This window comes from Macaca thibetana, chromosome 5, assembly GCF_024542745.1.
Source record: "Macaca thibetana thibetana isolate TM-01 chromosome 5, ASM2454274v1, whole genome shotgun sequence".
Lineage (NCBI taxonomy): Eukaryota > Metazoa > Chordata > Mammalia > Primates > Cercopithecidae > Macaca > Macaca thibetana.
In genome coordinates this window covers 108,329,934-109,173,681 of record NC_065582.1, presented here as the reverse complement: position 1 = coordinate 109,173,681, position 843,748 = coordinate 108,329,934, and the positions used below count along the sequence as shown (strand labels likewise).

At 41.2% G+C, this 843,748-nt stretch overlaps 10 protein-coding genes, 1 long non-coding RNA gene, 1 other non-coding gene and 1 pseudogene across 36 annotated transcripts; 4 read left to right on the top strand and 9 right to left on the bottom strand.

Moving 5' to 3' along the window:
- Positions 1-96,098: 96,098 nt before the first annotated feature.
- On the bottom strand, positions 96,099-96,678 carry LOC126955062 (60S ribosomal protein L17-like; annotated as a pseudogene).
- A 12,426-nt stretch (positions 96,679-109,104) lies between these two features.
- LOC126955067 (uncharacterized) lies at positions 109,105-123,692 on the bottom strand. Its single transcript, XR_007725799.1, has 4 exons — positions 123,529-123,692; positions 122,192-122,265; positions 120,913-121,067; positions 109,105-110,539 (listed from the first exon to the last, which is right to left on the bottom strand). It is a non-coding gene; the product is annotated as an uncharacterized LOC126955067 (long non-coding RNA).
- Positions 123,693-123,712: 20 nt separating this feature from the next.
- HOPX (HOP homeobox) lies at positions 123,713-157,583 on the top strand. 11 transcript variants are annotated; one of them, XM_050791257.1, is made up of 4 exons: positions 123,713-124,345; positions 133,422-133,539; positions 149,488-149,643; positions 156,784-157,583. In XM_050791257.1, the coding sequence occupies exons 3-4, from the start codon at positions 149,500-149,502 to the stop codon at positions 156,859-156,861; spliced, it is 222 nt and encodes a 73-aa protein (XP_050647214.1). In that variant the 5' UTR covers positions 123,713-124,345; positions 133,422-133,539; positions 149,488-149,499; the 3' UTR covers positions 156,862-157,583. The 11 variants fall into 11 exon arrangements, with proteins under 11 accessions (XP_050647214.1, XP_050647212.1, XP_050647206.1 ...); XM_050791255.1 differs by having other exon boundaries at positions 149,485-149,643; XM_050791249.1 differs by lacking the exon at positions 133,422-133,539.
- Positions 157,584-202,863: 45,280 nt separating this feature from the next.
- THEGL (theg spermatid protein like) lies at positions 202,864-275,017 on the bottom strand. Its single transcript, XM_050790208.1, has 9 exons — positions 274,428-275,017; positions 258,516-258,549; positions 254,092-254,157; positions 244,162-244,290; positions 224,942-225,079; positions 218,687-218,801; positions 210,180-210,311; positions 205,682-205,857; positions 202,864-203,579 (listed from the first exon to the last, which is right to left on the bottom strand). The coding sequence occupies exons 1-9, from the start codon at positions 274,918-274,920 to the stop codon at positions 203,465-203,467; spliced, it is 1,398 nt and encodes a 465-aa protein (XP_050646165.1). The 5' UTR covers positions 274,921-275,017; the 3' UTR covers positions 202,864-203,464.
- Positions 275,018-281,915: 6,898 nt separating this feature from the next.
- Positions 281,916-301,152, bottom strand: ARL9 (ADP ribosylation factor like GTPase 9). Its single transcript, XM_050792025.1, has 4 exons — positions 300,618-301,152; positions 295,217-295,379; positions 287,902-288,077; positions 281,916-282,203 (listed from the first exon to the last, which is right to left on the bottom strand). The coding sequence occupies exons 1-4, from the start codon at positions 300,906-300,908 to the stop codon at positions 282,024-282,026; spliced, it is 810 nt and encodes a 269-aa protein (XP_050647982.1). The 5' UTR covers positions 300,909-301,152; the 3' UTR covers positions 281,916-282,023.
- Positions 301,153-304,314: 3,162 nt separating this feature from the next.
- On the bottom strand, positions 304,315-339,624 carry SRP72 (signal recognition particle 72). The gene is made up of 19 exons (XM_050792023.1): positions 338,779-339,624; positions 336,741-336,861; positions 334,678-334,801; positions 332,230-332,373; positions 332,036-332,147; positions 328,879-328,910; positions 327,125-327,249; positions 326,980-327,037; positions 323,599-323,730; positions 322,020-322,148; positions 320,488-320,560; positions 318,875-318,939; positions 317,406-317,501; positions 316,454-316,557; positions 316,245-316,322; positions 315,322-315,459; positions 311,376-311,413; positions 306,108-306,267; positions 304,315-305,064 (listed from the first exon to the last, which is right to left on the bottom strand). The coding sequence occupies exons 1-19, from the start codon at positions 338,885-338,887 to the stop codon at positions 304,887-304,889; spliced, it is 2,016 nt and encodes a 671-aa protein (XP_050647980.1). The 5' UTR covers positions 338,888-339,624; the 3' UTR covers positions 304,315-304,886.
- A 5,484-nt stretch (positions 339,625-345,108) lies between these two features.
- On the bottom strand, positions 345,109-396,840 carry PAICS (phosphoribosylaminoimidazole carboxylase and phosphoribosylaminoimidazolesuccinocarboxamide synthase). 2 transcript variants are annotated; one of them, XM_050792022.1, is made up of 15 exons: positions 396,224-396,840; positions 390,657-390,743; positions 387,167-387,601; positions 381,806-381,889; positions 377,635-377,700; positions 375,086-375,213; positions 370,552-370,618; positions 364,983-365,180; positions 360,010-360,188; positions 358,289-358,468; positions 358,078-358,191; positions 356,202-356,285; positions 354,713-354,893; positions 352,984-353,142; positions 345,109-347,385 (listed from the first exon to the last, which is right to left on the bottom strand). In XM_050792022.1, the coding sequence occupies exons 1-15, from the start codon at positions 396,603-396,605 to the stop codon at positions 347,222-347,224; spliced, it is 2,508 nt and encodes an 835-aa protein (XP_050647979.1). In that variant the 5' UTR covers positions 396,606-396,840; the 3' UTR covers positions 345,109-347,221. The 2 variants fall into 2 exon arrangements, with proteins under 2 accessions (XP_050647979.1, XP_050647978.1); XM_050792021.1 differs by lacking the exon at positions 381,806-381,889 and having other exon boundaries at positions 396,224-396,839.
- On the top strand, positions 371,274-414,239 carry PPAT (phosphoribosyl pyrophosphate amidotransferase). Its single transcript, XM_050792024.1, has 11 exons — positions 371,274-371,555; positions 399,350-399,416; positions 400,374-400,580; positions 403,631-403,743; positions 403,842-403,987; positions 405,181-405,253; positions 405,885-406,036; positions 406,453-406,580; positions 408,270-408,491; positions 410,932-411,052; positions 412,143-414,239. Exons 1-11 carry the CDS (start codon positions 371,428-371,430, stop codon positions 412,337-412,339), a joined length of 1,554 nt encoding a protein of 517 aa, XP_050647981.1. The 5' UTR covers positions 371,274-371,427; the 3' UTR covers positions 412,340-414,239.
- Positions 414,240-420,457: 6,218 nt separating this feature from the next.
- Positions 420,458-461,719, top strand: AASDH (aminoadipate-semialdehyde dehydrogenase). Of its 8 annotated transcripts, XM_050791875.1 has the most exons (16): positions 420,476-420,603; positions 421,182-421,346; positions 423,315-423,586; positions 425,105-425,225; positions 429,281-429,597; positions 437,434-437,626; positions 443,995-444,236; positions 444,595-444,701; positions 445,198-445,370; positions 445,813-446,005; positions 447,955-448,070; positions 449,359-450,154; positions 454,095-454,258; positions 456,345-456,467; positions 457,125-457,256; positions 461,218-461,719. In XM_050791875.1, exons 3-16 carry the CDS (start codon positions 423,357-423,359, stop codon positions 461,605-461,607), a joined length of 3,297 nt encoding a protein of 1,098 aa, XP_050647832.1. In that variant the 5' UTR covers positions 420,476-420,603; positions 421,182-421,346; positions 423,315-423,356; the 3' UTR covers positions 461,608-461,719. The 8 variants fall into 8 exon arrangements, with proteins under 8 accessions (XP_050647829.1, XP_050647834.1, XP_050647832.1 ...); XM_050791872.1 differs by lacking the exon at positions 421,182-421,346 and having other exon boundaries at positions 420,458-420,603; XM_050791873.1 differs by lacking the exon at positions 421,182-421,346 and having other exon boundaries at positions 420,476-420,564.
- Positions 461,720-463,059: 1,340 nt separating this feature from the next.
- Positions 463,060-742,195, bottom strand: CRACD (capping protein inhibiting regulator of actin dynamics). 6 transcript variants are annotated; one of them, XM_050791867.1, is made up of 11 exons: positions 742,148-742,195; positions 611,174-611,320; positions 520,271-520,442; positions 496,278-496,413; positions 486,765-486,929; positions 483,407-483,475; positions 480,725-480,907; positions 477,392-480,053; positions 470,488-470,678; positions 469,777-469,939; positions 463,060-466,037 (listed from the first exon to the last, which is right to left on the bottom strand). In XM_050791867.1, the coding sequence occupies exons 4-11, from the start codon at positions 496,395-496,397 to the stop codon at positions 465,877-465,879; spliced, it is 3,714 nt and encodes a 1,237-aa protein (XP_050647824.1). In that variant the 5' UTR covers positions 496,398-496,413; positions 520,271-520,442; positions 611,174-611,320; positions 742,148-742,195; the 3' UTR covers positions 463,060-465,876. The 6 variants fall into 6 exon arrangements, with proteins under 6 accessions (XP_050647824.1, XP_050647822.1, XP_050647823.1 ...); XM_050791865.1 differs by lacking the exon at positions 742,148-742,195 and having other exon boundaries at positions 611,174-611,496; XM_050791866.1 differs by lacking the exons at positions 611,174-611,320; positions 742,148-742,195 and adding an exon at positions 545,685-548,555.
- LOC126955823 (U6 spliceosomal RNA) lies at positions 505,879-505,983 on the top strand. The gene has a single exon (XR_007726114.1). It is a non-coding gene; the product is annotated as a U6 spliceosomal RNA (small nuclear RNA).
- LOC126955384 (40S ribosomal protein S20-like) lies at positions 706,112-706,563 on the bottom strand. Its single transcript, XM_050791881.1, has one exon. The coding sequence runs from the start codon at positions 706,503-706,505 to the stop codon at positions 706,146-706,148; it is 360 nt and encodes a 119-aa protein (XP_050647838.1). The 5' UTR covers positions 706,506-706,563; the 3' UTR covers positions 706,112-706,145.
- A 16,441-nt stretch (positions 742,196-758,636) lies between the features above and the next one.
- CEP135 (centrosomal protein 135) lies at positions 758,637-842,767 on the bottom strand. Of its 2 annotated transcripts, XM_050789774.1 has the most exons (26): positions 842,546-842,767; positions 839,321-839,479; positions 838,352-838,542; positions 837,261-837,428; positions 833,927-834,068; positions 831,157-831,241; positions 826,762-826,890; positions 825,309-825,524; positions 822,021-822,086; positions 819,413-819,551; positions 815,822-816,045; positions 811,974-812,126; positions 810,848-811,000; positions 806,892-806,969; positions 799,840-799,991; positions 792,496-792,611; positions 792,269-792,423; positions 783,161-783,216; positions 781,975-782,143; positions 780,416-780,526; positions 779,942-780,127; positions 774,125-774,334; positions 772,430-772,632; positions 771,165-771,269; positions 767,475-767,588; positions 758,637-760,634 (listed from the first exon to the last, which is right to left on the bottom strand). In XM_050789774.1, the coding sequence occupies exons 2-25, from the start codon at positions 839,431-839,433 to the stop codon at positions 767,486-767,488; spliced, it is 3,423 nt and encodes a 1,140-aa protein (XP_050645731.1). In that variant the 5' UTR covers positions 839,434-839,479; positions 842,546-842,767; the 3' UTR covers positions 758,637-760,634; positions 767,475-767,485. The 2 variants fall into 2 exon arrangements, with proteins under 2 accessions (XP_050645731.1, XP_050645732.1); XM_050789775.1 differs by lacking the exons at positions 758,637-760,634; positions 767,475-767,588; positions 772,430-772,632 and having other exon boundaries at positions 771,175-771,269.
- Between the last annotated feature and the right edge of the window lie 981 nt (positions 842,768-843,748).

Below are 843,748 nucleotides of genomic sequence, written 5' to 3'. Positions count from 1 at the left end.
GTCCTGCCTCAGCCTCTGGAGTAGATGGGATTACAGGTATGTGGCACCATGCCTGGCTAATTTTTGAATTTTTAGTAGAGACGGGGTTTCACCATGTTGGCCAGGTTCGTCTCGAACTGCTGACCTCAGGTGATCCACCCGCATCAGCCTCCCAAAGTACTGGGATTACAGGTGTGAGCGACTGCACCTGGCCAGCATTCATTCTTTATTGAAGAATTATTTTTTCCCCCTTAATGTTCTTCTTCTTCTTACTTTTTTTTTTTTTGGAGACTGAGTCTCGCTCCAGGCTGGAGTGCAGTGGCGTGATCTCGGCTCACTGCAACATCTGCCTCCTGGGTTCAAGTGATTCTCTTGCCTCAGCCTCTGGAATAGCTGGGATTACAGGTGCACACCACTGTGCCCAGCTAGTTTTTATATTTTTAGTGGAGATGAGGTTTCACCTTGTTGGCCAGGCTGGTCTAATGTTCTTCTTTAAAGGTGGCATAGTAATTATAGTTGTCTCAAGTAAATGGTGAGAAGAAAGTGCAACAGTCTATGGACAGTTCTAGAATAGAAGCTGCCAAGGATGGAGATCCTCCAAGTCTTGCTCATCATGGTATTTTCAGTATTTCAGAACAGCACCTAGCACAGTGCATATTTGTTGGTTGAGGACATGAAAATACGGCTTAGGAGGCTCACAAAATAATGACAACAAAACCACCAACCTCCACGAATTTCCTTCCTGCAAGAACAGGCAAGATAACTCAAACCAGAAATCCACACACCACAAAGAAAACAAGATTTTGACTTGCCCAAGAGTGAATTTCATTTTTTCCTATGTTACTCTGAAAAAACAATGCTGCATGCCCAGATGATCATGAACAGTTCCAGGAGCATACGTTAAACTGGTTTAGATTCTTTCTTTATTATTTAATTAATTTATTTGTTTGAGATGGAATCTTGCTACGTTGCCCAGGCTGGAGTGCAGTGGTGTGATCTTGGCTCACTGCAACCTCCGCCTCCCAGGTTCAAGCGATTCTCTTGCCTCAGCCTCCTAAGTAGCTGGGATTACAGGAGCCCACCACCAAACCCTGCTAACTTTTTGTATTTTTCAGTAGAGACGGCGTTTCACCATATAGGCCAGGCTGGTCTTGGATTTCTGACCTTGTGATCCACCCCCCTCAGCCTCCCAAAGTGCTGGGATTACAGGTGTGAGCCACCATGCCCGGCCCTTTTTTTAATTTTGAAAATTATTCTTATTTTTGTAGAGATGGGGCTTCGCCATGTTGCCCAGGCTGGTCTTGAACTCCTGAGTTCAAGCGATCCGCCTGCCTTGGCCTCCCAAAGTGCTGGGATTACAGGCATGTGCCACGGCACCCGGCCCTGGCTTAGATTTTTTTAATGACAAAAAGTCTTTACATCTGATCATTCACTCATTTATGTAGTACACACTTGTAGATATCTACTATGTGATGAGCATGGGGTATACAATGACAAATGACCCTTAGCTCCTATACATGCAGAACTTATAGGATCATTCTTTTTCTCTGAAAAGCAGAAAAACTCTCACTCCTGAAAACTAAGAATCTGATGTCTGCTGTAGACTTGTAAGTTCCGTGAGGTTAAAACCAATATTTGTTGTGTTCCCTACTGAATTCCCAGCACTTGGCATAGTGCCTGTCATACAGTATGTGCTTAATAAGTGCTCTGAGGGGGCTTACTGAAGTCAGTTTCATTCTGATGGCTTCTGCATTACAATGGCAAGAGTATTTTGGACAAAAGGAGAAGCTGAACTTCAGGCAGCAAAGCAAGTGGCAACAGTTAGACATAAATCACTTTCATTCAACCTTCAGGGGAGCTACTTCCTCACCATGTCTTGGAGGTGAGCTCACCCAGGCCATAAACCTCAAAATAAGGGGCCCTATGTCCTAGTTTATTGAACATTTATTTGCTGAACACTATATGTGTATGCTTGTGTGTGTGTGTATATATATATACATATATATATATATATATATTTTTCAGACATGGTCTCACTTTGTCACCCAGGCTGGAGTGAAGATTACAGCTCACTGCAGCCTTGACCTCCCGGGCTCAAGCAATCCTCCTGCCTCAGCTTTCCAAGTAGCTTGAACTACAGGCATGCACCACCATGCCCAGCTAACCCTTTTTAACTTTTTTTTTTTTGTAGAGACAGAGTCTGGGTCTCACTATATTGCCCAGGCTGGTCTTGAACTCCTGGGCTCAAGCGATCCTTCCATCTCATCCTCCCAAAGTGCTGGGATTACAGGTGTGAGATGCTGTACCTGGTCAACACTATTTGTTTTTAAGAAAGCACTTTGTGGATATGAAGAAATAGTAACGCTTTTACACTGTTGGTGGGAGTGTAAATTAATTCAGCCATTGCGGAAGACAGTGTGGCGATTCCTCAAGGATCTAAAACTAGAAACACCATTTGAACCAGCAATCCCATTACTGGGTATATACCCAAAGGATTATAAGTCATTCTATTATAAAGACACATGCACACATATGTTTATTGTGGCACTATTCATAATAGCAAAGACTTGGAACCCAAATATCCATCAATGATAGACTGGATAAAGAAAATGTGGCACATATACGCCATGGAATACTATGGAGCCATAAAAAAGGATGAGTTCATGTCCTTTGCAGGGACGTGGATGAAGCTGGAAACCATTCTCAGCAAACTATCACAAGAACAGAAAACCAAACACCACATGTTCTCATAAGTGGGAGTTGAACAAAGAGAACACATGGACACAGGGAGGGAAAATCACACACCAGGGCCTGTCAGGGGATGCGAGGCTAGCGGAGGGATAGCATTAGGAGAAATATCTAATGTAAGTGACAGGTTGATGGGTGCAGCAAACCACCATGGCACATGTATACCTATGTAACAAAACTACATGCTCTGCACATGTATCCCAGAACTTAAAGTATAATAAAAACAACAACAACAACAAAAAAGCACTTTGTTTTATTTGTCTCTATTATTTATTTATTATTAATTATTTTATTATTATTTATTAATTTTTTTGCAGCAAACCACCATGGTACATGTATACCTATGTAACAAAACTGCATGCTCTGCACATGTACCCCAGAACTTAAAGTATAATTAAAAAAAATAAAAACAACAACAAAAAAGCACTTTGTTTTATTTGTCTTTATTATTTGTTTATTTTGAGACAGAGGTTTGCTCTTGTTGCCCAGGCTGGAGTGCAATGGCGCAATCTCGGCTCACTGCAACCTCCACCTCCCGGGTTCAAGTGATTCTCCTGCCTCAGCCTCCCAGGTAGCTGGGACTACAGCACCCGCCACCACACATGGCTAATTTTTTTGTATTTTTAGTAGAGACGGGGTTTCACCACATTGGCCAGGCTGGTCTCGAACTCCTTACCTCAAGTGATCCGCCTGCCTTGGCCTCCCAAAGTGTTGGGATTACAGGTGTGAGCCACTGCACCTGGCCTTTTTAATTTTTATTTTAAAATAATAGACATAGGAGTCTCACTATGTTGCCCAGGCTGGTCTCAAACTCCTGGGCTCAAATGAGGTTTCCACCTTGGCTTCCCTAAATGCTGGGGTTATAGAAGTGAGCCAGCACAGCCAACCATGGAGTTTTCTTCCCGTAGAATTAAAGTGATCTTAGGATAAAAAAAAATTGAGAACCCACATTCCAGGGCTTCTTTCACCTGTCCCTCTCCAAACTCCTAATTGAGATCAAATTCTGCTCATACTGAAATGTCCTCTCTTAGTCACAGGGTCTTCAAAGAAAATAAAGCATCAGACAAAATATTGAAAGCATTAAACTTCCTTCTACCTCATTCCAGTTCTCATCCACAGTTGCTCTCTGACATGATACAACTATGTTTAGGTTATATTGTATACGCATTTAACTGGTACACACAACGAATAAAATACAGAAGAAAAGGAACTTGGGGAAGAAAAGACCTCATTCTCACCTCCTTCTATAACACCCAGATCTAAGCCTCTGTTTCTGTATTCTCCATGGTGACAGGAAGCAACATACCTACACAATATTTAGCAATATGAGCAATCACATGTGAAAGCAGTTGCCAATAACAGAATCATTTAGACTGCCAAATTGAATAATTGGCACATTCTCTCTTGAGAGCAGGGAGTTTTATTTTTCTGTGTTGAAAATCAGATAATATTTAATTTAATGGTTGTCTATAGTTGCATTCACTACAGTATTTTTTTTTTTTTTTTCGAGACGCTCTGTTGCCCAGGCTGGAATGCACAGTCTTGGCTCACTGCACCCTCTGCCTCCTGGGTTCAAGTGATTTCTGGCTAATTTTTGTATTTTTAGTAGAGACAGGGTTTCACTATGTTGGCCAGGCTGATCTTGAACTCCTGACCTCAAGTGATCTGCCCTCCTCAGCCTCCCAAAGTGCTAGGATTACAGGCATGAGCCACCATGCCCAGCCCACTACAGTCTTCTTCTTCTTCTTCTTCTTTTTTTTTTTTTTTTTTTTGAGATGGAGTCTCGCTCTGTCACCCAGGCTGGAGTGCAGTGGTGCAATCTCGGCTCACTGCAACCTCTGCCTTCCTGGCTCAAGAGATTCTCCTGCCTCGGCCTCCCGAGTAGCTGGGACTACAGGTGCGCACCGCCATGCTCGGCTACTTTTTGTATTTTAGTAGAGACGGAGTTTCACCATATTGGCCAGGCTGGTCTCGAACTCCTGACCTCGTGATCTGCCTGCCTTGGCCTCCCAAAGTACTGGGATTGCAGGCGTGAGCCACTGAGCCTGGCCAAAACCCACTCCAGTATTCTTAATCCATAGTATTGGAACTTCAGGCACATTTTATGCGGGCCTATGATTTAAAGTGCTATCCTTTATGTTTTATATTGATTAAGAGAGAAACATCAACTCTGTTAGTACTCTAGCAGATTCAAAAACTGGTTTTATTACTGTGCAGAGGATTGTGTTTATATGACATTTATGATAAAATTAGATTTCATAGTTTTTGTGGCTTTTCTTTCTGCCCCCAAGTAAAATTAGATTTCCTTATCCGTAGAAAGAAAAAAAATTGGGGGAGGAAATACATTAAAACATTAATGAAATTAAATAATCATACTCAAATTTTCTTCAAGCAGTATACACTATTTTGCTAATTATAATAAAATGGGTCTTATTAAAAATCAGAGTGGGGGGAGGAGGAAGCAAGGTCTGATTTTAAAAGCCATGAGATGAAGGAAGTCTTGTTTGAACCAACAAATGCACGAGTCAGAAAGAGCCCAGCAATAATCTCTTACAGATAATGACCAAAAATGCTTCCTGGCCAGTGTGGAGACACCAGGGGGCAGTGAGTGCCTCCCTGAGAACTGCTGCTGCTCCTAGCTCAAGCAGCTCAGCCTGCGGTCTACGATTCATCTATTCATCGTCACCAACCTTGGGAAAGTTACGTTGCACTTAAATGCTGCTTCCAAAGGCTCTTATGCTTTGATTTCTTGAAGACACTGTTTCTGTGAATAAAACTGAACAATAGTCCAGAGGAGGTTAGCATGTAGTTGAGGACCTGGGTGAAAAGATGGGAAATAAAGACAAACCGAAACCATTTTGCCTTCTGGAGTAGGAGTCAGGGAAAGGGATTTGACAAGCTGCCACGGTAGGGTTCAAACTTAGCGGTCCAGGTTAACCTAGCTCCCGCAGCCATCAGAAAGAGGGGCGTGCTTCTCTGTGGGTGGCGGGTTGAGGAGGAAGTTCCCAATTTTCTTCTCCAGCTTTTCTGCCTCAATACTGTGGTCCCCTGTCCCACCCCCAGTTCACAATCTTTCATTTTGGCTAAAACTTCTGCCTTTATGCATTACTTCAGGCAATGCATATAACATTCTATCTTTGCTTGGCTATACTGTTTACAAAGTTGTTCATACTTTATATTTTCACGCATGTTTTCCACCCATGATCTGAAATGGTTTGGGCTTTTGACCTTCACTATATTGGAAATGAGTACACCCCAAGTGACTAAAGCTGCTGTTGGAAACCACTGGATTATTGGACCAAGCCCTAATGACATCGCATTGGCCTGAGACCACTGACCAGCCTGCTGGCTAAAGCTCCTGATGTGGGCAGAGTGAAAAGTCCAGGATCTCAAATACGGAGCTTGGCAGTGAATTTCTTTCTGAAAAGGAAGAGCAAGGCAACACTGTGGAAGCATTTTCTATTCAAAGACTTTCACAGGCATCTGTGCACATCAAATCAGCAATGAATATATATGTGAGACAGATGACCCTCATTTTCAATGTTGTTTGGAGGTCTTTGGAAGAGTGAAGAATTCCTTTGTTTGCCACAGGTGATTTATTAGGGAAAGTTGTCTTTCTAAACCATATATTTTCAAAAGCTGCAACAAGTCTTACTCATGCAGAAAAATCTTTCAAAAGGAGCATTTACTGTAGAGATTTTAGGGTAGTGTGGTTTTACACACTAAATAAATGCTTGTAAATATATTTGGGACTTGTCGTGATCAACAGTACCTTTGTTTCCTCTCTTTGCAGTGGATTTGGTGGCTACTGTTACTGTTTTCTTTTTTTTTTCTTTTCTTTTTTTTTTGAGACCCAGTCTCACTCTGTCACCCAGGCTGGAGTGCAGTGGGGCAATCTCAGCTCATTGCAACCTCTACCTCCAGGGTTCAAGCGATTCTCCTGCCTCAGCCTCCTGAGTAGCTGGGATCACAGGAATGCGCCACCATACCCAGCTAATTTTTGTATTTTTAGTAGAGACAGGATTTCACCATGTGGCCAGGCTGGTCTTGAACTGCTGACCTCAAGTGATCTCCCTGCCTCGGCCTCCCAAAGTGCTGGGATTACATAAACAACTAAGGTGCTGAAAGGATGTAGTTCTCAGTGCTGCTGAGACAGGAGCTTCTCATTTAGACTCTGTTGGGGAAAAAGCTGGTTCCCAAGTAGGTGGCAGCACTTAGGTGGTTTATTATTTGTGGAGCACCAAAGATGTGCTCAGACCAGTAGGAAAATCACATACAGTACCTTCCATGCCTTCTATAAGGCCACCTTCTCAGGCTTTTTGGCTCACATCAGACAAAGGAAAATAAAATAAACAACTGAGCCAGGGCACGATGTGAAGCCTGGAAAGTTGTTTTTTAAATAGAAACCACATTATTGGCAAAATAAATCACAGCACCTTGGACATATTTTATACATTTAACCAGAATTTTGAGTTAATATTAGGTCTATAAAATGGTAGTTAGTAAGGCTAAGATAAGCAATTTCTCTCTGCACCCTTTCAAGCTGATTCTTTCTTTTGGAACAGATGTTGCTTCCACCTTCTTCAACTCTCTCCATGGCTCCTGCAAAATGTATTTAATATATCCCACTGACCTTCTACCAATGTCTGAGCCTCCACATTTCATCGGTCTTTTAATAAATGGTTGTCTCCTTCACATTCTTCTTTTAACATGCAAATATCCTATAGAAAGGTAATATATTAAGTTTTTAACACAGGGATGCAAATTCTAGGCAAGTTCCCAGGCATGCTGCCAATTGACTGCAGGTGTCACTAATCTATCATCGCGTGCTTTCTCACAGAGTCTGGAATTAGCCTTAGAATCCTCAAGGCAGCCAGGCGTGGTGGCTCATGCCTGTAATCCCTGCACTTTGGGAAGCCAAGGCAGGTGGATCATCAGAGATCAGGAGTTTGAGACCAACCCAGTCAACATGGTGAAACCCCGTCTCTACTAAAAACACAAAAATTAGCTGGGCACGGTGGTGGGTGCCAGCTACTCAGGAGGCTGAGGCAGGAGAATCACTTGAACCTGGGAGGCGGAGGTTGCAGTGAGCCAAGATCATGCCATTGAACTCCAGTCAGGGCAACAAGAGCAAAACTCTGTCTCAAAAAAAAAAAAAAAAAAAAAAAAAAAAAGGCTGGGTGTGGAGGCTCCCAGGCAGGTGGATCACCTGAGGTCAGGAGTTCGAGACCAGCCTGACCAAAACAGTAAAACCCCACCTCTACTAAAAAAAAAAAAAAAAAAAAAAAAAATACAAAAGTTAACTGGCCATAGTGGCCAGCACCTGTAAATCCCAGCTACTCAGGAGGCTGAGACAGGAGAATCGCTTGAACCCGGGAGGTGGAGGTTCCAGTGAACTGAGATTGCGCCACTGTACTCTAGCCTGAGCGACAGAGAGAGACTGTATCTCAGAAAAAAAAAAAAAGAATCCTCAACACAGTGCTGCTGGCAGCCTATGTAGGCTAGTCAACGTTGGCATATGAGTAGAGGCCTATATGGCATCCCTCCCTACCTTAGCAGCATAATCTGGATGAGTTGCTAATATATTATCTTCTTGGTCAGGGTTCCAGAAACCAGCAAACTGGATGATAAGGGCATAAGGAGGATAAATATTAAGGTCAATCTTGTTCTACATCACAATTGCATCCTAAGCTCTTTGCCTAACTCTCTCTCTCTCTGTCTCTCTCTCTCTCTCGCTCTCTCTCTCTCTCTCTCTCTCTATATATATATATATATATATATTTTTTTTTTTTTTTTTTTTTGAGACAGAGTCTTGCTCTGTCACCCAGGCTGGAGTGCAGTGGTGCAATCTCAGCTCACTGCAACCTCCACCTCCCGGGTTCAAGTGATTCTCCTGCCTCAGCCTCCCAAGTTGCTGGGATTACAGGTGCCCACCACCACGCCTGGCTAATTTTTTGAATTTTTAGTGGAGACAGGGTTTCACCGTGTTAGCCAGGATGGTGTTGATCTTCTGACCTTGTGATCTGCCCGCCTTGGCCTCCCAAGGTGCTGGGATTACAGGCATGGGCCACTGCGCCTGGCCGCTATATTTTAATGGCAGAAATAAGAAACAAGGGTGACAGAACTACAAAAGAATACTTTAGGAATATTTACTTTAAAATAGTGGAACATTTTCAGGCCTCCCTAAGGGTAATTAGCTGTCTTCAAATAGCTCATTCATCAAGACTCACACACAGATAGTCTTCGATCCCTAGGATAAGTGAAGCCCACACATAGTGGACATGAATTGTTAAATGGGGAAGTGTTGAGGAGCTATTGCCAAGGGGAGTTAGATAGTGCCACCTAGAAAATAACAATGAAGTCAATATCTCCTGCACATTGTGGTAGACTTTCCAGATACTTTGGATGAACTACTAGAATTTGTTCTCTTCCTGCCCCAAAGTCAGTGTACATGACCTCTCTGAAATAAAAGCAGAGCAAAAATCATACAGAAAGAAAGAAGTCCGCTTAAGGGAGTAGGAGCTACAGCTGGCAGGTTACAGGAAGCATCTTGAAAGTGAACACAGCTCTGATAGATAATAGCAGTAGTTATGGCTGTGAAAGTATAATCAGCCTTATCACCCCCCACCACACCCGGAGTCAGACGACTTTACTGATGCTTATGGGGGACAGGAAAGGCCCCCAGGAGCAGGCAGGTTGAGGCAGTCAATAGTTGCATAAGCCCTGGTCACATAAGGGCAAGTTAGGGAACATTCATCTTCTTAGGATTCTATGGCTCCTTCCTTGCCAAGGGGAGAGGGCATCTCAAGGTGGGAGACAACCCCCAGAGCAGTGAGGACAGAGAGAGACACGGCTGAGAGCCCCCACCCTGAAAGAAGGCACTATAATAGGCAGCAGCGCCTGTATGGAATGGTCAGGAGGGGAAAATGGGGAGGCGGCAGTGGTTGGCCCCTTGAAGAAGGGTCCAGCCTTGGCCTGGGTGTGCTCATGAGAACACCTAGGGTTCCCCAGGAGTGTGGAGCAGGGCCCAAAGCCCCTTTCCCTGCAGGCTTCTTTAAGGAGAAAAAGGCATTTAGGGAGCACTCTGGCAAGGTGTGCCAGAATTAGTCTTGAAAGCACAGCTAGAGCAGACAGGGCACCAAGTCACCACTGGTAGAGGAGGGGCAGCCTCTGATTGATTATACATGAAACAAACACCGCTTTAACCTCATGGGGATTCTTGGAACTTGGGATGTACCTGCCATCTCTTTTTCTTTCTCTTTTAATAAAGTTGAGTTAAAAAACAAACCAAATTTAGTTATTATTGTAAAACAGTAGCTTTTTTTATTTTATTTTATTTTATTTTTGAGATAGAGTCTTGCTCTGTAACCCAGGCTGGAGTGCAGTGGCACGATCTCAGATCACTGCAACCTCTGCCTTCCGGGTACAGGCGATTCTCTTGCCTCAGCCTCCTGAATAGCTGGGACTACAGGTGTCTGCCACCACGCCCAGCTAATTTTTGTATTTTTTATCAGTAGAGATGAGGTTTCACCATATTGGCCAGGCTGGTCTTGAACTCCTGACCTCAAGTGACCTGCTTGCCTCAGCCTCCCAAAGTGCTGGGATTACAGGCGTAAGCCACCTCTCCCAGCCGATCAGTCACTTTTAAACGCTAGCCTGCAGCCGAATCATCTGGAGGGCACACACATAGCTAAGCTCCACTCCGAGTTTCTGATTTCGTAGTTATAGAATGGGCTCGAAAATTTGTATTTTTAATGGGTTCCTTGGAGCTGCTGATGCTGCTGGTCAGGGAACACATAAAAACCACTAGCATAGAAAGTTTTCTGGACCATGGAATCCTTAGCTGAAAGATTCTGTAGACCAGATTATAATACAAGATAAGCAGTCCCTGCCATAAGATAGTATCCTAACAAGGTACATTCTTGGCTAGGCCCCTGCGGTAGTTTGCTAGGGCTGTTGTAACAAAGTACCACAGACTGGATGGCTTAAGTAACAGAAATTAATTTTCTCACAGTTCTGGAGTCTAGATATTCAAGATCAAAGTGTTCCGGGGCTGGCTTCTTCTGAGGTCTGTCTTGGCTCTGAAAACAGCCAACTTCTCCCTGAGTCTGCACATGGTCTTCCCTCTGTACTTCTCTGTGTCCAAATTTCCTCTTCTCTCTCTCTCTTTTTTTTTTTTTTGAGACAACATATCATTTTGTCGCCCAGGCTGAAGTGCAGTGGCACAGTCATGGCTCACAGCAGCCTTGAACTCCTGAGCTCAAGCTGTCCTGCCATGTAGCTGGAACTATAGGCTCACACTGCCACACCACACTCAGTGAATTTTAAATTCTTTCTAGGGGCCAGGCACAGTGGCGCATGCCTGTAGTCCCAGCTACTCAGGAGACAGAGCTGGGAGGATCGCTGCAGCCCAGGAGTTTTGGGCTGTACTGTGCTATGTCGATCAGGCATCCACACTAAGTTTGACATCAATATGGTGACCTCTTGGGAGCAGGGGACCACCAGGTTCACCTGGGGTGAACTAGCCCAGGTCGAAAACAGAGCAGGTCAAAAGTCCTGTGCTGATTAGAAGTGGGATTGTGCCTGTGAATAGCTACTGCACTCCAGCCTGGGCAATATAGCAAGACCCCATCTCTAAAACAAAAAGTTCTATCCTTTTCAAATAAAAAATGAAAAAAAAAATATTTCTAGAGATGGGGTCTCGTTATGTTGCTCAGGCTGGCCATGAACTCCTGGTCTCAAGTGATCCTCTCACCTCAGCCTCCCAAAGTGCTGGGATTACAGGCATGAGATACCACACCTGGTCAACACTTGATATTTTTCCAGTGCTTGGCATTTGACAACAATTATCCCAGGGCACCTCATTCCTGGTATTAAGATGGTAGACTAAGAATTATCAATTTGAAGATGATGTGTTGAACATAGAATCAGAGTAAATGGAATTAATAATCTTATGGAAACTGCCACGGTTTCTGATCCCTAAATCCAAATGTATCATCTCATGCCTAATTTAACATGTTTTGAAAACATGGCAGAATGTTTTAAATTAGAACTCCCCAAGAATATCCTGGAATGTGATTGTTGTACAAAAGTGAATCATTTACCCTTCCTCCCTCCCTCCCTCGCTCCCTTCCTTCCAGATGGAGTTTCGCTCTTGTTGCCCAGGCTGGAGTGCAATGGCAGAATCTCAGCTCACTGCACCCTCTGCCTCCCAGGGTCAAGTGAGTCTCCTGTCTCAGCCTGCCGAATAGCTGGGATTACAGATGTGCGCTGCCACTCCCGGCTAATTTTGTATTTTTAGTAAAGACGGAGTTTCTCCATGTTGGTCAGGCTGGTCTCGAACTCCCAACCTCAGGTGATCTGCCCGCCTTGGCCTCCCAAAGTGCTGGGATTGCAGGCATTAGCCACCGTGCCCAGCCACTTGTTTCTTCTTTAATAAATATTTTATTGAACATCTACTTAATGCCAGAGATGGAGCTAGGTGCTGTGGTTCAATAAATAAGGACTAGGCAGGATTATGTAGTGATTAAAATACATTCTGGGGGTCAGGCTTGATGTCTCATATCTGTAATATCAACATTTTGGGAGGCTGAGCGGCAAGGACCACTGGAGGCCAGGAGTTCGAGACAAGCCTGGGCAACATAGTGAGACCCCATCCCTATTGATTTTTTTTTTTTTTTTTTTTAAGATGGAGTCTCGCTCAGCCGCCCAGGCTGGAGTGCAGTGGTGCGATCTTGGCTCACTGCAATCACTGTTTCCCGGGTTCAAGCAATTGTCCCATCTCAGCCTCCAAGTAGCTGGGATTACAGGCACCTGTCATCATGCCTGGGTAATTTTTTTTTTTTTTTTTTTTTTGTATTTTACTAGAGATAGGGTTTCACCATGTTGGTCAGGCTTGTCTTGAACTCCTGACCTCTGGTGATCTGCCCAGCTTGGCCTCCCAAAGTGCTAGGATTACAGGCATGAGCCACTGCACCCGGCCCTCTATTGAAATTTTTTAAACATTGAAAAGAAGAAAAAAAAGACAAAACACATTCTGGAGACAAATTGCCTGAATTCAAATTCCAACTCTACTATTTACTAGCTTGACAGTTGCTTAACCACTTTGTGCCCCAGTTTCCTCATCTGTAAAATGGGAATAATAATTGCACCTTTCTGATAAAGGTCATATGAGAATTAAATGAGTCAACATTTATAAGAAAGCACAGCCAACTGATATTTAACAAAACTGACAAGAACATACATTAAGGAAAGGACACCCTTTTCAATAGATGGTGCTGGGAAAATTGGATTGCCGTATGCAGAAGAATGAAACTGGACCCCTATTTCTCACCATATAAGATGAATCAATTCAAGATGAATTACAAGACTTATATGTACCTGAAACTATAAAAATACTAAAAGAAAACCTAGGTAAAACTCTTCTGAACATTGGTCTAGGCAAAGAATTTATGACTAAGACCTCAAAAGTACAGGCCACAAAACTAAAATAGGCAAATGGGACTTAATTAAACTAATAAGCTTATGCACAACAAAAGAAATAATCAGATAATCAACAGAGTAAACAGACAACCTGCCAGATGGGAAAAAATTTTGCAAACTATGCATCCGACAGGGGACTAATAGCCAGAATCTACAAGGAGCTCAAATGACTCAACGATGAAAAACATATAACCCCATTGAAAAAGTGGGCAAAGGCCGGGTGCGGTGGCTCAGGCCTGTAATCCCAGCACTTTGGGAAGCCAAGGTGAGCAGATCACCTGAGGCCAGGAGTTTGAAACCAGCCTGACCAACATGGAGAAACCCTGTCTCTACTAAAAATACAAAATTAACCAGGTGTGGTGGCACATGCCTGTAGTCCCAGCTACTCTGGAAGCTGAGGCAGGAGAATTGCTTGAACCTGGTAGGTGGAGGTTGCAGTGAGCTGAGTTCGCACCATTGCACTCCAGCCTGGCAACAAGAGCGAAACTCCATCTCAAATAACAACAACAAAAAACAAAACAAAACAAAAGTGAGCAAAGCAGGAGTTCAAGGTTACAGTGAACTATGATCATGCAATTGTATTCTAACCTGGGTGACAGAGCAAGACTCTGTCTCTAATAAAAATTAAAAGGTGGGCAAAAGACATGAATATACATTTTTTTTTTTGAGAGAGAGAGTCTCACTCTGTTGCCCAAGCTGGAGTGCAGTGGCGTGATCTTGGCTCACTGCAACCTCCACCTACTGGGCTCAAGTGATTCTCCCATCTCAGCCTCCTGAATAGCTGGGACTACAGGCATGCACCACCATACCCAGATAATTGTTTGTATTTTAGTAGAGATGGAGTTTCACCATGTTGCCCAGGGTGGTCTCGAACTCCTGAACTCAGGCAATTTGCCCACCTCGGCCTCCAAGATATTTTTCAAAAGGAGACATACAAATAACCAACGAACATATGAGAAAATGCTCAACATCACTAATCATCAGAGAAATGCAAATTAAAACCATAATGAGAGATCATCTTATATCAGTCAGAATGGCCATTATTAAAAAGACAGAAAATAACATGTTGGTGAGGATGTGGAGAAAAGGGAACTCTAATACACTATTGGTGTAATATAAATTAGTGTGTTCTCTATGAAAACTAGTATGGGGATTTCTCAAAAAACTAAAAATAGAACTACCAACCAATCCAGCAATCCCACTACTGGGTTTCCACCCAAAGGAAAAGAAATCATTACAGCAAAAAGACATCTGCTCTCATGTGTTTATCACACTGCTGTTCACAATAGCAAAGATAAGGAATCAACCTAACTATCCATCAAATGGATGGTTGGAGAAAGAAGACGTGATATATATATATATATCGTGTATATATATATATATATATATATACACACACACACACACACACACACACACACATACACACACACACACATTGGGATACCATTCAGCCATAAAAAGAATGAAGTCATGTCTTTTGCAACAACATGGTTGGAACTGGAAGCCATTAAGTGAAACAGCTCAGAAACAGAAAGACAAATACTGCATGTTCTCACTTACTAGTAGGAGCTAAATAATGTGGACACATGGATTAAAGTGCAGAATGATAGGCAATAGAGACTCAGAAGAGGGAGGGAGTGGGAGGGGCATGGATAATGAGAAATCACTTAATGGGTAAAATGTACATTATTTGGGTGGTAGATACTCTAAAAGCCCTGACTTCAACACTAAACAATGTATGCATGAAACAAAATTACATGTGTACCCCATAAATTTATACCAGAAAAAGGCAAATGTAAGCATGATTTCTTAAAGATGCATCAAAAACTGTTTTCAGTCAGTGAATATAAGTGTTTGACAGAGAAACATCTTTGGACGCAAACTTTGAGAACATGTCATTACAATATGTTTTTTAAAAACACACACACACAAAATGTGTAAAAAGCAAAGAACATTATCTGGCACATTGTATGTGTTTTATAAATGTTGTCGTATAAATACACCAGCCCTTGGCTTTAAGAAGCTCACAGTAGGCCGGGCAGGGTGGCTCACGCCTGTAATCCCAGCACTTTGGTAGGCCAAGACGGGTGGATCACGAGGTCAGGAGATCAAGCCCATCCTGCCCAACATGGTGAAACCCCCTCTCTACTAAAATACAAAAAATCTAGCTGGGCATGGTGGCGCATGCCTGTAGTTCCAGCTACTCAGGAGGCTGAGGCAGGGGAATCGCTTGAACCCGGGAGGCAGAGATTGCAGTGAGCAGAGATCGCACCACTGTACTCCAGCTTGACAGCAGAGCAAGACACCATCTAAAAAAAAAAAAAAAAAAAAAACAGCTCACAGTATTGGGAGGTAAAGAGTGACAGGTAAATGTTTCAATACAATGTAGCAAAAGGTCTAACTAAGGTCTTAGTGAAGCCCTGAACTTCCTCTGCAGCAGGATGGAATATAGTAAGACTGTCTGGGGCTGAATGACATGTGCTTGCCACATACACCTTCCCTCCAAGAACCAAGCTGGAGAAAATCCAGCAAGTTTTTATCCTTCCTTTTTATAGCTTCTACTATGAAAACAACCTCCATTATGGTAACGTATAATTATCACAAATGATTCTCAAAAGCCTATCAAATTTAAATGACAGTGAAACTTGTTTAGGAGACCACCTGTTTGAACTAATAGAACTTATGAGAGTAGTTCATGTGAAAATAGGATTGGGCAACTGTTCTGCTGTTTGAAACCCTGGGTGGGGCACCATGTGAATTAGATGGGGCAGTAAACTTGTAAGTAGGGTAGCCAACTTGTCCTGGTTTGCATGGGACGCTCTCAGTTTTATTTTATTTTATTTTATTTTATTAATTAACTTAACTTATTTATTTATTTATTTATTTTTGAGACAGAGTCTTGCTCTGTTACCCAGGCTGGAGTGTGATGGCACAATCTCAGCTCACTGCAACCTCTGCCTCCCAGGTTCAAGCAATTCTCCTGCCTCAGCCTGCAGAGTAGCTGGGACTACAGGTGCACACCACCACACTTGGCTAATTTTTCAGTTTTAAAACTGAAGGTTCTCATTCCCAGAAATCCCCTCGGTCTTGGGCAAAAGTTTAAAATTGTTGCAATCATTTTGATAGGATATGAGAACTTTAAAAAGAAAGCTATTACACTGCTTGGTCTGGATATAACTGGTAAATACAGTTGAAATCAATAGATATTTACTAACTTACTTTCTAATGAGTGGATGACAACACATAGTCCTGTATTTTTTTTTGAGACAGAGGTTCGCTGTTGTCCCCCAGGCTGTAGTGCAATGGTATCATCTCTGCTCATGGCAACCCTGGCTCCCAGGTTCAAGCAATTCTCCTGCCTCAGACTCCTGAGTACCTGGAACTACAGGCAGGCACCACCATGCCCAGCTAATTTTTGCAGTTTTAGTAGAGACAGGGTTTCACCATGTTGGCCAGGCTGGTCTGAAACTCCTGACTTCAAGTGATCCCCCATCTCTGCCTCCTAAAGTGCTAGGATTACAGGCGTAAGCCACCACGCCCAGCCAATACTCCTGTTTGTTTTGTTTTGTTTGTTTGTTTTTTGAGACAGAGTCTCACTCTGTTGCTAGGCTGGAGTGCAGTGGCACAGTCTCGGCTCACTGCAACCTTTGCCTCCCAAGTTCAAGTGATTCTCCTGCCTCAGCCTCCCGAGTAGCTGGGACTACAGGTGAGCACCACCACACCCAGCTAATTTTTGAATTTTTAGTACAGACAGCGTTTCACCATGTTGGCCAGGATGGTCTCGATCTCTTGACCTCGTGATCTACCCACCTCGGCCTCCCAAAGTGTTGGGCTTACAGACATGAGCCACTGCACCCGGCCCAATATTCTTGTTCTTAATGAACTACGATCTGATTCAGTGAACAAGAAACAAACTACTGTAAAGTTAAATCAAGGTACATTTACATATTAGTTCAAGACAATAAGAGAAATGATGTTACAAATTGAATAACGGCCAAATCAATTTTCCACTTAGAATTGCTTTGAGAATGGATTTCAGAGGAAAGGAACAACTTTTACTGGGGCTGAGGTATTCATGGAAAACTATTAAAACAGTTATACTTAGGCCAGATGTAGTGGCTTACATCTGCAACCCCAGCTCTTTGGGAGGCACAGGCAGGAAGATCACTTGAGCCCAGAAATTCAAGACCAGCCTGTGCAACACAGTGAGACCCTATCTCAAAAAAAAAAAAAAAAAAAGGTTATACTTTACAATGGTTCAGAAAAACTGGAGTGATTTTGACACACAGAGATGAAGGAGGAGCGTTGCAGGTGGATGGCACAGCACAGGCAAAGCAACAGGAGTGGGAAGAAGCAGAAAGCAAATCCGGGGTGCATGCGGATCAGCTCATTAAAAGGGGGAGGAGGTCGGGCATGGTGGCTCATGCCTATAATCCCAGCATTTTGGGAGGCTGAGGTGGGCAGACTGCTGGAGTCCAGGAGTTTGAGACTAGCCGGGGCAACATGATGAAATCCTTTCTCTACTAAAAATACAAAAAAATTAGCCAGGCGTGATAGTGTGCACCTGTATTCCCAGCTACTCAGGAGGCTGAGTTGGGAGAATCACTGAGCCCAGGAGGTTGAGGCTGCAGTGAGCTGAGATCATGCCATTGTACTCCAGCCTGGGCAACTGGAGTGAGACCTTGTCTCAAAAAAATGCTGGGGTGGGTGGGTAGAGGGAGAAAAGGAGCCAGAGGAGAGAAATGCGTGAGAGGAAGTCAGCATTTGATGATGCTTTGCAGTGTTATGCATCCTCTTATGCATGGAAGACGTCTGTTAAGCAACCACTCTCATTCCCTGTGGGAAGCAACACTACCTTCTCCCCTAAGCTGTTGTTCCCCTAAGTTGGAAATACAAGCCCTAAATATAACGCAGTGCAGTATGGTGCCTCTTTGTTTTGGTTATCTAGTGTTCATAACAAACCACTGTAAAATTTAATGAGGGCTTTTTCACAGCTTGCTGGGCTTAGGGCAGTCATCTTCCTACAGGGCAGCTGGCTTCCCTCAGAGGGCCAAAGCGGAAGCTTCCAGGCCTTAAGTTCCAAACAGCACCCCTTCTGCCTGCTTCTACTGATTAAAGCAGGTCACAGGGCCAGGTCTCCTGGCCTGTAATTCCATACAAGGAGGCATGGCTTAGCGGGGGTCACCAATGTGACAGCCTACCACACTCCTCCTTTAACCTTTCCCACAACACAGAGACTTTAGGTAACATTTAATTTTTTGCACCTCTGCTTAGAGGAAGAAGACAGCCAGCAGTCTCTCCTGATGGAAAAGAGAACCTAAACAGGAAGTTAAGTCTATTGAGTCCTAAAAGGGACAGCTGTGCAAAGATAAGATGGATCAAGGATCTGAAGCTAGGCGCCCACCCCCTGCCGCCCCTGCCCACCACCTAGGACAGAGGATCTGGAAAGGGAATGCAAGTTTGGATTTGAGATATAAGACCTAGGCCGGGCGCGGTGGCTCAAGCCTGTAATCCCAGCACTTTGGGAGGCCGAGACGGGTGGATCACGAGGTCAGGAGATCGAGACCATCCTGGCGAACACGGTGAAACCCCGTCTCTACTAAAAAATACAAAAAACTAGCCAGGCGAGATGGCGGGCGCCTGTAGTCCCAGCTACTCGGGAGGCTGAGGCAGGAGAATGGCGGGAACCCCGGAGGCGGAGCTTGCAGTGAGCTGAGATCCGGCCACTGCACTCCAGCCCGGGCGACAGAGCGAGACTCCGTCTCAAAAAAAAAAAAAAAAAAAAAAAAAAAAGAGAGAGATAAGACCTGGCCAGCAGCCCACGTCTTTCCTGCAGGACAGCATGGGTTGCTGCTCACATCTTCAAGGAATAGTACTGGAAGTGGAGAGTTCGTCTCTTAATTACCCGCAGAGCAGAGGATGCTGCACCACCGCAGAGTTTCATATGATTATTGACCATAGTTTTGGCTCTGATTCTTCATCTCTCCTCTCCCTGTTCCCCTCCCTTCCAGGACATAAGGTGCAGACAGCTGAGTTAAATAAAAACACCCATAACACCTATTTCAGAAAACATTCTTTTTTTTTTTTTTTTTTTTTTTTTTTTTTTTTGAGACAGAGTCTTGCTCAGTCGCCCAGGCTGGAGTGCAGTGGCGCAATCTCCGCTCACTGCAAGCTCCGGGCCTCCCGGGTTCCCGCTATTCTCCTGCCTCAGCCTCCCGAGTAGCTGGGACTACAGGCGCCCGCCACCTCGCCCGACTAATTTTTTGCATTTTTAGTAGCGACGGGGTTTCACCATGTTAGCCAGGATGGTCTTGATCTCCTGACCTCGTGATCCGCCCGCTTTCAGCCTCCCAAAGTGCTGGGATTACAGGCGTGAGCCACCGCGCCCGGCCCTAGAAAACATTCTTATCAACAGCCTGTACAGAGCCCTTTTTTCTGTTTTTTGTTTGTTTTTGTTTTTGTTTTTCTGAAACAAGGTCTTGCCTTGTCACCTAGGCTGGAGTACAGTGGCACTATCAGGGCTCACTGCCGCTTCAAACTCCTGAGCTAAAGTGATCCTCCCTCCTCAGCCTCCTGGGAAGCTGGGACTACAGGAGTGTGTCACTATGTCCAGGACTACAAGGCACGCACCACCATGCTCAGCTAAATTAAAAAAAATTTTGTGTGTGTGTGGAGATGGAGTCTTACCATGTTGCCTAGGCTGGTCTCAAACATCTAGCCTCAAGCAAGCCTCCACCTTGGCCTCCCAAAGTGCTGGGATTACTGGGATTACAGGTGTGAGTGGTCCTCCTCCTTTTTTTTTTTTTTTTTGAGACACAGTCTTGCTCTGTCATCCAGGCTGGAGCGCAGCGGTGCAATCTTGGCTCACTGCAGCCTCCACCTCCCGGGTTCAAGCAATTCTCCTGCCTCAGCCTCCCGAGTAGCTGGGACTACAGGTGCCCACCACCACGCCCGGCTAATTTTTGTATTTTTGGTAGAGATGGGGTTTTATCACGTTGCCCAGGCTGGTCTCGAACTCCAGGACCTCAGGAGATCCACCTGCCTTGGTCTCCCAAAGTGCTGGGATTACAGGTGTGAGCCACCATGCTTGGCCTGATCTTCCTTCTTGACCTCCTCTCTCTTTTACAAAATTTGTTTCTCCAATGGGGAAAAGACTCCCTATTCAATAAATGGTGCTGGGATAACTGGCTAGCCATATGCGGAAGATTGAAGCTAGACCCCTTCCTTACACCATATACAAAAATCAACTCAAGATGAATTAAAGACTTACATGTGAAATCCAAAACTATAAAAACCCTGGAAGACAACCTAGGCAATACCATCCTGGACAAAAAAATGGGCAAAGATTTCATGACAAAGACACCAAAAGCAATTGTAAGAGAAGCAAAATTTGACAAGTAGAATCTAAGTAAACTTAAGAGCTTCTGTGCAGCAAAATAAACTATCAACAGGGTAAACAGGCAATCTACAGAATGGGAGAAAATATTTGCAAACTATGCATCTGAGAAAAGTCTAATATTCAGCATCTATAAGAAACTTAAATTTACAAGAGAAAAGCAAACAGCCCCATTACAAAGTGGGCAAAAGAAATGAACAGACATGTTTCAAAAGAAGACATACATCCGGCCAACAAGCATATGAAAGAAAGCTCAATATCACTGATCATTAGAGAAATGCAAATCAAAACCACAAAGAGATAACTATTGGGTACTGGGCTTAATACCTGAGTGATAAAATAATCTGTACAACAAATGTAACAAACCTTCACATGTACCCCCAAACCTAAAGTTGTGTGTGTGTGCGTGTTTGTGTATGTGCCTCCTGCAGGCATCCTGCTCTGGTGAGATTGAGATGTGCTCTTGAATATGCATATATCCTTGTAATATATGTAGTGGTGCCGTGTTTGTGCTTAGTATGCATAAGTAATAAAGAAGAAGGGAAAAAATTTAAGGGGCCCACAGATGAGCCATTTCCCCCCTTTAAGAAGCTTTATAGATGTCCTACTCAACGATTTCTATTTCCATCTTGCCAGCCAAAATTTTGCCACTTACTCATGCCTATTCACTTGGGAGACTGGGAAAAGTAGTTTTCTTAAACTGGTCATATTGACATTTGCAATAAAGTAAAGGTTTCATTGGCAAGGAAGAAAGGAGAAGTCTTAGTATGGGCTACTATAATAGAATAACATAGACTGAATGGTTTAAACGATAGAAATTTACATCTAACAGCTCCGGAGGCTAGGAAGTCTCAGATCAAGGTGCTGGCAGATCCAGTGTCTGATGAGGTCCCACTTCTTGGTTTGTAGATGGCTGTATTGTATCCTCAAATGTTGGTGAGTAGAGAGGAAGATTCCCTGTCTCCTCCTCTTTTTTTTTTTTGAGACAGAGTCTTGCTTTGTCGCCCAGGCTGGAGTGCAGTGGCGTGATCTCGGCTCACTGCAACCTCTGCCTCCTGGGTTCAAGCGATTCTTCTGCCTCAGCCTCCCACGTAGCTGGAACTACAGGTGCCTGTCACCACGCCTGGCCAATTTTTGTATTTTTAGTAGAGACGGTGTTTCACCATATTGGCCAGGCTGGTCTCGAACTCCTGACTTCGTGTTCCACCTGCCTTGGCCTCCCAAAGTGCTGGGATTTCAGGTGTAAGCCACTGCACCCGGCCCTCTCCTCTTCTTTTTATAAGGGCATTGATCCTATCACAAGGGCTCCACCCTCATGACCTCAAATAACCCTGATCACCCCCAAAAGGGCCAATCTCCAAATGCCATCACATCGAGGGTTAGGATTTCAATATATGAATTTTGGGAAGACAAACATTCAGTCTGTAGCAGGGAAATGGCGGTGGGTAGACATCTAGCTGTCTCTGTCACCTGTAGGAATGAGGAAGGGACTGTCAGAGATTTCCTGGTCTCCAGGGGTCACCATGGAAGAGCAGAGGCAAGGAAACAGTGGGGCAGGAGAAAGGGGGCCAGTTCCTCGCCATCCCATCTGTGTCCACTTCCTCAGGAGCAGCAACCATAAGGAGTGACCACTGGGAAAGTTCCTTCACCACAAATGTGCTTTCATCCTGGAGGAAAATTGGCCAGAGGATCTTGGGGTAATTTTAGAAGCAAGAGAGGAGCAGGGAAGTGGCACGCATGGGATGAACAACTTGTGAATGTGAATTGCAAGTGATAGTGGGAACATGGGGCTTACCCCCCTCTCATTGCCTCTCCTTTCCAATTTCCTTACTAGGGCAATTTGCCTTATTTCACTTAAAGGATATGTCCAGCATATAGTTCAAATGAAAAATGTTTATAAATTAAATGCAAATGTAAAGATAATAAAGACAACTGTGGTGACCACCGAGACCAGCTTGGTCAGGCCCAGAGGCACTAGAGGAATTAAAGGCACACACACAGAAATATAGAGGTGTGAAGTGGGAAATCAGGGGTCTCACAGCCTTCAGAGCTGAGAGCCCCGAACAGAGATTTACCCACGTATTTATTAACAGCAAACCAGTCATTAGCATTGTTTCCATAGATATTAAATTAACTAAAAGTAAAAGGAAAAGCCTCAAACGTAGGTATAAAATTACCCCTTATGGGAAATGAAGGGATGGGCCAAATTAAAGGAATAGGTTGGGTTAGTTAACTGCAGCAGGAGCATGTCCTTAAGGCACAGATCGCTCAGGCTATTGTTTGTGGCTTAAGAATGCCTTTGAGTGGTTTTCCGCCCTGGGTGGGCCAGGTGTTCCTTGCCCTCATTCCCGTAAACCCACAACATTCCAGCTTGGGTGTTAGGACCATTATGAACATGTTACAGTGCTGCAGAGATTTTGTTTATGGCCAGTTTTGGGGCCAGTTTATGGCCAGATTTTGGGGGCCTGCTCCCAACAAGTGACTACTTTGTAAAAGTCACCACTTAATCTCAAGAGAAGTAGGAAACAGCTAAACACATTTCAAGACACTAAACAACAACAACAACCACCACCCAAGAAAAACCCTCACTTATTAAACATGTACATATGCATAAATATTGACATGACACATTTAAAGATTGTAATTCTAGGTGAATTGCCAATATTTTTAATTATTTTGATTTTAAGGCACCAATCCCAGCATTGCAAATGACTTGATTTGCTTTCAGTGTTTTTTCAGTCTAGACATCAGTGTGGATTTATTATTATTATTTTTTTTCCTGAGATGGAGTCTCACTCTGTCACCCAGGCTGGAGTGCAGTGGCACAATCTTGGCTCACTGCAACCTCCGCCTCCCAGGTTCACGCCATTCTCCTGCCTCAGCCTCCCGAGTAGCTGTGACTACAGGTGCCCGCCACCACGCCCAGCTAATTTTTTGTAGTTTTAGTAGAGACGGGGTTTCACTGTGTTAGCCAGAATGGTCTCAATCCCCTGACCTCGTGATCCGTCTGCCTCAGCCTCCCAAAGTGCTGGGATTACAGGCGTGAGCCACCACGCCCGGCAGTTTATTCTTATACTCCTATTTATTATTGTATCTGCAGTTGCCTCTTCCTGTGCAGTGAAGGGACATTTCACTGCAGTCTAGTTTCATCCTCTGTGAAAACTGTAAGGGGAACCTGGAGACATATTATTGTTATTATTTACCCATCACTTTTCAAACTCAAGCACTAAAGTCCTGTTAACCTATATTGAGATGTGCTGGTGATTCTTTTCCCCGATATAGAATCAACAAGAATATCCTTGGCTCTTAGGACAGAGCTCACTTCACCATGCCAACTGAGAGGCTGAGAAGTTGGCAGAGCCATTGTCAGGGAGGGTAAAGATCAAAGAGAAAAGAGAAGTAGAGGTTACATCACTTGGTCGGGCACAGTGGCTCACTCCTGTAATCCCAGCACTTTTGGGAGGTCGAGATGGGTGGATCACCTGACTTCAGGAGTTCAAGAGCAGCCTAGCCAACATGGTGAGATCCCATCTCTACTAAAAATACAAAAATTAGCCAGGCATGGTAGTGCACACCCATAATCCCAGCTACTTGGGTGACTGAGGTACTAGAATTGCTTGAACCTGGAAGTCTGCAGTGAACTGAGATTGGGCCACTGCACCCCAGTCTGGGCAACAGAGCAAGACTCTGTCCCCTCCCACCAAAAAAAAAAAAAAAAAAAAAAAGAAATTACATCACTTAAGTCTTCCTGACTCCATTCCATTTGGAGGTGAAAGAAATCAGGCACATTCCTCAGCCCCGGGCTCAACACAAACAGGCCCAGTACAAACACATCCCACCATATATCTCTCAATTTCCTGAGCCCAGTACAAACACATCCCACCATATATCTCTCAATTTCCTGAGCCCAGTACAAACACCACCTGGAAAAGTCCCTGATAAGGACACAGCCGTTTGTGGTTTTACTGAAAGCGTGGGAACCAATAGAAAACTGCTAAATGTATAACTTAAAATGTAAACCAATTGTAATGCTGTAACCAAAAGAATTCCCTTGTTCCTCTGTAACTTTATGTATCTTATTTACATTGGGCTATAAAAAGCAAGCACTCGCATTGTTCAGGGCCCTCTTGTATGCTGTAGAATGGAGGGACCAAGTTCGAACTTGCAGTAAAAGATCCTGCCGCTTGGCTTTGACTCTGGACTCTGGTGGTCTTCTTCGGGGAACAAACGGTCTGGGTATAACATCTGGGGGCTCGTCCGGGATTCCCCAAGCCCACCAGACCCCTGGTCAACGGATCTACCAGGATCGATCTGCTGATAGGTGAGCCGGCTCGTCTCTGTTTGTCTGTCTGTGTCTGTTCTGAACCTGTATCTGTGACTCGCGAGGTCTGAAACTGAAGCTGACGCAGTCCTGGCGGACGCGCTATAGGATGGCCAGCGGAGACCGGTGGGAGACATCCCCTGGCTCTCGTCTGATCTAGATTTTTATCTGAACTGATTCTGACCTGGGCTTCCGGCGCGCTTGCGGCTAGATATTATTAATACGCCAGACTTCCTTTACAGGTTATCTGAACTGATTCTGACCCGGGCTCCGGAGCGCGCTTGTGGCTAGATATTATTAATATGCCAGATTTCCTTTACAGGAATTCTAACCCATATTCCTTTACAGGAAGAGACTACAAATTATTACAGGATGGGCAATACCCAGAGCACTCCCCTATCTCTCCTTACAAGTAATTTCAAGGAAGTTAGAGCAAGGGGCCATGATCTTAGTATGGAAATCAGGGAGGGAAAGCTAATTACTCTGTGCCACTCTGAATGGCCTGCCTTTCATGTGGGGTGGCCACCCGAAGGGACATTCCGACTTCCTATCATCACTAGAGTAAAGTCCAAGATTTTCCTACCTGGGCGTGCAGGCCACTTAGATCAAATCCCATATATCCTCGTATGGCAGGACCTTGTTGAGAACCCGCCTCCCTGGCTGTCCCCTTTCCAATCAGCCCCTGAACCCTGTAAGGCACTGGTTGCTCGGCCGCTAAAATCCAAGCAACCGACTGCCTCCCCCATCCTGTTCTACCTGATAGCGGGGACCCACTGTCCACAGAACCCCCTCCGTACCACTCCGGGCCCCAGGCCCTGGCCCCCCGGGCTGAGCCGTGGGAAGGAGCAGGCGGACAGGAGGGGGCCGGTGCACCCGGACCCGCTGAAAGTGGAAGTAACTCTGAAGGGCCGGCGGGGCAGACGCGAGGGCGCACTTTGCGGGCTAGCCCCCCCCAGCCGCCTGACTCCACAGTGGCTCTACCCCTTTGGGAAATAGGACCCCTAGATGACACAGGAATCCCCAGGCTCCAGTACTGGCTGTTCTCCACCAGTGATCTGTATAACTGGAAGACTCAGAGTGCTCGGTTTTCAGACAACCCCAAAGATTTAATGGCTTTACTGGATAGTGTCATGTTCACCCACCAGCCCACTTGGGATGATTGTCAGCAGCTCCTCTGAATCTTGTTCACAATGGAAAAGCGAGAGAGAATACAAGTAGAAGCTAGAAAGCTGGTCCCAGGGGATGACGGTCAACCGACTGCCAACCCCGATCTCATAAATGCGACTTTTCCTCTGACCAGGCCGGCGTGGGACTACAACACAGTAGAAGGTAGGGGACGGCTACACCTTTATCGCCAGACTCTAATGGCGGGTCTCCGGGCAGCTGCTCGCAAGCCCACTAATTTGGCTAAAGTATACTCTGTTCTGCAGGGAAAGACAGAAAGCCCAGCTACCTACTTAGAAAGATTAATGGAAGCTTTTAGACAGTACACCCCCATAGACTCAGAGGCTCCAGGAAGTCAGGCAGCTGTTGTAATGTCTTTTGTAAATCAGGCGGCCCCAGACATTAAAAGGCAGGACCTCCTTCAGATAGCCCAGCGGGTTTACAATAACAGAGCAAACACCCTGAAATAACCTTACTACAGTATGTTGATGACCTCCTGATTGCTGCTGAGACCCAAGAAGCTTGTATTCAAGGGACCAGGGGTCTCTTACAAGCTCTAGGGAATCTAGGCTACTGAGCCTCGGCAAAGAAAGCTCAAATCTGTAAATCAGAAGTAACATATCTGGGGTACCTGCTAAAAGGAGGGCAGTGCTGGTTAACAAACGCCCGGAAGCAGACTGTTCTGCAGATCCCCAGGCCACACTCCACCCGACAAGTAAGGGAATTCCTGGGGTCAGTGGGATTTTATAGACTATGGATACTTGGGTTTGCAGAGCTGGCTAAACCCTTGTATCAGGCAACACGGGGGCAGCAGCCGTTTAATTGGACAGAATAAGCCAAGTCAGCTTTCCAACAGATCAAAACCGCCCTACTCTCTGCGCCTGCACTGGGACTACCTGATGTCACCAAGCCCTTCCACTTATACGTGGATGAGAGCAAGGGTGTCGCCAAGGCAGTAATAACTCAGAACTTAGGCCCCTAGCGGAGGCCGGTTGCCTACCTATCAAAGAAATTAGACCCAGTGGCTGCCGGGTGGCCCCCTTGTCTCCGAATGATTGCGGCCATGGCCCTGATGGTACAAGATGTTGATAAACTTGTCATGGGTCAAGAATTATGGGTCGTTACCCCACATGCCATCGAGGGTGTACTCAAACAGCCACCTAATCGATGGATAAGTAACGCCCGGCTCACCCACTACCAAGGACTACTACTAAATCCCCTCAGGATAACCTTCCTGCCCCAACAATCTTAAACCCTGCCTCGCTGCTGCCCAACCCGGACCTGGACGCCCCACTCCATGATTGCACCAAAATACTAGCTCAGGTGCACGGAGTTCGAGAGGACCTGCAGGACCACCCACTTCCTGACGCTGACCTCGTCTGGTTCACTGATGAGAGCAGCTTCATGCATCAGGGCCAGAGGTACGCTGGAGCGGCAGTGACTTCAGAGACTGAGGTAATCTGGGTGGAACCCCTGCCCCCGGGGACATCGGCCCAGAAGGCCGAACTGATAGCGCTCACCCAAGCTCTTACCTTAGGGGCAGGGAAGAAACTGACAGTATATACAGACAGCCGATATGCTTTTGCTATGGCGCACATACATGGGGCCATTTACAGGGAGCGAGGGTTACTAACGGCTAAAGGAAAAGAGATAAAAAACAAAACAAACAAAAAAAAAAACAAGCAAGAGATCCTATCCCTGTTAACAGCCCTATGGAGACCAGAAAAATTGGCTATTGTACATTGCCCAGGGCATCAGAAACCAACCACTCCAATTGCTCAAGGCAACTTTCTGGCAGACCAAACTGCAAGGAGTGTGGCAAAGGCTCCCAGCTAACTCCTTGCACTCCAGCTCCCTGATCCGGGCCCCCGGGACTTGCCATATCTCCCTGATTATTCAGAACAAGATCTCCAGTGGATCGACAAACTTCCCCTGAAACAGATCCAGAATGGGTGGTGGACTGATACTAATGACCAAACCATCCTACCAGAAAAATTAGGACAACAGGTGTTGGAACACATCCACCGAACCACTCACCTGGGTGCCCGGCGGATGATAGACCTGATCAGACGCTCCAAGCTCAAAATCAGACATATAGCCAAGACGGCCAGCAGCATCGTGACAAGTTGCAAAGTCTGCCAGCTTAACAACGCCTACCCCCAATCCCAGGCTGCAACGGGAACCAGGCTCAGGGGAACCAGGCCTGGTATCTACTGGGAAGTAGATTTTACTGAAGTAAAGCCAGGAAAATACGGGTATCGGTACTTACTTGTCTTTGTAGATACTTTTTCAGGGTGGACTGGAGCATTCCCAACCAAAAGGGAAACTGCTCAGGTTGTAGCAAAGAAAATTCTGGAAGATATCCTCCCCAGGTATGGCTTCCCCGTCCAGATAGGGTCAGATAATGGGCCGGCCTTCATCGCTAAGGTAAGTCAGGATTTGGCTTCCATCCTTGGGGCAAATTGGAAACTACATTGCGCTTACAGGCCCCAGAGTTCAGGACAGGTAGGGAGGATGAATGGGACCTTGAAGGAGACCTTAACTAAATTGACTATGGAGACTGGCGCTAATTGGGTGGTCCTTCTCCCCTACGCTCTGTTCCGGGCCCATAATACCCCTTACAGACTGGGCCTTACCCCTTACGAAATCATGTATGGCAGACCCCCACCCCTGGTTCCCAGCCTAAAAGATGATCTGCTCGAGTCTGAAACAGAAAATGTCTCTGAACTCTTATTTTCCCTACAAGCCTTGCAGAAAATTCATCAAGAAATCTGGCCCAAGCTGAAGGAACTATATGAGACCGGCCCCCCACTGACACCCCATCCGTACCAGCCGGGAGACTGGGTCCTGGTTAAGCGACACCGGCAAGAGACCCTAGAACCCAGGTGAAGGGACCACTCCAGGTACTCCTAACCACACCCACCGCCCTGAAGGTAGAGGGCGTCGCGTCGTGGATCCACTACACCCACGTCAAGCCCGTGGACCCAACCTCCGACCTTCTGGGGCCAATCACGGTGGCGGCTGAAGCACCGGCCACGTGGACTGTGGACAGAGCTAAGAACAACCCCTTAAAACTCACCCTGCGCCGGCAGCATAGCTCACTGCAAACATGCAGTTAGGTAGTCTAACCCTAACGTTAGTCGCCCTAGTGACCGCTGGGGAAATCACAAAACCAGCTCCTAATCCCTTTGTCTGGAGATTCTGGCTTTATGAAAACCAAACCCACCCTGGGCAACCTCATAAGCCCGGGAAATTATTGGCCAGTGCTGATTGCCCCTCCTCAGGGTGCAATAGCCCAATTCTACTAAATTTTACTGGTTTTCAAATAGCCAAACCTATGGCACCAATAATATGCTTTGAGTTTGATCAGACTAAATACAATTGTAAACACTATTGGTGGCACCAAAATGCCGGCTGTCCTTATAACTATTGTAACATCCATAGATCCCGTTATTGGGGAGAGAAAGAACAGTTAGACCCTAAGTGGGCCTTCCATCGTAGATGGGACGGAGACTTTTCATATACATGGATAGTTAGAGACCCCTGGAACTCCCGCTGGACCACACCTCAACATGGGGCTGTATACTACTCCTCCTCCTCCACATGGCCTAGCAGTCACCTCTATCTGTGGTGAGGTCTAGTGCAGGTACTGCCCCTGGTCCATGGAAATATCCAATGACAAGAAAACAGACTAACACAAGACTTACGTCCTTTCTCCTGGTTAAAATTATTACAAGAAGGACTAGAACTTGCTAATCTTACAGGACTTCACAGCCTGTGTGGCTGCTTTCTGTGTGCCACTCTAGGGCGTCCACCGCTAACCGCTGTCCCTCTTCCATGGGGATCCTCTACCTCTGCCCAAGCTAACAACCTCCGAAACCTCTCATATGCCCCTATCCTTAACGTGCCCCTATACCTAAACCCCAGTCAGGAGAAGTTTCCCTACTGTTTCTCAGGAACCAATTCCAGCCTCTGCAGCATCACTGCAATGCCCCCTAATATCACCCTAAGGGCTCCGCCGGGCATATTCTTCTGGTGTAATGGAACATTATCTAAGAACCTATCTAGTCCCTCTGTTACCAACCCACTGTGTCTTCCTGTCACATTAGTTCCCCGGTTGACTCTACTAACTGCCGGCGAGTTCCTAGGGTACACCGGTAACTGGACTAGCACTGCTATTCACCCAGTCCCTAGACTGAGACCTGCACGAGCCATATTTCTCCCCCTGATTGTGGGAATCTCCCTCACCGCATCCCTCATTGCGGCCGGACTGGCGGGGGGAGCCCTAGGTCACACCCTCATAGAAAGCAACAAGTTGTACCAACAATTTGCCGTTGCTATGGAGGAGTCGGCTGAGTCCCTTGCCTCCCTTCAGCGGCAGCTCACGTCCCTAGCTCAGGTAACCTTGCAGAACCGGAGGGCCCTAGACCTACTCACTGCTGAAAAAGGTGGTACATGTATGTTTCTAAAGAAAGACTGTTGTTTCTACATAAATGAATCAGGGCTTGTAGAGAACCAGGTCCAACAGTTACGCAAGTTAAGCATAGAAGTAAAAACACGGCAGTTTGCTTCAGCTGCAGACCAATGGTGGAATTCCTCTATGTTTTCCCTGTTAGCCCCCTTCCTTGGACCCCTGCTAAGTCTACTATTTCTGTTAACCATAGGACCTTGTGTTGTTAACAGAATTTTACAGTTTGTCAGGGAAAGGTTTGACACCGTACAGCTCATGGTTCTCAGAGCCCAATACCAACCTGTAAACGCTGAAACAGAATCAGACTTATTAAGACCCAAGATTGGCTCTAGAGGTACCTGAGAAAAGGGGGAAATGAAAGAAATCAGGCACATTCCTCAGCCCCGGGCTCAACACAAAGCACATTCCTCAGCCCCGGGCTCAACACAAAGCACATTCCCCAGCCCCGGGCTCAACACAAACAGGCCCAGTACAAACACATCCCATCATATATCTCTCAATTTCCTGAGCCCAGTACAAACACCACCTGGAAAAGTCCCTGATAAGGACACAGCTGTTTGTGGTTTTACTGAAAGCTGGGAACCAATAGAAAACTGCTAAATGTATAACTTAAAATGTAAACCAATTGTAATGCTGTAACCAAAAGAATTCCCTTGTTCCTCTGTAACTTTATGTATCTTATTTACATTGGGCTATAAAAAGCAAGCACTGGCATTGTTCAGGGCCCTCTTGTATGCTGTAGAATGGAGGGACCAAGTCCGAACTTGCAGTAAAAGATCCTTGCCGCTTGGCTTTGACTCTGGACTCTGGTGGTCTTCTTTGGGGAACAAACGGTCTGGGTGTAACAGAGGTGCTAAGTTTCCAAATACACCTAAGGTACAATCAATGATTGCTGTGGTCTGAATGTTTGTTTCCTTCCAAAATTCATGTGTTGAAATTCTAATCCTGGAGGTGATGGTTAGCAGGACGTGGGGCATTTGGTACGTGATTAGAACAGGAGGACAGAGCCCTCACAAATGAGATTCCAGAGAGCTAGCTGGCCCATTCACCACGTGAGGACACAGTAAGAAGGTAGCCAGCTATCACTGGCTATGAACTAGAGGGCAGGCCCTTACCACGTATCAAATCTGCTGGTGCCTTAATCTTAGACTTCCCAGCCTCCAGAACTGTGAAAAATAAACTTCTGTTGTTTATCTCAATTTATGGGATTTTGTTACAGCAGCTTCAACAGACTAAAACAATGGCTATGTATTTGTTTCTAAGCCATACCAGTGTGTCCATGACTTAATCAGTCACTTGAACACAAGCCCAGCAGAGATGAACTTAGATCCTTTTCATCCTGCTTGAGAAGACCTAGTTAAATGAGGAGAAATGTGGGCTGCTTGGCAGTCAATCTTTCCAAAAAATTCTCAGACAGACCTTCAGACTGTGCCTGTCATGTCTTCACCAGCACTATCGCTGTTTCTTTGCTTTGGAAAGTGAGAGCTACCTCTTGCAGTCATTAGATTTAGCACAGTGATGTCTTCTTAACAGAAAACCCAAGCCTCCAAGAAGCTTGCATCCACAAAATCCATTTGGCTCCAACAAATCTATCTTATCTCATCGCTCCTGGCAATCGGGTTTCTGTGTCTAATTTCCTCCAGCCAATTTACAAGCATTATAGTCTCATAATTACAAAGTTCTCTGTATCCCAAGCCCAGGAATCAATTTGGTGAGTTGGTGCATGCCCCAGGGTTTACTTCTGCTGCAGTCCATCACAGCTCTCTTTCTTCTTAGAAAAGCACCAATTCATCCAAGACAGAAAACAGCTGCTAAGCAGGCCAGGACAATTCTCAAGGCGCCAATGACTAATGTGAGGCAGTGGGGGATGGGGAGCACCTCTATTTTCTTTCTCCAGTCCTCCCACATCAAGATCCACATCCTGTTCTTGCATAGGTATAGGAGGCCCTATGCTGCAGAACTACAAAGCCTACAGAGGATCTGCACCCTGGGATTCTCTGTTCTGTCTTTTCTCCACTCAGGGAGCCTCCTTCCCAACTTCCATGTACCTGTTACTCTCTACCTCTCCATCCAACCTGTCTCTTGTTTTAAAAATTCCTCCACTCGGGCTGGGTGTGGTGGCTTAATCCTGTAATCCCAGCACTTTGGGAGGCCGAAGCGGGCGGATCATGAGGTCAGCAGTTTGAGACTAGCCTGGCCAACATGGTGAAACTCCGTCTCTACTAAAAATACAAAAATTAGCCAGGTGTTGGCGGAGGGCACCTGTAATCCCAGCTACTCAGGAAGCTGAAGCAGGAGAATCACTTGAACCTGGGAGGCGGAGGTTGCAGTGAGCTGAGACCGCGTCATTGCACTCCACCCTGAGCAACAGAGTGAGACTCTGTCTTAAAAAAAAAAGAAAAAATTATTCCGTTCTTTTGGTCAGCTCAAAGGATAAAAGGCTGATAGTAACTAAAAATATTTCTTTTCTCAAATCTGTCTCAATTTTAGCAAGGAATAAGATTTCAGGTTAAAGAATTGGAAGGAGTATTGAAAGTGGAATACCAGGTATCACCCAGCAACAGCGGATGGGGAAGATTTGCAGGGAGCTGCTTGGGTCTTTAAAATCACACTTGGAGGCAAAGGTAAAATCCACCTGCTCTAAAACCAGCCCTGTCTACAGGCTTTGGAGCAAAAATGCCTGACTTTGTTTTGGGTTAGATCCTACAGAGATTCTTCCAGCCCTGAAAAAATTCTCCGTGGTTTTATAAGCTTATAATTTCTAGTGATGATTACACAAAGGCATCTCCTGGTATTTCCCACAGGTTGCCTCCCTACCGCCCCCACTATCTCCTCTTCTCTGTCCAAAACGCATATGGAGCTCTGGCTAAATAGATTGCGCTCATGGATTAGCTTCCCCACCCAGGGTGTTTGGCAACATTGGATATGTCATGCTTGGAAGGGGATCAAGTGGCTGAATCCACTGAACATATATTCAGCCTCTGTTTCAGTCTTTATGATATGTGCTGGGGATTCAGAGATGAAAAGACACAGTCCCTACCATTGATGAGTTTATAGCCCACTGGGTATACAGTCATGTGAACAGATTAAAAACTAGTGCATCTTGAACAAATTTCAACATACATAGTTGGGTTTGCAAGAAACAAAGCTTTTCTAATTTTTGTTCTAAGTGAACTTGATTATTATTACTATTATTTTTTGAGATGGGATCTCACTGTGTTATCAGGCTAGTGTCTAACCCCTGGGCTCCAGCAATCCTTCCACCTCAGCCTCCCCAGGTAGTTGGGATTAAAGGTGCACACTACTGTGTGCCTCGCTCAATAAACTTGATTTTCAACTTGAGTCCCCATTCTGCCTAACGGCAGAAATGTAATCTTTAGCCAATAGGACTTTCTCAGCCAATCAAACTCTTGCCTCTCTCCTCTTCACCGCAGGGTTGCATCTCAATTTTGAGCGCTATGTTGGTGCATTCTGGTGAGGTTGGGGAGAGACTAGGTGGTGTCTAGGGCTCAGTGGCCACATTCTTATTTATGTATTTATTTTGATAAATTTTGATTTTAAAATTAAAGATGGGGGTCTTGATATGTTGTCTAGGCTGGTCTTGAACTTCTAGGCTCAAATGATCCTCCTGCCTAGACTCCCAAAGTGCTGGGATTACATGCCTGAGCCACCGTGCTTGGCCTCAATGGTCACATTTTATCTGGCCTTTGGTTGTTCTTCATCTTTCTCACTGGAATCTCTTGAGATGTTTATTTTGTCATCAGATCTCTGGTCAGAACGTCCAGGGGATTATCTGTTGCCATGTTCCTTCTTCCTAATCCTAAATCATCTGCTCTGTCAGTTGCCTTCACACCTCTCCGAGAGAATGGGAGAAATTTGGCTGCTTGTTCACCTGACTAGAAGGCTATAGGTAGGGTAGTGGGGCGGTTTCATGTGCTCTTGGCTTCAACATTTATGATCTATGCCCAGCCTATGCTGGATGCAAGAAGACTATATGAGACTGACTTTTGTTTTATTTTATCTTTTTGAGACAGAGTCTTGCTCTATTGCCCAGGCTGGAGTGCAGTGGCAGATTATGTCTCACTGCAGCTTTTACCTCCTGGGCTCAAACCATCCTCCTTTCTCAGCCTCCTGAGATTAGCTGAGACTATAGGCACGTGCCACCTGACCTGGCTAATTGTTTTACTTTTTGTAGAAGTGGGATCCCACTATGTCGCCCAGGCTGGTCTCAAACTCCTAGCTTCAAGCAATCCTCCCATCTTGGCCTCCCAAAACACTGGGACTGCAGGTATGAGCCACATACCTGGTGGAAACTGATGTTTAGCAGCAGATTCCCTCCACTTTGGAGACCCCAGCCAATCTGGAATTTCTTTTATTTCCCCTTGCTCCTCTATAGACTTGGAATGGTACAAGATAGCATACCTATCGGAATTATTTCTGTGCCTCCACCCTGTCAGGGGATCTTTATATCCTCTAGAGTGGGGCAAACTTTTTTTTTTGAGATAGAATCTTGCTCTGTCATCCTGGCTGGAGTGCAGTGGTGTGATCTCGGTTCACTGCAACCTCCGTCTCCTGGGTTCAAGTGATTCTCCTGCCTCAGCCTACTGAGTAGGTGGGATTACAGGCACCTGAAATCAAGCTTGGCTAATTTTTGTATTTTTGGTAGAGATGGGGTTTCACCATGTTGGCCAGGCTGGTCTGGAACTCCTGACCTCAAGTGATTCACCCACCTCGGCCTCCCAAAGTGCTTGGATTACAGGCGTGAGCCACCATGCCCCAAAACTCGTACGTGAGCATGTCTTCTTCCAAACTCATTGATGATATAAATACTTTACCACTCTACATTTTTTGGGATTTTAGCTTCTGATGTTCAAAAGCCAGATTCTGATGATCAAAAGAAAGGATTTTTAGACTAAATATATTTTCCTTCAGGCTACTGCTTCTGGAATGAGCCTCACAGTCTATTTTTTCTTTTTTCTTTTTTTTGGGACGGAGTGTCCCTCTTGTCACCCCAGCTGGAGTGCGATGGCAGGATCTCAGCTCACTGTAACTTCTGCCTCCCAGGTTCAAGTGATTCTCCTGCCTCAGCCTCCCGAGTAGCTGGAATTACAGGCACCTGCCATCACACCTGGCTATTTTTTTGATATTTTTAATACAGATGGGTTTTGCCATATTGGCCAGGCTGGTCTTGAATTCCTAACCTCAGGTGATCCGCCTGCCTTGGCCTCCCAAAGGGCTGGGATTACAGGCATAAACCACCATGCCGTGCCCAGCCTCACAGTCTACTTTTAAATGGAAAAACTAAGAAAACTATCCTTTCCTGTCTACATTTTTTCTCTACCAACCCTATGCTGAGGGCAGTGAACACAGACCATCATCACTACTGCTCTGATAGGAGTAGCTAGCAGAGAGGTGGCAGCAGATACCGAAACAGACTGTCCAATAGTCTCATTGAGATGTGCTAACACCTCCACTACACGAGCTAAAATTTAGGCTGGGCATGTGGCTCACTCCTGTAATCCCAGCCCTTTGGGAGGCCAACGTGGGTGGATCACCTGAGGTCAGGAGTTTGAGACCAGCCTGGCCAACATGGCGAAACCCCATCTCTACTAAAAATACAAAAATTGGCCAGGTATGGTGGCACACGCCTGTAATCCCAACTACTCGGGAGGCTGAGGCGTGAGAATTGCTTGAACCTGGAAGGTGGAAGTTACAGTGAGCTGAGATTGTGCCACTGCACTCTAGCCTGGGAGACAGAGTGAGACTAGCCTGGGAGACAGAGTGAGACTCTGTTTCAAAAAAAAAAAAAAAAAGGAGCTCGGGGCAGTGGTGGGTGCCTGTAATTCCAGCTACTGGAGAGACTGAGGCAGGAGGATCGCTTAAGCCTAGGGGTTAGAGACCACCCTGGGCAACACAGTGAGACGCAGTCTCAATTTAAAAAAAGGAAGGAAGTGGTCCAAGGAGGGACCAATAACTGCAAGACTTAAGAAGTATCTAATAGAAGAGAAGCTTACTGGAAAAAGATTGGAAAGTGAGCTGAGAGATGGGAAGACAATCAAGAGTGAGTAGTGACATGGAAACTAGGTGGAGAAAAAAAAAGATACATTCCCACTCTCTAGGCGCTCACAATCCACTGAACCAGCTAGAACAGGAGGAAAAGGTGTCTCAAGTTACAAAGAAGCTATGATCTAAGCCAAAGAGTTAGAAGATCTAAAAGTTTCTTTCTAGTTTTTCCACTTTTGCTCAATTCTTTTTCCAAGACCTGAACTCTCTTTCTATAAAACAAGCAACTAAGAAATTAGTTTATTATATATAACAATATAATTATGTATAATATGTATAACATAATTAGCAGAGTTATTCTCTTAGATGAGTGGAGTTATGTCTATAGGATTCTTTGAAGTCATAGGAAAACAGGGCATTCTTATTCTCTTTTTCATCACTTTCCATCATCTCTAAAATTAACAGCTTTCAACACTTGCTAACTTCACTCCAGACTGAAAAACAAAAGTAGATCTTAAATTTCTTGACTCCTAGATATAGCCTCTGAGGGACACATTTCAAATGACTACTATCATGCAGCTACTCATATCAAATGTGTTCACGTTGTTTTTCTTTTCTTTTTTCTTTTTTTTTTTTTTTTGTTGAGATTGTTGCCCAGGCTGGAGTGCAGTGGCACTATCTCGGCTCACTGCAAGCTCCACCTCCTGGGTTCACGCCATTCTCCTGCCTCAGCCTCCTGAGTAGCTGGGATTACAGGTACCCACCACCATGCCCGGCTAATATTTTGTATGTTTAGTAGAGATGGGGTTTCACCGTGTTAGCCAGGATGGTCTCGATCTCCTGACCTCGTGATCCGCCAACCTCAACCTCCCAAAGTGCTGGGATTACAGATGTGAGCCACCGTGCCCGCCGTTGTTTTTCATATATGAAAATAGACAACCACATTTTGGCAAATACAATGTTAATGCCTACATTTTAAATGTAAGAAATGCACACTATCCTTTGTTTTTCAACCCTGCAGCTTCTAGAATTTATCTATTTTTAGAAAATATCACTGTGTGTTCAAATGCTTTTCTTGGTACTAATCAAATATTTAGTATATCATTTGCCTGGGTCTATTCAATAATTTAGCAGGTCCACCTAAGGAAATCTGCACATTGACATGAGGCGTGGAGCAAGAAACTGACCACCTTGTGAAAAACATTCTGAGAAGTACTCAGGAACTAGAAAGGACCATATGTGAGTGTAGCTGCCCCACCACCATTTCCCACCTAAGTTTAATATGAGGTAAGTAGGTATTTATAAAACACTTGCTATCACAACGCACTGGCCACTTATTTATGTCAGCTTGTGTCGTTTCTGTTATTGAGAAGCGTACTTAGATTTCAAGCGCATTGTATTATTCATAAGTGGTGTTTTTGTAATAGCATCATCACCTACATTTATGACCATTTATTGATGAGAAACTTCTATTAGGCTTTTCTCTTTGCAGAGATGTCACCATCATTCTTTACATTTGAAATAATTCGGGGCCACAATAACCATCATTACACAGTGCTGAAGTTATGAAAACAAATCTTACCAATCTTTATGGATGGTGGAAAATAGCCTTATCTTTGGGAGTTTTAAGGGTTTGGTGACCAATTTAATACATCAGGAGAAATAACTTTGTAGACTAAAAAATGCTCTATAATAGTTGCAGCAGTGACAGGACAGCTAGAATTGAGTTCTGAGTGTTTTGAAGAGGTCTGTCCTATAACTGGTACTCATTGAATATTTGTTGAACGAATGGATGATTGAATGAATAGATACACATGTTCTTCATATATATATATATATTTTTAAACGGAGTCTCCGTCTGTTGCCCAGGCTGGAGTGCAGTGGCACGATCTTGGCTCACTGCAACCTCCACCTCCTGGGTTCAGGCGACTCTCTTGCCTTATCCTCCCAAGTTGCTGGGACTACAGGTGCATGCCACCATGCCCAGCTAATTTTTGTTTTGTTTTGTTTTGTTTTGAGATGGAATCTTACTCTGTTGCCCAGGGTGAAGTGCAATGGTGTGATCTTGGCTCACTACAACCTCCACCTCCCAGGTTCAAGAGATCCTCTCACCTCAGCCTCCCAAGTAGCTGGGAGTACAGGTGCATGCCACCATACCCAGCTAATTTTTGTATTTGTAGAAGAGACAGCATTTCACCATGTTGGCCAAGCTGGTCTTGACCTCCTGACCTCAGGTGATTCACCCACCTCGGCCTTCCAAAGTACTGGGATTATAAGCGTGAGCCGCTGCTCCCGGCCACTTCAGGGTTTTTAAAAGTACAAAAACAGAAGCTTTCTTTAGGCTTAGTCCTAGAACTAGTACAATGTCATTTCTGCCATGTTCTATTGGATAAATGAATCATGAGGTTAGCCCAGATTCTGTGTTAGAAGACCACATAAAGATTTAATACCAGGAGATGTGGCTCATTTTGGGCTATCTTCAGAGACTGGCTACCACATCTTCTAGAGTGAATGGGTTTGATACACATGGTCTAAGGAGCTAAATTATGTAAAGGTATAGAAAATATATTATTTCTTATTTTTGGTAAAAGTACACAGACATATTACCGTGCAAACAGTTACTTACAAGAGATCAAGAAACAAGATCCGAAAATAGCTGGAGGGTTGTCCCTTTCAATTAAAGGAGATTTTAAAAAATAACCTGGATTGGTTTTTCTATGTTTAACCCAGTGTTAGACTATGATCCTATAAAATTCTGAGTTACCTGGACCTCTTGAAAAACTATTCATCCCAGTTGGGGCAAGGTTAGCCCTGCTGGTCAGGGATGGGCCATTTCTGCTGTCAGTCATTCTGGGATAGGCTAGGTCCTGAAATGTGAAATGAGGCTGTTGGAAGGAGGCCTTATACTGGCATGAGTGGGCAAATCCTTCCTCTCCTTGGGCCTGGACTCTTAGAAGAGGAGACGTACCCAAAGACTCACCCATGAGGTCAGGGAAGAAGTGATGTTCAGTGCCTTTACTACATGATTGCAGGCTGAGGTTTAAGCAAAGCTGTGTTCCCCAAGGGATTGCTGTGGGAAGTCCTAGACCTGTGAAGTTTCTAGGCCTGTGTTACAATTCCCTTATGTTAACTAGAAGCTTCTAAAAAATCTCTGTGAAACATCACAGCCTAGTTTTAGTTAGTACTCTGTGGAAATAAGGGCAAGGTCTGTGTCTGGTTGGGGTGAAGCAGTACAGGGGAGAGCAGCAGCCCCCAGAGAGAGGGTATTTTACAATAGAAATCTCCAGGGGAGGCCAGGCATGGTGGCTCATGCCTGTAATCCCAGCCCTTTGGGAGGCTGAGGTGGGAGGATCATTTGAGGTCTCTAGTTCAAGACCAGCCTGGCAAACATAGTGAAACCCCTGTGTCTACTAAAAATAAAAAAGTTAGCCAGGCATGGTGGTGGGTGCCTATAATCCCAGCTACTAGGGAGGCTGAGGCAGGAGAATTGCTTGAACCCAGGAAGTGGAGGTTGCAGCGAGCTGAGATTGCACCACCACACTCCAGCCTGGGTGACAGAGTGAGATTCTGCCTCAAAACAAAAAACAAAACAAAACAAAAAGAAACCTCCAGGGCAGGGCTATGGCAGAGCACATGGTGGTCCAGGGTGGCTTAAGATGGATTGATCATTGCTGACAAGGCAGGGGGCAACTGGGATGGATTTCAGATACAAGTTAGCATTTTCCAGGGATTTCCAGTGACAAGGCAAGCTAACTGAGGGCTTAAGCTAATAGAATTAGGCAATGAGCGGGAAATGTAGCGTTATTTGTCATCTTTGGTGGGAAAGGCCTAGGCCTGTGCCTTTGGTTTACAGTATATACAAGATAAACATCCTGCAAAAGAATGATTGCTGTAGGTAAATATTACAGGAATTCTCTCTCTCTCTCTCTTTTTTTTTAAGAGACTGTGTCTCGCTCTGTCACCCAGGCTGGAGTGCAGTGGCGCCATCATCGCTCACTGCAGCCCTGAGCTCCTGAGATGAAGCAATCCTCCCCACTCAGTCTCCCTAGTAGCTGGGACTACAGGTGCACGCCGCCATACCCAGCTAATTTTTAAAAGTTTTTGTAGAGATGAGGTCTCGCTCTGTTGCCCAGGTTGGTCTCAAACTCCTGGGCTTAAATGATGCTCCCATCTCGGCCTCTCAAAATGCTGAGATTATAGGCATAGGCCACTGTGCTCAGCCAGGAATTCTTTTTTTTTTTTTTTTTTTTTTTGAGACGGAGTCTCGCTCTGTCACCCAGGCTGGAGTGCAGTGGCCGGATCTCAGCTCACTGCAAGCTCCGCCTCCTGGGTTCACGCCATTCTCCTGCCTCAGCCTCCCCAGTAGCTGGGACTACAGGCGCCCGCCACCTCGCCCGGCTAGTTTTTTGTATTTTTTAGTAGAGACGGGGTTTCACCGTGTTAGCCAGGATGGTCTCGATCTCCTGACCTCGTGATCCGCCCGTCTCGGCCTCCCAAAGTGCTGGGATTATAGGCGTGAGCCACTGCGCCCGGCCGGCTCAGCCAGGAATTCTTAAGTCCCTTTACACACACACACACACACACACACACACACACACACACACACAGAGCCATTGTGTCTTCTGGCTGTAGGCTCTTTTCTCTGCTTCTCTGCTTCCTCCCACATGCCCCCTTGCTTGATCTTTACTGCTTTCGGCAGCCCTTCCAAGTAATTGGGGACCTGGGTTTTATCTATTTTCTACTGTCTGAGTCCATTTGGGCTCCTATAACAAAATGCTATAAACTGGGTAGCTTATAAATCACAGAAATTTCTCATAGTTCTGGAGTTAGGAAGTCTGAGATCAAGATGCCATCGGATTTGATGTCTGGCGAGGCCCCCTTTCTGGTTCATAGATGCTGTCTTCTTACCATGTTCTCACATGGTGGTAGGAAGAAATGAGTTCCCGTGGGCCTGCTTTATGAGGGTACTAATCCCATTTACAAGGGCTCTGCCCTTATGATCTAATCACCCCCAAAGGCCCCACTTCCTAATATCATCACCTTGGAGGTTAGGATTTCAATATATTAATTTTGGGGGAATAGACTATCATATCTACTTTCTAGGAAAGAGAATTTTGTCTTTGCATCTCTTTTTGTTTTTTGGCTAATTTCCAGAAAGAGAAGATGATGAATACTACCTTTATCCCATCTTGTTCAAACCAGAAATTCACATTCATGAACTTGGACAGACCTAGATTTGAATCTTTTTTTTTTTTTTTTTTTTGAGACGGAGTCTCACTCTATTGCCCAGATGAGTGCAGTGGTGTGATCTCGGCTCACTGCAACCTCCGCCTCCTGGGTTCACGCAATTCTCCTGCCTCAGCCTCCCGAGTAACTGGGACTACAGGCCTGTACCACCGTGCCTGGCTAATATTTGTATTTTTAGTAGAGACAGGGTTTCAACATGTTGGCCAGGCTGATCTCGAATTCTTGAACTCAGGTGATCCACCCACCTCGGCCTCCCAAAGAGCTGGGATTACAGGCGTGAGCGACTGTGCCCAGCCTGGATTTGAATCTTGACTCCACTACTTGTTGATGTGTGTAAACTTGGGCAAATTATTTCAACTTTCTGCTCCTCTATTTCCTTATCTCTAAGTGGGACTTTAAAAGGATTAAGAGATATTTTTTAAAGTTTTTTATTTTAATTTATTAAAAAAAAAAAGACACAGGGTCTATGTTGGCCAGGTTGGTCTTCAACTCTTGGCCTCAAGCAATCTCACCTTGGCCTCCCAAAGTGTTAGGATTACAGGCATGAGCCACTGCGCCCAGCCTTTTTTTTTTTTTTTTTTGAGACAGGATATCACTGTTGCCCAGGTTGGAGTGTAGTGGCATGATCTTGGCTCACTACAGCATCAACCTCCTGGACTCAAGAGATCCTCCTACCTCAGCCCATCAAGTAGCTGGGACTAGAGGTGTGTGCCACCATGCCTGCCTATTTCTTTTGTAGGACACGGTTTCACTATGTTGCCCAGGCTGGTCTCGAATTCCTGGACCCAAGAGATCCACCCACCTCAGCCTCTCAAAATGCTGGGATTACAGGCATGAGCCACCATGCTTGGCCTTCAGAGTTTAATGAGGTGATACTTACAAAGCTCTCAGCACAATGCTTGGCACCTAGTAGGTGCTCGATGAAGAGTAGTTGTGACTATTAGTGTCATGGCCACAAACTACTGACCAGCACGCTCTATTTAACGCCTAGCCTGCTGTTACTTTCGGGAAAATATCCTCCTAAATTAACAAAATTATGTTGAAGAGATCAGAGTTTCCAAAAACCTGTTCAGGAAGACAACATTCAAGAGATAGTTCCTAGATTTGATTGAAAAACTAAGGCAGGGCATGGTGGCTCACACCTGTAATCCCAGCACTTTGGGAGGCCGAGGCAGGTGGATCACTTGAGGTCAGGAGTTGGTGACCAGCCTGGCCAACATGGTGAACTCCCCCGACTACGAAAAATACAAAAAATTAGCCAGACATGGTGGCGCACACCTGTAATCCCAGCTACTTGGGAGGCTGAGGCAAGAGAATAGCTTGAACCCAGGAGGCAGAGGTTGCAACGAGCTGAGATAGCGCCATCACATGCAAGCCTGGGCCACAGAGTGAGACTCTGTCTCAAAACAGCACAAAACAACAAAGGCAGGGGAATGGATTTAAACCTAGGAAACATCATGAATCACAATCCACCCTTCTCAAGATTCATAAGGCACATACTTGCATGGTGGTGTTGCAACAGGTTCTGTCGTGGAGTAATGTAATGTGCATTATCACAGAGCACAGAGAATATTCTGACGCATTTACAGGGGATAGCCCCGCCCACACAGGCAGGCCAATGTTTCAAACGAGGATGAAAGAATTAACAATTCTCCTCCCACAGAGAGAAACTGCAGAACTTTAGCCATTCAGAGTCTGGGAGTTCCTTCTGGTATAACAAAGGAAGTCGCTATTCAGGAATACTCTCTTTGTTGTTCTGGGAAGCGCTGCTCTTACCCCACATGCTGGAAACTGTCCTCAGAGCCTCCATGTACACTAACATATTGAATCCACAACGCTTTGAAGAAATTACTCCCTTTTACAGAGAAGGAAAAAATTTTTTACAAAGAATGAGGGAAGTATTCCCCACCTGTGGAAGGGAAGGAAAGGAAGCAGGACTGGACAAACAGAGAAGATGAGTTATGGTGCAGACCCAACAGAAGGCTTCGGTCAACCCCATGGGGAGATCTGGAACAGAAGTCCTGCAAAGTTGCTCTAAGTAGGAGTGAGGGGGTCGGGCCTTTATACTTTGTGTTGATTAGTCACTGAATGTGGTCCATCCCTGGCAACAGGTTTCACTTTGGGCAAGGCAGTTTTTTATAATCAGTGGCAATCCCCAAAGAGAGCTGACCTATGAGAGCTGTCTTCTGGTCACACTTCTAGCAGCTGGGAGGCTAAGTCCTTCATTCCAGGGGGGACTGAGGTGCACATTGCAGCTCCCACACCACAAGATGCATTTCCAAACTAGAAGTTTTATGCATTGACTGTGGACAAGTGACCCACTCCAGGAATTGAGCTCTCTCCTTGTAGGTTAAGCCCGAGTTTTCCTAAGGAGGAACAGAAATTTTAGAGTTTTTGATAGGGAGTTTTTGTTGTGTTTTGTTTTTGTTTTAAGAGATGTGGTCTTGCTGTTACCCAGGATGGAGTGCAGTGGTGTCATCATAGCTCAGTGCAGCCTCAAACTCCTGGGCTCAAGGGATCCTCCCTCCTCAGCCGCCTGAGTAGCTGGGACTACAGGTGGTGCGCCACCAAGCCTGGCTAATATTTTAATTGTGTTTTCTTTTGTAGAGACGGGGGTCTCACTTTGTTGCCCAGGCCAGTCCCAAACTCCTGGCTTCAAGCGATCCTTCCACCTCAGCCTCCCAAAGTGCTGAGGTTACAGATGTGACCCTCTGGCCTGGTAGAGAGTTTTGAGGAAGGTGCATTCTTGTCAATACTTGTTATTGTCCATCTTTTAGATAATGGTCAGCTTAATGGATGTGAAGTATCTTATTGTGGTTTCGATTACATTGTCCATTTCCCTAATGACTAATGAAGCTGGGGGCATCTTTTCATGTGCTTCCTGGCCACTTGTGAGCCTGTTGAACGGAAGTATCTGTTCGAATCATTTGCCCATCTTTTGACTGGGTTGTCTTTTTGTTGCTGTATTATAAGAAATTTTTATATATTCTAGATACAAGTCCCTTATCAGAGATACAATTTGTAAATATTATCTCTCACTCTGTGGGTTTTCTTTTCACTTTTTTGATAGTATCCTTTGACTCGCAAAAGTTTTACGTTTTGATGAGTCTAATTTATCTGTTTTTTTTCTTTTGTTAGTTGTGTTTTTGATGTTATAGCTAAGAAATCATTGCCAAATCCAAGGTCATGAAGATGTGCACCTGCTTTCTTTTTTAGCGTTTTATAGTTTTAGCTCTTCTATTTAGGTCTTTGATCAATTTTGTGTTAATATTTTTATATGGTGTGATGTTGGGGTCCAACTTAATTCTTTTGCATGTGAATATCCATTTGTCATGGCACCATCTGTTGAAATGACTATTCTTTACCCATTGAATTGTCTTAGCACTTGTTGAAAACCAGCTGACCGTAAACATAAGGTTTTATTTCTGGACTCTCAATTCAATTTCATTGATTTATATGTCTGTCTTTATGCCAGTATTGCATTGTCTAGATTACTATAATTTTTCAGTAAGTTTTAAAATCAGAAAATATGAATCTTTCAACTTTGCTCCTTTTTTCAAGGGTGTTTTGGCTATTCTTGAATTTCCATATAAGTTTTAGGATCAGCTTGTCAATTTCTGCATATGGGAGCTGGGATTCTGATTGCGAAGCATTGAATCTGTAGGTCAATTTGGGGATTATTGTCATCTTAACTATATATATATATTTTTTTTTTTTTTTTTTTTTTTTTTTTTTGAGAGGGAGTCTCACTCTGTCACCCAGGCTAGAGTGCAGTGGCGCGATCTCAGCTCACTGCAACCTCTGCCTCCCAGGCTCAAGCAATCCTTCTGCCTCAGCCTCCTTGGTAGCTGGAACCACAGATGTATGCCACCATGCTCAGCTAAGTTTTGTATTTTTGGTAGGGGTGGGGTTTTGCTATGTTGCCCAGGTTGGGTTTGAACTCCTGAGCTCACGTGATCCATCCGCCTTGGCTTCCCAAAGTGCTGGGATTATAGGCGTGTGCCACAGCGCCTGGCCCATCTTAACAATATTAAGTGTTCTGATCCATAACCATAAATGTCTTTCTATTTATTGAGGTCTTCTTTAATTTTTTTCAAGAGCATTTTGCAGTTGTTAGTGCACAAATCTTGCATTTCCTTTGTTAGATTTATTCCTAGGTAGTTTATCCTGTTTGGTGCTAATGTAAATTGAATTGTTTTCTTAATTTCATTTGTGGATTGTTTATGCTAGTGTATAAAAATACAACTGATTTTTGTATACTGATCTTGTATCCTCCAACCTTGTTGAACTTATTAGTGTTTTTGTGTGTGTCGTGTATTTGTTTTTATTAGAATTTTTTATGTACGAGAGACCATGTCATGTCATCTTTGTGGTATTTTTTTGAGACAGAATCTTGCTTTGTTGCTCAGGCTGCAGTGCAGTGGCGCAATCTTGGCTCACTGCAACTTCTGCCCCCTGAGTTCAAGCGATTCTCCTGCCTCAGCCTCCTGAGTAAATGGGATTATAGATGCCCACCACCTGCCCAGCTAATTTTTTTATTTTTAGTGGAGCTAGGGTTTCACCATGTTGGCCAGGCTGGTCTCGAACTCCTGACCTCAAGCTGGGATTACAGGCATGACCCACCGCTCCTGGCCCATGTCATCTTTGAATAGAGATAGTTTTACTTCTTTTTTTTCCAATTAGGTTGACTTCTATTTCTTTTTGTTAACAGATTATCTGAGCTAGACCCTCTAGTATGATATTGAATAGAGGTAATGTGAGTGGATTCTTGCCTTGTTCCTGATCTTAGGGGGAAAAGCATTCAGTCTTTCACCATTATGTATGATGTTAGCTGTAGGTTTTTTGTAGATACGCTTCAGTTATCTTGCTTTTGGCTGAAACATACAGAAAACCCTAACTTAAATAGACTAAAACCATGAGAGATTTCACCGTCTCACTGTAAGTCCGAGTAAGGATGGGCTCCAGTAACTGCGTGAATCAGCTTTTCAAGATGCCATTAAGATCTCAGGCTTCTTCCACCCCTTCACTGAGGTGTCCTTAGCTCCATCCTAAGGTTGGTTTTCCTTAGACTGTAAGATATCTGCCAAAATCATCAGAGACTATAATGCTTCCTTACTGAGGTTTACCTGGAGAAACAGAGGGATGTAAGAGTGAGGCAGAGAGAAAGGGAGGGAAAATGTCCTCCCAACCACAGATTCTTTATCCTCTGCTCGGTCTGTGTGGGCCGAATGCCCAGTCAGTTTACACAGTTGTCCCTGGGTCAATAACAATAATCAGGGAAGCAAGATGTCTCCTATTCTTCTAATAATCACTCCATTCAGTATAATAAAGAACAGGTGGCCAGGTGCGGTGACTCATGCCTGAAATCCCAGCACTTTAGGAGGCTAAGGCAGGCGGATCACTTGAGGTCAGGAGTTTGAGACCAGCCTGTCCAACATGGCAAGACCCCATCTTCACTAAAAATACAAAAACATTACCCAGGCTTTGTGGTGCAAGCCCGTAGTCCCAGCTACACAGGAGGCTGAGGCAGGAGAATCGCTTGAACCTGGGAGGTGGAAGTTGCAGTGAGCTGAGGTCGCGCCACTGCACTCCAGCTTGGGGGACAGAGTGAGACTCTGCCTCAGAAAAAAAGAACAGTAAATACAGCAGGGGACTTTTATCTTTTAGGGGGGTTGGGAGAGGACTGCAAATATAACTTTTTCTCCTATTAAAATTTTATCAAATGTTGTGATGATGGAATAGTTTTGTATCTTGAGTGGGGTGATGGCTACATGAATATGCGCATGTGATAAAATTGCATAGAACCATAAACACACACACACGAAAGAGTGAAAGTGTAATTGATGAAATCTGAGTAAGGTCCATGGCTGTACCAATGTCAATTTCATGGTTTTGATATTGTACTATAGTTACGAAAGATGCTAATATTAGGGGAGGAGAAGTGAGCATAGGACTTCCCTGTATGTTTATTTTGCAACTTCCTATGGCTCTATAATTATTATTTTTTTCATTCTATCAAGTAGATTACACACTGGAGTTTCAGGCAGTGATCAGCAATGTGTAAGGGAGCTCTGTGGTAGAGTTAGGAGTAGAAGCAGACACTTTTTAATTCACAGTATCACTATCAGGTAGCTTGTCTCACCATTCTAAAAAAGAAACTGGGGTATAATCTACATACAGCAGAGTGCAAAAATCTGGTGTGAAGCTTGGCAATTTTACACACATGCATGCAAGCACACACACACTCCCCATCTCTCTCTTTACCACCTGAAGCCGCCCATTATTTTGACTATCGCATAGATTAATTTTATTGAATGGCTCTTATTTATTTACTATTTTTTTGAGACGGAGTCTTGCTCTTGTCACCCAGGCTGGAGTGCAGTGATGTGATGTCGGCTCCCTGCAACCTCCACCTCCTGGGTTCAAGCGATTCTCCTGCCTCAGCCTCCTGAGTGGCTGGGATTACAGGCACCCGCCACCATGTCTGGCTAATTTTTTTTTGTATTTTTAGTAGAGACAGGGTTTCACCATGCTGGCCAGGCTGGTCTCAAACTTATGACCTCAGGTGATCCACCCGCCTTGACTTCCCAAAGTTCTGGGATTACAGGCATGAGCTATTGCATCCGGCCCGTTTTTGTTTATATTTATTGGCACCTTCAGTGCTAGGCTGGAAAAGGAAAAGAAAATAAATCTATTGATATTGCTGCTTGTGAGAACTCCGGTTAAGAGAGAGGAAGGAAGGAAGAAAGGAGGAGAGGGACGGAGGAAGGGTAGAAACAACCTAGGAAGTGGCACTTTTCTAAAAGGTTAGGAGGCCCTTGCTTCCTGCTGCAAAGACCAGCCTTCCATCAGGTTGTGCTGATGGGGAAGAAGCAGCTCTGAGGCCCAGGCCCCACACTCAGGGCTTTCACATGCAATCCTTGATTCCACTGCTTTTCAACGCTGGCCTGTGCTCACAATCCCTGTGCCACATCGAACTTCTGGCTCCACTTATTATTATTACTATTTTTTAATGTAGCAGTACAAAAAGTTCATCGTATAGCTTCCTCGACCAGAAAAATGCGGTCATTAGAGGAGTCGCAGACTCTGGGGAGCCATATGGTATGAGACACAAAGGTGTGCACAGCAAAGCCTCTTGGTTTCTTGGCTTCACCTGTCATCCTCTCAGCCGCAGAGGCACAGAGCATCTTGTCTGGGGCCGGAAATCCCTGCTCTTTTCGATGTTTTGGAACACGTCAGAAAGCTTAGTGGTGATACAATTACTCAGTTCTATTTATTTCTGCTGTCTAGGGGCTTTCCCCTCTCAGTGACATGTGATTGGATGTTCTCAGGAAGGAGACCAAACTTCTCATTCTTGAATAAATATTTTAAATCCAAAGAGGTAGAGATGATACTAATGGGAATTATCCATTCTTTAAACTTCCTGCAGCTCATTCACAGGTGTGCTTGACTGTGCACAGCATCCAAAGCCAGAAAAGCAGGGTAGGCTGCGTTATTCTCCGAGTGGAAAGGTAACTGTGAGAGCCAAGGGGCCTGATGCCTGGACTGCCCCTGCCTTTCCTTGGTGATAGGCACTCACGACTTGTGTTAGAGTCTTCCGCAAGAGACAGACCCTAAACCTACAGAGGGCAGCGGAGGAGGGATGACTAAAAGGCTATTTATAAAGGGGTTGAGGGAAACCCATAAGGGATACTGAGGCATGCCAGTGCTACAATATCATCTCTACGTCAAAAGGGATTGAGAGTGGTTACAAAGCTCAGAGAGAAGAGCTGAGAAAAGAAACTGACCAGTTAGGTAAACAGCCGACCTGAAGCCCAGCTGGAAAGGAGCCAGGGACTCAATACTGTGACCTCTCTCTTCTCCCAACCTCTGATCTACTGCTGTTACCTCCCATTTTCCTAATCCAATTCGAACACAGGACCCCAGGGATCGCTGTTGATAGAGTTCATGAAGATCAACTCACTAAAGCACAGAGCAGGGAGCAAAGTGGATCTGGTGGGACAGAACGAAAAGTACTCACACACTACCCTTTCCTCATCACGGCCTAGTTGGTCCTTCAGGAAAGCAGCGCCTGCCCAGGTGTAACAACCCAGTGGGTTCTTCCCGCCTGCTGCGCAGACGAAAACCAATTCACGAGATGACAGCATTGCAATAAAGAAAGAGTTTAATAGACACAAGGCTGGCCATGTCACGTGGCAGACAGAGTTATTACTCAAATCAAAGAGATTCAAAGGCTAGGGTTTCTCAAAGATAGTTTAGGGGAAGCGGTAGCTAGGCAATTGTGCTTGCTGCTGATTGGTTGGGGGCGCAATCACAGGGGTGTGGCAAATGGTCTTCATCCTCGCTGAGCCCCTTCTGGCTGGGGCCACAGGAACTGTGGCCAAGTCCAGGTGGAGCCATCGGTTGTGACATGCAAAAAACCTGAAAAGATATCTCCAAAGGCCAATCGTAGGTTATACAATAGTGATGTTATCTGGAGGAGTAATTGGGGAAGTTGGATATCTTGTGATCCCCAGAATAATGGCTGGCAATCATTTATGTCTACACTTTAGCAGAATTCAGGCTTCTCTATCATCCTAGTCTTGTGTCTGTCATTAGCTTTACAAAGGCGGTTGAATTTTTGGGAAGGTACTATCAGTTAAACTAGAAACTAGGTGTCTCCCAAAGTTAGCTTGGCCTAAGCCTAGGAATAATTAAGGGCAGCTTGAAGCCCAAAGGCAAGACGGAGGTTGGCCAGATCAGCTCTCCTTCACTGCCATAATTGTCTCACTGTTAAAATTTTTGCAAAGGCAGTTCTACCAGCAGGAGGACTTCCTTCCCACCAGGCATAAAGAAACAAAAGAAAAAAGTAAATGTGTCAGCAGTACTCCTTGAGAACGTCAGTCCAGGCTCCCACATATAGTCGCAGTAGATTTAAACTTCCATTTTCCTTTCCACTAGTGGACCTCCTGGATCCCCCACTGCCTCTTCACACAGTGGTCCTACATTCTGGTTTGATGAAAACAGATCTAGGCCAGATGTGGTGGTTCATGCCTGTAATCCTAGTGTTACTGGAAAGGGGTCCCGATCCAGACCCCAAGAGAAGGTTCTTGGATCTCTTGCAAGAAAGAATTCGAGGCAAATCCATAGAGTAATATGAAAGCAAGTTTGTTAGGGAAGCCGGGCGCGGTGGCTCAAGCCTGTAATCCCAGCACTTTGGGAGGCCGAGACGGGCGGATCACAAGGTCAGGAGATCGAGACCATCCTGGCTAACACGGTGAAACCCCGTCTCTACTAAAAAATACAAAAAACTAGCTGGGCGAGGTGGTGGGCGCCTGTAGTCCCAGCTACTCAGGAGGCTGAGGCAGGAGAATGGCGTAAACCCGGGAGGCGGAGCTTGCAGTGAGCTGAGATCTGGCCACTGCACTCCAGCCTGGGCGACAGAGCGAGACTCCGCCTCAAAAAAAAAAAAAAAAGAAAGTAAGGGAATAGGCTGGGCGCAGTGCCTTACGCCTGTAATCCCAGCACTTTGGGAGGCTGAGGCAGGCGGATCACGAGGTCAGGAGATCCAGACCATCCTGGCTAACACAGTGAAACCCGATCTCTACTAAAAAATACAAAAAATTAGCTAGGCGTGGTGGCGGGCACCTGTAGTCCCAGCTACTGGGGAGGCTGAGGCAGGAGAATGGTGTGAACCCGGGAGGCGGAGCTTGCAGTGAGCCAAGATCGGGTCACTGCACTCTAACCTGGGTGACAGAGTGAGACTCTGTCTCAAAAAAAAAAAAAAAAAAAAAAAAAAACAGAAGAAAGTAAAGGAATAAAGAATGGCTACTTCATAGGCAGAGCAGCACCGTGGGCTGCTCAGCTGCTTACACTTACTGTTATTTCTTGATGATATGCTAAACAAGGGGTAGATTATTCATGAGCTTTCCCCTTAACTGAGGTTTCCTCCCCTTTTTAGATCATATGGGGTACTTGCCATGGCATTTGTAAACTGTCAGGGCACTGGTGGGAGAGTCTTTTAGCATACTAATACATTATAATTAGCAATATAATGAGCAGTGAGGATGACCAGAGGTCACTTTCATCACCATCGTGGATTTGGGGGGTTTTTGCTGGCTTCTTTATCACAAATTGCTTTATCAGAAAGGTCTTTGTGACCTGTATCTTGTACCAATCTCCTATTTCATCCGGTGACTTGAGTGCCTAACCTTCTGGGAATGCAGCCCAGAAGGTCTCAGCCTTATTTTACCTAGTCTCTATTCAAAATGGAGTTGTTCTGGTTCAAATGACTCTGACACTAGCACTATAGGAGGCTGAGGCAGGAGGATCGCTTGAGCTCGAGAGTTCAAGACCAGATTGGGTAACACAGTGAGACCTTGTCAGTACAAAACATAAACAAAATTAGCCGGGAGTGGTGGCACCTGCTTGTAGTCCCAGCTGGTTGGGATGCTGAGATGGAAGAATTGCTTCAGCCCAGCAGGTCAAGGCTGCAGTGAGCCATGATCATGCCACTGCACTCCCACCTGGATGACAGAGTGAGACCCTGTCTCAAAACAAAAAATAAAGTAATTGCAAATATTTGAAGCCTCCAAAAAGAATGGGGCAGGGGTGAATCCTATCTTTACTTAACATCTTGGTTATTTGTTCATGATCAATTTTTTTGCATTAATTTTGATTTGCTAAAATACTGTATTAAAATACCATTTATCCGAATTACCCAGAGTCTAGGCATCCCCTTGCTTACCTCACCCTAGTCCCAGCCCTTCAAGTGCCTCAATTTGTAAGACTTTCTAGTAAGAGCCCTTCAGTGAGCTCACCTGTTGCATTCTGAATAGGGATCCGTTTTTTAATGTTTTCATATACCTTTTCAGGAACACAGCTAGTATATAACAAAAGGAAGGACTCTCCTGTATATTTTTTCTTGGTGTTTTAAAGCCCATGCATATGAACAAATGCCTCCAATGACACAGAATCTCCAACTTCAGTTGCAAATCCTCTCTCACCCAACAGGCACTCTTTATTCTGAAGAGAACTTTCTTTAACCCTGAGTAGGAACTAAAATTCAAGTCATGTAAAAACAACACTTTTCAAAAGTGCCAGTATTTTGCTTTCTTCCTCTCCTCTGGTATTTGTTCAAAGTGCTTTTTTAACAAACTAGTCTGACAGAAACTGCAACTGCAGGAAGCTGGAGCCCAAAATAAATAACTATGTTTAAAAAAAAACAACAACAAAATACCACACTTAGGTTCAGCTCTTAAAGAGCTAAACAGGCTCACAGCAAGTAAAACTCGGTCCTCTGCAGTAAAACCACCTACCTCCCTACCTTATTGCTGAAAGTCAAGCCCCTGCCCTCCTACCCTAGACTTTCCATCCTAAGAGTCCCTCCTACTTCAAAGCCAAACGCCTGGCTCCAGAGGTGCCTGGCTTCACTCTGCCTCCTTCCTCCTGGAGGGCGGGCGCAGGGGCTTCACACACAGGTGACAGAGCAGCACAGGACAGAATGACTCAGGTGGCAGACACGCACTGGTTGCTTGATGAGCAAAGCGTGTGGGGAGGAGCAAACGGCTTCGATCAAGCAGCGGATTAGCAAGGCGGGCTGAGAGGAGAAAAGGGAATCACATAATTTGTATTTGTACTTTCTTAAAAACTACAACAACAACAACAAAAAAAAACAACCAAAGAAACAAAACTCAGGTTCTACTTAGAGATCTCAAGACTTGCCCACAGATACTCAACAGAGTGTTTAACGTCTACACCCCACCCAGGCCAGCCTGTGTCTCTTCTACAGCCCATAGCTGTCAGGTTGTTTTATATGCTGGTGCCGTCTGCAGGGCATTGGTACAGCGGGGCCTGCTTGACTACATCGTAGTGCGTATTTACTGCACATGCTGCCTGAACTGCCTGCATTCTGGCTCTGGCCTGGTATATATCCCAGGCCGTTGGTCATTTCCATCCTGCGTCTCCCAGAGCCCGTAAATACCCAGAGGTGGCCTTTAAAACTGGTGCCAGGCTGGGGCTGGAACGTATCATCCAGATCCAGAGCCAGCCTGCAGGATCCAGCTGCCTGGGATTTGAGAGGGAAACCTTGACAGGCACTAAGCTGACTGCTCCCTGTGAGTCAGAGCACACTGCACTGGGAGTTGCATCCCTTGGCACGGGTTGAACAGTCACAACCAGAGGATACAGAGTGTCTTCCTTACCTCCTTCAAGCCAACCATGGGCTTTGTGTATTAGTTTTTTCATGTACAAAACGGTCGAATGGTAAGGGTGAAGGGTATTCCTTGTCCCCTCTTGTTAATAATGCAGGATTCTAGCCCTCTCTGCTTCTCATCTTAGATATTTCTGAATGCTCACAGGAGTTTATGTTGCATCCTTATGATTAAGTCAGTTCAATTTCTATGTTATGTCCTGGACTCTGCTGCCAGTGTCTGGCACTGCTATCCTGTGCTGCTAAAGTGCAGGGCAAAGTAGGGAGATGGCACCATGTCTCCGTTTTTATAGGTTTCACTCTGTTGTTAGGATATAGGAGTAGTGCAGTAGGCCAAAAAATGACTCCCCAAAAGATATCCACATAAAACCCCTAAATCTGTGAATGCTACCTTGTTGGGGAGAAAAGGTCTTTGCCGATGTGAGGAAATTAAGGATCTTGACAGGAGGTGCTTATTCGGCATTATCCAGGTGGGCCCCAAATGCAATCACATGCATCCTTATAGGATAGACACACAGGGGAGTTGGGCACAGTGGCTCACGCCTGTAATCCCAGTACTTTGGGAGACTGAGGTGGGCAGATCACCTGAGGTTGGGAATTCAAGTCCAGCCTGACCAACATGGAAAAACCCCGTCTCTACTAAAAACACAAAATTAGCCAGGCGTGGTAGCAGGGACCCTGTAATCCCAGCTACTCCAGAGGCTGAAGCAGAAGAATTGCTTGAACCCAGTGGGTGGAGATTGTGGTGAGCTGAGATCATGTCATTGCACTCCAGCCTGGGCGACAAGAGCGAAACTCTGTCTCAAAAAAAAAAAAAAAAAAAAAGATAGACACACAGAGAAGACACAGCCATACAGAGGAGAAGGCAATGGAAAACTGAGATGTGGAATGATGCTGGGACAGCCATCGGAAGCTGGAGGAGGGTAGGAACGGATTGTCCCCCAGGGTCCTGGAGAGAGTGCGGTGCTGCTGACACCTTAATTTCAGACTTCTGACCTCCAGAACTGTGAGACAATAAATTTCTGTTGTGTGAAATTTAGTTTGTGGTAATTTGTTACTGCAGTCTCAGGAAGGGAAGACGAGCCACGCTGTTTCTATTCTCCCAATGCCCTGCAGGGGTTTCTTTTGGGTATTTGTTTTCTAATTGGGTGAGTGTTCTCAATTGAAGGAGCTCTTTTGGTTATTGCTCCCATAGGACTCAGACATGAAGAGATGGTGAACCTGGGCTCGGGCAAGTGGCAGTCACCAAACTACTAGATATCCGGTCTCCCCTCTGCGCAAATTCATTCTGTCTAGTTCCCTCTTCCTTTAGGAGAGTTCGGTCCAAGGGGTTCCACAGGCCCTCACGGAGTAGACTTCAGATGGGCCACCCCAAAAAACTCACGTGAAGATCTTAATGACGGAGGGAGATTGGACTCACCTCGGAAATAACACAATACACAGGCATGTGTAAACGCAATGTACAAAACTTGGCTGCCTGGGTTCCCAACAGACTCGAATGCATTTGAAGAGCAGGATGAGGTTTCTTTGTAGCTGGCATAAGATAAAATTCCATTACAAATTGCGTTCAAATTACCCACTAGCTTCTTTTTTTTTTTTTTTTCTCTGAGACAGAGTCCTGCTCTGTCGTCCAGGCTGGAGTGCAGTGGCGCGATCTCGGCTCACGGCAACCTCCCTCCACCCCTGGGTTCAAGCGAACCTTCTGTCTCAGCCTCCCGAGTAGCTGAAATTACAGGCACCCGCCACCACGCCCCGCTAATTTTTTTTTTTTTTTTTTTTGTATATTTAGCAGAGACAGGGTTTCGCCATGTTGGCCAGGTGATCTCGAACTCCTGACCTCAAGTGATCTGCCTGCCTTGGCCTCCCAAAGTGCTGGGATTACAGGTGTGAGCCACCGTGCCCAGCCTCCTGCCAGCTTTCTTGAATGGCCTTCATTGCCTAAAATACTCTCTTCCTCAACTTCAACAAGGTGCTGAAGACTCTACTGTGAAAACGCCTTTTTTATGTTACCAATTTGTACCATAGCATATTCTTCATCTGGAGAACCAGTTACCTCAGAGGACTGCAATTTTAAATAAAGATACCCCAAGTCACCATTTATGATTATCTTCTTCTGGGTGCTGTAGAAAATTCCTAAACAAAATGTTGTTGTACTGGGCAGCATGCCCAGTAGAAACTTACTTTCTAAAAAAAAAAAAGCTATTGGCCAGGTGCAGTGGCTCCTGCCTGTAATCTCAGCACTTTGGGAGGCCGAGTGGGGAGGATCACTTGAGACTAGGTGTTTAAGACCCGCCTGAGCAACACAGCAAGACTCCATCTCTAGAAAAAATTTAAAAATTAGCTGGGCATGGTGTTGCACTTCTGTAGTCCTAGCTACTCAGGAGACTGAGGTGGGAGGATCACTTGAGCCTGGGAGTTTGAGGGTGCAGTGAGCTATGATCATGCCACTGCACTCCAGCCTGAGTGACAGAGCAAGATTTTGTCTCTAAAAAAAAAAAAAAAAACGGCCGGGCGCGGTGGCTCAAGCCTGTAATCCCAGCACTTTGGGAGGCCGAGACGGGCGGATCACGAGGTCAGGAGATCGAGACCATCCTGGTTAACACGGTGAAACCCCGTCTCTACTAAAAAATACAAAAAATTAGCCGGGCGCGGTAGCGGGCGCCTGTAGTCCCAGCTACTCGGGAGGCTGAGGCAGGAGAATGGCGTGAACCCGGGAGGCGGAGCTTGCAGTGAGCTGAGATCCGGCCACTGCACTCCAGCCCGGGCGACAGAGCGAGACTCTGTCTCAAAAAAAAAAAAAAAAAAAACAAACAAACTTTCTTTTTTTAATTTTATAATATATCTCAGAGAGGCTTTTATATCCATATATTGAGTGTCCTTGATCTTTCTTTGTGTCAGTATTATTCCATTGTGTAGATATAACATCAGGGTTTTTTTTGTTTTTTTTTTTAGACAGAGTCTCACTCTGTCACCCAGGCTGGAGTACAGTGGCGTGATCTCGACTCACTGCAACCTCCACCTCCAGAGTTCAAGCAATTCTTCTGTTTCAGCCTCCCGAGTAGCTGGGACTACAGGCACGCACCACCATGTCCCTGGCTAATTTTTGTATTTTTAGTACAGATAGGGTTTCACCACATTGGCCAGGCTGGTCTTGAACTCCTGACCTTGTGATCCACCCACTTTGGCCTCCCAAAGTGCTGGGATTACAGGCGTGAGCCCCCGTACCCAGCTGTAACAAGTTTTTAAAAAAACTTGTCCCCTATGATGGACATTTAGCAACAAACTAAATTTAAAATTAGGCTGGGTGCAGAGGCTCACACCTGTAATCCCAGCACTTTGGGAAGCTGAAGTGGGTGGATTACTTGAGCCCAGGAGTTCAAGACCAGCCTGGGCAACATGGCAGAATCCCATCTCTACTAAGAATACAAAAAATTGGCCGAGCGTCATGGCATGTGCTTAAAGTCCCAGCTACTCGGGAGGCTGAGGTGGGAGGATCGCTTGAGTCTGGGAGGCAGAGGTTGAAGTGAGCCAAGATAGCATCACTGCACTCCAGCCTGGGTGACAGAATGCGACCATGTCTCAAAAAATAAAAAACAGGCTGGCTTGGTGGCTCATGCCTGTAATCCCAGCACTTTGGGAGGCCAAGGCTGGTGGATCACTGGAGGTCAGTAGTCCGAGACCAGCCTGGCCAACATGGTGAAACCCTGTCTCTACCAAAGATACAAAAGTTAGCCAGGCATGGTGGCATATGCCTGTAATCCCAGCTACTCAGGAGGCTGAGGCAGAAGAATTGCTTGAACCCAGGAAATGGAGGTTGCAGTGAGCTGAGATCGTACCATTGCACTCCAGCCTGGGAGACAGAGTGAGACTCTGTCTTAAAATAAATAAATTAATTAAATTTAAAAAATTAAAAAATTAGTACTTCTAAAAAAAGGAACAAATTTCATAGTGCTCTCAGTATGTTAGTATTTTGCAATGAAAAAATTATTTTTAATACTATCTTATTTTAAAACACATACATATATGTATTTTTATTTTATAATGTATCTCAGAGAGGTTTTTATATCTATATATTGAGTGTCCTTGACCTTTCTTTGTGTCAGTATTATTCCATCGTGTAGATGTAACATAGTTTTTTAAAAACTTGTCCCCTATGATGGACATTTAGCAATATATATACATACACATATATATATATTTACTTGTAATAAATCTATATGTTTTACAGAGCAACAGATTTAGTAAATCTTCAAGTGCCCTGTCGGATGGGGCCATGAGGGCAGGGAAGCCATGTGAATGGCCCACAAGACTTGGGGAATGGCCGGGCGTGGTGGCTCAAGCCTGTAATCCCAGCACTTTGGGAGGCCGAGACGGGCGGATCACAAGGTCAGGAGATCGAGACCATCCTGGCTAACACAGTGAAACCCCGTCTCTACTAAAAAATACAAAAAACGGGCCGGGCGCGGTGGCTCAAGCCTGTAATCCCAGCACTTTGGGAGGCCGAGACGGGCGGATCACGAGGTCAGGAGATCGAGACCATCCTGGCTAATACGGTGAAACCCCGTCTCTACTAAAAATACAAAAAACTAGCCGGGCGAGGTGGTGGGCGCCTGTGGTCCCAGCTACTCGGGAGGCTGAGGCAAGAGAATGGCGGGAACCCGGGAGGCGGAGCTTGCAGTGAGCTGAGGTCCGGCCACTGCACTCCAGCCCGGCGACACTCCGTCTCAAAAAAAAAAAAAAACAAAAAACAAAAAACAAAAAACTAGCTGGGCGAGGTGGCGGGCGCCTGTAGTCCCAGCTACTCGGGAGGCTGAGGCAGGAGCATGGCGTGAACCCGGGAGGCAGAGCTTGCAGTGAGCCGAGATCCGGCCACTGCACTCCAGCCTGGGCGACAGAGCAAGACTCCGTCTCAAAAAAAAAAAGACTTGGGGAAGGATTGCGTAGAGGGGGTGGTGCAGAGCCTGAAAAGCAGGTTAGTCCTGATCCTGGGGCTGCCCCATTATCCTGGACCAATTCCAAGGCCATCTGCTTTGCTTGTCAGGCTTAATGGTTTTCAAGTTTCTGTTGTTGAACAAGTAGGAATAGAGAAACTTACTTAAGTTACCGCCAGTTAATGAAGAAATATTGAAGTTCTTTTGAAGTTGGGTCATAAATATTTTGCCAAGAGGAGGAAATACAATTGTCTTAGGTAACGTTGATAAAATATCCTAATTCTTTGATGTCAGTGTAGGAAACAGCTGAGTAATTTATTAGTAAGCTTATGCTTTAAGCACAATTATTGTAGAAGAAAAATGTTCATATCTGAATTTTGCTCTCAGTTGCTCTCAAAGCAGTTTCTCCTCAAGTTCATTAACAATCATGTGTTTAAAAATTTTATCTTTAGGCAACGTATAAACAGCATGGTGAAAATGAACCCAGTGCTTCTTATCGACTATATATTTTACACATAAAAATGAGCCATTAGTTTAGATACCCTGATTCTCTTTCCAGTTCACAGAAAAATGATCTATAATTTGTTTTATTTTATTAAATAAATAATGAATTTGAAAATATCCTTTCCCGGCCAGGCGCGGTGGCTCATGCCTGTAATCCCGACACTTTGGGAGGCCGAGGCAGGTGGATCATGAGGTCAGGAGTTCAAGACCAGCCTGGCCAACATGGTAAAACCCCGCCTCTACTAAAAAAATACAAAAAATTAGCTGGGTGTGGTCACACCTGTAATCCCAGCTACTCAGGAGGCCAGGGCAGGAGAATCACTTGAACCCGGGAGGGGGAGATTGCAGTGAGTGCAGATTGCGCCATTGCACTCTAGCTTGGGCAACAAGAGCAAAACTCTGTCTCAAAAAAAAAAAAAAAAAAAAAAAAAAAAAAGGAAAGAAAATACCCTTTCAATTCTCCCTCTTTTTTTTTTTTTTTTTTTTTTTTTGAGAACAGAGTCTCACTTTGTCACCCAGGTTGGAGTGCAGTGGCGCCATCATGGCTCACTGCAAGCTCTGCCTCTCGGGTTCAGGCCATTCTCCTGCCTCAGCCTCCTAAGTAGCTGGGACTACAGGCGCCTGCCACCACACCCAGCTAATTTTTTGTATTTTTTTAGTAGAGACGGGGTTTCACCATGTTAGCCAAGATGGTCTCAATCTCCTGACCTCGTGATCCACCCGCCTCAACCTCCCAAAGTGCTGGGATTACAGGCGTGAGCCACCGTGCCCAGCCTCCATTCTCCTTTTGATAGAATGTGGAAACATAGAGAAAAGAGTCTTCCATTCCTGCCTTATCATTGCTTCTTCCTAGTCATAATCTTTGTATTTGTTTGGCACAAGATGTGATGTTGCAAACGGCTGAGCCTCATGCTTCCAACTCCAAGGGAATTCCTGGGTGTAGAAGAATTCTTGTTCCCCTTCACCTTTCAGAGTTCATTGAAAATCAACTAATTAACTTTACAAAAGGTAGATTAATAAGAGAAAATGCATACAAATTTGTGTTAACTTGCACGGAGTGAAAAATCACTGAGTGATTATCCCTCAACCCAGTGGGGTACAGATGCTCATATACCTTTCTTCTTAGGGGAAAGGGAGATGGAGAAGTGTAGATAATTTTAGCGGGGTAGTAAATAATTTTTAGAGGAATTCAATGGGCTTGAAGAACATAAAATGGGTTGGACAAGTGTGTTGGGCCTGCAAAGCAGACAATGGTTTCTGACAAAAGTCTATCCAGGTGTGTTGACAGGCTTTAGTCCTTCTTCCTGTGATAGGAGTTTTCAGTTAATTAAGATTCAGGGAAGGGACCAGAGATCCTTGTTTTCCTCTTTGGAAGGTCTGAACTTTGGGCAGATAAGGGAACTTCAGAGAACAACTTCATCTCGTGCTTTGGGAGAGACAGGGGATCGAGAGGAGGGTGGAGGGAGAAGATTAGAGAGACCTTGAGCCTTCTTCTTTAGTTCAGCACATCAAAGCACCATATTTTGGGGTATTTGTTTCTGAACCCCAACATCTCCAAATTATGGGAATTAAATTGTCCTGATTCAGTCAGGTTTATGACTGCCATGCTCCTGTTTTGCAAGATAGGCTATGATTTTTCTTTCCTCACTTTTATTTATTTATTTTTTTTGAGACAGAGTCTCGCTCTGTCGCCAGGCTGGAGTGCAGTGGCACGATCTCGGCTCTCTGCAACCTCCGCCTCCCATGTTCAAGTGATTCTCCTGCCTCAGCCTCCCGAGTAGCTGGGACTACAGGCACCTACCACCACACCTGGCTAATTTTTGTATTTTTAGTAGAGACAGGGTTTTACCATGTTCGCCAGGATGGTCTTGATCTCTTGACCTTGTGATTCACCTGCCTTGGCCTACCAAAGTGCTGGAATTACAAGCGTGAGCCACTGTGCCCAGCCTCTTTCCCCACTTTGACAAACTCAATGTGTCTCCACCAACAACAGAATCCTCAGTAGCTAGTACATTAGTCCCTTAATGAGGCTATGTAATGTGTTAGGTGAAAGCAACAATCAAATTCTCACCATCCTTCAGATTGTTTTACTGTTTCCAGTTCTGTAGTTGTAAGTTCCCTGTTCACTGTGACTGCTAACTCTTCCTAAGGGGGATGCGAATTGAATTGTGTGATTTGATTTTTAGATTGTAAACTCGTCTTCAGTGAAACATGTTTTTGCTATGAATTTCTCATGGGGCTCTGACAGTGAAAGTGTCTCTATTGAGCAGTTTCCTGTTTAGTTCTGCCAGATCATTGAAGGTTTCAACAGTCCTGACCAGTTTTGTGTTAATTTGTTACCTTATATGCTTAGAGTTTCTGCAGCACAAGGGGAGTGTAAAGATGGGGTCTTAGGCTTTGTTTTCTCACAAGTGATATTTTCTTTTCTTTCTTTCTTTTTTTTTTTTTTTTTTTGAGACAAAGTCTCACTGTGTCTCCCAGGCTGGAGTGCAGTGGTGCAATCTTGGCTCACTGCAACCTCTTCCTCCCGGGTTCAAGTGATTCTCATGCCTCAGCCTCCCAAGTAGCTGGGACTACAGGCATGCGCCACCACACCTAGCTAATTTTTATAATTTTTAGTAGTTGCCCAGGCTGGTCTCAAACTCCTGACCTCAGGTGATCTGTCTGCCTTGTCGTCCCAAAGTGTTGGAATTATAGACATGAGCCACCATGCCTGACCAACAAGTGATATTTTCTTAACACCCAAGGTCTCAGACAGTTGGCACACTGTGGGATCTACTTCCCCAGGACAGTGGGAAGAGTTTTACTAGGCCATGCTTTCTGGACAGAGTAGTTCTTTAATGTTTCAAGATTTATTTAGAGTCCAAATTCCAGCTCTCCTATTCCACATGGACACAAGTCATCATATTTCTGTCCCTAGCCCAATCTCTAGGGCTCACAGTTGAGCCTAAAATCCATCCAGAAAATTTTTGGATGGAAAGCAAGCAATAAATAGTGAAATCAAAGGAATATTAAGCCAAGTGCAGTGGAGTGTGCCTGTAATCCCATTACTTGGGAGACTGAGGTGAGAGGATTGCTTGAGCTCATGAGTTCGAGACCAGCCTAGGCAATGTAGCAATACGCGATCTCTATTAGAAAAAAAAAATAAAGAAATATAAAAGGAAGGCTGGGTGCAGTGGCTCAAGTCTGTAATCCCAGTACTTTGGGAGGCCGAGGTAGTCAGATCACCTGAGGTCAGAAGTTCGAGACCAGCCTGGACAATATGGCGAAACCCTGTCTTTACTAAAAATACAAAAATTAGCTAGATGTGGTGACGTGTGCCTGCAATCCCAGCTACTTGGGAGGCTGAGGAAGGAGAACTGCTTGAACCTGGGAGGTGGCGGTTGCAGTGAGCTGAGATCGCGCCATAGCACTCCAGCCTGGGAGACAGAATGAGACTAAAAAGGGTTTTACTTTGTAAATACTAAATTTGAGATGATATTTGAACTTGGGTTTGTTGGAAAGGCTGTTTCTCACTCTATCTCCCTGTACGTTATTTGTTAAATATAATTTAAAATACATATTAAGGCCAGGCACAGTGGCTCACAGCTATAATTCTAGTACTTTGGGAGGCTGAGGCAGGTGGACACTTGAGCCCAGAAGTTTGAGATCAGCCTAGGCAACTTGGAGAAACCCGTCTCTACGAAATATAGAAAAATTAGTTGGTCATGATTGCACGTGCCTGCAGTCCCAGCTTCTCTGGAAGCAGAGGTGGGAGGATCATTTGAGCCTGGTCAAGGCTGCAGGGAGCTCAGATTGTGCCACTGCACTCCAGCCTGGCTGACAGAGGGAGACTTTTCTCAAAAAATAAAATAAATAGAATATGTATTTTAAATATTCATGTGGACAAGGCCAGAGCAAATTTGGGGCAAAATCGTTAAGTTCGTAAGTTCAGGGACCTCCCAACCCTTGCTGGAGCAGATGTCAAGAAGAGTGGCCCTGTGGTGAAGTGGAAAAAATGTACTTTGGAGTCAGGCAAGCCTGGGTTCGGGTCCTGTCTCTGGCATTTACTAGCTGTGTGACTTTGGTAAAATCAGCTAATTTTTCTGAACCCCAGTTACTTTTCTACAAAATAAGGAGAGTAGTGATCACCCTTCAGTGTTGTTGAGAGTATTATGTAAAGTAGTTTAGGAGTTATATCATACATACAATTAACTTACATGAATTTAACAATGCTTGCGTTTCTTCCACTTTTTCCTCTTTTATGTAATTAAACATCCTGAAATACTCTTTAGTTTCTAAATGAAGTCTTGCTCTGTCACGTGCAGTGGCATGATCTTGGCTCCCTGTAGCCTGAACTCCTGGGCTCTAACAACCCTCCTTTCCCAGCCTCACAAGTAGGTGGGACTACAGGGACATACCAACACACTTGGCTAATTGTTGTATTTTTTTTGGTAGATATGGGGTCTTACTATGTTGTCCGAATTCCTGGGCTCATGTGGCCCTCTCGTTCTGGCCTTCCAAAGTGCTGGAATTATAGGTGCAAGCCATTGTGCCCGGCCCTGAAATACCCTTTTTATATGTAATTTTAGTTATATATGTAAGAAGTGTGTTTTACATTTACGTATATATGTTGGCATAGAATAATATATACATATCTCTATGTGTGCAGTATTTTCTGAATTATTTAGGAAATTTTCAAGACTCATTTTGGCAATAGGCAACTTTTGCCCTAGATATTTGCTTTGGAATGTCACTTCCACATGAGATTCGATTTCGCTGATTTCAGAAGGTGTTCAATAAACTTTAGCCCCCTTTCTTCCTTTGCTCCTTGTTTGTTTCTATTTTTTAGGTTTCTACTGAAATACCTAATGATCTCATGCTGTCACTCTTAACTCCTGTGAAAGGAAGGCATCCAGTATCTTTATCCTAAGCATTTGGAGATCATGGGTTCCAGCTTCCAGAGCACCACTAAAGTGGGGAAGGAAGAGCATGGGGATCAAAGATCAACCTAAAGGACAGTGCGATTTTTTTTTTTTTTCTTATCAACATTGTAATGAAACAGACCATGCCTGTAATCCCAGCACGTAGGAGGATAAGGTGGGCAGATCACTTGAGGTCAGGAGTTTGAGACCAGCCTGGCCAACATGGTAAAACCCTGTCTCTACTAAAAAAAATACAAAAATATACACGGTAAAATTGGTTTCTGTTATATATTGTTCACTTAAAGTTTCAGTTTCCAAGAACGTATTAATGACATTAGGTGAGGATTTGACTACTGAATGCTTTGCTTTGTCCTTTGTGCATATTCTCCTTCAATGAGCTTGACAGGGAAGTCCAGTGCAAGATCCTCTGACTATAATACCATCTTCGTGTCACATAACGTAATTACATCTTACTTTGACATATTGGATGCTAAAATGTTTAAGGTCTTTATCTGCATGTCAGAGATCTTTGTATAATACAATTTTAAAATTAGTAAGTAAAAAACAATTCTCTGCCATGCATTTTCTCTGGGAAGTTAGGAATATCATAGAAATAATCAGCAGATACGAGAGTAGGCGCTAAAGTTTGTGATCCAGGTTTTGGTGCTGGAATTGTCCAGAGGGCAGCAGATGCCAGAAGGAATGAAGAGGCTGCAGGGCAAGGCAGGCTTGAACTAAACACTCATAACCTCATGAGAAATGCTGGGACAGGGCTGGCGAACTCATCCAGCAGAAGGGCTGTCCTCCAGACAGCAGTTTGGACAATTGTTTCCAAAGTCATATGGCAAGTTTGTATTTGAATCGTGGGAATCTGATGCAATAAGTGATGTGGGCAACTGAAGCCACTGAGCACTGGAAACACTTGACCTTCAATGGGTGCTGGTGTTCAGATTCCAAGTATTCTGACTGCTTCTGGGGCTAAGGAGGAAAAGTGCCAGACCCTAGGGAGAGGGAAACGGCAAGAGGATGTCACATGCCTAGTCCCAGCTCAGTGGGCTGGAGCTTCAGTCCTAGCAGGGACTATGTCTAGGCCATAGAAACAGAAGCTTTGCATAGGAACTTGGGAAACTAGCGATGTGGAGGGGATTGAGGGGATAAGTGGAGGGCAGAGGCTTCATTTGACTTGCATGCCCAGGAACTCATCTCTGGGCACACCAGCCACTCTTGGGAGTAAGGCACCAATGTTACTTCCAGACCCCACTAGGTAAATGGGGAAGGGGCTTACTTAGAATTGACTTAAGGGTCAAGAGTGACTGAGCCTGCAGCTGAAGAGACTGAGTAATGTCAACTAAAGAATCACATAATTTATACATTTAGAAAAATTTCTTTTTTTTCCCCCAAAGATAGAGTCTTACTGTGTCACTCAGGCTGGTGTGCAGTGGTGCGATCGTGGCTCACTGCAACCTCCACCTCCCAGGTTCAAGTGATTCTTGTGTCTCAGCCTCCTGAGTGGCTGGGATTACAGGCACCCACCACCACGTCTGGCTAATTTTTGTATTTTTAGTAGAGATAGGGTTTCACCATGTTGGCTGGGCTGGTCTTGAACTCCTGGCTTCAAGTGATTTACCCACCTCGGCCTCCCAAAGTACTAGGATTACAGGTGTGAGCCACTGCACCTGGTCAGAAAAAAGACTTTCTTATAAAGGGTTACAGCCTGTAAGGTAGCTGTCCTCACAGGCTGCAAAGTGTAGCCTCTGGCAGAAATCGTTAGCAAGCACTTCAAGGAAGGGGAGGGTGGAACAGGAATTTATGCTGAATGTGTTGACCAGGTGTACATATTCACCAGGTTACAGGAGGAGCTATGAATATTCATGGAGGAGATCATAATGCATGTGTACCAAATAAACATATATGTTACATATGATCCATGTTCACTTTTAACAATTGTGAAGACAACATTTAAATGCATTACAATTAGACCCTCTGAATCAAAAGGTGAAGCAGGGATATGAAGACACTCAGTGCCCAGTTTCTGTAAAACAGCTAAAACCAGTCCACAGTCAGTGGTCTCTTATCAGGGAGAAAGTTACTGAAATTAGTGTATTGTCCAATCAAAGCTGTAGTTGTGGCTTGTAAAACAGGGATGGGGTGTGGTTAGTTAGCATCTGGCAATGAGGGAGTTGAATTGTTTTAATATGACTTATCTCAAGGACAAGAAAAGCCCCATGACAGTCAAATCATAGTTTATTCTTTAAGTGTAGGGTGTGTGTGACTTAACCTTTCTCTGGCATGGCCTTAGGTCCTGTTTATATTTTGGTGTCTTATTGTCACAAAGAGTCTATTCTGTGAGTGTTATGATCTCGAATTTAACATTAATGATGGTCAGCTGTGGTGTCTAAACTACACAAAGCGGGGAGCACAATGAGGCCCATCTGGCCTCCTGTCCCATCATGGCTGGGAACTCAGTTTTTAAGGTTTCTCTGGGATCCCCTTGGCCAAGAGGGGGTCTGTTCAGTTGGTTGAGGGCTTAGGATTTTGTTTTTAGTTCTCAGTGACATAGAAGTGGATTTACATCTTGCAAGGATGCTTAGCCCAGTGCCAGAGCATAGCAGGGGCTCAGTAAATGTTGATTCGGGTGATAACTGAGGTTGAAGAGACAAAAGAAATACATAGGAAACATTTTTTTCCCACAATGTGAGAACATATATCACCAAAAACTACATTGTATGGCTCAGCCAAAATTATGTAGGAGATTGCATTGGTTAGGATAAAAGCTATGCTACCATAAAGAAGAGACTCAAAAATTCAGAGATTTAAAAAGGATAAAAATGTATTTCTCTTTGATACAACAGTTTGAGGCTATCAAGACAGCTCTACTTACGAGGCCATTCATGATCAATTGCTTCTTCCACCATTGCTTAGGGCTGCAGTTCCTAAACTGTGTACCAACTTGTCCCAGGGAGCTTCAGTGAACTGCTGGGGGCACCATGGAATGTTTCAAATTTTTAACAAAGACATAGTGATCTTCAACATCTGACATGCCGTGAAAACTACTGGCTACTAGGTAGTTAGTTCACAGTATCAACTTTAGATAGCACTACTTTCCTTTTGATGACACCGTGTTTGTGTAAAGCTAGGTCTTTGGTGGTTGCTATGATAAAAAGTAAATATTATGAGAAACTCAGTGTGAAACAGCGAATAAAGGTGGCAGTGTCCAATGTGAATCCAAGGTCTGAGGACTTGTACAGTGTCCAACAGATGCACATTCCCATCACCAAGTAATTGCAGTTGTTTAAAAGTAAAATAAAATGTTGTTTTTATTTCAATTTATGTAAATTACTTTTGCAAATGACTACTAAGTGTTGGGAGACAATTCTCCACGGATTTCTCATGGGCTTGCACATGTTATAAGCAAAGGCCTTAGCTGCCTTTGATCCAGACTATCTTTTCAAGATGTTTTTGTAGCTAATGGCCTCGGGAGGCAGAGATAGTAACTTCCTCTGGAGTAAAGAGCAGGTCTGTTTACTGTCTATTAATAAAGATAATGTCTCCCTCCAGGGCAAAGATCAAGCAGGCTTACTGCTGATTATAAAAGATTCATATTACCAAAGCTTTGTAACCTGAGATTCAGGCTACCTCTCCTATAATACAACCCACTGTGTCTGTAGGTGCCATATGGCCTTCTTCATATAGCACTGTAGGAATCAGGGCTCAGAAAACCAGAGCTAATGAGGACACTCTGGCTATTGCTACTGCCAAGAGTAATAAATTCCTTAGTTTCTGACCCAGGAGTCTTGTGTCTTCTGCCAGCATCCATAAAACTGTGGCAGGCTAACTTGCTAGTTTACAAGTAGGACGAAATATCAGACCCCTCACAGTTTTTGACATTAAGTTGTTAGGATACACGAACTTATTAGGTTGTTTGGATACAACTACTCAATAAACAGAACTGTTGGGTACTTCTTTTGGCCTGGGAGGATTGTGATAAAATTACTGAGACACTAAGTGTGCTGTGAACTGCGAAGTTTGGAAATTTCTGGCTCTGTGCATTTCTGTGCATTGTTCTCATCTCCGTGTATGTGTAGTTTTTTTTGTTTTGCTTGTTTGTTTGTTTGTTTGTTTTTGAGACAGAGTCTCACTCTGTCACCCAGGCTAGAGTGCAGTGGTGTGATCTTGGCTCACTGCAACCTCTGCCTCCCGGGTTCAAGTGATTCTTGTGGCTCAGCCTCCCTAGTAGGTGGGATTACAGACATGCACTACCATACCCAGCTAATTTTTGTATTTTTATTTTTATTTTTTTTTATTTTATTTTATTTTATTTTTTTTTTTTTTTGAGACGGAGTCTCGCTCTGTCGCCGGGCTGGAGTACAGTGGCTGGACCTCAGCTCACTGCAAGCTCTGCCTCCCGGGTTCCCGCCATTCTCCTGCCTCAGCCTCCCAAGTAGCTGGGACTACAGGCGCCCGCCACCTCGCCCGGCTAGTTTTTTGTATTTTTAGTAGAGACGGGGTTTCACCGTATTAGCCAGGATGGTCTCGATCTCCTGACCTCGTGATCTGCCCGTCTCGGCCTCCCAAAGTGCTGGGATTACAGGCTTGAGCCACCGCGCCTGGCCATTTTTGTATTTTTAATAGAGATGGGTTTTCACCATGTTGTTCAAGCTGATCTTGAACTCCTGACCTCAGGTGATCCACCTGCCTTGGCCTCCCAAAGTGCTGGGATTACAGGCGTGAGCCACTGTGCCCAGCCTTATCTGTGTGTTTGAAGATGACTGGGAAGTCATCACTTTCCAACTGGCAGAGAAGGAAAAGGGAAAAAGACAAAGGAAGCGATTTCTTTTTAAAAGCAAGCCAGGCACAAGTCACACACATTTCTGGCTCACATTCCATTGGTGAACTTAGTTATATGTCCACAGCCAGCTACTAAGGAGGCTGGGAAGTGGAATCTCTAGTTAAGTGTCCATGTGCCTGGCTTAAACCCTACATTGCTGGAAGAAAAGGAGATAGATTTTGGTGGACAACTAACATTCTCCACAACGAGATATTTCTCTGTTACTTATTGCTGCTTGAACTAATACTCTGGGTGGAGATGTGTAAATAGTCTTTTAATATCTTCACTGTGAGCTGGCGCTGTGTGGTTTTTATCTGACAGGCATGTGTTCGGTAATCTCTGTAGTTTTCTTGCTTCCTTACCCTCTTTTGGCTTCCTATACTAGCCCTAATGCTCAGAACCCATTAATGAGAATCTCTGCTGATATGGTTTGGCTGTGTCCCTACCCAAATCTCATCTTGAATTGTAGCTCCCATAATCCCCACGTGTCCTGGAAGAGACCCGGTGGGAGGTAATCGAATAACGGGAGCAGATTGTCCCGTGCTTTTCTCATGATAGTGAGTAAGTCTCATGAGATCTGATGGTTTGATAAAGGGCAGTTCCCCTGCACATGCTCTCTTGCCTGCTGCCATGTAACAACTGCCTTTGCTCCTCCTTTGCCTTCTGCTGTGATTGTGAGGCCTCCCCAGCCATGTGGAACTGTGAGTCCATTAAACCTCTTTTTCCGTATAAATCACCCAGTCTCAGGTGTGTCTTTATTAGCAATGTGAGAACAGATTAATACATTTGCCTAGGCAGATTCTGGGATGCCCAGTCTCTTCTCTTGGGTGGCAGGTGCTGGGACCTGCGATGTGTATTCTCGGATTTTAGAGCTTATGGTGGAGGGTGGAGCAGTGAGTAGGGCATGGATCCTGGACTCATGTCTACAGCAAAGTGGGGCAGAGCAATCACATATAGCACCAAATACAGGCAGGAGCGAATCCAGGCTTTAAGGGGCCTGATGCTTAAACAATTTGGGGATCCTCTTTAAGAAAAAAAAGATACAAAGTAAGTATGTATAAATAATAAATATTTACTATTAATAAATATTAATACACAAATATTTATTATTTATTCAAAATAAATATTCATTTGGAATAAGTGAAGAAATAATAGTAATTTTCAAATGTAGAAATACTGGCAGATATTACAAGCATCACCACATTTTTAAAAACTAATTTTTTATTCATTATCTGTCCAACACACCTCTACACATTTTTTGGTAATTTTTATATGATTAATAATTCTTAAAAATATATAAAACTAATCTGAAATTAAAATATACAGAAGAGCAAAAGTTTTTTTTTTTTTTTGAGACGGAGTTTTGTTGTTGTTGCCCAGGCTGGAGTGCAATGGTGTGCTCTTGGCCCACTGCAACCTCCGCCTCCTGGGTTCAGTCAATTCTCCTGCCTCAGCCTCCTGAGTAGCTGGGATTACAGGCACCCACCACCACGTCTGGCCAATTTTTGTATTTTTACTAGAAAAGGAGTTTCACCATGTTGGCTGGCTGGGTCTTGAACTCCTGACTTCAAGTGATCTATCCACCTTGGCCTCCTCGGCTAATTTTTGTATTTTTAGTAGAGTTGGGGTTTCACTCTGTTGGCCAGGCTGGTCTTGAACTCGTGACCTCAAGTGATCCACCCACCTCAACCTCCCAAAGTGCTGGGATTAGAGGTGTGAGCCAATGGGCCCAGCCTCAGAAGAGCAATTTTAAATTGCAATTGTGTTGAACTATATTATAATTATAATCTAATTATAATTATATAATCAAATTACTTTCCTATTACTTACATTGATTTATTAATGAATATGTATAGGCGTTTTGACATAAGAAAACTCCTCAGGCCATTTTGCCATTTCTGTGTCAATGTTGTGTGCCTTTTCGTCAATGAACAGACCTTGTCAGCCCAAGAGCATCAGATGTGCTAAGAGGTGATGTGATCTGATCGGATGCATAAAATGTGGGACTTCCCACACAGATGGGCTTGCTGTTGGTGATACTGCTACAGTTTATGCCCTACAAATCCAGGAATTGTGACCAATCCTATTTGTGACATTTCCATCAAAATATATATGCGTATTATCTGTTAATAATTGTGTACACTCTACTATCAAGTATATTTCTGATAGTAGCAAACTTTTGTTTTAATCAGGTATCAATGAGAACTGAATCTTCCATTAACAACTGTATACATCTGATGATTGGAAGCATTTTCTGAAGTCTAGCTTTTGGCTCTAGACATTTCAAACTGTGTTTTCCCTCCATTACTTACATATATTTCTGGTGGTGGACACCGTGGGACACATTCATACTACAATGTGGCCCTTGGCTCTGCATTTTGATGTTATGACACTAGATGAGCTGGCTCAATGGGATTAGGAATATTTCTGGAAGCCATTCCTACACCAAGAGAGCTGGTAATAGCCTAACTAAACATAAAAGCGACTACAAACCACATAAATATATGCCACTCAATCCAAACTTCATGTATCCCCAACTCAAATTGTCCTTAGCCAGATGCCAAAAATGCCGGCCACCAGCTCAACACTACTCAATAGAAGATTGATGGTGAGAAGATTACAGAGGAAAGACATAGTGATCTTAAACAATTGCTGTTAAAATATTTTTATTTTCCAAATTGTATAAAATCACATGGCTATAGGAACACGTTGTTACGGCTGCTCAAGACATGTTGCATGGGGCACATGAATGTAAAACTTGATCTCCAATAGCTTCCCTTGGCAATACATAGGTTATGAGCGACTGCAGGCAGATCCATGTACAAACCAATGCAATAGCCTCAAAAAACAGCCATCATTTAGAAGCACTTTATAATTTACAAAGTATTCATATTCATTGTCATAGTCGATGCTCAAAGCAGCCAAAGCAGATACCAACATTTTGAGAAGTAAAATAACTTGCTCCAGAAGAGTGAAACTTTTTGGACCCAAACTGAGGCTTTCCAACTTCACAATTCATGCTCTTTCATTGCACCATACCAGAAAAAATTTGTACAAGAACTTGACATATATTAACAGCTCAATAAATATTTGTGGAACCAATGAAAGAAAGAAGTAGAGCGGGAACCAGGAATCCTTTAAGGACCTAGGAAAGACAATCCTTTAGTGAGAAGGAAAACAGACCAGAATCCCAGTCTTCCCAGCATCTCTTCCAGATGTCAACCTGTTTTTCTTGCCCAGTGGCTCAGTCCAGTGTAATGAGGGATCAGAACACAGATGATTACTCCATAAACAGGCTCTGGGTCCATGTGCTCCCATAAAACAGTTTTTATTTTTCTGGGTTACAGGTAGAGAGTGAGCTAGGTTTTCCTTTGTATGTGGAGGTGGGATAATGGGGAGCAGATGGGTGAGTTTTAATTAAAGTTAATTGTGGCTTTGGTAAATGAAGAAAATGATGAATGTGTCATCCACCCGTTGCATGCCTGTTGCTTAACTTGAGTTGTGTGGTGGGAGGAGGCTGGGAAGAAAATCTGGACTTTTCATTTAAATACCTGAGGCCCAGATCTTCATTCCAGATGTGGTGAGATCAGTGATAGGCTCTCAAGTTTCTCTTCTCCTTTGTCAGACCTCAGACAGGAGGTGGCTTTTCACACTGAGTTCCAACACCTAAAAGCAGACGAGGCGACGGAAACTTATGAAAGTTTATTTAACTGGGGGACCACTGCATTCAGGAATCTTGCCGGCCTCTGGAATTTCTGACAACCACATTTCTTTCTGTTTTTAAATTTCTTCTTTCTTCTTCTTCTTTCTTCTTTCTTCCTTCTTCCTTCTTCTTTCTTCTTCCTTCTTTTTTGATAGAGATGGGGTCTCTCTGTGTTTCCTAGCCTGGTCTCAAACTCCTGGACTCAAGTGATCCTCCTACCTTGGCCTCCCAAAGTGCTGGGATTACAGGTATGAGCCACCGTGCCTGGCCAGTGACAGCCCAATTTCTACCCCTTCAGCAGGAGTGAAGACAAGGGCTTATTTAAAACTAGGACCCAGTAATTTGGAGAGTTGAATGATCAGATAAATGAGTAGAGAGGTCTCAGTCAGGGAGGTGAGGTCCATTCAGAATAATTTCTGTTTATGTTTAAACCTTTAGTGGCTTCCTGTTGCCCTCAGAATAAAAGCCAAAGTCCTTAGTGTAGCCCACCAGGCCCCAGATGTCCTGGCTGTGACCTCTTTGTCCCTCGCTTCCTGTGCTCCAGCCTGGTGGCCCTCCTGGTCCCCTCTGTCCTGCAGCCTTTGCATATGTTGCTTTCCTAGTTCTTCATATATTTGGCTTCTAATAATCTTTCAGGTCTCAGCTTAGATTCACTTTCTCTGCGTGGCCTTCTCTCACCACCTTATCCAAGGCAGCAGCCTCACCCCACTCTTCCAGCCACACTTACCTGCCATCATCTCCCTAGCACTTCAGTCTATAATGTTCTTGTCTATTTAGTTGTTTCCTTACTTACTATTGGCCTCCTAACTTACTAGACTGTAAACTCCATGAGGGCAGAGGACTTGATTCTCTCATTCCCTCAGCATAACCCCAGCTCTTAGCACTGTGTCTGCCCCATGGTTGATGCCTAATAAATATTGAAAAAAATAGTTTCCCTGTATGGCACTACCTGAACTACTTGTGGAAGGTTCATCTCGGCAGTCAGAGGGGTTTTTCAAACTCTCAACCCCAGTGTTTGCTTTCCTACCTTAGGTTAAGCCTTCTGTCCATCAGGATTTGAAGACCAAATTAAAAAAAAAAAATGCTTGTCTTGGGTCTCTCTTAGGACTCTCCTCTGGTCCAATGATTAGACTGGGGGAGCAGATGTTTTTGCAGCTGATGAAACAACCTGTTTCCCAAGTGCATGTGCTCTCTCAGGCCAGACAGGACATGCCCTGAGAGCTTGCCAGGGCACCCTCCATCAATAATGGAGGTACCGTTCAGGTTACATGGGCAGAACCCTGGGAGGTTCGGCACCTGGCAACGTCCATGGGAGGCGACCCTCAAGTCCAGGAGAGGTGCACATAGAAAAACAAAACTTTCGCAACAGGAGCCAACTCAGTGCTGGAAATGCAACTTTGAATGAAATCCCAATAGCTGAGAGCCAAGAGAGTTAGTAAAAACAGAAAAACTCCCATCCACACATACATTTTCCACTGGAGCCCATTCCACCTACATTTGCTTTGCCAGGGCCTTGCCATGAAGAGGTTACCTGCCTTGGCAATCAAGAGCATCAGTTCAGGGAGAAAAAGGAGGCAAAAGTGGAATGAAGACAGCAAGGCCACGGACAAGGAAGAAGGGCTACTGTGGAAACGCTTCCCGACTCTAGAGGTTGATGATCTCAGGAGTTCCCCTGCCGTCTCTGCTAGACCCCTCATCCTAGAGGGGAGAGACTATCTTTGTTTGTTTTTTTTTGAGATGGAGTCTTGGTCTGTCACCCAGGCTGGAGTGTAGTGGCGTGATCTCAGCTCACTTGAACTCCACCTCCTGGGTTCAAGCAATTCTCCCGCCTCAATCTCCGGAGTAGCTGGGATTACAGGCACATGCCACCACACCTGGGTAATTTTTGTATTTTTAGTAGAGACAGGGTTTCACCATGTTCACCACGCTAGTCTCGAACTCCTGACCTTGTGATCTGCCCACCTTGGCCTCCCAAAGTGCTGGGATTGCAGGCATGAACCACCACGCCCAGCAAGACTATCTTTTAATGAGGATGTTGCAGCCTGATGGCCAGCAGCCCTGGGGTCTGGTCCCAACTGTGTTACTCACTTTGCTGAGTAACTTTGGACAAGCCACTTTGCCTGGAAACTCAGGTTCCTTTTTCATAAAATAAAAAATTAAATTTATTTGTTTATTTATTTATTTATTTTGAGACAAGGGTCTCTCGCTCTGTCCCCAGTCTGGAGAGCAGTGGTGTGATCAGAGATCACTGCAGTCTCAAACTCCTGGGCTCAAGCCATCCTCCCATCTCAGCCTCCTGAGTAGCTGGGACTACAGGTGCATGCCACCATGCCTGAGGAATTTGTAGTAGAGACAAGGTCTTGCTGTGTTGCCCAGGCTGATCTCAAACTCCTGTACTCAAGCGATCCTCCCACCTCAACCACCCAAAGTACTGGGACTACAGGCGTGAGCCACTTGGCCAGCCTAAATTTTTAAAAAATATGGTAAAATATTCATAGCATAAAATTTGCCATTTTACCCGTTTTTAAGTGTACAGTTTTGTGACCATTAAGTACATTCAAATCGTTGTGCAATGATCACAACCATCCATCTCCACAACTTTTTCCATCTTCCTAAATTAAAATTCCATACTGATACACTTTGGCTTTGTGTCCCCACCCAAATTTCATCTTGCAGATCCTATAATTCCCACATGTTGTGGGAGGGACCTAGTGGGAGGTAATTAAATCAGGGAGGCAGGTCTTTCCTGTGCTGTTCTCATGAGTGAATAAGTCTCAGGAGATCTGATGGTTTTAAAAACCAGAGTTTCCCTTCACAAACTCTCTCTCTTTGCCTACTGCCATCCATGTAAGACGTGACTTGCTTCTCCTTCCCTTGCTCCATGATTGTGAGGTATTGGGTGAACCCCATCCCCGATATTCAACGTGTGTTCTTTTCTATTTTCCTAAGCATCGGCTGGTCTGAGAAATAAAGGGAAAGCGTACAAAAGAGAGAAATTTTAAAGCTGGGTGTCCAGGAGAGACATCACATGTCGGCAGGTTCCGTGATGCTCCTCAGCTATAAAACCAGCAAGTTTTTATTAGCGATTTTCAGAAGGGGAGGGAGTGTACAAATAGGGTGTGGGTCACAGAGATCACATGCTTCACAAGGTAATAAAATAACACAAAGCAAATGGAGGCAGGGCGAGATCACAGGACCACAGGATGGGGTAAAATTAAAATTGCTAATAAAGTTTCAGGCACACATTGTCATTGATAACATCTTATCAGGAGACAGGGATTGAGAGCAGACAAGCGGTCTGACCAAAATTTATTAGGTGGGAATTTCTTCGTCCTAATAAGCCTGAGAGCACTACGGGAGACTGGGGCTTATTTCATCCCTTTGTCTATGACTGTAAAAGACAGCCACCCCCAAAGTGGCCATTTTAGAGGCCTATCCTCAGGGGCGCATTCTCTTTCTCAGGGATGTTCCTTGCTGAGAAAAAGAATTCAGCAATATTTCTCCTATTTGCTTTTGAAAGAAGAGAAATATGGCTCTGTTCTGTCCAGCTCTCAGTCAGAATTTAAGGTTATCTGCCTTGTTCTCTGAACATTGCTGTTATCCTGTTCTTTTTTCAAGGTGCCCATATTTCATATTGTTCAAACACACATGCTCTACAAACAATTTGTGTAGTTAATGCAATCATCACAGGGTCCTGAGGTGACATACATCCTCCTCAGCTTATGAAGATGATGGGATTAAGAGATTAAAGTAAAGACAGGCATAGGAAATCACAACTATGATTTCCTATGGGGAAAGTGATAAATGTCCCTAAAATCTTCACAATTTATGTTCAGAGATTGCAGTAAAGACAGGTGTAAGAAATTATAAAAGTATTAATTTGGGGAACTAATAAATGTCCATGAAATCTTCACAATTTATGTTCTTCTGCCATGGCTTCAGCCGGTCCCTCCGTTCGGAGTCCCTGACTTCCCGCAACAGTGAGGCTTTCCCAGCCACATGGAACTATAAGTCCAATTAAACCTCTTTCTTTTGTAGATTGCCCAGTCTCAGGTATGTCTTTATCAGCAGCCTGAAAACAGACTAATACATATACCCATTAAATTATAACTACTTTCTCACTGCCCTCAGACCCTGGCAGCTAGCATTCTATTTTCTTTTCTTTCCTTCTTTTTTTTTTTTTGAGACAGGTTTCACTCTGTTACCCAGGCTGGAGTGCAGTGGTATGATCTCAGCTGTCTGCAGCCTTGACCACCTAGGCTCAAGCAATTCTCCCACTTGAGCCTGCCAAGTAGCGAAGACTACAGGCATGCACCATCATGACTGGCTAATTAAAAAAAAATTTTTTTTTGTAGAGTTGGGGTCTCACTATGTTGCTCAGGCTGGTCTCAAACTTCTGGGCTCAGATGATCCTCCCTCCTCGGCCTCCCCAAGTTGGGATTACAGGCATGAGCCATGGCACCCAAGCCAGCATTCTACTTTCTATCTCTATGAATTTGACTACTATAGGTACCTTATATAAATGCGAGCATACAATATTTTCCTTTTGTGACTGACTTATTTCACTTAGAACAATGTCTGCAAAATTCATTCATGTTGTAGCTTATAGCAGGATTTATTTCTTCTTAAAGGCTACATAATATTCCATTGTTTGTAGTTACCACCTTTTGTTCATCCATTCATCTGCTGCTGGACACATGGGTTGCTTCCACATTTGGGCTATTGAGGATAATGCTGCTGTGAATGTGGGGGTGTGACTCCATCTTAGTCCCTGCTTTCAGTTCTTTTGGATATATACCCAGAAGCGGAAGTGCTGGATCATATGGCAATTCTATGGTTGATTTCTATGGTCATGGCAATTCATATGATTTTGTTTCTTGAGGAGCTACCATACCGTTTTTCACAGTGGCTGTGCCTGTTTACATTCTAATAGCAGTGAACAGACGTTCCAATGAGAAACTGAACTTCTATTAGTCAGAGAATTCATCTTCTATTAGCCAGAGAATATTTCTATTAGCCAGAGTAAATATTCTAGGAAGCTCCACACACAAAGGACATTAATGTAGAAGATCCAGAAGTAGTGGGGGCGGGGACCCCAACACACCCTACAAACATCTCTAAGAAGCAAAGTGAATCCTGGATGAGAAATCCTCTAAGTCTCCTCCACACATTAAGTATTGATTATTCTACATTCATGTGACATGTTGAGCAGCCAACAGGTTCAAGGCTTTTTTGTTTGTTTGTTTGTTTTTGAGAGATGGAGTCTTGCTCTGTCATCCAGGCTGGAGTGCAGTGGTGCGATCTTGGCTCACGGCAACCTCTGCCTCCCAGGTTCAAGCTATTCTCTTGCCTCAGCCTCCCGAGTAGCTGCGACTACAGGTATGTGCCACCACGCCCAGCTAATTTTTGTGTTTTTAATAGAGACGGGGTTTTGCCATGTTGGCCAGGCTGGTCTCAAACTCCTGACCTCAGGTGATCCACCCGCCTCGGCCTCCCAAAGTGCTGGAATTACAAGTATGAGCCACCATACCTGGTCACAAGGCATATTTTCTTTACCTGTGCATTACTTGTGCACAAAAAGTTTGAGAAGACTTGAAAAACTCACACAATAGAAAAGGATAAAACACACAGTGGAGAGTATCAGGACAGAGGAAGGTGGGAGAGATGCCTTGGTGATATATGAGCAAACAGCCACTGCCTCTGCCCACAGGCTATCTTGTCTGTACATATTGTAGGCAAAGGAATGTTGGAGAAATCTGGGTAGAGATTATACACATGCGGAATCTCCAGAGGCAAAGGAAGACAAAATTGTTTATATCAATTTTATATCCGTCTCACCCAAAGCCACACTGCAAGACTCAAAGAGTAAAGGGAGCAGAAAAAAAAATAGCACGTTGAGGAGGCAAAGTTGGTGCTTCTAAGAATGCACTCAGGTCATACAACCTTAGGTTGAAATCCTATCTCTACCACCTGCTAATCCAGGGCAAAAGACTTAATCTCTTTTAGCCTCCGTCTTCCCATCTACAGAAGGGTGATGATAGAAATTGCTGTGAGGATTAGGAGAGAGAATGCATGTAAGACACTTAGTCCAGGGCCTGCTGTACTCATTATCAGTATTGGCAGCTACTCTTACCAAAAATTATGTTTCAAAGGTCCCCATGCCATATTTGTTTTGTTCACCCTTCTGTCCCCGACACTTAGCAGAGTGCCTGGCTCAAAGTAGGTACTGAATGGATATTTGTAGACTTGAATTGATGTAACTGTCTCTCCTTTTGGACATGCCCTGTGCCACACCCCCTCTGACGGTGGTGGGTGACAGAGTTGAAAAGCATGAGGTCAGGCTGGTTAAAGGCATTGCTCACCAGGTAACACCCAAGACTAGATATTCATGGGCTTTGATGAAATCAAGCCGTGGAATGCATGTGGCCATGACCGCCCAGGTCAGGCCTGTCTCATGCTATCCCTCATGCCCTCCCTCTTCAAAGGAGTGTGTCTTGCACCACTCCCACCTGTTCCAGGAAAATATGTGAAATGATAAATTAGAACAGTACATACATCAGTCCCGCAGACTTTTTCAAATCAACTACTATTTATTAAATGTTAAGCATGCACATGATTAAGGCTCTTTACTGGGCACTGCAGGAAATTCAGAGTTGAGCAAGGAAACACCTTTCCTCTCAACATATTTTCCAGTAATTGGGGGGGATATATGGATATATGGTAGTATAAGAAAAATGCCAGACCAAGAGGATCAATGAATGATATGGAAAATGAAAGGGGAGAATTCACACTCAGCTGCAGTCATCTGCAGATCTTTCTCAGGGGAGGTGGCTTTTTAGATGGTCTTTGAATTTAGCAGGCGAAGGAGAGGGGAGCCCAGAGAATCTGAAGGTTTCAGATGCAGGAGGAATGACAGGGACATGGAAGCAAAAGAGTGTAGCATGCCTGGCAATTGACATCATTGATTTTAGATGGATCACAGGAAACTTGTAAAAATGTGTCTAGGCTGGGCATCATGGCTGACCCCTGTAATCCCAACACTTTGGGAGACTGAGGCGGGCAGATCACTTGAGGTCAGGAGTCCAAGACCAGCCTGACCAACATGATGAAACCCTGTCTCTACTGAAAACACAAAAATTAGCCAGGTGTGGTGGCATATACCTGTAGTACCAGCTCCTCAGAAGGCTGAGGCAGGAGAATTGCTTGAACCTGGGAGGCAGAGGTTTCAGTGAGCCGAGATCAGGCCATTGCACTCCAGCCTGGGTGACGGGGACTGTCTCAAAAGAGAAAAAAAAAAAAAAAAAAAAAAAAAAAAAGGAGAAGAAGAAGAAGAAAAGAAAAACGTGTGGAAAGATAGTTTTGAGGGTCTTGAGGTCCGGGCAAGGAACTTACAGGGAAAGGGGAGTAAACTGAGGAATTTTGAGTGGGGAAATGGTGTGATCAGACTGGTGTTTGGGAAGATTAGACTGGCAGTGGCATGTGACCTTGACTGAGATTGAAGAGAGGTGGGAAGTGGGGGGTGACTTCATGGGCAGTTGAAGTGAGTCTGGGCCGAAATTACGAATGACTTGTGGGCAGCAGGAATGGATAGAGGGCCTGTGGAGACACTTTGCTGAGGTGGCCATCACATCCAGGATTTAAAAGTCTGTTCCCTTGTTTTACCTTGAGAGAAAGTGAAGTGTGGCTCTTTAATCTTTCCTGGAGTGGCTCTCACAGCCTTTCTGTGAACAGACCCCAGCTTGGAAGCAAAGTGTGGATCCTGGGTCTGAGGGCTGGCAGCGGGGCTTGGAGAGCTGGAGGCATCTGCCACCCGCCCCGGCCCTCCGTGAGCTTTCCCCCATTCGCTGCTTCAGAGGAAGCACCAGGCTGAGCTGGACTGCAGAAGTAAGCTTCCCTGCCATGCCCAAGGCCCTCTGTGCTATTGGGTCAGCCCCACTCTGCCTGGCCCCTGTCTGCGATGATAAGGATATAGCACCTCAGTCATGCATCTCTGGGAATGTGACAAAGACAAGGATAATTAGCTATCTATTCCCAGTTGACTGTCTTTTCTCTCCTCCATCCCCAGCTGCTAAAGAGAAGTTCTCTTAATTTGTTCAGCTTCTCCCTCTTCCCTACTCTCCAAAGAGAATTCTGCCTTCATTCGTTCTCTGTTTTTCTTATGATACAGAAATAGAGATAGAGATAGAGAAGGCAGACTTGAGAGTTAGGAGGATAAAGGGTAAAATTGCTGGTGGCTTGGGTCAATTCTAGGATCACCCTTTTGTGTATAAAAAAGTGGTTATGTGGACAGGATACCAAAGAATGAAGCCAGAAGACAAAGTCAACCTATATCATAAGGAGCTAAGAGAGAAGTACAGAAAAAAGAAAATGAAAAATAATCTGGCCTGGGTTTCAGGGAACATTCGTAGAGGAAAGCTAGCAAATGAAAGCCTCTGAGACCCAAAATGTGCTGCTGTAGGTTATAGGTTAAATCTTTTTTAATGCCAATTAAATGTTGGAATTTTGTTTGGTTGCTTAGCTATGTTTTTTTTTTTTGTTTTTTGTTTTTTGTTTTTAGACAGAGTCTCACTCTGTTGCCCAGGCTGGAGTGCTATGGCACGATCTCGACTCACTGCAAGCTCCACCTCCTGGGTTCACGCCATTCTCCTGCCTCAGCCTCCTGAGCGGATGGGACTACAGGCGCCCGCCACCACGCCCGGCTAATTTTTTGTACTTTTAATAGAGAAAGGGTTTCACTGTGTTAGCCAAGATGGTCTCGATCTCCCGACCTCATGATCCGCCCTCCTCGACCTCCCAAAGTGCTGGGATTACAGGCATGAGCCACCCCGCTCGGCCTATGTTTTTAATGTTTTATTTTAATGTCACACTATGCCAGACTGGACAGTATTGTATTCCAACCTATATATGGGTTATAGAATAGCATAGTGGTTCACATCAGGAATTCTGGAACCAAACTCCTAGCTCCCAAATCCCACTTCCACCACTCAATAGCTGTGTTACCTTTGGCAAGATGTAGTACTTGCTTCTCTGTGGCTCAGTTGCTTTGTCTGTAAAATAAGTTAACGAGAGTCTCTACTTCAGAAGAGTGTTATGAGGATTAAATGAGTTACTATTTGTAAAGTTCATAGAAAGCTCATTCAAAGCCTGGCATGCAATTGGCGCTACAGAAGCATTAACTATTATTAGTACAGGGGCATCTAAGGTTATGAGATTTTTCCGCCTTGGTTCAACCAAGATGGTGAAGACAACTGTCAGAAGAATTATCTTCAGCAGAGCAGATCTTAAGTTTAGAGAAAGTTTGAGCTGGGCAAGGTGGCTCATGCCTGTAATACTAGCACTTTGAGAGGCTGAGCCGGGCAGATCACTTCAGGCCAGGAGTTCGAGACCAACCTGGCCAATATAGTAAAGCCCTGTCTTTACTAAAAATACAAAAATTAGCTGGCTGTGGTGGCCCATGCGTGTAACCCCAGCTACTTGGGAGGAGGCTGAGGCATTAGCATCACTTGAACCCAGGAGGCGGAGGTTGCAGTGAGCCGAGATTGCTCCACTGCACTCCAGCCTGGGTGGCAGAGTGAGACTCTGTCTCAAAAAAAAAAAAAAAAAAAAAAAAAAAGTGATATCTGGTCATCATTGTCATATTCTATGAGTTACAGATAAGTCACCATGTCCAGCCCACATTCACGGTGAGCAAATCACACAGGGGTGAGTGCTTGGAGGCAGGACTCATTGGGGACCACCCAGGCTAGAGTGCAGTGGCATGATCTCAGCTCACTGCAATCTCTGCCTCCTGGGTTCAAGCAATTCTCCTGCCTCTGAGTAGCTGGGACTACAGGCACACGCCGCCATGCCCTGCTAATTTTTGTGTTTTATTAGAGACGGGTTTTCACCATGTTGCCCACGCTGGTCTCGATCTCCTGAGCTCAGGCAATCCACCTGCCTGGGCCTCCCAAAATGCTAGGATTATAGACGTGAGCTACTGTGCCTGGCCTCACTTTCTTAATTTGGTTACAAAAGGTTGTGACTTCGCTCTTGCTAGCAAACTGTCTTCCAGTCTCTTGCTAGCTTTTTTTTTTTTTTTTTTTTTTTTTTTTTGACAGTGTCTTGCTCTGTTGCCCAGGCTGGAGTGCACTGGTGCCATCATGGCTCACTGCAGCCTCATCCTTCTGGGCTCAAGCGGTCCTCCCACCTCAGCCTCCCAAGTAGCTGGGACCGCTTGCACATGTGCCATCATGCCCAGCTAAAATTTTTAAATTTTGTAGAGATGAGGGCTCACTATGTTATCCAGGTTGTTCTTGAATTCCTTGGCTCAAGTGATCCTCCTGTCTCGGCCCTGCAAAGTGCTGACATTACAGGTGTGAGCTGCCGTGCCTGGCCTCTTGCTAGCTTTGATGAAGCAAGCTGCCGTGCTGGAGAAGCCCTTATGGTTAGGAACTGAGGCCAGCCTGCGGCCAACAGCTTACAAGGAATTGAGGCCCTCGGTTCAGTAGCCCCTGAGGAACCGCTGAGTGAGTTGCAAATGGATCCTGATTCCGATGAAAATTTGATGGCAGCCTTGTGAGACATCCTGAAACAGAGATCCCAGCTAAGGGATCCTGTCCTGATTCCTGACCCCAGAAACTGTGCAATAATAAATATGTGTTGTTTTAAACCATTATGTTTAGAAGCAATTTTTTATATAGCAATAGATAACTAATATAACCATGTACCAAAGTAGGAACTTGGGAGCTGGATTAAGGGCAGAGGTTCAGCTCCAGGACATCCGGGTGGAAGTAGGGGAGGGCTTGTGGGTGAGAGCCCCTATAGAAAGAGCATCCCGGCCAGGTGCGGTGGCTCATGCCTGTAATCCCAGCACTTTGGGAGGCTGGGCAGGTGGATCATGAGGTCAGGAGTTTGAGACCAGCCAGACCAACATGGTGAAACCCTATCTCTACTAAAAATACAAAAATTAGCCGGGCGTGGTGGTACGCGCCTGTAATCCCAGCTACTCAGGAGGCTGAGGCAGGAGAATCGCTTGAACCTGGGAGGTGGAGGTTGCAGTGAGCCGAGATCGTGCCATTGCACTCCAGCCTGGTGACAGAGTGAGACTCAAAAAAAAAAAAAAAAAAAAGAAAGAGCATCCCCTGGTCCCACCCCAGTTCCTAATGAGGAGGAGAGTGACTCAAGCTGCGCCCTTCAAGATGGCTGGCAGCTGAGGCTGTTTTAGTGCTTCCTATTTCAACTGCACATCAGTCTGGGAACATTTTGTTCTCATCTTGGGTCCTTGGCCTCCCTCCAGCACTGGAGTATGTACCTTCTGGAAATGCCTGCTTATCTTTATGACACTAGTCTCTTCGTTTGTTGATTCATTCATGCAGCAACTATGAGCTAGACACTTTTCTATATAAAGTGGGTCCACCATGATAAGAAATCACCCTCACACAACACAGTTAAGAGCTTCTTCTGGCTTAAGAGTTCCTTTTTTTTTTTTTTTTTTTTTTTTTAGATAGCGTTTCACTCTTTTTGCCCAGGCAGGTGTGCAATGGCCTGATCTTGGCTCATTGTAACCTCTGCCTCCTGGGTTCAAGTGATTCTCCTGTCTCCGTCTCCTGAGTAGCTGGGATTACAGGCATCCACCCCACGCCAGGCTAATTTTAGTAGAGACAGGGTTTTGTCAGGTTGTACAGGCTGGTCTTGAACTCCTGACCTCAGGTGACCCACCTGCCTCAGCCTCTCAAAGTGCTGGGATTATATGTGTAGGCCACCACGCCCAGCCGAGTTCCCATCTTTGAAATTGCTCTTCTACCTCCCTCACTGGGGTGTCATTTCATCACACACCCCTTAAAGGCTGGGGTTCTCCATGGCATTGTTCTCATCTCTAATTTCTTCTCACCCACACAGTTGTCCCCGGTTGTTCCAGAATTCATGATTCCTTAATCACTTCTAATGATCTGAAATCTACATCTCTAGCTCGAAACTCTTTCCGAGTGTCACACCGTAGGGCTACTTACATATTCCGCAGACACTTAGATCTGGGAAGAGCATTGGACAATAAGTAAGTAAGTAAGTATTGAACAGTAAGTAAGATCTGTTCCTGTGCTGAAAACCAAATGTGCCAGATTAATTAAGAAGTTGAATATCTGCACACTGTCCTACATAGGCATTTTAAGGAATTTTCAGGGGGCTAATTTTAACTTTTTATGATTTATACCATATGGGATGACTTCACTAAATTAGAAGCTCAAATGACCAAAATTAAACTCATTTCCTCCATCTTTTCCTTCTCTTGTCCTGCCCAAACCTTCCTTTTTTCCAATCTTTCGTCTCCTAAACAACAGTACCATCATCCACCCAGACAATATATGGAGTCATCCAAATTCTTCCCCCCGGCTTTCCCTGACCTCCTCCAATCTCATTAAGTCCTGTAGAATTTACCTCCTAAATACTCATTTCCTTTTCTCTATTCTCGCTGTCCTGGGCTCATTTTAAGCTTGCATCTTCTCTTGCCAGGTCTAATGTAATAACCTTCAAACTGATCTTCCTGTCTCTAGGCTCACTCCCTGTGCTTTGTCCTTCACACCGGTGCCGGTGCAGTGTTTCTCACTGCTGAACTGTAACATTCTGGCTCAAACCCTGTAGTGCTGCCTCCCACTGTCCACCCAGTAAAGTCCATATTCATTCACTTGGTGTTTGCAACGCTTCGTGATCTGACCCCAGCTACTTCTCAGCCTCATCTCTGGCTACTTCTGCACACAACCTCTATGCTCTGCCTACGGGATTTGGAGTCTTCCTGCCATACTGTGGCTTGCTCCCTTTTGCTTGTAAGGCCCTTGCTCGACCTTGTCTACCAGGTGGACTCCAAAGTAATCCTTCAAGACTCAGCTCACACATTTCCTGAACATTCTCAGATAGAATTGATGTGCCCTACTGTTCTATGCATTACCTTTATTATAGCACTTTTTACACCTTCTTTGCATCCAACTCTTCCAAATTAGTGTTCTCCACTTGTCTGTCAGCTCCTTGAAGGCAGAAGCCCTGCGTTTTTATCTTAAATTTCAATGATTGGCCCTTCACTAGGCATCCAGTGAAAGTTTGCTAAATGAGCACTGTTCACAATAGCAAAGACATGGAATCAACTCAAATGCCCATCAGTGACAGTGGATGAAGAAAATGTGGTACATATATACCATGGAATACTATGCAGCCATAAAAAGGAATGAAATAATGTCCTTTGCAGGGACATGGATGGAGCTGGAAGCCATTATCCTCAGCAAACTAACACAAGAGCAGAAAAACAAACACCACACGTTCTCACTTATAAATGGGAGCTGAACAATGAGAACACATGGACACCAGGAGGGGAACAACACACGTTGGGGTCTGTCGGAAGCAAGGGGAGGGTGGTGAGCTATTTAGCATCAGGATAAATAGCTAATGCATGTGGGGCTTACTACGTAGGTGATGGGTTGATAGGTGCAGCAAACCACCATGGCAAACATTTACCTATGTAACAAACCTGCACACCCTGCACATGTACCCCAGAACTCAAAATAATAAGACAAAATTAAATTTAAAAAAGAAAGTTTGCTGGATGAATAAGTGAATGGGCAAATAAATAATGCAGGGCTGAGTCTGCAGGTAGAGAGACAAATGGGCCCTGACATGGGCAGCTCTAGAAGGAGACCAGGAGAAGTGAAGCTATTTCTCTCCGTTCTCAGAGCCTGCAGCCCAGACTTACGCCTATCTCTTTGTACACGCACACCTGCCACAAAACCTTCTAGTTTAGTGAAGTCATCTCCTGTGGTATAAATCACATAAAGTCAAGATTAGCCCCCTGAAAAGTCCTTAAAATGCCTCCACAGGACAGTATGCAGGTATTCGATTTATCAGTTAATCTGGCACATCTGGTTTTCTCTTCAGCACAGGAACAGATCTATTTCTTCAGCTGAGAAACACATGAAGTAGCTGGCTTGCATTCAGTGGTCCTATGAAAGAAAAATACCTATCACAGTCATCACAGTGAGATAATCCTCACTGTGAGAAATAGGAAGAAGCAGACTGGGTGAGAGACCAGTGGACTCTCATCTAATATATCTCACTCCCACTCAGGGCTGTATGCACTTGGTACACCCCATTTCCCTCTTCCACCCCAATCACCCAAATTCCAAGCCCATTCCTTGACTTCAAAGTCCCCAAGGCTGGCTCGTCCTCCAATCCAACCACATGCCCTGCTCCTCCCCAGGGTCACCCACTGCCAAGTTAGGTCAGCTTTCTTCCTGCTCTAGTCCCAACTCTTTCCCACTTCTCTTTGCTTAAGCTCTTCTTCCCTTTTCCTCTCCCTCTATTCAAATACCACCAACAGGTCAAACCCTAGCATGTTTCAACCTTTCCAATGGTTCAATTCTCTCCATGTCTACGTTGATCTCTCTTATTTTTCAATTCTTTTTACCTTTAGGGTCAGAATCAAACATTTAAGTTAAACATTTAACTCTTTGTGAAGAATTTTCCATCCCAGAGAGTTTTGTAGTTCACTAACAAATATCTGTATCTCTTTGTAGAAGGGTAATTGACAAATCAAGACAAATCAGTAATTAGAAGGAAAATACCATGTAGGCAGACTATGTAACTATGTAGCAACTGAATTACTTGTACACTTTTTTTTTTTTTTTTTTTTTTGAGACATGGTGTCACTTCGGTGGTTGCTCAGGCTGAAGGGCAAGTGGGGTGCTGTATGCTCATTGCAGCCTTGACTTTCCGAGCTCATATGATCCTCCCACCTCAGCCTCCCAACTAGCTGGGACTACAGGTGCACACCACCACACCCAGATAATTTTTGTATTTTTAGTAGAGACAGGGTTTCAGCATGTTGCCCAGGCTGGTCTTGAACTCCTGGGCTCAAGTGATTTGCCCACCTCAGCCTCCCAAAGTCCTAGGATTGCAGGCATGAGCCACCGCACCTCTCTCATACACTTGTGATGAGAGAGAAAACTATTTGGCAGTACCTACTAAAGCTAAATATTCATATATCAGCAATACCTATTAAAGCTAAATATTCATATGTCAACTGGATGTGGGGGCTCACACCTGTAATCCCAGCACTTTGGGAGGCTGAGGTGGGCAGATCACTTGAGGCTAGGAGTTCCAGAACAGCCTGGCCAACAGGGTTGAAACCCCGTCTCTACTAAAAATCACCCAGGTGTGGTGGTGCACGTCTGTAGTCCCACCTACTCAGGAGGCTGAGGCAGGAGAATCGCTTGAACCCAGGAGGTGGAGGTTGCAGAGAGCCAAGATCATGCCACTGCACTCCAGCTTGGGTGACACAGTGAGACTCCATCTCAAAAAAATAATAATAATTAATAATTAAACATTTATATATCCTATGATCTAGCAGTTTTAGCCACAGATATACACCCAAGAGAAGTGAGTATTTATATCCACCAACAGACATGCACAAACATGTCCATATAGTTTCTGTCATAAAGTAAAAACTTGGAAACAATTCGAGTGTCCATCAGTAGTAGGTTAGATAATATTCTATACAATGAAAAATTTCACATCAATGGAAACGAACAAACTGTCACTACACAGGTAACATGGATGAGTCTCACAGATACAATGAGTGAAAGAAACCAAACACAAAAGAACATGTACTGCATGATTCAATTTATATGAAGTTCAAGAACACGCAAAATGAATAATTATGGTGTTAGAGGTCAGAATAATGGTTATGTTTGGGAATTTATGACTGGGAGGGGACACAAGGGAGCTTTGAGTGTGCTAAAAAAAACTATAGCCTCCCAAAGTACTGGGATTACAGGCATGAACCACCACACTCGACCTGAAAATTTAAAAATATTGATTGGGTAGTGATTACCCAAGTGTACATGTAAAAAGTTATCAAGCTGTATACTTAAGATTTGACCTGTACACATCACTGCCTCTAAGTCATACCTTGCTTCCATTATCCACAACATATTTCTTTATTTGTTCAATCCTAGAATAATTAAGTCATCTTTAAAAGGAGGTAATAATAACTGCCTCTTGGATGTTGTTGACAGGATAAAAGAAATAATGTGCATGAAAACGCATAACATGAAAGGACTTGACACGCTGGGATGAACGATCATTCCACCGACATCCAGAGAAGCACCGAAGTTCCACCAAAGCCTTTCCTTGGCTGCTTTTCTTTCTATCCACTTCTCATTCCCCCACGATATGGTTTGGCTCTGTGTCCCCACCCAAATCTCATATCGAATTGTAATCCTCAATGTTGAGGGAGGGACCTGGTGGGAGGTGATTGGTTTATGGGGACAGTTTCCCCTTGCTGTTCTTGTAATAGTGAGTGAGTTCTTATAAGATCTGGTTGTTTGAAAGTGTGTGGCACTTCCCCCTTTGGTTGCTGTCTCCTGCTCTACCATGGTAAGATGTACATCCTTCCCCTTCGCCTTCTGCCATGATTGTAAGTTTTCTGAGCCATCCCAGCCATGTTTCCTGTACAGCCTGTGGAACTGTGAGTCAGTTTCTTCATAAATCACTCAGTCTCGGGTAGTTCTTTATAGCAGTATGAGAACAGACAAATGCACCCCATAAAGGCCCCAGTCCCCCAGCATGCTGATCTCAGCTAGGTGCAAGACTTGCTAGGTGCAAGTCTTGTGGACTGGGTTCACACTTACTAGTTTGCAGACCAGGAGCTTGGGAGTGGAGGTCTTATCCAAGTTACTGCTGGCTCAGGGCTACCCACAGTGCTCAGCTCAAATCAAGCTTCTAGATAAGTAGGGTCTAAGGCCAGCCTTAGCAAAGTGAGGAGAGCCGGCAGATTCCAGGGAAGAGGGACAGTTTACTGGATCCTTTAACCTACCAAGAGAACTCTAACTCCAGACTACTAATTGCTGGCTGTAAAAAAAAAAAAAAAAAAAAAAAAAAAAAAAAAAAAGTCTTTTCTGGCAATCTATATTGTGATAGCTCCAAGGGGGAATCTTCTCATTGTCTATAAGTTGTCCAATAAGGAGGAGAGAACAAGAACCATGGTTCCACATGTGCCATCAGGTGAACTGTACCCCTGACCAGTTGTATCTGATATTTATAGGCCTCATCACCAACTCTGTCCACCAGAGTTATGTCAAGTGGGCAGGGAAGTCTTCTGCTCCTTCAGGATGTATGCTGGTTTCAGGAGCTGTGATAAAAATATAAAGTGAAAGTTAATGAAAACAGAACGTAAGGAATGAGTATTTGTATATAACAAAATGTGTTGAGGTTTGCCCTATCAATTTCAATAGAAAACTTATCCCAGGAGATTAAGATGTCTTTCCTCAGTTTGTGGATTCTCTCTTGCCTACTCTTGTGCTTGGTCCATTTATAGAGTGCAAAGGTATAGGGGAAATGTCTATTCCTCTCCCACTCCTGGATGTTTTGAGGCATGACTTTTGATTTAGTGAAAGTAAATTGATGCCAGGATATGCCACAGTACAAATAAATCCCAACATACAAGTCGCTTAGCACAACCAAGTTTTATTCTTTACTCACACGGGTCTGATATGAATTGATGTACTCTCCAGGGCAGAGTCCTCCATGCAGACTGAAGAATTACATGACCACAACCTAGCTGCAAGAGAGGCAGGACAATGTAGGAGCACTGTAACAAACACATCACATCTCCTTGGCCACCTCTGATCTCAGCCATGGCTACAGTGGACAGTTGCCTTATCTGAGCTCAGATGCTGCTCCCACTGACAGTATCCTCTCTGCGCAAGGTAGCCTGTTCTTCAGCTTTCTGCCGCAGGCTCTTCTCCAGCACCCTGGAGCACACAAGTCTGTCTAAGTCTGTTTTGTGCTGCTATTACAGAATGCTACAGATTGGCAAGCAATGGAAGTTTTGGGGGGCTCATGGTTCTGGAGACTGGGAAGTCCAAGATCAAAATACCACATCTGGTAATGGCCTTCTTACTGCATTGTAACATGGCAGAAGGTATCACATGGTGGCAGAAGGTATGCAAGAGAGAGAGAAAAGAAGTCTGAGCTCACCCTTTATATGGACACCACTACTGAGATAATAAACCCACTCCCTTGATAATGGACCTAATCACCTCTTAAAAGTCCCATCTCTCAACAATGTTGTATTGGGTGTAAAGTTTCCAGCACATGAACTTTGGAGGACATATTCAAACCATAGCACAACCCCACTAAGTGCAGGGAAGTTAATGTCTCTCTCAGCAATTTGTAACCCCTAGGGATGAAAGCTAGGGGGGTGAATTCTTTCATTTAGGTGAATAGCTCTAGGAGGCATTCTGTACCTTTCTCACCTTCTAACACATCCTCCCTCTCAACATCACACTCTCTGCTCCCTCACTCCTGCTGCAGGTGATCCCTCCTCAGTGAGCCACCTGCGACAAGTACCTCTATCAGACTCTGCATTTGGGGTAACTCAAACTAAAGCAAGAGCTCGTGGAAAGTCTAGTGAGCACCAACTGTTCTCAGACAGCAGACTGCAGGGTTTTGCCTGTCAACTTAAAGGAAGGAAAAGTTTAGAGATGGGAGAACCTGTTGTAGAATTACAAGTTAAGGCCTCAGGGGTTCTGTTCAGTCCTTACTTCTCTATTTTCCCAAGCAAAAGAGCGGACAGAAGATCGGAGAGGAAGATTTGTTTCCTGAGCCCTGCTTCTGAGGCCTGAAGTGCCCCAACATTATAACAAATAGCTATAACAATGGTTATGGGATTATTAGCTAGCAACCATGGACAAAACCCAACATATACATACATACACACACACACAAATATATATATATATATAAAAATATAAATATAAAATCATAATATCACACCTAATAAGTGGGCAAACATTTTTAAAAGATGATATTAACACTGGAAGGACTTGAAGAAATTAGCATTCTCACTTAGTCAGTGGCTTTATAAATTGTAACTTTGCTCTTTGGAAAGGTAATTTGGCAATATGTTTCAAGAGATCATTAAAATATTCATATTATCTTGATCAGAAAGTCTCCCCAACCCCCACCTTTGTATGACTGTGTCTCTTGTATAACTTAGCACTTACTGTGTCAAATTGAGATATTGATGATCAAGTAGACGTGATTAGGGAATAATCACCTTCCTGTTTGGAGTGACCTCACCTCAAGGAGATGAAGGCCCCAATGTCAGTCATACAGAGAAGCCCATTCTCAGATAAGAAGCCGAAACTCAGAGAGACACTAAAAGGAACTTAAATCCTAGATAAACATAAATTTAGGCATCACCTGGTGTCCCACCTAGTGGATGTTCAGATAGCACCTGTCACAACAAGAAGTCCATCAACAATGTGGGAAGGGGCTCTGTGATGAGCCACAAACTGAAGGTTAGGGATTTTTTTTTTCTTTTTTTTTTTGAGATTGAGCCTTGCTCTGTCTCCTAGGCCAGGCATGGTCACGGCTTACTGCAGTCTTGATCTTCCAGGGAACCTCCCACCTCAGCTTCCTGAGTAGCTGGACAGGTGCACGCTACCATGGCCAGCTAATGTTTTCATTTTTTGTAGTGACAACGTCTCTATTTTGCCCAGATTGGTCTCGAACTCCTGAGTTCAAGTGATCCTCCTGCCTCAGTCTCCCAAAGTGCTGGGATTACAGGTATGAGCCACTAAGTCCAGTCTCTTGCTAGCTTTGATGAGGCAAACTGCCATGCTGGAGAGGTTCATATGGTTAGGAGCTAAGGCCAGCCAGTGGCCAGCAGCTTGCAAGGAATTGACGACTTCTTTTCTTTTTTCTTCTTTTCTTTCTTTCCTTCCTTCTTTCTTTCTTTTTTTGACAGGGTCTTGCTCTGTTGCCCAGGCTGGAGCGTAGTGGCATGATCCCAGCTCACTGCAGCCTCCACCTGCTGGGCTCAAGCAATCCCCCCACCTCAGCCTCCCAAGTAGCTAGGACTACAGGTGCGCATCACCATGCCAAGCTAATTTTTTCATTTTTTTTTTTTTTTGAGAGACGAGGGCTCACTATGTTGCCCAGGCTCATCTTGAACTCCTGAGCTCAGGCTATCTACCTCCCTTGGCCCCCCAAAATGCTGGGATTACAAGGCATGAGCCACTGTTCCTGGCTAGTTAAGGGATTTTATGTAGTCATTAAAGATTATGTTTAGCCCATGGGGGGAAAAAACCTTATATTCTAATTTTATATTATGTATAAAAGTAATTTCAGATAGACTAAATATTTAAACTCCAAAAATGTAAAACCCTAAAAGAAAAGATAGCAAAATTCTTTGAAATCATATTTAAGTGAGAAGACTTTTTAAACTAAACTGCAAAACTAAGAACTCATAAAGGAAAGGATATATGACTGTAACCACATATAAATGTAATTTTTAAAAAAATGATGATTCATTTCAAAGGCATAAATAAGTTACAGAAAAAACTTACAAGTTGGGATGAAATATCTTTAAAAAATAAATAACAAAAGGTTTATATCCATAGTGTGTGTGTATATATAGTATATATACACAGTATAAGGTGTGTGTGGGTATACATATATAAATATATATAATTATATATACATAGATAAATATATACATATATAAATATACATAGATAAACATATATAATTATATACACATATATGTATACATATATGCATACATATATAAATATAGATATAATTATATATATGTATACACATACACACACAGAGTACTTAAAAATCAATGACAAAAGGCCAGGCACAGTGGCTCATGCCTGTAATCCCATCACTTTGGGAGGCCAAGGCAGGTGGATCACGAGGTCAGGAGTTTGAGACCATTTTGGCCAACATGGTGAAATCCTGTCTCTACTAAAAATACAAAAATTAGCCGGGTGTGGTGGTGAGCACCTGTAGTACCAGCTACTCAGGAGGCTGAGGCAGGAGAATCGCTTGGACGTGGGAGGCAAAGGTTAAAGTGAGCCGAGATTGTGCCGCTGCATTCCAGCCTGGCAACAGAATGATAATCCGTCTCAAAAAACCAAAACAAAACAAAAATGATGAAAACAAAAATAACCCAACAAAAAATTGTTACATGGGAATAAATAATTAGGAAAAGAAATGCAAAAAGGTGATCAGTTTTGCCTGTAATTAAATAAATGAAATTAAAAGAAACAAAATATATTTTGTCCATTACACTGGCAAAAGTAAAAGTTTTTAATTGGATAATATCCAGGGTTGATGAAAGTTTAAAAATTTTGTGGTTTTTTTTTTCAGAGGAAAATCTAACAGCATCTATTAAAATTTTAAGTGTTTATGTCCTTTGCTCCATCATGTCCACTTCTATAGAAACACTTTTGTAAATTGATAGCAATATACACAATTTATATTCTTTACAGTACTGTTTCTACTAGTGAAACAAATTAAAAATAAACCAATGTCCTTCAATATAGGAGTGGTTAAATAAACTACCTCCATATTTTCACAGGATCCTTGGGGTGTCACCTTGTCAGCTGGAAACCTCTGTGGCTGGTGGCACCTTTGCCCAAGTTTTGCTGAGGCCCACTGGGCTTGTTCCACTCACGCGGCCCAGAAGGCTGCTTTTGGTTTGTGCTACCAGCCTGGGTCCCATGCCTGCCAAGGGCAAGCCAGGTGCAGAGCACCAAGGGGTATGTGAGCAAGCATGGGGTCTGACCATGTCCATAGCTAGGCATGCCAGCTCTGGCAGGGCAGGCAGCTCCAGGCATTGGCACAGGCACTGGCTCTGTGCTGGGCTGTGGCTGGACCAGGCATACCACAAGTAGTTTCCACTGCAGGTGCCGGAGAACATCGTGGTGCTCAGAAGCTTGGAGACACCAGGAACCACAAAACCCCAAAGAGGGTGACACAGCCCTGGCCCAGGGAGCCCCTCAGTCTGGGCTCCCTGAAAGGCTACACCTCTTCTCTTCTTTTCATTGCCTGCAGCGTGGGTGAGTGGGGGTGTGTGTTTCAGCCCTGTTTGTGTTACAGCTCTTTCAGTTCTGCCATTTGGTGGGTCTTGAGTTCTTGTCCCACATCCAGGAAGAATGAGGTACATGGACAACTAGAGGATGAGCAAGGTGAAGGGGTGCTTTATTGAGTGACAGTACAGCTCTCAGGAGACCCAAAGTGGGTAGCTCTTTCCCGAAGGCAGGTTTCCCATTGTTTCTGCAGCCCTCAGGAGAGAGGAGACCCAGACTGGTTAGCTCCTCTTTATAGACAGGTTGTCCAGTTGTCTCTCTGAGGTCGACTGAGTCCTGGGGTTTCAAGGGCTTCAGAAGGGAGGAAGTACATGCTTATTGGTCCATGGGTGGCCATGGGTGGGCCCAGAAAAAACACCATAAGTTTTCACTTGGGTCTGTGGAACTGGCAGCCCAGCCCCCAGACTTCTGGCCATCCCTGCCTTGAAGGTGGGGTTTCACTGGGGACCCACCCTTTTCTGCCCAGGAGCCTGTCTGCCTCCCACTGCTGCTTATGGCACTCAGGCTGTTCATGCCAAGGGGTGCCTGCAGACCTGCACTGAGCCACCTTCAGCCCCCACCTTGGCCTCCCTCCCATGCTCTTCGATGCCCAAAGCCCAGAGGGGACTGAAGTGGCAGAGGGCTGGCGCGTTAGTACTGCCCCAAGCATACATGCACCTAGCTGGATCTGGACAACACCTGGGCTTGGCCACAACTTTGCTCCAAAATTGGAGTGAGTCCCAGGAGCGGGGAGAGGCCAGGCAGTGGGAGCAGGCACTTCTGAGTCTGTGGGGGAAGGGCGGCTTCCCAGGCCCCCAAGAGCACAGGGATGTCCTGGTCCACAGCCGCAGCTGGGCGGCTGCAGTTGTGCCTGGGAGTGCGGGGCTCCCACCCCACCAACTCAGAAGGGGGTGGGGCTCCTGCCTGTTTCCAGCTCCCACTACCTCTGCGGAGTGAACAGCCCCAGCCGCACCTCCCCAGCTGCAACCAGTGTCTTTGCAGCAGCTGCTCCAGATGGGCTGCTGCCATCATCAATAAGTGGAATGAAATTTCATGCAGCCACTGAAAAGAAAGGTTTAAATCTATAAACACTGCCATGAAAATAACAATAAAGAGGTGGTATGTATAATATCCTTTTGTTGTTGTTTGGTTTGTGGTTAAAAAAGAAAATAGAATAATAATGTGATAGTAAATGTATAAAAATAAAAGTGGGGAGGTGGGAGAAGAGGAGAAATACACACCAAACAGTTATAGTGAGGATCTTGAGTGGTGTGGATGAAATTATAGAGAATTTTCCCATTTCTATAGTATTCAAATTATTATTATTATTATTCCTTTTGACTGCATTTATTTTAATGCTGAATTTACTCCTGTGCCATAAGTTTTTGTTTATTCAGTTTCTTCTGGGATATCTTTTTCTTCTGGGCAAACCTCCTCTTCAGGTTTAGGAACAATCTGTTCCTTTTCAGTAAGGATCTTCTCTGTGTGGCAGGGAGAGCTTGTGTATGGGTTAATCCGACCATGAGCTCTGTAGGTCCAGCGGCGCATCTTAGGTGCTTTGTTCACTTGGATATGCTCAATGACTGGAGAATCTACATCTAAAAACATAAGTTCAGCATTACTCTCTGCATTTTTAAGCATGTGCACCAAAAATTCAGCACTCTTTTTGGGCCACCGACCTTGTGTCCAGCCCCACTGCTTGGCCTGGGCACACCTGCCAACTCCACCATTGTAACATCGGGATGGTACGCACTGTTTCTGTAAAGTGCCATCTTTCAGATACTTCATGGCTTTTCATATATGCATACCCTTGATGGCCTAGGTAGTTTCACGAGTGTTCTCAAAGTGAACACGAAGATTGGAACTTCTTGATTTGCATGATTTTTTGGGGTTCTCCAGGTCACATGAATAGCAAACCATTTTCACAGATTACCTCAGGCCACTTAGGGAAAGAGAGCGTGTTCAAATTATTACAAACTGTAAAACTTTGTAATAATAAGAGCCAATATTTTATTGAGGGTTTGCTACCAAACACTATCCTCTGTTCTTTGCATGCATTACTGCCTTTAGTTATCTCAATTGTCCTTTGGAGGACGTTCTGTTATTTTCTGTGAGGAATATAAGGCATAGGTGAAGTTGAGTGTCAGATAGCAAGACAGTAAGTGGTGGAGTTAAATTTCAAACCCAGATCCTGACTCAATAGCCACTATATTATGGGGGTTCTCACACACACACACACACACACACACACACACACACCCACAGAGTGCAGTTAAAATCTTTACAAGGGCAATTACAAACAATAAAAATGCCAACGATATAATATTATCTGAAAAAGTGACCCACGAAATGTGTGTGCACTGTGATTTGTGATTGTTCCATACATAATATGCATCTGCAAAAGGACTATAATCATCCGCATGATGGCAACCTTTTATTTATTTGTCAAATTGCAAAAGTAGGCACCAGCCATGAGCTGAGACTTGAGCTCATTTATACACAGTTCAGATGGCCAGGCTGGATTAACTTTCCTCCTTCCTACACCACCACCCTGGGCTTATGATGCCACAGCATCATTGTCAGTGTCACTGTTAGCCTCCCCAAACAGTAGCACAAATTTTTGAGGGAATCGAGGATCAGAGAGGTGAAGTGTCTTGGACAAGGCGGGACAGTGAGGAAGCAGCCAAGCATGGATTTAACCCAAAGATTTTCCAGGTTTGGCCCAGTTTTTCTACTTCCTACTGTGTTGCTGTTTCATTTAATCTTATTTCTTCCTCCTCTATCTAAGAACAGGAAGCTATTCTCTCATGTTCTTCTCTGAGTTTTTCTCTCTCCCCCTACTCCTCCTCCCTCTGCACCTCTCCTTTCTCTCTCCTAACCTGGCTCCACTACTTCATTGCCCTGCACATGCCCACAATGGCCACTCTGGCTCACAATCCACATAATTTAGTATGCACCTGAACTTCACTCTGCTTACATTCCACTCATGTATTCAAGTCAACCCCTGCATCACATGGGTGTTAGTCAATAGAGTCCAGTAACACTTGGGCCTATTTTCCATCCTAATCAATACTAAAATACATCTATTACACTGTTTCTTGTTATTACCACAGAAAATTCTATTTATCTATGATATAAATTTCCACAGATTTTTAACAATAGCTTTGTTGGAATCCACTCATAAAAAATTAAAGGGAGGTGGCCAGGCACAGGGACTCATCCCTGTAATCCTAGCACTTTGGGAGGCCGAGGTGGGTGGATCACCTGAGGTCAAGAGTTCAAGACCAGCCTGGCCCACATGGTAAAACACTACTCAGGAGGCTGAGGCAGGAGAATTGCTTGAACCCAGGAGGTGGAGCAGTGAGCCAAGATTGCGCCACTGCACTCCAGCCTGGGTGACACAGCAAGACTCCATCTAAAAAAAAAAAAAAAGAAAGAAAAAAGAAAAATTAAAGGGATGAGATCATCAGAATGGAATTTTTAATTGTTGAGGGAGAACGAGAAGAGAATAAAATCTCCAGGCGTTATTAAACACAGAGTTGCAGATACTCTGCTTCAAAGGATTTTGGACAAACTGCCAGGAGGTCAAACATTTCCAGTTTCAGTGGAAACATAATTTAGCTAATTTCCTAGAAAAGAAAGCACATAGTTAATCCAAGTCTGCTAATTAATCTAAGAGAACACACTGGCTTTTGATGGCATTTTCCCCTTTGGGAGAGGAAAAAATAACCCTGCTTATAAATTAGTGTTTTCTTAAACAGACAGACTGAAATTTACTGCAGCTCTTCAGGGATTTTCAGCTTCAATAAACCAGTGGGAAAGTTCTTCCTTGCTTGCATACATATGCTCTGTTGCCCCATTGGCAGAGGCCTCCCTCCTTTACTTTCCCTTCTTCCTCTCTTGCTTCTCCTTTCCTTCTTCCCTTCCTCCCTTCCTTCATTCCTACAAGAAATACTTATTGAACACCTACTACATGCCACATATTGTTATGTCCTAGTGTACAGCAGTGAACAAAAAGTAGTAAATAAATGTGTTAGATATGTTAAGTACTTTGGGGAAATACAACACAAGAAAGGGTCAGGGAGTGCTGGTGGGGTGATATGGCTTGGCCATGTCCCCACCCAAATCTCATCTTGAATTGTAGTTTCCATAATCGTCAAGTGTCATGGGAGGGACCCAGTGGGAGGTAATTGAATCATGGGGGCAGTTACCTCCATGCTGTTCTCATGATAGCGAATGAGTTCTCAAGAGATCTGATGGTTTTATAAGGGGCTTTTCCTCTTTTGCTCAGCACTTCTCCTGCTGTCATCATGTGAAGAAGGACACGTTTGCTCCCCCTTCCACCATGATTGTAAGTTTCCTGAAGCCTCCCTAGACATGCTGAACTGTGAATCAATTAAACTTGATAATTTCTTCTTAACTACCCAGTCTCAGGTATTTCTTTATAGCAGCATGAAAATGGACTAATACATGAGGGCACTCTGAGATTTTAAATAAATGGCCAGGGAGGACTCATTAAGAAGGCAACACTTGAGCATAAACCCAAGCAGGTGAGGGAGGAAGCTTTGCAGCTATCTGGGGCAAAACCAATAGGAAAAGTGCTGCCACTGGAGTGTGGCTGGAAGTTTGAGAGCAGCAAGGATCAGGCCTGGAATTAGAGGAAGGCAGAGGAGGTGAGTTGAGCAAGTGCAGGAGTGGATCTTGTCTTTCTTTCAAATTTTTATGATTTGTATATCATTAATTTTTTTCACATTCATTTTGATATTGCATTAAAATATTACTGATCTTGACTACTGAGGTTTTGGCATCTTGAAGCGAGTACTCACTAGCTTCACTCTAGTCCAGGCCCAGGAGCCAATATAGGGGAGTAGAGCAGGGGTGAGGGCGTGAGTTAGGGAGAGTGGTAGAAAATGAAGTCAGAAAGAAAGGAGCAGGGGAAGATGCTGAGGAGCTTGGCTTTTACTCTGAATAGGATGGGAAGTCATTGAAGGGCTGTATTCATTTTCTGCCATAACAAACTACCATGAATTTATTGGTTTAAACAACACAAGACTGGGCGCAGTGGCTCATACCTGTAATCCCAGCACTTTGGGAGGCCGAGCGGGGTGGATCATGAGGTTAGGAGTTTGAGACCAGCCCGACCAACATGGTGAAACCCTGTCTCTACTAAAAATACAAAAATTAGCCGGGTTTGGTGGCGTGCATCTGTAATCTCAGCTACTCAGGAGGCTGAGGCAGAATAATCACTTGAACCCGGGAGGCAGAGGTTGCAGTGAGCCGAGATTGAGCCACTGCACTCCAGCCTGGGTGACAGAGCAAGACTCTGTCTCAAAAAAACAAAACAAAACAACCCACAAATACATTATCTTACAGTTCTATAGACCAGAAGTCCAACACAGGTCTCACCAGGCTAAAATCAAGTTGTTAACAGGGCTGCTTCCTCACTGGGAGCTTTGGGTGGGAATCTGTTTCCTGCTCGTTAGGTTTGTTCACAGACTTTAGGGCCATGCAGTTGTAGAACTGAGGTCCCCTTTCCCTTGTAGTTGGTTTGTGGCTCCCTTCCTCCATTTTCAAAGCCAGCAATGGAGGGTCAGGCTCTTTTCATGTCACATTTCTCTGATCCATTCTTCTGTCTTCCTCTCCTACTATTGAAGACTCATGTGATTAGACTGGGCTCCCCTGGATAATCCAGGATACTCTCCTCATCTCAAAGTCCATACCCTAAGCACATGTACAAAGTCCCCTTTGCTATGTAAGGTAACATATTCACAGGTTCCAAGGATTAGGATGTGAACGTCTTTGAGGAACCATCATTCTGTCCACCACAAGGGCGTTGAGCAATGGAGCAACTGCTCACTTTGCAACTGAGAATGTGTCAGTCTAGTTGCTCTGTTGAAAATAGCTGGGGGTGAGAGGAGGAAGCCCAGGGAGGATAGGCAAGAGGCAGGAAGCTGGTATAGAGGCTGACACGATAATTCAGGGGAGAAATAATGGTAGTTTGGACCAAGGTAGGGGGTAACTCTGGAGGAGTCAAGGCTAGATAAGGTGACAATAGGTTTCAGATGTCAAGTTGGCTAAGCTACTGTCCTCAGTTATTCAATCAAACACTAATCTGGGTGTTGCTCTGAAGGTATTTTATGGACATGATTAAAGTCCTTAATCAACTGACTCTCAGCGAGGGAGATAATCCTAGATTGAAGGTGGGCCTGATCGAATCCGTTGAAAGGCCCTAGAGGAACTGAGGGTTCCCTGATGAAGAAATTCTGCCTCTGGATGGTAACTCCGCTCATGCCCAGGAGTTCCAACCTGCCCTTTCTGACAGCCTGCCCTGTGGATTTCCCACTCGCCTAACCAGTCCCATGATTATGTGAGGCAGGAGAATCGGGCCTGGAGGCAGGGAACCTCATGGCTTCCTAGAACTAAATCAAATGGAAACACTGCAGCTGTGACAGGAACTATACTCATCATTTACATAGAATCTACACCAAATAAATAACTTTGTAACCTCACTTTAGCCTCTTCATTTACATAGGGCATACACCAAGTAACCAATGGAAACCTCTAGATGGCATTTAAACCCCAGAAAATTCTGTAATGGGGCTCTTAAGCCCCTATGCTCGGCCACTCCAACCCCGTAGAGTGTACTTTCGTTTTCAATAAATCTTTGCTTTTGTTGCTTCATTCTTTCCTTGGTTTGTTTATGTGTTTTGTCCAATTCTTAGTTCAAGATGCCAAGAACCTGGACACCCCTAACTGATAACATATGTAGGGCAATTCCTTGCAATAGATCTCTTAATATGACTCTCCTACTGGTTCAGATTCTCTGGTTGAATCCTGACTGATACATCCTGAATAAGTTTGAATGTGGAGCTGACCGGCTAAGCTAGTGTGTTGGAAGTGGGATGTGAGAAAGGGAAGTCCAGGATGTTTCCAAAGTCTTTTGCCCGGAGCAGCCAGAAGGATGGCTTAGGTATCTCCTTCTAAGGTAGGAATCACGAACGCAAAAGCCACCTGCAAAAGCCTGTTCAAGGGTTGGCGAAGGAAGAGGCCCAGTTTCCCCTAAGGAAGCCCTTTCAGAGGGGGGATGTGTATAGGCAGGAATGGGTTGGAGTGCCTGGCCAGCCCTAATGTGGGCAAGCTCCAATTTAAGGGGGTGAAATAGGGAATAAACTCACTGCTGTGCTCCATGTCACTCATCCAGAAACACTGTGGTTTTCCACTGCATTCTGGAATCCTCAGGAAATCTAGAGCAGATCTTTTTACTGCTCTCTGCTGTGAACCCCACCTCCCCTGCTGCTGTGTGCTCTGGGAACGAGTTAGCTGAACCCTGAGCCAAAAACCAACAAGGAGTGCTGAATAGAGATTTTATGCAGTTGCTCTGTGGGCTTTTCTTCTTGTGAAGGAACAGGGTGTGCTTGAAAGTAAAAAGTGAGTTCTTTTGTTTTGTTGTTGTTGTTATTGTTGTTTAAGTCTTCCTGGAAGGCAGAAAGAAAGAGATAAAAAGGAAAAAACAGCATTTGTCACTTACAGTGCTCTGGTTAGCACAGTAGCTGGGCCCCTGAACCCTCTGCAGGCCTCCCAAGCTGGCACTGAATAAAATGTGAGAAGTGAAAGGAACTTTTCCATGAGTCTGGCAGCGCAGACAGACACTGAGGTGGCAGAGCTGTCTGGTCCCAGCCCACATGCAGAGGCCTGCAGCTCCTCCTTCCAGCCCGCACCCACTAGAGCTTCTCAGACGGGCCGTGTCCTGAGAAGGATGTTGCCAATGCAGATGTTTGAGAGGCTCACTGATGAACAAATCAACAGAGCAGATTTAATCTGAAGAGATCCAAATATTGTGCTTCTTTGGACTCATGGAAATGGCGAAAGATTTAACATCAGGAAGCACTTAAGTCAGCTAATTTCTAGAGCCTTCTTCCTCCCTGTTACTTGATTCTAGATTGGATCACCAGTTAGACGTCAGAACCAGACCTTTTAATCCAGACAAGTACCAATTAGTTGTTTTTCCTTCCGAAGCCAAGTCCTCGAGTTTCAGGTCGACTTCAGTTGATTTCCGCGAGGTCTTTGCTTTCTCTCCGCCAGAATACTCACTGCCGAGGTAACAGCAGAGAAGGTCCTTAGCACCTTGTATCGGTATAGGAAAGAAAATGAAAAATGTTTGTCTCACCTCTTTTTGCTGCTGATCTCTACAGGAAAGCAAAAAGCCCTGAAGAGCCTGACTTGGAATAAAAACATGCACCATACAAGATTTTTATGAGGATTAAGTAACTTGGGCTAAAATATTTTGGAAGCTGCCAAGGGCTCTACAGATGAGCTATACAGAGGCATTTGCTGAAAACTGGCCTGGATTGACAAGCACAATGCAAACGTAAGGAGCTGAACAGCCTCTGCAGTCCCGGGGGGATGGCAGCCACACAAGGCATGTACCATGCTGGGATGATGGGAAAACCAGTGTCTCAAGAGGAGACTAGAAGAGATTCTTGCCCCAGCAAAAATGCTAAAGAGGGGGAGAAATTTTAGGTAGCAAAGCCAAAAGTAATAGTGATGTAAGATCTGTGAGGTTTCCCCTTTCTATTCACTAGGACCGTAGATGTATGAGAGACACATTCAGGGTTAAGGTCTCATTGGAGGACACATCCCAGAGGTCTGTGGGGAACCAGCTCAGAGGGGTCCTTGTTACCTGCATCTCAGAGCATGCATGGGGTGACAGACATGCAGAAGTAGGGGATTTGGGGAGTACAGGGAATTTGGTTTCTAGATGTATTTCCAGACATTCCATTGGCCAAACTTCTTTTCTGATAAACTGGTGGTGTGCAGACTAGCAAGAGACCTGAATTGGCCATGTCTGTCTCACATTTCAGCTATTCCCAGGAGTGCTTGGCAAAGGAAAATGCGGGTGAACAGTTTGACAGCAAATTGCCTTGGAAGCCTGCAGAAGGGTGTACTCCTAGGGAGGATGATAATAAAGCTAGTGTGTACTTATTGATTATTATGATGTGGGCTAGGCACTGTTCTAAGCATTTTATGTGTGTCAATCCATTTGATCCTCAGTACAATCCTATGAAGTAGGATGACTGTTTTTCCCTTTTAATGGATAAGGAAGCTGAGGCACACAGTAGTTAAGTAATTTCCCCAGGTCATACAGGTAAAGCCAGGTTTCAAACTCAGACTGCCTAGCTGCATCATCTTCCTGTAAATGGATAGAGCATACTTTCCAATCAGAAAATGAAACAGTAACATGCTAACAAGGGTGAATATTTGTTTGGACTAGGGTGGCCTGTAAAGACAGGATGTTACAACTTAGAATGCTAAAATGCTTTTGGCTACTGCATCAGTAAGGATGCTTTTGGCTGCAAGTAACAGAGTAACAGAATAACAGAATAACTAACCAAAAACAGTTAAACAATAAGGACATTTATGATTTCACATAGCCATAAGCCTGGATGCAGTCCAACCTTTTAAGGTCAGGGATGTCATCAAGAATCCAGATATTTTCCATTTCTTGATTCTGTATTCCTCAGTGTGTCTGCCATGTCTCCCTCACACTTACAAGGTGGCTGCGACAGTTCCAGGCATCACATGGTAACAAGATTACATCCAGTGAAGAAGGAATTTCTCATAAGACAGTCAGCAGACTTTGCAGGTAAATTGGACAAAATCAGGTCTCATATCTATGTCCTAGCCTCAGGGGAGCTCAAAATGTGAATAGCTAGAATTCTCAACTCTATAGAAAGAATAAACAACTCTAGCAAGTAAGAAGAAGGTAGGGTGAGAGGTGTTGGGCTACTGATTTGACCATTTACTTACTACATTTCTTTTTCCCTTTTATTTACTTCTAAGGTGAAGATACACAAAGAATAGATCAAGGTCATGATTTAATGCAGATGGTTGAATTATGATCAAAAAAAAAAAAAAAAAAAAACTCCCGTAGTCAGCTCCAGCCATATTTCTGACCTGAGGCTGGGCTTAAGGTCTACACAGCTGGAAACATCCATTTCTGATGCCAGCTACATTATTCCCTGATGAGAACAGTGCCAGCAGTGAACCCCTCATCACTCCCCCCACCCAACCCCCACCTTTGCGTCCCAGGGTATTATCAGTTGTGTCAGCCTAGAGTCTCTGAGTTTGGTCTGGCTCTGCCCCTCCCCCATCCATCTAGAAACAATCTATTTCTGTTTCTTTCTCTCTCTCCGTCTCTCCTGCTTCAATCTCATGTCTTCCTGCTGACTCTAAAGAGACAGCTGACCAATGTGGGAAAGATTTAAATTGGGTTATTCTCTCTTAATATAATTTTTGTAAAATACTATAAATGAATTTCTTCCTGGCCACCAGAGAGAAGTACTACTATTTCTAGCACCAGACTGACAGGAATGGTGCCTGTTAGGATTAAGTTCAGCTGCAATGGGGACATTAAATATGGCTTAAACAAGACTGGGCTGTATTTCTTGCTCATATAAAAGTCCTGGTATTGTCACCAGAACGGGGTCCTGATGCAGACCCCAAGAGTGGGTTCTTGGATCTTGCACAAGAACGAATTCAGGGCGAGTCCACCAAGTAAAGTGAAAGCAAGTTTATTAGAGAAGTAAAGAAACAAAATAATGGCTACTCCATAGACAGAGCTGCCCAGAGGGCTGCCAGTTGGCTACTTTTATGGTTATTTCTTGATCACATACTAAACAAGAGGCGAATTAATCATGAGTTTCCGAAAAAAGGGGCAGGCAATTTCCAGAACTGAGGGTTCTTCCCCTTTTTAGACTATATAGCATAACTTCTGGAAGTTGCCCTGGCATTTGTAAACTGTCATGGCACTGGTGGGAGAGTCTTTTAGCATGCTAATGCATTATAATTAGCATATAATGAGCAGTGGGGACCATCAGAGGTCACTTTTGCTGCCATCTTGGTTTTAGTGGGTTTTGGCTGGCTTCTTTACCACACTCTGTTTTATCAGAAGGGTCCTTGTGACCTATATCTTGTGACACCAGCCCTGCTGAGCTCCTATTTCATCCCGTGACTAAGAATGCCTAACCTCCTGGGAATGCAGCCCAGTAGGTTTCATCTTCATTTTACCCAGCCCCTGTTCAAGTAATAGAGTCACTTTGGTTCCAACGCCTCTGACAGTGTAAGCAACTCAGGCTAGTTAGAGCGCTCCACAGTCAACTGACCCCAGGCTGCTCTGGGCTTCTGCTTTTGTGACTGTATTACAGTCCACAGAAGCCCTTCAGTCATCACATCTGCCTTCCAAACAGCAGGATGGGTGAAGAGGGGATGACAAGCCAAAGAGCATATGCCTCCTATAATTTATGGAAATTTCTTGGAAGTTATCACACAGCGCTGCCACTTACATTCTGTTGGCCAGAACATAGTCACATGGACACATCTTGCCACAAGTGTAGCTAGGAAATAGCATTCTATTAGTCAGGGTTCCCCCCAGAGAAGCAGAACCAATGGATGTGTATATATATAGAAAAAGATTTATGACAAGGAATTGGCTCACATTATTACAGAAGTTAGGAAGTCCAAAATCTGCATCAGGGTAAACAGGCAGGCTGGAGATCCAGGAAAGGCTGGTGTCCTAGTTCTAGTCCGCTGTAGAATAAGAAAGAGCCAGTGCTGTAGATGAAGTCTGAAGTCTGAAGGCAGGTTGCTGGAGAATTCTCTCCTCAGAGGAGGAAGATAACATATTCTATTTTATTCAGGCTTTGTGATCTATTCTTTTTTTTTTGGTCTATTCAGGTTTTCAACTGGTTGGATGAGGTTCCTCTACATTATATAGTCTGCTTTACTCAAAGTCCATCAATTTAAATGTTAATGTCATCTAAAAGTACTCTCACAGAAAACACCCATAATAATGTCTAACCAAATATCTGGGCACACTGTGGTTCATCCAAGATGACACATAAAATTAACCATCATGGGCATCTTCATTTGAGGTAGCCCGTGGTGTCTGCACTCTAGGGGAAGGGTCGGCAAACTACAGTCCACAGGACAAATCTGTTTTTGTAAATAAAGGTTTTGGGAACTCAGCCACACTCATTCATGTGCGTATTGTCCATGGCTGCTTTTGCATTACCATGCCAAAGCTGAGTCTTCTAATGAGACCATATGGCCTACAAAACCAAAATTATGTACTGTATTTGACTCTGTACAGACTAGCTGATCCCTGCTTTAGGCAGTTATGCGCCCAGCTAAATACTGGGATTATTTAGAGAAAGAGAAAGGAAATTGTGGTAGGCAGATAGCAATCTTGACCCACAGCAGCATAAAGGACTTGCTGCTGAGATCTTCTAAGAAATCTCCTAGCCATTCAGTAAAATTTTTTTTTGTACAATCTATGAGATACTGAAGGAATTATAAAGAAATACAAGCCATTTCCCCCAATCTCAGGAACTTAGTGGATTAACTTTGTGGAAAGCAATGGTCTTTGGCTGAGTTGAGGCTGAATTATTAGCCATGTGATCAAACTTCTCAAAACTTCAGTTTTCTCATCTCTAAAATGATCATGATCCTATTACCTCATCAGGTTGCTATATAAATTAAATAAGGTCATTATCATAAACCCTTCTTGTCTGATAGTGAAAACAATGATAACTAATAGTAATTAAGCTTTATCTGTGTGCCAGGCTCTGGGCAAGGGTTCTTCATGTATTAACACATTTAATCCTCACAACAGCTCTCCGAGGTAGGAACAATCATTATCCCCATTGTATGAATGAGAACACTGAGAGATGAGGTATCTTGGCAAAGAGTGCCTAGTTGGAGCAGAGCTGTGATTCAAACCCTGCTTGCCTGATTTCTGAACCCAAGAGCTCTACCCACCAATGTGTCTCATAGCCTTCCCATGTCAGAGCCCTCCTGCCATCATCTCCTTCCCCTCTGGCTGTAAGACATTCATAGTGTAACTGAGAAAGCAGAGCATATTCAAATAAAAAGCAAATTCATAACATAAGGCAGTGGAGGTGAAGTCCCAAGTGAACAGTATCACTCAGATATGGAGAGGTTCTAGTCCTGCAGAGCGCTTAGGGGAGGTGTCACAGCAGGGATGGGGCCAAATTGGGTCATGATGGACCTACAGGATTTAGAAGACAGGAAGACGCTGTGCAGCCATGGGGAGTGGAGTGGGTAAGGCTTGGAGGTGGGAAAGAAATAGCACCATTAAGGAATAACAAGTAAATAATCCTGGCTAAATCACAGGATTCTTACTGGGAGTCCCGAGAGAGCAATTTGGAAACGAAGATTAGAATTAAATGAATGTCAGCTTGAATGTCTGTCTAAAAAGCTTCCCTGTATTCGGTAGACACTGAGTAGTCATTGGAAGGTTTTGAATGGTGAAATCACGTGATGGCAGCAGTGTCTTTAGGAATAACATGGTGGTTTTGGAAGTGATGACTGAGGTCCGGGGGCTGGGAGACTAGTTGAGAGGCTTTTGAAATGATCTAGACATGATGTAATGAGAACTTGAAGTGGAGTGTTAGCACAGGCATGGATGGAATGGCAGGAAGGTAGGAGACATCACATGAGCAGAATCGGGGCACTTGGTGACTTCGTCTGGGAGTGAAGACGGGGAGGGGCAGGATGACTGCCAGGCGTTCAGCCTGGGTGATGGGAGAATTTTGTTCTAAACAGAAGCAGAAGAGGCAGAGGGGAGCTCCATCTGCCACCCCACCTCCATGAGGTCTCTGTCTCCACTGAGCATCTTCACTTACTCAGCCGTCACCAGATACCTGTGAGCAGCCAGCCATCTCCTTTCTTCTTTGCCGTAAGGTGCCACTTCCACCAGAGAAGAACCTAGGGCAGCGAGGAAGCCTGGCCTTTGGGTCAAACAGATAGGAATTTACCTCTGCTCTGTCCATCGCTGGCACTGTAACCTTGAGCACATCTCAACCGCCCTGAGATTTAGTCTCTTTAAAGTAGGGATGACAATACCTACTTGATAGAGTACTTGCGAGTTATATAACAAACACAAAGCATTTAGTATTGTGTCTGGCACGTAGTAGACGCTCAATCATAACGGCTAACACACCATGCTTGAAACAGGCACTGCTCTAACTGCTATACATCGATTCACTCGGCTACTCCTCTCAACAGTCCTGCAAGGTGGATACCACTCTTAGCCTTCAACTTACAAAGAAAGGAGGTATACAGAAGACACAGAACTCACCAAGGTCACAGGGACTAGGTGAGGATGAGCCAGGCTGCATCCAAGCAGGTTCAGGGTCTGTATTCTTTGCCACTACCCAGAACTTATATCAATAAGCAAAGCTATTATTTACAATAACAGGAAGCAAAAATAGCAAAAAGTTCCCTCTGAGGGGGAGTGTTATAATATACTTAACCATCAGAATGGCTAAAGCACTGATCTGTGAGAGTGGCAACTGGTCATAGCCCGGAGCTGGTCCTTTAGGTCCTCTTTGGTTACTGGATCCTGGGAGGATGGATGAGGAAGTGGTCTCAGGCAGGGGGTGGAGTTAAGTGGCTGTGGAAGGTACTTAGCAGGCTCAGGCAGCAGCTTTTTTTCCCCTTAAACTTTTATTTTAAGTCCTGGGGTACATGTGCAGGATGTGCAGTTTACATAGGTAAACGTGTGCCATGGTGGTTTACTGCACAGAACAAACCATCACTTAAGTATTATTAAGCCCAGCACCCATCAGCTATTCTTCCTGATGCTTTCCCTCTCCCCAACCCCCACCCGACAGGCCCCAGTGTGTGTTGTTCCCCTCCCTCTGTTCTCATTGTTCAGCTCCCACTTATAAGTGAGAACATGTGGTGTTTGCTTTTCTGTTCCTGCGTTAGTTTGCTGAGGATTACAGCTTCCAGCTCCAACCATGTCCCTGCAAATGACATGATCTCATTCCTTGTTATGGCTGCATAGTATTCCATGGTGTACATGTACCACATTTTCTTTATCCAGTCTATTGTTGATGTACATTTGGGTTGATTCCATGCCTTTGCTATTGTAAACAGTGTTGCAATGAACATACATCTTTATATATGAAAATATATGTATCTTTATAATAGAATGATTTATATTCCTTTTGGTATATACCCAGTAATAAGATTGCTGGGTCAAACGGTATTTCCGCTTCTAGATCTTTGAGGAATCGCCGCACTGTGGTTGAACTAATTTACATTCCCACCAACAGTGTAAAAGCGTTCTTCCTTTTTCTCCACAACTTTGCCAACATCTGCAGTTTCTTGACTTTTTAATAATTGCCATTCTGACTGGTGTAAGATGGTATCTCATTTTGGTTTTGATTTGCATTTCTCTGATGATCAGTGATGTTGAGCTTTTTTTTTTCTTTTGAGACGGAGTCTTGCTCTGTCACCCAGGCTGGAGTGCGGCTGCACAATCTCTGCTCACTGCAACCTCTGCGCCCCCGCTCCCTCGGGTTCAAGCGATTCTCCTGCTTCAGCCTCTCGAGTAACTGGGATTACAGGTGCTTGCCACCATGCCCAGCTAATTTTTGTATTTTTAGTAGAAACAGGGTTTCACCATCTTGGCCAGGCTGGCCTTGAACTCCTGACCTCGTGATCCACCCACCTTGGCCTTCCAAAGTGCTGGGATTACAGGTATGAGCCACCGTGCCCAGCCTGAGTTTTTTTTTCATGTTTGTTGGCCGCATGAATGTTTTCTTTTGAGAAGTGTCTGTTCATGTCCTTTAGGGCAGCAGCTTTGAACAACTCATACAGAAAGTTCAATATCTTAACTTCCAGTGTGGCAGGATGGGTGTGCCCTGGGTGAATACCAGAACTGGTTGTCATTTTTCAGTGTTCCCTGATCAACCTGTGGACAAAACAAACTGATTTTTAAGAACGTTCTCATTGTTGAATGTTATATTGATTTTTAAAATATATTTTATTATTAATACCATGCTTAAATTGGTTTTTAAAAAGACTTAAGGCAGCTTGTAGTTTAAAAAAACCCTTACAAATACAAATAAGATATGGATCATAATAAAAGTTGTGTATGTAAAAGTTTTTGTTATAGGCTAAATGTTTGTGTCCCACAAAATTCACAGGTTGAGATTCTAACCCCCCAAAGTGACAGAAGTGGGAGATGGGGCATTAGGGAGGTAAGTCAGTCACAAGGTTGGAATGCTATGAATAGGATTAGTGTCCTTATAAAAGAGACCTGGAGAGTTCTCTAGCCCTCATTCTGCCATATGAAGACACAATAAGAGGACAGCTCTCTAGGAGCCAGGAAATGGCCCTCGCCACACACTAAATAGCCTAATAATTTGATCTTACACTTTCTAGCTTCCAGAACTGAGACATAAATGTTTATTGCTTATGCCATTCGGTTGGTGGTATTCTGTCATTGCAGCCTGAACTAAGATAGTTTTATGCTTGAAAACTTAAACTAAGAATGCATAGTGAAACTGAGCACTAAATTTGACTCTGAGATTCCCAATGGCCAAGACTAAATGAGAAATAGGATGAGTTTCTTAGTTTTGACTACGCAAATAAACCTAAATGCTTCAATCTTTATGCCGAGGATTTGGGGATGCAGGACCAAGATGGCATTTTGATGTGAAAAAGACAAGCTTCAACTTACTATATTCTTGCCCCAAAAGAGGTCCACTTTGTCTTTTACTCCACATGAGAATAATATTACCAAAGCAAAACACACCTCACCAGCTATGCCTCTGCTGAGTGAAAGACCAATGCCAGCTTTAAAGTAAATGAGTAGGCTGGGCGCGGTGCCTCACGCCTGTAGTCCCAGGATTTTGGGAGGCCGAGGTGGGCAGATCACTTGAGGTCAGGAGTTCGAGACCAGCCTGGCCAACATGGTGAAACCCTGTCTCTACTAAACATATAAAAATTAACCGGGCATGGCGGCATGCCTGTAATTCCAGCTACTCAGGAGGCTGAGGCAGGAGAATCGCTTGAATTCGGGAGGCAGAGTTGCAGTGAGTCAAGATTGCACCACTGCACTCCCGCCTGGGCGACAGAGCAAGACTCCATCTGAAAAAAATAAAAAACAAATAAATAAAAAAGTAAATGAGTAAAGAAAAAATTAGGGAAAGAGAAGCTTGGTATCAGGAGAGGAGAATGTGATTTTAAGGATGTATTTTGCTTCAATTACCTGCCTAAGTGTAAAATGCTGGTCTGGGTGAGCACCTTAAATAAGATAATTTCCATCCCATTGAACTCCCCTCACTTAAGTATAGGACCAGCCAATTCTATGCAATTTTTTTTCACCAGAGGAAAAAAAATGAGAACTTTGCAAATAAGAAAGGTGATCTGGTGCCTCCCAGCATTTCTGGGAAGGCAGCCACATTAAAGCCTATGATTCTTTCTTGTAGTGTCTTCCTAGAGTTAAGGGAAGTCCTTAAAGTTTGCTATTAATGCCTACTGGCTTAAGAGTAGACCAAAGGATTTCAGGGAGCTTGTTTCTAATAGAGCCTATGATCAAGAGGATTACAGTTTAGGACGGAAGGAATACCTTCCACATCTTTTTCATTATTGTTCATGTGACCCAGATTTCCCAGATCTTACCACCCTGCAGTACCAAAGAGATTGCTTTGGAGTCCCATCTGACTCAGGGTATCATGTCCCAAAAGTTCACCTTAAGGTTTCTGAGATCTCCAGGGAGCTTTACAAGCACTAACAACATGGCTGCTCCCAGTGGGTATCTGCTGGCCATGGTTCTTGTGTGCTTGGCGTCTGCTCACTCCTGCCTGTGTGCTACTCCTCCAAGGAAAGGGAGAAGGCCGTGACAGCCTGTCTCTGGGTTTACACAGGACAAACTTTTAGTTCATAAAATGGCAGCCACTGGGTCTGCTTCTGATTTGTTCTGTTACTTTGCACAGGTCACCTTGGTGCTTTCTACTTCAATTTCCTTTACTGAAAGTGGCAAGAATTCTCACATCTCACAAAGATGTAGCGGGAACTGGCTATTTAATGATTAGTTGTATTTTGAAAACATCAAGTGCAAGATAAGTGCCAGGGCAGGAAAGCCAAGTATTTGTGGCTTCCCCAGTGAGCAGTTGGTTGTGCTTTTTTTTTTTTTCTATAAACATTCAAAGGAAATAAATTGAGAGAGAACAATCTCAAATCCCTAAAGTCAATAAATTGCTCTTTAAGCCTCTTTACTAAACTAGGTTGCTGCATAGGTGAATCCCAGGTTATGAGGGGAGAGTCATAAAAAAAATCCCATGCAACCCGAAGTTATATAACTAGGGGCACTAGGACTATGGAAAGTTTGGAAAGGGATGAGGCCCCATAACCAATATTTGATAATTACATTTTAATTAAAGGAACATTTAATCCTAAACTACTCTAAAGACATTAATCACCTTAATGAAAACCTTTACTTAAAATGTAAAGAAGGTATTTAGGAGGCTAGAGGGAATGTCCAGTGTCATGAAAAGGAAAAGACAGATACAAAATTGGAAAATTTTACCTATTTCAATTCTTGCTCCCAGAAACCATATCAAAAGAAGCTTCTTCCTTCAGAAAATAAGAGGTATGTTATGGGTCACATTGGGTCCCCTTCAAAATCATTATGTTGAAGTCCTACAACACTGGTACCTCAGAATGTGACCTTACTTGTAAATATGGCCACTGCAGATGTAATTAGTCAAGTTTAGATTATACTGAACTAGGCCGGGCCCCTTGTCTGATATGACTGGTGTCTTTATAAAAAGGGAAAGTTTGGACACAGATGTACACATTCCGGGAGTACACCCTGTGAAGATGAAGGCAGAGATCAGGGAGATGATTTTACAGAACAAGGAATGCCAAAGATACAAGTAAACCACAGAAGATAAGGGAGAGACATGGCTTCTCTCACAGCCCTAGAAAGAAGCAACCCTGACAGCACCTTGATCTCAGACTTCAAGCCTCCAGGGCTGTGGGACAATAAATTTCTATTGCTTAAGTCACTCAGTCTGTGGTGCTTTGTTATGGCAGCCCTAGGAGACTTATATTACATACAATTGTTCTAAAGAATCAGAGGTGGCCGAGCACAGTGGCTCACACCTGTAATCCCAGCACTTTGAGAGGCTGAGGCAGGCAGATCATTTGAGGTCGGGAGTTTGAGACCAGCCTGAACAACATGGAGAAACCCTGTGTCCACTAAAAATACGAAATTATCCAGGTGTGGTGGCACATGCCTATAATCCTAGCTACTCGGGAGGCTGAGACAGGAGAATCTCTTGAACCTGGGAGGCGGAGGTTGTGGTGAGCCAAGATCGTGCCATTGCACTCCAGCCTGGGCACCTGGGCAACAAGGGTGAAACTCCATCTCAAAAAAAAAAAAAAAAAGAATCAGAGGTAATGAGAAGAAGGGACTGGAGGCAGTTGCCACAGGTTCCTCTATACCTACTCTACTAGTTTAAAGATTTGCTTGAGTTAATATATTATTTTCTTAAAATATAAATATTTCCTTAAAAGATTATGATCATCAATTATTTACACCTGACGGCATATTGTATTTTCTTTGTTTTTTTTTGAGACGGAGTTTTGCTCTTGTTGCCCAGGCTGGAGTGCAATGGCATGATCTCGGCTCACTGCAAGCTCCACTGCCCAGGTTCAAGCACTTCTCTTGCCTCAGCCTCCCTAGTAGCTGGGATTACAGGCATGTGCCACCACACCCAGCTAATTTTGTATTTTTAGTAGAGACGGGCCTTCTCTATGTTGGTCAGGCTGGTCTTGAACTCCTGACCTCAGGTGATCTGCCCATCTTGGCCTCCCAGAGTGCTGGGATTAAAGGCATGAGCCACCGTGCCCGGCCCATATTGTATTTTCAAGAGATGGCCACAGTGCTATCTCTTACCCCACATTGTCCCTCAAGAATATCACCATTCTCTATTAAGAAGTCACATCAAATTCTCCTTCTCTTGGACCTAAGGGGGCTTGTAACTCACTTGTAACCAACAGAAACTTCTGAGGCCAGGTCACGAAGGTTGATGCAGCTGCTGTGTTGGGAGCTGAAATACTTGCACTGGAGCATTTCACTACTCTAAGGCTGCCATGTTGTGAAGAGGCTCAAACTAGCTCTTAGAGAGAGACCCCATGGAGAGACCATCTGTGAAGACAGAGGTGCCTAGCAAGACTGCAGCTTCTTCAGCCCCTCTGCTGTTCTGGCTCCAGCCTTTCTTCTGACAACCACTTGGGGGACTCCAAACCAGAATCTCCCCACTGAGCCCTCTCTGAATGCCGGACCCACAGAAACTGGGAGAGGTTAAAAACGACTGTCGTTAAGTCACTATGTTTTTGGGTGATTTATTACTCAGCAAGAGATAGCGGATACGCCTTAATGCATTATTCTGATAATGAAATTTCTTGACTTCTAAATTAGCTGTTTTAGAATTTAATTTTCTCTAGGAAAGGGTGGAAAGCACAAGAAAAGAAGATGACTTTGGTAACCTAGAAACACCTACTTTACAGACTTCCCCACAGCCTCGTGGGCCATTTTGTATGGCACTAAACACCATCAGTGTTGCTCCCCTTGGCATTCTACTCTATCATCAATTAGAATGTAAATGACAAGGAAGTACCTTAAGAGTTGAAACCACTAATCACACTAATGTTTATGTAAATCAGTCAATTCCAGATTGGAGGGTCCTTTTTTACTCCCTACTTCCAAAGGTGTTCTAATTATGCAAAATTGTGTCATCAACTGCCGTGGCCAAGAACAAGTTCATTATCACTTGTGCCAGTCTTGCATGTTGAATTTGCCAACTTCTGAAGACCTCTATTTTCAGTCAGAATCTGGCACTGATTCTAATGATTCTTACTTCATTCGTGATGGGGGTGGGAGGACCAGGATAATAAAGGTGTTTGCACTTTGAATAATCCCCAACCCTTGGCGCATAGCTCTGACATAGCTCCGCTCAATTATAAAAAGGCCATTTCCCCTAGTCATTTCCTTTCCTTTAGCAAAAGCCTGGATCCTTTTGACACTCTCATGTTCCAAATATTCCCTATCTGCCTGTGGCTTGTTTTCTATGGTGTCTTTGATTAGGCCTTCTTCTACCAGGGCATTTGAATAAATAATCCCCCTGCCTCTCTTTTGTTAAGGGAGTTCTTGCCTGCCACTTCTGGTCTCCAAGACAGCCCTCAGCCATTACTGCCAGGAATTAAGATGCCTGCGAAATCCACTCTTGTCCTGCAACTGCCTTGCAATGGAGTCCTTAGAAAACATTGACTTCTTTTCATTTTTCAGCCATGAAACAGTGGTTTCTGGAAAACAGTCATTCTGAACATGGCTATTAGTTAAGAATCTCTGCAGACAATAGCCAAGGGGCAATAAAGAAGCCTAAAAGAAAAGATTTCATAATCTGTTATTTGTGACTTGCAAGTGGTAGCTGCTAAAAGTGACTTCTGCAAGCAGGTAGCTGCTTCTGCCATTTACACTTAACCACATAATCATAGAGCTGGGAGAACCCTTAATTTGTGCTCTGCATTTGCCAGGGCCTGCAAGGCTTCCTGAAGAGTATTCCAGAATCCTCAAGTGCTGTCCTCACACCTCCACTTGAAACAGTCAAAACACATCTACTCCTTCTCGGAACAGAAACAGAAAGACCATTTTGTCATGTAAACTTCTAACTTTCTTGGTGAACAATCTTTGAATGCATATTAACCTTCAAATGCATACCCTTTGATGTTGTTATCATTCCCCTCACTTCACATATGAGGAAACTAAGGCTCAAAGAAGGAAAATGACTGGCTAAGGCCTGAAAGAGCTCGAATAGGGTGATCAAGCTTCCGGGTTTGCCCAGGACTTGGGGATTTTCTGGGATTTAAGACTTGCAGTGCTAAAAACAGGACAATTATGGCAAAACTAAGAAAGTTGATCACCCTAGGTTTGAATAAGGTCCAGCTTGTCCCCAAAGCCTTTTTTCTGAACCCTGACACCATACTAAGTTGTCTTCAGTCTGAGATTTGGCTCTAGCACAGATGGGGGCATTAAATGGCTGCACCATGAAGAGTCCATTTCCCTCCTTCAGAGAACAAAGTCAGGGGTGTCAGCCTCAGGGGATCAACCCAGGACCCTCTTGCAGGTTATTCAGAGCCCACTAGAAAGATTAGTTTGGGAGCTGACTCTCTAGAGAGGTGAAAGCCAGATGCAAGAGTGTGCACCACTATTTATATAATGTGCCACATCAGAAGACATTCTACAAGGGACCCTAAATTATCACCCACAGAATTGCCAGGGCTTGCCTGGTTGCAGAAACCTCAGAGATGGCCATGAAGGAGACAGGGTTTTCCTGAAATACACAAAGAAGAATTTCACTGAATTACTTAACAAAAGCTGACCACAGCATATTTTTGCCAAAAGCAGAAATCAAAACCTTTAGACATTTTTCAAGGATGATTTATAGTTCCTTCTCTCCCTCCCTCTCTCCCTCCTTTCCTCCCTCCCTCTCTCCCTCCTTCCTTCCCTCCCTCTCTCCCTTCCTCCCTCCTTCCCTCCCTCCCTCCTTCCCTCCCTTCCTTCCTTCCTTTGTTCCTTCCTTCTTTCCTTCCTTCTTTCCTTCCTTCTTTCCTTCCTTCCTTCCTCCCTTCCTTCCTTCCTTCTTTCCTTCCTTCTTTCCTTCCTTCCTTCCTCCCTTCCTTCCTTCCTTCTTTCCTTCCTTCTTTCCTTCCTTCCTCCCTTCCTTCCTCCCTTCGTTCCTCCCTTCTTTCCTCCCTTCTTTCCTCCTTCTTTCCTTCCTTCCTTCCTTCCTTCCTCCCTTCGTTCCTCCCTTCTTTCCTCCCTTCTTTCCTCGCTTCCTTCCTTCCTTCCTTCCTTCCTTCCTTCCTCCCTTCGTTCCTTCCTTCTTTCCTTCCTTCTTTCCTTCCTTCCTTCCTTCCTTCCTTCCTTCCTTCCTTCCTCCCTTCGTTCCTTCCTTCGTTCCTTCCTTCTTTTCTTCCTTCCTTCCTTCCTCCCTTCCTTCCTTCCTTCGTTCCTTCCTTCTTTCCTTCCTTCTTTCCTTCCTTCTTTCCTTCCTTCTTTCCTTCCTTCCTTCCTTCCTTCCTCCCTTCCTTCCTTCCTTCCTTCCTTCCTTCTTTCCTTCCTTCCTTCCTTCCTTCCTTCCTTCCTTCCTTCCTTCCTTCCTTCCTTCCTTCTTTACTAGCCCACTCTAGTTTTCTCTTTCAGGATATCCCCCGGTCTGCAGTGAAAAGGCAGGCACTGAGTAAATACACTGTTGAGAGGGTTGTGTCTGGAGCAGATCCTGGTTGCCCACTTCCCTGCACTACATTGTGCCAGGTATTGTCCTCTAGTTTCTGGACGCTAAAAGGTCTGGAGAAGGCCAGGTGGTTGGGGAGAGAACTGGGAGGGAGGCATGGGGGTGGAAGTAGTGTTTTAATGTTGAAACAAACACTTGGGAAAGCTGCACCCGTGCATTAGGCTTTCTCAGCCCTGAATGGGAGCAGCTGTCCTGCTTGTGTGGCTGCTCTGAGGCCCTCCTCCACATTCACCTGCCCCTGACCCTCTCCCCTTGAAGGACGAGAGATTAAAACTGAATGGATATCAGAGACATCACCTCTGGTTCATCAACTGGCTCAACTTTTTTCCTTATACAGATGAGGAGCTGAGACATGGAGAGGACAGGTGAGATTTTTCTAGGTCATCCATGAGCCTTGTGAGTCTTCCTTGGTGCTCTGGGGTAGAGGAGGAAGGAAGAAAAGAGTCTGTAGATTTGAATCAAAACTCTTTCTTTTCCTTCAGTTACTCCATGATGTTATCCCAAATAACTTTCAGCCCTTTCTTTCTCCACTGTGTCATGTCAGGCACACAATTTTTTGTTTTCTTCCATTTTGTCTTCAAACTATATTTTTGTTAGCTCAGTCCTTCTTTTCTTCTCCTCTCTGTATCCAAGTAAAATCACTCACAGAAGTCAATGTCTTAAATAGACAAAACTTGGGGTTGGGGCACCCCGTGCAGAGGAGGTGGTAACTGCTCTTCCCTCCTACCTGAGGCTCCTGTGACACTGTCAGAAGTAGCTGCAAAGGCCGTGCAGTGCAGTGATTAGACCATGGACTGTGAAACCAGAGTGCCTGGGTTTGGTGCCCAGTTAAGCAAGCTTTTTAACCAAATGATTTTGCTTTTCTTGTCCCCAGATCCCCACCCCCTGCTTTCTACTAGCACAGGGCCCATCCCTGAAATTTCAGGGTGTGGGGACTCTGTCCTCACCCTATGTGTTAGGGGATTACAATCAGGACAGGTGGCCCCAGTCTGCAACATCTTTCCATCAGTCATGGATGAGGCCACCATGACTGGTGAGGCACCACCCCTATCCCTTCTGAGAATGTCGCCACACTGCTTCTCAGGCAGCCCCGGCTGACAGCAGTAAAGGGAAGCATTCATTCATGATTGAAGAAAGGCCTCCTTCCCAACTCCTTCCACAGATGAGTGATGCCCGCCGGCCGCCCCTCCCCTCCCAACCATTGCCAAGGGCCATCCCCTTCTCTAGCCAATCACAGGAAGGGGCTCAGGAAGGAAAATAATACTTGTGGCCTCCTCATTCAATAAACCCTGGGTGAATCTAAATGGAATGAGAAGAAACTGTTTTTCTTAAGTAGAAGAACAAACACAATAGGGGCCACACCAGATGTGACAACCCTACCCAGGCACAGGTGCTGTTGATGGGACGCAACATTTAACTCCCGGCCATCAACTCTCTAACACTCCATAGGACCACAAATGAATTAGAAAGATGGTAGAATCCACACTTAGAATCTAGTATATGCAGTAGGCCAGGTGCGGTGGCTCATACCTGTAATCCCAGCACTTTGGGAGGCCAAGGGGGTGGATCACTTGAGGCCAGGGGTTCAAGGCCAGCATGACCAACACAGTGAAACTTTGTTCCCATTAAAAATACTATATATATATATATATATGCACACACACACACACACACATACACACACACACATAACTATTTCAGCTGGATATGGTGGTGGAGGTTGCAGTGAGCCCAGACCGCACCACTGCACTCCAGCCTGGGTGATAGAGTGAGACTCCGTCTCAAGAAAAGAATCTAGTATATACAGTTCACCGAAAGGATGACTTAATCATTACCATGCCTACAACAAACTACAAAGAATATAGAGTGTGATTATGTCATAACTTCCACTCCCTCCTCACCAGGAAACCTGAAAAATCCTTTGCCGGGAGGAGCCAAGGGAAACGTCTCTATCCTCAGTTGGTTGGCATCCTTTTCTTTGTCCAGGTTCTCTGCCATCGGCTGATCCTCTTCTGCTTCCCACAGTGTTCTACGTCCCAGCTAGGCTGGGCCAGGAAGGGCTCTCCAGGAGTTCAAACTGCCACAGCATCTGCAGAATTCTCGGCCTCTCTGTTTGCAAGCTCCAAACTTGGGGGCAGAATTCTCAGCAAGCTCACCTCTATCCTCTGGCTACCCCCTCTTCCTCATTTGTTTCTGTACAGGTCAGATTTGGGCCCTTGGGAGGCTTAGAGTCTTCACTGTGAATTGACTGAAATGTCCGTGGTAGTTTTATGTTCCCCAAGGAATGGCTTTTCTCTCTTTGCATCATTTCTCGGGCCCACATACTCCCTATCCATAAATCAACTTCCTGCACTTCAACAACCTCTAGCTTTTGGTAGGAAGAGAATAGCTGCCCCACTATCCAGACATCCCTGCATTATATGTGGCTCTACCAATGCCCTGTTTGCTGTGGCACCTGGAGGTTTTGGGTTTAACTATTTTGCATGGGTTCCACAAAGATGACCAAGGATAGGAAAATCCAGCTTCTTCTTGTAACTATTAGCAGTAGCTACCCATTTGTGGAGCACCTACTATGTTCTGGGTATTATGCTAAGTGCTTTACATATCATATCTCTAGTCCTGACAATGAACTTGTGAGATAATTCTCATCGGTCCCATATTACAGATGAGGAAACAGAGAGAAGTTATATAAGCTACCCTTGATCAAATTGGTGGTAAGCAGACGTAGTGGGACTTCATGCAAGTCTGCAGGATTGAGAAGCCCACGCTCTTTCCTTTCCACCATTTGTCCAGTCACAGTAAACACTTACTGAGCCACTTTCCCCCGCCAGGCGTTTTTCCTGTCTTGTGAAGGAACATCTCATGACCCCATTCTTCCTCCTAATTCTCTTGATTTGAGACAATGAAGAAAAGAGTTCCCAAAACCTGTGGCAAGGAAAAGGTTTAGAACAGCAAATAGAAGAAAAATAACACTTACTGTGGGTGGTAATTTGAAGTTTGTTACTCACCAGGAGAAAAAGATCTATGTGAGAATTACCATCTCAGCCATATGTCTTTAGTTTAAATAACCCAGGCAGTAGCTGGAGCTCTCAGGCAGAGGCAGAGGCAAACATGTGGGATTCTGGAATTCCACTGAAATATAATAGACAACAGGAGGAGCCGGAAAATGAGTCATGTTTTTATAATTAGTTGTGGTATTGGACCCAACTTCTCTAAGAAATCAACAGCATCATCCAATCCCATCTGGCACAGGAGAAGACAAGAGGCTGACAGATTTTGTCGTAGTCCCTGGAAATCAGTGGTGGTATAAAGACCTAGGATCTAAACCTGCAGGAAAAAAATTAGTGGCCAGCTACCTCCCTTATTTGCAGGCTGTTGAAATACTCATAATTTTACCTAGAGCCAAAGCAACCTTATCTCCCTGGGGAAGAAAAAAAAAAAGCATAGAAAGAGAGAACTGATATAGTAAAACCCAATTGCCATGGCTGGACTGGTGCCCAAGCATGAAAGCAGTTCAGGTTATTGTATTTTAAAGGATCTCTTAGATTGGCAAAACTGTGGGTAGCACTTTTCTGCTTCTTCACTAATAAATGAATCTTGATTTTGTTCAGATTATCAGAGCAATTTGTCTAGAGAAGGTGGATTCTTCCCTTAGGCCCAGGAGAGGAGCCATGATCAGCCTGATCCCTTTCCTCTTTGCACATGATGGATTTAGCCAATGTGTTGGCTAACATAACCCAGTGCTCAGCAAGGAGACATAAGTGAAAGACTCCTAGTGACTTCTGAAAATATTTTCCTCTCTAACGAAGAAAGACACTTAGGAGAAAGAAATCCTGGGCCACTTTTTACCCATCTTTGGATATTTTGTTTAAAGATATGATGAAAGGAGCTACTGCAGCCATCTTACCACCCTGAGGAGAGACAATGCTGTCACACTGAGAGCTACAAAATGAAAGACAGAAAAAGCTAGAGGTCTTGGTTTCATCACTGCACCCCCAAACAACTGGAACCATACACCTGCAGAGTTAAGTGATGTAAAAACTGCTTCATGGTTTCAACCATTTTTGGTTTAATCTCCATGATACACTGGATAAAGAGAAATAGCTTGAAGCTGACACATGATGCAAGAGAAAAAGAAATGTCTCATCTGAACCAGGATGAGACTCTGTGGATGCCAGGACCTCTATCTGTTGGCTGTACTGCCTCCACAGGAATTTAGAAACTGAACAAATGGCACATATTTATTGAGCACCTACCAAGAGCCAGGCACTGTGCTGGATCACAGGAGTAGACAATGCAGAAAGGTCATTGTTGTCATGGAAATCACATTCTGGAAGACAGATGATAAACAAAAACACAATTAAAGATAGGTGAAAACACTCTTAGGCAACTTTCTAAGTATTGGTTCAAGCCAGTCCTGAGTGAAACCCTGACTTTGGAATCAGATAGAACTGGATTCAAATTCCACCTCCACCATTCACTGTGACCTTGGGAAAGTTATTTAGTTTTTCTGACTATCTGTTTCCTCATCTGTAAAATAACGATAATAAAAAACTAACTCAGCCAGGCCTGGTGGCTCAAGGCTGTAATCCCAGCACTTTGGGAGGCTGAGGCAGGAGGATCTCTTGAGCCCAGGAGTTTGAGACCAGCCTGGGCAATATGGGGTAACACTATCTTTACAAAAAATACAAAAAATTAGCCACGTGTGGTGGTGTGTGCCTGTGGTCCCAGCTACTCGGGAGGCTGAGGTGGGAGAATCACCTCAGTCCGGGAGGTCAAGGCTGCAGTGAGTCAAGACCGTGTCACTGCACTCCAGCCTGGGTGAAAAACAAAAAACAAAAAAAACCTCATAGGGTTGTTGTGAGGATTACACATTAAATAAGCAAACAAACTCTCTGTACAGTGCCTTACATGGAGCCTGACACACAATCAGTCTTACTAGATTATGGATCATGACCATTGTCATCATCATCATAATTTGTGCTGTCATAATAATAATTTGTGCAACAACAACAACAACAATAATAATAACAATAATAATGCTGTGGATATCAAATGATAAACAAGACATAGACCCTGCCCATTCAAAAAATTGTGGCAGCAAGAATCCAGGTTTGGCCACAGAACGGTCAGAATTTAGGCAATGAATTAGGCAGGAGACAAAAGAATTCCTCTGGTAACCAAGGTTGAGTTAACCTGGACCCCCTGTCTCTACTCTTTCCCACACATGTTTCCCGTCACCCCCCTTTCCGAGAGAGAGAGATATTCTGAATGAGCGCCGCTCTTCTTTCACTTATGGCTACTGTTCCCAAGAGACTCCAGTGGGCTTTCTGTTTCTCCCGTGAAGTGAAAAATACAGGGTGTGGCTCTCCGGATGGTACTTACTGGTTTGTGCTATGAACCAGCAAATACACACAGATACACCCACAGATGATCTCACCAGACCTTGTCTCCCTTCCCTCATTCCCTCAAAATCATACCCACCTAATAATGTGTTTAGTGCACTGCAATTGAGTATTAGCTGCCGTATCTAGCTAATAAAATACATAAATATCCAACGGCCAGGTCCTCACACCCACACACATACCCTCACCTTTAGAAACATTTGCACGGATTGTCACACGAGCCCCTGAACTCTCCATCACACTCTGCATGCATCTTCCCACAGATTGCTCCCACACTGGCTTTTTATTTGCAAGCCCATGGGGAATCTTTCACCTCTTAGACAGGAATTTCATTAACAAAGGGGAGGGGATGGTAAGAGGAAAGTATAGATGCAGGGGAAATAAATGAGAATAGTTTTTGAGGGGGACCTAAAATTGTATCATCCTAGTCCCGAATCTCTCCCTTTTAACTGTTCTTTATTTGTACATTCTGTGCCCAAAAGAAAACAACCTTTCATTAATTGGGCAATTGTCCAGGCTCTTAGCCTGGCATCCAGCCCACAGAGCTGTGAAATCAACCGCACCAGATCTACGCTTTGAAATGAGGCAACATCCAACTGGAAACCCGCTCAAAGTAAGGAAGTGGGTAAAAAGACTCAGGGTCTCTTTTCTCTTCCCAGTCTTCTCTCAGCCACATCTCTCTTATCCGATCTTGGTGAAGAAGCTTGCTTGGCCAGGAGAAAGGTCAGGGACGAGAAGATAGTGACGAGAAAGTTCCATGAAACTCTCAGAAGTCCCAGCCTGAACATCAAACCTGAATAACCAGGAGAGACGTAACTTCAGCATACTTTCAGTGGTTTTCCTCCTGCCCACGCTGCAGGTTTTTCAGGTCCTTGCTGGAGTGTGCGCTCACAGGCATAAATAAACGTGCTATCAGCAGCCTGCGTCAGCCAGCCCAGCTATTTAAGCAGGCTGGCATCAGCAAACACTGCTTCCAAACCCAGGGCTTGCCTTTGCCTCTTCCACGTAAGTACCTTTCAAAGGTCTGCCTTTTATGCAGAGGAATGAGTTTGTGTAGGAACTAGACCAAAATGCTATCGTTACTGTATTTGCTCTTCTGTTGGAAAATGGTAGAGGTGAAAGGGAGAATAGGAATGAAAAACTTACCCCCGAGCAGAAGCCAGGAAATGCTGCTGAGTGTAAGACATCAGTCCCTTACAAACAAAACTGCACGGGGTCAAGGGGAATTTGGAGGAAGGGGAGTTGGTGTTGGTCTTTTGGCCAGCAGGTGAGATGTTTTTCTTGCTCGCTTCTATTTTGGAAAGATAACTCTGAAACCAGCACTTGTCCGATGCCTATGATTTTCTCATTTAGGAGCAGATTATTGTTATTCTACATCCCAGACTTTTATCAAAAATCAGACATAGTATCATTTTAAAATACGTTTTCTGTTTGACGAGGGGAAGTGAGGGAGGTGTCTCTGGATGGAGAAGTGGCTTGATTTTGAATTTGCAGTTTATTGTTACTTCTGGTTCTCATAATACTTATTTATAACAACAAAAGCATTGATTTTTTTTTTATTTTTTATTTTTTTGTGAGATGAAAAGGAATCCCAGGCTCTGGGGTCTAGAGAAAATATAGATTTGTGATATGTGAGTGGCATCCAAGTATTCAGGGTAAACTGTTAAGTAAAGTGGAATAAGAATCATTGAATAAAAAGGTACAATCTGTCACATAGTTCAGATGAGAAGCTCTTAAAGAGAAGAGGAATGCAAACAGTTCCCATGAAGTGGCACTGCCACTGGACAGGGCCCTGTAGTGTGTTTAGTTAAGTAGGGTTAAGTATAACCAGGGCAGGCAGAGAACAAAACAAAGGTGCTGGGGAGGTGGGAAGGGAGAAGGGAGGAATAAAGGATTTATAATTAGACATCAGATTCATAAAAAGCAGATAGGAAATTATAAGGAATAGAGCAGGGCATTAATTCCATAGTCTATCCCTTTGTGTCAAGAATCTGGTGAAAGCCAAGGACCTTTCTCAGGTATTCATTCCCCGCATCCTGAGCCTCCCCCTCCACCCCACTCCCAAACCCACACCTTGACTCTCACTTTCTGGACTCCTGGAAGTCCACAGACCCTAAATTAAGCTCATGTGCTTATTTATTTATTTATTTATTTATTTGTTTATTTATTTACTGGGCTGAAGCTGCCAACTGAGGAACCTCTCCAGAAGTGGTGGTGGGTTAAAAACCTTCAACGTGGCAGGCACTTCTTGGCCACCAAACTGAAACTTGGTTTTAAGTTCATGAAGGTCTTATGTCAATCAAGCAAATAATGATTAAGGGCTGTATCTTAGCAAAGATAAGTTGAGGGCCAAGAGGAAGAGAAAAGAAAAAGTGATCTTGTTTTCAAAGAGCTTGAAATCTAAAGTCCAGGGAGATAATTAGAAGTTATGTCCAGGCACAAAATAGGATGTGTTGAGTGATTACATTTGTATAAAATGATAGAAAATGCAAACTAATCTACAGCAAAAGAAAGTGGCTGGGCGTGGTGGCCCATGCCTGTAATCCCAGCGCTTTGGGAGGCTGAGCAAGCGGATCACTTGAGGTCAGGAGTTTGAGACCAGCCTGGCCAACATGGTGAAACCCCATCTCTAGTAAAAATACAATAATTAGCCGGGCGTGGTGATGGGCACCCATAATCTCAGCTACTCGGGAGGCTGAGACAGGACAATTGCTTGAACCCGGGAGGCAGAGGTTGCAGTGAGCTGAGATTGCACCACTGCACTCCAGCCTGGGTGACAGAGCAAGACTCTGTCAAAAAAGAAAGAAAGAAAAGAAAGAAAGGAAGGAAGGAAGGAAGGAAGGAAGGAAGGAAGGAAGGAAGGAAGGAAGGAAGGAAGGAAGGAAGGAGGAAGGAGGGAGGGAGGGAGGGAGGGAGGGAGGGAGGGAGGGAGGGAAGGAAGGAAGGAAGGAAGGAAGGAGGAAGGAAGGAAGGAAGGAAGGAAGGAAGGAAGGAAGGAAGGAAGGAAGATCCATGGTTACTTGGGAAGGTAGGGGCAGGAGAAAAAATGTTTGGGGGGATTCCCAAGGGACACAGGAAACTTTTGAGGGTGATGGATATGTTCATTATTATGACTGTGACCATTTCTTATATGGGAAGATTTATCAAATTGTATACTTCAAACGTTCAGTATTATAGCTGATTACCCCCAACAAACAATACTTTAACAACATTATTTTTATTTTTTGAGATAGGATCTCACTCTGTCACCCAGACTGGAGTGCAGTAACACGATCTCGGCTCACTGCAGCCTCTGCCTCCCAGGCTCAAGCAATCCTCCCACCTCAGCCTCTTGAGTAGCTGGGACCACAGACTTGTGCCACCATGCCGTGCTGTAGAGATGGGGTTTCGCCATGTTGCCCAGGCTGGTCCCAAACTCCTGAGCTCAAGCAATCTGCCTGTCTCGGCCTCCCAAAGTGCTGGGATTACAGGTGTGAGCCACTGCGCCTAACCAACGATATGATTTTTAAATGAGTAAGAGCATTTCTAAAAATCAGCCTATGTAACATGCTGAACATAAAAGATGAGTATTTATGGAGAAAAGATAAATTCAATAAAGCACAGAGACCAGAGAGTAAGGATCATAGACTTTATTAGAACTGGGAGGGTCCCTGGAGATAATTTAACCTAGTGGTTGTGGGGCATGGTGAACTTAAAAACAAAAAAAAAATCAGTCACTGGGGCAGGGCACAGTGGCTCATGCCTGTAACCCCAGCACTTTGGGAGGCTGAGGCGGGTGGATCACCTGAGGTCAGGAGTTCGAGACCAGCTTGACCAACATGGTAAAATCCCATCTTTACTAAAACACAAAAATTAGTCTGGGCATTGTGGTGAGTGCCTGTAATCCCAGCTTCTTGGGAGGCTGAGGCAGGAAAATCGCTTGAACCTGGGAGGCGGAGGTTGTAGTGAGCAGAGATCATGCCACTGCACTCCCACCTGGATGACAGAGCAAGACTCCGTCTCAAAAAAAAAAAAAAAAAATCAGTGACTGGCCCCACCCTGGACCAATTAAATCAGAATACATGGGTGTGCAGCCCTGGCATTGGGTTTCAAAGTTCCCCAGGTGAGTCTAATGTGCAGCTAGGCATGAAAACCAGTGAAATCAAAACCATTCACTTGACAGATAAGGATAGTAAGGGCCAAAGAGAGAGTGCCACCTGGCCACCAAGTCCAAGGGCAGGATGAGGCTGGGAGGCTAAGGGAACACAGCAACAGAAGCTCAGAGGTAAAGAAAGAGGCTGTTTCTGGACACTCCCAGCTCCAGCTAGGATAGGGTATCCAGCACCTTCCAAGCAAATCCTTGGAACCCAGACATGCTGTGGGGCAGCAAACTAGAAGAATTACTCAGGGCCTCCAAGGTGCATTATTAAAGGATTGTGCTAATGAGTGAGAAGGGATGTTTCAAAACTAAAGCTTCGTTTTGTTCCCGATTAATATCTGGCATAAGCAGAGGATTCTAATTATTGAAAGGAATCCCAGTGTACACACCAGGCACTCTGCTCTGGGGGACAGCCAAGTTGTTCTTTCAAGAAATAGCATGTGTGCGTTCCCAGCGTTGGGATGAGTCTATCTGGAAGTCCGGGGTCTTTTAATTAGGACTTCCAGGTCAGGCCCAGGTAAAAGCATGAGTGGGTAAAGTTTGTCTTTGTGACTTCTGTCCTTCCTGTCTGTGGCTCCTTAGCTCTCTCTCAGCACCTGTATGGGTGCAGGTGTCAGTTCAGAGGTGTCTGTGGGACCACAGAGCCTCACTGGCTCCACCCTGGTTGTGTTTCCAGTGGGTTCTCACCTCCCCTTCAATCCAAATGTGCCACTTTCCAGGTCTCATTCTCTCAGGGCTTGTTTTTCTCATCTGTGGAAAACTAATTAAAATTAGGATGTTAATAGACAATAATCATTTAATGAATTATGTCCCTCCCTGGTATATTAAGTAGGTTCCAGCAAGATAACATATCTAGGAGTTCCTTGAAATATTATATATAGTTACCATTTGAATTTTAAAAGGGGGCAATCAAGAGAATCAAAGCTTTATGCAAAATATGTCCTCCTTATTGGTCAGAATTCCAAGCATCTTGCTGGGCAAAAATATACCAAGACTGTGGGTTTTCAGTATAATTTTTCAAACCCTATCCAGTAGGCAACCATCTATAGGTTGCGGGCCCTGTTAGACTGTTTTTTCTGAATGAGTCCATTCTTTGTCAATGCAGTCGAACTCATCAGAAGTAGCTGCATTTCCTGTGTCTTTCTGAAAAATGGAGAGCCACCTTAAGTTTACTATAATGAAGACAAAATGTCAAGAAATTCTGCTCATAGGGATTTTAAAATATTACCTGCTTCTTTCTCGGGAGCAGAAGGCTGGCACCAGCAGAGTAGCTTGCCTAGTCTTAGTGGCCTTAGTGGCCAGGAGCCTCATTCTTTGGGGACCCAGTTTTGCAGCTGGGGCAGGGCCCCCCCAGTGCATGTGGCCATGGGCCCATTCCGGCACTTTTGCCCAGTTCAAAAACCAGATTGCTGCAGCTCTTGAAAACAAGTGGCAGCTGCATGTGGCTAGTCCTGCCTCTGAAGAGGGGTATGGCTGGGTGTGTAATTAACATCTCTTCTGGCGAAGCAGTCTGCAGGCAGTCAGGGCCCAGAGCAGCCCTGCAGCCAGAGGACACACTGTGACAGCAGCAGTGGGGAGGAGAGGGTGAAGGCAAGCTCCATCTTGAGCCCCTGGGAGCCCTGGCACTCTAGCTCTGGGGAAAGGATTAGGCCGTTGGAATCAGGGCAGCAGCAACACCAGTTTAATGGCCCTATTTGGAAGCCAAATGCTTTTTCCTGTTATTCAGAGCTTCTCCAAAATTTAAAAAGAGAAAAGAAAAGAAGAGAAAAATAAATGACAAGCTTGCAAAACTGATAAAATAGGTTTGTATGACCAATATCATTTCTTCCTTCCTTGGATGACTTTTCTTTGAATATTTCTCCTTCACCTTCATTTCCAAATTCTCTCATTACACAGTGACAAGAGGTCACTTGGACATTTTTAAGGGCTGTGTTATGACCTAACTCAGCTTAATTTCTGGATGTTGTTGATGGCTTCCTTAGACTTTTTGTTGCTGTTAAGACAGAGTCTCACTGTCACCCAGGCTGGAGTGCAGTGGCACGATCTCGGCTCACCGCAACCTCCACCTCCCAGGCTCAAGCAATCCTCCCACCTCAGCCTCTAGAGTAGCTGGGACCACAGACACACACCATCACGCGTGGCTAATTTTTTGTAGTTTTGGTAGAGACAGGGTTTCACCATGTTGTCAAGGCTGGTCTCGAACTCCTGAGCTCAAATGATCCTTCCATCTTGGCCTCCCAAAATGCTGGCATTAACAGGCATAAACCACCACACCCGGCCGGCTTCCTTTGACTTTTAAAACATCAAGTGACTAGGGACAGTGGACAGTGCTATAGAAAGATGAAATTGTTGGTAGAAGGATAACCTGTGGCTTGGAGTGGTTTATAAAGCAGTAACCTGCCCTTTTAAAAACCAACACCTGGGGATCCTGAAGCAGCCCCTGCTCTGTCCTGGACCATAGCCATCCTGCCCACTCACTTGGGGCATCGCCTGCCAGTGGGGAACAGGTTTGATAGAGGGGCAATAAGCCTGATGCTGCAAATGGAAGGCTCATGTCTCCTGGTGCAGGAGGTGCGTGCATCTGCTGTCTTCCTGGGCAAGGGCCCTGATGTGTTTTTGGCCTTCCAATGCTGTTGATTTTCAACACACAGTGCAACCAAGCAGGTGCAGGTTAGGCTGTCCTTTTTATTTGCTGGGAAAGTGCCTACATATATCTTTTACAGTATGCTGAACAATCTTCCCCAGGACTCCAGGCTGAGCTATCTCCTGCCAGGGGAGCAGAGGACAGGTCTGGTGAGCAGGAACCTGGGTCCCATTTTCTCAGCTGTAATGGAATTTTAAAGCAGCTGTGAGCCTGAAAGATTCGTTGTCCTAGTGGTATTACTAATAGCACCCCCTTTTGCTCTAAACAATACCTGGCCTGAGCAATAAACTATATGGTCACCTGTGCGTACAATCCACTTTATGCAAGAGCATAAAGTGACTTGCTTGGAATCTTAGGATGAGCTGGTATCTGAGCTGGCTCTTGAACCCAGGCAACCCCAGGCCTCATTCTGACCTCTGTGCCAAGTCATTTACTCTTGCTGTGACTCAGGGTTCCTGCAGGAAGCATTGTATACCTCCCGCCCAGGCCGAGAACTGGTATATTTATGTTGGCTAAACCAAAAAGAAGTTCAGTATAAGTGTCGGGCATTCAAGGAATTGCTCATCACAAGGTCAGGCTACTCTGATCTTTGCTTCAGCCTCTTATTTGGCCATACTTAGGTAGTAATAGAAGCTCTTTTAAATGTACAGAAGTTGGCTGGGCATGGTGGTTTGTGCCTATAATCCCAGCTCTTTGGGAAGCAGAGGTGGGAGGATTGTTTGAGCCTGATCTCTATCTTTTTTTTTTTTTTTTTTAGTTAGCCAGATGTGGTGGCACACACTTGTAGTTTTAGCTACTTGGGACACTGAGGCGGGAAGGTTGCTTGAGCTCAGAAGTTCGAGACTGTAGTAAGCTATGATCACGATGCCACTGTACTCCAGTTTGGGCAACAGAGCAAGACTCCATCTCTAAAACAAACTAATAAATAAAAAGTAGAGAAGTTAATTTTACCCATATCCACATAATTTCTTATAATTTGCTTCTGGTAGTTTTGATGAAATGTGACCGAACATGAAAATGCTGCGAGATCTTTCACAAATGATCCACTCTGTCCTTGTATGTTCAGAACGAAATGAAGCAAAAACCTGAGGCAGACATTGATCAGTTCTAATCTCTTAGTGTATACTGGGCAGGAAACAAGTGGCAGTCATTTTGGCTGTTAGATTTAGTCATTCTATCTAGGACCATGAGGAAAATTTCCTAGGATTCTTAAGGTCGTGACAGATCTGCTTAGATAGTCTAGTCGTTGTTGAGGTATTTTCATTTTCTTCCTGTGTGGCTTCTCCCTAAGGAAATGTACATAAATAATCTTCCTTAGTCCTAATGTCCTCATCAACCCTTTCCAAATTTTCAGTTTGCTGGTGCCAGGAGTGAAATCTGTTTTACAAAAAACTTTAATTCAGTGGCTAATATTTAATTCAATAACTAATGTTGGAAATATCTATCACTTTATTATATATGCCTTACCCTTTTCCTGGGACATAGACTAGCATCTTTGGAGATGGCTGGAACTGGGATTTATGAAGCAGGAGTGAAGAAAGCAGGAGGCCACCCCTACTTTCATTAACACACTGTAGCTGGCTCAGGGTTCCATAGTTGAAAAGGGAGGAGAGTCCTTGGAACTAACTCGAGAGTTAAACAATAGTTGACTAAACAATAGTAAAATTAGGGCCAGGTGCAGTGGCTCATGCCTGTAATCCCAGCACTTTAGGAGGATGAGGTGGGCGGATCACCTGAAGTTCAAGACCAGCCTGGCCAACATGGTGAAACCCCGTCTCTACTAAAAATCGCAAAATTAGTTGGGCATGTTGGTGGTGCATGCCTGTAATCCCAGCTACTTGGGAGGCTGAGGCAGGAGAATCGCTTGAACCCAGGAGGCGAAGGCTGCAGGGAGCCAAGATCACAGCACTGCACACCAGCCTGGGTGACAGAGCAAGACTACACACACACACACACACACACACACACACACACACAGAGATCAGATGTATAAGGAACACAAAAAGGCCTGATGTTATTTAGCTGGGACAAGAGAAGGCTATAAAGCCACTGAATGATGGTGTTGAAAAGCATGGAAGGAGGTCGTGGAGGTCAATACCCAGCTCTTCACCTTGGCTTTTGAGGAAAAAATCCAAGACCAAGGGTTGGTGGGGCTGCAGTACAAAGGACATTAAGTAAGCCATGAGATATTCCCTCATTATACAAAAAACATAGTGGAAAGAATTAATTATACAGGCAAACTCTGAAAGATGAGGCAGTCCACCAATCTTTTAATTTTTAAAGCCCCTTTTTTTTTGTTTGTCTTTAGGCCTGTAATGAGTTAACATAGTCCTTCATTCATGGCATACACAAGATCCCCTCTTAGGTTTTATATCTCATTCCATTTCTCCTGCTCTCCCACTCTCTCTCTTTTCTCTCCTTCTTTTCACTGAACACTAAAATTTTAAGAGGTATCTGTGTTGTTGATGATATTTCTAATGCATTATTATCAATAGTCTGTTAATTATATGTATCTTTTACTTATTGACTCCTCCAGTAATGGACATCTTTCTTGCCTCCAATTCTCTGAAATGATGCTGTAATGAATATTCTTATACATATGTTCTACCACCCTTTAGATCTGGTTCGTGGGAAACAGGAAGGGAAAGGAGTGGGCTAGAAGGCTTATGCTTTCTTTATGCAGCATGGAATATTGAACTGTCCGTGAGAAATGGAAACATAATGTAATCAGTTAGTATTTCAAACATTTAGAAGCTTCTCCAGGTTCCCTTGTACTTTAATAAGAGATTGAGTGACACATAATTTTCTAGAACTAAGAGAGCACAGTCTTTAGTGATCTCCCCTTCTCAATATAATTTTCTTTTTTTTTATTAAAAAAATTTTTTTTAGCCAGTCAGGCTGGGTGTGGTGGCTTACACCTGTAATCCCAGCACTTTGGGAGGCTGAGGCAGGCAGACCACCTGAGCTCAGGAGTTCGAGATCAGCCTGGCCAACATGGCGAAAACTTGTCTCTATAAAAATACAAAAAGGTGTGGTGGTGGGCGCCTGTTGTCCCAGCTACTCGGGAGGCTGAGGCAGTAGAATCACTTGAACCTGGGAGGGGAGGCAGAGGTTGCAGTGAGCCAAAATCAGTGCCACTGAACTGCAGCCTGGGTGACAGAGCAAGACTCCGTCTCAAATAATAATAATAATAATAATAATAATAATAATAATAATAATTTTTTTTTTAGCCAATCAAATTTAGCAGTGGGGGATTGCATTCAATGTCATCTTCTTTTCTTTCTTTCTTTTTTTTTTAGACAAAGTTTTGCTCTGTCACCCAGGCTGGAGTGCAGTGGCACCATCTCGGCTGCAACCTCCACTTCTCGGGTTCAAGCAATTCTCATCCCTCCGCATCTAGAGCAGCTGGGATTACAGGTGTGTGCCACCATGGCTGGCTAATTTTTGTGTTTTTAGTAGAGATGGGGTTTCTCCATGTTGCCCAGGCTGGTCTCAAACTCCTGGCCTCAAGTGATCCTCCCACCTCAACCTCCCAAAGTGCTGGGATTACAGGCATGAGCCACTGTGCCCAGTCAAATGTCATTTTCTTAAACTTTGCTTTATCAATTCTAGAAGCATTTTATTTCTGGATATTGGTTATTGATTACCCAGAAAAAGCAAATGACATGTTCTAAGAAATCTTATTAGTCATGAGGTTGAGTGAAGTTTCTAAAACGTTTTGCCATTTTAATGATTGCAAAACCTGATGTCATTTAGTTGCCCAATTATATCCTGAGTCACTGGGAAAGCTGGATTAGACCTTAATAATGGTACCTTGTATTTATGTAGCGTTGATAATTTATAGTGCCATTCATAAACATAATCCATCTCATTGAATCCTATAACACTGTGCGACAGGTGGGGCAGGTTAATAGCTTCAGTAGTAGATGATGAAATGGAGGTCTAAACCAACTAAGAGAGTTGTCCGGAGTTACCTGGAGACTATGTGATAGAGCTGGAAGGAGACTCCGGGTCTTCTGAAGCTTCACTCAATCTCTTTCTGCAGTATCATGGCTGATGCTCAGAAAAGTGACCTATTGTAGGTTCAAAGCTATCCTCTGAGCTGGACATTCTGGTATATCTGTCCTTTTCAATTATTTCGTGATGTTAATGAGCTGGCTAAAGCTGCACACCCTCTGTTTGTCCTATTAGCTGAACACCTGCTCATAAAAACCACTCAATTGGGGAAAATATCTGGTCCATATCACTGAGTAGCATGGCAACGAGCAGCATGGGTGGTTGGACTTTGGCATAATTAGGAGCTCTGCAAGGCACCAGCTGTGGGTCATTTTATCCATGACCTAATTATAATCATAACATAAGAATGGTAGTTGGACCATAAAAATAATAATCTATTAAAATATATTTATGCAAAGAGATAATTCCATTCTGTCAAAGACTCTTTTCTGGACTTTTCAAAATACTCAACTAACCTGAGGAAGTTCTGTCTGCTTGCAGTAGACGGTCTAATGGCCTAAGGAAAGCCATGTGATTGGGCAGCCTGAAAATATACTCATGGCGCATGTGCAACACCACAAGGTCTCTAATGTATCTTACTATGTAATTTGAGCTCAGGCAAAAATACTGTATAACCCAGCATATATTTTCAAAAAAACCAATCATGATGTCACATCCCCAGAATTACAAATGAACAACTCTTTTCAGAGTCAGGCACTGGGAATGAGAACATTTTTAGAAAGAACATTTTAATGTTTTAAAGTGATTGGATGTCTACAGAGCAATATGACAATTTTATCTACTTGATTCTCCATTGTATGTGTAGCTTATGTGTATTAGATTTTTTTTTTTTTTTTCACCCAGGCTGGGGTGCAATGGCATGATCTCGGCTCACTGTAACCTCTGCCTCCCAGGTTCAAGTGATTCTCCTGCCTCAACCTCCCGAGTAGCTGAGATTACCAGCGCCCACCACCATGCCTGGCTGATTTTTGTATTTTTAGTAGAGATGGAGTTTCACCATGTTAGTCAAGCTGGTCTCAAACTCCTGATCTCAAGTAATCTGCTCGCCTCAGCCTCCCAAAGTAATGGGATTACAGGCATGACCCACCACGCCTGGCCTGTATTAGATTTTTTAAAACTACCAAACTGATTTATATCATCATTTAAGTTTTTGAGCACCCTTCGTCCTCCATGCAACAAATATATCTCTCTATCCTTCGGCATATTGACCTAATTAATCTAATTATAAACAAAACATAAGACGTTAAATGGGCAATCAAAAATTAATAACATACTCCAAAACACAAAAGGAATATTTATTAGCTGTCATTTAAACTTATTTGAGCCATTTTTCCTCTCTACAAACTGTTTAGAAAGTTGATCCTTTTGTTATTTGCTTCCAAGCTTAGTAGTACACATTTCTCTTCTGGTTTAAAGGTTCTTTTTAGAAAATATTGAGACATTTTCCCCATATCAGAAATCTATTTGCCTCATTTATTAAAGGCAAATAGATTATTAGGACATTAGACATTTTCAAAGAGATTTGATAATTCAATTTGTTTGACAAATCAGACCCCTTCTCTATTATCTGGTTTGAAAAGCCCTGAGTGCTTGGCTGTGCCCCATAGAAATCTCTAGGACAAACCATTTTTGCTTCTCTGTTTATATTTGATCACAAGACTGAGTCTGTTGGAGATGTAATGGATATTCACACTTACTAAGCATTAGCACAACCATATTGACAATAACCAAAGCAGGCAGAGGCCCAAGCATAACTCAGTCTACCAGACAGATTCCTATCCTACATATTCAAGTTGCAATAAAAATGAAAGATCAGGAAATTTGAAGCTAAACTGTTTCCTCTTACCTTTAACCACAGAGTTGCAACACTATGCATTTTTAAGAGGGAAAAACAGCCTCCTGTTCATCACTGTGGTTAAATATATGTTGTTCTGTCCTCCAGCATCCTAACATACCCGCATCTTGCTAATCCTTAACAGAAGTTAGGGTACCTAGGTACAAGAGTAGCATTTTTGCTATTCTATACCTAAGTGAGAAATTTAACATTTTATGTATAATAAGGGCACCAGATATCCAGGTTTGCCTGGGACACTTCTGATGTATGCCTGTTGTACTGGTGTTATTATTATTATTTAGAAACAGAGTCTCTCTCTATTGCCGGGTTGGAGTGTAGTGGTGTGATCTCGACTCACTGCAACCTCTGCCTCCCGGGTTCAAGCAATTCTCCTGCCTCAGTCTCCTGAGTAGCTGGGACTACAGGCCCCTGCTACCTCATCTGGCTAATTTTTGTATTTTTAGTAGAGATGGGGTTTTTCCATGTTGGCCAGGCTGGTCTCGAACTCCTGACCTCAGGTGATCCACGCGTCTCAGCCTCCCCTGGTCTAATTATTAATAGCACTCTTTTTATTCTTCACTGTTCTAGGTTAGGTGACAAATTATATGATCACATTAACTTAACAGCCAGGTTGAATACTAACAAGCACCTTCGTTCTGAATGTTTCATGGGCTCCTCCGTTGTCCCTTGAAGTAGAAACTAGGCACAAAGTCGTTCAGCAAATCAGGAGCAGAGCCTAGAATAGGGCTCCATCCTCTTCTTTCTTGAGTTAGCAACATCAGCAAACTGTTGATGAGGAAGAACCCTATCACTTAAAACCTAGGCCACTCTGACTGTCAGAATTTGAGAAGAGAAACTTCCTCAGAAGTCATCTGGCCCACACCTTCACTTTTCTAGATTAAGAAATAAGTATAACACTTCTGGAAATGCACATGCCATTTTACACTAGAAAAGTTCAAGGTTGTTTCATGAGCATAATCTCACTGGATCACAGCTGGAGTAAGGAGGCAAGGAAGGACATTCTTAGTCACATTTTACAGAGAAGAGAACTAGGTTTTAAATAAGTTAAATAATGCAGCCAAGGATATGCGAGTATGAAGTGGAGGCATTAGAACTGAAATCCAGCCCTGACTCCATACCCAGTGCCCTTCCTATGTCTCCATACCAGTTTAATATTTTCATTCGTGAGGATTTAAAGCATATTTCCTACATATATTTTATCCATTACAGATACGTAAACATTCCCTCTGCAACTAATGCTATATACTCAAAAGTATCTTCTTTCAGAGCCAGGCATAATGGCTTAGACCTGCAATTTCAATGACTTGGGAGGATTGCTTAAGGCCAGGAGTTCAAGACCAGCCTGGGCAACACAGCAAGGTCCCATCTCTAAAAAACCTAAAAAAACAACAGGCACTTTAGTTCTGCTTCTCTATCTTCCTACATGCCAAGAGCTCTGGCCAGCAACTAAACTGTTCCTGCCTGACAGCACCACTTGGCGGCTGGGTAGGGAAACGAGATGCCAAAATCTTTCTGTCTCCTTCTTTCTGGTGCCTTGGGTAGAAGGATGAGGAGGAGAAGAAAATGCAAAGTAACTCCTGCTTTTTCTTTATTGTTCACGGTTAACAGCATGAATCATATCTCAAACAACCTATTTCTCATATTGATATTTCCATTCTCCTTTGTTCGCTTTCTTTATTTCATCTATGACACAAGTATATAAATATAATCAGTTTGGCCGGGTGCGGTGGCTCGCTCCTGTTAATCCCAGCACTTTGGGAGGCCGAGGCAGGTGGATCACCTGAGGTCAGGAGTTCGAGACCAGTCTGGTCAACATGGCAAAACCCCGTCTCTACTAAAAATACAAAAATCAGCCCGGCATGGTGGTAGGCGCCTTCAGTCCCAGTTACTCAGGAGGCTGAGTCAGGAGAATTGCTTGAACCCAGGAGGCGGAGGTTGCAGTGAGCTGAGATCACACCACTGCACTCCAGCCTGGGTGACAGAGTGAGACTCCATCTCGAAATAATAATAATTACACCAGTACAACAAGCATACATCAGAAGTGTCCCAGGCAAACCTGGATATCTGGTCCTCTTATTATATATAAAATGTTAAATTTCTCACTTAGGTATAGAATAGCAAAAATGCTACTCTTGTACCTAGGTATCATACTGCTGTTAGGAATTAGCAAAATGCTGGTATGTTAGGATGCTGGAGGACAGAACAACATATGCTTAACCACAGTGATGAACAGGAGGCTGTTTTTCCCTCTTAAAAATGCATAGTGTTGCAACTCTGTGGTTAAAGGTAAGAGGAAACAGTTTAGCTTCAAATTTCCTGATCTTTCATTTTTATTGCAACTTGAATATGTAGGATAGGAATCTGTCTGGTAGACTGAGTTATGCTTGGGCCTTTGCCTGCTTTGGTTATTGTCAATATGGTTGTGCTAATGCTTAGTAAGTGTGAATATCCATTACATCTCCAACAGAGTCAGTCCCGTGATCAAATATAAACAGAGAAGCAAAAATGGTTTGTCCTAGAGATTTCTATGGGGCACAGCCAAGCACTCAGGGCTTTTCAAGCCAGATAATAGAGAAGGGGTCTGATTTGTCAAACAAATTGAATTATCAAATCTCTTTGAAAATGTTTAATGTCCTAATAATCTATTTGCCTCCAATAAATGAGGCAAATAGATTTTTGATATGGGGAGAAAATATCAGTGTTTTCTAAAGAGAACCTTATGCTTTTATATCAAGATAAAGGAAAGTCATACTTCTTGATGGAAGATGAAATTCAATCAACATGCATTTAATAGATATTCACTGAGTACCTACCAATGTGTCAGCGACAATTCTGGATACCTGGACACATCGAAGCTGTGCTATAAATCTGTACAGTCCTCAACAGTTCCTTGAAACTCTCATCCGTATCTGTACCAAAACCTCATTTCCCTAAGCAAGATTTTAATTAAAATTGAATTTTCTTAAGTATTTTCTTTTAAATATCTTCTTATTAAATTGCACCAGGATATTTCAATAGGATTATTTTATACTTTTTTCCATTACAGATGTGTAGCATTTTAGTACCTATATAACCTCTAGTGGGTTAGCCTGGGATCTTACCTACACATTTGGAATACTCTTTCTCAAGAAAACTTTTCCTGAATTCATAACAATCATCATAGAGCTAGATTAGATCTTTAGAAAAGCAACCTGTTTACAAAATGGAGATCGCCTATAAGGAGATGATGGAAATGGAATTGCTTTCTTTTGTTTGCCCGTTTATTTCTATGAAAGTAGACTAAATACTCCACTTATTTCATAGCACATTCAAAGAAGAAGCCTAGGGTTTTATGAGCATCTTTCACTATTTCCCCAAGTTTCCACATACAAGATTAGAACACGAATTGGGCTATCAATGAAAAGAACTCAGTGCATATGCAGAGTTTTATGTCCAGAGTTGACTAATGATTCATTCACTGCTGGAAGTCATTCACAGACACCCTTTCCTCCAATGGCTTTTCATAATATCTTCCTGTTTTCAGTAGGTGGCTACAGAAAGTCTGGACTACTGAGAGACTTGTTTCAACAGCAGTTTCAGGAGGATCCTTAATTAAACAAAACTCTGTACCTCTAGGGATAAAGTGGCAGCAATCATCACTGAGCTCCAGCTGGTCTGGTTGAAGCCAGCCTTTCTATTCTATCAGATGCTGTAATGTTTCTTGTTTGTATTTTGTATTATTCACATAATGCCATCTTTCAGTGATGTCTGCATCAGTTGAAGAAGAGCATGTGGGGAAGGAAAGCCAGCCTGGCTGGTGGTGCCGGTGGTTTTAACTGAAATCACTGCTAATCCATTGAGCTAGGGCAGAGCCATGTCTGGTCACCAACATGCCGTAGGGAGGGAAGTACTCAGACTGGCCGCACCCACAGGGAGCCAGGGCAGACACAAGGCACGGCCTTCCTTCTGTTCCTCGAGCCCACCTGGCTCTACTTCCCCTTTTACCACAACTTCCCATCAAGGATCTGCTGTCTGCAGAACTGTTCAGTGGCAAAGAGGAAAGATGGTGTAGTGATTAAGGACATGGATGCAGAAGTTAGATTTTCTGAGTTGGGTCTCTTCTCTGTCACATACTAGATTTGTGATTTGGAGAAAGTTATATCCATCTTCTTGGGAAGGGTATATAAGTTTCCATCTATGTAAGTTTCTACATATATAAAATGAAAATAAGAACACATAGTGTTGCTGCTCCTCTGATGATAAAGTGAATGAATGCATCTAAGGCACTTAGACAGGACCTGCCACATAGTAATTATTCCATAAATATGTTGTCACTATTGTTATAATAACAGAGGTAAGGTTTCGGTAGGTGATTCAGCAATAGGAATCAAATCTATGTTGTTTGGGGGCACTGAGGATGATATCAAAAGGCTAGAGTGTATTTTCTCCAATTTTACATTTTACCTAGACCTTGTTGAACACAGAGCAGTTTTTTCTGAAGTTATGTCCTAAATCAAGTCATGTCAAATGCCATTGGCTAGGTTCTGTTCAACAGCCATCCAGTGAGCACATATTAAGTCCCAGACTCTCCTAATGAATACTGGGGAGATTTAAATGTATAAGAAATGACATATCCCCCATAGAAGTGCATATAATTTAGTGGGGAAGACAGGCTCATGAACAAATTATTTCAAAACAATTTCAGCCAGGCATGGTGGCTCATGCCTATAATCCCAGCACTTTGGGAGGCCGAGGCATGAGGACTGTGCTGAGCTCAGGAGTTTGAGACCAGTCTGAGTAACATAGTGAGATCCCATCTCTACTAAAAATAAAGAAAACCAGCTGGACGTCTGGGTGCTCACATGTAGTCCCGCCTACTCAGGAGGCTGAGGTGGGAAGATTGCTTGAGCCCTGCAGTTGAGGCTGCAGTGAGCCATGATTGGGCCATTGCACTCCAGCCTGGGTGACAGAGCAAGACCCTGTCTCCAACAAAACAAAACAAAGAATTTCCATTTGGTCATTACCCTTATAGGCCATGACAATCTCAAAAAATTGACTCACCAATTCATAAAATATTTGTTCCTCCTTGTTATCAGTTTCCTCATTATTCATCTTCTGTCCCTTATGCCTCCTCATTAATAGATGAGAGGAGAGGGGGAACTGGGGAGTGGTGGTGAGGAAGGAGCAGAGAAATTATTATTTTAGTGAAAATGCGAACAACTAAGTATAACCCGATGCACAATGTACAAGTGTATAATGAGAAAACATGCCTATGATATCACACTCCTCCCTGCCATGCCATTCTTGAGAAGTTCCATGCAGGGATACATGTTACGATAAGGCAACATATACAGCATTGGATGTGCTTTTTTTTTTTTTTTTTTTTTTTTTTTTTTTTTTTTTTAAAGGGGTCTAATTTCAACCATTGTGCTTTACCATTCCAGAAAGATAAGAGATTGTAACCCAGAAGAAATGAAATTTATAAGCTCTTCTTACTGGTTTGCCTTCCAGGGGATACTTTACTGAAAGTCCTAAAAAGTCATAGCTATTTAAAGAATAGTAATAGCAGGCTGGGCATGGTGGCTCACGCCTGTAATGACAGCACTTTGGGAGACTGAGGTGGGTGGATCACTTGAGGCTAGGAATTTGAGACCAGCCTGCCCAACATGGCAAAACACCGTCTCTACTAAAAAAAAAAAATAATCATCATCATCATAATAAAAAATTAGCTGGGCATGGTAGCACACATCTGTAATCCCAGCTACTAGGGAGGCTGAGGCAGGAGAATCGCTTGAACCCGGGAGGTGGAAGTTGTGGTGAGCTGAGATCACACCACTGCACTCCAACCTAGGTAATAGAGTGAGACTCCATCTCAAAAAAAAAATAATAATATCTTCCAAGCAAGCACTTCACCGTTGAGAGACATGTTCCCTATAATAATATCATAAGAACTTCACCATAAAGCTGTGAACTAGGCAAAGGCAGACATTATTATATTCCTTGTTTACATAAATGAAATGGAGGTTCAGCAAAGTGACATTTCAGGTAATTAGTACAGAAGACTTCTGATTATTTGACCTTTTTTCTACATTAATTCCAATTTCATTTTGTTCTTAATTCTGCCGTGTTTCTAAAACAGAGTGGTTCCTAAGGCAAGAGGAAAGCCAACCTAGAAAGGAGGACCTGGGAAATAGCAAACTGGTTTAGCAACTACACAGAGTACCTATAAAGGCACACATCAGGCCGGGCGCGGTGGCTCACACCTATAATCCCAGCACTTTGGGAGGCCGAGGCGGGCGGATCACGAGTTTCAACATGGTAAAACTCCATCTCTACTCAAAATACAAAAATTTAGCCAGGTGTGGTGGCGGGTGCCTGTAATCCTAGCTAATCAGGAAGGAGAATCGCTTGAACCCGGGAAGCGGACGTTGCAGCCAACCGAGATTGTGCCACTGCACACCAGCCCGTGAGACAGTGCCAGACTCCATCTCAAAAAAAAAAAAAAAAAAGCACACATTGTATATGCAGAACTGAAAATTTTCAAAAGACAGCACTTAGTGTTTTTAAGAGATGGATTAATTACTGAGATATATACCATCCCGTAGCAGGGCTGAAACATCAAAAACCAAACCTGATGACACCTAGGAGGGTGTGGTCACTGGTGACCAGTGGGAATGGCATGGATTCAAGTATAGTTGTCATCTCGGTCTTCCTGCCTCATCAAGTCAAGTGCAGCGTGTTCTAGGAGAACAGCAGGCTTGCTTGTCCTGAATTAGCAAGTGGTTCGGCATGTACCTGTAATTGTTACATGTGGTCAAAAGTTAAGAGCTCAGACTTTGCAGAACAAAGGAACAACCTGCCCAGATCGTCTGTATTTCAATTTACTCTTGTGAAAAATGGAATCAGAACAAAACTTGAAAGGAGAGATTCCATTTTTTATTCTTTTATTGCCTAATATCAAGTAGATGTTAGGGCTTTTTAAGGAGATACATGAAAGTCTCAAAGAATGTCGCCCCAGTAGCCAAGTAATGAAGCAGGAGAAGGTTGACAATGGCCTATATCCCATAGTGGGAAAGAAAAGACAGAATGAATCAGTCTTGATGCTCATTAAATCAAGAGCCTTTACTGCTATAGCCAGAATTAAAGGTAGAATTCTGAGTCTTCCTAATATCAAACTGATACTTTTGGGACACATTTTAAAGCGCAAAGTCAAATCCTGACTCCCAGGAGTTCTGTAGAAGGGAAAATGGGAACATTTTTAGTATGATACAGACAAAGGGTCTAGTAATTAGTTTTCTATACATTTTATTTGTTTTGTTCTTGGCGACCAATGGAAATAACTGGGCTAGCCTGGAAACAGAGTCCATAACTCTCACAAAATACCTCAACTCCCCTTTTGGGCTGCAACAGGAAATATTTTTACACAGTAAACAGTAAACATGTGGAAACTTTTAGCCCCAAGATGTCATGAAGGCTGAAAACATAAATAGCTTCAAGAAGGCTTAGATACTATTCATGGATAAAAAGAACACTCAATAACTTTGGCAAAAACTAAGTTTGACTGTACAAGTGTTGATGAGGATTTGGAGCAAAGGAAATTCCACACACTGGTGGTGAGGGGGGTAGTTTTGTTCAACAACTTTCAAATACAAGTTGACATTATATTGTAAAGCTAAACAGCACACACTCTGTAAACCAGGAGTTCTACCCCTACTGTATACCCTAGAGAAATCCTCATAGAGAGGCTGCAGAAGGCATATACAAGAATGTTCAGAGAGGCAATGTTCAAATAGAAAAAAATCTGAAAACAACCTAGATATCCACCAGTAGGAAAAGACATCTACGACATAAATTGTATATTCACAAAATAAAAACAGCATTGAATATGAATGAACTTCTCTATATGCAGAATGTGGATTTGTTTTGGAAACACTGTTGAGTGAAAAAAGCAACTTACAGAAAAATTATATGTGGTATGACACCATTTTTACACAACTCAAGAGCAAAACTAAAAAAAAATGTTCTTTTAGGGATCCATACATATGTGATAGAACTAATTTAAAAAGCAGTGACTGGACGCAGTGGCTCATGCCTGCAATCCCAGCTACTCAGGAGACTGAGGCCTGAAGATCACTTAAGCCCAGTTACAGTGAGCTATGATGGCATCACTGCACTCCAACCTGAGGGTGACAGCAAGACCCTGCCTCTAAAAAATTGAAATAAAATGAAAAGCAAAGGAATGATTAATGCAAAATTCAGAATTGTGTTTTTTTTTCTGGGGGCAGGTCAGCAAGGGAATGGGACTCGGGGCAAAAAACAGATAGCTCCCATAGTCTTGGTAATGCTTTAATTCTTAAATTGAGTGGGGTTCACTAGTGTTTATTTTATGCTTCATAAGTTACTTGTACATGACATATATCCATTTGACACCTAATAATATTTGCATGAAAAATGAAAATATTTACTTCCCTAATCTTCTAAATAGTCTTGGAAAACAACTCTTATACTTTTCCAAAAATTTTATTTGGTAACAATAATCAAATAAAACTTTGAGCAAGGTGGACAACTGGTCTGATTGAGGACATTGTTATATAGGGGAAAAAAATTTTTTTTTCAAATCCCAAAGTCATAAATGCTTATTATAGAAAATTTGAAAAAGCAGAAAAATATAAAGAAGAAAATGTTTTAGATTGTGCAAATCCATAGTTGCACAATCTAGATATAATGTTAACATTTTGTGGGATTTCTTTCAGGTTTTTTTAAATATGTAAAGTTGAAATCAATATAACATTTTAAAATGCATTTTCCTATTTAGATTTGGGATCTTGTTCCCATAAAGGTAGGAATGATGCTATGTATTTGGGATGTATTCAGAGTAATCTTCGGTTCTAAGTTGTATTGAATATGTTTTGTACATAAATAATAACTTAAATTTTAGCATTTCCCTCACTGGGAAATTTAAGGAATTAGAGGAGAACAGTCATACTTAAGATTGCCAAATCTCTTCCATTGTGATTTCTGGCATCTAAGTCATTTATTAAAATGTGTGTGATGAACTGGAAGGAGTTTTCCTTTCGATGATTTGCTATCTTAAACTCTGATCTCAACACAAGAATGCATTTTTCTGAAAGGGTTTTAAAAGGGTTTTATTTCATTCCTGAACTTTTGAAAGCATAGGAGAATATCTGTTTTCTTTTGCTAATTTGTAATTTTAAAGGCATTTTCCCCATTTCTGACCACATATACAAAAGATTAATAGCATTAGGTTTAAATTAATCATTCTAATATCTACTTCTAAAAGCTTATTCCTTTAAAATGACTTCAACCTACCATCTACTTAAATGTTAAAATGATATACAGCATTAAAGCAGATATAAGGCATAAGAATATTTAGAATTGATTTTAATGGTTAAATTGCAAATCTTTTCAAGAGCTGAAATACCTTTTGTGTGTCTCCCATGCTAGGTTTCTAAAATGCAGTTCTGGTCCAAGAGGTCTATGGTGGGCTTAGACGTTTCCATAGGTAATTCTGAAGCCCATCCAGGCTTGAGAAGCACTGCTGTTAGCTTAAGGATACCAATCGCCAAGTTTATAGTTAAAAGAACAATTCTCTCTCTCTCTCTCTCTCTCTCTCTCTCTCTCTCTCTCTCTCTCTCCAGCTCTTGTGCTAGCCTGGAGAGGCAGATGAATAGTTGACTTCTGTTTTTCAATTTCTGGGGGGGGCCTTGACAGTTTGGGCGATGCCCTCTCCTACCCTCTTCAGAGTAACTGAATAAGTGACGAAGGGGAAGACCCCATCCCCTTCCAAAGACCTACCACTTCTTTTGCGGAAGTGGCCACACATCATTTTTCTCACTTAGGAAAATACAAAATGTTTCAAGAGCCCATTGTTTCCAGGAAGTTCACAGTGAACATAAAAGAAATATAGACTAAAGAAAAATCCACTGGCTTGTTTCCCTTTTGGCCAACTCACCACAGGACTCTGGGTTAATCTGGAGAATCTGCCATTGATAATCTTTTTCTCTTGGTTTGATATTAGTGCTATTACAAAGAGGTCAGAATGGCTGGGAGAGGGAGGATAAGATGGCAAATGTGAGCCCAGAGCAATTTTTTGGTTACTACAAAGGTAACCAAAGATTCCCAGTTGATAGCGCTTTTTGTGAGCTAGTTTATATAGGTAGATACTTTTAAAATAAATGATTACAGGATCAGGGGACAAAAGTAGAGCCATTGGGTTGACACAACTGTCTATGCCAGGCATTGGAATTAATTTAGAAAAAAGCCAGCAGCTTGCATTTAACATCTTGAAAACGCTTATGCAATGTCTTCCCCCAACCACAAAGGAAAAATATAACCACAGGACAAATTACTCTTTGAATATTTGATGAGATATGAGTAGCCACAACAATAACACTTGTGCTAAGATTAACGTTTGAGTAGCTTTAAAGTATTTTTAGTTCTTTTAATCTGAAATTGTTTAGACTATCTTCAGAGAAACTTCTCAACTGTTTTCTTACCGGAAATAGTTGAAAAGCTTTATAAGGCCAAGGTTACCCAGCCAGTTTGATTTATATCTTCTTTGAGAGAGACAGAGTGAGAGAAGAAACGAAGTAACAGCAAACATTTGTCAAGCAAAGGGCTGAGAGCTTTGCAGAGAAATAACAGATACATCTGACTATAGAGATTGTCCACCTTCATTTCTAGAAATCAGGTTTGCTTGGTGTACCTTGGAGAAGTAGGTGCTTTCAAATGGTCCTCCCACAAGTCTTAGCAGCTAACCAAGGCCAATGATTCTCAGTCAACTAACCCAAGGAGTTCTTTAAAGTTAACCAGGACGTCTCCACAACATCTCATACAAAGTCCTGTAACAATAAGCCACAGAAATCTAATAAAATAAAATGCACTAAATTAAATGTAAGACCAATAGCAGCCCTTGAGGTTTTTTTGTTTTTTTTTTTTTTTTTTTTTTTTTTTTTGAGACGGAGTCTTGCTCTGTGCCCCAGGCTGCAGTGCAGTGGCGCGATCTCGGCTCACTGCAAGCTCCGCCCCCCCCGGGTTCACGCCATTCTCCTGCCTCAGCCTCCCGAGTAGCTGGGACTACAGGCGCCCGCCACCTCGCCCGGCTAATTTTCTTGTATTTTTAGTAGAGACGGGGTTTCACCGTGTTAGCCAGGATGGTCTCGATCTCCTGACCTCATGATCCGCCCGCCTCGGCCTCCCAAAGTGCTGGGATTACAGGCTTGAGCCACCGCGCCCGGCCGAGCCCTTGAGTTTTATAACAGGAATTAAATAACCAAAAAAGAGGGGAAAGTGTATGCAGAACAGTCAGTTTAGAAATTAATATTTCTGAAGGACTGAGGATTCTACAAAGACAAAGCCAAAGTTTTCATGGAAGAGGCGGCACAACTATTTTACATAAAATCAGCTGGAACCTTTCTAAGGCAAGAAGTAAAATCAGAGGCAGCGGTCTCCCAGCCCTTGTTTTCTTTCAAGCAAAGCAAGCAGTGATAGGTTGTTCCCGTGGGCAACTTTGGCTAGAATTAGTGTCCTACTAGGAGAGTCCATGCCTATTCAAAATGGCAATGAGCTCCTGCCTGCGTTATGATTACTGCCCTCCTGATTTTTCCTACCAGACTAATGACAGACTGCCCCACTGAGAAGGGTCTAGCGGAGCACAGGTCACCAGCTGGGTAACATTCAGAAAGTTAGTCTTCCTATGCTCATTTTCCCGGGCTGTTACAGAAGAAGACTGGAAGAGGTAATTTGCAAGGTTCTTCCCAGCTCTGAAGTTGTGTGTCAAAGGTAGGGGCGATGGATGCACACAGAAGAGGAAGTGTTTCTGACCTGGTATGACCCTCTCCTGCCCAGCATCGTGACAGGAATCAGTGCTATGATTTTTAGGTGGGAAAGCACAGAATCCCCTAAAAACATGGGATTTCATGGTGGCTTGGCAAGTGACTTGAGCCAGACTCTCACAGTAGAATGACTTCCCGTTGTGCCTGAAAGCCCCTTCAAAGTGACCCAAAGGACAGGTAAAGACATTTATTTAGGAAGTAGAAGATGCAAGTCACAGTGGAGAAGGTTATAACAGCATTGGGTACATTCTACCAGCGCATCAGTGAAGTGTGGCTCATCCCAGGCACAAACCACATCACAACCTACTCAGGATTGTGCTGGATGATTTTGCAATTGTTTGTTAAAACAACAAACCAACGTGATTCCCACACTTGCCCTTGTCTTTTACTGTTAGCAACAGTCTAGTCCTGACAGGTGTGCCAAACCCACAGCCAAGGATATCTTGAAGACTCCAACTTCCTACACCTTCATGCATCTTAAATTAGGAGGAGGAGGTGGATGGGGTTACATCTGCCAATTTTTAAAATTTTTAAGTTTTTGGTCCCAATTCAGAGACTTTGTAGGTATGGAGATAACCCAGCAGGAAGTCATGTTGCTTCACATTTGCTAGGGTAATGGTTGGCTTTAAAGTAAGGAGAATGCGAGAGATCGTGAAGCTTGTGATGGGCCCATTTTCCTGACTTTATAATAAATTTTAGTACAATCACAGGGAAGTCTGAAATTTTAAAAGAAAGCTGACTGGATCCTCCTCAGTTGGATTGTGGCTGCATCTTGCAAGCCCTCCCCTCGGGGAGCACACAGTGAGGCAGGTTCTTTGCCGTAAATTGTGAAATAGCGGCCTGGCGACTGCAGGCCGGGGACTCACTAAAGCATACTTAGAAAGAGCGGGGACAGAGAGTTGAAGGAGGAGTTTGCAGAGCGGCAGAGTGGCACGTGCAAGCCCACAGGTGGAAATTTCTCCCGTGACTCAATCCCCCGCCTTAATTCACTTCTCTGCGACCTATCTCCATCTCTGTAAGATGGAAAGACATTAAAAGCACCGCCTCCACCTCCCCAACTTTGAGAAGTAACTTGTCTTGCGGGGAACTTTTCTGGAGGAAGGGTGGGGTGTGCAGCCCTGCCTGGAGAGGGCCCCAAAGCGCCAACCCACTGCAGAGACAGAAGGCCGCGTACCAAGGAGGCCGGCTAGCAGCGGACTCGGGCGAACCCACCCTCGCGATCTGTCAAGTCTGTCCCCAGGGGAGGTCCCCCTTTCGGGAGGAAGCTTTTAAGGGGATTATCAAAATCACCCTAGCTCTTCACTCCTTCCTTAGAGCCGGAGGGCGGTGAGGACCCGCGGAGTCATCTATCTTGCCCCCGTCGCAGGCAGGGATCCAGGGGGCGTTGCTGCAAGGGGTCCCCCGGGGCGCGGGAGGCGCCGGACGCCAGGGTCTGCTGTCAGCCCGCAACAGCGCTCCGTCCGGGGAGGGAGGCCCGGGTCGGGGGCAGCCGTAAGCCCCCGCTCAGCCTGCTGCCGCCGGGGACTTGCGCGGCTGTGGCACCGCGGGAGGGGGCGGCCAGGGGCTGGGGCTGCCCGGCGGCGCCGCGACCGCCTTCCTTTGCTGCGTCCCGCCGGCCCCCAGCCTCGCTCACCGCTGCCGCTTCTCCCCGCCCAGCAGCGCGCAAGGACCATGTCGGCGGAGACCGCGACCGGCCCCACGGAGGACCAGGTGGAGATCCTGGAGTACAACTTCAACAAGGTCGACAAACACCCGGATTCCACCACGCTGTGCCTCATCGCGGCCGAGGCCGGCCTTTCCGAGGAGGAGACCCAGGTGCGTCCCCACACGCGCCCAGCGCGCCCCGACCCCTGCCCGAGCTGAGCCGTCTCGCGGCTGGGCTGTCCTGGTCGTCCGTGCCTCCCGCTGGGCTACCCTCCCCACGATCTCCCATCGCTTCTGCCTGCATCCGGGGACCCAGACCCTGCATGGCTCCCGCCGCCGCCTCCCCGCTTCCACGTTCCTATGGGCGCCCAGTCTCCCCGCCACCCCCATCCAGCCGTGGTTCCCCGGGAGCTGCGTAGAAACCCCGTGGTCACCAGTCCTTGCCTTTCCACTCTCCCCGGCAGCCCGGGATACACGCTTTCTCCCTCTGCGAGTTGGGAGCAGCGTCTCTCGCCTGTCCCTGTTTCGCCTTCCCGGCTCTGTCCCCTCTGGTCTGTCTGCGAAACCTTCGGGAAGATCTATTCTAGGCGGGAATGTCAGAGCTGGAAGGCTCCCCAGAGACCAGCTAGCCATAAATTCAGTCCTCCGTTTGGCGAACCAGGAGGCTGAGGCCGGGAGGGAGGGCGCTGTCAGGATGGCAGGAGCCGTGAAGCTTGCTCTCTCCACCACATCACACTGCAGCGTCCCCCGAGCTGCAGAACTCACACTGCACGGAGCCAGGGAGATGTGGTTCCGATTTTTTAAAAAAATTCCCCAACTCTAAGGTTTAGAGAATTTTCGGGGCGTTTTATAAGACGGTAGATAGCTGACCTTTCAGCTGACAGGAGCGGCAGCCAATGTCCCCCTAAGTGCATTCATTGACTTATCTATTTTTTAAATGCTCCTATATCATCCTGAAAAATGCCAGGTAAAGAATGCAACACTACCTGTGGTTGTTCACCACAGGTGTAATGTTGGAGCCTTTAGCTGACTTTTAAAATCCTGTCTAAACTCCAACTTCTCTTTTCCCTTTGGTCATGGAAAGACAATCCTTTAAGCATGATAGACTACTTGGAACCGATCTAGCATCTCTCCTGTGGGTCCCCAAAGCACTTCACACTTCTAACCTCAACTCTAAAGCAGAGACGTTCTTATTTTTCCTATTTTATATACCAGAGCATCAGGCACTTGTCCTGTCACCATGAGCCATGCTCAGTTGAGGTTTAGAAGCTTGTAACGGATCCAGTAGATCCTAGGACCAAGACCCTGGACCTCAAGTCCAAAATTATTTTTACTAATTAAGCCAGAGGCACTCTTTGGAGAGCTTGTCCATAGACGATCCTGTCATTTACAGGTCAAATAGAAAGGCAAACATATTTATTTTTAGCAAATGGAACAGCTGTCTGACCAACGAAAACCAGAACTTAATGGAAGGTGATTTACTGTAACCCAAGTCTAACAGCTCATGTTTCTTGGTATCTCCTGAGAAGGCAGCCTGCTGAAATTTTATCATTTGAAATCCCACGCTATGCTTAGAAAAGAGGAGTGATCATGGAGACAACTTATCTTTTAAAAACAAGGCTGTGAAATATTGTGGGCACAGCACCAACAAGAGGTCCAACCCCTTCTCGGCCTCTGATTGTGCCTGGCGAGTTGCCATCAGTCACCTTACCTATAAAGCAGCATAATTACACATTGACCTTTGTAATGGCTAATACTTGCCAGGCATTTTTCCAGGCACTGTCCAAGTAGTAAATCATTTATTTGTCACAACACTACTGTGAGGGTAGATACTATTAGCCCACTTGTCCGGATAAGGCAACTGAGGCACAGAAAGATTAAATATACTTGCCCAAGACAGCAGCTAGAAGGCAGCAGGACCAGGATTTGAACCCTGGAAGCCCAGACTCTTAACTACCATGCTATGCTGTCTCCACAGAGGAGGCATGGAAATCACTAGACAAGCAGGAAGAAAGAACTGAAAACTCACTTGGTGCTATCTTTCCCCTGCATTAGGCAACAGTCCTCCCAGGCTATATTCAGCCTTTCCTCAAGATTCACATGATATTAGAAAATTGAAATAAAATCTGGTTAGGGGTAGGAAGAAGAAAAGGGCACCTGCTTTTTTTCTGTGACTGAGGTCAGCCAATTCAGACCTCTGCATAGCAGGTTCCTCTGCACCTCGCAGGCAGTCCTCCCATTTCCCCCCCTCTGCCATTCTCAAATAAACAAGTGGTAGACCCAGCCCCAAAATGAGTAGATGTGGGGTGAGTCAGCCTCTTAGCAGGGCCCCTGGCTTCCTCTTCCTGCCACAGGACCGACACCTTCTTCCTCCCTACGGTGACCACAGCTTGGCTTGCCCCTCTGTCTTCCTGCCTTGACCTGCAGCGAAGCATCTGGAACCCCAGAGCTTAGAGACAGGCAGCACTTAGCAAGCTCAGAGAAAGAGATTTCCTAGGAACCACAGGCTGCCTGCTTGCCTTTACTGGATTGGGTCTCATCTTTCAATTTCCCATTCTTTCCCCTCTCACCCCACTACCCCCATGGGCACTGGTGAATGAGAATGATTTCTTCTTTCATCTTCTCAAACAACATTTATATTTTTAAAGAGTATCTTCTATGAAAAAGGAAGTGTCTGGCAGGGCACAGTAGCTCACACCTATAATCCCAGCACTTTGAGAGGCTGAGGCAGGAAGATTGCTTGAGGCTAGGAGTTTCAGACCAGCCTGGGCAACATGACAAGATGCTGCCCATCTCCACCAAAAAAAAATAAATAGAAAATAAAAAAATCAGCCAGGTGTGCTGGTGTGTGCCTGTAATCCCAGTTACTCTGGAGGCTAAGGCAAGAGAATCCCTTGAGCCCAGGAGTTCAAGGCCGCAGTGAACTATGATCATGCCACTGTACTACCTAGCCTGGGTGACAGAAGGAGAACCTGTCTCAAAATAAATAAGTAAATAAAAATAAAAATATTAAATATTTAAAAATATTACAAAAAGGAAGTGTCTTCTGGAGACGTATGCCCAATGACAAACTTTCAGTCATTAAAATTATTTTTGTTTATAGCAGTTCTCATAAGGACCCTTTAAATAACTCCATGGAGGCCAGGGCCTGCTGGGTCTACATATAAGTAGTGTCTGATATTGATACTTCCCCTGTTTTGTTTTCTTTCTTTCTTTCTCTTTCTTTCTTTCTTTCTTTCTTTTTTCTTTCTTTCTTTCTTTCTTTCTTTCTTTCTTTCTTTCTTTCTTTCTTTCTTTCTTTCTTTCTTTCTTTTTCTTTCTTTTTTCTATTTTTGGAGACAGTGTCTCACTCTGTCATTCAGGCTGGAGTACAGTAGCACTCCCATGGCTCACCTCAGTCTTGGCTTCCCAGCCTCAGGCATTCCTTCTACCTCAGCCTCCAAAGTAGCTGGGACTATGGGCATGTACTACCACCACATGTGGCTAATTTTTAAGCTAATTTTTAAATTTTTTGCAGAGATGGGGGTCTCACTATGTTGCCTGAGCTGGTTTCAAACTCTTGGGCTCAAGTAATCCTCTTGCCTTAGTCTCCCAAAGTGCTGGGATTGCAAGCGTGAGCCATCGCACCCAGTCTCCCCGTCTCTGTTCTTACTAGTGTTGCTGCTTTCCATGGGAAAGGGTCACCAAAGCCAAACTAACATTTGTTTCATATGCCTAAGTCTTCAACCCACCCCAACACCACCCACCTCCAGAAATGGAATCATATTCTTAACTTTCCTAGAACAAGCAATACTTCAGTACAAGAAAAATAAGGCTGAGCTGCCCAGTGCTCTTGCAAGATTGTTACCAGAACTGATTCACAGGGCTGATACTTGGGCAGGGACAAGAGGGACTAAGAAGTTGAAACATTCTCTGTCTTGGGAGATTTGCTGACCTCTTTATAACTGTCCCACTTCAGGACAAAATTCTCTGTGGGGGTGGAGGTGGCACCCATAAGAACTCAAAGTAAAGTGAAGGGCGCTGTAATTGAAATAACTTTCTAAGTTGCATTTACTGGGATGTTAGAATGGGTTTTTCTCATAACGGTAATCTAAATATCTCCTAGATTTACATTACATGAAAACTTACAGAATCCCAGCCTTATGTCTTTTATTTTGAAGTCAGTGTTAGAAGAGGCTGGGAAAGCTCCTTCCTTAGCCCCCTGGGAGGTTGGGATGATCTGGTGTTTTCTATTATCACACACTCTCTCTCTCACTCTCTCTCTCTCTCTCTCTCTCTCTCTCCAATTCAAGCACAATGTAACTGGAATTGGTTCTTAGGGAGGTCTCCAAGTATTTTTATCTCCTCTAGATGTCCTGAGCTTGTTCCCAGAACCCAGTGGTTTTAGTCACTGGATGTTTTATCAGTGGAATAAAGACCTCTAAAGGTCTCTTTCTGAAAAGAATGAAATGTTAGTTGCTAGAGAAAAGGACAGGAACAATGTTTCTTTGCCCCAGCCCCTTCCCATCACAGTGTCTAATTATCATCTGTTTACTCAGAGTAAATAAATCTCCATCAATGGGCAAGGGTAATGAGGGCATTCATTTATAAGCAAGCAAGGGATGAATGTCTTTCCCAGTGGATGACTGAAACAAAGAAGAGAAGGATAAAGCCAGGTGGAAAATTAGCACTGATGTGAGTGAGATTGATAAGACACAACTCTAAAGGGAAAAAAGCAAGCAAGGTATTTAATGATTTCTGTTGGATTGCAACTGGTTTTGCCAAATTATTTTATATATACTTGATTTAAAATATGCGTCTTCAAAAAATCATTGAGCTTTTCTTGAACCTCCTCCCATCCCCCAATGTTAGGGCTCAATTTGTTAAGCATTTGGGTACCAACTCACAAAACCACAAATGTCCCTGCTGAAGTTATTTTCAGTAACGGTCCATCAATATTCTGCTTCATTACATAGTGTAAAGATGTGGGTGGCTCTTTTAAATGAGACCAGCTCAACCATTTTGTCTTAAATGAAATCTGATAGAAAGTGAGATTTTCCTCCTCCAGATTTTAATTAGTCAGTCTTTACAATGCTGCCATTTATTCAGCTCTAGTAACTGGAAATCCTATTTAATCAGACCTTGTATCCTTGAAACCCCCCACAGTGCTACCTCATTAATGAAACTGGAACCTTGCTGCTCTCATACCAGAATCCAGAGTTAACTAAACACATGCACACAGGTTACAGAAGAAAATGGGCCCACTCTTAGCAGTATAATTTCAATTGAAGCTGCCAAAGTTGCATGAGTTCTCTCTTCTCATGAAGAGTAGTGATCCCTAGGAGCAAAATATGGCACCCAGAAAGTAGCCCCCAAAGAGAAGTCTTTCCCCATGATAGTCTGCTGTCCTTGTCTTTAGATTACTTTTCTCTACTGCCACCCCAGTGTAAAGGTATGTAAGATCTTGACAACTGTGTGAGGCAGTTCAGTGTGTAAACTCTGCTGTACAGGTGGGTGAGGTGTAGGTGTATTCCCATGCTGTTCAGCCACCTTAGCATTGATGTGGAGCCCAAAACAGTCCTGCAGAGCCTTACCCCCATTCAAGTTCAACAGCCTCTCCTCTAGGCCTTGCTCCTTCTCCCCCTGTGGTTCTCACATTTTCTTCTGATCTTGGGCTTATACTGAATTCCCTTTCAGCTTCCTAGAGCCTATCCTGTTCATTCTGAGTATCTGGATAGGCATCAGCCCATGCTATGTGGGGAGCCCTCTAGAGCTTTCCCACCATCCCGATATCTCCATCAGCACATCCCAGATCTGGCATCTCACAGCTGTGCTCTTTCTGCTTTCTTCCTGTTTCTCGTCCCCTTACCCCTAGAACAGGTGAATTATAGAAATACCAGAAGGGACAGTAGAAACACCCTAAGCTTACCTTTTAATTTACAGATGACTGGTGCTCTATTTAGGGACTTCCTCAAGTTCTCATAACCAATTAGTTACTCTAGAGCTTCCTGTTGGCAAAGGCCAGGACTGCAGAGCCCTGGGGGGTCACCTACCACACAGCCTGCCTACACACCAGTGACACACAAATATCATCCTTCTCAATGTACTCCATGACATGTGAATGGTTGGGAAGCACAGGAGAACAGAGCTTGGGGGAGGTGCTGACTTCCCATAGAGCTCTCTCCTCATCCTTTCCAATGTAGGTCAATGCTTGCTCATCTGTTTCCTCACTAGTCTCTCTTCAAAGTTGTTTTGCTTTCTTTTTTTTATTCCCAGTTTCCTCTTGACCAACCTGGTACAGACCCTGGCCCTATCCCCAGCATGGTTCTCCTGTTCTTCTCTTTGGGGAACTCTGTACCACCCCAGTTAGCAAGATAAAGGCAGCCAGTGACTTCTCAAGAGTATACCACACTGCCTTACAACATATAGGCATGTTCTAGGCCTCATATGATGCCATGTCTAGAAACATCCTATCTGGGGCCTTCTGTACATCCGTGGTCACTTCCGTAAGGTGTGAATATTTGGGTCATATGGAGCTGAGAGATTCTGAGCAAAGTGGTAGACCCACTTTAGCTTCTCTCACTGCTCAGTGGCCCTGGAGCAGGATAGATTGGGCTGGCCTACTCCAGGCATCCGCAAGGAGTGCTCTGAGGTTGTGCAGTGCTCAGTTAACTATTAATCTTATTCAACAAATTCTTACTAACTTCTACCAATGAGGAAGGCCTTTGGTGAGCTGAGCATACATTGATGAAATATAGCAGCCATAGAGATCTATCTGGGGCATTAAGGATATGCTTTAACTTCTTTTATTTATTCAGCAAATATTGATTAATTTCTAACTCTTAAACCTTTGTACTAGGGGCTAAGGATGCAGTGGTGATAGGATGAATACAGTCTCTGCTTTCATGGAGCTTACATTCTAGAAGGGAATGTAGATTAAAAATAAGTAAATACACAAGTAAATCATGACAGATGCTAAAAGTTCTGTGAAAGTAACAAAATACTAAATTGGGAAGTGAGGAGATGCGTGGGAAACCCACTTTAGACAGAGTGATCAGGGAAGACTTCATTGAGAAGGTCCTGTTTAAGCTGAGATGTGAGGATGACAGGGAGATCATCAGATAAAGAATAAAGAGAGAACATTCTAAACATAATATAGCACGTGCAGAGGTCGTGAGGCAGGAAAGGTGTCACGGTGAGAGCCATCCCTATGGACACGTCCCCTGATTCTCTCCTTTCCACTTGTGCCACAGAGGCTACCTTTTAGAAAGGGAACAGGCATTTCAGTTTTTCTGTGTGTGACAAATATTTTTGCTCATTTCTCTTTTCCAGAAATGGTTTAAGCAGCGCCTGGCGAAGTGGCGGCGCTCAGAAGGCCTGCCCTCAGAGTGCAGATCCGTCACAGACTAAGGAGATGGCAGGCACTGACAGCTTCACTCCATGAAGGCCATCTGCTGTTTCTCTCCTCTGCTTAACCAAGCTGTTGTGGTTTTTCAGCATAGTGTTGTATGTTCCGTTGCTAGCTGTCCTGCTATTTAACACAGTGTTGTATTTTTTTCTAAATGTACATAGTTAGAAAAGAAAATAACAATAGGAAGCTACACGTATCTTCTGTGTAAAGCAGTGGCTTCACTGGAAAAATGGTGTGATTTGCATTTCCCTTTGAGTCATGATGACGGATGGTGTGAAAACCATCTAAGTTTGCTTTTGACCATCACCTCCCGGTAACAATTTGCTTTCATAATCCATTTAGCAATCCAGGCCTCTGTTGAAAAGATAATATGAGGGAGAAGGGAACACATTTCCTTCTGCACTTACTTCCCTAAGTCACTTTCCTTATGTTTCATCTAATACAATGATGGTTGAGTTAAAATACAGAAGGGGTGTTTGAGTATTCAGATTTCATAAAACACTTCCTTGGAATATAGCTGCATTAACTTGGAAAGAAGCCTGTTAGGCTAGAAGACAGAAACTCCAACTGGCAAAAAAGCAAGGATCTAAGAAAAAAAACCACCAAAGGTCTTGAATTTACTGTATTTAAATGCATTGGTTAAGTTTATTTTGCTAAATAAAGTGAACTACTTTTTGTCTCTAAAATGATATTCTAAATAAAACCTTAACTTTTTGTTGAAGATGCACTGAGTGAGTTCTCTGCAGGTTTTCAACCAAATAAGAAACATATCAAAGAGAAACAAAGTGGCTCCTATATGGTATGGGCTGACTGACCAGAAGAGCTGCCATTTTCTAAATTCTTGCTACTCAAAGTGTGGTCCAAGACCAGCCTCATCAGCATTAGCTTTAAGCTGGTGAAAAATGCAGAATCTCAAACCCCATTCCAGACCCAGTGAATCAGAACCTTCATTTTTAACAAGGCTCTCAAGTGGTTTATATGCACATGGAAGTTGGAGCAGCACTGTTCTAACAAACTCTACAGTCAATTCGCATCCATTTACTATCACAGCACACTAGATGTCTGCTATGGCCTGAATGTGTCCTGTCCCCCCGCCCACCCCCATCCCCCACCCCTGACAAAATTCATATGTTGAAACTTAATCCCTAAGGTGATGATATTAGGAGGTGAGGCTTTTGGGAGCTGACTAGGTTATGAGGGCCCCACCCTCGTGAATGGGATTACTGCCTTATAAAAGAGGCCTGAGCAAGCTTGTTTGCCATTCTGTCATGTGAGGATATATAGAAGGCACCTGGGAAGAATGGACCCTCACCGGATTGAGGGTTCACCATGGTCTGCTGGTGTCTTGATCTTGGAGTTCCCAGCCTCCAGAACTGCGAGCAGTAAATGTATGTTGTTTATAAATTGCCCAGTCTAAGATATTTTGTTATAGCAGCCAAACAGACTAAGACACCATTTTAACAGTCTATCAGTTAAGATTCTGTTTGATTGCATGGAAGAGTAACTTGATTACAATGGATTAAGCAAATAGGCTTGTTTCTTTGTTCTCTTTTCTTTTCTTTCTTTCTTTCTTTCTTTTTTTTTTTGAGACAGAGTCTCACTGTGTTGCCCAGGCTAGAGTACAGTGGTATGATCTTGGCTCACTGCAACCTCTGCCTCTCAGGTTCAAGCGATTCTCCTGACTTAGCCTGCTAAGTAGCTGGGCTTACAGGTATGCACCACCACACCCAGTTAATTTTTGTATTTTTAGTACAGATGGGCTTTCGCCATGTTGGCCAGGCTGGTCTCAAACTCCTGGCCTCAAGTGATCCACCCGCCTCAGCCTCTCAAAGTGCTGGAATTACAGGTGTGAGCCACTACACCCAGCCGTTTCTTTGTTTTCTTGATTGTTTTTACGTAAGACATTACCAGGTAGATAATCCAGGGCTGTTAGAGTAGCTCCCTAATGTTGTCAAGGAGCTGGGGTCATTCCATCTTCCCATTTTACTATCTTTGGTACACAGCTTTTGTATTCATGGATACCTGTACACTGCATCTGCATTTCAAACAAAATGAAAAGAAAGAGGGAGGGAAAGCATAGGGCAAATGCCAGCTAAGACTTTCCTCTCTAAGGTTTCCTGGAAGCCCCCACCTAGCAACTTCCACCTACATCACATTGGTCAAAGTGGGTCACATGGCCACTCCTAGCTGCAAGGGAGTCTGGGAATTGGGGCATTTGTAAATGAGCATAGTACTGCCTTGAGCAAAATTAGGGTTCTGTTGGTAAGGAAGAGGGAAAGATGGATATTGGAAAGGCTGCTAACTACATCTGCTAATCCAGCCTGGAGTGACACTGGTATACACTTCTGAACTTACCTCCAGTTCAGGAACAGTCTTTCCGGTTCTCTAAAATTAAGAACCCTAAAGTGGAAACACTAACAATTATTTATTTAGAATACAGATGTTTACAAGATCCTATTAAACATCCCTGGGCGAGCTTCCTCTTCCTGTATCTTAAAACATTTCTTCTGAAAACAAATACATAGTGCACCAGGGTCTGAGCAAAACAGCCTCATATCTAGCAACCTCTCCTGCAACCTAAGTAGTGGTGAACTGAATTGTGGACAAAGCAGACTGAGTATGGTGATTAGTCCATGTCAGGCAATGAGAGGAATACTAAACCAGGTCTAAGATCCAGGTCAGAAGTCTTTCCAACACACCAGAGACATGATTCAAGAACAATCCAGAGCAACAGCCAGGTGTGGTGGCTCACGCTTGTAATCCTAGCACTTTGGGAGGCTGAGGCAAGCAGATCACTTGAGCCCAGGAGTTCAAGGCCAGCCTGGACAACATGGTGAAACCCCATCTCCATTAAAAATACAAAAATTAGTGGAGAGTGGTGGCATGCGCCTGTAGTCCAACTACACGTGAGGCTGAGGTGGGAGGATTGCTTGAGCCTGGGAGGCAGAGGATGCAGCGAGCTGAGATCATGCTGCTGCACTCCAGCCTGGATGACAGATTGAGACCCTGTAAAAAAAAAAAAAAAAAAAAAAAAAAAAGAACAAGCCAGGACAAAACCAGCTGGGCAGAGAGTGTGCCTTTAGCTTGGACCCAGAAGCCCCATTTATGGTAAAAGGATCAGTTCCTCTGCCCAATAGTCTAGAGTCCTTGAATGGCATGTGATGGGAGGGAATGAGGATTCAGTGTACTTTTAAATGCAAATATGTTACCAGTATAATCTCCTTGAGTTTGCTTTTTCAACTGTGAAACAGGGATAGCAATATTCTACTAAATTTTTAAAAAGTACTTTGTAAATAATCATAATAATTGCTACTGCTACCAAGTACTAACAGACAGGGTAAGGTTTACTTTGATGCCTGAGATAAGCCTTCACAAGAACGCAGAGCTCTAAGTTTTATTGTCAGGAGTCTCTTTTGGATACCTAGGGTCATACACCAAAACAATAATGACCACCCTAGACTGAGAAAAATTGCACAGTGCCCTCTCTCTCCACCTTGTATCCTAGCTGTGCAGTTGCAGACACTGTTGGTTAGCTGGACCCATCATCATACCCAAGCCCCTTCTCTGTAGTCACGTTTCTTTCATGAGACTGTAAGGGCTGGAAACACTAAATCCTCTCTTTTCCATTCTCCCTTGAGGCTGTGTGGTCATGTGACACAGTCTATCCAATGAGGATCAGGCTGAAGGCTGGAGGTCAAAAAGCCTTTGGGGAAGGCTTTTGCATTTCTTGATAAAAGGGACTTAAGCAGCAGGTTCTGTTCTTTACTCCTTTCTTGCCTTGTACCATTTTCACTTGTTCATTGTAGAAACAGAAATAAGCAAAAAAAGAAAAGAAAGAAATGATAAAACCAACAAAACTCATAAAAATTACACATGATAGGGCTCCAAAAATTAGGGAGAGGGAAACCCCTGCCTAATGAAATTAATAAATGTTTAAAACACTGTAAAAAATTACCCATGATCCCACTACATAGAGGTAACATCTTACTAATCTTAATATTATGCTATATTGTATTGGGGGAAGTCATGTTTTCTATGCATAAATACACATGCAACAGGGAGAAGAAACTTAATTCAGAAGCTAGCAGCAGACTGAACTATTGTTCTGAGAGGATGGAAGGATGCTTGCTAAGGAAAAAATTGGTTGTCTTGTTCAGGAAAACATCCTTTTTTTTTTTTTTGAGATGAAGTTTTGCTCTTGTTGCCCAGACTGGAGTGTAATGGCTCAATCTCGGCTCACTGCAACCTCCACCTCCCGGGTTTATGCAATTCTCCTGCCTCAGCCTCCCCAGTAGCTGGGATTATAGGCGCATGCCACCACACCCGGCTAATTTTTGTATTTTTAGTAGAGAAGGGGTTTCACAGTGTTGGCCAGGCTGATCTTGAGCTTCTGACCTCAGGTGACCTGTCCATCTCAGCCTCCCAAAGTGCTGGGATTATAGGCATGAGCCACCACGCCCAGCCTAGGAAAACATCTTAATAGTTTTGGGGGCTGTGAAATACAGGTCTAGAAGAAGAGGAAAAAAGAACTCAGTGGCTGTGCACAATAAAATAGCATTTGTCCCATGGAGATTCAGGTAAGATGACGTTTAGGATCCTTGGGCACTTGGAGAAAGGAGAGGTGGAGGAGAACGATTTGGTAAGGGAGGGCAGGCACAATGTCAGCTGACCCAGAAGAGCACCAGTGAGAGGCCGGTGGACTGGGCTTAGGAACTTTGAAATATCAAATGTTCTGTTTTCAATGACTATCTATACAGTGCTGTGCTTGTTGTTGCTGTGCTGTAACTGTTTTTTGCTGTCCTCAACCTTCCTGACAGCTCTGTCTCACAAAATGGCCTTATACTGGTGACACTTTAGGGAGTGGGGAAGGACCTGTTTGAGCCAAGCTTGCAGCAGGCAGTAAACAGTGAAAGTGCTTGCTTCTGTCTGCCTCTTTTCTGGTAATAGCACCTTTACATTTGGGGAATTACTTCTACTTCATGTGGTCCTGGTAGTCATTAATCACAGTGCCCCAGATTCCTCCCCCATGACAGTTAGACCCAGGCTGGCCAATGACAGTGTCATATTCCTTGGCATACATGAACTGAACCAAGTATGGGCTCTTGACCTCCCAGGTTCAAGGAATCCTACTGCCTTTACTTCTGTAGTTGCTTGGGCTATAGGCATGCACCACCATACCTGGCTCATTTTTTTTTTCTTGAGACGGGATCCCACTATGTTGCCTAGGCTGGGCCAAAGTCCTTTGCCAGAATTGTTGCAATTGGACTTAGAGGGATGGTTCTATGTTGTCACCCTTCATGGAGAGTTGTGAAAGTGGAGGGCTGGGGTTGCAGGTAGCCTTCGACTCAGCCTCATGGAGAAAGCCGTTCTGTAAAGGGAGGGAAGGAAGCCGGGCAGATGGGAACGAGAAAGTCTTGAGGCCTTGGTTCCCACTCTTCCCTGGGCTACCCCAGCCTTCCTGGCTCTGTGAACTAGTGAATCCCTTTCTCGGTGTATCTGTCATTTGTAATTAAAAAAAAAAAAAAAAGAGTCCTAATGGTAGAGCAAATGAAGAGAGAAGTGCATGGAGTGAGGAATCTCAGCCCCTAGGGTAATTAAGAATATCGAGGAACTAGAGATTCATAGTAAGAGGTAACCAGAAGTAGCACTAGATTTTTCCCAGCCAATGGGAACTTGAAAAAAATTACTTTTACATACTAAAAGAAAAAAGAACCCCTGACAAGTGGATAATATATGGACTTCAAGGGGTTACATAATTTTTAAAACTATATACAAATGTACGGCAGATATGTTACCCTCTTTTTTTTTTCTTTTAAGAGACAAGGTCTCAGCTGGGCATGGTGGTTCACGCCTGTAATCCCAGAACGCTGGGAGGCTGAGGGTGGGCATATCACTTCAGCCCAGGAGTTTGAGACCAGCCTGGACAACAGTGAGACCTCATCTCTATTTCAAAATTTAAAATTAAAAAACAAATAGAGAGAGAATCTTGTTTTGTCACCCAGGCTACATAGAATATGGTGGTGCAATCATAGCTCACTGCAGCCTTGATCTCCCTGGCTCAAGGGATCCTCCTGCCTTAGTCTTCAGAGTAGCTGGTACCACAGGCACCTGCCACCACACATGGCTACTTTTTTTTCTTGACATGGATTTTCTTTATGTTACCCAAGCTGGCCACAAACTTCTGGACTCAAGCAATCCTCCTGCCTCATCTCCCAAGGTGTTGGGATTACAGGTGTGAGCCACTGCACCTGGCCTGTTACCTTCTTGGAGACTTTTTGCTACTCTCTCTCAACTCTTGCCCTCATGTGTAAACCTTGTTCCATATCTTCTATTGTCCACTGAAAAGTCCTTTAAAAACCTCATATCAACTGTTCAAATGTATCCTTGTCTCAACTCAATGCCAGAGTGACTAGCAACAATAGTGGTAATAATACAAATAATTTGAAACTTCACATTCTTTTCCCATGATGGACGTGCTAAGACATAGTGAAGAGGATACAAGTCAGGCAAGAATCTGGGACATCAGCCACTGCTTATATTGGCGAGGCAGGAGATAAGATTTTTTGGTTTTATGAAGTCTGGCATTATGAGCCTGGTGAGCTCTATAGAAACAATTATAGAAACAGAAGAGCAAAGGTTCCTAGAGACCCTCTCCTTTACCTTCACCAAGACAACTGTATCATTACAGATAGTGAGTACTGCTGCATGAGGAATGCACTCCTGTAAACAAATTTCAGTGTGGCTTCTTAGAAGAGTCTGCCAACTAAACTTAGAAAAACATAAGAAACACTGATTTGAATCTCAACTTATGTAATTCATCCAACTACTAAATGCAATGACAAACTGACTCATGGTTCATATGAATCATCCCTAGCGTTCCAGATTAGTAATGCAGAAGGCGTTTCTTTCTTCTTTCTTTCTTCTTCCAGATAGAAGGTCCCTCTTCCCACTCCTGTTTAAAAAAACAAAAAAAACAAAAAAACAAAAAAAAACACTCTTTATATAGAAACTTGGCATTCTCTGGGAGTGAAGAAGGCAAGTGTCCTGGGATAGTGACCCTAAGAGGAAGAATCCTCGGGGGCATAGGAACTGTAATCCAGAGGCATAGTTTCATTTCATGTATTCATGTATGAAAAGGAGACCACACATGTGTATTTATGTAGCTAGAAGGGCAGGTTCAGGGAGAGAATTCTGGTTGTCCCCTAACCCTTCTTCCCTTCTTTCGGTAGTTTTATCTGGGAAATGGATGCCTGTCTAAAGGCTAAGTTTTCTCGCCTATTTTATAGTTAGGTTTTTAGCTAGTCCCCAAGATGCCTCCAACAATCTCTGCCTTCTGGTAGTCACACCTTTGCATAGTCCCTGCCCACACTGTGCCACAGAGTTGGTCTGTGTGACTAACACAATTAAGCAGAAATAATTCTAGGTCACTTCTGAGATTAGGTTCTAAAGGACACTAAGCTTTCTCTCTCTCTCTCTCTCTTCCCCCTGGGATTACTTGCTCTGGGAGAAGCCAGCTGCCATGTTGAGCACCCCTACATGTTGAGAAGCTCATGTGGCAAAGAACAGAGGACTCCTGACAACAGCCAGTGAGGAGGTGAGCTCTGCCAACAACCATGTAAGTAAGCTTAGAAGTACATCCTCCAGCCCCTGTTGAGCCTTCAGATAACTGCAGTCCTTTAGCCACAACCACTCAGCTAAGCTGCTCTTGAAATTATTTGATATCATAAATGTTTGTTGTTTTAATCTGCTAAACTTTGGGATAATTCCTTATGCAGCAATAGATAACTAGAACATTACATGTGGCCAAGGAAGTAATATGTGCCACTTCAGGATCATGCCTCTAAAAGGAGTAAGTATGCTCTCTTGTTTCTCCTTCCCACTTCCTAGAATGCAAGCATAGTAATGAGCCATCTTACCATCGAAGCCACATGGGTGCCAACACCACCTTAGGGTTGGAGGACAGCCATGCAGAAAGAGCCTGAGTCTCTGTATTCAGGAAATACCAGGTTTAGCTGCACTAACAACCTCCAGTCTTAGTGTCTTCAAAGCAGCGGTTTATTTCCAACTCCCTCAAATCTGCAGCAGCTCTGGGCTTCTAGAGTTGCAGTTTGACAGTGACTATGTTCTTCTTCCCAAGACAACGGCTTCTATCAGGAGGGCTCTCTACACAGCTACAGGTCTCTCCAGCTTTTGGTAACATCTTCCTCCCCTTGACCCTCCCTTTGACCCAAGCCTAGAGGTGTTAACTATTGTTAGTCCCAATGCTTCACTATCCCTTTTTGATTTCCCTTAATATTCTTCATATCTTTGTAGAGTTCCTTCATTAAACTGCCTTCAATTACCTCTGCCATCTATCTTCTGTCAATATCCTGACTAATCCAATCCTTCTTCCACAAATGATAGCTACCAGTAAAAACAGCCAATGACATAAGAAATGGAAAGACATGTAAGTCCTAAATGATGATCTTTTAGATTATAAGCAGAGTGAACATGCACTAGCACCCAAGTCTCACAGTGCATAGAAAAGATATCCCCTTTGTTGTCATCATCGACATAGTGAGAAGGAGTGGCATCTAAAATATTTGTGAATCTAGGCCAAATCATTCCAGTAAAAAGCTATTTGACCTACTTATTCCAAAATTAAAGCTTATTCCAAAATAAAGTATCATTGACATACCAACTTAATTCCTCAGCTGGGCTTCCACTGAGTTCAGGCAGAAAGTTCTAAATTACGGCATGCAGTTTGTCAGGTTTCTGTTTTGAACAAGTGTATTAGTCCATTCTCACACCGCTACAAAGGTACTACCTGAGACTGGGCAATTTATAAAGAAAACAAGTTTAATTGACTCACAATTCCACATGACTGAGGCCGCCTCAGGAAACTTACAATGATGGCGGAAGGCAAAGGGGAAGCGAAGACCTTTTTTTATCTGGGGCAGATAAGAGAGAGCTAGCAAGAGCAGGGACAACTGCCTTACCAAACCATCAGATCTCATGAGACCTCACTCACTATCATGAGAACAGCATGGGGGAAAACACTTCCACGATCCAATCACCTCCCACCTGGTTCCTCCCTCAACACCTGGGGATTACAATTCAAGATGAGACTTGAGAGGGGACACAAGGTTCAGTGAGGCTTCCAAAAACCTCCTCACTGACCACAAAGTGTAGCTCACAGCCCAACTCATTGCATGGAAAAGAAAAGAAAAGAAAAGAAAAGAATGAAAGAAAGAGGAGGAGAGAGAAGAGAGAGGGATGCTTATGAGGTTCACAGAAAGAAAGATAACTCTTCAAATGAAGAGACGCCTCTTCTACATTAAAAACAAACAGACAAAAAGCCTCATTTGGAAGTCCTCCCTGAGGGGCCACAGGTAGGGGACCTAGAGAAGGATAACCTCATCCAGAAGAGAAAGTGTGATTTTGCTCCAAACACACCAGCTCCCAACAAGGAATCTGAAGTGGCCAAAGGGGCAGCCAACAAGATAATGGAATATGATTGTTTATCACAAAGATGCCTAGGACAGACATTCCTGTAGGATCAACAACACAGCTAGGAAGAAAATGAAGAAGTCAGATTCTTCATCCATTTATTGAAATATTCACCAAGGCTGGGCATGGTGGCTCATGCATATAATCCCAGCACTTTGGGAGGCTGAGGCAGGTGGATCTCCAGAGCTCAGGAGTTGGAGACCAGCTTGGGAAACACGGAGAAACCCCATCTCTGCAAAAAATGCAAAAGAAAAAAAAAAAAAACAATTAGCTGGGTGTGGTGGTGCACACCTGTGGTCCTGAGAGGTGACTGTGCTAGCAGCCCTCACTCTCAGCACCTCCTCGGCCTCGGCATCCACTCTGGCAGTGCTTGAGGAGAACTTCAGCCCGCCAGGGCACCGTGGGAGCCCCTCTCTGGGCTGGCTGAGGCCAGAGCTGCCTCCCTCTACTTGCGGGGAGGTGTGGAGGGAGAGGCGCGGGCGGAAACCGGCGCTGCGGGCATCCAGGCCAGCGCGAGTTCCGGAGAGCAGGGGCGCGGCTCCGCGGGCCCAGCACACGGAGCGGCGGGTCAGCGCCTGGTGGCCCAGGGCAGTGAGGGACTTAGCACCCAAGCCAGCAGCTGCGGAGGTTGTGCCGGGTCCCCCAGCAGCACGGGCCCGCCGGCACTGCACTCAAATTCTCGCCAGGTTTAGCTGCCTCCCCGCGGAGCAGGGTTTGGGACCTGCAGCCCGCCATGTCTGAGCTCCCCCCTGCAGTGGGGTCCCGCGCGGCCTGAGCCTCCCCGACGGGCGCAGCCTATTGCTCCGTGGCACCCGGTCCCATCGACCGCTTAGGGGCTGAGGAGTGCGGGTGCACAGCTCAGGACTGCTGGGCAGCTCTGCCGGGAGCCCCAGGGCGGGGTCCACTGGGTGAAGCCGGCTGAGCTCCTCAGTCTGAGGGGGACTTGGAGAACTTTTATGTCTAGCTAGAGAATCGTAAATACACCAATCAGCACTCTGTGTCTAACTCAGGGTTTGTAAATACACCAATCAGTACTCTGTGTCTAGCTCAAGGTTTGTAAATACACCAATCAGTACTCTGATTGGTTATTATCTAGCTAACCTAGTGGAGACTTGGAGAACTTGTCTGTCTAGTACTCTGTGTCTAGCTCAAGGATTGTAAAGGCACCAGTCAGCACTCTGTCAAAGTGGTCCAATCAGCTCTCTGTAAAGCGGACCAATCAGCGCTCTGTAAAATAGACCAATCAGCTCTCTGTAAAATGAACCAATCAATAGGATGTGGGTGGGGTCAGGAAAGGGAATAAAAGCAGGCTGCCGCAGCTAGCCAGCAGCAACTCAACTTAAGTCCTTTTCTATGCTGTGGAAGGGTTGTTCTTTCGGTCTTTGCAGTGAATCTTGCTGATGGTCAGTTGTTGGGTCCATGCTGCTTTTATGAACTGTAACACTTCTCAAGAAGGTCAGTAGCTTCATTCCTCATAGTGTGATCACAAACCCACCGGAAGGAAGACACTCCAGACACATCTGAACATTTGAAGGAACAAACTTCCTACACACCGTCTTTAAGAACTGTAACACTCACCGCAAGGGTCCGCGGCTTCATTCTTGAAGTCAGTGAGACCAAGAACCCACGAATTCCAGACACAGCCCCAGCTGCTGGGGAGGCTGAGGTGGGAGGATCACTTGAGCCCAGGAGGCAGATGTTGCAGTGAGTCGAGCTCATGCCATTGTACTCTGACCGGGGTGACCAAGTGAGACCCCATCTCAAATAGAGAAAAGAAGAAAGAAAACTTCACCCATTCTAATTCACAACAAGCAATGAAAACAAAGTCCAAAATCATGCATACTTGTTAGGATGATCCAAAATCATGCGTACTTGTTAGGATGCTTTTTGCTACAAGTGACTGAATAGTCAAGTGAAAGTGGCATATCAGGTTTTCTGTTTTTCTGTAGGCCATTCCAGGTTCCGTTAATCCAACAACCCAAGTAGGCCAGAGCTCTGTCATCCCTTCTGGAATTTTCTTCTCTTTCTCCTCATGGTCCCGAGATGATTGCTCCAGTTCGAAGCATCGCATTCCACATGACATCATCCAAACACAGGAAAGGTCCTGGCTTAAATTATCAGGCACCTCTCATTTTATTTTTATCACAGAGGAAAAGCCTTTTCCCAGAAGCTCCTTAGGAGTCTTCCCTTCTGGAGTTGGACCACATGCCCACTCCATGCCTATAATTGGTGAACACAATCAGCACTTGGAACAGACTGGCACGTAGCAGGAGCTTATTACATTTTTGTTGAATGAAAGGTGAATTGGATTACCATGGTTGGCTTAGACGATTTCCTAGAGCTCATTTTTCTAGAACACGTTGTTGCTTAATGGCTGAAGAAAACTGGCATTTTCTTATCAAGGAAGAAGGAAGGAATGGCTATTGGGCAGTCAATAGTGTATGCCATATTATGCTATTTCTTAAAGCAGGGAACCAGAGCAACCCATTAAAAGGGCTTATTGTTTTCTAATGGTTACTTTGTAAAAAAAAAATGTTTTGGGATTTAAACAAATTGTTTATGCAAGGGGTATCTCATTAGCGAACAAGTTACACTATTCTAGAGAGAAATGAACATTTTATTTCCTGCTCCGGTTTAGACATCAGTTAGCGTAGATATTCCCCCTGCCTAAACCCCATCTGGGTTGGGTATCCTTCCTCTGTGTTATCATGCACTCTACCTCCCCACGTTACAGCAGTTACTACACTGGATTATATCCACTTATTCTCTCCTGCAGTACAGGCTGTTCACCAAATCCTGTTTCCTTTTCTTCTGTGCTGCCTTTCTCAATCCCCTTTGCAGTTAGGTGTGGCCGTGTGACTCAGTCTGTCAATGGAATGTGAGTAAAGTAGTGTATACCACTTCCAAGCTTGGCCATAAAAACTACCCGTGCAGTCTCCTGGGTTTCTCTCTCTTAATTTGCTGGCTTAATGGAGAAGACTTTGTGGACATAAAAAAATGTGGAAGGAGGCTGGGATCATGAACGACTGCGTGGAACAGAATACCTGTCTTCTCAGCAATCCACGCTATTCTAAGATGACATTGGTGAAGAATGCATCTTTTATTGTGCTAAGCCAATGAGAATTGAGTATTTGTGTTTTTGTTATGGTCGTTGTCCAACTCTAATGAATACAGTTCCTCATTAGAATAAAAACTTATTGAAAGTAGAAATCTCCTCTGTCTTGTTCACCATGCTGTTTCTTGACCTAGCACAGTGTCTGTAACATAATAGGCACTTAAGACACTTTTAAAAACTGAAATAAACGTAATTCTGCCAACATGTATTGAGTACCTACTAAATGTCAAAATAGCTTGAACTTTGTAATGCCATTGAAAAAACCTAAAATATTTCTTCCCCAAATTTTGAGGAGTCAAAGACACTGAAACAAAGTGTTGAGGACACTGAAAACACAGAGGAACGCTCTGCCCCAGCCTCCATTTGCCTGGTGGCAACCCCTTCCTTCCTTACTGGGGACAGCACTTGCTTATGGGTCCAAAGAGGGCATCAGCGGGCAGCAGAAGACTCAGGGAACAGATTTTACGATCTTCCCACATTGTGTTGTCTTTTAAAAGACTGGAGCCGCTCTTTCCTTTGTCTTGTCACTGTGTAGGATTTATGGCTCTTTGTTAATATGCTATTTAATCTAGGCTCCAAGCTGGCTTGAGAAATACTTTTAAACTGAGGCCTGTCTTGCATGGTGGGTGCAGCATCCACTAATGAGCTTCTGCTTGTATTCCTCTTTTTAATCTGATTTTTGTTTTCAGGAGAGTGTCTCAACTAAGAACCTAAAAATGGAGAAAAAAAAAACAAACAAAAAAAAGAAATTGTGTTTTCTCCCCTACACTATATTAGTAATTTTTTGATATCACTTCATAGCTCAACATAGAAACAAATGTCAATAGAAGAATGGTGAAGTTCATAATTCAGAAAGGAGAGTTTTATTTCTCTTAAAAGTTTGCATCCTGCAGGGTGGCCATTCTTATGAGCCGGGAGGCATAGCATCCAGCCAGGGCCCGGAAACAGACACTTCAACGGTGGAAAGAATAAGACTGAAATTTATGCTCAGCAGGGTGGCCAAATATATATATTCAATGAGGTATAGGAGGAGTGATGAATATTTATGAAAGGAGGAACATGCGCATGTGCAACTGAGCTTCATGCCTCTCCATGGCACCCACATTCCCAAAATGGTGGTGTTAGCATTGATACAAGAATGGGGTGTTTGTTTATTTGTTTGAGACGGAGTCTGGTTTTGTCACCCTGGCTATATTGCAATGGCGCAATCTCAGTTCACTGCAACCTCCGCCTCCCAGGTTCAAGCGATTCTTCTGCCTCAGCCTCCCGAGTAGCAGAGATTGCAGGCATGCACCACCATGCCTGGCCACTTTTTGTATTTTTAGTAGAGATGGGGTTTCGCCATGTTGGCCAGGCTGGTCTTGAACTCCTGACCTCAAGCCATTCACCCGCCTGGAGCTCCCAAAGTGCTGGGATTACAGGCGTGAGCCACCGCACCAGGCCCAAGAATGGAGTTTTCAACCCTCTGAAGTCAAAAGGTGGAGGAAAGATCATAGAAATCCTCACTGCACATTCTCCATAGACTGGACAGAACCAATCTGTGCTCTAAGGAGGCCTGTCCGACCTCCCCATTCAGTCTTGGCCTAGAATGCAGCTTCCAAGGCTTCACTGGAGTCCCGTTGGCCAAGAAATAGTCCGTTCAGTCATTTTGGAGGCTTGTGATTTTATTTTTCTCATTGACAATAAATCCCTTAAAAAGAAGGGCTGAGAATTATGTATTGTGATTGACCTTTTTGGCAAAAAGGAAGGTAGGACAAACACGGCATCTCACTTTTTTTTTTTTTTTTTTTTTTTTTTTTTTTGAGATGGAGTTTCACTCTTGTTGTCCAGGCTGGAGTGCAATGGTGAGATCTTGGCTCACAGCAACCTTTGCCTCCTGGGTTCAAGTGATTCTCCTGCCTGAGCTTCCCGGGTAGCTGGGATTACAGGCACCCACCACCACGCGGGCTAATTTTTGTATTTTTTAGTAGAGATGGGGTTTCACCATGCTGGCCAGGCTGGTCTTGAACTCCCGACCTCAGCTGATCTGCCCGTGTCAGCCTCCCAAAGTGCTGGGATTACAGGCATGAGCCACCATGCCCGGCCTGCATCTCGCTTTTTAACCTGTGAGTGGGACTAAGAACTCCAGGGGACAAAGTGGATGGTGGAAACTTTCCCTCAATTTTCATGTGTTTAAAAGGACACTTGTTAGCGCGTTTGTTGGTCTGTGGATCTGTCTCTAGTTTCAACCATGTGTGGATAAAACAGACCCGGGACTCCTTCTCTTCCAGCCTCTGACTGCCCTCCCATCTCCTCTCCACCTGCAACCTCCAGAATCACCTTCTCCACCATCTCCTGCTTCTGGGGCTGTTGCAGGACTTTTCCGTAGTTCAGCTAAAGATGGGAGTCCTTGTCCCACAGCCATGAAAGTTTAGGTTCGAAGACGGTTTGAAGGGTGAGTAAAGCAGAGCTTTATTGGGTGAAAAGGAAAAAAGGGGGGAACAGGGACTCTCTGAAAGGCCAGAGTTCCTCTTGGTGCGCTTCCCCCCTCCCAGTTTGAATCCCAGGTTCCACACAGGAAGAGGAGGGGCCAGACTCTTCCCTGCTACAAACTGTGTGAACTCCTCAAGGCTCCACCGTAGTGCACGGGCTAGTTGGAGTTTTTCTGGCAACCCTTCCCACCTGACTGTGTTAGGACCAGCCACACCATTTTTGTGGTTAGCTCCTTGTTGCTGACCAACCAACCATGAGCTCCCAGATTTATCAGAATTATTCCACATATGTGGAGGCAGCCATCAACTCCATCTATGGTCTTCCTACAATTACTTCTCTCTGGGCTTCTATTTCAACCTTGATGATGTGGCTCTGGAAGGCGTGGGTCACTTTTTTTTGGGGGGGACAAGGTCTCCCTCAGTCACCCAAGCTGGAGTGCAGTGGCAGTGGTACAATCATGGCTCACTGCAGCTTTGACCTCCTGGGCTTAAGTGATCCTCCCAACTCAGCCTCTCGAGTACCTCGGACAACAGGTGTGCACCACCACACCCGGATAACTTTTTGTTTTATTTTTGTAGAGAGTGAGTCTTGCTCAGGCTGCTCTCAAACCCCCCGGGCTCAAGTGATCTTCCTGCCACACCCTCCCAAAGTGCTGGGGTTATAGTCATGAGCCACAGCACCTGGCCTACTTCTTCCACAAATTGGCAGAGAAGAAGCACTAGGGTGCCCAGTGTCTCTTGAAACTGCAAAACCAGTTTGGCGGCCACACCCTCTTCCAGGACATCCAGAACCATCTAAAGATGAGTTGGGTAGTCCAGATGCAGTGCCTCACATCTGTCATCCCAGCACTTTGGGAGGCCCAGGTGGGAGGATCTCTTGAGGCCAAGAGTTTAAGATCAGCCTGGGTAACACAGCAAGACCCTGTCTCTACAAAAAAATTTTTTTTTAATTAACCAGGCATGGTGGCATGCACCTGTAGTCCCAGCTACTTAGGAGGCTGAGGTGGGAGGATCGCTTGAGCCCAGGAGTTCAAGGTTACAGTGAGCTATGGATCACACTACTGCACTCCAGCCTGGGTGACAGAGTGAGACTTTGTCTCAAAAAAAAAAAAAAAAAAAAAAAAAGTTAAAAATACAAATTTTTTTCCCTACTACTAGAATTATTAAATTAGAACCTCTCCAGGTAGGGCTTGGGAATCTATATTTTTAACCAGCTCCCCAAACATTCTGATGTCCAATGAAATATGAGAAATATTGCTGCCTACCTTGCCTATGCTCCTGTGTTTTTCAGTAAGTTAATTGAAAACAATTTTAGCATCTCCCATTCCATCAGATCCCTTCCCTTTTAACTAGCTAATGTCCATGCTAGGAAACTGCCTAAAAATAGCTTAGGGTTTCCTTCCTGCTGGCACTGGTGGGGGTAAGACAGTTACAGGCTTCCCCTCTCACGTCTGTTTTTATTGTTTGTCTTTCATCAGTCAGCTGCAAAGCATTACTGGCTCCATATCTCACAGGTCCTTGCAAATTTCGTGCTGCCAGGACTTGGCCTAGGTTAAGGTAGCCATTGACTTTCTTTTCATCTCAAAAATGACCACTAGAATTCTTATTGTTGATGAAAGTGTAAAATGATACAATTTCTTTGGGAAAACTGTTCAGCAATATCTACTAAAGTTAAATATGTACCCACTCCATGACTCGGCAATTCCACATCTAGCTATATACCCAAGAAAAGTTGAATGTGTACATCCACAAGAAGGCATGGACACTAATGTTCATAGCAGCTCATTCATAATAGCAGCAAACTCAGAACAACCCTTCTGGGTTTGTCCAGTAACAGAAGAATGGATAAATTTATGACATATTTATACAACACTATATAGCAATCATTTAGAAAACAATTGATACATGTAGCAATATAGATGGATCTCAAAAACATGTTATGCAAGAAGAGCCATCTGCAAAAGAGTATATGCTGTATTATTCCATTCATATGCACTTCAAGAACAGGCAAAGTTAACCCGTGGTGATAAATAAGAATAAGAGCTACTTATAGGTGAGGGGAGGGGGCATTTGAACTGGACAGGGTATGAGATAATTTTCTGGGAAGATGGAAATGTTCTATTGATAAATCTTGATTTGGCTGGTGGCCTCAGAGGTGTATTTGTGTAAAAATTCATTGAACTGTACTCTTAAGATTTGTGCATTGTACTGTAATTCCAGATAGATGGCTGGATTCCATTGCTATCAAAAGACAGATCTAAAAACACATGCTTGTTACTTCCCCACCCTTTCTTGTCTGAATTTCTTCCACTCCACAGGCCTCTATAGTTTTTTGTGTTCTTACGTACTTGCCAGACATTTCTTGTGGCTGCCAGTCTCTTCTGTTTTCTTCTAGAGTTTCCTCTCCTTGCAGTTGCCGTGAGCAGCACCCAAACCGATCCTCTGTATCCACCCCCTTTGCCTCCAAGCAAGGGAGCAAGGTTGGGTCACTAACTAGCTAGAACTCTGCATGCTTGGCCCTTTTATAACCTGAAGTAGCTGTTGCCACTTTTTTCTTTTTCTTTCTTTCTTTCTTTCTTTTTTTTTTTTTTTTTTTTTTTTGAGATGGCATCTCTCTGTGTTGCCCAGCCTGGAGTGCAGTGGTGTGATCTTGGCTCACTGCAACCTCCAGTTCTTGGGTTAAAGTGATTCTCCTGTCTCAGCCTCCTGAGTAGCTGGGATTAAAGGCATATGCCACCATGCCTGGCTAATGTTTTGTATTTAGTAGAGATGGGGTTTAACCATGTTGGTCGTGCTGGTCTTGAACTCCTGATCTCAGGTGATCCACCCACCATGGCCTCCCAAAGTGTTGGGATTACAGGCATGAACCACTGTGCCCATTTGCTGTTGCTACTCTTTATGACTCTTTAAAATCTTCCATTTCTATTGATTTGCCCATTTCCATCTTTTTCATAAATTGGCTCCAGCTTCTGGGGATGAATGAAAACATGTTCCACTTTGGTTGGTAGATTTAATTAGGACTGCTGTGGTTTTGGACACAATCCCACATAGATTTATCAAACAGAGTCAATGTGGCAGCAAAGCAATGTGGTGAGCTGCTAACAATGGAGGATTTAGAACACCAAAGCTGGGAGGCCAAGATTAAAGACAGTTAAATGAACTGCTAAAGTTGGATGATCAATACAGAAGAGAGAGCACAGACGTGTGTAAAAGCCCTCACATGTATGTTGTATCTTAATTTTTCACTCAGAAATTTACAAATGATAAAATTCAGGTTTTTCAGAGCAGAGATGCCAACATATTTGGACAGAATCTGATTTTTGTTCCAAAGTGGAATGAATGAATCTCTGCCCACGGTTGAATCAACCTAATCCAAAAGGAGAAAAAAAACTGTAAAGCTAAACTACTGAACATTTCTGAGTCACCCACAAAAATGAAAGTATCAGTTAAACAGGAGAAATTAAGGAGCCATTTTGACTTGGAAGGGGAGTCTGTTCTTGAGGGCATGTTGTCTTTGCTGATAGCTGTTCTTGGGTAAAAGTAGACAGGGAAAAAGAGCAGTCACTTCTCAAGTAACCCCAACCTGTTAAGAAGGCATGATGCTCTAGGCTGGTGGTGCTCAACCTTGGTTGCATCCTGGAATTACCTGGGGAGCTTTAAAAACCACTGTGGCCTGGATCCCACCCCAGAGATTCTGATTTAAATGTCTGGGTGTAGCCTGGGCATCAGGATTCTTAAAAACTCCCATGTGATTTTAATGTGCAGCCAAAGTTGAGAACCACTACTCTAGATTCTAGAACCTGGACCCAGCAGGGCACCTCACAGGCTACTAAACATTCAATAAATATGTGTTGTACTGGTAATAGTAATTTTAAATGTTTTAAGTTGAGATATAATCCACATAACAAAATCCACCATTTTAAAATTTGATTTACTGATTTTTTTGTCCACTTATCATGTCATATAACCATCACTCCTATATAATTCCAGAACATTCCCATCACCCCTGCTGTAGACTAAACATTTGTGTCCCTCCAAAATTCATATGTTGAAATCCCAACCCCCAATGTGATAGTATTAGGAGGTGCCTTTGGGAGGTGCCTAAGTCATAAGGGTGGAGGCCTCATGAATGAGATTAGTGCTCTTACAAGGAAGAGACAGAAGGGCCCTCTGCTCTCCAGTAGATGAGGATACAATGAGAAGACAGCATCTACAAACCAGCAGGTGGGCTCTCACCAGACACAAGATCCACCAGCTCTTTGATCTTGGACTTCCCAGCCTCTAGAACTGTGAGAAATAAATGTTTGTTGTTTAAGGCACCCAGTATATGTTAATTTGTTATAGCAGGCCTATATTAGGCCATTCTTGCATTGCTACAAAGAAGTACCTGAGACTGGGTAATTTTTAAAGAAAAGAGGTTTAATTGGCTCATGGTTCTGCAAGCTTTACAGGAAGCATGGTGCTGGCATCTACCTGGCTTCCAGGTAATTGTAAGCTTCCCCAGGAAGCTTACAGTTATGACAGAAGGCAAAGGGGGAACAGGCACATCACATGACAAAAGCAGGAGCAAGCAAGAGAGAGTTCAGGGGGCAGGTGGCACACATTTTTAAATGACTAGATCTCATGTGAACTCAGAGAGAGAGCTCACTTAGCACCAAGGGGATGGTCGCAAGCCATTCATGAGGGATCTACCCTTATGATCCAAACACCTCCCACCAGGCCCCACCTCCAACACTGGGGACTACAATTCAACATGAGATTTAGGCACAGCATCTAAACCATATCACAGCCCAGTATGGTTTGGTTGTGTCCTCACCCAAATCTCATCTTGAATTGCAGTTCCCATAATTCCCATGTGTCGGGGGAATGACCGGGTGGGAGGTAATTGAATCATGGGGGCAGCTACCCCATGCTGTTCTCATGATAGTGAGTGAGTTCTCATGAGATATGATGGTTTTATAAGAGGCTTCTCCCCCTTTGCTCAGCATTGCCACTATGTGAAGAAGGACGTGTTCACTTCCCTTTCCGCCATGATTGTAAGTGTCCTAAGGCCTCTCCAGCCCTGTGGAACTGTGAGTCAATTGAACTTCTTTCCTAATAAATTATAATTACTGCTGGGCAGTTCTTTATAGCAGTGTGAGAATGGACTAATACACAGCCCAAACTAAGACAACTCCAAAGAGAAACCCTATACCTATTAGCAGTCTCCATTCTCTCCTCCCCTGAACCCCCGACCACTTATCTATTTTCTGTCTTTGTGAAGTTTCCTATTCTGGATATTTTATATACATAGAATCATATGATACATTGTCTCATGTCAGGATATTTTCAAGACCCATCCATGTTGTACATCGCAAGGTCAAGTGGCAACCATTTGGAATCTTTTGGAGGTTTAGATAATTCAATTTCTTTTCAATTAGGTGTTAAACAAAGTTTATAGGAAGGCATTGTTTTGGACTAGTCTCCTGCACTAGGCTCCAGCAGACCAGACCAAACCAAAATGGAGTCTGAAGCTTATGTTAACTGAAACAGGTACATCCCCACATGGACCAGTGTTTTCCTGAAAGCAGGAGATTCACAGCAACCAGAAAAAGCCGAGTTTGCTTGAGTCAGCATAATAAGCAAGTCCCCTCTGCTTTAACCCTTATAAGAAATGAACTGTAGTAAGCTTGTGTTAACCAATCTACTTTTTAAAATTATTGTTTCCTCTGTTCCAGTGATGCATTCTGAAAAAACTTTTTAAACATTATTGTTTCCTTGTTCCCACTTAACAAAATCTATTCTGTCATGCCCAGGAGAACACTCATTCTATTCTATAGATTGAAGTGTTGCCCAATTATAGAATAGCAAATAAAATTCACTTAGATTTTTAAACTAAATGTGTCATAATTTTATCTTTTGACATAAGTTGCCCTATTTGTACCAACAATTGAGAATTGTGAGTGAAAACCCCACCAATAGTTTTAGATTCTGCAATTAGCAAATAAGTTGTAGACCATCTCCAAAGCCAAGGAAGCTTCAAAACAATAGCAGCAACCTAACAGGTCCTGTTTATAGGGTTAGCTGAGCCTAAACAAGGATAATAATCAGGGAACTTGCTTTACACTGTTGGGGGAAAAAGCCACAGTAGGGCTAGATTTAACAAGTATCCCAGAGAGAAGGATTGTTTTGCTTTAAGAAGCTGAACAGCTAGCCAGAAGGAGAGCGAACCTTTGGTATTTTTTTCCTGCTCTGGCCAACATTGTCATTCCTTTCATCTTCTCTCATGAGGAATATACTATGTTGTCCAGTCCTGGTACAAAATACTTATTCCATAAAAGCACATGAGTCTCTAGCCTGACAATCAGAAGGGACTTTCCCTTCAATCTCTCCTCTTTTGTGCTCTGCACTCCTTAATGCTTGAGGGATGTGGAGAGCAATAAGAAAAGCAAAGCCAAAGAATTAGAATCCCTGGGTCGTTTAATGAAGCTAGTTTATTTATTTATTTTAGAGCCTGAGACTTACTTGGGGATATTAAAAAGTCTGATAAAGTTGATCCAAATTCCACAAATATGGACTAAATGCAGTTTCATTTCAGTACAGTAAACATTGCCAGAGTGGCTACAAGGTGGCAGACAAAGGGCTGGGCACTGGGGTCCAGAGACGAATGAGGCCTTGACCCTGCTCTCACTAGATGGGTTTACTTAGCATCCAGCTCCAGAATTAAGCAGATTTCCCAGGGGCCATGTATGTCTGTCTTATACAGTACAATTGCTCTCCAAGTTTGCATGTACCTTCAGAACTGAACTCAGGTTAAGGATCAAGCAGAAGCTCAGATGTGGTTTGAAAAAGGGTGTTGGCCTTCCATGCTTAAAGGTGTAAAACCTGACGCGTATAAGCTCACCCTGTGATGAGACATCCCTGCAGAGCCTCCTTAATTGATTTTCACAACATTTTGAGATCAGGACACATCTTAGAGTCACTTACTCAGGAGGTGGAGAGGGAAAGGCTACCTCCCCCTGCCAATTGCTGCACTTTCCATTCCAGTGGGTAACAGAATGCTGGGCACCCAAACAGCTTATCTAGGCCCAGCTGTGAGGCTAAGATGACATATTGTCCTCTCTTTATTTAGGAAATGCTAGAGGACTAGAAAGGCTGACAATAAGTCTGTTAATGACTTTGAAAAGATTTAGAGCTGCAAGGAACTGTGGAGAACATTTGAGTCCTGAGCAGTGGAAGCAAGAGGGGAGTGGTGAACAGAATGGACACTGGAACAAAGAGCTTGTTGTCATTGTCCTTCTTCTCCATGGGCATGGCACCTCCCAGCAGTGGGCCACCCAGCTGGGCCCTGGGGCTCCAGCCCACATGGGAAACCCTGGAGCCAAATACTGCCACTGTGGCCCCACTGCTTAGTTGAGTAGAGATTGAATAAAGGTTTCATCAGACAACTCACAAAAAAGAAAGTCAATGGGCTCACACAATCCCCTTTCCACAGAAACAGGGCCTATATTAGACAAAATTATAAATTTTGGACTGGTTTCCGAGGTCTTTTTGTAACCACCCAATGGGTTCATCTTGCTGGCTGCCCAGACAGAGCCAATTTATTAGGATAGAAATTGCATAGAGAAAGAGTTTAATACACGTAGAGCCAGCTAAACAGAAGACTGGAGCTTTATTATGACTCAAACCAACCTCCCTGAAAATTTGGAGGCTAGGATTTTTTAAAGATAGTTTGGTGGGTGGGGGGCTAGAGAATGGGTGCTGCTGATTGGTTGGGGATGCGCTCATAGGGTGTAGAAATAGTCCTCCTGCCCTGAGTCTGCTTTTGCGGAGGGGCCACAGGACTAGTTGAGTCATGAGTGGATTCATCAGGTTGTCAGAAATGCAAAAGTCAGAAAAGACACTTCAAAAGGCAAATCTTAGGTTCTACAATACTGATGTCATTTACAGGAGTAATTGGGGAAGTTACAAATCTGACCTCTGGAACAATGGCAGGTTATCATTTAACTATACATACATCTTAGCAGAATTCAAGCCCGTCTTGTAATCTTAACTTTGCAGACTTTAGTTTTACAAAGAAAGTTTAGTTTGGGGGAGGGCTATTATTATCCTTGCTTTAAGGTTACATGATAAACTAAATTTCTCCCAAAATTAGCTTGGCCCATGCCCAGGAATGACCAAGGACAATTTGGAGGTTAAGGTCAAGATGGACTTGGTTAGGTCAGATCTCTTTTACTGTCATATTTTTCTGTTATAATTTTTACAAAGGCAGTTTCACTTTCATATTTTATTTCTCATCCCAGTCAACCATGGGAGATTATGGCCTTTTCCTTATCTTCATCTTCTTCCATCAAAACTTATCTGTCCTATGTCTCATTCTTTCAGTTTCCTCTCTGCTGAACTGTGTTGAGAGGTATCCAATGTCTCCAAAGGTGACCACACATGTAATGGTTGGTATCGGCTGGGAAGGAAAGTCTTATGACTTAGCAGCAGGGACCACTGTGGCCAACCCACAGGGTAGCCACAGGGCTTTCTTGAAAGCTTCTTGGAGAAACCCCAGAGATTGTCAGGGAAGCACACCTTCTGACTTCACTCTATTGAGAAATAAATCCTGCTATCTGGAAGCTGAAATTTTACTAGGGGAGATAAGACCTACATACAAATAAAATATATGGCCTGTATTAGTCTGTTTTCATGCTGCTGATAAAGACACACCTGAAACTGGGAAGAAAACGAGGTTTAATTTGACTTACAGTTCCACATGGCTGGGGAGGCCTCAGAATCATGGCAGGAGGTGAAAGGCACTTCTTTTTTTTTTTTTTTTTTTGAGACGGAGTCTTGCTCTGTCTCCCAGGCTGGAGTGCAGTGGCGCGATCTCGGCTCACTGCAAGCTCCGTCTCTCGGGTTCATGCCATTCTCCTGCCTCAGCCTCCCGAGTAGTTGGGACTACAGGCGCCCACCACCATGCCTGGCTAATTTTTTGTATTTTTATAGAGATGGGGTTTCACCGTGTTAGCCAGGATGGTCTCGATCTCCTGACCTCATGATCCGCCTGCCTCGGCCTCCCAAAGTGCTGGGATTACAGGTGTGAGCCACCGCACCCAGCGAAAGGCACTTCTTACATGGCAGCAGCAAGAGGAAGTTGAGGAAAAAGCGAAAGTGGAAACCCCTGATAAACCTGTCAGATCTTGTGACACTTATTCACTATCATGAGAATAGCACGGGAAAGACTGGCCCCCATGATTCAAGTACCTCCCCTAGGTCCTCCCACAACCTGTGGGAATTCTGGGAGATACAATTCAAGTTGAGATTTGGGTGGGAACACAGCCAAACCATATCATTCCACCCTTGGCCCCTCCAAATCTCATGTGCTCACATTTCAAAACCAATCATGCCTTCCCAACAGTCCCCCAAAGTCTTAACTCATTTCAGCATTAATCCAAAGTCCACAGTCCAAAGTCTCATCTGAAACAAGGCAAGTCCCTTCCTCCTATGAGCCTGTAAAATCAAAAGCAAGCTAGTTACTTCCTAGATATAATGGGAGTACCCGTATTTTAGAAATGCAGTCATACTAAATGGCAGAAATTGGCCAAACCAAAGGGGTAACAGGCCCCATGTAAGTCTGAAACCCAGCAGGGCAGTCAAAATTTAAAGCTCCTAAATGATCTCCTTTGACTCTAGGTCTCACATCCAGGTCACCCACAATAGATGGGTTCCCACGGTCTTGGGCAGCTGCACCCCTGTGGCTTTGCAAGGTACAGCCTCCCTCTTGGCTGCTTTCACAGGCTTGCATTGAGTGTCTGCAGCTTTTGCAGGGTGCACAGTGAAAGCTGTTGGTGGATCTACCATTCTGGGTCTGGAGGACAGTGACACTCTCCTCACAGCTTCACTAGGCAGTGTCCCAGTAGGGACTCTGTGTGTGGGGGCACCAACCCCACATTTCCCTTCCACACTACCCTAGAAGAGGTTCTCTATGAGAGCCCTGCCCTGCAGCAAACTTTTGCCTGGGCACCCAGGCATTTCCATACATCTGAAATCTAGGTGGAGATTCCCAAACCTCAATTCTTGACTTCTGTGCACTCGCAGGCTCAACACCATGTGGAAGCTGCCAAGGCTTGAGGCTTCCACCTTCTAAAGTCACAGCCCGAGCTCTGTGTTGGCCCTTTTCAGCCAAGGCTGGAGAGGCTGGGACACAGAGCACCAAGTCCCTAGGCTGCACATAGCACGGGGACCCTGGGCCCAGCCCATGAAACCACTTTTTCCTCCTGGGCCTCCAGGCCTGTGATGGGAGGGGCTGCCATTAAGGTCCCTGAAATGGCCTGGAGACATTTTCCCCATGGTCTTGGGGATTAACATTAGGATCCTTGCTAGTTATGCAAATTTCTGCAGCTGGCTTGAATTTCTCCTCAAAAAATGGGTTTTTCTTTTCTACTGCATCATCAGGCTGCAACTTTTTGAAACTTTTATGCTCTTTTTTCCCTTCTAAAACAAAATGCTTTTAACAGCACCCAAGTCACCTTTGAAAGCTTTGCTGCTTAGAAATTTCTTCTGCCAGATACTCTAAATTATCTCTCTAAAGTTCAAAGTTCCACAAATCTCTAAGGCAGGAGCAAAATGCTGCCAGTTGCTTTGCTAAAACATAACAAGAGTCACCTTTGCTCCAGTTCCCAACAAGTTTCTCATCTCCATCTGCGACAACCTCAGCCTGGATTTCATTGTCCATATCATTATCGGTATTTTTGTCAAAGCCATTCAACATGTCTCTAGGAAGTCCAAACTTTCCCACATTTTCCTGGCTGCTTCTGAGCCCTCCAAACTGTTCCAGCCTCTGCCTGTTACCCAGTTCCAAAGTTTCTTCCACATTTTTGGGTATCTTTTCAGCAATGCTGCACTCTACTGGTACCAATTTACTGTATTAGTCCATTTTCATGCTGCTGATAAAAACATACATGAAACTGGGATGAAAAAGAGGTTTAATTGGACTTACAGTTCCACATGAGTGGGGAGGCCTCAGAATCATGGTAGGAGGTGAAAGGCACTTCTTATGTGGCAGCGGCAAGAGAAAAAATGAGGAGGAAGCAAAAGTGGAGACCCCTAATAAACCCATCAGATCTCATGAGACTTACAGACTATTACGATAATAGCACAGGAAAGATCAGCCCTCATGATTCTGTTACCTCCTCCTGAGTCCCTCACAAAACACATGAGAATTCCAGGAGATACAATTCAAGATTTGAGCGGGGACACAGCCAAACCATATCATGACCAAATAATACTTTGAAATGTGGATTTCTTTCTTTTACTCTCTGTAGGGCTCCTCTCCCTTCCTCCAAGAAGGCTCTTGGCCTCATTGCCTTGGGGAAGGAATGTAGCAAAGGAGAACACAGATAAAGCTTGAAAGTGGTTTTTTGCTCCTTGTTCCAAAAGCTTACACCCATAGGGAATCCAAGGGGTGGGGCACTGTGAAGGAAATTAAAGAAAAAGAACCTGTGTCATCCCCAGACTGGAAAGAGTTTTCCATGGGTAGGGGTAAAGAAGAAAAAAGGAGAGGCCGTGGGTTCTAGGAGTGGAAAGGATTGTGCCTGGCTTTGCAACATGGTCACTACTTAGAAAAGAAAACCCTAGAGAGAAAATGGCTGTGTCTAAGCAGAAAGAATTAAAGGAGCCTCGTCAAAGGCTCCCACATCCTGGGCAGGCTAGAAAGGCAGCAGGAAGTTGGAGGACCCAAACGGAACATATGCAAGAGAGGAACACATCCTAGCAGTAACCCATGTGGACCAGAGCCTAGAGGATCATCCCGATCCACCTTCCCTCCCATAATCCCCTAACCCCAGCCCTCCAGCCCCACCACTCAACATCTTAGCACTTGGGAGGCTCCTGAAAATTCAGAAAGGTATGAGACTGTTTTTCCACCAGCTGAGTGCGGGGGGAAAAAGGCTCAAAGTCAGAAAGCAAGCTGAGTTATGGAGAATAAAGTCATGCTTTTCATAGACCTGAGTTTACAGCCATGATTCAAGGCAGAGAAGGCAGTGTGTGGCACGGGGGAGAAGGATGTAGGTGGCTCTTGGGCTGGAGGAGGTTGGAGTCTGATTGTGGAGAGTCAGTTTGAGTTCTCCTGGATTAGCCAAACTCCCACCACAGGGAGGAAGTTGAAGACTTGGTTCTCTGCCTGAGCAAAACCTGTATGTTCTCAGAAAAAAAAGAAATGTGTTATTGCTGATCAACAAGATACTAACAATAAAGCACTTTGTTAAACACCTTCATATATGTTTGTTGATATGGTGAATCCTGTAGTGAGAATTGCTAAGATACAGTGTTTACTTAATAAATAAGCCAAGGGAGATTTGGAACTTTGCCTATAAAGGGTGAAATACATTCATCTGGATAGATTTAATGTTCATGATAGTCAACCAAATGAGAAAGCTTATTTTGGCAATGGGTGCAAGGTATTTTTATTGCTCTCCTTTGGTTTTTATTCCTTATTGCCTTTGCAAAATAAATAATGCTGCTTCATGCAAAATAAACTTCAAGCATGCTTTAACCTGATTTGTGTGGATGAGTCAAGATTTCCCCAAGAAGCTATCCTGCACCAGTCTCTTCTTCCACTAATTTATTTTTGTAAAAAAATTAATAGACTTTCTTTTCTTTTTTAGCAGTTTAGGTTTACAGAAAAATTTAGCAAAAAATACAGAGTTCCCATATATACCTCTGCTCCCTACCTTGCCCCCCAATTTCTCTTAAAAAAATTGATGAGCCAATACTGATCCTTATTATTAACTAAAGTCCATAGTTGACATTAGGGTCCACTCTTTGTGATGTATATTCTATGGGTTTGAATAAATGTATGATGGCATGTTTCTACCATTACAGTATCGCACAAAGTAATTTCACCACCCTAAAAATCCTCTGTGCTCCACCTATTCGTTCCTCTCTCCTTTTGCCCGCTCCAGCCCTGGCAGCCACTCCTATTTGCTTTTATTAATACAGCAAATGAAATGAGAATCCAATGAATACACATTTACATTGTATATCTAACCTTTTACACCAGTTTACATTGTCTCTATCTTTATCAGTAGGCAAGTTTATATTTTTCCATAGCTATAACTGTGCATATTATTTTCAATTCTAATTGTGTTCAATCAACATCACTTCATAGATTTATTCCTATGTACAAGCAGAGTCCACACACATATCATCTTTCATCTTGCATAATGTCTGAGGATGAATTACCTTATACTTGCTATGATTTTTCAGCATATATTGGTGATTTCAGGATAAATCACCTACAGCTATGAGATGTTTGCTCAAGTTCTAGCTCTTCAACATAAACAACTGACACTGCCATACAATTTGATTCTTGTGAACTAAATGGTGTCATACAGAGAGGGTCATTTTTCTTCAAAGAACAAGTTTTTGGAGATCTCTCATAATTCAAGATTCATTTTTCCATAGGAATAAATAAAGAGTATGAGAGATGCATTCTGGGGGCACAAAAATCTATAACTATCGGAGCACATTTTTGTTTTAATGCTGTTTTTCATTTTTTAGCACTATTTTAAATTTTTCCTATAGGACAGTCTGCTAAATTAATAGTATAGTAATAATTAGCATTATTCATACCATTTTCTCATATCTAAATTTCATGCTGGACTTTCTGATTTAGGGTTGTATTTTTTCAGTCCAGTCCATCACTTGAATGACATTTTTATAAGATTTGTGAAATCTTTCAAATTATAGTAACAGTCGCTATTAGAATAACAATATAATAAATACTAACCTCATTCATAGAATTTCAGATGTCTTTGAATAACCATGGTTCTCCTGACATGGAGAATGAAGAGGATTACAGTCTGCTAACTGAAGGGGCACTCTCACATGCTAGGCAGCGAAAGAGAACAGTTTACAAGTCACTTCCTTACAGTGAGACTTAATATTTTTATATCATGCTGCATTACATTACTTTAAATAGAGTATTTAAAGTATTTCCACAGCAGAATGCATGCAGCCTTCAGCTGGCCCCGCTGAACTGCATGCACCTTAAAAACAACTAGAAGAAGGCTGGGCAAGGTGGCTCACGCTTGTAATCTCAGCACTTTAGGAGGCAGGCAGATCACCTGAGGTCAGGAGTTCGAGGTCAGCCTGACCAACATGGAGAAACCCCATCTCTACTAAATACACAAAATTAGTTGGACATGGTGGCGCATGTCTGAATCCCAGCTACTCGGCCAGCCAAGGCAGGAGAATCACTTGAATCTAGGAGGCAGAGGTTACGGTGAGCTGAGTTCGTGCTGTTGCACTCCAGCCTGGGCAACAAGAACAAAACTCTGTCTCAAAAAAAAAAAAAAAAAAAAAAAAAAAAAACTAGAAGTTTCCTTATCATCCAAATAAACCAAAAATCTCTTTTGGAACATAAGTTTGGGGTCTTCTTTTAACATAAAAAACTTCCAAGGAGCTGGACAACAGTAACTCATTTAGAGAGGTTTCATTCTGGCTGTGCAAGCCACAGTCTGATTCTTGGGTCCTGACTTTCCTTTCCTTGTGAAGTGACTGCAGATTGTAGGCAAGGCTGTGGCCCTGGTCTAGCATTTCCCACGCAGGATTTACAGCCTCACTGCTGAAGGGATGCCCAGTGAGAGGCTTTGAAACAGCTTGTTTAGGTAAATGTAGATGCTGCCGCGTACCAGTTAGCCAGCCTTAGCTGTGACTCTGCAGTGCCTGATAGAGCTGCACTGATAGACGTTCCTCAGGTCAGACCTGCAGACCACCCTACAACAGCTGCTCCACGGAGATTAAAGCTATATAAGCTAGTTTTTTTCTTTTCTTTTTTTTCACTGTTGAGTTGTAGGAGTTCCTTATACAAGTTGGAGATTAACCCCTTATCAAACAGTTTGCAAATATTTTCTCCCACTTCATGGGTTGCCTTTTCACTCTGCTGATTTTCTTTGCTGTGCAGAAGCTTTTTAGTTCATTGTAGTTTCACTTACTTATTTTTTTAGTTTTGTTGCCTATGCTTTTGATGTTATATTGTGAAGATGTGGAAGCATCCTAAATGTTCATCTGCAGATGAACAAATAAATAAAATGTGGTATATATATACAACAGAATATTCTTCAGCCTTAACAAAGAAGGAAGTCCTGCCACATGCGACAATATGGACGAAGCTTAAGGACATCGTGCTGAGTGAAATAAGCCAGTCACAGAAAGACAAATACTGTATTATTCCACTTACATGAGGTATCTAAAACAGTCAAATTCATAGAATTACAGAGTGGAATGGTAGTTGCCAGCCACTGGGGGGAGAAGAAAATGGGAAGTTACTAACAATAGGCATCAAGTTTCAGTGAAGCCAGATGAATAAACTCTAGAAATCTGCCACATTGTACCTGTACAATAGTTCCTCCTTAACTGCAGTTTTGCTTTTAGAGGTTTCAGTTACCCAAGGTCAATCACAGTCTGAAAATAAGTGAGTAGCGTACAATGCAATATTTTGACACACAGAGAGAGAGAAACCACGTTCACATAACTTTTATTACAGTATATTATCATAATTATTCTATTTTATTATTAGCAATCATTGTTCATCTCTTACAGTGCCTTATTTATAAATTAAAGTTTATTATGGGCATGGCGTCCTAATTAGGGAAAAGGAGTCAGGCTTGTAGGACCAGGGGAAAGCTAAGAGATATAGCAAATAAGCTATATGTCTGCCTTTCTTCGTGGTCCAGAACATATAAACAAAAACAGGAAGCAGATAAGCTACAGGGCTGCTTTTCTTTATATCCCAGGACATATGGCCCTCCTGCACAGAGAGCATACAGAACTCTCAAACTTCCTGCTTACCATCAAATGCTTCAATTTATCAAACACACCAACTGGCAGAAGAATGCAAGTTAAGCTCCCTGTTGCCTTGGTGTTATCGATCAGCCCCAGTTCCATTCTATAAAATCCTCAGCAAGCCTTTTGACATGGTTTGGCTATGTTCCCACCCAAATCTCATCTTGAACTGTAGTTCCCATAATCCCCATGTGTGGTGGGAGGCACCCAGTGGGAGGTAATTGAATCATGGGGGCGGTACCCTCATGCTGATCTTGCGATAGTGAGTGAGTTCTCACGAGATCTGATGGTTTTATAAGGGGCTTTTTCCTTTTTGCTTGGCACTTTTGGGTTCTGCCACACTGTGAAGAAGCACATGTTTGCTTCCCCTTCTGCCCTGATTGTAAGTTTCCTGAGGCCTCCCCAGCCCTGAATAACTAAGTCAATTAAACCTCTTTCCTTCATAAATTACCCAGTCTTGGGTAGGTCTTCATTAGCAGCGTGAGAACGGACTAATACACCTTTGTTTCCTTGCAGTCTGCTCTTCTTGTGCTGGTTCTGCCTGCTGCCTCCTGGCAATGTATTTTCATACTTTTCTTAATAATCCGCCTTATCTACAAATGTCTTGGTAAATTCTTTTATCCCCTACTGATATGGGAGTGCTGGGAAGGGAAGAGCGTGGTCCCTTTAAATGATATGAAAGTGGAGAAGGGAAATGCCAGGCAGAGCAGGGCGTGATCCCTGGCTAGGGCTCTACCCTCAGGGACCTAGGTGAGGACAGGCACTTCTGCCTTTCCATCCAAATGTTGCATTTTCCAAGTCCGCCCTGGCCCTATAAAAGCCTGAGACCCTAGCAAGGCAGAGACACAAGCAGCTGGATGTCGTGAGGAACAAGGCAGAAGAAGACACAAGCATCTGGTTGTCGAGAGCATACTGGTGGAAGAGCATGCCGACAAGCACTGGCAAGCCATTGACCAGCAGAATGACGCGGAATTTGGCTGGAGCAGTCAGAGGCGGCCCGAATCCAGGGAAAAACCATCTCCCTTCTGGCTGCCCCATCTGCTGAGAGCTACTTCCACTCAATAAAACCTTGTGTTCATTCTCAAGCCCACATGTGATCGATTCTTCTGGTACACCAAGGGAAGAACGCAGGGATACAGAAATCCCTCTGTCCTTGTGATAAGGAAGGGGGTCTGATTGAGCTGGTTAACACAAGCCGTCTATGGACAGCTAAACAAAAAGAGCACCCTGTAACACATGCTCACTGGGGCTTCAGCTGTAGACATCACCCCTAGACACTGCCGTGGGGTCAGAGCCCAAGCGTGCCCATCTGTATGCTCCCCTAAAGGTTTGAGCAGTGGGGCACTGAAGAAGCGTGCCACACCCACATTGCATGCCCTGCGAGGGGGACAAGAGGCCCTTTCCTGTTTCACTACCACTGGCTCAGGTAGTCATTGCCACCCCACAACAGTAGGTAGGTAGGTAGTAGGAAGAAACATAGTACAGTCATGTGCTGCACAACATTTTGGTCAATAACAGACTACATATACGACAGTGGTCCCGTTGTATTTCTACACTGCCTTTTCTATGTTTAGCTCCACAAATACTTAACATGGTGTTAAAATTGCCTACAATATTCAGTACAGTAACAAAATTCAGTACAGTAACTATACAGGCTTGTAGTTGAGGAGCAATAGGCTGTACCACCTAGGTTTGTGCAAGCACACTCTATGATGTTCAAGAATGACAAAATCACCTAGTGACACATTTCTCAGAGCATATCCCTGTCACCAAGTGACACATGATGTATACATAGGGTTCTGTACTATTCGAGGTTTCAGGCTCCCCTCGCGGTCTTGGAAGGTATCCCCTGCGGACAAGGAGGGACTACTAAAATTAGCAATAATGTATTGTATACTTACAAAATCTGTTAAGGGGGTAGATCTCTTGTTTAGTGTTCTTACCACAATAAATAAAATAAAATAAATAACTATGTAGATTAACACAGGAACATGAACACAGGAAAATACAGACACCTTGCACTGAACACCTGAGTTGGCAGATGAAGGCTAATAAAGGAAGATCTTAAAAAAGGAATGACTCCCACACCTTGGAATTATTCAGCAGAGAGTCTGAAGTTAGAGAGCCCCCGTGTGCCTCTTGTGTGAAAAGTCCTCACCACGGTCTACAGTCCTGGCTCCTGGCTATTTCTCTGACTGCCATCTGTCACTGTCCACTAGCTCACTTTGCTCCAGAGGGAAAAGGAAAGAGAACTCAAGGACTTCGTCAATATTAAAGGGACAAATAAAAGAAGCCATACAAGATCATACTTCTTATAAATTACTTACCTGGTGAACCCACACTGGTTCTTTGATACTTGCTACTCAAGGTGGTGGGGTCCATACGCCCAGCAGGCAGCCTGTTAGGAGCTGACTTGTGTCTCCACAAAATTCATGTGTTGAAGTCTTAACCCCCAGTACCTTAGAATGTGACTGTATTTGGAGACAGGGCTTTTAAAGAAATAATTGAGTTAAAATGAGGTCATTAGGTGAGCCCTAATTCAATATGATTGATGTCCTTTAAAGAAGAGGAAATTTGAACACAGATGCACTAGCAAAAGGAAGACTAAATAAAGACACAGAGATTGCCAAGGACAGAGATCTCAGAAGGAAACAGCCCCACCAACACCTTGATCTCAGACTTGCAGCCCCCAGAGCTGTGAGATCATAAATGTCTGTTGTTTAAGCTACCTAGACTATGGCACTTTATGATGGCAGCCCTAGCAAATTAATCCATGGCTCTAGCATCACCTGGGAGCTCCTTAGAAATGCTCTCTCTCAAGCCCCAATTCAGATCTACTAAATCTCCAGGAGATGAAACCCCAGAACTTGTGTTTTAGCAAATCCTTTGAATGATTTTTGTGCAGGTAAATTTTGAGCAGCACTCATCTGAGTGGTGGTTCTTGGCTGCACATTAGGGTCACCTGGGCAATTTTTGAAATAAGCCTCACCTTGAGATTGATTCACTTGGTCAAGGGTTGACTGGTCAGGGGTTGCAAGGGTGGACTAGACTTAAGTATTTTGTTTGTGTGTGTGTTTGTTTTGAGATAGAGTCTCACTCTTTAGCCTAGTCTGGAGTGCAGTGGCATAATCTCAGCTCACTGCAACCTCTGCCTCCCAGGTTCAAGTGATCCTCCTGCCTCAGTCTCCCCAGTAGCTGGGATTATGGGCGCTCGCCACCATGTCCAGCTAATTTGTGTACTTTTTAATAGAGACGGGGTTTCGTCATGTTGGCCAGGCCAGTCTTGAACTCCTGACCTCAGGTGATCCACCTGCCTCGGTCTCCCAAAGTGCTGGGATTACAGATGTGAGTCACCACGCCCAGCCAGTTTAAGTATTTTTTAAAGCTCCTCTGTTGACTCTAAGTTGCAGGCAGGGTTGCCATACCCTGATTTAGTGTCTGCTGGCATAGTGTAGAAACCTACAGAAGAGATGACTGATCGCAGGTACTTTAGGGTAAACTGAGGCAGTTTACTACCTCCCTGGCCTAAGGAGCTTCTTTAGTAATGTGTGCCTTCAAGAACAAACTGGATATTTTTCTCTAGAGGTAATGAAGCACTCTTCCTCCACCTGCAAATCCTCAGCTTCCTTCTGTGACTTGGGAAGCACCAACGCTGAGGAGGTAAAGGCATTGTCACAAATCAGAGCAGCCTGACTCATCAGATTGGGAGAGGAATTTAGGAATTCTGGATCCGGCACTGCTGTCCTTTTGCCTCATGTGGAACTGGGCAAATGCAATGCCCCTCCCGCATAGCATAAGGATGTATTGTGCTATTTCTCCTAAGGGGTTAGTAAAGCTTATATTCTGAGCTTCTGGGGCTCCTCATTTAGGATTTTATAAACATCCATGCTGAGGTGTAAATGCCTGATAGGGATTAATAAGGTACCTTTTCTGCTGTGTTTGCATTTAAAAAAGAGACAAACCTTTAGGTAGTGGGGAAACAACTCTGGAGGTGGAATTTTTATGAGTTAGCAAACTGGCAAGAGAGATAGGGTTTTGACAGAAAAATAAAAATAGCAATGATAACAATCATTGAGTATATACACTGTGCCAGAAATGCCTGTACTCAGAGGCGTTTCATCCATTGTCTCACTTAATTTTCACAAGCATGCTGGAGGCAAGATCAGAGAAAATCTTTTTTTTTTAGATGGATCTCGCTCTGTTGCCCAGGCTGGAGTTCAGTGGCATGATCTTGGCTCACTGCAACCTCTGCCTCCTGGGTTCAAGCTGTTCTGCCTCAGCCTCTGGGGAAGCTGAGATTACAGTTGTGTGCCACCATTTCTGGTTAATTTTTGTATTTTAGTAGAGGCATTTAAAAAAGAGATAAACCCTTAGGTGGTGGGAAAACAACTTTGGAGGTGGAATTTTTATGAGTTAGCAAACTAGCAAGAGAGATAGGGTTTTGACAGAAAAATAAAAATAGCAATGATAACAATCATTGAGTGTACACCCTGTGCCAGAAATGCCTGTACTCAGAAGCATTTCACCCATTGTCTCGCTTAATCTTCACAAGCATGCTGGAGGCAAGATCAGAGAAAACTTTTTTTTTAAAGATGGATCTCGCTCTGTTGCCCAGGCTGGAGTTCAGTGGCATGATCTCGGCTCACTGCAACCTCTGCCTCCTGGGTTCAAGCTGTTCTGCCTCAGCCTCTGGGGCAGCTGGGATTACCCACTCCTGGTTAATTTTTGTATTTTAGTAGAGACGAGGTTTCCCCATGTTGGCCAGGCTGGTCTTGAACTGACCTCAAGTGATCCACCCGGCTCAGTCTCTCAAAGTGCTGGGATTACAGGTGTGAGCCACCATGCCTAGCCAAGATCAGAGAACGTGAACCTACCACATCCACCTCACACTGTACTATGTACATGAACATGACTTAACATTTTTCCACAGCCTTCACTACTTTAGGAAACTCTTCTCCAGGATGATGAAGTTGCAAATAACCTTTATTGTTACTATCCTGAAAGTATTCCACCAGTCTCATCAACTTTCCAAGGCTCTGTTGGAAATCGTTTCCTTATAGAGTCTATCAATCCCTTGCCCAGTCCTATTCAAGCTCTCCCAATGAAAGACCAGTCCTAGACTGGACCCCTTGAAATCTCATAAATATCCTACACGGCCCTCCCCTTGACTAAATGTTACCAGGACTCCACTGAGACAGCGAGAGCCCTCTTACCTCAGTAAGCTACAAACTCAGCTTTGCTTCATCCACAGGCTATGTGGTGGTGCCTTGAGGAGCCAGCACTGACAGGGCTATTCTTCTTTCCATTTTACAGGTGAGAAAATTGAAGCTTAGAGAGGTTAGTTAATTTATCCAAATACACGAATCAAGTAAGTGGTAGGTCCTGCGTTCAAATCCTTTCTCGTTCCAGAATGTACAATTCTAGTCACATGTCTACACTGCCTTCCCTGACCATCTGAAAGAAGATGCAGAGTCACTTCTTCTTTCCCCACCTATAGTCAACCATGGGGTAATAATCCCAGAGAAGCTGGAATTTGAAATGGCTGCCTGACCTAGGCCATGTTTTAAGTTTCCTGAAGCCAGGAGTGTGGTGTTTTCCAATGATCCAAGCTCCGGGACATTCCTGCCTGCTGAGATCATTATACAAAAAGAGGTGTGCTAGCTGAGGTCTGTTATTGCTTTTCTTTGATGTCCACCCGCCTGAGTCACAGCCACCCTTGCCTTTCCGCAGAGCAGCTGCCCACCCACCACCATTATGTCCCTGGTATCTGCAGGGGGGAACACTGAAGTCTACAGCTTCTTTCTGCTCCCCCACATACCAAGCCACCTTTCTCCATACCCAGCCCGATGCCTGCCCTGTCTTGCAATCCTGCCAAGGGTGCCCAGCATTCTGGAAGTTCTACAGACCACACCTTGGCAATAGAGAGCAGGCAGGCAGGCAGATGCATGCAGCTGGTGGGTGGGGAAGGCACCTGGCAACCCCTTGCAGATGGAAAAGAAAAAGCAATGTGAACTATAACAGAATATGTGTCTTCAGGCTCCCTCCCCTTACTGCCTGTAACATGTCTCTGCTACCAAGGGTGGCCGTGGGCCAGCACCTCCTCAGACAGGCCCTTAGGAAGTAAAACCCTCTGGGAAGAAGGGGAAGAGTTACATAAGGGAGAAGAAAGGCTAACCACTGAAGACAGCTTGGGACCCTTATGGGCCTGACTGTGATGAGATGCAGCAGGGACTCCGCTTAGGGGCTTGCTGGGCACCACAAGCATGGAAATAAAGGAAAGATTTTGAGTCCCTTCAAAATGCCTGGGACATTCCAGGCACCTAGCTAGGCTCTGCAACCAGCAATTAAAAAGGTTAACAGGCCAGGTGTGGGGGCTCACTCCTGTAATCCCAGCGCTTTGGTAGGACAATGTGGGCAGATCACTTGAGGTCAGGAGTTCGAGACCAGCCTGGCCAACATGCTGAAACCCCATCTCTACTAAAAATACAAAAATTAGCTGGGCATGGTGGCACGCACCTGTAGACCAGCTACACGGGAGGCTGAGGTAGAAGAATTGCTTGAACCTGGGCGGTGGAGATTGCAGTGAGCTGAGATCACGCCACTGCGCTCCAGCCTGGGTGACAGAGTGAGACTCTGTCTCAAAAAAAAAAGTAAACAATTCAGTAAGCAAGAAGATAATAATAACCAACCTGGCCACCAGGGTGAAACCCTATCTCTACTAAATATACAAAAATTAGCCAGGCGTGATGGCTCATGCCTATAGTCACTAAGGCACGAGAATCGCTTGAACCTGGGAGGCGGAGCTTGCAGTGAGCTGAGATTGTACCACTGCACTCCAGTCTGGGCAACAGAGTGAGACTCAGTCTCAAAAAAAAAAAAAAAAAAAAAAAAAGGAAAAAAGAAATGTTTGGGTAAAAAATGTTTTAGTATATATTAACATGTCCATCTTTATACCAACAAAGTCATAAAATGTAAGTTTTAATATTATTTTAAGGAAGAAATTAATTATCCAGGAAAGCAAAAGTGTCTTGGGTCCATTAAAGTCACAATGCAGTTTGTACCTGACATCTCCTTTTCAGTGTCTCAAAGGCATCTTCTAATCTACGTGTCCAGAATTGAACACATGCTTCTCCACGCTCCTCTTCTGGTCCTCACCCAGTGTCCCCTACATCAGTGAAGGGCTCATTGTTGTGAAAATAAACAAAGACCACCAAATAGGAGCATGCACAGCCTACTTATTTAGAGCTGGCGAAAGCGAGGTAGTCAGCCACAGACAGAGACTCAAAGGCAGTTAGGGGAGAGGGGAAGCTTTACAGCAGCAGGGGTGTGGGGAGGCTTTGGATATGCTCTGATTGGAGGCTGCTTGCATGGGGAAGTTGAAGGGGGTTAACTAGAACTAGGGGGTCTTACGTGATTGGCTTAGGGAGCATATTTGGCTTTCTCTGGTTGGTCCTGAGGTAGAAGTGGGGGCAAAAACACAGGCACCAATAAAGGACCATTGAGCCAATTCTGACCACTCTGGCATTATTGTTGCAGAGGCTGTGGTTTAGCTTCCTGGCATGGTTGCTGCAGAGGTTGTGAGGCAGAATTCTGTTGCCATATGTGGCCTGGCTGTTGTTCATTTGTATATTCTGACTCTTTCTCCTTTTTTAAAAAATGTTTTAATTCCATAGGTTTTTGGGGAACAGGTGGTATTTGGTTACATGAATAAGTACTTTAGCGGTGATTTGTGAGATTTTGGTGGACCCATCTCCCAAGCAGTATACTTTTATCCCTCACCCACTTCCCACACTTTCCCCCTGAGTTCCCAAAGTCCATTGTATCATTCTTATGCCTTTGCATCCTCATAGCTTAGCTCCCACTTATGAGAACATACACCCCATTTCTGAGTTACTTCTTAGAATAATAGTCTCCAATCCCATCCAGGTTGCTGCAAATGCCATTACTTTATCCCTTTTTATGACTGAGTGTTAATCCATCGTATACATATACCACAGTTTCTTTATCCACTCATTGATTGATGGGCGTTTGGGTTGGTTCCACATTTTTGAAATTGCGAATTGTGCTGCTATAAATATGTGTGTCCAAGCATCTTTTTTTGTATAACAACTTCTCTTCCTCTGGGTAGATAACCAGTAGTGGGATTGCTGGATCAAATGATAGTTCTACTTTTAGTTTTTAAAGGGATCTCCACACTGTTTTCCACAGTGGTTATGCTAGTTTGCATTCCCATGAGCAGTGTAGAAGTCTTCCCTTTCCACTGCATCCACACAAACATCTGTTATTTTTTGATTATGGCCATTCTTGCAGGAGTAAGGTGGTATCGCATTGTGGTTTTGATTTGCATTTCCCTGATCATTAGTGATGCTGAGCATTTTTTCATATGTTTATTGGCCATTGGTATATCTTCCTTTGAGAATTGTCTATTCATATCCTTAGCCCACCTTTTAATGGGATTTTTTTTTTTTCTTACTGATTTGAGTTGGTTGTAGATTCTGGATATCAGTCCTCTGTCAGATGTATAGATTGTGAAGATTTTCTCCCACTCTGTGGGTTGTTGTTTACTCTGCTGACTGTTCCTTTTGCTGTGCAAAAGCTCTTTAGTTTAATTAAGTCCCAGCTATTTATCTTTGTATTTGTTGCATTTGCTTTTCTTCTGGGTTCTTGGTCATGAAATCTTTGCCAATGTCTAGAAGGGTTTTTCTGATGTTACCTTCTAGAATTTTTATAGTGTCAGGTCTTAGATTTAAGTCCTTGATCCATCTTGAGGTGATTTTTGTATAAGGTGAGAGATGAGGATCCAGTTTCATTCTTCTACGTGTGGCTTGCCAATCATCCCAGGATCACTTGTTGAATAGGGTGTCTTTTTCCCACTTCATGTTTTTGTTTGCTTTGCCAAGTATCAGTTGGCTGTAAGTATTTGGGTTTATTTCTGGGTTCTCTATCTGTTCCATTGGTCTATGTGCCTATTTTTATAGCAGTACCATGCTGTTTGGTGACTATGGCCTTTTAGTATAGTTTGAAATCAGATAATGCATTGCCTCCAGATTTGCTCTTTTTGCTTAGTCCTGCTTTGGGTATGCAGGCTCTTTTTTGGTTCCATGTGAACTTTAGGACTGCTTTTTCTAATTCTATGGAGAATGATGGTGGTATTTTAATGAGAACAGTATTGAATTTGTAGATTTCTTTTGGCAGTATGGTCATTTTCACAATATTGATTCTACCCATCCATAAGCATGGGATGTGTTTCCATTTGTTTGACTCTCACTATCTCTCTCAGCCTATTCAGGCTGCTATAACAAAATACAATGAACTGAATAATTCACAAATGATAGAAATTTATTTCCCACAGTTCTACAGCCTGGGAAGTTCAAAATCAAGGCACTGGAAGATTTAACATCAATTGATGGCTGCTTGCTTCCAAGATGGCACCTTCTAGCTGCATCTTCATATGGCTAAAAATGGAAAAAGGGATGAACTCCCTCAAGCCCTGTATTAAGGACACTAATCCTGTTGATGAGGGCATAGCCCTCATGACCTAATCACCTCCTAATGACCCTACCTCTTAATACTTTTGCATTGGAAATTAAGTTTCAACATGAATTTTGGAAGGATACAAACATTCAAATTACAGAATTCTGCCCCCAGTTCCCCCAAATTCATGTTTTTCTCGCTTACAAAATGCATTCATTTCATTCCAGTAGCCCCAAAAGTCTTAACTGAATCCAGCATCAACTTTAAAGTTTAAATCCAAAGTCTCACCTAAGTATCATGTAAATCACATATAAATGAACCATTAGTCTGAGGCAAACTGCCCCTCCAGCTGTGAACCTGTGATATTGAACAAGTTATGTGCTTTCAAATTACAATAGTGGCCAGGCACGGAGACTCATGCCTGTAATCCCAGCACTTTGGGAGGCCGAGGCAGGCGGATCACAAGGTCAGGAGTTCGAGACCAACCTGGCCAACATGGTGAAACCCCACCTCTACTAAAAATACAAAAATTAGTCTGGCGTGGTGGTGGGTGCCTGTAATCCCAGCTACTCAGGGGACAGAGAAACACTTGAACCTGGGAGGTGGAGGTTTCAGTGAGCTGAGATCACGCCACTGCACTCCAGTCCGGGCGACAGAGCAAGACTGTCTCAAAAAAAAAGGAAGAAAGGAAGAAAGGAAGTAAGAAAGAGAAAGAAAGAAAGAAAGAAAGAAAGAAAGAAAGAAAGAAAGAAAAAGAAAGAAAGAAAGAAAGAAAGAAAGAAGGAAGGAAGGAAGGAAGGAAGGAAGGAAGGAAGGAAGGAAGGAAGGAAGGAAGGAAGGAAGGAAGGAAGGAAGGAAGAAAGAAAGGAAGAAAGGAAGAAAGAAAGAAAGAAAGACAATAGTGGTATCAGCATAGGATATACATTCTCATTCTAAAAGGGAGAAGTAGGAAGGGGGAGTAACAGGTCTCAAGTAAGTCCAAAACCCAACAAGGCAAACATTAACTATTAAGGCTTGAGAATGATCTTCTTTGACTCCATGTCCCATCTGCTGAACACACTAGGGTTCACCCAGGTGGGCTCACCCCTATGGGTTTCCTGGGCACAACCCATGGTCAGCACGGTTTGGAGTCATGTGACGGTGGCTCTCCCAGGTTGATGTTGCATGCTGGTGGCTCTACCAATCTGGGGTCACAAGGGTGGCCCTATTCTCATGGCTCTATTAGACATTGTCCTAATGCAGACTCTCTGCCAACTATATTGTACCTGGGCCCACTGGAGCCATACCTGGGGTGGCTGAGGGGCACTGCACCAGAATTTGTGGAGCAGAAATGTGAGGCAATACTAGGAAGCCCACAGATGCCCTGGGCTCCTGCTTTGGAATCATTCTGTCCTCAAGGGCCTGGCACTCTGGGCTTGTGATGGGAGTGGCAGCCTTGAAGATCTCCAAAATACCTTTAGGGTCATTCTTCCATTGTCTTGATTAATAGCATCTGACTTTCTTCTAGCCATACTAATCTCCTTACCAAACATTCTCTTGGTCACACTCTTGGTGTTCTCTCCCCACCATGCTTCTCATTCTTTACAACTTGAGAAGGCTGAGAATTTTCCAAATCTTTAAGTTCTGCCTCTCTTTTAATTATAAATTTCATCTTTAATTCAATTCTCACTTCTCACATTTTATTACAAGCAGTAAAGAGAAGCCAAGCAGCTCCTTCAACACTTTGCTTAGAGATTTTTCCTGTAAATATCATATATAAGAGAAACCAGGACATGAATACAATGTAACCAAGGTTTTCTTTTTTTCTCTCTCTCTCTTTTTGCCACTTATTACTTACTTCTTTAGTTTCCACTGCCTTATTCCTCATTTCCATCTGACACTTCACTAGAATGGCCTTTACTGTCCATGTTTCCTTTTTTTTTTTTTTCTTGAGACAGGGTCTCACTCTGTTGCTTAGGTTAGAATGCAGTGGCACAATCATGGCTCACTGCAACCTCAACTTCCCAGGCTCAAGTAATTCTCCTACCTTAGCCTCTGAGTAGCTGGGACTACAGGCATGCACCACCATGCTTGGCTAGTTTTTTATAAAACATTTTTTAAAAATACATCTATCTTGGACTCCTGGGCTCAAGCTATCCTCCCACCTCAGCCCCTCAAAGTGCTGGGATTACAGCCGGGAGCCACCATGCTCAGGTTACTGTCCATATTTCTGCCAACTTTCTGGTTCATGACCACTTAAGTAATCTCTAAGAAGACTGAGGTTTTCGGCCAGGCGTGGTGGCTCACGCCTGTAATCCCAGCACTTTGAGAGGCCAAGGCCAGTGGATCACGAGGTCAGCAGATCAAGACCATCCTTGCTAGCACGGTGAAACCCCATCTCTACTAAAAATACAAAAAATTAGCCAGGCATGGTGGTACGCACCTGTAATCCCAGCTACTTGGGAGGCTGAGGCAGGAGAATGGTGTGAACCCAGCAGGCGGAGCTTGCAGTGAGCTGAGATCGCGCCACTGCACTCCAGCCTGGGCGACAGAGCGAGACTCCCTCTCAAAAAAAAAAAAAAAAAGAAGATTGAGGGTTTCTCTGCAACTCTTCCGAGTTCTCACTAGAAATCGCCCTTAATGCTCCACTGATGTCAATACAGGCTTTTTCTAGCCCGGTCCTTCAAACTGTTCCAGTCTCTGTCCATTACCAGTTTCAAAGCTGTTTTTACATTTTTAGATATTTGTTACACAGTACTCTCCTGGTACTAATTTTCTGCCTCAATTTTCTTGGGCTACTATAACAAAACACCAAAGACTGGCTAATTTATAAAGAACAGAAATGTATTTCTCACAGTTGAGGCTGGGAAGTCCAAGATCAAGGTGCCAATAGATTTGGTATCTGGTAAGGGCTTGTTCTTTGCTTCCAAGACGGCACCTTCTTACCGCATCCTCACATGGCAAAAAGAGAAAAAGGGATGAACTCACTCCCTCAAGCCTTTTACAAGGGCACTAATCCAATTTATTAGGGCAGAGTCCTCCTGACCCAATCACCTCCTGAAAGCCCCACCTCTTAATACTACTGCACCCAGGATTAAGTTTCAACATGAATTTTGGAAGGACACATTCAAACCAGAGCACTCTCTATCCTGTTTCATAAGCTAGGAATCCAGAAGTTATCTTGAATTCTTTCCTCTCCCACCCCCCATGTATAACCCATCATCAAATCCCATAAATCTACCTTCTCAAATCTCTCTTGAGCCTGTCACTTCTTACCGTCTCCACCATGGTACCACCAAACTATTTTCACCTTTCAAATGACCTACTAGATAACCTAACTTGGCCTACCCAGCTCCACTGCCCCTTCCCAATTTATTTGTCGTAACCAATTCTTCAAAAGCCAACCCTGATCACATCATCCCTATGCTTAAATTACTTCAATAGCTTCCCTTTGGTTTTAGGATGAAGACTAAAATCCTTAACCCGTCCTCCAGTGCCCTACGTGCTCTGGTCTGGTTCCCATCCTTCAGCCTCCTCTTGCTTCACACAACCTCGGATTTCTTGCTGTTCGGGCCACACTGGCAATCTTTCAGTCCCTGATGCATCCTTCCATCTGCCTCAGGGGATTTACTGGAAGGCAGCTCCGGCGTCAAAGGAATAGCTGAAGCACCAGGGTAGGAGTCAGAACAGCGCCAGGGACACAGGTAGTAGAAGAAAAATAAAGTCTCGTCAGGGCACCTATAATGGGAAATATCAGCTCCAATTACCCTCCCCCGCCATCACCCTTGCCTCACTATGCTTAAGATCCACAGTCCCAGAAGACAGCTCAATGGGTGTGGCTGACTTAGGTTACATGTCCATACCTTGGCTAGGAAACCTCGAATAAAAATCCCCATAAAGCTTTAAACAATGAGGAGAAAGTAATTCTCCAAGAGAAAATGGGCAGTTCTTATTAGATGGAGGAAGAATGAATTCAGAGTGATCAAAAAATCAACCAATGTCCATTTAACATGTGTTCCCACTACCTGGAATGCCTTCCTGTATCCTCTTTGGTTAGTTAGTCCTACTCAATTTTCAGCATCCAACCCAGTTGTTCCTTCATTAGAGAAGCCTTCTCTCACCTTCCTGTGGGATCAAAGTTCTCTATTTTGCTATTTCATAACACTATTTCATAGCACTTGCTAGTGTTGTAATTTTACATTTATTGGTGAATATTCTAATGAAATCATCTCTCCCAATAAGCTAGAGAGTCCATGAGAGCAGAACCTGTATCTGTTTGGTTCACTATGTTGTCTCCAGTGCCTAGCACAGGGCCTGGTAAAGCAAAGACACTCAACAGAATTCATTTAATGTAAGAATCAAGGCATATTTTCCCCACTGATATGAATTATGCCACTGTACCCTTAGAAGGCTAACACAGGTAAATTTCTTATTTTTAATTTCAACAGTTTTGGGGGTACAGGTGGTTTTTGGTTACATAGATAAGTTATGTAGTGGTGATTTCTGAGATTTTGGTGCACTTATCACCTGAGCAGTGTACACTGTACCCGTTATGTAATCTTTTATTCCTCACCCCCCTACCAGCCTTCCCTCTGAGTCCCCAAAGTCCATTGTATCATTTTTATACCTTTGCATCCTCATAGCTTAGCTCCCACTTATAAGTGAGAACATACAATGTTTGGTTTTTCCATTCCTGAGTTACTTCACTTAGAATAATGGCCTTCAACTCCATCCAACTTGCTGCAAATGCCATTGTTTTGTTTTATGGCTGAGTAGTATTCCATGGTGTATACATACCACATTCTCTTTATCCACTTGTTGGCTAATGGGCATTTAGGTTGGTTCCATATTTTTGCAATTGTGAATTGTGCTGCTTTAAACATGTGAAACACAGCTAAATTTCTTTTCTTGTCTTGTCTGTTTTTGAGATGGAGTCTCGCTGTATCGCCCAGGCTGGAGTGCAGTGGTGCAATCTCGGCTCACTGCAACCTCTGCCTCCCGGGTTCAAGCGATTCTCCTGTCTCAGCCTCCCCAGTAGCTGGGATTACAGGCGTGTACCACCACACCAGGCTAATTTTTGTATTTTTAGTAGAGACGGGTTTCACCATGTTGGTCAGGCTGGTCCTGAACTCCTGACCTCGTGATCCACCCGCCTCGGCCTCCCAAAGTGCTAGGATTACAGGCATGAGCCACTGTGCCCAGCCACAGCTAAATTTCTAAATAAAAATTTTTGTTTCAAATTCATACTTTATTATATACATTTTATCATCTAATCTTTACAAGAATATTCAGGAACCCATTTTCTACATAAAGAAACTGCAGCACAGGGAGCCAGGAAGTTTCTTTAAGATCACATACCTGGTAAATAATCCCTGACAGAGACAAACTCAGGTTCTATCTGATTCCAAAACTCAAGTTCAAAACTACTAAGTGGTACTACCCCTCTGTAACACAAAGACCTTAAAGGTAGAGCTCATTCATCTGTAAAACTGGCTTTCAAGTAAGTTCATTTTCACGCAAATCTAGATATGCCCCATAAAAGTTAGTTTAATTTGTAAAATACTGATCTATGGAGAGAATAAAACTCTGGGCAGATGCAATTTTACAGAGAATTTTAATGCTTACCAAACATCTTGCTTTTTCTCTCATTTATGGTACGTGACTCTGGCATGAGTAAAGGAACAGAGATTGGTGACATCATCATTTAAGGTAACCTGTTCCCTAAATTTCAGTTATAAATTGTATTTATAGATTATAAAAAATATTTCAATTTTCCCAAAAGAGCTTCACTTTTTCAGTGTTTTTTCTGAGTAATAAGGGGATGCTGAAATGACACAAAGAATGATTTCATTTCCCAGGACTTACTGGAGAAGGGACTGCGGCAGGATCAGCTATTGGGGAACATGGAACTCACTGGGAAAGGAAAAGCAAAACCCACAAATATAAGGAAGAGTGTTTCTTCAGGTCAGCTACAGCAATGAGGCAGCCAAGATGCTTGTGAGGCAACAGTAAGGATAATAAGGCAGTCTCTCATTTTCTCATTTATTGCATGCTGGAGTCTTCAAATCTGCTGAAGATTCAGTGACAGGTAACAGCAACAACTGCTATTTAATGATCATGGTGGTTTTCCCTAAAGGTCTCATTTTGTGGGAGGGGAAGCAAGGGGTGAATGTAAACTGACAGTACCACAGCAGGGAACTAAGTCATCTAATATGTGTTCTAGATACATAACCAGGGTCTGACTGTTGTGGCTTTCTGTATTTAACGTGTAAGAGGTTGTGACAACTCCCGGATCCTTTGAGAACACTGTGCTTTCAAAGCAGCTGGCTTGGTTTTAAAGACATCTGGATCATAATACACAATATGCACAGGAGCCCTGAAATAGGGGAAAAAGAAATCAACCTGAAATAAGATGAACAGAGAAGGCAACTAATGTTTCTCAAGCATCCACTGTATGTTATGTACTATGATATTACCCCATTTTTATTTTCATGACCTCCACTATACAGATGAGGAAATCAAGACTCAGAGAAGTTAAATGAATGATCTATGGACAACACCAGATTTGCATGTCTGTCAGATTCCAAAACCTTTTCTCTTTCCCCAGAAAGTAAATTCAGGAAGTTGCTCAATCTTGAACTTGAGTTTTGGAATCAAACAAGCCTGAGTTTGTATCCCCTATGTATCATTTACCATAACATAATTTGGCAATGTTAAAACAAGCCAGATCGTTCTCTGGTAGACTTAAGAAAATAAAATTTTTGAAGCTGGCCACTCTCAGCACCTTACCACAAAAGAATAATTTTGTCACCAGGATAAAACTTTGATAATGCACTTGATCATATTCTTCTCTTTTCTTTATTTTTTATTTTTTTGTATTGTATTATTTTTTTGAGACAGGGTCTCACTCTGTCACCCAGGTTAGAGTGCAGTAGTGCGATGTCTGCTCACTGCAACCTTCTCCCGGGCTCAAGTGATTTTCCTACCTCGGCCTCCTGAGTAGCTGGGACTACAGACGTGCACCACAACTCCAGCTAATTTTTTTGTATTTTTAGTAGAGACGGGGTTTCACCATGTTGCCCAGTCTGGTCTCAAACTCCTGTACTCAAGTGATCCGCCTGCTTTGGCCTCCCAAAGTGCTGGGATTACAGGTGTGAGCCAATGCACCCAGCCTCTTCTCTTTAATGAACAGAGAATGAGCTTCATTTCATCTGATGGCAAATTTATTTTTTTAAAGGATAAACACATTATAGCATTTAAAAAATGTCATTATATATGACTAGCATATTTCCTTTTCCCTGAGCTCAAGACTTCCACAACTTTTTCTGCCTCTCCTGGGTTTTGCTAATGATGGTTTAACAGAGGGATCAGATGTTATCCGTCAAGGTAACAAAATTAATTGAGGCTCAGGCAAGTTAAGAGGTCCTCCAAAAAATAAACAGAAATGAGAGGCAATGTTTTTCTTTGTTAACTATATATTCTTATCTATTTGAATTAGGCCATACAAGTACATGATGCAAAACACTGGAAAAATACAAAAGCCTGTTTACTGAAAAATAAGTCTTCCTCCTATCCCAGTTCCCTAGGACCCCAAAGGCAACCATTGTTACTAGCTTCTTGTATACCCTCTGAGATACTATAGGCATATGCAAACAAATATATGGCCTATGTCTTTTTTTCTTACACAAATTGCAACATATTACATGCTGTGCTCTAGAACTTGTTTCACTTAATAATATATGTTAGATAAATAATTCCATACACATACTGATCGGACTGTCTCCCAGATCTTAAATTTCTTTTTCTTTTTTCCTTTCTCTTTCTTAGAGCCAGGGTCTTACTCTGTTGCCTGGGCTGGAGTGCAGTGTTACAGATCATAGCTCACTGTAGCTTCAAACTCCTGGGTTCAAGCAATGACTTCCTGCCTCAGCCTCCCAAGTTGCTAGAACTACAGGCACATGCCACCACACCTGGCTAATTTTTTGTATTTTTTGAAGAGATGGGGTCTCACTTTGTTGCCTAGGCTGGTGTCAAACTCCTGGGCTCAAGCGATCTTCCCACCTCTGCCTCCCAAAGTGTTGGGATTACAGGTATGAGCCACCATGCCTGGACAATTTTTTAAAGAATTTTTTGTAGAGACGGGGTCTCACTGTGTTCCCCAGGGTGGTCTCCAACTCCTAGCCTCAAGCTATCCTCCCACCTTGGTCTCCCAAAGCATTGGGATTACAGGTGTGATCCACCTGCCCCATCCTAGATCTAAGTTGCAATACCTAGTCCACTAACCTTTTAACTGTAGCCTATGTTTAGAGTAAGAAGACCATAGATATGTCAATAATAAATGTAATTTGTTAAGTAAGATGCTTTTGAAATTTTTTTTGTATTTCTACAACTCTTTCCATTTGCCTTATTAGGTCAACTTTCTCCCTCTCACCAGAACCCCAGCCTTTCCTGTCCCACTTTAGCCTGAAATTGACATACCTCTTATTTGGATTAGCTAGTTCCTGAATCCTGGGTGATGCTTTGGAATGAGTAGCCGCGTAAGATACTGGCCAGCAGGCATCGCGGTCAGGTAGGTAATCTTGATGAACAGACTTGGACTTCGCTAGAGCTATTGTTCGGGGGCTAGGTTTAGCTAGCATGGCAGCAGGAGTTACCTATAGTGGAAACAAAGAGACACAAAAATATATCCCAAATTTTACATTTCTCTATGTTTACAGCTGTATCCTTACTTAAGTCACAATCATTTCTCTTCTGGATTACTGCAACAGACTCCTAACTGGTCTCTCTGCTTCCATCTTTGCTCCTATACAATGGGGCCTTCCATGACAGTTACTGAGGGAGAGAATGAACATGTAATGAGTATGTTCTGTGAGCCAGACAGTGTTGTAAGCTTTACCTAAATCATTCCCACTCAATCATCACAACAACTTCATGAGCTAAGTACTTCCTAAAGCCCAAATCAGATCATGTCACTACCAGGCTTTAAACCCATCCTGGGCTGGGTGCGTTGGCTGATGCCTGTAATCCTAGCACTTTGGGAGGCCAGGGCTGGTGGATCATGAGGTCAGCAGTCCGAGACCAGCCTGACCAACATGGTGAAACCCCGTCTGTACTAAAAATTCAAAAATCAGCTGGGCGTGGTGGCATGTGCCTGTAATCCCAGCTACTCAGGAGGCTGAGGCAGGAGAATCGCTTGAACCAGGGAGTCGGAGGTTGCAGTGAGCCAAGATCGCACCACTGCACTCCAGCCTGGCAACAGAGTGAGACTCTTGTCTCAAATAAATAAATAAATAAACCCATCCTATTGTTTCCCATTTTGCTAAAAATAATACTTAGGCTGAGCCAAGCACAATGACTTGTGCCTATAATCAATCCCAGAACTTTGGGAGACTGAGGTGAGCAGATCATTTGAGCCCAGGAGTTCAAGACTAGCCTGGGCAAAATGGCAAAACCCCATCTCTAAAAAAAAAAAAAAAGAAAGAAAAACAAAAATTAGCTGGTTTACATTCCCACCAACAGTGTAAAAGCATTCCTATTTCTCCACAGCCTTGCCAGCATCTATTGTTTCTTGACTTTTTAATAATCACCATTCTGACTGGTGTGAGATTGCGGTTTTGATTTGCATCTCTCTAATGATCAGTGATGTTGAGTTTCTTTTCATATGTTTGTTGGCCACATAAATGTCTTCTTTTGAGAAGTGTCTGCAGCACTATTCACAATAGCAAATACCTGGAACCAATCCAAATGCTCATCAATGATAGACTGGATAAAGAGAATGTGGTACATACACACCATGGAATACTATGAAGCCATAAAAAAGAATGACATCATATCTTTTGCAAGGATATGGATGGAGCTAGAAGCCATCATCCTCAGCAAACTAACACAGGAACAGAAAACCAAACACTGCATGTTCTCACTCATAAGTAGGAGTTGAACAGTGAGAACACATGGACACAGAGCGGGGAACAACACACACTAGGGCCTGTCAGGGGCAGGGGGTGTGTAAGGGGAGGGAGAGCATTAGGACAAATAGCTAATGCATGTGGGGCTTAAAACCTAGGTGACAGGTTGATAGGTGCAGCAAACCACCATGGCACATGTATACCTATGTAACAAATCTGCACATTCCGCACATGTATCCTGGAACTTAAAGTGAAAAAAATTTAAAAATAAGAAAAAATAATAATTGTGAGCAAAAAAAATTAGCTGGGCATGGTGGTGCATGTCTGTGGTCACAGCTACTCAGGAGGCTGAGGTGGGAGATCACTTGAGCCCAGCAAAGTTGAGGCTACAATAAGCTGTGATAGCACCACTGCTCTGCAGCCTGGGTGAGAGTCAGATCCGGTCTCAAAAAAAAAAAAAAAAAAGTATGTGTGTATATATATATATATATATATAGACACACACACACACATATACACACATGCATATATATATATACATACATACATCTACCCACTTAGTGTATTCTATTTTCATACTGCTACGAAGAAATATCTGAAATGGGGTAATTTCTTAAGAAAAAAAGGTTTAATAGAATCATAGTTCCATTGGGGAGTGGCTGGGAGGAGGCCTCACCATCATGGCGGAAGGCAAAGGAAGAGCAAAGGCGCATCTTATATGGTGGCGGGCAAGAGAGCATGAGCGCCCAGTGAAGGGGGAAGCCCCTTATAAAACCATCAGATCTCATGAGAACTCACTCTCTATCAGGAAAACAGCATGGGGGAAACCAACCCCATGATTCAATTATCTCCACCTGGTCTTTCGCTTGACATGTGGGATTATTACAATTCAAGGTGAGGTTTGAGTGGGGACACAGAGCCAGACCATATCACTTAGGCTCCTTCTGTGACCTACAAGGCCCTACATGATCTGCCCTCTGACCTCATCTTCCTCCCCTCCTCCCCTTGATCCCTGTGATTCCAGCCACATAGCCCCCTGGACCAGCTCCTTCCCTCTCAGGACCTTTGCACTTGCTAGTTCTCCTTAAAAAAAACTTCCCTCAGCCTTGGCTTGGCTGCCTCTCCCTCACTCAAGTCTCTAGACTTATACGTCACATTTTTCAAGGAGGTCTTCCCTGACCAGCCAAGACAAGTCAGCCTAATTACCCTCTTCTGCAGGACTTACTTAATCTTCTTCATAGCACATGTCAACACCCACGTCAGCGCATTTATCACTTGGTTATTTCACTTTGTCTGTATTTCTCCCTATTAGAATATAAGCTGCTCAAGGGGAATTACTTGTTTGCTGAAAGCTAAAATTGGCTCTGGCACATAGTTGGTGCTGAATAAACATATATTGACTGACTCCTTTTGGTCTTACTTTGAAAACCACATCTACCAGATTGCCTTTCTGTTATGTTGCTTTATTGGTAAAATATCTAGGACGACATCTACTATTCTCTTTTAAATGCTCACTCAAAAGAATTAGAGTGGGGCTAGGCATGATGGTTCACACCTATAATCCTAGCACTTTGGGAGGTTGAGGCACAAGGATCACTTGAGCTCAGGGGTTCCAGACCAGCCTGGGCAACATAGTGAGATCCCTGTCTCTACAAAAAATTTTTAAAACTTGGGTGTGGTGGCACATGCCTGTAGTCATAGCTGCTCAGGTGGCTGAGGTGGGAGGATCACTTAAGCCCAGCAGGTTAAAGCTGCAGTGAGCTATGATCATGCCGCTGCACTCCAGCCTGGATGACAGAGCAAAGCACTGTCTAAAAAAAAAAACAAAACAAAAAAAACCACACACACACACACACACACAAAAGAAAACAATTAGGGTGGCCAGCTAACACCACTCTCAGTAGTCTCGAAAGTGTTCTGCATTGCACTGGTGCAGATTTGTTTCAGGTTCTAAGACTATGATTTTCTGCAGTGGTATTCCTTTTTTCTAAAGACCTTAAAAAATAAAACAAACCCAAACAATCCTAGCAATTACAGAAAGATCTGCCTTACTTCCATTTTTACATACCAAAAAACTGAGAATAAAGTCATTTGCCTGACAGTCACTTCAGTAAACTTAAGAGACTCTTCCAAGGGTTTCTGATTCCCAGAATGGTTTTCTTTCCTAATAGAATTCCGTATCAAATCCTCAGTTTCCTTGAAACAGGGTGAAACTGGTCCCACCTCTTTTGGCAACAGGATCATTACATATTTTTTGAAAACCCAACTGGAATAGGGCATCAAGTTGGCACTGCAGTTGATGGTGGGGAATGTCAAGGATGAAGAAGGAGGGAAGCCATCGAAGGTTCCAGGCTCTGTGCTGAGTGCCATGACTTACCTGTTACTGCTCAACACAGCAGACGTATCAGTGAGGATGGCTATCTCCAGAATTCCCTAGCTCACCTTGCTCTACCCAACTTCAAGTGCATCCCAACTTTAGTACTTTGGCATGTAATCTTCCCTTTACTGGAATATTCTTCTAGATCTTCACTTGGTTAACTCCTTATCAGTCAGGTTTTAGCTCAAATGTTCCTTCCTTAGAGAGACCTTCACTGACTACCACAGGCAAAGTATCTTACTACCCTAACCCATAGTCATTCATTTTCTATGTTATATTCTTCATAGCATTTAGCATGATCTGACATTATCTATTGACTAATTTATTGTTTGTCTCCCCTGATTAGCATAGAGCTCCAAGTTATTCACTGGGATCACTGCCTTGCTCACAGTAGGCATCCAAATATTTGTTGAATGAATAAGGCTCAGGAAGGTTGTCCCAACATCATAGAGCTTGGAGTGACGAGGCTGCGATTTGAATCCAGCTCTAAAACTGAACTCCAAAGCCCATGCTCTTGGTGCTCTACTCTTTTCCCCTTCTCCCTATCATGTAGCTAGGTCTCTCTTCCTGCCACAGACCACTCTTCCCAGATTCTCTTTTCCAGTGACTTTGGGCTATGCCCTGTAGAGGCAAAATAGCACCCTAGGAGCAGCCAGAAAGTGAGCTGAAGGATATCAAGGTAGTGATGGCTTACAGGACGGATGGGCAGTTCACTTCTTTGTCTTTCATAGCACAGACCCTCTAACTTGATCCTTGGGTGGGCGAGGTCTACAATTCTTGGAGTTGCAATCGCACTCAGGGTAGAAAGTGAAATCGGGGTTTGCATCTAGGGGAAAAAATAGAACAGTACTTGTAAGCATCAAATAATAAACACTATCTAGTTCAAGATTACGAAGTATGATTTGACCTCGGGGCCAGACTTCTCAACACTCCAGTAGAAAGGGTGGGAATCTTGCAGTAACCTATAATCACAGTTGAAAGGATCAATTTCTATCTTTCTCAAACTAGATTGCATGGATTCCAACGTGGCTTTTCAAGAACTTAACTGTTAAACTAAAGACATTGAGGCAATAGCAAATAATGTTACATACTGATTCAGAGATAAATGGTAATGCTCATTTGTGGACTGATAAACTCAGCCAGGACACCAGGCTCAGCCCCACCAAATGAGAATACTATAAAGCAGTGGTCCCCAACCTTTTGGACACCAGGGACCAGTTTCATGGAAGACAATTTTTCCATGGACAGTGTTGGAAAAAGGATGGTTTGGGGATGAAACTGTTCCAACTTGGATAATCAGCCATTACATTATCATAAGGAGAGCACAACCTAGATCCTTTGCATGCACAGTTAACAATAGGGTTCATGTTCCTATGAGAATCTAATGCCACTGCTGATCTGACAGGAGGTGGAACTCAGGTAGTAATGAGTAAATCACCTCCTGCTGTGCTGCCTGATTCCTAACAGGCCATGGACTGGTATTGGTCCACAGCCTGGGGACTGGGGATCCCTGCTATAAAGGGTGACTTAGCTTTGTTCTTAATTATTTTTGCCCTTTGGGAATTGGGGCTTATATTATCACAAATCACCATGCTTAAAGTGAATTTAAGTGTCTCCCTTCTAATTGGACTAGATAAGAAAAAGAAGCCAAAGCCAATAAGAAGAAAAGCAGAACCACACATCTCCCCACTAGACTCCCAAGTTATTCTTCACTATCTGAATTGTGGAAATTTGTCCAAATTATATGGTCTTCTATTTAAATTACTTGTATTCAAAATCAAAGCTTACCATAAAACTTTGAAGGAAAATATAATCAATAACTGGAAATAAAATGGGGCTTTAACTGTAGGTTAAAATTCCTTCCTGTGCTGTTTAATCGATGATGATTATGATGATGATTATGATTATACTAACAGTGACGGTGTTTCACATGTTTCCTGTATTAGTCTTGTGTATTAGTCAAATTTTACATGTTTGGTGTATTAGTCAAATTCCTTCTTGTGCTATTTAATTGATGATGAAGATTATGATGATGATAATACACATGTTTTCTGTATTAGTCTATTCTTGTATTGCTATAAAGACCTACCTGAGATGGAGTAATTTGTAAAGAAAAGAGGGCTTGTTGGCTCATGGTTCTGCAGGATGTACAGGTGGCATGGCTGGGGAGGCCTCAGGAAATTTACAATCATGGTGGAAGGGCAAAGGGGAAGCACATCTTACATGGTGGGAACAAGAGAGAGCAAAGGGGAAGGTGCAACACACTTTTAACAACTAAGTCTCCTGAGAACTCACTCATTATCACAAGAACATCAAGGGGGAAATCCACCCTCATGATCCAATTACCTCCCACTAGGCCCCTCCTCCAACACTGGGGATTATAATTCTACATGAGATTTGGGTGGGGACACAAATCAAACCATAACATATTGAATCATTTATTCCTCACCTCGGGCATCATTTTTATTTCTAATTCTCTAAGACAGAAACCAAGGTATTATGAGATTCATTAATTTATTTAAGTTTACATAGTAAGAGGTAGAGAACATTCAAACTGAAGAGCCTACCTCTTTGTACAACACAACAAAGTACTAATTAAGCATTTTAAGCATTTTTAAGCATGAATAAAGCTTTCTTTCCTCTCAGGCTCTGGGAAAATGAAAGAAATATATGACAACCATTGCTTTCAATTAAAGCTTATGATCTAAAAAGACTTAATCATTTACTTATTCAATTTATTAAACAAACATTTCTTAGGCAATTATAGTATGTAAGACACAACAAGGAATAATAAGATACGGTTCCTTTCCTTAATGTAATTTTCAACTTAGAAAGAACCATAAGACTGGGTGTGGTGGATCATGCCTATGACATCAGCAGTTTGGGAGGCTGAGGTAAGGAGGATGGACTGAGCCCAAGAGTCTTTTCAAATAACTGTGGATATTCTTCCTTGATACTACAACTTGAAAAATGCTAGTTTCTTAAATGGTAGCTGCAAAAAGTACCATTTGAAACTATGTGAATGAACTTTTTATACTCCATTACCTTAAAATCTATTTGCTTACCTTGCACATTGAATGAACCTTTTAGCCATGCATAATTTTGAACTTAATATCTAGTTTTCACACCAGGGATGCAGGAATGGTTTAACACATGCAAGTCAATAAATGTGATACATCACACAAAGAGAATTAAAAACAAAAATCACATGATCATCTCAATAGATGCAGAAAAAGCATTTGACAAACTCTCCAAAACTCTCCAAAATCCAGCAAACTCTCAGCAAAATCGGCAAACAAGGGACATAACTTAATGTAATAAGAGCCCTCTATGACAAACCCACAGCCAACATAATACTCAATGGGGAAAAGTTGAAAGCTCTCTGAGAACTGAAACAAGACAAGGAGGCCCACTCTCACCACTCCTCTTCAACATAGTACTAGAAGTCCTAGCCAAAGCAATCAGGCAAGAGAAAGAAATAAAGGGTATCCAAATCAGTAAAGAGGAAGTCAAACTGTTACTGTTTGCACAACATGATCATTTACCTTGAAAACCCTAAAGACTCCTCCAGAAAGCTCCTAGAACTACTAAAAGAATTTGGCAAAGTTTCCAGATATAAGATTAATGTATACCGATCAGTAGTAGCTCTTCTATGCACCAACAGTGACCAAGCAGAGAAACAAATCAAAAACTCCACCACTTTTACAATAGCTGCAAAAAACAAAAGTAAATAAAATAAAAAATAAAAACACACACACAAACAAAAACAACAAAAAAACCCCAACAACAACAACAATAAACCCTTAGAAACATACCTAACCAAGGAGTCAAAAGACGTCTACAAAGAAAACTACAAAACACTACTGAAAGAAATCATAGATGACACAAACAAATGGAAACACATCCCATGTTCATGGATGGGTAGAATCAACATTGTGAAAACGACCATACCACCAAAAGCAATCTACAAATTCAATGCAATCCCCATCAAAATAGCACCAGCATTATTCACAAAATTAGAAAAAACAATTCTAAAATTCATATGGAACCAAAAAGAGCCTGAATAGCCAAAGCAAGACTAAGCAAAAAGAACAAATCTGGAGACCTCACACTACCTGATTTCAAACTATACTATAAGGCCATAGTCACCAAAACAGTATGGTGCTGGTATAAAAATAGGCACACAGGCCGGGCACAGTGGCTCACACCTGTAATCCCAGCACTTTGGAAGGCCGAGGTGGGCGGATCACTTGAGGTCAGGAGTTCGAGACCAGCCTGGCCAACATGGTGAAACTCTGTCTCAACTAAAAATACAAAAATTAGCCAGGTGTGGTGGTGGGCGCCTGTAATCCCAACTACTCGGGAGGCTGAAGCAGGAGAATCACTTGAACCTGGGAGGCAGAGATTGCAGTGAGCTGAGATTGTGTCACTGCACTCCAGCCTGGGCAACAGAGCAAGACTCCATTTCAAAAAAAGAAAAAAAAGAAAAGAAAAAAAAAATAGGCACGTAGACCAATGGAAAAGAGTAGAGAACCCAGAAATAAGCCCAAATACTTGCAGCCAACTGATCTTCGACAAAGCAAACAAAAGCATAAAGTGGGGAAAGGACACCCTATTCAACAAATGGTGCTGGGATAATTGGCTAGCCAAAAGTAGGAGGATGAAACTGGATCCTCATCTCTCACCTTATACAAAAATCAACTCAAGATGGATTAAGGACTTAAACCTAAGACCTGAAACTACAAAAATTCTAGAAGATGGCCGGACACGGTAGCTCACCCCTGTAATCCTAGCACTTTGGGATGCTGTAGTGGGCGGATCACCTGAGGCTGGGAGTTCGAGACCAGCCTAACCCATATGAAGAAACCCCATCTCTACTAAAAATACAAAATTAGCCTGGTGTGGTGGTGCATGCCTATAATCCCAGTTACTTGGGAGGCTGAGGAAGGAGAATCGCTTGAACCTGAAAGGCAGAGGTTGCAGTGAGCCGAGATCGCACCATTGCACTCCAGTCTGGGCAACAAGAGCGAAACTCTGTTTCAAAAAAAAAAAAAAAAAAAAAATTCTAGAAGATGACACTGGAAAAACCCGTCTAGACATTGGCTTAGGCAGGGATTTCATGACCAAGAACTCAAAAGCAAATGCAATAAAAACAAAGATAAATAGCTGGGACTTAATTAAACTAAAGAACTTTTGCACAGCAAAAGAGCAGTCAGCAGAGTAAAGAGACAACCCACAGAGTGGGAGAAAATCTTCACAATCTATACATCTGACAAAGGACTAATATCCAGAATCTACAACGAACTCAAATCAGTAAGAATTAAACAAACAATCCCATTAAAAGGTGGGCTAAGGACATGAACAGACAATTCTCAAAAGAAGATATACAAATGACCAACAAACATATGAAAAAATGCTCAACATTGCTAATGACCAAGGAAATGCAAATCAAAACTACAATGCGATACCAGCTTACTCCTGCAAAAATGGCCATAATCAAAAAATCAAAAAACAGCAGATGTTGGTGTGGATGCGGTGATCAGGGAACACTTCTACACTACTGGTGGGAATGTAAACTAGTACAGCCACTGTGGAAAACAGTGTGGACATTCCTTAAAGAACTAAAAGTAGAACTACCATTTGATCCAGCAATCCCACTGCTGGGTATTTACCCAGAGGAAAAGAAGTCCTTATTTGAAAAAGATACTTGCACATGCATGTTTTCAGCAGCACAATTCAGAATTGAAAAATCATGGAACCAACCCAAATGCCCATCAATCAACGAGTGGATGAAGAAATTGTGGTATATGTATAGGATGGAATACCACTCAGCCATAAAAAGGAATTAATTAACAGCATTTGCAGTGACCTGGATGAAACTGGAGACTATTATTCTAAGTAAAGTAACTCAAGAATGAAAAACCAAACATTGTATGTTCTCACTGACACGTGGGAGCTAAGCTATGAGGATACAAAGGCATAAGAATGATACAATGGACTTTGGGGACTTGGGGGGAAGAGTGGGATGGGGGTGATGGATAAAAGACTACAAATATGGTGCAGTGTATACTGCTCGGGTGATGGGTGCACCAAAATCTCACAAAACACCACTAAAGAACTTACTCATGTAACCAAATACTACCTGTACCTCAATAACTTATGGAAAAATCACAAAAAAAGAAAAATGTTGAATGAAGAAATCAATCAATCAATCAATCAATGGACCAAGGAAGAATGGATAAAGTACAATTGTTTTATGCACTGTAAAATGAGTAAGTTGAATGAAAATAAAGTGTAAAAGGTAAATTTATAAAATAAACATTTTAGGGGCAGCTATGTAAAAAAGAATATTTAGGGCTCTTAAAATTAATTGTTAAAAACTGCTGGAATTATAAATAAAATAATAAACTTGCAAGCCAAACTTAAAAGCCTAAGAAAAATCAATGTTTAAATTTGAAAATTTTAAAATGAGACTATTGATTATTTATAGCATACCTCTAAACAGTCTTTTCTGCATATAAAATCCATGCTCAAGGATACCTAAAAAGCTTACATCATTGGGTGTGGCAGTTTTTTTTAAGTGCCTATAAATTCTTTGACACTTCTCTCAATTGAGAGGTGGGGTTTGTGTCCCTGCCCCCTTGAATCTGGCCAGACTTGTAACTACATCAATAAACAGAGCATGTCTACTATAACGTTACGTGACTTCTAAGGTCAAGCCATAAAAACCATGCAGCTTCCACTTGTTCTCTTGAAATATTCACCCTTGAGACACTCCATATTAGTATATTCCTTCTCAGAACAGCTCTCATGACAAGAAAGGTCTAAGCCACATGGAGAGACCATATGAAGGAACTCCTATAGATATTCTCAACCGAGTCTATCTAGCTTTTAGGTTATCCCAGCCTGGGCACCACACACAGGTATTATTGTGGACTGACTGTTTGCGTCCCTCCTAAATTCACACGTTGAAGCCCAAATCCCCAGTGATTGAATTAGGAAGTGGGGTGCTTTGGGTAGTAATTAGATTTGGATGAAGTCATGAGACTGGAGTCCCCATAATAGGATTAGTGTCATTATAAGAAAAGGAAGAGAGACCAGAGGTCTTTCTCTCTTTCTCTCTGAGAACCTACAAAGAAGAGGTCATGTGAGTATACAGCAAAATCGTGGTTGTCTGCAAGTCAGGGAGTGGGCCCTCACCAAGAAGAGAATATGCCAGTATCTTAATCTTGAACTTCCCAGGCTCCAGAACTGTGAGTAATAAATGTCTTTTGTTTAATTTACTCAGACGATGGTTTTAGGTTACAGCAGCCCAAGCTGACTAAGACAAGTGTAACGGAGCCTCCAGATGATTCCAGTCCCCCACCATTTCAGACACCCAAGGCATTACAGATTTCCCAGCTGAGGCCCTAGACATCATAGAGCAGAGAAGAGCCATACCTGCTTGCCCAGTCAGAATTTCTCAGTCATAAAATCCTTGAGCATAATAAAATCATTGTTGTTTTATGCCACTAAGTTTGGGGGTGGTTTGGCATAAAGCAACAGACACCTAGATGAGAACTTTAAGGCTGGGTTCTCTGTATTGGTTTTGGATTATCTGGAGTTTGTTTTCCAAACTGATTAGATTTAAAGGCATTAATGATCCTATTGCTAGTGGTGAAAAAAAATACACCATAGTCCATGGCATGCAGTGGCAAAACAGAAAGAAAGGCTTTGGGTGATGAAGCAGCTGCTGCAAGCAAACATTTTAGTGAAATAAATAAGTACAGTAGGATTGCTTGGTTGCTTCTAAGTGAACTGAAGAACTTTGAGAAAAGAAAATGGTAATCTCAGGCCTTTAAAATACATCTGTAGGACAGGCACAGTGGCTCACACTTGTAATCCCAGCATTTTGGGAGGTCAAGGTGGGAGAATCGCTTGAGCCTAGGAGTTCAAGACCAGCCTAAACAACATAAGGAAACTTTGTCTCTACAAAAAATGTAAAAATCAGCTGATTGTGGTGGCATGCACTTGTGGTCCCAACTATTCAGGCCGGAGTAGGAGGATCACTTGAGCCTGGAAGGTCAAAGCTGCAGTGAGCTGTGATCACATGACTGCATTCCAGCCTGGGTGACAGAGTGGGACCTTGTCTTAAAAAAATTAAAAAATAGGCCGGGTGCAGTGGCTCAAGCCTGTAATCCCAGCACTTTGGGAGGCTGAGGCGGGCGGATCACGAGGTCAGGAGATCGAGACCATCCTGGCTAACACGGTGAAACCCCGTCTCTACTAAAAAAAATACAAAAAACTAGCCAGGCAAGGTGGCGGGCACCTGTAGTCCCAGCTACTCGGGAGGCTGAGGCAGGAGAATGGCGTAAACCCAGGAGGAGGAGCTTGCAGTGAGCTGAGATCCGGCCACTGCACTCCAGCCTGGGTGACAGAATGAGACTCCGTCTCAAAAAAATAAATAAATAAAATTTAAAAAATAAAATTCCACAGTAATGTCCACATACAGAATCAGAAAGCTTCTATGACTTCCCTAAAATTTTGAAAGCCTTATCTTCTAACTGCATAGGGCTGAACATTCTGAAAACCAGACCCAGAATCCAATTTTGTGAGTGGGTGAATTACAGTGAAAATTGAATTTCCAAATTTGAACAGTCTTTTATGCTAAAGTTAGGGCAATGATTGGAAAAGAGTGGGGCCTTGAACATTGGAATGAGGATATATGGGCAGATTCCAATGAAGCTGGGGACTTTAAACACCAAAATACTGCTGAGCCTCCCTTGCTATTAGAATCAATCTTTCCTCCATCTGAAGAGGTTAGACCCTCCTTGCCTAAAGAACCCATAGAGGCTTCCCCTATCATAGACATATTCCAGGGAACTGCTGACTTGCCCCTATTATATCTCATTGCTTCTAGATGTATAACCAGACTCAAGTCCCAGCTGCCATAACAGGCTTCCACAGGCTTCTCCACCAGTTCCCACAATTGCTGAAGGGCTAATTCCTATAATAAATCCTGTATTCTACATCACCCATAGTGGTTCTGCTTCTCTGATGCAATCCTGATTGATACCTTAGCCATGGAGGAAAGAGTCAGAAAAGTTCATTTGATAAGAGGGAAAAATAAGCAGGAAGAAAGGAAAACATATCTAGAAAAAGAGGGTAGGTAGTATGTTACAAGTCAATCAGGAACTGTTTCTTCCACATGGGCACACTTACTTTTTTTGAAGGATGATAGTTTGGGTCTGTGCCTTTGGCTACTGAGAGTTGTAATATCCGGGGAGAAGGATCAGAGATTCGAAGAGAATCTCTTGCTGAGTTATCACTGAAGGGTCTATATGCAAATGGAAACATGAAATATTACAGCTGTTGGATGGAGAAACAACAATTGGATTTTCCATTGCTAAGATCAACTTCTAATCAATTATATACACTGCTTCTATCTTAGGAACATCTATCCCACAGTCATGCTCTTTCTATCAGATTGTTGTTTCTTAAAATTTTTTTACTCTGATCAACAGTAAGAAGTACATTTTTGCCAGCACAGTGGCTCATGTCTGTAATCCCAACAGACATCCCAACATGTTTGTAATCCCTCTGCCTTGAGAGGTGGAGGTGGGAGGATTGCTTGAGGCCTAGAGTTTGAGGCCAGTCAGGCAAATATGATGAGATCCTGTCTCTACAAAAATTTAAAAATTAGCCAGGTGTGGTGGCATGTACCTGTAGTCCCAGCTACTTGCAAGGCTGAGGCGGGAGGATCACTTGAGCCCAAGAGGTCAAGGCTGCAGTGAGCCAAGATTGCACCGCTGCACTCCAGCCTGGGTGACAAAGAGAGACCCCAGTCTCAAAAAAAAAACAGTATATTTTATATTGTGATACAGTACATGCAAATGTGTGTTTGTGTATCTGAAATGAAAATTATTATGAAATAATACCCTATACAATGCATTCCAGTTTTTAAATTTTAATTTAATTTCATTATGAAAAAAACTGGAACTGATTTTATGATCTGTTATGAATGAGTTGTGACCCGTATTATGAAAAACACTTCATTTTATAACAATTCCTCCTCTTAAATCTCTGAAATAAAAATTCCAGCCACCCTCTGCAATGGTCAGTCTCCTCTGCAGTATGATTTAAGATAGTGCTGGTCATAATTGCCAGCCACTTGGCCAATTTTCATAGGCTGTTCCCCACATATTTCTTTCCCTAATCAAAAACCTACCAATTAAATGACAAACTTACGAGCCTAATATGGAAAATGTTTTTTCTCAAATAAAAACATGATTACTCTCCAGGGGTAGGCTATTAGTTTGGGATTTGTTTTTTTGCTGAGATACAATCAACATACCATAAAATTTACCCTTTTAAAGTATACAATTCAGTGGTTTCTAAAATATTCACAAAGATATGCAACCATCACCACTATCTAATTTCAGAATCCTGGGAACCAATAATCTACTTTCAGTCTCTATGGATTTGGATCTATGGATTGGCCTATTCTGGAATTTCTTTTTTTTTTTTTTTTTTTTTAGATGGAGTCTTGTTCTGTCGCCCAGGCTGGAGTGCAGTAGCACTATCTGGGCTCACTGCAACCTCCACCTCCTGGGTTCGAGCGATTCTTCTGCCTCAGCCTCCCAAGTAGCTCGGATTACAGGCACACGCCACCATGCCTGGCTAATTTTTGTATTTTTTAGTAGAGATGGGGTTTCACCATGTTGGCCAGGCTGTTCTCGAACTCCTGACCTCAAGTGATCTGCCCACCTCAGCCTCCCAAAGTGCTGGGATTATAGGTGTGAGCCACCTCACCAGGCCAGGAATTTCAAATAAATAGACTCATACAAATATGTAGCCTTTTGTGTCTGCCTTCCTTCACTTAGCATGTTTAGAAGATTCATATATCAACACTTCTTTCTTTTTTATGGCTGAATAATATTCCATTGTATGATTGCCACATTTTGTTTATCTATTCATCATCCATTGACGAACATTTGAATTGCTGCCAGGTTTTGGCTATTATGAATAATGCTGCTAGGAATATTTGTGTACCAGTTTTGTGTGAACGTATGTTTTTAATTATCTTGAGTACATGTCTAGGAGTCTAATTGCTGGCTCATATAATAACTCCATATTTAACATTTTGAGGCACTGAAAAACTGTTTTCTTTATCAGTTGCAGTATTCTACATTCCCACCAGAAATGTATAAGGGTTTCAATTTTTCCACATCCTCAACGATATGTTATTGTTTTGTTGATTTATTATTTCTTATCATCATCCTTACCATTCTTGTAAGTGTGAACTGGTGTCTCATTGTGATTTTAATTTGCATTTCCAGGAAGGCAAATGATGCTCAGCATCTTTTCATATGCTTCTTGTCTATTTGTATATCTTTTTTGGGTAAATGTCTATTTAAATCCTTTGCCCATTTAAAAAATTGGGTTGTCTTTTATGGTACAGTTTTCAGGATTATTTTTATATATTTTGAATATTAGTCCCTGATCAGATATATAGTTTTCAAAAATTTTCTCCTATTTTGTGGGTTGTCTTTTCACTCTCTTGGTAGTGTCCTTTAATGCATAAAAGTTACTTTTGGCTGGGCGCCGTGGCTCACGCCTGTAATCCCAACATTTTGGGAGACCGAGGCGGGCAAATCACAAGGTCAGGAGATCAAGACCATCCTGGCTACCATGGTGAAACCCCGTCTTTACTGAAAATGCAAAAAAAAAAAAAAAAAATTAGCCGGGCATGGTGGCAGGCGCCTGTAGTCCCAGCTACTTGGGAGGCTGAGGCAAGAGAATGGTGTGAACCCGGGAGGGGAGCTTGCAGTGAGCCAAGATTGCACCACTGCACTCCAGCCTGGGTGACAGAGCAAGACTCTGTCTCAAAAAAAAAAAAAAAAAAAAAAGTTACTGCTTTAGGCAGTTGTCTTTTATGTCAGGCTGAAGAAAAAGAGTTACAAACAAAAATATATACATATTTACATTTTAATGTAATTATAATGTACTATATAAAATGTGCTACATTCTATATTTACCTATGTAGTTAACTCTTTTTGTGCCCTTTATTTGGATTTGAGTTATTGTTAAATGTCTTTTTTTGGTTTTTTTTTGAGACACGGTCTCACTCTGTCACCCAGGCTGGAATGCAGTAACACAGTCAATGCAGCTTCAACCTCCCAGGCTCAAGCAATTTCTCCTGCCTCAGCCTCCCGAGTAGCTGGGACCACAGGCATTCACCTCTACACCCCATTAAATTTTTTATTTTCAGTAGAGATGAGATCTCACTATACTGCCCAGGCTAACTGTCCTTTCACTTTAGCCTGAAGGACTTTCTTTATTATTTCTCATAAAGCAGGTCTGCCAGCAATGAATTCTCTCAATATTTGCTTATCTGGGAATACTGTAATTTCCCCTTCAGTTATGAAGGATAATTTTGCTAAAAAGAGTATTATTAGCTTACAGTCTTTTTCCTTCAGTGCTTTATTTTATTTATGTATTTATTTTGAGACAGAGTCTCACTCTCTAGCTCAGGCTGGAGCGTAGTGGTGCAATCTCTGCTCACTGCAACCTCCACCTCCCTTTTTAATGGACTAACTCTTTTATGATATAAAATGACCTTTCTCTGTCTCTAGTAACAATGTTTGTCATAAAGTCTATATTGTCTGATATCAGTTTGGCCAATCCAGGTCTTTTTTGGTTGGTGTGCATGGTATATCTTTTTCCATTTTTTTACTTTCAGTCTATTTGTGTCTATTTTTTTACTTTCAGTCTATTCTTGTGCCTCAGCCTCCTGAGTAGCTGGGATTACAGGCATGAGCTACCACTTCTGGCTAATTTTTGTATTTTTTGTAGAGATGAGGTTTTACCATGTTGGCTAGGCTGGTCTCAAACTCCTGACTTCAGATGATCCACCCACCTTGGCCTCCCAAAGTGCTGGGATTACAGGTGTGAGCCACTACACCTGGTCAATCCTTCAGTGCTTTAAATATGGCATACCACTGCCTTCTGGCCTTCATGGTTTCTGATAAGAAATTACTTTTTAACTTTATTGCAAATCATTTGTATAAAATGAGTTGTTTTTCTCTTGCTGCTTTCAAGATTTTGTCTTTGGCTGTCAACAGTTTGATCACGATGTGTCAAGTTCTGAATCTCTTTGAGTTTATCCTGTTTGGAGTGTGTTGAGTTTCATGGATGTGTAATATTTTTCATCAAATTTAGGAGATTTTGGCTCATTATTTCTTCAAATATTTCTCCCACTGCTTGATCTCTCTCCTCTGCTATGGAATTTCCATTACAGCTACATTGATACTCTTCAAAGTGTCACACAGGTCTCGGAAGATGTGTTCATTTTACTTCATTCTTTTTCTTTTCTGTTTCTCAGACTTGATAATCTCAATTGACCTGTGTTCAAGTTTGCTGATTACTTTTTCTACTTGCTCAAATATGCAGTTGAGCTCCTTCAGTTAATCAACTAAAATATATGTCACAAAGCCCAGGCTCATATCTGTCATCTATTGGATAGCCCTGCGTGTCTTCACTAAGCACTTGCTTTTTTCCTTCACATAATTATAACAAACTTGGTGATCTGTTTCCAATTCACAGAAGACTTAAAAAGTGGTTGGTTAGAGACTATTCCCTTGACAAAAAGAGAAATGACAGAAACAATTATGAGAAGCAAACATCTCATAATTTGAAAGCACGGAAGTCAGACCATTTAGCCTAAGGAAAATCTTGGCTTTATACTTAAACAGCTCCTGAGAAGTTTTCTATATTAAAGTATTATAAAATAGTTGATGTTCATAATAAAGAGCTTAAGCCAATGAACAACGGTTACATGTATGTTCAAGCAGCAGAAAAGTCTACTTAGAAAAGCAGGGAAATATAAACTTAAAAAAATACAAAATGTTTTAACACTAAAGGGCATTTTATTTACATGTAACATCAAACTGAGGTCTCTCAAGAAGTGGCAATAAAGTATTCCTTTGTTTATAACAATAGACACATTACCAAATTTATGTGTATACATAACTACCAAATTTTATGTATTTGGTATATGGCAGATTTTATTGAACAAATTGATAAATAAGTAATTGAGGAAACTTTGTGGGAAGAATTGGGCCTTCTTTAACAGTATTCTATGATGGAAAAGACTCAAGCTGTCTAGTTCAACCTTTCTCTGAATGCAGGAACCTTTTCTAAAATCCATGTAAAGTCACAATTCCAGTGTGGCTTGAAAACTTTCCGGGATTAGGGTGGAATGCCTGCTCACCCTCCGTTACTGGACAGTTTCCATTACCTGATAGCTAGTCAGAAAGATTTTCCTACCCTAAGCTGACGTCTGCTGCCCTGTCAATGTTCTACTTCTAGTTCTAGGATTAACATAAAGTAATTTCACGTTCACCTCTTCTTCCTCCTCCAGTTGCCAACCCTTTTAAATATTTAAACACAGCTGTTGCCACTTTCTTATTATCTTTTTTAAACTAAACATGTCATTTCTCTTAACTATTTTTCACACAACATAGTTTCCAGAAGCCCAATATCTCATTTCCCACCTTCTGAATAGTCTCAAGTTTATTATCATTTCTTTTTTTTTTTTTTTTTTTTTTTTTTGAGGCGGAGTCTTCACTCTGTCGCCCAGGCTGGAGTGCAGTGGCACCATCTCGGCTCACTGCAAGCTCCGCCTCCCGGGTTCCCGCCATTCTCCTGCCTCAGCCTCCCGAGTAGCTGGGACTACAGGTGCCCGCCACCGCGCCTGGCTAATTTTTTGTATTTTAGTAGAGACGGGGTTTCACCGTGTTAGCCAGGATGGTCTCGATCTCCTGACCTCGTGATCCGCCCGCCTTGGCCTCCCAAAGTGCAGGGATTACAGGCGTGAGCCACTGCACCCGGCCTATTATCATTTCTTAAGGCATAACATCCACAACTGCACATACATGCCCAGTGTGTTCTGACTAAAGTAGCACACAGTAGCACTATCAGCTCTCCATAACTGTGCACTGTATATCTTCCACTAATGCAACCTAACATTGAATTAGCTTTTCCAACAACCATATCACAGTCTTAGCTCCCATGGAAAATGTACCACCTAGTGGTCTTATAAAGACAAGAAGAAATTCAGCCTTCAAAGCAAAAGGAAGAAAAAGTATCCTCAAAGTCAGAGAGATATAGGAGAACAAATTCCACAAACTGCAAAAACCTGTGGCGTTTTAGTTGCATATTTCCTTTCAACTGGCTAACAATGGTAAGGTTGAGTATAAATTTTAGTTTCACCACAATTTGAGCCAAATATAATTACTGAAGATGATCTTCTCATTACCTACAATTGCTGCAAATATTTGATTTTTTTTACCTGATGCTTTGGAACACAAGTGGACTTTTAGCTCATGAAATTGCACACACTAAAACTAGAAAAAAAATACTGAGACATCTGGCCAAATTAGATTAGGATTTACAGAGATTCTCAAGATACTCTACCTATTTAGTAGACACTGTCTTTTGAATCCACTGGGCTGTGACAGCCTCTGGATCCTTTTGGAGGGTTGTCTAAACAACGCAGGAGGAGTGATCTCCCAAATTACAGACTCTCTTCCACAGCTGTAGTAATATTGAGCCCTGCAAGTCATAGAAGAGAAAAGAAGTAAATGAAACAAGCATGATTTCAAATTATCATAGTAGTTTCCAACATTGATCCCCAGGCCTAGGGGAGCAGGTATGACGGTTTATTATTGATGAGTTGTTTTCCACGTGAGGAGAAATTACTTTAGAAATAGTTACACCCATCAAGTTTTCAATTGGCCTCTATTATACTCAAAACAGATAGTTTTCTGAAATAAATGACGTCTTTTTTTTCTTTCTTTCTTTCTTTTTTTTTTTTTTTTTTTTTGAGACGGAGTCTTGCTCTGTCACCCAGGCTGGAGTGCAGTGGCGCAATCTCGGCTCAGTGCAAGCTCCGCCTCCCGGGTTCCCACCATTCTCCTGCCTCAGCCTCCCGAGTAGCTGGGACCACAGGCGCCCGCCACCACGTCCGGCTAGTTTTTTGTATTTTTAGTAGAGACGGGGTTTCACCGTGTTAGCCAGGATGGTCTCGATCTCCTGACCTCGTGATCCACCCGCCTCCGCCTCCCAAAGTGCTGGGATTACTGGCGGGAGCCACCACGCCTGGCTGACATCTTCTTTTTTTTCGTTGAGACAGGGTCATACTCGGCTCACTGCAGCCTCAACCTCCTGGGCTCAAGTGATCCTCCCACCTCAGCCTCCCAAGTAGCTGGGATCACAGGCATATGCCTCTGTGCCTAGCAACTTTTTAAAATTCTTTTGTAGAGATGGGGTTTCACTATGTTCTCCAGGCTGGTCTTGAACTTCTGGGCTCAAGCAATACTCCTGTCTCAGCCTCCCAAAGTGCTAGAATTAAAGGCATGAGCCACCATGCCTGGCAATTACATTTTCCAAATAGACCAAAAGATACACAGATGAAGAGAAAATTTGCTTTTAAAACCAAATACTTCCTTTAGCATCTATATATAAATAAAAATTTTTACATTTCTATTTTATAGGATGAATTATATTGATACTTTTTTAGATAACTGAGTTTAGGAATACATTCTACTTGATGATGTGCACAGAATAATCATTACTGGGGCTTGTTAACTATGATTTTTTAGGATAAGTAATAATATTGTTCTTCTTTTGTCTATTTATTATTTTTAGAAGCAGGATCTTGCTCTGTTGCCCAGGTTGAAGTGCAGTGGCACAATCACGGCTCATGGCAGCCTCAAACTCCTGGGCTCAAGCAATGCTCCTGCCTCAGCCTCCTGGGTAGGTGGGACTACAAGTTTGCATCACCATGCTGAGCTTTCTTTTTATATTTGTAGTGATGGGGGCTTGCTATATTATCTAGGCTAGCCTTGAATGCCTGTGTTCAAGTGATGCTCCCGTCTCAGCCTCCCAGAATGCTGGGATTACAGGCATGAGCCACCACACCCAGCCACCATTGTTCTTCTTATCCACCGTACCCTTCAATCTTTCCTTAACAAAATATATCATCAGTGGAAAAGGAAGTGACATTGACTAACCCCAGACCTGATGTTAACTCAAATTGCAGTCCCACTTTTGCTTGTATTATAAGGACCTCTGTTTCTTTAGGACGTTCACAGATACAGATCTGCATCCCTCTGCCCAAGCCTCTGTCTGCTGGTTGCAGCTGTAAATATCCTTTACATCTAGGCTGAAATGGTGACTTGTAAGCCTTAATCTGCATGTAAGTCTTTATCCCCCCAGTCTTGAGGCCTGTCTACACCATCATACACATCTTTTGAGGGGGCTAGAGGCTGCCCAACCCTGACTCCACTGCCTGACTGCACTGACTCACCACACACACACACACACACACACACACACACACACACACACACACACAGCCCAGCTTAAACAGGCAGGAAATCTCCAGCCCTTACCTGGGATTAGACTTTTGCAGGAAATGGCGGTTCAGTTTGGGAATTAGAGATACAGAAGGAAGTGTGATTTTGAACAATGGGGCATACTGCGGAGACCTTAGACTCAGGCAAGGGGGGCCACAGTGGTTGGGAAGAAGGTGATTATGCAGCCAATGAGCGGCACAAAGGCAAGATGTGCTTGGAGAGTAGACCTGAGGGGAGAGGCCCAAGCAGTGAGTGAGAAATACAAAAAAAAAAAGAGAAGACACCAAAGACAAATCTGCTACACAACATACTCTCAGGTGGGAATGGCAACCAACAAATGCCAGGAAAATCTGTACTGACCGTAATACTTATGCCTTATGCTGCCAACACCTAAAAGTACATAGGTGTTCTATAAAATGGAGAAAATAAACAATGTATGGTTTTATGAAGGCTAAACAAGAGAAGTGTGTGTTATTTTATAATTCACAAAGCACTATTCAAATGATTCTATTAATCAACTTTTATATTGATTTTTAATTTCATATTTGCGTATCTTTTCCTTATAGATGCTGCATATTAACAGAATGTACTGTTGCTGCCCTTGTGTACCTCTCCTCCTCCCAGAGTCATCCACGCATCCAAGTTTCACAGTGCTGTCAACGGAGGAGGTACTCATTTTTTTTTTTTTTTTTTTTTTTTTTTGGAGATAGAGTCTTGTTCCATCACCCAGGCTGGAGTACAATGGTGCAATCTCGGCTCACTGCAACCTCTGCCTCCTGGGTTCAAGCAATTCTCCTGCCTAGCCTCCCAAGTAGCTAGAAGTATAGGTGTACACCACCACCCCCAGCTAATTTTTGTATTTTTAGTATAGACAGGGTTTTGCCATGTTGACTAGCCTGGTCTTGAACTCCTGACCTCAGGTGATCTGCCCATCTCAGCCTCCAAAGTGCTGGGATTACAGGTGTGAGTCACCACTCCCAGCTTCAAATATTATTTTAATAGAGTATGCTGCATTTTTCTCATTGTAAAAGGGACAAATATTCAGTATAGAAAACTTGTAAAATAAAGTTTAAGAGAGAGAAACAAAAAGCATACAGTAGTCCACTATTCAGAGATAGTAACGGGTAATATCTTGGAATAATTTGAGTCTTTTTTCCCTCTATTTATACACTCAAAAAATACTTATGGAGCACCAGGTGCTGTGTTAGGAGCACTCACTAGAAGAGAGTGGAGAATAGGATAATCACTGCTTTCTTGCAGCTTTTTCCCTATGTCAAGCGGAGAATACCAAATGTAAAATACAGTCAAGCACTGTGTAATGATCTTTCAGTCAACAATGAACCACCTATACGACAATTATACTGGATTGTACTGGAGCTGAAAAATTCCTATTGCTTTGTGATGTTGTAGCCATCATAACATCATAGCACAATGTATGACTCACATGTTTATGGTTATGCTGCTGTAAACAAACCCATCAGCACATACAATTCTGTACAGTACATAATACTTTTTTTTTACTTCCCTGTAAAATCCAGTTTTAAACAGTACATAATACTTGATAGTGATGATAAACAACTATGTTACTGGTTTATGTATTTACTATATGTTACAGGTTTATGTATTTGTATTGTTATTTTAGAGTGTACTCTTTCTACTTATAAAAAAAACAGCCTCAGACAGGTCCTTCAGGAGGTATTTCAGAAAAAGGCATTTTATCATAGGAGATGACAGCTCCATGCATGTTTTGCTCCTAAAGACCTTCCAGTGAGACAAGATGTGGAGGTGGAAGATAGTGATATGAATGATCCTGACCCTCTGTAGGCCTAGGCTAATCTTTATTTGTACCTTCTTTTTCTGTCACCCAGGTTGGAGAGCAGTGTGATCATAGCTCACTGCAGCCTCAAACTCCTGGGCTTAAGCAATCCTCCTATCTCAGCCTCCTGAGTAGCTAGGACTACAGGCATGTGCCACTATGCCCAGATAATTTTTTTAATTTTTTTAGAGATGGGGGGTCTTACTGTGTTGCCCAGGTTGGTCTTGAACTCTTGGCCTCAAATTATCCTCCCATTTTGGCCTCCCAAAGCATTGGGATTACTGGTGCTAGCCACCATGCCCAGGCGGGTGGATTGCTTCAGCCCAGGAGTTTGAGATCAGCCTGGGCAACATGGCAAAGCCCTGTCTCTACCAAAAAAATCCAAAGCAATTAACCAGGTGGCGCACACCTGTAGTCTCAGCTACTTGGGAGGCTGAGGTGGGAGGATTGCGTGAGCCCAGGAGGCTGAGGTTATGGTGAGCAGTATGACTGCGCTCCAGTAAGGGCAACAGAGCAAGACCTTCTCTGAAAAAAAAAAAGAAAAAGTTTTAAAGTTTAAAACATTTTAAAATAGAAAAAAAAAGCTTATATTATAAGGATACATATCAAGTAGAGTCCATTGGATTAAAAAATAATAATAAGGATATAAAGAAAAAATATTTTTGGATAGCTGTATAATGTGTTTGTGTTTTAAGCTAAGCGTTATTATAAAAGTCAAAAAGTTTTGTTTGTTTATTTGTTTGTTTTTTAAGTTAAAAAGCTTATAAAGGCCAGGCACAGTAGCTCATACCTGTAATCCCAGCACTTTGGGAGGCTGAGGTGGGGGATCACCTTAGCTCAGGAGTTCCAGACCAGCCTGGCCAACATGGTGAAACCCTGACTCTACTAAAAATACAAAAGTTAACCGGGTGTGGTGGCACATGCCTATAGTCCCAGCTACTTGAGGGGCTGAGGCAGAAGAATCACTTGAACCCGGGAGGAGGAGGTTGCAGTGAGCCAAGATTGCACCACTGCACTCCAGCCTGGGTGACAGAGCAAGAGCCTGTCTCAGAAATAAATAAATAAATAAAATTTTTTAAAAAAAGCTTATTGTGAGCTAAAGTGAATATATTATTAAAGAAAAAAATTTTCATAAACAGTATAACTTCAGTGTACAGTGTTTATAAAGTCTACATGCAGTGATGTCCTGGACCTTCACGTTCACTCACCACACACTCACTGACCCACCCAGAACAACTTCCAGTCCTGCAAGCTCCATTCTTAGTGAATGTCCTATTCAGGTTTACCATTTCTTATCTTTTATACCATAGTTTTCTGTGCCTTTTCTATGTATAGATATGTTTAGATACACAAATACTTACCATTGTGTTATAATTGCCTACGGTATTCTGTAACATGCTGCACAGCTTTGTAGCCCAAGAGCACCAGGCTACACCACATAGCTCAGGTGTGTAGTAGGCTATACCATCTAGGTTTGTGTGAGTGCACTTTATGATGTTTGTACAACAACTAAATCTCCTACAATGCATTTCTTAGAACATATCCCTGTCATTAAGCAACACGTAACTGTAAATAGTTATGGTGAATACTGTGAAGGCATCAACTATTCAGCAGAGATAGAGGCTTCCTGGGTAGGTTTGTGAGAATGTTGAAAGTTGTGCTGAAGAGAATAGTCAGGGAGGGTCTCTGTGAAAAGCTGAGACCCAGGGTGAGACTTAAAGGATCAAAACATCTTAGTGACTTAAAAATGGGGAAAGCATTCTAGGCAGAGGAGAAAATGTGAAAAAGGCCTTGAGATGGGAAATATCTTGGTATGCTTAAGGAATAAACATTTTAAAATAAAAGTAGGATCACAGTATATATACAGTTTTATGTTCAAATTTTTCACTTAGTATTACAGCATAAATCCTTGGGTCATGAAATACAAATGATAGTATTTTTAAAGTAAATACTTTGGTAAATTAAAATGCTTACAAGAGACTTCCACTTCCAGGCATAATAAAATAATAGGGACTGGGTTTATCCCTAGAATAAAGACATCTCCAGTAACTTAATTTTTGAGACAGGGTCTCACTCTATCACCCAGGCTGGAGTGCAGCAAGGCAATCATGGCCTCGACCTCCCAGGTTCAAGTGATCCTCCCACCTTAGCCTCCTAAGTAGCCGAGACCACAAGTGCTCACCACCATACCCAGCTAATTGTTTGTATTTTTAGTAGAGATGAGGTTTCACCATGTTGGGCAGGCTGGTCTCAAACTCCTGACCTCAAGTGATCCACCCACCTGGGCCTCCCAAAGGTGCTGGGATTACAAGCATGAGCCACCACACCCAGCCACCAGTCCCGTTTTTTTAAAAAAAAAAAAAAAAAAAAAAAAAAAAAAAAACTTAAAAGCAAGCCTCAAAAATGGACAAAGGATTTGGATGAACATTTCTCCAAAGAAGGTATTCAAATGCCAATAAACAAATGAAAAAATGTTCAACATCAAAAATCATTAAGGAAATGCAAATCAAAACCACAATGAGTACTGCTTCACACATAGGAGGACAGCTGTATCAAAAAGATAATAACAAGTGTTGGTAAGGATGTGGAGATATTGGAACTCTCATTCATTACTGGTGGGATTATAAAATGACACAGTCACTTTGGAAAACAGTCTAGCAGTTCATCAAAAAGTTAAATATAGGGTTATCATGTGAAACAGCAATTCAACTGCTGCTATATATTCAAGAGGAATGAAACATAAATTCACACAAAAGCTTGTACACAAATGATCATAGCAGCATTACTTTTGCCAAAATGTAAAAAGAGGTCAATGTCTAACAACTGATGAATTGATAAATAAAATGTGGCAAAGCCATACAATTAAAGATTACTTAGCCATAAAAACAAATGTACTTATACATGCTACAACACAGATGAATCTTGAAAATATTGTGCTAAGCAAAATGACAGTCACAAAGAACAACATATTGTAAGATTCCATTCATATAAAATTGCCAGAATAAGTAAATTTATAGGAACAGAAAATAGATTAGTGGTTGCTTGGGGCTTGGAGACGTTGGAATAAGAATTGACTGCTAATGAGTTTAATGTTTCTTTTAGGGAAGACAAAATGTTCTAAAATTAGATTTTGATGATAGTTACACAGTCCTGTGAATATACTACCAAACTCTGATTTATACACTTTAATTTTTCATTTTTAATTTTTTTCAGTACAGAGATGGGGTCTATGTTGCCCAGGCTGGTCTTAACTCCTGAGCACAGGCGATTCTCCCACTTCAGCCCCCCAATGTAGGATTATAGGCATAAGCCACTATACTTTTATATTAAATTATATACCTTAAATGAGCAAATTATTTGGTAAGTGGATTAATCACAATAAAGCTAATTTTTTTAAAAAAAGAAAACCTCAGAAGATCAAACTGTTTAGAAATAAGGTAACTACATCCCAAAACAAAGCTCAAGAATATTTATAGGAATACAAAAACATCCAGGAGCCAGTAAGGTAAAATTTGCAATATTTGGTACCCAATCAAAAACTATCAGGTATGCAAAGAAGCAGTAAATTATGACCCATAATGAGAAAAATCAATTATTAGAAACAGACCCAGAAATGATATATTATAAAATTAGTAGGCAAGAACATTAAAACAGCTATTGTAACTGTATTGCATGTTTTCAAGAAGGCAAAGAAAAGACTGAGCATGTTAAGTAGAGACAAAATATAGAAATACCCAAATGAACCTCTAAAGATTAAAAACTACAGTGGGTGAGATGAAAAATACTCTGGGTGAGACAAATATTACACTGTAGAAGAAAAGATTAATGAAGACATAGAGAGAAATAAAACACAGAGATGAGGAAACACATTCAATGTGCTGTGGGAAAACTTCAAGCAGTCTAATACGTCTAACTAGAGCCTGGAAAGAGCCCAGAAAAAAACATCTAAAATAATAATAACTGAAAGTTTTCCAAATTAGATGAAAATCATAAATTTAAAGATCCAATGTTAATGAACCCTGAACAGAAGAAATGTTAAGAAAAAAACATTAAGATATATTATAATCAAATTTTTAAAAAACAGAGACAAAGAGAAAAATAATTAAAGCAAAATAACAGTTGAAGTCTCATCAGAAATAATGGAGATAGTGAGGCAGTATTTGTCCATCTGGAGTTCTATGCCCACCAAAAATACAGTTCAAAATGAAAGTGAAATAAAGAATTTTAAGATATGCAAAGCTGAAAGAATTCAGCAGCAGCAGGCCTGAACTAAAAGTATAAGCTGGGCATGGTGGCTCACATCTGTAATCCTGGCACTTTGGGAGGCCGAGGCAGACGGATCACTTGAGGTCAAGAGTTCGAGACCAGCCTGGCCAACATGGTGAAACCCTGTCTCTACTAAAATAAATAAATAAAATAAAAAACACCAAAATTAGCCAGGCATGGTGGTGCACACCTGTAATCTCAGCTACTTGGGAGCCTGAGACAGAAGAATCACTTGAAAGCATGAGGTAGAAGTTGCTGTGAGCCAATATACCACTGCACTCCAGCCTGGGTGACAGAGCGATGCTTCATCTCAATTAAAAAAAAAAATTATTATTATTAAAGAAAGCCCTTGAGGAAGAAGAAAAATACAAAATGAAATGTATAGATTTAATAGATCTACACAAAGGAATGCAGAGTATGGGAAATGGTAAGAACGCAGGTAAATATAAAACACTTTTTCTTATTTTAAAAATCTCCTTAAAAGATTTGACTGTTTAAAGCAAAAATAACAATAATATATTGTAAGATTTATAGAAGTAAAATGTATGATCACAGTGGCACAAAGGCCAGAAGTAAGGAAATGGTAATATACCATTGTAAGAATCTTACACTAGGCCGGGCACGATAACTCGTGCCTGTAATCCTAGAACTTTGGGAGGCCAAAGCAGGTGGATCACAAGGTCAGGAGTCCAAGACCAGCCTGACCAACATGCTGAAATCCCAACTCTATTAAAAATACAAAAATTAGCTGGGTGTGGTTGCGCATGCCTGTAATCCCAGCTACTTGGGAGGCTGAGGCAGGAGAGTCGCTTGAACCTGGGAGACGGAGGTTACAGTGAGCTGAGATTGCGCCACTGCACTCCAGCCTGGATGACAGAGCAAAACTCCGCCTCAAAAAAAAAAAAAAAAAAAAAAAAACTCTTACATGATACATTAAGTATTATAAATTAAAGATAGAAAGATAGACTGTGATAAGTTGAAGAAGTACATTGTAAGTTCTACATTAACTACTAAAAAACAAAGAACAACAAGAAGTTGAATCCCTGAATAGACCAATAACAGGCTCTGAGATTGAGGCAGTAATCAATAGCCTACCAACCAAAAAAAGTCCAGGACCACACGGATTCACAGCCGAATTCTACCAGAGGTACAAGGAGGAGCTGGTACCATTCCTTCTGAAACTATTACAATCAATAGAAAAAGAGGGAATACTCCCTAACTCATTTGATGAGGCCAACATCATCCTGATACCAAAGCCTGGCAGAGACACAACAAAAAAAGAGAATTTTAGACCAATATCCCTGATGAACATCAATGCAAAAATTCTCAATAAAATACTGGCAAACTGAATCTAGCAGCACATCAAAAAGCTTATCCACCATGATCAAATGGGCTTCATCCCTGGGATGCAAAGCTGGTTCAACATACACAAATCAATAAACATAATCCAGCATATAAACAGAACCAAAGACGAAAATCACATGATTATCTCAATAGATGCAGAAAGGGCCTTTGACAAAATTCAACAGCCCTTCATGCTAAAAACACTCAATAAATTCGGTATTGATGGAACGTATCTCAAAATAATAAGAGCTATTTATGACAAACCCATAGCCAATATCATACTGAATGGGCAAAAACTGGAAGCATTCCCTTTGAAAACTCGCACAAGACAGGGATGCCCTCTCTCACCACTCCTATTCAACATAGTGTTGGAAGTTCTGGCTAGGGCAATCAGGCAGGAGAAAGAAATAAAGGGTATTCAGTTAGGAAAAGAGGAAGTCAAATTGTCCCTGTTTGCAGATGACATAGTTGTATATTTAGAAAACCCCATTGTCTCAGCCCAAAATCTCCTTAAGCTGATAAGCAACTTCAGCAAAGTCTCAGGATACAAAATCAATGTGCAGAAATCACAGGCATTCTTATACACCAATAACAGACAAACAGAGAGCCAAATCATGAGTGAACTCCCATTCACAATTGCTTCAAAGGGAACAAAATACCTGGCCAGGCGCGGTGGCTCATGCCTGTAATCCCAGCACTTTGGGAGGCCGAGGCGGGCGGATCGCGAGGTCAGATCATCCTGGCTAACATGGTGAAAATCCCTCTCTACTAAAAAAATACAAAAAAAAATTAGCCGGGCGTGGTGGTGGGCTCCTGTAGTCCCAGCTACTTGAGAGGCTGCAACAGGAGAATGGCGTGAACCTAGGAGGCAGAGTTTGCAGTGAGCCAAGATCACGCCACTGCACTCCAGCTTGGGCTACAGAGCAAGACTCTGACTCAAAAAAAAAAAAAACCTAGGAATCCAACTTACAAGGGATGTAAAGGACCTCTTCAAGGAGAACTACAAACCACTGTTCAATAAAATAAAAGAGGACACAAACAAATGGAAGAACATTCCATGCTCATGGATAGGAAGAATCAATATCGTGAAAATGGCCATACTGCCCAAGGTAATTTATAGATTCAATGCCATCCCCATTAAGCTACCAATGACTTTCTTCACAGAACTGGAAAAAACTACTTTCAAGTTCATATGGAACCAAAAAGGAGCCCACATTGCCAAGAAAATCCTAAGCCAAAAGAACAAAGCTAGAGGCATCACGCTACCTGACTTCAAACTATACTACAAGGCTACAGTAACCAAAACAGCATGGTACTGGTACCAAAACAGAGATACAGACCAATGGAACAGAACAGAGCCCTCAGAAATAATACGACACATCTACAACCATCTGATCTTTGACAAACCTGACAAAAGCAAGAAATGGGGAAAGGAATCCCTATTTAATAAATGGTGCCGGGAAAACTGGCTAGCCATATGTAGAAAGCTGAAACTGATCCCTTCCTTACACCTTATACAAAAATTAATTCAAGATGGATTAGAGACTTAAATGTTAGACCTAAAACCATAAAAACCCTAGAAGAAAACCTAGGCAATACCATTCAGGACATAGGCATGGGTAAGGACTTCATGTCTAAAACACCAAAAGCAATGGCAACAAAAGCCAAAATTAACAAATGGGATCTAATTAAACTAAAGAGCTTCTGCACAGCAAAGGAAACTACCATCAGAGTGAACAGGCAACCCACAGAATGGGAGAAAATTTTTGCAATCTACTCATCTGACAAAAGGCTAGTATCTGGAACCTACAAAGAACTCAAACAAATTTACAAGAAAAAAACAACCCCTCAAAAAGTGGGCAAAGGATATGAACAGTCACTTCTCAAAAGAAGACATTTATGCAGCCAACAGACACATGAAAAAATGCTCATCATCACTCACCATCAGAGAAATGCAAATCAAAACCACAATGAGATACCATCTCACACCAGTTGGAATGGCGATCATTAAAATGTCAGGAAACAACAGGTGCTGGAGAGGATGTGGAGAAATAGGAACACTTTTACACTGTTGGTGGGACTGTAAACTAGTTCAACCATTGTGGAAGACAGTATGGTGATTCCTCAAGGATCTAGAACTAGAAATATCATTTGACCCAGCCATCCCACTACTGGGTATATACCCAAAGGATTATAAGTCATGCTGCTATAAAGACACATGCACACGTATGTTTACTGCAGCACTATTCACAATAGCAAAGACTTGGAATCAACCCAAATGTCCATCAGTGACAGACTGGATTAAGAAATTGTGGCACATATATACCATGGAATACTATGTAGCCATAAAAAAGGATGAGTTCATGTCCTTTGTAGGGACATGGATGCAGCTGGAAACCATCATTCTCAGCATACTATCTCAAGAACAGAAAACCAAACACCACATGTTCTCACTCATAGGTGGCAATTGAACAATGAGATCACTTGGACACAGGAAAGGGACATCACACACCGGGGCCTGTCGTGGGGTCGGGGGAGAGGGGAGAGATAGCATTAGGAGATATACCTAATGTAAATGACGAGTTAATGGGTGCAGCACACCAACATGGTACATATATACATGTGTAACAAACCTGCACATTGTGCACATGTACCCTAGATCTTAAAGCATAATAAAAAATTAATTAATTAATTAATTAAAGATAGAAAGATAGACTGTGATAAGTTGAAGATGTACATTATAAGTTCTAAAGTAACTACTAAAAAACGAACAAAAAAATTTATAGTGAATAAACCAACAAAGAAGATAAGTTGGAATAATAAAAAATCAATTAATTTAAAAGAAGGCAACAGGCCGGGCACAGTGGCTAATGCCTGTAATCCCAGCACCTTGGGAGGCCAAGGCAGGTGGATCATGAGGTCAGGAGTTCAAGACTAGCTTGGCCAACACGGTGAAACCCTGTTTCTACTAAAAATACAACATTTAGCCAGGCACCTGTGGGCACCTGTAATCCCAGCTACTCAGGAGGCGAGGCAGGAGAATTGCTTAAACCCGGAAGGCAAAGGTTGCAGTGAGCCGAGACTGTGCCACAGTCCAGCCTGAGCAACAAAAGCAAAACTCCATCTCGAATATATACATACATACATACATACATACATACATACATACATACATAAGAAGGCAACAAAGAGGGGAAAGGGGAACGAAAGAAAGATGGACTAAACAGAAAACAACAGCAAGTTGGTAGCTTTAAATCTGAACATATTAGTAATCACAGTAAATGTAAATGATCTAAATACCTCAATTTAAAAACAGAGATTATCAGATTGGATAAAAAAACAACATTTGCCTATAACAAATGTACTTGTAATGTAAAGACACAAATAGGTTAAAAGTAAATGGATAAAAAATATATGTCATGCTAACAATAATGAAAAGAAAGCTGCCATAGATGTATTAACAACAGACAAAGTAGATTTCAGAGTAAAACATATGTTACCAATGATAAAAAGGGTCAATTTGTAATAATAAAGGGGTTAACTGTATCCCTTATTCAAAATGTTTGGGACTAGAAGTGTTTTAGATTTTTAATTTTTTGGATTGAGGAATAAATATGTATATGCATAATGAGATATCTTGGAAAGAGTCCCAAGTCTAAACACAAAATTCATTTATGTTTCAAATCTACCGAATACATATAGCCTGAGGGTAATTTTATAGAATATTTTAAATAATTTTCTACCTGAAACAAAACCATTTGATTAACTAGCATAGATGTCCTTGCATGGGAGTGCAGAAAGAGGAATGCGTCTACTTTCCCTTATGGATGATGAATAAACTATGGGTTGTGTGCTTGTGTTTTGACCATGACCCATCACACGAGGTCAGGAGTGTAACTTTCCAGTCATGTCAACATGGAAAATGTTTTGGATTTGGAGCATTTTGGATTTCAGATTTTTTTTTTATTAGGGATGCTCAACTGTAATTCTGAAGTTTTATGCATTTAATAACAGAGCTTAGAGTACATAAAGTAAAAACCAATAGAATTGCAAGGAGAAATAGACAAATCCACAATTATGGTCAGAAATTTCAATATTCCATCATGATAACTGATAGAACAAGTAAGTAAACAGAATATCAGTAAGGGTGTAGAAAACCTGGACAAGACTACCAACCAACTTGGCTTAAGTGACATTTATAGAACACTTTACCCATTAGAGCAAAATACACATTCTTTGCAAGTGCACATCGAACATTTATCAAGATAGATCATATTCTGGGACATAAAAGAAGTTTCAAAAGGACTAGAATAATGCAAAATATGTTCTTTAGCCATAGTGGTATTAAATTAGAAATCAATAGGAAGACATCTGGAAAATCCCCCATATGTTTTGAAAACTAAATAATATACATCTGATATCCATGGCTGAAACATGATATCAAAAAGGGTATTAGAAAGTATTTTCAACTAAATGAAAATTAAGGCACAATATATCAACATTTGTGGAATGCATCTAAAACAACACTTAGAGAAAAATGCACCCCACTAATGACTATATTAGAAAAAATAAGAAAGGTCTCAAGTCAACAATCTCAGTTTCCATCATAAGAAACTAGAAAAAGAAAAGCACATAAAATAAAAAGTAAGCAGAAAAAAGGAAGTAATAAAGATCAGAGGAGAAATCAATGAATAAAAAGCAGTAAAATAATGGAGAAAATCAATGGAACCAAAAACGGATAGATCTCTAGCCAGAATGTCAGCAAAAAAAGAGAGAAGGCACAACCTACTAATACCAGAAACGAGGGGTTGGGGGAATCATCACAGGGGTTGATTGCATAGCTATCAAAAGTAAGAAAATATATGAACAACTTTATGCCAATAAATTTTAAAACAGATGAAATTAATAAATGAGCTGGGTGCAGTGGCTCATGCTTGTAATCCCAGCATTTTGGGAGGCTGAGGTGGGTGGATCACTTGAGGTCAGGAGTTCAAGACCAGCCAGATCAACGTGGTGAAACTCCCTCTCTACTAAAAATACGAAGAATTAGCCTGGTCATGGTGGTGCATGCCATGCCTGTAGTCCCAGCTACTTCGGAGGCTGAGGTGGGAGGTTCGCCTGAGACTGGGAGGTGGAGATTGCAGTGAGCAGACATCATGCCACTGCACTCCAGTCTGGGTGACAGAGCAAGACTACGTCTCAAAAAAAAAAAAAAAAAAAAAAAAAAATTCCACAGATTGCGGCTTCAACAAAATTAATAAATTATCTGAAAGACACACACTGCCAATGCTGACTCAGAAAGAAATAGGTCATCTGAATAGCCCTGTACCTATAAAATAAATTTATAGTTTAAAAACCACCTCACCAAAATACTCCAGGCCCAGATGACTTCATTGGAGAATTCCACTATATAAATACCAATAAATACCAAGTCTATATACTCTCCAAGTGATTCTATGAGGACACCATTACCATAATGCCAAAACCAGACAAGGACAATACAAGAAAACTACAAACCGATATCCCTCATGGACATAGATGCAAGAATTCTAAAGCTGTATTGCATCACATACAATGTGTATATGTTCAATGTACATAATGTCTATGGATGCTCTGGTGCTATAATGGTAGAGCTGGGTAGTTGCAACAAAGACTGTGTGGCTAACTTTACTATCTGGCCCTTTCCAGAAAAAGTTCGTTAACTTTTTGTTAAAGTTATATATTGAAAGAGATAGAGAAATGGCCACCTTAAACTAGTATTTTATCTAAAACCAGACTTCAGGTAAATAATAGTATCTTCATCCTTTTCTTGTTACTTTAAACTCCCTCACTGCCTGTACCCGTCTCCTTCCCCTCCCCCAACAGTCTTTCCTCAGAGAGCTAACTTAGCAGAAAGCTTTAATCATCCAACCAGCAAGCACCAAAAGCAAATTCGAGCATCAAAAGCCTTAACAGCAGGCCAGGCGTGGTGGCTCGCACCTGTAATCCTAGCACTTTGGGAGGCCGAGGCAGGCAGATCCCATGAGGTCAGAAGTTCGAGACCAGCCTGGCCAACATGGTGAAACCCCGTCTCTACTAAAAATACAAAAAAAAAAAAAGAAAAAGAAAAAAAATTAGCCAGGCATGGTGGCGTGTGCCTGTAGTCCTAGTTCTCAGGAGGCTGAAGCAGGAGAATCTCTTGAACCCGGGAGGCAGAGGTTGCAGTGAGCCAAGATCACACCACTGCACTCCAGCCTCCAAAAGAAAAAAAAAAAAAGCCTTAACAACATTCTTAGTTTTAGATGCAGTAATTAACTCATGCAATCAAGTCCATGTATATAATTAAAAATTCATGAAAATTTCATGCACGAACAAGTTCATTCACAACAATGTTACATATGCTATAAAAATTGGAAATATACTATATCTCTAACAATAGAAGAATTACCTGCTTAATAAATTATCTACTCTTCCTTAAAAGTTTAGAAAGATTTTTAAGTGCAAAAAGCACTATATAAATTATATATTTATTATCTCTAACTCTTTAAGTAGGCTATATATGTAAATACACCCATAGTAAAAAAAAAACAGATTAGAATATGACAAAATTAGTTCTCTGAGTTGTAAGCCTACAGTAGATTTTTGTTGCCTTTTAAAATATATTCTTATTATACAGTACAGAATTAAGTAAAATAAAGATATAAGGGAAAAGTCTAAAATAATATGAAGCAAATGTGATGCACACATACCGCAAATGGTATTGCAAATGGTTTTAGGTAGCACTTGAGTGAATTTAGAGGGAATGAGTGGTATTTTAAGAGTTGTACTAGACACATGTCATTTAAATACAAATACTGAATAAATAATTTAATGGTACACAAATACGGCAGCTTGTGAAGATAATATATTGATGGCTCAAGTCTGGGGAACACATTTTAAAGGAGAGAAGATCAAGGATTTTACCAGAAAGAAACCACATATAAACATACACACACACAAAAGATTCCTTTTGCTTTTTTTTTTTTTTTTAAAGGGCAAAAGATATATATATGCATAATTTTATTTATTTTTTCTGGAAGAAATCATGAGAAAATTGAGGCTACTTTTAGGAAGATAGACTAGGGAAAGGAAAAATTCAGCTTTTTTCTCCTCCTTGATCCCTCCCAACTAAATATAATCTCTTCTTTATTGAACTCCAAAGGCTTCTTAGTTATTACTTTAATCGACCTTGTATATCCCCCATAATAGATGATAAACTCCTTAAAAGCAGTAATAGTGTCTTACTTGCCTTTGCCCCTGTGCTATAATTTGGATATGTTTGTTTGCCTCCACCAAAGCTCATGCTGAAATTTAATTCCCAGGCCGGGTGCGGTGGCTCATGCCTGTAATCCCAGCACTTTGGGAGGCCGAGGCAAGCAGATTACCTGAGGTCAGGAGTTCGAGACCAGCCTGGCCAACATGATGAAACCCCATCTCTACTAAAAATACAAAAATTAGCTGGGCGAGGTGGTGGGCACCTGTAATCGCAGCTACCCGGGAGGCTGAAGCAGGAGAATCGCTTGAACCCAGAGGCGGAGGTTGCAGTGAGCCAAGATCGCGCCACTGCACTCCAGCCTGGGCGACAGAGCAAGACTCCATCTCAAAAAAAAAAAAAAAAAAAAGACATTTGATTCCCAGTGTGGTGGTGTTGGAAGTTGAGGCCTAATGGGAGGTGTTGGGTCATGGGGACGGATGCTTCATGAATGGTTTGGTACCATTCTCGGTAGTGAGTGAGTTCTCACTCTCTTGAGCCGGGATTAGTTTTGACAGGAATGTGCCCATGAGAATGGGTTGTTATGAAACTAGATGTCCCTCGGTTTTCCCTCTTTGCACATGTCTGCTTTCCCTTTGACTTTCTTCTTAATGTTATGAAGTAGCATGAAAAGCCCTCACCAGAAGCCCAGCAGATGCCAGCACCATGCTTCTTATACTTCTCTGTTTATAGAACCGTGAGCTAAATAAACCTGTTCTCTTTGTAAATTACCCAGCCTCAGGTATTCTGTTGTAGCAAAATATTTGCTGAATTAAATTTAATAGTAACATGCCACCAAACATAATGATAAAATGTCACCAAACATGCAAAGATCATTTCTGTATTTTCTAGAAAGAAGATAAAATTAATCATGTACAACTGGTATTCTTGTGTTAAAAAAAATGAAGTGATCTTCACTAAGAAATTTGAAAATATTATTGAATTCATCTTCTTGAACAAACTTTTACAAGTAAACAAATACACCAATGATTGTAGCCTGTAAATATCATTCTGAAGCAAGTATCCACCTCAACATTAGATTAAAAAGCAGGTCTGGCGAGGCGCGATGGCTCATGTGTGTAATCCCAGTACTTTGAGAGGCCCAGGTGGGTGGCTCACGTGAAACCAGGAGTTTGAGTCTAGCCTGGCCAACATGGCAAGACTCCCTCTCTACTAAAAATACAAAAAGTAGCTGGGCATGGTGGCTCACACCTGTAATCCCAGCTACTGGGGAGGCTGAGGCAAGAGAATTACTTGAACCCAGGAGGTGGAGGTTGCAGTAAGCCGAGATCAGGCCACTGCACTCCAGCCTGGGTAACAGAGCAAGACTCTGTCTCCAAAAAAATAAAAAGTAATTCAGTTTCATATATGCTGGCCAGGTACAGTGGCTCACATCTGTAATTCCAGCACTTTGGAAGGCTAAGGAAGAAGGACTGCTTAAGCCCAGGAGTTTGAGACCAGCCTGGGCAACATAGCAAGACAACATCTCAATTAAAAAAAAAAAAAATGATACAAACATGTTGAGTTGGAGATTCCTGTAGCACCTTCTTACAGGGGAAGTCAATAATTCTGAGACAGGAGAGAGGTTTAGGCTGGGAACAGGAGTTGGAGGTCACCACCACAAGAATGGAAGCAAAATTCCTATGAGGACAACTCCACCTTTGGGAAGAGTTTAGAGCAGGAAGAGAAAGCATCCAGGGACAAGACAGTGGGCAACAATGGCAAAGAAACAGAAACCCACAAAGGATATTGAGAGGGCAAGGTGAAGAAGATGGGAGGGAAGCCAGGGTGGAGAGTATCACTGAAGCCAAGAGGAGGAGAACTTAGAGAAGGAAGTGGCCAGTCCTCGGCAAGAGTCGCAACAGGTGATTTCAGTATCCCCTGAACTTCTACAGTGTCTTTCATTCTAAAATTGGAGACCCTAACTTGAAAAAATAATGGCTTCTGTAGAATTCTTCAAAGATATCTTGAAGAGATATCTTCCTAATTCTGGAAGTATCCTTGTATAACACCTTCACTTTATTATTTTTTTAATCCTCATAAACCAAAGCATTATAATAGATTACAAGTCTGCAATAGTTAAATACTAGATTTTGCTCTGGAAAAGCTTACTTGTAGCATCAGATTGGAAACAGATATAGAATCCCTAATTCTCAGTGAATTTTGACTGCACGTTGAACAATTTGTGGCTTTTAGATAAAAGTTCTATGTCCATTTTCCCTAAGAACTCAGGATAAAGGCCGGGCGCAGTGCCTCACGCCTGTAATCCCAGCACTTTCGGAGGCCAGGGCAGAGAGATCACAATGTCAGGAGTTCGAGACCAGTCTGGCCAACATAGTGAAACCCTGTCTCCACTAAAAATACAAAAAATTAGCCTGGTGTGGTGTGTGACTGTAATCCTAGCTACTTGGGAGGCTGAGGCAGGAGAATCGCGTGAACCTGGGAGGTAGAGGTTGCAATGAGCCAAGATCACGCCATTGCACTCCAGCCTGGGTGACAGTCTGAGATTCCATCTCAAAAACAAAAAACAACAACAAAAAAACCTCCTGATAAAGTAACATGATAACACACAGACACTAACCTGTTAGGTACATAGAGGCAGGAAACTTCCTTGGGCTGGGCAAGGTTCTCAAGTCTTTTGGTCAGTTGAGCCTTCAAAGCACCCTGGGAAACAGGGCGAATAGGATCTTGATTTCCCCAAAACAGTTTTCTGTTAAGAAACATACAAATAAAATGGTAAAAAAATTGATTGCTAATGAAAATCTAAAAATTGACTCTTTTTTTTCTGAGACAGAGTCTCGCTCTGTTGCCCAGGCTGGAGTGGAGTGCAGTGGCTCGATCTCGGCTCACTGCAACCTCTGCCTCCCGGATTCAAGTGATTCTCATGCCTCAGCCTCCCGAGTAGCTGGGATTACAGGCACGCACCACCACACCTGGCTAATTTTTTAGTAGACAGGGTTTCACCATGTTAGCCAGGCTGGTCTCAAACTCCTGACCTCAAGTGATCCACCTGCCTTGACCTCCCAAAGTGCTGGGATTACAGGCGTGAGCCACCGCGCCTGGCCAGAAATGGCTCTTGATGGCTTTTATACACTGACTTTACTTCATTTTAAGAACTATATCACAGAATTTTATTATTTACAAGGATCTGAAATGAATATAGTATTTATGGAAGTTAAACTATTACTGTTTAACCTATTGTCTTAAAATGAGGTGACCAAAAATGAACCTACTAGAGATAGTTCTGTTTCTGCCATCAAGTAAACCCTGTGGTTTATACTCAGGTTGGCATAAAATGAGCATTCTAACTATCTACACTAGCCTCCTGTTTTGGGTGAAGTCCTGTACCGGGTGGTTAGAAAATAAAATAGTAACAGAATAGTATTAATAGCTATAATTTGTGGAATACTTAACCTTTGCCAGGCATTGTGCTAAGTACTTTACAGATATCAGTTCATTTAGTCTCAACAGCCCTGTGAAATTGGGAGGATTACTGAACATGGGATGAACAGAAAAGGAGAAATCATTAAGGAATTAACCTGAAAAGGCTTCATGGAAGAAAGTAAAAAGCACAGATTGCCAGAAATGAGGTACATTCCACGTTGGGATAACAATGGGAAATGGAAATGACCAAGGCTGGAACCAGGAATATTTAGGGGGAAGTAGAATGTCACATTGGGATGTAATTAAGCAACATTGCTGAAATGGGTAAGGAGGGCAGGAGAAGGCCTTGAGATGGAGGAGTAAGAAAAAGATACAGGCCAGGCGTGGTAGCTCACGCCTGTAATCCCAGCACTTTGAGAGGCTGAGGCAGGAGGAAGGAGGATCACTTGAGCCCAGGAGTTAGAGACCAGCCTGGGCTACATGGTGAAACCTAGTCTCTACAAAAAAATATCAAAAAACTAGCCAGCAATGGTGGCAGCATCTGTAGTGCCAACTACTTTGGAGGCTGAGGTGGGAAGACTGCTTGAGCCTGAGAGGTCGAGGCTGCAATAAGCCAAGATCAATCAGACCACTGCACTCCAGCCAGTGTGACAGAGCAAGACCCTGTCTCAAACAAAACAAAACAAAACAAAACAAAAAAAACCTCCATACACTTGTTATGACTTCACACATAATTAAATTTGCCCAACTAATTGAGTCAACCCTTTAAAAAGACCCCTGGTTTTCTTTTTTCAGCTTTGCTTATATTTTTAGATATAATCTTTCTTTCTCTGCTCTGTAAACATCAGTCAGAATTATTATTAGAAACAAGAATTAATATCCTTGCTCCCTACCTTCTGCTGATTCCATTTTCTTTTTGTTTTTCTTTTTTGTTTTGTTTTGTTTTGTTTTTGAGATGGAGTCTCCCTCTGTCTCCCAGGCTGGAGTGCAGTGGCACGATTTCGGCTTATTGCAAGTTCTGCTTCCCGGGTTCACGCCATTCTCCTGCCTCAGCCTCCCGAGTAGCTGGGACTACAGGCGCCTGCCACCATGACCGGCTAATTTTTTTTGTATTTTTAATAGACACGGGGTTTCACTGTGTTAGCCAGGATGGTCTTCATCTCCTGACCTCGTGATCCTCCCGCCTCGGCCTCCCAATCCATTTTCTAAATATGGCTCAAATCTGTCCATCTCTCATTCCCACTGTTCCTTCTTTTGTCCATACTCTCATTATGTCCACGCCTTTCTCTACGCCACTGCCGGAGTGATCTTTCTAAAAGCAAACTTGATCAAGTCAAGAGTGTCTGCCTCTCCAGCCTATCTATTCTTTCAGATCATGTCTTAGTCTTTTGGGGAGTTTTCCTTGCATAGTTTAGTGTTGTACAGAAGTGGTACTCAATATTGTTTGATGGCCTTTTGTCTCATCAAACTCTACTGGAGCCACCTGCAAAAATTTGGGCAGGGATCTTGCTCTCATCGAGTCTGTTCAAGCCAGCACGGCCAGATGTGGAAATATGGCCTCCATACATACTGTCAGTGTTTCTGTCAGTATGCGAAGGATATAGGTTTTGTTAAATTGACTAAGTGATCTTCCTTGAATGGATTATGTGAGGCATCTACCCAGTGAAAGAAACCATGCTAGTTCCTTGTACATGAGATAAATTTTTTTAAAAGCCACAAGAAAGGCCGGGTGGGGTGGCTCACTCCTGTAATCCCAGCACTTTGGGAAGCCAAGGGAGGTGGATTATTTGAGATCAAGAGTTCAAGACCAACCTGGCCAACATGGTGAAACCCCGTCTCTACTAAAAATACAAAAATTAGCCGGGCATGGTGGCATGCACCTGTAATCCCAGTTACTCGGGAGGCTGAGGCAGGAGAATTGCTTGAATCTGGGAGGAGAGGTTACAGTGAGCCAAGATAGCACCACTGCACTCCAGCCTGGGTGGCAGAGTGAGACTGTCAAAAAAAAAAAAAAAAAAAAACCTACAAGAAAAATCACATAGTGGTTCGATGAATGAATGAATGGTGAAAACTGGGGACTCACCTGATGGTGACATGCAGCACATATTAGAGAGGAGAGAATAACCACAGGCAGAATAAAAAGCAAATGCCGATGTTTAGACCTCAAGTGAAGAGGGCCACAGGAGGGAGATCCACATGGGGAAGAGAGTAACTAGGCTCCCAAAGAAAGAAGTAGTGGGCAGGCTGGGTGCAGTGACTCACACCTGTAATCCCAGCACTTTGGGAGGCCAAGGCGGGCAGATCACCTGAGGTCAGGAGTTCGAGACCAGCTTGGCCAACATGGTGAAACCTCTTCTCTACTAAAAATACAAAAATTAGCCAGGCATGGTGGCACATGCCTATAATCCCAGCTACTTGGGAGGCTGAAGCAGGAGAATCCCTTGAACCCAGGAGGTGGAGGCTGCAGTGAGCCAAGAGCACGCCACTCCACTCTAGCCTGGGTGACAGAGCGAGACTCCATCTCAAAAACAAGAAAGAAGTAGTGGGTAGAGGTGAGAGAACCACGTAATAGAAGTCAAAGAGGGGAAGAGTTTGAGAGAAGGATGCATAAAATATATCAAACCAAATATATTTTGATAAACAATAAAATATATCAAAAAGCATCAAATATAACTTAGATATCATAAAAGGATGAGCTCTGAAAAAAATCAAAAGACAATAGGATTTGGCCAGGCCATTATCAGTGGTAATAAGAGTGAAAAATATGTCTTTGGATAGGGGTAAATATAACAGCTCAGATGAAGAGAGGCTAGAAGAGTCAGGGATTAGGAAGCTGAGGTGATATGTATATATATACTGGGTTTGCACCCAGTTTCAAATTCAGAGCAAAAATTACCTTAGAAACAACAATGAAATTAAGTGCATAAAATATGGTCCAAATGATGCCCTCCAAGAACTGAACCCTCATGAGATTATAGCTGCTTAAAAATTTTGGCCACAAGTAAATATATAAACTTACTATATACCGACAATATATTTAAAAAAAATAAATAAAACAAAAATTTTGGCCACAAGAACTTGAAAACAGAGTATGAACAAAAGGTATTGAGGATAATATACAAAGCAGGATATTTGGCTTAAAGTAAGTTAGAAGGAAAAGATCAGTGGGATGAGAAAGAGCAGAGACTCCACAGTCAAGAAAAATTTGGTGGCTGGGCATGGTGGCTCATGCCTGTAATCCCAACACTTTGGGAGGCCGAGGCAGGTGGATTGCCTGAGGTCAGGAGTTCAAGACCAGCCTGGCCAATGTTGTGAAACCCTGTCTCTACAAAAGTACAAAAATTAGCTGGGCATGATGGTGGATGCCTGTAATCCCAGCTACTCAGGAGGCTGAGGCGGAAGAATCACTTGAAACTAGGAGGTGGAGGTTGCAGTGAGCCAAAAACGCGCTACTGCACTCCAGCCTGGGCAACGAGAGGAAACTCCATCTCAAAAAGAAAAAAAAAAAGAAAAATTTGGAGGTAAACTTCATCAGGAAGCGGGGAGGCTAACCAACAGGCTAAAGTAGCGTATTATATACAGATAATGTACCACTGTACTGCCAGCATTTTAGAAATTACCTGTTTAGCAGTTACATGGCTAGTAATATCAAGAAAATAAAAATGTAATCTTCTATGGTCTATATCTAGGACTTGACCACACAGTATGGGATCTTTATCCATACCACACCTGTCTGATGTATCCATGAAACAGAACCAAGTCTGACACCATCACAATTACCCACAGAATTCTAGAATAATGGAACTAGAAGGATTCTGGGGGGTTCAGTGTTCAATCACCCCATTCTGCACAGCTAAAACTCTAGTCTGTTTCAGATTTCCAGATTTAGAAAACACAAAACAGCTCTCATCAGTCCATTTCCAGAGTTGTACTGTTCTGAAATTCTTATAATCTCTCCCATCATAACAAATACTTATTTAGCTTTTATCTCTTTAAAATGCTTTATGGACTTTTTGAATTTAGAAATCAGTCTTCAAACTTTCTTTGCCAGTCTAGTCTCGCCAACCACAAATTCTTGTAATGTTTCCTCATAGGATCCATCTTTCTTTTAATAATTTTCTTCATTGGCCTTTGAGACTCTCTCTTTCTTGGTTCTCTTCTAGCAGCTTCCTCTGTTTCTTTTTTGTTTCTGTTTTTTTTTTTTTTTTTTTTTTTTTTTGAGACAGTTTCCCTCTGTCACCTCTGTCACCTGTGCTGGAGTGCAGTTGCATGATCTCAGCTCACTACAACCTCAGCCTCCCAGGCTTAAGCGATTCTGCTTCAGCCTCTCAAATAGCTGGGACTACAGGTACGTGCCACCATGCCCGGCTAATTTTTGTATTTTTATTAGAGACAGGGTTTCATCACGTTGGCCAGGCTGGTCTCAAACTTCTGACCTCAAGTGATCCACCCACCTTGGCCTCTCAAAGTGCTGGAATTACAGGCATGAGCCACCACGCCCGGCCTCCCTCTGTTTCTATAGGTAGCATTTCTTTCACAACTCAAACAATGGCACATGCTCCAGGCTTCCAATCTCTTCAATATTACTTTTATTATTATTATTATTATTATTTAGAGATGGAGTCTCTCAGTCACCCAGGCTGGATTGCAGTGGTGCAATCTCAGCTCACTGCAACTGCCACCTCCCAGGTTCAAGCAATTCTCCTGCTGCAACCTATCTCAAGTAGCTGGAATTACAGGTGTGTGCCACCACGCCTGGCTAATTTTTGTATTTTTAGTAGAAATGGGGTTTCGCCATGTTAGCCAGGCTTTCTCAAACTCTTGACCTCAAGTGATCCACCCATCCCAGCCTCCCAAAGTGCTGGGATTACAGGCGTGAGCCACTGCGCCCATCCTCAATATTATTTTATTATTACTAAACGCAATTCCCGAATAAGTCTCTCCAGTTATTCTCAAGTAGTCTCCTGAGTGCTAAATCCATATTTCCAGATACTTATTGAATGTCTGAAAATCATCTGCATGATCTAATGTATCTTCCTCTCAAACCTATCTCCCTCTTGTATTTTCTCTCGCAGTTATAATAGAATTCTCTACCTTATTTCTAAAGACACAAAACTAGAAATCGTATTTTACTCCTTCCTCAGACTTCTACAATTCATTTGTCACTAGGTCCTGTCCATCTATGTTTTGACTCTAACCTTTGTCTCAACCTTTAAGGCCAATGTTTTAGGATAGGCTATCATTATTTCTCTCCTGCATTATTTCAATAGCCCCAAATTATCTTCTTGCCTCTGGTATTCCATGCCATCAAAGGAACGGTGCCTTTCTAAAATAGACTGGATGATATAATGGAAAGAAATGGGCTTTGTGGGCAACGGATGTAGATTCAAATCCAAGTGAATTGGGTAACTTACTTAACTTTTCTAAACTTTACTCCCTAATCAAATAAAGTCTCCAATTTTTCTATTGGTTTCAAACAGGGTGGGTTGGGTGTTCCAAGATTTTGACAGTTCTAGTAATATTCATTAACGTATCTCTTATCAGTGTATACCTCTACTCAATATATATGTGTGTGTTCCTATCCATGAGTAAGAGAGAATTTAATGCATACTATATTTTTTGTTTTAAGCCTCTTAAAACTTAGTCTTCAGAGTATACCAAAGTTGCAAGATGCAGCATTAATATACAAAAGTCTACTGATTTTTTAATATGCTAACAAGGAACAATTGGAATTTGAAATAAAAAACAGAATGCTATTTACATTAGCATCGCGAAAAAAATGGAATACATAAGCATAATTCTAACAAAATACATATAAGATCTACTGAGGAAAGCTACAAAACTCTGATGAAAGAATCAAAAAAGAGTTATAAATATTGATAGGTATTCAATATTCATGGATAGGAAGAATCAATATTAAGATATCAATTATTCCCAACTTAGTTTATACATTCAATGCAATTCCAGTAAAAATCCCAGCAAGTTACTTCATGGATATTGACAAACTGATTCTATAGTTTATATAGAAAGACAAAACACCGGCCGGGCGCGGTGGCTCAAGCCTGTAATCCCAGCACTTTGGGAGGCCAAGACGGGCGGATCACGAGGTCAGGAGATCGAGACCATCGTGGCTTACACGGTGAAACCCCGTCTCTACTTAAAAAAAAAAAATACAAAAAAACTAGCTGGACGAGGTGGCGGGCGCCTGTAGTCCCAGCTACTCGGGAGGCTGAGGCAGGAGAATGGCGTGAACCCAGGAGGCGGAGCTTGCAGTGAGCTGAGATCCGGCCATTGCACTCCAGCCTGGGTGACAGAGCAAGACTCCGTCTCAAAAAAAAAAAAGAAAGACAAAAGACCCAGAATAGTCAACATAATATTCAAGAACAAAGTCAGAGGACTAACACTATCTTACTTCAAGACTTATAAAGCTACAGTAATCAAGGCAGTGTGGTATTGGTGAAAGAAGAGACAGATGAGTGGGATAAAATACAGATCCAGTAAGTAGATCCACACAAATATAGCTAAAGGACTGAAGGCAATCCAATCAAGAAAGGATAGTCTCAGCCAGGTACGGTGGCTCACACCTGTAATCCCAGCACTCTGGGAGGCTGAGGTGGGCAGATCACCTGAGGTTGGGAGTTCGAGACCAGCCCTAACCAACATGGAGAAACCCCATCTCTACTAAAAATACAAAATTAGCCAGGCGTGGTGGTGCCTGCCTGTAATCCCAGCTACTCGGGAGGCTGAGGCAGGAGAATCATTTGAACCCGGGAGGCGGAGGTTGCAGTGAGCCGAGATTGCACCATTGCACTCCAGCCTGAACAACAAGAGTGAAATTCCATCTCCAAAAAAAAAAAGGAAATGATAGTCTTTTCAACAAATGGTGCTGGAACAACTGGACATCTACATGCAAAAATAAATAATCTAGACACAGACCTTGCACCTTTCATAAACATTAACTCAAAATGTGTCTAGATGTAAACATAAAATACAAAAATATAAAACTTTCAGGAGTTTTATAGAAAAACACACAGGAGAAAATTCAGGCAACTTTGGGTTTAGCAATGAGTTTAGAAACAACACCAAAAGCATGATTCACAAAAGAAAAAATGAGTAAGTTGAACTTCATAAAAATTAAAATTTCTATTTTGTGAAACGCACCACTAAGAGAATGAAAAGCTGAACCATAGACTGAGAGACAATATTTGCAAAACTAATATCTGATAAAGGATTGGCATCCAAAACATACAAAGAACACCTAAAACTCAACAATAACACATAGCAAAAATGGGCAGATATGAACAAATACCTTACACAAATAAGCAAATATGCTCAACATCAGTTCATTAGAGAATTGCAAATTAAAACAATGAGATACCACTACACACCTATTAGAATGGCTAAAATCCAAACACTGACAACACCAAATGCTGACGGAGATGTGGGGCAACAGGAATGCTCCTTCATTGCTTGTGAAAATGCAAAATGGTACAGTCATCTTACAAGAGCTTAGCAGTTTCTTACAGAGTTAAATGTACTCTTACCATATTACTCAGCAATTTACCCAAATTACTAAAAACTTATATGTACCAAAAACCTTGCACATGAATGTTTATAGCAGCTTTATTCATAATTGCCAAATTATGAAGCAACCATGATGCCCTTAAATAGATGAATGGATATACCTATATCCATGGTATATATGGATATGATACACCTATACAACTAAATAGTACCACATCAATAGAATATAATCTTAAAAAGAAATGAGCTATCAAGCCAAAAAAAATGGAGGAATCTTAAATGCATATTACTAAGTAAAAGAAGCCAATCTGAACGATTTCATACTGTACACTTCCAACTATATGACTTTCTAGAAAAGACAAAACTATGGAGACAGTAAATAGATTAGCAGTGGCCAAGGGTTTGGAAAGGGAGGAAAGATGAAAAGAAACGAATAGTTGGAACACAGGTAATTTTTAGGGCTGTGAAACTATCCTATATGATACTATAATGGTGGATACATTATGCATTTATCAAACCCATAAAGCCGCACAACACAAAAAGTGAACCTTAATGTAAACCACAGACTTTAATCAGTAGCAATGTATCAATATTGGCTCATCAATTTTAACAATTGTACCAAAATAATGCAAGATGTTAGTAGTAGGGAAAACTAGGGGGAACGGTGGTAAACATGGGAACTCTGTACTTTCTGCTCAATTTTTCTGTAAACCCAAAACTGCTCTAAAAATTAAAGTCTATTAATTTTGTTTAAAAAGCAACAGGATAGGCATGGTGGCTCACGTCTGTAATCCCAACACTTTGGGAGGCCAAGGTGGGAGGATCACTTGAGCACCGGAGTTTGAGGCCAGCCTGGGAAACATAGGGAGACCCCGTCTCCACAAAAAAATTTAAAAATTAGCTGGGCACATGTGGTCCCAGATACTCAGGAGGCTGAGGTGGAGGAATCACTTGAGCCTGGGAGGTCAAGGCTGCAGAGAGCCATGATTGCACCACTGCGCTCTAGCCTGAGCAACACAGTGAGACCCTGCCTCAAAAAAAAAGCAGTAGGAGATCCAAAAAATATTCAAGCTTGACTCAGGAGCCAAAGAAGAAAAAGAAGAGTCCCTTGGCCAAGCATGAAAGGACTGAGGGTCTAGCTTGCTGGAGACCCAGAGGACAGGTGTGCTCTAATAAGAGGTTTAGCGGTATCAAGATTAGTGATAGCAGCCTTAGAGATACAGGCAGCAAAGCTGGACTTGGAAAATGCACAAAAAGTTTCAAAGGGGTGTGGAGTCACACCCTTGAGCAGTGGTTCTCAAGTCTGTCTGCCTATAGAATCATCTGGGGAGCTTTTAACTCCCAAAGTCTATGGCACACCCCATATCGACTAAATCAGGATTTTTGGGGAAAGCACTCAGCCATTACTAAAGTTCCCCAGGTGATACCAATGTACAGCCAAATTTAAGAACCACTGACCAAGGGTTAGCTTTTTACATGCTGACTACAATGAGGTGATAATATTGGTTCAGAGGATCTGTAGAGGTGGATGGATAAATAATACTTACCTATTTGATGTAATGAACACAATCATCACAAACAAGACCATATAATATTGCCTTACCTGTCTGGAGTTCCCCATTGCTTTTTAGGCTTTGAAAGATTTGGGGTTCTCTTCCTAGAAGAAAAACTAACAAATATCAGCTGATTAATTCAAAGAGAATGCTTAAGAAATATGGTTACATTAGATGACTCCTACTCAAACAAATCCCATATGAGGGGGGAAAAAAGAAGAACTAAAACCAATGCTGTATTTGATGTGATTTGAAGAGTACTGAAAGGCTCAAAGTACCCAAACATTCTTTGGACCCAACATTCTCACTTCTAGAATTGCTAATATAACACATAATAAAATTAAGACAATAAATTATGCAACCAAACAATGAACATATTGTCTCCAGAAGACCCGAGGTAAAATGCACACTTTTTAACAGGAAAAACCTCAATCAGTCTATTAAGGTCATTTGTAGATGGCTTTGTAGCACTGGATTCTGAAGAGATTGTACAGACAAATTTCAGACAGAATATCTGGCTTTGGAAAAACTATGAAATAGGCAAAATATACTTTTGGTACCACTCAACCCCCTCTGTGCCTCACTCTGCTCCCTTGAACCTTCCCAATTTTTCTTAATCCACTTGTAGCAGAGAGAGTTTGTGCCCTCCAAGCGTCTATGTGTTCCCCTATGTTTCCCAGCCTCCTTTGCAGTGTTTGGAGTGACATAACTGTCATGTCTAATTTCAGCAAGAGTACTGGGTATCACATATGGGCTAGTGTGTCTCTTCCACTTTTCTCTTTCCCTGTTGCAGGGACCGAGAAGTCACATATCCTAGATAGCAGAGCTACAAGGTTGAGAAGGGCCAATCAATTCACACTAGACTCTGGCAGGAGGGAGAAATAGACTTTTATTGTGTTAAGTCATTGAGAGTTCTGTATCGTGTTTGTTAATGTAGCATTGTCTATTCTATGCAGACTAATACACCATCTATGTTGTGGGGACTCATATTACAACTGTGTAATGGCCTTGGTTGGAGTCTGAAGGGCCCAATATATAACAACTCTTCTGATCTACCATCTTTAGAAACCAACTGAAAAATAGGCACAGGAGTCAGACAAATAGAATAAAAATACTATCTGTTATTGACAAAACCATATTGAAATGAGTAGTTTGGATCCCTGACACCCCCAAATTGAACTGACATCCCAAAGCTGCAGGCCTCCTCCTGTAGGGGCTAAACTTGCTATGTGATAGAAAGTAGATCACAAAGATCCTTGTACAGATTGATGCACCATCTTACAGATCACTGTGGACAGGCAGGCCCCAAAGAAAAAGGGTCCCAGAAGGGACCAATGCTCTCTCCTAAACCTATCAAACAGATGTCACTCCTACTCCATGGAAAGTCTAACTAAAGAATGAGGCAAGAGGCCAGGAGAATTCCTCAACGGAAATGCTTCAATGTATAATGAGGGAGGTAATAAGGAAAAGCATCCCTATAACACTTGACTGAGCTCTTTAATAGGCTCCAAACTCTTTTAGAATAAGCCCTAGCCCTGGTGTCAGGTAGGATTCAGTCACTGACACAGCACATACAAGGCATTATGTGAAGAAATGGCCTTCCTAATTAAGTGGTGACTGATGCACCGTGGGAGGAGGCAGCAGGGGAGAGTGGGCTCAATAGTCAGCAGCTCCCAAGGGTGCACACTTGTATAACCTCTCAGCATTTTTTTGGTTGGTTTGTTTGTTTTGTTAGAGATAGGGTCTATGTTACCCAGGCTGGAGTGCAATGGCATGATCACAGCTCCCTGCAGCCTTGGACTACTACCCAAACTCAGCCTCCTGAGTAGCTGGGACTACAGACACCATACCGGGCTAATTAGGCAGAGCATATTTGCATAAAAGCAAACTTTTTGATACAGGATACAGGTAGATAATGCAGATAGAAATGGCACAATTTCCTCACATGACTCCAAATTAACAGAGCAGAGAGAAACAAGAAGCAGTAAGAAATAACAATAATGAAAAACTTTTTTGGAACCACACTCCTCACAGCCTTTTTAAGTATAAAACTTTACGAGACACAAACTATCCAGTCACAGGAAAGCTTGTTCACTCAGCATACATTATTTATTTTAAGTACTGTGGTATTTTGAGTGGATACTTGGTACTATTCAGTAGATGTTAATTCTACCTGCTCTACTCCTCAGCCACCTGACAACCTTGGGAAAGTGACTTAATTTTGCTGACTTTCATTTTCTCTCAGTAAAATCTAGTTGATATATCTGTCCTATCTACTTTTCAGAATTCTTGTGAGAAAACCTATTTTTTAACTGAAAACCATTAAACAAAAATAAGGTAGTAGTATTTGCTGCCTGAATAAGGAAGGGGGGGAAAAACTGGAAAGCATGGTAAATACAGCCAGGTGTGGTGGTTCACGCCTATAATGCCAGCACTTCACGAAGCTGAGTTAGAAGGATCACCTGAGGTCAGGAAATTGGGACCAGCCTGGGCAACAAAGTGAGATCTATCTCCACAATAAAATTTTAAAACTAAATGTTAAAACATAAAATAAAAATAAGTCTAAATAATAACCATACATGTAAATGAGCTAAACAATAACAATAAATATGAATGGTTTTGACCCACTTCTTTAAAAAGTGGATGAAAATAATATCTGGTATTATTTACTTTTCACCTACATGAACCACTGATATGAACCCTTGGTGTTTCTCCCTAATGATTTTATAGGATGAGTATCTCTTATCCAAAATGCTTGGGACTAGAAGTATTTGGAATTTTGGATATTTTCAGATTTTGAAATATCTGTATATACATAATGAGGTATCTTGGGGATGAGACCCAAGTCTAAACACAACATTCATTTATGTTTTACATACATCTTATACACATGCCTAAAGGTAATTATATATATAATATTTTAAATAATTTTGTGTGTAAAACAAAGTTTGTGGTAAGTACTTATGTGTGAAATTTTCCACTTGTGGTGTCATGTCCATGCTCAAAAAGTTTCAGATTTTGGAGCATTTGGGATTTTAGATTTTCAGATTAGGGATGCTCAACCTGTATTCTGTCTCCTCTTCTAACTGTATCTTAGCCTAACAAAGGGTAAGCATCGGTTTTCAGGAGGCATTTATTGTTGTGCATTATATGCACATATACACATATACATTTTTCTTTTCTTTTTTTCATAAAGGGCACTTTCTTGAAAAGTCATTAGCTACTGTATTTGAATTAGAGGCAAGGAAGATTGGGATATATTGAACTGGAACTTCACAAAATCTGTGATTCGAGATTGTCAATGCAGAATCCCAAATCGCTTAAAAGTTCAGATCTACTAAGTAATGAATCAAGTACCTAGCAAACAAGTGAAAAACTCAGAGAATAGAAGTGTTCTCCAGCCAGGCACGGTGGCTCACCCCTGTAATCCCAGCACTTTGGGAGGCCGAGGTGGACGGATCACAAGGTCAGGAGATCGAGACCATCCTGGCCAACATAGTGAAAACCCATCTCTACTAAAAGTACAAAAATTAGCCAGGTGTGGTGGTGCATGCCCATAATCCCAGCTACTCAGGAGGCTGAGGCAGGAGAATCATTTGAACCAGGGAGTCGGAAGTTGCAGTGGGCCGAGATCGTGCCACTGCACTCCAGCCTGGCGACAGAGCGAGACTGTCTCAAAAAAAAAAAAAAAAGAAAAGAAAAAGAAAGTGTTCTCCTGCATCTCAATCTTCTTTCCCACTGTTTAATAAGTCTAAATAATAGCCATACATATAAATGAGCTAATCAGTAACAATAAATATGAATGGTTTTTACCTATTTCTTTAAAAAGTGGATAAAAATAAAATCTGGTATTATTTACTTTTCACCTATATGAACCCTTCGTATTTCTCCCTAATGATTCTATAGGATGAATATCTCTTATCCAAAATGCTTGGGACCAGAAGTGTAACTTCTTAGTAATTCTGTCTTCCTTCATTCCTCTTCCCATAGGAACTGTGATTAGAAAAGGGCCTTATGGGCCAGGCGTGGTGGCTCACACCGTAATCCCAACACTTTGGGAGGCTGAGGCAGATGGATCACGAGGTCAGGAGTTTGAGACCAGCCTGACCAACATGGTGAAACCCCGTCTCTACTAAAAATACAAAAATTAGCTGGGCGTGATGGTGCATGCCTGCAATCCCAGCTACTCAGGAGGCTGAGGAAGGAGAATCACTTGAATCCGGGAGGCAGAGGTTGCAGTGAGCCGAGATGATGCCACTGCACTCTAGTCTGGGGAACAGAGTGAGACTCTGTCTCAAAAAAAAAAAGAAAGAAAGAAAGAAAGAAAAGAAAAGGGCCTTATGACAAAGGGAAAGCCTAGGAATGTCCTTTTTGAAAACCCCAAGGTAGACCCACGTCAAATGAATCTGCCCCATCCAGATTGGCTGGACTATTAGTTTAGGTCTGTGAAAATAGTACTATAACTACATCTTACCATTTCCTTACAAAGTCACAGGAAACAGGATTTGCTAAAAGAAAACAAAAGTAAAAGCAAAAATTAGATTCAACAGGAATCAAAAATATGATCAAGATAGCATCACAAATTAAAAGAGAAAGGAATTAGAAAAAGAAATATTTGGGGAAATGGCCAAATGACATATATCATATTATGTGCCAAAATAAACCACAGGTAAATCAAGGAGTTAAATATTTTAAAAACTGAATTAGAGGAAATAAGAGAATATTTACTTGATCCCTGGATTTTAATCTTCTAGAGTTAAAGGTGGCAAAACATATAAAGGACAATATAAGTAGATTAAAATACTTAAAATTTCTGTGTCAACAATTAAAACTTAAAGATGATAGAAAACTTTGGAGGAATATTTGGCAATAAATACGATAAAGGGTTAATAGTCTTAATATTTGAAGAGTAAAAATGTACAGATTATAAGAAAACACTAAGGTAAGTGTCAAAATTAAATAGACAAAGGATGAGAACAGAATTCACATATGAAGATATATAAAGGGCTAATAAACATTAAGTAAAAGTTCATCAGCACTACAGGAAAGGAAAAAAAAAAAAAGAGAGAGAGAACGCTCAAACTTGCTTGTAATCAAAACAATGCAAAAAATGAGATTTTTATTTAAACTAGCAAATTGGCAAAAATTTTTTGCAAAATATAAAGATATTGGCAGGGATGAAATGAGTCCTCTTGTGCACTGCTGGTAAAAGTCTAAATTAGTATATTTTATGAAAAATAATTTGATAGTGTAAGTCAGTAATGTTTACATGCCTTAGTCCAATTCTATTTATAGAAATGGACCCTAAAGAAATAATTCCAAGTGTGGGCAAAGATTTATGCAGAAAAATCTTCATTGTGGTATCTTTAACAGTGGGAAATTAGGTAATCCTGAAATGTCCAAAACAGAAGAAATGGTTAAGCTAATGAAAAATCTTGTTTAGAAGCTGTTTTGTTTTTTATTTTAATGTGGAAAAATGTAGGTGATCCCATAGGCTTTATAATGAAGGATTACTCCAGAGTCTTTTCTTAGGAGTTTTTAATCCCATCTAAGAGTCTAGAATGTTTTTGGTAAAGAAAAGTGGGTGTGCTACAGCATCAGACAGACATGGCTCAAACCTCAGTTTTGTTGCTTACTCCACTGAATCTTGGGTAATTTCTCAGGGATTCAGTTCCCCCTTCTCAGATAGGAGGATTAATAGGTCTGTGTAAAGATTAGTGATAAACAGCCGGGCACAGTGGCTCAGGCCTGTTATCCCAGCACTTTGGGAGGCCGAGGCAGGCAGATCACCTGAGGTCAGGAGTTCGAGATCAGCCTAGCCAACATGGTGAAATCCCATCTCTACTGAAAATACAAAAATTAGTCGCTCATAGTGGTGCATGCCTGTAATCCCAGCTACTCGGGAGGCTGAGGCAGGAGAATCGCTTGAACCTGGGAGGCAGATGTTGCAGTGAGCCGAGATCACGCCACTGCACTCCAGCCTGGGCGACAAGAGCGAAACAACTCCATCTCAAAAAAAAAAAAAAAAGGATTAGTGATAAACAAAACAAGATTAGTGTATATATGTATATCACTTACATATATATGTAAAGAATCTTGCATATAGTAGATGAATGGTAGTTACAATTATTGGTTACAACTTCAGTGTATCAATGGCTTAAATAGAGCACTGTAGGAAACACAATTAACTATTCAGCCAACTTGTGATTTGGCTTCCATAGGCAAGCATGGTGCCAGTATGGACAGAACACAAATGAGGAAGGTCTCTCTTCTCAAAAAGTTTACGCTCCAGTGGGAGGCAGGCTATGAATTTCAACAAAAACAGTTAATGGAACTTTTAAATTCAGATATTTTCTGTTGTTCCAGAACTAAGGGAAAAGGGAGAGTAGTCCACAAAAATGCCCCTCGTGGCCAGCCGTGCTGTCACCCATGAAAGTTGCAGCACTTATTCTATGGGCTTTTTATGTATTACCAACCTTGCCTTTCAGCTTTATGACCTGACACAGGTTGAAGTCAGTAAAAAACTGAATCAGTCCTAAAAGACCATCTATAAGTACTGATAATGTGAATGAATAACTTGCTATTGTTCTTTTGTGCTATAATTTCTCCCACAGGTAAAGCTTTAACTCTATTTTAGAAAACACACTTTTGATGTTATCTCATTAATTGGCAGGATGAAATAGCTCTCAGGTAGCTGTTGTTAGCTAATGTCCCAAGCAAAGCAGTGTTACAGTGGTTTCCAAATTTGTCCGCAGATTAGAATCACCTGGAGATCTCTTACAAACTACAAGTCCCAGGCCACATCTCAGACCAATTTAGTCACAATCTCTGGGGAAGGGACACAGGCATTAGCATTTTTTGAAGCAGACAAGTTTGGGAACTGCATTTAACGGCTGAGACCACTGGCTCTGGAATCAGAGTTCCTGGAACCAAATTTTGGCTCTAACCTATGATCTAGGGCAAGTTTATTTAAGCTCTCTGCAACTCAGTATTTTCACCACTGAGTTCTTGCTTCAAAAAGTTGTTAGAGGAAAGTTAAATAATGCGAAGAATGAACTCTGCATAGTGTCCAAAAACACAGTAAATACACAATAAATGGCATTATTCGTTAGGGATCTAGACCCGACATGGCGGCGCCACCCGGCGTAGCAGGCCCTTTGTTCGAGACTTCCCTTCCTCTTTGAACACACCCGCAGACTTGCATACGTCAGAGGTTCCGGCTGGGCAACCACACTCCCCCATGACCTGCAGCTCACCTGCATTCCACAAGTTCATAAACAGCAGTTTCGGTTAACAGTTTCCAAAGACCCCTTCCTCATGACCCTTACTCGACTCCTGCACTAGTAGTTTCAAGACCCCCCAGGCCCTGTTTGTACAACCAACTTCCCTACCTCTCGGGCTATAAAAAAGCCCCTACCCTCCTCCCTCAGCGCGACTTCCTCGGCCTGTACCTTTGGACCGAGGAACCTCACCCGTGAGCCCTAATAAAGGCTATTCTCACTGCCATTTGCCTTGTGTCTTTGTTCCCGGTTCAGCTCCAGCCTCAGTTTGCCTTTACATTTGGTGCCGAAACCTGGGAGGAGACCCCCCTCCCCCAGACCCCTGCTGGGTCGGGCAGGCTCCCCTCTCCCCGAGCCAGGACCTTCTTTCCAAGCCGGGAGCCGTTTCACCAAATCCAAGACTGAATTTGATCACTGCTGGGTAAGTCTTCCCCCGTCCTGTAGGCCCCCTCCTGGAAGTCCCTGTCTGAAAGGCGTGGCCACGTCGGGGCTCCCTCCAGTCAACTGTGACATTGGCACCGGGGACAAGAAGACGTCCAACCTCCCCGGAAGCCGCCGTACCCTGCACTCCACGTGGCAGTAGGAGGACGCTCCCATTGCCTCTGGACTGCCCGTCTTAGGACCATGGGAACTACCCAGTCCAAACCAGACCAAAAATCCCCTCTGGGGTGCCTCTGGGCGAATCTCCAGACTTTAAGTCTCAGCCAAGACATAAAACAAAAGCGGCTCATTTTCTTCCGCACAGTAGCATGGCTGCAGTGTAAATTGGATAATCAGTCTCAGTGGCCTGCAGAAGGCACTCTAGACTTTAACATCCTCACAGATCTGACCAACTTCTGCAAGAGACTAGGCAAATGGCACGAGATACCCTATGTTCAAGCCTTTTGGGACTTGCGTTCTCGCCCAGATCTCTGCGCCCAATGCTCGTTAGCTCAGGTCCTACTCGCAAAGTCTCTTCCCTTGAGCAAGGAGAGGGATGATTCCTCCTCTTTTTCTGAGCCTCCTGACACCCTATCCCAGCCACCCCTCCAGTCTCCCGCCCAACCTCCTCCTTACCCTGACCCGCCATTATCCCCGTCCTCGTCAATGCCTCCCCTCCCTTCCACCCCGCATGTGTCCTTACCAAACCCGACAGATTCTGTCTACCCTACCTCCACCTCCTCCCCTTCCTCGCCTGTCTCAGCCCATACTCGGTCCAGGACCGACCTCCTGTGTCCCTTGCGAGAGGTGGCAGGTGCCGAAGGAGTAGTCCGGGTCCATGTGCCATTTTCATTGGCAGATTTGTCTAAGGTTGAGGAGTGTGCAGGCTCCTTTTCGGCCAATCCTACTCGTTATATCAAAGAGTTCAGATATCTATGCCAGGCATATGATCTCACCTGGCATGACCTCCATGTCGTTATGACCTCAACCCTGTCTTCTGAGGAGCAGGAGTGCATCCTAGCGGCAGCCAGGCAGCACGCTAACCAGGTTCATTTAACTGACCCCGCCATGCCAGTCGGCACCAAGGCAGTGCCCTCGGCTAAGCCCGACTGGGACTACCAGGTAGGGCAGGCAGGTCACCGCCACTGTGACATAATGGTTCAGTGCCTTCTTGCCGGCATGCAGGCAGCCTCTAACAAATCAGTCAACTTTAACAAACTAAAAGAGGTTGTCCAAGGCGCAGATGAAAATCCAGCTGTTTTTCTTAACCGGCTGACTGAGGCACTTATTCAGTACACCCGCCTTGACCCTGCCTCCCCCGCAGGAGGAACCATCTTGGCCTCATATTTCATTTCTCAGTCGGCCCCTGATATCCAAAAAAAATTTAAAAAGGCGGAGGAAGGCCCTCAAACTCCCATCCAGGATTTAATCAAACTGGCCTTCAAGGTCTACAACTCCAGGGAGGAAGCAGCTGAGGCCCAACGACAGGCCAGGCTAAAACAGAAGGTACAACTCCAAACCCAGGCCTTGGTAGCAGCCCTGAGGCCGGCTGGCTCCAGGAGCTCCCAGAAAAGAGGTACTACCTGAGCGCCACCTGGTGCCTGCTTCAAGTGCAGCAACGACGGCCACTGGGCCAGGCAGTGCCATAACCCAAAGGAGCCAACTCGCCCCTGTCCAAACTGTCGGCAGATGGGCCACTGGAAGTCAGACTGCCCCGACCTAAGGACGGTCGCTGCACCTCCATGTGACGACCCTCCTCTAGGTATTGGAGGCACCTTCCAGCTCCTCGACATCGACGAAGATTGAAGAGACCCAGACTCAGGGACCCCTCTCACTCTCACCGAGCCCAGGGTTATGCTCCAGGTAACGGGTAAGTCCATATCCTTCCGTATGGACATGGGGGCTACCTACTCTGTTTTGCCTTCCTTCAGTGGCCGCAGCCACCCCTCCACTGTCACAGTCATGGGAATTAACGGCACTTGGTTTCCTTCAAGACAAAACTCCCAAATGCAATGTGAGGCTCTTGTTTAAGTCCTAATTTGAACAAATCAACTGTAAAATACATTTTTGAGACAATTAGGAAAATATGTATTTAGTGGGCATTAAAGAATAATTGTGGCAGGGCATGTCATGCCTGTAATCTTAGCGCTTTGGGAGGCTGAGGTGGGAGGATTGTTTGAGATCAGGAGTTCAAGACCAACCTGGGCAACCTAGGAAGACTCCATCTCTATAGAAAAAGAAAGAAAGAATAATTGTAAATTTTGTTTGGTGTAATTATGACATGATAATTATGTGGCTTTTTAAAAATCCTTAGCAATTAGAGATGCATACTGAGGTATTTATGGGTAAAATGACATGGTATCTGGCAGTTTCTTTAAAACAAATTTGTCCTATAGGATGCCCAAAATTTAGGGTTGGGGGGTGCCTAGATTAAACAAGATTCAAAAACAGTGTTAATAATTGAAACTACGTAATGGGTACACAGGGGTTTATTATAATATTCTCTATTTTGTGTATGTTAAGAAATTTCCATAATAAAAAAAATTTTATGTTTTCTATCTCAAATAACTTAGAAATAAAAATAATGTGCCCTCAAAAGTGTGTTAAATCACTCAAAACATGACTCTAGTGATGTCAAATATGCATGTGAAAAAATTAATAAAAGTGTTTTCCATGAAATATGACATTAGGGATAAATATTTCTAAATTATACCACTTATGTTAATATGTTACTTTTATTTTTAATTTAAATTTTTGTAATACAATTATAAACATTTATCTATTTTAGCTCTATTTTTTAAAGTTTACATATTCAAATTGGCAAAAGCATTTAAATGTCCTTATATTCAAGAATATACAGTAATTGCACTTTGGCAATATCTTGTTACATCAGATTAAGCAGTTGTATTAAAATATAGACTCTCAACATTTGTTCATAGTGATTGGCCAGTCTAGCCACTTCATTTCACTAGAAAGGAAACAGACACACAGCTATGACATAACCAAAAGTAAATCCCAAGTTTCCTAACTCCTAGTCCACTGTTCTTCACAACAGAATCAAGTTTCCTCTCTACTGAATGTATGCTGCAACATACATTTGAAACATACGTTGAAATGCAATATACACTGAAATCCCCAGGGTGCAACTGGAGCCATGACTCCTGGGTACAGCAGTGTTCAAACATTGACATTTCTTTAGGGGCAGTGGGGAGGAGTTGACACATCCAATCCATCCTCATTGGCTGATTTTCCTGTAGTACAATTCCAGTATCACTCTGTCCCCAAAATGTTTCCCAGCCCGCTCTTCCACAGAAAATAGCAGACGTGCTTCTTTTCTCCCATTTAAGGGGCCTGACCTATCTCATCACTAGTTCACAGTCTTTGGATGAACCGATATGGCTTTTGTCTGTCTTTCTTTCTTTTCTTTGTTTCTCTTTCCCTTTCCCTCCCTCCCTCCCTCCTTCCCTCCCTCCCTCCCTCCCTTCCTCCCTCCCTCCCTTCCTTCCTTCCTTCCTTCCCTCCTTCCCTCCTTCCCTCCTTTCTTCTTTCTCTTTCTCTTTCTCTTTCTTTTTCTCTCTCTTTCTCGCTCTTTCTTTCTCTCTCGCTCTCTCTCTCTCTCTTTTTCATTCACCACTGATCAGGAGGTATTATATGGTTTTTTTAGTTGTGTTTTTTTTTTTTTTTTTTTTTTTTTTTTTGAGACAGAGTCTTGCTGTCGCCCAGGCTGGAGTGTAGTGGTGCGATCTCAGCTCACTGCAACCTCTGCCCACCGGGTTCAAGCGATTCTGCTGCCTCAGCAGCTGGGATTACAGGCACACGCCACCACGCTCCGCTAATTTTTGTATTTTTAGCAGAGAAGGGGTTTTGGCTTGGGTTGCCCTGGCTGGTCTTGAGCTCCCCACCTCAGGTGACCCAACTGCCTCAGCCTCCCAAAGTGCTGGGATTACAGGCGTGAGCCACCATGCCTGGCCCATGATATGGCTTTGAATGCCGGTCCTCCATTATATGCATGGAGACAAAATACCAAGTCTCACATTCCTCATCTGTAAAATGCGGACGCAAATAGTACTTACTTCAAAGGGTTGTCTTAAGGATAAAATGAGATTACATTAAACATTTAAAACACTCAATGAACATAAGCTACTATTAATATGAGCTCAGTAACTCTTGAGTGAATCTAGAAAGTGTTCAGGAATGGCCAAATGAATGACTTTTTTTTTTTTTTTTTTTTTTTTTGAGACGGAGTCTTGCTCTGTCCCCCAGGCTGGAGTGCAGTGGCGCGATCTCGGCTCACTGCAAGCTCCGCCTCCCGGGTTCACGCCATTCTCCTGCCTCAGCCTCCCAAGTAGCTGGGACTACAGGCACTCACCACGATGCCCGACTAATTTTTTTGTATTTTTAGTAGAGACGGAGTTTCACCGTGTTCACCAGGATGATCTCGATCTCCTGACCTCGTGATCCGCCCGCCTCGGCCTCCCAAAGTGCTGGGATTACAGGCGTGAGCCACCGCGTCCGGCCATGAATGACTTTTATGCTGAGTTTACTCATTCATTTTAAGCTTTGGAATAGAGAAGGATAAAGAAACTTAAATCCCTGTCCAAGGTCACGCAGCTTACCTTTCAGGTGGAAGGACAGACAACAAGCAAGTAACTAACTTAGATAGTGGTAAGCGCTGAGAAGGAAATAAATCAGTGTGATGTGTCTGGTAAGGCAGAAGGAGGGGGTGCCTACTTTAGGGAGATAAGTCAGGGCCTTCCTGAAGTAGCATGGTCACAAGACTCTCTCTAAAATGTATTCAGACTCTGCTTTAGAAAACACTACTTTAAGGCAGGCACGGTGGCTCACACCTGTAACATCAGCACTTTGGGAGGCTGAGGCAGGCAGATCACTAGAGGTCAGGAGTTTGAGACCAGCCTGGCCAACATGGTGAAACCCCGTCTCTACTAAAAATATAAAAATTTGCCAGGTGTGGTGGTACAGGCCTGTAATCCCAGCTACTCGGGAGGCTGAGGCAGGAGAATCGCTTGAACCTGGGAGGCAGAGGTTGCAGTGAGCTGAGATTGCGCCATTGCACTCCAGCTTGGGCAGCAAGATCAAAACTCCGTCTCAAAAAAATAAATAAGTAAAAAATAAAAAGAGGTTATTGTTGCCACTTAACTCAGAAAAATGAAGTGCTTGTCCTGTAGGATACTCCAGTACATTTTACTGTGTATGCTATGGATGTGTTATTGTTGTGGATGTGTTCAGCCTCCCCACCACATAAATAGTTCTTCAAGGAAGGAATCCATGTCTTATTCATCTACAGCTCAGTACCTACACCATGAACATAGCATGTGCTCAATAAAGTTCAGCAATAACAGTGATGATTAGATGATACTATTGTTAGGTGACAAAATAATACAACTGATTCTATAAATTTTAAAAATTTGGCACACAACCAAAATGCCATGTCTTACTCATCTTTGCACTCCATAGGACACAGAAGAGTGACTTAGTAGTCACTCAATAAATGTTGGATGAAAAAAAATCTTATTGAGTGAGTAGAGGCACAGGGATGTGCTAATTGTCACCCAATATTTACACTACTTTTTGTAAATATTATATAAAATACTTAGTGTTTGTTAAGCTTTACTATAGGAATTAACGTGAAGACTTATTGGAATTGACAAGGAAAATCTAGAAGACAAATTGAGAAGGTAGAAGGCTTTAAAGTAGTCTTTTCTTATGTTTTGTTTTTTTGAGATGGAGTCTCGCTCTGTTGCTCAGGCTGGAGTGCAGTGGCATGATCTTGGCTCACTGCAACCTCCACCTCCCGGGTTCAAGCGATTCTCCTGCCTCAGCCTCCAGAGTAGCTGGGATTACAGGCCTGCGCCACCATGCATGGCTCATTTTTGTATTTTTAGTAGAGCTGAGGTTTCACTATGTTGGCCAGGCTGGTCTTGAACTGCGACCTCAGGTGATCTGCCTGCCTGGAGATCAAGATCATCCTGGCTAACATGGTGAAACTCCGTCTCTACCAAAAATACAAAAAATTAGCCAGTTGCGGCGGCATGCGCCTGTAGTCCCAGCTGCTGGGGAGGCTGAGGCAGGAGAATGGCATGAACCCAGGAGGCGCAGTTTGCAGTGAGCCGAGATTGCGCCACTGCACTCCAGCCTGGGCGACAGAGCAAGACTCCATCTCAAAAAAAAAAAAAAAATCCAGGTAAGAAGTGACCACAACTAGACAACTGGAGTGAGTGTGTTAGCAGCAGAAATGAATAAATTCAGGAAATATTCTTGAGATAAAACACAGAACTTTCACTGGGTGCATTGTACTTGAAGGTGAGGCAAGAAAAATCGAAGAAGAGTAGATTTTCTTTAGCTTGAGCAACTTCACAATATTTTCTCAGATGGGGGAAACTGAAGGAAGAACAAGGCTGGAAGGGAAATCAAGACTTCCGTTTGAAAGTATAGTCAATTTGAGAAGCATATATCAAGCAATATATCAATATTCAAATGGAGATGTCCAGGAGGCAGTTGAATATATAAGTGTCAGACTCAGAGAAGAGAGAATATAAAAATTTAGAAGGCAGCAGCATAGAAATGCTAAACTCTTGTGTGTGGTTATGACCACCTAGGGGTAAAAGTGTAAATATTTTTTAAAGGGGTCAGGATAGAGCCTGTTAGAATTCGAGAATTCAGAGGGGGTTCAGCAAAGGAGCCTGAGAAGGAGCAACCAGTCAGGTGGATGCTAAACTAGGAGACTATGGTGTCACAGAGGCCACAAGAAGGGAGTAGCCAGTTGTGTTAGATGCTGCCAAGAGGTTTAATGAGATAATAATACTAACACATTGGCCGGGCGTGGTGGCTCATGCCTGTAATCCTAACACTTTGTGAGGCTGAGGTGAGCGGATCACCTAAGGTCAGGAGTTCAAGACCAGCCTGGCCAACATGGTGAAACCTGTCTTTACTAAAAATACAAAAATCAGCCAGGCATGGTGGCGCACACCTGTAATCCCAGCTACACTGGAGGCTGAGACAGGAGAATCACTTGAACCCAGGAGGCGGACGTTGCAGTGAGCCAAGATTGCACCACTGCACTCCAGCCTGCACAACACAGCAAGACTCCATCTCAAAATAGTAACAATAATAATAATAACACTGCAACACTACTACTACTACTACTAGCTAACATCTACTGAGCACTTAAAATGTACCACATCTGTTCTAAGACCTTCATGGGTATTAACTCTTTGACTTTCTTTGACAATGCTAAGGATAGAGAAGAAACCACTGGATTTGGTAACACAGAGGTCAAATGAAGAGATCTTTCATTCAACAACAATTAATTCCTGACTTGTTCCAGGCAAGCTTGAGGCACTGAGGATGAAAGACAAAGGTCCTGCCTCCATAAGAGCTTAATGTAAACAAGTAAACAAATAGATATACAGTGAGATAAGTGTCTCAAAGAAAAGGAGCAGGCCAAATAATGCTCTTTTTGGTACTCCATGAAAAGGAGATGACAAGTATTTGAAAGAAGAGTGCCCTGGCAGAGGAAAAAGCAAGTGAAATGATCCTGAGCTCAGAGCAAGGATGCCCATGTGCCTGCAGAGCAAAAACTGACAGGGGAGTAGTAGAACATGATGTCATGGACATATCAGGTCAAGTTCAAGGTGAGGTTAGTGACAGGCTCAGATCAAGTGGGGCCTTAGAGGCCTGCTAAAGACTTTAGAGCAGGGGTTTCCAACCCCCGGGCTGTGGACTGGTTTGGTCTGTGGCCTGTTAGGAGCCAGGCTGCATAGCAGGAGGTGAGTGGCAGGCGAGCAGGCGTTACAGCCTGAACTCCGCCTCCTGTCAGATCAGTGGTGGCATTACATTCTCATAGAAACACAAACCCTATGGTGAACTGCGCATGCGAATGTAAGGGATCTAGCTTGCGTGGTCCTTATGAGAATCTAACGCCTGATAGATTGATCTGAAGTGGAACAGTTACCCCGACCCAGTGAAAAAATTGCCTTCTACAAAACCCATCCCTGGTGCCAAAAAAGTTGGGGATCCCTGCCTCAGAGGACATACTACCTGAGGTGAGAACCCATTCTGGAGAGCAAGAGAACTGCATATAATTCATGTTCTAAGGGACTTCTGTGACCACTGTAGATACAATGAACCGGGGATGGGGCAAGACAAGAACCCAGCTGGAGGCTACTGCAGTGGACCTGTAGCAGGACTAGCCGCAGACAAAACCCCTCAGACACCAAGTTAAAGAAGGAACAGCTTTCGGCCAGGAGCATTGGCAAGACTCATGTCTCAAAAGCCAAGCTCTCCGAGTGAGCAATTCCTGCCCCTCTTAAGGGCTTACAACTCTAACGGGGTCCACGTGAGAGGGTTGTCATCGGTTGAGCAAGCAGGGGGTACGTGACTGGGGACTGCAAGCACCAGTAATTAGAATGGAACAGAACAGGACAGGGATTTTCATAGTGCTTTTTCATACAATGTCTGTAATCTATAGATAACATAACCGATTAGGTCAGGGGTCGATATTTAACTGCCAGGCCCAGGGTGTGGCGCCGGGCTGTCTGTCTGTGGATTTCATTTCTGCCTTTTAGTTTTTACTTCTTTCTGTGGAGGCAGAAATTGGGCATAAGACACTATGAGGGGTGGTCTCCTCCCTTAGACCAGGCAAAAGATGATAGTGGCTTACAAAGATGATGACATTTTAAATGTTAAGAAACAGCCATAGTCAGGATATAGCTCAAAGTTACAATTTGCTAATGGTTTACAGTCTGAGTGTAAGAGAAAAACAGGCATCAAGAATGATGCCAAGGTTTTTGGGTACCTGGATAAATGAACGGTGGTGCCATTTGCTGAAATGGGAAACAAGGGAAGAGCACGTATGGGTGTTGCAGGAAGACTTCAGTGGTGAGCACATTATGGTGTTTTTGGTTGTTGTTTGTTGTTGTTTTTGAGATGGAGTTTCACTCGTTGCCCAGGCTAGACTGCAATGGTGCAATCTCGACTCACTGCAACCTCTACCTCCCGGGTTCAAGCAATTCTCCTGCCTTAGCCTCCCAAGTAGCTGGGATTACAGGCATGTGCCACCATGCCTGGCTATTGTTTTTGTATTTTTAGTAGAGATGGGGTTTCACCATGTTGGTAAGGCTGGTCTCGAACTCCTGACCTCAGGTGATCCACCCGCCTCAGCCTCCCAAAGTGCTGGGATTACAGGCATGAGCTACCATGCCTGGCCCACATTATGTTTTACATGCCAAACTGATATTCAAGCAGGGATGATAAATCAACGACTGGTTATAAAACTCGAGTTTAGGGGAAAAACTGAGGCTAGAGATAATTTGGGAAGTTACCAGAATATAGTTAAGGCCATGGAACTGATGACCTCACCCAAGGAATAAGGAAAGTTCTAGAAGAATGAATCTGAGAGGACTAAGCCATTGGTCACTTCAACCTAAAGGCTGGGAAGAGGAGGATTCAGCAAAGGAAACTGACTAAAGAACAATCAATGAGGTAGGACCACAGAGGTAGAGGCATCCCAGAAGTCAAGTAAAGAAGACTTCTAAGAAAATAGGAGGTTAATGTGTCAGATGAGTAAAATGAAGATGAAGAATTAGCCATTGAATTTGACAAGGCAGAGATCATTGTGACCTCAGCAAAAGCCACCACAGCTAAGTGGAGGGGATGAAAATGTAAGTGGGTCTCAAGAGAAGGGGAAAAAGGGGGAAAGAGGACATGTAGATAACGACTTGCAGGTAATTCCATTGCAAAATTTTTCCTCTAAAGCAGAGCAAGGATATCATGATACCTGGATGGGCACATGGGGTTCAGGGAAGGTTTGGGGTTTTTTTTAAAGACAAGAGTTATTGTGCATTTTGCTGTTGTCATTGTTGTTGTTTGGTTAGTTGGTTTTTGTTTTTGTTCTTGAGACAGGGTCTTGTTCTGTTGTCCAGGCTGGAGTGCAGCGGCATGATCATATCTCACTGTATCCTCGAACTGCTGAGACTGAGGTGATCTGTGATACTCCTGCCTCAGTCTCCCAGTAACTGGGACTACAGTTATGTGTCACAATGCATGGTTAATAATTTTTTTTTTTTTTTGTAGAAACGAGGTTTCACTATGTTGCTCAGGCTGATTTTGAATTCCAGCCTCAAGTGATCCTTCCACCTCAGCCTCTCAAAGTGCTGGGATTACAGGTGTGAACCACCGTACCCAGTGCTTGCACATGTTTGTATGCTGATGGGAATGATCCAGTAGAGGAGGAATACAATGATGCAGGAGAGAGAGGCTAATTTTAGGAACAAAGAGCTTAAAGAAGTTAGATGAGATTGAAAGATGGGATTGAAATCCAACATATAGATTGATGGAATGGCCTTTAATAGGAGCAAGGACAGTTCATCCATTATTAACAGGAAAAAAAGTAGAGTACATACATATAGATGCTGGCATTTTGGTAGATTTCATGGTGGAAAGATATGAAGATCTTTCAGAATTTCTTCTATTCTCAGTGAAGAAAAAAAGTGAAATCATCAGCTAAGAGCGAGGAGGAAAGGATGCAGAAGGTTGAGGAATGAGAGCACTCACCATAATTTCTGAGACAGTTGGAAAATAAATTGACTGGGGAAATACAGTATGACTGGCAAGCAGCACTGAGAGCCCACTTGAAGTTCAAGACCACGGATTTAAAGGTCAGTTAGCATAGTTGGCATAGTTGTTTGCCTTTCTCTTGCCATTATCTGTTATTCCAAGTGCAAGCAAGAGTTGGATTTAACAAGGCAAGAATGACAGAGGGAGAGAGAATCAAGGGAGTGATTCCATTGTTGGTCCATGGAATATAAGGTGAGGAGAGACGGCAGGACATAAGATAGTGATATATAATGAAAAGTTAGTAGGATCAATGTATTAGAAGTCCCTTAAGCTGAAAATCTGATAGAGGGTTCATGGAGGAGTGAACTGGAAAGCTAAGACATGGTTAGAGATCAGAGTGCTTGAAATAGTCTGGAAATGGTACAGCAGTTAACAATGGCTTTGATAGTGGGTGCCTACAATGGGGTGAAGGACAAGATCTTTCCAGGTGAGGAGGTCAAAGAACTGAGAAGCCAAATGGATCATCCAAGTGGATATGAAATCTCCATGCATGATGATAGTAGTGGTGGCAGAGAGAAAAGCAGTAAACCAGAGCAGTTTTGGGAGAGTAGAGAAAAGAAGCCTAACCAAATGTGTTGCGAATGAGAGGTGAAGAAATTGAGTCAGTGAGTATAGACAACTCTTTTGACAAGTTCTGCAATGAAGAACAACAGAGAAATGGTGGTGATGCTGGTGGAAGGGGAGAGTTTGAAAAATGACATGGGGTCAAGAGTTATTTCAAGATGGAAGATTCTAGAGTATGAGTATGCTCATGGAACTGATTAATTAGGGAGAAACTGATGCTGTAGGAGAGAGAGGATAACTGCAGGAAGAAAGTTCTTCAGGAAATGAGAGTGCTATCTAAAGCATAAGTGAAGGGTTTTGCTTTTCATTTAAAAAAAAAAAAGGCACAATTCTTCCCTGAAATATGAGAAAAGGCAGAATTCATGGGTACAGATGCAGGTAAAGCAATAGATCCATTGTAAGAAAATAAGGGATTTCGTGATTGATCACTTCTATTTTCTCAATAAAGAATGAGGCAAAGTCTTCAGCTGGGTGGGGGGTCAAAGGTGTGAACTTTAGAGGAGAGTAAGGCAGTTAGTCATCTTCAGAGACTGGGAAAACTAACTTACTAAGGGAATAAAGTGAGCTTGCCAGGCAGTGCCAAGTGACCAATTGAGATGAAATTGAAATAAACCAGACAGTATGACTGCGCAATTTTGCACAGCAAGAGTCAACTGCTGAGGTGTAGGAAGATCGATGGCTGGGTTCAATCAGGGTTGGGGTTTTGTCAGAAGTATGGTGGATAACCAGAGAGCCAATGGAATGTTGGAAGAGGTAAGGGAGTAATTGCAATGGCAGATCATGGAATCCAGGCCGGGTAAGGAGGAGTCAGTGAGAACATGAGATAAAAATTGGTTTCCCAAAAGATTGGCGGTCCAATGAGGACAAATAATTGCTTTGGATTGGGTCATTAGTGAGGGGTCATAAATGAGTTGGTGGGGTCAGACGAAGGATGTTTATACCCAAGTCCCATCTGCTCTGTTACCTTGTGAAGGTGGTGGGGACTGAGCATATCGTGAGCACTTTGTAGGTGCACACTCTGAATACTTGCTCAATGAATGCTTTGTTTCCACATGTGACCATATGCCAAACACTGACGAAAATTTAGTGAAGGAGAAAGACGAATGGTGAAATACAAGATCTTAAGTGCTCTAACAAGGGTAACATTCAAAGTGCAACCCAGAGGAATGCAATGACTAACTGTAGAGGCGAATGAAAAAGGGCTTCAAAAGGAGGTAACAATAGCTCATTAGGTGGCAGTGGAAGAGAAGAGATTCAGTTTCTCTCATTATCAGGTGTCAATTTCCCATCTGAGTCCCTTGAAACGCAAGGGCTGATGACTGCGAAGCAACAGGCAAATGACACGAGTTCCTTTCAATATGGCAAGCTCTTGCATGCAAACCTCCAACTTAGGACCCCCGGTTCTAGATGGGGCGTGGTTGCTCAGCGCGTGGGGAATAAGGGGAAGGGAGGAGCAGAAGAGGGGATGAGGGAAGGGGAACACCTACCTCCCAGGAAAGACAGCTGAGGCCGTGGCGGGGCTCTGGTGATCAGAGATGGGGAGATCATTACTGCGGCACTGGGAAGTAATTCGGTTTCCTTGGCCTCGCGGGGCTTGCGGGGCTTGCGGGGCTCACGGGCTTGGCGGAGCTGTCGGGGCTCACTGGCCTTGCGAAGTTTGGGGGCTGCATGGTGCTCATGGAGTTCGTAGGGTGCATAGGAGTCCCGGGGCTCATGGGGCGCATAGGGCGCGTGGGGCTCATAGGACTCGTGGGGCTCATCACATTCCTCGGACTCGTCTTGCTCCCTGACCTCCTCTGGCTCCTCGGGATTCTCGTGTTTCTCGGGATCCTCCGACTCTCCAAGCTCGCTGTGAGTGTCGAGAATCCTGAGCACAATGGGCTTCTGGAAGACTTCGGAGCAAGTGGATATTTCTGTTGAGACCTGCCCATCGGTCACTTCGGACGGCTCAGACGAACCTAGAAACTCTTGGTTCTCCATTCGCGCCAGAAGCTTCTGTCGCGCGCGGCACTCACCCTCCCGGCTGGTTGCCTAGGCGCAGTTTGCTCTCTGCGCGATACTACAGGGCCGCTCGCTCCCAGCCCCGCCCAGAGCCCCGCCCCGAGCCCCGCCCCGGTCTCGCCCCCGAGCCCCGCCCCGGTCTCGCCCCCGAGCCCCGCCCTAGTCCCGCACAGCCCAGCCCCGGCCGGACTCAGCCCATCTCACGTCGCCTTCCTGCGCATTGTATGGTTGCCAAGGGGACGCACAGCTCTCCAGGACCTTCTGGACGCATCCCGGGGCGCGGAAAAGCCAGAGACACGTCGGTGGAGATAGGAGACGAGATACTGACCCTGTTGCCGGTGTCCGGCGCGAGGATTCTCGCCTGCTGCCGTTCGGGGAGGCCCTGGGGTAGAACATGTCAGTTTCTAATCTAGTTAGGGCGCCCCTCAGACCCCAGAGCCAGTCTGTATAGAGCTTGTGCCCAGAGGTTCCTGGACACAATCTCTATACAGACTTTTGTCCCCTAATCATACTGGGAGAGGATGCCGAGACTGACAATATTCTAAGGCCCTCAGTTGCTAACACTGATTTCCATCAATTTCTAGTTAAAGACACGACAATCAGAATGGAGTGGGTGCGGGGTGCGGGGGGTGCGGGGGAGGTGGATCCACCAGTGCAACATTTGACATAAGCTTACATTCAAGAAGAGTCTCAAACTTGAATGCTTTAGTTTATCTCCACATGAAGTTCTTCACACAGTCACAAAGAAACACTGACTGGATTAAAAGAAAAATATATTCATCTACAACTTGTGTCTCATTACAAGGCTCACTATCTACTGAAGTATGCTATAAGCTACTTTTTATAAAGGGCTGTAATTATCTTGTGAAGAATACAACTGTGTGCCGTGTTTTGTGGGTGCGTCCATTAATTTGGTAACTGTGGTATCTTTTAAATATACCACAATTCTTGTAATCCTGTTTTTGGCATCCTCTTTTTTTTTTTTTTTTTAATCACTTATAATACCAAGAGACTTTAAAAACGTAGGTGGCCTGGCTCTCTCTCAATCCTTGAGGAGTGCTTTCAGCTAATTTTCATGGTGGTGACAGTTTGGTAGAGGGGAACAGAAGTGGTGGAGTTTTACTGATGTGTTTATTTCCAAGGGAAGGGACTGGAGGTGTTAAGGAATAAGTTGTCCGTCAAAATATATAGTAAACCCAAGTACCCCTTTTGCTCGTTACTGGGTATTCCTTGTATGTACTTAATCTCATAGATGCTAAGAAAAGTTAGAAGAGAAATATTTTGCATTGTGAATGTTATCTGGAATGGAACTAGGAGATTCATTCTAGCATATGCATATATGAATCAGGGAATCTCCTTCAACCTTGCTTTGATATAGATGTGTGTAATATTGTATGGAAATTCAAGAAATATCCCCCAAAACTTGCAAGGAGAAATAAAGCTACTCTCAGAGAGTTTTAACTCAACCTGTAAACCAATCAGGTAGGAGTTATGTAAATCCACCTTAAAGAGGCAGGATGGCCCTTAAAATCAGTAAAAGTAGTCCCTGGCTACATGAAATGTCTTCAAAAGTCCAAAGAACACATCAATTGAAAGAGGGGGATTCAGCCCACTGTGAATGTACAGAAGGAGCATCATAGAGGGTGTGCCTTTTCAAAAACTGCAGAAAGAAGGGGATCTAAGCCAACAGACTGCAATTGTTACAGCCTATCTTTTAGGTCCACTTGCTATGAATGTTGTACCACTATACATCAAAATATTCATGCTCAGCTTTCTCTCGTTCTTTTTTATTTGGGACAGGGTCTGGCTCTGTTGTCCAGGCTGGAGTGCAATGGAGCGATCTTGACTCACTGCAACTTCTGCCTCTTGAGCTCACACCATTCTCCCACCTCAGCCTCTTGAGTAGCTGGGACTGCAGGCAGAGGCCACCACACTGGCTAATTTTTTGTATTTTTTGTAGAGACAGGGTTTTGCTATGTTGCCCAGGATGGTCTCAAACTCCTGAGCTCAAGCGATCCACCCACCTTGGCCTCCCAGAGTGCTGGGATTACAGGCATGAGCCACTGCACCCAGCACAGGCAGCTTTCTGACATGACTCGCTTCTCAAGGAGTCTGCTTATTGGGAAAGATTAGTAATGATCACACAGAATGAATTCTTTTCCAAGTCTGTTCATTTCATGTTGCTATAATAGAATACCTGAGACTGGGTCATTTATAAAGAACTTATTTCTCTTAGTTCTGGAGACTGGAGCATCCAAGTGCATGGCTCTGGCATCTGGTGAGGCTTTCTTGATGCATCATAACATGGTGGAAGGGCAAATGAACATGAAAGACACAGAGGCACCAGGGGCTGGACTCACTTTATAACAACCCACTCCCACCATGTCATGGCAGGCCACCCAGGCCTATCATCATCTCTCTGGATTCTACAATGATCTCTGAACTGGTGGAACTTCTGACTTTTACTTTTGATCACCTCCAATCGTGACACTCCAAACCATTTTTTAAAATCCTCAAGCTTTGCATTATAAGGTGTTCCATACTCTGGTCCTTTTTTCTCTCTCTAGTCTACTTTGAGCCACTCCACTACATTCCGGCCTCCCTGCTCTTCTCTAAAGTGTCAAGCTCTTCCCCATTTCAGTCTCTTCTCACACCTGTTCCCACTGCCTGGAGCCCATTTCTTCCCACTCTTTACATACTGGCTTTTTTCTAGCCTCTAGGGCTCAGTTTAAATTACCCATTCAAAGAGGTCTTTCTAGCCCATATTAATTTTAAAAATGTTCCCACCATTATTTTCTATTTCAGTTCCTTGCTTCAACATAATTTATAATTATTTCATCTGCTTTTTTATTTTTGTGTACTTCCCCAGTTAGAATGTAACCTCCTTAAAGACAGTGGCATTCTCTGTCCTGGTCACTGGTATATTCCCTGTGCCAAGCACAGTGAACGACTGTGAATAGCTGTCATCATTTTGTTTTCCTGCCTAGAATCCCTTCCCTCTTCTTCGGAAGGCAGAACCCCTCCTTTCTGCAAGGAACTCATTCAATATAGTTTAAGGGGCTGATCCTTCCTTCTAACCCAGGTCTGACCAATCCAGCCACAGTAATTGATTCAGGGATGAATATGCAACCCCAGAAGAGCCAATTGGTATCCCTCCATGAGATTTAATGGAAGTCTGCTGAGAAAGGGAGGGTCCATCTTACTCTGAGATCATGAGCTATAAGAATGGCTTGTGTTGACAGCAGTCATCTTGCTACTCTAAGGAGGGAATCTGAGAATCAAACCAAGCAGAAGTTGGCAGGGCCAGGATACGGAGAGACAGTTTTATCTTTGAACTTCTGAACTCCTGAATCCACCCATGCCCAGATTTTCCAGGATGAGGAGGAAAAAAAAATTCTTTTTTGTGGGGGCATGCACAAATTCGAGTTGAATTTTATTTAAAAATTTTTTTGTAGAGACAGCGTCTTTCTATGTTGCCCAGGTTGCTCTCTAACTCCTGGCCTCCAGCAGTCCTCCTGCTTCTGCCTTCCAAAGTGCTGGGATTACGGGCCTGAGCCACTGTGCCCAGCCATTTTTTTTTTTTTTTAACAAGGTCTCACTCCATCATCCAAGCTGAAGTGCAGTGGTGCAATCACTGCTCACTGCAGCCTTGACTTCCCCAGGCTCAAGTGATCCTCCCATCTTAGCCTCCCAAGTAGCTGGGACTACAGGCATGTGCCATCACATCTGGCTAGTTTTTTGTTTGTTTCTGGTGTGTATTTTTTGAAGAGATGGGGTTTTACCAAGTTGCCCAGGCTGGTCTCAAACTCCTGGGCTCAAGTGATCTGGCTACTTTGGTCTCCCAGAGTGCTGGGATTACAGGCGTGATTCACTGCACCCAGCCTGAATTTCCTTTTAACTGAATTTATTTTTAACTGAAAGAGTTCTGGCACATGGTGCTCCCAAAATGTTTACTGAATGAAAAGGCAGATCCACTCTTGATGTGCTAAGTAAACCTACTTTCTAACATGACTCAGCTTCTCAAGCCTGGACGGCTGGCAACAGACGCCAGATTGTGGTAAATTCTCCAAGGTTGTATGCCACCCTATTAGGCCCATTGTGCAGGCTACCAGCCAGGCAGCCTCTCTGACAATACACCAATCTGTCTTGTTGTCTAGTGCCATTTCTGTTAGAAAGCCCCATGACACAAACCCTCATCGTTAGCCTGAGAGCATCTCAAGTACAGAGTCCCTGCCTGAGAGCATCTCAAGTGCAGAATCCCTGCTTTGTTCACCCTGGTGTCAAGCAATGACTGCCATGTTGGCACTCCATAACTGTCCACTGAAAGAAAAACTCCAGCCACAATACTTGTTGCCAAAATGCAGAATCTAAAATCAGAATCTGAGAATAAAAAGACCAAAGAGGGAAGAACAGAGATATTGTTCCCCATCCTGAAAGCTTTTGGCCTTTTCTTTGAAATAAGCATCCAGAAACTTGTCTACGTCCCTGATCACCTTAGAAAACCTAGGGAAGGGACAAACACATAGAATCAGAGTTTAGGGCTAGAAGTGGTCTGCATCTCACTTGATCTTTTTACAAGGACAAGACCAAGACAGTCAAGGAATTTGTCCAGGGGTCCATTCACGGTAATCCTTGGGGCAGAGGTTAAAATCCAACATTTCTGACAATTCCGAATCATTGTGTGATCCACCCTCCGTAGGCCAGACAAGAAGAAGGTTTAACATTAGACACCTGAGTGGCTGCTGTAATAAGACACCATTAAACATGACAGCACAGCGGTGATGTGAGAAAGGTAATGATGTTAAAGGCTCACTCTCCGATGTCTCATCTCTCAGAAGGCAATCATCATTTTGCACATACATGCATAAATTAAATTGTGTTCTATTTTAACCTAAAACTAGAGACAGTTATGTGCTAATATTGAGAGGGGTTGTCTTCACCAAATTTGGATTTTTTTTTTTTTTTTGAGACAGGGTCTCACTATGTTTCCCAGGCTGGTCTCAAACTCCTAAGTTCAAATGATCCTCCTGCCTCAGACTCCCAAAGTATTGGAATTACAGGTGTGAGCCACCACGCCTGACCCCATATTTGTATTATTTCACCATAGATTCCAAATTTTATTTTATTTATTTGTCTTGAGACGGAGTCTCTCTCTGTTGCCCAGGCTGGAGTGCAGTGGTGTGGTCTTGGCTCACTGCAACCTCTGCCTCCTGGGTTCAAGCGATTCTCCTGCCTCAGCCTCCTGAGTAGTTGAGATTACAGGTGCCTACCACCACCCCTGGCTAATTTTTTGTATTTTTAGTAGAGACAGGGTTTCACCATGTTGGCCAGGCTGCTCTTGAACTCCTGACCTCATGATCTGCCCGCCTCGGCCTCCCAAAGTGCTGGGATTACAGGTGTGAGCCACCATACCTGATCCCATATTTGCATTATTTCACCACAGATTCCAAATTTTAAAAGGAAGGATTTATAGAGCAAACTCTCTCGCCAATTTGCTTTAAAACCAAAGTAAGCCACTATAGTTACAAGTTGGATTTATAGAGTGTCTGCAAATAAATATAGTTATCACTCTTTCTAGTGAAGAAAGTTTATCTATGTAAAAGCAAAATGTTAAGAATTTTAAAAACAAATCCCCACAATGTTCCTCATCTAGTCTAACAAGCTCCTGGAAAAGAAACCTTTCCTAACTCTTTCTGAATACTGTTAATGTTTATTTCTCTAGGGGTTTGACAAAGTTCACGTTCCTCATTGTCCTGTCCCGATATTTCTTTCCTATAGTGTTAAAAACAGATCAACTTAACGGAAAGACACCTGGTTTTTTACTTGAAAAGAGAAAACATACTAAAATTTATTCAAGGCGAGGTGCAGTGGCTCATTCCTGTAATCCCAGCACTTTAGGAGACCAAGGCGGGCACATCTCTTGAGCTCAGGAATTCAAGACCAGCCTGGGCCACATGCTGAAACCTCGTCTCTGCTAAAAATAGAAAAATTAGCCAGGCGTGGTGGCATGCACCTCTAGTCCCAGCTACTTGGGAGACTGACGAGGGAGGATCATCTGAGCTGAGATCACGCCACTACACTCCAGCCTGGGCAACAGAGTGAGACCCTATCCACCCACCCAAAAAAAATTTCATATAAATTTCATGCCATTGCAATACAATAAATGGGACAAATGCTTGCTAATGTTCATTTTACCTTTGTTGATTAAAAATCGCAATCCCCCAATACGCTGTTTTACAAATATTTTTAACATTCAAAATCCAATAGAGATGCTGTTAATATGTTAACACTATGTGTGCGCAGCTGTCCATTGGTAATCTCAGGGATATTCATTCCAAGCCCGCACAGGCAAATGTGTATGCTCAAGCTCCTCATAGAAAATGGCATAGTATTTACATATAACATACACGCATCTACTCGTGTACTTTAAATCATCTTTAGATTACTTATAATACCTAATACAATGTAAATGCTATGTAAATAGTTGTTATATTGTGTTTTAAAATGTGTATTATTAGGCCAGGCGCGGTGGCTCAAGCCTGTAATCCCAGCACTTTGGGAGGCTGAGACGGGCAGATCACGAGGTCAGGAGATCGAGACCATCCTGGCTAACACGGTGAAACCCAGTCTCTACTAAAAAATACAAAAAAATACCCGGGCAAGGTGGTAGGAGCCTGTAGTCCCAGCTACTCGGGAGGCTGAGGCAGGAGAATGGCATCAACCCGGGAGGCGGAGCTTGCAGTGAGCTGAGATCCGGCCACTGCACTCCAGCCTGGGCGACACAGCGAGACTCCGTCTCAAAAAAAAAAAAAAAAAAAAAAAAAAAAATTATATATGTATTATTTTTATTGTTGTGTTATTATTCTTTAGTGGGTTTACTTTTTGAATGTTTTTGATCCACAGTTCTTTAATCCGCAGATGTGGAACCCATGGATATGGAGGGCTGACTATATACATCCCATGCATTGAGAAAATAGGAAATGGCTTAATTTTTATTTGAAAGTGGAAACCTTTGGCTTCAAGCCTGCCATTCAACACTGATGACATTTCAGTCGTGAGCCGCACAGTGGGCTGAGTCCTGGTCACTGCACATCTGCAGCCAGCTGTGCAATCAAGTCTTTGGCATCTTGCATGGTGGATGGTATCTCTGAGCCATTCTTAGTCACGTGGGTTCCAAACAAGAACATCTTCCTGTCATTTCCCACTTCAGATAATGCCAAAGCTTCATGGATATCTGTAATGTGATAGGCTGCTTCAAGATCCTTCATCCGGAGTGGAATAAGAATAAGACAAAGTTGGTTATTTTGCAATCCTTTCAGATAAACACATTTATTACTCTTATTTATTGCTCTCAGTGACCACCCCATTTTCATATAAAGGATATTGTGACTCCATTATTATGAGCCCAGAGGTTGTCTGAATAAAAATGTTTTCATAAGAATTATGCCAGCATTTATGAGTTATCAAAAAAAAAAAGTATATTCTGGAATGAAGCTAAGCCAATATAATACCTTCGTTTTCTAAACAGTGCAGTCAATCTGTTTCTAATTTTGTTTGTTTGTTGTTTGTTTAAAGACAGGGTCTTGCTTTGTTGCCCAGGCTGGAGTACAGTGGCAGAATCTTGGTTCACTGCAACCTCCGCCTCCCATGTTCAAGCAATTCTCCTGCCTCACCCTCCTGAGTAGCTGGGACTACAGGTTTGTACCACCGGACCCACTCATTTTAAAAAATATTTTGTAAAGAGGAGCATCTTGCTATGTTGCCCAGGCTGGTGTCGAACTCCTGGCCTCAAGCAATCCTTCCACCTAGGCCTCCCTAACTGCTGGGATTACAGGCATGAGCCACTGCACCCAGTCTAATTTTGTTTTTCCATTTTCCTTTTAATCTTCTAAGATTATTTCAACAGGAGCAATTCTTTTTATTTATATTTAATAACAGAAATTTGATTCATCTATTGTTTTAGGTCTATATCATACTTTACCAATTATAGTTCTTGCCACTGTGAGTTTTCTTTTGTGCTCATTATTTCTATTGAACAAAAAAATCCTCGACCAATTTTGGGGAGTAGAGGAAGACAGAGAAGGGAATGGAGAGAGAACAGATTCAGACAAGGTGCAGTGGGAAGAGGAGGCTCAGAGGAGAGACAGGGAAAGAGATGGGGGAGTCTTGGAAGAGGGAAAGCCACAGCAAGAGGCAGAGAGGGGAAGACAGGAAGCCTGTGCTTAGGCCGCATGCCAGGGCCAAAACCTCCTTATGATGGAAATGGCAAGGTCAAAACATACATCTTTAACTCTCATACGCCAAGAATTATTTAAGCAAATGACCTGTGACATTCCCTTTCATAAATACACAGATTCAGCTATAGTTTTCCAGTCCTTTGTGAAAGTTTTTTCACTTCTAAAATTGCGTTTGTAAATGGCTTTTTGTTATTTCATAGCATTCCCCCTAAATTTTAGAAGATCATTTTTAAATCTTTGGAAATAACCTAATAGCGTGCCTTTTTTTTTTCTTGTATCAGTATGAACCTATCTTTTTTTTTTTTTTTTTTTTTTTTGAGACGGAGTCTCACCCTGTCACCAAGACTGGAGTGCAGTGGCACCATCTCAGCTCACTGCCTCACTGCAACCTCTGCCTCCTAGGTTCAAGCGATTCCCCTGCCTCAGCCTCCCAAGTAGCTGGGATTATAGGTGCATGCCACCACACCCAGCTAATTTTTCTATTTTTAGTAGAGACGGGTTTTCACCATGTTGGCCACGCTGGTCTCCAACTTCTGACCTCAGGTGTTCCACCTGCCTCGGCCTTCCAAAGTGCTGGGATTATAGGCATGGGCCGCTGTGCATGTCCCGAACCTATCAAATTCTATCACTTGGAGCCTGTGGGGCTTTTCCTGCTGTGCTGTCCACGGTACTTAGCTGGAGTTGATTACCTTTCCAGATATTGGTAGTTGCCTGTTTGAAACCTGAATTTGTTTAGAGCCTATGCTAACTTTTTGAACAGTGTTAATGGATCCCTTAACATGTGAATGATATCTCGGGTTAATAAATTCACTGGTGGAGTTGAAGAGGAAGAAATAGGAGAGGGAGGGAGGGAGGGTGATGGATGGGAGAAGGGGCTCTCTGCAATGATAAAGCACATCAGGCAAAAATATCTGGTTTATTCCACACTTTCCTGTATGTGCCTTAATAGAGGTCATAACCCAAAGAGTAAAGATGGTAAGATGACTTTTTGAAAACCCTTATGTAATAACTTGAACCAGTGAGTCACCTAAAAGCTTGGACCAAATATTTTGGCCAAGGAATATAAACAAAGATGCATTAATCTTAAACTAGGATATTCAAATCTTTTATCATTAAGGCCCCAAAAAAGCTATAAATGTGATAACAAATGGCTCTGTTTATTCAATTTGATGAAGATAATGGATACAAACCATAAGGCACAGTATTGATAAATTTGAATATTAAAAATGAAAATCACTCGGATGCAGTGGCTCACATCTGTAATCCCAACACTTTGGGAGGCTGAGGTGGGCAGACTGTTTGAGCCCAGGAGTTCAAGACCAGCTGGGAAACATGGTGAAATCCCATCTCCACAAAAAATGCCAAAAAAAAATTAGCTGGGCATGGTGGTGCACACCTGTAATCCCAGCTACTAGGGAGGTTGAGGGAGGAGGATCACCTGAGCCTGGGGAGGTTGAGGCTGCATTGAGCTATGATCATGCCACTATACTGCACTCCAGCCTGGGCAACAAAGTGAGACCCTGTTTAAAAAAAAAAAAAGTCCGAGCGCAGTGACTCACGCCTGTAATTCCAGCACTTTGGGAGGCCGAGGCAGGTAGACTGCTTGAGCCCCGTAGTTTGAGACCAGCCTGGGCAACATGACGAAAACCTGTCTCCACAAAAAATGCAAATTAGCCGGGTGTGCTAGCTCGTGTCTATAGTCCCAGCTACTTGGGAGGCTGAGGTGGGAGAATTGCTTAAGCCTGGGAGGTAGAGTTTGCAGTGAGCCGAGATCACACCACTGTACTCCAGCTTGGGTGATGGAGTGAGACTCTGTCAAAAAAAAAAAAAAAAAAAGAAAAGAAAAGAAAAAAGGAAAAAAAGAAAAGAAAAGAGGGGAGAGGAGGGGAGGGGAGGGAAGAAAATCTTCTGTATAAAAGTAAGCAAAGTAAAATGATAAGCCACCAGGATGCTGGGAAAGATAATTTTAATGCACATTATTAACAAAGGATTATTTTTCCAAATGATATGAAAGACTCCTACAACTAAAATAAGAAAGATAAACACCCTAGTAGCAATTTGGGAAAACATATTCATAGGCAATTTACAGATGTGGAGACCAATAACTAATAAACTTCTGAAAAAATGTTCAAACTCACAAGTAGTTAAGGAAATGAACATCAGAATAATAAAAAACAAGTTCACCCATCAGACTGGCAAAATGAAGCAGTCTGACAATACCAAGTATTGACAAGGATGTAGAGCTGCAAAAACTGTCATATTCTGCTGGTGGAAGAATAAATTGGCGCAACATCTTTGGAAAGTAACTTGGTGATATCTAATAAAACAGAATATGTACAAATCCAAAATCCCAGCAATTATTTTAGGCATATCCACCAGCAAAATGTTCATACACATCCTCAAAGAGACACATACATGAAGGCTCACTGGCAGCACCATTAAGAACAATAAAAAATTGGAAATAATTCAAATTCCCAGCAGTAAGAAAACGATAACATTTTGGCATATTAATGCTATGGAATACTATACAGCTCACTTACATGTACCATGATCTAAATCTTTGTAGTTTATGGTACTTAAGATGCTCCACTTAAAAACAAAACAATAAAAGCATCCCTCTCTCTTTTTTTAAATTTTCTTTTGAGACAGTCTGCTGGACTAGCTTCTGTACTGGACTTTAACATAGGCTCCTATTTGAGGTCATCATTTTTAATTACTTAGTTTACTTCCATATACATTCACCCATAGAAGTAGTAGGAGAAAAGTCAGGAATTGAGCTCTTCTATGATTGGCAAACCTAACAATTGAGAAAGGGACTTTAGCATTATAATATTATAGATGTTTAAATTGTTTTTCAATTTTTATTGTGTTACATATCACAAAATTTTTCTCCTTAACCATTTTTAAGTGTACAGTTCAGTGGCATTAAGTATATTCACAATGTTATGCAACTATCACCGCCATCCTTCTCCAAAACTTTTATCCGCAAAACTGAAACTCTGTATCCATTAAATGATAACTGCATATTCCTCCCTCCCCCAACTCATGGAAATCACCACTCCACTTTCTATTTTTATGAATCTGACAACTCTAGGTACCTCATGTAAATGGAATCAGATAGTATTTACCCTTTTGTGACTGACTTATTCACTTAGCATAATGTTCTCAAGGTTCATCCATGTCGGGACATGTGTCTGAATTTCCTTCCCTTTTAAGGCTGAACAATATCCCATTGTGGCCGGGTGCGGTGGTTCACGCCTGTAATCCCAGCACTTTGGGAGGCCCAGGTGGGTGGATCACTTGAGGCCAAAAGTTCGAGATCAGCATGGCCAACATGGAGAAACTCTGTCTCTACTAAAAATACAAAAATTAGCCGGGCGTGGTGGCATGTGCCTGTAGTCCCAGCTACTCAGGAGGTTGAGGCAGAGAATCACTTGAACCCGGGAGGTGGAGGTTGTGGTGAGCCAAAATTGCGCCATTGCACTCCAGCCTGGGAGACAGAGCAAGACTCTGTCTCAAAAAAATAAATAAATAACTAAATAAAGAATCGGGAGTGGTGGTGCATGCCTGTAATCCTGGCTACTTGGGAGGCTGAGGCAAGCAACTCACTTGAACCCAGGAGGTAATGAGCTGAGATCACACCACTTACACTCTAGCCTGGGTGCTAGAGCAGAATGCTGTCTTAAAAAAAAAAAAAAAAAATCCCTTTGCATGTGTATACCGTATTTTATATATCCATTTATTTTGGGTAGCTTCCATTTTTGGCTGTTATGAGTAATGCTGCTATGAACATATCACAAAAAACATAAAATATATAAAACAAAACAATATAAAACATAAAGAAACATAAAACAGCCAAACATACAAATATCAGTTTGAGTCCCTGCTTTTAATTCTTTTCACTGTATGCCCAGAAGTGGAATTGCTGCATCATAAGGGAATTCTATTTTTGATTTTTTTTTGAGACGGAGTCTCACTCTGTCACCCAGGCTGGAGTGTAGTGGCGCTATCTTGGCTCACTGCAACCTCCGCCTCCCGGGTTCACGCCATTCTCCTGCCTCAGTCTCCCGAGTAGCTGGGACTACAGACGCCCCCGCCACCACTCCCGGCTAATCTTTTGCATTTTTAGTAGAGACGGGGTTTCACCGTGTTAGCCAGGATGGTCAAAATCTCCTGACCTCGTGATCCCCCACCCTTGGCCTCCCAAAGTGCTGGGATTACGGGTGTGAGCCACCGCGCCTTGCCTCTATTTTTGATTCTTTTGGGGAACCATGTTACTGTTTTCCATAGCAGCTCTGCAATTTTACATTCTCACCGACAGTATACAAGGGTTCCAAATTCTCCACATATATTTAATATTTTTAATGCATGTATAGAGTAAGTTCGGCTCAGTCTGATTGATCTAAAGCAAAACGATTTCTTTATACATGGTAGCCACTCATATTTTGTTGAATCAAATTTAACAATTAACATGTATTTATTGAAGTAAGTTCAACACACATCTGTTGAATTCCTAGCATCCACAAGACAGTATACTAGGTATTACAAGGAACACAAAGATGAATAATAGTCTCTACCTTCAAGGTGTTTATAATCCAAGAGCTCTAATAAACATAAACTGAATTAAATATATAGCTTATTGTTGACTAGCTATTACACATATACATTTTTTGTATTAAATACAAAACTACTGAGTACAATTTATATTTGCACAGATTTTTACCTGTTTGTTTGCAAACACAACCAGAGGAAGTACTGGGTTTGCCGCAATTAGCTGATGAAGGTATTTCTTGGCTTCAGGTAATCGGCTGTGATCTGCTGAATCCACCACAAAGATAAGCAGCAATCCCTTGGATAGGTACGTTTCCGAGTAGGACCGAAAAGGTTCACTGCCACCAACTACAGAGAATAGTAGAGGAAGAAGACACACACACACAAAATTACAGAAGCACCCACCCTGGGAGCAGGGTGGGCACATCCAGATTTCTGAACACAGGACAGGTGTTTTGATAAAATATCACCGTGTTAGAGTGTACCCAGTCCTCAGAGGGACCAGAGGCATGTTAGTGGGGAACTGGTTGGTGAGAAGAACCATCACAAGTGGTTCATTCATTACTGTATCACAAAGGATCAGCAGAGAGATGCGAAATACTACAGGGGATGTCTCCTGATCCCATTGTCCACAGCAGCCATGTCAGCCACTGCATCTTTATCAGTTATAGCTCAGAAAATGGGAGTAAGGCCAGGTACAGTTGCTCACGCCTGTAATCTCAACATTTTGGGAGCCTGAGGCAGGAGGACTGATTGAGCCCAGTAGTTCAAGACCAGCCTGGGCGACAGGGTGAGGCTCTGTCTCTACAAAAATAAAAACTAAAAAATGGGCCGGTGTGGTGGTGTATGCCTGTGGTGCTAACGACTAGGGAGGTTGAAGCAGGAGGATCACTTGAGCCCAGGAAGTGCAGTGGCGTGAACATGGCTACAGTGAGCTGTATTTGCGCCACCACACTCCAGAGCGAGACCCCACCTAGCTAAAAAAAAAAAAAAAAAAGGAAAGAAAAAGAAAAAGAAAAAGAAAATAGGAGTATGCTACTAAAATAATTAAGACTGGAAAAGGATGGTAGGATAAAATATACATTAAAATAAATTTTAAATGAACTGAATTCATTGGCTAGTCTCACTTGCACAATTTTTTTCCTTTGTCAAAATCCTAGAAATAACTTCTCCTCTTAATATTGCACAGAGTTAACATGATCCTGTGGGTATTCAGGAATATTTGCTTCAGAAAAAAAAAATGCCTTTTGATTACTTCATCCTGCTGATTCTTCCCAGAATAAACTTCTTGGTTAATGATAATAACATATATACAATGGATTTTGTTTTCATTTTTGTCCTAGGAGGAGTATTGGCAAACCATGGCCCACAGTTCAAATCTGACCAACTGCCTATTTTTGTACAGCTCACTAGGTAAAAATAGCTTTTACATGTCTAAATACTAGAGGAAAAAAAAAAGGTAGAATAACATTTTCTAACACAGGACTATTATATCAAATTTAGATTTTGGTGCCCAGAAATAAAGTTTTATAGTAACATTGAACATATAGAACATATTGTCTATGACTGCTTTCTCAAGACAGAGTTGAGTGACTGCAATAGAGAGCAGGTGGCCTGCAAAGCATAAATTAGTTCCTATGTAGTCCTTGACAGAAAAACTTTTTGCACCTCTGTTTCAAGAACTTAACAAAAGTATTTTAAATGCTAACAAGAAAGGATCTTTGCCTTCCCTTTGGCTTCCTTTGTACAGAGGTAGGCTACTCATTCTTCGAAGTATTTTGTGTTTTTAATTTGTTAAAATAGTGCTGTGTGACCTTCTAAGTAACTCATATGGTTTTAACACACTTAGTTAAAACATCAGTGGACGTTTGGGTTGTTCCTCATTTCTTGCTGCAATAAACAATGCTGCTGTAAACATTTTTGTATTTGTCTCCTGAGGTCCGTACAAGCAAGAGTTTCTCCAGTTATCTAAGCATGGAACTAATGCCAAATACGCCAAATTATTTTCCAAAGAAGTTGTTACCAATACACACTCTGCCAACAGCTAATAGCCAATAAGTTTCCTCTATATCCACATCCTCTTTTTATTTTTATTTTATTTTTCCTTGAGACAAGGTTGTGCTCTGTCATCCAGGCTGGAGGGCAGTGGTGCAATCTCCACTCACTGCAACCTCCACCTTCTGGGCTCAAGCGATCCTCCTTTCTCAGTCTCACCAGTAGCTGGGACTACAAGCACGAGCCACTAAGCCTGGCTAATTTTGTATTTTCTGTAGAGCTGGGGTTTCGCCATGTTGCCCAGGCTGGTCTTGAACCCTTGAACTCCAGTGATCCACCCACCTTGGCTTCCCAAAGTGTTGGAATTACAGGAGTGAGCCACTGCACCCGGCCACATCCTCTTCAAAACTTGATATTATCAGATTTCTTTTTTTTTTTTTTTGCCTAATTTGAATTCTACTTACTGATCAAGTTGAGTATTTTTCATATGTTCACTTCTAATTTGTTTTATGTGAAATGTTATTCATGTCTTTTGCCAATGTTTTTATGTTGTTTTTATTTGTAGGAGTTCTTTATATATTCTGGATACTAGGCATTTGCTTGGATGTGTTGCATGTATCTTCTCCTGTTTTGTGGCATCTTTTTAATGAACAGATGTTTTCCATTTTAATGTAGTTACATTTATCCATCTTTCTTATGGTTATTATTTTTTGTATCCTGTTTAAAAAATCTTTCTCTATCCTGAAGTCATAAGGATAGTCTATATTTTCTCCACAAAGCTTTTTACATTTGGCTTTTATCCATCGGAAATTGATGTATACATTTGTATGCATAGGAGGCAGGAAACTAATTTCATTTTTATTCCATGTTGTCCCTGCACCATTTATTGAATAGTTTCCCCAGTGGACTCTCTAGTCTGTTCCTTTGGTCATTCTGTTCATTCTTGTGCCAACACCACACATTTTAATTTCATAGCTTTATAATAAGATTTGATACTTGACAGGACAAGTCCATCTTTCTTACTAATTTCTTCGAGTGTCTTGACTTTCTTTACTCCTTTGCTCACCCATGTCAATTTTAGCCTCAGCTTGTCAAACTCTTTTTAAAAAATCTTGTTGAGCTATTGATTGGAATTGAATTGTATCTAAATGTCAATTTGGGGAGAATTAATATTTTTTTGATATAATGTCTACCTATTCATGAAAACTGTATTATGTCTCTATTTAGGTCTTTCAGTGTTATTCAATGATATCTACAGATTTTCTCTGTATAGATAGACACATTTTTTTGTTTGGTTTATTCCTATCTTTTGTTGCTATTGAAAATGGCTGCATGCTGCTGGGTAATAGAAATACAATTAATTTTATATTGTTATATACAGTTGTCTTGCCAAGCTCTTATCATTTCTAATAATTTGAAGGGTGTTTTAGGCTTTCTTTGAAGACAATCATATAACTTGTAAATAAGTATTATTTTATTTCTTCCTTTCTAATTCTTATGCCTTTTATTTCTTTTTCTCAAACTGACTAGAACCTCCTGTATAATGTTGAATGAAAATTTTTTTTTTTTTTTTTTGAGATGTAGTTTTGCTCTTGTCATCCAGGCTGGATGGAAAGCAGTGGCACGATCTTGGCTCACTGCAACCTCCACCTCCCGGGTTGAAGCAATTCTCCTGCTTCAGCTACTCCTGAGTGTCTGGGATTACAGGCACCTGCCACCATGCCCGGCTAATTTGTGTCTTTTTAATAGAGACAGGGTTTCACCATGTTAGGCCAAGCTGGTCTTGAACTCCTGACTTTAAGTGAGTGATCCGCCCCCCTTGGCCTCCCAAAGTGCTGGAGTTACAGGCATAAGTCACCACACCTGGCTATTTTTCAAATGTTAAACCAACCTTTCATTCTTGGAGAAACTCATCTGGTGATATATTATCTCTTTAATATATTAACTGAATTTAGTTTACTACAATTTTGTTCAGATTTCTGCATTTCCATTTCTCATACTCTTTGCTGGTTTGGATATACAGTGACCTCATACTGTGAGTTGGAGAGCATTTCTTTTTTTCCCCTATTCTCTGAAAGAATTTATGTAAGATTAAGATTGATAGGAGCCCACCTATAAACCAACTGATCGGGTGTTTTTCATTATAGGATGATTTTTTGCTATTGATTTCTTTAGAAGCTTTAAATTATTCAATATTCCTATTTCTTCTTGAGTCCATTTTCCTAAGACACATATTTGGAGGATTTTTGCCACTTATCCAGGACTTTATATCTATTGATACAAATTTGTTAACACAGGTATTATACTCTTGTCATCTTAATGAATGATATGCTCTTTTTCCTTCATGACATTACTTATTTGTGGTTTCCAGATTTTCCTTAATGAATTTCACCAGAAATTTGTCTATTTTGTTTATCTATTCAAGGAACTAACTTTTGACTTTGCTGATCTTTGCTACTGTGTCTTCATCAATTTCATTCACTTCGTGTCTTTATCATCTCTCCCTCAACCTCTTTGGTTTTATTCTGTTGTTCTTTTACCTAATTTACATTGCATATTTAACCTATACGTTTTCAGCTATTTTCCTTTCAGCTATAAGCATTTAAGATTATAAATGCTTTAAATGCTAGTTTTGATCAGTAGATTTTGTCATCTTCTTTTTTGAGACATGGTTTCACTCTGTTGCCCAGGCTGGAATACAGAGGCATGATCACGGCTCACTGCAACTTCTGCCTTCTGGGCACAAACGATCCTCCTGCCTCAGCCTCCAGAGTAGCTGGGACTACAGGCATGCACCACCATGCTCAGCTCATTTTTTGTATTTTTTGTAGAGGTAGGATTTTGCCATGTTGCCCAGGTTGTTCTCAAACTCCTGGACTCAAGCAATCCACCTGCCCTGGCCTCTCAAAGTGCTGGGATTACAGGTGTGAGCCACTATGCCTAGCCTGAACTCATATTTGATTAATCTTAATTTATGAGAATACTGGGGGTCTTTGCTCCAGAATTAGAAACTGGGGGAGCTACTGACTGGGAGCATGTTAGCACTCTTCCAGGGGCCCTCATGTCATGCAGGCATCTTAGTGCTTTCCTATTTTGTCTCAGGCCCACTGCAGATTAAATACTGGTATGTGCCTCTAGATAACACCGCTTTTTCATTTGCTTATCTACTGTGGCTGTCACTCCAGTTTCAACTCATGAGTTGTTTTATTTTTCTGTCTTTGGAAGGAGGGAAAGGGCAGGAAGAGTAAAGCAGGTAGCCTTGCAAATTTGTCTTACTTGTTGCAAGTTCATCAATGCTTTAAAAAATAAATTTTAACCAGGATTTGTGGTTTTGTCACAGAAAGGCCCTTCAAAAACTATAATAGGAACTGAAATCTCTCCATTTATTTTTGCCACTACTTTTTAGTGCATAAACTAAAAGAATTTTTTTTTAAAGATTAAGATGATCTGTAGAATGTTGATGAAGAGATATAGGCAAAATTATATGTGAATATATCATTTCTACAAATAGGCTTATACAATAAAACTTCACCTCCCACCAATCCCCAACATACTCCAAGTGTTACACGATAGCATAGCAGCCCATACAGGTTTATATCACTGAATACCACTAGATGCTGCAGCCTAAAAAAAGCCTCCTTAGAAGCTATGCCTGTGGCATTATGAAAACTTACCTAAATTGATGGCTTAATATAGCCACTGTGAAGATACACATTTTAAAACTTAAAGGTTGCAAGTGTAAACTGCTATTCTTCTTCAGGATATTGATGATTATGATAAAAATTGGGAACACAGTTAGCACTTAATGCATTTTTGTTGAATATGTACTATTTGCCAGACATTGGGTATATATTGTTGAACAAAACAAGTATAGCAAAAGTTACCATCTAGTTGGGTGGACAGATCAAAAACAAATAAAAATAAATAGTGAATGTTATTAAAAACCTTATGGAGGAAGCAAACAGCATTGGGGAACATACTTAGAAAGAATGATTTTATGGGGGCTGGGTGCAGTGGTTCACGCCTGTTATCCGAGCACTTTGGGAGGCCAAGATGGGTGGATAACCTGAGGTCAGGAATTCGAGACCAGCCTGGCCAACATGGTGAAACCCCGTCTCTACTAAAAATACAAAATAATTAGCCGGGCATGATGGTGTGTGCCTGTAATCCCAGCTACTCACGAGACTGAGGCGACAGAATCACTTGAACCCGGGAGGCACAGGTTGCAGTGAGCTCAGATTGCACCACTGCACTCCAGCCTGGGTGACAGAGCAGGACTCTGTCTCAAAAAAAAAAAAAAAAAAAAAAAAAAATGATTGATTTTATGGGGCCATGTAAGCTAATCCCTGAAGGTTGAGGAGCAAGCCATCATGGGAAGAGCAGGGGTAGTAGTATGTCTGACAGAAGGCACACCCAAGAAAGCTCTTGTAAAAGGAGAGAAAGAAAGGAGTACAATAAGCCTGGGGTGAGGTAAGGTTAGGGAGGAGGCAGTTTATGAAGAGCCTCATGGGCCATAATAAAGACTTTCGATTTTATTACAAGGATGAGATCTCCACTGAAGAGTTTTAAGTTAGCAAATGATAAGTATGTGTTAAAATACTGCTCTTCATAAACAGATAAAAGCCAAAGTAAAAAGGTGACTATAACAATCTAAGTAATAGATGATTGAGGTTCCGACTTGCATAGAGGCAGTAGAAAGGATGTAACCAATGCATTTGAGAGATGCGTTGGAGCTGGCAAAATTCATAGTGTTTTACTTGTGGACTGGAGGTGGGGATGCAAAAGGAGGAGTCAAGGGTGACTCTCAGGTTTCTGGCTAGAGCAACCTGATGGGTATGGAGCCATTTACTGACCAGAAGATTACAGGGAAAGGAACAGATATGGGAAAAATCAAGCATTTTGTTTTTCCCTTGTTAGGTTTGAGGACTTGGATATGTTTGGGCTGGATAGATAAATTTGGGAGCCATTAGCATATAGATGGTATTTAATGCCATGAGGATGGATGAATGTGTAAAGAGAAGACAAGAGGACTTGACCCAACTTCAGGAGAGAGTAATATTTACAGGTGGTGACTCCAGAATTACTATCCAGTAGGGGCCTGTGGACTGCCATCTATTTAGAAGAAGAGGTTTGGAGCTTGTCTATAATTTTATTTGCAGAGAAGCAAGCACACTGTACTTAAACTTAGATTGCATGCTCATTTGCAGCAGTGTGGGAAGAAGGCTGATTACAGGAGATTATAGGAGGGAGTGCTAAAGCCTTCCTCTAAACTCCCCCTTTATCACCACTACTGTAAAAAGGAGAACATCAAAAAAGCAAAAAGTGATTCCCCCCACAGTGTACCTGGGTATTAAAGTACACATCCATTCTAAAAGTCTAGGAAAATTTGATTCAGTGTTAGTTTTCATAAAGACTCAATGTTGCTAACATCATGTCTGGCTTAAGAGAGAATAAAATGTGGCTATCTTGTAACTAAGGAACAGAGAGCTTACTCTCCAGGAACTCCATTTGGCCATCTTCAGTGTTGATGCAAACTGCATTGAAACCTTCGGTGGGTGCCACACTATGCTGGACTCTGTTTGAAGCTAGAGAGTGGAGGACACTGGTTTTTCCTGCTCCATCCAGGCCCAGCACTAGGATTTGCTTGTTTTTCTCCTGTGAAACAAAAGATAAATCAATAAGCCCATGCTATCAGGGGCTCATTTTTCTGGGTCTTGGCAGTGGGCCTGCCTGTGGTAGAATCCAATAATATTCTTGGAATTGTAACCAGAATAAAACTTCACGGGCCAGGTGGCTCACACCTGTAATCCCAGCACTTTAGGAGGCTGAGGCAGGAGGATCTCTTGAGGTCAGAAGTTCCAGACCAGCCTGGCCAACATAGTGAAACCCCATCTCTACTAAAAACACAAAAAATTAGCCAGGTGTGGTGGTGTGCACCTGTAAGTCCAGCTACTTGGTAGGCTGAGGCACAAGAATCACTTGAACCCAGGAGGCAGAGGTTGCAGTGAGCTGAGACTGCACACTGAACTCCAGCCTGAGGAACAGAGCAAGACCCTGTCTCCAAAAAAAAAAAAAAAAGGATAAAACTTCACGAATATTTTATAGGTCTAGAACAAACTATACCAACCAGTGAACATTTTCTAATTAGCTGTTCATTATGTGATACTAATTTTATATCCCTCCTCCATCCCCTAACTCCTGATCAGTCTATCAAATAAATACTACCAGCATTTATGAGTAGTGCTATAGATTACAGGACCAATTTTCAGACTTCATTTTGCTTCTTGAATTCGTGTCTATGAATTGGAGACTGCACCTGAGTTCATTTTGTTTGGGGTCTTGGGACCTCCATGGTGCATGTATTGACTGTGCCACTCAGTGCATAAGCATCTAAGGTCTCAATTATTAATTTCGCCTGTCTTCACAATTGAATAACTAGATTGTAAGATCTCAGAGCAAGGTTTCCCTCTTATACATTTTTTTTTTTGAGATGGAGTCTTGCTCTGTCACCCAGGGTGGAGTGCAGTGGCATGATCTGGGCTCACTGCAATCTCCGCCTCCTGGGTTCAAGCGATTCTCCTGCCTCAGCCTCCCGAGTAGCTAAGATTACAGGAGCACGCCACCACGTCCCACAATTTGTATTTTTACTACAAACGGGGTTTCACCATGTTGGTCAGGCTGGTCTCGAACTCCTGACCTCGTGATCTGCCCACCTTGGCCTCCCAAAGTGCTGGGATTACAGGCATGAGCCACCACACCAGGCCTCCCTCTTATACTTTTTAATATAAGTATCACAATTAAATGAAAAGGTTATAGAAATTATTAAGCCAGTTTCAATCACAAATTAATATTTGTTTTAAAAACAGACGAACTTGGGAGGCCAAGGCAGGCAGATCACCTGAGGTCGCAAGTTCGAAACGAGCCCGGCCAATACGGTGGAACCCTGTCTCTACTTAAAATACAAAAAATTAGCCGGGCATGGTGGCAGGTGCCTGTAGTCCCAGCTACTCCAGAGGCTGAGGAAGGAGAATGGCGTGAACCTGGGAGGCAGAGCTTGCAGTGAGCTGAGATTGCACCACTGCACTCCAGTCTGGGCAAGAGAGCGAGACTCCGTCTAAAAAAAAAAAAAAATTAGCCAGGTGCAGTGGTGGGCACCTGTAATCCCAGCTGCTCGGGAGGCTGAGGCAGGAGAATCACTTAAACCTCAGAGGCGGAGGTTGCAGTGAGCCGAGATGGCGCCATTGCACTCCAGCCTGGGCAACACAGCAAGACAACATCTCAAACAAACAAACAAAAAAACAAACTGATGAACTTGAAGTAAACTTAGACAGAAGCATTCTAGTCTGGGCGTCGTGGCTCTCATCCAGCATTTTAGGAAGCTAATGCAGGTGGATCACTTGAGGCCAGGACTTTGGAACCAGCCTGGCCATCACGGCATAACCCTGTCTCTACCAAAAATACAAAAATCAGCCGGGCATGGTGGCACATGCCTGTAATCCCAGCTACTCAGGAGGCTGAGGCATGAGAATTGCTTGAACCTGGGAGGTGGAGATTGCAGGAGCTGAGATGACACCACTGCACTCCAGCCTGGGTGACAGAGACTCCATTCCCCCTGACCCCCCCAAAAAAAAGAAAAGAAAAAAAAAGAAAGAAGCATTCTATCAATGTATTAGCCTTAGAATTTTTATGGCAAATGACTGAGGGACAGAAGGGCAGGCTGGTGTGAAGATCGTTCAGAGTGCTCCGAAATGTGGTTTCCAGGGTGTAAACTTTAACATAAAGACTTGTACAGAGAGCATGATCTATGAAGGCCATACAGTGTATAACAGAATTTGAAAAAAAGTAGGCCGGTGCAGTGGCTCACACCTGTAATCCCAGCACTTTGGGAGGCCGAGGAGGGTGGATCACCTGAGGTCAGGAGTTTGAGATCAGCCTGACCAACATGGTGAAATCCCATCTCTAGTAAAAATACAAAATTAGCCGGGCATGGTGGCGCATACTAGTAATCCCAGCTATTGAGGAGGCTAAGGCAGGAGAATCACTTGAACCTGGGAGGTGGTGGTTGCAGTGAGCCGAGATCGTGCCATTGCACTCCAGCCTGGGCAACATGAGTGAAACTCCGTCTCAAAAAAAAAAACGTACTTATTTGTTCTTAGAGCAAATCTTTGATGGTTCTTAAAGTAAATTGTATTTTCATAGGTGTCTTCCATCCCTGGCTCTTCTCCATTCCCTTCAGTTGCATCTAAATGTTATGATGTCATTCTGAGAGTGTGTCAAGGTAAGGAAGAAGGGCAAGGGAGACTTCATTGGATGGCTTACAATTGCATATTTTTAAGCAATACCGGCACCAAGAAATGGCAGCCAAGAGTGGATTATGTCCTGTCAGTCTTCACCAGAGGCCCCATTCAGCCTACCCCGACATACTTCATTCATTCTAAGATACACATTCTGCCCCCCACATTCCACATTTTAACATCTCTGAAATTAGGATGTCTTTGACAATTGAGAGTATATCATATTTTGATTGGCAGAATTATTTATTTATTTATTTTTGAGACAGAATCTCGCTCTGTGGCCTAGGGTGGAGTGCAGTGGCACGATCTTGGCTCACTACAACCTCTGCCTCCCAGGTTCATGTGATTTTCCTGCCTCAGCCTCCCGAGTAGCTGTGATTACAGGCACATGCCACCATGCCCAGCTAATTTTTTTGTATTTTTAGTAGAGATGGGGTTTTGCCATGTTGGCCAGTCTGTTCTGAAACTCCTGACCTCAGGTGATCTGCCCGCCTTGGCCTCCCAAAGTGCCGGGATTACAGGTGTGAGCCACCGTGCCGGCTTTTTTTTTCTTTCTTAGTGGTACCTAGACTAACGACATCTTAGGTCCTATAAAATAGTGTGAATAAAAAGCAGTTCCCAGGCCAGGCACAGTGGCTCTTGCCTGTAATCCCAGCACTTTGGGAGGCTGTTGGGATCAAGCTCCCCAAAATCTGGCCATAAACTGGCCCCAAAACTGGCCATAAAAAAAATCTCTGCAGCAATGTAAAATGTCCATAATGGCCATAATGCCCAAGCTGGAAGGTTGTGGGTTTACAGGAATGAGGGCAAGGAACAGTTTCCGCCCAGGGCGGAAAACTGCTTAAAGGCATTCTTAAGCCACAAACAAAAGCCTGAGTGATCTGTGTCTTAAGTGCATGTTCCAGCTGCAATTAATTCGGCCCATCCCTTTGTTTCCCTTAAGAGATACTTTTGGTTAATTTAGTATCTATAGAGACAATGCTAATGACTGGTTTGCTGTTAATAAATATGTGGGTAAATCTCTGTTTGGAGATTTCAGCTCTGAAGGCTGTGAGACCCCTGATTTCCTACTTCGCACCTCTATTTCTGTGTGCGTGTCTTTAATTCCTCTAGGGACACTGGGTAGGGTCTCCCCAACCGAGCTGGTCTCGGCAGGAGGCCAAGGTGGGTGGATCGCTTGAGTTCAGGAGTTGAAGACCAGCCTGGGCAACATGGCGAAACCCCATCTCTACCAAAAATACAAAAATTAGCTAGGCATGGTGGTGTGCACCTGTATTCCCAGCTACTTGGTAGGCTGAGGTGGGAGGATGCCTTGAGCCTGGGAGTTGGAGGTTGCAGTGAGCCGAGATCATGCCACAGTACTCAAGCCTGGGCGACAGAGCCAGACTGTCTCAAAACAAAAACAAAAACACCAGTTCCCTTTCCAACCACATGGCTGTCCCTACGCCCATCCTACCTAGAAATTCTGCATTCAGGCTTCCTCACATTTATCTTCTTGAGACTAAGGAAAGCTGAATTTGTAAAACAGAGTTCAGACACAAAATGTGATGCTGAACACCATTGGTTTTTTGTCAGAAGTTATTCCTTTAGCCAAATATGGGTCTATGTAGTATGTGTTTTACCAGAGATCAAATATCTGTTAATCCGTGGTGGCTCACGCCTGTAATCCCAGCACTTTGGGAGGCCGAGGCAGGAGGATTGCTGGAGCCCAGGAGTTTGAGATCAGCCTGGGCTACATGGCGAAACTCCATCTCTACACAAAAATACAAAAATTAGCTGGACATGGTGGCGTGCGCCTGTAGTGCCAGTCACTGAGGTTGGGAGATGGGGGCGGTGCCAGGCTGAGGTGGGAGGATCCCTCCAGCCTGAGCGGCAGAGTGAAACCCTGTCACAAAAAAGAAAAAACAAAACAAAACAAAACAAAACAAAAAACAACAACTGTGTTAATCATTCAAATTGTTTAGAACCAGATCGTAGCTCTAAGCCAAGGAGCCAGTTCAGGAACTCCAGGAGCACAGAGACCATCCAGCTGACCCAAACAATGCCAAGTTTTTAAGACCTGTCAGTTAAAACTTTTCCGCCATGCATTCAGGGTACTGGTGGTCTGAAAACAATGAAGGCATCAACTGCAGCGTCCCCAACACCTCCTGCATTCTGGAACCCTGCCCCTTCTGACAAAGAACGCATTCACTGCAAAGAGGGCCTGCGTGCGGGGAGGGTTCGGGACTGGTTTCTAAATGTGGTCAGGTGGTCTGTGCGCTAGTGTTGCGCGCTGGACAGATCCAAGGGCGGTAGAGGGGCCGTTCGCCATGTCCCCATTAAGACCGAGATCACTTGTCCCTCAACCCTAGACCCGACGAAGGTTAAGACACAGGGGTAACGATACGGGCGAGGGTGGGCAGGGGGTCCGGGAAAAAGGGGCTGGCGATGGGTCGTTCAAAGTTTGGCACATCGCTTTCATCCATAGGTAAATAGCCCTCAGTTGAGATCCATTCCCTCCCGCGCGGGTCGGGGGCCTCCAACGTAACAGAGACAGCGCCGGGGTCTGAAAGCCGACAATGGCCTTGGGGCAAGGGGTCCTGGACACTGGATCTCTTACCAGCGGCTCGAGCGGGGTCCTTGTCAAGGTGCTGTCCTTGTTCTCCCCTTCCTCTTCTTGTCCCTTAAATTGTTCCTTCTCTTTCTTTGTCTCCTTCCCTTGCTTTGTCCTTTTTTCCTCTTTCTCTTTTCTCTTTCTCCTCTCCTGCTTCTCTTGCTTCTCCTTTTCTTTTTCTTTAATTTTCTGCTCCACCTCCTTTCTTTTCACTTTCTCTTCCTTTCCCTTTTCTCTGATTTTCTCCTTCTCCGTCTCCTTTTCCTTCTCTTTCTTCTTCACTTTCCCCCTCTCCATCCCCAGCGCCGCGGTTTCCTTCCCTCCCGCCGCGTGCCCGCGTGCTGAGCGGTGGCTCCGGGCCCCAGGTGTGGCTCCCAAGGTGCACGCCTGACGGAGACGTAGGCCCCGCGGCGTAGACAACCCGCGGGAGCCGCCAACCCCGGCAGCGCCGCCAACAGCCTCTCACCTGGCGGATGCAGGGCTTCTTGCAGCGGATTCGCTGAATCCGCAGGGGCACGCAAAGAGGGAAGGGCGGAGGCGTACGGGATGGGTTGAGCCCAGCCAAGCGAAACCAAGAGGTCCCAACCAGGACGCGGACAGCTCGGCGGGGTATATATCATTGCTGCAGAAAAAGCGTCACTTGCGCGATTTCCTCGGGCCGGACAGGGTGGCTGAGGAGAGCCTTCCACGCGGGCCGCAACCTAAGCAACCTTAGCGTCTGACGTCTCCGGCTTCAATCCCGAGCCCGGCCAGCCTACGCGAAGAACCCCTGGGGCGCCAGAGTCCAAAGGTTCCGGGGAGGATTCTCAGCCTTCCGCCAGCTGTCAACCACGAGCCTGTACTGCTCATGTCGTGTATTTCTCCGCCCTCTCCCGAGTAAACTCCACTAGGAGTGTCTCCAGACTACTACCCAGGATTATTAAAGACAGATAGAAGAACGTGAATGGGTTCCATTGTTTTAAGTTCCTTTTTTTTTTTTTTTTTTTTTTTTTTTTTTTTTTTTTTGAGACAGTCTCTGTCACTAAGGCTGGAGCGTAGTAGTGCGATCTCAGCTCGCTGCAACCTCCCGCCTCCCGGATTTAAGCGATTCTCCTGCCTCAGCCTCCCAAATAGCTGGGATTACAGGCGTGAGCCACCACGCCCGGCTAATTTTTGTATTTTTAGTAGAGACGGGGTTTCACCACGTTGGCCAGACTGGTTTCGAACTCCTGACCTCAAGTGATCCACCCGCCTCGGCCTCCCAAAGTGCTGGGATTACAAGCATGAGTCAGCGTGCCCCGCTTGTATTTCGCTTTTTAAAAAATTATTCAGAGATAGCCTGCCAGAATCACAGCTGCTAGTAATGCTCAGTATTAAAACCAAAACCTAATGGTCTAGTCACTCCTAATTATCTAATAAATGGTAAATAAGGCACACGAGGTGGTTTTCAAAGGTGGTATTGTTTCTCAAACTGACTAAGAAATATCTGGAGGGTTCCTTTTATCTTGCTAAACTGAACTCTTCAGCATATTTCAGTTTAGCACAATTATTTATTTATTTTTTGAGACAGTCTCACTCTGTCCGCCAGGCTGGAGTGCAGTGGCACGATCTCGGCTCACTGCAACTTCCACCTCCCAGGTTCAAGCAATTCTCCTGCCTCAGCCTCCCGAGGAGGTAGGATTACAGGCGTGCGCCATCACGCCCAGCTAATTTTTGTATTTAGTAGAGATGGGGTTTCACCATGTTGGCCAGGCTGGTCTCGAACTCCTGACTTCGGGTAATCTGCCCACCTCGGCCTCCCAAAGTGCTGGGATTACAGGCGTGAGCCACCGCACCTGTCCAGCACAATTATTATTATTTTTTGAGACAGAGTTTCACTCTTGTTGCCCAGGCTGGAGTGCAATGGCACGATCTCGGCTCACTGCAACCTCTGCCTCCCAGGTTCAAGCGAGTCTCCTGCCTCAGGCTCCCGAGTAGCTGGGATTACAGGCATGAGCCACCATGCCCGGCTAATTTTGTATTTTTAGTAGAGACGGGGTTTCTTCATGTTGGTCAGGTTGGTCTCGAACTTCCGACCTCAGGTGATCTGCCCGTCTCGGCCTCCCAAAGTGCTGGGATTACAGGTGCGAGCCACCGTGCCCGGCCACAATTATTTTTTAATGCAATAAACTTATTTTCCTTCATTGTATATGTTTCAAATAGACTTGTAAGGAACAATGAATGGCAGGTTCCAGAAGGTTTGAGTGATGCAATGATTTTTAAGGTTGGCTGTTCCCAATAGCATTGGAATTGCTATGCTTAATCACTTTTTCAAAGGTTTACTTCTGTTTATACACACACCAAGATGAATTTTCAGTAAAGTTTACACTGAAACTTACCGAATCTCTCAATCCCATTAGATTAGTTTTGTGAGTTTACTAAGAGGGACAGTACACACAATTTTGATACTCAGCTTAAAAGAAAATTCTTGGTTATACTAACCAGGAAGTCCTCCATAAAATGCCAACACCCAAAACACCTTAATCCATATTCACTGCTAAAATATTTTATTTTAAAATGTACCACAGTGAATGGATGTATCCATACTGGTTTTTATAAATGTACACATACACATCCATATATTTGACAAAGTATATATATGTACTGGTTAAAGACCTATCCAAAAGAAGAAATATTTCTAGAAGGTTCATGTATTATACTTCATTTGACAATTAAAACTTTATTTGAACAGAAGTTTCAGTTGCTCAGCAATGACTAATGCTATCAATAATGACAACTAAATTGAGAACTGTAAATTTCACTGCTGTGCCTTGGGTTAAAATTTTCAATGATGGAATCCTAAATAAGTAACAGTTATTCCTATAATGGGGTATATATTCAGAAGTAATAAATATCTGTCACTATTACCAAAAGACTGTTCTCTGTAGAGCTCAAAAAAGTATTATGCCACAATACATCATTTGTATTTAAAAAGGATCTCTTGTTTAGATGCCACTGCAGATTCTGCTTTTACTGAACAGAAAGGCAGCACCCCATTTCTTTCTTGTAAAGGAGGAAAGTCTTTTATAAAAAAACTCTTTGAAGAAGTTTTGGTAGTTACGTTCAGAGTCAAACACAGCAGCACTTTATTAACAAGGACAGAGTAATATAATCACAAGGAAATACTTCTAAGTCTAAATTAAATGATATGTTGGGCAGCATAAAATGAATACTAACAAGGGCAGGCATCTCAATGTGACTGTCTCACAGCTGTTCAATGTGAAAGTAGTTTGTAAGCAAGGAAAGACAAGAGCAACATTTACACCACAAATTGACTGTAAAATATTTCATTACATTGAGAAAGGTAATCAATGGTCAAAATCCATAACCAGAAGGAGACACCATTTGAGTATCTATCAATGGGCCAAACAGATCTGTCAGATTTTAATACTGCCTGGTATGCAAACTCAGATACTGATTTCCTCTCTATGTAGGAAACCAATGTTCATGTTCTTGATAATAGTCATTAATCTTTCTGATTGAGACAATCCAAACCCATCTGACCTCAGAACACTAGGTCTAAGAGTCAACTTCTTACATTGATATATTTTCCTTGAGTTCTTTCCTGGTGCTGTATCAGTATGTTACATAATCTGAAAATGACATGGGGCACAAAGGAGTCATATATATATAAAAATATGAAAATAATCCCATTTTCCAGTATCACATGACAGAAAATTTATGGTTAAATTATTTAAGACATTTACTTTATTTTTCTTGTGGCTATCCATTTAATTAAGTGAAGAACATCAGTTAAGTATTAAGAAGGTCCCTCTTTATCACATGATATTTCTAAGCAGATATTTAGGAATGCTCAGAAGATTCCACTTTCAGTCTCCTAAGGCCTCCTAAGACATAATTTAAAGCGGGACTTGAACAGAAACAAGTATCTTCAGACTCCAGCTGAAATCGTAGAAATAGTTTCTGTTTAAATCCTGGGAAACCTTAGATAAGGTATGTGAAACCGAAAAAAGATTGAATCAGCACACACAGATAAAGGATAAAACAGATACCAAGATGGGTAAATGCCCAATTATTTTCAGTCCTCATAATCTGTACAAAGCTATGAGGCAACCAGTAGGCCATATCTCACTAGGCAGACTTTGAGGAAGATGTTTCCCTATTTGAAACACAAGAAATTATGAAAATATGGAGATGAAGAGGGAGCAGTTCTGTGCTTCTTGCTGTGTTACCTTTATTATATTCCTAGTGTCACTGAGACTAGTTTAAAAACAGCCTGCAACAAGAATATTCTCATCACCAGCCACCTTTTCCACCTTTCTTCTTTTTCTGTTGCTGTTTCTTTTTTGTTGCTGGAGCCCCTGCAGGTTTCTGGTGTCTTGGGGGTATGATGTTACTTGTAGAGGCAGATACTGTTGCAGCACTGCCAGGTCTTGGGGAGGTGGGTGGGCTGCTCACAGTTTTACTGGCATCCCTGAAATCATTAGATCAGATCATTTTTGGTCACTCATATATTCAACAAAGGGAGAGTATAAAAATGTATGTATATGGGTTTTACTTATCACACTTAACCCATTTTACTTATCACACTTAACATATTTTCTACTTCTTTTAAGGTAAGCTCCCCAACTCCCTATTGACTTTTCTTTTGAATAACATTTTTACTGTTTTTATTGAAGAAAAGTAAAACATGATACGCATGCCAATTTTTAGAAAGCGTAGAAAATAAAAAATTTTATTTTTTTGAGACAAGAGTCTTGCTCTGTCCCTCAGGCTGGAGTGCAGTGGTGCCCAGGCTGGAGAGGAGTGGCGCCATCTCAGCTCACTGCAACCTCTGCCTCCTGGGTTCACGTGATCCTTCTGGGTTCATGTGATTCTCCTGCCTCAGCCTCCCGAGTAGCTGGAATTACAGGTGCGCACTACCACACCAGGCTAATTTTTGTATTTTTCATAGAGACAGGGTTTCACCATGTTGGCCAGGCTGGTCTTGAACTCGTAACCTCAGGTGATCTGCCTGCCTTGGCCTCCCAAAGTGCTGGGATTACAGGCGTGAGCCACCGCACCCGGTCAGAAAAAATATTTTTAAAATAACCTCTCATCTACCATACAGAACGTATTAACATTTCTAACACTTCTTTCTAGTCATATTATTTATTTACATCTGTTTATCTAGGCATTTATTTAGTTGAATGACTCAGTGTATTTAGTTGCCTTTTGAGACTTTTCTTTAGTTTTTATAATACAAATAGTTTTTACTATATATATTTCACAATATATATTTGATTATATTGTAAATACTTAAAACTATTTGACTGTATTGTAAAAACTAAAGGAAAAACTAGTCTAAAAAGGCAATATATTTTCTTTCATTTACATAAGTGTAGTATAAACATTTATCAAAGATACATCACTACATTTCTCATACTTAATATATATTAAATTCTCACTAGTAGCCTTGAGTCAATCTCAGAAACAATGTATGTTCTAAGTGCCCTCAATTGTGGAGCAATAACTTACAGTTCAGATGAAGCTCCTGCAGTTGCTCCCTGGGTCCCTTTTCCAATCTGATCCTTCTTTTTACCCTTCTTTCTTCCCCGGTAGTAAGAACGTTCTCGCATTGGCAGCCATCTTTCTGGATCTGGGGTAACTTTTGGGTCATAATTCTTAGGCAATTTTCCTGCATAACAATTATAAAGAGAGATGTATCATATTTTCGAGATAGTTTGATTTAAACAATGTCTCTAAGCCTGGGAATAAATAACATTAAAATGGAAATGAATTTGAGAAAGTTTAATTTGTATAATCTAGCAGGCAAAATGGCCTTACTTTTTTTTGTTATTATACTGGGATACATGCACAGAACGTGCAGGTTTGTCACATAGGTATACACGTGCCATGGTGGTTTGCTGCACCCATCAACTGTCATCTACATTAGGTATTTCTCCTAATGCTATCCCTCCCCTAGCCTCCTACCCCCACCCCGCCACAGGCCCGGTATGTGATATTCCCCTCCCTGTGTCCATGTGTTCTCATTGTTCAACTCCCACTTGAGTGAGAACATGCAGTGTTTGGTTTTCTGTTCCTGTGTTAGTTTGCTGAGAATGATGGTTTCCAGCTTCATCCATGTCCCTGCAATGGATATGAACTCATCGTTTTTTATGGCTGCATAGTATTCCATGGTATATATGTACCACATTTTCTCTACCCACTGTATCATTGATGGGCATTTGGGTTGGTTCCAAGTCCTTGCTAATGTGAACAGTGTTGCAATAAACATAAGTGTGCATGTGTCTTTATAACAGAATGATTTATAATCCTTTGGGTATATACCCAGTAATGGGATTGCTGGGTTAAACGGTATTTCTGGTTCTAGGTCCTTGAGGAATTGCCACACTGCCTTCCACAATGGCTAAACTAATTTATACTCCCACCAACAGTGTAAAAGTGTTCCTATTTCTCCACATCCTCTCCAGCATCTGTTGTTTCCTCACTTTTTAATGACTGCCATTCTAACTGATGTGAGATGGTATTTCATTGTGGTTTTGATTTGCATTTCTCTAATCACCAGTGATGAGCTTTTCTTCATGTTTCTTGGCCACATAAATGTCTTATTTTGATAAGGGTCTGTTCATATCCTTCGCCCACTTTTTGATGGGGTTATTTGTTTTATTCTTGTAAATTTGTTTGAGTTCTTTGTAGGTTCCAGATATTAGCCTTTTGTCAGATGAGTAGATTGCAAAAATTTTCTCCCATTCTGTAGGTTGCCTGTTCACTCTGATGATAGCTTCTTTTGCTGTGCAGAAGCTCTTTAGTTTAATTAGATCCCGTTTGTCAATTCTGGCTTTTGGTGCCATTGCTTTTGCGGTTTTAGTCATGAAGTCCTTGCCTGTGCCTATGTCCTGAATGGTATTGCCTAGGTTTTCTTCTAGGGCTTTTATGGTTTTAGGTCTTAGGTTTAAGTCTTTAATCCATCTTGAGTTAATTTTTGTATAAGGTGTAAAGAAGGGGTCCAGTTTGTTTTCCGCATATGGCTAGAATCCTTTCCCCATTGCTTTTGTCAGATTTGTCAAAGATCAGATGGTTGTAGATAGGTGGCATTATTTCTGAGGCCTCTATTCTGTTCCATTTGTCTACATATCTGTTTTGGTACCAGTGTCATGCTGTTTTGGTTACTGTAGCCTTGTAGTAATAGTTTGAAGTCAGGTAGCATGATGCCTCCAGCTTTGTTCTCTTTGCTTAGGACTCTCTTGGCCATACAGGTTCTTTTTTGGTTCCATATGAAATTTAAAGTAGTTTTTTCTAATTCTGTGAAGAAAGTCAATGGCAGCTTGATGGGGATAGCACTGAATCTATAAATTACTTTGGGCAGTATGGCCATTTTCACGATATTGATTCTTCCTATCCATAAGCATGCAATATTCTTCCATTTGTCTGTGTCCCCTCTTATTTCCTTAAGCAGTGGTTTGTAGTTCTCCTTGAAGAGGTCCTTCACATCCCTTGTTAGTTGTATTCCTAGGTATTTTATTCTTTTGTAGCAATTGTGAATAGGAGTTCACTCATGATTTGGCTCTCTGCTTGTCTATTATTCGTGTACAGCAATGCTTGTGATTTTTGCACATTTATTTTGTGTCCTGAGACTTTGCTGAAGTTGCTTATCAGCTTACGGAGATTTTCGGCTGAGATGATGGGGTTTTCTAAATAAACAATCATGTCATCTGCAAACAAAGACAATTTTACTTCCTTTTTATTTGAATATCCTTTCTTTCTTTTGCCTGATGGCCCTGGCCAGAACTTCCAATATTATGTTGAATAGGAGTGGTGGGAGAGGGCATCCTTGTCTTGTGCCGGTTTTCAAAGGGAATGCTTCCAGCTTTTGCTCATTCAGTATGATATTGGCTGTGGGCTTGTCATAAATAGTTCTTATTATTTTGAGATACATTCCATCAATACCTAGTTTATTGAGAGTTTTTAGCATGAAGGGGTGCTGAATTTTATCGAAGGGGGAAAAGGCCTTATTTCTCAGCGTGACAAAAAAATTCAGAGGCCATAAAGAAAAAGACTTCACAGATACATCTATATAAAAATTTTAAAATCTTTATTTAGTAAAAAATATATTTCTAAGAAAAAATTTAAAATACAAAGTATATAACAGAAGAGTGGAAAAAATCCTTAATATAAAAGAATTCTTGCCGATCAATATGTAAATCACTCAAAGAAAAATGGACTCAGTTATAATTAAGGTAGGTTAGGAGAAAGGAAAGTAATTCATCTTCTGAAGAGATGTTCACCCTCACTAATTAAAAATGAGAAGGGTAAAAAACTCTATCAGACTCGTAAATATTAAAAGCAGTAATACCTAGTGTTGGTGAAATGGTAAGAAGCACTCACCAACACTATATTAGGAGAAGTGTATAGTGGTATAGCCTTTGTGGAGAGCAATTTAATCTGACAGCACCATTAGAAATTTATAGACTTCTAGAAATTTATCGTGCAGAAACCCAAGAGATACAAAGTTAAGAAGAGAATATTCTCTGTGACGCTCTTTTTCTTTCATTTTTTTTTTTAAAGATGGATAGGGCAAGGTATGGGTGGGCTGATATTCTTGAAGACAGTAAAATAACTTAAATGTCTAGCAATGAAGATGATTACATTATAATATGCCTACAGTATAGCAACCTATTCAATTGGGTTAAAAAGTGAAGTGCAGGCCAGGCGCAGTGGCTCACGCCTGTAATCCCAGCACTTTGGGAGGCCAAGGCGGGCAGATCACGAGGTCAGGAGATCGAGACCATCCTGGCTAACACAGTGAAACCCCGCCTCTACTAAAAATACAAAAAATTGGCTGGGTGTGGTGGCGAGCGCCTGAAGTCCCAGCTACTCGGGAGGCTGACGCAGGAGAATGGCGTGAACCTGGCAGGTGGAGCTTGCAGTGAGCTGAGATCGCGCCACTGCACTCCAGCCTGGGTGACAGAGCGAGAAGCTGTCTCAAAATAAATAAATAAATAAAGTGAAGTGCATCTATTAATCTGGAAAAATGTTCTTCACAATTCAGTCTAAAGTGAAGATTAAAACAAATTATATTATGTTCAACTTTCAGTACCTAATGATATATGTTTGATTCTATATATACATATATACACACACAAAAATGTTAAGTAATTGTCTTTGGGAGCATGTTTTTTTTGGGAGATGGGGACAGGGTCTCACTCTGTTGCCAGGCTGGAGTGCAGTGGCGTGATCTCGACTCATTGCAACCTCGGCCTCCCGGGTTCGGGCAATTCTCCTACCTCTGCCTCCTGAGTAGCTGGGATTACAGGCACGCATGAGTAATGCTCAGCTAATGTTTGTATTTTTAGTAGAGATGGGGTTTCACCATGTTGGCCAGGCTGGTCTGGAACTCCTGACCTCAAACGATCCACCCGCCTTGGCCTCTCAAAGTGCTGGGATTACAGGCGTGAGCCACCATGCCCAGCCGCAAGCATGAATTCTGGGCAGGGAATTTTACACTCTTTATGCCATTCTATAATGATAGGTATCAACTACCTTTGTTTTTAGAATAAGCATATGTCACTTGTAAATTTTAAAAAATATTCGTCTGGAAACTACAAAAATAGAAAAGAAAGTAAAATTTTAGGTTATTACCACCTACAGCTATCAGCTGTTTCCTTGCAGTATTACTAATACACAAAACAAATATTAAATGTTTGCCAATTTTCAAGTACTGTGACAAACCAACAAGACTTCCAGTTAAAGACAGTGAAATGGATACAAACATTAGCTTGTGTACCTTCCTCAAACTCCACTAAAATGGTAATAAAACACATTAAAGGAAGAACAGAAGAAAAGATATTGTCAATAAAATTTTGGTAGCTGGAAAACAGATGGAGGAGTAATAATAAACTTAGCTAAGTCTTGGGAAACCCGTATCCTAAGATGGCAGAGAGCAAAATCAAGAAATAACCTGATTTATATAATAGATTCCTCAAAACCTCAGGAACTTGGGTGGCTCCAAGGATAACATCTGACCAGGTAAAACAAAGCACGGTAATGTCACCCAAGTTTTCCAGAGATTAAAGCCACACCCCAAGCCAATCAATGCACGTTATTTCCCTGGTTAATAATTCAAGGCTGGACACTAACCTACTTGGCCAAATCAGATTAATGAGAAATACTTGCCAAATCTGGAGAGGGCTTCTTTGTTGTGATGAATATAAATGACAAGTATGTGGCCCTGACTGTTTCCAGTATACATTGTATGACTCTAATGGGATTCTGTTTTGTGAACAGCAGAACAAAGAGAGAGAAATACTGAGTCAACCAATCTTGATGCTAACATTCCTCTAGACTGCCAACTTTATAAACAGTAAATTTTCTGAAGCTAGTTTGATGGAATTTTGTAGTTATGTGTAGCAGAAACATCATAATGTGTAAGGGCTTACTTTTGTGCCAGGCCCACTCTAAGAACTTTACATGTAGTATCTGATTTAATACTACAAGATACATACTATCATATTCCATTCCACATATGAAAAACTCTGGCAGGTATATTAAATAGCCTGTCCACAGTCACAGAGTAAAAGAGGGAACAACAATTTGAATCTAGGCAAACTAGTAAATTGCAATCTTTAAAGTAATAGAATAAAATTAAATGTTAGCTATAGTCAAGATAAAAAGTTTTCAAAGATATAAGAGAGGGCAGTATATTTATGTCCAAATATTTCTATATGGGGCTAAAATCAAACATTTATCTTGTAGAAAATTTATAAAGATTTTTTAATGCCTTACCCTTCTTTTTCTTTTTCTTCTTTTTCAAATCTCCCTGTCTACAAAGAGAAAAAAAAAATCATTACCATCTTTGTGATAAAATATTTATAAAGCATTAACTAAGTGCTCTGTAAGAGTTAGTTGGGCACTTATCATAAACATGGTTTAAGACTTGGTATCAGCTCACCAAAGCTAACAAACTAGTTAAGATTTGATTCAGGTTAAAGTCCATTAAGCTTCAGATACTATAATTTTTGGAAGGTACTTTAGAAAACAGAGGTGACAATTCAAAAACAGATTGTTTACATTGAAAAATTTTTTTCAGTGGCACACATTAAGTCTATGTAAAAAGTAATTTGCACAAGCATGAATATCTACAATCCCTTGGTAAGTTACTCTATGTTTGGCAAGACTTTAGAGAATAAATTTTTTGCCAGAAGAACACGTGTAGGTCAGATACATGCAAAGAATTATCTCTGGAAGGAGATGCAAAACAGGTTACATTGGTTATGGCCCTGGGAGAGAGGTGGGTAGACACGGATGGAAGACTTTTAACTTACTCTTATACTTTTTTATCTTTCATATTTTAAACCTGTGAGTTTATTAATTTTTTAATGTAAGTAAAATATGTATTAAGTACATTGACCAAAAAAGGCACTAAAAAGGGCATACAAATTAACACTTCAAAATAACTGTCAAGGGTGGGGGGAGGGATAGCATTAGGAGATATACCTAATGTAAATGACGAGTTAATGGGTGCAGCACACCAACATGGCTCATGTATACATATGTAACAAACCTGCATGTTGTGCACACATACCCTAGAACTTAAAAGTATAATAAATAATAATAATAATAATAATAATTGTCAAGCATTCTGAAAGTGGCTGGGAACAGTGGCTCACATCTGTAATCCCAGCACTTTGGGAGGCCAAGGCAGGTATCACCTGACGTCAGGAGTTCCCCGTCTCTACTAAAAATACAAAAATTAGCTGGATGTGGCAGTGCGTGCCTGTAATCTCAGCTACTCGGGAGGCTGAGGCAGGAGAATTACTTGAACCAAGGAGGCAGAGGTTGTAGTGAGCGAGACTGCACCACTGCACTCCAGCCTGGGTGACGGAGCAAGACTCTTATCTCAAAAAAAAAAGCATTCTGAAAGCTCTAGTGAACAGAGAAAAACATAAAAATACATCTCTCTATATATTCTTATGTGATATAACTCAAGAAATATGAAACAGTGAACTAAAGATGAGACAGCAACAATTCATTCTACAAGTCATTCAATTGTGAAAGTTCCCTCAGGATACCCCAAACAAGAAATGTAACATACTGTTATCTTACTTGAGTGTTTCATCTCTTACCCAGAGTGTGCAATAGTATTCTAAATTGTCTCCCTACAAATTATACTCCACAGCCATACTAAAATTTCCCAACGGTTCTCTGCTCTTTCTTATTTCTCTGCCTTAGCTCACCCTTTGCCTACCTCGTCCTCATCTTCCTCAGAGTCAACACAATCATCTTCTCCATGAAGCCTTTCCTAACTTCCCACTGTCCTCAGGAAGAAGTGACTATTCCCTCCGGTGTACTCCTCTATGCCCTGTACAATCACAGCAGGTGCAATCTTTATTGCAATTATTGTTTAAATATATTTCCTTCTGCTAGACTCATGTTCCTTTTTTTTTTTTTAAGATGGAGTCTCACTCTGTCACCCAGGCTGAGTGCAGTGGTGCGATCTTGGCTCACTGCAACCTCCACCTCCTGGGTTCAAGTGATTCTCCTGCCTCAGCCTCCTAAGCAGCTGGGAGTACAGGCATGTGTCACTACGCCTGGCTAATTTTTGTATTTTTAGTAGAGATGGGGTTTCACCATGTTGTCCAGGCTGGTTTCGTCCTGACCTCAAGTAATCCACCTGCCTCGGCCTCCCAAAGTGCTGGGATTACAGGCATGAGCCACCACGTCAGGGCTCAAGTTCTTTTGAGAGCAAGTACCATGATTTATTTTCTGGTCAACACCTAGCATAAACCTATCACATAGTGTATTGTTAAAAGAAACTAAACCTTTACATCCAAAAGTTAGTATAACAAAATACTAACTTTTAGTAAGATAAAGAGCACTAATAATGCCTAATGAAAATACTATTTTTAAACTTAAAAGCTTAAAAATTCAATGTATATCTTAATGATTGTCTAAGAAAAAAGAGAAAGAAGTCAGGTGCGGTGGCTCATGCCTGTAATCCCAGCACTTTGGGAGGCTGAGGTGGGTGGATCACCTGAAGTCAGGAGTTCAAGACCAGCCTGACCGACATGGTGAAACCCTGTCTCTACTAAAAATACAAAAATTAGCCAGGCGTGGTGGCGGGTGCCTGTAGTCCCAGCTACTCAGGAGGCTGAGGCAGGAGAATCGCTTGAACCCAGGAGGCAGAGGTTGCCGTGAGCTGAGACCGTACCATTGCACTCCAGCCTGGGCAAGACTGTCTCAAAAAAGAAAACAAACAAACAAACAACAACAACAACAAAAAGAATGATTATTTAAAAAAAAAACTTTTAAAGATGGGGGTCTTTCTCTGTCACTCAGGCTGGGGTGCAGTGACGCAATCACTGCTCACTGGAGCCTCAAACTCCTGGGCTCAGGCGATCATCCCGCCTCAGCCTCCTAGTAATGGGAACTAGAGTCAAATGCCACTATGCCAGGCTAAAGAAGGAACTGTATGTTCTTAGTTGTTACCCAACCCTGTTTGGTGGAGAAAAAAAAAAAATAGTAAACATACTTAATTGAAAATCCATTTAAGAAATCCAACTGAATTTATAATTGTAAGATGAAATGGAATTTGGAACAATGTAACCTCTTTGAGACTCCAATTCCTTATTAAAAGTTTTGGAAGTTATTATGAGAACGACAATACTTTTTATGAAATGCAGAGTTTGTTAGGAAGAAATCAGTCACTGTTGCTGAGTTTTTTTTTAAGTTAGGGAAAAATTTAGATTTCAAAAGGCATTCAAAAAAGGAGAAAGTAATAAAAACTTATGAAAGTCACAAAGCTAAGGAAATGTTTTATCTTTTCCATGCTCTATTCATTCTGAGTCAAAAGTAAAATCTTAAAACATTTTACTATAGGTCTCTAACTATATTTTTAAGATGACAATGGAACAAACAAGAGTCAAAATCTGACTTCTTGTAAGTAAATGAAACCGACTAACCTTTTCTTCAAATCAGCAAAATAAATCATATACTAAATGATGTACTAAATATACAACAATAACTTATAGGTTAAAAAAGGCACATCCAGCCTATGGAGTGTTTAAAAAGGATGAAATATGTCCACATTTTAGTATGTGGAAAGATCTCTAAAACTCATTAAATAAAAGCAAGGTGGAAAACACTAAGTACAGTACAATTTTCCTTCTATAAAAAACAACTGGCTATAGTGCTCAGCACTTTGGGAGGCCAAGGTGGGTGGAACACTTGAGGTGAGGAGTTCAAGACCAACCTGGCCAACAGGGTAAAACCCTGTCTCTACTAAATATACAAAAATTAGCCTGTAGTCCCAGCTACTCAGGAGGCTGAGGCAGAATTGCTTGAACCTGGGAGGCGGAGGCTGCAGTGAGCCAAGATTGTGCCACTGTACTCCAGCCTGGGAGACAGCAAGACTGTGTCTCAACAAACAAACAAATAAGAAACTAAATAACAAAAAATAAACTAATCTAAAGAAAATATTCGTAAACCACCTGTGTGTGTAAACACAAAGAAAAATTTCTGGAATAATAGATTAAATTAATACCAGAGGTTAATTTTGGGCTGAGGGAAAAGGGAAGGAAATAAGGACAAAGAGCTGGGCACAGTGAAAGAAATGGAAAAGAAACGAAGAGAACTAGAACTTTATTCATACAAAATTTCTATAAGAATATATTTTTTATTCTTTGTCTAATTTAAAATCAGCATTAGAGAATGTTACAACGAAAAATATTACCCTTGTTCCTTTGGTTGACTATCTCCAGTAACTTTTCCACCCTTCTTCCGAATGTACGTAGCACCAGGAGAATTTTCAAGAGCCTCAACATCTACTTTTAGAGACATACTATCTGACGATGGCAAGTGTTTACTAAGACTGTGATAGAACAGGAGTTCAGGAACATAATATACACAAACACACACATTTATATATATACGTTTGCCAATATATCTATTGACACTGGAAGACTGTCTTTTCTTGATGACCTTCAACAAAAGCAAAAAATGTTCCTAAATCTTCTATACAATAACAATTACAAGTCATATCAATTATATAGTACACACAGTATTCTGAAAGGAGAACATGAGGAGTCATAATCTAATCCTCTATTCCTTAACTCAGTGATGTGGAGCAAGGTGGTGGCTTAATACAAACTCCATTCCAAAACAACTATCAAGTTTATATCTTGAGACTGCTTAGCATCCACCAACCCACCTCAGTTTTAGGAACACACTCTGATGAGAGTAGCACATATGATCCAAGCTCAATAAGGGCATCGAATTTGCGTATCAAGTAACTACTTGAGATAAGCAAGTGACCTAAGTAGTTGAATCCGAAAATAAGATTTCAGAATCATGCAAAACTACCCACATAAAATACGCTTTTTCTTTTCCTTGCTGCTGAACTTGAACCTGGAGGAAAAGACGCTATACCCTTTTGACTTCATTTTTGCTTCTGGATGAAACTGAACCCTAAGTTGGATCTATTGCCGCATTTTTCATCACACTGATCAACAAATTGTCATTTTTTGGTTTTACTAGTTAAAAGGAGGATTTGTTAGTTGCAATTTACAATGGAAAAAGCTCCAGTCAAAACACAGATATTAGAAGAGATCTATTGTGCTACCGAGGAGCTGTAAGGAACAACAATCAAAAGGATACGCTTTGGCTTTCTCTGGATCTACAAGTGAGTAAGCAGAAATTAGCTGTGCCAGGGTGTGAATATCTTTCGGATTTTGTCTAAAAGAAGAAATAAGAAAATTACTGAACTGTTTATAAAACTGGAGAAAGTAATATAAACAAGTAACTCTCTCATATCAAGTAGCAGCAATAAATGTGTTATTTCTACAACTCCATGTTTCAGAGCTTACTTCCATAGCTGTTGTAGGTCACTAATTGCCTCCTTCTTCCGACCATATTTGAGTTTGAAGTTTGCAGCTTCTCTTATCAAGGACAAATGAGCAGGAGATTTGGGCTACAGTTTCAATAAAACGAAAAAAAAAAAGTTTCAAGCTAAATATCTAGCAAGTAAATGCAGTTATATTCATTAGACCTTTAAGAAATACACCGATGCATTAGATCCCTCATCTTAAGTTTCACTGAATGCCTGAAACAACAAAATCATCCACATATGTAGAGGAAAGCAGGTGGACAAATTATTAACTGTACAATCACCAACAGATAAATTTGGAAAACAACCTATATATATTTGGTGTCTACAACTGGAAACGTTCCCCTATAATAATCAAATCTTAAAGATATGCCACCATAGTTCTCAAACATTAATTTAATATAATACTTTCCCAGACCACTGATACCCTTCCACTGCTAACAGTACTAACAGTATAAAATGCCACCTGCACAGCGTTATGTATAATTTTAAGTTGGATACTGCTTATGCAGAGATCCATACTGGAAATAATGATATTCCTACTAGAGACATGATAAACAACTATTCCATGTATTACTGTTGTACTAATTGCTACCACCCATGGGTTCTCTAGCTATTAAAGATGATCTCTTAAATATGCAATCATGTACTATTATTATTTCTTGAGATTACATAAACAAATACATGTACACATACAGCAAGGAGCTTGAATAAATATAAATGAGCTATTTTTCTATTTTGCAGCCATTGCTTATTTCTAATAACTTAATTGGGATCTGGTATACTGAAAAAAATGAATTTGATAATCTAAATAGTATTTCACTTTTAAAATAGTGACGTGTAATACTTCAGTTTGCCTGAATTTTTTCACTACTACCTCTTTATTTTTATGTAAAAACATGCCCTCATAACATTTTACTCCATTTGTTTACCTGATGGTTTTGATACCACTGGATAGCTAGTGCGAAGACCTCAATGGCACTATCAATATCTTCTTCATGGCTGTACATGGTAACTAATGCAGACACCTACACAGCCAAAGGTATAAATTAGTGAATCCTCCCTTCACTCCCAGAATACCATTTTTGAAAATAAAAAACACTGAAAAAAAAGCGAATAAAGGCTCTCTGTTAGTACCTGATTTATCATGAAAGCTACTCCCTTTAGAGAACATAGTAACTTTACTTCTAGAAATACCATGAACAACTGTGTTTTCCAAATAGGAAGGTAGTTATCTGTAAAATAAACCTTTCCTTTAAAGCAGTGCCAGTTCACAAATGGTTTGGTAACTACAGAGGTTGAGAATAAGCCCTTAGAAATGTTTATACAATAAGACACTGCTGGACATTTAAGTGTACGATCAGTGAGGCATACATAGAGTGGCTGAACTCTCATGATGAATCCCACGTGGCATGAGCTGCTTCAAGCCAGTCAAAAGAGTGCCTAGTGTCGCTTAGGGACAGGAAGGAGGCCTACACAGCTGGAGTGGAGGGGAAGGGGGATGATGAGCAGTAGGAGATGAGGATAGAAAGGAAACAAACAGCTGGATCTTTAAGAACAATCAGTAAAACTGACAAATCTCTGGTCAGGCTAATCAGAGGGAAAAAGAAAAAAAGACATGAATAACCAGTATCAGGAATGAGAGAGGTTCTATAGATATTAAAAGGATAATAAAGAAATACAATGAAGAACTTTTATGCCAATAAAGTCAGCAACTTAAATGAAATGGATACATTCCTTGAAAGGTAAAATAAGGCCATATATCAAATATCAGAAACATTTTAATTTCAGTCATATACTGTATTTGACTTTAAGGTAAAGTAATTATAGCACAATCCTTAAAATATGAATCTTCAAGGGAAAGCACTACTATATTTTTACATTTACTGAATGCCAACTGCACAGAGGCCATGTTAGAGAATGAAAACATGAATAAAACAGCCCCTGTCCAAAAGATGCACTACAGAATTAGTGTATACTATGGAAAAGATGCTTTCACAGCTATATTAATGATTGAAACCTGCAATATTTGAATAATCAGAAAACTAAAAACTAAATTTGTTGGCCACTATTACAAAACTGTTCTAATTTAAAGAAATCACACCGATGAAAATGGTTTAGGCTAAGAAATTCCCTATACAGATCTGAGATTATTTGAGGTTGGCTTTCAGTGATACTGTAAGGCCTAAATAGTGCCTGGCACATTTAACTGAATAAGAATAACCAATACCAGAGCAGAGAATGAAATTAAATTTACACCAGACAATCATTACTATTATAATTACTACTCCTACCTTAAAGTGAACACATATTACACATAAAAATAAAGTGAATACACATTAGACATATAAATAAATTATCAATTCAACTACTTTTCAATTTTGTAATGTTTCAAACTCACCATGCCTGGTTTATGCTTTAACTCCTCTATGCTTCTTAATATTAGACATGCTTTAGAAATATTACCTTAGGAGAATAAACAAAATCAGCATTACATAGAAGAACACATATTATGAAAAAAAATACAAGAAATTTTACTTCCTCCCACTACTTTTCCTTAGGAAAGCAACCATAAGTCATATTTTGTAACATCTCTAAACATGTAAGTTTTGGGCCTGGGGATGGTGAACTCTATTCATTTAGAGACAAGGAAATTGAGCTCTAAAGAAATAATATACCTTGCTTAAGTTCACAAAGAAAGTTAATGGCAGAGCTGCTACCAGAAAAGAAGTCTCTTAACTCCCAGTCTGTTGAGTTCTATTTCTTCTTTTTTGGGCTGTAACTTGAAAGTGGGGTCCTTCCCTAAAGGCCTTGAAATATGTTACTGTAGATATGAGTGCAATGGAAAATTTCCTATGGTGTTAAATTCTGATTTTGTACTCACTGCAAACCTCAATAACTCAAAATTTCTAGTCTTTAAATAGAAACAAAAAACCATGACAGACTGTCAGGAATTTCAAGATAATAAATCATCCTTGAAAAAATAAACTAAACACACGAGGAGGAAAGATCAAGGAAAGGGCAAAGAAGAGAAGACAGGGCTAAGAATAAGGAAAAAGACAGAAGGAAAGTAAAGAAATGTCAGAATTGGATAAGAGGGAGATCTGCAGTGTGTCTCAACCTTGTTTTCATTATTGCCCTACTAAGGACATTTTAAACATTTTTTCCCTAACTGCCAACTCCTCTCCTTCAACTCATAAAATTTTCATTTCAGCCATTGTAATATTTAAGATTTTTGTGACGAATTGTCACCCCCATCGAAAATTCACACTCTATACCAGAGCTGTTTGACAGAACCTTTTGTGATGATGTAAATGTCCTATATCTTGCTGTCCAATATTGCAGCCACTAGTTGCACATAGCTACTAAACTTCTAAGATGTGGCTAGCATAATCAAAGAACTGAATTTTAAATTTAATTTAACTAATTTAAACTTAAAATAGCTACATGTGGCTAGTGACTACCAAACTGGGCAATACAGCTCTAGATATTCAAAGTTAGATCAAAACCACAGACAAAAACACTGGCAGTTTTAAGATTCAAACACATCAGTTCTTGTTAAATTCTATTACCTTTCCCCAAGCCCAAAGACATAGGTGGCAAAGTGTAAAACAAAGTAAGAATGAAGGGCCAAGCTAAGAAATTCTGAAAACTATGATGCAAAGTAGTCATACAAATATTACCAAGTGACAGACATAAGCATTTCTGCATGTGACATACTCAGGCAATTTGAGTAGTACGTATGGTCTTTTGGAACAGAGGAATTCTTTGCTTCAGAACTTTCAAGGCACAGATTGAGAATCATTCTAATAATTTAGGAATAATCTGTGAAAAGGGGCAATTACCTCACTACTAAATCTGTTGGAGATCATACAATCTAGCTGCATGTTTGAAACAGTAATTATTATGCTTTACCATTACACAAAAAACTTAAAATCACATAGTTCACAATTGTAGAATCATTTCAACCATGTTTTCATTAAAATATTTTAACCACGATGAAAACCATAATACCTTGAGAAATTTTCAACTGTGCCATGGTCAGCTTAATTTCAGCCGCATTTTCTGGATGCTGATCTGAAAATTCCTATTTTTTTATTTTGGGAAAAAAAAATCACATTTAATTTACACATCTAATTGTATACATTACAGTTATTTAACTCAGCTACATAAGATTTTAAATTCAGTTTTAAAATATTAAACTTCTGGCTGCTGGTCAAAATCTTAACTTGGGAAAATTTTTATTCAACGCCCACTTTTTTTCTTAAAGGTATGCTCTAAAAGTAAGTGTAATAATGTCAAGTTTTCTGTAAGTCACTAACAGAGAAATTCATCATCCCTCGGCCACGGGATATTGCTTCCAGAACCATCCCGCATTCCAAAACCCAAGGATGCTCAAAAGTCCCTTATATAAAAGTACAGTATTTGCGTATAACCTACACACGTACTCCTATACATTTTAAATCATTGTTAGATTACTTATAATACCTAATATAATGTAAATGCTATGTATATAGTTGTTATATTATCTAGGGAATAATGATTTTTAAAGTTTGTATATGTTGAGTACAGAGGCAATCATACATTTCCAACCCCAAAATGTGCTTTTTTATTTTTCTGAGGCGGAATCTTGCTCTGTCACCCAGGTTGGAGTGTAGTGGCGTGATCTCGGCTCACTGCAACCTCCGCCTGCCAGGTTCAAGTGATTCTCCTGCCTCAGCCTCCCAAGTAGCTGGGATTACAGGAATGTGCCACCATGCCCAGCTAATTTTTTGTATTTTTAGCAGAGATGGGGTTTCACCATGTTGGCAAGGCTGGTCTTGAACTCCTGACCTCAGACGATCGCCTGACTGGGCCTCCCAAAGTGGTGGGATTACAGACGTGAGCCACTACGCCAGGCGACCCCCACAAAGTTTTTAATCCATGGCTGGTTGAATTCTTGGATGCAAAACTCAAGGATACAAAGTGTCAACTGTAATAAAGATTACTAAATAGATTTTTTTTTTTGCTGGGGGGAGAGAAGGGGCGGTATCTCTTCACTGAGTGTGCCTGCTAGGCAATTGTGTCTGTCCGGATGATCCTAATCGTACCTGTCCAACTTTCCAATGTAGTTTATATTCAAGAAATTTAAATATGCAATATAATAGCTGGTTTGGGCTGATAAAAACAAAGTCAGTATCTCCATAATTGAGGTTCTGGAGTGGAACTCAGTGGAGATCAGATAATTGCAAAAGAGGTTAAGCATGTTCTAGAATTATACATGCCTAAACAATCTTCTAACTCAGGTTATTGCCTGAAACAATCCCCTAACTCAGGTTAAATAGATCTCCAAACAAAACAGCATTCTTTAGCATTTATAACAAATATTTACATTATAGAAATTTATATAAAACAAAGCTGTTGACTAAAATGGCACTGAAATTTGTGTAGTGGTACATTTCTGATTAGTTTTCCCATTAAATTTACATGCTTGTAGGTTATTACAACACAATGAAAATGAAACAAGGCTGCAAATGCCTGACACCTCATTCAAGTAATTATTTTACCTGAAGCAGCTCTATTGCTTTTGTGTGCTGCTTTTCACGGCAGAGCTGGGCAGCTTGGATTAACACAGGTAAGAGATGCTCAGGACTTTGGGACTGTAAACTGGCAGATATTTTGCGGCATTGTTCAGCCTAGAAGATACCCAACCCCCACGACAAAAATAAACTGGTTAATGAAATTAAACACTAAATGACCAGAAAGAAAAGAAACATGGGAAAATTAGTTGAAACAAATATTAACCAAAGAACTGCCGAGGATAAGAGAATCAGTTTACAGTATCTATTCTCAATTTTTTCTTGTAAGAAAATGATTTCTATTTATTGAATTTAATCTATGAACTCTAAAAGCCTTTAGTAAAGGAGAAATTCTAAACATTCACTTGGATGCCTAAATTCTAGAACTGTTTAAAAAAATCAAACACATCAAGTATAAGCATTTGCTTCAAAAACAAAATGCATATGTATTGTTTGTTAAATTATTAAGAATAACTTGACTCAGTTCTAAATAATAGAAACATTACTGCCTCTCGGCTGGGCACGGTGGCTCACACCTATAATCCCAGGACTTTGGGAGGCTGAGGCAGGCAGATCACGAGGTCAGGATACCAAGACCATCCTGGCTAACATGGTGAAACCCTGTCTCTACTAAAAATACAAGAAAATTAGCTGGACGTGGTCATGGGCACCTGTAGTCCCAGCTACTAGGGAGGCTGAGGCAGGAGAATGGCGTGCACCCAGGAGGCGGAGCTTGCAATGAACCGAGATTGTGCCACTGCCCTCCAGCCTGGGCAACAGAGCGAAACTCAGTCTCCACAAAAACAAAAAACAAAAAAAAAATTACTGCCTCTCTCTCTCCCACTAAAACTTCTGCTCTAAAAGAGTATAAAACTAGAATTAGAATGCTTACTGGAGTTAGACTTGACCTCCTTAACATTTATAACTTGATGTGATTATACACAGCAAAAATGAAAGATGGGTCTTAAATCTATAATCATGGCCAGCATCTTTGATGATTTTATCTTAATTCAGATTAGAAATAAGGTAATGAGAAAGTTATCTCATTTAAAGGTGTGAATACTGTTTTCTTCCCCTTAAAAGGTGTCAACCCTACACCCTTATAAGAAATTGGGCAAATTACTTGCTTAATAAATAAAATCTATGACATATAACATTCTTTCTTTTTATTAGAGACAGTCTCTCTCTGTCGCCCAGGCTGGAGTGAAATGGCACAATCTCAGCTCACTGTAAACAATTCTTGTGCCTCAGTCTCCAGAGTAGCTGGGACTATAGGCATGCACCACCATGTAGAGACAGGGTTTCGCCATGTTGCTTAGGCTGGTCTTGAACTCTTGAGCTCAAGCAATCCGCCCACTTTAGCCTCCCAAAGTGCTAGGATTACAGGCGTGAGCCATTGTGCCCGGCCAATAATATATATAATATTTTGAGGAAGGAAAAAAATATATTTATGAGTCGACGACAAAATACAAACAAAAACTATAAACAGATTAGACTAATATCCCTATTACTCCTCATACACCATATTACAAAAGGTTTAGCCATGACACCAAAGGTAATTACCCACCTGGTTTGTGTACATAGCAAGTAAAGCTTTGTTAAATTCTATAGCTTGTAGTTGTTTCTTGGACAGTTTAAACTCTACTCCTTCCGCATTGGTTAATTTCACTTTCTTCTTGGAGTCAAAGACATTTTGGTCCTAACAAAAAAAGTTTATCCACCATTAACAGAATCTCAGATTTCAACTTACTCCTTTTTTTATTAACTTTATATAAATACAGCAGGAGAGCTTGAATCTATCTACCTGACTGGGGTGCCTAAGCTAATAAGATGCATATAAAGTTATCTTGGTTCACAGAAGTAAACAAAATCTCTGCAGTTCAAATCTACTTGTATACACAGTTATCCCAGAATCTACGCCCACTCTTTTAGAGCCTTCTCAAAGGAGGCTTCCTAGGTATAAAAAGGTTTAACAAGTGCACTGCTTTAAAGAAATGGAGAACAAGATTTGTTTTATTTTTCCACTATTAATTGCTTGTTTTGAGCTTTCTGAAGGAAAAAAGGGACAGCACAAATTGCAGTGTATTAGGACTACAAAAATACCTAATTTGACAATTCCTACAAGCTATGCCCTCTAGAATTTAGATGATAAATAAAAAGTAACTCACTTCTCTTCAAAATACAGGCATATCTTGGAGATATTTCGGGTTTGGTTCCAGACCACCGCGATAAGGCAAATATTACAACAGAAGGAGTCACAAATTTTTTGGTTTCCCAGTGCATATAAAAGTTATGTTTACACTACATTGTAGTCTATTAAGTGTGCAACAGCATTATGTCTGAAAACAAGTACATACCTTTTTTTTTTTTTTTTTTTTTTGAGACAGAGTCTCACTCTGTCACCCAGGTTGGAGTGCAGTGGTGTGGTCTCAGTTCACTGCCAGTTCTGCCTCCTGGGTTCACGCCACTCTCCTGCCTCAGCCTCCCAAGCAGCTGGGACTACAGGCGCCCGTCACCACACCTGGCTAATTTGTTGTATTTTTAGTAGAGACGGGGTTTCACCTGTTAGCCAGGATGGTCTTGATCTCCTGACCTCGTGATCCGCCCACCTTGGCCTCCCAAAGTGCTGGGATTACAGGCGTGAGCCACCGTGCCCGGCCCAGTACATACCTTTATTTAAAAATACTTCAATGCTAAAAAATACTGATACAGAGATATGAAATGGACACATGCTGCTAAAAAAAAAAGATACCAACATCGCCAGGCAAAGTGGCTCACGCCTGTAATCCCAGCACTTTGGGAGGCAGAGGTGTGTGGATCACCTGAGGCCAAGAGATCAAGACCATCCAGGCCAACATGGTGAAACCTCGTCTCTACTAAAAATACAAAAATTAGCTGTGTGTGGTGGCACATGCCTGTACTCCCAGCTACTCGGGAGGCTGAGGCAGGCGAATTGCTTGAACCTGGAGTTTGCAGAGAGCCAAGATCCCACCACTGCACTTCAGCCTGGGCAACAGAGCGAGACTCCATCTCAAAAAAAAAAAAAAAAAAATAGAGCCAACAGACATGCTCAACACAGGATTGCCACAAACCTTAAGTATGTGAAAAACTTACAAAGTGTAATAAAGTAAAGCACAATAAAACGAAGTATGCCTGTAGTCACTCTGTAAGCAAATCATGAAACCTCAGAAACACATCTGTAACCACTTTTGAACCCATTTTTTTTTTGTAGAAAATACTCATGTAACATATCTACTGTTTTTCATTTCCTAAAGTCCCTTCTTCTTAACCAAGCAAAAGTATAAAGAAGCTCAATTTCTAAAATTCCCATGTAGGGGCACAGTGTTATCTTCCCAAAGAAAGACCTTTTAAGAATTACCGAAAGTCACATACATCTCCAAAAAAAGGGAGAAAATGAAGTCACACTGATTGCATCCTGAGAAGCACAAACTGAGCATCTGAGTATCTACTACGTGCACAATACTCCAGCTTTGTAAAACAATGTATTTACTTGCAAATACATGATACCACTGTGCTTTTTTAAAACAGGTCTTCTACCAGTTTAAAGACTAAAATGAAGTAAAGAAATCTAAAATAAATTCTACTTTTTCTTAGTGTTGAGCTCCAAACCAATTTGAAACTATTTTAATGTGCAGCAAGAAACTGCCTTTCATATAAATCAATCCTAAAGAAACCATATTTTCTAGCTGGTTCTCTCACATCACTATTTTAATACTTCAATTAATTGTGCACATCACTGCCAGACTTTTCTTAAACTTGATTTCCAAGGCTCTGATATAATTCAATCTAATCTACTTTTTAAACTATCCAGCAAATACATACTCTCTTCTGTTTCCCCTAGAATCCCAGCAATTTGGGAGGCTGAGGCAGGAGGACTGCTTGAGCCCAGGAGTTAAAAGACCAGTCTGGGCAACATGGCAAGACTCTGTCTCTACAATTTTTTTTTTTTTTAAATTAGCTAGGCATGGTGGTGTGTGCCTGTGGTCTCAACTACTTGGAAGGATTGCCTGAGGCTACAGTGAGTAATATCAGAACCACTGCACTCCAGCCTGGGTGACAGTCTTAAAAAAAAAAAAAAAAAAAAAGAAAAGAAAATACAACATTTTCCATTAAGACTGTTCCTGGCCGGGCATGATGGCTCACGCCTGTAATCCCAGCACTTTAGGAGGCTGAGGTGGGCAGATCATGAGGTTAGGAGATCGAGAACATCCTGGCTAACACGGTGGTGAAACCCTGTCTCTACTAAAAAAAAAAAAAATTAGCCGGGCTTGGTGGGGGGCGCCTGTAGTCTCAGCTACTCGGGAGGCTAAGGCAGGAGAATGGCGTGAATTCGGGAGGCAGAGGTTGCAGTGAGCCGAGATTGTGCCACTGCACTCCAGCCTGGGCGACAGAGCAAGACTCTGTTTCAAAAAAAAAAAAAGTGGCTAAAGACATTAGTACAGTACTCTAAGTTAGAGTGCTTATATATATATTTGTAATATTTTACATTGGATGGGGTGTGGGGGAGGAGAAAGAGCACCTGTCTATACCCCCTAAAAAAAGAAAACCCAAGAAAAAATTATATAAAGAACACTTTCACATTCAGATTCCACAGATGAAGAAATCATATAAAACATGCATATACTTAAAGTTTAAAAGCCCCAATAATTTATATCTTTTACAAAGAGAGAGTGTCTATATTATTATACACTGGGAAAAGGGGAGGATCTTAAAAACTCTAGGATCTACTACAAAAAGTTTTATTACTCAAATATACCTGGCAGCATCATTATCGTTAGGAGAGTTAAGTAATACTCTCCATTGCGATTTTGCTACAACTGGACTTTTTTCATCATGTTAAAAAGAACTCCTAGAACAAAACTAAAACTAAGGTGATGAGCTTTCAGGATAAAATATATCTGTAAGGAAAGCCACGAATATTCCATACCTTGTTAATGGTAATGATGTTATTTGCAATTACAGCTAGTAATCCCACATCTGTTGGTCTGTGAACAACAAGCAACAGTCAAAACCAAACAAACCTTTAAAAAGAACCCTATCCCTATAAAAGATACTTCCTTTTAATAACTCACTTTAGTTTTATTATTTGATTGTAAAGTTGCAAAGCCTCCTCTGTTCGACCCTGAAGCTGCAGAATATAGGCCATCTGACCATGAATGATGGCCAGTTCTGCCTGTGGGTCTTCCTCAGTCCCATCCTAAGAGAAAGAAATATTTTCCCATATAAATTTTCCAAACTGATCTACATATTTACCAAATAACCCAAAAATTCAAAAGAGATACAATCCTAAAGAAGACATAATTTCAGAAATTTTCCTTTAGAGTCAATTCTTTAGAAATTGCCAGCAAGAGAGAAGTTTAAGTGAAAATAGCAAAAAGACTTCAACTTCTAAGAAGTATCTAAAGAAAAAAAAAAAGGCAAAAAGATCCTAGAAGAACATGGTAATAAGTTTAGGAATACCATTTATTGATCATTATCATCCTCTAAAGCCCAAGAATTAAAAAACCTAAGTAAAAAACCAGCATGCAAGTATATCTTTTTATAATGATACCCCTAAATTCTGAAAACATAATTTTCTCATAAAAATCACATTTAAAAATGCTTTTCTCTCTACTCTACTATAAAAACTAGAAAATTCCAATTAACACTGTACCAAAAAACTTCAAAAGCTGGAACTAATTCTGTACTTTAATCCTATGATTGAACAAATTATGTAATTAAAGTAGTAGCTCTCTTAACTGATGCTCCAGATTAATCCACATTTCTCCTCTCCTTCTGAAAAGGCTGTACAATGAATACTCAAGACTAGGAGACAACACTCCTTTAATGACCCAACACTCCTGCTCTCACCTGGTGAGTATCTGCTGACCAGGAGTCAGGTATGTTTGTTTCCAAACCCATTATGCAGTTGTGTTTGATGAGGAAATGATAAAACTTAAAAATATTAAAGAGAAAAATTATGGGCTGGGCATGGTGGCTCATGCCTGTAATCTCAGTGCTTTAGGAGGCTGAGGTGGGAGGGTCGTTTGAGGCCTGGAGTTGAGACAAGCCTGGGCAACACAGTGAGACCCCCATCTCTACAAAGAAGAAAAGAATTAGCTGGGCATGGTGGTGCTACTCAGGAGGCTGTGGTGAGAGGACTGCTTGAGCCCAGGAGTTTGAGGTTACAGTGACCTATGATCACACCACTGCAATCCAGCCTGGGTGAAACAGCAAGATCCCATCTCAAAAAAAAAAAGGAGAGAGTTAACTTTGAATGTGAAAAGAGACATATTTCAACATAAATCATGTTGAATACTCAGAAGGATACAGTAAAGGTAAATTCCTAAAGAAAATTATTGTCTAATTAGTTGTGAGGCAAAAAGATTGGCTGTGGTAAGAGATTGGTTAAAAAAAAAAAAAAAACTTTAAGGACTCTATAATGAAAGTGCTTGCCTATTGTATTTAAGATATTGTTATACTTAAAAAGAAAAACCAAAAGCGTAAATTGGGAGTGTTGAATTATGTCACTACATAAGAAATACACAGAGAACTTCTATGAGCAGACCAATCCTCAAAGACCTTAGTCCTACATCCTAAAATAGAAGAATAAATTTACATTATATAAATATATAATCAAGTGCTTAAGGTATGCCAAAATTTTTTGTATTGTGATTTCTCACTCTAATAGACTTCATCAAATAACTGATACAAAAGGGTGGTTTCTAGTGTGATTTCTACTTAATCACCATCTTCCAAAGAAAGTCAATAAATAGTACAATGAAGCCTCAGTAATGTTAATAGTCAGAAGTGTAAAATTTTGGTTTAACAATGATGGAATACTTACAGTGTCTTCTGATAAAGAACGGCGACAAAGATCTATAGGAGAAAAAATTGTTTTAAAAGTAGTATTGCTGGGTAAATCCCATTTCTTTCACTATTCCAAAGAGCAAGATCTAAATTTCTAGGCAGAAGATTCTAAGATAATCATAGTAACAAGCAACTGTGAAATTTACGTTAGCATCAAATATACTACATATATATTATCAGTCCCTTGACTTTCCTAGCTCTTTGGCACTTTTCTGTCATTTGTTGTGTCTATGCTAAAAATATTTGTAAAGTGCATCAAAAAATACAAATGTGGTAAATATTAATTGCAAAAAACCAATTATAGAAAAGTATAAAAATAAATAATCCTACCACCCAGAGATAAACACTATTAGCATTTCAGTTATTTAGTTTTTAATTTTTTTTTGTTTGTTTTTAAAGTTGGGGGGTCTCACTCTGTTGCCCACGCTGGAGTGCAGAGGCTTCATCACAGCTCACTACAGCCTTGAAATCCTGGGCTCAATTGATCCTCCCACTTCCGCCTCCCAAGTAGCTGGGACTACAGCTGTGAGCCACCATACCTGGCTTAGTTTTATGTAAATGCACAGCTGCATTTTAAAATGAAAGTGAGACACTGTGCATGCTATTTTGAAACCTCCCTTCCCCATTCAATATCCTGTGGATATCTCTCTGTTACAATAAACATAGATTTACATTACTGTATCTTTTTTAATGTTATTGGTTGTAATGACTGTAATTACTTTGTGATTATGGTAAAACTTAGCCAATCCTTTAATAGTACAAAACTTCATGCTGTTTCTAAATTTCTGTTCTTATGAATATCCCTTCAATGAACAGTCATACAGACACATGTGTAAATTTATCTAATCATTTCCTTAAGTTTCTAGAAGTGAAATTATTGGATCAAAGGGTGGTAAATTTTAAAATCTGCTACACATCACCAAATTGCTCACTGAAAAGTCTGTATTATTCTTACACTCAAACCCACAATGTATGAGAACGTTCTTCATTGGGTATGATCAAGAAATTATAATTCTGCTGGGTGCAGTGGCTCATACCTGTAATCTCAGCACTTTGGGAGGTCGAGGTGGGTGGGTCACTTGAGGTCAGGAAATTATAATTATCTCTTTTTTTTTTTTTTTGAGACAGGGTCTCACTCTGTCACCCAGGCTGGAAATACAGTGGTATGATCTCAGCTCACTGGAGCCTCAATCTCTTAGGCCCTCCTAGGCCCTGCTGCCTCAGTCACCCGAGTAGCTGGGAATACAGGTGTGCACCACCACACTCAGCTAAATATATATATATTTTTGTAAAAACGAAGGCTTACTATGTTACTCAGGCTGGTCTTGAACTGCTAGGCTGAAGCAATCCTCCTGCCTTGGCCTCCCAAAAGTGCTGGGATTATAGGCATGAGCCACTGCACTCAGCCAAAAAATTGTAATTCTGAAACAGATTTTCCACATGATGCTCTAACCTTTGTTCTTATTTTAACTTTCAACATTTAACAGGAAAATTTTGCTCTCATTTTAAACCCTAATATTTAATAGTAAAACAGACTTTGGTTCACCTTTTTTTCCACCCCAATGATCACTGCAGTACCTACATCACTTTTATAGCTTCCAGGGAAAAATGTATGCACGAGCAAAGTCAAAATGTTTCATGTGTTAATACCAGACACAGTTCTCTAATCAATTAATTTTTTTCTTAACTAAAAGCTTCAGCTGGGCACGGTAGCTCACGGCTGTAATCCCAGCACTTTAGGAGGCCAGGGCAGGCAGATCACTTGACAACAGGAATTTGAGATCAGCCTGGCCAACATGGCAAAAACCGTCTCTACGGAAAATACAGAAATTAGTTGGGCATGGTGGCACGCGCCTGTGATCTCAGCTACTTGGGAGGCTGAGGCATGAGAACTGCTTGAACCTGAGAGGCGGAGGGTGAAGTGAGCCAAGTTCTTGCCACTGCACTCCAGCCTGGGCGACAGAGCAAGACTCTGTTCCTCCCCTGCCCACAACCCCACCAAAAAAGCTTCAAAGCATGCAAATATTATATAAAGAAACATACCAAATGGAGTTAAAACATGCTTGAGGCCAAGTGTGGTGGCTCACGCCTGTAATCCTAGCACTTTGGGAGGCCGAGGCAGGTGGATCACGAGGTCAGGAGTTCGAGACCAGCCTGGCCAACATGGTGAAACCCCGTGTCTACTAAAAATAGACATTGTGGTGTCTACTAAAAGTAGACATTGTGGTGGCGGACGCCTGTAATCCCAGCTACTTGGGAGGCTGAGGCAGGAGAATTGTTTGAACCTGGGAGGTGGAGGTTGCAGTGAGCTGACATCACGCCATTGCACTCCAGCCTGGGCACCAGGGCGAGACTCTGTCTCAAAAAAAAAAAAAAGTGCTTGAATGGTGCTATCAATACATAAATGTAGTGTATCTGTGTGTATACACATAGGCACACCATGTTATTACTTGAATACCTGTTAAACAACAATAATAATAGTAACAAAATATTTAGTGAATGCTTATACTATATGCCATCATGCCATGTATTATTGCGAATGGTTGACATTCATTAACTCACTTAATCTACACATAACATTCACAGTAACTTGTTCAAAACCTGCTCCTCAAAATTCAAACGTAAGGTCTGGTATGGTTGGAAACAGACTAATAGACTGGCTTAGATTAGAAATATAGGTGAGATATGGTCAAAAAGAGAAAGTGCCAGTAATCCCAGCACTTTGAAAGGCCGAGGAGGGTGGATCACTTGAGGCCAGGAGTTCGAGGTCAGCCTGGCCAACATGATGAAACCCCGTTTCTCTACTAAACATACAAAAATTAGCCAGGCGTGGTGGCACGCACCTATAATCCCAGCTACTCAGGAGGCTGAGGCAGAATTGCTTGAACTTGGGAGACAGAGGTTGCAGTGAGCTGAGATCGTGCCACTGTACTCCAGCCTGGGTGACACAGTAAGATTCTGTCCGCATCCCCCGCCAAAAAAAAAAAGAGAAAGACTACATGAACTTTGAGAAATTGTCACTGCATCGATAACTTCCATTTAATAATTTCACAGAAGTCCAGTGCAATTTTAGAAGATACTCTACAAAGTTATATGCACATTATATTTACAGGTAAGTTTAACAAACTTCCAACCTTCAGCCTTTTGCAGGATTTTCATGGCTTGGTTCAGCTGGCCTTGGCCTATTAGTGCACACGCAGTGTTGTAGCACAGCTCATGTGTGCCTTCTTGGAGGCCCAAGTTCTCCTGTCAGGGGACAAAATACCAGTTAAATACTAAACATGAATAATACTTCACGACTGTATGGGTATACCACAAGGATACTCACTGGAACCACTTTTTCCCAATTGCTTTGAGCTGCAACAACTGCTGAAAGGTTTGTTTTCCTCTCCTCATCATAATCATCTTGAGAGTTTCGGACAAGATCTCTATATACCGCTAAGCACTCATCATAGCGTTCCAAACGGTATAACTGAATAATAAATAGCAAGTAAAAAATTAGAGACAAATATGGTGTTACATCTTTAATACCATGCAAATCTTTTTTGGAACCACTAAGTAGGAATCCTAGTTCAGCATAACGGGAACAATCAACTGCTTATGTTTTATAATTTTTAAATGAGTTCCACGTACTAGTCATACTTCCAAATAAATTACTTTTTGAAAATACTTTTAAAATGAATGTTCAATATATTGTGGATCTGTAGGCAGGATTCAGTTGAGAAAAGTCATTTTCTTTCTTTTTTTTCTTTTCTTTTTTTTTTTTTTTTTTTTTTTTTTTGAGACGGAGTTTCACTCTTGTTGCCCACGCTGGAGCGCAATGGTGTGATCTCGGCTCACCACAACTTCCACCTCCTGGGTTCAAGAGATTCTCCTGCCTCAGCCTCCTGAGGTAGCTGGGATTACAGGCATGCGCCACCATGCCTGGATAATTTTGTATTTTTAGTAGAGATGGGGTTTCTCCATGGTCAGGCTGGCCTCTAACTCCCGACCTCAAGTCATTTGACTGCCTCAGCCTCCCAGAGTGCTGGGATTACAGGTGTGAGCCACCACACCCAGCCAAGAAAAGTCATTTTCTTTACCTTTCTTCTTGAAGTTAGTTAAGTGCCTAAGGCCGGGCGCGGTGGCTCAAGCCTGTAATCCCAGCACTTTGGGAGGCCGAGACGGGCGGATCACGAGGTCAGGAGATCGAGACCATCCTGGCTAATACAGTGAAACCCCGTCTCTACTAAAAAATACAAAAAAATAGCCGGGCGAGGTGGCGGGCGCCTGTAGTCCCAGCTCCTCGGGAGGCTGAGGCAGGAGAATGGCACAAACCCGGGAGGCAGAGCTTGCAGTGAGCTGAGATCCGGTCACTGCACTCCAGCCTGGGCGACAGAGCCAGACTCCGTCTCAAAAAAAAAAAAAAAAAAAAAAAAAAAAAAAAAAAAAAAAAGTAAAGTGCCTAAATAGGTTGTGAAAGAACACCTTTATAGAATTCAACCCTGTTATCTAGATCTAAAGTTACAACGAAAATATTTTTCCACAACACAAAATGATTACTAAAACAGGAACAAAATTAAATGTTAAGAAAAAGACAATGTTTCCTAGAGTTCGCTATAATCTTCATTTTATCTTTCTTAGAAACCAGCTATCACACAAGTGAGTCTCAAGCAGACAGAACAGAATTCCTACCGATTTCATTCAAGTTGTGCTGAAAAAATAATAACTGCCACTCTAGGTCAATTAGTCCATTATGTATGACACAGGTTGATGTCTTTAACCTCAAAATGCTAGAATTTACCCTAAAGTTATCCAGTTTACCTTACAAGATTTTTATAGACCTACAACCCATGAATTTGTCCAAATGTTTCTTCAACTCATTTGTATTATTAAATCCATACTACCTCCTGAGAACAATACATTCAATACAACATTATTTGCCCTAAATTGACATTTAACAGTCTTTAAGAGGAGGCCAGGCGTGGTGGCTTATGCCTGTAATCCCACTACTTTGGGAGGTCACGGCAGGCAAATCACTTGAGGCCAGGAGTTTGAGACGAGCCTAGGCAACATGGCATAACCCCGTCTCTACTAAAAAATACAAAAATTAGCTGGGTGAGTTGGCGCATGCCTGTAATCCCAGCTACTCGGGAGTCTGAGGCAGGAGAATCGCTTGAACCTGAGAGTTGGAAGCTGCAGTGAGCCAAGATAGTGCCACTGCACTCCAGCCTGGGCAACAGAGCGAGACTCCATTAAAAAAAAAAAAAGAAAAGAAAAACTTTAAGAGGGTTTTATTAACTATAATATACACATTTCTGTCCTCTTGTCATTAACAGCCCCATTTTACATTAGGTTTAATTTTATGTCTCAAAATACTTTAAAATATTTTCATGATTTCATGGGTTAGAATAATCTAAATTCTTATCTATCATGATATCCTTTATTTTAAATTTAGAATACAATATTAGTGAAATACTATTTCAAACCTGTTGAAGTATACAAGCTCAATGTGCTTTATCTTTCTAACTCAAAAGTCAAAATTAAATAGATTAGTTCTTTTATTTTCTTTGATTTCCTAATTACCTGAGGAAGTCATTTGTTCATAGCATGTTATATATGCAACTATTTGTATGAAGATCAAGAAGAGGGATTATGTTCAAACCTCAAGGACTGGTTTGGTGGCTAGTGTTGTGGAGCATCAGGATGGGCTGGGTTTCCTCAACCCTGCTCCTTGCTAGAGGTAGTCATGCTCACTCAGGATCACTGTCAACATGTATTTAAAAGCAGTAATTACCACTTGTCCATAAAGCTCCTTCAGTTTGTCTGTCTGCTGGTTAGCACTTTCTATTGTCTTCAAGGCATTCTCAATTCTGTTCAGCCTGTACTCGCAATACGCCTTTTCAAAGGAGAGAGAGTTACTGAAGAAGGAAAAAAACCAGTATCTGATTATTATCTAACAATGCAATGCACCCAATATATAGAACATCGCTCTAAGCACTGGATTTAGTCCTGATAACAGATGAGAAAACTGACAAAGGTTAGAGACTTATCTAAATATCAGATAGCTTGTAAATGTCTATCAAACATATAATTAAGCATATATCAGTTTCCCTAGCCTTTCTTTCATGGATATTCTTATTAAAATAAACATTTAAGAAGGAAATCATTAATCTGCTAAATAAGTAATTGTCTTAGATACAAAGATAATTTGAAGGCTGCTTTAAATGGGTTGTTTTGGAAGTTTCTTAAATTCATTAACAAAACAATAAGCCATATAATGCTTCTTTAAACTTGTTTCAGAAACAAATGATTAGAAAGAAAAAATAACTATAAATCTTAAAAGAAGTACCTGTAATCAAACAACCGGTAAACACTACTAACATACACACACTTAAAAATTCATCTACATTAATGTGATACCTCATTGATGATGTTTCAACCATAATCCATGAGGAAAAATATTTATTAAAGCAAAGGCCAATGTCCTTTATTTACTTACCTAACAAAAAAATTTATTTTTGGGCCAGGTGCAGTGGCTCATGCCCGTAATCCCAGCACTTTGGGAGGCCGAAGCGGGCGGATCACTTGAGGTCAGGAGTTCAAGACCAGCCTGGCCAACATTGGCAAAACCCTGTCTCTACTAAAATTACAAAAATTAGCCCGGTGTGGTGGTGCACATCTGTAATCACAGCTACTTGGGAGGCTGAGGCAGGAGAATCGCTTGAACCTGGAAGGTGGAGGTTCCACCAGCCTGGGCGACAGAGCAAGACTCCGTCTCAAAAAAAAAAAAAAAATTTATAAATACTTTTATCCAAGACTCATTGACAAAATGTTTTTGAAAATGTCTCTCACAAAATAGCCCAAAATCAAGACACTGAATTTTAGCACAAACATATTTAATAGGAGAAAAGCAGCATTGCCTCCATTTCCCTTTTATTTTTAATAAAGTTTAAAATTAATTTTTAATCTCTGTAACACATTTATACGGCTCAAATATAAAAAGAAAAAGATGTACAGTAAGAGGCTTTATTTCCACTGCTACCCAAATCTAACCCGTTCCTATTACCTCCTACAAATGACTTTTTTTTTTTGAGACGGAGTCTCCTCGTTACCCACGCTGGAGTGCAATGGTGCAATCTCAGCTCACTGCAGCCTCCGTCTCCTGGGTTCAAGCGATTCTCCTGCCTCAGCCTCCTGAGTAGCTGGGAATACAGATGCTTGTCACCATACCCAGCTAATTTTTTGTATCTTCAGTAGAGATGGGGTTTCACCATATTGGCCGGTCTGGTCTCAAAGCCCTGACCTTGTGATCTGCCCTCTTTCGGCCTCCCACAAATGACTATTTACTCATTGTTTCTCTTTATATTGTTTGTTTTGCAAATACAGGCAAATGGATATATAAATTTTTACATCCTCCTCCTCTTGCAAAAGGAAGTATATTGTATATTGTTCTGCACCTTATAAACCAGTATCCCATTAATATGCTTCAAATTTAATTTCAATACTTTTTTTTGGAGCCTAGGTGTAACAGTAAAGAAACTTTGACGGAGTTATTCTCCCTACATCCTCCAAGGACTCATAATTATGCCCCACAACTCTCTATGGTTCACCTCCTTAGTGGTTCAAAGGAAACACAATGGTTAAAACAAACAAAAAATAGACCCTCTAAGGCTAAAAGAAACAGAAGTTACTAGTATTCCTCCCAGTTTCAGAAACATTATTGACAAGCAAAAGGGGGAAAAAAAGGAAGGAAAGATAAAAAAAATCAGCAAATAGTTGGGGAAAAAAACATGGAAGAGATTATAGCTATACTAAGTGTTTCTAATAACTGTACAAGCAACTAACTGAATCACTTACTTGGCTAACACTTTGGTGTGAGTATTGATGACATTCAAAGCTTCCTTGAAACTTCCATTCTGGATAAGGCATACCACTTTACAATGCAGGGCAGTTACGTCATCTTTGTTGATCTGTAGTACTAGAGAACAATTTTAGGAAAGTCATTTTTAAATCCATTCCTTTTCACATTTTTACTAAATTTTCCCATCCTGTCTCTCCGAAAGCTAAATTTCTAATTTTATTGCAGCAGAAATAATTGGTCAGAACAACTAGAAGAAACAGCAACAAAGCAAAACAAACCCAGAAAATAACTAATCTTCACTTTTAACTTAAGAAGTGACAATAAGGAGAGTTATTAAATTTTCAATGAGATAAAGATGCCCAGTATGCATGTACCAAAAAAGTGCAGTGAAATAAAGAAGAAAGAAGCAATTTCTCCAGATATTTTATCTTGAAATGCATGCTACATTCTGTATAGTTCATTACTTCACAGGGAAACAGTTCAGGTAGAATTTGGAAGCAGATGACCTAGGTTTGGTGCAAGCTTGCCACTAAATGCCTTGAGGTCTTGGGTATATCGCTTAACAGCCAAATCTTAGTTTTCTGAGCTACAAAATGATTAGAAAAGCATTACCTATTTAATAAGGTTACTGAAAACACGAAATGAGAATATTTCGGAAAAATTTTATAAAATATAATGCAAAGGCAATTTATCTTGCTGGCAACGTTTCCGAAAATCATTAAAATTTTCCCTTTTCACCTAAGATGACCAAAGTATAAGGAAGAACTCAGGTGGCAAGTTTCAATGTTAACAACTGTTCGGTATTAAAATGACCAGGATCATCGTTACTCTTGTTCCTGTGCAACTACAGAAGTCCAATTCTCAAAGAATCACAAGAATTTCTACCAATTAAGAAAACATACTGGTGAACAAGTTGACAACCTTTGCTGATTAAAAGAATTCCTGCAAAATACTACACTGCTACTAAGTACATAGTACTGTTTGGAAGGCTAGAGTTAATTCAAACAAATTTAGGGATAAATTCTAATTCGTAGCTATTCTCCTCAATGTCTGAAATCACCAAAAGTGCACTGTGGGCACAATCACTACTTTTCACGTTAACCCAGTACTAGAGTGTTGAAAATTATTTAGACAGCTTTCTATGTTACTGACACGCCTTTTAGGTTAATACTACTCTGAACAGCTAAGCCGTGCCTTGGTAATTACATTTCCAAATATAACATGCACAGGCTGTATCTTCACTAGAGAAGAACTGCGCACCACCGAGAACATTAAGTAGCATGGCCATGCCACATTCCAGGTATGTAGTAAAGAACAAAAGGATACGATGAATGAAACCTCACAACAAAGGCAGTAAAACCCTAAACTATCCCTTACAAGGCAAAAAAAAAAACAGGCCAAACTTTTCTTCCGACATTTATCCAGTGTTGGTGCTTCCACACACTTAATTCCTAACTTAATAACATGAAGAGATCCCATCTGTGGGAATGACAGGCCTGACATCCAGATCCAGCCCTTTCCTCTCGCCCAGTAGAATACGTACAGCTTCCACCCGGTCAGCACCAGCTTCTAAACTACGTGTCCCAAGCAGGTTCCTCCCCCTTTAGCGGCCAAAGAGAACAAGCTCCCTCAGTAATACAGTCCTGATCACTGCGCTCAAGATGAAGAAGAAAAGGAGGCACTTTGGAATATTTGTGAAATAAAACAGCAAAGAGGGAGTCAAATAAGAAAACAGTTTGAAATGGGCTCCGAGAGCTGCGGTCTCTTTAAAACCTGCCCTCGCTTCCCGCGGGGGGTAAAGAGGGAAGTACACGTGGCTCTAAGCAACCAGGGACCCCAGGCAGACCTGGTGAAGCCGAGGGGTGAGACCTGCGTCTCCCGGACGTTCGGGCCCGAGCCGGCGGGAGAATGGTCGGGGGGGTTTCGGGGGTCTCCCCTTCCCGTGCCTCCCGCGCGAGGTGGTCTCGCGCGCCGGAAACAGGCCGCATCCTCCCGCCGGCCTGGGCCCGCCCCAGTGCCCACCCCGACACTTACTCTTATTGACGGTCTTGAGAGCGCGCGTGAAGTCGCCGTTCTGGCCATACCGATTCACTTCACTCCACAGCGCAGGCACTGACACCCCCCCACTGCCGCTACTCGCCATCTTGGAGGAGACGAGGGGCGGGGCGGGGCGACCTCTGCCCCGGAAGAGGATCTCTAAGGCTGCCAAGAGGAGGAGGAAGTTGATGATTGCTAAGCGTGGGGAGCGTCTTCAACTCTGAGGCAGCATCAGAGACCGTAATCTTCTGCTCTCGTGGCAAGAAATTTGCACGGATAGAGTTGATGCACCTCACTTGAAGTTGGCCTGGAGAAAGAGGCGTCGGACTCCCGGACGGGGTTGGGAAACGGTCACCAGTTTCGGCTCAAAGCAGCGTGTTTCCAGGAGACCGCCATGGTCGAGGCAGCGTCCCGGTCCCACGGTGCGGGCCCAGACGATCATTTGTGGGATATAAATAAAAGGACTATGAGGTGGTAAATGAAAGACTACCAACTAGAAGCCGTAGGGAGTCATTTGAAGGAGAAATAGGCATGGCTTGTCGGTGGTTGAGGGAAAGATGATTAGGAGAACTTGGGTTCTGGGGAAAGTAGGGGAGGACATTCTGGCAGAGAAGCAAACGTGAGGAAAGGTAAGAAGGCAAGAATCTCCCATTACAAAGGGTTTGGTGAAACCCTCTGCCTGTCATTTTCGCTCCGTTCGGGAGCAGTGGGCAATAAGCTGAAAGGGTAGTGGGGTGAAAATGCCCGGGGTCAGTTCCTGGCTCTGCGACTCACTAGATGCCTGACAATAAACAAGTTACTTAGCTTCTGGGAGTCTTTTTTCCCGACTGTGAAATAGGGATACTGTATTTGTTCTAGAGATATAAAATATTAGGGTTTGCTTACGACCTTAGTATCAAGATGTGTTCAGGTGTACGAACGGAATGGTATCTATTGGGTACGCTTGGTGTGAGCATTTTTTTTTTTTTTTTTTTTTTTTTTAAGAGACGGGAATCTTGCTGTGTTGCCCAAGCTGGTCTGGAACTCCTGGGCTCAAGCAATCCTCCCACCACAGCCTCTCCAAGTGCTGGGATTACAGGCATGAGCCACCACACCCAGACGATGTGAGAGATACACTTGATGTGAATGTTGTATTTTATTGAATGGCCTGCTTTTCAGACTCATATCTTGTCATGACTTTTACAACTTCTGCTACTCCGTCTGTCCCTCAGGAACCTAGCTAACTTCTTTTTTTTTTTTTTTTTTTTTTGAGACGTAGTCTAGCTCTGTGACCCAGGCTGAACCTCACTGCCATCTCAACCTCCTGGATTCAAGCGATTCTTTTGCCTCAGCCTCCCAAGGAGTTGGGACTATAGGCATGAGCCACCGTGCCTGGTTAAGTTTTGTATTTTTAGTAGAGATGGGGTTTCACTATGCTTGGGTTGGTTTGAGACTAACCAAGCTAGTCTCAAATTCCTGACCTCAAGTGATCCGCCCTCCTCAGCCTCCCAAAGTACAGGATTTACAGGCCTAAGCCACTGTGCCTGACCTTGCTAACTTTTTTGTCTTTCAGTCTTTCTGGTTCTACGTTGAAAGTTACTTTGAGGAAACATTTGATCTTGCAGACTGGGCAATCTTGTGAAGCAAAAAATGCCAACTATGTGCCAGGCAATATGCTAGATCCTAGGGATACTGCAGTAAGCAAGGTAAATATGGTTCCTTGGCCTCAGAATTATAGTCCATATAGAGTGAGATAACCCTTAATTGATTGCATCCTCTTAGAACGGGGTCCCCAACCCTGGTACCGGTCTGTGGCCTGTTAGGAACCGGGCGGCACAGCAGCAGGTGACTGGTGGGCCAGTGGGCAGTACGGCCTGAGTTCTTGTCAGATCAGCTGTGGCATTAGCTTCTCACAGAAGCTCAAACCCTATTGTGAACTGGGAATGTGAAGGATCTAGGTTGCTCACTCCTTATGAGAATCCAATGATAAATGTAATGAGCTTGAATCATACTGAAACCAACTGTCCAACTCCTGTGGAAAGATTGTCTTCCCTGAAACCGGTCCCTGGTGCCAAAAAGGTTGGGAGACCACTTATAGGAGATTCTGTCTACTTCTGAGCACTGATAATCAATTAAGGGTTATCTCACTCTGTATGGACTGTAATTCTGAGGCCAAGGAACCATATTTACCTTGCTCGCTGCAGTATCCCTAGGATCTAGCATACTGCCTGGCACACAGTTGGCATTTTTTGCTTCACATTCCTTACCTAACCTGTGAGTTCCTTGAGGGCAGAAACTGCCCAGCTCCTGATATGGCATATGGTGCCCTGCCATATTTTTGTCTGGTCCTTGCAGTATATACAATGCAAACAGCATGAAAGGTGGCTTGACCTGTAGGTGCTGGAGGGTGTAATTCTTGTCAATTAGTAAAAATCATGAGAAGAGCTTTAGACTTTTACTGACTAGAATTGTCAAAGGTTTCAAGCCAGTTATGTTTAGATTTAAGGGGATGGGAGCTCCCGATGACAATGCTGTGTGAGAAAATTGGGTATACCCAACCAACATTTTGTTGTATTGTTATTCTGAGAAAATGTAGATTCCACTGTATTCTCCAAAGGTGTTTATATCCACTATCCCCTCCAAGTTAAGAGCCACTGCACTAGTATTACTTTTTAGAACATTGACTTTATATAAGAATTGGTAATTTTGGTTTCTATATCATTCTGATCCCATATATTTTGTAGCTTTTAGAAATGCTCAGAATTCTGCTGCTGTGGACTTGTTTCTATGTCTTATGTCATTTTAATGGAGTTTTGTGGCAAACAGCCTATAAATTTGGGGCTTAACCTGCCGTTTTTGAAACAGGAATCTTCCAAACCAGAGTGGCATTTTGTTTTGTTTTGTTTTGTTTTTTTAAATAAACAACAAATTTACATCTCACATTGTGAAGGATGGAAAGATTGTCTGGTGAGGTCCCACTCATAGATGGCATCTTCTGTTTTCAGATGGTGGGAAAAACACCAGACTGATCTCCTAAAGCATGTATCTGATGCCACTTTCCTACCCTCCTGATAAAATCCGAACTACAAAGACTAGCAGTAAGGGCTTTTGTGATCTGGCCTCTGCTTGCCACCTCCCCAACTCAAATAGGTCTCCTTACTCATTTCCTAGCCCCCTTGCATGCTAGTCATCTCTAACTTCTGTGTAGTTATGTGTCCCCCTACCTCCTGGAATCTGCACTTTTATTCATTTGACAAGTGTTTAAATGTCTTGTATATGCCAGTGCCATGTATTACACCAATTGCTGGGATACAACTGACAACAAAGAAGACAACCCAGTGTAATACAAAATTTATTTTCTAGTTGGGAGAGATGGGTAATAAATATGTACTATGGTAGCAATAAGTTTGCTGAAGAAAATTATGGAAAGCTAAGAGAGATTGAGTATAGACTGTGGAGAATTATTTCATTCACAGTATACAATTGTTTTCTAGAGATCAGAGAGCCCTTCCTATTTCTGTGTATTCACAATACCATATTGTTAATTCCATGTTAAGACTTAATATGGTGTTTCGAAATTGTCTGCCTCTGGAGACTCCAACATTAATTGAGGGCAGAAGGTTAATTTTGTTCATCTTTGTATTCCGAGAGCCTCACATATACATAGTAGGCTGTATTCGTTCTCTAAAAAACACAGAACCAATAGGATATGTGGAGATTATGAGAAATTGGCTCTGCAAAATGGAGGTGAAGTCCCACAGTCTGCCTTCTGCAGACTGAAGGCCCAGGAAAGCCAGTGTAGTTCCAAACCCAAAGGCTTGAGAATCAGGGGAGGCAATAATGTAAGTCCTAGTCTGAAGGCCTGAGGACCAGGAGCACCGTCTGGGGGCATGAAATGGATGTCCCAGCAGTCACCCTTCCTCCCCCTTTTTGTTCTATTTAGGTCCTCAATGGATTAGATGACGCCCACCCACATGGGTGAAGGCAGTCTTCTTTACTCAAGTCTACTGATTCAAGTGCTAGTCTCTTCCAGAAACACCATCACAGACGCACCTAGAAATGTTTGACCAGCTATCAAGGCATCCCTAGCCCAGTCAAGTTGACAGAATTAGCCATCTCATCAGTATCCATAATGTATTTTTATATTAATGGATTTAGCCATTTATGATTTGAGAAGCTTCTGTGTACAGTATCTTTTTTTTTTTGGCAACGGAGTTTCACTCTTGTTTCCCAGGCTGGAGTGCAATGGCTTGATCTCAGCTCATCACCTCTGCCTTCCGGGTTCAAGCAATTCTGCCTCAGCCTCCCGAGTAGCTGGGATTACAGGCATGCACCACCATGCCTGGCTAATTTTGTGTTTAGTAGAGAGGGGGTTTCTCCATGTCAGTCAGGCTGGTCTTGAACTCCTGACCTCAGGTGATCTTCCCGCCTCGCCCTCCCAAAGTGCTGGGATTACAGGCATGAGCCACCGCACCCAACCTCATGTACAGTATCTTATGGTATCTTGTCCACTCAGAGGCAAGCAGAAGAAATATTTAGCTCCATTTTATAACTTGATTTCCATTCCACTATTTTCATTGTACTGCAATGTGAGATTAACAATTCCACCCCAAGTATTTTGAGGTGTGGGAAGCTGGATGTAAAAACACCATTAAAAACAACTCTTTTCAATGGCTTCCTAAGGTTGGCTGGGCTGAAATGGCAGTTTGTGGATGCTCCGTGGCACATTACACTGCCCCTTTCTTCATATTTTTAGAAATTAAATCAGCTGATGGCAATATTGAATTCCAGGTAATTTTCTTTCTTTTCTTTTCTTTTTTTTTTTTGAAACAGTTTTGCTCTTGTTGCCCAGGCTGAAGTGCAATGGCACAATCTCTGCTCACCACAACCTCTGCCTCCCAGGTTCAAATGATTCTCCTGCCTCAGCCTCCTGAGTAGCTGGGATTACACGAATGCACCACCATGCCCGGCTAGTTTTTGTTATTTTTTAGTAGAGATGGGTTTCCCCATGTTGGTCAGGCTGGTCTCGACTTCCTGATCTCTCAGGTGATCTGCCTGCCTCGGCCTCTCAAAGTGCTGGGATTACCGGCATGAGCTACCATGCCCAGAGAATTCCAATTTTTATGGTGAATGAATTCCACTCATACTGTTCTTCAGTCTGCCCAACAGATATTACATAACACATTTGTGTGCCATGATGGGCCTTACATATATTGACTCATGTAATTCTCACAACTTTATGAGGTGGTATTAGTCCGATTTTCACATTTCATGAAATTGAGGCACAAAAGTATGTCAGGCCTCTGCTCAAACTGAGTAGTTTTCCTGTCACACTTCAGTGTGGCCTATAGGCCCTAAGTGATCTAGCCTTTTCTTATATTGTCTTCCACTCTCATCCTTGTTCACAGAGCTCCAGCAATTCTCATGTTTGGAGGTCCGCAAGGCAAAACTCAACTTTATTTCCCGTTCCCTTAGTATGGAAAGCTATTTCCCTATCTCTGTGTGTCTTGCTTTTACATCATTGCTCTGCTTTCCTCAAAAACTTTCCCCTCTTATCCCCATCACTGTCCTCATTTTGATTCTTCATATGCATTTATCCTTTCCTGATTTTATACTGTTTATCTTTTTATGGTTTGTTTTCCCCTCTAAAACATAAATTCCATGTGGATGAGGGCTTTGTTCAGTCCTACTTTCCTAGGCCCTAGAATCAAACCAGTATTGGGTGAGTGGATACTGAATGAAGCTTTACCTGTGTTTTGTCTTTTAGTTAGTTTCAGTGGTTAAATCTCAGAAAGCTTAACAGCAATTCTAAGCATGTCTTTATGATAAAAGGTTAAAAACTGTATTATTGGGATAATTTTTCTCTTTTTATTTATGTTTACCTACAAGTCCGTGGAAAGTATACTCAAAAGATAGCAGACCAGGTAGGCTTAAGTTACTTTTACAAAACAGTAGAAATACCTTCAACTATTTAACACTGATGAACTTACAACTGAGGACATGTCGACTCTACTAAGAAACTAATGATGAAATTCATAATTGGGCATGGTGGCACATGCACCCAGCTACTCGAGGCTGCAGCTTGAGTCCAGGAGTTCAAGGCTGCAGGGAGCTATAATCATGCCACTGTACTCCAGCCTGGGAGACAGTGAGAACTTGGCTCTTAAAAAAAAAAAAAAGGGAAAAAAATTGATAATGACAATTTATAATGGTCAGTCCTATCTACCAGTCTAAATGAATGTTTAAAAATTTTCATATACTGCACAGAAGTAGATGCAGTCTTAATGCTAGGTAAGGGTAAACAAGCTGAAATAGCAGCCAGTGACTTCAGAGACCATGAAACCAAAGTTAATCTTCTAAGTCCTTTTAATTGTTCTTATAAACTAGCATAAGATACAAACTTAAGTAGTACACATGAGTTTTATAATTTACTAATCTCTGGCAGATAGCTAAGCATAGCACATCAGAGTGTAACACAGTGTGAGGGAAGTAAAGTATACAATGACATCTTCTATTCTGGACCTACAATTCAATAGAGAAAGAACTACTTGTAGTCACTGTGGTTACAGAAGGCTTCATGGAGACATTGAAGATAAAGCTCTACTTAGTAACAAATAGGTCTTAAATGATAAAAATGTGGGCCTTCGAAGAACTAAAGATACCTATGTGTGGCAGTCCAGAAATTACGAGGAAAATGACTTCCCTTCACGGGTCACATCAGCAATTTTTTTTTTCCCTTTTGAGACGGAGTCTCGCTCTGTTGCCCAGGTTGGAGTGCAGTGGCGTGATCTAGGCGCACTGCAACCTCCGCCTCCCGGGTTCAAGCAATTCTCATGCTTCAGCTTCCCGAGTAGCTGAGATTACAGGTGCCCGCCATCACGGCTGGCTAATTTTTGTATTTTTAATAGAGACAGGGTTTCACCATGTTGGCCAGGCTGGTCTCAAACTCCTGACCTCAAGTGATCTGCTTGCTTCAGCCTCCCAAAGTGCTGTGATCATAGGTGTGAGCCACTGCGCCCAGCTACCTCGTCAATTCTTAATCTATAAACCATGGATAGGCTTCGGGAGAACCCGAGAACCAATGACATCTGTTGGTAAGTTTTATGTGTGCAGTTTTCTACAGAGAGGGTCAACAGCATATATATTTCCAAAGAAGTCTGTGGTGCAAAAGAGTTAAAGAGTTTATTATGTTAGAAGTCCTTGGGCAATCAACTTGGAAAAGGGTGGATTGAGAATGGGGACTGTCTAGATCAGGATAATGTTGAATTTGACCCTCACTTGAGGCTTTTGTACAGAGGATGAGAAGACGGCAATTTCAAGGGTTAATTAGAAATTAACACCAACATGACTTGATGAGTGAGATGTGAAATGTGAAAAAAACATCAATGATGAAATCAAGCTTCTGACTTGGCAGCAGTGAGCATACCAAGAGTTTCAGGCTTGGAAGATGAATAAAGTTGGGAGCATTCTGTTTGCCCATGGGAGGTACAGGGAGAAATGGACAGTTGAAAGTTTAAGTCTAGCCAGGCACAGTGGCTCATGCCTGTAACCCTAGCATTTTGGGAGGCTGAGGTAGGAGAATTACTTGGGTCCAGGAGTTTGAGACCAACCTGGGTGACACAGTGAGACCCCATCTCTACAAAAAATAGAATTAGCTCGGCATGGAGCTGCAAGATTATAATCTCTGTTACTCGAGAGGCTGAGGTGGGAGAACTGCTTGAGCCCTGGAGGGAGGGCAGCAGTGAACTGAGATCACGCCACTGCACTCCAGCCTAGGCAACAGTAAGACCCTGTCTCGAAAAAAAAAGAAAATACAAGTCTGGAAAAACATAGCTGGGAGTCAGTAATGCCAGTTTTAGCTGAGGGAGTTAAGATTATTCAATCAGTGTTAAGGAAGAAACTCAATAGTAGTGACCACCAATACTTAAGGAAAAAAGGATAAAATAAGAGGAATGAGGCCGGGCGCGGTGGCTCAAGCCTGTAATCCCAGCACTTTGGGAGGCCGAGATGGGCGGATCACGAGGTCAGGAGATCGAGACCATCCTGGCTAACATGGTGAAACCCCGTCTCTACTAAAAAATACAAAAAAAAAAAAACTAGCCGGGCGCGGTGGCAGGCGCCTGTAGTCCCAGCTACTCCGGAGGCTGAGGCAGGAGAATGGCGTGAACCCGGGAGGCGGAGCTTGCAGTGAGCTGAGATCCGGCCACTGCACTCCAGCCTGGGCGGCAGAGCGAGACTCCGTCTCAAAAAAAAAAAAAAAGAGGAATGATAAAGGCTGGCTGAAATATCTTGGTGTCTAACCTAAGAAAGGAGAGGTTAGGTGTTCATATTTATTAATATGGATCTAGAAAAGCATTTATTCACTAATACATTTTGTGTTCTCTAATTTAAAATTACCTTTTCATTTTGCTTGATTTTCCTTCAGCTAAATTAGAACTTTGTAGTTTTTCCCCTAAAAAATTCAATGGCATTCTCTGATTTTCTTGTCAGCCTGCTTCAAGGAAATCCATGTGTTCAAAATGCTTGCTCGCAGTTTGCTCCATACCAAATGGTTGTTTAATCCAAATATCTGAGCAGCAAATTGAGCTGATCCTTCTGGAGAAAGTATGGTTGAACAGCCAAGACCTATTGGTTCAGAAAGGAAAAGACAGAAAATTGAGCTCAATAAATAATGAAAATACAACCTCACAAAAAATTTTATACTCAGAGCAGTCCTGCCCCAGAAAATAAAAAGCTACTGCATTATTCTAATCTAAAGTAGAATCTCTAGAAGAACTGTCTTTAATACCGGAGTGGTAAAGTGATTTTAAGAGGAAAAGCAGTCAGTATTACCTGCCATGAAGAGACATTTTATATATATCATCTATCACCCTTCTTACAGAAATCACTTACAAAGAAACTTACCTTTTTGAAAGTTCTGTTCACATACACTATCCCTTTCAATCCCTGGCGAAGAGCAACTGAAGTAAAATAAGGGTCAAGGTAAGTGGCCAGAAGTACCTGTTCTTAGACAAACTTGAGCTATGTTGTTTTGATAATTTTCTAACTAATCTTTCTGTCTACATTTGAACTATTTTAACATTTTTAAGCAGTAAAAAAAATCAAATCCACAGAATAATTTTAGGAAATGTCAAGTTATAAATAAATAGTAATAAGATCCAAGACAGCAGAATAAGAAAGTAACATCCTAGGGGCCACATGTCTGCTCAGGCAGAGTGTCTTGAGGTGGTACTATTATGTCTAGTGTTTGCTAGCAGGGACTATATCCAAAAGCTCCATCTTCCCAGTATTCTTGGAATTCATCAGGCTCTTTGACTACCATTATCCACAACAAGAACAGAGTCAAATACAAATCACAAGGCCAATTTACTAATTTGTATTAACACATTATTTTATGGAGCTCCACCCATTACTGTGTGGTATTGGTCAAGTTACTTCATGTTAATTTATTCTCCTCTTCTGTGAGAAGGGAATTGTAACTAGTAGCTACCTGATGTGACACTTCAATGAGTTAATAATATAAAGTGCTTAGAGCATTGCCTGGTACACAATATGTGCTCCAAGAATGTCAACCATTATTGTTAGCACACTGGGTAGAGTGCTCCACTCTAATAGTTGAAATAACCTGTGTCTCCTGCCTAGGACACCCTTTCTGGTAAAAGAATAGCTTAAATTGTAAAAAAAAAAAAAAAAAAAAAAAAAAAAAAAAAAGTTATCTAGTGAGCATGACATCAGAGATGAGAAATATGGGCAGTCTTCAGGATTTTACACAGGTTACTGTAAAACTACTCCTCAAAAGATTCTAGTGATCATTATGTACAAGTCTTCCAGATTATCTGTCACTCCTGAAACGGCACTACTATAAAAATTGCCAATTTTTTGCTCATCATGCTCCCCTTTTGTAAGCTCCATGGATATCTATACAATTCTGGCATAAATTTGGTTACAGCTTTATTTGTAGCTGCCGATTTTTAGCTTGAGACATTTGTATAGTCACATCTTGTTAAAGATAGCTTAGGCACAAAATTTAATTCTCAGAGCCTATAAAAACAGCAAAGGGAATAAAGGAAATAGGCATGAACACACAAGGCCAGATAACAGCAGTAACATTTTGGCAATTGAAAGGCAAATAGAGTAGTAGCTAACTTAGCAGACCAAGAAAATGTAATCAAAATTAGCTGGGCGTGGTGGTGCATGCCTGTGATCTCAGCTACTTGGGAGGCTGAGGCAGGAGAATCACTTGAACCTGGGAGGCAGAGGTTGCAGTGAGCTGAGATTGCGCCATTGCACTCCAGCCTGGGCAACAAGAGCCAAACTCCGTCTTAAAAAAAAAAAAAAGAAAAGAAAAAAAGAAAGAAAACTTAATCCTAAACTGAAAGGAGGGAAAGATAAGAAGCAACATGATTGACATTACAGAACTTCCCGAAAGGTTGACTGACTAAATTAGTGGCACTAGATACCTTTGGAAGGGAATAGGGACTAATAAGATGACTGACTCGAAGTCTAAGAAGCAGCTAGGCCCTCATATCTCCTTCTCCACTCCATCTACCCGAGTAACTGCCTCTTTAAAGCACTGTAGCAATTTTTTTTCTTTTTAAACATTATTTTTTTCTGAGACAGGGTCTCGCTCTGTCATCCGGAGTACAGTGATGCCATCACGGCTCACTACTGCCTCAACTTCCCAGGCCCCAGTGATCCTCCCACCTTGGCTTCCCAAGTAGCTGGGACTACAGGAGTGTGCTACCATGCCTAGCTAATTTTTGTATTTATGGTAGAGACGGGGTGTTGCCAGGTTGCCTAGGCTGAGCTCAGGCAATCCACCAATCTCTGCCTCCCAAAGTGTTGGGATTATAGGCATGAGCCACCATGCCAGACCTTTAATTTTTCTGAAGGTAAAACAGACTTCACAGTCTAGGTGTCTTTGAACCAGGGGACACCAGACACTTTTGTTCTCTGAGTAATTCTGGTCAACGCTTAAGAAAATACCTAGACATTAATGTGAGGGGTTATTTGAAGAACAATCACTACTAGATACACCCCACAGTGAAGCCCAATTTTGACACACACCACCCATTTGAAGTTTCCAATTGGTTTTTTATAGTACTCCACTCTTAAAAAAGCAAACAGCCAAGGATTACCAGACAGCTGAAGAAAGTAACTATATGCAACAGACTATAATCTTCTCCTCCAGAGAACAAAAAAGAGCTCTTGGAAATTTAAAAACACACAAACACAAACGACAACAACAACAAAAGCCCAGAAAACAAAAATCAAAAGAAATACGAAAACTTCGTGTAAAAAAAACCAGAGACAGTGGTTCCTATCCAATCCCAACACTTTGGGAGGCTGAGGTGGGAAGACTGCTTGAGCCCAGGAGTTCAGGACAAGCCTGGGCAACATACGAAGTGCCCATCTCTACAAAAAGTAAAAAAATTAGCCAGGTGTGATGGTGTGGGCCTGTAGTCGTAGCTACTTGGGAGGCTGAGGTGGGCGGATCACATGAGCCTAGGAATTTAAGGGTCCAGTGAGATATGATCACGCCACTGCGCTCCCACCTGGGCAACAGAGCAAGATCCTGTGTCAAAAAACAAAAACAAAAACACCTGTATCCAAAATGAAGGCCGGGTACAGTGGCTCACGCCTGTAACTTCAGCACTTTGGGAGGCCAGGGCAGGCAGATCACCTGAGGTTAAGAGTTCAAGACCAGCCTGACCAACATGGTGAAACCATGTCTCCGCTAAAAATACAAAAATCAGCTGGGCGTGGTGGTGCACACCTATAATCCCAGGTACTTGGGAGGTTGAGGCACCAGAACTGCTTGAACCTGGGAGACGGAGGCTGCAGTAAAGCCGAGATTGTGCCATTGCACTCCAGCCTGGGCAACAGAGCCTGACTCCATCTCAAGGAGGAAAAAAGAAAGAAAAACTCAACGCAAGGGCTGGAATGTAAAATTGAGGAAATATTCCAGAGAGTATAGCAACAAGACAAACAAGTAGAATAGAAATCAAGGGAAGCCCAAATTTGAATAAATTCAAAAATGAGAGAAGAGAGAATATGGAGGGGTAAGAAAATTAAATAATTCAAGGAAAATGGGGACTAAGAAATTAGAATTTCAGATTAAAAGAGCCCACCGAAAGTCCATAATGCAAACAGACTCAGCACGTCACATCTGTGTAAAATTTAAGAACAATCAAAACAGACAAAAGATCCTGAAAGTTTCCAGAGAGAAAATTCCTGAGAAACCTAGAATCAGACTGGTGGAAAAGCAATGGAGTCCTCAACTGTGGATGCTTGGAGACAGTGGAATAATAATGCTCCCAAAATTCCAAGGCAAAATGATTATCAGCATAGGATTCTAATTTGATAATAAGTATAGGGCTTCAATATAAACATTTCAGATATACAAGGTATCAAAATTTACCTTTTGTATTCTTTTGCCCCTAAGTTCAAGAATGTACTCCAACAAAATAAAAATAAACCAAGTAAGGTGAAAACATGGGAGATCCAAGCCTAGAGAAAGGCAAAATGGGTCTCTAAAATGATGGTAAAGGGGGATCCTAAGACAACAGCAATACAGGATGCCTACAGAAAAGCCAGTCCACTGGACCAGGTTGGAGGGCTCAAGGACTTAGTATACTTGACATGTATCAAGACTGGATATATACAGCTATGACAAAAGTTAGGGATTTCAGTAATAAAGCAAATCTGCTCCTACTGAAATAATATTGACCCTCATAAACTGCAGAACGTCAGATCATATCTTGGTCTATGATGAACAAACCACAACACGTGATCCAGTTCCATCAGCCAAAAGGGGACTTCCTTATGTTATTATCTTTTATCCCCACCGTCTCACTCTGTTGCCCAGTTTGGAGTCCAGTGGTACAATCTTGACTCACCTCTGCCTCCCAGGTTCAAGTGATTCTCCTACCTCAACCTCTGAGTAGCTGGGATTATAGGTGCTCACCACCATGCCCAGGTAATTTTTGTATTTTTAGTAGAGATGGGGTTTCACCATATTGGCCAGGCAAGTGTTGAACTCCTGACCTCAAGAGACCCAGCCTCCCAAAGTTCTGGGATGACAGGCATGAGCCACTGCACCCAGCCTTATCCCCAATATTTAAGAATAAAATTTTATTCTCTCTACAGAAGTAACATGATCACATTTACTTTAAAAAAAACTCAATACCATGAATTCTTGGGAAAAAAATATCCAAACTTGATTTTATTACAGATCTCACCATCAGTTTATAGAAAATATAGGGAATGGAAGAGCATGTTTACCACCACCTAGAAATGTAAGAAGCCAAATCCAAAACGTAGAAAATTCTATCGAAAAAATGAAAGGGAAGAAGGGAGGATGAATTGTTATGTATTAAAAAAATTAAGAGGTTATCAACTAAATGCAATATAAGGACTGCGGTGGATCTCAACAAATAGATGAGACAATTAGAAAACTTGGACACCAACTAAAAATTGTATCTTAAGAAATTACCACTACTCTTTCTGAGGTGTGAATATGGTATTGAAACTGTGTCCCCAGGAATTAAAAGACACCAACAACTAACAGAAATTCTTGAGTTTGCAGAATGGTAGATTAAACAATATGGCCAACTAGAGTCTGCACAGAACCAGCTGACCGATGTCACAGGCCCAATGTCCACCACATTTCATTCTAACTCCCCCAAATTTACACACACGATCCATGAAACAACACGAAGAGATAACTGCACATGCCCAAGGACTTTCTAGACCTCCCCTTTCCTTCCACCAATCACCTACTAATCCCAGAATCTATCCCCTAAACCTTTTCTAGTAAGATTACTGCCATAAAGCCAGCACAGGGGGACAGATTTGAGCTGGACTCATGTGTCCTTATTGGTCAACTTGAAAGAGGAAGCCTTTCTTTCTCAAAAACCTGGGGGCTTAGATAGTACCGGTTTCTAATGCATCAGAAGTGGGCCCCTTTTGTTCTGTAACAACATCATGATTATGATTTAAAAACTAGAGCCCGTATTACTTAAACATATAATTAAGTATAAATTACTATAACGTCTAAGTTCTGCTTTAAAATAATCCAGCAGGAGATGGCTGTAGACACAAGATGTTAATTGCTGAAGCTACGTCATGGGTACATGAGATTTTATTATGCTATTCTGTCTACTGTTTTGTATCTGTTAAATGCTTGTAATGAACAGTTTTTAAAAATTCAATGTATCTTACCACTGGGCAGTCGAAGAGAAGACCACACATCCTGAGTTCCCCAGTCTGGTGTGAGGGGAGGACAGCTGATAACTGGATATGCAGTGTTCCCAGACATCACTGGTCCCAAACCATTACTTCTGCCTGCCACTGCCACAAATACAGTAGGAATGCCATCCCCTAGGGAAATAACAAGTTTATAATTATGCTAAACATTCAAAAGAGGTTTAAAGACAGGGTTTTTTTTTTTGGGGGGGGGGGGGTTTAAGGCCTATATGTTTTAATGACTTGAGGTCCTTGAATAGTCTTCTCTGAAAAAACATAAAAGACACTATTATTACACATATATTCAAGATAGAAGGTTACTCTGCCACTTACTATATGTCAAGTAATAAAGTAGCTGGAATAGGTTTGGCTGTTTTTGAGATCTACATTATAAAGGGGATAGCAGGGTGTTAGTGAGGGAATAGCTCATAGGCCTCTTCTATTGCTGCGTAGGCTGGCCAAAGTGAAGAATGACACCATCTGAACAGGTGTCTTTCCTGACTGGGTGGTCCGTCAACCGGTGCAGGGAGACCAGTTAATATAGACCAGGGGTTTAGGGACACGTCCTGAAGCAAGAGTTGAAGGAAAGTTTAATTAATATAGTGTCCCCAAATTTTTAAGGCCCTTTGAAATATTTTTTTAACATAATCTCTTAAGCAATTCATTCTTTGATAAATTTATAAATTATCCTTGCTTGTTTCCTAAAGCAGAGATTTCTAACCTAGAATCCAAAATTATATGTATTTGCAATTTTCTGAAAAGAGTTCTAGAATTCATTAGCTATCAAAGGAGTCTGAGTTCCCCCAACCTCCCACTCTTCCCAAATTAGTAACTACACTTCCATAGCAACGACCTGTAGATGAAATAATCAACTTTTTTTTCCAGTTGAGAAACATTTGATTGTAAACCCAGGACTCCACTATTTTAGATCACTGCTATACCATTATTTTTTATGTACTGTATTCTGAAACTGTTCCTTAATTTCCTATCTGACTGCCTCCCAGGAAAGGGTGGCAATTAAAGATTCGCAGGAGAACCTGCTGTTTCAACCTCCCACCTCCTGTAACTGTGGGGGCCTATTTTCTATTGGAGCGTTATTAGAAGCAATGCTCCAGGGCCTTCTTACCAGATAAGGATGGCAGAGGTTCTTATTATTCTAGTCTTTGTTTTCTTTTCATACTTGCATTTTTAATTCTTTCTCCCTGCTCCTTTCTTTTCTAAGCTCCTAGAGTACCTTAAGCTCTTTGGAGGTGAGCATTAAGAAAGAAAGCCTAGTAGCCGGCCGTGATGGCTCATGCCTGTAATCCCAGCACTTAGGGAGGCCAAGGTGGGTGGATCATGAGGTCAGGAGATCAAGACCATCCTGGCTTTGAAACCCCGTCTCTATTAAAAATACAAAAAATTAGCCGGGCGTGGTGGCGGACGCGTGTAGTCCCAGCTACTCAGGAGGCTGAGGCAGGAGAATGGCGTGAACCTGGGAGGTGGAGCTTGCAGTGAGCTGAGATGGCGCCACTGCAACTCCAGCTTGGGCGACAAAGCGAGATGCCGTCTCAAAAAAAAAAAGAAAAAAAGAAAGCCTAGTATATCATGTGTTTTTCCCTTAGAAAAGTGACAAAGCTCTTTTTCAGCATTATTAGTCTAAAGTGTGTAATTTCTTTTAGCAAAATCAGAAATACCTGAAATGTCCATATTACTTGTGGTTTACCTTCATACTCAGCTTTAATCCTCAGGGTTTCATCTGGTCCTTTATGCGCAGATGTTACTCGAAGTTCACATGGAATGCCAAAATTTCCACAGGCCTTCTTGATTTTTTCACAGTGACCAAGATCAGAAGTAGAGCCCATCAACACTACAACCCTGCACTGACTTTCTGATTTCAAAAGCAACTGAAGAAAAAATACATGGATATGAAAAGAACATAAAAACAAAAATGAATAAATGAGCTAGAGTTTGTAGTGAAATTACATCTGGGCACAATATTTTCTTTCTTAACAGATCAAATTTAAGACAGAGACAAACAGAACAAAAAGACAGCATTTATTTTTTAAAATAATCTCAATATATAAAGGAAAGTGGTCTTCATCATTAAGACTTAAAGAATTCAATTTTTATGAGACAAATTATGTTTATTTAAAATAAACAGTAAAGATACTCAAAATCTTTTAATTAATATTCAGGAAATTATAATACAAAATATTTCATCCTAAGACCTTTAGTGCACTTTGTTTAATGGATGCTTTTCTTTTCTAAGCTCCTAGAGTACCTTAAGCTCTTTGGAGGTGAGTATTAAGAAAGCCTAGTGGCCAGCAGTGATGGCTCACGCCTGTAATCCCAGCATTTTGGGATTACAAGGCATACTTCTGATTAGCCAAATCAGAAGTCATGTTTTAAGTCTTTCTAAGTTAATTGCTTGGAACTCAAAATATATATATTCCTATGAGAATAATGTTCTCAAATGTGATTATGACCCTTGCATAATCACAAACCCCATTCAACTCCCAGAATTAGAGTAATACCATAAAACTTAAAGTAACATTTAAAGCCACACAGAGTTCCAGCCATCCCATGCTAATAGAACTCTGAGTAGCTGTGGAGGTGAGTAGGAAATATAAGGTTTCTCCTGCGGGGTAGGGAGGAGACAGATTTCAGATTTCCCCAACAGGATCTGGGAGGTGTGTATTGGCCAGCTTAACAGCAGGGAGTTCCAGTATACTAGTAAGGATTGCCCAGCTGATACATTTCCTAAAAGTGTTCCTCACTTTCAAAGTCACTGAAAAGCCGGGCGTGGTGGCTCATGCCTGTAATCCCAGCACTTTGGGAGGCTGAGGCAGGCGGATCACGAGGTCAGGAGATCAAGACCATCCTGGCTAACATGGTGAAACCCCATCTCTACTAAAAATACAAAAAATTAGCTGGGCGTGGTGGCGGGCGCCTGTAGTCCCAGCTACTCAGGAGGCTGAGCCAGGAGAATGGCATGAACCTGGGAGGCGGAGCTTGCAGTGAGCCGAGATTGCACCACTGCACTCCAGCCTGGGTGACAGGGCGAGACTGTGTCTCCAAAAAAAACTAAATAAAACAAAGTCACTGAAGAGAAAAGCACTATACTCTCCCATTTTTTTCTTTTGAAACAAGATTTTCTTAGAAGAAAAACACATAATACATAATACAGTACAGTTTCACTATAGAAGGTTTACCTCTACTCTCTCTGCAACCCACTCAAAGTTTTTCTTTACCATTTGGAGCCCTTCAGGAGTTACTTCTTTGAGGTCCCGATAAGACTAGAAAATAAGATAGAAAGTTTAGAAAACAAGTATGTCTTGCTACCTGAAACTATCTGGTTTCTGAGTTTTGGGGAGGGATTATGAAGAGCTTGTATAGCAAGGGATACTTCTGAAAATGCATCTTTTCACTTCCTGAATTAAACTACAGAAAGTTCCATAGTAAAGTATACTTTTATTTTCTCTTAAGGTTAAGTGTTTTCTGTACTAGCAACTACAATTAACTGCCTTGAGAATTTTTATATATTAGGTATAGAAAGGGTCTTGCTCTAATTTGGTTATTTTTTATTTTAAATACATGTGCAGAATGTGCAGGTTTGTTACATAGGTATACATGTGCCATGGTAGTTTGCTGCACCATCAAGCTGTCATCTAGGTTTTAAGCCCCATATCTGTTAGGTATTTGTCCTAATGCTCTCCCTCCCGTTGTTCCCCATCCTGCAAGAGGCCCCGGTGTGTGTTGTTCCCCTCCCTGTGTCCATGTGTTTTCAGTGTTCAACTCCCACTTATGAGCGTGAATATGTGGTGTTTCGTTTTCTGTTCCTGTGTTAGTTTGCTGAGGATGATGGCTTCTAGCTTCATCCATTTCCCTGCAAAGGACATGATCTCATTCTTTTCTTTTTCTATTATTTTTTTTTTTTTTGTGAGACAGAGGTTCGCTCTATCAACCAGGCTGGAGCGCAGTGGCACAATCTTGGCTCACTGCAACCTCTGCCTCCTGGGTTGAAACAATTCTCTGCCTCAGCCTTCCGAGTAGCTGGGATTACAGGCGCCCACCACCATGCCCGGCTTATTTTATTTTATTTTTAGAGACAAGGTTTCACCATCTTGGCCAGGCAGGATGGTCTTGAACTCCTGACCCTGTGATCCACCCACCTTGGCCTCCCAGAGTGCTGGGATTACCGGGGTGAGCCACCGCGCCTGGCCAATCTCATTCTTTTTTATGGCTGCATAGTATTCCATGGTGTGCATGTACCACATTTTCTTTATCCAGTCTATCACTGATGGGCATTTAGGTTGGTTCCATATCTTTGCTATTATAAATAGTGCTGCTCCTGTGCACGTGTCTTTACAGTAGAATGATTTATATTCCTTTGGGTGTATACCCAGTAATGGGATTGCTGGGTCAAATGGTATTTCTGGTTCTAGATCCTTGAGGAATCACCGCACTGTCTTCCACAATGGCTGAACTAATTTGCATTCCCACCAACAGTGTAGAAGTGTTCCTATTTCTTCACAGCCTCTCCAGCATCTGTTGTTTCCTGACTTTTTAATAGCAGCCATTCTGACTTGTGTGAGATGGTATCTCATTGAGGTTTAGGTTTGCATTTCTCTAATGATCACTAATGATGAGCTTTTTTTCATGTTTGTTGGCTACATAGATGTCTTCTTTTGCGAAGTGTCTACTGTTTTTTATAGGAGCAGAAATGGAGCCTGGTAATATCCAGGAGACTTGGGATAGAGTCCCAGATCTGCCCGACTCTAGTAATTGTGAAGATACCCATTCTCTTAAGACCCTTAGTTTTCATTTAGCCAAAGATAGTACTTGCTGTTATTGTTGTGAGAAGGTTATTAAGGTAACAGATGAGAAATTTGCTTTATAAATGTAAAGTATTATTCCTATTATTCTTATATTAAGATACCGGAGATATTTCTCTTTAAAAATAAACAGCAATCAACAAAACAGGTTCCTATCATTAGGAACAATAATTTGCTTTTTCCCCTCATCTCTCCTTTCTCCTCTATCTCAGCTTGACCTCAAAAAGGATAAAAAACCTGACACATTATCTACCTGTTTGTCTTTCTGTTGGCTTCGATCTCCTGATGGCCAGAGTCTCCAGGAATCATTGTCAATAACATCAGCAAGAACAATTTCTTTGGTGGTTACATCAACACCAAATTCAATCTGGAAACAGCATGTCAACAAAGTTTTCAAAAACTATTCTATGAAAGCATCTCTCAACTCTAACCTTTACTTTCAAATCCCATTGTTTTATCTGTACCTTCATATCAACCAGTGTACAATTCTGGGGCAACCAGGATTTCTCCAGTATTTCAAATATAGCCTGTGTAGCATGACTCATGATATCCACTTCAGTTTGGCCTATAACAAGTCCAGCGAAGCAAAGTTTTGCAGCAATCAGCTGTTCCTCAGACCACTGTGGGTCATTATTGGCATCATCCTGTGAATAAAGTATAGTAGTACAATTAACTTAAATCTAAAATTTTTAAACTTTTCAGAAAAACCAACATCCTTTTCACCTTGAGCATGAACTCCTTAGAAATTTTCAGCCACGGCTGGGCATGGTAGCTCACGCCTGTAATCCCAGTGCTTTGCGGGGGCTGAGGTGGGCAGATCACAAGGTCAGGAGTTCGAGACCAGCCCGGCCAACATGGTGAAACCCTGTCTACTAAAAATACAAAAAATTAGCTGGGTGTGGTGGTGCACACCGTAATCCCAGCTACTCAGGAGGCTAAGGCAGGAGAATCATTTAAACCCGGGAGGCAGAGGTTGCAGTGAGCTGAGAGGGCGCCACTGCACTCCAGCCTAGGCACAGAGGGAGATTCCGTCTCAAAAAAAAAAAAAAAGAAAAGAAAAGAAAGAAATTTTGAGCCAGGTGCAGTGGCTCACACTGCAGTCCTAGTAATTTAGGAGGCTGAGGCAGGAGGATTGCTTGAGCCTAGGAGTTCAAGGGCAGCCTAGGCAACAAAATGAGACATCTAAAGAAATTTTTAATTTACGATACTCCTTAATTCAAAGCAATTATTACTCCTTTGTTCTTTTTTTCCTAGTTAGCTCCTGCAAGCAGAAAAAACTATTACTCTTAATTTGTCTACTCTCAATAGCACTTTAAAATTCAAAGTATTTAGGTGAGTAACTTATTCTAGGTCACAAAGTATTTCAAAGAATTTAACCTCTAAACAAATTTAAACAGAATTTAAGTTTGTGATTTTTGTTTTTCCTTAGTAACAGTCATCAGACATGACAGGAAGGTCAAAGCACATTTTAATCAATCAAATCTTTCCAAAACTACAGTTCTCATAACTTCCTGACCTCACTTTTTATTAGAATTTATACAGGACTATAATTTTTTAGGAACGTTATTTGATAATTCAAGAGACCTCAAAGAGGTAAGTGAAAAAAATGAAATAATTTCATTTTATTCTAAGCTGTGTCCCAACTTTATATGACAATATCTTTATAAATTCTTCATCTATATAATCATAATACACAAGTTATATAACTTATTGATTAAAAAGCAACACTGATATTGCTTCCCAAGCAGATCTATGCTTAACAGCATAAATGAAGATGGTTAAAGCAGTAAAGCCTATAAAAATTCATAACCACTGATTCTTACAACCTTTATTTATATATTTTTACTTACAAGAGACATTGTTAGTATAGTTTTCCTGTATTAGAATATAAAAAGATTTCAACTAAATTTTTAAAAAATTAACTGTTAGTTTTCTTGTCCTCCTATTAGTCATCTTGGTTCAAAGGTAAGATTTTCAGATGCTTTCTTTATAAAATTTGATCTATCATTGCTAATGGAAGTGTACATTATTGATACTGGCAACTAGATAAGACAAATTTGGGGATGACATTTGCAATATCAAAATATCAAAAACTTTGCTTGAATATTTAAACCTTTAGAGTTTCTAATTATAAATTTATTGCCGTGTTACAGTAAGACATAAAATAGAGGCATAAGATAATTACCTTGAAAAACAACTCCACTTTAGGTGGGTAAAACTTATATCCTTCCTTGACACCAGGATTTCTTTTGAGAAAAGAACCAGTTGCTATTCTTCTGCAAACCCATTCAATTGGAATCATTTCACACTGGGGTGCAATGAAAGCTGTCTCCCCACATTTTCTGGTGAAGGCAGTTTTAATACCTACATATTGATAACCAAAGTTAAAAAAGGCATTGAAATAATATGTAAAAAGGTAGATCTGAGGCACAATAAAACTCTACCCTTTACAAGAAACAAAGAACCTCTATCAAAAATAAGTGTAATTTTTTTTTTATTTAATGTAGATGCAGTCAGTTTTTGACTCAAACAGTAAGCAGCACATGACTATACATACAATGTATTGTTCAGCCATAAAAAGGAATGAAAATTCGTGATACATCCATGCTATATAATACTGATGAAGCTTAAAAACACTAGGCTAAATGAAAAACACAAAATGCAAAAGGACAAATACTTGTGATTCGACTTACATGAGGTAACTAGAATAGGGAAATTCAGACAGAAAGAGAATGGAAGTTACCAGGGGCTGAGGAGTGGAAGGAATAGTTATTGTTTAATGCTACACAGTTTGTTTGGGATGATGAAAAAGTTCTGGAAGTGGATAATGGGATGAGTGTACAACATTGTGAATGCACATAATGCCACTGAATTGGACACTTAAAAATGGTCAAACTGGTAAATTTTATGTATTTATAACAATTTTCTTTAAAAAAAAAAAATCAGGAGCCTATTTGATGGCAGATATTGTTCTAATCATTTTAAATACATCTTTTTTGTTTAATTCTCCAAACATTTGATAAGATACTATTAAGATCAATCCAACAAAACAGGTAAGGACACTAACACACAGCAGTAATGTCAGCTAGTATTAGGTAAAGCAGGATTTCCAACCTACCCTGTCTCTAGGAGCCACCCACTTAACCACTTTGCTATATTGCCTCTCTGGGAAGTGTTATTACATCACAGTACAAAGTAACGCTACAGCATTAACATGAATTAAAATAACTCCTGGAAACCTACATGGGTTTGAGATAATGCTCATTTTCAGCCTGCATTACTATTTCCAATCCCAACCTAATCCTCTAGTCTAACTTTTATTATCAGGAAAGAATTGGGGATCTTTGCTGTTATATGTGTATCCATACATGAAGGGAGCTTCTATTTATGGAAACCCTCTGCTGTGCTAAGTGTTTTGTATATGTTGTTTCATTTAATTGTGCATAAAATTTTGAGGTAGGTTTTTTTTTTTTTTGAGACAAAGTGTCACCGAGGCTGGAGTGCAGCGGCGTGATCTCAGCTTACTGCAACCTCTGCTCCTGGGTTCAAGAGATTCTCCTGCTTCAGCCTCCTGAGTAGCTGGGATTACAGGCATGCACCACCACGCCTGGCTAATTTCTGTATTTTTAGTAGAGACAGGGTTTCATCATGTTGGTCAGGCTGGTCTCGAACTCCTGATCTCGTGATCCACCCACCTCAGCCTCCCAAAGTGCTGGGATTACAGGTGTGAGCCACCACGCCCAGCCTTGAGGTAGGTATTATTATTTATACATTTTACAGTGAAAAAAACAGAGGTTCAAAGAAGTAATTTCACACACTAGGTCATGTAGCCATTTGGTAATGGAGCCTGGACTTGAAACACACTGTCCAAACCCTACACTATTTCCTCTGCCTTCCCTTTAAATCTGACTCATAAGATTCAAATGAAAAAGGGAAAGAATTGTGGTATGTTGCATGAACAGAAACCCTAAGGAAAAAATGAAAAGGGGGAAGTAAAATTGCTTTTTAAAAAAAAAAAAAAAATTAGATGTAAGCTGTTGTTTAACTTTTAATGAATGATCAGGCTCATGGATAGACAGGTGACTTTAATCAATTCTCAACTTGGGGTAGTAACTACATCGTTGGCTTCAAGAGCTCTTCTCTCTTAGGTCTGTTAATCATTAGTCATATATTTGCTCATTTGTCTACCAAGCTGGACATAGTAGTATCCAATTCTATTGTTACCATAAAGATACCAAAGAGAACCAAAAGCACATAATGAAGCTACGGTAATCACCTCTGCACAAAAAAACCCTAAAAGTTTCTAAAAGAGACTCAGTTTAGATGACACAATGATGGCTTCTAATACTGCTAAATATGAAAGCAAATTCCATGACTGTGCATGGTGAGAAAAAATTCCCATTGTTTATCTTAGTTGTCTACAAAACTCAAAACTCTCATTCAAGTTACTAAAAAATGTTTATGTCACTTACACACTCTGAATGACAATGAACATATATAAGCTAGAATTATGAATACTAATTCTAGCTAATACATATGTCCCTGTGGCCGTCCCTCTTTTAGATCGGTCCAGATTCCCATCTGTGGTTTAGCAACTGTAGTATGGTTCTTCATATACTATTATCACACTTTATGTAATTATAGTGAATTTCTGCGAGGAAATTGGGATTTCATCATCACTGAGAAGGCCAGATTTTAATTTTTAAGTAATAAAACCAAATCCACAAATTGTATAACATAGTTATGGCACAGTTATACTATTTCCATGGAAAAAGATTACTTCTTATTCATATAGTCCTTTACTGTTTGTTCCTGAGTGACAATGAGAAAAGTAGAATCCTGATTTTCTGATTCTCATCCCGATGCTCTTTCCCCTCTACTTTCTACCTTAATTTGGAACATAACTCTGGTTGTAAACAACAGTTTTAAATAGACCACTGATGGCCAACTAGATGAGGCATTTATATGACTAAGCAAGTAAAAATTACATAAGGTTTAATGGAATTCCTAATATGTACCCTAAAACTAGTCTGTTTAGAAATTTTTAAAAATTCAGGTTTACTTAGTTTCACAGTACTAGACATAAAACCTGGAAAATATCTTTCAACATTTTCTGTGAACCAATTAAGTTTTAGCTCTGTTAAGTGCCAAATAAAGTAGTTTAAAGATAATTATTGGAGTATTTCATTTAGGTAGCCTTCCCTGTTCCCCTGAGCACAAGACTCTCAGAGTTAAAACAGAGAAAGTCTTGGACAAACATAACACAACTGAGTCACTCTAATTTACTTGTTATAAAGTTCTGGAAATGGATAATGGGATGAGTGTAAATACACTCAGAAAATACACTAAATAAGCAAATAAAAAGTCAGGCTTTATCTTCCATTACTTAATATAATCCTGTAGCTATGTGAAACTACCAAGGGTACACAGAAAATAATCTTCTGACTGCTAACATTTTAAAGAGTTAAGCACTTTAAAAAATGTTTAAGTGAATGGAGAGAGTTAAAACTTGGGAAGCAAAAAAAAAAAATCGATGGAACAGGCCGAGTACAGTGGCTCACACCTGTAATCCCAGCACTTTGGGAGGCCAAGGCGGGTGGATCACCTAAGGCCAGCAGTTCAAGACCAGCCTGGCCAACATGGCAAAACCCTGTCTCTACTAAAAATACAAAAATTAGCTGGGTATGATGGCGTGCACCTATAACTGTAATCCCAGCTACCTGGGAGGCTGAGGCATGAGAATCGCTTGAACCCAGGAGACGGTGGTTGCAGTAAGCCAAGATTGTGCCACTGCACTCCAGCCTGGGCAACAAGGCAAGATTCTGATTCAAAATAAATAAATAAATAAAATAAATAAATAGATGGAACACTTATCTGTATTGCAAAAGGAACCTAAAATTAATTTGATGCTCTCTTTAGAAATTACCTCAGTCATTGGGAAGCTACCAATCAAGAAACCTTGAAATAAAAATCTTAGATTCTGTGACTTAGAAACTGGAAGATCCTTTAAATTTATAGCAATATACTTACTTTCACAGCATAGAGGGATTTATGATGTAGATGACAATCCAGGTTTGCAATTAAATCTTTTTCACATTAGCCAAAATTGTGAAATAGGATACTTTGGAAGAGACAAAACTACTCCAGAAATGCACTGACAATGTATTTAAATTACATTACCTTGTTATTTTGTGTAAGGCAGTTACATCTAACTTAACTGAAAACAAAAGCATTAAATTCCCTTTTGAATTTAAGAAAGATTAGTGCTACTAGAAACTCTAAGAAATGAAAGGGCAACTGGGAATATTGGAATTAAAAGGAAAGTTATTAAATTATAAAATTAGAACTGGCAAGCATGAGAAAGAAAAAGCTTTTATTTCATAGGTAAGGCTTCAAAGGTTGAATGATCCAAAGCAATAAGGCTATTTACACTGTGCGGAAAGAGTTCAAATCTTTTCCTAGCTGAAATTTCATATACTACAGACCAACCAGCAACTGACTGAATCCCTCCAGAAAACCCCTTTATCCTAATTTCCTTCCCTTTGCTTCAGATACCCACCACACAATGTTCTGATCTTCCTGTGGTCTTTTGAATCTATTTCTCTATTGAAAATACAGCCTTCAATCAGTTTTTGAACAGGAGGGTGCTCTGGGGTTTTAGTTCAAATCTCTCACTTGAGGAATGGCAGGAGAAGGTTTGGTTGCTGTCTTCAACTACTTTTCAGGGCTTTCAAGTGGAAGAGGAATTTGAAATTCTGTATTATCTCCCAGAGGCAGAACAAAGACCATTTGTATAGAATTACAGGGAGTAAATTTCAGTTCATCTGTTAGAACTGCTTAACATTAAAATGGGTTTCCTTCATAGTCAAATTCCTTAAAGTGAAGATGGCCTTGGAGAGGTAAGCTGCATAGAGAGTGCATGTGCCAGATATAAGATTACAGCAAACTTGTTAAGATTCCTTTTAATTCAATGACACTAATAATCCCAAACCAAATAAGGTGTTAAGAGTGAAGTTTAAGAGTTCTTGGTTTGATTTAAATTCACTTAGCTTTTGAAACATCTGCAAACAAGTTGTTCATCTTAATGCCAACTTCACTTGAAAGACATCAACATGCTTACCAGAGAAGGTGAGAGAGAGCTTTAAGAGAGCTGCTTACCTGCTTCCTGTAACAGCTGAAAAATACAACTCGTGATTTTATTTGAGATTGCAGCTTTTCCTTCCAGGTGATTCTTTCTAGCTGCATTTCCTGCTGTAATCTGGTCCTTGGACTGCAGGAGGACTTTTCCTGGGCTGTCTAACAATTCGTAGACTTCTTTTGTTTTACCTTCATACAATTTTTTACCAATGTTCAGTACTGTGGAAATAAAATGGAAATAGATCAAAATTCAGAAAGAAATGTCCTGAATGCTGAAGACTAAATCACCTAGAACAATGAATCTGTAAATATACAGTGATTAAGGAATATTAATAAAAATTAAACCATCTGTATAAAACCATATACTCTACAATGTATTTCTTGTATCATCACATTTGATACACACAATTTTGTGAAGAATTTTAATTACATAAATAATTGTAGAAATTAGTAAAGCAGAAATCAAAAGGGTTGAGGGTCATGCAGTTAGGAAATATAAGAGGTAGATAAAATCCTAACTCCTCTGACATCAAATCCCGTGCTCTTTCCGTTATTAACCTGCCTCTCACGGCGGAACTGAACTAGAATTAAAATTAATTAAGACACATTTCAAGTAATGTAACTATACTAGTATTTTCACAGACACACTCACAATATAGTATCTAAACTAGCTTGCAGGAAAAAACATGCGATTTTTGCTGATATTTGCTTTTTTGCAGGCAAAATGGGAACATTCAGCCAGATGGGTTTCTTGATTTCAAGTTAATATTCAAGAGGAGGCATGACATCCCACTGAAGTTAGCACATTTGGAAGCATCCCTCTCTATTTCTTAATCCTGTCCCTGTCCCCATTAATCCTTTCTCTTCACTAACAGTTGTAAGAAATTGTGAGGAAGTGAGCACAAAGGAATCCAATTTTGATGCTGGTCACAAGACCTAAGAAGTACACAAAAGGATGATTTAGAGAAAGAGTAAAGATAATAGATGTTTAGGAACTTAAAATTTCCAAAGAGAGAAATCAGCCCTCATGCTCCCAGAACACTCTCAGTATCAACATTTTCCTAATGTATCCATGTGCCAAGGGATATACCAGTAAATAATAATTCCTGCTCTCAAGAGACCTGAGTCTGAGGGGAGCTGATATTAAGTAAGACATCATAATAACAGAATGTAATAAATACAGACTATGGGACTAGTCTAAACATTAGAAAAGGAAGTCTATAAGAAAGTGACAGGTTGAGATCTGAAGAATGATCAAAATTTAGCCAAAGGAGAGAAAGGGGTAGGTAGTGTTGATGAATAAATACAAGGTGGTCAAAGTGGATTGCAGAACTTCAGTCTGGTTGGAGCTGGAAGTCTGGGTATATGTACATTCCTGTTGGGCAGGCGAAGGGGTGGGGGCTGCAGCTAAGTTGTAGAAAAGAATGGCAGGAGACAAGACTTAAGAGTTGGACAGGGGCCACATCACCAGCTAGTGGAGATAACCATTAAACAAAGTAGGTATAATTTAGTTAACAGTTGCCATTGTAGGGCACCTAATCTAGAGGATGAATCCCTATTCTCCCTAAGGTAATGTCTAGACTCATTAACATGGTTTAAAAGTCTCTTTAAGATACAGTCCTGGCTTACTGCTCCAAATTCTTATTTGTCTATTTCCTCTCTAGAACTCCAACATCTTTAATTCTTACACAACCTTCCTCCTAGGACTTCAGACAATCTCTTCTCTCCTAGGCCTGGAAAATTTCCCTTCCATTTTGCTACACATCCTTCTGGTTTCACAAGCCATACTGATTGAGTTTAGACTTTAACCCAAGAAGAGCTATAATGATTTTAAGTGATGAAGCAAAACGGTATTTGGAAAGATCATTATGGCTTCTGTATGGACAATGAAGGGAGGAAGGGGTGAGTGAACAAAAACTAGAGCTTGGGAGACCAGTTAGGATGCTGTTGCAGTAACTCGAACAAGAAACGTCTGGCCAGGTGCAATGGTTCACATCTGTAATCTCAGCACTTTAGAAAGCCCAAGCAGACAGATTGCTTTAGCTCAGGAGCTCAAGACCAGCCCGGGCAACATGGCAAAACCCCATCTCTACCAAAAAAACAAAAATTAGCCCAGCATGGTGGTATGTGCCTGTAGTCCCAGCTACTTTGAGAGGTCGAGGCTGCAGTGGGCCAAGATTTGTGCTATTTCACTCAAGCCTGGGTGATAGAGTGAGACCCTGTCTCCAAAAAAAAAAAAAGGGGGGGGGGGGAAGAAATGTCTTGGTCTAAGGAAAGAGTAGTGGGCAAAGATGCAAGATATTTAAGATAGTAGCTTTGAGAATTCAGCATGGAGCATAAGAGAGGGAAGAGTAAAGAACAGTGGGCCGGACACAGTGGCTCATGCCTGTAATCCCAGCACTTCGGGAGGCCAAGGTGGGCGGATCACTTGAGGTCAGGAGTTCAAGACTAGGCTGACCAACATGGTAAAACCCCATCTCTACTAAAAATACAAAAATTAGCTGGATGTGGTGGTGTGCACCTGTAATCCTTGCTACTTGGGAGGCTGAGGCAGGAGAATCCTTGAACCTGAGAGGTGGAGGTTGCAGTGAGCTGAGATGGCGCCACTGCACTCCAGCCTAGGCAACAGAGGGAGACTGTCTCAAGAAAAAAAAAACAAAAAACAAAACAAAAAACACAATGCCCAGATCAGATAAAGAAATTAACATTTATGTGTATTAATATGCAGTAAGCCCGGGCAAAGTTTGTATCTAATGCCCCTCGCCTTAATTTAGTTGAATCTGTATTACTTAGCCATTAAATAGGGAAGGAATTTCAATTAATGGGTAGAAACAACACAAGAAACGACGATACGTGACATACACAAGTGCCAAAATGATTGCTATAAATTTGCAGATGAATTCAAAAAAGATTGATGAGGACTGAAAAATGATTCATGGAATTGAAATTTAAGAGTCTGGGAAAGCACAGAATTTACACAAAGGATAAGAAAATTCTAGGACTCTGCTGTCCAATAAGGCAGCCACTAGAAATGTGGCTATTACAAGTTGAGATGTGATTTGTTAAAATATACACTGCATTTGTTATAAAAAATTGCAAAATATCTAAACAATTTTTCATCTTGCCTCCATGTTGAAATGTATTTTGTGTATATAGAGCTAAATAAAATATATTAAAATGGGCTCACGCCTGTAATCCCAGCACTTTGGGAGGCCAAGAAAGGCGGATCACTTGAGGTCAGGAGTTTGAGACCAGCCTAGCCAACATGGCAAAACCCTGTCTCTACTAAAAAATAAATTAAAAAAAAAAATTGGCCAGGTGTGGTGGAGCGTGCCTGTAATTCCAGCTACTTGGGGGGCCAAGGCAGGAGAATCACTTGAACCTGGGAAGTAGAGGGTGCAGTGAGCTGAGATCTTGCCACTGTACTCCAGCCTGGGCCACACAGAGGGAGACTCCATCTCAAAAAAAAAAAAAATATATATATATATATATATATAAATACATATATAAAAAAACACATTGCATCAGTTTTTTTATTATTTTAGTTTTTAAAATGTGGCTCATAGAAGACAAATTTACATTATATTTCCATTAGCCAGCAATGTTCTGGGAAAAATAATATAAATAAAATGTATATAATGAAAAACAAACTTTGGTGATTTAACCTGACTGGAACATAGCTAAGGATTCACAGGAGAGAAAAGTCAAAGTTAAGGCTGAAGAGGTAGAAAGGATAGCAGTATTCAGGATTTGAATGAAAAGGAATTTCAGACTGGACAGACTGGATTTAACATCTCTAGAGATGTCATTGTAACACTTTGCCTTTTAGAGATCATAAAAGTGACATTTAAGAAAAATCAACCTGCCAACGGTACACAAATGGAAAGAAGTGGAAGAGCAAAGATTTTAGAGATTTGCCAGTTTAGAGGTACAGGTACCATGATTTCAAGAAAAATTCTGGTCCTTGCCTTGAGTTTAGGGAGTTGATACTCCATATCATCTGAATCTTTTTTGCTGAGTCTACAGTTGTTTTGTTTTGTTTTGTTTTGAGATGGAGTCTCTGTCGCCAGGCTGGAGTGCAGCGGCGGGATCCTGGCTCACTGCAACCTCTGACTCCCCTGTTCAAGTAAGTGATTCTCCTGCCTCAGCCTCCCGAGTAGCTAGGATTACAGGCATACGCCACCACGTCCAGCTAATTTTTGTATTTTTAGTAGAGCCGAGGCTTCACCATGTTGGCCAGGATGGTCTCGATCTCCTGACCTCGTGATCCGCCCGCCTCGGCCTCCCAAAATGCTGGGATTACAGGCGTGAGCCACAGCGCCTGGCCTGAGTCTACATCTTTTTAAAATCTAAATACAGTTACTTTCTATGTGGAAAAGAATGTACCCAGCAGCCAAGAAAAGCAATTGGCTCACTATACATATAGCAACTGGATGTGTGGAATAAACCAACGTTTTTTTCCAGCATAAATAGCAAGAACAATCTTTCCTGATAGTGTAACTTTTTTGCCTAAAGGTTTTGGAGTTCTTCAAAGCCATCATGGCATCAAAGACTACTTGAACACACACACACACACACACACACACACACACGGACGCACGCCATCATGGCATCAAAGACGACTTAAAAACACCCCCCTCCCCAGCCATCATGGACTCAGACACCTTCAACACGCGCGCACACACACACACACACACACCCATGACATCAAAGACTGCTTGAACACGCGCGCGCGCGCGCACACACACACACACACCCACCCCCAAGCTGCCGTGGCATCAAGGACTACTTCAACACGCGCGCGTGCACACACACACACACATCCATGGCATCAAAGACTAAACACACACACACACACACCATTGCATCAAAGACTACTTACACACACACACCCTAGACAGGTTCTTTTTTTTTTGAGACGGAGTCTCGCTTTGTCGCCCAGGCTGGAGTGCAGTAGCGCGATCTCGGCTCACTGCAACCTCCGCCTCCGGGTTCTAGCGATTCTCCTACCTCAGCCTCCAGAGTAGCTGGGATTACAGGCGCGCGCCACCACGTCCGGCTACTTTTTTGTATTTTTAGTAAGAGACGGGGTTTCGCCATGTTGGCCAGGCTGGTCTGGTACTCCTGACCTCAGGTGATCCGCCCGCCTCGGACTCCCAAAGTGCTGGGATTCCAGGCGTGAGCCACCGGGTCCGGCCTCTAGACAGGTTTTTCAAAAGTTTCGATTATTCATCTTAGAAAGGTCATTAACCTAACGGACAAAGCAAGACTCAGGTTTTGACGAATCAACACTGATTTGCTTGTATTTTGCAACAGCTATTGATTATAAATAATGCTTCCAGGCGCCTTTCCACCCCTTGGTCATTTCTCGTTCTCCTCTACTTTGCTCCTTCTCCCCATCCCGGAGGCAGTAAAGTTCGGGGAGGCCCGGGAGCGCCTGGGCCACGTGTGCGCCCGCACGGCGGCCTAGAGGCGCGGCTGCAGGGAGGCCGGGCAGAGCTTCGCAGCCCGCCCGTGGCCGCGAGCTCACAGCAAGCTCACGGCCTGGGGGTCAGGAAGACCGCTAAGGACCCAGAACCCTGTTACTCACCCTCAGCTGTCGCCATTATCCTGAGTGGGCTGAGGACTGCGACCGCGCCGGGAAGCAACGCAGAACTCTAGAAAAGAGGGGTGGTCAGAGAGCTTCGCTGGGCGGGGAAGGAGGCGCGGCCCACAGACACGCCCCCTGGCGGGGCCGCGCGACCCAGAGCCACTCTTTTCAAGCTCCCAGACACCGGCCTAACCCGGAGGGGCATTGGCGGAGACCGAAACGTGGATCTGGGACAAAACATCTTCCCGTTGGCTTCCCGCCGCGCAGGCGCAGCGACGCGACCCCGCCTCCGCGCCGCCCCGCGCTGGCGCAGTGCCGGGACGGGCGAAAAGTGGCGCGCACTGGCAGCCCCTCCCTACTCTGCGGAAGCTCGCATACCCCGGCCCCTTCTCCGCTGCGGGAGCGGCTCAGAGATTGGAGCATACCAAGTCGTGACGGCCTAGGGGGAAGCATGTAGGGAAGGGAATATGAAGGCTAAATGCTCTGAAAGAGAAATGACGTTAAGTCCGTTATTCCCATTACGCTAGTGTTGGGTGCTGCAAATAACGGAGATTTCCACGTGCAGCAAATACAGCTTTCCAGAGAGCTCTTAGGGGAAGACTAGCTCCACCCTACAGCATCCGTGACCCCTCCCCTCAGCCGCGAGACCGCCCCTCCGCCCTCGCTTGTTGGTGGGCTCGGAGGGGGCGGAGCAGGGCAGAGCTGGCCACGCCACCTAGGGACTGCGCGCGCCGCCGCAGTAGTTGGGGCCAGCCTCGGGAAGGAAGCGCCTGAGGCGAGTGCGAGCTTCTGAGCTCCACGGGCTGAGCTGGCGGCTGGTTGGTGCTTACACCTTGGCCGCAGCGGCGGGTCCCTCCACGTGCTTTCGGCGGCGACATGGAGCTGGAGGAGTTGGGGGTCCGAGAGGAATGTGGCGTGTTCGGGTGCATCGCCTCAGGAGAGTGGCCCACGCAGCTGGATGTGCCGCATGTGATCACTCTGGGACTCGTGGGGCTGCAGCACCGGTAAGCAACAGGGTGGGGGTGGCGGTGGCGGAGGCGTGCGTTTCCATCTCTCGGAGCCGCTTCAGTAGGCGTTCTCATGAGCGCCCGAGGGCTGGGAGGACCGACCTCTCCGACCTGAACCGGTACCTGCCTGTGGCATCGACCGTGTTGCCTTGGCGTGCACGAGGGGCACCTCGCTTCCATGAACTTTAGCCTGTCCTGCCCACCCTCCCAGCCACTCATGCCCTTTAGGGGCTTTCTGCTTCTCCGCCCCCCAGTCTGTGCACCCCTCCAGAGGCTGGCCAGCTTGTAAAGCGCCGGTTTGCTTGGTCTAGCTGGGTCAGGGCTCCTCCCCGACTGCATGCGGGTTCTAGTATCCCCGAGCCTGTGGCTGCTCCTGTAAATAGCCTAGTGTGGCGTGGCGGCCAGTCCAGGTCCTTGAACACCTAAAGGTTTTCGCGCGGGGCCTCCAACCACCACAAGCTTTTGTTTGCAAGGGCAGAGCTATTGAGCAGATTATGGATTTGAAAGTAGTTATCGCTCTGGGAATTTGAGGATCCTAGACTTCAGACCCAGGGAAAGATGACTAGTTGATGTTGAGAATAACTACCGGTAGTAGATCTCATATAAATTAAGTGAAAATAAACCAACCATAGGGAATAATGCATCTGGAAAAGATTCGTTGGTAGACGTCTTGTAATGAATGAAAACCTTGGTAATATGACAAAAATTAACTCCCTTCTTCAAAAGGGGGACAGGGGAGTATTGTCTCTATGCCAAGATCCATACACTTGATTTTGAAAAATTGAGAGATCCCTTCGAGTTAAAAAAAAATTACTTCGGTGATCTTTCCTTTTCTTACTACCTGACTTAACTGGAAGTTGATATAAATTATTACACTAGGATAAGAAAAACAAACCTAGGTTTGATATTCTCACTGAAAGTATTACAGTTTCCATAAGGCAATACAGTAGTAACAACTTCTACAGTTAAGGAACTTGGCATAACACTTAACAGCAAAATGGGTGCACCATGTATAAACGCATTCCAAATAATTAGCTTTCCCTCAACCAAACTTAAACTAGAAGTACCTTTTGCTGTTTTCATTGTCCCAAATACTTGAATTTCAGTTTCACATTTTGTGTATTCCTTGTTTACTAAAGAGCTGAGAATGTGGGAAGCATCAAAAAATATTTTTAACTTGCATAACTCCAATCTTGGATAATTGTGGGTTGACCATAATAGATTTCTTGTTTAAAAAAAAAATTATTGAGAAAATTAGTTATATAATCCAAGGAGAAAGTAAACTCTTGATTATGTGATAGTTGTGAGCCACATTAGATTGTAACATTCTTAGAACTTATGGCCAGGCGCGGTGGCTCAAGCCTGTAATCCCAGCACTTTGGGAGGCCGAGGTGAGCAGATCACGAGGTCAAGAGATCAAGACCATCCTGGCCAACATGGTGAAACCCCGTCTCTACTAAAAATACAAAAATTAGCTGGGCATGGTGGCGCACGTCTGTAGTCCCAGCTACTCGGGAGGCTGAGGCAGGAGAATCGCTTGAACCCGGGAGATGGAGGTTCCAGAGAGCCAAGATCACACCACTGCACTCCAGCCTGGGCGACAGAGCGAGACTCCGTCTCAAAAAAAAAGAAGTTATTTTGGATACTCTGTCATGGGGGTGGAGGAGAATCTAGAGGTCTTTAGGGTTGCCTGGTGGTCTGTAGAAAATATATATGAACTGTTCTTCACTATATTTACTTTTTTGCCAAAGTTATCCAAGAAATTTTCATTCCCCTTTCTCCTTCCCTTTAAGTGTGTGCCTGAAGAAAAAGAGACTTTTTAAAAAAACTTACATATTAGCACTAGTTGGAGTTTTAGTACCCATTTTAGGAAAATACTTGGTATTCATGGTTATGGGTTTTTGTGGGGGTTTTTTTGTTTTGTTTTGTTTTGTTTTTTTAATGAATACAATTTGATTCCTGGTTACATATATCTGTTTTCTATAGTTGCTTTTCTGTAAAAGAATTATAAGATTAAATAATACCAGATAAGGGCAATAATTATGTGATTATGTGGTTTTGAGGAACAAGTGTATTACTGAAAAACAATTTAAAATTTCTCTTGTGTAGGCATAGAATCATTAAGGTGCACAAAGAGGGCTGGTTCTCACCCATAATCAATTTAAAATTTTGCATGAGCTATAGTGCTCATCCTTTGGGAGGACTGATTCTGACTGGAAGAACAGTGACACTGCCTTATGTCTTCAATTATCTGCTGCTCTAAACTGATAGATAAGGGCCAGAATAAAACTAAGACCTAACTTTTTTTTTTAGTTTAGTTAGTTTTTTGTATCTATATACTGTACCCTGAGAGGTGGTGGTCTGTTGCAGAAAGCTCTGTTTTCACTTTCTCACCCTCATTCACTCACTGGTTTTAAAACAACTGCAAAAAGGTTTGATTGGGTTTTTTTTCCTTTTTGATGAAGGAATTTATTTCTTATACATTATCTTCTTGTTTTTTTTTTTTTTTTTTTTTTTTTTTTTTTTTTTTTTTTTTTTTTTTTTGAGACAGAGTCTCACTCTGTTACCTAGGCTGGAGTGCAGTGGTATGTTCTGGGCTCACTGCAACCTCCATTTCTCAAGTTCAAGCGATTCTCGTACCTCAGCCTCCCGAGTAGCTGGGATTACAGGTGCCCGCCACCACACTCAGCTAATTTTTCTATTTTTAGCAGAGATGGGGTTTCACTATATTGACCAGGCTGGTCTCGAACTCCTGGCCTCAAGTGATCCACCCGCCTCGGCCTCCCAAAGTGCTGAGATTACAGGTGTGAGCCACCATGCCTGGCCAACCTTATCTTTAAGAAGATGGAATCTAGAAGGTGAGATTTCTGTAACTTTTGCTTTGTATTTGGTTCAGTTTTTTGTCTTGTGCATAATCGGAAACATTTAGTCCTGGGGTTAACAGAATACCTGGAAGGTATATTACCCATTTCATATAAAAATAAATGGAGTATCAATTAGTTAAGTCAGTCATGCACTGGATATTTAACCCAGATGGGTTCATCCAGATGTACTCCCCCCCTTTTTAGTAGTGCTCGCTATCTTCAGACTTATTCCGTAGCTCTGCTTTCTGTAGGGGAATTTTCAAATGTCCTCTTAGCTGTAAACTGTGCATGCATGTGTATGGGTATGTTCATGCCTGATTCATATAATCACCAAATGCTGGTTTGGTCCTGAAAACATCATTTCAGTAGCTTAGGGAGTTCTGAACAAACCAGACACCCCTTCTTAGAATAAACATTTTCATCTTTAAAACACAGTCACATTTTATGGAGACTAGAATGGCCTGGACATATTTGAAGATTTCATAAAAGGAATTAGTAAACATCTGTAGATTTATCCCATGAATCAGCTAGTTAGCCTTTCCTTGATTAGTTAGGAGATAACCATGCCCTTCCCTTCAGTGAATTATCAATTCTCCAGGTTAGGAATTGAACCTTACAATGACAAACATTTTCATACTACTTCTAAAAATTTATAAGATTTACCTGATGAAGTTGGGTTTCCTGACTGCAGAAACATTCTGTAGAATCTTTTGGTTCTGTTATTATGCTTTGAGGAAACTGATTTGTAATGATCTCAGGAGCACTTTTCTTAAGAGATTTAGACACTGGTTCTGCAAACAGAGTACAGAACATTACCACTAGAAAGGCACTTGTGAGAATGAGAGATGCACTCAGTCAAACTTCTATGGATCTAGTTCCCAGTTAATCTTCATTTAGTTTTGTGGAGAACACAGGATTTGCTTGTCAGAGAACTTACTTTGGGCTGCCAAATTAAGGCAGGGAATATCTTAATTTTGATTTTCATATTTGACTGAAAATGACCAAATATGTAACATTTCTATAGTGTTTAACTTTTATACTCCCTTAATCTATAACCTTTATCTAAGTCAAGTAAATTTTGGTTTGAGGAAGTGACTTAAGTGTCCTTGCAAATGGTTCCAGTCTTTGATTTTAATTATTTTATAATTCAGTGATTCTTGATTTAAAATAAGTGTTTTCAATTCTTCCATTTATAACTATTGTTTTTTTAAAACTTAGCTTTTTGCATTAGTCTGAAGCAGAATTTACCTGCCCCCAAAAGTCTCCAAGTACCACTGCTTGGTCATTCTGGTCAATATTGGGAAGAGCTCCTTAACATACAATCTGAAATCTAGCTGCAGGTTTTCCAGTAACACCAGTTTAATCTTGGGCAAGTCTCCTAACTTCTGAGTCTGTTTCCTCATCTGTTGGCTTAGACTTACATACTGTAAGGTCTAATGCTCAAATTCAGTGGGTTCAGAATGATACTCTTGTGCGGTTAACCCTTAGCCGTTTAACCTGAAAGGAGAAACTGCTAAGGGTTAACGGCACAAGCATTTTATCTGACTTGCATTTATATCCAGACTTGGAAAAGTACACTTTTCAGTTCACTTGAGATAAAAGGTTATAAGGGGAAGAGGAATTCTTGCTATTTGCTAATACTTTATTCAAAATGTATTTGTTGAGCAGGAGCTCAACAAATAGGAATAATGTACATCTAAGTACATTACTAAGGCAGTGTGGTAGACACTGGGAATACTTTACCATACAGGGCAGATGTGGTCCCTGCCCTGGCAGAGAGACCTCATTGGTTCAAGAACTTAGACTTCTCTATGCCTCCATTTCCTCATCTATAAATTGGGTATAATGATAGTATCTACCTTATAGGATTGTGATTGGGACTAAATATGTTAAATATATGTAAAGTGCTTAGAACACTGCTTGGATATATGCATGCCCTATGACCTACGCCCTATGACCCTGCCTTTCTCTTCTGGGTATATACTCAACAGAAATGCATACATATGTCCTTTGAGAGATGTGCAATTTTTCATAAAAGCCCCAATCTGGAAACAACTGAAATGTCCAACAGTGAAATAGATTTGAAAAAGTAATGGGATGTACGTTTATTTATTTATTAAATATCGAGATGGGGGTTTCACTATGTTGCCCAGACTGGTCTTGAACTTCTGGGTTCAAGTGATCCTCTTGCGTTGGCCTCCTAAAGTGCTGGGATTATAGACCTGAGCCACTGCACCTGGCTGGCTTGTATATTTTTATAATGGACTGTTCTACAGCAATAAAAAATAACAGATTACTGTTATGAGTAAAATCATGGGTGAATCTCACAAACAATGTTGAATGAAAGAAAAGTACATATAGTATAAATCCCAAACTAATCTATGGTGATAGAAGTGAGAATAATGATAATGTTTATGGGGGCTGGAGGATGATTAATGACTGGGAGGCTTTTAAGGTGCTAGTTAGTTTTATGTCCTGAATGGTGGGTTTGGTGTGTTTACTTTGTAAAATTTTGTTTTACTCTTCAATTTTTTGTGTTAACTAAAAAACAGTTTCATAAATCATAAATCTATAAGACATTAAAGCTGGATTATTGTAGAGATCCAGAGAGATGCAGTGATTTGCTCTGTGTTGAGGAATTAGGGTCAAAGAGAGACTGGAACTCAGGTTTTCTTATTAGTCTTGTGTGCATTTTCTTCTACATGCTATATTGCATTATATTTTCTTTTCTGATATCTGTGGTGGGTCATTTTGGAATTACAGCTCCCATTATTAGGTTGGCTTCTGAGTTTGACTTACTTTCAGACTTATTAAAATGTTGTATTGATTATTGACTACCTTTGAAGAACTGTGGATTTTTTTCTTTTTACATCTGATAACAATAATTGTAAGAATCACTGTAAAGTACAATTTAAAGGACCATGATAACCAAATAGTTATCTAACTCCGGGCAAGTTTTTGTTTACTTATGGTGTTACTCTCACTCTTTTTTATTTCTTCTTCTTTTAAAATATAAAATCTAGCTCCTGCAGAAACTTTCACTCAGTGAGCTATGAAAGAAATTATTTCTCAACATTCTCTGCTCTAATACAGTTCATAAACAATATGTTTAGTCTAATTTATCAAGGACAGGAATAAATATCTCTGTTATCAGGAAAAAGCAACAAGTTTTTTCACTGTGTGGAAGAATTTGGCATTTCTCTGGCTCTTACCATCTTCATGTGCTTTTCTCTTGAAGCTCAAAGTTCCTTGGCTTTTGTTATGACCTTCAAATAATTCTTAAATAAAAACACAGGAAAAAAATCATTATATGACATCATTTGAAACACATTAGTTTTCAAGTATTCAAGTATACTAAAATAAGAACACTTAAGCAGTTGGACAAATAATGAGTTAAGAATTAGGAATATTTTGGTATAAGGTTTAGAAAAAAGTTGAAACTCTTGGCTTAAATTAGGTACCTATTTCTAATGATTTTAAAGGGTCATTTGAGTATACGATAGTGTTAGGATTTTATTTTTAGAGTTTTTCTCTTGCTGAATGAAAGTGCAAAGAAGAATGTCTAGAATTTTTTTTTTTTTTTGGTTAATGTCAATTCGAAGGTTACCATGTTTCCATTTGGCAGTTCTGAGAGTTGGTTTTCTTAGGATGCAGTCAACCTCTTCATAAAATCTCATTTTTCTGGCCGGGCGCAGTGGCTCACGCCTGTAATCCCCCAGCACTTTGGGAGGCCCAGACGGGTGGATCACGAGGTCAGGAGATCAAGACAATCCTGGCTAACATGGTGAAACCCTGTCTCTACTAAAAATACAAAAAAATTAGCTGGGCATGGTGGCGGGCACCTGTAGTCCCAGCTACTTGGGAGGCTGAGGCAGGAGAATGGCATGAACCCGAGGGCGGAGCTTGCAGTGAGCCGAGATTGCGCCACTGAACTCCAGCCTGGGCGACAGAGCAAGACTCCGTCTCAAAAAAAAAAAAAAAAAATCTCATTTTTCTTGGAGGGTTGCCATTTTTTCTTTGTAAAATGCTATATTCATATTTTAACTTTTTATATTTGGTACGACATTGTTTCCAGTCTCTGTCTATCCCAAATTGCATTAATCTTCTGACAATTTCCTCAAATATTTTCTTGTTTCTTGCGACCCCTTCAAGCATTCACTTAATTTTTTCATCAGACCATATTTGTATCAATGCTCTGACCTCACTGTCACACCAGTATTTTCCAGCCTCTGTGTCACTCACTGTTACAATCTGTAAATGACTTTTAGCATCTTCTAAAGGATTACCTACAAATCAACATGATTTATAATTATTCAAACATAGATAAGTCTTGTATTTGATTATCATTCATTTAAAGCAACTGTGATGGCATAAAGCACCAAGAATACAATAATAACTTCAATATGAGTCAAAAGAAATTTTGTGTCCATATTCAAACAGTATATTCTAAAAATTATAAGACAGACTGTTGCCGGGCGCGGTGGCTCACGCCTGTAATCCCAGCACTTTGGGAGGCCGAGGCGGGCGGATCACAAGGTCAGGAGATCGAGACCACGGTGAAACCCCGTCTCTACTAAAAATACAAAAAATTAGCCGGGCGCGGTTGTGGGCGCCTGTAGTCCCAGCTACTCGGGAGGCTGAGGCAGGAGAATGGCGTGAACCCGGGAGGCGGAGCTTGCAGTGAGCCGAGATCGCGCCACTGCACTCCAGCCTGGGCGACAGAGCGAGACTCCGTCTCAAAAAAAAAAAAAAAAAAAAAAAAAAAAAAAAGACAGACTGTTCTCCATTATTAGTGAGGATAATTTAGCTGCTTTTCATCATAGGTGATCTTCATTGGATATTTATGAATATGGAAATTCCCAATGTTTACTTAATTTCTTTTAGTGAGAAGTGGGCATTGACATTTTCCTTCTTTCTCTACCATGTTCTCTACCAACTCAAGTATGTGGAAGCGTTTTAGGTAATACACAATAGAGATATTCTCTGTTAGACTTCATATATCAAAATGACGTTTAAAATTTACCAGTTTAGACCCTGCAGTGGACCCAGTGTTATTTTGGGGTAATGATGTGCAGCGGGGGGTGACAGGGGGAGGGCATACTCCACGGTACTTTCCAACAGTGAGTTCCTCTCATCTTCAATTCTCTTAGGTTTTAATCCTGAATACTTTTTCAGCCTTATGATTTTTTTTTTTTTTAAGAGACAGGCTCTCACTATGTTGCTGAGGCTGCTGTGGACCTCCTGGGCTCAAGTGATCCTCCTGCCTCAGCCTCCCAATTAGCTGGGACTACAGTTGCACACCACCATGCCTAGTGCCTCATGGAAATTTGAAAATGTGTTTAAATCACTCTTGTTGGATATAATTTTTAAAAGATGGTGATAGAAATGTAAAATGATGAAGTCATGGTGGGAAACAGGTAGTTCCTCAGAAACTTTCAGCATATGCCATATGACCAAGCAATTCCACTCCTACGTATAAACCCAGAAGAATTGAAAACATGTTCACATAAAAACATGTATCTACTGCGGAAAAACAGTATGGCAGGTCCTAAAAAAATTAAGCATAAATTACCATATGATCAGCAATTTCACTTCTGGGTATATACCCAAAAGAATTGGAAGTAGGGACTCAAGCAGATATTTATGCATCCACATTCATAGCAGTGTTATTGATAATAGCCAAAAGACAGAAACAACCCAGATGACCATCGATGGATTAATAAAATGGTGTATCCATACAATGCAATATTAAAATGAAGGAAATTCTGATAAATGCTACAACATGGAGGAGCCCTGAAGATATTATAAGTGAAATAAGCCAGGCACAAATGGACGAATATTGTATGATTCCACTTACATGAGGTACCTAGAATAGTCAAATTCACAAAGATGGAAAGGAGAATAGTGGTGACCACAGGCTAAGAAGAGTTGGGATGGACGAGTTATTGTTTAATGGCTACAGAAGTTTCAGTTTTGAATGATGAAAAAGTTCAGGAGGTGGAGAATGGTGATGTTTGTGCAACAACGTGAATGTACTTATGGGTATAATGGTAAATTTTATGTATACTTTACCAAAATGAGAAAAAAATTGTACCAGGATATTCATAGCAACAGTGTTCATAGGAGCCAGAAAATGGCAGTGACCCAAATATCTGTCAAGTGATGGATGGGAAAACAAAATATGGTATATCCGTAAATTGGAATATTATTCAGCCATTAAAAGGAATGAAATACTGATATATGCTACAACATGGATGAACCATGAAACAAAATAAACCAGACACAAAAATGTATACTGGAGGGTACCACTGATGTCCAGAACAGGCAAATCCATAGAAACAGAAAGTAGGTTAGTGGTTGCCAGGGGTTACAGAGGTGTGGTCAAGCAGTTAAACTACTAATGGATATGGGATTTCTTTTTCTTTTTTTTTTTTTTCCGAGATAGAGTCTTGCTCCGTCACCCAGGCTGTAGTGCAGTGGCGTGACTTCGGCTCACTGCAACCTCCACCTTCCGGGTTCAAGCGATTCTCCTGCCTCAGCCTCCTGAGTAGCTGAGACTATAGGCGTGCGCCACCACGCCCAGCTAATTTTTGTATTTTTGGTAGAGATGGGGTTTCACCATGTTGGCCAGGATGGTCTTGATCTCTTGACCTCGTGATTTGCCTGCCTTGGCCTCCCAAAGTGCTGGGATTACAAGCATTAGCCACTGCGCCCCACAGATACGGGGTTTCTTTGTGGGGTGATCAAAATGTTCTAAAATGGGATACTGGTGATTATTGTATAACTGTGGATATACTAAAAACCACAGTTATGTGCTTTAATTGGGTGGATTTCATTGTATGTAAATTACATCTCAAAAAAGAAAAGTTGCTGAGGTTTGAGAATAGAAAAGTAAAGACAGGTCAAGTGTAGAGGTTAATGCAGTGATGTCTGTGGGAAGTTATAAAGGAACTAAGGAAACATGAACTGCATTGTACTGAGCTTCCAAATCTTCTGAGCCCGAGTTTTTATGATGTGATTGATTAAGTCATTGGCTACAAGATTGAACTCAACCTCCAGCCCCACTCTCCTCCCTGGAAGTCACACTGGCACAAAGCTCCAACCCTCATCACATGATTGTCTTTTTCGGTGACTACCTGCCATCCTGAAGCTATCTGGGAACCCACCTAGAGTAGCCTCATTAACATAACATAGATGCTTCTGTCTCTGGAAATTCCAAAGGCTGTTGATGCTTTGTGCCAGGAATGGGAGACCAAAACTAGATATATTTTTTATTATGCCACAGCTTCTTAAAAGTTTATTAAAATATTACCAACAGTACAAATTAGAAAAATAATACCTTCATAATTAACAAGTTGCCTGTATTTAAGATTAGCAGCATACCTGTGTCTGAACTTTCTTTTTTCACATTTATAAGTCTTGGGTTTTCTGAACTTTTAGTAATCAGTTCTTCTCTATCTGGATGTACTATTGGATTAAAATGAAAAGTTCTCAGTAATATCGTGTCTCATCTGACTAAAGTGCATTAATTTATGTAATAATGTTACTGCTAAGATTATACAAATTATAATGCATGTAAAATATACAAAAGTGTTTAAATATTCCAGGTTTAAGGAAAATTGCTTCCAATTTCTTTCTTTTGGGAGAGATAAATGAATTAGAAGAAAACATAATTCTTAGCAAACCCTTTGAGATGGTAACAATAGATTCCTTAATGCCCCCTGCTGGCCATCTCCTTGTGAATTTTTTTGAATTTTGGAAATATGTTTTGCTACAACCAAAAGAAAAATGGGCATTTCTAGGGTTATTCTTAGATGAACATTGAGGTATTTCACTTGTGATTTTTAGGCTGAAGATCAGCGTGACCTTATCTAATAGGATATATTTTACTACCATGGAATTTCTATGCTTATTTAAGTATGCCTGACTCCACCCCCTCTGACCTAAAATAGGTTTAACTGTGACTGTCCTATACGAGAAAGCAGTGGCTTTCAGGAATACATAGATAGTAAGGCATTCCAGCTCATATAAATGGCAGCTGATATTGGACCTGAATTAAGTCAATTTTGTCCTACTCAGAGGAGACAGGTAGGTGATAAGATTGTCAAACACAAATTTTCTCTTTTGGCAGAGTCCTTTCTCCTTTGATAACGTCTTGATTCCTTTTATCCTCTCTCGCTTATGCTTCAGACCAGGGAGAAAAATAAAATACGTTTTAGATCCAGAGATCTAGTTAATTCAATTTTCACGGACCACTTCTTTTTACTTAATGTAATAGGGATAGCCTGAGCAGTCTATGATTCTTCTCTGTGATTAATTTCCTTCGTATTCCATTAGTCATTAATTTTTAAGTGATAATCTATTGGCATTAGCGGATTTTTCTTCCCTGAATGGAATCAAATTGAAACTTCTGTGTGAATCAGTCCTCTGCTGGTTTGAGCATGATAACCTAGCTATGGTTTCCAGTGCTGGCTATGCTTGAGAATCATCTAAAAATACGGGTGCCTGAACTGACTCCAACCTACTAGATCAAAATCTTCAGAAGTTCCAAATAGGGAACTGATCTAGATACTCAGAATCCAAGGGGTCTACAGCTCTAGCTAGATTTTCATTTGAAGTAAGGAAAAGCTTATGGCTTATAGCGTACATTTAAGATAGGAAAGAGAATACTTTTGGGGAACCGGTTTTTTGGCCAGATATCAAAGTTAACAATATGGAGTTATTATTAATAATAACAATTCTAATTTCAGAAATTCATCAGTGAAACATAAAAAATAAAAATGAGGTGACCTCTGTTTTTACATGTAAATGTCCATCACTTTGTTTTTTTAAAGAAAGACTACTTCATGTGAATTTTTTCCCTGAAGATAAATAATCCATATTTTTATACCTCAATACTACATTCTACTACATTCTTCCTAAGAACAGAGTGGCAATTTGTGAATCAGTTGGTATGTATTGCAGGTGTACCTAAAATCCTTGCCTGTTTAAGTTTTTTTCTTATGTATTTAGCTGCTGAGATCCTTGTAGGTTTATATCTTTGCTTTGTATTTTCATGTAACAGTTTAATATAATTTCTAGAATGACTATGCATTTGTTCTGTTTCATATTTTCTAAATATATTCCAAATATTTCATATTTGGCATGCAAACGTGCCAAACAGCAACAACAAAAAAACTCATATTTCTGACTTAATCTTCTCCTTTTACATGTAAAAAAGTATCTTGAGGTTGTGCTTAAGTAAGTTTTCCAAAGGACTAACAAGCTAAAATCTTCTGAATACTAAAGCTCTTAACTTTTTAGATGGAAATCTTTTTTCCTTATTAAACAATGCAGTAGTCTGATTTTCTTCTTTTTTAAATTTTTATTTTTTATTTTTAGAGATGGGTTCTTGCTGTGTTGCCCAGGCTGGATTCAAACTCCTGGGCTCAAGTGATGCTTCAATCTTAGCATCCCAAGAAGCCGGGATTATAGGCATGTGCCACTGCACCTGGCGTAATTTGATTTTTAACTCTTAATGACAAAGGCCATTGCTGTGATGCCAATGGAAACCTAAGACTCTGTCCTATCTGATAAACCAGATAAATAAGTTGGCCAGGAGTATAGGAAATTTGATTAACTAGTTTGTTAAATTAACATTGGGCTTTATACTTTGTAAGGTTATATGAAGCTTTGGACTGAAAGACTAGGTACAAGGTCTTTTTAACAGATAAGCTTCAGCTTGGGGGCTTGGTGATCTCCTCCTCCCCAATTTTGGTTTGTGTAGAAGCAGCAAACTATCAGGTAGCAAGTACGAAATTTCACCTCCACACCCTTAGTGCCCTATACTAGAGGGTAATGATTCTCAAACTTGCTTGCATCATTATCACCTGGAAGACTTGTTAAAACAGATTGCTAGGCCCCAATACTAGAGTTTCTGATTCTGGATGGGACCCAATAATTTGCATTTTGAGTAAGTTCTCAGTTAATGCTGATGCTGCTATACTTGGAGAAAAACAGCCATGGGGAATATTATTTCCACCTTCCATTTATGTGTTTTGAGTTATGATCCAACAGTACCTCATACAATGTTGTAACATAATTTCTTAGGTATGGTAGCATCTATTAATATATTGATGGAAAATCTAAAACCCATTATGAGGGCACCACTCTCATGATGCTAGTTATCATTCAAAGGCCCTGTCTCCAAATACATCACATTGGGGTTTAAGGCTTCAATATATGAACATTGGTGGGAGGAACACAGTTCAGGCCATAACAGTGTCTTATAATAGCATTTTATGTATATGCTTTGTCACACACCAAAAACAAAACAAAACAAAAACACCTGAATATTTTTTTTTACCTGTGTCAAGACCTTGTTTTATATCTGTATCTCCTATGCCTTCTGACTTATTACTGACCAAATCACCTTCAGCTACATATCCAGCAATGACTGTATGAACATAAGGGGATATATATTGACTTTCTAAGTTCACTTCAGAATCGTGTTTTATTTATTTAGATTATTTGTTTGTTTTTGAGACAGAGTCTCACTCTGTTGCCCAGGCTGTAGTTCAGTGGTGCGATCTCGGCTTACTGCAACCTCTGCCTCCCAGGTTCCAAGGATTCTCATGCCTCAGCCTCCTAAGTAGCTGGGATTACAGGCATGTGCCACCAGGCCTAGCTAATTTTTTGTGTATTTTTTTTGTAGAGATGGGGTTTCGCCATGTTGGTGAGGCTGGTCTCAAACTCCTGGCTTCAAGTGATCCACCTACCCCGGCTTCCCAAAGTGCTGTGATTATAGGCATGAGCCACAACGCTTGGCCCAGAATTGTGTTTTAAACTTTAATGTAGTATTTTCCTTTTTAAAGGGACCCTAGTAGTAAATATGATTATTTGCTTTTCCAAAGGTTAGATTCCCTACCCTTTTTGTCATTATAGATATTGGGTATGGATCTGAGTCTCTAACTAGGTCTTCTGACATAACTAATGGAATCATCTTTAGCTGCATCTCCAGCATTGACTGTATGAAGATATCATGCCACTGCTATTGGGTTGCTTTATCTGTAGTCATCTAACTGGGGGATATGTATAGTTCTCTAGCATACCAGTTTCTTTCTTGTCCACCAGTGAAATATTTTGAGATTTCTCACCAGCATTTCCAGTCTTAACTGTCTATTGTTCCCCTCTCTTCCCTAGACACAGACTATCTTAGAATTGGGACTCATCATTTAAGCCAGATAATAAAATCTGGAGACATTGTGGTTAGTAGAGGTCTTTAAGACCATCTTGTCCACACCCCCCAATTCTGGAGTTAGGTCTAGAGCAGCAGTCTCCAACCTTTTGGCACCAGGGACTGGTTTCATGGGAGAAAATTTTTCCATGGACTGGGGGTGAGGGGGCCGTGGTTTTGGGATGATTCAAGTGCATTACATTTATTGTGCACTCTATTTCTATTATTATTACACTGTAATATATAATGAAATAATTAAACAACTCACCATAATCTAGAATCAGTGGGAGCCCTGAGCTTGTTTTCCTGCAACTAGATGGTCCCGTGTGGGAGTGATGGGAGACAGTGACAGATCATCAGGCATTAGATTCTCATGAGGAGCACACAACCTAGATCCCTTGCCTGCACAGTTCACAACAGTCTTCTTGCACCAGTATTCTAATCTAATGTGAGAGTCTAATGTTGCCATTGATCTGACAGGAGGTGGAGCTCAGGTCGTAATGTGCATGATGGGGAGTGTCTGTAAATACAGAAGAAACTTGACTCACCCACCACTCATCTCCTGCTGTGCAACCCAGTTCGTAACAGGCCACGGACCAGTAAGGGTCCAGGTGTTGGGGACCCCTGGTCTAGAGGAGACACTTGGTTACTTCAAGGTTCCACAGAGCCTTAGAACTTTGACTTCCTGAATCCTGGTCTAGAACTCATTCAGTTTATTTCATGCTATCGTGTCTTTGTGTGTATGTACTGCATCTCAATCCTTTGGTTTAAATATACTTTAAAGACATTTATGATGGGTCCCAGAGAAATGTACTACTTCTAAGAAAGTCTCATGTATTTTATATTTTTCTAAGTTCTTCAATGCCCTTTTTCTATTCTACTCAGTTTTACCACAATTAGTGTGAAAATTTAACTTCTGCCGTCTGGGGTTGCATATTTGCTTTATTAAAATTGATCTATTTTAAACTTTATTCTGGGAATCCAGTTTTATTTCCTCCTTTTTGTATAACTGTACTGTTTCTATTCTGGGGAAGATCAAATGTATACTAAATCTGTTTCATAATAAATTCAGCTAGTTTGTCAAATAGCATGTAATGAAACCTATTTAACTTACGTATATAACATTCCTCTTATGGTACTGAACATTTTCAATACAGGTTGAGCATCCCTCATGAAATCTGAAATGCTACAAAATCTGAAACTTTTTGAGCACCAACATGATGCTACCTGTGGAAAATTATACAGTTGACCTCATGTGATGGGTACAGTCAAAACTTTGTTTCATGCACAAAATTATTAAAAATACTGCATAAAATTAGCTTTAAGCTATATGTATGAAACACATGTGAATTTCATGTTTGGACTTGGCTCCCCTTTCTAAGATACCTCACGATGTATATCCAAATACTCTAAAATCTGAAAAAATGTCTAAATCTGAAACACTTCTGATCCCAGGCATTTTGGAAAAGGGATCCTTGAACCTGTATGATGTAACATGATGTTAAGATTATTTTTCTTCACCTTCCTACCTGTCTGGTCCTCTCCCATTTTTACGTTGGCACATTCTGTGACATGTTCTCCATCTTGGGACTCCTGGTCTCGTGATTTTTCTGTTTTATTGGGTCCCAGAATAGCATCCAACTCAGTAAAAAATTTCATACTCTTAGTCATGCCTAGATCTTGAGCTGTTCTTACGATCTTGTATTCATGTTTTAGGTTTTTGTACTTTGTTCTGCACTGTTTCCAGTCTCTCTCTATTCCAAATTTCTGAAGCTTGGCCGCAATTTGTTCAAATATCCTCTTATTTCTCACTGTTCCCTCTAGTTGTCGTTGTATGCTTTTATCAGACCAGATGTCTATTAGAGCCCTGACTTCTGTCACAGTCCAGTGCTTTCCTCCTTCATTTGCTACAGTTGGGATAAAAGTTGTATTATTAGAGGGTTCCAATACTGACGTAGAGATACCTGCATTAGGTAGAGAGGTAAAAGACATATGCATTATATACATCAGACAAGCTAAATAATTGGATGCAACATTATTAAAGAAAGCAGTTTCCTCCATAGGAGATGGAGTAACAAATCATAGCTTAGCTTTTCTCTTAAACAGTGGGGAAACAAATTCAGAACCTAAAGCTGTCCATTATTATGCCAGTTACTGGCTTTAATAAAGTTGTGGCTTTTTAGTCACATTTTGATCATCTTTCCTCTATATCATTTTTTTCTCTTCCATATCACTCCTTTACTATGTAGGGTGTATATCAGTACATAGTGGAAGTTCAATATTTCAATGTGTAGCATTTACTGTAGAAAACAGTAATTATATAAGAAAATGACTCATTGTAGATAATTTGTTTTGAAATAGGATAGGTACAAAGAATTTAACTCCTTTCTTTATCTTGTGATTTTCTTTGGCTATGTATCAGTCTACTGGGAAGCATTTAAAACCACCACTCTGGTACCTGCCTCATCCTTCATCCCCAGATTGTGATCTAATGTGTAGTCAGAGTTGAGAACTGAGGCTACTCATGAGCTGAGGGCTTGGAAGAGTCACACGGAAAAATCAGTGTTTATGCCTTGTGAAAATTACAGAAAGACTAAAGCCATTTTAAATGAAGCATTTTCTTTCAACGGTAGGGAAGTGTGTCAGAAATTTCATAATGCCTTGTTCCTAGGCAGTATGTCTCCACTTAGTTATAAATCCTTTAATATGCCATGGTGCGTATTAGGTCTCTAGAACAGTTTTATACTTCATTTACATTACTGACAGGTACCTGACTTTATATTGGTTATTTTGACAACCATATTATCTTGTGCTTTTCTCAGATTTCATTTTCATAAAAGAAGTAGGTTCATTTTTTGAATTATAAAATTACAAGCACATTAACTTTGGTTTTTGTGGGTTTTTTTTTTTTTTTTGAGACAGGGTTTCAAATTGGATGTAATATTATTAAAGAAAGGAATTTTTGGCTGGGCATGGTGGCTCAGGCCTGTAATCCCAGCACTTTGGGGTACCAAGGCAGGTGGATTGCCTGAGCTCAGGAGTTGGGGACCAGCCTGGGCAACAGGGCAAAACCTGTCTCTACCAAAAAATGCAAAAATTAGCCAGGCTTGGTGGCATGTGCCTGTGGTACCAGGTGCTTGGGAGGCTGAGGTGGGAGGATTGCTTGAGTCCAGGAGGTGGAGGTTGCAATAGGCTGAGAATACACCACTGCACTCCAGCCTGGGTGAAAGAGTGAGACACTGTCTCAAAATAAGATAAAATAAAATAAAATTTTTTAAAAAGAAAGCAATTTTCTTTCACCAAGGCTAGAGTGTAGTGGAGAGATCACCGCTCATTGCAGTCTGAACCTCCCAGGCTCAAGCGAGCCTCCAGAGTAGCTGGGATCACAGGCACAAGCTACCGTGCATGACATTAACATTTTGTTTGCATTGAAAATAATCTTCAGCCAAGGCAGGTGGATCACGAGGTCAGGAGGTCAAGACCATCCTGGCCAACGTGGTGAAACCCTGTCTTTACTGAAAATACAAAAACTAGCTGGGTGTGGTGGTGCGTGCCTGTGGGGCTGAGGGCAGGAGAATCGCTTGGACCTGGGAGGCGGAGATAGCAGTGAGCCGAGATCTCACCGTTGCACTCTAGCCTGGCGACAGAGCGAGACTCTGTCTCAACATAAATAAATAAATAAATATCTTCAAATTATACCCAAGATTAATAATAATTTATTTTGTTTCTTTCATTTTTTTTTCCCTAGACTCTGCTGCACAGGCTCGAGTGCAGTAACACAGTCATGACTCACTGCAGCCTTGAACTCCTGGGTTCAAGTGAGCCTTCATGCCTCAGCCTCACAAGTAGCTGGGACTACAGGCATGAACCACTGACTGCACCTGGCCTATTTTTAATAATTTATTAGGCATGGAGGGGGGTCTCTCTCTGTTGCCCAGGCTAGTCTTGAACTCCTGGTCTCAAGTGATCCCCCACCTTGGCCTTCCAAAGTACTGGGGTTACAGGTGTGAATCACTGTGCCTGGCCATAATTTAAAATTAAATATTAAATTAATGGTTCAGTAATATTTAATTGAGATTAGGTTTTGGCCCCTATCATACAAATGATATTACAATTAACAACTTTTATCAGATTCACGAGTTTTAAGTCATTGAAAAAAACTTTATAGCATTTATTTGAGATATTTTGTGGTATATTTAATGTCTTTGCTTTGAAATGCTTTTCAGAATTTTTTTTCTTATTTGGGTTACAAATAGGTTTTTCTATCATTTAAGTTAGAAGTAAGGTTTTTGCTTCTAGCTTCAATAAGAAATTAGAAGCAGCCGGGTGTGGTGGCTCATGCCTGTAATCCCAGCACTTTGGGAGACCTAGGCGAGTGGATCACCAAAGGTTGGGAATTCTAGATCAGCCTGGCTAACATGGTGAAACCCCGTCTCTACTAAATATACAAAATTAGCTGGGTGTGGTGGTACGCGCCTGTAATCCCAACTACTCGGGCGGCTGAGGTAGGAGAATCGCCTGAACCAGAGGCAGAGGTTGCAGTGAGCTGGGATCATGACAGTGCATTCCAGCCTGGGCAACAGAGTGAGACTTGGTCTCCAAAAAAAAGAAAAAAGAAAAGAAAAATAGAAGCGAAGAAGGATTTACACTGAATCCTTGACCTGGTTGTGGCTCTGATGTTTACTTTCAAACGTAAAATTCTGTTTGTCTTAACCCTTGCCACTAAAGTGATCATGTGCATTACTATGTGTAAGTCTAGCCATCAGATTTCTTACATTTAAAGAGTAAAGTTTGGAAATTAGAGAACCTGTATTTCTAGGAAACTTAAATTTGGTAAAGAAATCATTTGCTTTAGAAATAATTTTTTTCAGTATGGGTTGGCAAAAAGGGAGGAAAACATAAATTAATTCTGAGTGTTTCTTCCAGGAAAAATTGTCAGTTTTCTCAGATTAGAAACCAGTCTTATCTTCTAGTTTGAAATTAGATCAGTTTCATTCTGTCCCACCCATTATACTATACCTAGTTCCATTGGTCTGACATGAGAAACCAGAAGTAAAGGATTTCCTGAGACATCTTCCTTATCTTCTGATGCAATTGACATTTTACCTGGAAATATAACAGAATTCCTTTTAGAAATAACATAACTGATAATCCTAATAGCTTTAGCTAAATGTGATCATATTCTTCAAAATAGATTTGTGATAGACATTTTGTAATAAAGTTGTATAATATAGTTTAAATATTTATGTATTTAAAGAAAAATCCAATTTTTTCCATCCAATATGGACATGGTCTATTTTGAATTTCTGCTAGAATTGTTTGGTAATTTTGTAAGTTTTTAGAAACAGTTGTAGTTAGTTTTCAAGTTAAATTACTTTTTTTTTTTTTTTTTTTTTTTTTTGAGACAGAGTCTCACTTTGTTGCCCAGGCTAGAGTGGAGTGCAGTGGTGTGATCTTGGCTCACCGTAACCTCTGACTCCTGGGTTCAAACAATTCTCCTGCCTCAGCCTTACAAGTAGCTGGGATTACAGGCATCTGCCACCATACCTGGCTAATTTTTGTATTTTTAGTAGAGACGAGGTTTCACCATGTTGGCCAAGCTAGTCTCGAACTCCTAACCTCAGGTGATCCTCGGCCTCCCGAAGTGCTGGGATTACAGGCGTGAGCCACCGTGCCCAGCCTTACATTTTTAAAAAGTGGTGTTTTATTTATAATTGTATCTTGGGTGCTCTAACAGAGTAGGCACTTGCTAAATAATACCAGTAATGTAAAAGAGTGGGTCCTGCAATGAGATAGATAATTAGAAAGTGCTGTTTTTTTGGCATATATGATCAGATAGCTTAGAGTTTTTAAGTATCTTATATAATTTATTGATTGATACATACTAAAGTTTCCAGAAGTTAATCTAAATTATGTTTAAATGGATTAAGGAATATGTCATTTAAAAGAACCATGCCAACCATAAAAACTGAAGTCCTCCTTTGATTTCCTCATTTTATGGTTTGGATGCTTTTATATAGGCTTTCATAAAATGAGGCATAGGCTACTTTTTAAAGTGATCAAATGAGGAGGATGAAGTACATCTTAGAAAGGAATCCAACTTATATGATTTTTAACTCAAATTGACACATGAAGATGAATTATAATTACAATGAAATTGCAGACTAATCGGGAGGTGGATAAGTATCGTTTGATTGCTCTTTGTAATGTTTAAATTAAAAATTTACTCATCTCATTAATCATTTCATTTCCAAATGTTTTTCCAGTTCTATTTTATTGAGTAACAAAAGTAGCGTTGTATTTTACATTAATAGATCAACTGTTAGGTGTGATTTTAGTGGCATAAACATTCTTTTAAAATCATGATTCACCATTACGTTTACAGACTTTCCCGTTGAAGAAAAAGAAAAGGTATGCTCTTTATCATCTTAAAAACTCTATTAGGGTTTCTATGTTAAAAAAGGAAAACAAATGAAAAATAAACATAAGTACAAAAGCACATCACTGCTTTCAGATGGCACAGTTGTATTTAACTCTCAAGGTAAAAATTGTTGAAAAATTTAAATCAGGTTTTATAATTGCTTTAGGCTAAAATGTTGTTGAGAAATGTTTTAGATTTGTTTGAAAATAGGAAAAATAAAAATCTGGAGTTATGTAAGAATTATCTTTAGAGAAACAGGGCCCAGGTTATTTAACACCTGAGCTTGAATATGAGAGCAGTAAAGAAAGGCAGGGTTTCTATTCTATTACCTGGTTTAGAGTCTAGATTTACCGCCATAGAAAAGAGTCTGGACCAAATATACAAATGATAGTGAAACAGAAAAGCTCTCTCTCCGACCTCTTCAGATAATTTTTTCCTAAGTTTCTCTTCATTCCACAGCATGAATCCTAAAACTGTAGGCAGAGGCTCTGGGGATTTTAAACTGAAACTCTTAAATCATTACTTGAGATGCATTTATATAAAATAAAAGGAGTGAAATAGAGGGAAAACTTGACCACTGAAGGAATGTGGTTTGGCAGCTGTAGGCCAAAGGAATTCTGAGGCTGAGGATGATCAGATTTAGCAGAACATGAAGCCTCGTAGAGTTGGTCAAAAGTGTATTTGGGTCCTTTGCCATGGCTCTGGTCCTGGCTACTTGCTGCCTAACAAGCAGCCTATCCCTACCACTTGCATGAGGTTGATCCCAACAGTGGAAAAGGCACTTCCGTTTTCTTCCCTTCTTCCATTTATCACACACCAATAAAAATTCTGCTGGTTCGGCCATAGGAAAAACCAGAAAACATTATATAATGAATCAAACCTGGTGCAAGGAGGGCTTCTGAAGCCTTAGGGAAAAAACTTTGATTACCTTAAAAAGTTTTGGATTCTGCAGATCAAATAAATCGTAAGGCAAGAAAATCACGCAAATTTCTAAGACCTCAGTTGACATGAATGGTCAATTTGTAAAAGTGAATAAATGTATAGAAAAGTGTTCCACCTTACTGGTAATTAAACAAATGCAAATTAAAAGTTACCAATTTGTATATCATTATAGGCCATTGTTTCTTAAATTAGCCTAAATCGTTATTTATTTTATTTATTTATTTTGAAATGGAGTTTTACTCTTGTCACCCAGGCTGGAGTACAGAGGCATGATCTCGGCTCACTACAACCTCTGCCTCCTGGGTTCAAGCAATTCTCCTGTCTCAGCCTCCCGAGTAGCTGGGATTACAGGTGCCCACCACCACACCCAGCTAATTTTTTGTATTTTTAGTAGAGACAGGGTTTCACCATGTTGGTCAGGCTGGTCTTGAACTCCTGACCTCAGGTGATCCACCCTCCTCAACTTCCCAAAGTGCTGGGATTATAGGCATGAGCCACCACGCCTGGCCTAAATCACTATTTACTTATTAAATTTGGAAAGTCCGTTCTTCCCATCAATACTCCATAATTTTGCATGACAATGGTTCTACATAAGGGACATTCATGCCTAGTGAAGTACAGTTATTTTGGAAAGCAGTTATTTTAGAAATAATGTTTCAAAGTAATGGCCAGGCGGGATGCCTAAGGCCTGTAATGCCAGCACTTTGGAAGGCCACGGTGGGCAGATCCCTTGAGGACAGGACTTCGAGACCAGCCTAGTCAACATGGTGAAACCCTGTCTCTACTGAAAATACAAAAACTAGCTGGGCATGGTGGCGTGCGCCTCTAATCCCAGCTTGGGAGGCTGAGGCAGGAGAATCGCTTGAACCTGGGAAGCAGAGGTTGTGGTGAGCTGAGATTACACCACTGCACTCCAGCCTTTTTGACAGAGTGAGACTCCATCTCAAACACAACAAAACAAAACGAAAAACCCAAAACAAAACAACAAAAAAACCAAAGTAATTATATCCTTCTGAATCAGTATTAGGACTTGTGTCCTAAAGTAATAATACTAAAAATGGACAAAAGTTATTAATTGCAGTATCATTTGCCTGAGGGGGGTGAAGACCCACACTCAGTTAAATATTATGGAACCATTAATTGTAATATTTAATTTTAGATCATGATTAATCTTGGGTATAAAGATTATTTTTAATGCAACCAAAATGTTAATGTGCTTATAATTTTATAATTTAAAAATGTAAAAAACAACTAGTGGTATTGTGGAAAGTATATGGGAAGAGGCTGAAAACCAGGGAGCCCAGTAAAGAGGTTACATTAATATTGTATATGAGAGATGAAGAAGTTCTGGTTAGTCGTAATGAGAATAGAGCAGAGAGAAAATTTTATGTAGTATGTCAGCAGATTTTTTAAAGACTTAGTGACTGGCCAAAAATCAAGGATATCTCAAATGTTTCTGTATAAGTGATTGGAAATATAGTGATGCTAAGGTGGAAGCAATTTGTAGGAGGATCAAATTCGGGCTAGATGTGGTGGATCATGCCTCACTTTGGGAGGCCGAAGCAGGAGAATCTCTTGAGCCCAGGAGTTTGAGACCAGCCAGGGCAACATGGTGAAACCCATCTCTACCAAAAATACAAAAAATTAGCCAGGCATGGTGGGTCATGCCCCATAGTCTCAGCTATTCAGGAGGCTGAGTTGGGAGGATCATTTGAGTCCTGGAGCAGTGAGCCAAGATCACGCCACTGCATTCCAGCTTGGGTGACAGGAATGAAACCCTCTCTCTTAAAAAAAAAAAAAAAAAAAGTTGATGGGAGAAGAGAGAGTTTGATTTTGGAATTGGGGGTTTGAGGTACCTAAACGTGCATAGTTAAGTTGTAAGTATAGTCCCTCTGTTTATGAGTGAAAATGAAGGAGTTTGGAGCCAAGGGAATACCTGAAAGGGCTGAAGATCCCTTTAAGAAGTGGAGATACTGGCACCCACATCTTCATCAGACCAACTCCTGGTTAAAATCGGGGACTTTCAGAAGCTAAGTGATTTACTTATTTATTAATCAATATTTAAAGCACTTAAATAATGAAGAGTGGAAGGTGTTTAATTGAATAAAATAATGTAATTGCTGTTTAATATGGTAATAACCGCAAAGCTTTCTCAGAATTTGGTGTCATCTCAGAAATGGAAAGAATGTAGGCAGGGTGGATTCTTCTTTTAATGAAATGATTTGTTACTGAGCTGTAAACATGAAAATTAGCTAACTTAAGTTAACCAGTTGTAATCTTTGTCCTCTTAACCCAATTCACATTTGGTACTTTTATTATACTATTTACTATTTTCTCTCAGGTGTTAAATTTATTTGCAGTTCTGTCCTTTTTGAGGTTTCACATTACTAAATGTATATAGCTTAGTGCTTTGCCCATGGTACACACAGATAGTGGGTGTTACAGATTTTTGAATAATTCTGCTCTTAAAAATAGCATCTGTAAGATTTAGACTATGGTAGAAATCTTATTACTGTCATTGATTTCCCTCCCTTTGCCTACTAATGTTTCCACAGACAGTGAGCAGATTCTATGTAAGTAGTATTGGGTTTAACAACACAGTGCGTCAAGAAACTCCTCTAAACCACTTAGTCTCAGATCATTTAATCTATTACATCTTCGTGATACTTTATTGTTAAAATGGAGCTGTTCTTCTTCATTGTTAAAATGGAGCTGTTCTTCGAAACAAGTAATGAAATAGTGTTGAACAGTTATTTTAAATGTGCTTTTATTTATCAATTTAGGAAAATGGAAACAAAATAAAGGAGAAAGTTCTTGTTTGGAGCTGTGGAAAAACATCAGTTAATTAATGTTTTTGATATTTTTCCCCCTTTTTGCCACTCTTACAAAATTAAAACTTAAACAATTTTTAGAACCCAATCCATATTTCAGAAACATCACATGCAGTTGGCACTAGCAGTCGGTGCCATTGTAATGTGCTTTTTCTGTATTTTACAGATTTTTTTAAAGTAGTAATATTTAACCTCTTTTTAAAAAAAATTAATTCTTAACCTTGTGCAAAATAGCATAATAAATTGGTTATTTTTCCTCAGTCTTGACATTTCAGTCTATATTTATCATATGGCCTCAGAAGTCTTGAACTTTTACAGTTTGTAAAACTGTAAAACAAAACAAAAACAAAAGAGTACTTTTTTTTTTTTTTTTTTTTTTTTTTTTTTTTTACCTTCAGTGGTCTCTGGGGCTGTACTTGGGCTGAGCGTTTCCAGGTACCTGCCATTTGCATCTTCCTCTGTAAATTGTGTGGCAGGTTCATACTGCAGGATTACATCCAAATCGTGGAAGAACTTCATAGTTTTAGAGCTGTCTCCAGAGTTATGGGCATATTTAACTGTTCTGTATTCATATTTGAGATTTTTGTACTTAGCCCGGCACTGTTTCCAGTCTCTGTATACTCCTAATGATTGCAGCCTTTTAGCAATGTAAATAAATATTCCTTTATTTCTTAGTGTTCCATAAAGTTGTTTTCGTATATTTTTTTCTGCCCAGACACTTAGCAAAGCTTTAACCTCCTCCTCAGTCCAGTGCTTTCCTGCTCCACTCTCCATGTTGAAAGTGACCTGGAAATGATTCACTATTTCTAGCCAAGGTTTTGTTTCCTAGGAAACCAGACGGCTGGTTGTCAATAAGCTCTGAAGAGCTGAAAGGATCTAGTTTAACTGGTTCAAGCTGCCTGAGGGAGTAACTTGAGAAACTGCCAAATAAGCAGGCTTTGTGATTAAAGAAGCCTGGACCTAAATGATTTTTAACCATATTCATTTCAGCTTGAAGGAAGAACTACCCTTGAGACAAAAGGGAAAGAAAACCGTTTTTTGTGTATTTCTTTTCTTTCATAATTTACTGTTTTACCAAATGATTGTTGATTTTTAAAAATTGTTTTGAAAATGGTTGGCAGAGGTTTTTTCCCAGAGGTTTATAACCATTGTTAATAATATATTTCCACTGACATGAATCACCTAGTCCTCTAACATTGGTTAACTTACAGACCCCATAGCATTTCACTAAATAAAAGAAATCATAAGTCATAATTTATTTAGTCCCATATGGTATATAGTATTATGCATATCTATTTTCAGTATTTAATGCATTTAATAAAATCAGTTCTTGAGGCTGCTCTGAGCTGTGATCATGCCAAGTGTTTTTTAGAGTTTTACTTGGCAACGTATTTAATGTTATAGTTTTTCTCGTTAATAAAATGCTGCAACAATTGCAATATATAATTTTGAAAAAGGTTCCTTTTTACCAAATAAATCAATGTATTAACAGCCACTAAAGTCTACAGGCACATATGGAAGAGGTTTACTTTTTGTTTCTATCCTGATATATATGTTCTCTGGAACAAAAATTGGTCAATAAACATCTACTATTTATAGCACTTGTTCAGAACTATTAAAAATTGTAAAGCAGTTGGAACCTTTATGAGAGTTTATACTGCACAGCGGTATGGATGCTCTTAGTCTTTACTATGTCTTTAGATTTTGGCTGTTTTCTCTGTATCACCACTTAAAAACACTAATGCAGGAAATGAGACACAGACATGGGAAAGGGTGCCTGGTCAGCAGAGGGTTTTCAAAAACATTTTTTTTTTTCTAATAATAAAAGTGCTATTTATTGGAGAACATTTGGAAAATGCAGAAAGGCACAAAAAATGGTGATAGTCTCAGTACCAGCTACACATTTTGCCTCTATTATATTTGGAGGTTTTAATTTATATCTACATACTCATCCTGTTGAAACCCTATTTAGAGGTTATAAAGTGTAGAGGTTAGAAGCATAAATTCTGCAGCTGGGTTGTCTGTATTCGAATCCTGCCTGTACCACTTGCTGTCTGTTTGGCAATGGGAAAGTAACTTCTTTTCTATTGCTTTAGTGTGTTTATCTGTAAAATGGGCATGGTAATCATAGTACCTACTTCATAGGATTGTTGTGAAAGCCAAATTAGATCACTCATGCTATCAACTTAAATAATTAAAAGGATCAGAATCTAGTTTAAAGAGAGTTTATTCACGCGCCAAGTTTGAGGATGACTCACCTGGAAACACCAACTCCAAGGAATGGAGTCAGCATTGAGAAGTAGGAAAGTTAAGGTTTCATTTCTATAGGCAGACAGAGGAGTTTTTAGCAGAATCACAACATTTTTTATACAAGGTTAGCGCCCAGTTACAGCAGTTTGATTGGTTATAGGTGGTGGTTCTTTTGGGGAAGGGTACCTTTAACATTTTTTACAGAGGATGTAATTGTGAATGGGTTTTCTTTCATTTGGTCTATGCAGCACAGCAAAGCAGAAGTTATCCTTTTTTTTTTTTTTTTTTTTTGAGATGGATTCTCGCTGTGTCACCCAGGCTGGAGTGTAGTGGTGCGATCTCGGCTCACTGCAAGCTCTGCCTCCTGGGTTCACACCATTCTCCTGCCTCAGCCTCCTGAGTAGCTGGGACTACAGGCGCACACCACCACACCCGGCTAATTTTTTGTATTTTTAATAGAGATGGGGTTTCACCGTGTCAACCAGGATGGTCTCGGTCTCCTGGCCTTGTGATCCACCCGCCTCTGCCTAGAAGTTAATCTTTAACAAAGGTCATCACTTGAAAAGGCAGGATGTTATCACCTCTGTTGTCTTTTTTTTTTCTTCTTCTTCTTCTTGGTTCACTGCAACCTCCGCCTCCCAGATTCAAGCGTTTCTCCTGCCTCAGCCTCCTCAGTAGCTGGGACTACAAGCGTGTGCCACCAGGGCCAGCTAATTTTTGTATTTTTAGTCGAGACAGGGTTTCACCATGTTGGCCAGGATGGTCTCCAACTCTTGACCTCGTGATCTGCCCGTGTCGGCCTCCCAAAGTGCTGGGGTTACAGGCGTGAGCCACCGCGCCCGGCCGTCTCTGATGTCTTTTAATTCTCTCTAGTCATTGTATAGAACAAGAAAAATAAGAAAGTGAGTTAATCTATAGTCTGAGAAACAGAAGTTGTAACCGTATGTGACTTGGATCACAGTCATATCTCTCTCAAGGCCTAAAGTATATTTGGGGTTCCAGTAGGTTTTAAATTATTTATTTTTACAGCGTAAAATGCTTAGGACATGTTAGTTAGAATTAGATATCTAGTTGTTACATTGTCATCTGCTGTGATTGCTAATCATCAGCATCAGCATCATCAATAGGAGTAGTACTAGTACAAGTAGCATTTAATGTGTTGTCACACTAAGTTCATGGGTGCTTGTCGAGAAAGTATGCTTGATAAAGTTCTTCAAGAAGCTCATCAATTGGCAGATTTAACAGCTAATATCTTTTTATATTCACAGGGGTCAGGAGAGTGCCGGTATTGTGACTAGTGACGGGAGTTCAGTGCCAACATTCAAATCACACAAGGTAAATTTGAACTTTAAGAAATCTTGATGACAGGCTGGGTGTGGTGCTTCATGCCTGTAATCCCAGGACTTTGGGAGGCCAAGGCAGGAGGATCACCTGAGGTCGGGAGTTCGAGACCAGCCTGACCAACATGGAGAAACCCTGTCTCTACTCAAAATACAAAATTAGCCAGGTGTGGTGGCGCATGCCTGTAATCCCAGCTACTTGGGAGGCTGAGGTAGGAGAATTATTTGAACCTGGGAGGCGGAGATTGCGGTGAGCCAATGTCACACCATTGCACTCCAGCCTGGGCAACAAGACTAAAACTACGTCTCAAAAAATAAAATAAAATAAATAAATAAGTGAAAGAAATGGGATGACAAAGATAACAAAAGACAGGTGATCATTAATATGGGGGGGGGTTGAATAAATAATTTGCAGTCAAAAGTGATATTCTTTGGATCAGCCACTTTCAACTTTATATCCTAACATTTATCAAATTAGGATGTATTTCTTCCCCAGTGACAATTTTTTGCCTAAGACCAACTCAAATAGGGAGTCATTTATTTAAATGCTTTAAGATGCTTTGATTTGTTTAATGCAAATCTTAGTTTTTATGCTTGACAAATTGTATTGCTTAGTACATCTGTTCTTAAATGTTTTAGTGAATAGTATCTTATGAAACACAAGTGCTTCAACATTGTGAAGGTATTAAATGCCACTAAATTTTTCTCTGTAGAATGGTTAATTTTATGTTATGTGACTTTTGCCTCAATAAATTTTTTTAAGTAAGTGCTTCACAGTTCTTACAGTTAGGTTATTTGTTTTTGGCCTTTTTTTAAGATTAGAATTCTGAAACACAGAGGAATTAAATGTACTTCTTTGTCTTATTTGGATTAGCTGAGCAGAGAAGAGAGGCGTTTATTACTAGCAGTACTAGTCTGTTTTTTTCTAAGTTGCACTTTTTGATTTCTCAAGGGAATGGGTCTTGTAAATCACGTCTTTACTGAAGACAATTTGAAAAAATTGTATGTTTCAAATCTTGGAATTGGACACACAAGATATGCCACTACAGGAAAATGTGAATTAGAAAATTGTCAGCCCTTTGTTGTTGAAACACTTCATGGGAAGATAGCTGTGGCACATAATGGCGAATTGGTAAATGCTGCTCGATTAAGGAAAAAGGTACATTTGTTTGTTTGTTTTCCCTAAGCCTTTTTAAATGATTAGCATGGGTTAATGAATAAAAGTTAAGGATCTTTGTAAAAGGCATTTTCTAATTGTTGCTACCTGTTACCTAACTGCAACAACAATTGCATCAGAATGATCTGGAGTACTTGTTACAATTCCAGATTGTAAGATGTCCCCTAGAGTTGGAGACAAGGGTGAGAATATGCATTTTAGACTCACTTTTTGAATGCACTGCTCTAGAGATTTGGGAGAGTTGATTTATGGTTGGAAGCATAGAGAAATTAGAGTTTATGGACTTGCTATCTCTTTAACTCTGTTGCTATGTACAAAGCTCGTATGAAATAAGAAAAACCAAGCGTTTTTCCTATTCTCAGACTCAGCACACTTCTGTGGCCAAATAGGGGAGTTTCTTGTACCAGCCAATTTTCCAGAGGATACGAAATGGGTATCCTATAATTCAGTTGTATTCTGATAGTACCTGGAGGTAAAGTCAGGTTCCAGAAGTTAAGGGCTCAATCCCACAAGATTGTCCCCCACTTCAGATGCTAGTTGCAAGTCCAGGCCTCTGGTACATCTGACAACCAGTTATAAATTGGGAGTTCCTGCAACAGCCCTGGCACTGCCTTTGGTTTCAAACATCACAAAACTCAAGAAAGTACTTTGTATACATTTACCAGTTTATTATGAAGGATGTTACAAAGGCTACAGAAGAGCGGTCTGGTGAAAAGATGGAAAGGGCAGGGTATGTGGGAACGAGCATGGAGCTTCCATGCCCTTTCCAGGGGCAACACCTTCCAGGCATCTCCAACTGTTCAGCTATCCAGAAGTTCTCTGAACCTAGTCATTGTGAATTTCTATAGAGGCTTCATGAAGTAGGCATGAATGATTAAATCATCAGCCACTGGTGATCAGCTTAACCTTTAGCCTTTCTCCCCGAAGCTGGAAGCTCCAACCCTCTGGTTGATTCCCCTGGCAACCAGCCCTCATACTGATGCTATGTAGGAACCCCTAGCTACCGGTCATCTCAACAGCATACAAAAGGACACTTATCATTTTGGCAATTCTAAGGGTTTTAGGAGCTGTGTACCAGGAAAGACCAGGATAAAAACAACATATATATTTCTTCTTATATGTCACAAAATCATAAAAATAAAATGGAGTATAAACTTGGAGATGACATAAAAAAATGAATTGGAAACAATGACAGAAAACTAGAGCATGGGAAAAGGGAGAGAGTGTTTAAACTCTTGGTTCACAGCATGTTGTTTGGAGCTTTCTGTGCTAATGATGTCAAATTTGTGCCTATGCTTTCATTCATCATTTTATCTTTTTTTTTTTTTTTTAAGTGCCTGTCTTTATATTCATTCCTAGTAGCTTCCTTTTATCCATTCAGGCATTCATTCATTAATGTTGAGTTTCTTCAGTTTATTAGCTCCCAATCATCTTGACTTGGTAACCTCAGAACCTGGTGATATTTAGTAATAGATTATTACCCACATGCTCCATCATCCTATAAGCATTCTAGAGCTGGGCAATTCACATATGATGAACAGTTACAGAAGCTGAATAATAATGAATTGCCGGGTCAAAAATATCTAGAAACTAGGCTTTTGTACCATTCATTGTCATTCTATTTTCAGTTCTGTCTTTAGACATTTCCTAGAGCTTTGTCCAGCCCTGTTTGTAGGCATTATAATGACCTTATTGTGCTTTTCTGTCCCCAAATGAAAAAATGTATAGTTCATTTAAAAATTCAGACAATCATGAACGTATAAATATGGAGTAAAAATTTCTTAAAAATTCACCACTTAGTGATAACCACTAACTCACCGTTTCCTGACATTACCCCTTACCCAGATGCTAAACTTCATCTCTACTTTTAGCTCCCTACTGAAAATGTTCTGTAGTGCCCATTCAGACTCAATCTGTGCATGTCCATGGGGCTGCCCTTGTCCTGGTCAGTCTTGCTCAGAACTTTGTAATTATCATAGAGTACACTCAAGCGATATTTATTGCATCTGCTACATTTCGTTGTTCAATACAGTTGATTCCTTTCTTCTATCAGTAATAATTAGTGAGGATGGGTAGCCACCATTATGATCACTAACAAACCCAGCTTGAAAGTTAACACTGTAGTGTACTACTTTTACAGGAATATACCCAGTTCATCAAGAGTGTTGAGGGTAGAAAAGGTCAGACCCACTAACCAAATTTTCAAGATCCCCTACCCACTTTCAGGTCTGCATGCCTTCAAATTTAGTATTCAAAAGCTTTTCTATACATCTCAAAGCACTTTTTTTTTCTGCTTGAAAACCTTCTAGATTTCTTATATTGCCTCCAGCCATGGTCATCCGTTATTAGTATACACATACCATTAATGTAGGAGTCCCCAACCCTTGTGCCAGGGACTGGTACCAGTCTGTGACTTGTTAGGAACAAGGCCACACAGCAGGAGGTGAGTGGCAAGTGAAGCTTCATCTGTATTTATAGGTGTTCCCCATTGCTCACTATTACCACCTGAGCTCTCTGTCAGGTCTCCTGTCCAGATCATCAGCAGCATTAGATTCTCATAGGAGCATGAACCCTGTTGTGAGCTGTACATGCAGGGGATCCAGGTTGTGCTCTCCTTAGGAGAAGCTGATGTATAATGCCTGATGATCTGTTACTGTCTCCCATCACCCCCAGATGGGACTGTCTAGTTGCAGGAAAACAAGCTCAGGGCTCCCACTGATTATGATGAGTTGTATAATTATTTCATTATATATTACAGTATAGTAATAATAGAAACAAAGTGCACAATAAATGTAATTCGCTTGAATCATCCCCAAACCATCCCCTGTCCCTGGTCCATGGAAAAATTGTCTTCCACCAAACTGGTCCCAGGTACCAAAAATATTGGGGACTGCTGCATTAGTGGGATGCAGGATTTTCATAGCTGGACATCCACAGAATGCCTTATTTCTTTCCATTATGGTTGGCTACTGGGTTTGGGGTGGGGTGGAGCTTCCCCTCTGATGATTAAACTTCTCCTTTTTTCTGTATAGCTTCTGCGTCATGGTATTGGTCTGTCCACAAGTTCTGATAGTGAAATGATTACCCAGTTACTGGCGTATACCCCTCCTCAGGAACAAGATGACACCCCAGACTGGGTAGCCAGGTAAGCAGAGAACTGGATTAAACTTGGAGCTCTAGTAAGGACAGTTTTGCCTTGCATATGTTTATAACTGAAGTTATTCATTATTTAATTAATTCCAGGATTAAAAATTTGATGAAGGAAGCACCCACAGCATACTCCCTGCTTATAATGCACAGAGATGTTATTTATGCAGTACGAGATCCTTATGGAAATCGTCCCTTATGCATTGGTCGTCTTATTCCAGTGTCTGATATAAATGACAAAGGTAATAAACTTCAGAAGGAATATCCTTTCATAATGTTTTTCAGTTATTGTCGTACTGCTATCAAGCCCTGAAATCTTTAGGTATAGAGAGTTGATGGGTGGGAGGGAGCTAAGTAATGAAATAATGGTAAATGTATTCTTCCTTTTTGAAGTATGTTTCTTTGAGTACTTCTGAGGATGAGTCCCATTTGTTTTTTGTTGTTGTTGTTTTTGTTTTGTTTTGTTTTTGAGACAGACTTTCGCTCTTGTTGCCCAGGCTGCTGGAGTGCAATGGGGCGATCTCAGCTCACTGCAACCTCTGCCTCCTGGGTTCAAGTGATTCTCCTACCTCAGCCTCCTGAGTAGCCGGGATTACAGGCATGCGCCACCATACCCAGCTAATTTTGTATTTTTAGTAGAGACAGGGTTTCTCCGTGTTGGTCAGGCTGGTGTCAAACTCCTGACCTCAGGTGATCTGCCCACCTCAGCCTCCCAAAGTCCTGGGATTACAGGTGAGAGCCACCACACCTGGATGGATGAGTCCCTTTTAATGTTTTTAATGGAGATTCTTATTTTTTCCTGTCTCGATTGCCTATTCATGTCCTTTGCCTAGCTATTTCATTTCTGCAGTATGATTTTAGTGGTTTCTTTTGACTTTTATCAAGATGTTTTTCTAGCCGTGAAATCATAATGTTAGAAGGAACCTTAGAAGATCATTTATTTTATCTTTGGCTCAAGTCAAATGAGGATCCATGTGCTCTTAAAGCCACAGAAATGGCTATTCTATGAATTTTTTTTTACTTACTTATTTAGTGTTAGCTGTTCTGTTGAAATAGCCTCTTAAGGCTGGGCGCGGTGGCTCAAGCCTGTAATCCCAGCACTTTGGGAGGCCGAGACGGGCGGATCACGAGGTCAGGAGATCGAGACCATCCTGGCTAACACAGTGAAACCCCGTCTCTACTAAAAAATACAAAAAACTAGCCGGGCGAGGTGGCGGGTGCCTGTAGTCCCAGCTACTCGGGAGGCTGAGGCAGGAGAATGGCGTAAACCCGGGAGGCGGAGCTTGCAGTGAGCTGAGATCCGGCCACTGCACTCCAGCCTGGGCGACAGAGCGAGACTCCGTCTCAAAAAAAAAAAAAAAAAAAAAAAAAAAAAAAAGAAATAGCCTCTTAAAATTTCTTGAATCCATTAACTGAATTGATTTGTGATTTACAGAGAAAAAAACATCAGAAACAGAAGGATGGGTGGTGTCTTCAGAATCTTGTAGCTTCTTATCTATTGGTGCAAGGTAAGTTTTACCTTATTTGGCATATTATCTTTCCCCATGTTGAAAAGAATTTTTTTTTGACACAGTTTCTTATTTACGTGAAAGTTTGAAAGTTTTCCTTCTCATATCTAATAGAAAATATTTATAAAGGGATTTTCTTATGCATGTTATGTTCAGCAGTTGCACTGAGTTTAATGTTCTAGTAATAGCTTCTAATTCTGACGCTGGCATTCTTTCAAGATACTATGAAACTTATTTTAATTATTTTGTATATTTTTCTCTTTTTACAGTACAATATAATCATAGAGACTTATTTTAGAAAGGAAGAACTTCCTCATTGAGATATAGCTATGATAGAAAAATGTAAGCCAGGAGAAAATGTTTTCTTTATACTTTATTCTTTTAAAATTCAATACAACTTAGGGCCCTTAATTTTTCTATTCTATACTAGAACTTAGAGTTTACAAAGAGATTATACAGAAATCATTGCAGGAGACATACCACTTTTTAAAAAGCCACTTCTAGATTTTATATTGAATGAATCAATTGTTTCTCTAAGGGAAGGTACTCTATGTGCTTTATAATTAATGTTTTCATCAGCCTTAAGGACTAGTTTATTAAAAGTCTTCTTTCTTTAACATTGTTTCCCAAGATATTACCGTGAAGTCTTGCCTGGAGAAATTGTGGAAATATCCAGACATAATGTCCGAACTCTTGATATTATATCAAGGTCTGAAGGAAACCCAATGGCTTTTTGTATCTTTGAATATGTTTATTTTGCAAGACCAGACAGTATGTTTGAAGGTAAGTAGATTTCTTTTCTTTGAATATTCATATAAATGTTTTAGCTGTCTCCTTGAAATATGGCAATTCTTGCCTCAAAGGCTTACCTGGCTCTTCGAAGGCACATAGTTATATGTTGTGGATATAGGACTGAGCCCACAAGTCATAAGATCACAATTTTTTACTTCCTTTTGACTCTTGGATTTTGTTTTTTGTTAGGAGTAAGGATTATGATTTTTAGATCTATATGAAGGGTCAAATTTTTTTTTAAACCACACAGTTGAATTCCCTAGTTTGTGTATTTCCACATTCATATTTTTGTATATATTGCATTTCTTTTTATACTCAATCTGTAGAATTCTAGCACTAGTTTTTTAGAATAACACTGTTATATTATGCTAAGTAAAATACTCTCTCTCCTTTTCCAAACACACCAGACCAAATGGTTTATACAGTAAGATACCGTTGTGGCCAGCAGCTAGCGATTGAAGCACCTGTGGATGCAGATTTGGTCAGCACTGTTCCAGAATCTGCTACACCTGCTGCTCTTGCTTATGCAGGAAAGGTATTTTCTCTTAATTAACATGCAGTGAATTGCTCTCCTAGCTGTGGAATAAGAAATCCTTGCCTATAAAGAGAAACTCATCAACATTTCTAAGGAGAAAGGAAGGTTTGGTGGTTAATGTTGGTTTGTTTACAAGCGTTATTTATTTTCCAGGCTTTTTACCCAATGGCACTATTTTAGTGAAAACCACTAAAAGGTTCACTGAAAAGAAAAAACGTTCACTAAAGGGTTCAGAAATTTGCCCCCCTCTTTTTAAAAAGATAACATCATGAATATACAGTTGACCCTTGAACAATTTGGGGGTTAAAGGTGCCAGCCCTCTGCACAGTCAAATCTGTGTATACATTTTAATGCCCCCAAACTTAACTGATAACCTACTGTTGACTGGAAGCCTGACCAATAACATAAACAGTTGATTAACATATTTTGTGTATATATTATATACTGTATTCTTGCAATAACTTAAGCTAGAGAAAAGTAAATGCTTTGAAGAAAATCATGAGGAGGAGAAAATATATTTACTATTCCTTAAGTAAAAATGGATCTTCATAAAGGTCTTCATCCTCATTGTTTTCTTCACGTTGAGTAGGCTGAGGAGGGAAGAGGAAAAGAAGGGGCTGGTCTTGCTGTCTAAGGGTTGGCAGAGATGGAAGAAAATCCACCTATAAGTAGACTCATGCACTTCAAACCCATGCTGTTCATCAACTGTGTATTGACTTCAGTGGAAAAATTTACTTAATATTAAAATAAACATCTTGAATCATCTTCGCAAGTCACTGGAATATTTGCTTGCTACTAAGTATGGGTAATAATAAAGCTGTTTATGTTCATTTAGCATAATGTTGTCAGTGTTATGCTTTATTTTCATAACCAGGTAGATTGTGTAACTATAGTAATCCTGGGGTATAACATCCAATATTCACTACCTTGGATACTTCATTAGCTTCTAAAATAATTAATATGCATACATTTTATAAAAGATTACCTTGATAAATGGGTTAATTACCTCCTATCCCTAAAAAGTATCTCATTAGTCTACTGGTTTTAATTTATTTAATTCATTTCTTTAAAAATTATTTTGGGCCGGGCGCGGTGGCTCAAGCCTGTAATCCCAGCGCTTTGGGAGGCCGAGGCGGGTGGATCACGAGGTCAGGAGATCGAGACCATCCTGGCTAACATGGTGAAACCCCGTCTCTACTAAAAATACAAAAAACTAGCCGGGCGTGGTGGCGGGCGCCTATAGTCCCAGCTACTCGGAGGCTGAGGCAGGAGAATGGCGTGAACCCGGGAGGCGGAGCTTGCAGTGAGCCGAGATCGCGGCCACTGCGCTCCAGCCTGGGCGACAGAGCAAGTCCGTCTCAAAAAAATAAAAATAAAAATTATCATTTTGAATAATGAATTTTTCTGACAGTGATTTAATCTTTGTCATGTCTTCATATGCTTAGTGTTATCTTTCAAAACAGGAATAATGTTTAAGACAAAAACATTATGAGTCCTCACAAAATGAATTGGTTTTTCCACCAAGTATATTTTGTTTAGTGGTTTTTCTTTTTGCCTTTTCTCCAAATAATAAAGGAAAATAATTTTGAAATTTCACTTGAATATTCTGGTGGCAACACAATCTAGAGAACTAATATTTGCCTGTTCTGTATATTGCTCCTCATTGTCCTTTCATTTCTTCTCTATCAGTGTGGACTTCCATATGTGGAGGTGCTGTGTAAAAACCGATATGTAGGGAGAACCTTCATTCAGCCAAACATGAGGTTAAGACAACTTGGTGTTGCAAAAAAATTTGGAGTATTGTCAGACAACTTTAAAGGCAAAAGAATTGTTCTTGTAGATGATTCAATTGTGAGAGGCAATACCATCTCACCTATAATAAAACTGCTCAAAGAATCTGGTGCAAAAGAGGTGAGTAATATTAAAACATATCCCAAAGCATCAGTTAACAATAAGATACTGGCATAAAATTGCAATTCAGGGTAGTGAATCAAAATGGATGTTCAATATAATAAATTAACTTTTTTATATCAGTTTGATTTAGGATTAACTGTGTAGCAACTTGGAGAACATGTAACAGCCACACTTTAAATGTAATCCTTAATAGATTAAAAAGCTCAATATAAAAGCTTAAGGCTGGGTGAGGTAGCTCATGCCTGTAATCCCAGGAGCCTGAGGCAGGAGGGTTGCTTGAGCCCAGGAGTTCGAGGACAGCCTGGGCAATATAGTGAGACCCTGTCTCTACAAAAATAAAAGATAATAGTAAAATTAAATTTAAAAAAATTAAATTAAATTTTTAAAAACCTAAAATTTTAACAAAAAGACTATACAAAATAGGCTGGACACAGCGACTTATGCCTATAATTCCAGCACTTTGGGAGGCTGAGGTGGGCAGATTGCTTGAGTCTAGGAGTTCAAGACCAGCCTGGGTGACATAGTGAAACTCACCTCTCCTAAAATTACAAAAAATGGGTGGGGCGTGGTGGCACACACCTAAAATTCCAGCTACTTAGGAGGCTGAGGTGGGAGGATGGCTTGAGCCTGGGAGGTGGAGATTGCAGTGAGCCGAACCAATCTCAAAAAAAAAGTCTAAAAGCACAAAATAGAATGCTCTTTAAAATCAGTGGAGTATTGATTGCTTTCTCTACTTGAAGACATGCAGCCAATTCCAGTGTAATACCTTTGACTTAATATTTTTTTAAATTTCTTTGTTAAAGACAGTGTCTGGCTCTGTTGCCTAGGCTGGAGTGCTATGGCACCATCTCAACTCACTGCAACCTCTGCTTCTGGGGCTCAAGCAATCCTCCCACCTTAGCCTTCTCAGTTTCTGGGACTATAGGCATGCGTCATTGCAGTCAGGCTAATTTTTGTATTTTTAGTAGAGACGGGGTTTCACCATGTTTCCCAGGCTGGTCTTGAGCTCCTGGGCTCAAGTAATCCACCTGCCTTGGCCTCCCAAGGTGTTAGGATTACAGGCATGAGCCACCGTGCCCAGCCAAGTTATTTTTTAATATCACTTTACGTCTTTTGTTTTTTCCTTGATACTGGGACTCAATGTGTCACCTGGTTGGAATGCAGTGGTTCCATCTCACCTCACTGCAACCTCTACCTCCTGGGCTCAAGCAATCCTCCCACTTCAGCCTCCCAAATAGCTGGGACCATAGGCACACACCACCATGCCCGGCTAATTTTTTGTATTTTCAGTAGAGGCAGTGTTTCGCCATGTTGCCCATGCTGATCTCAAACTGAGCTCAGGCCATCCGCCTGTCTCAGCCTCCCAAGGTGCTTGGATTACAGGTGTGAGCCACCACACCTGGCCTCACTTTATGTCTTGAAAAAAATTTTTTTTAATTTTTATTATTTAAATTGATAAATGTATATATTCATTGTGTACAACATGTTTTTATATAGATATACTAAGTTATTTTAAGATTTCAAAGCTTATTCTATTTCATAGCTCATACTACAGAAGTGAGATGCCATTTACAACTAATAGTTGAGTAAATTTAAAAATAAAGTCTCAGCCTGGGCAACATATAGTAAGATCCCATCTCTGAAAAATCAAAAACAAAATCTCACTGTAGAAGAAAGTGGGATGAAAAGCAGTATGCCAGTTTATTTAGAAAGTTTCCAAGATAATTGGGATTATGATTTTCCAGCCTTTTTTATACTTGTGTTTAGGATTATGATCATCTCACTCTGGAATTCTGTGGAAATTATGTAATAGATATAAGAGTTTAACATAATTGCATCATTTATTGCAACAGTGAAAAAGAATAAAGTCAAAGAACCTGGAAATGGCTTAAATATCTCCCGGTTAGAGAATGTAATTTAGTAAATTGATATATCAGTGATTAAATATGATGCAGCCATTAAATAAGAAGACTACATAGCAAAAATGGGAAAATCTATTCTAATAAAGTTTAAAAAGGAAATGTGGACACTGAGTATAGCCATTTAAATGTACCTGATGAAAGGCAAAAAAAATAATAGTAACAGACAAAAACAACTCTGTTGTAGTAGTAAGGTTTTGTTATAACCTGGTAAATTGTATTTTTCTTTTTAAAATGGTAAGATAAGAGATAAGCAGAAGTACCCGGTATTACAAGAGAAAATCTAAGTGGCTCTAGGAATGTAAAGACATCAAATGAGAAGTAGGATATCTAGAGAAAGAAAATTTCTCATGATTAGGTGACAGAAAAAAAACAAGCAGCAGCTTTGTAGAAAGAATAGTTTATTACCCGTATGTTGTTACTGAATATTCTGCAAAACAATTTTATATTGTATTTGCACAATGAAAGAGAATTTTGCATAGTGTTACAAACCTTGTGTACAATGATTTCTTTCCAAGGTACACATTCGAGTAGCTTCACCACCAATTAAATATCCATGCTTCATGGGAATAAACATTCCTACAAAAGAAGAGCTCATTGCCAATAAACCAGAATTTGATCACCTTGCAGAATATCTAGGTAAGTATTAAAATTTCTATAAACTTTGATTATTAACAGAGAAAACCCAAAGCTTGACAGTCTTTACACCTTTAGTAAAAAGGAGTATTCAGTGTTTGTTAAAAGTTTTTAAAGTTAAGCAGATATTGAATACTATTCTCAACAGTGAGAGTAGTTGGCATGGGGCAGACGCCATAGAGTCTTGTGTTGAAGAGCTAAGCCAAGGTGAGATCAGAGAAGGGAGAGGTGGTTTCCAGGTGGAGGGAAGTGCAAGCATATCACTTAAAACCTCCCAAAAGTCAGATCCCAAGAAAAACAAAAATAATTTAATCAGATTCTAACAGAGTAATTTGGATGTGGATACAAATCACAAAGTAAAAAGTTTGTGTAGGTTCATATTCAATAATGAGATAAGGAGACTTCGAGATCTAAGTTTTCCTGGGTAAGACATCTTCCTTTCAAAATCAGGTGATGTATAAACTGGAAATAACACATGATATTTAGTCATTGTGCCTTGCTTCCTCTACACAAGGCAAGGCACAATGACTTGTTTGTGGCTGGTGTTTCTTTTAACCTGTCATGCACGTGCCTCACTGGTTAAATATTTTTAAATATCATCCTGATGGGTATCATACATGTTATGAGCACTCACACTTTGCCAGAAACTATACTGCCTATATTATTTATATTATCATAACATCATAAAAACTCTACATTTAGGCAATGTTTCCACCATCTTATATAGATGAAAGAATAGACTTCGGAAAACTGAGTGAACTTGAGCTTAAATTTGAGCCTAGATCTTCCTGACTTTAAATTCCACTTTCTTAATTAAGAAAATTACTCCCAAAGCCCTCTAATTCCATTCTAGACTTGAAGCCTCCTCTGCTGTTTTAAATTATGTTATCCCCTAGATTCCAATTTAAAATTTTAAAAATAAAGGAACTGAGTTTTATTGACTTATTTTTTCCTTTTTTTAAAAGAAAGGCTAAAGGAGAAATTTTTATCCTAGGTTAAATTATTCTGTGTGTAACTATTCTCTGTTGAAGCATTTCTTCCTTTCTAAAGGAATTCTCATTACATTTTTACTTTTCCTTCTTTCTCCCTTTAGGAGCAAACAGTGTTGTGTATCTGTCAGTAGAAGGACTGGTTTCATCTGTACAAGAAGGGATAAAGTTTAAAAAACAGAAAGAGAAAAAGCATGATATTATGATCCAAGAAAATGGAAATGGCCTGGAATGTTTTGAAAAGAGTGGTCATTGTACAGCTTGTCTCACTGGAAAATATCCTGTAGAATTGGAATGGTAGCTGGTAGGGTTGGATGTGTGTAGTTTCAAGATAGAAAGTTGGTCAAGAAGTTATAGTGGTCACACCTCATCTATTTACTGTTACTCAGTTGGTACAATGTAAAATGCCATGCTTATGTTTACCTTTGTAAGTTTGGAGATTTTTTTTTTTTTTTTTTTTTTCTGAAAAGGATACCAAAGTGCGATAACTGAACATCTCTAATTGCATATAATACAACAACATGTGGTGTTCTTTTTTTTACACAAGCATCGGCTAGCCTTTTTTACCTGGTCAGAGAAGGCAGGTGGTCACTGACATTTGCCAAGTCCGTGCTTTAAAGGGTCTGCAAGAAGTTAGAGTTAAGGAGAGGTGACGCCAACAAGACAGTTCTGGCTGTAGTTATGACCTTGGTTTCCCTGTCTAACTGTAGACAAATCTTCAAAAACCAACAAACAAACAAAATATAATCTGTGGTGCCTCAGTTACCCCACATGTGCAATGGGATACTTATATTAGATTAAATAATAAGAATGTGAATAAGGGTCATACTTTTGTGATTTGAACCATCATTTCACCTCTGATTTTAAGACAGCTTATGACTGTTAGCTTTCGAAAAGCTAATGATTATTAACTTTTTGAAATTAGTTTACAATTAAGATTTCATTATCATGGAAGGAGACATAATTGGCAGATCTTTGCCATCTCTCTTTGAGATGTCCTAAAAAGGGTTGTAAAAATCTGTGAAAAAGTTTTTCTTACATTTGACTAGAAAATGTGATCCATAGTGCCCTGATACTATAAGCTCAGCAAGTAACCTGGTACATTTGAAATAAAAACTAGATTTTTAGATTCAAACAATCCCTTTATCCTTAATTATCATATGCTTTTTTAATGAAGTGCTTGATCACTTGCAAGCATATATACATGTAGATGTACATATGCATGTACACATAAACATTATTGCAATTAAGTGATCAAGTACAGACACAATAGGGGCCAGTTTTGTTTAAGGATCAAAGAGACAACCACTTTGGGGAATTAGTATCATCTTATAATCACTTTTTTCTACTTTATTAAGATCTAATGAGTTTGATTTCTTTTTTGAAGTTTTTTCTTGTAACATCTGAGATTTAGAAGTTTAAGATGATCCCAAACCTTTGTTTATGTAAGAATTTTTAAACATAAAAGTATTTGTTTCTGTTATATTACCATAATTTGATGTATATAGTGTCCAGATCCATTTAGAAATTTAATATTTATTAATAACTGAAACTGTTTGTCTTCCTTTGGTATATAGTCTCACATATTATATTATAGCAGGCCAAGATAACATTTTGACAGCTCTTTAAACCCACATGCAGCAGTGGGTCAGATAACCCTGTGGCAGTGACATGGGCAAATTGGCATTTGAATAAAGCCCTGGGACCACCTCAACATGTGCAGCCTCTTGTCTTAAATGTATTCCCCATGGCAGCATGGAGGAGGCAAGACCTGTGGGTCAATTTTGAACTGGCCTTAATTTGATTTTTAAAACACAAGAGACTCAGGGAAAGTACTAAACCAAAATCTCTGATTTTACTTTGCGTTTTCTGTAGTTTTTGTTTTACTGAGATGCTTTTGTAAAGGAAAAATAATACTGTGACAGTTTGGTAATTCTACAGATTTCTTAATATTTCTCCATCATGGCCTTTTACTTCACAATTTTCTGAAGTCTGAATTCAATTACAATTTTTTTTTTTTTTTACCAATTTAATCTCAAATGTTGTTTAACTGCTTTAAATTTATATACGTAGAGTATTAGAAACTGCAGAGATGAAAAATGTGTTTTCACGGGATTTATATTGTGAACTAAACTAAGCCTACTTTTTGTGACTTATTTGTGATGCCTTGTTGATAAATATGTGTAATAAGTACGTTTAAATATGTGTGTGCTTTTTTTTTTTTTAGCATGAAAACAACTTCTAGGCTCCATTCTTGGCACCACCTAGTCATATCTTATTTCTCTGATCCAGGCATTTCAATAAATAGGCCATCTCTTATGAAACAGGCAAAACGTCTGGTTGACTATGAGGGACAAATAAAGTAATTAGAAATGCAATACTAAGTAAGCACTACATCGTGGCAAGTTCCTTGGAAGCACTATGGGGAAAGAGGGAGTGTCATGGAAGAGCAGGATTAGATTCAAAGTGTTGGGGTGGGTAGGTACATGAATAGATAAACTGTAGTACATTCAGACAATAGAATATTATTCAGTGCTTAAAAGAAATGAGCAATCAAGCCATCAAATGACAGAGGGAACATAAATGCATATTAACTAAATGAAAGGCACCACTCTGAAAATACTACATACTTAATATTGAAGGTATCCAAAGAAAAAGTCTCCCATGTTAAGGATAAACTGGTCACAGACAGGAAAGATTACTAGTAGGGCACCTGCCAGTGTTAAGAAAATTTCTGTGCAACTAGGTAAACCTTGGTCGCTGGACTGGATCTTTAATTCTTCTATTCCTCCAATCCAACATTCTTCCATAGAATTACTAAAAATGAGACTTGCTATGTTCTTAAAGCCCAAGCTCAAACTAACTGAATTTTAAGGGAGAAATCTCATGCCCAAAGGTTCCCAAAACTGCTCAATGCTATAACCTGTAAACCGGAATGAAAAGTTAACCTCTTCATACTGTGGGCAGCTTTTTCCAAGATGATGGAACATAACTCCCCATCCTAATGACACTTTTGCCCCTCTTTATTCTTCCTTGTTTATGCCTGCCTCTTTCATTTGGCAGGATAATGGTGTAATTGAAATTTCACAATCAGTAGATAGTGTGAGTGACCAAATCCTTTAGTCCACCCAGGGGGTAATACTGGCAACATCCTCAGTAAACGTTTTGTTCAAATTGTACTAACGGTCTTTTTTAAAACAGAGTTAGCTCTCTCTGCTTTAATTCAAGCCAGTCATGGAACGCTAAATAATAGGATTGCTGTGTACCAGCTAAACAAAGAGATGTCTGTGCTTTTGCTCATACTACATGCTGTACCTGGATACATTCCTTTGGAGAATTTACACAAAATAAGAAAATAGGCCACATGGTATAACAGGTCTCACCTAATTCCTCATGATCATTTGATTTATTCAGTTGGTTGCCTTTAAGCCTAGGTTCATGGCTCAAAACTATTATGCTGAGATAGTTACTTTGTATTTTTTTAAAGAACTTTATACCTGTTTCTTGTCAAATTTGCATAGAAATGCAACTCCTAACAGAAAAATGCTCTCCCAGCACTTTGAGATGATAGCCAGTGCCTGTGGAAGAGACAAAATTGAACTTAACAATGGACTCCAGGTATACTTAGCCTGAGATCCACTCCCTCCAAACCTCTTTTGTTGCTCAAATGTGGCTAAAGGATTTTGATGGTAATTCCTAGTTACCAATGACTCCCTTCAACATGGGGGCAGACTGGCACCAAGAGACATCAAAACCTACATACAGGATGATTGATCAGTGATGCTTTTGAGAAAGACCTTGATCAAAAGAGGAAATGTGGAAGTTGTCAAATTGAAAATGGAGTCACTTGTATTAAAACCCTGATAAACAGAGCCAGGAAAGGCCATGAAGGGGAAGGGTTCTCATATACATATGGTTGATAACAAGAACTATCAAAAGACTACCAAAATTTACAACCTGCACAAAGGCCACCACAATCTTAAACACAACACACACATACACACATACTTCTGCAAGGACATCTGCCTAGCAACTGCCTATCTAACTTATGGACCGACACCACCCTTACCACGCTTGTTATTGTTAAAGCAAAGAGTGAGGGTTTTTGTTTTGTTTTGTTTTTTTGAGATGGAGTCTCACTATGTCGCCAGGCTGGAGTGCAGTGGCACAGTCTCGGCTCACCGCAACCTCCGCCTCCTGGGTTCAAGTGATTCTCCTGCCTCAGCCTCCCGAGTAGCTGGGACTACAGGCATGTGCCACCATGCCCAGTTAATTTTTATATTTTTCATAGAGACGGTTTCACCGTTTTGGCCAGGATGGTCTTGATCTCTTGACCTCATGATCCACCCACCTCGGCCTCCCAAAGTGCTGGGATTACAGGCGTGAGCCACCACTCCTGGCCTTCCATTCTACTTTCATAGTTAGCTGTTCTTTCCTCGTGCTCTGTGAAGAGGTGCCTTCCACCATGATTTTAAGTTTCCTGAGGGCTCCCCAGCCATGTGGAACTGAGTCAATTAAACCTTTTTTCTTTATAAATTAGCCAGTCTCAGATATTTACTTGAAGCAATGTGAGAACAGACTAATACCTGTCAAAACACCAAGCCTGAAAAACCCACTAATTGGCTCTCTGCCTTCTCCTGAGCAGCTGAACACTGTTAGAGTAAATCACACAATGCCTCATTATCCCAACTGTGATATGTGCTACAAGTGCACATAACAGGAGGACCTAACCTTGTTTTCAAGTAGGGTCAACGATTTTCCAAATTATTATTATTATTATTATTTATTTTTTTTTTTTGAGGCGGAGTCTTCACTCTGTTGCCCAGGCTGGAGTGCAGTGGCACCATCTCGGCTCACTGCAAGCTCCGCCTCCCGGGTTCGTGCCATCCTCCTGCCTCAGCCTCCGGAGTAGCTGGGACTACAGGCGCCCGCCACCGCGCCCGGCTAATTTTTTTGTATTTTAGTAGAGACGGGGTTTCACCGTGTTAGCCAGGATGGTCTCGATCTCCTGACCTCGTGATCCGCCCGCCTCGGCCTCCCAAAGTGCAGGGATTACAGGCGTGAGCCACCGCCAAATTATTTTTGAACTTTTTTTAAAGGAAACAATGACATTGACAACTGAGAGATGAGCCCTAAAATGAGTAGTGCCAGTCAAGGTACAAAGTATCAGCAGGGTACAGGGTAGGCATTTGATATTTCCCTGCAACTGGAACAATGTAAGTGGATGGAGTAGAGTTAAAAAAAAAAAAATAGTTTGGGAAACAAGCACATAAGACATGAATCCCTGCTATAAGGGTGCTATTTAGTATAGGAGGTCAGATTTGGAAATAATGCAGCAACAATAACAACTGATGCTGTAAGAAATATATGTCGCTGTCTGGGAAGGGTCTGGAATTGAAACCTATTTCAAAGTTAATAAGATAGCCTGTTATCTGTTTTATGGCAGTAAACTTAGATTCCTGGGTCAGTGACAAAGAACTTTGTAATTTATGGCAAAAGCAGAAGTCAGAACTTATGTTTATGCCAGTTTTCCATGTCCCCCAAGTCCCACCGGGATGGTGAAGATGGGCCTCCATGGATGTCTGCACATGCAGTCAGTGGGTTACATTATAGGAGAGGAACACTGAGTTTGGGGGATTCACTACTTGTGTAGTTAAGTGGAAGCAAGCCTACTCTTTGGGAAGAATACTTGAGCTATGAAACGGATCATCCCAAACCACCCTGAAAAATGACCTAGGTAAAGAGCAGTTAGGACCTTACGTTCTTGGCAAACCCAGAATATGCAGGTCCCATGACAAATGACCCCTCCCAAGAGTATGGTGGGTTCATGGAGGAGTCTGGATAAATTATTCTTCAGGGCTTGAAGAAAGGCATCGCTGAAGAAGTGATGTTTAAGCTATATTTTCATCAAGCAGGCATGGAGAAAGAAGGGTATTTCAGCCTGAGCCCAGCCAAAACACAGGTGTGGAAACATGATAAGGACTTTTGTATGCTCAGAACTCTTACTAGCCTCTCATTATGACTAGAATTTACAGTATCAGGTATGGGGAATGTGGAAGATGGGTGGGGGAGCTGTGGCCTGCTGTGAGAGATCGAGTTAGAAAGAAAATAAACTCTTGTTTACCTTGCTGAACAGTCCGAATGTTATGCAGGCAACAAGGGATCATTGAAGCTTCTTATTCTCATAGCAGAAGAATGCTATGATTGATCTGGTATATGTTTTAGAATGATAACCCTGGATTATCAGGTAAAAATGCTGTCTTAAACATAGTGTTGTACATTTGCTCCCTAAGAGTCCCTGAAAATGACAGTAACAGGATTTTTAAAGTCATAAACTCTTGAGGGTTAAAGAAAAGGAATAATGGAAATAAAATTCTGGATCAACAGCAAAGGGCTCAGTTGACTCGAAAAAGCTGAATTGTAAACCCCCAGTGAGCAAAACCAACAAGCAATTCTATCTGTATCACAGAAACCCCTAAAAAGCTCAGAAACTGTCTTCAGGAAGCAGAAGTGAAGAGGGTAACTAAAAGGACTGGAAGTTCATTTAGGAGAGTTACATCCTTTATGCCACCCGCCCCCCCAGCCTTACTCTGAAGGCTTTTTTTTTGTTTTTTTGGGTTTTTTTGTTTTGTTTTGTTTTGTTTTGTTTTAAGGAGCAGAAAGTTGAATAGCCAAGAAAGAAGGGAGAAGAAAGGAAGAAGCTCCCTTCTACAGAGAAAGAGGGAGGGGGGCTCCAAAGCCGAGAGTGGAGACCCTGCGGGATGCGGACCTGAAGGCTTTTTTTTATTGTTCAGTAGTAAAACGGGGTCTCTGTAATGGAAGACACCAGGCACCTAAAATAAGAGAATTAAATCAAAATTGTACTAAATTTTGAGACATACCCCAGCCTCCATACCCCTCCTCTCCCACTTGATTTTCAACAAACGTCCTATGGGCTCAAGATCTTCCAATCAACGTTTAAATATCCCCCCACTTACATATGAGCAGATAAGGACCACTAGACATCCTAGGAAAGCCTCTTATTATGAAAGAGCACAAAACCAACAGGAGAAAGAAAAAGGAAACTTGAGGGAAACAGATACTGCAAGGGAAGAAAAACTTAAAAAGATTATTAATATCAGAGAGTTGGAAGATGATACTGGAATAATAAAACAGATCATTTTGGCAGCAATTTAGAGTCAATCAAAGGCAAACAAAACTGAAAACGTTTTAGGAAAAAGCTGACCAAGAACACCTGAACTAAAGTAGCAGTAATGGCGATGAACATCTAAAAAACGCAGGCTCTAGGCCCCTCCTAGAAAACTAGGGGATGAACCTCTGGGGATGGAGTCCAGGAATTTGGAAATCTTCTAAAATATCACTCCTTGCAATTCTGATGTAGCCAGCCGGGTGCTGGGGACTGAGAACTAGAGGACACAGGGTCTAATCGGATGTAAGAGGGTTAAGTGGGAAGGTTAACTGGCTGGCTGGGTGGATGATGGTGTCATCCCAACATAGAAATATAGACAAGATACACTTTTGCCCACTTCCAACCTAAATACATAAATAAGGCTGTGTCAGTTTGAGTAGCCCATGGGACATCTTGGACAAGTATAGCTGGCATGTGGAGATATTTTTTGCTTAGATTCGTACCACAGTTTCCTTGTCACCAACAACTACGGCTGCGAGAGCGTCCTTTTTTTTTCACGTACTGTTTTGATGCAGAGCTGAATTCGCAATCCCTCCCACGGCTAAAACCCCCCAAACAAAAAAATCCCGATTACTCTGCCACCAGACAGTAGCTTTAAAACACCACTGTTACTACCCTTGACGCTTACTGTGATAATTGACATATCTCCAACTGTAACAATTCCCTTGGAAACAGAAACTTGTATTCAGGCATATAGTTTACAAAACTCCACCACGGACCTGCTTTAATTTCTTTACAGGTCCTAATAAATGCTCCTGTCAAATTCCTTATCGTTTCAATCTGCTTCCCAATTAAAAGGTCAGCATCATGATGACAGGAACGTCGTTTGCAGGCGTCACTGCTGCAGCCATATCTCCAGCACGTTTGCAGAAAATGTCATTGGTTGAAGGCCAATAACTCTCCTATTTCACAATGATTTCATCTCTCTTCACATCAACCCTAGGTGATGTTTTTATTCTCACCTTATGAACGAGAATACTGCAGCTCAAAATTCAAGTCTTGCCCAGAGTTTCTTGGCAAGTACGAAAGGGTTATGGCTACAAACTGGTCAGCTCCAAAGTCCTTGCAAACCCTGTCCGAGACCATGCGCGACCCCAAGGAGCGCCTGAGCAGATAACCAAAAGTGAAAAAGCCTACAGAACTCTTCTCTCAAGTTGGCGCTTCGGCTTCAGGAGAGGCCGGGTCAGCTCGACACAGCCTCCCTGGGGTCGCTCGCACTGACGTCACATGGCGACGCGGAAGATTTGCGTATGGGGCCTCGCTCTGGGATAGCTTTACGGCTTCTGGGAGCTGCAGCTTCGCGGTGAGAAGTATCCGCGACGAGCCGTCTGGGAAAGGTCCGAATGCGAACAAACCTAATCCGCGAGACTTGCTAAGTGAGTCGCCGCAGGGCGCGGTGTCCGGCGGGGGTCGGTGTGAGGGAGGCGAAGTGCCGCGAGGCCTAAGCCTGCTTCCACACGCATTTGCTCAGCTTCAGGACCACTGCCTGGCCTCGGATTTGATACATTGGGGTCTGGCGTGCTGGTGTGGTGCAGACTAACCCTGACCTGTGTGTACACTCCTGCGTCACTAGCCTCCGTCCCTCCGTCCCTCCGTCCCTCCATTCAAATGGAAATAATGTGCTCTGCGCTCCGCTACCCCCTAGAGTGGTTTCGAAGAGCAGTGAAGAAATGTTTAGGAAGCTATAAAGTGCATTGCTACTCGCTGCATACCGTAAATTAAGAAGCAGGTGGATTGGGAAAATAAAGTTTCTAGATTATTTATCCATTTTTAAAACAACCAGTGACCTAGAGAGAGGCCCCATACCAGTAGAATTTGTTGACACTCTTAAGATCTCTATTGACTAAATAGCAGCTTCTACGGTTGTAAAGTAGCAAATATCTTAAATTTATTCCTTTTACATATAAAATCTGCTTACCAGAGTTTGCTTTTTTTTTTTTTTTCCTTTTTACAGTCTCAAACATTTGGGCATTATTAAGTATTCTCTACTGCAGAGAATGTTATTTGTGATTCATGAATGAAAATGAAAACCTGAAACAACAAGAATGGATTTTACCTTAAATCTCTGTAGCAACTTTTGGGAAAATGGAAGGAAACATCTTAATTATCGTATAGATGTGTAGGTACCCTTCCGCACTACCTGTATGTTGCGAAATAAACTCATTCCTCATCATTTGAGCGCGTGCTGTATAAAGCCTTCCTTATATTTACATAATGATCATTGTATGTCTGAGGAAAGCTTAAAATTGTATCTTGTGCATAAAAAAGAGCTAATATGTATAGAAATGCTTACTAAAATTAATGTAAGTACCAAAGTTGCCTTACATGTTTAAACTTTATATTTAGAAATCACAGCATTTTCAAACTTAAAGGTCTTGGCAGTTATTGGTTCATTTTACTCTCTTTAAGATTTTTTTTTTCTAATTCATGTTAATTAGTTGATATAAATGAAAATTGAGTCAGTCAGGAAATCAGTTCAAATAAGTGTGAACAAATTTTTTAAAAAAAGAAAAAAAGACTTGGCTGGGCGCGGTGGCTCCGCCTGTCATCCTAACGTTTTTGTAGGCCAAGGTAGGTGGATCACTTGAGGTCAGGAGTTGAAAACCAACCTGGCCAACATGGAGAAACCCCGTCTCTACTTAAAAAAAAAATAAAAACAAAAATTAGCCGGACGTGGTAGCGCGCACTTGTAATCCCAGCTACTCGGGAACTTGAGGTGGGAGAATCCCTTGAACCTGGGAGGCAGAGATTGCAGTGAGCCGAGATCGCGCTACTGCACTCCAGCCTGGGGAACAGAGCGAGACTCTGTCTCAAAAAACAAACAAAAACTTTACTGAAATAGGCTACTTGGTAAATCTTACTTGCTTTAAAATATGGAAAATAGAGTTCACAGAGGGAAAAAAATAACCTTTACCTTCAAGGAAACACTGTGAGTTTTTCTTTTACCATTGATCCCGAGTGTTTCTTTCTTGAAATACTGTTTCAAATCTTCTTTTAGTATAATCTGCATTAAGAAACCCAGAGAACATTGCATTGATATACTGCTTTATTGAGTTGTAATATTATATTTTCAGTCTAAATGAACTTATTGGCAATTTAAAAATAAAATATACAGTATGAAGAGTTTACTTCTTGACAATTATACAAGTATGACTTTTGTAAAATACTAATATTATAGTAGTAATAAGCACTGTTTTTATATATAGTTGTCTAGAACTGAATGAATAGGAATAGAGTTTTTTACTTTTCTTCTGTCAAAGATTGATTTTGCTTTCATCTGAGTTCCTACTGGAATTTAAAAACAAAGTTTATTTACATTAATCATTTTGTTTTATTTTTATTTCATTTACTTATTTATTTATTTTGAGATGGAGTCTTGCCCTATCACCCAGGCTGGAGTGCAGTGGCGCCATCTTGGCTCATTGCAACCTCTGCCTCCTGGGTTCAAGTGATTCGCCTGCCTCACCCTCCAGAGTAGCTGGGATTACAGGTGCACGCCACCTTGCGTGGCTAATTTTTGTATTTTTAGTACAGACAGGGTTTCACCATGTTGGCCAGGCTGATCTTGAACTCCTGATCTCAAGTGATCCGCCCCCTTTGGCCTCCCAAAGTGCTGAGATTACAGGCGTGAGCCACCGCACCTGGCCACATGAGTAATTTGAAAGTCACCATACAATATTTTGACTAATTTATCTTAACAAATCTGTAACAGTTACTGAAGGAAAGTGAAAAAAATTAAGTGTGGGGTCCTTTAAATTTGATTTTATTGATTAATTTTTTATATATTTCATATTTACATTGTGGTCCGTTGAGAGAGAAGTCTCCATTTTTACCTGCTTCATTTTCATCTGTGTATACCACTCCCCTCCCAAATTTTTTTGATGCTCTGACCCAGCATAGGTTGATGTATCAAGTTAATTTTCAACCTCATTGTCCTCAGTAAAGTCACCATAGACATTTCATAAGTTCAGAGATTCTTCATTTATATATCTTTGATATAATTATTTTCATGAGACATGATTATCCCTGTCCCTCCACTGAGCTCACTAAAACTCCATCTCCCCCTAACACTTCTGTATATACACAGGGTTCTCTGCTACAAATTGATGTTTAGATAAACTTCAGTGAAATGACTCTTCAGGAATTGGTGCGTAAGGCTGCCTCCTGTTATATGGACAAAGTAGCTGTATGTTTTGATGAATGCAACAACCAGCTTCCAGTTTACTACACCTACAAGACTGTGGTTAATGCTGCTTCTGAATTATCAAATTTTCTGCTGTTACACTGTGACTTTCAAGGAATTCGGGAAATTGGTCTCTACTGCCAACCTGGAATAGACTTACCTTCTTGGATTTTAGGGTAATATTTTTTAGAACTGTAAATTTGATGTTACTCCAAGCTAATGTAATTTTTTAATAGAGTATATTGCAAGTTACTGTTCTATTTACTATTGGATTTTTCTGTATTGTTTGGTCAATTGTAGAGAGGCTAAAGAAGTTTGCATTTCCCCTAGTATTATTTTTAATTATTTAAATTAATTATTCTGAGCTTATTTAGGAGAGACTAGAAGCTTTTACTAATAGAACATTTAAGTATCTCCAAAATATAAGGGCTTCATTAATCTGTTAAAGGAAAGCAATTATGACAATTTATAACACTTTGTTGTTAGATAAAAGAAAACAGGATTTCACAGATAACATGACTATGTTTTTTGTCCACAACTGAAAATTTAAGCACTAAGGTATTCAATAAATCAGTAAATTAGAGTTTTGGATAATAGTTGATATAGATTGAAATATGAACCTGTTGGAAGACAGATATTTGCAAAATGTTTAATCATTTTGCAATGATTCCAACAGATATTTGCAAAATATTTAATTATTTAAATTGTTCTAGAATGTTATCCTCATATAGTGATTTCTATTCTAGAACGCTGCAATAAATATAAACTGCCAAAGAAAGAGTTTATTCATTCTATATGTGTCTTGGTAAATTAATTATATAAGTATAAAGCAAAAGATGTTCAAAAATTTACTTTTGGCCAGGCACAGTGGCTCACACCTGTAAATCCCAGCACTTTGGGAGGCTGAGTCTAGAGTATTATTTAAGGCCAGGAGTTCAAGACCACCCTGGTGACTTAACAAGACCCCATCTTTATAAAACAATAAACAAAAACAACAACAACAAACATTTACTTTCACTCAATTATTGACAAAATTTATTGAGAACTTACTATGTGCAAAGATCTGATGTCCTTAAAGTATACCTGAAACTACTTAAAATGCTTAACTTTTAAAAATCTTGTATTTCTCTATCTTAAGTGATGAGAATTTAACATAGTAAATACTTAGGGTTTTCATGAAGAAAAGATAAAATGACAGTGTTTATTTATTTATTTATTTTTGAGATGAAGTTTTACTCTTATTGCCCAGGTTGGAGTATAATGGTGTGATCTTGGCTCACCGCAACCTCCGCCTCCCGGGTTCAAGCAATTCTCCTGCCTCAGCCTCCCAAGTAGCTGGGATTACAGGCGCCCACCATCACCCGACTAATTTTGTATTTTTAGTAGAGACAGGGTTTCTCCATGTTGGTCAGGCTGGTCTCGAACTCCTGACCTCAGGTGATTCACCTGCCTCAACCTCCCAAAGTGCTGGGATTACAGGTGTGAGCCACTGTGCCCGGCTAAAATGACGGTGTTTATTACCAACTAAGTGTCAATGAAAACATTGGAAATTTCTGATCAGCAATAAAGCACTCCAGAAACCAGAAACCATTTTTATGCTGCTACAAAAAATATAGGGCATAGAGAAATAGAAATGCTTAAACAAATACTAAATCAACAGACATTCTGTGCTGACTGTGTACTTTTTTCTCTAGAATTCTCCAAGTCCCAGCTGCTTATGTACCTATCGATACAGATTCACCACCATCATTATCAACTCATTTTATGAAAAAATGTAATCTAAAGTATATCCTTGTTGAAAAAAAACAAATTAATGTAAGTCTAGGTGTTTCAATTGTTTTCTGCCTGTATTACATTTATCTTTCAATTGAAGCATTCCTTTCTTCTCCCATCTGGATTACTAAGTCTGCTAAATGTGGCAAGGTTTCTCAGTCTTTGCACTATGACATTTTTAGGGTTGAGTAATTGTTGTGAGGAGTGTTTCATACATTATAGGATATTTAGCAATATCTTTGACCGCACTCACTAGACTTCAGTAGCACTTCCCAGTCGTAACAACCAAAAATCTCCAGACATTGCCATTTGTCCCCTGGAGGGGCTCTCCACCCCTCATACTGCATTGTGAACCACTGTTCTGTGGTATGAACAGATCTGTTAGCCTTATAATAATATATTATGCATTGTTTTGAATTTCCTTTCTCTTTCCAAAGTATTTCCTATACTGCAACATTTTATAATACTTGAAACTTTCATATTTATGGCAATTACATTGGTCAGCAACACTGAAGAATTATAACAAAGCTTGCATTTTGAAAAAGAGACTGGTACTTAGAAGAGATCTTTCCAGAAAACTAAATTTATTGTTTTTTATTTTTAAATGATTGCCAACCAAAGATATAACCAAGAAACACTGCTTTGGGGGCAAGAATTATATCCTCAGCAAGACGCAGCCCATGCTTCATTATTTATTTATTATTTATAAAATACTGTTTTACTAAAGGGGAAGAACATTATAAAAATATATTCAATTTAGCCTGTTTTTGCCATTTTCTATATGAGCCAGTTTGTAATGGGGTAACTTAAATGCGTTATTCCCTCCTGTCCCCCCACACTGTGTGTGTGTGTGCGTGCGTGTGTGTGCGCGTCTGTGTGTATATAAGAAATATCAAGAACTTGAGATATATGGGTTACTTTCTAGAGACTCAAAAGGGTTTTTTTTTTTTTTTTTTTTTTTTTTTTTTTTTGAGCCAGAGTCTCACTCTGTTACCCAGGCTGAAGTACAGTGGGCGGTGGTGCGATCTCAGCTCACTGCAACCTCTGCCTCCCAGGTTCAAGCAGTTCTTGTGCCTCAGCCTCCCAAGTAGCTGGAATTACAGCTGCATGCCACCACACCCGGCTAATTTTTGTATATATTTTTTTAAGTAGAGACAAGGTTTCGCCATGTTGGCCAGGCTGGTCTTAAACTGCTGACCTCAAGTGATCTGCCCGCCCCGACCTCCCAAAGTGCTGAGATTACAGGCATGAGCCACCACACCTGATCTGGTTAATAAATGTTTTAAAAATAAATATTTGTTAGGGTGTAGCCGAAGTTTCCTCTACTCCTCAAATTGGTTATTCCATTGTTCGTAAGTAAGCAAAACTGAAATGGGGATGTGATGTTTATTTTTCTTAGCAACCTTAGTGAAAATTTTATAAAGGGTAACTTAGTATCAGTATTAATTGTCAATATCAAGGTATTCTTTATGACCAGTAGGAGTTGGGCATAGCAAAACCCAAGAACGAACAAGTTGAGCATAGCAAAACCTTGCTTCCTATCCCATGATTTTGATGATGGTGTAAGTGTTCTTCCTTCATTTAATACTGAGCAATCAGTATTTTTAAGCATCTACTGTACGTATCCATTAAAGCAATAGTTCTCAACTGGGGACAGTTGGCAATGTCTAGACATATTTTTTATTGTAATGATGGAAGTGGGGTGCTACTGGCATCTGGTGGATGGAGGCCAGGGATACTGCTAAAAATCCTACAATGTATAAGACAGCACTCCACAAAGAATTATCTGGTCCAAAATATCAGTAGTGTTGAAACTGAGAAACCTTGCACTAGGGACAGAATGATTGGGAGGGCATTGGTATATAAGCCTTCCAGTTTTTTATAATGTAGTTGGAGAGAAAAGTTATTACTCCTGAATCCATAACATCTACATAGTGTGATAATTGTCCTAAGTGAAGTAAACATAACCTAGTAGATATAGTAGAATTTTAATGAGGAGGGATGATTTTGAGCTCGATCTGAAGAGTATGTAGGCCTTTAATTTTGTAAATATTACAGGCCACACCACATTCCCTACCCAATGCATACACATACACCAAACACGCTAAGAAAACACTGTAGGCTTCTGGGTTGTGACCTTTTTCTCATTATTTATGTTGATTTATTTAATGTGAAAACTTAGGTTATATTTCATTATGCTGTTGTTGTCAACCTAAAAAGATATATTCAAAGAAACCTTACTTTCAACGTGTACAAATTTAGCTTAGCATCTCTTCATCCAAACTCACTTCTGCATTAATTCATCTCCATCCACCAAATCACCTGGGCCAGAAACCCAACAATTTTCTTAGACTCAGTCCACATCCAGAAAGTCACCATGTCTTATTTATCCTTTGCTCATAGACCCTTTCTAACCACTCCTCTTGCAACAGAATAGTAGTTCAGGACCATATAGTATATCAGAATTACTGCAAAAGACTCATTAAATGATTCTCACTTAGCAGAATCTCATTTATTATTCTGTCCTTGATAGAGTCTAATCTATGCTGTTGCCACCTTCAATTGGATCCTGTCACTTACAGGTTAAGATCTAAACTCCTTTGTGCTGACTGTACAAAATTATTAAGGATTTGCATCTCATCTCCTATCAGCTACGCACCTCACCTTTTCCCTTTCCCCCTCCCCATTCTTTACCTTAATTGGAATGCTTAATGTTCACATATCAGCTTTCCCAGGTCAGATCCTCAATGTTGGTTGTTTGCCTGAAGTGCCCATTTTTATTATTTGGAGAATAGCTCCTTATAACAAATATTACCCATGAAGCAATCTCTGACCTTCTAGGCAGAGTTCAGTTCAGCATTCTCTGTTCCCATTAACATTTCAAGCCTGCTTTATTATCATACCACACTGCATTATAATTGCTTTTATATGTCTGGTGTTTTGGAAAATAGATTTGAAAGTAAGGACAGCACTTTGCTCTTGGAGATTTATTTATCTTTTTACCCCTGGGTATATAGCAAGTACTCCCCCCAACTCCCCAAAAAAGTCATGTTGAATGAGTAAATGAATACAGTTGGCCCTCTGTATCCAGAGGTTTCCCATCCGAGGAGTCAACCAACTGCAGACTGAAAATATTTGGGGCCTACGCCTATAATCCCAGCACTTTAGGGGACTGACGCAGGAGATCATTTGAGTCCAGGAGTTTGAGACCAGGTTGGGTAACATAGTGAGACCTCGTCTCTGCTAAAAATAAAAAAACTGTCTGGATGTGGTGGTGCACACCTGTAGTTCCAGCTACTCAAGAGGCTGAAGTGGGAAACTCACTTGAGCCCAGCTGTTCGAGGTTGCAGTCAGTTAAGATTTCACTGCTGCGGCTGGGCGGGGTGGCTCACGCCTGTAATCCCAGCACTTTGGGAGGCTGAGGCGGGCGGATCACGAGGTCAGGTGATCGAGACCATCCTGGTTAACACGGTGAAATCCTGTTTCTACTAAAAAGAATACAAAAAAATGAGCCGGGCGTGGTGGCAGGTGCCTGTAGTCCCAGCTACTCGAGAGGCTGAGGAAGGAGAATGATGTGAACCTGAGAGGCAGAATTTGCAGTGAGCCGAGATTGCACCACTGCACTCCAGCCTGGGTGAAAGAGCGAGACTCTTGTCTCAAAAAAAATAAATAAATAAAGTAAAACAATAAAGATTACACCGCTGCACTCCAGCCTGGGCAACAGAGAGAGACCCTGTCTCAAGAAAAAAGAAGAAAATATTCAGAAAAAAAAAAAACCCAGTGCAACAGTAAAAACTAATACAAATTTTAAAATATAGCAACTATTTACATAGCATTAATTAGCATAGTTTTATATTAGTTATAAGTAATCTAGAGATGATTTAAAGTACATGGGAGGATGTGCATGGCTTATATGCAAGTACAGCACCATTTTATATAAGGGACTTGAGTATGTTCAGATTTTGGCATCTGAGATGATCCTAGAACTAATTCCCCCATGGATACTGAGGGATGACTGTATTTCATATTACTTCTATATAAAGAAGAATATCTTTTAACATACTAATATTGTAAACTTTGTCCCCCATTTCACACAGAAATTTAAATCTTTTCATGAAACGTTATTGAGCTACGATACATTTACAGTAGAACATAATGACCTAGTGCTCTTCAGACTTCACTGGAAAAATACTGAGGTGAACTTGATGCTAAGTGATGGAAAAGAGAAATATGAAAAAGAAAAAATAAAAATCAGCGTAAGTTCTGAGCATGTCAATGAAGAAAAAGCAGAACACATGGATCTGAGGCTAAAGCATTGCTTAGCGTATGTACTACATACATCAGGGACTACAGGGATACCGAAGATTGTCAGAGTGCCTCATGAGTGTATAGTACCAAATATCCAGCATTTTCAGTAAGTTCTATTCTTTGACTCTTTCTTAGAACCTATATTTTAGGCCAGGTGTGGTGGCTCATACCTGTAATCCCAGCACTTTGGGAGACTAAGGCGGCAGATCACTTGAGGTCAGGAGTTCAAGACCAGCCTGGCCAACATGGTGAAAACTGTCTCTACTAAAAAAATACAAAAATTAGCCGGGCATGGTGGTGGGTGCCTGTAATACCAGCTACTGGAGAGGCTGAGGCAGGAGAATTGCTTGAACCCAGGAGGTGGAGGTTGCAGTGAGCTGAGAATATGCCACTACACTCCAGCCTGAGTGACAGAGTGAGACTGTCTCAAAAACAAAACAAAATAAAACAAAAAAACCTTGTATTTTAAAGGGGAAAAATAATTTTAAAACTTTTGGTTTTATAACTCTTGTTCCTAAATTAATAATCCTAAGAAGTAATTAAGTCTTTTTTGTTTCAGCTGTATCTGAACTTTAGTTCTCTGCAGACTAGGCCCTTCACCTGTTTCATCCAAGCCTAGGGCCAGACACGGAACAAACAAATGATGTGATTAGAAGCTTTGCATCTTAATTATTAATAAAAAGGGAGAAAGGGTTTTCCTAGCAGAGGTACTAGCAGAGTTATATGAGAATGAAGGAGTTTGTCCTGCTAGAATGTCAGAGCAGGGCTGAGGAAACAGTGAAAGATCAGGAGCCTGGTATGCCCAGTTGAAGGCTGAACTTAATCCAGTAGATGATGGGGAACCATTAAAAGATTCTCATTTTATTAAGTTCCCTCTTGTAGTAGTATTGTGGTGTTTGACTTGCTGATGTGGTCAAGAGATTAGAAATCACCAAAGTTGACATTCTTAATTTGCCGAGAGAGAGAAGGAAGTGAACCTTAGGGGTGTAGTCCTAGAATATCAAAGGAGGATACAGAAATAGAAACCTCATGAGACACGTATGTAATTTTATGTGATTTTAAGTTTTATGTAATGTTAAATGTTTAAGTAATATTCAAAAGTAAAATTGAATGAAAAGGGAAGAAAAAAGAATCAAGTGAAGTTAATTTTAACAGTATATTTTATTTAATTCAGTATACTCCAAAACATTACTTCAATATGTAATCAATATAAACATTACTAGTAAGGTATTTTGCATTTTTTATGCTAATCATCTTCAAAATCTGGCATACATTTTATACTTATACATCTCAATTTGGACTAGCCACATTCTTAGTGCTCAGTGGACCTGTGGTATTGGATGGCACATGCAGGCCTGGAAAGAAGAAATGGTTAAATGCTGGTAGAGAAAGATGTCTGTTGTAATTGACAATATAGTCTTTAGTGACTTCTTAAGTCCCCAAGGTTGCAGATAGATTACATTAGGCTGGAGATAAGAGGATAGGAGATAACGAAATAGAGGTCATAAAAGTCAAATGTTATTCTCTAGAAACTGGTTTTAATGGAAAAGAGGGAATTCTGGGATGGACATAGGTGTTTTGTCTTTAAGATTGGAGAGGTTGGCTGGGTGCAGTGGCTTACGCCTGTAATCCCACACTTTGGGAGGCTACGGCAGGAGGATCGTTTGAGCCCAGGAGTTCGAAACCAGCCTGGGTAACATAGTGGTACTCCCTCTTTAAGAAACACACAAAAAATTAGCTGGGCGTGGTGATCTGTGTCTATAATCCTAGCAACTCAGGAGGCTGAGGGGGAGGGATTGATTTAGCCCAGGAGGTCAAGTCTACAGTGATCCGTTGTCGCGCCACTGCACTCCAGTCTGGGTGACAGAGTGAGACCCTATCTTAAAAAAAAAAAAAAAAAAAGATGAGCAGTTTATAGGCTGAGGGTAGGGAGTTGGTAGAAAGGGTTGGTTTGAATAATGGAGTAGTAATAGGAATATTAACAAAGGAGTAAGATACATTTAGATGGGAGGGAATGGCATTATTTAAAATACTGAGTGGAATACCTCTTTTTTTGATACCCTCAAAAAGATTAGGATAGTAAAGTACATTTCTTGGTGTTAGAGGAAGCCAGTAGGTTTTAACTTTTGTATGAGGCAGAAGGCCAAGTCATACCTAAGAGTGTGGGAGGTGAGGTGGGGATGGGGATGTAGGGAACTTGAAGAAAATGAAGCAGATAAGGAATCTGGGGGAGGTGGAGAGACAGTTGACCACCAGGCACTGGCCCGGCAGTGGTAAGAATGGTCTGTGAAATGGGAGCAAACATTTACTTAATGAGGGTTGAAGGGTTGATTTATGACTAAATTATACAAATTTCTTGATACTTGTTTGGTGCTTCAACTTAATTCAATTGATTTGCCTGTTAGAAATCCTTTTTTGGTTTGCTTTTATGTTCTTAAGTGAGGTGGCAAATAATTCGATTCTAGAGAGATGAAATGTTAAAATATTCAATTTAAAAATTAAAACAGGCCGGGCGCGGTGGCTCACGCCTGTAATCCCAGCACTTTGGGAGGCCGAGGCGGGCGGATCACAAGGTCAGGAGATCGAGACCACGGTGAAACCCCGTCTCTACTAAGGATGCAAAAAATTGGCCGGGCGCGGTTGTGGGCGCCTGTAGTCCCAGCTACTCGGGAGGCTGAGGCAGGAGAATGGCGTGAACCCGGGAGGCGGAGCTTGCAGTGGGCCGAGATCGCGCCACTGCACTCCAGCCTGGGCTGGGCGACAGAGCGAGACTCCGTCTCAAAAAAAAAAAAAAAAAAAAAAAAATTAAAACAGTAATGTTAAATTTTCTGTTTTAGACTTAGATCACTAAACTAGGGAGTACTAAATTTCAGACACATATTAGAACAATCTTATCTCCGTTGCTAGCTCCCCAAATATTACCCGAATAACCTATTAATAAGACAGTGCTAGCTGGGCGTGGTGGCACAAGTCTGTAGTCTTAGCTACTCCAGTGGCCAAAGCAGGAAGATTGCTGAGCCTAGGAGTTTGAGGCTGCAGTGAACTGTGATTGAACTTGGGCAACTGCAAGACCCTGCACTCCAGCTTGGGTGACAGAGCAAGACTCTGTCTTAAAAAAAAAAAGACAACGCTGAGTTTTCTTGTGGATGTTGGTAAGAGGCAGCACTACCTCCACAGAGTATGATAGCTGCAGAAAGGGAAGGACTAGGTTTCATTTATTGAAATTTTGAAGTCTAATTTAGATAGATCTTTCAAATCAGGGGATTAATTTTAAGGCTTGGATAAGGATAACTATTTTTTAAACATTTAAAAATTAGTTGTTTTTTTGACTTTGCATAAGTTACGTAACCTTCGTGAACTTCAGTTTTCTCCATTTTAAAATGGGGGTGGAGAACTTTTCCTCTACCATCTGTGACGCAGTATCTGACTGAGAATTAAACTGACAAAAGACAGATTAAGAAAAAAAGTTTATTCCTATGCATATAGCAGTTTACAAAAGAAATGGAATTGCATTTTATTAAGTTCATTTAAATGTATTTGTAAATTTATTTGTTCATAAAATTTCTTTGTTCATAGGAAAAACAAATAAATTGTTTTGGAAAGACAAATGGGTTTTCAGGAAAATAAACAGGAGATAAGAAAGTTTGTGATAATACTTGGGTATGCAGGTGCAGTGGTCTTTCTGTCTTCTTCACAGCCATAACACTGTCTTCAGAGAGGGGATTTATGGTAGGTTTACCCTTGGTCTTCCTGGGAGTAAAAACTGCTCTGAAGAAGAAGTTTATGGCAGCCTCATTTGCCAGAAGTTTCTGTTTTTAGTCAGATAAGGGAAGCTCCAAGAAGGTTTCTTCTGCATTTGTTGAGTCTCAAATGTCCTCTTTTTTTTTTTTTTTTTTTTTTTTTTTTTTGAGACAGAGACTCACTGTCGCCCAGGCTGGAATGCAGCAATGCAGTCTTGGCTCACTGCAACCTCTGCCTCCCGGGTTCAAGCTATTCTTCTGCCTCAGCCTCCCACTACAGGCGCACTGAAGGGGTGGCCTGCCCCTCCACACCTGTGGGCTTTTCTTGTCAGGTGGAACGAGAGACTTGAGAAAAGAAAGAGACACAGAGACAAAGTATAGAGAAAGGAAAGTGGGCCCAGGGGACCGGTGCTCAGCATACAGAGGACCCACTCCGGCACCGGTCTCTGAGTTCCCTCAGTATTTATTGATAATTATCTTTACCGTCTTTTAGAAAAAGGGGAAGTAGTAGGACAATAGGGTCATAGTAGGGAGAAGGTCAGCAGAAAGACATATGAATAAAGATCTCTGACATGAATAAGTTTAAGGAAAAGTGCTGTGCCTTTTTTTTTTTTTTTTTTTTTTTTGAGACAGAGTCTGGCTTAGTCGCCCAGGCTGGAGTGCAATGGCGCGATCTCGGCTCACTGCAAGCTCCGCCTCCCGGGTTCACGCCATTCTCCTGCCTCAGCCTCCCGAGTAGCTGGGACTACAGGCGCCCGCCGCCTCGCCCGGCTAATTTTTTGCATTTTTAGTAGAGACGGGGTTTCACCGTGTTAGCCAGGATGGTCTCGATCTCCTGACCTCGTGATCCATCCGCCTCGGCCTCCCAAAGTGCTGGGATTACAGGCGTGAGCCACCGCGCCCGGCAGTGCTGTGCCTTGATGTGCACATGCAAGCATCTCCATAAACCTTTTCAGTGCATAAAGAGCAGCATTGCCGCTAGCACGTCCCACCTCCAGCCCTAAGGCAGTTTTCTCCTATCTCAGTAAATGGAACACACAATCGGGTTTTACACCAAGACGTTCCATTACCCAGAGACGGGCAGGAGACAGATGCCTTTCTCTATCTCAACTGCCAAGAGGCCTTCTTTCCTCTTTTACTAATCCTCCTCAGCACAGACCCTTCACCCTTCAGGGGCGTCGGGCTGGGGGACGATCAGGTCTTTCCCTTCCCACGAGGCCATATTTTAGACTATCACATGGGGAGAAACCTTGGACAATACCTAGCTTCCCTAGGCAGAGGTCCCTGCAGCTTTCCACAGTGTTTGTGTCCTTGGGTACTTGAGATTAAGAGAATGGTGATGACTTTTAACAAACATACTGCCTTCAGGCACTTGTGTAACAAAGCACATCCTGCACAGCTCCAAATCTGTTAAACCTTGAGTCACCACAGCACATGTCTCCTGCAAGGACAGGGTTGGGGGTAGGGTTACAGATTAACAGCATCTCAATGGTAGAAGAATTTTTCTTATTACAGAACCAAATGGAGTCTCTTATGTCTACTCCTTTCTACATAGACACAGTAACAGTCTGATCTCTCTTTCTTTTCCCCCCACACACGCCACCATACCTGGCTAATTTTTGTAGTTTTAGTAGAGACAGGGTTTCACTATCTTGGCCAGGCTGGTCTCGAACTCCTGACCTCAGGTATCTGCCCGCCTTGGCCTCCCAAAGTGCTGGGATTACAAGCATGAGCCACCGCACCTAGCCTCAAATGTCTTTACCTTAAAATAATCTTCATACCAACTTGGGTTCTGAGTTAGGTTCTCACATAATCACACCTGCCTCATATGGTGGTTGGGAAAATGAGGAACAATATATTAGATACCCAACCTAAGCTTCACAAGTAATATGTTTAAATGTTTGTTGCGTTCCACTTTTTTTCTTCCTTTAAAATCTGTCTCTTCTTTTTTTTCAACTTTTCTTATATTGAATGCATCTTAAGCTGCTTTCTTGAAATGAACTACATGGAGCATTCATCCTCTATGCATGCGTAACCTTGCCCATTTTTGTTCATAGAATTGAAAAACTAAAAATATTCTCAGAATTTAAGTTTTGTTGGAAGCCTGTTAGAAAGTTTGCTCTCCCCTGAATACCTAAGTAGGAAGCTAGACAATATATGTGAAGAATAATTCCTCTAAAACTTGAAGTTTGAGGGTAGCCTTTGTTGGGCTCAGAAAATGATACCCCAACGTATGGCACTTTGGCATGCTGAGTACTTTGAACTGAAGGACATTGGAAGGACTTCAGAAGTAAAGTCTCTTTCTGACCTTCTGCCCTTCTTTCTCTTGCTTCCCTTTCTCCCCAAGGCAGGCTGTAGTAACCGAACCCTCTCCCTCAAAGATAGTCTTAAAACCTAGATGCGGGGCATGGTGGCTCACGCCTGTAATCCCAGCACTTTGGGAGGCTGAGGTGGGTGGATCGTTTGAGGTCAGGAGTTTGAGACCAGCCTGATCAACATGGTTGAAACCCAGTCTCTACTAAACATTCAAAAAAATTAGCCAGGTGTGGTGGCACATGCCTGTAGTCCCAGCTACTTGGGAAGCTGAGGCAGGAGAATCGCTCGAACCCAGGAGGCAGAGATTGCAGTGAGCCGAGATCGCGCCACTGTACTCCAGCTTAGGTGACAGAGCGAGACTTTTCTCAAAAAAAAAAAAAAAAAAATCTAGAAATATAGAAATATTAATCTAACCTTTACATGTAAGCGCTGGCTGTAAAGAAATTGCTCTTACTTACCTTGTCTGAAAGTACAACATAAGACTCATTCCAGAAAGGGTCCTGCCCTATACATGGGAGGAAGAAATGCCACGCAGAGAAGCCAGGAATTTAAAAGGACAGGCCTTGCTGGATTTTCCCACTCAGTTTATTACTCATTCCCTTTTTGTCTAATCACATTTCTACACAGCTGTCCACTCTATTGAATCTAAGCATTAAAATAGACGCTTTTCCCTTGGGTCTTTGGGTCTTCATTCTGAAGCCTCCCATGTTTCATAAAACTTTGATTAAATTAATTTGTCATGCTTTTCTGTTGTTAAACTGTCTTTTGTTTATAAGAGTGTTGGCTGTGAGCCTTATGATGGGGAGGAAAGTTATCACAGCCTTTCGGCACCTACACCTTTAACATACAGTGAGTTTTTATTTTACCTGAGACACCATATACATGGTTATAATTTTTAAAATGTTTATACCATATTTGATGCTCTTTTGAAATTAAGATGCTTTTAGATGTATTGGTGTTTGTGTGTTCAAATTGAAATAGTGTCATAGGCTCAACAGTGACTATCCATGCTCTATAAGATCCTAACCACATATATTCTTATTCTGCTTTTTGTTCAGATACTGAAAGAAAATGCCAAATAGAAAGGGGAGTCGGAAGTCTCTATTAAGCATCATTGAATAAGTATGACAGAATAAGGATTCTGCCAGAGGAGCAGAACCAGGAGTTAGATCAGGGATTCATTATGAGAAATTGGTTTACACAGTTGTGGGGGCTGGCTAAGCAAGTCTAAAGTCCATAGGGATCAGTTAGGAAGGGGTGATCACAAGCAGGCTGGAATCCTGTGGCCATGAGACTGTCCCAGGTGAAATCAGATTGGAGGGAAGGGAGATTAATTGCAGACCCAGCTGCTGTTTGGATCTCTTCTTCAGAGAAGGCCTAAAACCTCTTCTAAAGGCCTTCCAAGTAAATTCAGCCAACCCTGGATAATCTCACTTTTGATTAAGTAAATCAGCTGATTAGGGACTATAGGGTTTGATTGAATAACTGCTTGAAGAAGGCGTGTGTGCTGCTAAGCAGCAGCCTCCCTTCTGTTCCTCAGCTCTCAAGAGAATATCCCTTGTCTCCTTCCCTAACGGGAAACATACTAGAGAGGGAATTCTGGGGGCAGTAGTTCAATCAAACCAAGTTGACACATCAAAAGTCATCACAGATGATAAAATATGTCTGGTAAAACATGGATATTGCTTTAAATGGCTGTTAATTCTTTCTTTTATGAAGAAGATTTCTTGAATTTTGATAGCACTATTTTGCCTAATTTAAGAGAGAAGAATAAAATCTGGCCAACATTCAGAAACTTGATAATCATAAACACGTGAACACTTTTTTAGGATATGTGCTTACTAAATGTTTGACGTTTCTTATAACTGCATTCTGTTTTGCCTTAGGGTACTTTTTGACATCACACAAGAAGATGTTTTGTTTCTGGCTTCACCTCTGACCTTTGATCCTTCTGTTGTGGAAATATTTCTTGCTCTATCAAGTGGTGCCTCTCTGCTTATTATACCAACTTCCATCAAGTTGCTCCCATCAAAATTAGCCAGTGTTCTCTTTTCCCATCATAGAGTGACTGTTTTGCAGGTACATTTTAGTAGCAGTGAATGTTTTGTTTATCATTTTTCAATATTTCAAGTGTTTTAAAGAATATTTTGTATTCCTGTAGTTCTTTACAATGGATTAATATAATCTGGTTAGGTTATCAAGGGTTATCTCCTCATGATGTGACTTTTTTTTGTTTATTTGAAAATGAAAAAAGATAAGTGAATTCTGCCTAGAAAATTACTTTATTATGTATTTTGTGCATACTATAATAACCAGAGGACCTTGACTTTGACTCAGATTTGTTGGATTTGAGAAGGATAGGCTGCCTCTTCTGTCTTAAAATCTATGTATGTTGTGTTTCTCATGAAAAACTAGTATAAGTACATTAAATTATAATCGAGTTAGGAATATAGATTTTCTTATTTTTATATCAGTATACTTTACATTAACCTACAGAAACAAGTGTTTTCGAAATTTGGCCCTTTAAAATGTTATTTAAATGTGTATCTGACTGGTGATTAGGTCATGCAGATACACAAGTATATGACTGGTACACAAGCCTTAAGTTACTACAGTGTAAGTAGCTAAAGGTACTAGAGAATTAGCAATATTATATGCATATCATAATATGTAAATATCTTTGTTAAGTGTTTAACTGCCGTGAGCCTTAGGTTTTATCTATAAATGGAAATAATACCCATCTCAAATAGAATTAAATGAGACAGTGTAGCATAGTTCCTGTGTGTGTGAGTCCATTCAGGCTGCTGTAACAAAATACCATAAACTGAGTAGATTATAAACAACAGACATTTATTTCTTACAGTTCTGGAGGTGGGAAGTCCAAGATTAAGTCATCAGGAGATTTGATCTCTCACGAGGGGCCCACTCACTGATTCATTAGACTACAGTCTTTTCACTGGGTCTTCACATGATGGAAAGGGTTTTATAAGGGCACTAATCTCATTCATGAGGTCTCTGCCTACATGACCTAATCACTTCATAAAGGCCCTACCTCCTAATACCATTGCCCTGAATTTTAGAATTCCTTCCTTCCCTCCCTTCCTCCCTCCCTCCCTCCCTCCCTCCCTTCCTTCCTTCCTTCCTTCCTTCCTTCCTTCCTTCCTTCCTCCCTCCCTCCCTGCCTCCCTCCCTCCCTGCCTCCCTCCCTCCCTGCCTCCCTCCCTCCCTTCTTTGTCTCTTTCTCTCTCTGTTTCTTTCAACAGAGTCTTGCTGTGTTGCCCAGACTGGAGTGAAGTGGCGTGATCTTGGCTCACTCTACCTCCTGAGTTCAGGCGATTCTTGTGCCTCAGTCTCCCCGAGTAGCTGGGATTACAGGCGACCGCCACCACGCCAGGCTAATTTTTGTATTTTTGGTAGAGACAGGGTTTCACCATGTTGGCCACACTGATCTCACTACTGGCCTCAAGTGATCCTTCTGCCTCTGCCTCCAAAGTTCTGGGATTACAGGCGTGAGCCACCGCACCTGGCCTGAGAGTTAGGATTTCAACATACGAATTTGAGGGGGAGACACAAACATTCAGAATATGGTGTGTTATATTCATGTACCTATGTGCATATGTGCATCTTAATTATTAGTTTCCATTGTCTTTTTTTTTTTTTTAATTGAGACAGAGTCTCACTCTTGTCGCCCAGCCTGGAGTATACTGGTGCGACCTCAGCTCACTGCAATCTCTGTCTCCCAGGCTCAAGAGATTCTCATGCCTTGGCCTCCCGAGTAGCTGGGATTACAGGCATGTACCACCATGCCCAGCTAATTTTTGTATTTGTAATAGAGACAGCATTTTGCGATGATGGCCAGGCTGGTCTTGAACTCCTGGCCTCCTGGCCTCAAACTCCTTAATCTGCCCGCCTTGGACTCCCAAAGTCCTGGGATTACAGATGTGAGCCACCACGTCCAGCTTCCACTTTCTATTTTGATAAACTAAACAGATTCTGTCTGTTTGAAGGGGCTCACTTAATTCGTAATAGTCACTAATGCCCATGACCAGCTGCAGCATCTGTGGAAATGATGATCTTGAAGTAGGCCAGTAGGGAGGCCTACAGTTCCTTAGCCTGAGAGGGCAACAGCTCTTCTAGCCTGAGATTGCAGTGGTGGTGGGATAAGCATGTTCCTGGCTGAGGTTATGCTACTTGGAGCTACTCAGGAGGCTGAGGCAGGAGAATCGCTTGGACCCGGGTGGTCGAGATTGCAGTTAGCCAAGATAGTGCCACTGCACTCCAGCCTGGGAGACAGAGTAAGACTCCGTCTCAAAAATAAATAAATAAATAAATAAATAAATAAATAAATAAATAAATAAAAGAACATAAGGCAGGGCACAGTGGTTCACGCCTATAATCCCAGCAATCTAGGAGGCCCAGGTGGGAGTATCATCTGAAGTCAGGAGTTTGAGACAAGCCTGTCCAACATGGTGAAACCCCGTCTTTACTAAAAAAATACAAAAAAATTCGCCACGCATGGTGGCGGGTGGCTATAATCCCAGCTACTCAGGAGGCTGAGGCAGGAGAATCACTTGAACCCGGGAGGCTGGAGGTGGATGTTGTGGTGAGCTGAGATTGCGCCACTGCACTTCAGCCTGGGCAACAAGAGCGAAACTCCATCTCACAAAAAATAAAAAGAAGAACATATATTTTTTAATAAACAACTAAGCAGCAACATCAGTGGCCACATATATGAGGGGAGACAGACTTCATGGATTTAGTCCAGGCAGGTTACTAGCAAAGAAATGTACTAGCAAAGAAAACAAAAACAAAAACAAAAACAAAACCAAGCAACAATGACAATTTTATAAGGATAAGATTGTCAGTACATCAGTAAATACATTGTTATATCAATAAGATGTAACAATTATACATGTATATCCACCTAAAACTAGCTTCCAAATACATGAAACAAAAATGGATAAAATTGAAAACATAAATAGACAACTCAATGGTTGGAGATTTTAACACCCCACTTTCAATAATTGATTGAAAAACTAGACAGAAATCAGCTAGTATCAAAGACTTGAACAGCATTATCAACTAAATGCCATATATAGAGCACTCTATCCAATGATTGCAGAATTCTTTTTAAGCACATTTCATAGGATAAGTCATATGCTAAGCCACAAAACAAGTCTCAGTAAATTTAAAGGTGACCATTTGGGATTTATCCCAGGAATGCATGTTTGGTTTAACATCCAAAAATCTATTGATGATATACACTACGTAAAGAATAACGAACAAAAAGCACATACCTATCTTAATAGATGCAGAGAAAGGATTTGACAAAATCTAACACCCATTTATAATTTTTTAAAAAGCTCCTAACAAACTAGAAATAGAAGGGAACTTTCCCAATATGAAGAAGGGCACCTACAATAGAACTACAGGTGATATGACACCATACTTGATAAAAGACTGAATGCTTTGACCCTAAGATTGGGAACAAGGCAAGCAAGTTTGCCTTTGCCACTTCAACATTCTGGTGGTTCTTGCCAGTACAATAAGGCAAGAAGGAAAAAAATTAAAGGTACTTAACGTTGGACAGGAGGAAGTACAACTCTCTCTATATGCAGTTGGTGTGATCCTGTATATAGAAAATCTTGTAGGAGGGTGGGGGTGGTGAGGAGGACTGCTAGAAATAATAAAGTTTAGTCAGGTTGGGGGATCGAAGATCAATATACAAAAATCAATTGTATTTCTGTATATATATTTGTACATATATATTTATATGTATATGTATTAAAGAAAAATCTAAAAATGAAATTAATATTAAACTAGCATCAAAAACAATAAAGTAGGAATAAAGCTAAAGAGCAAGATTAGTACACTGAAAACTATAAAACATTGTTGATAGAAATTAGAGACCTAAATAATATTTTGTCTTTATAGATTAGAAGTTTTAATATTGTTGAGATTGCATTTCTTCCCAAATTGATCTGTAAATTAACCACACTTTCTAGCAAAATCCAATAGGCTTTTTTGTTAGAAATGAGTAAGTTGATCCTGAATTTTATATGGAACAGTGAAACCCAGTCCTGATCCGTACTATAGAATACTACTTAGCAATAAAAAGGAATAAAACTGTTGATACACTCAGCAGCAGAGATGAATTGTATCTATTATGTTGAGTGAAAGAAGCCAGGCCAAAACAGGCTACGTATTTTATGATTCCATTTATATAAATGGAATATATAATTTCTATTCATAATTTTATATATAATTTATATTAATGGAATTATACAAGATTATTCTGATCTATAGTGACAGAAAATAGATCAGTGGTTGTCTGGATAAGGGATCCAGTTGGAGAGGAGACTTATAGTGGTACACAGGTAATTTTGGGAGTGATGAATATTGCTGTCATCTGAATGTTTGTGTCTCTCCAGAATTCATATGTTGAAATCTAATCCCCAATCTGTTGTTAAGATGTGGGGCCTTCAGGAGATGACTATGTCACGAGGGTGGGAACCTCATGAATGAGATTAGTGCTCTTATAAAAGATGCCTGAGGTTGCTTGTTGGTTCCTTCTACCATGCGAGAACACAAGAAGGTACCATCTGTGAAGTAGAGTATTCACCAGACAGTAAGTCTGCCCATACCTTGATCTTGGACTTCCCTATCTTCAGAACTGTGAGCGCTACATTTCTTACCTAGTATACAGTATTTTTGTTATAGTAATCTGAATCAACTAAGACAGTTATGTTCATTATTTTGATTGTGGTGATGGTTTTGCTAGTATATATGTCTATCAAAATATATTAAATTGTATACTTAAAATAGTTTATTATATGTCAGTTATACCTCAATAAAGCTTTTGTTATCAATCTTTATTCATTATTGTTTTACTTAGGCACATTTTTAAAGGAAAATTTGTATTAATTATTTTTATGTACAGAAAACTCAGCAGTGTACATTTAACCCAGTTTAGTGGCAAGTTCTTTAGCGTTTGCCTTTTCGAGCTTGGCGATGTGAGCCACAGACTTGGGAGCCAGGACATTGCCACACCACTGACGGTGGATCTCATTGTGTCTGTCGTTGTAATTGGTCCTGATAGCTTCCACTAGTTTAGCCAAAACGCCTTTGTCTTCCAAGTTAACCTGTGTGAAGGCGACAGTGGTACAGGTCTTCCTGTGGACTAGACATCCCAGTCTTGCCTTCCCCTTGATAATGCACTAAGGGACCCCCATTTTATGACACAGGGCCGGCAAGAAGACAGCTAACTCGATGGGATCCACGTCGTGTGCAGTCACCACCCGCTGAACTTTCTTATTCTCCACCAAGGTGGTGACGGTGTTAACTCCTGCTGGAAGGACAGGTGGTCTCTTAGTGGGGACGTCCGCTTTGCCAGCAGCTTTCTTCTTGGCCCAGGCCAACAGCCTCTGCTTCTTTTCTTGCTTTGTCTCTGGTCTGTACTTGTGGGCCAGTTTAAGCAGCTGAGAGGCTGTTTGGTGGTCCAGGGCCTGGGTGAACTGGTTAATCACAGGTGGCACTTTCAGCTGCTTATAGAGGATGGCTGTCTGCCGCTGCAACCTGATAGAGCAGGGCCATTTCACAAAGCGGGTGAGGTCTCTTTTGGGCTGGATGTCCTGTCCAGTGCCGAAATTCTTAGGCCTTTTCTCAAACGGGATTCACCACTTTCTTGGCCTCCTCCTTCTTCACGACAGCAGGGGCCGGAGCCACCTTCTTTACCTTGGCCTTCTTTTCTTTCGGCATCTTGGATGGCGGGAGGAGAGAGCTACTTCGGCACGTTTTTAAACCCTTTTGTATACTTTTTATACAGAGCAAGAAAGGAAAGGTAAATTGATTTTATAGTTTTTGTCCTTTTTATCCTTAAACCTTTTTGTATGAACTGTATGATGAAATATAAATAATATTTTTGCTTGAGTTTTTTTCTAAAGCATAAGTGATATCCACATTAGGAAGATAATGTTGGGCCAGTTGGCTCTCACGCCTGTAATCCTAGTGCTTTGGGAGGCCAAGGTGGGAGGATTGCTTGAGCCCAGGAGTCCAAGACCAGCTTAGGCAACACAGGCTCTATTTGTACAAAAAATTTTAAAAATCACCTAGTTGTGGTATGTGCCTGTAGTCCCAGCTGTTCAGGAGGCTGAGGTGGGATGATGACTTGGGCCTGGGAGGTTGAGGCTGCAGTGAGCTGTGATCATGCTACTGCACTCCAGCCTGGTCAACAGAGTGAGACCCTGTCTCAAACAAACAAACAAACAAAAACAAAAACAAGAAGATAATGTTGCACCAGTAGTTTTCCAAATGGGATTTCCCATTTGATAAACACAGCCTTAATTTCCATGTGGGCTCTAAATGTTAACTTTGAAATAATAACTACAGTGCTTACCTTTCTAAAGAAGTGAAGGGAAATAAATAAATTATTTTTAATGTATCTACAGGCAACACCAACATTCCTTAGAAGATTTGGATCTAAGCTTATCAAGTCAAATGTTTTGTCAGCCACTACTTCTCTTCGAGTATTAGCCCTTGGTGGTGAAGTGTTTCCATCATTGACAGTTCTCAGAAGCTGGAGAGGAGAAGGCAATAAAACACAAATATTTAATGTTTATGGTATCACAGAGGTATCAAGTTGGGCAACCATTTATAGGATTCCAGAGAAGATTCTTAACTCTACTTTAAAGTAAGGGTCTTCATTATACTATGTATTTCTAGGATCTTAACACTGATAGTGTTTTTGGTTTTGATAGGCACTGGGGTAATAATTTTAGAAATATGATTGTATCTGATATTTTAAGTCGGGAATCCAGAACCTTCCTTACTATGGCTGGTGCCAAGATACTGCTACAAATTTTTGTACTAAATAGTAATGAATAACATATATGATTACCTCTCCACCTAACCTTTTCCTCTTGTCAGTCTTTGAATTATAGCATAACAAACTTTTTTTTCTTTATTTGGTACAGTATGATTTAAATATATTGGAAAATATTCTATTCAAATGAAAAATTTTAAATCTGTTCTGGGTCTTATTTTCATAGATGTGAATTGCCTGTACAACTGGGATTTCCACTTCTTGGAACAGTAGTTGAAGTCAGAGATACTAATGGCTTCACAATTCAGGAAGGCAGTGGCCAAGTATTTTTAGGTTGTTTTATATTTGTTGATTGAGAATTTTTTTTTCAAGAAGAATGATCTGATGTGTTAATTTTATTCCTTTCCTCTTTTTCTTTTGTCTATCTCATGCTTTTCAGTGATAATTTTTAATCTCATTCATATAGTCATGAAATACCAAATGTTACAATAATTATTTCAGATAATAATACCTAATACATTAATAAAAGTAATTTAGAAACTGTAACTTGGACCTTCATATTTATATTTATAGCCAAAATTATATTTAATCAGTAGTCTAAGAATTTTTAAATCTATAAATTTTAAGAAATAAATTTCATTTTATCTCTTTGCTTATTTACTGAACTTATTGTGTCTAGTTTTATCAGATAACATTTTAAAATGAGCCCCTCTTTTAGTATTTAAATTTTGAAACTTAGTCACCAAACTTTTGGAGATGTTGTTGATTTTACGGTTTTTAATATATTTCTCTTGAATTTTTATGACATTGGTGTTTATATCTTGGGAAGGTGGCAGAAACAGAGTGTGTTTTCTTGATGATGAAGTGACAGTACCACTTGGCACAATGCGAGCTACAGGAGACTTTGTGACTGTGAAAGATGGAGAGATTTTTTTTTTGGGACGAAAAGACAGTCAGATCAAACGTCATGGCAAACGTCTTAACATTGAACTTGTGCAACAGGTAGAACTATTTAAATATTGACTATCTATTAATATATGTAAGTATTAGAAGCAGCCACCACCAATTTTCTGTGCTGGGGTCTCTATTATTTACACCTGACATTTTTGTGTTAGTGATGAATTACAATAAAAGATATGAATAATTCAGGGTGCCCCTTATCCCCAGCATGAAGAGATGGTTATTCTTTAAATAAGTGACAAACTGGATTTTAATATTTGTGAAATTAAACTGGCTTCTTTTGCTTTAGGACCTATTATTTTGAAAAATATTATGAACCCTATGTGCAAGTAATAGTAACAGTAGCAAAGCAATTTTTTAAAAAATCTCCAGTATATTCCAAAATTTAATTCAGCTGTTTTGATTTCAGACATTAAAAAGTAAGCTTTTAGGAAGCTTGTTTGTAAATATCCTCATTGGCAAATTGGGATAATCTCTCTTATAGGTTGCTGAAGAGCTTCAGCAAGTGGAGTCTTGTGCAGTTACATGGTATAATCAGGAAAAATTAATTCTCTTCATGGTGTCTAAAGATGCTTCAGTAAAAGAATACATCTTTAAAGAACTGCACAAATATCTTCCAAGTCATGCAATCCCGGATGAGCTTGTATTGATTGATTCTCTACCATTTACATCCCACGGTAAAGTAATTTAGTGCCAAATATAATTTAGTAATTCAGTGCCAAATAATACTAATTGTATTCATAACTAGCTTAATGATCACATAAATCTTTATTATTTTTGTAAATGGTACTAGCATTTATTGTGATAGACCCTCTTTTGAACACTTTGTATAATTAATTCATTTTATCTTCAGAAAATCCTGTGGATAGGTGGTATTATTCTTATTTACAGATGAGGAAAATAAGGCTTAAAGAGGTTAAGTAATTCAGTGGGGCATAGTGGTGAGCGCCTGTAGTTTCAGCCATTCAGGGAAGCTAAAGTGGAGGATGACTTGAGGCCAGGAGTTTGAGGGTACAGTATGCTATGTTTGTGCCTGTAAATAACTACTGTACTCCAGACTTGGCAACATCTAAAAAAGAGGTTAAGTAATTTTCCAAAAATCATTTTGCTAGTTAGTGGTTATATTAGTATAGTAGTCAAGGTTCTCCAGAAACAGAACCAATATATAGATACATAAAAGATTTATTGTCAGGAATTGGCCTGTGCATTTATGGAAGCTAAGAGGTCTAATCTCCCTTTGGCAAACTGGAGACTCAGGAAAGTCAGTGCTGTATTCAGTCTGTGTCCTAAGGCCTGAGAATCAGGGAAGCTGATGATGTAAATCCCTGTTTGAGGACAGGAGGAAATGAGATGTCCTAGCTTAAGCAGTGACACAAAGAGGGTGCATGCCAGGTGCGGTGACTCACGCCTGTAATCCCAGCACTTTGGGATGCCAAGGCAGATGGATCGCTTGAGGTTGGGAGTTTGAGACCAGCCTGGCCAAAATGGTGAAACCCTGTCTCTACTAAAAATACAAAAAACATTAGCCGAGTGCAGTGGTGCACGCCTGTAGTCCCAGCAACTTGGGAGGCTGAGGTGGGAGGATCGCTTGAACCCAGGAGAAGGAGGTTACAGTAAGCCACGGTTGCACCACTGCACTCCAGCCTGGGCAACAGAGTGAGACTCCATCTCAAAAAAGAGAAAGAAAAAGGGTGCAAATTCTTCCTTTCTCTGCCTTTTTTTCTATTTTGGCCCTCAACAGTTTGGATGATGCCCAATCTACTTTTCTGAGTCCTTAATTAGATTCATATACTAATCTCATCCAGAAGCACCCTCACAGACCCAGTCAGAAAAATGTTTAATCTGGGCACCCTGTGGCCCACCCACATTGACACATACAATTAACTTATCACAGTGATAGAATTGATATTCTGTCTAGGACTGTTTTTATTTTAATTTTATTTTTATTATTGTTTGTTTTGTCTGTCTAGCACTGTTTGACTTCAAAATATATCATCTTAATCACCATATTATATTGCCTTCCCAATTTCATTTTTATTTAACATATACTTCAAAATGCAGTAATTGCTCAGTTAATGGAACCTATTTCTTTAAATCTTGAAATTGAGATAAATTGGATAAATATTAGCTCCTTTTTTTCTTTTTCTTTCTTTTTTTTTTTTTTTTTGGAGACAGGGTCTCACTTCTTCAACCAAGCTGGAATGCAGTGGGCAATCAGGGCTGACTGCTGCAGTCTCAACTTCCTGGGTTCAAGTGATCCTCCCATCTAAGCCTCCTGAGTAACTAGAACTACAGGCCAATTTTTAATTTTTTTTGTAGAGACAGGGTCTTGCTGTGTTGCCCAGGCTAGTCTTGAACACCTAGCCTCAAGCAATCCTCTCACCTCAGCCTCCCAAAGTGTTGGGGTTACAGGAGTGAGCCACTATGCCTGGCCTGTTTCTCATCTATTTCTCTCTACATTCTTGGTAGCATCAGACAACTTTTTAGAGTTCATTGTTGACAACAAACTCTTTATACAATTTCTGTGTTGTACAAAAAAAAATGTGTATGGCTAATGAATATATAAAGGCTTTGAGTGAAATTTTAAAATGTTTTAAAACATTTGTTATTTCTCTTTTATATTAAGGCAAAATTGATGTTTCTGAGTTAAACAAGATATATTTAAACTACATAAACTTGAAGTCTGAGAATAAACTCAGTGGGAAAGAGGACCTTTGGGAAAAATTACAGTATTTGTGGAAGGTATAATTTTTAAGTTACAAAATTATTATTATAAGGAGGTCATTTTATATCTTTAGGGAATGCTATCATCCTAACAAGTTGGATACAATTTTCTGAGAATGTTATTGCTACCCAGATGTTAGGTATTATGGCTTCATTTATCCAATTTGTGTTAAAATGAAGGTTAGGTTCTCTACTGTAAGACTAGATTAAGTTCCCCACAAAGAAATTTATTGAAAGTGAAGTAGTAATAAAAGGCACAAGTAGACAAAACCTGTTTTGACATAACTTTTCTCTAAGATGATCGGTGGAATGTAGTAACACTCTTGTCAGAGCTGAGAAAGTAGCCAAATCTTGCTATAGCACAATGTGTTGTCTGTTAGGCTTAGGGCTTACATCATTATTCCAAAAGAACTTTCAGTAACACTATGTATTTCTACTTGAGAGAATTTTTAAAATATATCTCAATAAATTAATAATTTTTCTTAAATAAAATATAGATTTTTCGCTTCTAAAGGGTTCTGAAAAGAGGATGTAATTGTGTAGCCTTGTCTAAAAATAGAGGGTATCTAAGATAAAAGTCTTATCTACTTCATTTTTAGATTCTTGGAAAGTAATTTTGATTTATATGAAGCAACCAAAGACAGATTATTCCCGTATTACAGAAATACTGGCTATTGGTATCTTGTGGGCTTTATAATTCATAAATCAGATGTTTTTGTCCCAATTTTATGGGTAAGAAAACAGCTCTAAAGGGAAGTATATTTTGTACTTTTAGAGTGACTTTCTGACAAAATTGGTAGCACAGTGATCTCCTTTAACATAAATAAAATAATTTAAAACTTTATTTTATTATTAAAAGTATTTATTTTATATTTATAATTGTTGTTATTATTATTATTATTATTATTTTTTGAGACAGAGATTTACTGTGCTGCCCAGGTGGGAGGGCAGTGGCACAATCTTGGCTCACTGCAACCTCCACCCCCGGGTTCAAGTGTTTGTCCTGCCTCAGCCTTCTGAGTACCTGAGATTATAGGTGGGTACCACCATGCCCAGCTAATTTTCATGTTTTAGTGGAGATGGGGTGTCACTGTGTTGGCCAGGATGGTCTCGAACTCCTGACCTCATGTGATCCGCCCGCCTCAGCCTCCCAAAGTACTGAGATTACAGGCGTGAGCCACTGTGCCCAGCCTATATTTCTAATTATTAATATAGGTACTCTCATCTCTCTATATTACCTGTAAATGTTGAAGTCTTTTGATTTTAGACCTTTACGTCACATATTTCTCTATTCTCTCATCTGTAGTCTACTCTGAATCTCTCAGAAGATCTTTTGAAGGTTCCTGATGAGTCACTGTTCTTAAATAGTGGTGGAGATTCCTTAAAGTCCATCCGGCTCCTCAGTGAAATTGAAAAACTTGTTGGTACATCAGTGCCTGGGCTTCTGGAAATTATTCTCAGCAGTTCCATTTTAGAGATTTACAACCACATTCTTCAAACAGTGTTTCCAGATGAAGATGTGACATTCAGGAAGAGTTGTGCCACAAAAAGGAAACTCAGCGACATTAATCAAGAGGAAGCTAGTGGAACATCTTTACATCAGAAAGCTATCATGACTTTAAGTTGCCACAATGAGATTAATGCTTTTGTTGCACTGAGCAGAGGGAGTCAAATTTTGTCTCTGAATACCACTAGGTTTTCAACAAAGTTAGGACATTGCTCTTCAGCCTATCCTTCTGATTCAGTTTCACAGACCAACATTCAAAATGTGAAAGACTTAAATTCTCCAGTTCTTATTGGAAAGTCAAAAGATCCATCCTGTGTTGTGAAAGTTTCTGAAGAGGGGAAACCTGTGATAGGGACTCAGAAAATGGAGTTACATGTGAGGTGGAGGTCAGACACAGGCAAGTGCGTAGATGCTTCACCGCTGGTTGTAATACCCGCTTTCGATAAGTCATCTACAACTGTGTACATTGGTTCCCATTCTCATAGAATGAAGGCAGTTGACTTTTACTCCGGGAAGGTGAAATGGGAACAGCTTTTGGGAGATCGAATTGAATCCTCAGCATGTATATCTAAGTGTGGAAACTTTATTGTGGTGGGTAAGTTTTTAAATTTGAAGTTTGTGGAGTTAAATTGAATTACCATACAATAATCTTCATAGGCCCAAGTTAAATTTTTAAAAAATCTATGTATGATGGGTTTGGTTGCTGTCAAAAAATAATAGTCAACCCTGTGCTGTTTAACAATGTGGGCCTTGGGGTCAAGAGTCCCTGGATTTGAACCTACCTCTATAGCTATTATGAGCTCTGTGACCTTTGGCAGGTTACTGAACCTCTTAGAATGTCACTTTCCTTGTGGGTAAAATGGGAATAATAATAAAATGTGTTCCTGCATCGCAAATACCCCAAAACTCAACAACTTAGAACAACACAGATTTATTGTCTCATAGTTTTTATGGGTTAGCAATTCAGGAGCAGCTTAGCTGGCAGTTCTGGCTATAGCCATCTGAAAGCTTGACTTGGGTTGGAAAATCTGCCAAGATAGCTCATTTGCATCACTATTAGCAGAAAGCCTCAGTTCTTTGCTGATTCTGACAGGAAGCTTCAATTCTTGCCACATGCGCCTCTCTCTAGGCTGCTTGACTGCCCTTAAAACATGGCAGCTAACATTCCTCAGAGTGAATGATCCAGGAGACAGCAGGTAAGGAGGAACAGAGTACCTTTTATGACCCAGTGTTCCAAATTCCATACCATCATTTTTTGTTTTCTTCTGTTAAGTAGAAGTGCGTAACTCAGCCAGGCGCGGTGGCTCACACCTGTAATATCAGCACTTTGATAGACCAAGGCAGACGGATCACTTGTGCCCAGGAGTTCAAGACCAGCTTGGGTAACATGCAGAAACTCTGTCTCTACAAAAAATACAAACGTTAGCTAGCTATGGTAGTACATGCCTGTAGTCCCAGCTACTTGAGTGGCTGAGGTGGGAGGATCACTGGAGCCCAGTAGGTTGAGGCTGCTGTGAGTGGTGATTGTGCCACTGCACTCTGGTCTGAGCAAACAGAGCAGGACTCTGTTTCAAAATAAATAAATAAATGAAAAGTGCATAACTCAGTTCAAGCCACACTCAAGGGGAAGAGAATTAGGCTCCACCTCTTGAAAGGAAGTGCATCAAAGAATTCATGGACTTTTTTTTTTTTTTGAGATGGAGTCTGGCTCTGTCGCTCAGGCTGGAGTGCAGTGGCGCAATCTCAGTTCACTGCAACCTCCGCCTCCCGGATTCAAGTGATTCTTCTGCCTCAGCCTCTTGGGTAGCTGGGACTACAGGCACACACCACCACAGCCAGCTAATTTTTGTATTTTTAGTAGAGATGGGGTTTCACCATGTTCGTCAGGCTGGTATTAAACTCCTAACCTTGTGATCCACCTGCCTTGGCATCCCAAAGTTCTGGAATTACAGGTGTGAGCCACTTCGCCCGGCCTCCTGGACATATTTTAAAACCACCAGAATCTTTATCAAGCTTTTGGGAGGATTAAATGAGATAATTGTTTATGAATCCATTGGTGCCTTGCTAGGGATGTGCCACCACACCTGGCTAATGTTTGAAATTTTTGTAGTTAGAGTTTCTGCAGGTTGCCCAGGCTGATCTCAAACTCCTGGGCTCAAGCAATCCACCTACCTAAGCCTCCCTACAGGCGTGAGCCACCATGTCTGGCGAGCATTTTTTCAAAAGTGCTCGTTAAGTGTTAGCTACTACCTGCTGCTCAGTTTCATTAAGGTATAGGTGACTTTTACTTTATTAGGAATATGGGGTCCTGGGTATAATATCTCCGCCTGACTACAACTCTCTTTTTACTCTCCCAGATATGTTAGGTTTCATTTTATATGCTCATGGAATCTTCATCAAAACTTTTCAGACTAAAGGCTTAGGAATAACTTTCCCTACTTGTGCTATCCTAGCAGCAATCTACTTGAATCTGAATTTGATTCTTCCTTCTTCCCCTTTAAACAACAGCATTTTGAAAATTATACTACAGGACACTTTTAGTAATACAGCTTAATGATAAGAAACTGCTGAATTGTTTCCCAAAGTGACTAAACTGTTTTGCATTTGCACCATCGATGTGTGAAGGTCCAGTTGCATCACATTCTTGCTAGTACTTGGTATTGTCAGCTTTAATTTTTTTTTGTTATAGCCATTGAAATAATCATGAGTGGTATTTTATTGTGGTTTTAATTTGCCTTTCCCTAGTGACTAGTGATGTTGAACATCTTTTTTTTTTCCTTTTTTTGAGACAGGGTCTTGCTCTGTCACCCAGGCTGGAGTACAGTGGCGTGATCATGGCTCACTACACCCTCGAACTCCTGGGCTCAGGTGATCCTCCCACCTCAGCCTCTGGAGTAGCTGGGACTACAGACATGCACCACCACACCTGGTTAATGTTTGTAACTTTTGTAGAGACAGAGCTTCTGCAGGTTGCCCAGGCTGGTTTCAACCTCCTGGGCTCAAGTGATCTGCCCACCTCAGCCTCCCAAAGTGCTGGGATTACAGACATGAGCCACCATGTCTGGTGAGCACCTTTTCATAAGTTCTTTTGCTATCTGTATATCTTTTATGAAGTGTCTATTGAAATCTTTTTCCCATTTTTAAGTTTTTTAAATTGAGTTTTAAGAATTGTTTTATGTATTCTGAATACAAATAATTTATCAGATATATGTTTTGCATGTTTTCTCTCAGTCTGGGGCTTGTGTTTTATTCTCCTAGCATAGTGACATAGTGTCTTTTGAAGAGGAGTCCTTTGTTTTGATGAAGTCCACTTTAATTTTTTTAATGGGTCATGCTTTCAGTGTCATCTTAGCGATCTTTGCCTAACCCAAGTTCAAAAAATTTTATTCTCTATTGTCTTTTGGAATTAAACTGAATTGATAGAAATCTTTACCCAGGTGAGTTCTGGGGTGCTCTACTATGTAGGACATTTCTCTTTGTCATCTCTGAGCTGGTCACTACTCTCTTGCTACTAACTAATAACTGCCAGGGGGAAAAAAAGCATAAAAAGTACATTGGGAATTGGGTCTCAAATGAGTGGCAGTGGCCATAGGCAGAGCCATCTAAAGAGTGGGCGTCAATGAAATTGCCCTAAATAGCTGTCCCCAAATTCTACTTCTCCTGATTTTCATGATCTCCAGGGAATTTCAGTGACCTTCACTTTGTAGATTTGAACAATCTCTACTTCCGGCTAGGTTATTTTGACTACACCAAGGTCAAGGACTCCTGCCCTGTCTTCTCATCCATAGCAGCAATTTGGGAAAAGTAGTTTAGTTGTTAAGAACATAGGCTCTAGAGCTTGACTTCTTAGATTCAAATCTTGGTTCTGCCACATATGAGCTGTGTAATTTTTCCCCAGTAATTTAGTCTCTCTGTGCTTCAATTTTGTCATCTATAAAATGTGGTTATAATAGTACTTACTTCACTGTGAAGATTAAATGAATTAATAGATGTAACATACTTAGAATAGCACTTGACACATAGTAAATGCTCAATGAACATTGACTGTTAACGTTAGCACTTCTTAAACACTTTCTATGCACTGGGCATTTATTCACATTATCTGAATTGTCACAATAACCCTGGAAGTAGATGACTCCACATTCTGCAGATGAATAATTTGGGGCTTAGCAACACTGGGTGATTTAAATGCCCAATCTTAGTTGAGATGAAATCTGAATCTAGATGCGTCAAAAATCTCTCTCCACCACAGTGTGCTTTATTATTTTTTCAGTAGTGAAGCACTTTTTAAAAATAAGTATGTAAAAAAATTAGTGAAACTTTTAAAAGATAAGATATATCTACTAAATAGATATTTTATGCAAGTGATTACTAATTCAGTTTCTGCTTTACATTGCTAAAATGTAAGCCAGATGAGCTGATCATAGAGCCTATGTATAAGAGGAGGACTGAATATAAATACCATGATATAGGCTAAAGAATTATTTTCCAGTAATATATCTATATCAAATCTTTTGTGCTTTGTTTCTTGGCAGGCTGTTATAATGGATTAGTTTATGTTCTGAAAAGTAATAGTGGAGAAAAATACTGGATGTTTACTACTGGAGATGCTGTCAAAAGCTCAGCAACCATGGATCCAACCACAGGACTCATTTACATTGGATCTCATGACCAGCATGCATATGCTTTAGATATTTATGTAAGAATTCACCTCAAATTAGCTGGGCATGGTGGCACATGCCTGTAATGGTAGCTATTCCAGAGGCTGAGGTGGGAGGATTGCGTGAACCTGGGAGGTGGAGGTTGCAGTGAGCCAAGATTGTGACAATGTATTCCAGCCTGGGTGACAGAGTGAGACTGTATCTCAAAAAAAAAAAAAAAAAAAAAAAAAAAAAAAAATTCACCTCATTAGTCTAATATCATAAGCATAGAAGCATTAAATTTCTAATACTTAGAAGAAGTAACTGTCAGGTGCAGTTGAGCCTTGGAACAGATATTAACTATTTCCCAAGCTTATCACTGTGGTCTGGGAAGAATAAAGCATTAATTAAGTCTTAATATCTTAAGACCTTTTTAACTTCATTACCAAATTTACCACAAATAAGTGTGCTACTCAGAGTTTTGGAATGTAAAGAATTTAGGATTATCATCTTGACAGTAGAAAAAAATGACAAAGGAAGATATCAATAAGATATTTTAAGACCTGATTACATAAAAATTAAAATGTTATATAAGAATTATGAAATTAAGGCCGGGCGCGGTGGCTCAAGCCTGTAATCCCAGCACTTTGGGAGGCCGAGACGGGCGGATCACGAGGTCAGGAGATCGAGACCATCCTGGCTAACACAATGAAACCCCGTCTCCACTAAAAATACAAAAAAATTAGCCGGGTGTGGTGGCGGCGCCTGTAGTCCCAGCTACTCGGGAGGCTGAGGCAGGAGAATGGCGGGAACCCGGGAGGCGGAGCTTGCAGTGAGCCGAGATCGCGCCACTGCACTCCAGCCTGGGCGACAGAGCGAGACTCCGCCTCAAAAACAAAAACAAACAAACAAAAAAAAGAATTATGAAATTAAGCTGGGAAAATTTTTGAAATAAATGTGAAAAAGGTGGAAATTCATTTATGTTTATTAATATTAATGAAAATGAAGATCAAATACAAATTAATAAAATATAAAGATCCAGATAGATAGAAAAATAAACAAGGGACATAAATACACAGGACCCCAAAGAAGAGATGATTAGTAAATGTATATAAATAGTTCATAAATTTAATAATCAAAGGAATGAAAATTAAAAAGTCTGAGATAGAGAAACAAATGGTGTTAGATTAGGAAACATATTCGTTATAACATTAAATGCTGATGAGAGTGGTAAGAGGTTGTAACTAGTGAGGCCTCTAATGAAAATGATTTGATTTGACCATAGGTAACAATATCATATCCTTGGTCCAATAAAATTATTTTTTTAGGCCGGGCGCGGTGGCTCAAGCCTGTAATCCCAGCACTTTGGGAGGCCGAGATGGGCGGATCACGAGGTCAGGAGATCGAGACCATCCTGGCTAACACGGTGAAACCCCGTCTCTACTAAGAAATACAAAAAATAGCCGGGCGAGGTGGCAGCGCCTGTAGTCCCAGCTACTCGGGAGGCTGAGGCCGGAGAATGGCGTGAACCCGGGAGGCGGAGCTTGCAGTGAGCTGAGATCCGGCCACTGCACTCCAGCCTGGGCGACAGCGCAAGACTCCGTCTCAAAAAAAAAAATTATTTTTTTAGAAATCCTGGCAAAATAATCAGAAACATAGTCAAATATACGCATTAAGATGCCTATTTCTAAGTTGTTTATACTACCTAGAAATTCCAAAAAACATTCAATGATAAGGTAGAGAAATTATTTATGTTCATATGGGATATTATGCATTAAAATTATATTTAAACAATATTACAAAATCAGTGAGCAAAACATGATGCCAAGTTGTATATTCAGAATGATCTCAACTATATTAAATCATGTGTGTGTATATACACACATTCTCAGATGTGTGCGCACAGACATACACACATACACCCATACCCCAAAAAGAAATGAGAAAATGCTAAACTGTTAACACTGGTTGTCTCTGGGTGGTGTCCTTTGTCTTTATATTAATCTGATTCTCCACAATAGGCATGTATTTTATACTAAAGATAAAAACGTATGTTAACTAAACAGACATAATATCATGAAGGGTAGGATATATGGATTTGTTAACCATCAGCAAAAACAAATCAATTTGTTTTCTTATTTGCAGAGAAAGAAGTGTGTTTGGAAGTCAAAATGTGGAGGAACTGTCTTTTCCTCTCCATGTTTGAACCCGATTCCACATCATTTGTATTTTGCTACATTGGGAGGACTTTTACTGGCTGTAAATCCTGTAGGCATAAAATAATACATATTGATTTTATTACCTATCTTTTCTTTAAATTTTTGAAATTTTTGCTTTGAGCTCTGAAAGTTTGAGTAGTTTTCAGTTATAGTAGTCCACATACACCAAACTAGAATTCATTAAAAATGATTGATACGAGATCTAGAAAGATAAGAAAATTTAAATTCCTGTATGTGTGTGTATATATATGTGTGTGTGTGTATATATATATATGTGTGTGTGTGTGTGTGTGTGTGTGTATATATATATATATATATTTTTTTTTTTTTTTTTTGACAGAGTCTTGCTCTGTTGCCCAGGCTGGAGTGCAGTGGTGCGATCTCGGCTCACTGCAACCTCCGCCTCCTGGGTTCAAAATTGACAGAATTTTTTTCATCATATTAAGAACTTTATGTCCATCATAGGGATAGCTCTTAGGTGCTAGTGTTTTTCTTTGCTGGTTTTATTGCAAGCCTTTTTCCTAGTTCTCATAAATAGCACTGATTGATTTAATATATGTATACCAGCTTCATTTATGTCTGCTTACCCCTATAGCGTTTTCTGCTATTTTAGTTCTACCCCTAGGAGATTATGAGTTTGTTTTTTAAAGGGTAACTGATTAGTAGGATGATGTAAAATGCTGTGAATTGCTTTTTCCTGTGACAGGCTACTGGGAACATTATTTGGAAACATTCCTGTGGAAAACCACTCTTCTCTTCCCCACGATGTTGCTCACAGTATGTTTGTATTGGCTGCGTAGATGGGAATTTGCTCTGCTTTACTCACTTTGGAGAACAGGTAATAGAACTAGAAATTTTTTATATATAAAATTTTATATATCTATATAAATTTATAAAAAATGGACAAGAAATTTTATATATCTATAGTTCTATTTATGTATTTTTTAAAATTTATTTTTCTCAAAGGCAAAGCAGATGGTGACAACTGAAGTAACATTTTAAACATTATTCAACTCATGGTGTTAAGATGTTGAGAAGTAGTTCTATTTTAATTGTGAAGCCATGGATTTCTTAATTTTTTAAAGAAGACATAGTAGATTTAAAAGATTTCTACCCAAACATTGTTACACTTCTTTTGTCATCTCTCTCCCCCAATTTTTAAAAATATTACCAGTTTTTAGCCTGTTTTATTATAACTTCTACTGAGATTATGAAAGTTTAAATAAAACCCCTGGTTTCTTTTAATTGATACAGACATTTGTACCTATTTATGGGGTATTTTGTTACATGCATAGACTGTATAATGATTAAGTCAGTGTGTTTGTGGTGTCCATCACCTTGAGTACTTATCATTTCTATGTGTCGGGATCATTTCACATCTTCTCTTTTAGTTATTCTGAAATATACAACATATTGTTGTTGGCTATAGTCATCCTACTCTGCTATTGAACATCGGAACTTATTTTTTCTTACTATATGTTTTTACTCATTAATCTGTTTTTATTTTTTTATTAGCCAACCCACCGCAACTTCTTCTTTTTTTGAGACAGAATCTTGCTCTGTCACCAGGCTGGCCTGGGTTCAAGCAATTCTCCTGCCTCAGCCTCCCAAGTAGCTGGGACTACAGGTGCATGCTGCCATGCCTGACTAATTTTTGTATTTTTAGTAGAGATGGGGTTTCACCATGTTGCCCAGTCTGGTCTCGAACTCCTGACCTCAAGTGATCCACCTGCCTCAACCTCCCAAAGTACTGAGATTACAGGCATGAGCTACCATGCCCGGTCCCCAACTTCTAATATTCCATTTTCTTCCTCCATGAGATCAACTTTTTTAGCTCTCACATATGAGTGAGAACATGCAATATTTGTCTTTCTGGGCCTGGCTTAATTTCACTTAAGATAAAAATCTTCAATAGCCAGGCATGGTGGCTCACGCCTGTAATCCCAGCACTATGGGAGGCCGAGGCAGGAGGATCACGAAGTCAGGAGATCGAGACCATCCTGGCCAACATGGTGAAACCCTGTCTCTACTAAAATACAAACAAACAAAAAAAAATTAGCTGGGCATGGTGGCGTGCGCCTGTAGTCCCAGCTACTTGGGAGACTGAGGCAGGGGAATCGCTTGAACCCGGGAGGTAGAGGTTGCAGTGAGCCAAGATCGCGCCACTGCACTCCAGCCTAGCGACAGAGCAAGACTCTGTCTCAAAAAAAGAAAAAAAAAAAAAAAGATAAAAGTCTCCAGTTCCATCCATGTTGCTGCAAATGACATGATTTCCTTGTTTTTTATGGCCTAATAGTATTTCACTTCATCTATGTATACATTTTCTTTATCCACTCATCCATTGGTGGACACTTAAGTTTATTCCATATCTTTGCTCTTGTGAATAGTGCTGCAGTAAACATGGGAGATGGGAGTGCAGGTTGTCTCTTTGATATACTGATTTCTTGTCTTTGGGTAAATAGTAGTAGGACTGTTGGATATGATAGTTCTCTCCTTAGTTTTTTGAGAAATCTCCATACTGTTTTCCATGATGACTACACTAATTTACATACCCACTAGCAGTGTAAGTTCCTTTTTCTCCACATCCTTGCCAGCATTTGTTATGTTCTTTTTGTAACAGCCATTTTAACTGGGTAAGATGATACCTCATTGTGGTTTTGATTTGCATTTCCCTGATCATTAGTGATGTTGAGTGTTTTTTTCATATACCTGTTAGCCATTTGTATGTTTTCTTTTGAGATATGTCTGTTCATCTCCCTTGCCCACTTTTTAATAGGACTTGTTTGTTTACTGTTGTGTCGAGTTCCTCATATTCTAGATATTAGTCCCTTGTTGGATGAATAGTTTGCAAATATTTTCTCCCATTCAACAGGCTGTCTCTTCACTCTGTTGTTTCCTGTACTGTGCAGAAGCTTTTTAGCTTAATATAGTCCCACTTAACTATTTTTGTTTTTGTTTTAGGCCTTAGCCATGAAAGCTTTGCTTAGACCAGTGTCCTGAAGTGATTCCTTTATGTTTTCTTCTAGGAGTTTTAACTAGTTTTGGGTCTTATATTTAAGTCTTTAATCCATCTCGAGTTTATTTGTATATACAGTGAGAGCGAGGAGTCTGGTTTATTCTTCTGCATGTAGAGATCCAATTTTCCCAGCACCATTTATTGAAGAGGGTGGCCATTCCCCATTGCGTATTTTTGACACCTTTCTCAAATCTCAGTTGGCTGTAACTACTTGGATTTATTTCTAGGTTCTCTATTCTATTACATTGAGCTATCTATTTTTTATACCAATACAGTGCCATTTTGGCTAATTTAGCCTTATTTTGAAGTCAATCACTGTGATGCCTCCAGCTTTGTTCTTTTTACCCAATATTGCTTTGGCTATTCTGGGTCTTTTTTGGTTTCGTATGAATTTTATTTTTATTTTATTTTATTTTTTGAGATGGAGTCTCGCTCTATTGCCCAGGCTAGAGTGCACTGGCACGATTTTGGCTCACTGAAACCTCTGCCATTTAGAGGCCATTCTCCTGCCTCAGCCTCCTGTGTAGCTAGGATTACAGGTGTATACCACCACGCCTAGCTAATTTTTGTATTTTTAGTAGAGACGAGGTTTCACCATGTTGGCCAGCCAGGCTGGTCTCAAACTCCTGACCTCAGATGATCCACCCACCTTGGCCTCTCAAAGTGTTGGGATTACAGGTGTGAGCCACCGTGCCCGGCCACAACTTATAACTTTTTATCATTGCCCATAAACTCTTCCTTTCAGCGCAATTTTTTCCTACATTTGGAAAAAAGAATATATAGTTTGTAATAAGATACATTGAAAACTGGTCTCACACTTTTTTTTTTTTTGGAGACAATGTCTCACTGTATCGCCCAGGGTGGAGTGCAGTAGCATGATCTTGGCTCACTGCAACCTCCGCCTCCCAGGTTCAAGTGGTTCTCCCACCTCACCCTCCCAGTAGCTGGGACTATAGGTGCCTGCCACCACACCTGGCTAATTATTGTATTTTTAATAGAGACGGGGTTTCACCATGTTGGCCGGGCTGGTCTTGAACTCCTGACTGCAGGTGATCCACCTGCCTTGGCCTCCCAAAATGCTGGGATTACAGGCATGAAACACCTCGCCTGACCCAGTTTTAAATAAGAAACATTTAAGGCTGGGTGTGGTGGCTCATGCCTGTAATCCCTACACTTTGGGAGGCTGAGGTAGGCGGATCACGAGGTCAGGAGATCGAGACCATCCTGGCTAACATGGTGAAACCTCAACTCTGCTAAAAATACAAAATATTAGCTGGGTATGGTGGCACGCGCTGGTAGTCCTAGCTACTCGGGAGGCTGAGGCGGGAGAATCACTTGAACCCGGTAGGCAGAGGTTGCAGTGAGCCGAGATCGTGCCACTGCACTCTAGCCTGGGCAACGGAGCAAGACTCCATCTCAAAAAAAAAAAAAAAAAAAAAAAAAAAAGATATATTGAAAACTCAATGTAGTTTTACCTTTGAACTCAGTGTCTCTGAATAATACTAACTCTTGGAGCTCAAAATTAATTTTACTTATTATGCACGGCAATGAATCACATGGTAACAACATTCAGTATATTTTGTTTTAGATTTTAGATTTTACCACTGGGACAGAGATCTAGTGTGAGAGTGCTACTTTTCAGAAAAAGCCATTTTGTCTGTGTATAGTTACCATTCAAATAGCCTATATCTCTTAGATTTGCATTAAGAACCTCATAGAGCTTTAAGGGAGAATTGGAGCAATTAGATGAATGAATTATATTTATTTTTATTACTTGTTATAGGTTTGGCAGTTCTGTACCAGTGGACCAATCTTTTCATCCCCGTGTACCTCATCATCAGAGCAAAAAATATTTTTTGGTTCCCATGATTGCTTTGTCTACTGTTGTAACATGAAAGGTCACCTGCAGTGGAAATTTGAAACTACTTCAAGGGTCTATGCAACACCGTTTGCTTTCCATAACTGCAACGGCAGCAATGAAATGTTGCTGGCAGCAGCATCTACTGATGGGAAACTGTGGATCTTGGAATCTCAGAGTGGACAACTGCAAAGTGTTTATGAACTTCCTGGAGAAGTCTTCTCTTCTCCTGTGGTCCTGGAATCAATGCTCATTATTGGGTGTAGAGATAATTATGTTTATTGTCTGGATTTATTAGGTGGCAATAAAAAATAAGCAAATACAGTCCTTACTTATATAACAAATGTGAGATGTTTGAAAATATTTTACCATTATAGAGCATTTGGATAGTCTTATTTAAATTAAAGATTATATTTTGGCTAAGAAACGGACACTTGTCTACTACACCTGGTTGGAGAACAACTATATTTTACTTCCCATAGGAACAACAGAAGCTTTTACAAAGAGAGAACAAAACACATCAATATAGTTAGTAGCACTTTTGTTTAATTAGGTGTGATGGTTAACTTTATATGTCAGCTTGACTGGCTAAGGGATGCTCGGATAGCTGGTAAAACATTATTTCTGGGTATGTCTGTGAGGCTGTTTCTGGAAAAGATTAGCATTTGAATTTGAATCAGCAGACTGAGTAAAGAAGGTCCTCCCTCACCAGTGTGCCAATGTGGGTGGCATCGTTCAAGCTGATGAGGGCCTGAATGGAACGAAAAGGTAGAGGAGGGGCAAATGCTCTGTTCTTGCTGAGATGTATCGATCTGCTCCTTCCTTTGGACATCAAAGCTCCTGGTTCTGAACCCTTGGACCACTCTCCTGGGTCTCCAGTGTGCAAATGGCAGATGGTGGCACTTCTCAGCCTCCATAATCACTTAAGCCAGTTTTCATAATACATCTCTCCTAATCGCTAGGTTTCTATGGAGAACCCTAATACATTAGGCTAATTTTATGTTTTTTTCTTTAAAAAAGATCCCGGCGGGGGCCGGGGGAGGATCAGAATATACTTGGTGGATTAAAAACGGTCTTTATTACATGAATTTGCCATTCATGTCAAAAGGTTTTCAAAGGCAGGATTTAGTTATCGAATTACGTTCCTTAGTCATTTTTAATGAAATACTAATGTAGACTAAAATATACACACACACCCTGCCCCACACACAGTGCAATTTCATGTTTATACGTGGTTTCAGGCGTTCATTGTTCCTAGCAATGCCCTTTCCTTAAAATTTTGATCTTTTGCTCATCATGGAATGGGTTTGGTTTTTTTTTTTTTTTTTTGCATTAATTTTGATTTTTTAAAAATACTGCATTAAAATAGTATTTCTCTTGATTACTAAGTTTTCTGGCAGCCAAGGCAAGTGCTCACATGCCTAACTCACTTTTCATTTCACCAGGGTCTGGCCCTGTAAGTCAGTATATCTGATGTGTGGCCATAAGCTGCAAATTCTCACGTGCTCTCAGCTGCTGCTTCTGCTGAGTAGCCCATGCTGTGAGGAGGCTGCACAATCCTTTTGTCTGAGACCCAGACCATTCAATTCCAATTTAGGATTGAGACAAACATTTTATTTGCCCCTGTTCATTATTTTTCTCTAAAAATACCTAGTAAAAAATATAATACAACACCTTGAAGTTGTTCTTGTTAAACAAAAGCTATGCAAATATAATGAGATTGTTTTGTAGACAGTCATCGAAATCAAATTCCATCAGTGCCAAAGGTCTCGTGGGTATTTTTTATTGAAAGATCTTTTCCCTTCAATAATGGACATTTTACATTAAAACTTTATACAACCAAATATCCAAATTATATTAAAATCACACTAAGGTATTTTCATTGTCTCTAACTTTACTGTTGGTAAAAATATTAAGACACTTGTAACTAATGTTTCTGCTTTAAAATAAGCAATTAAACTAAATGTCACAAGAAGAGACAATACATACTATACATTTGCAGATAACTGACTAAATGATAATAGTAATAATGTTTGTGTAAGAAACAATTGCACTTGAAAAATTTAAAAAGTAAACAAAAAACCCTCTAGTTTTATATATAAGTCTATGAACAGAGGTTAATTATCTATAACCTTGCCAGGAGAAGTGTATGTTTGTTTAAAAAAAAAAAAAAAAAAAAAAAAAAAGCTTGCATTTAACATAGTAATCATTCATTTAAAAAAAAGTCTTGAACTTTTTATATGTTTTTACAGAATTTCCCCATAGTTTGTTGCTCTGAAGACTGCAACACAACTAAAGCAAAATAACACTTCATTGGTATTTAGTGCAAATTCGGGGTGATTTTGAAATGAAATGTTAAACATGTACCCTTTAGAAGCTGTTAGAAGTAAGTACTGTGACTGCCCTTTCTTCAGTATACTCTTCTTTTAAAGACTTTGATGGAAAAATTTTAACTGAGGTATTTCGCCTACTTTGTTTGGACACAGTGATATCCCAGCCAATACAAAGTTGACACATCTACCATTTTTTGTAACTGATCTTATTTCCCCACCTGTTCCTTGCCATAATTGGGATATTGTCCAAAGCTGACAGGATGAAAGAAAAAGTCAATTCAGAAGAATTACTGTAGCATTATCATTCCAGGGCTGTAGGTGGAAACATTTCCATTGAAAAGTGTTATATTAGTGAGGAAATCATTGGAACTAACAAATGCCTACATACAAGATTTAGACATGAACATTAGTATGGAAGACGTGCAGTGAAATACTAATTGCTTGCCACAGCAATAAAAAAAAGTTACATTGATTTTTAACAGTCTGAAGGTCCAGTATATATAATATTAAATCCAACTTGCAAGAGTACAACTATCCACTTGACCACACATGCCAGCTGCTACAGTGAGGCTGAGCCATTGTTTCTAGAAAGAAAATGGTTTCTACGTGGTAAATAACTTTGCCATCATCCTTTATTTAAGGTACATGGTAGAATAACAGCACATTGCATATTGAGCGAGCATAAAGGAAAGTAATGATGGATACTTAATAAAGCACGTTTTTGTAGGAGAGGAAAAAGGATGTAATTCCCTCTGCACAGAGCAAAGGATGTGTACCTGTGTACCTATATTTTGGAATAAGAATCTAAGAAAAGGGGAATATGCCAACACTATGAAATATAAGGTTAGCACCAGCAATATGTGACTTTGCTGGTATGTCTACGTTTCACGTAAAGTAAATTTAGGGAAATAAAAGTGAATATATGTGGCTTTTAAACTGCCACGTCCCTTCTTTGTATGCACATGTGTATGATAATAAAAAGGCCACTTAAAACTCAGATGTTTTTTAAAGGTAGCAAGGTGAATGCTCAAAATTAGAAATGCTACTGGACATTTGACTCTAAATATGAATTACTCAATTATAGTAAAGAAAAGACTTTCTGCAGGAAGTCCTTATTACAAAGGCTCCAAATCTTGGCTTCCTGTTAATTTTCCCTAAAGACCAAAGGGAATTTTCAAACATGTAATGTCAATAACCTGTTGTTTCTTGTAATAAATGGCTGGCTTGGGGGGTTGTTTTATTATTTTTCCTGTCTCACTGTTGCTTTTTGAGTGAGTGAGCCTCCCTTTCAAAGTCTGAAAAACTAGATTACATTAGGATCAGTGTTTGTCTCAAAGTTCTTAACCTTTGGGATCTATCAGAATTGATCTGAAGAGTTTTTGCCAGAATACATATTCCTGGCCCAGTCCGCACAGGCTCTGATTGAGTAGGCCTGGGTGGGAACCTACACATCGTAACAACCACTGCCCTAGATGGAGATTCTCGAGACAGAAAGCAAACTTGTAGCTCTGATCTAGAATTGCCTTTCTTCACTACATTAAATTAAAATGTTCCCTGGGAGCCAGCTGGGCCAAATGCTTCACATGTCCTTAAGGAGGGTATTGGAATAACGGGGCCTCACACTATGAATCCACAGTGTGGTAAAAATGTGAATGGATGTGCTTCAGAGTGGGGAAAACTCATGAAAACTAACATGGGCACAGTTGGGAGCCAGAATGTTCCTTGTGATTCCCAGTTACTCACTGCATTCAGGAGAATGGGTGTTCTCGCTTTTAGCTAGATATGATCCTTTCACCATTACTGCAGAAAGGATAAACATTCCCACACATATGGTAGAGTAAATGTTCTGGACAAAGAAAATTAGTGCATAGAATCAAAAAACCATTACAAAAGGTTGGCAAAAGTACATATTCTGAATGGTGTGTGGGTGGGTGTGTGTGCAAGGCCATGGAATGGGCATGGGCAGGCTCTCATGAGGAGTTCTTAGCTTAGATATTTTGCTTCATGTGGTCCTGTGGACGGAATTTTCTCTTGAGAACTAGGAGGAGCTCAAGGCACCAGGACCTAGGGTTGTGCAAATCCACTCTTTACAATGAACACCACCAGTTCAGTTTCTAAACATTATTTTACAGTCTATAAAACATGCTTCTTTTCCCTAGCTTGATTTCTTTACCCCATATAAAAAATAAATAAATAAAAAGGGCAAGAGAGGAGCCAATAACTGGCAGTAGGGATTGGTGAGAGTCACTCTTTACTTAATAATCTGTGGACAGTCGCTCCAAGCCTTTGCTTTCCTTTTGGCCAAAGCCAGCCAGGCTGGTTCTGTTGACACGGGGGCAGCATCCGGGGTGGAAAACCTCTTGGTGACTTCTTTCACTAGTGGCGCTGGGGGAGCCGAATCGGAGATCTCCACTGGGTTTTGTTTTGAAGGAAAAGGAAAAGTAAGTTCAGAGCCACATTATAAATTTTCTTTGTAATTAACAGATAAATTGTATGTATTTATCATGATAAACTGTATGTATCTGTCATGTACAACATTGTTTTGAAATATATATACATTGCAAAATAGCTAAATCTAGCTAATTAAAATATACAAAACCTCACAGTTATCATTTTTGTGGTGACAGCATTTAAAATCTACTCTCTTAGGTCTCTTGAACATATTCCTCTTATCTAACTGAAATTTTGTATCCTGTGATGAACATCTCTCCAACACCCCCCATCCCAGCCATATTTTGATTTATCAGAAGTGTGAGACAGAAAAAAGAAAACCCAATGAAACACAGACAGGCAAATTCCTGGACTCCCTCAGTGAGGAGAATGAAGGAAAGCAAGCTGTGTGTTTATAATTCTTGCATACAGAATTACAACCACCAAAGTAGTCAGTTTTTTTTTTTTTTTTTTTTTTTTTGAGACGGAGTCTCGCTCTGTCGCCCAGACTGGAGTGCAGTGGCGCGATCTCGGCTCACTGCAAGCTCCGCCTCCCGGGTTCACGCCATTCTCCTGCCTCAGCCTCCGGAGTAGCTGGGACTACAGGCGCCCGCCACCACGCCCGGCTAATTTCTTTTTGTATTTTTAGTAGAGACGGGGTTTCACCGTGTTAGCCAGGATGGTCTCGATCTCCTGACCTCGTGATCCGCCCGCCTCGGCCTCCCAAAGTGCTGGGATTACAGGCTTGAGCCACTGCGCCCGGCCAGTAGTCAGTTTTAATTTCAAAGAATTTCCAGAAGCCTAATCTGTATAAAGAAGCTATGCCTGCATGATATCCAGTCAATCCCATGAAGAAAAAGATCAACTCAGCAGACTGGATCTATTAAGCTGGTGAGGTTAAAAGCTACCTTCCTGGCCGGGCATGGTGGCTCACGCCTATAATCCCAGCACTTTGGGAGGTCAAGGTAGGAGGATCACTTGAGGTCAGGAGTTTGAGACCAGCCTGGCCAACATGGTGAAACCCTGTCTTTACTAAAAATACAAAAAGTAGCCAGGCTTGTTGGCAGGTGCCTGTAATCCCAGCAACTCGGGAGGCTGAGGCAGGAGAATCACTTGAACTCTGGAGGCAGAGGTTGCAGTGAACCAAGATCACACCACCGCACGCTCCAGCATGGATGACAGAGTGACACTCCGCTTCAAAAAAAAAAAAAGCTACTGTCCCCACAAAAGCATCCACTGGGTGCCTCTACCTCTGAGTCTCACAGATCCTGCCAGCTCCCATGACTTTCATCCTTGTCTCACAGTTCCTTTGCACCGTATCACTTTCTTTATTAGAGTGTACAGGCTTCTTAATGTGAGAGAGTGCTTGTTTTATCTTTGAGTCATATTTAGTGCCTATGGCAATGGCTTACACATATGTTTCTAGAACTCAGGAAATACTGACTGAGAAGACAAAATACTTCAGAATAAAGACTTGCTTTATTAAGCTAGAGCCACTCCGAGTTGCATTAATCCTTTAGTACTTCTGAGAAATCGGGCAGAGAAAGATTTGATCTCTTTGACTTTGGGGCTTTCACTTTATTTTGAAAGAAACTCATTCTCTCTCTTTTTCTCACTCTTTCTCTTTCTAGTTCTAACAGGTAGAACCCTTAATTCCTATAAGTAAAATCAAACGACATAATGCCTATGAGGTTCTTAAGAAATTACACAGCAATCTAAAGTGGTTTTCAAATATAAAGCTTTAAGCCAGGCATGGTGGCTCATGTCTGTAATCCCAGCACTTTGGGAGGCCGAGGTGGGCGGATCACTTGAGGTCAAGAGTTCGAGACTAGCCTGGCCAACAAGGTGAAACCCTGTCTCTGCTAAAAATACAAAAATTAGCTGGGTGTGGTGGCGTGTGCCTATACTCCCAGCTACTTGGGAGGATGAGGCAGAAGAATTGCTTGAACCCAGGAGGCGGAGGCTGCAGTGAGCCAAGATGGCGCCATCATACTCCAGCATGGGCAACAGAGCAAGATTCTGTCCCCCACCCAAAATGCCAAACAAAACTAAAAAAACAAATAGAAAGCTTCCTTCCATTACCAGTAGTAAATATATCTTTAATAGTGAGACCTCTTAATATCTCCTGGCCTCAGGGAGCCACGGCATAGAAAAGCCTGGGTCTAGAGATTAGACGCCCTTTGGGGAATAATGGAGCCTAGTGGGGAAAACAGATGCCCTATTAACCCCTGGGAGGGAGCCTGTTCAGAGTCATCCATCCTCCAAGTGATTGGTAATAAGAAGATAGTTGGATATATTACATCATTTTACCTTTTAACCAAATAAAGAATATTTTCTAAATGTGTACATCTCTTACACGTCATGAACATATAAAAACTGCTGTTGTTAATTAACATCAAGGACACTGTGCTGAGAAACCTTACTCTGTAAAGTCACAGACTATCAGAAACCTGCTGCGTGAAATCACACCAGTGAGAACAGACCATTTCACTTTTGCCTGGAGCATCTGAGCCAAGTGTCACCATGACATAGAGATGCAGTTTCCATTTCCAACCCAGGTGCAGAGCTCCGGGTAGCAGTTTTCAGATACAACATTTTACACATTTATCTTTTCTGTTTTTGTTGTTTTTGAGACACACTGTCGCTCGGGCTGGAGTGCAGTGGCACAATCTTGGCTCACTGCAACCTCCACTTCCTGGGCTCAAGCAATCTTCCCACCTCAGCCTCCCAAGTAGGTGGGACTACAGGTATGCACCACCACACCTGGCTAATTTTTGTATTTTTAGTAGAGACAGGGTTTTGCCATGTTGCCCAGGCTAATCTCCAACTTCTGGGCTCAAGCAATCTGCCTGCCTTGGCCTCCCAAAGTGATGGGATTACAGGCATGAGCCACCATACCTGGCCCACATTTATCTTTCTTTTCTGTATTTTTAAAATTGGTGTATATATATATATATACACACACACACACACACACACACACACACCATACTTGTATATATTTTGGGGGTACATGTGGCATTTTAATACATGTAAATAATGTGTAATGATCAATCAGGGTAAGTTGGATATCCATGACCTCAAACATTTCAAACATTTATCTTAACTTTGTAGTTTTAAAGGAAACAGAAGCCTGAACACACTTTTCAGCTCAGTCTTCATATTATCTCCTTTATGTACACCATGGCTTTGATCTGACTTATTAAAACGCTACTCCATTTAAATTTTACCTAAACTTCACCCTTTACCCCAAGTCCTATTATAATTTTGTCTCTTCCCTTGTTTAGAAGGTTCTTCTGTAAGTTAATAAACCCAACTTTGTCAGAATATAGGCACAGGGTGCTGGAGATGGCTCATACTGCCGTGCTAAACGTTCACAAATGTAGAGAGCCAGCTGACATCATATTGGTATAACAGCTTTGAACTGGCCAGGGTTCTCTATTTACACAGAGAAATTGAAGATGCTCCAAACAAAGGTCTCTCTACCCCCTCAAGAGCTAACTGTTAAGTATTCACCAACACACCACTGATAGTGGGTGAGTTCCTGGTGGTCTTTATCAAGAGCTTAATCAGTGTCAACATTTATGAATGAGGTTATCAGACAGCCTGTGCTTTGAAATGCTTGAAGTGCTCTGCTAGTCATTACACTGTAGGATATAAAGCACGCTCTACAAAGAGAAAGCTGGAACCACAGTTACAAAACAATGGACCTGCTCTCTACCTGTCACAGACGTAGGAAGAGTGTTGGCCTTTTTCAGCTGTTCTCTGCGCTCAAGCCTGGACACTGCAGTCTCGGGCCTCTTCTCTTCTGGCAGAGCAGTGGACTTGTGCACGGAACCTGCTCTGCTGACACTGCTGCTTCCAGGCTGCGGGCTGACACTGACCTGCATGGGCAGAGACAGTCATGGGAAGCATGTTTTCAACCTAAGACATGGAAAGACTGACCCTGCAGGCCTTCTGGGCTTCTGCCTGCCAGCCCCTGACCTCTGCTTCCAACGGTGGGCTGGATTACATGTATGCGCCATGTATGCTCAACCACGGCTCCCAGTGAGGGAGCAGCTCAGAGCCAGTGTGCCTAATAGGGAAAGTTACTTTCCCAGAAAAGTCCCACCAAACTGACTGTAACATCAGGCCACGGAATAAGACTCCTGGTTTCCTTGCAAAAAGTTTGTTTCTCACGTAACTTGTATATCACTGCTGTAAGCACATCATGGATTATGGCAAATCAGGTTAACCTAAGAGTATAAAGAAATCAAATCCAGTTTCACACTGAAAATGCTTCCCTGGTTTAATGGTGGTCAGTTTATTTACTGCTCAGCCCTCTCTAAGTACTTTCCACCAGCCCAGCTAGCCTTTTGTTTTGTATCCTTGTGACTGAAAAGAGAGCTAAGCTGAGGAAGGCAAAATCACAGCTAAAGCCCAGGCTACTCACATTTTCTTTGGAGAGCTTTTCTGCCTGTTTGGCCTCTCTGGCTTGCTTCCTCTCCTCCCGTGTCGCCTGCTGCTCCCGAAACCCCTTTTGCTTTTGCAGTGCTAATGTTATCCAAAGCGGCTGGGCAGTTTCCACTTTCTCTGTAAGTTTGGAGCCATCTAAGGAGTGCCTGCTCTGAAGCATTGGCTTCTCTGTAGGGAACAAGACAAAGGCCGGTTTACAGTGAACTTAACTGCTGACTTATCTCAGTTCCTCACCCCCTAAAACTTGTGACATATTAATAACCCTATGGCATATTCAGCTGGCCCCTTCCTAGCACAAACTCTGTGCTGATGCCTGAGTGGCTCCACTGGGTGGGAAGGTAACATGTTTGATCATCAGAAAAACAAGGGCATTTGTCTTCCCTAGAAATGGAAGAAGTTACTCCGTTAGAAAAAACTAAAATAAATCTCCAGGGTCATAAAATCTCAGGCCTCCAGGGGATCCAGATAGGTATTTGGTTCATTGTTCTTTTTTTTGATTCATTCCTTTTTTTTTTTTGAGACAGAGTTTTGAACTGTCACCTAGGCTGTAGCAGTGGTACAATCTTGGCACACTGCAACTTCTGCCTCCTGGGTTCAGGCAATTCTCCTGCCTCAACCTCCCGAGTAGCTAGGATTACAGGTGCCCGCAACCACACCTGGCAAATTGTTGTATTTTTAGTAGAGACGTGGTTTCACCATGTTGGCCAGGCTGGTCTTGAACTCCTGAGCTTAAGTGATCCACCTGCCTTGGCCTCCCAAGGTGCTACGATTACAAGCGTGAGCCATTGCACCCGGCCCTAATTAACTGCTTTAAATGAAATTTATTTTTAGCCATGGAACCATGGTTTTCCCCTCAAAGAACATACTACGTGGAACTCCAAAGTTGGAAAGATGAAAAAGGGGCACCACTCTGCCTAATGGAGCAGCTGAGGAACACTGTGGGAAGCCCATGATTTTGGTCCACTGCCCTCATTTAATAGATGTGAGTACTCCAGCCACCAAGTGCCATGCTCATGGTCACTCAGCAGTTAGTACACAGGCTTCTGAAGCTAGAACATAGGCCTTCTGACTTCAGTCTCTGTTTTTCTTATGGTTGACTGTCTCACCTATGTAACTGGGGGTGAATACCTCACAGGGGATTGGTGTGACAGGTTGAGCACTAGGCTCTGAAATTGAGCAGACCTGGATTTGATCTTTGATGATCTTACAAAAACTACTTAACTTCTCTAAGCTTTAGTTTTCTAATCTAGAAAGTGGAGATGATAATGGCGCATGCCTTATTGGGTTGCCATGAAAATTAAAAGAGATCCTGGGAACCAGAACATTTACAACAGTTCCTGGCAAATCCTGGTCACTACAAAAGTGAGCTGTTCTTATACGCCTAAGAGACAAGAATCTCCTTCTCCTTCAAGTAAAAATTATGCATGTTCAGAGATAATCAGTTGTTGAATCGAAATCTCAAAGGAAAGGGGCTCACTATAGTATTGTTTTTGAAATCCAATAGAAGTTTACCCTTTGGTAGTCCAGAAACTTACTTCCAAGGCTCTCAGTCAACTGGATTTTATATTGTACTCCAGGATGAAAAGAAACAGCAATGATGAGAAAATAAATTCAAATTAGAAATTCAAGCAAAAAGGAACAGGGGGCAGATTCTGCTTATTTTTCTATATTCTTTAGATCTATAATGCTGTACAAAGATAATTCATATTTATAATGAGCCTAGGGCACTGAAATATCCCTAAATCATCAAATAACAATTAAGTTATGATCTAGCACAGAAAATAAAACTGACACCTCTTAGAAATATTTTAAAACAAAACTGAAATTCAAAGAGTTTTTGATTCATCTTTAGTTAACCAGAAAATCAAAAACAATTCATCACCTCAAACATTCTGCTTTACAGTGAAACTTAATGATTTCTGTTTTTTTTTACTTCAGGTCCCTGTAACACTTCTTCAGAAAACTTCTAAAAGCCAAGTTGCCAAGATCTAAATGATTTCTACAGAAAGCTATTATACCAAAGGGAATTCTGATTCTGGCTAAACATTGAATCTGAACTTGTTTGGGAAGGTCACTAAAACAACCAGCCAGTTTGCTGCCAACAACTTAGACTATTGTTTACTGCAAGGGTCAAAATGCCTTTAAAGTATTAGGAATGAAATTTATAATTGACTAATTTGAAAAAAGAAATCTCTGGGTAGGAGGAGGAGGGAAGATGGTGGTTGCAGTACTGGAACAGCTAGGTGCAATGTGGATGCAGAAGCTGAGGGGGCCTTGGGGGGTCTCCTTCATCTCAGTGTTTCACCCCAATGCCAGGTCCCACAAGTGCTTCTCTTGACACTTCTCAAAAATGGGAGAAGAAGAATAAAACTGTTTATCCTCCACAACCGCTATGCAGAACCTCAGAGACCAGCAGAAGTCTACCAACACCAAAGAAAATGAAAAGACAGCAAAGACAAGATGTTGCATTTGGCAAAATTGGTAGGAGAAATGTCCACTGACCAGGCTTAGCTCAACTGGGATTCAGTGACAAAAAGGGACCCAGATCATTAAAGAGGTTCTCTTAGAAGCATAAGACATGGCAGTGAAAGACCACAATGTGGAATTCAGATCCAGTTTATATATAACTGAGTCCACCTTAGGGGGAGGCCAGTGCCTGACAGGTCTTTGCTACCAAAGTAGAGGTTGCTTTGGGATCATGAAGGTTTACTGCTATTATTTTATGAAGTTGATGGAAGGGCCTCCCACCTCCATGTGAGGCACCAAAGATGGCGAAGTCACCCATACCATAGACTATACATTCAGAAGCTTCAACACTGGACCATCACTATGGTGGGGCTGTGATAACGGAATATCACTTAGCCTAGGAAAGAACTCCTCCATGTGTTATCATTACCACTATGGGGAGCAGGCAAGTAGTCACTCAACTTTTCAGATACTGCTGTCCATGTCTATAAAATGCAGCCAAGATTACCTACCTATCTGTGTGCTGTGAGCACCGAAAGAGATGATGTAATAACTTTGTAAATGATGAAGCACAAAGGATGGCTAGTGTTGAAATCATCCAAACACAGTAAAATCTCTTATTACAGTCAAGGTTTTGAAAGATAGTCAATTGCATAATCTAACTGAGGAGTTCAACATTCCTAATTAAAAACGTATTTTGCTCCAATATAAACCCATTCTCTCTCATTCTAAACTCAGTGGACAGGCATATCATAGTCCACCTGAGTTGCCGCTTCAAGTTCTGAGGAGATGAGCAAGGATCACAGGGTTCTAGTCACTACTCCCAAAGGGCATTCCTTGGAGAAAGGGAATCTAAGCTATTTTTCTGTTCTATCCACCATAAGTAGGTTAGAATTTCAGAATGAGATGCTATGTATAATGAAAGGGTTTTTTTTTTTTTTGAGATGGAGTCTTGCTCTGTCACCCAGGCTGGAGTGCAGTGGCACAATCTCTGCTCACTGCAACCTCTGCATCCTGGGTTCAAGCAATCCTCCTGCCTCAGCCTCCGAGTAGCTGGGATTACAGGTGCCCACCACCACACCTGGCTAATTTTTTGTATTTTTAGTAGAGACAGGGTTTCACCGTGTTGGCCAGGCTGATCTTGAACTCCTTGCCTCAAGTGATCTGCCTGCCTTGGCCTCCCAAACTGTAGGATTATAGTGTGAGCCACCATGCCTAGCCTGAAAGCATTTATAGTACAAGCACACGGGGATTATCATTGCTGTTTTAATCTCACCAGGTAGATTCAGAGTCAACACCCTACAAACCTACATATTTGTCCTTACTGGCCCCAGCCTTGGGAATGCAGACCTCTTTATAAAGCACTGGTCTCCAAAAAGTTGCGTATGTCACAGGAAATGTGAAAGGCAATTTACTGGAGTTAAGAAAGAAAGATTAGAATTTCTATTTCTCTGTTTTTAAATGTAAGGATAAAAACAAAATCAAGTTTGTTTGTTTTTTTTTTTTGAGACAGGGTCTCACTCTGTCACCCAGGTTGGAGAGCAGTGGTGAGATCGCAGCTCACTGCAGCCTCGATCTACTAGGCTCAAGCAATCCTCCCACCTCAGCCTCCCAAGTAGCTGGGACCACAGGTGTGCGTCATGCCCAGCTAATTTTTGTATTTTTTGTAGAGACGGGGTTTCACCACATTGCCAAGCTGGTCCTCAACTCCTGGTAGGCTAAAGCAATCTGCCCACCTCAGACTCCCAAAGTGCTGGGATTATAGGCGTGAGCCATCACGCCTGGCCAAAATCAAGCTTTTTTAATACTTAGTAACCTGACTGGCAATGACCCCATAGCCCATATATTCAAAGGCTATCTATAACAAATGGTATGTTTAGAGAATCTCCAGGGAAGCTGGGAAGGCTATGTGGGGCTGCATGCGGTGGGCACTTTTTGTTCTCAATGGTTCTTGAAGGTAGCATGTGGGAGGTTCTGCAGCTTGGCGAGTTTATGTCTCCTTTTAACTAAATGATCCCTTCCACAATGGACAAATGGGATATGGCACAAAGAAAGTCCCGCAGAAAATATACTACTAATAATACAAGTATGAGAAAATAGCAGAGCTGATGAGCTCTTTGCCTGCTATTTCCAAAGAAATCAGATCCAACTAGAAGTTGGCCAAAGAGAATAAAAAATAGCACCATGATTTGCAATTGCAGATTTAGATCCACTGTTGTTAAGTGTAAATGTAGCTGGTGCTCCAGGGGTTTTAGCTGACAATGGTACTACATGTATACAATCAACCAATAAATTGGAGGTCCTTGCCTAACATTTTTATCCTGATGGGGTGTTCAGTCAAACAAATTTGGCCAGTCCTGGCCTACAGCAGCAAGCTGCGTAACAAAACCCCAGTGAATGGAGACTGATTCTTGCTTTCAGGCTATTTCTGTATGGAATCAGGAAAAATTCAAATAGCAGAGTGCGACAGCCCAGAATCTGTCCTCACTGGCTCCACTGGGAAGGAAAACAGGGACAGTAAGAGATTTGGGGAGAAAATTATAATAGTCAAGGGGACAGCCCTAAGAGAAGGAAGTGAGCAGAAGCATGACTTCTTTGGAAAAGGCAAGTGACATAGCAGACAAGGCTGTGAAAGAGACTTTGCAGATACCATGAAAGCCAGTGCCACAAACGCTAGTGGCAAAACCAAAATTGGGCCCCTAATCCAGCAGGACAAATAGAAATCATTAGGGAGAAATGGTCTACAAACTGCTGATCAACACGTCTGTCCAGGAAACCAGGCCAAGCAAGTGAACCATTCAAAAAGGACAAGCTGGGTGTGGTGGTTCACACCTGTAGTCCCACTTACCAGGAGGCTGAGGCAGGAGGGATGCATGATTCCCAGGAGTTCGAGACCAGCCTGGGCAAAATAGCAAGACCCTGTCTCTAGATATTAATAATAATAAATAAATAATAAAATAAGGATATATGGGGTCTTCTGTAAAGGCAAGTAACCAGACCAACACTCCTCAGGAAACAAATCATTTCTCTGCAAAAATTGCCCCAAATCTAAACATTTGAACAAAGGAGAAAACATCCCTCCCAAGAAAACCTCAGGGGACAATTTCTCTGGGAAATGTGAGTAACTTCTGGCTTTGACCCATATTTTACCTCCTACACTCTGCATAATAGAAAAGAAAAAGTATCAGATGAAGGTTCTCTTTTGAAGGGGCACAAAAGCTAATCCAACTGACAGCTTTGCTGGCCCAAACATTGAATCTGAAGAAACATCAGGGTCAGCCAGAGGTAAGGCTTGCTCCAGAATTTCTTTGTAGGAGGGCTCTGCAGTGGTGAGCTGGGCGGTGGTGGGGGGGGGGTGGAGGGACCCAAGCTGCATTTGCAAAGCATTTTACATAAAATGGGGATAGTCAATTATCCTATAGAGAGGATCCATAGGCCTGATGGAGACACCTAAAGTCCCCTAACCTGCCATCATGGTGCCACTACTGCCCAGAGATACAGTGAAGACACTGGTCGGGGACACTCACTCGACCAGTTTTATCATCACTGTGAGGCCCCCTCAAAATGGTTAATGACATCTTCAGTCCCCGGGATTATTATTTCAATTTCTATTGCCAACCGAAAAGGCATTCATCTAAGTGTTGGCACCTTTTATTGCTTGTGTAAATAAGTATCATTATCAAGAGTGAACTGCAGACACACTGCAGAGTCAGTCAGCATTTCCCAGATTTGAAAGAATGAGAAGTAAAGAGCCTTACTATGGCTCACGAGTGTCTTTCCGGAATCCCACACCGGCCACTATAATTAATGAAGGTGTGGCCAACACCAGCTCCACTGGCTACTTTTGGCATTGGGCACTTCTGATTCCAGCAGTGACACAGTCAACGAGCTGGACAGAGGCAGACAAGGAGCGCAGACCACCTGGTGACCATCAAACAGTCCATCCAGAGGCAGAACTCCTTATCTGGGGAATTCAGAATTAAAATTCCCTAGTATCTAATGTAGGCATCTGGTTCCAGGCTTTTCAACTTTTATAACTAGAATTTCTAGACATCTCTGGAATGTCATGGCAACACTCATTTTGCAACCCTTGCTGACATTAAGGCGCCAAAATGTCCACAAATGTAATCATTTATCATGACCTACGTGGCTAATGTGGCCCAAATTACCCTTCCAATTACCCTTAAGCTCCTGATCTAAGGTCCATAAATGCTCCTAAGGGAAATCCACCACGGCACTCAGTTCTCTCACTGAGGCGCCCCATTGTTTTGTTCTGCAGCGTTCTAACAAAACTTTCCTTTTTCAAATCTGTATTGTCGGTAAATTATTCTCACGAACCTGCGTGTGGACCTCTCCTTGATGCGCTGGCTCTGACACCTCGGCTGGAAGCAGCTTCCCCCACTGCAGCTACTTACCTTTCCTCCCGGCCTCGGGTGTTTGGGATGGTTTCTCTCGCTGAGACGCAAGCAGAGGTGGGGAAGCGGGTTTCCTCTCTGTCGCCTCTTCCTCCTCGTCCCTCTTCTGTCCCTTCCTTTCCTCGGGGCCTGGGGGCGAGGGTGGCTGGCGGTCACTGCTCTCCTGGCCCTCCTTGGACGGCTCACTTGGCTCTGGGTCCGGCCTCCCCGCTCGGCGAGACAGCAGCTCTACCAAGTAGGGCCTGCTCAGTTTGGAAAGCGGGGATGCCGGTGGGGTCTGACTGGTGGGCTTGGGAGCCAGTGCTGGCTTCTGTGCCAATGGCATTTTGTTTGCTGCCTTGTCGTGCTCTGGAGCCGGGGCCTGGCTGTTGGCCGGTGGGGGCCCAGGGTGGGCCACAGGAAGAGAGCGGCTGCTGGAAGGTTCAGCCGAGTCCCTCCGGGTGGAGGGGGTTTGCTTCCGTTCTTGGGGGAGGGATGGACCATGCTTGAGGGCCACACCCTCCATCTCTTTCTCTCCACGAGCGCTCCCCACTGCAGGCGGCCCGGCATCTGCGCTGTCTCCGGTGCTGCTGTGCCTCTTCTTCTTCTTCTGTTCTGCCTGTTGGTCACAGGTGAAGCGCAAGGAATAGTTGGTCCTTCTCAATTTTATTCCAAACGGTGAGGTTTTTTCCTCCCCACCTGGCATCACAGGGTCTGGCTTTGCTATCCCGTTTGCAGTCTCACTGTCCGAAGAGGTCGTGGACTCTGTGTGGGCCACCCCTTTCTGCGGAGGATAAGGAAGGCTTGGGACAAGGAAAGACGGGAGGTCTTTGGCAAATTTACATCCCTCGGTGGTGTCTGCGGGCTCCCGGTGCATCTCCGACTTCTCCGGACCCTTCCCGAGCTCACGAACACCAACGGGAGGAGGCTGGGGGGCTGTCTCTTCGCTGGGTACCAGCATGGGTCTTTTTCGTATGCTTTCAGCTTCCGCGTTCTTTCTGGAGGTCTCCGTGCTACCATCGGAGAATTTCTGCCAGGCAGGCATAATAGAGAACTTTGCATTGACTGGCGGAGTCTTCCGGAGGTTCCCGCGGGAATCACACCGGCCCCTGGGAGTGGACTCATCGCCGGGCCTCGACTGGTCCCTCTCGCTGCTGCGCGGGTCACTCTCGGCATTCTTCAGGATTCTGGACCGAATGGAAGCCCATTCTGCGAGTGCGGACGCGCTGCTGGGAGACTCCTGGGGGTGCTTAGCCTTCCCGCTGCCCGCCCGCGCGTCGCCGGGGCCTTGGGGAGGGTTCTCCCCAGTGGGGATGTCCGCGTGCTTCTTCTCCTCCAAGCCCAGGAGGGACTTGCACGCGGTGTCCTTGATCTGGCTCAGGTTGACGGCCGGGCCGCAGAGCTGCGCGCCCGTTACCAGAATGGCGGTGTGGGGAACGCTCAGGGACGAGGGTAGCGCGTGCTGGGCTGGGCTGGCTTTGGGGGCCTTTGGTTCCTGGGGGTCAGCCGTGAGCCCCTTGTCCTTTGCGGGCGTCACGGGGCTCAGGTTGACTTTGGGAAAGAGAATCTGCTTCCCCCCGGAGGACACCTGGAACGTGTAGGGCCGGGGCATGGTCTGCCTCTCGTCCACCTCCTGCCACCGCAGCTCCTCCACCTTGCGGCCTTGTTCAGGGGCGGCAGCTTCTTTCCTCTCCATCGGAGGCTGCGCGGCTTCCTCTTGTTTCCGGAGAGGCTCCGTGTCCCCTTCTCTGTTTTCCTCGGGCCCAGGACGATCGGCCCCCTGGAAATCTCCGCTCCTTCCTTGCTGCTGTTTTCCCCGCTCGGCCTCTGAGTTCTGCTCCTTGCAAACTTCGGCTTTCAGGCGTTCCTGTTCCTCTGGCCTCTCCTCAAAGTCGTTCAGAAGCTCGCTCAGCTGGACCCTCGCGTCCTCTAAGTGCGCCGGGCCCCCCTCCTCCTCTCCCTCCAGATCCTCCTCCTCTCCCTTCAGATCCTCCTCCTCCCGGCCCCGCCGGGCCTCCGCAACCTCCTCCGCCGCATCGTGCGGCCCCTGCACCTCCGCCTCCTCCTGCTGTTCCAGCTCTTCCCATCCCTCAGGCTCCTCTTCCTCCTGCCTTCTGAGCTCCTCCGCGCGTCTTCCTTCCTCCTCCTCCTGCCGCCTCCGCTCCTCCAGCCTGGCGTCCTCCTCCAGCCACCGCCTCTCCTCCGCCTGGGCCTGGGCCTGTGCCTGCAGACGCCTCCGCTCCTCCTCGGCCTCCAGGCGCTCGCGCTCCTCCCACTCCCTCCGCTTGGCCTCCTCCCACTCCCTCCGCTTGGCGTCCTCCCAGCCTGGCGCTTCCACGCTCCGCCGCTGCTCTTCCCGCGGCGCCCTTTCCGCCTCTGGAGGCGGCTCTTGCCCCTCGCCCTCCTCCTCCAAGAGCTCCTGCCTTCTGTTCTCTTCCCAAAGCCTCCTCTCCAGCGCCTGCAGCCTCTGCTCCTCTAGGCGTTTCTTCTCGGCTGCTTCCTCCTTTTGCCGCTTGCACTTGGCCTCCAATTCTCGCCAGTAGTCTTCTTGGCGTCTTCTCTCTTCCTCGGAATCCAGCGGATTGGGTTCCTCTTCCTGCCACGTTGGCTTCTCCTCGCCTGGGTGTCCATTCTGGTCCTGGGAGGGCCGACCCTCAAGGCCGCCTTGCTCATGTTGTGGATCCTAACATTGGGAAGGGAAACACAATTAGCTTTTTGCTTTCTCCACCCACAGTCGTTCCTTTTCCTATTCACAGTGCCAGCGTCCCTCTTAATTTCTCAAGAACACTTGGAAGCAGGTATTCTCAAGTTCAGGGATAGCTAAACTCAGGCATCGATCACCCCAAGCAAGACTCTGTTGTGGGAATGGAGGAAAGGACGTGTATTCTGTTTCCGTGCCGCCCCCCCCCCCCCCCACAGCTCCTTTATTTGTCGTTCCCTAATTCCTTTTCTTAATATGAACAAACAAGGGGAAAACCAATATTCCAGCATTAGATAGATGAGCAAAAAGAGACTTGGACTTCATCAATGTCCCCTGAAGCTTGTGACTTGGAAGCCTATCCTAGTCAAACTGAGGGAGCATTGGCTAAACCACTTTTCCACTGCAAAGCAAACACAACGGGTCTGAAGTCCCTCAAAAGCACCCTCTCCCTCTGAGGTCCACCAGCCTCATGGCAGAAAGGGCGAAGAAAGTAAACAGGCTTGAGTATTCCCCAACACCGTCACACACTCAAGTTCCCGATGGGGACACACTCAGGTCTTTCCATGGCTCGACCCCAATGCCAACCCACTTGTAGAATTAGTGCCCAGTAGGCAAGGGCACCTGTCTGGTCAGCCCGGGCAGGCTCTACACACCTGGGCAAGGTACCTGTGCTTCTTTGACACCCTCTGTTTTTTTGGCTTAACAGCCAGCTTGTGCTTGGCGGCACTGTTGTCCAGGCGAGCAATGGCCAGGGGAATGGCATCTAAGTTGACACTTTCGATGGTGCCAGCAGAAGAGAAGTGCCTTTTTGGCCGAGACGGTTTAACGGGAGCAACCTATAGGAGAGATTAAAATAGAAAGTCAGTTGGGATCAGAAGACAACCTGCAGGAAATCGCAGAATGGTAGCACTCCTTCCAGTGCGTGCCTTGCCCAGCCTGACCCAGGGAATGCAGGTGAGCAGAGGGGACTCCTTGGAAAATGAAATGAACACCCGTTTTGAAACCAAAGGACACTGACTATTTGTTCCGCCAGCGTCCACTGGTATTAACTTTTAAAGGTCATATATCTTTTAGGAACTAATTGTCCTACTTTGACTAATATGAGGTTCAGAGTAGCTCTGAGATTAGCAAAACATAGCCAGGACGCCGAATCCTGCCCACAGCCTGTTTTGGAAAATCAGAGTTTTACCAGGCCACAGCCACACCCATTGTCTTTGGTTGCTTTTTGTGCTATGAAGGAAGAGTGGCACAAAGGAGAGTACTTGTAGCTTCATGTCACAAATCCTAAAATAATGGGTAGTTTGCTGATCCCTGGACTAGATCACCTCTGTGCTAAGAACCGTTAAACTCTTAGACACTGCATATATGCCTCAGCTCCTACATAGCACTTAGTCCCTTTGAGGCCGGGAATGTGTCTTTTTTCATCTTTGTGTGGGTCCCCTTTACACCCACATAGCAAACCTCATTTGGTCAGTGCTCAATAAATATTTGTTGAAGGAATGAAGGAAAATAAAGCAAAACATCCATACCTGGAACACGAAATTCCTGATCAGCAAAAATGTTTTGGTATGGCTGGGCGCGATGGCTCGCACCTGTAATCCCAGCACTTTGGGAGGCTGAGGCGGGCAGATCACTTGAGGCCAGGAGTTCGAGACCAGTCTGGCCAACATGTCAAAACCCCATCTCTACCAAAAATTTTAAAAATAAAAATAAATTAGCCGGGTGTGGTGGTGCACACCTGTAATCCCAGCTGGGGAGGCTGACGCATGAGAATTCCCTGAACCCAGGATGCAGAGGGTGAAGTGAGATGGCTAGGCTGCACTACAGCCTAGCCTACAGAGCAAGACTCTGTCTCAAAAAAAAAAAAAAAAAAAAAAAAAGTTTTGGTACAATCACTCCAAAGAAGTCTCAGGGTACTGACTGCACTGAGAAGATAAAAGCAAGAGGGACCTGATGAGAAAAATGAGCGGCAAAAATCTGCCACGGGGACAAGTGCGGTCCTTCAAAGGATGAATTGTGGAATGGCCTGCAGCTCTAGAATACAGATGCAATCACTAAAAAATCACAACCTCAGATGAAGTGTAGATTTGAAAAGATCAGAGAGTGCGTGACACAGCCAGAACCCAGAGGCCACACTGAATCAGAAGGTAGAATGCCATGCCTGTACCTACAGAGAATTCACAGGCTGGCAGCAAGCAAAGGGCTCCTGGCCACACAATGCCAGAGTATTGCAGGGGGCGTAGCACTATGCCAGCAGCTCCAATGTGGCCAGGGTTTATCTGTTTGTTCCTGCTGAAAGCATGGAGTGGTGAGGTTTAGCGGAAGGGCTTGCATTTTGCAATTATCTTCTATATTTATGCACAAAAGATGAAAGATGAAGCAGCTAGCTCTAACAGCAAAATAGATGCTCAGTACATATTAATTTATGACAAGAAGCACAGAAAAATCAGCCTTTGGCCTTCTAGCTTTCATTTATTTATGGTTATCTTCATGATAGGCATCAGATTCTAAGCTGTTGCTGAATTAAACATTTGTTTCCATCCCCTAATAGATGCATGAGAAAAAGGAGTCGGAGCCAAATGTGACAGACTGAAGACATAGATAAGCACTTGACGCTGAGATTTAAGTGCTGTGCTTTGTTTCTAGTTATCCCAGCTGGCTTCCTCATTGTCTGGGTGGCAGCACTGTCTTGAGCCATCCCCTTCTTCAGGAGCAGATCCTGCTTCCTATACTGTCTGCCAGGCCTTGGGAGGATGTCTGTCCCCTTGTGCAGATGAAAGGTTCTCAGTGGGGCAGATCGGCTCCTACAGAAGAGGCGCCTGGAGAGAAGAGTCCACAGCGTTCTTACACTCCTGCCGGTAAAGTCCCAGGTTTAAAAAAATAAAAATAAAAGTAGAGAAATGCTAAAGTGCTTTTTTGTTTTGTTTTTGTTTCACTTCTCTAAATATAAGAGGACTAATTTCCTTACAGACTGGAGTTCAGCTATTCTGGAATGCCTTTTCCTTCAATTAACAGGGTCTTGAAGTACATGATCCTTTGAGGAAAGCTACCAATTTCTAGGACCCCAAACACAGGCATGCTGGGAGTATGGCTAGTTTTCAGAGCAGAGTTCAGTTCCAGCAGTTTGCCTTGCTATGGAAACAGACGCTCCAACATCTGTCACTAGTGGCATTCTGAAGGAATTTAAATATATGTAGGCAACATTTATGAATGGAAAATGAGGCAGCAGGTCACAAAAAAAAAAAAAAAAAAAAAAAAAAAAAAAAAAGGGAGGGGGGAGAAGATGAAAGTTAACTAAGGAAAGAAGTTAAATAAATAAGTTCAAATCGTATTACCTTCTCTTCCATCTCACTTCCAGCTCCAGGGAGATTCAGAGGACTTAGAGAACTTGGCGTATCACTGGACTGGAACAGTAAGAGAGCATTCAAGTCAAAGGCCTGAACAGGAAGTTCTGGGCAAATAACCAGACACTGTCTGTGCCTGGGTAGGGCCGCCCCCTCCTCTACACAGGGGTGCAGCTGGCCTCAGAGAGCCAGCAGGAGTCCCAGTGGGGACTATGCTAATATCCAAACTCCAACAGCACTGCCTGAGACACAGAGGGTGCACCAGCCTCTCCCCGAGTTCAATGTGTTTCCCACCTGGGTAGTCCCCAGTCTCGGTCCTTTGTGTTTTTCTCCACTGCCTGAGAGAATGTGAGTAGCTCAACAGCCACTTTCCCTGGGGTGCAGGGCTGTGTCTCATACATGGCCTCCAACCTCAATGCTTTGGCCTTGCTGGCTGACTCTGCCCCTTCTCCAGCCACACCTCCCCCATCTAAGCAATGAGTGAGAAGAAAGAAGGCCTACCAACTCCACATGCAGAGCTGGGCTGAGAAGGTGAAAGACCAGGGAGGGGCCAAGGAAACAGCAGAAAGGGAGAAGAAAAAGGCTAAAGATTCATACCCCCATGTCCTAGGCATGCCCAAGAGACCCCCAGAGGTCATCTGTACCTTTCATATGGCTCACTATGCCTCTTATAGTGGTATCTTCTTTTTCTTTTTTTTGAGACAGGGTCTCTACTTTGTCACCCAGGCTGGAGTGCAGTTGTACAATCACAGCTCACTGCAGCCTAGAACTGCGGGGCTCAAGCCTCAGCCACTCAGGTAGCTGGGACTAGAGGCATGGGCCACGTCTGGCTAATTTTTTATTTTATACACACACACACACACATATATATTTTTCGAGACAGAGTCTCGCTCTGTCGCCTGGTCTGGAGTACAGTGGCATGATCTCAGCTCACTGCAACCTCTGCCTCCTGGGTTCAAGCTCTTCTCCGGCCTCAACCTCCTGAGTAGCTGGGATTACAGGCATGCGCCACTGCGTCTGGCTAATTTTTGTATTTTCAGTAGAGATGGGGTTTCACCATGTTGGCCAGGCTGATCTCGAACTCCTGACCTCAGGTGATTCGTCCACCTCGGCCTCCCAAAGTGCTGGGATTACAGGCGTGAGCCACTGCGCTCAGCCTATTTTATACCTTTTGTAGAGATGAGGTCTCTACAAAATATTGCCCAGGTCGTTCTCCAACTCCTGGCATCAAGTGATCCTCCCACCTCAGCCTCACAAAGTGCTGGCATTATAGGTGTGAGCCACAGTGCCTGGCCCCTGTGATACCATCTATCCTATATTGCCATTTCTTACAAAAGCGTCTTTTCTTCCCTTCTAGAGCAACGTCAGCTTGCCCTACCTCCATCCATTCTCCACACCACACTTAGAAGGATCTTCAGAAAATACAAATCAGATTATGTCTCTGCTCTGCTTAAAATGACTCAAAGGCTTCATATTATCTTCAAAATAGAATTTACCCTTTTCCCATGGTCTATACAGTCCGGCTTGGCACCTCACTCTACCCTCCCTCCTTGCCCCCACCAGGGTCCTGCTATACTCCTCATCCAAATAAGAGACCTCTCCACCACCAAGTTACTCACTTTTCCATTACCCTGTTTTATTTTCTGTGCACCCAGCATTTTTCTTGATCTGAAATGATTATATTTATATATTTGTTGACTTGTTTGTTGTTTGTTACACCCTCTCATTAGGGTGTAAACTACAGAGATGGGGAGCCCCTTGTAGAATCTTGTTCACCTCTGTAACACCCATATCTGAGACAGTGCCTGCTGAACAAACAATCCCCTAGGCCACAGTGCCTAGCACTTATGAGCTCATCAATAACTGTGAGGACATTTGCTTCAGACCTCAGGATACCTCTGCACCAAGGCGATGGCTGTTGCTGCTGCCTAGCACTGGAGAGGTTGGGAAGAGCAATTTTAGACCTGCTGGGAGAGATGGGCCCATCCCTGCTTGACCTACCACACAAAGGGTGTCAATGCATGGGTGCCAGGTGTCACAATGGGCAACAGGGGAAGAATGTCCTTTTTCACATTCCCTCCTCACTCGCCTCTGCAAATCACTCATCTTTCTCACTACTCTTATGACGCATGAGTTGATAATGCATGATTTCTTCTGAGGCATGCCCATTTTAATAACGCCCAGCAAAATCCCAGGGGTCCTGATGGGCAAAGCCTAGAGAATGCTTTATTTATTTATTTGTTTATTTATTTATTTAAAGTGAAACCCCAGTGCCTCACCTAGAGAATTCCTGACTGACTACTGGTTGGACTTTGCTTCTTTTTCCCTAAGAGGTCTAAGGGCATCTTTTCTGCTGCTTTGGAAGAACTCTCATTTCAGGATATGCTCAAAGTGTCAAGAGATCAAATTTAGACAGGATGGTGCTGCAGTGTGACTTTCTTTCCAGGCCAGGTACTCTTCAAGTTGGCCTGTTTGATGTCTTCTGTCTCATGGAGCCCCTACGCATTTCTTTTTTCATTTCCCTTTAAATTAGTCCAGCTGGGGCCGGGCACGGTGGCTCAAGCCTGTAATCCCAGCACTTTGGGAGGCCGAGGCGGGCGGATCACGAGGTCAGGAGATCGAGACCATCCTGGCTGACACGGTGAAACCCTGTCTCTACTAAAAAATACAAAAAACTAGCCGGGCAAGGTGGCGGGCGCCTGTAGTCCCAGCTACTGGGGAGGCTGAGGCAGGAGAATTGCGTGAACCCGGGAGGCGGAGCCTGCAGTGAGCTGAGATCCGGCCACTGCACTCCAGCCTGGGCGGCAGAGCGAGACTCCGTCTCAAAAAAAAAAAAAAAAAAAAAAAAATTAGTCCAGTTGGACAAATAATTATGCAGTGCTGCAAAGCAGGCAGTGGCTCAGTCCTAGGGAGACATAGATATGTCAGACCCAGTTTGTTCTCAAGGAATCCCATGTTTAGAGATGGAGAGAAAACAGTTACATGGACATAGATAGGGAGTACAGACATGTAAAAAATGGTGAAGACACACAGTGAAGGCATGAGAAGATAGTACAGCTTGTGGTGAGGCCAGGTACAGCTTCCCAGAAGAGGTAGGCATAAGCCTTGAAGCGTAAGTGAAAGATACTGGGAAGACCGCCTGCAAAGAGCATGTCTCCTCTTTCTCCCCATCCTCATTGCTGGCTACAGGTCAGGACACCTACCAGGAAGTGCCCTTGAGCCCTGAGCCACTCATCAGAAAAGATCCTCCCTCTAATTCCCCCACCGCAGACCCCAGGGTTACTGGAGGCCCAATATCCTGCCCTGGTTTATGAGCAATCAATCAAGTAACTCCCTGGAGGAGACTTACCTTGTTCTCAGGGTCTGAGAGGATGATGTCCTGCTGAGTCACAATTTCCATGGGACTGGTCAGGAACAGATCCTCTTCTAAGCTAGCCTCTCCACTGTTTGCCTTCTTCATGGGAATGGCATTGGGTGGCCGCTGCCCAAACTTGATATTCTTGCTCAACTGTTGCTGGAGAGAAACAGAAGAAAGACATTCTGAAGCAGTGAAGCAGTTCACAATCACCACAACCAGGTTCTCCAGCATATCTAGTGAGCCCTGAGGCATACCTTGTGCACGACTGATTTCTAGACTCAACTCCATGCCAGGAAACCACGATGCCATCCTGTAATAAGTAATTTGTTTTCCACTTTCTTTTCTTTTTTTTTTTCTTTCCCACCTTCAAGCCATGAGCTTTCTCATCCAGCCACCTCTTTCATGGAGATCCCAACATTTCCCAGTGGGCATGGTGGCCACATTTTCTGAACCAAAAGTTGGGATATACGTTATGACAAACATTTTTGATTAGCCTATAAATTCATTTATATAAAAAGTCTTTTAAAAGTGCAAAAAAAAAAAAATGTATAGAAAATAGTTACATGAAATGTAAGAACCAGTGAGGGAAATCAAGACCCTAAAGGTGGTGCAACTCTCCAGCCCCTTTGGGACATATTCACTTTGAAGATTTATACTTCTGCAGCCTTCCTCGCCAGCCCTTAGCTTGAGACCCCAAACCAGAGCATTGCATTCTGCCACAATGGGTCACTGCCAAGGCAAAGAAGGCCCCAGAGCCAGCAAGTCTTTCCATGATCAATACTAAAACCCTGTAAAGGATAGGAACAATCTGGACGTCCTCTTTGCCTTGCTGTGGCCACCTAACCGTGACAAAGGGGATAGAGGAACCAAGTGGGGAAAAGCCAGACAGGGACTGATTACTGGTGAGTGGTGGCTAAAAGGACGGGGAGAAGGGAGGGGAAAATAGGGTAGAAAGGATTAAATAGTATTTGCAAGTAGAGGACGGCCAGATTAGAAAAGCAAAAATGTCTCCAGAAGTTGCCCAAAGTCCCCTGGGGCGTAAAATTGCCCCCAGCTGAGAACCACTGCTCTAAGACCTAGGTCCTTAGGTTTCATAGTCATTATATTCCTCAAAAAATATATTTTCTGAAATGTTCATCTTTCTCTGTTTGTTTGTTTGAGACAGGGTTTCGCTCTGTTGCCCAGGCTGGAGTGCAGTGGCCAAATTTCGGCTCATTGCAACCTTGAATTCCCAGGCTCAGATGATTCTCCCATGCTCAGGTGATCCTCCTACCTCAGCCTTCCAAGTAGCTGGGACTACAGGCATGCACCACCACGGCCAGCTAACTTTTGTATTTTTTGTAGAGATAGGGTTTCAACAAGTTGCCCAGGCTCGTCTCAAACTCCTGGTCTCAAGCAATCCGCACACCTTGGCCTCCCAAAGTGCTGGGATTACAGGCGTGAGCCACCGTGCCTAGCCTGATATTTATCTCTAATCTGGCTAATATTTAATCCCACAGAGCTGCAAAAAGCCATAGCAATCACCTACTCCAAACCCCTCACTTTGCAAAAAGGTCTGAGGCCCAGTGGAGAGAGGTGACTGGCCCAAGCTTATGGAAAGAATGAGTGGCTCAAAAGGAATCTGAACTCAGGTCTTTTAAAAATAACATTCAGTGTTGTTTTCATTGCACTCCACTGGTGCTCATAAATTTGACACTGCACTTCTTTCTTCCAGGGGCAGAAATAAAGAGACAGAGTATTTCCAATACTTCACTGATGTTCCCTGGTGGAAGAATCCCTTGAAGGAAATGTCTTCTCTCCCTTTGAACTCAGTGGTACCAAATCCACCCACCTTTGCCCAGCTCCCCCTCAGCCTTGCACAGTGGGAAGTGAGACTGCAGAGATATAACAGAGATGAGCCCAAGGGTCCCCTCCACATGCCCCCTGGGGACCCCAGCATGCCAAGTCAGGAGCACAGCCAGGCAAGGGCTTATATTGGGTCTGCTGGTATTTCAGCCCGAGCCTGGCTCTCCCAGCCTCACAGGAAAGGAGCACACATGAAAAGCCAAGTTCAGCAAGGGAAGTACAGCGTCAGCAGCCTGGAAGGGTTGTGGGGAGGAAAAGGCTGAAAAGGGTATCTTCTAAAAACAAGTCCAACAGAAAGCAGCAAGTAGTATCTATTCTAAACAAATCAATAAACAGGCACAGTTAGAACAGCCGATGGATGGAGTTAGACAAGAGGACATGGAGTAACAAGGTAACAGGCCCGTCTCACCCTGCAGCCTTGGGAAAGGGGGTGGGGACCTGTGCAGAAGAGGTGGGAATGGTTCCTGTGTCCGCCCAGTCCAGCCTTCTCTAGGAATGTTGGCCAAAAACTGGAAACTGTTCTAAATCCCCTTAGACTGAGACATCTCCTGTTGGGGGGGTCTGCTTTTTACCAATGCTGAGATGAGGACATTTCTTGTGCTTAGAGTGGAAAGGATATTTTGTGTGTGTGTGTGTGTGTGTGTGAGAGACAGGGTCTCATTCTGACACACAGGCTAGAGTGCAGTGGCATGATCACAGCTCACTGCAGCCTCGATCTCCTGGGCTCAAGTGATCCTCCTGCCTTAGCCTCCCAAGTAGCTAGGACCACACACATCGACCACCATACCTAATGCTGGAGAACCTGCTTGTGGTGATTGTGAACTGCTTCACTGCTTCAGAATGTCTTTCTTCTGTTTCTCTCCAGCTAATTTTCAGATTTTTTTGTAGAGACGGGGTCTCACCATGATGCCCAGGCTTGTCTCAAACTCCTGCGCTCAAGTGATGCTCCTGCATTAGGCTCCTAAAGTGCTGGGATTACAGGTATGAGCCACTGCACCCAGCTGGAAAGGATAATGAACTTCCAAGGAGGACCTGGCCTAACACTCTAATACCATTTAGTTAGGATTTTTGCCATCATCACTCTCTCTCTCTCTCTCTCTCTATACACACACACACACACACACACACACACACACACACACACACACACTCTTAAACTTTACTTCATTTTAAATTTTTTAAATTAAATTTTAATTTTTTAGAGTTGGGGTCTCCTTCTGTTGCCCAGGCTAAAGTGCAGTAGTGCCATCATAGCTCACTGCAGCCTCAAACTCCTGGGCTCAAGGAATCCTCCCACCTCAGCCTCCTAAATAGGTAGGACTACAGGTGCATACCACCATGCCCGACTAATTTTTAAAATTTTTGTAGAGTTGGGTGGGGTCTTGCTATGTTGCTCAGGCTGGTCTGGAGCTCCTGGACTCAAGCAATCCTCCTGCCTCGGCCTCCCAAAGTGCTGGCATTACAGGCATGAGCCATTGCACCTGGCCTGTTTTACTTCATTAGGGCCCTTTTTATAATACTCCTGTTGGTCCATCCTGATGCTTAAGAGACAAAAAAAGAATAAGGCAAAATGTATTTCAGTTCAGTCTGAATTGAAATAATGTCCAAAGATGGAGTAACTATTATATCTACAAATAGAAAAGAGAACATGGTAAGAAAAAAAAAAATGGAATAAGAGCAGGAAAAAGAAGGTGCCTGGTACAAAGCAGAGAAATGAAAAGAGTAATGTTAGGAAGTGAAGTTGAGAATTAAAGCGGCAAATCGAGAAGAAGGGACAGGGGACAGAGAAAATGCATAGGGAAGAAGAGGGAGCAGGGCCCAGGAAGAGCAGACCAGCTGCAGTTACAACAGTTGGGGGACGTTGGCAGGGGAGGGCAGAGGGAGAAAAGACAGAGGGAGGGAGGGAAGCAGAATGTGTATCTATCATGTATGTCACAGATATGTTCATCCTGGCAAAATCAGCATCATGCTGTTGCCTTTCAGAATGAAAGTGTGCATCTTAGTAAAGAAGCTGACTTGAAATCCCCCCAGAGAAAACAAACTCAGGCTGATGGCTGGGGAACTTAGGAAGAGAAACTGAGATGAAAGAGGGGAATGGTGGCCGTGATGAAGAGGAGGGCTACAGTTTCTATGTCCAGACGAAGGACTGCCCTACAGTCATCTGGGATGAGACAGTGGACCCAGGCCAGGGCAGGACTCAGGATCTGAGGCATGGTGCGCAATCCTCAGGTACTCAAGGCCAAGGCCTCACCCCTACAGGCTCTCCCTGTGGTACCTCTTCTGAATGCTTCCTTCAGCCAACTCAGAGGAGACTGGCTGTTAGGACATTTTGTGTGCTTTATTATATCAACAATGAAGTTTACTGCTCACACCTATTTGGCAATCTCAGGTGTCATGTGAGTTGACTATGTGGATAAATGTGTCTTTTTTGTTACTTTAATTCTGCCCACTACTCAGGCATTGTCATGAGAGGAACTATGAAATAATCACTGAAAACCAGACTGTTAAGATAAGCTGGCCTTTAAGTTTTCAGAGAGATAAACTACCACTCCTCCCATCTTTAAATATACATATATCCCCAGGTTCCTTCTTCTTTTCTTTTTTTTCTTCTTGCGATGGAGTCTCGTTCTGTCACCCACACGATCTGGGCTCACTGCAACCTCCACCTCCAGGGTTCAAGCGATTTTCCTGCCTCAGTCTCCCCGAGTAGCTGGGATTACAGGCACGTGCCACCACACCCGGCTAATTTTTGTATTTTTAGTAGAGATAGGGTTTCACCATGCTGGCCAGCTGGTCTTGAACTCCTGGCCTCAAGTGATCCACTCACCTCGACCTCCCAGAGTGCTGGGATTACAGGCGTGAGCCACCACGCCCAGCCCCCAGGCTCCTTTATACACACAGGAAGTATAAGCAGAAGGGAGAGTGGACACTTGTGCCTCAACTGATGCTCCATGTTGCTGGTGGCTATGAATGGAGTTACTGTTGAGACTGGAATGTGAGCTACAAGAACTATATTTTATTCATTCCAATTGGACCATTTTGTTGTAATGTGGAATGCTGCAGAATGACGTTACAGGAATGCACATCCATATTTATAAGGCTTATTCCTACAATGTGGAAATGCCGAGCACATCATATTCTGCAGCTCTCTGCCAGCGTCTAGATTTTCCTATCCTTCAGACTATGTCTAAAGAGCAAAGCAGAAAAAAAAAATAAATTTGCTGTCTTTTTGAACAAACTCCAGGTATCTCCATTGTTAAAATGAATAATAAAAAAAAGAAAAAGAAAAAGCATACGGAGTTACAGACATCCTGCTCTAGGAAGAAGTGGCCAAGAGTGGGTGTTTATTCTTTGTGTCCTTGACAGCTGCAGTAAGGTGTCAAAATCCCCGAATGTATGACTTTGGTATTTGTAAGTGAAATCTGGCTTGGTGGGAGATACAAGCTACTCAGGATGCAGGTGTTCCCTCCCACACCAGATAATCCATGGTACAAACAGACTAAGCATTTCCTGACAAAGGTGTGGTATAATCCTAACAATTACCTGCAGCCTTAGACTGTGGTACCCCTGAGTTTTATCACCAGTTGGTACATACCTCACAGCCTGGTCTGATCTTACACAAACAGGCACCCTCCCTGATCCGTGCTGGTGGGCAGCTGTAGGGAATGTCAAGGTCATTGTAGCTGAAATGCAACGAAGTGCAAAGCTTCTGAAGCCGCTCTGTGCTACAGCAGGTCAATGGTGATTTTATAGAGAGAGCAGATTTTAAAAGCAGGAGGGGCCCTCAGATCAGCCCTTGTGTGCATGCCCCTTAGTTTTCAGGAGGAGAAAGTGCCAGAGAGGTTGAATGAGTTCACCCAAAGCCAGGTGGGGCTGGCTTTGTATTTCACCGCATTCTGTCACTCATTCAGATGGTACTCATACTGCTGGCCACAGAGCAACTCTTTTATGTACAGAGTCCTCACAAAGGACACCATTGTTGGTTTTGTCCCTACAACCGCCCTATATATAAAAATTTGTTTTCACTATGCACGTGCATTATTTTTATATTTAGAAACAAATGGTGATTTTTCTTTTAAATAGTGATTTTTCTTTTAAATCTGCCACAGAAATTGTGGCAGATGGTAGATTCACGTTACTCAGGAAAGGGGAGGCTGGTTTATACTGTATTTTGTATTCCGTGGAGAGATACCAACCTGCAACCTAAGACAGTTCTCGGTGAGCCAACAATGTGCAGGCACTAGAGGGCAACCTTTCCAAATGCAGGCATTACAGACACCCTTCCGTGGGTCTCTAGGGGCTGCAAGGGCTGGGAAGTTTCTTAAGCCACAGAGAAAAAAGGCATTCCAGTAGACATCTCATCTCAGAAGAATGTCTTAATAATGGTGGCTAATCAGCTTGCCAGGACATATACTGTCAAATAGGTGTTTTCCATTACTTCTCTCTTTTTAAAAATAAACATATACACATACACAAAGACAATTCCAGACATAAAAATATACATGCCTCAGACACAACTCAATTCTCTCATTCCATGCTGGCATCTACAAGGGGGCAGTCTCTTAGGCTGCTTACTAAGCATCAATACCAGCATCATGTTGTCATGGAAAAATGCAAAGCATTCATGCAAGTTCATAAAGTTACTACCATTTCTACGACTTACCAGGAACATACTGCTTAGTCGACTGAAAAATAAAGCACAATCTTTTTGGGGATGATACAGTTATATCTCAGGTCACGCCAAAAAAAATCACATTTCCTATGATCCCCATTTCCCTCCTCAAAGAGCAAACAAAGCCTTTTATGTTTTCAAAAATATAACTACAGAGATGAAAGGAAGCTTGTGAATCCATGCAGCAGAAGCAAAACTAGGCAGACCTCATACGAATAGATATTGTCAAAATGAGCGCACACGAATTAAATAGTTATTCTGCTTTACTCACATTTTTCTTCCTGTGTTTACACAAGTGTCACTTTGGGGAAGTTAGTCATTTTACATTTTATTAATTATGACATCAGATTATTTAAAATCATGCCTTACTGTTAACAGAAATACCAGGCACTCACATATTTTTATTGAGTTTCTATCTTTCCAACACTGCAGAATTATATAGTACACTTTTTCACAACACTAAATCCACTTCTTGGCATGGCAGTGGCATGTGGTGTGATGTGACAGATCAGATATCACTGAAGACAAGAGATTTTAATCTGATTTTTTAACAACTCCTAAAAAGCTCTCCTAAAATCCTTTTAACAGCTGTTTTGTGAACTGAAATCTGTAAGTCATTCCTCTTAGAAAGAGGATACGATGAAACAGAGGTTCACAACTTCTTAGGAATAATATTGCAAGAATCAAAAGACTTGCAGAAGGAAAGGTAAGGAGGAGGGGGGTCAAGGTTTTCTTTGGCCGTCATCATCCTTCCCTCTTCTTCGACCTATAAGAAGTCTCCCAAAGTGCTGGGATTACCGGAGTGCGCCACCGTGCCTGGCCAGGTGAGAGAATTCTATCTGCCAAGCCACTAGGCAGACCTCATAGTCAGGCTCTAAGGGCATCTTTGACCTATAAGAAGCGCTTTTTCTATAAAAAGTGTAAGAGCACAGCCAGCTAGAACCAAGAATGGAAGCCGGTTAGGAATCCTAAGATTTGAAGGACATGCCTGGGGTTGGCCCTGAGGGCAGGACTATGGCAGCAGGCATCAAGATCTAGGCAAGTTGGGTGTCATTCCAGGGTCTCTTAGCTACTTCCCCATCTGCCACAGGCTACACATTTAGCTGGGTGTTATGTGGAATATGTGACCAGACACAATTTCCACAAAATATCACAAAATACACAGCTCATGCTCCATAGAAACAAGAACACCTCAGAAATAAATTTTTGTTTGTTTGTTTGAGACGAAGTCTCTCCGTCTCCAGGCTGGAGTGCAGTGTCGCCATCTTGGCTCACTGCAACCTCCGCCTCCCGGGTTCAAGCGATTCTCCTGCCTCAGCCTCCCAGGACTACAGGTGCGTGCCACCAGACCCACCTACTTTTTTGCATTTTTAGTAGAGACAGGGTTTCACTGTGTTAGCCAGGATGGTCTCAATCTTCTGCTGATCTCTACTGAGTAAAGTGCGTCAGTATATCAGTAGCTACTGAGGGCAGCTGTTCTCTTTTCCTTTTTTTTTTTCTTGTTCATTGATTCATTTATTGACTCAGTGTTGTAGACTTACAGACAGGTGGAAACCAGCAGCCCAGAGCCCTCTGCTCATAACCTGGAGAGCCTCCAAGCAGCTAGCTGGACAACCTCAGAGAAGTGCTTGCTTGGGCATCTGTCTTGGGTAAGAGAATTTTTTTTTTTGGACAAGCTTTCACTCTATCACCCAGGCTGGCATGCAGTGGTATGATCTCAGTTTACTGCAACCTCTGCCTCCCAGGCTCAAGCCATCCTCCCACCTCAGCCTCCTGAGAAACTGGGACTACAGGCATGCACCACCATGCCTGGCTAACTTTTGTATTTTCGGTAGAGATGTGGTTTCACCATGTTGCCCAGGCTGGTCTCGAACTCCTGAGCTCAAGCAGTCTACCCACCTTGGCCTCCCAAAGTGCTGGAATTACTGGAGTGAGCCACAGTGTCTGGCCAGATGAGAGAATTCTATCTGCCAAGCCACTAGGCGGACCTCATAGTCAGGCTCTAAGGGCATTGCTCTTCTTGCTTTTCCTGTATGACCTGCCATTTCAATCACATTTGGTGAAGAATTATTTATTATATTTTCATGGTTACGGAGGTACCACCAGAGTTGATTTTAAGTAGGAAAACTGCCCCACTCTGCAGAGTGAACTGAAAGGTGGCTTAAGAGCTTTGTGATTTTCTTCTGAGACAAGGTGGCTCAGGGTGGTGAGATTTACAAACACAGCAGAAAAATAGTCATGTCATTCACTGTCCAATTATAGAGACTCGGAGAGTGGATATGTGTTGTGCATACTCTCAGTCGACAGTCAGCCCTGATCCAGGGATTATGGGCAATGCTTAATGGTTAGGAACTCTTCCTGTCATCCAAGTCCTGTAGCTTTGTTGTTGTTGTTGTTGTTCTGTGGGAGAGAGTCTTGCTCTGTCACCCAGGTTGGAGTGCAGTGGCATGATCTCGGCTCACTACCACCTTTGCCTCCCGGATTCAAGCGATTCTCCTGCCTCAGCCCCCCTTGTAGCTGGGATTACAGGTGTGTGCCACCACATCCAGCTAATATTTGCAGTTTTAGTAGACACAGTGTTTCGCCATGTTGCCCAGGCTGCTCTTGAACTCCTGGCCTCAAGTGATCCACCCGCCTCGGCCTCCCAAAGTGCTGGGATTACAGGCCTCAGCCACCGTGCCTGGCTCCAAGTCCTGCAGCTTCTCTTGGCTACTTATTTTCATGTCCAGTAAAATGGAGGGAACACTTTCAAAGAAAAGGAGAGGGTGTGTCATGCACGTGGCTGCAATGGCGATAGTGTAGGTCTCGCAGTTGGGCAGGAGGTTTCCAGAGAATAGAGTTGAATTCAAGAAAGCAGTAATTCTCACCAGGAGTGACCTCTGGACCTCCCAATCCATTACTTAAGGCCAAGCTCGGGACTTTTCCCACTTCCCTCCATAGCTGGGCCCCTCCTATGGCTCGTACCTTCCACTCTCAAGCTGTCTTACCTGAAGAGTTTTGACTTTGCCCAAGATGTTGTCCTGTGACATTGCTTGAACTGTCTGCTCACTTTCTGCTCCCCCATCAGGGATAAAAATACTGTCATGGGAAAATGCCCGGGTTCCCATAGAATAGTTGAAGGACCTGGAATGTAAATCATGTGCTTCATTTTATTAGGATACAATTTCTTTTGGCAGTTCAGTTTTCCATTATTCCTGATTGGAGGGACTCCACCCACATTCTCAGTCTCATTCGGCAAGCACTTCCAGCATTGTGTCCCTTTCAGCTGGGGGTCGGCCAAGGAGCTGGGTAGACGAAAGGGTCCCCATCTCTTACACAGCCCTGGTTCAGAGCCATTCACCATGAGAACACAAAGACAGTTACTTATTTGTATAGGAGCCAAGACAGAAGGCACTGCAGAACTTTTAATTGGAAGAGCCTTTCTCCAACTGAGCTGTCACTATCAGTTTTGTCCCAGTAAGTCTTGCCAACCAGAATTTATTAAGTAACATGCAAGTCTAGAAGTAAGAGGCAAGGATTTCTTACTTTCAGATGACAACCAAACTGGAAGAAAGATGTACACATCCCAAACAAAGACTTTGGAAGAGGACTAGAGAATTGTTGATAGAGACAATAAATGCTTTAGAAATTTCGAGAAAATGGGAGACATTTGTGTTAGGGCCCTTCTGATAGGCTTTGCATATATGGAACACCTATAGGTGGCTGGTATCCAACAAAAACTTTTTATATTTTTATTTTTATTTATTTATATTTTTAGAGACAAGATTTTGTTCTGTTGCCCAGACTGGAGTGCAGTGATGTGATCATGGCTCAATGTAGCCTCAAACTCCTGGGCTCAGGGGATCCTGCAGAGTAGCTAGGAATACAGGCATCTGCTCCCACATCCAGCTAATTTATATTATTTTTTGTAGGGATGGGGTCTTGCTATGTTGCCCAGGCTGGTTTTGAACTCTTGGCTTCCTCACAAAGCATTGGGATTATAGGCATGAGCCACTAAGCCCAGCTAAAACACTTTTTAGTTGAAGGGCTGGACTTAGAGGAAGTCTGGACTTCTACCTGACAATGAGGTATAAGCCGTGTGAAATGCACAAAGACGGCCAGGCACAGTGGCTCATGCCAAGCCCAGCACTTTGGGAGGTAGAGGCAGGCAGATCACCTGAGGTCCGGAGTTCGAGACCAGCCTGGCCAATATGGTGAAACCCCATCTCTACTAAAAAAAAAAAAAATTAGCCAGGTGTGGTGGCGGGCACCTGTAATCCCAGCTACTTGGGAGACTCAGATGGGAGAACTGCTTGAACCCGGGAGGTGAAGATTGCAGTGAGCCAACATCACGCCACTGCACTCCAGCCTAGATGAGACAGAGCGAGACTCCGTCTCAAAAAAAAAAAAAAAAAAAAAAAAAAAAGAAATGCACAAAGAGGAAGCAGCAGAAGCAAACTGTTCCTTACTTGATCTTGGAAACCAACTTATCTCTGGGAAAGAGTACACACTGAGGCTGCCAGCTCCTCACAGGGGCAGGAAGAGCACCAAGGCAGGCACAATGCCAGGCAATACAGGCAGCACTTGGAAGGGAGAGAGAGCACATCCTCCTCCTTCCCCTCCCCAGAAAGGGGCCCCTACTGGGGTTTTCTCAGTGACCAAGTGCATGAGAGAACAGTCAGCACTGGGGGCAGGTGTTCCCAGCAGTGCCTATGAACTGAATTACAGATTGCAGTGGGCAAGGTCCTGGGGCAGCCGTATTTGTTATCTGCCCAAGTCTAGACCCAGTTGGGAACACTAATTACCAAATTTTATAATCTAGTTTGCTAAATTACAGGCAGCATGGTGGAAAAGTGTGCGAGGTTTACAAACAAAAGACTTGGATGTGAGCCTCCCGGCTATGTGATCTTACGCAATAATAATAATTATTATAAACATCAACCCTTACTTTGATTTAAAAAAAAAACTGTGTGCCTGTAATCCCAGCACTTTGGGAGGCCGAGACGGGCGGATCACGAGGTCAGGAGATCGAGACCATCCTGGCTAACACAGTGAAACCCCGTCTCTACTAAAAAATACAAAAAAAACTAGCCGGGCGAGGTGGCGGGCGCCTGTAATCCCAGCTACTCGGGCGGCTGAGGCAGGAGAATGGCATAAACCTGGGAGGCGGAGCTTGCAGTGAGCTGAGATCCGGCCACTGCACTCCAGCCCGGGTGACAGAGCGAGACTCCATCTCAAAAAAAAAAAACAAAACTGTGTGGAGTTTTACTTTCATTATCTCATTTAATCCCCATCATCACCATCTTGTGACAGATGAAACTCAGCAAGTAAATAACATATAAAGACATGCAAATTGAAGGAATAGAGTGAGAAACTGAACTCAGATCTGCTGAGAATAATCCCATGCCAGCCAGCTGCCATATTTTAAAGTGGTACACGGTCTTATAGTATTGCCACCCATGAGTGACACAGGGTATGGGAGAGGAACATGGTGCAGATGCCATGGGGGCTGGACTATGAGAGGGTTGAAGATACTACATAACTAGAATAAGGCATAAGTCTTCAGCTAAATAACCCAGGGCACCATATAGCAGCAATTCCCTTTATGAAATATGAGGCACTCTTTTAGGAAACATGCCGGGAGATTAATATGTTATGATCTCCCTGTCCTCAGAAAATCTGGGACCTATGTCACAAACTGAGCTTCCAAGTTCACCTAAAAATGTTAGGAAATATGCTTTTCATTCGAAGTTGTGGAATTGAACTTCTGAATATTCTCTGTTTAAACTTCTTTTTCAGACTGCTGGTTATGACTCAGTTGAGAGAAGGGGTAAATGACTTCATTTCTACACTGTATTTTTGCAAAGAGCATATATATATATTTACTAATTTCTTGCAGTTTTGTGTACAGAATACAGCAGTGCTAGGCTAAGTTCCATTCCAGTTTCTAAGTCAACCTTGACTGAGTCATGAAGTTTATCCCACTGATCCCATTATTTTTTCTACATAGGCTAAGAATTGGCACTCTCCTGCTCTTTGGTGTTGAACTCCAAACATTCCTGTTGCCAGCAAAGATCTGATATCCATCCATTACTCATTTCCAGATGATCATATTGAAAAATCGAGAAAATGAAGAGTAATAATAGCAGTAGTAGTAATTATAATAGTGGTGGTCACAGTGGTAATATTTATCCTAGCTAAATTTTATTGAACACTTGCAATGTACCTTGCATATATGCTAACCTCTTTAACATAATATCAGAATCTTTTTGATATGTAATATTTAAAACTTATGTGGTAGGCACTGTTAGTAAGGGTATTTTTTGGACACGGAAACTAAGGTTTGAAGACAATGAGCAATTTGCTATAAATTAAGTAACTGTCTATATTGTAATTTTGTCTGGCCTCTGTTCCATTGGTCTACTTGTCTGTTTTTTGTTGCTGTTGTTTTGTTTTTACTTTTTTTTACTTATCTGTTTTTATACCAATAACACACTATCTTAATTGCTGTAGCTTTTTAAGGAGTCTTGATATCTAGTAGTTTAAGTTTTTCAGCTTTCGTTTTCTGGGTTTTATTATTTACTTTTGAGACAAGATCTCACTCTGTGACCCAGGCTGGAGTGCAGTGGCGCCATCTCAGCTTACTGTAACCTCTACCTTCTGAGTTCAAGCAATTCTCCTGCCTCAAGCTCCTGAGTAGCTGGGATTACAGGTGCCCATCACCACACCTGGTTAAATTTTGTATTTTTGGTAGAGATGGGGTTTTGCCATGTTGGCCAGGCTGGTATTGAACTCCTGGTCTCAAGTGATCTGTCCACCTTGGCCTCCCAAAGTACTGGGATTACAAGCATGAGCCGCTATACCTGGCCTCTACATAAATTTATACATATACACCTGGCCTCTACATAAATTTATACATATACACATACATGAATATAATATTGAGATTGCTTTTAGATGGCATTAAATCTATACATTTTTAAACTGATGTTTTTATAATATTGAATCTTGTAATCCATGAACATGGCTAACTCCTCATGTATTTATATCATCTTTAATTTCTCTTAACAAATGTGTTGAAGTTTTCTGTATAGAGGTCTTGCACATATTTTGATACATTTATTCTTATATATTTGGTGTTTCTGAATTTATTGTAAATGGTATAGACTAAAATTTCTATTTTCTAATTTTTTAATTAGTGGATATAAAATGTAACTTATTTTTGTACACTGACCTTATAACCAGAGACTTTGCTAAATTTATTTATTAATTATAATAACATGACTGCTGATTTTTTTTTTTTTTTTTGTACGACAGGGTCTCAGTCACCAAGGCTGGAGTGCAGTGGCTGAATCATAGCTCCTGGGCAACCTTGAACTCCTGGGTTCAGGGGATCCTCCTGCCTCAGTCTCCCAAGTAGCTGGGACTACAGGCTCATGCCAGCATACCTGGCTACTTTTAAAATTTTTTGTAGAGATGAGTTCTTGCCATCTTTCCCAGGCTGGTCTGGAACTCCTGCCTTAAGCAATCCTCCCACCTTGGCCTCCCAAAGTGCTGGAATTACAGGCATGAGTCACCACACCTGATGCATAGAATTTTTGTAGATATGCTTGTATTACCGCGTCTTTGAAAAGACACATGATCTACTGATATGATTTGGATCTGTGCCCTGACAAATCTCATGTCAAATTGTAGTCTCCAATGGTGGGAGGTGGCTGGATCATGGGGATGGATTTCTTATGAATGGTTCAGCATAATCCCCTTGGTGCTATTTTCATGGTAGTGAGTGAGTTCTTGCAAGATCTTGTCATTAAAAAGCATACAGCACCTCCTGCCTTGCTCTCTCTTGCTCCTGCTCCTGCTCCTGCCGTGTGAAACACCTCACTCCCTCTTTGCCTTCTGCCATGATTGGAAGCTTCTTGAGGCCTCCTTAGAAGTAGAAACCACTATGTTTTCTGTACAGCCTGCAGGATCATGGCCAATTAAACCTCTTTTCTTTATAAATTACCCAGTCTCAGGTATTTCTTTACAGCAGTGCAAGAGCAGACTAATACAGCTATCTTTCATTTCTAGCCGATTTTAAAATTAGCCTCTTTATCTTTGGTTTTTAGCAGTGGGTGTAGCAGGGTGTGAGCTTCTTTTAATTTATTCAGCTTGGGTTACACAATGCTTCTTAAATCTGTAGCTTGATGTCTTTCATCAGCTTTGGAAAATTCTCAGCCTTTATCCCTTAAATATTGCTTCTGCCCCATTTTTCCTCTCATCTCTCTCTGATCCTCCCATGTTAGATGCTTTTAAGTACAAGCCACATAACTTTTATTCTCATTATTGTAGCTACCATCTTTATACTCAATATGATTCAGACTGGATTATTTCTATGGACCTGCTTCCAGCTCACTAATTTTCTCTTTAAGTCCAATCTGCTGTTAAAACCCATCTGTTGAGTTCTTAATTTCAGAAGTATATTTTGGATCTCAAATTTCCATTTAATTGTTTAATAAATTTAAGTTATCTGCTGAAATTCTCCATCTTGTAAACTATATTCTTGAATATATTAATCACAATTATTTGAAAGTCTATCTGAGACTCCAACATCTAGGTCACCTTTAGGTCTATTTCTATTATCTTGTTTTTCTTGTAGTCTGTTTCTTAGATGCCTGGTAATTTTTAATTAAACTTCACAGATCATGTCTCAAAAATTTTAGAGGCTGGGTTCTCTTCTTCCAGAGAGGACTCACCCGATCTTCTTGAAGGCTGCAAACAGCATAGAAGCACTTCACTTCAATCCAGTCAAAGACTGAGCTAATTCATGCTAGTTAGCCATCTTTGTAAGGCTCAGACTACTTCTGTTTTGCCTACACTTCTAGGGTGTAGTCCTCCCACAGCCTTAACTGAGAGCCTGGGTTGTTTCCTAAGGTCCTCCTCCTTGGCATATCTGAATGTAAACTGTTAGAAGCAGCCAGGTCACATCTTAAATGCTTTGCTGCTTAAAAATTTCTTTCAACAGATACCCTTAGTCACCACTCTTGAGTTCAAACTACCACAGATCCCTAAGGAATGAACACAATGCAGCCAAGTTATTTGCTACAGTACAACAAAGGAGACCTTGGCTCCAGTTCTCAGTAAGTTCCTTATTTCCATCTGAGACCTCATTAGCCTGGCCTTCACTGTCCATATCACTATCAGCATTTTTAGTCACAAGTATTGAACCAGTCTCTAAGAAATTCCAAACTTTCCCTCATCTTCTTGTCTTCTCCTGAGCCCTCCAAACTCTTCCAACCTTTGCCTGTTACCCAGTTCTAAGGCTGTTTTGACATTTTCAGGTATCTTTATAGCAATGCTCCATTCTTTGGTACCAGTTTTCTATATTAGGTCATTTTTGTGTTACTGCAGAGAAATACCTGAGGCTGGGTAATTTATAAAGAAAAGAGGTTCTGCAGGCTGTATAAGCATGGCACTAATTATCTGCCTGGCTTCTGGTAAGGGCCTCAAGAAGTTTACAATCATGGTAGGAGGCAAAATGGGGGCAGGTATGTCAGTCATATGGTTAGAGCAGCAGAAAGAGGGCAGCAGTTTGTGTAATATTAAATCTAATGCTAAATCTTTGGTAAGCATGGTTACCAGTTCCAGCTCCAAACAACTCTACAATGTAGATTATTTCCTGTTCTCTGAAGGGGAAGCTGAGGCAACAAGCGGGTAAAACTATTGCCCAAAGTTCCAAAATTTGAGGCAGGGTTGGAATTGAAACTGAACAGCCTACGCGTGGAGATCTCAGCTTGAAACCATGTTCTAATGAACACAGAGCTTGATGGAACCATGGTCCTTAACCAGCTGGGAACTGCAAATTACATGATCGGGAGGTGGAGGGGCAATTTACCACAAATTGTACCTTAGCAGAGTTCATCGTACTTCTTCACTCTTGACATTTAAAGATCTTTCACAGTTGATTGTGAAGCAGGCCAACTCCACCTCTCCCTGCTTCCTTTTGAGGGAACTGAGAGAGGGGCCTTTCAGCCTCAATGCTGCAACTTGCCCTCCCTCTCTCTCTGCTAAAATGATAGGAAATGGACTTGCAGGTGGGAACCTTCTCTTCTGCTACTGAGAACACAGAGCAGCCTCTTGCTTATAAAGACCTCTAAAATCCCACAGATTTTAAACCTTGAACTGGGGGATTGTCAATACAGTCATTTAACAATCATTTTAATTTAAACAAGATTTGAAGTCAAATGCAAAGCAAACATGGTAAAAGCCAACTCTACAAAGAGAGAAAGAAAGGCCCACTTGGGAAGTTCAGAACAGCACTGGTCTCTGAGGAACAGTTTTCATAAGCCTAGAGAAGAATCACAGCCCTGACTTACAGAGGTCAGAAAAATAGTCCTTTTGGATTGGAGGTCCAAACAGCAGAAGTTCCTGGGGCTCTAGAGGGCAGTCAGCTCTCCTATGTACAGAAAGGAGCATGGCTGAGACGTTGTAACTGTCATTTCTACATTTCTGTTCTGATTTGCTGTTGTCATTGATATTATTTGTATTGACAGAGAGGTTGGGCTTCGAAACATTTCATCAGGGGTTTCTAATCAGCTCAAAGATACCAGCTTTTGGACTTGCCCTCTACTCTTCACTGCCTCCTGCAGTTATCTTGCCAAAGACATTGATGAGAGAACAGCCTGAGGTTGCTCTTCTGGCTTTACCTTTAATAACTGCCTCACTCCAATACGCTCTTCTCATGTGTCTCCAGCTACAGTGGAATGACTCTCCCACTGTCTCTGCAAACTCAACACGAATTCATCAATTTTCCCACAGAACTCCTGTCTTTTCTATTTCTTTGTTACTCTCATCCCCAGGACTCTGTGCTATATTATTTTACAAGTGAGGTAGAGTTCAGATTAGGAAGAAGATAAACTGCAAAAACCTTAACCGATAACATTGTCTGGGCTTTCACTTTCAGAAATCCTTCAAAGACAATGTAAAACTTCATGCAGAAGACTGGAAATCCTGAGCTCACAGACCCATTCTGAGCCTACATTCCACTCTGCCTGCCAATATTTCTCTGCACCTGTGTCTGGAGGCCTGGAGCGCTGCTCTTCACATCTCTAGTGAGTCTCTACAAGTAAACTGGCAGCAGCAAAAGGCAGTGTACTGTATCAGCGATGACAGGGACAGCCCTCACACAGCCAACAGCCACTGAAGAAAGGGCCCCTCTGTGCTCATGGAGTCCAAGACCCAAGTCTTTATGGATGGAGAAGCTGAGGCCCAGCAAAGTGAAGAGACAGACTCAATCAAAACAGAAACCAGAACTCAGGCTCCTGGCTCACTGTTGACAGGGCTTAATACAGTGTTTACAGATGTTTGGATTTCTTAGAGAACAAAGACATTATACGAATGGTGGCTGCTGGATCACGACAAGAAAGGAGCATTAATTAAGAGGGTTCCAGTTCACCTACAATTGCAAATCTTATATAAAAGAGGATATACCAGTTTTACTTTGTTTTGTTTTTGAGATAGAGTCCCATTCTGTTGCTTAGGCATTCTGTTGCCCAGGCATTCTGTTGCAGTGGTCTCTCTGCTCACTGCAGCCTGGAACTCTCCAGGCTCAAGGGCTCCTCCCACCTCAGCCTCCCAAGTAGCTGGAAATACAGGCATGCACCACTGTGCCTGGCTAAGTTTTTAAATTTTTCATAGAGATGAAATCTTGCCATGTTGCCCAGGTTGGTCTTGAACTCCTGGGCTCAAGCGATCCTCCTGCTTTGGCCTCCCAAAGTGCTGGGATTACAGGCGAGAACCGCCATGCCCAGCCTAATTTTAATTCTTAAACACAAAATCTGTCAATACCAAGTGGGATCCCAGCATCCATAATTTTTTTCATATTTATGTAATATTGATCAAAATTTTATTACGATAAAATGCATATAACATAAAATTTAGCATTTTAACATTTTTTAAGTACACAGTTCAGTGGCATTAAATACACCCATATTATAATGAAAGCATCACCACTATCAACTTCTAGAACTTTATCCTCATCCCAAATTGAAACTTCATATCCATGCAACAATAACTTCCCATTCTCCCCTCTCCCCAGCGCCTGGCAACTACTATTGTACTTTCTGTCTCTATGAATTTTACTATTTCAGGTACTTCCTTTAAATGGAATCATAGGATATCTGTCCTTTTGTGCCTGGCTTATTTCACTTAGCATAATGTTTTGAAAGTTCATCCACATTGTAGCATGTGTCAGAATTTCCTTCCTTTTTAAGAATAAATAATTCCATTGTACGTATATATCATGTTTATACATTCACCCGTCAATGGGAATTTGGGTTGTTTCTCCTTTTTGGCTATTGTAAGTAGGACTGCAATGAACATGAGTGTGCTGATGAAGATTTTAAAAACACAGGAATGCAGCCTTGTGACTCATATCTACGTGTAGACACGGCTGAAAGATAAATAGGTGTGCCGTAAGTACCCATTCCACATAGAAGATCTACATCATCTTGATATCCTCCACCCAAATTAAACAGTCAATATCTGTAAAGATCAGTAGTGACCTCATAAGACCAAAGAAGTAAACAAAAGAGGAGGAGGAAGAGGAAGAGGAAGAGAAAGAGTAGAGCACTTCAGCAGCACATACACTAAAACTGGAACTGGATATGGAGAAGATTATCATGGTCCCTGTCCAAGGATGACATGCAATTAGGTGAATTAATGCAGAAACAGAAAATTAAATATCGCATGTTCTCACTTATAAGTGGGAGCCAAGTCTTGGGAACACACAGACATAAAGATGGGAACAACAGACATTGGGGACTCTAATAGGAGAGAGGGAGGGAGCGGGGGGCAAGAGCTGATACATTGCCTATTGGGTACTTTGTTCACTATCTGAGTGACAGGATTAAATGAAGCTCAAACCTCAGCATGATGTAATACACCCTTGTAACAAACCTATACATGTACTCTCTGAATCTGATATAAAAATGGATTTTTTTAAAAATACAAGAGTAGGAGAAGGAAGGTAGGAAGAAGAGGAGGAAATTAAGAAAAGAAGGAGAAAAAAGGAAAAGAGGAAAAATCCTTGACATTTGCCTAAAATCATGGGAAATTTTGAAGTCAGTTCTTGAAAACCTGATCCTGGTACCTGATGCACAGAACAATAGCCCCTAGGGTGTCATCCATGCAACTCCTACCCAAGAAGGTTCAAATATCATGAACCCACTCCAGGAACTATTAGCTACAGACTAGAGGCTTTGAATAGGTTGAGTCAATTCTAAGGGAAGATGCATTTAGCACTAAGAAAAACTCACAGAGGTTTACAGGGTCCTGTTCTACCTACATCTTAAAACATTTAAGCCCTCTGATCTAACTCATTATGGGTTTAGAAAGACAGCAGGAAACACACATTGGTGTTTCTCCTTTACTCCACCTCCTCTTTCCTTTCATTTACCCAGAGTTAGATGAATTAACTCCAAGATTCTACCTAGAGGCTCCAAACGACTACTTTAGGGCCAGGCATGCTGGATAATGGCTATAATCCCAACGCCTTGAGCAGGGAGAATAGTTTGAACCCAGGAATTCAAGATCAGCCTGGGAACCATGGCAAGAGCCCATCTCTACAAAAAATAATTTAAAAAATTAGCCAGGTTGACTGGGCACAGTGACTCTTGCCTATAATCCCAGCACTGTGGGAGGCCGAGGTAGGCAGATCGCCTGAGGTCAGGAGTTCAACACCACCCTGGCCAAGATGGTGAAACCCCCTCTACTAAAAAAATAAAAATTAGCTGGGCGTGGTGGTTCATGCCTGTAAACCCAGCTACTCGGGAGGCTGAGACAGAAGAATCCCTTGAACCTGGGAGACAGAGGTTGCACTGAGCCAAAATCGTGCCACTTCACTCCAGCCTGGGTAACAGAGTGAGACTCTGTATCTAAAAAAAAAGAAAAAAAAAAAAAATTCAGCCAGGCATAGTGCTGCACATCTGCAGTCCCTGCTACTCAGGAGGCTGAAGCAGGCAGATTGCTTGAGCCCAGGAATCCGAGGCTGCAGTGAGTTATGATCACGTCACTGCACTCCAGCTTAGGTGACAAAGGCCCTGCCTCTAAAAATAAAAGAAAATAAAAGGCTGTTATAGAACAAATAACACAGTACTGTCAGGCTCACTTTGGTAGCAAATACATCAAAATACAGGGCATTTTGAAGGGCCTATTTCTGTGCTTAAAGTTGTCAAGAGCTTAGCAAACTCAGTGGAGGCCTGGATGGGTCATCGCAATTTGCTGGAATAGTATATGGATAGGATGATTATGCTCATAAGCATGCCAGCAGCAATGGTTAGGGCTCACATACTGTAACCTTTGCTCAGGTGAAGCTTTTATTTTTATTATTACTTTTTATGTTGAAGTTTCCTTAACTGTTAACTGGGGATAATAATAGGCCCTACCTCACAGAGCTTTCACTAGAATTAAATGTATGATATGTAAGACACGAAGAATGGTGTAAGCAGTGCTGGGCATGGTGGCTCACACCTATCATCCTAGTCCTTTGGGAGACCAAGGCAGGAGGATGGCTTGAGGCCAGGAGTCTGAGACCAGCCTGGGCAACAACACTACAAGACCCTGTCTCTAAAAATAAAAAATAAAAAAAATCATGGGGCGTGGTGGCCCGTGCCTGTCGTCCCAGCTACTCAGGAGGCTGAGGTGGGAGGACTGCTTGAATTCAGGAGTTTGAGGCTGCAGTGAGCTGTGATCTCACCACTGCACTCCAGCCTTTGTGACAGAGCAAGACACTGTCTCCTAAAAAAAAAGTTATTATCTAATGTCACCCTACTTCAAGCACCCAAGAGGCAAACCTGACCTGTCAGTTCCTCAAATACCATCACTGGGTTCTATTACCGCATCGGCTCTTCTGCTGCACGGACTGCCCAGTGCCAGTCTCACAATTCGGTCCTTACCCACTGATGTGGTTTGGATTTGTGTCCCCGCCCAAATCTCATGTTGAAATTGGAGGAGCGGCCTGGTGGGAGGTGACTGGATCATGGGGGTGGATTCCGTCATGCTGTTCTTGTGATAGTGAGTGCATTCTCACAAGACATGATGGTTGAAAAGTGTGTGGCACTTCCCCCTTCTCTCTTTGTCTCTCCTCCTCTACCATGGTAAGATGTGTGTGCTACCCCTTCACCTTTCAGCATGACTGTAAGCTTCCTGAGGCCTCCCAGCCATGCTTCCTGTTAAGCTTGTGGAACTGTGAGTCCATTAAACCTCTTTTCCGTATAAATCACACAGTCTCTTTATATCAATGTGAAAACAGACTAATACACCGTATTTCGAGGTCCAGCTCAAACCTTATCAACCCCATACACCTTTTCTTGCTCCCTTTTGTCCCTCAGGAATCCCTTTGCATGAATCTCATACTGTTTGATGTTACGGTTACTGTAACCAAGACGTTAACAAGAGAGAACATAAAAGTACTTTGCATGTTGTAAAGCAAAACACAGATGTGATTTTTTTTTTTTTTTTTTTTTTTTGAGACAGAATCTCACTCTGTAGCCCAGGCTGGAGTGCAGTGGCACCGTGTCGGCTCACTGCAACCCTCCGTCTTCTGGGTTCAAGCAATTCTCCTGCTTCAGCCTCCCAAGTAGCTGGGATTATAGGTGCCCACTACCACGTCTGGCTAATTTTTACATTTTTAGTAGAGATGGGGTTTCACCACGTTGGTTAGGCTGGTCTTGAACTCCTAACCTCAGGCGATCCACCTGCCTCGGCATCCCAAAGTGCTGGGATTAGAGGCGTGAGACACCGTGCCTGGCCAATGTGATTTTACTGACAATAGTGATACCATCTTATCTCCACACCAGTATTATGTGTGGCATGAGGTCAGGGATCACATCTATTATCTGTTTTTCCCATAGTGCTTTCATTATCAAATTTGTCAGCCTTTTTTTTTTTTTTTTTTCCACTTTAGGATGGGTTCTTACTATGTTGACCAGGCTGGTCTGAAACTCCTGGGCTCAAGGAATCCTCCCACCTCAGCCTCCCAAAGTGCTAGTATCACAGGTGTGAGCCGCTGTGCCCCACCAAACATTTTCAATGGATGAGAAAATGATAACTACTGTAGGGTGAGTTGGTTTACTAGGTGGGTTTTCTGTAGAGAGGTCACCGAGGTAATGGAAAGTGTGATGCAGATGTGTTATGGGAAAATGCAGAATATGTTCAGATCATGGCTGTTTTCCATGAGGTCACTTCACAAAGCTCCAAGAAGCCAATGGGTGGGCAAGTCAGGAGGCTGTTCAGCCTCTCTCAAGGCTTTTTGAGCCTTCTTTTCAACTTAAACCAGGTAACTGCTCCAGGCTTTGCTTCCTACTTTCTATTTCAAACCTTCTCTCTCACATCTAGTTTCCTGGTGTCTACATGTGTCAGTTACCATTCTGAGCTGTAGGCAACAGAAACTTTGTCTTACTCAACCTAAAGAAAATGTACTAGAAGTATAGTGGAGGCTCACAGAACAAAAGAAGCCAGACTGCAGGCTTGGAAAAACACTGGAGTTAGGTAGGAGAGTTCTAGAGCCTAGGCATCAGGAGCCACAGCCGCCATTAGGCCAGAGTGAGCCGGTAACTACTCTTCCTAGAAGTTGTGTTCCTTACATCTTTGACTCACCGGCCAAGTCAAAGTCCTAAGGGAGAACATGTGATTGGCCAGGCTGGGTTGCAGGCTCATGCCAGGCTGCAGTGGGAATGGAGGTGGAAGATCTGATCCTTTTGATTTCTGTCCTAGGAAGCAGGCACTATGTCCTATCAGAGCTATACACAGCAAGGTAAAGACGACTCCCTAAAAGGGAAGGAGCTTTCAGGGGGTCACCTTGACTCGAGAAGGGGAACTGGATGCTAATGGCTAAGTGACCAAAAAACAGCTACCACACTATGCTTCTAGGTCTGCGTCTGGATTCTCTCTTCTAGTCTAGCTCACCTGGACGGATGACTCACGTGCACAACTCCCTGTATTGTGACTCTACTTCTCCCCAGGAGGCTGCCCTTCTTTCTTGGTGGCATGTGCTGCTGCCTGAGAGCAAAGGATGTCACACCCCATGGTCCTGGGATGCTGACACCCAGGCCCAGTGCTCTATGCTCATACCTATCTGGAGGAAGGGGAGAGAAGAGACAGAGGTGTACGCTGGGTCTGCGGCCTGGAGCTCAGCACATTGGAAGGTCAGAGCAGAGAGAGAGGTTGCAAAGGAAAGTAAAACAAACTAAGTTAGCCCTGCAGCCATGCTACTCTGTCTCCCACCCACCAGGCACTTAGTGCTAAGGAGAGCAGAGAGGCCTCAGGAAGAGCAATCTCCATTTTAAGCTCTGTTGTCTGGTGCCACTATCTGCTAAAGATAGCGTCTATGCGAAAGGAACAATGAAAAGCAAGGGGAAGTTTGGTAGGCAGAGGCATTTCTGAGAAAGTTCTCCGCATTCACCATAATACAAGACAGGAACTGCCTTCTTTCTGTCCGTGGTCTTTGTCATCCTCCTGTGACACCTGGAACTGTGACAGTCATCTTGTGACCATGAGGGAACAAACCTGAGGACAAGAGGCCACTCCCCGAGGATGCCAGAGAAAAAGGGACTCAGATTGGATCCTGGGGATGTTGCTGGGCCATTTCATCAACCAACCTTGGAACCTAGAAAGTCTTCCACACTTTCTGGTCCATCAGACAATACACTTGATTCCTGTTGAAGATGCTAGTAGTTCTGATTTCTGTTACAACTGAAATCGTCCTACCTGATACAGCTTTCGAGCCACTCTTCTAAGCACTGGGCACAATCTAAGACCTGCTGACATCATCCAACTGTGGAGTGCGAGCCTACAGAGGGAAATTCTTCCCATCCAAAAAAGGAGAAGGCTTTCTGCAGCTGCACAGTGAATGCATGCCTCAGGCCAGCCCTCCTATTCCTTATCCTTTGTCTTTTTTGGACAAGAATCATGTAATTTGGGACCATAGATATTGGGTAATTACTATGGCAATGATTAGGGATTCACTTCAGGAATAAGGAAATATAATTATAGTCCCATTTCAGCTTGTTTCCATGACAACAGGGGCAATTGCAATTGATCAGCAGTTTTCTTCCTAACTAGATTCGTGAGTCTCATTCAAATGAAATGTTAAAGAGCAATTAAATACCCTCATCAAACAAACTAGAATTGCTGGAAGCGACTGGAGTCAGATTATCTGACTTAGAGGCTCATCCAGAGCTTGGGTATTCTATCAAAATATATGGTACTTGATAGGCTATAGTGTACCAAATTATCTGTTAATTACAAAAGAAACCGGGTATGTCATATAAATTCAAGGAAGAGGAGGAAAGTTTGGAATCTCAAAGGGAGAATCTTAGAATTGGAAGTCAGAGGGTCATCTACTGCAGTCTGTAAAGTTCAGTCCTGTGTCTATAGCACCTAGGACAAGTGATCCTCTAACTTGTCTCTAAAGTCCACTTCACAGGCTTCCATGCTATTTATTCCACTCCGTTTCCCCATGTGGAGAAAGATCTTTTCATAAACCTCTGTAGCTGTCATTTGAATCAATTTTCCTCTGGTTAATGCTCTGGAAATAGTAGTCATCAATATTCTCTTTATCTCAATACTAATATTAACCTGCTTTTTAAAGTGCTTTATTGCAGATAGCACAATGTCATGTGCATTTTTGTCCTTCTAGTAATCCTGGGAGATGAAGGGGCTAGCTAGGTTAGGGTCACACAGCTCTCGAGTGAAACACCTGGCTTCCCGAGAGGTCCCTAGCTCCTGTTCTGCTGCATTTACAACATATTGTATCTCTAAGAATCGCTATACCTCAGCAGTCCCCAACCTTTTCAGCACCAGGAACCGGTTTTGTGGAAGACAATTTTTTCATGGACAGGGGGTGGGAGGATGGTTTCAGGATGAAACTGTTCCACCTCAGATTATCAGGCATTAAACTCTCATAAAAAGCACGCCACCTAGATCCCTCGCATGCACAGTTCACAATAGGGTTCATGCTCCCATGAGAATCTAATGCCGCTGCTGAGCTGATAGGAGGTGGAGCTCAGGCAGTAACGTCCCCTTGCCTGCCACTTACCTCCTGCTGTGCGGCCTGGTTCCTAACAGGCCACAGACCAGTACTGGTTCACCACCTGGGGGTTGGGGACCCCTGCTATAACTGATTCATCAACCTTCTTTTTCTCTCTAGACTTCTTCAGCTCAGCTCTGTTGATTTTCCTGCTTAGTCCCTAATTTTTATTTAATTTTTATTTAAATAAAATCCCTAATTTTATTTATTTATTTGCACCTTTTCACCATTCCCTATTCAATTTCAGCACATTCCATGTTCCTAAGGATAGAGGATAAACAATCAAGTATAACAGGTCCTTTCTGACTTCATCCTCTGAAAAGCAGCAAGATCAGGTGAATCAATGCACACAAGGATAAGCAGGGAACCTGCACTTCACTATAATTTCACTGGTGACATGATGTCTCATGACACCAACTGTGGATTCTTCTTTTCCAGCAGGTCAGAGGGACTGTGATACTCTTTACCAAGGTGGGAAACTGGAGGCCAAATTAGATGAACACTGACTTGTCCAGTGGGAAAAGTCAGTATGGCGAAGAACAATAATCATGCATTCATTCACTGAATAAATGCTTACTGAATAGCTGCTATGTGCCAGGCCCAGCGTTAGAGGCTGGAAATACAATCAATGGCAAGTCACAAGGCTTACTTTTAGGGAAAGGTCAAGGAAGCTGTGAGAACAATGTCAGGGGGAGGGGCCTGATCTAGGCTGAGGGAATCAGAGAAAGCTTGCTCTCCTAAAGAAGGCAAATTTGTGCAGAAAACTCAAGGATGGAGAGGAATTAGACAAAGGAAGGAGGTGAATATGGGGAATGGGGCTATTCAAGAAAAAAGCACTACCATGTGCAAAATGGGCAGGCTTGGATTGTAGTCACATTTCTAACATTAATAGCACTGTCACCTCTTTGAGCCTGTTTTCCCCATTTATAAAGTGAAGGTATGGGATCAGGACTAAAAATTACCCTAAACCTTTAATATTTTATATTCCCACCAGCAATGTGTGAGGGTTCCAATCCCTACATATCTTCATCAACACTTGTTATTGTCTGTCTTTTTTGGTTGTAGCCTTCCTAATGGGTGTGAAGTAGTATCTTGTTTGTGGTTTTGATTTGCACTTCCCTGGTGGCTAATGATGTTGAGCAAGCATGGTTAATGTGTTAATTGATATTTTTATAACTTTTGTGGAGTGATGTCTATTCGAATCTTTTGCTCATTAAAAAAACTGGGAGAGAAGGTCATTTTATTATTGAGTTGTGGGAGTTTCGTTTTTTATTTTTACCTATTCTGAATATGATTTACAAATATTTCCATCCATTCTGTGGATTGTTTTATAACTTTCTTGATTGTATCATTTGTAACACAAAATTTAATTTTGATGTAATCCAACTTTTCTGTTTTTCCATTTGTCGCTTGTGCTTTTGGTACCTAAAAAACCACTGCCTAATTCAAGGTCGTAGAAATTTACTTTTTTTTTTAAGAGTTTTATAATTTTAATTTTTTTTTTTTTTTTTTTTGAGACGGAGTCTCGCTCTGTCGCCCAGGCTGGAGTGCAGTGGCCGGATCTCACCTCACTGCAAGCTCCGCCTCCCGGGTTCAGGCCATTCTCCTGCCTCAGCCTCCCGAGTAGCTGGGACTACAGGCACCCGCCACCTCACCCGGCTAGTTTTTTTGTATTTTTTAGTAGAGACGGGGTTTCACCGTGTTAGCCAGGATGGTCTCAATCTCCTGACCTTGTGATCCGCCCATCTCAGCCTCCCAAAGTGCTGGGATTACAGGCTTGAGCCACTGCGCCCGGCTATAATTTTAATTCTTACATATAGGTCTGTGATCCATTTTGAGTTAATTTTTGTATATGATGTAAAAAGGGGTCCAATTTCATTCTTTTCCATGTGGCTACCCAATTGTCTCGGAAATATTTGTTGAAAAACTCTTCTTTGCCCATTGAATTGTCTTAGCACTTACTGAAAATCGATTGACCACAAATGTAAGAGTTTATTTCTGGACTCTCAATTCAATTCCATTGTCTATATATCTATCCTTATACCAGTACCGCACAGTTTAGATTACTGTAGCTTTGTAGTAAGTGTTTTAAATAGAAAGTGTGAGTCTTCCATCTTTGTTCTCCTTTTTCAATAATGTTTTGGCTATTCTGGGTCCCCTGCAATTCCATATGAATTTTAGGATCCACTTGCTAATTTCTGGGGGAAAAAAAGACAGCTGGGATTTTGATGGGGACCACATGGACTCTGTAGCTCAATTTGGGGAGTACTGTCATCTTAACAATATTATGTTTTCCAGTCCACGAACATGGGATGTCTTTCCATCATTTCAGTCTTCCTTAATTTCTTTCAATGATATTTTGTCATTTTTAGTGTACAAGTCTTTCACTTCCTTGGTTAAACTTATTCCTAAGTAGTTTATTCTTTTTGATGCTATGTAAATGGAATTGTTTTCCTAAGGTCATTTTTAGATTATAAATTGCTAGAGTACGGAAATACAATTGATATTCCAAAAACTCCAATCTTGCATCCTATAACCTTGCACAATCTTGTTTATTAGTCTAATAGCTTTCTGTGTGTGTATTCCTTAGGACTTTCTATATATACAATCATGGCATCTACAAATACAGTTTTACTTCTTCATTTATAAGATTAATGCCTCTTATTTCTTTTTCTTTTCTAATTGTCCCAGCTATAGCCAACAATATAGTACTGTAGAATACAGTGTTGAATAGAAGGAATGAGATAAGAAACCCTTGTTTTGTTCCTGATCTTAAGGGGATCACATTCATTTTTCATCATTAAATATGATATTAGCTGTGGATTTTTCAGACGCTGCTTATCAAGTTGAAGGAGTTTCCTTCTATTTCCAGTGTTGTCTTTTTTTTTTTTTTTTTTATAAATCGTGAAAGGATGTTGGATCTTGTCAAATAGTTTTTCTGCATTTATTGAGATGATCATGTGGTTTTTATCCTTTATTTTATTAATATGGTATATTACATTGATTGGCTTTTGTATGTTAAACCAACCTTGCACTCCTGGGATAAATTCCATTTGGTCATGCTACTTAATCATTCTTACATGTTGTTGGATTCAGACTACTAGTTTTTTCTTAAGCATTTTTGTGTCTATTATCATAAAGGATATAGGTCTGTGGAGTTTTTTTCTTGTGATATCTTTGCCTGATTTTAGTATCAGGATAACACTGGCCTCACAGAGTTGGAAAGTTCCCTCCTATTCTATTTGTCATATTCCTTCTTCCATGAAAATTTCTGCTTATGCCATTATCTGACAGGTTCATGCCTTCCCTCTCAGCTACTCCACGTCCTGCCCATCATTTGGAGCCAGCTCAAGGCCTCCTCAATCCTGAACCTTTTCCCGACTGTTCCAGTCCAAGTGAACTCATCCTTTCCAGAACCCCTTCACATCTCGCTGTGCTTACATCTGGCACTTAATATAAAGTGTTGTTGTTATGCATGATGTAACAAACACTGGGTGTTCAGTAGAAACTGGAAGTAGGACAAGTAGAATCCCAGTAAGTAACAGAGCCTCAATCAGGCAGCTGGAGGTAGGCAGACATCTGAGCCTAGTGACTCAGGACCAGTATGATGATGCAGGGCCATATGAGTAACTCCCTAGTGAGGCTGCAGCCTCCTTGAGAGGCACAGTAGTGGATGCTTAAGAATGCACTCTTTATTGCTTGAATAGTGGCTCAGGGATTTATAAGCTGTATGACCTTAGGCAAATTACTTGCTAGCCTTAGTTTTCTCATCTTTGAACTGTTGATAATAATATAAATCTTAAATAGTTGTGGTAAATATTATATTAGTTCACCTATGTAAAAGTTAATACATTGTATTAACTTCAATTAGTGGTAGCTTTAATACATGCCATTGGATATTCTCAGTGAAAAAAGGGTCTATGGTCAAAGGAATATTGAAATACTGCATACTACATCCTTCTTCCTAGGGATTCACAGGACACATTCCATAGTAAAAGTTCTGTGGAGTCCCACATAAAGAATCCTATTTAATTTGTTTTTGCTCAGAATTCCCCAAACCTATTTACCAAGATGACCCTCTCCCTCTTTTAAAATTTAACAACTGTTTTAAGACACCTTTGGAAATGTAATATTAGTTGTGTTTAATTAAGAAAAGAAATCACATTAGATTCTTAAAAACGGATCATGTTTTATTGCTTTGCTTTTCCCAAGGAATGTATAATTTAAAAGCAGCAGCCTAGGAGAGATAAAGGCTTCTAACCTAGAGAAAGAAAAGAATGCTTTTGAAACCCAAAGGAAATGGGAATTTTCAGGCAGAAGGAGCAGATCAATAAGGAGCTATTCTTGGTCATGGGAACATTTCTAGAATTACAGATTCTTGGGAGTTTGACGGGATGTTAAAGTTCAGCTCCCTTAAATTCCCACCCAGTGCAGAAATCCCACCTTCACTGGTCTCAATCTTTTTGGGGACATGCCAAGTCTCCCATTTTTAGGCAGTTCTAATTAGGAAATTCTCCCTCACGTTGGGCTGAAATCTACCTTCTTGCAACCTCTACCCAAAATCATGTTAATGGAGCTTTGAGTTTTGTGCTTTTGTAAGAACTGTCCATTTTGGAGATAGCAAATAAAACGCACAGAAAATTTTTTGAATCATTACACAACATAAAGTAATAGTCTGTTAATTGAACCATGAACTAAAAATAAGAATTTCTGAAAACAACATTTTTCATTTTCTCCATCTGTAAATAAGGCATATAATTAGAAGCTCTGGTATACCATAATCGACATATGTAGTATTTACTTTATAGGTGAAATTACTTTGCAATTGTCAATTCCCTAGAAAAGATAAATACATATTTTAAAATTACTTCTATTTTCCTGTGTTTCTATCTTTTTTTTTCTATGTTGTCCAGGCTAGAGTGCAGTAGCCATTCATAGCCATGATCATAGCGCATTACAACCTTGAACTCCTGGCTCAAATGATCTTCCCGCCTCAGCCTCCCGAGCAGCTGGGATTAAAGGCACTTGCCGCCACATCTTGTTGTGTTTCTATCCTAATTTTTTTTTTTTAACTTTTACTTTAGGTTCAGGGGTACATACAAAGGTTTGTTACATAGGTAAACTCATGCCATGGGGGTTTGCTGTACAGATTATTTCATCACCCAGGTATTAAGCCCAGTAAATTATCTTTTCTGCTCCTCTCCCTCCCCTCACCCTCCACACTCAAGTAGATTCCAGTGTCTGTTGTTCCCCTCTTTGTGTTCATGAGTTCTCATCATTTAGCTCCCACTTATAAATGAGAACATGTGGTATTTGGCTTTCTGTTCCTGCATTAGTTTGCTAAGAACAGTAGCCTCCAGCTCCATCCATGTTCCTGCAGAAGACATGATCTGGTTCTTTTTTGTGGCTGCAAAGTATTCCATGGTGCATATGCACTACATTTCTTTATCCAATCTGTCACTGATGGGTATTTAGGTTGACTCTGTGTCTTTGCCATTGTGAACGGTGCTGCAGTGAACATTTGCATGCGTGTGGCTTTATGGTAAAATGATTTATACTCCTCTGGGTATATACCCACTAATTTTTTAAATATTTAAATTGACATTTAAAAAATTAATAGTTCAAAGTTATCCTTTTATATCCTTACTTATGAGATGAATTTATTATAAAAAGAAGTGTTTAATAAGAATATAGGACACATCTCATAAATGCAGGTTTGTAGACAAGAGTCAATAATGAGGACAGGTGACATTATTAGAAATGTAGCTATTTGATCCAATGTGGAATTTCCCAAGGCTTTGTAAAACCTAAAACCTTAAGGAAAACCCCAAGAAGTTAACAGAATATAAGACTTAAATGGGAAGAGAACCTCCAGGGTCCAGGTTCCTGTAAGAGTCCAACACAGCTCAACATGAAATCAGACTTGGCAAAACTATGCTATACCTACTACACTATAAAAAGGGTGGGTTGTGTTTCCATAGAACAGTCCCTCTAAGGGAGAACTTTCCAGACTTGACCTCATTTTGTATTAAACTGCCACTTACTCTCATTTTACTATCTGTTCCTCATCCTGATACCGTGAGGCCAAAAAGTTCACACTCTTATTTTACAACTGAAAACCTGAAGTAAAATCAAAATGTATTCAAACTGCACACTCCTTGACTATTCACTGCGACAGTATCCCAACAGCTGAGTGAGTTGGCACTAGCTGTGCTCTCCTTTCAGTTACATCTTTCCCTGTGTCAAATTAAATGATTTTCTTACCCTACAGAGTAAAGACAATAGAAAATAAACACAAAGTGTCAAGGAAAAGAGTCAGTATCAGGATTAACAAATGATGTTGCTGAATATTTGCTGTAAAACTTAATGTGCACCTCTGGTCTGAGGGTTTTGTAATTTGGACACAACAGCGTGTTCATTGGAATTTACTTACTGACACACACCACAGAGGATATTTTTGTCTCTGTCCTTGAAGCACGGTGAGGATACCACAGATGATACCATCTATTCCTTCCGCTTAGCTTATACAGTGTCAGGCATTCACGGAAAACTTTTTTTTGAGCACGTAATACAAGGCTGAATGAAACCTAGTCCCTGACTTCGTGAAACTGACAGTCGAGTGAGAAAGACAGACAAGCAAATCAAATTTCCATAGAAAGTGACAAGCTCTCTGCTGAAACCAGGCACACGATGCTAGAAGAACATAGGCAAGGGCAAATAAATCAGATGGGGTTGTCGGAAAAGGTTTCTCAGAGGAGCTGGTTTCTAAGCTGTCAGTCTCGGAGTTTAACCAGCTCTGACTCTGACTTCAATTCCAAGCACTCAGGTGAGAAAGTACTTCCTGACCCTACTTTTCTGAGTTCCTGACACTGTCACACCCAGATTTAGTACCTGTGTTCTAAGAGGCGGGGAAAGAAAGAAGGAAGGAAGGGAAGAAAGGGAGAAGTGGGGGAGGGAGAGAAGGAGGAAATGAGGGAGGGAGGGAGAGAGGGAGGAAGGAAAGAAGGAAAGAAGGAAAGAAGGAAGGAAGGAAGGAAGGAAGGAAGGAAGGAAGGAAGGAAGGAAGGAAGGAAGGAAAGGAGGAAGGAAGGAAGGGAGGGAGAGAGGGAGGGAGGGAGGGAGGGAGGCAGGCAAAAGCTCCATCATAGACAGGCTCCAGAAGTTGCTAGAGATGGTCAGGGGTATAAGGGGTGACCACTTGTGCCTGAGCAACCTGCATCCTCAACAAGAGTATAAAGTCTAGCCTATGACACCCTTTCTCTTTGTAAAGCAATGGCATAAGGAAATACAGTCTTCTTCAATCTGAGGAACCCTGGTGAGCCAAGCCAGTGAAATGTTGCCTCCTTCCACAAACAAGAGCAGTGAAATGAATGGCCAATTCCTGTGCACTCCCAGAAAATGAGGTCAGACTCATTTGCTAACTCCCCAAGGTGACTGACTTCTCCATGCAGAATACACCAAGTCTTCCACGTTCCCAGAGATGGAACCAATTTGTGATCCTTTTTTTTTTTTTTTTTTTTTTTTTTTTTTGAGGCAGAGTCTCACTCTGTCACCCAGGCTGGAGTACAGTGGCATGATCTCAGCTCACTGCAACCTCCACCTCCCTCCACAAGTGATTCTTGTGCCTCATCCTCCTCAGTAGCTGGGATTACAGATGCACACCACTACACCTGGCTAATTTTTTTTGTATTTTCTTAATAGAAATGGGGTTTTCCCATGTTGCCTAGGCTGGCCTCGAACCCCTGACTTCAAGTGATCTGCCCATTTCAACCTCCCAAAGTGTTGGGATTACAGGAGTGATCCCAACGCCCTGCCCCGTTTGTGATTCTGTTCTTGTCTCCCGGAACCAAAAACAGCACCTATCTCCTTTGGGATCCCATTCCCCACCCCAGGACTCCACCAAAGATCTGAAAATAAAGTGCAAGTTATTACCTTAGGTTGTCTTCCAGGGTCTCCTCATCCGAAGAGAAGGTCCCATTGCTGACACTCTGGTGAGAGTAACTCCTCTTCCCCACCGACTGCGCCCGGAACAACGAAGGGTCTTTCTTTTTCCTTTTGCCAAACAACTTCTTAAAGGGCTGGAATTTGCCTCCCTTCTTCTTGTCTGTGGATTATAAAATAAACACACGCTGCAGTGCGGCAGGACTGCATTTCCAAGCCTAAGGAGCAAATTATAACCCAGCTGCCTCCAGCCAAAGGAGACAGGGCAAAGGGCGGCCATCAGCCTGAATGAGCAACCAAGCCCTGTGCCAGGAATGTCAGAGCCAGCCCCAGTGCAATCCATGCACAGTGAGGCAGAGCACGAGCCAAAGGCATGGTGAATCTTCTGTCCTCCAGGCTCCCAAGAAACATCTGGGGAGAACAAGAAGAGGTTCCAAGTGGCCAGGGCATGGTGGCTCATACCTGTGATCCCAACACTTTGGGAGGCTGAGGTGGGAGAAGCATTTCAGCCCAGGAGTTTGAGACTAGCCTGGGCAACATAGTGAGATCCCATCTCTACAAAATATAAGAAAATTAGTCGGGTTGGTGGTGCACGCCTTTAGTCTCGGCTACTTAGGAAGCTGGGGCTGGAGGATTGATTGAGCCCGGGAAGTTGAGGCTGCAGTGAGCTGTGATCACACCACTGCACTCCAGTCTGAGCAACAGAGTAAGACCCTGTCTCAATAAATAAATAAATAAATAAATAAAATAAAAAAGAAAAAGAAAAGATTTCAAGCTTGATGGTGGCCAGCACAGCACCTCTTTGCACATGCAATAAGGCAGTGTCTGCTTTCTTTAACAAAGCAGATAGCCAAATGCCCTTCTCCATGGAAGATGCTGAGAAAAACACTTAAGTCAGACAGGTGGGTTTTTTAAAAATATTTTTATCTTTATCTTACATATCTCCAGTTTGAGGATCATTCTGTTTTGGCCTTTATTAGATACAGAATATAACTGCCAACTCTTGGCGTAAGTTTTGCCCCCTAATTCCCTCTATCCCCATATATTTCCAGTTTATTTCCCTTGTCTCTTTTTAAAATCTACTATGAAGAGCCCCAAAGGAGTTGCTATGAACATCTTTCCATATATTACTTCATTAGTCAGGACCTAGGATTGCTGCCAACATTTGTTAGGGGCATTTTAGGTAATACCTTTCAGTCCTCCGCCTTTGGATACAAGTTCCTTCACATTATTCTACTCTCTCCTTGGAAAAGAAAGTGTAAGTCACCCTCTACCAGAAGCAGCATCTTCCTGGATCCTTCCTTTTTTTTTAAGAAACTTAAAGAGCCACTTTTCTAGTGGTCTGACAACTATTTTAAGAAACTTTTTTTTTTTTTTTTTTTTTTTTTTTTTGAGATGGGAGTTTCACTCTTGTCCCCCAAGCTAGAGTGCAATGGCACGATCTTGGCTCCCTGCAACCTCTGCCTCCCGGGTTCAAGTGATTCTTCTGTCTCAGCCTCCTGAGTAGCTGGGATCACAGGTGCCTGCCACCATGCCTGGCTAACTTTGTGTGTGTGTGTGTTTTTAGTAGAGATGGTGTTTCACCATGTTGGCCAGGCTGGTTTTGAACTCCTGACCTCAAATGATCTGCCCGCCTCGGCCTCCCAAAGTGCTGGGATTACAGGCGTGAACCACTGGGCCTGGCCTAAAAACATGTTTTAACCCTTACTATGTATCACGGCTCTAAGAACTTTATAAATACTAACTCAGTTAATCCTCACAACAATCCTATTACGTTGACACTATTAATAACATGCCCATTTTACAGATGAGGAACCTGAGACATGAAGAGATAAAATAGCATGCCTATATCACAGGAAACATATCTTTGAAGAGGGAGTCAGAAGTTTTGAGAGAGAAGTAGAGATAGAAGCTCACAATGAGAACTGAAAAACACCTGCACAAAATGCACAGACACAACTCCCCTCACCTTCCACTCAGCTGACTATCAGAGGCCCCAGAGCTTTGCTGGCCAGATCCATAGAGGAATCCAGGCACACAAATGAGGTCAGTGAGGAAACAAGCCAGACATCTCATTTCCTCTGTGATCTTCAATTCTGGCCTTACTGAGATGTCACAGAAAATTTGAAGTGCTGCCAGATGTGGTGGCTCACGCCTGTAATCTCAGTTACTCGGGAGGCTGAAGTGGGAGGATCATTTGAGCCTGAGAGTTCAAGACCACCCTGGGCAATATGAGACCCCATCTCTAAAAAATAAAAAAAAGAAAAAGAAAATTTGAAGAGAAGAAGTGGTTCAAACTATTGTATCCTAAGCAGTGGCATAAGGTGCTGAGGATGCAGACAGAATAATAACCAATTACAAAAAGACAACCATCTGGGAGCATTAGTACAGATGCAAACAGAGCCTCCAACATCAGTGGTCCCCAAAAACGATGTTGTGTCAGATCACATTTAAAGGAAAGGATATTTAAAACATATGAGATGCCTGCTATACATAGGCATTGTGCTAGGTGCATACAAAAAAAGAGTTAAATTATTTTTACTGTGTATTATTTGGAAGACAGGAAAGTGTGTGATATAGTTTGGATGTTGTTCCCTCTAGATCTCATGTTGAATTGTAATCCCCAATGTTGGAAGCGGGGCTTGGTGGGAAGTGACTGGATCATGGGGGTGGATCCCTCATGGCCTGGTGCTGTCCTCATGATATTGAGTGAGTTATTGTGAGATCTGGTTGCTTAAAAGTGTGGCACTTACAAAATTAGCCAGGTGTGGTGGCGTGTGCCTGTAGTCCCAGCTACTTAGGAGACTGAGGCAGGAGAATCACTCAAACCTGAAAGGTTGTAGTGAGCAGAGATCATGCCACTGTACTCCAGCCTGGGTGACACAGCGAGACTCTGTCTCAAAAAAAAAAAAAAAAAAAGTGTGGCACCTCCCTCTAACCTTGCTCCTGCTTTTGCCATGTGTCTTGCCTGTTCCTGCTTTGCCTTTCACCCTGTAGAGCTCCCTGAAGCCTCCACAGAAGGCAAACAGATGTTGGCGCCATGCTTCCTGTACAGTCTGTAGAACTGTAGGCCAATTAATTTTTTTTTTTTTTTTTTTAACTTTGCTACAGGGTCTCACTCTGTCGCCCTGGTTGGAGTGCAGTGGCGCTATCTTGGCTCACTGTAATCTCCTGTGAGCCTTCTGGGTTCAAGCAATTCTCGTGCCTCAGCTTCCTGAGTAGCTGGGATTACAGGCATAGGCCAGCCCCCGGTTAATTTTTATATTTTTAGTAGAGACGGGGTATCACTGTGTTGACCAGGCCGATCTCCAACTCCTGACCTCAATTAATCTGCCCACTTCGGCCTCCCAAAGTGCTGGGATTACAGGCATGAGCCACCGTGCCTGGTCACCTCTTTTCTTTATAAATTACCCAGTTTCAGGAATTTCTTTATAACAATGCAAGAACGGCCTAACACATCATCTAATACAATTGAGATATCATTTAAAAATGGTTTAAAAAAATGGAGGGTTTGATTTCAGAATGTTTGTATCTTTTCATTGGTTATTTATTCAGGAGTAAATATAGGCCAGTGACTTTCATGACAGCTACTTTAGGTTGTTATCAGTAAAATCTCCAATGAATAATATTTAAGAACTATAATCAGTAGTTTCTGAAGATCATCCAAGAGCATTAGGCATGTGTTAAAAGAATGTCCTTACAAAGGTTGATTTTTTTAAATTTAAATTTAAAAACATTCTGTAAGGCACCACAGGTATCATTATTGCACTATTCTATAACTGATCTTTGGCAATGACTGATGTATTAATTGAAAACTTTCTCTACGACTGTCCGAGGTTGAAAACATGTAAACAATGCCTGATTTCTAGTTTGGCAGCATCACGGTAAGTGGTCAAATGGCTATTTATATTATATTCCACTTATTTCCAAGGTAAAATTATTTTTCCTTTTCTATCAGTTGCCTTTTCACCATTAAATATCAAACTCCCAAATTTCTTTTTTTTTTTTTTTTTTTTTTTTTTTTGAGATGGAGTCTTGCTCTGTCGCCCAGGCTGGAGCGCAGTGGCCGGATCTCGGCTCACTGCAAGCTCCGCCTCCCGGGTTTACGCCATTCTCCTGCCTCAGCCTCCCGAGTAGCTGGGACTACAGGCGCCCGCCACCTCGCCCGGCTAGTTCAAACCCCCAAATTTCTATCTTTTTAAAAATAATTTTTTTTTACAATTGCTTCTTTTTTTACCCAACACTGCTCCTTGACTATAACCCCAAAATTTCTCATCAGAAATATTCCAAAACACAACAGCAACATTATAAGAATATCAATTATAACATTATTATCCCAGCCTGGATCTGCAGATTCAGCTTTTGAGATAAGCAGAGAATTGTAGATTATGTTAGAATTTATTGATTAGAAAAAAAGTTCATCACTGCCATAAAGTCAGGGGAATTTGATAATGTTCAGTTAAGCTTTAATTTGAGTTAACTCTAAACAAAGATATTAAATTATAGTTTTCTAAACAGTTTACTCATCTATTTAACCAACAGGTAATCTCTGCATGTCAGCTAAGAGGGTTGATGAGGTCCTCTGTGTCACCTCACTGTTGTGAATGGTGGCATCTACTATATAAACTATTTGCTGCACTGGTCATATTGTCGGGGGAAACAGAAAGTGAACAGGCTCCGGAAGGAGCTGAATACACACACAAGGATGAGAAAAAGGCTGGGAGAGGGTGCCATCATTTGGAAGCCTTAGTTCTGAGAACTGGGAGGGTTTTGGCAGCAGAGAATGGCCTCCTTCAGGTGGCCCATTTATAGAGCTAGCCTACTTGAAGACTGTTTAACAAAAAGGCTCCCTATCATTCTGTGTCACACTTAGTATGGGAAATAACTTGACACAAGTACACATGCATCACCCTGGAAAATGGAACAAAGTCCAAGTGTCAGACAGTGCACTTATAATCACATGGGAACGCTGTTTCAGCAATGCCTTAGTTATTATCAGGAAGGTAAATGAACAGTAAAACCTAACTGGATTCTCCACCCACCAACCAATCCTTCTTACCATAAGAAAAAAAGAGGTTCTAAGTACTACAAACACCAATTTCCCTTCAAAGGAGGACTCAGAACATAGATGCTATTGTTAAAACTCTGCTCCAAAGTCTTATTAGTGTTTGGTGACATCTCATTTATGAAAAATAATTTCCCCTTCCTCATTTCCAAAATTAGTAATACACTTTCCACCAGAAATATCTTTAAATCTTAAATAAATTTAAAAGTGTATTTAATGGTCATTTTATTATTGACTGTGGCACTTGATGAATTTTCTAGCATTGACTTCACAAAAAAACTCAGAAATTACATTTCAGCCCATCCTACATTCAGGCAGCAAAACTTAAGTGACATTAATAGGAAATAAAATTTTATAAACTAGGGAATGAGTTATACTCTTATTTGATTCCCCAATTGATATTCTCGAATATAAGATCTCTCAGGTCAAAAAAGCAAGTTCTCAAAGCTCTACAGTCCTATGTTGCATGACCATTATGAAAACCTGAGCATGTGTCTATTAGCAACCACTAGATAAACTATTTTATGATCAGTTTATGATGCTGGGGGAGTATTAGCAGTTTGTCTTCACAGAATCAACTGGTTTAAGTGCATGGTCATCAGTAGCAGCTATTTTCTTGATAAATAACAACTGCTGATGTGAACGTTTTTGTGGTACACAGATGGGGCCTAAAAGATGGAAGCAATTTTAACAATGTAGTGAAACAGAGCACTTCTGCAATGCTAATGGGAAATATTCCAGAACAACTGCCATACAGAAGTATAGTTTAGCAAAGTGTTCTCCAACATTGTAGTATTTAAGATGGCATTTTTTTTACTTTAACAACATAAAATTTACTTTTGTTAGGTGGTTGGGCAGTGGCAAGAAGGGGACAGGAGGGAAGAAATGTCACTATCAATTTATTTGTTCTCACTGCAGCTCTAGTTAAGGGTTAAGTATGTGGGTCCTAGAGACAAGAGGACTTGTCTTAAATCCTGATCCCATCTTTTACTAGCTATGAAACATCTGCTTACCAGCCTCTCTAGAAATTTGCCATCTTAAGCGTAAGATTGAATTTATAGGAAAAAAGGCAGTGTTTGCCACATTTTCTTAATCTTTCAGCATTTTTCTGTTGTAATTTTCCATATGAAAGTACTTATATATGCATCTATACTGCTTCAGGGATCACAGTAATTTTCATTTTTTAAGTACTGAATTGAATTAATTTATTTTCATCATCCAATAATTACTTTAGTTCTTTTTTTTTTCACTTAAAAAAGTGATCATTATCCATTATTTCAAGGGTATAATTACATACCATTTGATGGCTGCATCATCGTAATTACTAGTTTATATAGAAGATTCTAAAAATTAAAAATCACTAGGCAAGTCAAGCAAATCTGATTCATTTTCCATTTGTCATAAGGATGCAATTCCTACATTTTAGTTTCTAAACCTAAAATAATGAAAGCATCCAATTCCTCTGCACTGGATTTCTAGGTTATGCTCCCGAGTGAGGAACAGAAATGTGCTATGAGAGTCCCTTTTAAGCATCATAAATGTCTTACTCTGGGATTTATCAGAATGTGCCCTATGGGTTGGTACCAGTACATTTTTGAGAATCCAGGTAAAATAAAGTTAAATCTGTTTGTTTTCTATGGGACCTTTCAGAGTCTTTAATATGCCATTATCACATTTGCTCTCCAAAAGAGCAGAGGATATGCAGGGCTTCCTAAACTTGTTTGGAATTTCAGCCTCAGAAGCCTTGTTTGGCCGTGGAAACTTGACTTTCTCAACAACCAGTGAGACTAGGGTTCCTGTGAACACACTTTGGGAAACAGCCTTCATTATTTCTTTCAAACATCTTTTCTTTTCTTTGGTACCATATATTTCATACACACACACACACACACCCCTCTCCTCTATACCCCTGAGCACACTGCTCAGTAAAGATGAATGAGTTGACAAGCATTTTGGACTACTTTGGTTAAATAATGTTTATTTCAACTTCTGATTTCAAACATGTATACAACAATGGCCTGAATCCTATAATTTTACTAAGGAGAATTTTGTGATCCTTTTCTTAGCTCTGGAATATCTGAATACTTCTGAGAAGAAACTGCTAAGAAAAATGACTAGACATACACTGGCACGCACAAGTCCTCTGTGGCTGGCAGAGTTTTGCTGGGCCCCATAATCCCAGCACATTTCCGTTATGACGGAGGAGCTGGCCACATGTCAGATAGGCTGTGCTCCCCAGGGCCATGCTATGGCAAGACTGAGGACTGAGACTCTACTTCCAGGAAACATGAGGGAAGGTGAGCATGGCAGCTTTTCCAGTGACAAGAGGAAAGAATAAATGGTTTTCTCTTTTTCTGGGGGAAGTGTGGAGGAAATTGTTATGGGAAGTCATGGACTCTGAACAGAGGGACCTGCTGAAGCCATGACAGAAGAACATAAATTGTGAAGATTTCATGGACATTTGTTAGTTCTCCAAGTTAATACTTTTATAATTTCTTACACTTGTCTTTACTGCAATCTCTGAACATAAATTGTGAAGATTTCATGGACATTTATCACTTCCCCAATCAATACTCTTATAATCTCCTATGCCTGTCGTTACTTTAATCTCTTAATCCCGTCATCTTCATAAACTGAGGATGTATGTCGCCTCAGGACCCTGTGATGATTGCGTTAACTGCACAAATTGTTCGTAAAGCATGTGTGTTTGAACAATATGAAATCTCGGCACCTTGAAAAAGGAACAGGATAACAGTGATGTTCAGGGAACAAGGGAGATAACCACTGGGCCTGACTGCCTGGGAGCCAGGCAGGACAGAGCCATATTTCTCTTTTTACTGAAAATGGGTAAGAGAAATATTGCTGAATTCTTTCCCCAGTAAGGAATATTAATAATTAACAGCCCTGGGAAAAGAATGCATGGGGGGGGGGCTCTAAAATAGCCGCTCTGGGGGTGTGTACCTTATGCAGTTTCAGATAAGGGATGAAACACGTCCTGGTCTCCTGCAGCGCCCCCAGGCTTGCTAGGATTAGGAAATTCCAGCCTGGCGAATTCTAGTCAGACCAGTTCTCTCTCTTGAACCCTGTTAAGATGTTTATCAATGACAATACATGCACAGCAGGACATGGAAGTTCATTAGGGATTCTAGTTTTGCCCCGACCTTGTGATCTTACCCTGACCTACTGCCTTGTGATCTTTTGTTGCCCCTGAAGCATGTGATCTCTGTGACCCACACTCTATGCGTACACTCCCTCTCCTTTGAAAATTACTAATAAAAACTTGCTGGTTTTACGGCTCAGAGGACATCACAGAACCTGTTGACATGTGATGTCTCCCCCGGACACCCAGCTTTAAAATTTCTCTCTTTTGTACTCTTTCCCTTTATTTCTCAGACTGGCCAACACTTGGGGAAAATAGAAAAGAACCTACGTTGAAATACTGGGGGCTGGTTCCCCCAATAGATATTCACTGCTGTGCTGATTCAGAAAATGAAGAGACAAGATCACTATTCTTTTAGAAGGCGTAGGAGGTCCCTAAACAGATGGTGAGAGGCCCAGGGGCAGCAGAGACTGTGGCTTGCACAAGTCAGGGGTCAGAGGCAGAGAACATGGGGACCAGCCCCTTTCAGGGAATACCAGGTCCTGGACATTTAGGTGCATAGGCTATGGCATACATGGTGTATGTGGTATATGTGGTTAGGCTTCTAACACAGGCCTAAAACGTGGATTTGCTTCCTTTTCAACGTGATGAAATTCTCTCTCTTTTTTTTTTTTTTTTAAGCATAAGGTAGACTTTATTCAGGGGGACTACTATAATGGGGTTTTGTAGTAGGGGAGTGATATGATTTAGCTCTGTCCCCGTTCAAATCTCATGTTGAACTGTGATCCCGAGTGTTGGAGGTGGGGCCTGGTGGGAGATGGCTGAACCATGGGGGCAGATTTCTCCCTTGCTGTTCTCTTGATAGTGAGTGAGTTCTCATAAGATCTGATAAGGTTTAAAAGTGTGTATCATTTTTCCCTTCGCTCTCTCTCTCCTGTCAGCATGTGAAGATGTGCCTGTTTCCCCTTTGCCTTGTGCCATGATTGTAAGTTTCCTGAGGCCTCCCCAGCCACGCTTTCTGTACATCCTGTAAAACTGTGAGTCAATTAAACCTCTTTTCTCCATAAATTACCCAGTCTCAGGTATGTCTTTATAGCAGTGTGACAACAGACTAACACATAGAGAGAGATCGGGCACAACTCAACGTGATGAAATTCTACTCATTCTTCAAGACCTATGTCCTTAAAGTTTTCCCAAGCCCTCAACTCCAGTGATAATTCATCACACTGTCCTCCAGCTTCTTTGTGCTTTGCTCATGCTTCTCTTGTGCCAGCCCATGTGTGAATTCATCTTTAAAAAATATTTTTTAAATATTCCTTCCAAATTTCATATTTTAAAGTCCTAACTCCCAGCACCTCCAAATGCAAATATTTGGAGATAGGGTCTTTAAAAGGTAATTAAGTTAAATAAGCTAGGTAGGGTGGGCCCTAATTCAATATGACAGGTGCTCTCATAAGAGGAGATTAGGACACAGACACATACTGAGGGAAGGCAATATAAAGACATAGGATAAGATGGCCATCTACAAACCAAGGAAAGAGGCCTCAGAAGGAATCATTGCTGCCAACACCTTGATCTTGAACTTTTGCCTCCAGAACTACAAATATATAAATTTGTGTTGTTTAAGCTGCCTAGTCTGTGGTACTTTGTTATGGCAGCCCTCACAAACTAATACACCATGTTATAGATGTGTGACATTTAAGAGATGACTTTGGACCTGCTGTTTTGTAACTGTGCCTTTGCACCTTTACACATTTTCTTCTACCTGGAATGACCTTCTCCTTTGCCTAGAGAACTCCTAACCACTCCCCACAAACACAATCCAGGTGTCACATTCTCTAGAAAGCCTGCCTTGAACACTTTGGCTAGAAAGAATGACTCTTTCTTCTGTCCTCTGCTTGTGCATAGTACAGACATCTACCACAACAGCACAAAGAGTGTAGTAGCCCCTCCTAGACTTCGAGTTCCCTGGGTCTCCCAGGGACTGTGCCTTGTGTGTCTCTGCATCTGCAGCACCCATGATAATGCCTGACACAAACCAGACGCTCAACAACAGACGCTCAACAACACAGACCCATTCCCTCTTCCCTTAGGGCCAGATGTGTTTTGGAAATCAGAATTTTTCCAACTCTATACAGGTATATTCAGAAACTCATGGGGTCTATGACAGCACTTTAATAATCAAAATGCAACATTTTAGGAAAACATCAGTATTCACATTAAGCTTTGCTAACAAATAAATTTGTGTTAAACTTACAAAGGACTTTTGGGATTTTGAAAGTACAGATAAAGGACAGTGATCTCTTAATGCTCTAGAGTCAGTCCTGCAATCACCTTTGTTCTGAAAGTGCAAATTTGTTTCAACGTGATTGGCATATGTTATCTCACCCTGTGAGAAACAGTAGGTCAGGAGTGTCGAGTCTTTTGTTTTCCCTGGGTCACACTGGAAGAAGAACTGTCTTGGGCCACACATAAAATACACTAACACTAACGATAGCTATAAAAATAAATCACAAAAAAATCTTATAATGTTTTAAGAAAGTTTATGACTTTATGTGGGGCTGGCTGCATTCAAAGTCATTCTTGGCTGCATGTGGCCTCCAGGCCACAGGTTGGACAAGTTTACACTAGGAGAATGTAGAAAACTGCACCCAGCTGAACTGAAGTGTGTAGAAATAAGACAAAACACATACACACATAACCCCAAATATCTTCTGGATACTTCAGATCACTAAGGTATCCAGTGATTATGAAATATGCCTATGCCCATCAACATGCAGTGTTACAGGTTTCTGTCCGATTTCAGATGACTCTTCTTCCATCACCGCACAAATTGCAACCCTTCCAACATCCAAGTCCACAGGCAAATTTCAGGACTTTTTCAAGGCAAAGTGTCATATTTATTGTACTGACATATTTCTTAACCATCTGACATGTACAAAACTGAGCTACATTTTTCATTAGGTTCCTATCCTTTTTAGTATGTGACTTTTTTTAGTACGGTGACTCTTTTGGGTATAATGCTACATTCCCCATTTCCCCATAAGCCCTGTAGTTTTCATTTCATGATTTTGCAAAGTATGTGGATTTTTAGCAATACATATATGGCTTTATAGCAGAGCTGACTATATGCGCCTAAATAGAATCTCCTGAAATAGGTTTGTACTTACCTAGGTCTAGGCAAGGACTTATCAATAAAAATAACAACTCTTTGGCTGTTTCTTATCCTCTCCTTCCCCATCTCTCAAAACCATATCAATTTTTAATTTTTCTAGTTTTGTTCTACTCTGTTAGAACCTCCTTTTACATATGTTTCATAATTCACAGGAGAAATAAAATAATGTTTAGAAACAGTAACAGGGGGCCAGGTGTGGTGCCTCATGCTTGTAATCCTAGCACTTTGGGAGGCTGAGGTGGGCAGATCACTTGAGGTCAGGAGTTTGAGACCAGCCTTGCCAATATGGTAAAACCCCATTTCTATAAAAATACAAAAATTAGCTGGATGTGGTGGTGGGCACCTGTAATCCAAGCTACTCGGGAGGCTGAGGCAGGAGAGTCACTTGAACCCAGGAGGCAGAGGTTGCCGAGATTGCACTATTGCACTCCAGCCTGGGTGACAGAGTGTGACTCCGTCTCAAAAATAAAAATAAAAAAAAAAAAGAAGCAGTAACAGAGGCGGAGATATTTTTAATGTGAAGCCTCAGTGTTTGGCGACATTTCTCCCACATGCTAGAAGATGTGTGGGTTGTGTTTCCTTCCACTGCCGGTTTCCGCCACCGCTTGAGTTTCAGAGGGTGCGGTGAATCAATGACTGACTTTGGGTGGAAAATACTGGCAGGGGAGCTGCCTGCTATCTCGCCTTGCAGAATCAGTGTGGTAACAAACTACCTCAGCAAAGGATACCTCTACACGAAGGCCGAACACATTAAAATCATGTCAGTTCTACACAGAGTATTGAACACCCAACAGCTGTAGGATCACTGCTGGGCCCTGCTGGCTATGGTGATGGACAAAACAAAACTTTCAAGGACATCTGAGGGATTTCAGAGAAACAGAACCAGCAGGAGGTAGAGAGGGAGAGAGGGATGGATGGATGGATGGATGCATGGATGGATGGATGGATAGATAGACAGATAGATAGACAGACAGACAGACAGAAAGACAGACAGACAGATGATAAACTGCAAGGAGCTGGCTCATACTAAGGCCTGGCTAAGCAAGTCTGAAATCCGTAGGGCAAAATTATCAGGAAGAATAGGCTGGATTCACAGCCATGAACTGAAGCTGCTGTCCGAAGGCAGAATGTATTTTCTCAGGAAAGCTTCTGCTCTGCTTTTAAAACCTTTCAATGTATTGAATCAGGCCCACCCAGATTATCTCAAGTAATCTCCCTTACTTAAAGTTAACTGATTGTGGACTTTCATTACACCTATAAAATACATTCACAAGCGCTCAATTAAACAACATTACAGTTTCATTAAATAACTGGGGACTATATCCCAGCCAAGTTGACATATCGAAAAGATCATCACACTCCACCCTTTGTCAACTTGGCATCCATACACATGTCCTTAAACAATACTTAATCTCCAAGTTTTTAATAAAGTCAGTAAGAAAGTTATCCTTTCACCAACATGATACAAGTATCCCACCTACATCTGAAATCACACTAACCCATTCCCCCAGAAGAGGATGCAAAGTCCTTGGGTGGCGTTCACCTTCTCTGATATTCTGCAACTTAAACACTGCGAGAGAAAGTTAACTATCATTACCATATCTTATGTTAGATGATAAGTGGATAAGAGAGGGAAGAAAACAAAAATGTTTGGTTAATATATATGCAAACACATTCATAACAAAATAAGGAAGAAACACTCATAACTATCAGAGTCCTTGCTTCTGCAACCAGTCATGTGGTCATGGCAGATCCTTATAGCTATTTTCCTCTGCTAACCATTCTATATTCCTTATCCCTCAGCAAAAACCTCAGTTGCTTGTCATTCTTTGCTTGGTGGGAAGCCTGAAACCTGCATCCCTGAGGAATCTGGGCCATTAGCCATCCTCAATTGGGTTCTGATTGTTATTGTTTTCCATTGCCTTTTATCACAGGACTTGGCAGTGCTAAAAGGCCCTAAGGGATCTCCTGTATTCTAGACAAGCTCTACCTCACCTCCATTGCACAGCAGCAGCTTACACTTAGAAATCAGGACCAATCACCCCAGCCTATCCAGCAACCCCCTGCTTTGCCTGTTGACTGAGAGGCAGGAGCCAAAGGGGTCGGATGACAGTCTCAGCTTCCAGTTCAATGGAATCACTGTCCCTCCCTTTGGAACCAAGTCTCTAAGGATGGAAAACAACAATTTTCGTAGTGGATCACTGGAGTGATAGCAAAGGGAGCCATTCTTGTTTCTACCCCTTGATTCCCGGACCTGTAACCAAGTACTCCATTTTTCTAAGAGAAAGAGAATGAGTTATGTTTTTAAATAACTTCTTTTCTTTTTCCTCCTTTCCCCCTGTTCCCCACCTCCTACTTTTTGCTTTAGAAATGCAGTTATAACCTTTACCTTCCCCTCACCAGGCACTCCCTACAGGGCAAGCTTATCTATGTGCTTGCTTAGAAGCTCTAGAATTTGAACTCTCCCACCAGGAGATGGCCTCAAGAGACAACAGCCAATTTACAACCTGAAGTGTGCCCTCAACGGAATTCTCTCCCACCTAGAGAGGATCTCAAGGCAACAGCCCCCTTACAACCTAGTTCTGCCCACAATGGTGCCAGCTCGACCAACTGGTAGATGAAGTGAGTCATGCAGACCCCACATCTGCTTGCTCCCTCCCCTGCATGCCATTCATGTCAAGTCCCACTTTAAAAGCCCCTGCTTTTTGCCCCAAAAGGGAAGCAGTACCCTTTAAGGCAGGAGCTTGTACCTCTTCCCGTAAGCTAAGCTTTGGAATAAATTCACTTTCTTTATACCAGACTCGCTCTTGTTAATTGAACTCTGCAAGTAGTGAGTGACTGAATCTGTATTTTAGTTGCAGACCCATGAATCCTGACTATGAGAGAAAGAGTGCCATATACTGGGTTCAGACTTAGAGCATATATGGTTGGGTAATATTTTGGTGAACATTACATGGGACACAAATATCTTAAAATCTTTGCCCATTCAGAGAGATGTATCCACATACCTCTTCCCAAAGACCTTTCTGTCACAATTTTCCAATTGTATTCCTTCCAAATCTCTGACTGCCCAGTCTACGAATTGGTATGGACCTGTATCTCTGGCCATTTTACCTTCCAAGCAAGATGAACAATCAGATGCACTGCTCAAAGCTCTACCCACTGGGGGGATTTCCCTTCACCACTGTCCTGCAGGGCTGTCCCAGAATGGGGCTACAGCATTATCACTTTTGGGTGGTGCCTGCATTATTGTGCAGAACCAACTTTAAACAGGCCTGAGTTTTCTCTCCCTCAGTCAACTAGACACAGGGAACTCCCACAAGGCCTGCAAACCAAAACGTATCTGAGACAAGTCTCAATCAATTTAGAAGTTTATTTTGCCAAGGTTAAGAACATGCTCATGACAAAGCCTCAGGAGGTGCTGAGAACATGTGCCCAAGCTAGTTGAGTTACAGCTTGATTTTATACACTTTAGAAGCTACAAGCAGACATCAATCAATACATTAAAAGTACACATTGGTTTGGTCTGGAAAGGCAGACAACTCAAAGTGGGGAGGCACCTTCAGGTCATAGGTGGATTCAAAGATTTTCTGACTGGTAATTGGTTGAAAGAGTTAAGTTATCATCTAAAGTCTTGGAATCAACAGAAAGGAATGGCTGGGTTAAGATAAGGAGTTGTAGAGGCTAAGTTTCTTCTTACGCAGATGAAGCCACCTCGTAGACTAGATGGTAAATGTTTCTTTTCTTTTCTTTTCTTTTGAGACAGAGTCTCACTCTGTCGCCAGGCTGATCAATGGTGTGATCTAGGCTCACTGCAACCTCCGCCTCCTAGGTTCAAGCAATTCTCACGCCTCAGCCTCCCAAGTAGCTGGGACTACAGGTGCATGCTACCATGCCTGGCTAATTTTTGTATTTTAAGTAGAGACAGAGTTTCACCATGTTGGCCAGGATGGTCTCGATCTCTTGATCTCATGATCTGCCTGCGCTGGCCTCCCAAAGTGCTGGGATTACAGGCATGAGCCACCATGCCTGGCCAATGTTTCTTATCAGACTTAAAAAGGCACCAGACTCTCAGTTAATCTCTCCTGAATCAGAAAAAGACCTGGAAGGTGAAGGAGAACCTCTACAGAATGTAGATTTCCCCCACAAGAGACAGTTTTGCAGGACTTTGCACTTTATGAATGTGGTAGCACAATCACAGCTTACTGCAGCCTTGACCTCCCGAGCTCAAGCAATCCTCCCACCTCAGCCTCTGGAGTAGCTGGGACGACAGGTGTGTGCCACCAAGCCCAGCTAATTTTTTTTTTTTTTGTAGAGACAAGGTCTCATTATGCTGCCCAGGCTGGTCTCAAACTCTTGGGTGCAAGCAATCCTCCTGCCTCAGCCTCACAAAGTGCTGGGACTACAGGTGTTAGCCACTGCACCCAGTCTGCAGGGCCATTAAAAAATCCATCAAGGCTGGGCACGGTGGCTCATGCCTGTAATCCCAGCACTTTGGGAGGCCAAGGCAGGTGGATCACCTGAGTTCAGGAGTTTGAGATCAGCCTGGCTGGTATGGTAAAACCTCATTTCTACTAAAAATACAAAAATTAGCCAGGTGTGGTGGTGGGCACCTATAATCCCAGCTACTTGGGGGGCTGAAACCTGAGAACTGCTTGAACCCAGGAGGTGGAGGTTGCAGTGAGCTGAGATCACACCACTGCACTCCAGACTGGATGACAGAGTAAGACTCCATCTCAAAAAAAAAAAAAAAAAAAAAAAAAAAAAAAGAACATCAAAATATACTACAGGGTAAAACACTTCCATTTCTTTCAAAGCCCGCTATCTGTTATTTTGTAATGTATCTTATTGCCTCAAAGAGTCTGTTCCATTAGTCTAAAGATCTCTGTTTTAACGTTAACGCTGGTCAGTTGTGCCTGAATTCCAAAGGGAGAAGGGTATAATGAGGTATGACTGCACTGCCCTCCCTTCCCATAATGATCTGAACTAGTTTTTCAGTTTTACTTTGGAATGCCCTTGGTCAAGAAGGGGTCCATTCAATCTGTTGGGGGACTTAGAATTTTATTTTTGGTCTACATTCCACAGATATGGGTTGAGAGAAAGAAGGTAATGTAGCAAGAATGAGGACCATGGACATTTGGGCCACTTCCTGTTCAGCTTAAATGTGCCCTCAGGGCCTGCTCAAGCCAGATCTCACGTAGACACCACTCCCATTTGATGATGGAGTACTGCTGTGCATTCCTAACTTTATGGTGTAGTGGGTCAGACAATGCCCAGTTCAGAGTAGGCAGCTCAAGCTTCATGGACACTTGGTGGCCCATGGTTAAGCATTCAGTCTCTATTAATATTCATAACTGGGCCAAAGTTGTTCCTTAAAAGGAGAGTAGTTGTATTAGTTCGTTTTCATGTTGCTGATAAAGACATACCCGAGACTGGGCAATTTACAAAAGAAAGAGGTTTAATGGACTCACAGTTCCATGGGGCTGGGGAGGCCTCACAATCATGGCAAAAGGTGAAAGGCACATCTCACATGGTGGCAGACAAGAGAAGAGAGCTTGTGCAGGGAAACTCCCCTTTATAAAACCATCTGATCTCTTGAGACTTATTTACTATCACAAGAACAGCATGGGAAACACCCGCCCCCGTGATTCAATTATCTTCCAATGGGTCCCTCCCACAACATGTCGGAAATATGAGTGCTACAATTCAAGATGAGATTTGGGTACGGACACAGTCAAACTCTATCAGTAGTTATCTAGAGAGAATGGCAGAGTTTTGCTCCAAAATTCTAAGTGTGTGAGCTGTGAATCCTATGGGGGCCAGCCAAGTACTCCAAACAGCATCCCTATGAGCCAGGACCCTTCAAGCAACATTGGATTTGCTGGGTCATACGGCCCAAATGGCAGAGCAACTTGAACAGGAGTCTGGACCTGCTGCAGAACATTCTCTTGTCCTGGTCCCTATTCAAAATAAGCAGTTTTTGGGTTACAAGGTAAATGGGCCAAAGTAACAAACACAAATCAGAAATATGTTGCCTCTAAAATCCAAAGAAAAGCCACCAGACACAATGCTTTTTTTCTGATTAAAAGGAGAGGTCATATGCAACAACTTATCTTTCACCTTAGAAGGGACATCTCAACATGCCTCACAGCCCTAGACCCCTAGAATTTCACTGACATGGATAGCCCATAAAATTTAGCGGGATTTCTTTCTCATCTTTTGGCCAGTACAGGTCTTACCAATACGTAATTGCTACTTTCGGCTCAGCAGGTCCAGGCATCATGTTTGCAAGTTTGTGGCCTCTGTGATGTTATTGCAGTGTTACTGATTTCTTTTAAAAACAAGCTAACTGATTTTTTTTTAAAAGAGTCAGTGTCTCCATTTGGTACTCTTTCAACCATGAACTGTTAAAAATTTCAAGGTTTCTGTGTCTTTACATTAGTGCCTTCATTAAATTGAGAGCAGAATGGTGCTGATAAACCAGAAATGAGCCCTGAAGAAAAGAGTGTTTATTGAGGATTGCTGAGAAAAGGACATTTAGTAACTGTTGTGGCTATCACTGGTTTAACTGCAAATGGGCTAATCAGTTAGACAGCTAGAAATCATGAGAAAAATTGTAGTAATTATTGATAATACAGAGAGTCAATACAGGTTAATTAAATAACTATTTAGTCATAGATTTCAAAATGATTTGATTGGCCAATTTTTAATTTTTTTTTTTGAGATGGAGTCTTGCTCTGTCACTTAGGCTGGAGTGCAGTGGCATAATCTTGGCTCACTGCAACCTCCACCTCCTGGGTTCAAGTGATTCACCTGCCCCAGCCTCCCGAGTAGCTGGGACTACAGGTGCCTGCCACTACTCCCAGCTAATTTTTTTTTTTTTGATTATTTTTAGTAGAGATGGGGTTTCACCATGTTGGCCAGGCTCATCTCAAACTCCTGATCTCATGATCCACCCACCTCAGCCTCCCAAAGTGCTGGGATTATAGGCGTGAGCCACTGCGGCCAGTTGATCTTTTTTTTTTTTTTTTTTTAAAGCTAGGGGCAGGTTCAGTAATAGTTCCTGCTGGATAAAAGGTGAGTTTAAAGTCAAATTCTCAAACCATGCTGGAGTATGTAAAAGCTCTTAGAGATGTAGGGCAGAAGTCACTAGTTCTACTATGTGAGTATCAGTTCTTGATAAGTTTAGCAGAGGTTCTAGATGGTGCCAGTGGGAACTGGGCCAGGGTCAAAGTGACACTAACCTTCCCTGGACCCATTGCAAAGTGCTTGATTGCTTATTGAATAGATGAGATCCATTAAGTACAAACCCAAGAGGTAGCAGAATGAAAACTTTAGTGTTCAGATGGTTGAGGAAAAGAATAAGAAGTCGCCTTGTCCTCCGTGCCGATCTGTGAATAGTGCTACACTGATATGATTCCTGAGAACAGAAAAAAAAAAAAACCCACAAAACTCTGCTTTAAAGGATTTGTAATGAAATTCTATAGTCTGTCTCAGGATTCCAGACTGGGTGGGACAGTCCTGTCTGGCTATTCTTCCTTGATCCTAGACTTACTCCGTTGCACTGACACAGTTTATGTCTTTTGGCTTCTTATTCTGCTCTCATTGGAGAGCACTACGTGTGGATGAAACAGCCCTGTGACAATCACTGTCCTCTGACCACATTCCTCTTTCCCGGACTAAATCTTAGACAACAGCTCAGACCAGTAATAGATTCCCGCTGGCATGGTCCTATTCTGGGGAGACAAAAGAGATGCAATTGCTACATGTTCTGCAGAATCTTTCAATTAACTCATGCACCAGATACTGGTGGAACAGATGACCTTCCAATTCTGAGATTCAAAGGGTCAATGATTGAAGTTTCCACCCATATCTTGGATGTGTTGCCTCTTTGAATAGTGACCACTAACTCATGTGATGTAGGAGTAAAGGAAAAAAATCCAGAGCTGTCTTTTGTCCTTTTATGGTTGGAAACTGCTTTTGTGATATAATCTGGGCCCTATGGTGACAGGTGACTTAGGAATGCATGTGTTAGCTACGCAACCCTTCACTGTCCAAAGTCCTCAAAGACAGTCACAGGAGCCCCACAGCTGGCATCAGGAAATCTCATGAAATCTCCTGAAGCACACACATTATGGTTCAAATTTCTATGACCTAAATGCAGCAGCCCCTTTGGGCAACTATTGCTGTGTTTTTGGTTTTGCTTTGTTGTTTTGCTTTTTGCTTTTAACATCACTGAGTCCATGAACAGTGGCTCAAACGATGACATTTTTGTGTACTATTTCTTAGCAATGAGGAGAAATCCTTTTTACTTGAAGGGACCGTGAGGAGTTGGGAAACAAGCCCTGGAGTCTTAAAGATCTGGGCTTGGCCACCTGGGCCATTTTCTAGCTTCTTAGGACCTCAGTTCCTACATCTGCAAAATGAGGTGACTGAACTATCGAGGGTCCCTCCTAGATATAAATTCTATGAACTGTTTCTTTAAAAAACTAAGAAAGTTTAGAACATATCTGGCTCATAAAACTTATAACTTTATCAATTACCTATTAATTACATGCATTATGTTTTTTCCATTCCTGGTTTGTTTGCCAACTTTTGCTAGTGGTGTTATTGCTGTGGCTTATTTTGCAAAATAAATGACCTTCAGGGCCTGGGAGAGGCCAGAGTATGGTCTGTAAGTGGCTAAAAGACAGCCAAGTTGTTTCATGTCTCCTCTTTATGTCAGGATGCAGGTCTCTACTCCTAGGGAAGAACATGCTCATGGAGAACGAATAGGTCACAGTCCTATAATACGAATCCCCAGGCCCTGTCATCCCACTGCTACCCTGGGGTCAGGCCCAGTGAGGTTTTCTGAGAAGAGTGACTAACATGTGAACCTCAAATCTGCACAGAATATGTGAACCTGCCTTCAGACACACTTCTAAGACATCAGGAAATTACATGAACCACTCAGGGTTCCTTTTAAGTCCTGAAGTTCTACTCTTAGGGGCAAAGTCACGCCTCAGACAGCCTTGGAATTATGAGCCAATGATACGAAGAGACAGCTTCAGTCACCAACCAATTCTGCCCCAGTATATCCAGACTGTGCTAACCTGTGTTTGTCTGTTTGCTTTTCTTGGTGTCGTGTGTATTGAGGAATATGCACTCTGCCTGGTCTCCTGCTCCAATAATCCTGTAACTTTATATCCTGCATGCTAAACTCAGCCTTTCTATGGATCACCAGTGCTATTCAACGCTACCTTCACAAGATCCCTGTTTCCACTCTATTCGGTGCAGATCTGGGACTATGGCTAGCCAATGCGTATTGACTGCAGTCCTACAGTCAATACTATAGCCTTGAGCTGGCACTGGCACAGCACAGAAATTCTTGAGTTCCTGATGCCAGTGAACCCACAGAAAGTTAGGAGAGTATGCTGCTTTTCACAATTCACAGTTTTCCTAATTCTGGCCTCCTGTGGGAAGTTGAAGCCTGTTAGGGGGAAAAAAAATGCCTGGTAGCAGCTGATGGAGTTATCTCTACCTAGGCGTTCAAATAGTTGGGTGGTGTTAGAGATGGTTGTGCCGGTGGTGTGTGTGTGTATTGGGAGTGAACTGAAAGAGTGTGTAAAGTTTTTCCTTGAGGGTATGTAAAGCCCAGATAAGTAAGGTAGTTTTTTGGACTAAGAGGAATCTTAAGGCCAGTGTTCTTCAAATAGTGGGTGATAGATAGCCCATTTAGTGAACCTTGCAATCAATTTGGTGGGTCATGACCAAAATTGCTTAATAACACTAAATGTAATAGAAAAGAAGAGAATAGAGTAAAATACAACATAATGTTGGTACTACTTCTTGATAATTCTGTTTGCAGTTTATATGCATATGTATACAAAACTTTATAGATACACATGTTCTGATATAAAACATATTTCTTGCTCTGGATCAAGTAAAAAACATTTCAGAAATACTGATCAAGAAAAATGGCCACATTTCCCAGTAAGTTAGGCATTTAGATGCAAGAGTCAACAACTATTTATCTACACTCCATTGCATATGTGGCAGTCACTCTGCCTAAATGAAGCAAAAGCATTGTGTGCAAAAACAAGCTGAGAGCTGCCAGAGCGATTAAATAAGCTCTCTGACATTGCCAAAGCCAGAGCTGATGTTCACACTGCTGAGATCTCAACTTTGGCTTTGATCATTTTGCTTCTCAAGTACCAAAACTCTACCAGAGTTTCACAAAATCTTCCACTTCTCAATTAAGGAAAAAAGAACGCCTTATTAAACATGAGCCTTAGTGGTCACTGAACTTGGTTTTGAGCATAACCTAAATACTCATAATTTGGGGTGGAACTTTAAGAAAGTATTACGCTTTATTTTTCATATATGCTTCACTTTCAACATAAAATTTCGGCCTGGGCTAAAGGAAATAAAATCTGCCCACACCAGACACATCTCTGCTGAATCGCATCACCTGATATTTTTCGAATGCCTTTCAAATATCAGTTTCAAGGAGCTGGAAGTGACAGTGAAGTCACTATTTGATTTCTACGTGAGATCAGAGAAGTTAAGCTAACTGAACAAGGTTAGATGCTAAATGAGTGAAGAAACCAGGCCTCTCAACTCTGAGCCTGATGTCTAGACACTTGACCAGGCAGGTGCTGAGACCAGAAGACTCAGGCGGTCAAGGCACACTGTATTCCTCTCTATCAGTTTTTCAGGGCTTCCCTTCCCAGACCAAATATCCAAAGTATTTATATGCCACCAGGGCATTAAGTAAAAGATGGAAGAGGACTATTCTGGAACCATTAAATGGAAGCACTATATTATGCTCCTTCATACATCACGTGGGAAATTCCAGAACTTGTTACTAGCTGCAGGCAGCTGTGCAGGATGAAGCCATGAATGGATTCTAGGAATCTTTAGACACGTGCATCAAGGAAAAAATCCCAGTGGTTACTGAGGACAGTTAGCGCTATTTTGAAATATGCTTTAATTAAATGAAGTTGGCTGCAAGGGGAACGAATACTATTTTTTCCATAGATAGTAACATTAGTGAACTGTATTAAACTTTGGCCATGTGCCAGGCTTAAAGTTTCACATGTAACACCTCACAACCACTCTGTGAGGTATTATTTTCCATGTTTTATGGATAGAAAATGAAAGCTCAGAGAGGTGAAGTGATTTGCCCATTGTTACACAGTTAATCCCTGGCAGTGCTAAGACTCGGACCAAGTCTGTCTAATTCCAAGTACCATGCTCTTAATCATTTTGCTGCATTTCAAAAGTGTGTCTTGGGGACACTACTAGATTGAGAGCTCATTCTTTGCAAGGTGTTTGAGTTCTGGAGGTAGACACTGGTTCTGAGTCTCAATTTTCTTACCAGCTAGGAGACTTTGGGCAAGTTCCATAATCTGTTAAGTTTCTGCTCTCTTGTTTGTAAAATAGGAGTGATAATAATGCCCAGCTTATTGACTTGTAAGGAATAAATTAGATATGGTATACAAAGCACCTAGCAGAATGTCCAGCAAAAACATTAGCTATTATATTGCTAGCTAGTATTAAGAAATGTTTTATTAGATACCAATGATGGAACACGAGAAAAAAAGACATTTTTAAAATTAATGAATGGGTATGTTTTGACCATTATATGGCATTTCTTACTTATTATCAAAACAGAGAAAAGGAATTAGGAAGAGGAAAAGAAGGGAAAGGAGAATAGTGGGATATAGAGAATCAAAATGTGAGAAAGAAAAAGGTAAAGAGGTAAAAGAATACTAGGAAGTACATAATGAGAAGGAATGTTAAAGAGCTTTAGATATTTTACAGGGCAATTCAGATTTACTTTGAAGATGGAATAAGGTTTCTTTATCTTGTTTTACCCAAATCCCAGGACATATTAGATCTCACTGGCATATGGTGGTATTCTGGATAGTGAGAAAACAATGTTAACTCTCCTGCAAGTTGCCTACAATTCTGGACAAACACATAAACTAGTAGTAATGTTTGTAATAAATCAGATGCAAAGGCAGTAACGGGCACACATACAATTTTAAATTACAGTTCAAAGAACCAGGAGACAAGGAATTTTCCTTTTTTCTAAGATGGCCAGAAACCAAACTATTTCCTAATAATGGCACAGAACTCAGCAGATGGGTGCAAGGCTCTGGGGTAAAGAGCAAATAGGCTCAGGGAGGCATCTCCCTTTCTCTAAAATGCTCCAAGGGGTCTCTGTGGAGATGGAGGCTTTCAGAGTCTCTGAAAGATAACTGCCAAGGCAGGTGCTTGGTATCCTGGTAAGATTTATTGCCTGTAAATAATGCATTGAGCCTTGATGGCATCTTAATTTTTAAAAATCTATGCCTATGACCTGCCTCATTATGATGGGAGCAAAGTAGGCACTTAATAAATACTTAGCTGGCTGAGTTTTAGTTCTAGCTCATCAAAAGTGAGCAGATTAATTACTAAAACCTTTAAAACACAGAGTCTTCCAGGTATGAGCAACACCAGGTTCCTCAAATGTGCATTTTTCCATAGTAAGATGTCAGCTCTGACTCAGGATAAATTATTTTGAGAAATAGTTTCTAACCACTTGAATGAAGGAAGCTCTCTGAAAACAAATCGCACTGTGCTGTTCTCCGCGATGCTCCTGGTTCTTCAGTGGGAAACAAATAATGCTGCTAGTTTGTAAGAAGAGCCTGTATTGGAACGATAAGCTGAGTATTCTCTAGGGGGATCCCACAGCCCCCCACTGGAAAGATTCATTCCACATTCTGGTGCTGCTGTGATGTTTTGTTCATTTCCTTGGGTATACCATACAGAATCCTCAGCCTCGTAGAATTCACTCTCCCATGTTATTTATCTTGATAAAATACTGTGGAGTACTGTAAGTATGAGGCATCCCATGCAAAGTCCACTCCCAGGCTTCACAATAGGATTCTCTCTCTCTCTCTCTCTTTTTTCCTTTAAGATGGAGTCTCACTCTGTTGCCCAAGCTAGAGTACAGTGGTGCAATCCTGGCTCACTGCAACCTCCCCCTCCCGGATTCATGTGATTCTCCTGCCTCAGCCTCCTGAGTAGCTGGGATTACAGGCACACACCAACACGCCTGGCTAATTTTTGTATTTTTAGTAGAGACGGGGTTTTGCCCTGCTGGCCAGGCTGGTCTTGAACTCCTGACCTCAGGTGATCCACTTGCCTCAGCCTCCCAAAGCGCTGGGATTATGGGCATAAGCCACCTTGCCCAGTTCACAACAGGATTCTCTAGGTGAGTTTTTTCTTTCCTACTTATCAATTGGAAGGCTGCCAACTACTGGAGGAGAGGAAGGCAGAGATCCTTTATGTAACTCTGAAAGCCAAAATGGTCTTTTCTTTAGATTCCTGAGTTACTATCAGCTGCCACTCAACCACTGCCAAATCACAGCTGGAAAAGTAGCTAATATATCATCAATTACTCCTAACAGAAGAAATAAAGCCCGGGCAAGAAAAGACTATCATGAGAATACTGCTTCACCATGTAGGAGTGATCTAGTAAGACAGACTCAAGAGCTTCAAAAGATACAGTCCACGCCTGGGCCCCAACTCTTAGCTTATATGGCAGAAGGAGAGGTTGTAGTGTGCAAAAGGGTCTCATGTCACAATGGGTTTTAGCCTTGCTTCTCCCACAACCCCATGACAGAGGATGATCACAGAGCTCAAAGCTTATTTGCAACTCCCTTGTCCTAGCAATATCACAACTCTTTCTCTCACATTCAACAAAGCTTATATAAGTGCAGGAGAGAATGACTTGCAAAGGGCCAACTACGAATATATTCGAACTTTTTTGAGTATCTAAGTACTAATGCCAGTACCCAAGCACTGATTCTTAGTACTAGCCATACCAGTACTAGCACTAATACCAGTACCTAAGTACAACTAATAATAACAATGTTGGGGAATTCACTGTCTTAGAAAACTGCTGCCATGAATGCAGGAAGCTGGAAGCCATACTCTCATGTCATTAGAGTGACAACAGATGCCTGTTTCTTCCCCCATTTCCCAATTTCAGAGGGCAAGTACAGAGCCTTTTCTTTACATTCTGTACACTTACCTTCTGGGCTGCCTGAAGCCTACAGTTTCCTGATTAAACATGAGATTCTTCTATCTGGTAAATTATCCTCCATCACAGACATCACGCCATGGGAGTGTGCATGCCCCATGCAGAAGCTCAGTAGGGCACTTGGTATGTTATGACCAAAAGCTCCTACAGTATGAGTCAGGTGAGTGCAGTTACTGTTGGATTGGCTTTGGACATAGTTCTAATTCCAGTAAGGAGAAAACAGCCAATGGGGGATCCAGTCCAGGATTCTGCCCTGACAGTTGCTCTGAGAACCGCTGTGTGAAGCAGCTCAACTGCCCGCCCCGTGACGGTGCATGCATCCCTCCCGACCCTGCAGTTACAGACACATCAAGTAACCTCACTTGCAATCACCTTCCACCTAAGGCCCCATGTGAAGATATATAATCTTTTCATTAAAAGATATCAATGAAAAAGGAGGGAGATGAGAGGGCAGAGATGAGATGCTTTAGTCCCATTCAGCACTTTTTACTTTCAGAGGACAGAAAAATGGCAACTCAGGAAGTGTCTCTTCCCTCACATCTGACAAAGATTCGCTGAGAACCGCACTGCATATCAAGAGAGCTGGCTGAGAGCGCAGGCCAGTAGGCTGGGGCTCGAAATCACAGCTTTAGGTACCCTTCAGGCTGTAGCCAATGCCTCCTGCCCATCCTCCTCTCCATCAGTATCTACCTAGGGCAAATGCCAGACATTGCTTCTTTATAAAACAGACTAGGCATGGTATATAACATTGTCTACATTTTGCTTGAATCTTATGTAAAAGAAGAGAGAGAAAACGCAATTCAATGTTTGCAAAGAAAATAAAATCTGTTTACATGCCAGTGACCTTGAGTGCAAATTATCTGCTACCTCAACCAAACATTGGAAGTTTGATTTTTCCTTTACTTCAATGAAGGGCAATAGGGGACTGAGTGTTTGAGACAGAATATAGGTACTAAGGTACCATTAGGTATTCTGCTCTTGTATCTGACTTCAGGAAACACTTTGTCCCAGCCAAAGCAATGACTCATCCCATGCCACCAGTGTTACAATAGGAGCTTGATTTGCTGCAGTAGAGCAAACAGCGCAACACTCCTTAGAAAAGCTCTGCTCCAGCGTTTCTGGAAGATTAATTAAAGTCAGTGCAGGAAATGGAAAATCACTTTTACCATTTTACATTAAAGAGAGATGACCAAAACACAACTGAAAGTACCAAAGGCTTTAGTTCAGAAAGCCAGTAAATATTTCTGCATTTGTTTGCTTTTGGTTACTGTTGTTTTTTTTTTTTTTTTTTTGGGCATGTGACAAAAGATAGTATAGGTATCACAGCCAGGGAGATTTTCAGGGATTCTGAGATTAGACATTCTAAAGAAGTGATAAAATTGCTAGCAACCATAGACCAATGGTAACTGGTAGAGTCTTTTGATTTAGATTTCATACTTGGATTCATTCAACAATTATTTATTACTTATCCACTATGAGAAAGACTTTAGAGAAAATACTAAGATAATATAATATATTCCTAATGTATTAAATAAGATAGGAAGTGATATACTCCATGAGAAGGGGGTGGTTATTTCAAGGATGGAATTACCATTTCTAAATGAAGGCAGCTTTCTTGTAGAAGGGAAAATGAGTTGGCCTTGAAGGATGAATAAAACACAGAACGTTTGGAAATCAGAGAAAATTTTGAGTAATGAGCACAAATAAATGAAGGTGAGAAAATGCAGGGAGTCAGGGAGCAGAGGGTGATTAATGCTGCCTGCAGCAGAGGATGCTTAGGAGACAGATCAGCTAGACTGGAAGGGCAGCTTAGGATGGGATTTGTGGGAGATTGTGAAACAGACTAAGCGTACGGCTATGTGGGAAACGTGTTCCACCTTCACGATTTGTGAGCAGGAGTTTTATTTAAAACTTTAACAAACAGAGCAGACAGGACAGCCACATGGCTGGGCAGGGTCCTGGAGGGCCACTTCTGGGCCAGGTATTAACCCTTTCGTCATGGACTGTAGGGTGGTATGGGGGTATCCCAAGAAGGGTTAGAACAGCTAGTGTGTGGGAAATGGGAGGCATTTGGGAGTCTGAAGGAAATGACTATTTACCAATGAGTACAGAGTATTTCAGAATTTTACCACAGCCACCCTGACATATATACTAGCTGAATTTTAGCGACAGAATAAAAAACACATCTACATCAAAAGCCAATCTAAGCTGTGGATCTGTAGCCTGGACCTCTACTTGGATGTCCGTAGGTACCTCCGTATGTCTAAAACCAAACCCATCATGTTCTTTCCTAAATGTGTAACACCTTATGATTACTTCACAAAATGGGAGCACAAGTCATCCAGGTGCTCACACCAAAACTGTGGGGATCATTATCAGGCCCATAAGATCATTGCCAGCATATGAACCCCCCTCCTGGTTTTAGGGAAGCTCCATTATGTAAATTTTAACGGGAGCCAGGACTACTCCCTATTTCACACTCTATACTCCACATTTCACACTCTGTACTTCTGCCTTCAGAATCTTCTCAAGTTCCCAGAATGTTAGACTAGAAACCAATACAAAGTGGTCCTGAATCTCAGGTAGTCTCCCATTTTCCCAGTAAGACAATCCTCCTGTCTCCCAGCAAAAGAGAAAAAGAAAAGTCTTTGGAAGACTTTTTGATCAATTTCAATATATACTATCTTTGAACTCACAGACATAGAGAGCAGAAGCATGGTTCCAGAGGCCAGGAAGGGTAGTAAGGGGCTTTGGGGGAGAGGGGGATGGTTAATTGATACAAAAAAAAAAATAGAAAGAATGAATAAGACCCACTATTTGAAAGTACAATAGGGTGACCACAATCAATAACTTAATTGTACATTCTTAAATAACTTAAAGAGTGTAATTGGATTGTTTGTAACTCAAAGGATAAATGCTTGAGGGGATAGGTACCTCATTCTCCATGATGCTTACTTCACATTACACACCCATGTCAAAACATCTTATGTATCCCATAAATACATACACCTGCTATGTATCCACAAAAATTAAAAAAAAAGAAAGCCATTTAAAAAAATCCAATGCTATTTTACACTGGATAATGTGCTATTTTGGAGAAAATTATAATACATATTTGAGCAAAAAGCCAGGTGTTTTGTTTTTTAATATAGTGTATTTGTTTATAGACTAAGTTGCTACAAAAAAGAGGCTCCAAAATACAGTGACTTAAACAAGTTAGGAGTTCATTTCTCTCTCTTCTAACATTCCTTATGTTGAGGTGCGGCACAGGACAAGTAGATGCTGCCACTCTTTCTATTCTTCCTATTTTGTTGTTCCACCATCCCGTAAGGCCTTGATCTTTGGTTGATCACCATCTCCTAAGGCCTTGATCTTGATCTATGTTTGAGGCTCCCTCATGGGCACCACATCCACAGCCTACTCTTGAAGGGAGCGAGAGAAAGGCAAGGACAAGCTGATTTCTTTTAAGAGAGTGAGGCAGAAACTGCTCACACCACTGTTAAGAATTTAGCTGGTGGACACAGCCCACTGTAGGGGAATCTGGGAGGTAGACTCTACCCAGCCATCCGTATTCTTTGCCAAAACATGGGGAAGTTCTATTAGTGAAAAGGATAAAGGGAAAATAGTGGGGGACATCAGGAGCTTCTCCAAACTTGGGACTCTCAAATGACAGTATCTATAGGATTTTCTCTGGGGTGGTTCATGCGCTTTAGGGGTGCATCCCTCTACCCTTTACCTGGTGCACCAGGCTGCCTGTAGTCACCATGAAGTGTACAAACTTCCACGTACTCTTGTTTTCACATAGGGTCCTCGCTCCTACCCTCCTTTGCCTGCTATCTCGGAGCCTGGTGGTCCTCTGATTTTCTTTTTCCAGAGGATGAACTTCTGGTTTTATGTGGTGGCAGAGGAGGCTTAGTTCCCTATCAATCTGGAATGGGAGTAGGAAAATGGGGTTCAAGTGCTCCATGGACAGATTTTTCTCCTAAAATCCCTATCCTTGACCTCCCATCACCTCTGCCTCCTGTGACCCCCGACGTCTTTTTCTGAGCTTTTCAGGGGTTCTTTGGGTGCTCATCCTTGCAGGAACGTAGGTTCCTTACCACTTTCTCGCCATTCCTGCACCACTGTTAAGTCTTCATAGATCCTAGTTCAGGGCTACACATCTCCTAGTGTCACCAAAGCTTGCATGTCTATATCTTATTCTCTTTATTTTTATTTTTTTTATTTTTTATTTTTTATTTATTTATTTTTTTTGAGGCGGAGTCTCGCTCTGTCGCCCAGGCTGGAGTGCAGTGGCGCAATCTCGGCTCACTGCAAGCTCCGCCTCCCGGGTTCCCGCCATTCTCCTGCCTCAGCCTCCCGAGTAGCTGGGACTACAGGCGCCGCCACCACGCCCGGCTAATTTTTTTGTATTTTTAGTGGAGACGGGGTTTCATTGTGTTAGCCAGGATGGTCTCGATCTCCTGACCTCGTGATCCGCCCGTCTCGGCCTCCCAAAGTGCTGGGATTACAGGCTTGAGCCACCGCGCCCGGCCAATTCTCTTTATTATTTAGGGGATTTGGAAGAGGAGAAGGAAGTGAAAATAGCTTTACGTGAAACTGGAAACATTTTTTTCATCTGTATATGATGCTATAACTGGAAATTTTATCTCAAGCCACAAATATCCATTTGCTTAAAATAAGGACAGTTTTATTTTTCCGTTCATCCTGTGGCTGTATACTCATGATATCCACAAAGTAACCACTAATTCTATTTCATTTTCAAGTGATTTTTAGAAGGTTTATTGGCAATGATATTCAAGATTTGCAATTGTGAAGTCATCCCCCACCCCAATACTCCACTAAATCTGTACTGAATTTCTTTGCTTCCTTTTATGATGACCTTCATAGGCATACAAACTAGCAGTGACAGAGGTAGTTTCAGGCTATTGTTTCTTACTTTGTCATTCAAAATAAAGTAAATCAGAGAGTAGCCTGTAATACAAAATATTTTTAAAAATCTAAATATAAGGCAACTCTCTTTATTCTGATATATTTTGGGGAACAAAACTTACTTTATATTTTGGCATGAAAGAACCAGACTTTCTTATACCTTCCTATTTTTGCTCATGTGAGGCCATGTACATAGAACATGCCCTTCAGTTTCTCCCTCTGGCTCACTCCTACTCATCCTTCCAAACTCATTTCAGGTGCTGTCTCCTACAGGGAGCCTTCCTTGATCGCCTGATCACCTGATCACCTCCAAGAGCTCTTCCAAAGGCTGATCAGGTATTGCACCTGTGTGTTTCCACGGCACCCAATGTTACCCTTAAACTGCATTTCCTGTACTGTAATCTCTGGTTTATTTGTCAGTCTCCCCCACTAAACCATAAGCTCCTGAAGGGCAAAGTCCATGTCCTCCTTATCTTTACATTCCTAGCATCTATTAACCATGCCTGGAACATAGCAGTCTCTAGTTATGTATTCACTTATTAAATGAATAAGAGAAATGCCGGTTTCCAAAGAGAAACAAAAGTCCCTTGATAAAATTAGAGGCAGAGGAATTGGGAGCAGTAATTCACCTTAGTTGCTTTTATTCACTCATTCTCTCGGTGACTTTTATTAATTGAGCAAGCACAGAAAACTTCTACAAGACTCAATGAAACAGAATTTCAAAAATTAAAGTTTATCTTGGAGAACTGAACCATTGATTGATGGTCAGATAAAAAGATGTATAAACTTGTGCTTTCAGAATTTCTTTTACTCAAGGCCCTTTGGTTGCAATAAACAGAAATCCACTCAAGTTAGAAATGAGGACTAATGGATCCAGAAAGCACACAAGCCCTGTACTGAGTAACCACACTGGAGTGAAGAGCTAAGGAAAATTTCATAAGCACTTTATAGTCTGCCCTTTTCCATACGTCAACCAGAAACACAAAAGAAAACGGCAATTATTATAACATGGACTTTGTAGGCTGAACAGCTGATAACGCTCTGAGCTCCTTTCCTGCTTTCCCCCACTGTAGCCACCGTAATGCAGGCCCATCCATCATGCTGACAGCGTGGCAGGGCATCTGCAAACCTGGTGGGTGTGTGAATGGACTTAATCACAGCTGCACAGTGGAACTCTTGCGGGGGCGGGGCAGCACAGCTCACCAGACACATAAGAATAAGTTTCTGAAATAAGTTTAAGGAATGGCCTGAAGTCACAGAAGACAAACCTAAGAATCCTCTTTTTGAAGATCAAAATGGGTGTGGTGGCCTATGCCTATAATCCTAGTGCTTTGGGAGGACTGCTTAAGGTAGAGTTTGAGACAAGCCTGGGCAATACCGCAAGATCCTGTTTCCACAAAAAAAATTAGCCAAGTGTGATGGCTCATGCTTGTAGGCCCAGCTACTAGGGAGGCTGAGGCAGGAGGATCGCTTGAACTCAGGAGTTGGAGGCTGCAGTGAGTCACGATCACACTACTGCACTCCAGCCTGCATGACAAAGTGAGACCCTCTATTTAAGAAAAAGAAAATGATCCGGCATGCAGTTGGCTAAACAGAAGAGCAACTGTGTCTGAGCTCTGCTTAAATTGGCCTCCTAATGCCAGAAAAAAAGGCAAACCAGGAAAAAATGTACAATACACAAAACAGTGTTGATGAGTTTTGTGTAATTTGTTCCTCCAAGGAATTTCTCTGCGGCACCCCACTCCCCCTCCCCAGTCTGTGTTAGGAATCCCCCTACCTAACCTCCACATGCTACAGTGCAATCCTTTGGCATATCTCTATCACAGTGTTTTTTGTCCACGTCCTCCCTGATCTTCCCCACTTCCTGAGGTGGGGAATAATGCCATTTCTTATAACCCATTTCATATGCCTTTTGGGACAAGGAAAAGTATACACATCTAATAAATGAATACTATGTCTTACAGCTCTGTATTATCAGTGTCTAGTATGTGTCTGGAGCATATCAGATGGATGAATAAGAAAAAGAATAATTGAAATTAAAATATCTGGAATTTAATGGCCTTTTAAAAGTCCTGTTAAAAAAACCTGTCATAGGTTTAATCATTCCTCCTGACTTTCATCTCATTCATTTCACACCCAAACAGCAGAACAGATGTTCATCGGTACTATCTAAAGTGTGCATATTCTACAAGTCTATAATTTTGAGGTAATTATAAGATAAAGCTTTTTGTGTTAGTCTGGCATTGTTAACACGTAAGAGTCTGGGGCAGGGGGTGGGAGCGGGGGTCCCAGGACATGGGGAAGCTGAACGCTCACTGACTCTGAAGATGGCTAACTTTGTTATCACAAAGGTTGATTTAACTTGACAATATCTATCCTATTTCTAGATTTAGACACTTGTTTTTAAGGTGGAAAGACAACCTGAATCCAGGTTCAGTCCTGCTTGTTAAATGCAATGAGATGACATCTAGGTCATCTCAATTCAGCTAAACTTAGGGGAGAGGGAAGTTTTGATGGCTCTCTGTATCATTCTTGGATGAAAACATTCTTAGATGAAACATGTCAACATGTACTCTGACATTAAAGGCCAGTCTCCACGTCTGCAAATGGAGCATGATGACACCCACTTCATAAGGCCATGCTAATCTCTTTCTTATTTCCCCAAGGAAATAAAAATAACCTCTCAAATTATCTTCCCATAGCCATCTCACAAAATGAAAGTTTCTAAGTTCTATATTATTATTAAATAATATTTATTATCATTTTTTGAGCCTGTCGTGCAGGCGGGAGTGCAGTGGCACCATCTTGGCTCACTGCAACCTCTGCCTCCCGGGTTCAAGTGATTCTCCTGCCTCAGCCTCCTGAGTAGCTGAGATTACAGGCACCCACCACCACACCCAGCTAATTTTTGTATTTTTAGTAGAGACGTAGTTTCACCATGTTGGCCAGGCAGGTCTCAATTCCTGACCTCAAGTGACCTGCCCGCTTTGGCCTCCCAAAGTGCTGGGATTACAGGCATGAGCCACTACACCCCACCTGAAGTGCTGATGTAATTTTTATGTAAGTTTAAAAAACTCTGAACTTGGTGCTTTTGGTGACTCCGTTTCCTAATCAGTGAAAGGAGGAACTTTGAACTAACTGATCTTTAAAACCCTAACTACAAATTTCAGGAAGGATGTAAACGGGCAGCTCACAAAAGAAATAAAAATGGCCAGTACACAGGTACAGATATTTTCTTTCTTTTTTTTTTTTTTTTTTTTTTTTTTTGAGACGGAGTCTTGCTCTGTCGCCCAGGCTGGAGTGCAGTGGCGCGATCTTGGGTTCACACCATTCTCCTGCCTCAGTCTCCTGGGTAGCTGGGATTACAGGTGCCCGCCACCATGCCCAGCTAATTTTTTGTATTTTTAGTAGAGATGGGGTTTCACTGTGTTAGCCAGGATGGTCTCGATCTCCTGACCTCATGATCCACCCGCCTTGGCCTCCCAAAGTGCTGGGATTACAGGCATGAGCCACCGTGCCTGGCCACAGGTACAGATATTTTCAACATCAGTAGCAACCAAAAAAGTAAATTTACAAAATGAAATACCGTCTTTAAAAAAAATCAGATTGGCAAAAATAGAAAAAGAGTAATAATATCCTTCTTTAGCAGTGTCAGGAAGAATCACTTTCATCACTGTACAATATCTGGAGTGGCTATTTGGCAATATGTATCAAAAGTCCTAAAATAACGTGGCAGATTGTATTTTCCAGAAATGGCTGCACCGCTATATCCATCCTCTCCATGTTCTTACAATGAGTTGTTGATGCTGCTCCATTGACAGGTGGGAGTCTATGTGACCTGCTCCACCTGGGTGGGCCTGTGACTGTAGTGGAAGGGATGCTGCATGGTTTCCAAGGCTAAGTTAGAAAAGAGGACAATGCTTTCACCTGCAGCTCTACTGGGACACAAGGCTTTGAAGCCCTAAGTGGCCATGTAAGAAGTCCAGCTACCCTGAAGCCAACATGTAGAGAGACCACATATAGAGAAAGATGCCAGAGGGATGCCAGCTGTCCTAGCTGTTCTAGCCCCCTGATCTTTGACTCTTCCCAGCACTGGCAACACACATGTGAGTGAAAGAGCCTTCAGAAGATTCCAGCCTGCAGTCTTTAAGCCTCCCCAGCCAATGTCAATTGGAGTAGACATAAGTTGTCATGACTGAGTCATATCCAGACTGCAGATTCGTGAGTAAATTAAATGTGGTGGTTGTTTTAAGTACTCAGTTTTGGGGCAGTTTGTTATGTAGCACTGGATAACTAGAAAATTAAGTAGACTGCTGGGTTAAAAGACATTTATATATCTGGATGGATAAATAATTAGTTCAGAGGTAGTTGTTACATAGTGCTAGATAACTAGATTATACAATACATATAACATATATCTTCATGTTATAGATATAACATTTATAATATATGAAAGTAGACATTGCTAGGTTATAAGATATCTATACATATCTCCTGCATTTATACATACTACACATATATGCCCATATTTATATCTACTGATTCATCCATCGCTCTATCTACATATGTGTGTGTGTGTGTGTGTGTGTGTGTGTGTATGTATATGTAACATTTTTAACCTAGATATTTCAGTTCTAGGAATTTCTGCTAGGAAAATACTTTTTTTTTTTTTTTTTTTTGAGACGGAGTCTCACGCTGTTGCCCAGGCTGGAGTGCAGTGGCGCGATATCGGCTCACTGCAAGCTCCGCCTCCCGGGTTCCCGCCATTCTCCTGCCTCAGCCTCCTGAGTAGCTGGGACTACAGGCGCCCGCCACCGCGCCCGGCTAATTTTTTGTATTTTTAGTAGAGACGGGGTTTCACTGTGGTCTCGATCTCCTGACCTTGTGATCCGCCCGCCTCGGCCTCCCAAAGTGCTGGGATTACAGGCTTGAGCCACCGCGCCCGGCCTTGAAAATACTTAGAAAGTATACAAAAATATGGTTACATGGCATTCTTTCTAAAACTAAATACTGTGAAACCATTTAAAATGTTCAGCAACAGGCAAATGATTAAACATTTTAGATGAATACAATCAATAATAGGTAGTCAAAAAAAGTGATAATGTGAAGCTGCATTTAATGACAAGCTAGTGAGTAATGAATCAAAATTTTGATTAAAATCAAATCAAAATCAACCCAATTCTTTGCACCTAAGGTCCATCTTTCTTACTAATTTTTTATAGGACTTAAATGCATACAAGTGAATTTAATCTATAAAAAACTAGATTAATCATACTCATCATGGCTCATGCCTGGGTCTCTTTAAACTATGTATTTATTTACACAAAGATATTAATGCATATTGGTTTCATTTTAATAAAAAGGAATTATAATCTATAACTGATTCTATAATTTGTTTTCTTCCTTTTATTATATATATCATAGATATCCCTCCAGGCCACATATTTAAATTTAACTCATTCTTTCAACCTTTCCCCCTATTAATAGACATTTCAGCTATTCCAGGTTTTTTCTTTTATATCACTATAAGCAATGTTAAAATAAATAAAGATATTCATACATCTTAGGCACTGATGCTTTTATTTCTATAGCATAAATTCTAAATTATGAGATTGCTGGGTCAGTGTGAATTGAAATGTTAATATACACTGCTAAATTACATTTCAAAGGGGTTATAGCAATTCATACTCCAAAAAGTGATGCATGAGATTTCCCTGAATCTTCACCAACACCACATCCCTCCCCATCTGATTGGTGGGAAATGGTCTGAAGTTATGCATTTTTAACATATTTAAAATATAAACATTTGTAATACATTGCAAATATATTTTTTTCTGTTTGCTTTTTAACTTTTCTCATGGCATATTTTGCAGCACAAAAGTTTTTTTTTTTTTCAGTCTTTGAAAATATTTTTATTGGTTGCATCTAAATTAATCTTTCTTTTGCTGCCCATTTTCAAGGTATTGAGTATTCTTCAGTTTCCTTCCCTCCACCCTGTTTTCTCATGTCATTGAGCCATCGTCCTATGTGACTCCTGGTTCCCATATGTCATCTCTGCCCCACGGTGGCCCACCTGTGTGAGTAGTTCAAGGCTGACATCTCTTCTGACTGGTTAGTGCCTAGTCCTGCCAATATTCAGTGCTGAATTTTGAATGTCGTCTTTGACTGAAATTAGTTTCCTTAGCCACCGTGTTTGCTCAAGCTGCCACAATAAAGTACCACAACATGGGAGGCTTAAACAAAAGACATTGATTCTCCTTCAGTTCTTAGAGGGGAAGTCTGAGATCAAGGGCTATGTTCCCTCTGAAGGCCCTAGGGGAAGAGCTTTCCTTTCCTCTTCCAGCTTCAGGTGGTGGCTGACGATCTTTGGTGTTCTTTGGCTTGTAGACACATCACTCCAGTCTCTTCACATAGCCTTCACATCCTCTTCCTTGAGCATGTTTTTCTCTCCAAAGTCCCCCTTTTAAGGACATCAATCACGCTGGATTAGGGCCCACCCTAATGACCTTACTGTAACTGCATCACCTTTGTAAAGACCCTGTTTTTATTAAGTAAGGTCACATTCTGAGGTCCTGGGGATTAAGATTCCAACATAGCATTTTTCAAGGACACAATTCAGTTCTTAACAGCCACCAGCTACCCAGCCCAGATAACTCAGGCTGTGGTGGAGGCCCAGATTCATGCACAGATGGTGGGCAGGGCAAACCCACAGTCGGAAAATATGTTCTTGTCTTAGAACTCTGGCCAGAGAAAGCATGCCCTCTTGAACTCCTCCTTCCCAACCCTTGTGTTGTAGGTGCATCTACACAGATATAGATGCATGTAGTTTGTCTTTTCCTGTGTGAACGAGATCATAAAAGTTTTAAATTTTCTATAGCCAAACCAATCCATTTTTCCCTGTATGGTTGCTTAGACTGTTGTTTCAAAAGCTGAATCTACTATCAACAATGAGCATTTGTGGATGTGGGAGCAGTTAACAGACTAATCTGGACATGGTCGTACTTTCTACTCTAAGCATGTGGTGTGTGACCTTCAATTAGTACTTTGCTGCCACTGTCCTGAGAGACTGTACACCTGTGCAACTGTGAGTTCTAGATAAATGGTTTGTCTGATACTTTTGTTCAAAGAGAGCAATTCCACTACTCAAAAAACTTAGCTTTTACTGATAGAGATGTGAGCTGGTATTTAATGAGTCTGTAGCACTACAGAGCATGCTAATCTCTCTCTTGTTTCCCCAAGGAAATAAAAATAACCTCTAAAATTATCTTCCCATAGACATCTCACAAAATGAAAGCTTCTAAGTTCTGTAATATTTCATTGTTCCTAAAAAGAATCCTTAAATGGTTTATGCAAATCCAGGTGGCTCCAGCTTTAGATGTCTTATCTGTTTTTGATGAAAGCTCTGACTTGACAAATACCCCCAAGATGTATTGCTTTATGGCATTTGGTCAGATAAGACTTAACGGGAGCTTTTACAATTTTTTCCCGTACTCCCACTGTATCTTCAAGGATACAATCATGTGAATATAGGGTAAGGCATTTTATTTCTTTTAAAATCCATAGTTTGTAGACACGTTAAAGTCTACTATATCACAGTACGCATACAAATGCAATGAATTGTTGAAAACATGCCCTTAAACACAACAGGACTCTACTCTATTAATTAAATTGGAGGTGGAACAGAGGGTGTATCTTGCTTAAATTCCTGATTGTGCTTAGCAGAAAATCATTCCCTTGGCTTTAATAGCACCACTATACTAATTTCTAAGCCTATATTTTCAGCTTTAGTCTTCTACTTATGTTCCAGTTGTCTACTGAAACATTTTCACTTGAAGCCACATCATATACAATTGTCATATGAAAATGAATTAATCAATACCCCCACCATTTCCCAGTTTCTAGTACCACTAAGGCTTTAAACCTGGTGGTTACCTTTGTCCTATTCCATGCTTTTCCTTTACCCTATCAAATCCTGGCTCTTTAACCATTCTTGGTTGACTCTTTAATTATTTTTCTCTAAGCTTTGTTTCACTATTTTCCCTTTTTACAAAAATAATATTTTTATTATAACAAACAGAGTTTAAAAATTTATGGAATCACCACACAATGTTCATAGCAGTGTTATCTATCACTGTTGATAAGTGGGAAGAACCTAAATAAATATCCATCAACTGATCAATTAACAAGATGTTATACAGATCCACACAATGGAAAATATTATTTAGTCATAAGAGGAACAAAGTACTTATTCATGCTACAATATGGATGAACCTTCACATTACGCTATGTGAAAGAAGCCAGAGTAATTCCATTTATTCTGATAGTCTGATAAGGCAAAACCAGGGGACAGAAAACAGGTCAGTGATTGCCAGGGTCTATCAGAGAGGAGGAACACGGAGTGACTGCTACTGAGTATCAATTTGTTTCAAGGGTGATACTGAGTATCAATTTGTTTCAAGGGTGATGAAAACTCTAAAATTGGATAGTGGTGATGGTTGTATGACACTGTGAATATAGTAAAAAACACTGAGTTGTATACTTTAAAAGGGTGAATTTTTTGGTGTGTGAATTATATCTCAATAAAGCTATTATTAAAAATGATGGCATCTACTAGATCTAGTGAGTCCAGAGAGATTGCAGGATACATCAATATATAGAAATCAACTGTCTTTCTACATAATAAACAACTGAAAATTGAAATTACAAAAATGACACCATTTGTAAAATAGAACATAGTTAGGGATAAATCTGACAAAAGATATGAAAGATCTGTATGCTGAAAACTACAAAACAATTATTAGAGAAATAAAAAATAACCTAAATAATTGGAGAGATATACCATATACATGGGTTGGAAGACTCAATATTGTTATTAATTCTCCCCAAATTGACTTATAGATTCAACACAATTCCAATCAAATTCTCATCAGGCAGTTTTGTTGAAGATGACTGATTCTCAAATTCATATGAAACTGCGAAGTATCTAAAGTTGCCAAAACAGGTTTTTAAAAGATGAACAAAACTGGGGAAATAACACTATCTGACTTTAAGTCTTATAAAGGAGCAGTAATCAAGTAATACAGTGTGGTATTGGCATAAAAATAACTAGATAAAAGACAAATCAGAAGACAAGAAAGATAAACAATACAGAGTCCAGCTCATGTATATACTGACAACTGATTTTTGACCAAAGATGTAAAGGCAATTTAGTGAAGAAATGTTAGACTTTTCAACAAATGATGGTTAAAAAAACAACTGTATATTCCTATGCACAGCGATGCATGCCTATAGCTCCAGCTACTCAGGAGACTAAGGCAGGTGGATCTCTTGAGCCCAGGAGTTCAGCCTGGGCAATATAGCAAGGCCCTGTCTCTAAAAATAAAATAAAATAAAAATTTAAAAACCTGCCCTTCCAAAGATACTTTTAAGAGACTGAAATTATAAGTTATAGACTTGGAGAAGATATTGATAAATTCTATACCTAACACAGCATTTGAATCCAAAATATATTTTAAAACTCACCCAAGTTAATATAAGTAAACAAATCATCTAATTAAAAACTGAGAAAAGATATGAACATTTCACAAAGTAGATATACAAATGGTAAATAAGCACATGAAAAAAATGTTATGTAAAACTAGTTATTAAGAAAGATGCATGTTTTAAGCCTGTAATCCCAGCACTTAGGGACGCTGAGGCGGGTGGGTCACTTGAGGTCAGGAGTTCAAGACCAGCCTGGTCGATATGGTGAAACCCTGTCTCTACTAAAAATACAAAAAAAAAAAAAAATTAGCTGGGCCTGGTGGCGGGCACCTGTAATCCCAACTACTTGGGAGGCTGAGGCAGGAGAATCTCTTGAAACCAGGAGTCAGAGTTTGTAGTGAGCCAAGATCGCGCCACTGCACTCCAGCCTGGGTGACAGAGTGAGACTCCATCTCAAAAAAAAAAAAAAAAGAAAGATACATGTTTTAAACTATAGTGCTAAGCACCTATTACATTAGCTAAAACTACAAAGACACTGTATGCTAACTGTTGGCAAGGATGTGGCAAAAGGGACCTCATATACTGTGACGGGAATGCAACTTTGGAAAACACTTGGGTAACTGCTTAAAAAGTTAAGCATACATCTACCTTAGGATCCAGCCATTTCACTCCTAGGTATTTACCCAAGAGAAATGAAAACATGCCCAACCAAGATGAAAGACATCTAGAATATTCACAGAAGCCCCAAATAGGAAACAGTCCAAACGTCCATCAAGAGGGGATAAACAAATTGTGGTATAACCAAACAATGGAATACTACTTGGTGATAGAAAGGAATTAACTTGGCAATAAAAAGGAATGTTAGAGCATTTGTACACGCTATAACATAGAGGAATCTGAGTTAATCAGAATAATTACGTTGAGTTTAAAAAGGCAGATAAAAAAGAGAACATATTGTATGATTCCATTATATAAAATTCTAGAAAATGTAAACTAATCTATAGTGACAGGAAGCAGATTAGTGGTTGCCTGGGGATGAGTAGGAGAGCAGAAACACAAAGGGGTAAGGAGCAGGAAGGCGGAATTACTGTACATATGCTCCTACCATGGGAGAGTTGAGTTGGCTTTCATTTTTCTCTGTGTTTGTAACTTATTACAACTGCAATAAACACTATTATTCACTGATATTTTTTGTACATCCTTAGGTATTTCTTCATGGTGCATAGTATGTACACAACACACGTTCTTCAGTGACTTAATCATTGGAAGGTCCATGTTATAGCTGCTCGAATATAAAGTCTGAATACGTAAATTGCTAGGTCAAAGAACAGCCACATTTTAACACTTGATGAGTTTTTGAAAAATGGACACCAGCATCCAGATCAAGAAATCCAACAGCAGCATCTAGAAGTCTTCTCATGCTCCCTATCCTGACTTGGCTTTTCCTGTACTTTATGAAAATGGAAATGGAATCAGGTAGCATGCACTCTTTTGCATCTGGCTTGTGTATGGTTGTGGATTGCTCATTACCATTGCTGCTTTACATTCTTTGTGAGAATCCACATATTTATCTCAACTTAGGTTGATAGGCATTTGGGTAGTTTCTCGTTCTTCCTATTATTAGTGTTGGTCTTATAACACTCCACAGCATGTCTTTCAGTGAATAAATGCATGCATTTCTGCTGGGTAGTCACAGGGGTGGAGCTGCTTGGTTACACATACCTACAGTCAGCTTTAGAAGATAAGCAACAGAAGCTTTTAATATTAGAGAACAGGCAGAAACATACATTATTAATATTTGCATGATATTTATTTAACAAGTAATTTCATTAGTGAATACTTACTGAGCACCTATCATTGTCCAGGCATTGAGCAATGTGTTGGATATGTATTGCTGGACAATAGATACTACCTCTTCTCTTGGGGCACTTAGAAAAAAATCTATATTCTAGGGTTAAACAGAAAGTCAGGATAAACTCAGTGTGTGTGCGTGTGTCTCTCTGTGTGTGTGTGTGTGTGTGTGCGCACGCGCGTGTGTGTGTATTTCAAAACTATGTTAAAATATCATGATGTTCAAGAACGCAGCCTAGAAGGAAAATAAATCAGAAGAAGTGTAAGAGTGATTCATTTAGGTAAAGTGTTTGTTAACATTTTTTTCTTTTTCTTTTTCATTTTTTTGTTTTGTTTTTTACTTTTCTATATTTTCCAGGACAACCAACCGTATTAAATTCCACATATATATGGTGGTCCAAGTCCATAAGGTACCTACCTGAAGACAGCTATGATGTTCAGAAGCGATGACATTCTCCAATCGACAAGCAATTTAGTCACTACTTGTTGAACAACTGATACTGAATTCTATGTCACAAAACCTTGCATGAACTTATTTATGTTGTTATATTTTGTTGTAGTTGTAGGCTCACAGAAAATGAGAATTGAAAGAACTGCTGGAATGCATTTAGTCCACCTGCTTGCAAATACTTTCAGCTCTGAAGACCTTTATTTGAAATTTTATACAGAAACCTAATATATACAAGGGAGAGACTTGCAGCACTCCGAAGACCTTAGGAGCCTAAGCTCAGCCCTCGGTGACAGGTCCTAAGTGCCAAGAATCTTTCAGAAACACTGCTTGAAAACCATTGTTCAATCCCTTCATTTTCTAGAAAAAGAAGCTAAAGCAAGGCTATGAGGCAAGTTAGCTGCATAACTAGACCTTCTGACTCCATTTCGTCTTTTCTAACACACCACTACTTTTTGAGTAGGAACAATGACAATGACCTGTGTCTTTGTGTCCCCCACCGGGGCCACCACAGACAGCAGTGCTCAGTACATGCTGTTTAATAGAAAAATTGATACATACCTGCTTTTCAACTTGAAAGGGCCAAATCACCACCCATGGTTCATTACATGCAGAAAAAGCCCTGCATGCTTTTTATCAAAGGAGCTAAGGGTCACCTCAGTCACCATACCTAACCTGCTTAGCTGGCACCAAGGATGTACCCCAAAATCAATAAGAAGATTAAGATGTCAAACAGTAAAGCAGCTGGGGTATGTAATGGACTTAAAACCACAAAGAGGAAGAAGACCTATACTGAAGAAAGTTCTTCCTGCCCGGGGCAATTAATGTGGTGAACATGTGGGGGGAGACATGAACTATTTTCATGCTTTAATGGGAAGATAAAAGACACAAGGAAATAACAAGCAGAAAATCCATAGTGCAGGGGCAAACATAAAGACATGCTTTTCTTTTTCCAAACAAAAGTTTTAATTGCTAAGCAGTCATACGTGCTCAGAGTTTTACCCCATTAGTTGTTTGTCCATCATTATAAAGGAACTGAGTCCTGGAGAGCTGTAATAAGACATCCAGTGATAAACCACAGAGTTGTGCAGGGGCAGCGATGGAAGCAATGAAGATGAAAATGAGCTCCTGCATTCTGCTATACACCTTACCCCTGGCTGAGTTTGCAAAAAGGCAAGCTTCCCTTTATTCAGAAGATACCATATAGTACATTTAGAAAGGATGTTTACAATGATGATCATGAGGTGGTATTTGTATCAGCTAAGAAGCATCAGGATATATGTTCAATACAGTTTTATTGTGGATTTCTTATTGTGTTTGAGTTATTCCTCAGTTGGTAATCCATACATGGCATGGTAGAGGCCCTTTTCCATTCATTCACATGTATCTTAGTCCATTCAGGCTGCTAAAACAAAATACCTTAGACTGTGTAATTATAAACAATAAACATTTATTTCTTATGGTCATAGAGGCTGGGAAGTCTAAGACCAAGGTGCCAGAATATTCAGTGTCTGGCGAGAGCCCTGTTCCTCACAAATGACGCCTTCTTGCTGCCTTCTCATATGGCAGAAGGGCAAAGAAGGGACAAACGTGGTGTCCTCACAGAGCGGAAGAGATGGAAGGGCAAAAGGAGCTCTAGGCCAAAAAGGCATAAATCCCATTCATAAGGGCAGACCCACCTCCCAAAGGCCCCACCTTCTAATATCATCACCATGGGGATTAGGTTCCAACATAATGAATTTTGGAGAAACACATACATTCAAACCACCCCACTGTGCTACTGAAACAAGCTGTCTCTGCTGTTTAGCTTTGCCCATTACCATTCATTTTGCTTATGCCTGCGAGCATAATTTTCCTGCATCACCACTGTTATAGTATCACTGCAATTTCTTACATTTGTGGAAAACCTTATGTATGACTTTCAAAACATTTTTCACAACTATTTTCTCACTTTATCCTCATCACATCTCTGCGCTATGTACTTGTCATTTGTCAAATACATAGGCTTGAGGATTTTATATGATGACTCTGAGGTCTCATAGTCAATAAATGGCAGGATTGAAACAGGAACCTTTAACTTCTGGGTTTTAGTCCATCATTCTTCTATCACAACATACTTTTCACTAACCTACATAAAGTACCATGAGATGTTCTCTGCTGTCCTCTTGATAAAAGTCCACAACCTCAGTGTGGCTTTTCAGGTCCTTCTCAATCTGGTGCCTTCACCTGTCTGACCTTCTCTCCCATTTCTCTGCAACCCACACTAGCTGCTTCCCTCATAACAACAGTAACACCCTCACCTGGAATGCCTTCCATTCTTGGTTTCTACATAACCAAATTCTTTTTTTTTTTTTTGGTAGAGATGGGGTCTCGTTATGTTAACCAGGCAGGTCTTGAACTCCTGGGCTCCAGCGATCCTCCTACCTTGGCCTCCCAAACTACTGAGATTATGGGATTACAGGCATGAGCTACCATCCTGGCCTACCTAGGCAAATTCTGTATAGCCTTCAAGGCTTAGCACATGTGTCTGGTAGATATAATCTTCTACCTAGGCAATTAATGCCTGAATTATATATTTTAACATTTAATTATACTCAATATAATTTACAGTAAATCACAGTTGTTAAGTTTAATGTACTGAAGTCTTGTTTCTGTTAGAAGACCAAATTTTTTTTTTGTAGAGAGTGTTATAATATACTTTTATCCATGAACAAATACCATTGTCCAGTACAGATTAAGTACACAGTAACAAAAGTCAGGGAAATTTTTGTTTCTGTACATTGCCTAGCATCATATGAGGACACGGTCCCTGAAATGACTGGGGTTAGGGGGAGAGGCAGAATTTCAGTCTTGGAGTAACAGGGGTACCAGGAAGGCTCCAAGGTAGGGAAAGGGTAGGGGCCTAGGACCTGAAATAGGGTATACACCAAAAGGAGAACACGCAGCATGGCTGACCTGATGCTCCTTACATATATCCCGCTTTGTAAAGAATTAGCTTCAATACTGAGCCAGGTCTAAACTACAGGTAGAGGGTAAGTGGTTCCTAAAAGGCAGGGAGAGGGAAAGAAAAAAAAAAGGAGAATACGACCAGTCAGACCACTGGTGGACTGTGTCCTAGGACCGAGAAGAAGCCAGAGGGAGGAAGGAAGGGAGAGAGAGAACGAGAGAAAGAAAGAGAGAGAGAGAGAGAAAGACACACACACACACAGAGAAAGAGACACAGAGAGAGAGAGGTGTGAAGGAGAGGAAAAGAAAGCGGGAAGGAAGGCAGGTGCCAGGCTCTTTTTAACAACCAGCTCCTGGGAACAAATAGAGAACTCACTCACCTTTCCTTGCCCCACAGGGAAAAATGGAGACTTCCTTGTATTATACAGTAATATCTCAAAAATTATTTCACAGCTAGTGTTATGATCTTGAATTACTTCCTAAAGGCCCAGGAAGACATTAGATAGACTGGGCATGATAATCCTGCTTCACTAACTGGTCATTCCTGTCTCACTTTCACAATGATGAACGAAAGGGAAGTCCTAAATATTTCTACCTAATCAAGTATTGTAAATCAAGGTGTATGATTTTTTCCCTTTATAGTAAGACTTTAGGCACCCCTAAGACTCAAAATCAAATATAATACAAAGAATAAGGGGTACTTGGGGAAAGAGAAATATGGAAGAGAAATAGAAGATGAGAGAAATAAATGGAAGGCAGATAAGAAGAAACAGGTTCAGGGAGGCAGAAGAGATGAAGGAAAGAGAAAAGATAAAGATCAAGATGCGAAAGACATAGAAGAGGAATATTGAATCAAAATGTCTTTATTCAAAAATAACCATGTTGAGGCTGGCATGGTGGCTCACGCTTGTAATCCCAGCACTTTGGGAGGCCTAGGTGGGTTGATCATCTGAGGTCAGGAGTTTGAGACTAGCCTGGCCAACATGGTGAAACCCTGTCTCTACTAAAACTACAAAAAAATTAGCCAGGTGTGGTGGTATGTGCTGTAATCCCAGCTACTCTGGGAGGGTGAGGCAGGAGAATCGCTTGAACCCGGGAGGCAGAGGTTGTTGCAGTAAGTCAAGATCGTGCCACTGTACTCTAGCCTGGGCGAGAGAGCAAGACACCATCTCAAATTAATAATAATAATAAATAAATAACCATGTTGAGAGAAGATCACAAATGAAGAGCTAATCTCCTTGCAAGAATAAGGGTGTGGAGACCAAAGAGCGAAAACTTAAGGTAGACAATGAAGGGCACATGGCCTAAGGCTTTATCCTCTGACACTCAACCCTCTCCAGATCTTTTACCAATTGAGGACAGTTGGCTCCCAGCTTCAGGGTAAAGGAGACAGCGAGGTCACCTGCTTCCAGGAGCAGTCTCACACTGGAAGAGCTGCCTTTAAGCCAAAAGACACTATGTGGTAAACTAGAGCTAGCAACTGAAGAAAAAACATGTTTGAAGCAGGATTAAGTACATATATGGTTAAGCCAAAGTAACAGAAAGAAATTAGGTCAGTATAAGACTATATAACATAGAGGTTGTACTAATTTACATTCCCACCAGTCGTGTATAAGCATTCCCTTTTCACCACATCCATGCCAACATCTATTTTTTTTTTTTTTTTACTTTTTAATAATAGCCATTCTGGCTGGGGTAAGGTGGTAGGTATCTCCCTGTGGCTTTAATTTGCATTTTCCTAAATAACTCGATTAAACCATCACTATGTACAGATGATATGATGAAAAACTCAAGAAAATTACCTGAAAAACTATTAAAACACAGGAAAATTTAGAAAGTCTGATGAATGTGAAGCAATGGCTTCCATAAATAACAAACAGAAGATATAACAGACGAAAAGACCTCAAGTATAGGAGCCAACACAATAAAAGACCTAGACCTAAACTTAATAGAAATGTGAGGGAGATACATGAACAAAATTTCAAGTCATTTTTAAAGAACAGACAAGTGACCAAATGGAAAAGCATAGTGTGGCCTCAGATAGGAAAAACTGACATCACAAAGATGTCATTCTTCTTAACCTAGAAGTCAAATGCAATTCCTATAAAAAAGAATAGTGAGGAAAGCTCTGAAAAAAAAAGAGAGTAATAAAAAGAAACTAGCTCTGTCAAATATTAAGATATTTTACAGACTTCAACAATTAAAACAGGCCAGGCATGGTGGCTCACATCTATAATCCCAACGCTAGGAAACCAAGGACAGAGGACTGCTTGAGGCCAGGAATTCAAAACCAGCTTGGGCAACATAGCAAGACCCTGTCTCCACAAAAAATTAAAACATTAGCCAGGCCTGGTGGCAAGTGCCTGTAGTCCCAGCTACTTGGAAGGCTGAGGTGGCAGAATCACTTGAGCCCGTAAGTTCGAGGATGCAGTAAGCTGAGATTGCATCACTCTACTTCAGCCTGGGCACAGAGTGAGACTCTGTCTAAACAAATAAAAATAATAAGAATAGTAACAAAACAGTGTGAAACTGTTGTATTAATAGATAAATCAATGGAATAGAACCGAAGCCTCAGAAAACAGACCAAATACATTTGAGAATTTACTATATGATAAAAATGGCATCTTAAGTCAGTGGAGAAAGACAGACCATTTAATAAGTGTTGCTGGGACAGCTGGACAGCCAACTGGAAAAGAAAAAGTTGGAACCACACTCACACCGGACATCAGGATAGACTTCAAGTAGAACAAAGACTAAAATATTAAAAATGAAACCATAAAAGTACTAGAAGACCCACAAAAATGAGGCATGATCTGTCCCTGATGGAAGAACACACCACATATGAAATAGTCTTGAAAGGGAAAAATTAATCTAAATCTGAAAGCACTTCAATCCCCACCAATTTATAGAAAATAAAGAGGACAGAGGAACATTTATAAAGTACACCACAGGGATACAACTAGCAAAACCCAGACTGTGGGAGACTCAAGAGAACAAACTCAAATTATTAGGGGGGGGGAGAAAAAAAGAAAAGAAAAGAACCAAGAAAAAAGAAAAAGAGATGAACCTCTGGATTAAAAAGAGATTAAAGTCACACTGCCTTAGTTCCGGAGCTCATTATCTCTTGTCTGCTGTCAGCTTCTTCAGGAACTTCTACTCAGGAGATTTTACCATGGTCATTATAAGGTGAAGACCAGCTTTTTTTTTTTTTTTTTTTTTTTTTTTTTTAAAGTTTACTGGTTTCTTAATTTTTATTTCTTTCTTTAATTAATTTTTGTTGTTGTTGTTGTTTGAGACGGAGTCTTGTTCTGTTGCCCAGGCTGGAGTGTGATGGTGTGATCTCGGCTCACTACAACCTCAGCCTCTCAGGTTCAAGTGATTCTCCTGCCTCAGCCTCCCAAGTAGCCAGGATTACAGGCGCACACCACCAACATACCCGGCTAATTTCTGTGTGTGTGTGTATGTGTGTTTTTTCAGTAGAGATGGGGTTTCACCATGTTGGCCAGGTCGAACTCCTGACCTCAAGTAATCCACCAGCTTTGGCTTCCCAAAGTGCTGGGATTACAGGGATGAGCCACCACGCCTGGCCCTTTAATTTAATTTTTAAACAGGTAAGACATTCCCAGAGGTGAAAAAATTCAAAGTTAAAAAAGGCATAAAGTGAATTCTTTTAAATTTATTTTTATTTATCTTATATGTCTATATATATTTATTTCAATTGTTGTTGGGGTACAAGTGGTTTCTGGTTACATGGATGAATTATATAGTGGTGAATTCTGAGATTTTAGTGCACCCCTTATCCAAGGAGTGTACACTGTACCCAAGACATAGTATTTAATCTTCACTTCCCACCCACCCTCCCCACTTCAGAGTCTCCAAAGTGCATTATACCACTCTGTATGTCTTTGCATATCCATAGCTTAGTTCCCACTTGTGAGAACATACAGTATTTGACTTCCCATTCCTGTTATTTCAATTAAAATAACAGCCTCCAGTTTCATCCAAGTCACTGCAAAAGACCTTATTTCATTCCTTTTTATGGCTGAGTAGTATTCTATGATATGTGTATACCACATTTTCTTTATCCACTCATTGGTTGATGGGAACTCAGATTGGCTCTGTATCTTTGCAGTTGTGAACTGTGCTGCAGTAAACAGATGCGTGCAGGCATCATTTTGATATAATGACTTCTTTTCCTTTGGGTAGAGAGCCAGTAGCCAGTAGTGGAATTGCTGGGTTGAATGGTATATCTACTTTCAGGTCTTTAAAAAAATCTCCATACTATTTTCCATAGAGTTGGTACTAATTTACATTCCCACCAGCAGTGTAAAAGTGTTCTGTATTCACCACATCCATGCCAACATCTACTGTTTTTTGACTTTTTAATAATAGCCATTCTGGCTCGGGTAAGGTGATAGGTGGTGCACTGTGGTTTTAATTTGAATTTTCCTAATAATTAGTAATGTTGGGCATTTTTTCACATGTTTGTTGGCCATTTCTTGGCCATTTGTACATCTTCTTTTGAGAAATGTCTGTTCATGTCATTTGCCCACTTTTTCATGGGATTATTTGGGTTTTGGAGTTGTTTTGTTTTGTTTTTTGATTTTTGTTTTTTGTTTTTTTGCTGATTTGTTTGAGTTCCTTGCAGATTCTGAATATCAGTCCTTTCTTAGATGCATAGTTTGCAGGCATTTTCTCCCATTCTGTGGGTTGTCTGTTTACTCTGATGATTATTTCTTTTGCTGTGCAGAAACTTTTTAGTTTAATTAGGTCCCATTTATTTATTTTGGTTTTTGTTGCATTTGCTTTTGGGGTTTTAGTCATGAATTCTTCTTCCCACCCCATTCCTCAAGCCAATTTCCTTTTCCTCAAAATACTGCTGTTTTATGTGAACTTCTCAATATATTTTTATACATTTACAAGAAAATCTTAACCTATACTCTTTTGTCCCCTTAATAACAAATATGTACGCCAAAGATACTGTTCTTGCTTTTCTTCAGTGAAGTATTTCAACAGCTTCCAAATTCATTTTCTTGACTGCAATCTTGTACTTTCCAATCCATTCTTCATGTGGCTGTTGGGTTGATCATTCTAAAATGCAGATCTGATCATGATTAAAAACTTACAGTATCTCCCTCTTAACTACAGGATCAAGTTCAACTCCCTCGCATGGCACAATATTCAACACCTTTCATAATCTAGCCCTAACCTACCCTCTTTCCAGTGGTTTGCCTTACCACTCCTCACTACAAATCACAAACCCCAAGGACACTGGATTCTGAATACACCAAATGCTTTCGTTGTCCATGATTATCCCTCTACCTGGAACTTCTTTTCACTTCTCTATCTGGTGAGTTTCTACTTTCTATCTATCTCTCAAGATCCAGCTAAATGATACATCCTTTTGGAAGCCTGCCCTCACTTGTCTCAAGCAGAACTACCAGGGACTGTGCTCCCCTATTAGGACTAATCAATTTTGCCATCCACTATGCCCACAGAGTCCTTTGTTTAAGCCTATAATACACTACATGTCATGGTGTACCATATTATTATTTGTACTAGTCAGTAGTGAATAAATAAAAGATCATGCCTTATGGTCAACCAACCCCTTCCCCAAATAATCCTAACTTCAAAGAATGGAATTCCAAAAAGAATATCAAAAGCCAGGCTTGCAAACAATTTTACCAGTCTACTAAAATGAATTTATTGGTTTGCCTTCATTCCAGATGGTCCTTGAAATCAACATCTTGTATTATTCACACGGCACACCAACAGCTGCAGGGAGGCTTGTACCCTTCTTCTGGCAGGCCCCAGCAGGCCATCTGACTCCTTCAAAGAACACCAACTTACCCGTGGGCATACACCAACGAAAACCCCACTGTCTCATATCCTAGTGAGCAGAGTGAAGTTCCACAAGCTTATTTATGGACAGCCAACGGTTGGTTACAAGAGCAGAGACTGGAAATCACAAGTTCCCCTAATTAGATCCCTGTGCTAATCTCCCAGAAAACAAAGGACTTCAGTCCAATTTTTTTTTTTCTTGTATGTTTAAGAGTATTTTAGTTTATGATGAAAGTAAGAATTTGGCTGCAGAAAAACACTTGATCAGTAACAAGAATACAGGTATGGTTGCTGATCAAAGCTGCAGTGAAGGAGCTAGTGTAATTGGCCCTCCAGACCAGTGCCCTGCCTACGGTACCAAAGGTAAGTTTCTGAGTGATTTTATTCCTTTTTTTCCTCTTTCAATCAAATGTAATCTTATTTCCTTTCTTGTATTTCTTTCAATCAAATATTCCCAATTAGTTTCTTCATATTATCTGCCTGCAGTATTATACTGTAAGCCTAAATGCCTGAATGCACCAAATGGTCATTTATGCTTTCACAGATTATAACAAATCTCTTACCCAATACCTTTTACAACTTCTTACTAAACACACACATTTAAGCAATGACCTAAATCATGACTATCTAACTGTCCCTGGAATCGTGGAACTTTAAGCTAGAAAGTATCTGAGAAATCACCTAGTGATCCAATCCCCACAATGAACTCTTACTAAACAAAAGGTGAACATACTTCTCCAAGATCACATGAGTTGAATCCATAACCTTGACCAGGATGTTTTCCTAATATTGATTTCAGCGGAGCCTGGGAGCTCACGTCTGTAATCACAGCACTTTGGGAGGCTGAAATAACAATCTTATTGTTCTCTCTTGAGGCCAGGAGTTCAAGACCAGCCCGGCCAACATGGCAAAATCCCATCTCTACTAAAAATATAAAAATTAGTCAGGAGTGGTGGCACACACCTCTAATCTCCAGCTACTCGGGAGGCTGAGGCATGAGAATCACTTTCCAGGAGGCAGAGGTTGCAATGAGCTGAGATCACACCACTGCACTCCAGCCTGGGCGACAGAGCAAGACTCTGTCTCAAAAAAAAAAAAAAAAAAAAAAAAAAAAACCTAATATTCATTTTACTGTTATTTCTATTACATTGAGTTATCTCCATTCCATTTCCTTAATCTTATTGTTCTCAAATTTGTTTCATAACCTACTGTGGTCTCGCCCACCAGAATCCTCAAATGAAGGACTTTCCTGTTACTCTAGGAGCACCTTCTTGAATTATATTCAAACTTCCTCTTGCAACAGGGAGTAAAAGTAAGGTAAGAAGAGAACTAGGGGATGGGGGAGAGGCAAGTTATTCATCTTCAATTAGATGAGTCCATTTTCAATTCATTTACCAGTAAGAAAGTTCTGAGGTGCCCCATTATAGATTCTTTCATAACATCTCACATTCCAGAAGCTATATTCAGGGCAATGAAGGTTAAAAGGCACAACACATTACTCTGCAACTACTTGGCAAAATATCAAGAAAGATAGTAAATTTATTTCTCTATGTTATAGCCCAAAATTAATGAGAAGAACAATATCATTATGAAATACAGAATTCTTGTGAGATTCTTCCTGAAATTATCTAAAAGCCTTTGGGACTGAAATTATTTGCAGTCATAGGAAGAAAATTTCTAGGCTGGGCATGGTGGCTCATGACTGTAATTCTAACACTTTGTGGGGCTGAAGCAAGAGAATTGCTTGAGGCCAGGAGTTTGAGGTTACAGTGAGCTATGATCATACCACTGCACTCCAGCCTGGGTGACAGAGAGCCTGCTGAAAGAAAAGAGGGATGGGAAGGGAAGGGAAGGGGGGAGGGGAGGGGAAGGAGGCGAGAAGTAAAGAGAAGGGAAGGGGAAGTGGGGAGAAGGGAAGGAAAGGAGGGAGGGGAGGGGAAGAGAAGGGAGGGGAAGGGAAGGAAGGGGAAGGGAGGGAAAGAAAGCAGGCCAATATTTGGGGAGGCCAAAGCAGGAGGACTGCTTGAGCCCAGGAGTTTGAGACCAGCCTGGATAACAAGTGAGACCCTGTCTCTACTTGAAAAAAAAGAAAGGAAAAAAAAAGAAAAGAAGAAAATTCCTGCATATTCAAGCAGACATTTGTTAGGGATTAAATTGTGTCCCCCCCCCAGAAGATATCTTGAAGTCCTCACCCCTGCTATCTCAGAATGTAACATTATTTGGAGACAGTGTCTTTACAGAAGTAATCAAGTTAAAATGGGGTCATTAGGGTGGCCCTAATCCAATAAGGCTGATGTCCTTGCAGAAAGGGGAAATTTAGAGACAAAGACACACCTAGAGAAAGATAACATAAAGACACAAGGGCAACATCATGTACAAGCCGAGGAACACCTGAGGCTACCAGAAGCCAGGACAGAGGCAGGAAGAAGATTCTCCCTCACAGCCCTCAGAAGGAGCCAACCCTGCCAACACTTTGGTTTTGGATTTCTAGCCTCCATAACTGTGACACGATTGTAAAACAGAAACAAAATGCTAAGTTCCCACAACCAACTGAATGAACCCTTCCTCTTGGCCGAGGGCATTCCAAAGTTAATCTGAAAAACCAATTCAGGCCGCTATAGGAAGTGGTGGTCAAATATGCCTCATTATTTATACCTTCCTCCCTTTGCAATTCAGGCACAGCTTACCAGCATTAACATTAAAACAGAGACTTTAATACTGACAGAAGGGACCCTTTAAGTCTGATAAGAAACATTTACAATCTATTCTCTCTGAAGCCTGCTACCTGGAGGCTCCATCTGCATAATAAGAACTTTGGTCTCCACAACCTCTTATCTTAACCCAGACACTCCCTTCTATTGATTCCAGGTCTTTAAATAAACTCTTTCAACCAGCTGCCAACCAGAAAATCTTTCAATCCACCTAGGACCTGGAAGCCCTCCCCTCTCCCACCCCACCTCCCCCTTTCTGGACTGAACCAATGTACATCTTACATGTATTAATTGATATCTTATGTCTCTCTAAAATGTATAAAACCAAGCTGAAGCCCAACCACCTTGGGCAAATGTTGTTAGGACCTTCTGAGGTTGTGTCATGAGTATGTCCTTAACCTTGGCAAAACAAACTTCTAAATTGATTGAGACTTGTCTCAGATACTTCTTGGTTTACGCAATCAATAAGTCTGTTGTTCAAGCCACCTAGTTTGTGGTATTTTGTTAGGGTGGCGTCCCTAGGAAACTCAGACATCTGATGAGAATGACCCCCGCCAGTGCTACCAGGAATCAATTCCAGGTTTACAGAGGGACCCCTCTGAATGTTAATAAAAATATACAGCTTAGCTTTCTGTAAAAAGTAAACCTGAGAGATTTTCTACTTCAGAATAATTTTCATATTTCTGCAAAGGCCAATTTTAAATGCCGCTTCTCTCCAAATACTACATTACCACTTTTGCCAAACTAGGATATGGAACATAGTCTTTCACACTCACACACAGATACACACACACACACACCCCCCACACAGAGAGTGTAAGCCTCTATTTGGTCTTGAATAGATCGGAAGTTCCTACAGTTACTGGGACTATGATTCCAACCGATGCCTGTCAGTTTAGCAGATGAGACTGGAACAGCTGTATCTTCAATACACAACATTGTCTTAAATAGATGCTCAGAATGAATTACAATTAAATTACAGAGCTGTCAAAAAGGGTTATAATTATAGCATTTATTCACCACATTTACAAGGCCAGACATACACAAAAGGAACAGAAGGCTGAAGAAAAAGAACAAAAAACCCACTCCACATTACTTACCTCAGCAGGAAATCTGGTTGGGGGAGAGAGGAAGACGAGTTAGTTATCATGCAAAGAGCCCATTTCCTGCAACCACACAGCTTTGTGTTTCCAGAGGGTCTCCCATTCCAGAAGTTGGAGGCGCTTTAAGACATCATCTGGTGGCAATGCATTTCTCTTTTACAATTGGAAAAGGGAGGGCCAACAAGGTTGCCATGACTCACCCACAGCTACAGACAAGCAAGGGAGGAGCTGGGACCTGAACCAAGAGCAAGGGCTACTCCCACCAGTGGGCTGAACAAGAAAAGCAAAATCAGGACAGCCAGACCTGGTCCCTTGTTTTGCTCTCATCTATTAAGAGCATATTAATTTACCCTGCAGTTATTTATCATGCAGTTCTTTTAGGAGGCTTGGAAATCATCCTTCAGTTTCTGCTAAAATGACACAAGATAAAAGAGAGGAAGAAAATCCCCAACTGCCATTTATGCTAGTCAATTCTGTTACTAATCAATAATGCATTTAGAACAACCGGAAGAAGGGCATAATTCTCTTAGTCACCTTCAACCTCAGCATCCAAAAGATAAATTGAGGATAGTAATACTATTCAGTGAGCAAAATTTTGAATTAAAAAAAAAAAAAAAAAAAAAAAAAACTAACTAGATCACCATCCATGGTTTCAATCAGGCAATCAACAAATATCTATTGTGCTGTCTCTATGTGTGACATTGTGCTAGAGACTGTCAAGGGCATAAACAGGTGACAGACTTAGATTCGTTTCTCAAGAGCTCATAGTCCAGTTGAAGAGACAAGATACAAATAAAGTAAAACAAGGCAGTAAATATGCATTCTGATAAACTGCCAATTCAATCATCATATGCCAATTCGATCATATGCACAAGTGCAATGGACTAAATATTTATGTTGCCCCAGGATTAATATACTGAAATTCTTTTTTTTTTTTTTTTTTTCTTTTTTTGAGAGGGAGTCTCGCTCTGTCGCCCAGGCTGGAGTGCAGTGGCGTGATCTCTGCTCACTGCAAGCTCCACCTCCCAGGTTCACGCCACTCTCCTGCCTCAGCCTCCTGAGTAGCTGGGACTGCAGGTACCCACCACCACGCCCGGCTAACTTTTTTTGTATTTTTAGTAGAGACGGGGTTTCACCATGTTAGCCAGGATGGTCTCGATCTCCTGACCTCGTGATGTGCCCGCCTTGGCCTCCCAAAGTGCTGGAATTACAGGTGTGAGCCACCGCACCCAGCCAATATGCTGAAATTCTAACTGCCAAGGTGATGGTATTAGGAGGTGGGGCCTCCAGGAAATGACTAGGTCATTAGGGCAGTGCTCTCATGAATGGGATTAGTGTTCTTATAAAGACATATGAGCCAGGCACGGTGACTCCAGTGCTTTGGAAGGCTGAGGTGAGAGGATCACTTGAGCTCAGGAGTTCAAGACCAGCCTGGGCAACATAGTAAGACCCCATCTCTACAAAAAATTTTAAAAATTAAAAAAATTAGCTGAGTGTGGTGGTATGTGCTTGTGGTCCTAGCTACTTGGGAGGCTGAGGTGGGAAGAATGCTTGAGCCCAGGAGTTTGAAGTTAGAGTAAGCTATGACTGTGCCACTGCACTCCAGCCTGGGTGAAAGAGCAGTACACTGTCTCTTTTTTTTTCTCTCTTTGAGACGGAGTCTCGCACTGTTGCCCGGGCTGGAGCGCAATGGTGCAATCTCAGCTCACTGCAACCTCTGCCTCGCAGGTTCACATGATTCTCCTGCCTCAGCCTCCCGAGCAGCCAGGATTATAGGTGCACGCCACCACACCCAACTAATTTTTCGTGTTTTTAGTAGAGACAGGGTTTCACTAAGTTGGTCAGACTGGTCTTGAACTCCTGACCTTATGATTTGCCTACTTCAGCCTCCCAAAGTGCTGGGATTATAGGCGTGAGCCACTGTGCTTAAAAAAAAAACTGTTTTATATACACACACACACACACACACACACACACACACACATAGAGAGAGAGAGAGAGGGAGAAATGGGGGGGGGGGGAGAGAGAGAGAGAGAGAGTCTATGTCTCCAGGTTGGAGTGCAGTGGCACGATATCGGCTCACTGCAACCTCTGCCTCCTGGGTTCCAGCAATTCTCCTGCCTCAGTCTCCCGAGTGGCTGGGACTACAGGCAAGTGCTGCCATGCCCAGCTAATTTTTGCATTTTTAGTGGAGATGGATTTTCATCATGTTGGCCAGGATGGTGTCGATCTCCTGACCTCATGATCTGCCCACCTCGGCCTCCCAAAGTGCTGGGATTACAGGTGTGAGCCACCATGCCCGGCCTATATTTTTTAAATAAAAAAATACATGTGCAGGTTTGCTATTTTTTTTTAAATTACAAAAAAAATCTGAGAGAAACCCCTCACCCCTTTCATGATGTGGACTGACAGTGAGAAGTCAGCCGTCTACAAGGAAGCAGGCCCTCACCAGACACCAAATCGGACAGTGCCTCGATCTTGGATTTTCCAGCCTTTAGAACTGTGAGAAATCAGTTTCTGTTGTTTATAAACCACCCAGGGTGGTATTTTGTTAAAACAGCTGAATGGACTAAGACAAGAAATTCACAGCAGGGAGAAAATTACCTGAGTCTTACCAATCTGTTTCTCATACTTTCTACCCTGAATGTGACTATTCAGCTTTCTTATTATCTTCAGGTTTACTGGATATTTTCCTAAAAATTTATTTCAGTTGGTCATTCAGCTGTTAAACTAGGTTTAGCCTAAAGCTATCTTTACATATTTTAAGTTCAGCCAAAAGGTTTCCCCATAGTAAACTGTAACCCAACTATATATGTAAACAGAGCATAACCTACTCTTGTGCTAATCACCAAGTATTGGCCAATCAAAGGTGACCAACTGTTCAAACTGTGTTCAAATAAGGCAAATGCCAAACTGTAACCAATCCAGAAATAAGGCAAACACCGAACTGTGTAACCAATCCAGCTGTTTCCACACCTCACTTCCATTTACTGATGTCACTTTCCTTTTTCTGTCCATAAATCTTCCAAAATGTGGCTGTACTGGAGTCTCTCTGCATGTACTCTGGCCTGGGGATTGGGGGTGCAGGGGCTGGTGAAGTAGAGGTGATCCCTGATTCATGACTCATTCTTTGCTCAATTAAACTTATTTTATTTCATTTTATTTTTGAGATGGAGTTTCACTCTTGTTGCCCAGGCTGGAGTGCAATGGCGCGATCTTGGCTCACTGCAACCTCTGCCTCCTGGGTTCAAGTGATTCTCCTGCCTCAGCCTCCTGAATAGCTGGGATTACAGGCATACGCCACCATGCCTGGCTAATTTTGTATTTTTAGTAACGATGGGGTTTCTCCATGTTGGTCAGGCTGGTCTCAAACCCCTAACCTCAGGTGATCCACCTGCTTCAGCCTCCCAAAGTGCTGGGATTATAGGTGTGACCCACTGCGCCTGGTCTGAATTAAACTCTTTACTTTGTCTAAGGTTTGTCTTTTAACAGATGGTATCTGAAGTGAGATCCAAAGTAGAGCTTACAGAGACCTCCAGGAGTACTGAATGACCAAGAGATTTTACCTGCTAGGCCCATTGTGTCCACTGCTTTCGTTCAGCAACTGAGGGCCATGGTAAGTTCTCTCTTGGATTCCAAAGCTCCACAGATTTGTGTTATGAGTTCTCTGAGTTTGTTTGAGCAAATTTCTGATGCAAACTGGATTTGGAAGTGATGACAGAAACTGGGCTGGGTCCAGGATCAGAATGGATCCAATAACTAACTGGCTTGGATCCATTTAGAGGCCTTAGATATCTGACTGGGTCAGAAACTGGTAGTAAATGGCAATATTGCAGGGGTGGCAAACTTAGGCTTTGGAAATTTGCAGGTATTTTTGTGTTCTCCCTGCTTTGTTTCTTTTTTTGTGCGTACTTTGGTAGGGAAAAATCATTGGCTAAGTTGATCAAGGGGATATGAGAGCCCAAGCCAACATTCGAGGTAAAAATGAGATCCTTAGTTTCAAAAGAATTAACTACTCCACTGTCCAGCTATGCCAACATTTACATGTGGAAGTGTTACTGGAAAGGGGTCCTGATACAGACCCCAAGAAAGGGTGCTTGCCTCTTGCACAAGAACGAACTCAGGGCATGTCCACAGAGTAAAGTGTAAGTAAGTTTATTAAGAAAGTAGGCTGGGCGTGGTGGCTCAAGCCTGTAATCCCAGCACTTTGGGAGGCCGAGACGGGCGGATCACGAGGTCAGGAGATCGAGACCATCCTGGCTAACATGGTGAAACCCTGTCTCTACTAAAAAATACAAAAAAAAACTAGCCGGGCGAGGTGGCGGGCGCCTGTAGTCCCAGCTACTCAGGAGGCTGAGGCAGGAGAATGGCGTAAACCCAGGAGGCGAAGCTTGCAGTGAGCTGAGATCCGGCCACTGCACTCCAGCCTGGGCGACAGAGCGAGACTCCGTCTCAAAAAAAAGAAAAAAAAAAGAAAAAAGAAAGTAAAGGAGTAACTGAATGGCTACTTCATAAACAGAACAGCCCCAACGGCTGCTGGTTGGCTATTTTTATGTTTTTTTCTTGATTATATGCTAACCAATGGGTATTCATGTGTTTTCCAAGAAAGGGATGGGAAATTCCTGGAGCTGCAGGCTCCTCCCTGTTTTAGACTATATAAGGTAACTTCCAGATGTTGTTACTGCATTTGTAAACTATAATGGTGCCAGTGGGAGTGTCTTTTAGCATACTAATGCATTATAATTAGCATATAATGAGCAGTGAGGGTGACCAGAAGTCATTCTCATCGTCATCTTGGTTCTGGCAGGTTTTGTCTGGCTTCTTTACTGTATCCCGTTTCATCAGCAGGGTCTTTGTGACCTGTATCTTGTGCCAACCTCCTAGCTCAGCCTGCAACTAAAAATGCCTAGCCTCCTGGGGATACAGCTCAGCAGGTCTTGATAGTGGCAGGAGGCATTCAAATACCTAGGCAGATTGGGGCAGGTCCCCAGTGATACCCCACCTCCAGGCCAAAACAGTTTAAAGCCTGAAAGCCAAGCTACAAGTCACATCCATGGACCAGACTGACAGCCTGTCTTCCCATTTGGCACACTCTCCTCTAATTAATCCCCATCCTTCCCCTGTTTTACATATACCTATCCTTCCCTAATTGGTGTTTTATACTGTCATGCCCATGTTTAGTTGTGCCTTTGTTTTAACCTTTTTTGCATACTCACAAACCAATTGGCACACACTCGCCAATTCTGAGCCCATAAAAGCCCCAGACTCAGCCGCGCTGGGGGAGAAACCACCCAACCGTGGGTGGCTGACCCCAGCACATCCCATCTCCACTGAGAGCTGTTTCCTTGCTCAATAAAATTCTTTTCTGCCTTCCTCACTCTTCAATTGTCAGCATATACTCGTTCTTCTTAGACGTGGGACAAGAACTCAGGAACTGCCAAAGGTGGGTACAGGCTATAACAAAGGTGGGCTCAGGCACACCTGGAACAGCCATGGGCTGAGCTGGTACGCAAGCCAGGCACGACCTGGGCAGGCTGAGTGGGCAGGCCTCCTCCTGCAGGAGGCAGTATGGCCAAGCTAGGCCCGGGCAGGGGCATTGCTGGCCAGAGGTCCCCAACTTGCAAAGTGACTGGGAAAAATCCTCTTTCAGTCTCAGCCTCATTTTAATCAGCCCCTATTCAAGATGGAGTTGCTCTGGTTCAAATGCCTCTGACATAAGTATTACAGTAGGCCCTGGAAACAGTAATTGCTTTAGAAATGGCAAAATCTTACTAAAGGTCATTTAAAATTACAATGGAATGTTACAAATGTACAACACTGAACTTGAAGAAACGCATTTGAAAATGAGGGCTTCCAAATTAGTCTCATCTAGGGATGCCTATTGATATGCAGAAGCATCTAAAAAGATTTCAATATTTTTAACGTTTTAAAGACTCTTCAAAAAAGGCAAATAAAACGCTTTATCCTAGATAAAGTATTTATAAAAGGTAGGCCTTAGGTAAAGTGAGCTTGCTTCTTTTTCAGATCTATACATGCAGAGACCAGGCATGCAGAATTCTTCCTTTGCCCTATTCCTGAACAGGCACCACCCTAAACTCAGTAATTACAGCTAAGTTAAAGAGACCACCTTTAGAACTCAAATACACTTTTATCTCATCTAACTGGCAATCTTCAAATCCTTTTGTAAAATACATTTACATCTATAAAGGAAATCTTCATTTGTAAGGGTATCTCTGTCTCTGAACCTAAACTACTAGGAACTTTAATTATGGGGAAGACAATGGATTAATGTTTACCTAACAAACTTTGCCTTTGTTTAAATCTAAGTTCTGTGCTTTGAGATGTAAACTTTTACCTTGTTTTGCCTGTGTCTTCTCTTTATAACTGCAAATTTAGAGTTGCCTCCCTAACAATTGTTTTAACCATAATAGAGGTAATCAAAAGATTGATAGTGGGAAGAAATTTTGAAAAGTGGCAAATGAAGAATTTTACAAATCTGTAAGATCTGCTTCTGCCTATGTTTCTGTTATGGCTATATGTGTTATGCACATGTGATTATATTTGGTAAATGTAGCTAGTTTTTAAATTGTTGCTAAAACAGGAATGGATGTGTACACAAATCCCCCAAGTCATGAGTTTACCTATATAACAAACCTGCACATATATCCCTGAACCTAAAATAAAGGTTAAGGTATTTTAAAAAATAGGAATGGTTTCAAAATTATCAGTTAAACATAATTTTATACTTGTTTGATTTGACTGTAATCTTGCATTTCTAGTTTTGAGTCTCTGAATTGAGGGTTCTGCATAGGTAGCCATGGTGAAGTCTGGAAACACGTTCTCATGCCTCACCCAGCAGCTATAAGTCAGAGTCAAGCCCTCTGTGGCCCCTTCTTCCTGCCTGACCTTTGGCCCCAGCTATTCTGAGAGGGGTTGGATCCTCCAGGGCATCAACCTCACAGCTCTGTCTTCTGTCCTGAGCTCTCCTCCTGTTATATAAATTCAGGACTCAGAGAAGCCCTGCCCTTCATGGCCATTTTGGATGCTGGGTGGCTACCTGTGACTCAGGAGGACTTGGAAAAAACATTAGGGAGGGTATCTGTGTCCTACTTTCAAAATGGTTTTCAGTAATTTTAAATCTTTAAGTGATGTTATGTTAAATCATAATCATAAAATTGGAGTCATTTGTAAGTTAAAATATTAAAACATTAATTATTAAACCTAAGTTTAAGTTTATATAGTTTGGCATCTTATTTTTGTATGGTATAGAGAAGCTAAATATATTTACATCTGTTAATAAAATATGGGAAGACACATCTTTCTAAAAAATTATAGAGTAATTTAATAATTTTTATCTACAAATACTGATATAAAACAGTTCAAAATTACTTCCTAGGGATTTCACTAAAAACTAGGGTTAAAGAGTTCATGTAGTTAATATATGTAATTAAAAAGACTAGATGTAAGAAAAACAATTGTGTATAGTATATAAAAGCAAGATATGCTTTTGATGATGGAAGTTATAAAGGCATAAAATGTATGTTTGTTAGAAAATTTTTGTCTAGATGAAGTTACTAGAGTTGTCTAGTTTGAAGTCTGTCCAGTTTGAAGTTAGTTAAAGGTTACTTAAATTATTTAAAGGTTGTTTCAAACTGAAGGAATAAGAGGAATGTAGATAAAATTAAAATATAAAAGATTGAAAAAAATTTTAATTGTACGACATTATAAAAGGGTTATGGGATTCTGGTGCAGTCAAAAGCTGACTGAGATTGAATGAGTCTGTTTATAAGGTTTTATTAAAATTAGCTTTATTGATAATACACTAATACAAAAGTAAAATTTGGTTTTCTCTTTTGAACAAAAATTTCTCAGAGTGTTATTGGTGACAGCAGGATATTTTTGTTTACCTTTTGAGTAAACGGCAAAAAATAAAAAAGAGGAGAGAGACAGGTTCTGCCTCAAGCTGTCTTTCTCAGGTCTTTAGATTGTTTGGAAAACTGAGTCTCCCCTATCACAGAGTAAATGTTTTTGCTTTTGAAAATCTTTTCATTATCACTTTACCTAAATAAATGACTACTATTTTATGATGACCTGTGACCCTATTTTGATCAAGTGTTTTAAACCTTTTATATTTGACAGGCTTCCCAAAATCAAATTTCAACTTCAAAATTAAGTCTCTTTTGACCTCGAATTTTGGAATACTACAGAGAGCCCCTGAAGCCTCCATAAGAGAGCTAACGGGATTGACATGTTAAATCATATGGGAAGCACTGCCAAATAATAAATGATGTTTAACCTTCTTTAAGGTGTATTTTAGTGAATATGTTGTTAACATATGTTGTAAAACTATATGAGATTCCTAAAATTCTGATATGTGTGGAAGGCCTGTGTACCTAATAACAGAACCTCCTGTACCTTCTGCTGCTGAACTCTGATAAAACTAAATGCTGGAATGCTTTAACGCATATGTCAGAATGTATTTTCACCAGGTAAAGAAAGCTTTTCATGGTGCACTGACTGAGAACAATCAATCCCTTCACAATCTAGAACCTGGAGATTGGGTCTTCTGAGAATGTCATCAGAGAAAGACTGCCCTTGCTACTCACACTGCAGCAAAACTTCAGGACTTTGAACCATGGGTTTATAATCTCACAGCTCAGAAGGGCCCGTCCAGACTCTTGGAATTGTATGTCCTTTGGAGACCTTAAGGTGAAGCTAACCAGGGAAGCTTCTCCCCAGAAGCAGACGGCATCCCAGACATGAACAGCTTCTTCTGAAGATCATGAGTCAAAACTTCTCTAGAGCCAGCATGAGAGATCACATCTGTAATTCCAGCACTTTGGGAGGCTGAGGCAGGAGTACTGCTTGAGGCCAAGAGACCAGCCTGGGTAACATAATGAGACCCTCATCTCTACAAAAAAAATAATAATAATAATAATTAACCAGGCATGGTGTGCCTGCAGTCCCAGTGACTTGGAAGACTGAGGCAGGAGGATCACTTGAGCCCAGGAGGTCAAGGCAGCAGTGAGCCAAGACAGTGTCATTGCACTCCAGTCTGGGTGACAGAGCAAGACCCTATCTCAAAAAAAAAAAAAAAAAAAAAAAAAGAAAAAATAAAAGAAGCACATATACATACATGAGAAAAAAGGTTTTAAAAATGTAAGAACAAAAGACTTCTCTGCTATCATGAGAATTCTTATCTCTCAATTTTTTCCTTGCTTAGCCTCTATGAATAGACCTGAAAAAGGGGTCTCGTGTGTGTACTCGTGGATTATACTTTTATTTGTGAAGGATTTCGCAGCCAGTTGTATACATGGACAATCTTGTGACTTGATAGATGGGAGATGAAGGGCCACTGTGGCCAAGAAACTTTAATGGTACCTTTGTTGCTTCAAAATCAGTCAGAACACTGGTCCACTCCCCTTAAACCACATCACAGGTTAAAGAGAACATTGCCAGGAGGCCTTCACTCTCCTGGAGAGGCATCACATGTTAGGTCTCTTTCTTCATGGTTTGGAGTAAATGAAGCAATGATTTGAAATTTACCTCTCATCATAGTCTCTATAACAGATTCTACTGTAAAGTCTATAGTTTTACATTCTCTTGCTAAAGTTGTGCTAAATAACAGAATTATCCTAGACTACTTACTGGCTAAACAGAGGTGTCTGTACAATTGCTGATACTTCTAGTTGCACATGGAGGAATATGTTGGGTATTATAGAGATTCAGTTGTAAGGAATTGAACAGGCTGCTTTTTGTTTTTGTTTATTAATGAGCAAACTCCTTATCTAGCTCATTCTTTGACCTATTTTATTTTAGTTGGTTTGGTTCACGGGGACCCTGGCTAAGAAGCATACTCCAAACTCATGGTATTATCCTCCAGACAGTGATAATAGTAGTCCCCCTGGTGCACTGTATTCTCTTACAAGTTTTAAAAGTTTGCATGTAGCCATCTCTAGAATGTTAAATGGTGTCTCTTCAACTGGAAAAAGAAAAACAAAGAAATGCGCGACCATGAGGACACTGTAACTTATGAATGATGTGCTGAGACCGCAAACCCAAAATGATGATAAATGAGAGTGGCACTAAAGCCTTCAGTTTTGGTTATACTCTCACCTAAGGGACAATGTGAGCAACAGGGGAGAATCTTTAAACAAAAGATGGAAGGCCATTGTTTTGGACTGAGCTTGTGCACTAGGCCCCAGTAGACAAAACCAAACCAAAATGGACTCATGCTAAATGCAACATAATCTAACTGGAACTTTAAGGAAGCAAGTAGGTCCAAAACAGACCAGGTTTTGTTTATCTCCTATAAAAAGTGATGTGATGAGCAGAACATATTGTCAAAGATAAGTGTAACAGAGACGGATGGCTGTCAATAATGTTAAACACCCATGATTTGTAGCTGGGCACCTGGCTGTCTGCCATTATGTTTATGGCTAAGTTCCAATTACTGGGATACAGGCAATTCCCAGGATGTGTGCTTAAAGGGAAGGCATATACTGTTTTTCCTTCCTTGTTTCATCCTGCTTCTCAGGGCATGCATGTAGTGGCAAGCTATTTTGGACCACATGAGTGATGAACCTGGGTCCCAGATGTCCTTACAGAGTGAAGCCACCAGATTGTCCCTAAGCTGTTATAAGAGAGAAAAATAAATTATGTTATTTATGCTACTGTTATTTCCAGTCTCTTCATGGTCAAACTTACAGCCTAACAGGGAAAACAGGCACATATTAATTCATTCTAACCTAGAGAACTGGTTATTTTATCAGGAACAAAGCAATATGGAAGAGGAACAGGATGCTTCCAAATAATAAAAATCAAAGAAAATATCTTTTTAGTTGGCTTTAAATACTTTTCATGGTGAAAGTTCCATATTTCTATAAATTCCAGATTGATCTAGAGAAAAGGGAAGCAAGCACACATACACACATACATCTTTTTATATCAATCTGTTCACACACAGTATCTCTAAGTCCATGGGTAGAATACTGAGCTATGGGATTACCAAAATCTGTTTCAAAATCATAGATTCTGAATTGTTACCATTAAAAATGACAAACAAATCTGAGGACCTAAACAAGTAAATAAAATAAAGTACTTTTTTCAGCTAGACATGGTAGATCGTGGCTGTAATCTCAGCACTTTGGGAGGCTGATGCGAGAGGATCACTTGAACCCAGGAGTTCAAGAACAGCCTGGGCAACATAGTGAGACTGTCTCTCTAAATAAACAAATAAATACTTTTTAAAAAATAAATAAGTACTTTTTTCTAAAATGGAGTACTGGATTCAACTCTCAGCCTTCTCCCCAACACACACACACACACACATACACGCATGTTTGCACTTAAACACACACATATAAAAAAAAATATTTAAACAGATTGTAAAATTGCTTAGAACAGTTTATCGGGGCTTGGTATTCTGTTTTAGACAACTGTGGCTCTTTTAGGGTATATCCCAGTGGTCCCTGTACCACCTGGATCCATTCTTTGGCTTTACTGCAGTCTGAATATCAGGCCAGATGGTCAAGTAGCAACTCAGCAAGACCCTCCTGCTACCCTAATAAAATTTCACAGTAGGAACATATACAGGGTTTTAAAGGACCCATATGGACAGCATTCTAGCTGTTATAACTCTTTCTGGGTGTGTGTATCACTTATTTTTTTTGGGGGGGGGGCATGGGAAAGCAAGGGAATCTGATGTCTTTTTATTATTTATTTCTTTATTTTTGAGATAGGGTCTTACTCTGTTGCCAAGGCTAGAGTGCAGTGGTGTGATCATAGCTCATTGCAGCTTCAAACTCCCAGGCTCAAGCAGTCCTCCTACCTCAGGCTCACAAGTAGCTGGGACTACAGGCACATGCCACCATACCCAGTTAAGTTTTTATTTTGTGTAGAAATGAGGTCTTGCTATGTTGTCCAGGCTGGTCTCGAACTCAGTGCAAGTGATCCTCCTGCCTCGGCCTACCAAAGTGCTAAGACTACAGGCATGAGCCACTGTACCTGGGTGTCTTTTTAATTTTTAATGTCAGAATCCAGTTTTAAAAGCCTCTCAAGACCTGACTTTACTTATTTTCTTCTCTTACCTCAATCCTTATCTTTCCCCACTTACTCTCAAGTAAAGCCAGCCAGGAATTACAAAATACGAGAAAGATTATAATGATCTATTTTGCTCTTTTTTATTTCTTTAAGTTCATCTCCTTCTTGAAAAGTATATCATCTTCGGAGTGAAACCTAAAACCCCACAGGTATGATTTGAATGTTCCTTCCAAAACGCATGTTTAAATTGCCATTGTGATGGCATTAAGGGGTGGGATCTTTAAGAAGTGATCAGGTCAAAAGGGCTGAGCCCTCGTGAGTGGGCTAATGCCATTATCGAGAGAGTTCCTGATCAAAAGGATGAGTTCCGCCCCGTCTGTCTTGCTCAATGTGCTTTCTTGCCCACCTGCCTTCTACCATGGGATGACGCAGCAGAAGGCCCTCATCAGATACAGGCCCCTTGACCTTGAACTTTCCAGCCACCAGAACTGTAAGAAATAAATTTCTTTTCTTTTCAAGGTATCCAGTCCGTGGATATTCTGTTATAGCAGCACAAGATGGACTGAGACACCCACCAACTTGGAATGGAAAAACAGGAGAGTCTAATGGATCTCTGTGTCTGCTACTAAAGAAACTCATTCAGCAAAGGTAGGCAGACGAAACATCATATCCCAATAAGAGATAATTTTTAATCACAAGAAAAGGAATTTTTAAAATAAGTGAACAAAGCAACCGACAAAAAGGGCAAAGAGCTACAGCCTAGAGTAAAAACTAGAGAAGCCCAGGTAGTCAAGGACCCCAAATCCAAGGATTTGATTGTCATGTGGGAACTCTTAAGGAGAAAGGATATACTAGCTCAGCAATCTGGCCACACTGTGGCAATGGACCAACCAGGCTGTTCCTTGCTCAAGGAGATTGTGTGGGATCATGTAGGCTGTTCCCTGCATGAGGATGCCAGCCAAGAATGCTGGAGGCAGGTAGAATCCGGCTTGCCTGCCACTCACCAAGTGCCAGCTACAGGCCCCAGCACAGGGCTGTGTCCATCTGAAAGAAGGGCAGTCTTTTTTGAATATGCACAAGGCTTCAAGTCATGGGCCCAGGGGGCTGCATCTGTCTACAGAGGACACATTTCTCTCATTCTCAAAGAGCAGTTTTGTCCCAGGGATTAGAAGGCCAGTGGCCTCGTATGGAGGCAGGTACTAGATGAATTCAGCAAAGAAAAGGAGGATTGGAGGTACTAGCTATGTGCCTGTTCTTGGTGATAGGTTACTTCTGGTCAGGAGGTAAGGTTAAGGTGGGCAGAGCCAGCTTCATGGGCATGCAATCTATGCAGTCCCAAAGTGCTTGTTTTCATGCTGTGCTTTCATTAAGTTCTTAGTTTTTGAACAAATGGCTCCACATTTTCATTTTACACTGGACCCTGCAAATTATATAGCCTTTCCTGAAGGTGAGGATGCCAGAGTAAAGTGCTGAGGAGTTAGAAACTACTCAATGCTGTAGCCTCTGGGAGCACAGTTCAATATGCAATTCTGGACAGCGGAATGAAGGAAGGAAGGAACCTCAAGAAGCTACTGCCCAGACTTGCCTGTAAACTATGGACTGATGATGGCAGAGTACCCAGGGTCCATCATGAAAAGAGGAACACTGAAGTCATACTGCCAGGGTCAGAAGCTTTGGTTCTGATGGTTAATTCTGTAATCCTATTGGTCCTCTTACAAGTATGAGTATATTGTGAGGAGTCACTCAGAGAATTACTTTCCAGATACAAAATGGCACAAGTGCTCCAGGTGGTTGGTGCTGGTCCTGTTCATACCTGGCCAGCCCCTTGCTGATTATAGCTGGCTGCCAGTGCAAAAGAGCAGGAGAAAGAAACAAAGAGAAATTTCTTTACTTGCTGGCTGGATCACAGACATGTCTACTGTCTTCTTTAATAATGTGAAGTTTTAGAATTTGGTTGACATACTTGACTGCCTTCTTCTTTCCCTCTTTTTACTTTGCAGTATTTCTGTCCTAATTCTTATTGCAATATACCTTACCAAAGCTGATTTTTCTCTAGGAATCATTCAGCAAATTTCATTAATATTGTACATATCCCCCCAACTACTTCAGCAATTAGACAAACCGATTAGGGTGAAGCAAACTCTCATGGTGAAAATAGAATCTCCTTAAATTTCAAATTGATATCATAAGTTAGTCTTAAGATTTAGCCTACTATTATTGCTAGGTGATAGAATCAGGTGATTTTTATTATAATGTTTATATCCCTATTTCTTTTCAAAATGTTTTATAGTTTGATCATAAAATACTTTTATTAGAAAAAATAAAAGTTATTTCAGAAGGTTTAATCTGAGTAAAAACTATTTCCATATACTTTAGAAACATCTTTTTCTATGTAAGCTGCTGATACACTAATTAGAATTTTTAAAAACCTATTCATTAAAGTTTGTCCCTCAAAGACTTCTACTCAACAATACTTTGTTAGCCTAGCTCAAATTGTTGTTATCTTTTATCTTTGGAAAGCTTAAGAATGTTGCTGAGGCTGGGTGTGGTGGCTTACACCTGTAATCCCAGCACTTTGGGAGGCCTAGGTGGGCAGATCACCTGAGGTGAGGAGTTCGAGACCAGCCTGGCCAACATGACAAAATTCCATCTGTATTAAAAATAGAAAAATTAGTCGGATGTGATGGCAGGCTCCTGTAGTCCCAGCTACTTGGGAGGCTGAGGCAGGAGAATCGCTTGAACCTGGGAGGTGGAGGTTGCCAGTGAGCCAAGATTGTGCCACTGTACTCCAGCCTGGGTGACAGAGCGAGACTCTGTCTAAAAGAGAAGGATGTCACTTGAAAAACAGGAAAAAGGAAACAAGTAAAAATCATTCATAGTCAATTTTTTAAAAACACATAAAATAAAAAGTGAAATATCTTCCACCCCAATTTTCCTACACATAAACAGCTTTAGCTAAAAAGGCACTTTTTGTAAGTAAAAGGAGAATTGTAATTTCCACTTAATCACATAAAAATATATCATGCACATGTGTGCTAAGCAGTACATACACAGGTACCACATACTTTTTAATGGCCATCTGTATCTTGATTTATTTAGTGAGTTTTCCCAATGCTGAACAATAACTTGTCTCCAACTTCTTACTATTGCAAATATGGCTTCAATAAACAACCTTGTACATGTGTTTTAATATATGCTCTTACTTCTGCAAAGTTCTTAAGGGTGGTATTCCTCAATTAAGAGACTAGAAATGTTGAATCTTAATACATGCTATTGAATCAGCCTCTTAATAGGGTCAATGAATTACACTCTCATAGTGCATGAGTATCCACTTACCCAAATCCTTCATTGCACTTAACAATATCAATTTTCAAAATTGTTTCTATGAACTTGAAAAACAGTTTTCAAAACTGTTTCCATGGACTTGAAAAACTGTTTTCATTTATAGGCCCCGAGCATCTTGTCATGTATTTCTTTGGCTATCTGTGAAACTTCTGTAAATGCATTTCATACCCACCGTCTATTTTCCCATTGACTGTCTTTCTCTTGTTGTTCCCTCTTACATGCTCACTGCTCAGTCCTCCCATCAATGCGAGTGGAAATCACTCCACAATGCCCAGTGCCAAGTTTGCCCTTAGTTTAAGGGGAGAGCAACATCTAAAGACATGCCAGTTTTATCAATTAATTTAAGCTTTTACTGTTTTCATGCCCTAGAATGCAGGAACAAAAGACATCTATCAGCAAGTCTAAAGCTCTAACAGTGCTCCACAAAGTTCAATTATAAAGAGAGACGGTTTATTTTAGAAAGCATCACATCACCGCATATGGAGCCATTAAGTTATTTTCTTCACTTGAATATTTTCACGTGTACACACAGCAGTAAAATCACAGCACACCTCAGCACACTCTGAGGAGCCTTAAAGAGACAGAGCCAAAGACGCTCATAAGAAATTTTAAAAGTAATTAATTCTCTCATTAGTCCATATAAAAATACCTGGATGTTAAGAAAAGCTGAAATAAAATGCACCAAAAAATAACAAGAGTTTGGTTTGAATGGTGAGTTTTAGAAATGAGTATTTTTTTGTCTTTTTCTTTAAACTCCCTAAATGATATTTTAATTTCATTTTTTAAAAGTAAATTTTCATTCTGAAATTAGGGGTGATGATTGCACAACTGTGTGAATATACTGGAACACATGGAATTGCATACTTTTAAAAGATGAATTTTATGGTATGTGCATTATGTTTCAATAAAGCTGTTTCACTTTTGAAAGTGAATTTTAAAATTTAAAATACTACACTGTGCAGGCAGAGGGTGTAGGGGAACTCTCTATGCTTTCTACTTAATTTTGCTGTTAGCCTAAAACTGCTCTAAAAAATAAAGTCTATTAAAAAATACTACAGTGTATTCTTTGTTAATTTCTCAGTAGTTTTATATTAAAACTTCTGGAAGGTAGTAGAATATATAAAAGCTATAGCAGGACAAGCCTCTTTCCAATTTCTTGTTCTTGGCAATATCTGATGAGCATACAGTTGAAAGTGGCTTCTTAAAGCATCAGTGAAATGAGTGTTGCATATTTAAAAACTTCTGGGTGACTCATATCCTCTGTGTAGAGTGATCAATGCTCGCATTATGCTTATTAGAACTAACTATTCATATTGAGAGAGAAAGTATAGTTACAGATGTTCATTCTTTTTCTTTCTAATCTGACTCAGGTTCTGGGTTCCCAAATGATGATTAGTGAAGATTTCATTGTGTTGAACTGTTTCATATAAAAAAATGAGGTTCTAGTTTAATTAGCCCCAGAGGATAAATTAATTCCATTTATCAACAGCATAGTGTAATGAATGAGAGCTCTCTGGGGACTGGCTATTCTATTAGAACTTTCTATTTGAATGCTAAGTCACAAAGAAAGGGAGAACTTACAACAAATATTGTATCTGGGATGCTCAAAGAGAAGCCAGTGTGATCACCAACATAAAGGTGAAACTGTTTTGCTATAATGAATTTGGTAAAAAATAATAAGACTTCTGAATGTTTGAAGTTTCTACTTTTCGAAAAGAAATATAAAAATGAAATCCATTTTTATTCCCAAAATATATGGGAACAAAAGAATATTTCTATGTTATCGTCTAGTCTATGGATAGAGACACTATTCCAAGCTTGGGATCCTAAAAAGTCAGAAGTTTAACTTGCAGTGATGTGAAATCTGCCGTTGGAAGCTCAAAGAAGAGAAAATGTCTTTCTGGAAGGGAACTTGACAAATTCTTAGGGAGTGAGATATAAAGCACACCAATATTGGTTAGATTTCAAACTAAAAGCATAAAGAAATATTAGGTTCTCTCTCTTTTTTTTTCGAGATGGAGTTTCGCTCTGTTGCCCAGGCTGGACTGCAGTGGCACGATCTTGGCTCACTGCAGCCTCTGACTGCCAGGTTCAAGCAATTCTCCTGCCTCAGCCTCTCAAGTAGCTGGGATTACAGGCGTGTGCCACAACATCCAGCTAATTTTTGTATTTTTAGTAGAGATGGGGTTTCACCATGTTGGTCAGGCTGGTCTCAAACTCCTGACTTTGTGATTCACCCGCCTCGGCCTCCCAAAGTGCTGGGATTACAGGCGTGAGCCACTGCGCCCGGGCAGGTTCTCTTTAAGCCTGTTACTCACCCCCAAATTAACTTGCTGATAAAAGCATGAGAAAGATGCTATTAGAGTGAAAATATCTATATAACCAAACATTTGGGGAAAAAAAAAAAAAAAAAGCTAGTGGCCTGCTTTATAGAATATTTGCCACAACATTTCAGCACTTCTACTTTCAGTTTGCTACTCTGATAGTATTTTTGTGGGCAACATCTCATTTAAGTGGCTTTTTTTTCCCTGATCATCCTTCCACGGCAGTGTAACTCAGGAGGAACACCTGTGACACACATGTATCAGGCAAGCCCACTCCTAAAGAACTCGTGGGCTTGCCTACTATATATGCATCAAGCTGTCAGGGTTGACTGCACCCAAAATGACACTCCATTCCAGAGGAGGTGAAAAGGAGCCCACCAAAACATAAACAAAAACCCAGTAGCTGGTTAAAAAAAAGTAAGGAAGTAAATAATGAATGAAAAACAGGAAACTGACTACTGAACACTAAATAATCTATGGCTCCTCAGATTTTATGAAATCTGAATCATGAGTCACCAAAACAAAAACTAGTCCCCTAACGTTAATACTTTGTTCTTATTTTAAAATATATTATTTCTTCTACACCATTTATTTTCCCCTTCAACTTTAAGAGCACAAATTTTTATTGTCTTTTTTTTACTTTCAGTTGACATGAGAAGGGACACATTTTCTCTTTTCATCTTACAGACAATAAAGGGACACAGCCATGACTCTAAGAAAAACGGTACTTGTGAAATAACATAGAGCAAAGTACCTGGCACACAGTAGATAATCAAACTCTCATGTATAGAGAATAAGAGCTCTTCTCTGGAAGGTTTTATGCTTCCACTTCTTCACAGGTACTAAGTAGTCCAGTGCATACTTTCTAATTGTTTTGTTTCCTCCTATTAATATTTCCACACTAAACACGAGCCTCCGCCCTACTCCAGGACCAGATGGGTAGAATATCTTGCTGTATTATACAAGAGTAGGAATGAGACTATTACGGGTCTGCTTCTTCACTGATTAATGCTAGAGCCAACTTCTAATGTCAAAGACCTATGATAACACAAATTCCCTCAGGACAAAGTGTCCCTCCCTCTCTTCTTTTTGAAGTTCATAGTCAACGGGCTGCACATTTTCTTATATTTCAAAGAAATGATAGCTTAAGATGTATAGTGGATGTACCGCCATTTTATATGTATGTTTTTGATTCCCAAAAATGGAATCTGGTTTATTTGGGATGTAAATAAGAGATCAACTCCTTTACGCTCCTAAATACCAACAAGTAACTGTGGAACTGTGCAGATGAATCACACAGCAAAGTAAATTAGTGATTTCTAATGAGGAAAGATAAGAAATAATATAGTCGAAGAAGTCATAGAATCAAGAAAAATAAAATACATTTCTTAAATTAAAAAAAAAAATCACCCAGCCGGGCGCGGTGGCTCACGCCTGTAATCCCAGCACTTTGCGAGGCCGCTGCAGGCGGATCACAAGGTCAGGAGATCAAGACCATTCTGGCTAACACGGTGAAACCTCATCTCTACTAAAAATACAAAAAACTAGCCCGGCGAGGTAGCCGGCGCCTGTAGTCCCAGCTGCTGGGGAGGCTGAGGCAGGAGAATGGCGTAAACCCGGAAGGCGGAGCTTACAGTGAGCGCAGATCGTGCCACTGCACTCCAGCCTGGGCGACAGAGTGAGACTCCGTCTCAAACAAAAAAAAAAAAAAAAAAAAAAAAAGAAATCACCCTGCACAACAAGGAAATAGACAGGTCTAATAGACGTTGTAGCCTCCCTAGAGATGTGGTAAAAGCCTCATTATCTGAGTCACAGAAAATTATGCTGGGCCAGGCTTTCACAAACACACTGTAAAGTCATATATTGGCCAGAGGAAGTGTGTTGGTGATGTGGGGGAAAGAGGGAGGGAAGAAAGAGAAGTTTAGTGTTAGCATGTTGCAGAATGTCTAGCTCTCCTGTTCCTAACTTTGATTTCTACTTTACTAAAGAGAAAAGTGTGTAACATCTAAGTAAGCTATTTTCAACCTACTATTTTTTTTTAAAGGGAGAGACACTCTGCTCTAAATTAACTAAAACAAGGCAAAAAATACCCCACAGAGGAAATTAACTGGCAAAAATGATTTAGCTACATTTATTTTTTTTTTCTCTGCCAAGAAAGTGTGATAAATCCAATCATCGACAGTTTCCCTGTAAGTTATTGGAAGGAATTTTGCAAGAAAAAAATAAAATGGGAATATAAAATCAAAATGTTCTGATCACTACTAAAAAAACAGATATATTTTAGGACTCTTTCAATGTAATATATTCTGATAATACTTATTTATCTGGTATTAATTGAAGGATGATGCTGACTAAATCCCCTATCCCTATCAGTATCAACATTTTTGAAAATTAAAGCATTTTGGATGGAAATTTTTCTATAGTAGATTATATACTGAATGGAATACTGGATGTTTCAGGGCCATTGCTATTAAGCTTTGATGCAATAAAATGATGTCTTGAGGAGAAACTGAAATAAATATACAAGTCTGTCCCTCTCAATGGCCCTGTATTTTAAAGTATTTTGGTGCCTATTTTAAAGTAAGTTTTCTGCCTCTTCCTTTCACATTTCAAGTGCCTGATTAGTTTGGTGAGTCTGATTTTCGTAATTGCTTCTCCTTTCTAATTTATTGCTTCTTGTGCTTATGAGATAGAAAATTAGATAATCAAGCATGGTAGAATTATATGTAAAGACAGAGTCACTAGATGCTGAACAAGAGCCTAAAAGGAGTTCCGTGCAGAGGACGGATGGCATCTGTTTAAGCTGCTTAGCTTCTGTTTTTGCTTATATCTGGGAGCTTTGATGTGTCCTAGACAGATGAGGTTATTGTACAATTTATCTATTGGTAAATCCAGGTATTTTTGTACACTAAAAGGAATATAGAATAGAGGGCTTCTGTCTCATTAATTTGCAACTCAGAGTCACTGCTTTGTACCATACCTGAAATATCAGCACTCACAGCCTCATTACGGACATTCTTTGTAAGTTTAATTTCCTCCATGGCCATGACTTTGTTAAACGTCACTGAAATAAAAAGTACAGCATGCAAATCTATGAGCACAGAACTTATGAAATTGGCAGGGGGAGTGTCCCACCATTATCAATTCTGCCCTGTGTCCTCCATTTCTGTGAAAGAAAGTACATTACCTTTCATCATGTTCATCACATAATATGCAAAAAAAATGGAAGAGATGGAGGAAAGAGAGTGATACCTGTAATAAAACACTGACATTATTATTGCTTTTCACACTCTGTAAAAACTGTACATTCACTGAATTACAGTCTCCATCAAATTCCTGACCCTTATCCTGATGGAGAAATTTATTGTATTCCTCCTACCTGAAAAAGAAAGGTAGGGTTATTTCAGGGACACTTTCCTTTTTAGTATTAACAGAGGCAATGTTTATACTGAATGAAACTACTTAATCCCTAAACTATGTGTAAGAAAAATATATCCTGCCAAATTTACAACCCTCTCACATTGCATCTATTCTATTTCAAAATGATCTCTAATACTCAAATATTTGTATTCTGTTATTACAGTATAATTTCTCATCATATTCTTAGGATAAGAGAACAAGTTGATAAAACAGGATAATAATAATGTTTTCTATTTTTCCTTCATTATTTTCCCAATAACTCAAAAGTTTTCACAGACACTTATTCTTATAGAAGATGTTTATTAGGAAAATATATCCTGGATTCACGACCAAAGGCAAAAATAATTTCTGAAACATTTACATTTATATAAGGTCAATTTTTGTCCTCCTGTATTTTCAGTTATGAAACATTTCCATTTTTAAGTTTTGTTTCCTTAGAAAAATTAAATTCCATGTGCTTTTCTAGCATATGCCCATAGGTTTCTTTAAGACCCACCTTCCTACTTGATATGAGTAATCACCTAAATTGTTTTAATACCTTCATGTCATTTTTTTTTTTTTAGCCTTTCTTATACTTTTTCTAGGACTAACCACATTTTTGAAGCATTCATTTCTCTGCATTTCCATAAACTTTAAACTTCTGACTTTTGGAATTTGTGTAGCTTTTACAGCTATTTCTTACAATATCTTGCCATGAAGTGTTGATGCATCTTTTCCCTGCATATTTATTTATAGCCATGTTCTGACTGCCCTCCCCTCTAAGCCTGGAAACTCCCATATTCTGGAACGCTGGTTGTTTGTATTAAGCAAGCCATGTGTCCTCCTACTTGCACATCACAGTATAAAGTATTTCCTCAAACTCAAAATATCATTTTATTGACCTCTTCCATCCCAAAGTCTTAATCTTTTAAAGGACTCACATTATCCATGAAGAATCTCAAGTAGAAAAGATCTAACTCAATACTTTCTATTAACATTACAAAAGTGTCTCACTTTTAAAAGTCCTAAATGTATTACTTCTATCCCTCTCTTAATATTACTGAATTTATTGCTGCGACAACACAGTCTCCGCATAAATGTAATGTCTCCATTTGAAGTTGGCCAGATCTATCCCAGAGGTTCAAACTACTGGAGAGGGTCAATCTGCTTCCAGAGAACTATATGTCCCATGTGTCTCCATCCATTTGGGCTGCTATAACAAAATGCCACAAATTGGGTAGCTTATGAACAACAGAAATGTATGTATTTCTCACTGTTTTGGAGGCTGGAAATTCCAAGGCTCCAGAAGATTCGGTGTCTGGTAAGGTCCAATTTCCAGTTCTTAGATGGTGCCTTCTCGCTGTGTCTTCATGTGGCAGAAGGTATGAGGGAACTCTCTTGGGTCTCCTTCATAAAAACATTAATCCCATCTATAAGGTCTCTGCCTCATGACCTAATCACCCCCAAAAGGCTGTACATCCTATCACCTTGAGGGTTAGCATCTTAACATATGAATTTTAGGGGGTGATGCAAACATTCAGATCATATTCCTTATTCAATTTTTATTCCTTTTATGTATCTCTTAGCTACTTCCTTGGCTTAATTGCTCCTTGTTGCTCACTTTAAATCCCATCACCCTAGATAATTGGGTATTTTGAAGCTTCACTACTTTTGTTTTTACCACTGTCATATTACTGTGAATGGCACATTATTGCTTTTGAATGAAATTTCCTGGGCCTGGCTTACAAATGCCCTCTGTTGGATTGGTCTGAAATCAGTTACACGTTTTCTTTTATAGAATCTTTTGCCACTGTATACCGCAAAGCCTTGCCTGTGACTTTGTCCTTTACAATGGACCCATCTAATAATGGAATATTAGTAAAGAGATAGGAAAATATATCAATATAGTTCACTATGTAAAAGAATGTATTCCTAATCATTTTATACCTACCTATGCTGACTTTTATAGTGCTCTTATTGTATTTTTCCATTTAATCCAAGTCATCATCTACTCACTGAGTGCCCACAAAGCCCACAATATCAAACTAGACAAACAGAGGATAGAAAAAGAAGTCATAGTCTGTACTCAGTGATTTTACAACCTCAACAAAAGCAGGATGGAGGATGATCCAGCATTGGAATATAAAAAAACAGAAACTCTTCTTCCTGATCTTCTAAATAAAACATAGTAGCCTATCAGCATTCTTTGACTGAGTATACACCAATTTGGCTATTTGTGAGTCTCTGAGATTGATTATGTGTGTGACACTGGGTATACAACAAGTAGCAATTTGCAATTTTGTTGAAGAATGATTCTCATAACTTAATATCAACATCTGAATCTCAATATACTTTTGTTATTCTCTACTCATACTGCATATGTTTTTTTGGGGAAAATTATATGCTGGAGTGAAATGAACAATTTGGGAAGGAAGAAAATCTCTAGACATGTCCTCTGAAAATCTCAACAGTCTGCTGTATACCATACTTTTTATTTTTCTTTTCTCATACACCCTTTCTTTTGCCAATTTCTTTTAAATAGTCTCCCCCAAATGAATCAATGCTATGATAACAAACTTTGATCATTTTACATGGTGTATCCTGGGGCTGGTGATACGGTCTGGCTCTGTGCCCCCCACCACAAATCTCACCTTGAATTGTAATAATCCCCACGTGTCATGCCACGGACCCGGTGGGAGGTAACTGAATCATGGGGCCAGGTTTTTCCCATGCTGTTCTCATTGACAATGAATAAGTCTCACGAGAACTGATGGTTTTATACAGGGGAGTGACCCTGCACACTCTCTCTTGCCTGTTGCCATGTGAAACATCCCTTTGCTCTTCCTTTGTCTTCCACCATGATTGTGAGGCCTCCCCATTCAAGTGGAACTGTAAGTCCATTACACCACTTTTTCTTTATAAATTACCCAGTTTTGGGTATGTCTTTATTAGGAGCATGAGAATGGACTAATCGGCTGGGCACTCAAAGATGAATCAGACACTGCCCCTGCCATGGAGGAACTCATAGTCTTGTGTTAAGTGTTGTCTGTGTGGGGTGAAGAGAAGCTAATATTAATCAGTCTTATCCCATTCCATTTAATTTCAGATATCGTGAATCTATGTGGAATTTCAAAGCTCTTTCATGCCTGTGTTTTGCAAGGAAAAGTTCACTTTTTTTCAGATCAGGAAAAGGTCTTCTCATTCTACTCATTCTACTTAAAATCCAGGATCTTCCTTTGAGTACTTTGTTTCTTCTGCATGGGACAATGCTTGTGTTTTTTTGTTTTGTTTTTGTTTTTCCCAAAGCTTATTTTAAAACAAAATTTTCATGATATGATACATGTTAGACTTTAATCCTTCCTCTAACTCTTGGTCTGAGTTCTTTTCAACTCTCATTTCATTTCTCTACTGTTTCTCATCATGAACCTCTTCCCACAAGTCTTCACATCAGATTTCACATTTGTATCACATGCCCTACTTAGTGACTACAGGATTAGATATATGTTGCTGAAATCTATTGGGCACTGGGCATGACATAGTTAAAAGTTAAAATTCCCAGCACAGTATACCTTCTTTTTTTTTTTTTTTTTTTTTTTTTTTGAGATGGAGTCTTGCTCTGATGCCACTCAGGCTGGAGTGCAGTGGCGTGTGATCTTGGCTCACTACAACCTCTGCCTCCCAGGTCCAAACAACTCTTCCACCTCAGCCTCCCTAGCAGGTGGGATTACAGGCATGCGCCACCACGCCTAGCTAATTTTTGTATTTTTAGGAAAGACGGGGTCTTGCCACGTTGGCCAGGCTGGTCTCAAACTCCTGACCACAGTGATCCGCCCGCCTCGCCCTCCCAAAGTGCTGGGATTACAGGCATGAGCCACTGCGCCTGGCCAGTATACCTTCTTGAATAAAGAGTAAACTTATCACAAAATGATGAGTTTGTTCTTAGTTCAATGTACAGTAGGTTCATATTTATATACAGTTTAAAAGGTCTTGACTTTGACAGAAAATACTTCTTCTGGGCAGTTCTAGCACACAATTTGTCTGATGTATTGTGAAAACAAGAGCTCTACATCTGGGACTGAGAGAAGGGAGTTTTAGCAGATTTATGTACAAGAAAGCCTTTACTAGTCTTTATTTTGTTATCACTGCCAAGGTTACTATAAAAAGAGTTCACAGTTTATCCATGGCTGTGTATCACAGATGTTCATTTGTTTTGTTCCACAACTCAGAATTCACTTTCCCTTAGAAATAATGTTGTACATGGTGGTTGGGCGTTCCACACAGGTCTCAGATTGGAGGCAAACGCCCTGATTGCAGGCAGTGCTGCTGCAGAACACATGTCCTGGGGCGGGTAGAATAATGACTCTCCAAAGACGTCCACTTTCCAATTCCCAGAACTGTGAACAGGGGATCAGATGTGCTGAAGTTCAGGATGTTGCAGTGGGAAGATGAGCCTGGATTATCTGGGTGAGCCCAGTGTATTCACAAGGGTCTTTATAAGAGGGAGACAGAAATGTCAGAATCACAGGAGAGGATGTGATGGTAGAAGCAGAGGTCACAGAGAGAGAGAGGGAGGGAGAGAGGGAGGAACAAAGGAAGGGAGGGAGAGAGGAAGACTGGAAGATGCTTTGTGGCTGTTTTTGAAGAATGAGGAGGGGGCCACAAGCCAAGGAAGGCAGGTGACCGAAAGGGATTCTCCCCTAGAGTCTCCAGAAGGAGCCAGGCCTGCTGACTCATTTGAGACTTCTGATCTCTAGAACTACAATTTGTGTTAAGTCACTGCGTTTATGGTACTTTGTTACAGTGCCAATAGAAAATGAATACACATTCTAGGAAAATTATCAAGGTTTCTCTGGTCAAATGACTGTGGGATACATTATTCACTTAATCTCCTCAATGTCTAAAATTTGAGAAGTCCTGTGATACGGTTTGGCTGTGTCCCCATGAAAACCTCATCTTGAATTGTAATCCATGTATGTAGCGAGAGATCTGGTAGGTGATTGGATCATGGGGGTGGTTCCCCCATGCTGTTCTCAGGATAGTGTGCTTATTTATTTTTTATAGCCCTCACAGAGCACCTCTGCTAGAGCAATGTGGAAGGGAAATGTAGGGTTGGACTCCCTCCACACAGAATCCCCACTGGGGCACTGCCTAGTGGAGCTGTGAGGAGAGGTCCACTGTCCTCCGGATCCCAGAATGGTAGATTCACAGACAGCTTGCACCATGTGCCTGGAAAAGCTGCAGACGCTCAATGCCAGCCCGTGAAAGCAGCTAGAAAGGGGCTGTACCCTGCAAAGTCACAGGGACAGAGCTGACCAAGGCCATAGAAACCCACCTCTTATATCAGCATGACCTAAATGTGAGAACAGACTAATACATCCTGCAATAAAAAATCCTATTTAACTTTGTTTAATTCAGAATCTCCCAAAGTATGAAATACTTTTTAAATATTCCTTAGAATTACTGTTCTGTGGAACCTACTTTGGGAAATAATGTTTAAGGAATTATGCTATGGATAATGCCAGTGGGAAGACAGGCAGACATTCTTGCATACATTTATCTAGGCTGAAATCCCAATCACTGAAGTCACTGAGTTACAGCTGAGTGTCCATTATGGTTTTGTTGTTTTTTTTGTTTGTTTGTTTGTTTGTTTGTTTGTTTTTTGACAGTGTCTTACCCCCATTGCCTAGGCTAGAGTGTAATGGCATTATCTTGGCTCACTGCAACCTCTGCCTCCCAAGTTCAAGCAATTCTCATGCCTCAGCCTCCTGAGTAACTGGGACTACAGGAGCATGCCACCACACCTGGCTAATTTTTGTATTTTTAGTAGACATGGGGTTTCACCATGTTGGTAAGGCTGGTCTTGAACTCTTTAAATGATGCACATCCTTAGGTGATCCACCCGCCTCGGCCTCCTGAAGTACTGGGATTACAGGCGTGAGCCACCACACCTAGCCCATTATGGTTTAACATTGAGATAGGTATTCGGATGAGGGTGGAGGAAATGAGATATAAAGAAATGAAGGAAAATAGCACTGACTCCGAGGAGATGGTCACTTAGTAGAGGATAGGACATATTTACCAAAAATTATAAGCCAAGTGGAAAATGTTAACCTCTCTGTGTGTGTGTGTGTGTGTGTGTGTCTGTGTGTGTGTGTGAGAGAGAGAGAGAGAGAGAGGAGAAGGGGGGAGAGAGAGAGACAGACAGAGAGAGAGGTTAGACAGATATAAATGAGCTGCTGTAGGAGTCTGGAGGGAAAAAATAAAACACTCACTTCTGGGAAGGGGAGGTGTCAGAGAATAAACTGGGTTGGTGTTGAATTTATCCTTTAAGGACAGCTAAGCTATTGACCAGAAGAGATGCAGAAGAGAAGATGGGCATTTGGAATTGGCAGCATCAGGGTGAGCAATCTCATCTATCGCAGGCCCTCCCCAACTCAAGCACTAAGTAGTTCCTAGATGGGCCAAGCATGTCAAGCCTTGGTAAACCACGTCCTTGTCTCCTAATTCTTAACTTGTGTATTATTAGACCAATAATAAGAATTATTAGAAATTGGGGTTCCAGTTCTATAAAACACCAAAATTTACCATAAAGAAATGAAAATAAAATGATACAGATTTTAAAAAATACATAAACATATCCAAGTCCTTAATATAAAATTTAAGTTCTCTTTTAAATGCTCCTTTTGGGGGATGTTTTTCTGCATGGAATGAACTTTCTGAGGCTTCTTAAAATATGTGCCCAGTGAAGTTTAGACTAAGGGTGCTTTTTCCTTTTCCTGGTAAATCGTCCGGTCATAGGATAGCCTTCTTCATTGTTCCTTGCTTGGACTCTGAACTGCAGTTCAGAATTAGTCATTTATTTCAAGAAGCTTAATACTTATTCTGTGTGCATGTATGTAAACAATAGATTATGCTTTAACAGTAAACACTAGTGGAGCACACTTTCCGTGCTGACTTTAGCTTTCTGTTTGGTGTCAATTTTTGGTCTCCGTGGGAGCAGAAACTGTCTTGCTGTTTGTTCTTCGTGAGCCTAGAGTCCGGAGCAGTGACTTATCCATGGCAGGCATTCAGCGTGTGTCTGTTGAAATGATGAAAGGATCATGGGAATGAAATCTTGGCTTCACTTGGGCCAATTTAGAAGAAAAAAAATTATTTATTTTAATAAGGAAAAAGATTAAAATGGGCATTGTAAATAGGGGTAATAAATTCAATAGCTTTTGTTTGTTTGTTTGGTTGGTTGGTTGGTTGGGGGTATTTTTTGACTTCATCCCCGAGATTTACTAACATGATTGTTTGCTAGAAGAAAAGCCTGTACTGTCTGTAGGCTTGATCCAAAGCTGTGGTGAATCAAACATTCATTTTTCTAAAGTTACATAAACGAAAGAAAGGACAGGATTTAGAGGATCCAAGGGCCTCTCCTAAGAAACATGTTCATGTAAGTGTGACCTGTGGAGATTGTGTGTGTCTGGCAAACACCTTCTCATCTTTCAAGACAGCTCAAATGACACCTCTGGGAGGCCCCTGTGGCCGTTGTTTACGCTGCCCTTTGTGTTCCCTAGCACTCTGTACAAAACTCTCTCAAATATCACTAATCACACTTTACCCAGTTATCTGTTTACATATCTGAATTCAATTTGATAAAGTTCAATTCCTATTGCAATGCACTAAGTATTTGCTAGGGCAATGCTAGATTCAAAGGTTCAATGGCAAATTCAGAGGCTCTGGGTTTTTTTGTTTGTTTATTTTTGTTTTTGTTTTCTTGATAGGGTCTTGTTCTGTTGCCCAGGCTGGAGTGCAGTGGCATGATCATGGCTCACTGCAGGCTCAACCCTCTAAGCTCAAGCCATCCTCCCACTCCAGTCTCCCTGTGAGTAGCTGGGACTGTAGGGGTGCGCCATCATGCCTGGCTAATTTTCTAAAAATTTGTGGTTAGAGATGAGGTCTCACTATGTTGCTCAGGCTAGTCTTGAACTCCTGGGCTCATGCAATCTTCCCATGATGGCCTCCCAAAGTGCTGGGATTACAAGCATGGGCCACTGTGCCTGGCACCCTGGCTTTTAGAAGCTACTTCCTATCATGGAGGACAGACAAGATACAACTACTTACAGTTCTCTGTTAAGAGCAGGAGAACCTGAGGCAACGGAGATGTGACAGGAAGGAGGAAGTGACCATGAACTCCTGAACAGTATGATTACTTCATATCCTCACCTCTCAGCACAATGTCTGGCATGTAAAAAGTTCCGTGCATGTTAATGGAGGGAGTGAAGACGAAAGGAATCAACAAAACGCTCCTACCCCATCCTCATCTCTCTGCTATTGCTTGTCAAACTAGTTACTCTAAAGTTGCTGTTTTCAAGCTCCTGGAACAGATATCTTAAAGCACAGAGTTGATGATTCAGTCCTCCCTAGCATATAGTACAGTATACAATAATCATATTTGATGGAGACAAGTCATCGTTTGTCCTGTGTTTAACTGTGGTTCCATGGCACCTGTTCATAACACTACACTCCCAGGAAGTCTACAGAAAAGAGACTTGCAGAGAGGTTGCATTTGCTGAACCACTAGCACTACACCAACCTAATTCTTAAGTTCTGTATTATGAGACCAAGAGCTCTTCTACCATCACAAAAGTATTTAACTAGAATTTCGGTCCCCTCAGAACCTCGTTTGCCATCCAGTTTCCCATTTCTCTGCCAGCTTCATCTGTGCAACTCATCTTGGGTTACGTCTGGCAGATGGAGAGAGGAATCTTATTTCAAGCCTCTGCTGTATGCATCCCAGAGCCCTCCCGGAGCAGCCTTTATTTCACCAAGGACAGAAGAAAGGAGGGATGGGTGTGATCAGCCTTCCCAAGAGATGACAGTGTAAAGTATTCTTCAAATTTTCATCTTCAATGGCTAGTATCGTTTAACTCCCTTGGGAGAGACTGCTTTGTTGCCTAGGCTAGCAATATAATCTCTAGCTATCCCAATGCCAAAATATCAATTACAGGTTCATCTGGATGATGGGATAAACTGGAGTTCAGACCACTAGAACAATGACATAAGTCAGGGGTAGGGAGAGAGGGTGCCCGGGGGATTGAGCCCCATGATGGAAGTGAAATAAGGTAAAGTCAAATTTTCCATATCCTTGCAGATTAAGTAGCTAAATTCTAAACTGCTACCCGTCTCATGAAGAGAAGCCTACCAGCAACTAAAGTGAAGCAGGTGTTCTGAAGGGGTTTTCTTTTTGGAGGTCCTAATTAGAAAGATATTAATATTCCCATAGCACCCCAGCTCTCCCAGCATAATGACAGGAGAAGATTGAAAAAAATAAATGATTGGTAATAACAATGAAACATTTTACCAGTCACAAAACATCACAGATTGTACAATTTCATTTATATAAAATATCTAGAAAAGATAAATTCATAGAGACAGAAAGATTGGTGGTTGCCAGTGGCTGATGGGAGGGGGAAATGGGGAGTAACTGCTTAATGGGTACAGTGTTTTATTCTGGGGTGATGAAAATGTTTTGGAAAGAGATGGAGGTGATGGTTGCAAAACAGTGTGAATATACAAAATGCCACTAAATTGTTCACTTTAAAATGTTTAATTTCATGCAATGTGAATTTCACCTGAATATTTTAAAAAGTGTTATAATTAAAGGACTAATTATTTCTCATTGCTCAACAATCTACCACTATTGGGGAAAAAGGAGGATCCTGTTTCCATTCCATAGTGATAAGAGGGATTAAATAAGTCTTTAAATTCTAGTATCAGTCATCTTCAGGACTTTCCTGTGAAAAGCCGAGTACTTACCGGAATGTTGGTAGCAGAGAAGTAATTCAAACCAATGATCCCAGATTTGCCTGGCCCATGTAGTCTAACTTCACAATCAACAGCTGCAGTAGTAGCAAGAGCAGCAACTATTTATCTGCAGCTACAAAGTGCCAGCTAGATAACCAAAAGGCAATCGAGGAGACCTGTGTTAACTAGACTCTAGAACCCCAACCAGACCTGTGTGACGGAGGTATGTCCCAGGAGTGGCATTTGGTGGCGGTGACATCAGACAAAGACTAAGGGTTGTTTTAATTCACTAGAAGAATATGATGACCTTGCCATTTCCACACACTTCCAGAACAAAGAAAATAAATGTTGGCCAGGTGTGGCTCACGCCTATAAACCCAGCACTTTGGGAGGCTGAGGTAAGTGGATCACCTGAGGCCAGGAATTTGAGACCAATGTGGCCAACATGATGAAACCCCATCTCTACTAAAAATACAAAAATTAACTGGGCATGGTGGCACATGCCTGTAGTCCCAGCTACTCAGGAGGCTGAGGCACGAGAATCACTTGAACCTGGGAGGTGGAGGTTGCAGTGAGCTGAGATCGCGCCATTACACTCCAGCCTGGGCAACAGAGAGGACTCTGTCTTGGGGGAAAAAGAAAAAAGAAAGAAATGTTAACAGAGAGCAGGAGGATCTTTAGAGGAGAGGCAGCTTTTTTCCCCCTTCTTTTTACTAAGATGAAGATCCAAAGCAATCTGCTGTTAAGTGCAAAGAAAAGCCCAAAAGCTTAGAGAGAATAAAAACACATTTAGAACAGAGGTTAAAAAAAAGGAGCTTGAAAGGAAACTACAAGCCCATGTAAACAAAAACATGGCTGAATGCAAACTGAGGAAAAGCAGATGGGGGCTGCCCAGTCTCACCTGACAACTTCTCCTTTCACCCCAACATGGCACAGTCAGAGCCATGGACAAACAGGCCCCCGAAGCCCTCACAATCAACCTCCGAACCACTCACCTTGCCTCATGCTCTACTTCATGATAAACCTTGAATCTTCCCAGTTTGAGGTCAGGCATGGTTTTCCTACTATGGCTTTGTCTCACCTCCCAGACTTAACACAACACTTAGCTTTGAGCACTTGCTTTCTTTGACCAGGATTTAGACATTTCTCTAGCATGACCGACAGTGGTCGCTTCTTCTACCTTCAGCCTAACCCAGGATGTCCCTCTACACCATGTGCCTGTGCAGGCATGGAAACGTGCTCAGCTCTGTTTTGGTGTAGCTTTCCTTCTCTCGGGTGCAGCCCTCAAGACCATGCCTAAAATAAGGCTCTGGAGTTGACTGCAGTGATGCGGCTGCAGGCCAAGGAACACAAATGGCTAGACGGCTGCATGTTAGGAGGGAATCTTTAAACGTAATGAAAAGCCAAAATATATTCAAGGCTTTCAAAATCCCCTAATTCTTTTCATTTTATTTTTTGAGACGGAGTTTTGCTCTTGTCGCCCAGACTGGAGTGCAACAGCGCAATCTTGGCTCACCGCAACCTCCGCCTCCTGGGTTCAAGCAATTCTTCTGCCTCAGCCTCCCAAGTAGCTGGGAATACAGGCATGTGCCACCACGCCCAACTAATTTTTATATGTTTAGTACAGACGGGGTTTCTCCATGTTGATCAGGCTGGTCTCGAACTCCTGACCTCAGGTGATCCGCCCTCCTTGGCCTCCCAAAGTGCTGAGATTACAGGTGTGAGCCACCGTGCCCGGCCAAAATCCCCAATTCCATTGCAAGAAACCAACAGACTCAGGGAATCATACACACACACACACACACACACACACACACACACACTTTTTTTTTCTATGTTGTATGAGAAAAAAATCATTTAATTCTGTCACAAAATATTCTACATATGTTTTTAAAATTACAGTATTACTTCCCTGGAAAACTTCCTAAAAGAGGAAAAAAGCATCTGTTTCCTATGTCTGTCATGCTAGAAGGAGGAGTGGCTTCTGATAGGAAAGCTAAGGTAGAATATCAATTGTGAGCTCTTTTGGAGTTAAGCAATTTGGACAGGGACTGCAACATCGTATATGTGCAATCCCTACCCTGGATCAGGGCAGTGCCTTGTCAGCTCCAGCCTGATATCATGGCCCTAGTAGCATATAAGCGGCATGGAGAAATCACACCGATGATCCTCCCACCTCAGCCTCCTGAGTGGCTGGGATTGCAGGTACCATCACCATGCCTGGCCTAGACCTGGCTGGGTTTTTTGTTTCTTTGTTGTTGCTGTGTGTTTTGTTGCTGTTCTGCTTTTTTTGTTTGTTCGTTTTTGAGACAAACTGGGTCTCACTCTGTCACCCAGGCAGAGTGAGAGGTACAGTGGTAAAATCTCAGCTCACTGCAGCTTCAACCTCCCCGGCTTCAGTGATCCTCCCACCTCAGCCTCTCGGGTAGCTGGCATCACAGGCACACACCACCATGCCCAGCTAATTTTTTGTGATTTTTGTAGAGACAGGATTTTGCCATGTGGCCCAGGCTGGTTTCGAACTCTTCGGCTCAAGTGATTCACCTGCCTCAGCCTCCCAAAGTGCTGGGATTACAGGTGTGAGCCATCGCGTCGAGCCGACCTGGCTGTTTTGATTACTGACTCTGATCTTGAGCAAGTTATCTGAGTTTGCTGAGCCTGTTTCTCCACTTGTGAGATGGGAATAGTAGTATCTATTACTTATTATTTAAGGTAGTTGTGATGGTTTGAATTGTATCCCCCAAAAAGTAAGCTGAAGTCCTGACCCCGCAGTACCACTGACTTTGAACTTATTTGGAAGCAGGGTTGTTGCAGATGTAATTAGTTTAAGATGAGGTCACATTGAAGTAGGGTGGGTCCTTGGTCCAATGTATCTAGTGTCCTTATAAGAAGAGGAAAGACAGCCATGTGAAGACACAGACACACAGTGAGAATGCCAGGTGACGACAAAGGCAGAGACTGAAGCGATGCCGCCGCGGCCCAGGAACGCCGAAGGTTGCCGACAACCACCAGAAGCCAGGAAGAGCCAAGGAAGGTTTCCCTCCGACGTGTCTCACAGGGAGCATGGCCCTAACTTGATTTTGAACTTCTAGCCTACAGACCTGTGAAACAATACACTTCTGTTGTTTTAAGCTCTGTTTGCCTAATTTCTTATGGCACTCCTAGTACATTAATATGGTGCTAGAGGCCTAATGTATGTATTTTGTGTGTGTGTTGGGTGGAGGGTGTAAGTGTACTTTAACTGTAGAGGAAACAGAACAAATCAAGTAGATAGGAAGAAAACAAAGCAACCTATCTTATGCATCTAAACCAAAAGTGTCCTCATTTCCTGTGGATCTGACCTTCCCAGTCACTCTGCTCCAGCACTGGCTCCTGGCTGTGGCTAGAACACCCCAGCTGCATTCCCTCCTTAGGGTCTTTGCACCCACTGCTTCCTCTACTTGGAACAGGCCCAGAGCCAACTCTTGACTTCCTGCCTTTCCTCAATGAGGCCCATTCTGCAATTTGCACTCCCAGCCCACTAAGAAACCTCCCTTGCTCTACTTTACTTTTTCTTTTCTCCATGTTCTCAGTGGATTCTAATATCCTAGTAACGTGTTTATTATGTGCAGTATTTATCATCTTTACTCATGCTAGAACATGAAGCTCCATGCACTGATGTGAACAAACTTCCAAAATAGTACCTAGTTCACTGTAGGTGCTTAAGAAAAAATTTTCTAAAAATCCATCATGCATTTTCAAATGACCACTTTAATTATTACAGAAGCTGTATGTGTTCACTGTAAAACATTAGAAAAAAATTAAAAGCTTCAAACTCCCACCATCTAATAAAACCTCTTAAATTACAAGAAATCAGACTGACTTTTATCTTCTTTAAGTTACTCCCTAAGGGGTGCTGTCAATCCAAGAGAAATCTCATGGTAGAGGTAACACTCATCTTACAAAGCTTGGTATGTGAATTTAATGAAATAAAGTAACCAAATACTCAATACAATGCTTATCATAGCAACTAAGACAACTAATGAGTAGTTTTTATTAACAGGTAGTTATCATAATAGGTCATTGTTGATAGGTAGTTGTTATTTTATTTCCTTTGATCTTATATTTAACTTCCATCCCTTGCCACAACTTACAAAAATTAAGTGGCAGATATCTGCAGCCAAAAGAATGATATGATGCCATTTATTTATTTATTTATTTAGAGACAGAGTCTTGCACTGTCACCCAGGCTGGAGTACAGTGGCGAGATCTCGGCTCACTGCAACCTCTGCCTCCCAGGTTCAAGCGATTCTCCTGCCTCAGCTTCCCGAGTAGCTGGGATTACAGGCACCTGCTACCACACCCAGCTAAGTTTTTGTATTTTTAGTAGAGATGGGGTTTCACCATGTTGGCCAGCCTGGTCTTGAACTCCTGACCTTGTGATTTGCTCACCTTGGCCTCCCAAAGTGCTGAGATTACAGACGTGAGCCAACACGCCCGGCTGATATGATGTTATTTTTACACGGGAGGCAGATGAGGAATGCCTCCCACTCCCAGCACTCAGAAGACAAAGTTCCCCAAACTCACAGGACCAAGCTCTGTGACTCAAAAGCAACATGAGACGCAAGGCCATTACCATAGAATTTTCTAATAGCAACAAAACAATGAACAATGATAACCCTTTTTTTTTTTTTTTTTGAGATGGAGTCTCGCTCTATTGCCCAGGCTGGAGTGCAGTGGCACAAACTTGGCTCACTGCAACTTCTGCCTCCTAAGTTCGAGCGATTCTCCTGCCTCAGCCTCCTGAGTAGCTGGGACTACAGGTGCCCACTATCACGCCTGATTGACTTTTGTATTTTTAGTAGAGATGGGTTTTAGCATGTCAGCCAGGCTGGTCTTGAACTCCTGACCTCAAGTGATCCGCCTGCCTCGGCCTCCCAAAGTGCTGGGATTACAGGTCTGAGCCACTGTACCTGGCTGATAACCACATTTTTGTATTACATGTCCTCTCCCATTTACAAAACCTTTTCCCATGAAACTTTATTTTATAGATGAAATAACTGGGGTTCAGAGAATTTAAGTCACTTGTCCAAGTTGACTCAGCTGGGAAGTAGAAGAGTTGGGAATGCAATTTAGGATTAGAAGATCACTGATGGCAAGGATCACTTGTCCTGATATTCAGTAAAATACATACTATTTCTAGAATACCACTTACAACAAATGAAACATTCCTTAACATTTTTTCCATAAGTTACTTCCCTCTCCATACTCTACGTAAAAGACTTACCTGTCTTAATAGCCACAGGTCCTTTTCTTGTTGGATGATTCTCCACCAAAATTTTCTCCTTGCAAAAGGAAAAATTCACCTTCAGCCGTAAATGTCAGGAAATGGGGTACATTGCTGAGAAAGCCTGGGAATCACTGCTCTTGTAAGCTGTTGAGAAAAAAACAAAACATCAAGAACTTTATGTCTTCAATCCTCTCTTGGGAAGCCTTTAAAACGAATCTCTTTTCCAATCCTCGGCAGAAGTTTGTACAAAAGAGGTTTCTTCCCCCTCCATGAGGCTTCCAATTAGGTTTAGTAATACTCGATTTGCACTGTTTAGCCAAAATTTACTATAGAGCTTTAAAAGCATTTATTATTAACTGTTCCCCCTTTTGAGAGGACTAAAAGAATCACACCCCTGAATACTGAGACTTCCGCATGCTTACATATAGGGTTCTCACATTTATTATTCAGCTAGTTTAGCTAAAATTCAAGAAGCGAGAAGACACAAATCCAATTTAGTAGACAAGTGAAGGCAGTAATCATTAGGTTGTTTCCTAGTGAAGGCACCTTTTTACTCTAATACAAATCACAGAGTTAACTAGGTTAATGAACTCCCTGTGGGTAGCCAGTGAAACAATACCTTCTAAAGCTGCCTGAATGAAAACCAGGATGTAATGAATGTAGATTTTAGCTGGAACGGAGGTAGAAAATGTCCAAGAAACAACCTCAGATTAACACAGGCCCTTTGCAAAGCCCTGTGAAACAAGACAACATTCTGGGGCAACAATACAGGAAGAAGTCACTCCAAATCTCAGGATGGACATAAGTGTCAGGCCCTGATGGGGGTTGGCTTGTATGGGTTTAAAGAAGAATTCTCAGTTCTGGCTCTGAGGGACTAGCTTCCAGCAGACCAATTTCTCATTGAGTACAACTAGAACAGTTGGACAAAAGTTATTTTTAAAACTTGTTTAAAGGCTTAGAGGACCACCAAGGCAGCCAGGACATGAGAGGCCATGATCTTAAGGGAGAAGAGAAATAAAATTGAAGCAAGTTAGACATTTTGTACTTTTCCTTTTGAGACACCTACTGGTTTTTTAGGAAGCGCAGGGCAAAACTACTGAGAAAGCTAGCAGAAAGTGGATATTTGGAGGAACATAAAGTGAGTGGAACTTTTGCCCAACTTACAGGCTGAGGAGATCTCAGACAGAAGGGAAATGCAAAGAAATGAGCTCAACATTTTGCCTCTGTTAAACTCTGTAATAACTATGAAACATTTTTCAGAAGTGGTTGTATCATTTTACACTCCCATCAGTAATATATGAGAGTTCTAGTTTACACAATCTCATCAACATTTTCTTACAGAACTAGAAAAACAAGAACAAACCAAACCCAAAATTAGTAGATGGAGACAAATAATAAAGATCAGAGTATAAATAAATAAGATTGAGACAATAAACCACCAAAGATTAACGAAATTAAAAGTTGGCTTTTTAAAAAGATAAACAAAATTGACAAACCTTTACCCAAGCTAAGAAACAAAGAGAGAAGACTCAAATAAATAAAATCAGAGACAGAAAAGAAGGCATTACAACTGGTACCATGGAATAAAAAGGCTCATTAGAGACTATTATGAACAACTGTACAACAATAAATTGGAAAACCTAGATGAAATGGTTGCTCTCCTACATCCATGCAACCTACCAAGATTGAACAAATAGAGAACATGGACAAATAAAAAGTAACACAATTGAAGTAGCAATAAAAAGTCTCTCATTAGAGAAAGCCCAGAACCTGATGACTTCACTGAATTCTACCAAGCATTTAAAGAAAAACTAATACTAATCCTACTCAAACTGTTCCAACAAATTGGAAAGAAGGAAATACTTCCACACTTATTCTACAAGGTCCTCATTACCCTCATACGAAAACCAAAGACAAACAGAGATGCAAAAATCCTCAACAAAATACCATCAAACTGCAGTCAACATCACATTGAAATGATCATTTACCATGATCAGGTGGGATTCACCCCAGGGATGCAAAAATGGTTCAACATATGCAAATCAATACATCACATTAATAGAATAAAAGACAAAAACCATATGATGGTTTCAACAGATGCCTCCCGAAAAGCATTCAATGAAATTCAACATCCCTTTATGATAAAAATCGTCAAGAAACTGGGCATAAAAGGAACATGCCTCAATAAAAGCCATGTGTGTATGACAAACCCAAACCAAAAGATAGCATCACACTGAACCGGGGAAACTGAAAGCCTTTCCTTTAAGCTCTGGAACAAGACAAGGATGCCCAGTTTCACCACTTTTATTCAACATAGTACTGGAAGTCCTAGATAGAGCAATTAGACAAGAGAAGGAAATAAAGGGCATCCAAATTGAAAAGAAAGAAGTCAAATTGTACTTGTTTGCAGATGACATTATCTTATATTTAGAAAAACTTAAAGGCTCTATAAAAAACCAAAACTGTTAGAACTGATAAATTCAGTAAGGTTGCAGAATACAAAATTAACATACAAAAATCAGTAGTACTTCTATATGCCAACAGCCAACAATCTGGAAAAGAAATCTAGAAAGTAATCTCGTTTACAAAACCTACAAAAAGAACACCTAGGAATAAATTTAACCAAAGAATTAAAAGATCTCTACAATGAAAACTATAAAACACTAATGAAAGAAATTGGGCTGGGCGCGGTGGCTCGCACCTGTAATCCCAGCATTTTGGGAAGCCGAGGCGGGCAGATCACGAGGTCAGGAGATCAAGACCATCCTGGCTAACATGGTGAAACCCCATCTCTACTAAAAATACAAAAACAAAAAAATTAGCCTGGTGTGGTAGTGGGTGCCTGTAGTCCCAGCTACTTGGGAGGCTGAGGTGGGAGAACGGCGCGAACCTGGGAGGTGGAGCTTGCAGTCAGCCGAGATCGAGCCACTGCATTTCAGCCTGGGCGAGAGAGTGAGACTCCACCTCAAAAAAAAAAAAAAAAAAAAAAAAAAAAAAAAAAAAAAAAAGAAATTGGAAGGATATTCCATGCTCATAGTTTGAAATAATTAATATTGTTAAGTGCCCATACTACATAATGTGATCTATAGATTCAATGAAATCCCTATCAAAATGCCAATGACATTCTTCAGAGAAATAAAAAATGCAATGCTAAAATTCGTATGGAAACACAAAAGATCCCGAATAGCCAAAGAAAAAACTAAGCAAAAGGAACAAAGCTGGAGTCATCATACTACCTTATTTCAAAATATACTACAAAGCTATAATAACTAAAATAGTATGGTACAGGTTTAAAACAGACACAGACCAATGGAACAGAATAGAGAATCCAGAAATGAATTCACACTTTTATAACCAAATAATTTTCAACAAAGGCACCAAGAACATACACTGGGGAGAAAACAGTCTCTTCAATAAATGATGCTGGGAAAACTGGATATCCATATACAGAATAAAAAAACCAGATCTCTATATTTCACCATATACAAACATTAAATAAAAATGAATTAAAGATTAAACGTAAGATCTGAATTGATGAAACTACTACAAGAAAACATTGGGGAAATGCTTCAGGACATTGGCCTGCACAAAGATTCATTGATTAAGACCTCAAAGGCACAGGCAACCAAAGCAAAAATTAACAATTGGGATTACACTGAGCTAAAAAGCTTCTGCATAGAGATGAAAGCAACAAATGAAGAGACAACACAGGAGAAAACATTTGCAAAGTATCCATCTGACGAGGGATTAATAACCAGAATATATAAAGAACTCAAACAACTCAATAGCAAAAGACAAATAGTTTGATTTAAAAATGGCAAATGAGGATGCCCTGTTTGGGTACCCTGATGTGATTATTATGTACTGCATGCCTGCATTAAAACATCTCATGTAACTCATAACTACATACCAACAAATATTTTTTAAATTTTTTAAAAATAAAAAACAGAACTGCTAAAAAAAAAACCTGAATTAAATTAAAATGGCAAAAGACATCCAAGTGGCAAGTAGGTATATGAAAAAATGCTCAATATCATTAATCATCTGGGAAATGCAAATCAAAAACCACAATGAGATACTATCTCACACCAGTTAAAACTGCTATTAACAAAAAGATAGGAAGTAACATGCTGGCAAGGATGCAGAGAAAGGAGAATGTTTGTACACTGTTGGTGGGAATGTAAATTAGTACAACCACTATGGAGAACAGTATGGAGGTTCCTCAAAAAATTAAGAAGAGAACTACCATATGATCCAGCAATCTCACTGCTGCATATGTTAATATATCCAAAAATACATCAGTGTGTAAAACAGATATGTGTATGTTATGGTTTGGCTCTGTGTCCCCACTCAAATCTCATGTTAAATTATAATCCCCACTTGTCAGGGGAGGGGCCTGGTGGGAGGTGACTGGATCATGGGGATGGATTTCCCCCATGCTGTTCTCATGATAGTGAGTGAATTCTCACAAGATCTGATGGTTTAAAAGTGTGGCACTTTCCCGCCTTGCTCTTTCTCTCCTGCCACCATGTAAGACATGCCTTGCTTCCCCTTCACCTTCTGTCATGATTGTAAATTTCCTGAGGCCTCCCAATCATGCTTCTTGTTAAGCCTGTGGAACTGTGAGTCTATTAAACCTCTTTTCTTCATAAATTACCTCGTCTCAGATAGTTCTTTATATCAGTATGAAAACAGAATAATACACTGTACTCCCATGTTTACTGCAGCACTATTCACACAATAGCCAAGATACAGAATCATCCTAAGTGCCCATCACCAGATGAATGGATAAAGAATATGTGTTATATATACACACAATGGAATATTACTTAGCCATAAAAAATGAAATCCTGTCACTTGCAGCAACATGGATAGAACTAGGCATTAGGTTAAGTGAAATATGCGAGACACAGAGAGGCAAATATCACATTCTCACTTACACGTGGGATTTAAAAAATTGATCTCATGTTCATAGAGAGGAGAATGATAGTTATCAGAGGCTAAGAAGGGAAGCAGAGAGAGGGGGATGAAGAGGAGTTGATTAATGGATACAAAAATATAGTTAGATAGAAAGAATAAGTGTTCAATAGCATAATAGGGCAACTTAGTTAACAATAATTTATTGTATATATGAAAATAGCTGGAAGACAAAGTTCCAGTTCTTCGAAGTAGCTTCAAAGAACTGATAAAGGTCTGAGGTGATGGATATGCCAGTTACCCAGATTTGATCATTACACATTATATGCTTGTATCAAAATGTCCCATGTACCCCATAAATATGTGCAACTATTATGTATCCATAAAAAAATTTAAAAATCAAAAAAAGAAGCATGCTTTTAAAAAAATGGACTTTAGTTTGAACCATTGTAGTGTGAATCCTACAACTCAGTAACAAAGACAAACAACCCAATTAATTTAATAGACAAAGGATTTGTATAAATATTTCTCCAAAGAAGATACATCAATGCCAAATTAGCGTATGACAAGTTGCTCTATGTCACAAATTATTAGGGAAATACAAATCAAAAGTATGATGAGATACCACCTCACACCCACCAGGATGGCCATTATCAAAGATATAGAAAATAACAAGTGTTGGCGAGGATGCAGAAAAATTGAAGCCCTTCTTGTACCCTGTTGGTAGGAATGTAAAATGGTACAGTGGACACAAAAAACACTATGGTGTCTGTAAAAACATTTAAAATAAAATGACCACATGATATAGCAATTCCACTTCTGGGCATATATGCAAAAGAAGTTAAAGCAAATAAAATTTTACCAATTATTACAAATAAATTTTAACAAGTGGGCAAATTGACAAATACAGAATCCATAAATAATGAGCTTTGACTGTATGTCTATGTATGATTTCAAGTCTGAAATCCAGTTTTCCTTTCTTCAGTTTCTTCTCATTTAGACAAAGTAGGAATGATGAAGCTCTAAACATTTAATATAGTGAGGTGTCAGCTAAACTGAAGTAGCTTCATGGAAACCAATTTACGGATGAGGTAGCCATTTACAACTTGTTTTTTGTTGAACACTCATATTTGGAGTTCAACACCCATCTCTATTCATTTCTTTTCTCATATCCTCAGGGAGAACTTTACAGAACATCTGAAATGTTAACAATTTGTAATTCAAGAATGAATATATCTGGGCACTTTTTCAAATACAAGAACAAAATCAGCAAGAATGAGGCAATGTATGTTCTGAAGGAGAAGGAAGAGCAATGTGATCCTCAGTGAACTCAGAGCATGTATACTCAAAGGTAAACTTCTTTGACTTTTTCCATTTGCTATGGCTGTGTTTAGGATGTTTCACAGCTCCTGCTGTCTGCAGGGTCACCCAAAAAACAAGTGCTAAGAGAAAGTCGCCTGCATTTCAAATTTTCAGTCCAGCAGTCAGAAAGGCTGGGTGTTGGCCAGGTGTGGTGGCTCATGCCTGTAATCCCTACACTTTGGGAGGCCGAGGCGGGTGGATCACCTGAGGTCGGGAGTTCGAGACCAGCCTGACCAACATGGAGAAACCCTGTCTCTACTAAAAATACAAAATTAGGCGAGGCACAGTGGCTCATGCCTGCAATCCCAGCACTTTGGGAGGCTGAGGAGGGCAGATCATGAGGTCAGGAGATCGAGACCATCCTGGCCAACGTGGTTAAAACCCTGTCTCTACTAAAAATAGAAAAATGACCTGGGTGTGGTGGCACGTACCTGTAGTCTCAGCTGCTCAGGAGGCTGAGGCAAGAGAATTGTTTGAACCCAGGAGGCGGAGGTTGCAGTGAGCCGAGATCACGCCACCGCACTCCAGCCTGGTAACAGAGCGAGACTCCATCTCAAAAAAGTAAAATTAGCTGGGCATGGTGGCACATGCCTGTAATCCCAGCTACTCAGGAGGCTAAGGCAGGCGAATTGCTTGAACCCAGGAGGCAGGGGTTGTGGTGAGCTGCAATCACGCCATTGCACACCAGCCTGGGCAACAAGAGCGAAACTCTGTCTTAAAAAAAAAGAAAGGCTGGGTGTTAGAACCACATCTCCAAGATTCGTTTACTTCTGCAAGTCATGATGTCTGTGACCTGGCACTTGAGAACAGATTGTCACAGATAAAATACAGCTGAATTACTGAAAAGGTTTCTGCCCAGCAGTGGTAACTGTGCTGCTTGCTGTTTCCCACCAGGCAGAATTAGGTTCCTATCAAGATGGTTTCAGTTTTTCAGGCAAATACAATGTGGTCACTTTGAGCAGTGTCTTCTCAGCCCATTCTCAATAGCAATTGGCAAAAGAAGTGGTTTTAGTGGACCTAAATATTGATACTATCTTCCTTTTATTCCTCTAAGACTCCCCACCTAACAAAAGGGTACTGCAGGAAGGATCCGAACTTTGGGACAGGAGACCCATTTCCCATCTTGGCTAGATTTAAAGTTATATTGTAAAGTTGAAGGAAAAAAAAAAAAACCCCTCAAAAGATACCTCCATGCACTAGCAGGAGTACAGAAATTCTGTTCCTCCATCTCCTGCCTTCCCCAGCCTCTTCCCCAACAGAACTTCCAGGAACATGCAGGTGCAACAGACCTCCTTAAAGCTGTATGGTTGGAGCTATAAAGGTGGAAAATTTGAAACCATGAGCATGTGGAAACATCTTCACAGGTGCCTTACCCATAGGACAGAGGCAGGCATATGGTTGAAATTCCCCACCACCACCACTAGATCTTATAATTTTCTACTGTTTGTCTGTGCAGGGAACATTTCTTAGCTAAGCTACAAGTGTTGGTAGTCTGTAAGCTTACCATTATTCATCATTATTTATCTTCTTCCCTTCGTTGTTAAACTTCAGAGGCGAATTGCCCATACTTGTTATCTCCACCATCTCAGCATGGTTCACTCCTTTACCCCCCACCTCACTCTTGATCTGATCATTCTATTCAAATTGCACTTTTTCAAAGCCACCAATAACCTGTGAATCCCAAAATAAAAACGGTTGCTCAGTTTGCATTTGTCTTGACACCCACCAGTCTCTGATCTACAGCCCCCCTAATCTATCATGCTGCTAACTGGACAACACTACTTGAAACTGTTGCTTTAGTTTCTTTGATACTGTGTCTTCCTGGTTGCTTTTAACACTACATTCTCTTTTGCTCCTCCACTGATAAATATTCACAGCAAGTATCTGTTCCTCATCAGCTACAATGACCATAGTCTTTCTTTTCTTTTCTTTAATTATACTTTAAGTTCTAGGGTACATGAGTACAACCTGCAGGTTTGTTACATATGTATACATGTGCCATGTTGGTGTGCTGCACCCATTAACTCATCATATAATGACCATGATCTTTGTAAGACTATCTGTCATTCTGCTTTTTCATTCTCTGTCATTTTTCCTGCCCGATTAGTTTTTTAAAAATCATGTTTCTTTCTTTGAATGTCCCTTTAATCTGTCACCACCGTGACCCAGAATCTCACCTACTCATGTCTGACTTGCTGCAACATCCTATTATTTAGTTTGTCTGCCTCTGTTGAACCCTAAATATTATTGCCAGATTAATTCGGCAAATTTTCCTTGCGTTAAATTACTATTTACAAAACACACGATGACTCCCCATTATTCACATAATAGTTTCTTGAGAGATAGGGTCTCATTCTGTTGCCCAGTCTGGAGTGCAGTGGCACAAATCACAGATCACTGTAACCTCGAGCTCCTGGGCTCAAGTGATCCTCCCACCTCAGCCTCAAGCTGGGACTACTACAGGCACACACCACCACATCGGGCTAATTTTTAATTTTTTGTAGAGACAGGGTCTCGCTATGCTGTCAAGGCTAGTCTCAAACTCCTGGCCTCAAGCAACCCTCCCTTCTCCCCCTCCCCAAAGTGCTGAGATTACAGGTGCAAACCACTGTGCCCAGTCTATTCACAGAATAAATGTCTGAGTCTGCCATTCAAGTTCCCCTACAGTCTAGCCCCTCTTTACCTAGCCGAGATTTTCTATACCCAATACCAAAAGTATATAAAATGACTATACCAAAAGTATCCAAAATGATACCCAGATATCTAAGCCTCCCTATTATCAATGAGCAGCACAGAGAACCCTTGGTTTTCCCTAGACCTTCCACTTAACATTGCCAATACCACTGCGGTTCATGGTTCCCAATCCCAACAGAGCAACTGAACATGTATCATCCCTTCAATGAACCTGCGCTCTTCAGAGTACCCACTCTTCAGAGCTACGTGGATTCTACCAGGATTACTCCACTCAAACCAGAAGGCATGTGACAGGTAGGTATTGGCAAGCCAAGAAATGAAGGGTCCTCTGTGTGTGTGATGTTGGCATTCGAATGTTATTCCATTACAGGGGATGGAGGAGGAAGAGGAGGAAGGAAAAAGGAGGATTTGTTGTTGTTGTTGTTGTTATTGTTGTTATTGTTGTTGTTATTGTTGTTATTGTTGTTCTGCTGCTCAGTGAAAGTACAAACAGAACCTAACAAACTGAACTCATTCAGTTCTTTTCAGTAAAGTAGCTCACCAGATAAAATACCCCTGGTGGTTGCTTGAATTAGAGATGAGTAAACTGATCTGCTTCTTTATTTTCAACTTCTCAAAGGCAGTTGTTCACAAGCACATCTTAGGAAACAAACTCATCTCCGTGACTCTTGGCTGCAGAATAAATTGCTAATGATTAACAATACTCTTAATGAGTCAGTCACCAGTGCCTGTAATCCCAGCACTTTGGGAGGCCAAGGCAGGTGGATGGCTTGAGCTCAGGAGCTCAAGACCAGCCTGAGCAACATGGCAAAACCCCATCTTTACAGAAAAATACAAAAATTAGCTGAGTGTGGTGGTGTTCACCTGCAGTCCCAGCTACTTAGGAGGCTGTGGTGGGAAGACTGCTTGAGCCTAGGAGGTGGAGGCACCATCAGCCAAGATAGCACCACTGCACTCCAGCCTGGGTAACAGAGCCAGACCCTGTCTCAAAACAAAACCAATACTCTTAAAGGAAAATCTAAAGTTCAGGCATGAAAAGATAGGCCTGGCATGGGTTCATGAACCTGTTCACCGGGCATGGGAGGTAAACGGACCACCAAGGAGCCTTTCCTTTTGAGAGTACTATTCCCCGAGCTAATGCTAGAAACTCAAGGCTCCTGATTAGATGATAAAAATTATTTATACTTTAGATACGATGCTTGTTCCCAAAACTGTAACCATATGGCCTTCTATATGGAACTTTCTTGAATTTCCATTCTCATATTTTCTTTTCCTCTAAATCAGCTCATCTCTAGTCTCCTTTGTTGGGATTTCAGAATACAGTAGAGATTCTTCCCTGATTTAGCTACAAAGAAACAACTTACTTACTATTTGTTTGTTCTCTAGCAGTGAGAACAGATTTCCACTGATCCCTCCACAACTCAGCCCCTAATGAATCTTACCCATTTCAGGAATGCCTTTGTAGTGAGCCCCTTCAACACAGGTATTCCGTAACCTTAAGTAATGTGACTCGTTTAATATATCGGTTTGTGAAGTTTGTTGCTGAATTGCTGACAACTTTTTTCTATGGAAGCTATGTGATAAACGGTCATTAGGTTCTCAGGCTAGCTCTCATGCCCATTCATCTATTCATCCATAGTACCAAAGCAGTAGTATGAAGGGGGAAAATCTTTCTGCATTCCTGAATCCCCTTGACCTAAAGGTAGGAAGGGAATGAATGGTTCCAATTTCTTTGTGTCTTTGTGTCTTTCCAGGGATCCTTTGCATATACAACTATAGTTTTATATATATAAATTTATATTATATATGTAGTTACATAGTTATACATAATTATATATAGTTGAATATGCAAATAATATTATATATATCAATCAATGAATAAAAAGATAAATAAAATGATCTATATGTGAATACTGTTAAGCCTTTATTTTTACTTCTTTTAATGAGACTCATTTTATGAGACCAGCATAATCCTAATATCAAAAACAAAGACATTGTAAGAAAGCTAGAGAGCAATATTCCTTATGGACATAAATGCAAGCATTAAGTTAAAAATTAGTAATTTGAATTCTGTAATATGGTAAAAGGATAATACATTATGTCCAAGTGGTGCTTATCCCAGGAATGCAAGGTCGGTTCACAATCAGAGTAATTTACAATATTAAAGACAAAAAGAAGAAAAAAAATCGTAAAGAGATGCAGAAAAAACATTTAACAAAAATCAACACCCTTTTCTAATAAAAATGATTTAAAAACTGGGAATACAAGACAGTTTCCTCAACCTGATAAAGAGCATCTATGAAAAACTTACAGCTAACATCCTACTTGATAAAAGGCTGAATGATCTCCTCTCAAGATTGGCAACACAGCAAAAATGTCTACACTCACTACTTCTCTTTAACATTGTGGTAGAGGTCATAGTCAGTGAAACAGACAAGAAAGAGAAATAAAAGTCATACAGATTGGAAAAGAAAAAGTAAAACCATCTTTATACACAGACAACATGATAATCTATGTAGAAAATCCTGAAGAATCTATCAAAGGTAACGAGAAGTAATATGTGAGTTTCCCAAGGTTTTAGGATACTAGATCAATAAATAAAAATCAACTGACTTATTTCATTTAGCATAATTTCCTCAAGGTTCATCCATGTTGCGTGTTGTAGGATTTCCTTCTCTTTTAAGGCTGAATAATATTACTGTGTATACATATGTCACATTTTTTAAGTCCATTCATCTGTTGGTGAATACTTAGGTTGTTTCCACATATTGGCTTTGTGAATAGTCTATTCAGACTTCGAAAAGAGGGAAATCCTATCATTTTTGACAACTTGAATGAAATTAGAGGACCTTATGTTAAATGAAAGAAAGTAGGCACAGAAAGACAAATACCACCTATTATTGCTTACATGCGGAATCTAACATGATCCAAATCATAGAAGCAGCGAGCACAATGGTGGTTACCAGAGGCTAGGGAGAGGAGCTAACAGGGAGATGCTGGTCAAAGGGCACAAAATTTCAGTTAGACAGGAAGAACAAATGGTATTTGAGATGATGATATGTTAATTAGCTTGATTCAACCATGCCACATTGTATACATATATCATAGCAACACTTTATAGCCCATACATATATACAATTATAATTTGTCAATATCCAGTTTAAGAAGTTAGATACACATTGTCCTACACATTTCTGTTTTCTCTTAAAACAACTTGGAGATCTGTTGCATATCAGCACAATGTGGATCTGTCACATGCTTTTTAATAGCTCTATAGATATAACACAGCTTTTTTGAAAAAAATACTTATAACTCTATTGATAATTTTATAAATTGTATAATAAAGGTAAATTTAAAATTTCCTTTTCTCATTATAAAAGTAGTAAATAACAATCACAAAAGAAAAATCAAGAAGTGAAAAATATTACCCACAATCCCACTAAAACTTTGTCAGTATAGTTTTTTCAAGACAGTGTTCTTGGAGTCTGATGGATGGACATTCACACCAGAATCACCTCAGGTGCCTGTCAGATGAGCAGATTTCAGAGCACTGTCCCATACTTATTGTCAGAATTCCTGAGTATGGTGCGTTATTCAGTATTGTAAGATTCACAAATGAAGTCTGAAAACTGTAGATGAAGACCCTTTTTTCTGCCTTAAAAAGTTTTCATTCTAACTGGTGTGAGATGGTATCTCATTGTGGTTTTGATTTGCATTTCTCTGATGGCCAGTGATGATGAGCATTTTTTCATGTGTCTGTTGGCTGTATGCATGTCTTCTTCTGAGAAATGTCTGTTCATATCCTTTGCCCACTTTTTGATGGGGTTGTTTGTTTTTTTCTTGTAAATTTGTTTGAATTCTTTGTAGGTTCTGGATATTAGCCCTTTGTCATATGAGTAGATTGCAAAAATTTTCTCCCATTCTGTAGGTTGCCTATTCACTCTGATGGTTGTTTCTTTTGCTGTGCAGAAGCTCTTTAGTTGAATTAGATACCATTTGTCAATTTTGGCTTTTGTTGCCATTGCTTTTGGTGTATTAGACATGAAGTCGTTGCCCATGCCTATGTTCTGAATGGTATTACCTAGGTTTTCTTTTAGGGTTTTTACGGTATTAGGTCTAACACTTAAGTCAGAATGGCAATCATTAAAAAGTCAGGAAACAACAGATGCTGGAGAGGATGTGGAGAAATAGGAACACTTTTACACTGTTGGTGGGATTGTAAACTAGTTCAACCATTATGGAAAACAGTATGGCGACTCCTCAAGGATCTAGAACTAGAAGTACCATATGACCCAGCCATCCCATTACTGGGTATATACCCAAAGGATTATAAATCATGCTGCTATAAAGACACATGCACATGTATGTTCATCGTGGCACTATTCACAACAGCAAAGACTTGGAATCAACCCAAATGTCCATCAGTGACAGACTGGATTAAGAAAACGTGGCACATATACACCATGGAATACTATGCAGTCACAAAAAAGGATGAGTTTGGGTCCTTTCTAGGGACATGGATGCAGCTGGAAACCATCATTCTCAGCAAACTATCACAAGAACAGAAAACCAAACACCGCATGTTCTCACTCATAGGTGGGAACTGAACAATGAGATCACTTGGACTCAGGAAGGGGAATATCACACACCGGAGCCTATTATGGGGAGCGGGGAGCGGGGAGGGATTGCATTGGGAGTTATACCTGATGTAAATGACGAGTTGATGGGTGCTGACGAGTTGATGGGTGCAGCACACCACCATGGCACAAGTATACATATGTAACAAACCTGCACGTTATGCACATGTACCCTAGAACTTAAAGTATAATAATAATTTTTTAAAAAGGTTTTCATTATATTTTACATGCAATGCTGCATTCTTCCTTTAAAAAAAATTTTTTACAGCTAATGGTTTGTATTTCTCCATGCTACTAAATTGTCCTTGCTACTATCATTTTAATTGCCTGTGTAATACTCCACTAAATGTTTCTCTTTTTTTTGGCAGGGGGGTCTCTCTCTGTGTCACACAGGCTGGAGTGCAGTGGTGCGGCTCACTGCAACCTCCGCCTCCTAGGTTTAAGTGATTCTTCTGTCTCAGCCTCCCGAGTTGCTGGAATTACAGGCATGCGCCACCACACCCGGCTAATTTTGTATTTTTAGTAGACATGGGGTTTCACCATGTTGGGCAGGCTGGTCTCAAACTCCTGACCTCAGGTGATTCACCCACCTCGGCGTCCCAAAATGCTGGGATTACAGGCTTAAGCCACCATACCCAGCCAAATGAGTATTTTTTAATTTACTTATCTGTTCATTTAGGATCTTTCCATTGTATTCATTTTTTAAAATACCACTGCAACAAATACCTTTGCTGCACATAACTTTTTCCATATTTTGAACTACTTCCAAAAGATAAAATCATATAAGTGAAAAGACTAGGTTAAAATAAATAAATATGGTTAAGGCTCAGAATGCAAACTGCCTTCCAAACTATATTAATTTATATTTCCAGCTGCGTACAGTGGCTCACACCTGTAATCTGAGAGCTAAGAAGGGAGGATCGCTTGAGGCTGGGAGTTCAAGATCAGCCAGGGAAACAGAAAAAACCCATCTTTACAACAAAAAAATCGTTTTATTAGTTAGGTGTGGTGTTGTGTGCCTACAGTCCTATCTCCTCTGGAGGTTGAGAAAGGAGCACTGCTTAAGCCCAAGAGTTCCAGGCTACAGTAAGCTATAATTGTGCTACTACACTGCAGCCTGGGCTGCATGTATAAGAGATTGAGACCCTGTCTCTTATAAAACAAATTCAATTTCCACTAGCAATGAATTAGTTTTTGCTGTCTCCATGCGAACTCTTTGCTTGCTAATTTAATCAGCAAAATATTATTTTTTAATTTCTTTGACTGTAAGGTAAACATTTTTCTATATGTATGTTAATCAGCATTTCTTTTTTGGTAAATTATTATTGTTATTTGACTTTTTTTCCCATGAAGTAACTGTTTCTACATAAATAGGATAGCTTTATTTAACCTTAAAGTTATTCCCTAAGGCATGAAGTATGAGATTCTGGGTCCCTTCAAGGTACAGCTGACTGGCACACGGCTCAGAGAGCCAATGGAGCTAAAAGCATGGACTTAGCAGTAATCTGCTGCATACTAACTGTGTGTCCTTGGGTAAGTTACTTAAATCTTAGTGCTTCAGCTTCCTCACCTTTAAATGGCAATGGTGATAATCATGATTAATAATCAGTCAAAGGTTGCTTGGATTGAGTGAGTCAGTACACATAGCACCTGGCACACAGTAAGCTTAAGCACTTAATAAATGAGAGCTGTTAGCCATCCTGTAGATGTGAGCTCCAGAGGAGCAGGGATTGCTGTTTGTTGCTGCTAGGCCAGTGCCCAGCTGAGAACAGACTCTCAGTGGATGTTCTTTAAATGACTAGGCCAAGAAACATTATTGAAGGCAGTAATGTGTCTGCTACAGTGCCTGCAGTATGCACCTTTCATTTTCCTAGGCAGTTGGAGGTAAAGATGCGGGTGGGTCAGACTGACAATGGCAGAAAGTGATAAAATTCACCTGAACTTCCTTAATACAGTGAAACAAGAGCTGCTCTGGAGTCTGCAAAGAATAGCCAGAAACTGCCATCTGGGTCAGGACATTCCAATGGCCCAAGTTGTTTCTCTTTCCTCCCACCTGATTTCAGAGATCAGTCCTGCCCAGATGTTCTCACTAGGTTTGTCTTTGAAAGGAAACAAATGGAGGACTCTGAACCAAATTGCATTCAGAATTTAACCTGAAGAGCAATTTATTAGAACCTTTTAGGTCGACTCTCCATTTATCTTTGCCTGAGAAACTCTGTAACAGTTTTGATCAGGCTTACTGAAGTATAACTTACCACCCTTTTTATGTATACAGTTCACGTACATGCACAATAATGTCACCACACTGCAATCAAGGTATAAACCATTTCCATCACTCCAAAAAGTTCCCTCATACTCCTTCTGTAGTCAATCCCATCCTCCATCCCCAACCTCTGGTACCCGTTGATCTGATTTCTGTCCTTATAGTTTTGCTCTCTCCCAAATGTCACACACATGAAATCATATAGTATGGCTGCCTTTTGTGCCCAGCTTCTTGGACTCCACCTAATGCTACGGAGATTCTTCCATGTTGTTGCACATATCAGCAGCTCACTCCTTTTTATTTCTGAGTTTACAGTGCTTTGAGCAATTAAAAATTATCTCCTGTACCAGCAAAAGTATATGTCTGAAGCTTCCTATTTTTATAGAAGCTCTATGAGTGTCAGAATGCCCACTAGATACAAAGGCCAGGCAGTGGCTCACACCTGTAATCCCAGCACTTTGGGAGGTTAAGGTGGATGGATCACTGGTAGCTAGGAGTTCGAGACCAGCCTGGGCAACATGGTGAAACCCCGCCTCTACTAAAAATGCAAAAAACTTATCTGGGTATGGTGGCATGGGCCTGCAATCTCAGCTACTCAGGAAGCTGAGGCATGATAATCATTTGAACACAGGAGGTGGAGGTTGCAGTGAGCCGAGATTGTGCCATGGCACTCCAGTTTGGGTGAAGAGTGAGACTGTCTCAAAAAAAAAAAAAAAAAAAAAAAGATACACACAAAGAACCTGCATAACTTAGAAAATAACAGAAAGACATCATGGATTTGTAACTTGCTGAGTGCATATTGCAGCGTTCCTGAATTATACAGATATCTTTTCTCATTGTATTAAGAAATAAAAATGTAAAAGCAATTTGGTCCCATTAGGAAATATCATAAAACAAAACTTTTAAAAGTGCTTCATAAAAATAAAATGAAGCAATCAAACTAGATAAAAATTGTTACTTTTTTTTAAACATAAGGGGACTCTACATGAACAAAGGATAGATTGGTTTATTTACTCATCTCCTTTGAGATTGTTAAAGGACAAGCATCAATTTCACATTACAAATGATATTCAGTTGAGTAAATCAAAATGTTTTACACAAACCATCTCATCAATCTGCACATCTGTGCTGTATGAGGAAAAATATTATGTATCGATATTTTTAGCTTTTTTTTAAAAGACAGGGTCTCACTATGTTGCCCAGGCTGAATATTTATAGCTTTAAAATTGAGTCATTGTCAGAGGTTAAATGTCTTACTCTATATTTTTCTCTCCTTGGAACGTCTTGAAGGCAGAGACTCATTTTCCTCATCTACCTGGCACAGAGAAGATGCTCATGAGGCATCTCCTAAGGCTGAAAGAGGTCGCAGAATAGCATGGGGGTGAAGAGGCCATGCCCCAGAGCAGAGTCGGCAGATCACAGCCCATTGATCACATCTTGCCCACAGCCTATTTTTGCAAGCAAGATTTTACTGATGACAGCCATGCCCATTCATTAAAGTAATGTCTACACTGCTTTTCCTCTGCAACAGCAGAACTGAGTACTTGTATCAGAGACCACTTGGCCCAAAAGCCTAAAACATTTACCATCTGGCCCTTTACAGAAGAAGTTTGCCAATCCCTATCTCTAAGGCAGAGCACTCTACCCCGACCAACACATTAAACAACATTTTGGCTGATTATTTCTAAATTGTAAACTGTTGCTAGAATTTAAACTCCTTGACAGGTGGGATGTTGAATGCTTCATCTTTGCTGTCCCCCACTGTGAAAAGCACAGTACAAAACCTTGGACAAGGCAGGCTTCAATAATTATATGCTACAATGGAAAGTGAAGTTGTACCAGGTGGACTCCAGTGAATGATTTATCTGTATTAGCCTTGGCTCTTAACTACTTACTTGTTTCAAAGGATATTATGAAAAAGAAAGAATTGTGAAAGTTAAATCCAAATGATTCAATTTAAAAATTCAAGCCCATCCAGGCATGGTGGCTCATGCTTATAATCCCAGCACTTTGGAAGGCCAAGGTGGGAGGATCGCTTGAGACCAAGAGTTCAAGACCAGCCCGGGCAACATAGCCAGACCCCCATTTCTTAAATAAATTAAAACAAACAAACAAACAACAACAACAAAAACCAAGAATTAGCAGGGGCATGGTGGTGCACATCTATAGTCCTAGCTACTTGGGAAGGTGAGGCAAGAGAATCCCTTGAGCCCAGGAGTTTGAGGTTACAGGGAGCTATGATTGTACTCCTGCACTCCAGCCTGTGCAACAAAGTGAGACCCTGTTTCTAAAAATAATAATAATAATAATTTTAAAAAATAAAAATTTGAGCCTAATAATAAAAATCTACCCATCTCTGATCCAAAATTGTGCTATTCACCGAAGTGGTACTTGTAGTCTCACCTGCCCTGGTTAGGCTGTGGTTAACATTAGCTAAAAGAATGCACAAGCAAAATGGTGCCAAAGCACAATTCACTTTGGGAGGCCAAGGCAGGTGGATCACTTGAGGTCAGGAGTTCGTGACCAACCTAGCCAACATGGTGAAACCCCATTTCTACTAAAAATACAAAAATTAGCTGGGCATGGTGGCATGCACCTGTAATCCCAGCTAATCGGGATGCTGAGACAGGAGAATCACTTGAAACCAGGAGGCAGAGGTTGCAGTGAGCCGAGATCATGCCACTGCACTCCAGCCTGCTCAACAGAGCAAGACTCCATCTCAAAAAAAAAAGAAAAAGCCCTTTGGCAAGGTGCTCTGGCTCACGCCTGTAATCCCAGCACTTTGGGAGGCTGAGGCAGGTGGATCACCTGAGGTCAGGAGTTTGAGACCAAGCTGGCCAACATGGTGAAACTCCGTCTCCACTAAAAACACAAAAATCAGCAGGGCGTGGGGTAGTGGTGTCGGGTGCCTTTAATCCCAGCTACTCGGGAGGCTGAGGCAGCAGAATCTCTTGAGCCCAGGAGGCGGAGGCTACAGTGAGCCGAAATTGTGCCACTGCACTCCAGCCTGGGTGACACAGTGAGACTCCATCTCAGGGAAAAAAAAATTAAGAGTTTAAAAATGAAGATATTTAATTTGCTAGTAATGTGAATAGTCTGGTGGGCATGTAATCATTCTCAAGCCCCAAATTACATCAATCTGGGTTGCTTTTCTTTTTTCCTTAACCTCAAACACCAGAATGAAACAGTTCTTTCTTTCCATAAGCCCTCCTAATTTTACACATTGCCTAAACATATAAATTTATACAAAAGCAAAATGTTATTTTAGTTCTTTCTGATAGAATCAATTTCATTAAGTGATCTTCCTATAAAAACAAATATCTCACGCTGAGTTACCCCTACAAATCCATAGACTGAGAACTAGTTATTACCATTACCAAGAATAATGAACACTTTTCAGTTAATTATTTTCTTTAAAGACATTAATGAGTTTTTTTTTTTTAAAAAAAAAACTACAAATCTTATTTAGGATGAGGAATATTTCTGTAGTTTTCTTACTATATCCAGAATGCCCAGATAAACCCTTTGTGTGGAATGCTTTATCATCTTCTGCATCTTCCTCCTGCACTGGTGAACAGGTTCAAGATAAAAGGCACTGAGGAAACACGCACAAGGTATTCCAGCCTATTAACGAAGTGCAGGAGGTTCAAATGGCAGGGGTCCAGGGAACAAGGAGCACTGAGCAGGAAGCTGGACCAGAGGCAAAGGTGAACTGACTCAGAGTTTATCACGTAACAGGTGTGCATGTGCACGTCAAATCATTTATTTGTTTAACACCTGGGAAAGGTAGGCATGACTGTCCTCACTTTACTGATTAAGAAACTGGGACTCCCAAGGTTTAAGCAGCTTGCCCAAAGACACATAGCTGATGGGGCAAAAGCCCAAGTCAAACCTGCATTCAGTGCATCATCTCTTTATTTAGTGTCCTTAATGATCCATCATGCAGCATCTGTCTTCTGCAGACAGGAGACGAGGGTCTGTTCATATTAATATAAACTTTATAAATAGCCTGATTTAAAAACCAGGTAGTTGCCAGGCACGGTGGCTCACATCTGTAATCCCATCATTTTGGGATGCTGAGGCAGGCAAACTGTTTGAGCTCAGGAGTTTGAGACCAGCCTGGGCAACATGGCGAGACCCTGTCTCTACAAAAATATACAAAAATTAGCGAGACGTGGTGGCACATGCCTGTAATTCAAGCTACTCAGGAGGCTGAGGCAGGAGAAGTGCTTGAACCCAGGAAGTGGAGGTTGCAGTGAGTGGAGATCGCGCCATTGCACTCCAGCCTGGGCGACAGAGTGAGACTTTGTCTCAAAAAAAAAAAAAAAAAAAAATCAAAATACGGGAGTGACTTAGCTAGGATTTTTCTGGTATAATTGCTTACACTAGACAAATATGCATTGAGTTTTAGAAAAAAAAATTCATTTGAAAAGTCATTTTTGGCCGGGCGCAGTGGCTCACGGCTGTAATCCCAGCACTTTGGGAGGCCAAGGTGGGCAAATCACCTGTGGTCAGGAGTTCAAGACCAGCCTGACCAACAGGGAGAAACCCCTTCTCTACTAAAAATACAAAATTAGCCGGCTGTGGTGGCACATGCCTGTACCAGTTATTCAGGAGGCTGAGGCAGGAGAATCGTTTGAACCAGGGAGGCGGAGGTTTCGGTGAGCCTAGATCACGCCATTGCACTCCAGCCTGGACAACAAGAGTGAAACTCCGTTTCAAAAAATAATAATATAATAAAGTCATTTTTAATATTTTAATATTTTTAAACCCAAGGAGATGAGACTGTAGGTACTATGTAGGACCATGCCCAGCAGATTACAGGGGGTCAGAAGAGACTGTTGTTTTTTGTTTTGTTTTGTTTTGAGAAGGAGTTTTGCTCAGTCGCCTAGGCTGGAGTGCAGTGGCGCGATCTCGGCTCACTGCAAGCTCTGCCTCCCGGGTTCACGCCATTCTCCCACCTCAGCCTCCCAAGTAGCTGGGACTACGGGCGCCCGCCACCACACCCGGCTAATTTTGTTTTGTATTTTTAGCAGAGACAGGGTTTCACTGTGTTAGCCAGGATGGTCTCGATCTCCTGACCTTGCGATCCGCCCGCCTCGGCCTCCCAAAGTGCTGGGATTACAGGCGTGAGCCACCGCGCCCAGCCGTGTCTATTGGTTTAGCACTGACGACCACAGCATTTGGACAGCGCAATTATGCACAGAAAGGCTGTATATAGCTGTGCTACAGAGACTCACTCCATAAATGTATAAATTTTTATTTATCAATCGATAAAAGAGACCCGCTCCCAAGAAACGGTAAAAATGTACTAGAGATACAGTAGTCAGTGCTAGAATGTTTTCCCCTGTGAATACTTTTCCTTCAAGTAACTTTTTCTTCCCTTTTATAACTTTATAACAGGACTTGAGGAGTGATTCCTCCCCAGAGGGGTGAGACATCGTCACAACCCTATAAAGTAATAACTGCCATCACATAACATACAACATGCAACCACTCTGGCATGGGACAACCGGGAAATGCTCCACAGGGAAAATGATTTGAAGTTGGAGATGAAGAAAGAGTCCAACTCTTGCCACATGGGAAAGTGCAAAAGGAGAAAAGAGCATTTAAAGGCTCAGGGGAGAAAGCGTGCAGGCTTGTATTTCTCTGGAGTTCACAGGACAATGCTGAAAATGTTGTGCTCTAAGATCTGTGCTGAAATAGTTCTCTACCTTTCATCAACAGGCAAATTCAGAATTCAGCCAGGATCCTTAAAGAGCCGATTGATGTCTGCGTCAGCTCTGTGACATCACCCTGACAGACATGGCTGTTTGCTGTCACCTTCTGACACACAGTCTCCTCTCTGTGTTGATATATCATCGCCAACACGACAGCCAGCCATAAAGGTAAGGCATTATTTTGCCCTAAAACAAATATCAGGCTGGCAGTCTTATGCTGAGATTTAGCACCGTCTACAAAATGCTCATAAAACGATTGCCAACTGAGGTGCAATAATTACAACTCCTCAGAAATATGCTATTTTGAGATTAACGGGAGAGCACAAACAAGGTCTACCTTGACGGAAGAAGGTAAGAACCTGCTGGATGATATTTGTTCTTTCCTTTAGAGGAATTATATATATGTATATAAAACATTAATTTATGTACAGCATTTTCTGTAAGGGTCAAGAGATTTTCAAGCAAAAGCACTATTTCAGCAAAACTGAACGTAAACCAGCCTTTCATTTCCAGAAAGCTACCCCTGCATGATCTGAACATTGAAAAGAACATATATACGTCAGAACCATGGGCACAACACAGAGATACAGAACATTTGGTATTTCTACTTGATCTGTGGAAAAGGGCTTCTTCCCACTGGTGTCAGCAACCAAATCTGGAGGCCTCAGTATGAGTAGTTGTTGTAGGATTGCAAGAATGCATCCATGCATATGTATTTATTTATAATTTGCCTCATTCTTTATGGATTTGACATAGCTTTCAGCAGGTACATATGTAACCAAATAACAGTAAAACATTGGTAGAAATTTAAAAATCCAGACAGGGAAAATATAAATGAGAGTAGAAATTCAAGACGACTAACATGAAAGACACACACATGCATGCCATCACTGAAGTTTGACTCTGGGTCCCCAGGTACTCACAATGAAAAGAGAGGCCCAATTAGTCCCATCCTTCTCATCAGCAAAAAGGAAGAGGCATACAGTGCCTTAGGAAGACAAAGTTATCCTGGCCCTGAATTTTAAAAGGAAGTTCTCAAACAGAGCATTCTTCAAACAACACTGAAATGGGACTCCCCTGAAAACCTCTGTAATAAATGCAATAACTGACTCCATACGGTTTTCTTTCATAGTAACATCCTTGACTTAAAAACAAAACAGCATAGTGTAAAACATAAAACACCAACTCCATGAAGGTGATTCTTTAGGCAACCCAGTAAGATGATTTTGCTCAGCGATGTTATTTGCTAGCTGACTGATAAGAAATTCAAAAAACAGTGGATGGATGACATTTCCTCTAGTCAATCTTCCAGAGTGTAGACACTCATCCATTCATTCACTCATTTGTTTCTTCATTTCTTGATCTTCTCCTGGATATTAGGAATCAAGTTAGGTGCTATGGATCCAAAAGCATATGAAGACATAATCCCAATTGTTAACAACCTCATCATTTAGTAAACTTTGATTTTCTTTTTAGTTTTAAATTTTTTGTAGAGATGGGATTTTGCTATGTTGCTCAGGTTGGTCTAGAACTCCTGGCCTCAAGTGATCCTCTCAACTTGGCCTCTCAAAGTGCTGGGATTACAGGTCCTTTGATTTTCAAAGATACTTTTTTCCATCAGGAATCTTATCGCCATAAATTTTTACTGCAACTCTTCGTGGCAACTTGAAAAGGATGATACAATATTTACCATACTTTAATAAAAGCATTTATTACATAATATCATTCTTCGTCTTTTTAACTTTTTTCTCTACAAGGTTTATCATATTTACTAGTTTATTTGACAAATATTTATTAAGTGCCCATTATTTCCAGGCACTGTTCTTGGCACTGAGTTACAGCCATGAAAAACAGCAACAAAAAATCCCTGCCCTTATACAGAACATACATTCTAGTGGCAATATGTACCAGGCAGAGTTCTAAAATAATTGCTTATAGTAATTCATGTAACCCTCATAATAATCCAAAGGATAATGTGCTATTACTGTTTCAATTTTACAGATCAGAAAGCTGAGGCAAAGTAAGCTTAAATACCAAAGTAATATGACTATTAAGTGTAGAACAGATATTTAAACTCAGGCAGTTTGGTCCTAGAGTCCATGTACCTAAGCCCTGCAGTGACTGTCCCTAACAGCTCAGGAAATACCTGGTTGAATGAATGAAGAGAGGAGGAAGAAAGGCTAGAGAAGAAGTCAGGAAAAATATTGTAAAGATTAATCAAATCTTACATTTTGCAGAAAACTCGAATGGTCACAAAGTAATTTCAAACGAAATGTTACTGAAGCTTCATTACCACTCTCTGCAGCATGTATTCTGATTCTCATTATTCAGAGAAGAAAACTGAGCCCAGAGCCTGTCCTGGTCACACGGTCTGTGGGTGGTAAAGTCAGATCTCCTATGCTCTTTCTAACACACCTGAGAAGCAGCAACAGCCAACTCTGCTGGAGGTGCCCAGCAAAGGCTCTCAGAGGAAGGGCTACTGAACTGCACCTTGAAGACAATGACTGGGATTTTAAAGTCACAACATTCGGCCGGGTGCGGTGGCTCATGCCTGCAATCCCAGCACTTTGGGAGGCCAAGGCAAGTGGATTGCTTGAAGTCAGGAGTTCAAGACCAGCCTGGCCAACATAGCAAAAACCCCATCTCTACTAAAAATACAAAAATTAGCTGGGCATGGTAGGCCACACGTAATCCCAGCTACTGGGAGGCTGAGGCATGAGAATCGCTTGAACCCAGGAGGTGAAGGTTGCAGTAAGCCAGGATCACACCACTGCACTCCAGCCTGGGCAAGAGAGCAAAACTCTGTCTCGAAAAAAAAAAAAAAAAAAAAAAAAAAGTCACGACATTCCAGAAGACTAAGCAAATCAAGAAAACCAAAGTGCTAGGCAAGTAGTATTAACTCAACAAATATTTGAAATACATTTCTTCCCATAGGTTCACAAATCAGAATGCTGATACCAAAGGCAAATTTGAATGAAAAGACATTCTCAGGTCCTTAGATATCAATGGATAGGTCCATTTAGTTATCACAATTAGTATCCCTTTAAAATTTTAGTTATTTGCAAATATGCTATTCCTACACAAACTGTATTCCATACAGTTTATTACTAATTCGTATGCAGCACTGCTGTCCTCAAAAAGCATGCACATAAATGTTTCAACCGAAAACTTCTGCTCATTCTTGCATTTCCTTGAGTGAGGGCCCAGGAGCTAGACAGTGTAGGTTTGAAATCTGGCTTGGGCCTCAGTTTGCTCATCTGTAAAATGGGAGCAACAATAATCCTGATAGGATAGTTATGGGGATTCAATCGATGTAGAAGGCTTAAAACAGTACCTGGCAAATAGGTGCATTTAGTAAATGTCTGCCAATGCAATGTCTTGTATTATTTTTTTCCAAATACTCAGTCTCCTTCCTGGTTCCTCATGTATCCCCAGAATATCACCTGATATACCCACGGGTTCCATGTCATTTTCAGGATCCTATGAGAGGATTATTTATGTCAACCCATTGACAACGGGGTTGGCCATGTCACTTGCCTCGGCCAACAGCATGTGAGAAAACATGAAATACGCAATGTCAAAGCAGAAGTTTTAGGAGCCACTGCATGTGTCCACTGACTCTCTCTTTTCCCTTAGACATGAGCATAGTATGTACCAAAGAGAGGCCCTTCCTTCAGCTTGGATCCTGGAATGAAAAGACCTAAGGAACAGTAGCAGATCCAATGCCAATCTGCCACAGACATACAATGTGGGCAAGAAACAAACCTCTGTTCTTGCAAGCCACTAAGATTTGGGGGCTATTTATTGCCACAAAATAACTGACTAAAAGGGCTGCTGTTGTTATGCTGATGATGATTGAACTGAACTGCAATTTTAACACAAAACATTTAGTTTTGAAAAACTTTTTAAAAATCAATAGGTAAAAAAAATCCCAAGTTTTCACAACAGACTTCTTATGACAGATGTCATAAGAACTGGTCTAAAATATCTCTTAGGTATTTGGTCAAATACCTCATAGAAAAGTGAGTAACTGGATTCCTATTCTTTATTGCTGCTTCTTTTTTCCTCCATCTAGCAACTGTGTCCCCTAACAAAACCTTCTAAAAGACAATGATGAGCATCTCTGCTGACTCATTTTCCCACTCTACATATTTATCCTCCTTGGGAGCCATGATTTACAAGATGGAAAATGGAAGTCAGGAGACTGGCTTTCAAAGGTCTCTTGTGACCTAAATATCCTTGTAAAAACAAGCTATTTTTTATTTTAAAGATAAGGGAATTCATAATGCAGATTTCTTCATAGTTTATTAATAGATTCTCAGATTCTGTTTTCCTGTCTCACCCCTTTGTAGTTTCAGAGAAAATTAGCTTATAAAAATCATTTGATTCTCTTACATCAACAATCGTATTTATTTATTTATTTATTTACGACAGGATTTCACTCCTGTTGCCCAGGCTGGAGTGCAATGGGGTGATCTTGGCTCAATGCAGCCTCTGCCTCCTGGGCTTAAGCTATCCTCCTGCGTTAGCCTCCCAAGTAGCTGGGACTACAGGTGCATATCACTGAGCCCCGCCAATTTTTGTATTTTTGGTAGACACAGGGTTTCGCCATGTTACCCAGGCTAGTCTCAAACTCCTGGGGCTCAAGTGATCCACCCGCCGCAGCCTCCCAAAGTGCTGAGATTACAGGAATGAGCCACCATGCCCGGCCAACAATCATACTTAAATTTTCTTCTCCATACCTCAGAAAGGCTGCAGATCCTCCCTTAGGCAATTGCACCATGTTCATTCCTGGTGGTATTAAGCACTGAACCACCGTGACTCTCTTCTAATAGTCTGTTTGCCCTCTGGCACAAGTTAGTCCAAGCTGCTATTCTAATAGAAAGAAAAATAAGCAAGTAAATAACCAAGTGCCTAGTTAAGTACTAGGAAGAAAAAAGACAGGATTTTGATAATGAATAATGAGGTATGGGCTGAGATAAATGTAACTTGCATAATCGGGGAAGACCCATCTGAGTAGGGGGCAATTCAGATGAGTGTAGCTATGTAAAGGGCAAAAGGACACCTGTTCAGGTGAAGCCCTGAGGGAGAAAAGGGCTCAGAATGTCTAAGGAACCAAAAGAAGTGATGTTTCCCTTGCTGTCTACCTTTCAGCAAAAGAAGAGGAACATGAGATGTGGCTGAAGAATGAAATTCAAGTCAGATCATGGGGTACTTTACATTTCATTCTGAGAGGAATTACAAGGCATTGCAGAGAATTTTAAGCAAGGACATGACATGCTCTGATTTTCATGGCTGAAAGATGCGTGGACATGGACTAGATGAAGCGAGAGTGGTGAAAGCCATGAAGACGCTAGTGGGAGCACCAGGAGGAAGGAGGACTCAGCCAAGAGGATTTGGAGAGAAGCGTGAAGACATACACTGCATCTTGGAGGTAAAATACAGAAAATTTGCTGACAGAGTGAAGCTGGGGGTGGTGGAGAAGACCGCAAAGAATAAGAGCCGACATGAAGGTTTCTGGCCTGAAGGATGAGGGTGATGATGTAGTTTACTGAGATGGAGACGACTAGAGAAGGAATCTTGTTAATAAATGAAGTCAGAAATTGCATTTTTTTCCCCCAAGATCAAGTCTCACTCTGACACCCAGGCTGGAGTGCAGTGGCGTGATCTCAGCTCACTGCAGCCTTCGCCTCCCAGGCTGAGGTGATTCTCCTGCCTCAGCCTCCTAAATAGCTGGGATTACAGGCATGCACCACCATGCCCAGCTAATTTTGTACTTTTAGCAGAGATGGGGATTTCATCATACTGCCCAGGCTGGTCTCGAACTCCTGACCTCAGGTGATCCACATGCCTCGGCCTCCCAAAGTGCTGGGATTACAGGCGTGAGCCACTGTGCCTGGCCAGGAATTGTATTTTGAACAAATAAAATTTAAGATTCCTATAAGATATCCAACTGGAAGTAATCAGGTGGGCAACAGAAAAGACAGGGAAGGAATTCAGACGAGAGATCTCAGCAAGCAATAAATCTTCCCTCCTACAGGTGAAGAGGGCATTCCCATGGGAAGATGACTTAGCACAGGATGTCAGTGCCAGAAAGTAAAGACATTATACATGAAAAAGGGTGACATATCAAAAACACAGAGCCAGCTTGAAGTGCCTCTCACTGGCCAAAAATACTTCATTTTATTTTATCTCTTTAGAGACAGGGTCTCACTCTGTCGCCCAGGCTGGAGTTGCAGTGGTGCAGTCACAGCTCACTGCACCCTTGAACTCCTGGGTGCAAGAGAGCCTTTCTTTGGACAGATACTGCATTAATTTTTTTTTTTTTTTTTTTAGAAAGAAAGAGAGATTCTCCCACCTCAGCCTCTGCAGTAGGTGGAACTACAGGTGTGTACCATCATGCCCAGCTAATGTTTTTGTTTGTTTGTTTGTTTGTTTCTTTCTTTTTTTGTAGAGACAAGGCCTTGGTATGTTATCCAGGCTGGTCTTAAATTCCTGGTCTCAAGTACTCCTTATGACTCGGCCTCTCAAAACGCTAGGATTTCAGGAGTGAGCCACCACACCTGGCAAAAAATATGTATTACAAAAAGAAAAAACTATTTGCGGCCGGACGCGGTGGCTCACGTCTGTAATCCCAGCACTTTGGGAGGCCGAGACGGGCGGATCATGAGGTCAGGAGATCGAGACCATTCTGGCTAATAGAGATGAAACCCCATCTCTACTAAAGAAAAATACAAAAAATTAGCTGGGCATGGTGGCAGGCGCCTGCAGTCTCAGCTACTCAGGAGGCTGAGGCAGGAGAATGGCGTGAATCCAGGAGGTGGAGCTGGCAGTGAGCCGAGACCATGCCACTGTACTCCAGGCTAGGTGACAGAGCGAGACTCCATCTCAAAAAAAAAAAGAAAAAGAAAAAACTATTTGCTCAGTGCCAAAGCTCAGCAGTCACCCCCTTAATCAAGTGTTCAAAGTTAACATCGTCAATGATGGGATGACTCAAAATCATCAGCCACCTGACAGGGTGCAATGAGAACACAGATCTTCTCCTGTAAGATTCCTGGGAAAATAACTAACTTGCATCTAATCATGAGAGAAAACAACAGCCAATCGTAAACTGAGAGATATGCAACAAAATAAGTGGCGCATAATCTGCAAAAGTGTGAAGGTCATCACAGTCAAAGAAGGGCTGAGGAATGGTTCCAGATTAGAGACCACAGAGACATGGCAACTAAACACAACATGCAACCTGCACTGAATCTTTTTGTTATAAGGTCATGATTCAGACAAGTAGCAAAACTTGTATGAGGTTTGTAGATTAAATGGTAGCAAAGTAATAATGTTAATTCCCTGCTTTTTGTTGGCTGGATTATGAATATCTAGAATATCCTCATTCATAGAAAACACAAAATATTCTAAGATATTAAAGTATCTAGTTGGCAACTTGCTCTTAAATGGCTCAAGAGAAAACATTATTTGTATTGTATTTGCAACTTTTCTGTAAATCTGAGACTGTTTAAAAAAAGGCAATGAGTGATAATAATATGCCTATGCATCAGACTGGTAAACATTAGAGGCCTGACCAATACCAACTATTTGTGAGGATATGAAGTAATGAAAACCCTCATACCGGCCAGGTGAGGTGGCTCACGCACGCAATCCAAGCACTTTGGGAGGTGGAGGCGGGTGGATCGCCTGAGGTCAGGAGTTCAAGACCAGCAGCCTGGCCATCATGGCAAAACCCCGTCTCTATAAAAATTACAAAAATTAGCTGGGCTTGGTGGCGTGTGCCTGTTGTCCCAGCTACTCGGGAGGCTGAGGCAGGAGAACTGCTGGAACCCCGGAGGCGGAGGTTGCAGTGAGCTGAGATCATGTCATTGCAGTCCAGCCTGGGCAACAGAGTGACACTTTGTCTCTAAAAATATATATACGTATAAAAAAAAGAAAACCTTCATACAGAGCTGTTGAGAGTGAAAACTGGAAGAACCATTTTAGACAACTGTTTGGCACTATCTAACAAAATTGAAGACACACATCCCCCATGACTCAACAACTGCACTCCTGGAGAATCTCTTGAATATGAGCACCAGGATGTTCATAGCAGCCCTGTTTGTAAGAATCAAAAACTGAAAATAACTTAAATATCTATCAATAGCAGACTAGGTCAATTGTTTATGTAGTGGACTACCATACAGTCATGCAAATGAATGAATTACAGCAACCTTCACCAACAAGGATGGATGTCAAATGCAATGTTGAATGAAAGAAGCAAGATACAACCATTTAATAAAGTTCAAAACTATATTGTTTAGCTGGTAATACTTTAAGGTAATTATTATCACAAAAGTCAAGACAGGAGGTGGGAAGGGAAGAAATGATGATGGGGAAGATGCACAGTGGGTAGGTGTGGTTTCTGGATGCTGGCAATGTTTCATTTCTTGCCACCCAGTGGCTCTGTGAGGGCTCATTTTACCACTGTTTGTTAGAGAGTAAATATATGATCTGTGTGCTTTCTGGACGTAATATTTCATAATTGTAAAGCTACTAAAAATGATTGCTTCTATTTCCCGGATGCTTATTGTGTGCCAGCTACTACACTAAGCACATGTACATGTTTTATCCTATTTAAAGTTCTCAAACCTATGAGGCAGTACCATTACTATTTTCTCCCCTTTACATATGTACAAAGTGAAGCTTCATGACATCTAACATCATGGCACTAACAAATGGGGACATGAATCTATTTTAGGCTGACTTCAGAGCTTCCGAATGTAACCACTAAGTGGTTTTCAATTATTACTTTGATTGATCTCTATGTTTCAATGTGTGCTTTAGAATTAGGGTTTCTTGAGGGTTTTCTCTGTAAGTTCTCATAGCATTTAACATAGTGCTTTATAAGTGAGGCTTGATGAATATTGTTGACTACCTGAACAATTTGTCATTTCTATAACAGAACCATAGACTCTTGGGTAATATTTTTCAGTCCTCCAATCAATATGGAGAGACTGAGTTTTCAATTGTAAGGCAGAAGTCTTTAAAAAGTCATCAAAACTAGGAAAACACTCATGCTGAAACCAAAGTTAAGAGATTTACACGACTTTGACATCAAGAATGCACACAAGTACGTTACAGCTATCTCCAGGAGACCAATGGACTTGAGATAGCAACCCATGCACAGCTCATCTGAAAGAATTATGTGTAACCATAAACATTCAAACCAGCTCTGAAAATCAGGCTTTTGCACTTGACAAAGTTCTATTGAGACTATTTCACTGCACTATACTTTGAACAAAAATCACTGCTTTTAATTTATTGGCTTTGAAATTATACAATGTGCTTCTCCCCCCACACCTCTACATTTTGTTTGGCTCAAACAGTGTTTCATTTATTTCCCATTTTTCAGGAGTTTTATGTGCAGATCTACAGATAAGCACATGCAGGAAATTTAAAAGGAACTGAATAAGGAAACGCCACAAAAGAAATCTTCTTTTCTTTCAATTTCTATTACTAATCTCAAACTAGAATTTGAAGAGTTTGAGAATTTTATCTTTCTTCGTGAAGGGCTGGATCTCTGTACTGATTTGTAGTATAATACAGCAACAGACTTCATCTGCTATTTAACTCTCATCAGTTTTATGATGGCATAGAAACAGAGTTGAGATCAATTGGCAGCACTGGCCTAGCAAGAGGATGGGGGAGGGGAGAGTGGCAGTAGTGGTGCTAGAGAAAAGAGGAAAAAGACAGGGATCTCACTGTTTCATTCTTGCCATAGACAGAAAATATATGTTTACATACATTTATTAAATTCTAAGGATAGGCTGGGCATGGTGGCTCACGCCTGTAATCCCAGCAGTTTGGAAGGCCAAGGCAGGCAGATCACCTGAGGTCAGGAGTTCGAGACCAGCCTGGCCAACATGGTGAAACCCCATCTCTACTAAAAATACAAAAATTAGCTGATTGTGGTGGTGCAAGCCTATAATCCCAGCTACTCAGGAGGTTGAGGCAGGAGAATTGCTTGAACCTGGGAGGCGGCGGTTGCAGTGAGCTGAGATCACACCATTGCACTCCAGCCTGGGCAACAAGAGTGAAACTCCTCACCCGGCCCCACAAAAAAAATCTAAGGATAAATATCACTACAGTTGAAATAGGAAATTTAACTTAAGAATCTGATCAATTCAGCAGAAGGTAGGAAAGAAAATAAACCGAACAATAAAGAAACAATATGAAATCCTTATAAATGAAAAACATAAATGACGCAAGAAACAATAACAAATATAAAAAGTTGTTCAACATCATTAGCCATTGGGGAAACACATACCAAAAGCACAATGAGCTCCAGGTGCAGTGGCTCATGCCTGTAATCTCAGCACATTGGGAGGTCAAGGCAGGGGACTGCTTAAGGCCAGGAGTTCAAGACCAGCCTGGGCAACATAGTGAGACCCCATCTCCACAAAAATTAAAAATAAAATTAGCCAGTCATGGTGGTACACACCTGTAGTCCCAGCTCCTCAGGAGGCTGAGGCGGGAGGATCCCTTGAGCCCCACAAGTTTGAGGCTGCAGTGAGTAATGATCAAACCACTGCACTCCAGCCTGTGCCACACAGGGAGACCCTGTCTCTGAAAAAATAAATAATTTTTTTAAAAAGTACAATGAGATACCACTTCATATCCACTAGGATAGTACACTAGCTAAGGCTGCCAGTGTACTAGGATAGTACACTTGCTAAGGCTGCCATAACAACCTTAGTACTGGATGCTAACCTTAGACAGACTAGATATCTTAAACAACAGGAATTTATTTTCTCACAGTTTTGGAGATGGAAGTTCATGATCAAGGTGTTGGCAGGTTTGGTTTTTCCTGAGGCCTCTCTCCTTGGCTTGCAGATAGCCACCTTCTTGCTGCTTCTTCACATGGCCTTTTCTCTGTGCCTGTGCATCCCTGTGTCTCTGACTTTTCTTATTATAAGGACACAAGTCATATTGGGTTAGGGCCCAACCCTACTACCTCATTTAACTCTAATTACTTCCATTATGGCCCCATCTCAAAATAATAGTCGCGTTAGCAATTAGGGCTTTATCACATGAATTTTGGGGAACACAAGCACATAACAGATGGCTATAACGAAAACAACAGGCAATAACAAGAGTTGGTGAGAATGTGAAAAAATTATAACCCTCATACATTGCTGGTGGGACTGTAAAATGGTGCAACAAACTTTGGAAAACAGTCTGCCAATTTCTCAAAAGGTTAAACACAGAGCTACCACATGACTCAGCAATTCTACTCCTACACATACACTCCAAAGAAATGAAAACATATGTCCACCAAAAAACTTGCACACAAATGCTCATGCTACAACCCCAATAAACCTTGAAAACATTATGCTAAGTGAAAGAAGCCAGACACCAAAGGTCACATATTATATGATCCCATTTATCTAAAATGTCCAGAATAGGCAAATCCATACAGACAGAATGTAGGTCAGTGGTTGCCTAGGGCTAGGTGTGGAAGGAGGTTGGAAAAAAAATGCAAGTGACTGCTAATAGGTACAGGGTTTCTTTCCAGATGATGAAAATGTTCTAAAACTGATTGTGATGATATAACCGAGTATCCCAGTCTCAAAACGCATTTTAAAACTCTTTTTGTTCCTTTCTTGCTTTCAGCCTTGAAACATACTTTGAAACTCTTTGTTTCTCTTTTTCCCATCAGGCCCTTCCACGAACAGTGCTCGCTTATCTAATTCTGTGCTTGCTTAGAAATTCCAGGGGCCAATTTTGAAACAAACCAGGCAGAGAGGGCCAGCTGCAGAATCCTCTTACTCAAGGGGAGTTGGGAACAGTTAGCCCACCGCTACTGGTCAAAGTCAGGATGATGCAAATCAGACCTCCGGTTGGGCAATTACTTAAGATAACCATTGGAACAAGAGGTGCCCACCTTGCCACCACTCCCACGTATTTCCCACATCTTTTCTTTCTTAAACCCCTTCGTTCAGCCCAGAAGAAGGAGATGGTTCCTTTGAGTCTCAAGCCCAGTCATTCTCCCATCTGCTAGCATTTGACCAATAAAAGCTGCTTTTCTTTTACTACACCTTGCTTCTCATGCTTTGACTTCTGAACAGTGAGCGGCACAACTGAGCCAGTTACAATGATAGTTGCAAAAGCCCGAATACATTAAAAATCATTGAATTACACACTTTAAATAAGGCAAATGTGTAGTGTATAAATTCCATCTCAATAATGCTGTTATAAAAGAACAAATATATCATTGTCAAATATATGTAAATGAATTAAATTCCTATACGAAAAGAGCAGGGCCGTCAGTGTGAGATTTTAAAAAATCTTACATATTAATTAAAGAGATACATGGCAAAGAAAACTTGAAAAGAAAATACTGGGCACAAATACATATCAGACAAACGCAAAAAGGAAAAGTTAAAAAAGACTGTCAATATTACTAATAAATAAAATAGCTGATCATGTTTATAACAAAAGAATAAGCTGAATGCAGTGATATCTAATCAACTGTAAATGAAAATGTTAAGCAAACTCTAATGAATTGCTGGATATTAAAAGATACTCTTCTGAATAATTATTGGATCAAAATAGAAATCAAAACTGAAATAACAGCTTGTTCAGAAATTAACAACAAATGGTCCATAATAATAAAATCTATAGGATGAAGCCAATGCTATATGCAGAGGAATATTAATAGCTTTAAAACATTCCTTAAAACAACCTTGAAAGCTGCTGATGAATAAACTATGTATTTAACTCTTGGAAACTAGAAAAAGAACGAAAATTAAACAAAAAAAAAGTAAGAAAAAATAGACCAGGTGCAGTGGCTCACGCCTATAATCCTAGCACTTTGGGAGGCCAAGGCAGGCAGATCACTTGAGCTCAGGAGTTCAAGACTAGCCTGGGCAACATGGCAAAATTCCAACTCAAACACAAAAAATACAAAAAAAAATTAGGCACAAACTTCTAGTCCCAGCTACTTTATGGGGCTGAGTGAGGCAGGAGGATCGCCTGAACCTGGGAGTTGGAGGTAGGTTGCAGTGAGCCGAGATCACACCACCACACTCCAGCCTAGGTGACAAAGTGAGACCCTGTTTCAAAGAAAAAAATGAAAAGAAAAAATAATATATGAAAATAAAAGCAGAAATTAATGAATTAGAAAATAAAGAGAAAATTAATAAAACTAAGAGCTGATTCTTTGAAACCCTCAAAATGTGTTCCACTGAATACTCATTTCAGGAGACATTAATAGATGGTCTATGGGGAGAAAAAGGTTTTGAAAACTATACACTAAACCTTTTATTTAAGAACTCATAATGCATATTAGCTTATTAAAGATTCTAAAAAGTCCTAAAAGATATAACTGTTTTAAATTGTGTGATTCAGTCTCACAAACTTATTTGTGCATGAACACTTATTTATCAGCATTCTTTGGAATAGCATTCCATGAAATACTCGTTTGGGCAATGTTGACATGAGTAAATCTCCGGTGTGTAAAATCAAGAATCAATACAAAAATATGAATATGGAGCACTTGGAATTAAAAATAGGATTGGACAGATATGGATGAGGTTAAAATAAGAAAACTGCCTGTAAGCTCTATATTTAAAATATTTGAAAATATACATAAAATGGTGGCCAGGTGTGGTGGCTCACACTTGTAATCCCAGCACTTTGGGAGGCCGGGGTGGGTGGATAACTTGAGGTCAAGAGTTCAAGACCAGCCTGGCCAACATGGCAAAACCCCATCTCTACTAAAAAAACAAAATTAGCTGGGCGTGGTGGTGCACGCCTGTAATCCCAACACTATGGGAGGCTGAGGCAGGTGGATCACTTGAACTCAGGAGTTCAAGACCAGCCTGGCCAACACAGCGAAACGCCATTTCTACTAAAAATACAAAAACTAGCCGGGCATGGTGGCCAGTGCCTCTCATCCCAGCTACTGGGGGGCTGAGAGAGGAGAATCACCTGAACCTGGGAGGCGGAGACTGCAGTGAGCTGAGATTGCGCCACTGCACTCCAGCCTGGGCAACAAAGTGAGACTCCATCTCAAAAAAAATATATATATATATATGTATACACACACACACACACACACACACACACACACACACAAAATGGGTAATTTTTAAGAAAAATATGTTTTCAGAAAGAGGTAGGAAAATAAAAACCAGGAAAAATGCAAAAATTTATGATTCAACATTGCAGTTAGAACCTCTGGCCCAAGTATAGTCAAAATCTATTATTCTTTCTTGGAACACAACAGCTTCCAGTTATCCTTGTTCTCACCACTGTCATCCCTCTGCAAAGATTTCCACAAATTTTCAACTAGTCTCCTAGCTCCAGTCTTGCCTCCCTTCCTATCCAATGAGTGAGATTGCACTAAGAGAAATCTGATCATATCATTTCTGTTTAAAATCTTTCCATGGCTCCTCATAAAATTTGGAAGAGAATCCGGACTCCACGACATGTTCTACAAGGTGCTGGAAGTTCTGGTCTCTGGGAAGCACTGGAGCCTCATCTCTCAACTCTCCCCACCTCTCCACTTTTGCTCTAGTTCTACTTAGCATTTTTCCTTTGCTCAGAAGCACCATGTGCTCCCTCACCTGCAGGTCTTCCCACAAGTTCTTCCGTCTCCCTCCCTCTCCTTTCCACTCCTGCCTGACTCTCAAATGGACATTCCTACTTAAATGGCAGTTTAAGGTGACTTCCTACGGAAAGCATTTTCTGGTTTCTCCCACTCTGTAACAGAGACTCCTCTTATTTTTTCCCACATGCCACGTATTTCCCTCATTGTAGCATTTACAACGCTGTGCTTTAATTTTCTCTTTTCTTAACTCCATCCCTCTGTAGACTACACACTCCAAGAGACCAGATATTTCATAATCTTGTTCACCATTTAATCCCTAATACTTAACAGCATTCCAGCACATAATAGAAATTCTATATGCTTACTAAAATAATGAAGTATAACATTGACACTAAAGATGAAAAACATGGCACCCACAATAAAACTGTAGGCCAATCCCATCTATGACTATAGATGTAAAATCTGAAATAAAATATTGGAAGTCAAAATCAGCAGCCTAATAAAAGAATCATGGCCAATATGGGTTTACTTTAAGACTGCAAGGATGACACAAAATTAGGAAACCGAAGAAGAAAAAATACATAATTTTGATAAATGATCATGAACATTTCACGACCTCAAAATTCATCATCAAAAATGTAAAATAGAGAGATATTAATATTTAACTGTGTATGAAGCATTTATTGCAAGAGAACAGAAAATACCCTCCTTGGTGAATCAATAGAAGCAAAACAAGGAATAAGACAGAAGACCTGTGAAAAATGCTATTATTGTTTTACATATTTTAGCTGAGATGCAGTAAGACAAAAAAGACACAGTAAAATTATTGGGGAAAAAGACAAAAATTATCATTATTTCAGCTTATGATTATCTACCCTTAAACTACTAGGAGTAATAAGAATAAGTTTTCATTAAGTTTTTCAAGAAAACAACTTTCCCACTTTAACAAGTTAGAAAAGGGCAGGGAAGACTATTCATGACAACAATAAAAATATAAAATTCCCAAGAATAAAGCTAACAAAAAATACAGAACTTACACGAGGAAAAATTTTTCAAATGAATCTCTGATTTAACTCAAGTCCAATCAAGCCAAACAATTTGTATGTCTGGAGTTAGATATTACAGTTCTAAAATTTTTTCTAGTAAGGTAAGTGATTGATAAGAGGTTAAAAAAAAATTTGAAAGAGAAAAATTAATGAAAAGGAGCTTGCCTTACCGTATGGTAAAATGGAATATAACACTGAAATTTAAATAATGTGGTACCAGAACAGTAATATCCAAAATAATCATAGAGGTATGTTAGGAAATACATAAATAGATCTAAAAATTATTGAGATTTAGTGTAGGAATTTTTGGACTTTTAAATGAGCATAGAATAAATTATATTATTTAATAATTGCTGTTGTGACAATCAACTAAACATTTGGGAAAAACAGATCACTACTTTTAATTCATACCTAAATATATCCAATGCAGATTAAGAGAGGAAATATTTTTTAAACTCATCAGAATACTAAAAGAAAAAGTTATAAATAGCTGAAAGAAGTGGCTTTTATAATCGCATGAAAACAGAGCCAAGAACATGAAAGAAAAGACCAGTAGGTAGAATTACATAAACATTTCAAATTTCACATAGCCTATAACACTTAGCATAAAAGTAAAAAGAAAAAAGGATAAATCTGGAAAAGATAAATCATAATTCCCAGATTTCTCAAGTATATAGGGAAGCAGGTATTTTCTGACAAGGCTGACAGTACAAAAAGGCACAAACTTTCAGAAGGGCACTCTGCCAACATTTCCACAAACAAATAAAGAGAAAGAAATAAATCAACCTAAATGCCACCATTACAGAAGTGGCTAATTAAATTATGGCATAACCATGAAATACTATCTAGTCATTGGTAACATCATATAGATTCCTTGATGTGAAAGAACACCCATGGTATATTAAAAAGCAAAGGGTTTAAAAAATAATCGATGTAGGATAATCCCATTGGTGTTAAAACTTTACAAACATATAAAAATAGAAAGACAATAAAATGTTAACAATGAGTATTTCTGGGTATAAGAAACTGTGGGTTTTTAATTTTCTTTTTTAAAACTTCTTAAATTTTTCTTCAATGAACACCTATTACTTTCATAATTTGGAGAAGGTAATAAAAGCAAATTTGGTTGGGCGCAGTGGCTCATGGCTATAATCCCAGTACTTTGGGAGGCCAAGGCAGGAGGATCACTTGAGGCCAAGAGATGGAGACCAGCCTGGGTAACACAGTGAGACTCCCATCTCTATAATTTTTTTTTTTTAAACTAGCCAAAATGGTGGCACGTGTCTGCCATCCCAGCTATTTGGGAGGCTGAGGAGGGAGGATCGCTTGAGCCCAGGAGGTCAAGGCTGCAGTGAGCTGTGATCATGGCACTGCACCCCAGGCTAGGTGATAGAGTAAGACTCTGTTTCTTAAAAAAAAAAAAAAAAGAAAAAAAAAAAAAAGGCCGTACTTCTTCAGTTTAGATACTTACTTTTACTTATGAGACATTCAGCATCTCTTGTTTTGAGTTTGCTTTTTTTGTTAAGTTTTGAGACAGGGTCTCACTCTGTCCTCCAGGCTGAAATGTAGTGGCACAATCACAGCTCACTGCAGGCTCGACCTCCTGGGCTCAAGTGATTCTCCCACTTTAGCTTCCCAAAGCACTGGGCTAATAAGTGTGAGCCACCACACCCAGCCAAGAAAGATAATCTTTAAGGAACCTTTATTTCAAGTTCTGGAGTATATCTTGAAAGCACTGGTGACAGGTAAATCGCTCCTAGATGACAGGTAACTGCAAGAACACCCTTCCAATGTGTTTCACAATCAATCAGTCCTGTTTTGCATTTCAATCCCTCCCATCAGCTTGCCCCGCTGCATCTTCCAGTCAGTCTCTGTTTCTTTAGTGGGAAACACAGAAGGTCTGTTTGGTGTGTATCTCTGGTATGTAGGGTTAAGCAATTTTAGTTTTGTTGTTAAATGTCTGGGTTTGTCTCTTCATAAAATGCCACTTGGTGGCAGTAACCAGAAGTAATGGCAGAACACTGGAGAGAAGCTAAGCCTTGTGGCTCCTCTAGGTATTCCAATCCACAAGCCCTCCTCTTTCATTGACTCGAGAAGTTATTCTGGGCCTCCATAATTTTTCATCTGTTCATAAACTGGAGAACAGTATTTTTCTCTTATTCTCTCATTCTTCATCCTGGTTAGGTCACTTTTTCTAAATGAGCTCAGCAGCCTGGAAACAAGCATGGAGAAAGCCAAGAGTTGGGATATACCCAGGGTTTAGTTTTTGCTGGGACTGCATTATGGAAGGACAAGAAAGCTCAGGATGTTGCCAAAAGAGTGGCTGTTAAAATAGATTATGGACTTTAACACAGGTGCGATAAAAGTGAGGATGAGAGAGCTGATGGACAGGGCAAAAGTGGATGTTTCAAAGAACTGGCCCTGTGCAATGCTGACGAGTCTGTTCAGGATTGTTTTTTGTTGTCTTTCATGATCTGAGACTATGAATACACATTTTCAGAGAATAGGCAAGTCTGTGTGCACAAGTACTTATATAATACTGGAATATTTACGTCATTCTATCAGGAATAAGAAATATAAAAATTCAATAGTAGAAGGAATTTCAATCATACTTTTAAAGGAAAGATGTTTTCTCTTTATTGATGCGTGTATGCATGCTTCAGAGAATGAGAGAAAGAAGTTACTAAAATAGGCCGGGCGCGGTGGCTCAAGCCTGTAATCCCAGCACTTTGGGAGGCCGAGACGGGCGGATCACGAGGTCAGGAGATCGAGACCATCCTGGCGAACACCGTGAAACCCGGTCTCTACTAAAAAATACAAAAAACTAGCCGGGCGAGGTGGCGGGCGCCTGTAGTCCCAGCTACTCGGGAGGCTGAGGCAGGAGAATGGCGTAAACCTGGGAGGCGGAGCTTGCAGTGAGCTGAGATCCGGCCACTGCACTCCAGCCCGGGCTACAGAGCGAGACTCCGTCTCAAAAAAAAAAAAAAAAAAAAAAAAAAAGAAGTTATTAAAATAGCAATACAAATGCAACTAGCAAAGGACAACTCCAATAGAAGATGCATGGGACACGAAAAAGAGCTTGTTAATAACCAAGCAGTATGTATCAGCCAATGTGCCTTTCCCAAACCCATTCAGAATCATTTCCAGCCTTTGCTACAATCCAGAGTAAAGACTAGAGAACAGGAAGGTGACATTCCTGCACAGTGACCATGCCTGAGAGACGGCCAGGTCTTCAACATCTCGGTTGAAGTGAACCGTGGAGAGTTACTGTGGATACAGGGATAAAAGGGAAGACAGCTGAGTCATGAAATGTTAAAATAAGTTAAAACATGCATTTCCAAAAAGAGAGAAGAAAATTGATTGTATCCTCTGGTGACTACACTTTTATAAATACATATAGTAAGACAAAACTAAACAAATTTACAGTAATCCAGGAAAAAATTTGCTGAGAACATACAAAATTTCTGTGAGGCTGTCTTTTGAAAAATCCAAATACCACACTGTATTTATGTCACGATTTTAACTTCCAAATCACTGTGCAGGTAGGCAAGTACTGAAAGGGAAAGGAAAAAATGCAAAGTTTAAATATGTGGAGAATGGTTACGGATTTTTTTCCTTTTTATTTATATAAATGTAATTATATTTGTGCAAAAACGAAAAAAATGCAAAAAAAAGGCATTTTTTTTTCTCTTACATAAGAATTTTCATATTCATTGTATTCCCAGGGACATAAACCCATCTTCTCCCATCGTGGTAGATGTTAATCATCTCAGCATATGGAAGCATTTCTCTTCCTCTCACACTGTCATTGCTTCATCTGCAAGCACGCCTTCTGAAGCAGGCTACAGATTCAGAGGCCATGATAACAAATTAAACCGAGCAGACATTGCCCAACATTCCCTTCAGAACCTCCTCTTTCTTTCACTATCTATTCAAAAACAGAGGAACCACTCTAAGCTTGCTAGTTGCAAGGTTTAATAACCTTTTCTCCTCTATATCCTTGCCTCTGGGGATACAGCAGAAACGAAAGAATAAGGCTGTTTCCCAAGAAGCGATGAAAAAGACAGAAGATTGAGAAAGTGAGGTGAAGAGAGAGGGGGAAGAAAGAGAGAGAGTAAGAGAGAGGAAGGGAGGGAGGGAGAGAGAACTATTTCCAGACTCAGAAAAGAGAAAGAGGTAAACCAAGGTTTTTTCTTGCTCCTAAGCTTTAGAGGTATGACAGTAATATTAGGACATAGTATAGTCATTAAATATTAAAACAATCTCACAAATCAAGTAGCATAAGACTTTATTGCTTAAAGATATTTGGAATTGAGTATATGGAAACACCTTTTGATGAAAACAAACTTAAAAATAACTTTTCTGGTTGAATTTGAACCATATATAGACACCTTTGACAACTTCATTAGCATTTTTCTTCATGTCATCAGTAGGCCTTTCATAAGAAGAATTATGATACACACTGGCCCTAATTATGAAACCTACTAAAGTTATACTTATTGGAGGCTCTAACAATCAGAGCTCTTTAAAATCTGCTGAGAAAATAGAAGATATCTTCTGGAAAAGATGGAAACCTTGAATCATCAAATGTGTTTTCTTTGTGGATTAAAAGAGGGACAGGTTATTTTCAGTTTTCTAGGTCAAAAAGTTTGAAACCAGAAGAGGCATTTCTTCTAGACTTAGGAAGGGTCATAAAACCTTTTCACAAATCTCATGTTTCATCCTCTCCTGATGCAGGATGATAACCTGTCCTTTTACAAACAGGAGTTCAAGTACAGTCTCATGGTACAGGATAGTTAATAGACAAAGTCTGAATTTAGAATCAGAGAACTGAAGTGTTAGTGATTTTTTTGGTAAGTTATATAAACAATGTTAACGGAAACATTCAATAGTGCATTTTTCCCATTGCTCCCAAGATTAGGTCTCTTTCTGCTGCTGTGTTAGTGATTTATTTTTTTTTTATTTTATTTTTCCTTTTGAGACAGAGTCTTGCTCTGTCACCCAGGCTGGAGTTGCAGTGACGCAATCTTGGCTCACTGCAATTTCCAGCTCTCAGGTTCAAGCAATTCTCGTGCTTTTGCCTCCCAAGAAGCTGAGATTGCAGGCACACACCATTACACCTAGCTAATTTTTGTATTTTTAGTAGAGACAGGGTTTCACCATGTTGGCCAGGCTGGTCTTGAACTCCTGGCCACAAGCAATCCATCCACCTCAGCCTCCCAAAGTGCTGGGATTACAGGTGTGAGCCACCACAGCCAGCCAGATTTAATATTATTCCTTTTATCATCTCAACTATCTCCTGTTTCAATCATTTACATCTTTGAATCACAATCTCAGAGAAAGTCACCAAGGCAGGAGAGTAGGGGTGGGGGGTGGTAAATGTCACTTTTAGACTAGCATGTCTAAACCTCTAAAAGGTATAAACAAAGAAAAGGCTTTCAGGAGCTAAGGTGTATGAATGCAAAAGCTATCCAATGAAGTGAAGATAAGGGCCTTACCCACTTCCTTACCCCCACCCTTAAATCCAGAAAATCAGAATATCTGAAATATAACAACAACATTCTCTTTAGTTTGTTTGTTTGGAGACAGGGTCTTGCTCTATGGCCTGAGCTGGAGCACAGTGGTGCTGTCATAGCTCACTGCAACCTAGAACTCCTGGGCTCACGTGATCCTCCTGCCTCAGCCTTCCGAGTAGCTGGGACTACAGGCATGCACCACCACGCTGGTGAAATAACAACATGCTTTAAATCTACAATCTTGTTTCAATGTTTTTCATTCTTTAAAAAGTTACCTGAGTTCTGGCCACAATGAAGTAAGAGAGATATCAGATTTGTCTTCTCAACTTAAACTTAAAAACTGGACAAAATATCCGAAGCAATGTTTCTAGGCACTAGATGACAGTGTGTAGGGCAGTGACCCCTGAGAGAAGGGAGATAAAGGAGGTGAGCCCTGGGAATGCCCCTTGTCCACTGTTATCATACATTTTACTTCTACAAGATTTTTGGTTATAAATCCTATAATTTATTGTTACTATTTTTGCTTTATACATTTATACTCATGAGCCGCATAACAATGTTTTGGTCAACAACAGACTGCATATACAATGGTGGTCCCATAAGATAATAAGGCTGTTCACTGCAGCCTTGACCTCCTGGGGCTCAAGTCTTCGAGATTACAGGCATGCACTACCACGCCTGATATGAGCTGAAAAATTTCTATTGCCTGCTGATATCGTAGTCATTGTAACAGGTGTTGCTGTAAAGACAGACCTATAGATGAATGAAACAGAATAGAAAATCCAAAAATAGACCCATACACGTATGGCAATTGATTTTTGACAGTGGTGTTAGGGCAATTCATGGAGGATATGTATAAGAAAATAAATAAACCGTGCTCAATCCTTACATCACACAGCACACAAAAGTTAATATGCAATGGATCTCAGATCTAAATGAAAGAACTAAAACTAAAACTTCCAGGAAAAAATGTAGAAGAAAGTCTTTGTTATCTTGAATTAGGCAAATATATCTTAATAGGACTTAAAAAGCACAAACTTTAAAGAAACAATCAGTACAGTAGACTTCAAAATTAAAAGCATTTTATCTTCAAAAGATACAGTCAAGAACATGAAAAGGCCAAGCCAGAAGGTGGGAGAAAATATTAATATTTGTAAAATATCTTTCCAATAAATGCTTGTATCTGATTATGTAAAGAACTCTTAAAATTCAATAATAAAAAATCAAAGCACCCAGTAAGAAAATGGGCAAAAGACTTGACACTTTATCAAAGAAGATATACAACACACAAGTACATGAAAAGCCATTTAATATCATTAGTCACTAGGCAAATGCAAATTAGAATCACAAAAGATACCATGACACACCCACTAGAAGGGCTCAAATTTAAAAGACTGACAATAGCAATTATTGGTGAGGATGTGGAGCAACTGGACCTCCATATACTGCTAGTGAGAATGTGTAATGGCACAGGCACTGTGGAAAACAGTTTACCCGTTTTTTAAAACCTTAAACATATACCTACCACACATACATCCATTTCACTCCTATGTATTTATCCAAGAGAAATGAAAGCTTATCTCCAGACAAAGACTGGTACATGAATGTTTATGGCAACTTCATTTTAATAGCAAAACTGGAAATATTCTAAATTTCTATCAACAGGAGAATAAACAAAATGGTATAGCTATACAATAGAATATTACTCTAATTAAAATGAACAAACTATTGATATACAAAACAGCAGGGAATAATCTCAGAATCACCATGGTGAGTGAAAAAAAGCTCCACAAAAAAAAAAGTACATACTGTATAACTCCACTTACATAGAATTCTATAAAATGCAAAGTAATTTATGGTGACAGCATGTCAGTTGTTTTCTAGGGTGTGGGTAGGAGGGATGAGTTTCAAATGAGCATGAACATACTTTGGAGAGTGAAACAGTCTTTATATTAATTGTGGTAATGGTTTCCTTATTACTTCCAAAAGAGCAAAGAGTACAGCTTAGGTCTATTCCTATGTCATATCTCATTAAATTGTACTTTTTAAACATGTGCAGTTCATTCTGTGTCAATTTTACCTCAAGGAAACTTCAAGTTACCTGAGTGTGGAACTGTTCACTATCCCTTCAACCACATTTCCTCATTCACAACCTACTCAACAACATCGTTTTAAAAGACAAGAAGTCTGTCTTCGTAGTCTGGCATGCATCCATCAAATAAAGATACTCATTTTCTTCTAACAGAAAACACAGATGGATGTGAAGGGGTCAGGGAACAACAAAGCAGGTATTTGATAATGCTAATTGGAGGGTGCAGGGAGCAGTGAAAATGGACATTTGACATTTCCTTAACATTTGACATTTCCTTGTTCTTTGTCACACCACCTGGCCTAGCCCCTTACCTAGAATTGCTTTGGAAATCCCAAAGTCAACCTATCTTCATCAAATAATGCACTGTTCCAAGAAATTGCTTGAGTTGTCACACGGCTTTTAGCAAAAGCATATAACTCAGCTTGTCTTTTGGTTTACTTTTCTTGAGATGGAATCTTGCTCTGTCACCCATGCTGAGTGCAGTGGCCCAATTTCAGCTCACTGCAACCTCCACTTCCCGGGTTTAAGCAATTCTCTGCCTCAGCCTCCCGAGTAGCTGGGATTACAGGTGCATACCACCAGGCCTGGCTAATTTTTGTTTGTATTTTTAGTACAGATGGGGTTTCACCATGTTGGCCAGGATGGTCTTGAACTCCTGACCTTGTAATCTACCCGTCTCGGGCTCCTAAAGAGCTGGGATTACAGGTGTGAGTCACGATGCCCGGCCCAAAAGCATATAACTCAGCTTATTTTCTATTGAGGCACTACTTGCTATTGGGGGGGGAAGGAAGCCAGTATGAATCTATTCTTTCCATCTAAATCACAGATACAGGTCAAGTTCTACTCTCTCCAGGCAATCAGCCTTCCTTGACCCCTCTAGGACCTACTCATCTCCCTTCTTCCCTGACATCTGATCTATATAGAATTCTTAGTTAGTATCACACAATTTCTCATTATAATTGTTCATTTTCTTACCAACTATAGTGGGATTTCTTCTATCCTTCTCCCCAAGTTTCTGGCTTTGCCTGTAAGAACCTCTGCCCAGAGTCCACTCTCTTAGGGAAATACTGAGGAAGAAGCTTTCATGCTAATCATTATTCCTATCTCCTCTTGTCCCTTTAAGAGACATAAACAACACTTGGGGAGAAGATTGGTGCTGGTGCATGCCCAGCCGCTGGCTAGTTTCTTCTCTCAGACAGAGCTGCTTGCCCAAAAGCAGAGCACATCCCTCCTGGGGCTCAGCATGCAGTTCTCCAGCTGTTCTGCCTGATGGGCAGACACATGAAATTGCGGGGGATGGCAGTAATGTTACAGGCCCCATTTTAAAAGTCTTGGGTCCAAGCCACATTCCTCAACCAGCTTGGTCAACAATACCGCTAATAAGAATTTTAATCTCCCATCGATAGGAATGAATTGGGGGTATGAATAATTACTGCCACCAACATCCAAAATGCTTTTCATTCCTTTATTTGACTGTCCAAAATGTCTACCCTTCTAAGTTGATTTCTTTCTTTTTTTTTTTTCTTTTTGAGACAGGGTCTCACCTGCCACCCAGGCTAGAGTACAGTGGTGGGAATCTCGGGTCACTACAACCTCCACCTCCTGGGCTCAGGTGATCCTCCCACCTCAGCCTCCCGAGAAGCTGGGACTATAGGTGTGGACTACCAAGCCCAGCTAATTTTTTTATTTTTTTGTGAAGACGCGGTTTCGCCGTATTGCCCAAGCTGGTCTCAAACGCTGGGGCTCGTGCAATCACCCACCTCAGCCTCCCAAAGTTCTGGGATTACAGGTATGAGCCACCCCGCCCTGCCAAGTTGATTTCTTATTCATGAATCTTTCACAATTCCTGAGGCCCTGATTAATCATTTTCTAGTCTTTGCCCCGAAGTATTTTTGTACCCCTTCCATGGTATTTATTCTACTTGTGAGTTGAGTAAATAGTATATATATACTATTGACACTTTCCTTACAGGAAAGAACTATATCATACCCTTGTTTCAACCAATTCAGCTTAATTTTTATGTACATTTAATCTGAATTGTCCTTGTAATTTCATGCTTATGGTTTGTTTTCATGCAGATTGTAGGTTCAAGACAGTCGCTTCTTGTTAACTACTGTATCTCTTCCACTAGCATGGGGCTTGACACAGAACAAACGCTCAGTAAATCTTTGTTGAATTGAGTTATACTTTCTCTTACACATTTAAATCCATGTTTATTAAATATTTGTTGGGTGATGATTGATTGATTGATTGATGGGAGACAGTGATATGCAGAAGGTAACTCCAAAACCAAAGTGCCATCTTATTTATTGCAAAATAACCACAATCAAAACAACAGCAGCAAGTTTGTGCTTCCTTTGAAGATAATGTTAAAACGATAAAAATTATTGCCTTACCCACACTACACATTGTCCTTTGGAGTTTTCATATCTATATATTACTACTCTATTTAGTGTGTTCAGGAGAAAGAATAAAATAAAACACAATTTGCATCATCACTAACTGCGCTTGTTTTAAAATAATACATTTCTAATTATAAATAGGTTTTTCACATTGCAGACGTAAGAAAATCTGGGTGACAGAATCCAACCAATCTAAAAGAGTTCTGAAACAGTGACTCAGCAAGGGTGCAAACTACAAGGGCAATCAGACCTCTAACAGCTTCTGCTGTGTTGTCTGCTACTGCAAAAAATAGGTCAGATATTGGAGTGCTCTGCTGTCCAGCACAACAGCAACTGGTGTCTCTTGGCCTCACAGAGGTCCTTTGAATTACGTCCAATAGCTAAGTAGTACTATATGATATATTTTTATTTTAGATGCTCAAATTTAGGTCTATTAGCTAATTGATGAGAAGGGGAGTGGAGAAAAAGAAATCTCAGGAGAGCACCTGATAAATATATGTCTAGTAAGTGACCACGACTACTAATCATCCTGTCTTATGCTGCGTCCTTTGGGAAGGATGTGTCTGCCCTCTAGAAGCTTAGAGTATGGTCAATTTATACAGAAACCATTACCAAGCAATATGAAGTGAAATATGAGGAAGTGTGGAGTTTGTGATATAGCCAATCAGAAGAGAGAAGACAGATAACACTCTGGGAGGTCAAGGCAGGCAGATCACTTGAGCCCAAGAGTTTGAGACCAGCCTGGGCAATATGGTGAAACCCCACAAAAAATACAAAAAACATTAACCAAATGTAGTGGTGCATCCCTGCAGTCCCAGCTACTGGCAAGGCTGAGAGTTGGGAGAATTGCTTGAGTCTGGAAGGTTGAGGCTGCAGTGAGCCGCACTCCAGACTGGGCAATAGAGCGAGACCCCGTCTTAGAAGAAAACAAAATTACTGGCTGGGCAAGGTGGCTCATGCTTGTAATCCCAGCACTTTGAGAGGCCAAGGTGGGTGGGTCGCTTGACCCCAGAAGTTCGAGACCAGCCTGGGCAACATGTTGAAACCCCGTCTCTACTAAAAATAACAAAAAAATTAGCCGGGCACATGCCTGTGGTACCAACTACTCGAGAGGCTGAGGTAGGAGGATTGCTTGAGCCTGGAAGGTAAAGGTTACAGTGAGCTGTGGTTGTACCAGTACACTCTAGCCAAGGCAGAGCAAGATCCTGTCTAAAAATAATAACAATAAAATATAATTGAATGTATAGCCATATTCTTCACTATTATCATGTAGGACTCCCTCGAAGTTGTTGAATGTTACAGAAGTTTTCTGTGTATTTACATGGAAAAAGATCCAAAAATACAGTTACATCAGAAAAGCAAAGTATCAATATTTATAATATAACCCAAATTTTGTAAAATACATGATGTATTTGTTACATATACTATTTTAACATATATAAATGCATTATGACATGTTCATTTAAAATCTAGAAATCTATAAACTGTATTAATAGTATTAACTTTGGGGGAAGGCTTTACAGGAATGTTTTCAGTGTCCATATTATGTTTCTGCATTTATGATGAGAATGTATTACTTCTACAACTGGAAAAAAATTAAATATTCTTAAAGAAAGCATTACTCAATAAAATAAGGAGACCACAAAGGAAGGTTTGGAACAGTGTCTCCCCAGATCCATTATGTTCAGAATCCCCTGGGATTGCTGTTCACAACAGCAGGCCCTAAAGAAAGCTCCATGATACACAAGTACAAACCTGAGCTCATCAAACTGCGTTTAAAGCTTTATTGTTCCACCTTCATGGGCAAAAGTAGATACCACTTGTGCCTGCCTATATATGATTTCAGCAGCATCTTTAGATGACCTGACCAAAAAGCAATCTCTGGCCCTCACTGGAAAAAGGAAGGAAAGAAGGAGAAGATAATCTCTTAATCATCTGTAATGTGGCATTCTGTGGCACATTAGGTCAACCCACTTGAACTCTACAACTTTGCAAAATGGATACCACAGCACTTAATTGAGATGAGGAAACAGGCTTAGAGACATTAAGTGACTTGGACCAATCTACCAGACTCCAAAGCCTAGGTTATACCATGTTGTAGCTCAACTGGGAGTTAAGAATCTAAGAATTTAAATTAATAGTAGTACATTGATTTAAATTCACACTAATGTACAGACAAAAGGCTATAATAATAATGCATTTAACATATGTTCTGCTTTATGATTCACAAAGCATTTTTCATCCACTGTTATGTTTTATTTTCTCCTCACAACAAGCAAGCTTATGACAAGCATACTGCCTCCATTTTACACATAAGGAAAAGAACCACAGGAAGTGGCAAGTGACTCATCTCTAACCCTTTTCTGAAAGCAGAGGAAAAAGGAGAGAGGGAGAGGGAGATGGAGAGGTGGAGAGGGGAAGTGGGAAGAGGAGAAGACGGGGAGAAAGAAGGAGATAGAGTCAGGAAAAGGCAGCGTCATGGGGTGGAATAGAAGGAAAATGTAAGTAAGGTTGGCAAAAAAGCCAATTTTGTCCCAGGCAAAGAAACAGGAAAAAAATAACAACTATGAAATTACTAAGCATTGTGTACTAACCAACTAGTAGATGAGAAAATCAAATAAGGTAGATAAGCTGGAATGCAAATACTTTTTTTTTTTAAATTTCAACTTAGCTGGATAATTCTGATAAATAAGAGAAATTATAGATGCTAATCAGATAAATAAAACAGAAAGACATGGAGTGATAAGGAAGGAAGCTTACACTGAGTTTTGATAAACAGATAAATAAAATAGGAAGACATGGAGTGATAAGGAAGGAAGGTTACACTGAGTTTTGATAAACAGATAAATAAAATAGAAAGACATGGAGTGATAAGGAAGGAAGCTTACACTGAGTTTTGATAAACAGATAAATAAAATAGAAAGACATGGAGTGATAAGGAAGGAAGGTTACACTGAGTTTTGATCTGAAAAGATTTAGGGTAATTTTAAGAGGGTTTTAAGCCAATATTAGAGTAAGAATTGTTTGATAAAAACTGAGGATTAATCAGAAGATAATTAAATATATTAAATATTTATATTCTTCTAAATCTTGCTCCAAATAATTTTCCTATATATATTAATTGTTATTGTTAGTAATTGCAGATTTAGGATTTTTAGATTTGTTGAGTTTATGGTTACAGTTTTTAGGTTTTTTTTTTTTTTTTTTTTTTTTTTTTGAGATGGAGTTTTGCCCTGTCACCCAGGCTGGAGTGCGGTTTACGGCTCGCTACATCCTTAACCTCCTGGGCTCAAGCAATCCTCCCACCTCAACCTCCCAAGTAGCTGGGACTACAGGTGCGTGCCACCATACCCAGTTAATTGTTGTATTTTCTGTAGAGATGGAGTCTCACCATGTTGCCCTAGCTGGTCGCGAACTAAGCTCAAGTGATCTGTCCACCTCAGCCTTCCAAAGTGCTGTGATTACAGATATGAGCCACTGTGCCTGGCCTGGTTACCGCTTCACAGAAAAATGTACCTATATAGCATAAGTAAGTTATGTTCTGCTGAAATCCATTATCCTCAAGACTATTCTCACTTGAATCAAACTCACAGTCATCCCTCATGGTACAGCTCAGACAGAAGTTCCCTTCAGGACACGTTCCGTGGTCACATTTTTTCTTTGTGCTTCTGTAGCACTGTATGCATAATCCTACCGCTTCCCTGGGTTTTGTATCTGCCTGCTACTCTCTACCGTAAGCTCTTTCTGGGCCAGGATTCTGTCTTATCCGTCTTTGTATCCCTAGTGCCGGGCACAGTGCCTGATGCATGGTCAGTTCCATAAAAGCTTGCTAAACTGCTGCATTACTGAGTGCCCTCCAGTGTGGACAGCTGGCCATCACCTAGGCACCAGCATCCACCTGGTGGCAGCAGCCCCACAGTGCAGCATATCAAGGAGGAAGTTAACAGTTTCCAGGGAGTTGATCTTAAAAGCCTGAATCTGTAAAGTCATAGCAAATCTGTGTACTGAATATCTAAATCCATACAGCAAAGTAGCCAGTTCACATCAGGCCCTAAGGCTTTTGTCTTTGTGTTCTCAGAATCAATCACTGATGAAAATTACAAGAAAAAAGTTTTGGCTGGGTGCGGGGGCTCATACCTGTAATCCCAGCACTTTGGGAGGCTGAGACAAGAGGATCACTTGAGCCCAGAAATTCAGGACCAGCCTGGGCAACACAGGGAGCCTCCATCTCTACAAATAATTAAAAAATTAGCCAGGCATTTGCCTGTAGTCCCAGTTACTCAGGAGGCTGAGGGGGAGGATTGCTTGAGCCCAGGAGGTTGAGGCTGCAGCGAGCCATGATTTTGCTATCACACTCCAGCCTGGGTGACAGAGTGAGGCTTTGTCTCAAAGAAATTTTTAAAATTAAATAATATGAAAATTAAATTAAGAAACAAAAAAGTTTCAGAAATAGGTAAAACAATTTCACAGTATCATTAGTTTTTTTAAAAATAGGTTCCAAAAATAACTGTTTACATATCTTCTTGGCTATTAAAGAATAAATACTTGCTGAAGAAATTTTACCTCAGAAATATTTTTTCTTACTGACCCAAACAATATTAGTGAATATAGCTAAGTTTTATTATTAATTTTAAACTATCTTTAGGGCTTTTCCAGTTATCACAGAATATGGTCTTTTTTTTTTTTTTTAATGTAGAAAAGAACACTTTATGTGGGAGGTTCAGAAAATTCTTTTTGTTGTTGTTTCTGAGGTGGGGGTCTCCCTATCTTACCCAGGTTGGCATCAAATTCCTGGGCTCAAAGCATCCTCTCTCCTCAGACTCCTACATACAGAAACTTCTTAAGGAATATTTTCATTTATATCTTATTTGAACTTCATTTATCCATCCATTTCATAAAAATAAAAATTGAGGCACCTTCCTAATTGTGTTTCCACTTTGATTGTGTCTCAAAACAACAGAAAACGATCCAGTCACCCTTGTCAAGAAGGATTTACAACAATGGAATGAAAGCTCTGCCCAGCAACAAATTAACTATAACACAAGGCCCCAGGCCAAAAAAATTCAGAATTAGCAGTGACTAAGGATTACTGTTCATACAAGAGAGAGAGAGGAACTCCATTTCATCCTCATAAGCTCTCAGTCATGTTCTCAGAAGTCTTTAAGTCATGCTTTGCAGACACTTTATGCTCTATGGAAAGCAGTAAATTAAAGTCATGTATTATTTTATAGACTCTCTCAATCTAGGCAGTTTGGGTTAAAATCGTTTCCAGGTTGACTCACATTTAATAGAACTACATTTTCCCAGCTTTTTAAAACTTTCAGCCCCCTCCCTAGACCACACCCCCACACACATTCATTCAAGCACACATCAGGAAATATTGATAAAATGGGACATGGTGACAACTCCCATTTTATTTTGCTCAAATTCTAGTGCCTGCCTGTACTTGAATCAATTTATTTCACTAAAAGAAAACTTCAGAGAGAAGACAGTCATATTTTCCCCTTCCACCCATTGTGATACTAAGGACAATGTAATAGGAGTGTCCCTTTGTGCAAGCAAAGCCTACAGACAGCTTCCATATGTGCTGCCTTGGAGCTGGCTCTGGCTCTCTGGAGCAAGGCCGAGATTTAATGAGGCTTTTCCATATTGAAGGTCACAATGGTGTGCTGAATAACAGGGTTTCTGCTGGAAACCACACATCAATCCTAAAGAACTGCATATGGCTCAGTGACAACTGAGAATGACCTCTGAACAGCATTTCACAATGCCAGCCATGCACACCCAGACATCTATCTCATCAGATTCTAGGGAAATAGGTGCTATACAACAGAGGATGCTCTTATTCACAGGTAGAAAAGTTCTATAATCTATTACCTTCCCAAAACATTATCTTTGGCCTCTGCCTCCAAAAGTATCAGCCACCTTTGAAGTTAAATACTAAGGTAGAAGAAGAGAGAAAAAGGAATTCTAGAAAACATAATTTCAGTAACAAAAAAATTTATCCTTTTTAAACTGGAAAACTCAGGTACCCTGCTTCTATGAACCCTTGTTCTTAAAAAAACAAAACAAAACAAAACAAAAACACTCCTCTCTTTCCTCTACAGGCTATTCTTTCTACTGATGTTCTTTTCCTCCCTAAATTCCAGAGCTTATGGAGGATATAAATGAGGGTGTCTTAGTCTGTTTGTGCTGTTTTAACAGAGTATCTGAGAGGAGGTAATATATAAAAAAACAAAAATTTATTTTTCTCACAGATCTGGAGGTTGGGAAGTTCAAGATCAAGGCACCAGCATCTGGCAAGGGCCCTCCTGCTATGTCCTCCAGAGGGGAGAAACACCATGTCCTTACCGCAGGAGGCAGAAGGGCAAAAGAGAGCTAATTCCCTCCATCAAGCCCTTTCATAAGAGCACCTAACCTACTCATGAGAGCTCCACCTCTCAAGTTCCATAAACATCTCCCAAAAAGGCCCCATCTCCCAACATGGTCACATTGGGGATTAAGTTTTAACTTATAAATTTTGGAAGGGATACAAACATTCAAAGCATAACAGGAGGGCAAACCAATTCTTTTTCATGAGAATAGAAAACAAACAAACAGTAACAAAAAACAAACCCAACCAGCCCTAGGTGCTAGTCTTGTTTCTGCTAGTCACCCCAACTCTCATGGATCCCAAGCTTCGTTATATATAAAATAATAGGGTTAGAACACAAGTGGGATCATAATATTTTTATTTCATAGAGATAACTGGGCTTTAGAAGTCCCAGGAACCCAATAAAATTGTATGTAAAAATTTTTGGTGTACAAGCATTTTTCTAGGGCTACAATCTACTTTCATCAGATTTTCAAAATGGGCTAAGACTCAAAATTAGTAAAGAACTACTGGTTAAGACAATTTCAACATACAAAGATGTAAACTGGAGAGTCTACAGTTCTAAGATTTTTTAGATAACAACAGTGCAGGTGAAATTCTAAGTCAAGTAGAAGAGGAAAAAGCCTACAAATTGTTATCCTTAGAGAATGGAGAACCTAAAAGTACAGTTCATTGAACCTTCAACAAGTCTAAATGATCTGTAAGAGATTAAGGGGTTGTCTAAGCAAAGTTGAAGGGCCCGACATGTCCCTTCCACCCTCAGCTGGAGACTTAGGACTACAACTAAACAGTCATAGAAGTAAGCAAAGAGTACACCTAATGCCCAGATCTCGGTTTCTAAATACTGTTCCCCACTAAAAGGTGTAAATTCTTAAAGATATGGCTGAGTTTTGGTTTGGGGCAGGAAAGATACGAGGTAGCCTGGCATGTTATTAGGCTAAAAGTAAGGAAGTGCTCAAAGACAAAATGAAATCATGTTAAAAATGGACAAGAATTGGCTTGAAGGGGTTCCTACTGGCCAAATTTGGGACAATACAAGCATCAAAAAGAATAATGAGGCTGGGTGCAGTGGCTCACACCTGTAATCCCAGCACTTTGGGAGGCCGAGGTGAGCAGATCACCTGAGGTCAGGAGTTCGAGATCAGCCTGGCCAACATGGTGAAACGCTGTCTCTACTAAAAATACAAAAATCATCCAGGTGTGGTGGCACATACCTGTAATCCCAGCTACTTGGGAGGCTGAGGCAGGAAAATCGCTTGAACCCAGGAAGCAGAGGTTGCAGTGAGCGAGATCATGCCATTGCACTCCAGCCCAGGTGACAAGAGCGAAACTCCATCTCAAAACCAAAAACAAAAACAAAAACAAAAAAAAGAAGAAGAATGACAGTAATAGATTATAAATATTAAAAATTTAAAATGTGGGCAGGCGCAGTGGCTCGCACCTGTAATCCCAACACTTTGGGAGGCCAAGGCAGGAGGATCACTTGAGGCTAAGAATTCAAGACCAACCTGGACAACACAGTGAGATCCCATCTCTACAAAAAATAAAATAAGCCAAGCATAGTGGCACATGCCTGTAGTCCTAACTACTCAGGAGGCTGAGGTGGGTGGATTGCTAGAGCCCAGGAGGTTGAGGATACAGTGAGCCATGCACCATTTGCACCATCTGCACCATTGCAGCCTGGGTGACAGAGCAAGACCCTGTCTCAAAAAAGAAAATTAATAAAAAAATTTAAAATCCATGAGTATAAAACGATGAAAGAAAAAGAGGCAAGGTAATCAGAGGGCAAATAAAACCAAGAGGAGAAAAATACGAAAGACTTCTTTACAGGAGAATACTAGCTAATAAATGTAGAAGAAACAATATAATTTAACAAAATCACCATATTGCAACTCTCAGGTCATAACCCATTTAGGCAAGAATCATCAGTGGATGCAAAAGTCACTGGGTGAAAGTGATTTTTACATGGGGACAAAGATAGTCACATGGTCCCAAAGTATCACACAACATCTTCCTTACTACCAAAGTATCCATTCCCTAAACCTAGCTTTTTAGAATGAACATAACATTGAATATTTCTAATTAAATGATATTCTGGTTAAAGGAGATTAATTTTATTGAACACCTGTAAACTTATGTTTTCAAAAACTTAAAGCATATCATTATATACTCAGCATCACAGAAAAAGGTCCTCACATAGTGCACTGGGATTGTCAAGCTGCCTTTTGTCTCTCTGCTTCCCAGTGGCCAGCGGTTCCACTTAGGGACATTAGAGCCCATAATTGTTCTACTATCCTCTTCTAGACTTTACAGGAATGAAAGCAACACTTCCTCAACCAAAAGTAGGGAAAGACAACACAGGAAATTCTACAGGATAAATAATCAGGTTTCTTCAATAAATGTTAAGAAAAAAAAGAGAGGCAATGTTTATGGATTAAAAGAGAATTAATAAATATCTCAACCAAATGCAACGTAAGAACCTTATTTGGACCATGATTTAAACAAAGCAACTATAAAAAGACATTTATAAAATAGAAAAATTGTACTGTAAAAAGACATTTGTGAAATAGGAAAATCCGAACACTGACTAGATATTAGATATTAAGGAATTACTATTATTTTTAGGTGTGATACCAGGACTGTGATTATATTTTAAAAGAGTCCTGTTCTGATAAGACACAAAATGGAGAATTTACAGATAAAATGATATAATGTCTAGAATTTGCTTCAAAATACTGCAGCAGGGTTGGGATATGCATGAAACAAGATTGGTCACGTGCTGATAACTGTCAAATCTGAGTGATGGATTCACAGGGGTTGATTATACTATCTCTCTCTGCCTTTGTGTATGTACGGAAATTTCCATCATTAAAAAATTATTTTGGCCAGGCACAGTGGCTCGTGCCTGTAATCTCAGCACTTTGGGAGGCTGAGGCAGGTGGATTACCTGAGGTCAGGAGTTTGAGACTAGCCTGGTCAACATGGTGAAACCCGATTTCTACTAAAAATTCAAAAATTAGCTGGGTGTGGTAGTGGGCACCTGTAATCCCAGCTACTTGGGAGGCTGAGGCAGGAGAATCACTTGAACCTGTAAGGCAGAGGTTGCAGTGAGCCAAGATCACACCATTGCACTCCAGCCTGGGCAACAGAGCAAGACTCCATTTCAAAACAAAACAAAACAAAAAACAAAAAAAAAATGATTTTAAAGTAAGGAAGTCCTATTAGTTACAGATATGGACAGGGTGTGGTTAGTCAGGAAACATGGTTGTTCAGATTCTGGATTTATAAATAAGTGCTTTATTTCAGAAACCATTTACTGAATACAGTCTAGGTTTCAGCATCTCTAGAGCTTAGGAATATCCAAGGGTCTCTTTAAGCACCATGGACAGTGTAGTGGGTGATACTGTGGTCTCTGAAGATGGATGCTCAGACTGGAATCCCAGGCCTTTCACCTACTAGCTGAGTAATTTGGGGCAAATTGTTTGACCTCTCTATGCTTCCGTTTCCTCATCTATAAAACGGGATTAGTAAGACCGCCTACCTTCTATGTACTAAATTGTGTCTCCTCCAAAATTGATTTGCTGAAGTCCCTAAACCTCAGCATGACTGTATTTAGAGATGGGGCTTTGGAAGGCAATTGGGATTAGATAAGATTATGGTCGAAGAGAGGGGGGTTTCATGATGGAATTGGTGGGCTTTACAAGAAGTGGAAGATAATTCTCTCCCTGCCTTATAAGGATACAGAGAGAAGGCAGCCTTCTGCAAGCCAGGAAGAGATCACTCACTACAAACTAAATAGGTCAGCACCTTGATCTCAGACTTCCCAGCCTCTGGAACTATAAGAAAGAAATGTCTGTTGTTTAAATCACCCAGACTAAGGTATTTTGTTATAGCAGCTAAGCCAACTAATCCACTCCCTCAGCAGATTCATGTGAAGTCCTTAGAACAGTGCCTCACACACAGTAAGCTGGCAGCAAATGTCAGCTCCTATTAACATTTATCAGTTGATTGTATTAAAGGGAAATCTGTAATTTACACTCTACTACCATTGAAAATTTCATTAAAAACACTATCTTACTTTGATAACTATTAAACATTTTAATGCCATTCCAGATTTCCTAAAATTTAACAGATGTGGCATTTGGCTGTGACACATCTATGCTCATAACAGTTTGAGAAAACATTATGTTCCTTCATATTAATTGACAAAAAAGATACCAAGATGCAGAATAGCAAGAAGTCACCCCAGCTGCCCTTCAGTGAACCAATTTATTTGGAAATGCATTTTGTCCTCAAGCAATATTGCACTGATATTCATCTATGGATGTAAGGTCACACTACCATGAGCAGGGCTGGAAAAATGCAAATCACTCTTTCTACTATTGAATTTTTGAAATATAATAAAGCTAAAGCACAACAAACAAGGAGGCTCTCCTGCCTGTCTAAAAGTGAGGGTTTGGAAAAATTGCTGATGTTATTGAGGACTGGAAATGAAGACAATGGTAGATGTTGGAGGCAGGAGGAGATAAGTGCATCCATGAAACAAGTCAGGATCCACCTAAGAACAGTGCATAATGCATGTTTATCAGTGTCAGTTAACATAAATGAAACCATGAAGCAGAAATCAGAAAACAAGACTCAAATCAGTGGTATATCAAGCCCAGGGCAGTGGAAGTATGCTGCCCAGGTACAGGCAGTAAGGGGAAATAATGTCTATAAAGAATTTGGAGGTTTTAATTTTTGCAATTTTTTTTTTTTTTTTTTTGCTTCTTTTTCCCCTTCCCTGCTTTTCCTGACTTTTTTTTTTTTTTTTTATTTAAAAATTCTTTTTTTGTTTGTTTGTTTGTTGGTCTACAATTTGGAGGTTATATGATTTATTTCTTCTGTTAGTGGCTGTACTTACATTTTAACTTGTTTAATAAATCCAGTATTGCCAATCTCCTCTTGCATAATACAAGGCCTTTTTTTTTTTTTAAAAGATGGGGTCTCACTAAGTTGCCAGACTAGAGTACAGCAGATATTCACAGAAGTGATCATAACTCATTGCAGCCTGGAACTCCTGGGCTCAAGCAAACCTTCCACCTCAGTCTGCCCAGTGGCTGGGACTACGGGTGCACACCACTGTGCCTGCCTATAGAGAATTTTAAAACATGAAAAGTTGACTAAAACCCAGTCTGCTTTTAATTACCATCATGCACTGGCAATAGAAAACAATGTCTGTGATAAAATATTCCTCCCCAAAAAACCTTTTGTTGGTGATGCAATCACTGTCAAGTTTTAATCATATACATATAAGCTTCAAATAAGCATGTTTTAATTTTATATCTCCAAAAAACATTTATTCTACAGATAAGTTAGTTTGCAGAATGCCCACTGATACATCTGTGGAAGTGAATTCAGCTACATGGATTCATCTGAATCCAGTTTTAGACCTCTATTCATGTAACCCATCATGCTACATAGTCCTGCACTTAAGCAGCATATTCACTTTGTCTTCAAGACAGAGTCTTGCTCTGTCGCCCAGGCCAGAGTGCAGTGGTGCAATATTGGCTCACTGCAATCTCCACCTCCCAGGTTCGAGCAATTCCCCTGCCTCAGCCCCTAGAGTACCTGGGATTACAGGTGCATACCATCACTCCCAGCTAATTTTTGAATTTTTAGTAGAGATGGGGTTTCACCATGTTGGCCAGGCTGGTCTCAAACTCCTGACCTCGTAAACGGCACATACGAATAAACAATGATAGCTCAGTATTGTGATAGGAAGAAATGAAATTTCAGTTACTTCATTCCTGCCATTTATGTGACCACTGACATTTTTATTTGCATTTAAAACAGTGAAATACTGCAAAATGTAAGGCACAGTATTTTTGCTTGGGAAGTGCAAATTTTGTTTTGCACAGGAAATATTTTACTGAATATGAATATCTTTACAATCGAAATTTATTATTGTTTTAATTAAATTAAAACTAAAACTAAAGTGTCAAGACAATAATGATTAGTACTGATATTAAATGACTATTTGCAAAAATAGTAATGTTATACGAAGAGGGAGTGCTAAAGAATGATCCATTTCAGGTTATACATTCTAGGTATACCACTGTCTTTGATACCCTTCTGTTCTGAGATTAATCAGTAGTAGTTTAAAAAAAAAATTCAAGACCTTGATAAGTATCAGAACTGGTAGCTCTGACTGATGCTGTGCTCTATATGTGAAACGCAAGAACTGACAAACCTCTGTTATTCTGTGCTATCACATGCTTAAACCAAAGTTTTTAAAAGGGCAGGACAACCCAAATCAAATAGATAATTATCTTTCACAAAAGAAATATGAAACAAGACCCAAACTGCTAACTGTTGGCATTAATGTTATTGAATCACTGTTCATATAATATGGATATTTATAACCATTCTGCTAGTTATTATGGGATACTATTTATCTTATTTTCGTATTAGATTTAAAATTTTTCAGGTAAGAAATCATAGACCTAAGCTTTATAATCTGAGTTGAAAGGACACTTGATTATTAGGTAATGAGAAGTTGGTGAAGATACTTAAGCAGGGAAATAGTATATTCTGAGATTTAACAACTTGTGTGAATTGATGTGAAGAAGGTTAAGATTTTCTGAAATTATTTGGTTGGCTGCATCATAACAGATAATAATTTGGTAATTTCTTAGAAAATTAAACCATGCTTTCTCAGCATATTTGCAGTTAATTTTTTTTTTTTTAAACTAAGTGAATCATTCCTTTAACCAACAAACATTAACAAATCTTTGCTCTGTGTCTGGCAGTGTGCTTGTCATTGTTGGGTGGGCTTCAAAGATGTATAGGATCAGAGTCTCTGCTATTCACAGGAATGACAAGCACAAACAAATAATTATGAAAACATGACCAGTGAGATCAGAGATACGTATACAAAAAGGCTACAGGGGTAAAAAGGAGCAGTTCAAAGTAAGCTCCCAACCTCCTTACCTTGAAATCAAGAGAGTGCTGGCATGCATGTCAGAATTAAATATGTAACCAGTGAACACTGATTTAGCATCCACTTTTTCTTCACATCCAAGCAGTCTGATCATTTTGACTAGTTTCACCTTCACACAACTTATTTAATTAATTTCATCACAAAATCCTGAGGTCAGAATGGTTTAGATAAACAACAAGGCGTAGTGCAAACAGTAGATTAAAGTGGAGTCAGCTATGGGATGGTGGAAAAAAAGGAGGGGCAACAATGCTTGTGTTTTGGAGAAGAGCGCAGACAGCAATGTCATCAACAAAGTATGGAGCAGGGAGAATGAGCAGATACGGATGAGACTCTCAGACATTTCTCCTTAGACACATTATGTATGAAATGCCTGTGGGACAACTATCTGCAAGTGTCCAATTAAAGCTAGAAAAGCAGGTGTGGAGTCATAAGAGAGGTGTGGCTTGCGGATATCTATCCAGAAGTCATCAACTGAGAGATGAAGATTAAAACTGTAGAACTAGATGAGATATATAAGTGGAAAAGACTGAGAATAGGGCTGGGTGCAGCGGCTCACACCTGTAATCCCAGTACTTTGGGAGGCCAAGGAAGGCAGATCACTTAAGCCCAGGAGTTCAAGACCAGCCTGGAAAACATGACGAGACATCATCTCTACAAAAAAAAATATAAAAATTAGCTGGATGTGGTGGCATGCACCTGTAGTCCCAGCTACTTGGGACGCTGAGGTGAGAGGATCACTTGAGCCCAGCAGGTGGAGGCTACAGTAAGCCATGATGGTGCCATTGCACTCCAGCATGGGCAACATAGGAAGACTCCATTGAAGGAAGGAAGGAAGGAAGGAAGGAAGGAAGGAAGGAAGGAAGGAAGGAAGGAAGGAAGGAAGGAAGGAAGGAAGGAAGGAAGGAAGGAAGGAAGGAAGGAAGGAAGGAAGGAGAGAAAGAGAGAGAGAGAGAAAGAAAGAAAGAAAGAAAGAAAGAAAGAAAGAAAGAAAGAAAGAAAGAAAGAAAGAAAGAAAGAAAGAAAGAAAGAAAAGAAAGAAAGAAAGAAAAAAGAAAGAAAGGAAGAAGGAAGGAAGGAAGGGAGAGAGAAAGAAAAAGAAAAAGAAAGAGAAAAGAAAAGAAAGAGAAAGAAAGAAAGAAAGAAAGAAAAAGAAAGAAAGAAAGAAAGAAAAGAAAAGACTGAGAATAGAACTTAATTACATATCATTTTGTATTATTCCTTAAAAATTTACCCCATTGTAAAAAGTCTAAAACTTTCTAAATATAGATTCCTATCTTTTACTTCTTTTGTCCAGAGTAGTGGTTAAGAGCATGGGCTCTGGAGATAGTTCTAACTCTGCCGTGTTTTTCAGAGAATTATGTGAGATGATGCATAGAAAATGCTTAGTACAATGTCTGGCACAAGGAAAGCACTCAGTAAATGCTAGCTACTATGCTGATGACGATGAATCCTCCACAAAGTTTACTACAGTTCTGACCATATGGCAGAAACTTAATAAATACTGGCTTTATTGTTCTATATGTTTTCATGTCTCAACGGATGGCCCATATAAAGAGTATTTTATTGATGTAAGTAAAAAATAATCCACTGTGTAATATAGATGGAGCACTTTCTCTGATTATATGTACACAGAATTGCCACTATATAAAAGAACTTGGAGAAATTACTGCACTGAAAGAAAACTCTACTCTTGTATTCTTCCCCCATTAAGAAAACTGCTGCCTCTGATACTTTTCCTACCTTATTTTTATTTTACTTTACATATATTTTAGACAGAGGATCTTACTCTGTTGTCCAGGCTGAGTCAACTCCTGGGCTCAAGTAATTCCTCCACTAAGGTGGAGGCTAAGGCCTCCCTAGGGGACTATAGGCAGAAACCACTGCATCTGGCTTCTTTTCCTACTTAAACTTTCTAAATATCCATGAACAAAACCAAAGTGAAACTCTTCATTTCCTAATCATCCACCGCAATGAAAGATGAAAATGTTTAGGCAGAATTAACAAGGTGTCCTCAAAGCTCCTGTAGTTTATGGCTCGATTGCCCTACTTATTCAATTGTATTATAGTTCGCAGTATGTCAATCTGTTCCTTCTCACAGATTTGTAGGATTCTTGAAATCAAAGAACGTGTCCTCAGGATCCAACCCAGCATTTAAGATGCAGTAAGTATAGTACCAGTAAGTGTTCCTAAGTGACTGAACAAACAAACGAAAGCGCTGAAAAGCACGTAAGTGGGGAAATGGAGCCTTTGGATTATACAAAATGAGGAGAACGGGCCACGTGATCTCTGAGGTCCCTTCTGGTTCAGTAAGTGATTAGCCTAGGGCTGATGTGTATTATCTTAATGCATTACATTCGATTCCTCTATCATTAGTGATAAAGTTCATCAGTTGAGTAGAAACAAATGATACAGAAGACAGGCTTTGTTTTAGTAGTTTTAATATTCATAAAGTGGCCAGACACAGTGGCTCATGCCTGTAATCCCAGCATGTTGGGAGGCAGAGGTGGGCGGATCACCTGAGGTCAGGAGTTCGAGACCAGCCTGGATAACATGGTGAAATCCCCTCTCTACTAAAAATACAAAAATTAGCTGGGCATGGTGGCAGGCGCCTGTAATCCCAGGTAACTTGGGAAGCCGAGGCAGGAGAATTGCTGGAATCTGGAAGGTGGAGGTTGCAGCGAGCCGAGATCGCACCACTGCACTCCAGCCTGGGTAGCAGAGCCAGACTCTGTCTCAAAAACAAACAAACAAAAATTCATAAAGTATTGTGACTTTTATGGAAAATAATTTTGCCCAATTTTTGTATTATGTTAAAATACCCTTAAAATAAAAGTTACCATCTTAATCATTTTCAAGTGCACAATTCACTGATATTAAACACGTCCATGATGTTGCATGACCATCACCATCATCCATCTCCATAACTCTTTTCATCTTGCAAAACAGAAACTCTGTATCCATTAAACAATAACTCCCCATTTCCCTCCCCCCACCCCCTCCTCTGGCAATCGCCATTTCCCAACCTCCTTCCAGCCTCTGGCAATCATAGAGACTTTCTGTCTCTCTAATTTTGACCACTCTAAGTACCTCATAAGTGGAATCACACAGTATTTGTCTTTTTGTGACTGGCTTATATCACTTAGCATAATATCCTCAAGGTTTATTATGGAAAAGTAATTTTAAAAATAAAAAATTCGGGCCAGGTGCAGTGGCTCAAGCCTGTAATCCCAGCACTTTGGGAGGCTGAGGAGGGCAGATCACAAGGTCAGGAGATCAAGACCATCCTGGCTAACATGGTGAAACCCCGTCTCTACTAAAAATACAAAAAAATTAGCCAGGCATGGTGGCAGGCGCCTGTAGTCCCAGCTACTCAGGAGGCTAAGGTGGGAGAATGACGTGAACCCAGGAGGTGGAGCTTGCAGTGAGCAGAGATCACGCCACAGCACTCCAGCCTGGGTGACAGAGCGAGACTCCGTGTCAAAAAAAAAAAAAAAAAATTTAAATTAAAAATTCGGTCAGGTGTGGTGGCTCACGTCTGTAATCCCAGCACTTTGGGAGGCAGAGGTGGGCGGATCACCTGAGGTCAAGAGTTCGAGACCAGCCTGGCCAACATGGCAAAACCCTGTCTCTACTAAAAATACAAAAATTAGTCAGGCGTGGTGCCGTGCGCCTGTAATCCCAGCTACTGGGTAGGCTGAGGTAGGAGAATCGCTTGAACCCAGGAGGCGGAGGCTGCACTGAGCCGAGATCGCACCACTGCACTCCAGCCTGAGAGACAGAGTGAGACTCTATCTAAAAAATAAATAAGTAAATGAAAAAATAAAAAATTCTGTCACTTGGAAAAAAACAAAAAGAAGATGCACTATGTCACTTACATTTAAAATGCGTAAGTTTACATACAATAAGGAGGCTTTAAAAAGATAGATAGGGCACAGATTTGACAAACTTGATGAGGGTTGAAATTGATGCACCAGGGCCTGTGAACATCCAGCCCTTTTAAGAAATCTACTATGAAGCACAGATCCCTCTATAATGTTCTATATAATCACTACGGTGCAGTACAGAGTTAAAGGAGAAGGATGTAGCATTGAATTGCATCTCCATTACTTACTCCGACCTTGTAAAATGAACAGAATAATATCTACCCCAAAGAAATGAAGACAATCATGCCTACAGTGATTGTGTAAAGAGTCTATCCTGCTGTATCTAGGCTCTAGATAAAATTCTTCCATTTATTTTTTTTCCTCAGGAAAGTTCCCTTTCCCTTATGCCATTAGGAGACCAGAACATCAGTGCTACCCTTTCTGAGTCAGAGCAGGAGTCATGTCACTCACAAAACTGGATTAAATAAATAGACATATCTCATATCCACATGAGAAGGAAGACTTACAATCTCTTACAGCCTAAGCCTGGTGCAATTTATTACCACCTTCTGCACTACACAGAGAAGATGACTAGGCTTGTTAGTTAAAGCAATTATTTAAGAGTACAGGCAGAGAAAAAGAAGGAGCTGCAAACACCTAACACTAACTGGCAAGAAGACAGATGAGCTGATCTTTTTGATCCTGAAAATGGGTCACTGTATCCTCAGCAGTAACCTCAGAATTCTAATGACTGCAAAATCCAGTTTATAAACCAGATAATGCTGACCAGACTAACAGAGCAGTAGGGATGAAAACAATTAACACTGGTCGTTCTAGCTACATTTATGACAAAGGGCTGAAATAATTTTGTTTCTAGTAAGAATGGAAGTTTCTAAAATAGCATTCTCCTGGGTTTTCACTTCCTCATTCTTAAAATTACTAACTAGGGTAGTAAATAACAGCAATGGGCTGGGAAGTTGATGACCCAAGTTGGGTTTCTGGCATATGCTTCATTACTGTAACCTCTTTGAATCTCCATTTCCTCCATATGATTAGGTGACATTGAACCACATGATCTCTGAAAGATCTTCCAATACTAAAACTCTGAGTCTAGGAGAATTTTGATTTTTAAATGAATTTCATTTTATTAGCAACGCCAATCTCATATTTCTATTAATATAATAGCTTTGCTTTTAGGAGCACCTGCATCATTACATTTTTCTAATAAGACAAGGGCAGCAATTATTTCCATCTACAAAGAAGGAAACTGAAACCCAGAGGTAAAGATTTGTCCAAAAGCCACTTTGATATTCTGGGATTTAGAAAATGCAGTCATTTTTAAAAGAGGCAAAATTAATAGGTCCATAGTGCAATAAAGGTACTCTTAAAATTGTATAGTTCTACAACAATTTGGTTGTGAAGTAACTTAGGGTTATGATATGGATTTGAAAGCTTCAACACAAATGTGAACAATTCCCAGTCCGTCTATAGGGGCAGACAAAAAAGGAAGAATCTCTGATCCTTTGACTCTCAGTTCAAATGTCACTGCTCACCCCAGTTCCCACTCCCATTGGAATTACTATAAGTCAGTTCCAACGACCTCCAACAACACTTTATTGATATCTTTTATAGCATATACAGCTTTCTTCCTTATTATAAATATTTATATACATTTTACCTCCTCTGTTACACATTTCCTACATATCCCCCAAATTGCTTGGAATAATAAATACTGATGAAATCAATGATTCTCCAGAACAATGGCTTTCAGATTTTTTACTATAATGCACAGGCAAGAAATATTTTATATTGTGACACAGTAAACTACTATGTCATATATATACTACATAAATATAAATATGTAAATGCAACAAGTGTTGCACAAAATACTTGTCCTAACCAAATGAGATGCACTCTGATATACTCTAGTCTTTTCTGTTTTACTTTATTTCATTCTTTTAATAATGATAGCAACTGACTATATTGATTATGCACCTCTAATGAGTCCTGCCCTACAGTTTGAAATAGTGCCCCAGGAAAGTTATTTTAAAAGAAAAAAAATTAAGAATAGGTCTGTTTTCTGAAATTTATTTTATAGATAATCTGTCCAAAGTCACTCACAATCTACTTTGTCCATGTCTTCCTAGAGATGTTGAAAAGCTAAATATTTATTTTCCCAGACTCCCCCACAGCTACACACAGCCATGACCTATTTCTGGCCAATGAAATGTAAGCAGAAGTCATTGGAGTGTCTTCTAGTAAAGTTTTTCTTAAAGGGGCCAGATTCTTCTGGCATGCCCTTCAACCCCCGTGCCTTTCTTTCCCTTCTTCTTGCATGAAAAGTGGAGGTGATGCCATTCCTCCTTGCAGACCCAGTTCTTATGCTTGCCAATAGGTACCTATATTACAATAGGTACGTATATGGCACCTATTGACAAGCACAAGAACCAGGCCTACAAGGAGCAATGAAGGAACAGAAAGAGCCCAAATCCATGGCAACATCATTGAGCCGCCAATCAGCCATGGGTTGCCTACCCCAGACACTTTACATGTGAGACAAATAAAGTCCTTACTTGTTCAAGTCACCGTTAAGTTTTTGGTTACTTATGATGAACATACTCCAAATTAATTCTATATATAATTAATATGTTTAAGTCAATTATCCTTCACAGGAAGTAAATTTTTTAAAAAAGAAGAGTGCCTTTTCTGAGATTAACTGTAGGGCCTCAAATGCTTTTATTTATACAAGAAAGCTTCGGAGATCTCCAGTTTTAAAAAATGCTTTTAGTGATCAATCCAGGGAAAAGAATTCTTTTTGTGCAAATTTTAATCATGTATTTATTTAATTTCATCCCTGGGCATAGTGCTAGTCACTGATGACACCACTAAATATAGAACCCAACTCCTATCTCTAAGAGGTTTGACAGTCTGGTGGAAGAAGCAAAAACATATCAGATTTGTCCAATTGGTGAGACAAATGCTATGATAAAGTGCTATGCGGCCACCAAGATGACATAGAGTGTCATAGGCAACAAAAACTAGCAGATTTTGCTCAGTCGTCTTAGCTCCTCATTTCCAACCCTAAAAATACATTTAAAATATTATTTTTCAAGTGGAACAATGTGGAGAAATATCTTCCCATGGCCTCCAATGGAATCCTTTTATAATTGCTAAAAATGTCCTATAGAAAAGAAGTTCATTTTTTCCAATTAAATTTCCAAACAGCTTTTTGCAAACTAGGAAAAAGACTTACTGCCTATCATTAGACATCACATTTATTTTGCATTTGTCAGTTAAACTGGTGCAATTGTGGGTGTTAACTGACTTCTATTTTAGCACTTTGAAAAGATCCACAAACAAATATAACTGATATTTTTAGTCAGCAACACACAATAGAACAATAAACAGTAGACTACAACAATAAGACAGTAATTGTGTCAAATTTTTAAAAGATAAAGACAGAAATTCAAAAGAACACAAACCAGAAACAAGAATTTTTATTCACACAGTGACTAAGTTAATTGAATCAAGCTATTAGAGCAAAGTCCATATTAAGATCACACTGACCTCAATACAGTGGTTTAACATTACAACCAGACTTTTGGAACAGATAGACAGATAGACCTACTTAAGTCTATGCGGGAATTTTTTTTTTTTTTAGTCTTAAAACGCCTTCAGTTACAGTGGTTATATTTTCAAACCAAAAATGAATGGAGTCTAATCGTTGAAATTGAAACTAACCTAAAATCCAATAATGTGATGGAGTAGGACCCCTTAGCGGCCCATGGGCCCCTCCAAGCATAGAAATAAAGGAAAACATTGAATTCCCGGAAGAGAAATGCCAGGCACCTAGCTAGCCTTGAAAAGTAAATGGGCAACCTGATAAGCAAAAAGGTAACAGTAACTTAAAACAATAGCCAAGGAGAGTCAGGGGATGTTTTCTACCCCATAGAAACTTAAAGATAACATCTTATTATAACATATGTCCTTGAGTTAATTTTCAGAAACCCAGGTGTGCTGGCAGTGGACCTCAGATAGGGGGAGCTGAGGGATGAACTGAATGCCGTTCTTTGTTCTAAATTCCTTCTTGAGGGGCCTGGAAGAGGTCCTACCACCAGCCAGAGCTAGCATTCTTTTCTGCTGATCCCAAATCTTTAGACAAAGCCTCCTCAATCAACTGCAAATCCAAAATTCTTTGAATCTATCTGTGATCTGGAGGCTTCCACCTCTCTCCCACTGCTTAGAGATGTCCCACCTTTCTGGGTCAAAACAACCTGATTTACGACTTTGCCTGTAACTGCTGCCTCCCCACCTTTAAAAATCCTTATCTGAAAGCCATCTGGGAGTTGGGGTCTTAAGCATGAGCTGCCCGATTCTCCTCACTTGGTGCCCTGCTGTAAATGCCTCACTTTCTCTCGCTGCTATCCAGATGTCAGTGTTCAGCCTTGTTGCACGGAGCAAGCAGAATTCAGTTTGATTCAACAAATAATAACCCAGTACCAACAACCACCATGCCTGACTCCCACCTAGCAAGAAGAAACAGGTGAGAAAGAGTAAAGAACTGAATCAAAGATTTCAAGCACTATTGTTTAGCTGCAATTTCTACTTCAGCTCATGAGTGCCTTATCTCAAAGAAAAAAGGTTTTTGAAAAGGTCTGATAACCAGGACAGTTGGCAAACTGTAATGTATGCATGGTTGCGCTTCCTCTACTATACATCCTTCTGTCACTTTTATACCCTTTTTCTCCCCTCTTAGAGTTACTACGTAAGAACCAAAAATAATTCACATCTTGGGGTGAATTTAATATTTCAAACTTTTCAGGCTGGGCGCGTTGGCTCACGCCTGTAATCCCAGCACTTTGGAAGGCTGAGGCGGACAGATCACTTGGAGGTCAGTTCGAGACCCGCCTGGCCAACATGGCGAAACCCTGTCTCTAATAAAAATACAAAAAAAAAAGTAGCTGGGCTACTCGGGAGGCTGAGACAGGAGAATCACTTGAACCCAGGGGGCAGAGGTTGCAGTGAGCCAAGATTGCGCTACTGCACTCCAGTCTGGGTGACAGAGCAAGACTTTGTCTCTCATATATATATATATATATATATATATACACACACATATATATATATTTTAAAACTTTTCAAATGACTTACATTTGGGGGGTTCATTTTTACTTTTATTTACTTACTTTACTTTTTATATGTATGTTTCCTTAACACCAAAGTCATATAAACACACAGTTTAAAGAATCAAGTAGTTCTATATGGCTCATTACACAAAACAGCTGTGCCCTCCTCATTCCCATTTTTCCTGCTTCCTAGAGGCAACCACGTTCACATCTTTTAGTCATTTCTTTCAACACTGACCTCCATATCGTCGAACGCAATGTTGTATTGCAACTCTTGATTTTTGAATAATAAAGGTTTATTAACTTTTTACTATAGAACCTACCCCCACCCCCATCCACACCCACACCTCCTGCCCTCCCGCTAGTTGTTCCATCATTTTGTACAGTTCTAAATTCAGTGTTTACATCATTACTACAAAAATGCTGCTTACCACTGAGCCATGGGGTATACTATTTTCCTTTTCCTTTTTTATTTTTTCTTTTAATCCCCTACTCTGAGAAGCATCTTTTTCTTTTCTTGAACAACTCATCTTTCCACCCAAAGTGCAGCCTGAGTGACTGTTTCAGTTTTGTTTTTTATGCACGCAACACCAATTATCTTCAACATTCTCCACAATTGTTTAAATCTTCTACTGAATTAGGCTGGACGCAGCGGCTCACGCTTGTAAACCCAGCACTTGGGGAGGCCAAGGCAGGTGGATCATTTGAGTTCAGGAGTTTAAGACCAGCCTGGCCAACATGGTGAAACCCTGTCTCTACTAAAAATACAAAAATTAGCAAGGTGTGGTGGTGGGTGCCTGTAATCCCAGCTGCTCGGGAGGCTGAGGCACAAGAATCATTTGAACGTGGGAGACGGAGGTTCCAGTGAGCCAAGATTGCACTACTGTACTCCAGCCTGGGCTACAGAATGAGACCCTGTCAAAAAAAAAAAAAAAAAAAAAATCTTGTACTGAGTTAAATCAATAATTCTGTCAATTTCATCTTCTTGGTGACATGGCCCTTGAAGACTCCTAATATGCTCAAATTTGGACTATCCTGCTCTAGTCTAAGCCTACTGCAAAGCTATCATCTTGAGATTCTCCTTCACCATCATTCTGGGGATGCCCTTCATGTCACTTTCATGGTAAATGCACTATTTCCTGGTTTCCATGTTTTCCTCTTCCTTTTGACATCCCTATTTTGATAAGGCATATCTTCCAGTAAGTTCCTAGGAAGCAAAAATTTTGAGGCCCTGAATATGTGAAAACATATTTCTTCCACCCTCACATACATTTGCCTAAAGACAAAATTTTTGGTTGAAAATACTTCTCTCAGAATTTTGAAGGCACTTCTCCATTTTCTTATTATATTTTTCTACTGCCTTCTTATATCTATGTGTTTCAACAGTGTTGTCAAGAAGTTTGATGCCTTGGATTCTTAACTTTCGGTATGTAACTTGATTTGCCCCCTTTTTTTCTGAAAGCTTTAAGAATCTTATCTTTATCACAAAGATTTTGCAATGTCACACCAGGAAGCTTTAGGATGGACAGATCCTTCTGCATCTATTATGCTGAGTGTTCAATGGGCCTTTCAATATAAAATGCATGTCCTTGTAGTTTTCTGAAATTTTCTTGAATTATTTCTTTGATGACTTACTCTCTCCCATTTGTTCCTCTTTGTGGATTTTCCATTATTTGAATATCAGGCCTCGTAGACTGACACTCTAATTTTCTTAAATTTTCCCTTTTATTTTCTATCTCGTGTCTTTTTTTTCTGTACTTGGTAAGAGGTTTCCTCACTGTATCTTCCAAACTATTGATTACTTTTTTTTCATTTACCTATGGAATTTTAATGTTTTTATATTTAATTTTTAAATAATTTTAAATTTACAAAAAGTTTGCAGAAATTTTAGAGTTCATGTATTCCTTCACTCAGCCTTCCCTAATGTTAACCTATAGAACCATAATACAATTATCAAAACCAATAAATTAACATTGTTACAATACTATTAGCTATGAACTATAGACCTATTCAGATTTCACCAGTTTTTCCCTTATAACCCTTTTCTGCTTGAGAATCCAAGCCAGTATCCCACATTGCTTTTAGCTGCTATGGCGTCTCCTCCAACCTGTGGCAGTGTGGGTGAAGGATTACCTAGGTGCCAAGGCAAGAGACTGAAGGCACAAATTGTTTCCGTATAATAAAGAAAATAATTACAATAAAAACAGTCATAATACAAATGAGATATAGAGATGATCACGGACAATCATCAATCATTATTATAAACATTACTAATCATTAGCTTTTAATATTACTCTTTGTTGCATTACTAATAGAACCTAGGAATAACCGGTGGGTATAGGGTCAGGTGCTGAAGGGACATTGTGAGAAGTGACCTGGAAGGCAAGAGGTGAGCCCTCTGTCCCACCTGCATAAGGGCTGCTTGAGGGTTCCTTGGTCAAGCAGTAATGCCAGTGTCTGGGAAGGCACTCGTTACTTAGCAGACCACGAAAGGGAGTCTCCTTTCCTTGGAGGAGTCAGGGAACACTCTGCTCCACCAGCTTCTTGTGGAAGGCTGGATATTATCCAGGTCTGCCCGCAGTCATCCGGAGGCCTAAACCCCTCCCTGTGGTGCTGTGCTTCAATGATCACGCTCCGTGTCCACTTTCATGTTCCTCCCGTACTCCTGGTTCCTCTTTGAAGTTCGTAGTAGAGAGCGGTAGAAGAAATAGTAAAGTCTTAAAGTCTTTGATCTTTTTTATCAGTGCATAGAAGAAAACGCCGACGTATGCTGATTTCCCTCTCTGCTTCGGTTACCTAAAAGGGAAGGGCCACCTGTCCCATGATCACGTGACTTGCTTGACCTTATCAATCACTTGCACGACTCACCCTCCTTACCCTGCCCCCTTGTCTTGTATGCAATAAATATCAGTGCGCCCAGCCATTCGGGGCCCCTACTGGTCTCCGCATCTTGGTGGTAGTGGTCCCCTGGGTCCAGCTGTTTTCTCTTTATCTCTTTGTCTTGTGTCTTTATTTCTTACACTCTCTTGTCTCCGCACACAGGAGAACACCCGCTAAGCCCCGCAGGGCTGGTCCCTACGTGACAGGTCCTCCTTATCTTTATGACCTTGACACTTTGGATGAGTACCAGTCAATCATTGTATTTTATATTCTCCCAATTTGAATTTGTCTGGTGTCTTCTCATGCACAGACTGAGGTTCGTGCATTTTAGGGAAAATACCAGAGAAGTGATGTTGTGCCCTTCACAGTGTATCATATGAGGGGTATTAACAATACAGGATTACACCGGTGGTGGTGTTAATCTTAATAATTTGTTTAAAGTGGTATCTGCCATGTTTCTCAACTATAAAAATAATATTTTCCGTATTTTCTCCCTTTGTAATTGAAAAGAGGCAGCAGGCAGGCAACTAACTAGCTACTCTGACCAAAAGTAACTGCTCTGGATTAACCAGTTACTGGTTTTCATGTATCCCATCTAAAACAACATTTCAAAAAGGGCTCTTTTCTCTCTGAAAGCTGCAAAAATGAGTAGTTCTCCAGGGCAATAGGATGCCCCACATGCTTAAATCTAACATAGTCTGGGATCTGAGTACACAGTGTTGATATGCATGGCTCCTTATGTTAAAGAGGAAATGAAAATGTTGTAAGCAACTAGCAATGGCCTAATGTGTGAATCCCAACTTGGACAGAAATGCAGGTACATTTCTGTAGATTAAGGGATTGATACACGAATGTGTCAGCTCCACAACCTGTAGCATTTTCTCCATCTGAATCAGCACATTCCATCTTGTGCCCCAGCAGTAAATGCCCATCTCAGCCAGGACAACCAAGTGCATTCTCCTTCTCTAAGGTAAAATGAAGATCTGGGTTGGATGATCTGAAGAAGAAGCTCTACCTTGGAAACTTGAGAAGAAGGACAGCTCATTGCCACTCTATGGGGTAGCCCTGAAAAGACCAATGGGACTGCCAGTGCTGGCCGGCCCTGGAAAGTCCAAAGGCCAAAGAAATGACAAGATAGAAAACTAAATAGAAGTAAAGAAGAGATCAAGAGTGTCAGGTTAGCCGGGCGCGGTGGCTCAAGCCTGTAATCCCAGCACTTTGGGAGGCCGAGGCGGGCGGATCACAAGGTCAGGAGATCGAGACCACAGTGAAACCCCGTCTCTACTAAAAATACAAAAAATTAGCCGGGCGCGGTGGCGGGCGCCTGTAGTCCCAGCTACTCAGGAGGCTGAGGCAGGAGAATGGCGGGAACCCGGGAGGCGGAGCTTGCAGTGAGCCGAGATCGCGCCACTGCACTCCAGCCTGGGCAACAGCGTGAGACTCCGTCTCAAAAAAAAAAAAAAAAAAAAAAAAAAAAAAAAGAGTGTCAGGTTAGAAACAACAGAAAAAAAGGATTAATAGTAGCTAAAATTTACATACTAACATACATATGTGGCAGATACTGTTCTAAGTGCATTATAAACTTAATATTCCTTTAAAGTAGGTACTATCACTGCCCCCATTACACAGAAGGGGAACATGAAGGCACTAAGATTGCAGATAACCTGTTCAAGGTCACATAGAAAATGGCCAATCCAGGCTGGGAGCCAGTGGCTTACACCTGTAATCCCAAATCTTTGGGAGGCAGAGGCAGGAGGATCATTTGAGGCCAGGAGTTAAAGAGAACCCTGGATAGCACTGCAAGACTCCATCACTACAAAAAAAAAAAAAACGTTTTTAAGTTAGCTGAATGTGGTGGTACATGCCCATAGTAGTCCCAGCTACTCAGTAGGCTAAGCGGGGAGGATTGCCTGAGTCAAGGAGTTTGAGGCTGCAGTGAGCTATGACCACGTCACTGCACTCCAGCATGGGTGACCAAGCAAGATCCCATCTCTTAAAAATAAATAAATAAATAAATAAATAAATAAATAAATAAATAAATACTATGTCCACTGCCTCCAACAGATGCTCATGTGCACAGCTGACAAGTTTCATCAATTATCCTTGGTGCCACCTACGGCACTATTATCAGAAGTTGTAGAGCCTTAGCATGAAAACAGAGTTTGGCTTTCAATATGCCTTGTGCTTTTCTAGTAAATATATTTGTGCTTTTCCACCACGACAATTATCACAGCTCAATGGTGTTCATTAAATAGCCTCACGTTCTTGTACAACCCAAATGAGATCTGATTATTAAAGACCAAACTATTACAGAGGAACCAAGTAAAAAGAATAATGATTTCCCTCACAGTGTTCAGATAAGCCGGCCTGCTATTTGCTTTAGGGAACTATGTGACCTGCTCTGACTATAAAACAGCTTTCTTATGGCTGACGAGAAAATCTCCACATAGCTAACACTGAAAGGGATTGCAGATTGGAATAAATCAATCTTGCCAGCCTTGGAACTTTCCACATATACTATTTAGATTGACAGTGACAGAAGGCCAAGAGAAGTAAAAGTCTCCTTCAATAAGGATGAGTGCTTTTAAACACTAGCAGTCTCCAGAGTTTATTTTTATAACTCTTTAGAGTAGGATCGACACTTGAGACTTGAACTCTGTGTCTGCTCTTACTATGCTCTTTCAGTTGTTTACGGTTTGTAATTCAGGGTCTCCCTAGGGCCATTTCTGCTTCATGCAGGGGAAGTCTAAAGGAGAGGATTTAGCTTGAAGAAGTGTGGCCTGGGGACAAATCAGATTATACAAAATTTTTAAAAGACAAGAAGTCTGCACTTGCAAATACAGTCTGCCTCATCCGGGTCCCTGACTGGGAACCAAGGAAGGACACTGCCCAGCAAAATGCTTTATGCACCCTTTCACCTGGGCCTGGAATTCCTTCAACAGGAGACTAAGCTACAGCCTAGTAACTCTGATACACACCCAGCCACTTTGCAGAAAGCAGGTTTTAAGGGAGACAGAGCTTGGGGATGGAAGAAGGTCACAAAAGGGATTACTTAGAGAAACTAAAAAAAAAAAAAAAAAATCTATTTCTCAACTTTGCCAAAGGCCAGCTCCAACCCAAAGCTCAAAAAGAAGCAATTACATTTTACAGGAATGAATTTGCAAAACAGCAAGAGCAGGAAAAAAGTGTAATAAATACTCAACAAACATCATAGATATTCCAGTTAGAATCATATTCCAGCTAATCTGTGAACTCAATAAATTTTGATGGAAAACAAAGCTATTAAAGGTCAGAAAGGATGCTGTCTCCACCTGAAAAAGACAACTTAGGTTTGCTACACTGAAAGGCATCAGATAATAATAATAACAACATAAATAATAATAGCCAACAGTTAACCTGGAACATATACTATAGGAGACAACAAACTCTAAACCTATAAACTCACTTATGAAACCTTATTAACCCTCATACAACCATAAGATACATCTCTAAACTACACGTTAGCGTATCTATATATATGTCTCATTCTGTTGCCCATGCTGGAGCACAGTGGCATGATCAGGGCTTACTGTAGCCTCAACCTCTTGGCCTTAAGCAATCCTTCCACTTCAACCTCCCAAGGAGCTGGGTCTACAAAGGTATGCTACCGCGCTCGGCTAATTTTTGCATTTTCTGTAGAGGCGGGGTTTCACCACGCTGCCCAGGCTGGTCTCAAACTCCTGGCCTCAAGTGATCCACCTGCCTTGGCCTCCCACAGTGCTGGGATTACAAGCGTAAGCCACTTTGCCCTGCCAGTAAACATTATTTCATTAAAAATTAGAACAGATTTGAATTTATACTTTGCAGATTAAACAACTTAGCCTCATTGAATCTGTTATTTTTACTCAGAATTGGAAATAACTGGATGCTTTTAATTACTGTAAAGAGTCATTTGAAAGATCAATAATATTCTATAAGCAAGTATCTTCTATTTTAATTTTATAGCAGAATAGTTTTACTTACTTGGGGGCAGGTAGTTTTATTTAATTAGTTTTAAAGCTTCTGTCCAGCATCCCTGCTTTCAAGGAAAGCACAGAGCTCATGGAGCACAACCCACTGGGAACCTGCCGTCCCCAAGGTGGTAAGCAAAGGGAAGACCTCTAAGTTCTGAACTCCTTGCCTAAGAAATAAATGTCAAAGCTAAACAGAAAATGTGACAACTCATTATCATCCATCTTAAAAACGCGTATTTGTTGCCTGTTGCTAAATGAACAATCCAGAGATAATTTGACTCTTTTTGGTTTTGTTTATTTTTGTTTTTTTGTTTGTTTTTTGAGACAGGGTCTCTCTCTGTCACCCAGGCTAAAGTGCAGTGGTGCAATCATGGCTCACTGAAGCCTTGAACTCCTGGGCTCAAGCAATCCTCCCGCCTCTACCCCCCACCCAAATAGCTGGGACTACAGGCGCATGCCATGTCCAGTTAATTTTTTTATTTTTTGTAGATGTGAGGTCTACCTATGTTGCTCAGGCTGGTCTCAAACTCCTGAGCCCAAGCGATTCTCCCACCTTGGCCTCCCAAAGCTCTGGGATTACAGGCATGAACTACTGCGCCCAGACAATTTATTTTTTTCGATAGTGAATTAAGAATAGTAACAACGGCCAGGCACAGTGGCTCACGCCTATAATCTCAGCACTTTGGGAGGCCAAGGAGGGTGGATCACCTGAGGTCAGGAGTTCGAGATCATCCTGACGAACATGGTGAAACCCCATCTCTACAAAGTACAAAAAATTAGCCAGGCTTGGTGGCACAAGCCTGTAATCCCAGATACTCGGAAGGCTGAGGAAGGAGAATCGCTTGAACTCAGGAGGCGGAGGTTGCAGTAAGCCGAGATTGTGCCATTGGACTCCAGCCTAAGCAACAGGAACAAAACTCCGTCTCAAAAAAATAAATAAATAACATCAATGAATTGCGGCTATTTTGTGTTTTAAGAATCATAGCTATGCACACAAAAAGGTAAAGATATCTCTTCTTTTCTCCCATTCTAGGTAACGCTGGAATTACAAAAGACAGAGAATCTCACTGTGTGAACTCTGCCAATTCCCTTATGGGCTTTTGAAAAACTCTGACCACTTATTCATTCACTCATTCCACAAATACTTACTGAGGTCAGGCACACTACAAAAAGCGAGGGATAGGATGGTAAGCAAAAGCAGACTCGGTTTCTGACTTTCTCAGACTCAAGGGCTAGTACAGAAGAGAGACTCTAATAAATAATGGTACACAATGTAAACTTGCAACTGTGATGAGTGCCAAGGCTTTATGAGCACAAAGTAGGGGAGTCCAAAAAGTCTTCACTGAGAAAGTGACAGCTGGAGCTGAGCACTCAAGAATGAGACAAAGAGGGAGAGCTCAGGCAGAGAGAACATCAGTCTGTTGAGAAAGGAGCTCTGCAATTATGAAGCCCCAAAAGCCAGTGTGGCTGACAGACAGGGATCAGCAGAGTCTGAAGAGCAGGACGGGTCGAATCCAGCAGACCATGTTAAGCAGCTTTCACTTACAGGCGTCAGGAAACCCAGAAGGGTTTTAAACAAGAAGGTGATGATTTGGGTTTTCAGAAAGTTCAGATACAAGATCACGTATGTAATTGGCACACACTCTCTAGTTAAACTCTTCTGGTCTGTCAGTCTAGGCCTGGACCCTATTCTTAACAGCACCAAAAAGGTAATTCATTCAAATGGATGATTTGACTGTTTGGTATAACAGGAAGACTAGAGGATTGGGAGTCAAGGCTCCTGGGTTTTTATCTGTTTGGGAACACTGATCTAGTCATACACTTCTCTACCCCCATTTCCTCATTTGTAAAATGAAGAAGGTGAATGCTAGGACCACTCATCCATGGTGGTTCTGATTAGAAGGGAAAAAACGTACACTTTTAAAAATGCAAGTGGCTAATAAACATGAAAAGAAATTTCATAATCAGAAAAATGTAAATGCATTAAGATGGGCAAAAAAATCATTGCTGGCAAGGATACAGAACACCAGGAACTCATACTATTAAGTGGGAGTGTAAATGAGTACAATCACTTTGCAGGAGAACAATTTGGCAGTGTCTGGAAAGACTGAAAATGTACACGCTCCAACTTAGCAATTCCACCCACAAATGCATGCCCTAAATAACACATATACACAAGGAAACATACATAGAAATATTCACAGTAGCATCATTTTTAGTAGAAGCAAGCTAGAAACAGCCTAAATACCAGCAAGAGATTAAAGAAATGTAGTATATTCATAAAATGAAAAACTATATAGCAATTGAAATGAATGAAATGGTGCAATATATTTAGCAACAAGGACAAATCCCTAAACAAATCTGAGTGGAATAAAAACAAGTTGAGAAGGATACATGTAACTAGCTTTTATAAAATGTTTAATATATTAATATATGCACATTCATACGTACATTGTTTAATAACACATTCCTTTTTTTTCTTTTTTTGAGATAGAGTCTCGCTCTGTTGCCCAGGCTGAAGTGCAGTGGCGCAATCTCAGCTCACTACAAACTCTACCTGCTGGGTTCAAGTAATTCTCCTGCCTCAGCCTCCCAAGTAGCTGGGATTATAGATGCCCATCACCATACCCGGCTAATTTTTGTATTTTTAGTAGAGATGGGGTTTCACCATGTTGGCCAGGCTGGTGTCGAACTCCTGACCTCAGGTGATCCACCTGCTTCAGCCTCCCAAAGTGCTGGGATTATAGGCGTGAGCCACTGCACCTGGCCAACACATTCATTTTTAATAAAAGTACAAAGATATGCACGGACGCCAAGTGCCAAATTCAACACAGCAGTCACCTCTAGGGGAAGGGAGGTAAATGTGACCAGGGAAAGGGCTTAACTCAATTTATAATATTTTAATAGCTTAAAGTAGGTGGGGGATACACAGATAATTATGTTATTTTTTATGGCTGTTTCTATCTGGAAAATATAACAGCAACAACAAGGACAGGAGGAAGGGGAGAAAATCAAGTTGTTTTCATAAGTTAATTTTGCCAAAACAACAGAACCTAATTATATATAAATATATACTTGGGAAGAAAAGGCGTTGGACCCGACCTTGAACTAGAAAGCAAGAGGCTTCTCTATAAATAAGGAGATTGCAACAGATGATGCCTAAGGTCCTTTCCAGATAGAAAATTTCACTTCCCTATTCTACCTGCTTCCTCAGCTGGGGGTCGGGCACTGGCAACAGAGGGGCTAAGACACGGCTTTCCCCACAGAGACCACATTTAATTCAAGTTGAGGTTATAAAACTTGCATTTACTTACTTCCCTCTAAAATCTTGTTTTCATTCCCTCGCTCACACTTGATGTATATATTCATTAGCTGGGGCTGCCATAACCAACCACCATAGATTGGGTGGCTTGAACAACAGAAACGTACTCTCAGAATTGTGGAGGCCAGAAGTCCAAGACCAAGGTGCCAGCAGAGTTGGTTCCTTCTGAGGCCTCTCTTCTTGGCTTACAGAAGGCCATCTTCTCCTCCCTGTGTGCTATATCCAAATCTCCTCTTCTTATGAGGGTACCACTCATACTGGATTAGGGCCTACCCTTATAATCCCACTTTCACTTCATTACCTCTGTAAAGACCTTATCTCCAAATATGGCCACATTTTAAGGTACTGGCGGTTAAAACTTCAACATACCAATTTTGGTAGGGACAAAGATTCACCCCCTAATAATAGGGTGGTCCTAAAATCTTCCTATTGACAGTCTTGTGAAGGTTTGTGAAGAGCAGTAGTAAAGTTATTCTAATTCTATAACTATTTGCTTCTTGTCACTAAAATGTTAACCTTTTTTGTAATTAACATAAGCACAATTAGTATATAGAGCTGCTTAAAATGAAGTAATTTATTAAGTTTAGCTATGTATGCTATTCAAGTGAGATTAATTCTTTCTGATGTTGAAATTAAATAGTTGTCTTTCCGCCTCTTCCCACCTCTCCCCCAAGATGGAGTCTTGCTCTGTTGCCCAGGCTGGAGTGCAGTGGCATGCTCTCGGCTCACCGCAACCTCCACTTCCCGGGTTCAAACAATTCTCCTGCCTCAGCCTCCCAAGTAGCTGGGATTACAGATGACTGCCACCATGCCCGGCTAATTTTTTTGTATTGTCACTAGAGACAGGGTCTCACCATGGTAGCCAGGCTGGTCTCAAACTCCTGACCTCGTGATCTGCCCGTCTCGTCCTCCCAAAGTGCTGGGATTACAGGCGTGAGCCACCGTGCCTGGCTAGTTGTCTTTATTTTAACAGAAATGCATTCATTTTCTAGAAATAATCCTGTTGGAAAAACAACACACAACTGGTTTCAAGGACCAACATCTGGTGCCAAAAATGACACACATATGATTTCTCCACGATGTTTTTTCAATGGTGTCTGCTAATGGAGAGGTGTCGCAGTTTCAGAGTTAGTCCATAGCAACACATGCGGCATTGTATGATGCACAGTTGGCCAGCCTGTCCCACTTCCAGCATGGTGCTCACTTAATTTAGCCCAGTGAGTGACAAATTGAACTCTGCTGGCTTGGCCCACGAAAGTCTCAATGTCTGCTAACCCACACAGAGCCTCCTTTCTTGAGCCTGTAAGTCATGGGAATGGGAGCCAGGTCTCATTAGGGCAAAGCCATCAAAGGACACTGGGAATCATGGAAACCGGCCATTTCGGAACAGTCAACATGCCAAAAGCCTAAAATGCCCCAGTGTGAGCGGCTGAAGGATACTGTTCCTCCAAGCCACAGACATGTCTATTTTTAGCTTGGGGAAATTGTGGTTTTGGCCAAGTCATACCTTACAACAAAGGCAAGTGAGCACATCATCAAAGCATGTCCCAAAAGAACAGGTATTTATTAGGTCCAACTTCATTTGCAAAAATAAAGGAGTCAGAGGAAACAGAGAACATCAAATACTCATGTCAGATCCTGACCCCCCAAAATTGTACTTGAATAAGGTAGTCACTAGTAGACAAATACAAGTCCAGCCTACCAACATCTTCCATGTGACTCTAAAGGTAGTTACAATACTCTTGAAAGACAAAGTTTTCAAAATAGACTTTGATTTTTCAGAGGTCCACAATCACCCACTCTTCAAGTGAAATCTAAACTGTCACCTCTTCCTCAATGAATGGTCACTGAATCTACACAAATGCTGTTTCTAATGTAATTAACAGGAATTCAGCAGAGAGTTCATGCTGTTTACCTTGGTAAAGAATAGATCCTGGGCTGGGCACTGTGGCTCACACCTGTAATCCCAAGTCAAACTTTAGGAGGCCGAGGTGGGAAGATCACCTGAGGTCAGGAGTTCAAGACCAGCCTGGCCAATATGGTGAAACCACATCTCTACCAAAAATACAAAAATTAGCCGGGCTTGGTGGTGCACACTTGGAGGCTGAGACACAAAAAATGCTTGAACCTGGGAGGCACAGGTTGCACTGAGCCAAGATCATGACAGTGCACTCCAGTCTGGGTGACAGAGCGAGACTCTGTCTCAGAAAAAAAGAATAGATTGCACCAAGTTTAAATGTGGAGGTCTCCTGGGAAACAAGGTGTTAACCCCTGTGAATTATCTTGTTGGCACTTCAAGTTCTTGTTATTTGTAAGTGGAAGTAGTAGTGATTATATCCATTTTTAAAAAGGAATAATGCTTCAAATCTGTGACAACTAAAATTACTCTTATAGAGTACGTCAGAAAAACCTTCAGTAATTAATTTGCTTTTCTAAAGTTATCACACTTTGTAGAATTACATTTTTCCCAAGTAGTATAAATGTACATATAGTTAACATTAGACTTATCTATCATATATGAAAATAAAACCTTCAAACAATTTCAAAATTTCATATATGAAAACACAAAAAATCAAGGCAGAATTTTCAAACTGTCCATATCAGAATCTATCACTCTACTGTACCAGAAAACCTTAAGTCCTTCCTGTTTTTCCCATTATGCTGTAGGTACCAGCTAATTTGACTTCAATTTCAAAGTAAATTTACTGAGTTCCCTCAACTGTCTACAGTAACACATTTGTCAAGTCAATGTGCTTAAAGCATCAGAATTTCAAATTGGAACATCTAAGTCCACTGGATTTCCCAAAGAGCATTCAGAAAAATATTTTACAGAAACAGCAAAAATCAAACCTATAAGCCAAGTATTTATAGTTTTTAAAAAATTTTTTGGAAAACTAAAAATACATACCAATTTTTTTTTTTCATTCTGGGGTTCCTTTAGATAAATTTAAGTGTTGATTTGCAGAATATTAACAATTGCAGGAGAGGGATACGCCGGACAAAGAGATAATTCTTTAAAACAGTTGCCAACTAAAAACCAGATCAAAAATGAAAATGCTACTTCTCTGAAATTATTAACGACAGCAATCATTCCATCCTGTTCTCTGACTATCCCTACCTTTTTCCCTCCCACTCTCTCCATCTAACAATTCCTCAATCCCATTGGACCTACACGCCATTGACCCTTTCACCATTGTTTACTATTTTCTTGTCTTCAAATTTCTTAGCCAGCTTAGATCCATAGTCTATCATCATAATCATGTCACTGCACACACCTTCACCTCCCTAGCTTCTCTTTTCATTCCATTTGGCTCACCTGTCTAAACACTAAACCTAGCCAAACCCAAAACTTACCTCCTCCACAACTATACAAGTGCTTTTGAATATGGCTAGAAAAACAAACTCAACTAGACGGACAGGTCACATTTTCAAGTCACGGTCACTAACTTCAAACAGCAGAGCACTTACTGCAGTCAGGCAATCCTAACACACTCCACACCATCCATCTTCCACTCTCCCAGAAAACTATTTCGTACCTCACCCTCTTATTTCAAACCTCCAACAGGGCCTCTTCCATCCTCACTCTCAGCTGATGATAGAGCCAAAAGCTCTCACCACTGCATATACTAACCTGCCTGTAGCTGGGCCCATGGACAGTATTCTGCCTGCCCTCCTATTCCTATGGATGGTATGTCTGTTTCCTTGTCTAAGGCCAACCTCCCAACTTTGTGCACTAGGCCTCAGCCATTATTAACCATTCAAGGGCATGCCTCCAGAAATTCTACCCACTTCTTCTGTATCATTCATTTCCTTTCTCCACTTAAGCAACCACTAGCAAATGGGAACAAATAAATACGTTGTTTTCCATCTTTAAAAAAATAAACTTTGACCCTTATTTCCCTTCTATGTCTTCTATTCCACTTCTCTGTTCCACATTACAGTAAAACTCAAAAAAGTTGTCTCTACTTATCTCCAATTTAACTTCTTTTATTATCCCTTAAGCTAATTCCAGTCCATCTGTCACCACCACTGTTCCTTCGAACTGCTCTTCTCACTGTCACCAGTGACCTTCATACCACTAAATCCAATGGTCAGTTCTCAGTCCTCATCACCCTCGACCTCTCAACAGCATCTGAGACAGAGGGTCATTTCCTCTATTCTTTTTTTTTTTAGACAGGGTCTCACTCTGTTGACCAGGCTGGATCTACTACAGGTGCACTCCACCACATGCAGCTAATTTTTGCATTTTTTGGTAGAGATGGGGTTTCACTATGTTGTCCAGACTGGCCTCAAACTCCTGGGCTCAAGCAATCCACCTGCCTCGGCCTCCCCAAATGCTGTGAATACAGGTGTGAGCCACCACGCCCAACCCATATCCTCTACTCTTGAAACACTTTCATCTTTAGGCTCCAGAACGTCATCACTACATCACAGGCTTTTGCTCAGTCTAGGCTGAGTCCTCTTCAAATCCCAAGCCTGTAAACACTGAAGTGCTCCAGAGCTTGGTCCTTGAACCTCTTTGCAACTGATTCTTGCTCTCTGGGTAACTTCATCCAGTGTCATGGCTTTAGATATCAACTATATACTGATGCTTCTCCAATGTATGTTTCCAGCCCAGATCTCTCCCTAAAAGTCCAGCTTTATATATTCCTTTGCCTTTTCTACATCTCTACTTAAATACCTACTATGTCCAAAACTGAACCTCTGATCCTCCCCTGCAAACTTGCTCCTTCTACAATCCTCCTCATTTCAGTGTACACCAAGCCAACTCCACCCTTCTAACAGCTCAGACAGAAAACTCTGGCATCATCTTTGACTCTCCTCTTTTCTCTCATCTCCCAGATCCAATCTATCATCAAATCCTGTTGGTTCTATCTTTGAAAATATGAAATATATAAAAACCACATCTCACTACTCCACAACTAACACTATCCTATCTCAGCTGGATGAGCAAGAGCTTCCTATCTGGTCTCTCCACCTGGCATTGTCACTCTCAACAGACATCAGAGTGACCTCAATAAGTTGGATTATATCACTCCTCAGAATCCTCCAGTGACTTTCCATCTCTCTGAGGCAAAAGCCAGTCTTTGCATAAAGCCTTGCATGAGGGACCAGGTTACCTCACCTTCTACCACTCCTTCCCCAGCTTACTCCACCCTGGCCACACTGGTCTTGCTGCTTCTTGAAAAGATGGACGCAGCGCACCTCGGAGCCTTTCCACAGTGTCCTCAGCTTGGTTTACTCTTCCTGCTGATAGCCGCGTGCTACCACCTCGATTTCTTCAAGCCTTTGCTCAGATGTTACCTTCTGAATGAGGCCTCCCTAGTGACTCTGTTTATAATTGCCGTATTCCCTACTCCCTTTCCCCCACTTTGTCTCTGCTGCCATCACTGATATTTCTCCACTGCGATAACAATAGTATGATAAACTGTATGCTCTTGATTTCTAGTTTATTATCTGTCTTCCCCAACTAAAATGTAAGTTCAGGAGAGCCCCAACCACCCAGGCTCAAGCAAGTCTTCCACCTCAGCCTCCCAAGTAGCTGGGACTACCGGCAGGTGCCACCATGCCTGGCTAATTTTTTTATTTTTAGTAGAAACAAGGTCTCACTATGTTGCTCCAGCTGGTCTCAAACTCCTGGGCTCAGGAGATCCTCTTACCTCAGCCTCCCAAAGTGCTAGGATTACAGGCGTGAGCCACTGCACCCAGCCTAAAGCATTTTTTAAATGAATGAAAAGGATATAGCCTTAAAATAGTGTTTACCAGTAGGGAGGAAGGGATGTAAATGTATTGCTGAGGAATACAAAAGGAATTTTAAATACATTTTAAATAATCTATATCTTAAAATGAAATAGCTGAAGTAAATATTGCAAAAATTAACAATTGTTAAAGCTAGGTGGTAAGTGCATGGATGACAATGTATCAATAAATGTGAAAATATTTTACAGTTTTTTAAAAACTAGAATTGAGAAAATCAACATTTCTTTGCTTTTATTACCAGAAATGTAGTTTATAAGATTTGTCAGATAACTCTGTTAAACATATAAAAATGAATGTACATGAAATCCCAGCACTTTGGGAGGCCAAGGCAGGCAGATCACTTGAGGCCAGGAGTTCAAGACTAGACTAGCCAACATGGCGAAACCCGGTTTCTACTAAAAATACAAAAATTAGCTGAGCATGGTGGTGCATGCCTGTAGTCCCAGCTACTCGGGAGGCTCAAGTGAGAGAACTGCCTGAACCTGGGAGATGGAGGTTTCAGTGAACCCAAGGGATGGAGCCGAGATCCCGCCACTGCACACTCCAGCCTGGGTGACAAAGTGAGTGAGACTCCATTCCAAAAAAAAAAAAAAGAATCTACAAGAAACTATGGAATAGGTAAGTAAATATATAAAAATCATTTTATAAATTATTTCTAGTTTTTCCTATGTCTACAATTCCAACTGAAAGACTGCAGTAGCCAATGGAGCAGACATCATAAACATTAAAACAATGACTGCTTAAAGCACATAAGCTCCTTGAGACAGCAAGGATTCAAAAGAAACAAGTAATTATTGCAAGAAAATATACATATCAACCAATGTAGTTTTCAATGCATCTTGAATAGTTTTCTTTCAAATGCAATTTTTAAATCCCTCAGATATTTAATAAAACAGTAAAACATTTTTTCTAACATTGGACTCAATCAACATGACGAATTAAAATTTAAGCGAACCTTTCCATCCAATGCATCTGACTTCTAGTGACTATCTAACAAGGAGCCAAATGCAGTCATCCAAGCGATACCAATTTAAACTTTCCTTATTCAAGCCAATTACCAAAACTGCGTCCCAATTTCAGGCCCAGAAACTGCCAGACCAGGTGCGTACATTACTGACAGGGAAACAGAGACCACCTGAGAAGGAAAGGCCTTTGTGTTTCTGCCAAAATAAAAGGCATCAGAGTTTTCTTCCAATGAATCACTATCTAAAATTGTCCTAGGCCAGAAGGGCCTGTGGTTACCTAATCTCTTAAAGCATAAGCAAAGTCTTCAGGATTCTGATACTGTCACTTTTGTAGAACAAGAGCAATGAAAACATTCAGAAGATAAGGCATCACATTGGCCCTGAAGATCTCAAATGGAACCTGGCATCAGAATTCCTATTCAGGACTTTCAGTGGCAGGACTCGCCTACCTCGTGGAGAAAGATGACAGCCTTTAAAAGAAAGGAAGATTGGCCGGGCGCGGTGGCTCAAGCCTGTAATTCCAGCACTTTGGGAGGCCGAGACGGGCGGATCACAAGGTCAGGAGATCGAGACCATCCTGGCTAACACGGTGAAACCCCGTCTCTACTAAAAATACAAAAAAAAAAAAAAAAATAGCCGGGCGATGTGGCGGGCACCTGTAGTCCCAGCTACTCGGGAGGCTGAGGCAGGAGAACGGCGTGAACCCGGGAGGCGGAGCTTGCAGTGAGCTGAGATCTGGCCACTGCACTCCAGCCTGGGCGGCAGAGCGAGACTCCGTCTCAAAAAAAAAAAAAAAAAAGAAGGGAAGATAGCTGGGTGCAGGAAACAAAAGGCCAGGTTCCATGTGCCCAGGGAACTCTACAGTGCCCCTTTGGCTATAATGACATCTCTTTATTTATAAAACAGAAATAATTATATTCATCATCTAATAAAGACCTCCAAAACCTTAAGAGAAAAGAAGCAAAAGTGCAAATGAATGTCATGAACCTGCACAACAATTTCGCAACCCGACTCTCTGAGTTCCAGACATTTCCCCAAGTACCCACAGGAGGAAGGACTTAGGTCGCATCAGCAAGTGGGGAAAGGAAACTAACATTTGTGAATTACAGGATAGCATGACTCCTGAGTGCCTAGAACACAGTAAGGGACTCAACCAAATCTGATTTAATCCTCAAAACAACCCTACTAGGCAGCATTATGAGTCCCACTTAATAGATAAGAAAGGACTAAGGAGAACCAAATAAACTGCCAAAGAAAAACAAACAAGTACAGAAACTATGGAAAAACTCCAGTAAGTAGTGGACCTAGCACTTCAACCCACTTCAGTCTGATTCCAAAGCACCCGCACCAATTCATCCACATGTTTAGTGATGTCCAAAAGAAACACAGTATGAGCAACATATGTCATTTTAAATTTTCTAGTAGTCACATTAAAGAAGTAAAAAAGAGGCTGAGCATGGTGGCTCATGCCTATAATCCCAGCACTTTGAGAGGCTAAGGCAGGAGGATTGCTTGAGGCAGGAGTTCGAGACGAGCCTAGGAAACATAACAAGACTCTGACTCTACATAAAATAAAATTTAAAAATTAGCCAGGTGTGGTGGTGCCATCCTGTAGTCTCAGCTACTGGGAAGACTAAAGTGGGAGGATCACCTGAGCCCAAGAGTTTAAGGCTACACTGACGTATGATCACACACTGCACTCCAGCCTGGGCGACAGAGTGAGACCTTGTCTCAAAAAAAATTAAAAAATTAAATAAAAATAAGCAGTGAAACGTATTTTGATAATATATTTTACATAACCAATGTACCCAAAATACTATCAATTCATTGTGCCATCAATATAAAACAACTAAAAAGTTTTCCATTCTTTTTCTCATACTAAATCTTAGAAATTTACACTTACGGAATCCTTCAATTTGGACTAGCCACATTTAGTGCTCAATAGGCACTTGTGGCTAACAGCCACTGGTACTGCGACAGCACAGGTCTCTATCACACTGACTCCCATAAGCAAAAGGACTATCCCTCGGGGCCCAAGATGGATAGATATTCTCTGCCTCAGAGCTGGTAGAAAAGAGAAGCACATTCCTGGAAGCACCATGCACCTTCTTTCCTTGAGTCGAGCGCATGTCAGCTGAAAAGTTTCCTCCTTGGTGATGCCTTCCCTGGCACAAAGTCACTCATCACCTCCACCTGTCACCCTCCTCCACGGGTCCTCTTCTATTTTCCTCCTGACATTTATCAGTAAACTATTTGGTTCGTTTATTTGTTCACTGTTCATTGACCGTCTTCACCAACACTGTGGCCCACTAAAGTATTTTTCTTTCTTTTTATAGAGACAAGGTCTTACTATGTTGCCTTGGCTGGTCTCAAACGCCTGGCCTCAAGCTATTCTCCCGTGTCAGCCTCTCAAGAGTTTAAAATTTAAGCTCCATGATAGCAGATCCTTTTCTGTATCTTTCATTACTCTTTCCAACACCTGGAACAGTGTTTGACACACAGAAGGTATTCAATAAATACTGGTTGCATTAATGAATTGCTATAGCAAAAAGGGTATAAATTTCCTCCCCCACAAACTAGGAAATGCATTTCCCATAGAACAATGTCGTATGGAAATTCGTTTCCCAGACTCGCCCACCAAAGTCTACTTAACCCATAATGTAACAAAACCTAGGAGGAAACAACAGGGCACATGATAATGGCAGCAAGAGATTTAGTAAAGCAAAACCTCCTCAAATGCCCAGGGCATGATCATCACTTTCACCTTCCTACAGGCCCTGAAACATAGCAGGCTTTCAATATGAACAAATCAGTTGATTCTAAAGAGAAATTACAGCTACACGATGGGTTAAATGATCATTTATGGGCTATCCTGGGAATCCAACCAACAATTACAGCACTGCTGTAAAAGATGTTGCAAGTGGTGTTCCCTAATTTAGGTGAGGTCCCCCTGTTATATATGTCTGTTTGGTTTTTTTTTTTTTGGTTTTTTTTTTGTTTTTTTTTTGTTTTAAAAAAAAGAACTACTCTGGCCAGTCACAGTGGCTTAGGTCTGAAATCCCAGGACCCAGCACTCTGGGTGTCTGAAATAGGAGGATCACTTAAGCTCAGGACATTGAGACCAGCATGGAAAAGATAGTGAGAACTTGTCTCTACAAAAAATAAAAAATTAGCTTGGCATGGTGACATATGCCTATAGTCCTGAGGAGGCTGAAGCAAAAAGATTGCTTGAGCCCAGGAGTTCAAGGCTGCAGTGAGCCCGGATTGTACTAATGTACCCCACCCTCGGTAACAGAGATAGACCCCATCTCAAAAAAAAAAAGAAAAAAGAAAAGAAAAGAAAAAACTACTATTGTGTGAAGCAACAGAAATTCAACCCAAACTAGCTTAAATAAATAAGGGAAATTTATTGTAAAGATTTTGAGGACCCCAGTTGGATCTCAGAACTCTAACCAGAAACCCAAATGCCGCCAGAACTTTCACTCCATCTCCAGGATCCAACCCTCTGGGTAACAGAGTCACATCCTCCCATCCCCTAACTGTGGCTTCCTCCACTCCTTCAGGACTTATGATTAGAACTATGGCCCCTAACAGGACCAGCACTTTCACACTGCTATTTAAACACCCAGGAATTCCTTGGTCTTCTAGCCTCTGACCCATTTCAAAGATGCTTGGCCCTAGCTGGGCGCAATGCTCACACATATGATCCCAGCACTTCGGGAGACCAAGGCAGGCAGATCACTTGTTTAAGACCAGCCTGGGCAACATGGCAAAACCTCATCTCTACAAAAAAATACAAAAATTACCTGGGCGTGGTGGTACGCGCCTGTAGTTCCAGCTACTCAGGAGGCTGAGGCAGAATTTCTTGAGCCTGGGAGGTCAAGGCTGCAGTGAGCCAAGACAGTGCCACTGCACTCTAGCCTGGGTGACAGAACGAGATCCTAGCTCAAAAAATTCCCTGGCCCAGTTTGGCAGGTGCTTATCCTCGGACTCAGCATCAGGTCAGGCTGCACTAACAATAACGACAGGAGCACCTGGGTATAAGAGGTGATTCCTAGAAAAGGGGTGCCAGGCAGATGACCCCAATGTAGTCCTTTACAGCTCCCCTTAAACACTGCACTTCACGTTCATTATCTCATCACACGTGAAACTACCTGTGTAAAGTTTACCTTTCTTAACTAGTTGATCCTGCCAGTTTAAAAAAAAAAAAGGAAAATAGGGCTGGGCATGGTGGCTCAAGCCTGTAATCCCAGCACTTTGGGAGGCCGAGACGGGCGGATCATGAGGTCAGGAGATCAAGACCATCCTGGCGAACACAGTGAAACCCCGTGTCTACTAAAAATACAAAAAAATTAGCCAGGTGTGGTGGCAGGCGCCTGCAGTCCCAGCTACACAGGAGGCTGAGGCAGGAGAATGGCGTGAACCCGGGAGGCAGAGCTTGCAGTGAGCCGAGATTGCGCCACTGCGCTCCAGCCTGGGCAACAGAGCGAGACTCCATCTCAAAAAAAAAAAAGGAAAATAAAGTTTACCTTTCATATTAAGGCATATGATTAAAGAAGGCAGAATATGTATTCTCTTGGTCTCCACTGTTATCCCCTCATGAGGAGCAGTTTCTGGCCCCTAGATGCCCCTCAGAATATTTTGGTTAAGCAAATGCAATTATTTTAAAATGAAATTTTAAGGTGAAGCTATACAGTCAATGTAATACTCCTCATTAAGAACTTTTTATGCAGACTAATCATGGATTAAAACTCTTAATGGCAGAAAAAACCTCCTCCCATTCACAGGTAAGCACCCAGAACAATTCAGTGGGGAACCTAGTGTCACAGACCATAAAATCCTATAGCTGGGCACGGTGGCTCACGCCTGTAATCCCAGCACTTTGGGAGGCCAAAGTGGGTGGATCCCCTGAGGTCAGGAGTTTGAGACCAGCCTGACCAAAATGAAGAAACCCCATCTCTACTAAAAAATACAAAATTAGCTAGGCGTGATGGTGCATGCCTGTAATCCCAGCTGCTCAGGAGGCTGAGGCAGGAGAATTGCTTGAACCCAGGAGACGGACGTTGCGGTGAGCTGGGGTCGTGCCATTGCACTCCAGTCTGGGCAACAAGACTGAAACTCTGTCTCAAAAAAAAAAAAAATTCCGATAATACCTTGACTGAAACTACTTTGTCTAAATAGTTCCTACACACACACTAGCTAGGTTCCCCACAGGAAGCAATGCCATAGGCGGCAACTTAACAGTAGACACTCTATCAAGAAAAGTGATAGGGCTCAGAAAAACAAATCTGCAAAGTGAACCCTCAAGTAACAAAAGCAGCAAAGGAGTAGGAGGGAAGAGGACAGCATCATGTTTACAGCCTAACAAAGGGCAAGACGCCCCGGGACTGCAGCAACACAAGCTTCCACTAACAAAGTGACCCAATTTAGCTGGCACAGGAAATTCAAATTCCGGTTAAGGTAGGATCTCTACAGGGCATGTAAATTTGTGGTGCCAGACTTTTTGGGGACATTCTAAATGTTGCACTTTACTGGTGATATTAAATATTAATTCATGTACTCAAACCCAAAGTAAAATATCTCTAATTTGTTAGTGAAAAAGTTGAGGTACAATACTATAGAAAAACTAGGCTGGGCATGGTGGCTCACACCTGTAATCCCAGCACTTTGGGAGGCCAAGGCAGGTGAATCACCTGAGGTCAGGAGTTCGAGACCAGCCTGGCCAACATGGCGAAACCTGTCTCTATCAAAAATACAAAAATCACCTGGGCATGGTGGCGGCCACCTGTAATCCCAGGTACTCAGGAGGCTGAGGCAGGAGAATTGCTTGAACCTGGGAGGCGGAGGATGCAGTGAGCCAAGCTCACGCCACTGCACTCCTACACTCCAGCCTGGGCAACAGAGCAAGATTCCGTCAAAAAAAAGAAAAAAAAAAGTACAGTATATAATTTGTTCAATTATTCAATTGTTAGTAGTAATGTGCCCATTTTAAAGATGGGAGCCTCAGAGGCAAGTAACTTGGCACAAATCAGTTTAGCTAGAAATGGCTAAAAGAATACTTCAACTGAGGTCGTTAATACTAAATCCATTATTCTTCCTACTGCTTCAGAAACCAGATAATTTTGGTTAAAGTATTTCTTAAATTTATAATGCCGGGCATCATGGTGCACACCTGCAGTCCCAGCTACTTGGGAGGCTGAGGCAGGAGAACTGCTTGAACCCAGGAGGCAGAGGTTGCAGGAGCCGAGATCACGTCACTGTACTCCAGCCTGGGCGACAGAGCAAGACTCTGTCTCAAAAATAAATAAATAAGCTGGGAACAACAGACACCAGGGCCTACTTGAGAGTGGCCCCAGTGAGGACCGAAAAACTACCTATCAGGTATTATGCTATTTACTAGGGTGACAAAATTATCTGTACACCAAACCCCATGACATGTAATTTACCCATGTAACAAACCTGCACATGTACCCCTTGAACCTAAAATAAAAGCTGAAAAGAAAAAAAAAAAATCTAGAGAGGTGGAGGAGCCTGATCATAGAGTCATTAGTCACACTGGAGATTTGGGGCTTTATTCTGTGTTAGGAAATTCTTGAAAGAATTTTCAAGAGTGTGAAATGATAATGGGTTTAAATTTTAGACGTGGCAACAGAGGAGAGATGGGTTTAAGGGGAAACAAAAGAGAAAGAGATAGTGGAGAGGGGTAATGAGGGCCTGAATTAGTGACATGGTAGCAGACAGGCAAAGGAGGGATACAGGAGAAGAAAGAGTGGTGACACACTCCTTAGGAAGATGTTCATGTTTATGGCTTCAGTGACTTGGGTAACTGAAATAAGTAAGGAACAAAAGAGGTGCTTCAGGTTTTAGGGAGAAGGGACTGAGGTCAGTTTTGTATACACTGAATTTTGTGATTTCTGTGGGCATTGAACCAGTTATGTCCAGTAGGCATCTGGATAAAAGAGTGTGATGTGTAGGAAAAAATATTCGGATGGCATGGTGATGCACATTTGGCAACAATAAGCATAGAGGCGACAGAGCCACAGGAATGAATGAAACCAGCTAAAGAAGGCATAAGGAAGAAGAAGGTTTCAGAAAGAATCAGGTAAACTGTAACATTAAAGGGGTGAACCAGCAGACAAAATCACTAGTACTCCTTCAAAAAGGAAGAAGAGGGAGAGAGACCATTTGTGTGGCATGGCAGGGCTGGTACCCAGTAACTGTGGTAGAGAAGTGAATGAAAGGTGAAAGAGGGGAGCGGTGACAGTTTCTTTCTCATAAGTGCCTGCCTGAGAATAGAGGAAACATGTTCAAAGTGGTTCCAGGATCAAAGCCCCAAAGTCAGCCATAAGACCACATGGCACTGATGGGGGCCAGGCTGATTCACCAACTGCACCAGCCAACAGCCTCAGTGGAGAAATGGTGAGAGGAAACTCACTGGGCAGTGCCGGGAAAGTGATGCAGCTGGACACTTCCTGAATGCCATGGAAATCAGATAGGAGGGGTAGGGAAGAGGATCCAAACAGAATGGGGCACTGGATTTGCATGGATTAGATAGGGGAAGAGGTGAAGGGAAAGTGAAGGAGGTGTCCGGGGTCCTCCAGGAAACAAAAATGTCAGCACATTCCAACATGAGCTAAGGGGACACTTCAGATAGAACTTCAGACTGTTGGTTCAGTGTGAGTAATAGGATTCAACACTATCAGCAAGGGCTGGGCTCAGTGGCTCACCACCTGTAATCCCAACACTTTAAGGAGCCTGAGGTAGGAGGATCGCTTGAGGCCAGGAGGTCAAGGCTGCAATAAGCCATGATTGCAACACTACAACCCAGCCTGGGTGACACAGTGAGACCCTGTCTCAACAAACAAACAAACACTATCAGAAAGGAAGGACACAGGTCTTTATCAGCGTGCACTCCCTGACCCATTCCTGGCTGCCATTCCTGGCGCCCTCCCAGGATTCAGAGTTGCTGGGCTCTGCCTGCTTAGCACTCACAACCCTGCTTAGGTCTCCAGGGGCAATCAAATGGCTGCTTCCCTTTCCCTAAGTGAAAGGCCACGTCTCCATCTGCAAAGAAAGCCACTCCTCTCATCTGTTTGCTTCCCTAGGAATGTGTATGCAATAAGAAATCTGGGGAGTGTGCAAATGGTAAATAGTAATATGCAGGGAGAACTGAAGAACAGGAAATAGGAGTGAAATCTAATTTAAACTGAGGAAATTAGAAAAGAGAAACTATACCATGAATAAATATATAATATTAAAAATCTAAGGGAAAAAGATAAATAACTAACTCTTGCTTCCAGAATCTATTCTTTAGCCTGGTGCTCCTCAGAACATATCAGAGTCCTATATCTAAAAATTGTTAGTTCAAGCTCCTTCTTTTCACATTTCTTCCCCTCCTTTTCTTTCTTTCTTTTTTTTTTTTGAAACAACTGGTAATCAATTTATTAAAATAGTTGACTTAAGCATCTGCAATGGTGACTTCCACCTCAACTCCTGGCTCAATACTGATGGAAGTAATCTGCTTAACAATCTCAGAAGGACTGTGCAAGTCAATGAGTCGCTTGTGGATTCTCATCTGGAAACGATCCCATGTCTTAGAACCTTCACCACAAGGAGTTTTTCTTGTAGTGATTCTCAAAGTCTTGGCAGGCATTCGAACTGGTCCTTTCACTTTCAGGTTCTTTTCCTTCGTGCCTCTGATCAAGTCAGCACACACCTTTTCCAGGGATTTAACGTTGCGGCTCGTTAGGGTGATTCGAATTCGGTGAATTGCCACCTCCGGCTCCACGGGTGTTTTTCCGGTATCCTTAAAAGCCATGGCTGCTGCACGGCTTCCTGACCGACTTGTTCCTCGGCGAGAGCGAACAGCCCCCTCCTTTTCTTTCATACAGATCAGGACTCAGCCAATGAAGGCAAGAGGGCAGATGCAGCCCATGACCTGCCCAGGAGCTAAGAACGGTTTTTACATTTTTAAAGGATTATAACAAACAAACAAAACCGAAGTAAAATACTCAACAGAGACTGCATGTAACCTGGGAAACCTAAATTAATTTGCTATCTGGCCCATCACAGGAAAACTTTGCCAATCTCTAAGACAGATGAAGACTCTGCTGCCCAGTAAGCCAGAGAGCCTACACAGCTATTCAGCAGCAGAGCTCAGACAAGAATCTGTTTCTCTTGGCTCTAAGTCCAGGGTACTTTCCCCACCACCACATCAAACATAGATGTGAAATAATTTCCACTTGAAGTAAGAAAAAATAAAGGGAGCCTTTAGGGCTTCCATAAGACCCACATAAATAAACTTTAAAATAAAGATTCTACTAATATTTTTTTAAGGACTCCCGGGAGAGTAATGTCAAACGGGAAGGAAATATTTAGTCATGTGCAGCACACACCTCTCCACTGTCCGTTCCTCCTCTCACCTTTCACTCTTAAAGTGTCTCCCGAAATCTGTTCAAGTCTCTGTCACCTGGAAAAGAATGCTTGTGGAGAAGAGATGTCAGGAAGCATGATCTGTTCATGCCAAGTGCCGGTACTCCACCCTTCCCACTCACAATCACACATATAAAAGCAAACTGTGGAGTTATGTGGCAACCCACAGACATCTCAATCACACCACCTGCAGTTAAGGCTGTGCCCAAAATGGTTTAACTGGTAATCCAAGTCAAAATGTCTCTATTTTAATACTTAAAGCAGCTTTATACGCAATCCAATCACGTAACCTTTGATGAAGTTAAATGTTCTAATCAAAACTCACCTCGAAACTTCCAAGGAAAATCCAAATGGTAATAGCCCCAGCACAGAACTTCCCATACTAACCAGACTATTCTCCATGCTAGCTCTCTACTTTGAATGATCATTCATTTAAAAAAAAAAAAAAAAAAAAAAAAAACAAACTCCTCTTGTGGCAAATACTGAGTATTATTCACTAGGAAAGGGCAGTGATAATTCATCTGTCTTTATAAATCATAACACATTCCCCATCATCTCATCAGACATATCTCAGTGTCTACGGCCTTGTTCTGTCTTGGAGCTGGCTGGTGCTGACCCCAACTGTAACAATATTATTAACAACATCAATAATATCCTAAAAGGCGAGAAGTCAAAATAAGATAAATACAAATGTCATATTAAATATTATTTTAGAATGTTATATTAAAATAGATTTTAGAAATCTAGTTTAGTTTTTTTCACAGAACTACTAAGACATAATCTTAAATAACAGAACCCAGGTACAATGTCTTTATTGAGTGTTCCTTCTATGTCCTCCTAAGGAAAACTCATATAAGAATTTTTTTAGAAAATGAAGAGAAGGTGGGAGGGAAGAAGAAAAGGAAGAAGGAAAGGGTGAAATAATAAGAAAAACCCTCAGCCAAATGCAATTCATGACTTTTCATTCCATTGTTGTTCCATAGCTTTTAAACTATATAGTATTATTTTTGTTATTTGTTAGAGAGTTTCACTGGTCTTTTGGGATGATGCACAGTGGAGGTCCCAATAACACTGCCTCTTATAGGACACCTGCCATGTTTCTTGGTCTTCTAATAATGCACTTTGTTCCTCATACCTCACTGTTGAATCAATTCATTTGTAGGTTCTTGTGGATTTCTAGTAAATACATACATATATTTTTTGAGATAAGGTCTCACTCTCACCCAGGCGGGAGTGCAGTGGCACAATCATGGCTCACCACAGCCTAGACCTTCCGGCCTCAGGTGATCCTTCTGCCTCAGCCTCCAGAGCAGCTGGGACTACAGATGTGCACCACCACGCCCAGCTAATTTTTTCTGTTTTTTTTGTAGAGATGGGGTTTCGCTATGTTGCCCAGGCTGGTCTCGAACTTCTGGGCTCAAGTAATCCACCTGCCTCAACCCTCCCAAAGTGTTGAGATTACAGGCATGACCCAGCCTAGGAAACATATTTTTAACCAATCACCAATTCTAAGAAAATTAACAATTAGTCTAGGGTGGCTATAGATATTATTTACAAAACCTAACAAACAAAAAAAAAGTAAAGTGTTTTTCTATTCTAAATAGAGTCTATTTATGACATCAATAAATTTAGGTAAGTTTAGGGTAGGGTAAGGTAGGGTAGAGTAGAGTAGGGTATGGTATGAGATGGATGGATGGATGGATGAATTGTGCATTTGTTCGTGGGTTTATTCCTAAAGTTCAATTTAACCAGTTAATTGACAGTTAATTTCTCACTGTTTTCATTGAGGAGAAACAATCCCTTTTGAGAGCCTTTTATCTTTACCAAAGTGAGTAATTGTGCACCGTCAGTAATATATTTTTCTGGCCATTATTCAACTCTCTGCTTAGCTAATAAATTTTCATTTCATCCTGGCAATTCCATTTTCATCCTGGCAATATTTCAGGGCAGAAGATCCACTCTAATAATAAACAACAGAATAAAGACAACTTTCCTGTTTCAGATAAAGATTTGGTCCTATTTGCTTTTGGTCTGTGTCTTGTTATCACTTCATAGTTAATTACAATAAAGAAAAAAGTTTTGATCTCACAACTGCCTCTAGTGTCTCTCTGGCTCCAGGTGTAGAATGGAGGAGAGTGAAGAGTCTGTGTGAGCGTGCTTGCCCCTTCTCTCTCTAATTCTGCACATCTGTCTCTTTTGTCTGTATTTTCTCTTTTTATCTCTTTATCTGTGTGTCTTTCTCTGACTTGTTTATTTATCCTGTTTCTATTTTCTACTCCTTCAATTCCCCATCCTTTCTACTGCACTTTTTCTCCTGATGGGCCCTTCTTATGGAAACAACTATACATTTATAATACTTTTAAAAAAAATTTACTAGACAGAATCTGATGTCCTCTGTTCTTGGGGGCACTGAGTAAAAGCTTTTTGTTTTAGCCAAATCTTTAGCACTTTCTCCATAAGCCACATCTAGTCCCAGCTCTATAACTCAAATTCTTGGCTCCTTTTCTCCAAATCCCATCCTTTCTTCAAAGTTCACCATCATTTACCCAGCTGCTTGAGCCAGAAACCTAGAAGTCATCTTTGAGTTCTGTTTCCCTTACGTCCATTTCAAATTCACTGGCAGATCTATAGGCTATCAACCCGAAACTATCTACTTCACTCATCTACCTTACCATCCCCCTCATAAAAGGCACCAGAATCTCTTCTGCAGTCACCTTAGTATCACTGCTTCTGCTCTTGCCTTCCTTCCACAGTGGCCAGAATGAAATTTGAAAACATAAACTTATGGCCCTCCTTTGCTTAAAGGCCTCCTGTGACTTACCACTGCAATTAGCATCTAATCCAAACTGCTATACAATCTGGTCCTCACTCATCTTTCGGATCTCATATTTTTGTTCCACAAACATGTCAAGCTCCTTCCTGCTTTTGGCCCTGGGCATGGTCCACCCCTCTGTCTGGAATGCCCAGATCGCTGCATGGTTGGTTCCTTATTATCATTCAGGCCTCTACTTAAATATCACCTCTTCATAGCAGCCTATGTTGACTTACAATCTAAAGTAGTCTCTGGAGGCAACTCTATCATACCACCCTATACTAAGGTTCTACAGAGCCACTACCAAATATTTCTTGTTAAATAAACTTTTTGTTTATTGCCTTGCTCTCCCAAAAGAATGTAAGCACCTTAGCACCTTTGAGACGGAGTCTGGCTCTGTCACTCAGGCTAGAATGCAATGTCGCAATCTCAGCTCACTGCAACCTTCGCCTCCCAGGTCCAAGCAATTCTCCTGCCTCAGCCTCCCAAGTAGCTGGGATTACAGGCGCGCACCACTACATCTGGCAAATTTTTGTATTTTTAGTAGAGATGGGGTTTTGCCATGTTGGTCAAGCTGGTCTTGAACTCCTGACCTCAAGCAATCCACCAGCCTCAGCTTTCCAAAGTGCTGAGATGACAGGAATGAACCACCACGCCCGCCGACCTTCCTATCTTATGCACTATCCCATGCCCAATAACCAGAGAGGTTCTAGGAACTTAATAAGCTCTCAGTAAATATTTGATAAATGAATGGATGAATGAAAATCCCACAGTCTTCCCCTACCAATCTACCCTACAAAGATAATTTTCCTTTACCAATGTGCAGCATTAATTTTAATGTCTTGCAACATCTCTTATATAGCTCATAGCTGCTTTAAATATTATTTAACATTGCATGACGTCGCCACCAACCACAAATACTAAATACATATCTCCTGGAGTTGAATGAATAAGGGCAGACAACACACACACAAAAATGCTTTTATCAGAAAATTAATTAGCCCATTTACCTGAGTGCTCTACCTCAATGGGATCCTTGCATTTCTGGGTGTCATATTGTATAGCTGCCCAGATGATTAAAAATAAAACTATTTGTGATACATTCTCCACAGAACATCCAGGTGGGTCCTAGGCAAAGTAGTATTACGTGCAAGTTGTTGTTGAAATGAAATAATTTGAACAAAAGACAGGGCCAGGAGCAGGGGCTCATGTCTATAATCCCAACACTTTGGGTGGCCAAGGTAGGAGGACTGCCTGAGGCCAGGAGTTCAAGACCAGCCTGAGCAATACAATGAGACCCCCATCTCCACACAAAAAAAATCAGTAATAAATAAACAAAAGACAGTCATGCAGGTATTTCACTTAATCTAAGATACAACTGGAGTAAAAGAGAAAGTGATAGATCTGATGTAGCTTGAGAAACCATTTAGAATTTTGTTTTTAGGGAGAAAGGCATTGTTTCTCTAAACATTATCAGTTGCCTTTGTTAATAATTAGGGTCTGGTGTCCTGGTTACTGGTCACTAAAGGGAGGGTGTCTTTAAAAGCAATGAATATTTTAGGTATCATCACCTTGCTTTGCCACTGAAACAATCTGCTGAAGGGAGAGGGGCCTTTATTTTGTAACTCTATCTTCTAGAAAGCTGACCTTACTAATGAGTTGGCCGGCTATCACCATTTACCACAACACATACAATACTCAAGTTCACAGTAGGTTCCATAAAAGTGGGAGCCACTCTTCAGTTTATAATCAGAGCCTATCTGATAAACAAAACAAGAATTCTTCATTGCCCATGCAGTAGCATGCGCGCATGCTGTAACAGCACTGCAGAAAAAGTAAAAATTATGTAGCACTTCCTGGCAGATGTGACATCTGATCTTTGGATTTGCACCATAAAACACCCTTAAAACAAGTAAAAATCTGGTGCAGTTTAATATCTGATCGTGTGTACTCGGTTGCCTATAAATAATGTAAAATGGTTTATGGACATCAAATTTAGAATTGTTTAAATCATCTCTGGAAAAAAAAAATACTATTTTATGGGCCAGAACACATGATCATCTTTCCAGAGGTAAGCAAACACTACTATTTTGAGATAACCCCTTATAGTTCAGTTTTTTTTAACCACCATTTCTTTTTTTAAAAAGTTTATTTATTTATTTATTTATTTATTTTCATTTATTTATTTTTAGAGACAGGATCTCACTACGTTACCCAGGCTGGACTTGAACTCCTGACCTCAAGCGATCCTTCCACTTCACTCTCCCAAGTAGTTGGGATTATGGACATGAGCCATCACAAATGCCACCGTCATTTCTTTTAACATTGTTCTGAAATGTATTATAATACATGAAATGCTCAGCTAATAACACATATTGTAAGCCATTAGAAAGCAGTATTTCTATGTTGCAATGTTCCTTATCCTGTCACATATATCCCCCCTCAAGCCATTCTTCTAATACTCACGTTCTGATCAATCAAATTATTAAACTGGTTCAACGGTAAACCTATACTTGCCTTCTGTTGTCGGAAAAAAAGACAAATCTGCTACTGCATGGTTTTCATTGAAGTTTTTAACAATTTTAAAGACAAAAAAAGAAGATTAAAAGAAAAAACGACTATGCCAGGCACAGTGGCTCATGCCTGTAATCCCTGCACTTTGGCACTTTGGGAGGCTGAGGATGTGTGGGTGGATCATTCGAGGTCAGAAGTTCAAGAACAGCTTGGTCAACATGGTGAAACCCCATCTCCACTAAAATATAAAAATTAGCCGGGCATGATAGCACACAACTGTTGTCCCAGCTACTCGGGAAGCTGAGGCACGAGAATGGTTTGAACCTGGGGGGCAGAAGTTACAGTGAGCCAAGATCATGCCACTGCACTTCAGCCTGCATGCCAGAACAAAACTCCATCTCAAAAAAAAAGAAAAGAAGAAAAAATTACTAGGAGGATGTTAGAAATAAGTTTGGTTTTGAACCTGATAAAATAAACATCCTTAAGCAATTAAAAATTTTTTTGAAATCTTCCTTCCAGAAATAAAATCAGAAAGGAGACATCTTTTCATATATACCTTTAGAGTCAGTCATAACCTTTGGTATACACAGTGAAATGAAAAGCCTATTTGACCTCATTCTAAAGTTGCTTTGGGAAAACCTCCAGAGCCTGGTGTCTGGGACAGCACGGTGCCTTTAAATGGCCTCCTCTTCCCTGGCAGGACACACTGGACTCCACATAAAAGACACCTTCAACCGGCAGCCAAGTGTCTGCAGACTTCGTTTCCTGAACATCCCTTGCTCAGCATTCCTTGCTCTCTTCTGTGGACCTGCAGTGCTCTCTGAGAGCTCCATTTGTGGATTATTCGCTTATAACTTTGGCCTGATAAATAATCCAGTCTCTCCCAGATTCCTCCAAGCCATCCTTTTGTATAGCCTTCTTGGTTGAACACACTCCACTAATTGCCTCCAGGGTGAACTCTCTCTGCTCAACCAGTCTGAGAGGCACCCTTTATATATTTCAGCCAAGGGTAAAACTGACCAGGCATATCCTGATCTCCCAGATGAGAACTGGTCAATGGAGACTCAAGGGAAAAGGGAAACTTGGAGTCTGTTTATGAATAAAGGGGCCAGGTGCAGAGGCTCACACCTGTACTTCTAGCACTTTGGGAGACCAAGGTGGGAGGATTGCTTGAGCTCAGGAGTTCAAGACCAGCCTGGGCAACAGAGTGAGACCCCATCTCTACTAAAAATAAAAAATTAAAAAAAAATTAGCCAGGCATGGTGGCGCATGCCTGTAGTGCCACCTATTTAGGATGCTGAGGCAGAAGGATTGCTTGAGCCTAAGAGATTGAGGCTGCAGTGAGCTATGATCACACCACTGCACTCTAGCCTGGGTGATGGAGTGAGACTCTGTCTCAAAAAGAAAGGAAAAACTGGACCAAATGGTATCCTGTTCTATACCTTTTCCTAAAAACCTAGTAACAATTTAGTAAATCAGTCAATACTCGTGTTTTAATCTAGATGTCAAATTCAGTACAAACATAAGCAATAAAAATAAATTAACTCACTTTAATTTCCTGATTCAATAGTTAAAGGCTCTGGTTTCATGTTACTGAGTTATGCAACTAATAAAACAACAATATTAAAGGAAGTTCTTAAAAAGAAAAAAAAAGCATCCACAGTTCTACAAACATAAAACACCAATGTACCACATAAATAAGTACAATTATTATCTGTCAATTAAAACTATATAACTATTTTTTAAAACATCAACTATTGATTTGGGGATATTCCTTTTCAGTCTTTTATCACATATGTATTCATTGTGAGACAAGATCTTTTCATAATTTGGTGTCTTTATGTACTTCTTTCCCACTTTACATCATGCAAATTCCTGCACTCCTTTCAAAACCCAGCTCAAATATGATGCCTTCCCCAAATACCTGCAGGCAGAGCAGTTGCTGAGCTCTTAAGGTCTCACAGCAGTCTGTTCATAACTCTATTGCAGCAGTAACTCTGCTGTGGTAGAATTTATCTGTGTTCACGACTATTCTCTGACAAACTGTACACTCCATTAGAGTAAAAACCTTTCTTTATTCACCTTTATATCCCCAGGACCTGATATATTAGCTGCTGAGTCTATGTGCAAAGTTGGAATGAAACAATTATGATCATGGTGAACATAAAATCTGGATTCAGCTTTAAGTTTATGTTATATCAAAAACATTATCTATTACCCATCTGCACCGACTGCTAGAAGGAAGAAGAAATTTGTTTGCATCACAGTCTCCCATAAGAGGTTACTAGGAAAATACAGAAGACTTAGACTCACGTGAGGCTTTTAGTAGGCAGCATTAAATCCTTTGGTAACAAGTCAAGGTGTCAGTTAATTACACACACACGTGCACATATACATGATGATATGGTTTGGCTGTGTCCCACCCAAATCTCATCTTGAACTGTAATCCCCATAATGCCCAAATGTCATGGGAGGGACCAATGGGAGGGAACTGAATCATTGGGGTGGTTTCCCCCATGCTGTTCTTGCGATAGTGAGAGAGTTCTCAGGAGATCTGATGGTTTTATAAGCGTCTGGCACTTCCCCTGCTGGCATTAATTCGCTCTCCTGCCACCCTGTAAAGAGGTGCCTTCCAGCCATGATTGTAAGTTTCCTGAGGCCTCTCCAGCCATGCAGAACTGTGAGTCAATTAAACCTCTTTTCTTTATAAATTACCCAGTCTCGGGTAGCACATTTATAGCAGCGTGAGAATGGACTAATATCACACTGTCCAAATGTGAAGGGGCCTACAGCACGGTGCAGGGTGCAGATCCCACCAGCATGCTCTTACACTCAGAGATAAAACCATGTCCACTAGGACAAGTAATTCGGATGAATTAAGAAGCAGCATGTAGAGTTGAGAAATGACTGCATTTAGGTGTTTAAAAAAAAAAACCTATGTTCAAGTTATTAGCTATATGATATTATTTGTCCATCAACAAAATATTTTTACACTTCGCTGGATGCTGGATATTCAGCGATGAAAGATAGGGTCCCCCTCACAAAACCACCAGTCTGACAGAAGAAACAGACAACAACAGGCAATCACAGTGCAGTATGGCTGGCACTAAGAAAGCACACTGGAGGGCTAGAGAAGCCTCCTGAAGGAAGTTAGGTCCTGAAAGAATTTAGCAAAGAAAAAAAGGCAACATGCAGGGGTAGGGACCTGTCTTTCCAGGCAGAGGGAATGACATGCATAAAGGCCCAGTGGCATATATAGAATAGGAATCCTGTCTAATCACCTTACACAGCAATTCTGAGGTTCAAATTGTAGGTTGATGTAGAAGGGTATATTCCTTTGCAAATGGTACTTATTCATAATACTTTAACATTAAAAACCAGTTTTGCAATTCTTCAACAATTCAGAGAATCAGAAAGTAGAGCTGAAGTAAAAAAAAAAAAAAATAAGGTAGTTACTCTACTTCAGAGCTTCTCAGCCTTTTTTCCATATTGTCCCTGTATCCATTTACAAGGGCTGCCATAACAAAGTGCCACAGAATGGGTAGCTTCAACAAGAGAAATGTATTTTCTGAGTTCTGGAGGCCACAGTCTGAGATCAAGGTGCCAGCAGGGTTCCTTCTGCTAGGCGTGGCTCCCTTTACCTTCATGTGGTCTTTCCCTCTGTATGTGTCTGTGCCCAAATTTCCTCTCATAAGGAAACAAGTTATATTGATTAGGGTCTGCCCATATGACCACATTTTATTTTAATGATTTCTTTAAAGGCCCTATCTCCAAATACAGTCGCATTCTGAGGTATTTGGGGTTAGGATTTCAACATACAAATTTGAAGGGAAACATTCTCCCAGCCAAAGGAAGCTTTTTAAACTTTTTTTTTCCTAATTAGCTCCCTTCCCCATGAAGTTTAAATCTCTCTTTGGGGTTACAGTAAGTCTGATCACAGCCACATGAACATACAGAAACTCAGCAAAATGTGAATGGATAACTACAGCGGGTTTACCCATATGATGGAATATTATTCGGCCATTAAAAGGAATAAAGCACTAATAAATGCTACAATGTAGGTGACACTTGGAAACACGCTAAGGGAAAGGAACCCGTGGACACAAAAGACCTCATTTTTAGATATTATACAATTCCATTTATATAAAATGTCCAGAATAGGCAAATTCCATAGAGATAGGAAGCAGATCAGTGGTTGCTAGGAGACTTGGTTGCCAGGGGCTTGGGGGAGGGAGTAACTGGGAGTGACTGCTAATGGTTTCTTTTTAGGGTGATGAAAATGGTCTAGAATTCACAATAAAAAATGATAAAAGGGATATTACCACTGATCCCACAGAAATACAAACTACCATCAGAGAATACTATAAACACCTCTACGCAAATAAACTAGAAAATCTAGAAGAAATGGATAAATTCCTGGACACATACACCCTCCCAAGTCTAAACCAGGAAGAAGTCGAATCCCTAAATAGACCAATAACAAGTTCTGAAATTGCGTCAGTAATTAATAGCCTACCAACCAAAAAACAGCCCAGGACCAGACGGATTCACAGCCGAATTCTACCAGAGGTACAAAGAGGAGCTGGTACCATTTCTTCTAAAACTATTCCAAACAATAGAAAAAGAGGGAATCCTCCTTAACTCATTTTATGAGGCCAGCATCATCCTGATACCAAAACCTGGCAGAGACACAACAAAAAAAGAAAATTTCAGGCCAATATCCCTGATGAACATAGATGCGAAAATCCTCAATAAAATACTGGCAAACCAAATCCAGCAGCACATCAAAAAGCTTATCCACCACAATCAAGTCGGCTTCATCCCTGGGATGCAAAGCAGGTTTAACATATGCAAATCAATAAATGTAATCCATTACATAAGCAGAACCTATGACAAAAACCACATGATTATCTCAATAGATGCAGAAAAGGCCTTCGATAAAATTCAACACCCCTTCATGCTAAAAACTCTCAATAAACTAGGTATTGATGGAACGTATCTCAAAATAGTAAGAGTTATTTATGACAAACCCACAACCAGTATCATACTGAATGGCCGAAAACTGGAACCATTCCCTTTGAAAACTGGCACAAGACAAGGATGCCCTCTCTCACCACTCCTACTCAACATAGTATTGGAAGTTCTGGCCAGGGAAATCAGGCAAGAGAAAGAAATAATGGGTATTCAAATAGGAAGAGAGAAAGTCAAATTGTCTCTGTTTGCAGATGACATGATTGTGTATTTAGAAAACACCATTGTCTCAGTCCCAAAACTCCTTAAGCTCACAAGCAACTTCAGCAAAGTATCGGGATACAAAATCAATGAAAAAAAATCACAAGCATTCCTATACACCAATAATAGATAAACAAAGAGCCAAATTATGAGTGAACTCCCATTCACAACTGCTACAAAGAGAATAAAATACCTAGGAATACAACTTACAAGGGACATGAAGGACCTCTTCAAGGAGAACTACAAATCACCATTCAAGGAAATAAGGGGCCCCAAACAAATGGAAAAGCATTCGATGCTCATGGATAGGAAGAATCAATACTGTGAAAATGGTCATACTGCCCAAAGTAATTTATAGGTTCAATGCTATTGTCATCAAGCTACCATTGACTTACTTCACATAATTAGAAAAAATGACTTTAAATTTCATATGGAACCCAAAAAGAGCTAGTATAGCCAAGACAATCCTAGGCAAAAAGAATAAAGCTGGAGGCATCATGCTATCTGACTTCAAACTATACTACAAGGCTACGGTAACCAAAACAGCATGGTACTGGTACCAAAACAGATATATAGACGAATGGAACAGAGCAGAGGCCTCAGAAATAACAACACACATCTACAACCATCTGATCTTTGGCAAACCTGACAAAAACAAGCAATGGGGAAAGGATTCCCTATTTAATACATGGTGTTGGGAAAACTGGCTAGCCATATGCAGAAAACTGAAATTGGACCCCTTCCTTACACCTTATACAAAAATTAACTTAAGATGGATTAAAGACTTAAATGTAAGACCTAAAATCATAAAAACCCTAGAAGGAAATAGGCAATACCATTCAGGACATAGGCATGGGCAAAGGCTTCATGATTAAAACACCAAGCAATGGCAACAAAAGCCAAAATAGACAAATGAGATCTAATTAAACTAAAGAGCTTCTGCACAACAAAAGAAACTATAATCAGAGTGAACAGGCAATGTACAGGATGGGAGAAAATTTTTGCAATCTATCCCTCTGACAAAAGGCTAATATCCAGAATCTACAAGGAACGTAAACAAATTTACAAGAAAAAAACAACCCCATCAAAAAGTGGGCAAAGGATATGAATAAGGACTCTCCATTTCCTTATCTGCACAACGAAAATTCAGGACTAGAAAGTAGCTATTAACTGGTAATAATTACAGAAGTTGCTCACCCATTATATGAATACACACGTTTCAAAAGAAGACATTTATGCAGCCAACAAACATATGACAAAAAGCTCATCATCATTGGTCATTAGAGAAATGCAAATCAAAAACCAAAACGAGATACCATTTCACGCCAGTTAGAATGGTGACCGTTAAAAAGACAGGAAACAACAGATGCTGGAGAGGAACGTGTGGAGAAATGGAAACGCCTTTACACTGTTGGTGGGAGTGTAAACTAGTTCAACCATTGTGGAAGACAGTGTGGCAATTCCTCAAGGATTTAGAACTAAAAATACCATTTCACCCAGCAATCCCATTGCTGGGTATATACCCAAAGGATTATAAATAATTATACTATAAAGACACACGCAAACATATGTTTATTACAGCACTATTCACAATAGCAAAGACTTGGAACCAACCCAAATGCCCATCAATGATAGACTAGATAAAGAAAATGTGGGCCGGGCGCGGTGGCTCAAGCCTGTAATCCCAGCACTTTGGGAGGCCGAGACGGGCGGATCACGAGGTCAGGAGATCGAGACCATCCTGGCTAACACGGTGAAACCCCGTCTCTACTAAAAAATACAAAAAACTAGCCGGGCGAGGTGGCAGGCGCCTGTAGTCCCAGCTACTCGGGAGGCTGAGGCAGGAGAATGGCGTAAACCTGGGAGGTGGAGCTTGCAGTGAGCTGAGATTCGGCCACTGCACTCCAGCCCGGTCCACAGAGCAAGACTCCCTCTCAAAAACAAAAGAAAATGTGGCACACATACACCATGGAATACTATGCAGCCATAAAAAAGAATGAGTTCATGTCCTTTGCAGGGACATGGATGAATATGGAAACCATCATTCTCAGCAAACTAACACAAGAACAGAAAACCAAACACCGCATGTTCTCACTCATAAACGGGAATTGAACAATGAGAACATATGCGTACAGGGAGGTGAACATCACACACTGGGGCCTGTCAGGGGGTGGGGAAACAAGGGGAGGAAGAGCATTAGGAGAAATACGTAATATAGATGACAGGTTGATGGGTGCAGCAAACCACCATGGCGCATGTATACCTATGTAACAAACCTGGATGCTCTGCACATGTATCTCAGAACTTAAAGTATAATTAAAAAAAAAAAAAGAAAGAAAGAAAATGGTCTAGAATTAGAGAGTGGTGATGGCTGCACAACTCTGTGAATATACTAAAAACCACTGCATTGTGCACAGTACAGGGTGAATTTTATGGTGTGTGAATTGTATCTCAACAAGGCTGCGTTTTTGAAAGAATTAAAGTAGAAGATACATGATGGAATTAAAGCAAATTTTTGTCTCTGTTCTTGTTCATTACCAGACATGAAGCAATCCTGACAAAGCGAATCAGTCCTCTTTGCCATAAACCATCTTTTACTAGTGCATTCACTCAGTTTTAATGAACACCTTTACAGCACACAAGGTAGAAAGCCTTAGGTAAAAAGAATTTATGAGAGTATAAGGATAAACAGAAGCATAATTTATGTTTCTTATATTATGAACCTTAGCTAGAGTTCACATTTTATCTGGGCCCAAATGTCCCAATTCTGAAACTTTTATAGGTATAAAAGAGATTGACCAGGCACAGTGGCTCACGCCTGTAATCCCAGTACTTTGGGAGGCCGAGGTGGGCGGATAACCTGAGGTTGGGAATTTGAGACCAGCCTGGCCAGCATGGTGAAACCCTGTCTCTACTAAAAATACCAAAAATTAGCCAGACGTGGTGGCACACATGTGTAATACCAGCTACTTAGGAGGCTGACGCAGGAGAATTGCTTGAACCTGGGAAGCAAAGGTCGCAGTGAGCTGAGATCGCACCACTGCACTCCAGCCTGGGCATCAGAGTGAGACTCCATCTCCAAAAAAAAAAAAAGAAAGAAAGAAATACAACCTGTGCTCACAGTAATTGCTAACATCACAACATATTTTTTTTTTTTTTTTTTTTTTTTTTTTTTTTTTTTTTTTTTGAGAGACGGAGTCTCGCTCTGTCGCCCAGGCTGGAGTGCAGTGGCCGGATCTCAGCTCACTGCAAGCTCCGCCTCCCGGGTTCACGCCATTCTCCTGCCTCAGCCTCCCGAGTAGCTGGGACTACAGGCGCCCACCACCTCGCCCGGCTAGTTTTTTGTATTTTTTTAGTAGAGACGGGGTTTCACCGTGTTAGCCAGGATGGTCTCGATCTCCCGACCTCATGATCCGCCCGTCTCGGCCTCCCAAAGTGCTGGGATTACAGGCTTGAGCCACCGCGCCCGGCCAACATCACAACATATTAAGGTAGAGGATACATACCCCAGGTCTCCCATTGACAAGGCAAATACAATTTTAGACAGATAGAGCCAAGATAAAAACAAGAAGAATGATCATCCATTACTTTCACCACAGGAAACTGATGCGTTTCTGCCCATGAAGTAAGAAAGTGTCTATCTGAAAAGATACTGGTTACCGCAGGTACACTTCACTGTCACCAGTGTCTTTTCTGCAAGAGATCAATTTGCTCTTTTCCTGGGTCATCTTAAGTTTATCCTAGTGCAAAAATTTTAGGAGAATAAGTCTTACCAAAAGTAAGTTATTTGATTCTTAGAAGTTGTCAGTACAAATGGGGCTATTATGTCATCTATTTTATTTCAGATAACATGAGGAGGATCCAACTTTAAAAGGCTTCTTTTTACGGCAAGGTAGTCAATGATAACAAAATGTCAAAGAGGCCATGCTAGACACACACACAACCTCTATCATCAGGGTTTTACCAGGGCAGCTGCTAGGCAAAAAAGACAGTTCTCTGCCTCTCCTCCTGAGAACCTAAAAAGGTATATCTGCCTGTGGGGACACACACACACACACACACACACAGCATAGCCCCTGGCATTCCTACAGTATTTATCCAGCAGACTCTTTCTACACAAGGAAAAGTCGCAGAAACGGCAGGGGGGCTGGAAGCTCAAAGTATTTGACCCCCCATCACAACCCCAAGCAGAGTAGCTGTAGCACCCAGTGTCCTGGGAATCATGCTAGAGAATTTCAAAGAGGAAGAGAGCTGTGTAGACAAGTCAGGAAGGAATTCTCAGGTGGTGCTAGAGCTGTTAAAATGGGCAAGGACTCAGATAGGGAGAGAGGAAGTGGAAGGAGTGTAGGCAAAGCTGGCCACCCTGAGCAGAGGTCACATCTGAGAGTGCTGGGTGAAAAGCACGGACCAGAAATGCACTGTGAACCAAGTAAAGAAGGCCTTAAGTGCCAAGCTAAGGACTTTGCTGATTTTTCTTTCTTTTTGTGTAGCTGAAGGGAATCACCATTGGCTCCAAAACATCTGACTCTCCTTTTCCTTATCTGCACAATGAAAATTTAGGATTAGAAAATAGCTGTTAACCAATAATAATTACAGAAGTTGCTCACTCATTATACGCAGAGCTGTAGGCTAAGCTTGTAGAAACATTATCACATTTAATTAAGCCCCTTCTAGTTCCGACCTGCTATGACTGTTTGAAAGAGTCCATCTCTCTAATTGATTCTCATTCCTCCTTTGATCTGGTATAGTCTCTTTTTTGGAGCACGGAAAGAGAAAGACTGAGACAGCTTCTTTGCTGCTCCAGGACTATTCTGGCAGCTTTCTATTGCTCATTCTTGAACAGGACAAAGGGTCCTCCCTATGCGTTCTTCTTTCCCTGATATATAATATTCCCTGGGGGAAAGTCATCTGAGGCTAGTTTAGAACAAAAGCTAACTGAGTGCCTTAAAAGTAGGAGCTCTCTAAACCCACACCTAATTTTTCTCCTTGATACTCAGAAAGGGAGAAAGATTCAGTGCTCTCTGCCAGACATCTGCCAGGATGAGTTCACGAGCTGGTCTTCCCTTATCACTGGCCCAATCTCTGCAGACAGGAGAGTCCCGGGACTAGCTCCATAAATTTATTCTCTTCTCTAGACACTGTCCCTGAGGATTTCAGCTGTTCTCACTGCTTTAAACACCATCTCTAAACTAAAGACTCTCAACTTCGTATCCCCGGCTGAGATCATTTCCATGAAATCCAAGCCCACTTGTCATTTCAACATCGACACGCCAATGTCTAACAGGTATCTGTATTAGTGTCCTAGGGCTGCAATAACACGTGACCACAAACTGGGTGGTTTAAACAACACAAGCTTATTCTGTCACAGTTCTGGAGGCCAAAAGTCTGAAATCAAGATGTCAATGGGGCCACGCTTCCTCCAAAGGCTCTAGGGGAGGACCCTTCCTTGCCTCTTCCACATCCCGTGGCTCCTGGCATTCCTTGGCTTATGGCAGCATCACTCCAATCCCTGCCTCTGTCTCCACACTTCTCCCTTCTCTGTCTCTGTGTCCTATTCTCCTTTTACAGGGACACCAGTCACTGGATTTAGGACTCACCATAAATCCAGGATGATTCTATCCCAAGATTTTTAACCAATTATATCTGCAAAGACCTTACCTCCAAATATGGCCATATTCTAAAGTTCCAAGTGGGCATGAGTCTCAGGGAGCAGGGGAGAGTCACTATTCAGCCCACCACGGCACTTAAACTGTCCAAAATCAAACTCCAGATCTTTATGCACAAAATCCATACCCCACTGTAGTCCTACCACCACAGTCAGGGCAAAAACCTTAGCATCATCTTTGATTCTCTCACACCCCACGTCCAAACTGCAAGTAAATCCTATTGGTTCTAACTCCAAAATATGTTCAGAATCTGACCCTTCTCCATCACTATTGCTCTGGTCCAAGCTGCCAGTATCCTTCTAAGTAAACGGTCTCCCTGCTCTTATGCTCCTTCCCCTAAAGTCCATTTTCAATACTAGACAGATCCTTGGAAAGTATGTCAGATCATGTCACTCTGTGCTTAAAATCCTCCAAAGTCTGCCTGTCTCATCTGGAGTAAAAGCCAAAGTCCTTCTGATGGCCCTCCAGGCCCTATAGAGTCTGATCCTGGTTTCCTCAGACCTCCTCTCCCGCTGTCCCCACCATTCCCTCCCCTCAGGCCACAGCGGCTCCCTGTTGTTGCTTATATCTGGCAGGTGGGCTTGGCCTTGGCCCATTACACTTGCTGTTCCTTCCCTCTGAAATGCCTTTTCCCCAGATCACCACAGGACTTCTCGCTCTTCTACTGCCTGCAGCGCTTTGTTCGAATGTCAGCTTCTCAGAGACGCTGTTCCTGACCATACTATCCAAAGCCACCACCACCACCATCTTCCCAACCTCCTATGCCTGATCCTTCTTCCCTGCCTTTCTTTCCCCAACTCTGGGCCATGACCTAAAATATGATCTCTCTTATCCATTTGCTGCCTGCAACCTCACATACACACTGCAATGTGAGGTCCATGAGGGCAAGGACATCTCCAGGATCTAAAATGACCTCTGACCACAGAGTAAACACTCACTAAATATTTTTGAATGAATGAGAGAATGCAATGCAACCATTTGGTCTGAAAAATGAAGTAGACGGCCGGGCATGGTGGCTCACACCAGTAATCCCAGCACTTTGGGAGGCCGAGGTAGGTGGATCACCTGAGGTAAGCAGTTCGAAACCAGCCTGGCCAACAAGGTGAAACCCCATCTCCACTAAAAATACAAAAATTAGCTGGACATGGTGTTGCACTCCTGTAATCCCAGCTACCCAGGAGGCTAAGGCAGGAGAATCGCTTGCACCCGGGAGGTGGAGGTTGCAGTAAGCCAAGACCATGCCACTGCACTCCAGCCTGGGTGACAGAGCAAAAAAAAAAAAAAAAAAAAAAAGAAGTGGAGAAAACTAAACTTGTCATGCAAATGAAGCGCAGAACCAAGACCTGTTTTTTTGTTAGCTGATGAATGCTAATTAAATACATGGATCCACGCTAATAACAGGCTATCCCTCCCAGGCAAAGAATTAGATTTTTAAGAGGAACCCTTTACAGACAGGTATCCAGATCCAAAGAAGTGAATCAAATGATGGAAATTTAAATATTATGCGGCATGTTTTGGGGCAGGCCAAATTCTTCAGCACAAAGTCACACTAGCTGCCCCCAAGAGTTCCTTATCTGTGATACTCAGCCTTTCTCACCTTCCCCATCTCTAATAAATCCTCTTCTCCTTCTTCCGGATTTTCTATGGAGAAGAATCATATATCTTAGTTTTGTCTTAATTTTTTTTGTCTTCTGGATTCCCATTTTCTATTCCTAATATTCTATAAGAAACAGAGGCTCCTAGATGAAGACTTCAATTCTTTTCTGAAAATGCAAAAGGCTCTTGTATAATCTTGGGACCTAGGCAAGCCCTGTTCTATTTTGCAACTTTCCCTCTGAACCATCTTGGCTAATTCTTTAAATTAAGAATTAATTAATTAACTTAAATGCATCTGGCTCTGATCTTTACTCTCCATTATCTTAAGCCATTTACTTTTCCCTGTTTTCTCCTATCACCATCTTCCTTCCTCTTCTAGGCTGTTTTTCAGTCACATATAATACCCACCTACCCTGTGTGCATGCATTCATTCATTCATTATTTCCTGCAGGATTCAGCATGCTATTTATATGGCCTTTTCCATGTGCATAGCACTGAGACAGGCCTTCCCTGTACTTTGTGTGCTGCCTGTGTGGTGTGGTGGGGAGAGCTAAAGGGTTCCAGGCAGACATATAGAGCCAGAGCAGAACAATCCTGTTTACTAGGGAGTGTCACCACCACTATTCTCCACCTGCCACCTGCCTCTCTTCCCCATATGACAGAATGAGGACTGCAATTACAATTTTATTTATTTATTTAATTCATGTATTTGTTTATTTAGTTATTTCTGAGACAGGGGCTTGCTCTGTTGCCCAAGCTGGAGTGCAGAGGCACGAACATAGCTCACAGTAGCCTCCAACTCCTGGACTCAAGTGATCCTCCAACCGCAGCCTCTCAAAGTGCTTGGATTACAGCCATGAGCCACCACACCTGTGATTTTAGATAAGCTTCTGACCACAAGCTATGATGCAAAACTCCTCATGTAGAATGCTGAGTTTTGATGTACTTAGGAAAGCTCCAAAAAACCCTTAAAGAGAGAAGTAATAATACAGTTGTGAGATTTCTTATCTCTTGCTGGGGTATTCAAAACTAACCAACTGCAGTGGCTGCCTTGGGGTGTTACGGAGAGCCACAGCCTCTGCCCTGCAATGTAGAGCATCCTGGGAGCATCCTCAGAACTAGCTGACTGAAGCACTGTTCATAACTGATAAAAGGTAGAAACAACCCAAATGTCCATCATCAGATGAATATGGATAAATAAAATGTGATATATCCATACAATAGAATATTATTTAGCCACGAAAAAGGAATAAAGTTCTGATACATGCTACCACGTGAATGAACCCTGAAAAGATGATGCTATATGAAACCAGTCAGATACAAAAGGACACATATCGAATGACCCCATCTACATGAGGGAACCAAGAATAGGCAAATTCACAGACACAGAAAGTAGAATAGAGACTGCCAGGGGCTGAGGGGAGGGGATGATAGGTAAACCCACTGTTCCCATTGTTTAACAGGTATAGAGTTTTAGTTCGGGATAATGAACAAGTTCAAGGGATGGGCAGTGATGATGGTTAGACAACACTGAATATATTTAATCCCACTGAATAGTACACTTAAAAATGGGTAAAATAGTAGTTTGTGGCATGTGTATTGTACCACAATTAAAAATAACAATAGCAACAACAACAACAACAAAAAAAAAAACAGTTGGCCATGAGTCCAGCAAGTGAACCAAGACAGTGAGTGCACACTTAGCTGAAGCTGAACTGCTCTACACTGTACCTCACTGGAGGTTGCAGATACTACCAAGGAGTCAGGGCAAGGAGTCAGTTCCTGCATGACACAAGGAAAAGGCTGAGGTACTTTTCCCAGAAGCCTCGCCCCACAAACAAGTAACTACAGAGGGCAGGTGGTGAATCTTGGAAAGTAACAGTCCCTGTGTGATCATAAAGACTCATGGTGCTGGGCGCGGTGGCTCATGCCTGTAATCTCAGCACTTTGGGAAGCTGAGGGAGGTGGATCACCTGAGGTGAGGATTTTGAGACCAGCCTGACCAATATGGTGAAACACCATCTCTACTAAAAATACAAAAATTAGCCAGGCATGGTAGCATGAGCCTATAGTCCCAGCTACTTCGGAGGCTGAGACAGGAGAATTGCTTGAACCTGGGAGGCAGAGGTTGCAGTGAGCTGAGATCATGTCGCTGCACTCCAGCCTGGGTGACAGAGCAAGACTCCATTTCAAAAAAAAAAAAAAGACTGATTGATGTCCAGAATACATAAAGAATTCCTACAACTCGACGACAAATAAACAACCCCATTCAAAAATGGGCGAAGGACTTGAACAGACGTTTCTCCTAAGAAGCTATACTTATCGCCAATAAGCACACATCATTAGCCATCAAGGAGTTGCAAATCAAAACCAAACTGAGACACCACTTCACATCCATTAGGATGGCTATTATCAAAAGGCAGGAAACAAGAATTGGTGAGGATATAGAGAAATTGAAATGCTGTGTGTGCATTGCTGTTGGGAAGGTAAAATGGTGCAGTTGCTGCACCATTTGAGGACACTTTAGTGGATCCTCAAAATGTAAAAATTACAATTACAATTACAATTTGATTACAATTTGATTACAAATAAAATTACAATTTGATCCAGCAATTCCATTCCTTTGTATATATCCAAAAGGAGAGAAAGCAGAACTCAGATATCTGTACACCAACGTTCACAGCAGCATTACTCAGAGTAGCCCAAAGGTGGAAACAACCCAAATATTTATCAACAGAAAATTTCATTTTTTTAAGAAAGTCATACAATGGAATCTGATGCTACAACATGGATGAACCTTAAAAACATGTGACCTGAAATGAGACACACATTCTATGATCCCACTTATGTGAGATCCCAGTTATGTAACAGGTAAATCCATAGAGACAGAAAATAGAACAGAGGTTACCAGGGGCTGCCCCTGGTAAGCAATGAGGAGTTGTTGTTTAATGGGTTCAGAATTTCTATTTGAGATGATGAAAAAGTTCTGGAAATGGACAGTGGTGATGCCTGCTTGACACTGTGAATATACTTAATGCCAATGAACTGTCCACTTAAAAATGTTTAAGGTGGTAATTTCTGTTATATATATTTTATCACAATAACAAAATTTTTTGGCTGGGCACAGTGGTTCACACCTGTGATCCCAGCTACTTGAGAGGCTGAGGCAGAAGAATCACTTGAGCCCAGGAGGTCCAGGCTGTAGTGAACCATGATCGCACCACTGCACACCAGCCTGGGCAACAGAGTATGACCTTGTCTCAAAAAAAAAAAAAAAAAAAAAAAAAAATTAACATTTGAAGGAAAAAAAAAAGAATACTAGAAATGTAGATCTAATAAATAAGCCCAATATGACCTGTTAGCACAGTATCCAAACAGAACTTCTTTTCATCTTTCTTTCTTCCCTTCCTTCCTGCCTTTCCTTTCTTCCTCCCTTCTTTGCTTAAGTTCTATATAAAATAACCAAACTTTCTGAGGAAGACAGATGCCTGAGGGAATTATGATGAGAATTTAATTTTAAAAAGATAAATCACATTACGACAGGGACTGGCAGAGTGAGGTAATCTACAGCAGGGACTGTAAACAACAGCAGGCTGAACCAAAGACCCAGGAGGTGTTTCTATCTTCAGCAAAAGGGAAAATGAAGAAAGAACAGAAATACATTTGCAAGCCCCAAATTTGTAAGGCATTCGGTTCTATAAAAATTCCTTGCAACCATCTTCAAGGAGAAGATGAATTAAATAATTCAGGCACGGCTAGTTTCACTGTGAACTCCCATCCAAGGAAACAAAGCAACATAACCTGGATTCCATGTCAGCAGAAGGTCAGAGATCACATCTTATGTTAGCTCAGAAACTACAGTCTACCACTATAGCTTCCCAACACTGTGGACAGAATTTGTAGGAAATCCATTTAAAATTCCACGTGAATAATCCTCAATGAAAGGTAAATCCAGTTTGCTCAACCTGGTATCTCACATAAAGAAAAAGCCGGTTTTAAGCATACCTTTCTACTGCTGATTACTGCTGAACCATTTTGTATCACCAAGAAAAAGGTTTAGGGCCAAGGATGAATGTTCACATGGCTCAGCCTTCCACTTGATTCAACAAGAATCATCTATAAACCAAACTAGAAGACCTCAGGATAGACCCAGCTAATTAGTGATTCTTCTTAAAAAAATCATAATGACACTGTTATGATTATAAGAGACAGAATGGTCTCCTAAGATGCATTCCAATTGTAATTAAAAGAGGGCTGTCCCAGAGCTCCCATTTAATTTTAATTTATATTAAAATAACTTAGAAGAGCTACTTAATATATTGAACAACTGCCTTAAATCTGGTTGCTTAAATGTCAGCATCTTCCTCCTTCCACAAGCCTCAAAATTTGGGATGAATAATGTGCTGAGAAAAAAGAAGTAGGATCCAAATTACCAACACAAGTGGTATTTTTTTCATGACATTGAAGAAACTGTTTTTTAAAATGAGATGATGCTATACTTAAGCTATTTGAAAGATGGAAGTGCAAAAAACATTCTGCCCGTCAGCAACCATGTTGGTGGAACTAATCCAAACTCTAACAACTACATCTATTTGAAAACTGATTTTAATCAATGTTGAAGAGACTGAATTCCCATAACTTTTCACTTAATTAGACCTACAATGCTGGATCTGGAAGAGATTCCAAATATTCTTATGGCATCTATTCTATTCAAAGCACTCTGGGCTACTCTATCTAGAAACAGCACTACTTTTTACTTCATTCACCTGGCTTTACTTTCTTTATAGCACTTACCACAACCTGATGGTATATTATATACTTATGTATACATACACAATTTGCCACTGTTTATTATCTCTCCCTCCCACCAGAATGTCATCCCCACGGTGCAGGGATCCTGTCTGTATCCCAATACCCACAACAGTGACTCACGCAGAGTAACGTGGAAATTACTGTTATCTGTTTACTAGCCAACTAGATAATACCTGCCCCACTCTTTCACCTAATACATGAGATATTTGGGCCAGGCATAGTAGCGCTCATGTCTATAATCCCAGCAGTTTGGGAGGCCAAGGCAGGTGGATCACTTGAGGCCAGGAGTTCAAGACTATCTTAGGCAACATGGCAAGACCCCATGTCTACAAAAAAATTACAAAAACTAGCGGGCATGGTGGTGAGTGCCTATAGTCCCAGCTACTTGGGAGGCTGAGGTAGGAGGATCCCTTGAGCCCAGGAGGTCGAGGCTGCTGTGCGCCATGATTGCGCCACTGCACTCCAGCCTGGGTGACAGAGCAAGACCTTGCCTCAAAAGAGAGAGAGAGAGCGAGAGAGAGAGATTTGATGCTCAGAAAAGTGAAGAAAAAGCCGGGCCTTAGAGCCAGGTCTTTTAACTCCTAGTCACCCTTCAAAGTCAATGTGATTATGCTGCTCCCTGCTCTGACAGCTCTCCATTACCCAAGTGTCAGTACTGGTCTTAGTTTATACAGGCTGCTGTAACAAAATATCATTGACTGGGTGGCTTATAAACAACAGAAATCTACTTCTCACAGTTCTGGAGGCTGGGAAGTCCAAGATCAAGGAGCTGGCAGATTTGACGTCCGGTGAAGGTCCATTTCCTGGCTTATAGATGGTATAGTCCTGCTGTGTCCCACATGGTTGAACAGGTGAGGGAGCTCTCTCTGGTCTCTTTTATAAGGGCACTTATCCTGTTCATCAGGATTCCACCCTCACAACCATTATAATCACCTCCCAAATGCCCCACTTCCTAATACCATCACCTTGGGGCTTAGGATCTCAACATATGAATTTTGGGGAGACAAAAACATTCCGTCCATTGCAACACTCTTCTGTCTTTTCAATCTCTCCAAATTGTTCCTGGCCCACTTTTCTAGTCTTGTCTCCTGCCCCTCCCCTCCATGCCTGACGTTCCTGCCACCTCACTACACCAGAGCTACCATGCTTCCCAAATTTTTGCTCACTCTGCCCCTACCTTTGGCATACCTCTCCACCCCGTCTCCATCTGTACATTTCTACTCCTTCTCCAAGGCCCAGCTCAAATATCACTTCCCCTGTGAGCTTCCTCCTGATCTTCCCCTATTCTACCCTATCACCAGTACTCACTGCCTCCCTGTGCTCTCATAGCACTTTGTTCACTGCAGTCCACTTGAAATTCAGCCCTTTCTTCTTTACTAGATGGACTATGAGTTCTTTATTTTTACATTCTCTAGCAACTCCACAGTACCTGGCATCAACAGCTGGAGTAGGGAGGCGAGAAGGAAACAGGACACGCGCCACTCCTCCACGTTCAGTACGACTCCCAACGTCCTAACTGACTGCCCCAGTAACCCAAAGGAACGAAATCTGATACTGTTAGAAAGGGGATATGTCATTAAACATGGCAGCCCATGAAATCAGCTAGCAAATTCTGAAAAAGCACACTTCATAATGTATTTGTTCGGCAACTATGCCAGAATGCCGTATTTTCTTTTTTCAAGTGAGAAGTTACAGGCCAGGTGCAGTGGCTCACACCTGTAATCCCAGCACTTTGGGAGGCCGAGGCAGGCGGATCACTTGAGGCCAAGAGTTCAAGACCAGCCTGGCCAACATGGCAAAATTCCTTCTCTACTAAAAATACAAAAATTAGCCACGTGTGGTGGCGCATGCCTGTAATCCCAGCTACTCGAGAAGCTGAGGCACAAGAATCGCTTGAACCTGGGAGGTGGAGGTTGCAGTAAACTGAGATCATGCCACTGCATTCAAGCCTGGGCGACAGAGTGAGACCCTGTCTCAAAAAAGAAAAAAAAGAAAGCACAACAAAATACTTTGGGCCGAGACCTACCATTGTCACATTCAAGCAATCTGTACTTCTCCAACTCCTGTTCTTGTCATACTACGCCCATGGCACCCAATACATGGTATATGTTCAGTACAGGTTTGTTGACATGAGAGAAAATGCGTTTATCATGCCTGGCTGAGTGGGATGTGGATGGACATGGAAATTTTCTTTTCTTTTTTTGAGACAAGGTATCATTCTGTCACCCAGGCTGGAGTTCAGTGGCATAATCTCGGCTCACTGTAGCCTCAACCTTCCAGAGTAGCTGGGACCACAGAAACACACCACCATGCCCAGCCAATTTGTGTGTGGGGGGGAGGGGGGCGGGGGGTGTTTGTTTTTTGTTTGTTGGTTGGTTTGTTTGTCTGTTTTATAGAGGTGGGGTTTGGTCTTGTTGCCCAGGCTGGTCTCAAACTCCCAGGCTCAAGTGATCCACCCACCTCAGCCTCCTGAGTAGCTGGGACTACGGACAGGCACCACCAAGCCTCACTGGAAATCTTCATTAAACTTCAAAACAAAGGACACAGTTACTTATTTTGCCTGCTTGAAGGTAACCATTCAGAGATTGCTGTCTTGCTTTATTTGTCTATATCCAAGATCAACCGGGGTTGTAACAGACAAAAAAAAAGAAAAATGATAATCTGTAAATATTTTTACAAACCAACATTCCACCAACCTTCACAATGTACAGTGGCCCTTCTAAATGGACAAATTCATAAAGGTTAATATCTAGTATGGATTATGAAATTAATTGAAGTGTCAGAGGTTCCCTGACAAAACTGTTGTTCACTAGTTGTCACTGGGCCACTGATAACAAATTAAGTGACTTGGGACTCTGCATGGGCCAAAAAGAAAGTCTAGAGCAGAAGCTGCATAAAGTAAACATCTTTAAGATGCTAATCACTACAGTCACATGTGAGCTGCCTATGTTGATTAGGAAATAAAAATCTCAACTAAAAATAGCAGACAAAATATTTTGATCATAAAGTTCTCCTCCTCTTTATCTTGCTAGTTAAAGACCATTATGCTCACAAAACTGACAGGAAGCCTACATTCTGAGGTCATGGCTTTTGCACCAGCCAACCCTGGTTATTCTTTCCAGATTGGAATGTCAGGAGCATCTGTGGTTAAGAAACAAGTCACTCATGGTTCATATGCTTTCTTCAGAACACATACAAACAACCTCCCTTCATCTCAGCTCTCCTCCTTTCAGAAATGATTCAGCCTGAAAGCATTGCTGCTTTGTCCATCAAGCCTATCTCAAAACTATCTGAGGCCAGGTGCGGTGGCTCACACCTGTAATCCCAGCACTCTGGGAGGCCAAGGAGGGGGATGGCTTGAGCGCAAGAGTTCGAGACCAGCCTGGCCAACATGATGAAACCCCATCTCTACTGAAAATACAAAAATTAGCCAGGCGTGTAATCCCAGGTACTCAGGAGGGTGAGGCAGAAGAATCGCTTGAACCTGGGAGGTGGAGGCTGCAGTGAGCCGAGATGGTGCCACTGCACCCCGGCACTGTGGCTCATGCCTGTAATCCTAGCACTTTGGGAGGCTCAGGTGGGTGGATCACTTGATGTCAGGAGTTCAAGACCAGCTTGGCAAACATGGTGAAACCCCATCTCTATTAAAAATACAAAAAATGAGCCGGGTGTGGTGGCGCACACCTGTAATTCCACCTACTTGGGAGGCTGAGGCAGGAGAATCACTTGAACCTAGGGGACAGAGGTTGCAGTGAGCTGAGACTGTGCCACTGCATTCTAGCCAGAGTGACAGAGTGAGACTCCATCTCAAAAAAAAAAAACCTATCTGAAATTCTCTTGGTAATAAGAAGTACATGAAAGTGCTGACTTATATGAGCACCATATCTTATTTACCCCTGTCACAACTGTTAATGTCTAATATTTTAATGCAAGACCTCTGACCTACAGAGGAAGGTAAAACTAAGCCTAAACGTCAACATTATAAATAAACAAAGCCCTCCACCCTGTGTATGTGTGTACACACACAACTGGCACAGGGAATATACACATACACACACACAACTAGTAAACACCTAACAGGCAATGGCTTAGGCACATATCTTGCAACATACAACTGCCATGCACTAAATGGTCCTCTTGTGGTTCAGAGTTCCATTCTTCCTGAGCCCCTAACCTATTAGCAGGGAGAGACTACAGGCAATGGAAAGAATTCAGCTCAGTTACTTCACCTCTGAGCCTTAGCCTTCTCATCAGTAAAATGAGAGTGGGACTAGACCAGCACTGCCCAACAGAAACATAATGCAAGCCACAAATGTCAGCCAAATATGTAATTTTAAATTTCTCAGTAGATAATATTTTAAAAGTAAAAAATGGTAAAATTAATTTTAACAATATTTTATTCAATCCAACATAGTCAAAGCTATTACTTCAACATGGGATCAACATTAAAAAACTATTAATGCCATATTTTGCATTCTCTTTTCACACCAAATGTTTCAAATCCAGTACATTGTTTTTTTAAAAAAGAAAATAGAGACGAAGCTTTACCTTGTTGCCCAGGCTGGTCTCCAATCCCTGGGCTCAAGTGATCCACCTGCCTCAGTCTCCTAAAGTGTTGGGATTATAGGCATGAGCTATGGGGCCCAGCACTATTTTTTATTTTATTTTATTTTATTTTATTTATTTTATTTTATTTTATTTATTTTATTTTATTATTTTATTTTATTTTGGAGACAGGCTCACTGTAGCCTCAACCTCCTAAGCTCAAGCAATCCTCCCACCTCAGCCCCAAGTAACTGGGACCACAGACACACATTGCCATATCCAGTTAACTTCGGTTTTTCAGGGGGAGGGTTTTTTGTTTCTTTTTTTTTGATAGAGACAGGGTTTTGCCATGTTGCCCAGCTGGTCTAGAATTCCTGGCCTTGGCCTCCCAAAGGCTGAGATTACAGGTGTGAGCCACAGCGCTGGCCCTAGTATGTATTTAAATTGACAGCACATCTGCATTCGGACTAGCCACACGGGACCAGCAGGACTGCATAGGGCAGCACAGGCCTAGGTGATCTCTGATATCTCTCTTAACACTAGAAGTTATTTTAATAAAAGGAATGACAGATTTTCAGATGGAGGTCTACTTAGAACAAGTATAAAGCATTTTCTTAAAATTCCTAGTCTGTTCATCCTCATTCAAAATGGTGTTTTACTTTTTAAAAACTTTTTAAATTCAGTGGAATTGGATTTGTAAACAACTAAGTGGTCTGATGTACTGCTTTTAGCATGACTGTTCTCACTGCCACAGTCACTGTCCTATAAACCTCCAGGGAGATTAAGAATACTCAGAACATAAGTATAACTACTGAATGAATGAGACAGCTCAAAAATCATAACTTGAAAAGACAACTGTTCAGATGAAAGTTCAACAGAAATGGCAAAGAAAAATATTTGATAACCATGTTATCTTCTATCTATTAAGATCATGCTATAAAAATAATACAAATGTGCACATGCTTTTGGAATTGTTTCTCTAATTACTCAACATCTATGAGAAAGGTTCGGGCTGCTGCTCCCACACTGTCTTGCTTATTAATGCCTTTGTGATCAATGATCTGCCTTCACCAGATGGCTGGCCTGGGTTAAGAGTACAATTTGCGCTCACAGAACAAAGCAAAGCTAACTGGCCTTCCCAAGAATTGAACCTGTGACCCTGACCTCATTAACTCTAGAAGACAGTTAACCCATCACAAACTTGCATGGCCAGCTGCATCATAAATAAAGCCAGGAAAGACCACTGCCTCTGTCACAATGACACTCTGGTGGAGAAAAAGTCATTCTAAATGTACTAAAAACTTTTCAAAATGAAGAAAAATCCTGACTGCAGTCATTTAGGGCAGCCTGGAATTCAGCAGTGTCTTAACAGCCCTGCTGATCTGTCACAGTCTTCCCTAAGAACATTAGCTGTGGCCCCCACCTGAGACCATAAATGGTATTGGCAATGGCGTTTGGAGTAATGATGCTTCCTCTTTCAAAAATGGTGATCTTGGGACTATGGCCTCTCCTTTTAATTTCTCCCAAGTGAGGAAACAGCCCATTGTTAACAAAGGGTTAACAATTATATACTAGAATTTTCACAGATTATTCCCTGAATCCGGCTTATCCTAGATTTAAATAATAATCAAGTTTTCAGGTAACCTGTTTCCCCCTCCCTGTCTCCTTATCTTCCTTCTTGCCAGCCAATCCCTCCCCAGGTGAGTGGGGTGAGGCCACTGGGCCTCCAGATAAGGTCGTTCTTACCTTCCCTGGTACAAACCAAAATGCCTTTTTAGCAAGTTGTCCTTCCTTTTTTGAATTCCTCTTAGCAGTTGCTACCTGCTCTTAAATTCCATTCTAACAACCGTTTCTAGTGGACTAAGTATTTACTTCTTTTTCTTTTTTTTTTTTTTTTTTTTTGACGGAGTCTCGCTCTGTCGCCCAGGCTGGAGTACAGTGGCCGGATCTCAGCTCACTGCAAGCTCTGCCTCCCAGGTTTACGCCATTCTCCTGCCTCAGCCTCCCGAGTAGCTGGGACTACAGGCGCCCGCCACCTCGCCCGGCTAGTTTTTTTGTATTTTTAGTAGAGACGGGGTTTCACCATGTTAGCCAGGATGGTCTCGATCTCCTGACCTTGTGATCCGCCCGTCTCGGCCTCCCAAGTATTTACTTCTGATTGAAATATTTTTTAAAGTGTTTCAGGGATGCAGTTTCTGTCTTTTCCTCACTTCATATTGAATACAGTACCAGTTTCAAAAGCAAGTTTTTTGACATTTCGTCTTAATCCCCAAAGTACGCCACTTGAAAAACACTAAAAACACCTGAAAGACTTGGTGAAGACGTTAAAATCTGACTGAAATATTTATGTTTCCATTTTTGACATTTTAAATGGTATCACTTTTTCACATATAAAAGCTTTTACATATGGTTGTTCTATTTGGCTTCTTAAATATGTCTGATAACATGTGACTACAAAAACATCTCTTCAGGGTTGTTACTCAGTTTTTCTTTTCCACAGAGTTACTTAAAATGTATTTTTTTACTTTAGAGAAGAGTTTATAATCTGGTACTTCTCATATATATGTGAAAATTATACATCTATGTAAACCTAAAATATGCATATGCATCTGCCTTAAAGCCACCAGAACAAATTAATATCTACATTGATTTTGTTCTTATTTCTATGAATTTTCACATCAGGATAAAAAGGAGCCCCTGAGTGGCAGCTCATGCTTGCAATCCCGGCACTTTGGGAGGCTGAGGCAAGGTAGGTAGATCACTTGAACCCAAGAGTTCATGACCAGCCTAGGAAACAGAGAGACACCACATCTCTATAAAAAATAATAACCAGATGTGGTGGCATGTGCCTGTGGTCTCAGGTATTCAGGAGGCTGAGCTAGGAGGATCACTTGAGCCCAGGAGGTAGAGGCTGCAGTGAGCCATGGTTACATCACTGCACTCCAGTCTGGGTGACAGAGCAAGACCCTAATAAATAAATTTAAAAAAACACAAATGAATAAAAGAATAAGCAGGACACAAAATGTAAAGGTAGCCAAGTTTTGTATCTGCCTGAACATGCAAATGACAATGACCATTCAATAGGTGGGCCATGTCCTGATGCTCACAAAAACTGTAACAATCCACTAAGGGTCAAGTGGTAGACAGAATTAATAAAATAAGCATAAAACACAGGCTTGCTGCAACTGTCCACAATATCATTAGAGGCAAAGTAATATTTTGAGGGCCAGCCTAAGGATGAAATCTGATGTTCAAAAACAAATGCAACTATATCTATATTTGTTTACATCACATCTTAATAAAAAATGACTGATGAACAGAAACATATGGCTATTCAAACCACATAAACCATGAAACTGCTGTTCTTTGTCTAACATATCATCATGATCTACACAAATTCAGATTTTTAAATTGTCAGCTTTGAAAACACTAACCTTAATTCAACAAATAAACTGTTTAAATATATGGTTAAAAGTTTAAAGCCCCATGCACATAGGAGTATCCCAAGCTATAATGCAAGAGCAGTGACATATTTATACATTTTTAGGCACCTGGTAATCACGTTATTTATGAGTTACACTCCTACATATAATAGCAATAATGCAAACCAGACACCGTAAGAGTTTTAATCTAGAAGATATAAATGCAAAAAAAAGTGAAATTTGCCTTTATTATATAAAAGCATCTATTTGTGTATTCTAAGTATTATTTATAAAATATATTTCCTTAAAAATACCTTAATTCTTCTTGACAATATGTTTCAAAGAGGGAAGTCCTAGAAATATCAAAATATTAAAATTAAAATACTGCTAGAAATACACATAGGAAACGTGTAAAGAACTGAAAAACCAAACAAAAAATAAATGATAATAGGATAGTTGGTGGTGGTTTCTTAAAGTAATTTACAAAGTAAATACTTTTACTGCCTTGTGATTTTAAGACCAATCAATACACTATAAAGTACTCTTTTGTAGCTCGTAAGGCTTCATTTTGTGCCTCAACAAAAGCTGACATTCATTCGTAATGAAGTATTTTTATAGTTACACAGCTATTTCATGTCTCTAAGGAAGATATATTAAACCTTTGGGTGCTCAATAAAAATGACCAATTAATTGACTCTATCACAAAAACCTGAGAAGCTATTACAAAATATTTACATCAAAGACCAGCTAAAGCCAGAAAGAATTACATTATGCTTCCTTAACTTCCCCAAGTTGAAAACTGACTTGAAATGAGTCATTTCAAAGGAAACTATAAAAGATGTACCACAATGTAAATTCTCAATATCGACAATCAAATTTATGTTAAGGAAGGAAGGAAACATCTTCAGAAATCACTATAAGGGAACAACAGAAAGCGTGGGGGTTAAGAGGGCAGACAGGCTTTAGGATCAGAGAGAACTCAGTTTGAATCTTTGCTTCATCCCTCTCTAAATTTAGGACCTTGGGCAAGTTAATAAAAAACTCTCTGAGTCTTAATTTCAATTATCAAATGTAAACACAAGGCCTACTTATAGGGCTGTTGTGAGAACTAAATTAGATAACATATATAAATAGACTGCTTAGCACACAGTAACATGACCATGATACTCAATACATCATCGTAATTCCCAAGAAATGTTTAAGAACCTATTTTTAAGTGTAATTTAGTATTCAAATTCCAACTGATGTTGTAAACCATTCGAAGAAAAAAATATAAAGATTCAACAACAGAGTTTTCTTAAATGCACTTAACCTGATTATCCTTCATAAGTGCTTTTCAAAGTGTAGTTCCTGACCCATTAATGGGATGTGAAATCATTTAGCGATCTCAACCAGCATTTTTTAAATAAAATAGAATAAAAAAATGTAAGAATGCACTGCACATTCCAAGTCTAAGCATTACTTCATGAATTTTTAAATTACAGATATTTACAACGTATCGTATACTGGGTGGCAAAGTAAAATGCATCTCTTACTGTGCAAAAATAAAAGTTTAGGCTGGGCGCAGTGGTTCACACCTGTAATCCTAGTATTTTGGGAGACCAAGGCAGGAAAATTGCTTGAGACCAGCCTGGGCAACACAGTGAGAACTCATCTCTTAAAAAACAAAAACAAAAACAAAAAAAAGTTTAAAAGCCATTGCTTTACATTAAAATAATGAAAATAAAAATTAGCTGACACTGAGTGCTTAGTTTGTACTAAACATTGTGCTATGCCCACATTATTTTATTTGATCCTCACAAAAATGTTCTAAGTAGGATTACTTCCTCCATTTTACAGATGAGGAAACTGAGGCTTAGATTAAATCACTTGTCAAGGATGCAGAGCTAGTAGCTAGTAAAGTCAATGCTCAAATTCAATCACCTACCTCGAGAACTTGTGTATTTAACCACTCCCATAAGTACTAGGTTGCAAAATGTACCTTTTCTTTAGGTAAAAGTTACCCAAAAGGTAGACTTTCTCATGAGGTCTAATTCCAGTGTGATTTTCTGGGGGTACAGTGTCTCCTGGAGAAGGTTGTGTGATTCATGGGAGAAAGCTCTGGGCGTGAGATCCAGCTTCTGTCCCTGGCATTGTTGCTTTAGTGGCAAGGAGCTGGCAAGTCATTTAATCTCGCCATGTCTGGATTTCCTCACCTACAAAACGGGAATGATAATATCTGCCCTGCCTCCCCACAGGCCATTGTGAGAAACTACATGCACATACAACAAGTGAAATGTTCTATTGTGCTACTCAGTTACCGGAGACGATTAAAAACGATGAAAAAAACCACCCAAGAGGCCCCATTCTTGGAAGAAACACACATCAACTATGACTGAAAAAGGAAGGTCACCAAGCTTTCATAAACTATATGTGGAAAACCTCTGCACAGTTCTCGGCACACAGTAGGCCTTCAGTAAATGTTCACTGAATAAAAAGAAATAAACAAATTCCATCTGTACACATTTTAACCACTTGTATTTTTTTCACCTATTCATTCTTTCTTTCCACAACTACATACTGAACACCTACTGTGTGCCAGATCAGAAATATAGACCACAAAAAAAGACTAAAAGATTGTCTCTTGCCCTGGAGAATTTCAAATTAATGTCAACTAATTGGTCTGAAATTGGGTAAGAGAAAAACTGTAAAACACAGCTTCCTCATCTAGCGATAATAATAACTTCCATTTATTATAGTGCTTTGTAGTTTATGAAGAACTATGAACTATTATGAAGAGCTAGCTTTTGTTTCTCACACCAATTGCCTATTGTCAAGTTGGTGTTAGCTTCCTCCTCCAAATTCAGTGGTCGGTAAGTACTGCTAAGTCTTTAGAGTGAAAGTTTCTCAATGTGTTAGAGATGACTGCAAAATTAAGCTTTTGAATAAAATGCATTTTAAATAATCAACAGTGGAAAGGGCGATCCAGTAGCATGATTTTTTCCCTGCCCACTTCTGAGTTGAAGTGATCTGTAATGCAACCATATTACATTTTTCAAAATGTTTCTTTTTCAAAGCTGCCTTTGAAATTTTTTTCATATAGGCAATTTTCTCTTGAATATACTGAACAAGGATTCCCTTTTCCCAAAGGATAAAGGCGATAGTAGTGAAGGACTCTTTTCTTTGTTGACTTTCTAAAAATTACTCAAAATTGACTGTTTTATTCAGATTCCTGAGTCACAAACAATGCCAAAGAACTGTAAACCATTTTTTATACAATTTCACAATTACTATAGGTGATTTTAAAAGGAAACATTGATTTAACTCACCACTTAATGAATCAAAAATTTGCCACAGGATATTTACTAAGAATCTTTTTCTAAAACTGCCTTATCCTTTGTATTCTAACCACTCCCTCGCCGCCACCACCACTTACCACCCCCAATACACACACATACACACACACGCACACACACACACTCCCTCCCTCACCTACACCAGATCAGTTTCCCAGCCATTATTCCTAAAACCGTATTAAAATTTCACAACACATGGTCGTACTTACTGGGTTTTCTTCCCCATCCCCCTCCACTGAATCTGTCTTGAAATATATATCCTCTCTTAAAATTCAGAATTCAGAAAATGATTACGATGTCTCTAACTCAAGAACACATATTATAAAATTCAAAGTCGGCTTCTGTTTACTGATAATCATGAAAAAAAAAAAAAGAAAAGCCATACCCCACCCACCGTATCCGTAGGGTTAGGAGGTCCAATCTCGCCACTACAGAGCTCTGCAAGAAAGGACGGTTATAGCGCCAGGAAAACCATCGCAACAAGCCCTGGCCGAAGATAAGGAAAACACATTTTACACCACGGGCAGCGCGCAGTCTCCTGGCCCCGGCCCTTAGTAAACAGGGGAAACCTTTGTCTTGCCTCAGCCATCAAACTGGCGGCTCATCAGAATTGGGGCAACAAGAGTTTGTGCGAAACGGTCTGGCAGAGGTTAAACAAAGCAATGCAGCTCCGGGGGCGGTGGGGAGAGGGCTCAGCCCGAACAGCGTCCGCGATCCCGGACGGCGAGGTCTGGCTCTGGCCCCCGCCGCGGTCGGGACCGAGCCAGGGACTCGGGGACAGGATGCCGAGGCGCGGTAAGGGGAGAAGGCAGGCGAGGTCCCATGTTCTCCGCAAGTTCCCGGGGCGCAGCCTGGCGGCAGGTTCCAAAGCGCGCAAGCCGCGCGCAGGTTCCTCGGGGAGGGTCCGCACCTCCCACGCTGGGACGCCGCCCTGAAGTCCACCGCCCGCCGCGCCGAGCCCACGCCCCCGGGGCCAGGTCCCCTGGAGTCCCGGGCCGCCGCGGGGGCCCGGCCCAGAGGGGCACGAGTGGAGGGGAAAAGCCCGCCCCTGTCCCCATTGTCTGGTTCCGGCCGCGGGCCGAGCAGGCGCTCACCTGAGGTCCCTGCCTGGCGCTCCGGCTGGCAGAGCGGCTGGCCGGCGACCGGCGGTCCCGGGCGGGCGGCGGACTCGGCGGCACTGCGCGCTGCAGCCTCCGCATCAGCAGCCGCCGCGGCAGCAGCACCAGCAGCGCACCCGCCTCTCAGTCGGCCGTGGCCTCCATTGCTCTCCCCACTGCCGCCACCGCGCGGCACTGCGCGCCCGGCCCCGCGAGGCGTGGTCACATGCTCCGCCGGCGCCCCGGGCGCTCGGACCCGCGCCGCCGCCCCGCCCGGCTTAGCCCAAGGACCGCTGAGCGCGAGGCGCCGGCTTCCTTCTCGCGCCCTCCGGGAGTGGCGCGCACCGGATGGCTCCCCTCCCCAGGGGTGCCCAGAAACCTGGAGCGGGCCCGAAGGAGGGGCGTGGGGTTGACCAGTGCCCCCCGGCTTCTGCAAAGCCTGACTCGAGGGAGGGCTGAACGCGTGGGGTCTGAGGTTACAGTGGTGGGCTCACAGCGAGGCTCATCCTGCGTGGGGCAAGAACATTGGACCATCAGTCACCACCCCACCGGATGCGAATTCGGCCCCTGTTACGCGCAGTAGCCACACTAATAAGAGATACCGGGAACCCAGGGGAAGTTTCGCCCTGCGGAGTCCCAACCATAATAAATGGCACTGGGACTCCTGAGAGTTGAGTAAGTTGGAAAATGCCACCTAGAAATAGAAAGGCTAGAAATTGCTTTGCTGAGTCGCTGTACATCTGAACGGAGTGACATTGACATTGGGCATTATTGTCCCCAGCCATAATGAAATTAAATATTGATTATTTATGCTTTAAGCAAAATAATTACTTATCTTCTCCTTTTGTGGGCTAACGAAGAGAACAATACTTTTCCTTCATACTTTTTGCTATCACTATGCCAATGCAACTACTGGAAATCAGTCTCTGGAGATCTCTTTAGTTTACTATATATGCAAGGATGCTAAAAATAATTGAGTATCATTATTAAACAGGAAATTTTAAAGCAAAACGACCAAAGATACAAAATACGAAATATAGCCCTAAAATATACCCAGTATTGAGCCAGATGTCCCAAATGCCAAAAACAGCACTAGTGATTTCTTTTTTCTTTTCTTTTTTGAGATGGAGTTTCTCTCATTGCGCAGGCTGGAGTGCAGTGGCGCGATCTCGGCTCATTGCAACCTGCGACTCTCGGGTTCAAGCGATTTTCTTGCCACAGCCTTCTGAGTAGCTGGGATTACAGGCGCCCGCCACCACACCCAGCTAATTTTTGTGTTTTTAGTAGAGAAGGGGTTTCACCTTGTTGGCCAAGCACTAGTAATTTTACTGCATGACTTAAAGGAGCAACGTTCTGACTGGGAGAATCTAGGGCATGTTACCTTATCCAACTGGTTTATTCTAGATAAACATTTAAATCAAATATCAGTATAATATATGAAGTTGTATTTTGGTGACTATAGCTATTTAGTTTAGTGCGTACATATCCTAAACTATGTCTGCTTTATTCCAAATTAGAATAATGTAGAGTTTTAGAAAGGGTTGAACAGATTTCTTTTGATTTGATTCTAGTAGCGATAGAAGTTCCCAGAAGCTGACCGGGCGCGGTGGCTCATACCTGTAATCCCAGCACTTTGGGAGGCCAAGGCGGGCGGATCACCTGAGGTCGGGAGTTCAAGACCAGCCTGGACAACTTGGCAAAACCCCGTCTCTACTGAAAATACAAAACTTAGCTGGGTGTAGTGGCGCATCCCTGTAATCCCAGTTACTCAGGAGCAGGAGAATCGCTTGAACCCGGGCCACAGAGGTTGCAGTGAGCTGAGATCGCGCCACTGCACACCAGCCTGGACAAGAGAGAAACTCCATCTCAAAATAAAAATAAAAAAAAAAAAAAAGAAGTTCCCAGAAGCCAAAAATCAAATCTACGCAGAACATATAGCTGGGATCATGTTCTTGGTATATATTATGGTCTTGCCATCTACATGAAAACACACACAAATGTTCATATAAAAATTCAAATGTTCATAAGTCAAATGTAGGTCTACTATCTTTTCATTTTGTAGGACAAGGCACCCCAATTGATATACACCCAAAAAATATTGCCGGAGTTCTGGAGAAATGATGCTCATATTAGAGCATTCTAACAACTAGACTTAGCGTCTCATGGGCCTCAGAAATTGGAATCAATCAGGCACCACTTTTGACAGGTACTTTTCTCCCTCACTTTTCAAATACATTGGTTCATAGCAACTATATCCAGGGCTATAACAAGATTGCGTGGCACCCTAACCGCAAGTATCAGTCCACTTTTTCGATAGCTAACTGCCCACCAGTGGAAACATTTTTCAGAGGCCATAAACACACACACACACACAAAAAGAGATGCAGAACATCTAGAATTTTTTTTTAACACTTAACCATTTAACTGCTGTGTGACGGGTTATAGAAAATACGTGGGAAATAAATTTCATAGTTAGACCAGTAGTTTCAGCTCTAGGGATACTTGCATTGTAGGAGACATTTGGCAGTGTCTTGGACACATTTTTGGTAGTCTACACTGGGGATGGCAGGTGCTACTACTGGGCTTCTACTGGGTAGAAGCCAGAGATGCTGCTAAGAATCTTACAATGCCCAGAACAGCCCCCACAACCAAGAATTATCCAGCCCCAATTGACAATAGTGCTAAGGTTAAGAAACGCTGAATTAGACCAAGGACTTCAAAAGCCTCTCCTTTCTGTAATCCACCATGTGTGTGTATCATCCCTTTCCATGACTTTCTGTCCCTCAGCATGAGTCCACTGGATAATTCAATTAACTTCAGATATTTCCTCAAATTAGTAAAATGGGAATAACAGTTCAATTTCACATATATTTTAAATTATCATTATTATTGTGTCTGAAAATTAAGTAATGGAAAAATAAAATAGGCAAATACTAACAGAAGAAAACATGGAGACAACTGCAAATCTTTATGCAAAATAATCAATTTGGACCCCTATCTCACTATATAAAAAATTAACTCAAATGGATCATAGATCTAAAGGTAAGAGCTAAAACTATAAAACGCCTAGAAGAAAATACAGGCATAAATCATGTCCTTAAGTTAGACAATGGTTTCTAAGATGTGACATCAAAAACACAAGGAACGCAAGAGAAAAATAAACAATATCAAAATGTATAACTTTATGTTGCACATGGTATCATCAAGTGAGTGAAACTATGATGCTCGGAATTGGACAATACATTTACAAATCATATATTGTATCTAACAAGGGACTTGTATAGAGAATACATAAAGAACTCATAACACTCAATAATAAAAACACAAATAACCCAATTTTATGATGGTCAAAGGATTTGAATGGCCGTTTCGCCAATGAAAATACACAAATGACCAATAAGCAAATGAAAAGATGCTTAACATCATTAACCGTCAGGGAACTGCAAATCCAAATCACAATGAAACACCACTTCACACCTAGGGTGGTCATAATAAAAAAAGACAAATAATCACAAGTGTCGGTGAGGACATAGAGAAACTGGAAACTTCATATATTCTGATGGTAGAATAACCAATGACCCAGCAATTCTACTCCTAGATACATACCCAAGAGAAATGAAAACATATCCACACAAAAACGTATACATGAGTGTTTATAACAGCATTATTTAGAATGGCCAAAAAGTGGAAACAACTCAAATGTCCATCAACTAATGACTACATTAAACAAAATGTGGATATCCATGCAGTGGAACATTATTTGGCAATAGAAAGGAAGGAAGTACTGACTGATAGATACACGCTACCTGCATGAACCTTGCATGCAACATTACACTAAGTGAAAGAAACCAGACTCTAAAGACCACATGTGATATGACTTCATTTGCATCAATGTCCAGACAGTCGAATTTATAGAGATAGTAGTAGATTATGATTGTGGGGAGGAGGAGTTGGGGTAAATGGAGAGTGACTGTTAATGGGTATGGTGGGTATGGGGTTTCTTTTCTTTTCTTTTCTGTGTGTGTGTTTTTTTTGTTTTGTTTTGTTTTGTTTTATTTTTGAGACACAGTCTTGCTCTGTCATCCAGGCTGTAGGGCAGTGGTGTGATCTTGGCTTATTAGAACCTCTGCCTCCTGGGCTCAAGTGATCCTCCCACCTCCGCCTCCAAGTAGCTGGGACTATAGGCACATGCCACCACACCCAGCTAATTTTTTTTTTTTTTTTTTTTTGTAGACGTGGGGTTTCTCTGTGTTGTCCAAGCTTGTCTTGAAATCCTGGGCTCAAGTGATCCACCTGCCTCAGCCTCCCAAAGTGCGGGGACTATAGGCATGAGCCACTGTGCCCTGCCAGTGTGGGACTTCTTTTGGTGATGATGAAAATGTTCTAAAATTGCAATAACAGCTGCACAATTCTGTAAATATACTAAAAGTCATCAAATCATGTAATTTAAGTGGGTGAATTTTATGGCATATAACTTACGTCTCAATAAAGTTGTTACAAAATAGAAGACAGCATAAGTTGCAATATTAGTGTCTGATAAAAGAGATTTCAGGGTAAAAAGTATAAGTGCTAAAAGTTGCAAGCCAACAAAAAATATGTAGCAGTCCTAAAATGTATGTATCTAACAACAGAGCTTTTAAATTACTGGCAGAGTAAAAAATAAATTAATAAAAATAAAATTCTTGCTTTAATTAAAATTCCTTAAACAGTGAACAGTAAAATAAAATTCTTGCTTTAATTAAAATTACTTAAATAGTAAAAAAAAGTTAATAAAATTATTGCTTTAATAAACTACAGATAGTTCCCAACTTAGGATGATTTGATTTATGTTGTTTCAACTTTATGATGCTATGAAACCATTCTGTTTTTCACTTTCACTACAGTATTCAATAAACTTCATGAGATAGCCAACACTTTATTATAAAATAGATTTGTGGTAGATGATTTTGTCCAACTAATGTGAGTGTTCTGAGGACATTTAAGGTAGGCTACACTAAGTTATAATGTTTAGTAGGCTAGAGGAATTAAATGCATTTTCAACTTAGGGATATTTTCATCTTACAATGGGTGTATCAGGACATAATCCCATCATAAGTCAAGGAACATACTATATTTAAGGCAAAAGCTGAAATAAAAGGAAAAGGAAAGAACTCTACTCTCACAGTGAGAGATATTTTTTCTTGGAATTAACTTATCAAGTAGACAAAGATAATTATAGGGAGAATTCACAAACTTGGTATCTTTTAGCTCTTTAGTCCCAGCTGCTCCAGACACTGAGCAGGGAGGATCCCATGAGCCCAGGAGTTTGAGGCTGCAGTGAACTCTAATCACACTTCAGCCTGGGCAACCAAGCAGGACCCTGTCTCAAAAAACAACAACAACAACAACAAAAAGATAAGAAGTGCATACCCAACAAATGAAAAATATGCATTTTGCACAAAAATTTTTGGAATGATCACAAAAGTTAAGCAAGTGTTAAACCAAAACATAACAAATTTCAAAAAGCAAAATCCATACAGGCCACATTCCTTAATCAAAATTCAGTAAGTTAGAAGGTTGTGACAAAATCCTATCTACTTAAAAACTTTAAAACTTCCTTTTAAATAAATAACGTTTTTATTAAAAATAGGGTGAACATACTTTCCAGTTCACCCAGGAGAGCCTCAGTTAACACTTATTTTCCTCACATAACACATATACTGTCATGCACTGCAAAATGGTATTTTAGCCAATGAAGAACTGTATATACAACAGTGGTCCCATAAGATTACAATACTGTATTTTTACTGTGCCTTTTCTATGTTTAGATACACAAATACCATCATATTATAATTGCCTACAATATTCTGTACAGTAATATGCTGTACAGGTTTGTAACTTAGGAGCAATAGGCTATATCATGTACCTACCCTAGGTGTGTAGTAGGCACCACCTAGGATTGTGTAAGTACACTCCATGATGTTCACACATGATGAAATCTCCTAATGGCAAATTTCTCAGAACAACAAATTTCCTGTAGTTAAGTGAATGCATAACTGTATTTTGCTCTCCAAAGTGTCCCAATTTGGATGATAAGTTACATGGTGACCCCAATAAAGAATAATCCAGAACTGAAGTTGGAATCTACTTAGAAAGTAATGCCAAAAGCTAATGACCAAAAAAATCCTGTGGGGGTACAGTCCAAGAGGTTCTCAGAGGAAATTTTGTAGCCTTTAATGCATTAATTAGAAAATAATGGAGATTAAAAATAAACTGAACATATAACTCAAGAATGTGAACAAAAGAAAAAGAAAGCAGAAGGAAGGAAGGAATGAAAGCAGGAGTTAATGAAATAGAAAACAAATCGAACAGTAGATTTTACCAACAAAATTAAAAGTTGATTCTTAGGAAAACAAAACAAAACAAAAAACACAGCCGGGTGCAGTGGCTCATGCCTGTAATCTCAACACTTTGGGAGATTGAGGCAGGAGGATTGCTTGAGCCCAGGAGTTTGAGGCCAGTCTGGGCAACATAGAGAGACCCTGTCTCTACCAAAATTTTTTTTAAAAACCAGGTGTGGTGGCACATACCTGTAGTCCCAGCTACTGAGGAGGCTGAGGTGGGAGGATCACTTGAGTCCCAAAGTTCAAGGCTGCAGGAGCCATAACCTCACCACTGCACTCCGATCTGGGCAACAGCAAGACCAAAAAAGGAAGAAGAGGGAAAGGGGGAGGAAGGGAGGGAGGGAGGAGTGGGGGGTGGAGAGACAGAGAGAGAGAGAGAGAGAGAGAAAGGGAAGGAAGGGAGGGAGGGAGGGGAGGAGGAGGAGGAAGGGAGGGAGGGGAGGAGGAAGGGAGGGAGGGAAAGAAAGAGAAAGAAAAAGAAAGAGAAAGGAGGGAGGGAGGGAGGAAGGAAAAGAAAGAAAGAAGAGAAAGAAAGATTGATTGATTTCTGATCTATCAGTCAAGAGATACAAGAAATAAACATCTCACAAGAAAAAGATAACTAAAGTATGGATGACCTTTTAAAATGTACATTAGAAAATTTTCCAGAAAAAATTTAATTACCAAGCTGACTTAAGGAGGGGGAGAAAATCTAATTTGTAGAAGAAATTGAAAAGGTAGTCAGATAGTTTCCTCTAAAAAAGACACCCACCCAGGTGATTTTCTGAGTCAGTCCTATGTAATGCAAAGAATTCCAGAACATGGGAAGAGAGAGGTTTTACCATTCGTTCTTGGAAGCTAGGCTACTATGACATCAAAGCCAGACCGTGCTGCTTGCACTCGACAGGAAACTGTAGGTCAGCCCCACTTCTGAGCATAGATTTTTAAATCTCAGTAAAGTACTAGAAAATAAAAACCAGTGGTGCATTAAAAATAATATTATAGTTCGGGCAATGGATAGTGGTGATAGTTGTACAACATTGTGAATGTAGTCAATGCCACAGAGTAGTACACTTAAAAATTGTTAAAATGGTAAATTTCATGTGTATTTTACCAAAATAAAAAATGTAACATTTTGGGGGGAAATTTTTCTACTAATCCTCTTGTTTCTGCATATCTTTTGAGCAAAGGCTCTGGCAGTTTTTCCTAGACTGTCTTTTCCAGAATATTTGTATAGCAAACAGTTTTAGGAGAAAGAGATAATGTCATCCCCAAGCAGGGAGATTTGTTTGCTGTCTCCTCCCAGGGTAAAGTTGGGGCAGGTTTGCCTGCAGCCCCTTGTAGAAAGAAGGCTGAGTTTTCCTGAGTTCCAGTTCTTTAGCCTGTGATGTATACTCTACATGGGCAGTATACACTACATGGCAGTATCCATCTAGGCTGACTTGCATTGTCCCTTTGGGATTTGGTGACATGAGGAACTGGTGCAAAACTCATGCTACCCGCTGTGCAGTAGCAAGGAACTTTGTCTCTGACCCAGAAATCTTGGGTCTTCTGCTAGCATTCAGGAAACTGTGGCAGGCTACCTTGCTAGTTTGCAAGCAGGGTAGAATCTCAGATAGTTCTTTACCATTTGGGCAACAAGGATAGGCTGCTGACAGAGTACTTGCTACTGAGAAGAGAAAGGATAAGGTCAGAGGATGTGGGAAGATTGCGCAGGATCTGGTAGTGAGTGCTGTTGCCCAAGTGTTGGGTGAGGGGGAAGAAATAGGAATCCCCGACTGTCCTACCTCTTAATGAATGTTTAGAGAATGAGCAATGAGAGGAAGCATTGAAACAAGCCGCCTCATGGTGCTCTCCTCCTCAGACAGGGTAAGGAGGGGATTTTATCACGACAATGGGCAGCAAGCCCTGTGGCTCCAGTCAAAAGACAATATGGCTGTGTCAAGGGGTTTCCAAAGTGGAAATAAATGGTGCCAACAGTAAGGATATGAAATTTTGGGTTTGTTTGGTTGAGTCTGGACCGTTAACCATTGCCAGCCACTTGAAATTAAAAGTAAACACAGGCTGGACATGGTGGCTCACAACTGTAATCCAAACACTTTGGGAGGCAGAGGTGAGTGGATCCCTTGAGCCCAGGAGTTCGAGACCATCCTGGGCAACATGGCAAAACCCTATCTCTACAAAAAAAAACAAAACAACACACACACACTCACACACACACACACACACACACAAATTAGCCAGGCATGGTAGCACGTACCTGTAGTCCCAACTACTTGGGAACCTGGGATGGGAAGATCACTTGAACCTGGGAGGCTGGGGTTGTAATGAACCAAGATCACACCACTCACTGCATTCCAGCCTGGGGGACAGTGTGAGACCTTGTCTCAAAAAAAAAGTAAACAAAAAGCTTTGCTTACCAGGGAGGAGCTACCTTCTCCTGCTGCACCAGAAAATCTCTCCCTCCTTCTCTTTCCTGAGTTTAGGAAAGTCCTGCTACTTTAAGGAACCAAATGACTGGGTCTAGGTCTCCCTGTCCCCAAAGAGGACATACACACTGTATGAATATACTGAGGTACTTCAAGGAGGGGAGAGACTCACATTTCTCTGGCTCTTCTGGATTCAGGCAACCGAATCGCCATCCTACCGGGTCCAGTGGTACTCAGATTTAACTCATGGGACGTGGGTAGGGTTTGAGGTGAGGTAAGGGAGCTAATGTGACCTTATGGGGAGGACCTCTCGAATTCATTCATTCTACTTTTGTTGCTTGTACATCTGAACATATAATAGGAATTGATGTGTTATATATTTATACTTCACATCCCATAAGTGCCCAAGAGGGTTATCCCAACACGGTGAAACCCCGTCTCTACTAAAAAAAAAATACAAAAAACTAGCCGGGCGAGGTGGCGGGCGCCTGTAGTCCCAGCTACTTGGGAGGCTGAGGCAGGAGAATGGCGTGAACCCGGGAGGCGGAGCTTGCAGTGAGCTGAGATCCGGCCACTGCACTCCAGCCTGGGTGGCAGAGCGAGACTCCGCCTCAAAAAAAAAAAAAAAAAAAAAAAAAAAAAAAAAAAAAAAGCAGAGATGTGCTACTGAGACAAACTCCCTGCCATTTGTCGGCAGCACGTGATCATGAGTGCCTCTACCCTCTGATTTAAAAGTTTTTACCATATAGTTGATGTCCTGTTGGTTGGTAAGTCAGAAGCCTCAGTCTCAGGCCAGGCACAGCTCACACCTGTAATCCCAGCACTTTGGGAGCCTGAGGCGGAAGAATCACTTGAGGCCAGGAGTTTGAGACCAGCCTGGGTAACATAACGAGACCTCATCTCAATTAAAAAAAATTTAAAAATTTGCCAGGCATGGTGGTATGAGCCTGTAGTCTTAGCTACTCAGGAGGCTGAGGCGGGAGGATTGCTTAAGCCCAGGAGTACGAGGCCACACTGAGCTATGATTGGGCTCCAGCGTGGGCAACAGAGTGAGACCCTCTTTTGTTTTTTGACAGAGTCTTGCTCTGTTGCCCAGGCTGGAGTGCAATGGTACAATCTCAGCTCACTGCAACCTCCACCTCCCAGGTTTAAGCAATTCTTGTGCCTCAGTCTCCCCAACAACTGGGACCACAGGCACACACCACCATGCCTGGCTAATTTTTGCATTTTTAGTAGAGACAGGGTTTCACCATTTTGGTCAGGCTGGTCTTGAACTCTTGACCTCAAGTGATCTGCCCACCCTCGCCTCCCAAAGTGCTGGGATTACAGGTGTGAGCCACTGTGCCCAGCTAAGACCCTGTCTCTTATCAAATAAAATAAAATAAAATAAGCCTATCTCAGTGCCTCTGGCTGGGGTGTTGCCATACCTACACCAGCAGAGGTGGCTGGTAGTCCCCAACAATATTCAGAGGGTTGCTTGCCTAGTCAAGTTTCCTGGGATAATGTAGGCAGATTCATGATGCTTCTGACACCCAGGGAACAGTATTGGGGAGACCCTTATCTCTGGGCCCCCAACATCAAAAAGGAGGCTCATCTCTCTATTGGATGTTTTTGGAGACAGTATGTGTCTCACTTGGGCATTCTATTTGGTCCTTTATATCAGCTAACCCACAAATCAGCATTTTTTGAGCAGGGCACAAACCGGTAGCAATGAATGCTCTCTTTGTCCCCTAGATCCTACATTGCAGTCTGGCGACAAATCATATGGTCTGCCTGAGGCAAGAAACTGCAGTGGCAGGCAATCTGACCTGCTGCCGTATCTGTCATCCCTGTCCACGTGCTATGAAAACAAACTCACGTGGGTGTGGCTGCTCTTGAACCATTTTGCTGTACCTATTGCTGTTAATGGCAGCCCCCAAACATGGACTCCATCTTGTGCACGTACAGACACACAGACTAGCACAGTGTTTTTTCAATCTGATGGATACAAATTCATATGCACCTCCTCTCTGCGGAGCAGCTTTGGGTGGTGCCATGTGTGACTATCAAGGCTGCAACTACTCAGTGACATAGTCCATGTGTCTTTGTCTTTTTTTTTTTGAGATGGAGTTTCATTCTTGTCATCCAAGCTGGAGTGCAGTGGTGTAATCTTGGCTCACTGCAACCTCTGCCTCCTGGTTCAAGCAATTCTCCTGCCTCAGACTCCTGAGCAACTGGAACGACAGGTGTGCACCATCATTCCTGGCTAATATTTGTATTTTTAGTAGAGTCGGGGTTGCACCACATTGGTCAGGCTGGTCTCGAACCCCTGACCTCAGGGGATCCACCCACCTTGGCCTCCTAAAGTGCTGGGATTACAGGTGTGAGCCACCACACCCAGATAGTCCATGTGTCTTAACCAGCCCATGATCCACAAAACCCAAACTGGAGTGACTGGTGACCTTTTGGGTTATATGTTTGTACATAGGGGATACAGAGCCATGGACTCTCTCAACTGTGGACGAGTGCTGCTTTCTAGCTCATCTATTGTCTGCTTGTCAATGGCATCCGAGATTCTCAGGTCAGCCTAAACTGCATGTGTTATGATGGGTAACAGATTGGCTTTAGACTACATTCTGGATGAATAAAATAACACCCTCTGCTCTCGCAATGGTGGGTGTTCACAGTTGGCTATGTCTAGGCTCCTGGGAGGCATGAAGGAAGCTAATCTTGCTAACTGGGCTCTTCTTGCTGCTTGGAATCCTATTGATATTCACCTTAATTAAATGCTGTATGAGACTGATTGAACAGGTTTGGTTCTAGCCTGTTGTTTGGATTAAGCAGGTGTCGAAGTCTTGTCCTTGATGCTGGAGGTGCAGCTGGGTGGGAGGTGATTGGTTCATGGGGGCAAAGTTCTCATTAATGGTCTAGCACTATTTACCCCTTGGTTCTGTATAGTGAGTGAGTTCTCATGAGGTCTGGCTGTTTAAAAGTGTGTATCACCTCTCTGCTCTCTCTCAGTCCTGCTCCTGCCATGTAAGAGGCCTGCTCTCGCTTTGCCTTCCACCATGAGTACAAGCTCCCTGAAGCCTCCTCAGAAGCAGATGCCAGTGCCATGCTTCCTGCATCTGGCAGAACTGTGGCCAATCAAACCTCTTTTGTTTATAAATTACCCCGTCTCAGGTATTTCTTTATAGCAGTGCGAGAACAGACTAATACAATGGCGGTACAATTCACTTAGCTGTTTAGTGTGACTTTGGGTTATTTAAGTGGAGATATTGAATAGGTACTGATATGGTTTTGCTGTGTCCCCCACCCAAATCTCATCTCGGATTGTAATCCCCATGTATGGAGGGAGAGACCTGGTGGAGGTGATTGGTTCATGGGGGCAGATTTTCCCCATGCTGTTCTCATGATAGTGAGTTCTCACAAGCTGATGGTTTAAGAGTGTGTGGTACTGCCCTCTTTGTGCTCGTGCTCTCGCTCTCTCTCTGTCTCTGCTGCCACCATGTGAGATGTGCCTTGCTTCCCCTTCGCCTTCCGCCATGATTGCAAGTTTCCTGAGGCCTCCCCACCCATGTGGAACTGTGAATCAATTAAATCTCCTTTCTTTATAAACTTTCCAGTCTCAGGTAGTATCTTTAGAGCAATGTAAGAAAGAACTAATGCAAATACTTAGATATATGTGTCTAGAATTCAGAAGAAAAGGCAGAAACCGAAGAGATAAATTCTGAAGTTAACAAGAGAGTAAGTAGAGATGAACTAAGACCCTAGGATACTCCTACATTTAAAAGTTGAGAAGATATTTCACAACCATGTGAATAAACCTAACACTACCGAACTGTAGACTTAAAAATGGGTAAAATGATACTCTGTATGATATTTACCACACAAAAAAACCCCTCATCAAATGAAAAAAAAAAAAAAAGGAAATGTTAGTGAATATAATAAAAGAAACTGAGAAACCAGTAAGAAGACCCCGGATGGTTTGGTATTGGGGAGGCAAAATGAAGAATATGGTTTGTTTTGTTTTGTTTTATTGAGATGGAATCTTGCTCTGTCTTGCCCAGGCTGGAGTGCAGTGGCGCCATCTCGGCTCACTACGGCCTCTCCCTCCAGGGTTCAAGCAATTCTTCTGTCTTAGCCTCCCGAATAGCTGGGACTACAAGCGTGTGCCACTGCACCCAGCTAATTTTGTATTTTTAGTAGAGATGGGGTTTCACCATGTTGGCCAGGCTGGTCTCAAACTCCTGACCTCAAGTGATCCGCCTGCCTCGGACTCCCAAAGTGCTGAGATTACAGGTGTGAGCCACCACATCTGGTCATTATTTTTGTTTGTTTTTGTTTTTTTGAGACAGGGTTTTGCTCTTGGTGTGCAAGCTGGAGTGCAATGGTGCGATCTCGGCTCACTGCAACCTCCACCTCCCAGGTTCAAGCAATTCTCCTGCCTCAGCCTCCCGAGTAGCTGGGATTACAGATACCTGCCACCACACCTGGCTACTTTTTGTATTCTTAGTAGAGATGGGGTTTCACTCTGTTGGCTAGGCTGGTCTAGAATGCCTTACTTCAGGTGATCCACCTGCCTTGACCTCCCAAAGTGTTGGTATTACAAGTGTGAGCCACCACGCCTGGCTAAAGAAATTTTTTTTTTTTTTTTTGAGACGGAGTCTCACGCTGTTGCCCAGGCTGGAGTGCAGTGGCGCGATCTCGGCTCACTGCAAGCTCCGCCTCCTGGGTTCAGGCCATTCTCCTGCCTCAGCCTCCTGAGTAGCTGGGACTACAGGCGCCCGCCACTGCGCCCGGCTAATTTTTTGTATTTTTAGTAGAGACGGGGTTTCACTGTGGTCTCGATCTCCTGACCTTGTGATCCGCCCGCCTCGGCCTCCCAAAGTGCTGGGATTACAGGCTTGAGCCACCGCGCCCGGCCGAAATTTTTTTTTAAAAAATGGAAAAATCAGTATGTCAAATGCTGCTGAGAAATGGAGTAAATAGAAGACTGATGATGATCCATCGGATATGACAACATGGGGATAGTGTCTTGATAAGAACTGTTTCACTGGAGTAATGGGAATGTAAGCATGATTGGAGTAGTTCAAGAAAGAAAGGTGGGTGTTAAGGGGGAGATGACATGAGTTAGATAACTCTTTTCTGGGAATTTTTGCTATAAAGCATACAAAAATGGAATGGTAGGGCCTTGGACGGTTTTAAAATAGGAGATTAAAAATGGCAGGTATATATGCAAGTGAGAACAAGCCAATAGAGAGAGCAAAAATGACTCAGGAATGTGTTTTTTTTTTTTTTTTTTTTTTTTTAAATTTGAGACGGTCTCTCACTCTGTGTTCAGGCTAAAGTGCAGTGGAACAATCGCGGCTCACTGCAGCCTCAACTTCCTAGGCTCAAGTGGTCCTCCCATGTCAGCCTCCCAAATAGCTGGGACTACAAGCACACGCCACCATGCCCAGCTAATTTTCAAAAAATTTTCTGGATTAGGTCTCCCTATATTGCCCTGGTCTCGAACTCCTGAGCTCAAGTGATCCTCCTGCCTCAGCCTCCCAAAGTGCTGGAATTATAGGCTAAGCCACCATACCTGGCAGAAGTCTTTTTAGTAGAAGAGATGGCTATTGATCACAGCTAGACAGAATGGCTAAAGGGTGGAGATGGTTCATGTCTTAATAAGAATAAAGAAAATTAGTTGGATAGAGAACACACTGATAGATTTGGAGAGTAAGAAAGTTCTTTTCTATTGTTTCCATTTTCTCATAGTAAAAAAAGAAACAAAGTGAGAGAATAGAAGATCTGAATAAAGAGGAGAATACTTGTTGGGGAGAGGTTAAGTGTGAATTGACCAGGACAATGTATAAGGATTGCCACACAGTGCTGTGGGCCTTTGATTTTCTGGGCCATAAATTTAAAGTAAAAAGAGTCAGTGAGTATAGATGCAAGCAGCTGGAGTAACTGGAGATAAACAGTATTTTTCAGATCAGAAGGACAAGAATTTAGGGGATGTGCAAGGACAATGATGTCTATGCTAAAGTAGAAAGTGAGGGTGATGGGCCAGGAGTGGTGGTTCATGCTTGTAATCCCAGCACTTTGGGAGGCTGAGGCAGGTGGATCATGAGATCAAGAGATTGAGACCATCCTGGCCAACATGGTGAAACCCCATCTCTATTAAAAATACAAAAATTAGCTGGTTGTGGTGGTGTGCATCTGTAGTCCCAGCTCCTTGGGAGGCAGGAGAATGGCTTGAACTCAGGAGGTGGAGGCTGCAGTGAGCCAAGATCATGCCACTGCACTCCAGCCTGGCAACAGAGCGAGACCCCGTCTCTAAATAAATAAATAGACAAACATTAAAAAAGAAAGTGAAGGTGATGAAATTATAGATAAGGGACAGATGATAGAATCAATTGTCTAAAGAACCTAGTGGAGTCAAAGAATTGTTGGTATAGGCATAATCAAAACAGTAACCTAGAAAGAGGGGTGAGTTAAGATGCTAGAAATTGAGACTTTGGAGGTGATGACAAGATCTAAAGCAGTGTTCTTCAAAACTATATGTTAAGTACCATTAGTGGGTCATGAAATCAGTTTGATGGATCAGTCTCTTAAATTAACATTATTAACCCTGCTGAACATTACAGTCTTCTAGAGGACCTTAAAAACACACACACAAAACAAACAAAACCACCATCCTGTCATTCTCGGTCACATGGAAGGTGGACGACATTGTTAATTAAGTGAAATAAGTGAGAAACAGAAAGTTAAACACTGCATGTTCTCACTCATATGTATAAGCTAAAAAAAAGGAAAAAGTAGAATAGAGGATACGAGAGGCCAGGAAGTGTAGGGGGAAGGGAGCGATAGGGAGAGCTTTGCTAAAGGATACAAAATTATAGCTAGATAGGAGGAAGAAGTTCCTAGTATTCTCTACCACTGCAGGGTGACTGTAGTTAATATATGGCTTCAAATGTCTAGGAAGAGGATACTGAATGTTCTCAACACAAAATGATAAATGTTTAAGATGATGGATATGCTAATTACAATGATCAGATCACAATACATTATATGTATTGAAACATCACTATGTACCTCATAAATATGTACATTGTATGTCAATTTTTTAAGTTAAAAAATTTTTAAAAGACCACACTTCAATTGCAGATTTTCTGATGTATTTGGTCTGATGTAGGGGTTCAGACATCAGTTTTTTGTTAAAATTCTCCAGATAACTACAATGTGCAGGTATGGTCAATAACCATTGGCCCAAGAAGATAATGACATAAAAAGGTTGATGACAGAACTAATGGTAGAAAGATAGTAAGCCACTTGCTAAAATCTTCTAAGAATTAGGGAGAGAAGTATGAGATCACTTGTATGATGAATTACAATAAGGTAGGGTAACAGGTGTCATAGTCTAATGGGAGTCAATGTGCTCAACAAAGAGCATTTGCAAGTGAGAAGAGAGTATATTCATACACACACACGTTTAACCATTTTGTGGACGGATAACGAAAATAAACTTTGACTTCATTTCTTATTATTTTGAACTAAATGGAAATAAAAGTCAGTTAAGAAAGGTGCCTGCACCTACGTTCAGGGATTTGCCTATATCTCACCATGATAAAGTTTGATTTGAATAAATTTTATTTAATTTTAGAATTAAGAATATCGCTAATATAAAATTATAAAAACCTTATTTGTAAGAAAGAGAAAATAAATTGACTAGAAAGTTTATTGGCAAATCTAGGTCAAGCTCCATAATTTAAAATTATTTAAAACAAAATTAAAAACATCTATAAAAAGTCAGAACATTCAGTATTTTAAGATAAAACTGTTTTTCAAAAAAAATCATGGTTATGAAAACAACAATTTGGCAGACTATACATTTTTAAATTATAGAAAACATTAAAAATAAAATATCAAAAATGTCTTGCTGTTGTTTTTGGGGAAAAGGTGGGGACAAATATTTTTTATTTTATTTACATATATTTATTAAAAGATGTCCATATGGTATTGCAAACAGTCCCACGTCTCTTGTATTTTGCTGTAATATATGAATTCACACAAAGGAGATGGGATACATAAAATTACAAAGGCGGGAGAAAAGCAAACCAGCCCACATCCTAATACACACTAAAAAGGTCATAATTCAGATATATACGGCATATTAGTTTTAGAAAAAGAGCACTGCCCACCCCCAGGTACACACACACACACACACACACACACACACACTTCACTTTATTAAACCACAAGAGGAAACAAAATATAAGTAACTGATCTTTCACTTTCCTATGTTAGTTTTTATGTTTTTCGATCATAATGAAATATATTAAGAACAGATTTTCTTCACGATTGATTTTTGTATCTGACATTCTTTTTTGTACTTCTGTTGTTTCATTAACATAGGTATACACCCAAATTCTTTAAAATTACAACTTTGAAAATTAATTATAAAAAGATATTTTTCACGTATATGCCACAGTTTGGCGTTAAAATGCCATTTTGGGGAACTGGTAAATTATAACACACAGGTTTAGAAGAAAAAGAATGGTATCACTGAATGTATATTGGAATTTAACAAAATGTTTTACTGTATTTGCCCCATATACTTTTTTTTTTTTTTTTCCTGAGACAGTCTTACTCTGTCACCCAGGCTGGAGTGCAATGGTGCAATCTTGGCTCACTGCAACCTCCACCTCCCGGGTTCAAGCAATTCTCCTGCCTGTCTCCCAAGAAGCTGGGATTACAGGTGCCCGCCATAAAGCCTGGCTAATTTTTGTATTTTTAGTAGAGACGAGTTTCACCATGTTGCCCAGGCTGGTCTCAAACTCCTGACCTCAGGTAATCTACCCGCCTTGGCCTCCCAAAGTGCTGGGATTACAGGTGTGAGCCACCGCACCCGGCCTACCCATATACTTTTATACTTTGAAACCTTAGATTAATACACTGAGGAATTTTATTTCCTAGAAAAATGCCCCAAATTTCTGTTCTATTGTTTTATACAAAATTCTGCATATAGCTTTTAGTTTGCTTTTGATAGAATCTGTGTTACACAGAGAGTCCATGTGATGATAGTTAAAATAATATTTTACATAATATATAAATGTTTCTTTCTCATCATAGTTCTTCTAGGTGGCAATAACACATTATATATGGTAATCATTATTTTACCAAGATCTCTGCTATTATAAGAAGACCAGACCTGAATATATTCCCCTTGACAACAGACAGTAAATCTACGAAATAATTTTAAGAAAAAGTTAAGCATGACAGCATAGCATCAAAGTTGATCATTCTTTGTGAATACATTAAGATATGGGCTAAACATAGGCATGAAAACTAAAAACAAGTACTGTAATATTTACATACATATATCATGGGTTATTAAGAAACAGATTATTAAAGAATAATGTGAATACATTATATTAATTCACAGTATAAACATACTTTTAGTAATTTAATTCATGAATAAAAAACATAGATATAACATTAGGCACTATTAATACATATTCTTGTTCTGTCATATATATGAAAATATACATACAGATATAGTTCTTTTAAACCAAACTTTTTAACATATTCACTGATTTAAATAAAAGTTGACAGAGGTAGAATTTGTGTCCATGTTCATGATTTTCAGCAACAAGTACTTCAAATATTTCATTACTGTTCTGTTCTTCTAAAAATCCACATAGGAACTCATTGAAAACCATTATTCTGAAAGGCGGGAAATTGAAAAGTGGGTTAAGAGAAAAATGATGAAGTTATTCAACATATTCATAAAAAACTGAAATTCAGTAATGTTTTAAATGAAATTATAGAATCTAATAAAACTCTGTGACCAGTTACATTTAAGAAGTACTGTTCTACTTCTTAAAATTCAAGTACTGTTTTATTCATTGTACTTTATTCACTTATTTATTTATTTATTTAGAGACAGGTTCTTGCTGTGTTACCCAGGCTGGAGTGCAGTGGCATGATCATAGCTCATTGCAGTCTTGATCTTCTGTGCTCAAGTGATCCTTCTGCCTCAGCCTCCAGAGTAGCGGGAACAACAGGTGCACATCACCATACCTGGCTTCTTTTTTTGGTATTTAGTAGAGACAAGGTCTTACTATGTTGTTTAGGCTAGTCTCAAACTCCTGAGCTCAAGTGATCCTCTCACTTTGGCCTACCAAAATGCTGGGATTACAGGTGTAAGCTACTCTGCCTGGCTTATACTTTTGTTTAAAAAAGTGATTTTTTGTTTCTTTATTTATATGTCTCTGTATTTTATGTTTCCTCCGTGAATCTGTGTGATACTGCATTATAATAAGAAATACAAACTGGGTGCAGTGGCTCATGCCTGTAATCCCAGCACTTTGGGAGGCTGAGGCAGGAGGATCGCTTGAACCCAAGAGTTCAGGACCAGTCTGGACAACATAGTGAGACCCAATATCTATTTAAAAAAATACAAAAATTAGCTGGGTGTGGTGGCACACACCTGTAGTCCCAGCTACTCAGGAGGCCAAGGTGGGAAACTGCTTGAGCCCAGGAGTTCAAGGCTACAGTGAGCTCTGATGGCACACTGAACCACTCCAGTCTGGGCAACAGAGCGAGACCGTGAGACCTTGTCTCTTAAAACAAAAAAAAACACACAGAAATATGGTCATATGTTCCATAATGATATTCTGGTCAATGACAGACTGCATAAAAGACTGTGGTCCCAAAAGATTATAACAGAACCGAAAATTTCCTATTGCTTAGTATTTAGTAGGCTATGCTTTTAATCATTATTTTAGAGTGTACTCTTACTCATTAAAAAATAAAAGTGAACTATAAAACAGCCTCAGGCAGGTCCTTCAGGAAGTATTCCAGAAGAAGGCACTGTTATCACAGGGGAGGACAGCTCCGTAAACATTATTTCCCTTGAATACCTTTCAGTGGGGCACCATGTAGAGGAAGGAGACAGTGATACTGATGATCCTGACTCTTTGTGGGCCTAAGATAATGTGTGTGTTTGTGTCATTGCTTTTAGCAAAAAACTTTAAAAAGTAAAACAAAAGATTAATTTCATAAATAGAAAAAAAGCTTATATAATAAGAATATAAAGAAAAAAACATTTCTGTACAGCTATGAAATCTGTGTTTTAAGCTAAGTGTCACTATAAAAGGGTCAAAAAGTTAAAAAAAATTAAAAAGTTTATAAAGGAAAAAAGTTATAGTAAGCCAAGTTTAATTTATTATTGGAGAAAATTAAAACAATAAATTTAGTATAGCTAAGTATACAGTGTTTATAAAGTCTATAGCAGTGAACAGGAATGTCCTAGGCCTTCACATTCACTCACCACTCACTCACTGACTGACCCAGAGCAACTTCCAGTCCTGCAAGCTCCATTTGTGGTAAGTCCCCATATAGGTGTACCACTGGTTATCTTTTAAACTGTATTTTTACTGTACATTTTCTATGTTTAGATGCACAAATACCACCGTGTTACAAATGCCTACAGTATTCAGTACAGTAACATGCTGTACAGATTTATCGCCTAGGAGCAAGAGGCTATACGATATAGCCTGGGTATGCAGTTGGCTATATACCGTCTAGGTTTGTGTAAGTACATACATTCTATGACATTTGCGCAATGAAAACACCTAAAACAAATTTCTCAGAACATGTCCCTTGTTGTTAAGCAATGCGTGACTGTATATATTGGGTCTCTGCCCCTGGTTCTTGGTCCACAGCTCCTTGTAATCTCCACAGTGGTAACTGTGTCTTTTGCAAGCAAATGAGATGACTGGTGGCTAGGGGCCTCTAGACAGCTTCAGGACAGGAGCTGATCACCACAAAGTCCAAAGCATGATTAGAGAATTGGGCCACTGACCCCACACCTCAACCTCCAAAAAGAGGAGAAGGGCTGAAGGTTGAGTTTATCACCAATGACTAATGATTTAATCGATCATGCCTACTTAGTGATACCTGCATAAAACCTCCAAAAACTGGGTTCAGGAATCTTTCAGATAGCTGAACACTTGGTGATGCTTAGAGGGTGGTGCACCATGAGAACGCACAGAAGCTTTGAGCTGGTTTCCTAATAATTGCCCTATGCATCCCTTCCATTTGCCTGTTAATCTGTATCCTTTGTAATAGCCTTTTCAATAAGCAGGTAAATGTAAAATGTTTCCCTGAGTTCTGTGAGCTGCTCTGGCAAATTAATAGAATGTGATGAGGGGGTTGTGGAAACTTCAGTCAGAAGCACAGATCACAACCTGGGACTTGCGATTGGCATCTGAAGTCAAGGGGAAGGGATTTGTGGGACTGAGCTCTTAATCTGTGGGATCTGACACTATCTCCAGGCAGATAATGTCAGAATTGAGTTAAATGTTGAAACTGAGATCAGTTGGTGTCTGCTGGAGAATACGGTGCCTGAAGTGGTGTGCTGAGTGGTGTACGAGAATCGGAAAAACAGTTTTGTTGGTTTTTCCTACTCAAATAGCATGCATTAGATATGACAGTCAAAAAAGAAAGAATAAAAGTTGGATTATATATTTTAAGTATTAAGAGACACTAATCTGAGATGCCATTTTTTAGTTGAGCAATTCATTTTTTTTTCCTTGAGCAATTCATTTCTGAGTGCTTGGGGAAATCCCTTAAAATTAGTTTTGGTGACAATATTTAGAAAATATGAGTGGAAATGGATTAGTAAATAATCTCAACATACCTCAAAAATTAATTGCAAATTATTACAAAGTTATAAATTACGAGTTTGTTAATGGTTATAGAAGTTTTCTAATCCGCATGTACTAGAATCATTGAAATTTTAAAAAATGGAAAATAACAAGTGTTGGTGACGATGTGGAGAACAGGAACCCTCATGCATTGTTGGTGGAAATATAAAATGGTGCAGCATGTGGAAAACAGTTTGGCAGTCCCTCAGAAAGTTTAACAGAATTGCCACATGACCCAGCAATTCTAGTCTTAGGTATATACCAAAAGATTTGAAAACAAGGACTAAAACAGATACTTATACACCAATGCTCACAGTAGCATTATTCACAATAACCATATGGTAGAAACAACCCAGGTGTCTTTAAATGATGAAAGGATTTTTAAAATGTGGTATATCCTACATCTGGATGAACCTGGAAAATATTATTCTAAGTGAAATAAGCCAGACACAAAAGAACAAATGTATGATTTCACTTATATGAAAATGTAAAATAGGCAAATTCATAGAGACCAGAAAAGTAGATTTGAAGTTACTAGGAGCTGGGAAGGTGAGGTCTGGGGATTGGAGAGTGATTGTTTAATGGGTACAGAATTTCTGTTTGGGGAGATAAAAAAATATTAGAATTAGATAGTGGTGATGGGTGTGGTGCCTCTAGTCCCAGTCACTCCCAAGGCTGAGGCAGGAGGATTACTTGAGCCCAGAAGTTTGAGGTTTCAGTGAGCTATGATCATGCCACATCCTTCCAGTGGCAGAGTGAGACCCTGGCTCAAAAAACAAAACAAAACAAAAATGCAATGTCTAATTCATCACAGTTTTAGGGATTGCAGGAATCTACGTTCCACATCAGTAGTTCTTAAAGTGCAGTCTGGGGATCCCTGAGAGTCCCCAATACTCTTTCAGGGACTCTACAAAGTCAAGCTTATTTTCAAAAACCAAGGAATTATTTGCCTTTCACTCTTATTTTCTTACAGGTCTACAGTTGAGTTTTTCCAGAGCTACATGATGTGAAGAGACAGAAGTAAATATTTTAGATTTGTGGGCCATAGGGTCTGTCAAAAGTACTCAACTCAGCCACTGCAGTAAAGCAGTCTTAGACAATCTGTTAACAAATGGGTGTGGTTGTGCTCCAATAAAGCTTAATTTACACAAATAGGCAGTGGTATGGATTTGGCTTGCAGATCCTAGTTTACCAACCAACCCCTGATCTAAACTGCAGCTATGAATCAAACATGAGAAAATGTCTGTGTCACACTCTTACAAGGCTTTGTAACAAGAAGGTGAACCAACACCGGATCACATGAAAATAACACAGCAATTTAAGAAGGACACAGTGACTACAGTGAACACTGAGAAGTGGTCCTCAAAGTGAAAGAGAAAAATAAATGCCTTAATCAAACACAAAAGCAAAAGCAGAGCAATCAGGAATCATTTAAACCTAGGCTCTACAAACATGAGGGCATCAGTATGTTAAAGAACAGCACATAACTAATGTTCACAATGAGGATTCTGAGTCAGAGGAAATGTTTAATTATCTTCTATATATTTCTATCAAAAGAGGCAAAGAAATGTATCAATTTAAACAAGACTGGCGTAACTATTTCTGTCAATGAGTATGCATTTTCACAGTCACTACCTGTCAAAGCCTGGGTCTGACTCACGTTTCTTTCCCATTCATTCTCATCTCCAGTGAATTAGCACATCCCTTTGATCCTTCCTCAGTCAAATGCATCCTAGGACTTTCCAACTACTCTGGAAAACAGTTTTGCCATATCTACTAGAGCTTGAACATACATATATCCAATGATCCATCACTTTCACTTCTAAGTATAACCATAGCACTATTTGTAATAGCCCAAACTGGAAACTACCAAATGATTATCAAGAGAAGGAGGAGTAATTGAATTGTAGTAAGTTTCCATAATGGCATTCCATACACAGCAACAAGACTGAACAATCTACAAGTACACACAACAATACGTACTGCTGAGAAAAAGAAGCCAGGAACATGATTTCATTTACAAAATGTCTAAAAGTAAGCAAAGAGAAATCTACACTTTTAACAGTCAGGACAGTTACTTTTAGACCAGGGCTTATGACTGACACCCAAGAGAGGTTAGTTTTGTTTTGTTTTATTTTGTTTTTTTTGAGATGGGGTTTTTCTTTGTTGTCCAGGCTGGATTTGAACTGGGCTCAAGTAGTCCTCCGACCTCAGTCTCCTGTGCCAGGCTTTATATTTTATTTTATTTTTTTGAATGGAGTCTCACTTTGTCATCCAAGCTGGAGTGCAGTGGCGCGATCTGGGCTCACTGCCACCTCTGCCTCCTGGGTTCAAGCAATTTTCCTGCCTCAGCATCCCGTGTAGTTGGAACTACAGGCATGCGCCACCATGCCCAGCTAATTTTTCTATTTTTAGTAGAGACAGGGTTTCACCATGTTGGCCAGGCTGGTCTTGAACTCCTGACCTCAAGTGATCCACCCACCTCAGCCTCCCAAAGTGCTGGGATTACAGAGGTGTGAGCCACCATGCCTGGCCTGTTGTTTTTTCGATTTTCATGCAGGTTACCTGGATGTGTTCAATTTGTTCATTGAAAAACTTCATTGAACTATGTATCTATGATACGGTACCTTTCTGTATATATATCATAGTTTACTTTAAAAATTCAGTCCTAGTTTTCAATATTATTATACTAATCCTGAACTATTATACTGCTCATTTCATACCACTTACTGGACTCTCTACCTCTAGTTCCTATCCTTTCCAATATGGTTGAAAGACAGGTGTGAAATTAATCTACCAGAAACAGCTCTTTCATCTTGACCCTTCCCTTGTACCCATCCTATACATAGAAGGACTGACCTTCATGGTTTCCCTTGACTTACAGAATAAAGTCTATAATCTCTAATTTAGCTTCACATTCAATATAATACTCTATATATTCCACTCTAAGTTCCAAACCTTTCTCCCGCATTATTCCCCCACAGCCTGCCCTTCCTGCCAGGTTGGGACTACTGTGCCATGTGTACTCCTGTTTCTATGCTTTGTCTACATTTTTACTACCTATTATTTGTAGCTTGAATTTAGCCCTTCATCAAAGAATACCCTGTGATAGCTCATATTGTCATTTAACGTTATGCTGTAGATGTCTTCTCTTTTTAAATTCAGGTATAATTTACATACGATAAAATGCACGGGCCAGCCTGTAGTCCCAGCTACTCAAGAGGCTAAGGTGCGAGGACTGCTTGAGCCTGGGAGTTTGAGGCCAGCCCAGGCAAGACAGTGAGAACCCTGTCTTTTTTTTTTTTTTGGAGATAGCGGCTTGCCTTGTCATGCAAACTGGACTGTAATGGTGCAATCATAGTTCACTGCAGCCTCAGCCTTCTGAGCTCAAGCCATCCTTCTGCCTCAGTATCCTCCCCCACCCCCTAGCAGCTGGTAGCTGGGACTACAGGCGTGTGTCACCATGCCTGGCTAAGTTTCGTATTTTTTGTAGAGATAGGGATCTCACTATGTTACCCAGGCTTGTCTCAAACTCCTAGCCTCAGGTGATCCTCCAGCCTCAGCCTCCCCAAAATGCTGGGATAACAGGTGTGGGCCACTGTGTCTGGCCGAGACCCCATCTCTTCAAAAAAAAAAAAAAAGCACACACTGTAAATGGTCAGTTTTATGAATTTTTACAATTGTATATCCCCACATAACTACTATGACCAAGATACAGAAACTTTTCCATTACTCCAGGAAGTTCTCCTGGATGCCTTTCCAGGCAATCTCCCCTCTCCCAATGAAGAAAACAACTTTCTGAATTTTTACAACCGCAGATTAGTTTTGCCTGTCCTTGGTGTTACATACATACCTTTCTGATAATTACGCATTTATATGTTCAGGAGAATGTGAAGGAGACCTCAGAGTGGAACTAAGGGGTGGTGTAGGAAGACCATGTCGACGCATCTCTTGGATTGCTCGTTCTCTATTAGTAAAGATCAAACAAGAGAGAGATAAACGCAAGCACCAGGAAAAATAAAAAAGTAGTATACAAATATAATAGTTATTAGCAAATTTGTAATAAATTATTTAATTAGTATTACTATTAAATTTAAATCCTATGTTTTTGTACAATTTTTAAGTAGTGGATAAAAGATTTCAATTAAAAAATTAAATATTATATGTACAGTGAGGAGCATTTTGCTTCTAAGGTATTATTTTAATGACAGCCTGCTATTCTGACATGGTTATAACATAATTGCTTTGAACAATCTCTTATAGTACATATTCTTTAAATTGAAATCTTTTATCCACTACTTAAAAATCATACGAAGACATAGGATTTAAATTTAATAGTAATGCTAATATACTAGTTACACTAATTATATATATACTAATATACTATATACTATACCATATACTATAACACTAATATACTAATTACATATAATATATAATACATATTATATGTAAATACATTATAAAATATATAATACAATATATAATATACAATATATATTTTATAAATATATATTATATAATTGCTTTGAACAATCTCACAGTACATATTTTAATTGAAATCTTTTATCTACTATTTATATATTATATGAGATATATTCTATATATTTATGTATTATGTAATATATATTAGTATATTATATATGTTATTATGTATTATAATATGTATCATATATTATATATTATAATATAGATTAGTATATTATATTATATATTAATTATAATACATATTATATATAGTGAAAATACATAGGATACTAACTGAATACACAGATAGACACACACAAACACTAGATGACGAGATGTTAAACTCAAAAAGGCTAATGGTGAGTATGGAGGGCAAAAATTTACAGATAAATTAAATTTTCTTCTTTATACTTAAAAAGATTATAACAAACCTGTTTAATGTGTTCTTAAAAATTAAATGCCTACATGCTAGGCCCTTCTGTGGGATTTGGTTCTGGTAACCACCCCTGGCTTTCATGACACTACATTTCCTGGTTCTCTTTCTACCTAGATGATTTTTCCTTAGCTGTGTTACTGGATCCTTTTCTCCTGCCTATACTTTGATGTTCCCCATAACTAGGTTTACTCGTTCTTCTTTTGTTTTTTTTTTGGTGTGTGTGTGACAGTCACTTGCTCTGTTGCCCAGACTCAAGCACAGTGGTACAATTATACCTCAAACTCCTAGGCTCAAGTGATCCTCTCACCTCATCCTCCTGAGGAGCTGGGACTACAGGTGCACACCTTCATGCCCAGCTAATTTAAAAAATGTTTATAAAGATAGGGGTCACACTATGTTGCCCAGGCTGGGCTTGAACTCCTGGCCTCAAGCGATCCTCCTGCCTCAGCCTCCTGAGGAGCTGGGACTACAGGTGTGCACCTTCATGCCCAGCTAATTTTTAAAATGTTTTTAGAGATAGGGGTCACACTATGTTGCTCAGGCTGGTCTTGAACTCCTGGCCTCAAGTGATCCTCCTGCCTCAGCCTCCCAAAGTGCTGGGATTACAGGCATGAACCACCATGCCAGGCCTACCATATCATCTTGCACATATAGCTAGCCCTCTCCCATCTTCCCGCCTCAAAATTCCCAAAAGTCAGATTGGAAAGAATCTATTGTCTCTATTATGCTTGCCTTCCCTGTGTCTGGGTCTGTCCCCACCAAGAATGGGGATTATGTTGCCATCTCCTTTGTGGGCTATTTATAGTCTCTGGACTAGACTCTTTCTGCCTTGAGCTCTTCAGTGTCTGAGATTTCTAATTAGTTCGGTGCTTCTCAAGATTTCTTCATTATTACTCTCCCAAAGGAACTTTTCTAGACTTTTTCCTCCCCAGATTATCCCTTCACCCCATGAAATTTTAATACACTGCTTATGTCCTGGCCCTTTGGAGAGACATAAACCATTCTACTAACTTATACTACCTAAAATTTTTTTGCTACCTCTATCCCCTACCCCCAAGAAACAATTTCTTCCTTTGGAGGACGGGAAGTAACATTGCACCCATGAGAATGCATGATGTAAGTGGATAGTAAAGAGCAAGAAAGACATGGTCATGAGGCTCACGGTTTCATTGAGGCCTAGAGGCAAAGAAAAGGGGGAGGAACTGTGGGGAGGTCTATAACCCTGGGCAATAGAGAGCTTGATTTAGGACTTCTGATTTGCAGAGAATTTAAGTTATCACTAAGAAATGGAAATCATTATATATGTATAGTTTAGTACATTCAGAAACTAGATCTTCTAAATTACAAGAAATTATCAATCCTGCTTTCATGTCTCTGCTGCTACCTAAGGCTTAATTTTTCGTTGGCTGGTTTGTTTTCTGAGACAGGGTCTCACTGTTACCCAAGCTGGAGGGCAGTGGCACGATCACAGCTCATTGCAGCCTCAACCTCCTGAGCTCAATCAACCTTTCCACTTCAGCTTCCTGAGTAGCTGGGACTACAGGCACCCATCATCATGCCCCAGCTAATTTTCAAAAATTTTTTTGTAGAGATGGTGTTTTGCCATGTTGCTCACGCTGATTTCAAATTTGTGGGCTCAAGTAAATCCACCTGCCTTGGCCTCCCAAAGTGCTGGGATTGCACAAGTCTTTTATGAAATTGTAAATATTGATTTCATAGCACACACTTCAAACAGCAAATCACCATAAAGTTTTGATGTAAATAGGTAAGAATAACTCAAAAACTGATCTAACAAGCAACTTGGCCACTATTTGAGAATGAAATCTCAGGAATGCAGACGTCTATGGTGTTAACATAGTAGCAAAGAGTAATGGAAGAAAAGTAACGTGGCAATTGATTTGCAAGTTAGACTTTAATTTAAAGCAGGTCTCTTTCCGGGTTTGTAACACTTGGGGATTAAATTTTTCAACATAAAGCAAATGAACCAAATTATGAGTGAATATGAAAATTACTAAGCTATAGGGAATACATTGGAGAGGTTAAGGGTACAGGTTTTAGAATTAAAACCTGTTTGGTTTTACTCTTGGTCCTACCATTTACTATTTATGTGATCTCAGTTTCCTTTATGTAGGCATAATAATAGATTGTTGGTGGGATTAATCAGACACTTATATAGTGTCTGGCCCACATCTGTTAACTGCTGTTACTATCTTCAATATCATTACCTTTATTATGATTTGTATGTGGAACATCCTACTTGAACCATACATTTCGGAGCTCTTGTACGGATTGTTGTTCCTTCTCTACACTCTCTGAAATAACTGTGGGCTCTAATTTTGCCCTACAGAATGCTATAGGAAATATTTATACAATACTTGCTATTTTACCTTATTTTTCAGATTAAACAATTTTATTCAATAAATATTTATAAAGCATCTGCTATGTAATACTTGCTATTTTAGTTACTGTAGAGCTGTTATCGTCCCCAGTACTTGTTGCCTTTTTTAAAAGGAAGAATTGCCAAAGAAATGTACTTTATGTATTAGCAAGTTTGCTATTTGTAAGCCATATTAAATACTTTCTGAAGTATGATAGAGAACACATAAAAACACTGTCAAATGTTTAAAAAATTTGTCTTACCGTTCATATCTTTCAGTTGAGATCTGCCTTTTCAGGGCATCATAATCTGTTTGTAACTGTGCCACTTTAGCTCGAAGCATGGTGTTTTCCCGGCTTTGACTAGTTCTTAAAAACAAATTTAAAAATCCAGAAATAAATGTTCTGTTTTGTAAAGTCAAGTGCTGTGGTTTTTTAAATTAATAAAGAGAAGATCAAGACCTTTCAACAAGAATTCTCTAAACTTGTAGAGCTTTTATCACATTTTCTTTTTCATTCATTTATTTATGAAACATTTACTGAACATCTATTACATACTAAGCACTAAAGCAATGCTAGGGATACAAATTTGAATGGGACATAAACTGTAATATCAAGATGTAAAGTGTCGTCATTGGCTCTTTCTTGACGCTTGCCTTGGAAAGAGAAATATTAATATTTTTAATACCTTTCAAAAGCTCATTCTTCCATGCGTACTCTACTCTGGGTTTCCTTCCCTCTTCCTACAAATATGTCTAAATCCTTCTATTGTAAAAGTATTACATCATCAATCTCTCCCAAAGTAATCAATACACGTAATGTGGGTCAAATCTCGTAGCCTTTTTAGAGTCCTTTTTCCTAATCTACAGCATAAAACACAGCCACCTCTTCTTCTCCTGAGAACACTCTCTCTTCACTGACTCCTCTGTCCATTCCTCAAATGTAGGTGCTTTCCTAATGTTTTCTCTTCTCATTACTCTGCCACAGTACCACCTCTGTAGTGAAGATATACAGGTCTGCACCTCCCAACACGATGTTTCTCCCGAGCCAGTCTCCTAAATTTCCAAAAGCAGCAGACATATAAGCCAAATATTTTGGTTTTGTACATCCTTCATATGCTTTTTGTTTGTTTGAGACAGAGTCTCGCTCTGTCGCTCAGGCTGGAGTGTAGTGGTGTAATCTCGGCTCACTGCAACCTCCACCTCCTGGGTTCGAGTGATTCTCGTGCCTCAGCCTCCTGAGTAGCTGGGACTACAGGTGTGCACCACCACACCTGGCTAATTTTTTTTTTTTTTTTTTTTTTGTATTTTTAGTAGAGATGGGGTTTCACCATGTTGCCCAGGCTGGTCTCAAACTCCTGAGCCCAGGCAATCCACCAGCCTTGGCCTCCCAAAGTGCTGGGATTACAGGTGTGAGCCACTGCACCTGGCCTATCCTTCATACTCTTAACCTTTCCTCCACTTCAAAAAAATTAAAAAATTACCCTTCACAAGCAATTGTCTTTGCATAAATTGACTTAAGACACTTACAATTTGCTTTCAGAAAGGGTTAACTTCTCCTTAAGTAGCTGGATTTCTGTATCCTTCTCATGGGAGGTTAAGTGAGAATGAAATTCTTTATCTCTGTTTGTAGCCAACAATGATTCGAGGTTTTTAACTGTATGTCTCTCATTTGACAGTTGTTTTTTCAATAGGTCTGACTCTGACTTTACATTTTCTAATTCCACTACAACCTACATGAAAAACAAAGTAAGATTACTTCAGTACAATTTAAATTTACTCTGAAAAAATTATGTATATGACAATATAGCTCTGTGGAACTAGTCATCCATCACTTGTTTCATTTTGGGTATTGGTTAAAGATTATGAACCATTTCTTTAAGTATAAGAAAGACACTTTATTTTCAAAATAATCTTTGTTACTATGGGCTTATTTGGCTATAGGATCTACTCCAATCCTCAAATAGTGTTCAGTCATGGTACCTTGTCAAGAGAGGGTCATTAAGATAAAATCATAAGGGCAATGAGATCCTTCTGGTTGAATATGCTTACTCTGACTACATGATCAAGTCAGTATTGCAGCTTCTCAGTACTTGAAAATAAGGATACTACTAGATGAGTGAAAATTGAAAACAACCATGTTTGAAAACAAACACTAGGTTATTTAAAGTAATGCCTCTGTTTGGGAATGGCAAATTCTAGCTAAATAGACTTGTTTAATTAAGATTTAAACACCTTGAGATTTTTATCGGGAAAAATATTCTATTTTGGAAGCACTGAACCGTTCAATCCTTCATTCAAGTCTTACTTTTTTTTTTTTTTTTTTTTTTTTTTTTTTGAGACAGGGTCTCACTCTGTTGCCCAAGCTGGAGTGCAGTGGCACAATCTCTGCTTACTGCAGCCTCAACATCCTGGGCTCAAGTGAACCTTCCCCGCCTCAGCCTCCCAAGTAGCTGGGACTACAGGCACATACCACATTCCTGACTAATTCTTTGTATTTTTTGTAGAGATAGGATTCTGCCATGCTACCCAGGCTGGTTTCAAACTCTGGAGCTCAAGCAATCTGCCTGACTTGGCTTCCCAAAGTGTTGGGATTATAGGTATAAGCCTTCATACCTGGCCTCAAGTCTTACTTTTAAACAGAGAAAGAATGTAGTAGGATATGCTCCTAATTTATAATCAGAAAATTCATAATTTCCTAAATAGCCATCTATTCCAAAACAGCACCCACTTTCATCACTACGTTTGCCTGAGAAATCTTGCAAAGAATCAAGCAGTCAAATCTGGTTGTCAAAATCCTGTAGTCAAAAGTAACTACTGTAGGCCGGGCACAGTGGCTCACGCCTATAATCCCAGAACTTTGGGAGGCCGAGGCCAGCAGATCACCCGAGGTTGGGAGTTTGAGACCAGCCTGGCCAACATAGTGAAACCCCATCTCTACTAAAAATACAAAAATTAGCCAGATGTGTCAGCAGATGCCTGTAATCCCTGCTACTCGGGATGCTGAGGCAGAAGAACTGGTTGAACCCAGGAGGCGGAGGTTGTGGTGAGTCGAGATCGCGCCACTGCACTCCACCCTGAACGACAGAGCAAAACTCCATCTCAAAAAAAAAAGTAACTACTCTAAAAGGAAACAAATATATGCATGGTATGGTGAATGCCAAAGTAAAACAATTAGAGTAGGGCTCAATACAACAATTTGCCAAGACAATTTCTCTTTCTTACCCTCTCAAACTCAAGGTTTTTGGAATTCAGTTGCTGCGTCATAATATCTTTGCCTGAATCAAGTTTAATGCAAAGTTCTCTAAGAGATGATAAGTCATTTAATACTGTTGCTTTCTCATCTTCTTGATGTCTCAGCTCTTCTTCTAATCGAGACATGGCTTTTGCCATTGATGAGATCTGAGATTCATAAGCATGATGGGCATTTATGTGCTGAAAAAAGAAAAAGAAACAAGTAAAAAGTTAAAATAACCCAAACATTTTAAGAACCTGAATGTGCACAGCCAACAATTTCACTTCAGAAAAATATGACAGTCAATTTTTGCTTATTTTAAAATACTCCCAGGAAGCTGCCTACTATTTAAAGATGACCTATTTAATGCTTAACAAAAGGAATTGTGTATAATTATTAATCATGGTAACTGTGTACCTCATGTGTATATTTATATATTTGGAAGATGTAAAAAAGAAAGTTATTGTGTCAGGGGGTTGTGGATATGAGGAATTTTTGAAATTGCATTAAATTTTTCCTTTATAAATTATCTTTGTTATAATAATGCCATTTCAAGAAAAAGTAACATATATACATATCACTCCTCAACTGTCTTCAGTTAAATTCTAAATTCCAAAAATGGGGTTTATTTCAAAACTAAATACCTGAAGAAATTTAAATTTAACTTAAATAATAGTAAGTAACTTTTTAATATTTTAATAACTGAAATAATGGAAAAAATTTCAAATACTGATACATTTTTTAAAGAAGAATCCACAGTTGAAATTTCTCACAATTTGAATTATGAGTAATAAATACAAACTGATATAAACTCTACTTCTGGGTTTTGGGAAGAATTCTGCATTTGAAAAATAAAATTATTGCAACAGGCTATTAAAATGGCTGGGTACAGTGGCTCACGTCTGCAATCCCAACACTCTGGGAGGTTGAGGCGGGAGGATCACTTGAACCCAGGAATCTGAAACCAGCCTGGGCAACATAGTGAGAACCTGTCTACAAAAAAATACAAAAATTAGCTGTGTGGTGGCACATGCCTACAGTCCTTGCTACGTGGGAGTCTGAGGCGGGAGATCACCTGAGCCCAGGAGTTCAAGGCTGCAGTGAGCTATGGTCAAGCCATTCCACTCCAGCCTGGCCAATGGTGCAAGACTCTGTCTCTTAAAAAAAAAACTCCATGAATCCACATTGAAAATCTAATATTGTGCTGTGAAGATTCAATCAACTTCAACAATCGCAGAAAAGTATTTAGATTTTTTAGTGCATTACTAAAAGCTCCCCTAAACAAATACTTTATTGTGAAATTGGCTTATACTTTAGTAAAAGCTAATTTCATATACTACATAAGAACACGAACAATAATAAAGAACAAAATAATTGAAGATTAGTTGAGAACAGTTGCTGAAAAACTCTTCTGAAGGTTGAAAAGGATTCCTTTAACTAGTTATTATACTCTTCTTAACAGAAAACTTTTAGAGACAATGTATTAGTTCCCTAGGGCTGCTGTAACAAACTACCACAAATGAGGTGTTTAAAAAAAACAACAGAAATTTATCCTTTCACAGTTCTGGAGGCTGGGTGTTGGCAGGGCTGGCTCCTTCCAGAGCTTCTGTGGGGGAATCTGTCCCATGCCTCTCTCCTAGCAACTGGTGGATGCTGCCAGGGCTTGGTGTTCACTGACTTGTAGACATATCACTCCAATCTCTGCCTCAATCTTCACACAGCCTTCTCTGTATATACGTATCTAAATTTCCCTCATCTTTGAAGGACACCCATCATTCTCTGGGTTAAGGCCTGCCTTAACCCAGCACAACCTCATCTTAACTTGTTCATATTTGCAAAAACCCGGTTTCCAAATAAGGTCATGTTGACAGATACTGGAGGTTAGGATTTCAACGTATCTTTCTGGTGAACACAATTCTCCTACCCTCTGGTCCCCCAAAATTCATGTCCTTTCCATATACAAAATACATTCACTCCATCCCAACATTCTAGCATCAACTCTAAACCCAAAATCTCATCTAAGCACCATCTGAATCACATATGGGTGAGACTCTGAATATGGACCACATTGGGACAAAATTCTCCTCCATGTACAGACCTATGACACTGGAAAACAAGTAAACTGCTTCCAAAATAAAATGGTGGGATAGGCATACAATAGACAGTCCCACTGTAAAAGGGAGAAAATAAAAGGAATAAAGGAGTTACTAGTCCAAAGTCAGTCTGCAACCAAGCAGGCCGAATCTATTAGATTTCAAAACCCAATAATAATCATTTGTGCCTTGTTTATCTGGTGCTCTGTCCTCTGAGCCAGCCAGGGTGGCCCCACCCTGTGTCCCACAGGGGCAGTGGCCTTGCCCTCTGAAACCAAGGAGACAGACAGTAGCTCCATCATCTGGACCTGTCTGGGCTTGTGGTGGTAGCCACAGCCCCACCAGCCTCTGAGCTGCCCTTGGTGGCCTTGCTGGTCTCTGAGCTACCCTTAGAGTCATTCTGTCCTTTTTTTGAAGGTGAACTAGCAGCCAACTAGCTCTGTTGGTCTGTTTTCTGCTAGTAGGATCCCAGAAGTCCAATAGCCTTCCTTCATTTCATCCCATTTCTGCTTCTTTCAGTCAAAGCTGGCAGTGATTCTGCTGAGATGACTGATTGGATTCATGAGTCACATATCTAATCTCTTCACCAAGAGGTTTTCTAGTCACACTCTACAGCATACTGTCTGGATAGGCTAAGAATTTTCCAAAATCATCAAGTTCTGGTTTCTTTCCTTTTTGTTTTATTGAGACAGGGTCTCACTTTGTCACCCAGGCTAGAGTGCAGTGCCACAATCTCGGCTCACTGCAGCCTTGACCTCCTGGGCTCAGTCCCCCAAGTAGCTGGGACTACAGTCACGTGCCACCACGTTCAGCTAATTTTTTTGTATTTTTTGTAGAGACGGGGTTCTGCCATGTTGTCCAGGCTGGTCTCGAACTCCTGAATGTAGTTTTTTGGTGGATACAGGTGGATTGCTTGAGCGATCTGCCTGCCCTGACCTTCTAAAGTAGTAGGATTACAGGTGTCAGCTACCACGCCCAGCTTCATATCTTGGTTTCCTTTTTGCTTTTTAGTTCCTTCCTCCATTTCTCTCTTTCCTCTCACATTTTACTACAAGTAACAAGAAGAAACCAGGCTGTCTCTTCTGCACTTTGCTTGGAAATCTTCTCAGCTAAATATCTGAGTTCATCCCTTACAAATTCTACTTTTCTCCCAACAGTAGACCATAACTTAGCCAAGTTCTCTGTCACTTTATAACAAGTAACATCTTTTCTCAACTCTTTCTGAGACATCACCAGAGGAAACATTCATATTTCTGGCAAAATTCATCCATGACAACATATGTATTCTGTAAATAACAGAAGTTTTCTTTACAGCTCTCACTTCTTCTGAGTCTTCATCACAATTGCCTTTAATGTCCATATTTCTACCAATGATCTCTTCAAGGCAATCTGGGCTTTTTCTGTCAAGCACTTCAAAACTCTTTCAGTCTCTACTCATTACCCAGTTCTAAAGCCACTTTAATATTTTCAGGTGTTTGTTGCAGCAGCAACCCACTTTCTGGTGCCATAATCTGTATTAGTTTCCTAGGGCAGCTGTAACAAACTGCCACAAATTGTGTGGCCTAGAAAAATAGAAATTATTCTCTCATAATTCTGGAAGCTAGAAGTCCAAAATTCAGGTGTTGGCAGGTATGGTTCCTTTTGGAGATTCTGAGGCAGAATCTGTTCTTTGCTTCTCTCCTAGTTTCTGATGGCTACTGGCAGTCCTTGACATTCCTTGACTTTTACACATATCACTCTAATCTTTGCCTCCATCTTCACGTGGTGTTCTCTCCTATGTCCAAATATCCATTGTCCTATCCACTATGACCTCATTTTAACTTGACTCCATCTACAAAAACACTTTTTCCAAATAAGAGACTGGGGGTTGGTACCTCAATATATCTTTTTGGAGACTATAATTCTATCCGCTACAGATAGTCAATACTTTCTCCTGAAAGATAAAAATTATAAGACTACACAAACAAAACAAAAATGATAATAATGGCCAACTATTGTATATCAATCTAACCCTGGGTCCCTATACTTTAACTGAACTCACATTTTTTATTATGAGATTTTTATAGACTGTCTTTATGACAAAATCTTATTTAAATCTACATGCAAAAAAATAATGGTGGGCTCTTACCTTATATCATTTGTAAAACTTAACTCAAAATGGATCAAAGACCTGAGTATATGAGCTAAAACTATAAAACTCTTTTTAGAAAACATAGGGGAAAAGCTTTATGACACTGGAGTTAGCAATGATTTCTTGGATATGACACCACAAGTATAGGCATCAAAAGAAAAAAATAAATTGGACTTCATTTAAATTGAAAACTTCTGTACATCAAAAACTGTTGAAAAGGCAACCCACACAATGGGAGAAAGTACTTGCAAACCACATATACACTAAGGTATTAATATCCAGAATATATAAAGAACTTCTACAACAACTTAAAACAATCTGATTATAAAAAATGAACAAAGGATTTGAATAAGCATTTCTCCAAAGAAGATACACAAATCATTAATAAACAAATGAAAAGATGCTCAACATCACTAACCATTACAGAAATGCAAACCAGAAGCACGAGATACCACTCCACTCCCATTACGATGGCTCTTGTAAAACAAAAAATTAAAAAATTACAAGTATTGGTGAGGATGTGGAGCAACTGGAACCCTCATGCGTTGCTGGTCGAAATGTAAAATGGTGTAGCACCTATGGAAAAACCACATGGCTATTCTTAAAAAAATTAAATACAGAATTATCATATGATTCAGTAATTCCACTTCTGGGTATACACCCAAAAGAACTGAAAGCAAGCACCTCAACAGATATATTTGTATACCCATGTTCACAGCAGCATTATTCACAACAGCCAAAAGGTGGAACCAAATCAAATGTCTATTGACAGATGAATGGCTAAACAAAAATGTCGTACATACATACAATGAAATGTTACTCAGCCTTAAAAAAGGATGAAATTCTGATACATGCTACACAATACGGATGAACCCTGAGGTAAAGTAAACCATAAGGCTAAGTGAAATCAGTCACAAAAGGACAAATATTGTGTGATTCCACTATATGAGGTACCTAGAGTAATCAAATTCACAGAGATAGAAAGCAGGGTGACAAATAATGGTGACAGTTACACAACATTGTGAATGTACTAATGCCATAGAACTGTCTACTTAAAAATGGTTAAAATGGGAAATTTGATGTATGTATCTTTTACTACAAAAAAAAGTAATGGGGCTTGTATGAAAATTAAGAGAATGACAGAAATTTACCACTGAACTTGATTTTATCAATGTTTACAACCTCAGGTCAATAAAGTATCTTTGAGGCCGGGCACGGTGGCTCATGCCTGTAATCCTAGCACTTTGGGAAGCTGAGGTGGGTGGACCATTCAAGGTCAGGAGTTTGAGACCAGCCTGGCCAACATGGTGGAACCCCGTCTCTACTAAAAATACAAAAAATTGGCCAGGCATGGTGGCGCGTGCCTGTAATCCCAGCTACTCAGGAGGCTGAGACAGAAGAATTGCTTGAACCCAGGAGGTGGAGGTTGCAGTGAGCCGAGATTGTGCCGTTGCACTCCAGCCTGGGTGACAGAGTGGGACTCTGTCTCAAAAAAAAAATAAAAAAATAAAAATAAAAATAAAGTATCTTTGAATGTTTTGTTTCACCAAATAACATCTTTACAAAACAAATAAATATATTACCTCTTGAATTTCTTTTTCTAATAGCTCCACTCTTTCTCGAAGATGTCTCCTCTCAGTGTCAATAGAAAGAAGTTCCAGTCGAACTGAGCTGCTTTCTCCCTCCGCTTGATGGGCTTTGACCTCCCAGTCTTCAGCACGGTTATGAAGCATCTGAAATCTATCTAACAAATCTTGATTTTCTTTTTCCTGGTTTAATCATAATAAAATTGTTTCTAAATTAGTAACTGTCACTTACTGGAACACCCATGTCATAAATACATACACACACACAGCATTCTGTTCTAATTTAGGAAGCATTAGTTATCTGTGCAGGTACCACAATAAAATCTATGGGAAAAATAGAAAAAGGCAGTAGGCAGGATCTCTACTTTAAAATGTTTAATATCTAATTGTAGAGGCAGAATAAACCAACATGAAAAAGTTAAAAAAAGAAAAACCCTCAGTCTTAAATCCAACCTAAATAGCATTTTTCACCTTGGCAGCCATTAAGCTCTCCCATCGTGACACCTCTGTTATGTATTTATGAACTCTGCTCTTCATTTCTTCTTTTTCTTGCACTGCTGCTTCCAATTCCAATGAGATTTCCTACAAATAAAAAAAATTAAAGACAATCTAAAATGAACACACCACCAAATAAATTTTATTTATATTCAAATAATTCCTTTGGAATTGGAGAATAAGATAGAGTAGGACAAAAGGAAAACTGTTCCTAAGTGTTATTTTCACATATTTTTCCTGGCAGATCTCATCTTTTTAAAACTTTTCAGACAGAGTCTCATTCTATCACTCAGGCTGGAGTGCAATGGCGTGATCACAGCTCACTGCAGCCTTGACCTTCTGGGCTCAAGCAATCCTTCCACTTCAGTCCTCCAAGTAGCTGAGATCCCAGGCAAATGTCACCATGCCAGCTAATTTTTTTTAATTTTCTGAGATGAGATCTCACTATGACGTCCAGCCTGGTCTCAAACTCCTGGGCTCAAACAATCCTCCTACTTTGGTCTCCGAAAGTGCTGGGATTATAGGCGTGAGCTACCACGCCTGGTCTGATCTTGACTTTTTAACCAAACTTTATCACACATTTCCCATAATAGTCCTGATCATGTATCTGATATTTACACTAAGGGCTAGCTATGGTCAGGGGCTGACATTAAAAAAATTCATATTTCATCAATATGCTTTATGCTGAATAATACTGAAAACAATTTTTTAAAAACATAAAATATTTAAAACAGGAAAATCACTGGTTTTCTCAGTATAATCTGTTAGGAAACCAGCACAAACAGAACTAATACCTTTCAGTATTTACCATTCTAAAACACTCATTCATTTAACTACAGGTATATTTCAGAGCAGACAGAAGTAAGCACAAATAATTAAAACCTATCCTGAGTCTTTAAAACACAGAAACTTTGCTCTGGGAGTGATGCTGATGTCCTCACCCATTGGGTGACAATGATTTCTGACATACAGAATTTCATGCTCTCAGCTTTAGGTTTCCTTGCAACAAAGACCAAAATGGTGAGAAGATCAGTTGCACCCATTAGACACCCTGTGATATACAGCAGCATTCTAAGCAACTTTATTTTTTTAGATGGAGTCTCACTCTGTTGCTCAGGCTGGAGTGCAGTGGCACGATCTCGGGTCACTGCAACCTCCACCTCCAGGTTCAGGTGATTCTCCTGCCTCAGCCTTCCGAGCAGCTGGGATTACAGGCGCATACCACCACGCCTGGCTAATTTTTGTATTTTTAGTAGAGATGGGGTTTCACCATGTTGGCCAGGCTGGTCTCAAACTCCTGATCTCAAGTGATCCACCCACCTCAGCCTCCAAAAGTGCTAAGATTACAGGTGTGAGCCACTGCGCCCAGCCTAAGCTACATTTTTTAATACCCTGATAAACACCATGGTCCTTAATGAATTATTTATATCACTTATTTTTATGTCATTAAATTTTAGAAAAAAAATTTAGAGCTGTAATATTTAGCAAACAATGGATAGTATAAAACTATCAAATTTTATGCATTGTGTTCGTACTTGGTTTTCTCTTGCTATTGTAGCCAGGTCATCTTGCAATCTTCTGTTTTCCTTAAAAGCAATTTCTCTAGATCTTCCTACTTCATCGAGTTCTTTGCGAGCTGCATCAAGCTGGCGCCGGAGGCTGTTTATCTCACGATCTCGATTAACTAATGTTTCTTTTAGCTGGCTGTTAAATGAGTGATGTGAAAATAATAAAGAAAACTTATAAAAACTGTAGTTCATTTAAAAGAAAACTTATAGTCTAAGTATACTTAGAATACAAATATACTGTGATTATAAGAAATTATAACTGCTGCATTAAGATACCTATTAATTAGGTAGAACAGATATTTTAGAGCTCTACCAATAATTACCTGCAAATGAAGTAAAAAAAAAAATAAATGTATTAATCCAACAGTCAAGTAAACACAGAACACTTTCAAGTGTTAAAAGTTGAATAGCTTGAGCCCAAGAGTTCGAGACCAGCCTGGGCAATATAGGGAGACCCCATTTCTACCAAAAAGTTTTTTAAAATTAGCTGAGCGTGGTGGCACATGCCTGTAGTCTCAACTACTCAGAAGGCTGAGGTGGGAGGATCACCTGAGCCTGGGGAGGCCAAGGTTGCCGTGAGTGGAGATCATGCCACTACACTCCAGCTTGGGCAACAGAGTGAGACCTTGTCTCAAAAACAAACAAAAAGTAAAGCATAGATTGAATTGGCAAATATTTATTAAATGTCTATATCCCCACTATTATATAAAATGTTAAGGGTAAGTAAAATAAATAAGCAACTTTTTTCTTGAAGTGGCTTACAATCTGCCTGGAGAGACTAGATATAAAACGTAAAATTTTATGACAGCGCTCAAGATAGGTTTAGATGGACAATAAATTCAAGATTGGCTACTAAGTAATTTAAGTTTTAATGATTAGGCTCCAAGTGGCATAATTACAGTAAAAATAAGGAACAAGTAGGTATATAGGAGAATAGTTAATAAGACATAAGTGTTATGTGGATGACAGAAAAGGAGAGGTTAAAGAGGATAACATATTTTCAAGCTGGAGACTGAGAAAATGATGCTACCATTGACAAAAATGGGGAAATTGAAAGAGAAATTCTTCTATTGCTACATTGCTACTGAATAGATAAAGCTGTATTCACTGAAAATCTCCTAAAAAGCTGGATGTAATTTCATTAATGACTTACTTCACAGCTGATTCACACTCTGAGATCATTAGCTTCATTTGAGCAACAGTTTTCTCCTATAGAAATTACAAAAATGTGTAAGATTTTAAACCAAAATGTCTTTAGCTAAATTTATATAACTTGTCATACTCATATAGTTCAAATATGCAGCTCAATTATATAAAGTAAGCCTAAAACAAAGCTCCAAGTGAACATATCTCCATGTCCCAATCGTACTTCACATACTGGCGTGTTTTGACCTACCCTTGAATAGTTTTCTTGAGTTTGCTTTAATGAGATCTGATAAAATCACATTCTAGAAATAGATAAAATTACATTTTGAAGATCAACATTATTTGAAAAAAATGATATTTAAACATTAGAAAACATGGTCCTGGGTCTTAGAAACTTCTACATGGCCAATAATAATTGCATATTTGGGAAACTTCTGGTTCTAAGATGGTGGTGTAGTCACAAGCTGACTTCATTCCTCACAAAGAAAACCAAAAATAAATATACAATGTTAACATTATCATCAGCACTATCCCAGGACTCAAATACGAGGACAAGTCAGTTCCTGGGCCACAGAGACGTAAAAAACCTCTGAGCACACAATGACAGAATCGAATTTGCACATCTGTGATGTCCGTTCCCTCAATCTGCCTGGCACCAAGTACAAAGGAAAATCTCCTCTAATTCATGGTTTCTACACTGGAAAAAGTGAGATTGAGGTGGACAACCAGCTTTTCTACTATTTTGCGTAATTTGGCAGGAGACCTGTTCCATGCCTCAACACACAGGAAACATCATGGATACCTGAAGGGAGACCTGTCCCTGAGGACACCCAGAGACAAAGTGGTGAGGTAGGACTACCTCCTCATCCCTGGAAACTCTTCTCTGTTCGGCCAAAGACAGCAAATCAGAGTGGTAGTTCAGTAACACCATGCTGTAGGAGGTACATTCCACAGGTCCCCTGGGCACAAACCCTTAGCCAGCCCTTCGACACTGCTGGGACATCCCCTTTGGGACTCCCCCATCCCAGATAGGTAGGGGTGTGAGCATTCACTAAAGCCAAGGCAAACTTGGGCTTTAGCCACCATCTAGTGACAAAAAGGAGGCAGTAACCTATGAAAAAAAGTATAAGAAATTCAATAAAGTTTGAAGAATCTCTAAGCAAACATAACCAATGAAAACCAAAACAAGCCAGGCTGGGTGTGGTGGTTCAGGCCTGTAATCCCAGTACTTTGGGAGGCTGAGGCAGGTGGATCACCCGAGATCAGGAGTTCGAGACCAGCCTGGCCAACATGGTGAAATGCCATTTCTACTAAAAATACAAAAATTAGCCAGGTGTGGTGTTGCATGCCTGTAATTCCAGCTACTTGGGAGGCTGAGGCAGGAGAATCGCTTGAACTCGGGAGACAGAGGTTACAGTGAGTTGAGATCATGCCACTGCACTCCAGTCTAGGTGACAGAGCAAGACTCTGTCTCAAAAAACACAAACAAAAACAACAACAAAAAAACAAGCCAGACAGAGAAGACTGGAGTAAATAACTAATCCTTCGAAAACACAGACATACATCCACAAGAAACAACAGCAAACAGGGAACTATGAACTCTTCAAATGGACAAAGCAAGGAACCAGTGATTGATCCTGACAAGACAATGACACCTGAGCTCTCTGGCCAAGAATTCAAAATTGAGGTATCAAGGAAATTCAGTGATCTCTAGAATAACACAGAAAATTCAGAAATTTATCAGAAAAAAATTTTTAATATATATTTTTTGAGACAGGTCTCATTCTGTTGACCAGGCTGGAGTGTCTGGAGTGCAGTGGTGTAATCACGGCTCACTGCAGACTCAACCACCTAGGCTCAAGGGATCCTCCTGCCTCAGCCTCCCATGCAGTTGGAACCACAGGTGCACACCACCATACCTGGCTCATATCAGAGAAATTTAACCAAGAGATTGAAATAATAAAAAATGGCAAACAAATCTTAGAATTGAGAAATACATTTCCTGAACTGAAAAATTCATTGGAGGATCTCAACAGGAGAATGGATCAAGCAAAGGCAAGAATCAGTGAGCTTGAAGACAAGCTATTTGAAATTACACAGGGAAAGGAGAACAACAACAAAAGAATAAAAAGGAACAAAAATTGCCTACAAGATATAGAAAAATACAAAACTGAAGGATTACTGGTGTTCAAGAGGGAGTTTAGCAAGATCAAGGGGTAGAAAGCTTACTCAAAGAAATAACAGAACACTTTCCAAAACTTGAGAAAGACAAATTTCCTGGTGTAGGAAGGTCAGAGAACACGAAAGAGATTCAACCCAAAAAAGACTGCCCCAGGCCGGGCGCGGTGGCTCAAGCCTGTAATCCCAGCACTTTGGGAGGCCGAGACAGGCGGATCACGAGGTCAGGAGATCCAGACCATCCTGGCTAACACCGTGAAACCCCGTCTCTACTAAAAAATACAAAAAACTAGCTGGGCGTGGTGGCGGGCGCCTGTAGTCCCAGCTACACGGGAGGCTGAGGCAAGAGAATGGTGTAAACTCGGGAGGCGGAGCTTGCAGTGAGCTGAGATCCGGCCACTGCACTCTAGCCCGGGCGAGAGAGCAAGACTCCGTCTCAAAAAAAAAAAAAAAGACTGCCCCAAACATATAATAAACTCTCCAAGGTCAAGGACAAAGATAGGATCCTAAAAGCAGGAAGAGAAAAGCAAATGATATAAAAAGGAACTCCAATTCATCTAGAAACAGACTTCTCAAAAGAAACCATACAGGCCAAGAGGAAGTAGACTATCATTTTCAAAGTGCTAAAAGAAAAAAACTGCCATACAAGAATATGTTATCCAGCAAAAGTGCCCTTCAATAAAGTCCTTCCCAGATAAACAAAAGCTAAGAGAATTCACCACGAACAGGCACATCTTAAAAGAAATGCTAAGGGAGTTCTTCAATTAGAAAGAAAAAAACTAATGTGCAAAAAGAAAACATTTAAAGGTATAAAACCCACTGGTAAAATTAAATACAGAGACAATCCCAGAACACTCTAATACTGTAGTTGTGGTATACAATCCACTTATAATTCTAGTCTGAAGCCTAAAAAACTAATCTATCAAAAACAATAGCTACAGCAACCTGTTAAGAGACAGGCAATACACAAATCTGCAAATTAAGACAACCATAGGTCAAAATGCAAGGGAGATAAAGTGTAGAATTTTTTTTAGTTATTTCTTTGTGGGTTTTTTGTTTTGTCTTTTTGTTCGTTGTTTGTTTTTTAGAGACTGGGTCTTGTTCTGTCACCCAGACTTGAAGTGCAATGGTGTGATCATAGATCACTACAGCCTTAAACTCCTGGGCTCAAGTGATCCTCCTGCCTCAGGCTCCTGAATATCTGGGACTACAGGTACCACCATGCCCAGCTAATTTTTTTTATTTTGATGGAGATGGGGTCTCATTATGTTGCCCAGGCTAGTGTTAAACTTGTGGCCTCAAGCAATCTTCCCATCTTGGTCTCCCAAAGTGTCCAGATTAAGGTGTGAGCCAACATGCCTGGCCTTCTTTGTTTTAATTCTGTGTGTGTAATCTAAGATAAGTTGTCAGTTCTTTAAAATAACTTGTTATAAGATATGTTTTGTAAGCTTCATGGTAACCACAGTGTAAAAAGCTATAAAAAGCAATTAATTAAAACATACTACCAGAGAAAATCACTTAACCACGAAGGATGACAATAAGAAGTGAAGAAAGAGAAGAGTTATAAAACAACTAGAAAAAAAGCAAAAAAAAAAAAAAAAAAAGGCAGCATTAAGTCCTTCCATATCATTTACAACACTGAATGGAAACTGACTCCATTCTCCAATTAAAAGACTGAGTGTTTGAATGGTTAAAAAGAAGACCCAACTATATACTGCCTACAGGAAGCCCATCTCACCTATAAAGACACAAATAAGACTGAAAGTGAATGGATGGAAAAAGATATGTCATGCAAACAAAAACAGAAGGAGTAGCTTTACTCACATCAGACAAAGTAAACTAGAAGTCAAAGACTATAAAAAGAGACAACAAAGGTCACTACATAGAATTATAAAGGGGTCAATACAGAAAGAGGGTATAATAATTATACATATTTATGCACCCAACACCAGAGTTCCTAGGTATATAAAACAAACATAAATAGATCTAAAAAGAGAGACACACTGCAATACGATAATGGTAGGGGACTTCAGCACCCCACTATCAGTAATGGACAGATCATGTTGACATAAAATCAACAAAGAAACATTGGAGTTAATCTGTACACTAGACAAATATGCCCAACTGACATTTGCAGAACATTTCACCCAAATGCTACAGAATAAATTCTTTTTATCAGCACATGGAACGTTCTACAGAATAGACCATAGTTCACGCCATAAAACAAGTTTCAACAAATTCAAGAAAGTAGAAAGCATATCAAGTATCTTTTCCGAACAAAACGGAATAAAACTAGAAATCAATAAGAGAAACACTGGAAACTACACAAACACATCAAAATTAAACAACAGTTGCTCTCGAATGACCAATGGGTCAATGAAGAAATGAAAAAGGCAATTAAAAAAGTATTGAAACAAATGAAAAGGGAAATATAATGTACCAAAATCTATGAAATACTGCAAAAACAGAGCTAAGAGGGAAGTTTATAGCAATAAATGTCTGTATCAAAAAAGTTGAGGCTGAGCATGGTGGCTCATGCCTGTAATCCCAGCACTTGGGGAGGCTTAGCCAGAGGACTGCTTGAGCCTAGGAGTTGGAGACCAGCCTCGGAAACATGGTAAGACACCGTCTCTACAAAAAAATTAAAAATTAGCTGGGCATGGCGGCACACGTCTGTAGCACAAGCTAATTGGGAGGCTGAGGTAGGAGGATTGCTTGTGTCTGAAAGGTCAAGGCTGCAATGAGCCATGATCTTGCTACTGCACTTGCCTGGGCAATAGAGTGAGACCCTGTCTCAAAAAAAAAAAAAAAAAAAAAAAAAACCAACAAAAAAAACCAAGACTTCAAATAAACAACCTAGTGATGATGTACCTCAACTAGAAAGACTTCAAATAAACAAACTAGTGATGATGTACGTCAACCAGAAACTAGAAAGGAACTAGAAAAGCAGGAACAAACCAAACTCCAAATTAGTAGAAGGTCAGAAAGAATAAAGATCAGAGCAAAAATAAATGAAATTGAGATGAAAATATAAAAGATCTGCTGGGCACAGTGGCTCACGCCTGTAATCCCAGCACTTTGGAAAAAGAAACATTTAAAGGTATGGACGAGGTGGACGGATCACGAGGTCAGGAGATCGAGACCATCCTGGCTAACATGGTGAAACTCCATCTCTACTAAAAATACAAAAAGAAATTAGCCAGGCGTGGTGGCGGTTGCCTGTAGTCCCAGTTACTTGGGAGGCTGAGGCAGGAGAACAGCATGAACCCGGGAGGTGGAGCGTGCAGTGAGCCGAGATTGCACCACTGCACTCCAGCCTGGGTGACAGAGCGAGACTCTATCTCAGAAAAAAAGAAAAAGAAAATACAAAAGATCAATGAAATGAAAAGTTGTTTTTTTAAAAAGATAAACAAAATCAACAAACCTTTAAGGCTGACAAGAAAAAAAGAGACAAGACCCAATAAATAAAATCAGAAACAAAAAAGGGGACATAACTGTGACCATAGAAATACAAAGAATCATGAAAGACAATTACAATCACATGCCAACAAACTGGAAAACCTAGAAGAAATGGATAAATTCCTGGACACTTACAAGCTACCAAGTTTGAACCATGAAGAAACAGAAAACTTCAACAAACCAATAACAAGTAGTAAGATAGAAGCTGTAATAAGAAGTCTTCCACAAAAGAAAAGTCCAGGACCTAATGGCTTTACTGCTGAACTCTACTGAACATCTAAAGAAGAACTAATACCAATTCCTGCTCAAACTCTTCAAGAAAATTGAAGAGGGTGGAATACTTCCAAATTCATTCTACAAGGCCAGCATTATCCTGATACCAAAACCAGACAAAGACACAACAAAAAAAGAAAACTACAGGCCAATATCATTGATGCACATAGGTGCAAAAATCCTCAACAAAATACTAGCAAACTAAATTCAACAATACTTTTTAAATAAATCAAAAAGATCATTCACCATGATCAAGTGGGATTCATCCCAAGGATGCAAGGATGGTTCAACATGCACAATCAATAAATGTGATACATTAACAGAAGAACAGAAGCCATATAAATCATTTCAATAGATGCTGAAAAAGCATTCAATAAGTTGGAACATCCCTTTATTGTAAAAACCCTCAACAAAGGGTACAAAAAAAATACCTCAAAATAACAAAAGCCATATATGACAAACCCTAGAGTCAACATAATATTGAATGGGGAAAACCTGAAAGCCTCTCCTATAAGATCTGGAACAAGCCAAGGATGCCCACTTTCACACTTTTATTCAACATAATCCTAGAAATCCTGGCCAGGGCAAATAGTCAAGAGAAAGAAATAAAGGGCATCCAAATTGAAAAGAAGAAGTCAAATTAGCCTTGTATGCAGACTACATGATCTTGTATTTAGAAAAACTTTAACACTCCACTAAAAAACTGCTGGAACTGATAAGAAAATTCAGTAAAGCTGCACAATACAAAATCAAGATTACAAAAATCAACAGCATTTTTATACTCCAACAGCAATCTGAAAAAGAAATCAAGAAAACAATTCCATTTACAATAGCTGCAAAGAATAGAAAACACCTAGAAATCAATTTAACCAAATATATGAAAGAGCTATACACGGAAAACTACAAAACACTGATGAAAGAAATAGAAGAGACCATAAAAAAATAGAAGGATATTCCATACTCATGGATTGATGGAATTAATGTTGCTAAAATGATAATAACACCCAAAGCAATTTACAGATTCAATGTAATCCCTATTAGAACACAATCAACATTCCTCACAGATACAGAAAAAAAAAATCCTCAAATAAATTGAAAAGACCCCAAAGAGCCAAAGCAATCCTGAGCAAAAAAACAAAGCTGGAGATCACACTAACTGACTTCAAAATATACTATATAGCTATCCAATCAGCATGGTACTGGCATAAAAACAAGACACACAGACCAACAGAACATAATAGAGGACCCAGATATAAATCCACACATTTAAAGCCAACTCATTTTCAACAAGATGCCAAGAACATATAACAGGGAAAGGGCAGTCTTTTCAATAAGTGGTACTGGGAAAACTGGATAACCACATACAGAATAATGAAACTGGACCCCTATCTCTCACCACATACAACACTCAAATCAAAGTGAATTAAAGACTAGAATCTATGACCTGAAACTATGGAACTACTAGAAGAAAATGTTGGGGAAATGCTCTGGGACATTGGTGTGGACAAATATTGTTTGTGTAAGATTTTAAAAGCACAGGCAACAAAAGTAAAAACAGACAAATGGGATTACATTAAGCCAAAAAGCGTCTGCATAGCAATGGAAACAATTAACAAAGTGAAGAGACAACCTACAGAATGGGAGAAAATATCTGCAAACTATCCATCTGACAAGGGATTAATAAACAGAACATACAAGGAGCTCAAACAACTCAACAGCAAAAAAACCCAAATAATCCAATTTTAAAATGGGCAAAGATTTTCATAGACAGTTCTCAAAAAAAATATACAGATGGTCAAAAAGCATGTGAAAAAATGCTCAACATGACTAATTATCAGAGCAATGCAAATTAAAACTACAATGAGATATCATCTCACCCCAGTTAGAATGCCTTTTATCAAAAAGATGGGGAATAACAGATGCTGGCAAGGATGTGGAGAAACAGGAACTCTTGTACACTGTTGGTGGGATGTAAATTAGTATAGCCACTATGGAAAACGGTGTATGAAGGTTCCTCAAAAAACTAAAAATAGAACTACCATATGATCCTGCAATTCCATTACTGAGTAAATATCTGAAAGAGAGGAAATCAATATATCGAAGAAATATCTGCCCCCAGTATATATACACAGGAAATATTATTCAGCCATGAAAATGAATGAAATGCTGTCATTTGCAGCAACACGGAAGGACCTGGAGGTCATGATGTTAAGTGAACCATGTCAAGCACAGAAACACAAATATTGTTTGTTCTCACCTATATGTGGGTGATAAAAAGTGGATCTCATGAAGGCAGAGAGTAGACTGGTGGTTACCAAAGACCAGTAAAAGGATGAGGGAGGAGGCGTGAAGAGAGGTTGATTAATGGGCACAAATATACACTTAGAAGTAAGACCTGGTGTTCGAGAGATATCAGTAGGGTGATTCTAGTTAACACTAATCCAGCACACACTTCAAAACAGCTAAAAGAGAATAATTCACACATTCCTAGCATAAAGAAAAAAATAAAGTGATAAATATCCCAATTACCCTGACTTGATTATATGAATGTCTCAAATTATCACATGTAACCCAAAAATATGTACATCTCATATGTACCAATAAAAGCACATAAACTTTTTATTTATTTATTTATTCATTCATTCATTCATTCATTCATTTAGAGGCAGAGTCTTGCTCTGTCACCCAGGCTGGAGTGCAGTGGCATGATCTCAGCTCAGTGCAATCTCCGCCCTTGGGCTCAAGTGATCCTCCCACCTCAGCTTCCTGAGCAACTGGGACCACAGGTGCACACTATCACACCTAGCTATTTTTTTTTATTTTTGGCAAAGATGGGGTCTCACCATGTGGCACAGGCTTGTCTTGAACTCCTGAGCTCAAGCAATCCTCCCGCCTCAGCCTCCCAAAGTGCTGAGATTACAGGTGTGAGCCACCATATCCTGCCAAAAGTAAATAAACCTTTAAAAAAAGAAATGCATACGTGAAAATACAATAATCTTTTCGGGCTAGGGGTAGTGGCCCATACCTGTAACTCCAATTGCTGAGGTGGGAGGATTCCTTGAGCCCAAGAGGTAGAGGCTGCAGTGAGCTGTGATCATGCCACTGCACTGCAGCCTGGGCAACGGAGTGAGATCCCATCTCAAAAACAAAAACAAAAAATCTGTTCTGTTTGGATGCTGGAGAATTATATTAAATGATCACATACTTTATTAGCTAGGTTTTCTTGCAAATCTGCAATCTTTTCTGTCTTCTCATCTACAGTCTCCTGGAGAAAGTCTTTTTCTTTATCAATAACACCAATGGTCTTTTTCATTACATGAGCCTCCTCATCTTGTGAAGTCATCTTAAGGTTTAATTCATCTGCAAATGAAAAGAAATGTTTGTTAGACAAAGTATATTAGGATTAGCAGAAACAAAATTTAAAACATTTACCTATTTTTTCCTCCAGTATTTTAATTTGTGCTTGGGCTGATTCAAGTTCACCTCTTTTAATGGAAAGTCGGTGCTGATAGTCATCAACTGACCGCTGTAGCTGCTCAATTACTATCCTAAAGAATCAACAGACAAAAACACATGGTATTCTTTCTCTCTCATAGAAATACTTTTAAAAAATGAGATTTCTTAAAAATATTTTGATGTCTTATTTTTAAAGTTTTTGTTATTTTTTATTTTAAAGCTCTTCCAGTATAATCTATGGCATTATATATTATTTCTAGCTGTCCACTATTCTCTAAAACAGTTCCATCTTCCTAAAAATAATATAGTATAAAAATCAAATTAATTGTGTGTTCTTTTCTAGAAGCTTCTTGGTAGTTTTAAAGCTCTTCTTAGTTTCCTAATGTTAACCTCTTTTCCTTTAAATCTTTTTCTAATAGTGCAGGCAAAGGAAAAATCCTGTTCTTACAGTATGACCTGGCATTTCAAAGCACTATCCATAAATTCTAACCATCCCAACCAGTGAGTTCTTTTTTTTGTTTGTTTGAGACAGGGTCTCCCTCTGACACACAGGCTGGAGTACAGTGGTAAGATCTCAGCTCACTGCAACCTCTGCCTCCTGGGCTCAGGTGATCCTCCTACCTCAGCATCCCTAGAGGCTGGGACTACAGACGTAGACCACCAGACCTATCTAATTTTTCTATTTTTAGTAGAGATGGGGTTTTACCATGTTGCCCAGGCTGGTCTCAAACTCCTAAGCTCAAGCAATCCATCTGCCTCGGTCTCCCAAAGTGCTGGGATTACAGGCATAAGCCACCATTCCCAGCCCTGACCTGTCAGCTTTTAATATTGCTTCTTATTCTGACTTTTTGGCTGAGTAGTCAAATAGAGACACAGAAAGCAGGGAAAGTAGGCATTTCCCGCAGTACAATGGGGATTTAAGATTAAAGACTTCGTTCAGGGAGCAAAAGAAAGGATGTACAGAGGCCTACGTGGTTAACAATAAAGACGGTTTCAGAGAAATCTGTTACTGATCAGTAGGATTATTTTTCAGAAGTACTGTTCCTGGAAGGTTTAACAGTAAAAAATCGCTTTCATGTCATGCAGTCTTCAGAACACTTTTAGCCCTGATCTGGGAGTTCACAATCCTGCCTTGCTGAAAAGACACGGCTCTCATCTCAGAGTATTTATCAGGAATTTCCATGGATTCCTTTTAGGTTTCCTTTGAGGAATAAGACATGGAAAAAGATACTGAGGAGAGCTTAGCTTAGAATTGCCTAAAGGAAAGGAGGTTTGAATTCCAAAACCACTAATAAGATGGGACATCTTTATAGAAATGAAGAAGTTTTACTTGGCTGTATTGAGGTATTCTGAAAGACAAAACACATGACCTGACTGTTCTAATAGCAAGTGAATGATGATCAAGAGGTAGGGAGGAGAGTCAAGTTGGGACTGATTTATTTAGACTTGCAAAACTAAACCAAACCAAATTAGAAAGACACTAGGTTCAAGCAATCTTCCTAAAATTATGTGTGAGGTTCGGGTTCAGGTGACTGCACTGTATTCAAGCTATTCCTAAAAGCTAGAACTGCTGTTCCATGGGATATAACAACAGAGAGTGGTACTTTGTACATATTACTCATTTATTCCTAGAACAGTACCATAATTAGGACGGTTCCATAATTAGAACTATTATCCCAATTTAATACAAACAACAAAAAACTTGTCCAAGGTCACCAAGCAAGTAAGGGCAAAGAAAAGATGCAAATTAAGGCTACTCTAACACTATAACGACGTTCTTCTACTACATCGTAATGCCTTATTTGCAGAATATAGGAAGGCCAACATCCTCTATGTGAAAGAGAAAACGCCTGCCAGGAAGCTATACAGAGTCCTTTCAAAAACAGAATGGCCCGCAGAATCCCTAATGAAGGACACTGAGCAGTTGGCAGTGCTTGAAATTCCAGGTAGAAATGTAAAGACTGCTTTATATCTAACTTCATAAAGCGGGGTGACTTCCTAATGAAAGTGGGGTTGACAAAAGCAGGATCACATCTTGATATACATACATATAAAGGAAGCCCTTGGGTGAGTCCTAAAAATAGCTTTGTTTTTTGATATTCTAGCGTAGAAAGAAAAGAAGACGAGACTCGATACCAGACCTTGAATTTAACTTTTCTGACCAAAGTTTTGCTAAGATAAAGGTTCTCTCAACGAAACAGTTGAGGTGTAGAAGTCACAGGAAAGAAGAGCTGAGTGACTGCCGTTATTAGTTGTTCATAATGGTGTTTGGAAAGGAAATTTTGAGAATCAAGTTAGGAAAAATGAACCAGTTTCTTAGCTTCGAAAATGCTATAAACGTAGCAAAGGGAAGTAACAACTTCTCACCAGAGAGTGAAGCAATAAAAATGAACTTAAGTTCTGGCTCTCCACTTAGCAGATGTGACTGGGTAGAGGTCCATCTCTTTGAGCTTCAAATTCCTCAGTTATATTATATTACACGGAGCTATGCATGATCTCATTTTAGGGGACAAAAGTAATTATTTCCATCATGATGCAGTAAATTTTAAACAAAGACAGCATCTTAAAGGATCCTCTGTTCCTAAGAAGTGTTCAAGTTCTAAAATGGAGCTAAAGCACCATCTAAGGTAGGTTTGGAATTTTAATGACCTATTAGAAAAAAAAAAAGAGAGGGAGAGAGAGACTGATGTGGTACCCCTGTTTTTATTTTAGATTTCTCCCAGTAGTCTATAGTTATAGCCCACCACTAAGAAAGATGAGTAAGTATCATCTCTTGATCAGTCAGAGAGGGAAAAGAAATTAGGCATGGATTTTCTTTTAGATTTCTTCATGGGGATGATGGTTGTAACTGGTGGCCCTAGATCCCTTGACCCTTTCAATTCTAGATCCACAAACTCAGCTATCCTCACTCAGGGCTCTGGTTCCTCTTTCTTTCCTGGTAGAAAAAAAATGTTAGGAATGCCCAGAAGACAGTTCTTAAGCATCCCAGGTAACTTATGAGTCTTCTTTCCCTTATCTAAAATGGTTCTCTTGAGCCCAGGAGTTCAAGAACAGCCTGGGCAACATTGTGAGATCCTGTCTCCACAGAAATTTTTAAAACTTAGCTGAGTGTAGTGGTGCATGCCTATAGTCCCAGCTACTCAGGAGGCTGAGATGGGAGGATTACTTGAGCCAGGAGGTCAAGGTTTCAGTGAACCATGATTGTGCCACTACACTCCAGCCTGACAGAGTGAGACCCTGTCTCAAAATAAGTAAAATAACATAAAATGGTTATAAATTACCTTAACAAATAAATACTTCTCATGGGAGACTAGTTACATTTGGTTTTCTGAATACAGCTAAAGAAATCCTAATAAAACAACTAATATATATGGGCTAGAGTTTATGGGTCATTTCCAGGAAAATCTGCTACAGCATCTATTTGATACTAGATAAGAGTATACCCTCTGGTTTTGAACAAACGCAGATAAAGACTAAGGTGAACTGAGAACAGTCTGACAGTATTTTCAGCTGCAGGATTCTCATTGTGTAGAGCCTCATAGCTGGCAGTTGTGAGGCTTAAGGATGCTTACTAGGGGGTTGACTGAGAAAAGTGAGTTGTCTAACTGGGCTGGAAACAATTTTTCCTTGAGCAGGGGTTGACAAACTATAGCCGGATGCCAATTTCTGCAAGGCCTGAGTGGTATTCACGGTTTTTACATGTTTAAATGACTAAAAAAATTTTTCAACAGAAAATTATTATTTAGCGACATATGAAAATTATATGAAATCCAAATTTCAGTGTCCATAATAAAGTATCCGAATACAACCACACTACTTCGTTTTATATATTGTCTAGGGCTACTTTCAAGCTACAAGGGCAGTGTTAAGTAGGTGTGACATAAACTATATAGCCCACACAGTCTAACAGGGTGTCCAAGCGAGATAATAACAGTCACGGGTTCTTAGGTTCTGTTTCTGGTTGGGCCAGTAAAGTCTCTTCCTCATCCCTGTTTCACTTATTACTAGAGACAGACTAAAAACCATGGCTTCAGGCTGCTGAAAGCCTAAAACAAAAGAGACAACAACAAAATATGGTGGGTTGGATAAGCTTGGTCTAAAATACTGACTCTTGTCTGTTTACAAAAAAAAAAAAAAAAAAAAAAAAAAAAAAGACTGTTGACCTCAGCTCTAAAGACTGGCATGCTCCGGGAGACTATCCTTCCTGGGTAGACAAAAGTTCCTTTACAGCATTCTGTAGCTTTGATCTAGGGTATAAAATGCCAGATCTCATTAAATGCTGCAATTAAAGGGAGATGACAGTAATTTAACTTTAAAATGTGGTTAAAAAGTGAGATTTTATATTATGCGCTCTGAAAATAGACAAAGAAACCAGACAAAAGATTCTCTATTTGGACAATTAAACTGTGCTTAGGCCGGACGTGGTGGCTCACGCCTGTAATCCCAGCACTTCGGGAGGCTAAGGTGGGTGGATCACCTGAGGTCAGGTGTTTGAGACCAGCCTGGCCAACATGGTGAAACCCTGTCTCTACTAAAAATACAAAAATTAGCCGGGCATGGTGGCAGGCACCTGTAATCCCAGCTACTCGGAAGGCTAAGGCAGGAGAATTGCTTGAACCCAGGAGGTGGAGGTTGCAGTGAGCCAAGATCGTGCCACTGCGCTCCAGCCTGGGTGACAGAGCAAGACTTTGTCTCAAAAAAAAAAAAAAAAAGATGATTATGCTTGATATAGAAAATTCTGTTTGTTAGTAATAAAATTTGGTGGAAAAGGCCTGACACAGGAAGGGAAAAAGAAGATGGGTATCTCAGGGGGATGGAAAGGAACATATGCCTTATCTATCTGAGACAGTCTCACTCTGTCACCCAGGCTAGAATACAGTGGCATGAGCATGGCTCACTGTAGCCTTGAACTCCTAGGCTCAAGCAATCCTCCTACCTCAGCCTCTCGGGCAGCTGGGAATATAGGCACATGCTACCATGCCTGGCTGACTTTTGTATTTTTTGCAGAGATAAGGTTTTACCACATTGCCCAGGCTGCTCTTGAATTCCTGGGCTCAAGTGATCCTCCCACCTTGGCCTCCCAAGTGTTGAAACTATAATCCCAAAGTGTTGAAATTACAGGCATGAGCCACCATGCCTGGCCCTGACTCTCAGCTTCTACAATGTCTTCATGTCAAGGAAAAGAGAACATAATGTGATCAAAGGAGTAGCAAGAGCTCTATTAATCATATTGCAAGTGGCAAAAGGTTTGGATAACATGGTTTTACTTCCCAAGAGTGCTGGGTATGATGGTTTGTATTTGGTTTTGCTTTGAACTTGGATTCAATGGTTTCAACTCATGGTTCTACCAATACTCACTTATATGGAGAATACAATTGATACACTTTCCTAAGAGACAAAATAAGTTATATTTTTCTGTTACAGCAAAATGAAGTTATGAAATAATGTCATATCCCCAGGTTATACAAGGTAACCTGGTAGAAAGGTAGACAAAAATTCTCACTATGGGCCAGGGACTGAATTACTCCTAGGTGAGGGAAGAGGCAGATTGAGCTTATAAGAGAAAAGGATATTAGTATTAGTACAAGAAGTAAAACTCCAAAGGAGCTATAGGCTAGATTATCCAAGAGACGGCACTGAGAGCTCTGCCTTCTAAGACTGGAAAAAGCCTCCTATGAGGAAAAGAGGTGTTTCAGCTATAACCTCAAGGAAAAACAAAATGGATTAAATGCTAGATCCAGTCAGCTGGACACAAAAGTGAAAAGTAAAATTCTGGATGACAAGAATATACCATGTTATCTGTACTTTGGAGCTGAATCCAGACATGAGCCAGAGGACATACTGGTCCACTCAGGTCTCCTCTTACAGAAAAAAGCAAAGAAAAAAGCAGTATCTACTTTAGTTCTTCCTGAGGTCTAACCTATCAAAACTATCGTCAGAGAAGCAAAAGAGGAAAACTGGAGATGTTCTGTATGAGTCACTAATATAGTATTCCTTAATTAACTAGACACACCCAGTTCTTGGTCTTATTTCATTAAGTCATTAGATAATCAGAGAACCCTTATGAACTACAGTCACAGACTTTTCCTAATTCCTTTGATTCTCATATTTGCTCTGTTTACTATATACTTCTGTGATTCCTAGTTTTTTGTATATTGGATCTGTGTCTTTTTTCTCATCATTTATTTTTGTTCTTTAGAGTTCTGGGTGACTTTCATGAGTTTGTTTTTTCTATTTCACCAACTCAGTTTTCTGCAATATCCAATGCCATTCACTAACTTTTCAGTTTTAATTTGTTAAATCTTTTTTTAAAAGTGTCATTACTATATCCTTTCTGATCTCAAGTTGTCACTGTTTCATGACTAAGTGTTTCACAGATGTAATGTCTTGCTGACATGTGAAAATCTTTTCCTGATTCTGACTGCAAATGTAATTAAGAGAGAAGTGTTTCCTCAGATTCTTCAGAGTGGTCCCCTTTTTCCGACCTTCAGTATCTTTTTAGTTATTGCAGCTACCCTGACCAGAAAAAAAGCTTTGTTTGCCTTTTGTTTCCTTGAGTCTTCTATATTCTAAATTAATTAATGACTAACAAACAACTTAGTATGCTAAGGTAAATGTTCTACTTATTGTATTTCTCAGCCCCATATTAGTCATCTAAACTTTTTGATTTTATGTAAAAAGTGTTTCTTAAATTTGGTCTCTGTTCTCTGAGTTCATTACCACTGCTTCAGTCCAGATCCTTGGTCTCCTTTTTTTGTCATCAATCTCTAAGACTTGAAATCCATGTTCCATATTTCCACCAGAGTTAGCTTCCTAAAAGGAATACTATTCATATGTCTTACCTCCCTACTTAAAAATTTCTGTTTCTAAGTCAGAAAAGGCTAAAAATAGGAGATAAATTCTCTGACTTTACATTTCACTGAAACAGGCAAGAAAGAGAAAGAAAATGGCATAGGTAGTAAACAATTCTGTAATTTCTAGTAATCTTACACTATGGAATACAAATGATCTGAAGTATTTAATAGGATTTCAAAAGGAAGGAGGTTGAAAAACTTTGCCTGCAATCATAATAATCTGTGAAATTTCTTTTAAAAAACACAGATACCCAAAACCTACCCAAGTAGATTCTCAGTGAATTAGAACCTCCCAAAATCAGCCCCTTAAATTCATACTTTTCAAAAGCTCCCAGGTGAGTCTGCTGCAAAGCCAACTTCTAAAACTACTGCTCAAAGGCCCAGTCCAAAATGCTATGGTTATAAACTTTACATAACCACAAACACGTTCCCAGAAATGAAATTAGAAAATTTTGAATAAACTTACCTAAGTGAGTTCACCTCTGTTTTCTGATGAGATGAGTCACCAGCCACATGGCTAAATTTTTGAGCTTGGACTTTTAATTTGTTCTCTAACGACTCTATTGTTTCTTTCATTATTAACACTTTAGACTTTAATTCATATTTTTCGCTTTCAAGCTATAATTTAAATTTAAAAAAATAATAGGTATACATCTTAATATGTTAATTATATTTTTCTTAGGCACTCTTTAATGATATTTCTGGAAGAAAACTAAGAACATAGATTTAGTTTTAAAAAAATTTTATTTATTTATTTATTTATTTATTTATTTATTTTTTTGAGATGGAGTCTCGCTCTGTCACCCAGGCTGGAGTGCTGTGGCCGGATCTCAGCTCACTGCAAGCTCCGCCTCCCGGGTTCCCGCCATTCTTCTGCCTCAGCCTCCCGAGTAGCCGGGACTACAGGCGCCCGCCACCTCGCCCGGCTAGTTTTTTTTTGTATTTTTTAGTAGAGACGGGGTTTCACCGTGTTAGCCAGGATGGTCTCGATCTCCTGACCTCGTGATCCGCCCGTCTCGGCCTCCCAAAGTGCTGGGATTACAGGCTTGAGCCACCGCGCCCGGCAAAAAAATTTTAGAAGTCACATGTACAGTTTAGGTTCTAGGAGTCAGAATGGGTGTAAACTTTCTCTCTCCTCACTATCATTAAAGATACAAACAAAATATAAAAAGCATGAAGAGAAAAGAATGTATCTGTAACAGCAATGAAACAGGAAGGGAAACCAATGGTAGCATGAAAATTTTGGGGAATTTCTAAAACACAATAAGTAAATAGGACTGAATTGAGGGGAAAAAAACACAGCACAAAACATTGTAACCCAAACACAAAGTGGGCAAGATTTATGTGAAGAAAACAGTATAATTTTCCTGAAGAGCACAGAACATAACCTGACATAATGTAAAGGCACACAATGTTTCTTGATGGGAGCACAATATTGTAAATATAATAAAATGTCCTCAAATAATTTGTAAATTCAATGGAATTCCAATACAAATTCTAACACATCCTTTTTAAAGACAGGGATGGCTTAGATTTGATTCTAAATTCATTTACCAAAAAAAAAAAAAAAGAAAGAAAAAAACCGGAAAAATTTTTGGAAAAAATACAAGTATACTTGCTTTTTGAGATATCAAAACAAACTATAAAGTTACTATATGGGAGGCTGAGGTGGGCGGATCATGAGGTCAGGAGATGGTGACCACCCTGGCTAGCATGGTGAAACCCCATCTCTACGAAAAAATACAAAAAATTAACTGGGCATGGTGGCACATGCCTGTCGTCCTAGCTACTCAGGAGGCCGAGGCAGGAGAATCGCTTGAAACCGGGTGGCAGAGGTTGCAATGAGCCGAGACCGCGCCACTGCACTCCTGCCTGGGCGACAGAGCGAGACTCTCTCCAAAAAAAAAAAAAAAAGTTATTATAATTAGAACAGTGACGATTTCACATACAAATGCACAAGCAAATTTATGAAAGTGAAAACAGTAAAAAAAAAAAAATGTACAGATGTAAATTTAGAAAAGATAGCATTTTTGGGAAGTAAGAAAAGGATAAACTTTAAAAATAAGAGTAGTGGGCTGGGCATGGTGGCTCACACCTTTAATCCTAGTACTTTGGGAGGCCAATGCATGAGGATCACTTGAGGCCAGGAAGACTGCTTGAGGCCAGGAGCTCGAGACCAGCCTGGGAAACATAGTGAGACCCTGTCTCTACAATAAAAATGTTTTTAAAATTAGCCAGGCATGATGGTATACCTGTAGTCCTAGCTACTAGGGAGGCTGAGGTGGGAGGATCGCTTGAGCCCAGGAGTTGGAGGAGGCAGTGAGCTGTGATCATACAACAGCACTCCAGCCTGGGCAACAGAGCAAGACTCTGTCTCTTTAAAATAAATAAGTGTGGGGACAAATACTCATTGGAAAAAAAACTTAGCTGGATTTCTTCTTTATTTTACATACAAAAATAAATTCTAGATGGGAAAATGATCTATATTTAAATTTTAAAACCAGTAAATATTAGTAATAAATGTAAGTCTTCCAGTTAAAACTGTGGACTGATCACACATAGTTTATCTCACCTCCCTCTGAAACCACTGCTAAAATGACAGTAAAGGAATAAGAATACACAGCTCTAGAAGCGAGGTTTTTAGAAGAAAAAAACTGAAACTGATGTTTGGATATTCAAAACATATTTAAAGGCGTAAGTCAGAGACACTGGAGCTCTTGACAAAAATTAGCAATAGGGTCAAAGAAAATCGGTAACAAAAAGCAAAGCAAACCAAAACAAAGTCAATTACTAACTAAAGGAAAAAAATTTACAAGAAAAAAGGCAGTTTTGCTGGCCTTATGATCAGTCCCCACTACACCATCTTAGCACAAAAGCAGCCACAGACAATATATAAATAAATAAGCAAAACCGTGCTGCAAAAAGAGACTTGAGGCTGCATTTGCCCTGGGGATCGTATTTTGCTGAGCTCCATCATATCCAGTACATATCTAGAAAGGGAATTGCTGGCTCATAGGGTATGCCTTTGCTAGATAATACCAATTTTTTTGGAACAGATATGAAGTTTGCACTCCCAGGAGCTACACATATTTGCTAATACATGTTACAACTTGTTAATTTCTCATGCCTTGATGTAAAATGATTTTACTGTTTTAATTTACATTTCCCCCATTATTGAGGTAGAATTATCTTTTATTAGCCATTTGTATTTCTTCCTCCGTGAAGAGTTTATTCATTCACACCTTCTGTTGAGGCTTTTTCAGGGGAGGGGGATTAAATGTGTAACAAATTGTTCTATCAGTGGCTTGTCTTTTCGATTTATAGTTAAGTAGAGAAACAAAGATGTTTTTGTCAATGTGGTCCCACTTATCAGTGTTTTCCTTTAAGGAATAAACTTATTCGTGTTTATGTCTTGTTTAGGGGCACACATGCTGGCACCAGACACCTGCTAGCTGTGTGATCTTAGGCAAGGTTCCCCCCGCCTCAGTTTCCTTATTTGTGAAATGAGGACAATATTAGCATTTACTTTATGATTGTTGTGAAATTAAAATAATTGGGTATAAAATGTTGAGAAAAGTATCTGAAACATAGTGAATGCTATATAAATGACTGATACTATTATTTCTCCAAGGTCAAAAAGATCTTCTCCTGTACTTCTTTTAAAAATGTAGTAATATCTTGAACATTCAAGGCTGCAAGTAACCTTTAACTGATTTTTGGGTATGGCACATTTGAGTTAGGATCCAATTTTTTCCTTCTAAAATATGAATAGCCAACAGTCTGAGAATCAGTGAATAATCATTCCTTTTCCCATTGATCTGAGTTACCTCACAGATCAAATTCTTAAATTTGTGGGTTTGCTCTCTACTGGGTTTGATCAGTTTCTCTCAATCCCTGTTGTTTTATTATTTCTTCTTCTTTTTTTTTTTGACACGGAGTCTCGCTCTGTAGGCTGGAGTGCAGTGGCGCCATCTTGGCTCACAGCAAGCTCCGCCTCCCGGGTTCCCGCCATTCTCCTGCCTCAGCCTCCCGAGTAGCTGGGACTACAGGCGCCCGCCATCATGCCTGGCTAATTTTTGTATTATTTTTAGTAGAGACGGGGTTTCACCGTGTTAGCCAGAATGGTCTTGATCTCCTGACCTCGTGATCCGCCAGCCTCAGCCTCCCAAAGTGCTGGGATTTCAGGCGTGAGCCACCGCGCCCGGCCTTTTTTTTTTTTTTTTTTTTTTTCCTGAGGCATAGTCTTGCTCTGTCACCCAGGCTGAAGTGCAGTGGCATGATCTCAGCTCACTGCAACCTCTACCTCCTGGGTTCAAGTGATTCTCCTGCCTCTGCCTCCCAAGTAGCTGGGACTACAGGCGTGTGCCACCTCACCTGGCTAATTTTCATATTTTTAGTAGAGATGGAGTTTCACCATGTTGGCCAGGCTGATCTTGAACTCCTAACCTCAAGTGATCCTCCCGCCTCAGGCTCCCAAAGAGCTAGGATTACAAGTGTGAGCCATCGCGCCCAGCCTATTATATATTACTATGACTCTAAAGGCTTCACATCTGGGAGGGCAAGTCTAGCACCATGTTCTTTAAAATTTCTGTGATTCTTGGCTCTTTGCTTCCAAGTAAATTTTAAGATCTATTGTCAATTCTTCCCCCTCACCTCCCACACAATCTTACTGGGATTTCAACTAGAGCTACCTCAACTCTATAGATCAAGTTGGGGAAAATTTATGTTATTTTTATAACCTTTTTTATAAACCTGATATAATCCTCCACTTACTTAGTTTTTATTCAATGACTTTCAATATGGTTGCATAATGTTTCCTATAAAGATTCTGTAAATTTATCCATAGATAAATTGTATTATTCATGACTACTAAAATTGTATGCATTTTCCTTTTATTTATCTTGCTTGGGATGTGTCATGCTTTTGGAATTCATTTTGAATCAGAGGGTTCCTGTGTTTTCATATCTACAAAATCATCAATCATTATCTCTTCAAATACTGTCTCTCCTACATTCTATTATATCCTCCTTGAGTTCTAACTAAATATTAGTCTGAATATTAGATCATCTCAGGCTATTCTCCAACATTTTAACTTTTAAAATATTTTCTTATTTGTTCCTTTCCAATGACTTCTAGTAATTTCTTCAGATACATTTTCCAGTAATTAATATTACTGTTTTTATCTTCTGGTCAAGCTGGAGTGATAGGGACCAGATTTACTCTTCTGCCTGAAATAACTAAAAAGTTGGATGAGATATATGAAACAATGGTTTTCAGGGCACTAGGCATCAGGTAATGATGACCAGTGACCCCTGAGAGACAGGAAACAAATGTGATGATCTTTACATTTGCTCCAGCTTATTGCCTGAAAAATTTCCAGACTGTGACACAGGGAAAGGAACCAACATGGAACCCAGTGGTCTGCCCTAAGTTCAGAAGACAGGCATGAGGGTCAAAGAAGGCCAAAGCAGCTAAAGTTTGCAGGACAGGTATTAGAGGAGAAGTGCAAAGAGTGAGAGCTACACAGATCTATAAAGGGTACCCTTTAAGTTTTTGGCTGAGTAGAGCTCAGCATAGAGAAGACTACCCAAGGCCAGGGAAAGAACCAGGAACAAACTAGAGAGAACAATACTCAGAGCTCATGCAGGGCCAGGAAAGGTTCCTGTGCCCATCAGTCATTTGGAAACCTCATAATTCATAGGATAACAGGCAGTATACTCAAAAGGGTTTTATCTCAGTAGTGAAACAAAATTATTCCAAGACTAAACGCTACTTTGATCCCACCTAACAAAGCTTAAAGGCAAGACTGAAAAAGATCAGGCTACTTCCATATAGTTTAACTGCATCCCAGAAAAAACCTCAAGAGTATTTCATAGTAATACAAACTATCTAGCAACCAAGAAGGTAAGAGTCACAATGTCTGGCATCCAATCTAAAATTAAATTACCAGGCACACAAAGATACAGGAAAATATAAACCATGATGAGGTGACACTTCAACCAACTCAGATGACAGAATTAGAAGGCAAATAAATTAAGACAGTGAAGGCATAGTAATAGAAGCTAGCCAAAACAAAACACATCAAAGGTTGACAAACTACTGGGTACTATGCTCACTACCTGGGTGATGGGATCAACTGTACCCCAAATCTCAGCATCACACAGTATACCCATATAACAAACTGTACATGTACCCCTGAATCTAAAATAAAAGTTGAAATTATAAAAACAAAAACATACCAAATTGTTAAAAATCCTATCTCTAGAGAGAGTAATAAGGAATGGAAGTGAATTTCTCTTTTTACTCTACGTTAGTATTATATAATTTTTTTTTTCTTATTTTGGAAACAGGGTCTTGCTCTGTCACCCAGACTGGAGTGCAGTGGTGTGATCACAGCTCACTGCAGCCTTGAACTCCTAGGTTCCAGTGATCCTCTTACTTCAGCCTCCCAAGTAGCTGGGACCACAGGTGCCTGCCACCATGCCTGGCCAATTTGTAAATTTTTTGTAGAGATGGGGTATCACTATCTTACCCAGGCTGGTCTCAAAATCCTGGGCTCAACTGATCCACCTGCTTCACCTTGGCCTCCCAAAGTGCTGGGATTATAGGCATGAGCCACTATGCCTGGCCTATATGATTTTTTTTATAACAGCAAAATAGCAATAATTATAGCTAATACCTACTAAGAGCTTACAATATGCCGGGCATGCTTCTAAGTTCTTTATATGCATTAACTCATTTAATTTTCACAAAAACCCTAATGAGTAAGTACTAGCACTATTCTTATTTTACAAATAAAGAAATCAGGGAACAGAAAGGTCAAGCAACTTGCCTGCAGGTAATAGGAGGCAAAGATGGATCTGAACCCAAGTAATCAGCCTTCAGAGTAAACACTCATAACTGCTGTTATACAGCTTTTCTAGTATACTATTGTGTGATTTTTTTTAAGGAGTTGTAGTCTTGCTCTGTCGCCCAGGCTGGAGTGCAGTGTCGTCATCATGGCTCACTGCAGCCTCTAACTCTTGGGGTCCAGTGATCCTCCCACCTCAGCCACCCAAGTAGCTGGGACTACAGGTGCGCACCACCATGCCCAGCTATTGTATTGTGTAAAACAGTGTATTAGGCCGGGCGTGGTGGCTCACGCTGTAATCCCAGCACTTTGGGAGGCCAAGGTGGGCAGATCACAATGTCAGGTCAGGAGTTCGAGACCAGCCTCGCCAACATGGTGAAACCCCATCTCTACTAAAAATACAAAAAAAAATGAGCCAGGCATGGTAGCACGCAACTGTAGTCCCAGCTACTCGGGAGGCTGAGGCAGGAAAATTGCTTGAAGCCGGGAAGTGGAGGTTGTAGTGAGCTGGATTGCACCACTGCACTCCAACTGGGGCAACAGAGAGAGACTCCATCTCAAAAAATAAATAAAAAAAAATTAAATTAAAAAAATCGTGTATTAAAACTATAATTGACATAATTATTCATATAACACAAGATACCCCCAAATCCAGTTTGATACATTACCTGATGATTAACACATGTCAAATGTTCAATAGTTTTCTCTAATTCTGATTTTCCAAAAAGACTCATTTCTTCAATATGCTGAAAAAGAATGTTAAAGAAATGTTCATTTATATCAGATAACAAAACAAAATCACAACAGTAAGCAATGTAAGTCTACAGTTCTATTATATTGTATTTGTGCTTTCATAAAACACAGAAATAATTTAGAAAGAAAATCACTAGACATTTTACAAAAATGATGGTTTGTGGTTTAAAAAAGGTACAATAGGTTCTCATCCTTTACACTCTCTACCTCCATATGTGATTGTAGTGGAAGACACAGATTAGTAACTATTCATTTATAAAGATTTATATAGATTAATCCATAATAGGACAACTATAAAAGGACAAAACTAGCAGGTTAAATAAAAAGCTCAGGAGTATGCCCTCACAAGAGGTGATGTAAGAGAAACAAAATGCAAAGGAAGACAAGGTCAGGAAGACACAGGAAACAGAATACTACAAGGCCATGCAAGAGATGCAAGTTTCAATAAGGGGCTGGTCAACAGTATAAACACAGGGACTATTTTTCTGGTTACATTACTTTATCCAACTTACTGCTGCTAAGTCTAGGATAAGCAATATAACTTAATGTTCACTGAGAGTTTTTCTAGCATGGATTCATATTTCCATCCATGTTATTCATTAAAAAAGAAACAGACACATCTGATGTTCGGATTATATATTTGGTTGAGTCACTGTATTGTATGCATTTATTGAATCACTCAACTAGTATTGAATACATACTCTATACCAAGCACCAAGCAACATATCAGGAATATAGTAGTGAGTACAGCAGATAAAGTCTCTGACATCATAGATACTGTAGCTTAGTAGAAAAGACAAAACCTAAATAAGAGCTCAAAATAAAATCCATGAATATTCTGCTAGGAAAAGGAACTTTATGCCAAAATATCAAAAGGGAATCTAGATTCTAGGGTTCATTTCCCATTAAATGACATGATGTTTGACCTGGACTTAAAGGATAAATAGGAATTAGCTAGACAAGAAGAGCGGAAGATGTGACGGAATCTTTCAATAGTCTATGTAGAAGGCTGGCGGCAAGAAAAAGTCCATTAAGCATGGAGTCTTGTGAACAGGGGAGATGAGTTTAGGGGAAAAAGGCTAGACCTTGAGGTAGGCGAAGGCCAATCACTGAAGTCCTCAAAAAGTTAACGGATTTTAAATAGGAAGTGATATGATCAGATTTATATCTTTGAAAGATAACTCTGACTTCAGTGTGAAATATCGATTTAAAAGAGGAAAGACTAGTACAGGGGCCAATAATACAATAATGCAGGTGAGGGAGAACAATGACCAGAACAGGATGGTAGCAGGGGAACAGAAAGAAGTAAACAAATTCAAGAGAAAGTAACATGAGCTCAGAAGCCAGATTCCTTGTAACTCATAGCTGGATGACCTTGGGCAAGTTATTTAAACTCACTGTAACTCGGAGACCTCATCTGTAAGCAGTACCTATTTTAAAAAGCTATTATTATAGGTCAGGTGTGGTGTCTCATTCCTATAATTCCAGCACTTTGGGAGGCCAAGGTGGACCCCACCTGAGGTCAGGGGTTTGAGACCAGCTAGCCAATATGATGAAACCCTCTCTCTACTAAATCACTTGAACCTGGGAGGCAGAGGTTGCAGTGAGCGAGACTCCCCCTCAAAAAAAAAAAAAAAAAAAAAAAAAGAGGCTATTGTGAAGATTTACTGAGACAACCCATGTAAAAAGCACTTAATAGAACAGGACCTCTCACATGAGAAGGGCTTAATACATGTTAAATATTTTTCAAGAGATAGCACTGATAGGACTTGGTGACTGAGAGATATGAGCTTTCAGGGAGATCTTAGTGATGGATGATGCTTGGATTCGACAACTGGTTAGATAGTAGAATAATGGGAAACACTGGAAAAGGTTTAAGGATTGAGATAAGTTACTTTTTTAAGTAAAAGATCTGTTGTAAACTCACAAAATCGTGCCTCCTACAACCCAGAAGGATTCTGGTAATACGAATGTTGCTTTTTCCAAGTTTTCAGTACTACTGTATTTAAAAAATCCTATTTTTACATTCTTTGGTGATTTCAAAAGATATGGAAAAGGGTAAGTCAGTAGCTTGCGCTAAAAGCTGCCATACTGCACAGAAGTTTCCCATTTGGCAATTTTAACACTTATTTTTTATAAGAAAACACTTTCTGGAAGGCAGTATTCCAAAAGATTCCAATTAAAAGTATTCTTAAACTGTTATATTTAGGGTGAAACTTTAACTGAACATTGTGACATAAAGACTTGCTTATAATGCTTAAATGTTTTTATTTCTAATTTTAGGTGCTACTTTCAAAGCATTAATTCAGTAATATTGACTGCAATTAAACTATGGACTCCATAATATTAGGATTTAGTACTTATGTGCTAATCATTGTTAAGTGCTTTATATGTATTAATAAACATATTTTTGGAGATTATAAAAGAAACTATAAAGTACTGACCCTAGATATGGCACCAAATGTACAAGCAACAAAGAAAAAAATAAATTGGACTTCATCCAAATTTAAAAATTTTGTTTTTCAAAGACATCACTGAGAAAGTGAAAAAATGACCCACGGAATGGGGGAAAGTATTTGCAAATCACATATCTAATAAGGGACTGTATTTAGAATATATAAAGAACTCTTACAACTCAATAATAATGAGATAACCCAATTTAAAAATTGGCAAAGAATCTGAACAGACATTTCTCTAAAAAAGGATTTAAAAATGGCCAATAAGAATATGAAAAGTTGCTCAACCTCATTAGCTCCAAGGCAATGCAAATCAAAGTCACAATGGAGACTACTTCACACCCACCAGAATGACTATAATACAAAAGGCAGATAGTAATGGTGACAGTGTGGAGAAATTAGAACTTTTATTCACTACTGGTGGGTATAAAAACAGTTTGGCTTCAATGGTTAAAGACAGACTTACCGTATGACCAGGAATATACCCAAGAGAAATGAAAATATATATCCAGACAAAAAGTTGTACATAAGTTCCTAGCAACACTATGGATGAATCTTGAAAACATTATGCTAATGAGAGAAGACATTTTAAAATCACATATCAAATGATTCAATTTATATGAAATATCCAGAGTAGGCAGAGCCATAGAGACACAGGTGGCTGCCTGTGGCTAAGAGGGGATGGGAGAAATGGGGAGTGACGCTAATGTTCTTCAGAGTTTCTTTTTGTGGTGATGAAAATGCTCTAAAATTGACTGTGGTGATGGTTACACAAGTCTATGAATATACAGACAGTCCCTGGTTTACATTTTTGACTTTGCTGTGGGTTTATCGGGATGTAACCCCAGTATAAGTTGAGGAGCATGTGGACTTAACAATGGCTTAAGATTTTTCAATGTAAGACTTTACAATGTGTTTACTGGGGTAATAAATGCATTTTTTCCAAGTTACATTTTTTACTTACGATGGGTTTATTGGAATGTAATCCCATTGTAAGTCAAAAAGCATCTATGCTAAAACGAATGAATTGGTATACTTTAAGTGGGTGAATTGTATAGTGTGTGAATATCTCCGTAAAGCTGTTACAAAAACAAACAAACAAAGATAATGTCTTCCCATATGAGAAACTTCCAATTAAGTTCAGGGATTGGTGAACTTTCTCTGTAAAAAACAGTAAATATGTTGGGTTTCGTGGGCCATACTACAAAAGAAGCTACAGACAATACAGAAACAAATGAGCAAGGTAATCCAATAACGTTTTCTCAACAAGAAAATCTTCTTCTTAATCCATTCTTAGCTCACAGGCCATACATAAAGTGGTCTGGATTTGGCCAATAGTAACTTCACAGGAAAATCCATACAAAGACCTCTTTTTCTCAACAAATTACTTTTCAAAAACGTGTCAATCTTCTTACCTCTAATTTTTCTCTTAAAGCTTCCTTTTCTGCCATAATTCTTCTTAAGTCAGATAACGCAAGTTCTTTTTCCTTTTCCATAAGACTAACAATATTATGGGGTGCTGTGGTTTGGGTGGATTCCTTTCTTAGGGCAGATAATTCTTCTTGAGCCTTAAAGAATGAAAAGATATAAATTAAAAAGGCACTTTGGTAAAAGATATAAATAAAAAATACTTTGGATATGTTTTCAGTTAAAAAAGGCATACTGAACACATGCTACCTTCACTCTCTTCCCAAATCCCAACAAAATGAGAGTAGAAGGATAATAGTAAGAATGAGAGTAGAAGGATAATGAGAGTAGAAGGATAATAGTAAGAATAATAAAACGAAAAAGACAAGGGGATTGAGGGAGGCACCAGCCACAAAATGTGGAAGCTAGACAGCAGACAAGCAGGAATTAACTAGGCAGACCCAAGAAAGCTGCTAGCGAAGGGGAAAACTCAGAAGTGGATCAATTTACACTGCAGAATCCCCCCCCCAAAAAACTCAGTAAGTGACTCTTTCAACTTGACCTTTAACTTGCATGCCTCCTCCCCTTCTCAAAATAGCAGTAGGATTTCATGGGAGATGGGTATGTGAACAAATTTAGGTAACAGACACCATGCTCTGCTCAGACTTACCTTGCCCTCTAACAACTGAGGCTTTGTTAATGTGGCCAAGCTGAATACCAATTCCCTCTTCCTAGAGAACAGTATTTAGAGACTAAGTCCTAAATAGCCAATATATCCAAATAGTGGGTGCTACCTACTGTTTTGACAGACATTTCCCCACATGTCTGAATTCTAAGCATAAATTTGGCTCAGAGTCAGGCTGAGACCTGTTCCAGGTAGTTTTAGAAAAAGAAGACTATCTCTAACTGATCTGACACATTGATAGGCTAGAAAAGGGAAAGGATAAATATGAAAAAATAAGAGAAATCTGTGTTTTAGAAATAGAATGATAGTAGAAACTACTACTGCTAATTTTAATTATGAAGAAATATCACAGGTCCATATATTATAGTAATGTGAAGGATATATACGGGCTCCATTATAGTTAACTGGTTCTATACAATCTGTTGGCTTAATTATAATAAATTTCTTACTTCATTATATAAGACACTTAGTTTATCTCTTTCTGCTGTCAGTAATTTAACATTTGACTGTATATCCTCCATATATTTTTCAAATCTTTCCAGCATACGCTGAAGTTCATCTCTTTCTCTTGTGATCTGATGAATTTCTGAATTGTAATCACCCTGAAACATAATTAAAAAACAAAAGTTATCATGTTATAATCATCACCACATGGTTGTCACAAGAATACTGATGATGAGATTAACTGAAAGATGCTACCAGACAAAAAGAACACAAGTGCCTTTAATGTAATTAAGGAACACAGTTTTAAAAATCTATGATGAGAGCAGATGAGAGCACTGGCAGTACTGGGCAAATTTCCTGGCCTTCAAGTTCCCAGAAGAGACTTAGGTGCCAATGATGGGACTTGATCGGATCCCATGAGATGCTTCAACTTTTATTCTCCCAAAGTTGTTTATACTAGTGGTACTTAAAGTATAATCCCCAGACCAGAAGCATTAGCAGTATCTAAAAGCTTGTTAGATATGCAAATTTTGGAGTTTGAAGCCCAACCCAGACCTACTTAGTCAAGAAACTTCGGGGTAGGGCCAAGTAACTGTATTTTATCAAGCCCTGTAAGTGATTCTGATGCCTGGTAATTTTTTAGAGCCACTAGTTAGTTTATCTTCTCCAGAGAAGGGGCCAGCAGGGCATTTGTGTGCCTGCTCACCCAGTACAGGTAACTGTAACAGCCTAGCACGTTCCTCAGTGTTTTCTATGATTGAATCTAAGATCAATATGCCAGGCATACAAACCCCCAACTGTCTCAGCTTCAGACCTACAGGAGGTCTTTTTATACAGTCGAATGAATGCAAATATTTCTACCAGGCAATATATATTAAGAATATTCACTGAATAAGCAACTACTACCAACGTTTCTACAATTTAGTACAATTTAAAAGATGCCTACAATTCAGTACAATTCAAAAGATTCACTGTCATCACTATGGTAGAAAATAAAGATGAGAGCACTCTGATTCTCCCCCTGCACATGTAAATGAATTTGTATGCCCTTTTCCTATTGAAAAAAAAAGAAACATAATAAATGTAGACTTGGGATCTCTGGTATCTTAATGTTACCAGTACTAAATGCAGAAGTGCCAAGAAGGGGTAATTTGACAATATGATACACTGAAGAGTCCTGGCCTATATTATTCAACATCTGTTGTGCCAATACCACATATAATGTAGATTTGGTAAATGATAGATATTTGTGAGGTACCTCTCACCTGTACTTGGAAATAATTAATCTCTTGGTTAAATAAGCAAAACCAAGGCATGATGGATGGGATTAGTTATCTGAACACTTTAAAGGATAAGACGTTTTATAGTACAAAAGCAGATGTTTTGGGACTTAACCAATGTAACTATAAAAGAAGCTATGTAACCTAACCATATCTAAATTTAAGAAGTCTGGACCAGGTGTAGTGGTTCACGTTCGTAATCCTAGCACTCTGGGAGGCCAAGGCAGGAGGACTGCTTGAGGCCAGGAGTTCATGACCAGCCCGGACAAAAGAGCAAGACCCTGCCTCTGCAAAACATTAAAAAATTAGCCAGGCATAGTGCCGCACCCTTGTAGTCCTAGCTACTTGGGAGGCTGAGGGAAGAGGATTACTTCAGCCCAGGAGTTCAAGGTTACAGTGAGCTACGATTGCACTACTGCACTCCAGCCTGAGGGACAGTGTGAGACTTTCTCTCAAACAAAAACAAAATAATCTTCCAGAAAGAGGCAGTCTGTACAGAGTCTAGAAAAGGAGAGCTCAATAAATAAAGATTTGACAATCTATTTTTATTACTATTTAGGTGTCAGCTTAAATGTCACTTTCTCCAAGGAATTCCTTCAGATTCTTCAATCTAATTTGGATCTCCTCTATATATTCTTAAAATATTTTGAACTTTTTCTGTACTTTCTTCATAAACACATTATAAATGAGGTTATAAGGTTATTTACACGATTGTGCGTTTAATGTGTATCTATCTGTACTACTAAAATTTAAGCTCTATGAGGGCCACAGTAGGAACCTGGTCTTTTTAATTATGTCTTCAGTGTCTAGTATGGTACCTAGTAAAACATGAGTTCCCTGAACATTTACTGACTGACTTTCCTAAGCAGAAACTCTCCTCTTCTTTAAATATATCTGGTGTACATATTTGTTAGTGTTAATGTATAATTGTGAATAACGCCCTTTCACTACTCCATTGTCCCCTAAACACACACATGCACATGCACACATATGCACAATGCTGAAGGCTGTAAGGGCAGGAACTGTCTTCTTCATCTCTGTATTCTATGCCTCATTCAGAGCAGGCACTCAGTATTTATCTTCTGAAGTGACCCTAACTTTCTACCAGAACTGATTTGCTTTGAACCAGCAAATAATAAGGAAATAAACCATTCACCGGTAACTAGGTGTTATGCTGGGTCCTTATACAAATTATTTCATGATCAATTAACGAGCTATTGTGTTGAATGGTGACCAGTTAATAATAATGTATTGTATACTTCAAAATTGCTAAAAGAATAGATTAACATTCTCACCACAAAAAAGTAATAAGTTGGTGAGGAAACAGACATGTTAACTGGTTTGACCGAATCTTTCTATAATGTATACATAGATCAAAACATCCAACTATACTCTATAAATATATATACTATTTGTCAATTAAAAATAAGACCAACAAATTAGCTCATTTAATCTTCATGAGAAATTGTAGTCTCGTTGTGTTGACCAGACTGGTCTCAAACTCCTGGCCTCAAGTGATCTTCCCACCTTGGCTTCCCAAAGTGCTGGAATTACAGGTGTGAGCCACCCCACCTGGCCTTATTCTTATAATAGATAACATAGTATAGTGTTTATACTGACAACTGTAAATCAAAATTCAGCCATTAGCCTATGAGGTTAAAAAATGAAGTCTAATCAGAAGACAAAACTGTTTGACAATGGACACAAGATCTTCAGGAAAAACATGACAAAATTAGTAAATTTGGTCAAGTCTGAAATAAAATGTTTTGAGTTTTAATGAGTACTCCCCACTCCCAGACTTCCCCTAATTTTACCTAGTGTAAAGTCACATAAGCCTTCAAGACTCCTGAACTCCAAAGCTTAAAAGAAGAAAAATCTGAAGAACTCAAATGATACTCATAAAACACTAATAATAATTGAGACCTAAAATAGAGACACATGATTTTAATCTCTCATGAATCATGGTCAACTTTAAATACATACAATGGGAGATGCAATTAGAAAATGACATAAAGTGAACATCTTTGGATCATCAGCTTACAAATATGGTTGTGGTGGACAAACAAAACAACTTGCCCAGCAATCACTTGCCATTTCTATCTATCTCCCATAGCATGGTTAATAGAGAAGATGCTTGGTCAGTAGAATGTGACAGACTTTCCTAACTGGTCCAAGGCTGGAAATGACATGAAACCATGTTGCCTGCCATGCATACAAAGCTACTCTGCCATGAAAGAGAAAATGCAGCTGATACAGAAAGTAAATTCTAAAAAGAGAGGGAATGTCTAATAGGAGTCCTGGAAGCCCAGGTGCCATTACACTTCTATAACTCAGCTATTCAACCTTCCCTTTAATTTCCAGTCATCTATATGTTATAGTTTGTTCTTAAGTAATTTTCCTAATTAATGCAGTGTTCCTATAGTACAGGCCATAAAATAAAACAAAAATCAAAATCAGGATTTTTTCAAAGCACGTATGAATAAAGTTATATTTAATATAATAATAAACCAGAACAATTTATTCATAAAGATACTTTTCTGGCCTTATTACTTACTCTTATAAAGGGACATTACCTTTTCTGGTGTCCTAAATATTGAATTTTTTTCACGTGCACCATAATTTGTAGAGCAAGATCTTCGCTGTATTATATGTTGGAGTCTCTCTAGCTCTTTCTTATAATAATCTCGTTCTTCTTCTATACCTTTCAGAAATGTATCTAAACGAGAAGGTGACCTGTCTCGACGTTTTATTCCATGTTCTAGTCTCATCCTCTCAACTTCCAGAGTAAGTTCTCTTTCTGCAAATTAAAGTGGTTAACTCTCAAAATAATGTTGCATACGTAATGTTGATTAGTCAAGTAAATTATATTAATAACTTTTAGAAAGAAAGCCACTAGAAATCATGAACTGTTCTAAATAACACCTGTAAGTACCAAATCTATTGAAGAGGTAAATATTGAGAGGAAAAAAGGAAAAAAAAAGCAAAAATTAAAAGTTTAAATAAAGTCCAATAGGTCCAAGTCCCCTGCTTTTGTCTTATTATAAGATGGGTACTATTCAGTACTACAAAATAAAGCAATAAATTACCACATAGTACTTTCCCAGGACCTGAAAATGCACTAAAAGAAAATATATCTATAAACAACCATAACATGCACAAATTTAACATTAAGCTTGAATTTAATACAGTATACACATATACAAAGAGAGCAAAATAACTCAAATAAATATAATTATTAGCTGTTACCATAGAAATTGCCTCTTCATGAGTCAAAAGTAACCAAATACTGGCAATTTCATATAGTTGAACCTAATTTATGTTCATTACAACTCTTGAGGCATGCAATGATTTTCCTGATGTATTTTGATTTACTCTCATCTCTTCTTTCATTCGTTCAACAGATATGTATTAAGCATTTACTGTATACCCAGCACCAGCTAAGGATACAGTATAAAAAAACATAGCCAAGGCTGAACAACTATTCTAATTGTAGTAGGATAAAAGTTACAAAAGGATAGTGTACAATGCAAACTAGAGGATGAATTGGCAAATTTGCCCCAAGAAGGAATGACCAGAGAAGAAGAAAGTAGGAGAGTGGGAAAGAATGGGCAACTGGGTTAAATGCAGTCAAATAAGCAAATGAATGAAAAGCAGCCACTGCATTTAGCACAACAGAGGTAAATGACTTTAACAAGAGCAGTTTTGTTGAAGGGGTGGCAACAGAAGCCAACTGGAGTGGACTGAGGAGCTAAGGGGTAGTGGATGATCAAGCAGAACAGCAAGTATGGATGACCTTTCAAGATGCTGATGCTATGAAGAGAAGAAATGAGTGGCTGCATAGGAATGGGTCAAAGTTTTTGTATTGGAATGGGTGAAGAGTAAGCATGTTTGAATGCCAATGGGAAAAAATAGTACAAAGATTAAAATTATGGAGAGGAGATCACTAATTTGCAAGGCTTTTAAAATTAGAGAAGTTAGGGCCCACAGAATAGATGGAGCCACTGGTCCTTCATAAGAGGGACATTCTTGCATTGAACAGGAAGGAACAAGATGCACAGGTTTTTAATCTGAGGCCAGAAGACTGAGTGAATCCCTGCCATGGCTTCCCTTCTCTAGGAAAACCGGAGGTAGGATCATCCACTCAGGATGAAGGTGGGAAATGGGACTCACGGGTTTATTGACAGTGCAAAGCATTTTAAATATCCCCCGTGGAGAATGGAAGATCAAACTCTAAGAGAAAAAGGGTAAGATTTCCATACAGAGCTGAGCAGCCTGCTGAGGTTCAGGACCATCTAATTTGCAGCGCTCTCAATGTGCCTGGTGCACACTCAAAACAGCTGACCATGTGTAAAAGTGTAGAAGGCAAATTGTTTGGCTCATCCATGGCTGGGTATCTGGCAGGGGGATGCACCCAAAACACAGGGAAACAAGAGAGTTTGAGACAGCTGAAAGATTACGCTGAAATGATAGGCCACACATAGCTATCAAAAGAAATATAAACTTTTTTTTTTAAATTTTTTGAGATGGAGTTTCACTATTTTTCCCCAGGCTGGAATACAATGGTGCGATCCTGGCTCACTGCAACCTCTGCCTCCAGGTTCAAGCGATTCTCCTGCCTCAGCCTCCTGAGTAGCTGGGATTACAGGCACCCACCACCAGGCCCAGCTAATTATTTTATTTTTAGTAGAGATGGGGTTTCTCCACATGGGTCAGGCTGGTCTTGAACTCCTGACCTCAGGTGATCCGCCCGCCTCAGCCTCCCAAAGTGCTGAGATTACAGGCATGAGCCACCGCACCCAGCCTATTTTAAATTTTTATACATGGTTCTAAGCACTTTAACATATTAACTCATTTAATTATCACAACAACCTTTCAGGGTAGGTGTCATCATTAGCCCCATAGATAGGGAAACTGAGACACAGAGAGCTTAAATAACATGCTCAAGTTACACAGCTAATAAGTAGAAAGGAGGTTAAATAGATTATCCACATGGGCCTAGGATAAAGACTCTTCGTAATACAGTACACTGGCTTCCTTTCACTTCCTAAGACACACAGTTTGATGGCACCAAGCTTCTGCACTTGCCATTTCCTCTGCATAGAAAACTAGACCCCAGATCTTCATATTGCTGGTGTCTTGTCATTGAGCACTTCATTCAATCTCTAGCACATCCCCCCAGTCTAATTTAATATCTCTTATCAACTAAAATTAACTTCTTCACTTCAACTAAAATTAACTTCTTCACTTATCTGCCACTAGTTTGTTTCCGTAACAAGAAAAAAGGCTCTGCAAGACAGGGCCCTTATGTATTTTGTTTGCCACTATATACCCCAGCACTCAAAAACAGGGCCTGGCACCCACACAGCAGATGATTCATAAACATTGGTCAAATTAATGAATGAATAAATTCTTTATTTTTTTTGGAGATGGAGTCTCATTCTGCCACCCAGGCTGGAGTGCAGTGGCACGATACAGTCTCACTGCAACCTCCGCTTCCGTGGTTAAAACGATTCTCTTGCCTCAGCCTCCCGAGTAGCTGGGATTACAGGCACATGCCACCATGCCCAGTTAATTTTGTATTTTTAGTAGAGATGGGGTTTCACCATGTTAGCCAGGCTGATCTTGAACTCCCGACCTCAGGTGACCCACCTGCCTCAGCCTCCCAAAGTGCTGGCATTACAGGTGTGAGCCACCGTGCCCGGCCAAATGAATTCTTATGTTCTTTATGCCAAGTCATTTAGAACTGGTACCTGCGGAAAGTTAGCCTATTTCTATTTGTGTGTGTGTGTGTATGTGTATGTATTTTAAGATAATATAACTGCATTTCCTTGAAAAGATTCTGTACTTCAATTTTCCACTATCAAAATAGCCTTCCCTTTAGTCTTACTTAATTCTGTTATTAGTGTGTCTCAAAGGAGGACACATTTCTATTGCAAAATATTCAAGCAGGGTTCCCTGTATAAACTAGTCAAACATAAAAATTCTAAGGTCCTTGAGGGAGAGATTTCTACTGTATCTACAGTACCTACTATGGTTTCTGACTAATGGTAAGCACTCAACAAATATTTATTGAATGAATGAATGAATGATTATCTACTAAGAAAAACAATACATCAAGAGGAAATCACAATCATTTTTTAAGCTATCAAAATTTGACATCTTACCTGTAACTACAAAACTTTCAACTTTTTTGCTAAGTCTTTGCTTTTCTTGTTCAAGCTGATGAACAACAGTTTCAAGGTCTGATTTTACAAGGAGTTCATCACTCAGTCTCTCCTTTTCTTTATGGCATAAGTTCAATTCCTGCAAATTTTAATACTATAATTAAGATTTCTAACAACTTTATAAAATACTATCGCACTTAAAAGGAAAATAGATTTTTATAAGCATATTTATATAACAGCAATTTACATATATGTGTGTGTACATACACTTAATTAGCCAAATATAAGGTTTCAATTAAACTTAATTATCATTTGTGGCTGAAAGTACCATAAAACACGTATCAACAATGTTTCTTTGTGGGTGGGAGAATTATTTTCTACTTAGTTTAGCATATTCTTATTTTTTTCTAAATGAATATGTATTTATATGATTAAAAAATATAAAACTTTTTCATGTTTAAGAAAGCAGTAGTAAGACAAAGTCTTCTAAGACCACCACATACAGTGTATCTATAACTATACTGGTTATTCTCTCAGCCTCATATGCACAACAAGGATAACAAGACCAGGACACTAAGGATTCACTGGCGAGGATGAATCTATGGTTACGAAGTACTTTACATGGTATCCAGCATGTCCACCACGGTAAGTACTTAAAAAATGTTAGCTATCAATATTATCATTCTTTTTTTTTTTTTTTTTTTGAGACGGAGTCTTGCTCTGTCACCCAGGCTGGAGTGCAGTGGCCGGATCTCAGCTCACTGCAAGCTCCGCCTCCCGGGTTTACGCCATTCTCCTGCCTCAGCCTCCCGAGTAGCTGGGACTACAGGCGCCCGCCACCTCGCCTGGCTATTTTTTTGTATTTTTTAGTAGAGACGGCGTTTCACCGTGTTAGCCGGGATTGTCTCTCGATCTCCTGACCTCGTGATCCGCCCATCTCGGCCTCCCAAAGTGCTGGGATTACAGGCTTGTGCCACCGCGCCCGGCCCAATATTATCATTCTTATCTTAAAAATACATAGAATCTTGCATTACTGGAAAAAATAAGAATGGTAAGAAAGTAACTACGGCAACATCTTACTGTCAGCCAACACTACTAAAACTTGGTCACAGTTCTGAGACAAGTATTATTAATCACATCCAACATTTAGTGCACATACAACTAGCAGTGAACAAACGGCAAAAATCCCTTGCTCTCACGCTTCCTTTTTAATTGACTTATGCCATCAGGACACTGCAGCTAGACTGTATAAAAAGTATACATAATGAAAGAACTTGGAAATTAGTATTTACTTTTGTTTCCAATCTTAGAGAAAACTCTTCTAATTCAACAGGTTATTTTTAAAAATCCTCAATCATTTGGGTGACTACCCGGTTTCTACCTTATAAGCAAGACACTCTTTCTGCTAGTTCCAGACTATAGGACCATATGCTTTTCTGTATGCTATATTTAGGTTTCTGTTGGGATGATTACTTCCTTTGTTATTTGAAGACTACCAGAACAAGAAATGTGACCAGGAAAATGGTTTGTATTACCAAACAAAGCTATTAAAAGAGGACTGAGCTGGGTGCAGTGGCTCATGCCTGTAGTCCTAGCACTTTAGGAGACTGGGGCGGGAGAATCACTTGAGTTCAGGAGTTTGAGACCATCCTGGGCAACATAGCAAGACCTCATTTCTACTACAAAAAAAGAAAAAAAAAATGCTAGGCACGGTGGCACATGCCTGTAGTCTTAAACTACACAAAAGGCTGAGGTGGGAGGATCACCTGAGCACAGGGGGTCAAGGCTGCAGTGAGCTATGATCATGCCATTGCACTCCAGCCTAGGTGACAAGGGAAGACCCTGTCTCTAATAAATAAATAAATAAAAGAGAATGGAGTACCTTTTGTAATAATCAACAAATATTTTAAGTTAATCAACAAATATTTCAAGTAATTAACTTCTGGTTTTAATATTAGTCAACTCACAAGTCATAAGGTAGTAAAAAGAAGGTAAAATTTCTAACAGCTACCTACTATACATAAGATTAAGGAATTATAAAAATATAAACTTGCATGTCCATGCAGTGGAATATTACTCAGACATAAGAAGGAATGAAGTACTCATAAATGCTACCACATGCATGAACCTGGTAAACATTTTGCTTAGGAAAAGAATCCAGACACAAAATATATGATTCCCTTTATATGGAATGGCCAGAATAGACAAATCTACAGAAACAGAAAGTAGATCAGTGGTTGTCAGGAGCTGAGCAATAAAATAAAGCATACATATTTTCTTTTCCTTTCTTTTTTTTTTTTTAAAGACAGAGTTTCGCTCTTGTTGCCCAGGCTGGAGTGCAATGGCGCAACCTTGACTCACTGCAACTTCTGCCTCCCAGGTTCAAGCAATTCTCCTGCCTCAGCCTCCCAAGTAGCTGGGATTACAGGCATGCGCCACCACACCCAGCTAAGTTTTGCATTTTTAGTAGAGATGGGGTTCACCATGTTGATCAGGCTGGATGGCCTCGAACTCCTGACCTTGGGTGATCCACACATCTCAGCCTCCCAGCCTCCCATAAAAATTTTCTTACTGAAAATGCTGGCAATTCAATATGACGTCAACTTACCAGTTGAAGTTTTGCCATTGTTTCTTCAAGATCCTGCATTTCAGACAGCTTTCTTTTAATCTCTTTCTAGGAATAAAAAGCCTATTAGGTATATACTTAAAAGTCTAAGAATACTTATCACTAAGTCACATGCAAATAGATGAAGTAATTTTGCAAGTACTTCACATTCCCTCTTACCACTGAGATCTGAGGCTTCATCTCCATCCATTTCAATGAAGAGGCAAAATTGAGCTTCTCTTTAACCTTTTGGTATCCCGAAATGTTTACAGGAGCCTACTAGTAACATCTGAAGAAGGCAACTTGAACGTCTTGTAGGATCTTCCTTGGGCCTTAAATTTGGGGGCAATCCTATGGCACTGTCATTTCCTGATCTTCCTATCCTATTGGCTTTCTCCACCCCTGCTTTTACCAACCTGGATCCTCTCTATAGAGAGCCGAATGCCAAGATCAAAATATTATGATCCAATAGGAATATTTTGTTGAGCCAACTTGTCATTTCTGAGCATTTGCAATGTGACAATGGAAAGCTGTGTTTAGCATGCTGTGTGCACAAGGATAGAAGATGCAAAAGGTGGTGGAAAAAGACAGGGATGAGATACAGGAGTGTTGCAATGAAACTAAAACCACAAAAACAGAATTAAAACTGTGCTCATTATATCCTTTTTCAAGATTGTGTTGGTGGCCTGGGGTCCTTTGAGATTCCATACACATTTTAGAAAGAAGTTTTTTCTATTTTTGCAAAAAAACAAACAAACAAAAAAAAACCACCACTGGGATTTTGATAGGGATTGCACTGATTTTGAGTTGCATGGACACTTTAACAATACTGAGTCTTGCAATCCATGGACACGGAATGTCTTTCTATTTATTTGTGTCTTCTTTAACTTCTTTAGCAATGCTGTATAGTTTTTCAAGTGTAACGGTTTTTCATCTCATTGGTTAAGTTTATTTCTAAGTATTTTATTCCTTTTGATGCTATTGCAGATGGGATTACTTTCTTAATTTCCTTTTTGGATAGTTTATTCTTAGTGTATAGAAAAACATCTGATTTTTGTGTGCTGATTTTCTACTCTGCAATTCTGCTGAATTAGTTTATTAGGTCTGATTTTTGTGGAATGTTGAAGGCTTTCTACATATAAAATTATGTTATCTGTAAACAGAGATAATTTTACTCTTTCTTTGCAATTTGTACGCCTTTCCTTGCCTAACTGCTCTGGCTAGGACTTCTAGTACTATGTTGAGTAGTAGTGACAAGAGTGGGAATCCTTTCCTGTTCTTCATCTTAGAGGAAAAGCTTCCAGTTTTTTACCACTGAGTATGATTGTCTGCTGTGGGCCTTTCATACATGGTTTTTAAAATACTGAGGTAATTTCCTTTTATTCCACTAATTAGTAGAGATGGCACTGTATAAAATTAATTCGGTGATGTAGAGCAGTGGTCTTCAAACTGGATTATACTTACTCCTGGGATAAAATGAACACTTTCCAAGTATTATATAAAACTATGGTATGCACATAGTTCTAAGGAATCAGCATCTGAATCCTTAATTTGCATATTCAGTGCTTCTTAAAAATGATCTACCTAATAACTTGTTTGTGGCCCGGCTACCATGTGAGTTCTGCATTCCTACCCTCCCTTTTATAGCTGCCTTTCTCTCAATGTTCAAAGAAGGGCATGTATCTCATTTATACCTCAATAGTGCACTGTCTCAAGATACAAAAAACTTTTGGAGTACCAGATCAAAAGATAATCTGAAATGTTGGGGCTGGCCAAAGGCTTTAAATAAGACACTATTTTCTCCTATTATCTCCCATTAAGAGATGTATTTCCAATACAATTTTACTTTTTTATTTCATAAATATCAACATTTGTGGTGTATTTGTCACTTTAACCCACTGATAATTAAAAATTGTAACGATAACACTATTTCAGATAAAAATGTTAACACCTTGAACCTTAACAGTTACAGGAAATTTTTAAAAATAAAAAACTTTTGTTTTCCCATCAGATAGGCTGTCAGAAATTTTTTAAATAAAAAAAAATCATTCTTTTTAAATTTGTTCTTTTTATTGTACAGATGTATGATAGTGTGATCACGAAAAGGTTTTCAAGCATAAAACTGGTTGAAATAGGATAAAATTCTGTGGAAATTTCAAAGAGAAAGGATAATTTAGATTTTACTGGCTATAATTAAAAGAACAATGAAATAGTTTTATTTTAAGACATTGTATTTAAAATAGACTGGAAATATCACCCTTTCCATTTAAACTTAAAAGATGAAAAACGTTATTATAATTACCAACTTAAAAATGTACAAGGACATACATAGTTTTAAAAACACTTTTAAAGAATTCTTGGTGGCCAGGCATGGCTGCTCATGCCTGTAATCTGAGCACTTAGGGAGGCTGAGCAGGAGGATTGCTTAACCCAGGAGTTTGAGACGAACCTGGGCAACAGAGTGAGATCCCGTCTCTGCAAAAAATTAAAAAATTAGCTGGGCCTTGTGGCATGCACCTGCAGTCCCAGCTACTCGGGAGGCTGAGATGGGAGGATTGCTTGAGCCTGAGGAGGTTGAGGCTGCAGCAAGCTATGATTGTCCCACCACACTCCAGCCTGGGCAACGGAGCAAGACCATGTCTCAAAAACCACAAGCTGAGTGCAGTGGCTCACGCCTGTAATCCCAGAATTTTGGGAGGCTGAGGTGGATGGATCACCTGAGGTCAGGAGTTCAACCAGGCTGGCCCACATGGTGAAACCCCATCTGTACTAAAAGTACAAAAAAAGTACAAAAATTAGCTGGGCATGGCGAGCACCTGTAATTCCAGCTATTTGGAGGCTGAGGCAGGAGAACTGCTTGAACCTGGGAGACGGAGGTTGCAGTGAGCCGAGATCACACCACTGCACTCCAGCCTGGGAGACAGAGATTCTGTCTCAAAAAAAAAAAAAAAAAAAAAAAGGATTATAGAGCAAAAATGACATAGAGGGGAAACTTCAAAAGCTCTCTCACAATGCACAAAGAGGCAGAGATAAAAATCTTGAAGGAAAACAAGTCCTTGGAGATCCATCCTAAGAATAGGTGTGCTTCAGAGAGACATTCAAACAACTAAAACAAATACAATCATTTACAGGTGTAAACAACACTTCAGAAAACCCTGCATTACCAAAGCAAAAAAACAAAAACAGACACACAAACCAAAAACCTGAATTGCAGATATCAAAAGGGCTCAAGCTCACTGTGTGTTGGAGAATTAATGAACACTCTCACAACCCACACATATCATTCATTACCTTTGCTTCCCCAAGTTCTTTATCAGCAGTCTCAAGCACTTCTTCTTTATGTCTTTCCAACTGCTGTGCTAACTGATCTATTTCAGTTAATTCTTGGCAGAGTTTTTCATTTTTGTTACTTAAATTAACAACTTCAGATGTCACCGTTTCCTTGGTTTCCATAAGCTCTCGTATACGCTTCTCCAGGTCTTTATTAGCTTGCTGAAGAAAGTCAACCTGAATTGGAGTTGTAATTTATGAGGTATATGAATTGGAAAATTATCCTAAACACTGACTTTCCAAATAATATTTCAAAAAACTGTATTTTAAAACTTATTGAAGATTAAAACTACAGCTATTCTATATTTGCAAATTTATATTGTTATTTACAAAACTGACCATGTGAAGTGTAATGAAAGTACATATCCATTGGCTTTGATTTTCAAGCACAGAAAGGACAAGAAACTTGTGTGAACTTTTTCCCAGTACAGAGTTCTATATGACAAGAATATCATGATGATAATAGAATGTGTTGTTCAATATAGTAGCCACTAGCAACCGCATGTGGCTACTGAACATCTGAAATGTGGCTAGTGTAAACTGAGATGTGCTATAACTATAAAATATACACAGGATTTCAAAGATAATACAAAGAAAAAAATAGGTATGTAAAAACATTACTGGTTGAAATGACAATATTTTGGACATATTGGGGTAAACACATTATTACAATTAATTTCACCTTTTTATTTTTTTAAATCGAGCTGCTACTAGAAAAATTTAAATTACATTTATGGCTCATATCATATTTGTATGGGACAGCACTCCTCTAGAGCTACTGTTGATATTTTTTACCTACTATATTCTGTTTGTAGCCCAAGCAGCTCTGTCATACCAAAATTTCTAAAGTTCATGTGTCATGCTATATGGAACTCTCCTGCTCTTTCAGCCTTAGGTCAAATGCATGCCAAAGGAATCCACTACGTAAGTAGCTAAAAGCTAGATATTTAATTTTTATATACATTTTTAATTTTTTAGGTTATAAAAATATACTCACGAAATTTTTTTTTTAAAAAAAGAGAAAACCATAAAGGAGAATATTCCACCACACAAAGATAAGCTTTGTTAGTATACTTTGGTACATTCTCTTTGTTTTCTCTTTCCAAGTCCATATATACATTTTCTTAAAAGCAAATTGACAATCATGTGCCCAGAGTTTATTCTCTTCCTTTAAATTGTTAATGTTATGGTGTATGTTAATTACTCCTCATTCAATGGTCTTTAGAAACATGATTTTTCAATAACTCCACCCTATTTCTGGATACTATGATTCTATCAAATTTTTCCCATTGCAAATAATACCTCAGTGAACAACTCCTGCCACTTTTACAAACCCGTAGACCATTATAAACATATAGTGTTTATTATAAACACCATTATATACACTCAGTGAAATAATTATAAAAGCCATTACCTGAATATTTAAATGAGCAATAAGCTTTTCATTGGTTTTATTTCTAGACTCCAGAGAGAGGACATCAGGGGACCGACCACCATCCAAAGCAACTGACAGTCGTTCTATCTCTCGTTCTCTTAGCTCAATCTGAAGATACAAAGACATGCTGTCATTTTAAAAAATCTGGTTTTCAGCCAAATGATTAACACTGAACAAACATTTATTTGGACATATTTTCTTTCGTCCCAATGTATACAAGAGATTAACACTTATATTTGTGTGATATATTATATGCATAAATGCAGAACAAAAATAAATTATATAAAAAATGTCAACAGACATACTGTCAATATATCTTTCATATGTATTTTTACTACAGATTCTTCCTTATTTAATTTTTGTATTTTTTTCCCTCTTTTAAGATTTAACAATGTTTATATAAAAACAAACTTGTTAGCAGATTACACACATGCTCAAGTACTAGAACTGAATCAAAACTACTTCAGTCCCTAGTAGAATAAATAAATGAGTGTAACACACTAAGAAAAGTAAGTTGCTACTGAACCTCAATATTAGAAAGAATAGGAAACTGGGGTGAATTTAATTATCTGTTATTTATGTAAGAATTTGGAAAAGCTCACACTTTCAAGCTTTGCTTTCTTTTTTTTTTCTTCTTGAGACGGAGTTTCACTCTGTCACCCAGTCTGGAGTGCAGTGGCATGATCTTGGGTCACTGCAACCTCTGCCTCCCGGGTTCGAGTGATTCTCCTGCCTCAGCCTCCTGAGTAGCTGGGACTACAGGCATGTGCCACCATGCCTAGCTAATTTTTGTATTTTTAGTAGAGATGGGGTTTTACCATGTTGGCCAGGCTGGTCTTGAACTCCTGACCTTGGGTGATCTGCCCAAATCAGCCTCCTAAAGTGCTGGGATTATAGGCGTGAGCCACTGCTCCTTGCCCAAGCTTTGGTTTTCTTAAAATAAATAAATAACCAAACACCCCAAACATACCAAAAAGTAACAAGAATATGGAATGTTTGAGACAGCAGAAATAGCTTGGTATGACTGGATGTAATGTGCATGGGATCTAGTAGTTGGGGATGTCTGAAGAATTAGGATGAAACTCATTATGATTATCCTGCACTAAAGGATGAAATTGACAGGAATAAAAACAGAGGCAAGGAAACCTAATGCAGGAATGCATAAGAAACAATTAATGACTAAAATAAAACAGTGGTAGAGGATAGAACAGAAGAAATAAGTTTAAGAAGCACTTAGCCAGTAGAAATGACAGAACTTGGTGAGTGGTACGTGAAGGCAAAAGAAAGAGATCTAGAAAGACTACAGAATGTGCAGTTGGGCAAACGTTGATGCTACCAACCAAAGTAGAGAATATAGGAGTTGAAACCAGAAGAGAACAAGTCCAGTACAAGGCATATGAGTACAAAAAGACTACATTCAAGTGGAAATGCCCAGTGTGAAGGTGGGTATATGGGTGTGGAGTTCAGCAGAGAAGTTTGAGCCAGAGAGAGATGGAAGAGTCATCAATACACAGGCAATATTTTAAACCAAGAGAGCGATGAGGACACTTGAGAAAAGATACGGAAGAGAAGAAAGGTCAAAGACAGAATTCAGGAAAACAGTAATATTTCAGGGAGTGGACAGGTGAAACAAAGCAAAAAAAAAAATTATAATAGGCTTAAAAAAAAGAAAACTGGAACGTCATGGAAAAGTTTCAAAGAACAATTATCAATACTACCAACTACCACAGAGTAGGTCAAGAAAACAGACTCTTAAGTATCCTTTTGGATCTAGCAATTAATGCTACTGATATAATTAACTAGACTAGTTCACGTAGTGAGTGCAGAAGACAGACTACAATAGGTTAAGGAGTGAGCAGGAGGTGGAGAAGCAGAGACAGAAATGGAGCTATCAAGTAAGACAGTCTTTGGAGAAGTATGCGTAGAGAGGGAGAAGGAATCCTCAAGAGGAACAGGTAGTTAAAAGAGTTTTTTTGGCCGGGCGCGGTGGCTCACACCTGTAATCCCAGCACTTTGGGAGGCCGAGGTGGGAGGATCATGAGGTCAGGAGATCGATACCATTCTGGCTAACACGGTGAAACCCCGTCTCTACTAAAAAATAACAAAAAATTAGCCAGGCGCGGTAGTGGGTGCCTGTAGTCCCAGCTACTCAGGAGGCTGAGGCAGGAGAATGGCATGAACCCACGAGGCAGAGCTTGCAATGAGCCGAGATCATGCCACTGCACTCCAGACTGGGCGACAGAGCGAGACTCCATTTAAAAAAAAAAGAGTTTTTGAAAAGGGATGTTCGCTATGACAATAGAAGTATGTCTTCACAGGATTGTTATGAAGATTAAATTAATCATTGTAAAGTGGTTATGCAAGTACTTATTAAAGAAAAAAGAATAATTGATTAAAGTAAGGTCCTAAGGAAAAAAGAGGAAATGGGGTCAAGAGCACAGGCAACTCAGCCTTAAACAGGATGAACAATACCCTGCCCCCTAAATTTTAAGACAGCCTGAGTGCAAATATGGCTAATTTTAAAGGTAGAGATAGAAAGTTGAGACAAGGTGACATTCTCAGAAGACGGAATTTTTTTTTTTTTTTTTTTTTTTTTTTTTTTTTTAGACCAAGTTTTCGCTCTTGTTGCCCAGGCTGGAGTGCAATGGCATGATCTCAGCTCACCACAACCTCTGCCTCCCAGGGTCAAGCGATTCTCCTTCCTCAGCCTCCCGAGTAGTTGGGATTACAGGCATGCGCCACCACGCCCAGCTAATTTTGTATTTTTAGTAGAGATGGGGTTTCTCCATGTTGATCAGGCTGGCCACCAACTCCCGACCTCAAGTGATCCACTCACCTCGGCCTCTCAAAGTGCTAGGATTACAGGCATGAACCACCACGCCTAGTCGATTTTCTTTAACTCCATTTTTATCCAACTAATCTTCAAAACACTTTAAAGACGTAGTCATACCAACACCTAAGTTACATCTATATTTGTGTGTGCAGATCACCCAAAAAAAAAATGCAGGCCAGGCACGGTGGCTCAAGCCTGTAATCCCAGCACTTTGGGAGGCCGAGACGGGCGGGTCACGAGGTCAGGAGATCGAGACCATCGTGGCTAACACGGTGAAACCCCGTCTCTACTAAAAAATACAAAAAACTAGCCGGGCGAGGTGGCGGGCGCCTGTAGTCCCAGCTACTCAGGAGGCTGAGGCAGGAGAATGGCGTAAACCCGGGAGGCGGAGCTTGCAGTGAGCCGAGATCCGGCCACTGCACTCCAGCCTGGGTGACACAGCACTCCGTCTCAAAAAAAAAAAAAAAAAAAAAAAATGCAGTCAATGCAGAAAATGAAAAACGTGTTACCCAATTTAACCTCAAGACGCATATTAAGAAAACAAGCCAGTAATTACCCAAATCAGAATTTAGCCAAGACATCAATAGAAATTATGAAAAGACAAAGCTTGCTATGGTTATAATACAACTCTGCATCTACTAATTCTCCTGATTCTTCAGAAAACTGTTGTATGAGGACTAGTGCTTGTAGAGAAAACAAACAAAAAAAAACATGGCAACACAAAAGAGTAACTTTCTAAGAGACTGGTGTTCAATATGACAAAATCTATAAAAAGAGTAGAAAAATCACAAAAGGGCCGGGCGCGGTGGCTCAAGCCTGTAATCCCAGCACTTTGGGAGGCCGAGACGGGCGGATCACGAGGTCAGGAGATCGAGACCATCCTGGGTAACACAGTGAAACCCCATCTCTACTAAAAATACAAAAACTTAGCCGGGCGAGGTGGCAGGCGCCTGTAGTCCCAGCTACTCGGGAGGCTGAGGCAGGAGAATGGCATGAACCCGGGAGGCGGAGCTTGCAGTGAGCTGAGATCCGGCCACTGCACTCCAGCCTGGGTGACAGAGCAAGACTCCGTCTCCAAAAAAAAAAAAAAAAAAAAAAAAAAATCACAAAAGTACAGTTGTAAAACATAGCACACTTCAATGAAAACAGTAATATGGTTATAAAATTATATTTGGGGAGATAAATGATTCAGCTAAAAGGAAAACCAAACAAAAACTACTATTCACCTCAATGAACAGTGAAGGGAATGGAGTAAATAAGTGCTCTTCAATCCATCAATCCTCCGACCTCAGCCTCCCAAGTACCTGGACCATAGGCACATGCCACCACACTTGGCTAATTTTTAAATTTTTTGAAGAGACAGACTAAGTAAGTAAAGCCACCTAAGCTATTCCAGCTATTAACTCTATTAACAAACCTGATGAAAAAGATAAAAGCTATATAAAAACTCAGTATCAGTAATTTCAAATATAACCCAATTCTATTTATAATCACAGCATACCTATCTCAATCTCTACTATGCAAGTAAATAAAAATCCTACCTGCTTGCTATAATCGCTCACCCCACTTTCCATCACTGCTAACTTTTCTTGTAGCTGGTGGACTTCCTGTTGAAGTTCTTGAATCCTGAAAAGCACTTTAAATTAATGCCAATATACTTTTGTTAAGAAATACAAAATAAGAAACGAAGCTAGATGTGTTATTTCATAAATTCTATACTTTCAGCTTCTCAAAGAGGTAGGATGTACTGTGCCAAAGGGTCCCCAAATCAACAAAAAATATAGTACATCATCATGGAGAGTTGGTTTGTAAGAACAGATTTAAAACTGAGTAGAAAATAATTTGTAACTCAGATACACTGTGCAAGAAACACCTCACTACTGCATTTTGATCCCCAGGAAAATTCTTTGAGGTACTGCTGCCAATTCTTAGGTTTAGAAAACTCAGGTTTGCTCCAAAATTCACAGGCTTAGTAAGTGAAATAAGAAACTAAAATGTGTTTTCTGCCCCTAACCCTGTATTGTCTAATACTACTTTGAAACTCTGGAGAGAAAGATCATATGTAACTACAGCAAAAAACCTATTCCTTCTGGAACTTGTTAATTCTAACAGAATCAAGATTTTGTCCAAATTACCTGAATTGTTCAGGTACATTATGACATAATCTATTTTCATATTGGAAAGACAAAGCCTGAAGCCAGGTCTGCTTTTTTCTCTTTTTTGAGTCAGGGCCTTCCTTTGTTTCCCAGGCTAGAATCCAGTGGCCCGATCACAGCTCACTGTAGCCTCAACCTCCACAGCTCCATCAATCCTCCCACCTCAGCCTCCCAAGTACCTGGGACCATAGGCACATGCCACCACACTTGGGTAATCTTAAAATTTTTTGTAGAGAGAGAGTTTTTCCACATTGCCGAAGCCGGTCTTGAACTCCTGGGCTTAAGCAATCCTCCTGCCTCGGCCTACCGAAATGTTGGGATTACAGGCGTGAGCCACAGTGCTTCCAGCCCCAGGTCTGTTTTTAAAAGAGATTTTCCATGGGGTGGAGTAAATGAGGCTGGATACGGCTTGTACTTGATGTTAACTGGAACCAACATTTTCTACTAATCTAGGTTTAGGAGAAGAGTATGCATGCAGCTGCACTCATATAAATGCATGAATGACTCTGAATACAAACAAAATGTGCATATATAAATTAAATAGGACAATTAAAAGAGACGAATGTCACTTATGCAGCCCAAATAATTCCCTAAATAATACTAACACATTGTCTGAAAAGTCCTAGATTATAAAAACAAAACACTTCCCAGTTAAGGTCAAATAACTATATAAAAATATTGTGTGACAATTGAGTGAAGAGATCCTAATCAGTAGCTCAAAGGGTCTTGCTCTGTGTCCCTGGCTGGAGTGCAGTGGTTCAATCTCAGCTCATTGCAACCTCTGCCTCCTAGGTTCAAGCAATCTGCCTACCTCAGCCTCCTCAGTAGCTGGGACTACAGGTGCATGCCACCATGCTTGGTTAATTTTTATTTTTTTTTGTAGAGACAAGGTCTCACTATATTGCCCAGGCTGGTCTCAAATCATGGATTCAAGCAATCCTCCTGCCTCGGCCTCCCAAAGTGCTGGGATTAACAGGTGTGAGCCACTGCACCTGGTCCCAGTGATCTCTTTTAGATTGATCAACTGAGATTAATAAAATCCCCCACATTCTCTGCATAATCTAAAAAATAAAAAGCTACCTGCATGAACTATTTCCATTAGTGTATTCTATACTTTGAAATGCTTCTCCAGCTATTATCATGGAGACTAGTGCTCATCCTTTGAGTCTCTTATAATTTTCTTTTTCTTTTTTTTTTTTTTTTTCCAGATGGAGTCTCGCTCTGTCGCTCAGGCTGGAGTGCAGTGGCGCGACCTCGGCTCACTGCAAGCTCTGCCTCCCGGGTTCATGCCATTCTCCTGCCTCAGCCTCCTGAGTAGCTTGGATTACAGGCGCCCGCCACCATGCCTGGCTAGTTTTTTGTATTTTTTAGTAGAGACAGGGTTTCACCGTGTTAGCCAGGATGGTCTCCATCTCCTGACCTTGTGATCCGCCCGTCTCGGCCTCCCAAAGTGCTGGGATTACAGGCTTGAGCCACCGCGCCCGGCTGAGTCTCTTATAATTTTCTTAATGGTGTTTTGTGAATTTATAATTTGAGCCTCTTAGAATTTTCTTAATGATGCTTTGTGAATTTCTCGTCTCATCTGTAGTACTGGACTACAAACTTCTCAAAAGCAGAAACACCATCTTCTTCATCTTTATATCCTCAGAACACTTACACAGTGCCTTGCCCAGGAGGTTTAATAACGTTTCAATCAAATGGAATTTATATATAATTCAAATGTAAGGAAATATAAACACAGAGCTAGAGAAACCATTAAAAAGGAATTTCAAATCCAGTTACAAATCTCTTCATATTTAACTGGCAGTTGACATAAATCTGAAGTAATAAAGACTCCTGCAAAAAGGATACCTCTTACTTGGAGATGACACAAAATGTCAAAGCAGCTCTACTTAAACAGGTTCTTGATGGCACTAAACTATTTTTAAACCAGTGTGAACAGAAACCTTAGATATACGATCTACTTGATCAAAGTTTCAAAACAAGTAAAAACATTTTATATCAATCTGAAAGTATTTACCGAGTGCCTGTGCAAAGTTCTGTGCTAGACACTGGAGAGACAACAGTTAACAAGACAAAAAGCCCTCCTATCAAGAAACTTAGAGCTAACTGAGTGCTCAATTAACTCAAGCCAAGAAAGAATTATTTAATGCACCTGTTATCAGCCACTTGTAGGAGGTCTGCAATGTAAGGGTCATCTGGTTGAGGAACCGGATATGAACTGACTTCAGAGGGAGGAACCGGTTCATCAATTTGCATACGCTGGCGCCTGAAAGCAATACTTCTTTTCTTGCCACCTAAAAAGAATGAGTGTCTTAAAAAATTAAGAAGAAACAAAACCATGTCTTAGAATTAAATATTCCAGGTTAGCCTTTTGGTTATAAAGTGTGCTGCAGTTCATAATACATATTGATAAAATATTTTCTCCATCAATATGTAAATATCCACCCTGATCTTTAACTAAACAATGCATTCCTAAAAACCTCAACAAGACATGGTTATCAAACAAGTTTTATATGCTTGCATGCTTGGCATATATGCCCAGGTTTAATATGTTTGTCCACTAGATGGGGATAAGACTTTGGCAAGTTTAAAAGCTGAATATGGCCGGGTACGGTGGCTCATGCCTGTAATCCCAACACTTTGGAAGGCAGAGGCTGGTGGATCACCTGAGATTGGGAGTTCGAGACCAAGCCTGGCCAACATGGTGAAACCCCCCTCTCTACTAAAAATACAAAAAAATTAGCTGGGCGTGGTGGCGGGCACCTGTAATCCCAGCTACTTGGGAGGCTGAGGCAGGAGAATCGCTTGAACCCGGGAGGCAGAGTTGCGGTGAGCCGAGATCGTGCCACTGCACTCCAGCCTGGGCAACAAGAGTGAAACTCCATCTCAAAAAAAAAAAAAAAAAGCTGAATGTGCCTGTGGTGTTCACTATTATGAGCTCAAGAAATTATAACTAGCGGCCGGGCGCGGTGGCTCAAGCCTGTAATCCCAGCACTTTGGGAGGCCGAGACAGGCGGATCACGAGGTCAGGAGTTCGAGACCATCGTGGCTAACACGGTGAAACCCTGTCTCTACTAAAAAATACAAAAAACTAGCCGGGCGAGGTGGCGGGCGCCTGTAGTCCCGGCTACTCGGGAGGCTGAGGCAGGAGAATGGCGTAAAAACCCGGGAGGCAGAGCTTGCAGTGAGCTGAGATCCGGCCACTGCACTCCAGCCTGGGCAACACAGCAAGACTCCGTCTCAAAAAAAAAAAAAAAAAAAAAAAAAATTATCACTAGCAGAAAACTGGCAGTGAGAACTAAAATATGCATGCTTATTAAGTAATATCAACATAGCAGATAACTGAAATTGTAAGTAGCAAACTTAGAATGCACGGAATGTCATCTGTAATATAAAGCCAAGCTATAACCTGAATTAGGAGGGAATGTTTTCTTAATCTTTACAAGTAGTAGGACTAAATTTTCTTACAGCTAGATGTATCTTGTCTTGGTTAAAAATACATAGACAATTTATCTTTTTAAGGATTTTGCCAAGATTAGAAGTGTATTTGAAAAACTAGAAGATCCTCGTGAAGAACAAACATAATTCACAATTTTGTCTCATTAGAATTCTAACAAATTTTGTATACTCCTACAAAAGTAGGAGTGCAGTGGCGCGACCTACAAAAGTAGGAGTATACAAAAGGAGTTTTAAGGATAAGAAAACTGGGCCAAGAGTATTTAAATGACCTGCTTGTTCACACACCTGAACAAAGCTAACCATTCCTTCTTTCTTTACCTCCTGGTTTTCCTCCTTGGTGGCTCCTCAGTTCCTTTCAGAAACCGTCTTCTTCCACCTGTCCCTTAAATACCAACTTCCCTAGCATCTGACTCTGGGTCTCCTCTCTTTCCAGTCTACATAATTTCACTAGATAATTCTTACTACACCCATAGCTTCAATTACCGTGAGACTCCAATGACTCTCAAATTTGCATCTCCACCAGGACCCACACTTTTGAGAACAGATCTACATATCCCACTGTTTGCCAAAAATTTAGACATGCATGTTTTCTGGGTATAGCACACTCCACACATCCAAAAGTGGACTCCTGCTCTGCTTCCCACATTCTCTAACTTAAGAAATAGTATCACCCTCCACCTACTCATTCACTCGAAAGAGAAGTCTGAGAATTCCTCTGCTTCCCAAATCTACACTTAGTCACTATATTGATTAAACATCTTGAACCTCTCTGGAGTCTATCCCATTCTTTCCTCAGGAAACCTGATTATCCTCTTTTTAGGCTTAATCTTCTAGTTACTTTCAAGGTTGACTTCCACTTTTCTCCATCTCTTCTGCCTTTGGCTCACAGTCCCCGTGTCCATCTATCTCATTTACTAAACTATCTCACGGTCCACTGAGTCTTCCCCCACCCTGCCTTCACAGTTCTAATCTGTCCACTCTCAGGAGTTTCCTCTCCCCTCAACCTCAGGCACACAATAAAATGACTACACTTTGGCCTTTGTCATTACTCAGAACTCTGCTGGCTTCTAGTTCTTCAACTCCAAAATTCCATTCTGACTGTAATCTTCATAGCAAACAAATCACTTTTGGTACTCACCATGCTCTTTAATCTGTCTTGACCTAGTCCCATAAACCAGCAGCCACCTGTTACTCACTTAATTTCATAATCTTGATCCCATGGTTCAGCTATCTTAATGATTTTGTCACTAATATTGTAGATTCTTCCACCAACCAATACCTGCTGAACAATCACCAACTCTAGATGTGGCCCATTGTTTCGTTTTTTTGAGACAGGGTCTCACTCTATCACCCAAGCTGGAGTGCAGTGGTACACTCTCAGCTCACTGCAACCTCCGCCTCCCAGGCTCAAGCAATCCTCCCACGTCAGCCTCCCAAGTAGCTGCAACTATAGGCTTGCGCCACCATGCCCAGCTAATTTTTGTATTTTTGGTAGAGATGGGGTTTCACCATGTTCCTACACTGGTCTCGAACTGGGCTCAAATGATCTGCCCACTTCAGCCTCCCAAAGTGTTGGGATTACAGGTGTGAGCCACCGCACCTGGACCCATCATTTCTTTCTCTTGCTCTATAACTGCTGAGCATAATGCTAAAAATAGTAAAATAAACTAAGAAAGTACATAATTTCCGAATTCTTTAATGAGTATGGGTTACTTTTACAACTAAAATAATAATGATAATAATAATAGAAAAAAGAATTTAAAATATTGATTAGAGAAAGCTCTGGGTATTAAAGTTAGACTACTTATATCTCAGTAACTAACACTACATACATTTCTAAGCACACATATAAATTACTACCCAGATCATTAGAAATAAATAAGAAGTTTATGGTCTATTCAATATATATTTTCAAACACTAAAGTCTAAGCATGAAAATACAATCCAAAGTCCTATTTTAGTCAATGATGTTAACATCGTTAAAAGATTAAATATGTCCAATTTGTCTTGAGAAGGAATCGATTTACCTGGAGTTTGTACTACAGCATGCAAATTCTTTTCTTGAAGTTGTTGAATTCTTTCATTCTTAGCTTTGCTCTCTTTCTCCAACAGTTTGAGTTTATGAACATATTGGTTGTTTAGAAATTTCAGATCATCTGTTTCACGTGCACACTTCTTCAATGAAGTTTTCAACTCTTAAAATGAAAAAGATTCAAAGACCATTTTAAAGATCAAGAAATCCAATGAAGGTTTTCCATTTCACAAAATACAAAAAGTTGTATCAATTTAAAAGTTTCCACCTGCTTCTTACGCATGCTTTAGTAGAAACGTATTCCTTCTTCTACTATTATTAACAAAACTGCAAATAACTCACTAAGCACAAAAGGGAATCTTCATTTTGCAGCTATTGTATGAGCCTAATGTACATCATAGCTTTTGATCCAGTAAATTGGGTCTGAAGCTAAAGGATTACCAATTCATCCCATGGATTAGATAAAGTTTTCTACTTAATATAAGAATAATTCATACTAAGATAACCATATAATCATCTTTTCCCTAGTACTTTTGAAATCATCCTATTCTACTCCACAGCTCAAAGACTGACTATAAAACAGGCAGCATGATACATGGCTTTCACCTTATTTACTACTTTTATTTTCAGTAAGGGAAAAACAAAAGTTGTTTCAAGAACATTTCTTCAAATCCAGCATTTAATATTTCCTATGGCAATTTTAATTCTAAAATTTTAAAATTCTAAAAATGTAATCCACATATAGTGATTACCATAGCTATATAATGCACATTTATTTTCCTTCTCAGGAACTCTTCAACATACCTTATAGTCTTTCAGGGGCTGTTAGCAGAAGGACTACCATATTTTCTTTTCTTTTTTTGAAACAAGTTCTCACTATGTTGCCTAGGCTGGTCTCAAACTTCTGGACTCAAACAATCCTCCCACCTTAGACTCCCGAGTAGCTGGGATTATAGGCACACACCATCCAGCTGTAGGACTACTATATTTTCTAATCGATAGTTTTAAAATTAGACATTAGCCTTTCCTTCTAAAACAAAAAGGACAAAGACATTGCATTTTAAAAATTTTCAAATTTTCGCTTACCTTTAACGTGTTGGTCCGAATGTTCTCTCAGTTTCATTAACTCTAGGTATAATTCATTATTTTCTCTACTCAATCTTGCATTTTCAAGTTTATAGGGTTCCAAAACAAAATCAAAATTGGCACTTTCTTTTTCAGCTTTCACAGTAGATAATTTTGATTGCCGAAGGCTCTCTGTTGTATGAACTAAGTCGCTAAAAGAACAGAAAATTTAAATACCAGGAAATATTTCATTAACTTTCTAATAACTAAAAACATATTTCTAAAGAGGCTTAAAATACAGTCATGCACCACATAATGACATTTTGGTCAATCACAGACCACATATAGAAAGGAGAGTAGTTCTGTAAGATTTATAATGGGGGGAGCTGAAAAATTCCTATTGCCTCATGAGATCCTGGTCATTGTAACACTGTAGCACAATACAATACCTTTTCTATGTTTACATATGTTCAGATATACAAATAGGCACCATTGTGTTACAACTGCCTATAGTATTCAGTATAGTAACATGCTGTCCAGGTTTGTAGCCTAAGAGCCATAGGATATAGATCATATAGCCTAGGTTTGTGGTAGGCTATACCATCTAGATTCGTGTAAGCACATCCTATGATGTCGGTACAACGACAAAATCACCTAATGAATGACATGTTTCTCAGAACGTGTCACTGTCATGAAACTATCCATGACTGTATTTGAAGACCAGTGAAGCAGACAAAGAACTTCAGCGGGAAAAAAAAGAGCTTCAGGGAGAAGTGTCTCTCAATTATATCATATACCCAAAAAACTGTAATTCTGTTCACAGAGAAAACCCTCAGAAATGTTGACTTTGAACAGTACAGCAGGGAAAAAACAGATGAGCTTCATGATTGAAAGACTTTCCGAAAAGCTACCCTTTTCTTTACTGAAGCATGAAGTTTAATCAGAAATGAGTTAAGTGGATTAGGTTTAAAACTGTATTTTTGTCTTTACCTGAAAAGTTTTTCTACCAAAGGTAAACACTCCACTGTCAGAGTCTGGCGGTATCCCAGCTGATCCAGTCTTTTCCTAATATTAATATACTTTCTTTCTACAGCTGTAGTCATCTTGTACTTCCAAAACAAGTTTTATTCACTTCCAAAAATTAAAGTCCTGAGAGAAAAGAATGAAACATCGTTATCTTCTTATAGCTATGACTGTTGTTTCACAATAAGAAGAAAAAATTATTTTAATATGAAGCAATTATTTTTTGTTTTTCTTCAGGTAGGTAGCCTTCTGGAAAATTCAGATTTAAAGTCAATGCTTATGATATTCCTGTTGCTGCATTAAAATAAATACTTCTTCATACAACTAAATGTAAAAGTTAAAATACTAAAGCTTCTAGGAGAAAACAAAGATTTTTCCTAAGCCTGAAGTAGGCAGAGACTTCTCAGAGAGGCCTCTTTTAAAAGCACTAAACATAAAAGATAAATTTGATAAACTGGACTTCATCAAAATTTAAAATGTCTCCTCATCAAAATAAGAAAATAGAGAAGGCAAACCAAAGAGTGGGAGAAAACATTCACAATATCTGACAAAGGATTTGTATAGGGAATATAAAAGGAACGCTTACAGCTCAATAGTAAGACAAACATCTCAATAAGAACATTAATTTGGGCTAAAACTAAAATTTAGTTGCGCTAAAGACTCAGACAGACACCTCGCATAGGTGTCTGAATGGGAATAATGATATGAAATGGTGCTCAACAGTAGTCAACATGGAAATACAAATTAAAACAACAAGGTACAATTTATCCCAAACTAGAATGACTAAAATTACAAGGACCGACAACAGCAAATGTCGACAAAGATCTGGAGCAACTAGAACCTTCACACACTGCTGACAGGAGTGTAAAATCACTTTGGAAAAAGTCTGGCAGTTTTTTATAAAGTTAAACATACTTCTAGACTATAACCCTGTGATTCTATTCCCAGGTATTTATAGAAATAAAAAATATCCACAAAAAGACTCTACAAGAACGTTCACAGGAGCTTTACTCATAGTAGTCCCAAATTGGAAACAACCTAAACCCCCATCAACAGCACAAGGCATAAACTATGATATATTTATACAATGCAATATTAAGGGATTAAAGAAACTACTGATATACATCAACAGCATGGATGAATCTCAGAAACATTATTTGAGCAAAAAAAACCAGACATACACTGTATGACTCCATTTATACGCAGTTGATGAACAAGTAAAATTAAACCATGGGGTCAGAAATCAAAACAGATGTCTGGGGAGGTGAGGCGGGCTGCAGATTGCCTGTTAGAGTTAAGAGACAACTTTTTAGGATAATGAAAATATTACATTGATTGGGGTAGTGGTTACACAAGTGTATACATTTAGAGAATGTACTTTTCAAATAGTACACTTAAGCTCTGTGCATTTCACCATGTAAATTTCACTTCAGTTAAAAAAAAGACACACATAAGTACCTCTGTTCAAGTTCTTATCTTTGTCTTTTTAAATATTTATAAATATATTCCTATCAATCTGTCCTAAAATGGAGTTATCCAAAGATCATTTCTTTTTTTCAATTTTAATTTTTACCTTTTTTAGAGAGAGGGTCTTGCTATGTTGCCCAGGCTGGTCTCCAACTCCTGAGCTCAAGGTATTCTCCCACCTCTACCTCCCAAAGTGCTAGGTTTACAGGTGTGAGCCAATACGCTCAGCCCAAATATCATTTCTTTAGAAACTTTGCTCTTTTCTAACCTTTGCTAACTAACTGCAGTCATGGTACTCACATTTCTAAGCCAAATAAAAATTTTGTTTTACATCTGTTGTTCTTCACAATATATTAAAAATGCATTACATGCATGAGCATACATGTAAAAGCCGATCCTCACAACTACCCAGTGAGGGAGAAAGACCAATGATAACATCCCTACTTAAACATGAGGAAAGGCTGCCTCAAGAAAGTAACTCTTCCAAAACCACGGGGCCACAAAGTAGGTGGGCAGTCATCAGAGACCAGGTCTCCTGAGTCCTGGTCCAGCACTCTGGTTTCTGTACCATGCTTCCTCAACTTACCAAATCATTTCTAAATCAGTCACTCTCCTTGGTGACTCCTTTCTGTGTATCTTTCTCTTTGCTCTTGTTAACTTTTCTTGAATCGCTTCCTAATGGATTTCCTAGGTTCCTTCCACAAGAGACACCTAAGTGATGCAGGGTTTTTAGGGAAATTCCTGCAGACATCAGAAATAGACCTGACAAATCCAGGTGTATTGCTAGCAGGGTGTAAACTTAAAGGGGTGCACCACTCAAAACATTTCCCCTCTTTGCTACCAACTCCAGTTACCCAGAGATAATACCTCCTCACATCCTGCTTTGGAGGGGAGAGAATGAGAATGAATACGAATCAATAAATCATGGGCAGGGCCTCAATACACAGGACAGATTAAAATCCTCCCAGACAGAAACATGTTAGGCCATCCCCACCCATGAACTGTTGCCTTCCCCGCCTTCCCCCGTAACCCCCATCCAAATATGGCGGCTATACTCTAAGTTTCTAGCAAAGCAACATAAAAGGTTCGGTTTGGGAGTCACCCATACATATATGTGTAGAAGTATCTGGGGGTTGGCGTTTGAAAACCAGTACATTTAATGCTGTATGTACGTGTGCACAGGGGTTAAAAAAACAAAACCGCAAACAACAAAGAAACCCGTTAGCTGTGGTTATCTCGGAGTCCCTTCGTATTGAACTCAAAGTAGTAAAGGCTGGAAAGCAGTGGAGAGGCTTCAAAGGAGCTGGGTGAAGGTTAATTAAAGGCTGTCGTCCTACGCTTTGGGACATTTTTGTTACAAAGAGCATGGATGATTGTGACACTGAGACGGCATTTTAATGTTTAAATCGAACCATTGGTCAACAGCAAGCCCGTCTGCACGGCCTACACTGACGCTCCGTGACAAGTCGGCCCAAGCTCTCCTCCGGCCAATCTCCGGTTTGCAACTTTACCGTCGGGTGTTGACAGGAAGGAGGTGTGGGGGCGGGGTGGGTGGGAAGAGTCCCCGCACCCCTCCCCACCCGGTCCGACCCGGCCCGGCCTCACTTCCTCCCGCGGCCGCGCGACCTCCCGGCAGCTCCCGAGCCCGGCCCCCGGGTACCGCCCAGAAGGCGAAGGCGCCACCACCGCCGCAGGTGGACCCCTCGCTCCCACGGCCGGACTCACCGGCAGCTTCAGCCGCATTGCCCTCGGGCCTCGATTTCCCCCACTAGCTCCTTCCCCCCAAGCACGGGCTCCGGTGCTAGGGCAGTTTGAAAATGGCGCGGAGGGACGATCCGGGACGACACGGAGGAGGCGCCGCGGTTGCCCCGGTAACGGGAGCGGCGGACGGTGCGCGGCTCGCGGCGGGGGCGCGCTTGGAGATGGCGGCGCCCCAGTGCCCGGAAATGCAACGGCCCGGACAGCGCGAGGCCACGGCGCCCCCTGGAGGTCGGCGCCCGCGGCCGTCAAATGCCAAACCTCAGCTAGTGCCTGAGCTGGCATCCTCTTCCTCCTGTCGGCGGGAGGTTTGGATCACCTACTGCGTATGCGGCGAAAACGCCGCCCCAGTACCGGACCCTGCAGCGGAGTAGTCTTCACTTGCAAGGTGAACGCCTGCTCACCACGTAATCCCCAAACGCAGATAACACGTTGTCTCTGCAACTTTTCCTGACAACCACCCAATGCAATTAATTGTCCCACAATAGTATCTCCCTGAGGCGCTGTATAGATCCATGGAATTCATCCATCAAAATACAATCATTTGTTGATCTGTCTCTCCCTGCCGCCACCAACTGTGAATTCCTTGAGTCGGAGACTGTTTTACTCAGCAAAACATTTGTGAGTGAGTGGAATTAAATTGAAATAAACTGTTATAGTCCACTCCCAGATGGAAAACACATAGTAAAATCCTAGAATTCCATTTCTCCCTTGAAAATTTCCCAGACGATCAGAGGGAGTTTCATTCTTTACTGTTTACTTTTCTCCCAAATAGGCCTTCTGAGGCAGCAGAATAGGGAAGGAAGTCAGAAGACTGACCAGCTCATACATATGAAATGCATATCGTACATACACTTAAAATCATGGCAAACTCACGCAGGCGCACTGAGAGAGAAAAACAACAAGAAAACGGATATGACAATTATAGGAAATCCCCTCCCTAGAGTTAAGGAAGAGTAGGAAGTGGGCATAAAAGAACAAAGGCTATTTTAATCCAGGGCTGATACCACTTGAAAATCAGCCCGTTCGTCTCTCTGGAACATTCTTTGCTTAATAAATTTTGTGGAGTGGTTATTTGTGAGTCTCATCCAATTCTTTGTTCACAGCACCAAGAACCTGGAACTCCCAACTTCCAATCTGGTAACATATTTTGGTGAGCCAGCCAGTAGG

Excerpts from the sequence above, each read along its gene's own strand:
- LOC126955384 (XM_050791881.1), bottom strand. The coding sequence starts at position 706,505 with ATGGCTTTTAAGGATACCGGAAAAACACCCGTGGAGCCGGAGGTGGCA.
- SRP72 (XM_050792023.1), bottom strand. The coding sequence starts at position 338,887 with ATGGCGAGTAGCGGCAGTGGGGGGGTGTCAGTGCCTGCGCTGTGGAGT. Across the intron at positions 316,558-317,405 it reads AGTGGTATCAAAACCATCAG|CCCAAATCTCCTGCTCATTT; the intron begins GTAAACAAATGG and ends TTGAAACTGTAG. Across the intron at positions 305,065-306,107 it reads GCAGGAGCTTCATCTGAACT|GGATGCCAGTAAAACTGTGA; the intron begins GTAAGTTATTGC and ends TAATGATTTCAG.
- ARL9 (XM_050792025.1), bottom strand. The coding sequence starts at position 300,908 with ATGGAGAGGGGGAAAGTGAAGAAGAAAGAGAAGGAAAAGGAGACGGAG. Across the intron at positions 295,380-300,617 it reads GGACCCCGCTCGAGCCGCTG|GAGAAAAACAAGCAAATCCT; the intron begins GTAAGAGATCCA and ends TTTGTTTCACAG. Across the intron at positions 288,078-295,216 it reads CCAAATGGAGTTCCTGGAGA|TTGGTGGCAGTGAACCTTTT; the intron begins GTAAGCTCTCTG and ends TATTCTCTGTAG.
- CEP135 (XM_050789774.1), bottom strand. The coding sequence starts at position 839,433 with ATGACTACAGCTGTAGAAAGAAAGTATATTAATATTAGGAAAAGACTG. Across the intron at positions 812,127-815,821 it reads TATTTAGGACACCAGAAAAG|GGTGATTACAATTCAGAAAT; the intron begins GTAATGTCCCTT and ends ATTATGTTTCAG. Across the intron at positions 782,144-783,160 it reads GAGTGTGAATCAGCTGTGAA|CCAGCTAAAAGAAACATTAG; the intron begins GTAAGTCATTAA and ends CTCATTTAACAG.
- PPAT (XM_050792024.1), top strand. The coding sequence starts at position 371,428 with ATGGAGCTGGAGGAGTTGGGGGTCCGAGAGGAATGTGGCGTGTTCGGG. Across the intron at positions 371,556-399,349 it reads CTCGTGGGGCTGCAGCACCG|GGGTCAGGAGAGTGCCGGTA; the intron begins GTAAGCAACAGG and ends TTATATTCACAG. Across the intron at positions 411,053-412,142 it reads TCACCTTGCAGAATATCTAG|GAGCAAACAGTGTTGTGTAT; the intron begins GTAAGTATTAAA and ends TTCTCCCTTTAG.
- PAICS (XM_050792022.1), bottom strand. The coding sequence starts at position 396,605 with ATGGAGAGTGGAGCAGGAAAGCACTGGACTGAGGAGGAGGTTAAAGCT. Across the intron at positions 377,701-381,805 it reads AAAAGAAAGTTCAGACACAG|AATTATTTGAAGGTCATAAC; the intron begins GTATGCTGCTAA and ends TTTTTATTTAAG. Across the intron at positions 360,189-364,982 it reads TCAGCTGTTACAGGAAGCAG|GTATTAAAACTGCCTTCACC; the intron begins GTAAGCAGCTCT and ends ATCAATATGTAG.
- AASDH (XM_050791872.1), top strand. The coding sequence starts at position 423,357 with ATGACTCTTCAGGAATTGGTGCGTAAGGCTGCCTCCTGTTATATGGAC. Across the intron at positions 445,371-445,812 it reads ACATTGAACTTGTGCAACAG|GTTGCTGAAGAGCTTCAGCA; the intron begins GTAGAACTATTT and ends TCTCTCTTATAG. Across the intron at positions 448,071-449,358 it reads AATTACAGTATTTGTGGAAG|TCTACTCTGAATCTCTCAGA; the intron begins GTATAATTTTTA and ends TCTCATCTGTAG.
- CRACD (XM_050791867.1), bottom strand. The coding sequence starts at position 496,397 with ATGGGAACCCGGGCATTTTCCCATGACAGTATTTTTATCCCTGATGGG. Across the intron at positions 486,930-496,277 it reads GCAAAGTCAAAACTCTTCAG|CAACAGTTGAGCAAGAATAT; the intron begins GTAAGACAGCTT and ends GTTTCTCTCCAG. Across the intron at positions 470,679-477,391 it reads ACCCGAGGCCGGGAGGAAAG|AGAAGCCAATGCTTCAGAGC; the intron begins GTAAGTAGCTGC and ends TGTTCCCTACAG.
- THEGL (XM_050790208.1), bottom strand. The coding sequence starts at position 274,920 with ATGGAGAACCAAGAGTTTCTAGGTTCGTCTGAGCCGTCCGAAGTGACC. Across the intron at positions 244,291-254,091 it reads CAATGGGGAACTCCAGACAG|AAAACTGTTTTGGGGAAATC; the intron begins GTAAGGCAATAT and ends GTTTCTTAACAG. Across the intron at positions 205,858-210,179 it reads GTGAACTGCCCATCCGTCCT|GTAACTCCTGCTGCCATGCT; the intron begins GTAAGCCATCAC and ends TTTCCACTATAG.
- HOPX (XM_050791249.1), top strand. The coding sequence starts at position 149,500 with ATGTCGGCGGAGACCGCGACCGGCCCCACGGAGGACCAGGTGGAGATC. Across the intron at positions 149,644-156,783 it reads TTTCCGAGGAGGAGACCCAG|AAATGGTTTAAGCAGCGCCT; the intron begins GTGCGTCCCCAC and ends TCTCTTTTCCAG.